This window comes from Phocoena sinus, chromosome 9, assembly GCF_008692025.1.
Source record: "Phocoena sinus isolate mPhoSin1 chromosome 9, mPhoSin1.pri, whole genome shotgun sequence".
NCBI classification, from domain to species: domain Eukaryota; kingdom Metazoa; phylum Chordata; class Mammalia; order Artiodactyla; family Phocoenidae; genus Phocoena; species Phocoena sinus.
The window spans coordinates 81,143,119-82,296,551 of record NC_045771.1 but is presented as its reverse complement, the minus strand read 5'-3'; the positions used below and the strand labels follow the sequence as shown (position 1 = coordinate 82,296,551).

At 37.1% G+C, this 1,153,433-nt stretch overlaps 2 protein-coding genes and 1 long non-coding RNA gene across 11 annotated transcripts; all 3 read right to left on the bottom strand.

Annotated features, from left to right (window-relative positions):
- Nucleotides 1–78,324: 78,324 nt before the first annotated feature.
- HGF (hepatocyte growth factor) lies at nt 78,325–159,904 on the bottom strand. Of its 4 annotated transcripts, none has more exons than XM_032643751.1 (20): nt 159,746–159,904; nt 159,354–159,477; nt 151,458–151,623; nt 139,702–139,814; nt 138,089–138,203; nt 132,561–132,703; nt 126,478–126,598; nt 124,967–125,085; nt 110,308–110,482; nt 106,689–106,816; nt 98,073–98,175; nt 93,873–94,006; nt 88,554–88,592; nt 87,240–87,336; nt 84,647–84,721; nt 83,653–83,799; nt 83,059–83,165; nt 82,792–82,937; nt 80,003–80,164; nt 78,325–79,814 (listed from the first exon to the last, which is right to left on the bottom strand). In XM_032643751.1, exons 2-20 carry the CDS (start codon nt 159,436–159,438, stop codon nt 79,785–79,787), a joined length of 2,205 nt encoding a protein of 734 aa, XP_032499642.1. In that variant the 5' UTR covers nt 159,439–159,477; nt 159,746–159,904; the 3' UTR covers nt 78,325–79,784. The 4 variants fall into 4 exon arrangements, with proteins under 4 accessions (XP_032499642.1, XP_032499639.1, XP_032499638.1 ...); XM_032643748.1 differs by having other exon boundaries at nt 132,561–132,688; nt 159,746–159,879; XM_032643747.1 differs by having other exon boundaries at nt 151,458–151,620; nt 159,746–159,879.
- Nucleotides 159,905–275,096: 115,192 nt separating this feature from the next.
- LOC116759595 lies at nt 275,097–282,196 on the bottom strand. Of its 4 annotated transcripts, none has more exons than XR_004351486.1 (4): nt 282,107–282,196; nt 278,041–278,162; nt 276,767–277,153; nt 275,097–275,255 (listed from the first exon to the last, which is right to left on the bottom strand). It is a non-coding gene; the product is annotated as an uncharacterized LOC116759595 (long non-coding RNA). The 4 variants fall into 4 exon arrangements; XR_004351487.1 differs by having other exon boundaries at nt 275,097–276,864; nt 277,028–277,153; XR_004351488.1 differs by having other exon boundaries at nt 277,028–277,153.
- A 49,782-nt stretch (nt 282,197–331,978) lies between these two features.
- CACNA2D1 (calcium voltage-gated channel auxiliary subunit alpha2delta 1) lies at nt 331,979–834,310 on the bottom strand. Of its 3 annotated transcripts, XM_032643128.1 has the most exons (39): nt 834,242–834,310; nt 833,864–834,013; nt 750,455–750,536; nt 733,647–733,763; nt 575,830–575,889; nt 534,428–534,469; nt 516,268–516,397; nt 479,039–479,170; nt 459,871–459,940; nt 457,264–457,314; nt 454,979–455,078; nt 428,441–428,599; nt 423,511–423,615; nt 412,052–412,130; nt 411,113–411,162; nt 409,870–409,959; nt 405,936–406,013; nt 403,974–404,048; nt 403,626–403,700; nt 396,550–396,606; nt 395,224–395,295; nt 392,618–392,679; nt 385,820–385,896; nt 383,784–383,844; nt 375,969–376,066; nt 366,074–366,161; nt 364,913–364,975; nt 364,133–364,236; nt 363,153–363,239; nt 360,357–360,424; nt 359,935–359,973; nt 358,104–358,175; nt 357,089–357,241; nt 356,950–357,002; nt 355,294–355,349; nt 354,761–354,890; nt 352,445–352,554; nt 351,226–351,308; nt 331,979–336,055 (listed from the first exon to the last, which is right to left on the bottom strand). In XM_032643128.1, the coding sequence occupies exons 2-39, from the start codon at nt 833,956–833,958 to the stop codon at nt 335,939–335,941; spliced, it is 3,240 nt and encodes a 1,079-aa protein (XP_032499019.1). In that variant the 5' UTR covers nt 833,959–834,013; nt 834,242–834,310; the 3' UTR covers nt 331,979–335,938. The 3 variants fall into 3 exon arrangements, 2 of the variants coding, with proteins under 2 accessions (XP_032499019.1, XP_032499020.1); XM_032643129.1 differs by lacking the exons at nt 750,455–750,536; nt 833,864–834,013 and having other exon boundaries at nt 834,242–834,298; XR_004351432.1 differs by lacking the exons at nt 331,979–336,055; nt 351,226–351,308; nt 352,445–352,554; ... (18 more) ...; nt 403,974–404,048; nt 405,936–406,013 and having other exon boundaries at nt 423,507–423,615; nt 833,864–834,270.
- Nucleotides 834,311–1,153,433: the final 319,123 nt, after the last annotated feature.

The following is a 1,153,433-nucleotide window of genomic DNA, read 5'->3' as shown; positions in this document are numbered from 1 at the left end:
AATACAGATGAAGTTCCTAAGTTGTAATTCTTTAGTTACAGTTCATCTTGATCAGCCCCTGCCTCCTATCATTACGACCACATCCAATATTCTTTGGTGAGACAGCATAGGTGTATTAGTCAGGGTTCTCCAGAGAAACAGAACCAACAGGAGATCTATGTATATCGACTTTGTAATTGGCTCATACAGTTATGGAAGCTGAGGAGTCCCACAGTCTGCCACCTGTAAACTAGAGAACCAGAAAAGCCAGTGGTGGACAGGCATACCTCTTTTTATTGCACTTCGCTTTACTGTGCTTTGCAAGTATTATGTTTTTTATAAGTTAAAGGTTGTGGCAACCCTTCATCAAGCAAGTCTATTGGCGCCATTTTTCCAACAGCATTATTTTTAAATTAAGGTATATTCATGATTTTTTAGACATAATGCTTTTGCACACTTAATAGAATACAGTATGGTGGAAAGTAACTTTTATATGTACTGGGAAACCAGAAAATCTCTGTGACTTGCTTTGTTGCCACATTCGCTTTATTGCAGTGGTCTGGAATCAAACCTGCAATATTTCTGAGGTATGCCTGTAATCCAGTACAAGTCTGAATGTCAGAGAATTGTGGCGCCAATGGTGGAAAGTCCTGGTCTGAGGCCAAAAGCCCAAGAACCAGGAGTATGGATGTCCAAAGCTAGGGGGAGATGGATATCTCAGCTAAAATCCTTCCTCCATCTTTTTGTTCTATGCAGACCCTCAACAGATTAGATCATCCCCAAGGGCTTTGGTGAAGGCACTTTCTTTACTCAGTCTACTAATTTGGATGGTAATGTCTTCCAGAGACACCCTCACAGACACACTCAAAAATAATGTTTTACTAGCTATGTGGGCATCCCTAAGCTGACACATAAAATTAACCATAATAAAATCACCTCAACAGACATTATTTTCAAAACTAAATCTTAAAGTATATCTTAAAAGATCATCACAAGAAAAAAAAATGTAACTATGTTTGATGATAAATGTTAACTAGACTTATTGTGTTGATCATTTTGTAATATATACATATCAAATCATTATTTTTTACATTTGAAACTAATATAATGTTATACATAAATTATATCTCAAAAAATAGAGGAAAAGAGAAGGTACACAACAGTTATTTGTCCATAGCAGTTTTATAAACCAGGCACACCCACAAGCCAGTTACTTAATTAGGGCTTAGTCTTCTTTCCTGAAAATAATTTTCTGCAGCATGTGGCTCTACTTTGTTCATGTTCACATTTGAGTTTATTGCTCACAGTAGTGTAAGCATATAAAGAACACTTTTTCTTCTGTATCATATTTATCCCCTTCAGTGCAGACTGGTATAATTCCTTTAAAAACATTATCTCTATAATGCATAATTTGTAATTCAATTCCTTAGACAAAAGTCATCGCTACAAATATCTTCCACTTAAGCCTTTCACTACTTTAGGTTCCACAACTTTGAGACTGCTGTATGAAAAGCCCTAAAGGGTCTTACAACTCTTACTATCTAACAGTATCTGCAAGGCCTAAGCATAACATCCTTGGAAAGCCATATGTCTTTCTGAAACATCTATGAGAAAGCACTTTAAATCCCTCTGAGACCTCAACAAAGAATTTTTCTCTCAAACTTTGCCTTCATTTACACCCTGAGGCCATGTTTTTTTGGCAGCATTCTAGAGTTGATCTTTTTCTTGAGGTCTTTCTTACTTTGAGATCCTTTTGCAGGCTAGAAAGACTGTCAAAGAGAAAAATTCATTTTTCTAGAGCTTCCAGTAACATTTTCCTCAGTTTCTTTCAATCTTTCATAGAGAAGCTCTTCAAGGACTGGCAGGCTTTCATATATTTGGTCCCCAAACCAGAATGTCATAGATTTTTTTATGAAACTCCCCAGATTTTTGGTTCCACTCCCAAATTACGTTCTGGTTTTCTACTTTTTAAAATAACAAGTCACCAAATTTTAATAGCAAAACACAATCATTTTATTTTGCTTATGGTATTGTGGGTCAAGATTTAAAACAGAGCAGGGTGAGGATAGCTTGCCTCTGAATCACAATATTTCAAATCTCAGCTGAAAAGGCCAGAACAACTGGGAGTAACTCAAATGATGAGATTGGAATGATCTGGAGGCTTCTTCACTCGTATGTCTGGCACCTGGGCTGAAAGGACTCAATGCATAGGCTGAGCTGAAATTATGGAACAAAATAGCTACACAGCCTTCTTCATTTGGTTTGGCTTACTCATTTCATGGAATTTTTAGTGTAGTTAGACTTCTTATATGATGACATGTTTCTAAGAGTGGGTGTTCCAGCAAAAGGTGAAAACCATTTAGTCTTTTATTACCTAACTTGGAAAGTCACATAGAGTTAAACTTCTGTTATATTCTTGTGGATGAAGTAGTCACAAGCATAGACAGACACACAAGGAAAAGTTAGAATACACCTCTCCGTGGGGGAAATATCAAAAAATGTGGGACCATGTTCTAACACTACCATAATAATATATAAATAATAAGCAAATAATAATGACTTCTATGTTTGTGATATGGAATAAATATTTTAAAGGATCTATATATTTATTCTGTATTTTTTTGCTTCATATATTTATTTTTTAAAAACTCCAATATAGATTTCTTGTATAAATATCCATTTTAAGATGGGTATTTATTTAGTATATATTTGGTTTGAATGGGTTATGAAATACATTTTCTAGTACTAAATTGATCAAAATGTGAATATCTAGAGTAAAGCAACTGAAATATAATTATATAGGTTATAAGCTGTATAGACTGGCAAATTTATCAGAAAGCAAATTAACTTAAAAATTCAAACGGTTGCAAAACATATAGCCTTTTATTTTTATTAATTTTTCTAATTAATTGAAATATATTTTCTTTCCTCACATTCTCTAACTTATTCAACCATTTCAGTTCTTTTATATTATATTGACAATTGAAAAAATCAGAAACTTAAAATATAAATTTTGGACGAAAGTACCTGGGTGTTTCACACCTATCTAATTGAAATATCTTATTGAGTCATTGGAGAACTAGAATTTCAAGGCCAAATACCAAAGAAGAGAAAGTAAGAATAAGTTAAGAATTTTTCCCCTCTCCTTAAGGCAAATTTTTATTCTGAAGGGTAAAAGTGAGAAGCTGAGTAGCTAAGCAGTTCTTTCAGTAGAATTAGGAACATCTAAAGAAGAGGATACTAATAAATCCAACAGGTTTTCAGATAGGACTCTTGAACCACATCACAGGAGTCAGATTTCACAAGGACTAAAGCCCAGATTTGAACAATTTTGCTAAATAGAAGATATCATCACAAAACAGGAAACAAAAAATGAACTCACTTTGCAAAATTAAAAATTGAAAAAATGAAATAACTGAATCTAAGAAATTAATAGATGAGATTATATAAGGTGGAAGAGAGACTTAGCAAACTGGAAGATAAAATAGAAGACTATATCCATCCTACAGTTATAATCGGATGTGAGCATGGAAATTACATGCAAAAAAAACATATGGAAGGGAGTTTTTTAAAAGAATAATATATGTGTAATTGGTTTTACAAAGGAGGAGAAAGGATAGAATTGGGAAGAAACAGCATTTGAAGAGATAAATGGCCAAGAATTTTCCAAAGAAGAAAAAAGATAACAAGCCACAGATTGAAACTGTACTACATCAACCCAAGTAAGATAAATAATAAAGAAAATCACATCTGCTTTCATTACATACAATTCATATGCATTAGCTTAAAATGAAATACATAAATTTGAGGCAATCAGAAAAAAATACATATTAGCATCAAAGAAGGAACAAAAAGTCTAATCAGTAACTTCTCAATAAGAATAATGGACACTACAGTAAAATGGAATTATTGTATTTTCAAAATACACTTCTAAACTAAAAATATATATCCATGAAACTTCTGAAAGGAAATACAGGAGAATAACTTCATGAACTTTTAGGCAGGCAATTTTCTTTTACAGGTTAAAAAAATTCAACAATGAAAAAATTTAAATGAACTTCATCAAAATTACAAATTTCTATTCATCAAAAGATACCATTAAGAAGTGAATGGACAAGCTATAGGTCATTAGAAAATGTTCATTATACATACATCTTTCAAAGGACTTTTAAGGATAATACATCAAAAATGCTTCTAATAGTAATAAAAAAAGAAAGACAAGCAACACAACTAGAAATGGATAGAAGTCTTGAACAGACAGTTTGCAAAAGATTTTTGATTGGCCAAAAATTCATAATAGTATGCTAACAAAATTTGGCATCAGGTAAATGCAAATTAAAACCACAATGAGGGCTTCCCTGGTGGTGCAGTGGTTGAGAGTCTGCCTGCCAGTGCAGGGGACGCGGGTTCGTGCCCCGGTCCGGGAAGATCCCACATGCCGCGGAGCGGCTGGGCCCGTGAGCCATGGCCGCTGAGCCTGCGCGTCTGAAGCCTGTGCTCCGCAACAGTGAGAGGCCCGCATACCCTCCCCCCCCAAAAAAAAAACACAATGAGATTTCATTTAACACATTTGAAAGCCAAACAAAACAAAACAAAACAAAACCTGGCATTACCAAATGTTGGAAGGTGTAAAGCAGCTGGAGTATGCATACATTGTGTGGGAGTAAAATATGATACACCACCTTTGAAAACCTGATTTGGAGTGTCCTATAAAGTTAAACACACATTTATCAATGACCCAACAATCCTTTCCTAGGTATTTACCGCAAACAATATGTCCACACAAAGACCTTCACAAAAATATACATAATGGTCTTATTCAAAAATAATGGTCTTATTCAAAAATATACATAATGGTCTTATTCAAAAATATACATAATGGTCTTATTCTGTCCATAAACTGTACAGAATCCAAATGTCCATTAGCAGATAATGGATAAATTGTGATATACTCATATAGTGGAATAAGATTATATGATAAAAAGGAATAAACTACTCATATATGCAATAACATGGATGCATTTCAATAACATTACATTGAAAGAAAGAAGGCAAATGCAAAAGAATATATTCTATATTATTCCACTTATATGAAGTCCAAGAACAGGTGAAATTAATCTAAGGAGACAGTAATAAGAAATTTGTTGTATCCAGGGGTGGAAGTGGGAGAGTTATAAGGAGTTACTAGGAAAGGACACAAAGGAATATAAAGTTGGGTATATAATGTTATTAAAACTCAAGGAACTTAACACTGAAGATATAGACATTTTATTATGTATATATTTACCTTAATGAATAAACAAAAAAGATAATAAAGATGTTGAATAAGAAATTAATCCACCCCCCCCCACCTCCAACAAAATAATTCTAATTTACACACACTCACACAAAAATAAAACTAACACTTAATAACTTGGTTTAAGACTACAGTGTGTTGATACCAAAACCAGAGAAAGTAAGAAATGCAAGTTCCAAGCCAAACTCTCTCACAAATATAGATTTTAAAATTCTAAATGAAACATTGGCAATTCAAATTCATGGTGTGTGAGTGCATGCATGTGCGCATGTATGCATGTAAAATCACAACCAAGTTGGATTTATCCTAGGAATGCAAATTTCTTTTAAAAGCTTATTAATACAATTTACTATATTACAAGGATACAAAAATAAAACTAGTATTTTAGGTGCAGGAAAGGAATTTGATAATATTCACATTCATTACATAATAATCTTTGTAAAACAGGGAAATAAAGGAACTTTCTTACAAAACTCTACAGCAGACATACACTTAATGATAAAATTAAGTTAATTAATCAATTCCTTGATAATTTATTAACAATGAAACATTTCTCTTTAAGTTTGGGAATGCGGCAGTACTATATAATATCATTACTTCTATTTAACATTTTTCTTGAAGTTATTTCTAGCCAATGCAATACAACAAGTGAAAGAAATAATGGAAAAGAAGAAATTTAATTGTCATTATTTCAGATGACATGAATTTGCATGACATAAACAATCTGTACTTAATTATTAAAATAAATAAGTAAATTTAACAAGTTCACATGATAGAAATATTAATTGTATTTCCATAAACCAGCATAATCAGAGGCTGAAAATTTTTTAAAGTCCTATTAACTATAACGTCAAAGAACATAAGATACCTAGGAATGAATCTAACCAATGTTTTGTAAGAGTCCATAGAGAAAACAACAAATCACAGGGATATTTTAGATTCTAAACTTAATGTTGAATTTCAAAAAGCCAAAAATAAAGAAGAAAATATTGAAGAAAAAAATTGGAAGATTTAGTCTACACCATATCTAACATTATTATAAAGCCATAATAAGTAAGATTCTGTTATCTTGTTATAGTATTAGATAGCTAAGGCAACACAGTATTATACTGACTAGAACCCAGAAATAGATGCAAATAGAACAAAAGTAGACAAAAGAACAGTAGGGGAAAGGATAATCTTTTCAATAAACAGCCTAAATATTTACTAATTAATAGAAAAGATTTAAAAATTATATGTATTCACATAATGAAATATTATACATCATAGTTGTTCTCAAAGGGTGGTTGGGGAAACCCTAATGGTCCCTGAGCCCCTTGCAGGTGGTCTACAAAGGCAAAACTGTTTTCATAATAATGCTAAGATGTTATTTGCCATTTTCACTCCTGTTCTCTCACAAGCATTCGGAGTCTGATTCCACTTATATGAAGTCTCAAAACAGGTAAAATTAATATAAAGTAGCATAAATATTTGTTGTATCTAGGGGTGGAAGTTGGAGAGGTATGAGGGGTGATGGATTAGGACAGTTTCAATTCCACATTCTAACTTACCTTTAAGAAATTACCACTTGTAGAGATTTTCTGTACTGTCAAAGTTAAATATATGCACAATTAACTGAAAAAAGATATTTAAACAGCCTTTCTTTTCCAACTACAGATTTGCATGAAATTACATGTCCTTCAAAATATTCAACTGAACAACATGTAGCAAAAAATGCAGACTGATATAAAAATCCAACTTTCTTCTATTAATATACATATTAAAGAGATTTGAAAAATGTAAATAATGACACTTCTTACATTTTGTTTGGGAAAATATAGTTATTTTACATAAAATTCAATATTTATGTTACATTTAATTATTTTATTATTGCTATATTAAATTAATAAATATTTTATTTTTTTTAATTTTAACACATTGATGGATATATGTGTTTATTTTGTTATAATCTGCTCTATACATTTATGACATGTACACTTTTATGTATGTATATTGTATTTTAATAAAGTTCATTAGAGTATAAAAATATTTAATTGGCAGTGATGATTTTATGTGCTAGGAGAGGATTTTCTAGGTCTTTTTCCAGTAAAATATCATCCATTTTTAAATTATCTATTTTTAAATTCTTAATTACCAGTCTCAGGAAATGAAGAGAATCTTAACTTTTTTTTTTTTTTTTTTTTTTGTTGTTGCGGTACGCGGGCCTGTCACTGTTGTGGCCTCTCCCGTTGCGGAGCACAGGCTCCGGACGCACAGGCTCAGCAGCTCCGCGACATGTGGGATCCTCCCGGACCGGGACATGAACCCATGTCCCCTGCATCGGCAGGTGGACTCTCAACCACTGCGCCACCAGGGAAGCCCGAGAATCTTTACTTTTAAGTTTAGAAACATCAACTTTATTTTCTCTTCATTACTCCTCTTTTCCATATTTAATCAGAGGTGGAGATTAAAAAAGTACTACTAAAGCTCTCATGATTTTTAATGAGGTAATTATTTGGCTGTCCTTTAACTATTCTGTTATCTGAGTTAATAAAATAAGGCAATCAAAAGGTTTTGTTTTGTTTTTTGAAATTCAGTTTCAGACTGGTTGGACAAAACTCACTCAAGATGATTACCAGCAGTGAAGATATTTCAACACAAAGATTACCAAAGGAACAGAAAAATATCTTCCTTGTTTTTCAGGTCCTAGTCCAAAGATGTCAAGGAGAAGGAGCTGAGGTTTTGGAGAAAAAAGAAAGATGAAGCGTTACAGGGAATGGAGAACAAATATTTGTTATTTCCTACTACGTACAGGAACTGTTGATTTTTACATTAATGCTGTCAATAACACTGTGAAATAGGTGATTTTTTTTCCTGTTAGAATTTAACATCAAAGAGGCTTTCATGGGGCTTCCCTGGTGGCGCAGTGGTTGAAAGTCCGCCTGCCAACGCAGGGGACATAGGTTCGTGCCCCGGTCTGGGAAGATCCCACATGCCGCGGAGCGGCTGGGCCCATGAGCCATGGCCGCTGAGCCTGTGCGTCCGGAGCCTGTGCTCCGCAACGGGAGAGGCCACAACAGTGAGAGGCCCGTGTACCGCAAAAAAACAAAGAGGCTTTCATATAACAATCAATGATATAATCAGAGAGCAAATACAAGTCTGTCTGTTGCCAAGGTTGGTGGCCTTCTAATTCATCATAAATGCATCACAGTCACCGGACGTGATTTAAAGATGGTAAATCTCTAATCATAGCAGAGTTGTTATTCGTAGTCACTAGAATTAAAGACTTAGGGAAGTAGAAACCAGCTTGACTCTGCTTAAAGAAAACAATATTCAATAAGTCAGCCCATTCTGGGGATCTTTGGTGTCCCTAAAATGATCCATAGACTAAAACATGTGAAAACTCATATTCAAGAAGACATTTCCTTAGCCAAAATCCTGTCTAATTCCATATAATCACGTTTCAGCAAATTTATCCTTTGGATGAACTAATTCTCTCTGGATGTAAATGACTCTTCACTTGAATCTCCTGATTTAGACACACTTATAAAGGTCATATAACATATTTCATTTTTAATTTGTAGGAACTTAAACAGTCAGATTAAAGAACTAGAGGTAGAAAATAAAAATAGGAAAGCAAGCTTTTCTTTTTTCTTTCTTTTTTTTTCAAACTTTCAACTTTTTCTCTCAGGATCCAGTATTAACTTTCACTTAACAGCAATCTCAAAAGTATGCCTCTTAGTTCCCTAGAGAAAATGGTAAACCAGTAAAAACAGAGACAGTACAGTCATTTTTGGCATGAGAGCATAACTTATTTGAACAAATCAGGAAGCGTCAATAAAATGTAGTGACACAGTATAAATGGAAATATGATATACTGTAGGATTATAGATTAAAGAGGGTCTCTTCTCCTAATATACATGTCAATCTAGCAAGATGATGGTCTAGCTCTCTGGTGTCTATCAGGCCATGGGGTCATCATGGGAAGATATAGTCCAGGTTATGCAGAGATCCACAAATGGAACACTGCAAAAAGATAGAGGGATTTATGTCTTTATGCATTTCAAGAGATAATGTTTCAACTGGATAATTATAGTGTTTAACTTTGTGGAATGTCACAAAGTCCAGATTTTAAAAATACTGTAGTTGAAGCAGCCATTTATTAAAAATAGTTAATTCATTGATTTAGAAAAATATAAAAACGGAAATCAAAAAGAAAGAAAACACCAGATACTGTACTCCATCTCACAGAATTTCAAGTAAGAGGAGAATAATAAAGTCATCTGAGATAATATCTATGTGGTAGGTAAACCCTCAAACCAATTAATTTCTATCAAAATGATTATTAATAGTTTACATTATGTTAAATTTGCTCCCCATGTCAAATTTTTAAATGTGAAAACATTTATTAATTTTATCTTTAGAAAGTAGTGTATTTAAATATATAGGTTGATAAATTATGTTTAGCAGACTCCAATTTCACTTTATTTTTAATATTACAGTATCACCACCTGTGAGACAAATAATATACTATTATTAAAATATCCGTAATCAGGGCTTCCCTGGTGGCGCAGTGGTTGAGAGTCCACCTGCCAATGCAGGGGACACGGGTTCATGCCCCGGTCCGGGAAGATCCCACATGCCGCGGAGCGGCTAGGTCCGTGAGCCATGGCCGCTGAGCCTGCGCATCCGGAGCCTGTGCTCCGCAACGGGAGAGGCCACAACAGTGAGAGGCCCGTGTACCGCAAAAAAAAAAAAAAATCCGTAATCAAAGAAAGAAAAACTAATAAGTATAAGGATTATTCCATTTATCATACGATGTTTTTTAAATCTAAGCCTTAAAACACTTCAATTATGTATTTTTACCAAGGTGATGTATAGTACATATATTTGTTCAATTCAAAATGCCCACCCCTGTTAAGGGCACACCACCTACCTCACTACTGAATCAAGAACTTAAGGAAAGTAAGATGAATATGATACCATCCCTACCCAAAGGGAATTACAGTTTCATGGGGAAATGAAGAGACAAAAATAATTTAAATCTACTATACTAATTTAGGTGAGGAAGATGTATTTAATTAAGTCTAAATAAAAATCAGAAAACTCCTCCCTGAGGAAGTAATACACGTCTAAATGCATTATATGTTCTAACCAAACTAGAAATGAAAGGAAGTCCCTTCCAGGGAGAGGAAACAGTATCAACAAAGGAGCAGAAGTATGAAATGATATAGTACCTTCTCTCCTCTATCTCCTCCCTCTGTGTGTGTGTATGTATGTGTGTGTGTGTGTTTATGTGCATAAAAAAGAGAAAATCAGTTCAAACAATGAGTGGAGTGTGAAGGAGTTCATGACAGATGATGAGCCTTGAATAGCAGATCACGATGACCTTGTTAAGTGATGATTTTTTTAAAGGGATGATATAATCAGATTTGTGTTTTAGACTTATTGATTTGAATGTGTTGCAAAGTTTGGGGGGGGGGGTAAAATCCGTGCATGAATCACATGGGACTCTGTTGCAGTTACTCAGGTGATAAGTGGTAAGGATCCAAGTTAAATCAATATAAATACAAATGGAACAAAAGGGGACCACTTTTTTTTTTTTACATCTTTACTGGAGTATAATTGCTTTACAATGGTGTGTTAGTTTCTGCTTTATAACAAAGTGAATCAGCTATACATATACATATATCTCCATATCTCCTCCCTCTTGCGTGTCCCTCCCACCCTCCCTATCTCACCCCTCTAGGTGGTCACAAAGCACCAAGCTAATCTCCCTGTGCCATGTAGCTGCTTCCCACTAGCTACCTATTTTACGTTTGGTAGTGTATATATGTCCATGCCACTCTCTCACTTTGTCACAGCTTACCCTTCCCCCTCCCCATAACCTCAAGTCCATTCTCTAGTAGGTCTGTCTTTATTCCTGTCTTACCCCTAGGTTCTTCATGACATTTTTTTTCTTAAATTTCATATATATGTGTTAGCATATAGTATTTGTCTTTCTCTTTCTGACTTCACTCTGTATGACACACTCTAGGTCCATCCACCACATTACAAATAGCTCAATTTCGTTTCTTTTTATGGCTGAGTAATATTCCATTGTATATATGTGCCACATCTTTATGCATTCATCTGATGATGGACACTTAGGTTGTTTCCATCTCCTGGCTATTGTAAATAGAGCTGCAGTGAACATTTTGGTACATGACTCTTTTTGAATTATGGTTTTCTCAGGGTATATGCCCTGTAGTGGGATTGCTGGGTCATATGGTAGTTCTATTTGTAGTTTTTTAAGGAACCTCCATACTGTTTTCCATAGTGGCTGTATCAATTTACATTCCGACCAGCAGTGCAAGAGGGTTCCCTTTTCTCCACACCCTCTCCAGCATTTATTGTTTCTAGATTTTTTGATGATGGCCATTCTGACTGGTGTGAGATGATATCTCATTGTAGTTTTGATTTGCATTTCTCTAATGCTTAATGATGTTGAGCATTCTTTCATGTGTTTGTTGGCAGTCTGTATATCTTCTTTGGAGAAATGTCTGTTTAGGTCTTCTGCCCGTTTTTGGATTGGGTTGTTTGTTTTTTTGTTATTGAGCTGCATGAGCTGCTTGTATATTTTGGAGATTAATCCTTTGTCAGTTGCTTCATTTGCAAATGTTTTCTCCCATTCTGAGGGTTGTCTTTTGGTCTTGTTTATGCTTTCCTTTGCTGTGCAAAAGCTTTGACGTTTCATTAGGTCCCATTTGTTTATTTTTGTTTTTATTTCCATTTCTCTAGGAGGTGGGTCAAAAAGGATCTTGCTGTGATTTATGTCATAGAGTGTTCTGCCTATGTTTTCCTCTAAGAGTTTGATAGTTTCTGGCCTTACATTTAGGTCTTTAATCCATTTTGAGCTTATTTTTGTGTATGGTGTTAGGGAGTGATCTAATCTCAAACTTTTACATGTTACCTGTCCAGTTTTCCCAGCACCAATTATTGAAGAGGCTGTCCTTTCTCCACTGTACATTCCTGCTTCATTTTTAAATCATATGTAAGTGATGAAAAGATAGATATGGCTAGTAGGATTAAGATGTAGCCTGACTGGCTCCCCAAGTCCCTATCTTGGGTGTTATATCGATGGAGGTGTCATTAAGTAATATGGGAAATGCAGGAAGAATACTGGGACATTGGCTGAGAGGAAGGAGAGAGTAGTGAATGATTATTTGAGTTTGGGTTACACATGAGACATCCAAGTGGTTATTCACTAGGTTATATATATATATATATATATATATATATATATATATATATATATATTTTTTTTTTTTTTTTTTTTTTTTTCCTAAAGGTTAGAATAGAGATCAGGTCAAGAAGCAAATATCTGGCAGAGAAAATAGCATGAGGTTGTTAGTATCTTAGGTATAAATAAGGTAGGACAAAGAAGAAAAGAACTTTTTTAAAAAGCCACTATTTAAGAAGAAGTCCTAGTAAGACCACACCACAATGGAGAATGGGAAAATATATAAGACAAAATCAGAAAGATTGTCAAAATGATGAATGGGAATGATGACTGCTAGATTTCACTCAAAAGAATTCCTCTAAAAGGGGAGAGGGGATGAGAGAAGGGGAGAGAGAGAGAGGGAGATAATGAATGAACAAACAGTACTTAGAACTGAAGAGTAGAGAGAAATTTATTTAGAATAGGAGGAACTTGAACAATGGAGCTGATAGAGAAGAGAGCAGATCAGCATTGGTGCGTGCTTCTTTACAAGAAAGGAGGTGGAACCAAGAGCTCAGAAGCAGGAATTGGCCTCCATGGGGAAGGCCCCTCAAGTACTGAGGATAGAGAGAAAATATTACAATAGGGTAATGTAGATAAATTGACCTGTAGGATGGGAGTGAAGTTGAGTTGTCAGTGATTGTGCATATCAATTTCTTAAAGAAAAACAGGAGGGGAGCTTGTAGAGATTGAGGAGAATAGGTTTGAGTAGAAGGATTAAAGAAAGCAATGAAAAGTATGACAAGGAAGCTAGCAAAAAATAAGAAAGGTAAAGAAACACAGAGGTCTATTATACATTGTTAGTTAGGACTTGACTGCAATGTCAAATTCAGCATACAAATTCAGCATATTCCATCTATCCAAAGGTTAACTATATAAGACCAAAATACATATATGAAATGGACTATAATATAATGGTTTTAGAAAACATAAAAGGGGACCCTAGGCAATCTGGAAATCATGAGAAAATGCTTGAAGATGTAAAACAAATGGAATTGAATTACAGGAGAAATGGAAGAAAGAGTATTGCAACTCAAAACCTAAACTAAGAGCAACAGGGCCCTTAAGAAGGGAGTCAAATTGGGAGTCAATAAACTCAAAATTTTGAGTAGGCCTTAGGCTAATCATCAGAGTTTAGAAAGGGAACTTCATTCTGAAGAGCTGAATCAGATGAGCCCAGTGGGTTTTGCCCTCAGTCTGCAAACCAAGAATTTCTCTGGAAGCAAAATGAGCCATCTGCCAAGGGAGTTATACAAATATGGGGGTTGCAAAGCAACAAATCTGCAAAGTAGACCTTAAAGTAGCTCTGGAGTCTAGACTACCACACATAAGGCTGGATAAAAGCAAAGACAGACTTATCTGAGAGTGAAATACACTGAAGTCCCCAAATGCCAAGTGCAGATCTCTTCCTGTTCTGTTAAGGGTGGAGACTCTGGCTCGCTGCAGACTCACACCCCGTTGAATCCTGATTGACAGTAAGTAAGGATGAGAGCCCTCAGCTGTGCTCCATTTAAAAACAGGTTCTTTGGAGAAATTTACCTAAATCAAGGTAGAAGAAAAGCACACCAGCTACTTAGGTAATTAACCTAACCCTTCATTTTCAAACATGAACAAGCTACCACGGATCATCAGATAAAGAGAAGAAAAAGCCTGAATGAAAGGGACCAAGGTAAAGAAATCAACCTGGAAAACAAAAATAATTCAAGGAAGAGAAAACACACTTGTTTCAAGTTTTTGATTAGTATAACCACAGACAAGTAATTAAAATAATAGTTAATATTAATTGAGGGCTTACTATGTGCTGGCCACAGTGTTAAGTGATTTGTAAGTATGAATATATGTAACCCTCGTAGATCATAAAGATCTAAAAATCATAGATCTGGGAACTATTTTTATCCTACTTTTCACAAGGTCCAACACATACATTTTAGAGTTTGGAGTTGAACACAGATTATTTGATAAATTGGGCTCTTAATATTCATGTGACATCCCTTAAACAAAAAAAGGCAACTGAAAAATAGTGCTTCAAATAAGCAGAAATATTACTGGAAATTAAAAGTATGAATGAAATTAAAATAAGAAGAAATAATAGTGAATTATATAATAAAATGAATCAAGTTGTGATATACAAGATAAAATCAAGTAATCCTCACAAACTTAAAGAGACAAAGACATGCAGTATATCTGAGAAAATTTGGGAGAGGGAAATAGAGGATAAATCAAGACATTTCACAATTCCAGAAACAATGTAGGGGAGGAAATATTGAAAGAAACACACCTGAGTGAAATTGATTAAAAGGATCCACTCAGTTCTCAGTAAAATGAAGGAAAGTAACCCATACTAGACAATTAGAAAAGTATCTCTCCCAACCCATACCTCTGACCCCTTACTATTATATAATTCCCCAGAATTATTTATTTTTGTGCTCCCTTCCAAATATACAGATGAAACTATCATTTTAAGTGTGAATAAACGTTTTGTCAAAGATATTTAATTTAGCCATTAAAATTAATAAAAGCTAAAGTAAATTAAACATATAGGAAAAAAACAAGGAAGCAATTATTTCCTTACCCACAACTTACTCCCAAAATAACAAGTTTACTTTCAAAATCAGGGAACAACCAGTAATGAAAGAGCAGCATGAGTGACCATTTCATTATGTAATATTTTATTTGGAAACACTAAATCTCAAAAGATAAAGATTGCATGATTCATAACATATTTTCAATAAAAAAGCTTATTTTATACAGGAATCCTTTTGTAGATACAAAATTGTAAATTTTCCTGTAAGTTCAAAGTGAATTTTTTGATTCAGATTGTATTTAAGTACAGTTAAAACTAAAATAATACCTGATTTAAAAAGGATTAGATGTAGGTAGAGAGAGATAGTTTCTTCTAAAAGAAAATATGGACTTTTATCAGTTTTTAAAAATCATACAAATAGATCGATTTAAATATATCAGAAACACTTATTACAAAAAAATTTTAGATGTGAGCAACATATGAGATTAGAAAAATTTAGTTTTACTGAATTATAGATTTGTTGTTCACTTAAAATTTGAATGAAGTTAATGGATAGAAAAGAAAAACTTTCTCATCTTATAATGACCACTGCTTTTAAATAGCATTTTTAGATCTATGGTAGTTAGTGAAGCTTACCTCAAGTGGTGGAATATTAAATGGGCAGTGATATTAAAATAGCACATCTTCTTAGATGTCTTATTTTTGTGCAATGCATAGGTGGCAGCTCTATGTATTTTGGCAATGCTGTGCATTTCCTGTTACATCTCATCAGGAAGCACATAATATCAGGTTGTTCCACTTTTAATGATGTTAAGATTGATCAGAGGAGTTGTGATACTATTTGAGACCCAGGTGCAAGCCATACCAATTAAATCTGAATATCCAGGGCTGAGAGCAAGGCCTCAGTAGTTTTTAAAATTCCCCAGGTGATGCTAATATGTGACAAAGTTTGGGAACCAGTGGATTAAAGTGACGCTAACCTAATTCATCTATTTACTTAATTCCGTTTTAGTGTAATGATCATTGCTTAGATCTATTATTTCTTTACAGTATACTAACGATGGCTTTTAAAAATTCTATCATTATTTCTGATCTCATTAGTCTCATTAGCTGGACTTCTATAAAGAAATTTTCCTCATCAGTTATTTGATTACTGTAAAGTACAGTTTCTATAAGAAATCTGGACTAAATTTGTCATATTTACCTTGACTTATATTAGAAGCGGTGTTGGCTAATTATAGCCTATGTACTGTATATGGCCCATGCCTCTTTTTGTATGGCCCATAAGCTAAGATTGTCTTTTACATTTTTCACTGGGTATTAATAAAAATAAAGAAGAATATGCAGCAGACACATTTTGTAGACTTGTTGAGGAAGAAGGAGGAGGAAGAGGAGGAGGAGAAGGGGAAGAAGAAACAGAGACTGGGTATGGACCCCATATTCTAAAATATTTATTATGTGGTCTTTTACAGGAAGTTTGCCAACCCCTGGTTTAAAATGAAGAGTTTGTGTCCTAGCAATCACCAAAGGTAAAGATAACAAGTAAGTTTTTTTTCTTTTTAAATATACTCATGGACTTTAAAATAACGTGTGGTTTCAATCATTGCAGTTACTATTTTCTTTGATACTATAGCTCTCCTACATGTTAGGCCAGTGGGAACACTTTCAGTGGTTCCCTAGTTTTGTTTAGTTAGTTTTGTTTGGAATTTTACTGGATTCCAGTGATACTGGATAACTTCCTTTGTTTCTGGCACAAGATGCTCCTGGACCATCTTGTACTTTTCTTGCCCCAGACCTGTAACCAACCATTTCTTCAAGAGTCCTGGTTCCTTTTAGTGGGACATCATACATAAAGCCCCAAATCTGGGTGTTAGTGGTGCTAATTACTGCTGAATTTCATCATTTGTAGACTAGGTTGTTATTTTTCTATGCTTTTTCAATGAATGGAGCTTGAGAATACTTATTTGTTTTAGAAATATAAAAATAAACTATTAGGGGCTTCCCTGGTGGCGCAGCGGTTGAGAGTCCGCCTGCCGATGCAGGGGACACGGGTTCGCGCCCCGGTCCGGGGGGATCCCACATGCCGCGGAGCGGCTGGGCCTGCGCGTCCGGAGCCTGTGCTCCGCAACGGGAGAGGCCACAGCAGAGAGAGTCCCGCATACCAAAAAAATAAAAAAATAAAAAAATAAATAAAATAAACTATTAAATCTTTCTGATATTCCAAAATCACTTATAAGACTATAGATATTTTTCATAACTCATGTGATTTTATAACTATCTTTTCTTTTGTGCTGAAATCTTAATTTATAACATAACTTCTTGTTTTATCTCTAATATGTTTAAAAATAACAATACTATTAACGGATACAAGTTAAAATTATGTAGCCTTGTTTACGTGTATTTCTGTTTAAAGACACATTATTTAACATGTACTGTTGATTCATTAGCATTGAACTCAAAGCCAACAGAGCTATGACTTGTTTTTTGAATGAAACTTGCTCTTGACTTCTGAATTACAGACACATTTTCTCTGTAAGGCACATAATAGCCTACTTGCACTTGGGAATACTAGATAGCACTATGCTTGGGGTCCATTTTAAACAACAAATCACCACCAAATAAAGCACAAAGATGGAGGAAACGTAGCACTAAAGAGATGGTGAAGAGAACACATTTTTCCAGTAATAGAGCTGAAACAAGGCAGAACATCACCTTTTTGACCTTCACAGGGAACTTGTACATTGGGGAACTCAAATATACATGAATGACTGTGAAAGATCCATGAGTATTGATTTTGGGGTTACAAATAAATTATAGCAAGTAGACAGATTCTCAAATATGGAATCTGTGAATATTGAAGATTAGCTGTATGTGAAAGATTCATAGGTAACATATAAACAGGGAAGAGATATGATATGGGAAGAGTGGGAAAGGGTTATATCAGGTTGACTCCAAACTTAGAAATTTGGAAGAATTTGTGCATGAGACAAGAGCATTACAGATTTTAAGCTGAGGAGTGATAAGACTGTATTTTCGTTTTATAATGATCACTTTATTTATGTGGTGGGGGAGAAGGGTATGGTGAGAAAGAAGTTAAAGACTGATCAGAAGCTATAGTACTAATCCTGGTAAGAAATTGTAAGGCCTGTCTACAGCAAGGAAGTGGCAGTGGCACAGTGTGAAAGGGCTGGACATGATGACAGATTCAGGGTGAAGGATAAATAAAAAGGGAGGAATCAAAGTTGACTTTATGGGTGATAGAGGTGCCATGTACCAAAATAAGAATTAAAGGATAAAAAGCCAGTTTCAAGAGGGAAAAATGGAGAATTAAGTTTAGTCAGTGTAGGGGAGGAAAGTCTTTTTCTTTACTCTCTTAGTACTTAAGATTAAACTGACATAAGACAGATTAACAGGAGAAAACCATACAAGTATTTTTTTTTTTTTTTTTTTTTTTTTTTATGCGTTACGCGGGCCTCTCACTGTTGTGGCCTCTCCCGTTGCGGAGGACAGGCTCCGGACGCGCAGGCTCAGCGGCCATGGCTCACGGGCCCAGCCGCTCCGCGGCATGTGGGATCCTCCCAGACCGGGGCACGAACCCGTGTCCCCTGCATCGGCAGGCGGACTCTCAACCACTGCGCCACCAGGGAAGCCCACAAGTATTTTTTTAATTAATTAATTTATTTTATTTTTGGCTGCCTTGGGTCTTTACTGCTGCATGTGGGCTTTCTCTAGTTGTGGCGAGCGGGGGCTACTCTTCGTTGCGATGTGTGGACTTCTCATTGCAGTGGCTTCTCTTGTTGTGGAGCATGGGCTCTAGGCATGCAGGCTTCAGTAGTTGTGGTTCACAGGCTCTAGAGCGCAGGCTCAGTAGTTGTGACACACAGACTTAGTTGCTCTGTGGCATGTGGGATCTTCCTGGACCAGGGCTTAAAACCATGTCCCCTGCATTGGCAGGTGGATTCTTAACCACTGAGCCACCAGGGAAGTCCCCAAACCATACAAGTTTTAATTTTTTTTTTTTTTTTACATATACATGGGGACCTTCACCAGAAATATGAAGATCCAAAGAAGCAGAGTTGAATGCTTACACTGAGTTGGACAAAGAGTAGTAATTTGTGAAAACATGACAAAGCAAAGGGTCTTGGCCTGGGGTAGTTAATCAATGGAGAAGGGACTAGGAGGATGAAACTTATTTTAATAAGGTTTGTTTGTACAGATATTTCTTGATCTTGACTTCCCATCCTTGGTGATGAAAATGTTTCTTTCCTTCTGGTATAGGGAAGACATCTTTTACTTGGGAATTTAATCTATTTGTAAGGAAAAGAAGGAAGTTCAGAGTGTCTTTCTTACATCTGCTGCTTTTCAAGTATATTCAACGCAAAATAGTCATTATGCCAAATCAACATATTTTGAGGTAGTGCATTCCAAACTCCTTCACCATGTTGAGTTTTAATTGCCTGTAGGATATCCAAGCATAGGTTTCCAGAAAATACTTAGGCATATGTATTAGCTTTTCAGTGAAATTTAAGTAATGATGATTGGGCTGAAGGCTGAATTAAAAAAACAGAACAAAGCAAAAACAAAATAAAGGTAAGAGGTTAAGTGATATGGAAGAATCTGTGAAAGAAACAATTCTTTAAAAGTGGCCAGTCATCTGTTGATGGACACTTAGGTTGCTTCTATGTCCTGGCTATTGTTAATAGAGCTGCAGTGAACATTGTGGTACATGACTCTTTTTGAATTATGGTTTTCTCAGGGTATATGCCCAGTAGTGGGATTGCTGGGTCATATGGTAGTTCTATTTGTAGTTTTTTAAGGAACGTCTATACTGTTCTCCATAGTGGCTGTATCAATTTACATTGCACCAACAGTGTATGAGGGTTCCTTTTCTCCACACCCTCTCCACATGTATTGTTTGTAGATTTTTTGATGATGGCCATTCTGACCGGTGTGAGATGATATCTCATTGTAGTTTTGATTTGCATTACTCTAATGATTAATGATGTTGAGCATAGTTGAGTTATTTGTAGTGAGGTGGATGGACCTAGAGTCTGTCATACAGAGTAAGTCAGAAAGAGAAAAACAAATACCGTATGCTAACACATATATATGGAATCTAAAAAAAAAAAAAAAGTCATGAAGAACCTAAGGGCAAGACGGGAATAGAGATGCAGACCTACTAGAGAATGGACTTGAGGACACGTGGAGGGGGAAGGGTAAGCTGTGACAAAGTGAGAGAGTGGCATGGACATATATACACTACCAAATGTAATATAGATAGCTAGTGGGAAGTAGCCGCATAGCACAGGGAGATCAGCTCAGTGCTTTGTGACCACCTAGAGGGGTAGGATAGGGAGGGTGGGAGGGAGGGAGATGCAAGAGGGAAGAGATATGGGGATATATGTATATGTATAACTGATTCACTTTGTTATAAAGCAGAAACTAACACATCATTGTAAAGCGATTATACTCCAATAAAGATGTTTAAAAAGTAAATAAATAAAACAAAACAAAACAAAAATGGCCAGAATGGTAAGAAGGAAATGGAGAGTGTTTTCATGGAAGCTTTACAAGAGAGAGTTTCAACAAAGAAGAAGTAGATAATGATGTTAATTATGGCAAAGAAGTGAAACAAGTTAAACTCAGAAAGACATCCAAGAGATCTGGCAATTAGGAGGGACTTGGTGACCCTAGCGAAAAGAGTTTCACTGTAATGAAAGCCAGATTGGTTTAGATTGAGAGGGAAACAGATGGTTAAAAATTCTAGGCAGCCTGTTTATGATCAAGCACAAGAATTCAGGTTTGTCAAGGTTCAAATCCCAATTCTGCCACTTGAAAACTGTGTAGATGTTGAAAACTGATTTAGAGTCTCATGCTGTTGTTTTGTCATCTGTATAATAGATTTGGTAATAGTACTTAAATCATAGAGCATTATCTGAAAATAAATGAGTTAATGAACTTGTGCTTAGAATACTGGCATAGAGTATGCACTTAATAAACTTATAATTAAAATGCATTCTGACCCTAAATTTTTATACTAGACACTGTTTGAAAACACTACAATCAAAAAGAGCATCTATATAACTTTAAATCTGTTTATTGAAAACAAAAAGGAGATATACAACCTCTACAAATATCTTCAAAAATTTGAAAGTCCTTGTTTATTATTAAGCAAAAACTGTAGAAAATTTAATTGCTTTATACTTGAATTTCACATAACCAATGTATATTTTTAACTTTGAAATCAGGTTCTCTTTAAAGAGTCTTTATAATATTTCTTGTACATACTTAACTTTAGCATTTATGTTTAAAAATGCATTTTGTACCATACATTATAATGTTTTACATCTTAGTTTTACATAGGCTTAAAAATGTTTTAAATTTCTGAAATAAAAAAATTAGTAAGAAGAAAAAAAAAGTACCTTTATTTTATTTTATTTCCAGTTTAATCAAAATGTTATGTTTTATTTATCCTTTCACATCATGAAGTGTTGAAAATTTTTTTTAATGTTGTGGTTTTCTTGGACGTTGCATTACCATGAAACTGCAATGTTTTAAGTGTGAAAGCATTAGAGTTTCAAGTTTGATTTGGCAGGAATACTTTTCTTTGGCAAACCTTCAGCTTCAAATACCTACATGCCTATTTGTGGTTTCTTATGGTTTTAGACCTCTTAGGGGAGAAAGAGATTGGCTTAATATGGTTAAAAATATCTTTGTGGGGTGCTGGCAGGTAAAAGGGAAACAGACAAGAAAAGACTGACTACATAAAAGATTCTCAAAAGATGTCCCAAGAGGAAAAAAAAATTATTCTGTTAACTATGTTAAACAGAATACCCATATTAGGTACAGTTCATACTTGACAAAATTGTGCTTGATATTTATTTTAGCTAGATTTGCCTTGGTATTAATCCCAGCTATTCAGTTTTCTATTTCTGGAACTTACTGTTAAGAGTTGTCTTTACATTAAAAAATGTCTCTTCTCTCCTGATCAATTCACAGTTGTCTCACCAGATCCTCAGGCTCAATTTCCCCAAATACATAATTATCAACTCTCGCCTATCATTCCATTTCTTCCTATACAAATGGATTTTTATCATTTTGGAAGGTTCAGGATCCCTTTTATTGTTTTCCCATAATTCAACAAAAAGTTTTGGGTAGCTAATATGTGCTGTACACTATTTAAATGTGCTAGTGACAGAGAAATGAGGAAAAAATGTTCAAAGATCCCAGTATGAGACATTCAACTTAGAGAGCAGTCAAGTCTACAGTACTTATTTAAAATCATTGTAATCAAATGTTTCTAATGAGGCACAATGAGAACAATTCATAAGAAGGCCTAACCTTGTTTGAAATCAGACAATAAAGCCAAACTCTGGAAGTGAAAGCAGAAAACAGCAGGTGTGAAGCCTTCAGGGAATAATGATCTCCAGGTATTCACAGAGCTGTAAAAAGACAAGTAAGGCTGGAGTTAAAGCTTGGTTGGTAGGCAACGGTTTGCAATAGTATGTGAGCTGAATATGAAGATGAAGTCAGGGGTTATGTCATGCAAAACTTAAAACATGTTAAGATATTTATCGAATGCTTTCTAGGTACTTTTTAAAATCTACTATTATTTAAATTCATTCAATTTTTACAATACATTTTATCCCCACTGTATAGTACTCAGTCACATTTTAACGATACATGCTGGTGGGGCCCAGAAAACTAGACACAAATGAGTACATTTTTGATCTTATCCTTCCAGCTGTGATGGAGCTGCTTTCAAGAGACAAACTCTCCTGCTGAGAATAAGTATAAAAGGTATAAAAAATTTTTTTAAATAGCTGTTAGGAGGCATTAGAATAGTACCTAAGGCAGACAGGGCTTGAGGGACTAGGTTGTTAAGACAGGAAAACACATTAAGATAAGTCCTAAATTCTTCACTGATTTTCAACCCAAGGTGTTAGCATATGTGTAACTTATGCAGACTGATCAGTAGCTTAGTGCTTTTGGAAGACAAGAGAGTAGGTAGACAAAAAAATGGATTTGAGGACTACAAATTAGTTCTACAAGTTACAACTGAAGGGCTGAGGTCACAAAGAAAACAAAACTATAAGGAAATGAGCATGTAATTGTGCACTGCTTTTTCTGGAGGTGTTTCCTAATCCCTCTGTTGCATATGGTAAGTGGCCAAGAAGCCAAGCCTAAAGCAGCAGAATCTAAAAAGCTAAGCAAAGTTTTAACAGTAACATAGTGCTAGAGAGACAAAAACTGGAGCTTAGGACCTAATAAGAAGGAAGGTACCTGGAACATAACCCAGGCCTTCAGCTGAGATTTCTGAAGGGCTCGCCATAAGAGGAGAGACAAACAGGATCATTCTTCACAAGTGCTGAAATATAACCCAAGTCTGCATATTAATCTGTACCTATTCTAATAAAATGCCAGATAAACTAAATCTCCCCTGAAATAAGATAAACTAAGAGAATAAATAATTTTTATGTATAATAGTTATTCAAATCAGCAATTGTAGATATATGAGGAGCATCAATCAATCAAAAAACAACAAAAAGACCTGAAAATAAGGTTATTGGATTGGTGATCCATATACTTTAATTTTTAGACATTAATTTTAGAAAAACGGTGTTCAAGAAAACAGATTTTTAAAAAGCCAAAACTTTTCACCAGGGAACTTTAGACTATTAAAAACAATCAAATGGAAATTCCAGAGTTGAAAAATATAACAACTTTAAATAAGAATTCAATAAATGGGGCCAAATAGACACTGCAGAAAGACAGTTGATGAACTACAAGATTGATCAGTTGGAATTGTTCAAACTGAAGAAAGGTGAAGAAAAATAATTGAAAAAACAAAAGAGTTTAAGAGGTATTTGGATCACAGTAAAAATTCTGACGTATAGGTAACTGGGATCCTAGAAAAAGAAGAAAGAAATAGAGGGGCAAAGCCAGTATTTGAGAAGATACTGGCCAAAAATATTTCAAAAGGTAAATTAGACCACCAAGCCACAGAGAGAAAAAGCTCTACAAATATACAACAGGATAAATGCAAGAAAAACATACCTAGCCACTAAAATAAAAAAACTAAGAGAAAATTTCAAGAGTAACGATTATTTTTAGTAAGACTGACTGCTGACATTTCAGTAGAGACACTAGAAGACAAAAGAAAATTGACATTTCAAAATGATAAAAGAATAACTGGCAACCTAGGATTTTATCTAGATTGGGTCCCACAGAATGTGAAAAAGAGCGGTGGATAGCTGGAGGCTCTTGGCACCAGCACTGAGGTTCTTCCCATGTGAAGCAAGTAGCAACAGAGGTTGGACCTGGTAGGAAGAGGCTGCCTTAGCCCTCATAATCTGCATAGACCCTTACTCCTCCACCTACCCAAATGCACTGGCTACAGAGTTACTCTTAGCACTCCACATCCAGCAGCTTATCTCAGCTTCTTAAATAATTAGATGGAAATTTCCATAATGCTGCTGTACGTGATACGGATATCATTAGCATGTTACTGGGAGGAAGTGTTCCAAACACAATATTTTCAATGAGACATTCTCTTTAGATATTTGTCCTTAAATGCTTCAGATACTTTTGCAATCAGCATGGAATGATCAGCGCTAGTGAGTTGTTCTTAGTTTAGACATCAATTAGCACTTAATAAAAAGTTCTCTTCAGAGACTGAAGCTCCATGTTTCTTAACGAACATAACAGAGGGATAATAACACTTTGAGAATTTCAGAAACATGGTACTTTTGTGTTCCTGTGCTGTGTTACAACCAAGCCAGTTGCCACCAGAAAGCAAGAGCTCCTTCAACACTTTCCCAGGAACCTCAAAGGAATAGAAGCTCTTACAAAGATTGGTTTCTCAGAAGCATTCAAGCAACTGAAGCTGAAGAGAATTCCTAAGGTAATGGTCAGCTTTAGACCATTTTGTAGACCAGCTACAAAATGAAGCTACAGATGTCTCTATTATGAAGATGGAAATTCTGTGCCATCCACTATGGTTTGAATACAAGGCCCTACCTAAGATCTGATTTACAAAGAAAAATATTCCATTGCTATTTCTATCAGTTACTAAAAAGAGTTTAAAGTCTTTTGTTGGCTTTCTCTAGAAACTACAGACTCAGGAACATTTTGAATGTTTGATTGCTGGTGTAATAAGTGATTTTGTATAAGATCCAGGAGAAAATATTAGAGTGAGTTGTTTCTCTGTTCTAGTTTTGTTTTGAGGTAAGACCTGATATGTGTGAAATGCCATTTGATCGGATTTTCCTTGGTAGAAGTCTTCAGTCTCACACACTTGTTAATAGAGTCTGTTAAAAAGAATTTAGGTCAGGAGTCAATTGTGTAACTGAGTCAGAAACCTTTACCTTCAAATCTGAGTTGGATGTTTTGTTTGTGAACACAGATTATAAAGGCTAAGCATACTTCAGAAGAAATGTGTCATACGTGAAGCAAGCTGAAGTTTTCATTTGGGCCTTTTTGAGTGAGCATCATAGTATTATGTAAAAACTAAATTTTTTTTCAGAATCTTTGATCTTGTTCACAATGAAAATATGCATTACTGTACCTAAGGAATATGATACAATGTCATGTTTTGTTGTTCATCCCTAAATATAAATTTTCTCTTTTGATTTCAGTGGAGGAATGGAATGATACTGTTTTCTTCCAAAGAGGGAATAGTAAATATTTTAGCAATAGGATTTATCTATTCTTTTCAGCACTTAGTATTTAGGGTTACATGGAAATGTTCTAGGAAAGTATAGTGCTTTGAAAAACAGGTAGATCTACTTTAAAGTAAGATACTGTAGCTTTTTTTTAATTTTTAAAATTTTTATACAGTTTTAAAGGTTACTTTCCATTTACAGTTACTACAAAACATTGGCTATATTCTCCATGTTGTACAATAAATCCTTGAGTCTATCTTATACTCAGTAGTTTGTACCTCCCACCCCCCCACCCCTATATTGTACCCCCTACACTGACAACCACTAGTTCGTTCTCTGTATCTGTAAGTCTGCTTCTTTTTTGTTATATTCACTCATTTGTGTGTGTGTATGTTTTAGATTCCACACATAAGTGATATCATACAGTATTTGTCCTTCCCTGTCTGAATTATTTCACTTAGCATAATGCCCTGTAATTCCATCTATGATGCTGCAAATGGCAAAATTGTGTTCTTTTTTATGGCTGAGTAGTACTCCATTTTATATATAAACCACATCTTCTTCATCCATTTATGCATCGATGGACACTTAGGTTACTTCCATATCTTGGTAATTATAAAAAATGCTGCTATGAACATTGGAATGCATGTATCTTTTTGAATTAGAAGTAAAACTGTCACTGTTTGCAGATGACATGATACTATACATAAAAAATCCTAAAGACACCACCAGTAAATTATTTGAGCTCATCACTGAATTTGGTAAAATTTCAGGATGAAAAATTAATATACAGAGCTCTGCTGCATTTCTATACACAAATAATAAAGTATCAGAAAGAGAAATTACAGAAAGAATCCCACTTACCATTTCATCAAAAAGAATAAAATGCCTAGGAATAAACCTACCTAAGGAGGCAAAAGACCTATACTCCAAAAACTATAAGACACTGATGAAAGAAATTGAAGACAATACAAACAGATGGAAAGATATACTATGTTCTTGGACTAGAATAATTAATATTGGTAAAATACTACCCAAGGTTGGGCTTCCCTGGTGGCTCAATGGTTGAGAGTCCGCCTGCCGATGCACGGGACATGGGTTCGTGCCCCAGTCTGAGAAGATCCCACATGCCATGGAGCGGCTAGGCCCGTGAGCTATAGCCGCTGAGCCTGCGTGTCTGGAGCCTGTGCTCCGCAACGGAAGAGGCCACAACAGTGAGAGGCCTGCGTAATGCAAAAAAAAAAAAAAACTACCCAAGGTAATCTACAGATTCAATGCTATCCCTATCAAAATACTACTGGCATTTTTCACTGAACTAGAACAAATAATTTTAAAATTTGTATGGAAACAGAATAGACCCCAAATAGCCAAAACAATCTTGAGAAAGAAAAACAGAGCTGGAGGAATCACTCTGCCTGACTTCAGACTATACTACAAAGCTGCTGTAATCAAAACAGCATGATACTGGCACAAAAACAGACACATAGATCAATGGAGCAGAATAGAGAGTCCAGAAGTAAATTCACACACTTATGGTCAATTAATCTGTAAGAAAGAGGCAAGAGTATAAAATTGAGAAAAGACAGTTTTTTCAATAAATGGTGCTGGGAAAACTGGACAGCTACATGTAAAAGAATGAAATCAGAACAATCTCTAACACCATATACACAAATAAACTCAAAATGGATTAAAGACCCAAATGTAAGACAGGATATTGTAAAACTCCTAGAGGAAAACATAGGCAGAACACTCCTTGACATAAATCAAGCAATATTTTTTGGATTCATCTCCTAAAGTAAAGGAAATAAAAGCAAAAATAAACAAATGGGACCTAATTAAACTTAGAAGCTTTTGCACAGCAAAGGAAACCATCAACAAAATTAAAAAATGGGCTACTGAATGAGGGAAAATATGTGCAAATGGTGTCACTGATAGGGATTAATATCCAACATATATAAACAGCTCATACAACTCAACATCAAAAAAACGACCCAATTAAAAAATAAGCAGAAGAACTGAATAGACATATTTTTTTTCTAAGGAGGAAATGCAGTTGGCCAATAGGCATATGAAAATATGCTCAACATTGCTGATTATCAGGGAAATGCAAATCAAAACCACAGTGAGATATCACCTCACACCTGTCAGAATGGCTATCATCAAAAAGAACACAAATAACAAATGTTGGTAAGGATGTGAAGAAAAGGGAACCCTTGTACACTGTTGGTGGGAATGTACATTAGGCAGCTGCTGTGGAAAACAGTATGGAGCGTTCTCAAAAAACTAAAAATAGAGCTATCATATGACCTAGCAATTCTGTTCCTGGGTATATATCCAAAAAAACCAAAAACACTAATTAAAATAAGATTCTGTAACTTAAAAAAAATAACGTGTAAAACTTTATTGCAGATATTTTTCTGTTTGAAATAGTTATCTGTGTCATACCTTGTTTTATTAAAAGAAAATTTACCCCTGTGATTAAAAAAAAAAAATGAAAGCAAAATAAAGATGTTTTCAGGGAAAAAAAACCCTAGACAATTTTGTTTAAGCAGATGTCTTCTAAAGGAGCTCTTCAAGCAGAGAGAAAATTACCTATAATGGAAGCATAAAAATTCACGAAGGAATAAGAAACACCAGAAAGGGTAAATAAATAAGCAAATACAAATTAATGCTGATTGTATAAAACATTATTAATATGAGTCAATATATTAAGAAAAAAAGCACAATAGACTAGAGAGAAGTAAAAGGAGATCTAAGATCTCTGCATTGTCTTAGAAATGATGAAAATACTAATGTACATCACACTGTAGAAAGTCAAGGATGTACATTGCTATCCCCAAGGTAACCATAAAAAAAAAAAAATCTTGAGAGAGTATCAGGATAATTAAAAGGAAATCGATGAAGAAAGAAAGGAGGTAAAGGAGATATAGCAAAACGGTAGCTGTAAAACTAATTGCATTACAAGTAAATAGATTAAAAAGTCCTACCAAAAGCAAGATTGCCAGATTGCATTAACAAATCAACAGCTGCATTCTGCTTACAAGAGATACATGTTAAATCTAATGACAGAAACATTTTTAAAACTTTTTAAATATTTAAAAATTTGTTGTGTAAACACTACCCACAACTAATGAAATCTTGAATAGCCATACAATATCAGATAAAGATTCTGTGGCAAGAAACATTACTAGAGATGCAATGGATATTTAACAGTGATAAAAGGGTCAATCCATTGAGAAGATATGAAATTCTAAATGTGTTTGCAGCTAATAACATAGTCACAAACTATACAAAGCAAAAATCAATGTAATTGTAGAAACAAATAGAAAACTCAAAAAGTATTATGGTAATTTTTAATAGACTTTTCAAACAGCTGATACAAAATGTAGAAAAAACAAACCAGTGAAGATATAGATTTAAATAACAACATTAACAAACTAGCTCTAATTGACATGTATAGGGTACCATGTTCAATAATTGTAGCAAAATCATTATTTTCAAGTGCAGATGGAACATTTACCAAAATGCTGAAAGGAAGTCTTAATACATTTCTAAGGATGTAAATAATATAGAGTATATTTGTAGACCAGTTGAATTAAACAAGAAAGCAATAGGAATAAGATGATAAAAATATTACATAAACTCTTTCAAAGAATGTAAAAAAGAAGGAAAAACCATTATGCTTTATGAGACGAGCATAAGCATGATATGAAAACCTGATAAGTACATCACAAGAGAGGGGAATTATGAGTCAGTCTTTCTTATAAGCATCATAACAAAAATTCAAAACAAATATTTACTAATTGAATCCATATATACATATACACATACATATATGTGGAATTTCTGAATATACAGAAACAAACAATTAAAGAGTATATTTTTAATCTGAGATAAGGCATCTGTATTACAAAAACCTTCAAAAAGCATACACCATGTGACCTGGTAATCCCACTCCTGGGCACATATCCAGAGAAAACCATAATTCGAAAGGATACATGCACTCTGAAGCTCATTGCAGCACTATTTACAATAGCCAGGACCTGGAAGCAACCTATATGTCCATTGACAGAGGAATGGCTAAAGAAGATGTGGTACATATATACAATGGACTACTCAGCCATAAAAAGGAATAAAATAATGCCATTTGCAGCAACATGGATGAACCTAGAGATTGTCATACAGAGTGAAGTAAGTCAGAAAGAGAAAGACAGATATCGTATAATATTGATTATATGTGGAATCTAGAAAAATGTACAAATGAACTTATTTGCAAAGCAGAAATAGAGTCACAGATGTAGAAACCAAACTTATGGTTACCAAGAGGGGAAGAGGGGATCGGATGAATTGGGAGATTAGTATTGACATATTTACACTACTATATATAAAATAGGTAACTAATAAAAACCTACTGTATAGCACAGGGAACTCTACTCAATGCTCTGTGGTGACCTAAATGGGAAGGAAATCTGAAAATGAGTAGATACATGTATATGTATAACGGATTCACTTTGCTTTACAGCAGAAACTAACACAACATTGTAAAGCAACTATACTTCAATAAAAATTTAGGAAAAAACCCCAGAAAATATACATACTTAAATTTGTTTTGAAAAACAGGCACATATATTTATGAAGTATTGGAAAATATCCTTCACACCCCAAGTTTAGAAGTAAGACAAGAATACTCTTTATCATCGTTCCTACTGATCATTGTTCTGAATATCTTAGCCAGTAAAAATAAGAAAGGAAAGCAAAAAACTCATTATTTATAGTCAACATGATTGTATGAACGAAAAATCTTTAAAGAATGTATGGAGTGTACTATTATACTATTCTATGATTTCAAGTTTTTTAGAATTAAACTATTAGAATTAGAACTTAGAATTAATAAATTGGAAAGGTTAAAGATAAAGGTTAATATGAAAATCAAATATATTTTTATGATGTTACATATTGAATACATATTTGTAAACAGAGCATAACCTTAAAAAGTGATACTACATACAGCATGTCAATAGGATATTTACAATATCTCAACATTGAACACTTACAGTACTGTGGAAAATTAATTACCCAGAATGTACAGTGGTAATAGATATATGTAACAATTCCAGAATGTCCACATTTGTTTCCTGACCCATGAAATAAGGACACTTACTATAGAAAACAAAAAGTGTCATCCCCTGGCTGGAACCACTCGCACGCATTCCAGTTAACACTGAGTCAAAGAATAAAAGCAACACCATGTGTCTGGGTTGTACAGGCCAGGATTTTAGGCTATACCCAATTTCCATGTGTGCTATAGGGCACTGTGAGTGAAGTTCCAGTTTCAGTTGTTACTGCCAGACTTGTCAGGCAGTGCTAGACTAGCTGCTCCAAATTCCATTGTGCATTTTAATCTGAAAATGCAAGAGCTAAACCCTTAGCTTCATGTGACTGTCCACAGGGTTTTAAGGTTCACCTTCCACCTTATGGGCTTAAGTTGGCCTTGAATTTGTTAATTACATAAATTCTGATAACATCCTTTAAATCAGAGACTTTTTTAAAAAATGTATTTTATTGAAGTATAGTTGACTTACAATGTGATAATTTCTACTGCACAGCAAAGTGATTCAGTTATACATATACATGCATTCATTTTCATATTATTTTCCATTATGGTTTATCACTGGATATTAAATACAGTTCCCTGTGCTATATAGTAGGACCTTGTTGTTTATCCATTCTATACATAATAGTTTGCATCTGCTAATCCGAAACTCCCAATCTATCCATTCTCCACCTGCCCTCCCCCTTGGCAACCACAAGTCTTTGTCTATGAGCCTGTTTCTGTTTTGTATATAAGTTCATTTGTGTCATATTTTAGATTCCACATATAAGTGGTATCATATGGTATTTGTCTTTCTCTTTCTGACTTACTTCACTTAGTATGATAACCTCTAGGTCCATCCATGTTGCTGCAAATGGCATGATTTCACTCTTTTTATGGCTGAGTAGTATTCCATTGTATATATGTACCACATCTTCTTTACCCATTCATCTGTCTATGGACATTTAGGTTGTTTCCATGTCTTAGCTATTGTAAATAGTACTGCTATGGACATTGGTGTGCATGTATCTTTTCAAATTAGTTCTCAGGATACAAGCCCAGGAGTGGGATTGCAGGGTCATATGGTAACTCTATTTTTAGTTTTGGGGGGAACCTCCGTACTGTTCTCCACAGTGGCTACACCAATTTACACTCCCACCTACAGTGTAGGAGGGTTCCCTTTTCTCCACATCCTCTCCAGCATTGGTTTTTTGCAGACTTTTTAATGATGGCCATTCTGGCTGGTGAGAGATGGTACCTCATTATAGTTTTGGTTTGCATTTCTCTAATAATTAACAAGATTAAGCATCTTTTCATGTGCTGTTGGCCATCTGTATGTCTTCTTTGGAGAAATGTCTATTTAGGTCTTCTGCCCATTTTTTTATCAGGTTGTTTGGTTTTTTTGTTGTTGAGTTGTATGAGCTGTTTATATATTTTGGAAATTAAGCCCTTGTTGGTCACAAAATTTGCAAATATTTTCTCCCAGTCTATAGGTTGTCTTTTTGTTTTGTTTATGGCTTCCTTTGCTGTACAAAAGCTTGTAAGTTTGATTAGGTTCTGTTTGTTTATTTTTTGCTTTTATTTCTGTTGCCCTGGGAGACTGACATATGAAAACACTGGTATGATTTATGTCAGATAATATTTTGCCTATGTTCTCTTCTAACAGTTTTATGGTGTCATGTTTTATATTTAAGTCTTTAAGCCATTTTGCGTTTATTTTTGTGTATGGTGTGAGGGTGTGTTCTAACCTTATTGATTTACATGCGGCTGTCTGACTTTCCCAGCACCACTTCCTGAAGAGACTGTCTTTTCTGCATTGTATATCCTTGCCTCCTTTGTTGAAGATTAATTGATTGTAGGTGTGTGGGTTTATTTCTGGGCTCTCTACTCTGTTCCATTGATCCATATGTCTGTTTTGTGCCAATACCACACTGTTTTGTTTTTTTTTTTTAATATCACACTGTTTTAATTACTATAGCTTTCTTTGTAGTATTGTCTGAAGTCTGGGAATGTTATGCCTCCTGCTTTGTTCTTTTTCCTCAGGATTGCTTTGTCAATACTGGGTCTTTTATGGTTCCATATAAATTTTAGGATTATTTGTCCTAGTTCTGTGAAAGTGTTATGGGTAATTTGATAGGAGTCACATTAAATCTATAGATTGCTTTGGGTAGTATGGCCATATTAACAATATTAATTCTTCCAATCCAAGAGCATGGGATATATTTCCATTTCTTTGAATCAGAAATCAGAGACTTTTAGGTCTCAAATTCACCCAGAGAAACATTATAGTTTTCATCAATGAACAAATGAAAGGAATATAGGTGTATATTATAAAGGGAATATACAATCTTCTTGGGTTAAAAGAGAACTGAGAGAAATTATCCAAACCCACGCATAGAAAGTAATTAAACAGGGCTTTGATGAAACACTGTGCCTAGGAATCAGGTTTCCTCAAAGAGAAAATGTGGTGATTTGTAAAAGATGCTTAAATGAGAAAGGAGCAGTTGATGAGTAAGAGAAAGAGAGAACAAGAAAGAGCGAAGGAGAGAGAAGGAAGGAAGGAAGGAAAGGAGGATGGAAGGGAGGGAAAGAAAGGAAGACAAGATGATGGAAGAAAACAAAGATATCATTTGGGAAAAGATTGATGTCCAATGTTTAGAGAAATAAATTGAAAAAAATATATTGAATGGAAAGTTAATGCTTTCAGATCTAATTACTCATAAAGAGATAAATAAAGGAGGGAAATGTGTTGGCTGTTACTAAATCATATTGAGTCCCAAGTGGAGCAAAGTCTGAAAGAATAGATTGGATCATTCTTCCAAAGCAAGCTAAGATCTAAAAAAATAATTGAGAAGTGTTTCTTAAATTTCCATAATAAGAGCAATTTGGAAGCTGTCTCCTTAAAGTTTGAGACTTTTAGCCACATGATTACAGAAAACAATTCACTGACTTTAGAGGGGAAGACTTAGAATATTGGAATAAAATATTCAAGGCATTAGTAAATGATTTTCAAGATGATATTATAAGTGGAACTACAAATACTGCCTATGCCTAAAGGATGTGTGATATTAGGCCTCTGAGGGAAGGTCCACAAAAAGAGACACATTAAACATAGAGGAGAGAGATGGAAAGAGACAGATTGATTCCAGGCCGAGGTTATGTTTTAATGGGAGAATATCTCCTGGGTGTCATTCTTTCAAATCAAGAACTTCAAGGTGAAAAGAGTTGTTTGGACAGTGGGTGGTTTGGAGAGTCATTGAACTAATTTTCATTATTTACCCTATAGGAGATAACCCAAGACAACAAATAGAACATTATGAAAGTGGAAGGCAGGACAGATATTGGAGTAAGAAAGAAAAGGGGAAAGGAAATCGAAAGAAAGCATTCTGACCCAGTTGTAGTCCAAGTGCACTAAAGATAGAAAGGAAACAACTGGAACTTGTACCCACTCAGTTAAATCTTCCTAAAAAGGATAAAGAATATAAAGAAATTGAATATTAGAGGCATGATCCACTACTGCTGGTCAAGGCCTTGAAGCTACACAAGCCTTTCAAAAGCTGAAGAAGGACAATGCCTGGGGGAGTACATGTGGTGCTACTGGTTCTGACTTGAACTATGGGGCCCGCATTTCAGAGGTATCAGCTGCAACTCAGTTCAGAAATCTCCTAAGAGCAAATAGGTAACTGAAACAAATGTGGAGATGAGGGATAAACCTTTCCTTAGCAGTCAGGTATCACCTGAAAGACTATGGAAGGCAGGTCATCCCTAGAGGCCACACCCAACTCAGCATAGGAGGAACTTATCAAGTAGGAGAGTTTGAACATGCTGGATGTACATATTGAGTGTGGGCTGGCCAAAATGCCATTCTCTGAGAGGAGAGAGAGTACGTATCAATGGCTTTTCCCCCCAACAGGAACATGCACAATGCCAAACTGGCCACTTGAAAGGGGTCTCCCAATAAAGTCTAACATCTCAAGTTGTACACTCTGGACAACTAGCACAGAAAAACTGGCATCAGTTGAGGCAAAGACAAGTTTTCTCCGTATACTCTCCTTATGTGAAACACCACTACATCTCCATTTTATATTTTGGAGTCATTCTGGAGTCCTGTATTTGCCTGAAATAATTGCTTTACTGGCTTGACATTTTTATTGTTGCTGTTGTTTTTTAAATTTGGTGGCTGAATGTCCAATGCATGATCATCTTATTCATTCTGCTAGTTCAGTACTTAAGTGCAAGAAGTTATTCTAGACACTGAGGATATGGTCAGGAAAACACAGAGCAAGTTCTGGAGACTACATTCTAGTGAGAAAGATGTATAGTAATCAGGCAAACATAATAATAAATAAGATAATTTTTGATAGTTAATACATTTTAGCCTCAATTTTCTTTTTTTATGAATTAAGAAAAATGCTGCCTACCTCATGGTTATTGCTGAGATTAAATAAGATAATATGTGGAAAGCATTTAGTACAGTAAAAATTACAGCTCTACTACTACTGCTACTATAGGAGTACATGTTTAACTTTTGTTTGAACCTCTCTCTCTGTATATAGCTTTTTTTCCTGCCTATAAAGCAACACATGCATACTTTAACAAGATTTAAACAATATAACTGATTTCTTAAATATTACACAATAAGAATTTCAGTTTAACTTTGAAAACCTAGGCCCTCAATATGCACAGGGTTTGCAATACTCTATTGTCTGTTCAAAATCTTCGCCTTCATTAGTAGCTTTAAGGAATTTAAGGTAAATATTTGCATAAGAAAGGGTTTTTATTGAAATGATCCCAAATCAACATATGCTTTGTCATTTGCAATATTCCCCCTAAGAAGTAGGGTGAATAATAAATGACCAGCCAGATGTAGAACTTATTTAAGTACTTAACAAAAAGTTTATATTTGAGGCATTTAGCCGTAACCATACTTCAGCTGTGTTTTTGTCTTGAGACACATATTTTTTCCTAACTCTGTGCATGTAGAGAGCTTCAGACATCTACCATCTACTTTGACTCTTTCTCTCTCCCTTTTTCTTTTTTTTTGGCTCTAACAAAATGGGGTGGTAAGAATAGTTAAATGTGGTAAAGACAACAATTTTGCCTTCATTTGATAAGTCACATTGCTCACAGGGAACCACCTATAGGTCAGTGGTTGATTATTTATGAATATGAAAACATTGTAAAATATTCCTAGAGCACTTTAGCCTGGTTAGAATTATATAAAATATTATAAGTTTATACACTATAAATAAGCAGATAATTTTACTGTTCATTTTTAAAAACAAATATACTGAAGGTTTTAATTTAACAGCATTTAGTGGCACTTACTGTGTGCCAAACAATGTTTTAAGCAATTTATAGATATTAACTAATATTAATACCTGGTAAGAACTAATGAAGAAGTGTCTATTTTGCAGTTAAGAAAACTGGAGCAAGAGAAATAAGGTAAATTTCCCAAGGTTGCACAGCTATTAAGTGACCAAGCCAGATTCAGCACCAGTAGCTGGGTTTCTGAATCAGGGTTCTTAACCATAGGCCTCTGCTGCTTTACTTAAAACGCATCTAGAAAAGGTCACTTATGGGTAATGAAAGAAAAGTCAAAGCTAGTTTTGTTTAATATTATAAATCCCTGAACTTTTGCTATCTCTTTTTAAAAATATTGTTTTTTCCAATATTAAGTAATAGTATTCTAAGATAATTCTTATATTTCTCAATAGTTATCACTTGCTCTACATGGTTACTGAACTTGGCATGATTCTGCAAAGGGGAATGGATTGTTATTTTCTAGGGAACAAAAGATATTACCACACTAATAGAATGTTCAGATATGTTTTATCAGACTTTTTTACATTCTTGGTAAAAAGAAGGATGAGAGAGTTTTTAATATGTAACACCAAATGCATAATGAATTTTGTGGGAGTTGGCAAATAATATTTTCTGAGAGAATCATACAGTGTGCAGACAACAGTAATTATAAGATAGTTTATTTCACTAATACTATATGCAAAAGAAGATTGTATATACTTGGATATTGACCTTTCAAGTCTTTTTTTTTTTTTTAATTTGGGGCCTATGCTAGTTTCCTAGCAGACTTTAGCTATGATATGTAACTATTAGCAATAATATAATGAAACCAAATGCTTATACTATTAGACACCCGAGGGTTTTGTAGCCCTGGTCCACCCACCAATTAGTTGAAAACTCTGGAAAAGAAGAAAAGAAAAAAATGTCATAGAAAAGAAAGGACATATTTCAGCTAATTAATAGAGAAAGGAAAAACCAAGGATTACTGAATAAATTACATTACACACTAAATCTGGATAATTTTATCATTCTAAATAGGAATGAAATTGTTATTAGCTATTAATACCTTGAAATTTTTAGCATAGTAATGTAGGTAAACCATTAATCATATGCAACTATCTTCCCATTTTGGGCTATCATGTTCTGCTGTATCATAATTACATAACGTGTGTTTGGCTCTTAATCCAGGTCAACTGCTTACTAAAGCACAAAATCTCCAGACTAGACTGACAACAGTAAATAGCTCTACAAAAATACTTGGAAGTTTAATCTTGAGTTTCTTTCACCTAATCTTTATCAAAGGTTCATCATTATTGAACAGTAGCTGATGAATTTGCATCCCAATCCCTCTTCTAAGTCAGTCCCTGGATTAATCTAGAATCTGGATGACCAGAGAACAGTCTACCTGGATCTTATTGGGTGCATTTTCCTCTTAGAAAAGATTTCTCTGAAATGTTTTATTGGGAAGGAAAAAACTTTCCTCTACCCTTTTAGGTTCTTCTGGCTGGTCTAAGAATTAAATTGACATGAGACAGATTAACAAGAGAAAATCAAATTCAGTTTCAGATGAAAGAGAATTCCACATGCATGAGAGGTTCAGAGACAGAAAGTAAATGAGGTATATATACCATCCTGAGCTAAGGGATGGGATAGGGACCTGGGGCTTCCAAAGACAGGAGGGTAATCCACAGGAATATAAGAAGAAAAGCAGATGTTTGATAATTAGACGTTTGCCCTGCCATATAGATGGAATCATTTAGATAAAATTTATCTCCAGGAATAACTCTTTGTATGGGAAAAGTCCCTTAGTCTGTTAGTCCTGAGAACAGGTCAGTTCAGTTAAATAGTTGTATCTCATTTCAGTAGGTGGTGATGCAGGTACACTTCCAAAGCTAGGCCTATGGTGCAAGTAATCAGGTATTCAATAAGAGGTATTTCTATGAAAACAAAAGAGAAACAATGGTTAGTGATTAGACTATAATCCCAGTTTCTGAGTTCTGAAAGTAGCCAGTCAATAAGAATTCTAGATACCAGTCTCAAAGCAGTATTTGCAAATGTTTGAAGGCAAATAGAAAGGGATGTGAGTGGACTTTTATTTTTGTTCTAATGTCTATCCTTCCATCTTACTAAAGGAATTCTAACACCTAGCCATTATACCAATATGAGAGGTCTCAAAAAAATTTTTTTTAATTTAGCCAATTCAAAGAATCCATTATGTGGCCATTGATGAGCAGGATCTGTTAATCTTAATAGCAACTCAAACCAATAAGCCTTTTTATGGCTTAACCATGTAGGTAAGAGCTGTCCCATGAGACAGTGTAAATGATTCAGCCCTCACAAGATCCAGGAGGTTCACTCTCAGAGTTAGCCTAAGAAAGTAAAGTCAGTTACTATGAGGGGCTCTGTTTTTAAGCAGCTGTTCCAAAACACAGGGAATCACGTTTTCCACTCACTGAGTACAATAGGGTGGCTCACCAACCCACAAGTCACCCATTTCTTTAGTTCCCTAAGCTTAGATCCGCAGCCTACTCAGCTGCTCACCAGGTGCATTTGTATCCCCTGGCTGGCAGAGATGAGAGAGAAAACAATGACCGTCTCTGGGAGGAATGGGATCAACAGAAAACCAGAGTATACTCATCCCAGATATTTTCTAGAGTCCCTTTTGCCCAAAGAACCAGCTCCACATATACTTTCTTTCGGTAATCTGAATTTGGAAAAGAGAGGGGTGGGGGGAAACTCTTACCACTCTTACTTCCAACGGACCCTACAGCAGGCAGAGATATGAGAGACTGACATGGCAAGAAATCTAACCTTCTGCCTGCTGTTGTCAGATGTCCCAGAATGTCTTCATCTGCAGTAGTCTCTGGGAGAAAGCACTTTTTTCCAGCCAGTGAGTGCCCTACATTGGGTACCAAAGCTGTCAGAAAGGAAAAAAAACTGTTCTCTACCCTTCTAGGTTCTTCTGGCTGGTCTAAGAATTAAATTGACATGAGTCAGATTAACAGGAGAGAATTAAACTTAATTTTGTACGTATGGGAATCCCACACACATGAGAGGTTCAGAGACAGAAAGATAAAATGAGATATATATGCCATCATTTAAGGAATCGGATAGGAGCCTGGGGCTTCCAAGGACAAGAGGGTCATTCACAGGATGATAAGATGAGCAGGTGTTTGATAATTAGATTTTTACCCTGCCTTATAGATGGGACCACTTAGATAAAATTTATTTCTGGTAATAACTCTTTTTCCGGGAATAATCCCCCATTTAATTTCTTCTAGGTAGTTAAGGGATGGATAGTAGTTTCTCTTGAACCTGCAGGGTCTAGACTGTCTTTAGCTCAAAATGATCCTCTTGCAAAATTGACACATTTTGGGGAAGGCTTGTTCTGAACCCCTACAGTTGCTTGTTCAATAGTATTGGTTTAGATTTTTAAGTATTATGAAGAATGAAATTCATCACTGAAAGGATTTTGAGGACAATATTCATTACTTTAAGCTATGTCTTTTTTGTTAGAACACTTAGAACAAATTCATTTCTGGTTTTGTCATTAGGAAAGCTCTGCCTCTTCTGAGTAAATTTTGTCACTGTATACAGCTACCTATATGTTCCTCTTAGATTTGTTGGTAAGGAAGCTTTAAGTTGCCTCCATTTATCATTTATTATAATTTTGTGGCAGTTTTGTATATGTTTTAGCTGGGTCTCAGCTATCAGCTAGTATTTCCTGGGGTACCACATGGGACTGTACTACTTGTGGCAAGTTGCGATAGACATTCTCCAGAGGGAGCCAATGTGACTGGACCAACCCTTCTGATTCTTATTATGATTGCAGGATGTACCTCAGCAACAACTATCAGGGAATTTTGAAAAGCAAGTTTTATTACTCACAGGGCCTGGAGGGTACTCAGGACACTCAGCTAAGTCACAGAGAAAGACAGAGACATAGCAATGACCTAGGGTTCTGCCTTTATTGGGGTTGAGGGTGGGGTGCCCAGGATTTTGTGAGTTCACTCTTTATCAGTGAATTTAAAACATAAGAATAGGAATTAAAGCATGGGAAGGGAAAAGAAGGATCACTCAAGGGGTCAGTTATCTAGGTCACCCAGGGCTTTCTAAAAGTAACTTTATGGGTCGGGTGGCCTGAATCTTTATTTAGTTGTATAGCTGGCAATATGTTTATTTGAGATGAATGTCTTTGAAATGGATGCCTCAGCAATCAAAAGCTTGATGTCGGGCAGGGCACTTATATTACAATAAAAAAAGCTAATTGTCAGGCACTTACACTAAATTACACTACCCTCATCTTTACTCAGTGTTATGTGGATCCGGTTCCTTCTTGTCAGACAGACCTGCAGTGTGTCTAGTTCCTATGAGGAGACTGTAGTACTTACATCCCCTGACGCAGCCTTACTGCCCTGCACTACCAGCTGAGGATGGTAGCTGCCTCCTGCTGTTGCTAATCTCTCTGTCCCCTATTTGGACTCTCCTCCAGTTTATCCCCTGTGTAAACAATTTTTTCTATTAAACTCACTTTATTAAAACATGATTAGAGCAGTTTCTGTTTTCCTGTTTACACCCTGACAGTTATCTTGCTGAATTTCATATATTTCCATATAAGGTATCTTATCAATAAATCTTTTTGGAACACAGCAGAGTCTGGATAAAAAGGGAGAAAGGAGAGAGAAAGACAGAGAGAGACAGAGACAAAGAGAGACAGACATAGATTCAGAAACAGAGACTGTATAAATATTCTAAGTTTGTAATGGTTGTAAACAGATTTCTAAGGCACAATTGCTTTCAAAGTTGCATTTCATTATGTAATTCATTCAGGTTTTTAAATTCATTTTTACTTTATGCTCTTTATAAGATTGTCGTAAAAGGATGTTAAGGAATCTAATTTATGAAAAGAAACAACTGTTTTTTGCATGACTGAGAGTAGCTGCAATTTTTTAATACTTTCCATTTCTCATTTCGATTTATTTAAAGCTTTCTTCAGTCTTGGCTAAAATAACACATCTTACTTACTCTTACACTTTAAGTCAATTCAAAATTAATGTGCAAAATCTGATTTTTTCAAAGAAAGACACATTTGTTTTCTTTTTAATATCGTGGATAATAATCACTCCTAGAAATTCCTGATATTAATATATGGGGATTATAATGAAGATATTATAAATCTGTTTCACCTTAAAAAAGCAACCTAATTGCTGTCTTATTCCATATGTGCTCCAGATATTTTTCCAGAATCCTTTGATGAGACCTAGTTGTATTATTATGTACCCATGATTTTAATGTGCTTCATAGGAGTTTATATTTTTTTAATTTTTCATCTTTTTAAGCATTCCTTTCTGACATGCCGTTTGTCAAGAAAAGACACATGATGTGTGAGTCACAGCTCTTCAGTAGCAGATGTATGTTCGTGAGAGACTTCGTTTCTTTTTGATAAATATTTATGTGACTTTAACACCACAAACTAAACTCTCAGCAGGCCACACTGTTTTTTTTCCTCCACAAAAATCTTTTTTTTTTTTTTTTTTTGCGGTACGCGGGCCTCTCACTGTTGTGGCCTCTCCCGTTGCGGAGCACAGACTCCGGACGCGCAGGCTCAGCGGCCATGGCTCACGGGCCTAGCCACTTCGCGGCATGTGGGATCCTCCCGGACCGGGGCACGAACCCGTGTCCCCTGCATCAGCAGGCGGACTCTCAACCACTGCGCCACCAGGGAAGCCCCACAAAAATCTTTATATAATAAATACATTGACAAAGACAGCTACTCTCTTTTTTGACAATTATTATCAACAAAAAATCAGCAATTATTACTAATTATAATTTTTAACTTTTGAGACAAAGACTCTCTTCTCTCTTAATAGAGAAGCTAACATTTTTCATGTTGATAATTATGATTTCCATTAGTAATTATGGTATATATTACATTGCAGGATTTATTTCTTTTTTCACGGTGTTTTTTTTTTTTTTTTTGCCTGTTTAACTTATTCAATGAAAGCCTTTTTTTAATTGAAGTATAGTTGATTTAAAACGTCCTGTTAGTTTCAGGTATACAGCACAGTGATTCAGTTTTATATATATGTGTATATATATATATTCTTTTTCAGATTATTTTCCCTTATAGGTTATTACAAAGGTTATAATAAAATACTGAGTGTAGTCCCTGGTGCTGTACATTAGGTCCTTGTTGGTTGGAAGGTTAATCCCAACCTCCTATTTATCTCTCCCCAACCCTTTCCCCTTTGGTAACCATAAGTTTGTTTTCTGTCTGTGAGTCTTTCTGTTTTGTAAGTAAGTTCATTTGTATCTTTTTTTTTCAGATTCTACATATAAGTGATATCAAATGATATTTGTCTTTCTCTGTCTGGCTTACTTCACTTAGTATGATAATCTCTAGGCACGTCCGTGTTACTGCAAATGGCAATATTTCCTTCTTTTTAAGGCTGAGTCATATTCCAGTGTGTGTGTGTGTGTGTGTGTGTGTGTGTGTGTGTGTGTGTGTGTGTGTGTATGTATCACATCTTCTTTATCCATTCATCTGTTAATGGACATTTAGGTTGCTTCCATGACTTGGCTATTGTAAGTAGTCCTGCTATGAACATTGGGGTGCATGTATCTTTTTTTTTTTTTTTTTTTTTGCAGTACACGGGCCTCTCACTGTTGTGGCCTCTCCTGTTGCAGAGCGCAGGCTCCGGACGCACAGGCTCAGCGGCCATGGCTCATGGGCCCAGCCGCTCCACGGCATGTGGGATCTTCCCGGACCGGGGCACGAACCCGTGTCCCCTGCATCGGCAGGTGTACTCTCAACCACTGTGCCACCAGGGAAGCCCTGCATGTATCTTTTTGAATTATAATTTTCTCTGGATATATCCCCAGGAGTGGGATTGCAGGGTCATATGGTAACTGTTTTTAGTTTTTTAAGGAACCTCCATACTGTTTTCCAGGAGGGCTGTACCAGTTTGCATTCCCACCAACAGTGTAGGAGGGTTCCTTTCTTCCACATCCTCTCTAGCATTTAATATTTGTAGACTTTCTGATTATGGCCATTCCGACTGGAGTGAGGTAACACCTCATTGTAGTTTTGATTTGCATTTCTCTGATAATTAGCGATGTTGAACATCTTATTGTGGGCCTGTTGGCCATCTGTATGTCTTCTATGGAGAAATGTCAATTTAGACCTTTTGCCCATTTTTTGATTGGGTTTTTGGGGGTTTTTAAATTAATTTTTATTGAAATATAGTTGCTTTACAATGTTGTGTTAGTTTCTGCTGTACAGCAAAGGGAATCAGCTATATGTATACATATATCTCCTCTTTTTTGGGTTTCCTTCCCAGTTAGGTCACCACAGGGCACTGAGTAGAGTTCCCTGTGCTATACAGTGGGTTCTCATTAGTTATCTATTTTATACATAGTAGTGTATATATGTCAATCTCAATCTCCTAATTCATCCCACCCTCCCTTCCCCGCCTTGGTATCCATACGTTTGTTCTCTACGTCTGTCTCTCTATTTCTGCTTTGCAAATAAGTTCATCTGTACCATTTTTTCTAGATTCCACATATAAGCGATATTATACAATATTTATTTTTCTCTTTCTGACTTACTTCTGTATGTCAGTCTGTAGATCCATCCATATCTCTGCAAATGGCATTATTTTGTTCCTTTTCCTGGCTGAGTAATATTCCATTGTATATATGTACCACATATTCTTTATCCATTCCTCTGTTGATGGACATTTAGGTTGCTTCAGTGTCCTGAATATTGTAAATAGTTCTCATAGATAACTAATGAGAACCTACTGTATAGCACAGGGAACTCTACTCAATGCTCTGTGGTGACCTAAATGAACATTGGGGTGCATGTATCTTTTTGAATCATGGTTTTCTCTGGGTATATGCCCAGGAGTAGGATTTCTGGGTCATATGATAGCTCTATTTTTAGTTTTTTAAGTAACCTCCATACTGTTCTCCATAGTGGCTGCACCAATTTGCATTCCCACCAACAGTGTAGGGGGGTGCCCTTTCCACCACACCCTCTCCATCATTTATTGTTTGTAGATTTCTTGATGCTGGCCATTCTGACTGGTGTGAGTTGATGCGTCATTGTAGTTTAGATTTGCATTCCTCTAATAATTAGTGATGTTGAGCATCTTTTCATTGGCCATCTCTATATCTTCTTTGGAGAAATGTCTATTTAGGTCTTCAGCCCATTTTGGGGTTGGGTTGTTTGTTTTTTTGATATTGAGCTTCATGAGCTGTTTGTATATTCTGGAGATTAATCCCTTGTCAGTTGCTTCATTTGAAAATATTTTCTCCCATTCTGAGGGTTGTCTTTTTGTCTTTTTTATGGTTTCCTTTGCTGTGCAAAAGCTTTTAAGTTTCATTAGGTCCCATTTGTTTATTTTTGTTTTTATTTTCATTACTCTAGGAGGTGAGTCAAAAAAGGTCTTGCTGTGATTTATGTCAAACAGGGTCTGCCTATGTTTTCCTCTAAAAGTATTATAGTGTCCGGCCTTACATTTAGGTCTTTAATGCATTATGAGTTGATTTTTGTGTATGGTGTTAGGGAGTGTTCTAATTTTATTCTTTTACATGTATCTGTCCAGTTTTGCCAGCACTACTTATTGAAGAGACTGTCTTTTCTCCATTGTATATTCTTGTCTCCTTTCTCATAGATTAGTTGACCATAGGTGCGTGGGTTTATCTCTGGGCTTTCTATCCTGTTCTATTGATCTATAATTCTGTTTTTGTGGCAGTACCATACTGTCCTGGTTACTGTAGCTTTGTAGTATACTCTGAAGTCAGGGAGCCTGATTCCTCCAGCTCCATTTTTCTTTCTCGAGATTGCTTTGGCTTTATGGGGTCTTTTGTGTTTCCATACAAATTGTAACCATTTTTAGTTCTAATTCTGTGAAAAATGCTATTGGTAATTTGATAGGGATTGCATTGAATCTGTAGATTGCTTTGGGTAGTGTAGTCATTTTGACAATATTAATTCTTCCAATCCAAGAACATGGTATATCTCTCCATCTGTTTTTGTTATGTTTGATTTCTTTTATCAGTATCTTATAGTTTTCTGCGTACACTTCTTTTGCCTCCTTGGGTAGATTTATTCCTAGGTATTTTATTCTTTTTGTTGCAGTGGTTAATGGGATTGTTTCCTTAATTTGTCTTTCTGATCTTTCATTGTTAGTTTGTAGAAATGCAAGCAATTTCTGTGTATTAATTTTGTATCCTGCAACTTTACCAAATTCATTGTTTAGCTTTATTAGTTTTCTCATGGTGTCTTTAGGATTTTCTATGTATAGTATCATGTCATCTGCAAACAGTGGCAGTTTTGCTTCTTCTTTTCTGATTTGGATTCCTTTTGTTTATTTTTATTCTTTAATTGTCATGGCTAGGACTTCCAAAACTATGTTGAATAAAAGTGACAAGAGTGGACATCCTTGTCTTGTTCCTGATCTTAGAGGAAATGCTTTCAGTTTTTTACCATTTAGAATGATGTTTGCTGTGGGTTTGTAGTATATGGCCTTTTTTATGTTGGCATAGGTTCCCTCTATACCCACCTTCTGGAGAGTTTTTATCATAAATGGGTGTTGAATTTTGTCAAAAGCTTTTTCTGCATCTACTGAGATGATCATATGATTTCATTTTTCAGTTTGTTAATATGGTGTATCACATTGATTGATTTGCATACATTGAAGAATCCTTGAATCCCTGGGATAAATCCCACTTGATCATGGTGTATCATCTTTTTAATGTTTTTTGGATTCTGTTCGCTAGTATTCAATATTTTGTTCCAGATTTTTACATCTATGTTCATCAGTGATATTGGCCTGTTATTTTCTTTTTTTGTGATATCTTTGTCGGGTTTTGGTATCAGGGTGATTGTGGCCTCATAGAATGAGTTGAGAGTGTTCCTCCCTCTGCAATTTTTGGAAGAGTTTGAGAGGGATAAGTGTTAGCTCTTCTTTGAATGTTTGATAGAATTCTCCTGTGAAGCCATCTGGTACTGGAGTTTTGTTTGTTGGAAGATTTTAATCACCGTTTTAATTTCATTGCTTGTGATTCATCTGTGTATGTTTTCTGTTTCTTCCTGGTTCAGTCATAGAAGGTTGTACATTTCTAAGAATTTGTGCATTTCTTCCAGGTTGTCCAATTTATTGGCATAGAGTTGCTTTTAGTAGACTCTTATGATCCTTTGTATTTCTGCGGTGTCAGCTGTAACTCCTTTTTCATTTCTAATTTTATTGATTTGAGTCCTGTCCCTTTCATCCTGGTGAGTCTGGCTAAAGGTTTGGAAATTTTGCTTATCTTCTCAAAGAACCAGCTTTTAGTTTCATTGATCTTTGCTGTTATTTTGTCTCTCTTTCATTTATTTCTGCTCTGATCTTTATGATTTCTTTCCTTCTACTAACTTTAGGTTTTGTTTGTTCTTCTTTTTCTAGTTGCCTTCGGTGTAAGGTTAGATTGTTTGTTTGAGATTTTTCTTCTTTCTTGAGGTAGGATTGCATTGCTTTAAACTTCCCTCTTAGAACTACTTTTGCTGCATCCCATAGGTTTTGGGTCATCATGTTTTCATTGTCATTTGTTTCTAGGTATTTTTTTTATTTCCTCTTCAATATCTTCAGTGATCCATTGGTTATTTAGTAGCATATTGTTTAGCCTCCATGTGTTTGTGGGGTTTTTTTACAGTTTTGTTTTTTTGTAATTGATTTCTATTCTCATAGTGTTGTGGTTGGAAAGGATGCTCGATATGATTTCAATTTTCTTAAATTTATTAAAGCTTGATTTGTGACCCAAGATGTGATCTATCTTGGAGAATGTACCATGTGCGCTTGAGAAGAAAATGTATTCTGCTGCTTTAGGATGTAATGTCCTGTAAATATTAATTAATCTATCTGGTCTAATGTGTCATTTAAGACTTGTGTTTTCTTATTAATTTTCTGTCTGGATGATCTGTTCGTTGGTGTAAGTGGGGTGTTAAAGTCCCCCACTATTATTGTGTTACTGTCAGTTTCCCCTTTTATGGCTGTTAGCCCTTGCCTTATATATTGAGGTGCTCCTATGTTGGGTGCATAAATATTTGCAATTGTTATATCTTGTTCTTGGATTGATCCCTTGATCATTATGTAGTGTCCTTCTTTGCCTCTTGTAATAGTCTTTATTTTAAAGTCTATTTTGTCTGATATGGGTATTGCTGCTCCAACTTTCTTTTCCATTTGCATGGAATATCTTTTTCCATCCCCTCACTTTCAGTCTATGTGTGTCCCTGGGTCTGAAGTGGGTCTCTCGTAGACAGCATATACACAGGTCTTGTTTTTGTACCCGTTCAGCCAGTCTGTGTCTTTTGGTTGGAGCATTTAATCCATTTACATTTAATGTAATTATCGATATGTATGTTCCTATTGCCATTTTTGTAGTTGTTTGGGGAGTTTTTTGTAGGTCTTTTTCTTCTCTTGTGTTTCTATATGGGCTTTTTTTCTTTCTATATTCACAATGTATTTATTTCTCTCTTCTCAGTTTACTCATCATGCATACTCCACTCTCTTCCAATAAGACTTTGGGAAGAATAAAATTAAATATACAGGAAAAAGGGAAAAACATTATGAAATTTAAAAATAAATTTAAACCACAGATATAGGAATCATCAAGCCCGAGATTAAAAAATTACCAATATTGTTATAAATGATTATACATTTTTGAAAATCAAGGCCAAAAAAGGCAAACAGATATTGTGCTACTCACAAATTATAGTAATTCACATGTAAATATACATCTTTTCCTCAGAAATCAACTGGGAATTTTACTCCATGACATTTAACAATAGAGTAGAAAATATCTTTAACTATCACAAGGTGTCTTAATTAATTTTAATTATTCTAGTAATAACTTTTTATAAAATTTTCCAGAAGATGCAGAATCACTGTTTTAATGGCTAGGACTTAAAGAATTCTTCTATGAAGTACAGGGTATTATATTAAATCCATATAGAAGACTGAAACAGAAGGTCCAGACACTTTTTTTAATGTACTCTTAATACTGGGATAGAACTTGGAAAATATTTTCTGATGGATATTAAAAATGTCTTGTAGGCTGTCCTCAAATGTTAGTGTCTTAAAAGAGTCTTTGGCAGGTATTGAATGGCAGTAGACATGAATGAATCCCCTGATAAGTATACTTCCTTCACATATGTTGCTAAAGTGAAATTCAGTTGCTTTATATAGCAGAAGCAAGTGAGGGAAAGTCATCATACTTTGAATTTTTAAGAATTGGATGTTTAATCTTAAAGAAAATTCAGAATTGTTGCAGGCATTATGCATCATCAGTTAGATGCAAATCTGTACTCAGAAAAGAGCTTTGGCTCTTAAGTGCTATGAGAAAATGTTGGATGTATGAACTTTAAACCACAGGAGATATTACAAAGTGAAAACAAAAATTACGAAAGTGTTAGTAGCTCTGTATAACTCATAGAATGTCTAAATTGTATAAAGGATTAGGCCATAATAAACCATGAAGCCAAAGGAAAGTTTTGATGCTATCATTTAAGTCTACTGGTTTAAATGTTGGAGAACACACATGGAACACAAACCATTTTCGATTAAGTGGAATTGATACTGAGATGCCTTTCCAGTGATGAATCAGTCATGAAGCGTAATCTCAACACAAACCCACTACCAAAATGCAAGAAGTATGAGGGTGTTGCTTTGTCCTTTTTGTATTTTCATAGAGGAAAGGCATTTATTAAGTTCACTAAAAGATCTAGTAAGTGATTATAGATTAAATAGTAAAAATATATGAGGAAACAGCCATTTGACAATTTAAGGTTGGGATTAATGTCTGGGTATAAGTGATATAGTAATGTAAGCATAAAAGTAACTAGTAAAAATTAAAAGAATAAATTAAAATTTGTACAGAAAAATTAGAATCAATGTTTAAAGAATCAGCCTGATAAACTGTCCTCTGTTTACTAACTCTGGAGACTAGTTCAAGAAATCTCTGGGTATTATAAATAGGCAGAAGATAACAAATAGCTTGTAATGTTTCCAAGAGTAATTTTGGTTTAAACACAAGGCTTTACGTGGTAACTGCCCCAAAGTACCTTGTTCTACAAATCTTAACTTCTAACTGGTTTGAAAGACTGAAAGAAGGTAGACCAATCCATTAGGTTGGATAAAACTCTTTCTAGAGAAACTATATTTACTTACAATTATAACTCACTAGCGATTTTCCTCTTTGAAGGTCTCTATTTTCTAATGAAGTAGTTGGAATTGGTATATATTTAACACCTACTAAGAGTGTGATTATTCAATGTACGGAAGCAGAGTGTTAAGAAAATTCAAGTCCTTTTGAGGGGAGGGGGAATGCCACAATTTAAAGAGGAAAATTACTTTAACAGCTCAGTTTTGATGACAGTAAGTCTTAAAGACTTCTCTTTAAGGAATTATTCTGCCTTTCTTTTTCCTGAATAAATGTAATTGTCTTATAGTCAGCTTTCAATTACCTCCACCCAGTCTGAGTGGAACAGAAATGTCCTACCCCTTCACGGCTATCTGTTGTCACTAATAATCTGAGTTGGAAAATCATAACTATGAAATGCATGTTTGTGCCAAGAGAAAGATTTCATAATTTTAAAGTAGTAGTATTACTTGAATTCATCTATTATGTATTTCTATGCTATGAAAACTGGGACCACAACTAAAATATGATACCAGACACAAACTCTTATTCAAAGATTGTAGCTCTCCCAAAGGATAAAGATAAAGCAAATTGATAACTTTAATCTCAACATCAGCTATGGAGATTGTTAGTAAGACAGCTGAATTTACCCAAGAAAACCCCTAAAGCAGAAGTTATTTGTTCATATGCACAGGCAGAATCCTCACATTTCAAATTTCTAACAAAATTTAACACTAATTCTAAAGTGTACTTTAAAGTTAATTAAAGGTAAAATGTCTGTCTTTAAGCCAAAGCTGAAAGAGTTAGAAAGTACTACAGTAACTTGGAAGTCAAACTTGGTGACTTCCATTCTGGGAAAGGACAGAAAAATTATTCCTTGGCACTTAGATTCACACAAGTGTATATTATAGTTTAAGGCAAGTTAGCTTAATTAACCACATGATCTTAATGTGAGTTAGTTAAAATAAAGATACGTATATTTTATAATTATTTATAGGTAAGAATAATTTTTGCTGAACTGTGGTAATGTTCTCTTTTGCTCTGACAAAGAAAAAGGAAAAGAAGGAAGAAAGGGAGGGAAGGAGGGTGGGAGGAAGGAAAGAAATTTGAAAGTTATGTTAATGAGCCAACTTGAAAATACACTATATTTTATTATGTATCAGCCTAGTGTTTGTGCAAGAGAAAACGTTGTTACCTAAATATCCCAAAGGATAAGCATTAAAAAAGAAAAAAAGAGCCAATTTGTGTCAGCAGTTCAGTCAGGGAAGTCAGAGCTAATTGGAGCAAGGGAAGGTAACAGATTGGGATGACAATTTTCAAGTTTAAAATATATTCGTCTATCCCTCATAATGCAGAAATATTTATTTGCTGCCTTCTTCACTGTTAGGATTTATCTTTTTCTCTTCTTCCGTGAATTTCTTTTTCCTTCTGTAGTCCCTTCTGAAAGGGAACAGGAACGCTGCTCTTGAATTGCCTTCCTCCATTAAGAGCCAAAGTCTACTCTGAGAACCTTCTGGGGAACTCCCAGTTGCTGAGAAATGAGTTAAAATCTAGCAAATGGATTTATTGATTGTTACAAAAATAAAATATAGATGTTTATAAGCTTAATAGCCTTACTACAACATTAACACTACTTCCTTGATCATATTAATGGCACAGACTGGACATTATTTCAATAGCCACCTTAGTTCTAAAGCCAAAAGAACTTAATTTATAAAATGGCCTTTTATTTATAACAGATAAATGTGCAGTACAGTTGCATTTGCACTTGATTGAAAGCTACATTGAATTATATGCCATTCTTTGGAGAGAATTCTACTTTAGATTTTTTTTTTTTTTTGGAAACAATCAAACAGCTGCTTTTAGTTTAAATAGTTTATTCTTGCTAAAAGCGATGGCAGTCCAGAAACATTTTTCTATCAAGGTTTATCTCCACTTGTTAAAGTTTAGATAAGAGACTGCCAGATTTTCTGCTTCAAAAGAGATAAGAACAACTGTAACCACAGACACTGCTCATTTATCACTAGCATGTATGGTTCTGCAGAACAAAGTAAAAATGCATCTATCTCTGCTTAGAAAGAGGATACATTTGTATTAGACCAAGGAAGAAATATCAGATATTTAATTTCAAAAGATAGTGACACAGTTTTTGTGCAAGAGGAAAGAATAGTTCATAACTAATACAATAATGAAATTTTGGAGATAAAGTTGATAAGTTAGTTTTGAACTTCACTAGATTCAGGTGTTTTTAAGGGTTTTTGGAGAAGAGTGAATGTTTAAAATTGTCACTTATTTTTATGCTAATGATCAGGATTGAAACATAGTGGTTTGTCTATTCACGAATATTTGCAAATATTTTTAATGACTACATAGTATCCTTTTTCAATTCAGCCTCCAGTATTTATGTGTACTTAAATAAATAAATTATTGAGGATTACTAATTATTACAAACAAAATAATTATTAGCAATTACTGTTTAGGTAGTACAGTCTAGGCATGATGCTAACAGAGAATTAAAAGACAACAAATAAAGAATTCCAGAGGGAGAAGCTCTAAGAAAAATACAAATAATCAGAATATAGTATGAGAGGGATTATGGGAGAGCAATGAATAATTAATTTATGGATAAAGCAAAATTCATGGAAAGGAGGATATTGGACCTGGGACTTGAAGGATAATCAGGATTATACCAAATAGAGAATAAGAAAGGGTAAGGCATACTATTTAAGGGGCATAAGCAAAGGCACTGAATCATAAAATATTAGGAGTTTAGGGACAAATACAGTATAACTTGATCATACATTACCAGGTGCTGAAATGGTCTGGCAGGAAACACGTAGGAAATACAGATTTAATGAAGAAAATGTAATTGAAGCTCTGGCAAAATTGCATGGTACATTTTTGTCATGGCAAATACATCACTATGGCTAAAATAATTTTGGGTGACCAAGGAAAAAAGAAGCAGATAAAAGCCTGGAGAGATATGTTTGTAGCAAATTGACAAGCACATCACATCATGTTGTTTGTATTTAACGTCAGGCAGTGAAGGATCACTGAATTTAAGCTGAGAAATAACGCCATGAGATGTTAATAGAGAAAACTGCTAGTAATGCTGTGTAGTATAAGAATGTGAAGGAAGTGAATTGCATAAGACCAGGGTCATGTCGATTTTGCCTTCCCATCACTCTTCTTCCCCCTTTTAGTAAATGCACCTTTTCTTTTTTTCTGAATCTGGAAAGAAGGAGTATCCTACCTTACCTTGGCTGGGTTAATTTATCATTTATCCATGGCTACAGCTAAAGGACCAGAGAAGAGTATGTATGCCAGCTGCCTGACAGTTACAGATTAGAGGTGAAGAGAAGAGAGAAAGAGACTAGTTCCTGACAGAATTCTATCCCCATATCTAATCTCTGAAAACAGCTCCATCCCATTTCTAAATTTTGTTTATGTGAGTATAGTATATTGAGTGTGAAAATGGCACCAACTCTTCCTCTCTTTACCTGTGCCCTTTGCAATGTGAATTTTCATCTCCTTCCATCAAAAATAGCATCTATTTCCCTACACTTTAAATCTAGGATAGGCTGTGACTTGCTTTGACCAATAGAATGAGGAAGAAGTGACTGTGTTCCAGTTATGAGCCTTGGCCTCAGAAGGCCTACGTTCTCTTGAAACCCTGCCATTGCCATAAGCACAAACTCAGGGCAACCTGCTGAAGGTTGAGAAACCATATGGAAAAAAGTTGAGTCAGCCTAACTACTAGGCAGCCAACCTGCCAGTCTACCTCAGACACATAAACTAGCCCAGCCAAGGTTATTCAAACCCAGTCCATGTCAACAGAATTGCTCACCCAACTCACAAACTTACAGAGCAAAATAAATTTTAGTGTTATATTCCACCGAGATTTTGTTTTTTTCTGATGCAAAATTATTGTGGCAGTACATAGTTGATACAATAAGCCAACAAATTTCCCCTTTTTTGAGTAAGTTACTTGGATTTGAGGTTCTGACACAACAGGTTAAGAAGGCATTTCGATATCTAGGTGAGAGTTCAAGCCAGAAATACTGTGGAATGCACAAGTCATTAACATTAAAAACCAATCTAATGAGTAATGCACAAAACATTTATGCAATTGTATATGGTTTGGGACAAAGTGGGCATTATTATGAATGATGCTAAAATTTATATCTAGAAAAATTGGATGATTTATAATTAAAATGGAGAATAAAGAAGCAGACCAGGGCTTTCCTGGTGGCGCAGTGGTTGAGATTCCGCCTGCCGATGCAGGGACACGGGTTCGTGCCCCGGTTCCGGGAAGATCCCACATGCTGCGGAGCGGCTGCGCCCGTGAGCCATGACCGCTGAGCCTGCGCGTCCGGAGCCAGTGCTCCGCAACGGGAGAGGCCCGCGTACCGCAAACAAACAAAAAAAAAAAGAAGCAGACCAGATAAATGTGCCCTAGGGAAAACAGTAAGTGTAATAAAGGTATTTTGCATCTGATGTCCTAAGGGAGTGAGGAGAAGAGTGGAGTTAACATTTAATGTTTCAAATGTTTATGGAGCTCAGATGGAGTCTGAAATGAAGGCATTGTGTTTGAGTAATTAGCAACGCATGAAAGGTGGGAACTTTTCGAGAGGAATTTCAGTGAAAAAAATACAGTTAAAATGTAGTAGAAAGTACAGTCTGTGTAAATCATTAACAGTGATTGTTATATTCTCTATATCTACGCATATATATTTTTGAAAGGTAGGAATACATATGTATTTACTCATTAATTTATCCATTCAACATTTATTTATTGCCTGCTCTGTGCCATGTTTATTGCTAGGGGTGGAGATAGAGCCTCTGACCATAGTCTAATGGATGAGATAATTTGTGCATATACACCTGAAAAACACTAAAAATAAGATGATAGAGGAAAATATTAAATAATATAAAATGTCAGATTATCATAGAGGTAAAAATAACCAGCTCTACTTTTCATAAGACTTCCTAAAAGATAACAAATTAATTAAGTTTTAAAGTGTGCATGTAAATTCTCCATTTGTGTTTTTGTTTGTTCGTTTGTTTTGTTTTGGGGGATTGTTTTGTTCGTTTTTAAGCTTTTTTATTAAAGTATAATGCGTACAGAAAATGCATACATCATAAGCATATAGCTCAATGAATTCTCACAACCTGAACTTACTCAGTTCAAGAAACAGAACATAACCAGAACCCCAGAAGCACTCCCTGTGCTTGCTTCTAGGCCTTACTGTCCACCTCTCCTACCCCCAGGTAAACACTACCTTGACGTCTAACACATGGATTAGTTTTGCCTGCTTGGTATTTTATATGAATTGAGTCAAAGTTATATTTCATATTTTAGTAATATACTTTAGTGTCTGTCTTCTTTCACTCACATTATAAATGTGAGATTCATCCATATTAAATGTAGTTGTAGATAAATAATTCTCATTGTTATGTTATATTCCGTTGTGTGAATATTCTACGGTGTGTTTATCCATTCGGAATAGTGCTGCTATAAGTACTTTAGTACCTATCTACTGGTGAACATGTTTATGAATTCCTGTTAGGTATATATCTAGGAGTTGAACTGCCAGGTTATAGGGTATCAGGATGCTCAGCTTTATTTTATAAAACTAGTTTTCCAAAGTGGCCACACCAGTATACACTCCCCCCAGCACAGATACAAGTTCTAGTTACTCTATATCCTTTCCAGCACTTGATATTTACCATCTTTTTTACTGTAATCATTGTGGTGGGTATATAGTGATATCTCAGTACAATATTAATTTTTATTACCTGTCCTCCATTCCCACCATAGTGTCTTCCCAAGACAGTTGACTGATATCTGAGACCTGAGACCCAGGTCACCCTTCACATGACTGCACCATTTTACATCCCACTAGCAATAGTAAGCAATTAGTACATTTAAATCTTCCCACACACAAAAAAAGCCTAAAGTCTGATGGATTAATTGGTTAATTGCATTAAGCATTTACAGGAGATATAACATCAACACTCCACAAAATTTTTCAGAAAATAGAGGAAGAAGGAACACTTTTCCACTCTATGAGGCCAGTACTACCCTGATACTGAAGCCATAAAAATATACCACAAGGAAAGAAAGCTATAGACTAATATGCTTTATAAATATAGATGTAAAAATTTTCAACAAAATATTAGCAAATAGAATCCAGCAACATATAAAAGGTTTATACATCATGACCAAATGGGGTTTATTCTTGTGATGCAAGACTACTTCAACATTCAAAAATCAGTCAATGTAATCTACCATATTAGTAGACTAAAGAAGAAAAATCACATGATCTACAGATTCGGTACAACTTTATCAAATTTCCAGCAGGCTTTCTTTCCCAGAAATTGATGAACTAATCCTAAAATTGATATAGAAATAGAAAGGACCAAGAATAGCAAAAAGGAATTTGCCAAAAAGCAAAGTGGGAAAACAGTCACCTCCCAATTTCAAAATGATTATAAAACTACAGTAATCAAATTACTATGGAGATAGAAAGAAGTAAAGATGAGGCTGGGGTAAAAAAACAGTCCAGGTAACATGTTTTTCAACCGTCAGTTATTTCCATAAAAGTCATCAAGATTTTTTGCATATCAATGTATTACCTATATATATCTTTACTTATTGCTTTCTTTTGTATCAACTTGCTTTAAAATTCAAACCTATTCATTCAGAGAGAATACTTATATTATCTTAAAATAAAATAAATAACTATTTTATTCTTATATGCAATCTAAAATAATCTTCTGTACTACTAGTGGCGTGTGTACAATTTAGAAAACAATACATTATCATTCATTGGATTACAAAAAGGAGAGGATAGAGTTGACAGACAGCAAGAGAAAGATTCACCAAGGCCTGGTAACTGATTGAATGATGGTGGAAATATTAGCTAATTTTATATTAGACACTTAATATGTGCTGAACACAACTGTAAGCACTTCACTGTGAGAATACCATTATTATCTCCATTTTATGGAGGTATCCACATTTTATAGATGAAAAGTCAGGCATGGAGTCTAGTAGGATACTTTTCAGATTTCTCATCCTGTTGATTTTATCTAAAGATTCAGATGGGTAAAATAAAGAAAAATTCAACATTATTGTGAATAAGCAAACATTTATTGGGCACTTGTTTATTATTATTATTAGATATTATAATCATATTTTGATGGTATATGTTGATAATTACATCCAGACACAAAGAAATAACCATATTCCCCCCGCTTATGAAAACTAACCACTTGTCTTCTACTACCATGTTAATTTCCCTGTAAAATTATTCTTAAAGAATGGCAGCAAGTTAAAGATTAAAGTCCCTATTGAGACAGTGTCTGTAATGCCAAGGGAGAACTCTGGTGAACTTGAATTGAAATGTATAACTTGGGCATACAACCTTCTGCTGATCTATCTTTTTTAATCCCCCGTTCATGTGGTAAATGAATACTGGGTACCTGGTACACTGTGTCAAGTACTAGGATTATAAGATTAAACCTACAACTCTCTACCTTCCTGGAGTTTATGTTCCATTGAGAGAAGAGAGACGATTAACAAGCAAATTACATTTTCAGTATATTGGATGATCATAGCTGGCATGGGGGAGTAAATCAGCGAAAAGCAATAGGGAGAGCCAGGGGGATAGGAATGCAGTTTGTAGTGAGGGTGGATGAGGAAAGGTCTCACTGAGAGCTGTGCTCTTTGACAAAGACCTGAGGAAAGTAAGTCATGATATAACCAAAGTAAAAGTATTCTAGACAGAGGTAGAGAGTGAGGGCTGGAAGGGTTAGCTAGGGTGTTATCCGTTCAACCACCTACAAAGAGGAAGTGGAAGAGAAAGAACCGAACAATGGCAACCACCCTTTAAGTTATTGTTACCCCATTTGCTGGTTATTGCGGTTGATGACATCTTGTACTTGAGCTCTGATCAGAGACCAGCAACTAGCTCTTCCCTGAGGAAAAACTAAGAATGGGTTTAACAGAGGCAAGCATGACATGAGAAAAGGGTAAATGTATTCTTCCCAATGCCAATCTCAGATTATTGATAGATGAATAGAGTGTCTTTGAATAACTTCAGTGTGTGCCAGATTGTGTTCAAAGGATTGCTTTTCCAAATTAACTTCCCTGTGTTATCATCATGTATGCATCTACTTGACTTAATTCATCGCTGAAATAAAGCCAATCCTATGCTTAAATACAATAGCTGTTTTCTAGTATATTATGGAATAATTGGAGGTAAGAAGTTTAAACACTATAATAATGCAATTAATCACTATTTTGTTAGAGTTCTCTCACTTTAATGTAATCTTATTTTTAATAAAGTATTGACTTTCAGTTTATAAAAATCAAAACCTCATTGGAAAAGAATTTTATGATAGTATAAATATGTGTTCAACCAGTAAAGTTGCTCATAAGAGGAAAACAACCTTCAAATATAGGATATTATTGAAATGAGTTTCTTATATCTGCACTGGAAAGTCCCTGTTTCTAAAATTGTAAGAAGAGGGTGATTATAAGTATGAATCAAAAGCTGCTGAAATGTCAGCAAACTTCAATAAAAGAGACGCTAGTCTGGCTTTCCAATATGGCTTTACCAGAACTAGAAAATTATAAATGAAGAAGGTATAGCTATCATGAAACGGTTTGGTGCCTTTAAAAGGAGGCCAAGGGAGTCTTCCCTCAGGTCTTCTTCTTGTGGCCAGCAAAACAATATACATGTTTTGGACCTAATACCATAGTAAACTCCGGCAATATCTACTGGCTTCTTTGAATTGTCCTATAGTGGAAAGACATGTCTGTCCAGCATTCTGACCTTTTTCATATCAGCTCTAGAGTAGAATAAGCCACAAAAGTGATAAATTTTAGACCATGATCAGTATCATCCACAAGGTACAAAAATACACTCCCCCAAAAGATGCAGATTTACACTAAATCAATATTCTTTTTGTAGATTTAGTAATTTCTTATTCTGTTGTCAGAGTTGATATATAACCTTAAAATAAGTATTTCATGGGATTTATTTAGCTCTCATTTCTTAAGCACTGACTATTCTAGCCAGTAGGCTAGACTGTTGGGAAGACAAACAGAAGCCTCCAACACAGATCTTACTTTCCAAAAGTTTGTGTTCCAGTGGAAATAAAAACATAATTGTGCTATATTATGGTATGTACTATGGTAAAGGCATGCAAAAATTGTTTTAGTAGCTCCTAGTAGGAAGTGATTATTTTCTCTGAAGAAGTCTAGGAAGACTTCCCAGAGGTGGTGACAATTCAATGGTATATGAGATATAAATATATGTTCACCATTTGTAGAAGTGAAATGAGATAGCATGTGAGAAAGCATATGCAAAGTTGTAAAACAATATGTCATGTTTGGTGAATGAAAATTAGTTCAGTATGATGACGGTATTGCGAAGCAGGGGACAAATGTTTGAATGGCTTTTAAACATTGTTGATAATTTAAGACTAAACCCTTTAGAGAATTTGAAGACATTGAAGGTTTTTAAGTAGGATTATTACATTTTATTTTAGGAAGATAAAATGTGGAGCAGTGTAAAACAACTATTATATATTACAAACACTTAAATAAGTGACATTAAATGGTTTAATGGAAAGATTAAAGGCTATGTATTTATACAGACATGTTCATATACTATCACAGCCATTTTATCACCTTTACTTTTTAACCTTTAGAGCCAGTTTTCCCTCCCTTTTGTAAAATGGTGATTATATATCAACTTGCATGATAGCTGGAAAAAATTCACACAGTATCAGGTACATGGCAGGTGTTCAGTAAATATTTTATCACCAATGGCTTTTATTCACAAGGTTGTTATGAAGATAAAAAATAATTTATACACTTCAAGTTCCTAGTATAAACCCTGGCACATATAAAGCACAATGTTTCATTTCCCTTTCTCTTTCTTTTTAAACTGAAATAAGAAATTTTTGATGGTTATGTTTACAAGAAAAAAACAAAAAATAATAACTCATTTTGAAGATGCCATAAGGAAATATTGGGGATTGAGCAGTGTGATTAAAAAAAGTGACATAATAAAGTTATGTGATATCCATTCAAACAAAAAATGAATAGTTTTCAAGTGAAATGCTGACATCTACGTATAAAACTAAAATATAAGGGCTTCCCTGGTGGCACAGTGGTCGAGAGTCTGCCTGCCGATGCAGGGGACACAGGTTCGTGCCCCGGTCCGGGAAGATCCCACATGCCATGGAGCAGCTGGGCCCGTGAGCCATGGCCTCTGAGCCTACGCGTCCGGAGCCTGTGCTTCGCCACGGGAGAGGCCACAACAGTGAGAGGCCCGTGTACCGCAAAAAAAAAAAAACAAAACTAAAATATAGAATGATTTCAGATATAAGAGAGATAATTTATCCATAAATGTGATCATGGAAACATGCACATGATATAGTGTTGAGCATACAAAACAAAAGTATATAGTATTATATGCATAAGATACAATTTGAAAGATACATGCCAAACTGTTAATACAATTTCTGTGATGATTGGTCACTTTCAGTTATACCTTATATTGTTATATTGTTCTGCATCTTTTTCATTTTTTATAGTTGTAGGCATGTTTTACATTTTTATTATAAATACGAAACTTGGTAATACAAACACACACAATTTATTTTACACTAAGATAAGACACAAAATATGGCATTAAAAATCAAAATGTCAATTCCTTTTACAAAGGGATCCAGCTCACAAAAATGTAAAGGGGAAGTAGTGGCTTTACCTCAGTGATAAGGTTGACATTGAGAAAGTCCAGGGGAGGGTAATTGAAGAGACATACGGAGCCATGTTTCCACTCGTTTATGGTTGGTTACTGACTACCAACACTGCTGCCTTGTAAGGACCGCAGAGGCAATCTGTGTGGCTTACAATTAAGTAAGGAAAGATAAATCTCCTCCTTTATTCAACACAGAATTAGAAGCAAAAGGGGTCAGGGACTGAGGTAATAAATAGCATGAAATTAAACTTCAGCATATGGCACCTACAGTGACACAAGAAATACCTTCAGAGACTCCAGCTAGAGTTAATAAAGTTTTCATCATTTTCAAATGATAAATTGATGGTGTAAGATTATGATATGGATTAATATGGAGTTACAGAGAGTCTCGTTATGAGTTGCATAAAAGAATGTTGGCAATGTTAAAGGGGAAAATGCTATTTTTCATGTAGATGAGCACTATGATTTTCTCTTTTAAACACTTTATGAACATTTTGCATTTGTAATAGTATGTTTTTCTGATTAGAAAGCCGAAGGCTGAGAGGGAACATCTGGAAAAATACAAACTAAAATTACCTGCTAATCCAATACATCATGTTTAACTTCTTTTCACCCTCAATTGAATCTTGTCTTTCTTAGATCAACTATAACACTCTACCTGCCAAATCCTATAGCCCCTATTTCTTCCTTTTTCAAATGTATGTGTTTGCATACACTATAGAGTAATAAAAATTAGTAAAAAGTAGCAAGAATAATTTGAAATCACTCCTTTGTTCATCATCTTATGACTATAGTTGTCACCATTTTGGTTTCTTGCTAGCCCAGTTTTCTTTTTCACTTTTATTTTTACTGTGCTATATATATAGACTTCATAAGCACAAGCATTTTACATGTAACCTCAGCACATGTATTTTAGTAGCAGCAAAATATATCTATGAGTTTGTACTATATATTACATCATTCTAAAGCTGGCTATTTAGGGTTTTTTCAGTGTTGAAATATTACAAAATATTTAAATATGACAAATATACTTTCATGCTTTTTTTCTCTATATATGTAATTGTTTCCTTAGGCTAGATGAGTTAGCCTTCTCGGCCATGCTATCAAGAATCAATAATAATACTTGTAAATAACTCCCTGACACTACTCACCCTGGCCCAAACCAGAGCTGCCTATGAGAGGTAGGTAAGCTCTAAGTCAACACCTCTTTATTTGGAGTATCTGCCTAGCTGAAATTTAATTTTGACTTCATACATGAAACCGCCATTTGTTTTCTCATTCCATAGAATCTTTTTTCTTTTTTCAGCTTTACGGAGGTATAATTGACAAAATTGTCATAGAATCTTAATGCTTATTGTGTGCTGTTGCTGACTGACCTTTCAAGTAGGGGTCTTAGTGTACCTTAGTTGCAATCCTCTGACGCGTAATTCTGTCAGTCAAGATAGACTAAGTTATGTCATAGTAATAAACAAAATGAATATTCTAGTGGTTTTCAAAACAAAACTTTGTTTCTTTTCACCCCACATATCCATTGCTAGTGGAAAGAGCATGGAAAGGGACATCTTTGGAGTGAGAGAGACTTGGTGGGGGTTGGGGGGCATTGAAACTCTAGCTCCTCTTGGAAATCAAAGTTGGAAAAAGTGTTCCTATTGTGCTATATGAAGAAACCAAAACACATGAAGCCAGAAAACAAACTACTCATAATGCTCCAGTGACACTTAAGTTTTCATATGTTATTGATGGACGTTTAAATTCATCCAACCCAATGTGAAGGCAACTTGATTATATGTGTGAAGAGCTTCAAAAATAATTATCTCAATAATCCAGTGATTCTTTTTCTAGAGCTTTAAATAGAAATGTTGACCTGTTTGTCTGGCGGATGTGTCTGTTACCGAAAGAGCTGGAACTTTGGTGGGGATTTTTGCAAAATTGAGAACATTTATTTAAAATCATGTGATTTAAATTCTGTTATATGTATATTTGAAATTTGTTTGGGTGGCACAGAGGACCCTCAAAGTAACAGCTATTGTGGTACATTATGTTATTATTCATAAATGTTCCCTCCCACTCCCTGGGGAAGGATTACACCGTCTCTCACAGATGCAGGCTTAGCCACGTGACACGCTCTCATCAATGAACTTTACAGAGAAGTGAAATGTGTTACCTGTGGGCAGCAGCTTTAAGTCCTTTCTGCAGTGATATCTGGCAGGGGTCCAGACTGAGGCTTTTCCATCAAGCTGACTAGGCAGAGCTTCCTATTACGTTTAGAATAAACCCATACTCCTAACCATGGCCTACAAAGTTATATATGATCTGGCTCCTGTCTACCTCCAAACCTCATTTCACTACTCTCCAAACTCTCCTCCAGACACTCAGGCTTCCTTGCTGCTCTCATTCTCCAAGTACTTGACATTTCATGTCCTTTATTCTGTCTTCCCTCCCCAAGGAGCACATCTTTTTCCTCCCTATATTTTCTGTCTCTACTCAAATATGATCTTCATGAAGAGAGAGTTCTTCCCTGATTATAGATCTAATACTGCAGGCTTTTCTTCTTGTTTATCTTCCTACTCTTTTATTTCTCAGTTCTAAAACCATTGTTTTTATATTTTTAAAAATCTGTTTACTGGTTTACTGCCTGGATAGCTCACTGCTGGGTTCCCAGTGCTTAGAAAAGTACCTGACACATAACATCTGTTCAATAAATACGTGCAGGTTAAATTAATTAACAAATGTAACTTAGAGCAGGACCAAGGTTCACATTCTTGAATAAATTGTTTGTTTTCTTGCTGCAAGAAACTTTCATGAATATCAACAAGCAGAAAATAACTTAACTCCTTGAAACATATACTTAAAACCCAGGAAGGCAGACCATATAAATACAGCAACAACACTAGTATATCTGTCAAAATAGATGTTTTAGCTATTTCATCCTGATATTATAAAAGGCTGAGAATAAAGCTCATGTCATGGTAGAGCAAGATGAAAAAATCTGTGGTAAAAAGCGCAAATTGGTTGTGAACACTTAATAGCTATCAACCATGCCTACTTTCTAATGTTCCATTAACTTGCAGGTAAAATGAAGATATACAGATTATTTTAAAGATTAAACTAGAAAACCGTATTCATTTCTTACTGTAGTGTCTGTCATATAGGAAGCACTCAATAAATATTAGCTGTTTTATATTATCTTTAATAAATATGCTTTAAATTTTTGGGTATATAACACATCACTATTTTGAAGTAGATTACCTAATCATATTTTCCAAATCAAATGTCTATTTAATAATGAAAAAGTAGGCATTACATTAGATATACACTTTAACTTAAGAATTTGACCGTTGTAGAATAAAACTTTCTTCCTCATAAGTACATAGACTCCATAAAAGAAATTCCTACAGAGTGTCAGGCTTTGGTGATATTTTTTTATCTACTACATGTTTTATCCACAAGAATATAAATATGTTTGATTTAAATTGCAACAGCTGGGCTTCCCTGGTGGTGCAGTGGTTGAGAGTCCGCCTGCCGCTGCAGGGGACACGGGTTCGTGCCCCGGTCCAGGAAGATCCCACATGTTGCAGAGAGGCTGGGCCAGTGAGCCACGGCCGCTAAGCCTGCGCGTCCAGAGCCTGTGCTCCACAATGAGAGAGGCCACAGCAGTGAGAGGCCCGCGTACTGCAAAAATAAATAAATAAATAAAATAAAAATAAAATAAAGGTCATATATGATAAACCCACAGCTAACATCATATTCAATGGCGAAAAGCTGAAAGCATTTCCTCTGATATTAGGAACAAGATAAGGATGCCCACTGTCACCACTTTCATTCAACATAGTTTTGGGGGTGCTAGAGACAGCAATCAGAGAAGAAAAATAATTATAGGAATCCAGATTGGAAAAGAAGAAGTAAAACTGTCACTGTTTGCAGATGACATGATACTACACACAGAAAATCCTAAAGTCGCCACCAGAAAACTACTAGAGCTCATCAAAGGATTTGATAAAGTTGAAGGATACAAAATTAATATACAGAAATCTGTTGCATTTCAGTATACTGGCAATGAAGTATCAGAAAGAGAAATTAAGGAAAGCTTCCCATTTACCATAACATCATAGAGAATAAACTACCTAGGAATAAACCTACCTAAGGAGGCAAACGACCTGTACTTTGAAAACTATAAGATGCTGATGAAAGAAATTGAAGACACCACAAACAGATAGAAAGGTATAATGTGTTCATGGATTGGAAGAATCAATATTGTTAAAATGACCATACTACCCAAGACAAACTGCAGGTTCAATGCAACCCCTATCAAAATACCAGTGACTGTACACTGACTGTACAATACATTTTTCCCCAGAAAGTACACATAATAAGAAGTAAGCTGTATTAAAAAGTGAAATTGCAAGACTACGATCAGATGAAAACAATTAAAAAAAAAGAATATAAAAGGAGAATGTGGGGGGCTACGAATTTTCTTTAGCATATATTCCCATTCTCAGTCTGAATAACATGGAATACTTATTTGAACTCCTTACGAATACCTGATTGTCCCTTTCAGAGCCTGATCCTGTCATTTAAAGAAAATGCTATTATTAGTGAGTTAGATAATTATGTCAGTAGTCCTCTTAAGTGTTAGAATAATGCTAATTTGTTATCTTTCCACCCCCCCCAAGCCCTACTACACAAGGGAGAGCTATATGTTAAGCGTTCTCCTCAAAAATTTTAAATTTTTCCTTAAAAAAGTAAATCCTCCCTATCACAGAGTTTGCTAGCATTCCCCAAATCTGTTCTCCACTTCTCCCTTATTAATAGCGTCTGCAGTATTTAGCTTGGCACATGGAGTCTGACCACATTGTCCTAGTCACAGTTTCAGCTCAAGTTTGGCCATGTGACTACGTTATGGCCAGGGGCCTCCTGGGAAGTGCTCTTACACGCAGGGTGCCTTTCCATCCTTCCTTTCTCTCTTCTGCTGTCTGGGACACAGACTTGATGATAGAACTTTGAGCAGCTATTTTGGACCTGAAACAGAGCTGAGTACTGAGAATAATGCAGCAATAAAATAGAATCCCTAATGATTTCCTTAATTTACCATGCCAACACTGGACTCCTACCTCCAGATTGCTTTTATATGAAACAGAAATAAAGTTATTATTTTGAATTTTTGTCAGTTGTAGCCAAACCTAATTTTAACTGAAAAACCCACACCCATGGGGTTTTCTTTTGTATTAATAAACAAAAATATTACTATCAGAATACTTGCAAACTATAACAACAAAAAACAACAAAAGTATCAAAAGTATAGACAGTTAATTACTTAACTGGAGAATTAGGGTGATCCAAACTACTCCTGATTAACTAAAAATCTAAAAATAAAACAAACCCAAGGTCATAATTATTTTAGAAAGCATTTATGTGTACTGTTTTCTAAATTCCATTTCATGGAAGGGAAAGCAAAAATATCAGAATCTATGGTTCATTGATAAACACCTGTTTCCCCCTGCAGTTGTGAGCATATTAGGTGACATGATGTGGAAACAGAAGCTCCAAGGAAGAGGGATCAACTGTGAGAATAATGTCACAGGAGTTTTACATTTGACTGTTATTCAAGCTCCAAGGGGCTAGGCCCAGCTAACAACTACAGAAATGAGATTCTGTTGCTTCAGGGAAAGTAGGTTCTTTAAGGATATCCATCTGAAAACAGATGGAATTGATCTAGAGCAGTGTTTTGCTCCCAGACAACAGGGCTGGCAGAAACTGAACAAGAAAGTTGGACCCAGCCAGTCAGCTGGTTGGGATAAAGGGCAAGAGGAGGCTACACCTAGGGTCAACCTCAAAACTTAAGAAGTTAGCAAACCACAGAGATGATAGGCAGAACTATTTCAAGAAGACAGACCATGACAGAGTTATTGAGGAAAAAAACAAAGGAACAAATAAAAACAAACAAACAGTAAAACAAAACAAATCACTTATTTAAAGCAGCTACCATGATATCTGTTTGCCTGAAGCAGAGTTAACTAGGAGGGAAGAGGTACGGAGTGAGCTCTGAGGTCACTCAGAAGCTTGGGGTCTGCATCCTGGCAGATGGAGAGTCATGTATGTTCTGCCTTTGTCATATGTGCCTTTTAAATGGATCACTCTATCAGGATGGAAGAAGATGGCTTAAGGGAGAACCCATTTGGATTTAGCCTTTTAGGATACTGGAGGCAGTGGAGGGAAATAATGAGGGCTTCAACCAGGGAAGAAGAGGTAAAAAGGAAGAGGAATGATCCTTTTCAAGGCATAATTAGGTGTTAAAATCAGCAAACCTGGAGATCTGAGTGGTGGGGAAGGGGGAGAAGAATGGTATGAACCAGGGCTCTCACTATAAGAAGCCAGGGCTCTAGTTTGGTGGGTTTGCAGATGGTACTGCCACAACTGGAATAGAAAATAGAAAATATTGGAGGAAAATCAGGTTTAGGGGGAAAGAACCTGTTCTAGGTTTGGAAGATACTGTTTGAAGTACCTATTGGACATCCAGGTGGAAAGAGGCACAGGAGTTTTGTCTTTCTGAGTAAACCTCAAGAGAGCATTTTGCACTCTTGATACACTAAACTCAATGTAATGGCCAGTTACCCAGGTTTGGCTGGGGCCTGTGACAATGGCAAAATGATAAGACTACCCTTTCTTGGTCATAGCTATGGCAAGGGTCAGAGCAACGATACAGTGTGAGAGAACAACAGCTATATGCAGTCTATAATGCATTACAACAGGTGGGAGACATTATAAAAGGCCTATGTGAGTCATCGAGCAATGCAGAAACCCACTATGCAGGCTCTAGAAGAGCTGTGCACGACATACAGGAACCCCATCGACATTGATAGTGACCAAGGAACCCACTTTACCCACCACAAAGTTCAGGAATGGGCCTCTAAAAATGACATATGCTGGCATTTCCACCTGCCCTACAACCCCACTGCTGCTGGGCTAATTGAAAGGATGAAAGGACTACTTAAGCAACAATTGAGACAGGAAATCTATAACCGAACATGCCAGCAGCAATCATCCCAGGGCCTACACCACGTTAACCCAGAGACAACTAGTGAACACCATCCGAGTTCAACTGTTGACCACCAAAGGACCACTGCCAATTATAGGTCAGGACAATAACTCACTTTTGCCCTTACCACAGAATCTTCCCCCCGAGGAACATATTATAAAATGGCCCTGGGACTGGCAGTATTCGACATCAGCTGTGGGGACTGAGTGTGGACAGGTGGTGTGGTACTGCAGGCCCGGACAAAAACCACAGACCACTATGGATACTGAAATGATTTGAGACGAAAGCACCTGCCAAGACAGTGTGACTCAGAAACATAAAAAGAAACCTGATGACCAAGGAGCTTTCATAGCAGCTTTGTATGAAGACCTTCAGCTCTCTTTCACATAAGAGAGAAACAAAATTTGTAAGTCATTTTATCGATAGTTTCTTTCATTTGCAGAAAAAAAATGTAATGCTATGCATTACAGTGCATAGCACTGTAAGAAAAATCCAAAAAAATTCAGTTGACTAAAATGTGTGGCACATTATTGTGAGGTTAATAAAAACATTTTTCAGTTTGTCATTACTATTACCAAAAAAACTCCACGAAACTCAAGCTTATCCAACTCGACATCATTGACCATATGCTGAAGTGATAAAACTTGAAATGATCCAGAGGCCACATTTGCCAATTCTACCTCTTCCCCCAGCAGGACTATTACATGCAGCAGAGACTGCGCGTTTCCGAGACAAGATCACTACACTAAAGTAGGCCTTTGTTATGTTTTTAGACGTGAATGTCCTGAGAATGCTCATGAGGTACATAGAGGCAGAGTTTGAAAATTCAAACTGATGAATTAAGGTAGCTGAGGAATATATAAATCATGTGTATAATATTGGGAATTATAAGTACTATTTTAATAAGCCTTTAATCCCAATGTATAACTTTGTATTTGGGAAGTTTAGAGCTAGAGTTTCAAACTCATCTCCTTAACAGGTTGCACAACCACAGAACAGCCCTGACCCTAGAGGAGGAACTGAAAGCAATTCTAATCTGCAAATAAAGCCAATCTTTTAAAAACTGCTTTAAAAAGTAAAATCTCTGGGTGAGGAACTCTTAGCAATTTCTGAATTGGTTAGCCCAGTAGGTTTATTTCCCCAGGGGTTGGAAAGGACAGTCCTGTGCACATCATTTCATTTTATGCTACTGCTTGTTAGCATGTGTTTTTGCTTCTTCTGCATTTCAGTTCCATTTTTGCCCAAAAAATAGTCCCGCAGCTTATCCTTAGAAGGCTTCTTCCCAGTCAGAGAACGGTCAGATCCCAGTCAAATCACAAACTGAGCTAGGGAAGGAAGCCAGATGACATCCACCTTGGCTTACTCCTTGTGGTGGAATTTTCTAGATCTCTACCTGGGATGGCCCCCTCTGCCAGGAATTAGGCCAGATCCCTTTAGGCTGTAAAGTAAATTGGACGTCACTTTTACTTGGGCAGTATTTTAAGTTTTTGTTAACCTTTCTTTTAAAATTCTTTTTAAGTACTGTAATTCTTTTGAGGTATTGACTAAATTTCAGTATTACGTATTTTATGACCTCAGTTCAAAATACGTAAATAATAAAACGAAGGTTTTGAATTTTAAAAAGGAGTAGATTTTGTTTCCGGGATAGGCTTTGCCTCTAGATGTGTGACCCTAGATAAGTAATTACACTTTTCTCTTTTTTTTTCTCTGTAAATTGACAGCCTTTGCAGCTATCAGAGTCTATGGTTTCATGGAGTATAATGCAAAAAATAAATATTAAATCAAGTTTTTCCCAGGACCGCAGTGGCCCTTTGTAAAAGATTATAATTTCCTTTGAGGGTTTTTCCCTCTTTCATATAACACCCTCTGGTATCTGCAGTAAAGGACAAGCACCATTACTACTTTTCTTTGCTTCAAAATAAATTCTGAGTTCTTTTTACCCATTGGGGCCCCTTTGAATTCTTACCACTACCTGTTTCTCTATGGCTCCTTCTATTTGTATCTCACAAGGCTGTTGTACTTTTTTTGTCAATAGCTATATCCACCTCCCCCATCAAAGATAAAGAAACCTCCCCTGCTGAACTAGCTCCTTACCCCACTGACCTTCAGCTCCATCGTAATTAACATTACAAGCAACTCATATTTTAGCCATTCATATTTAAAGGTGAGGAGGCCATGCTCCTTTAGCTGATGCCTCACAGAGCTTTGGGCAAGGCCTGCTTGAAAAGCAATTTGACCCCTGAATAGCTTTTTGCTCATATAGTTCCCAGATGATGGCAGCGTTTTCTTGTTTAAACAAGAGTTTCCCCCTTTGCCCTCCTTCGCTGGAAAATAATTAAATTAAATACACATTAGACAGGCTAGAGTGAAAGAGTCAAGCAGAATTAGTATTGAAAATCTGCCCATAAGTATCTTCTTATTACAAGTTACTTGAACACTTCCTTTTCTCTAAAATGAATATAGAACCTGCCTATATAACTTTGTAATGATGATTAAATGAGATAAAACAGAGTCTGGCAAATAGAAAGCACAGAATAAATATTATTTATTGTTATTAGATCATCTTCAAATATAATTAAACACTTATCATGATAAAACATTTATCAGTCTTGCGCTAGCAAAAGAAACCTTTATAATTTCATCTCTAAATATTGTTAGTGTTCTCTCCCTTTGAGAACTTACATTATTTCCTTGATAATAAATGCATAAACCTCTCTGAGTCTACCAAAAGTGTCATAAGAGTAAGGAATGTAAGGAAAAGGGGGCAGAATTTAAAAGATTAGGAACCTGGAAAACTGAATATAAAGGGGAAAGATGAAAGAAAAGGAACTGTAAGCTTAGTTAAATAATTAGTAATGCAAGAGAAGCCACACATACCACAACAAAGAGTAGCCCCCGCTCGCTGCAACTAGAGAAAGCCCATGCATAGCAACGAAGACCCAACGCAGCACCCCCCAAAAAAAGTTAGAATAAAATTTGCAATATCACCCCTATGCTCAATGAATACAATTATAAATCCAATAAAATTCTTCTGAAGTTTTGCATCAAAAAAAATAATGATTAGTAATGCAATGATGGAAATGTTCATAAAATAGTAAAAGCTAATATTCAAATTAGCAGGATTTAAAGCTACAACAGTATAGAGGAAGATGAGCAAAAAGCTCAGTGAAATCTTACCATATGCTCCAGAAGTTATTCACACTTCTCAGTTAACACTTTCAGGTTCTTGTTTTATGCTTATCTCCCAGACGTGCCTGTATTTAGAATCAAGGTAGAGACCAAGTTTTATTTATTCACTATTGTATTCCCAGCACCTAGCCCTATCGTAGTAGGTGATCAATAAATATGTGCTGACATGAAACAGAAGTGTATGACAGGCCAGTAGAAACAACCTCCCCAACACTACAACTGAAGCAATTTGGAGATGTTACTATTTTAATAGCAAACAAAATTTAGAAATTATAAAGAGATTGTATTTTGGAGTTGAATGAAAAATAAAATATCCTGCAAGCAGATAATTACTGATACATTGACTTAAAAAATATTTATTATGTAGTACTTAGCTGGTACTGAAGGTAAACGTGTGAAGAATTTAAATCTAGCCCATGTTCTCATGGAGCTTACAATCTAGTAGGAGAGACTATGCAAATAACAATTTAATTAACTGAGATAAGTGTTCTGAAATAGAAGTGCATCGTACTTTAAGATGTGTAACTGGGTCAGGAGTGGGGGTGGGGATAATTTGTGACATTTAAGCTGAAGGATGAAGTTGGCATTAGTCAGGCAAAAACTGGTGGGTGGGGGGTAATCCCAGGCAGAAAGAATAGCAGATGCATAGGCTTTGAGGAAGTAAAGAGTTTAGCCTACTCCCATAATGGAAAGAGTCTGGTATAGCTGAAATACAGTGGACAAAAGGAAAAGAGGTAATGGATGAGTTAAACAGTCAAGGACAGTTCATATAGACATTCATAGGCCAATAGGTAAAAAGTGTCTTTCTGGACTGTAGTTTGTGCAAACCAGACTGATGTGCCTTTTATTGAAAAGAAGATTGAGGGGAAAAGAGGGAGTAGTGTTTAGTTTTGGATGCATTCAATTCAGATGGTGAGAGCACATCCAAGTAGTGATGTCAAGGGGACAGTTGAACTTTTGCCTTTGTGCCTCCATTTGATACCTCAGTTCTTTCCTGTTGTGCAGTCTTGCTGAAGGTCCAGCCAAGTTCACTTGTATGTTATGGCAGAGGAGAAGATGCTAAAGCCCTTGAAGGTGAGAAGAGGGTTGTAATATTTTACAGAGCAACATTAATATATTGAGAATTTTGTTTTTCCCTGTTGGGTCACAGGTAAGATGCAATCGAGGGAGGCAGCAAGTGAAAAAGGAATAGAGAAGATGAGAGAATAAAAATGGGACATTGACTGTGAATGTAGACAATCTATACTCATACTCTGTGTTTGTTAAGTTTAGGTTGACTCATTATATTTAGTTTTTACAAGTGGATTTAGGAAATACAAATGATTGTGACTAAGAAGGAAAGGGGATAGTAAAGAATAATGCTTTAGATGAAAAACAAATACCGTATGCTAACACATATATGGAATCTAAAAAAAAAAAAAAAAGGTTCTGAAGAACCTAGGGGCAGGACAGGAATAAAGACGCAGACATAGAGAATGGACTTGAGGACACGGGGAGGGGGAAGGGTAAGCTGGGACAAAGTGAGAGAGTGGCATGGACATATATATACTACCAAATGTAAAATAGATAGCTAGTGGGAAGCAGCCGCATAGCACAGGGAGATCAGCTCAGTGCTTTGTGTCAACCTAGAGGGGTGGGATAGGGAAGGTGGTGGGGAGACGCAAGAGGGAGGGGATATGGGGATATATGTATATGTATAGCTGACTCACTTTGTGATACAGCAGAAACTAACACGCCATTGTAAAGCAATTATACTCCACTAAAGATGTTAAAAAAAAAAACGCATCCCAGCATCTCTAAAACTTGTTCAAGCCCCAAACACTTTGTTCTCAGCACAGCTTTTAGTGTCCTGCAGAGTGGTGGTCCATGACAGATCAGTTTGGGTAAAGCTTACCCAAGTCAATGATGAAATATTCCCTATGTTAAGAAATGTCCATAGTTAAGAGGTTCTCAGTTTTCTTATTCATTTTTGTATTCTATAGTCTTCAGAACTAGGGAGTTCTACCTGATACTCAAACTGTCTGACAGAAATATCAATCTTACTTTTCCCAAATTCTTACTTTCTTAATCAGAAAAATCTAAGCATTTATTTCCTCTCAGAGTGACTCTGAACAGCCAAAGGAAGATGTTAAATCCTATGTGCACCTTCTCTTCTCTACTTTAAAGAGAACTAATTAACTTTTATCATTCCATGGTGTCAAATTTCCACTTTTTAGATATTTTATTATTATTCTTTTATAGAAAACAAAGTTTTAGGGTATAGTCTTATATTCCATACTGTCATTGCATTTGGATTTTAGCCACCTAAAAAATAAGATATCTGAAAAGTAGACAATATCTTGCAAAGTGCTAAAAATATATGGAAAAGAAACACAAAAATCCTTATCTGCTTTTTCTCCATTTCATTTTATTGTAACATATTACCTGAGTAGATTTGTCTCAATTAAGAAAGCTCATCAAATGAAAATCCTTTGCTAATTAAGTAACAATATTGTGAAACTTCTCAGTGCACAGCAGATGGCATATTTGCACATAAGTATTGAGTGGACTATTGTTGAATCAGAATTTTTTTGCAGTAATTGACATAATCCTTTTCCCCTAAAAGTTATGACATCAAGGCTTCATAAACGAAAATCAGACAGTAAAATATTCACCAACATAATCAACATTATATTAGGTTGTATGAAGTAAATACCTGTATCCATTGGCAAACTAAAATCTAGTTTTCCATTTTTATTTTAATAACTACATTTACAAATGTAAAAACTCTTAAAGTTAATAATTCCTCTCTTTTCCAGCTGTATGTTCTAGTGTGTGAAGTGCAATAAACTATTTTTAAATAGTCCCACTTACTAATTCAAATCTAAATAATGCAGTTAAATATAAAACCCCAATTTCTTAACCTTCAGTGAGAGTTGCACAAGTTTTACAAACACTACAAAATCTCTGGATAATGCTGATAGGCCCTCAAAAAGAGGATGGATTATAGAATATTAATAATTATAAAATATATATTGGGTATTATGTGTAAGCACTGTGCAAAATAACGAATATACAAATATTAATAACAAGACATTGCTGATACCTAAGTGTACATCGACAGGTGAATGGATAAAGAAGATGTGGCACATATATACAATGGAATATTACTCAGCCATAAAAAGAAATGAAATTAAGTTATTTGTAGTGAGGTTGGTGGACCTAGAGTCTCTCATATAGAGTGAAGTAAGTCAGAAAGAGAAAAACAAATACTGTATGCTAACACATATATATGGAATCTGAAAAAAAAAAATTGTTCTGCAGAACCTAGGGGCAGGACAGGAATAAAGACACAGATGTAGAGAATGGACTTGAGGACACAGTGAGAGGGAAGGGTAAGCTGGGACAAAATGAGAGAGTGGCATGGACACGTAAAATAGATTGCTAGTGGGAAGCAGCCACATAGCACAGGGAGATCAGCTCAGTGCTTTGTGACCACCTAGAGGGTGGGATAGGGAGGGTGGGAGGGAAACGCAAGGAGGAGGAGATATGGGGATATATGTATATGTATAGCTGATTCACTTTGTTATAAAGCAGAAACTAACACACCATTGCAAAGCAATTATACTCCAATATAGATGTTTAAAAAAAAAAAAAAAGACATTGCTGATGTCTCCAAGGAGCTTAAGCTGAGTGGAGGTGACCCAGTCTTATATGGTCAATTAATCAATGACAAAGGAAGCAAGAGCAGCCCCTTCAATAAATGGTGTTGGGTAAACTGGACAGCTATATGCCAAAGAATGAAACTGGACTACTTTCTCACATCATGTACAAAAATAAACTGAAAATGGATTAAAGACTTAAACATAGGCCTGAAACCGTAAAACTTTTAGAAGAAAACATAGGCAGTGTGTCTTTCACATGGATCTTAGCAATATTTTTTGATATGTCCTCAAGGGAAACAGAAGCAAAAATAAACAAACGGTACTCCATCAAACTAAAAGGCTTTGGCACAGTGAAGTAAACTATCAACAAAATGAAAAGGCCAACTGAATAGGAGAAGATATTTGGAAATGATGTATCTGATAAGGGGTTAAAATCCAAACTATATAGAGAACTCATTCAACTCAACATCAGAAAAACAAACAACCTGATTAAAAAATGGCAGAGGACCTGAATAGACATTTCTCCAAAGAAGACGTCCAACAGGCACATGAAAAGATGCTCAATATCACTAAGCATCAGGAAAATGCAAATCAAAACTACATTGAGATAGCACCTCACACCTGTCAAAATGTCCATTTTCAGAATGATTATATATAACAAGACTTGCCAAGAATGTGAATAAAAGGGAACACCCATGCACCGTTGGTGGGAATGTAAGTTTTTACAGCCATCATGGAAAACTGTGGAGGTTCCTCAAAATATTAAAAACAGAATTAACATACGATCCAGCAATTCCACTCCTGGGTATATATCCAAATAAAATGAAAACATTAATTCAAAAAAATATGCACCCCTATGTTCATTATAGCATTATTCACAATAGACAAGATATGGAAGCCACCTAAGTGCCCATGGATAGATGAATGGATAAAGAAGAAATCGTAAATATATACCATTGAATATTACTCAGCTGTAAAAAAAGGAATGAAATCTTTCCTTTTGAAACAACATGGTTAGACCCTGAGGGTATTGTGCTAAGTGAAATAAGTCAGATAGAGAAAGACAAATGCTGTATGATTTCACTTATATGTTGACTCTAAAAAAAAGATAAATGAGCAATCATAATAAAACAGAAACAGTCATAAATACAGAGAAAAAACTAATGTTGTTGCTGGGTTAGTGGGGGTGGGTAAGGGATCATTGGGGAAATAGCACAGTATAGGTTTAGGATAGAATGGAGTTTTAGAAAAGAGTGTAAAAAAATCAAAATTTAGAAAAATCGAACAGGATATACATTTGAAATATTCTTACTGACACCGAAAAAGATTGAGTACATATATTCTGCTTGGACCATAATCATCAAGAAGATTAAGTATTTTATAATGGGCTCTAGAATTAGATACATTAATCATCACTTGAGATAAGTATCTATGCCAGAAAAATTAGTAGAGCAACGTTTTTTTTTTTTTTTTTTGCGGTACGCGGGCCTCTCACTGTTGTGGCCTCTCCCGTTGCGGGAGCACAGGCTCCGGACGCACAGCCTCATTGGCCATGGCGCACGGGCCTAGCCGCTCCGCGTCCTGTGGGATCTTCCCGGACCGAGGCACGAGCCCTGTCCCCTGCATTGTCAGGCGGACTTTCAACCGCTGTGCCACCAGGGAAGCCCAAGCAACGTTTTGGAGGGAGAGGCAGTATGATGTAACTTGAAACAGGCAATGGTGTTACAGAATTCTTTTTGTTTAGATCAGTTTATAATTAGTTCTTCCAATTTTGCTTCCAATTTGAATGAAATGAGTGAATTTGATTCATATTTATTCTGAATTTAATGCATATTTTGAAGATATATTCCAAATTGATTAATTGAATTATAATTCCCTTTGTAATATATAGTGATATGGTAAAGCAATTCAGATGATCATTCATGAGGACACTATATATATATATATATATTTATAAGCAAATTATTTCATAGCACCACTCTAGCAAATATGAAGAATGAATAATTATATTTTGCAATGGGAGAAATTGAAGTGCATAGAGATTAATAGTTTACTGAAGACCACTGATATTACCATAAATACAAGTTGGAATAGAATAATATTTTTTTGTCTTAGTTCTATAGACAGGTTACATGACATTTCTTGCAACAAAGTATATGTAATTTCTGTCAATGAGATCATTGTTGTTTTCTGCGTTAGGCTCTAGAGCAGATTCAAATATATCCATGTATATAACTAAAATAAGAAAAAGAGAGCATTTTGATAAAATATTTTATTATTATTAATAATAATATAATCATGGTTATAAAAATAACAACTTTATTAACTACAGAAAATGTATATACACGTCATAACCACAGTGTTCCCCTTTTGGGTAAGCGTCCAGCTATACCACTCAATAGGCAGATTATCTATTTCCTATTTACACACAAGACAGTCATAACATCCACAGTATTCCATTTTCAGTTTCCTAAAGACAGAAACTTTCTGTGCAATGGAAATGAACCTACTTAAAATTACACTGTCAAGATTTACAGGGTCCAGAGAATTTTAACATCTTTTTTTTGTATTAGTGAATTCTTAGCTGAAAATTCAGTTGAACGTTGAAGATAAATTCTTATTGGATTATATTGTGAAAAGTAATTTATTCACATAAAGACTATATCTCATTTAAAATAACTTTATTTCTCAAATGAGTTTGTCTATAAATATGGGATATAATTGATTGAAAGTAGTTCTTTTTTGGACCAAGTCAATTTAAAAGTTTTTTAGTATGAGAGTTTACTAAAATTCTTTACCTCATGATCCCTATATTGCAAAACCATTATTTCTTTTTAAAAATGTTTAGAAACAACAAGAAAATTCCTGACAGCAATTTCTTATTTCTTGACAGTGTTTTTTTCAAGAGAATATTGTGGCTATAACATTCACTTTGTACAGTACCATTGGTACCAACAAGAAATATTCACAGGAATAAGTGAAATACAATTTTGCTATCACATGTCATTATTGTTATTTTTCTTGCCTTCCAGTGTCTCACATTTCCCATAGTTTGAAACACTTAGATAGCAAGCAAGAGCCTGTTATTACTAGAGATTGACTCAATATAAACCATTGTACTGAGGACCTGCCCACAGCAGATAGGTAAAAGTCATTATACATTTTACAATAAAATTAAAGAAGTATACAAAAGGATTATCATCCCTTCTGCACGGCAGAGGCATTATGACAAATATTTTAATTTTACATTACTATTCCTGGTAGACATAAGAAAATGTCCACAATTATAACAGCATATAAACCATTATTCAAACAGCCAAAATAAAATAACGTTGAAAACTTCTAATTTAAAAGATCTTTTTTCCGTGACTCGAAATTGATTTTTAGATAAATTGGATTATTTATTTTTTTTGTAGTTTATTAAGAAAAGAATGCCCAGGAAATAGTATCTTTCACCAGAGAAAAATGACATGATTATTCCCTGTTGTACCACCTAAAATAACATGGGTCTTGTTCATCTTGCTTTTTATTATCAATTCCATCAATCTCCTCCTATTAAAGGAAACTCTCAAAGAAAGAACTGCATTTTACACGTCTGATGGTTTATTGGTGGTCTTGTTTTTTACCCTTTAATAAAATGGAAAACACTGAGTTCAAAATGTCTATAAAGTTAGCTTCATTTTGTATCTAGGTCATCCCCTATCTCTCTGTGGAAATTTAGAGGAAAAGACATAAAAGAAATATTTTTAAAATGTGAGTATTAAAAGAATTACAATTCAGTAAATGTTTTACAAATGTCATTAATATGTGACAATAAAATTTTGCCATTTAGCAAGAAGAAACTGAAAAATACTTTAATATTTAGACAATATGCCTTTGAAATTTCTGTATGTTGATTATAATGGTATAGTACACAAGGAGAGAGAAATACAATCAGGTAGCTGGTATGGACTAGCAACTTGTTGGATCTCTCTTTGCTTTCACTGTTTCTTGATACCAGCACATATCTTTATTACAGAGAATAAATAATAAAATGGCACAATTTGGAAAAACATTTCTGGATTTGCTGCCCTATACTCTGTGGACTAAGCTCTTGAGTAAAGTTAAAACCGTTTTACTCGGGGCTTCCCTGGTGGCGCAGTGGTTGAGAGTCCGCCTGCCGATGCAGGGGACACGGGTTCGTGCCCCGGTCCGGGAGGATCCCACATGCCGCGGAGCGGCTGGGCCCGTGAGCCATGGCCGCTGAGCCTGCGCGTCAGGAGCCTGTGCTCCGCAACGGGAGAGGCCACAACAGTGAGAGGCCCGCGTACTACAAAAAAAAAAAAAAAAAAAAAAAAAAAAAAAAAAAAAAAAAAAAAAAAAAAAAAAAAAACCGTTTTAACTCAAGATTGAACCATTGTCTTATGGAGATTTTAGAGCATCATTTGAATCCCTGGCCTTAATTGAGACCATCCAAAAGAAACAAATTAGAGAAATGGAAATACTAGATTCAAAATATTCAAATAATTATTTTTAGAGAACTTTTATACAGGAATATTTTGTGAAAATTCAGACCTATCCTATTACTCTTTGTTATTTCATTTCTTGGCAAATACATGATCTTTAGCTAATCATGACTAATACAACAATAAGTATGATTGTGGTTGTTATCATACAGAATACAAATCTGAATATTTCCCATGCATTAGGAAAGATCTATGTAAATAAAGATAAAATGAAGATATTTTTGATAAAATGTCTCATTCAGCAGATTTAACTGTACTTTAAAAATAACTGAATACAGAGTTTAGAAAAGCTAGTTCCTTTCCTTTCCTTTTACATTTTTTTCCCTTTACTTGACTAAAGTTTTATTAGGCTAAAAGATTTCCAGGTAGAGAAAAGTGTTCTGACTTCTTCTTCAATATATATTTTAATGCATAATTTGATGAAAAGCTGTTTACAAATTTTGGAGACATGGAAATTTTCCTCTTAAATATTGTTTTTAATTTAAAGAAGGTGAGATAGAAGCCAATCACAGTAGCAAGTCTTAGAGTTAACATATTTACATACATTTTTAAAGACCAAAACACTTTTAAACTTCAATTAGTCATCTCAGAATTTTTTAAATACTTTAGGAAAAAAGATCTAAAAACATCTTGCATAAATAATTGTCCTAAATTTGAAGGAAAGAAATACTACTACTACACATATTAGCCTTTTCTCTTTAAGAATTAGAAACTACATAAAATAACTTGGATAATAAATATATGTAAGAACCTAGGTTAGGTGTATTTAATTTCGTAGGTCATGACCACACCTCACATGCCAACCAGTAGAGGTCGTCTGCAGATTATGGATGGAGGACTGATCTAGTCACTTCTATCTTGTACCTTTCTTAATATTTCTACTGGTCTTTAGAATTTTTTATATTTTTATTAAGGAAAAACTATAAGTACACAATTTCAGAACATTTAGGGGCTATATTAGATACACTACAATTTGAACTGTAGTGCATGCACATGTGTACCCAGGCATTTGTGTATAGGTATATGCGTTTATAAAGGAGTATATGTACCAGTATTACAGGATACATGGTGAGGAGAAATGAATGAAATATAATGTATGGCGTATTAAAGGTAATATAATTTAATATAGAGTTACAATTTAAGGACACAAGATATAAATTGTTTTTGTGAGGTTGAAATAATGTTTAACTTATGGCTTATTTATTATTGAGAAACTAACCTTGGAAAGCAGCCGAGAGAGATTAGTTGATCTTTTCCATTATATCTTTAGCATCCAGCAGTTATACCTTTGCATTTTTTAATCCATTCAAGTATCTTCAGGACATATGTTACTACACTTGCATGTACCTTAATTCACTTCAACATTTACAAAATAACACTGACAAACGAAACAACAGAAAACACCCATAAATATTAGTGAGTATCTTAACAAACATGACACTCAAGTAGTTGTCTTGGGATTTTTTAAGTTACATTTTAATTCCATGTTCTCTGAAATCTTCATGTAAAGGAGAGTTGTATTATTGGAAGCTTCAGACACAGTTACATCAGCTACGACTGTGGTACCTTATACGTTAATATAATTTTGTGTATCCATTTTGCATAATATGCCACTCGGACAAAAATACCAGGACGATTTGGAATGGCACATCCACGACCAGGAACGATGACACCAAGAACCATTCTCATTTTATGTTGTTCACAAACCAGTGGGCCACCATAATCTCCCTAGGAAGAAGACATGCAACAATAACAACAACAAAGTATTATTTTAGAAATAAAAATTGACAATTCATTAACATTTCCTGTATCGATTTATATCTCAAATATACATATGTGCAAAACAAGAGAATAACTTCAATTGAAATATGAAGACACAAAATTGATGTACTAGGCCATTGGTTGTCTTTCTGTTGGACTGAGATAAGTACAAAAGTTCAAAGTGTTCTATCATGTGTAGTTATCATTTAAGTATGACTTGTCTTTTCTAAAATAGTCACTCATGTTTTAAAGTGTTTTTTGCCTTTGTTGAATGCAGACTAATTCACACGTGACCACTGATAGCTCTTTAAGAAGGTAGATTTCATATTTATTTTGACTTACTTCTGATGTTCAAAGTGTGTTCAATATAGAAAATTTGGAAAATGTAGAAAAATACACGTATCACAAACACACCTGTAATCATACAGTTTTAAGGATTAACCCACATTAAGTTTTCTCTTATTTCTAATTTTTTTCCTTTCCCTCAATCCTGCCCCCAGAATGATTTTAACAGTTAAATAAAAACTTGTAGGTGGTAAAATAATTCTGTTTACTATGTGGAAATTGCTTTTCCAGGCAGAAAGAAAGAATGTTTCTCCACTTAGTCTTAGTAGTTAATATAGTTATATTTATATTTTTCCCCTTTGTGGAAAGTAGTCTGTGATTTCATGGCATTTCTTGTATGGTAATCCTATTGTATCATCATATATAGATAGGTGATGGATGAAAGATGAATAGATTGATAAAATGATTCGTGTGTATATTTTTATATACATATATGTTTATACATATTGTTATATATAATCATTAAAAAGTGCTGCATCACTTTTTTGTGCCATGTAGCCTTCCTAGGATTGCAGTGACTAATTTTTGGCATCTTTGTATTTAGAAGAGTGCTTCCGACTATCTTAATTTTCCCCCAGTAGTGATGTGATGAGATAAAACTAAACTACTGCAAAATTTAGTTCTGTAATACAGGTGGAAAGAAGAGAGCTATTAACATTCTGTGACAGAGAAAATCAAGGTGGGGGTGAAATAGAAGATAAAACACTAAGGAAAATAGTTTATTCAAAGAGACTTCATATAAACTCTGCCACAGGTGTTAATCTGGTTTTTTGTTGTTTTTTTTTTGCGGTACGCGGGCCTCTCACTGTTGTGGCCTCTCCCGTTGTGGAGCACAGGCTCCAGATGCGCAGGCTCTGCAGCCATGGCTCACGGGCCCAGCTGCTCCGCGGCATGTGGGATCTTCCCGGACTGGGGTACGAACCCATGTCCCCTGCATCGGCAGGCGGACTCTCAACCACTGCGCCACCAGGGAAGCCCTGTTAATCTGGTTTTTAAATTAATGCACCAGTGATTACTGATATGAACTCTTCAAATCAATTCATTTTGAGAATTGATTTTGAGGGACTTTCACTAAATGTGATGCTATTGCTATTATACAGATGTTTAGGAGATTTCTTTTTTAGGTGTCTAGATTTCCCTGGTTTGATTATTATATTACCCTGTTTCAAATATCAGTGATGCAAAAAAAAAAAAAAAATCCTGGAGGATGAGTGCATTTTTGAGAAGTGGCTGAATCAATTTGATTGATTATAAATATAGATAAAAATAACTATGTGATAAATTTTTCAGTGATAAAGTTAGGAATCTAAGAATGTATAGATGACAAACCAGATTATAGGCTATTCCTGAAGAGCAGATGTCAAAGTAGTAATGGCAGTACGGCTGGGATAAGTGCAAGCTTTCTAAATATCTCAAAGATCTGGTCTAGCTCAAAACTTGGTGTTTACAGAACTCAGTAATAAGTAAACAAACAGATAAATAATTCTTTCTCCTAGTAGATTTTCATTTGTGATGAAAATCTTAGTGATACTGATTTACTGGAAAAAACACCAGATTTGAAAGTGGTTATAAACACATAATCAGTTTTTAATCGTATTATTTTAATGCAATTTTTAAATTCTTTAACTTAAAAACATCAAAAATAACAGTTTAACAGCTTGTCTATGTGAAACAGGGATAGGAACACTGCCAAGTGGAAAGAACAGTTGCTTAACAAATGAAAATGTCCAAGCTCTTAAAATCATAAACTTTGACCTTTTGGTTTTTTAAATAGAATTTGTTTAAACACACACACACACACACACACACACACACACACACACAGGCTTAACCAAAAACATATTTAAAAGTTTAAAAGCAGGCATGTATCTCTTATTAAAATTAATAGAGTTAAGTTAGAATTTGGGAAGATCAGATACATTTAGAAAAACATTAGAAAAATGCAAGCTATTGTATCAAACTGCATATTGGATACTTCTAATTTGAACAGCTTTCTCTTAGAGTTTTGGCTGTATCCTTTTCTTGTTTTTTGAGAGACAAATGTCATCTAAGTTTGCTGCTAATGAAACATGGATTGCTTCACTATTTAGCTAAAAAAAAGTACAAGGATAATAAGTGTTATCTTTTTCAATTCCTCTCTCTTAGAACAGGTTGGTTTATAATGATTCTCATTTGAGAAAAATAGAAAATATAAACACAAGAAACTATGCCATCCATCACATACTCCTTACGTAAAAATCTGTTTTTACCTCGCATGGTCCTGATACAATATTTTCAGCCCCAGCACATATTTCAGACTCATTCAGAGTCACCTTCCCTTGATGATATTGGCTGCATTTCTCATTCCCCATAATATAGAGATGTGCTACTCGTAATAGACCGTCTGAGTTGATCACTAGAATGACGCAAAATATGTACAGTTAATGAGCGCAGGGTAAGGTGAGAAAAATAAAGAAATACAAAATATTTTTACAAAATACATATGATATTGCCTTATCTTTCTAAAAATAGCTTACATCCAGTGTAGCCCCAGCCATAAACACTGCAAGTGGTTTTTTCAGGAATTGTGCACCCATAATTAGGTAAATCAATTGTACTAACAAAATCATCCAGAACAGCAGGCCTGAAAAGAGAAAATATAATGGTAAGTAACCTTGATTGGATTCCACACAAAATTAACATATTAAAATGTAGTGTGAATGTTTAATATGATTCATTTAGAGAGAATAAACAATTGTGCTTCAGAGTAGGTAGTAGAGAAATGAATATTTACTTACAAATATTTAAGAACAAATGGTCACTGCTATTTTTTTAATCATTATTTTACCTGTTAAAGTTATCATATAATTGCTCACTAACCTTTGGTTTTAGAGCAGGCTGATCATACTGTTGGTCCAATTTCATTTATTCACTTTTGAAAAATTTGAAAATGCCCCTCTCTCTGCCTCTGAACACACACACACACACACACACACACACACACACACACACGTGACATATGCTTTTATAATACATCTACATGAGAGAGAAAGAATAAGAACATAGTTGAAGAAAAAGCTTCAACAATTCCATTCTATATTAAAAATATGAAACTATCTAAAGGAACTCACCTAGCAAGCTTCAGTAATACCAGATCTGATCCTTCCGGCCCATATACCAGTTGGGTAACATTTAGAACCTGTTTGCGTTTCTCATCTCCTCTTCCATGGACATCATGAATTCCAAGCCAAGCTTCATAATCTTTCAAGTCTTTGTTTCTATGTAAAAAATTAAAATATAAAAAATAAAATATGTAATATTAATCACATATATTATTATATTAGCTTATAAGGGCAGATAAATAACCTAAATTTAAACTTTAAAATATAATAAAGAGCAACACATTTGTTATGGGAGATTCTGAATACTACAAGAACATATAAGCAGGAAGAACCTTTAAATTGCTGAAATTCTAAATGGCTTTTTTTTTTCGAAAACTTGCTTATTTTTGCTAGTGAGTAGGTCATTTATGAAACATTCTCAGGTAAAGCACATTACATGAGTTATAATTTATTGCAAATTTTCCTTTTTATCTCAAATGTGTGTGTTTGGTTTGTTAATAGGGATTGAATATTTATACTAACAAAATCAATGTGACCTTAATGGGAATCAAGGAGTAAGCTTACAAATGCTACCTCCTTATTTTTTCCTTAGGCTAATTTCCATTGAAAATTATTCTCAGTATTATTCTGAGGCTTGTTCTACATAAGAAAGAAGTGAGGATTGAGAGAAGTTTGTTGATAATTCAGAAAAAGAATATCTAGAAATATACAGTGCAAGAAGGAGGTTGGGATAAAAATTATTAACATAATTCTACCAAATTTTTCCTCAAATGAAAGTAGTGCCAATCGTGGAAAGAGGTGAACAGAAGTAGTACCCATAAGTAAGTATCAGTTAAGTCAAGGTAAATTTTATAAGCTAAATCTAAAAAAAGAAATTAATTTGTTCACCCTATGCTGGTGAATCTCTGTTAAATGAATACACATTCTTAAGCCTAAAAGCTAAATGGAAGCCATACATATTTTTAAATGCTCAAAACAAATATTGGTTTCAGAAATACTTTACCGAGAAGGGAAACACTGTCTTGCAGTAAGAATCCAACTTTCCTTTATCAATGATCCTCCACAGATATGTTTATTTCTAAGAGAAAGAGGAAAGAGAAACAAGTAACGTCTGTGCAGAAAGGGTGCCTGCCAATTAATGCAAAACCTATGGCTCCATTTGTTAAACACATTGAGAGAAAAATGTAGACATTAACCCAACTAGAATAAAACGAGTAATCCTTTTATCAGAAGGATGATATTTGATGATTATAGCATTAGAACTTTTTTCATAATGTGATTACAATTTTATGAAAGCAACTTTATTTTTGTATGAGGAACCCTGTCACTACACACGAAGATCCATTCCCAACACATATGTTCACGTGTGTGTGTGTCTATTCTTGTGTGAGAAAGTATGTGCTACAAATATAGGATAATTAGACCTATTTTAAATTCAGTGTTTGATTATGAAAACTGCAAATTTGAGTTTTTATTTAAAACCTAAAAACCATCTGGTGGTAACCATATATAATATTTATGTGCTATTCCCTTCTTCCATTACCATTATGTAGTTCTGATATATTAACTTAGAGTATAACTGAGTTTGAGTAATTTGTTTGTTCAGCTTAAGACCAACAATATAACATTTATTTATAAAATCAAAACAATTTTGCAAGAGAGATCTAGGAAATTATAAAATATTTGTAGAGAATAATAAATACTAGAACATTTATTTGATGTATCCAAAATCTGTAAATCCATTACTTTTTGGCAGACACATGGAAAAAAGTACAACTATTCACAATTTACATTTCCAAAGAGTACAGATGTTCAGTGCTTCAGAGGGTAATAGAATAAGATTCCCAGACTAAGACCACAGTTATTTATGGCCTGTACCACACAGGAGGTTAAGAATATATATCGAGTTTGAATTTCTATTCCTCTCTGTGAGTTTTGGAAGAATAGCTAAACAGCTGTTGTTACTAAGAACTTGCATTTAAAAGGAAAAGTACTTTTTAAAAAAAGTTTATACTACTCTGATATGATGAAAAACAGTTTCACCTGCTTCTCCAAGGATGGTGACTTCCAAAGGAAGTCTCCTTTGAATAAGAATAAATTGAAAAGTATTTGCCTTTTTTTTTTCTCGAGTAATGAGATTTGCAAAGATCCTCTAATTAGTTCAAAGATGTAGATTCTTGGAACATTTTCTATAATAAAGAAAATAAAACACCCCCCCCCCAGTTTTACAGCCTTCATTAAGTCTTCATATTGCACAGCAGCTTTAATATGGTGAGTTTCATAAATCTATTTCGGTACTACACACCCAGGACAGCTACCCTACAATTATCAACATAAATATTTATAAAAATTGATGAGTTACTCCTTGGAAGAAAGATACACTAAAAGAGAACTTTAGGCCATCTTCTACCTGGTATCTAAAGTCATATATATATCAAAGTATTTAAACTTCATGCTTGTTAAGAATTGACTTATTTAAAAAACACTTCAGTTTCAAGTTGTCTCTATTCTAATTTAATGCCACTGTGATTTGGCTATGGTTAAAAAAAATGGATATTCTTCTGCTATTCTAGGAGGCTAGAGGTAAAGGAACAGGGAGGGTTTCCAAAAAGAGGAGATATTACAGTTGGTATTTAAAGAATGAAAGATTTTCCAGGCATAAAATACAGAGGAAGAAAGCTACAACATACAGTGGGAACCACAGCACAAAGGCTCAGAGAGAGAAACATGGGGTGTCTTGAAAACAAGGGAAAATGTGGCTAGAATTCAGGTGCACTTTGGTGTATGTTGCATGATGAGGCTCCAATACAGATAGATATAGACAAAGATATTTTAACATTCTGACCATACAGTACAATATGTGTAGTACATAGAAAGTTGTATGATCAGGTTTTAAGCTAACTCCTGTTTTCAATATTTAATTCTTATAACATAACTACTAATCTTAATTTTGTATAACAGTATATTTTGAAAATTTTTACATAGAACATGGCATTGATCCTTACAACATTGAGAAATAGACATGTCAAGAATTTTTTTATCCACACTGAATATTATAATTTCAAGACTGTTTAACTATCAGTATAATTTGTTAATCTTTTCCTTAATGATGAAATGTTCTAGAATTTTAAATTATTGCTATTTTTCATTAGAATGACAATTAAAAAGTCAGAAATTTAAAACAAATATAAAATTTTTGATATGATTGTGCATAGACAAGTTAAAAATAATCTCATAATATACTAGATTGGGAAATTAATAACATAAGTATTATAACTATATGGTGATACCAAGGTATAGGTAGGTTCTCTGTGTAGTTGTCTTTTGCTTTACGAGAATTGAAGTGCCATATCAGGGACAATGCAAACACATATGGGACCTTTGTAAGCATTTAAAATGGCACCATCTCTGGAGGCACAAATTGCAAAATCCATGGCTTTTGGCAAGCAGAATGTGATTAGTCCCCTCTTGTGCCCCCCCTCATACAGGTGCCTTGTGGAGGGCACAACCTGCATGACTACACGTGGCCATACTGCTGGGAATATAACTTTTGCAAATAATCCAGATATGTATGATTTGTGTCTATTAATAATTACCTGTATTTCAAACTAACCATCCATCCTACATTTGTTCGTGTTGGAATCCCATTTACAACTCGCAATTGTTTTGTTTTGGCGCAAGATATTACAGGATCTAAAAAGAGGACCAAACATAACATTTTGATAAAACATTTTGAAATAATCCGTGCCTTTCAGCTTTCTTTACTGCAATGGTAACTACACAAATGTAATTACTGTTATTGTGTCAGAAGAACATTTTGGACAAAAGAAGGTAAATAGCGTAACTACAGTGCCAAATCAGGCCCAAAATGTTTGCTATCCTCATCTAAGTAGATGGGTAGCACAGAAAAACTAATCAACTCAAGGTCAACAGCATTACCATGATAGTGACAGTGGCTTTGCTCACTAGGTACAAGTTCTTCAGGTCTAACATTAATTGTATTTCCCTTAACAACCTCAACATAAAATGGAACAATGCTATTTCTAAATGTGCTTATTTCTAAATGTCAATGAAAAGCAATAGCCTAAGTGAAAATAAAAAAAACTATATTTGGTTTATTACTCATGAATTTGTATAGTAAGAATGTAGAACCATTTTGCAACATGTTACCAAAGTTATATTAATTGAAAATTTATCCAAATGACATAATTATGTCTAAATCATTATATCCAAAAGATATAATTTAGAATTCTTTGAAGTAAACTTTTTCCTGACCCTCCTTGGTGTTCCTTGCCTTATCCTTTCCACTCTTGTCCATGGTCTAAAATAGATTTCCATTTGCTCTTCAGCCTGGGACACAGCAGGTGGTCTCTTAAATCAAAACATTTGAGTAACTTCCTTCAGCCCAAGAAATGTGTGAAAATCGGATACAAGCAGCTCCCAACAGATTTCCTTAAGCTGAGGATTAACTGAACCTCTCAGATTGTGTCATCTTTTGCCTCGTAGAGCATGCAAAGAGCTTTAAAGATAGAGCAGGATAAAGACACTGCATAACTTTCCAACCTTCTGGTTTCATTCTTTCTGACTGTAGCATCCTGATTTAATTTAAAGGATGGTGAAAGTCCAATGGATACCTTCTGCCCCCAATTGGGTAAAAGCAATATACATGCTTTTTTCAAAGTTAAATATAACATATTTTGTGACAGAGCATTGAATTTTGATATTCAGTATGCAGTTGCCTTTGTAACACCTTTACACATGCACACAGAAAAAAAATGTTCAAATGAAATAAAATAGATTATTTTATTTTTATGATGGAAGTTTATATAAGTTATTTTTCTATGAAGAAAATAATGACATCACTTCTGACACATAGAGACTCACATATATTATTTTGAAAGATTACTTACGGTCTAAATTGACTATTGTAGGTGTGGTATCACCTTCACCTGTAAAAACAAATATATATGTATATACATAATTTTTACATACATATTTCTGTTATATAGAACCAGAATTGTGTATTGAAATCCAAATATCCATAAATGGATAATTTACTACAATTCTTTACATTTTATTCAAAAATAAAATGCAGGGCTTCCCTGCTGGCGCAGTGGTTGAGAGTCCGCCTGCCGATGCAGGGGACACGGGTTCGTGCCCCGGTCTGGGAAGATCCCACATGCCGCGGAGCGGCTAGGCCCGTGAGCCATGGCCGCGGAGCCTGTGCTCTGCAACGGGAGAGGCCACAGCAGTGAGAGGCCCATGTACCGCAAAAAAAAATAAAAAATAAAAATAAAATGCAGTAATACTCTTTTGAGTAATTATGTATCACTTTTAGACAAAGTTGAAAGCATGCACCTACTGGTAGTGGGTCATGTGAGGAAAGCCCTGTTTTATGACTGTGAAGGTTATCAGGTATGTGGTTTGATGGATGTTGGCAGTTTGAATTACACTGCTAGCACCAAGGAGCTGCCTCATTCTCCCAAGATGCCAAACATCGTACACAATGAACATTCCACCGAACAGCACTAATGCTTATTATTGTTTATTTGGGCCATTCATATAGATAAACTACGTAGCTTTAATTTGACCCATTTATATTTTTTCTGAAAATTACTTTTTTTTACTTATGGTTAAGGATAATTAAAACTTCCTATGTTTCAGAAAACTTTTTTAAGAATTCGAGAAGATAAAAAAAAAAAAAAAAAAACAAAGAATTCGAGAAGATAGAAATCAAGGTCACTCATGGAAAAAGAGGGATAGCCAAATATAATTATGCTTTGTTAGTATATTTCACAGACTGGTTTTTCTAGGTAGTAAGGGGAAAAGTATTTTAAAAAAAGAACACCAGAAACTGCCAATAAATTATAACTAAAATTTCATACTTACTACTTTTTTACAACCTCCCTACTGAGTGGGGTTTAATTGCTGCCAAGAGAAAGGCTTGGAGGATGCTAGGATTTGAAAATACTTAAGTAGTCATGAATGAGGTACATTTCCTGGAATTTAGTGTGTGACTGTCCAGAACTGATGACATAGAGTTTAGTCAGGCATTGTTTAGACCCAGCTGGTTGTTAGTCTCTGGAAGTGCCCTGAGCTCAAATAAACCGGCAACAAAACAAAAATGGCATATGGATTCCTTTGTAATAGACGCAAATCTGATTTTTATTTATGGGAAATCTTGAGAAAATTAATACATGCTAAAGCGTTTTTATTTATGTCCATTTTCCAGATCTAGATATTTTAAGTGAATAAACGTAAAGGTGAACATACAAATTTCATCATTTCCCTTTCCCTTTAGTTTATTCTTGGGGATGGTTTTGTCTTAGAGTCACCTGAGGTCATTGTTTTAGTTCACAATACAAATTAGGATGGAGGCCGACTGTGGTCATTAAAACATCAAGGATATTGCTTTTTCCACTCAAGTTATTTACATAAAAATTCTAAAATAAAAAACTAGATATCTATTCTGTGTATCATTTGTGGTGAGAAAGACTACACTATTCATTGTATTCTTAATTGCATATCAAGTTTCCGATTTCTATGCATCAAGTTAAAACGTCAACAAAGTATTTTGTTCATTATTGTACCTTACTAAAATATTTAAATTTTTTTAAATGTGTAGATCTTATCATTTAGGGGCTTTAATAATTAAGAGTATATATATAGATTTTCCTCTAAGCCAATATTTCTCACAATTTAGAAGAAGCTGCATTACCACTTAAAATCAGATTTCTAGAGATTCTGGGTTGCTGGTTAGATTATGAATTTTTTGAAAGCATTCTAGTTTCTTCTGCTTTCTAGGCCTTTTCCATTTTACCTTAAAATACTATTTTCACTTCTCTTTTACTTTTCCTTTACCTCTCCACCAGAGTACTCAAATCTGAACAACTATATATGATACAAATCTTACTTTATATTGATTCACCTTAAATCTGAAGAAGGAAAACATGTCAATGATAAAAGTTTTTCCTATGGAAGTGTACGAGTGTGTGTGTGTGTGTGTGTGTATGTGTGTGTGTGTGTTTATATGGCCTCAGAACCAAACATGTGCTCTTACTGAAAACAAATAAAACTTTCTTTTAATAGATCCTTAAAGTTTCAACTCAAATTCAAAACTTTATGAACAGCACACCTTTTTCCACGCTGACATTTGTATTCCCATTCTTATTATATATTTTAATATTAATATGTGTGTATTTAAATGACTTTATTTGCGATTATGTATGTAAAATGTCTCCTCTGTACACTGAAAACGATTTGAGCATAGGAAATGTTTATATTTTCTATACCTAGAATGATATATAGGGCTTTGCACACAATAGGAGCACAATTTAAAATTATTAACAAATGAATAGATAAATACAAACTGAGGTGGAGGTAATTTACCCAAGGCACTTAAAGTGATAGAACTGAAATCCTTACCCAGGAAATCAGAGTTGAAACTCTAAACCACTATGCTCTCTTAATACTTAAGAATTTTCTAAGATAAACTGTGTATATGTGTATAGACAAATATAGACATTTCTACAGTTTTATTTTTGCATCTTGAGAACCTTAAAAATATATGTTAAATATTATTTTGTAAGCATTTTTTAAAAAGGAATACAAACCTTTACATGTTTGTAATACAAATGTGCAGTATGAAAATGATATATAGTCTCTGAAGTTAAATAAATAAGAACTCAAATCTTCTAAAGATAAATTTTATTAGCCTTTCACCAGCAAGAAAACTGTAAATAAATCCTGGCTATAAATATTAGTTAGAAAAATGACAGTGTAGAAATATTTGTTGAAATTAATTAATGTTCAGAATACATTGAAATAAATGAGTTATCTGCAGTAGCATTTAATCAAATACTAGCAACACCCTGAAGTCTTTCAATAGCACATTACTTTTAGTTTAAAAATGTTAGTTGAAAATATGCTTTAAAAACTTTAAAGTTATTAGAGTCTTGTCTCAAATTTATAAGCCAAATCACAGTTCTCTATGGGAACATTTTACTCTTAACTATACGTACTAAAATTAGGCTACTGTGATTTTTAGAAATCTGGAATTCTATAGGGAAAGCAATAGAACTTGTTTTAGAAGCCAGGTCATTGACTTTTATCCTTCTTCCTAGGTCATTGAAGAGTCTATTAGCCTCCATTATTCTTAATCGTAGAAACTTCACAAAGAGGTACCATGAAATAAAGCTAATACTTAGAAAAAATAACAACTTTCACCATTAAAAAATTTTTTTTGTACACCAGAGAGGTTGGAAAGGTTGGTCGGTTTGCTTGTTTATTTTAATGTTAAAACCAGAAAGACATCTTCTATAAAAGAACATTTTCAGGACCTATGCAAACCCTAATCTGGGATAAGTTAGGAACATTAGGAGAACACTAATTAATTTGAAAGGCTATGATTAAAGCTGATGAAATGAAATATAACAATATGAAATACTATTTCTTTGTGAACATATAAGATATTTACTTACTATTATAGAAAATTTCTTTATTAAAAATAGATTGGGAAGTTCCAAGTTTTAACTATAGATAAAATTGATTAACATCATATTTTAAAAGTTTGCTTTTATGCTAAAATTTCATGAAACGTGACTAGTGTTACAATTTATGGTGAGAAATTACCTCTTTAATTTGATGTATATTATGGAAAATATAGACTTGTGTTTGTGTTTTATGTTTTAAAGCAAACATCATTTCTTAATCTAATCTCTTTTAAAGTTGAGTATTTTTGCTGCTATTTTCAAGGTACTTGCTACTGCTTTGTCTCATGTGAAAAATATTCTTAAAACAGGACTCTTATTGAACATATAAAACGAGTCTTTTTTAAACAAGAAGGCAGTTTAACATAGTGTTTAAAGATATCTGCTATAGGGCTTCCCTGGTGGCGCAGCAGTTGAGAGTCCGCCTGCCGATGCAGGGGACATGGGTTCGTGCCTCGGTCCGGAAAGATCCCACATGCTGCAGAGCGGCTAGGCCCGTGAGCCATGGCCGCTGAGCCTGCGCGTCCGGAGCCTGTGCTCCGCAACGGGAGAGGCCACAACAGTGAGAGGCCCGCGTACCGCAAAAAAAAAAAAAAATAGATATCTGCTATAAACAGCTGTGAGAGATGTACTACAGTAAAATGGTCTCTTGCTACTAAGAGAGCTTTATAAGTCTTTTTCACTCAATCAATAACATATTGAGGATATATTTTCATCTCAATATACATTAGTCTCCATTAGCAGTTCTCAGTGGAGGTGATGCTATTGACATCTAGTGGGTAGAGGCCAGGGACACTACCAAACATCTTATAATGCATAGGACAGCCTCCCGTAACAAAGGTTTATCCAGCACAAAATGTCAGTCGTGCAGAGGTTGAAAATCCTGATACGTTTCCCCAAACTGACTTCAATACAGGCTTCCCAGTACACAGAGCAGCACAGTATTGAGAGAGTCTGATTACCCAGGTTCTCACTAATATTAGGCATTAGCAATCATCTTCTTATTTGCCAACCTGATAGGTGGAAATGATTTCTTATGCTTTTATCTTTTCATTATAATTATTATATTTTCTTACTATTAAGTTTTAATATCTTTTCATTTGTTTATTAAGTTTATTCTTGAAGATTCATCTTCAGTTTTCTCAAATCATCTCATCTTTTACTTATTGCTATATAGGTGCTCTTTTACATGAAGTGTATCAGACATATATTATACATTTTACGTATATCTTTTACTTTATGTGCTAATACTTTTTAAACAAAATCATCTTGGGCTCAGAGAAGTAGATGGAATGTTTCAGGCTTCTTAGTCTTGGCCTAAACAGCTGAGAAGAAAATGGAAGCACAACTATCTCTGATGTGTTTATGGACCTGTTAGTGGGCTGGGGACTTTGCTAAGAGCTCTGCTACTTTCAGAGGCTGAACAGTTAGTATTTATTGGTGGGATGGTGGGTGGAGAGGTCTTTCTAGCCCAGTCAGAACAATGGCCATGTATTACTTCTGAATTCCAAATAATCTTCTGAGGGAGGAAAATCTCTTTTAAAAGGTCAGCAGATTGTCCCCTTGTCTAGAGGAGAGATGAAGTTGTGTGTATGTGTGTTGTTGTCTGGAATGCATCCTTATTTTGGGATCAACTCTAGCCCTCCTACACTATTTCCACCTCTGGTTAAGGTATCATTTTAGAGGGCATGCAGTATATTTAAAATGGTTCACCTGAAAAAGATCACAAAATATACTTACAACGAGAAATAGGGCAGTAATCCCAAGGAATGAGAGGATTCCCCGTGTAACACCAGGGACCATGGGCATCATCATCAGGATTGCGGCAGTAATTCTTATTCAGCTTACTAGCATCTGGTTCCCAGAAGATATGCCTGCATAAACAACAAACTCTGAACATCACAAAATGCACATCTTGTCCAAGAGAAACAAAATGTCACAAAGAAGATATAATCCTAGTGCATAACTTTCATTACAGATACAACACAAGCTACCTGCAGTGAATTTTGGTTTTTTTTTTTTTTTGAGACTTATTTTGTTGTTGTTCTTGCAGTTTGGAAGGATGTTCTTTAACTCAGGAATAAGGCTGAATAATCAGCATAGATAAAGTGATAAAAGATTTTATGACTTTGCTTCTATTTAATAACTATACTGGCAAGGTAACAATACCCCTGTGACAAAGATCTAAGTTAGAAAATGCAAGCTATTGCAGAAGTATTTTTTTCATGTTTCAGAAACATGTAAAGAAGCATCACTGGCAGCATTACTATGACAACGTACTGGAAGATACACTGAAAACAATAATAATGTACTAATAAAATTATTAAATTCTAAAATTTCATTGGTCATATAGTTACAAAATATGATTTTTTGACAGATAATTGAGTAACACTTCAGCCTTTCTCATTTTACATCTTAACTAAATTTATTACAAAAGTAAAGCAAAAATACTGTATGTTATAAGACCATGCCCACTCATATAACATCAATATTTACATTTACCTCAGTAACATTAATGAAGTCAAATTCCACATGGCCATCCTGACCATGTCATGAAAACTATACATCCTAACTTAATTTGTTTTGGATTACTAATTACTACCATGCTTGAACATAATTAATGTGTCATTTTAAAAAATTGGGAAGAGCTTCAACATAGAAACTTGAGCTATCTTACTAAACTTGGATTTACTTTTTGGACCAATATGACAGTAAAGACATACAATACTTACTATGTGACATATTCTATTACAGATGACTTACATATATGCCCTTAGACCAACCTGATGAGACAGGCTAGAAGATTATGCAATTTTGTATTTGACAAAATTGAAATCCACAGAGGACAATTAATTTTTCTAGGGTCACATGGTTTTTAAGCTGTAGAACAAGTGTTTGAACACACGGCTCTTTCCAGAGTCAGTGTTCAAAACCACCACACAGTGTTACCTCTTTACTCAGTCATAGTTTGTTCTTAAACCAAAATGGTACCATGCAACTTAATCATTCATCAGTATCCTACAAGTTGGTTCCACATGACTTTTAACTATTTCCAAAGGCAAACCTAAACTCAATGAATTGAGTTATAACCATTGCATCCCTGAATAAATATGCGACGTGTTTCCAGTGGTATGCTGGTAAATGTTTAACAACTAGCACTCTGAAATGTGTATGGGGGCAGAGGGTCTTTATTTGTTGTTCTTGCATATTTCTGTAGTGTAACTGTAGCTACTTCCACCATAAAACTGTCAGACTTCTAATATGGAATCACTGAAAGCAGAGTTGGTTACAGTTGTCTTTCACAAGTCCGTGAAGAGCTAGATCCACCCCACCATATTTCTAAAAATGCTTTTAAAAATATCAGTGTTGAAATCAGCATTAATTTTAATCATGCCAATTCTTGCTTAAAATTCTTGAATGAATTCCTTTAATGCTTAGGATAAAACTCAAATTTCTTTTTTTTTTAAACATCTTTATTGGAGTATAATTGCTTTACAATGGTGTGTCAGTTTCTGATTTATAACAAAGTTAATCAGTTATACATATACATATGTTCCCATATCTCTTCCCTCTTGCACCTCCCTCCCTCCCACCCTCCCTATCCCACCCCTCTAGGTGGTCACAAAGCACCGAGCTGATCTCCCTGTGCTATGCGGCTGCTTCCCACTAGCTATCTATTTTATGTTTCGTATTGTATATATGTCCATGCCACTCTCTCACTTTGTCACAGCTTACCCTTCCCCCCGCCCCATATCCTCAAGTCCATTCTCTAGTAGGTCTGTGTCTTTATTCCCGTCTTACCCCGGGTTCTTCATGAGCTTTTTTTTTTTTTCCCCCTTAGATTCCATATGTGTGTGTTAGCATACGGTGTTTGTTTTTCTCTTTCTGACTTACTTCACGCTGTATGACAGATTCTAGGTCCATCCACCTCAATACAAATAACTCAATTTTGTTTCTTTTTTCTTCAAATTTCTTAACACAGCTTACAGGGTCCTGTATGGTTTTGCCACTGGAGAATTTCTTCTCTGGACATTAACCAAATTATACTGTTTCAACCTTATTAAAGTTATTTCTGATTTTTATACACTTCCATTTTGGGGCTTTTGAACAAGTTATTTCTTCTGCCTGATGTACTTTTCCTCCTACACTTCCTTTGACTAACTCCTTCTTATTACATATGTCCCAATTAACATCCCTTCCTGTAGGAAAACTTCCTGACCATTTAAGTGTGGGTGTCACTTGTTTGCAGCCCCATAACATAAAATATGCTTTTTTCGTGAATTTTCTAATATAACATTGGCATTTGCTGTTTTCTGCCATTCCATACTAGAGTGAGATCCATGATGGCAGAATTCTGCTTAACTTTGAAGTCCTAGAGCTACAGTGTCCAATACAGTAGCTGCTAGCCAGAGTAACCACAGAAAAGCTAGTATGTGGCTCGTCCAAATTGAAAGGTGCTATAATTATAAATATACAACAGATTTTGTAGCTTTAATATAAAAATGTAAAATAGCTCATTAATAATTTTTATGTTAGATACATATTGAAATGAAAAGCTTTAGAAATATTGGATTAATAAAAACATTATTTTAAAAATTTGCCTGTTTAATTTTACTTCTGTAAGTATGGCTACTAGAAAACTTAAAAAGTACAAGTGCGATTACATATGTCAGTTGCATATTTATGTTAGAGAACACTGCTTTATAACTATCACTATTTGTTTGTGAAGTATATTAGTCAAAAAAATATCATCCACTAGTGAGTAGATTTTGAAAGAGAATAAGAACTTTAAAGCTAAAGTGGAACCAGGAGCAAAATGACTCAACTTCTCTGGATCCTTAAATTCTTATTCACACATACAGAAGTATCTTCCACATAGGATTATGATGGTCAAATGAGATAACAACTCACAGAAAGCAACCATGTTGTAGATACTTTATTAAATGACACTACCGGGCTTCCCTGGTGGCGCAGTGGTTCAGAGTCCGCCTGCTGATGCAGGGGACACGGGTTCATGCCCCAGTCTGGGAAGATCCCACATGCCGCGGAGCGGCTGGGCCCGTGAGCTATGGCCGCTGAGCCTGCCCGTCCGGAGCCTGTGCTCCGCAACGGGAGAGGCCACAACAGTCAGAGGCCCACGTACCACAAAAAAAAAATGACACTACCATTTTTCTTTTAATCCTGCTGTATATATTCCAGGATATTTAATAAAACTCTGTTCTATGTTGCAACTATGTCTCATGCGTCTTTTGTAATTTCAAACACACAAGCACTACTGCTGGGGTCAAGTGGAAGATAACTGCTTTTGTTGTGAATATGTCCAATGTCAAAATCTCTAATTCTCTGAAATATATAGATTTTTTTCAATTACATATCCATTTCTTTAATTATAGAAAAATCGTGTATCAGAATAAAGCTATACAAGGAAACATGTCTCAATAAGTTTTTAGTAGTTAAGTGGAATTTTAAGGTGTGTATATACATGAAGATGGTCACTTATCAATTTTATAAACTAATATTAATAATTAAATAATTATGAGAATATAATCCTATAATGTACTATTTGAAACACTAGATTTGACGTTTCATTACACAATGTCTTATCCAGTTGTGTAATTGTTTTCTCCGTATGACCATATCATGCTTAAAGGTGAAGCCCAAATGTATGTTAATGTTCTTTTTGTTAATGTTCCCGAGGCACCTGTTACACAGCAGAACACATAGTAAATCCTCAATAAATATGTACTGCTTTGAATTGTTTATTTAAGTTTGCCATGTAGAGAGAAAATGTTAAATGGAGTTGCACAGAACGATCAATCTAATGTTTTTATTAGCTTACTATAATATATAAATGAATAGAAAGAAATACCAATGTACCTCAATATACCTATCTGCGGTTATCACTACATACTATATATTGAAAGAAAGAAATTTACATACCGATGTAAATCTTCCATGTTCTTGTCCCACATCGAACATGTTAGTCCAGATCGTGTTTTGGATAAATTGCCCATATAGTTTTTGCCATTCCCACGATAACAATCTAAACATAAAATATATGGAAAGTAGACTAATGAATACTAGGGAGTATAGGACAAAGACTCCTTTTACAAGCATATGAATTCATGAAAATCAACATAAAAATTAAAACAAAGCACTAAAATCTGTACAAAGCAAAAACACTTAACTCTCATAAAATATCTTTATTTTTAGTCAAATTTCTTCTTCATTAAAATGAAAGTTTATGTATCAAATTACAAATTCAAAAAAAATCAAAGAAAAAATTAAGTGAGTGGCTCTTAGGGACACCAAAGAAATGAGAATTTTGTGAGTGACATATATTTTCCAATGGTTTCTACTGAAAAATTTTACTCCACAGGAAAGTCACAAGAATGATATAATGAGCACTCGTATACCAGTCACATTTGTTGTGTTTTGATTTTTGTCTTTCGTGAGATTGACATTCTGAGTCATCCAAGCCAGCTGTTTCACAAATGCTCTTTAATTTCATTTTGCCTGATTAGTTTCTCATGAATGAAATCAAGTTAAATACAGAAATATTGCCTAGGTGATATTTTGTCCTTTTTTCAGGATTATTTCATGTGACACATGATGTCAGTTTGTTCAATTATCATTGATGAGTTTGATAACTTGGTTAAGTGGTAAAAAGGAAAAACTTCTCTTCATATATAAGATAAACAAACAAAAAAATTTTGAGGCCTTTGAGGCTGACTACATCCTTTTCCCAAACAAATTTTCACAAAATGGCTTAGGCATACTTTGATTAATTTTGCATGAATCAGTTATTACTCTGCTGGTTTTAAAATGATTTTTTTATTTCCTACTTTTCTTTCTTTTTTGTTATTCTTCTATAAATGAAAGTTTTTCCTTCTCCTCTACTCCTTCCATTTAAGTAGTACTACTACTACTAGTAGTAGTAGCAGTGGTAGTAGTAGTCTGCTAGTAGTAGTAATGTAAATATGGACTCATGGATTCTCTTTTTACTCAGCATGATACATTATCATTCTTGTTGTTCATTTTGATGCTCAGATTGTTCCATCTTTAGCCAATGGAAGCCATGTTAAAATGGTTCCTGTGTCTTTTATCATTTCCCATGTGGTTTTATTTTTCACTTTTTCTCAACTGAGCAGTTTGCGTTCTATTAAACATTTATAGAAGTGTCCGTATTTGGAATTTTAAAAAAGAAGTTAAGTTCTTCCAAATATGTAAATTGCAGTTCTACATTTGAAAAGAAACACTATTCCATATTTTGAAATAATCCTGCATATTTTAATAGTAACTATTTAAGAATTCTGATTTTTATATGAATAAAAACTGTAGTTTTAACTATAAAATATTATCTACAAATGTACATTAACATTAAGATTATTCTCTGGATTAAAGTTGGTAAGCCATAGTGTATTATCATTGGTTTTAAATATGCTATGTGATTAGAATAAATAATAGGTACAAATTCTAATAAAATTTTTAAATGAATAATAATTTGTCCAGGAGTTATTTAATTTAGTAAAAAGGAAATATAATAATATATTCAATAGTCATGTTTTGATATCCATAAATTTGAACTTAGATAGAAAAACTCAAATAGGATAGGATTTGATACAGATAATATATCAGTCATTACCATATACAAGAAAATTGTTTTCAGAAAGCATAAATTTGTAAAATCCAATTCCTGTACATATGCAGAATATATCAGTTAAAATATTTTCCTCTGACAGTGCTATTTTTTTCTACATTAGGAAAGGTTAAACTTTTGGCTGTTAGGTAGTAAATTCTTCAGATAATTTCTTACTGAAGAAAGCAATTGTGCAATGTGATATATTGGTACTGCTCTTTGATACATTTTTGATTTTACACCTGTGTTTTCTGTATTAGAGAAAGAGATCCTCCTTACCACTACCACCGTTTTATTTGAATATGAGCTAGGTGTTTTTTTTCTTAGCAAACTTCTTTTTAGAATAGTTTTTAATTTACAGAAAAGTTGTAAGTTGGTACAGAAAATTCTAATATACCACATAGTTTCCCCTACTTTTACTATCTTATATTAGTATGATAGATTTCTCACAACTATTTACCATACTGATGCATTATTACTAACAGAAACCTATATTTTGTTTAAATTCTTAGTTTTTTCCTAGTGTACTTTTTTGTGTCCTAGGATCCCACATGATACCACCTTACATTTAACTGTCATGATTTTTAAGGCTCTTCTAGATGTAACAGTTTTCTCAGACTTTGTTTTTTGATGATCCTGACAGTTTTAAGGAGAACTAGTATTTCGTAAAATGTCCATCAGTTGGGTTTGTCTGATGTTTTCCTCATGATTAGATCTGGGTTATGGGTTTTTGAGAGGAAGCCATAAATTTTGAGCACTTATTAACTTGCTGGCATAAGATATTCCAGCTTCACTTTATGTTTTTCTTGCCCTAGGCCTGGAATCTTCAATTTCACCAAGGAGCCATTGTTTATGTTAGTGATGAAAGGTAAGGAGAAGACGTGGGTGCTATGTGTGCTCATTGCTATTTGGTACCATTGTTTCTAGTCCCCTTTCATTTGATAGAGCTGGGAAGTGTGTGCATGTGTGTGTGTGTGTGTGTATGTCTTCATGAGTAACTGATCCCTCTGACTCCAGTCTAGCACCAGAGTTCTTCCTTGTCTCCTCTTCATTTGTGTATTTCTTCTCCCATAGTGAGAACCATGATTCTAGGTAACATCAGTATCTTTCCTCATTTTCTGAATTCTCCAATGTACACAAAATAATGTTAAAGCTGCTGCGTCCTAATATAGCAAAATTACACTTTAAAGTTCAAAAGGTATTTAAAGTTATCTAACTTTAAATGTATTCCAGTGAGGCTATATATAGTCAGAAAATTGTGTTTAAAAATTATTTGGAATTTTTTTCTAAATTCTGTAGTAATGGTATCTATTTGATATACAGATAGGCACGTTTCTGTGTTTTTTTCCATCTTTCTTGAGATTACTTTTTGAACATTTAAAACATTATTAAAACATTAATATTGGTTGATAGTCAAAACTATATGAAATTGTGTATTCAGAGTGTTCTCATTTTCCCTCTTGCTTCTGTGTCATATTTCTACCCACTACTACCCACCGTTACAAGTAACCAATTTCATTAGTTTCTTGTTTATGGCTCTTATATTTCTTTTTTTTTTTTTTTTTACTTTTTTGGCAAAGATGTATACACACACACACATATACATATGTAATATAAATATGTAATTATATGTATATATATTCTATATATATTATTATATCCCATTCTTTATTACTAGTAGTAAATCCCTTTATTTATTACTAATAGAATACCAAATATATATTTTAGTGCTTTGTTTTTTTTTAAATTAATAATATACCTGAAAATCACTTCATATTAGTTCATGAAAAGTTTTATCATTCTTTCTGCAAATTTGCAGTATTCCATTGTGTGATTTCGCCAGAGTAGATTTGGGTTGTTTTGCTAGTACAGAAAATGCTGCAATAAAAAACTCGTGCATATGTTTTTGCATATTATTGGAGCTGTATATTCAAATAGTGCATTATTGGTCCAAAAGGTGAATGTATATGTAATTTAATTATTGTAATATTCTGTTCCATAAGGATTTTTATCATTTCGCACTCCCAAGAGCAAAGCATGAGAGTTAATTTCCCCATACAGCTTTGCCAAGATAGTGTTGTCAAGCTTTTGAATTTTTGTGAATTTATATGTGAGAAATAAAAGTCTCATATTATGAAAAATCTCAACACTTATATTTTAGTTTTTTCTTGTTACATGTGAATTTGAGCGTAATTTTCATGTATTTAAGGGAATTTTTATATTTTTCTCTAAAGAAATCTTTCTGTTCATGTATTTTGTCCATTATTTAATTTTTTGGTCCTATACTTTTCACTTTCACAGTTTTTATATATTAAAAATATTTATCTTTATCTGTGATATACATTTTAAGACTTATTTCCAAATTTGTCTTTTGAATTTAAATATGATGGGTTTGTTTATGTTTTTTGCCATGGCAAGTTTTTGATGTAGCTTATTATTTTTTTCTTTTATTGCCTTTAGATTTTTAGTGTTAATTAAAAGCATATCGCCACATCTAAGTTATAAAGGCATTTTTCCAAGTTTACTTCTAGTATATATATGGTATCCCTTTTTACACTACATCTCTTATCCATTTGGAGTTTATTTTCGGGTATGGTGTAAGGCATGGATTTAATTTTATTATTTTTCCAAACGGAACTTTATTGATCCATTATTATATTTTAAAAGTTTATTTTTACCCAGTGACATATAGTGCCACATTTTAAATATAATCTCAGTAAGGAGTCTCTTTTTGGATTCTGTGTTCTGTCAATTTATTCATGTGCTAGAACTACATTCTTTTAATTATAAACTCTTTATAAAATATTTTAACATCTGATAGGGTTATTTACCTCTCATCACTCTTCTTTCTCAAGGTTTTTCTTAGTATAGTTACATGTTTATTCTCCTAGGAAAAATTTAGAATGAAGTTTTTGATATCAGAAAATATCACATTAAATTTACAAATTAGCTTAGGTGGAATTGATGTATTTATGATGTTGAGTTCTCATATCAAGAACAAGGGATGTTTTTCTACATGTTAAAGTACAATTTGGGGCTTTCAGTAGTAATTTAAAATTTAATTACATAGATTTCAACAACTTTCCTAAGTTTATTCCTAAGTTTTTCTCAGTTTTGTTTCCTATTATAGATGTAATTTTCTCTTTAATTAGATTTTCAAAACCATATATGAATGCTATTAATATTTGTATATTAATTGTGTATCCTGCTACCTTAGTGATATTTTTATTATTTGAATTCAGATTTCCAAGTATATTACTATTATATCGTTTTCACAAAAATCTTTTGCCTTTTTACCCAATCAATAAATATGCCTTCTTATCTTATTGTAAAAAATAATATCAACAATGCAATGTTAAAGAGAAATATAATGTTAAATTATATTTACAATATTAAATAGTAAAGGAGATGCTAGACATTCTTGTTTTCTTTTTGACCTTAGTAAGAATACCTCTAATGTTTTCGTATCAAGTAAGTGGTGGTTTTATGACTGAGATTACATCTACATCTATATATCTATATGTATATACTATATATATATTTATATACACATATATATATATGAGTGGATATATGGATGTGTGTGTAAGTATGTGTGTATTCCACAGATTCTTGAGTACTTTTATGAAAAATGCATGAATTTTGTCACAGTAATTTCAAAATCTATTAAGATTTGTTATATGGTTGTTTTTCTTACATCTAAGATGAATTATATTAACGGGTTTCTAAAACTGAACCATTTTTGTTCTCAGCCTAAACTCCACTCAATCATTATGTATTATTTACTTAATTTCTTTATTGAACTGTTCACTCAAATTTCATTTAAGATTTTTCTGTTAATATTTACAAATGAGATAAGTCTATAGTTTTCTTCTGTGATACCTTTATCATGTTTAGGTTTCAATATTATAATTCCATCATAAAAATAATTTGGAAATTTTACTGCATTGGTTAAGCTACAGGGCAATTTACGTAGCATTGAGATCACCTGGTCTATGAATTCATCTAGGCATGATGTGTTTGTGGTGGAATACTTTGTTAGTAAATTTCCATGTCTCTTCTGTAGGAATGAGTCTAAGTTTTCTTTCTCTATCAGGGTCAATTCAAATAACTTGAATTATCCTAGTATGTTACCCATTTAACTTTCATTTTCAGTTTTTACATGAGGTTGTATAAAATAATCTCATGTTTTCCTGTTTCACTGGTTATTTCTGCCTTCATAATTATTATTTCATATATTTTTCCTCTCTTGAGTCAGTTATCTGGTGGTTGTCTATTTTGTTAATTTTTTCAAAGAATCATCATTTGGCTTTATTCATTAGTTCTACTGTTCTCTTTTCTTTACCTTATTAATGTCTGCTTTTATCTTAGTTGTTTTCTTTCATGTGTTGCTTTTGTTTTACTTTTTCCTCTACCTCTTTGAGTGGGAAATTTCATTTCCCTGTCTTCATTATGTATATTATTGATATAAATATTTAAAGCTGTGAATTGTGTTTTGTTTCCTGCCTTAAATGTACCTTATATAGTATAATACACTGTTTTATCAGTATTTTTAAAGAAATTCTGCAATTTCAGTTTTCTTTTTTTTAACAGAGTTATTTAATATCCAACTGGAAGAGCTTTTATATATATGTTAAATCAGATGTTGCAAGATTTGAGCAAAAGTTTTTAACTCATCAACTTATATGTGGAATTTACATTTCCTTCTATATAGAGAAGGATAAGAGCAACATCCTTTTGTGTGTGTGTGTGTGTGTGTGTGTGTGTGTGTGTGTGTGCCTTCATGCATACATATCAAATATGTAACAATCCATACTACTAGCTTGGCAGTATTATACAATGACATAACTCTCTGTTAAAATTTCACAGCTGTATGTTGAATTGGCTAACAGTGTCTCTCAAGTAGGACTTATTCATTTTCAAATTGCCCCACAGAGCCTAGTACATTGTTGCATAAATCAGGTATAATATATTGTTAAAGTATTAATGAAAAGGAAAAAGCATGGAGTAATGGAAAGGTCATTTTAAGGAGAATTTGAGTGACTCACAGTTGTGCTAATTTGAGAGTTCAGGCAAGTTATTTAAATTCCCTAAAGCTAATTTCTTCATCTATTAATGTGCAGCTCTATTATATAAGCAATAACATCAGCTTAACTTTCAAAACCCCAAATCCTCATATTCTATTACCTGATCTTTGATAAGTGATATTTATGTACATAAAAGCATCTTAATACACATCAGAAGCTTATAAAACAATTGTTCTCACTTGTCTCTATCACTCAGAAATTATCAGTAATTGTTTAAATGACTAAGGCAGGGACAAAGCAGATCCAGCTGGTACCAAACCTTCCTTAATCATTGGTTTCAACTTTATTTCCAACTGACCTTTAAAGTCTGCCCAAGAAGAGTGAAATTGATTGAAAAGGGACTCATCTCTTCTTCCCTCTACAACTGTTTTCCGAGTTGTTCACAAAAAATGGCACTGAGGAAAGTCAGGGGATGGAAGAAGTATGTACAGGGCAATAAATCCATGAAATAGAGTTTTAAATTTGGCTTGGACTTTTTAGAATGATTTAGGACTGACCATGGCCATGACCATCATAATTAAATTTATGTGAAAGAATGTGATTATTTAAAAATCATAACTCCTAATTCATTATATACCAATAAATGCCCAGAGCCCATTATTATTAATTTTTGACAAATGATTTTTTAAACCTATTTCAATGTGACTTTTCTCAACCACTGCTCCCTGAAACAATTATTTTCAATGGTGTCTATGTTTCCAAGCACAATGGTGATTTATCCCAAATCCCACTGTTACATATCATCTCTACTACTAACACCCCAGTCCACATCACTCTCGTCTCTTGCCTAAATTACTGAAGCAATCATTCAGTTGATTCCCCTGTTTTGGCCCTTTGTCAGGAGTTCTGGCTATTTTTCATAATGCGGCCAGTCATCCAGTTAAAATTTAAGTCAGACAGATCATTTAGTTCCCATCTTAGAATCCTACAACAGAGTCTCTCCCCTTTCAGAATAGAAGTGTAAATCCTTCCAGTTTCTACTAGGCCTATGGAATTTTAGCCCAGTTGCTCTCTAACCTTGCTCATTCTGTACCAGACACGATGATGCGCTGTTTCTTTCTTTTAACTTTTCAAGCACTCTCCCATCTCGTGCCATTTTCATTTGCAGTCTCCTCTACCTAGAATGCTCTTTACAAGTATGTGCACGTGGCACATGCTGCTCCCTGACTTACTTCAGGTTCTCCCTAAATGTTACCTTAATATGTAAGACTTTCTCAGACCATTAAAAGATAAAATAGCAACATCCTCCTCCCTCTAACTCTGGGACATTTATCTCTCTAGCACTTACACAAGCTAACTTACTATCCCCACCAACATTTTTTTTTTTTTTTTTTTTGCATTACACGGGCCTCTCACTGTTGTGGCCTCTCCCGTCGCAGAGCACAGGCTCCGGATGCACAGGCTCAGCGGCCATGGCTCACGGGCCTAGCTGCTCCGCGGCACGTGGGATCTTCCCGGCCCAGGGCACGAACCTGTGTCCCCTGCATCGGCAAGCGGACTGTCAACCACTGCGCCATCAGGGAAGCCCCCCACCTACATTTTAATTTTGCTTGTTTTTGTTTGCTGGACATTAGTTCAGTGGGGTCAGAGAATTTTGTTTTGTTTACTGGTATATCCACAGTGCCTAAAACTGTCCCTGGCACTAGTATACATTCAAATAAATAAAGGGATATTGAACAAATTAATATATAAAAGAAATCCAACTTCAGGCTTGGTGACTTTGTTTGCTAACAGTGCAACAAAAAATAAGTCTTCTGCTGTAATGTGTACTCCATTTAGGCATTTCCACTGAATTTAATCATGCCCACACTGCAAAATGTCAGCTATTACCTTGTCCACTTGACACATCACATTTTGGAATTTGGGAGCAGTAGCCAACTCGGATGTTTGGATCAGTGGTAAAACACCACGGTGACTCAGCCCCATCTGGATTTCGGCAATAGTTTTCTCTTAGGTCCCTATTGAGAATAAACATGTTAATGTAAATTGCCAGGGTTTCTTACATTGGTGAAGTCAGTGTTATTACATTTCTAGAATCCTAGAATGTATGCATTCTATAAATAGAGCCCTACGTTTTAGATTTAGGATAGTTATAACAGTTTAGAATTCAGTATACACAACTGACACTGCCCACATTACTGAAATAAAATGCTGTCAGATGTCAGAATTCTTTTTCTTCCACAGACCTGGAGTTTCACACAAACACTACTGCTTCTTGAAAGAGAGAAATAGTACCACTTCATTCTTCTCACTCATTTTCAAGACGTGGACTCTCAACTGTTACAATTTTTAAAAACTGGTCTGTTATTACTTTTTCATGGACTGTATATAATGTAGAAACACATTCTCTTTACAGAAGAAAGGCTATTATAATTAGTAGTCTTTAATTTCTCTTGTTTAAAAATGAAGTTCCACCTATTCAAACATTTGCCACAAAACACATGACAGATATTTCTTCTTTAAATTCTGTATTTCTTTGACTTATTTAATTCACTACATAGATTTCTTTTAATTCCAACGTAGTTCTTTCTTGATTTAGAGATTACAACATGCAATTTTATATTTCTGTAAAATTAAATCCTAATTATAATATAGATAACTATAGAAAAAGTTGTCAGTGTAATACATGTACTTCCTTTATTTTACCAATGATATAGTTAGACATTTAGAGTTCACAATAAGGAAAAAGTCTAAACTAATATCATCTGTATATAAAAGGATTTTACCTTAATGCAAGGTTCATGTTAAATAAAATGTGGAATTTATGATTTGCTTTCCTGATAATGCTCTCTAATTTGAAGAAAGCATGTACTTTCTTTTCGTAAATCCCTGCTAATAATTTAACAAATTTAATATTCAGTCTATTGGAAGGTACATTATTTATTTCATTTAGGCCCAATTAAAAATACTACACTTTTATTACTATCCAAATTGACCATTAGAAACTGAAAAGTTTTTAAAGAAGAAGCTTGAGTTTGGTTATAAAATCAACAGGTAATAGTTTATCTAGCCAAAATAGGTCCTGACACAACTGTTATTTAAGGTTGTAAGAACAGTGAATGCCAATAGCTAAGGCCATTGTATAGCAAATATTCTTATTTATAACCTATATTCAAGCCTTTACCCTTCTTATAAAATTATTAACTGGAAAGATGAAGAAAATCTTTTCTTTCTTCTGACCAATTTATACTCATGTTTAAAAAAACTGTCAGTACAAAATACGTGCATTGAATTTTACATAAAGTGTATGCAAATTTGCAATTTTAGATGAATAATTGCTTAGTTAAATTATTTCAAGTTGTTAATTTAAGGCAAGATAATTAAACAGAGATCTGAGGCTATCAAAAATCTTAGTTTAGGCCTGCTTTTATAATCTATATCTAGAAGCACCTCATTAATCTAGATTAAGCAAGAATGAGAGTCAAGGTTTGCTCAGATATTTTTTCTAAGTTCTTTCCCTTCACTTGAAGAGAGAAGTGTTTATAATTATTAAAGCGAATTAATGATTATATGATTCATGTACATTCACCACAGGCAGTATTGTTCAGTTATAGTGTTTTTGTTTTGTTTTGTTTTGTTTTGATTGGAGTAAAATTGCTTTACAATGTTTTGTTAGTTTCTGCTGTATAATGAAGTGACTCATCTATATGTATACCTGTATCCCCTCCCCCTTGGACCTCCCTCCCTCCCTCCCCCCGCCCCACATCTAGTTCATCACAGAGCACCGAGCTGAGCTCCCTGTGCTATACAGCAGATTCCCACTAGCTAGCTATTTGATACATGATAGTGTATTTATGTCAAACCTAATCTCCCGATTTGTCCCACCCTCCCCTTCCCACCCTGTGTCCACATGTCCGTTCTCTATGTCTACGTCTCTATTCCTGCCCTACAAATAGTGTTTTAAAGATCGTCATTTGTAAAGAGCCTCAGTTTTGGGGCATATCGTGTTTAGTACAACCAGAGATACCCGACCAGTATTCCATTGTCTGCTAGCCCACAAACAGTAAAGGCATCAATACTCTGAGTAAAATGTTGAGTCAGATTTTATCAGTTTTATAACACAGCTCACTTTTTGGTTGTTTGACATTTATGTTTGGTTACCTTGACTAAATAACCAATTAAGAAAGACTGGCTTAAATTCCAATAACATGTAAGCTAAACTTTTGATCATTTTTAATTGTGAAATGTGTGGATTCAATTTCTATAATTATTATCTTTTTTCTTACAGATGAGGTTCATTTGGGTACTTACACATACACAATCTCTAACTTGAGTATTACCAGTCATTAGAAGTTGACAAAAAGTGTGCATGGCACTGACACTGTCTCCTTCGTCTCCCTTAGCTATTCGTTTCTCATTTTCTTTTCTCTCTCTACTTTTATGTTTATTTCTGAGGTATGAAACACATGGGTCAGAAATAGAGAGTGAATTGCTGTGAAGAAAATGAAGGAAATAAACCCCAGAGTGGCAACTATAAATTTGTTATTATAAAATAATTTAAAAAACATAACAGATGAATATTTACTGTCTAAGCAAAGAACTCTGAATTGGCTTTTAAAATCTAAAAATAAAATAAAAAACCGTAGACTATATCCCCTCTCCAGTGGATGGGCCAACTAATGTTCATAGTTCTCCATCTTGAAATGTTAAGCTCTCTTATTAAAAGCCAGTTACATAAAGGCAATATATGTTATTTATAGGTGCTATTTCAGCAAAGCCACTATGAATGACACGTGTGTTATAAATTTTAAAAGCAATCATTTTATGTTCCTAATAACAAGGTGGGCAATTTAAAAACACATGGCATTGTGGCTGTCTGTCTAACAAAAGTCAAGTGGTGAAGAAAAGCAGCCATGGAGAAGAACATAACAGCTCTGTAACTGATATTCAAGGGCAGTTTCTTCGGCTTGGTTCATCTAAACAGCTGTTGTATTTCCCCACTTTTTAAAGAAAATTTAGAAACAATAAAAATCACTCATTCAAAATTTTAAAAATAATTTTTTTCAAGGCTCAAAACTCATCAGTTTACAATGTTGGTTGAAATCAAGGTGTGCCTTGTAATCTCCCCTAAAGTTAATATGAAAATTTAAGAAAGCACTAGTTTGAAACTTGCCTGGTTATCATTACCACTAATAGGTTTATTAAATAGACCTGCAAGAGCAAAGCTGTGATCAGAAACCTAGGGATGTGTTTCCCAAAGCATGGATGGTACATCAACCATCTGATTCAGAATCACCAAGAGTGCTTGTTAAAATGTATTATTTCAAGTCCAAATTTCAGACCTGAGCAATCAAAGTCTCTGGGGGGATGTATCTGCCTTTTCATTGCTGAATTTTCCCTAGGCACACTAAAGTTTAAGGATCACTCACACAGAAATTAGTAAAAAGCAACCACTCTGCCTCATTTCCCACAGGGCCTACTGAAATTTATATTTCTCTAATTTACTCACTTGCACTTGAAATTTTCAGGAGTTATGTCATGCTGGTGAGGATACTGGGAATCCCAACGCTGACAGGGAATTCCATTCCAAATGGTATTGATGATGCCCCGGTAACCTTCTCCTTGACCTTGAATGCATTCAGTTGTTTCCATAGGGACATCCGTGTCATTCATAGTACTGTGAGCTATTGGTAAAAAGAAATATAAATTTAAATAAAATATTTCAATCTGTCATCTACCTCTTAGAGTTCACTTGCATTTTATTAGCAGGGTTTTCTGTCACATAATTTTTATAATAATTGAATGGAATAAAAAATTCAATTTATCACTACTGTCTCACTCAAATGAAAGGAGGAATTAACATGGTGGACTCAACCATGGAATTTCTCTGCTTATAAAAAGAACATTCTGGCTTGACTTTATCTAGACCTGTTTTAAAAAGCATCATTTAATAATATTTAAATTCCCTGGATCTATCTACTCATTATTAACAATAGGTGTAAAATCTCTCTATTTATTAATGCTTAAGTATTGCATATATGTTTTTTAGAAATCACTTTTCTTACTTTTGAAATTGGAAAACATCTACAAATAATATAGTGACCAAGTGGGGAAATTTTAGCACTGTGCCGTAAGTTTGGCCATTAAAAAAAGTATGAAAAAGAAAATTAATGCTAGTCTAGAGAACAGAGTTATTTTTAAAAAATCAGTTTGTCACTATTACTATCTCCATTCCAATTCTTTTCATTCAAACACTAGTTTATTCTTGAAAAATTCTTTAAAGGCATTTTACTTCCATATGTCACTATAACTTATACATGCCAAATATACAGTATTTCTGAAATGACTATACAATTACTCCTAAAATTAGTTTATTTAAATAGTTAAAAAGTTGGTAATGGTATTAACCGTGGTCTTCCTCTAAAATAATAAATATATTCTAAGCTGATATGTTACATTTTTCTTCTTAATCAACTTGTTGGCATTTAAGAAATATTACTTGCTTCTAGGCAGATTTATTTGTTGCCTTTTTCCTAGTCCAGCTGCAGTGCTTTACCATACTTCATGAAGATCCTGAAAATCTCAGTAAGAAAAATTTTGAAGTACAAAATTAAATTTACCACAACTTGAACTCTTGTCTTTTGTCTTAAGGTTTACTCACTTGCATAAAATATAACTCAAAACATTCTGGAGCAACTAAAATTCATATACCTTCTCAAAACAGTCATGAAAATGTTTGTTTCCATGTAAACTCCCCAATTACCTTTATAACCTAAATGGTTATTCAAGGTGCCTCTGCATAAAACTCAAGTTGACAGCCTCTAGGATAGTTTAAGAAGTGAATAAATAAATATCTTTGATTCACCCATACTGGAATTCGGTGCATCATTTCTCCAAAGGAGAGGTTAGAATTAGACATGCCTTCAGAGGCTAGGGATGTCTATAATAGTGTTCCATATTTAATGGCGTAAATTCTTTTAAAGTGGCTCTTTAACTTTATTTTAAATTTCTTTCTTTCTTACAAATAATTACTACCTTATGTGGCTGAATGCTTTATTTCACTGAGTTCCATGCAAACTAAGTAGAGCCTAAGTTTGGAGTTATTCTGTAAAGTTTTGTGGAAAAAAAAGGAGGATTAATTAATGACCATCCCAATCACTAGAATGTTTTATGTACAGATTTCCAAAAATTGCCCTTTTAATAACTCTTCTTTTTAAAAACAAATCTCTTCTTCAGCTCATCTTAAAATGTGTTTTTATTTCTCATGTATCTACTTTAGGGAATAGAAATGCAGCTCAGAAATATCCTAAATTAAAAGGAAATTCAAATGGACATGAGAAAATGTCCAGAGACTGACCTATAGAATGGTCATTGAGAGTTGATGGCTTAGAGAATTTATATGTTTTGATATTGGTAATATATATTGATTTAGGAAGAACAAAAATTTTGGACTGAGAGAAATGACTTCTGTAGAAGAAGTTGGTGCTGTTTAACCAAGTTCATTATGATTTTAATATTACCTGAAGTTCTTTGATGAAATAGAAAATAAGATGGATTTCATAGGTTCTGAGGGTTAGAACTATATTTCATTAAAACAAATGCTACTAAGCTATTTTTCTGATGATTTGAGTTGATTGTTACATGATTTGAGGAAAATGAGTATGTGTGGGAAGTCTTTAAAGGGTGACAACTCTAAAACAGGTAAAAGTTCAAGCTTGTACTGACATATATCATTCTAATTATAAAACTATGACGTGAAAGAAGACAAAACGAATGTCCCCAGGAATCTATCAATTCATTAGCTTAACATTTTAAGAAGAAAAGTTTTGATTCCCCCACTTCTTGGGTACAAGCTCCTGGGCAGCAAATTTGTGACCTCAGTTAGGACTCAGAATACTGACAATGGGAGGAAGGTCAGAGTTAGGGCAGCCAGAGCAAAAGCACTTCCACTAATCACAGATTTCATTGCCTGACTTGGGTACTACAGCTCTCTTACTTTCTTAGTTATTTGTGTGTGTTTTGTTTTATTCGTGTATTGCTGATCCATTCTTCTCAGTACTATTTTAGCACTGTGAACTTGTAACCAAAGGATCCAGTCTTGATGAGTCAACCAGGGCCACCTTTGGCTAGATATGGGCCTATCACATCTCACTAAGTATCTAGTTCAAGGCTAAGCCCATCAGAGATTAACACACTGAGCTCCTTGGACTCTAGTATGATTTTCCAGACATCAACCTAAACAATGAAAAAAGAGGAATGATACAATTGAAAAGCTAGTTGAAGATTAAAATTTTTCTAATTTGAGGGTAAAGTTTTCAAATTTTAGGAGTCCCTGTGAAAAGAAATATCTATATTACAAAAACCCTAGGTCAGAGAAAAGAGTACCTATATAAGAATACTGAGGAAAATATTTCACTGCTGACTGATACACTAAAATTTCAGTGTCAAGTTCAGAGATCTGAATTGTTGTACTAACTTTGCACCTCAACTGCAGAGGTTCCTAGCAAGATTTAATTAAAGAATCTTTCACTTTAAAAGTAGCTATCATAAAATCCTCATTTGAACAATTATGTCAAAGATTTTTTTCTAAACTTTCATTATTATATTTGAAAACTTATGATATAAACTTATTTTAAGGGGGTCACTAAATATTCACTAAAAGACAGTGTAAGTTAAAATGGTTAGATTGAAAACCAAAATTTTGGATTTGGATTAAATAATTTGGATTATTTAACAGATTCTAATTTGGAGGTGGACACTAGAACCTTTTGAAATTACAAAAATTACAGAATACAAAGAATTACTGCACATTAATAAAATACAATATTGTACAGAATAAATACAAATTTTCATTAGGCCTTGCTATAAACTGAATGTTTGTGTCTTCCCCGAATTCATATGCTGAAATCCTAATCCCCATGTTATGGTATTAGGAGTTGGACCCTTTGGTAAATGTTTAGGTTGTAAGGGCAAAGCCTTCATAAATGGGATTAGTACCCTTATAAAAGAGACCCTGCAGAGCTTCCTTGCTCCTTCTACCATATGAGGACACAGGGCAAAGTGTGAACCATCTGTGAACCAGGAATCAGGCTCTCTCCAGATACTAAACCTGCTATCACCTTGATCTTGGACTTCTCAGCCTCCAGATCTATGTGAAATACATTTCTGTTGTTTAGAATCCACCATGTCTATGGTATTCTGTTATAGTAGCCTGAGCTGACTAAGTCAGGCCCTATCAAGATGTAAAGAATCTAAATAATATTATTATTTTTGTCTCATTTTAATAAGCATCTGTAACTTTGAAATATATAACTAAAACAACTTGACAGTGTTACTTATTGTTGTGTTTTAATTCAGTGGAAATATTTATTTTGATTTTAACTACAAACTAGCAGTCTTCACATAGTATTTTTCTTTATTTAAAAAGTACCCTCTGAAGTTAGTGCATCTGTATTTATCCCATTTCACATTCAGCTGCTAAAAGTAACCCCATAAACAAAAGCTACATAATTCTGGTGGTAATGTATAGAATAAATAATATAGGCAAAAAAAGATATATTAGTACAACAAGGTAACTACAGTTTTCATGAATTAGTAAGAGTTATTTTGCGACTTCATGCAGCTGTTTAATAAATATTATCTGATGGGGACCATGATGAATGATTTGTCCATAGACCATTTAACTGTGATATAAATGTCTGACCTTTGTTGCCTGCTTGAATACTTATGATTCGAACAAAAGGAATTATTCCTGAACCGCAATAAAATAGACTCCTTCAGCTGTCCCACTATATAAACATCAAAATTTGGTGCAAAAACAAAACAAATATTTCATGCCAATTGATTGGGAAAGGGCTATTAAATGTTGGGAAAGCTATTCCTTTGGACTTAATACTTAAACATGAGACCTGAAAAAGGGAAGGCTCTGAAGAGTCTCCAGTGGCCTAGTGAAGAGTTAAAGAAACACAGAAACATCCCCAATATCAGCTGAAGATTATCAAGTTTAGCCAAAGCAACATGTTTTTAAAATACTGCATCCCCGCATCCACAAATGTTTTTGCAAGTATGTCTACCAAGCTCACACTGAAAATACCAGGAACTCTTCTGAGAGTTCCTCACAAAACATTTTGCCAGGGGTGTCAGTGGTGGTCACCCTTTGGAAGCAGATGCAAAGATATTTATATGATCCTCAGTGGCCTGTGAGTGAAGGAATGTTTTTCTTTCATGACTGACACGAAGTTTTCTATTTGGAAATGCTTTAAAGAAAACAACATTTGCTCTTGAAATTTTTCACTGTCCTGTTAGAACACGATCAAATATAATGGTTGCCTCTTGGAGCACTAATTTCACTTTGCTGGTGTGGACCTGCTATGATCTGATTGCTCTACTATTTGGTAGAGAACTTTAAGGTTTGAATACATTTGTTGAGAGAATGAACACTAACTGTTATGTAATTGTTGGGAAGACCCTCTTGCCCCCCAACAGAAAGAGATCAACACAACAAGACAACATAGAATAAATCGAACCTTTTTCTCTGTGAAAGACTAGCCAAATCCTTGCAGAGAGGCCATAAGGCCCTGACAGAGGTCCGTGAATGGCAACTGGAGAATGTGAGTGCAAATGTATGTTACAGAAAACCACACCTAGGGATCCATAAGCTTTACATGGACAATAAGTAAATCCTTATGTTTACTGTCCCCTTAACCCTCCAAAAAACCTGGATTTCTTAGTGGTGACAAGCTATTGCTATTCTTTTGCCTGTAGTTAAGAACAAGTTTCTTCTTAGGCCATTGGACAAATACCTGATTATTCTTGGAATAATTCAACCCAACCCACTTCTTATTCCCAGCTACTGAAGAGCAACTGAAATATAGGATTTACTTTATGATGGTCCCTGGATATTTAGAACAGTGTGTAAAGCTACTCTCCCATCAACAGACTTGTGCTCTTTGGGCCACAGAGGGCAGGATCAGGCTCAATGTAAATTTAAAGAGCTTCTTGTTTTAAAATTGACGTGGGAAAATAGTATAAAGACCTCCAAAGCACAAACCTCAAATTGCTTGCACGTTTTCTTTCCATGTGGACCTGGGATTCCTGTCTGAAACTTTTCTCTGGACTTTATCCAAGACGTTTCTGGTATAAAATACTCAAAAGACAAGACTTTCATGAAAGGTCTTCAATCCTATACTCTTACTCCTTAGAAGATAACTTGGAAAAGACCTCCAATACAAGATCTTTCCCTTGAGAAAGGATATTGATAGCATTGTTTTTTCCTGACACAGAATACAATAAGAGGATTATATTTCTATGAATCTCTGTTCTGGCCTTGGATGAATTAATAAAATTTAGAGAAATAATCAGCTTTCTTTAAGAAAGAAAATAATTTGCTAAAATTATTTTCCCAACACACAAAGACACTGAAGTTTAAAACGTTACATATTCCTTTAAAATGATGCCAGCGTACACTAGTTACTAGGAGGAAGGATTCTTTTTATGTAGTACCAATGGCAACGTATCTTCTTAAGCTACTGTAACAAAGTAAGACTGGGTGACTTAAACAACAGTAATATATTTTCTCGTAATTCTGGGAGCTGTAAAGTCCAAGATTAAGGTGGCAGCCAATGGTTCCTGGTGAGAGTGCTCTTCCTGGCTTGTAGATGTAGGTATAGACATACATTTTTGCTATGTCCTCATATGGTATGGAGAGAGAGATCACTCTCATCCTCTACTTATAAGACCACAAATCCCATTGGATTAGGATCCCGCCATTATACTTCATTATCCTTTATTATCTACTAAAAGCCCTATCTCCAAATGCATTCAGGGCTTAGAATTCAATATATGAATTGTGGGTGCTGGGGAGCACAATTCAGTCCGCAATGATAATTTTGATAGAAATCTTAACTATCAAAGAACTGCCTCGGCCACACTTCTGCAATGGAGAGTTGTTCAACAGGTAATAAAGTTTCAGTTATGCAAGATGAATAAGTTTTAGAGATCTACTGTGTATAGTAGATCTACTATACTATGTTGTACATAGTACCTATAGTTAGCAATACTGTGCTGTATACTAAGCAGTTGTTAGGAGAGTTGTATTCTTACCACACACACACACAAAGGCAAGAGGGGGCAGGAGGAAATGTTTGCAGGTGATGAATATGGTTATAATCTTTGATTGGAGATGGATTCATGGGTGTATGCATATGTTCAAACCTATCAAACTGTGTACATTAAATATGTGATGTTTTAACATATCAATTATACCTCAGTAAAGCTCTTAAAAATATAAAATGGCTGTGGACACTTACATATCTAGAAGTTTAAAAAATAAGAAGGAAAAGAAAGAGGAAGTGAAAAATCAGGTAAAATATGACAAGATTTGTTTATTTTGTTGAATGAAAAGCCATCAAGACATCAAGCAATGAAGGAACAAAACTAGCTCATGGAAGCATGAAAACTGACAATGAGTTGAGGTGATGGGAAGAAGGTATGAAGCAAATCTTCCTGGTTGGCAATGTTTGGGAAAAGCCAAGTTTTCATATGAAAATCAAGAAGCATAGAAGAAATTCCAGGAGACACTAAAAGAAAATGAAAACTACCACTGAGCAGGAAGGTAACCGTGGTTCATTCAACAAAGACTTATTGAACTCCTGTCACGTGCAAGGCAATGTGGTAACTCTGTGGAATACAAAAACGACCTGGTCCTTACTCTTTTTTTGGAGCTTACAAATTTTGATAGAAACAGTTATTAACCAAATAACTTCAGAAATAAATGTAAAAACCAAATTCTGAGAAGTACATGGAAGGAGAGGTTTTGTTGCTATAAATATACAATAAGGAATTTGACCGAGTCAGGGGAAGTCAGATGAAGAAATGATAACTGACTTGAAATTTGAACAATGGGTAGCTGTCAACTAGGTGAGGAAGGAAGAGAAAATTTTTCAGGGGAGAGGAGATGGCAGGGGTGAAGGAACTATAATGAGAATATGGAAAATATGAGGTATAGGGAGAAAACTATTCTGGCTGGAACAGAGAGCATGGAGAGAAATGTATATGAGGCTAAAGATAGGGGTGGAGGAGTAAAGGATGGTTTTGTTTTGTCTGTGTCCTAAGATCAAAGAAAATGATTAAAGAGTTTTAAACTGTTGTGTATGTGTGTGGTATGCCAGGCATAGGAAATGATATATTCAGATTTTTTTTTAAATGTCATCCTGTTTGCAGTGTGGAGAAGGGATTGGAGGGGAAAGCTGGTGAACGTGGATATAGCTCCACTCAGAAGGCCACCCAAATATTCAAGATGAAAATAATGCTGTCTTGGATAAAGGAAACAGTGATGAAGTGAAATGGAGATTTGATAGATACATAGAAAATAAAATTGACAGGACTTAATGATGGATCAAATGTGAGGAGTGAAGGAAAGAGCATGTTTAGGATTGTTCTAGGCTTTTGGATTTTAAACTGTGTAAATGGCGGTACCAGTCATGCAAAAGAGAGCTTAAAAAAAGCAGATTAGACCATCCTATAGGATAAATGAAGAAAATCAGAGAAAAAGATAATAAACGATAAAAGTCTCCAACCAGGCAAGTTGCTGGTGGTAAAAGGTGGGGAACAATTTGAACAGCCAACAGGTATATCCTAGCAGGTGTACTTTAATGGGACATCAGCCTTACACATATGACATGTAGCAAGAAAGTTGTTCTCAGAGGGATACCTGGGGTTCCAGAGATCTTTTCAGGGGTCTAGGAGGTCAAAACTGTTTTCATAACAATGCTAAGATGTCACTTGTCCTTTTTACAGTGGAATTTGCAGTTGCACTTGATGTATGATATCCCAAAAGACTGAATGCAGAAGCAAATATGAGACACTCAGCTATCGTCTTCTAATTAAGGTAACATTAAAAAAATTTACAAAAAATCTAAAGCAACGTCATTGTCCTCCCTATTTTTCTGAAAAAAATAGTTATTTTTCTTTTAAAATGTTATATTAACATCCAATGAGCTTATTATTTTTAATGAATTAAATGTTTTTTAATTTATGTTTTAATTTCCAATACAGTAGATATTGATTCATATAACCCACGCAGACAATTTGGGGTTCTCAATAATGTGTAAAGATATCTTCAGACCAACTGATTTAAATACTCAATGGGATATCTAAGGGACATCAACTACAAGATAAGGGACATTAACCACAAGTTAGCTTTTCAGTTGCCAAAGAGCTACTAAAGTTCACTTCAGAAAAACACGATTAGTCCCAACAAATATTATTTCTCTCTGAAAAGCAGTGAACTAATGTATAGAACAAACTCTTATTCAGAATATGAAGTTATTATTATAGGGGAAGACCATAAAAATATCAGTACTTCATTTAAGCACTGCATGGGACTTCCAATCTTGCTATATGTTTGCAGTGTCTTAAAATTTCATATTCTTGGAAGTCTGTTAAAAGTTACACAGCCAGAATATGTGTGGGCTGCTGCCATTTAGGTGGACATCACCTTCTGAAGAACATGGTGTGAAGGAGGACTGAGAAGGCCTGTCCCAGAATACCCTGCTACACATTTGTCAGGGGATGAGCAATGTTCATCCTTCACTTTCAGTGTTATACTAATTGTAAGATTGAAAGTTGGAAGCAAAGTGACAAGAATAAATTTGTAGTTCATTCAGCTTTTTAACAAATAAAAGGAATTGAGAGCAGTATTCAAAACCTTGGATCTGGTGTAAACAGCCCAGTGTCAAGGCAATGTCAGCTTTTACTTTACTAGTTCACGCTAAAATTCTGAAATTTGAATTTTATCATAGATCTTGGTCTGTTTTGTTCACTTCTAGGAAAGTTCCCAGCAACTAGGAAAGCATGTGACGTATAAGAGCTATTCAACAAATATTTATTTAATGAATTCTATAGAAAAGGGGCAAAAACTCATTATGCTCTCTCTATGCTTCCTGGGATTGCTGCTATGTCCAGGGCTTCTGCTATCACATTCACTTATGACTCTGCATGACCTTCAGGGAAGACTGAACTTAGATGTACTTTGAGCACAGACATGAAGCACCTGCATCTCAATATAAGCAGAACCAAACTTACTATCTTTCTCCTCAAATTTATACCTCTCTTAAATATGTATCATCTACCCAATAACTTAGGAAGAATATTAGACTTTACCTTTTCCCTCTCATTTCCCACATTATCCAATTCATCATTATATACGGGACATTCTAACTCTTTAATATTGCTCACATCCTCCTCCACATTGTTTTGTCACTGCGTACTGCCTTAGTTCACATTCTCTTTCTTACTTGCCTGTTAAAATCAACTCTTATCAGATGCACCGGCCTCCATGCTAATTACCCAGAATACACAGTAATTCTTCTGGACCAGTAGTCTTCAAATGTTGTTGGTTTCTTTAATTTGTTTTTGTTTTTGCTCCTGTTACTAAAATAATTTTGAAAAAATATTTATATTCCCTCTCTTGCTTTCAAAGTTGACATCTACATTTTTTGTGCTAAGTTTAAGTAGCTGCAAAAGATGTGGTTTCTAGCATGTTTTAACTATCGATAGTTTTAAATTGAAAATTTTTATATCACTCTTCTAAATGGATTTAATGGACTCTAAATACCACAGTGATTTGATACCTATACCTTTTTCTGGATAAAATGTACATTATCAAGTTCTTTTTCTCCTTGAATCATTTTTCCATTCCACTTTACCCAGAGAATGTTATTTTAGTGTAATGTATTTTATTTTATGTTGGAGAATCTTTTATTCCTCACCTATCATACTTTCCTGAAAGATTTTTATATACTTAAATTTTTAAAAAATTTCTTGTGACCACAAAATTCTAAGAGATAAATGCACACTATACTAAACACACACACAGCCACAAACACACAAATATACATATATATGTATACATGTTATGGATAGAGTTATACAATTATTAGCAGAACGTAAATGATAAACAGCATTAATATATAGTATTTTCAAAGGTCTCTTTGTCTAGTGTCCCCAGGACAGTGCACCACATTAATATTCAGGAAGGATTAGCAGTTTGCCTTTTTTCAATAAAGTAGCAAAGGGCAATTGTCAATGGGCAGGGAGGAAGTTGAACTTGACTGACTCCTTGGGAACACATGCATCTCAAGGAGAAGACTTTGGGAAAGAATTCATATAGAAAACTAGGAGCTGGAATTTGAGCCCTTTAACCTGTCCATGCCCATAAACCCCTAGGACAGTCTTTGTGTTCCCTGGGGTTTCATAGATACCGATTTGGAAGCTACTGTTCTAGATGACAAATCAGATAAGACCACTCTCCCTGCTTAATTTTTCAGTGTTTCTCATGGCAACTGGATGGGCTACTCTTGGATCCTACTTCATTTGCCTCACATCAATCTTATTTTTCTTATCTTCTTCCATTTCTCTGTCTTTACCCCATCCCTACCCATATCAACCTAATTACCATGTCTTGAATATTGCCGTTCTGCTTCACCCATCATGTCTTTGCACACCTTTCTCACTGGCCTACCTAATCACATTTTGTAGAATTGAAATAAGGATTATTGACAGTAGATGGAAAGCACCCTTCTGTAGATGTTAAATAAATGGTAGCAATTATAACCTTCTTATGCAGTTATTATATAATTTTAAAAAAGAGTTATAAAATTCCCCTTCAGCTTTAGAGGAGACAAGTGACACAATCATAAACTCTATTCTTTTCTTCAAACATATTGAAAACTCAGAATGAATTCAAGCAATTGGGACTGAGAGAAAACCAGAAAGCTCACCGAAGAATCAAATGATACAAATAAAAAGTGACAATCAATATTCTCTTACAACTAGTGCATGTAAACATGTGTGTGGTATACAGAATTCTAATACACCCCTAAGGTTCCTATCCACTGATGTACACTCTGTAATCCCCTCCCCTTGAGTGCGGGTAGAACTTGTGAATATAATGGGAGAGCCACTCCTGTAATTAGCTTATGTTGTACAACAAAAGTGAAGAGACTTTGTAGATGTAGTTAAAGTTCCCAGTCAGTTGACTTGAAATTAATTAAAGGAAGACTTCCTTGGGTGGGCCTGACCTAATCAGGTGAGCTCTTTAAAAGCAGGTGCAGAGCCTTCTGCATTGAATCACAGTGTGGAGGCAAAAACTGACCAGTTATTTTTCAGTCATTTTCCCTAATAAAGATATACCATTTTCCCAGGAAAACAAAACACTGTTATTTTTACCTTTCACAACTCTGTGTTAAGGGGAAAGAAATTATATGGAAGTTCTAAAGGATATGATTTCTGAACAAGTCCTTTTGACATTCATCCCCAGTGCAGAATCTTGGGTAAAGTTGGCTTATAAAATTTTAATACCTTTGAAAAGTATTCTTAATAAATAAATGGAAGAGGGTGCAGAGGTCAGAGGTTGAAAGTAACAGAAAGCTATCCTGTTGGCCTTGAAGAATTAAACTGCCATATTGTGGAGAGGGTCATGTGGTAGGAAACATCAGGCAGTATCCAGGAGTTGAGGATCTCAGCACTACAACCACGAGAAACTGAATTAGAATATTGGAATGGGACACCAAGTCTTAGATGAGACAGTAGGTCTGGTGGGCACCAGGACTGTGGCCTTGTAAGATCCTAAGCAGAGGACACACCTGACTCATGCCTTGACTCCTGACCCACAGAAACCATGAGATAAGAAATATGTGTTATTTTAAGCTACCAAGTTTTTGATAATTTGTTATGCAGCAATCGAAAATTAATACACAATTGAAACCATCACCAAATTCCTTAGTTTTGCATTGTAGCCTTTACTATATGTATAAGCCAAAATATCTGGAAGACATTCTCTCTTATGCTTTCCAAAATTCCTGAATGTCACTTTATTTCATTAATTTTAATAAAAATATAGTCTCTCTATATAAATTAGAAACTAAAATCTGTCCTGTAATAAAACATTTTTAAAATATTCCCAAAGCTGAAAATATTTTTATCTTAACTACAATTGACCCTTTAACAGCATGGGTTTGAACTGCATGGGTCCACTTATACGCTGTTTTTCTCTATAGTAAATGCTATAGTACTACATGATCCCAAGGTTGGATGAACTCACGGATACAGAGGAACCCAGGAGGTTCAGCACCCCCTAATCATCATGTTGTATATACTATATACTGTATATAGGTTGTATATATTAATACTATATAGGTTGTATGTACTATATAGGTTGTATATACTATATACTGTATATAGGTTTGGGTCACAAATTCTGCCACCATTTTCTCAGAATTAGCATCCTATAAACATCACCCTCTGTTTAAAAAAGCCGTCAGAATTGTTGCACATTAGTTGTATAAATAGCTAAATGTGGACAGAAAAGAAAAAGAAATTTATCTAATAGTTAGAAGTGTCATATTCATTCTATTTTTTTCCTCTCCCAATGTCTTTTAAAAATAGCCAGTCTTATGCATGCCAGTTGAAAGGTGAACGTGCCAGTGAATAGGCATGTGAGTGTGTGTGTGTGTGCGTGTGTGTCTGTTTATACTGGTCTTATTCCAGAGACGATTTTTGAGTGCCTAAAACACACACAAAAAGAAAAATGGAGGGGAAACTATTGGTTTATTGTACCTAGCTGGTCTAGAATTATGGACAGATTAACAAGATTTAAAAACTCATTGAATTGAACTAACCAATCTATACGGAGAAACACTGTCACAAGAGTCATCCCTTATTTTAAAGGACCAAACAGATGGTTCAATTTCCTTGGAACACTGTGTTCACATTGAGAGCCTTCCAGATTCTGCAGTTATTTCACATATGCCAGACACATCTCCTTTCTGTGGGTTTTATTTGAGTCGTCCAAAACATTTCCTTTTATTAGCAGGTCTAAGTGGAGAGATATTTACCTTGGCAGTATCATAGTGTAGATAATACTGAATAAGTCTGTTCAAAGAAAGAGCCTCATCATGCCAATCTAGGGAAATATGCAAATCCCTATCCATAGCCTCATAATTGTATATTTATCATTCTGGGTGCTGGTACCTGATTGTATGTCTTTACATTTTTCTCTCTCTATATATATATCTTTATATTAGCCAGCCAATTTATAACATGATTCCACCTTACTAAATTTATGCAATTCTGATTTGAAAGCATTTTAGGATCCAGTTCAAAAAGTAAGACTGTACACATAGAAATAAAAGCATGTTTATGTCTAATTATTATCCAGGATTATTTCAGAGAAGAATAAAAGTGTGTGAGTTAACTGTGGAGGAGAGGACCAAGATTTAAAGGGATATCACAAAGCAAGTAAGAAAAGAAGCTTTTATCATAAACTCAGGAAAGTTGGGTAAAGGCCAGTATGTAGAAGGATAGTAGGACTGCTAAAAAACAGGTTGAGGGCTTCCCTGGTGGTGCAGTGGTTGAGAGTCCGCCTGCCGATGCAGGGGACACAGGTTCGTGCCCCGGTCTGGGGAGATCCCACATGCCGTGGAGCGGCTGGGCCCGTGAGCCATGGCCGCTGAGCCTGCGCATCCGGAGCCTGTGCTCCGCAACGGGAGAGGCCACAGCAGTGAGAGGCCCGCGTACCGCAAAAAAAAAAACAGGTTTAAAGAGAATGCAGGCTGTGTATAAGGGCAGCCAGAGAGGTGAGGACCAGCTACTAGAGATTAAAGATGTCTGTGAGAAGCTCCTGTTAGACTTAGTTTTCTACATTGCAGCCTCTGTCATTCACCAGAAGATGTGCATAGTCAGTTGACAGCTCATGTTATGTCTGGGAGGATAGGTAGGAAAAGGATACAGGATTGGAAGGTAAGAATCCGAGGTCCTAGCTCTTATGGCCCTAATGACACTACGATACTGCACATAATCCCTGATCGTTTTCCTCCCTCTGTAGATTTTTTTTCCCTTTTTCTTGGTAACATGAGAATGTTTGTCTTTACCATAAGTATAAATGTTTTGTGTGTACGTGTGCACTTGTGTGTGTATCTCTTTCAAAATAATGGCTCTCTGAAAATGCAAAAGATTGGGTAGGATTATGTAACACATTCTAAAAATGTTAAAACCTATACACGTAAAAGTATCAAGTAAAATAGTTGTTAACCTGTCTCACTAATAATCGCCTGCTTAGATCCAGTCTGTGAGAGGAAAAGGAAGCAATAAATTTGACCCTAACTTACCGCACACTTTAATTGCACAGTACTCCCAGGGGGTGTCAGGGTCAAGAGTATAGCACCATGGCCTCGGCTTGCCATCAGGATTGCGGCAATAATTATCATCAAAGCCCTTGTCGGGATATCTGCAAACCACACCAAGAAAAGTGTCATGTAAATCTGCCTGGAACACCACCCAGCTCTCAGCTCACAAAATAACTTTTGACTTAGCTCGGATACTGTTAGCTGAGGAAAGAGGTTTTCTATGCTTTGCCTTACAAGGACTGCTAATCATTAACTGCTGAATCTATTACTGTGCATATTCTACTAAGGCCAGAGTACCATCCCCTTTGCTAATAAGTTAGGTCCACTTGGTACCGGTCCACTGGTTGAGGTCCCAAACTGAATCCCCTTCTTACAAAGCCCAATTAAGGACAGATTACATAAACATGACCTCGTGTAGAATGCTCATTAAGAAAACAGGTCCTCTTCTAGGGCAGACTTAAAGTTCAAACTGAAAGTTAGGTTTCAATAGCTATGTTACTAATGATAGCTCAATTTTAGAGCTAGAGTCTTCCTGGGTCATGCCCTCACCTCCAGCAGAGCTAGAGACAAACTCCATCACACCACTTTCTCTATACCCACCTCCCTTTAAATTAACAGGGTCCTGAATTGGTGAGTTGTTTTTAATTGCTACCATATTCCTTCTGCTCTCACGTAAAAGACAAGAGATGCACTAAAAAACAAAGCAGTTTTAATTTCATCTAGAAGAGCAAGACAAAAAGAGAAAGAAGAAAGAAAAAACAACTTTCAGCAATTTCAGAAGAAAGGTGGGGATAGACCTTCTTCTGTAGTTATTTGTATTTTTATTCTTTATAATAAAAAGAAGGAAACATTTTTTTCAACTAAAATGTTTCCTGTGAAATGAATGGGCCAAAATACACATAATTTTTAAACCATTTAAACTCAAAACCTACTCCTGAGGAGAAAAGTAGACTTGGTTGCCTGACTTTTCCAGATGGGCAACTTCAAAATCCATCACAAGAAAGCAGCCAAAGAATTGTTTGCTCCACCTTTCATTCCCCCTCTATGGGCATGACCTGCATCACGGTGTCACACATTGACCCCACTTTACCTAAGTCACGGAAGGTGTGGCATTAGAAGGAGATTCACATTCACTTTTATTTAACAATAATGCCGCCCTCCCCAGCTTGGGCCTGTCAAAGTGCTTATTATTGAGTGAGCTTTTCTCTTTTTGCTGCTGTGGAAGGGAAAGAGGAAGCTTCTATTACTGTTTTCCTTCTCCAGCCACTGATGCTTCTGTGTTCAGGACCATCCTGATTTCAGGGACTCTTAACCTAATCCGCCAAGCCCAGTTGGAGGTGAAGCCAGCACTCTCATATACCTCATCATAGATCCCTGTGCCCCAAGACTATCAGGAAAACATTACATCAGGAGAATTTCCATGGTAATTTGCCACGGGGCAAATAACAGTTTGTAAATAGAATCACTGGACGCAGGATTTGGTGGTATTTTACCTTTCTGGCAAGAATTTATGCCGATGTGGCGTCTGATGATCCCAGCGCTGACAAATCTTGCCTGATTCTGTGTGATCCATGGGACCTCGATAACTTTCCCCATTGCAGGTCATGCATTCAACTAATAAAATTAAAGCACGGCATGTTAATTGCTTCTGACAGCAAAATCAAGAACACCACTGTTCCATTTAAAGAACAGTAAATCACCTATTTAGCAAGGATATTTTTAGAAAAACTTACATACCCTTTTAACTTTAAATTAGGGCTTAATATCCATTAATAGTGGTATAAAATACTCCCTACTGAACTTTTCATACAGTTTAAATGGGATTTTCGTAGTTAGTGTCATACAGATTTACCATAGGGCCAAGATGCTGCCTTTCTAATTTTTTCATAACTGTCCAAAAGGTACCTAGAAACTGAAAATCCTTGGGGATTTTCCCTTTGTTGTTCTAAAATGCCAGGGGTCTCAATATCTATACTGTCAACACGATAGTGCTCTTCTCTCAACTTACCCTGCAACACATACACAGAAAATACACAATTTAAAATGAGTACACATCACACTTCTACAGTTAATGCCAAGATCAGGACCAGACAGATCTGAGAATGTGAATATTTTATAGGACGATATCACGGTTCCTTTCTATCAGTGAGTATCCACATCGAATAACTGAGCAGACTCGCATACTTATCTAACTTAGGATAGAACATGACCTGCTATTGAACTTCTTGTACTCACTGTTTTTAAAATGTGTAAGTTGATCTAATTATGCTGGATATTGTTGATGACTCTGTGAAGTTAATTAATAGTTCTCTTCTGGCTGGCCTCTTATACCACACTGAAAACTCTGAATCACATCAACTAGCTGAAAATAAGGCTTCTCAAATGGACAGGTTGATTTGTAGCACGGCAGGCATCCTGTGGAATAAATCATTGCTTGGCTTTCCTACAGATCCGGCAAACTTCCCCAAACACATCATTTGTATCTTGTGATTACTGATTGTCTAACATTAGCTGAAGTGGGAAAAGATATCAGTGTTTAGTTTTATCCACCGGGATCTAGCCTAATGAGTATTTTTAGAAGTTCGGGATATAGTATTAGAATCGTCACTTTTGAACTTTGATTTTTATAACCTAATAGGCCGTTAATAACTAAATCCCTAAAACATGAAACCATTTGGCCTGATCCATCTGCTTCTTTTCGTGCAGGTTGATCTATGAACTAAGACAAGGGACCAATTCAGCTTCCTCTCATTTGATACTGAGATCCCCCAGACAACAGTCAGTAAGCTCCTGAAATATAAATGACAGGGATCCAAGAGCATACTGATAAAGGTGCTCTGGTTGGCCAAGGTCAATCCCACATAGGTTATGTAGTATCACATTTCAGCTTTCCATCTGAATGGGGGTACAAACTTAGTTCCCATTTTAAAAAGAATGCAAGGTTTGATATGTTCACAGAAAACGATACAACATTGATCATTGTTGTTTGCTCCTTTGTATTGAATGAAAGAGTAGAATAGAATCCTGTGATCACAAATAAGGGGATAAAATATCCACACGTACAATTTCTAATCTTGTATAGTACTCAGGAATCAAAATATACCTATTTTGTCTCAGTCAGAAAATGCAGTTTATAAGAGTATATCCTTTTCTAATTAGAGTGAATAAAAGTATTTTCCGGGAAACTGTGTTGGGGCATTATTTAAAAACACTTCTCCTGAAACTTTAGAATTTTTAATTTTCTTAAGGAAACATAGCTACACAAATGAAACAGGTGATTCTATAAGGTGACTGCTTTCCAGCATGAGCAGTAGATCAGTGCTTCTCCAAACTTTAATGTGCGTAAAAGTTACTTTGAGATCTTGTTCAATAAAGGGCAAGTTCTGATTCAGTGAGTCAGGACTGGGGCATTAATAACAAGCTCCCAGAGGATGGTGATGATGCTGGTTTTTGGACCTCACATTGAGTAGCAAGTTTGTAGATAATTTATTCAATTCTGAAAGTTCTTAGTGTTTGGCTTTTAGGAGAGAATGGATTTTACTTAGACCTTGAAGGATGGATAAGATGTGGATAAACTATAAGGGGGCAAAATAACATAAACGGTACAGAAACATAAATTAGTATGCTGTTTATAGTGAAGTGAAGAGAGAGTTATGAATGCAGGTGCAGAACTAATGAGATTGAGAAATAATAAAAGTTAACCCAAAGAATGTTAGATTTTCGAAGGCAATGAAAGTTGCTGTTGGGGTGGGAATTAAGTGAATCCTGTGATAGGACTGAGATGCTAAGTATATTATAGTTACATATTCTTTGATTATTCAGTACTTTTAACATATAAGAAATCATTTGACCCTTGCAGTGAGGAAAACAAGGCTCACAAAAGTTTTAAGGGACTTACCTAAAACAGAAAATGCCAGATCTGTGCCTGGAACATAGGTCCTCTGACCCACAGTCCAGCGCTCTTTCCATTCTCCCTAATTGCCTCTTTGTCCTACATATTTTAACTTGTTTCCTACACATTCTTACTGGTCAAACTTTAAGATAGGTTGAAAGCAAAACTTTTAGAAAGTCAGTCTCCCTGCCTTTGCTCAGTATTGTCCTCATTACCCTCTTCACTCCTGTTTATAGCAGTAGGTTGCCCGCCTGTTGGATTCTCACCTATTGGGAGCTAGGAGAAATGAGACTGGCCATCTTATTCAAGGATGAAAAATTTGTGGTTTCTCCATTGCATCAAACCATCAGGTTAGTCATAAAAATTACTTCGAGAAAGGCAAATTTTGAACTCATATTTACTTCTCAAACTTCAAGAATTCTAAGACTTTTAAGTTTTCCCAGCTCAAAGTCAAGCCGTATAGGTGGAAACCAAGTCCACCTACCTACCAAGGACTCAGGTGAAAGCATTATCTATATAGGAGTGCAAGAGGGTGAGGACTGCACCTCCTGCTGTATTTCCTTTTGACTCTCTCTATTGTTGCCAGTGTATTATTTAACCATTCCAGCAAGTTCTTCCCTTAAAAAAAAAAACAAAAGCAAAATACTGTCCCAGTTCACAAAAGCTCAAACTAAATAAATGTTTATGTTCATAAGTAAATGAATACCTTTTTCTAATTATAGTTCTGCTCTAATTGTTAATAGAAAACCCCCAAAACTACACATTAATTGTAATATAACTAGGATTAATTTAACACCTTTCTCATATACTAACTAAACTCAAAAATTACTGTGTTCCATTTTTATCAATCATAAAACCACAAGTGATCTGAGTTTACAGACTAAAACAGGTATTTTGAAAATACCTCTCAGACAAATCCACTCTAGTGATTACTTCAGCAAAACTGAATGTTTAAAATATGAATAGTCTCACAAATCCACATTTATAAATAATTGTTTTATTTAAATCTTTGTTTTTAAAAGTCTTTTGCCACACAGAGTATGGAATTACACATTTAAAGTTATGGCAGTATTATTTGGTATTTTATGTGTAAGGTATTTAAAAATAATGATTATGGCTTAATAAAATGCATTTATTTGAATACTTATCATTTTAAAAATCTGTTTCAATGATTAGTGATTGCTTTCTTTTAAATCCCAAGCAAATGTTAAAGCAAGAAGTCAAATTTTATATACCTCTGTTTTCCATAATCTTTGAATTAAACATTAATGGTAATATTTTCTTTACATAATTATGTAAGGTTCTAAATGTGATAAACGAGTATTCATTTTGGAATGCTTTATATATTTCAAAGGTTTAAATTAAAAGAAAATAATTTTAATCTTTAAATACCAGATATATTTTTATGAACCAAAATTGCAGACAAATTTCAGGTGATTATTTAGCAAATATTTTAATATAGTTAAAAAATTTTCAAAAAATATATACTGTTCTACTTGTCCTTTTCCAAAGAACAGTCCAAAGTTGACCACATACTTTTCTTATTTAATTTTAAAATATACAAAATGATGTGATCATTAATATTTCATCCATAATAATATAACCTTTGGAACTTGACATTTACAATATCCATAGATTAAAATGTCTCACCCATCATACTATTTAAGCATTGTGGATTTTGAGGCTTTTTCCTCATATATGTATTTTAATAGAAATTTACATCATATCAACATTATTTTGTATATTTTGTATTACCCATTTTATAAATAGCTATTTTTCTTCATTAATGTATTGCCAATGCTTCTTCTTATTTTAGATCCTCTTCATTAAAATCCTGCTAAAACATTGTTTATGTTAGCATGAATTTAAATATCACAGCTCAATTCACAGTCCCTGAAATATGTTTAGCCTATAGGACAGGTGTTGGGTTACTTCTCTCACAGGAGGGTTATTCTACTCTTTCAGACTTCTAGCTGTTTCCAGAAAAAGCATATGTGCAACCTTTAATGCCACCATGACCAACAGCATCATGTGCCATTCATACTAATGATCAATGCCCTTTTCTAAGGGAGGTGCGATGACCTCAGATCATTAAAAAATATTAGGGACGTATACCCTAATGAGCTAAGGAATACCAGAAATTTTTCCAAGCATTTATTTTTTAATCACATTTATTCTACATTGCCTGTCATTTTAGATATATGCCAATATAGTTTGATGAAGGTTCTTCTTTTAAATCAGGGGTTGAAAAATCACATCCCCACAGACTAGGCAGGCAAGGTAAATGCTAAACTGTTTAAAGTTTGACCAGTTTACCTTCCCTTGAAAACACTGTCCCAGATCAAACAAAACCAGTAAAGAAAACTCCTTGCCAATAACTTTCAACCTCAGAAAACTGTGATAGCGGAGAGTTCCCTAAAAGCAGGGTTTTCTTCCATGTGTAAATTTAAGACAAATATTACAGACTTATTCATACAAAACAGACATTCATAACGTTATCACAGATCAGTTTATTATTTTTAAAAGAAAAGAAAAACAATGAAGAAGTTATAGTGAACAGAATATGATATGGAATGGAAAGTAAGAATTTACAAACAGATGGAACTGGCTCTAGCACATGAATTCAAGAATGTTAAATTAACTAACAACAGAAAACAAATTCACCTTCTCTGTGACAGTTAGCTAACAATGGCCTTTTTATGTGATAAATATCAACCTAATACTTAATGAATATTATGGAAGAAATAGTTCAAAAAATATTTGGTTAATAACAAACAGGTAAAATATCTTACTATAAAAATTGGACAGCATTCCAGCCGTAATCCCCACCCCAGGTACTTCAAAATGCTACTAAATTTTGATCAGAATTCAATCCATGTTTCATTTTGATTTTCAGTATTTTAGTTTCTGACAGAACTAAAAAGCCAGCTATTCAGTAGCCAGATAACCAAGAAAAATGAAACCATATACAATGCTGAAATGGTTACTCTTCCTTCTTGCCCGTCATTCAGTTTCCACTGTAAAAGTAAGGACAGTGCCCTTTCATGCCGTGAGAGGAGGTGAAGACACAGACATGGGTTTAGAGTGCCTGCCTTCCAGACAGCCTGCGATCTACTGTTTTGATCTCTTCAGATACCATTCTGAATGGTATTCAGTTCCAGACTATGTATCAAATTTGGTTCACCAAAACACACACAGGGCACTCGGACTTTCAGTGATCCCCTTCCTTTATTCTCTTCTGGGTCCATATACCCTTGCCACACCACTTCAGAATAGCTTTGACAAAACTTCTGCAGAAGCAGGTTCTGGATGAGTAGAATTAGCGTTACTCATAAAGGGCTAAGTGTCATTCTGCTCCTTTCAGGTGATGTATGGGAGCAGATTTTGAGCTATTATGAGCTCAAAACAGCAGATGAGGAAGCCCAAACTTTTACTCTCCCCGAAGAGATACCTGAGGCTCTTTTGAAATTCAAACTGATAACTTGCTCCATTATTTTGCATTAATCTGATGATAATCAGTTTTTTAAACATCCTATAAAAATGCTCGAATTATGATCTATAGTTGCAATTGAATGAACATCATATTCATTGTGATTTGATTCAATTCTGTTAACCTTTAATGTGAGTTGCAGTTTTACACAAAGGGAGAGCAGAGTGCCCCACATGGCATTCAGGTTCATTTACCTTCTGAACACTGAGGAATGTCACAGACTTCGTAGCGTACCTCTGGATTGCTTGTGAAACACCAAGGTCCCCCTTCTTCCCCTCGAGGATTTCGACAGTAGTTTTCCTGTAGGTCTTTACCCCGATAGCTCGAAGGCAAAAAGCTAGTTTTAAAATGATAATCATTACAGTATAAGAGCATGCAACTTTGGGGGGGGGCTATTAATTTTACTAATTAGTGGGTATGTTTTCCCAAAAGTGGAGAAATCCTTTATTCTATCTCAGACCTCCATAGATATTAACTTGAATTCTGTCATTTCCATCTATTCTTAAGATACTTAAATTTTATAAACATTTACCTAACTGAATTCTCGTATTCAGCAGCCTTAAGAATGATTCATCTCTGGATTCACTGAGAGTCAATCATTCTAGAGCCTAATTGACATTGTTTGAACCACAATTTCAAAGTTCCACTCAAAGGCAGCAAATGATTGAGGAAAGCCACTTAGGAGAGGACTGCAGAAACACTGCCCTAGACCTTGAAATCTCACTATTACACTGCTTATCTGAGATAATTATTTGTTTGTTTATTGCTTTTCTTATGAATGATAGCCCCCCTTTTTTCTGCACAATTGAGAAATAGATTGATAAAGTAACAGGAACAAAGGGCCTAGAAACAAATTGAATCTGGACTCAAATTTCAGCTCTGTCTTACTAACTGGAAACCCCAGCAGGCAATTTAGCCTCTTTCAGCCTACTAGCTTACCTATACACTGAGTATAGCCATAACTTATAACATCTTACACCTATGTGGTTGTTCTGAGAAGTTCAAAGAGATGAGAGAGTAATTGACACTTAATAAACTCCATCTGTTATTAAACACACTCCACTTAGTAGTCTTTAGACTGTCATAGTAAAAAACAGAAATGCTTATTCTCTTTAAACATTTTAAAAGTTTTCCCTGTGACTGGGGCTTGGTGCTTTCAGGTTTAGTTCATAATAGTTGGCCATTGCATGCAGACTGCAATATATTACCTTCATTTAAAATGTCTAATGCCCTGGTTATAATTTTGTTACCAGCACACAGTACTTCAACATAAGAGCAGAAGAGTTCAAAGCCCTTTTTATTCTTTTGTACTGCTTGTGACCTTGGCCTCAATGATGCTGCAAGTGTCTGCTAAACTGCACACAAAAAAAGCATAAGTAAACAATATATATCTATAGGTAACATTACTAAGCACTTCTTTTTGAAAATCCGGTTACATTTTCAATATTCAGTTCAATTTTTGCTATAAAGCTTAATTTCTACTTTTACTGACCTCTGAGATCTAAATGGTACTTAAATTACAGTGAAGTCCAAAGATCTTAGTCTCTCAGTAAATACCATTCAAATATGTTTCCTACCCATTGAAACCTCTAGTTAAGAAATAATCATTTTTGTTATGCTGTGGCATAAAATAAATATGCACATGCCTTGGGTACCAAGCAACATTTTGCAATGAAATTATTTAATTTGGACAGGAAATACACCAGAGTTAAGTGCTCAGAAAATGTAAATTATTGGTCAAAAATAAAGAGTCCAAGAGACTTACTACTAACCAAACATTTTCAAGATATCTATTAAGTATTATAAACATGAAATGCCAAAATGTCTTTACATAAAGAGTTTATATCCCTACTTCACTAGCATTTTAAATATTGGGGAACAAAAATTAGACATTACATCTTATGACTGACAAAAATTATAATATAATGAAAACTTATCATGACTTAACAGTTCCTAACAGTAATTTTCAAAGGAAAAATAAGTCATCTTTTGTCTTAGTTTTAGCCCCATTATTCCAGAATAATTTAAGATAATCTTTGTGCCATTGTGTGAAAATTATTTCCTTTCACTTTGCCAGTTCTTCAATTTTTCATAGTAAATTTATAATGAAATACTCATTTTTCTGATAGAATGAAAACTGACTTTTACTTTATATTTTTTTCATAAAGTACCGCATTAATCAAATTTACCTAAGAAAATCCCCCTATAACTCTATTTTCTGAAAAAGCTTGGTATAGTACTGAAAATAAGTTATTGTTGATCACAAAAATCTACATTGTTGCCCCATATGTATCACTCGACTAGTAGATGACACTAGCCCTTAGATAATTTACTTATTCTTTGGGTTTTCAACTTCACTTACGAGATGAATGGAATCAATTAGATTATTATAAGCTGCTTCATTTTATATCATTTTATGTATTAAGTTTAAAAAACTAAATAATGATTTAACACGTTAAATGCACACATATAAAATATCTACAGTTTTAGAGATTTTGTTACACACGCACACACACACACACACACACATATACATATACACACATATACCTTTCCAGGGGATTTGTAAAGCAAAGAAGAAGCTGTGAAGAAGTAGCGAATGGGACTTCCCTGGTGGCGCAGTGGTTAAGGATCCACCTGCCAATGCAGGGTTCATAGGTTCAAGCCCCAGTCCAGGAAGATCCCCACATGCTGTGGAGCAACTAAACCCGTGAGCCACAACTACTGAGCCTGCACACCTAAAGCCCGTGCTCTGCAACAAGAGAAGACACTACTATGAGAAGCCCGTGCACCGCAATGAAGAGTAGCCCCCCGTGGTCACAACTAGTGAAAGCCCACGCACAGCAACAAAGACCCAACACAGACAATAATTAATTAATTTTTAAAAAATGAAGTAGTGAATGAATAAGTCAACACTTTAGTAGGAAAAATGCAAGTAGGAAGGGAAAGAGATAAAGTAGAAATCAAAACTAGCTATGGTTAAAAGATGAATAAAGTTTTCCCACTGGAGTTAATAAAAATGAAAAATGAAGAGAAAAATGTGTGCTGCTTTCCACAATTCTATATCAATTCATATCACATTCCTCTTTAGGACATGCAGGGTAAAGAGCAGTCTGGGTCATCTCTTCTCTTCAGTCTTTGGTGTATATGACTTCTTACCCCGATTAACTGGTTTTCTTTTGTATTCTGAAGTTTTCAGTCTGCTTTTCTTTAGTATCCCATACTTGACCAAGCGATGAAGCCTAGCCCTGCTCTTTGCACTCTATGTGTTCATTCAACACATGTTGATGAGAACCTATTACACACACACACACCCTGTGCCAGTCAATAGGCTCTGTAATAAACTTTTACTCACATATATCCTATTTTTGGTTTTCTGTCCTTGTGAGCAAGGCTTTATTTTTAGAGAGATAAGTGAAGGAATATTTAAAATTGAGTTATATCCAAATATACTTTGAAACATAAATTAGATCTTCTGGGTGCTGGCCACCTTTTCTTTTCTTTTAATATGAACTGTGTTCATAGGAAACTTGATCCATTCCATCATCTGCTTCTTTAATGAATGCTGGGTGGCCAGTGAAGGATATAGATGTAGATATCAGGTCACCTGATTTTCTAGTTAAGCTTCTGTACTAATTTCATCATCTATCATCATCTTCCCATTAAGCCATTTGTAAAATATTTCAATTTAGGGAGTTGACGATAAATCACTCCTCTAGACAGACGTATATAGATATATATTTCTCTTTCAATTTTCCATAGAGTTAATCTTTAGTTAACACTTAAAAGTGTTAACCTAGCATGTAGATATTCCAGTAAGTTGCTAATTGATGAAAATGTGTTTCTCCCATTGAATAAAAAAAAAAATTGATTAATGTACAAGGTCCTCTCAGCCCTAAAGCTTTATATCACAAGGAAATGTTTGTTGGTAAAACAGCTGATTGGACTGGGAAGCCAGTTCCCAGGGAGATCTATTTCACATGTACTCCTGTAGCAGAGAATGACAATCATAGAGAATTTGGGTTGAAATAAGACCTCTAGTAGGTCATCCAACGCACTCTCCTCAACCAGGGTAGGATTGATTTCAAACGCCATTCCTTTGTTCATGAAAAACTTAGATCCATCTATTTAAGCAAAATGTTTTCCTCACTATGCAGGGAGTGACACCATGCAAATCCTTATGAGAGGACAAAACCAATTACATTGTTTGTTTTGTAATGTAAAGATAAAACTACGTTTTGGAGGTATTCATGTAATTCATAAGTAATGAATTTGGAAAAATTAGTTGTTTTCTGTTATTGAAACACTGTAAAGCTGATCTGCTTGGACACTTGCTAGCTGTTGTTAACAAGGCCAAAATCACAGGTTTGATCCCAGTGTAGAGCAACCAACTCTTTTTCTTTTTATGTGGGCCAGTGAATTCCGTTTCTGTTTACTGAAGTAAAATCATCTTGCATAGTTTTGCCCCCCACCGAATGAATGAAATGGAATAAAAAGTGGATTCATCAAGCAAGTTACTACCTCTATTGCAAAAACAGGTCACAGCATGTATCCTACTGATTTGCTGGGTGTTTAAGGCCCTGGGGTTGTTAAAACATAGGATACAGAGTGACACTGGCTGGCCTCAGATTCTGGCCATACCACTTGCTAGTTGTGCATGGCCTTGAAAAGTTACTAAGGATCTTTGCTCTTCAGTTTCACCATATAAAAAATAGAACTAACAAAATCACCTACTTTGTGGTTCTTGAGAGGATTAAATGAGATAAACCAGGTATACTGCTCAACAAGGTACTTGGCACATGGTAAACTAAGTCTTCCAATTCATCTAATAACCAGGGAGAGCTGTTTTAAACTGCTTTAGTTCCTGTTAAAATTCTTTGTGAAATAAATCTTGAAAAACTCTGGCTATATATGCCTCTCTAGTGAGTAGATATCTATGTTTCTCCTCCATGAGGATTAAAATTCTCAGAGTAATGAGCCTATGGATATTATGTTTACTCATCTTTAAATAGCATTCATCTGTTATAATGAACACAATTCTTGTCTTCACTATAGACATTTAATTTCCAAGGAATAAGAAGTTTTCTCTAGTCATTAGGCACTAGGTGAAATGGGAAAGTTGGTCAATCTGAGGCATGAATTTTTAGCAGAGGTTCTCAATTTTGACTGTGATTTAGAATCACCTGGGAAACTTTTAAAAAAATACTGGTGCCAGGTGATTCTGATTTAATTGGTCTGTGTTGATGACCGGGTGGTAGGATTGCTTAAGGGCTTGTAGCAGGTGATTTTAATGTGCAGTCAGGTTTGAGAACCACCATGGTTAAAGAACATTTGGGCCCTGGTTATGTAAGATCAGACTCTGTTCCATCTCCAACTTATCACAGGCAACCTCTCCACTCCAGCTGCAGAGTGCTGTGCCTCTTCGCAGGCAAAGAGAGGGAAAAAATTTTTTTAATTATATTTTTATTATTTCTTCCCAAACACCAAGATCTATAAATCGAGGTTTTGAGGTGAAAAAATGTTAGACTACATCTTAATGATAATTTTTTTATTCTTTGGCTAAATATCAGTTACAAATTCAGATAAGCTTTGGCCTAATACGCTTCTGCAAAGTTGGCTAAATTATTATAGAAGTGTAGGATTATTCTGAAGCACTAACCTGGGATTGGTAACACACCTATAAAAGAGAGGCTCTATCCTCTTTTCTTCATGCTATTCTTACCTGTGTTCGTGTGGTATCATGGAATTCCAGGGCTGGCATTTGATGCCACTTTTAGTGATAGATACCGTTCCCTTATAGCTACCTCCTTTACCGATGATGCAGTTTCTAATGTAGTCTATCAGAAGAAAGCAGAGGAAAATGTTATCACTATGTGTAACATATCTGCTGTGTATATTAAAAATAAAAATGATAAAATTCCATTCAAATCTTTAAGTAATGCTTAGAAACCATCACAAATCATATTGAAATTTCTTGCCTAAAAGTTCTACTAATATTTTCAAAATAATACATTTCAGAGTAATCCAAAACAAACAAAAAAGACCATTGAGGAGTTTTAATTTTGTGAGTATATACCTGGATAACTGTAGAGATTAGTCTACCTACTTAATGTAGATTATTCTATATACTTAACTGGACAGGCAAATTTAATTTAGCATAATGATTTGCTCAAATTCACAGACCATTTTAAGAACATATTAAAAACAAAAATTTGTAAACGTATATTGACTTCAAAAAGTTACTTTAAGATAATGGAAATAACTGATTTGTCTTTACATCAGTAAAATTGTGTGGGTTTTTGTGTCTGTGTGTGTATGTAATAATTACATTATGCTGATTATTATTTTCATATTTTTGCTAACAGATCAGCTGCTAAATTATAGGACAATCAAATTGAAACAAGCTGTATATTTCTATCCAATAATAGTGTATACAGTTGTTAGCAACCTAGAAGATTAAAGATGGTTTTATACTAGATTATGAATTATGTTTAGGATTTACAGAATTATTGGGGTGTATAGAGATTATCTTATTTTCTAACATGAATTAATTTTAATTTCATTTAAACATTTTCCCTATTAACAAAGAAATGTCTGTGTATATTACTAAATACCTAAGTTTAATAAAAAACACAGTATGATTTAAGAAAACATTAAAATTGAAATAAATAGTATTATCATAAACATAATTCAGGATTATTATTTTGTGTAATGAGAGATTTATTCTGTAAAATACACAGTTAGTAAACATTCTTCAATTATTTTATTATTATAAATCCACTGTTGAACAAAATAAACACCTTGTGAATATAATATCAAACTACCGAAGTAGACAAATTAATAATATGGTCTCAATTCTTTCAAAGATTTTTTAGAAGTATGTAACTAGAAATAGATCCAACTAATTTTTCAAAACCTCCACGTTTTGTTGTTATCAGCAATCATCACTATAACTTAGATTAATTATCCAAAGTTATTAAAATTTAGAATACTTTAGTAAACTCAAAATTTGCTGTTATATAAAATGTCTTAAACTAATAACTTAAGGTGGCACTTTCTAAAATGACTGTGGAGAATATCAGTTCCAGGAGATGTTACTAGAAATAAACAAAGGGGGGGGATAATCTAACTATGGAAAATTTGGGAAAAGCTCTCTTTAAAGTACCATACTGAAAATAGTCAAGGCAGTAGTGTCATCTGTCTTAATAGATGAATTGACTGCATAATAGATCCATGATATAATGGAAAAATCAGTTAGAAAGTGCACTGTGGAGGGCAATTACATATATTTTATACTTTGTTTCATTACGAAATATTTAGGGAGAAGCAAGTTACCTTTGTTTTCATAGAGGTCAAATTCATGGCCAAACTCTTTTTTCACTCCACTTGACATGCTATTGAAAGGGAACCAGAGGCATCGCTTTCTTGCTTTGTCAAAAACAAAGGCCCTGAAAAAAATATCTGAATGAAAAGAAGGAATACTACTATTTATACAGTTTTTAAAGAATAGGCACCTGGTTTAAACAAGGAAGGCAATATAAAAACAGACGCATTATTACATATACAGAAACATGAGGGATATTTGAACCTACCATTTTGCTAGCCAAATAAGACAGAACAAAATTAAATTTTTATAGGTGTAGATTTAAATATCAGATAGGATAAAATTTGAAATGTTCTCATGTTATTCTCAATGACACATAGAAGAATGAGGGCTTCAACAAGCAAAATCAATATATAGCACAACTACTTGGAATATTTCTGAAGACTTTATTTTTTTTTTGTAAGTACACAGCAAGTTGGAAGATATTTTTGCAGTTATATACAAATTATTATATTTGAAATATCATGATTAACTTCTAAAGGTTGTAATTGTATAAAGCACATTCTAAAGTGACATGTCCTAAAATGCATTAGACAAATCACCACCCCAGGAGATTCTCCAGCAAAGAAGGATCTAAAATCAAATGTTTGGGAAATTTTGCATATAATATCCCTTCTTGGTGAGTTATAAAGCATTTAAGCTTATTAAAGGCGATGAAAATCCTTCTCTTAGGTAACTTTGCATAAGTCAATGTTTCCTAAATGGATTTGCTTGCATAAGCATTTTTAATTTAAATAAAAAACTAATATCAGAGAGAATACACTTTTGATATATCATCTTGACAAAAATTGCTGAAATGTGTTAACTCCTAAAATTATCATTCCTATAGCTAAGTATTATACTGGTATTTTCTTGCTCACTAAAAAAAGTATTTCTAAAGAAAACTGATAAATACAAAACTCCCTTAACTGAGAATAGTAAAGTACTTAAAATTTTCAACACATTAAGTGTTACCATTTCTAAAAATATAGGAAATAAAGTTCGAATTCTGAACTATTTTCTTTCAGAATAAAGCATGTATAAGCTTTTTCTTTCAGAATAAAGCATGTATAAGCACCTACTTAAGAAAAACACATAGATTTTCTAAAAATAAAGATTTTTTGCTTCCAGACTATATATATATATATATATATATATATATATAATATTTTAACATCTTTATTGGAGTATAATTGTTTTACAATGGTGTGTTAGTTTCTGCTATATAACAAAGTGAATCAGCTACATGTACACATATATCCCCATATCCCCTGCCTCTTGTGACTCCCTCCCATCCTTCCTATCCCACCCCGCCAGGTGGTCACAAAGCACAAGCTGATCTCCCTGTGCTGTGCGGCTGCTTCCCACTAGCTATCTGGTTGACATTTGGTAGCATGTATATGTGCATGCCACTCTCTCACTTCGTCCCAGCTTCCCCTTCTCCCATGTCCTCAAGTCCATTCTCTATGACTGCGCCTTTATTCCTGTCCTACCTCTAGGTCCTTCATAATTTTTTTTTTTAAGATTCCATATATATGTGTTAGCATACAGTATCTGTTTTTCTCTTTCTGACTTACTTCACTCTGTATGATAGACCCTAGGTCCATCCACCTCACTACAAATAACTCAATCTCGTTACTTTTTATGGCTGAGTAATATTGCATTGTATATATGTGCCACATCTTCTTTATCCATTCATCTGTTGATGGACACTTAGGTTGCTTCCATGTCCTGGCTATTGTAAATAGAGCTGCAAAGAATATTGTGGAACATGACTCTTTTTGAATTATGGTTTTCTCAAGGTATACGCCCAGTAGTGGGAATGCTGAGTCGTATCGTAGTTTTAGTTTCTTAAGGAACCTCAATACTGTTCTCCATAGTGGCTGTATCAATTTACATTACCACAAACAGTGCAAGACTGTTCCCTTTCTCCACACCCTCTCTAGCATGTATTGTTTGCAGACTTTTTGATGATGGCCATTCTGACTGGTGTGAGGTGATACTTCATTATAGTTTTGATTTGCATTACTCTAATGATTAATGATGTTGAACATCCTCTCACGTGTTTGTTGGCAATCTGTGTATCTTCTTTGGAGAAATGTCTGTCTAGGTCTTCTGCCCATTTTTGGATTGGGTTGTTTGTCTTTTTGATATTGAGCTGCTTGTATATTTTGGAGATTAATCCTTTGTCCATTGCTTCATTTGCAAATATTTTCTCCCAATCTGAGGGTTGTCTTTCCGTCTTGTTTATGGTTTCCTTTGCTGTGCAAAAGCTTTTAAGTTTCATTAGGTCTGAGTTGTTTATTTTTGTTTTTATTTCCCTTTCTCTAGGAGGTGGGTCAAAAAGGATCTTGCTGTGATTTATGTCATAGGGTGTTCTGCCTATGTTTTCCTCTAAGAGTTTTGTAGTGTCTAGCCTTTCATTTAGGTCTTTAATCCATTTTGAGTTTATTTTTGTGTATGGTGTTAGGGAGTATTCTAATTTCATTCTTTTCCATGTAGCTGTCCAGTTTTCCCAGCACCACTTATTGAAGAGGTTGTCCTTTCTCCATTGTATATTCTTGCCTCCTTTATCAAAGATTAGGTGACCATATGTGCATGGGTTTATCTCTAGGCTTTCTATCCTGTTCCATTGATCTATATTTCTGTTTTTGTGCCAGTACCATACTGTCTTGATTACTGTAGTTTTGTAGTATAGTCTGAAGTCAGGGAGCCTGATTCTTCCAGCTCCATTATTCTTTCTCAAGATTGCTTTGGCTATTCAGGGTCTTTTGTGTTTCCATACAAATTGTGAATTTTTTTGTTCTAGTTCTATGAAAAATGCCATTGGTAGTTTGATAAAGATTCAGATTCACTGAATCTGTAGATTGCTTTGGGTAGTATAGTCATTTTCACAATGTTGATTCTTCCAATCCAAGAACATGGTATATCTCTCCATCTGTTTGTACATCTTTAATTTCTCTCATCAGTGTCTTATAGTTTTCTGCATACAGGTTTTTGTCACTGTAGGTAGGTTTATTCCTAGGTATTTTATTCTTTTTGTTGCAATGGTAAGTGGGAGTATTTCCTTAATTTCTCTTTCAGATTTTTCATCATTAGTGTATAGAAATGCAAGAGATTTCTGTGCATTAATTTTGTACCCTGCTACTTAACCAAATTCATTGATTAGCTCTAGTAGTTTTCTGGTAGCATCTTTAGGATTCTGTATGTATAGTATCATGTCATCTGCAAACAGGGACAGATTTACTTCTTCTTTCTGATTTGGATTCCTTTTATTTCCTTTTCTTCTCTGATTGCTGTGGCTAAAACTTCCAAAACTAAGCTGAATAAGAGTGGTGAGATTGGGCAACCTAGTCTTTTTCCTGATCTTAGTGGAAGTGGTTTCAGTTTTTCACCATTGAGAACAATGTTGGCTGTGGGTTTGTCATATATGGCCTTTATTATGTTGAGCTAAGTTGCCTCTATGCCTACTTTCTGGAGGGTTTTTATCATAAATGGGTGTTGAATTTTGTCAAAAGCTTTCTCTACATCTATTGAGACGATCATATGGTTTTTCTCCTTCAGTTTGTTAACATGGTGTATCACATTGATTGATTTGTGTATATTGAAGAATCCTTGCATTCCTGGGATAAACCCCATTTGATCATGGTGTAGGATACTTTTAATGTGCTGTTGGATTCTGTTTGCTAGTATTTTGTTGAGGATTTTTGCATCTATGTTCATCTGTGTTACTGGCCTGTAGTTTTCTTTTTTTGTGACATCTTTGTCTGGTTTTGGTATCAGGGTGATGGAGGCCTCATAGAATGAGTTTGGGAGTGTTCCTCCCTCTGCTATATTTTGGAAGCATTTGAGAAGGATAGGTATTAGCTCTTCTCTAAATGTTTGATAGAATTCACCTGTGTAGCCATCTGGTCCTAGGCTATTGTTTGCTGGAAGATTTTAAGCACAGTTTCAATTTCAATACTTGTGACTGGTCTGTTTATATTTTCTATTTCTTCCTGTTTCAGTCTCGGAGGGTTGTGATTTTCTAAGAATTTTTCCATTTATTCCAGGTTGTCCATTGTATTGGCATACAGTTGCTTGTAGTAATCCCTCATGATCCTTGTATTTCTGCAGTGTCAGTTGTTACTTCTCCTTTTTCATTTCTATTGGTTTGAGTCTTTTCCCTTTTTTTCTTGATGAGTGTGGCTAATGGTTTATCAATTTTGTTTATCTTAAAGAACCAGCTTTTAGTTTTATTGATCTTTGCAATCATTTCCTTCATTTCTTTTTCCTTCATTTCTGATCTGATGTTTATGATTTATTTGCTTATACTAACTTTGGGTTGTTTTTGTTCTTCTTTCTGTAATTGCTTTAGGTGTAAGCGCAGGTTATTTGAGATTTTTCTTGTTCCCTCAGGTAGGATTGTATTGCTATAAACTTCCCTCTTAGAACTGCTTTTGCTTCATCCCACAGGTTTTGGGTCATAGTGTTTTCATTGTCATTTGTTTCTAGGTATTTTTTGATTTCCTCTTTGATTTCTTCTGTGCTCTCTTGGTCATTTAGTAGTGTATTGTTTAGCCTCCATGTGATTGTATTTTTTACAGTTTTTTTTTTCTGTAATTGATATCTAGTCTCATAGCAGTATGGTCGGAAAAGATACTGGATACGATTTCAATCTTCTTAAATTTACCAAGGCTTGATTTGGGATCTGAGGTGTTATCTATCCATAGAATGTTCCATGAGTACATGAGAAGAAAGTGTATTCTGTTGTTTTTGGATGGAATGTCCTATAAATATCAATTAAGTTCATCATGTTTAATGTGTCATTTAAAGCTTGTGTTTCCTTATTTATTTTCATTATGGATGATCTGTCCATTGGTGAAAGTGGGGTGTTAAAGTCCCCTACTATGATTGTGTTACTGTCGATTTCCCCTTTTGTGGCTGTTAGTATTTGCTTTATGTATTGAGGTACTCCTATGTTGGGTGCATAAATATTTACAATTGTTATATCTTCCTCTTGGAGTGATCCCTTGATCATGATGTAGTGTCCTTCTTTGTCTCTTGTAATAGTCTTTATTTAAAGTCTATTTTGTCTGATATGAGAATTGCTACTCCGGCTTTATTTTGATTTCCATTTGCGTGGAATATCTTTTTCCATCCCTTTACTTTCAGTCTGTATGTGTCCCTAGGACTGAAGTGGGTCTCTTGTAGACAGCATATATACAGGTCTTGTTTTTGTATCCATTCAGCCAGTCTATGTCTTTTGGTTGGAGCATTTAATCCATTTATATTTAAGGTAATTATCGATATGTATGTTGCTATTACAATTTTCTTCATTGTTTTGGGTTTATTATTGTAGGTCTTCTCCTTCTCTTGTGTTTCCTGCCTAGAGAAGTTCCTTTAGCACGTGTTGTAAAGCCGGTTTGGTGGTGCTGAATTCTCTTAGCTTTTGCTTGTCTGTAAAGGTTTTAATTTCTCCATCAACTATGAATGAGGTCCTTGCTGGGTAGAGTAAGCTTGGTTGTAGGTTTTTCCCTTTCATCACTTCAAATATGTCCTGCCACTCCCTTCTGGCTTGCAGAGTTTCTGCTGAAAGATCAGCTGTTAACCTTATGGGGATGCCCTTGTATGTTATTTGTTGCTTTTCCCTTGCTGCTTTTAATATTTTTTCTTTGTATTTAATTTTTGATAGTTTGATTAATATGTGTCTTGGCATGTGTCTCCTTGGATTTATGCTGTATGGGTCTCTGCCTTTCCTGGACTTGATTGACTATTTCCTTTCCCATATTAGGGAAGTTTTCAACTATAATCTCTTCAAATATTTTCTCAGACCCTTTCTTTTTTCTCTTCTTTTTCTGGGACCCCTGTAATTCGAATGTTGGTGTATTTAATGTTGTCCCAGAGGTCTCTGCAACTGTCCTCAATTCTTTTTATTCTTCTTTCTTTATTCTGCTCTGTGGTAGTTATTTCCACTATTTCATCTTTCAGGTCACTTATCTGTTCTTCTGCCTCAGTTATTCTGCTATTGATTCCTTCTAGAGAATTTTTAATTTCATTTATCGTGTTGTTCATCATTGTTTGTTTGCTCTTTAGTTTTTCTAGGTCCTTGTTAAATGTTTCTTGTATCTTCTAAATTCTATTTCCAAGATTTTGGATCATCTTTACTGTCGTTACTCTGAATTCTTTTTCAGAGTACCTCTGCCTACTTCCTCTTCGTTTGTTTGGTCTGGTGTGTTTTTACCTTGCTCCTTCATCTGCTGTGTATTTCTCTGTCTTCTCATTTTGCTTAACTTACTGTGTTTGGGGTTTCCTTTTCACCGGCTTCAGGTTCGTAGTTCCAATTGTTTTTGGTATCTGCCCCCAGGGGGTAAGGTTGGTTCATTGGGTTGTGTAGGCTTACTGGTGGAGGGGACTGGTGCCTGTGTTCTGATGGATGAGGCTGGATCTTGTCTTTCTGGTGGGCAGGACTGCATCCGGTGGTGTGTTTTGGGGTGTCTGTGGACTTACTATGATTTTAGGCAGTCTCTCTGATAATGGTTGGGGTGGTGTTCCTGTCTTGCTAGTCGTTTGGCATGGGGCGTCCAGCACTGTAGCTTGCTGGTCGTTGAGTGGAGCTGGGTCTGAACATTGAGACAGAGATATCTGGGAGAGCTCTCACCGAATGATATTACGAGTGGCCTGGAGGTCTCTGATGGACCAATGTCCTGAACTTGGCTCTCCCACCTCAAAGGCTCAGCCCTGACACCCGGCTGGAGCACCAAGACCCTGTCAGCCAAACGGCTCAGAAGAAAAGGGAGAAAAAAAAGAAGAAAGAAAGAAAATAAATAAAATAAGTGAAGTTATTAAAATAAAAAATTAGAAATATTATTAAAATAAAAAAGTAAGTAAAAAAAAAGAAGAGAGCAACCAAACCAATAAACAAATCCACCAATGATAACAAGCACTAAAAACTATACTAAAGAAAATGGATAGACAGAACCCTAGGACAAATGGTAAAAGCAAACCTATACAGACAAAATCACACAAAGAAGCATACACATACACACTCACAAAAAGAGGAAAAGGGGAAAAATTATATATATATATATAAAGGAAAAGAGCAACCAAATCAATAAACAAATCTACCAGTGATAATAAGCTCTAAATACTAAACTAAGATAAACATAAAACTAGAAACAAATTAGATGCAGAAGACAAACCCCAAGTCTACAGTTGCTCCCAAAGTCCACCTCCTCGGTTTTGGGGTGATTCGTTGTCTATTCATGTATTCCACAGATGCAGGGTACATCAGGTTGATTGTGGAGATTTAATCCTCTGCTCCTGAGGCTGCACAGAGAAATTTCCCTTTCTCTTCTTTGTTCACACAGCTCCTGGGGTTCAGCTTTGGATTTGGCCCTGCTGCTGCATGTAGGATGCCCTCTGGCGTCTGTTTGTCGCCCAGAGAGGAGGGGCTTAAAGGAGCAGCTTTAAGATTAGGGGGCTCTGGCTCACTCAGGCTGAGGGGTATGGAGGGGTATGGAATTAGGGGCGAGTCTGCGGTGGCAGAGGCCAGTGTGAAGTTGCAACAGCCTGAAGCACACTGGGTGTTCTCCTGCGGGGAGTTGTCCCTGGATCTCAGGCCCCTGGCAGTGGCGGGCTGCACAGGTTCCCGGGATGGGAGGTGTGGATAGTGACCTGTGCTCACACACAGGCTTCTTGGTGGCGGCAGCAGAAGCCTTAGCGTTTCATGCCCATCTCTGGTGTCCATGCTGATAGCCACAGCTTGCGCCTGTCTCTGGAGCTCATTTAGGCGGTGCTCTGAATCCGCTCTCCTTGCACACCATGAAACAATGGTCTCTTGCCTCTTCGGCAGATCCAGACCTTTCCCCAGACTCACTCCCGGCTAGCTGTGGCACACTAGCCCCCTTCAGGCTGTGTTCCCGCAGCCAACCCCAGTCCTCTCCCTTATGATCTGACCTCCGAAGCCCGAGCCTCAGCTCCCAGCCCCCACCCATCCTGGCGGGTTAGTAGACAAACCTCTCTGGGCTGGTGAGTGCCGGTCGGCCCTGATCCTCTGTGCAGGAATCTCTCCGCTTTGCCCTCCGCACCCCTGTTGCTGTGCTCTCCTCCACGGCTCCGAAGCTTTCCCCCTCCATCACCCACAGTCTCTGCCTGCGAAGGGGCTTCTAGTGTGTGGAAACCTTTCCTCCTTCACTGCTCCCTCCCCGAGGTGCAGGTCCCGTCCCTATTCTTTTGGTACGTGGGGAGTGTCCTGCCTTTTGGGAGGTCTGAGGTCTTCTGCCAGCATTCAGTAGGTGTTCTGTAGGAGTTGTTCCACGTGTAGATGTATTTTTGATGTATCTATGGGGAGGAAGGTGATCTCTGCGTCTTACTCCTCTGCCATCTTGAAGGTCCTCCTCCAGATCATATATATATATATATATATATATATATATATATATATTTTTTTTTTTTTTTTTTTTTTTTTTTGCGGTACGCGGGCCTCTCACTCTTGTGGCCTCTCCCACTGCGGAGCACAGGCTCCGGATGCGCAGGCTCAGTGGCCATGGCTCACGGGCCCAGCCGCTCCGCGGCATGTGGGATCCTCCCGGACCGGGGCACGAACCCATGTCCCCTGCATCATCAGGCAGACTCTCAACCACTGTGCCACCAGGGAAGCCCCAGATCATATACTTTTGAAAGCACATAATTTTCTTATAATTTTATGTAGTTCAAATTAGTCATTTATTTCTTAACGTGTAACAGCTTTTAAGTAATTTTAAATAAGGGGAAATAACTTTTATAAAACAAATATTAAAAAGATGTTATAAAATTAAAGTATTTCAACTATTTTATATTTTTACATAGTGCATTTTATTCTATATCTAACTTCAAAAATTATATGTATAAACTTTGTGCTTTGATTTACACGTAGACATTTTGAAATGTCCACCTACAAGAACATTTTACAGCTGAAATAGTATTAAAGAACAAACATAAAAGTCTGTTTTTGCAACTGTGGCAGAATAACTTGAAAAGAGAAAAACTGGCTGATAATATATTTGAATTTTGATCTGGTAGATAGGAAACTTATGCAATACATGTAAAATTTCCTATATCCCTATTGTAGGGTGTTGGGGGGAGAGTTAAATAACCTTGAAAGCATGGTAATTAGATAAAGAATACATATGAAGATAACTAAACGAACATCTAAAAAGAAATTTTAAAATTACAGACTCAAATGCCTACTAGTTAACATTAAAATAAAAATGTACCACACATATATAAACTACTACTTTTTTTTCAGTAATATGGCTTTGACATGAGATTGCCTTGCAAGTGACTCATAAGCCCCATCAGGAACATGTGAGATTTGCTTCTGTGAATACAAAGGTGATTCCATCTGGAAAGTGGGTGACAGGGTTTCCAGCTTGCTGATTTCATTCACCCTTTTCTCTCATTCCATTACAATTCCATATACCCTCAGAAAATTGTATTTGCTTGTATCATTTTACACCTCCATATGGACTGGATCCAAGCTGACAAATGCCATGAGTTGCATATCTTCTTTGAAGTTTGACTTTAGGAGTCCTTCTCTTAGCCTTATTTTAACTATCATCTTCCTTTCAATAATTTATTTTCTTGAGTTGTTTATGGCAGAAGGGCAATTCCAGTACCAGTTACTCAGTCATGGTTAGAAATTTTCATCTCTTGAGTCAGTTCATGTACAGTAATTTTTTGAAATGCTTAGAATCAGGCATTCTGGTCATCTTTCTCATCCAGCAAAAAACAACTTCAGTCTCTATAAATTCAATATTGTTGATACCTTCTCAAGAGGAAACAAAATTTGAGACCTCCACCTCATGCCCACTGAATCACAGATGCTTTCCCACAGCACTGTTGGTATTTTCCAAACATTTTAGTGTGTTCGCCATTGTTTTTCAATGATTCTAGTTCATGTAACAAGTCCCCAAAAAGATCTTTAATTCATTAAGAACCTACTTTCAGCATATCACAAGTATGTCCATTCAATTCTGAATAAGTAATGTATTTAGTGATTCCAGATAAGTATGTATATATATCACAAGTGTGAAGGATGACACCATGTCTGAGCAGAGAACTTTAGCTGTACATTGGTATTACTACATGTGGTTTTCTGCACAGGTTGCCATAAATTTGGAGACTAAATATAACTCAACCAGAATATGGTTGAAAAGCATGAAACCTCGTATATATGGGATATGTAAAGTTTTATTAATCTGGTCACATATGTTCTCCAACGCAGCAAAATCATTTTAGTTTCTCCTAAATAAAACAAAGGGAAAGCTGTTTTGTTTTGGGTTTTTTCTAGGCCTATGGCTGACTAATGTGAAAATCAAGGCTTAGCAATACTTTCCTTACTTGTGGATCCAGGAGAGTGTATTTTCAAATTCAAAGTTAAAAATCAACAATGAGATGTGGTTCTCCCATTCCCTTTGCCCTGCCCTTCTAACCCTGAAAGGGGAAAATACAATAAATCCAACCTCCTCAATTGCCAGAAGAACATCTCCATAAATCTACACAGCTGAGTTGTTGATTGAGAGTAGTTTTCTCTAATTTATTTTTTTTAATCTCAAGCCTTTTCTAGGAAAGTCAGGGAAAGAAGGAGTTATCATAAGAATTACTTGCAAAGTTAATTCCCCACTCCCAGTGCCAGGAAATATCTCCCTGAAAGTGGCAGTTTGGCTATAAAAATACTTCCAGAGGAGATCTAAATGAATAGAAAAGAGATAGTCTTTCCTCCTGCTAAACCTATTGAAGAGCTCCTCTAACCATGTCCTTTCTCCTCGGGCCCATAACACTTACTTCTCTGAGAAAGGCAAGACGAATTTAGGACCTCTTGCCATGACATTACTAAAATCTGTGTTCACATTATGTGTTAACTACCCAAATGTAATAGAGTAGAATTCAAAAGTAACAGGATACCATGTGCACTCCTGTTAAAGTGGGATGAAATAGGGAATAAAAAGGTGGAAAGTAAGTGTGGGGAGGGAATATTTATGAAGAACTAGGAAATGCATTTTCTTCTGGCAATTTAGAAAACTATTCAGATGAAACTGTCACCTTCATGGCCCAAAACTCCAAGTTTTATCCTTTGGCATACTGGCAAAGTTGTAAGGAATTTTTCCCTGGGAGGTCACAGAGAAGCTTTCAAAAGATAAGAAAACTCTCCATTTGAGTCCCCTCATGCCTCTTTGAATTGCCCCAACACTTTTCACCTAAAACTTCATCATCACTACCCGCTAACTTCTTTTAAACAGTCCCTCTAGTTTTTTTAAACTAATTATCTCAATGGTTTTTATTTACATCCCTAAAGACAATGATACAAGTTGCAGTAAGTTTTGGTTGTTGGCCAACTTCTATTCTGAAAATTCCTCCACTCCTCTTGTAAGAAAAAAAAAAAGTTTACTCTGAATATTGTAAAATATTAGAGAGATAAAAAGTTAATCTAATTGAATTTTAGTTCCTAAAGTTCAGCTGTTCATAAGATGAGAAAATATAAATTCCATAACTAAAGCCACTGTGGATTCTAAAAGATCTCAGTTTATGTGTTCTCCCTTACTCATATTTCCATCAAATGAGAGCTAAGTCTGCTGTTGCAATGAGTTAAAACTAAAATCAAGCTTACAATTTTAAGAGTATATTGCATTGAATACAAAAAAGATGATGATAATGAGTCCATGCTATATTTGGAAAATTATTCTAAGAACGAAATGAAGCAACTTACTTGCAAGTGAATGGAAGTCCTTTATTCCTAATACATCTATTGGCACATTGGTCTGCAGTGTTCATTTTTTTTGTTTTTATCTTCAGTAATGGGTCTTCTTTAATTAGAGTAGTCTTTGCTGACTTTTTGAATTCATGAAGTGTGTTTCTTCTTTTCTTCTGTCCTTCTATTAATAATAATATTTTTTTAAAACATAGGGGAAAAGCTTTTAAGGCTCATATAGAAAAAAAATATCCCTAAGAATCATCTACGAGGTAATGATTTTATCTGACAACATACCAGACCTCCAGGGGTTGGGGGGTGGAGTAATGTGGGGAATGATACTCTCAGATACTTAAGAGCAAGAGAGGAATAGTTAATCAGTGAAGAAAAAATAACTTCACATACAGAGTCATTCATCTACATTCTTTCAAATGAAGGATGCTTTTAAAAATTAGGACAGAGTTCACTCTTAAGAAATAAATAACATGGTATTCTCCAAACAGTATGAAAGGAAGTGCCAGGACATATCATATCATGCTCTATAATTAAATCTGTCATTTCCTTCTACAATTGGTCCTTATGTAAATTATAGTACTAATTAGATAAGCCAAGTCAATGACAGGTGAGAAACTTCTCACTAAAAATGGTGCACTGGGTAAATTCTTCTGACTTGGTCTTTAAAGTATTTCATACTATTCATATTCTAGCCCTTTCATTTCCTACATAAGTGTTTTCTGTGCTTTTGGGCACTATTTCTCAGTATCACTGAAGTGTTTGTTTTGAAATCAAGCCAAATGTTGTAAATCAAATGTATGTAAAACTTCATCCTTTAATGTAGCAATATCATTTTTCTTCATCAAAGTATTGTACCAGGCCCCTAGATAGCGTGAAGCCTCCTATTAAAAAGCTGAAGAGCAAAGCTAAAACATCCCAAGAGACTTAATCTTATGGATAACTTTAGAATATGAAGAACTTGCTTCTTCATTCTTAATTTGCCCAAAGTTACCTGGTTTCTAATGATAATCATCTCTTCACAATGAGGATCAAATTGTCTAAGAGACTGCAGCTGTTGTAGAACAAGGATGGATATAATTGTGCCCCTCCCCTGCCTGTCAATTCATTTGAATACCCTTATAACAAAGGCAGTAATAATACGTACATTTTTAAGATACGAAACCAAGACACGGGAAAGTTGATGACTTAGAAGATCTGATTGAAAATCCAGCTGCCTGGCTTCAGAGCCCCCACTCTTAAACACGTATGATGCCATCTCTCTCTAAGACTTGCTAAGAAAGCATGTGGAAATAACGGCTTATAAACAGTTTCTGAAGATTTGCTTAAAGCTATCAGTAGAGAAGTAACTTGGATGGCAGAACAGGAAATCACTTCTTGTCTTTAAACGTGGTGAAATGTGCCAAGAAAAGAGGGTGAAAATTTTTCTGTAGAAAATTTGGAAATATGGCTTAACAGAGTGAGGTACCAAGAATGCCATCATACTCTTAAGTCTGCCAGCAACCACTGGCTCCAGTTGTTTTATTAAACATGGAGATGCTACCCATTCATATCTATCCTAACCTGAAGTCCACAGTAAATAAGAGAAAACATGAATTCCTCTAAATTTTGGTTCTCTATAAAACTCCAGAACACAATCCCCAAAAGACTGGTACTAATTTCTGTAATAATGCTTTCATTTTCTTTTCTTTTCTTTTCTTCAACTTTTCTTTGCCCTATAAGATGGAATGGCTATGGTAGAACAGGTATAATTTAAAAGACATCTTAACATAGAAATTCAGTCAACCAAATAATCCATCAACATGTTATTTATTGAGTGTGGACCAAATGCCTTGCATAACGTTGGCAGACTGATGATAATTCTGGCATTCTTATTGACTTGCCAAGTGACTTTGTTTAATTACCTTAAATGCTAATATCCTATTACTCAATTTATAAAATGAAAGTTATATTATATGTGAACTAAAAGGAGCTATTTAAACTACAATCATTTGGAAATCAATTTGGGTTAAAAATGTTATGAATATGCAAAGTTTTAGTTTTGTTTTTGAAATTTCATCCTTTAATTTCTGGCATAAGAGAAGAAACCGTTATTCTCCCAAGCAAAGAAGTGGTATTAGTCTTTTCAAATTTTGGTTTCTGCCACAGGACCATGTTAATGGGAGATACGTTTCTCCACTAAGAGTTTCCACTTCTTTTGACATTAGTGCACTCTTTCTTAGGTGCTGTGAAATGTTTCACAGCATAAAAATCTTCTGAATTCCTGTATAAATTGGAATACTTCTCAGAAACAAATAGTGGTTAATGGACGCAGAAAATCTATTCAAAAAGCTATCTGCCAAAGTGGAAAAATTGTGGTATATATATATATATATATATATATATATATATATATACACATATGTATATATATATAATATGTATATATGTGTGTATATATATACATATATATGTGTGTATATATGCACATATATATAAAATAAATTCAATTAACTAAAAGTATAGAATTAAATTTGGCCTAATGTATTATGTATTTATTACCTATGTTTAAGTGTGAGAGAAGAACATAAAACTAAATTTTAAAAGTCTAAGACAAACATTGAGTTCAGACATGTATTTTACCAATTACCAAATAAAATAGAATACCTGGTCAATGCTCTGGTTTCTTCTCTCAGAACCATACAACATGAAGGAAGGCACTGAGGATGACTAGAGAAAAGTGGTTTCTGTGGGATCGTTGATTATATTTAATTCTGCAGATCCTCAGCTGTCCTATTGAAATGTGTTAATGCCTGGCTGTACCTCATAAAAATAGTCTACTCTTCCTTGCTGATAAACTTTCGATCACTACCTTTCATCTAAAGATCAAAAAGTATCTTGAAAAGCAAATAAATCTATGATTTCCCTTTACTAGATAATAAATAGGAGAGAAAAGCTTGTCTGGGGCTACAAATCTAATCAGGGGCAATCAGAACCAGATACTAAGATTCCCTTCTCACTCTTTATTTCTCATGACTTAGAAGCTTTCCCTTATAATTCAGTCATATCATTAGGTCAGTAACTAATTATTCAAAAAGGCGAAGTTCAAGCTAGTTGTACATCATGTAATCCACACATCAATAAAATTAATTCCTTCTTCAGTAAAAGAAAAATTCAAAACAGAAGTCATTCAAAAAACAGCATCTGAAAATAAAATTCCTTTGCTGAAGATACTTTTAACTTTCTCTTCCATATGTATTAACAACTGATGCTTGTTTTAACAACAGTTAAAAAACAAGCTTAATTTGGGAAGAAACTCAAAAATATCTTTGGATCAGATTTTTCCCTACTATTTTTTGTGCATGACTGCTAGTTGAAGTTTATAAACAAAACATTGAAATGAAATCAAAGGGTAAGAGATCACTGCAACTTTGTCATGCTTTCTTATATTTTAAATTGCAACTCCTTTTCCCTCTTCCCTCAGTATGGGAAAACATTCTGTAGCTATATTTCCTGAAGAAACCAAAGTCCCTATTTTAAAACTGAAATCATTAGGCTCTTAGTGAAAAGCTACAAACAGAAAGTAGGGTCAAATGTATCAAGGTGCTTGAAGAAAGACACATTTCTCCCTCTGGTCCCTGGGCCTCACACTTATTTCTCTCAGTACCTCATATATTTTCTTCTCTGTATGGACTAACCATTGACTTCAAAGAAAAATCATGCAAAGGAAAGGATTTGCAGGGTGTGGAAAGAAGCAGGAATCTGGCTCCACGTATTCTGAGAAATCTACCCACATGATTAGTGATTAACAGCTTGAAGTGGCTAGATGTTAAGATGAAAGTACACAAATAATTAATGGAAGGGAATGGTGGTGACTGGAGATTTACTTCCCGAAGGCAAAAATCATAAATACAAGTCCAAGTCTTCATTTCTATTATCTAGGACTTGGGTTTCACAAGTGGACAATTTTCATCCCTTCTTTAGAGAAGGGAACAATATCATAAATAAAGATGTCAGGAAGGGATCAAGTCAGATTTAAATCAAATGTTGGTATTTGAGAAGCAGCATAAGTATCTCTTCCAAAAAGATTTACAAATGAAATGATGTTCAGTGTGAGAATAGGGACCTCCCTAGATGTTTCCCTCCTTCTACTTCCATGCCACTTCCTCATTCATCCTCCTCCTGGTCTCTTCCTTCACTGTCTGTTTCTGCCTGCAGCTCTCCTCCACACACCAGCTAAAACAACCACACTTCAGTCAGGTATCTTGTCAACTCAGACCCTTCCAGCTGTGACCCATAATGTTTAAAATAGTGTAATTTAGCATGATATTCAAGCATACGTGCTAGTCTCTCTTACTTTTCCAAACCCAGGCCATACTCCTCCTCAGGTACTCAGCACACCAGCCCTACGTGATTGCCTGTCCTTGTACTTTCTCACTTCAGTACCTTCAGCCACTTTGTGTTCCCCTGACTTAAGTAATGACCGTACTACTACCTGTATTTTCACACTCTACTTGAGTATTGCATACCCCCTAAACCTGGTTTGATCTGAACTAGAAATGAACTCTCAACCGTAACATAATAATACTTCTAACACAGAATTGTTCTTATATTACTTAGCAAAATGGATTTTTTAGAGCGAGTTTCAGTTGATTTCACCGTTGCTGTATTCAATATAAATAAAAGGGAAAAATGCACATTGCATATTTCATTCACATAGATTTGGGTAGGAATCTCAGCTCTATCCAGTATGTAAGATAATAAGAAAAAAATTAAGATCTTTAACTTCAGTTTCCTCATGTAAGATGAGTCAATCCAATAATGCCAATCTTATTAGAATTAAATAAACTTTGTTTTAGAACTTGGTCCATAACAGTCGCTCAACAAATGTAAGTTTCATCATCAAAAAATCTACAAACAGTAAATGCTGGAGGGGGTGTGGTGAACAGGGAACCCTTTTGCACTGTTGGTGGGAATGTTAATTGATGCAGCTACTATGGAGAACAGTATGCAGGTTCCTCAAAAAACTAAGAATAGAGCTATCATATGACCCGGAAATCCCACTACTGGGCATATACCCTGAGAAGACCATAATTCAAAAAGAGTCATGTACCAAAATGTTCATTGCAGCACTATTTACCATAGCCAGGACATGTAAGCAAGCTAAGTGTCCATTGACAGATGAATGGATAAAGAAGATGTGGCACATATATACAATGGAATATTACTCAGCCATAAAAAGAAATGAAATTGAGTTATTTGTAGTGAGGTAGATGGACCTAGAGTCTGCCGTACAGAATGAAGTAAGTCAGAAAGAGAAAAACAAATACCGTATGCTAACACATATATATGGAATCTAAAAAAAAAAAAAAGGTCCTGAGGAACCTAGGGGCAGGACAGGAATAAAGACGCAGACGTAGAGAATGGACTTGAGGACAAAGGGAGGGGGAAGGGTAAGCTGGGATAAAGTGAGAGAGTGGCATGGACATATATACACTACCAAATGTAAAATAGATAGCTAGTGGGAAGCAGCCACATAGCACAGGGAGATCAGCTCCGTGCTTTGTGTCCACCTAGAAGGGTGGGATACGGAGGGTAGGAGGGAGACGCAAGAGGGAGGAGATATGGAGATATATGTATATGTATAGCTGATTCACTTTGTTATAAAGCAGAAACTAACACACCATTGTAAAGCAATTATGTGCCAATAAAATGTTAAAAGAAAAATGAAGGTATTGGGGTGCAGAGTCAGTAAAAGAAACAAAACAAAACAAAAAAAACAAATGTAGGTTTCTTTCTCACTTGTTCATCTGTACATCTCCCACAGGCTCCTTGATAGTAGGTGCTCATTTAATGTTTTGTTGTTGTTGTTAGAAGGGACTGGATATTTGTATCCAGTGTAGTTGCGAGTGAATAGAGGATAATCCTATGTAAACCAACTCCTATAAAGATGGCTTGGGTCTATTATATTGAACATTTCTTTACGTTTTTTGAAACTTTTCTAAAAATATCTCCATAATATATTCTGCTCATAACTGGTTGTCACCTCATTATAGTATCCACTTCTTTTCAAATATTGTCTTATTTCACAATAGGTAAAAAAACAGACTCATAAGCTAAATCAAAAAGTATAACCGAAGCAAGTAACAACAAAATTCTAAATGTTCAATGTTAGATGATATAAAAAAGAACAGACTTTCTTTATATGTTCTAAGAGGACTATCCATGTTTTCCACTTTGAGGAATGTAATTTTTTAAAAAAACTATCAAAATAAAGTTGCCACCCAGACAAAGGCAGACCGTTTTTTGTTAACAATTTTAGCATTATCCACTTTAGGAATTATTCTATTACTTGTAATTCCCAACTGGCCTCTCCTTGCCTGTGGCATACTCTTGGGCTGCATTCCCCCTATCCTCAGGAAACGCAGTCATTTCAACATTAGCCAAAATGAAATATAATTACAAATGTTTATCTCCTGCCAAAACTTCACAATGCATGCCAAAAACAAATAGACATTGTCTATGGTTGATCTACTGTTTGGGTTTTCCACACTGTGTTCCCCATGCATAAGCACAGATGATTCCAGGTAACCATATTCTACTTCAGCCTATCAACATTTTGATCTTTGAAAATGAAACTCCTCAAAATATTAGCTGTCATTTCAATTTATACTCAAAATCCCACAAACCAGCAATGTCATATAAGAATCAATTTTAACATGACCCATCTCAAAGGTGATAACCTGCTAGATTGAACTTTTTTTTTTTCACCTCTTCAGAAATCTAACATAAATGTTCTCGAACTGACACTTCCCACACAGCGTTGTTTTCCAAAAGGGACACATCACAAAATCGAAGAAAGCCAGGTGGGACTGATTTTCCTCGTCATTTTGCAAGTTCTTGGTGTTTTCAACCTTTGTATTACATTGGAAACTAGATTGGAGGTCTGATAAATGTCATATTTAACTTATCTCAAAAGATATAACTGAGATATATCTCAGTTCTCTGTCTTATTTAAAAAAACTATGTCTACTGTCTGGGCATTTATTCCATTCTTTTATTCCCCTGTGCCCACCTATGATGCTCACTACCTTCTCCCGTTGGCATCCCAGCCACGACAATGATAACACAACCAAATACAGATGTTTCCTCTTGCCCTGATAACAACAGAAAACTTCCCAAAGCAGCAAATGAAACCTCTAAACTTCTAGGCAATATGAACTCCCAAGCAACTCCTTCCCAACCTGTAAATTCTGGGGAGAAAATGGGAGACTGAAAGGAGCATTTCTACAGCTATAATCAGAGTCACACAATTTTTGCCTCCTTGGCCCTGCAGTTTCAAAAGGGCAGGCATCCATACCCAGAAAGAATGAGACCTTAGGAGAGAGGCTTTCTCTTTCATTTTTATAACATGCATATACTCAGACTTTAATCTGCCTTCTCCAAATGAAAATTATTAAGTCATAATTTGGCCCTGAATGTTGACTGAGTGATGTGGGGTAGTGGATTGTCATGGAAAATTCTCCTCTGGGAAAAAAAAAAAAACATGTCCCTGCTGTACTGACCATCACTTTCCCCTCCTCTCTTCAGCTTTAAATTTATCCAAACCAGCAAAGTTCAGCCAGTGTTAGCATCTCGCTCCCATCCCACCATCCCTGACTATCAGGCTAAGTGAGAGGGGGCTGGATCAATGGGGAGGGGGACAGAAACAACAGAGGGGATGCTAAGTATCTTTTTAAATGCTTTTCAAACAGAAAGAGAATGTCAAAAGAAAGCTGAATGAGAGATTTTAAAAACCCATACCACATACAGAGTTAAGGAAGGATGCTGGGAATCGGGTAAAGAGAGAGCATTAGGAAAAGGAAATGTTAGCAAGAGAGAGTTAAAGAAGAAGAAGAAGAAGGAAGAAAAGAGAAAACTAACCTGCATAGGGGATGGCAATGGGAAACAGGAGGTGGAGGAGGACGTGCTGCAGCAGTAAGACTGGCAGAAGTTTGGTCACCCACATGGTGCTGCTGGATGTGCTGGCGGATCCCACTGGCGATGCCTGCGTGAAAGAATCCTGTTCCGACTCAGTGCCTAGAAGAGCCCGTCGGCTCTGAGCTGCTTTTTATTGCGATGAGCTAAGTTTGTTGTGTGATTAACTGGAAAGATCTAGGTCTGAACTCCCTCTTACGGTAAGAAACTGTTTAACAACAGCCCTTTACTCTCTTCCACCCCCCTCCTTTCCTCACCACCCCCCACCCCCCAACAGCACCAAACAGATCCCAGCTCCCCACGACCCCACCCCCACTCTGCTGAGGAAAGAAACTTACAAAGAGAAGGTCACCTGGCCTGAGGCCAGCTTCAATTTGGAAGTTGGAGCTCCAGATCCCAGTGGCTCCTATCCGAGCAGGGAAGGGAGCTGCAAGGCTCAGCCCAGTAGCTAAATCAAGGCACAGGCAGAGGACCAATTCGCTAAATTTAAAACAGGAAAATACACGTGTTTACATCTCTATTTGGGAAAAGAGGAAGGGGAAGCAGCATAAGAAGAAAGCAAAGCACTGCCTTTCTGTCAAATGTGCGTCAGCTCCTAATCTCTCTCGTTTCACTACTGGAGCAATCCAGGGATTCCAAACACGGACACAGGCTCCCCAGGTGGTCAGAGCCCGGGAAGGAGCGGGGAGGCAGGCTGGCAGGCAGAGCGCAGACAGGTCCAGACCAGGTAGCAAGAGGTCCGGTGAGAAAAGGGTATGTTATTGTGGGGTAAAAATAAATAAACAAGCAAAACAAAAGCACCCACAGTGTCAGGCAGGAAAATTGCCCCTGCCCAACGGGCTCAAAGCAGGTAGCTTTTTTCAGAAGCTGAGCTAAGCTCCCCAGTCACCACAAAGGTACCAAAAGCACATAGAAGAAATGTGTCTGATTTGGGGTCTGTGATAAAATCTGGTCATGTACTCTTCTTAAAACGTCTAAGACATTGGGATTACCCACTGCCTCTCCCTGACAGATAAATGTGGCATGGATTAGATGTCCTTGCGCACACACGCACATACACACTCACACATGTGGGTAACTTCTAAGACTGACTTTCACTGGAAATCTCTTAAGGGGGCTGAATTCATAAATAATTCATACCCCTCTCTTCTCTAGCTCCATCCCACCTGCATGCGCTCAGCAGCCTCCCTAAAGCTAAGCGGAGAGAAGAGGAGCTTGCACTGGGGTGGCAGTGGAGATAAGGGACAGACACTTGTTATCTAGAGATTTGTCTTTGCACCTTGAGGTGATGCTCTGATTACTTTAGGTAAGAGCTTGCTTTATTTTTAATGGATTTGGGAGGATAGTTGCCCCTGTGTATCTCTGAAATGGGTACAGGTAGGAACAGTATCTCTGTCCACAGAAGAAAGGAAAGTGGGCATAATGTGGAATGTCTCTGGAGCAGTGTGCAGCTGTACAGAGATGGTAGTGGGCGAAATTAAAACCATCCACAGACAGCCTTCCCTGCACAGTGCTCACTCATCCTCCAGTTCAGTCCACCCCCACCTCCAGAAAGAACCTAAGGTTGGGGGAGAGCTAGAGAAGCTAGTGATTAAGAACTAGTTTTGAGGAATCCACTTCATCTTACCTTTTCCTATTGTTAATCCTTCTCTTTGATCATTTTCTCCTTATAGAAACAAAACCAAGCAAACTTAAAAATCATTTGTCAGCCTATTTTACTTTCCTTTTCACTTTCTATTACAATGCTCAATTTCAGTATATTGCGTGACCATGATTCTGAATTGCCCCATGGTATCTCCTGTGCTTTACTAGGGATTCAGATGCCTTTTAAAGAAGCTAGATTTTTCTGTAAGTAAATTCTTATAGGTAAAGAATGAAGACCAGTCTTTCTATTTGTTTTCTCTTTCTCAGAGAAAACAGAATCAGGGCCATAAGCATAACTGCAATTATCATTATAGCTTGGGGCAAAATCTATCCTGGATAAGAGCTTCAGGGCACTGAAAAGAAATTGAATAAACTTATTTAACAGGTCACATATTTTCACAATTTTTTATTGGCACATTAAATATAATAAATGCTTAACCTTATTTAGAATTATTTACTTATACTTCTATTTTGACAGGTTATTTGGCTTATCTATATTGAAATGACAGCTAATATGCATTGAGTTTTTAGTGTATGCTAAGCATTGTACCAAGTACTCTTAAAAAGATTCTTATTTAATCCTTACAATAAACCTACATTAAAAAGAATTATTATAATTCCCACTTTATAGTTGAGGAAACTTAAGTAAATTATTATTATTATTATTAAATAACTTGTTCAAGATCCCAAAGGAATAAAGATTCAGGTGGGAGAGTTGAACATTGTTGGTCACAACCCATAGGATGGGGTTAACTTCTGTAAACCTCATAAAAAGAACCACATGTCTTTTGTACAAGATTATAATCACTAAAATTAGCCTAAGACCAAACATAGGAGATGCTTAATAATAATTTACAAATCAAACCAAAATATAAACAATTTAAAATTTCCCAAAACTATGATAAAATACACAAATAAAATAATGAATTGTGCAGTTATTTTACTTTGTCTTGATAATACTTTTTCTTTCTAAATTATAATAATGATGTTTTCCCCATGCCCTGCTCTTACCTTTATACTCCTTAGGTGTTAAACGGTGTAAATCCCCAAAACTGTTTCTGAAAAATTTTTGATGAAACAGAAAATATAAGGAGAATACTTCAAATGCTATAATTTGTGTAATTACTTAAATACAGGATGGATACTCATTGCCCATATAATATCATTTTAAATCTTTCATAAGTTTAAGGTCTCTAGTATTCCATGTAAACTGGACTGATTGAACGGAAAAATGTACGCCACTGTAGTTTTTTTTAAAGCCTGTACTTGGTTCCCCCCCAGAAAGAAAAAAAAGGTCCTTGTCGTCAAAAGCCTCCTGTTTCTCAAGCACCAGTGATGTTTGCATTTACATCAGAGTGAAACTGATAGGACTTTGTGCTCTGCAGACCACTAATGAGTTCTGCACTCTTGGACTAGTCATTTCGTTTATTAAGTGATTGGCACATACGTGGTACCATTCTGTTTGCTACTGCTACTCCTGTAGACTCAGTTTAGTTGTATGCCTGGTTTCAAATCCCAGTTACAATTGAGAAAGTTAATTAATCTCCCTAAAACTCAGTTTTCCTACCACTAAAGTGGGACACTCTGCAGCAGGTATTGATACTTGGCTCAGCATTTCAAATGTTATCTCCCTTACCCACCCACCCCTGAACAGAAGCTATATAAGTATAAGAGGTAAGAATTATTATTGTCTCTGATTTACAGATTTAAAAAAAACTGAGATTTAGAGATCGTAAGTAACTCGCTTTAGGTTAAATTGCCAATAGCATGCGATTCTAAGCCACAGCTATCCAGGTGTCAAGTCACTGCTATCAAATACTATGCTACACTGACAGATCCAGACTGAACGATTTCCAACCTTCTTCCTAGCTTTAAAATTTCATTATTCTACTTATATGAATTCTTTAGTGGTCACTATACTTTTATGCAATTCTTGCCTTCAATGTAAGAAAAAAAGTACTTGTGTCATCTTTGAGACGGCTTATCTTTCCCATGCAACCATATCTTCTCATTCTTTCCCTACTTATTTGTTCCACCCTCTAAATTGTAATTTTTCATCTGTAGGCCTCACCACTAAACAATCATGTTGATTACCTTTAATGTAGGAAATATTGCAAAATTCATTATGATTTGTATTGATTTCCTTTAGATAATACAGCTCATTTCAGAGCATGTACATAAAGTGTTGGTCGACACATTAATTTGCCTTGACTTATATCCAAGGTGCTACCATCTGAATGTTTGTGTCCCCCCAAAAATTCAAATATTGAAATCTTAACGCCCAAAGATTATAGTATTAGGAGGTAGAGTCTTTGGGAGGTGGTTTGGGAAAGGGATTAGTGCCTTTATAAAAGAGACTCCAGAGAGATTCCTTGCCTCTTCCACCATGTGAGGACACAGCAAGAAGGCACCATCTATGAACAGAGAGTAGGCCTTCACTAGACACCAAATCTGCTGGTGCCGTGATCTTGAAATTCCAGCCTCCAGAACTGTGGGAAATAAATTTCTGCTCTTTATCACCCACCCGCTCTGTGGTGTTTTGTTGTAGCTGCTCAAAAAGACTAAGACACGGGTACCTTTAACAGTAGCTCCTAGTGAAGGAGTATATGTTCTAGGGATAGAAAATGGTTATTGGGTAATTGCTGTTCAGAAAACAAAATTTAAAAGTGTCTAATGTCTAACACTGAGTACTAGTTCAACTAAAACTTTGGAGCAGATAGAAAACATTTATAAATAAGTGAAGCAGAATCAGAAAACAATATGATAAAAGTAGGCATGATAGCATGTTTATTTGAAAATTTCTTCAAGACAGGGTACAATGGCCACGTAAAAACCTCACCCTGTGCTGTCAGCATGTTAGCCACAAGCCATATGTGGCTATGTAAAAACTTAAGTAAAATTAAAACTAAACTTTCAAAGTTGCACTATCAATGTTTCAAATACTTAACCGTCAAATGTATGTCGCTCCCATCATGAACAATGCAGATATGGAATATTTCCATCATTGCAGAAAGTTCTATTAGATAATGTTTATCTGGTCTAAGATGTCATTTAAATGTCCTTTTGATGTGATTGTAGGCTCAAGCAGAGGGGTAGAGCAAAACAATGGCTGTTAAAGATGAAAGAAAAAGAATACTAAAAATTAATCTGTACGTTGGTGACATTTACTTTGAAATCCCCCAACTTTCTTTCTATTAGTATTTTACATAGTTTGAACAAGTATAACAGGACTCCAAATTACTTTGTCTTTTGAACAGAAGACAGGTCATTGTTTGGAGGATATGTCAGGCGCACAGGACAGACCAAGCACAGAAAAATTTGTCATGAGAAAATGTTTTTAAAATAGGTATTTTTAACAAAACACCTGTCTACTAAGGAATGTGATACAACCCATACATTCAAGTATAGGGTCTCTGGGAAAGTGGTAGGTCTTTGTCTATTACATTTTTTTTTTAAATGACCTAATTGAAAACCCCTGGCAGGACTTTAGGATGCATTATAGATGTAACGTAAGGTTTTTAAAGTTAATTCAACATTGATTTACCACTAAAAAGGTTAATGTTTACTCAATCAAATCATAGGCTCAACCCTTACCCCTGACTTTTGCCACACTCCCTGGAAATCTGCTGCAGAATTTGTGGTAAGACCACAAGGCAACATCCAGGAAAATGACAGTAACATCATCACAAGGTAGGAATGGTCAAGTGTGTAAAAAAGCAGGGTTATTTTTTCTGTAGAAATGTATCATACATACTTAAGCAGAAATCTTCATTTTTCTTCATGCAGTTCATTAATGTCTATAAAGCAATAGCAGGGTATGTTAGAAAAAATTCTTCTAAAACCAAAAGGATAGTCATGATTAGAGCTATTCCTTGCCTTTGGGGAGTAAAGAGAAGATAGGCATTGAGAACACCAGGAAGAAATCTGAGCTAAAACTAAACTATGATGCTGCATTTTCAGTTTTCTTTTTTGAGCCACGAGGGGCCATTCTTTGAATCCAGGGGGCCTAGTTAACTAACACTTATCACCTTGCATTTAGAGGCCAGCTTTTATGTATTTCCAGGTGTTGGCTGCTTTGTTAAATGTGGAGTGCCCCCAAACTTATAAAGCCTAAGTATTCCACACCTGGTACATTGGACACTGACATATTAGTAAAATGTATGAATTTAGGGAATCATGTCTTTTTTCTGAGTTTAGAATCCCACAGTGATAAAATCATTAGTGTAAGAAAACAAATATTCACAATAAGGAATTTTTCAAAGCGACTGTTTGATCCATTTATTTTTTACATCTAAAAAGCCACACAATAAAATTGAGGTTACCTTTTTATTATATATACATGTTGCATGTTTATTGTGGTCTTGGGGATATCTGAGGGCAACTCCGTTTACCAGATGGCACTCAATGCCAGGAATTATATTTCAAACTGGAGAGAAAAAGGCTTCACCTGGTTGAGTACTGCTTTCACATGAATGTGGACGTATGTGTGTTGGGGGGTGCGGGAGGGGGAGTGTTTTTTCCTTATAATATTCTATACTGTACATAGCTCATCTGGTCTATTGGCCCTACTTATGAGTTACTTAAAGAGCTCTTTAACTAATGCTATGATAGCATGGCCCCATATAACATAATAACCTTGGTAATTTTTTTAAATGACTGAATTTCTATCTAGTTTGTTCGTAAGGCAATGGGGTTTAGGTTGTTAAGCAAGCTTACCCTTAAATTCCTAATCTGTGAGTCTGGGACTCCTTACTCTAAACGGTAGGGTCCTTGGCTGACTTCTTGCCCCTTTCAAGTTTGGGAGTATTTGTACTCACTGGACCCCTGGAGACTTTATAGAGCCAAATCCATCAGAAACATCACTTTTTACTGGCAATGCAGCATTGAATATGAGGAGGCAAATTCATGATTCCTGAAACTTTTTTTTTTTAATTGCTAAATTTATATGCTATTTCAATTCACAATATTAGGGGAAAATAACAAACTTATGTAAAATGCCAGCCTTAAAGGACAGATGAAGTATGTTGCTGGATGCTTTAATATAATCCTGAATGACGGGAGAAAAATAACTCTAGAATGAACCAAGTGTTCTCACCCTGAAACTCTAAAACAGAATTCCGCCTCATTTATTGAATAGGTGATGACATTTAGCAGGACACCCACAATGGAGAACACTCGATTATAGCTATCTTAAACTTTTATTTTTTATTTTTATGAATAAGAGAGGTTATAACCTCCTTTTAAAAGTAAATAAAATAATTTCTTTAGCTATTCTATCCAACCCCAAAACAATATATTTGTCGTAACATTTCTTGTGTTTAAAGGTATGCTAATATTTTTTCCAGATTTTAGGTTTTGTTTTGGTTTTTTTCTCCCTAACTTTTTGCTCAGAAACAACTTCCTAACTCTCCGAAGTGCTATTTCATGTTACGGTTATTCTGCATCATCTGACAAGTTAATTATCAGAAAAAAACCAGTGTTTTGCTTAATTTTTAGTTCAGGATTTCTATACAATATATAACCTTAAGGCCCTACAATTTAACATTCCTTATTATGGATTTATTTAATTCTTTCTTAATGTATGCAAAGAGTGCAAAGTCAAGACTGGCTGGTTCAAGTCCTAATTATTTCACTTACTGAGCAAACCTGGAAAAATTAACTCACTCTATTCATTGGCAAACTGATTAAAATTAGGGTTGTAATAATTTTTTTAAGTGAAAGCAAGTTTATTCAAGGAGATACACACTTCATAGATAGTGGGTGGGCCATCTCAGAAGGCAAGAGTCCCCGAAATATGGGGTGGTTAGTTTTTACAGGCTGGGTAATTTCATAGGCTAATGAGAGAGAGGATTATTCCAGCCATTTTGGGGAAGGGGAGGAGATTTCCAGGAATTGGGTCATTGCTCAGTTTTACAAGACCCTGAGGTGCTTCATAGGCCTTTATCCCATGTTCCTCTCCACCTCCTTTTTTTTTTTTTTTAATTTTTTAAATATTTATTTATGTATTTAGGCTGTGCCACGTCTCATTTGCAGCATGTGGGATCTTTAGTTGCGGCATGTGTGTGGGATCTAGTTCCCTGACCGGGGATGGAACCCGGGCCCTCTGCATTGGCAACGCGGAGTCTTACCCACTGGACCACCAGGGAAGTCCCCTCAATTTTTGGTCTTTTATGGTCGGCCTCAGAACTGTCCTGGCGCCTGTTGGTGTGTCATTTAGCATGCTAATATATTACAATGAGCATATAATGATGCTCAAGGTCTACTGGAAGTCATATCTTCTGCCATCTTGGGCCTAGTTTGTTCTAACCAGTTTTTGTCTTATCCTCAATGGCTAATAGTTGTGCCCTGCCCCCTTCCCTCCTGTCTCATTCCCAGCTCAGAGATTTTACTCCCATAATCTTATGGGAAGCAGAGGGGCAACGGTCTGTCTTCTGTAGCTGTTTCAGGGCTGAGTAGGAACATTGATTCTGCCTGTCAGAGAGTAAAAATCTCTCGATGCCTGATCTGTGGGTCCAGGGAGAGGACAGCCTCTTGTAACAATTATTTATAATTATATTTATTTTATAATTATTAATTATAGTAATTGTTGCTGAATTGGTTGACTGGCCCCCACGCTGGGGCCCTAGCCCCAGCCTAGACCTCCTTGTCTCAGCCAGGGAGGTTCTTTTTCCAATTGGATTTGCATAGCCAATAATGAAACTGATGCTGAGACTAAAACAGCACAAGCTTTATTCGATGCCCAAAGAATTGAAAAGCAAGAACTTAGTTCACAAATCAACTTCTCAACCCAATTTGGGCAGAGACACCAAATTTATAGGAGGGTTGAGGTAAAGGGTGGGGAAAAGGAAAAATTGGAAGGAATAGTCATGACTTATTCACATGGGTGTGGTTTGGACCCGGAACTGATGCAACCCTCCTTTTCATTCCTTGCTTGGGCTTTTCTGGTTGTTGTCATAGCAATTGTCAACTGTCATGGCACTGGCGGATGTGTCATTTAGCATGCTAATGTGTTACAATGAGTGTATGAGGCTCAAGGACTGCTGGAAGTCAAGTCTTCCACCATCTTGGGCCTAGTTGGTTCTAACCAGTTCTTGTTGTTTTCTCTTTGCAGCTTCCTCTTGAAATTTAGGTAAGAGTGATTGGTTTCCATTCAAGGGAGAGGCAGGGGTATGATGCTGGGGCAGTAGCCTTGGTAACATAGTGATTAGTGAATAGTCATACAAAGCACATGGGAAATATTTAGGAATGCAATACAATTTTAATTATTATTGTCCTTTTAGACGCTCTTGTCATTTAATATCTCAAACAGAAAATACCTAAATTAAAATTCAGTGGGAAGACATGTTCTTGGCATGATGATGTTAGGAAAACCCCCAGTATGTAACAGTTATTTAATCTGAAGTGTCTGTTAATATTTCGTGATAAATTTTAAGTGGCACTAAATATGAATTTAAGTTTTCCATATGTATCCATGTATTAACTACTCTAGGGAAGTAGAAAGAGCCACAGAATTCCATATTATAAAGTAATGTGAGTGAAAATTAAATATAAGTAAAATAATTTGGTAATTTAAAATGTAAAAAGTTTTGGGCATGCTCAGCTTTGCATTGGCATCTTGCTTGGATAAATGTCATTAAAATAAATTCCTTGAAGTTACTTAAAGGAAATACAGCATCAAGAAACTAACAGTATTTGTGTTCTGTTCCATTAAATCAGTAAAAAAGGTATTAAATGCCAGCATGTTTTATCCAAAAGATTCTTATCAACTCCCTTTCTCAATGCTAAAACGTTCACTGCTTTTTTCCTATTTCCAAGTAACTCAAGCTACCCACTCATTTTACATTCAAGTCTGCAGAGGAAATGGTTGAATAGATGTTGTCCACCTTGCCAGTTAGAGCCTACAGCACTGTCTGGAATATCTTAGTGACTACCAAAAACTATTTAGATTCTGAATAAGCTTTATGAATTTTCACCTAACGTATCCAAAATTTTTGATGTTTGTCTTCAAACAGCATGACAAAATAGTAGTAAATTCACCATTTAATTTTATGCACATAGGCTTACAGATACACACATGAGTGCATAAATAAAATCTATTGGTCAAAACTACCATAAACTCCTCTAAGGAAAGCCAGTTTACCGTTTAGTAGACCGCTAGATTTTTAAGTGACCCAAAGTCTGCTCTTCACAAAAAAGAAATTTAAAGTGAAAGCAAAGTTCTACTTTTGTAGAACACTCAAATATCCCCTGCTCTCTGACATACATCTTTAGACATTGATTTAAGGCAAAACCCAAGGTCTATGTCCGTTGATGCTCTATTGAGATTGATTTCAGCTCTAATAAATACTATCTTAATAGTACATGATTTGTAATAGCAAAACTTAGGAACTATTTACATGCATCAAATTAGATTTATTTTTGATAATTTAACAACATCCAGTGACATATCTATAAGCATGTACTTATAATAAATTCTAAATAGATATCTTTGAATCTTTTGACTTGAAATCCTTTCCTTCAAACAACTATATATTTCTGTAGCCATAGCCAGGTCTTGTAAATTGATGTACAAGTGATATCTGTTTCCAAAACCCAAAACACACTTTCCTTGTATCTTTAATATATTGCTTTATAAATCTTTCCATTCATTGATTCAAAACATTTATGGAGCACTCTGCTAGGTGCTAAAGATGCCACAGTGATTACACACGTTGTGGTAGGCAGAAGAATTGCTCCCAAAGATGTCTGTGTCCTAACCCATCAACCCAATGAATATACATAGCAAAAGAGAAAAAGAAACTTTGCATATGTGATTAAGGTTAAGGATCTTTTGATGGGAGATTATGTTTGGTTATCAAAGTGGGTGCTATCTCATCACAAATGTCCTTTAAATCAGAAAAACTTTCCCAGCTATTTCAGAGAGAGAGCCATGATGACTGATAAAGAGTCAGAGAAGTGCAAATTGCTGACTTTGAAGATGAAGGAAAGGGGACACAAGCTAAGGAATTGGGGTAGCCTCTTGAAGCTGAAAAAGGCAAGGAAACAGATTCTCCCCTAGAACCCCCAGAAAGAACATTGCCCTGTTGTTATCTTGATTAAATCCTAGCGAAACCCATGTCAGACTTCTGACTTACACTAACTAAGGTAATTAATTTTATTGTTTAAGCCACCAGGTTTGTAGTAACTGGTTACAACAGCAATAAAAACTAATACATATGTGTATGTCTAACCTCCCTGAGTAGTTTGTAAACTCTTTAAAGGTAGGAGTTAAGCCTTATGTTTCCTTGTGTCTTTCCAAATTAGCTTTGGAAAGGTAATTTGGAAAGATGCTTTCACTTCATATGTATTTTCACTTAGTAAGTATTCAAGAAGTCTTGATTGAATGATATAATATGGAAGTTTAAAAAAAAAAAAAACCGTCTGTACTAACAAGTCTGTGATGGCAATCTTAACCTCAGTGGTTTCTGCCTTGCCCTATGCAATAATGCACTAACTACTCTCTGAGAGAGACGTTTTGCAGTGTGCTGTCTATTCAAGTAATCAGGAGAAAGCCCGAAAAAATCACACTTGACAGTGCAGGAAGATTAGCAAACAATACTGCTGTTTTGAAAGACAGAGATTTGTATGTTTGAAAGGGGAAGTTGCAAAACTGTCTTTTCCTTTATCTATTCAGATTCCTAAGGAAGGAGGATTTTACAACTAGTATTATCCTTGTTGGAGATTCTTTTATATGTCTGGCACTCCTCCAGTCCAAGTTTATCTGATACCCTAAAACTTCCCAGAGCCTCCTCTGGGATGTAAATCCAAAGTTCTTGTGCAAAAGTAACTGAAAAATTGACTTAGCAGTGCAAAGAAAAAGCCAAATAATTTATTAAAAAGGAGCAGAAAAATAGTTATAGGAATTACACAAAGTCTGTCAAACACAGATGGATTTTGCTAAAAAGCCTGGCCACATACTCTAGGACCTATGGGTGTAAAGTGGGTAATTGAAAGTATTTTTATCCCCTCCAACCCATTTACAGTTTCTTGGATGACTGTTGTATTTACACATCTTATTACAAACATAAAATCATATGTCAAAACCTACTCCAATTCTTGCACCTGCTGGGAAATAACGTTAATAATCTTTGACTGCCCAATGTGCTAATAGATATGAGACCATACAAAGGAAAGGAGATATGATCCCCATCCAAAGGATGAATTATCTTCTACCAATAAGCCTAACAATGATAACCTTAGAGAGCCACTAGAGATATATTACATTATTTCATGTATTTTTACATTTCATTTTGTGTTTCCATTCTTTGTATTATATTTCCTGTGATTTTTAAACTGTTGAGTAAGCAAGTAGAACTGGGTTTATTCTCTTCCTTTCTTCCTCACTTATAGTTTTTGGTCATGATGATGGCTAGTCAGTACTATCCATCCATTTCCAGTTTCTGCAGCCTTAATATTTTCACTGTATTTTCTAATTTAAAAAGAACTAGACATGCCATTTTCATTAATTTAAGAAATGTGCATAGGAAATCACCAGGTTATCTCCCTTATTAATTTTGCCGTAAGTTAAACGCATTAACTCCAGATCATAAATAATAATAAGCATTTATGGGAGCACTATTCAAAACACAGCTGATTCACTTTGTTGTACAGCAGAAACTAACACAACATTGTAAAGCAATTATACTCAAATAAAGATGTGGAAAAAATAATATGAGACAAAATAATTTTAAAAATTATCACAACAGGGGCTTCCCTGGTGGCGCAGTGGTTTAGGATCTGCCTGCCAATCCAGGGGACACGGGTTCGAGCCCTGGTCTGGGAAGATCCCACATGCCGCGGAGCAGCTAAGCCAGGGCGCCACAACTACTGAGCCTGCGCTCTAGAGCCCGCGAGCCACAACTACTGGAGCCCGCGTGCTTAGAGCCCGTGCTCCGCAACAAGGGAAGCCACCACAATGAGAAGCCTGCACACTACAACGAAGAGTAGCCCCCCCTCGCCAAACCTAGAGAACGCCTGCCTGCAGCAACGAAGACCCAAGGCAGCCAAAGTAAATTAATTAACTTTTTTAAAAAAAGTATAAGGCACAGAGTTATGTGAAATAGTATGTTTGAAAAATATAGAAGATTTTTTTTTAAAAAATCACAACAGACATCTGGATAGGTACTATTATTATCTCCACTTTACAGATGAGGGTCTGAGTTTTACTACGTACATCTAGTATATGGCAGATATAGGATTGGTACCCAAGCATTCTGCTTCTGAAGGCTACATTACTAGCCTCTATCAAAACAAAGCAAAACAAAACAAAAAGAGTAATATACTGCACGGTTGTCTAAGGACAAGGGATAAAGGGTTTCCTCTAATTTGAACTTGAAATAAATGTGGAAAATGGGGAGAAACCTGTCCATTAATATAACTGATTTCTCCATCTGGTGGGTGGCAGTGGGATTAGTCATTTCTCGTAATCATTACTCAGGACTGCCCCATTCCTGTGTACGTCTATATAACTTTCCATTTTTTCTGTGGTGGTTTTAGTGGTTACAGGCTTCTTCGATATTGAAATAAAATATTGATTCCAAAATCCCAATTACCCATTGTTGCAAGCGACACCTTCAACTAGTAGTCATTCATCCCCTCTTATTTCTTCAAAGACAAGAACTCCACCATCATTTTAGGTAGCTCTTTCTGTTGTTGAGCATTTATACCATTAGATAATTCTCTTTCATCTTGATCTGAAGTCTACCATTTATAACTTTCATGTATTTGGTCCTGATTCTGCCTCCCAGAGCCAGAAAAATAAAACTACTCCCATTCAAACACATAAAGATGTGTACTGCTTCTTTAAGCAGTGCACCTTATTCCAATCCTTTCAAACACTCACTTCAGCTTTTTCTTAAGTTCAACTGCCCTCATAAATCACCAAGTCCAGAGAAGGGAATGCCATAAACATGAACCAATCCACACAGAGTGAAACTCAGATTAACTCTATTCATGAATTAAAAACTAAAGAGATGTCAATTGGATTCAATTCTTATAATGTAGACTCTGCCATCTATTGACAAACTATTATGTGCCCAGAACTGGGAAAGAATTTTGTATAACACCGTACCATTTAACCCTCCTAACAACCCCAGGAGATGGATACTGTGGGGATTAAAGCATACCAATTCTATCCAGATGCAAATTTTCCTTCTCCACGTTTTGTTCACTGTGTTCTCTCAGTGCCCACTCAGTATCACTTCTTCAGGCAGCCTTGTGAATATTCACATACTTCATGGATATTTAGGAACAATAAAATATAAAATGTACATAAATATATTTTATAGGAGTATTAAAACGACGTAGTAAAACTATTCCCACATAATAAATCCTCATAAATGCAGTAATTTTAAACGGTTATTTTCCCATGTAATCCATGCTTTAACTCATGCTTATAAGGTTATATCAGCTTGTATATTTACATATGATTTATGTAATATTTACAGATAAATATTTGGTGTTAGAATTTTTATCTTTTGTTCAAAATTGAAATCCACCATAATTAGGGAAAATGCATATCATTAAGTAAATGCTGTTTGGAACACAAAAATTAAAACAGCTATGCAAAAAGTATTCATAAATCACAAAGAAAAGCCTTTGAAATACTCACCCACATCTAAAACTAAAGATCCTGTTTTTTAACTGGAATAAAATTTAATTATGATACCGTTAGGATCAGGAATAACTGTCCAATAATGTGTTTTAAATTAACAAAATGACACCTTACACTCTTTCACATCTACTCCAGGAACCCCTGATCTTCATAGTTCACAAAAATATAAACAGACTTGTCAGACCTCACTAAATTTATTAAGGTTTGGCAAAATGCCTGTGGGAGAAAAAATCATATTTCAGAATAAAGTTTAAAATGAGTAAGAAAAATAACCTCTTGAAAGTCGAGCAGCAGAGCAAAAGCAGGTTGCAGCTAACTGGTGAAATAATGAGTTCCTTTAGTATTTATCTATCATGTGCTTACCATTCTTTTTTTTTTTTTTTTTGAAACAAAGTTCTAAAGCAGATTTACTGCAACCTGAGTTCTGTTCATTCTGGCAGATGTAATCAAAATCTTACTGAAGTAAATCTGTGTCATGAAAATGAGGGAGAAAGATGAAGATAAGCATCTTAACTAGATGATTCTGTCACCTACACTGATTCTTAAAATTTGTTTTCACCTAAAACTTGAATCCATATAGAACTTGGTGAATCACGCCTGTATTACTGGACTTTAGGCATGGAACATTAGACTGCAGCTGTTTCAAAATAAACAATAAAACAATAGATAAGAAGTCTTTCGTAACATTTATAGAAATAAAATGCATTTAAATCACCATTCTTTATTAATAAATTAAGAAAATATTAATGAAAAATGAATGCACATGTATAAATATTTACTCAAAATGTGTGCAGAGAAATTACTGTGTTGCTTTTATTTACCAAGATTTTGATAACTATTCATTAAAGATTTCTGGAAGTGTAATATTTTAAAAAGATAAGTCCATTTTAAAATTTAATGACTCAATATATTTAAGAATGAAAAATAATTGTTTTCAATAGAATAAAAATTACCCAAGGCCTTACTAATGTGGTACATTAATTGTGTTCATGATTAACCTAATTTTCTGCTACTATGGTTTAAAATGTGCATAGGATCTAGTCATGTAAAAAGAGGATATGAATTTTCTAGATGGATCTATAATTGAAAGTGATTGTTGTTAATGACAGAAAGGAAAATGACTTCTGAAAGAAATAGAATTGTTTTGTAAGTTCTTTATTTTAATTCTTGAAATAAAAACAGAGAAGTCAGTTTTTTACCTCCCATTGAATATATCGTAACAACAAAGACATTCAAGATAAAATAGTCAAAACTCAAACAAATTTGGAGACTAAACTAACTATAAAGTACACAGTGGCCCCATGAGTTACAAACTGAGTATAACTTTCACTAAAATAAAATTTTAGTGGTAGTAATTAAAATGTAATTTTAATTTTCTGCCAAGAGAAATATTGTTTTCATTCTTGCTAATCTTTTCCAGCTATTGAACTACCACTAATGTTACACATATCTCCACATAGGGCCACTGATTTCAGAGGAAAATGATAATATGTAACAGGCCAAATAATGTGTTCTGCTGTAGAGAAGGATAATTCCACTTAACTGTTCAGATGTAGCATAGATTATTATATTTTTTCTATTGTTATTATATATTTATTATACTACATAAATATGATCCAAAAAGCACATGCAAATTTGTATTTCACACATTACCATTGAAACATTTCAGGAATGTTAGGGGCCAAAAGCAAAATTACTATAAATTTTTAACGTATTACTTATTTTTGAATAAGAAAGACTGAAGATAGAGTTAATAACTTAGCATCTAACTAGGCCCTACATATTTTTGTTATCTCTGAAATTAATCAGTGAATGCAATTTAATTTTTTATCCTGTATCACAAATGTTCACCACAATGCAATTTTCTCACTTAGTTTTTATATTATTCTATCATACTTTTCTTTTTCTTTTTCATTGCATTAGTTTTGTCCCACACACCATGTCTTTGGCTGCTCCCCAGAGTTTAGTCTTTCCTTTTTTTCTTATACCTAAATACCTTCTCACAGAAAACTGCTTTATAGTCATGCCTTAACTCCTTAACACCAAGTAATAAGCTTCACTAAATTATGAATCCTCAGTATTTAATTCAGAGACGCACATGTATTTTGGTTTAATTATTTACGTTTATTCCTTCTTTCTTTCACTCATTTTTTCTATAAAAATTTATTGAGTGCCTTTCTTCCGATAATAGTTCTAGGCTCTGAAGATACACTGGTAAACAAGATAAGCAAAGGCCCCTGGTCACCTGGAGATTATATTTTAGTGGGAAAAGACAGCATACAAGTAAATAAATAATGATTAAGGTTATTTCAGAAATAATAAGTGCTATGAGAACATAAAAAGATGGTGATGGGTAGGTAGGAATGGAAAATTTAGATTGGACTAGGGAAGACTAAGTGGAAGAGCTAACAAGAGAGTTAAGACCAGAATATCAAAAGGAAATAGCAGGTATAATTTCAAAGCTGTATGTCCAGAATAAGCCTGTCACATAACCTACCGTCTCAATTATCTTTAGTTACCTTCTGGTCATCTCAATAAAATATTTGTATATCAACTCAGAGTCAGTTTAACAAATCACCATATTAACTTCCTCTTTAAACTTACTAACCCTTCTACCTTTAAAACGTTTTTGGTGACTTTACCATTTTTCATATCAGGTTCAGAATCTTGAATTAGCTGACACCCACATCCTTTCTTTTCAGGAAGCATCAGCCACTATTCTTTTGCCATGCTCTCCTATCTCTCTTCTAACTTGCCTGAATATGTCAGCCTAGACCAGTTCCATGACTTCCTTAAAACAATTTTTCATCTGTAAAACAGAAGTAATGATTGTATACACTTCTAGAGGAAATAACAAGGGTTTTGGAAAGAAGTAAACAAATTTAATATGTAGCTCACCACTTACTAGCTATGGCCTCAGAAATGCGACAACTTGTTTTTACTTTTTTTTTTTTTTGGCTTTTTTTGGTGCCAACTTATTTTACTTCTTAAAAATTTTTAATTGAAGTATAGGTTTTTTAAAATAAATTTATTTATTTATTTATGGCTGAGTTGGGTCTTCGTTGCTGTGCGCCGGTTTTCTCTAATTGCAGTGAGCGGGGGCTACTCTTCGTTGTGGTGCATGGGCTTCTCACTGCGGTGGCTTCTCTTGTTGCGAAGCATGGGCTCTAGGTGCATGGGCTTCAGTAGCTGTGGCTCAGGGGCTCTAGGGAGCAGGCTCAGTCGTTGTGGCACACGGGCTTAGTTGCTTTGTGGCATGTGGGATCTTCCTGGACCAGGGTTCGAACCTGTGTCCCCTGCATTGGCAGGCAGATTCTTAACCACTGTGCCACCAGGGAAGCCCCTACTGAAGTATAGTTGATTTACAATGTTATGTTAGTTTCTGGTGTACAGCAAAGTGATTGAGATATATATAGACTATACATATATTCTTTTTCATATTCTTTTCCATTATGGATTATCATAAGATATTGAATATAGTTCCCTGTGTTATACAGTAGGACCTTGCTATTTATCCATTCTATATATAATAGTTTGCATCTGCTAATCCCAAACTCCCAATCCATCCCTCTCGCTCCCCCTATCCCCCTTGGCAACTACAAGTCTGTTTTCCTTTTTTTTAATTGGGTTATAGTTGATTTACAATGTTGTGTTAGTTTCAGGTATACAGAAAAGTGAATCTGTTATACATATACACATATCCACTCTTTTTTAGATTCTTTTCACATATAGGCTATTACAGAGTACTGAGGAGATTTCCTTGTTCTATACAGTAGGTCCTTAGTTATCTCTTATATATATAGTAGTGTGTATGTGTCAATCACAATCTTTCAATTTATCCCCCACCCCGTAACCATAAGTTTATTCTCTACATCTGTAACTCTATTTCTGTTTTGTAGATAAGTTCATTTGTAGCCTTTTTTTAAAGTTCCACATATAAGCAATATCATATTTGTCCTTTTCCATCTGACTTAACTTCACTCGGTAGGACAATCTCTAGGTTCACCCATGTTGCTGCAAATGGCATTATTTTATCTTTTTTATGGCTGAGTAATATTCCATTGTATGTGTATACCACATCTTCTTTTTTTTTTTTTTTGCGGTACGCGGGCCTCTCACTGTTGTGGCCCCTCCCATTGCGGAGCACAGGCTCAGGATCCGGATGCGCAGGCTCAGCGGCCATGGCTCACAGGCCCAGCCGCTCTGCGGCATGTGGGATCTTCCCGGACCGGGGCACGAACCCGTGTCCCCTGCATCGGCAGGTGGACTCTCAACCACTGCGCCACTAGGGAAGCCCTGTACCACATCTTCTTTATCCATTCCTCTGTTGATGGACATTTAGGTTGCTTCCATGTCCTGGCTCTTGTAAATAGTGCTGCAATGAACATTGGGGTGCATGTATTTTTTCTAATTATGGTTTTCTCTGAATATATGCCCAGGAGTGGGATTGCTGGGTCATATGGTAGCTCTATTTTTAATAGTTTTTTTAAGGATCCTCCATACTGTTCTCCATAGTGGCTGTACCAGTTTACATTCCCACCAACAGTGTAGGAAGGTTCCCTTTTCTCCACACTGTCTCTATGTGACAACTTAATCTCAGTTTCCTTATCTTACAAAAAGAGAATTCATAAAATAGAAATGGTGTACTTGCTTCACAAGAGTTTTATAAAGAATAAGGGGAAGATATTACACCAAAAAACCTGACAAACAGTTAATGAGTGTTAAGCAACCTTCCTTGTCCTTTTGATTGTGGAACTGAAGGAATTAATATAGAAACTACTTTCCTGTTGATGTAAAATATTTTGTCAGGTTTTTTTGTTTTGTTTTGTTTTGTTTTGTTTTGCTCTTATCTTCCCAATGTCACCATCTGATTCAAATCCTCATCTCTTCTTACTTGAATTTTTCTCTAATTTTTGGCTGTTAAGTGAAAAATTCGGAATCCTTCTGCCTTTAGCTCTCTTATATCAAGCAAATGGAAATTGGGACACAGGAGCATACAGCCTGGAGATTTTGACTGGAATTGGTTATAGGGGACAGAAGCTGTCATTGAGAAGAGTTGTGGCAGTTCAACTATCATTTGATTTTGCTCCACCAGAAATAATCCCTTGGGAATGAAGGCCTAAGCCCAGTGCAAGTTAGAAGGAGGATTCCAATCTCCATTAGAAGGAGAAACTTCTCCATTTAACTGTGATCTCCTGAAGGTCAAAGCCAGATCTCTTTCACCTCAGTATCACCAGTGCCTAGCATAGTTCCTAGAACATTGTAGGTGCTTAACAAATGTATTTACTTTCAAGTGATGCTGATACAGTCTTGAGTAAGTTTTCAAATAAGAGGAGGATGTATTACTGAATCTGAAAGTTCATCATACTTCCCATGATTGAGTTTCTAAGGGTGCAGAGGTTCACGTGGGGAAATCTGTGACCCCTGGCACCATGTGGTTTGAGTGACTGGTTATTCTGAAAGGACTGTAGTCACTGAGCCAATTGGGAAGGGAGTCCTCGCCCAGTCCTGTAAACCCCACACCACCCCCTGTGATCAGGAGCCTGGCAGCTTCCTCTGCAGATTTTGCCAGCAGAGTGACTATAATATCATAGAGCAGGTCATAGCCCTCAAAGATCAAGAGAGAATCTCTTTCTGAAGCTATCATTCCCTGCACTGGGTGGTCCAGCAAAGAGGGTCTTTTGCTGTGGTCGCTTTATTTGTTCTTGGTTTTGTTTTGTTTTTGCTTTTTTTTAAAAAAAAACAGATTCAAGGCCAGAGAAGTGTATCGCCCATAAAGTTACCCCAGAACTTCATGCCAGGGAATTTCTGACAAAATGAATGGTTTCAAATGCAACAGCTTGCTACCAAGTTCCCAGCTTGTGATCTCCCTGGAATCTGCAGTTTCAGATTAACCCTCAGCTAAAAGCCCCTCATTCTGATGCCTCTGCCATCCCAATAGTCTGCTCTAATCCTAGGGACCCTCGAGGCTGGGTAAGCTAATTTGGACAACTAGATGTGTGATCATACTTAAAAGCCATCTTGTTATATTCCTTCCAAATACATTTTTTAAAGAATGTAAGGAAAAGGTAGCAAAGCCTCTTTAAATACCCAAATTCAAAAAACAGCAGAAGGAACACGAGAAGTTTTACTGAGTAACTGAAGTGATTACATGCAAAGCACTTTCCCATAATCAAGGAGTTTCAAAGGAGGGTAGAGGTGATTGACAGTGTTGGCCACCCTTGAAACTACATCCGGATTGGAGGAAATAATTACAAGCAGGGAGAAAGAGACCCAGTACTCTACATTTCTTTATTTTCAGATCTAATCTGGCAGAAGAGAGACAATAGTGGAAAATAAACTTTCGAAAGTTTAAAATCTTGTTCTTGGGGAACAAGAAAGTAGGAGTCCCTGATACATCTTTGACAGATTTCCTTTTCCTTTTTTCTTTTTTAATTCATTTACTGAACACCTACTATGCTCCAGATTGTAAGAAAGATTAAAGGATATCATGTCATGAAACCCATTCATGTGAACTGTAAACCTAAAAAAAGACATAAGCTGTCATTGTGGATCTTAACTTTTCAAGAAAAGTGATTAGGGCAAAGAAACAAGCCATGAGGCTGGATTAAGCTTGCTGTGTGTCTGCCAGAATGTACATCTGTATCCACATATGTGCAGATAGATGCAGAGCAATTTCAGTTGAAGCAGGCATGGTGTCACTTGACTCCAAGAATTTTAGAGTTCAGGAGAGCCCTTGGAAGCCACTGGGCTTGAGGAGTATTCATGCATCTTTGTCTGCTGTTGGTGCTTTGGCCTTTCAGAAGGAGCCAGGCTGTTTTCTTGATGTCTTTGAAATGCTTCCTCCTTTTTACCCTCTAACTTGTTTTTACACTCCAATGCTCCTACCTTCAATTCTTGATTTTTTCTTTTCTTCTTTTTTTTTTTTTCTTCTAAAAAAGCAAAAACCTGACCATCTTCCCTGAAGATTCCCAGATTCACATTTATCTTTTGATTTCTCTCGGTTGTCTGTGGTAGCTACTAAAAGTACAGTATTTAATTGTATACATTTTTATTACTTACTCAATGTATGAGTTTCTCATAAGTCCCAAGAAGCTCCTGAGATAATTATCTACATCTTTTAAAAAACTTATCATGAGTGCCCAGTCTTTGGAGTCAGCTTGTGAAGACTAGAATCCTGGCTCTACCACTTTTTGCCAGGGCCTAGAAGTAAGCTGCTTACCATCCCTACACTTCATTCTCTTCATCTATAAAATGGTGATAATACTAGCATTTACTTTTTACGGTTGTTTTAAGTGTTAAATAAAATAATAAATGTACAGTGTTTAGCACAGCGCCTGGCATGTATTACATACTCAGTACATTTCAGCTAGTATTGTTATTGTCAGTACTATAATTATTTTCTCAGGAAAATCATATTAAATGGAATTCTGTTGAATAAAAATTAGAATAGCTCTATGTTCCACATTCTTTCCCAAAGAGAAAAATGGAAACTTTTCAGAATGTCACCCATTCACAAGAATGCATTGCCACAGCCAAATGGGAAGGAACTAGAAAATCCTGAATGGAACTGGCTAAGCAGAAAGTATATTAGACTAAACAACGAGCCTGGTGATGTAGGGAATAAGGCATTAATAAAAAGAGCATTGGCTTTGAAAACCCTGGTAACCCATGGTCAAGTTGGATGAGTAGAAAGTGATGCAGCCCAGCTGCCTTCCTCACCACGGCTTTGTCCATGTTGCAAGCATTTTCTTATGATAGATATAATATCAACAGTATTTAATCCTACCTCTAGGTATTCCAGTCCATTTAATGATTAATCATTCTCTAAGGTCCTTAGTGGATTTTGTAAAGTAATTATAGGTGGCAGAATTTAATTGGTCTAGAAACAAATGTGGAACTTGGATGTTTCTAGAGACACAGATAACCAACTACTCTTGGTATAGGAGCTGGTCCACCAGTTCTGCTGTGTGCTTTTTAACTGTAAGAGAGTTGTGAACCATTAATGCTGAGCAAAACTTTAGATTCTACCAAACAGAAAACATTATGACATTTACAAAATGAAATATTCCATAAATAGCATATACAATGAAACACTTCAAAAGGATTTCTCTTTTTAATCATGTTTAAGTAAATTATTTAATCCTGTACATTTTTCTAATTTGGTTGACATTCTCTCAGCAATCTTGTTAAGTAAATATCTTGGCTATTAGTCCAACACCATCTTATGTGTAAAAAGAAGCTGTTTTAGGGCTTCCCTGGTGGCGCAGTGGTTGAGGGTCCGCCTGACGATGCAGGGGACATGGGTTCGTGCCCCGGTCCGGGAGGATCCCACATGCCGCGGAGCGGCTGGGCCTGTGAGCCATGGCCGCTGAGCCTGCGCGTCCGGAGCCAGAGGCCACGACAGTGAGAGTCCCGCGTACCGCAAAAAAAAAAAAAAAAAAAAGCTACTTTATAAATAACTGAAATTTCAACTATTTCATCCCATATGTGACATACAAGATAAAAGCAAAATACTAAACCCCCTTTTTAAGAATATAAACTGTATAAATTGCATAATCCACTAAATACATTTGTGATCACAAAAGTAAGTAAATTTCCCCAGGCTCAATATATCATGGACATTATTGGGGGCAGAATAGAAGAGAGAATATTTTTAATTTTTATTTTTAATAATTTAAGTTATTATCCCTATTTTTAGAAGCCAAAGAATCATAGGACAGAATTCAGCCACTCATTTAACATATATTTTTTGAACTCTCTCTATGGCCTTAGCAGTTATAATCCTCTGGTATGCAAAAAATTATTTATGTTTTATTATATATATCTATATAGTAGATGTATGCATATATGATCTAGAGGATATGATATTTATGTATAATAAATGTATATGATATATAATAAATATATATATCAGCCAGCAACTACAGAAATCTTTTTACATGCTGGAAATTGCTCAAAGCACTTTACCTATTTAATATTTCCAACAACTGATGAAATATGTATTATCTCCCATTTTGTAGATGAGTAAACTGAGACACAGAGATGTTAAACAAGTGTCCTATACTCATACAGCTATTAGTGGTTATAAATCTAGGTCATCTCTCTCCACAGAAGATGGATGAATACAAGAATATTAACCATGAACAGAACTTTTAACCAGGAAAAGAAGAATATTTGTTTTTTCAAAGTTCTTAGCTGTTGATGGCAACAATTCCCTTTCTTCTGAATTTGAACAATAGGAGTTAATGTTCAAGAGAAACATTTAATCATTACTGATAAAGCTGATTTCTCCCCAGTCCTTAAATCATTCTTGCATTGGTAGTACAGTAGAGAGAGGTCTTGATCATAACACTTGGCATTTATATGTAGTTTATTAAAGATTATTTAATGGTTGTAACATTCCAAAAAAGAAACTTTTGAAACAGATTCTTCAGCTCCAGTTTGAAATTTTACTTTCCTTTTTTTTTTTTTTAATTACACCAAATTACTTCCCAAGCAGCAAGGCAAATGTTATTTTGCCCATTTAACAGATCAGAAAACTGTAGTATAAAGAGGTCAAGGAACTAACCACTTCCCACTACATTGGACTGAGATAGTCTAAAGGCCAAATCTCTTCATTCCTACTCCAATTTTCCAGCCACTTCATGCTTCCTTCCCACATCAAAGAGTGCCTAATATTCTAAAAACAAATTATACTTAACCACTGTGTTTAGATAGTGGTGGATGCTGTTGTCCTCCCCCCCAGTGTGTGCCCTTCCCATCCACCCATCCACTGTATGATTTCACTTTCAAAATCCAGCACCTGTGCCTCTTCCTCTGAGGGTGACTGCAAGGGCTTAGGAATTTTATCTCTAAATGGTAAGCAGTCCTGAGGGTTTTCAAGCTCCCTTTTGCCTGGGGCAATAACCCTGAGGCACATCCTAAACTTCTGAGTCCCTCTACAGCATCAGGCTGAAGCTACACTCTGGAGGATTTTGCCTGAGATGCTCCTTGGTTTGGCTTATTCCCCTACCTTGTCCTGCTTCTCCCCTCCTTTCCCACTTTATCTGGGGTTCCTCCTTAATAAATCACTCATAGCTGTATCCTTGTCTCAGAGTTTGCCTCTCTGGAACTTAATCTAAGACAGATGGTATTTGTTTATTAATATTAATAATATTATTGTTATAATAATTAATTTTTTGCTTTCTGTACAGTCCCATGACTACAATACTATTACATAACATCTCTACCTCTTCCTGAGATCTAGATTTGAGTTGCTAACTACTGAGTACCATCTATGTGGATATTTTGAAAGTCCTAAAATCCAAAAGTGACTGTATCTTCTCCATACACCCTCACTGCCTTTCCTCCTTATCTCTGTTAGTGGGAATTTCATAAGGAAGAAACAGCAGTCATTTTAACTTTTTCTTCTTTTTTTACCTTTTTATATTAAATCTATCCCCAATATCTACCTGTTCATGCATTTTTTTTTCAAATAACCTCTGTTACTCTTCTTTACTACTTAGTTTACATTCTCATCACTTCTTTCTTGTACTACTCTAATAATGTTCTACATTTCTCCATTGTCTCCATTATCTGTCTTCAAATTTATTCTACACCAGAATGATCTCAAAATATGATCATGTTATCTCTTTGCCTGAGGAACTGATGTGAATGTTATTTTAGTTTTAGCAGGAAAACTTGGTTTGGTTCAGACCACAAGTTCTGATCAGCCTTCAATGTTTCTTTTTTTCAAAGACTTTACCGGTGATGCCCCATGTGTGTATCACCAGGAGCCAGTCTGCAATCTTGGTGGTGGTCTGTCTCTTAATTCAGTTCTCCAAGTCTAGTCGGCTGTTAGATCCACATGTACACAGCTTGGTGGTGAACCCAACCCAGTTCTAATCAAAATCTCCAGTTTCATCTCATGGCAAATTCCTCCACTCAAGGAAATGCTCATCAGAACTACTGGGAAACTTTATAATGTCCCATGCACTTAACTCAGAAGTGTCCATGCAGTGTCCCCTCCACCTGGAACACACTTTTCCCAGTTATCTACCTTCTGGCTCTTTCTTCATCATTCTATCTTATAATCCAACACCTTCACTGAATTATCTTCTCTGTCTTCACCAGACAAAAGTAGTTCCTCCCTCCTCATTTGTACAATGAACTGGTTACAATATTTGTCATGTGGCTGTCTCTCTCACTTTAGGCTCTTAGCTCCTTGAGGGCAAGGACTTTATTAATGTCATGTATTTTCAGTTTGAGGCACATACTAGAGGAACGAAACATGAATGTTGAAAAAACAAATGCTAAATATTTTGTGACTAAAGAAGAATATATTTTTAAAAAGTTTTCTACTAATTCTGAAGTGTAGATTGATAGAACTGCTAGGTTACTTTTTTGAATTCAGAAGTTTGTTCAACCCCCATCCCAATTCCAGGAAGCCCATTAACCAATGTCCCTAATATGAATGGTTCATCCACAATCTGCTTGGAAACAATATTTTGGGTTTCATTTCCTTGTTTGCAAATGGGGATAGTTATATCTATCTCACATATAATATGTAAAACAAACAACAAAAACTCAGGGCATTAATCAGCTTTTACAAATTCTGATGTTACTGTTGGCACTAAAGAGTAACAGCAAGAGACGCAATGACCAGGGACTTCCCTGGTGGCGCAGTGGTTAAGAATCCGCCTGCCAATGCAGGGGACACAGGTTTGATCCCTGCTCCGGGAAGATGCCACGTGCCGCGGAGCAACAGAGCCCGTGCGCCACAACTACTGAGCCTGCGCTCTAGACCCCGAGAGTCAGAACTACTGCAAGCCCGCGTGCCTAGAGCCCGTGCTCTGCAACAAGAGAAGCCACCGCAATGAGAATCCCGCACACCGCAACGAAGAGTAGCCCCCGCTTACCGCACCGAGAGAAAAGCCTGCACACAGCAATGAAGACCCAACGCAGCCATAAGTTAATTAATTAATTAAATTTTTAAAAAAGGAAGAAGTAATGACCATTGAGATTGCTGAGACTGCTCAATGAAAAGAAACATTAAATTTAAAAAAAAACTAAATTTAAAAAAAGAAAAAAAAGGAAGAAGAAGCAATGACCATTGAGACCATTGGAAAGCCATTCCCAGGAGGAAAGATTTGTCAATTATCTTTGAACAACATTCTTTTTGGGGAAAGCTTTAAGTCCACATTTCAGTACACAATGTGATCCACTTAAAATGCTAATGGAGATGCCATATGATACTCTTTCAAAGGACAAAAAGGAATACTTATACCTCCAGAATCTTTAGGGGCTAATAATTACATCAGATTAATCATTCAAGATATTCCTTTAGGTGACCAACAGGGTTATTATAGATTTGGCTGGTTCTAGATTTATAGTAAATAATTACAGATTAAATACCTCATCTTCTAAAATAATATCTTTTCATTAAGAAACAGGTTAAACATTATAGATTATGTGTTCTGAAATGTCTAAGAGAATGATATCATTAGCTTCTAAATATTCTTTGGCTTCGTATAATTCTTTGATCCCATATAAGATAGAGATAGATATACAAATTGTTCTATAAATATTGATTGCAAGTATATATATGCTTTACTAAATCAAAATGCATGAGAACATGTAAAATTTCCAGATTTAAATGCTGACATATTTAGTCACGCCTGAGAGATTCTTTCTATAACCCCTACTTCTGATTTAAAAGAACTTTAAAATATATGTATTGACAAATACATAGATACTTTAATAGAATTCCCTGATTGATCTTGATCTCTCTAAATAATACCTTAAGGAATTGTGTTTCTTTGTTACATAAAATGCAAATATTTTCAGGTGAACTGTATAATGCACATTGTTCAGTGAAGTTCATGAGATGGTATAAATGATAAGAACTTTTATTTAAATTACTCCTGATGTAAATGTAGATGTAGGGTAGAAAATAGTCAAGGCTCAATAGGAAATATGCTTACCTTAAAACATAGTGTGTATATTTCTCTATGTTTGGGAAAAGTAAGTGGTCATTATTTTCTTCACTGTGTTATAACCCTATGTTGAAAATGTTACTAACAGACTATAACTAATTAGATAGTGGCTAAAAATATTTGTATAGAATGTTAAATCCATTTAACCAGTGCTGGTTAGAAAATCTCCACCACCAGCACCAAAACATGAAATCAAAATGTAAATAAAGATCAAAGGCTTTGCACAGCTGGCAACGGTGGCCACTTAGTTCACACCAGGCCTCATTGAGCAGTTAACAAAGTCATGTTTAATAGCTATGCTGAGTGTCAGTGTCACCCTGAAAGCAGTGTATGGTTGGAGATCAGGGAAGGAAAATGGAGATGGGGTTATAAGAGAAATATCGGGAAAATTCCCAGGAAAGCCTTGCCCTGCAGAGGAGAAAAATGATTTGGGCTTTAACACTTATTTCACCTTTAATAAGCAGCTTCATTTTGTAGGCTTTTGTTTGAAACAGTTTCTTGAATTAGTAAACATTTTGATTGTCAAACAAAACCACAGGACACTATCAGGTAACCTTAAGATTTGACACACTGTACATCATCAATTCGTCTCTTTAAATCAGGCATGCAAATTCCGAGTCACTTGCTAGGGATCAGTAGTGAATTCTGTCTTGCTTATATGAGGTTGCTTTATGCACAGTCGTCATTCATGGAATCATTTCAAAGAACACGGTGACGAATATGAATTGAATTCTTCTGGAATGAGATTATTACACAGAGCAACAATGGGTGGATCCCACAATTTGAGAAATAGACCATTCCCCCTACCGCCACCCGCTTTTCTTTATAATGCCCTTTAAAGTCTGTCTATAATACATCTGGTGTTTGTTCTCCTAGACTGAAAATAACTAGTAGACCACCAGTAATTTAAATTGTACCCTGTTCCAAGGATATTTGACATGTGGTCCCTTTGGAAGAACTAATGCAAAAAACTGGCTCTAACCCTGGAAATAAGGTTACCATAGACTCACAGAAGGTTGCAATTAACTAATATCAAGAAGGTTAACCTGCAAATTTCTCTCTCAAATACATACTAATCTCATTTGTAGACCATTTTATGCAGTTACAGAGAATGAAATAATAAGGGTTATAATGTTGAATTTTAAATTTGATTTCTTTTCTCTGAAAAGAAAAATAAGAAGGAAATGTCACATTAAGTTAATAGTTGCCAGTCTACCAAAGAACACACACACAGTGAATTTATTCAATGCCTAAAATTTATAGATAGCTCTGAGAGAGAGATTTCTTCTGAAGACCATGACATCTGTTTTATTTGTGTTTAAACATGTTTAAAGGAAATAAATAAAACTTTATAAAGTCTTTCTCATCATTCTCCATCATTGTGATTTTCCACTGAGGTGGGGAGAAAGAATAGACTCATTAGAATATTGGAGCATAAAGAGTTAGAAATTATGTAATTTAACCACTGCACTTCAGGGATTAGGAAACTAAAGCCCAGATCACTGAAGTGACTTGCTGCAGTGCGCACAGACAGTTACTCGCAAACATGAGCTAGAGATCTGTTTTCCTGATTCAAAGTCCAGAACACTTTTTTACAGTTCCATAGTGTCTCTCATAAAATATTCTGCATATATCTCTGTAACTGACAAAATGTGGGCATACTTAACTAGAGGTTTAAATGGAAGCATATAAAACTAGGTGACAAATTTAAATAAATTCCTGTATAAAAGGTTTCCATTTTAGGGCTTCCCTGGTGGCACAGCGGTTGGTTGAGAGTCCGCCTGCCGATGCAGAGGACACGGGTTCGTGCCCCGGTCCGGGAAGATCCCACATGCCGCAGAGCGGCTGGGCCCGTGAGCCATGGCCGCTGAGCCTGCGCGTCCGGAGCCTGTGCTCCGCAACGGGGGAGGCCACAACAGTGAGAGGCCCGCGTACCGCAAAAAAAAATAATTAAAAAAAAAAGTTTCCATTTTAGAGATTTTTTTTTTAATAAAGTGAGTCAAGAGCATGAATTTTCTAATAAAAGGGAATAAATTATTTATTTGATCCTTTTTAAATAAAAGAATTTGATCATGAAACATTTAAGACTTACCTGTAGTTTAAAGCATTATTTTAGATTCATGCTGACTAATTGGAACAAAGTCCATAAACTGAAATAGGGAGGAACATATTACTGTGTTTCCTGTGAATTAGGATGCTATCTATCCACATCTTACTTTGTAATAAGATCAGTAGAAATCCCTGTGTTATTTTCTTTTTTACTTCTGTTGCTTAAGAAAGCATGTTACAGAACTACACACCAAGCTAAAAAAAAAAGCAAAATAAAATAAAAATTGAAATGGACACAGAATATTAATTTATATGACAAAATAGATTTATCTATAAAACAATAGAGATTATTATATAGTCATCCTGAGAATAAGTGAGTTATTGATTATTTTAGTCATTTACATTTTCCCTGTAGCCCGGCAGTACCCTCTTCCCAGTGACCACCCTCTCATGCCCTCCAGCTCTCTTTTTCCTTGGCTGGTTTATGTATGGCAAAGTGGATCATTCATTTATTTCCTCCATGTGAATATTAAATACTGAAACATAAGTCATAACACCATTAAATCCTAAAACTTTAAATACCATTGCACTAAAATCATTCTTGTTTTTTATAATCTATTCAAAATATACAAAATTGAACAACAAAATTGACACTAAAAATGTCAACAATTTGGCTGAAGTGCAGATCTTCAACATGGGGAAGGAAATGAGCATTTGAAAGACTTGAAACAATGTCACTGATAATAAGGTTAATAATACAAACAAACTCAGCAATACCTACAGTTGATATTTTTACAGAGTGAAATAAAAAGAAAAAATAAACATTATTTTACAAAGTAAAAATGTTACCTTCTGATCATGAAATTGTGACACACTCTTGACAAATTTTACTCCTGGAGATTTGATCTTGAAAAGTATCAGAAAGTCAGGAAAGATATCAAATATGAATAAAAACAATATTCAGCAACTCCTCTAAGTATGATCGAATTAATTTCCAGAATAGGTCTAGGCTACTTTTATTTTTGGTACAAAGTCACCATTAAGAGAATATATCAAATTTTATCTTGAGTTTCCTTTCAAAGACTGGAAAGAAAGTCTTCCAGAAGGTGAAGTGATAAAGTAGCTATGAAACTGTAGAGATTATTGGTGTGACTCGCTTTAGTTTCCTGAACCACACTTTTCTCATCTGAAAAATATGGAGACTAATAAATGTCTTGCAGAGTTGTGTTGAGTTTCACAAATAACACATGTAAAATGCCTGGTGCAGAAGAGGAGTTTAATAAATGATAGCCAGTGTTACTGATGTGATTGGAGGACATAGGTTCAGCAAAGCATGGGAGAAACTTCAGACAGAGGAAAGGAATAGAAAACGCCAGTTTTGCTAGGCTTGGCTCTATTAAACATCATCTTGGCAAGAGCAAATAATTTGTACAATGCAGCATTTTTTATGCAGGTGCAAATGCATGATTTATGCACTTATAAGTAAATCTGGCTTTACACATGGTTGACTGTGTAAAATGGAGCTTTTTTTCCAGGGGATTTGTTATCATGGTATTCGTGCATAGAAGAAAGTGGAATTACTGAGAACCCATAACAGTAGGAATTATGGAAATGATGACTTTTCTTTCAGGAAAATATTGAAATACTAGAAAATAATTCTTTTAAATGCCATTATACCCAAGCCCATGGTCATGGTTTACTTTGTAGAAAATAATACCGAAAAGAAGTTCAAGATTAAATGATAGGCAGTGTGCTGTCCATAAAGATCTATATGGAGGGGATCATTAAGCAAGAGATAAAATTTCAGTTATTCATTTGCTATCTGTGGGACCATAGTTAAAACACTGGGCACATTGTTTTATTAACAATAAGCTAGGTCAGTGTGTCATTGGCTTTTTATAATTTTATTCCATTTATTTAAAAATTTTTTTGTTTGGTCATGAAATCCTTACTTCAAAAGATAGCTTACTCATATGCCTCCTATTTAAGACAGATAAAACTCCATCTTCTCTGACTGAAGCACAGATGGTACCCTGGCATTCTTCCAGCTTCCAGAGTGGCCTACATACCCTCGTCCCAACCATCTTACCATCTTAGTGCACCATGCGCAGTTTGAAACAATCTTTTCAGGAGTCTTTTGACAGTTAAAAAAAAACGTTTGGTCCAATGGTTCATTAAGAACAATGACTACACATTCCTTAAGAATACATCTCCCTTTTTGATGATTCAAAGAAAATAATTATCTCTTCCATTTATTTATAAAAATATTTGACATGAGTCATCCACAGTTCTTCTGAAAAGACATAATGGTATGAAGTAAATAACAGTGGGTTTTGAGCAACAAAATCTGGTTTGGTTCTGCTTGCCTCCATTATCAACCTGGGTGACCTTGGCCAAATCTAACTTCTCTGAGCCTCCATGTTCTGAAATACCTAATGTACATGATGATCTCTACTTATCTCAAAGAACTGTTTTGAGCTTCCAATAAGGTAAATATATAAAAGTGCTTGTAATATTTATAACATTCGCATTCTGTACTATGACACTAATTTGCACAGATTCAGGTTATGAGTTTTTGTTCAATATTCAAATTGATTGCTGGTTTATTTCTCAGTTTAACTCTGAAAATAACTGCTTTTCTCTCAAAAATGCAAATTTATAGAGTCATCATATAAATAATACAGAATTTTATACTTGTAATAATACATACATGTTTATACTTCAATTACTAATAGGATTCAACATATGAAACACCCAAGAATCTTTTACTCCAAAGGAAGTAAATATTCAGATATGAAAAATAAATCTGAATGGCATGGTCTGTTTCTTTTACTGGCATTGATAAGGCAATTAGAGTTCATGGGAACCCAGTTACTTTTCATATACAAGCTCAGAAATGCCAGAAATGACGTGGAAGCATTCACCTTTTTGACTTTCCAAAGGCCGAGGTTGAAGCCAAAGCCAATTAGCAGATTTATGCCAAATTTAAAGGCTGAAGGAAAACTTTGGTGCAGCTTTAAATGTATTTAAACTTAATGAGTTATTTCTTGTTTTCTATTTGTTTTTTTCTTTATTTCGTCTTATTCTTGGTTTGTGGAAATGATTATCATTTCAAGTCTCTCTGAGGGTAACCCATAAAGATTTATTCAAGTTTGCTCTGTGTTCTAAACGGGGAAGGCCTGCTTCATGGGTATGCAATCGTGCAGTCTCACAAGGCCCTCTGCTTAGAAGGTCTCTCTTGGCTTCATGCTCTGCTGTAGCCATCTTGGAATATTTAATAATTTTTGAACAAGGGACCCAACTGTTTTTCACTGGGCACCACAAATTATATGGCTGTCCCAGGTCCTAAGTCTGCTTTTTCTTCTTCTCTTTATTCTTCTCATTGTTTGCCTCATTCTGCTGCTTTTCTACAACTCTTTAGTCATCTTTGGTTGCCTATGCATTTTTTAAGGTGAGGTGATTAAAAATGCTCTTGGGTTTTCTGTGTATACAGACAGGACTTTGCCTTAAGTTGCTCAGACAAGGAGCCTTCCCCTTCCTGCAGGGACTTAAAGCTTGTTCTTGGGACATTCAATTTCTTCATGGAACAAATTTCTAATTAAATGTAATACTGATACAATCACCTTTCAAGTTAGGGTCACTCCAAGGTACAAATGAAAACAGACCCCTCTTTATCCTCCCCACATGTAGCAGAATACATCTATATAAATTATTTTCCTAGAAAAATCCACCTTCTATGATGATCTCATAATCTTATCATCAAACATCTAACAAATGACTCATTTCAAGAGTTAAGCAATAGAAAATGATAAGGTTGATTTAATGGAAGAAATGCTGTTTGAGTAACTAAAGGAGCCTCTTTATAAGAAAGTTGGTTTAGGTATAGAAGATACTGAGGGAACTTCACGGTAAGATTCTTTAATGTTTACTGTGGACATGAGAAAATGTTAAACCCTGTGTGTCCCATACACACATATGAGGTGCCTCATCCTGCATATTTTTAATTATAGAAAGAGCTGGTGCATTGAGGAGGGTTAGAAATGTTCAGAAAAGCCTGGGAATGCTGAGAAAAATTAGTAAACTCAAGTTTCATTTTAACCTGTCTTATTCTCACCCATTTCATATTCAAAGTGTTGCTAATTTGAAAATTTGAAAAATACCCCAAAAGTGAAATTTTCTAGTAGTCAATAATATTTCTCAGAATATACTCAAAATAATAGAAATTCACTGTACCATGTCAATCTATGTGATAGAAACACAATTTAAATTTGTAGCAAAATAATATAGAACTTTTATTATTTATGTCATATATAACATATATGGTATATATTTATAATCTATATTATAGCATATTATATCATGTATAATATATATGGACATCATTGCATATAAAAGTCATATTTCCTGGTTTAATCTCTTAGTACACATTTCCATAAGTCGATTCTCAAATGAAAGAATACTAAATTAAAATGAGAGGTCTTACCATAAAACTATTATCACTTGAATGACTTTATTGTGCAATGAACCCCCTCCAAATCATTTATAGACTTGTGTTGTGGGAAGTACATATGTCTGTATGGGTGTGTATATATATATATACATATATAAACATGTATATATATATATATATATATATATATTTTTTTTTTTTCCTAAAAGAAGGAGATGGAGTAGATTCAGTTATCAAATTCTCCCATGGATCTTAACATTGACAAAGTTAAAAAAAATCACTCCTTTTTTTTTTTTTTTTTTTCTATACGCGGGCCTCTCACTGTTGTGGCCTCTCCCGTTGCGCAGCACAGGCTCCGGACACGCAGGCTCAGCGGCCATGGCTCACGGGCCCATCCGCTCCGCGGCTGGGATCTTCCCGGACCGGGGCACGAACCCGTGTCCCCTGCATCGGCAGGCAGACTCTCAACCACTGCACCACCAGGGAAGCCCCACTCCTTTTTTTTGAAACTAAGACTACAGAGCAGTGACAGAAGTTGGGATATAGTAGAAGATATATTTCTTCAATTTCTTACCTTGCCACTCAAATAATTTGATTATCATTTTCTTGGAGAGAAATATGAGACATATAAGATTTGGTGACATAAAATTTCAGTTAATAGCTTTCTCTATTATTTGGCTCTAATTCTGGGATAGAAATATCCCACAGCCATCAAGGAGTCTGCCTGTTTTTGTGAACAGGGGTGTTTTAAAAAATGACACCTCACACTATTTTCATCTAGGGAATGGGACTGGCAGAGGATATGGGCATCAGTGACAAGGAATTTTCCTTTGAAGTTGGAGAATATCTGAATTTTTATAAAATTATTGGCAACATATTCCTTACTGTTTTTGTTTTTTAAAATATGCAAGTAGAAAAAGAAATTTAAATACCTTGTCTAGAATAGACAGATACGTTTTCAGAGAAAGCAATTTTAAATTCTGTACCATTAGGAAAATAAAAACTTCTTATTTTTTCTAAACTAATATTGACCTTCACCTATGACCTCATTTATTTAGCCTTATTTTTGGTATGAACTTGATACTAGAGGGGTTTTGTTTTTTTGTTGTTTTTTTTTAAATTAATTATTTGTTTATTTTTTTTAATTTTATTTTTTTTTGGCTGTGTTGGGTCTTTGTTGCTGCGCACGGGCTTTCTCTAGTTGCGGCAAGCTGGGGCTACTGTTCATTGCAGTGTGCGGGCTTCTCATTGTGGTGGCTTCTCTTGTTGTGGAGCACGGGCTCTAGGCACGCAGGCTTCAGTAGTTGTGGCACATGGGCTCAGTAGTTGTGGCTCGCAGGCTCTAGAGCACAGGCTCAATAGTTGTGGCGCACGGCCTTAGTTGCTCCGTGGCATGTGGGATCTTCCCGGACCAGGGTTCGAACCCGTGTCCTAGAGGGGGTTTTTAAATAATATATTTGACATACAATTTTCTGAGTATGTTTGATTATACACTTAGTGCTTTCAAGGAGCTCTGATTTTGCATTTATTTTTGTGAGAAGAAGCTGTATGAAAGCAGTTTCTGCATCTATTTTAAAACAGCTATTGAAGGTGTCCGTAGGGATTAAGAACATGAGTCCAGAGGTCGGGTTTGAATCCTAGAACCATCCCTGATCATCTGAGTGTCTTTGGCAACTTATTTATTAAAATTACAGTTATAAATTAGTACCCCATCTTCATAGGGAGGTTGTGAAGATGAACAAATGTAAGGTAAAAGTACTTCAAACAGTGCCTGGCAGATAACAGACACTCACTAAGTGTCGGGTGAGGTACTGTTGGTTGCTGTTCTTGCCTCTGCCACCCTTACTGGACCTTGATCCTTTTGGATTGATTGCCCAGCAATCCATTTCCCCTTTTTTAAGATAACACTGATCTCCTGTTGAGGAATTGCCACTCCCCTGCTTTGTGTGGCTTGGGGGGATTGTAAATTCAGAGCCTCCTTTACCACTAGGGAAGCCAGTGAGCTCGCTGGAGCCTCCTTACATCAGATCCTTCCTCACTCTGCTCCATACAGCAGTTGTACGGGCTTGTGTGTCACCAAGCTCAGCCAACCACTCCCTCGGGGGACTTGATCCCGAGTACCTTACCGACAGGAAGCCATTTTTTAAAGTATCTGATATACCTTCTGCTTTTCTAGGTGTGGCTCTTTATCTCTCCTTCCCTGAGGGTGATAGGTTTACTCCCTCCCCCTTCTCTTTCCTCCTGCACTCTGGCCTGAGGGTAAGGGTGCGGAGGAGCAAAGACTAAGATTCCCATTTAAAGTGTTTCATTTTCTCCTGAAAACCTCTGTCTCTGGGTGTAATGATCTTATCAGTATTCCCTCTCCCCTCAGAATAATTTGCTTAACCATATTTATCTTGACCTGACAAGGGCTACTAGCTACTGGCATAGTGGGAAGGGGTGGAGGTTGATAACGGTGGCAAGAAAAGGAAAGCAGTTCCAGATCTCAGGTGACTTCCACAAGTAAATACTGGTTATAGAAACAAGAGCAGTGGAAAAATTGGACTAATTCATTAGCGTGATAGTGCCTGGGAGAAACTGTCAAATTCTTTCTACTATTGAGACACGAGTCACTTCGTTATAGTACCAGACACAGGGTCAGCAGGAAAGTGGGACTTACTGAAATGCTATTGCCTGGGAGAGGCTGTCAGATTGTTCCAGCTGTTGAGACTCTTAAAAAGCTTGCTTCCTCTTGGGTCCAAGCTTGGGATTTCAACCATCCCTTTGATTCTGGGAGCTCCCTCATATCTTTTCAGTGAGTTTCCTCAGGTTACCCAGAGGTGGTTTCTGCTGTTTGAAACTGAAGACTAACTGAATCAACGCTGTACAGTGTCACTTATGAGATAAAATCCTGAAAATTAGTGCTAGGGGAAAATTTGTTTTCCTGGCATTCTATTATGCTTCCCATGAGATAATTTATTCTATTCCTCTTTTTGCTTAGTTGCTAGAAAATTTAGGGCCAGAAATAGTTCATGACTACAGTAGCTATCTTTAAGCTATGATTTGGGGGGAAAATAATAATGCCTTTTTTTCCTATTAGTACTTCTTTACCTTATTTTGAAGTTTTTTACCTTATTTTAATTTTTTTTTTTTTTTTTTTTTTTTTTTTTAAACATCTTTATTGGGGTATAATTGCTTTACAATGGTGTGTTAGTTTCTGCTTTATAACAAAGTGAATCAGCTATACATACACACATGTTCCCATATGTCTTCCCTCTTGCATCTCCCTCCCTCCCACTCTCCCCATCCCACCCTTCCAGGCTGTCACAAAGCACCGAGCTAATATCCCTGTGCCTTGCGGCTGCTTCCCCCCAGCTATCTACCTTACTACGTTTGTTAGTGTGTATATGTCCATGACTCTCTCTCGCCCTGTCAAAACTCACCCCTCCCCCTCCCCATACCCTCAAGTCCGTTCTCCAGTAGGTCTGCGTCTTTATTCCTATCTTACCCCTAGGTTCTTCATGACATTTTTTTCCCTTAAATTCCATATATATGTGTTAGCATACGGTATTTGTCTTTTTCTTTCTGACTTACTTCACTCTGTATGACAGACTCTAGGTCTATCCATCTCATTACAAATAGCTCAATTTCATTTCTTTTTAAGGCTGAGTAATATTCCATTGTGTATATGTGCCACATCTTCTTTATCCATTCATCCGATGATGGGCGCTTAGGTTGTTTCCATGTCCTGGCTATTGTAAATAGAGCTGCAATGAACATTTTGGTACATGACTCTTTTTGAATTTTGGTTTTCTCAGGGTATATGCCAAGTAGTGGGATTGCTGGGTCATATGGTAATTCTATCTGTAGTTTTTTAAGGAACCTCCATACTGTTCTCCACAGTGGCTGAACCAATTCACATTCCCACCAGCAGTGCAAGAGTGTCCCCTTTTCTCCACACCCTCTCCAGCATTTATTGTTTCTAGATTTTTTGATGATGGCCATTCTGACTGGTGTGAGATGATATCTCATTGTAGTTTTGATTTGCATTTCTCTAATGATTAATGATGTTGAGCATTCTTTCATGTGTTTGTTGGCATTCTGTATATCTTCTTTGGAGAAATGTCTATTTAGGTCTTCTGCCCATTTTTGGATGGGGTTGTTTGTTTTTTTGTTATTGAGCTGCATGAGCTGCTTGTAAATTTTGGAGATTAATCCTTTGTCAGTTGCTTCATTTGCAAATGTTTTCTCCCATTCTGAGGGTTGTCTTTTGGTCTTGGTTATGGTTTCCTTTGCTGTGCAAAAGCTTTGAAGTTTCATTAGGTCCCATTTGTTTATTTTTGTTTTTATTTCCATTACTCTAGGAGGTGGGTCAGAAAGGATCTTGCTGTGATTTATGTCATAGAGTGTTCTTCCTATGTTTTCTTCTAAGAGTTTGATAGTTTCTGGCCTTACATTTAGGTCTTTAATCCATTTTGAGCTTATTTTTGTGTATGGTGTTAGGGAGTGATCTAATCTCATACTTTTACATGTACCTGTCCAGTTTTCCCAGCACCATTTATTGAAGAGGCTGTCCTTTCTCCACTGTACATTCCTGCCTCCTTTATCAAAGATAAGGTGTCCATATGTGCGTGGGTTTATCTCTGGGCTTTCTATCCTGTTCCACTGATCTATCTTTCTGTTTTTGTGCCAGTACCATACTGTCTTGATTACTGTTGCTTTGTAAACCTTATTTTAATTTTTAACAAAGATTTGCCTTGTATTCCAGGTTGCACACTTTATGCTTAAATGGATTAATAAATAAAAAACAGAACTTAAAAAAAAATAAATCTAATCAAAAAATAGAGATGGTATATTTTTATTTCAGGCTATCAAACCATTGCCCCGTTTTCATCTACTCTGCTGCTCTCCTATACATAGCCCCAAAGAATCAACTGTGAAGACATAAACTTTTATTCAATGTAACAAATTAGTCTTTACATTTATTTTATCAGATTTCTTTTAAACCTGATATTTGCATATACATATAGGTATGGAGCTTTAGTGTCAGTAAGCCAGATTACCATGAAAATTTGCAAGATTCGTTTTTCCTCTGATATTTAATGTCATTGGACCCTTTTCTTTATATTTAAACTCTTCAGTGACACTCACTAGTGATTAATGACCCACTGGCTCGTGCTGCCTTATAACATGAAAGTCACCGAAATACCTTTTCCCCAGAGAGCAATTATTCCATGGAACAATATCCCCTACCTGGTGCATTGAAGTCCCAAAGGCTGGCTGTTAAACTTGCAGTTGTAATTTGTGAAAAAGTCCAGAAAGCCAAGTTTTGAACTGCTGGGGATTTTATGCACAGTTGTTTCATTTTACTAGAGCAACTTGTTTCTTTTCTGCCTTTTCTTGCAAAGATTTTGAATAAGTGGCAAGAATGGCAAAGACCTGATTTAGAGGTTTTTCTATTTTAGTCCAAGGATAGCTACCTGGGAGCTATGTATCTTCTAGTTTTTTGGTTTGTGACACTCTACTGCTGACATGAAAAAAATGCAGAAATTCAGCCCATGTGTACGTGTTCAGATGCTCATCCATTTTGATATCTCAATAGGGTAAGACAATTAGAAAGAGGATGCAGCTCAGACATCAGAGTTACATTTTGAAATAGTGAAGAATGTCAATATGTAATTCTGCATGTAAATCTCTGGTCCATGAAGTAAAGGATGCATCTTATTCCAATACTTCCCTTGTCATCAGAATATTCAGAATATTTGGCTCAGGATAAGTATATAAATAAAGCCAAAATTATTAGACTTGTAAAATCTAAAGAAAGTCACTAACCTCCTTGAGATATTTGATACTGATGGATACCTTGCCCGCTTTTCCTATCTGCTTATAAAAAATAATAATGCCTGTTTAGTGAATTAGTCAATTAGCAAAATATTACTTTTATGTGACTTTAACTGTTTTGGTGCTATGAAAAGTGCAATTAATATTAGTTCTACACAATAAGTATTTATATTCTCTTTGGTAAAATAAATACACCATATCTGTTAGAGCACAGTAAAGGACCAGAGCATATGATACTGATGAGAACATGTGAATCCAGAAAATGGAGACATCATTACAAACTTCCTTAATCATAGAAGATGGAGGACAATGATTTTGAGGTGGGCCTCCAAGTGTGGTTACAGTTTGAATAAAAGAAGAGAGGGAAGAAGGAAGGAAGAGAAAATTATTCAAGACAAAGTTCTGAGGCAGAAATAAGGAGACTTTGTGTAGGAGGATGGATGGAAAATGGCTTCCCTTGAGCTGAGAGTAAAGGTTAAGACTGTCCTAGAAAATTGACTTAGATTAGAAAGACTCAAAATTCCAGAAGAAGTGTTTGGACTAGCTAGTGGCTGTGAATATTGACAGGCCACTGATCTGAGGCCAGAGTGGCAGATGATGGAGTATAGGCAAGGGAGTCACCCTGAAGCCTCTTTCAGTAATTTAAGCCTGAGGTGATGAAAGCCCTGAGTAGTGAGGTAGCTGTGGGAACCCAGCAGGGGAGGCAAAGATGAAGGGATGATAACTCTTGGGGACAGATGGTACTTAGATGATGAAGGAGCAGAATGAATAAAAGATGACTCCAAAATTTCTAGTCTCATTCAGATGACTAGAAGAATAATAGTATCTGTGAGAGATATGATGCAGTTAGGACTTGATAAATTAATTGTAGTGGCAGACAGTTCAGTGGTAACGCCCTACCAGTAGTTGGAAATGTGACTCAGGATAACTGCTGAAAGATCGGATATATATCTCCTGAGATATAAATGTTTATATATCTCTTGAGATGTAAGTGTTTCTATGACACTTGGATGCATGCCATAGAAATTAGTAAACAGGAAACTGGGAAACCTAAACTAATTTCAATTTTAATATAAGTAAAATCAAATTGCCATATTAAGAGATCTCATTTATTCAAACTTAATATCTATTGACCCTGGATAAGTGCCTCAGCCACTTTGCACATCATTCTCCTTATCTGTAAGCTGGGGATAATAACCTTGGCCTTTCCCAGCTCAAAAGAAAGTATCCAAATTTTTATCCTAATTATGCTTTATATTTATTTTTAAAACTCCCCGGTTAGTCAATTAGCCAATAGGTAAAAATCTTTTTCTTTTTTTGTATTTGTATTTTGTTCTTAACTCTTAGTGATACAAAGATACGTACATAAGATATAAACTATATATGGCAGTTTCTGACTACTATGCACGTCTGTGCTGGTTACTTCCTGATAGCTACCTCAACTAGCCAGCTAAGGGGCTTACACTCGGGGTTATTGTAAAATATACCACTTCCCTTACCCAACTGATGGGGAACATGATCCAGTTGATGTCTAACAAGTCCAGTGCAACCCCCCACAGCTGCCTAACGCCGATTGCTTCTGCTTCTCCCATTCTAGACGCCCATGGTGGGCAGTGGGTCATGGCTGCCCTGACAGCTGAGTGAGGAGAGCAGAGGTCTGAAAAGAGTGCCCTGTGTCCCAGATGCCATCAGGGTGTTAGCAACCAGAGTATTCCACAGTTCTCCTGCTGCAACAGAGGGGAAGTAGAAAGGAAAGAGGAGAAGGAAGAAGCAAAGAGTAAAGTTGAGAAGGAGAATAAATCACGGGAAAAGGAGAAAAAGTTAAGTCCTTTTCAATCATCAGCAAGTGGTCTAGAGCCCCTCTTTATCACTTTAACACTTCACTGCTATTTCTCAGCCTCTAACCGCTGATACTTGAATTCTTCTGTGTCTCCTCTACCCACTACCTGGAGTCCTTGCTTTCCAGAATCTTTAGGTCCAGAATATTGAAAACAGTGCCGCCAGTCTAGAGTTGGGGTCAGTCTGGTTTATCATCATCTATCAACATCTAGCAGGACATAGAAGGGATGGAACAGTAAGAAATGAGAGCGTTTTCTGCCTTTGCACTGTTGTGCCATCACGATAGTGATGTTCTTGACCTCGAAATCCACTATTATAAAAAGAAATTGATGTCACTGAAAAGGTAAAGATTTTATTGTCCGTTTCCTCTCCTTTCACTACACATAATACATTTTCAAAGATTTCTTAGCATTTACGCCTTGAGAATTCTAATTTCCATTGTTCTGTTCATAATGTCTTTATCATATTTTTTAATCTCTAGGTGAGATCCAGTCATTGGTATTTTCTGATTTCTTGGTTTCTTTAATGAAATATTTTAGAACTTCCCTACAATTTTGTATGAAAGAAAGCACTGAACAAAATTTTTTTTTTAAATTCTTATCCCAACTCTGCCTCAGGAGCCTTGGGCACATCACATTGATTTCAGTCTTTTTAAGTGTATGTCATCTCTGAAATTCAGTTCCCTCAATGTAAACTTGAGATGATAATATTTCTCTCACTGGGGTCTTGTGACCTTTACATTAGGTAATGTAATTAGAGCATTTGGTAAATATTAGTATTTGGTGATAGCTTTAAGTACTATCTTTTATTAGTCTTTAATGAGAAGCACAAATGTTTTGCAATATGGGATGACATCAGTAATAGTTTGCATAATGGAATTAAGTAACCAACTCGTATTGTGAATTAAACATTTTTGAATTCAGAAACTATTGATTTTATAAAGATTTAAACATCTCTTTCAAATAGAGAAAAAGGTTGCATTTTAAGGCAAAGGAAGTTGGATAAAAATAATGTTAACAGATGTCTAGAACTTCAAGCAAGTAGATAGACACCCCTACCCCTGTGTTCTTGGAAGATAAGGCAGTCCTGGTCCACTCACAGTTTGCCACTGGCAGAATTTTCCTCTCCCAGTTGGCATCTGCTCTGTATTTAAGTAGCATTTTAGTCCCATCATCAAGGCAGTGTCAGGAAAACAGGTATGTAGAGAATCATCCAGGTGCCTACTTTCACAGGTAAAACAGAAAACAAGCATTGAAGATGGTCTTAATCTATTGCAAATAAACTTATAAATTTATTTTTAATTTAGCTTTAGTTTTTATTGATTATTAGAATCATGAAGATTAAAATAGAAATTTTAAAATTTTAATTATAACAAAAATAATCCAGTAGTTTTAAGGATTTATAACTCGTATATTATAAACACATCTCTTTTCTTTCACTATATATTAATGCATTTAGGCACTAAGTTCATTTTATTCATAGCAAAATTATAAAATGCATTTGTATTCAATTAAAATTTAAGTAAATATTTTAATAATGGGGCAATGTAGTATATGTATAATTTCCATTTTAAGAAATTTTGCCTCCATTTTGCTAAACCTCTGAACTGCCTACAGGCATTTCCATATTTAATCAGTGAAATGTACAATTGTATGTTTACTCATCTGAAAATTAGTGATATTTTTCTCTATTCATTCACGTTCTGAGGGAAACAATCATGTTTAGTGTTGTGATTTCTATCATAAAGACACTGTACCAGTCGTTCACACACATTCTGCTATATTCTCTGGCACCAGCAGCCTTCAATGGAAAAGGTTAAATTTCCTCTATTCCAGAGTTTGGCACATAGAATTCTTTTTATAAAATACTTTTTTAATTTCGGAGGCTTGGTCTTTACTACATTTAGAGATAACATCAAAAGTATCTAAACACTGGAGTAAGGCTGAGTTAGTCAAAAATCAGCTTGGCTTCCAGGGCAAGTCATTTCATTTCCCTTTGCCTTTTCTGTGAAATAGGGGCTAATCAGGCCTTTCTTTCTAGGCTGTTAGGAGCAATCAATGAAGCAACTCACTGAAGGCAACGCAAGACCTAGTAAAACTGTTAAGCACCCCCTTCATGCTTGGCACTGGCCCGGGAGCAGGAGGTTAAGGGCATGAGCGTGTGTACATGCAGCACACACACACACACACACACACACACACACACACACACACACACACCCCACTGTTTCCTTCTTAGGGCTGAAAGATGCAATGGCACTGTTCTGAAAAGCCCCTGTTTATTGTCTTCTAATGAAACCACAGTTTATAAATACAATCTGGGTGTGTACTAACACAAAATGCAATACAGTTCAGTTCATATTCTCTTTGGACCTCGGGTGTGCTTCTCTGTCAGTCACAACTTTAACTGCAGACGCTCAAGAGAGTGTAGCAGGGACAAGGTTTACTGTCTACCCTGGACTGCACAGCTGCAAGGAGGCATCGTCTCAGCCTTCTATCAGCTGGTTTATAACAATCTCCACTCGGGTCTCACTTAGAAGAGCGCAGATCCAAGGGAAAGTCATTCTGTTTGTGACACTTCCGAAAACATTAAACCGAACATTAGAGCAAGTTTTAAAGGGAAAAGACATCTTAGAAGCACAGCTTGAATGCATCTTTGCTATGCTACTTTGGGATTATTGGCAGCCTGCCAGGAAACACCTTACATGCTCATAAGAGAGGCCTTCTTAGACTTTTTAAAAATAGTTTCATCTATAACTGAAATAAGACAATACAGGACTGACACTTTGACCCCTTCAGAGATAAGCACTGAGTGGGGGAAGCTGAGCTTAGTATGTGGTCACACCAGAAATACCAAAGTTAATTTAGGGAACTTAGAGTTTATGACAAAAATATATTTATAGTGGTATAATCTTTACATTTTGATACTTTCTGGCATTTGTTTTACCATGCTGAAAAGAGTCTGGTTTTAATGAAACACCAGAGCAATGGTCCTTTACAGATGAAAAGAGAAGCAAGTGATACTGTCTTCAGAAGAAACCTTAGTCTCTCAGGGATTCAGGAATGAAGATATACTACAAGACTTGCTTACAGCGGTCAGTGTAAGGCTCTGAACTTACCCCACCAATCTGTATGGTCATGTGGTCCACCAGAGCCTGGCGCTGACAACACAGGGATTGCTTGCTGAGGCAGCAGGATTATTTTTAAGTATTATTTAATGGTCTTGAGTCCGTTGTTGAAAAAAAAGCAAGCAAATGAGAGAAGATTCCTCTTTTCTTTCCTAAGTAAGGCAATACATATGTGGAGGCTCTGACCAGATCACCAAGACCTGATGCAGCACAGCTAAGCCTCTGGAATAAAGTTCCACTTCTCAGCTGACTGCTCTGGCACCACACAAAGGCTACTTTACGGAGAAAGAGAAGGCAGCAAATTCTGTAATATCCATCCAAGAGTCTTAATTTCTGAAAGTCCTGTACAATACTTGGTGAAGAAAATCAGTCACTGAATGAATGGGTCAGCCCAGTAGTCCCTACTATTCAGTGACCCCCTAGCAACACTAACTGAAGGCACAACGTGTACGTAAACACAGGACACATGGTGTCACTGTGGCCAGCACTGTGGATCATTGAGAAGAAGGCCGCTAGGGTGAGACTGGACTCTGCCACCTATGTGCCTTTCTAAGAGGCTTCACATTTGCACAGCTCCCTAAGGGAGTTGTCTGATCCTCGTAACTGGGAAGTGTAGAAAGCTTATTTAGTCATCACAGCAGAAGTGGTGTAAAGCAAATGTATTAATCTGGTTCACAGTAAACTCTGGACAAGCCAGAATGACAATTATCTATTTACAGCAAGAAATACAGGTGTATTGGAAATTGAAAACCTTGCCCATGTGACCATTTTCTGTATTTGGGAGACTGGTGTGGGGATCCCAACCAAAACTCGAAGTGATAAGCACAATATCAGAACAGAGAGAATTACATAGGCAGCACATCTTGGTCATAAGCTCAGAAGCTTGCTAAAAATATAGATTATCTAGCCATACTCTGGAGATTATGAGTGGGGCATGGGAATTGTACTTTAAAAGCAACTCAGACAATTCTTTGGCACCACTGTGCATGTTGAATGATGTAGCAATCATCTAGTATGCACTGGGATCAGTCTAGGACAATCAAATGAGTTGACCTCCACATCAAACATATAACAGCCTCCTGGCTAAACAGTTCATAACCTTATCTCCTGTCCCTTGGATGTAGGTAAATGAGCACTGCCCGTGTGAAGTTCCTTCTCAAAATGCCTATGGCTGAATAACTGCTTTTTTAACCAACACCTTCTTTGTTTACATAAATTGCTACCGTCATTTGATTTTGTTATCAACTGGGATCTATTCTGTTTCCTCAAAGGCAGATTTCTCAGATAATAGTTATATTCATGAACACTGATTTATTATTTACAAGATCTAATGCAAAATAGTTTATAAACATTTTCACATTTAATTTTCGCAATTGCCTTGATAACTTACTCCTATTTTAGAGATAAAGAAAACTAATTTCAGCAAATTTGTTATTTGCCCAAAGTAAAACTAGTAAAAAAAATATGGTGAAGCTGGAAATCAAATATATTTTGGGTTAACTTAAATCCCAATGCCATAACCACTAGGCATATTGCCTTGTGCATTGGTTTTTATAGTTCAACTCACAAAGGACATTGTTAATTCCAAGCACTTGTCCTGTTTTCTTTCTCTTTATGTATTACCTCTCATAGACTTGATACCTGATTGTCTAACAATGTATTTGTGTGGTCCAGACAAAGGATTCTGGAATTTTATGTATTTATTTATTTTGTCCATTTCTTCATTCATAGGCTCAATGAGAAAATATTTCAGTTTTATCAACAAGTGCACATTAATTTTAATAGAATATTGGAAAATGTCTAATATCAGGGGAAAACTTTTAAATGATTGGTTTTAAAATGGAAATTAAATAATACATGATAATTTTTGTTAGGAGAATATATACACATATGATGATGGAATAGGAAATGGCTAATAAATATTGAAGAAAATATGTTCTTAATTCACCATAAGGTTCTTTAAAAACATATAAATTTCTTAATTTTGAAATTCTGGAGGTCAGAATACCTCCCTCCTTATTTTTTTCCCTTCCCTTCTTCACCCATGGTAGTAAGATAAGATTAGGGCAGGGGATATCTTTGGTAAAAGAGATGGACAACACCAGCGCAGGCAGAGTTTATTTGGCTTTTGTGATGCTTCAACGGGAAATATATGAAATAGTTAAAATCTCTTCTAGCAAAGAAAAGTAAGTCACTCCTACATCCCTTCAGGGTCTGCATTATTGGAAGGACATTTCTCCTAAGTCATGAGGTAGGGGACTTGACAGAGAATTGCAAAATGTTGAGAAAATAGTGAGGAGAAGAGAGAAGACAGTAGGAGACTATGGTCACAAGATTTCAGAACATTGGAAAAATCCTAATTGGGCTAAAAATTAACTCAATAGGAAAAGGAAATAAATGTTTGGCACCATTGGACAGCCTCTAGACTTCAGTAGCATTCTGTGTCATCTAAAATGACTGTTCTCTTTCAAGGAGAAGACTATACCTAAATGTCCTGCTGGATGATGAAGATATAATGAAGAAATTAGCTTATTCACATTTTCTTCTAACAACTTGTCCAGCAATTAAAGTCCCTAAAACTCAAATTCTGCCAAGTCCTCACCTTTACTGTTGCAAAAAGCATCAATGTAATTGGCAAATGTTCATTCATCTCCTGCCTAATTTCACACTTGATTCTTCCTCCCAATTTGATTTGAAAATTGTTCAACTTTTATTCACTCAACAAACTTTTATTGAATAACTACTATCACCTAGACACAGTTACATAGTGATCAATCTGCCTGTGGATTAAAGCTTTACCAGTTTTTGTTATTTTTATGAGTTCCTAACAAATAAGTTCCCAGGCTGTTTAATATTTCTATACTTTCACTCAGGGTCTCTCTTCTTGCTGTCATGTCTTACTACATTGGTACAAAAATTAAACATCTTCTTTATATTTTAAAACTCAGGCCAAAGTTTTCCTAATCTCTTAAGCCTTCCTTGACCCTTCCCATCCCTCTAGAATACTGGACAACAATTCCTTTGTGCTCTGATTAAGCACTTCTCTATTTCTATAATACCTAGGTTATATATCGTTAAAATATTCATAACAGACATCATATTTTATCTTCCTAGTTATTTTTTGGAAAATTATTTCTCTTCATTTTGGTCCCTATGGTATGGGCTGAACTGACTCCACCTTCCTGCTCATAGGATAGATACACAAGCTACTCATAGGATAGATACACAAGCTAATCATAATACAAAATGCCTCTGGCCGCAACAAATAACTGAGGAATAAAAAATGACCCAAGTGGTAAAAGCCAGATTCCACTTTAAAATTGATATTGACACTTGAAAAGAAAGGGTCTCTTTTCTGGGATTGCAGTTGCTAAGCATCATGTAAATTTGCAGGTCATATTTGCCCCCATTTATTGGAAGCCCACCTGAGAGTGAAGTTATCAAAAAGTAAAGAAAAATCAAGAAGTCAAGAGGAAAAGAATGAACAGTGAAATATTATTTTAGTGCCAGGATTTAGTGCTGAAGCCATTTGTATATACCCCTTGGATATTCCAGCTGTTCTTGCTAATGGACATTACTCTCAGCTAGTTTGGGTGGAGTTTTCATCATTTGCAACCAGAAGAGTCTGCATTATTACATCATGTCTGTGTCTGTCACTACAACTGCGATATAGAAGTTGCCTGTTCTATTCTATGACAGGACTTGGAACAAAGTGAATACTCTGTTTACTGATTAAAGAAGCAATGAATGGATGAATGGAAATAAATAAATAAATGAAGTATAGCCTAGGAATATGAGAAAAATATATACATATTTCTTGCTGTAGACCCAGGACATCAACAATTTGGTGCCCTTCTCCCAAGTAAAAAAAAAGAGTTTCCCAAGTAAAAATTAATTATTTTCAAACTATTGTACTGCATGGTGCTGGGTCATAGTGGTTTGTGATTCTGAAAAATATCCTTAAGGTGGCTTACTTAGGTTGGATGGATTTAGTAAATATCTCAGGATAATTAAGCCCTTTATTTACTTCTTAACACCAAATGATATCCTCCAGGTCCTAAAGTTATTTTAAATGGCACATGAGATAGTGTCTCTGTCAGTTCCCTTCGGATTGAATTTCATGGTTTAATCAGGCTCACCATTAACAATCTTCCCCCGGACAGGAACAGAGCTAATATAGTGTGATGAGAGAGTGTTGGCCAGTGGCTCAACTAGCTCCGCAAGTCTGCACATGTGGATTCTATTTTCAGACCTATGATTGATTTACTTTCTGACCATGGCAAACCACTCCATTCTCCCATATGATGCTTATCAACAAATGGTGTCTGCTCAACTCATTTATTGAGAAAATATAACCGCATTTCAAAAATTGGAAATTATTTCCCATGAACAATTTTTGCTTTTTTACCACGCTGCTGTTCTGCATATATGATTTACTACCTGATCAAAATAAAGTTACTTTGGGACAACACCAGTAACAAAAGAAAGTTACTTTGGGACAGGGATTTAACATTTTAGAAATTCATTATTTTCTCTTTATGAAGATACTGACCTCTTTAGATAATTTGATATTTCTCTTATCTCAATTCATATGTCATTTATAATCTCTACTGTAAAAAAATCCGTTTTGAGGATGCATTGTTTTTAACTGTTCTCCAGTTGGTTCCCTACAGATTGTAAACTACTTAGACAGGGAGGAAAGGGGATTGAACAAATATTCGTTGATTTGACTGACTTACTTTTGAACTCGATGCAATAATCATCAGTTTCACATATTCATATGCAGTGATGTGTGGATTTGTGTGTGTGTGTGTGTGTGTGTGTGTGTGTGTATAATCTCCAAATGCAAACCACTAGAAGGAAGGAGTACTCACTTGGGTTTCATTTTTCTTTTCTTGTTATACAAATTTGAGCTGGTTTGTGATGGGAGGAAATGGCATGGGCTGTGAGAAATAATTACAGCTCCTAAACTACTGCTGTACCTTAAAGTCAAGGGTTAGGACAGATGACTTTAATGGATATTTTAGGAGTGATTTTGTTGTTTGAAAAGTGATATTGGACAACAGGAGAAATTATATAACACACTGTCATATATAAATTTTCTTTAAATTTTAAAAAATCTGTTTGTATATGGATTTATGGTCAGAGGTATGCTGATGTACTTGTCTCCATGTTATGGAACACACTAAATAAGATCAGCATTGTCTGTTCCTTCAAGGATTGAAAAAGAAAAGTTACCTGGGAAATTATCTAAGACTGATACCGGGAAGACTATTAACTTCCATGGCGATTTGTTTCCATGGTTAATGGTTTGTTCAGTGTATTTCTCTTTTCTAGGAACACTTTGGTGGTGTTGTTATTTTTAGTTTTTTGTTTTTTTAGTTATTTGTGTACTTTGGTTTTTATTGTAGAAAATCCTTCATTTCTTCTAAGTTTCTGCATTTATTCACATGTACTTTTGCAAAATAGGGCACTACAAGTTATTTACCTCTGTGTCTGTGCCTTTCGGGTTTTTTATGATTGTGTAGCTAAGTTTTTTTATTTCATTTCTTTGTTCAAAATTATTTTATCTAAAAAATTTGGTTCTTTATTTTTATTTTTTCTATTTATTAATCAATTTATTACTGCTTTTAACTGTATTTGTATCCTTCATTATTCTTCCCTTAGGTCTATTTTGTGCTCTATCTCTATCTTGTTCTATTAAATGCTTAATTTAATCTTTTACATTATTGTAGATCAAATTAAGTAGCATTAATGTGTAAGCCTCTAAATTTTTCATCTCAGCCTAAATTTAGCTCTATCTTATATATTTTGTGCATGTGGAGGTTCCATTTTGGATATTTTCTATCTACTCTGAATATTAAATATATTTACAAACATTCATATATTCCCATATGTATTTTGGAATGTGTTGTCTAAAATATACTATTTTTTGGAAATGCTATAAAATAACTTGAGAAGTTTTACCCTAATGCCGTGATATTTATTCACACATATATTTGGATTAACCCTATTAATAACTGTATACATTTATAACTTTTTGTTTGTCTACCTGATTTTGGGGGGAATGTAAGATTTCTTGACTTACTCTCTTATTTCTATTGTTTCTATAGATTTATCTTTGAAAATCTGCCTTTCTTGTTTAATATATAGTTGACCCTTGAACACTTTTGGGGTTAGGAGCACTGACCTTCTCCACAGAAAATCTGTGTATAACTTAGTAGGCCCTCTGTGTCCACGGTCCCTCATCTGAGGATTTAACCAACTGCAGATCACATAGTAGTATAGTGTTTACTACTGAAAAAAATCTGTGAAGAAGTGGACCTGTGCAGTTGAAATCTGTGTTGTCAAGGGTCAACTGTATTTGACTATTTACTATTTACTGCATAATGAGTCATTCTCTAGTTCAGGAACATTAGGAACTTCCCCTAGAAGTTTAGTGTTAATTCTGTACCCAATCTAAATGATCTTTTCTCTAACTACTTTTCTGTGTCTTCTTTATGTCATTATTTTAGTTTTTATATATGCATATTTATTCTTTCCTAATAGTCACTTATTTATTCATTCTGTAAAGATATGGTTTTGATTCTCAATTTGTTTCCTGGTTCCACCATCTCAATTTATGTCCCTCTGTTGTTTCATTATCTCGTCCTTGATTTATTTTTTGTTTCATTGATCTCATCTTTCTTAGCATTTCATCTGAATTTGAAAGTATTTTTTAAGAAAATCTTTTTCAGTATTTGTGTAAATTCCATAAGAAGTGTTTTTAAGCCTGCAGTGCATTTTATGTTCTTAAATTTGTGGTGGCATTTTTTTCCACAGTAGTCCGAGGTTTTCTCTCCATCTTTCTCATATTTAATGTGGGTAGTTATATCTGAATATTTTCCCCCAGATATAGTTTATATGAATTCCCTGTGATTCTTTTACTCACTTATCTGAGTTCTTTTGGTGTCCACCCCAGACTATCATGAAGTTTGAGGGCTGATTATTATTGGTTTGTGTTCTGTCTGTATTTTTGTGCGCTTATTTTAGATAGGAGGCATGGATTTGTCAGTAGATTCTGTGTATTGACATGACTGGTGGATTTGGTCTCTGATCTCTTTTTTTTTTTTTTTTTTTTTTTTGCGGTACGCGGGCCTCTCACTGTTGTGGCCTCTCCCGTTGCGCAGCACAGGCTCCGGACACGCAGGCTCAGCGGCCATGGCTCACGGGCCCAGCCGCTCCGCGGCATGTGGGATCTTCCCGGACCGGGGCACGAACCCGTGTCTGCTGTATCGGCAGGCGGACTCTCAACCACTGTGCCACCAGAGAAGCCCGCTGATCTCTTTTTATTAAACGTTTTATACCACCTAGTTACAGTCTCTCCTAACCCAATAGGAGATAAACATTCGAATTTAATATCAAAGTCAAATCGTGAAGGCTTCATCTCTCAAGGACTCAGTCAGAGGAGTTGAGCTGTGCATTTTTGCCAACATTTCCCCAGCAGCTCTCCACCTCCTCTCTTAGCCAGAGGAGAGAAAACTAGACGAAGTTTGTAGAGCTCAAATAGAACTTCCTGGGAGGCCCTTGCCTTGGGCACTTACACAACCTCAGAGATCCTTGTGGAACTCACTTTCTCTTTTGTGTTTCTCTCTGGACAATTTCATCTTTACTGTTGTCGCCTCCCTGCACTTCTACCTGCAAGAAGACAAACTCATTCATCTTCAGTGAATAATTCTTATGATGATGATGACATTTGCCTTTTATCTGCAGATAAAATTAATTATTCTAGAAATGAGGTTTGCTGATTATTTAACCTGAAGTAATCCATTTTTCCACACCTCAATCAAAATTCTGAGAGGTAGGCAAGACTTGTGAAACAAATGTTCTTCACATCTACCATGATCGATCCACCAGAATACTCATTTTCTTCTGAAAATATTCATTTTACTTTTCTTAGTTCCGTAATGATGATGAGACATGCAAGTCATAAAAATTTTTATTTTTTTTAAAATTTTAAAATTTCTGTAGGCTATGATTTCTACAAGGCTAAAGGAAATGCTATTTCTTTAGCTTTGTCACACTAATTTGTCCTGGTCAAGCCAAAATATCATTTTAGTTCATGTGGTATTTAATTGTGAGCAGCAATGGCTGGAGGATTTTAAGGGTCACTAGCTCCAGATGTTTGGTCTTTAGTCACCACCATATAACCCACCTTCAATATAATAAATATGGATAAAATAAGGAAACACTTCTCCCGTCAACAAGATTAGTGTTCAAGACTAATAGGAGCCTGATTTCTGCTTTTTAACTTTGTTAACATTTAACCCTTTGAGGGCAGAGGATTTCACTTGAAGTAAATCTCTCCTTACACACTCTGCTCTTATTTACTGAAGTTTATATACCTTCATTAATGGCACGTCTATTCTCCAAAAAAGTGCAGGCTTGCTTTTAAGTATTTTAATACTTAACATCACACTTCATATCTTTTTCTTAACAACATATTGGAATGTTTAAAAAGGTGGTTTTGTTGGACAGTCACATAATTGTCTGATAAAGGACCTATGTCTGTGGCTATGAAGCAGCCTATTTAAAAGAATTTATTGGACATATTGGGCTGATCTGGACTCCCCCAAACAATAGAGATTCTTTCAAAACCTCTTTGTCTGTTTACTTTCCTTATTTTTTTTTTGTATTTGTATAGAATGAAAAGCAAATATACTAAAATCTTTTTATCTCTACTGTAGTATTTCTCACCTGCTTCAATGGAAGTAAAAACATGCAACATTATGGTGCAGGCCTTGGAATCTAGCTGCACTGGAAGCCATTTCTGTAGGTTCCCCTGAAGAAAATTGAGAATAATAATACTAACCAGGTAGAGTTGTTGTTTGGATTTAATTTTATATAAGTAGACCTTCAATTAATGTTAATTCTGTTTTCCTTATTTGCATAGACATAGTACAATATTCTGACACATGTGTTTGCAAATTAAATATCTACTTGAAAAAGTGGATGAGAATATTGGCTACAAGGTGCAAAGTATCCAGTTTGGATACTTTCACTGATATTTTGCTGGTATTTTGGCATTACATAATGCGTATAATGTCTATTATTTTGCATCTAGCCCTTTCATTAAGATTCTTAGGTTATATTGTCAGATTAGGTATCTCCTTGATTCCATATTAGGGGAACTTTTTCTTCCTGTCAAAGCAGTCCTCATTCTGTACTATTAATAAGTTGCTTAAATTCTAGCTTTATGTTAAAAAAAGTCTTTATTAAAAAGAGAAAACAAAGAAAAATATGTATCTCTGGCTAGTTGATTCAGTTTATTAGGGTGTATTTTTGTGTTTTTTTTTTTTTTTTTTTTTGCTGTACGCGGGCCTCTCACTGTTGTGGCCTCTCCCGTTGCGGAGCACTGGCTCCGGACGCACAGGCTCAGCAGCCATGGCTCACGGGCCCAGCCGCTCCGCGGCATGTGGGATCTTCCTGGACCGGGGCACGAACCCGTGGTCCCTGCATCGGCAGGCAGGCTCTCAACCACTGCGCCACCAGGGAAGCCCTAGGGTGTATTTTTAATAAAGACAAGATGGCAACTCTGACCCCCCTTGAGTACAGATTATTTTTGCCCCATTTCATTTCTCCAGAACCTTACGGCTGGCCCTGTTAAATCATAGCTTGCCTCCTCCAGGACTTTGAGTCCCTCCTTGACCTGTCACAGGAGCCAGGTGGCAATGATCCAGGTAAAAAGAATTGTTCAACTGAAGGAAGACAGTGGGGAAAGATGGATCACCCAGTCTAAGCAAGAAGTGGGAGTCCATTGATTAAATCTCAAAACAGCCTCAGAAATTCTTCCTTTTTTTTATGAACTGTATGGTTTTCTTGTTTCCTGCTCTCCCTACTCCTGCTTCCTCTTCTCTCTCTCTTTCTATAATTTATTCATTCCTCTATTCCAAACATTAAAAAGATTAATCTCACTCCACATGGTCTATTCTCATATTCCATTTTTAGGAAAATAAAAAGCAATTTATTTCCATGCCAATTTTATGATCATAAAAAGCCAACTTTTTATAACCATCTATATAATAACTAGCTGAATTATTCATTTTCTATTGAAATATTTCATTTTTTTGAAAACTCAATCAGCTTTTGGTTTTATTTAAATACTGAATTAAATATCAACTGTTTATTTACCCATAACCTTTATTTTTCAGAACCACTTCTCAATCAAAATATATTAAATGTCTACATTTAGGACATATGTGTAGCACATACATGAATAAGTATATATTGTTCACACCAATATATACATATATGTACCTAAATATGCAAATTAATATCCATTTGTATTTATTTGGTCCTGTAAATCTAGAAATAAGCTTTCCAATGCTTATTTGCCTTATTTTTATTTCAATCTGTCTCTGTTGAATCTGGGAACATTGTCACAATTTGTGACATACACTGCTATAAAGCTATACAGAAAATATCCAATTTCTTTTTCAAATGTCGACCAAACACTTTATAGATCTTTTTTCTCCATCCCCTTCTTTAACCCTTTTACTTAAATTAGCAGAGCTGTCTAAAAAATCAGATTTAAAGGCTTCAAACGTTTTCTTGGTCTTAGAACAGATGCCTCAGGAGACTTTCCACCAGGAAAGTACATTGGATTAGCACAGCCTGTTTTCCTACTACATTCTTTAAACATAACAGACAGCCCCAAAATAAGGAGGACAATTTATTTGTTAGGACGTGTATGGAGTTTAAAGAGAGGGCATATTTTCACCATACCAGTGTGATGGAGACCAGAGTAGGTTGTTTAGGAAACAATTTCATACCATTTCAATGAACAATAGGAGGTCAAATAAAATACTTAAACGTGGCAGGTTTCTATCAATGAAATGGATACTTGCAAAATGAGAAGATAGGTTTGATGGTGAAGAAAATTAGTGTATCAGCTTAGTAGAGCTATCACTCCAGGCATAATTCTGGGCTAAGGATACTTGACATATAATAGCATTACTGAGTGTGCACAGTATGGTCTGGTTCTATTGGAACACACACATCGATAGAAGCCATGTTTATTGATTAGACAGAAATGAGACATTATGGGATCTGAGACAGAATCTGCTACCCCTCAAGAGAAAAATAGGTTTAGCAAAGAATGCAGCACCTGCGGCTTTTTACCAAGGGAGATTTAAGGATTTTTCTTTTTTTTCTTTTAACTCTGAACTGAGAAAGTAGACTTTGGATAATACCTCAGAATTAGAAAACACAACTCCAAGATGAAAGGTTAAGGTATGTCACAAATTATAGAGAGATGACTCATGAAAAATGAATAGGAAATATAAGCAAAACATAAATAATTCTGTTGCACTCTTCCAATTATGTGAGGGGGGAAATGTGTCTGAGTATAAACTTGCGTTTTGGGCTGCAATGCTCTTCCTTTTTGGCCAAGGAATTTTCCATCATGAATTAGTAGCTTTTGTATACTGGATTCTCTAGCTTCTGACTTACTTTATGCAGGCACTGGTTATGCTAATAGTGTTATTCAAATAATGAGACACGTTTCTACACAGTGAAGACCAAGAATCCCCACACAAACAACCTGTACATACATTTTCACTTTACTATTTTAATAACAAAATACACATTTTAATACATGTGAGGCAAAAATGCATCTAATTATGACTTGTTAAGTATATCTAAATTTTATTTTTTACAAAGCTATGCCAAATAGAAGAATTTTATTTAAAGCAACAAAACACTAGACTTTCAACAACAAAATAACTATAAGTATGGTAAAGGTAAAAAGAAAAAAGTCATAAAATAAAGAAGAGACAAAATACTTGTTGAGTATTTAATATGGGCCAGTTGACTTCTGATTTCTGATCCAACATGTAAAGAGCTTACAAGTCATCACTCCCATCCAGAGATGAGAAATCCTGAACAAATTGAAAATCGACAAATCTTCTTAGATACAGCTGAGAATTGAGGTCTCAGCTCTAACTGCTATCCTGAAAACTGGAAAGATAGACAGGCAGATACAGAGAAGCACTGCTTACCTGAAGCAGAAGCACAGGAACAAAACCCTGCAATGGATCTAGTATCAATAGGAAGACTTTAAGCTATGATTGATGAATTGCTGGAGGCACAGTGAGAGTTGAAAACTCAGAGGTGGCCCATTCTTGTTTGGGGAGCGGACCGCTTTCATGATTCTTACTTCCAGTTGCCCTATCAGATTCTGTGAAGATTTGAGAAAAATTACCTCATGTTTCCAGCAGGGGGAGGGAAAAAAGCAATCTTTTTGATATATTTTCACATCTCTCTGTTCCTGGCCCCAGGGAAACTATTTACCAAAGTCTAACTGATTGGGGTTTTACCAGAGGCTATCCAACCTAGAGAAGGGAAATACCCAACTCAAGCCTCCTCTAGCCTTTGACAGTGGGGAAGGGAAATACCCAACTCCGACTCACTAAAATAAATGAGACCTAATCATGGTACTAGAGATCACTTTCCCTCTCCCACACCTTACCACCATATCAATAGGGTTCCAGTATAAAAAGAAGAATACAGCTGAAGAAGTTCAAACCTCAGACCCTATTAAGAAGTCTCTAGGAAAACCCAAAATCACAGGAGAGGCAAAAACATGGACAGTAAATGAAATGTTAGCCTCTGAAACTATAGCTACAGCAAACATACACACAGCCTAAGCCCTGGACAGAGAGATATAAAACCTCACACTAAAAGTCTATCTACCTCATTCCTTTTACCTTATAGTCATGTCTGACTTTCAACAAGAAAATCACAAGGCATGGTAAAGACAAAAAAATATACTCTGAGAGGTAAATTAAGTATCAGAACCAAAGCCAGATATAATGGAGATTTTGAAATTATCACACTGGAAATTTTAAATAACTATGGTTAATATGCTATGGGCTCTACTGGAAAAAGTGGACAACATACAGGACCAGATAGGTACTGTAAGCCAAGAGATAAAAATTCTAAGAAAGAATCAAAAGGAAATAGTAGTAATTGCAAGACTGTAAGAGAAATTAAGAATGCCTTTGCTGGGCTCATCGGTAGACTGTACACAGCTGTGGAAAGAATCAGTGAGCTTGAAGATATGTCAACAGCAACCTCCAAAACTGACACACAAAGAAAAAAAAGAAAAAAAGATGGAACAGACTATCTAATAACTGATGGATGATTATAAAAGGTGTAATATATATATAATGGGAATACCAAAAGAAGAAGAAAGAGAGAAAAAGTAGAAGAAATTTTTGAAAAAATATAGTGGCTGAGAATTTTCCAAAATTAGTGACAAATACCAAATCACAGATACAGGAAGCTCCAAAAATACCAAGCAGGATAAATACCAAAAATCCTGTACCTAAGCTCATATATTCAAACTTTAAGAAGTCAAAGACAAAGATTAAATCTTGAAAGAAGTCAGAGGAAAAAAAAAAAACTACATTACCTACAGAGAAACAGGGCTAAAAATTACATTGGACCTCTCTTCAGAAACCATAGAAACTATGCAAGCAAGAAGAGAATGGAGTGGAATATTTAAAGTGTTAAGAGGAAAACATACCAAAAAAACGCCGACCTAAAATTCTGTGTCCAACAAAATTATCCTTCCAAGAAAAGGAGAGTACGTTGGTGATTATGATGTGTCAATGTAGGCTCACCAGTTGTAACAAGTGTCCCACTCTGGTGAGAGATATTGATAATGGGGGAGGCTATGAATGTGGGTATTTGGGAAATCTCTATATCTTCACCTCAATTTTTCTCTGAACCTAAAACTGCTAAAAAAATAAAGTCTTTGAAAAAATTGCATTTTTAGGTTAAAAAGAAAAAGAGTGAAGCAGGAATACTTTCTCAAACAAAAATTCAGAGAGTTTGCTGCCAGTAGATTTGCCTTGCAAGAAATATTAAAAGAAGTTCTTCAAAGAGAAGGCAAATTATACAGGTCAGAAACTCAGATCTACACGAAGAGAGGAAGAATATGAGAGAAGGAGTAAGTGAAGGTAAAATATCTTATTTTTCTATTCCTAATTGATCTAATAGATAACAATTTGTTCAAAATAATAACAACAATGTATTTGGTGATTATAGCTTGTGGTTAAGTGAAATGAATGATAGCCATGGCTTAAGGGAAGAGAGGGAGGAAATAGGTACTTGTTATAGGTACTTGCATTGCCCCTTAAGCAATACAGCATTTGAATGTGAATTTGGATTATTTGTAAATATGTATTGCAAACTCTAGGGCAAATATGGGTCAGTCATTTCACATGGTTTAGCTCCATAATTCCTTCAACACTGTAGTAAATACTTGTATTCTATTATAGGTATGAAAACTAAGCATAGTTTACAAAAACAAACTAAATATTTTGTAAATGAGAAAACTAAGGCTCATAGAAATTAGATAAATCACATAAGGAGGACTCGTGATTTTAACAGGTTTCCGTCAGCCTTCAAATACTGTAATTTCCACCACAGGTCCAAATGGGATCCTTCTCATTTGTGAGAAATGTTTAAAAGATCAAGGAGCAAACTCATAACTAAATGATCAAAGCAAAGCAAAAAAAAAAAAAAAATTGGGTAATATTTTTCTTAAAAAGTGATATCATTATAAGAAATATGTTTGGAAGTAGCAAATCTGTTTGCCACATCTGCATTAAATAAAAGGTAATGATGGAGAATACATATCTAAAAAAGTTCAATTCCTTACATTCCTGGAACAGTACTGTTGTCAATCAACTTAAAGGTATATATATTGTCAAAGGATGGAAAACTGATGTCCTCCAGTGTCCTAGAGAGGCATCCAAATCTTACCTCCCAACCCTGTTCAAAGTTTCATTCATTCCTTCAGTAAATATTTATCCACCAAGTACAGCATGCCCTGAAGGAGAAGACGCTCTGATATTTCTGTGCCAGAACAACTCTAATCATTAGAAAGTCCATAATTACATTGTACTAAAAGCTGCTTCATTAGTCCTAATACTGCTTTTCAAATAAAAACCAGTACATTTTCCACATGGTAGTCTTGGACATATTTGAAGTATGTCTCATGACTTGTCTGGACTAAACATTCCTATGCTTGTCCTTTGTGGGGGAAAAGTCATGACTTGCATTTTTCTAGCTGCTACCCTAAGGAATAGTTCCAGATTAGGGGCCCATGTTTGCAGAATATTTTTCTTGACCCATATATAGTTTAAAAAATCAATTGCCAAGATTAAAAATCAGAAGATATCACATAATAATAAATATATCTCACATTTTGGTAAATACTTCAAGGTCCCAAGATCAAAGGCCCCTGGAGTAGCAGCCCCTTAACCACATCATGCACTACCCAGCTCACCACAGCCTTCACCTGTTCTTATTGCCTGAGGGAGGCCAAGTGGCAGTTGCCATTTAACATCTTGCTCTTTCTTTCTCTTTCTCCCACCCCACTCTCTTTCCTCCCTCCTTCTTCCCTGCTTTTTTCCCTTCCTTTCTTCCTTCTCTCCTTCTTTCAGTTCTGGGTCAACTTCATTTCTTTACATTACATGCCTGGTATCTTAAGCAATTAAATTTGCTCCTAAACCAGACATCACTATCCCTTATAAAACTTTATGTCCAGAACTAAGCACAATACAGCACTTTTTAGACCACTCTCTTTGATCATGATGCTATACTCTTATATGCAATAACAACTGCATTATATTCCTAAGTATCCGAAATATTCAATTCACAGTCAAGTAAAATTCTCCAGGCTGAAGCAGCCCTTTCTACAAAGCTGGAAGTCCTTGAAAACCACCTGCAGACTCAGCACTTCCTTACAGCCTAGAGGAATACTTGGAGCTCTAGCTAACTGTGAGACTAAACATAAGTCACCCCCGAAATGACACATAGCTATGTTCTAATAACTCAGCTTTTACCTTATTCTCACTTGAATCTTTATTCTGATAACTGAATCACTGCTTATTTACCTGTGCAGAAGCTCATGCTTGGAACCTTGTCATTCCAGAACATGTGCCTGGTCCCTAAACCCTAGCACAGTAACGGATGCTGTTATTGACTTTAGATGAATGGTAAATTGCTTGTATCTGAAAATGAACCTGGCTGTTGTCTGTCTCTGTTATCCCAGCATCCTCATTTGTAATTGTTCCTGTTCTACCTGTTGGATTGATTTGCCCCCTTCTGCATAGGCTCTGGATCCCTCAGTGTCAACCCTATGAGCAGGCAAGCCCAGATCCAGGTCCCACTTCTAGTGATCTACATGATCTGCTAAGTAAACCATACCAACTTTTATCTTCTTAAATCTAAATAGTAGATAACTGAGTCTTCGTAGTGTAACAGTTTGAATTTTTTAGTCTGAATTAATAACAATATTTGCCAGCAGTATAATTAATGATGTAAGTACATGACTATTTTTAAATTAGCATAGAGTTACAGTCCCAAAATATTCACAAAGGGCCTTTACAGTGTCCGTGTTTTCCAATTGCTCTTTCCTTTTGGTTACCATCAACCTCCATGTTGCTTGTTTTAGCAATAAACTATAAGCTAGAGTTTAGTTTTTGAACCTCGATGTAGAACTTTATAGATGTCCCTACTACATTTACCTAGTTAGATATAGCCTTTCATTTCACTTTTAAACACCTTTTCAACCTTAAGTTATACAATATATTACATATGCATTCTAGTTTTAAAGATTCTGAAAAAAATGATAATCATCCCCTTATTATCTACAAAGTAACTAAAGCAAATTTTGAACAGGCCAAGTATGGAAACATGCAGCTCTTTTCTATAGACAATTCTCTGAGTTAATATATTTCTTGATTTACTGTGCCATTAGGCCTTGAGTTTTAGCCTTTTCCTTTCTTCTTACTGTAACATTGGTGTTTTTAGTAGTTGGAAAACATTCAGTAAATAAATATGGATTCTGGCCTTTAAAATTCATAGTTAAAATTTCTTCTTCACCAGTAAAATACAAACAGTCCAGGTAGAAGTGGTAGGTATCTGGTATAAGTGATATAAGTAAATATTTGAGCATAGAATCCATAGAACTTGGGCTAATTCAAAGTGAGGTTACAAAAAAGAAAGGCAGAATCTAGTCTGACTTCTAAGTCTGCTATGTGTGTGGTGTGTGATGGAGTGTATGGAGTACCACGGCCAACAGAGGATGGGCCTTACGAAGAGGTAAGACAATAAACTATATTGTAGATGTGTGGTGTGTCAGGGTCCTGTGGGATATCCAGGCATGGATACATAAAATACAGATAGATATATTAATCTGAAACTATAGAAGGTCTATAGAGGAGAAAAAGATCTGGAATTCATTAGTAAAACAGGTACGGTGTGAAGCCGTAGGAAATGATGAACTTGCTCAAGAAAAACATACAGATGAGAAAGAGGAGCATGCAGAAGAAAGAACGTTGAGGGACATAAGAGCACTTGGTTAAATTGTGACATTAACTACCCCACTGGAAAAATAATATTTTAAAAAATTGGATAGGCTGCCAAAAACTCCATACCACTGCACATAAGGCACCAAGGTCAAATGGTTTCATAGGGAAGTTTCACAAACATTAAACTTTTCCAAAGCATACACCAGTGGATTTCAACCGGGGAGGATTTTTTTGTTTGCCAGGGGACATTCATCAATGTCTGGAGATATTTTTGTCCCAACTGGGAAAGGTGGTGGTGGTGATGGCGAGGGTGTTCTATTGGCCTCCAGTAGGAATAGGCCAGAATGCTGCTGAACACGCTACAATACACAGGGCAGCCCCCGCAGCAAAGAATTACTGGCCCAAAATGTCAAGAGTGCCAAAGTTGAGAAATTCTAGCACAGAAGAAAAACTTGTAAAATGCAAAAAGCTTATTCTTGGTTTCTGTTCGAAGGCAAATGAAATTCCGAAACTAAAGACTATCAAAGATGGCTGGGATAAAATTATGAATAAAGCTTACTTACATTTGTTGATGCAGTTATATCAATAAAATATGAGAAAGTGCAAAGTTCTTATTAAAATAATACACATGACGGAGAAGACTTTACTTCAAGAGTGCATGGATGATTCAACAAAAGCAAACCTGACAATATTTAATATCAAAAAGAATGGAGAAAAACTGCATTTCAACGTATCCCAAACAGTATTCAAAAAATTCAGTATCCAACCCTAATTAAAATTTATAATCCTAGCCTAGTGAATGAAAGAACCTTTCTAACACGGTAAAAAGCATATATTAAAATTTTAAAAGTCTTATTCAATAGTGAACTACTGTAGATATTTCCATCAGAATTAGGAAAAAGAAAAGTGTGACATTCATCACTGTGTTGGGTAATACTCTGTATTATAATAAGACAAGAAAAGGTCTAATAATATAAATTTTAGAATGGAAGAGACAAAATAATCATTACCTATATATATTTTGAATGCTTAGAGAATTCAAGAAAAAAGATAGAAAAATATTCAAATTATTGAAAGAATACAGAAAATTTTATTAAAGCAAAATTTTAAATTAATTCTAGAAATAATCAACTAATCATCGAGTTAAAATTGTTATTCTATTCACTTTAATAATAATGATAGGGCTTCCCTGGTGGCGCAGTGGTTGAGAGTCCGCCTGCCGATGCAGGGGACGCGGGTTCGTGCCCCGGACCGGGAGGATCCCACGTGCCGCGGAGCGGCTGGGCCCGTGAGCCGTGGCCGCTGGGCCTGCGCGTCCGGGGCCTGTGCCCCGCGGCGGGAGAGGCCACAGCAGTGAGAGGCCCGCATACCGCAAAAAAAAAAAAAAATAATAATAATAATGATAATAAGCTTAAAATAGAGCCTATCTTTTGTTTTTGGCTACCCACCATCTCTTCCTCCTTTTCTGTATAGCAACCTCCTCGTTCTATGGTGGGGAATTGGGGATGTCCGTTACATGCTGCTACCTCGATCCCCAGAGCTGCTCTGGCCATCTTTTTCTGAACCCATTATTTTTCTTTGTTTGTAGAGGTACCCTCTAAAGGTTCAATTGATTTGAAATTGTTTGTTAAAGCAGTTTTATTGCTTTCACCCAAAGAACTAAAAAACTGATATACGGAGGACAAAAAGAAAGTAAAGTTCAATCACAAAACCAAAAGAACACATGAGCAATTAGGTGTATGTTGCTCCTGAGTGGAGGGACTCAATCAGTAAAGATGTAAGTTTTCTCCCAAATTAATGATTATAATTCTCTGCAATCACAATTCCACTGTAAGGGTGTGACTTTTAACTAATTAATACTACATTTTATTTGAAAAACAAATACAGAAAATAGGACAATTTTACAAGTATCATGCAGTGTATCTTCCCATCAGATAATAAAAACAGAACAAATAAGCCCTGTTTATTGTAGGAAGGAACAAGAATAAAAACATAGATGAACAAACATAAAAGAAATTCGGGCAATAACTTCACAAGTAATAAAATTCTAATTGAAAACTAGTAAAAAATTATTCAAACAAGTTATACCCTCTCCCCCTGTATTACACACACATTCACAATGCTCCAGTTTGATTAAAAGTTTAGATTTAAAGTATAGAACCATAAAAATTTAAGAAAAATTTAAGAGAATATTTTCATCACCTTGGTGCAGGGAGGGTCTAAATTTAGAAAAAAGAAACCTTGACCAAACATCGTAAAGGAAAAAACGGATATATCTGTTTACATAAAATATAAAAATAAAAGTCGCTACACAACAAAAGTCACCATAAACGAAGTCTGAAAATTCATTTGACAAGTGAAAACATACTTTACCTCATTAGTAATCCAAGAGCTGCAATTTTAAACAGCCAGTCAAATTGAGAATGATTGAAAGACCTATCGAGAAGGAGGCTCCAAACACTGTGGACAGAGATCAGTACATTTCTGACAGGCAATTTGGAAGAAGGGCTTTACATTCTAAGTGCACAACAATTTCTACTCAGCAAATTTACTTCTAGGAATTGATTAAATGGGAATAATTTGACAAGTACAAAAAGCAGATATATGTTTGGTTCTTTGAATATAATAATACTAATTTGGAAACAGCCTGAATGACCATCAGTGGTGGATTATTCATGAAAAAAGTACAGCACAACCATGCAGGAAAATATTTATTATACAGTCATTAAATATTCTGAATTATGATAGAGGTAATAAACAGATGTCCACAACACATCAAGTAAAATAAAGCTGGTTGCTATTCAGTTTGTCTCTATGCTATGGAGTATAATCCCCAGTTATTAAGACAAAGTCTAGAAGAATATACATCAAATAATTCGAATGATTACTGGGGGGTAAAAAATGTTAAATCTTAGGTTTTTACTTCATATATTTTCTTACTGCTTGAATTTTTCACACGCATCAAATATTATTTTTGTAATTGCAACACATTAATGTCAGTTCACTTTTGGAAGAAAAGTTGGATCAGAAAACAAATCATACATTTGGACCCAATAATCTCACTTACTATAGTTAATCCAAAGAAAAATAATTCAAAATAAGAAAAATCTACAGAAATATTTTATTGGATCATAATTTATCATTGTAAAGTATTAAAACCAGCATATGAGTCCAACAATAAGAGAATATGTTATCTGATGTAAAATTGTACAGACATTAAAATGCAATTACAAAATTTTGTCGGAACTTGATACAACATATTTGACAAAAATAACAAGTGAGAAAGCAGGATATAAATTATATGTGTTTAATAAATATCCAAGTGTGTGCAAATGGATGACAGATTTTAATGGGCATTAACTTAGATGGGATTCTTCTTTGTCTGTATATATGTTTAAATTTTAAACTCTTAGTAATATTATTTAATTTTATTTCATGAAAATACTTTAAAAAATGAGGCATCCTTCGTTTCTTTCCATTAAGTCTCCTTGGCTGTTCAGCGAACTCCTGGGAGACAATCAATTCATTTTACCATTGACTCTTCACTGCGATTTCACATTACTTATCCCAGTTTGTGATCATCTGTTTATTTGTATATTTACTGATTTTCAGTCCTTTCAAACTTAATCGTCCATTCATAAGTTCTATATTTTTTCCCATTTTACTCAATAAATTCTAAGGAACATGAGGGCAACCACCACACCTGTTTATTTATACTCTTTTCTAGTAAAGTTATTGTAATAGTTCCACATTTACATCGTTTAATACTGTTTAATAAACTGTTTAATACCGTTTAAGAAACGGTATTAATCTGTCAGAAAATAAAAACTGCCCAGATAGGAGAAATATATTTATAAAAAAAAAATAAAGGAGGAGAGGACAACACACAACACTTGGTTCTAGGAACTGTTATAAGCACTTTACAAACATCAACCCCTTCAATCCTCCTAATGAGCCTATGAAGTAGGTACTACTGATAAACTATTCTACAGATGAAAAAAGCTGAATTATAAGAAGATAAGGACTAGATAAATCCTGGTATGAACCAGGACTGGTATGAACCAGTCTGGACATTCTGGCTCCAGAGTCTGCGACTCTTTACCACTGGTGTTATCTAACATGGCTCTTTCGTACTGTTATTAAACAAGTGCATCAATTAATATTATGTGATATACACATAGAATAATTTAAAGAAAACTGTTGAAGATATGCATACATAGTGCACATAGTATTGAAATTTTAGGAGGTTTTTTTTTTTTTTTTTTTTTTTTTCTTCTTTTCAAGAGAGGCAATTTTATTTTATTTTATTTATTTAGTTTTTTTTTTTTTTTGTGGTACGCAGGCCTCTCCCTGTTGTGGCCTCTCCCGTTGCGGAGCACAGGCTCCGGACGCGCAGGCTCAGCGGCCATGGCTCACGGGCCCAGCTGCTCCGCGGCATGTGGGATCTTCCCGGACCGGGGCACGAACCCGTGTCCTCTGCATCGGCAGGCGGACTCTCAACCACTGCGCCACCAGGGAAGCCCTAGGAGGTTTTTTTTTTTTTTTTGAAGATTTTGTGTACTTACAGGAGTTCATAGGGAACCCACTAAAATCTATCTAAACTATATTTTTGGTCTAATTAATAAAAAGATCTCTCTGAAAAACTATCATCAGATAACATTCCTTTTCACTAATTCCAAAGTGTCATTTAAAATTAAGAAGTGAAATTGCATATATTTAACTTACACAGAATCTAGATTATTTGGAAAGTTCATTTGTCCTCACTGGTTTTTTGAGATAGACTGAGTAAATAAGACTAGCAATTACAAAATATGGTTCATCAAATTTTCCCTGAATCATCTTAATGGATTGCTGGCAATGGAATAGGAATTTCCATTATATAGAAAGGAGCGGTCACTAATTCTACTTAAAGCCAATGGCCTGAAAGATTTTGGTCAAAAAATGTTGTAAACTCATTTGCAATGCAGCTAAAAGTATTTGCAGGGAGACAAAATGATTATTTTTAGCAGGCAGGGTCTTCCACATGTTAAAAATGCGTTCTTCACTGGTACTTCCTAAGCTCTTGGTAAACTGAATTTTACAGATTAACCTTTTACCTACTATCAGTGCAGTACAAAGTCAGGGTATTTAAACTGTAAAAGTGATTAAATTGTACGCCTTAGAATGCTTTACAAACGTAATCATAAATTCATAGTTCCTTTTATCCCTATTTCAAAATGGGCTGTTGATAGCTATAGCTAGGATGGTCCTATCTCGTCTGATGTTATTTTATTGTTTCGGTACATTTGACAGTAAGGAATGTAATTATCTTTCCTACAGACTTAGCAATGGTACGATGAGACATTAGCAATCAACAAAAGCAAAATACTTAAAAATTTCATACCTCTTTTAGGTCAAGCAAAAGGACAATAATGCTCTACTGTTTTGTGATGTATGGCAATGTTTGTTTTTTCTTATTTTGAAGTGTCCCATGCCTTTATAGAGAGTGGATCGTACTCTTCAAACTGTGAGTGTAAAACAAGGTAATATAAGTAAAAGCACTATGGAAAGTGTAAACTAGGCAAGGTATTCTTCATCATTCTTATGTCTTAATTCTTATGTCTTTTTTATTATATTATCTCCCTCTCCCTATCCTTCAGCCTAAAATAAATATCAAGCTGCCCTCCCTTTGTTCCACATAGGGTAGATTCCCCACCAGTCATTAATCAATGAAGCCATTCTGTGGGGTATGGCCAGGAAATTTACCTCATCTTCCAAATTTTAAATTTGCTGTGTTTAAACAATGGGAAGAGATGAGTTGTCACCTCACCATAATGTCATTTTAAAAATCCAACATTTCTAGTTAAACATTTGTGATTTGATACCTCCTTTTTGGTCTTTAGATTCCTATCTCCACCTCCCTCAAGTAGATCCTAGTTAGGTTCACAGTAGGAAACACCAGGTGAAATAAAACACGTGAACTTTGGAATAAGACAGAATTGGGTCCCCATTCTTAATTTGGTATTTTGTGTTTGTGGGTTTACCATTGAACTGCGTAATCTCACCATTGAACTACATGATCTTTCTCAACATCAGCGTTCATAGCTGTCAAGTGAGCACAGTAATAAAACCTCTTAAGTTGTTATAAAGCTTAATATACAACCTACTACATTTAGTAAACTCTCTATGTGTGATATTTAGTGCATTTTCTTCTTTCTATAACAATTAAGGTCAACTCTTCTTTGGAGAGCTATTTTTTTAAAGTCCTAAATAATCTTCCTTAATGTTGCCTATGTAATAGGAGCTATAAACTCTGCCTCTCTGTCTTAACAGAAATGACCAAATTATATGTAAACCAAATGTTCTAAAAAGTTCAAAATGATATGGTATTTGTTTGAGAATTAGATGTATCTTACAGACTAATTTGGATTCTTGATGTTTAGTTTCCTCTTTCATTCTGCTTGCAGCCCAGATAACTGAAAAGAGATATAAGAAATGTTTACAGTTTGGTTTATCCTCTCGTGTTCTTCATTAACTTACTGTGGGTGTTGTTCTTTTAAAAGGCCAAGGTTCATGGTTCTGTTTTTTAATTGCAATTCACTCTTTCCCACTTCTTCCAGGAGCTTCAGCTTTATCATTGCTGTGAGATTTACAGTGCTTCCTTCCATCGTCATCTTGCTAATAGGCAGTGGTTGAACTCCCCAGAGCCTAAACTAGGAAATCTGAGCAGTACGTAATTGCTATGGCTGGAATCGCATTCCACTTCAGAAGCTTCTTAACAGCATTCTCAGATGTGTGACTATCCATTAGTGACCCAAGGGGATTACTCCCTGGCACCAAGTTTACCTTTATGAGGGGCCTGCATGATGAGCCCTTCCCTCCCATAAGCAGAAGGTGAGGAGAGGCGGGTGGCTCAGAGGTTGGTGAATTCAAAAGGAAAATATGTGGGAAAAGAGAGTGCTTTTAAAAGAAAGGAATTCAAAAGGGAAACTATAAAATTTGGCCTTGGGGGTATGTAAGTTTAGTATTTATACTGAGTAAATAGCTAACATATTTATCAAAACATCCAAGGGCAGTAAGGCTAAGTAACATGACTTGATCTTCCTGTGTCTGTTTATGTGGATGGTAACTGAGAGTAAGCAACACTGAACTTTCACTTCCTGTTCACTGGATCTAGGACAGACAACACTGGGACGATGACTCAGTTGCTCCAGCAGCAACTGCCCTTTGAGGAGAAAGCTTCCTGATTTCACCATGTCTCTGTTTAAATATTTCTACCCTTCCTGCCCACCCCCAACAGCCCTTCAGCTTCTCTTTTTGCAACATCTCTAACCACTGTCCCCTAGATGTTATAGCAATCACAAAGGCTCCTTTTCACAGTTTTTAGATCAAAGCAGAAATGTTTTTGCATGGATGTGCTTATTTTACAGAAGAGGTTCACGGGTTTTCTTGCATAAACAATGTCTGCATTATCACATATGCACAATCAGTGTGAAAGGCTACTACGTATTCAAGTACTATATACAGTGAGAAGATAAACAGAGAAAATTCTAAGGTTAAATTTATGGTTTAAACCCATGATATGAACAAAGTGAGGAAAGAGTTCCTTCAAAAATATCAGAATCTGGAAAGTATCTAGCCACACTGTGGCTAGTAGAAACCTAGCTAGTAGAAACAACTCCTAGTAGAAACCTTTGCTTCTAGTAATAAATACACTATTTAATGTTAGTGCAACAAATAGAGGATTTAATAACACTGTTTCAAATTATAAGTTTTGAAGGCTTATATGCATAAATGAATGAATATAAGGATAATTTAATTAGAATTAGAAATTTCCTAGGCCAAAAATAATGGCTTATATGGTTCATGAACAGATGGGTATTCAGATTTCATCCATTAGAGTGTGTTTCACAACCCTGGCTCACCTAGGGAGCTTTTAAAAAATGCTTCCTGAGCCCCACCTCCAGTAATGCTGATTGAATTGGTCTGTGGTGGGCCTAGGCATGGGTATTTATTGAAAGCTCCCCAGGTGATTCTAATATGCAGCCAGGGTTAAGAATCACTGCATTACAGTCTCATAGGTAGACTTTTAGAATTCCTTGCAGATTATATGAATGAACATCTCTCACTGATCTATTAGGGAGAGGGAACTGTGAAAGAGATAGAGAAAGAGGAAAAGATGTGGAGAAGGAGAAAGAGAGAAGAAAAGGAAAGAGAAAGAAAGAAGGAAAGAAAGAAAAGAAGGAAAGAAAGAAAAAGAAAGAAAAGAAAGGAAGGAAGGAAGGAAAAGAAAGAAAGGGAGAGAGAAGAAAGGAAAGAAAGAAAGGAAGGAAGGAAGAAAGAAAGGAAGAGAGAAAGGAAGAAAGGAAAAGAGGAAAGTAAATAAGTGAATTCTGGCTGTTCCCCATTAATACGGAGTTCTTACTGGATAGCTGTTAAATACTGACAGCTATGGTGGTGACTATAAACACACTATGGTGAAGCTTATAGTCTATTGAGAGGAAACAGACATTAGTCAAATAAAACAGAAATGCCTATGAAATTATAAATGACAAAAGCCTTGAAACCAAAAGTACACAGTGCTATAGGAAAAAGGTTCTTCTGTACTATTTGGGAGACAGGGGTTTCCCAATGAAATAATTTTGAACTGAGATCCGAATTACAAGAAAAGATGAGGGAGTGAAGTGATAAAAGACAGAGGGAAGTGCATGTGCAAAGTCCGTGAGCCTCCAGGGACTGTTTATTGAAAGGAAAACAGTAAGGTTCCCATATAGAGATCAATAAAGAGTTTTTTCATAGGTGATACAAATTTAGGAGTCATTTCCAAAGTGAGTTAATGAATACTATTGGATGAAATTTCCTTTGGAGAAAGTATAAAGAGAAGTTTGAAGAGAAGAGAGTCTAGGGCCTGATCTTTAAGAACATTCTCTTCAGAAGAAAACCAGGAAAATATGGTCTACATTTATTTCAAATTTTCTTTCTTTTATTTTCCTGCATCTATGCATCGTGATATAGAACTTTCCATGAAGTTCGAATCAGTTTAAATGAAATATGGTCATTACTGTCTTTGCTCCCAACCAACTGACTTCTCTAAGTCCTAGATTCATAATATTTTTTATAATGAAGATAGACTTTTTTCTTTTAAACATCTTTATTAGAGTATAATTGCTTTACAATGGTGTGTCTGTTTCTGCTTTATAACAAAGTGAATAAGTTATACATATACGTATGTCCCCATATCTCTTCCCTCTTGCATCTCCCTCCCTCCCACCCTCCTTATCCCACCCCTCTAGGTGGTCACAAAGCACCGAGCTGATCTCCCTGTGCTATGCGGCTGCTTCCCACTAGCTATCTATTTTACGTTTGGTAGTGTATATATGTCCATGCCACTCTCTCACTTTGTCCCAGCTTACCCTTCCCCCTCCCTGTATCCTCAAGTCCGTTCTCTAGTAGGTCTGCGTCTTTATTCCCGTCCTGCCTTAGGCAGACTGAGAAAGAGCAACCTGATGCTCTGAGAAAAACAGATGATTCAAAAGAGAGTGAGAAGTTGCAAAATTATTAGAGCATCCAAAATCTTATGGAAATTAATAGAGATCTAATCAATGGTGTGCTGGTAATTATTTCACAATTGGTTCTTCAAAACTGAAAAAAGAAGCTGATTTGGAACAATTGTCCATTTTCATAGTGTAAATACTCCCACTCAGGCTGATTTCCAGCTTCAAGGAGGTCACTGAACTCAGCGTTTAGAAGAGATTCGCAAAATTGATCCTTGCAAGCCAGTTCAAGCCAGCTCAAGATGAAAACACAAAATCTCAAGAGACTACCCCAATTCCATAATCTCATAGTTCTAGCATATGGAACATCTGAAAGAGAACTCAGAACATTTCACAAGTCTAGTGGTTTTTCTACTCACCATGCTAATCATAGTGATATAGACTAGTAGTTCTCCAAATACGATCCCAGAACCAGCAACCTAAGTAGTATCTGTGAAATTCTTAGAAATGCAAACTCACAGGTCTCTTCCCAGACCTACTGAACCAGAAAATCTAGGACACAGCAATCGGAGTTTTAATAAGCCTTCCAGGTGACTCTGATGCATCTTAAATTTTGAGAACCACAGATCTGGACAATAATAATCCCTTGATGTTTGGGTAAGAGTTGCTTTCCAGAGAATTATTATCCTCTCATCCATGTTTCCTATAGCCCTAATTCTAATAACAATGTAAAACTGCTCTTTAGGAAGATCAATCTGGAAGCTTTGTTAGATTCAACAAAGAGAAATTGAAACTTTAGAAATAAGTTAAGGTCTTGATTTATTGTGCTGATTGTGAATGGAGAAAGGAACAGTCCCAAGGTAGAATCTGTAGCAACAACATCTTTTTGGAAGTGAAGGCTAACATACAGAGAAATTTAAAATGCCTTCAAAGGTTTTCAGCTTGGTTAGCTGGAGGAACAAGTGTTTCACACAGAAATGAATTTTTAAAAAATCCTGTCTGCAAACCTATCCTGGTTTCTCCCCAGTTAGTCTCTATGGTCTTTCTCCTTTTAAACACACTCAGAACTTTATAAATATATCTCATATAACACATAATCTCCTGAATAGTGTTATATTTTCAATCTCTGCACTGGAGGATGCAGAGCTGTATTCATCCTTACATCCATTGCAAAGCTTGGCAGAATGTCTTCCACATAGTAGATTACCCTAATAACTGAAATAAGGAATCCAGATGTAGGAATCATTTCACAAAGGTGATTAATTTCATCAATATTTATATACTTTGACGTCTCAGGACAATGGGAAGCATGAGGTGAAAATATAAGGAACAGTTGGAGTCAAATTTCCAGGAGTGTTCACAACCACATGTAAACCTTCAAACAAGGTTCAGTCACAGTTTAGTTCAAGCCAATACATTTTTAAGTGAGTTTCCTTTGCTGCAGCCAGCACTCATTTTGTGTATGCCAAGTCCCTGATTTTAGCATTTTCCCTGATTTTATAGTTCCTATAGTTTGGGGGTCCTAAAACTGTTAAGCCTTTCATTTTACATTAATGTAGAAGTCAATATCAATTATGGAACCTATTTTTGAATTGAAAATGTAGAATTACATGTCAAAATATATTTTAAATATTAATTCTCTAATAGTCTTGCTGTCTGAAATATTTTAGCTAGATGGAAAAAATCATTTATCTTTACACTTATATGCCAAGGCATGCATAAACTATTTTATAGAAAATAAAACAGAAGCTTCTAATAAATTCGTTATTAAGAATATAGAATATTATTATAGAATATAGAATAGGCATTTCTGAGTTATGAGCAAAACCCAAGTATGTTTACTATCAACTGGAAAGGAAAAGGGAAAGAAAAGAAAGAAAAATGTATTTGTAGGCTATAAGAAAGAAAAGTATGTTTTTGTACATATTCAAATACATATGGAATTTTAGAAAAAAGTGATGTATATATTTGGGTGTAATTCGACTCATATTCTTCTACTCTGAAATAAACTAAATTATATGGATCTAGGTAAGAAAGAGTATAGGTAGTGGAACAAGATGCCAGGAATTGAACCTGTTCTGCCACTATGACCTTCGGAAATTCATTTCATGTAGGTTTCGATCTGAAAAAAATGAGATAATAATAATACCTACTACAAAGTGTTGTTCAGAAGACTAAATTCTGTTTCGAGTAGAGAAGTTAGCATAGCACCTGAATCAATAGCAGCCCAAGCAGCTAAAACCTAGATAAGAATATTCTGCGGGGTAAGAATTTAACTATTTGAAAGTTTAATCACATGAAGGAATTATTACTCACTTTTAGTTGTCATAATCATATTGTGGTTATGTTTTTGTTTAAAGAGTATTTGTCTTTTAGAGATTTATTGATGTACATATAGATGAAATAATGTCTCAGATTTGCATGAAAATAATCTGGAGGGAAGCAGTAGATAAAACAATTAGACATATTGTTGAAATTAGAATATATATGCACGGGTTTCATTTTACTATTCCATTCACTTTTGCGTCAATTTTAAAAAATCCATAATAAAAAATAGCTAATAAGATTAACTGTTTGAACTACACTCTCTTGTGCTTTAATTCTTGTTGCTGCTAGTCTCTGGAAAGCTTGACTGTCAGGTAGGAAGCTGCCTTGCCTCTATGCCCATGGCGTCAGTGACTGCCAAAATATACAAAGCTCACTGAAAGAGGAGGAAAATGCTTGCTTCTGGAGATCTTTCCTAATTGCAAATAGGTTCATTCTTCCTCCCTGCCCATACATACAAATAAAGGAGACTTTTATGCAAATAGAGTATGTTATATATTAATGAGGTAATATTTCAGTAAATATGAGTAAGAACAATACATTTTTTGTGGCTCAAAAGCCTAGTATCCAGTGGATTTAGAAAACTCTGTATAGTTGGATGAGGCATATCTATATATGATAAGACAGCAAGGAATAAGGCAGTTTCAATATAAAGATATATCAGAGGGCTTCCCTGGTGGCGCAGTGGTTGAGAGTCCGCCTGCCAATGCAGGGGACACAGGTTCGTGCCCCGGTCTGGGAAGATCCCACATGCCGCAGAGCGGCTGGGCCCGTGAGCCATGGCCGCTGAGCCTGCGTGTTCGGAAAAATTAAAATTAAAAAAAAAAAAAAAAAAAAAAAAAGATATATCAGAGTAACGAAACTATGCTAAGTGTTGGCCATATGACAAATTTTCCATGACTGTAAAAATGTGAGTACTTTTCCAAACTTTTTCAAATTCACCCTTATGGAAAACCTTTCCAAGTAACAAGATATGCTCTATGAGAATCAAAGGGAAAATGCATGGTTAACCTTGAACTTCATTTGACCTAACCAAATCCCACATAATTGATGGAAGGCAGTTTTCAAATCATCTCAAAATAAATAAATTTATCTCAAGATAAAAAAAATACATGTATTTCTTCCACTTAAATCTAATTTTGGCAATCTTCCTTATTGGTTAGGTTTTCATTATAACTATCAGAATAAGATTGTTCTTAATCTTAGTAAATTTTTCATGTAATTCATTGTTAGGTCATTGTTGTGGTGAAGGTGAATGTTTAACTCCCAATGAATTTTTATGATAAGGAGGTATCGTACTTCAAAGTCATTTCTTAAAGTGACTTTGGTAATTGATATGTTTTAATTAGACCTACTCTTACAATCATCCAAAAGGAGCCTAAGTTTTTTGGTTTCATCCTTTACAAATATATGACTTTCTGACAGACATGTACTGGTAATTAAATATAGATCCGGTATAAACATAAGAAGCCATAAATCATAGTATCTTTTCACAACTAGCATAGTTCATGTAGGCATTTCAGAAAACCTGGAGCACCTTAAGCTTGCTCAAAACAAAGCGAAGAAAGCCCCCTGTATTGCACTTGAGTTTTATTGTTATTGTGGTTGTTGTTTAGTGATTAAGACAAGCAATGGCGACAAACTTCTAATTCATGAAAACTGGGGGAAAAAATCTCTGTTTAACCTCAGAAGAACTTATTCTGACTTATCATCTAATCCTGATAATCAGACTATTGAAAAGGAGTCACCTTCTGTAAAAAAGGAAAAGGTTAAACTGGACAATGTTATTTTTATAAGTAATATTACAGAGCATGCGCTTTCAGCTGAATTTATTGATATGCATGGACAGAATTCTTGGCATTTTTCTACTTAAATGATTATTTGCATACAGTTTGATTTATATGCAAAGAATACATTTAGAAACCGCATGGGTTATCACTCTTTTTAACCTTACATTCTTAGTTTAAGGCAAAGATAAAATATGTCCAGATTAAGTCTCCAGAAGATGCTTCGAGTTTTACAATTTGGGATACATTTGCTTTTTGGGGGGAGCGTACAAAAGTCCCTCCTTAGCTCACATGGAATTATTATAGAATGTTACTCACCACTGGTGATAACCCTTGACTTTTGTTGTGCTGTCAAGTGGTAGGATGAAAAAACAAGCAGCCTTAGATTGTGATACAGTCGCATACTCTTTTCAGCTGGATTTAGACAGTATTAGTGTTAAGTTACATTGCATTCATCACGATGACATGAATACGATGATGTGGTATAGGAACAGACACCTGACCCAAACTTCTGAACTCAGAGTCATTCTCCTTCGCGTGGGTGCGTCTCGATCTGTACTCTGAATAACAGAACAGCCCTTCAGTTTGTCTGACCTGCTAATCAAACCCCAGCATGCTATAAATACATCAGATGTCTCCAGGTACACTCCAGACTTTTTGTATTTTATATTTTGGATTTTATTTTATTTTGTATTTCATTAAGTTGCATGGTTTTTTTTTCATTTTTTTTTCTTTGTGTACAAATCCCCTGATATGAATTGCTCTTTGGAGTAGCCCCTGAAATTAAAGTATGCTCTTATAATAGAAGGAGGAATTGGCAAAAAAAAAAAAAAATCCTGTGTTTTTCATATGCATATTTTAAAGGATATGGAAAGGGAGAGGGAATGTAATGCAATAAAAAAGACACAAGAATTGACATAACATTTAGGTCCATGTAAGTCTTGAAGAAAACATGTTATCACTGATGTGAGATAAAATGTTATTACTCTTTGTTTTTTCTCTTATAATAGGTGAAGTATGTTTTCTAAATTTTATGCAGCTCTCAATACAGGAAGAAAATATGTAATATATTCTTCATGTTTTAAAACTCAGATTTAGGAATAGTATTTTAAGGAAATTATGCAAAGAAATTGAACAGAAGTACATAAGGACACCTATGATGACTAGATTACACAAGACAGAAGTTTTAAGGTGTATGTTTAGTTAACCAACTGTCATCACTCTAGCCCAAAGGATTATTGCACAGTTTTGCAAAACAATTAGCATATTTAGTTTTGGCTGCTAAAGCAGTGTGACAGAGGAATGTATTTAATAGACATTAACAACATGAGGCTACTAATGGTATGATTACTGATTAGAGGTTGGTTTTTTGTTTTTTACACTTTAACCCTATAATCCTTTCTCACTATCCCTCCAAGGTATGAATATTTTTTCAGTTTTGATACCTAGTGTGGGTGATTAAGGCAGTAGGTATTATCAAACAGTTTTTTTCATAAACTCCAGAATACTTTTCCTATCTACAACATGGATATTTGGTAAGCCCTTTCCTCAGAGGATATGTTTTTTAGTCTAACCCTGGTGGAGAATGACTTTCTAAAATGATGAATTTCTTATTAGGGGTCAAAAGATCATGAATGAAATTTGAAATGAATCAAATTTCAAATAAAGCAGGGAACCACTTTCTTGCTTTAAACACTTAAAATTTTTGGGGGGGAAATTTCCATTTGTTACTTAGGTATTTTAACAACAAAGTGGTATAAGGAGTCATGTAATTCTAATGAAAATATATTATTATCATTTCTATGTTGTGAATTCTAGATTACAGTTAAAGTGGGTTACATGGTGGCAGTCAAAAGGTATGTCTGTATTTTAATCCCAGAATCAGAGAGTATGATCTTATTTGAAATAAAGTGTCTTTGCAGATGCTACTAAATTACAGATCTCAAAATGAGATGATCCTGCATTATCAGGATGGGTCCTAAATCCAGTGACAAGTGTTTTTAGAAGAGACACACAGAGGAAAGACATATGGAGAGAAGTAGAAAAGTCAAGTGAAGCCAGAGTCAGAAATTGGAGCTCTGTAGCCACAAACCCAGGAATGACTGCAGCATTCAGAAGCTGGAAAAGGCATGGAAAGATTGTCTCCTAGAGCCTTTGGAGGGAGCTTGGTTCTGCTGACACCTTAATTTCAGACTTCTGGCCTCCAAAACTGTGAGAATATAAATTCTGTTGTTATAAACCACCCACTTTATAGTAATTTATTTTGGCAGCCCTAGGAAACTAATATGGTATCCAAGAGTATAAATTAAAGAAAACACACCCTTCAGTTTTAATTACAGACCATTAAATAGGCACAGGCACCACCAAATGCAGAGAGCCAGGCACCTAGTAGGTGCTCAATAAATATGTATGCTAAATGGCATCTCTCTTTTAATACCACAATTCATGTAATGTAAAAAATGTAAAAGACAAAAAGTAAAGCAAAGATTTCATATGGGTTTTTAAAATTTAATTATATGTGATGGGGAAGCAAATTTTCAGTGTTTCTGATGTTAGTGTGGAATCAACAGGAATCAAAAATCCTGAATGAGAACCTCACTCCTATCCTTTGTGAAAATACATTGTTCAATATGTGTTTTTCTGAAGGGAAAGTTTCACTTGAAAATATTGGTAATTTACTATAAGTTGCTTTTGCCACAAAACCATTAATGAAACAGCACAAGAGGTTTAAACTGTTTCCATGTGATATGAGATACATACAAGAGAAACAGGTATTAAATATTTCATATATGTTATAAAGCACAGTAAAAGAGCAACCATGAACCCCCTTCCCCCCTTCACTTAAGAATTAGAACATTAGGAATAAGATAGTTTTTACCTTCCTGCTTCTTCCTTGGTTTCATGACCCTTCCTCTTCCACCCACCCCACCTGTTTTAGCTATTTTTTGCTGCAGAAAACAATTAACCAATTTAATGGCTTAAAACAACACCTATGTATTATCTCAGAATTTGAGTTCTCTGCCTCATGAAAAGATTTAAGACACATGGAGCTGTGCTTACTAAGCATGGCATCATATTAAGAAAAAGCTGCTGTCTCCCTATACAATTAGTCCCAAGATACTAGTTCTTAAGTCTGTTTCTCAGGGTTTCTGGCCCAACATACCCATTGTATGCTGAACCAATCGAGAAATAGATACAAGATCAGCTGGAACTCCAAATTTTCTCTTTACTTCCAGTAGAGCTAGATTAGAAAATGAAATTCAATTACCAGAACAAACTCAGATGTCATACTATTCCTTGTGCAACTGAATTACCACCCAGCCAGAGGAGCAAATGATAAACAGCAGTTTACAACATAAGTTTACCAGGGAGAATAGAAAGCATTATGAAAGCACACACCCTGTGAAAGGAAATTTACTGACTCACACAGGAGCATAGTCTCAGCTTACTATGTTTCCTAAACAGTGGGCAGCTTCTTGCAAGTCCCTGGCTCCTTCCCACTGCCCATCCACACACTGGTGTCTGCACCAGCTGTTGCCCCATCTCAGCCTTCCCCTCCTCCAAACAAGTTTACTGTACTGTCGCCATCCTCCAGTGCCTCATTCACCCAACAGGTCCTGTCCCTCAGTAGACCATAGCAAACTTCAGCTAGAACATTTAGACTCTGAGTATGGTTGGAAAATGAAAGCCATGTTGAGACGTGGGGATAATATAATGGCCACAAATGAAGAAGCACTTTCAAAAGGCCTAGTAGAGGGGGAAGAAGATGTTGAAATATTCATTAATTTGACATATTCCTTAATATTTGATTGCTTTTATTCCTTGACAGATTATCAGTACTTTGTTCAAATAGTCATTGTAGCAATTATAATGTTGTATTATATATATATATATATGTTTACATATCTATTACTCTGATTAGACTATGAATATCTCAAAATAAGACTTCATTCTTACTCTTGTTTCTCTCTATAGTACTCAGCGCTATTGCTGTCTCTATAGGTACTCAAAGAGTTTGAGAAATGAAGGTGTATTGTCATATATGAAACTTTATAAGTGAACTTGAAGGAAGAAGAAAATCTTAGCTACAATGATTAAGAAAAGGTGATGCCAGTGTTGTTGGAACTTTGTATCAAACCAGTTTGGAGGACTGACCTAGAGAACCTCTTTGATCAAGGAAGATGGCCAGCAGACCCAATTCTGTGATCCAAAGGGATATGATCAACATAGGTTTAATTTTGACTGGCTTCTATATTGAAGGTTGCCTGATTTGGTGGAGGCAAAACCAGCAGCTAAAACTCGTCAGGGAATCATATTACATTGGGTAGGGGGCAATGTTACTGATCAGGATATCAGTTCATTTTAAAATAGTATCCCAATCAGCAAATGAAAGCACAAAGAGAGTATAGGATTCATCCCTACGAGACAAGAACTTAGTCTGATTTTCAATGAAGGTGTGAGCTCTGAGTAAGCTTTCAACCTAACAAGGAAATTGCAGTCTAATTAGGAATTGGAATAAGCTTAGTTGGAGGGAATGACTGAGAGGATAATAGAAAACTCTGGCTTAGTGAGTTTTCTAGTATCCAGAGTTCAGTGGCAGAAACTTCTGTATATGAAAGTTTCAATATTAAGTAATAGTGAGCATTTTATAAAGCTAGCCTTGGCCAGGAGGCTTTGCTTTCAGGTTAAAAGCAGGTGTATATAAATTTGAAAGATACTTTAAAAGATGAGAGCTGAATACAACACTAAAAGCTTTAGAAGAGGAAACAACATCAATAACTTGCAGCAATGTAACATTTAGCTCCCTTAAGAGATGGCTATATAGAATTACACTAGTTGTCCATTGTTTTATAAGCCTATTGATATATTACTGAAAGAGAATTATGGTTTTTCCACCATCTTAGTTTTCCTTTCAACAAGGCAGGATCCAAAATGAGATACATTTGGTGGTGGTTTATTTCTGAACATATACCATTTGTGAACTCAATTTCTTGCATTCCTCTCAGTGCACGGATTTAAGGAACTTTACTATATTTGACTATCCCTATCTTAGGGAAACTGTGAACATAATGGCATAGACGTTTTATTAGCAACTCCTGGGGATCTTCGTCACTTCACCTAGTGGGACACTCATATCTACTTCTCTTCCTAGGAATCCAGGAAGAAGACATGTCCAGGATCCCTTCAAATTAAGCTTGGACCGTGTGACTGACTTGTGCTTCAGGTGTGGCCTCTTTTTGGCCTGTGTGTTCATTCTCACTCTGGTCTATTTCAGTAGGGATCTTGGAGGTCATATGATCAAGACAGCAGGGTCACAAGGTGAAAGAGCCTGGGCCCCTGAGTTCCTGCTTGCTCAACCTATTATCTTTTTATTATATGAGCAAGAAATAAACCCTTATCATGTTAAGCCATTGAATTTGGGTGGTTATACGTTACAAACACGTGCATTAGTTTACTTGACTAATACTTCTAGCCTGAGTTAAACATCTTCCATTTCACTATAGTAACACCATATTTACATGTCTCATAACTTTTGCCTCAATAACTTTACTCTTTCTCTCTCTCTCTCTTCGTTGCTTGAGATATAAACACTAGCCAAACTAGCTAAAAGCATTAACAAGTAGTAACTATTATGTATTTTTTTTATCATAGCTGAACTATAGAAACTTGAAGGAAAAAGGAAACTTGAAGCTTCCAGAAGGAAATTTGAAGCTTCCTTTAATTCCAGTAATGAAGAGCCAATGTAAAGGCAACTGGAAAATTCACTAGTTCAGGCTTCAAGAGGAGAAATTAGGCCCCAATACAGAGTCTGCATCTTAGAGAACTGTAGTTTTAATAACCAACAACAAGAGAAAACATGGTATTGAATCTGAATTTAGTGTAGAGTTGGAAATAAGACTTCTAAATACAGGTGGGACTCTCAACGTTTGTCCACTTAAGACAAACAAAGAAGAGGGTCTAAAACTATAGTTTTCCTTGTCCTATTGTAACAACAGGGAAATTTTGCCTTCGTCAGGACTTTGGTGTCGAAAAACAGTCTCTGATAAGAAGTAAAAATTCCAAGCTTTACACAGCTCTGTGCATATGACCCCCTTCAGTGGAGGGTTGCTGTTGCAAAGGGGGAATCTCACAAATAAAAATTAGAAAGCCACGGTTAGAAAACGTCTGCCAGGGGTCGGCGGGAAGATGGCGGAAGAGTAAGACGTGGAGATCGCCTTCCTCCTCACGGATACACCAGAAGTACATCTACACGTGGAACAACTCCTACAGAACACCTACTGAAGGCTGGCAGAAGACCTCAGAGCTCCCAAAAGGCAAGAAACTCCCCACGTACCTGGGTAGGGCAAAAGAAAAAAGAAAAAACAGAGACAAAAGAATAAGGACGGCACCTGCATCAGTGGGAGGGAGCTGTGAAGGAGGAAAAGTTTCCACACACTAGGAAGCCCCTCCGCGGGCGGAGACTGCGGGAGGCGGAGGGGGGAGCTTCGGGACCGCGGAGTGGTGCACAGGGACGGGTGCGGAGGGCAAAGCGGGGAGATTCCTGCACAGACGATCGGTGCCGACCGGCACTCACCAACCTGAGAGGCTTGTCTGCTCACCCGCCGGGGCGGGCGGGGCTGCGAGCTGAGGCTCGGGTTTCGGTTTTGGACGGAGCGCAGGGAGAGGACTGGAGTTGGCGGCTTGAGCATGGCCTGAAGGGGTTGGTGCGCCACGACTAGCCGGGAGGGAGTTCGGGGAAAAGCCTGCACCGGCCGAAGAGGCAAGAGACTTTTTCTTCCCTCTTTGTTTCCTGGTGCGCGAGGAGAGGGGTTTAAGAGCGCTGCTTAAAGGAACTCCAGAGACGGGCGCGAGCCGCGGCTAAAAGCGCGAACCCCAGAGACGGGCGTGAGCTGCGGCTGAGGGCGCGAGCCCCCGAGACGGGCGCGAGCCCCCGAGACGGGCGCGAGCCCCCGAGACGGGCGCGAGCCCCCGAGACGGGCGCGAGCCCCCGAGACGGGCGCGAGCCCCCGAGACGGGCGCGAGCCGCGGCTAAAAGCGCGAACCCCAGAGACGGGCGTGAGCTGCGGCTGAGGGCGCGAGCCCCCGAGACGGGCGCGAGCCCCCGAGACGGGCGCGAGCCCCCGAGACGGGCGCGAGCCCCCGAGACGGGCGCGAGCCCCCGAGACGGGCGCGAGCCGCGGCGGGAAGCGCGAGCCCCAGAGACGGGCGGGAGATGCTGGGGCTGCTGCTGCCGCCACCAGGGGGGCTGTGTGCGAGCACAGGTCACTCTCCGCGCCCCTCTTCCGCGGAGCCTGTGCAGGCCGCCACTGCCTGGTACCCGGGATCCAGGGACAACTTCCCCGGGAGTACGCACGGCGGGTCTCAGGCCGGTGCAGCGTCACGCCGGCCTCTGCCGCAGCGTCACGCCGCCTCTGCCGCCGCAGGCCCGCCCCGCACGCTGTGCCCCGCCTTCCCCCATCCCCCAACCCCCGGCCTGAGTGAGCCGGAGCTCCCGAATCAGCGGCTCCTTTAACCCCGTCCTGTCTGAGCAAAAAAACAGACGCCCTCCAGCGATCTGCGCGCAGGGGCAGGGCCGGGTACAAAGCTGAGCTCCTGTGAGCTGTGAGAGCAGGGAGGAGAGGGGGAGGTCTCTCCCGGCAGCCGCGGAGGCGGCGGATTGAAGCTCCACAATCAACTTGATGTGCCCTGCATTGTGGAATACCTGAATAGACAGGGAGTGATCCCAAATTGAAGAGGGGGGATTTAGGAGCGAGATCTGTGATTTTTTTTCCCTTTTCCTCTTTGTGAATGTGTGCGTGTATGCTTCTGTGTGAGATCTTGTCTGTATACTCTTGCTTCCACCATTTGTCCTAGGGCTCTATCCGTCCATGGTTTTTTTTTTTTTTTTTTTTTTAAATTTTTTTTTAATAATTAATTTTAATTGTAATAACTTTATTGAACTTTACCTTCGTTCTTTCTTTCTTTCTTTCCTTCCCTCCTTCCCTCCTTTAGACAGCGAATCACCCCAGGTTGAGGGGGTGGTCTCTGGGAGCAGGATTTATGATTTTTCCCCCTTTGCCTCTCTTTGTGAACGTGTATGTGTATGCTTCTGTGTAAGATTTTCTCTGTATAGCTTTGCTTCCAACAGTTGTCCTAGCGCTCTATCCGTCCATGGTTTTTTTTAAAAAAATTTTTTTTTCTTAATAATTAATTTTAATTGTAATAACTTTATTGTACTTTACCTTCGTTCTTTCTTTCTTTCTTTCCTTCCTTCCTTCCCTCCTTTAGACAGCGAATCACCCCAGGTTGAGGAGGTGGTCTCTGGGAGCAGGATTTATGATTTTTCCCCCTTTGCCTCTCTTTGTGAACGTGTATGTGTATGCTTCTGTGTAAGATTTTCTCTGTATAGCTTTGCTTCCAACATTTGTCCTAGGGCTCTATCCGTCCATGGTTTTTTTTAAAAAAAAATTTTTTTTTTCTTAATAATTAATTTTAATTGTAATAACTTTATTGTACTTTACCTACGTTCTTTCTTTCTTTCCTTCCTTCCTTCCCTCCTTTAGACAGCGAATCACCCCAGGTTGAGGAGGTGGTCTCTGGGAGCAGGATTTATGATTTTTCCCCCTTTGCCTCTCTTTGTGAACACGTATGTGTATGCTTCTGTGTAAGATTTTCTCTGTATAGCTCTGTTTCCAACATTTGTCCTAGGCTTCTATCTGTTCTTTTTTTTTTTTTTTTCTTTCTAAATATTTTTTAGTACAATATATTATACTTTATTTTATTTTTACTGTATCTTCTTTCTTTCTGTCTTTTTTCCTTCTTTCCCTCCTTCCTTCCTCCCTTCCTCCCTCCCTCCCTCCCTCCTTTCTTTCCTTCTTTGCTTCTTTCTTCCTTCCTTCCTTTCCTCCTGTCCTCCTTTCCTTCTTTCTTTCCTCAAACTTCTACTAATTCTCTCTACATTTTCTCCTTCTTTCCCTCCTTCCTTCCTTCCTTCCCCCCTCCCTCCCTTTCTTTCCTTCTTTGCTTCTTTCTTCCTTCCTTCCTTTCCTCCTTTCCTTCTTTCTTTCCTCATACTTCTACTAATTCTCTCTACATTTTCTCCTTCTTTCCCTCCTACCTTCCTTCCTTCCTCCCTCCCTCCCTCCTTTCTTTCCTTCTTTGCTTCTTTCTTCCTTCCTTCCTTTCCTCCTTTCCTTCTCTCTTTCCTCAAACTTCTAATTCTCTCTACATTTTCTCCTTCTTTCCCTCCTTCTTTCCTTCCTTCCTCCCTTCCTCCCTCCCTCCCTCCTTTCTTTCCTTCTTTGCTTCTTTCTTCCTTCCTTCCTTTCCTCCTTTCCTTCTTTCTTTCCTCATACTTCTAATAATTCTCTCTACTTTTCCTCCCTTTTATTCTGAGCCGTGTGGATGAAAGGCTCTTGGTGCTCCAGCCCAGGAGGCAGGGCTCTGCCTCTGAGGTAGGAGAGCCAACTTCAGGACACTGATCAACAAGAGACCTCCCAGCTCCACATAATATTAAATGGTGGAAATCTCCCAGAGACCTCCATCTTAACACCAGCACCCAGCTTCACTCAACGACCAGCAAGCCACAGTGCTGGACAACCTATGCCAAACAACTAGCAAAACAGGAACACAACCCCACCCATTAGCAGAGAGGCTGCCGAAAATCATAACAAGGCCACAGACACCCCAAAACACACCACGAGACGTGAACCTGCCCACTAGAGAGACAAGATCCAGCCTCATCCAGCACAACACAGGCACTAGTCCCCTCCACCAGGAAGCCTACACAACCCGCTGAAACAACCTTAGCCACTGGAGACAGACATCAAAAACAACGGGAACTACGAACGTGCAGCCTGCAAAAAGGAGACCCCAAACACAGTAAGATAAGCAAAATGAGAAGACAGAAAAACACACAGCAGATGAAGGAGCAAGATAAAAACCCACCAGACCTAACTAATGAAGAGGAAATAGGCAATCTACCTGAGAAAGAATTCAGAATAATGATAGTAAGGATGATCCGAAATCTTGGAAGTAGAATGGACAAAATGCAAGAAACAGTTAACAAGGACCTACAAGAACTAAAGATGAAACAAGCAACGATGAACAACACAATAAAGGAAATTAAAAGTACTCTAGATAGGATCAATAGCAGAATAACTGAGGCAGAAGAACGGATAAGTGACCTGGAAGATAAAGTAGTGGAAATAACTACTGCAGAGCAGAATAAAGAAAAAAGAATGAAAAGAACTGAGGACAGTCTCAGAGACCTCTGGGACAACATGAAACGCACCAACATTCGAATTATAGGGGTTCCAGAAGAAGAAGAAAAAAAGAAAGGGACTGAGAAAATATTTGAAGAGATTATAGTTGAAAACTTCCCTAATATGGGAAAGGAAATAGTTAATCAAGTCCAGGAAGCACAGAGAGTCCCATACAGGATAAATACAAGGAGAAATACGCCAAGACACATATTAATCAAACTATCAAAAATTAAATACAAAGAAAGCATATTAAAAGCAGCAAGGGAAAAACAACAAATAACACACAAGGGAATCCCCATAAGGTTAACAGCTGATCTCTCAGCAGAAACCCTACAAGCCAGAAGGGAGTGGCAGGACATACTGAAAGTGATGAAGGAGAAAAACCTGCAACCAAGACTACTCTACCCAGCAAGGATCTCATTCAGATTTGATGGAGAAATTAAAACCTTTACAGACAAGCAAAAGCTGAGAGAGTTCAGCACCACCAAACCAGCTTTACAACAAATGCTAAAGGAACTTCTCTAGATAAGAAATGCAAAAGAAGGAAACGACCTATAATAATGAACCCAAAACAATATAGAAAATGGGAATAGGAACATACATATCGATAATTACCTTAAATGTAAATGGACTAAATGCTCCCACCAAAAGACACAGATTGGCTGAATGGATACAAAAACAAGACCCTTATATATGCTGTCTACAAGAGACCCACCTCAGACCTAGAGACACATACAGACTGAAAGTAAGGGGATGGAAAAAGATATTCCATGCAAATGGAAACCAAAAGAAAGCTGGAGTAGCAATTCTCATATCAGACAAAATAGACTTTAAAATAAGGACTATTAAAAGGGATAAAGAAGGACACTACATAATGATCAAGGGATCGATCCAAGAAGAAGATATAACAATTGTAAATATTTATGCACCCAACATAGGAGCACCTCAATACGTAAGGCAAATACTAACAGCCATAAAAGGGGAAATTGACAGTAACACATTCATAGTAGGGGACTTTAACACCCCACTTTCACCCATGGACAGATAATCCAAAATGAAAATAAATAAGGAAACACAAGCTTTAAATGATACATTAAACAAGATGGACTTAATTGATATTTATAGGACACTCCATCCAAAAACAACAGAATACACATTTTTCTCAAGTGCTCATGGAACATTCTCCAGGATAGATCATATCTTGGGTCACAAATCAAGCCTTGATAAATTTAAGAAAATTGAAATTGTATCAAGTATCTTTTCTGACCACAACGCCATGAGACTAGATATCAATTACAGGAAAAGATCTGTAAAATATACAAACACATGGAGGCTAAACAATACACTACTTAATAATGAAGTGATCACTGAAGAAATCAAAGAGGAAATAAAAAAATACCTAGAAACAAATGACAATGGAGACACAACGACCCAAAACCTATGGGATGCAGCAAAAGCAGTTCTAAGGGGGAAGTTTATAGCAATACAAGCCCACCTTAAGAAGCAGGAAACATCTCGAATAAACAACCTAACCTTGCACCTCAAGCAATTAGAGAAATAAGAACAGAAAAGCCCCAAAGCTAGCAGAAGGAAAGAAATCATAAAAATCAGATCAGAAATAAATGAAAAAGAAATGAAGGAAACGATAGCAAAGATCAATAAAACTAAAAGCTGGTTCTTTGAGAAGATAAACAAAATAGATAAACCAGTAGCCAGACTCATCAAGAAAAAAAGGGAGAAGACTCAAATCAATAGAATTAGAAATGAGAAAGGAGAAATAACAACTGACACTGCAGAAATAAAAAAAATCATGAGAGATTACTACAAGCAACTCTATGCCAATAAAATGGACAATCTGGAAGAAATGGACAAATTCTTAGAAATGCACAACCTGCCAAGACTGAATCAGGAAGAAATAGAAAATATGAACAGACCAATCACAAGCACTGAAATTGAAACTGTGATTAAAAATCTCCAACAAACAAAAGCCCAGGACCAGATGGCTTCACAGGTGAATTGTATCAAACGTTTAGAGAAGAGCTAACACCTATCCTTCTCGAACTCTTCCAAAATATAGCAGAGGGAGGAACACTCCCAAATTCCTTCTACGAGGCCACCATCACCTTGATACCAAAACCAGACAAGGATGTCACAAAGAAAGAAAACTACAGGCCAATATCACTGATGAACATAGATGCAAAAATCCTCAACAAAATACTAGCAAACAGAATCCAACAGCACATTAAAAGGATCATACACCATGATCAAGTGGGGTTTATTCCAGGAATGCAAGGATTCTTCAATATACGCAAATCTATCAATGTGATAAACCATATTAACAAATTGAAGGAGAAAAACCATATGATCATCTCAATAGATGCAGAGAAAGCTTTCGACAAAATTCAACACCCATTTATGATAAAAACCCTCCAGAAAGTAGGCATAGAGGGAACTTTCCTCAACATAATAAAGGCCATATATGACAAGCCCACAGCAAACATCATCCTCAATGGTGAAAAACTGAAAGCATTTCCACTAAGATCAGGAACAAGACAAGGTTGCCCACTCTCACCACTCTTATTCAACATAGTTTTGGAAGTTTTAGCCACAGCAATCAGAGAAGAAAAGGAAATAAAAGGAATCCACATCGGAAAAGAAGAAGTAAAGCTGTCACTGTTTGCAGATGACATGATACTATACACAGAGAATCCTAAAGATGCTACCAGAAAACTACTAGAGCTAATCAATGAATTTGGTAAAGTAGCAGGATACAAAATTAATGCACAGAAATCTCTGGCATTCCTATATACTAATGATGAAAAATCTGAAAGTGAAATCAAGAAAACACTCCCATTTACCATTGCAACAAAAAGAATAAAATATCTAGGAATAAACCTACCTAAGGATACGAAAGACCTGTATGCAGAAAATTATAAGACACTGATGAAAGAAATTAAAGATGATACAAATAGATGGAGAGATATACCATGTTCTTGGATGGGAAGAATCAACATTGTGAAAATGACTCTACTACCCAAAGCAATCTACAGATTCAATGCAATCCCTGTCAAACTACCACTGGCATTTTTCACAGAACTAGAACAAAAAATTTCGCAATTTGTATGGAAACACAAAAGACCCCGAATAGCCAAAGCAATCTTGAGAACGAAAAAAGGAGCTGGAGGAATCAGGCTCCCTGACTTCAGACTATACTACAAAGCAACAGTAATCAAGACAGTATGGTACTGGCACAAAAACAGAAAGATAGATCAGTGGAACAGGATAGAAAGCCCAGAGATAAACCCACGCACATATGGACACCTTATCTTTGATAAAGGAGGCAGGAATGTACAGTGGAGAAAGGACAGCCTCTTCAATAAATTGTGCTGGGAAAACTGGGCAGGTACATGTAAAAGTATGAGATTAGATCACTCCCTAACACCATACACAAAAATAAGCTCAAAATGGATTAAAGACCTAAATGTAAGGCCAGAAACTATCAAACTCTTAGAGGAAAACATAGGAAGAACACTCTATGACATAAATCACAGCAAGATCCTTTCTGACCCACCTCCTAGAGTAATGGAAATAAAAACAAAAATAAACAAATGGGACCTAATGAAACTTCAAAGCTTTTGCACAGCAAAGGAAACCATAATCAAGACCAAAAGACAACCCTCAGAATGGGAGAAAACATTTGCAAATGAAGCAACTGACAAAGGATTAATCTCCAAAATTTACAAGCAGCTCATGCAGCTCAATAACAAAAAAACAAACAACCCCATCCAAAAATGGGCAGAAGACCTAAACAGACATTTCTCCAAAGAAGATATACAGAATGCCAACAAACACATGAAAGAATGCTCAACATCATTAATCATTAGAGAAATGCAAATCAAAACTACAATGAGATATCATCTCACACCAGTCAGAATGGCCATCATCAAAAAATCTAGAAACAATAAATGCTGGAGAGGGTGTGGAGAAAAGGGGACACTCTTGCACTGCTGGTGGGAATGTGAATTGGTTCAGCCACTATGGAGAACAGTATGGAGGTTCCTTAAAAAACTACAAATAGAATTACCATATGACCCAGCAATCCCACTACTGGGCATATACCCTGAGAAAACCAAAATTCAGAAAGAGTCATGTACCAAAATGTTCATTGCAGCTCTATTTACAATAGCCCGGAGATGGAAAGAACCTAAGCGCCCATCATCGGACGAATGGATAAAGAAGATGTGGCACATATACACAATGGAATATTACTCAGCCTTAAAAAGAAATGAAATTGAGTTATTTGTAATGAGATGGATAGACCTAGAGTCTGTCATACAGAGTGAAGTAAGCCAGAAAGACAAAGACAAATACCGTATGCTAACACATATATATGGAATTTAAGGGGAAAAAATGTCATGAAGAACCTAGGGATAAGACAGGAATAGAGGCGCAGACCTACTGGAGAACGGACTTGAGGATATGGGGAGGGGGAAGGGTGAGTTTTGACAGGGCGAGAAAGAGTCATGGACATATACACACTAACAAACGTAGTAAGGTAGATAGCTAGGGGGAAGCAGCCGCAAGGCACAGGGATATTAGCTCGGGGCTTTGGGACAGCCTGGAGGGGTGGGAGGGGGAGAGTGGGAGGGAGGGAGACGCAAGAGGGAAGACACATGGGAGCACATGTATATGTATAGCTGATTCACTTTGTTATAAATCAGAAACTAACACACTATTGTAAAGCAATTATACCCCAATAAAGATGTTAAAAAAAAAAAAAAATCCGATTTTCCCCTTCAAGACTGAAAAAAAAAAAAAAAAAAGTCTGCCATAAGGAAGAACCAGTAAATAAGGGGTCTGTCAAAATAGCCTTGTTAAACCCTCAGTGCCAAAGCAGACATGCCAGACAACAGTTACTCTGCCACAAGCATAATAAAAAAGTCTTCTCCTCACTAGTATTGAGAGACATACATCTTTAAAAGCCTATATAATTATAGACTTTCTTTTTAGGATATTGTATTCGTTTCCTAAGGCTGCTGTAACAAATTACCACAAACTGGCTGGCTTAAAACAGCAGAAATGGGCTTCCCTGGTGGTGCAGTGGTTAAGAATCTGCCTGCCAATGCAGGAGACGGGTTCAAGCCCTGGTCTGGGGAGATCCCACGTGCTGCGGAGCAACTAAGCCTGTGAGCCACAACTACTGAGCCTGCGTGTCTAGAGCCCGCAAGCCACAACAAGAGAAGCCACGACAATGAGAAGCCCGAGCACCGCGATGAAGAGTAGCCCCCGCTCGCCACAACTAGAGAAAGCCTGCTCACAGAAACGAAGACCCAACACAGCCAAAAATAAATAAATAAATAAATTTATTAAAAACAAAACAAATTTATTCTCTCGCAGTTCTGGAGGCTTAGTTTAGAAGTCGAAAATCAAGTTGTTGGCAGGGCCATGCTCCCTTGAATGACTGTAAGGGAAAATCCTTTCTTGCTTCTTTTAGCTTCTGGTGGCTCATAGCAATCCCTAGCCTTCCTTCATTTGTGGCAGCATAACTGCAATTTCTGCCTCTGTCTCAGAGGGCCTTATTCCCTGTCTCCTCTGTATCTCTGAATATCTCCAAAGCTCCCTCTTCTTATTAAGACACCAGTCATTGGATTTAGGGCCTGCCTTAATCCAGTATGAGCTCATCTTAAATTGATTATACCTGCAAAGGCTTACTTCCAAATAAGGTCATATTCACAGGTACCCGGGATTAAAGCTTCAACATGTCTTTTTGGGAGACACAATTCAACCCATGACAGATACGTAAATGCTTGTGGTGATTCAAAGAAACAGACATTCTCATAATGTGCTGTCAAAGATTTGGCAACTTTTCTGGAGGAAATTTAACAATAATTATTGAGATGTGAAATGTTCATATTCTTTGGCACAATGATTTCACTTTGAGAAATGTATTCTCTAGAAATAGTTGGAAATATGTAAAAACTTAAGTACGAAGCTATAAAAGCTTCATTTATAATAAAAAAGTTTTTAATACATATTATTTACATAGTAATAAGGACTTTAAATTATATATTAAGTAATTTTTAACATATAGTAAAATACTAATGAAATAATTTAAAGTAAAAAAAAATTTTTTTACCACAGTTTTTTGAGGTATTCATTTGTCAAAAGATATTTTTCTAGGTGCCATAGTTTTTTATTTTCCTTATTATATATTTATATTCTTTTTCAAATTTTCTCTAATGGTCATACACATATGTTACTTTTATAAATCAGGAAAAAAAATAGAACAATGTTATCTAAAAACCCACCTATTCTGTGGTCATTCCAGCTGTAGTGACCTCTCAGTCTCCAGTTATAATAGATTGTATCTGTTCATCCGCTTTTTTGTCTTTTGTTTTCCTGAATTGTAATCATGTCTTTCCTCAAACTCTTTCGATCAACGCTGTTATTGTTTTTCATATCCTACTGAAATAATAAGGTACTGTGTGTGATCACAGACCTGCTGAGGTAAATAGAAAATGATTTTGAAAAACAGCTACCTAAAATAATAAGAATACTACAAAAAAATCTCTCAGCCACACATTTAACAAGTTATACAACACTCTGAAAGCATGCTGAGAAGTTATGCTATTTCACAGATGTGGCAGAGAACCATCAATAAAAGAGAACCATAAAAAGAAAAGGATCAAGGAAAATCATAATAATCCACAAATTAGAAACTGAAGAATTGAGTGGCTAGGATACACCTGGAATGTTCAGATTATTTCAATATAACAGAGGATTTCCAAGCTTGTTGTGTTATCCTTGCTTCAATAAAAGGTATATCCTACCAAGCAGACTCTAGAATTAATTAATTAATTAATTAATACTTTAATGTGCAACGTGTGTGGAGCTCTACGGAGACCTAATCAGTCCGTCCACTATATTGGTCTGCAATGTAGGAATTGAAATCTCATCAGGAACAACAGCCTGACATTTAGAACACTATGGGAAAAATGTTAGGTTAACTTTGAAAATAAGTTATCAGAATATTAAAATAACACAAAGTGATGAATTGAAAAAGAGAAGTTAGACCTAAGAGCATAAATTTTAAACTGAAAATTGAGGTCAAGAAGGGCCCAAGAAAAACTGAGGAGGTGGGGAAAGCTTGAAGGGAAGAATAAGCTATGGCCCAACACTATCTCTGTTGTAAATATGTGGCTTGATGGCTTCCAAGGAGATGAGACTTGGTTGTGGATGAACTTGACATATTAGCAATAGTGGATTACTGAAACGTCTTGGATTCCATCTGACTTTCAGTCTTCCTCTAAAATCCTCATGGATGACAAAAGTTCTCAGATGTGTATATGTAATATTTTAGTGAACTGAAGTTGTACGTGGATGTTGCAGAGACATGTGATTGCACTGAGGTGCCACTACTTCTTAATCTGTTACGCACTTATTCTAACATTACATTTTTTTAAACACAAGCAATTATTAATAAGAAAATTATTTAAAACAACATCATGCTATTTTCATTCTATCAGATTGTACAACTTTAACAAAAATGACTGTGCTGAACGTTGGCCAGTATAGGGAGAAATATGCATTCTCATGTACTGTTGTAAGGTATGTAAGTTGGTATCCAATTTCTGGAGGGAAACTGCTATCTCTGTTGACCAGGCCCACCTTGATTAAGGAATTTTGCTTCTGGGAATTCACCCCAAGGTAATATAAGGATATCATGTAGGAATATATGAATAAATATGTTCATTCATATTTTTTAAATTTCTAAATAAGGAAAAAAGCCCAGTATCAAAAATAAGTGCTTATTAAATGTAAATATATATATATAATAATAATAATTTAAAACTAAATATCTACAAATAGAACTCTTTATAGGAATTAATAAAAAAATTATGTAGACACCGATTTATTGATATGGGAGAGTATCTCTGCTACATTATTTACCAAAGTGAAATTAAAAACTAGATTTTAATTGGTAAAGATTATCAAGAATTTGCATGGTATGGCCTTTTTTTTCTTTAACATCTTTATTGGAGTATAATTGCTTTACAATGTTGTGTTAGTTTCTGCTGTATGACAAAGTGAATCAGCTATAAGTATACATATATCCCCTTATATCACGTCCCTCTTGCATCTCCCTCCCACCCTCCCTAACCCACCCCTCTAGGGGTTCACAAAGCACCAAGCTGATCTCCCTGTGCTATGCGGCTGCTTCCCACTAGCTATCTATTTTACATTTGGTAGTGTGTATATATATATGTCAATGACACTCTCTCACTTTGTCCCAGCTTACCCTTCCCCCTCCCGGTATCCTCAAGTCCATTCTCTACATCTGCATCTTTATGCCTGTCCTACCCATAGGTTCTTGAGAGCCAATTTTTTATTTCCTTTGTTTTTCTCTTTCTGACTTACTTTACTCTGTATGACAGACTCTAAGTCCATCCACCGCACTACAAATAACTTAATTTCATTTCTTTTTACGGCTGAGTAATATTCCATTGTATATATGTGCCACATCTTCTTTATCCATTCATCTGTCGATGGACACTTAGGTTGCTTCTATGTTCTGGCTATTGTAACTAGTGCTGCAATGAACATTGTGGTACATGACTCTTTTTGAATTATGGTCTGCGTTATGGTATATGCCGAGTAGTGGGAGTGCTAGGTCATACAATTTTTCTATTTTTAGTTTTTTTAGGAAGCTCCATACTATTCTCCATAATGGCTGTATCAATTTATATTCCCACCAACAGTGCAAGAGGGTTCTCTTTTCTCCACACCCTCTCCAGCATTTATTGTTTGCAGATTTTTTGATGCTGGCCATTGTGACCAGTGTGAGGTGATACCTCATGTAGTTTTGATTTGCATTTCTCTAATGATTGCTGATGTTGAGCATCCTTTCATGTGTTTCTTGGCATTCTGTATATCTTCTTTGGAGAAATGTCTATTTAGCTCTTCTGCCCATTTTTGGATTGCGTTGTTTGTTTTTTTGATATTGAACTGCATGAGCTGCTTGTATATTTTGGAGATTAATCCTTTGTCAGTTGCTTCATTTGCAAATATTTTCTCCCATTCTGAGGGTTGTCTTTTCATCTTGTTTATGGTTTCCTTTGGTATGCAAAAGCTTTTAGGTTTCCTTAGGTCCGATTTGTTTATTTTTGTTTTTATTTCCCTTTCTCTAGGAGGTGGGTCAAAAAGGATCTTGCTGTGATTTATGTCATAGAGTGTTCTGCCTATGTTTTCCTCTAAGAGTTTTATAGTATCTGGCCTTACATTTAGGTCTTTAATCCATTTTGAGCTTATTTTTGTGTATGGTGCTAGGGAGTGTTCTAATTTCATTCCTTTACATGTAGCTTTCCAGTTTTCCCAGCACCACTTATTGAAGAGACTGCCTTTTCTCCATTGCATATTCTTGCCTCCTTTATCAAAGATAAGGTGGCCATATGTGCATGGGTTTATCTCTGGGCTTTCCATGCTGTTCCATTGATCTATATTTCTGTTTTTGTGCCAGTACCATATTGTCTTGATTACTGTAGCTTTGTAGTATAGTCTGAAGCCAGGAAGCCTGATTCCTCCAGCTCCATTTTTCTTTCTCAAGATTGCTTTGGCTATTTGGGGTCTTTTGTGTTTCCATACAAATTGTGAAATTTTTTGTTCTAGTTCTGTGAAAAATGCCATTGGTAGTTTGATAGGGATTGCTTTGAATCTGTAGATTGCTTTGGGTAGTATAGTCATTTTCACAATGTTGATTCTTCCAATCCGAGAACATGGTATATCTCTCCATCTGTTTGTATCATCTTTAATTTATTTCATCAGTGTCTTATAGTATTCTGCATACAGGTCTTTTGTCTCCTTACGTAGGTTTATTCCCACATATTTTATTCATTTTTTTGCTGCAATAGTAAATGCGAGTGTTTCCTTAATTTCTCTGTTAGATTTTTCATCCTTAGTGTATAGGAATGCAAGAGATTTCTGTGCATTAATTTTGTATCCTGTTACTTTACCAAATTCATTGATTAGCTCTAGTAGTTTTCTGGTAGCATCTTTAGGATTCTCTATGTATAGTATCATGTCATCTGCAAACAGTGACAGGTTTACTTCTTCTTTCCTGATTTGGATTCCTTTTATTTCTTTTTCTTCTCTGATTGCTCTGGCTAAAACTTCCAAATCTATGTTGATTAATAATGGTGAGACTGGGCAACCTTGTCTTGTTTCTGATCTTAGTGGAAATGGTTTCAGTTTTTCACAACTGAGAATGATGTTGGCTATGGGTTTGTCATATATGGCCTTTATTATGTTGAGGTAAGTTCCGTCTATGCCTACTTTCTGGAGACTTTGTGTCATAAATCAGAGTTGAATTTTGTCAAAACTTTTTTCTCCATCTATTGAGATTATCACATGATATTTATCCTTCAGTTTTTTAATATGGTGTATCACACTGATTAATATGCATATATTGAAGGATCATTGCATTCCTAGGATAAACCCCACTTGATCATGGGATATGATCCTTCTAATGTGCTGCTGGATTCTGTTTGCTAGCATTTTGTTGAGGATTTTTGCATCTATGTTCATCAGTATATTGGCCTCTGGTTTTCTTTTTTTGTGACATCTTAGTCTGGTTTTGGTATCCGCGTGATGGTGGCCTCATAGAATGAGTTTGGGAGGGTTCCTCCCTCTGCTGTATTTTGGAAGTGTTTGAGAAGGATAGGTGTTAGCTCTTCTCTAAATGTTTGATAGAATTTGCCTGTGAAGCCATCTGGTCCTGGGCTATTGTTTGTTGGAAGATTTGTAATCACAGTCTCAATTTCAGTGCTTGTGATTGGTCTGTTTATATTTTCTGTTTCTTCCTGGTTCAGTCTTGGAATGTTGTGCTTTTCTAAGGATTTGTCCATTTCTTCCAGGTTGTCCATTGTATTGGCATATAGTTGCTTGTAGTAATCCCTTACGATCCTTTGTATTTCTGCAGTGTCAGTTGATCCTTCTCCTTTTTCATTTCTAATTCTGTTTATTTGAGTCTTCTCCCTTTTTTTCTTCATGAGTCTGGCTAATGGTTGATCAATTTAGTTTATCTTCTCAAAGAACCAGCTTTTAGTTTTATTGATCTTTGCTCTCATTTCCTTCATTTCTTATTCATTTATTTCAGATTTGATCTTTATGATTTCTTTCCTTCTGCAAACCTTGGAGTTTTTTGTTCTTCTTTCTATAATTGCTTCAGGTGTAAGGTTAGGTTGTTTATTTGAGATTTTTCTTGTTTCTTGAGGTAAGATTGTATTGCTATAAACTTCCCTCTTAGAACTGCTTTGGCTGCATCCCATAGGTTTTGGGCCATCGAGTTTTCATTGTCATTTGTTTCTAGGTATATTTTGATTCCCTCAGTGATCTCTTGGTTATTTCGTAGTGTATTGTTTTGCCTCCATGTGTTTGTATATTTTACAGGTTTTTTCCTGTAATTGATATCTAGTCTCATATCGTTGTGGTTGGAAAAGATTCTTGATACGATTTCAATTTTCTTAAATTTACCAAGGCTTGATTTGTGACCGAAGATATGAGCTATCTTGGAGAATGTTCCATGAGCACTTGAGAAGAAAGTGTATTCTGTTGTTTTTGGATGTAATGTCCTATAATTATCAATTAAGTACATCTTATTTAATGTGTCATTTGAAGCTTATTCCCTTATTTATTTTCAATTTGGATGATCTGTCCATTGGTGAAAGAAGGGTGTTAAAGTCCCCTACTAAGATTGTGTTACTGTCGATTTCCCGTTTTATGGCTGTCAGCATTTGCCTTATGTATTGAGGTGCTCCTATGTTGGGTGCATAAATATTTACAAGTGTTATACCTTCTTGGATTGATCCCTTGATCATTATGTAGTGTCCTTCTTTGTCTCTTGTAATAGTCTTTATTTTAAAGTCTATTTTGTCTGATATGAGAATTGCTACTCCAGCTTTCTTTTGATTTCCATTTGCATGGAATATCTTTTTCCATTCCCTCACTTTCAGTCTGTATGTGTCCCTAGATCTGAATTGGGTCTTGTGTAGACAGCATATATATGGGTCTTGTTTTTGTATCCATTCAGCCAGTCTATGTCTTTTGGTTGGAGCATTTAATCCACTTACATTTAAGGTAATTATCAATATGTATGTTCCTATTACCATTTTCTTAACTGTTTTGGGTTCGTTATTGTAGGTCTTTTCCTTCTTTTGTGTTTCCTGCCTAGAGAAGCTCCTTTAGCATTTTTTGTAAAGCTGGTTTGGTGGTGCTGAATTCTCTTAGCTTTTGCTTGTCTGTAAAGATTTTAATTTCTCTCTGAATTCTGAATGAGATCCTTGCTGGGTAGAGTAATCTTGGTTGTAAGTTTTTCCCTTTCATCACTTTAAATTTGTCCTGCCACTCTCTTCTGGCTTGCAGAGTTTCTGCTGAAAGATCAGCTGTTAACCTTATGGGGATTCCCTTAAATATTATTTGTTGCTTTTCCCTTGCTGCTTTCAATGTTTTTTCCTTTGTATTTAATTGTTTATAGCCTGATTAATATGTATCTTGGTGTTTTGCTCCTTGGATTTGTCCTGTTTAAGACTCTCTGCCCTTCCTGGACTTCGTTGACTATTTCCTTTCCCATATTAGGGAAGTTTTCAACTATAATCTCTTCGAATATTTTCTCAGACCCTTTCTTTTCCTCTGCATTTTCTGGGACCCCTATATTTCGAATGTTGGTGTGTTTAATGTTGCCCCAGAGGTCTCTGAGACTGTCCTCAATTCTTTTTTTTTTTCCTACCAGAACATTACATAAGTTTATCTCAGATGTAATAGCTCTGTTAAAATCAACAAGTTTAAATCTTAACTGCACCAAGTAAACTCAGCTACTTACGTATTTTTAAAGTTATTCCCTCCAAAAAACTGAGGGCGCTTTTCTTTTCCACCCCATTCATCATGGTTTCCCAATAGTTCTATTTTTGGAGGACTTTCAATTTATGAGTAAAGTGCTTTGGGGTTATTTCAGGACTTCTTCCCCCAGATGAAAACTAATCTGGACATATTATATATTGCATAGATTTCTCTGTGTCCTCAATTCTTTTCATTCTTTTTTCTTTATTCTGCTCTGTGGTAGTTATTTCCACTATTTTATTTTCCAGGTCACTTATCCTACTTCTGCCTCAGTTATTCTGCAATTGATTCCTTCTAGAGAATTTTTAATTAAATTTATTGTGTTGTTCATCATTGTTTGTTTGCTCTTTAGTTTTTCTTGGTCTTGTTAAACATTTCTTGTATTTTCTCCATTCTTTTTCCAAGCTTTTGGATCATCTTTACTGTCATTACTCTGAATTCTTTTTCAGGTAGACTGCCTATTTCCTCTTCATTTGTTTGGTCTGGTGGGTTTTTACCTTGCTCCTTCATCTGCTGTGTATTTCTCTGTCTTCTCATTTTGCTTATTTTACTGTGTTTGTGGTCTCCTTTTTGCAGGCTGCAGGTTCATAGTTCCTGTTGCTTTTGCTGTCTGCCCCTAGTTGGTACAGTTGGGTCACTGAGTTGTGTAAGCTTGCTGGTGGAGGGGACTGGTGCCTGTGTTCTGGTGGATGAGGCTGGATCTTGTCTTTCTGGTGGGCAGGACCATGTCTGGTATTGTGTTTTGGGGTGTCTGTTAACTTCTTATGATTTTAGGCAGCCTCTCTGCTAATGGGTGGGGTTTTGTTCCTGTCTTGCTAGTTGTTTGGCATGGAGTGTCCTGAACTGGAGCTTGCTGGTCGCTGAGTAGAGCTGGGTCTTAGCATTGAGACAGAGATCTCTGGGAGAGCTCTCCCCAGTTGATATTATGTAGGGCTAGGAGGTCTCTGCTGGTCCAGTGTCCTGAACTTGGCTCTCCCACCTCAGAGGCTCAGGCCTGACACTCGGCCGGAGCACCAAGACCCTGTCAGCCACATGGCTCAGAAGAAAAGGGAGGGGAAAAAAGAAAGAAAAGAATAACAAAATAAAATAAAGTTATTAAAATGGAAAAATTTTTAAATTATTATTAAAATAAAAAAAATTTTTAAAAAGAGAGCAATCAAACCAAAAAACAAATCCACCAATGACAACAAACGCTAAAAATTAAGTTAAGATAAACATATAAATCAGAAACTATCAGTTGCATACAGCAAACCCCAAGTCTATAGTTGCTCCCAAAGTCCACTGCCTCAATTTTGGGATGAGTCATTGTCTGTTCAGGTTTTCCACAAATTCAGAGTACATCAAGTTGATTGTGGAGCTTTAATCCTCTGCTCCTGAGGCTGCTGGGAGAAATTACCCTTTCTCTTTGTTCGCACAGCTCCTGGGGTTCAGCTTTGGGTTTGGCCCCACCTCTCCTTGTAGGTTGCCCTCTGGCATCTGTTCTTCACCCAGACAGGATGGGGTTAAAGGAGCGGCTAATTAGGGGGCGCTGGCTCACTCAGGCCGGGGGGGAGGGAGGGGTACGGAATGCAGGGCGAGCCTGAAGCGGCAGAGCCCAGCGTGACGTTGCAACAGCCTGAGGCGCGCCGTGTGTTCTCCCGGAGCAGCTGTCCCTGGATTACAGGACACTGGCGGTGGTGGACTGCACAGGCTCCTGGGATGGGCGCTGTGGATGGTGACCTGTGCTCACAGACAGGCTTCTTGGTGGCTGCAGCAGGAGCCTTAGCGTTTCATGCCTGTCTCTGGTATCTGCGCTGATAGCTGCGGCTCGCACCCATCTCTGGAGCTCATTTAGGTGGTGCTCTGAATCCCCTCTCCTTCTGCACCTTGAAACAATGGTCTCTTGCTCTTTAGGCAGGTCCAGACTTTTCCCTGGACTCCCTCCCAGCTAGCCGTGGCACACTAGCCCCCTTCAGGCTGTGTTCCCGCAGCCAACCCCAGTCCTCTCCTTGGGATCCACCGAAGCCGCAGCCTCAACTCCCAGCCCCCGCACATCCCGCAGCCTCAGCTCCCAGCCCCTGCTCATCCCGGCGTGTGAGCAGACAAGACTCTCGGGCTGGTGAGTGCTGGCTGGCACCGATCCTGTCTGTGCGGGAATCTCTCCACTTTGCCCTCCGCATCCCTGTGGCTGTGCTCTCTGTGGCTCCGAAGCTTTCCCCCTCCTCCACCCGCAGTCTCCGCCCGTGAAGGGGCTCCTAGTGTGTGGAAACCTTTCCTCCTTCACAGCTCCCTCCCACTGGTGCAGGTCCCGTCCCTATCCTTTTGTCTCTGTTTATTCTTTTTTCTTTTGCCCTACCCAGGTACGTGGGGGGTTTCTTGCCTTTTGGGAGGTCTGAGGTCTTCTGCCAGCGTTCAGTAGGTGTTCTCTAGGAGTTGTTCCACGTGTGGATGTATTTCTGATGTATCTGTGGGGAGGAAGGTGGTCTCCGTGTCTTACTCCTCTGCCATTCTCCTATGGTCTTTTTATGTAGAGTGTGTGACACAATACACACCAACAAGTTGTGTAAACAATCAAATGTAAGGGTATTTTTTGCTTCCTTACTGTGTCTAAGACTACACAATACCCATGTGATGATGGATAATAGCAAAATAAAAGGGGGAGGCAGTATGTTCAATTCTTTACCATCTGACCTGCTAATTTGGGTTGTCCTGCATGGTCATCAGCGTTTTAAAAATCTTAAAGCACTAGCCTTTTAATAAGTCTTAAAACATCAGAGTCCAAAAAATGGACATATTATTGTTGTAAATTGTTTTAATATATTGTGAGAACATTTTTCATCTAATATTAGGTTGTAAAGTGGTCATTGTAATTACAGCAGAGTATATGTGCAGGTTCTTCCTTTAGCCTTTGGACAATTTTTGAGTACTTAAACTTGAACAATTGAGGTTGTGCCTGAAATAGAGTTCCATTCACCAAATATTTATGGAATGCCTATTATGGACCAAGCACTACTCTAGGCACTGGGAATAGAGCAAAACAGGGAAATTCCTACTTCATGAAGTTCTCATTCTAATAGAAGAGACAGATAATAAGCAAAATAAGTAAGCAAACTATATACTTTATTAAAGATGATATGTGCTATGGAGAAAAATTAAGCAGGGAAGCCTACAGAGGCAATGCCAGGGGAGGGAGTGTTGCAGATTTTAATAGGGAGGTCAGAGGCCAGAGAAGGGTGCTAGTTATATCCCATTTTCTTACTCAGATCTATTCTTCACACTTCACAGTACTTTCCTGTATTGTGCCCCAGGAAAACTATCTCTATGACTGCATCTTCCGGGCTCTCTTGTCCTCTGGATTCTAGTTGAATTTGGGCAAAGGAGGTTACCAGTCAGAGAGTAACTTGAAGTGAGAGAAGTCTGATTATTTATTTCTCCCAACTACCCGCTGTGGGACATGGCTTTGGTGCACTAGCCTAGCCACGGATACTGTTGGGAAACTTGTATACTATGGAAACAGCTCTCAAGTTTCTCTTAATTTCCTACCTTTGTCTGTCAATCCTAAGTGTTTTAAGGGTTTCTCATCAATGAATCTTTCTGGGTGCCATGCCATCCCCTATTGCTTCTCTTTACTCTGTTTACACCTACTTAAATTGTTCTTCCACTGAACTGTTGAAATACTGTTTTGAGTGTACTGTTTCCTGCCTGGCCAATTTCTGATACTTTAATTTTTAGCAAATTTCAGCACCCCAAAATAGATCTTCTACATTAGATTTAGAACTATTGCTCATGTATTTGAAAGAACGCAAACTAAGAAACCCTTTGTTGGAGTAAAATGGGACACAATTTGTGGCTTGCATTGGTATTAGGATTACTCAAATTATCACTGGTAGTGGCATGGGATGGAAAGCTGGTGGAGGATAAGGCACTTGCAAGTCTTGCAGTAGTGAAGCCTTTGGTCACTATGGTGATGATGATTATAAAAACTGTGGGATGAGCTAGTCGTTTCTCAATAACTGAAAAGCGTGAAAAAGAGAGATACACTGAAAGCCCTGAATTCAGAACTCAAATCATGGGTGGAAAATCAATTGGCTTTCAGGAAATATAAAAGAATTATCTTATTTAGTCACAGGAAAGACATGGCTAAGGATTCAGCCCAAGGCCCGATTGCTAGCAAGCATTATAAAATTTCAATTCTAATTAAATATGCAACACTTTCAGTCTCTTCTCCTGAGAGAAAGATATAGGCTTAGTAGGAATAGTCCCTGAGATGTGGCATAGAGACATTTGGGCAGATGCAGACAATATAGAAAGCCTTGAACTTTCCAATTTTTCTCAACCTTCCCTGGAAGAGAAAACTCCTTCTTCCTCCACTCTATCCCCTGAGAAACAAGCTTCCCTTCCATAAAAACCTTTCAATAACTTTACTAATTACAAACAGTTACAGATTCTCTTTGTTGTCACTCACACCAGGTCCCCTCACTTCCAGGCCCATGGGAAGGAGATTTATATCTCAGCATAGGCAAGACGTAAAAGTGAAAAATCTTCTCCAAGGATGAGGCAGCTCAAACAAAGGATCTTACTTAGTTGCATAGTCAAGAGTTTAGGCAACATAAGTGGGAATTATTTACAAGAGTAGGAGAAAAAAGAGAATAAAATATAAGATTGATTTTAGCTGAACTTAGGGAAGCTGGGATGAATTTAACATGTTAGCTCAAGCACTTGGGAGCAGAGTTCACAGTGGCTTGGTTCGTTAACCAAGTGAAAACTGAACTCAGTGGTGAAATACTATCAATGAAGTTGAAATGACAGTACTTTCTGGCATGCCAAAGGAAGGCGTGTGAAGGCCTGAGGAATGTCAGAGTGGATCCACTTGTGCAAATTGCTCAGCCACATCCTATGTTCCCAGAAAGGCCAGAAGATATGCTCTTTTCCACAGCATTAGTGAAAGCCCTGGGATGACGATCTTCTGTAGATAATGATGGGAGATGATAGATTGGAGCTGAGATCTTTGAGTTTAATTTTAATAAGAAACTCCTGGTCAAACGTGCCAGAAGCAGGCCTAAACCATTAAAGACAACTCACTGTAAGTATTCGAAAAAGGCCGTTGCAATGTGGCCACAAGTTATACCATGAATCTTTCTCTCAGTCTTCTCCAAATGGAGGGAGAAGGTGGTAGAACTCTATACCAGAGATAAAAATACACAGAGTTTTCAGAAGGTTATTAGACATACCCAGAGGCTCTTCACTGAGGCTAATCCCCAGAAACCCAAAATACCACTGATATCCACAGCTTAGAGTGGAGGTTAATCGAAGTACAATGATAGATGGAGTCTTGGTCTGAATCTGTCTCACAGTGAGACCAGTGAGCCATCCTGTGGTTATTTACCCAGTCCAAGCACACTCAGTAAGAATGTATATACTACTTAGCAACTGGCCAAACTCCCCACATTAATTACCTGACCATGGAGTAAGTGCTATTATGATAGAAAAATTCTAGTGGAAGCCTCTATAAATGTTACTCTCCACCCAAAATAGTGCATTCAAGGCAACATTGCATCTATAGGAGAATTACAGAGATTAACACTATCATTAAGGTCTTGAAAAATGCAGGGTTTGTAATTCCTCTCACAGCCCTGTTTAACTTGTCTCTTTAGCCATTGGGAAACCAAATGTGTCTTGGATAATGACTGGATTTTCTTAAGGATGATCAGCTGATTTTCTTAAAGATGATAATCCCAGCTGCTCTTCTTGATATGATCGTGGCAAATCAGTTCTTGATACTTGATATACAGCCATTGATAAGACATCACTTTCTTTTCAATTCCCATCGACAAAGAGAAGTAGAAGCAGTTAACCTGCACCTGGAAAAGTGGAAGAGTTTTGTTTGCTGGACGTGATGTACAGAAATGAGCTAGCACATTAGATACACTGTAATAGTCTGGTATGATGTCCTTGTAATGGGTCAGCAAGGTGATCGTGGTTCCTCCGGACTATAATACAACAGAGAGAAGAGATGACATAGACCTGAGGTATGGCAGTGAGCACAGATGGCTGATTTTTCCAGGTGCAAGCCAATCACTTCTACTTGTCTTTGTTGATGGGAATTGACCCTTAAAATGTCAGTTTTGTGGCACGTAAAACATTATGTCTGTACAGCTATTATTTTTTTTAAAAAGTGGATTCTGGGAGTGGGGAAGGGATGCACACCTGTGATTATTTGCCATTTTACTCACAAGATCTATTCTCTGCTTTCTTTACCCCCACTCTGTGCTCTCAGAGGCTTTCTTCTACAGAGTATATATCCCAGAATTCCTCACTCTTTGGCCTTTATTCAAACACAGCAAATGTAAGGTCCCACCATTTAATCATAGGATGAAAAGAGAAAGAAGGATCAGGGTATTTATTCCCTTGATGAAGTGCAGTTTGTTAGCACCCTTGTTTCACTATTTACAGCTACAAGCATCTGTCAGGTAACTTTCCTCAATATTACAGCTCTTTCTACTTTCACGTAAGAGTTTCTCTCCCTGGTGCTTTCACGCTAGGGATGGTAATGGCTTCCAGCTGTTGCTAATTTTTGGAAGCGTCACCATCCTTGCGTAGTTTCCATGAGACTTCACAGTCTTTGCAAATAATCCCTAATGATCTCTTGAAATTGAGGTACCAACTCATTTCTGCCAGGACGCTGGCCGACATGGAAGGTCTGACAGAGCTGTGAGAAGGTAAGGTTTGCAAAAATATTTTAAGAGGCAGCAAGCAATGTGAATATTTTGGGAAAGAGTGCTCTGTACTGAGGTAAGACAAACACCAAGGCCTTGAGGCAAGAGTGTGACCATCATCCTTGCTTGAGAAATAGCAAAGAGGCAAATTTTGTTAAAGTGGAATATGGAAGGGGAAGACCTGTAGGAAATGAAGTGGAAAAGAGAACAGGTTGGTTGAACTTAAAGTTTGTTGTAGCGACTTTGGGTTTTACTCTGTAAAACGGGACGCTATTGGGAGGTTCAAATGCAAAAGATAAATTATTTAACAGGATCACTCTGCTGTGCTGTGAGCAGACTGTAGTGGCCAGTGTGGTAGAGATAGTTGCAATAATCATGAAGTAATTTAGGCTAGAGATGATGGTGGCTTGGATCCAAGTGATAGCTGTGGAGGTAATGAGATGTAGTCATAGTCTCAATATATTTTGAAAGTAAAACCAGCAGTATCTACTTATGGATTGGATAAAGAATGTGAGATAAATAAGAGAGTCAGGAGTGTCTATAGCTGCTTTGTCTGACCAATGGGAAGATCAGACTCACCATGAATTGAGATGATCTTTGAATTGTTTCAAAGGAAAACAGAATACTCGTTTTTATAATCAATTCACCCATTAGTCCTTCTGAAGAAACTCAGTATTTTGTCTGCTTTATCCTACAAGATATAAAAATGTTACATATTGTTTTTCTTATTGAATGACATTCTTTAAATTCTATAATGCTTAACAATTTTCAAAAGTTTCACACAAATGATTTCATATAACCCCATAATAACCCTTTTCTTCCCTTACCCCTCTATTGCCCCTCCCCCACTTCCCTCTCTCCACTGGTAACCACTAGTTTGTTTTCTATATCTGTGTGTCTATTTCTTTTTTGTTTTATTCACTAGTTTGTTGAATTTTTTATTTTTCACATATAATTGATATCATATACTATTTGTCTTTCTCTGTCTAACTTATTTCACTTGGCATAATGCCCTCCAGGTCCATCCATATTGCTGCAAATAGCAAAATTTCATTTTTTTTAATGGCTGTGTAGCATTTCAGTGTGTGTGTGTGTGTGTGTGTGTGTGTGTGTGTGTGTGTATCGCATATTCTTTATTCATTCATCTGTTGATGGGCACTTAGGTTGCTTCCATGTCTTGGCTATTGTAAATAATGCTGCTATGAACATTGGGGTGCATGTATCTTTCCAAATTAGTGGGTTTTGGTTTTTTTGATATATTACATATTGTTTTATTGTAACATTGTTGTGTGATGATTCTCTAAATAGCAAACCAGTTGAAATTTTCACAACTTAATTTATTCATTTTAAAAGCACACAGGATTTTCATGCTTTATTTTTATAATACAGTGTAAGAGGCTGTATAAACCTAAAAAAAACTGTTTGATAATGGCTACTCACTTGATAAGCATTCATCTTTTTTCCTTGTGAATAACACACTTGTAGTACTTAAAAAATGATAGAACTGTTTCCTGGGAATGGCTAGTACTTTGAAGATCCTAAAACCTACCGTCAGGGTGCTTTATTTTTTTTTAATTCAAGAAAAAATCATGCATATGGTTAGGTCACTGACGTCAAAGCGATGATGTGTCTCACAAGAACAGATGTAGGGTTTTTTTTAATTTCATAAATTAAACACATTGTTTTCTTAGATGTGTTTCAGTTTACAGTAATTAGAATCTGATGTTTATCTAAAAGAATCTGGAATTATTGCTGTAACTGGTCCTACAGTTTGCGTAAGATAAAAATGAACAATATCAATGAATTGTTAAGATGTTCTGGGCTCTATATTTTCTTTAAAAAGGTTTATTGAAACTTAGAGAAGTTTATTAAATTTTTATGTGGAGATAATTTAAGTTAAACACCATTAAACTCATTATCCAAACATGGGTTCATCAAGGAAAAGTCATGAAGTAAGAGAATGTTGCCTTAGATTCCTTTCAGTGCAAGATTTGATGCATCTCTTTTCCTCGGGATATTATTTCTTTAGAGAACTATTTAATGATAGGCAACTGAAAGATTAACTTTTCTTACTCTTTAAAATTTCAAATGTAAGCCTGACAAGGGCAAAGGACATAGAAAAGAAAATCATATCTGAATGTCTGAAGTAATAATAAGAGTGAAAATCACCATTCCAATGTTTACAACAGTGTAGTATTAGGGCTTTAGAATTTCAATCCTTTAATAATTGAAATTATATTAATTCATGTAATTCTTATCATGACCCCATGGGGGCCAATCTAACTGATTTGTACGTATGGTACACCATGACTTAGATTATGAAAAGTCATGTATTTAAAAGAAATCAGTCTTTAATACTATACGTTCATATCTCTCTAGATATAAAGTCAACAGGCCAGTTTTGAATGGGTCCACTAAACAATGCTAACTCACCTAAGAACTGAATATCTAGTGGTAATTTCTTGTTGCTCATTAATCAATACCTATTTAAGAATAACATGCTAAATCTACCCAATTTGCAGTCATCAATACCCCTTAGAATAGTATCTGCACATATACTTTTATGAATGATAATAGAATGAAACATACAATGAGGCCTTACTAACCCAGAAAAACATAGAAGGCAGATGTAAATGTATAAACAATTTAAATGACCATTTCAGTGTAATTGTGTTAATAAGCATTTAAAGGCTACATTAATGGGTTCTTTCATTAGGTTTATTATTAAAGTATATACCTATAACAGTTTTTTGCATGTAAGTAGCACTTCTTTTTAAAATTTCTCTGCCCCATTTTGTGGGCACGATTAATTTGCATTGAGAAATATTTTTAAAAACCTATGAGAAGTCAGTTTAAGTCTGGCTCCTGATGAAATTTTCAGAGTCTAAATTGGTAGAACATAAATTAATGCCAGAAACTGAGTGTTGTCCTCAGTTCCTCTTGACTCTACCCCTAACCATCCAGTTCCATTCAATAATGGCTTTTAAATATCTCTTCGGTGTATATTTTACTACTGAGCCTATATCTAGCCTTTACACGCAATCTTGAATTGCTCTGAGTGATTCTCAATACTGCAGTGACAAAGATAGAAGAAATGTCTCTGAAATACGAATATGATCCATTTATTTGTTTAAAGCCCCTCAGGGCTTTCCATTGCTCCAAAGATGATATCCAAAGTCATTAGTAAGACTACAAGGTACTTTTCTTTAAAATAAAAGCATTTATTCAGTCACTATAAAATAAGTGTAAAAAATGATGAACCACACTAAAGTTCATTCAAAATGCTTCTTTATAAATTAAATAATGCGACCTGTTTTTATTGAATACAATATAACTTTAAGCCTTCACTTGGGTTAACTTCGGCTGTGAATCTGTTCTTGGAAAGTTCATATGATTTTGGATGTCATTGATTTGCCCCATGATTTCTCTTTTATGTTCACCCTCCTCCTTCAGGATGAACTGAACATACTTCACTGGTAGGCACAGAGAGTGATGGTGGGTTTTTGAGGACTCAGTATTTTTTCATCTTACTCTGTTCAGTCATTTTTCATAGTAACCTGCCTGATGGCATTGCCCAAATGTTGAAGTTGAACAGGTATCAGTAATTCTTTCTTCATGTCTCTCTCACTGACTTACGCTTATCTTTGCTCCTTACCTTCCCCAACCTCCCTAACTCTACCTCTCGACTCCAAATCCCAATGAGCAAACACACAAACCAAAACGTCTCTGCCCTTTGTCTCAGCCATGCTGACTTCCTTTCCTGAATTTAAGACACTTCCCCTACAACTTTGCCTCCAGTCTTTGTACACGTTTTTCTCTCCACCAATTTTTGACTTAAAAGTTATCTTTCAATAAGCCTTGTTAGACCCTTTTTAAGGCCTGGTTTAGGGGGTCCTTTTGTCTTACCATAGCATCCCAATCTATTAATCATCTTGTTTATTCGTCAGTCTTCCCTATCTAACTGGAAGTTGCTTAAGTGTGTTCCGTACTTTTATTCCCAATGCTTAGTGGTTCCCCCAACTAAATCATAGAATTAGCTTGATGCAATGAAGTTTAAATTTCTTGCAGAGAATTTATTTTATTTGAAGTCACCGAATAAAATTTGCTAGCAAAATAGAGGCTAGGCAAAAATTAATATATTAATAATTACAATTGTTGGAGTCCCTCCACTTCCCTCTGCAGACCCGCTCTCCTAACAAAATAGTCTCAACACAATAGATAGCTAACAGTCATAGAGAAGATTTAAAACAAAAATCAGATTGTTTTACTTCCTACATAGTCTATAAAGCCTTACATGACCCAACCCCATCTCCTACCACTCTCAGGCCTCCTCAATCCTCAGTAGATATCTGGCAGTTTTCCGAGCCCTGGATCCTTTCCTTAAGGTCCTTAAACACGTAATCTCTCTGCCCTGAGTTACTTGCATGTCTCTCTCCCTCATTTAGGTCTTGCTCAAACAGCACTCAAAGAGAACTAGCTGACCTGGGCACCACGCCTAAGATATCAGCTCCTTGTACGCCATTACTCTCTTGCTTTATTCTAGTATTTGTACTTTCTTAATAACTCTTTTCAATATCTGATATTGATTTTTATATTTTTGTATTTATTGACTCCTCTAATTATAAGCTCAAGGATAACAAGGATTGTCTTATAAACAGCTCTATTTCTAGCACCTGGACCAGGGCCTCACACTTAGTATATGTTCAGTGAGTGTTTCTGGAAGGAAGGAAGGATAGATTAAAGATTTTAAACTGTTAATTTAAAAAAAAAAGTTTATTCAGTGCTTTAAGCCAGTTGAGGAGCTGACTTTGTCACACACTCAATAAACTGGGCATGCAGTCACCTGCCTTTTAATTAATCTTAAATAACAAACAACAGGTTGATTAAATGGTGGATTTGATGATTATGTAGAAATAATCTTGTCAGAATTACATTTTAAAATATTGTAACTGCAGAGAACACATACATCATGTTGTAAAATTACAGTCATAATTGCAGATAACAGACACAGGATTTTTTTAAGTACTTGGGCTTTTTTTCAATGTTCCTATTTTAATAAAGTTGTCTTTGGGATATTAATTCCATAAATACTTGTTGAGAATTGTCCATTACAAGGCATTGGAGACAGCAGAGACCCGAGCTGGGTCAAAAATGATATTTTATTCGCCCAGCCATAGTGGTTCATGTTGGCAAGTACCCCAAATTGGCCCTTTTTTGAAAGGCAGAATCTTTTGAAAGGATTTTTTTCAACAGCAGAGGTAGTCCCCTTTCTCTAGCTTCAGAGGTGAGAGTGTTTGAGGACAGAGATGCAGATGGCTGTTTCCACCCCCATCTCATGAAGAAGTCCATCTATGGTTAAGATAATAAAGATGACTTACAGGAAGAAATGGAAACCAGTGATAGACAGAATCTTACAGGCATTTGTTGCCTGGCTTGAACTGGTCTGACTCTGGAGCTGTCTTGTCTGAGATTTGGTGGTTTAGCTTTTCTTTCAGTTCTCTGTGCTACCACAATATATGTCCAATCCATTACTTATTATTGATTAAGTTGCTACAAATTGATTTCTGTCTTTGTAACTAAGAGTTCTGACCAACATTATTCATAACAGAAGACTTATTTTTTGAAAATTCGTTCACTTGAACCCTTTGACATTTTATGATGCTGTTAAAGAAAATGGAGATAAATTAGTACTTGGAATTTGCCTCAGTGCATTATATGAACAAATTAAAAATAGCATATATCACAAGATACCGTTTGGGCTGGGGGTTGAGAGTATTGGGGGGTAGGTGAACTTTATAATTACATATTGAATTTTTTGTTCATTTACAATAAATATTCATTATGCTTATATTTTTTAATACAATAAGAAATGTAGAATTATTTAAAAAGTAAAAAAAAAAAAGCAATGAAGAAACTGTTTACCAATTTAAGGCAATTCAGCCTAGACTGAGAATACTATGGCTGTGTCTATACTACTAAGCCAGGTTATGTATATTTTTTGGACTAAATTTTTGTCTTTAAACTGGGAGTGTAATGGCAACGTGATTTTGACAAATTTTTGATTGCTGCAGCCACCAGCCATGATAAGGTAACTCCATAAACATAAATCATGTTTCTAAGATCATGTCACAAACTTTATTCAAGTTGTTTTATGTATTGCTATACTGTAAGCATTTAACAAATAAAAGATATATAGCCAAAAGAAAAAAATCTTTCTATAAATAGTTGAGAGAGGAAACACAGAACTAGGTTTACACATAGATTATTTTGTGTGGAGACAAATTTTGGACCAATATTCTTTAACTGCATTATTATAGGCAAAGAGTGTGGCTGTTAGCCCTGTGGCTCACGTGCTCTGTGGTTTCATAACAACTGACACAGACGCAAGAATTCCTCGGCACTCTGGGTCTAGAGTCTCACAGAAATATGATGTGACTTTCCAGCTGTTGCAATGCATTAACTTCACATAGAAAATACATGATACTTCTCCTCACATCAAGCACTGATGTCACATGTGTGTTACTTAAACTAAGTTCTGATTCAACATTGCTGGGATCCTTTTCATCAAGTAAAAATAATGTATCATAGTGGAAAAGAGCAGGACTTTTGAGTCATTCAAATCTGGGTTTGAAATCCTGATTGTATTACTTATAAGCCTTGGGATTTAAGCACATTGATTCATTGTTTTAGCATGTTTTCCTAATATGAGAAATAGGTTACTAATGTCAAACATACAGTTTTTGTTCATTTTAATTGTGAAGGGTTTGACCCATAGTAGTACCTCAGTAACTTATAGTCACTGTTACCATTACTCTATTCAACATCCAGCTCAGTCACACCAAAAAAACATTGTTGAATAAAAGGCTCATAATGAGTAGAGACAGAACCGAGGCAAAGTCTCTTGTAATATTTTTCTATGAGCAGTTAATTTAACCTTCACCAAATAGAATTACTATTATTATTGTTGTTATTTTAAGAATACAGTTTGCTCAGACTATTAATGTGCCCTGTGTCAGTTCTAGAAGCAATATGACAGATTCATTATGACTATAATAAAAATCAGCATAAATCCTAAGCTCTCAGAGATGATGTCTATGGTGAAATTATCTGGAACTGCACACACAAAAATACTCATCCTCTCTGGAATTGATCTAAAATGAACTGCCCGAATTTTGCCTATGAGATTTTTTTGAAATTTTATTCCAACGCATAATTTCCCCTACAGCTATAGTTAACCACTGAGAATTTACACGGTTTAAGTATTTTGAGAATATAGCTTTTAAGAATAAGGTGACTTGAAAACAGCAAGACAACAAAGGAAATTGTTTTTTGGAGAACCAGAAAATTGTAACCCAGGTCTCTCTTGTGTGTTTGCTACAATGTCATCCTGATTACATGGGTTATGTGATTTTTCAACAGCTGCATTTGCACAGACAACAAAGCCACCAAGTATGATTTCCTTAAAGGTCCAGATAAGGGTGTAGTGTCAATTTTATGAGTGACAGTTGATACTAGATGACAGAACAGGTAACAGGCCAATAATGGGGAAATAAAAAGTGGCAAAGAGTGGTTCTGTGCCTCCATGGGATCAGGACCAACTTCTGATTAGTCCAGTTGTATCAACTTCTGATCCTTTAAATTCAACTATTTCAGTAAGTGTCCTCTATTTTTTATGTCATAATGAGAAAATTAATGGCGATCCATAAACCATCCTGGGACAGCTTTTGATTCATAAGTTTTACATAGCATTCAGTTCAACAACTATTTATTTACACACTTCAACAAATATTTGTTCATTCTGCACTAGGCCTCCGCATCCCTGAACAGCTCTTCCAGAAATGAACTTGCCCTTTTGCTTCCTCTAATAAACTGAGAGAACCATTTCCACAAGAGTTTTCTGGATAATGGATATCAGCAAAAATATGCATAGAGTATTCAGAATCCCAATATTTTATGGTGATGATACATTAGTATCTTACCTAAAAAGCATATTTAAAAAATGAATCGTACCATGTGATAACTTAGGAAAATACAAGATTAATAGTCTCATCTTCTATAAAAATAATAACAGCAGCAAAATCTAGGTTTGTTCAGGATTTAGGTATAAATTATGAAAACAAGCTAAAAGGAAATAGAATCAAAGCAAATCTGCATTCTAGCAGTTGACCACACAAAAACTGAATATCAAAAGCCTTAGAAATGATCATCATTTAGTACCCTGCAATTCTGTTTCAAGGAATTTATTCTAAGTGAGTTATCAACGATAAGTGTATATAAAATTTTATATACAGAGTTTTTTTTTATTTTTAGCTAATGTAAATCTATTTGCAATAAACAAAACCTAGAACTCTAGGTCTAATAATAGAATGACTAAATTTCATTTGTTATAGACAGAAAGTGGGTAATACATTTTCAAAGAACTTTTAGGAGATAAGATGATGCTAACAATGGTATAATGTTAAGTGAAAATTTGACACACTGTGCAGTCCATTGATGAAAAGCAACAAAAGAAAAAATATTAATAATTACTTTGGAGTGGTGGACTTAGGATGATTATTCTCTTCCCTTTTTATACTTTTAATTTTTTAAAGTCATATAGTAATTTCATATTTAAAATAACCATCATAAAACTGAATAATATAAACATATGCCATATATAATATAGGAATATGACTGTATGTCTAGCTTCCTTCCATGTATGGAGGAAGATGCTCTACACTTCTGTCTTTTTCGTCCAGTTCATATTAGCGTTTTTAATCTAATCCATCCAAAAAGTTTATTCATAGTAAAACAAATCCAAACAAAAACAACTAAGGTAACTTCCTATAAGTGACCATTTAATGAATAATGAGGTTTGCACATGACTGCTTTCACTGAGGAAACTCTAATATACAGCACATATTTTTCTTTCGATTCTCACATAGGATTATTTTCTGAAAATAAAGAGGTTGACAATGATAGTGTTTAAGGGATAGTTTTTGAATATTAAAAAAAAAAAGAACCTTAGGCAGGACAATATTCCCTTTAATGGAAATAACACAAGATTTTGCATGCTGGCTTCCTCATAAACATCCACTTGCCTTCCTGGGTAAAATAATGTTTGGTCCTCCAGTTTGAAGCAAGCTATCTTGTTGACAATACAAAACTATGGGAATATAGTATAAAATCTAAATCTTTTCTAAATTTTTATTTTATATTGGAATATAGTTGATTTACAATGTGTTGGTTTCAGGTGTACAGCAAAGTGATTCAGTTATACATATACATGTAATCTATTCTTTTAAAAATTCTTTTCCCACTTAGGTTATTACAGAATATTTAGCAGAGTTCCCTATGCTGTACAGTAGGTCCTTGTTGGTTATCTATTTTAAATATAGTAGGGTATATATGTCAATCCCAAACTCCCAATTGATCCCTCCCCCCACCCTTTCCCCTTTGGTAACCGTAAGTTTGTTTTCTAAGTCTGTGAGTCTCCATCTGTTTTTTAGATACGTTCATTTGTATCAGTTTTTTTTTTAGATTCTGCATATAAGCAATATCATAGTCTTTCTCTGTCTGACTGACTTTGTATGATAAGCAAGGTAAGATAAGATAGGTCCATCCATGCTGCTGCAAATGGCATAATTTCATTCTTTTTAATGGTTGAGTAATATTCCTTTGTATGTACCAAATCTTCTTTATCCATTTCTCTGTCCATGGACATTTAGGTTGCTTCCGTGTTTTGGCTATTGTAAACAGAGCTGCAATGAATATTGTGGTGCATGTATAATTTCGAAGTATGGTTTTCTCCAGATATTGGCCCAGGAGTGGGATTGCTGGATCATATGGTAGCTCTAATTTTTAGTTTTTTAAGGAACCTTCATCCTGCTCTCCGTAGTGGCTGCACCAATTTACATTTCCACCGACAGTGTAGGAGGGTTCCGTTTTAACCACATCCTCTCCAGCATTTATTGTTTGTAGACATTTTGATGATGGCCGTTCTGACCAGTGTGAGGTGACATCTCATTGTTAGTTTGACTTGCATTTCTCTAGTAATTAGCAATTTGAGCTTCTTTTCATATGATTTTGGAACATCTGTAAGTCTTCTTTGGAGAAATGTGTATTTCGGTCTTCTGCCTATATTTTGATTGGGTTGGGGTTTTTTTGATATTGATATGTTTTGGACATTAATCCCTTATCATTGGCATCGTTTGAAAATATTTTCTCCCATTTTGTGGGCTGTCTTTTCATTTTGTAAACCCATGCACCTATGGTCAATTAATCTATGACAAAGGAGGCAAGACTCTACGATGAAGAAAAGCTGTCTCTTCAATAAGTGGTGCTAGGAAAACTGGACAGCTACATGTATAAGAATGAAATTAGAACATTCTTTAACACCATACACAAAAATAAACTCAAAATGGATTAAAGAACTAAATAGAAGACCTGATTCTATAAAACTCTTAGAGGAAAACATAGGAAGAACACTCGTTGACATAAATTGAAGCAGTATCTTTTTTGATCAGTCTCCTAGAGTAATGGAAGTAAAAACAAACAAATGAGACCTAATTAAAGTCAAAAACACTTGCACAGTAAAATTTAAGTGTTTTCTGTTTAAAATATCTTCCCTTACTCTGAGAGTCTATTCTGTCCAGTTGTTTACACACTAACCAGATCTTCATTCACCGTATAATGACCGATTTATATTTATTCATTTACAAACACATTGTACTGATGGCATATTTAAACCTTATTTATTTTTTTAATTGAGGTAAACTTGGTATATGACATTATGTAAGTTTCCGGTGCTGACGTTATGATTCGACATCTGTGTTTATTACAAAGTGATCATCACCAAACGTCTACTTACCATCACCGTACACTCGAGTCCCCTAACTCATTTTTAAAGGGAACTTCAAGACTAATGCCATCTTTTGATAGTTTAATATATGCCATAATATATGATACAACATAAGTGATAGATATTATAGACGTTTTACCATTTAATGGTCTACATTAAAAAATAAGACAATAGGATATTACCAGGTGTGTGTGTGTGTGTGTGTGTGTGTGTGTGTGTGTGTGTTTCCTACTCTCATAATAAACATGAATTTCTGCCATTAGTATCTAATTTCCTTTAATCTGCTATGAGGTAATAAAGACAATAGCACCTATAAATGTAGCTTTTATTATGAAAATTAGTAATGGGTTATTTGGGGGGGACTGCAATAATATAGAAAAGTGGGAAAATAAGAATCGGGGATGGGAAAAAAAATGAAAGGTAAAAATGAGTCATCCATCAGGAGACTATTAAGATAATATGACTAGCTTCCAGAAATTCAAACATAGCATAGTAGAAAAAAGAGAGCAGGCTTGATTCCAGTTCATACTCTATCCCTTCCTAACAGTTTGGATGTGGGAAAAATAATAGCTACCCTTCAGTGAGGAGTTACCCTCTCAGGTGCCATAAGTTTATTTTTCCTAATCATCAAAAATAGTTGAAAGAAATTATCAGTGCCTGGCATAGGGTAGGTACTTAATAAATATTTAAAACTAATAATAATAAATACTTATGTAGGTTAGAATAGAAAGTCTCATGTGACACAAAAATATCAATTTCACCTGCCAAGTCAAACATGACGAACGTGTTTTACACAAGTGTGTTTAAAATAGTCAGTAACATTTTAATGTTCTCTTCAGCTCTAAAAATTGTCTTTCTTGTGGAATTTTCTGGGCTTGAGCAGTTCTAGTAACATTCTTATGGCCTGTCCGCATTTCACTTTCTCCCCAGGTTGAGAGGATATGATTACACCTCTCTCTCAACCATAGATTTCCTTTGCACTTGGTCATTTTATAAATTCTCCATCCTCACAACTCTTACAACAGCTACTTTTTACAATATAGTTCTTATACCACAGCTTAGAAACAGGAAAACAGGATCAAGTATAAACTGACCACTGAAACAATTTTCATTATTAAAAACCCAACATTTATTGGAAATTATCTGTGTTACCGAAGATAGCCACAAAGACGATACTCACACTAGCCACAGCATGTTGAAAGGCCTTTCTTTAATGTTGCACATTTTCTCATATGCATGGTCCACATAAGCAGAAAAGTCCATATTTTATCTATAAACCTATAGGTAAGATATGTATTTTCAAATTTTATCTATAGCTTTAAAGGGAGAGAAGTTTCTATTTTGATGCCTCTATTTTGATGCCACCATTTTGTTTCACGTTATCAAAACTGTTGACAGGACAGCTTCCACTGTCATGCTTGTTATTCTGGTCCTGGCTTACCTGCAGTCTTCCAACGTTTCTCACTCAGTGATACCAATTTGCTGTTCTTATGGAAGTGTTGTTTTTCCAGCACAAAATACAGCCACCCTCCAATAGGCTTGATATGACCATTATTTCTCCAACCTGCTCTTGGGGGAAGCGCCACAGAGGTGGTTTTTATATGGCTCTTCAGATTTCTTACAAGCAGTATTTACATTCATATATAGTGATATTCCTCATGTTTTCCTTCCATGTGACTTTTGCTCAATGCTCTTCATTTTCTTGGTATATTTGATCATACCAAATTTTTCACAGCTTCCCTCAAGTGTCTTTTTTACTATCATAGTCATGGGCTACCAAATCCAGCCTGGAGAATAGGTCAGCCAATATGAAACAAAGGATCATTGATTCTGAAACGTAAATCTAGGACTGTAGAGAAAGCTCTGGTTATATCAATAAATCTCTTCCCAATAAATAATTTATTCCTACTTGATTGATGAGGAAATTGACATGCAGAAATGTTAAAAAAATGAGTCTACACTTACTCGAAAAGCAGAAGCAGCACCATGACCCACTGCCAGACCTTAACTGATTTTAAAGGCTCTGCTGTTGGTAATCAGCAACTACCATCATCAACCACATGACATTCTTGCTTTCTTATACCTGATCCTGAGTCTGGGGCAGTTGCTACTGGATCACAGCACCTTTTCCAGCTGAATCTGAACTTAACCTCTTAATCTTTCCCAAAAGAAATCTGCACACAGGCAGTTGGCTTTAGTTAGCACTCAAACACAAAGCTATTTTCTGTCACAAAGTTAGAATACATTTAGGTCTTTGTTTACTTATCTGCAGAATGGGAACTTCGGACTAGAAAATCTCTGAAGGTTTTGCCACACTGACATTTATATGAAGATCACCAATCTATATATTCCCAGGAAATACATAACTTAGGAATTCCTGGGTATTTTCCATTGAAAATATATTTGGAATTCAGTATGTTTACAGTAGAAAAGTAGTATTACCCATGAACTTACATTCATTTTACAACCTTCAAATATTTTTCCTCAGGGTGGAAATTTCTCATGCTTGATCACAGCTCAAAGATAATTTAGTCCTGGAAAATACAGCATATCTTTATTCATCTAGAAGTCCTATCCTGTATGTGAAGAAAAAGAAAAAAAAATGAAGAGCCCCACACAGTTGAAATATTCCATGTGTCTGGTCTTTACTGAGGCATATCCTCCTGAGAATAACCATTTGAAATATGTTTTACAAATTGAATTTTTAATGGACTATATGTAGTATGAGGTCAGGAGAAATTCTTTGGTTATTTCTTTGAAGTTTAATGTTTTAAAAATAATGCCAATACAGATTTAGGAGTCTTTCAAAATTACATAACTGTGGTTTAGTCTTGCTTTTTAACCTAGAGGTATAATCTTTTTTCCCTCTTGAAAGACACCAGCAAAGCACTGCCGTGAGAAGTCTCTCCCTTTCCCACCCCCTTGCCTTTTGGCCAAAATTACGCTCACATCTGTCCAGAGTGGAGGAAGTCCCAGCCACCACGTGCCAGTCTTTGTGCTTTCAGCCTGCAGCCCAGGAAATTACTACCTGTGTGGGCAGATCCTCAGTGCTTAACTGTGAGGTCCCACTAAACTGAGGACTCAGCAAGGATAAAGAGGGGGGAGCAGAGGATGGGGGCAAGGTAGAGGGGGGAGAGAGAGAGAAGAGGAAAGAAGGAAATCTCTGCCTCTTCCACCAAAATACTCAACATCTTTTAGGGTTTCATAGCCGGAGTTACACACAAAGCAGAGTAGAGAGCCAGAAATGTGTGTTCCCTTGTAAGTGGAAACTAAACAAAACATACAGAACACCCTTAATGACGTTTAAGAATATTTTTATAACAATAAAAATAATACATTCACCGAGTGAAAACTCTGGGCCAGAGTTTACTCACTTACTCATCACCTCAACTCTATTTACTACAGATTATTATCTCTGTTTTATAGATGAAGAAACTGAGGCACAGAGAAGCTGAATAAATTGTCCAAAGGTCTGGGACTTAAGTAGTGGTGCTGGGATTTGACTCATGAGTCTCCGACTCCCACAAACTGGAACACTGACCTGTGCTGTCCCATCACTAGATTTATGCATAAGACCTATGCGTCTTTCTTAGAACCTTCATAGCACCCCAGATAATATAGTGTTGTAATTACTTTTTTTAGTTCTTAAGAGGAAGAGAATATGTGTGGGGGGGGATCTGTTCCTTTGGGGGACCATCATTTCCACACAGTCTTCAACCCGTAGCAAATGCTATTTTAGAAATTCCCTATGTCATTCTGTCCTCTGTGACACCCCAAGACTACCCCCTCCATAACCCAATGCGGTGCCACAAAACTCAGTCAGCCTCTTTCATTCTGTCACTCTTTTACACACCTAATCAGATGATTTACTATAGCATGTGGCAGGGCAGTGATACAGAATCTGGAAATTCTCTTCTTTAAGGGCCCTGCAATGCTCAACATCCCAGAGTGTATTGATGGCTGTGTTCCATGGGAATGAGAGCTACACATATACAGATAACACTTAATCACTGCATGTCATTGTTAGTGCTATCCCTAGAAAACATCCCTTCCAATTTAGTGTTCCTTTAGACATAACAAAATTCTTTGAGGAATGTAAAAGCAATATTGTGTGGTAATCCAAGTTGGCATTAATATATTTAATGTATGCTCAACTTAAAGAGGCAGGATGTATAAGAGGTTTTCTCATTTTGCATATGCAGCACTTAATGTTTTAACTCTAGTTTAAATATCTGAACGGTCAGCAAGAAACAGTAGCCTCAGAGGTGTCTATAAGAGTGAATTTGTCTATCTCAATCATCTTTGAGTTTCTCTTCCTCCCTTCCTTGCACTGGAAGTGATCACGCAGAGGATGGTGGCCTATCTTCCAGGGCAAGAGTAGAGAGAATGCCTATATTAACAGAGTTTGAATGAGATAGTTCAAGAGCCCATCCTCTTATTATCATTTATGATTCTGGGATATTGTACTGTATTGCTATATTAGGAATAAAGAAAAGCATATAAATCTTAATTATGAGTTCCAAATTATTTAGAATATAATTTAAACCTAAACCAGTTTCCATATGAGGGGTGGTAAATTGAATTAGGTTTAAAAAAAATATTCTGGCTAGATTCCCTGCAGCTAATCTATATGGTTATGCCATGTGGTTGGGAACAGGAAACACCTGTCTCTCTGCTTGCTAGCACTCACTTAACGTGATCCCTGGCAAAACAGTTTTTTCAGCCCCAGTCCAATTCACCAGAGGTCATTTCAATTTGGGCTATTTCAACTTGTATTACAAACCATCAGTGTTTAACAATTTTCAAGCACTTTCTGGACATGAATCACTATATAGTCACCAGAGGTTTTTAAACTATTGTCCTGAGGTCCTCTGAAAGAGATCATTTGCAAATTTCAAATTCATTGGGATTTCAATGCATAAAATACCTTATTTTTACATTCTTATTGTCATAGAGAGACTATATCTCACCTTGCAAAATGAAATGTGTACTTCTAGTTCTCTGTTTTTAAAAAGCATAATAAATAAAATCTATTGGAAGAGTTTCAAATGTCAGTGCAATATATTTGCCTTCGGGCATTTAGTTTCTTTTTTGCTTTTTACAGTGCTTGAGAACAGAATCCTCATATTTAATATCCCACTCAAGTTCCGGCTTTGAATTTTGCAATGCAAAGTTTGACAGTTACCACCAATACAGATGCTTCAGATATGCTAACAATTTCAGCTCTGGGAATGAATATCTAGACTTTTTTTTTTTTTTTTTTTAACATTTCCATGGTTTCACAATTGGCAGTCTGCCTAGGTTGACCAAGAAAACAATGAGTTTGGGCAATTGCTTTACCATTCCCTCTGGCTGTGAGTATACTCATTTCCAAAAGAAGGGTATTAGAATAAATAGACTAGACTTGTTTTTTCTCCAACTTGGAAGGGTTAAGAGGCAAATACTGACTGACAGATAGCAAATTGCGGAATATATGTTATAAAAAACGATCCACAATTATTGTGCTATTTAGTCAGTCATCCTGTAGAACTGTGTGGTTGCTTAGCAGAGCTGTTTTCCCTGATGTAACTATTCTCTTCTGTGCACCCGACAAAACTATCTGATAACCCAAGTAAATACTATGTAGGTCTGGCTCCGAGTTATTATGACACTATGTTCCTTACCCCTTAAATTATAAACTGCCCTATATCATGCTTTACAACCTGTTTGGTTAAAAAGTCAGTATGACAAACAGCAACATAACAGCATGCGTCTTCAGTGAAAACAAAAATACATTTTACACATAGATTAAAATTTGGCAGCCTACCTGTGAATGGTTTATGGTCCATCAACTTGCCTTTGTATACAGGCGAAGCACTAACTGATTAAACCTGGATCAAGTAGTCAGGCAATAAGGCAAAAACCAAGACCAATGGTTGATGAGGTAGGTAGAATTAGAAAAGGTGGCAGATTGCCACCACTTTGTAAAACCACCTAGCCCCATGCCGTCCCCACCCTCCAGAACCCAGAGAATTTTTTGAGCAGTCAACTGTTCCAATAATGAGATTAGTCCATGGAAAAAGGAGAGTTGGAGGGTACCAGCCACGATGTGTCAAAAACAGTTGGCAGTCATGAGTTCTCTGGGCAAAAGTCATGCCTATACATGTAGAAATAGGCAGCCATATGTCAACAGTTTTTCAGGAATCTGTCTCTCTCAATAGAGGTGTCTCTCCAGACCCAGGGAATTCTCTGCCAGCTCTAAATTTATTGCGTAGTTTTAGGAAATATATTACACTTTGGGAGTCATATCATTACCACGGGAACTGTAATTCAGAGCAAAGATAGCTCAGGAGAACAAGAGCAAGGCTTTTTCCTTATGTCAAGTATTTTCCAGTTCCTACATGGAAATATCTCAAGATTGAAACAAATTTTTAAACTACACCATGCTTTATTATTCCAATCTGGAAATAAAAAAGGAAGCTGTAGGACAATAATATAATCCCTTATTATATAAAAGCTAAAATGGAGGCCAAGGACCTACCTTTTCTTCCAAGCCAATGACCCACACAGATCTTAGCAAAACTCATAAAAGTCCATTTACTGAAATACTTAAGCTGTAAGTGAAGTTTCCTTGTCAGGATGACACAGCACATTGTAGCCAATCAGCAATGACCTAAGTAAACTGCTTGTCCAAACCAATGAGAATTAAGCTCTATGAACTTCCTCTTTTATGCTCCATAAGCCTTACTGTAACCCTGAAACAAACTTCTTAGCACTTTTGGTGTTGAAGCCTCCTTGTTCAAGAACATTTTGTTTCTCACCCAGTAAAATATCCATATCAAGTAAAACCCTGAATTTTCTTTTGACACCATTTACACATAAAAATCTTAATTTGAGGAAAAGAAAGGGGAAAAGTGAGAAAGAGCGAGGAAGACATCACGTTTTATAGGACAATTTGGACGAGATAAAAATAAAATCTTGACTCTGATTCGTCTCCAGTCAGCCTGAACAACTTGAGCCATCTCCCTGACCAGATTTAGTGAGATTCTCCTGCTGTTTAACCTTCTCCAACCACAGGATAATTATGAAGACACAGAAATAGCTTATAATTGTTATCCCTCCCAAAAGATTTTAGGAAGGTATTTTTTAGGAACATAGTGGTTCTAAGTAAAATTTTCAAAAGAAGATTTGAGGACAAAGATTCAACTAAAATCTCATTCCCCTACCACCCGAATCCTAAACTCATCTCTCGGCTTCTACCAACTCTCACTCTGAGTTCACCGAAAATGGAACCTCCTGTGAGTAAATCTCCATGTTGATTTTTAGTTGACTAAATGAATGTTCCTAAGTTTTAGAAATCAATTTAAAATAATCTGATTTCTCTTGTGAGAAAAAATAAGCAGAACATTTTCTCAGTGGTGATTTATTCTCTAAGCAAGTGTGGCAAGTTAAAATCCTTGTTTTATGTTATTGAAACAACTGGGGAAAATGCTTCATGTTGTAATTTGAAATCCACAACAAAGTCTACCATGGCAGGAGGTTGGGGGCCTTTGTTTAAAACAGTGGAATATTTTAATCTATTTCTTGTGATCTTTAGTAAGTTCTTAAGAAAGGAAGAGACATTAAAGAGGCATAAAGGGAATTTTGTTTTTTAAAAAAATCCTTCTCATGGACAAGTTTGTAAAATGACTAATTCCAAAAAGAGTCCTACAGAACTCTAACAGTTTACTTCTCTGCCACATGCTCAAGTTCACATGGGCAAAGGCACAAAATTGAAGATTGAATTGGGTTGTGATGGGTAGAGATGGGAAACCTTTAGGCACCTCTGCATTAACTCTGCTGTGTACTGTTTGCCCAGAATAGTAACATTTTCACCTCCCTTCCCTGCAACATAAAATGGGATTTCATGAATGCAACATGGAGCAGTGGGCATATTAGATCTGTCTCACATTTGTGTAGGGGAGGTAAAAGCTGAGACTGTAGCTTCAGTTTGGGAGAAAGGTATTTTATCAGAGAAGTTACCACTAATGCTTGCTAAATAAGTGAGTGTGAGTATTGCCAGAAAACATCAAGACTGGTAAACATAGGTACATGATTCCTTATAGAATATCCTAGAAGCAGTAAGACTCAGAATCCGTGGTTCTTTTAATTTTCTATCTATTCTATAATCCCAATATACATCCCAGAAAAACGGGGTGGTGCTTTTTTCCCCCATTAAATTACTTGAGGTCAGTTTCTTTTCCCATTAAGGACTTTTACTTCTCACAAAATTCAAAGGAAATTCCATTTTCTGAATTGCTATACATCAGAGTTCACTTAACACAGCTTTTTTGGTGGATATTTTTGCCTTGGCCTTGTAGGCAATATTATGGTCTCTCCTGAAATACTTAGTCTATTTATGTAAGTTGCTACCCTAGAGGAGATGGGAGATCAACAGCCTGTGAACTTTCTATGCTGGAACTATTTCTGCAGAACGAAGTCAAGAGTCTATATATCAGCTTCACTAACAGCAAGAATCTAAAGACACCTGGGAACCCTGCACCCTTCTTTTGAAGATAACTTCTGCTCAGTCAACCTCAGAATTGAAATGTGGATTTCTTATTCATTTCTTGCCTGACAAAGACAACATCAATAAGGTATACCTTGCCAAGGATTATGTCAGCCTTGAAGATGAAAGAAAAGATTTGACATGATTTCAAAGAAATGCCAGAGAACTCTGGGTTTTCTTAACATAAGCTACCCTTACCTGGAGAAGTGGCTATGAGAATTCACTCTGTTTCTGTTTGCTAACACGCACTTGTATGAGTATGGATTTTCTGCAGCCTGCTGTTAAATAGAAAATGGTCAAAATTAATTGCTTGTCAACAATAGCATGTGCATTACCATGTGAAAGACCACTCACCAATTCAAATTATTATTCATACCCACAACATCAGTCCTCATACTGAAAGTTACTTGGAGCAGAATTAAACTGATTTGCACAAGGTGAACTTAGTTCCATTTTTAGAGGAAATGGTCATAGGATTTGTAGCAAAATTATTAATGAAAGACACTTAATTTTTGAAACATAATTAAAAGAATTTTTTCCTTATTAGTCATCCATTTTATACACATCAGTCTATACATGTCAATCCCAATCTCCCAATTCATCCCACCACCACCACCCCCCAATGCTTTCCCCCCTTGGTGTCCATACGTTTTTCCTCTACTTCTGTGTCTCAACTTCTGCTCTGCAAACCAGTTAATCTATACCATTTTCTAGGTTCCACATATATGCGTTAATATACAATATTTGTTTTTCTCTTTCTGACTTACTTCACTCTGTATGACAGTCTCTAGTTCCATCCATGTCTCTACAAATGACCCAGTTTCGTTCCTTTTTATGGCTGAGTAATATTCCATTGTATATATGTAACACATCTTCTTTATCCATTCGTCTGTCGATGGGCATTTAGGTTGCTTCCATGACCTGGCTATTGTAAATAGTGCTGCAATGAATATTGGGGTTCATGTGTCTTTTTGAATTATGGTTTCCTCTGGGTATGTGCCCAGTTGTGGGATTGTGGAGTCATATGGTAAATCTGTTTTTACTTTTTTAAGGAAACTCCATACTGTTCCCCATAGTGGCTGTATCAATTAACATTCCCACCAACAGTGCAAGAGGGTTCCCTTTTCTCCACACCCTCTCCAGCATTTGTTGTTTGTAGATTTTCTGATGATGCCCATTCTAACTGGTATGAGGTGATACCTCATTGTAGTTTTGACTTGCATTTCTCTAATAATTAGTGATGTTGAGAAGCATTTCATGTGCTTCTTGGCCATCTGTATGTCTTCTTTGGAGAAATGTCTATTTAGGTCTTCTGTCCATTTTTGGACTGGGTTGTTTGTTTTTTTAATATTGAGCTGCATGAGTTGTTTTTATATTTTGGAGATTAATCCTTTGTCCAATGATTAATTTGTAAATATTTTCTCCAATTCTGAGGGTTGTCTTTTCGTCATGTTTATGCTTTCCTTTGCTGTGCAAAAACTTTTAAGTTTCATTAGGTCCCATTTGTTTATTTTTGTTTTTATTTCCCTTTCTCTAAGAGGTGGGTCAAAAAGGACCTTGCTGTGATTTATGTCAAAGAGTGTTCTTCCTATGTTTTCCTCTAAGAGTTTTATAGTGCTCATTCTTACATTTAGGTCTCTAATTCATTTTGAGTTTATTTTTGTGTATGGTGTAAGGGAGTGTTCTAATTTCACATGTAGCTGGCCAGTTTTCCCAGCACCACTTATCAAAGACACTGCCTTTTCTCCATTGTATATCCTTGCCTCCTTAGTCATAGATTAGTTGACCATAGGTGCGTGGGTTTATCTCTGGGCTTTCTATCCTGTTCCATTGATCTATATTTCTGTTTTTGTGCCAGTACCATATTATCTTGATTACTGTAGCTTTATGTTATAGTCTGAAGTCAGGGAGTCTGATTCCTCCAGCTCTGTTTTTTCCCTTAAGACTTCTTTACCTATTCGGGGTCTTTTGTGTCTCCATAGAAATTTTAAGATTTTTTGTTCTAGTTCTATAAAAAATGTCATTGGTAATTTGATAGGGATTGCATTGAATCTGTAGATTGTTTTGAGTAGTATAGTCATTTTCACAATGTTTACTCGTCCAATCCAAGAACGTTATATCTCTCCATCTGTTGGTACCATCTTTAATTTCTTTCATCAGTGTCTTATAGTTTTCTGCATACAGGTCTTTTGTCTCCCTAGGTAGGTTTATTCCTAAGTATTTTATTCTTTTTGTTGCAATGGTAAATGGAAGTGTTTCCTTAATTTCTCTTTCAGATTGTTCATCATTAGTATATAGGAATACAAGAGATTTCTGTGCATTAATTTTGGATCCTGCAACTTTACCAAATTTATTGATTAACTCTAGTAGTTTTCTAGTGGCATCTTTAGGATTCTCTATGTATAGTATCATGTCATCTGCAAACAGTGACAGTTTTACTTCTTTTCCAATTTGTATTCCTTTTATTTCTTTTTCTTCTCTGATTTCTGTGGCTAGGACTTCCAAAACTATGTTGAATAATAGTGGTGAGAGTGGACATCCTTGTCTTGTTCCTGATCTTAGAGGAAATGCTTTCAGTTTTTCACCATTGAGAATGATGTTTGCTGTGGGTTTGTCGTATACGGCCTTTATTATGTTGAAGTAGGTTCCCTCTATGCCCACTTTCTGGAGAGTTTTTAGCATAAATGGGTGTTGAATTCTGTCAAAAGCTTTTTCTCTGTCTGTTGAGATGATCATATGGTTTTCTTCAATTTGCTAATATGGTGTATCACATTGATTGATTTGCGTATATTGAAGAATCCTTGCATCCCTGGGATAAATCCCACTTGATCATGGTGTATGATCCTTTTAATGTGTTGTTGGATTCTGTTTGCTAGTATTTTGTTGAGGATTTTTGCATCTATATTCATCAGTGATATTGGCCTGTAATTTTCTATTTTTGTAGTATCTTTGTCTGGCTTTGGTATCAGGGTGATGGTGGCCTCGTAGAACTAGTTTGGGAGTTTTTCTTCCTCTGCAGTTTTTTGGAAGAGTCTGAGAAGGATGGGTGTTAGCTCTTCTCTAACTGTTTGACAGAAGTCACCTGTGAAGCCATCTGGTCCTAGACTTTTGTTTGTTGGAAGATTTTTAATCACAGTTTCAATTGCATTCCTCGTGATTGGTCTGTTCATATTTTCTATTTTTTCCTGGTTCAGTCTTGGAAGGTTATACCTTTCTAAGAATTTGTCCATTTCTTCCAGGTTGTCCATTTTATTGGCATAGAGTTTCTTGTAGTACTCTCTTAGGATGCTTTGTATTTCTGCAGTGTCTGTTGTAACTTCTCCTTTTTCATTTCTAATTTTATTGATTTGAGTCCTCTCCCTCTTTTTCTTGATGAGTCTGGCTAATGGTTTATCAATTTTCTTTATCTTCTCAAAGAACCAGCTTTTAGTTTTATTGATCTTTGCTATTGTTTTCTTTGTTTCTGTTTCATTTATTTCTGCTCTGATCGTTACGATTTCTTTCCTTCTAACTTTTGGTTTTATTTGTTCTTTCTCTAGTTCCTTTAGGTGTAACGTTAGATTGTTTATTTGAGATTTTTCTTGTTTCTTGAGTTAGGCTTGTATAGCTATAAACTTCCCTCTTAGAACTGCTTTTGCTGCATCCCATTGGGTTTGGATCGTCGTGTTTTCATTGTCATTTGTCTCTCGGTATTTTTTGATTTCTTCAGTGATTTTAGTAACGTATTGTTTATTTATTGGTTATTTAGTAACGTATTGTTTTGCCTACATATGTTTGTGTTTTTTACGTTTTTTCCCTGTATTTGATTTCTAATCTCATAGCATTGTGGTCAGAAAAGATGCTTGATATGATTTCAATTTTCTTAAATTTACTGAGGCCTGATTTGTGACCCAAGACGTGATCTATCCTGGGGAATGTTCCGTGTGCACTTGAGAAGAAAGTGTAATCTGCTGTTTTTGGATGGAATGCCCTATAAATATCAATTAAATCTATCTTGTCTATTGGTTCATTTAAAGCTTCTGTTTCCTTATTTATTTTCATTTTGGATGATCTGTCCCTTGGTGTAAGTGAGGTGTTAAAGTCCCCCACTATTACTGTTCTACTGTTGGTTTCCTCTTTCATACCTGTTAACAGTTGCCTTATGTATTGAGGTGCTCCTATGTTGGGTCCATATCTATTTATAATTGTCATATCTTCTTCTTGGATTGATCCCTTGATCATTACATAATGTCCTTCTTTGTCTCTTGTAACACTCTTTATTTTAAAGTCTATTTTATCTGATATGAGTATTGCTACTCCTGCTTTCTTTTGATTTCCATTTGCATGGAATGTCTTTTTCCATCCCCTCACTTCCAGTCTCTATGTGTTCCTAGGTCTGAATTGTGTCCCTTGTAAACAGCATATATATGGGTCTTGTTTTTGTATCCATTCAGTGAGCCTGTGTCTTTTGGTTGGAGCATTTAATCCATTCACATTTAAGGTAATTATCGATAGGTATGTTCCTATGACCGTTTTCTTAATTGTTTTAGGTTTGTTTTTGTAGGTCCTTTTCTTCTCTTGTGTTTCCCACTTAGAGAAGTTCCTTTAGCATTTGTTGTAGAGCTGGTTTGGTGGTGCTGAGTTCTCTTAGCTTTTGCTTCTCTTTAAAGCTTTTGATTTCTCCATGGAATCTGAATGACATCCTTGCCAGGTCGAGTAATCTTGTTTGTAGTTTCTTCCCTTTCATCACTTTAAGTATATCATGCCACTCCCTTCTGGCTTGTAGAGTTTCTGCTGAGAAATCAGCTATTAACCTTATGGGAGTTCCCTTGTATGTTGTCATTTTTCCCTTGCTGCTTTCAGTAAGTTTTCTTTGTCTTTAATTTTTGCCAACATGTCTCGGCGTGTTTCTCCTTGGGTTTATCTTGTATGGGACTCTCTGTGCTTCCTGGACTTGGGTGGCTATTTCCTTTCCCATGTTAGGTAAGTTTTCGACTATAATCTCTTCAAATATTTTCTCTGTTCCTTTCTCTCTCTCTTCTCCTTCTGGGACCACTATAATGCAAATAATGGTGCATTTAATGTTGTCCCTGAGGTCTCTAAGGCTGTCTTCATTTCTTTTCATTCTTTTATCTTTATTTAGTTCCACTGCAGTGAATTCCACCATTCTGTTTTCCAGGTCCTTTTCTGTTCTTCTGCCTCAGTTATTCTGCTATTGATTCCTTCTAGTCCATTTTTCATTTCAGTTATTGTACTGTTCATCTCTGTTTGTTTGTTCTTTAATTCTTCTAGATCTTTGTTAAACATTTCTTGCATCTTCTCGATCTTTGCCTCCACTCTTTTTCCGAGGTCCTGGATCATCTTCACTATCATTATTGAGTTCTTTTTCTGGAAGATTGCCTATCTCCACTTCATTTAGCTGTTTTTCTGGGGTTTTATCTTCTTCTTTTATCTGGTACATAGCCCTCTGCCTTTTCATCTCTATCTTTCTGTGAATGTGTGTTTTGCTCCACAGGCTGCAGGATTGTAGTTCTTCTTGGTCCTGCTGTCTGTCCTCTGGTGGATGAGGCTGTCTAAGAGAGTTGTGGAACTTTACTGATGGGAGGGACTGGTGGTGGGTAGAGCTGGGTGTTGCTCTGGTGGACACAGTTCAGTAAAACTTTAATCTGCTTGTCTGCTGATGGTGATGAGTGGGGCTGGGTTCCCTCCCTGTTGGTTGTTTGGCCTGAGGTGACCCAACACTTGAGCCTACCTGGGCTCTTTGGTGGGGCTAATGGTGGACTCTGGGAGGGCTCATGCCAAGGAGTACTTCCCAGAACTTCTGCTGCCAGTGTCTTTGTCCCTTGGTGAGCCACAGCTGCCCCCTGCCTCTGCAAGAGACCCTCCAACACTAGCAGGTAGGTCTGGTTAAGTCTCCTATGGGGTTACTGCTCCTTCCCCTAGGTCCTGATATGCGCACTATTTTGTGTGTGCCCTCCAAGAGTGGAGTCTCTGTTTCCCGCAGTCCTGCAGAAGTCCTGCGTTTAGATCCAGCTAGGCTTCTTAGTCTGATTCTCTAGGAATTCCTCCTCCAGTTGCCAGACCCCCAGGTTGGGAAGCCTGACGTGTGGCTCAGAAGCTTCACTCCAGTGGGTGGACTTCTGTGATCTAAGTGTTCTCCAGTCTGTGAGTCACCCACCCAGCAGTTATGGGATTTGATTTTACTGTGATAGCACCCCTCCTACCATCTCATTGTGGCTTCTCCTTTGTCTTTGCATGTGGAGTATCTTTTTTGGTGAGTTCCAGTGTCTTCCTGTCTATGCTTGTTCAGCAGTTAGTTGTGATTCTGGTGTTCTCAAAAGAGGGGGTGAGAGCATGTCCTTCTACTCCACCATCTTCAGCAAATCCTCGAAACATAATTTTTTGAATTTTAATTGTGAAAAAGAAATTAATTTCTAATGCAATGCAATGAATTTTAAGTAAACTTTTGACTACAAGTGTTGATACATATTGGAGTAAACAAGAGAGGAAGAGTTTTATACATTTCTTCAGTCTTAAAAAGGTACTTGGCTCTAAAAGATTGAGTCACTTTTATATGGTTTACTTCCTTTGTTGTTATATTTTTAAATAATTGGCAATCTATATATTCTATCTGCATGTATTTTAAATTTTCTTTTTACTTTTTTTGTTGAGCAATGACAAGTCTTTAGACTTCCATATTATGTAAAAGGAAGAGTTTAACGTTATTTTATAAACACTTAAGATTGGAGCCCAATATATTTCTCCTCTATTGAATGTATTTTTCACTTTCAGATCCTGTTTGTTAAGTACTATATTTTTTAATAGCCATATGAACTTTGAAGGAGTGATTTTGTAGTTAGCCCCCCACTTTGCCCTCATATTTACTGAAATTATTCAGAACTCTATGTGTTTAAATGCTTCAGTATCTAACTGCTAGTTCTTTTTATTTTTAAATATTTATTTTTATATATTGAGAATGTGTATTAAATATGTTTGAGCCATTTTCATATCTGAGAGAAACTTACTATAGTTTCAAACATAAAAAAATTCCAACTGCAGGTGAAATTCTTATTTTATAACATTTTACTTTAAAACTATAGTGATTGTATGATTTCATGTTCTAGATCATCGCCTTTATTTCTGATCTGATTTTTGTTGTGTTAAACAATTTTCACCCTCTAAAATTTACATTGTAGAATAGTATCAAAAAATTTTTATTATATTGCTTTAGTTTAAAATATATTTGTTAAGTTTTCACTAATTTTTCATGACATAAGGAAAGCCCGTTAGTTTTCTGCATAGCTGGGTATCACTTTTTTTAAGTCTGGAGTTTTATTACGTGTTTGGTTAATGCATTCTTTATGTCATATGTATTATTTTGATACTTTGTCAAAAGCTTTCACACATTGATTCCTTTTCTCTCTGTTCTCAATGTGTATATTTTATTTTTATGACCTACTTGTCCATTTACACTTCATTATAATACTACACTGAAATAATTTCTTAGATTTGTTCTCCACTTAATTGATTTCTACGCTGTCTATTCTATTTACTGCCTAAAATATAAAATTTTGCTCTGCTATCAATATTTTAGTTTTGTTAAAATTATTTTTTAAATCTCACCAATGTATAATAAAAGTTTTACCTATCCCTTTACAATATGAATACCTTTTATTACCCTGAATTGCTTTACTGCACTGGCTAGAAACTGCAGCACAATGTTGAGTTAAAGTGCTAAGAGGGGACATCCTTGTGTTGTTACTTATCTTAGAGGAAAAGTACTTAGAATGTCACTGATAATGTATGATATTTGCTTTAGGTTTTTCAGAGATGCCTCTTATTATATTGTGCAAATTTCCTTCTATTGCTAGTTTTCTGAGCATTGCTGTGTGTGTGTGTGTGTGTGTATCATATTTTCTCTATCTATGATGGACATTTGGCTTGTTCCCATGTCTTGGCTATTGTAAATAATGCTGCAGTGAACATGCAGGTGCAATTATCTTTTTGAGAGAGTGATTTTCAGTTCTTCAGATAAATACCCAGAAGTGGAATTGATGAATAATATGATAGTTTTTAAATTTTTGAGGATCCTCCAGACTGTTTTCCACAGTCACTATACTAATTTACATTCCCGCCAAGAGCGTACAAGAGTTCCCTTTTCTCCACATCCCCAACAACAGATATTTCTTGTCTTTTTGATAATCACAATTCAAACAGGTATGAGGTGATATCTCATTGTGGTTTTGCTTTGTGTTTCCCCGATGAGTAGTGATCTTGAGCACCTTTCATTTATCGGTTAACCATTTGGGTGTCTTCTCTGGAAAAATGTCTCTTCAGTTCCTCTGCCCATTTTTTATTCAGATTGTTTGTTTTTTTGCTATAAAACTGTATGAGTTCTTTATATAATTTGGATATTAACCCTTTATCAGTTGTATGATTTGAAAATATTTTCTCACATTCCATAGAATAACTTCATTTTGTTAACGGTTTCTTTTGCTGCTCCAGCTTTTTAGTTTGATGTAGTCCCAGTTGTTAGTTTTTGCCAGCTTGCTTTGCTTTTGGTGTCAAATCCAAAAAATCAATGCCTAGACCAATGTCAAGGAGATTACCTCCTATGTTTTCATCTAGGAGTTTTATAGTTTCAGGTCTCACATTCAAGTTTTTAATCTGTTTTGAGTTGATTTTTGTGTATGGTGTAATATAATCATCCAATTTCATTCTTTTGCATATGGCTGTCCATTTCTTCCAACACCATTTACTGAAGAGACTGTCCTTGCCCCATTGTATTTTCTTGCCTCCTTTCTTATAAATTAACTGACCATACATGTTTGGGTTTATTTCTGTGTTCTCTATTCTGTTCCATTGATCTATGTGTCTGTTTTTATGTCAATACTATACTGTTTTGATTGCTTTACATTATAGGTTTATAATATAGTTTGAAATCAGGAAGTGTGGTGCATCTAGTTTTATTCTTCCTTCTCAAGGTTGCTTTGGCTATTCTAGTCTCTTGTGTTTCAAAAACAAATTATAGGATTTTATTTCTATTTCTGTGAAAAATACCATTGGAATTTTGTTAGGGATTACATTGAATCTTTAGATTGCTTTGGATAGTATGGAAATTTTAATATTAATTCTTCCAATCTATGACCATTGATTATTGTTATGTGTCTTTGATTTCTTCATTAGTTACTCATACTTTTCAGTCTACAAGTTTGTTACATCCTTGGTTACATTTATCCCTAAGTTTTTTTATTCTTTTTTTTTTTATTCTTTTAAAAAATTTATTTTATTGAAGTATAGTTGATTTACAACGTGTCAACTTCTACTGTACAGCAAAGTGATTCAGTAATACATATATATACATTCTTTCATATTCTTTTCCATTATAATTTATCACAGGATACTGAATATAGTTCCTTGTGTTATACAGTAAGACCTTGTTGTTTACCCAGTCTATATATAATAGTTTGCATATGCTAATCCCAAACACCCAATCCATCGGTCCCTCACCTTCTTTCCCCCTTGGCAACCACAAGTCTGTTCTCTATGTCTCTGAGTCTGTCTCTGTCTCATAGATAAGTTCATTTGTGTCATATTTTAGATTCCACATAGAAGTGATATCATATGGTATTCGTCTTTCTCTTTATTACTTACTTCACTTAGTATGATCATCTCTAAGTCCATTCATGTTGCTGCAAATGGCATTATTTCATTCTTCTTTATAGCTGAGTAATAGTCTATTGTATATTTGTACCACATCTTCTTTATCCATTCATCTGTTGATGAACATTTAGGTTGTTTCCATGTCTTGGCTATTGTAAACACTGCTGCAATGAACATTGGGGTGCATGTATCTTTTTGAATTACAGTTTTATCCAGATATATGCCCAGAAGTAGGAGTGTAGGATCATACAGCAACTCTATTTTCAGTTTTTTGAGGAACCTCCATACTGTTCTCCATAGTGGCTATACCAATGTACATCCCCACCAACAGTGTAGGAGGGTTCCCTTTTCTCCATACCCTCTCCAGCATTTGTTATTTGTAGACTTTTTAATAATAGCCATTCTGATCAGTGTGAGGTGGTACCTCATTGTAGCTTTGATTTGCCTTTCTCTAATAACTACAGTGTTGAGCATCTTTTCATGTGCCTGTTGGCCATCTGTATGTCTTCTTTGGAGAAATGTCTTCTGCCCCTTTTTCAATTGGGTTATTTGGGGTTTTTTGTTACTGAACTGTAGGAGCCGTTAGTATATTTTGGAAATTAAGTCTTTGTCATGTCATTTATAAATAGTTTCTCCCAGTTCATAGGTTGGCTTTTCGTTTTGTTTATGGTTTCCTTTGCTGTACAAAAGTTTGTAAGTTTGATTAGATCCCATTTGTTTATTTTTGCTTTTATTTCTATTGCCTTGGGAGACTAACCTAAGAAAATATTGGTATGATTTATGTCAGATACTGTTTTGCCTATACTCTCTTCTAAGAGTTCTGTGGTGTCATGTCTTATATTTAAGTATTTAAGCCATTTTGAGTTTATTTTTTTGTATGGCCTGAGGGTGTCATTGATTTACATGTAGCTGTCCAAGTTTCCCAGTACTGCTAATTGAAGAGACTGTCTTTTCTCCATTGTATATTCTTGACACTTTTGTCAAAGATTAATTGACCATAGTTGAGTGGGTTTATTTCTGGGCTCTCTATTCTGTTCCATTAATCCATACGTCTGTTTTTGTGCCAATATTGCACTGTTCGATTACTGTGAAGAATCTGGTTCTGGGCATTTGTTTTTTGGAGTTTTTTAAAATTACTATTACTGATTCAATTTCATTACTGGTAATTGGTTTGTTCTAGAAGATAGAAGAAAGTTTCCATTTGTTTAGTTTTGGGAGAATGTACATTTCTAGGCATTTGTCCATTTCTTCTAAATTGTCCACTTTATTGGTGTATAGTTGCTCATAGTAGCCTCTTATGATCCTTTGTATTTCTGTGGCATCGGTTGTTAATTCCCCTTTTTCATTGCCGATTTCTTGGATTTGGGTCCTTTTTTTTCTGGATGAGTCTAGCTAAATGTTTATCAATTTTGTTTATCTTTTCAAAGATCCACCTCTTACTTTCATTGATCTTTCTTTTCTTTTATTTTTTTTAGTATCTCTTTCATTTACTTCTGCTCTGCTCTTTATGATTTCTTTCCTTCTACTAACTTTCAATTTCATTCGTTCTTTCTACAGTTCCTTTAGGTGTAAGTTTAAGTTGTTTGTTTGAAATTTTTCTTGTTTCCTGATTGAGCTTGTATTGGTATAAACTTCCCTCTTAGAACTGCTTTTGCTGCATCCCATAGATTTTTGATCTTTGTGGTTTTGTTTTCATTTTTCTCTAGATATTATTTTATTTCTTCTTTGATTTGTTCATTGATTGGTTGTTTAGTATCATATCGTTTAGCCAGCCATGTTAGTGTTTTTTGCAGTTTTTTTCTTGTAGTTGATTTCTAGTCCCATAGTGTTGTGGATGCAGAAGATGCTTTATATGATTTCAGGTTTCTAAAACTTACTGAGATTTGTTCTGTGGCTTGCCACTACAAGCTGTGAGACTGCAGTGGTCCTGAGATTGGTGTCCCCCAGCTGGTGTATGTGACCCAGGATCAGGTGTCCTGGGGCTGGTACCTGCCCACCAGTAAGTGAGGATGGTCCAGGGCTAGTGCTGGCCCTCTGATTTGGAACAAGGTCCTGGGCCTTCTGTGGGACAGGCCTGTGTCCTTTTGTGGCTGAGGTAGGGCAGCCTGCCTGCTGGTGGGTATAGCTGTGTCCCTGTCCAGCTAGTTGCTTGGCCTGAGGCTTCTCAATACTGATGCCAACAGGCTTGTTCATGGGACTGGTTCCTGGTGCTAATAAGCTAGAAGGATTCCTAATGATGCTTGATAGCACCAGTGTCCACAAGGTAGAATGAGCTTCTAAAAATGACTCCTTCCAGTGTCTGTCTCATCAGTATGAGCTCCAGTTGCCTACTGCCTCTCCAGTATACCCTCCAAAATCAGCAGGTGTGTCTGACCTAGGCTTCTTTCAAATTATTGCTTCTGCCCTGGGACCTGGAGCGTTTGATTTTGTGTGTGCACTTTAGGAATGGAGTCTCTATTTCCCAAAGCATTATGGGCCTTCCAAAAGTAAGCCCTCCTGGCCTTCAAAGCCAAACATTCTGGGGGTTCCTCTTTCTGATGCAGGACCCCTGGTCTGGGGAGCCCAACATGGGCCTCAGAACCATTGTTCTTTGAGGAGAACCTCTGCAGTTGTAATTATTCTCTCATTTGTGGGTTGCCCACCCAGGTGATAAGGATGTTGACTATACTGTGACTCTGCCACTCCTTGTCTCATTGTGGTGTGTGTGTGTGTGTGTGTGTGTGTGTGCATATATATTTGTAGAAGATATTTTCTGCTAGATTCCAGTCTTTCTTATCAATATGTGCTCTGTAAGTATTTGTAATTTTGGTGTACCCATGATAGGAGGTGAGCTCAGGGTCTTACTACTCCACCATCTTGGCCAAGCTCTCAAAACCTATAACCTAAACTACAATTTAATTTTTTCAATAGGTTTTAACTACAATTTAATTTCTTTAACAGACATAGGACTATTTGGTTTATCTATTTCTTCTTGGTGAGTTTTGGTAGTTTGTGTCTTTCAAGGAATTTCTCCATTTCGTCTAAGTTATTGAATTTATGGGCATGGTGATTTTTTTGCGGGGGAGGCATAGCATTTTTTATTATCCTTTTAATCAGTAGTTTTAGCTCCATTTGATTCCTGATATTGGTTAGTTTTGTCTCCTCACTTTTCTTCCTGGTTAGCTGAGGTAGAATGTAGGCTTCACCTAATAAAAGAATGTGATTTATAAGAGATACAACATTTTAATTTATATTTTTCTCTAAGAGATCAGGAAGATAATTAAAGAAGGATGTAGGCCAAAATAACATAGTTAAGAAGGAAGAGCTAATTGATATACATCAAACTCTGTACTCTAAAAATGAAGAAATTATCTTATTTTCCAGGGTTAATGGAATAGTCACAAAAATGGACCATATATTATTTCACAAAGAAAATGTTCTAAAAGTACAAACCAGTAGTACCACTATATACAACATTCTCTGGTTACACTGCACAAAAATTAAACCTTAATGACAATTACCATAAACAACTATGGTAGTAAACCTTAGTAATTCTAGTCTGATTGAATAGTAAGCACTTTATAGAAAAAACTGGGGAAAATCAACTATACTTCAAGAAAAGAAAAGAAAAATCTAGAATTTTCTGCCTTGCAAAAGAAGGCAAAATGAGACTAAATCAAGCTAACAAAGATATGTAGCTCCCCTTTGATCAATCACTAACTCAATCAAAATGATCCTGGTGCGTGGAACTAACCATGTGAAAATTGCTATGTGCTAGTAGTGAATAACATAGTTCAGTATTTTAATTTATACTTTTTCAATTTAAATAAGAAGTTATTTGCGCAGCATCCTTGGTTTGTGTCGTGAATATATAATGCCTCCTTTAAAGTTTTTATAGAATTTTCTATCAACATATTCTGTACACATATTTCTAAGAATGCTTCTGATGTGTTATATAATTTTTATGAGGCTCTGAGGTCATCCTGGAAACACTGGAAGAAGTAATTATACATTTTATATTCCACAGCTTATCTTAAAATGTTTCTATGTTCTTATTAATATTATAATGGAAACATTTGCAATTATACAACTATTATTACCTTTTTAATGACTTATAGGTTGTGGAGATCCATGTACTAATTTGAGGTCAAACTATTCTTTTAAGGTATAATACATGCATTTAATCCTGTACATTGGAAAATGTGAAGTTTTAAATACTATACAATTCTTTTGTAATAACACCTGCAATCAAAAAGCCATTTGCCACACATTAAGACTTTGTGTTGCATGGCATATGCTACTGAAGGAAAAGTAAATCTCTCAAGCTTGCCAGAATTGTATGTCTGAACAGAGTTGATGATGATACATTAATTTCCTGTTTGATACACTCCTAGTTAATTTCCATTTTAATCAAATACATTTTTTTATTGAGTTAGTGGATTATTTTGAAAGGTTACAAAGAGCATCAAGAATAGATCTGTAGTTCTAAGAAAATCTGTTTGAAGCAGGGTGATTGAATAATGTGTGGTTACAACAAATAATTCAGACACTTGTTAATATGAGACTATTGAGATTGGATAAAAAGGTTTTCTTTTGCAAAATTTAAAAACTAAAGGATTTATGTCAATTTCATACTACAAATTAATGATGACAATTGCCTCATTTAATTTTCCTCAGACTTCTTTGGAGGCTATTTTAATCCTACAGATTTTTTCAATTCAAATGCAAATATGTGGAGAGGGTCAAAATGCCTATTTGTTTCAAGAAAGGAAACTTGAACCCAGCCTTCCCCTATATCTCTCTACAATTATTCTCTGCAAAACACATTGACTCTCTAGCAACATAACATGCTTTTAATGCTGTTATCTCAATTCCTGCTTAATTCATCAAGGGTGGTTTCTGTCCTTAACACTTCATTGTAATCACAGTCATTAAGGTCAGTGGTTTGCTGTCTTTTACCCACTCTCTTTAATCTCATCAACACCATTAACCTAATAGGTTACTGTTTTACTCCCTCCCTTCTGTCCTCTTCCTTTCCTTCCTTCTCTTGCTCCTTCCCTTCCTTTCTCCTCCTCCTTTTCATTGCATGAGATTCCCTCCTTTTCTTGTACATTCCTGATGCTGGACATGAAATAAATCTGCAGTGAAAAAGTTAAAAATAATAATTCCATCTTCAAGTAAACTGTGTGTACACTGTGGCAAAAATATTCTGGAGGTGTAAAAAATAAAACAAACTTTTCAGATGACCTGAATGCTATTTGTGTAATTCAGTTGAAACAATATGCCTTTTCTAAATTATATCATAAAATGAACCTCAGTGATAGATTAACCATATTGCTCAAAGGGTGTCAAATGAACGACTTCTTCTGAAACAAAAATGAATACATACAATACAGGTTTTTTGTTAATATAAACATTTTAAAGGTCATTTTTCAAGCTGTTTCAGTGACCTAGAGCCAAATTCTATGCTTCAGGTGAACAAAAATCTATCTTTTCTAAATGAACAGTATGGACGGGCAGTTTACTTAGAGGAAAGAAATGTTTAATATATTTTCTCTGCTATGACTATCAGTAATGATAAACTATAAAGTATAAAAGAACCTCTTTGTGAAGAATAAGCTTTGCTTCACCCCTGTGTTAAGATAAATGCAGTTTGTACTCACAGAAAAACAAAGCTTTAAACTAAAATGTAGTACCATGTCACATCAGTCTTAAAAAGCTTACTTATGTCTCAACCATATGGATGAACATCAGAAAAAAATAAAGTCAACTAGATATATGTTTTTAGCAAAAGGAAAAAAATGTGGTTTCATTTTCTGGCTTAAAATATTGCTGTTCTAAATGTTTTTCCCCAAAGCTCATGAATATACCATACATCTAAAGTAATACAGTGAATTATGAAACTGTAAACTGGTCAGTGTTTGAATAAATTAATAATGAATCTGAAAGTATGGAATAAATCCACAAAGCATATAGCACACAATTAACTTCACAAGCTAATAATTTTTAAAACCCTGAAATCAGATTATTTTCCAATAAAACATGTCATAATAATTTATTTTATAATTGTGATAAGGACATTAAGATCCAATAAATAGTGATGTCATCAAGGTTTATTGAATCATTATGTAAAGGCAAGGGACAGTGATCATATCTTTATTACAGCAAATATAAGAATGCTTAGTAGTTTCAGTTGCAGTTAAATAGAATGGATCCAAACAGTATTGTTTGTCTTGGAATCTATAGGAAGGAATTGTATTATTTGAAAACCTGATGGTGGAAGAAATGAGGCCAAGGTATGGGTAAGCTTTGGGAGGTAGAAGGAAGGCCTCAGAAGAGACACAAAAGTGGAAAGTGTGGGTGAGATCAGAAGAAGAGTACAAGTGTTATGTTGTATTCTAAGAAAATGCAATGTTGTATCTGATTTAGTAAGGAGACTGAAGCTGATGAACGACATAAATGCCCTCTATATCAAATTAACCTTGAAAGCCTAGTTTTTATGTGTGGATTTCGAAGAAAAAAGTGAAGTAAAGAACTCAACTACATAGCCCAGACTCTGTCTGGATCCATCTGTAATTGATTCTCTACTAGTTAATACCCTCATCCAGAAAATAATTCCTGCCTGGACAAAAATCCCATGTCTTTTCATAGTGTTTCCTTTTCCTTGATGTGGTCTTTTCTAGACAACCAAAATATGATTGTTAAAGTCATTTTCATTTTTTGCCTTATGAAAATTTAATATTATGGGTATCCTTTTCCTTATAAACTTTAAAATTAATGTGTTTAATATAAAAATAAATTCTTACTACATTTGTTAATTTAAAAAATTGATTTAGTGATAACTGATGTTTTTATTACAGATTCTCTCATCATGCTCAAAACATACTTTTCCATTTATTCATTTATTTTAAGTTCCTTAGTAGTATTTATTTATTTATTTATTTTGAATATTGGACCATAGTTTATTCCTGCAAGTCACATTGAAAAGAAAAAACAGCTAACATGGAGGTGGTAGGTGTAGCAGCATTTATTTTTAAATGTATTTTTCCACATTTCCTGTTAGCCTTTTCCCCTAGATATTTAATCTTTTTATTCCTATCTTCTAATGTATTCTGTGTTTATAGAAAGACTCCTAATATTGTACATTAATTTTGCACCTGCCACTTTACTATACAGCTTAGTGTTTGTGATATTCTCTAGAGTTTAACTAGTGCCATTTCATCAACATATAATGATAATTTTACCTTCTCCTTCCCAATTTTTTAACTCATTTACTTTTTTCTTTCTCATTGCACTATTTATATAGTATTATTCAAAATGACTTGAGCTAAAATGTCATAATTTTGTTGGGTCATTTTGCAAGTTTTTGGGAAAGAGGTATGTTTTAGAATGTTTTGAAGTACTGATGAACAGAATAAATGAGAACGTAGCTATGAGAGTGATGCCTTGTGAGAAGCTTCTGAAGTGGAACAGATGACTAATGTGGACAGAGTATTGCAAAAAATATCTGTCAACCTCATTTTGTTGATGAAGTAATCAAAGCAGAAGTAGCATTTGCCTTTCACTTTTTCTCTCTGTTTACCTAGCATCATTTGGTTTGCTGTCCTTCTCCTAACCAGTTTCTAATACTGATAGGGGTTCTTAATCTACTCTGGCCATCACCTCCCACTATTCTCTGGTCTTTCTTTAGTACTAAGGGCTAAGTGTGGTCATCTCCTCAGATGTGCCACCAGTTAAATGTGGGGTCTCCCGTCCACTTGGTTCCACTGGTCACTTATGTTAATCCTGGAGCTATAGCTCTCCCCACCCTTTGTGCCATATTCCTATTACTGAAGCTTGGCTTCCCTGAGGGACTGAGCCCCAGTCCAATGTCATGTGACCTGCCACTTCAAGGTCAAAACTTTAAAATGACCAGGTAACCCACTAGTTCCCAACCTTGACAACATATTAAAATTATCTGGGGGAGCATAAAAAATTTATACTTGTCTGTGTTTCAACCTCAGATGTCTGGGTTTTGACCCTAAATATCTGGTTTCATTAATATGAGATGGGGATCTACAACTGTGTAGTAGTTTGAGAACCACGGATCTTATTTGACTCTAAAATACTGTCTGCCCCTCTTCTCTGTCTTTCTAGATGACATTCTACCAGTGCATGGATACCTGTAGGGGACTATGGCCTTAGATTAGCCTGGCTTTACCAGTTTTCTTTGACCACTGTTCTCCGTATTATCTCCCTGGTAGATGCTCTTTTGTCACTCTAGCTCACCTGTCAGCCTATTCAAATCTGGTAAACTGTTGCCTCTCTCTTTATGTAGCCTAGGCTGTAGGGAGCAAGCATAATTTACACTTTAGTTGCTCACATGGGTATTTAGCAGTAAAGCCAGGGCCACCAGGTGTACTGACTTCTAGACATCTGTTCTTTGCATTATGCCTGAATGCCTTTAATTTAGTTCATTATTTACTTTGCCATGTTCTAGATTCTCCTTTTTTTCCCCACATTTGGGCCTAGTACACTCAATAAATATAGATTAGTGATTATTTATTTTTTTTACACATTTTCGCCCTTTGTACACATATCTCATTTTAGACATTGCTGAAAAGATCATGATTCATTATTCCACATAGAAACTAACAGCTGGAGTCAATTAAAGTGAGTCTAACTCATATACCACATGGTACAGAAGCTGGATGAAGTTTTTATTGAAGCTAGACATTGGTAATGCAATATGTAATGTATATAGACTCTTTATCACATTTCATTCCACATGTCCTTGAACTTAGGTGCTATAAAAAGGCATAATAATTTGATGAGAAATTATGATGTCTTAATTTTTTTTAAAGACATAACTTTTTCATCTAGGTCCCTACAACTATACTTTATAACAAATTAAAATACAAATTATTTTTCACTCTAATACTGAAAGAATCTTGAAATAAAACAGCAAAAATGTGACTTAAAGTATTGGTTACTGGTGTTTCTTACAAGAAGTCATAACGTTCTTATCTTTTCTCTCTTTAAATTTTAAATTTTTTGTCATTGATGTTGGTATTTAAAACCACAGCTAAAGATCATATTTCTGTAAATTAAGCTATCATACTAGATATACACATCACATTATATAGTTTAATCTTTGGATCACTAAAAACTTAAAGAGGTATCATATATTTGTCCTACAAGAAATAATAGCAAATGTTGTGGTTTTCAAAGTTATATATCAAATACAGGCAGAGCAAAATGAAAAAAACCATAAAATATTAAACTATTTGTGTTTTAACCATAGGAAACCACACCCAAATGGCATTATATGTGAATCCCAGAGACATTTATAAACTTTAAAGATCAAAACAGAGCCTTAGATCCCATTCTCTAAGTATCACATCACATTAAGGACTGAGTCTTATTTTCATCCATTCATTGATTGTGACAGTTGCCTAAACAGTGAAGAGTAAAACTGTACCCACCACATATGGATTGAGCATTGGGATAGAGATCTTAGGGAAAGGTTGAGTTTAGAATAAGTTTCTTCTCAACAGAAATGCCTAAAGTGTAAGTTGGTCTAATTTCATGTTATGATTTATTTTTATAAATAAAACTCATTATTTTTCTCCCATGGATTCCAGTAACTGTGTGATACTGTAATTTCTTTCATCTCTAAATCTAGTTAACGTCTTCACATTAGTCACGTGATTTATTTACACATCCTTTAGTATGTGCCCTGGATGCAAAAGCATAGTTGCCACTTAGTGTAAAAGCTAGCTACAATTCAGATATTCGTGGCTGTCACCAGCATGAAGAAGATTGGGAAATTTCTGAGTGTGATGCAAAATGTGATCGGCATTATGAACCAGCATGCCTGCTGAGGGTTCACAGTGGAATGGGGCAAAGGGACCCTGTTGCTGAGGCTATAGAAAGATAGTCCAAGCTGTATTGGGAGATAGCTGAGTTAAGAGAATTAGTCTTTGCAACAAAGACCAAGATGGAACCCAGATTGACAGGAGGAGAATCAAAAAGATTCACTCCAGAAAAAATAGTTTACATTTCCTATGAAAGCAGAGACATAAATTATTCCATCTGGGAACAAATTATTGCAATGGAGACAGTGGCCAGCATCCTAGGCCGGACATGGGAGGCTATCAAGGATAGACATCAGTACTTGGAGCAGACATAACACTCCTAGGTACCTCCCGTTCCCACTCATTCCTTCTATCAACAGGAGAAGCAAGATAAGAGTCCCAAGAGCCCAAGCTTTAAAACCCTAAGTATCTGAGTTAACCTTGAATTGGCCAGTTAATAATTTCTACTACCAAACACTCTTTGGGATTCATGAGCTAAAAACAAATTTCAGTTAGGAAGAAATATGGACATTATAAATGGACACTGTAATTGTGTTCATTTCATAACTGCAACCATTTAAAGCATATTATAAATTCTGAGTGCATTGCCCTACTCTCTTCTCACATTCAGGGTTGTTCTTTGATAAGTCTGAAAATTATTGTAGTAAACACATTAACAGCTTATTAGGTCTAGGTACTGAAGTAAGCACTTCAAGGTCTTAACAAGATAGCAACTATTATTATATCCATTTTATAGTTGAAATAACTGAAGCACAAGTTAAATAAATTGCCTGAGTCACATGGTTAATAAACTGCAGCTCCTGGATCTAGACCTCATGTGTTTAGATACTACATCACAGAGATTCTCATGACAGGCACTTTCTCACTGCTTTTTGAGTGGCTTTTAAAAAAAGTCCTTAGAAGCTTTTAATATCTTCTCCTTTCTTTATATTTCTGAAGTTTAATGAATATATGTCTAAGTGTTAGCCTTTTAAAATTTAAAGAGGGGCATTTGATGAACTCTTTCTAAAAATTCTCATGTCAAATGTGTTTTTCTCTTCTCCATCTTTTCTCTTTATTTTGTGTGAACCTGCAAAAACTGGAATGATAAGGGCTAAAAATGTCCACAATAAAAGGCTTGTAGGGACTTCCCTGGTGGCACAGTGGTTAAGAATCTGCCTGCCAATGCAGGGAACATGGGTTCAAGCCCTGGGCCTGGAAGATCCCACATGCCGCAGAGCAACTAAGCCTGTGAGCCACAACTACTGAGCCTGAGCTCTAGAGTCCGCGAGCCACAACTACTGAGCCCACGTGCCACAACTACTGAGCCCACATGCCACAACTACTGAAGCCCACACGCCTAGGGCCCGTGCTTCACAACGAGAGAAGCCATCACAGTGAGAAGCCTGTGCACCACAACGAAGAGTAACCCCGCTCGCTGCAACTAGAGAAAGCCCATGCACAGCAACGAAGACCCAAGGCAGCCAAAAATATAAATAAATAAATTTATTAAAATAAATAATTTTATTAATAATAAAATGTATTAATATATGAATAAATTAATAAATAAATTTTCATTAAAAAAGGCTTGTATTTCCCACTCCCCTCCCCCCTAATTTCTGGATAAGACAATAGGCAAAATAAGAATAGATTGGATTGTGCTAAGAAAAAACCAACCAAAAAACTTAGTGCCTTTAACAACAGTAGAGACCGGCATCTTTGTTTTACATCTCTTCAATCTGGGTGTAGGCTGATAAAGCAGCCAGCATCTCGATGTTGCTGCCCTGTGATTGATCGAAACAGAATTCTGCAAGGGTACCAATTAAATGACCTTGCCCCCAAATGGACACATAACACTTTCTCTGATGGTTCATTGGTCATAACTAGTCACATGGTCCTGTACAACCAACAGTGAATTTGCTTGGCAATGAATATGTATTGCTTGTAATTTGTGTGTTCAAGATTAGAGAAAGGGGAATGGGTGTCTAAGGGCAGTTGCTCCATAGGGACATTTTCACTGAACTTCAGCCCTAATTTTTATTTCTGTGCTTTAGCCTCCTCCTCACTCTGAGATAAGCGATTCTGAGGGTTTCTCTGCAAAAACTTGCTCCCTCCTTCCTCCTCCTAGCCTATTCTCAGTTGCAGCTTCTCTCCCTCTTCAACGCAAGTGTTGGTCTTTCTCATTGGTCAGTGATGCTCACGCCCCAACTCCTGTCCTCCTAGGGGTTGTACTTTTTCTTTTTTATAATTTAGTTTTTATTTCATATTAGAGTTGATTTACAGTGTTGTTAGTTTCAGGTTTACAGCAAAGTGATTCAGTTATACATATACATATATCCATTCTTTTGCAGATTCTTTCCACATGTATGTTATTACAGAATATTTTTAAAACATTTTATATTGGAGTATAGTTGATTAACAATGTTGTATTAGTTTCAGGTGTATAGCAAAGTGATTCAGTTGTACATGTGTGTATTTCTCAAGTTCTTTTCCCATTTATGTTGTTACATAATATTGAGCAGAGTTCCCTGTGATATGCAGTAGGTCCTTGTTGGTTATCCATTTTAAGTATAGCGCTGTGTACCTGTCAATCCCAAACTCCCTAACTAACCCTCCCCCCACAACTCCCCCTGGTAACCATAAGTTAATTCCCTAAGTCTGTGAGTCTGTTTCTGTTTTGTAAATAAGTTCATTTGTATCATTGTTTTTAGATTCTGCACGTAAGTGATAATCATACGATATTGGTCTTTGTCTGACTTACTTCACTCAGTATGACAGTCTCTAGGTCCATGCATGTTGCCACAAATGGCATTATTCCATTCTATTTAATGGCTGAGTAATATTCCATAGTATATATGTACCACATCTTCTTTATCTATTCATCTGTCAGTGGACATTTAGGTGACTTCTATGTCTTGGCTATTGTAAACAGTGCTGCAATGAACATTGGGGTGCATGTATCCTTTTGGACCATGATTTTCCTCCAGATAAATGCTCAGGAGTGGGATTACAGGATCATATGGTAGCTCTATTTTTAGTTTTTTAAGGAACCTCCATACTGTTCTCCACAGTGGCAGTACCAATTTACATTCCCACTAACAGTGTGAGAGGGTTCCCTTCTCTCCACACCCTCTCCAGCATTTATTGTGGATTTTTCGATGATAGCCATTCTGACTGGTGTGAGGTGATATCTTAGTTTTGATTTGCATTTCTCTAATAATTAGTGATGTTGAACACATTTTCATGTGCCTTTTGGCCATCTGTATGGCTTCTTTGGAGAAATGTCTATTTAGGTCTTCTGCCCAGTATTTGATTGGATTCTTTGTTTTTATGATATTAAGCTGCATGAGCTATTTGTGAATTTTGGAGACTAATCCCTTATTGGAGGCTAATCTCCCTTTTGGAGACCAACAGGTCGCATCATTTGTAAACATTTTTTCCCATTCCGTGGATTGTCTTTTTGTTTTGTCTATGCTTTCCTTTGCTGTGCAAAAGCTTTTGAGTTTACTTAGGTCCCATTTGTCTATTTTTGTTTTTATTTCTGTTATTCTAGGAGGCAGCTCGTAAAAGATATTGCTGCAATTTATGTCAGAGAGTGTTCTGCCTGTGTTTTCCTCTAAGAGTTGTATAGTGTCTGGACTCACATTTAGGTCTTGAATCCATTTTGAGTTTATTTTTGTGTATGGTGTTACAGTATGTTTTAATTACATTTTTTTTACATGTAGCTGTCTGGTTTTCCCAGCACCACTTGCTGAAGAGACTGTCTTTCCTCCATTGTATAGTCTTGCCTCCTTTGTCATAGATTAATTGACCATAGGTGTGTGGATTTATTTCTGGGCTTTGTATGCTATCTATATTTCTATTTTTGTGCCAGTACCATATTGTTTTGGTGACTATAGCTTAGTAGTATAGTCTGAAATGAGGGAGCCTAATTCCTCCAGCTCCATTTTTTCTTTCTCTAGGTCGCTTTGGCTACTCAGGGTCCTTTGTGCTCCATACAAATTTTAAGATTTTTTTGTTCTGGTTCTGTGAAGAATGCCAGTGGTAATTTGATAGGGATTGCATTGAATCTGTAGGTTGCTTTTGGTAGCATAATCATTTTGGCAATATTGATTCTTCCAATCCAAGAATATGGTATATGTTTCCATCAGTTTGTGTTGTCTTAGGATATAAGATTCATATATAACATAGAAGCATGTTGTCCTTTACATCCCTAGTACTTATGTATCTTATAACTGGAAGTTTGTACATTTTGACTACCTTATCCAATTCCCACCCCCCCATTTTTGGTAATCACAAATCTGATTTCTCTTTCTATGAGATTGTTTGTTCATTTATTTTTGGAGTATAGTTTACGTACAACACTGTGTTAGTTCCTGATACAGAAAATAGTGACTTCATATTTTTGTACATTTCAAAAAGATCATCACAATCTAGTTATATGTCACCATGCAAAAATCTTTTAGAGTCATTGATTATATTTCCATCACTGTACATTTCATGCCTGTAACTCATTTATTTTGCAACTGGAAGTTCATACCTCATAATCTTTTTACTTATTTCTTTCCTCCCAGCACCACCCTCTCTGCTGGCAATCAGCTGTTTGTTCTCTATACCTATGACTCTGTTTCTCTTTTATTTTTACTCATTTGTTTTGTTTATTTAGATTCCACATATAAGTGAAATCATGCACTATTTGTCTTTTTTTGTCTGATTTATTTCACTTAGCATAATACCCTTTAGATCCATCCATGTTGTCTTGAATGGCAAGATTTCATTCTCTTTCATGACTAAGTAATATTCCATCGTACATATAAGCCACATGTTCTTTATTCGTTCTTTTACTGATGGACACTTAGGTTGCTTACACATCTTGATGATTGTAAATAATACTGCAATAAACATAAGGGTGCATATATCTTTTCTACTTAGTGTTTTGGTTTTCTTATGATATATACCCAAGAGTGGAATTGCTGAGTTATATGGTAGTTCCCTTTTTAATTGTTTGAGGAACCTCCATAATATTTTCCATATTGGCTGCACCAATTTACATACCCTCAAACATTCCAGCACAAAGGTTCCCTTTCTCCATATCCTTGTCAACATTTTTTGTTTGTTGTCTTTTTGATAACAGTTATTCTGACAGGTGTGAGGTGATATCTCATTGTGGTTTTGATTTGCATTTCTCTGAATATTAGTGATTTTGAAAATCTTTTCATTTGCATGATGCCCATGCGTATGTCTTTGTAGGAAAATGTGTATTCAGTTCCTCTACCCATTTTTTAATTGGGTTGTTTTTAATCATTGATGTGGAGTTTAATGAATTCTTTGCATGTTTTCTATATTAACCCCTTATTAGTCACATCATTTACAAATACCTTCTCCCATTCAGTAGCTGGTCCTTTTGTTTTATTGCTAGTTTACTTCCCTGTGCCAAAGCATTATAGTTTGATGTAATCCTATTTATTTTTTCTTCTGTTTCACCTGTGCAAGGAGACATACCTAAAAAATATTGTGAAGACCAAAGTCAAAAAGTCTATTACCAATTTTCTTCTAGAAGTTTTATGGCTTCATTTTGAATTTATTTTTATGCATGGTGTGATAGATAAGTCCAGTTTGACTCTTTTGCACATAGCTGTCTAGTTTTCCTACTGCCATTTGTTGAAGACTGTCTTTTCCCCATTGTATATTCCTGCCTTCTTTGTCGTAGATTAATTTTCCTTATAAGTGTGGGTCCATTTCTGGGATCTCTATTTTGTTCCACTAATCTATGTTTCTGTTTTTTGTGCCAGTACTGTTTTGATTACTGTAGCATTGTAGTATAGTTTGAAATCAGGGAGTGTTCTACCTCCAGCTTTGTATTTCCTTCTCAAGATTGTTTTGGCTATTCAGGGTCTTTTGTGTTTCCATACAAATTTTGGAATTATTTGTTGTAGCTCAGTGAAAAATGTCATTGGTATTTTGATAGGAAGTGCATTGTATTTATAGATTGCCTTAGGTAGTATGGTCATTTTTATAACATTCTTCCACTCCATGAACACCGTATAAAATTGCATGTTTGTGTCACATGCAATTTCTTTCATTTGTGTCTTAGAGCTTTTGGAGTACAAGTGTTTTACCTCCTTAGTTATATATATATATATATATATATATATATATATATATATTCATAGGAATTTTGTTCCTTTTGATGTGATGGTAGATGGGATTATTTTCTTAATTTTTCTTCCTTTTTATTTATTTTTAACTTACAATCCACATTTTACCGTACTGTGTTAGAAATCAGTTCTGGCTGTCTATGTCATTCACTAAACTTGAGAATTTTATTTGTTTCATATATGGGACAACATTTACAATAGTAATTTAATATAAAAATCACAAAAATGCTAATGTGATGCCTATAAATTAGGACAGAATAACGTTTATTCTGATTAGAGTACATACATGTTAGAATTTCAATCAAAGTCAGACCTGTTAGGTAGGAAGCATTTATTTTCGTGATGCTTTGTTTTTTGTGTTTTTTTTTTTTTTGCAGTACGCGGGGCTCTCACTGCTGTGGCCTCTCCCATTGTGGAACACAGCCTCCATACGTGCAGGCTCAGCGGCCATGGCTCACGGGCCCAGCCGCTCTGCGGCATGTGGGACCCTTCCGGACCGGGGCACAAACCCGTGTCCCCTGCATCGGCAGGCAGACTCTCAACCACTGCACCACCAGGGAAGCCCCCATGATGCTTTTAATTATAATTTTGAATCTGTTTACCTAAACAGCACTACTGTGGAGGTACTCTTTAAACATTTGATAAAGGTAACAAAATGACTGAAATATATTTTAAATTACTACAAATTTGCACATTCTAGCTTTCAGTTTTCCACATCCTCTCTTAATGTTTGCATTTACGTGTATGAATTTTACATCCTAGCAATGATAGGGTATAATTGGCAAATTTTTTTAATTTAATTTTTATTTTATATTAGAGTGTAATTCATTTACAATGTGGTATTAGTTTTAGCTGTACAGCTAAGGGATTCACGTATATCCATTCTTTATCAGATTCTTTTCCTGTATAGGTTACTACAGAATATTTAGTAGAGTTCCCTGTGTGGTACAGTAGATCCTTGTTGATAATCTATTTCATATATAGTAGTGTGTATATGTTAATCCCAAACTCCTAATTTATTCTCCCGCCCACCCCCAGTGCTTCCCCTTTGGTAACCATAAGACTGTTTTCAAAGTCTATGGGTCTGTTGCTGTTTTGTAAATAAGTTCATTTGTATCTTTTTTTTTAAGATTCCACATGTCAGTCCTATTATATGATATTTGTCTTTCTCTGTGTGACTGACTTCACTTAGTATGATAATCTCTAGGTCCCTCCATGTAGCTGCAAATGGCATTATTTCATTCTTTTTTATGGCTGAGTAATATTCCATTGTATATATGTACCACATCTTCTTTATCCATTCCTTCTTTATCCATTTCTCTGTTAGTGGACATTTAGGTTGCTTCCAGATCTTGGATATTGTCAGTAGTGTTGCAATGAATGTTGTGGTGCATGTATCTTTTCAGATCATGGTTTTCTACAGCTATATGCACAGGAGTGGGATTGCTGGATCATATGGTAGTTCTACTTTAAGTTTTTTAAAGAACCTCTATCCTGTTCTCCATGTGGCTCTACAAATTCACATTCCAACCAACAGTGTATGAGGGTTCCCTTTTCTCCACACCCTCTCCAGCATCTATTGTTTAGCCTTTTTTTTTTTTCCTGTGGTACGCGGGCCTCTCACTGCTGTGGCCTCTCCCATTGCAGAGCACATGCTCTGGACGCGCAGGCCCAGTGGCCATGGCTCACCGGCCTAGCCTCTCCGTGGCATGTGGGGTCCTCCCGGACCGGGGCACGAACCCGTGTCCCCTGCATCAGCAGGCAGACTCTGAACCATTGCGCCACCAGGGAAGCCCTATTGTTTAGACTTTCTGACGAGAGCTATTCTGACTAGCATGAGGTGATATCTCATTGTAGTTTTGATTTGCATTTCTCTAGTAAGTAGTCCTGTCAAGCATCTGTTCATGGCCTTCTGTCTCTCTCTCATTACTTTTTGATTGCCTTTTTAAAAACTGTCTTTCGGTGATTTTAATATCTTCTCCTTCCTTTATTTTTTTGAAGTTTAATGAAAATATGTCTAAGTGCGAGCCTTTAAAAGTTAAAGTGAGGGACATTTGATGAACTCATTCATTCTAAAAATTGTATCTCATATCAAATCTGTTTTTCTCCTCTCCATCCTTTCCCTTTATTTTGTGTGCACCTCCAAATACCAGAATGATAAGGGCTAAATTCTGGGGTACAAATGTCCACACTAATAGTCTTGGATTTCCCATTCCCCTTCCCCCAATTTTTGGAAAAGACGATAGGGAAAGTAAGAATAGATTATATTTTGCTAAGAACAAGTAAGCCAAAAAACTTAGTGACTTTAACAACAGTAGAGACAGGATGTTTATTTCACATTTCTTCACTCTGGGTGTAGGCTGATAAAGCAGACAGCATCTCAATGTTGCTGGCCTGTGATTGATGGAAAGACAGCTCTGGAAGGGTAATAATGAAATGATCCTGTCCCCAAAATGACACAGATCACTTCTGATTGTTCATTTGTCATAACTAGTCACATTGTCCTGTACGACCAAAAAAGAAGTGGCTTGGGAACAAATATGGTTTGCTTGGTTTATTTTATTTTATGTTTTTGGTAAATATTTATTTTTTTATTTACTTATTTATTTGGCTGCGCCAGGTCTTAGTTGTGGCATGCGGGATCTTCGTTGCCACGCGCAGGATCTTTTAGTTGCGACATGTGGGATCTCTAGTTGCAGCATGCGGGATCTAGCTCCCTGACCAGGACTCGAACCCGGGCCCCCTGCATTGGGAGCATGGAGTCTTAGCCACTGGACCACCAGGGAAGTCCCAGTTTGCTTGTGATTTGGGTGTTCAAGATTAGACAAAGGTGCATTCACGTCTAAGGACAGTTATTCCATAGGGACACTTTCACTGAACTTCAGCCCTATTTTTCATTTCTGTGCTTTAGCCTCCTCCTCACTCTGACATAAGAGCTTCTGAGAGTTTCTCTGTGAGAACTTGCTCCCTCCTTCCTTCTCCTAGCCTATTCTCAGTTGCAGCTTCTCTCCCTCTTCAATAAAAGTGTTGATCTTTCTCATTGGTCAGTGATGCTCACACCCCAACTCATGTTCTCCTCAGGGTTATACTGTTTTCTTCTTTGTAATTCATTCCACCTATTCCAGAGGAATCTCACAGAGAAGGGGGGAAAACTATACGTATTATCTGACATCTCAATCTGAAATCAGAACACTTTTTTTCCCTTGTTCAGCTTCATGTTTTATTCATTCATTGAGATGCATGTAAATATATGAGGAAAAATGCGTTGAGTGCTTTGAGATCACATCTTTTTACAAATCAAAATTACACTATAGATCTGTTCTTCCTAGATTTATGGGACAAATATCAGACTTTTCATCTTCTATGTCACAGTGGGATTACAAAGGTAATTGGCCATTGTTTTGAAAAACTCAGGCTTCACCAGTGAGGGAAGATACATAAACACAGATATACAGTGTTTTTTTATTTTTATTTTTTTAATTACAAAACAACTACAGAATTACAGAAAAAGAATAAATTATTTTTACCTATCAAATGCAAGAATGTCTGCATAGGAGAAGTAATATTTGAAATGAACATTCCTCCTCTTCTTTACCCACCCCCTCCTTTACTTCTCTTTACATATTCTAGTTTTTTCTGGCTCTGCCATAAGTTTGTTTCAGCTAAGTATGGGACATGTTCAGTTCCTTCACAGGAATTTGAGAAAATACCTACTCAATATTTAGGGCTTATTTCATATGTTATCTAAGACCTCAGACATTGTTTTGTTATCAAACTTACCTAAAAAGCAAGAGATTATTTGGACATACTCATGCAAGTAAACATGTTTCTTAAAAACATCTGTTATATCCTTTAAAAATCTACATTTATAAGAAATTTAAATAAGATTGGCACAAATAAAGTTTAGAATCAAAAGATTCATTAGACTAAATACATGATCATTGCCAACTTTTATTTTTATTTCCCTGGCCTTCCATGTCTAAACTGATGACTTCAAGTGGTATTTATAGATTGAACCCAATCTGTCTTTTTCCCTACGAATTTTCCTGCTGAAATGTGGACTTATATCCTACAGCTACTCTATACCATGTTATCCCATGGGTACATGAAACTGAACCTTGCCAAATGAACTCCTTCTTTCTCTCCCAATCTAGTCCCTCTCCTGAAATCTTTTACTTAGTGAATGGTTCCATCTTGTATCTGGAATCATGGTTCAGTTTAGTTCCATTTGTTTCCATTAGGGTTCTTTTGCTTCAAGAAATGACAGCAGACTAAACTCTGAAGAATTCATTGTCCTATCTACTTGGTTATTGTTTAGTTGCTGCTTTTTTACCCCACTGGCGAGAGAGGAGTTCCCCAGCTTAGAGTTATAGGGATGTCTGTACACAACATCAGTCTCTGGGCAGATGAGACTGATAGTAGTTGATTAGTCACATGTACTCACAGCCTGGGGTAGGATGACACAGTACACACTAAAAGTCCACATGGGGTTTGTAGTTGAGGACAGAGTGAACAACCAGGTATGGTGGGAAGCTTTGGAGTATCAAGATAGTAAAATGCCATCTGGGTTCAATGGGAAAATATGATTGGCTTCCTTGAATAATTCTATGTGCTTATAGTGAACTGAAACTTGTTACAGTGGTATAAACAGAAACTGTCCCTGGTATATTTGATAGACATCTTATCCACAGGAATAGAGAGGGGAGGGGAACTTGTCACTGAGCCATCCCAGTTTCAGATGTCAAGCTGGCCCTTAATATTCAGACTTCCTTTTAGTTAGGCCTTACACAACAATTAAGAGTTGTTTTCTTTCTTTTCTTCCAGTTTTATTGAGATATAATTGACATAGAGCACTGTATGAGTTTAAGATGTACAGCTTAATGATCTGACTTACATCATGAAGTGATGATCACAGTAAGTTTAGTGAACGCCCATCATCTCACAGAGATAGAAAATTAAAGTGAAAAAAATTTTTTTTGTCTGATGAGAACTTAGGATTTACTCTCTTAATAACATACATATATAACATAGAGCACTGTTATTTTTATCATGTTGTACATTACACCTCTAGTTTAATATTGTCCCAGAGGTCTCTGGCACTGTCCTCATTTGTTTTTTCATTCTTTTCCATATTCTGTTTGACAGCAGTAATTTCCACCACTCTGTGTTCCTGCTTATTTATTCATTTCTCTGCCTCAGTTATTTTGCTATTGATTCCTTCTAGTGTATTTTTCATTTCAGTTATTGTATTGTTCATCTCTGTTCGTTCTTTAAATCGTCCAGCTCCTGTTTAAACATTTCTTGTGTTTTCTCAATCTGTGCCTCTCTTCTTTTTCAGAGATCATTACTCTGAATTATTTTTCAGGTAGATTTCCTATCTCCTCTACATTTAGTTGTTCTTGTGGGTTTTTATCTTTTTCCTTCATTTGCAACATAGTTCTCTCTTTTCTCATTCTGTCTAACTTCCTGTGTTTGTGGTCTCCTTTCCACATCCTGCAGGGTAATAGTTCCTCTTGCTTCTTGTGTCTGCCCCCTGGTGGGTGAGATTGGTCCATAGGTTTGTGTGGGCTTCCTGGTGGGGGGACTGGTATCTGCCATCTGGTGGGTGGAGCTGGGTCTTTTTCCTCTGATGGGCAGGGCCGCATCAAGTGTTCTGTTTTGAGGTAGCTGTGATCACACTATGACTTTAGGTAGCCTGTCTGCTGTTGGGTGGGGCTGTGTTCCTGTCTTGCTGGTTGTTTCGCCTGGGGCATTCCAGCTCTGAAGCCTATAGGCTATTGGGTGTGGCTGGATCTTGGTGCCGAAATAGGGACCTCTGGGAAAGCTCACGCCATTCAATATTCCCTGTGTCTTCCGCTACCAGTGTCCTTGCCTGCACAGTGAGCCACAGTCGATCTTCACCTCTCAGGAGACCCTCTAAGACCCCTATGTAGGTGCAGCCCAGGTTCCTATGGAGGTACTTCTTTGTGCTGGGTCCCAGTGCGTGTGAGACCTTGTGCATGCCCTCCAAGAGTGGAGTCTCTGTTTTCTCCAGCCCCGTGGAGCTTCTGCACTCAATCCCAGCTGGCCTTCAAGGCTAAATGCTGTGGCAGTCCTTCCACCCAATGTCAGACCCTCAGACTGTCTTGGAGGACTATTTTATGTGGCAGTGTCCCTATGTCACCTGAATGGGTTTAATATTTTTTGATGTGAGTGTTGTTTTTAGTATAGATGTCTGCCACCTCTTTCCTCAGTGTTTGCTGGCTGTTACCTCTTTATAGGCAGTGTGACTGATGTTGTGACAAGAACCTCCACTGGATATTGAGTAGGGCCTCCCCTTTGCTCTGTAGTTGTCACTGCCCTATCAGAGGTGGGGTCTGCTTCCTAGTTGTTGGAGTAGATTCCCCCACATCTGTTTCCTAGCTGTGTTTCTGGTCAGCAGTGTGAGTTACGTGGGGTTGGAGCACTTCCACTGGGAGGGAAGCCACTAAGAATTCCTCCTCTGGAGCTGTTCACTTGTGAGTGTGCTCTGTGGTGACACCTTTCACCCGTTGTGGGAGCCCTTAGATTACACTGTTGTTGGCACTGTTCTCAGCCCCATCTTAACTGTGGGTATGTCGGTAATTGGACCTGGTGTCTCTCAGACATTTTCACCAGGCCACCAGTGTAGATCGACTGATGTCAAGTCCTAGGATTGCAGTAATCATGGATATGGACCTGCTTTGGGTGCTGTGGGGGCAACTCTGATTCTAGCCTGGCCCAACACCCATGTGTATGTGCTCACAAAGTCTACAGCTGCTAGAACTAGGCCTGTCTTGTCTATGGAGACAGGCACTTGCTGTGTGTTCAGATGTTCCGTATGTGCTGAGTTTACAAGTCCGGTCGTGGGGGTGCAGTTTGCATAGATGTGAAGAGAGATTTCAGCTTTTCTTCTTTACTTGCACAGCCCCTGGGACTCAGCATGTGGGCCACCCACAGGGAACTACTCCCCAGGCTGCCCCGGAGCACATGATTCTGCCCAGGCAAAGAGGCGGCACGGAGGCAGTGCAGCGGCCAGGGTCGTGGGAGCCCTGGTGGCGAGGTGTGCGTGGGGGATCCAGCAGCCATGGGCATAACAGAGCTGGCCTCAGCAGTGACAAGGCACACAAGGGAGCCAAGGGTCACAAGCACAAGAAAGCTGGCCCCAGTAGGGGCCCTTCCTAGCGCCAGCCACCCGAGCGAGAGAACAGGTCCCACCAGGGGCCTTCCTAACACCCGGCCACCAGTCCAAGAGAGCCAGCCCCAGTGGGGGCCCTTCCTAGTGCAAGGCCATGGGCATGAGAGACCCAGCCCCAGTGGCAACGAGACGTGTTGGGGAGCTAGCAGCCGTGGGCTTGACCGAGCCAGCCCCAGAGAGGGCCGTTTCTAGTGCCCGGCTGCCTGTGTGGGAGCAGGCCCTGGTGGAGGCCCTTTCTAGTGCTTGGGAGGCAGGGCCTGGCACATGGGGAGGGAGGTTGCAATGGCGACTCCACCCATTGTGTGTCACTTAACAACGGTGCTTTACTTCTGTGGCAGCCTGGATTTCCTTCACAAGCATTCTCGGTTGTGGACTTCCTCACTCTTGTCCTCTCAGGCTCTCTCCTTGCAGCCAACAGCAGTCCTCTTCCCAGGTTTGCTCTCCAACCCCCCGTTCCAGCACACAGCCCATGTGCACACTGGGGACACGCGACTCAGGCTGAGGCGTGCAGGGCTGTGGCACGGGCCATCTGTGTAGGTCTCACTCTGTCCTGCCTGTCACAGAAAGGTTGCTGCACTTTCTTCTGATAGCCCCCGAGCTCCCCTTCTGTCCCAACTGATCTCTCCACCAATGAGGGGGCTTCCCTGGAAGCGGGAACCTCTCCTCACCTTCAACATCCCACCCAGGGGTGTTGTTACCGCCCGCTTCCTCTTCTCTTCATTTTCCCTTCTTCTTTCTTTCATCCTACCCAGTTTCATGGGGATCTTTCTTGTCCTTTTAGGTGTCCGAGGTCCTCTGCTAGTGTTCAGCCAGTGCTCTGTGAGAATTGTTCCATTTGTAGAGGTAGTTTTGATGTATTTGTGGGGAGAGATGAACTTCATGTCCTCCTACTTCTCTGCCATCTTGACCTCCCCACTCATTTGTTTTATTTAGATTCTACATATAACTGAAAGCATGCACTATTTGTCTTACTTTGGTTTATTTCACTTAACATAATACCCTTAAGATCCATCTATGTTGTCATGAATGGCACGATTTCATTCTTATTCATGGCTAAGTAATATTCCATTGTACATATAAACCACATCTTCTTTACCCATTCATTTATTTATTTTTATTTTATTTTATTTTGTTTATTTTTTTGCGGTACGTGGGCCTCTCACTGTTGCGGCCTCTCCCGTTGTGGAGCACAGGCTCAGCGGCCATGGCTCACGGGCCCAGACACTCCGTGGCATGTGGGATCTTCCCGGACCAGGGCATGAACCCGTGTCCCCCGCACTGGCAGGCGGACTCTCAACCACTGTGCCACCAGGGAAGCCCTACCCATTCATTTATTGATGGGCACTTAGGTTGCTTCCATATCTTGGCAATTGTAAATAATACTACAGTGAACATAGGGGTGCATATATGATTTCTAATAGGGGTTTTGGGTTTTTTTCTGATGTATACCGAGGAATAGAATTGCTGAGTTATATGGTAATTACCTTTCAGTTGTTTGAGGAAGCTCCTACTATTTTCCATATTGGCTGCACCAATTTACATACACTCCAGTCCTCCAGCATGAAGGTTCATATTCTCCATATCCTTACCAGTGCTTGTTATTTGTTGTCTTTTTGATAATAGATGTTCTGACAGGTGTGAGGTGATACCTCATTGTGGTTTTGATTTGCATTTCCCTGATGGTCAGTGATGTTGAAAATCTTTTCATTTGCCTGTTGACCATGTGTATGTCTTTGTAGAAAAAATGTCTATTCAGATCCTCTGCTATTTTTTAATTGGGCTGTTTGTTCTGTTGATGTTGAGTTGTATGAGTTCTTTGTATATTTTGGATATTAACCCCTCATAAGTCACATCATTTACACATTTCTTCTCTCATTCAGTAGTTGGTTCTTTTGGTCATTGATAGTTTACTTCCCTGTGCAAAAGCTTTTCATTTGATGTAATCCTATTTGTTTGTTTTTGCTTTTGTTTCACCTGTGTGAGGAGACATATTACAAAATAAATACTGTGAAGACCAGTGTGAAAAAGCATATTGCTAGTTTTCTTCTAGAAGTTTAATGGCTTCATTTTGAATTTATTTTTGTTCATGGTGTGATAGAGCAGTCCAGTTTGACTATTTTGCATGTAGCTGTCCAGTTTTCTCAGTGCCATTTGTTGAAAAGTCTGTCTTTTCCCAATGTACGTATTTCCTTCTTTGCCATAGATTAATTTTCCATATAAGTGTGAGTTCATTCTGGGAGGTCTGTTTTGTTCCACCAATATATGTGTCTATTTTTTGTGCCAGTACTCTTTGAATTACTGTAGGTTTGTAGTATATTTTGAAATCAGGGAGTGTGCTATTTCCAGCTCTGTTTTTCTTTCTCAAGATTGTTTTGGCTATTTGGGGTCTTTTGTGTTTCCATACACATCTTGGAATTATTTGTCTTAGCTCTGTGAAAAATGTCATTTGTATTGATATTTTGATAGGAATGGCTTTGATTCTGCAGATTGCCTTGGGTAGTATGGTCATTTTAAGAATATTCTTCCAATCCATAAACACAGTATATTTTTCCATGTTTGTGTCATATGAAATTTCTTTCATTTGTGTCTTAGAATTTTTGGAGTACAAGTCTTTTACCTCCTTATTTAGATTTATTCCTAGGTATTTTGTTCTTTTTGATGTAATGATAGGTGGGCTTGTTTTCTTAATTTTTCTTTCCTTTTATTTATTTTTAATTTACAATCCACATTTTGCTGTAATGTGTTAGAAATCAGTTCTGGCTGTATGTGTCATTCACTAAACTTCAGAATTTTATTTGTTTCATATATGGGACATAATGTAGAACAGTAATTTAATATGTAAATCCAAAAATGCTAATTTGGGGACTATAAATTAGCATAGGATAACGTTTGTTCAGATTAGAGCACAAACATCTTTTCATGTGCTTCTTGGCCATCTAGCTGTCTCTCATTGATTTTGAGGGGCTTTTTAAGAAAATGTCTTTCAAAGCTTTTAATATCTTCATTTTTCTGAAGTTTAATGAAAATATGTATGTGTGAGACTTTTAAAATGTGAAGCAATGGGCAGTCGATGAACTCTTTCATTCTAAAAATTGTATCTCATGGCAAATCTCTTTTTGTCCTTTCCTTTATTTGTGTGAAACTCCAAATACTGGAATGATAAGGGCTAAATGCTGGGGTACCAATGTCCACCCTAAAAGCCTTGGATTGCCCCTCCCCACTCCCCCAACTTTTGGATAAGACAATAGGCAAATTAAGAATAGATTAGATTTTGCTAAGATAAAAAACAAACCAACCAAAAAATTTAGTGACTTTAACAACAGTAGAGACCAGGATCTTTGTTCCACAGCTCTTCACTCTGGGTGTAGGCTGATAAAGCAGCCAGCATCTCAGTGTTGCTGGCCTGTGATGGATGGAATGAGAGCTGTGGCACACTGGTGGGTGGATTTGGGGTAATTGTTGCTAAGCTGGCGTTCCCAGATCTTGTGTCAGCCTGCTGGTGGGTGGGGTTCCTTCCTGACATGGCTACTGTGGGTTTTGGGGTATCTCAAGGCTAGTGCTGACACATTAGTGAGTGGGGCTGGATCCTGGGGTGGCAGGCTTGTGGTCCCAAGATGTCCCAGAGCTGGTGTTGGCTTGCTAGTAGGCAGGGCCAAGACAAGGTGAACTCGAGGCTCATGCAGGCCTGCTGGTTGATTGGCTGGGTCCTGACAAGCCGGGCTGTGGGGCTGCAGTGATCCTGCAGCTTGTGTCTGCCTGTAGGTGGGTGTGGTCAAGGCCCAGGGGATCATGGGTGCCAGGTGGAGCCAGGTCCTGTGATATCTGGAAGAAGGGTCCTAGGGGTCCTGGAGCTGGTGTTGTCCTGCTGGTGAGTGAGCCCAAGTCCCAAGGAGGATGGCCGAGGGGTCCTGAGGTGTCTCAGAGCTAGAGATGGCCTGCTGATGGGTGGGGCCAGGGCTCAGGAGGTCCCCGGGCTGGTGCCAGCCTGCTAGTGGGTGGTCTCTGTTTTGCCATGGCAGGCTGTGAGGCTGCAGTGGTCTCGGGGCTTGTGAACTCACGTTGTTGGGTGAGTCTAGGGCCCAGGTTGTCCCGGGGCTGATGCCTGCCCACTGGTGTGTGATGTGGGTTGTAGGGTTAGCAGTGGCACGCTGATGAGCAGAACCAGGTCCCAGGGTTTCTGGCTGTAGGACCCTGGTGGTCCTGGAGCTGGTGTTGACCTGCTGGTGGGTGGGGCTAGGGCCCCACAGGGTCCTGGGGCTGGTGCCTGCTTACTGGTGGGTGGGCCCCTGGCCCAGGAACTCCTGAATCTGGTGCCTGCCTACTGGTAGGCAGAGCCAGGTCCTGGGGTCTCTGGCTGCAGACCCTGGGGGTTGTTCCTGAGCTAGTCCTGAAGCACTGGTGTGGGACCATGGCCTGGGTCCTCTGATGGGCAAGACCATGTCCTGGGGCAGCTATGGGCTCAGGGGGTCTTAAGGAAAACTGTCTGCTGGTGGGTGAGGCTGTGTCCCTACACTTTTAAGCTAGAGGGAGGATTCCAAAATGGTGCTTACTAGCACCAGTGTCCTCAAGGTAGAATAAGCTCCCAAATATGGCTGATGCCAGTGTCTCTGTCCCCAGAGTGAGCTTCAGATGCCTCCTGCCTCTAGTAGGCTCCGTAATATCAGCAGGTGTGTCTGACCCAGGCTGGGTAGCGTGACGTGGGTCTCCGAACTGTTGCTCCTTGGGGAGACCTCTTTTAACTTTTCATTATCCTCCTATTTGTGGGTTGCCCACCCTGAGGGTATGGGTCTTGACTATATTGGGTGTCTGTCATTTCTTATCAGCCTTGTTGTGGTTCCTTCTTTATATCTTTAGTTGTAGATAATCTTTTCTATTAGATTCCAGGTTTTCTCATCAACAGTTGCTCAATAAATAGTTGTAAGTTTGGTGTGCCCAGGTGAACATGGGAGCTCAGGGTCTTCCTACTCTGTCATCATGGCCACCTCCCACCTACTCTCTTCTTAAATACCCAAGAAGCACATTTTCTTTTTTAATACACCACATTTTCATAGATTGTAACAGAGATATGTTCCAAATATTATTGCAGTCTGTGGAAGGAGGTATAATCACACCAGAGAAGGCTCCAGAGAGATGGTAGCATTTGAACTGGCTTTTCAAGTGGAAGTGGAAGTTAATAGGGGAAGTTAGAAGTGAGAATCGTGTGTTCAGGCACTGAAATGTGTTGTATTTGGATAACTGTAGGTAGTTTGGTAAGACCTGAGGTAAAAATTGCATTTTTTGGTGTTGGGATGGGAATGGGAGGGAATATTGAGTTGGATTTAGGTAGAGGTCAACTCCTAATTGATGTCATATGTCTTCCAAAGGAATTTGTATTTTATTTAATAGGCAATGAGGAGTCATGGAATGTTTTTAAACCAGAAAATGATGTGGTTAGGGATAAATTTTAGAAAAATAAAATAGCATGCAGGATGGATTGAAGTGGAAGGAAACTCAAAGTAGGGAATCCAGTTGGGAACCATTTAAATAGTCTGGGGCATTTGAAATTCTGAAGCAAGAAAGTAGCACTGGACATGATAAGTGGATAATTAAAACGTATTTAAGAGCTAAGTAGGCTTGTCAGAATTTGGTAACTTAATGGCACAAAAGACTCTAGTTTAGGTGGCTAGGCCTCTCTAACTAGGTCTTTTTTTTTTTACACACACACACACACACACACACGCACACACACATACTGTATTTTATTTTTACAAGAGATAAATAGACTGACACCAAGTATTGTAAATGGATGACCACAACAAAAGCAACAATGATTGCAATTACCAAACACGAAACACACTCACACTATGTCATAATATTGACATTCAGTCCAGGAATCCTCCACTGTAACAGCTCCTTTACTTTGCAGTGAGAATTGATTTGTATATTTTTTGCCTCTGAGTCCTTGTGGGATTTTTTTTTTTTAATTCAAACAGAAAGTCACAAAAATTATAATCATCCTCATCAGTTCACTCAGTCCCATGTAATTAACTTTTTTCATCTTGATCTTTTGTTAGCACTTTTATGAGTTCATCAGTTTTCCGTTAGAGTTATGAAAATGCTTATTCATTCAGTTCAGCAGTACAGTTACCAGAAACCTGTACTTGACATGCAGAATCAAAAAGGAGAAGAATATATTGAAATATAGATAATAATTATTTTCTTGGCATGTGTTTAAGATATCTAGGAATGGGTATCAAATGGCACGTGGAAATTTGGACCTCACAGGATATAAAAAGGCATGAATTTTTTTTTTACTCTTCTCACTAATTTTTTTTTATTTTGGAAAATATAGTTATTTTTAATAAATATAATTTTTATTTTTTTGCTTTACCATTTTTTTGGACATCTTTATTGGAGTATAATTGTTTTACAATGGTGTGTTAGTTTCTGCTTTATAACGAAGTGAATCAGCTATACGTATACATACATCCCCACATCTCCTCCCTCTTGCGTCTCCCTCCCCCCTTCCCTATCCCAGCCCTCTAGGTGGACACAAAGCACCGAGCTGATCTCCCTGTGCTATGCGGCTGCTTCTCACTAGCTATCTACTTTACATTTGGTAGTGTATATATGTCCATGAAAAGGCATGAATTTAATAAAATCAGAGAAGTGACTAATTTAGAGTGTGATAAGTAGAGAAGTAAGGATGAAATTCTACAAACATATTTATGAGTCAGGTGAGTTGGAAAATCTTGAGAAGGAGTAGAAAGAGTGAGCAGGAAGTCAGTGGAGCATTGAAACCCAGAGAAATCTTGAGTTTTAAGGAGACAGAATTTGACAGGTAGAACACATTGAGATTGGAATGTCATCAAAAGCAGTTTTTGGAGAGAGGTGGAGATGAAATTTCAAGAGGTTAGAAGTAATAGTAGGAAAGCATGTGGTAATTGAGCACAGAAAAATTTCAGGAAGGTTTGCAATAAAAGGAGCAGAGAAAATGGATAAGGGGCTATATTTTAGTTCAGGGAAATTTAAGTATAGGCCCGTCAGTAAGAACGAGTTCCTTCTTGCACAGCCGAAGCTGTTATCTGAAGTCAAAGGTTCTCCTCAGGGCTAACATCACCATCTGCTACACTGTTATGTCTATATTTACTGTGCTCCAGGTGTCTAATTGTTTTTTTTAATTGAAATGTATTTGACATATAATATTGTATAAATTTAAGGTTCAAGACATGTTAATTTGATACATTTTATATATTGCAATATGACTGCCATTGTAGTGATAATTATAATTTCTATCCTGTTACATAATTATCCTTTCTTTTTAGTCGTTGGAATAATTCTAGTCTCTCAGCAAGTTTAATGGTAACAATACAGTATTGTTGCCTGTAATCACTGTTCTGTGCATTAGATTGCTACGACGTATTTACGACTTGTTGCAAGTTTGTACCCTTAAAAAATATCTGTTCTATCTCCCCACCTCCATCCCATGGTAACCATAATTTTACTCTTTTTAGGAGTTTGGATTTTTAGATTCCACATGAAAGTGATATCATGGAGTACTTGTCTTCCTCTGCCTGACTTATCTCACTTAGTGTAATGCATTCAGTGTTCATCCATGTTGTCAAAAATGGCAGGATGTCCTTCTTTCTCATGGCTGAATAATATTCTGTAATTATTAATAATAATAATTTATATATGTATGTATGTACATTGTATTTTTTTAAAGGTAACAAACTTGTATACTGAGGTAGATACTTTTTTTTTTAATGTGACTCCATTTGGAAATAGGGTCTTTTTAAAAAAAATTAATTTAATTTATTTATTTGGGGCTGTGTTGGGTCTTCATTGCCACGCGCGGGCCCTCTCCAGTTGCCGGAGCGGGGGCTACTCTTCGTTTCCGTGCATGGACTTCTCATTGCAATGGCTTCTCCTCTTGCGGAGCACGGGCTCTAGGCTCGCGGGCTTCAGTAGTTGTGGCACACGGGCTCAGTAGTTGTGGCTTGCGGGCTCTAGAGCACAGGTTCAGACGTAGTAGTGCACGGGCTTAGTTGCTCTGTGACGTGTGGGATACTCCTGGACCAGGGTTCGAACCTGTGTCCCCTGCATTGGCAGGTGGATTCTTAACCACTGTATAAATATACCCCACTTCTTGTTTATTCATTCACCCACTGGTGAGCACTTAGGTTGTTTCCATATCCTGGCTATTATGAATAATGCTACAATAAACATGAGAGTGCATATATCACTTCGATATCCTGTTTTCATATCCTTTGAGTATATATCTAGAAGTGGAATTGCTAGATCATATGGTAGATCTACTTTTAATATTTTGAGGAACCTCCATATTGTTTCTATAGTGGTTGCACTGTTTACATTCCCACCAGTAGTACAAAAGTGTTCCCTTTTCTCTACATCCTTGCCAACACTTGTGATTTCCTGCTTATTGATAATAGCCATTCTATCAGGTGTGAGGTGATATCTATTTGTGATTTTGATGTGCATTTTCATGATAAGTTGTAACGTTGAGCATCCTTTCATGTACCTGTTGGCCATTCGGATATCTTTGGAAAAATGTCTTAGCTCCTCTGCCCATTTTAAAATCAGATTATTTGGAGGTTTTTTGTTTTTGTTTGTTTGTTGTCTTTTTTTTTTTTTCTGTTCTGTTGTATGAGTTCTTTATATATTTTGGATATAAACCTCTTATATACGATTTGCAAAATGTTTCTCCCATTCAGTATGTTGTCTTTCATATATAAGTAGGGTTTTTAATTCTGGGCTTTGTATTCTGTTCTGTTGGTTTTTGTGTCTATTTTTAATGCCAGTACCATACTGTTTTTATTACTGTAGCTTTGTAGTATAGTCTGAAACCAGGAAGTGTGACACTTCAGGCTTTGTTCTTTTTCCCCACAGTTGTACTGGATTTTCAGAGTCTTTTGTAATTCCATACAAATTTTAGGATTGGTTTTTCTATTTCTGTGAAGAATGCTATTGGTATTTTGATGGGGATTGCATTGAATCTATAGAAGACTTTGGGTAGTATAGATATTTTAATGTATTAATTCTTCCTATCCATGAAGAAGGGGTGTCATTCCATTTGTTTGTCTTTTTTGATTTCTTTCAGTAAAGTCTCATCATTTTGATCATATCTTTCACTTCCTTGATTAATAGATGCTATTTCATTGTTTTTTTGATGTTATTGGGAATGGGCTAGTTAGTCTTTATTCCTTTTTCTTATGTTTCATCTTTAATGGATAGAAATGCAAATGATTTTTGTATGTTGATTTTATATCCTGCAAGTTTACTGGAATCATGGATTAGTTCCAACAGTTTTTTGGTGGAGTCTTTTTATTTATTTTTTATTGGAGTATAGTTGCTTTACAATGTTGTGTTAGTTTCTGTTGTACAGCAAAGTGAATCAGCCACACGTATACATAGATCCACTCTTCCTTGGATTTCCTTACCATTTAGGTCAGCACAGAGTATTGAGTAGAGTTCCCTGTGCTATACAGTCTGTTCTCATTAGTTATCTCTTTTATACATAGTAGTGTATATACGTCAGTCCCAATCTCCCAATCCATCCCACTCGTCCTCCACCCGTGGTATCCATACGTTTGTTCTCTACATCTGTGTCTCTATTTCTGCTTTGCAAATAAGTTAATCTATACCATTTTTGTGATTTTCTATGTACTAAATCATATCATCTGAAAATAGTAACAGTTTTACTTCTTCCTTTTCAATTTGGATCCCTTTTATTTCTTTGTCTAGCCTAATTGCTCTAGCTAGGACTTTCAGCACTATGTTGAATAGGAGTGTGAGAGTGGGCATCCTTGTCTTGTTCCTGATCTTAGAGAAAAATCTTTCAAATTTTGTCCCTTAACTATAATGTTAGCTGTGGATTTGTCACATATGGCCTTTAGTATGTTGAGGTATGTGTTCCTTCTACAACCAATATGTCAAGTGTTTGTACCATTAAAGGGTGTTGTATTTCTGTCAAATGACTTCTTTCTACATCTATTGGGATGATAATGCGATTTTAAAATTTCATTCTGTTAATGTGATGTATTACATTAATTGATTAACGTATGTTGAAGTATCCTTGTATACCAGAGAACATCCCTCTTGGTCATGGCGTATAATATTTTAATGTGTTCTTAAATTTGGTTTGCTAATATTTTGTTGGAATTTTTGCATGTATAGCCATCTGGGATATTGGTCTAGTTGGTTTTGATATTTGGATGAAGACACCCAGGACAGTTTGGCTCTTTCACCTCCCTTCTTCCCAGCCCTGTCGCTAAACCCAGCTCAGTTTCCACGTGGCCCTGTTCTCCAGCTTACCATCAGTTTCTTATTACCAAGATCTTTTATTACAATGTGACTTTTTACAGTTAGTAATAATGTTTATTTACGTGAATTTTTGGATGAATTTTCTCCCCATGTTCTTCTACAGTTTTGCTGCTTGTATTTCTCATCATTGAATCCGTAGCGTCCCACAGTGTAAAAACTTTGAAGTTCTGGCAATATTCCTCACACGTTAGAAATCCTCTTGATGCCAAGTTTCTCTAGGCACTCTTGAAATCATCAGCATCAGAATGATTGAACTTCCGAGATAAGAAGCAGAGGCTGAATAACTCTTAGATTGTGACTATTATCATTTTTATATCCAAATATTGGTGGAGTCAATAGTATAAATAAGACTGACAAGGAACAGAAGGTTAGAGATGTTACATAACGTGCCCAAGTTGGGGAGCTGTGATGTGGACCCAGGTGGTCTGACTGGAGAGCCTGGCATCTGTATTATGTACTCAATTGTCTTACCTCAGTCAGATATTTGAGGTTCTATGGATTAGATGGACAGGGAAGTCTGAAATCAATCTGAACACTAATCTTTTTAGTGGGTTTTAAAAAGTTTTGGTTAGCCTTTTATTTTATTAAGGAAAACATTACTTAATTAAATACAATATCTATAGAAACCAGATTGTCAAGTAATAATATTTCCTAATGTAATTCTGACTTGCCATATCATTTGCCATAAGAATGAACCTATTGACAAAGTTCTCTGATAGTATTTATAGAAATCTTTGGTTCAACCCTATAAGACATTTGATATCATCGATATAATAGGAATAGAATTTCCTGTAGTAGAAATTGTCCTAATAGTGGTTGTGATTATCAACCACAATCAATGAAAACTATTGGTTATCAGCTGTGTACAGCTATAGAATCTGGATTTGAAGAGAAAATAAAACATTAAAAAGTATAGCCTTCAGAAAAATTGCAGTTGAGTTGGAATCATATTGTATGTTACAATAAAACATGTTCAAAAAAGGGGTTAATTAAAAAAAATTGAACCAGTAACATACATCTAAATTGGGTTTTGAGAAGTCTAATTCAGAAATAACCTATACCAGAACTGTCACACCTGTCATCTAAGATGCCCCCAGGTAGTGTAATGCTTGCTGTATGCTAGAAACAGGTGAGATTCTGAATTAGAGTGGGTCCTGAGTGTCAGTATTTTAAACAAAACTAATGAAACCTCCAATAAGGGTTTCTAAATGAGTCAGTGTTGAGAATCATTATTCTGGAGTATATATTCCAGAGCACGAGAGAGCATATCATCTTTGTATCCTCAGCACCTTACAAAAATCTCATTCACAATATTTCTGAAGAGTAAGCCCTCATGTTCTCCTCCAGACTTGTCCCGCCAATCCCTGCTTCTAGTACCCTCCATTGTTGCCTAACTTGGGGGACTGCATCCCTCTGCACGATATTAAACTTCAAAAACCTGGGAGTAATTGTAAATTTTGTCCTCTCTTTTTTAGTACACAAGGAAATCATGACGTTCTCTCCTTTTTCCCTTCTAAGTGTTTCTAAAATCAGTCCGCTCTTCTTTATCTAGCTTCCTATGCCAGTCAACAAAAAGTTCTCACCTTGACAATAGCCTCTTAATTGGTCTTCTTCCCTGTAGGTGTTCTACCAGTAACCCACATTTTATCCAGAGTGTTTTTCCTGAAATGCGAATCCGATCAAACTGTTCTCTGCTTAAAAATCTTCAGCAGCTTCCAGTTGCCTAAACACCCCACGTCATCCAGAGAGGACTCCAGGCTCTGGAGCGTTTTCTCTTCAGCCTCATCTTCCACTTCATCTCTACCTACTTATCACCCACCCCTCAAGCCATGCTGAACTCATATTCAGCTCCCTCGTTTCTTGCACGCACCTCTCAGCTTTCACACACCCTCCTCTATTTGAAACAGTACTGCTACCCCTTTCCCTCAACTCAAAATCATGGCAGCCTTCTCTGGCCACTCAGTCTAGGTTATTCCTAGCCAGTAGTTCCATCAAGGAAGGAATTGCTTTTTATCTTGTATAAGGCTCTACGTCTAACACTTTACTTGTATAAAGAATTAGTAAATGTCTTAAATGACAAATGATGCAGATAATTAGGATCTTAAAAGCTCTAGGCCAAAATGAGGATTATGATGACTGGGAAGATGATTGTGATAGTAATTCATAATACTAATGGAGAGCATTGTTGAGAACATACACAGTACTGCGCCCTATACATTAATTATATCACTGAGTCATCATTACAACCCTGCTGTGCAGTTACTCTTTTATGGATGAGGAGACTGAAGCTTGGAAACATTATGTAATTTGCACAGGGTTACAAAGCTAGTAAGTGGTAAAGTCAGAATCGAAATCTAAACAGCAGATTGCAGTTACTACTTGGCTACACTGCCTTCATGATAAGGACTAAGTCAGTAGTTATCAGATGTAGGAATTTTACAGCTTAGTATAATTTTGAAATTAAAAAAGGAGGGATTAGAATGCATATATGACATGTAACCTGTTTATTAACAATTTCGCTATTTATAATAGTTATCATCAACTTTCCCATAATTTCACAAAAGATAGATCATTGTTTCTTAAACAATTCTAAACAAGAAAAGAAACTATCTGGAAAAGAGCAGTTGTTCTCAATATAGGAAATTGCCAATGTTACTCCAATCTTGGTCCGTTATGCACTGTCCTTATACCAATGAAAATGCTACAAGTAACCTTTTTTTTTGTTTTGTTTTTGTTTTTGTTTTTGTGGTACGCGGGCCTCTCACTGTTGTGGCCTCTCCCGTTGCGGAGCACAGGCCCCGGACGCGCAGGCTCAGCGGCCATGGCTCACGGGCCCAGCCGCTCCGCGGCACGTGGGATCTTCCCGGACCGGGGCACGAACCCGTGTCCCCTGCATCGGCAGGCGGACTCTCAACCACTGCGCCACCAGGGAAGCCCACAAGTAACCTTTAAAGACATGTTAGGGTCCTGAGATACTCAAGAACTATTGTTATTATGATAAAGCATTTTGAAAAAATAAATCCATGCACCTAAGAAACTCAAAATTTGAAAAAAATTTCATGAGTATGCATTTTGATAAATATATTTTAATGTACTAATAATTACACTGTATAGTCAGATAGCTGAGTCCAGATTTAAACTTTAAGACATTTGTGGCAGAAACAGAAAAACTGCCTAATTTATCATTACAATAAATGTGTTGAAGAAGTGTTAGGTTAAATCTAGCACAAGTGACCCTGGTATATGCTGATTTTTAAAAAGTTCATTATAATAGATATGAACCTGTGACATGATTACTAATTATGGCAAATTATATTGGCTTTCCAATTATGCAGTAATGTCAAATTTATTTCTTAAATACATTTATAAAAAAAGAGTCCATTTAAATAAAAATTCTATTAAGCAGCATTGTCGATTATATACCAATTTATAGAAAATTGTGTTGGTGCTTTGTGAATAATAACCCAACTTAAAGATATAATGAATTTGAGAATCAAGAAGCGCCCAAGACCTTAAACTTATTAGAACGTCATACCAGTAACTAAAAATTTTCAGTGGTCACCCAAAACTAAAGGTCAGAGATAATATGCCTTTCAGATCTAACATTCTAAGGCCTAGTTGAGTATACTGCAAAGAGAAGAGACTGTCAATATGTGTCTGTGAATGTTCAAAATTTTTCTTTAATTCTAGGTTTATTACTCTAGGAAGTAATGGGGCGAATGTGCTGCACTGGATGTTTGATTTTCCTGTCTGTTTTAAGTAGAGGTGTTCTGAATGTGTTTGCAGGCAGAGGGAAGAAAGCCTGTACAAAGGGGAGACTGAAAATGCTTGAGAAAGGAGAATTGATGAGGCAAGGTCCCAAGGGAAGAGGTGGGGATGGGATTAAGATGATTGATAGAGGAAATGAGGGTAGCTGGGGAGTAAGAGGATTGATTGAGGAGATAAATTGGTACAGAATGAAGCCAGATGTTCAAAAAGCAAATGTTATCCACCTCACCCTTTTAAGTAGGGTTTCCTGTTAAAATGCCTTGATCAGAGACTAAGGGTCAGATTTTCCAGTAATCACCATCATTGGTATCCACATACTACATTCCTCCCCTGTGTAGGTATTTTCACTCTTATAGGAGTCCCCAGAATGAGAAGTAGGCTTACATTATATTAGATTCCACATAACATCAGGCGCATTACTTATTAGGTGAACATAGCGGGGCAGGTGGTAAGCTGGTCTAAAGGTAAAAGGCATACAACAGTTTAAAAAAACAAAAACAAAAAAAACCTCTTTATACTGTACTTCACTGCCCTAGCTTCTGTTTGCTATAAACTAGCTAGGAGAGATATTTAACTGTTAGTCAGATGTATAAAAGATATGCATGTTTCAGACATTCTAACTTGTTTCTTTCAAACTATTTCCCCAAGGTCCTTAGAGAAACATGGAAACATTATTTTTGCCTAGAAAAAAGTTTTTTCTTACGTAAGTCAAAAGTCTGTTTTAATAAGTTTCTAAACGCTCTGATGGCAAAAGCACGTGTGAGAAGTGTCAGAGTCTCAAGGAGTTGCAATTTCATTTGTTTGTGAGTTGAGGTTTGTAATTGTAAAGGCAACTTTCATAATCCCAAATTTTACTTCCACAATCTAGAATTCTCTGCACTGGAAAGCTTGCTTTCTTAAACTGTATGTATGACAGAGACCTCTGTTTCTTTCAATTAGATTTTAAATAAATAATCAAAACTGGTGACTTTAAATGATAAACTTTTATTCTGAATATACTGTTTTTGCACAGGATTTAACACAACATTTTCTGGGATTATAAATATTTTTATAACAGTAATATACAAATTTTTACAAAACGTTTTTATCGGGCTAATTTCCACAAAAGTGTCAAGAGAACATAAGGGGAGAAAAGATCTTTTGTTCACAAAGCCACTTGGCCTTTTGCATGGATGCACACTCAGCACTTCAATAAAAGTACCCCTAATAGTACGATCCAACAACATACAGCACAACAAAAAAGACAGCTTTGTCAGGTCACACTGTAAACCCAACTGGCATCTATTCAAGACAGTATCCCATTAGTCTCAGTGGAATTTCTTTGAGTTAACCTTGTGAACTAGAAATAAAGTAGATGAAACTTGGTAAGGGTTGTCTAAGACTTTGAAATTCTGGAATTTTTTCAAGAAATCAAGAAACTTCACACTTTTGCTCTACTGATTTGCTCTTTACAGAAATGTACATGGGATAATAGCAATGTTAACATTCTGCTATCGGAAAGCAACACACATTCCAGATAATGGTAAAATATTTGAAACTGCGGGCAAGTGAAACCATCATTCTATGCTATGCTTAAAAAAAAAGTCACAACCTCCATTTTGTTACACTAGGTCAGACTCTGTACCTCTAGACACTTTAATGTCAACTAACATGATTAATGGAATAGTTCAGAGTTTTAATAAGACATAGAATTTAAGCTTTGGTGGAGAGAAAGATTTAAATGAGATGTAAAATACAAGAGAGCATCAAATAAGCAAGTAACACTTGGGTTGCAAAGGTCACTTAAAAGGGATACTGCCTATTTGAACCCTGTAAGGCCAGTTTTAAAGTTAATAAAAGGAATATTATAGGAAAACTTACAAATGGCGGCAACACTGTCTTGTTTTTTCCAAGTTAAGCAATGACGCCTCAAGCATTAGAAACATGAAAAAGATCATACTAAAATCTTATAGGCCCAGGACCTAAAAGTCTCTTCAATCAAACTTGCTAACTATGTCATGTTAAAAACCTGTTACAAATATGGACCACGACTGGTGTTTGGCAGTAATGCTGGTTGTTCAAATGAAAAAATATAAACAAACCATTAATGCAAAGTTCATTCCTGTTGTTCAACAGCAATGCAAGACTTTTGATTCTGTTAGTGACAAAATACTTTAAGCTGCATTGAGCATAGCAAAAATTAAGTAAGCAAAAGGGGTTTAAAAGCTTTTTTCTTGATCTCTTGTACTGTTTAGTCTTTGAAAATCAGTATTTATAACAGGCTGAAATTTAAGTTCTTGTCAACAATAGAACTCACAGAAAAATCCTAAATTAAAGACAACAATTGGATGGGACGAGTGTTACTGTCTTTCAAAAAATTACGCCAAATGCGTGAAGACTAGTATTAGGCACGAGAATAACGTTCTAACCCAATTTATTAACGTATGTGTGGTTGTTATATGTTTATCTTATAACAGAAAACAAAGGATCACGGCAAGACTCGTGCATGTAAATATATTTTGATGGCAAGTGAAATCAAATAGGACCCTGCCAAGAGATGCCAAGTTTAACTGTCATTAACACAACAACAATGTAGTTGATGAAAACATTATTTCAGTGACATTAGCCATGAAAATATATTTAATAGATTTTAAAGATAATTTTAAGGTAGTTTGTTGTATGCTGGAAGCAATTCAGTTGTTTAAATGTGCGTCGTTTATATACACAAACTAACATAACTGTATATTTCGATATCCCCTTCCCAACACTTTCATGATTTAAAATAGTCTAGCAAAAGTTAACAATAAGTTTTAAATATTTAATTAACAAACAACATGATTTAAACGTATTGTTACTAGAGTGAGAAGTTCCATATTTTTTTAAATCACTTTGGTGTTTTCTAAAATGTCAGTACCAGTTACAAATGAGACTACAAAATCACAACAATGCATTAGAAATGGTAACTGATGTCAACTCTTAGAACAATAGTTGGCAAAGTGATTCCATTTTCCCCTCCCCCCATTTTTAAATAAAAAAATATTTTAAATAAGGAAATGTACACAAATGGTACCTAGGGTATATTGGTGGTGGAGGAAATTACAAATGTATGCAAAGCTAAAAACAAAACAAATAGACCTTTTAAACTACGCTAAAGAATTGGTTATATCTTTGATATATGAAGCATATTAAAGCATGCTGGATAATGTTAATAAGATTTTTACTTAAAAATGGTATATAAGAAAATTTCCAGCATAGACACACACCAATATATGGCATGTTTGAAAAAAGAACAAATGCATTTTACCATTAAAAATATCTGCGTACTTCCAGCAGAATTATTCCCTATAGTTAGAGTTACACATTCATTGTTTTTACCCTTTCTTCAAATACTGTTTACCCCTGAAAATAATCTTTAAAAGCATAAATAAATTCTGCTACCATATTACTCTATAATGAAATATCTAATTTACTACACTAACCATTTTCACTAATGAGGCTGTATAAAAACAATTTTGATTATTCACAATCAAGTATTCGTGTGCATACATATAGATTCAAGGTTTCCTTTTTGTTCAGATTATTGTAAAACCCTCATCAAACTGCATGGAAATTTTGGTCAAGTGATCATACCATTTAAAACAGAGGGAACAAAAGCAGCAGCAGCAGCAAATTGGGGATTGATTGTACGTGCTGCTCTTCCAGCGAATAAAGAGGAAACCTAGGGTGAATCTTCATTGAGAACATATATGTACTCTTCAAAAAATAAATGTGTCAAATCTGATTTATGTACTTAAAATATCTGTACATAGGTTTTCAGGCAAGAGCACGAATCTGTATAAAATCCATTAATTCCCATTTCACCATTTACCTAATCCAATCATTCAGCATTTACACTGTACAGTATATTCAGAGTAGTTTAACGACATTTTAAAAGATGACTTAAGTGCATTACGTTGCAAGGTTCAGATTCTTACATAACGTCACTCAGTTAACTTTTCAACGGACTACACTCTACAGTAAGAGAAAAACAAACCGAAAGTTAAAATAGCAGCATCATGCAAAATACCCTTGGTGACCAAAGTTCATTTATCACAAGAAAAAACATTTCCCCTCCCCGCAACAAGCTTTCCTTAGAGCATCTTGAAATATCTGGCTAGCACTACAGAACTTTACTGTGAACAAAAAGAACATTGCATCAAAGCGTTTATTAAGGGCTCACATTTATGAGGAAATATGTCGCATATTAATTCTACCCTCAAGCACCTTTAATTTCTTAATTATTTTCAAACAACCAATTCATTACCCCACCAAAACTTGGTCATCGTTTGTGTTATATTTCTGGCAGAGAAGCCATTCTTCATAAAGCATTTTATTCATGGCAATTTTTATCGTAGAAAATAAGCCATAATTTCTATTTTGACAGATTACACCAATGTTAATTATCTCTCTCCCTCTCTCTCTCTCTCTATGTATACGTTCAACAATAATTACTCAAAGCAGCAAATAATTTTGAACAGAAGAATAAGGAAAAAATAACTTTCTTTTCCCCTAGAGATTTTCTTGGTAAAAGAACAAGGATTGCAGCAAGTCAGAATTCCAGGTCAAAATTAAGATAATTTGTATGATTCATAAACAACTGTGTGGGGGAGCCCTTTTACACGTAATCACCAACAATGCAACAACAAATTCTCAAATTTTCCAATAGAGAGCATGTATAGTATTTTGCTTTGATGTTATATATAGATGATGCAGGGTTCACACTTCAGGATCTGACACCCTGACATGCAGCCAGCGGGTGCCTTAAGAGTCTGTGTCTTAGAGTGAGGCCATGGGATGGTCTGAGCTAGTGGTCTGCTGATTCCACAGTTGACCCTCTTTTAATGCAATGGAGGGCTCATGTTTTGGCAGGGTCTGGAGTTTAATATGCAGATTTGGTTTAAGAAGGTCATAACTGGTAGTGTCTGCTGCCAGATAAAAGCCAAAGTAGTACACACTGGATTCCGATGATGGACCACAGGGAGGGACTTAACCCAGAAACACCCCCGCAGTCGGTATAATCCTCCTGTTGGAAAGAAAAGGAAAACAGAAAACTCCTGAAAAATATTTAGTAAGACATCTCCCAGAGCACGCCGTGTTTAGTCCACTTCTGAACTCACCTTATAAAGCTGCTTTAATTTGAATCCAGATAAATTACACTGTCCTAGATTTTACTGTTCAACAATTTTAGATAAAGCCGTTTTCCTAGTACCGTTTGAAGAATGCTTTACAGTTTTAGTTGTAGATTCTGATGATTATGAAAGGAAATACTTTATGCTGTTTTGAGTGATATTCCAATTTCTAAATTGAAAAACCTTTCACAGTATTAAATATCCTTCTATATTTATAAGTACAAGATATAAAAATAAAATTTCATAGTCTATTTTATAATTCCCAAGAATTATGATATTAGCAATTAATGCTTAATAAGGCAAAGTCTGAGATTGGTAAAATAAATAAATTTGAGAAATGAACTTCTATTTTCCCTATCCCTTATATCGAATTTCAAACGTGAACATATCATGCTGCACATGTAGCATCTGGACCTTCATCAAGAATTAAAATGAAGAATAATGTAGTTGAACCCTAAAAGAAAGGACACTCTGAAAACCTATATCCAAAATAAAGAGCTAAGCTAGCAGGAGAGGTTTATCCTGTTTAGAGAACCATGAAATCGAAGCTACATATTTGCTCATTTGGATCCCCCCCTGTCTAGTGGCAGATCGTTAGATTCCTTGCTAACACAAAATTATTCTTTACCTTTTATTCCTAGGTTCTGTATTCTGTAACATTTTCTGCATCCTCTGATTCCTTTAAATATACTGAATTTCATTAAAAAAACTTCCTATCTTAAGAGGTACAAACTATTAGGTATAAAATAAGCTAAAAGGATATCTTGTACAACACGGTATATAGCAACATTTTATAACTATAAATGGAATAAAACCTTTAAAAGTTGTGAATCACTGTATTTTACACCTGTAACTTAAATAATATTATAGGTCAACTATACTTCAATTAAAAAAAAAAAACAAGAAAACCTCCCTTCTAATTATTTTCCTAAACATCTTTCAAGAATTCACTAATCCATGGTTCATCTTCCAATAATCAAAATAATAGGTTATGTAAGAAAATAAATTTTCTAGTCTGAATGATTTTACAAAGACTCTGAGCTCCCAGAGACCAAAACATTGGCTCTTTTTGCTCATTAGGGTTTAATACAGTGCCTGCCACCAAGTAAATAACATTTTCTTCTTGAATTGTATTCTAAGGCGGCAGAAGTCTGTTACAGAGAATTCTGAGGAAAAAAAATCTATTAAGGAAAATTTTATTTTTCAATTCCCAGAAGTGGGATTGCTGGATTATATAGTAATTCTACTTTTAATTTTTTGAGGAACCTCAATATTGTTTTCCACAGTGGCTGCACCAATTTACACTCCCACCAACTAAGTGTAAGGATTCCGTTTTATCCACATCCTTGACAGCATTTGTTATTTCTTTTCTTTGTGATCATAGTCATTCTAACAGGTGTGAGGTGATAACTCATTGTAGTTTTGACTTATATTTCTCTGATGTGTACTGATGTTGAGTATTTTTTCACATACCTGTTGGCCATCTGTATATCTTCTTTGTAAAAATGCATATTGAGATCCTTTGCTTATTTTAAAATCAGATTAGTTTTTTGATCTCGAATTATATGAGTTCTTCATATATTTTGGATACTGGCCCCTCATCACATACATGATTTGCAAACATTCCCTCCCATTCTATGGGCTGTCTTTTAATTCTGTTGGTTTCCTTTGCTGTGTACAAGCTTTTAAGTTTGACGTAGTCCCACTTTTTCATTCTTGTTTTTGTTGCCTTTGCTTTCTTATGGTGACAAGTCCAAAAAGTCACTACCAACACCAATGCCAAGGAGCTTACTACCTATATTTTCTTCTAGGAGTTTTATGGTTTCAGGTCTTCAAGCCATTAATCCATTTTGAGTTGATCTTTGTGTATGGTGTAAGACAGTAGTCCAGTTTCATTCTTCTGCATATGGCTGTTCAGTTTTTCTAGCACTCTTTATTGAAGAGACTTTCTTTTCCCCAATGTATATTCTTGGCTTTGTCATAAATTAATTGACCATATATGCATGGGTTATTTCTGGGTTCTCTGTTCTGTTCCATTGGTCCGTGTCTTTTTTTATGCCAGTGCCATACTGTTTTGATTACTGTAGTTGTTTAATCTAGTTTCAAATCAGGATGTATCATGCATCCGACTTTGTTTTTCCTTCTCAAGATTGTGCTGGATATTTGGGTCTTTTGTGGTTTCATATATGTATTTTAGGATTGCTCTAATTCTGTGAAAAACACCATTGAAATTTTGATGGGGATTGCATGCAATCTGTAGGTTATTTTGGGTGCTATGGACATTTTAACAATTCTTCTACTCTATGAGCCCTGAATATTCTTCCATTTATTTGTGTTGTCTTCAGTTTCTTTCATTAATGTCTTATAGTTTTCAGTGTATAGGTCTTTCACCTTTTTGGTTACCTTTATTCTTAGGTATTTTATTCATTTTGATGCAAATACAAGTGGAATTATTTACTTTCTTAATTTCTCTTTCTGATAGTTCATTATTATAGTATAGAAATGCAAATGATCTTTGTATATTAGTTTTGTATCTTGTAAATGCTTTTCCTGCATCTATTAAGATGATCATATGATTTTTAGCCTTTATTTTGTTAATGTATGTATCACATCAATTGATTTGTGGATTTTGAACAATCCTTGCATTCCTGGAATAAATCTCACTTGATCATGGTGTATGACCCTTTTAATGGGTTGTTGAATTAACCTTGATAATATATTGTTGAGGAATTTTTCACCTATTTTCATCAAGGATATTGGCCTAAAATTTTCTTGTAGTATCCTTGTCTGGTTTTGGTATCATGGTAATAAGGCTGGCATTGTAAAAGTGAATCAGGAAGTGTTCATTCCTCTTTAATTTTTTGGAAGAGTTTGGAAGGACAGGTATTAATTGTTCTTTGAATGTTTGGTAGAATTCACCAGTGAGGCCATCTGGTCGTGGACTTTGTTTCTTGGGAGGTTTTTGATAACTGATGCAATCTTCTTACTAGTAATTGGTCTGTTCAGATTTTCTATTTCTATTTTTTCATGATTCAGTCTTGATAGGTTGTATGTTTCTAGGAATTTACGCATTTCTAGGTTGTCGAATTTTTTGGCAATTTTTACATTGTCTTGCTATTTCTCCCTTTAAGTCTGTTAATTTTTACTATATTTAGGTGCTCCTATGTTGGGTGCATATTTACAAATGTTTCTATCCTCTTGTTGGATTGACCACTTTATCATTATGTAATGACCTTGACTGTCTCATTACAGCTTTTAAGTCTATTTTGCCTATGTATACCCACCCCAGCTTTCTTTTGGTTTCCATTTGCATGGAATATCTTTTTCCATTTCAGTGTATGTCCTTAAAGTTGAAATTAGTTGACTCTAATACACCGCATAAAATCATCTCCTATTTTTTAATAGATTCTGCTACTCTATGTCATTTGATTGGAGAATTTAGTCCATTTAACATTTAAAGTAATTGTTGATAGATGGTAATTATTATTACTGCAATTTTGTTAAATTGTTTTTGAGCTATTTTGAAAGTCCTTTGTTCTTTTTCTCTTATTGCTCTCCTGACTTGTGAGTTGATCATTTTCTATAGTGGCATGCTTAGATTCCGTTCTCTTTATCTTTTGTGTATCTACCACAGGTTTTTGCTTTGTGGTTATTATAACTGTTATAAATATACCATTTTATGTAAGCCTCATAATATTTAGTGTTATAAATAAGTTGATAAGCCTCATAATAAGCTGATAACAACTTAAGTTCAAATGCATTCTAAAACCCTACACTTTACTTCCTCCTCCATGTTTTGTTTTTTATTTCAAAATTTACATATCTTTAGTCTGTGTATCCATTACTTATTGTATGATAGTTATTTTTACTATATTTGTCTTTTAACATTCATACTAGATATATAAGTGATTAACCCACTATCATTGCAATATTAGATTATTCTGAATTTAACTATATATTGGTCTTTACCAGTGAGATTTATACTTTCGTATGTTTCCCTGTTACTAATTAGTGCTGTTTTGTTTCAGCTTAAAGGAACACCTTTAACATTTCTTGTAAGGCCAGTCTAGTGGTGATGAACTCCTTTAGCTTTTGCTTGTCTACAACTCTTCTTTTCACCTTCAAAGTGGAAAGACAGTTTTGCTAGGTAGAGTATTTTTGGTTGGCAGGTTTTTTTCTTTCATTACTTTGAATATATCATGCCACTTCCTGCAAGCCTGCATATTCTGGTGGAAAGATCCTGGTAGCCTTAGAGGTTTCCTTCTATGTTACAAGTTGTTTTCCTTGCTGCTTTCAAGATTCTCTCCTTGTCATTTACTTTAAAAAAAAATTTATATTAGAATATAGTTGATATACAATGTTGTGTTAATTTCAGGTGTACAGCAATGTGATTGTTTCCCATAGACATATATTTACTCTTTTTTCAGATTCTTTTCTTATATAGGTTATTACGGAGTGTTGAGTGGAGTTCTCTGTGCTTTACAGTAGGTCCTTTTCGATTATCTATTTTACATATAGAACAGTGTGTATGTGTTGATCCCAACCTCCTAATTTATACCTCCCCCAACGTTTCCCCTTTGGTAACCATAAGTTTCTTTTTGAAGTCTGTGAGTCTGTTTCTGTTTTGTAAATAAGTTCATTTGTACCATTTAAAAAAAATTCCACATATAAGTGATATCGTATGATATTTGTCATTGTCTGACTTATTTCATTTAGTATGATAATCTCTAGGTCTATCCATGTTGCTGCACATGGCATTATTTGGTTCTTTCTTATGGTTGAGTAATATTCCATTGTATATATGTGCCACATCTTCTGTACCCACTCCTCTGTTGATGGACTTTTAGGTTGCTTCCATATCCTGGTTATTGTAAATACTGCTGCTATGAGCATTGGGGTTCATGTATATTTTCAAAGTATGGTTTTCTCCAGGTATATGCCCAGGAGTGGGATTGCTGGATCATATGGTGGCTCTATTTTTAGTTTTTTAAGGAACATCCAGACTGTTCTCCATAAAGGTTGTACCAATTTACATTCCCACTGACAGTGTAGGAGGGTTTCCTTTTCTCTGCATCCTCTCCAGCATTTATTGTTTGTAGACTTTTTGACGATAGCCATTCTGACTGGTGTGAGGTGATACCTCATTGTAGTTTTGATTTGCATTTCTCTAATAATCAGTGATGTTAAGCATCTTTTCATGTGCTTTTTGGCCATTTGTATGTCTTATTTATTTTTAATTAATTTTTATTGGAGTATAGTTGATTTACAATGTTGTGTTAGTTTCTGCTGTACAGCACAGTGAATCAGTTATACATATACATATATCCACTCTTTTGTAGATTCTAGTCCCATGTAAGTCATTAGAGTATTGAGTAGAGTTCCCTGTGCCATACAGTAGGTTCTTGTTAGTAATCTCCAAATTTATCCCTCCTGGCCCCCCCCCCCATACCCCATGGTAACCTTACATTTGTTTTCTATATCTGTGACTCTATTTCTACTTTGTAAACAGGTTCATTTGTACCATTTTTTTAGATTCCACATATCATCTGTATGTCTTCTTTGGAGAAATGTCTTTTTAGATGTTCTGCTCATTTTTTGATTGGGTTGTTTGTTTTTTTTTGATATCGAGCTGCATGAGCTGTTTGTCTCTTTTGGAGATTAATCCCTTGTCTGTCACTTTGCTTGCAAATCTGTTCTCCCATTGTGTGGGTTGTCTTCATTTTGTTTATGGTTTATTTTGCTGTGCAAAAGCTTTGGAGTTTAATTTGGTCCCATTTGTTTGTTTTTATTTTCATTACTCTAGGAGGTGGATCCAAAATATCTTGCTGCAATTTATGTCAAAGAGTGTCCTGCCTCTGTTTCCTCTAAGAGGTTTATAGTATCCAGCCTTACATTTAGGTCTTTAATCCATTTTGAGTTTATTTTTGTGTATGGTGTTAGAGAATGTTCTAGTTTCATTCTTTTACATGTAGCTGTCCGGTGTTCCCAGCACCACTTACTGAAGAGGCTGTCTTTTCTCCACTGTATATTCTTGCCTCCTTTGTCATAGATTTACTTTTGATAATTTAATTAGAATATGTCTTTGTATGGGTCTCTTTTACTTTAATTGAAATATATTTGAAATATAACATTGTGTAAATTTAAGGCGAACATGTTAATATAATTTATGTATTATAATATGATTGCCATTGAAGTGATAATTAGCACCTCTATCACATTACACAGTTGTCCTTTTTTCAGTAGTTGTAATAATTCATTTTTAATCTCTTAGCATATTTGATGAATATAATCGTTTTTTATGTTCACTGTACTGTGCATTAGCTCTCTAGGGCTTACTTACTGCTTGTTGTAAGACTGTACCCTTGAACAACATCTGTCTTATCCCCTAACCCCCATTCCATGGTAACCACCATTTATTTCTGTTTTTATGAGTTTGGCTTTTTAGATTCTACACACAGTACTTGTCTTTCTCACTTAGCATAATGTGCCCAAGGTCCATCCATGTTGTTGCAAATGGCAGGCTGTCTTCCTTTCTCATGGCTGAAAAATATTACATTGTATAAGTATAAATCCCACTTCTTATTTTATTCATTGGTTGATGGCCATCTAGGTTGTCTCCATATCTTGGCTGCTGTGAATAACGCTGCAGTGAATGTGGGAGTACAGATATCTCTTCAAAATCCTGTTTTCATTTCCTCTGCACATAAACCCAGAAGTAGAATTGATGGATCATGTGGTAGATTTTTAATTATTTGAGAAACCTCCATATTGGTTGCAGTAATTTACATTCCCACCAACAGTGTATAAAGGTTCCCTTTTATTCACATCTCCCCAGCACCTGTTGTCTCGTCTTCTTGATGACATCCATTCTAACAGGTGTGAGGTAATAGCTCACTGTAGTTTTGTGTTTCCACGATGATTAGTGATATTGAGAATGTTTTCATGTGCCTCTTGGCCATGTGGATGTCTTCTTTGGAAAAATGTCTAGCTTTTCTGCCCTTTTTTTAGGTGGATTATTTGTTGTTTCTTTTTCTTTTTGTCTTTGAGTTTTATGAGTTTTTAAATATATTTTGGATACTAACCCCTTATCTGATACATGGTTTGCAAAATTTTTCTTGCATTCTGTAGGATGCATTTTCATTTGGTTAATTGTTTCTTTTGCTGTGCACAAGTGTTCAAGTTTGATGTAGTTCCATTTGCTGATTTTTGCTTTTATTGTTTGTGCTTTTGGTGTTATATCCAAAAAGTACTCTCAATACCACTGTTGGGGAGCCTCCTCTCTGTTTCTACTAGGTTTTATAGTTATTAGGACTTGTGTTAAATCTGTGATCCATTTTGAGTTAATTTTTTGTGAGCGGTAAGATAGGGGTCCAATTTCATTGTTCTGCATTTGTTTATCCAATTTCCCCATTACCATTTGTTGAAGAGACTATCATTTCCCCATTGGGTATTCTTGGCTCCACTATCAAATATTAGTTGACTGTGTATGCAGGGGTTTAATTCTGGGCTCTCTTCTGTTCTGTTAGTCTTTGTCTATTATGCCAGTATCCTACCCTATTTTAAAAATTACTGTAGCTTTGTACTATAGTCTGAAAACAGGACGTTCGATACCTCTGGCTTTGTTCTTTTTCCTGAGAAATGCTTTGACTATTTTGCAGACTTTGTCACTTCATATAAATTTTAGGATTTTTTTTTTCTAACTCTGTGAAGAATGCCATTGGTTTTTTGATGGGGATTGTGTTGAATCTAAGGTGACTTTGAGTAGTACAGACATTTTAACTGTCAGTTCTTATGGTCCATCAGCATGGATGTCTTTCCATTTGTGTCAACTTCGATTTCTTTTAGGAAAGTCATGTCGTTTTTTATTTATTTATTTATTTATTTATCTATTTATTTGCGGTACGCGGGCCTTCTCACCGCTGTGGCCCCTCCCGTTGCGGAGCACAGGTTCAGGATGCGCAGGCTCAGCGGGCCCAGCCACTCCGCAGTACGTGGGATCTTCCCGGACCGGGGCACGAACCCGTGTCCCCTGCATCGGCAGGCGGACTCTCAACCACTGCGCCACCAGGGAAGCCCCAGTCATGTAGTTTTGATTGTACAGAACTTTCACTTCCTTGGTTAAAGTAATTTCTGGGTATTTCATTGTTTTTCATGTTATTGTGAGTGTGACAGTTTTATTTTTCAGACATTTCATCCTAGTGTATAGAAATGCCAACTGATTTTTGTATGTTGATTTTATATCCTGAAACTTAGTCAAATTGTTGATTAGTGCCAACAGTTTTTTACTGGAGTTTTTTATGTACAGAATCATATCATGTGCAAAGAGTGACAGTTTTACTTCTTTCCTCACTATGAGTTTGGAGGTATTACCTCTTCCTCACTTGGTTTGGATGTATTTGGATAACTTATTTGTAACTCTCTGGGCTTCCTGGATTTGGGCATCTGTTTCTTTTCCTAGGTTAAGAAGGTTTTCACTCATTTCTTCAAAAAGTTTTCTGCCCTTGTCTGCTTTTCTTCTTCTGGGACACTGTAACGTGAATTTCGGTCTGTTTGATGTTGTCTCATAAGTCCCTTTAGCTATCTTCACTCTTTTTTAAAATTCTTTTTTCTTTTTGCTCCTTGATGGGATGAATCACTGCCCTGTTTGTGAGTTTACTGATACTTTCTTCCACTTCCTCCGGTCTGCTATTTGAACGCCTCACTACTGAGTTTTTCAATATACTTACGGTATTGTATTCTTTGGCTCTGTGCCTTCTGTTTGGTACTTTCTTGTGTTTTCTTTGTTCAAATTCTCAGTTCACGCATTCTTGTGCTGACATGGTGACCATCTTTATGACCAAATTTTGAACTCTTTCTCATGTCAGTCACTCTTCTCTGTTTTATTAAGGTCTGTTTGTGGAGTTTTATATTTTTCTTTTAAAACATATTTTTCTGTGTCTTCATTTTCCTTGACTCTCTGTGTTGGTTTTTCTGCATTAGATAGAAGAACCACCTCTCCCCGTCTTGAATTGGCTTTTTCTTCTTGGATCCCCGTAGTTGAGGACGTGCTAATACCTGTCAGTGTCTCAGTGGGGAAGACTTCAGTCAGCATCAGGTACAGGCTGATTGGAGGCTGGATTCTCAGGCAGTAGCTTTCAAAGCATACCAAAAGACCTCTTTCAGGGCAAGACTGAGAGACGGGCATTTCTCTCCACTGCCTCTGTCCTGAATTGAGGGACTAGCCAGTTGAGAACTATTTGTTTGCTATGGTCCAGGATCCTTTGGTGCTTGTGAATGCCAGCCCTGCTGGTTACCAGAGCCAAGTGATAAAGGGGGTGTGCCCTTTGGGCAGCCACCTCAAAGGCCAGGATGCCAGGTGGGTTCACAAGCTTCTTTTAGGAAGGCACCACTGACCTGGAGTGGGACAGAGGGTCAGTAGGCATAGCCTACCCCTTCCCCTGTCTCCAAGGAGTCTTGCAGTAAGCCCCCAAAGCTGAGCTAAATTAGAAGCCTTACTTGCAGGCAATAACTTTTAAAGTATGCAAATAACCTCTGTCAGGAAATGATTGGGAGAAGTGCATTTCTCTCGGCTCATGTTTCTCTGAGCTTTGGAAGGATAGCCATGGTGAGTCCTTGGGAATCTGTTAAGAATTGTTTCTTTGTTGGCTATAGTCCTGTGGGTCTCATGGACACAAGCGCCACTAGGCGTTCAGAGCTAGGAGTTTTGGGGGCCCACCCCCCCATGAGAGTCTTGGGGTGACAGATGTTCAATCTAAACCCTTCACTGCTCAGGGAGAAGCTGGGTGTTGTGAGTTCCCTTCTAATTTTATGTTGCTGTGCTCAGTGTGGGGTTTATGGAGATAAAGTTCCTCAGCCTTTCCTACCCATTTGGATGTATATTACGTTTGCCCAGCGCATAGGGGTTGCTCATCTACTTTCTAGATGTCTTTCAGAGGGAATTGCTCTGTTTATAGGTGTAGATTTGGTAGGTCTGTGCGTTCAGGTGAGCTTTAGGCAACCTATGTTGCCATCTTGGACCAGAACCTCAACAACTCACACTTTTATATCTTCAGCCCTGAAAGTTCCGCTGACCTCCACATTCATTGATCACTATCACCTCTCCTTCTGATCCGCAGAAAGATCTCAAACTTGTCCCCAGATATTATTTTTCTGAATGACACTTCTAGGAGTAATGGATCAGGTCAAAGACAACAAGTCATCTGTGATTCCTCCTTTTTTCCCTCAAATCGAATCTATCAGCTTGTCCTCTTAACTCTAGCTTCAAAATATAGCCCTAAACTTACTACTTACCATATCATGTCCAAATTACCATTACTTCTTGCCTACACTCCTGCAAAAGCTGCCTCACCTCTCTCTCTGCTTCTACTCTTGCCCTTTAACAACATTTTCTCCAAAAAGCAGTCTTCTTAAAACCGTAAATCAAATCCTTTCATGCTCTTCTTGAAATTTCTCATAACAAAATCCAAATTTCTTATGAAGGCCTAAAAAGCCTTAGGTGGTCTGCAGCCTGGCTGCTTCTCCATCTTCATCCTATATTCCTCCCCCTCCCCTCACCACTCACACTGCTCCTATAACACTGACTTTCTCTGCAACAGGTCAAGGTATTACTATCTCAGGACTTCTGCACTTCCTCTTCTCTTTGTTCAAATACCTTTCCCTTTAAGTAGGTTAACCAGGTTAAAAAAACAGGGTGCTGAGTTACATATGAACTTGAGATAAAAAATTATATTTTAGTATAAATGCATCTTAAATATCTCATGCATAGAAGAATGGCCTGATACACAGTAGGTGTACTGTAAGTACTCGATAAATGAGTAGTGTGTACGCCAATGAAGCACTGCATGTATTGACTGGTTAGAAACACTGTAAATGTAAAATACTAATTTAAAGGCTTAATTGTCACTTCACCAGGAGAGCTCCCCAGTTCTAGTCAAGTATTAATTTGATGGAATGGAAAATTAGCACACATACAAGACCCACTGACGTATTAACGTCAAATACATCCTTATGTTCTAGAAATGTTATGGAAAGAAAAATATTCTCTCTGGCTCTGCTTCCATTGTTTTTATTTTTATATTTCTAGTGGGTTTTTGTGTGTGTGTGTGTGTGTGTGGGGGTTCATTTCCTCTGTGTGATGATGAGATATGTCTGTTTCAGTCTGGGAGGTGGTAGTTCAGATAACTTATTTGGAGTCCCTGAAGTCTGCATGTAGATTCACACTGAAAAATCTGTCCCTTCAGTTTCCTGATCATGTTTTCTCATGTGTTTTGCATGGGCAACCACATCTACCAAGACTTGTAATTATTATATGGAAGTAAATTATGAGATACATTCTAAAAACATTCTAAATCACAAATGCATAGATGTGGGAGAAACCTCAGCATTTTTTTCCTATCTTAAAGAGACCAAAATCCCACTAACACCACGACCAGAAAACTCTGATTATTGTAGTAGATAATAACAACAGACTGGTAGCTGGTTTCAGCTTAAAATAGTAAAGGGATACAGTGCCAACATTATATACATACGTTTTAAAATATGAGTAATTCAAAAATTTAATTTTAAAATTAAATAATTTTAAATGAGTAATTCTAAAATATGAGTAATTTTATTTGATTTCCTTCTAGGGATCTCTTTCAAACTACTCTTAGTAAAGATATCAACTAAGAATCCCTCATTCATTTTTTCTTTCCCATTACTAATTAAAAGAAAAACCATAGTTATATTCATGATTTCACCCCAAGGCTTACTTTTTAAAACCAGGTACGCTAGTGAGTAAAATCCTCTTCATTTTTCTCTTAGACAAGTATTACTAAACCCTTACTCTCCCTTTCTTTCCCCACCCAGAACCTGGGGTGACTATTTGCAAACAGTAAGAGTTCAAATCACTGGTAAGAACATCCACCAAATAATAGCTAACTTTTGAATTTAGATAGGTCTATACTTACGTCACCCACAGCAGCTTCAAAGAAAATGCATATTTAAAATTATTTAGGCAGGTAGATACTACACGTAACTCTTTTAATCGGAATAAGAGCCCTAACAAATAGTTTCCTACAGAGAACCTTAACACACTTACCACATTAATTCAGGAGGTAGGTTTAATGTACATATGTGTATACATACATATACACACATTTATTCTGCATATTCATTTTTCATGTACCCAGTAACGTGCATTTATCAGTTATGGTTGCATAAGATAATGAACTTCCTCAATAGTACATGTTATTGGCTTGCTTTACTTTCTTCTTTGATAAACTTTAGCTTTGTTTTTCTTTACCACTTAAATCTTCAAAACCATTATTTTACTATCCCAGAACAAATTTAGTTTTTTCTGACACTCCCTCTGCTTCTCCACTTTCCCCTCCTCTGATGAGCTCACTGCATTTATAGTAATGGCCACATCTCCATCTAGTGGTTTCCTAACCAATGAATACCTGGACAGCAATGAAGAAGGAATACAACAAAAGTGGTCTAGTTACAACAATCATGATTCCAGACCATCAAAAAAGAAAGTGCAAAACTGTAAATGGAACCCTGAATGTAAACTCAGGCCCTAAAATATCTATTCAGTCGTACTGAGTATGTAATTCAGAAATTTGTCAAAGAGTAACAAATAATGATAATCTTCACCTAGATAATGTAAGTTATACGAAAGCACTTCACTAAGAATATCAATATCTAAAAAAATCTAAAAATGCTGTTTAAACCATATCTGTTTAGAAAGGAAAAGAAGAATTAGATAATGAGCTTAGAAGGTACCGAATAATGCTTAATAAAATTGAAACAGATCATTAATTTTATGTTAGCATCTTCTGAAACAAAACTGATGGCCAACTCTAATAACTGTCCTTGGTATTTCTTTTAAGTAAAAAGTAAAAAGTAAGACGTTGTGAAGCATGTAAAATTTTTTTTCTCCACACTGACTTAATCTTTATACAAAACCTTATGAGAAATTACTGATTTTTAAATAAATATAGGAAACTGATATGCTCTGTTCAGGATTAGAACCTTATGTAACATTTGAAAGCTGCTATTCTCAAAACAACATTACTACTGGCATTTTAATAACCTGGTTTCAGGACATTTATTATAGTGGATTTAGGGATATGGATTACTTTTTAAAATTTCAAGCCAAACGCAAAAACAAAGAAAAATTAGAGAAAGTGACTGACCATCCACACCACATGAAAACTTGCAGTAAAATGAAGATAGGAGCTGACATCATGGTACAGGCACGACTCGTTGTGCATATAAGTTGATCCTATTAATAACGGGCAAAGTAGCAAGTACAGGAAAAGGAAGGAAAACACAGAAGACATACAAGATGAGATTTCATGCAATTTGCTGGCAGTTAGCAGTTTATGTGAGCCTCCATCCAGAGCAGATTCACAGTGACCATTGCAAATAAGCATTACCAAAATATTCCACTGCCAAAAAAACACAAGACATTATTAGCACATTAAGCTACTGAGCAAAAGTTGTACTTTCACACACACTCCACTGTATAATTTATAGGAACTTGAGTATTGGAAATTTTTGTCTTTGTAAAATCTGCATTATGCCTTGATCAAAAAGATAGTTACCTATGGTGCAAACAGTGGGGGTAATGGTTTTTATATGATCTTTCAAGCGCATCTGAGTAAACTTAATCTCAGTCTTTGGTGACAAATAATTGATGAGGGAAGTTTCCCTAATGAGTGATACTACCCTTGGGCCCACGAACAACACTCTCTGGGGAATGATTTGACGTGGCCAAAGCTCCTGAAGGTATATAGTAGACAGAACAACAGAAGTCCTCATATCTGGATTTCATTTAAGGCTCACTGTAAAATGAAAAAAAATCAAGTAGCTGCAACTTTGAATCACTTTCCCCCTCAGAGAGGAATGATCAATAATAGTCCTTACAGAGATAACTGGGATTTATTGGCTAAAACATTTTGCTTTTTTAGCCTTATTCCCCATCACTGATCTTATTTCTTCTTTGCTCCACTTTATATTATCTACGTGCATGTTATGCATCTATGGAAATGCCTTATTCTTTTTTGGAACAAATGTGGCTATGTGTATTTGAGTAAATAAGTACATATTAGGTAAATCTGTTCTAAATAAACAACCACCTCTAGAAATGCACATTAATCGATAAATGATCTGACATGGTTTTAGAATAAACAGTTCCCCAGATGATAACGCTTTATGTTTGCAAGCCACTTTATGCAAAGAGACATGACAGATTGGAGAACTGAGAAATATTATTTTTAAAATTTCAGTTTTTTATAAGTGGTGAGAAATTTTTATATGGGCTTTATGCTTGAGAGTAAAGCTTCTTAAAAATTAAAATAATTTGAAAAGCATAAAGCTGCTTCTATACACAGTAAGTCCAAATAGTGTTTATGAGAGAAAGACAGCTGACCTATAGGAAAAGTAGTAGTCATCTTAAATAACATACATTAAATATGCTTTGTAAAACTATACCAACTTAACCCTGTGTTATTGACCTGGCCAGGTTTCAAACAGTATAAAAAGTAATACAATTAAGAGAAATAATACAAACCTAACAGGTGGCAGAATTAGAAACCATGTAAAGTACAATTACAAACTAAGGGGATGATAGTGATTTAACAGGTTTTTAAATACACCGACTGAAGACTAAACACAGAAAATGTTATAATAAAAATAACTTTTATATCTTCAGGATTGGAATATAAATGAAGGTGGGCAACTCATATACCATTTGTAATGTTTACTGTCAGTTACTGGTCATTAGAAAGTTTTAAAATCATCAGATTTGTGATCTTGGATTATTAGTAAATTGGTCGGCATTGTGTTTGAAAGTACAATTTCTGTGGAAAGGACAGAAGAGGCAACTGTTAAGCTTATGCTAACCATGAAAAATACTGAAATAAAAAATCTATATACCAGCAAGTATGTCATGTTAATGAGAAACACTATGGTTATGGTTAAGACATTACACTGGAGTTAAAACTACACTTTGTCTCCTTAAATTATCGTGACCATTGAGTTATATATTTTAATACAGCAAATGTTTGGTCTTACTTACCAAGGCATTGTTATCAAAGCAGACATCAGGTCCTTTTCGGTATCTGGGTTGCTTCACCATATCACAAGGATCTGGACCATCAGCTAAAGAAACTTGTTAAGGAATATGAAGTTACTTTTTATTTTTTACACAATTAAAAAAATACAATGCAACACACTTATTTCTCAAAGCAAGCCAGAGAAACCGATGCCATTATTCTGGCCCCACACAACCAGTTCAAGTACTATGGGATTTAAAGTACTGAACTGCCACAAATTTTCTCCTGCCTAGGGCCTGTGTGAAGAGATCAACGCTTTACACAGCATGGTCGCTAGCACAGAGGAAGTACTCAGTAAGTATTTGTACAATACAAGTGGATGAAATGTGCAAATGACGTAGCATATAAGACAGGGTCATACACGTAAGACCGTAAGGGAGGGCCTGGGTGCCTCCTATTTAGCAAGACAGAAATAGAAACTAATTCCTAGTAATAAACATCAGTCCCAAACATAGGTGAGGACTATTTTTTTTCCAGAAACAGCAAAAACTACAGGCAGTCTACCGAACCTCTGCCTGCAATGCTTCAATCGTCATTTCACTGTCTTTTAGCATATTTACTACCCGAAGTCTTTTTAGCATTACTGCCATGGCAGTTCTAGCATACAACAGGATTTACCTTCTTTTTTTAAGGCTGAATAATATTCCATTGTAGGTATAGACCACATTCAACTCCATTTCTGATTACTGGCTGTTGACAGCTTTCAAGCCACAACAATCCCTCTTCCCTTCTGTCCCACACCTGGGCGAGCTGACAGGAAAGACTGAAAGTTTTTTCCACTGCCTGGAAGTTTGGGCCAACAAGCCCCAGGCAGCACTGGCAAAAGCCCAGCATGGTCCCCAACCACCATAAAACCCCAAGCCAGGACTTCTCCCTGCTCTCTCTAGCCATTTTCAGGGCTACTTGGGAACCTGCACTGCTCTATCCACAAAGACTCACTGCTCTATCCACAAAGACTCACGGTACCAGTAGGAAGCCTTTCACATCCTCTTGCTGCAGGTGTAGCATCATCAGTCTTGACATCCAAATGAAATTTTGTGTGGAGGGTCCATTCTGCCTCTGTGAGGTGATCTCAGCGCTCTGTGATATCTCTCTTTCTGGGCACGAACAACGTGACGAGGTTAAAAATGCACAGCTTTAAGATGGGTTTCCATTCCGAACCTCTCCAATGTCAAAGGATACAAGTCTGTTCTGCTTGTATGAGCAATCGTGTGTCACAGGGACAAGTCCCTTTGCTCTCAACCATTATGAATATTAAGTTGGTGTTCATAAGTTTTTCTACGTGGAAGATTCTGTAAAATATTTTTAAAAATCAGAAAAAATTATCATGAGAAAATAGATTTCAAAGATTTTTACACATTAAAATGAAAGAAAATAGGACCTTTGAAACAAAGCATCACCTACACGAACAGTAACACTGAATGATTTTAGAAGAGAAAGATTACCATGTTTGATTACCATGGACATGCTTTCTCTCAAATGAATACTAAAAAAATTCCAACAGATGTTTTAAGTGTGACCTTTGTTTCTTAAATGATAGTCCTCAATGCAAAATAAACACCATCTAGTTGTTTCATTTTACATATTTAGGGAATTGTGGTATCTATCACTGAAAATGTGCCCAAGTTGCCTTATTTTACAGTAAAGGAAAGTAGGAGCACAAAAATGGCTCAGCATTTCCCCAAGTCATGGCAGACTGAAATCTGGATCAGTGCTGTTCAACCAACTTTCTGTGAAGACAGAAACGTCTTCCGCTTTAACCAGCATGGTAAACAACTGCCACATGAGGCTGTTGAGCACCTGAAATGGTGACTAGCGTGACTGAGGCACAGAACTGTAATATTAATTAATGCCATTGATGATTAAAATTGCCACCTGTGGCTGGTCACTACTGAGTTGGACAACACAGGCACAGACAGAATTATGGGCTTTGAATTCGATGCAGTGTTTTTTTCCACATCTTAAGCTGCTTCTACCTTCCACAATAAAAATGTAGATCTGTCATTAAAGAGTAATTTATTTTTCAAAGAATGGGATTTTTTTTTTAACCTATTGGAGTTGGGACACAGCATAAAGTTACACAGCGCAAATGTAAGCATGATTTAACTTAATATCTTATAACGATCTTTACAGTTTAACTTAGTATTTTTTTTTTTTTTTGTGATATGCGGGCCTCTCACTGTTGTGGCCTCTCCCGCTGTGGAGCACAGGCTCTGGACGCGCAGGCTCAGCGGCCATGGCTCACGGGCCCAGCCGCTCCGCGGCATGTGGGATCTTCCCGGACCGGGGCACGAACCCGTGTCCCCTGCATCGGCAGGCGGACTCTCAACCACTGCACCACCAGGGAAGCCCCTAACTTAGTCATTTTTTAAAGTATATATTGCTGTTACTGAACATCAATCAATGAAAGCCCAAAGACTCTAAACTCTTTCTGATGTACCCATTAAACATGCCACAGTTCTGTTTCCTGAAGGTGATGTCCTGATATACTAATCTCGAAACAAGACGGTCTGCTTTTTTCTGAGTACATGCCTTACTCTGCCCCTTTCCTCTTCCTCCTCCTAGGATATACAGGTTTAATAAAGTAAGTCATAAAATCATACTGACCATGTCTATTAAAATTTTGTGCTAGTTTCAGTTAACCCCCTCCCGAAAATATATATATTTTTAACTGTTAGAGACTTCTTTTCCAAATCGCCTAGCAACTACCTATTCCATCCCTGTCAGCTGCTCAGATTACCTCACCTCCTCATCTTTCCTCTTCTCTCTGTTAACATTTCTTCTAGAACAAGCTGTCCTCAGCTACTGAAAACAAAGTGTCCCAACTCTGTGCCTTTCTGCTCCGTTCTCAGGGATCCTGTGACATGGATTATCCCTTTCCTTTCAAAACTTCAAAAATCTCCCACCTTGCCTTTCTCTCTCTCATTACAACAAAATGAAACCTCTCCATCTCTTCCAAAATGTTTTCAAGATGTTTTATGGGCGGTGATGACTAACATTAAGCTTGATTTTAGGAAATGATATGTTCTCCTAGTTCTTTCAGTTTCAACTCAAAGATACATTCAATTCTAAATTTAAGTGAAGACTACAAGTAAAACTTACTAGCCAAGAATATTTTTGTTAACCTGTTTAGTAAATATAATTAATTCTAGTCTTATCAGAGAAAATAATCTCTGAAACTATCGACATTAGAAAAATTTTAATATGGATTCTTCTAGACAAAATATAATACAATCAAATTACTCTATGCTCTGCCTAAAAGTGGGTATAATTTTTTTGATCACGTAATTATCACTGTTGAAGGGATTACAACTTATCAGAGTTAGAATTAATTTTAAAAACTTTCAGAGAAACTGAAGAGCTCTGATTATTTTCAAAGCAGTTATTCAGATCTCTCGCACTCAAAAGACAACCTCCGTTATTTTCTGTGACGATTATAAAAGTGAATACAGTTTCTTAGTCAAACAGGACTAGTCCAGAAATGAAGAAACAAATTACCTGGAACAGTTTCCACAGTCTAATACACCGCTGAATGATTTACTATCGTTATCGAAGAAATACTGGGTTTGTTCGGTAATGCAGCTCTGCTTTGATAGAGAGGCTGTGAAGTCGTCATCTTCCATCTCAACTGTGGGGAAAATAAAGACCATCGCCATGAGAGGACACTTCAGTCGGTCTCCCAGAGCTTTCATTTCTCACAGAGCAAAACAAATGTATGAGGGCAGGCACCTCAACTGGCTTGTTTACTCCGTGTGGTGTAGTGGCAGCCCTTAAAGATGCCCAATAACTATCAATAGAATAAATGAATTTGAATACATTTGAGTTTGAATACAGCTGCAAAACAGAGGCCAATGTGACCTAGGAATGTTTCTAAGGCAGTAGGAAAGTTCTGACAAAGAGATTTCAACCTACAAAAGTGTTAAATGGACGATCTCTCTCTCTCTCACACACACGCACTTTCTGAGTTTTGAACCCGGAGCATCCAAAAAGAAAATGTTAATTATTATGACAGTATCTGAGCATTTACATACCTGCCTCAAGAAGTCGTGGAAAGGTCAAACTCAAGAGAAACTGCTGTAGAATAGACCTGAATTTTAAATATGAAAAAGTATTGATATTTTCCTTCATAAATTAACAAAAACCAGAGTATTTTCGGCATGTACACAAACACGTTTCTTTTTCATCTTTTTGGAAAAAGTTGAGAGTTTGCTAATAGAAAGTTGAGCATTTTTATATAAGTATTTCTTAAATTATGCAAGACATTGTCAATTCCATTCTGTAAAAGAAGTCATGAAGTCAGATGTGTTCAGGACCCAGTGAGCGACACATATGTGTCAAGACACCTAATACAAAATCAGAGCCAGGAGAAGTGATAACTCTAAGAGGGAGAATGTCATCATTCTGGTGCGTAGTTTTCACACTCAAGATTTTCTCCTTATTTTAGTTATTAAAGCTCTGTGGTAGGAAAAAAACCCTAAACAAAAATGACTTTGTACCATGGCTTTACGAGCTATTTACTTTACAGTATAGAACATATTTGTAAATACATCATGTGGCATTCATGAAATAAAATATACATATTATATATAGGGCATATGGCATGCCCTATATATCAGTTTTACAATAAATGACAATTGAGCCAAATATTCGTAAAAACTCATCTGGAACTTAGTTTAGTTAAAACAAAAGTTGGGGGGAGGTTGAGGAGGGGGAAGGTTCTGGCCTGAAAATAGCATAAAGACAATCAAGTATTTCACGATGACTACGAGCTTCAGAAAACCTATGTAAGTTCATATACAAATGTCACTGTCAGAACAGAAAGCACCCTTTTCCACAATTTTTTTAAGAATAAATTGGATTTTTAATCTAACATCTTTGCTATTTTAATAAAATGGCATAATCATTTAATTTTCGCTGGGAAAGCCACAACATCAAGTGAACGTTATAGATTAATATACATGGAATAAAACTTATACAATACAGTAGGGTAATGATACAAAAGAGAGAGAGGGAGGGAGGGAGAGAATGGACCCAGACACAACAGGAGGATTAGTTACTTGACTGATCAGACCCAAACAATGACAAATTTGATCTTCCAGACTTTCCACAGTGCCTCAATGAGCAGTTTAAATGTCTTCTTTTCATAGATGGCAGGATATAGGTAAGAGGGGGAAGGAGGGAGGAAGGGTAGAACCAGTGAAAAGAATTAGATCCATTTCAGGAACATGATGCTTCTAAAATGATGCCAGCCTTTGTAAGAAAAATGAAGAGGTAGAAAGATAAGTCATCATGTCATGAATTTGATGGATGAAGACATTTAACTTGCGTAATGAAGGCAATAAATAGTAACTTTTATAGATCAATATGCCTAAAATGTAAGGACTGAGTATAATATAAACAAAAAATACAAATGAAAAGAGTTTCAACAGATCCAAAGGTAAAAGAAGCCCCTGAAAAGGCTGAAGTGTACCTGAGCACAATACTGTTTTCATATAAAACGCTGAATGGCTGTAACGGTTTTACAGTGATCATTAAGGAAAAACACTTATGAATATTACCAATACGTGCTGTAGGAAATGAAAAAACTAGTTCCCATAATAATTATCTACGTCCATCTTTCCATCACATTCTTTACTATTTCACAACACTTTTCTCTCAATACCAATAAAACTACAATTTTGACTTACCAGGCAGCAGCAGTGGCCCACCAGCCAATGTGTAATATGTCTGCTATTGATGGCTATAAAATAGAATAAAAAGGTATTACGTTAATCTACACTGAGTGTCCCTCTGAGAGGATGGAAGGGTGAGTTGCATATTACTAACCACGTATGCTGAGCGATGCCCTGCTCCCTGTTTCGGTGCAGCTCCAGGCTCACACACTGACTGATAATCGTAAGATTTATTATAAGCATAAACTGATATATTAACCAGGTGTCTCATCAAACTTGGATCAATCTCTCCAAAAAATCTTCCAATCTGGTACAGAAAAAAATAATAAAGTGTCAAATGTAAGCCAAATATTAACACCTGAACCAGTACAAACAAAAGAAATGATACAAAGAAACAGAACTAAAACTATTGAGGAGCTTGAAAACAAAAGCAAGTAATAAACCGGTATATGATGCTCTGAAAGAACCCCAGTGAGATTAGCTATTCTCATTTCTGAATGGCTCCCTGTGCTATTTGGAAGGAATGGACAGTTTACTAAGCCTTAAGTCACAATCCAATAAGAGAAATGGTGAAACTAGAAAAAGAAACTTGTAGGGACTGTGCTGAACTGGAGTGAGTCCCATCTATAGGGACAACCTGTAGCTCACCAACTCCAACCCATAAATATTGTAATTTAGGAAAACTGTCCAGTATTGAGAGATCTTTTTTGTTTGTTTTTTAAAGAGAAGCCAGATATACAGATTCAGAAATGAAATTAGTTGGCAATTAATTCTACTTTGTTTAAAATCCTGTGTAAACCAAAGAGCCTAACTTGCCAATTTCCAAATTTCAGGTTAGAATTTTCATCTGTTTCAAACCAGCTATGTATTAGGACTGACATTATCAACTGATGAATATGTGAACATTTTCTAAATTTCTGAGAGATCAAAAATAAAAAGTTCATATGATGTTAAAATCCTTAGCTCTATATTTTAATGGTAACTGTACCAGAAAGTAAACTCAGCTAACAAATATAAGGAAAACTAGTTTTAGGATGCATTTCTTAATGGTTTATATTTACATTAAGAACTTCAATTATCAATTTTTATAGTGGTGTGAAGGGGTTTTGTAATGTTGATCAGGGAAACACACTTTGGAAACCCTACTCCTTGCCACTTTAGGTACATACCTGGTTAGTGTAATCATCATGATTTGCCATCAAAAGAAACCCACCATCATCTAGAATCACACAATCCATTACCTAGCAAAACAAAAATAACAGTTAATACACTTTTTTAGGAAGGTTAGGTTACATAATCATTACTCCATTATATAGATGATTATAACAATAAAAATAGGAGAAAAACTTAGATAACTGTATCTTCTCTTGAACATACATGCTCAGGAGATTCTGATGAAGTAAATTAAGGGCATGCATATAGATTGCTGTCAAACCATCAAGGCTTGAAATTCCACCACGATCCGTCTAGTTAAAATAGTCAACTCAGGGACTTCCCTGGTGGTGCAGTGGTTAAGAATCACCCACCAATGCAGGGGAAAACGGGTTTCAGCCCTGGTCCGGGAAGATCCGACATGCCGCGGAGCAACTAAGCCACAACTACTGAGCCCACACGCCGCAACTACTGAAGCCCGCACACGTAGAGCCTGTGTTCCGCAACAAGAGAAGCCACTGCACCACAACGAAGAGTAGCCCCTGCTTGCTGCAACTAAAGAAAGCCCGTGTGCAGCAACGAAGACCCAACGTAGACCAAAAAAAAAAAAAAGTCAACTCAGTCTGAACGAGAACATAAGAACAAATTAGAAATAATCTTTTCACCACCCCACTGTCATCTAAATGAACCAGGAAACTGGATAAACCAAAACATTTAATAATGTACAATTATTATTTTAAACACATACTTAATATTTTGACAAGAAAGACATTAAGAAAAATCCATTTGGGGCAATATTCATCACACGCTTAAAAATAAAGAGCAGCAGCATGAGGTTATTTATAACTATTTTATACTAAAAATATTTGATTGGATAATCTCAGATGTAAAAGCAGGAAACAAGTCAAAAAAAATGCCTTTGACAGAGGAAAAATAATCATATATCCTAAAGTATTCCCATCCAGTTTATGTTTAAATGCATGAATCAATTTAATAATTTTTATTGTATAAAATCACAAAAACATTGTTTTCAGATTTGGGGACGTAATGCACTCTATTTTTCTAATATGAAAGGAGCTTGCTAAAACCTTTGCTCTAAAAACAGCTGATACATAGCCCATGTAAAATGAATGTTACAAAAATAATTAAAATTACTGGCTTATGATTTCACAAGACTAGGAGTGAATAAAATGATATGAAACCCCTGCTCCCTTTGGAAATATATAGACATACATAAGAGGACTGAAAGAAAATAGTGGAATTTGTCATTCTTATTCATTATATGAATAATTTATCTAGTACCATTCTTACAGCATCTTCAGCTTGGAACAAAGCAAGTTGAACATTTGCTTTTTCAATTTCTCAAACAGAAATGGAAGTAATAGAAGACAATGTAAAATCCAATCCAGGCAAGTAAAACTATGTAATACCAAGGTTAGTTAAAAAACCTTTCTCACTACTATAAACACAGTGTGAAAAATTCAGATAAAGTGCAAAAGATGAGGGAAGATTGCACTGATAATCAATAAATATGCTTCAGTTTAGAAACTCTGGTCAGAAATGAATTTGTACTTATATGTACAAAAGAATCTAACACAATTGAGACTGAAGCGAATACAGTCTATATTGATATGGCTTTTTAATGAATATTTTAAAATGCTTCTAATGTTTAAGGTTAGGAATTAAAAGCATATAATTCAAATTCTTATCTATGAATTAGTTCACAATCCCATACAATATTTTTTAGCATTTGACTAAACTTCCTGCATCTTTCTTTATCATTAGAGTCTAAGGAAGAGTAACACAAAAAATTGTACTTAAAAATTCCATTTTAAAGAGTTTTCTTACATCACTGTTTCTCTTACAGTCACAAACTGGACCAGCACACTGAAAGACAGAAATACAGTTATCACCTCATATTATCTTTCTAGTTGGATTTTAATTATATCATTTAATTATTACCATATTGTAATTAGAAATTTTATAACAATTAGTATAAAAGATTAAACGATAGTCTAGTCAATAGCTTTATCTTTACCAATTAGAAAAATATCAGCCAATAAATATTTAAACTAGCATTTTAAATTATAATACTGAAATATTTTCCTATTTTTTATTAGTTGACTAAACAAAAAAATTCTTTGAAAAAATGGTAATTCATAATTCTGCTTCAATGTAGTAGCATCGAAAATTTATTTTGTCACTGTATAAGACTTTGCTTTCTAAGATCAGTAAATGTAGCATAAGAATTTTTAAAAAAGTTATCTTACCGGATCCCTGATTGATGTTTTGGTGAAATTCTCTATCCAGGAATTTACATCAATTTTAATTCCAACAACTGAAACAGTCATGTAAAGAAAAATTGACACATACATTTAAAAAATGTAGCTATAATTCTCATTTATTTTTCCTCTCACATTTAAAAATTCCTGAGCAGGCAAATGTAAGTTTCTTAAGATTAAAAAAAAAAAATCTGTTTAATTGCAGATACACATTGAAAAGCTGATTCAAATTCATTTAAAAGGTGGCAAATTTAATTAGCTACAATATAATTTCTAGGGTATGATAATTTATATACAATTTAATGCTATTTTATAATGTTTATTACAGACATATATTTCTTGGGGTTTTCATTAAAAAGTAATGCTAATAGCTCTTAAACTGTTATATAAACTTCATTTATACACACATTTATTTACTATAACCTGGTTAATTAACTAATAAAGGAGGCTTAAAAAAAGGAGTGTCAGGAATAGCTTTATAAATATGAGGTCATTCAAGGTGGTGGGTTTTAAGAGGCTTCCCTAACCTGACCAGTGCATGCAGTAGGTGCTTAAGACATGTTTGCTGAGAATATACAATGGAGAAAAGACAGTCTCTTCAATAAGTGGTGCTGGGAAAACTGGACAGCTACATGGAAAAGAATGAAATTAGAACACTCCCTAACAAACACCATGCACAAAAATAAACTCAAAATGGATTAAAGAGCTAAATGTAAGGCCAGAAACTATCAAACTCTTAGAGGAAAACATAGGCAGAACACCCTATGACATAAATCACAGCAAGATCCTTTTTGACCCACCTCCTAGAGAAAGGGAAATAAAAATAAAACAAATGGGACCTAATGAAACTTAAAAGCTTTGCACAGCAAAGGAAACCATAAACAAGATGAAAAGACAACCCTCAGAATGGGAGAAAATATTTGCAAACGAAGCAACTGACAAAGGATTAATCTCCAAAATATACAAGCAGCACATGCAGCTCAATATCAAAAAAACAACAACCCAGTCCAAAAATGGGCAGAAGACCTAAACAGACATTTCTCCAAAGAAGATATACAGATTGCCAACAAACACATGAAAGGGTGCTCAACATCACTAATCATTAGAGAAATGCAAATCAAAACTACAATGAGGTATCACTCACACCGGTTAGAATGGGCCTCATCAGAAAACCTACAAACAACAAATGCTGGAGAGGGTGTGGAGAAAAGGGAAACCTCCTGCACTGTTGATGGTAATGTGAATTGATACAGCCACTATGGAGAAACAGTATGGAAGTTCCTTAAAAAACTAAAATAGAACTACACACGACCCAGCAATCCCACTACTGGGCATATACCCTAGGAAACCATAATTCAAAAAGAGTCATGTACCACAATGTTCACTGCAGCTCTATTTACAATAGCCAGGACATGGAAACAACCTAAGTGTCCACAGACAGATGAATGGATAAAGATGTGGCACATATATACAATGGAATATTACTCAGCCATAAAAAGGAACGAAATTGAGTTATTTGGGGTGAGGTGGATGGACCTAGAGACTGTCATACAGAGTGAAGTCAGTCAGAAAGAGAAAAACAATACCATATGCTAACACATATATATGGAATCTAAAAAAAAATAAAAAGGTTCTGAAGAACCTAGGAGGCAGGACAGGAATAAGATGCAGATGTAGAGACTGGACTTGAGGACATGGGGAGGGGGAAGGGTAAGCTGGGACAAGTGAGAGAGTGGCATGGATGTATATGTACTACCAAATGTAAAATAGCTAGTGGGAAGCCGCCGCATAGCACAGGGAGATCAGCTTGGTGGCTCTGTGACCACCTAGAGGGGTGGGAAAAGGAGGGTGGGAGGGAGACGCAAAAGGGAGGAGAAATGGGGATATATGTACATGTATAGCTGATTCACTTTGTTATACAGCAGAAACTAACACATCATTGTAAAGCATTATACTCCGATAAAGATGTTAAAAAAAATTAAAAAAGACAAAAGAAGAAATGCTTGCTGAAGTGTGGATAAATGAGTGGAATGAGTAGGTAGGTGAGTAGGTAGCACGTGAATGAGTGATGCAGTTCAACCACTGGGGGGTGAAACTGCCCTCAGGAGCAGACAGGAGTTTATCTACCTTCTCAATCTGGCCTTTTTTCCTAAAATTCAACAATACTGAATTATACTTTTTTTTAACTTTACTGCATCTGTTCATTCCAGCCCACTTCTAATTCCCACTGATGCTTAGTTTTATGAACTTTTTCATTTGCTTGATTTCTTTTACCAAAAGACTCATTATTCTATATATTTTATTGTAAGGTTTTTAAAAAATAGATCCCTACCTAATTCTTTTTAACAGATACATAGTATAGATATGCCACAATTTATCTTTTCCCCCAATGATGGAAACTTAACTTTTCATGTTTAAATTATTACAAATATTCACATCCTTGCCCATATCTACTTTTGTATATTTGAAATACTTTATAGGATAGACTTCTGAGTGGAATTGCTGGATCAATCCAGCAATTAGAATTTTGATATACAACACGAAACTGACTCCCTAAATTTATGTCAAGAGTGTTTAAACATACACACTTCTTTGAAAACTCAACTCTTATTTTATCCCCAATCTCATATGTAACTAATTGTGTTTCATTTTATTTCTCAAATTTGACTTTATTTTCATTGAAGCTTTCTGATAGCCTTCCTGATAAATCAGTGCCAGTTGATTTAGAAAAAGTAGGTCACATTTAATTTTGGTTGTGTGTATGTGTATAATGTACGTGCTTACCTGCAGGTTTAAGAAGTTTTCCTTGGATGTATATTTCTACAGCTTTGCTTACCATAATGCCTGATTCATAAGCACCAGGTCCACTTTCTAAAAAAGGAAAAATAGACCTATCTAGATAAATCAAATAATATTACATTTCTTTTAATAGGTACAGGTGGATACTGTTTTACTTAAATGTTCTAGCATAAATATGTTATCAAGAAGTGGTCTCCTCTTCCCTTTCCTTCCATTTTATAGCAGGCTAATTAGAGTGTCCAGGATTGGTTTGCATGAATTGACTCTGGAATGAGAATTACTCAGCTTGGCTGCATCACTCTCACAATAAAAGGATGCACACCAAATCCCTGCTTTGACACTTACTACAATATTGGGGAGGCTGCTGAAGTAAAGCAGGAAGATTGACCTTAGATTCACAAACTGCTGTAAAACTGTAAAAGATACATATTCCTGGAAAAACTGAAATTCTCTGAACTTCAGTTTTCCCCATTTGTGAAAAATGGTGATGGTAGAACCAACCCCAGAAAGGATGAAGGGATTAAATTAGAAAGTTTTAGGGAAAGGAACCCAATAAGTATTTTAAAATATAGGCTATTATTAATTTTTATAAATGTTATGCAACTAATACCGATTAAAGAGCAAACTGATTAATTACATTTTTAAAATTCATCTAAACATTCTTAAATATATTTGCAGTTTGTGAAATGAGGGATGATCTATATGTGTTTCAATGTATTATGCATGCCTGTAGATATGCTGTCCTTTACACTACTGGGTGGCTGATTTCTTGTAGATGCATTTTACTTCCTCAACTAAATGGATGCTTCTGTCCTTCCAATGTCGTGCACATGGTATATGCTTAATGATGACTATTCTGAGCAAATAATATAAAATATATTGTTTGTGTGGGGGGAAGCAGGTAGTAGCAATAATTTATTTTTAAAAAAGGAATTGAGATGGCTGAATTCTAAAGCAATACTTACTGTTAAAGTACGGAGCAGTGAAAACATAGTTATCGTTATCAAGACTTCTTTTATAAAAGCTGTCCTCATATGTTTCTGGGTTTTCTTGCCAATTTTCTCCAGCCCTAAGGAGGAAATGGGTCATCATTTTTATTCTTTAATCTACTCGATAACTTACTTTTCTCTTTGTGGACACCACTAAACTTTACAGATATGTCTGTATCTCAGGTATGTCTAAGGAAGTTAGTGGTAATTGATGGTGTAAATGACATTCACTACTAAGCAACAGATCTGCTTAGAATTAAACTAAGGAGCAGAAAAAGCTGACGTCTAGTTTTACTCCGCCATTTACTAGCTAGGTTATTATAGACAAGTCAGTTAATAAGTCAATTAATAAGCCTACACAGCCCACTTTATGGACTCTTCTGAAGATAAACACAGATAAAATCCATAGAACAGTGAAAACAATGAAGTGCTATGCAAACATTGCCAATTGACATATATGTAGTAAGCATTATGTTCATTTAACCAGGTTAGCTTATGTCTATGAAGAGAGAAATCTCTGATAACCTCTTCAATGTTGTAATATATATTACAAGCAAAAACATCACTGAAGAATTATAATAGCATTTTTGAAAAGAAATGGAGTATTTTAATAATTAAGTACTTCAGGTGAATTCCAATTTAACTACTAATAATGATCAGTTTCTCTGAAGAATGGCTTCCTTATACAGTAAGGTACAGATCCTTGGAGTAGTCCTTTGTAATCTAGTAATTTTTACAGATGCTATTTGAACTTACTCTTTGGGATAAACTCTGGTAATCCCACCATCAGTGACAACAAACCGTGCTTTCACTCCCTTGCTGGAACAGAAGACAAAAGAAGGAAATTTCATTCAACTTATTCTTTGTAAGGTGTTAGTTTAGGTGTTGGTGGTACAAAGAGAAACAGAATGAGTTCCTGAGATAAAGGAAGCCGAAGTAAATGTATCAATAGATGTAAACTATGTTTTAATAAAACATAGTTTTTAGATATTTCTTAAAATATCTAAGAAATAGTTAAAGGGAGGATGCTTAAGGAAGACTTTCATAAGAAATAATGAGATAGCTGCATGCTGAAGCTGGAATGGGAGTTAACACAGATGACAGGAAGACATCACATGTAAAGAAAAGAGTACATGTAAGGGAAAGCTAGTGAAGAGTGGTATAGTATTTGGTGTAATAAAAGCATAAGGCATGAGGTGAGAAACAACAGGAGGTAAAGTTGCAAGTATAAGCTTTCTGAAGAATGGTCAGCTCATGAGTGATCGTGAAATCCACGCTGGAGAGGCTGCTTCACCTTCACCCTGAAGTTAGGGCTCCATTTTAAAAGTGAGACTCTGGAAAGTATGAGTTACATGGAGAACAGCCTGGGGCCCGTGGCAGAGGAATTGGAAGCCCTAAAGGCAGAGACATCAGCTGCTGTGATTTCTTAGATATGGAAAACAATTAGAACCCTGAGTATGAAGCAGAGAGGAAAACATTTTTAGAAACAATATTTAGCACTTGGTGGTTGATTGGAAATGGGGCGGAGAAGAGACTGGAAACGAGAACCATCGTCAGATTTCTCCCTGTCTTGACTGGCTGTAGGGCAGGGCTATTAGAAAGCTAACTGAACATTCACTAGAAGCCCTAGTTTACCACCAACACTGAGACACACGCAAGCACACCTATTTAATTTGATCATTCACACTGTGGCATATACATGCGTAAAGCTGAGTAACGGTAGATGTTAGTCCTGACACACACCCCACAACTGAAAATTCAAGTTGTCAACAACTGCAAAAATGGTTTTCTTGGGAAACGCTTATTAAAGATAAATAATAAACTTTAAATTTGAGACTTATTTTCCAAAAATTTCCCAGAGAGAAGCTAAACTGAGATACAGAATATGTATCTTTTATTAATAAGACAAACACTTACATGTTTTTCTGCTTACTCCAGTAATTCTGGACAAGTTCATTTGTAAAGCCGGCATCCAGCAAGACTCTATTAATCAAGTCCGTATTGCCTAACAGAGAAGGAAAGCCTCAATTACACCCATATAGTTTAATTAGGATAGTAATGAAACAAACATTTTCTATTTCCTGAAGCAATTTAGAGTGGATAATATTTCTATGAATTTAAAAATGTAACCTTATTAATTTTCTACATTTTTTTATATTGTTCCTCTTCCATTTTTCAGGATATGGACAAAATTAGAAGTGGAAAAACCAATTCTAAATTAGGCAAATTATTTATAAATGCTATCAAAAAGATAAGGATTCCAAAGTATCATAATTTCACAGACGATTTTATGCCTAAATATAAAACTACATAATACGTATAGGGTTTTCTTTGTTTTCTGTTTGGGGCCAAGGAACAGAATAACGTATCACAGACCAGCACTGCTCCAAGACCGGCTTTTGGAATCTGCTGGTACTGATGAAAGAGCACAGGCTTCAGGCTGTCACTTCTGGAGTAACTGAAGAGAGTATTAGCCCAGGTTGAAGGTAATGGAGGGGAAGAGATGACGAGGACCAAGGGTCAATGAATACACTCTCTTAAACCAAAAATGTTGCCTTCTTCCCTTTCTCTTGGCTTCTCTGCTCTAAGCCCATAAAGCTCTGAAATAACCTACAAGTACCGACTGAAAACTTCACACTTCTTATTTCATTTATTCAGTATATGGAATATATGGTCTTAGTTAATATTGTATTACCACAAGAGTTTGGGGTGGCATAGGCTAGAAAACATTTTAGTTCCTTTTAATTACTTTACCTCAATGTATCTTTCACTCAAGATTAAAGGATCAATTTAATCCATATTTTAGACTTCATTTCAATTCATTCTAGGACTTTTATTACATTGTTTTAGAAACAATCACTATAAAAAAATAATCCTTTTGGAAAGTGAGTGATTATTTTAATTCTTAAATCCCTTTTAATTCTTAAATCCTTTTAGGTAAAACAAGAGGTCCATTGTTTTAATCTGTAATATAAATCAACGTTGCAAGTAATTTCATAGTTTGATTCATATTTTCATTATGCTCTAAGCTAAAATCAATCCTGAAATCTGTCTCCTGCAGCTGGTTACACGCAATAAATAGATTATTAGTATTAAGCTTTACCATTTATACATTTACACTTTTCATTTTTACTTTAATTCAAAAATAAAGAAGAATATGAAGAAGACAAACCACTCTACAGCATTCACACTTAGGTAGTTTAATAAATTAACTTAAACAATAGATGAGAATTGTAATTTTTACTGATGGGATTAAGTACTTTTATAAAGCAAAGTTAAACTTGTACCTCTTTAAAAAAAAAAACATTTAGGACAGTTACATTTCAATCACGGATATCTACTTTTAGAGTTGGTTTTACAGATTATTGATAACATGAGGTAAAGTATGATTGAGAAAAATCTATAACACTGTCACAGGAAAATAGAAATTATTTCATAGCTATTAACTCTTATAATAAAACATCTAGTAAGTTCTCAATTTTTTATATAATCATCTCAAACATTTCCCACAGAATTATAGCGGAGGCAGAAAAAAGTTAATTGAAATGAAGAAAGAGACTGAAGAACATAAATAGCACTATGGATGTTAGCGCTATTTTACTAAAAGTATTTTCTTTAAACACTTGTACTTCTCTGAGACGAGACATCCAATTAAAGGAGTATTCAATGATCTTATTATTTCAGTTCTCTCTTGGAAATAAATAATAACATTGTAAAGGTTCTGCTCAGAACGAGCTCACACTGAGCAGAAAGTTTTGAAATCACGCGTGTTCAGGCATGATCAATGCAGACTTCACCCACCCATGACAGGTTTCCAGAGTGGCTCTTTCGAGCAACCGGCTAACTCGTCTTAGAGGTGCTCAGTTGTAATTTCTTATGAGATAAATATAGGTTTGAGAGACAGCTTTAAGGGATTTTCTTTTTTTATAACTGAGGAAATGCTTTATTTAACCTTTCCTGATAGCAGGAGAAATAACTTTTAAGAAGAAAAGAAAAAGAGAGAAGAAGGACGAGGGAGAGCAGAAGGGAGAAGATGGAAGGAGGAGAAAGAGAACAAACAAGTCATTTATGTGTACTTTTATCTTCAAGTTATATTTACTAAGGTAATTTTTGCCAGGCAGTTGGTTTTTCTCTCTTATTTCCTAAGTATACTGCCTTTTCTCCTGATTGTACTTTTTAATAAATAGGGTAATTTTAGGAAGAAAAAACAGTTAAGATTTTTAAATGTTTTAAGAGCCCAGAATCCACAAATCTCTATGAGGTTTCAGAGTATAAATGATGCAAATTTCTCTGAAAGACAAATAAAATTGTTAAAAACTACTAAAATTTAGCCATTCTAACTTGATTTACTTCATAAAATGGTAAATTATAGATGCATACTTTTAAGATTAATGTTAACTGTGATCAAGATAAAACCCCAGGACGAGGGGAAGATGGCGTTAAGAGTAAGTCAAGGAGATGACCTTCCTTCCCACAGATACACCAGAAATACATCTACACGTGGAACAACTCCTACAGAACATCTACTGAACGATGGCGAAGACCTCAGACCTCCCCAAAGGCAAGAAACTCCCCACGTACCTGGGTAGGGCAAAAGAAAACAGAATAAACAGAGACAAAAGGATAGCGACGGGACCTGCACCAGTGGGAGGGAGCCGTGAAGGAGGAAAGGTTTCCACACACTAGGAGCCCCTTCACGGGCGCAGACCGTGGCGGGGTGGAGGGGGGAGCTTCGGAGCCACGGAGGAGAGCGCAGCAACAGGGGTGCGGAGGGCAAAGCAGAGAGATTGCGCACAGAGGATCGGTGCCGACCGGCACTCACCAGCCGGAGAGGCTTGTCTGCTCACCTGCCGGGGCCAGGTGGGGCTGGGAGCTGAGGCTCGGGCTTCTGTCGGAGCGCAGGGAGAGGACTGGCGGCGTGAACACAGCCTGAAGGGGGATAGTGCGCCATAGCTGGCCGGGAGGGAGTCCGGGGAAAAAGTCTGGACCTGCCGAAAGAGGCAAGAGACTTTTTCTTCCCTCTTTGTTTCCTGGTGCGCGAGGAGAGGGGATTAAGGACGCTGCTTAAAGGAGCTCCGGAGACAGGGCGCAAGCCGCGGCCTAAAAGCGCGGGCCCCAGAGACGTGCATGAGACGCTAAGGGCTGCTGCTGCCACCACCAAGAAGCCAGTATGCGAGCACAGGTCACTATCCACACCCCCCTTCCGGGGAGCCTGTGCAGCCTGCCACTGCCAGGGTCCCGGGATCCAGGGACAACTTCCCCGGGAGAACGCACGGCGCGCCTCAGGCTGGTGCAACTTCGCGCGGGCCTCTGCCACCGCAGGCCCACCCCGCACTCCGTGCCCCTCCCTCCCCCCCGGCCTGAGTGAGCCAGAGTCCCCGAAGCAGCTGCTTCTTTAACCCCGTCCTGTCTGAGCAAAGAACAGTAGCCCTCCGGCGACATACAAGCAGAGGCGGGGTCAAATTCAAAGCTGAACCCCGGGAGCTGTGCGAACAAAGAAGAGAAAGGGAACTCTCTCCCAGCAGCCTCAGAAGCAGCAGATTAAATCTCCACAATCAACTTGATGTACCCTGCATCTGTGCAATACATGAACAGACAACGAATCATCCCAAATTGAAGAGCCGTGTGGATGAAAGGCTCTTGGTGCTGCAGCCAGGAGTCAGTGCTGTGCCTCTGAGGTGGGAGAGCCAACTTCAGGACACTGGTCCACAAGAGACCTCCCAGCTCCACATAATATCAAACAGCAAAAATCTCCCAGAGATCTCCATCTCAACACCAGCACCCAGCTTCACTCAACGACCAGCAAGCTACAGTGCTGGACACCCTATGCCAAACAACTAGCAAGACAGGAACACAGCCCCACCCATTAGCAGAGAGGGCTGCCTAAAATCATAATAAGGCCACAGACACCCAAAACACACCACCAGACGTGGACCTGCCCACCAGAAAGATAAGATCCAGCCTCATCCACCAGAACACAGGCACTAGTCCCCTCCACCAGGAAGCCTACACTACCCACTGAACCAACCTTAGCCACTGGAGACAGACACCAAAAACAACGGGAACTACGAACCTGCAGCCTGCAAAAAGGAGACCCCAAACACAGTAAAATAAGCAAAATGAGAAGACAGAAAAACACACAGCAGATGAAGGAGCAAGATAAACCCACCAGACCTAACAAATGAAGAGGAAATAGGCAGTCTACCTGGAAAAGAATTCAGAATAATGATAGTAAAGATGATCCAAAATCTTGGAAACAGAATAGACAAAATGCAAGAAACATTTAACAAGAACCTTGAAGAACTAAAGATGAAACAAACAATGATGAACAACACAATAAATGAAATGAAAAATACTCTAGATGGGATCAATAGCACAATAACTGAGGCAGAAGAACGGATAAGTGACCTGATAGATAAAATAGTGGAAATAACTACTGCAGAGCAGAATAAAGAAAAAAGAATGAAAAGAACTGAGGACAGTCTCAGAGACCTCTGGGACAACATGAAAACACCAACATTCGAATTATAGGGGTTCCAGAAGAAGAAGAGAAAAAGAAAGGGACTGAGAAAATATTTGAAGAGATTATAGTTGAAAACTTCCCTAATATGGGAAAGGAAATAGTTAATCAAGTCCAGGAAGCACAGAGAGTCCCATACAGGATAAATACACCAAGACACATATTAATCAAACTGTCAAAAATTAAATACAAAGAAAACATATTATAAGCGGCAAGGGAAAAACAACAAATAACACACAAGGGAATCCCCATAAGGTTAACAGCTGATCTTTCAGCAGAAACTCTGCAAGCCAGAAGGGAGTGGCAGGACATATTTAAAGTGATGAAGGAGAAAAACCTGCAACCAAGATTACCCTACCCAGCAAGGATCTCATTCAGATTTGATGGAGAAATTAAAACCTTTACAGACAAGCAAAAGCTGAGAGAGTTCAGCACCAACAAACCAGCTTTACAACAAATGCCTAAGGAACTTCTCTAGGCAGGAAAACACAAGAGAAGGAAAAAGACCTACAATAACGAACCCAAAAACAGTTAAGAAAATGGGAATAGGAACATACATATCGATAATTACCTTAAATGTAAATGGACTAAATGTTCCCACCAAAAGACACAGATTGGCTGAATGGATACAAAAACAAGAGCCATATATATGCTATCTACAAGACACCCACTTCAGACCTAGAGACACATACAGACTGAAAGTAAGGAGATGGAAAAAGATATTCCATGCAAATGGAAACCAAAAGAAAGCTGGAGTAGCAATTCTCATATCAGACAAAATAGACGTTAAAATAAAGACATTAGAAGAAGACAAAGAAGGACACTACATAATGATCAAGGGATCGATCCAAGAAGAAGATATAACAATTATAAATATTTATGCACCCAACATAGGAGCACCTCAATACATAAGGCAAATACTAAGAGCCATAAAAGGGGAAATCGACAGTAACACATTCATAGTAGGGGACTTTAACACCCCACTTTCACCAATGGACAGATCATCCAAAATGAAAATAAAGAAGGAAAGACAAGCTTTAAATGATACATTAAACAAGATGGACTTAATTGATACTTATAGGACATTCTATCCAAAAACAACAGAATACACATTTTTCTCAAGTGCTCATGGAACATTCTCCAGGATAGATCATATCTTGGGTCACAGATCGAGCCTTGGTAAATTTAAGAAAATTGAGGGTTCCCCTGGTGGCGCAGTGGTTGAGAGTCCACCTGCCGATGCAGGGGACACGGGTTCGTGCCCTGGTCCGGGAAGATCCCACATGCCGCAGAGCGGCTGGGCCCATGAGCCATGGCAGCTGAGCCTGCGCGTCTGGAGCCTGTGCTCCGCAATGGGAGAGGCCACAACAGTGAAAGGCCCACGTACCGCAAAAAAAAAAAAAAAAAGAAAATTGAAATTGTATCAAGTATCTTTTCCGACCACAACGCTATGAGGCTAGATATCAATCACAGGAAAAGATCTGTAAAAAATACAAACACATGGAGGCTAAATAATATACTACTTAATAACGAAGTGATCACTGAAGAAATCAAAGAGGAAATAAAAAAATACCTAGAAACAAATGACAATGGAGACACAATGACCCAAAACCTATCGGATGCAGCAAAAGCAGTTCTAAGAGGGAAGTTTATAGCAATACAATCCTACCTTAAGAAACAGGAAACAATCTCGAATAAACAACCTAACCTTGCACCTAAAGCAATTAGAGAAAGAAGAACAAAAAACTCAAAGTTAGCAAGAGGAAAAAAATCATAAAAATCAGATCAGAAATAAAAAGAAATGAAGGAAATGATAGCAAACATCAATAAAACTAAAAGCTGGTTCTTTGAGAAGATAAAAATAATTGATAAACCATTAGCCAGTACTCAATCAAGAAATGAGGGAGAAGACTCAAATCAATAGAATTAGAAATGAAAAGGAGAAGTAAACAACTGACACTGCAGAGATACAAAAGATCATGAGAGATTACTAAAAGCAACTCTATGCCAATAAAATGGACAACACGGAAGAAATGGACAAATTCTTAGAAATGCACAAGCTGCCAAGACTGAATCAGGAAGAAATAGAAAATATGAACAGACCAATCACAAGCACTGAAATTGAAACTGTGATTAAAAATCTTCCAACAAGCAAAAGCACAGGACCAGATGGCTTCACAGGCAAATTCTATCAAACATTTAGAGAAGAGCTATCACCTATCCTTCTCAAACTCTTCCAAAATGTAGCAGAGGGAGGAACACTCCCAAACTCATTCTGTGAGGCCACCATCACCTTGATACCAAAACCAGACAAGGATGTCACAAAGAAGGAAAACTACAGGTCAGTATCACTGATGAACATAGTTGCAAAAATCCTCAACAAAATACTAGCAAACAGAATCCAACAGCATATTAAAAGGATCATACACCATGATCAAGTGGGATTTATCCCAGGAATGCAAGGACTCTTCAATATACACAAATCAATCAATGTGATAAACCATATTAACAAATTGAAGGAGGAAAACCATATGATCATCTCAATAGATGCAGAAAAAGCTTTCAACAAAATTCAACACTCATTTATGTTAAAAACCCTGCAGAAAGTAGGCATAGAGGGAACTTAGCTCAACATAATAAGGCCATATATGATAAACCCACAGCCAACATCATCCTCAATGGTGAAAAATTGAAAGCATTTCCACTAAGATCAGGAACAAGGCAAGGTTGCCCACTCTCACCACTCTTATTCAACATAGTTCTGGAAGTTTTAGCCACAGCAATCAGAGAAGAAAAGGAAATATAAGGAATCCAAATCAGAAAAGAAGAAGTAAAGCTGTCACTGTTTGCAGATGACATGATACTATACATAGAGAATCCTAAAGATGCTACCAGAAAACTACTAGAGCTAATCAATGAATTTGGTAAAGTAGCAGGATACAAAATTAATGCACAGAAATCTCTGGCATTCCTTTACACTAATGATGAAAAACGTGAAAGTGAAATCAAGAAAACACTCCCATTTACCACTGCAACAAAAAGAATAAAATATCTAGGAATAAACCTACCTAAGGAGACAAAAGACCCGTATGCAAAAAATTATAAGACACTGATGAAAGAAATTAAAGATGATAAAAATATATGGAGAGATATACCATGTTCTTGGATGGGAAGAATCAACATTGTGAAAATGACTATACTACCCAAAGCAACCTATAGATTCAGTGCAATCCCTATCAAACTACCACTGGCATTTTTCACAGAACTAGAACAAAAATTTCACAATTTGTATGGAAACACAAAAGACCCCAAATAGCCAAAGCAATCTTGAGAACGAAAAACGGTGCTGGAGGTATCAGGCTCCCTGACTTCAGACTATACTACAAAGCTACAGTAATCAAGACAGTATGGTACTGGCACAAAAACAGAAGGATCAATGGAACAGGATAGAAAGCCCAGAGATAACCCCACACACATATGGTCACCTTATCTTTGATAAAGGAGACAGCAATGTATAGTGGAGAAAGCACAACCTCTTCAATAAGTGGTGCTGGGAAAACTGGACAGGTACATTTAAAAGTATGAGATTAGATCACTCCCTAACACCATACACAAAAATAAGCTCAAAATGGATTAAAGACCTAAATGTAAGGCCAGAAACTATCAAACTCTTAGAGGAAAACATAGGCAGAACACTCTATGACATAAATCACAGCAAGATTCTTTTTGGCCCACCTCCCAGAGAAATGGAAATAAAAACAAAAATAAACAAATGGGACCTAATGAAACTTCAAAGCTTTTGCACAGCAAAGGAAACCGTAAACAAGACCAAAAGACAACCCTCAGAATGGGAGAAAATATTTGCAAATGAAGCAACTGACAAAGGATTAATCTCCAAAATTTACAAGCAGCTCATGCAGCTCAATAACAAAAAGCAAACAACCCAATCCAAAAATGGGCAGAAGACCTAAATAGACATTTCTCCAAAGAAAATATACAGTCTGCCAACAAACACATGAAAGAATGCTCAACATCATTAATCATTAGAGAAATGCAAATCAAAACTACAATGAGATATCATCTCACACCAGTCAGAATGGCCGTCATCAAAAAATCTAGAAACAATAAATGCTGGAGAGGGTGTGGAGAAAAGGGAACCCTCTTGCACTGTTGGTGGGAATGTAAATTGATACAGCCACTATGGAGAACAGTATGGAAGTTCCTTAAAAAACTACAAATAGAACTACCATATGACCCAGCAATCCCACTACTGGGCATATACCCTGAGAAGACCATAATTCAGAAAGAGTCACGTACCAAAATGTTCATTGCAGCTCTATTTAAAATAGCCCGGAGATGGAAACAACCTAAGTGTCCAACATCGGATTAATGGATAAAGAAGGTGTGGCACATATATACAATGGAATATTACTCAGCCATAAAAAGAAACGAAATTGAGCTATTTGTAATGAGGTGGATAGACCTAGAGTCTGTCATACAGAGTGAAGTAAGTCAGAAAGAGAAAGACAAATACTGTATACTAACACATATATATGGAATTTAAGAAAAAAAATGTCATGAAGAACCTAGGGGTAAGACAGGAATAAAGACACAGACCTACTAGAGAATGGACTTGAGGATATGGGGAGGGGGAAGGGTAAGCTGTGACAAAGCGCGAGAGAGGCATGGACATATATACACTACCAAATGTAACATAGATAGCTAGTGGGAAGCAGCCGCATAGCACAAGGAGATCAACTCGGGGCTTTGTGACCGCCGGGAGGGGTCGGATAGGGAGGGTGGGAGGGAGGGAGGGAGGTGCAAGAGGGAACAGATATGGGAACATATGTATATGTATAAGTGATTCACTTTGTTATAAAGCAGAAACTAACACACCATAAAGCAATTATACTCTAATAGAGATGTAAAGAATAAATAAAATAAAATGTGTTTTCCTCTGCGTAGAGGAAAGAACAATGCAATAAAGAACCTTCAAAAGATCATTCCAAATTCAGTTTCCCAAATTTGAGAGGAACAAGGTAATAAGCATATACTATTTACATCTAACCTTTTGCAAATATTGAATACCTAGATTTGAACATTGGATTTTACTTAATAACAGAATAAAATTTCTGTAATATATTAAAAAAAATTAAGGGTCAAATTATTACTATTAAAACTTCAAAAAGTAAATAAATAAACCAGCATACCAACAAACTAAATTGAACCACGATTTGACTACTTTGGATATAACCACAGTGAAGCAATTATTGCAAATTAATGCATACTTACATGATGGGTTGTTTGGAGTTTTTCTATCAATAAGCTCATTAAAATTTAAAAGAAATTCGGTGTTATTATCTGATATTTTAAGATCATTGCAGTAATCTCTGAAAAAAATAGTTTAGGATATTAGGTGTTAAAATCACAACTTGACAAAAATGTACACAGTAAGCATAGGTAGTGAAAACACTTAATTTTTAAACTTTTTACTAGCTGCATGACTTTGCAAGCTGTTGAATTCTGGTTATCTCCATTTCCTCCTCCTTATAATGGAATAATACTTTAAAATCAAGTGGTCAGGATTATATATATTAAATATATTAACCATTTGAACTCTGGACAGAAGTGCCCAATAAGTGTCGGCTTCTGTTACTCCTACTGTACTATTGTCATTTTATGCGGTAGGTTAGCAATTTACATATAGAAATTAAGACTGAGAAATTTAAAGATATATATTTATCAAATATCTACAAAAAACCCATTGTGTTAACGTGTTTTTGAGAAATTACTATTTTAAAAAATCGAGTAAAGTGGCATTGATTTAGTTATTTGCACATATCTGTAATTACCGACTTAAGAAAAGACACTAATGTCTCTGCATTCAGCTGACTGCAAGATTGTTTTGGCACATGAAAGAAGTAAGTGCTCACACAGATCATCAGTTGGAAAGGAAAATTATTTTAATAATCTTTTCAGATAATTGTGGGTGTTCTTTTTTCTTGAGTAACACACTAAAACTTGATTATTTGCAATTTCTTGATTCGTAATTTGTGCTATGGAATCTGAAACAATACCAATGAACATTTTGTACTCTGTTATATTAAAATTCAATGTACCATCTTACATTTTGAATGAATCTTTTACCCATCATGATTTTTATCACATCATAACTTGGTTACTTGGAAGATATGAATAATGCAGATGTTCTAAACGGTAACATATTTTATTACACAATAATGAAAATTCACATTGATTAATAACATCACTGATCTCACCAGATAAGTCTATAACTATGGGGAAGCTGTCATGCTTACAGTAATGAATATGTAACTTTCCTAAAATTCTAATTTTTGTTTGAAGTTCAGGTTTTGTCATTGGGAACAAATACTTTCAGTTGTTTTCTTCAAAGTAAAAGGCTCACTTAACTAATTTTTGGGAAAATGTCTGCCAAATACCCAAGTCTGAATAACCACAGTTCCTCTGTCATTCATTCTTTCTAGTAAAATGATATCTCATGGAAAAAAAGCAAGAAGCTCCTATTTTAGCTCTCAATTCACACAATTTTTGGAGATAGGCAAGTTACTCTGGTATGCAGTAAAACTTCCTTTTTTTTTTTTTTTTTACACAGAGTATTAAAAGACATATACTCATGGGTAAACCTCAGTAAAATTAATAATTCTTACTGCTTTAATCAAGGATATTTTAAAGTGACACTGGCTTTTTCCCCAATGTGGGTGCCTGGCAATGAAGATTACGGTGGCTACCAGTAGTCTTTAGTACCATTGTCTTGATTCCTGATAAGGTATCAGCTCACCATTGCTTTTGTACTGTCACTGCAAATGTCAATACGATGAAAAACACAAATGCCATTTAACATTGTTAGGAAAACAGCTTTGTCCGTGCAGATTCTCTGAAAGAGACTTTGGAACGAACCCCCACAGGGTTCTATACTTTGAGAACTGCTGTCCTAAGTGTTTTGGAAATTAAGAATAAATGTAAGGCAACATAAATATTATAAGAAGATTGCAATTATAATAACTAGGTTAATACAACTAACAGACTGGATAATCAAATAGTCAAGACAAAAATGCAATCAAAAAGTAAACATTTTCAGATGCAAAAAGTAAACATCTAAATACAAAGCTGCAGAGAGGAAAAGAATGTCAGAACTTCAAAAACAAGACTTCTCGGTTCATGGAAAATTTTCGTTTAGAGACAAGGTTTAAAAAGTTTTCATAATACCCATTAAATTATTGACAGAGCTAAAGTTGATTTCTTCCCACAATGCTATGCTTTTTTGGAAATGACACTAGCCTGGAAGTCAAAAGGCCAATTACATTGAACTAGGATCGCACAGAATTAAAAGCTGATGGGAAGGTTTTAGAAGGATTAAATAGAATGTTTTAGAAGGACTAAATGAAATAATTATTAATAAAATCATTAATAAAACATGGAATTTAAAAATTCCATGTTATTGTCTAGAAGGCATTTCTAAAATTTTCTTTTAATCACTTAATCCTAAAAATACCTTTATCAGAAGGTAATTTAATATTTTAATAGTGAGGAAACTGAGATTCAAAGATGTAAAAAGATTTACCCAAAGGCACCTAACTAGCAAGTGGTCGAGCCCTGAGGGGAAGCCAAGTCTTCAGATCCCTAATTAGTGTTTTAACATAACCTACACTGTGCTTTGAACTTTCACTCTGTGAGCTTTTATACTTACAAAGCTTCAGGCCAAAAGCAGCTTTGACCTCTACCGATAGAAGGCTGTCCGTGTTGTGAGCAGTTAGTTTAGACAACGTCATCATGTTATGTTTTGTTTCTGTTTTGATCCTTGCTGGCTCGGCTGTGCCCAACTCTGAAGGAGTCTAAAGATATTATTGACCTTTTGATGTATCCTAATGGCAAAAGCAGTGAAAGTGCTGAACTACCATTAAGGAGAGTTGTTGAATTAGGACATGAGCAGAAGTGAAAGAATTTAAACAACTGCGACGTGAGAAAACACAACGCTGAATGTTGTGTCAGGGGAATGAGTTCTCCAGTAGTAAGAATGAGCCGGGACAACAGAAAGTCACACACCAGGCAGAGCAGGGTGCCTGTGCACTAGGTAGTAAGTAGCAAGAGCCTGACTGAAATATTTGGGATGTGAATGTACGTCTAGACAGACAGCATCAACATCGGTTGCCTGTTAGCCTAAGGATTGTTCAGCATAGGCCTGGGAGCTTGACAACTGGAGATAATCAGCATTTCTTAAGGTCTCTCCCAAAGGAACCACCCCAGGAAAGTGCATGACAGGCAATAACTGTGGTTACCACCACTGCTGCGTTCCCTCAGGACGTGTGGGATAGACTCTGCTGATAAACTTTCTATGAGGCACTGTTTTTCTAAAAGAGATCAATCTTAGGCATATTGATCATTACTTTTCTAAGGAATTTTTTTTTTTTTTCCCCTAAAAAAGATTAAAGTAGCAAGGTGGAGAAACCTCTGGATGGCTTTAAAGGAACAAATTCAATTTCGATTTGCTGAAAATACCTTCAGGGCCTCAAAGCTATATAATCTTTTTTGGTCACTTTGTGTTTCTGACCAAAATGGGATTTGTAACTTAAATGGCTGCAAACTAAAAGATCTTTGGTATTAGAAATTTGGCAAATTATTTATTTCTAGAAAGTCAGTTTGTTCTCATTCTATTCCACGAACTTACATAGGTCATACATCTCAGATTAGCATTGAATTACTGGTGATCACATACTTTTCTTTCTTATTCTAACTTATCTTTGAAGTGCTTTTTCATTTCTGATTATCCAAGAAAGATAGAAAAATTAATCCATGTTGTAGACTTTCATCCCTATGACTGTAATTCTCTTAAAGATAGGAATAATGCTCCACACATCTGTATTCTCCATGCTTTCCTTTCCAGTAGTTTTCAAAATTTAAGGAAATTGCAAAAACCGAGTACTAACTAGGATCAAAGAGTTTAATTATTTAAGAATTAACAAAAATGGTTCTACCTTTAAATTTCATGAGCTTTCTTCTTTAAATTATTTTAAAATAACTGCTTTTTAACATCCTTTATTATTATTATTGGCCGCACCACATGCCTTGCGGGATCTTAGTTCCCCAATCAGGGATTGAACCCGGGCCCATGGCAGTGTGCCAAGTCCTAACCACTGGACCACCAGGAAATTCCCATAACATGTTTTATTAAATAACTATCCCTCCTGCTCTGACCTCTTAATATAACCATCAGTAATAATAAATAAGGGCTTCCCTGGTGGCACAGTGGTTGAGAGTCCGCCTGCCGATGCAGGGAACGCGGGTTCATGCCCCGGTCCGGGAAGATCCCACATGCCGCGGAGTGGCTGGGCCCGTGAGCCATGGCCGCTGAGCCTGCGTGTCCGGAGCCTGTGCTCCGCAACGGGAGAGGCCACAGCAGTGAGAGGCCCGCGTACCGCAAAAAAATAAATAAATAAAATAATAAATAATATTTATTTAAGATCATGTCATACCAAGAGGTATGCTAAATATTCTGCATGCAATATTATCTCACTTAAAGCTTATAAAAACTATACGAGGTAGGTATTATTGTTAGCACCATTTTGCAAGTAAAGAAACTAAGATGCAGAGAATCTGAGTAACACAGCTATGACCATGAAAATCTGGGAAACAGATCCTGAAAGTCTTTCTCTAGAGTTTGCTTCACTGTTTCCCATTAATAACAGTGACAAAAACATATGCTGGATATTCTATGCTACACAAACGTCTCCCTTTTCTCACCAATTTTTTCTTTATCCCAATTTTCTATCAGTTTACTTTCCACAAATCTTTGAATACACATCCAATGCTCATGTTTCCAGGAAATGTTCCCTACAAAACTATTTTACTCAGCTGTACTGGACATTCTTTTGAGATTCCCTAACTAAGTATTTGCATATTCAGTGTAGATATTTATACCTTAGAGTAGCAAGGAAACAGATTCAAATCCCGTATTATTTAACATCTCTAAAACTGTTTCCGGATCTGTGAAATAGGATAATATATAACACTAATTTATTATAGAGCTCTTTTGAGGGGTAAATATAATCAAATCATACATGTAAATCATACATGTAAAAGGCTTAACACATGTTAACTGGGGTGAACACTCATTGTTTCTCCCACAAGCTACAACATTTCTTCCCTCCTCTGCTATTTGCTCCTTCCCCGAACACACAGGTGAATTCTAGTCTTCCAGCCAGTCATATTGATATTGAACGTGACAGGCCACAGAAATGATCCATATGCTAATCCTCGCTGAACTATAACAAAATCCACTGTCTATGAATTGGGAATTGAGATTGAGAGATATATTTATCTTCTCTGGGAATTCCTGGACGTTTACCATGCTCGAAGGGAGAGTCTCATCAACACAGGGCACCCAGTATCTCAACCTCTTCTCACCCCTGTGCTACAGTAATATTCTGCTTTCCAGCTAAAACTAGTTTTAGCAGTGGCCCAAAGTAACTTGTATCAAAAAATTGCTAGTAAGATTGTAGGTATTATAATAATATGATTTTTAAAATACTTTTCATACATTTATAGATTCTCCAGTCGTCAACTATTTATGAGGCCTCCACTGTGTGCCAATCAGTAGATTTGATGTTGAGTATTGAATGGTAAGTCCAACAGATGCCGTCATGTCTGTGTTGGGGAAAATAAAATGAAATGTGGCCAGTACTCTAGTACGGGAAATACAGGATTCTATGAAGCAGTCAGCAAGGATGTCTAATCCAGTGATGATGGGAAAGAAATTCCCAGATCAAGGAGCTTTGAAGTTGGAGTTTGGGAAGGACTGGAGGTGTGTGTGTTCAATCCAAAATAGAAAAGAAAATTAGTGGATGAAAAGCAGTAAGGAGGAAAAAACAATGCATTTTAGGAAATAAGAAAAGTTTAGTGTGGCTAGACTTTAAAGCAGAGGTTGACAGACTGTTTCTTAAAGGGCAAGAGAGTAAATGATTCAGGCTCTATGGGTTAAAAGGTCTAGGCCACAACCCCTCGGCTCTGCCTTTGTAGTGAAAGCAGCCACAGGCAATACATCAACAAATGCCTGCGGCTGTGTTCTAATAAAACTTTACGTATAAAGTTTTATACGTAAAACTGCAGGCTGTAGCTTGTCAGCCCCCGATTTAGAGTATAGGGAACCACACTGGTAAACTGGGACCTAGTGACAGAAGATTTGAAAGCTTTCCTATACAGTATCGATTATCATGGGGATAATACGAAGCCACTGGTTAGTATTTAACAGATGAGAAACATAATGTTATTGAAAGTTTAGAGACTCGCTCTGCTTACAGAAAGGAGACAGAAATTGGAAGTAAGGGAGAAATACTGGAGGCAGGGAGATCAATTAAGAGGCAGCCTTAGTAGTTTAAGTGAGGAAGGCACTAGCCTGAACTAGAACAAAGGCAGCAGAGTTTGACAGACATACCTGATACTCATAAGATCAATTCTATGGGGCAAGACTTGTTGATCGACCAGAAGTTCCATATAAAGGAAAGGGAGCAAAGACATCTATCAGGTTTCAAGACTGGGTATTTGGGGAGAACAGTATTTTTGTCACTGAGGCAACACAGAAAGAAGAGTTTTCCAAAGAGGACAAATGTTCAGGAGATCATGAATTGGAGCACCTTGAAGAGAGATTCCTATTAGGCTCCATAAACATGAAGTCTCATATTAAAATATGTAGGGTAGACATAAAGTCTGGAAATATATTGTTTGATCTTATATTACAATGTAAGGTCAATAAACCACACAGTATGCCTATTTTGTTTCTAGATGTTACCAACATCCTGTAGATTTGGGAGCCATCACCCCAAACTGTAGACACAGAATAGTGGGCGTCTGTGCTATGTCTGTAGACTCAAAATAGGAAGATAAGAGAGCCCAGGCCAGCAGCTTCATATGAGTGATGTGCACAAGAAGGGAAGCTCATGAAAGAGACTGAATATGCAGCCAGGGAGGGAGGAAGAAAACCAGAAAAGTATGTCATTAAGCAAGAGGAGGCAGAATGTCAAAGCGTGGGATCAGCAGTGTCCAAGCCTGAAGGCAGTTCAAGCAGGAACACTGCTTGAGGGCAGAGTCACTCACAAAGCCAGAAATATGCTTAGTTAACAGAGATTTCTCAAAAAGTTATATATATTCCCTACTTTCAATAAGAACCAAAAATTCAGATAGTCTTATGCAGAAACAGAAAGAATAACTGAGACCAGTTGTTAGGAGCCTTCTTAGAGCAATTTCTTTAAGAAGGAAAAATTGTGAGAATTGGATACTATAAGCTTCTGAATCTATTTTATTCAGTAGCCTAGGGTAACAGGACTTCTCTTGATTTGTCTTATTACATGTGTCTGATGGAGAGTGGGAGTCAAAAACTAAGGAAAGAAATAGAAATAAAGAATAATCTTGGATCCTTGAATGGAGTTTCAAATAATTATAAGAAAATAGAGGTAGAGGTGAAGATGTATATTAGAGCTACGGAAGGGGGATTATAAGCGAGAGAAGTAAAATTGGTTAGGAGGAAAGAATGCTAATCTTAAAAATTATGTGAGAAAATCTCACTGTATTAAAATATATTTCCCAAAAACTTCGGTTAAAAAAATCAATGATGTTGTCATTCTATGAGGCATACACATTCTTGTGTATATGTACACATATATGTATATATCTGTACATATCTATGCATATCTATCTCAGTGTGTGTGTGTGTGTGTGTGTGTGTGTAGAGACAGAAAGTGAGTGAGAGTTTGTATGTGTATACATAGTCACAAATGCAAATTCACAACTCTTCGTTTTTCTTGGATATACTGTTGGTTCCAACAAAAGCAAAACCTCCATCTGTCCTATTCACCGCTGTATCCCCAAGTCAGCATATTCTTTAGCACACAGCAGCTAAGTACCTGAATGAGTAAATGAATGAAAGAACAACATTCTCTTTCAGTTTTAAAGTTATTGTTTCCTTTGGTTCCATAATTTGGCATGGCATAATCCACAGCAGTCTTGACCCCAGCTCAGACCTGTTCTTGAAGCCCTACATATCCACAATGAGCTATAAAAAAAGAAAACAAAACCTACCTTGGTGCTATGAATGTATAGCCAGATTCTTCAAAATTATCCGGCTTCAATGTTTCTGAATCTGCAAAGATAATGTTACAGGGTTAGACAAACCGGAATATGCATCCTGAGATTTGATGTCAATAGGAAGGCATTAGAAAAATAACCTTACACGGAAAAATAAAAACAGACTATTTCCATCCTAAACTGAAACACATGAATGAATATAAAGATCCCCAATACTTTACAGTAATAAAATCAATTTTAATTTCATAACATGGATTACAACAGTTATATCAAAGACAATGTTAGGTCTATAATTTTCCCATTTACTAACTAACCCTACTATAACCAAGATATCCTTTAAAAAGTGACTTTTGTCAATGTTACACCAGGGGTATTTATTTAAAATGTCAAATATTTTACCAATATCATGATAAAGAAAATGATTTTAATAAACCCATTAATGCCTTTAGTGAATTAATAGCATTCTTCATATTAGTATGAATTAGAAAGTGCAAGGATAAAAACACACAAGTATTTAAGAAAAAAAACAGAAAGTGAAATAGGTTACACATATAAACACAGGCATATTCTTTCCCCCTTTTTTGCCGCTAAGGTCTATGTGATCATGGAGGAAAATCTAGCAAATGAGAAGCACAGAGGATAGTATCCAATAGGAATGGAAATATCAGTGTAAATGTCAAGTGTACTAAACAAAAAGAAATTGAGCAACAAGAAAATACTTGCCCTTCATTCTGCCCTTTTTTGCTGGGAAAATCCATCAGAAAGAGAAAGCAGGGAAACAAGAAAAAAAGAGGGTAAAAGCAAAGGGGGGTCACAAACAATATTTTATTCAATGACTTTCTTGAATAAAAATATTGTGCATAGATCAAAGGTTTACTTATGTACAGCTGTAGTCTGCAAGAAAAGACACATATTTTTGAAGACTGGAAAATATGTCCTGTCAATTACTACTAGAGCACCCTCTCTGTACTGTGGTTATTTCAGGGGTCTGTTTTGCAAAGTGGCTAACGCAAGTGCAATACCAATGATGCTAGCCTATAAACAGAAGCATTTACCAATCATCAAAGACCCACTAGGCACCCCCTCATTTATCAAGTGAAGAACTAGCTCATGCAAAGTTGGTGGCTGTTAAAAGACCATCATATCTATCTATGAAGTGAAAGTGGAAATATAAAGGTCTAAATTACCACAATGTGCAATGAGAATCAGGACTGCAGAGACCAAAAAAGAACTGACAGAGAAAGGAAAGAAACTGTAGTTCATGTACAGTCAGAGGTAAAAGGTATATACATATATATATGCATATATATTTTTTACTTTATTGTAACGGACAAAATTTAGGTGGTTAGGAATAATTGAGTGATATGCAAAGGATATGATGGTCATTTTACTTTACTGAAGCTAGTCACCCAAAACAAAATAAAGATTAATAATGACTTGAAATATGCACTAGTGTTAATAATTACTCCACATTCCAAATGACGCTTAAAAAAACCCCCAAACTGATCCATTTGAGTTACTGAAAACATTAATTTGGATAATTAGAAGAAAGTTGATTGCCAAACCAAAGCCAAAGACCAGTAAAATTTAATTTATTCCAACAAAGTCGACGATGTGGAGCATAATATCATTCTTGCCAAATGCAAAAAAAAAAAAAGAAAAGAAAAACTTTACTACTACCAGCAGAGTGCCATGAGTAGAGACTGTGTGAAACATTTTGTGCCAGCTAGCAGACCCTTAAAACAATAGCAACAGAGGACACAGCGCTGCAATGATTCTATGAGCACAAAGCAAGGCAGGGGAGGGTGGTAGGGACTGCCAGTGAGACTGGAGTACCTGCTCATATTCTATCCATGTAGAATACTTCTTGTTCCTTGCATGTTTGGAATGGGTTAGAATCATTGCTGCTGATTTGGTAATAACACCCACTAAAATGTATAAGCCTTGGGTATTCCAAATTCTAGACGTATTTAAACCTCTGGCACTAGGAGATAACAAACAGACCCTGAAGTCGCTTTCACAGTACTTACATCTGGCCTGAGTTATTGTCTCTTCTATTTTGGCTTTTATATAGTAAAAACTGTAGGTTGGTAAAACCAAGGCCAAACTGCAATAGAAACAAGAGAAGCATAAACACAAACAAACAAAAATGAAACATAACTTAAAGAAAAAAGACACATCAAGTTCATGGAAAATCCGAGGATCTTCCTCGTGGGAAGGAAAAGACATATTACTTTGACAGGAAATGCTTTCACCAAATAGGGTACTTAATTTGGTCTTGCCATCCAGCTCTCTACACTGTAGAGAATCAGAAGAGACACATGGAAAGTAAGCTACAAAATGTGCCCATAAATCAGCTGAAGAAGAAATGTCATGGATACTGTATTTTCAGAAAACTATATTAAAATACTCTGTGGACAAAAATAGAAGAATACTAGGGCTACGTTTAAGCAAAGTAATTATATCCTGCCAATTGGCTATCCCCTCCCTAACGAACTATACATAATGTTACAATGCTTGCTAGCAAATGTACACTACTCAAAATTACAAATGAAAGAAGTAGTATTATCATTACTAATTACACAATGCATAAAATCATCTGAAATAGTCTCTTTTGAGGGGTTAAATACCTAATACTGTACAACTCTTTTCTAGGCCATTTCCCCCATGTCTTTTGGAAGGGAAATTCAGGTTCCTTTCTAGCACTTGCTCATCCCATTGGTTCTTACCCAACAGTGTAACTGTATTTATTTCAAGTTCATTTGGCAGATTGCTGTTAGGCACAGTAGGAAAAACATCTTGACTTTAATAGTTTACAAGAGCCATGGGCTACTGTAGTCCCATGGTACATGTACACACTGGAGGAAAGCTCCAGTGCAAATCTTAAGCCAAATTCTGAACATCTTAGGCGCAAGGACTGTCAAACAAGCCCGTCATCCAACCCTGTCTTAATATGACTGTACAAACTAAAAAGCTGACAGGCAGGTAACCGCACTCATTTTGAAGCTGACAATTAATAAAACACACAAAATATTGGAATTGTTAAAAGATATCAGAATATGATGCACTCTCCCGTAACAACTGCATATGTGTAATTCCTCTACTCTCACGATGGCTGATACACATGTGCAGAACATAACTAATTATTCCACATCCATACTCACAGTTGCAAATGGTCTCTGCTATCCTTTGAATACAGAAGGAAACTAACAAACTAATGCCAAAAATGAGGTTATCTCTAAGATTTCCAATGCAACTATTATTAAAAAACGACGCTTAATTAATGTGAGCAATTTATTCAGCATTCATTTTTACAATTTAACCCCAAATTTAGCAATGCACAGAAAAATGTGTGCATTTCTAGGCTTCTGAGTATTTCTAGGCATTTGCAGAAGATCTTCTTTTAAATCACTCAAGCCTCATGTTTCCCAGGCTTTGAGGATGGATGTCCAAAGTGTAATGCTGTTATACATTTTTTATGAGCAATATAGAACAGGACAAAATATAAAATGTCAGGTTTTTCTTCTTATGAATATATGCTAAAAATTCACTCTATGAAGAGGAAAAATGCAAGGGCTTATTTGCTACAATTTAATTATGCAGTTAAGATAGCAAAATAAGTGGATGCTTGTTACCTCCAATTCCCAAATCTTTCTCCATCATTAAGTAATTCATAAACTTTCCTTATGGGAAAAGGTCAGAGAAATAAAATGTTATGTAGATTTAATGAAAATCTCCACATTCATTTTAAAGGTAACTTCCTTTAAGGGGAGGCAGAGATTAAAATTAAAATAAGCAGTGCAATTAGTCTGAAAGCAAGATGACCTTGCATGATTCACTCGCCATTTATAAAATGTAGAGCAGAATTAGTGAGCATTTGAAGACTGTCTCCCACAAATGCCTCTCAAGGGAAATTAGGACATTTTTATTGCCCTATCAGCATTTATTGCTAAGAGAAACTTCAAATTAAGACCGATAACATTACATCATGTGGCTGCTACAGTGTCACACTGTAAGCTTGGGTTACCTCTCATGTACCATAAAAAACAGTGTGGAAACCCATGAGGAACACAATAGACATTTTAAAACTGACATATCGAATATACATTTTATTGGCCTGCAAGTCTCAGGTTGCTATTAATAGCTATACTTTATTTTATAGAAAAATATGGTTACACATAATTTAACGATTTTTTTCTTCAGGCAACAGTTATTTCTTCAACCTATAGCAGATAAGCTCTTCAATCAAGATTCTGAGTCAAGGATGCTGCCATATGCAGTGTTTGCTGTCTCTCTCATAAAACCAACAAATCAAGTCTGCTTTATTTTCTCCCAGGGATAAAAGTCTAATAAAGCCAGTGGCCACCAGATGGATGGTAGAGCCCATGCAATATTTTTGTGACTTCCACAAACATGGTTAACTTAGTTAAATGGATTATAACACACTTTTCAACTCATTTATATCACCATAAAAATCAAACTCTTCATTAAAAAAAGAGGACATTCTGTTAAAATAACTACTATATTTCAAAATATGTTATATCAAGTTATATCAAGGCTTAAGGAGACAGAAATCACTAAGTGAAATTTGATACCTAATTCATTAAATAAAAACACTGCCATTTTTTCCCTTCAATTTAGATGTAATATGTTTTCTAGCTTCTTATTTGTGGATTTATTTGTACGGAGATTCAGGGGAGTACTTACAATGGAAATAGATTTAATCTGGCTCTGAGTTGTAGATTTGTGAAGAGAATGTGTGAAGGAAACATGCAAAGGTGTGAAGTTAGGGCTTGTTCAGAGAACAGTGGTTTGTATGGGTAGTGCAGTGCAGTGGGCGAAACGACAGGGCAGACAGGTCAGGCTAGAAATGTGTGATGTGAATTTCAGACTTGGAATCCAAACTTGGATAAAAATGGAAAGAGACTAAAGTTTTGTGAACAAGGAGAGACGTACTCAGAACTGGAGAAAAGAACATCAATCTGGCCACCTGTATTACAACTTGGTGTGTGAGGGAAAGGGGATGAATGCAGGAGACATTTGTGAGACTATTAAAAACATGTTTAAGTAAGGTACAGTAAGAATTTAAAATTCCCCCAGAGTATAATTATGACTGCAGTAGGACCAACCATCAGACTGACTCACCGTCAGGGTCAAAAAGAAATGGTTTTTCTAACTTAGAATTTGTTTGTCTAAGAAACAAAGGCAGAGAGCACTTTCCCACATGTGCATCCAACATTTCCTTTTATCATGAAATCATCGCTAACGAGACAGGGCTCCCAGATTTCCTGTTGGCTGTCACACCTTCTGACAAGTTTATCCAAAAAAATGAAAGGTGGTAATAACCATGGAAACGGAAAGAAAAATAATTACTTATGTATGTACATAAAGATTGTATATGCGTAAAGAGATGCCTAATAGAAATGAGAGAGAGAAATCAAGAGACACAAGTAAAATAAACATTCATTCTGGTGTTATTCAGTAGGTTCAAAATTATGTCAAAAACTAGAAAACTGGAGAAAGACTGGCAGGTAGTGTCTCATGACATTGGTAACCGTGTGCCCCTCTTCTAGACCTAGTCTGCATGCCATGCTAGCAGCCCACTACTAGGGGAATCCCCAGCACTCTAGGCTCCCCTGAAAAGTTATGTGTATGTTCTGGGGCAGAGGGCGGAGGAGGGTTGTTTCGTTTTATTAGGAAAAGAACAGTTGAGTCCACCACAGCCTATTAAGTAGGCTACATATTAACTGTATATTAATATGTAGTTAAAGAGGCCCTCATATTTGAGTATTGCAATGGAAGTTTGGAAACTATTATTTGGATTTGACAGAATGAGACAAATTGAAAATCTAACTATTTAACTGTGTAAATATTTACAGAATGTCTACTGTGTGCCACTGACTTATGAGCTGAGGATTCAAAAATAAATGAAGCAGGCAACAATCTTAGAATCTCAGAGTCCAACAATCTCAGAACGTTGCCCTCTTAGAACTTATAGTGAAGGAAGACAAACAACAAACAGTAGAAATAAATTTCTTTATATATGCTTCATATATATGTGTGGGTATGTGCATATACACGTACATAATATCAAATGATAATGAGGCACTTTACATTTTAGGTAGGATTATTGGGGAAGGCCTTATTGAGGCGACAAAAAAGTAAGTGAAGGTGTGAAGATGGAGTAAGCATGTGAATACCTGGGGAAAATTCATCCTAGGCAGAAATAACTTCGGGTGCAAAGGTCCTGAGGCAGAATGGTCCCGGGTTTATGAGGACTAGCAAGGAGGATAGTGTAGCTCTAACATGAAGGTGGTTCAGTGGAGAACGTGAGAAGGTAACTTCAGAGAACTGATGATAACTTAGGTCAGATGCTGTAAGTCCTCTCTAATGGTCATGACAAACTTCGGATTTTATAGAGATTAAGATAGCAAATTATTGGAGAATTTTGACTAGAGAAATGAAACAATATAACTCAAGTATTAATAATATCACTCTTGTTATTGTGTTGTGAATAGAAATAGAGATAGGAGATGGAGATATAGATGCAAGTCGTTATGTGGTAGAAGGTCTCTTCTGATTGCTTCCTATTTCACTGAGAAAAACAGAAGTAAAGACATCACCTGAGAGAAAAATGGATGGGAAAGAGACGGGTTTGAGGAGTGAAGAGAGGCTATCAAAAGTCATCTAGAAGCATCCTAAATTTACTGGACTACTGAGATCAGCAGGCACTACTGAAGTACACTTAAGGTTAAAGGTCCTGAATTTTGGATGTCACCAGTCAAGGAATATTTTATTTCTCCCGTTTGTAGCTGTGTGGGTGCAGTGTGGTGTTGGTAATAATTTAACCAGGATTGGGACTGGTCAAACTACTGTTTGCCAAACCTAAGTATGATGTAGGAGTTGATGGTATGTGTAAGAGAGTGAATGTAGTAAGACCCAAAGAATTTATGTTGAATAAAGAGGGGTACAAGGACGTGAGGAAGGCAAGGACAGTGAAAGGTCGAAGGGGTTGATCGATTTCAGGTCTCAATTGAGTCAAAGGATTGTTGCAGTTGGACTATTAGAAGGAGGGGCTGGAAAGCTAAAATGTATTACTCTGAGAGTTGGATAAAAAAAAATCTCAAATTAAGATTATGTAGGACTTGCAGTCTTAATGTTAGAGTTGTAAAACATGACTTTGGAGTAGGTAGCTAAGATAGGGGAATGACAAGATCATCAGAGGGGAGGAGATTAAAAAAAAAAAAAAGAGAGTCCAGGCACCAGAAAAATCATCTACGTCACTGGTATTTAAAGTGTGTCAAGGGACCTGGCCCGCTTGCAAACTATCTATTACCAGCTCATGATTAATTAAGCATAGAAAGTGAGAGTAAGCATTTAGAATTTTATAACAATTTGACACATGAATTTCATGTCTATGAAATGTAATAAACATTTTTTTTCCACTTGAGTTTTCATCTCTTTTAGTTTATTTTAGTAAACAATTTTCGTTTTATTTTATATAAGCGTGGGTATGTCTCAAATATTTTGAGAAACACTGATCCATGTGAATGGAGGAGAGGGTGGCAACCACACAGAAACTGATATCTTACAGGAACCAGAGGGAGATGACTGTTCAAAGGGAAGAATGGTGCGCGGTGTGGTCTGGTGACATGAGATCCAAAGATGGAAGGTGTTAGGGAGAGGAGGAAGAGAGAATAAGTAATAAGAAGGACATTTTCGTAACAGCCTCAGTATTATGAGGCTGTAGGAAGCAGGACCACAGGGAAAGCAGTGACCTTAGAGCAAACAGAACAAAAAATGCTCAGCAAGGGCTTCCCTGGTGGCGCAGTGGTTGAGAGTCCGCCTGCCGATGCAGGGGACACGGGTTCGTGCCCCAGTCCGGGAAGATCCCACGTGCCACGGAGTGGCTGGGCCCGTGAGCCATGGCCACTGAGCCTGCGTGTCCGGAGCCTGTGCTCCGCAGTGGGAGAGGCCACAGCAGTGAGAGGCCCGCGTACCGCAAAAAAAAAAAAAAAAAAAATGCTCAGCAAGTGCTGAAGAATTTCCAAGAAATTTTAGGGTATTAGTCTGTCCAATTTTCCAAGGTCCAGTCAATTGAAGGGATCAGGATATTACAGAATTTCTACTCATGGGATTAAATTATATCAATTGAGCATTTTATATAAGATTATACTATGATGTAATAAGTTTCATTTTTAAGTTAATTTGCTACCTAAATGTAAGTAATGTAAACTGAATGACAATTTAAATGAGGAGGTCAGTGGAGGTGATGACCACAAAGTAATAAATGTCAACATTTATTATTACTAACATAAATATATAAAACACCAAATATGTGTATATCATACAAGTTTTCATTTCTAAATTTTATATTTCTAGCTTTTCCCATCTTTCTCATTTTGAAAATCAGAATGTATAACTTTAATGCATTTTAATGTTGGAAAGGATAACATTTCTATTTTAATTATATTGAAAATAGCTTATGAGTATGTAAAGACAACATTCATCCACTGGAAAAATGGCTACTTAAAAATAGGTGAGGGCTTCCCTGGTGGCGCAGTGGTTGAGAGTCCGCCTGCCGATGCAGGGGTCATGGGTTCGTGCCCCAGTCCGGAGAGATCCCACATGCTGCGGAGTGGCTGGGCCCGTGAGCGGCCTCTGAGCCTGCGCGTCCGGAGCCTGTGCTCCGCAACGGGAGAGGCCACAACAGTGAGAGGCCCGCGTACCGCAAAAATAAATAAATAAATAAATAAATAATAAAAATAGGTGAAAGGCACTGAACATTCTTTTATACAGCACACATAGAAATAAATAAGGTTAATTACCTGTAATCTGTGCCATTGACAGGGGTCCATGTATACGTCCTGTTTCCTTTGTCTATATACCTCTAAAAAAAAAAGAGTTGGACATGGTTATCATCACTTTTCATTTGAAGTGAATTTATATGAAGAACAGAATGCTAGGCTCTATTTATAAATTCAGTCACCATTCAATACCTTCTTCACAAATATCTGATCTATACTATTCTACAATTATTTATTCTGTTATGAGGTGTGTGTGTGTGTAAAGCAACATTTTAGGGAAAAAAATACCCACATAATAAATTTTAAGGACGTTTAAGTGCAAAATCTTAGTAATTTATGCCAAATTATTAACCTCAAAACTTTAAAAACATTTCCTGAAAAATACATTTTAATATTGAAACAGGACTGAAATATCAGATAATGCTCAGATATTTCCATAGTAGGGTATGTTGAAGAGAAATTGATAATATCAGGAAATTAGCGCACTGTGTCTAGACCCAAATGTATGGTTAGCACATTACTGTTCTTATTAAGCCATTATTATAGTACGTATCTATTATAAGAGACTAATTACTTAGTATCACTGAAGGTTAGAAAGACAACTATATCCACCAGGGTAAGGAAGTAAGAGCTAAATAACTTCATGGATATTGAATCTTTCTTATGGAGCTACCGAACAGTAGTAAAGAAATGATCATTACTTCTTCCATTAGGTATGGTGATGACACATATGTATCTTTTAGTATTTTTAGTTATCACCAGCTTCATCATCCTCATCAGAACAATAATATTCACTGAATATAACTTGGTTTGGGGCAATATCTAGGCATTTTACAGTCATTGTATCATTTAATCAACTCCCTGGAGTAAATGAAATACTGTTCTTTTCCACAAGTTACTGATGAAGAAATGAGGACTTTAGTCAGCAGGATGAAGGAGAATGTATGATGTCAAGTTCATTTTATAACAACTACACAGTGTTGCTTCTATACATCAAATATCCCCATGGCTTTACTGAGGTGTGTGGAGGATGGGGGGAGGGAGGGCAGGAAGTGCTCAGGAAATTTTTGGACTCCTAAAATTCATTAAAAAATTAAAAGAAATAACGTTTACATATTTATTAATACTCATAAAAAACCATGGCAAACTAGTATTGTTCAGCAAGTTATAAAAAACAGAATATCAAAAACTGTGTTGGATTAGAGAAATAAGCATACAAAACACTACTTTCTTCGATATTATTAATAGGAAAAGTCTATGGGTGGATATTGGTCAAAAAGAAGAATTTAAAGTGAATTGAAGGAAAGAAATATCAAAGTGACTGAATAAAGACAAAATTGATTTGTAAGTTGAAAAAAGAACGTGCAGGTCCCAGAGTTCTTGCTGGCAGAACAAGACGGAGAAGCTGGCAGAACTGCTGAATGGTTTACATCTTTCCTCTGAAAAGTGAAGTGGTAAACAGCACACGTAAAGTCTAAGTAAACAGAGTTGACATTTCAACAAAGACTGACACTGGTATATACCTCCCCTTGGGTTCTGATAATAGGGACTCCTGATGATATTAAAATTAGAAAAGGCACGTGTTAATGAAGTACTGTATTTAGATACTAGCTCCATCTTAGGGAAAGCTCTGCTGAGAAATTCAGGAGAAATGTTACACTTAAAAGGGATGAGCTTGTGAGGAAACGGACATAAATTATACATAAAAGCTTAAATTTAATTTCCAGGCTCAAAAGCTTGGGAGTTCTACACATTTTTCAAATCCTCAAACATACGAATGTGTATTTATTCCACATGTGACTGATAATGAATAGACACACTTCTCATATAGACGGAGTTTTTCCACGTCAATATAAAACAATACAAGTGTTACATAGCTGTACCCGTGATTTTATGGCAGTAGCTGTGTTATCTTTGGATTTAATTTCAGGTTTAAATTCAGGGAAATAGTGCTTAAATAGTAAAAGAAGATAAATGAAGCCAGAAACGAGAAACAAACAAAAAATATATGGAACTCAACAATTAGAACATCTGCATGCACAAACCATACAAAACATACAGCTATTAAATATTAACTTCAAATTTGTATGACTGAAATGGCCTAAAAGAACATGGCAAACATTATATTGTGTATTCTATTTCTTATACTGGTAAAAAAATAAGTGGAGACAAATATAATTTTCAATAACCAACAAGGACCTACTGTATAGCACAGGGAATTATATTCAATATTATGTAATAAACTTTGGGGAAAAGAATCTGAAAAAGAACATATATGTATGTGTGTATATATATGTATGTATAACTGAATCGTTGTGCTGTATACCTTAAACTTACATGATATTGTAAATCAACTATACATCAATTAAAAAAATTAAAAAATATAATTTTCAAGAACATATTGTAAATGATAGAAGAATACATCAAGAAATCTAAAGCAACATTTTATAGAAATTTCAGAGTTAAAAATCTTATTAAAAATGTCCCTCCAGCAAAGAGTGCCTTAAACAATTTTTCTTTTCTAGAAATGTCCCTTTTTATGAATAAATATTGCTTTACCACTAATATCAATTATCATTATTAATATACACATTTTAATTTAAGAATAAACCTGACTTAATTCTTACCTCATCTTGAGATTTAACCAGGGTTCTGAATGTTTTTTCTCCGCTTTCTCCATCTATCATTTTATTTCGAATCTAAGGGAAATTGAAACAACTACTTTATAGCAGATACTAAATTGACCTACTGAAGTGTGGAAATATTCTTTTAAAAGTTACCACATCATTATTTTACATTATCTTAAAATGATAAAAACATTCTTAATGAAATATTTTCAACCAGTCATTAATTTTTGAAATGTAATTGATAAAAGTGTTCAATTACTTTATGGGATTGATGGAGGGGAAACTGAGACTTGAGAGGTTAAATACAATTACAGTTACTCAGTGGTATGAGAGTCCAGAAACCAAGCTCTTCAACATTACATGATCCTACTTTATGCTGTCAAAATACTTTACAACAAATATTCATTATTTACCTAAAACATCCCAGCACTATGCCTCAGTCTAAGGTAACTATGATAAATAGATTCTCTTTTTCTACATTGAGGGAGTAAGGTTGTAAAGTGTGTAAAGCAAGTACAAATTAAAACACACTGTGACAAACTGTAAAAGAAATACGGTGGCCTTTGAATAGATAAGAGAAGGAGTTAGTTCATCTGAAAGAATCTTAAAAATCTCTGCTCTGGCGTGCAAGAGCCAGGTTCAAATCCTGGTTCTGCTACTTACTAGCTGAGTAACTGGAGATAAGCTATTTAACCTCCTGTACCTCAAACAGATCATCAGTACAACAGATATAATAATAATAACAATAACAATGTACCTACTCAAAGGCTCTTGAGAATCCATGACTGACACATGTCATGTACTCAATAAATGTTATTATTAATGATTATCCCTATTATTATGGAAGGACCTCTCGGAGGAAGTTCTTGCAATTTTGGTTTTGAAATAAAATAGAAACTTTCTGAGTATAGAGTACTAAGACAAACATGGCAGCTTCTTTCATCATGTTGCTTACTGGGTGGTTGGATGATTAAATTCCCTGCAACTTTTCTTTCAACTCTATGGCAACGTCCCCCTCTCTATGTTTTTTATTGAAATTTACAAGTTACATTTGTATCGAAATACTGAAAATAACTCTACCTGTGGAAGGAGAAAGAAAAACACTAAGGTCACACCCAATTTAAAATATTTATTCCTTTTCATATGATCTTTCGGATGAGAGAGCCCAGGATCTAGAAATTTTTAAAGATATAAAGCATTCATCTTTGTGTGTATAGCACCTAAGACAGAACCAACACAATGAAGCTGCTCAACAGATCCCTGTGGACTGGAAGGACACCAGCATCTGACCTGAGGGTGCTGTTCAAGCTGACTGATTGCACTCACCTCCACTTTAATATCATTCTCTAATTCTGCATCAAGGAAATCCAAAGTTACTGGCTCCTGAGATTTGGGGTTCTACACAGAAAATAGTAATTAAGCATATATGACATTGTAAAATGATGCTGTATATAGAATAACTCAATAGATATTTAAATATGAAATTAATTCCATAAAAGTTACTTACCTAAGGTATCTTAAAAAGTTGACAAAATAATTATATAAAAGTATATTCTTTCATATATATTTAAAAATAATAATAAGTAGGCTAGGGATTTGAGCTTTAAGTATAGCAGACAAATTTTAATTGATAACCAACTGAAGAGTTTTGAGTCCTGTGTTAGGTAGGACATTTATAATCACAAATTCTGTGGCAATATGACTTTTGAAGATCCACTTACAGATTTTATCTTTAATTGGGATGTGAAAGGAGCAAAATACAGCCATGTGGATAACATATTTGGCAATAAAACAAAGGCGATGTGTAAGTAATATACATTATTTGTATTCCATAAAAAATAAAATTATATGAGGGAAAATGTTTTAAAAATGTTTGAATTTGCTAAGGAGAACAAACTCTTCTAAATTTATTTTTCCTTCTTCAAATGCATAAAGAAAAGATGCAAGTTTGCTTCATGCATTTGAAACTCAGAAATTTTACAATATATTTTAATGAGTCAAATTAAGTCAATTTTGTAAGATAAAATTTATGGTAAAGTCATAAGGATTTTAATAAAGATTAGCTATTGTGATTGAAGTCTAACTTGAATAATAACCCCTAGGTTCACTAAATACTGTTTTCCTGCTTTACACGTCCTACTGCTGCTTCTTGCTGGTGTGTAATAAGAAATCAAATTCACTATGGAACAGGCAGATTATTTATTTACATAAACATATCAAATGAAACTGTTAACCTGGTAAATTTACCTCACATGACAGTTTAAAAATTTCTCAATCATAAAATGAGGATATCAAAATATCTGATAAACAAAAATATACTATCCTCTTATAACACTTACTAAGTAATGTAACACGCCATAGAATTTCAAAGTTCACTAGAACATAAAATCATAAGAGGTGTCTATTATTTTACAACTGTAAAAATTTAGAAACTGGATTTAATATTTACTAAAATAAATGCCATCAATATATGATAACTAATTAGACAGAAGTAATAAATAAATAGAAATTATGCTGTATTAGTGCAAGGTCACTGGAATTTTAAAAATTTCAGCCTCACAGGCTCTTCCAAAATACGTTCAGATCATTATTTTAAACAATGTTTTAGTAGGGCTGACTACCCAAGACAATGCCAATAATTAAAAATGCATTAAAATTAAACATATTTATTTCAAATGCTGAATGACACGGTATACATGGCATGTATTTATTTTATAATAAAGACAAAAATGCCTTCAAAGAGTAGCTCCATTTAAATAATGAAAATATATGATTCCCACTGGTTTTGATGAATGGGGATTCTTAAAGGCAAATAAAAACAAAAAACCCAACTGTGCCTCGCATTTTTATTAAAAAAATATTCACTGCTTATGAACTTCATATCTAGGTTCACAAGGTTCTAGAATATTGAAAGTAAGTATTAGATTGTTCAATAGGTGAAAATACTGATCATTGTTTAGGCAGCATCTTATTGGCTCAGAAGCAAATACTCTTTGGAAAGTAATATTTTATAAGAAGAAAATAAAAATCAGCATTGAAAATAATTCTAGTCCTCTGTTTAAAAAACAAAACTGAGAAAGTTACTCTAAAGCTGACAAATTATTCTGAATTGCTTAACGTCTCATGAAATAAATTATCTTTACACAAACACCCTCACATCAGTATTAACATTTTAACTCACTACAAAACAAAGTCAAAATAAAATGATAAAATATAAACATAAATAAGAATATTATCTTACATGCAATGGATAATGCATAGCATGACCAGACCCAAACAGCATGCATGGAGGAGGCATTATCAGGAAGAATGGGCAATATGAAGATCACGTCCCAATCCAACATACAAAGACACAGACAGGAAAAGGAAATCATAAAAGAAAAATGTCAATGCATCACTTGTACTTTTTAAATGGCAATCTGGCTGACCATTTTTTAAAAGACTCATTACAGGCACAGTGATTGAAAAATTCAAAAGCAGAACTCTTCTCATCAGAAAGCACCAAGAGAGGCTTGAGAACTGGAATCCAGTCCCTGCACTCCCAGTACTTTTGTTTGATGTTTTAAATATCTAACAATTCTCATGTGTAAAATTTGAATATCAACTGATATAAAGACCATACCATTTGTGGAACTAAAATAAAAGGCACAAGGCAATGTTTTGAAATAATTATTAGTTGGTATTATTAAAAATACTACATAGCTCAAAAAATATTTTCCAAGTTCAGACGTCTTGTGTGGTTGCTAGTTTGCCATTTGGAGTTTCCTTGGAAGGAAAACAAAAATAAAACAAACCATTTTTCAGGTTGTTTATTTTTAAATTATATCACAATATTTACATGCAATATTTGAAAGTACGGCAAAACTAAAAATTCACTAAAATGTACATGACTGCAATGAGTATAATCCAAGGTAATCCACAAAAAGAAACATGCAAGAGGAGTAACATAAAACAATTTAATAAATCAAGAAAAGACATAAACATAATTTTAACCTCTACAGGAATCACAAAAGAAATGGAGACTGATGCAACAACACGAAATTCAGATTGTCATATAATTCTAGAGCTAGAAGGAAACTGAAGCTTCTATTAATCCATTGGCTCTGTACTTTAGAATTACCTGGGAACTTTAAAACTATTTCAGAAGCCCGGCTCCCATCCCTGGTCAAATTAAATCAGAATTTTCAGGAGATGGAGCTGGGGATCAATATATGTACTCAATTTCCTAGGAATATATTGTGTAGGATAGGAAACAATTATTAGTTTAATCTTCCTGCTTTTCAGATGAAGAAACTGAAGTACTATGGCGTTTAGTGAACTACTCAAGGATACAGTGTTGGCTATAAGTAGAACAAACTGGAACTCAGTTCTACTAATTCATAGCTTAATGATCTCTTAATATCACACTACCTCTCCATTATAACATCACCAACTTTTTAAAAGAAATGATAGGATTACACAGAAAACCTTAAGTCATATTGAACTTTCTCTGAAATTTTGAAATGCTCTTGCTAAATTCTACTAAACTACAGGAAGTAACCGTTTATGCTGATTATTTTTAGTGCACTTATAGAAATAAGCATACATAGAATAATGTTTAAATATGTTGCCATCAGAGAAAAGATTTTGTGGTAAGTTTGCCAGATGATATTTATTTGCAATTTTGGACATTTTTAATTAGGTGAAGGGAACTTCCTCTAACTGCTAATCTGAAAATACACTTAGAAATCCAAAGAAATTTTGGGTTACATTGTGTGGTTTATAGAAATTATATATTAGAATTGTATTTTCATTTCTACTAAGAAGTTAATTTTACAAGCAAATTGTTAGGATTACATGGATTTGACACTAACTTCACAATATTTAATAACACATCTATTTTTTAGAAGCCATTTAATTGCGATTACTCCGATTATCATTGTTATTACATCATTTGCTAGCAATCTTTAGTCAGCAAATGCATACCCTCTGCCATTATTAACAACATTTTTGCTCTGGCTTATTGAGAAATGATGCTCATCTCCATCTCATGCTCTGGAAGCTTGCTGTCAGGAAAGGCAGCATTAATCATATGCTTTTAGGAAGAGAAGCTTAATTGCAACTCTGATTTAGCAAATTTGAAGGCACTGCTAACTTCGTTCACAGTTACCTGAACATTTGGTCTCCTTTTTCTTAAATTAATTGTTGGTATACCTACACCAATAGGCTGAAGCAACAGAAAGATGGTAATTCATCATACTACATATCAACATGGGTAAGCGTTCTATCCTGTCATCAATTTTGGTCAGATATTTCCTCGATCAGAAACAGGTATCATCAAGCTCATGATGAGTCAATAAATGAAATGAAAGTTCAAAAATATTTTTAGTGAATAAAATATGTAATGCTAGTAAAAATGCTCAAACTTTTTTTTAGCAAAATGACTAATGTTTTCCTTTTATTCCTAGGGAAAAAAAAAGTGAGAATGTAGGAAATGAGAAAGATGGTTTGTCTCAGACAACTTCTTTGCTGATTTTATTTTATTTTTGGCCGCACCCCATAGCTTGAGGGATCTTAGTTCTCCGACCAGGGATCGAACCCAGTCCCACCGCAGTGAAAGCAGTGAGTTCTAACCACTGGACTGTCGGAGAATTCCCTATGGTGATTTAAAAAACGGAAAAAACAGGAATTCTTTAGAATGTATATGATTCAAATGTGTTAAAATATAAATACGACAGGATATTAAAAAGTCAGACTTAAACATTAAAATTTGTGCCTTTGTTAGTGACATCAAATGTTACATCCATGGAACAAATGAAGAATTCAGTCATAACACTGTAGGTTTATTTTAAATATGGACTTCTAAAATGTAAATTATGCACAATTTCCTTATACAATAAATATTTCTTTAGACTGATAAAAATGAGGTTTTAATAAGTATACCTAATCTGGTTATTTCATTGAAACACAACAGAGGAATTCTCAAATGCATTCTGGAATAAAGGAGGATACATAATTCAGCATTTGTCAAAATGTGGTCATGGTGGAGACTTTGAAAAGTCTCTCCGAGAAGATAAGTAATGATTCCTCAGAAAATTAGATATGCAAAAGATTCATAGCTACTTTATTTTCTGATATTCTTGGCTTTAGGACACTTGTTCTGCCTTCTATAAACTTCAAAATTGTATTGAAACAATGTGAATTAAGATTACAGTTTCAAGAAGAAAACAAAAGGCATTCAGCAAAGGATACCTGCGTAAGATTAGACTTTGATCTTGTTAAATAATAATGGATACTATGGAATGTAGCATTATTTTCCTTTATTTCTATTGGTGAATTTTGGATGCAAAAATTAAGATTAATTTTGTTAGTATACTCTCTAACCATATTGGTCCTCTGTATTTGTCAATTTCTAAAACAACTATCTTATACTATATCATCCTTTATCAGGTTCTTGTATCTGTCTGTATAGCAAGCACTGTCACCCACAAAAAGAAATTATAATATTTAACCTGTTAATGATGAGAATTGATAAGCATATTTAATTCACAAGCATGAATTTCTGAAAAAAATAATACATTGATTGTTCAAACATTTTATTTTTAATGGTTTTCTAAGTATTTTTTCTAAAAGTTTTTTCTGTTGCACACTTACTTATAATAATCTCCTATATTAAAAATATGAAAAGCTAACATAATCCTGAAGAAAAATCACCTGGGCTTTAATAAGAATTTCTAAAGAATTTATATTTTCTTTGTAACTTTACAAATTTTAGTAAATTGATTATTCCAAATATGAGTCAAATATGTTAACAGCATTCAAATAGTAATAAAATACTTTCTACATAAATACTGATTATTAGTACAAGAATGCAGAAAAGGGGAAAACCCTTTTCAAATAATTACCTCTAAATGATGGTTTTATAGATATACATCATACGTGATTATTCTAATTATTCTTTTTTATTATTTTGTCTATGACATATTTTAGTTCTTTCTGGGGAAGGAGTTAAGACCTACAATCATAAAATGTCCAACTACGTAAAAGTTGGGATCCTTCACACCCTTCAGCACATTACATTATTACTGCATTTAAATCACTTTACTTACAGGAATATAATTTAAAATACACTGGATATACAAACATAATACAAAATAATACTGTAAATTTTAAAAACTCTTAAAAAGACTTAAAAATTTTCAATTATGGAAAAATCATAGAATGATTAGCCAATCATGAACAACTCTAAGAGGAACTTAACATGATGTGTTTTCAAAGAGCTGTGATAGACTAATAATAATGTGAAAATATGCTTATACCACATTTACAATAAAATAACAACTTTAAAAATAATGCAAGGTGATCAGCAGCTACATATGATTAGCAAATATTTAGATCATGATGGATTTTATATGAAAATAAGTTCCAAAGTGAGAAATAAAATATAGACATTAATTAAAACCACTCAATATGTTTTTACATTCAATATTAATGGTTCTTAATTATTACTTTTTGAAGTTTTTAATGACCCAACTTTGTGTGTGTGTGTGTATGCACATACATACTTGTATGTGTCCTAAAACATCACTAACATTAAATCTCCATGCCTGGGGAGAAGGAAATAATATGCAAAAGTCTGTATATATTTCCATCCCGCATGGTTTAAAGTATCCTTAATATTATCTTCAGAGTTAAACAATAACTTGAAGATGCTTATAAATTAAAAATATATAAGGTTTTGCCAATTTTACTTCTGGATAAAGTTTTTTACCTGTGAAGCATTAATGAAAAGTGGAATGAGTTGGATGAGACATTTAGGAAAGTATTTTATATCTTGGGAACATAGGCATAAAGATTAGGATAAAACGGTTCATGTACGGAATTTTATCACTTCCATATAACTCCCTGATGAATAAACCCCTCCCATTTCTGAAGCCCATCCCATTTGACTTTTTCTTTTTGAATTTCATACGTATCTTTATAAGCCTGGCAGATGGAAAGGGGAGATAATTACCAGAAAAAAAAGGGCAATGCAAATGGCCTACGCATAGAGGAACATGAATAATGATCTCAAGTTCACACCTATCCAGGCCATCTCCTTCACCACCTACAGCCTAATCAAAATACCAAGTGGGATGTGTGAAGCTCAGGCCCAGGAGGTGATAATGGCTGCCTGAGATAGGAATATTGGTTAGCTGGATAGTGGATAGAAACATTTCAGAACTAAACAGGTAAGAGAAAACGAAAACTGTTTTCACACCTTCATATATTATAAACTGTGGTCTTGTCATCTATAACGTTACAGGTATAATGTTCCTTTATACTTAGTGCTGTATAGTGGATTTAAAAGTGACGAACCTTTTAAGAACATTAATCATTAATTTTACAGAACGCTAATCATTGTAAATAAATTATATACATACCTTTGGCTGAAGATTTGGATGTAATAAAACATAACCATTAGGATCAATTGCAAAATAATAGCCATTGGGGCACAGCTGAAAAATAATAAGAAACAACCTTAAAGATTCCTGAGTCGCAATCAGAAATCCACATTCTTTAAAAAAAATTTCTTAAATACATATCTTAAAGCATAAAGAAAGAGAACGTGATATCTTTACACTCTTTTAAGAATTCTTTTAAATATTTAATTCATTTGCTAAGATAACGGCACAAAATTTTTGAGAATTCCTTTTAAGTGCTTTAAAAACAAGCTAAATTAGTACAGAGTTTTAAAACAGAAGTTACCAACAGAGTAAATTGCATCTTACTGTAAAACGTGGTGTCAGTCTTTTAATATCTTCCAAAGACACGTCAACTCCCATCACACCAAGAATAAGCTGGTTCTATAAGACAGCAAAAGGCAGTGTATTTTCTACCGAAAATTTACATATTTCTACACAATTATTATATACGTTCATCCTTCTGCTTGACAATGGTTGTATTCCATACTAGCTTAATCATATATATATGTAAGGGTGAGGCACTTTTGCTATCACCTTGCAATGATTCTCAGCTTTGATTATATTCCCACAACTGTATCATTATTATTTAGCTTAAAAGTGAAATCTTGATGATTAAAGCTAAAGTATAAAAGACATGAAATTTTAAATTTGATACTTCTTGTACTAATACTTAATTGCTGTACAGTCAGCAGCTGTAGGGGTGTGTGTGTGTGTGTGTGTGTTTGTGAGTGTAAACTAACTTTTTGGTATGCTATGTTTAAGAAATCACAAAAATGTCCAGTTTAAAGTTAATTAGGCAATATGGAATGAGAAAACCATGGATTTTTGCTGCTGATAATACCTGTGTATACGTGAAAAGTACAATATGTGACCTTATTTGTAATAAAACAGCAGAAATTCTTACAACACTATTTCTGGTTGCTGCTAACTTCTAAATACCAAACAATGGGCATCACCGTTTTAGTTGCAAATCAAAAAGGCGGTGTGGTAAACTGTTATCATAATCTTCTATGGGACATAGGATGTGAATGGTGTTAAAATTTAGAATCAGGAGTTTTTGTCTAAAATGTAATTATATAAATTATAAATCAAAACGTTACAAAGAAAATCATAAAATCCAGTTAATAGTTATCACAAGAACATTTTAAATTTTGTGTAGGTGCACAAAGAACGAGAAAGTTATGTCAACAACTGTGCTCTTTTCCCATGAATCAACCCTAGTCTGAGCAAGTACCCCAAATTCAAGCAATCCCTTAGATAATCTACATGAGAAGTTAGAGAATTACTCCTTCCTGAGTTATGATGACTAGAACCAACAGATAGTTAAGAATGGTAATGGGCCCCCAAAGAGGAATGACCAATGTTTTCTATGGCCACATTATTAAAATAAGGAGTTCCACTGACATTTATAGTAAGTGAACAAACAATACTTTAGTGCAACCGACTTCATTTCATTATAAACTGGAAATAAATTTCCCTCAAATCAGGAATGTCAACCGAACTATGAGTATTTAGCATTAAAAAATCTTAACTTCTCCCACATGCTTAAATTCCTTCTTATGTAAGCTAAGAAACAGAAATGTAAACCTACTTTTAAATCAAAAGTATTTTTAAAAAATGAGACAATTTAACAAGTACAAGAGACATATTTTTCAAAACCTGTAGAACTTCAAGTTGGTAGCATTATATTACATTGACAATATTACCAGCACTATAGAAATCAAGATTTTTAATGAAACTCATTAAGTATCTTTCCTGAATCGTAAAAAAAGAGAAAAAATAATGAGAACTATCATTTAAATCAGATCCTTATGTTACATGACAATTAAAAAAAACTATCCTTTGAATGTACGTTGGAGGAGCAGTGATTCTAAAAAGGTACCTATACACCTGATACAAACATCACCATGGTTTTTTTCTTTGGATTTTTCTTTCTGAACTCCAAGGATATCTTAGATGCATTTAAAAATGTGCACACAATAGTACTGTCCATTTATCATGTAATTACTCCCAGAGTCTGAACTTGTGTTCTCATCAAGTCATAGTTAAATAGAGTTAAGTTGAATCTTGGCTCTGGGGAACTGAGAACTTGACCTGCATTTCCTTTTCCCCAGGTGGTTATCACATAGGCAGCTGCTGCCTTTTACTTCCCGCCTCACGAGACAGTTACATTGTATGTATTTCCTTATAGAAATATCTTATCCACACTGAGCTTCAACGTCATAGCTTATCATTTATTATTATTAATTTTATCAATTAACTTTTAACCTTTAAGTTTGTCTTATTTTCATTTTGGCCGGTTATGTTGAAGACCGGAAGAGTTCCAGTAATGACAAGTCCCAGTTCCTTAAAATAGATTCAGAGAGAAAAGTCAAATTAAAATTACAATTTAAACTTTATCATTCTGCATTAGTTTTTGATATCTGACAGTGCATTTTAGTTACTTTATAAACAGCCACAAAAAAATTAGTACTTGATTTTGAAAGCTTACTTTTTAAAAAGGCAATGAAATGCCTTAGAAAGAAGCAGGATCTAGTAGGCAGTTCTTTAAGCATGCAACATCTAAAATAACACTCTTAAGAGAGCATTACAAATAACTATAAAAATCAAATTACACCAAGCATTTCAATAACCCTGCCCCTCCACTCTTTTTTTCATAGTGAGTGATAGTTCACCTAATACCTGGGACCACCATGAGCAGAGTGATATTAAAATATTGTTTCAGGGACTTCCCTGGTGGCGCAGTGGTTAAGAATCCGCCTGCCAATGTGGGGTACGTGGGTTTGAGCCCTGGCCCAGGAAGATCCCACATGCCGCGGAGCAGCTAAACCCGTGCGCCACAACTGCTGAGCAAACCCCGCTCGCCACAACTAGAGAAAGCCAGAACACAGCAACGAAGACCCAATGCAGCCAAAAATAAATAAAAAATTTATTAAAAAAAATATATTGTTTCAAATGATTTATTTAACCTTCCTTTCTTTTTGCTTCATTCTTAACTTTTTTCATGCCCTAAGCCAAAGGCTTCATGCTAAACCACAGATGTGTAGCAGAATAACATTATAAACAGAAAAAACATGCTACTGATACTGCATCTCTGGGATATTCTAGGTAAGTATACTATGATGTTCAAAAGAAGCAATATTGCTTCTAAATACTCTCCAAAATAAATAGGGATTTTTGACAAAGTGAAATGATGCAGACAAGACAACTGCAAGCATCAAATATGAAAGTCCAGTCATGAAGCCTTTTAGTATAATAAAAATAATTAAAATTAAGGAAATGACTACACGTAGTTGGCTGTATGATATATACATGTTGGCTTTCTACTTAATCCTAAGGAAGAACATGTGACCATGAAAAATCCTTAAATGAATATGCAAATTAATATTTGCAATGAAAACTGTCCACCTCAAAGGCAGATTACAGATAATTCAGAAACCTAGTATCCAAAAGACACCAAAATCCACGGATGTTCAAGTCCCTTATATAAAATGGGCAGTATTTGCATATAACCCATGCACAACTTCCCATAGACTTCAAATTATCTCTAGATAACTTATAACACCTAATACAATGTAAATAGTTGTAAATACAATGTAAATGTTATGTAAACAGTTGCCAGTGCCTGGCAAATTCAAGTTTTGCTTTTAAGAACTTTCTGAAATTCTTTTGTCCTGAATGTTTTCAATCTGCAGTTGGTTGTGCCTACAGACATGGAACACATGGATATGGAGGACTGACCGTATATGTATACGCACAGTTTTAAAAATGGTAGCATGGTATAAGATAAGGTATATATGGGTGCACTCTTTTTCTTTGCATAACTTTTACATGTACAGAGAATACCATAATTTGCTTCTCAATATGGTAATATGTGCTCCCCAAATGAGATACTAGTCTTCTAACATATTAGACAAATTTATGAACTTATTTGTGCCTGACTTCCATTTTCTCCCTCCTTCATTAAGCAGACCAAAAAAATTGTACTCTATTCCAAGGCACTGTGCAAGTCTCTAAAAAAGAGAAATAAGATTTCTGCCTCCTGGAATTTACTTGATGTTTAGTTTTTAGGGTGCAAATCTTTTCATCTCTCTAACATAAAGAACCTTACTTTGTCTCCCAAATAAAATGAACCCTCCACAATTTTGTCCCAGTCTTGGTTCTGTTCTCATCTCCCATTATCTCCCAAAGTGACTGAGGTATCATTCTTTCAATATACCCAGCACTTCTCCAATTTTCATACTGCACCTCCCTTCTCTGATTTCACTACTCATCACCAATTTTAGAAACCTTACCTAGACTCATATATTTAGCTAACATGACACCGTCTTTTTAACCTCACTCTACTCTATCCCCAAATATATGGCCTTCTTTCTTCTGATTTCCAGAGCTCTCTTCGTTTTTCTTATATTCATTACATTTTGTGTTGGATTATTTTTACCTTTTTCTTCTTAAAATAACTGTTAATTTGATCAGCATATACTTTGAATCTGCTATGTGCAGAGATTATAAACAAATACTTAGAAATGAAAGACGGGTCACTTTTTATTCTCAAGTCAGTAAAATGAATGCTCTGTATATCCACTGACTAGACAATTAATTTGCTTCATTTGTTTCCTTTTTTTTTTTATATTTAGTTTCAGCTGGTAGAACAGCATATTTAGAACCCAAATCTCTTCCTAAAGTCATTTATGCTATCAGTAAGAACCTCACCAACAAGGCAGACATGCTGGTTAATGAACTTCTGGTCATAGGAAATACAACAGGGCATAGTTATTGACTCCTCCTATCATATTTTGTCCTGTGATGGATTTGGATACGTGAAACATTTTGACCATAGATTTAGTTGACCATGTGGCCTTAAATAAATATGTGATGTCAAGGAGGAACACTGGACAGTAATTTTAGCGAGGGCTTGAGGTAAGCAAGCTTCACTTTATCTTTCTCAGCACGCAAGGCTGCTGCTAATAGTGCCTATTTTTCTTCTAACTTCCTGTGTATGTTTACTTTACAAGAACCAAATGATAAGTAATTCTAAATGGATTGCATTCTGCCCTTTGGGTTCATCATTGCATTCAGAAAAGTAGTATCAGCATATAATTGAACTCCAAGTAGGAAAAGGGGCTACTGAATTAGCATTTACTTTTCAGGGCTTAATATTTTACGTCTCTCCAATATATTACATTAGTAAAATTGTTAATGAAGTCTTCTCTAATTAAGTTAAGCGTATGAGTAAATCTTAAATATGATAATTACTATTGATAACTTTCATACCAGGAAAGTAAAAATTACATTAAAACATGATTTCCCAACTTTGGCCCTATTCATATTTTGAGCTGGATAAGTCTTTGTTGTGTGTGTGTATGTGTGTGTGTTGGGGGTGTGTGTGACTGTTTTGTGCATTGTGTGGGATGTCTAACAGCATCCCTGGCATCTATTCATTGGATGCCGGTAGCAACCCCTCCCTATTCAGTCATGACAATCAATAATACCTATGGATATTTCCAAATGACCTAAGGGGCAAAATTACCACCAGTTGAGAACCACTGCTTTGAAATTTGGCATACCTGTACTAAAATTTCTATTGTGTAGTGGACAGATTAACATGTTTTTATTTGTTATTTCACACCAGATTTGATCACTTCAATGGCTATTTCCATAAATATTTGGGGTTGAATCTAAAGCAAGAAATTATATATGAAGAGGTGGCTAGGTTTGTGATTGTTCCAGGATAGAGTAAGATACTTTCTATTTAACTGCAAGTACTTTTCTGAGTTTTGTTGAGTCTGGTTTGAGATATGGAGGATATACATGCTTCTGCTAGCTGAAGTCTATTTTAAAAATACCTTCTTCACAATTCCTGTTCAAAATCTGCAGTAATAGGTACTAATTTATGTGACTTTAGTATTATTTTACATAAAAGTTCAAAAAGTTATCAAAATGGTCTTAAATTCAAGATTAGAGGTTTGAAATTCTACATCCTCAATGGCAACTGAAATATAACACTTTACATCTGTGGTTCTCCACTACACATAAGTCTACGTTTTTACGTAAATTATCTAAATTCTAGCGAAGAATGTTGTGATAGAAGGAATTTTGAAAGGGTTTCATGAACAGGAAAAGAGAAATGGAAGCTAGAAAGAAATAGCAGTCAACTGTGTGCTTTTGTTATGACAATTTTTGGTTGAACAGCCTAGCTTACCAGCGCATCCAGGTATACATTTGTCCACTGGACTTGCTTAGCTTTGTCTCCTGCTAAAACCATTGGTCTTCCCAGAACATCCAAATATTCCTATATATACATATACATAAAAAAGAGTTACGTGGTTGAAAACTAGAAATGCAGTGCTAAAAAAAACCCAAAAAAACTCCACAGAGAAAAAATTATCTAGAGTTAAAAATGAAGATGGAATCAAAATTATTAAGAAAGTTAAGCATATAATCATTCAATTCCTACTTTGGGTACTCCATAAATGGTATGTCTGCATACTTAGAATCAACAATATTTGACTTACATTATTTATACAATGTATCTACCCCAGTTTTTTTTCTAGTAACAAAATATTCTCTTTCTGAGGTTCAGCCAACAATAAGTGAAATACGTTCCTTGTGAATTGTTTTATGTTAATCTAAACTATTTAAGGCTCTGTGATTTACTGGATGGAACTACACAAATTTGAAATAATAAAGCAGCCACGTACTTGTTTTCGTATCACAGATTATTTGGCTGAAATTCAAAACTACATTTAAACATATCAAAGAATACATGAAATACTGTGCCAAATCTAGACATCAGGCTTAAATGCAGCTGCTGTTTCATTTCAAAATTCAATGTATTCAGTATTCATCTCCACAAATGCCACGTTATCTGTGCTAAATTTTGACTTAGTTTATTTTGTAGACCCTCAGTTATGTTTAGAATTAATGAGCTTAAATAGCAATTTAGGAATATTTAAAAATAATACATATTTAAATTAACTTAATTGCTTCACTCTCCCTGGTTATTTAACAAGCATGTTTTCAACTGAATGGTTGTAGAAAAATCATCTCCTTGCTGTAAGTTGTAATAATTATTGTCTAATTTTCTATGTTGTACCTACAACTTGGAGAAACTCATTTAAATAATTTGCAATAGAACCAAGTTGAAATTATATGATGAGATTGTTAGTAAACTGATTTTATTTACTTTCTATTATGTTTTTAACATCTGAGAAGAAAAAAATACTCATATATTTTTGCCTGGGTTCTGGATGTTTAAAAACACTTGGAACCTTAATGAAATGAAAACCAATACATTACCATGATACTCATCATTTTATTAAAAATGGAATAGTATGAATCACTTATTCATTTTCACCCATTTTCTCCATACTGAGCATATTTAAAGCAGCAAAGAAATATCCTAGTTTGAAAAAATACTTTAAACAAGTTTTAAAAAACCATACCTGAGTATTGATTCTTATTGCTCCAATGGAAGGAATTTCATAATAATAACCTGAAATATATATATACAGATTTATACATATAAACATTACAATATAATAAAAGACCACAAAATTATTTTATGGCTTTGTAGGAGACACTGACCACTTCTAACTGAGCAAACACTAAAATATCAACACCACTGATAAATCTGTAAAATGTCTGATGAATGTATTCTCATAGCAAATACACAGGCTTTATGAGAAATTTCACTACATTTCATAGATTGTATAAAACAAATGTTATTTTTCTACAAAGCAGTAGGGAACCTGGTATCATTAAAATTTTTCGTTGAAGAAATTATTAAAAATACACAATGATGGGTATCTAACAATTATTATATTCATATAAAATACCTGCCTAAAAATAGCTTTCAGAATAAATCTACGTTCTTTTTATTGCCATGTGGCATTTTTCAAATAACATGCTTTTTTTGTCTGAGTATAAAAGAAATATAGGTTCACTACACAAAGTCTGAATTATCTAGGAATGTATAAGAAGACATTTAAAAAAACAATAATTTAACCAGAGAAAAAAATGTGCATATTGTGTCACACTTCCTGATATCTAACTTTTACATAATTCAGATATTCTTTCATTCTTAATTCTTCATGTCAAGTTATATTTGATAAGCATCATTAGTATCATGCAATAAAATATATTCCTTTATAAAATGTACAATATGATCAGATGTCTGCATTTTTATGTAATGTAACACTAATATCAAAGTTGCTTATGTGTGTTTTTTTAATACAAAACATCTTCAGCATCCTATTCTTGCCTTGATTCCTATAAAAAATTAGCCATAACTTTAGAGTATTTGAAATGATAAGATGTAGGACTAACAACTACCAAATTCTTCTTCTTATAATAAAATGTGGTCAAGTGAACAGACTTGTTACCTTTATTTTCACAGGCCATCCACTGAATAGGTCCTCTGTCATAATTATGTTGACCAACTGAAAATGTGAATACACGTACCTGGTGAATTGAAAAATGGGTATCTGTTAGGTTGCATAGAATTTAATTGAAAGGCAAAACAAAAGAACTAAAAAAACATGTAAAAGCATGGTTTTCAGTTAATTAATGTGATAAGAAAAATTGAGGCCACTAAATCACTCAGGAAGGCACCAGAGAGAAACCACATAATCTACTGTAAATATAGACTTCAGTTACTAAATTTAAGTTAGTACTTGGGTGCTCTGCACCATATGTCAATCCTGTGGCAGGATCATGACTAAGGTTTCATTAGTAGAAATGGCATCTTTCAGGTTCAACCCAACTTCACCTATCTCACTTGGTTAAGATATATTATTCACATATTTAGTCACTGCAAAAAAAAAAAAAAAAGTCCTATTTCATAGGTATGAAAGGCAGTCATGATACTTTTAGTTGCTTAGGGCATTATACTTAATGATGGTTTCACTACTTTCACATCATAGAAATATTCAGGATGCACATGTATGATTATGATGTTAGTCGTATTACTTACTTTCTATAAAAGATGACTGGCATATATGATAAATGTTTTAAGCTCCTAGCATTTTTAAAAAGAATCAAAATATTGACTGTTTCTAATATATAATATGCAAATGTTTAAAAATTTAATTGAGATAGTATTTAATTATAGTAATTTATATATTCATTGGAAGCCACGGAATTTAAATAGTATAAAAGCATAGAAGATAAACTGAATGTCAATAAGTATTTAATAAAATGGCTATTTGACTTATATCGATTTTTACCAATTTAGTAATCTAAGTAAAACAGGTACTCTAAGTTGATCATTTTAGCTTTTTCTGAAGATAAACATGCAGAAAATCACTTTTCCATGAATTTATGGTCTGGTTTGAACTATGTTAAGAGCTTTTCCCTAATTCATGTCGACTGACTGTTTGAATTGACATTTTCTAACTGTTTCATCTGTTTCATCTTTTGCACAACTGCAGAGCACAAATCTCAAAAGAGATTTCACATTTGTTCTCTGTTCTTTTGCTGGTCTTGACTGCCCCGAGATCACATCATGACAATCCTTGCCCTAAAATGTACATCAGGGATATGGTTTCACTTGTAAAGTTTTACGTGAGCCACCCTTAGTTCATCCGGGTTTGCCTCGGCTAGTTATGTAAGAAGCCATACGTCAGAGTTTTAATCACCTCAAACTGTAAGGACAAATGACTGGTTCTAGTTTAACAGAAGCTGGTGACACCTACCTCTCTCTCTCTCAATCCCTCAAAATGCAAAATGCAGTCTCATTTCCTTAAAATTTTCAACTGGTTCATTTTGGGGGCTATGTATTTCAATGTAGCGTCACTACTTACATCGTAAAATTTACTCCTAAATGGAAATATTTTTATAAACAGGTTGGCAACCCTACTAACAATTCAATTTAACTGCCATACCTTAAAAACTGTCACGTGAATTCAGGGCAGGGAAACAATCAAGATGCTCCAGAAAGCACTTGGGGATGGCTTTCATAATTAACATTTGAAAGCATGTCTCACACTTTCAGTTTAAAGCACTGCTTTGTCTGGTCGCTCCTCTTACCACGACAGCGTTCCAGTAAAATGTTTTCCATAGAATACTTTTCAGTACAAAGAAATAAATAATAAGACTAAATGAATTATTATATCTACATCCCTAGAAATCAAGCATCTCTAATAACATAGAGGCTACACTTAGACACACACCATGTGATTATTTTGACTGATGTTATTCATCAAATAGTCCAAATAGACACAACTCAGCCAAAAAACATACTAGTAAAACACCACCACCAACAACAAAACTTGTTGTTTTATTTGTTTTACTACAAAAGTTTTGCCTGACCCCCATTGTTGGCCTCCATGGAGACCTCCATGGAGGTCTCATTCACAATGAATTGGTGAAATTTGATTATTTTTATATCCTAACTTTCCACTTGGAGTTTTAGATAGTTTCATTCCTCCTATTCCACACTATATTACTGCCACCCCGTGGAAGAGTTAATGAACTAACTAAAATTCCAGATGCCAAATCCACAGAGATGATTGCTATCCCCTCATTCTTCTGGTGTTTTTCACTTCTTTAAATGTACCATTCTTCCTTAGCTATAATTCTGGGGAAAGGAAAAAATAAAGTGATTCCTTGAAATAGGCATGATTTAGAAATTAAGGTAAATTACATTCTCAAAGGTGTATTTTTAGAGTTCTTTTCTTATTAGTGTATTTACATGGTCTTACATAAAAACAAATAAAATGACATATAAAATAACTTGAAACACAACGTGCAGTCATACAAGAGAAATATTTCATCTGACGTCTCCATTAAGCAAATTATTACTTTAAATCACGGCTTCATTAAAGCAAAGTTAACTTTACATTGATAATTACAATACGAGATCCATGTAACAAATACATACTGGAGACTTCTAAGTGAAATGTTCCTAGAAAATTTGCTAAATGATCCTGAACTGGTTGATTTTAGGCCATGTTTCAGAATGTTCAGCTCTGTGAGGGTCATATATGAAACATACACAGTTATAGATGGCTTTGAAAAATATTCTTCATAATGCTGGAGTCTAGGTCGCTAACAGAAATAATGTGCAAAGGTAGTACTGAATAAACGCTGGCTAGGGTTAAAACAGTTCCAAGATTGCACTACTGTATCTATTATAGTGCCTTATATAAAAATAGAAATAAATATTAAATGAAAAGAAATTAAATAGCTAAATGAGTGGTCTTAACGTTTTCCCAGAGGGACGTAAGACAAACTTTGATATCATCTGACATATAAATCAGTTCATTATTATAACAGAGTAGAGCCAAAACCGGACTGATATACGTCTAGCATTTTATAATTTGGGTTGTTTCATATACTTATATCACGGTAAATTCATACTCTTTTTCTTTTATGTTACGCTGACTTGCTCAATGGAGATGAGCAAACTTTTTCAGGCAAATTAAAGTATGTACAATACACTTAAACCATTTATGTGCTGTATTATTCCTAGAGAATGAAAATAAGTCATAATTATTGACTCATGCGTAGTTATATAAGAATATTCACAAAATAAATTGTAATTTGAGAGTGTATTTAATAAAATTAAACTTAAAACAATTAAAAATCAGTCTCTATTATTAGTTGCAAATTTATATAACTCGGCCTTCAGTTGGTTCAAAAATCATTTTTTCTCTGAACAGAACATTATAATTCCAAGATGTAAATTTGACATGTCAAGCCTGACCTACTTGATCAGAGAAAACTTTTAATTAACAGCAAATTGGGTTATTGATTGGTTTCTTACAATACACCACTGATTTATTCTTCAGTTCTAGACTTCCGCAACTCTGGTTTTTATTTTGTCTTGTTTGTTGAAGACTAACATACTTGTCTTCAATTAAGATTTTTCCAAAACCACAGGGTCATAAAAGCCATAGGAACTTCTTGTTTCCCAGCAGAACCCAGTTACTGGAAACTGTCACCTCAACAATTATCAGTTACCCAGAGTTCAAGTTTAATTTATAATAGGCAAATCTCCAAGGAATAATGGAAATGAGACTATGAAAAAAGAAAGCCAATAAAACTAAAATAAAAACTTCAGCTATCGACTCATGTTAGAAAAATGATGTCAGAAATGGGTTTTATTAATTTACTGTGCGTACTAAAATTTTTGGCATGAGGCCTATAAAAATACTAGATTGGACTGAATATTTTAGGAGAAAATTCTACAGTGGTTTCCATAATTCACAAGTGTACCAGAATCCAGAGCATTTAAAATAACCTACATCTCTAGTTTTATAGCATTATGAAATAAATAAAAGTGTCCAAATGCACCTTTCACACTTTATTTTATAAAGCCCAGTGATCTGAAAGGTTCTTACAAGCCTGCAAAGATCTGATGGCTTAGTTTAATCCATCTTAGCCTCTTAAGGCTGTGAGAAATATGTCCCTTAGCAGTATAAGCCTTGCTATCCGACCAGAAGGAAAGATCCTGGGTGGGCAAATGATGATTGGCATGGCCTCAAGGCTGCCCTGGAGAGAGAGACACACACAACCAGACAGTGCATTCTACATGAGGTTATGAAATTTGGACTGTACACTGTTTAAATGACTGACTTTGCCACTTAGTAGCTGTTTAACTTTCAACAAGTTTCTTAACGTTTCAAATTTTGGTTTTATTTCCAAAATGCGGATGATGTTGATGGTAATAAACATCTTTTGTCATATGGTTATTATAATTGTGAATGAAGTAATACATGAAAATCTTTTGTATTATATGGAAAATAATAAGCACAATAAATATTATCTATATGATGACTACAATGTCTCCTACAGTCAAGCTATCGGAATTCAATGAGGTAACATTTTCCATTAGTGGGATACTAGGCTTTCATGCCTTAAAAAGAACTTAAAATAACCTGAAGTAACACCTTCCCAAAGGAACAAATTTGGCTTGCTTTATTGCATTTAGCAATAAACTCCAAAGAAAATGAGCCAATATTGTCTAAATGCCATTGTGTCCATATAAGATATATCATGGAATTGCCCAGGGTCTGACAAATGCAAGAATTTCACAAGTGACCTTTGAATTAGTCTGAGTAAAATACACAAAGCAACTTTAAAAAAGGAAAACAAAATGCAGTAGGTTTTGCCTACATGATCTTACAACACCAAGCAGATATTTCTCTCACATTTCTTGCATGTGCGTACATAACACAGATACATGCCTCAGGATTATGTTGGTCTTTAAAATTTTTAACAATTATAATGAATCACCCTTGCATTATCAGATTATAAGGAAGTAATTTTGGGTTTCCCTTCCCTCTGCACACATTTATAGTACTTGACACAGGAGCAATAAGCTATGGACGCATTTCATTTCCAAGCAGTTATAGCTCTGCAAAGACTATTGTCAGCAGAGGTCAGGAAATAAGCAATATACTGATTTATTTCAGGTGTTCTTCTTGGATAATGCTAAATACTTCACTGACACTAATTATGAGAATACTCATGAAAAACTATGTGTTGGACTGGTGAGGGTGAATGGAGAGGTGCCATCAATACAATTGTTTTTTATATAAACTTAAGCCCTCCCTACTTACTTATAAAATGACATATCCAAGAGTGGAACATACATTTTACTTTACATTCCACTTATACGGAAAAAATTGTTTTAAATTATTTGCTTTTAAAAAGAGCAAAGCTATTGAATTTTTTAACATTTACGAATGTTTTATAATTTATCTTCGAGCTTATTTATTGCATATTTATATTTATTTATGCTGGGCATCCTCAGTAAATACACTTAGCAACCCCTGTGAGTCAAGCCCTTGCTAGCCTCTAAGGAGTCAATGGTAGGTTTACAAACTAACACAACCCCTAGTTCATGGAGCTTTTAATAGAGGAGAGTTCAAGATAACAGGTGAATAAATACATAATTAAAATAATAAAAAATGGTAATCTGGGAGAAAGAAAACAGAGGAAAGATGGTGCTGAAATAGAGAACTTACGGTAAAGAAGGTGTGTGGGGAAAGGAGACCACACTAGAAAGACTGAGCAGGGAAGACCTCTGCGCAGAGATACGTGGCAAGCAGAATTCTCAATCTGAGAAGAAGGCAGCCACAGAAGAAGCAGAACAGAGTGCCTCTCCTGGTAGAATGATTTCACACAAACCAAAGGCAATCCCAGTTTTAGGTGGCGCAATTCTACCTAGAAATTATTTCGAGTGCATTTTTTGCACTCTATGGCTTAAGTCTTGCAATGCATTTTGTGCTTAATGTAATACTTATTCTCATTTTTCATTAGATTTGTTTTAGCTACTAAATTAAGGACTCTGTAAAATGTATGGAAGTAATATTACTCAGACCCGAAGAGAATGTACCTGATAATATTTTCCTTCGTTTAGATAATGAATTATCAACATTCATTTTATTCTAAGAAAGCAAATGTAAATAAATCTGTCAGAGAGAAGGACACATACACACATGCACGCACACACACGCATTTTAAATTGATCATCTCTCTACTGGGCCAGTGTTACTTGTAATTACTGTTTTCAGCTATACCGTAAGTCCAGCATAAATAATATATTTCGTTTTTAGAACACAGGTACAGTCCTAATCTAAAGCTGAAAAATCTTTGGGAAACTGTTGAAAGTGCCAAAATACACGAAATGTAACTTTTCAGAAGCAGTGTATTTGTTAAACAGTATGAAATATTCTACAAGTCTGAATGCCCTTCATTATCACATGTTTGAACATTCCTTCCAAAGGCTTCATTCTTTCCTGATGGAGAAGCCAGGCAGAGACAATTGAGAAGGCAATGAATTATTTGCCATGAATTATTTTCCCTACCATCTGTTGAAAAAGTAATTGACAGTTTTCACTCTTATTGTATAAAACACATATGCAGATTCAGCCATTTGTGATTTGATTTAGATTTTTGTAGCCTATAAATTATTTCTCTCTATTTTGGATCTGACAAAAAAATAGAAAAGACTGCCAATCATTTTTTAAAGAATTTAAAAAAATAATGAATCTATTGTCAGGCAATTATAACTTTAGCTATGCATTCTTTATTTTAAAAATTATTCCACACTATCATGTTTTTTTCCCATTTGTTCTTCTCTTTCGATTTACTATTTTGAAATTTTCATTTTATAGATTTTGAATGCCTTTTTATTTTTGATTAATTCTGAGAATTAATCTAAGGGTCTGAGAACTATTTTCTAGCTGGCTAGACAATTTTAAGTGTGTACTGCTAACCAAAATCCCTTTGCTATTATACAGAAAATCAAATATTTTTAATTTTCCTAGGTCTGGGAATTATCTTTCAACTCTGTGTCTGGTTTTACTTTCCTTTATTCATTTGTTTGCACTCTATGATAAAGTTCATTTTGGTTTTGGCACCATTTTTAAGGAAGTCTCATACACACGGGTGAGCCCTAAGGAATGGCATAGTTGCAGGTAAAGATTAGAAAGTGAATGCATTTTAATGTGGAACAGCTGTGTGAGATTACCATGGACTCAGTTTTAAACTGTACCTATCTATAATCAGGTAGATTAATTCCCAAGAGTAATACATTTCAAAAGAACCCAAACATTTTGTTCTAATTCTTAAACCTTTGGCCTCATTAAATTGTGCTGTATATCTGCAGCCTCATTCATCAGCTCTATGGATGTACCTCATCACACCTACCTGGGTTGCTCTGAATGATTTCTAATGTCATCTGGATGAAAAATGACTTTAAATGAATCACTCAGCAGCCACATTAATGTCAAGCAAGAGGCTCGGGGAGGAAGTAGGATTCAAAGAGTAGTTTTCAGATTTTTTTTCTTTAAAAGCTCTCCAAACTTTGTGACTTTGCAATTTTGATATTTTTAAGCTGCAAGTGAACTTCTATCTTGAAAAGCATGCTTTAAAATAAAGTTATAATCGAATATAGAATTTTTAAATGTATTGAAAGTTTTTATTTTACTAACTCTATCAAATTCAGTTTTATACATCAGCCATTTGAAAGATAATGTGGCTAGTGAAGTTCTGAGTTGATAAACTTATTATGTAATATATGAATTTTGCAGGTAAAGAATTGGTCCGTCATACCCATACCCATCCTTAGATGACAAAGATAGACAATGATCTTCCGTATCAGTGTCTGTGGCAGCAAATCTCTCAGACTGGGCGGATGAATGGAAGATATAGAGAAGTCTGAATAAGGAGGGAAAGTTAGAAAGGGTTTGACAATTCACCCAAAACCGTTTGAAGCCATGTTTGAAGATGGTGGAAAAAACCTCTCCTATACATATACACACTGTTTTTAGTAGGTACCTTTACACACTATTTGCACACATACACCCTTGGCATAAACAATTAACTATGTAGATGTTGTCTTGACAAAGTACAAATACACTCAAAAATATAGGTGAATTAAAAGTGTTTGTCTGCCATCATCTATTTTCACTGTTAGTGGACACAGAACATACAAATACCAAGAGACAAATTTTGTGTTTAATGTGGTTTTCCCACATTAGGAAATTCAAAAAGCCACTGAACTTGAAGTAAAGTGCATATGAAATGTGGTACAACAATATTTCCAGAAATATAATTCCTACTTGTCCAATTCAGATATCTGTGCTCTGTATCTCTCTCAATCCCTCCTCTTTCAAGGTTCTCCTCTGTTTTGTAACTATAAGATTTCTTGTCTGGGTATCCCTTTACTAACCTTAACATATAATAATGACTGGGCTCTTCCATCTTTAAAAAAACAAAATGTATGCATGCACATATGTGTGTGTGCACAGCTTCACCCAGAACTGACTGTCTTATATTTTTCCTAGTATTTCTTAGCAAATTTGCAAAGATTTTAGAAAAAATAGTTCATGTTCAGATTTCTACGTCCTCATGCCTTAAGCACGTCTCAACTACCTGTCGGAATTTACTCACTGAACTTTACATAAGAGAGCTAAGCCAAAGTTACACACATGGTCCCTTGTTCCTGGAAATACAATGGACAGAAGGAATGTCCATTTAAAACAGATATAAATATGTGCGCATATATCTGTGTATGTAAGTACGTATACATGTATGAGTGTGTATGACAGAACTTTGCTACACCACTGAAATTAGACTCACATAAAAAATGTAGTACCTAATTCCAAGGACATCTTAACGTTTCTTAGCTAATCATACATTTATTTTAAAATCACAGAAACTAAGCACTGACTACTTAATTTTCAAAGTTGCTTTGGAATTCACAAAAATTATATGTCCTTAGGAGAAGTGTGTGTCCTTAAAGCACAGCAACATTCATAGGCAAACAGCAGGATTACTGAGTAAGATTAGATTCATCAGTTTTACAAAAATGAATTCAATATGAGTAATTTCTTAGGTGGTTTAGCATGTTGCAAAATGCCTTTGTTTAAAACGTGGAGTTCCTATAAAAGGTGAAGGGGATGAGAAGTAGTGTTTCAAGATAATAATACTTAGATTGGACATTTTTAGGATATATACATAGAAAAATGACTTTCAACTAGTTAATTCTTCATATATTCAATCAACTGAACAATTTGTGAAAACAGAGGGTAGAATACAATTGTTTTCCTTATGGCATAAAACCTCTTATATTTTAAAGAAAGGAAAAACATAAACTTATGATATGCCTCCAAGACATATTATTGTGTTAATTCTATATACAAACAGAGTTTGGGGAGAGAAAGAAAAAAAGTTTAGATGAAAATTTCTTCTCTTTTTATACATTTAAATTCTTTTATTTAAACCTGTTGAAGTTTTTTTTTTACTCTTTGAAATCAGAATCTATCTTAAGCACAAATTATGATATAGATTGTAACATTCATTAACATATTTGTTTAAGAAACTCTTCCTTTTAGAAGAAAAATATCCAGAGGTGAATGATATTCCCGCTGGTTGGTTCAGATGATATCAAAATTAAAGAAAAGATTTATCTAAACTTATATTCATTAAAAAACGAAAAGTAGTGGGGCTTGCACTTATATACCTCTATCACAAAATAATAAAATATACTTGAAATTATGACTACAAGATGCTAAGAAGTCTCTTCCAAATTATCAGTGTATGATTAATTAGTAGAATATTGAGATAAATGTATTATATTAATAGAGTTCAATTTGGGCTAAATTTATCTTATTACCATTGAGTTCTCCAAAACATGGTAATGTTACATTATTGAGAATATTTAAATAAGTGAAATAGTCCTTACTCCAGGTTATGTTTTTTAATTATGAATTTGTTCTGTAACAGAAATCATGCTTCCAACTTTTGTTAAGACATACTCAAGTTACTTATTGCCATGTATTGAGAACTATCTCTGAATCTGTGTTCTCTGCAGGATGATGAGAGCTCAAAGTTAAACAATACAAAGGCCCAGTCTTATAGGACCTTGTCATCTAGAGAGGGAACAGAGAAGAGATTTTGTGGGTAGAATACAGTGTGAGGGACGCGTAGGGCTGAATACACTGTGCTATATGGGATCAGAGCACGAGCCTGAAGTGGGAGAAAAGTGTCAGGAACATCCTTCAGGGGGTGATGATTGCCCAGGATTCTGAACAATGAGTAGCAGTTACTAAATAAAGTAAGTAATGCACACTACATCTTAGATTAATACATCTGTATCTTCCCATTACTTTTCATTCTACTGATGTTTTTGAAACAAATATTCACAAAATCAAGTTACTATTTGAAAATATTCAGTCTATTAACAGTTCAGTCCATTTATCAACTTTTTCAAAAGGAACAGCTCTTCTTTATAATCAAAGTCACCAGGTGTTTTTAAAAAAACTTAACCCTTGCATTAAACTTATGTCATATGACATTATACTTTAATAGCATATGCAATATCAAAGAGTTGAGTATTAAAAAATTTTGTGAATAATTTGAAGGTATGTGTATTGGGTTGGCCAAAAAGGTCACTTGGTTAATGAATATGTTGTTCAATAAAGTTCCTAGTGAAAATGAAAAATGTGTCTTTTATTTTTACTTAAAACTGAACAAACTTTTTGGCCAACCCAATATGTCTATGTTTTCAACTCCAATCATTTTTAAAGTACCTAAGGGTGTTTCAAAGTGTCCCAGATTTTTTCATCAATACTCTACCCCATTATTCACAATATTTTGCCTGCCAAAATATATAACTTATATATATTTACCTAAATGTATTAATATACATTTTTTTCTCTTTTTAATTCCTCACACACATATAAAACAATTCATTAGAGTTAATGACGAGTCACACCTCTCAAAATGGTAAAAATTTCAATTAAAAGCCAAGTCAACTGGCATTTTACCCTTAAGAGTCCCCTTGTGAAATATACAATTTCTGTTGAAATTGTGGAAACATAAGATATAGGTTATAATTTTTCATTACTTATTTATGGATCCTTAGCATTTTAACAAACCAAGTTGAGAATCATTGTTCTTTTATAAAATTTGGAGAGTCCGTAAGAAAATTGAAATAAGCTGATAGTAGCAGTGCTAGAAAAAACAGTTACATTTGATATTTTCCACACTATCAGTAGGTTCAGCCACATGGGTGAACTTTCAAAACAGGTCTTTCTACAATACTTTCCTCTGCAGTAGAACAAACAAAGAAACAAATATATTCCTATATAGGCTTCTATAAGTTCAAATTATTTTATTAATGAATTAGTCATAAGGTACTTATGAATCTCACAGAAGATATCTAACATTTAATTCAGTGATTAGCTTATAATCCATCTGTATGACTTTATAATCAGCACACTAATGTTTTAACCAAAAATGTCTTCCCTCACCACCCCCGCCACTCTCTCTTTAAAAACCACCTAAATTACTATTAAATTTAAAACATTGGAAAAATCACACTCACTTTTTTGTCTTTGTTGTATTTGGTAAATATCTCCTGAGCTCTCTCTTCTCCTCCATCCGTGAACAACATGATAATCTTATTGCAGTTGGCTCTAGACACATTATACTGTTAAAACAAAATGTATGTCATTCATAATAAAAGGGAGGGAGTATAAAAGTAATATGGAAAGAGCATGCACAGGTTGCAAGTAATGACCGAAGTATCTGCTCAATAAGTCAATTCTAAGAACCAGTTCCTGGATCAAGCCAGGGCTACGCATCCCTACACAGGGGCTCTGCCTCATTCCCAACACCCACGGGTCTCCCTTCCTTCAGGCTTCTGATCAAAGGTCACCTTACCAGTGAGGACTTTCCTGATAACTTTCCCCTCCCAGGCTGTATTTTTCTCCATAGCATTTCACATTGGTTTACATGTAGTATATATTTTACTTGTCTTTTTATTATTGGCTTCTCCCAATAGAATGTTAAATGCCAAAAGGGCATAAACTTGTGTCGTTTTTGTTCAGTGTCGTTTCCTTGCCTAGATGAATGCCTAGCACATAATAACCTCTCAGTGGTTAATAAATGGGTTTTAAATTAATTAATGGCCATGACGTCAATTGTATACCCCTATAATTTACACGAGAAACAAAGAAAGAATATTAATAAAATGTGCATAGCTTTTCACATATATTTTCAATCTATTCACAAACATTTGTTCCTCTCTTCCCTCCTTCATCTCACTTTATTCACTTTACATTTCTGAAATTGCAGTGTTGATCCCTAATGCCCAGTGCTCTTTCCTATCTTTGTAAATGTCGACAGCTACTTCCAGAATATTCTCCTATCTGCTCCCAAGCAGCCACACATATTCTAATCCTGAAAGACTCAATTCCAGTGCTAAATCCTTTCTTACACTTTCTTTAAGGTCCCCAAAGAGTTGGATTTAGGTAAACAACGGATTAGCATCAAAGGGCCATGAAAATGCACAATTAATTTAGAAAGCTGTATTTCTCTGAGGTCTGAAATTATAATCTCAGCCTTTCTACTGTTGTGAAATGTGTTTGTGAAAGTGTTGAGAACAAAAGATTCACACCAATTTATGAATGCTCAGCTTCTTCGAAAATATCAACCCTCTAGTTCAGCAATATTCAAAGGAGATACAACGTGAGCCTAATTTGTAATTTTAACCCTCTAATGGTCACATTAAAGAAAGTAAAAAGAAATATCTGAAATTCTAATAACATATTAACTCAGTCGTTCAAAAATGTTATCAATTCAACATCAAATAATATAAAAGTTACTGAGATAATATACTTTTTTTTCTTTCATAATAAGTACTAAAATTTCAGTGTGTACTTGTAACACATTTCAGTTCAGACCAGGCACATTTCAAGTGCACAACACCCACTTGTGATCATGGTTATCACACTGGACAGCACAGTTTTGGTGTTTAAGTGACTAATACATTTTTTAAAAAATCACTAATTCTCCTATAGTATTTAAGCTTATTGAAGGTCCCTATTCCTATTTGTCAAAAAAGGAAATCCCATTTCCTGTGGAAAAGTTAATGAAGACAACATTTTGCTTTACTGATGAAAAGATCCTGTTTCATATATTCTTACCCCGTTGACTAGGCCATTAGACCATGCGGAGTTAAGGCTTTTAACCAAGTATTGTGAAAACTCAAGTATTAACTAATACAATTTATCACATTCAAGCACCATTCTTATTTTTGAAGATAATTATCTGAAAATTTGACCATACAAAAATTTACATATTTTATCATCAAAATAATTTTGTGAAAAGTGTTGAAGTCCCTTAAACTAAAATTAGTTTCTCTAATGAATTGTGTTTTCTATTTGCGAATGTAAAATGGGCAAAATAATATTTACCTAAAGGACTGTCTCAGAAAAGTGATAAAGTAACTAAAGTTTTTAGAACAGAATATGGTTTCATTTTTTGAAGTAGTGGAGGTATTCTTATTATTATCACTAAATACAAGTATCAAAGCTACTTTTAGCACATTGAGTCTTGCTGATCATTCGTAAGACACCCACAAAAAGAGGAACGCAGAAATGTGTTTTCAACATCATTTTTCCTCAGGACTTGTGGGAAAGCAGAGTCTATCTCAGCAATTTTTCACTGGGTTTGCAGCTAAAGAATCACACAGTCACAAGAAGTATACGTAACTGGCTTGGAAGGAACTAAGCCAAGGAAAGAAATTGATTATGTCAATAAAAATACAACAGCTAGGGTTGGTAAATTACGTTAATATGGTATTTCATGACACACTGTTGTATCTCTGTGTGGCCAGTATGTAGCACAGCATCTATCATATGCACTCAATAAAATTTTTTTGGAAAAATGCATCTCAATATATTTGTCAGTATTTTATGAAATGCTAACTGAAGACTAATTCAAATCTTAACGTCTAATTCTATTTGACACTTGATTCAGTGATCTTAAGGGTAAACCTTGCCGGGACAAACAAAAGAGAAGGAATGGCATTGCATGATGAGAAAAAGACTAGAAGTGTCTGAAAGAGGTAACAGAACATGCTTCAGCTCAATAAGGCAAGCCATGGCGTTTGGGAAAATTATTTTAAAATGAAGAATTGCAATATCTAAGCGACATGTGGAAAGCAAAACACATGAGGTTTACTATTGAGGACATATTAAAAAATGATTTACAACTTTGGTAAAGGCAGTGGGAGAGGCCAATAGGAGTTAGATCATATTTTATCAGCAACTAATAATGAACGTGCGAGTTAACGTGGCCCCTCTACATGACTGCCTCTGAAATAGTACATTAGGCTTGAGACTTCTCATCATCATTTCACAACGGAAACCTGAATAGGAGGGAATGAGTGAGGCCAGTTAACAACACTAAGAGGAATAATTAAAATGCCAAGATCTAGAAAACTTGATTATTGACTCAAGAGAAAAAAGTTAATATAAAAACCTTTCACATTCCTTTACTACAGAAAGAATATATCCCACTCTAATGATCAATTATGCTTGAATTTCAAAGCTTTGAGTTTTCATTTTTTTATTAATAAACATACATTATTTAATAATCATATGCATTTTACCAAAGATAATTTCCCCTGAAAACTGCAGTGTGGAACTTCTTTGCTTTTCTAACTCCTTACTTGCTTATCTAATGGTATCTAAAAAAAATATCACTACCTCAAACTCTAAATAATTGAAAATTCTACTCTCACATTCCCTCTTTGTAGACTCCTGTGCCACCATCCACCTAGTTTTCCAGTTCAGAGAACTTGGAATCACCCCCTCCCCCTCCCCGCAACCCCTCCTACCCACCCAATCAGGTCACTTGCCTTAACATCTCTGCACGTCTAGTCCAACACCAGGATTTCTACAATAGCTTCTTAACGTAGAACACTCGTCAGATGATGTCTTTCTCCTACCACAAACTTTTCATTTGCTCCTACACACTTCATTTAAAGACAGCTTATGGTCTTCCCATTTCCATCGCCTCTCCCCTACTGCTTATGGCCCAGCCGTACCAATCCACCTGCAATTCTTTCCATGTGCATGACACCCCATGCTTCTGTGCCTTTGTCGATGCTGTTCATTTTATCTCCCTCACCACCTACCTAGATTCTGCTCATTCTTCAAAATCCTGTTTTCAAGAAAGTGCCACAATTTTCTGACCTCCTTTGGGTAAGTTAAGCCCCCTTCCCCAAGCTGCTCCGAGCAAACACACCGTGAATACCCTGTAACAGCACTAACATGTTATATGAGAAATGATGATTTAGCATGTTATGCTCGACCTTCTTGAGAGCAAATGGTTTTGTTTATGTCTGGAATTTCAGCAATAGCACTGTGACAGGATAAATTGTGAGGCACTCAATAAATACTGGCTGAATGAACAAATCAATGAGTCATCACCCAATCAGAGATCTTGAAAACTGTTTAGAAGATTTACTTCGGGAACAACGAAATCAAGTTTGCAGAAAAGACCAAATATAAGGGCTTATTTAGTGACTCAGCAAACACGATAGGAATTATGTGCTGATTCTGTCCCAGCCACATGCTAGTTATTAATTAATTATAACACCAACTCAACAGCCTACAGTCTCATGTGCTTTTCTATGTGCTTTGCTATGTCCACCGATTCTGTGGACATTCTTTACACAACCCCAGTTAGGAAACCAAGGCAGAGAGATGTTAGGTCCATACTCTGAACCACTGCAATAATATTGCTTCAGAAGAGATACAAACCTGAATGATAGCTCCTGCTTTCAAATAGTTCAAATGAAACAGACAACATGGCCATTTGAAAATACTAGTCCGCAGTGTGAGATTCATGTTACAATATTGTTATGATATGGAACAGGTAGTAGGTGTGCCAGAATTTAAAAGCCTAACTATAGGCATCGATGATTCAGTCAAGGGAATTTTCTCTTTGGAAGGAATTTCTGCTCTTCCTGTCTACCTTGATGTTAACCATTTGGACCCTTTTGTACATTTAGGAACAACCTGAAGATTCAAACTAGATGTTTAAAACTGAAATATTTCCAGAAACCATTTGATGACTGACAGCACAAGTTTCCAAATAAATACAGTACTAACTGAGATAAGACAAAAGAGATGATATTCTAAATGTCCCAACTAAGTTTCCAGTGCTTCTTCAAAATTAAATAATTACCTTACAGATGTGTTTTTTTAAACTAAGTTTGAAAAAAGAGGGCAGAAGAAAAGATCTAAAAGAAAAAGAAAATCTACATTTTGTATACCTTCTGAATTTTGGATTTAAAAATAAAAAAAGTTCAAACATTTCTACTGCCTGGACACATCTGCTTTCTAAATGAATGAAAAACAGAACTGTTATCTAACCCTACAGAGCTGTAACTACAAGGATATTGAAATTCAGATCCTACAATTCAATAATAAAAGACAAAAGGGGGTAGTATTAATACTTACATTAAGCAGCTGTTCAAAAGCAAAACTAAAGCCCTTTTTATAATCTGTGATTCCTTTCGCTGTGATATTATTCACTGCATCTTTCAGCACTTTTTTATTTCTTACATTTGCTTGGACAAGGTGCTGAAAACAGCTTACATCCTGGGCATTGCTGTTAAACTGCAAAAGATAAAAAGGTAAATGTATAAACCAACATTAAAATCAATCATGTAATTTTTACTGAATTTGTGTTATACTTCTCAATGCTTCTGCATTGCTTTCTCTTTCAAAAAGCAAAGTGAGTAGATTGGTAACAGAAGTGCACTAAAGATCAAACAGTAATTTTCATCCATGCCCCAACCCCTACTGTATCAGCCTGTCGCTTATTGACACTTTCCTGAACCCAGCTTGGTTCCCCTGATTATAAATTTGGGATTTGAGTTATGTGAGGGCCCTCCCAGCTCTCAAATTTTATGAGCAGTTAGATTACAAAAAACAACAACAACACAAAACTCTCAACCAACAATGAAATATATTCAGAATGCAGAAATGATATGATGATGCCTGCACAGAATACAGGGAGAAACTGAGCACTTTACGCGCCTCGCGTGAGGAAACGCTAAACGGAAAAGTGGTTCACAGAACGACAGGAGCAGATGGTTAGTAAATTTGAAATTTGACGGTAGTCTTTCCATGGGGGTTAAAACAGGAAAGTAATCTGAAAGACTCAAGAACAACGAGTGGCCTTTCAGAACTATCACTCTAGAGGTAATATAGGGAATGCAGTAGAATCACAGAGGCCAGAGAAAGGGCAAGCAGGTCATGGCGGAGTTACTGCTGTGAGTGATAAGGGCCTGAACAACAATGAGTCTGTAGGAGGAGAAAACGAACTCCAATAATATCTGCCCCAACTGAAAATTTAAGAATGATCACCAAAGTAATTTCAGCAACCATATAAAAAGTATTCACACAGTTCACTGTATATTTCCAAAAAGATAAGAATAGGACTCGCGAGAAGATCAGGGCGCTAAAATGAATGGGATCATCCTATCATTTATTAACTCTGCTATGGGTACAAGCCCCTTAGGCTCCTGGGGCCTAGACTGTCACATCTGCAAAAGCAAAATGAGAATGATAATAAAAGCATACTTGCTAAAAGGAAAGGGGCTGGCCAGATCAGATGTTGAAGATATTCTCAGATCAAAAGCACATAATGATTTTAATAGGTGGATCACAAGCCAAAATATATTTTTACGTAAGTGATTATCTATTCTCATAAATATAATGCATCATTCTTTTTTCTCTGAAGATCCCTGAAACCTAGTGATAAGGTACACTGTACAATTCATCAATCCATTAAGCAAATATTCATTGGCGGCCTGTTATATGTCCAGAGTTGTGGTAGGTGAGAGCTCTGTGCCTTCAGACATGAGGTAAATTATGCACACACATTTATATATGTAGGTAAGCACTTATACGTGTTTACTTTGTGCTGCATCGACTATTTGCTCTACAAATATTAATCATTTCCTCTTTGAAAATGCGCTGCAAGTAAGTAGTATTATTATCCATGAGAAACCTTAAGCATAGTTAAATGACTTGTCCATAGTCACGTAACAAATAAGTAATAGAGAGTCAGGATTCAGACTAGCACTGTAGCAAGAGTCTGGGATTTTAACTACTCCCCCAGTGCCTCTCAATATACAATAAATCATGATGAGTTATGTAAAGCAATATAATCCTAATCTCTAAGAGATAATATCTGGAGAATGGGTTCTGATTCGGACTGTAAGCAGTTGGGGGGAAAATTCCCTAAGAACTGGCATTTCCTGTGATTCCACAGAAATGTTTCCTTGAAGACTATGGAGGAAGAACATTCCAGGCAGATAGAACAACACGTAAAAAGGCCCTGATGTGACAAAAAGAAAAGAAGCCTCTTAGGGAAACATAAAGATGGAGAGTTTAGCTCAGTTTCATATGAGGACTAATGACATGAAATGATCTCAGGGACGGAGGCAGGGTCTAATGGAAATGCTAGACAATTAGGCATGTATTCTCTGTCGAACGGCCAGTCACAAAAGATTTTAAGCCAAATGCAAAATAATTTAATCTAGAACTTTAACAGCTAGCCCTAGCTGCTGTTTAGGAATTAGATGTAAGGTGAGCAAAATTCAAAGGATGGAAAATAATTAGGAGGCTATTGCGGTAACCCAGCTGAACAGACAAAGTGGCTTTGTTATTCATGGAGATAGTCCGAAAAGAGGGGTTCAAAACCTATTTTGGAGAAATAATCACTAGCTTGTGATGGTGCACTGGGTCTGCGTTGAGTAAGAAGAGAATTCTGACATGGGCATCTGCGTGGCCGGAGGAGGGACGGGTTCAGGGACACTTCAGGATTAGGGGAGAGAAGCACACAGTTCAAGTGCGGGTGAGATTTCAGTATGTGAGATACGCAAATGAAGATGTCAAGAAATAACATTGAAAGCAAGAGGCTCCGAAGAAGTCTTGATTAATACAAAAAACACGGAAAGCTTCAGCAGAGAAATTTGGTTTAAAGCCATGTGATTAAAAGTGAAGCAGAGGAGGGGTCTCTGAGAAAACTGAACAGGAGTAAGATTCCTTGGAGGCAGGAAGGAAGTCAGGAGACTGGACTGCCTTAGGTGATGAGAGGAAAACAGTCTCAAGAAGAACACACTGCGGGACAGAGACAGGAAAGATGAGGACTTAAAAGCACCCACTGCACTCATCCCCGTTACACAGGTAGTGTCTGGAGGTCGGGGGTGGGGGGTGGGGGTGGAACACAATGGAGCGCGCTGAACAACAATGGGAGGGATTAGCCCGTGCACAGGCAAGTCTTCAGAGCACCTCGGCTGGGAGGCAGAGAATGAACAGGGTGGTCCCTGAAGGGGTGGACGGGGGTCAAGGAGAGGTTTCTTTTTTTTTTTTAATTTTATTTATTTATTTATTTATTTTTGGCTGTGTTGGGTCCTCATTGCTGCACTTGGTCTTTCTTTAGTTGCGATGAGCGGGGGCTACTCTTTGTTGCAGTGTGCAGGCTTCTCATTGCGGTGGCTTCTCTCGTTGCGGAGCACAGGCTCTAGGCACATGCACTTCAGTAGTTGGCGCACGCAGGCTCTAGAGCGCAGGCTCAGTAGACGTGGCACACGGGCTTAGTTGCTCCGTGGCATGTGGGATCTTCCCAGACGAGGGCTCGAACCTGTGTCCCCTGCATTGGCAGGCGGATTCTTAACCACTGAGCCACCAGGAAAGTGAAGGGTCACTAGAGCAAGAGAGGATTTACCTTGAAGAGAGAAGGAAGAAAACGTTGCAGGCAACAGAACAGAGGTGAAAAACGAAGCTCTTGTGAAGATGGGGAAGGATGGGACACAGATGCTCCTAGAGGAACAAGCCTGTAAGAAACCATGTACCCACTTCATTGTACTGGGAAAGAAGAGCGAGGGCTGAGTCCCCCCGCTGGGTGTACAGAGATTTGGTGTGGGGAAATGATATTATTGCCTGTGGCTTTTGTCTCCAGTGGACCATGAAGCAAGGTCATCGGGATAAAGTAAAACAGGAGGTGGAAGGTTTGGAGAGAGTATAGATAAAACAGGAAGTAAAATGTCTTGCAAAGATAAATACTGAGTTCTCTCTCACTTTTACTTGGAACACTACTTTTGGGTACATCATATATATGAGAACAAAGCTCCAATATACTTGTTTTCAATAAAGTCAAACACTGAAAAGTCAGTATCTTCAGATCCAAATCCCACTGCCTCCCCGCCCCATTATGTGATAGTCTGACACAATCTTATGCTACACATCCCGTTTTGAAAGCAAAAGAATATGAGAATTCCCGTGTTAGAAAGTAAAAAAATAAAGTAAAAATAAAAAATAGATTGCCAATACATTAACGGTAAAACATCTGACCTTAAAGAATCATTAGAAATGATTACAGGAAATGCTAGTATGTGATTTAGTTAAATCATGAAACTTGATAAAATTACAAGTTATGCAGAAAATGAACACTGGATAATGTATTGCCCGGAGTCTTTTGGTTGGCCTTAACCTGCTTTTAACACAGAAGAGTGAAGCATCTCATTAAGTCACTTTAACACAAACTGATTAAGTGTAAATTCAATTCATTAAATACAAATTCAGCGGTGTATAACAGAAATACTCCAATTATACTCATAACAAAACTCATAAATAATGCAGAGAAAGGAATAACTTACAAAGTATAAGTCCCTATGGCAAACCTTATTCTCCAAGAAAGGAATGAGAAATGTGAAAAGTTCTGACTTAGGTAAGTATATATTTCACAGACATCTTAGACTCACTTGTTTTTAGAATAGAAAAAAAAAAAAAAAAAACAGATTTACTTTCACGAACTGAAATTACTGTCTTTGGTGACATGTGTCCAGACTGTAATTTATAAACCACATATTTAATACATTAACCACCACTTAGGGCAAAAGTCTAATAATATAGCATTATAAAGCTTTGAAATACTACATGGTGACTGAAAATAGACTTAAGGGGTCCTGCTTTTGTAATCTCTTAAGAAAATACATCTTTTAAATATGTATACTTAACTAACTAATCCTACAGAGCCCCAAATCCAAACTACCGTCGCGCTCATTCCTTCCCAATTCTAGAAAATTCAACCAAGTAGGTCCCTTATCAGAAATGCTGAGAAAAATCTCTGCTAGCACGCTGAGACAGGAAGGTGTGTGGGTTAATGTGAGCATCTGGGGTAGCAATGAGGAGGGATTTCTTTCTCTGCCCCAGCATTTGCACATTCTTTTGTTTTCCTCTTCCACCTACCCTGCTCCTTCCGCCTACAACACTTGTCCCACTTACCTCAACATTCTTTCCTTATAAAAGGCTTTCATGATCTTCCCTGACTAGGTCAAATCACCCCATTAAAAGTTTCACAGGCCTAGATATATCTTTTTTATGGAATACATCACAGTCATAATTCTCTATTTCTTTGTATGATATCTTTATAGACTCTTTGACTGGATTAAAAGCCATGGCCAAAAAAGAAAATAGCCATCCCACCACTGTACTTGACATATTAATAGGTATCCATATAATTGGTGTACAATAAACATACAAAATAAGTATTTACTGAATGAACGTATGGAGTTTAAGAAAATTAGAAGACAGTGCACAAATACTGATCAATAATTTAGCTAAAGGCTTCTAAGTACAGAACCTGTATTTTAGTTCTGCAATATCTTGTTAAATTTGTACATTTATAAATATAAATACTCTGTCCAAAGAGACACTATTAAAATATCCAAATGGGGCTTCCCTGGTGGCGCAGTGGTTGGGAGTCTGCCTGCCGATGTGGGGGACACAGGTTCGTGCCCCGGTGCGGGAAGATGCCACATGCCACATGCCGCGGAGCGGCTAGGCCAGTGAGTCGTGGCCGCTGAGCCTGCGCGTCCGGAGGCTGTGCTCCGCAACGAGAGAGGCTACAGCGGTGAGAGGCCCGCGTACCACAAAAAAAATAAAAAATAAAAAAATAAATGTACAAAAAAAAAATATCCAAATGAAGATGCATGCAGAACACCTAGCACGGAGCCCGGCACATAGTAAATCAACCTCAACTCTATTGTTTTAAAAATTACTTTAGTAAAAACATTAGTATACTTCATAAGAAATAAGAATAGATTCCTAGATTCATGAGAAAGATTCATATAAACAAAACCAGCTTTAGTGACCCTTAAATAAAGCTCTCTACTGGGATGGTACAAGTAGCCCTCAAACATTAGTTTAGTTCTTGAAACAGTCTCTGGGAATAACCATGAACAGTAAATTTCAATGCTTCCAATGAACCTTCCTATTAAATATCACAATCAAGTACACATATCAAATTAAAAGATAATTTAAGATCCAAACAAATTGTTAATTTCTCAAATGAAATAACTTAAACTCTTGGTTTTGTAAAGGCAAGGTCTATTTTTTGTTCTGAAGTCCTGTGCTGAATAAGAAATCATCCACAAAATATTTCTGAGAGGACACTCTGCTGCTCATTGGATTAACCTGGGATACAAACGATGAAATGCTGACATTGCATTGATATACACAAGTCAAAGAGGCATCAAGTTCCTGAAAAGCAACCTTGTCTAGAAATGGCACCTATAATACACCTTCATGGAGTACCAAGGCTCCCACGGAAGAGGTTGGTGGGCTCAAGTAGTTTTCCCCTAGACTGTTTAAGGCAGTCTAAGAAGTTTAAGGCAGTCTAAGAAGAATTAAAGGCAAAATAAATCCAAAGGTGATATTCTTCCACTTGGAACTGCAGAGAAAAAGTGGCCCATTTAATCTTTGTCTGACCATTCAGTATGTCCTTAATTTCCACCCCCTGACCTCATCCATGTATTTCAAACTCTTTTTTTTTTGCCATGAAAAAGAAATACAGTGCGAAATTATGGGCTCCCGCTGTGTAGATGATCAGCAAAAACAACTCAAATTCAGACTGGCCTGCTTTGGAACATGGGATTTTTTTAAATTATAAAATATAAGTAAACTACTTTACATAATTAACTACTGTAAATAATTTATATGACAAATTTATATTATATAGAGTAATTTAAATGGATAAACTAAGTTAAATAAACTGCAAACAATTTTGCATATCAGGCAGTAGTTACAAATTGTGGTATCAGAAGCGATCTACATTTTGGACACCAGATGGCAATGAAGGAAAGTAAAAGGAAAGTGGACAGAGGCTGTGATCTTAAAAATCTTGGTTGTTTTATTCCTACTAAAATATTTGTTATTTATTTTTATTTTCCCATTTTTCATAGGAAACTAGGAAATATTATAAAGAAACAAAATGGTTATTCTAAAATCCAGAGAAAATAGCTTATAGCATTTACCCACATGCATTTGTACATATTCCTAGTTAAGAATGATTTTAAGGTTTTACCTATTGCCAAATTACTTTCCAGATATATTGCGCCAATTTAAATATGTGTGAGAGTCTCACTGCACTCTCAGACACACAACATTTTTATTTGCTAAACTGTAATTTAAAATAATATTTCAATATTCAATAATTACTTGAATTCCTCAGTGGTTAATGAAGTGAAAAATTTTCTCACATATTAATTGTCATATAAACCTGTGAATTTTAAGTCCTATTTTTTCCAGTTTGTTGTTTACCTTCTAATTTTAACTTTTGATCCTGTTCTTTATGATTTCTTAAAATATTTTTATGCTTAGAAAACCATCCATTATTCAGGTAAATAAACATCTACAGTTTCTACTAATATTTGATGGTTTTGTTTGCTTATTTTACATTTTGGTGTTTAGTCATGGTGGAAATTATTTTCCCCAATAGTATGAGGGGACAATTAGATTCAGTAATTTTTTTTTTCAAATAGCCAATTTTCCCTTTTATTGAGTAATTATTGGTTCCTGATCCACTATATATAATAAATTAAGATTATGGATACATTTCCTTTACTATTTGGATACATATTCCTTTACTGTTCCCATTATTTCACCAGCTTCTTACTTTTTAATGTTAATAATAAAAATATTAGCTAACATGTACTGAAAATCACAGCTATGCCTATCTAAGAACATCACATGTATTAATTCACTTAACCTTGACCAAGCTTAAAGTCTTAGCTGTAATATGGTTTCCATTATACAGTTGAGGAAATGAGGCTTAGAGTGTCAAGGAAAGTGTTCAGAGTCACTCAACAACCAAGGTCAGGACTCTACTTCAAACCCAAACCCCTGAAACTCTCCTCTATGGTGTCTAATCACTTTTAATTTATGCCAGAAGAATAAGCTGCCATACTCTGTCACGCTACTTTTTCCACCACTATTTTCCTACTGAACTTCAGAACTATCTTTTGTCAAATTAAAACCACATTTTCCAATAATTTGGTGACAAACTGGTATCTTCACATGAGTCAGCTTTTCATTCCAGGAAAAATTATTCATCAATTCCACATCTGTTCCTCCATTTCATCTCTTATACATATATCTCATATACTCTTTTCTCTTTCTTAAACTTCAAGTCCTAATGAGATCAATCAAGATGGCAGAGTAAGAGGATGTGAAGCTTACCTCCCCCCACAAACACATCAAAAATACATCGACATGTAGAACAATTCTCACTGAAAACTAACTGGAAACTGTCATCAGGACTCCTGTACAACCAAGGCTGTAAGAAAGATACATATGTAATTGGGTAGGAAGGGAAGAAAAGTGATTGGGTCAGGACCTGTGCCCCTGGGAGGGGACTCAAAGGAAAAGGGAGATTACACAGATGGAGACCATCCCTGGGGAGCGTGCGGTGTGAGCCACAGACAGGGCAGCCCAGTGCTGGTGTCCTGCACCCTTTGGCTGGTGGGAGGACCTCTGCAATGAACAGGAGGGCTGCGGGAAGCCTGGATGTCACGTGTGAGGGGTGCATGCATGTGCTGGCTTGCTCCCAAATCAGGGTGAAGAGAAGACTACTCTAGCGGTTGCTGGTGGCCCATGACCACCTTGCAGCCTGGCTCAGCCCGACCTGAGAGAACGCCCTGGTCCCACTCATCCCATGTCACAGTGCGGCACTGGTTCTGGGGTGGCCACAACTGGGAAGAAGATTTAACATGGGGACACAGAGGCGACCCCATCCCAGGGCGGAGCCTGGGTGGACTGGCAGTGGCCATTGTTGGCACTTACTCAAGCAGCGCCTAGAAGAAGCGCAGATTTCTGACGGCAGCTGCTCCATCACAGCTCATGCCCCAATATATGCTGAGAGTCCATGTGCGCCCTGCCTGCCCTGTGGTGTGGCTCTACCACAGAGTGGGGGCAGCAGAGTCTTAGGGCTGTGATCAGCTGTGAGGGACAAAAGGCACTGGCACCCAAGGCTGTGTCTGAGCAGAGGAAGGGAAACAACTGCGGGCACCTGAAAGAGCAGCTCATCTGAGACAGCTGACTCCCGGCTGTGGACAACAGGAGCCAAGAGCTCACATGGGCCCCCCTGGCTTCAGCACGCCCCCCACTCTGGGGCAAGGATCCTATTTTGGGGGAGAGAGGAAAACACAAACTTAAAGAGAACAGAACCAACTCAGGCCTGACCATCAAGGCTTTTGCTCCAGCAGCTTGGGATCAGACCCCACCCACAACAGGGCAGTGATGCCCAGTGAGCAGAGGGGAAGTCTTGCCTCACACCCAGCTTCAGCTTTACCCCTCTGTGTGCAGTCCCACCCCGTACCAGGGTGACAGATGCCAGCACATCCTGAAGAAAGATGTTACATCCACGTCAAATCCAGCTCTCCCACCAAAGGCACTGGGCACATGCAGCCTGTACAGGGACACTCTCACGTACGCACACACATTTAAAACTGCAGGGCTTCCCTGGTGGCGCAGTGGTTGAGAGTCCACCTGCCGATGAAGGGGACACGGGTTCGTGCCCCGGTCTGGGAAGATCCCACATGCCGCGGAGCAGCTGGGCCCGTGAGCCATGGCCGCTGAACCTGCGCGTCTGGAGGCTGTGCTCCACAACGGGAAAGGCCACAATGGTGAGAGGGCCTGTGTACAGCAAAAAAAAACCAACAAAAACCTGCAATAGGTAACTGCTTCACCTAAATTCATAGAGGCAGAGAAATTTAAGCAAAATTAAAAGGCAGAGAAACTGCTCTCAATTAGAAGAGCAAAAGAAAATCCCTGAATAAAAGAACTAATGAAACAGGAATAATTTACCAGATAAAGAATTCAAAGCATTGGTAATAAAAATGTTAACTGGAAAGCATAGATGAACACAGTGAAAACTTTAACAGAGAACTAGAAAATACTACAAAGACCCAATCAAAAATAAAGAATTCAGTAACTGGAGAAAACAAACAAAAAACCCCCAACACACTATAAGGAATGAGTAGCAGACCAAGTGATACAGCAGAATGCATAAGTCATCTGGAAGACAGAATAATGGAAACCACCCAAACAGAACAGCAAAAAGAAAAACAAATTTAAAAACATGAAAACATTTTAAGAGATTGCTGGAACAACAAGTATACCAACATTTGCATCATAGGGGTCCCAGAAGGAGAAAAAAGAGGAAAGGGTATTTAAAATGTATTTGAGGAAACTACAGCTGACAACTACCCAAACCTGAAGAAAGAAACAGATATCCAGAAGCACAGAGAGTCCCAAACAAGATGAACCCAAACAGACCCACACCAAGACACATCATAATAAAAATGGCAAAAGTTAAAATTCTAAAGGCAATGAGAGAAAAACAAAGAGTCATACAAGGGAATCCACATAAGGCTATCACCTGATTTCTCTGCAGAAACTCTGCAGGTCGAAAGAGAGTGACATGATATATTCAAAGTCCTTAAAGGGAAAAACCTGCAACCTAGGATACTTTACACAACAAGATTATAACTTAGAATAGAAGAAGAAATAAAGAACTTCGCAGACAAGCAAAAGAGTCCATCAATACTAAACATACCCTAAAAGAAATGTTACAAAGTCTTCTCTAAGTGAAAAAGAAGAATCTATATGAAAGGGGAAATCCCACTATGAAATGCAAACATATTGCACATATTGAGGATCAACCACTTACATACGCCAGTATGAAGATTAAAAGACAAAACATTGTAAAAGAACCATAACTACAGCAAACAAGGGATAAACATGAGGATGCAAAATATGACATCAAAAACACAGTATGTGGGCGAGGGGAGTAAAATGTAGATCTTTTAGAACGTGTTTGAACTTAAATGACTATCAATTTAAAACAACTAGATACAGTTATAGGTCAACATGTATGAACCCCATAATAACCATAAATCAAAACCCAACAATAGACGTAGAAAAAAATAAAGAAAAGGAACACAAGCATACTACTAAAGAAAATCATCAAACCACAAGGGAAGAAGCAAAAAGAAAAAGAAATGAACAGAGAAGGACTATAAAAAATACCAGACAACAAGTAATAAAACAGCAATAAGTACATACCTACCAATAATTACTTCAAATGTATATTTAATCCAACAATGCATAAAAAAGATCATACACCATGATCAAGTTGGATTTATTCCATGGTACAAGGATGGCTCAACATATGGAAATCAATCAATTTGATAGACCACATTAACAAAAGGAAAGACGAAAACCACGATTATCTCAATAGATGCAGAAAAAGCAGTTGACAAAATTCATCATCCATTCATGATATAAACTCTCATCAAAGTGGGTGCAGAGGGAAAATATCTCAACATAATAAAGGCCATTTATGACAAATTCCCAGTTAGTATAATATCCAACGGTGGGCATGTAAATTTGTGTAGCCACTATGGAAAACAGTATGGAGGTTCCTAAAACACTAAAAATAGAACTACTATATGATTCAGTAATTCCACTCCTGGGTATATATCCAGAAAAAACAAAAACACTAATTCTAACTGATACATGCGCCTCAATGTTCATAGTAGCACTGTTTATCATAGCCAAGAGACAGAAGCAACCCAAGTGTCAATAAACAGACAAATATATAAAGAAGATGTGGTATATATTTACAATGGAATATTAGCCATAAAACAATGAAAATATGCCCTTTGCAGCAATGTGGAAGAACCTAGAGAATATTATGCATAGTGATGTAAGTCAGAGAAAGACATATACCATACGATATCACTTATATGTGGAATTTAAGAAAGAAAACAAATGAATGTAAAGAGTAAAACAGAAATAGACTCACAGATATAGAAAACAAACTAGTGCTTACCAGTAGGAAGAGGGAAGGAGAAGGGACAAGATAGGGGTATGGGATTAAGAGGTACATACTACTGTGTATAAAATAGATAAGCAAGGGCTTCCCTGGTGGTGCAGTGGTTGAGAGTCCGCCCGCCGATGTAGGGGACACGGGTTTGTGCCCCAGTCCGGGAAGATCTCACATGCTGCGGAGCGGCTGGGCCCGTGAGCCATGGCCGCTGAGCCTGCGGGTCTGGAGCCTGTGCTCCGCAACGGGAGAGGCCGCAACAGTGAGAGGCCCACGTACCGCAAAAAAAAAAAAAAAAAAATTGATAAGCAAGAGGGATATATTGTACAGCACAGGGAAGTATAGCCATTATCTTGCAATAACTTCTAATGGAGTATAATCTGTAAAAATATTGAATCACTATGCTGTACACCCCAAACTGGTAAAATATTTTAAATCAAAGATACTTCTATAAAAATAAAGTAAAATGCAGGTCCTAAATATATTAGTAAAAGTACTGCTACGTAATTCATGGCTTTTGCTAGTATTGTGAATGTGATTTTAATTTCTATTATTAATCCTTGTTCAGCGAAAATCAGACATGTGGTCGCTCTCCCATGGTTAGAGGTGCCACAAGTATCTTTGCTAATAGCACTCTGGGACTTGACCCTCCTGTCCTCAAATTGATGTTGCTGTCTCACTGGCTGCTGGCTTACAGTTTCCTTGGCCTATAGAAAAAAAATGTTAATAAAGAATTGACCATTTTTAAATTCAGTTTAGGAAAACCAGGTCTAGTCCAGGCCCTGCCTGTAATAAGCACCCACAGCCATGGCTGATTCCATTATCTCCTCTGAGCTTCAGGTTTTTCTTTCTGAAATAAAAGCCTTTGCTAGATCACTTGGCAAGCCCCTCAAATTCTAAAATCATATTTATATCTGATAATTTTAACTATGATGGAAAAATTACATAAATGCATAGGAATAATAAATTCTGTATATACCAAAAGAAAATGGCATCAATAAAAAGTGAAAATAGAGAACATTATTGACACAATTTATGTTTGCCTCTAATTATAAATCATGGCCCATCAAAACTTCTGATAAATGTTGTCATTTTTAAACAAATATTCCCATTAACTTGAATCATGACATGCCCCAAATTCAGTCTGTTGACTTTTGTCAAAAACTTGAAAGAATTTCTGAGTAAGTCCCAAGTCTATCTTTTTTAATATATTCTATTTACATGTTGGTACAGAAAACTTTTAAACCTCTCTAATTATAGGCATTTATAAGAATTTCAAGCAATTGAGAGTGTGCTACTCTTTTGCTTCAGAATTAATTTGTATTTAGCTTCCTTGCTCATAACAACTTGATATTTATATTTTCTCAACCATCTTTTAATCAACCAGTGTGCAATTCTGATTCCAGAGCACTCATCCAACTAGAAATATGGGCAGCTTTCTCTTTATCATTCTCGATATAATAATTCTATCAGTATTATTCCTAATATAAGTATTTTTCTCATAGCCCTGTGGAAATTTGCGTGCCAGCTCCCAAAGACGAAGCTTTACTGAAATGACCAAATGATCACATACTCTATGATCACTTCCTCTTCACCCACACTGTGATGCAGAGCTGACCAATATGTCTAATATTTTCACGGTACATGAAGCTGAGTACTTGGAACATCTTCCCTAATTGAAAAAAAAAAAAATTGTGATGACGGCTGGCTTTGCCTAAAGAACACAATGAGCAAGATACACACACCTAATGTGTTTGCAGAGTAGAGATACTGTCATACTGACAATATGAGTGAGAATGACTCTGGTCACTTAAAACACAAAGATATTTTATCACTGACTGAAATTTGTTATAAAATGACATCTATATAGCACTCTCCCCGCTGCCCCAGCAAACTTTACTGTTGTCTTATTTTAAGAAACGGCCACGGCCACCGCAACCTTCAGCAATCACCACCCTGATCAGTCAATGGTCAGCATCAAGGCAAGATCCTCCATCAGCAAAAAGATTAAGACTCAGTGGAGGGGGCTTCCCTGGTGGCGCAGTGGTTGAGAAGCTGCCTGCCAATGCAGGGGACCAGGGTTCGAACCCTGGTCCGGGAAGATCCCACATGCCGCAGAGCAGCTAAGCCCGAGCGCCACAACTACTAAACCTGCACTCAAGAGCCCGCAAGCCACAACTACTGAGCCCATGCGCCACAACTACTAAGCTTGTGCTCTAGAGCCCGGGAGCCACAACTACTGAGCCCACGTGCTGCAACTACTGAAGCCCACGCACCTAGAGCCCTTGCTCCACAACAAGAGAAGCCACCGCAATGAGAAGCCCGTGCACCGCAACGAAGAGTAGTCCCTGCTCTCCACCACGAAAGAAAGTCTGTGCGCAGCAACGAAGAGCCAACCCAACCAAAGGTAAATAAAATAAATACATTTATAAAAAAAAAAAAAAGACTCAGTGAAGGCCCAGATGATGATTAGCATTTTTAGCAATATTTTTAAATTAAGTATGTACATCATGTTTTAAAGACAATGCTATTGCACTCTTAATAGACCACAATTTAGTGTAAACATAACTTTTATATGCACTGGGAAGCTAAAAAGTTTGTGAAACTTGTTTTATCGTGGTGTCTGGAACTGAACCGGTAATATCTCTGAGGTATCCCTGAACTTTGAAAATTTTTACCTGTTAGGTGCAGTTATTCATATGTGTTTACTGGACGTGAAGTCTTTTCATAGTCGTCCTAGACCCAGCAAATAAATCATAACTTTTGTACTTTTAAAAACTATAGTTCAATTCAAAATGAAAGTATTCCCTCTGCCTCACCTTAAGAATTACTTTGCTATTTCAAAAACTGCAAATACAGTTAATTTCTAATTTTATCTTGGGTGCATCATGTAATTAATGGAAAAATATTTATCATACTTGTCAACACCTTCCTATAAACTTTCCTTATACTTGCAAAGCAATTAAGTTATCCTCTGGCAATCTCTCTTTTGAAAAATTAAATAACCTGGATTACTTGCCCTGCAAGTAATATAATTACTAAATTTGTCCATTATTTCAGACTCTTTTCTTCACAGTCTGTAAATTTTATGTCTTTTAAATGAAGATAATTCTAAGAAGCACCGATTTTTTTGCCTTAACAGTACTTAAAAAAAAATTGAAATATAGCTGATTTACAATATTGTGTTAACTTCAAGTGTACAGTATAGTGATTTAGTTTTTTTTTTTCTTAAAGAAACAAGTATATAAGAGAGAGAAAACTCTGGTTCTCTTAATGAACTTAATTCTACTCCTTCCTTCTGCTCTTTTTTAATACCTCCCTCCAAAAAGTCAATGGCTACAAAATAAAATATTCATAAACGTCCATAAAACTAGCAATTCTATGAATTAAATGGTCTTAAAATCTAAGTCAATGATATGCATAATTAGTTATAACAAGCCCCAGACAGATGCCTGCTGGACTTTGCTAAAAGTACCTCCCTAAGGTACCCTGATTTCCTCATTGCTTAATAATCACCTGGGAGACTTGCTAAATGCAGATTCTGGCTCTGCAGGTCTGGGGTAGAGCTTGGGATTCTGCATTTCTAACCAGCTGCCAGGCGCTGCTCAGGCTGCTTGGCCACAGACCTCACCTTAAGAAGGAAGGGCATAAACTACAAGATTCTTGTTCGTTGACATAAATGAGATATGAATCAACATAAAGTTTTCCTGAAATCTAGATGGATGACTATTTGATAAGACATGAAATGAAATTACTCTCCTAGAATTCATATGTCACAAAACTGTACTGGTGTGCCAAATATCTTTTATTTTACTTGAATTCTGGCAAAAGGGTCTGTTTTGCAAGGGTGGAGAAATCACTTTTAAATTGTGCCACAACTTACAAATGTGCTCATTATCATATGCAGAGTAGGAAAGTTCCTAAGCTAAGAAAACCATGCCCTTGTCTAGGAACACATGAGGGATATTTTAGAAAGGAAACTGAAATTTAAAGCACATAGGAAAAGGAACAATCCAAATCACGTCTTTCTTGCACATACAGTGCAATTCGATACTTAAACAAAGCCCCACTCTGACATTAGTAGGTGTTAAACTGTCAAGCCAAGAACTGGGAAGTGTCTGAGATTTATCCTTCTTGCAAGCTAATGAGTAATCCACCCACAGCTTCACAGACACTGGCAGAAAAATACAAGCCCTTTGGGTCAGAGAGAAAAGGCCGCTTACTACTCATAGCAATACCAATAGCAGTACCAAGATCCAGACTGCCACCTTTGCTCACACTCACAAGTCAATTCCCACAGGAGGATGGGAAGAGGGCCGGGGGTCACCTGCATAGGCAGTAGGTGTGTTTCAGGCAAGGAATCCCAAGATGAGGAAGGCCTTGATCTCATACAGGGGCTGCTGGCAGCTGGCCCATCCTCCTCTCCAGATAGACAATATCTTAATTACTCTGCATTGTATGTAAATCTCTTCTGGGGAAGGAGACATCTCTATCTTTACTTATCCTGGAATGTACATAAATCTGGGCAAACTGACTGTAAATGCTCAGACTTGAAGCAATGTGACACATTCACTGAAGAACTGTCTCCGAACAGTTGGTAGAAAAGTGTTGGAAGATGACAACAACAGCAACAATAATAATAACCAGAAAAATGATTACAATAAATAAGCACTTTTCATGTGTTATTCCATTTGGTGCTCAATAACTTAAAGGCAAGTTAAATATGGTTCTGTCTATTTCAAAGAGGAGAAAACAGATCTGTAAGCCTTAAGTAGCTTGTATAAGCTCACATAACTAGTAGTTTTGAGGCAGGAGGCAGATGGGCACCCCGCCCCCCATGGCCAGCAATTGGAGATTCCTTCCCTGTAGACGGATACTCCAAGACGAGAATAGCAGGACAATTGAGAGAGAAGGCTGGGTGCTGCCCAAATAGAAGATAAGAGACCACATATTTCCATTCTCGAAGTCAAGGAGACCCTCCCAACTAGAACTAGAAAGCTTCTTGGAGGTCAAAAAGGGAGGGGGCGCCACCCCATAGTAAGTGATGTCAACTACCCATAGGCCTCTTCACTAGAATCCATCTTGGCTCAGAGATGCACAGGCACAAGTGGCAGGATCCTGAGATACACCAAATACGGACTCAGAACTAGGCAAATCAAATGACTGGCCAAAGGAAACTTGGAAGAAATACCCCAAAGAGTGATTCAAACTACCGCGAGGGTGCAACTCTCTCTCTGAGTCCGCCCATGTGTCTAGCCACATGTACTGTACTCCTTTCCCTCCTAATAAATACTTCACTTGTTCCACTACCTTCTATCTTTGTGGGAATTCTTTTCTGCAAAGCCGAAGGGCCAGGGCCTCGTCACTGGCCTCTGGTCTAGTGGCTAGGATTTGGTGTTCTCACTGCTGCGACCCGACCTCAATCTCTGCCTGGGAGCTGAAACCCTGCTTCAAGGCGCTGCAGGCCAAGGCCACCTGAGATCAGTTTCAAAGGCTGTGCATTACTCCTATGCAATTCTATGAGTACATATAAGAGGCAGGATTGTGAGGAGAGTGGGAAGTAGGGCACTTAACCAGAACTTAGCCTGACTAATGTCACCAGATCCTTTCATCATGATCATCCCTTCCCAGCCTCCTAGGTGGCTACGGATCCTCACTCCTCATTTTGCACTGGCATTTAGAGATTGTCACCTCTAGAACTGTTGTTTAGTGACTACAGTTGGGGCAAGGGGTAGAGTTGATTTTTTTTAAAAGTTATCTCCTACAACTAATAGCAAAGATATTATAAGGAGTATTTTGATTATTTCTTTCTGATGAATAATCAAAGATAGCATTTTAAAATGACCACAAGTTAGGAAAGCTTCCCGCAAGAAAACTGACTCAAAGATCATTAACGAAATCCTAACATTTGCATCTAATTCTTAAATAAAAATATGTGATTTTACTGAAACACGAGGCTATCTTCTTCAGTTGTTAATTTTTCATATATTGTCCATAATCAGCATACATTTTCCTTTCATCCTCCACTGGCTTGCACTATTTTTCTCCTAATACGTCAAACTTCCTCACTTTCATAAACAAATACCACTCTTTGTGTCAACATTTGAAATTTTGCCTGCAAATCAGAACATGCTGTGATTGAATTGCTGCTCTTATCATCTACCACTTAGTTCTATCAAAGTATATAACTGGATTAGTGGGAAAACAGCTATATTATGCCTGCATTTAAGCTTTGCCTAACAGCAGGCTTCCTGTCTGCAACAAAGAACAGCCCTGGAGATTATAGAAACACTAGGAAATGATCAACATTTGTTCTGACATTTTATGTGTGATTGAAGCATAAAAATTACCGTTCTCAAAAAAATAAAGAAACTTAGATACATAAGCCTAAAAGTGAGAAGCTGCTTAATTTTTCTGTCTGATGGTTCTAGGCAACATTGGGAAAGCGTTCATACAGACTGCATCATAACTCTGGATGACAGACATGATCTTAGGTTATGAGGATGAAGAGAAATGCATGAGGGCTTTGTGGGAAGATTACTGTCAGAATTAATTATAGAATCACTACCAGATTTCCTCAGTGCCTTATTATTATGCCTCCCTGAAGTTACAAAAGCTAAAAGTTATATTGCTTCTTTCCTAGACTTTCAAGCAGTTTCAGAGAGAAAAATATACAAGCACATCTGCGTGCACACACACACACAAAGCCCAGGAGATTATAACTATATTAGAAGGGATTTTTTTTTCCATAGAATCTCTACATCATTAAGTTATTACATTTCTATTTAATGAGAAAGGCCTATCTTTTAAAGACAAAAATATGATTTTACTTTTCTTTGACCAAAATGTTACATAAGAATTAATTCTTTTAAGTTTTTTAAAATTAATTTTTATTGGAGTATAGTTATTTTACAATGTTGTGTTAGTTTTAATTCTCTTTAAATGTATCACTTTCAGGTATTTTTTTCACCCAACTAATAAAAATGAAGAATTTCTTTTAAATTATGAAGTTGATGTGGCTGACATTAAATATTATATAAATGTAAATAACAATGTATGTAGTTTGATAGAAGCAGAAGGACACATGATAACGTAAATAAATTTATAAAAGGAGACACATTACCTAAGCAAAAACGTATAATCCAGATATAATGTTTAAGTGTTTATTTGTAATTATAAGAATAATCCAATACATATATGCTTTTTCAAGCCAAAATACGGCAGATTTCTTAAAACAAGTCCTCCACTGAAACATAAATAACCTTCTTCTTCAAAAATTAATAATAAATTTAGATTTAAAAGAAGCATTTCTCCTTGCTATTATAACCTAATCATATTTTATCTCAGAATTTCTAAGAATTCGAATAGCTTGGAATTTTATTTAAATATATCAGATTATGCACTAAAATTAGTAAACTTACTTTATATTTTCCTTCAGGATCCAACCACATAACTTTGTGGATAAATCTAGACTAATAAATGAAAACAGCTGTGCTCCAATCCTGGCTTCTCACTTAGAAAAGTTACTACACCTTATGTTTCTTTATCTATAAAATTTAGGTCAATAATATTATCTCCTTTACAAGTTGCTGTGAAGAATCAATGAGTTACTCTGAAAAACACATGGAACAGTTCCTGTCTCATGAGCAATGTTAAAAAAATTAACTCTAATAATTCATTATAATGTGATTAAATTGAAGATTAATACACAAATTAGATAAATAATGAACACATACCTACTTTAGGTCTTGTTCGTATTGATTTTCTGAAGGGTAAATCTATGTCTGGAATAATATGATCAGCCAATATCATTTAGTGACTTTTCAACCATGAAAATGTACTAATGTTTTTTTCTCAGATAACAGAATTAAACAAAAATATATAGTCAATAAAAAAAATCAGAGTATAGTTGACAAAAATATCTCCTTATGGTAAATAAGGACCATAAACCACAAAGTAAATTAATGAACCTCAACTAAATAAGCCAATATACTAGGAACTGAGACCAGTAAAAAATTTCTCTGGGAGTAGAGTGGGATATCACTATGACTTTATCATAGTGTACGATGAAGCATCTTTTGCAATATTCACCTTAGAATTTACATCTTTTAATATCACTTTCTCCCTATTTTTGAATACATAACTGAGATATTTTCATAATTTTAAACTCGACACACTGAGATACATTACTTCCATATCAAATGCATTCCCAGTTCTTTCTACAAGCAACATATTCACTTTGCCTATGTGCTTTCAGTTCACATATTCAAATTACATCAAGTGAGGACACCCCAGCAAGGATTTACAAAGAGCTGTCAAGGCATCAATAAAGTTTATATTAACCTGATTCACAGAAATCACAAGGAAAGACCTTGCAATTTTGTTTCTTAAGAAGTTAGCTAACAATTTTCTTTAAAGAAATACACATTTGGGCTTCCCTGGTGGCGCAGTGGTTGAGGGTCCGCCTGTCGATGCTAGGGGACACGGGTTCGTGCCCCGGTCCAGGAAGATCCCACATGCCACAGAGCGGCTGGGCCCGTGAGCCATGGCCGCTGAGCCTGCATGTCTGGAGCCTGTGCTCCGCAATGGGAGAGGACACAACAGTGAGAGGCCCGCGTATCGCCAAAAAAAAAAAAAGAAATACACCTTTAACAACCATAATATTTTTAGGAGAAGCAAAGGTCCTTAAAACTTGTCAGGCATTAAGAATCTCAAAGGTGAACAAACGTATGGACACCAAGAGGGGAAAACCGCCGTGGGGTGGGGATGGTGGTGTGCTGAATTGGGCAATTGGGATTGACATGTATACACTGATGTGCATAAAATTGATGACTAATAAGAACCTGCAGTATAAAAAAACAAACAAAAACAACTAATACTAAACTCTCTTTGGGTTATTTGTATGGAAATATGTTAATATAAATGTTTCAGACATTACATGAAATTTCTAAAAATCTTACGTGTTCTGGTATAATGTTATAAGTCATAATTCTAGTTATTACTTTAAAGTGTATATCTCAGAAATAACTAAATTTCCTTGTCAATTGCATTATTATGAACTTTCATCAAATCTTTAACCGTGGTCATTTTTAAGTCTTTTGTCATTTCCAGAGTTCTGGGTGTCTGATGCTTTTGCAAAAATGTTCCTATAAAAGGCTTTCATCTTCACGGAATTCATAGAAAAGACTCTGACAAGTACAGGTTTCTGGTAACTGACTACACTGCTAAACTGAATGAAGCATTTTCAGAACTCTAATGGAAAACTGATGAATTCATAAAAGATCAAGATGAAAAAAAAGTTAATTACATGGGACTGAGTGAACTGACGAGGATGATTATAATTTTTGTGACTTTCTGTTTGAATAAAAAAGAAAATCCCACAAGGACTCAGAGGCAAAAAATATACAAATCAATTTTCACTGCAAAGTAAAGGAGCTGTTACAGTGGAGGATTCCTGGACTGAATGTCAATATTATGACATACTGTGAGTGTGTTTTGTGTTTGGTAATTGCAATCATTGTTGCTTTTGTTGTGGTCATCCATTTACAATGCTTGGTGTCAGTTGATTTATCTCTTGTAAAAATAAAATACAGTGTGTGTGTGGGAAAAAAAAAAAACGAATCTCAAAGGCAATCCCATCTAAGTTTTTTATTTTAATTAGGAAAGAATCATTGATTGCTGCCTAAAAGTTGAAAGCATAAAATTCATTCAAAGCCATTTCTACTGTTCAGTCAGAAAATCTTTTGAAGCATATTTTTTAATAGCACTGTTCAGTTTCTAACTGAGGCAGATGCTACTGGTGCCCCATCCATATTTCCTCACATATCAGCCCAAATTTAACTGTCCAAGATTTCTGGGAGCCTTTTGCTTGTGCACATGGTGGCCTGGGAACACTGGGGAATTAACGTCCCTTGGGAGCAGTCATTAACTTCAAATACCACAGCACACTGTTCCCTTGGAAAGAATAATTTCAATTCATGCAATCTACCTTGGTTTACAGAATTGCCCAGAGGATTAAGCTCTACTCACTCACAGTGGTAACTTGTTTGATAACCCACTGTTTATCAGTTCTCTTCCTTTTTTGGCTTTACTTCTCACATTTCTCTCAATCTTTCTTAGAATTACTTTCCAAATAAGCCATTTGTACTTGAATCCTTATCTCATGAACTATTTCAGAGGAAAGACAATATAAGATACTAGCAGAGGTCTTAGGAAACATGGTCAGGATGGGATTCCAGAATTATATCATTCACCAGCCATGTGGCAATAAATATTCCTCTGGTAATTGGCTATATATCAGTGGTAACTGGAGTAAAGAAAACCCCTCAGAGGCCAGCATTATAACTGCTAAGATTTTTACCTGTAGTGACTGGAACACAATACAGAATAAAGGGGAGGCACCTAGCATTTGAGAAATATGGTGATAACAGTAATTATAGGGGCTTGGAGTTGGTTGGTTGTTAAATTCAATGAAAAAAGTGACAACCTCAGATCAGCCAACTACCAACTAGGCAAAGTGTGAAAGCCAGAAGATATACAGGAGCCAATAAAGAGATTCTAATTTTTTGATGTGAGAAGGATGACGTGTGCTAGAAACAGACACAGAATTTGCTTTTGAAAGTCACATAACGAGGCCACATCCACACGCATGGCAGGTTTCTATGCAAAAGTCATGGCACTGGGCTTCCCTGGTGGCGCAGTGGTTGAGAGTCCGCCTGCCGATGCAGGGTACGTGGGTTCGTGCCCCGGTCCGGGAAGATCCCACATGCCGCGGAGCGGCTGGGCCCGTGAGCCATGGCCGCTGAGCCTGCGCGTCCGGAGCCTATGCTCCGCAACGGGAGAGGCCACAACAGTGAGAGGCCCGCGAACCGCAAAAAAAAATAAATAAATAAAAAAAAGTCACGGCACTGATAGGCAAAGAATGGGATCTTAAGAGTAGAATGGGGACATGGGTAGATGCTATTGAGAACAATGAACTTTCAGATTTCCCTATACCCTCTGGGTATGGAGAAGTAATCTCTTCCTCTTAGAAGGTAGTAGCTTCTCCCATTCCTAGAGACCATAAAAGATGATGCTCTCCCTTAAGATCTGATCTCCTCTCCCCTCATGGCTCTAGGCAACAAACAGACCAGGTCTCAACATGGCCTACCTGGAAAAACAGTCTCTGTTCCAGGAAAACAGAAAGAGAGAATATTCAACAAAAGAGATGCAAGATCTGTCTAATGTGAACAGCAGTTACTGGGAGAACATGCCAGGGGATGGATGTTGATGGATGTTGAGGCAAAAAACAACTGGTCATCAACTTGGTGTGAGGGAGCAAGTAGCCTGAGATAAGACAACCCCACTCCTGCATAGGGGCAAATGGCTTAGCTGGTTGGCCAATGCCCTTGAAGAAGCAAGAATGGAAGACCTTCCCCAGACAAAGAGTTCTGGAGAGGAAGCGTGAGGATGGACCTATGGGAGTAGGCATGAAATGTGCAGATCTCTGTCTCACATCAATCCCCACTAGAGAACATTCATACAGAGGAGGTACTGAACAACTGAGTGGAGAGGAGGATTTGTCCATTGTATGCAGCAACTGTCCATAAATGCAGCAGCCAGGTAGCAGAGAAAGAGGGGATATATGTGGGCCTAAAAACATGGCCTGTTTCTCATCAAGCGGGATATAGCTATCGCCATTAGTGAATGGCTAACCCATTGGAAACTGTCCGATGCTGAGTCTTTAATACAGTATCACTCTTCAAAAAGACATTCAACAACTTGATTTCAAACAGATTGTATTCGATTTTATCCCTCTGGAATGGGGTGGCGTCAATTTTGCTTTTCTTGCTATTGACACATGTTTCAGTTAAGAGTTCCCCTTTCCTGTTTGCAATGCCTCATGCAGTATCATTAATCCTCTGGATTCACACACTCTCTGATTTATCACCATGGGATACCATCATGGAATCCTACATAATATCTCCTCAAATCAAGCAATCTATTTTATGGTGAAGGAGGTCCAACAACAAACAAATGACCACAGGATCCACTGGGTCTACCATATACTGCATCACTTAGAAACAGCCAGCCCGATAAAACACTGGGATAGTCTCTTAGGTGTGCATCTAAAGCTCCAGCTTGCAGATGACAGTCTTTGAGTAGGAATGTTGTCCTTCAAGAGGCAGCATGTTCTTTGAATCATGCTGCTAAGTCCACTGATGTGCTGGCATCAGACTGTATCCACTCATAAAAAACAATGTTACATTTTCAGGAATTTTTAAGTGATAAAGGGATCAATCCAACAAGAGAATATAATACTTGCAAATATCTATGCATGCAGTATAAAGCACCTAAACACATAAAGCAAATATTAACAGACATAAAAGGAGACACTGACGGTAGTGCAATAATAGTAGGGGACTTTAATGCCCCACTTTTATTAATGGATAGATCATCCAGACAGAAAATCAATAAGGAAACACTGGCTTTAAATGTTAGACGCCATCTTTAAGGATCATTAACTGGATACAGTGGACATACTGGACAGGTTTCTAACTACTGTCACCTGCAACTTTTTGTTACATTTCTCTCTCTTATGGTCAGAGTCTATTCTGCCCACATATATGGAAGGCTGGTACTTAAAACCACAGCTCACTTGGCCTTGAGGCAGAATAACTTTGAAGTTCATATTCTACACAGCTTCTAGGATACCTCAATAGGATTAAAATCCCTTTAAATTAAATTCTTTTAATTGGCATTCTTCCTTCCTTCCCTTGCCTAATTTCCTTTAATTGGTTGTGTTTCCTGGGATCCTGTCCCAATAAAACCATTTACACTTGAATCCATGAGTAAGAATCAGGAGGAAGCGAGATTAAGACATTAACCATATTTAATGTCTGCTGGTTTTATCTAAATTTCATTAGATATGCCAAATCTGTACTGAATTTAATGTTTTTCAACTTTCTCTTTTGCTTTGCCAAAGATAATATTTTGTTAGCAACCTTTCCAATGCCTTTGTAATAAACAATATTTTTATGTACAAATTAAACTAAATGGCTATCTTTTTGATCATTTTATTTGGGAGACCAAGCATTACATTTTACTTGTTCTCATTTTGTTGAATAAGTCGTGAGCTAACACCCAGGGTCAGATTATAAAATCAGACTGACATTAATCAGAGCTCTTAAGCAGTATCAAATTTTACTAATAATATCAAGGATGCAGACAAGCTAAAGGACTGCTAAACGTTCAGATAAAGCATAGAAAGATCTGGGTATGGAGGGCAGTTCCCCAGATGTTATGAGCTGAACTGTGTCCCCCTCAAACTCCTATGGTGAAGTCCCAACCCCTGGTACCTCCAAATGTAACAGTAATCATAGATAAGTTCTTGAAAGAGGTGATTAAGTTAAAAATGAGGCCATTAGGGTGAGGGTATAATCCACTATGACTTGTGTCCTTATAAGAAGAGGAAGAGACACTAGTCTGCACAGAGGGATGACCATATGAAGTGGTAGCAAGAGGGCAACCATCTGCAAGCCAAGGAAAGAGGCCTCAGTAGAAACTGACCCTGCCGGCACCTTGATCTTGGACTTCCAGCCTCCAGAACTGTGACAGAAAAATTTCTGTAGTTTAAGCTACCCAGTCTGTGTTATTCTGTTAATTAATTAGCCTCAGAAAATTAATAGACCAGGTCCTACATTACTGTATTGGAGACATTTCTCTGGGCCCAGATGAAAGTGGTCTCAAAAAGAGCTTTGCAGGGTGAGTATTTAAACTATGAAATATCTCCAGTTTATTACCCAGGGAGTTATATTACCTACTAGATAGTTTTAAAGGAATCTTGCTTCATTGATCTTGGGTTGTATTTATGACAGTTACCCTTAGCTAGGGAATATCCTGCTAAAAGCATTTTTGGAGTGATTCCTCTTCCTCTTAGTAAATATGATTTATCTAGTTACTTGAGGCTCTGGTTGACAAGAGACTATATTCAGTTCCTCTGCCTACTTTTTTCCAGGGGGTACCCTTCCAGTGAAGGGAGTAAATTGACTGTAGGCCAGCTGCTTTAACTTCCTCCCATGTGGTTTTAGAGGTAGAGCCATTCTCCTATGTTCAATACAAAATGACCTCACCACAAATACTTCTTCCCTCACATGCATCTCTATGAATATAACCACTTCAAATGTGAAATTATATCAACCAGTACATGGCCATGAAATTTTCTGCCAAAATTCTATGAATTAAAGTGAAATACAGTAACATTCATTTTGTCCTGTTTCATTTGCTTCAGAGTTCAAAGCTCTCTAGCTATGAGGAGGAAAGCCTAAAATGGTTCCTGGAAACAAGAATTTTAAGAAAGCACATTCAAATATCTATTGGTTCTCATGTTAATAATAAAAAAAAACTTTAAAAACATAATACATTATGGATATGTGTCCAGTATGAAAAAGGAGCATTACAATGAACAGAAAATTGCCATACAATTACACTGCCGAGTCACTACTTATTGGGAGTTACAATGATATCAATGAGTACGGGGGTTCACGTCAACTGTTTAAGCACCTCTGAGTCAAAGAGAATATATATAATGTTTTTCCTTCATGTTCATTGCTTCAATCACTCCATTCATGGGTAAATCCACAAACATTCAGAAAGGACCTTTGTGTGGAAGTATGGGAGAATGAGTAACAAGAGAGGATAGCTCAGTAAGACAGTCTTGTAATAGGACCAGAAATATCTCAGCCTATCTATGACAAAACACTATAAAGTATTTAAAACCAGAGGGAGATAAAAATTGTAGATTTTACTCAGCAAAAATGCAGTCAACATATACTTACTGAAGCTACGTTCACAAAATCATCATCTGAGAGGGTTTCCAACATTTCAGAGACAGATGTTCGGATCAGTTTAAGTGTCAATCCACTAACACTCCCACTCCTATAAAAACATGAGTCCACACATGTTAATGACCATGTAGTTAATTAACATCATACACCCTAAGGAAACGCAACTTATGCACTGACTCTAGATAATAATATTCAAATAATTTTGTCTTCAAAAAACCAGTAGTAGAAAAAGTCCTATTTTTGATAGCAAGTAGAAATAAATTACAAAAAACCTTGTCTTTCTTTCCAACAAGCATCAGAATGTATATTTTTCTAACTACAATGATGAAAATTACACGTCAAGTGACAATTTTAAGAAACTGTGGATACTCGTGGCATATTCACTTACTGAGGAAATATACACTGAATACCAGCTCTGTTAGCCAAGTTAGTAGTGAGGGCTACAGAGGTTAATAGATACAGCCATTGCCCTAGGGAGCTCATTGTTTGACTTGATTAAACCAATAATTATGAAGCAGCATAATAATTTCATAATAGATTTGTAAACGCAATGCTTTGTTTTATATCCTAAAGTAGATATTCTTTGGGGTTTAGTCTTCATTTTTCTTGTCTCTACATAGTTTATGATCCTGTATGACCACATCTATTTGCAGGGCTCATCTCTAGGCAATTAACTTCCACTTTTATGTCTCTAGTTCCCATCTTCTTCCCAGTTTTACTTTTCTAGCTGTTATCAGAGGTCTCATCTATGCCACTTTGCTTCTGTCACCCTTCCACCTGAAATTTCAGTCTCTTTCCTCTCCCTTCCCATGCCTGCCTTGTTAAATCTTAGCTATAAGGATTCAATTCCAATTTTATCTCCTTAATGAAGTCCTTCCTGACACTTTAAAATGAAATGTGCTCTCTCACCTATGTATTCCTTCAGTGCTGTGTCATACTTTATATCTCTCACTTCCTACAATTGTTTTAATTTACTGATGTGAATATGGTTTAATTTCACTAATACATCTGAATCATCTTTGAGATCAGGGACCATGTCTTTTTTTTTTTTTTTTTAGGGACCATGTCTTAATCATCTTTGTATCATCACATTGTATATAGGATACCCTCAACACATTTCTGTTGAAATAATTTTTTAAAATGGCATTACAACTTCATCTACATTTTTATCCCACTTGGTATCCGACATGGGTTCCAAAGATTTTAATAAAAGAAATTATTTCAGGAAATTAGCATATATCCAATAGGATTATAACATATTGCATTACCATTCAGATTTATATTTCAGAAGAATATCAAGGATTAGCATATGTACAAACTCTATAACTTAATTAAAACAAGATGAAGTTTAAATGCATTGTAACAAATGAAATGAGATTTAATATTTGTTACATTTGTCAAATTCAGTTATCTTCTCTTTCTCAGGCAAGGTTATAAGATTTTAAACTTATTCAATTCACATTATAATGGAGAAATTTTCAAACGCTGACACTATCCTGTGAAATGAATTTAGTTGCCTATAAAACATTGGATTCTGTTTCTTCCAGTGGCAAAGAACAGATGAGGGTATACTTTTATTCTCTCAGGGAAAATAATATAAGCATTTTATACCTCACGTTTTTAGTTCCTTGGTATTGCTCTTAAAAACTAAATCTCCAAAGCAGGATATATTCTTCACTATGTTCTACCGCTTCACCTTCTATCTTATTGGAAGATTACACACACACCCCCTAACTTGAAGCAATGTGACAAAAAAATAAAATGACCAATATAAAAACTCATGAAATTCTTTCTTGTATTTCAGCATTGCCCTTGAGAAAGGCCTAGTATTGACATTCAATATATGTAATATTTATCTATTGATATTTTGTGGCCAATCCCTAAAAGATATCTGAATCATTAATAACTAAGTGCCAACTAATTATTCTACTTTTTATGGAAGCAGAAACAGCTTAGATTTAGCAACCATGTACTTTAATATTGTTTAAAATATAAAGCAAAAAACTGGAAGCAAATCAATAATTTTTCAAAAAGCTCAGATTTAGAACCAAGCCATAATTTTCAATTTTGACATAGATTCCTCTCATTTTCAATAAGAGAATTTTTGTTTGTTTTGTTACTGCCTTAATTTGATTTCTTTGTCTGGATATAAAAGCCATCACAATTATTCCTTGTCTTTTTTTCAACCTATTTTCTAGTCCCAACCTACTACTGTTATCTAAAACTCCTCCCTATATTCTCAATATATGAAAATTACGTAATATTTAACTACTCACACGTCAACCAGAATAAGCATGTCTTTAGGAGATGCGGCTCCTTGGATGTACCTGTAACAAATATCATACGAATAAGTTTTTCTCTTGTAAAATATCAAGCATTGATATTTGTTGAACTGCTATTTACTAATCTCAGATATTTTCCAAGCAAGGCCCTACTTCCATTCTATCTAGGTAAATGATGCTCTTTTATTCACAATTCTGTAACATCAACTTTAGAAAAGCTACATTTAACATAAAAGAAATGTCAGAGGCATAATACATAAGGTATGTTTTACAGATATTTATAACAAAGGAATAAGAGATGTGCTTTAATACTAGGAGCAAAAGAAATTAACATCTGAAAGAACATTTCCATAAAAAAAAAGTTATCCTAAATTCCATTTTGCTGACCACAGGTTCTAAAACTCACTCTAAAGAATAATAATAGGGCTTCCCTGCTGGCGCAGTGGTTAAGAATCTGCCTGCAGATGCAGGGGACATGGGTTTGAACCCTGGTCCGGGAAGATCCCACGTGCCACGGAGCAACTAAGCCCGTGCACCACAACTACCGAGCCTGCGCTCTAGAGCCCACGAGCCACAACTGCTGAGCCCACTTGCCACAGCTACTGAAGCCCTCACACCTAGAGCCCGTGCTCTGCAATAAGAGAAGCCACGACAATGAGAGGCCCGCGCATCGCAACGAAGAGTAGCCCCCGCTCACCACAACTAGAGAAAGCCCGTGAGCAGCAATGAAGACCCAATGCAGCCAAAACTAACTAAATAAATACATAAAGAATAATAATAATAAAAACAAATAATAAGATCGTATCATATATTTAAACACACACAAAAAAACCCGGCAAAAATAGATGAGTGGTCTAATCTGACAAAGGAATAAAGACTGACAAAGGGACAATAAAGTAATTAAAAACAATATATAATGTTGCTTCCAAGAGTTTCAAGTAGTGCTTCTCAGACTTTATAGTATCTTAAAAATCACCTGGAGAGCCAGTTCAAAATGTTGATTTCCACACTCAACCCCAGCCCTACAGATTCAGAATCTCTGCACGTGAAAAGAGACTCAAGGAGAATAGTTCAGCCACTGTAGAGATAAAGTTAACTACAGGTGAATGATCCCGAAAACTCATGCTGCCTGGCCACAGGCTGATGGGAAGTGGGGACCTGCCTTCCCCAACAAGAAGAGCTGCATCTGAACGCAGTGTTCTATTTATTGTCCAAGATTCTAAATCTAACTTCTCAGAAGCCTGCCAGATAACTTGCCAATAAGTTTTCAGGCAACATTTCAGCACAATTAGTAACTATTCAGCACTATATGTTCATGAAACAGAGTTTACAGCTTGCACTCAAGTTTGTTTTTCTATTAGAAGGTAAAGTGGCAGGGTTGCTGGGATATTCCAGTGGATATTCCAGTGGAAGGCAAATCTAGTTCATGTCTAGCATCTTGACAAATGGTCCTGACATGCCTCTCCATGAGGAAGACGGAGGACAGGATATCGTCTGTCTCTTCTAGTTGGGACCTAGTTTCTAAGTTTCCGCCGAAACAACTGGTTCCTGAACCCAAATCATGTGATGTCATAGGCTTTGCCTCCACTCAATAACCCATGGCTCCAAAGCCACTAACTTAGAGAAATATTATCAAGAATAATATGTGGATTAATAATACCTGGTACTATTATACATGGTTGGTGTTTATGTAAATTGCTACTGGGACGTTTAATAGGGCACTTTAAAAGCCTTAAATACGTTTCTTTGAATCAACTATTATGTCTCTTAGAATTTGTCTGAACCCTAGCAAAAAGTCAGAAATAACCTAAATGTACAATAATAGGGGATTTTTAAAATAAGTTACCATCTGGTCATTCTTTTAAAATGATGTTACTGTGTCTCTTATGAAAAGATATTGATATGAAAGAGTAGGTTACAAAGCACTATATTGTATAACATGTGAACTCATTAAAAAATATAGAACCACACGATTAAACACATTCAAAAAATGAATTAAAATGCACGAGTTTAATAACTGTTTCCCAGGGAGTGTAATTATGATGTATTTGGTATTTTTTGATTCATATGTTAGGAAAATGAGTTTATTTAGTAGTAAGGAACAAATAAACTTTTTTTTTGGAAGAATGAAACGTGAGCTATATGACTATAACTAGGGGCAGCTCTTACCTTGCGGCTAGTTCTCATTAGTTCACCACCGGAGGCAAACTATATTCTACTCTGTCTAGATGTTGATTATTAGAGCCCTACTCCAAGCAAACTGGGAGACTTTCAATAGAAATCCCCACCAGCTAAAAGAGATTTAGAAATGACATTGACTATAAAACTTAAAGTAGTCCACTTGAAATGCATTTGATGAATCATTTCAACAACTTCATTATCACTGCCCATTGAACTCATCATCTTCATTTAGCTTTAACTGTTTTAAAGTATAAATGTATAAAAAATTCAAATGTATAGAAGGAAAAAAAGAGGTTTTTAAATAATCAGACAATATTCATCCTAATAATGGAAAGATCCCTTGCAACTTTTTAACAAACAACAAAAAAGAAACTTTATTTTGTCTTTTTCATCTTTTCATGGCTACCCCAAAATTCTTACCATGGTCTCCTGCGTACATCATAAAGGTCAATCTTGTTTGGAGTTCTACTGTTATCAACCCATGGAGAAGCTTAAAAAAAGAGAGAGAGAGAGAAAGTGATTGAGAGACAGCAAGAGAGTGAGAGAGCGAGAGAGAGAATTTAAACTTCAAATAGAGAATTAAATCAAACCATTGGGTTGGCCAAAAAGTGCCTTCGGTTTTTAAGTAAAAATAAAAGACAGATTTTTCATTTTCACTAAGAACTTTGTTGAAAAACGTATTCACCTTTTTGTTCTACTACTTTCTGCTATTTTTCAGGCAACTTCATAATTTCATTTCCCCAAAACTTTTTATCTTTTTGAGCAAAGAACTGTTCCAGGTGCCTCTTACAGTCTTCCAGGGAATCGAAATTTTTTCCATTAAGAGAATTTTTTAAAGACCGAAATAAATGGAAATCCGAAGGTATGATGTCTGGTGAATACGGCGGATGAATCAGAACTTCCCAGCCAAGCTGTAACAGTTTTTGCCTGGTCATCAGAGAAACATGTGGTCTTGCATTATCCTGATGGAAGATTATGTGTTTTCTGTTAACCAATTCTGGATGCCTTTTGTCGAGTGCTGCTTTCAGTTGGTCTAATTGGGAGCGGTACTTGTTGGAATTAATCGTTTGGTTTTCTGGAAGGAGCTCATAATAGAGGACTCCTTTCCAGTCCTACCATATACACAACATCACCTTCTTTTGATGAAGACTGGCCTTTGGTGTGGTTGGTGGTGGTTCATTTCACTTATCCCATGATTTGTTCCCATTCCACATTATTGTACAGTATCCACTTTTCATTGCCCGTCACAATTTGTTTTCATTATGTTTAAGTAGAGAATCGCATGCGGAAATATGGTCAAGAAGGTTTCTTCGCTTAACTTACGTGAAACCCGGACATCAAAGTGATGAACATATAACCAAGCTGGTGCAAATGATTTTCAATGCTTATTTGGATATTTTGAGTATGTCGGCTATCTCCCACGTGGTATAATGTTGATTGTTCTCAATTAATGTCTCGATTTTATCGCTATCAACAACTGGTCTACCTGACCTTGGAGCATCCTCCAGCAAGAAATCTCCAGCACGAAACTTCGCAAACCACTTTCGACACGTTTGATCAGTCACAGCACCTTCTCCATACACTGCACAATTTTTTTTGCATTTCTGTTGCGTTTTTACCTTTCTTGAAATAATAAAGCATAATATGCCAAAAATGTTTTTTTCTTCCATCATCAGTATTAAAATGGCTACACAAAAGTTCACCAATTTTGATAAGTCTTTTTTAAATGCACACTGATATGACAGCTGTCACATACTGTCTAACAAAATTGCTTCAAATGAAGTTAAAGACAACTAAGTGCTACTAGAGCCATCTTACAGAAAAAAACTGAACAAACCTTTTGGCTGACCCAATATTAGATTTTATCTAGGAAAGTAATAATTTTAAAAGTCACAAAGCACCAAGGACACATTCTGCTTATCCACAGTAATGTTAAAATGGGAGATACCATTTTTATGCCCTTAACCTTTTTCTTTTTTAAAATTTAAAACAACACAGCAATACAAAAGTAAGTTGTATAAGTCAATTTCTTTTTCATATTATTTCAGAAATAACTTGTTCACAATTGGGATTTTCTGGGTGACAATGAATATGTTTTACCAGGTGTCCAGAGGTTATACATTTTCTTTCTTCTCTACTAACAGAAAAATCTACCTTAAAAGAAAATTTATTTGCCACTAATGAAAACTGTACTTACAATTATTTGATCCTTATATTTTCATTCAATGCTATATTATCTTGGTCTACAAAAAGACTGTTTTTCTTGGATTGTTATCACATAATAGCATAATTTTTTGACCTTATTATTCCCATATTTGATAATGGCCAGCCCATTTGAAATTATCATTTAAAAGTTACATTATAATTAACATAACTGCACAAAAACTTTTCCTGATATTTATTTGAATCATCTGAAGTAATTCAAGTACAGATTCAAGAACCTTCTGTTAGGAGACTTCCCTGGTGGCACAGTGGTTAAGAATCTGCCTTCCAATGCAGGGGATGTGGGTTCAATCCCTGGTCAGGGAACTAGATCCTACATGCATGCCCCAATTAAGAGTTTGCATGCCACAACTAAGGAGCCCACTAGCCACAACTAAGAAGCCCGCCGGCCGCAACTAAGGGGCACACGTGCCACAACTAAGGAGCACAGCCCACAAGCCGCGACTAAGGAGCCCAGCAGCTGCAACTAAGGAGCACATGTGCCACAACTACGGTAGCCCACGAGCCACAACTAAGGAGCCTGCTTGCTGCAACTAAGACCTGGCACAACCAAAATAAATTTTAAAAAATAATAATAAACTTAAAAACAAAAGAATCTTCTGTTAGTTTCAGAGCCTTTATCATTTTGCAGTAAACAGAAAAATAGTACATCTAACTGTATTGCTTTTTAAATGCAATTAATTTACACTATTCTAATTAAATCTAAAATACTTTTGTAAAATACTTTACAAAGCTTCACACACACACACACACACACACACACACACACCCCTTAGACCCAATGGAGAACAATAAATGCTGATGAATTGGATGATAATTTTATGCTGAAGTCCTCCTCTCCTTGAACACGTCTAAACATATGACTCTTTGGAAAATTCCTAATAATAATTCATATGACTTATGCCCTTCAATCTATTTTGCCGTTTTATTTATTGAGAAATGATGAAAATTACAGAGAACTTTTCTGAGAATCATGTTTATTAGCCAACTAAGATAATTTGGCCATTTAGGATATGTCAAAAACATATACTACTGAGCCTCACCTTGACTGTGAATTTTCTTTCTTATTAGCAGCTATATTATAAAACAATTTATTCATTTTAAATGACTAATCACATTTATAAGAAACAGTTAAGTTTAAATATAGCACTCCCCCAACAACCATTTACTGATATAGTCAATGCAACTAAAATGGTAAATTTACTTTAATTCTTTCCATTTGCATTTGCAGAAACATAGAGCCAGTGAGATAAAATGACTTTTTTTTTGGTAACACTAGAATTAAGCTACAAGCATGCAGGCAGACATATCAGTTCACTTTCAACTATTATCTAACTCCTCAAGATAGGGTCTTTGTAATAACTACATATTTAAATAACTTTTATTCTTCTTTTAGTATACTGTTATGCTGATTGTACATTTATTGCCTCAGCTCCGAATTCACCCATTTATCTTGTTCTATGAAAATATCTCTGGGTCCTTCAAATATTTTTCTTTTACCCACAAGCACAATCTTAAGCTTTGTCCGCAGATGAAGAAAGAAAGATGCTGAATGAGAAAGTGGTTTTTGACTCCTGGTCTGGTTTGTTTGCTCAAACGCTCTGGCAGCAAATGTAGCTTTCCTGGTGTTTGGCTCCTGCAGTGCTTGAGTATTCTCCAGAGCTCGTGGGTAGCTTCTCCAGACCAAGGCTTCTGGAGAGCTCTCTGGTTTTCCAGCAGTACCCCTGGGTATTTTTGTAGTGGAGAGCCTCTGATGAGACACCAGGAACCTTTTAAAGGGTGAACTTCCTGCAAGTCCTACCAGTGTGACACTGTAGTACCTTCTCTGACATTTGGCGGATCACGACCATGTCCTCTGTAAAAAGATCTGCATCTCAATCCAGGGGCACTGGGGGACCAAAGTCTCTTCCTTGGGCTATTTCTGCCCTATGGGTGGTAGTTATCATATTAAATTATATAACATTTCACCTGCTAGTCCAATATTATTTAGAGTTCTCTATACTTCTAGCCAATCCCTCCTTAATCCCTGCTGTAGTTAATAATTCTTTATTAAATAATTAACTTTTAGGACTTCCCTGGTGGCGTAGTGGTTAAGAATCCACCTGCCAATGCAGGGGACACGGGTTCGATCCCTGGTCCGGGAAGATTCCACATGCCATGGAGCAACTAAGCCCGTGAGCCACAACTAGTGAAGCCCACACATCTAGAGCCCGTGCTCCGCAACAAGAGAAGCCACCGCAGTGAGAAGCCTGCACATCACAACGAAGAGTAGCTCCCGCTTGCCGCAACGAGAGAAAGCCTGCGCACAGAAACGAAGACCCAACGCAGCCAAAAATAAATAATTTAATTAAAAAAAAATAAAATTATCCTTAAAAAAAATTAACTTTTCCTGTTCAAGACATTGTGTTATCTCTCTCCTGACTGGACTCAGACTTACATAAATATTCCACTGAGTTGAGAAGTGAGATTAATCGCCACTGCCAATATAATAGTGGCCATCATGAGCTGAAAGTGGTCAAAACACTGGAATTTGAAAGTCACGCTTAAGTTAGATTTCTAAATTTTTTGCAGAGCACATTCACCTAGGATCTGTTTTCAGTATAACTGCTAATTGAAATGAACTGTGATATATATTACTATGTTCTATAAAATTTATTTCTTTAAAGACAGAAAAAAGGGCTATAATTTATAGTAGGAGCCAGACCATTACATTTTAACATGTTTTATAATCTTAGATGGTTTCTATTTAAAAATATTAATAATGTTCCCTTAGAAGTCTGCTGAGACACTTACTATTAGGAAATATCCCTCGGTTACATTAAATTATTTATATTATTTTAAAATTAAATAATGTAGTTTCTTCTGTGATATTACTAATTAGTTTGTTGTAAAATCCCACTGTGGTACTTACATGGTACATTATATATATAGGCTCAGAAATATGGAAGGTCAAATAGTAAAAACAGATAACAACCATATACTGCAATTCCCTGAAATAATCAGTTTCATAATGAGGTACAATAAAGGCTCCATGAAAGGAAATCGGAGCTTCTACAGTCCCTGTAAAAAGTGAAATGTCACTCATTTTAGACGTCCCTTTTGCTTTTCAGTAAGATTTTGGAATGACAGGAGAAAGGAGTGGAAATGACAGCCTACAATGTGGGCATCTCATTTCTGAATGCCATCATTAATGGTGATAATGATCATTTATGCTTTTTATTCCTGACAAAAAATGAACTGTGGGTGTATCTGACTAAATCTATCTGATGACATTTCTACTTCACATGACATTTAGGGTGTGCTATGTCAGTATCAAACCACTGAGTTAAAAAAGGTGTTTACCTGTACGTTAACTTAGGATACTGAAATATTCTTGAGGAAGTATGCAGATTGTAGAGGCATTTTCTAGTTAATACGGTCTAAAAAGAATAGAGTATCAATTTTTAAAATTTCTGCTAGGAGACAATAAAGTACAAAATGATGAATTGAGGGCTGATTCCCTTGGTAGAAACACTATTTCAAATGGCATCTAACTGCATTTCCAATTAACTTAAAATGCATTTTCTAATTCTAAAAGACTTCAATTTTTAGTCTCATGGAAAGACAAAAAAAGTAAATTTCACATACTCAAAAATGCCTATAAAAACCAACCCTGTTTCTACTGCCTGGATCTAATTTATGTTATGTGAATCATTTTTTTTAGGCTTGTCTCAATCATCTCCTATGAAGTATTAGTCATGGTTCTGGAATTGCTAGCCAAGATAATGAATTTGGACTGTTCTTTTAAGGAGAAATTAATTCAATAAATCTGTACTGCACAGCTCACAAAATTTCCCGGAATCTGAGTGTTGCTGAGCAACTACTACCGTCTCAGTATGGATTCTACACAGTCCCTAATTTATTTGCATCATGGCTCCACCATCAAGGGTCAGGTACATAACAGAGTGAGGGTTATGTACACATATCAAGGTTTCAGTGCCTCCTGGAAAGCAAATAGCTGTCCTCTTCAGATTTTGAGGCAGCAGATAGGCTCTGCTCCCCAATAAAACTTTTAACCTGGGAAATACCCTAAACATAGAAAGAGAATTCTGTATTAGCTATGGTAACACAAAGTGACTTGAGCAATCTCAAATCTTCTGTTTCTGCACAGTAAAGATTATTTCTGTCTCATCGAGCAGATTAAGTTAGATACTACTAGTCACAAGGCACAGATTCTGCTCCAAACAGGTATTCAGAGGCCTGTAGCTGGTGCAGCTTTTGCATTCTTCAATGCTTGGTTTCCAAGGTCACCTAGGACAGTGACATGCAGCTGACAGAGGGAGGCAGGAAGTTCCAAGGAGAAGGAACAACCAAGTCCTAACAACCTCAGATTTGAAGTGACACATATTTTACTTTCACTCATATTCTGCTGGTAAGAACTAGTCACATGGTCCTACACAGATGCAAGAGTGGTCCTGGCTAGGCAGTCATGCCCAAAAGCAAAACATTAGGCTGGAACGGGAAGACAGAACTTTCGTAGACAGCCAGCAGCCTCTGCCACAGGTACAGATAGACAACGTAAAAATGAGTAATGTCCACTACTATGATAACACCAAATGTTCTGTTCTCAGCAATGTTGTCAAGGAAGCCACCTTTAAGATGAGAGAGATAAGAAAGGGCTAAATACAGAACCCAGTAAATGTATAGCACGTTGAGCTTAAGAATGACTTCTAGACTAAATCCTAGGGCTGGGGTTGCTTGCACAAGAAACTTGCTAGAAGAAGAAAATTGGAAGCCAACCACGTGTTGTCATTGATATTTGTGTTACCAAAGAAAGCACAAACCTAGTCTGCAGAAATCTTGCAACTGTTGTGAACCCTAAAGCAGTTTTTGAGCTCTAAACCTGCACCAGAAACAGCAAGGTATGAAAGCTGTTTAACCCCAAGCACGCCCCTTCACATGTGCTTGAAAGGGTTACAGACAAGAGAGTTGCAACCACAGAACACTACCGGGAACAGTCAGATGGGCTAACCAAGAAACTTTATGCAGGAGTAGGAGGTCTTTATATTTCCTTGCCTGGAGGATTATGATACATATCATGGACCAGTGATTGCTCTCTTTTTCCCACTCACTTTTTCCATATGGAAGTTTTTATTGTCATCCAGAAGACAGCACCATTGCCTATTAGATATCTGGTCAGTGATGGGAATAGGGCAGAGAAAGTAACGGGTATTCTGCTGCGTTGTTAGGTAGCCAAATTAGGAAAAGTCATATCCACATGATGGAGAGAATTGCATGTGACCTGGAGATCCTGAATTTTGAGCTGAAGGTACCAACTTGTTGGGACTTTGGAACATCTCCTGTGGAAAGGAAGTGAGTATGTTCTATGTATGGGAAAGTGTACACAGATACTTACACTCCCAGAGGAACAGACTGTGACAGGGCTTCAGAATACACTTTTGTTTTTCCTTCTGGTAAAAGTAACCCTAAAGTTTTAGTTGGCTGCCCACAAGAAACTGTACTTCTCAGTCTCTTTTGCCAAGGTGGGGTCATGTGATAAAATTTCAGTCAATAGCATGTGAGCAGAAGTGACACATGTACAATTTGGGGGTCATGCTGCTTCCCTTCCAGTTTTTTCCCCTTTACTTTTGGCCTCAACTGTGGATGTAGTAGTATTGATCCAGTTTTGATCCTACAGATGAGGGCAACAACCTAAGGAATGGCAGATAGATGGAACCCTCAGTCTCTGGAAATCTCATGGACCAGACTTACCCCAACCAACTGATTTACCTACTAAGTAGGAGTTCTACCTGAGAGAAATATTTATAGTCTCTGTTGTGCTAGCTATTGTGTATGGAACTGAATTAATAGCCTGATACAGGTCAGAACTGTACCCAGTGACACAGACCCGAGTCAAGTTTTAAAGCTCGCAGAAAGTGCAAGAGGCAAAAGCTTCATGGAATGTTTGAAATCTATTTCACTATTTTTTCTTATATTGTCTTCTTAGGAGAGTATTATTTTGGCCCTAGGAAACTGCTTATTGTTATATAATATTTATATTGCTAGAACCTAGGCAGTTGTGATGTCTGTCTTATCTTTCATGGATCAATGATGAATTTCAGGGTACACATATGTTTCTGAACAGTGACTGGTCCCCAAACAATAACCATTCCCAGATCAAGTTTTCAAATCCTGAACAACTGAAGCTTTACAGCGTAGAAGCACCAGTGGGATCCACAGGCTGAAGGCAGTCATTCCAGCTGGGTAAATGCTAGTAAGAAGAGTCTATTCCCTTGTCCCTTCAAAATTTTCTCCTCTGACTGGAAATAACCTAGCGTAGCACTTAAGAGATAAGTTTTAGAGCTAGTCTACCTAGATTTTCACTGGATAAATTACTTAACCTTTTCCAGTAAAACGGGGGTAATAGTTTCCACCTCCAAGGGTTATAGCTAAGATTCAATTATTTATACACGTAAACATTTAGAACTAGTGGTGACACAATAATAAGTACTCCCTATGTGGATATTTGAAAACAGCATCACTGAGTCACTGGAACTACTTATCATAGGTTGTAGATTTTTTAAAATAATAGATTACTATAAAACGTGCTTAGATTTTAACTACGTAAATGCATACTCTTATGACTAGGGCTTGGAACCTCGTACCATTTTCCCATCCTACCCCCTCCCCATGATGCAGGCTGGTGTCACACACTCAATAAACTTCCTGCGAATCTAAAAACTGACTTCATGAGGTTACCCCAGAAGCCCCTGGAGAATACTGGCAGAAGGAAGAGGGCAGGATGGGAAAGGTGTATAGGCAGGGACACAGATAATGGTAACTCTGTTTCCTATCTGCATTTTTCCCCTTGTTTCATTTTATTTAGAAACTGATTCTCTGAGTTCTACTGTGATAACTTGTTTTCAGCTCTGATATGATCCTGACTTGTTTATCTAGCTTAATTCAGCAAATCCCTATTCTTCACTGCATGCAAGGCTCTGCCTTAGGTGCTAGGGGCACGCACACACACACATTAGATATAGATATAGATTTATATACCTCTTTACCTGCAGTTACTTATATTGCCATGTTTTTTTTAAAAAGAGCATATGAAAATAAATTCTGAAGGAAGAAAAAATTTGATAGCTGTTGCAATCTAGATAAAAACCAAGTTCTCTGAGAGAACAAAATAAAGAAAGATTGCTTTTAGGAAAGCCTTCACATGTCTGTACTCTATTTTGAATGATGGATAAGATGCATATGACCAGAAATGGAGGTCTGGGATCAAAGCATATAGAGATAGGAAAAGGGGGGGTCAGGTTGTAGAAAATAAAATGAAATTAAGAGTTTAAAAAGGGGAAAAAAAGGCAATTTGGGGTACATGGTGAAGGTTTAACTGTACAGTAAGAGACAAAACTCAAAATGTAGGCTGGTTTAGAGTTTTTGGATGGCCTCAAGCCACAGCAAGTGAGTCAAATGGAATTAAGTGAACAGTTCCAGACTGTTTAATTTTACTGGAGAAGTGATAATCTAAGTTAACTCCAGATAACTTTTTAATAAATTTATTAGATGTCTCTTTGCACTGTGTGTTAATGTCTTTATATTTGCTCTGTCTCATCTACCTGTGAGCTCCTCCAGAGCAAAATTCTCTCCTACTGGTATTTGAGAATCCTTAGGATACCTCAATTTCTTCAGAAACAGCAGTTTTGCTTGTTCTTATCAGTTTTCCTCCTTCCAACTCACACTTGACTATACTGACATAATCAAATTCTTTTTAGATTTTAATACCGTTTCTGAACAATGAGACTTGAGGTTCAACGATAGTGTTATATTGGCTTGAGAGCGCCTTTGGTATCTCCACTGTAATATGTCCAGAACACTTCTCTAATTTATAGAAAAATAAGCATTGGAAACTCACATACAGATACATAGTATTAAAGCCAAGGATAAATGATCATAGTTTTAAAAATTAAAGTACTTATTACAAAGTGACTTTCTGGTAATTCTGTAGATGTCAGATAGACCAGGTAAAACATTTCCATTTAAGAAGGGATATTTGTTTGTCAACAGAAGTAACAGATAACAAGGTCAAGTTGTGTGGTTAAGTGAAATATTCCATAAAGTAAATGGTACACAAAGACTTAATCATTTAGATGGTCCATATGTAGTTATTAGCTGTGGCTCAAAAATAAACTTGAACACATTAAGTTCTATGAAGTAAAAGATGAGAAGGATTTACTGGAAAATAATTGCAGATGTGTGCTACATAGAGAAAAATGTGAACTCCAACAGAGAAAAAGCTTTCTGTTTTTGCAAGCAAATAAATCCAGTTAGGTGATGATAATGACATATTTATAAAAACAAACAGTGATTCTACAGGAACAAATTTCTTATTTTTATGTCAGTAAATCTTCTTAGATAATGGGGTAAGGATATATTTCTTAAAAATTTTATATTTGGTATACCTGAGAGAAGTACTTAAAAAGTCTGAATTTTTGACAAAAATGTTTTTAATTTTTCTTAATAAAATATACTGAATATAAAATGAATTACATATCAAAGATGGTTCTATGCATCTAAAAATGGACAGCATAAGGTATACAAATTTAGCAATATATCAAAGAAAAAGGAACAGAATGAGATATTTTAGAAGTTACAAAGAGCTAAAGCTTTTAAACTAAACTTATTCACATATTTTTATATACAGTGTTATCCCCCATCAAATTAAGAGCACCTTCCATTTTCATATTAGCATCCTACTTAACTGCTCTCACCTGTGAAATCATTTCATCAGTTAAAGTGTGACTGGATCCATAGGTGATTGCAAAGTTAGAAACTCTGCAACCCTTACATGAGAAAAATAAGACAGACTCAGGCAAGAGATGAAGTTATGTAAAAGGAAACAAAAATAAGGCTACAGAAATACCTCTGTAAATCAGCATCATGTGAGAATTTCAAAATAATACATTAATTTGTATATATATAAGATGTGTCCCTCAGACAACACAACTTATTGATGGTATATAGAAAAGCAAATCATGTAATTCAGAATATAAACCTTGTGCTTGGGTGTAAATAGAATTATTGTGGACTCTCCTGTCAATACATCAAATTTTACTATTCTAAGTCAAACTCATCATTTTAGTCCCCAAATAAAAATATTTCTGATGTTTTATTTCAGTAAGCATTCTCATATCCAAATTAAAAATTAGTCATCTTAGGGCTTCCCTGGTGGCGCAGTGGCTGGGGGTCCACCTGCCGACGCAGGGGACACAGGTTCTTGCGCTGGTCCGGGAGGATCCCACATGCCGCAGAGCGGCTGGGCCCGTGAGCCATGGCCGTTGAGCCTGCGCGTCCGGAGCCTATGCTCCGCAACGGGAGAGGCCACAACAGTGAGAGGCCCACGTACCGCAAAAATAAAAAAAAAAAAAAAAAAAAAAAAAAAAAAAATTAGTCATCTTAACTTATGTCTGTCACTAAATTCATGTATTCATTTTTATGTTTTTCTCATTTTATCTTTTTTTAATTGAGCTATAATTCAGATATAACATTGTGTAAGTTTAAGGTGTACAATGTGTTGATTTGATACACTTTTATGAGGGCTAAGTCAGACAGAAAGACAAATACTGTATGACATCACTTATTGGTAGAACCTAAAAAAGCCAAAACTCACAGAAAGAGTAGAGGAACCACGACAGAGATTTTTTTGTCTCCCAATATCTCTTCTCCCCTTCCTCCTTGGTATAGCTTATGCTTTTTAGCTGTGTACATGGCACCTTGAAGCTAACTGTGACCATGAGACCACTAAACTCTGGCCAATGTCACGTGAAAGGCTTTGTATGACTTCCAGAAAGTGCCTTAAAAAGGGAGGGAATACCACTCTTAGTCCCTTAAGAAAAAACACAAGTAACAGTGGTAGACACTGCAGCAGACAATTTACTCAGAGGATGACAGAGAAATGATAGGAGTTGTCAACCCCTTATATGTGAAGCTTCCTTATCAGTCCTGGTCTCTGTAACTGATATTCTTTGACTTGAGTGAGAAACAAACCTCCATAGTGTCGAAATCACCATTATTCTGGCTTTTCTTTAACTGGTAGCTAATACTAGTCCTAACTGATACACTGGACTTTAATCATTATTAGCATAAAAAAAAAGTGAAGTAATCATTTCAACATAAAGTGCATTTATACAGCAATCAACAAATGTAGTTAAACATATTTATAGTTAAACTTTGTATCCATTCACAAATATCAAAGTAAAAAACAAAAATACAGGTATTTTTTTAAGATAATTGATCAATGCAAGCAGTTCTTTTATAAATGCCCCAAAATGTTGAAGATCCACTGTTATCTTGTTTTCTTCAAATCAACCAGAAATCTATCAAATGCTCCCTTCCTAAATAACCAAAAAAGGATTCTTTGGGCTACTTTGTCATCTGCTATTTGCTGTTTAAAACATTTTTAAAGTATTTTCCAAAAGAGGGGCTTCCCTGGTGGCACAGTGGTTGAGAGTCTGCCTGCCGATGCAGGGGACACGGGTTCGTGCCCCGGTCCGGGAAGATCCCACATGCTGCGGAGCGGCTGGGCCCGTGAGCCACGGTCGCTGAGCCTGCACGTCCGGAGCCTGTGCTCCGCAACGGGAGAGGCCACAACAGTGAGAGGCCTGCGTACCGCAAAAAAAAGACTTAAGCAGCTCAAGACAACTGGCTATCCACATGGCAAAAATATGTCCTTCTATATACTTTGCACACAGGTCCTTTTGCATTTTCTTCTACCAAAATCCTAGCAGATATAAGAACAAGGAAGTGTCTCCCTAAGGAATATTTAAAACTAATTCAACATATGTTAGGTTCCTGTACTGTAAACCCACGTTTTTGAAATGAACAAATGAAGGAGGATAAAGAAAGAACAAATGATTAATAAGATATTTTAAAAATGTAATATGAAATTTAGGAAATTTTTAGTTTTCTTTCTTTTTTTTAAGTGCAACTAATTATCTAAAAAGAGTAAGCTGCCTACATTGGCATTTTGACAAGCCACTAAGTCCTGATTACAATCCCAATTACTACAGTAATTGGTACAATTTCAAGAGACACTAATAGATGAAATGCGTAGTTTGTATGTACTGTTTTTATGATGCATAAAAATTCACAAAGTCGATAGCTCTTGAAAGCAGTTTTTTTTTTTTTTTTTTTTTTTTTTTTTGCGGTATGCGGGCCTCTCACCACTGTGGCCCCTCCCGTCGTGGAGCACAGGCCCTGGACGCGCAGGCCCAGCGGCCACAGCTCATGGGCCCAGCCGCTCCACAGCATGTGGCATCCTCCCGGACCGGGGCACGAACCCGTGTCCCCTGCATCGGCAGGCAGACTCTCAACCACTGCGCCACCAGGGAAGCCCTTGAAAGCAGTTTTACTAGCATTAAGGTTAATTTATATAAATCAATTAAGGGCTTCTAAAGGAAAGCACTCATAAATTAAACTGATTGTCCAGTCATCACATATTCAACGAAGATGTCACCAGACATGCGTTCCAGCTTTACTCTGCCATGAAACAAGCTGTATAACTAAGGCAAGCCCCTCTAGTTATCCTACAGAACAAAGACTGTGAACTTAGCAAATGCTAAAGGTCTAAATGCGTAAGTAAATAAAGATAGGGTCTGCCCTGGAAATCACATTCTTCAATCTCCCAAATTACTGCTGAAGAAATAGGTTCACAGATAGAACATGACTTAGCGGAAGTACACACCTATGCTGATGGCAGCTTTAATACGAATCAAGAACTTCTCTTCCCTCAGTATAATGCTCCTTCTATTATCACACAGCCAGCCTACCTACCTTCTAATTTGGAGAGGAGAAAGAGGGGAAAAAAGAAAAAAGACATACAAGTCATTTTTATAACTTATTTCCATACATATCAACCAAATTAGAAAACAGACAATTTACTGATATTCAGTCTAAGGACAGATGTTAGAGTACAAATTCCCACTAATTACCAAACTGCTATTCAGAATCACTCTGCAGAGGTGCCTTTATATTATGTCAGCTCTAGAGCCCTCCTTATATGGAAGCAGTAGTTGTCTCCATGCAGTTTAAACAACCTAATAAATGGAAATCATGAGGGTGGCTAACCATCACTGACTTTCTCCTACACATTTTAGCAAATAAGAAACATATTTAATTCCTTTTTCCTCTTAACAATTCTACAATTTAACCATTTTATCCTCGTTTCACAGCTCAAGTCTGTGACTGTTTTCCAAAGCTTACCACCACTTCAATTGATGGCAGCGGGATTTATACCCAGGCTATTGGGTATATACCTGCTTAACCCACTCACATCACGTAGCCCTGTTCTAAGTAGCACCTTAGCACTGACAAAGACTATTTTTTTAGACTCTATTGTGAGTCAGAGAATTCTAATTTCTACAAAACACTTTACTTACAATAATGTGGCAACATATTTTAAAGGTAGTTTACAGAATTAAAAAAATGACAATTACAAAATTCTACATTTGTATTGGGTTGGCCAAAAAGTTTGCTCGGGTTTTTCTGTAAGATGATATGGAAAAACCTGAATGAACTTTTTGGCCAACCCAACATTAATATATGAAATAGATTGTTTGATCCTCACAATTTTGTGAGGTAGTGGGGAAGTTGATTTCTCATATTTTCTCACAAACTCAGAGCCTGAGAGATAAAGTTAACCAATTTAGGAAAAAGAAATACAGGACATCCAGTTAAAGTTGAATTTTGATTAAAAAACCACACATTTGAATGTAAATATCTCCCAAGAATTGCATACTTACACTAAAAGGTTCTTCTCTATCTGAAACTGAACTTTAATTGGGCATCCGTTATTTATTTATTTATTTTTTTTGCGGTACGTGGGCCTCTCACTGTTGTGGCCTCTCCCGCTGCGGAGCACAGGCCCTGGACGCGCAGGCTCAGCGGCCATGGCTCACGGGCCCAGCCGCTCCACGGCACGTGGGATCCTCCCAGACCGGGGCACGAACCCGCGTCCCCATCAGCAGGCAGACTCTCAACCACTGCGCCACCAGGGAAGCCCGGGCATCCTTTATTTTATCTAGCCTCCCTACAGAGAGGTGACTTAACCATGGTCATCACCTAAAACCTACATCTTCTGACCAACTCCACTGTGTGGAGGTACTGCTAGGTATTATTGCTTAGTCATCTGTCTAGAACTCCTTCCACATTTATATTTCAGCTTCTGCTCCCTTGTCAATTGATTGTGACCTCAATTATGTTTTTTAATTTCTCACATGAAGAGAAATCTGGATTTAGGCAAAATTATTCTGGTTGATACTCACTCTTGTAAAAATGCCTACTGTTTTGCATTTTCCAAAGTACTTTTCCTTCTATTATCTCATTGATCACAACAACCCTCAGAGGATAAACTGAGGCCTTGGTGTTCCTATTTTTCAGATTTGATGACTAAAGCTCAGAAAGTTTAGGAGACTCACCCAGTTCCTCACAGCTAGTAGGGAGCTTCTAGCCTGAGGCCCAAATCTTGTTATTTGAAAATCTAATTAAGTAACATTTATTCTATTTCCACTCACAATTAAGATAATTAACAATATTTAAAGGCTATTTTGATATTTGCTTTAACAGACAGTAATCAGTGATGAGCTGCTCTACGTTAATTTGGCTGGTATCAAAATGGCAAGGTTAAAATCAGAGAGGAAAGTATGGCTTACCGAGAAATTTTTTAAGAATCACTTCACTGTAAAAAGTCTTTAAACCTGAAAGAAGTGTGAAATGTGCTGAAAACACATCTTAGCATAAAAAGAAATATAGTGGTCTACCTTTAATTATAATATTGTCTTAGTGTTTTTGCTAAAGAAATTTGGTTCTATTACAGCATTATTACCATAAAGAGCACTCATTCAGCTTTAAAAAAGAGGAAATCTTGCCACATGTGACAACATGAATGAGCCTGGAGGATATTACGCTAAATAAAATAAGCAGACACAGAAGGACAAGTACTACATGATATCACTTATATGATGAATCTAAAATAGTCAAACTTATAGAAGCAGAGTAGAATGGTGGTTGCCAGGGGCTGGGGAAAGTGGGAAATAGGGAGGTATCGATCAAAGGGTACAAAGCTTCAGTTATAAAAAATGAATAAGCCCTAGAGATCTTCTGTATAGCATAGAGCCTGTAAGTAACAATACTGTATTGTGCACTTAAAATTTTGCTAAAAGGGTATGTCGGGCTGCAACCCGCAGGCCTGCAAGCCCTGTACTCTCTCAGCTTCAAGAAGAAAGAGCCTAGAGTCAGTGACAGAGACGTCAATGGTTTAATGGATGGGGGAGCTTATGTGTCTGAAACAAGGTCCTGGAGTGACACCCCATCGTGTACAGCTGCTGGCGGGCAGAACATGGCAGCAGGCTTTGATAGGAGTGGAGGTGGGGAGGGGAGGCGGGGAGGGGAGGTTCCCAGTTACAAGGAGAACTGACACTGATGTCCAGTTGGCTCATCGGTTACCAGGGAAACCAGCAGAGAAGCATGCCCCTCACTGTCCCTTTGGTAATCTATTAGGTGGCGATGTTCTCATCTAAAGCTTAGAATAATCATAAGTTGGGGCTGGTGGCAAGTAAGTAGGCATTTACTGATTAGGCTGTATTATTAAGAGGGAAGGTCAGTCAGGTGAGCAGGGTGTAGGTGAAGCAGGGACTAGTTGAGCAGGGGATGGATGGAGAGCAAGAGAACAGCCATCCTGGCTGCTCATCTCCCTGCACAGGGTAGGTCTTATGTTAAGTGTTCTTATCACAAAACATATAATAATAAATAAGAGGGTGGGAGGAAACTTATACAGATGGAAGATAGGCTTTATGGCATTGATTGTGGTGGTGGTATCACCAATGTACTACTTATCTCCAAACTCATCAAGTTGTATACATTAACTACGTACAGCTTTTTGTATGTCAAAAAATAATTTAAAAATAAAATAAAAAGAGCAACTCAGCAACAGACTCACTAAAACTGAAATTTCATTGAGTGTTGTGTTTCATAGCAGTCAAGAGAGCCATTACAGGGGCTCGGAGATCATTTGGTGAGTCAGCTTGTCTGTCAAACACTTGCTGAAAAACAAGACATCACAGAAGAGCCCAGCGTTGCTTCCACAGCTAATGTCCTGGGGGGACCACATGGATTCAGCTAAATTAAACCTTTAAAGATCTTTCCCAAGGTAAAAATGGACAAATGTCAACATATTAGGAAATATATGATTAGGGTTTAAAAAAAATTAAAGCCATAATCCCTCAATTAGCATTTAAAAGAAAAAACATAAAAGATGATTTATTGGTATGTTTACAAATTGCTATTTGTAAAAAGAGCCATCTTTGAAAAGTGTGCAAAATATGATCTATCTTTCCTTCCGCCTCTTGACCCCAATGTTCTCTCTCCCCTTTCTTATACAATCTTCCCTCCCACTCCCATTCCTATTTCTCTCTCATAATCCTTATGTGTCTTTCTTTTATTCATGGCATCATCAATTTCCCTCTAGTACTGGGCTCTTCGTTTCTCATTATCCTAATTTTCTCTTACTTATTTTTTCTCCTTCCTTCAACTGCATATATATGGAATTTTGTATTGAGGTAATATATTTTAAAAGACTTAAAAGTTACATAATGCAATAAGTTATTGATAAATATAAATAATTATATTCATGTATTATTGTTATTACTTGTGTATTTTTTTTTAATTGTACTTATAAATGTCTTATAAGACCTTCTATAGGGACTTCCCTGGTAGTGCAGTGGTTAAGAATCTGCCTGCCAGTGCAGGGAACAGAGGTTTGAGCCTTGGTCCAGGAAGATCCCACGTGCCGTGGAGCAACTAAGCCCGTGTGCCACAAATACTGAGCCTGTGCTCTAGAGCCCGCAAGCCACAACTACTGAGCCCGTGTGCTGCAACAACTAAAGCCAAGTGCGTAGAGCCCGTGCTCCACAACAAGAGAAGCCACTACAATGAGAAGCCCGCTCGCCCCAACTAGAGAAAGCCCGTGCACAGCAACAAAGACCCAACACAGCCAAAAATAAAAATAAATAAATTTTAAGAATAAAATAAAATAAAAATTTAAAAGACCTGCTATAACTTTAAAGTTTATTATATTAGGTTTACTATGTACATGAGTAATAATACTTTTTTTCTTTATATTACATACGAATATTTTCAAATTCCTGCTATATGGTATTTAACATATTAATAACAAGAGTATTTTAGAAGTGTTGTATTGTACTGAACAATATTTCTGTAAGTAGAAAATTCCACTATTATGTTAACCTACATGGTAATATTTTCTCGACATCAGATATTAATATTTTTCTAACTCATGATTTTTTTCTACATTGAAATACAGAGTAGGCCTTTCGTATTCCATTGGATTTCTGCAGAAAAATAACTGTCAATGATCTTACCATCTGGCACTTGTTGCAAGAAGTTATATATCGTTACCTAATTTGAGTGCTATTTAGTCTGATAATGCCCACATACTTTTATTCATTGCTATTGCCATACAAAGATAGACATTATCTAATTTCTATTTCACCCCCTTTTCACTCTTGTGACCTTTATTGTTAATAACTATTTTTTAAATGTTTAGAAAACTCAAGTCTAAGAAAAAAATTCTCATATATATTGTAGCTGTTTAAAGCCAAATTACCTAGCATGTATCCCATAACTCAGGTCACGCTTTGAGAAAGTAAATGCATTTTTGCTTGTCATCTTGTTCTGAAAGGTGGAGAAGTTAAAAATACCAACAGACATTTCAGTTAAAGTGTTTTCAATACGTTCTTGGGATCTACTAGTGATTAATATTTCATTTTCATTATAAAATTACTTCTCCTTATCCTTTTTTTATAAGAATAAAGGACATTACAAAAGGGTTTATTCATGTTAATTTGTAAAATATATTCATTTCATTTAACAAATTCACATTCACTGATTAAAGAAAAGCATCAGTACCTTTCACATAAAAGCAAAGACTTGAAATCTGGAAAGAAAAATTTTATTTAGTTTCTAAAAATTCTATTCAGTTCTCTAATGTGACTCATAGTCCATGCTATGCAGCTGGACCCTTAGAATTGTTTTAGGATTCATGATAACCTCCTGTTCCCGGTCCACAGATACCTGTCCACGGTCTCACTGCAGCCCACCTGATTCCATGGGCCAGCTGCTTCTCAGGTGTTTTGGTTTAAAATAATTTTGGTAGATACAGAGCCAAGGAAGCAGGAATACTCTTTCCTTTTAATAGTAGTGTGATAACCATCTTTTACCAAGTAAGAGAAAGTAACAGAGTGTTCAAGAAGAACGAAGTCCGGTACTTACAGTTTTATTTGGTACCTCCTGATCACTAAGCACTTACCCGGATAATATCGTGCCAGGCCTGTGGCACTGCCAAACACCTGCCACAACAATGAAGGATCTTCCTCCCGATTTTTCTTGAAAACTTCATCTAAGGCGCTCGTCCAGTTGAGTTCATTTAACACAATTGTTGCTACCCCCCAAAAATAAGAAAAATCAATTAATTCAAATTTGGAATTAATAATTGAACCTGTCTTCTTTTACTTGCAAAATACTGTTACACATTTTCATTGCTTTACCTATAAAAGCGCTCTAACCTGGTGGTAATCAAAAGTTTAGACATGGAATCATTTCTTCAAACACGTTTACATGATGGTGCGGGACCTGTCCTGTGCTTTGTAGATGTTTAGAAGCACCTCTGCCCTCTACCCGCTAGAGGTCAGTAACATCCCCCCAGGTGTGACGAGCAAAACTGTCTCTAGACAACGTCACAGAACCCCTGGGGGGCCAAATTACTTTCTGTTGAGAACCACTGTGATGCATAAAACAGGCAGTATCAGAACCCTGCTGCTGGGAGGTATCTCTTGCACTGAGGCAGTTCTGAAGATGCTTACAAGGCACCTCATGACACAGTGTGACCACGACTGCCCTCAGTATTTTTTGGGGGGGGGGGGGGGAGAAGGAAGGATTTATTACTTGCAGCAAGTAAGGAGAATACCAGGGATTTTCCCCAGAGCACTGTCTCCCCAAACAGCAAAACTGGGGAATTTTTAAGCTAAGGGTACGTGCATATTCACGAAGGGGCTTGGGTGGTATATGCATATTCACGAAGGGGCTTGAGCAGAGGAGAATTCAGCATAGCTCAGTATTGAGGATTCTCTGTGATACACTAACATAGTTTGGTCTGTTACCTGAATCAAAAAAAAAAAAAAAACCCCAAACAAACAGATGTTTGTTACTGAGCATACTTTATTAACTGTGCTTATGTAACAACCAAAAATGCGTACATGTTGATAAGGAAAAACTCATTCAGAGGCTTGACAATATCAGTGTTAGAACTAAGAAGTGGCTGATACCTTATCACTACCTTTACGAACAATAATTTTCTTTTTTCTGGTTAGTTCAACTAATAACTAGAGCACGGTGCTAATGAGGGACAGGTCATTGATTTTGATACCTACTTACAGTGACTGATCTGGGATAGGTATCACAACCATATGCCAGTCATTATAATGAAAGAGAAACAATGATAATGTGGGATGTAACATGGGCTAAAGTAATATATAATTTATAATTATGGGCCTCCATGATCATAGCATCCTACGTCTAACGTATTAAAATTCTAATTGGCTTAGGATATTATTTCCCCTTTATGCAAAAAAGATGACATAAGATAATCTCATCTTTTTTAGAGGGGTCTTTATATGTAAAATATGCACCATGCCCACAAGCACATTAGCAGATTGGGACACTCTGCATTTGAGGATCTATGACTAAGCCTAAATAGTGGACGTGAGTTTGGGATAAGGACTGGAGATACTGCTTAACTCTTTCCATTCTTTTCTGTGACCACAGTAAGTAAAAGAAACAAATGTGATCATGGTTAGATCACACACAAGATTTTTTAAAGGGAAAAGGAAAAAGAGCTTCTATCAAGAAAGAGGCATAGCATATGTATTTATATTTTAAAGTTTATCATTTACCAAAAAATGAAAAGCAAGTATACTGTGAAATTGTTCTGGGACCAACATCTTCATGCATTTCTCATTACTGAAAACTAATGAGATTTCCATCTTTATGGATGTGATTACCTTCAAAAAGATCAGTTGTGTGTGTGAATATTCATGAGCTGGGTCAGATCCACAGTGCATCTGAGATACTAGTGAATTCATATTCCAAAGCATGATCCAATGAACACTGAGTGGCCAGTTATGTGAAAATTTATATTCACATAGATAACCTGAACTGATGCTCACTATTCATGAATATTTATGGTACTATACAAAACATCACAGAAAAAGAGGGGCATTCTACCTTTTTTTAAACATTCATGAATTTTAGAGTAATATTCTACTCAGCAAAATAATCATGTTTATTTATGTTCCAGATAGTTAGAATAGATTGGGGATTAATGAAGTCTATCTATTCAATTTCCTTGGCTTTTTAATTCACATTAAGCAACAACTGATATCTAATTATTTTTAATAAAGTTTTATTTGTTTACAGGGCTGCTAATTTTTTTCTCGTTTTATTTGATAACAATTACTAAGTATTAGGCTCTGATACAGTGATTGTGAATTGTACTTTTATGTACTCAGGGGAAAAAGTCAAGCTCTGGAATGTTCTTACCATCATGGTGATACGTTTTAAAATTGTAGTTTATATATTTGAAAATTCTTTTTCAGATAAGACATTGCAGAATGTTTTTCTCAAAATTTGTTCATATGCAAATGAGCAAGGTGCATAAATATTTTCAGAATAGACACTTGAATGATTTACTCAGAATGAAAGAAATGGTATTGTATATGTATCATATGAGCAAGGTTTATAAACTTGATGACAGTGCGAAGCAAGGAGTGAGGGTACGGATACTTCCATTTGTCATTGTGTATTTATAGAGACGCTTGAGTGCAATCATTATTCTAATAGCCACAATTTTTATTGTAATGTCCAGAGCAAGAAATCAAAATTCAAAGGATCTGCCACGCAAGTACAAAATTAGTGCCATCTCTTTAGAGGAGAGTTTGGCTGTAGCTGTCTATCAAAATTCTCTGTCTTTAGTCCAACAATTCTACTTCAAGGGATTTATACTATGTATAAAAACATAGTAAAACACCAAAACTGGAAGGTAAAATAAATTGCTGCAGTAGGAAATTCTTTTTCTTAAATTATATTGAAAGCAGCTAAAAATGTAAAAGAAAACATGTAAAACATCAAAGCAAATAAACAAGTATGAATACCATTTTAGATCGTTCTTGGTGATTTGGCTATACTTTTCAGATCCACATTATGAACTACATTTGGCTAATAAATATATATTACGTATCCTATAATAAGCAGATTTTTATCTTCTTAACCTTCTAAAAATTAAATACCTAATCCAGGATTACTAAGGTGCCCAACATTTCCCCATTTCTACTTTATTAGCATAACTCAGGAAAAACAATAATGATATAACTGGGTCATTTGTAGATCATGGCATAATAAAACTAATGCAGAATACTGCCCATGCTAAAACTTTTAAAATGCAATTATTTTTCTGTAAGGCACAGTCTTTATATAAATGTCTAGAGCAAGAAATAAAAATTCAAAGGATTTTATTTAATTGCAGAAAAACTGGTATAAACTAGTAGCCGAATAATATTTCTTAAAATAATTCCAGAATAAGTGATCTTTTTAAAAGGACTTGAAATAGTTCTTGGCCAAAAATAAAACTTTACCTCTTATTTGGACAGATATACTCAAGAATATGGGTAATAGTTCTGACTGGTTTTCCATAAATCGTTAGGCAGTATTTAAAATTACATCGTATTTAAGTTTCTCAATTATATACTGGATACGTATTGCATTATTTAATATACTGTATACTATACTCATCCATGTCTTCCTTCTCTATCTCCTAAAATAGTAATGTTCTACATTCACACATTCAAACTTCTAATGTCTTGCTTGAATGGAGTACATGAGTGTACACAGAAATTCATGAGAGGCTTCTACTTTTTTCGCTGTGTAAGACAAACTGGTCAATCGTGATCTAGCCTTGAACCTACTGCCAATTACTAATGAACTTAGCTAAGTGTCTTATGGCTTCTTTCAGAGTAAAATTAGTCCTCATCTTCTGTCAACTTTTAAGAAATGAAGATTTTTATCTTTGTTTGAAAATTAGAGTTTGTGAAAATAAGTCTTTCATAGATATCCAAGGCTAAGCTTATTAAAAGCAGTGAATGCTGGGAAAGCAAACCTTGACTTTGGGGCCTCTATTCTGAGTGGTATAACAGCATTTCACTGATAATTGATTCAGAACACCAAGCATACGTCTCTATTCTTCTACTTAGTTTTCAGAAACAGGGCCTTGATGTTCAGCAGTTCTCTGTTTTGGAGGATTCTTTTGTTCAATCTGGCTTCTCAAGGGAAGAAAGAAAAATCTAATTTGTAACAGCACAAAAGAAGCACCTTACATTTGCTGCTAATTCTTCTAAAATACGTGACATATCTGTATCTCATTTATGACATGAATACAGAATTGCTGACAAGTTAGGAATCCAATTTTCTCCTATAAATTTCAGCCATGAAGGGTTGCACTATTGCTCCCTTTTAAGCTTGAGTACATTTTGTTGACTTTTTCAGGGTTCTGGGCCTCACCATGCATTGAAGGCACTATATAACTATTTGAAAAACCTTAAGGTTATTTATAACGTCAGCTACGGCTTTGAAATGAAGTGGAAATACGCTAGAAAAAAGAAGAGAAACATTTTTTATGATTCACTTAAAATATAAAATAACTTTGACAAATCTGCATCAAAAAATACATTTTATACAACATAAAGTAGCTTTGACAGGTCTTTGATAAGCTCTGTAAATCTTAAAGCTATGTAAAGGGACTGGATACTAAAAATTATTTTGAATAGTAAATATGATACAATTAAATAATTAAAACAAGAGAATTGTCCAAAATGTTTACTACGCTATTTCCATTTAATAATACCATTCCATCATCATAGCCTTTCATTAAGATAAAACTAGCTAAACTATTGCCACTAATAACAAATGAAGTCAGGAATTTTTTAAGAACTTACTGTGTGCCAGCAGGTGTGTTAACCATTTTGTATGCATTATCTCACTTAACTAAATATGACACTTTGAGTGAGATACTCTTTTTTTAGATGACAAAAACAAAACCTATTTTTAGATGATAAAAATAAAAGGGCATGTAATTTGTCAAAAATCATACAGTAAGAGCTGTAGAGAGAGCACCCAAATAAGTCAGATTCTAAGATTCTTACTGTTTTATGAGCTACTTATTATTTCTAAGCTTTCATTATATGTGTAGCTCTGATTTAGAATTTTAAATCTGAAAAAAGTAAAAATCACCTATGCCTTTGTAACAGTGTTTCTCAACTGAGAGAGATATTCCTTCCCAGGGGACATTCAGCAACGTCTAGAGACATTTTTGATTATCAACACTGATGGGAGCCTACTGGCCTGTGGCAGGCAGAGGCCCGAGATGCCCTAAATATCCTACAGTGAACAGGACAATCTCCACAACAAAGAATCACCCAGTTCAAAATGTCAATAGTGCCCAGGTTTACAAACTTTGCTAAAGTACAACTATAAACACAAGACAATTAATCTGCTTTGTAAAAAGCAGTATTCCCAACGAATACTGTCAACAAAAAGCCACAACACAACCTCAAACTGAAAGTTGATACATTTAAAAAATATTACTGTTTCATATTAAATTATGTCAATATTTCAGGCTACATTTTGACACCCTTTGGGTGGAGCAAATTTTCATTTTAGTCCCCAAAATTCTAACACGTTATTCTCATACCTGAGCAAGTAAGTAGGATTTCAAAGCTACTTTTTAGTGCCATTAAATGTCATCCCTCCCCACCTCCTGGCTTTTGGACATTCATAGAATATTAGAGTTTTGCTTTTTCTTTAAAGATTCAACACTGTGAGATTCTAAACTGAATTTTATCTTTAGAGCAAATGTTCATTTTATCCCATAGTATATAAGGTAGTCATTAAAGGAGTTGCATTTAGCCGGTGAGCTGAGCCAGATGCCACTAACTTTATTCATCAACCTTAATCTTGAAAAAGGAAAACGTTAATAAGAACAAACCCACTGATCCAATTAAGCGCACAGACAAAAAGAAGCCACTTCAAGGACTAGACAGTGTGCATAAATATTAAAATGAACAAATCTTTTCAGCGGATTTGGCTAAAGGAATCTCACCTAATCCCAGTGTAAATGAAAGATTAATAAAGTACAGGGAGATGGGAAGACCAAATCTAATCTCTCTAATCATGACTTTGGCACCAGCATCCACCTCCCATTGAGGACGGGAGAACAGAATGCTCCAGGGCACATGTGGGCCCTGATGAGGAGATAAGCCTTATTCCTACCATTAATTAGGTACAAATATTAAAAGGCTGTTGTCCTTGTCAATTCTCTAAGGCCCGTATTACTGAGATATTTGGTCTCACTCCCTATGTCTTTAGTTTCCCAGCACATAAAAGGAGCTCAGGAGAAACCACTTTATTACTATAGAAAATAAGAATAATGCAAGGGGAATAGGAGACACTAGGACCCAATGTCATATTTATTAATTGAAGGATGCCTTACATAGAAAAACAGTTTCTTTTTACATCTTGGCATATTATTTAGTCAGTTATTTTCTTTTACTTGAACAATAACACATTTCTTTTATATACAGCAATGAGAGTATAACACTGTATAATTTGTAAATATAAGGCTGAACTTTACAGTGATTAGCTGAGGAAGACAATACAATTTTTTTCCACTGATACGACTTCACAATGTCATTTTCATCATAAGTGTGACTATTTGTAATTAAATTGTTAAAAGAAAAATTGTTAAAAATCTGTTTCTATATATTAGAGCAATACTTCAGTAAACACAGAGCCTACTAAATTCTGAACAAATGAAAAATAGCCAAAAGTGCTCTAAACATTTTTTAAATTTAAACTTTAAAAAGGGAAATAAAATGCATGAGTTTAAAAAAGAAATCAGAGGGACTTCCCTGGTGGTCCAGTGGTTGAGACTCCGCCCTGCCAATGCAGGGGGCGTGGGTTCAATCCCTGGTCAGGGAACTAAGATCCCATATGACACACAGTGTGCCCAAAAAGACTAGGGGAAAAAAAAAAAAAAAAAGAAATCAGAAACTATGAGAACATAGAAATGAAGTTGGAAGCCATATAAGAATAAATATGTAATTAAGCCCAAATATAAAGGACTCCAAACTGAGGTTTGTTTGTTTTTTAAAATGCCTAATTATCATGCTGGTGATTCTTTTTCCTTTAAATAATTGGCATTTAAGAATTCAGTATATGCATATATGTAGTATAAGCAAAGACTATTCTTACTTATTGCCCTCCCACTGAAAGGCTGTGTGTCTTTGTGCCAGGAGTATCCATTTCACCTTGGGAAAGCATTTTATTTTCTCTAAACCTCATTTTCCTCACCTGCACAATGGGGATAATAATAGCGTCTGCCTCACAGATCTGTGCTGAGGATTACAGGTACTTAGAACATCTTCTGTCACTTAGTAACTGCACAATAAATGCTACCTGCCCTTATCATTACCATTATTTTCTTATTTACCTCTTAATACTCAGCATTTACTATATATATATATATATTTTTTTTTTTTTTTTTTTTGCGGTACGTGGGCCTCTCACTGTTGTGGCCTCTCCCGTTGCGGAGCACAGGCTCCGACGCACAGGCTCAGCGGCCATAGCTCACGGGCCTAGCCGCTCCACGCATGTGGGATCTTCCCAGACCGGGGCACAAACCCGTGTCCCCTGCATCGGCAGGCGGACTCTCAACCACTGCGCCACCAGGGAAGCCTTAAAATATGCCTTTTTAAACATCTTAATGGAGCCGTTCTGATTGCACTGCTAAAATGCTAGGATGAGTGATGTAAATCTAGCAGCCTCTCTTTCCTCAAGGGACCTTTCCTCTTACCTCAGTCCTAAGTTAATGTCCAACAACACTACTTAATTTTCTTATTATATATCGCATGAATAAAATAGCATGTTAACCTTTCCAAACCATTTATTGATACACTGTTTCAAGAGAAGGCAAAAATGAAAAAACAAATTTCTCTGATAGCATTTAATGTACTATATAATTTCAGTAGAGATAATTTTTACTATAAAATATTCTCAGCACTCCTGAAATCAAACCTCGCTGGTGATTGTGGCCCTGGAAACAGCATAGACACACTAAAATTCTGGCAGAAGATGTTAAATTATATAAGACCTAATATACGTATCAGACACAACACAGGCACATGTACGCACACACACAGAATGGTGTACACACAGTTCTGTTAAAGCAGAGAGGAAACTCTGGCCGAGAATTACAGACCAGATTAGATATGGGAAATCTCTTGCCTTTGCTCTGAGACTGCCTAACTGCATAGGGAATTTAGTGTCTACATACAAACCTGGACTGCTGAATTCATAAAGAAGGATCAAGAAGTATTGGAGCTGACTAATGAGATACGGCTGCAGGATAACAAGGCTCCTGGGGGCAAGGGTGATACTGGCAGTGAGGCACACACTGCTTAGTACTTAAGGGTTTGTGTCAACTAGTTTTAGAACAAAGAGTTGCCTGGTGATTTTAAGATGGAAAGATCAGATGCACTGAAACACAGTACATAGCAGATAGCTATAATCAAGAAGAACAATCGCTTGGTTTAAACACCATGCACTGCTTCAGAGTGAAACTAAACACAAAATAAATCTAAGAAATTGAACTACAGGTTGTTACAGAGTCATGTTCCATAAAGGTATGGATGAAACCTAACACCATATCTAAGACAACATGAGGTTAGTATCCTTACATCTCTACCTGCACATGAATAAAGAATTGTCATATGCCTATAAGCATCATGCATGCAGAGCACTCATAACTTATTATTTTTACAGATAGACACCTACATATAAAAAGAAAAAACAAATACATCAACTATTTCAGTTTTCAGGATGCTTACAACATAGTGACCATGATTTGTTCAGGTTTTAATGTATTTATTACAGTTATTGACATGTTAAATTTATATTTATCAGTCCTAGCTACTGCCCAGTTCAACAAATACCTTAATAAAGAAATAATTCTTTTTCTATTCTAATTAAACATATATTTTTAATTTTCATTCATAGCTTAATATCCCATAAAAGTATAAATGCATCACTCAAATTGTTTGAAGAAGCTCAAGTTATTCTGACATAGCTTTAAAATATTATAAAGGATTCAATACCTGGTCAAAACAAATACTCTGCATACAAGCTTTTAAAAATGGCTTAAAGGTTTTTGATCTGATGAAATATCATAAGAGATGGTAAGTGACCAGGTCATGTTGGTTCTAGCTCTGTGTCTATCTTCTCTCACTCCAAGGCGAAACTCACTTAGGTCTCTCCCAACAACCTTTAAATAGTCTCCCTCCAATTTCAGCTCACTTTCAGCCATTCTTCCCACTATTGCCACAGAATTCTACTTGGCAAATGCCCTCCCTAATGAAAAGTCTTCAGTTAGTCTCCATAAAAGTTGGTCTTTTATGATTGCTTCTACCCCACCTTCCAACCTCCTCTCCCACTGCTCTCCTTAGCAACAGAATGGCTGTAGGATCTAGTGTGATATTTCAAGGACAGAATCTCACACAGTTTTCCTGCCACACCAAAATATCCAAACAGAAACATATGGCATAAAAGGAATACTGTGACATTAAAAGTGGTTTGGGTCTTTTTACTTTAATAGATGGAATTTTAGAGAAGGGAAGATCTATTTCCAGCACTGTATTCTATCATTCAAAGCACATTAATAACCCTTGACTAGGCTCTTGGAGTTAAACTCATATAAATTGTGATAAAAAAATTGTGATCATTCTTCTCAAATTGCTCTAAATCTAATAGAGAAAGAGAGATAAATCAAAGCATCTTACATCCAATTTTGCTTTTGTATCATAGGCCCTATTAACAACATTACTGCTTATCAGAAGCTAAGTAAATGTTCTGAGGGTCAGGGGAAGGAGTGGTGGTCAAAAAAGACTTCCTGGAGGAGGTGGTACAGACAGGTTTTTTTTTTTTTTTTTTCGGTACACGGGCCTCTCACTGTTGTGGCCTCTCCCATTGTGGAGCACAGGCTCCGGACGCGCAGGCTCAGTGGCCGTGGCTCACGGGCCCAGCCGCTCCGCGCGGCATGTGGGATACTCCCGGACCGGGGCACGAACCCGTGTCCCCTGCATCGGCAGGCGGACTCTCAACCACTGCGCCACCAGGGAAGCCCCAGACAGTTTTAAAGAAGAGTGGAGAAGTGATAGGAGAGCTGGATGACTAATTCAGTGAATGCCCTGTGCAGAACAAAGAGGCAAAGAAAAAAAAAAAGGCACAAGGCATTTCAGGAGCTCGATGTTCTTCAAAATGGTTGAATGAAAGAGGAATATGGAATAAGGCAGCCAAGACAAGATTAGAGACACACTATTATGATGACCCAGCAGTACTAAACACAAAATAATTTTATTCTGAGAATTACAGAAAGCCATATAAGCTAAAGTATGAAATAATCATATTTGCTCTTGAGTCTTCACTCAGAAGCCAGCATGGAAAAATACTGAAAGTAGATTGGAAACAAGCCAGATGTGAATGGGGAAGACAAGACAGAAAACAAGTACGGTCAGGCTGGCGAGGAATGACAATGGTCTGAACTAAAAAAGCAGTGCTGGACATAGGGAGTGGAAAGAGATTAAAAAGATGTTGGGGAGAAGTAATCTACAGACCACAGTGACAGATGGTGGGAAGGGGAAGAGAGGAGCCCTCATTTTCTGGCTTGGGCCTGGATGATACTATTAACAAAGATGTGAACACTGGAGGAGGGACATATTTGAAGATATCAGTGTCATAATGAGTGGTGCCTGTGCCATTTAATCCATTGAAAGGGGTTATCCAAAAGGTAATTAGAGAAATGAATCTGCAGCTTAGCCATGAATCCATATGGACGAATTGGATTTGGAAGTCATTGTTTCAGTGACAGTCGAAACTAACTGTTTGAAGGATGTTCACGGTATTGACATTAATAAGCTCCACAGATCCTTAAGTACTGTAGTGGCTTTACTTCTCTGAGAAACACTGCCAAAAGGAAATAATGTGGACCTAACTCTCATAAACAAGAACACCTTTTCCTATGAGAAGTAATCAGCATAGCATGCTTTAATATGTACCTACTGTTTGCATTTAACAAAAACAGCAAAATGTGCCTTTCGAATATAATTTTCACAACTGCATTAAAATAAATGCACTGAATACAAATTCAGTTTATCTATGCCTGACTCACAGTCCATCAAGAAGAGATAATACGAAAAGATATTGGAACCAATAAAAACCCATTATCTTCTAATGCATTGTTTTGAATTTTGCCTTTTTAAAAGAGTTACTGACTTAAATCAAGTACCCAGGGATACAATGCCTGAAACTCTTGCATGTAGAGCACTTTAACTAATGCTTGCTGTGTACTTGGAGAATAAGCAACTTCCCTTCTGCTCGGTTAGAATGATGAGGTAATCTATTGTGCCTTTACACTTACACAGAGCCCCACAAGACTGAAGCTCAACGATTACATGGTCTTGTAAGACCATGAAGTTCTACCACAGGAGTCGTATATGTATCAAAAAAAAACACTTCAAATTGCCGACCATGCACTTCTCTCCATCATTGTGTGGCTCTCTTCTGCAATTCACTTACACCTCTGACTTTCGGAAATGATTTAAACCTGCATCAGTAGCTCTAAAAGCACGAATGCCAACCACCCTCATTCATCAGAAGTACAAGAGTGACAAGGTTTAATTACTTAGAAACATCTTAGGTATTTATTCCTAAAAACGAAACTTCAATTGGCCTTTCAATAAAATTTAATATCAGAAGGTAACATATAGATAAAGACTTTAAGTCTTCTATTTCATAAAACATCAATGTTAAGAGGTTATAAACTCAATTTAATTTTAAACACATAGTTACCATTCTCTAATATAAACATGGATGGTTTATTGAAATGAATTTTACCATTCTTTGCAACAAGTGTTTTCTTTGACATTAATCTTTTTCACGATTTTGAAACAAGCCTTTACTTTCTTGTCACTTTGCGTTCCGCATCAAACGCATAGAAGCCAGAATCTTTTACATTATTTGTGTTTCTCTGGCCTTCCAAATAAATTTGAAGCCTTTTCTTTTTTTTTCTTAGTGAAATTCTTTTATATTTATTCTACTAAAGTATCAATCTCCCCATTTCTTGCCCTTTCATCTCCTATTCCTAAGTGTGACATCTGCAACATTTTTTGTTTAAAACCAAAAGCCTGTGCATTTTATTGTTTAACTATTTTTGTACTTTTTTCTCCCATTTTTAAAATTGCCTACCCTTAAACAAGGTAGCAATACCTTCTTAGACAAGAATGTAGGGATGTGTTTGTATGCGTGTGTGTGAATCACTATGGGCACCAGATCATATTATTCAATTCTCTATTTAAAATGATACATGTTATGGGGATATATGTATATGTATAGCTGATTCACTTTGTTATAAAGCAGAAACTAAGACACCATTGTAAAGCAATTATACTCCAATAAAGATGTTTTAAAAAATGATACATGTTTATGCTACACTTAACCAATAACATCCAATTAATTCTTTTAAAAGCATTTAGTTATAATAGCTCTTCTAGACACTGCAAAAACTTCATATAACTGTTTTTTAGTGAGGACAAATAACTTTTTATGCTTTTGGGAGGTGCAAATATAATGAGATTAAGACTGAATTTTATGTTTCTTTGTAATATTCTGAGGTTTCCCCTAGGTGCACATTTATTCCCTTGCTTCCAAAGGTATGCCTAGTGATCTTTTCTACTATTGGAACCTATCTTACTAATCATTTCCTAGAAAATTTTCTTTTTAAAAAACCATAAAAAATCTCATCTTATTGTCTAGAATTTAGCATCTTTTATTAAAATTAATAAATCTTTCATGGGTACTTATCAGTTTTTTGGAGCATAAAGATGTGCTCATTAAAATGAAAACTTCTCTGAAACCCATGAACATTGTTTATGCCCATTTCTAAACAACTCTCTTTTTTTCCTTAGGTCAGAATAAGTTGAAATTTATGCTATCAACATCAAAATACAGACTATGGAAGCATATTTTTATCTGAAATTTGATTCAATAAACAGCTTACTGGAAAGAGTTCTATATTTGATTGATAGACATATATGAAATGTATGTATTTGTACATTTATGCAAAGTAAAATGGGGATTAAGTGGGGATTTGAAATGGTATTCTAAATATTTGAATTTTCAGAATACTTCACACAAAGGTGTTTTTTCTCAAATTACTGTTTTTATTTTGGATCAAGACTCATGCCCTTAACCTTTTTACACATTTTCTCGGAAATGCTTTATTGTCATTTTCTAAGAAGAGCTCATGATTTTAATTTTTGACATGTAGACAACTTGTAATTATGGTTTTTGATATGTATAAATCATAGTCAAGACCATGGGTTTGTGGATAAGTTTTTGAAGTAAAGCAGAATTAAACTATTTGGCACTATTTTACATTGAAATATAGACCTCACTATTTATACCAAACACACAAATGTAGATGCAGACACAATAAGTGTGTAAATGTAATATTCCTTTATAGACTCCGAACATGGGGGATTCTTAAGTATATAACATTACATAAATAAAGTTGTAGTAACTATATGCTAACATAACTTCTGAAAATCAAAAAGGAGAAAACAACTATGCACATGTACCACTGTATGTTACCAAAAGAATTTGAAGTTGGAAATTAAGAATGTCTTGGTCAGAACAGAATTCTTAACTTTCACTGTTAAGATCTCCCATGCCCTTACTACTAGAGAAGGTCTGAACTAAGTATGGCCAAAATCTAAGGGAGGCAGATCAGATGATGGGCCACACACAACTTCTAAATTATTTACCCAGAAATTCAACAAATGAGCACCAGTAAAATGCCTAATGAGAGACTGAACTCCTAAGACAAATGAAAATCCATAAGTTCCAAAATAAAACTTCTAAATAAGGTACCTTATTGTTAAATTGAAAATCAGCAAGGTGTATAATATTCCTATTTGACTGCAAGCCTGTAGTTTTTTCAATTTTCATTAGAATTTTATGGTTCATCATAAGAATTAATGGAAAATATTTAAATTAAGGTGAGTATAGCAATGCCATAATTATAGTAATGGTATTATAATATACTGTCCCCTGTAATGTAAAAATGTTGTATTTTATTGACCATATACAGTATATACATATATGTATATACTTTATAGCCTACTAACCCAGGTTAAATTCAAATCTCCTCATTTGAGTATGTACTCTAGCCTAGTCAATTTTACTTTCTCATAAATTATAAGCAGTACAGTTGTATCAGTGGGAGGGTAGTTAACATTAAATATTGTGGATAATGGTTTACTTTTGAGTTTTATAAAACAAACTGATAAATTGGAGACAATATCATTTCAACATGTAAGATTTATGCATTTTTATAATACTTTGCTGACTTGGAAATGAGCAAAAATGTAGATTTTAAAGTGTCAGAGTCTAAAATCAATCTAACATCCAACCTCCTTGGCGAGTAAGCAGTGAGTTTTTGTTTTCCCTAAACTGTCATATTTTTGAAATCTGGATTAAAGAGAAAGAGAAAAAGAATGAAAGATTGAGAATAAGTGAATGGAAGTGATATTTATTTTGTAGCTCTAGATAAATCTGTTTGATAAAGGCTTTATGACTTGCCAAATATTAAGTCTTTACTTTCATTTTGGAGACAAAACTTTTAGATTGCTATTTTCAGTTTTAAATATTTTGGGAAAAAATCCTGAGAAAGAGAGAAAGCCATATTAGTCATTTTATAAATAGAACGATGATGTAAAGATAAGTAGATGAATAGCTGTATTTTAGGAAGAATTGTTAGGTAGAACTATTAGAATATTATTTGTTCTGTGAGTAAGGGTGTGTGTGTGTGTGTGTGTGTGTGTGTGTGTGTGTGTGTGTGTATTTATATGCATATTATATATATGCACATGCATATGATTTCAGTGGGTTAAACATCAAAGTAGTTTGTTTGCCTGTATCTTTCTTTCACTCATCCTACAAACCCACAGCTTATCAATGATGGAATCCAAGTGTGGAAGAGGGGGTAGTGTCTGTAGTATTTGCTCATTCAACCCAGGGATGTAGACTGATGGAGGTTCCTTCTATGTGGTTCTGCCCATCTGATCTTGGGGCAGGAAGAGAGTTCCAGAGAGTCTAATTCTGGCAATTTTAAACCTACGAGCTTGAAAGTCACAAATATCACTTCCACCATAACCCATTGGATAGCACTAGCCATGTCACCCTACCCTGTTGCAGGTGGGAAAAGATGTGTAATTCTCCTACGTGTCTAAAAGAGAGATTCAGATACAGTTGAGCAATGCAGTCTGTACTAATCCTTGTCATATAGCACACCACACTGAGGAAGGTGTATTGGTAGAATGATGGTTTTTAATTTCATTAAAAAAGAAAAACATTAAACTAGACAGCAATGGCTTCTCTTTTAATAATAATTTATGTAGAATAACACAAGAGGAACAACCTAATAAAAGACAGACAGTCAGGAATGCTTTGGAATGATCTGTAGAACAAGGTTCCATGGAGAAGACTGTTTGAATGGAGCAGAAGGCTGGTTTTGATCAAGCGCAGAGAAAAGGTTGGCTACATATTGAAATTCTTGAAAGGCAGAACGAATATTATGATTATGCTACTATGTGACATAGAGCCCTAATAACTAGTCTTTGTACCTAAGTCTCAATGTTTACTATAATTTATACTACATATAGTCTGCTACAATACTATAATAGACTAAAATACACGAGTTCCAATTACTCAACAGCCTTGTATTTATTTTTATATTCTGATTTTCTTATATTTGCTGTATAAATTAATGCTAGTTACACAATTAGATCGTCATAATTTAGGCCTTTGTATACATATTTTCAGACATTTTGGAATACATAAAAATAGAGATCACTTCTAACCTCAGTCATCCTTTTTGAGTGAGATAGGAACAATATACTTAATGCCCTATGAGTAAAACGTACTTAATCCCAGATATGTATAGTAAATTCTACTCATTCATAAGAACTGGCTTTATGGTACCAAAAGAATGTTTTGCGTCTATTATTGTATGTGTAGTAAACTTAACTGAACTTGAAACCTTACGAACTCTAAAATATATTAATTTATTACACAAAAGGAGACTGTAAATTAGTAACTTGATCTTTAAAGTAAATATGCTTTCATATTCAAATTTTCAGATTCACAATCCATTCATTAAAATATTAAAATGTATCTCAAAACTAGCAACAAAACTTCATGTTCCCAAGCTACTTACTATGATACCATAATGACCCTGACCAAAGAGCTATGAAAAGAAACTAATCAATATCAAATATTTCTAACTTACTTAATTTGGATTAAAATAAATTTAATTCTATAATTCATTAATATTTATTGAAACAATTATTTTTCTTAACTCCATGAATGAAAAGATGTATATATGTACGCAATTCCATATTAAGAACTTCAGCAGATGACAATATTTTCATTAGACTTAGAGAAAAATAATTTATACAAAAATAATACATTTTCTTAGGAAAATAAAACCTGCTGATATACAAAATAGATTTTAGTTTAACATTAATCTAGGAGTAGTCTATTTTACATGTTTTTAAAATTTTCATAATAGTCCTTTGAGACAAGTATGATATGTATTAGATTAGTCTTACAAATGGCAACTTTGTCGTATTTTGCTAAAGGTCTGTTTATCTAAATATTCACTGACAGGGCTTCCCTAGTGGCGCAGTGGTTAAGAATCCGCCTGCCAATGCAGGGAACACAGGTTCGAGCCCTGGTCCGGGAAGATCTCACATGCTGCAGAGCGACTAAGACCATGTGTCACAACTACTGAGCCTGTGCTCTAGAGACCACGAGCCACAACTACTGAGCCTGCGCACTAGAGACCACGAGCCACAACTACTGAGCCTGCGCACCACAACTACCGAAGCCCGTGTGCCTACAGCCCGTGCTCTGTAACAAGAGAAGCCACCGCAATGAGAAGCCTGCGTTCTGCGACGAAGAATAGCCCCCGCTCGCCACAACTAGAGAAAGCCCGCGTGCAGCAATGAAGACCCAACTCAGCCAAAACTATTAAAAAAAACAAAAATTCACGTATGTATCACCAACTTTCCTTTTATAATTTTAAATTTTAATTCTTATCCCTCAATTTTTAATTTTTGGTACCATTCTCAAAGGCTATCCGATGTACTCCATATACTGTATAACTTCTTCCTTGACATTTTCTACTTTGGAAAGTCTTTCAATAATGTACAAAAGCAAAACACAGGATCCTTCTGAAAATAACAAATATTAGACAATAAACTGAATAAATTTGGACACCTGTGACAAGATTTTAACAACAGGACTTGGGTTAAAAAAAACAAGATGTGATGGAAGTGAAATACAAATAAACAAATATGACCACTGACTTTACTGAAACCAAAATAAATAAAAAGCATTCTGCATCAAAATGATTATACATGTAACACTTGTATGATCTTTTAAATTATAGACGGTTACCATTCAGTTACATCAATTACAGTTGTGGGAAGCTCCTTTCCCTGAAACATTTTTAGAAATCCTTATCTTGAATTATATTTTAAATCGATGACAAATATTTTGGTCCTTTCATGAGTTATTTTATTTTTCAAATAGCTGTAACTCCTTCAGAATTAAGCGTGATGAAAAAGTCTAGCTGTTTTATTATTTATTTGTTCTATTTAAAAATACGGTAATTATTTAATTTTTTTCCTAGAACTGGAACACTGGTATTGAATGTAATAGGAATTGGAAGTGGTAATAGGAAGGTAATAGGAGTTGGTAATAGGAATACAAAAAGGAGTTGTAATGTCAAAATACCAAAAATAACTAAAATGTATATGCAAAATTTTTGAATAAAACTTGTTCACATTTAGAAGAAAAAACATTTTTATATTAAAAAGACATTTTTTAAAAAATTTGAGACTATAGAAACTTCAAATATTAACTGACAAATAAAATACAGGGGATAATTGATTTTTTTCCATTAATTCTATTAGAAATGGGAAAACGTCAGGTATATTTATTGAAAAATGACTGAAACCAGTTTTTCTTGTTATTTATTTGTGGGTTTTTTTTGTTGTTGTTGTTTGTTTTTGTTTTCCAGCTTTGGGGTAGAGCTGATAACTGAAGAGGGTCAAGGAATTAAATTATTCTGGAATGAGGATGTTTTTCTATGGGTCAAAGAAGCCCTGTGATTTACTAAAGATGAAGATTAAATAGAGAAACCATTTTCAGTATGAAAGAGACCATCCCCATACAATCATTTCTTTCAAAAATAAAGTCTTCCACTACTTGTGTAATTCTCCTGGGGACTTAAGCTCTGTACGTAATAATTATTGCTGATGTATTTTTTATATGATGGGTAGTGACTACCAAGAAAGTACAAGAACAACAACTGGTCTTCACAGACGTGGAAGGATACTAATGGACCATTTCCTCAGACATGCTCCAGTCTGGATTAATGTAAGGTACTAAAGGGCCCCACGTTCATGGGCACCTACCATGAACTTCCTCATAGCTTCCAGCTGCTATCATTTGCAAGACACAAGTAAAAACAAAACGATTTTTATGTAAGACTGAAACAGTTAGCAAGGCCTGCAGTATTTTTTAAGTATCATGTATTATTCATTAGGTTAAAACTGTATATGACTTGATTTGCTCTAATGACAAAAATATTAACTAAATTCCATCTCAATTAGAACTCCGATCTTTGTATCTGAGACAAAATAGTTTTGAAATCTCTAGCCCATTTAAAATTGTTCTCTTTTAATAACTGGATTTTAGAAATATCTTTTAAATGCCTCTTTATCTCTAGGGAGAAATCTGTGTAAGATCTTATCCACGCAGCAAAATGCCAGATGATTAAAACATTCTCATCTCAAATTCCAGACCTCTATTTTCTCTCCAATTGTCAATCCCTTTTTAATTTTCTGCGAACAGTACTGTCGGTCTGTTTTGGAAGCTATTCTAATTTAATATTTCATTATCTCTCTTCTTCAGCCTTTGAATGGCCTGTCACTTGTTATAGCCATCATAAAAAGCTAGCCAAGTACACTTCTGATCTCCAGCTATCAATTTATAGAGGCACTGAATTGTGCACACATTCTTTTTGATGTCTTCCCTCTATGTTCCCTTTTTAATTTCTTTTTAAAAACAAAGAAATGATGAATTTTTATTTGTATTCTCCCTCTAAACAATTTTTTTAAGTATAGCAATAACTGGACCTTTAACAAACCCCTGAATATTCTTGTTCAGTAACAAACTTAAAAAATTGACAGAATATTTTTTCCACAACTCCTAATAAAAAATGAATAGAAATTAAAGAAGTTTAATAAACATGTTATACAATATCTGAGGGCCCCCCTCCTTAGAAAGAACACTGAGAAGTATATTTCATCTCTGAGAAGTTATGGAAAGATCCGTGATTTTCCTTAGTGAGTTATATATACACTAGACAGAGGGCTGGGACCTAGGTGACCTACATATGGGCATTAATCTTAGGTAAGAAACACCAATGCAATATCAAGAGTAACCATATATGTTGACAGATATTCTTAAAAAACTTTTCTAAGTCCTCTGGACTCACCGAATATTCTTCATGAGGCTCCTAAGAAGAGAAGACTTTCCAGTGGCTCCTTCTTATATATTTGCCCAAATATGCAACAATATGGGATAAACTTTGCAATGAAATATAGTATAAGACATACTATAAAACATTAAGAATGATGCAACATTTTATGCCCAAATTTTGTCTGATTTGGTAGCATCTGCTAAGGCTGGCATGCAGCATGAAGGATGCACTATTCTCCTATAGTACCTTAGGTAGTTCTGAGGAGACAGATCCAAAATGTCACCCAAGGCCAAGGAAACAAGTAGCAAAAAGTCTTCACGTAGTATAGAGATGTGTGTCTGCGGGGTCAAAGGAACTATAGAAGAGGATAGCCCAGTAAGAAATTTCTAAATAACTCATAAAATCTCTCCCCAAGAGAAAAAGTTAGTTTAAATTATTTACAAGATAATTACATCTACCTAGCCCTGCCAAAGTCACCCAGCCAGATGCCAACCATTCTCTGCCCACCCTTGCCCTTAGCACTTCTACCTGGTGGGGGCAAAATACACACAGCTAGGAAGTACCCCACCCCTTTTGCCTCTTTTCCACTGTAGGCCTCCATTAGCCCTAATCTAGGGTGACGGGGGTGGGGACAGGGGTTAATACTAACTCAAATTTGGAATTGAGACTTTTTTTTTATAGACTGTTTTTATGTCTAAAAGGGACCAAGGCCATTTTATTATCTGTCATCAAGAAAGTCATCTTTATCCAGTCATTCATTGAAAAAATTTGAGTCTAACAAAATAAAGTTAGATCCTTACAACAAACCGCATGTCACACTTGGACAAGGTGATTCACAGAGACAACAAAATGAGTTGTAAATTTTATCAGAAGTATTGTGCCCACTTGTCAATAATGTAAAAATTTCTGGATAAAGTTATTATGTGAATTAAATGAAATACACGTTTGTAGTATGTTAATGTTACATAGAGAAATATGAACAATTATCAGTAAAACAACTTAAATTATATTTATCCCTAGCATAATTTCTCTGAGCTTTTAAAGATTAACTAATGTATCTATGAATCTCCAAAAACAGAGCTATAAAATACATTTCCCAAGTTTATTTGGCCAGCAAACCATTACCCCACTTAAGAATCCTGACATAATTTTATTGCCTATACCAGAATTGAGAAAACATGGCATGTTCGAATGAACAGTTGTCAATAACATGGTAGGTGATACAGAAGACAGATACAACCACCATGATAGATGTCTATATATAAGAGCTGAGTCGATCTTGCAGTAGAAGCTATCTCAAGAGCTAATTTACAACTTTATTTTCAATGAGATCTAGAGGTTTTTATAATCTTAAATATAACTGTGGTCTAAAATATCTCTCACATTTCAAATAAGGGACTGGGATGCTTCACAGATTCAACCAGGGAAGAGTATTCGAAAGTATAATCACTTTGTAATGTACACAGGACAATGTTATCTGCACAGACTAGTAACAAAAAACTTGTCAGTGTGACTCTGGCACCACCTTGGACACAGGACACCATGATCAAATGACTGGACAATCAGTCAGGTTGTTACAATATTCTTCTGTCCTCTTAAAAAATAACAAACAAAACCATGCTTCAGTAACTATAAATTTCAGGCTCTACATCTGCAGAGCTTATGGACCCACGAATTTAGGGAACTATAACTTAGGGAATGCTCCAAGAAAACAATCAATCTAATTATTATTGCTATATATGCCTAAAATTGCAAATTAAATATCTCTCCAATTCAACTCTATTTATCTATTGAGTTGGTGAGCATTAACTGATTTCCACAGCACAATCACTGTAAAGGGAAGTACAGAAATTAAGATTCTAAATTAAAATGCAAAAAAGGGTCTTGCAAATCCAAATTTAAACAGCCAAATATTTCTAAACCATACATTTCAGTATAAAGCATGAAATATCCAACTTAACTTTTTCATAGCTCATTTTATATTTATTCTTTTAAACCTGAGTTTAAGCCTATAGCAAGTTTTCTCTGGAAACAAATTTGTTTCTTAGCCAGCTCAGGTTGCCATAACAAAATACCACAGACCAGGTATTTTCTCATAGTTCTAGAGGCCGAGAAATCCAAGATCAAGGTGAACAACAATTTGGTTCCTGGTGAGAGCACTCTTTCCGGTTTGCAGACAGCTGCCTTCCTGCTGTCTCCTCATGTGGCCTTTCCTCTGTGTGTATGTGTACCTCTTCTTATAAAACCACCAATCCTACCAGATCAGGGCCCTAACCTAATGACCTCATTTAACCTTAATTGCCTCCTAAAGGCCCTATCCAAATATAATCAAGTCACATTGAGGGTTAAGGCTCCAACATGAGAATCCAGGTGGGACACAATTCAGTCCATAGCAATTTACAAAACCCATAAAACTGTTGCTATTAATTGGTCTGTTATTCTATCATTCTGAATGAATTAAAGGACTAGTACCTGTAAGATCAGAAGAATACTGTATCTTTGGCACTTGGGTTTACTTGTGGTCAACATTTTCCTATCAGAAAATAAATACTATATTGCGATCTATGACATGAATGTATTAGAGAAACACCATCAGACAAGAGCAACGAAAGGAGGCGCAAACTTTCCCTCAGAAGTGGAACTGCTTCTCTTTGTCTCATACTTATTAAACATGATCAAATTACCCTATCCTAAAAATTTATAATTTGTACCTCAGGACTGTCCTCGATGTCTTTTCATGGTGTTCGTACTATTTCATTGCTCTGCTCCTAATGAGGAGTGATGCTAATTAGTTAAGCTAATCCTTTAAACACACACACACACACACACACACACACACGATGATCATTTTGTTACAGAATTCATTTTATTTCTTAAAAGTGTCCTTTTTTTTAGCACTTATAAGATTTCTGATTCCATGATTTAGAATCTTAAAAGAAGAAAGAAAAGCTACTTTGTTAATATCATAACCATGATAACATTTTAAAGTCATTCACTTTTTAGTTATTAAACACACAACTCTATAGCATGGAATGATGCACCATCCAGAATTGCAAAAACTTTTTTGGTAGATTATCTGGTTAAAAAAAATTAACACAAAACTTCAGAATGCACTAATGCTATAAACATTTTATATTATTGTATCTTAAGCCACATTCATATTTGTAATAAATAACAGCAAAGACAACAACTACTCTGAAAAAAATAACAAGTTAGAAGTAGTGGGATTTCTCAGCATCCTTAATCATCAGAGCAGTTTTTATTGTTGGTAGCAGTATTTTGATAAGATTTTAATTTAAAAAATGAGTGTAAAATTATTTTCTTCCATTTCTTTAATACTAAATCTATATGAGATGATGGATGTTCACTAAATCTATTGTGGCAATCATTTCATGATGTATATAAAAGTCAAATTATTATATTGTACACCTTAAATTATACAGTGCTGTATGTCAATTATATCTCAATAAAACTGGGAAAAAATAGGTGAATGCTTAATTTGCATCAATTAATATAGAATATAAAAGCATTATTAGACATCTAAACTACTCAACTATTAAGTCAGTTATTTTGTTATCAGGCATTATTCTTTCATTGATGCTTCACTTGGCAAATTTTTTTTTATTTTTTCTTTGGACTCTCAAAGAGAGTTTCTTTGGACTCTTTGGAATTTTCTTTGGACTCTTTTCTTTGGACAGTGAGAGGCCCGCGTAACGCATAAAAAAAAAAAAAAAAAAAAAAAAAAAAAAAAAAAAAGGTCAGGTATAAACTTTGTAGTGTTTCAGTATTTGTATATTTGTTTAGTTTGGTATATACTTGCTATTAATATATTGAATGAACATACACACGTGTATAGTATCAAGATTTTTTTCCTTCACACTAGTTTGTATTTCATAAAATCATCATGTGTTTCCTTTATAGTGAGAAAAAAGTATTTTAATGCTGCATTTATGTGAAAAGCAATTTTAAAAATCATAAGATGTTTAGCAGGAAAACATGTTATTTCAACCAAGATTCTGCTAAGTGGAACAACCCAATTAATATTTTTACTTCAAAGAAATAGAGCATGGCATTAACTCAAGATTATTTGTTTTGTATAAAAAACAACAGCCAAAACACTACAATGTACATACTGAGATGTAAATCCCAAACCAGAAGTCTATCACAGGAAATATGCCAGGCACGCCCAAAAAGGGAGCTCAACAATTTGCACCAATGTGTAAGGACTTATGTAAACAGGAAAAATGAAGAAATTTCTCTGCATATTTTCCCTCTGTTTTCCTCTAGGTTTACTACCCCCTGTTCCTTGTATCACTGAATGATCAGAAGGAAACTAACTTTCATGCAATTCCTTTAACTTGAAAAGAAAATTTAAAAGTTGTAGAGAAAGACAGAGACCCTTTTGATATTCTACTGAACTGTAGTTTGAATTGATTCACTACTTTTTAAACATCTCAGTAATTTTATCTTAGCTCATTAGCTGTCAATTAAAAGTGCTTTTATAAAGTTTGAGGATTAAATTTTATGTCACAGTACTTTCAGATAATTAAGTCAACTGAACAGAATGTCTTCATCATATAAAATTAAAGGAAGAATCTAGACCTCAAAAATATACTAGATTTACACATTTTAATAGGAATACTTCCCTGGGCTACAACCTTGATCCAAGGCCCCATTCCTCCGTTCTTGCCTTTTTGTCTGTTCTCAACAAAGTATCCAGTATCTAATTTTTAATGAAAGTAAGGCCGATTACGTAATTCCCCTTCAAAAAAACAAAGTCCCGTTCCATCTGTTATGGACTTAATGTTTGAGTTTTCACAAAATTCCTATTTTGAACCCCTAACCCCCAATGTGACTGTATTAGGAAATGGGGACTTTGGAAGGTAATAAGGCACAGATGAGGTCATAAGGGTAGCACCTCAGTACTGGAATTAGTGTCCTGCCTTCATAATCGGATTGCTATCCATATAAAAAGAGAGGAAAGTACCAGATTTCACTCTCTCTGCATGTGTACAAAGAAGAGGTCACGTGAGTACCTAGCAAGATGGCAGCCATCTGCAAAACAGGAAGAGAGACCTCACCAGGAGTCAAATCTTCCCAAAACCTTAATCTTGGACTTCCCAGGGTTCAGAACTGTAAAATTAAATATCTGTTGTTTAAGCCACCCTCTCTATGGTATTTTGTTACAGCAGCCCAAATTGACTTAGACAATCTCAAAATAAAAATCAACTGTAATTATCCACAAGGCTGTACAAAAGGAGGCCTCTGCTGCTACCCTCAGCTGCTCCCTCAGCTCTGCCCACACGGTCTTCCTGTTCTTTATGCACCCACTATGCTCCAGGCTCAGGACCTTGGTACTTTCGGTTACCTCTGCCTGCAACCTTCTTGCTCAAAGACTTCATGACTCTCATGCTCACCAACTATAGACTTTTGCCACAATGCTGCCTTTTCTACAAAGCCTTCCTTATCCACACATTTTGAATATCAACTCCCCAACTCCTAACCCAGGAACTACCTACAACTATTGCCTATTTTATTTTATTTATTCATTTATTTTTGCGGTACTCGGGCCTCTCACTGTTGTGGCCTCTCCTGTTGCGGAGCACAGGCTCCAGACGCACAGGCTCAGCGGCCATGGCTCACGGGCCCAGCTGCTCCGCGGCATGTGGAATCTTCCCGGACTGGGGCACGAACCCATGTCCCCTGCATCAGCAGGCGGACCCTCAACCACTGTGCCACCAGTGAAGCCCCCTATTTTATTTTTACCTCAAACATTTATTATGCTACAATATATCCCATTATTTTCATTGTTTATTTGTTTATTTTATGCCCTATTTCCATCAGAATGTAAGCTCCATGAGTACAGGGGATTTTCTCTATTTCTTCAGTGCTATATGCCCATTATAAACTGTTTTTTAAAACAGTAAATGTAAACTATTAGCACTCTCTAATACAATATTGGCCATGTCTTGGAACAGATTAATTGCTTATGAAAGATTATCACATAATCAATCAGTAAAGGCCAAAAAGCTTTTTCCTCTATAATTTCTATACTAACATCATATGACGTACAGTAGCTATATTTTCTGTAATAAAACAAACAAACGTTGAGACAGGAAAGACAGGGCTAGGGGATTAAGGGATAGAAACTACTATTTATAAAATAAATAAGCTACAAGGATATATTATACAGCACAGGGAATATAGGCAATATTTTATAATAACTATAAATGGAGTATAACTTTTAAAAATTGTGAATCACTATACTGTACACTATACTGTATATAATATTGTACATTAACTATACCTCAATTTTAAAAGTGATAAATTACAACACAGTATTATAGACAGTTCAATTTATAAAAAGCAAGTATTTTTGTTAAGGCATATGAGACCTCCAAGGATATTAATACAACTCCTGAAAATTCTCCTGTCTTCTTTCAGTAAAATCAATGTACCTTTGTGATAGAAGTATGTTCATTTTAAAATTTCTAAAATAGAAATTATAAATTGCCTTGCTTACATTACAAGGTAAGTGTAAGGACAAAAGTATCTAGTACCTGAAAGTTATGCAAGTTGAGGTTCCTTATTATTTTCTCTTAGCATATTCTTATATAACTATAATAATTCTACAAATAAATATCAACATAAATTTCTAATGACAAATGACAAGAAAATTCTATGAAGACATTCCATGAAGACATAACAAATTAATAAAGTTCTGTGATTAAAACAAATTAAGTCAGAATATTCAGCTATTTTTACTGAGTTCATTGCTCGTTTTTTTATACTCTTAAACAGATAAATTAGATCTGAACATTAAGTGTGGTTTGGGTGCCCTCTAAAATAAAAGTACCGACCAGTGAAATCCTCAAAAGTAGAAACTTTCAGATAGGATTTTAATTAAATATACTATTTGAAAACTTTAAATACATCATGGAGAAAAAATAATCACATTTGAATTCAAGACTCTTTCGAAAGTAATCACCTTTGTAAAATTAGAACACAAGGTATCTTATGAGAATTCAGAGACACAAACTGAGTAAAAGAAGAGGCCGTTTCCTTCAGTTATGCCTTCAATTAGAGTATGCTTTCCCATTTATTAAATTCAGAAACCTAGAATGATCCTGGATATCTGATATGTTCTGATGAGCTGCATGAAAAAAGCCAGTAATTATTAACTTTTCAAGATCTTGTTGACATTTCTGATTTTATTCCTGTGTCATTTACCCACACAGCCTGTAACACTGGATATGAATTTTAAAGTAGCACAGGCCAGGCAAGGTCAGAGGCTTATGGATGAGATCTCAGCAAGGAAGGAGAAGCGAATATTAACATAAATGGGACTAAATAAATAATCCAAAGACAGAGCTTCTTTTCCTTTGTTATTTTAAATTATGCCACATACCAAAGTGTCTTACAACTTCTGAAAACATCTATATCAATATTTTATCTTATTGATTTTCAAAGTAATCAAAGTAATACTTTTTATTCTCTGAGACTATTAAAATCATCCTTTGTAAATATTCACAGTTTATTCTAAATTAGAAAGAAAAACATTTACACCAAGTCAAGACTCTTCCGTAGGATAATGAAAAAAAGATGTGTATACTATGTGATACCAATCTGAAAAAAACATGTTCGGATTTACTTTATGTGCCATATTTTATGTCTGTTCCAGCAAAAAATAGATGAAGACTTTCATGAACGTGATTTCAATGAGAGAGCAAAAGAAATAAGAAACTGAAGATTCTCATACAAAGTACGTATCTTACTAACTCCTGTGCACAATCCTGGCTCCCAAGGAATAAACCTGAGTCAAAATTATCTCAAAAGTAAAATATCAGAAATTTTAACTGAGGAGGAGCTTGAAGATGGCAGAGGAGTAAGCTGTGGAGATCACCTCCGTCCCCACAAATACATCAAAAATACACCTACATGTGGAACAACTCCTACAGAACACCTACTGAAAACGCTGGCAGAAGACCTCAGACCTCCCAAAAGGGGTAGGGGAAAAGAAAAAATAATAAACAGAGACAAAAGGATACGGACGGGATCTGCACCAGCGGGAGGGAGCTGTGAAGGAGGAAAGGTGTCCACAAACTAGGAAGACCCTTCCTAGACGGAGACTGTGGGTGGTGGAGGAGGAAGCTTCGGAGCCGCAGAGGAGAGCACAGCAACAGGGGTGCGGAGGGCAAAGCGGAGAGATTCCCGCACAGAGGATCTGAGCCGACCGGCACTCACCAGCCGACAGGCTTGTCTGCTCACCTGCCGGAACGGGCGGGGCTGGGAGCTGAGGCTCGGCCTTCAGCCGGATCGCAGGGAGAGGACTGGGGTTGGCAGCGTGAACACAGCCTGCAGGGGGTTAGTGCGCCACGGTAGCCGGGAGGGAGTCCGGGGAAAAGTCTGGATCTGCCGAAGAGGCAAGAGACTTCTTCCCTCTGTTTCCTGGTGCGCGAGGAGAGGGGATTAAGAGCGCCGCTTAAACGAGCTCCAGAGACGGGCGCGAGCCACGGCTATCAGCGCGGACCCCAGAGACAGGGATGAGACGCTAAGGCTGCTGCTGCCGCCACCAAGAAGCCTGTGTGCGAGCACAGGTCACTATCCACACCTCCCTTCCGGGGAGCCTGTGCAGCGCGCCACTGCCAGGGTCCACTGATTCAGGGACAACTTCCCCGGGAGAACACACAGCACGCCTCAGGCTGGTACAACGTCACGCCGGCCTCTGCCGACGCAGGCTCGCCCCGCACTCCATACCCCTCCCTACCCCCGGCCTGAATGAGCCAGAGCCCCCGAATCAGCTGCTCCTTTAACCCCTCCTGTCCCAGTGAAGAACAGACGCCCTCAGGCGACCAACACGCAGAGGCAGGGCCCAATCCAAAGCTGAGCCCCTGGGAGATGTGAGAACAAAGAGAAAGGGAAATCCCTCCCAGCAGCCTCAGGAGCAGCGGATTAAATATCCACAATCAACTTGATGTACCCTGCATCTGTGGAATACCTGAACAGACAACAAATCATCCCAAATTGAGGAGGTGGACTTTTGGAGCAACGAAATATATATATTTTTCCCTTTTTCTCTTTTTGTGAGTGTGTATGTACATGCATCTGTGTGTGATTTTGTCTGTATAGCTTTGCTTTTACCATTTGTCCTAGGGTTCTGTCTGTCGTTTTTTTGTTATTGTTTTTTAGTATACTTTTTAGCACTTGTTATCATTGGTGGATTTGTTTTTTGGTTTGGTTGCTCTCTTCTTTCTTTCTTTTTAAAAATTTTTTTAATAATTATTTTTTATTTTAATAACTATTTTATTTTATTTTACTTTATTTTATTATCTTCTTTCTTTCTTTTTTTTCTCCCTGTTATTCTGAGCCGTGTGGATGACAGGCTCTTGGTGCTCCAGCCAGGCATAAGGGCTGTGCCTCTGAGGTGGGAGAGCCAGGTTCAGGACACTGGTCCACAAGAGACCTCCCAGCTCCATGTAATATCAAACAGCTAAAATCTCCCAGAGATCTCCATCTCAATGCAAAGACCCAGCTCCATTCAACGACCAGCAAGCTACAGTGCTGGACACCCTATGCTTAACAACTAGCAAGACAGGAACACAACTCCATCCATTAGCACAAAGGCTGCCTAAAATCATAATAAGGCCACAGACACCCCAAAACACACCACCAGACGTGGACCTGCCCACCAGAAAGATAAGATCCAGCCTCATCCACCAGAACACAGGCACTAGTCCCCTCCACCAGGAAGCCTACAATACCCACTGAACCAACCTTAGCCACTGGGGACAGACACCAAAAACAATGGGAACTACACACCTGCAGCCTGCAAAGAGGAGACCCCAAACACAGTAAGTTAAGCAAAATAAGAAGACAGAGAAACAAACTGCAGATGAAGGAGCAAGGCAAAAACCTACCAAACCTAAAAAATGAAGAGGAAATAGGCAGTCTACCAGAAAAAGAATTCAGAATAATGATAGCAAAGATGATCCAAAATCTTGGAAACAGAATGGAGAAAATACAAGAAAAGTTTAACAAGGACAGAGAAGAACTGAAGAGTAAACAAACAGTAATGAACACACAATAAATGAAATTTTAAATTCTCTTGAAGGGAATCAATAGAAGAATAACTAAGGCAGAAGAACAGATAAGTGACCTGGAAGGTAAAACAGTGGAAATAACTAATGCAGAGCAGAATAAAGAAAAAAGAATGAAAAAAATTAAGAACAGTCTCAGAGACCTCTGGGACAACATTAAACGCATAAACACTTGAATTATAGGGGTCCCACAAGAAGAAGAGAAAAAGAAAGGGACTGAGAAAATATTTGAAGAGATTATAGTTGAAAACTTCCCTAATATGGGAAAGGAAATAGGTAACCAAGTCCAGGAAATACAGAGAGTCCCATACAGGATAAATCCAAGGAGAAATACACCAAGACACATATTAATCAAACTATCAAATATTAAATACAAAGAAAAAATATTAAAAGCAGCAAGGGAAAAACAACAAATAACACATAAGGGAATCCCCATATGGTTAACAGCTGATCTTTCAGCAGAAACTCTGCAAGCCAGAAGGGAGTGGCAAGACATATTTAAAGTGATGAAGGAGAAAAACCTGCAACCAGATTACTCTACCCAGCAAGGATCTCAATCAGATTTGACAGAGAAATTAAAACCTTTACAGACAAGCAAAAGCTGAGAGAGTTCAGTACCACCAAACCACCTTTACAACAAATGCTAAAAGAACTTCTCTAGGCAGGAAACACAAGAGAAGGAAAAGACCTACAAAAACCAGCCCAAAACAATTAAGAAAATGGTAATAGGAACATACATATCGATAATTACCTTAAATGTAAATGGATTAAATGCTCCAACCAAAAGACATAGACTGGTTGAATGGATACAAAACCAAGACCTGTGTATATGCTGTCTACGAGAGACCCACTTCAGACCTAGGGACACATACAGACTGCAAGTTAGGGGATGGAAAAAGATATTCCATGGAAATGGAAATCAAAAGAAAGCTGGAGTATCAATTCTCATATCAGACAAAAAAGACTATAAAACAAAGACTATTACAAGAGACAAAGAAGGATACTACATAATGATCAAGGGATCAATCCAAGAAGATATAACAATGGAAATATTTCTGAACCCAACATAGGATCACCTCAATACACAAGGCAAATAAATAATAACAGCCATAAAAGGGGAAATTGACAGTAACACAATCATAGTAGGGGACTTTAACACCCCACTTTCACCAATGGACAGATCATCCAAAATGAAAATAAATAAGGAAACTCAAGCTTTAAATAACACATTAAACAAGATAGAGTTAATGGATATTTATAGGACATTCCATCCAAAAACAACAGAATACACATTTTTCTCAAGTGCTCATGGAATATTCTCCAGGACAGCTTATATCTTGGCTCACAAATCAAGCCTGGGTAAATTTAATAAAATTGAAATCGTATCACATATCTTTTCCGACCACAATACTATGAAACTAGATGTCAATTATAGGAAAAAATATGTAAAAAATACAACCACATGGAGGCTAACCAATACACTACTTAATAACCAAGAGATCATTGAAGAAATGAAAGAGGAAATCAAAAAATACCCAGAAACAAATGACAATGAAAATACGACAACCCAAAATCTATGGGATGTAGCAAAAGCAGTTCTAAGAGGGAAGTTTATAGCAATACAATCCTACCTTAAGAAACAGGAAACATCTCGAATAAACAACCTAACCTTGCACCTAAAGCAATCAGAGAAAGAAAAACAAAAAAACCCCAAAGTTATCAGAAGGAAAGGAATCATAAAAATCAGATCAGAAATAAATGAAAAAGAAATGAAGGAAACGATAGCAAAGATCAATAAAACTAAAAGCTGGTTCTTTGAGAAGATAAACAAAATTAATAAACCATTAGCCAGACTCATCAAGAAAATGAGGGAGAAGACTCAAATGAATAGAATTAGAAATGAAAAAGGAGAAGTAACAACTGACACTGCAGAAACACATAGGATCATGACAGATTACTACAAGCAACTGTATGCCAACAAAATGGACAACCTGGAAGAAATGGACAAATTCTTAGAAATGCACAACCTTCGGAGACTGAACCAGGAAGAAATAGAAAATATGAACAGACCAGTCACAAGCTCTGAACTTGAAACTGTGATTAAAAATCTTCCAACAAACAAAAGCCCAGGACCAGATGGCTTCACAGGCGAATTGTATCAAACATTTAGAGAAGAGCTAACACCTATCCTTCTCAAACTCTTCCAAAATGTAGCAGAGGGAGGAACACTCCCAAACTCATTCTGTGAGGCCACCATCACCTTGATACCAAAACCAGACAAGGATGTCACAAAGAAGGAAAACTACAGGTCAGTATCACTGATGAACATAGTTGCAAAAATCCTCAACAAAATACTAGCAAACAGAATCCAACAGCATATTAAAAGGATCATACACCATGATCAAGTGGGATTTATCCCAGGAATGCAAGGATTCTTCAATATACACAAATCAATCAATGTGATAAACCATATTAACAAATTGAAGGAGGAAAACCATATGAGTTTTAGCCACAGCAATCAGAGAAGAAAAGGAAATATAAGGAATCCAAATCAGAAAAGAAGAAGTAAAGCTGTCACTGTTTGCAGATGACATGATACTATACATAGAGAATCCTAAAGATGCTACCAGAAAACTACTAGAACTAATCAATGAATTTGGTAAAGTAGCAGGATACAAAATTAATGCACAGATATCTCTTGCATTCCTACAAACTAATGATGAAAAATCTGAACGAGAAATTAAGAAAACCTTCCCATTTACCACTGCAACAAAAAGAATAAAATATCTAGGAGTAAACCTACCTAGGAAGACAAAAGACCTGTATGCAGAAAATTATAAGACACTGATGAAAGAAATTAAAGATGATACAAATAGATGGAGAGATATACCATGTTCTTGGATTGGAAAAATCAACATTGTGAAAATGACTCTACTACCCAAAGCAATCTACAGATTCAACGCAATCCCTATCAAACTACCACTGGCATTTTTCACAGAACTAGTACAAAAAATTTCACAATTTGTATGGAAACACAAAAGACCCCGAATAGCCAAAGCAATCTTGAGAACAAAAAATGGAGCTGGAGGAATCAGGCTCCCTGACTTCAGACTATACTACAAAGCTACAGTAATCAAGACAGTATGGTAGTGGCACAAAAATAGAAATATAGATCAGTGGAACAGGATAGAAAGCCCAGAGATAAATCCATGCACAGATGGTCACCTTACCTTTGATAAAGGAGGTGGGAATATACAGTGGAGAAAAGACAGCCTCTTCAATAAGTGGTGCTGGGAAAACTGGAAAGCTACATGTAAAAGAATGAAATTAGAACACTCCCTAACACCATACTCGAAAATAAACTCAAAATGGATTAAAGACCTAAATGTAAGGCCAGAAACTATCAAACTCTTAGAGGAAAACATAGGCAGAACACTCTATGACATAAATCACAGCAAGATCCTTTTTGACCCACCTCCTAGAAAAATGGAAATAAAAACAAACAAATGGGACCTGATGAAACTTAAGAGCTTTTGCACAGCAATGGAAAACATAAACAAGACCAAAAGACAACCCTTAGAATGGGAGAAAATATTTACAAATGAAGCAACTGACAAAGGATTAATCTCCAAAAATTACAAGCAGCCCATGCAGCTCAATACCAAAAAAACAAAAACCCCAATCCAAAAATGAGCAGAAGACCTAAACAGACATTTCTCCAAAGAAGATATACAGATTGCCAACAAACACATGAAAGAATGCTCAACATCATTAATCATTACAGAAATGCAAATCAAAACTAGAATGAAGTATCATCTCACACCAGTCAGAATGGCCATCATCAAAAAATCTAAAAACAATAAATGCTGGAGAGGGTGTGGAGAAAAGGGAACCCTCTTGCACTGTTGGTGGGAATGTAAATCGATACAGCCACTGTGGAGAACACTATGGAGGTTCCTCAAAAAAACTAAAAATAGTACTACCTTATGACCCAGCAATCCCACTACTGGGCATATACCCTAAGAAAACCATAATTCAAAAAGAGTCATGTACCACGATGTTCACTGCAGCTCTATTTACAGTAGCCAGGACATGGAAGCAACCTAAGTGTCCATCAACAGATGAATGGATAAAGAAGTCATGGCACATATATACAATGGAATATTACTCAACTACAAAAACAAATGAAATTGAGTTATCTGTAGTGAGGTGGATGGACCTAGAGACTGTCATTCAGAGTGAAGTACGTCAGAAAGAGAAAAACAAATACCATATGCTAACCCATATATATGGAATCTAAAAAAAAAAGAAAGAAATGGTCCTGATGAACCTAGGGGCAGGACAGGAATAAAAACGCAGAGGTAGAGAATGGACTTGAGGACACGGGGAGGGGGAAGGGTAAGCTGGGACGAAGTGAGAGAGTGGCATGGACATACATACACTACCAAACGTAAGGTAGATAGCTAGTGGGAAGCAGCCGCACAGTACAGGGAGATCAGCTCGGTGCTTTGTGACCACCTAGAGGGGTGGGATAGGGAGGGTGGGAGGGAGACTCAAGAGGGAAGAGATACGGGGACATATGTATAACTGATTCACTTTGTTATAAAGCAGAAACTAACACACCATTGTAAAGCAATTATACTTCAATAAAGATGTTAAAAAAAGAAATTTTATCTATTGTAGTACTTAAAAGTATAAAGTTTAGCATTAGAATTTATATGAAATTTGACCCCATTTCTTACCAATGATGTGGACTTTCATTAAAGACTCAGCTTCAATTTCTCCTTCTTCAAAATTATTGAGCAAAGTTATTTAAATAAATGAGATATTATAATTTACTAGACTGGTGAATTATGTTCTTATTATTTTAGGTTCTAATAATCTAGGGGAAAATGCATTTTTCATTGATTTCTTAAACATCAGCCCATTGAAAAATTAAGCAAAGTTATTTTGTTTTGATATTCCTGGGTAACCTACTCCTGAAGAGATACGTTCCTCCTCTCTATTTTCAGCTTTTTAATAGTTCAAGAACGACAGAACAGTAAGTCTCTACTGTAAGTGAGGTGGGTGGGGGAAGGAGGAAGCAAGTTGAAAAGCAATATGAAAAATCTCATTTGGGTTATTTCATTAGTAAGTGTTCACATTTGAATATATATTTCATAGGACTGTACCCCAAACTGTTAGTCATGATTAGCTTCAGTAGGTGTTACAGCTGGAGACTTTCATCTTCTATCTTAAATACACACGCACTATTAAAATTTCTGCTACTGTGGTACATGGCTTGTAGAAAGAGAAAGAAATCTGTTTTTAAGTGTGTGAGGTTGTTGGGGCCCAGGGCAACCCACCCCAAAATGCACCTCAATGGCATATTGATTATTTTGAATAAAGTTATGTGAGAAACAACCAATGGAAAATAAACGATAAAAAAGAAAAACTCTGATGCCCCTTTTTCCCCCTAAAAGTGGGAAATACATCTCCCATGTGATACCAGGAGGATAGAAAGCATCCGTATCACCAAAGTTAGGGAATTCAAGGCTAAGCAAGCTGTATAGACAAAGTTTGTTACTTCATTAGTCTGCTACCCCAAACACAAGCCCCCTTGTTTTGTTACATCTCTTCAAATAGTTGTTTCTTTGTCTAAACATGATATATTATTGGCCTGCTCTGGACACTTCGGGGGGGTCCCATTTTTATGACTTACATGCATACAAATTAATTTTTTTAATTAATCTTTTCATCTGTCTTGTGTCAATTATTAGACCAGCCAAAAGAACTCCAGAAGAGCTGGGGCGGGGGGTGGGGGTAGGGATGTGGAATCTCCCCCTCCCTAGACAAAGTTCTGATATCCTTCCTTGGGAATTTAATGGAAAGTTTGAGGATTTCTGGATAATCACTATTGGCAACAAAAGAGAAACACAATCATGAAAGCTTGCTAACAAATTAAAAACACTCAAGCTGGCCTCAAGTTTGTTCAACATAGTACTACAGATCAGGTAACAGTGACATTATAGCCAGAGTACTGATATAAAAATGTTTTGACTCAAAACTTCTATATCCAGCCAGTTTGTTCTTCTAAAGTAAGTTCAAAAGAAAGATATAATTGTAGAGTAATAAGATTATTATCCTGTTGACATACCCGACAACAGGTGATAACAATTTTGAAAGGAAATAAAATGGATGAAATAATTTTTAAAAAAAATGAGAAACACAACCGTACAGCTCAGTATTATCTGATTAATTGTTGTTATAATAGTTGCAACATTTAATTGCAAACATCAAAAATAATTCTTGAAAAAAGAATGCAATAGACAAAGTTAAAAACGAAAAATAAGAAAAACAAAACTGAACCTACATCCCAGTAATTCCTAAAAGGACTTGGAATTAATAGGGTGAGTTGTAAAGAAGTCAGATTACGTTTAATTCTCATGTAACATTAGAAACTACTTACATGCACCATTGTTTCTATTATAGAGAAAAATCATATTTTTAATATCTTTAAAGACTTGATATGATGAAAACAACATGTACTTTTAAAAATATTAAAAAGGGGCTTCCCTGGTGGCACAGTGGTTGAGAGTCTGCCTGCCGATGCAGGGGACACAGGTTCGTGCCCCGGTCCAGGAAGATCCCACATGCCGTGAAGCGGCTGGGCCCGTGAGCCATGGCCGCTGAGCCTGCGCTCCGCAATGGGAGAGGCTACAACAGTGAGAGGCCCGCGTACCGCAAAAAAAAAAAAAAATACTTTTTAAATTCTCAAGTGGTTCTTTCTCCTTACCATTTACTTATGTGAAAGGCAGGGTACAAGGGGGAAAAGTGGGAACGAGTTAGAAAATGGATAACATCTAAAACCAGAGCTGTGAATGGGCAAAGACCCTGCTTTCTGGGTCACAGCTGGTCCTCATAGATGATTAGGCTGCACTTAAAAGAATTCCTACTTAGAATTGTCAGGTTCTGCCCTTATTAGTATATAGGGTGTCTCTAAGAAATACCATTGGCACAAGCTTCCTCCCCTGTATCTTCCTAAATAACTTATTCCCCCTCCCTTCCTCACAGTGAAGCCTTCTCAATCAAGTCTTCCAGTTGATGTTTTTCTATTTCTTTAGGTCTATCATTCATTCCTTTAACCAACACTTTTTATCGAGTCCACAATATACTAAGACAGTGGTATCTTTTTCTTATATCCTAGAGTAAGGCAGAGATACACAGAGAGAGACAGAGAGACAGTAAAACACTGTAAGATGTGATAAGAACTAGAGAGTCTACAATGTACACCTCGCTTCCTTTAGCAATTTGTGGGTCTGGACTACTGCTACACAGTTTTATTTTTAAAAAAATACATCTATTACTTTTTAAGTTATTGGTATCAATTGGAAAGGCAGAATTATTTGTTAAACAACAGAGTAGAAGGACACCTCCATGGATACAGGCTCTCCTGTATTCACAGAGTGACAGCTTATTCACAGAGTGAATTCACAGAGTGACAGCCTATGAACAATATATTGCTCATGAAAATCAAGTTTCTTCTTTTGCATAAATCAAAGTTTACCACAGACTCTTAAATGACATGTGAACAAAACACTATCACAGTTGCTCCTTTTTCTTTCAAATATTAGATATTTAAGATAGATGAGAACATGGTATTCCAAGAGTTGTTCACATTCTTTTACTTACAGCCCTCATAGATGTCAGTGGGAATATGGACTGCTGCATGCTGATAGGATATTTGTCGCCCAAAATTAGCATCATCGATAAAAACAGGTTTTATCCTCTGGCTGCCTGGCTCACTATCGTTCTTTTCCGGCTATAAAGAAAAAATAGACAATAAACAGAATATTACAACTTATGCTAACACAGGTATTCTCACGTTCACTTCTTCATTTGCCAAATGCATAGTCTTTAAAAAACAGATCTACAAGAATATTTTAAAATATAGTCCCATGATGACATCAGACACACAAATTTCCATTCAGGTATTAGCTTTCACATTATAACCTAACTTCTCTCCTAATTTCCTCAACGTTGGAATCACTCGGGATCATCCTGAGAGGACCAGAGCTTTCCCACATCCAGTACTTATTAGAATGTACATTTAAAGAATAGCCTAAGTACCTTTAAATACAACCAACGTAAAAGTTTCCCCTTGAAATAAATTTCACCACTTATGTTACCAAATTTCTATAATTTTTAGTTTGATAACCAAAGGTACACATGACCTTTGTGTAAAAATAATAGCAATGAAGGATTATTTTATGTCATATTCCCTTGATTTCTGCATGTTTTCCGGGTGTATCAATTTTTGTTTTAAAAAAGTAAGTACAAATACTAGGAAAGAAGAGATCTACTGTAACTCTTAGTACAATCGAATCCTAACTTCAACCAATTTGTCTCCCAAGGTAGGAGAAAAGATCCAATCAATAACTATTCAAGAAAATCCCACAAGAGTTTCAGGTTAAAGATTAATTTTGAACTATTTGAACTATGCTTGTGATACTGAATTACCCTGGCAAGATTATCCAGTTTCTCGTCTGGCAAGAAACTAAGAACCTCACTCATTTATCCAAAATGCATCTCTCTAACAATTGTTTTTGGCTACTTATGTTAAACTTTTTATTCCCCCAGTTCAAATATAGTTAACTTCTTCCTAAGTAAACATTTTTTAATTAAATTCAGACCTGTATTATCAACTCCATTTTAGGGACTAATGTATTCCATATTCCCCAGGTAATTTCCTCAAAACAAAACTGAAAAAAGAATCACAACATTTGACTATTTTCGCAGCACACTGCAGTAATGCAACTGATAAGCAAGAGAAAAGACTTAAATGGACAATCAGAAAATTTCATAAGAAGGCTGGCAGAATGTGGCAACACGAAGTCTACAAAGAAGTGATAGTGTCCAACTTTTTAGATGGCTCTGAAAATTTCTATAACCAGATAACCCAACAGTATCCCAAGATATTTTAAAACACACACGCGCGCGCGTGTGTTTCCCTAAGGAAGTTGCAACACTGGAAAGATTATTTAGACACAAATATTAGCAAAACGGCTTTTTTTTTTTTTTGCTTGCGGTGCACGGGCTTCTCACTTTTGTGGCCTCTCCCGTTGCGTAGCACAGGCTCCGGACGCGCAGGCTCAGCGGCCATGGCTCACGGGCCCAGCCGCTCCGCGGCACGTGGGATCATCCCGGACCGGGGTGCAAACCCGTGTCCCCTGCATCGGCAGGCGGACTCTCAACCACTTCGCCACTAGGGAAGCCCAGGGCTTTTGTTTTTTTAATCAATGACTTCTAAAGCTGCAAGTCCAACTCATTATGTAATGAAATCAATTTAATTGGTCATGACCAAATTATTTTTCAAATGAAACAATGTTGAAAGAAAATATGAAAATACTCTCTATAATAAGGGGAAGGATTATATTTGGAAACTGTGGTTTAGGTATTCTGTTTTGGGGGGGTTTATGTTTTATTATACTTTGTTGAAAAGGAAAAACTACATTTTTAGAATGTTTTTATGAGTCAATTTAATGTGAATATAAAAATTAAAAAAAAAAGGGGGGGCTTCCCTGGTGGCGCAGTGGTTGAGAGTCTGCCTGCCGATGCAGGGGACGAGGGTTTGTGCCCCGGTCCAGGAAGATCCCGCATGCCGCGGAGCAGCTGGGCCCGTGAGCCATGGACGCTGAGCCTGCGCGTCCGGAGCCTGTGCTCCGCAACGGGAGAGGCCACAGCGGTGAGAGGCCCGCGTACCGCAAAAAAAAAAAAAAAAAAAGTTGAAGACAGATCACTGTTTTTTATCCATGTGAAAGCCACAAAGATATAATTGCTCCCCCGTTAACTAAATATACAAAATAATTAAACAGTAGTGCTGAAAGTCTAAAATTTGGCAAAATACCTACACGCAGGAATCACTAATTCATACTCTTTTCTAAACAGAGGTTAGGTGTGTACAGCATGAAGGATAAGAAAAGAAAGGAGAAAGATGTTAAGAAAAAGAGACACCATAGCGCCAAAGAACACGTAACCTAACACATCTACCAGCATTCCAACTGCTAATAAAGGAAAGAATAAAACTAATAACTGGGGTTTGGTCTTGGATTCAACCGTGAATTTTAACATATTTTAAAATTCATCCTCTATGGCTCTCTGTTCCTGGGCACAATTGACTTGAATAAGAGAAGGGATCATTAAAACAAACTACTTTCATTAATAACAAGAATGTAAAGAGGGTCTCACCTAATAAATGATGTCATTTTTCTTCTCAACTGCAAACATCCTGAATTAGTGAAAAGCCTCAATATTTATTTTAAAGCAGAGGTTTCTCAAAGTGTGGTCCTTGAAGAAGCAGCATCAGCAACCACTGAAACTTTTTAGAGTTCAGGCTCTCAGGCCCCACCCCAAACCTAGTCAATTAGAAACGTCAGGGGAGGGATCCAGCAAGTAGTAGTTCAACAAACCCTCCAGGTGATTGTAATACACACTAAAACTGCAAGTCCACTGCTTTAAAATCAACAGTTTAAATTGCACACACATTTTTGTTTAGAACTACTCATGAAAAAGTTAGGATTAATAATAAGCATATTAATGTATGTCTGAATTTTTCTATCCTCCAAAGGGTAGAAACACTGTTTTATTATTACTGAATAATAGATGTGTGCACATGGTAATATGGCCAGTAATATCTGTCAAAGGATATTTCAAAAGACAGTAGTTTCTCAAGATACTCTAAGGGTTAACTCCAACCTGAAATAACTTGGGGAAATATTCTTCTACTCTTCTGTCAAGAGAATAACAAAGCACATTGGAACATCAAAAGCTCTGAAATAAGTGTCACTAAAGAAAACCATGTTTAACCCAGTGTTCTCACGCTTATGTGACCCTGGAATTTTTTTTTTTTTCCATACAAAACCTATTACAAAGAACATACTTACAAAAAACTGTGGAAAGGCATCGTGGAAAGTAAAGACATCAGGAGATTTGCTTCTACTCAGTCGTATTAATAACACCTCAGACTAGGGCCAGTCACTGTTTCTTGGGCTTCAGCTTTCTGACTTACAAATAACGCTGGGCTGCAGGTGTGGTCCTTATTCCCTGGGGCATATCAGAATCACCTGGGGAGCCCTCTCCCCCACCAATAAAGCAGTGAATCACAACGGGGAGGACATCTTTGGAAAGAATCTCTCAGTTGGTTCTAATATCCTCTCCTACTTAAATTAAGAACACTCAAACTAAAGAATCTATGTTATTTTCAGTTATGAAAAAATTATAGTCCTATTTCTATAATTTTAGAAAATATTACATTAGTTTCTGTAAGCATATCTTTTCCAGAAATCCTATTTATATCTATCTCTAGCAAAATTTAGATAGATGAAAAGTAGAAAGATTTGATGATAAATAAGAGAGAGCGAACTATACCTATGAATTAGGGTTAGGAATATGTACATAAGTGCAATTATTTCATTCATTCACTCACTCAAGAAATAATTTATTGGTAGAGTGGAGGATTTAATGATAACATTTATAGAAATGTCATTTAATATCTAAATCGTGAAACAAATGTGCAACAATAGTAAAATAGTCACAATAAGTATGACAAATACAATTTTATATTGTTATTAAGGAATATAAGAGAGTAATTACATTGGGAATGTACATATATGCTGTATTTGTTTTTAAATGGTTTTAAGCTTAAATGTAGGTGTTAAGCACAAAGAAAGAAGAGAAAATCAGCGTATATTTTTAGAGGAAAGAGAGGAAAAGAGAGAAACGTAGGGATGAGTACATAGCAAACACTAGTAGCACTATCACTGGTTTTTATAGTCTTGACGGTATCCATCTTTGTGCTTTCTTGTTGTTTCCAATGTAATACAATAAACATGTAGTATATTTGCAATTTAAAATACTAATTTTTGTTTTAAGTCCTTTCTAGAGAGCTATTAAGCACTATACGATTATCTTACTAAGGTGGAAGTTGCTTCTATTTCCTCTGAGCCCTCTCACACTTAAAAATTATGTTTTAAATGTATTTTAATAGAGATTCTTTCACTTTTCAATTGCCAAAGAGGGAATTCCCAGGTGGTCCAGTGGTTAGGACTCAGTGCTTCCACTGCTGAGGCCGGTTCAACCCCTGGTCAGGGAAATAAGATCCTGCAAGCTGCATGGTGCAGCCAATAAATAAATAAATAGCCATATAAAGGGCTTTTAGGAATAATTTAAAATAATGTACTTCTCAACTTGTATAATCATGTATCAAGTCTAGTTTTAATGTACAGATGCTAAATATATTAAGAAAAAATAATATGGTTGTTGCCCATGGTCCCCCCCCCCGCCCTTTATTACACTCTCCATAAATTGAAGTCATTTCATGAAGATTAAAATTTCTAAATGTAACTCATTTCCTTAAACTTCTGAAATTATTGTTCCTGATACCATCATAATCCATCTTTACTTTTCTTGATATATTATGGCATTATACAGTATAATTAACATAGAGCAAATACTAGACACAGAGGAACTGACTGAGAAAAGGAAAGTGGAGAAAAGCTACTTAACACATATTGTTTAGTGTGTTAGTTAAAAATTTCAAATAAATTGTCCCCCTGGAATTAAAATCTCATTGTTTGCCAGACCACAAGAAAAATTAAGTCAGCATGTCTCTTGCCAATTTTTTTCCCCAAAACATCTCTTCTCAAGTCTCCCGACTACCCTATATAAATGTGTACAGAGACGCTGAGGAGGTAAATTCCAAAATGTATTCAAATGTATCTGGTAAAACACATAAGTGAAACATGAGAAGCATGTTCCTCTGACTATTCATCTCAACATAATTTCATTTATTAAATAACAGATTAGATCACTCAGAGACAGAGGTACCAGCTAATCCTGGATGGGTCATTCGATTTTGCAAGCAGTAACTATTCGCAAATTTCATTTGGAAAGTCACAATGATGTCTATGACAGACACAAAAGACTTTTGTATATTTAATATATTTATCTCAAATGAAACACTATTAGAATTGATTTTTATAATAAAACATTTGTTTTTAATATTTTTAATCTTTTTCATGCTAAAACTATTTCTACCAACAGTAAAATGTTCAGAAATTAAAAGTTCATATATTTCACTTAAATTACAATAAAAATTAGCTTAATTACTGTGCACAATTCAGGCTGAACATGCTCACTGAGAAACTTTGCTCACAATCACATTATGGTTAGGTTTACCTCCCCCGCTCTCTAATTTTTGTGTATCTCACAAAACTGTGAGAAAATTAGTTGATACTAAATAAGAGCTGAGACCCTCTACAGGGGCATCACAATTGGTATTTCTATCCCACTAGTGAAGGGGGTAAATGAACGTGTTCTTGTGTAATGAACCAAACTCTTCAATAACCAGAGACTACAGACTTGTATACAATTCTCCACAGTGTATATGAGTATATTTTAAAACTTCCACCTCCAAATACAACCTTTTCTTTTTTACAGCTATTTCACAGATGTTGTTTACAAGAGGGCTTTACAACTTTCACAACATACACATTATTGATTCTTGAAATTTTTAGTCTCAATTGTATTCCCAATATCAAACAAAATTTTGGATACACAATATGCTTTTACGTATGATATTATCATCCAATGTAAATAACTATCATGGATGTATTATATTTACAATAGACTTTCATACAGCCAGCAAGGCGGAAAAGGCTGCTATACTGACATGTTGGTATCTACTCTATGGATTAAAAAATAAGGTTGCTTCCGTAGCCACTAGTTCACCACTGGAATGTAAGCTGGTTACCAGTTCTTACCCACACATAGGAAAGCCTCCTTTTTAGTAAATCACATGCATCAATTAGAAGTGGAGATTCATCAAAGCAGCTGCAGCTGTCCATGCCCAATTAATGAATAATAAATAGAGAAAAAGGTGCTGAGCTTTCAGCCAATTATAGTTGTTCTGGTCAGGGTGTGAGGCCAGGCTGAATAGTAAATAATGAGTCCAGTTACAGTGGCAATAAGAGCACTGTTGAGTCTCCTGAGTTAATTGGTTTAAGCTGCTATTTTTCTCCTTGAGGATGCTGTGACTCAGAGACACACTGAGTGGATGACTAGAACTGAAAAGGAAATATGAGTTGGATGACACTGAATACATGACACTAAGGGCTTAAATATAATATTTGTCCATTTGCTTTACTGAATCATAACAATAAGAAAACAACAATTTTTAATTATAATTTAATGAACAGACATATTGTCCTTTGAAAAAACATATGAGTTCAGCTAATCATAATATATTTGATGAGGAAATAAAGAGATTTTTTTTTTTATGAACTGAGAAGATTTCTCCAGTTCTTCAAGTAGCTAAAATGTTTTAGCTGCTTAGATTTACCCTATGGAAAAACTATAGCATTAATTCCTCGGAGACAATTTACTCAATATATTAAGAATGTTTTACAGTTAACATGAAAAATAAACATAACATTAGTGGTCAGAAGAAACTTGAAGAAATAGATCTACTGTTAAGTCTCTGCATATTCTTCTACTATTAATTATGATATATAAAAGAGAAGGAAGAAACAGTCTGAAATAAGCAGACTTTGGAGGTAGGGGAACAGTAAGCAACTGAAACTGCAATACACAGAGAAAGATAGCAAGTTAAAAAATACATAGGTGATATTAAAGCAAAAAAATATACATTTTCTAATATGACGAAGCGAATCAAAGACAACTATGAATTTGAAACACATAAAACAACTAAAATAAGTCAAAAACGGATACTGATCACTGCAAGAACTTGTTCATTAAAATTTAAAAGCAAAAAGAGGCATTCCTTAAATAAAATGTATTGAGGTTGCTGATAAAGATTACAATAACGATTTAATAAGGTGGAATACAGAATCTGAGGACATCCTCAAAATAAAACTGATGAATTTTTAGTTTGCATGATGGAGGAATGCGTGTGAATCACCTATCCCAGAATCTAGCCCTCAATGAGCATGAGAGCCATCACAATGTCACAATACAGGTAAGTGTGATGACAAGGACTGAGGGCTGGTTTAAACTCTACGAGTAGTATGAAAATTTCAAATTATCAGCATTAGAAAGGGATGTGATACTCTGAACATATATATACATATCTTTTTTATACATAAATATGTAACCTAAATTTTGGGGAGTGGCTGATAGGGTATTTTCTCTGCTAAGGGACTGTGAAATGGTGTCTTGCCTATGAAAAGCACTATGTGATTTCAGATAGTCTGAAAGTTCAATTCAAGCACCCGCCCCACCCCTCCGGAAACCACATAGTGGTATATATTATATTAGGAAAGGAAACCATTTCAGTGGGGCCAATCTATTTGTTAAAAAATTAAAAGCAAATTTTCGTATTATGAAGATTATGACAGACAAATATACTTTAAAAAATACTGTCAGGACAAAACAGGTTAAACAAAAAAACTTTGGAAGGTAGAAAGATCAATTATTTTCCCTTGGTACCTGAGGCAAAGATTGACTAACACCTTACAACTAATATACAGTAAAAAAAAAGCCTGGAGGGGCTTCCCTGGTGGCGCAGTGGTTGAGAGTCCGCCTGCCGATGCAGGGGACACGGGTTCGTTCCCCAGTCCAGGAAGATCCCACATGCTGTGGAGCGGCTAGGCCCGTGAGCCATGGCCACGTCCGGAGCCCGTGCTCCACAACGGGAGAGGCCACAACAGGGAGAGGCCTGTGTACCAGAAAAAAAACAAAGCCTGGAGTCCAGGACGCCAAGATCCCACCATACTTACAAAGAAATGAAAATCTCTCTATGGCCCATAAGACTCTGAATGATCTATCTCCAGCCTGACTCCTCATCCAGATCTCCTGCCCTGCCTTCCCTTGCTCATTGCCACATTGGACTGTTTTCTGGTCCTCACACACATTATGCTCTTCCTGGTTTAACGTCCTTCGGTCTGCTATTCCTTTTGTCTGGTAGGTTGTTCCCTGGTCTTTTTTCATAGTGTCAGTTCACTCTTCAGATCGCAGTTGAAAAATACTCTCTTGGAGATTCTCCCATCTAAATTTCCCCCACAGAATACTGAAAACATTACACTTCATTTGTTACATTCAGAGCAATGCAGACATTACTGATTTTATAGAATTTCACATTAAGGGTTGTCAAACATTTACTGTACTGCTTAACATGCAAAATTTAAGTCATATCCTAAGATATAAACCTAGGATATATCTTAACATTGATAAAATTTATGTATCTAGATGGCAGGACATTCCTTTGAAGATAAAGACTATAAAATAATAATTTTGTATAAAATGTCAAAGGAAGGGATAAAGATTGGTTATGTAACTGCGTTGGTGCGGTTGACTTTTGTTTCAATTCTGTCTTGCACAGATTGTGCCAACTTAACTTTGGAAGCAATAATTTTACCACATTTTTTTTTTCAGGTATCTTTTAAAAATCAGTAATGCAACAATGCTCATTAAATGATCAGAATTCTCTTTATTAAAATCAGAAATTTGGCATCAACACTTTGATATTCTAAATGGTGTTTGAGGATATATGGATGCGTAAAAACGCTATCAAATTTTTTATTTGCCCCATGTTTGCTATCTCACTACACTAAAATATAATCACCACGAGGGCAAGAGGCCTCATTGACATCACTCGGTTGTGGCCCTAGCACCTAGCAAATCGCTTAGAACTGTATCTGCTTGCCCTATTTATAACATTTGTTGCGTGAATAAATAAACTTGAATCACTGTTTCCTAGTCCCCAGACTCATGCTTTTTCTACTTCAGCATGAAGCAAGGACAAACACCAGAAGCAGTCCGGTGAATGGACAGACAGCCCCTCAGTCAGGAACCCAGCTTCTCAATCTCATTTCAACTCTGTGTACAACTCTGTGTGTCCTTGCTATGGCTTCTCAGATTTTTTTTTTTTTTTTTAAGGAACAGAGGGTAACAAGATCTGTAAACCTCCTTCTAGCTCTGAAAATTCTCATTCTGAAATCTATGAACTAAAAGCAAATTGTTTCCAAGGCTTTTTTTTTTTTTAATGCCAAGTAACTGCAAGAACATGTAAATGATGAAAGGCTGGTATAAAGACTCCTTTTGGTAAATATTAGTAAACTTTAATATTTTTCTTATTTCATTTGCTAGAAGTGGGTATAACTGTAAGTTCTAATATTCTCTTCCACCAGTGAATTCCTTTGGAGACCACTGACCAAAAGACTCTTTTGGTATCCAAACCCCTTGACCCTGAGAATTTACATTTTAATTTAGGGCAATGCATTCAAAGCACAGAGCTATAGATATCAATCAAACAGACAATGTGTAGGTGAACATGGGTTAGAGCATTAGCTGGGCTTTTCACTTCCACTTCACGAGTTGAATTATTTCGATTACTTCACTCAAGTGACAGTCAAGGCCATCTTTTTGAGAAGAACTTAAATAAAAATGAACACACCATGCGTCAGTGGTCTCCAAAGAAATTCACTGGAAGGGTGGAAGAGAACATTGGAACTTACAGTTATACCCATTTCTAGCAAATGAAATAAGAAAAAAATTAAAGTTTAGTAATATTTACCAAAAAGAGTGACCTTAGTATTCCCTCTCCCCTGGCCTTACTGTGTGTGGGTTGGTCTCAAGTCATCTGTCATCCTCCAGGTACCACAAGGAGAAAGTGGAAACCCCACATACTGACAATGAGCCACCTTCTCCCTTACACAGTCCCTTTCAATGTACTATTCTTCACTCTATATGTAAATTTACTTATTATTTTCTTGGGTTTAACCTACTCCATACGTGCTACCAGCTTTAAAAGATTTCTGAAATTAACAGTGATTGAAGTTGAAATTCTAGTAATGGAAGTTGCACTGAACAATAAGAGAATGACAGAGATGATGCTTCTATTCCCAGCACTAGCTCTTCTTCAGTCTCATTACCAGATAGAAAAGTGACTCAATTAGTTCAACCGGCAAGTTGGTCAAAAAAGTTAATATTATCAAGAAGATTATCATAAATATAGATTTAGATTTACTAGATCGGTAACAATGTCCTGTGTTCATATGGGCTGTTGAGATATTTCCTATGGCATTATGAAGGCATCATAATTAAAGGCATTCAATAACTAAGCATCTAGAAAAGACCTGTACTTTTTTTCTGGTGATTTTTAATGTCAAATGCCACTTAAACCAATACTTCATAAAATTTCACTTATCTTAAAATTTTAGATGTCTCTGGGGAGGTTTCTCAGCATATTAGTTCAGTAGTATATAGGGAGAATTTATAAGTAAATATTGTTATATTGAGAGGTGCATTTTTTTAACTGACATGCATGTGCAAGCAAAAAAAGGCTGAAGATACCATTCGAAATAGTCCAGTCCCCATATCTCTGTTTACCCAATGCTGTACAGAGGGTGAGTTTATAATGCCCACATAATGCCACCCAACTTTCCAAACAGTGAATATTCAGTGAGTTCTAAATAAATACACCATACACCAGCCTCTGGAAAGGAAGAAATGGATGTGGAATCTAAAAGAGAATTATGCATGCCACCACCCCAAAGCAGCTGAGGACCAACGTTTTAACTATCCTTGCAAAAGCAGCACATGCCCAAGCGCACAAAGCATTACAAAAATAGACTCAAAAGTTTTGGAAGAAGGCCCAAAAAACATACGGCGCTATTCCTAGAAGAAATGGAATCTAATCTTATCTTCCTTTTTATTAGTTTTAACAGTTTTCCCCCCCAATGAATCCTATTATGGCTATATATTTCACACAAGGGTGATTGCATTAATTTTAAGGTCTCCATGGTAAGTATCACTAGGAATGATGGATCAGCTCACTGAAGATTTATGATTTAAAGTCTAACAATCTTTTTAATCACAGCGATTTTATTTTACCTACTGCAAGTCACTGTCAACTAACAACTGTCAATGATGAAGCTGGTTGGATAAGTACAAGCCACATACATCAAAATTAAATACGGACAGAATGATGGATAGGTATAATAAATTAAAATTTTAAACCAAAACCATCTTCAAAACCTTTCATCTTAAGCCTTGATTTACAACAGTTCCATCACATGGCCTTCTCCCGTCCCCCATGGGGGCCCACGGAATAGGCAGTGTAGCACAGCACAGGGACACACGGCTCCTGCTGTGGATCACACGGACTGCACTGCATTCAGTTCCCTGCACTACCAAATCCCACATGTGTGACAGCGGACAAGTCACTTAAGCTCACTAAATTTTACTTATCTTTTCTGGATATCATGAAAATAATAGTATTGCCACAAAGGATGAGTGTGAACTTTAAACATAACATTACCTGCAAAGCATTTACTTTCTAGTATAGAATAAGTATACATATGTTAATTACTATTATAATCCAATCCAAACATATAGCATTGAAAATATTTATACCACTTATTTTAGATGCACACACACAAAAAGGTAACTCTGATTGTACCATTTACTATACAGAAGCAATTAATATTCTATCTCTATGCCATCTCCTATTTGAGGATTCAACAATAGTCATTAGCAGAGCCTGAAATAAAGGCTGTATACTATTAGACAGTTTTTTTTAAAAAGCTGCCAAAGAGGACTTCCCTGGTGGCGCAGTGGTTGAGAGTCCGCCTGCCGATGCAGGGGACACGGGTTCGTGTCCCAGTCCCGGAAGATCCCACATGCCGTGGAGTGGCTGGGCCCGTGAGCCACGGCCCCTGAGCCTGTGCATCCAGAGCCTGTGCTCCGCAATGGGAGAGGCCACGGCAGTGAGAGGCCCACGTACCGCCAAAAAAAAAAAGGCTGCCAAAGAAACCTAGACTTTCTTTCTTTAATAATTAGAACAGAGTCGTCGCTGTCTGATACATATCCCTATTGGTTCATTCTAGAAACACACTGATTTATTTCTACAAAATAAAATAAAATCATGAATGATTAGGCTTTTAAGAAGACATTTAGATAGGACATTATGTTGGAATAAGTTTTAATGTAGACAAGACTGGTAAGAAAATAAATAGCAACATAAATATGCAAGGGAATTCAGCAGACTAGCCAAATGTCCCAGAAAGGTCAAATTTTTAGCATGATCAATATAATAAAACGTAGCAAATAAATCAAGTTATTGACATGGGAATTCTGGGCTGAATTTATTTCATTTGGATTTCAGTCTGAAACATAGGTCTTGGAATTAGGTTAATAAGAGTTTGTAACGATCTGCTTTCTCTTTGCTTGCTTTGGGAATTAAGAAAATAGTGCTGCTTGCTGGCACAACTGAAATCTTCTGGGGAATCTGCTTCACTACATCTTTAGGGAAGTTAAGGATTTATTGGGACAGATGTCTCTAAAAACCTAAACAAGAACCTAAATAAATTTCAAAACTAAAGAGAACATGAATGTGGAATTTCATAAATAACTGTTGCATTATTAGCTTTTTTTTCCATTTTATCTTGACATTTAATTATCTTTTCAAACCCAGATATATAAAACCTACAAGGATTTCAAGGCAAATTTTTGCACTGAGGTCACATTTATTTCTAAACGTTTTCTGAAGATTCTGATTTTTATTTCGTTACGCATTTTCTTAAGTTTTTCACACAAATGTAAGGATATTCATAACAATAAAATGAAAGAGGTCAAACTAGTACCCTTCAATTATTGTTAACACATCCACACATAAACGTGTTCCATTTGGAACTCAAATCACTTCAAATCAATATTAAATGTATTGTAGTAATATTAATAATTATTTTTAAAATTATACTCACTAACATTTCTGGATTGCCTACTGTAAGACAGGGAATGCTCTAAATTCTTTATATGTGTTAACTAATTTAATTTTCACTGTAACAGTATGAGGTAGGTATCACATTACCTTTATTTTTCAGACCAAAAGAGTGAAGCGCAGAGACTTTAGGTGACTCTGCCGATATCACAAAGCTAGAAAATGGGCAGAGATGGGCCTCAGATGCAGGCAGTGGGCCTCCAGAGTATAATGTCTTAATCATCAAGCTCTGCTTCCTCCTCCGTATGACAATGTACACAGCACTTATACATGTATGTCTTGTTATTAATTAGGGATAAAAGTTTCCTATGGAAGTATTTAGGAGTGAAATGTCACATCTCTAATTTATCTTAAAATATTTAGCAAACAATACATACAGCAACTATGGAGACTCTGTTTACTGTTCTCTCTTCTTTATATTTAAAGTATTTTTCCTGATAAAAAGTTAAAAACTAGGGCTTCCCTGGTAGCGCAGTGGTTGAGAGTCCACCTGCCGATGCTGGGGACGTGGGTTCGTGCCCCGGTCCGGGAAGATCCCACGTGCCGCGGAGCGGCTGGGCCCGTGAGCCACAGTCGCTGAGCCTGCGAGTCCGGAGACTGTGCTCCGCAACGGGAGAGGCCACAACAGTGAGACACCCACGTACCGCAAGAAAAAAAAAAAAAAATCTTACATTAAAACACTCTACCCACGTTAATGCTGTGGTCTCTTTGTAAATGGAATTTGACAACTTACTTATTCTACTTACATGTATAATTAGACAAAACTTTAGTTTGATGGACTAATAAAATAAGCTTGATTTCATATTTCACAGAGATTCATAAAAACTTAGATTATCAGATCTCTCCAGACTTGGAACCCAAAATCTTGATCCTTATATTGCTTGTAGTATGGCAAACAAATATTCTAACTCTGCTACTTATTCCCAACTTGAATCAGTTTTAGACACAGGGGAAAGCACATTGTCTGTCTGACTTTACTTAGTTCTCATGACTGAACCAGGGGCTAATGAGAGGAAGGGACAGATGAGAGAAGAAGAAGGAAAAAGGTCCACTCCACTCCCATCTTCTGCAGCCTGCCCCACTGTATGAACAGAAAGAAACGAATGTCTATATTAAAAAATTAATTCAAATACAGTCCACAGTCAAAGTCAGTCTTGCCACTCCTCTCTTAATATTGTTTCCACTCAACCTTGAAACAAAACAAACATTTTCGTTTCCACCATATTTGCAAAGGGTTTCCTGTTTACTTTGCAAATACAGCACTACTTTAAAAAGCGAACAATCTCATTGTAGTTTGAGACTGTTCGCTTTTTAAAGTAGTGCCATATATACAGTGGAATATTACTCAGCCATAAAAAGAAACGAAATTGAGCTATTTGTAATGAGGTGGATAGACCTAGAGTCTGTCATACAGAGTGAAGTAAGTCAGAAAGAGAAAGACAAATACCGTATGCTAACACATATATATGGAATTTAAGGGGAAAAAATGTCATGAAGAACCTAGGGGTAAGACAGGAATAAAGACACAGACCTACTAGAGAATGGACTTGAGGATATGGGGAGGGGTAAGGGTAAGCTGTGACAAAGCGAGAGAGTGAGGCATGGATGTATATATACACTACCAAACGTAAGGTAGATAGCTAGTGGGAAGCAGCTGCATAGAACAGGGAGATCAGTTCTGTGCTTTGTGACCACCTGGAGGGATGGGATAGGGAGAGTGGGAGGGAGGGAGACACAAGAGGGAAGAGATATGGGAACATATGTATATGTATAACTGATTCACTTTGTTATAAAGCAGAAACTAACACACCATTGTAAAGCAATTATACTCCAATAAAGATGTAAAAAAAAAAAACTTTTGACATAAAAAAAAAAAAGCGAACAATCTTCACAAATGCTATGTAAGCAATAGGGGGACCGAAACACACAAACACCTACCCAATTTAACAAGCCTTATCTCAGCAATTATTCTAAATCATTAAACAGAAAAAATGAGTAAGACCCTTACCTCAAGACACTAAAATTTTAATAGAGAAGATTATCCCTGTATAAAAATACCATAGTATAAGATATTACACCACTGAAACCAGAAACGTGTAGCAAGTTATTCTAGCACCCAGAGGAATGCTACTTAGGAAAAGCAAGGCAGGCTTCAAGAGGAGGTAGTATTTGAATTAGTTTTTAAAGAGTACTTAGCATCTGATTGGAAAAATTGTAGGATATCAAAATCAGGTAATTAGAGGAGAGAATAGTTAACATTAACTAGCACAGGGACAGGAATCATTGTCTTAAATTTCCAGCATGGCTATGTACCTTACACCTTCCATATGAATTGTGGCTCACCAAATAATTTCGCCAAGTTATATGTGCATTTTTTAATTCCAAAGCAAAAATTTGTGTAAATGACTAGAGTCATAATTTTTAAATCACATTACACAATCCTAAGGGACATTGACTTTACCCCTTATTTCAGTCACTGCTTTAGCTAAATCTGCCTGTCACTAGGTATTTATTTTTATACCCAGAAGGTGAATATAAACAGCATCGATCTGAGCGGCACAGATATTATAAAATGCCCCTGAGGGACTGTCTGGTATCAAAGTCCTTGAAAGGCTTACAACCTGACAGCTCTCCACAAACTAGCTAATTCAGACGTAGCTCATAGAAAGTTACACTCCAAAGAGATAGCTGTTGAGCTTCATTGAGAGGCAACTGATGAGATTAAAAAGCACTTTAAATGCTTGTTTTACCTTTAAGTGAGGCCATGTATCACCATTATAATGAACAAAATCAATTGATTACACTTGACTATGTCATTCTTTATATGCAAATCTTAACTTGGTGATGGACCAGCATATTTAACATGGGAGCATAAGAGGAACCAGGAGATTCTAAATTTAATCCTGAATCCAACATAAACTAAAGTTATGGACTTTTCGTATGATTTACTTCTATTATGAAAGCTACTTTTGCTTCATTTCCATCTACTCATATCCTACACACCTTACCCCTGCCCTCACCTTCCTTAAATGTTGGTGTGATGAAGATTCTACCCTATACTATCTTAAGGCATTTTTCTTTTCTTTTCTTTACATGTGTGGATGTGTGATGTAGGCAGAGTAAGGCAACAGGAGCAGTGGAACTGCAGCAAGCTGGAGAATGCATCACATCCAAAGGCAATCAAACTCACTTTGTTTCTGTGTCAGCACACCAAAACACATCTGTAGTTAAATCTGGCCTTCCTATTTCTATAGCTTGACACTTGCTGGGAAGATTTCAGCCACCTGTTTTCAAAGTCCACTCATAGGCTAAATATAGAACTATTCTAGAAAATAGAAAATTTATTTATATCTCAGATATTTATATCCCCATTCAAACATATGAGGATATATTTATTAACTGATAATATTGTTTCAATATTTAGTATTCCAATTAGTTCCTGTGTTCATTAGATATTAGATATTAATGTATGAGATTATAAACTCACATTATATAATCTCCGTTCACCAATTTTTCATAATGAATATGGCTTTGTGGAATTTGAGCAATAAAAATTTACAACTAAATTGGAATATAGAAAAGTACAACAAACAGTGACGGTAAGCCAATTCAAATCAAAACAAGATGGTATTATGATTATACAAATATTTGATAAATAAAACATCAAGCACTATGTGTATAAAGTTGGAGTATAGCAACCAATTAAATCCAATTATATACAGCACAACTTTTGGTAAGGATGAATAAATCTCATCATCCATGTAAGTCCAACTTCATCTGATAAGCAACAATCTTCAAAAAAAGCTATAAGCACTAAAAATCCTAAGGTGAATATCAAAGTTCAACATTTACTTACATTTCTTAACTTTCTTTCATTCTAAGATAGTGAATATTTCCATTGCAGAAAACAATTTGATTGTAATGATCAAAACACATGCTTTAAGAAGGACTAAATAATACTCAACACAGCACATAATTTTATAATCATTTTCCTGTAAAAGAGAATTTTTTCCTCAGTTCCAAGTTGAAGAATTTGACTATACTTAATTGATAGAAGTCACTCAGACGAGCGGGGAGAGTCTGGGCATTAACTTTAATATTCCAAGAAGAGCAAAATTAAGTGCACAAACTGCTAATTAACTCCCAACTAGTATTCTCCCTATTCTCTCTTCAGTAATGGAGTCCTATATTTTATTTGGGTACATGCTTATCGAAGGGGAAAGAAAATTATGTTCCGTATCTGTTCTATCCGTATCTAGGCAAGACTAGTCACTAAGTTGGGGACAACGGGTGCAGATAGAAATGCTGTCTGCAATTTCCAGAACATACCCTTAAAGGCAAAGTGTGTGTCCTTCAGTGCCATCTGCCTCCTTCCTGATGCATAGAATGCAAAAATCATTGTGGATATGGGAGCATCCATTTTGGACCAAAATATGGAAAAGTTACACTGAGGAGAGCAAAAAACATGAGAGAAGGACTGTAGGGCCTGGACGATGGAGAGTTGTTATATTAGGCCTTGCACACAGAATGTGACATGAGAGAGGAATAATCTTTTGGCTTGTCTTAGCACTTTTACTTTAAGACTCTCTGTAATAGCCAAACCAATATACTAATCATAAAACATGATTCATTTTTATTCACTATCTAAGGGTTTACAAGAGCAATAGTATTAACATATCTAAAGGGCTATGAACTTCCCCAACAAAAAGTTTTAGTGAAGTATAAAATGTATTGTCTTACATTTCTTTATAAATTCTCAAAAATTTTATGTGAAATAGTCCAACTCCAGCAAACTTGACAAAGTTAGCAGGATGTCAAGAATATGCAGAACTAAAATGAAATTTATGGATCACCGAGTCAACTGTAGCATGTCTTAGATGAGAGAAAAACAGTTTGAATTTAAATATGTTTTAATGCCCTTAGGCAACTACAGTTTTAAGGCTGGACTGGTACATGAATCCAACTAAACCTGCTAGGGCAGCTTGTTTGTAAAGCCAATCACCCTAGTATACCTACGTTTACCCTGGAATTTAATGTAAAACTTTTAATACTCACATCGAGATCATCCTTTGCATTGTAGTAGACAACTTCATTGCTCTATAAAAAAAGAAAAAAAAAAGAATGCTTTAGTGATTTGATTAAAAACATAATAATATACTGGATCAAACACTGAATACATTTTATTCATATTTTAAATAATAAAACTCTCATAGTATTCCTTTTACAATATATTCCACAAAGATCGAAAAGATTAGCCAATATTTTCTAAGAACATATTCAAACACTATAGCAGTGATATTAGAAAAGCACATCTTGTACTGCGGGAAAACTTCTCAGCATAGGTCTGAGAACAATTTGTGAAGAAAAAGATTTTTGAATTCCTAATGCAAATAAGTTATATATATATACACACACACATACATACAAACACACACACCTAAATAATGAAATGATAAATAGGATAATTCAAGAAAAGTGAATACTGTAAGTGGCTGCTTAAGAGTTTGCTGAAACCATGACTTTTAAAAAATATACATCGAACATTGAAATTATTCTTGAAGAAAGGTATATCTGCACTATACTGGCAGGAATTCCTTCAGGAGATTCAGATAAGGGATTAAGAGTATCTGTGAAATTAGATAGCAAAGAATATCAGATAATCCAACATACTAATGTTCTCATATTCTACCAAAGTATCGAGTGAGTGTTGGCTTTTCAAGAATGAAAGTGTGTGGACATTTCTGCTAGCCATCAACGTCGCTGAATATGCCATAAATATAAAGTATGGACATAAATTGTGTTACAGAGGCAAAATGGACAGGAAAAAATGGATAAAACAATTATCAATGGATTTTAAATTCCTATTCTGTCTACAAGGCTAGTTCAGTGCAATATAAAAATAATCTGCATATACTGATATCTTTTTTCTTTCTTCTCCTCCTGAACTGTTTGAAGATACGTATTACCCATCTTCTGTACATCTTTAGTAGTAACTTGGGTACCATGTAAAAGTGCATTTTTCTGTGTCTCTTAAACATTTACAGACATGGACAATATAAAACTTTGTTAAAAGAAAACACAATTCACAAAAATGTTTAAAAATCGCTTGGGAAAAATAGACTAAATTAGTGCTTCTCAAAGTATGTTCTAAAGAAAATCACTAGTTCTTGAAGCTACAGTCGACCTTATATGGGCAAAAGTAGTCTGTGGTCATGATTTTACAATAAACAATAAAGTTAAAATTGTGTCTTTTCAGCAGGAAGTCATACAGCCTTATTGTATGAATGCACATTATAAATCTCCAAGAGGAAAAGAGATCTTGTTTCGTTTCCAAATTTTTGCCACAGATTCTGCCCCCGTTTTTTTATTTGAGAAACATACCATGATAATGAAGATCTGTAAAATATAGGTATCTCTGAAGACCAAATAACCAAACCAAAAACTACATAGATGAATATAAGAACATATGATTTGTAATACTGAATGAAATCCATGAGTTTCAATTTATTTCATTTAGAATCATTAAAACTTTTAATATTACCATTTAATTGTTTTTTTAAAAAGAACTAAGTAGCTAGAGAATTTTCACATACATAAAAGTTCTACTTCCTGGAAGATAGTTCTGTAACAAAGTTAAAATACAATGTCAGAACTCATCACGTACAGGAAGAAAGAGAATCTTCTGAATTCCCCTGAGATCCAAATCCAATTACCAGTTTATTGATCCCTCATGGAACCCTGTAATTTATACTCAGGAGACAATTTTCAATCTAGAATGTGGATTCCATCAAAAGTTAAAACACTGAAAGAGTTTACTTCATTTTAGATATTATGTCTGCCAACTGATTGCTTACATTTACAGAAATGAAACGTGTGGAAAACAAGGTGAAACTGCATTAAATTTCAAGCGGTTCAGCAGCATCATTTTCAACATTCATTCAATACCTATTTGTATATATTTATGCGCCAAAAAAGACACAAAATAAGTTAAACACATCTACCCCTATTTTTAGGTAAAATAACATGTTCAGATGACTATATAAAACAATTTATTTGTCTAGGATTACAATTGGCCCCTGGTGCCAGAGCTAATGGACTGAACTGATTAGTCAAATTTTCTTCTTATGTGTGACACATGGTCACATTAACAAAGAGAATTTACTTATTAAACCTAAGATGAAGAGTATCACATACAGTGTCAGAAGAGGGTAAAGTATGATAAATGCTAGTTTTCACTCAAACTAAGTATTTTGACTCTACCAAGATAAACTGTGATTGATAAAATGAAAATGGAGAAAACCTAAGTTTATTTGAGAATTTCCAAATGTTTCTTTTCTTTGTTACTGTATTATTTTTTACATAAAGCCACACTACTTGCCTCTTCTTTTAGAAGGTCTACATTGCTTCTAAAACTGTCACTGAAAATGTGTATTCCTAAGTTTATTTAACTTTTATGCATTTGCACAAAATTTTCTGGACTTTGGAAGACGTATAATTCCAAAACCTGGCTTTTTTAAGTAAACTGGAAACAAAATACATTAGTCATAAAATAATACTGCAGGCCAAACATTGGTACTCCTTGTGACTAGGTATTTTATATTTCTACTTTTAAGAAGCTCTTTGCTTATACAACATCCATTTCTTACATGGTCAAAATATAAATGCAAAGGAAAACAAAGCGTGTCTTTTTTATAGAAAAACAACATACCTAGGAAGCACTTAATCAAACATGTGTGCTTAGACAGGTGGTCATGTTTCAATAAGAGAACACAGGCCTTAGTGGAATGTACAACTGATTACATCCACTGTCTTAAAACAAAATTTCTTCCCTCCAATAAATGACATTGCTTTTGACTCAGAAGCTTTTTTTTTTTTTTTTTTGCGGTACGCGGGCCTCTCACTGTTGTGGTCTCTCCCGTTGCGGAGCACAGGTTCTGGACGCGCAGGCCCAGCGGCCATGGCTCACGGGCCCAGCCGCTCCGCGTCATGTGGGATCTTCCCAGATCAGGGCACGAACCCGTGTCCCCTGCATCAGCAGGCGGACTCTCAACCACTGCGCCACCAGGGAAGCCCTCAGAAGCTTTTTTTTAACCTCATTTTTTATAAATACACGTTCCTTTCTCAGTCCTCAGACTGTGCATTGATAGCACGCACATTTCATTATTCCCTTACTCTATCTAGCAGAAAGGCTTGACTGATCAATTTTCGCAAAGATAAATCTCTACAGGGCATCAGGATTTGGGGAAACTGTAATTCTGCATTTAATCTGTCAACCTAGTCCACCTGCATGGCAGCATGATGCTAAAATAAATGGCAAACATTCATAGGGCCTTTAATTTGTATAATTATATAAAAACATTTTTTGTCTCAGTTCGTAGTGGCTTTTGTTTATATAGTTTCAGAATTATTTGGTTCAGAAATAATTTTGAAAGCAGGCTTGAGAAAAATCATAATTTGGTGGTCATAATTCTCTTTCCTATCACATTCATTTAGAGCCATTTCTTCTGCTTTATGGAAATACATATTAGCTCTATTATAAAATATATACATATATATATTCAGATGTGTGCAGCTACATTAAACTATATCAGTCTGAAATCACATCATGTAAGTCACTGAATCACCAAAATATATCCAGAAACAGTCTTAAGAGAATTGGGTTAAAGGACAGTTCTCAGGAATGAAAGACAACTCACACTGAATCAGCCCTACTTCTACGTCCTGATGTTTTTACAGGGATGACTTTTGGCTAAAATTAACTGTGTTAAAAGAAAATTAGGAGAGGATATTGTAGAAAAACAGTTAGATGATCTGAGTGGCGGAAGTTAGAGGGGAGGAGGAAGAGTATCAGCTGAATTCCTTCTCCCTTTATCCTGCCCCTGCCCCCATCTCACCTAGACTTTGTACAGGGAGGGGCTGGGGGTCTCACCACCAACAGAGGGAGCCACGCCCCCTTCATTCAACAGTACTCTGGCGCCTTCACTCTGTGCTAAGTGTTGGAGAAACAGAGATGAACACTATGGACACACTGACCTAAGAGGCAAGTTCTTGCCCTCCTGATTCACACATGACAAGATGAGCAGGCAGCTGGGCCAGTTGCCCCAAATCTGCTGTAACTGAAGAAGATCTCTTACTATCCTCGGATGGTAGGACCACATAAGCCAAAACCTTCCCAGGTTTCAAAATAGGCAAGAGTTAAGAATTTCAGATATTTGAGACGTTCCTCCTCTATTGATCAATTCAAGGATGTGTGTTTGAAAATGTGTGTGTGTGTTTCTTTCTGAATCATTTACCTACCCTATCACTCAAAATTCCCTCCGTCCCTTTTCCAGAGTGTACATAGTTATATCATTATCATTTAAGACTTTAAAACCATAGCATATAAACTAATTATCGCAGGCACAGATCGGAATTGAGTAATCTTCTTTCCCTACTATCCTTCTAGGTAAACATTTTCATGTAAATTATTAAACAACATCATCTTGGAAGGTATTTTACCTCCAAACACAGGTTTTCAGTGGATTTCAGTGCATTATGTGCAGTACGATAGGCTAAAGCTAGCAACAGCCTCAAACGAGATTCATAGATTAGTCAAACCTTTAGAGAGCAATTTTTCATAATTTAAGCACCATTAGATGACAAGAACAAACTGTTTCATTTCTGATTTTTAACCAAGTAGTTTATTTATTATCTCCTTGAAACAAATTTACCCAAATGGTTCACGCTAATACAATGCTGCTGTTTACTGAAATTTAAAACATCCCCTAGCAAGTTGAGAGATGAATGACTTTAGTTTCCCAGTGTCTTCTGGGAGTCAAAAATTAAATCTGGACAAAATAGACCATTCCATCTTAAAAATGTATATTGTGAGTGACAGTCCCTTGCATGCCACTTCCCTGTAAAACGTGGCCTCTGATGAATAGTTTATGTAAAAAATCTGAAGCATAAGTACAAAGCTTCAACCTGGGAGTAAGATATTGCCAAGGATAAAATTTAAATAATGGAACTGAAAATTAGGATTTTATAGGTAACATCTGAAATATATCACATTCAAAACTCAAATAGACATTAACTTCCTGTCCAATTTACTAATTCTCTTTTCTCTGTTATACACTTGACTCTGCATATGATCCACAGCGTTGACAAATTTGGGGCAACTCTATTGCCTGTTAAATCACCTTAAAAATAAAACCTCATTCTTACTGTCATTTTATCCTTCTTTAGTTCCAAATATGCTGTCAATAGGACGAATATTAAGGATACTCTTTGTCATAAATGAGCTGTGTTAATGATTCCTACCAACCAAGATCCACACTGTTTAGCTCAAATCATTTAAAATTCAAATTTTTTGATTATTATATCTTTGTAACAATTTGTCCTGGTAACCAGACACAGCACCACTATTGATTGTGCCCAAGTCAACCACGCTACATGACATGGGTTAACCAGCAGTACTGATTATAGCACTGTGTGAATAAAACAACTTAGCAAGGTGTTGGGGGAGGGTGTGTGTGTATACATCCATGTGTGTGTCGGAGAGGGGGTAAGAATGTAAGTGAACTTTCCTAAGATAGCTAAAAGTAGCTGAAGCAGTAAAGACAGTGGTTCTTGAAAAAGATATTTTTTATGCCATTCTATCTGTTTGGGGTTTGGAATGCATGAAATATTGCTTATGAAGATAAAAAGGGAAAATAAAGATGGGCACAGGTTCATCTAGAGATCAATGTTACCAGATTACTGGACTGAAGGCATGTGATAAATCTACATGCATTCACATTACGTGACAAGAGATAATAAAGAAGATAATTGACGTAAAGTGTTGAGCACAGGGCCTGTTATTTTATATACTGAAAAAGAAATATCCACAGAATTTATCTATTACCTTTATCTAGCACTTACATAGAAATTAACGTAAAATGCATACAATTTTATTTTCGTAGATCAGTTACTATGCTATGAGTCTATTTAATCATTTAAAGTCCTTTCTTCAAAGATTCCATACAGCACAGTGGAGAAGAAATGATATTATAGCTGCTATTGCTATTTTTATTCTGATAAATTAAATGAGGTAATTTATAAGAAACTCTAGTAAAATGGTAATTAAGTGTTGGTTCTATATGCAACCTGTCCATTAAATATGTTGTTATGCTCCAAACTCCTCTGTGATTCTAAGCACACTCTTTCCAACCCCACATCTCCTTTAAACATCCATCCTCATCCACTCCTGCCTAGAAAAACTCCGACTGTATATTTAACGCAAAATTTGTTTGTCCATCCTAACACCCAAACTGTGGAATCTTCCTGGAGAAAATTACACATGCACCCCTCACACAGAGTAAGTCAGTGGTTCTATGTTTTAAAAACTGTAGTAAACTTTGTTTCGTAATTTTTTTTTTTAATTCAGAAACCCTCCTATCTTTGGGAAACTGTTTCTTCCAATCACATGATTCTGATGGCTGGCAAATCAAACCACCTTATTTCTCTGACCACAGAAAATAACAGGCGCCTAAATCAATCCAAAAATAGCATCTCATCTCCCTATTCCTTTTTCAGCAGAATATCATTTTCCAGGAGCGATTATGGTTGCAAACGCTGTACTGCTTAAAACCTAAATCTTGAGATTTAGGGGGAAGATGGCATAAGAGTAAGACGTGGAGATCACCTTCCTTCCCACAGATACACCAGAACTACATCTACACGTGGAACAACTCCTACAGAACACCTACTGAACAATGGCAGAAGACCTCAGACCTCCCAAAAGGCAAGAAACTCCCCACGTACCTGGGTAAGGCAAAAGAAAACAGAATAAACAGAGACAAAAGGATAGGGACGGGACCTGCACCAGTAGGAGGGAGCTGTGAAGGAGGACAGGTTTCCACACACTAGGAAGCCCCTTCGCGGGCGGAGACTGCGGGTGGCGGAGGGGGAAAGCTTCAGAGCCGCAGAGAAGAGCGCAGCCACAGGGGTGCAGAGGGAAAAACGGAGAGAAAAATGGAGAGATTCCCGCACAGAGGATCGGTGCCGACCGGCACTCACCAGCCCGAGAGTCTTGTCTGCTCACCTGCCGGAGCGGGCGGGGCCGGGAGCTGAGGCTCGGGCTTCAGTCAGAGCGCAGAGTGAGGACTGGGGCTGGCGGCGTGAACACAGCCTGAAGGGGCTAGTGCACCACGGCTAGCCGGAAGGGAGTCCGGGAAAAGGTCAGGAGCTGCCGAAGAGGCAAAAGACTTTTTCTTCCCTCTTTGTTTCCTGGTGCGCGAGGAGAGGGGATTAAGAGCACTGCTTAAAGGAGCTCCAGAGACGGGCGCGAGCCGCGGCTAAAAGTGCGGACGCCAGAGTCGGGCATGAGACGCTAAGGCTGCTGCTGCCGCCACCAAGAAGCCTGTGTGCGAGCACAGGTCACTATCCACACGTCCCGTCCCTTCCGGTGAGCCTGTGCAGCCCGCCACTGCCAAAGTCCCGGGATCCAAGGAACTTCCCCAGGCTGGTGCAACGTCATGCCGGCGTCTGCCGCCGCAGGCCCGCCCCGCACACAGTGCCCCTCCCTCCCCAGCCCCGGCCTGAGTGAGCCAGAGCCCCCGAATCAGCGGCTCCTTTAACCCCGTCCTGTCTGAGCGAAGAACAGACGCCCTCCAGCGACTTACACGCAGAGGCGGGGCCAAATCCAAAGCTGAGCCCCGGGAGCTGTGAGAACAAAGAAAGGGAAATCTCTCCCAGCAGCCTCAGAAGCAGCGGATTAAAGCTCCACAATCAACTTGATGTACCCTGCATCTGGGGATTACATGAATAGACAACGAATCATCCGAAATTGAGGAACTGGACTTTGAGAGCAAGATTTACGATTATTTCCCCTTTTCCTCTTTTTGTGAGTGTGTATGTGTATGCTTCGGTGTGAGATTTTGTCTGTATAGCTTTGCTTCCACCATTTGTCCTAGGGTTCTATCCGTCCGTTTTTAAAAAAATTGTTTTTCTTAATAATTATTTTTTATTTTCATAATTTTATTATATTTTATCTTACTTTATTTTACTTTATCTTCTTTCTTTTTTCCTTCCTTCCCTCCTTCCTTCCTTTCTCCCTCCCTCCCTCCCTCCTTTCTTTCTATCCTTCTTTCCTTTTCTTTCTTTCCTTCCTTCCTTCCTTCCTTTCTACTAATTCTTTCTTTCTACCTTTTCTCCCCTTTATTCTGAGCCGTGTCGATGAAAGGCTCTTCGTGCTGCAGCCAGGAGTCACTGCTGTGCCTCTGAGGTGGGAGAGCCAACTTCAGGACACTAGTCCACAAGAGACCTCCAGCTCCACATAATATCAAACGGCAAAAATCTCCCAGAGATCTCCATCTCAACACCAGCACCCAGCTTCACTCAATGACCAGCAAGCTACAGTGCTGGACACTGTATGCCAAACAACTAGCAAGACAGGAACACAACCTGACCCATTAGCAGAGAGGCTGCCTAAAATCATTTTAAGTCCACAGACACCCCAAAACACACCACCAGACGTGGACCTGCCCACCAGAAAAATAAGATCCAGGCTCATCCACCAGAACACAGGCACTAGTCCCCTCCACCAGGAAGCCTACACTACCCACTGAACCAACCTTAGCCACTGGCGACAGACATCAAAAACAACAGGAACTACGAACCTGCAGCCTGCAAAAAGGAGACCCCAAACACAGTAAGATAAGCAAAATGAGAAGACAGAAAAACACACAGCAGTTGAAGGAGCAAGGCAAATACCGACCAGACCTAACAAATGAAGAGGAAATAGGCAGTCTACCTGGAAAAGAATTCAGAATAATGATAGTAAAAATGATCCAAAATCTTGGAAACAGAATAGACAAAATGCAAGAAACATTTAACAAGGACCTAGAAGAACTGAAGATGAAACAAGCAATGATGGACAACACAATAAATAAAATTAAAAATACTCTAGATGGGATCAATAGCAGAATAACTGAGGCAGAAGAATGGATAAGTGACCTGGAAGATAAAATAATGGAAATAACTACTGCAGAGCAGATTAAAGAAAGAAGAATGAAAAGAACAGAGGACAGTCTCAGAGACATCTGAGACAACATTAAATGCACCAACATTCGAATTATAGGGGCTCCAGAAGAAGAAGAGAAAAAGAAAGGGACTGAGAAAATATGTGAAGAGATTATAGTTGAAAACTTCCCTAATATGGGAAAGGAAATAGTTAATCAAGTCCAGGAAGCACAGAGAGTCCCATACAGGATAATTCCAAGGAGAAATATGCTGAGACACATACTAATCAAACTATCAAATATTAAATACAAAGAAAACATTAAAAGCAGCAAGGGAAAAACAACAAATAACACACAAAGGAATCCCCATAAGGTTAACAGCTGATCTCTCAGCAGAAACCCTACAAGCCAGAAGGGAGTGGCAGGACATACTGAAAGTGATGAAGGAGAAAAACCTGCAACCAAGACTACTCTACCCAGCAAGGATCTCATTCAGATTTGATAGAGAAATTAAAACCTTTACAGACAAGCAAAAGCTGAGAGACTTTAGCACCACCAAACCAGCTTTACAACAAATGCTAAAGGAATTTCTCTAGGCAAGAAACATAAGAGAAGGAAAAGACCTACAATAATGAATACAAAACAATTAAGAAAATGGGAATAGGAACATACGTATCGATAATTACCTTAAATGCAAATGGACTAAATGCTCCAACCAAAAGACACAGATTGGCTGAATGGATACAAAAACAAGAGCCATATATATGCTGTCTACAAGAGACCCACTTCAGACCTAGAGACACATACAGACTGAAAGTAAGGGGATGGAAAAAGATATTCCATGCAAATGGAAACCAAAAGAAAGCTGGAGTAGCAATTCTCATATCAGACAAAATAGACTTTAAAATAAAGACTATTAGAAGAGACAAAGAAGGACACTACATAATGATCAAGGAATCGATCCAAGAAGAAGATATAACAGTTGTAAATATTTATGCACCCAACATAGGAGCGCCTCAATACATAAGGCAAATACTAACAGCCATAAAAGGGGATATCGACAGTAACACATTCATAGTAAGGGACTTTAACACCCCACTTTCACCAATGAACAGATCATCCGAAATGAAAATAAATAAGGAAACACAAGCTTTAAATGATACATTAAACAAGATGGACTTAATTGATATTTATAGGACATTCCATCCAAAAACAACAGAATACACATTTTTCTCAAGTGCTCGTGGAACATTCTGTAGGACAGCTCATATCTTGGCTCACAAATCAAGCCTCAGTAAATTTAAGAAAATTGAAATTGTATCAAGTATCTTTTCCGACCACAACACTATGAGACTAGATATCAATTACAGGAAAAGATCTGCAAAAAATACAAACACATGTAGGCTAATCAATACACTACTTAATAACGCAGTGATCACTGAAGAAATCAAAGAGGAAATTAAAAAATACCTAGAAATAAATAACAATGGAGACACGACGACCCAAAACCTATGGGATGCAGCAAAAGCAGTTCTAAGAGGGAAGTTTATAGCAATACAATCCTGCCTTAGGAAACAGTAAACATCTCGAATAAACAACCTAACCTTGCACCTAAAGCAATTAGAGAAAGAAAAACAAAAAAAAACCAAAGGTAGCAGAAGGAAAGAAATCATAAAAATCAGATCAAAAATAAATGAAAAAGAATGAAGGAAATGATAGCAAAGATCAATAAAACTAAAAGCTGGTTCTTTGAGAAGATAAAAATAATTGATAAACCATTAGCCAGACTCATCAAGAAAAAAAGGGAGAAGACTCAAATCAATAGAATTAGAAATGAAAAAGGAGAAGTAACAACTGACACTGCAGAAATACAAAAGATCATGAGAGATTACTACAGACAACTCTATGCCAATAAAATGGACAAACTGGAAGAAATGGACAAATTCTTAGAAATGCACAACCTTCAGAGACTGAATCAGGAAGAAATATAAAATATGAACAGACCAATCACAAGCACTGAAATTGAAACTGTGATTTAAAATGTTCCAACAAACAAAAGCCCAGGACCAGATGGCTTCACAGGTGAATTCTATCAAACATTTAGAGAAGAGCTAACACCTATCCTTCTCAAACTCTTCCAAAATACAGCAGAGGGAGGAACACTCCCAAACTCATTCTACGAGGCCACCATCACCTTGATACCAAAACCAGACAAAGATGTCACAAAGAAAGAAATCTACAGGCCAATATCACTGATGAAGATAGATGCAAAAATTCGCAACAAAATACTAGCAAACAGAATCCAACAGCACATTAAAAGGATCATACACCATGATTAAGTGGGGTTTATTCCAGGAATGCAAGGATTCTTCAGTATACGCAAATCAATCAATGTGATAAACCATATTAACAAATTGAAGGAGAAAAACCATATGATCATCTCAATAGATGCGGAGAAAGCTTTCGACAAAATTCAACACCCATTTATGATAAAAACCCTGCAAAAAGTAGGCATAGAGGGAACTTTCCTCAACATAATAAAGGCCATATATGACAAACCCACAGCCAACATCGTCCTCAATGGTGAAAAACTGAAAGCATTTCCACAAAGATCAGGAACAAGACAAGGTTGCCCACTCTCACCACTCTTATTCAAGATAGTTTTGGAAGTTTTAGCCACAGCAATCAGAGAAGAAAAGGAAATAAAAGGAATCCAAATGGGAAAACAAGAAGTAAAGCTGTCACTGTTTGCAGATGACATGATACTATACATAGAGAATCCTAAAGATGCTACCAGAAAACTACTAGAGCTAATCAAGGAATTTGGTAAAGTTGCAGGACACAAAATTAATGCACAGAAATCTCTGGCATTTCTATACACTAATGATGAAAAATCTGAGAGTGAAATCAAGAAAACACTCCCATTTACCATTGCAACAAAAAGGATAAAATATCTAGGAATAACCTAAGGAGACAAAAGACCTGTATGCAGAAAATTATAAGACACTGATGAAACAAATTAAAGATGATATAAATAGATGGAGAGATATACCATGTTCTTGGATTGGAAGAATCAACATTGTGAAAATGACTCTACTACCCAAAGCAATCTACAGATTCAATGCAATCCCTATCCAACTACCACTGGCATTTTTCACAGAACCAGAACAAAAAATTTCACAATTTGTATGGAAACACAAAAGACCCCGAATAGCCAAAGCAATCTTGAGAACGAAAAATGGAGCTGGAGGAATCAGGCTCCCTGACTTCAGACTATACTACAAAGCTACAGTAACCAAGACAGTATGGTACTGGCATAAAAACAGAAAGATAGATCAATGGAACAGGATAGAAAGCCCAGAGATAAACCCACGCACATATGGTCACCTTATCTTTGATAAAGGAGGCAGGAATGTACAGTGGAGAAAGGTGCTGGGAAAACTGGACAGGTACATGTAAAAGTATGAGATTAGATCACTCCCTAACACCATACACAAAAATAAGCTCAAAATGGATTAAAGACCTAAATGTAAGGCCAGAAACTATCAAACTCTTAGAGGAAAACATAGGCAGAACACTATGACATAAATCACAGCAAGATTCTTTTTGGCCCACCTCCCAGAGAAATGGAAATAAAAACAAAAATAAACAAATGGGACCTAATGAAACTTCAAAGCTTTTGCACAGCAAAGGAAACCGTAAACAAGACCAAAAGACAACCCTCAGAATGGGAGAAAATATTTGCAAATGAAGCAACTGACAAAGGATTAATCTCCAAAATTTACAAGCAGCTCATGCAGCTCAATAACAAAAAAACAAACAACCCAATCCAAAAATGGGCAGAAGACGTAAATAGACATTTCTCCAAAGAAGATATACAGACTGCCAACAAACCTATGAAAGAATGCTCAACATCATTAATCATTAGAGAAATGCAAGTCAAAACTACAATGAGATATCATCTCACACCGGTCAGAAAGGCCATGATCAAAAAATCTAGAAACAATAAATGCTGGAGAGGGTGTGGAGAAAAGGGGACACTCTTGCACTGCTGGTGGGAATGTGAATTGGTACAGCCACTATGGAGAACAGTATGAAGGTTCCTTAAAAAACTACAAATAGAACTACCATATGACCCAGCAATCCCACTACTGGGCATATACCCTGAGAAGACCATAATTCAAAAAGGGTCATGTACCAAAATGTTCGTTGCAGCTCTATTTACAATAGCCCGGAGATGGAAACAACCTAAGTGTCCATCATCGGATTAATGGATAAAGAAGATGTGGCACAAATATACAATGGAATATTACTCAGCCATGAAAAGAAACGAAATTGAGCTATTTGTAATGAGGTGGATAGACCTACAGTCTGTCATACAGAGTGAAGTAAGTCAGAAATAGAAAGACAAATACCGTATGCTAACACATACATATGGAATTTAAGGGGAAAAAACGTCATGAAGAACCTAGGGGTAAGACAGGAATAAAGACACAGACCTACTAGAGAATGGGCTTGAGGATATGGGAAGGGGTAAGGTTAAGCTGTGACAAAGCGAGAGAGAGGCATGGACATAGATACACTACCAAATGTAAGGTAGATAGCTAGTGGGAAGCAGCCGCATAGCACAGGGAGATCGGCTTGGTGCTTTGTGACCACCTGGAGGGGTGGGATAGGGAGGGTGGGAGGGAGGGAGATGCAAGAGGGAAGAGTTATGGGAACATATGTATATGTATAACTGATTCACTTTGTTATAAAGCAGAAACTAACACACCATTGTAAAGCAATTATACTCTAATAAAGATGTTAAAAAAACCCAAAAAGAACCTGAATCTTGTGTCAGAGGCTACCTGTATCTGTTGGCTTCTTCATGACAGAACCAATAATTTTTTTTTCTTAAGCTTGTTACAAGGTGCTAACTCCTACAACTGATAGTACTAATGCAAATACCACACTACCTACAATGTGTTTTTCCATTCTAATTTCCTGTTAGTAACAGTCAATAGTATTTGCTTGAACTTTAATTTTCTGTTGGTGGCATTATCAGACTATAACTGTTCTAGAACGAACTCCCCTCTCTGTGTCTTGGATGTCAGCCCCTCCTACATCCTGAAAGATCCCATTCCTTCATCCCTTGTCTTTCCTGTGTGTCCATCTTCTCTTTAATCTCGTTCAGTGGTTTGCAAAGAAGAAGATTTGTAGGATAAAAATCCAGATGTGCTGTGGCATCTTTTTTTGTCTAAAAGTTAAAATTCTAGTAGAAGATTAAAACAAAAAATCAAAGAAGGCACGAGATGAAAATTTTCTTAGCTCATATATAAAGAGAAACCATTAATATTTTTCTACCACTTCTCTAATGAACTAAAGGTAAAAAATCTCTTAGTGTCAAGTTAATATTTTGTGAGTAGTAAATCAGCAAGTAATTACCATTAAAAATAATTTCTATCTATTTCTTTATCTCAACTCACTAGCCTTTAGAAATTAGTTGCACTATACAGCATGGAATGACTACATAAATTTTGATTATATCCTTGAGTATCACAGTTTCTATCAAAGAAGATGAAAGTAGAATGCTATTGCTAAGAGGTTGCTCAATGAGCAATGATTATAGTGAAAAAATACACACATCTATCCCTTCTCTGAACTCTCAGTGTTCATCCAGAAGAATAAATATATATTGAGCTCTGTATATATGCCAAGCTCTGTGCTAGAAACCTAAATACATGTGCTTTTTTGAGAACCTGTTAAAATTAAATCAGTGAGTAAGATATTACCAATCTCAATTTTGTATATTTGAAAGCCAGGACTAACAGTAGTCAATCCGAGACTAACAGAGGTCTTCTTATCCCTAATCGAGTACTTACTCCTCACATATCCTGCTGCTATGAATGCGGAATGATCTACTTCTTAGAGACAGTGAGTTCCTTATATACTCAATGTCCACCTAGTAATAAAGAGAATGGCTAATAATCTTTGAGGCACATTCAGTCGTCTTAGCTGTTCTTTTAACATCGCCTTACCATTTGTTTTAAAATGTGAATTGAATTTAATACTAATTTCTTTAGCTTACTGGAAGAAAAAACTAGAAACTAATTTTGGCTTTCCTTTAAAAAAGCTTGCTTCTGTTACTTTAAGCAAACACCATCTTATAGTATTTATCAGTTAATTGCCAGTATATATTTGCAATATAGTTGTTGTTTTATTTTAAGTCGCCATTATGGTGCTTGTAAATTGAAGTACTACTTAATACCTGGCCCACCACATTAACCAATCAACCAGCAAGGCCCTCTAAGAGCCACCAAAGCAAGAGAGAATAAATTCAGGTGTCTTACTATGTTTAATGACCTAGTTACAAACATGCTCACGTACTCAAGCCTCAAGCTATACTTATTATGAGGCTCATGACACAATTGGAACTATCATCCTAGATGAAAAAAACACATAATATTCACCAAATTCATTTCTTCTACATAAAATGTTCATTATTTCTACATAAAATAAGAATTTTTAAAAACGGAGAGAAAAATTGTTTTAAGTAGAGACACGTTCTATTATGTGCACATTCGATGCTATTGTCTGAACTGTATGAACTACCACTGAATGGACAGATAAATGGATAAATGACCATCATGAGCTTATAAGGAACTATTTTAGAAATTCTAGAGTAAAAATAACAACCAAACGCACACGCAGATACATGCATGCACACACACACACACACACACACACAATGCATCAGAGTAGAGAAAAAGTATATAGCCTTTAAAAAGCTTCAAATAAGTTAAAACATGGACCACTTTCACTCTTATAAGAAACCAAGGCGGAATTCCAAGTGGACTGTGATCTCAGAGTTCTGTGTTCTTGAACTTCAGAGGAGATCAATTCCTATTAAACATTAAGAGCTATAGCAATTTATTTCTGCATCTGATAAACTTTAATAAGAATCTGCCTGTAAGCTTTTTTAGTGTCCCAAAGGATATCGATAAATATATTATTTAAACTATAGGATAAAAGCCAAAGTAGAATATAAGAAGATAAATATGTTATTTTCATCCACCAAATCTCCCAGGAAACTCAGTCGAGAATTGAACAAACATATCTCTAATACTGAGGACCTTGCTTTAATCTCCTTTATCTGTGTTTCTAATGAAGCTTGGGGTATAATCAACTAAAACATTAAAATTTAATCCACCAAAATATTCCATTTTCTATGCTTCTTCCTATTGATTTAGACAATTCACAGATTTTCCTGACTCATGATCAAAGTTAACAGCACTTGATCATAACAATATATGATGTCCTAGTAATAGAGTTGTATTAATTTTTCCAAATGTAATATTAGCACTCCCTTTCCAAATTAATCATTATCAACTTCAGAATATTATAATGCTAAAGCAAAATATACAGACTTACACTATGGCCATTGAATTACTGAAAATAAAATAATTCGGCTAAAATCAGACCTTCAAAGAACAGTAAATTGGTAATCACTACATCAATTTAACTCATCTTTCACTGGATTTGAGGGGCTATGTAGGATGGGAAAGAAGGAGGAGAAGAAGAGATATTTGTCATGTGTCCATTATGAGACAGGCATTTACATATATCATTTAAACCTTACAAAATTCCTTGGATATACAATAGCTGTGATCTTCTTGAAAATAATAAATTGGTAAAAATTTAATTAACCTTGTATCCCAGTATCATATTTCTTGTTGGATTTCCCACCCCTCTTTCCCCTCCATCCCAACTCCTCACTATTTTCAGACAGTGAAAATTTTGGCTAATACAAACACATCATTGTATAGCCTGGATATTGTATTCGGATTAAGTCTCTATGAGGCAATATTCTTAAAAGCCAGGTGGCTTGTTAAAGTAGAAAGGAGATTTACAAACTTCAAAAATGGATAACTTTATATAGAAAGATGAAACTAGGAAGTCTAAACACTGAAAAATATTAAAGGGGAGATCTAAGAGTGAAATGAAATGTATATGACCTGGCTCCCCTTGCAGGCAGAAAACACAGTGGGAAAGAGAAGATATGTCTGGGAGAAATTCTAGAGCAGACCAGAACATGCCATCCTTCCTATCTGGGACTCTGGAATAAATTCTTTCCATACCTAAATTACATCCAAGAAGCCTTCCTTGTTGTGGAAAACTTCCCCAGCTTTCCCACTTCAAGTCAAAATTAGGTATCCCTGTTAATGCTTTTCACAGCAACCTCTGTTATTTTTCTCCTCTATAAATCAGGGAGAACAACAGTAGCTACCTTACTGGTTTGTTACATGGAAGTAAGGAGTGAACGTTTGATCCAAAGATCAGCTACAACCCCTTCTGCAGTCCTTACACTTACCACACTATATTCTGTCCACATGTCTGAGCCCTATGAGGGGACAGACAGTTCCCCTTATCTTTGGGTTCAACGTGTGGCTACAGGCCCATCACAGTTAGGTGCCAGGGACTACTGGACAAGCCTGCCCTCCTCTTCTTAATGATCTTTATCCCCTCCACAGAGGAGTTCCTTATGGACAGGTTTCTAGCACTGCCTTAGGTTTGGTTCTCCAGAAGCAGACACTAAAACTAGGTTTTATTGGGGAGCTGATCCCAGCAAATACCACTAGCAAAGTGGAGAAGTGAGACATGGAGTTGAAGAAATTCAAAACATGGTTTTCTAAAAAGCAGATGGGCAACCAAGTTCCTCCAAGAACTGCTGGGAGGCTTTACAACATGGCTCAACATTGTTATATCCAAAGAGTGAGAAGATTGGTAGTTTTCACCCCCACCAGTCATCACTGGTTGGAAGTGTTCTGCAAATTCCTGCCACCACAGAAAGCCCTCGAGCAAACATCTGCAGGTGCGTAGAGTAGGAAGCTATACAACTGTGTGTGTGTGCGCTGAGTAGTTGTGCGCAGGGAACCAACCTCTACCAGAGTCACAGAGTAAGTGTTTTAGAAATGTGGCTCAATGTGAGTGTTTTACCGAGCGTGTGTCTAAATCAACAAATGATTTTAAGCACTGACTAGTTGGCAGTATGACTTCCTGAGGCTTCGGTTCTTCATCTGTGAAATGCTGAGTCATTTGACAACTCTGGTCTCTAGAATTCTTCCATCTATATATTTTGATGTTTCCACTAAGTAACTGTTTTTCTTTAGGTCACATAAGACCTAGGAGCTGTGTGCTCATCTATTTTTCTCAGTGAATCTTTGATAGATTTGCTTCTCTTCTCATGTGTACATCCAACAGAACTCAGAGAGACATCTTTCAATTCTAAAAACCAAAGGCAAAGCTGCTTCTCCCCACTCCCCACCCCACCCTGCCATTGGAAATGTCTGACATATTTCTGTAGAAACATGTAAAAGAAGAACTGCAACATCATTATTTTTCCTTATGTCTTGAAATGTCAACTCAAAGTATATTCATTCATCTCTGAAAAATAGGAACTCTGCTTCTGAGGAGGGATGTGTTGAGAAAGAAGCATCCTCAAACTAGCTTAAATCAACCCCTTCCCTCCTACCACACAAAGTCTGGCAATCTCTCCATTATGGCAGAAATGAACTGCTCCAGATCAACCGCTGCTACCTTTCATTAATATAATGGAACGCCATTCATTTGCATTTAACTGGAGTAGAAATGAAAGTGTTTTTTCTAGGGGACAGATTACAGTTTAAATAATTTGAACTACCTTTGTGTGAAAATAATTTTGCTCACAGTACAAAGAAAGAAAGGTTACTGCAGAAGAAACAAATGGAATAATTTCTGACATTTTAGAAGCACTCCATTCCATTTGAATAATATATAATTGCTTTGGAAAGAAACAAAAAAATTCCTAGTAGCCTATACTTCATTAGCCTAGTTTCGGTAATTGTATTTAAGTCATATTTCAAAGAGCTTTTTAAATTCAAACTGTTCACTGATTCAGATATAACTTGTCTCTAATTAAAACATGTTAAAGTGTTAATTTATGAAAGCCACAATCCAAAAGATTCTCATCCAAAAGACTCCCAACATAGTCCTAGTTAAGTTGTATACTGCATTTCATCTGTTGTCCAAAAGTTTTAAAAGGAGGGACAGGGAAAGGGAATTCTGTGGATCATCCTCCGTTCCTCAGACATACTTTCAGAATTCTATTCCGTGGTCCAATTCTTACCCTGTGGCAGCAAACAAATAAGTTAGTATGGCCAAAGTTGTTTTGTCTTCTCATTTTCAGCTAGGCAAAGAACTCCAACTTCAAAGGGTTGCAATGATAATTTAATGTTATGATTTATCGGAAAGAACTTTGAAATTTTAAGGATGTATCAGATAATATATAAATAATATATAATATTACTTTGTAGTATTCAAATTATTCTAAGACTATTTTATACAACTATACTCAAGGCCATTACTTAAGTACCCAAAGTATATTTGTTTCAGTGATGTAATTACATAAATAGAATAGTATAAGAGAAGGTTGAAACAGCAAATAAAAATGTCCTAAAAATAAAAAAAGGCATTCATCTTGGTTAAGTGTAAATAATAAAATTTAGATAGCTTTTAAACAAAAAATTGAGAAAAAAGATAGATTGACCAGCTAAAGGACTTGGCTAAATGAAGTTACTTCAATCATAAGATGCTGGTGTCACTTCAATGGAGAGCAGAAATCCTGCAGAAAAGCCAAGCCAATTATAGAGTTGTCTACATTTTAACCTATGCTTCCAGATGTATTACGGAACAAAGGAACACATCGACATACTCATCTTTTGATCAAAATGACTTCTCTCCCAGTACATAAGAAACTCAGTATGAAAAATATTTTACATTTAAAGAATAAAGATATTTCAAAGTCACTACCCAGGTGAGAAGTAGGAATGGAATATATTAGCAGCCAATTAACCTTTACAGACACAATTTCCTCCCTAAAAAATTAGAAGGCTGTGTTTTTTCCTCCAATCTGTTGTATATTTTGGCCACTTTCATGGATTATTTGTTTGGTAAAAATAGCAGCTCTAGAAACACCGAAGAGGAACAAGTAACCTGAAAGCCCATCAAGTGAAATTATCCTCTGTATTTTACATCTTAAAGGTAAATTTGTCAAGCTATATATCAACAGCGTGCAAGATAAACCTAAAAATGACTAATCAAACTGATAAATATACATAATGTCCTTTCCATTCGCTATCAAATAAATGATACAAAAGTTACTGTTATATGATTGAACTAGTATTGTTTAGAAATTGCTTGGAGATTATGCAAAAAAAGAAATAATAAACATAGGAAGTTGAGGAAAGGTTGAGCTAAGAATTTTCATTTAAGAACTTAATGTTGGTATTTAAAATACAGTTTTCCAGATAAAATAGAGATCAATTAAATTTGAATTTCTGATGATGGATTTTTTTAGTTAAAACAATGTTCAAACTTATACAAAAGAGATATATATTTTGTTTATCTGAAATTCAAATGTAACTGGGCATGCTGTCTTTTTATGTGCTAAATCTGGCAACCCTAATTTGTAAGACACTATAATATCATTTAAGTATATTTTATATTATTACCAACAATTTAAAAAGTAAATGTGTTGCAGGAATTATTTTGGAGGGGAGAAGGATGCTGTATCATTGAACACTAGCTTGGAAATGAAATTTGGAACAATGATCTCAAAGGAGTGACATCAAAATTACAAACTGCTCCAGACTTTAGAAAACTTAACTACCCAGGAAGGCCAAGGAATGTTTCTTTTGCAAAGTGGAATAAATCCTTAATCAAATGCATTGTATGCTTCAATGATATTCTCAACTTTACATATATATTTATCTGGCATTGCTCATTTAATTCTCATTTTGAAATACATTAAGATGTCATCAAAACAGCTGCATTTGTAACAGCAGTAGGATGTTAATTTTTGATGGTTAGAGAAAGATGGCTGTCATACCTACAATCCCACAGATCACCTAAATTGATATCCATGACCTGACCAGTCAGGTATTTACACACATTCAAACTATAGTTTATTTGACCTTCTAAACTCCCACACTAGGTCAAATGGTATAACTTTCCCAGACCAAGGACGTTCCTGTTATCAAAAGTACACAAAAGGCTGACAACTTGTTAGAACCTGTAAACTAAGTGTTTTAAGTCACCCCCAAGCAATGCTCATCCTGTTGCCATTGGTCATTTTGTTAAGATCATTAGGCAGCTGGCTAGTCTATGAAAAGGACTCAGGACCATCTGCCATAAAAATTCTGGACACAATTTCCAAACTAAAGGCAAACTAGTCATGTATAAAAAAACAAAGCAAGTTGGAAAGAACTAAGTAATAAATTACACATAATTAATAAAATAAATATAAATCTATTTTTAAGATTTTATTTCCTATAATTTAGTCATTGAAGATAAACTCCAATTTCTGTAAGGATAAGACAATTGCTCAATAACACAACTGAACTTTGCTCATTTTACCATTTTTCCTCACTCTTCGTTTAAATGACTCGAACATACAGCAGTTTCTAAAAATGACAGATTGGACTTCCCTGGTGGTGCAGTGGTTAAGAATCCACCTGCCAGTGCAGGGAACATGGGTTTGATCCCTGCTCCGGGAAGATCCCAGATGCTGCGGAACACTAAGCCCGTGCGCCATAACTACTGAGGCTGCACTCGAGAGCCCGTGAGCCACAACTACTGAGCCCGAGTATTGCAACTACTGAAGCCTGCGCGCCTAGAACCCGTGCTCCACAACAAGAGAAGCCACCGCAATGAGAAGCCCGCGCACCACATCAAAGAGTAGCCCCCGCTCCCCGCAACTAGAGAAAGCCCACGCACAGCAACGAAGATCCAATGCAGCCAAAAAATTTTTTTAATTAAATAAAAATTAAAAAAATAAAAATGACAGATTATATAAAAGAGTATAATAGACCATTGGGTCTCTACCTGTATAATATAAACTTATTTGTGGCAAAACATCACTTTCACAAATTCCAGTGCCTTAAAACTTTTAACCACAGCTTTCATCTATGTTTGTATGACCACTTATAGATTTTTTAATTAACCAGCCATTGATTTATAACTGGATTTTGTGCAGGGATATCAAGAAAGTTGTATTTGAAATGCTTTGATGGAGATTCTTCTGAATTCCTCTCTCCATCCACCAACCCCCATTAAGCATCATTGTTCTAAGACATATAATTCCATTCTTAGAGCAAATTGCAAAACACCTATTCAACAGGCCAGTTAAAATAACTATTTCAACAATAATAATTTTTAAAAACTTAGAAGGAGAAAAAGGATAACTGTTATAGAACCCCATAATCCTGTAATTAAGCATGAAATTTAGCCGTGAATTTCTTGACAGACTGGGAGAAAGAAAGTTGCATCATTCTCCTTGTCTGATGAAAAGGATAAATGAAATTTTGCCCTGAGTCATAAGGTTCTTCCTGTCACCAAAGCCTGATGAACATTGAAAAATATAGTGGGCAGAGGTCTTCAAAGGTGTTTTCTGAGCAAACACAGAAAGATTCTTCAAATAGTCACTGTCTCCCTCTCTCTCTCTCTCTCTCTGTTTCCGTAACCTTCATTCATAGTATTATATATTTGTATATATAGACAATAGACAATGATCTAATATCAATCTTTCAAGATTTTTTTTTTGTACATTTGCCAGCACAAAACTTTAAGTGAAATATTTTCTTAAGAAATGTGAGTTTTATACGTGTACAGAGGAGAACAGAGAACCTAAGATTATTAGCACTGATTTCTCATCCCAGTAGAGGAAACAATGATACAACACATAAAGCACATATGCGTGCTCACCTAATATTGAAAAGACTTGTACTGAGTTTAAGGATGTATAAAACATGATTCAACAAATAAATGCCAGTTAATCTTCGTAGAGCTATCTTTTGTAAAACATGATGTAAACAATAATAACGATAATAATGTTATGTCCATTTACTGACAATCTAGTATGGAAACCTACACTTGCCAATGCAGGGGGCACGGGTTGGAGCCTTGGTCCAGGAAGATCCCAAATGCCGTGGAGCAGCTAGGCCAGTGAGCCACAACTACTGACCCTGAGCTCTAGAGCCCACGAGCCACAACTACTGAGCCCACACGCTACAACTACTGAAGCCCACGCACCTAGAGCCCATGCTCCGCTACAAGAGAAGCCCATGCACTGCAACGAAGAGTACCCCCGCTCACCACAACTAGAGAAAGCCCGCGCACAGCAACGAAGACCCAATGCAGCCAAAATTAAATAAAATAAATAAATTTATTTTAAAAAAGATATGTATAGCATTATAATTTACAGATGAGGAAACAGAGGTTCAGGAAGGTAAGCCAACTTCTCAAAGTTACTTAGTGAGTAGCAAAATAGAATTGGAATCAAGATCTATGTAACACCAAAGCTTCCCTGTTTTCCTCTAGAGCAAATGAACATCATTTTTTCGTTTACTAATTTCACACTAGTATACTATATATTTTTAAACTGTGGATGTTTAATAAATATAATAATAAACCAAACAAGCATCTTTAGTTTGGGAATACCAAATCCTAATCTCTCAGTTTCTGAATAACAACGTTCCTTCCTGGTGAGCTTCTGAAATGGTATTTTTTTGCCATTAGCAAAAGGAAATTATCTCAACAACGCTAGAATTTTCTCTAAATTGGTCTCTGTGCTTCTCCAAATCTCCCTCACTGATTATTGCCAGCAAGCCCAAGTATAATGCAGATGACATAAAGAGGAAAATGATAATCAAAGAGGGAAAGGGTACAGAAAATAAGGTTTCACCAGCATGAAAACAGGGTGTAACAAATTACTGTCTTCATTACTATATATTTCACTAGAGGGCAGCCTAAACAGACAGCTAAAAGTTAAGGAGAAACTCAAATACAGAAGCAAAATATTATATTTGGATAGAAATATATTCAGTATGGTATATTTGTTTATACACTGTCAGTAATCATGTATTACTAATATTTTATTTACTCCCTCATCTAATTGTTAGGACATTTCAATTTACTTAAAAAAAAAGAAGCAGGTTTAGAAACAAATGACTTTTCTATCATTAAAGACTCAGTGCTAATATGTAAGATTTAAAATATTAAATTATACCAAGATGTCATCACAAAATACCTACTGGCAAGATTATAAAAAATAATTTTACACAAGACATGTGGGCACACTATGCAGTCAACTGCCCACACCGTTGCTTTAATTCAATAAACATGCTTTTAAATTTAGTGACAATCAACACCAGTAATGCCTATTTAATTACCTGTTTTGCTGCCCTTTTGGTTTTACTTTTGGTATCAGGTATCCCAGCAGGAAACCGTTTGTAACCAAACTGCCTGGTACAAATAAAGCTGCAGGGAAGCTTGAAAGCAGCTAAACTCCTGCCATGTATCAGTTTTTAAGGAGGGAGAAGCCCAGAAATCAATCTGCAAGCTACTTAGACATCAGTTCTCCCAGATTTTCCGGGTAATCAACTTGTACTCTTATCATCCCAAATAATATATTGCTACCCTACTTTTTCTTAATTAAAAAAAAAATATGTATATATCCATTTACATTCACTGTACCTCTTAAAAAGCATAATTAAGAACTACAATTTTTAGTATAATAGTAAATAAATCCATCTTTCTCCCAAAACACGAGACTCATGTATACAATCTAAAGTAACAGGTAATAACCAAGCTATCCATCACTACTAATCACAATTTTTTTTCTTTCTTCTTTTGTAGTGGGATGGAGAGGGGAATTGAAATGGAAAGCTAATTAAATTTCACTTTTTCATGAAAATATGCTTGAACTTTTTCTCTATAAACATAATGCTGTGAAAGTTCCTTAAGTTTTACAGTTTCTGTGTTACCAAATTGACTAGAACTAACATGATTCAACAGACTTTCTCTCAAACCACACAATAGATGTTTATACCCTTTGAAGTCAAAGTATTTGATGAATTTAATTTGCTCAACAGTAACCTTGAATTTTACATGTCCTGAAGAACTTGAAAGCTGTTGAAAGATATGACTCCTTGGCACTCAAGCAGAGCTATGAATTATAGTACAATTTGCCCATCTTCATTCTAAATTCACAAAGCTTTCAACATGGCCAAGTGGTACTTTTGTAGAGAGACCTTGGCTTTTCTTATCATTGCTGTATTTTTCTGAGTCACATGGCATGACTCAAGACAATTCATAATCATCACTGAAATATCCTTGACATTTGAGAGTACTGAGAAAGGAAACAACAGCAAGTAAGCCATACAAAGCTTCCAGTGCCAGAGAATCCAATGTTCTAAAGTTCCACAACTCTTGGTGCTTATTCTGTGTTCATTCAGATGAGAAAATAGGGTTTGATGAAAATGGCGTACAACGTGAATACTCATTTATGCATTAAAATTATTCATGTTTTCCCCCATTTCCCCTTTCCACCACAAACTGGTAACTAATTATGAATCAGAATTTAGAACTAAAAGTCTGTAAGATAGAAGAAACCTGAGATTAAAATCTAGGTTATCATATGAATAACTTTATGAATCAGAATTTCAGAGAAAACTCTGTAAAAACTAGAGACTTCTGGGAAGCCTTAAGATTAACATCTATGATATTAAAATAACAGAAACATTGACATTCTCTGACAGGTAGTTTCATTACCCTTCTAGTCAAAGAAACAGGCTTAAGTCAGCCTGAGTACATGATTTGGTTATTTTCACTCAGCACAAAGATGATGAAAAAAGAATTTAGCAACCATGAAACATATATTTCAGATTGATTACATCTTAAATTCTGTCATCTCTCCTGAGTTTAATGAATGCTCTTTATTCCACAATCAAGAACCCTCAGAACAAAGAAACATGAAAAACAGTTAAGATTTTGAAATAAAAGGGCAGAAATGTAAAATTTATTAGATTTTACAGAGTGTAAGCTGTAAGATAATGGGATTCCAATATTCATACATTTTAAGAGCTTAAAATAGCTGTGCTAAAAAAATGTGTATTTTGCTCAAAGCAAGAATATAATTTATCAAAATGGATATTTTGATTCTGTACTGCTCTCCTTATTTAACATTTCATAGTGGGCTTTTTTTTTTTTTAATCTTTACAGACATGTTTCAAAAGAGAAACAACACATTTGCAAGAATAACTGATTTCAATGAAATGTACTGATTATGTATATGTTAAAGGTGTCTGATGATGGCAGGATGTGTGTCTAATGATGGCACCTGAAACCAAGCAGGAAGAATATAAGCCAAGTTTTTAAAGAAAAGTAAATTGGATTGCCAAGATAATTTCAGTTATCTCAAATGCTTGAATCTACTTGTCAAAGACCTGCGTGAAGGCATCCATGCATAATTTTCATTAAGTATCAGAATAACTCTGTGCTATTAGTACCAATATTATCCCCTCTTTATTGTTGAAGAAACTGTGGCTTAGACATTATAGAGCTAAAAATCGCACAATAGGAAACAACCAAACCAAACTCTTTCTGGCACCTTGGTTGGCAATTCTATTTATTAGAGTATGCCACTTCTAAACATCATGGCTTTGACTTGCTTCATGGTTCAAAAAATAATTTTAGACTGAATACTAGACAACAAAATATCCTACTGGAGTCAGAAGCACATTATAAGCTGAGAATCAATAATTCTCATGAGCAAATGGTAACTAGGGTTTCTATTTAGAGTATTTTCTGCTTTATCTTCGCACTGGTTTACACTGTATTTTCTTTTCTTCATCATATTTTGTAATAATTTGTTTAAAAGTAGCATTTATAATATCCAGCTGGTATCAAGTGGATAATTAGATATATATTTCTTCAGGAACACTTACATTGGGCATTCCCTATTGTGGCTTTGAAAATGCAATTAATACTACTATTACCTGCAGTTTTCTATTTTTTTACTAAATAAATTCTAGCTGAAAAACATAAAAGAAAATAAATCCCAGTAAGAAAGAGAAATGGCAATCATCATCTTGCTTCAAGAAAAGCCAGGACTTAATTGTTTTTTACCATAAATCTTACAGGCTTCTTGAATGTTAAAAACTGACTGGAAATGTGCAAAGGAAAGAGCATATTTTGGAATACAGCTGAGACTATTCACCTCAGTGGAACAGTTTTATTAGTGGAAGCCCTAAAGTATCTTTGAGTTCTCTTTAACTTTACTTCATCATCTTCCATCAAAACATTACTTTACTCAAGAAGATTCAGGAACCTGTGCCTAGCCATTTTTGGAAAAGGGAAGGAAGAAAGGAAACTAATTTAATATATGAAATCCTAAAATAAAAGAAAGAATTAAGATCCATGGTTCTTCAGAGTCCCAGACAAATTGTAGACCTATTCTTTAAGATAGGAGGTGGAGGGAGATAGCCAGGGGAAAAAATGAAAGAAAATAAAAGATAAAGGAGTTCAAATGATTAGATTATAAACCAATATAAGTTGGCAAAGAAGCTGCCAGAACATAGAGAAAACTGGGAGATACAAAAAAGATAATTTAGCGAAGAAAACAACAAAACATGGATGCAGGTGAAAAGACCGTCATTCCAGACAGGCTTCAGAAAATCATGACAAATGAAATGTAACTGAATAAAGATGTATTTTTTAAAAACTGTAATAGAGAAGATACCAGTTATGGAAAACAGAAAAGGAGGCCCAACTTACACTAAGTAATATTCTTGAAAAAGAGATCATGAAAAAACTTTATGCAGAAATATTCAAAACTATGCTGAAAGTAAGCATCTACATCTCTGAAATGAAATTACAACTTTAGTAAGAAGACATCAAACAATCAACAATCAGATGCATCATTCCTAGCTCAACTTCAAGAACAAAGAACATATCGTTAGAGAATCAGTGAAAACAATCAAGTCAATTCAGTATGGAAACCAGGGGCTAAAACTGGAACAGCTTTAGAGTTCTTGACAGCCACTAAAAATGACAGACTGTGCAGAGGACTGTGAAGCAATACCCCAAAATTTTGAGTGGGAAAAATGTCTACTTAGCCAAAGTTTTCTTCAAGTCCAAAATGAAATACTCAGATATTCTCTAACACATAAGAACTCAGGAATTAAAGCATCTCACGGCTCTTCTTGATCAAACTACTTCACAACAAAATCCACTCAATCAAATTATGAATTTAAAGAGAAAACAAAAACAAAAAAATAAGGTGAGTAATGCAGGATCCAGAACCAGGATTAACAATGTGGAAACTACGGTTACACAACATAAGACAAATCTTTATGTAAAAGTAATAATTTAATAAGATTTGGGGATGTATGAAGAAAGTGAGAGAACACAGAAACATGTTAATTTATTCAAAATAGAACACACTCTCTGATGGTAAGTTTGTACATTCTATTATATGACTGTATCTATGAATTTTGTGTATATGTCATGAAAAAAATACATGGAAAAAAGGTATCAACAGATAAATTGAACATCATGAGACTCACTAAATATAAACAAGGAATAAACGTAGTTGTGGAGATTAGGGGAGATTTTAATTTTTCTTTTGTAGCTATCTATATCATTTTAATTTTTAATTAATGATATTAAAATATTTTTACAAAAACAAGGTATTATAATTTTAGAAGAAAAGTGATTGAGTAAGCCTGTTGTTGTTGCTATTTTGCTATTAACTAAACCCAACTAGATTTTTTTGAGACTCTGGCTGCTTATGATAATTTTCTTTTCTACATCAAATCTATTTACACTCAATCTCTTTTTTTCCCAAGCTTTAGAACTGCATTTAGACTGATCACTTTTATTTTCATAATTAATAAGCCCTCCAGTTAGTGTTGGTCAAGCTTTCTTCAGTTTTAACGCCCACGAGAGAGAGATCATATTCCACTCAGTCACACTGGCTCACTACAGAAGGATTCTCAATGTCTTGACTTCACCCCCATAGGACATCACTGAGAACCTTGAGGGGAGAATGTAATAGAGAACTTTGAAAAACAGGATTCTGGGTGATTCTTATAAGATCCGCAGGAGAACTGTCCACATGGTGGTGAAACATTATAACAAAGTAAAGCAGTTTTTGCAATTTTTGGAATCTAATAATTTAGTTAACATAATATATGCCATGGCACACAATGCTACAATTCCACGATAGCTGATTTTCTACAACATTCAGCAATTACAAGCTCTCTTGATTACGTTTTCTCTCAGACCATAATATGCCTTCTAACAAAGCAGAAGCAGGCACTTTGAAATTGCTATGTTACAACCGAATTCATACAAAACCTCACATTTTGTATCACTAATTTTGACTAAAAGTAATGTTTTGCTCTTTTTTTAATCTAGTTGTTACTTGTTCTGCCTGGATTTTATTGTTGCTGCTACACAGACACATTTTTTCATGGGTGGTTTGAGAAAAGCAGCACATTACTTTCTAAATTCAGGTATGTGTTACTTAAAACTACTCAGTTTTTATATTTGCCTGACTTACTGGTTTAAAATTCTTACAACTCGTCCATATTATTTGGTCTCCAAAACGTTTGTGTCAGAAGGATATACAAAGTTACATTTCCCACTATCTTATAAAATTGTGTATTGATTTTTTTAAAAGTCTCACCATTCTCTTCTATCGAATTGACAGTCGAAAGTCCTGTTTAACTATTATGTATGTGTTGGACCACTACAATTCTGTAAAACAAATTTGTGAATTCCCTAGGACAGTAGAATGGACTCTGTGATTCATAATTTGTTTAATATTTTCAAGATTATTCTGCCTGTGGGATGTCAGTGGTTTGAACAAAGACGGTGGTTATGAAGCTGAAGAGAAATGAATGGTTGCATGATATATACGGAGTTGGAACTGACAGAATTTACACGTGGATTATATGAGGGGTTATGGCACAGGGAGAAATTAAGGATTACTCCTTAATTTTGGCTAGATGAACTGGGAAAAGGTGATCTCATCTATGATGGGGAAATTAACAGATCATCAGGATACTGGGGGAGGGAGGAATGGAAACACTTGCTCATCTGGCCATGTTAGCACCATGCAGGTGAGACAGCTAAATGGAAACAGCAAGTGGTCAGTTACTTAAATGAGCCTAGAGCTCAGAAAAGACATTTGGGTGGAATTCTATTTAATTTCAAAGCAATGGATGAGGTGTCCTGGGAGAAAGTATGGGCATTAAAGACAAGAGGGCTAAGACTGTGCCCTAAATTTAGGTAATATTAGAGCTACAGTACAGAAAAAAGTACTAAAAAGGATATTGAGAAGGACTAAATGGTAAGAAAATAGGAAAATGGGGTTTCCTGAAAACTAACAGAAGAAACTTGTGTTTGAAGAAAGGGGAAATAGGAAGTGGTACATTAAAAAGATAGGAAAAGACCAAGTACAAAGATAAACAAAAAATGTCCATAAGACTTGATGACCTGGAGGTAAATGCAACTCCTAAGAACAATTTCACCACGGATGAATTTTGCAGTCAGATTGGAGTGGGCTGGCCACTGGGTGAAGATGAAGAGATGGTGTAGGTCTACATCTCTTTTGATGTTTGCAGAATAAGACAGCAAGGAAATGTGGCAACACTAAAAGAGATAGCAAAAAATTTTTTTTAATGATAGAAGATATGGGAGCCAGTTTGTATGTTGATGACAAAGTAAAAGGAAAACAAAAAGGTTGACTAACTAGAGAGAGAGGATAGCATGGGAAAAACTCCACTGATAGACTGGCTTGGAAGGTTAGGAGATGACCAAAGGCATGAACTTTAAAGAAGTAGTGATTTTGCATAAAAGGAGGAATTGGCTATTCCCCTCAATTCCCTTAGCATTTTTATCATATGTAATTAGGTCCAGCACTCAAGTCTAGTTACATACTTTTTTAAACTTGTAGATGAATATTCTCTAGGTTTTCTTGTCTCTTTTTTCTTTAACCTATAAGTTTAAATCAGAGACCTCTTAAAAATGTCTTCCATCTACTTAGAGAATTTTTTTTTTTTTTGCGGTACGCGGGCCTCTCACTGTTGTGGCCTCTCCCGTTGCGGAGCACGGGCTCCGGACGCGCAGGCTCAGCGGCCGTGGCTCGCGGGCCTAGCGGCTCCGCGTTATGTGGGATCTTCCCGGACCGGGGCACGAACCCGTGTCCCCTGCATCAGCAGGCGGATTCTCAACCACTGCACCACCAGGGAAGCCCAAGACTTATTTTTTTTGACTAAGCTTTTGATTGCAATATCCACACTCTCAATATTATCCAGACCCTTGTTTCCACAGCTTTCCTATATTCTGGACATATAATATCCCTCTACTGAAATTAGTGTACTAAGCCCTCAGTTCTCATGGTCAATTCTCCTAGGTATCTCCCAAAGTCAAAATGTATCCTACTAGTGACTAAACCCCATGACCTACCTTAATTGCCTGCATCTTACACTTTGTTGCTTTATTTTAAAGCTCCAAGTTTCTTCACTATGGTATCAATCCTTTAGGAAAAAAGCTCTCTAGGCCAGTTCTTCAATTCCTAAAACATTCTCTTTCCCATAGCAATAGGAACAAAGCCATTAACATAATTCCATCAAGTTGAAATTATTCCAACATCTAACGTTATTCGGAAGATAAAAATTATCTCTGAGAATAGAGTTATTGCCCCAGGGCTCAGTCCTAAAGGATCTACAGTAAATAGAAATATGTATTAGTGTCTGTACTCCCTAAAGATCTCTTTAGATACAGCTGTTTTGTTTTGATTTGTTTCTGCAAAGATCTTCCAGGGCTGTTTTAGGCACCGAGTAAACCAGAACTTCATACAGACATAAAGACAAACATCGATAAGAACAAAAAATTTTGTTAGTCTCATGCTGAGTACTTGTCACTTCCAAATGTAGTCATTCTTCATCAATGCAGTCTTAATACATAAATGGAATGTAAGTAAAATGGGTTTAAGTCAATTCAAAAAGCATTTATCCAATGCCTATTATGTGCAATGTATATTTTCCTTCTTAAGAAGGTATAACCAGCTACACTTAATCATTAAAAAGCAGTATTTCAACTTCTCAAAAGAAATAAATCTAGGAGATAGCATCTCCTCTATTAAAATTATCATTTTTTAAGACCTTTCAAAGTGCTAAGTATATTCCCATAAACTATCTCACTTAATTTCAAAAAACTTTTTGGAAATACAAATGTATGAGGTCTTCCAATAGAAGCCTTCCAGGCTGAACATGAGCTATGACAATACAGGATTAAAGCCGAAAAATTATCAGAAATCTATTTTCATGCATTCATTTGCTGGAAGCTGACTGACTTTCCTAAAAAAGGGAAAAAAACATAAACAAGTGTTCACAGGGACACTAATGAAATGAGGATAAGGTAAAAAATAAGTCTCCTCACAAACTCCTAAGGAAAGGTGTTTCTGCCTTCTTTGGGAGAAGAATTAAATAAATGAGAATATGAGAACTAGCTTCAGAGTCTGGTGATTAAAACTGTCTAAGGAAAGGTGTTTCTGCCTTCTTTGGGAGAAGAATTAAATAAATGAGAATATGAGAACCAGCTCCTAAGGAAAGGTGTTTCTGCCTTCTTTGGGAGAAGAATTAAATAAATGAGAATATGAGAACTAGCTTCAGAGTCTGGTGATTAAAACTGTCTAGGGTTGTAATTTTTGTTAATGGGTTGTATGGGTTCCTTATACATTTTGGAGATTAACCCCTTATCAGATACATGGTTGCCTTGCACTCTGCTGATTGTTCCCTTTGCTGTGCAGAAGCTTTTTAGTTTTATATAGTGCCACTTGTTTCGTTTTGGTTTTGTTGCCTATGCTTTGGTATCATATCCATAAAATCATTGCCAAGAACAATGTCATGAAACTTTTCCTCTATGTTTTGGTCTAGAAGTCTTAGAGTTTCAGGTTTTACCTTTAAGTCTTTCATCCATCAGACAACCAACAAGCATTGGCAAGGATGTAGAGAAACTGGAACTCTTGTACACTGTTGCTGAGAATCCAAAATGGTGTAGCTACACAAAACAGTATGGTTTCTCGAGAAAGTTAAGACTAGAACTGCTATATATAATCCAGCAATCCCACTTCTGGATATATATCCAAAAGACTTAAAATCAGGATCTGGAAGAAATATTATTAACACTCCCATTTTCATTGTACCCTTATTCACAGTAGCTAAGATGTGGAGACAAGCTACAGATGAAGGGACATTAAAAAATGTGGTATATACATACAATACGATATTGTTCAGCCTCTAAAAAGTAGATGATTCTACAATACAATATGCACGGACTTCAAGGACATTAAGCTAAGTGAAATAAGGCAGACACAGAAGGACAAATACTGCATGATTCCACTTACATGAGTTACCTAAAATAGTCAATAAAGTCAAAGACTGGATGGTGGTTACCAGGGGCTGGGGAGGAGGGAGAAATGAGAGTTAGTAATCAACAGGCATAACATTTCAACTAAGCAACACAAGATAAATAGCTGTGGAGATCTACTGTACAACATTGTGCTTGTAGTCAATAATAATGTATTCTACACTTTGTTAAGAGGGTAGGTCTCATGTTGTGTTCTTATCAAAATGAAATGTTTTTAAAGAAAAATAAATTTAATATTTTGTTCACTGTGGATTTTCTTATGAACTTTGACTTTTTTAAATAGTACATTAAAATATGATTTATCTAGGTTTGAAAAAAAATCTATGGCTGGAAATAGGGTCATTCACCCTTCTTTCTGCACAGACTACACTATGACTCAAGTTGAAGTGCTTTGCAGTTTGGGATGCACCAGTTGACAGCAGCCTGAGCAGAGTGGTATTCTTTCACTGGAGCAATGACAGCAAATTGAGCACCACAGTCATGGGAGCTGGCAGATACTTGCTGGACTAGGCAAACAGCCATCCAGGGACTTGTATCAACCTGTCTGTGAACACCTGAGACATACCACAAGGTTTCTAGAAAATATCTTCCTTCATAGGGAAATAGGGAAAGCACAGAGCATCTTACAAAAATAATTATGCTGGTGGAGACTACAGAACTAAGAGTTTTTACTGATAAACTGATATTCAAAAGACTGTTATTTTTCTAAAATTGCATTGCAAGTTAGTGGCAAAGCCAACATTTGAAGTATAGATTTGCATAACTCCAAGCCCAGTGTTCTGTAACTATGTCACAGCTATGGGCAAATATATTCAGACTTTTAAAAAGTACAGTTTAAACCAAGTCTTTTTTATTATTTCTCCAGTAAAATTGACAATAAATGTTTAGAATAAAAATAGATACCTCAGCACTAAAAGTAACTATTTTTAGTTTAAAAATTACTTATAGGCTACTGCATTGTACTATTATGTCTATTATGCATTGTACTAGACTACAGTTTTTTTAGTAATGCTTTAGCCAAAGTTCTTATCCCCAGGAAGTTTACATTTTAGTGCTGAAAAAATGTGGAAAAAGGAAAATTATACAGGGAGTACGTACTTGAGTATGAATATATACTGGACATTAGAGGGCCATATAAAACAGACAACAAATCCAAGATTGGTGGATCAAAGCCAAAAGGAAATTGGGGAGAGATGAGAGAGATTTCTACGCAGAGATTATCAAAAGGTCTGAGGATGAAGGAAAGAATATTGTTTTAGGGAACCATCAAATAATTTACTCTGTTTGGGACTCAGAATTTCAGGAGAACGGTAATAGCTGCTGGGGAAATGTTCCAGTAGAAATGTATGAAAAATAAGATGGGGCCAGATCATGAAGGGCCTGTATATCATTTATGCTAAATGGAAAGTAACTGAAGATTTTTAAATAAGGAAATGAAGTGGACAAAAGTTTATAGAGCAAATCTTTGTAAACTATGCAGTAATTTTTAATGCTTATACATTTTTCTTCATCTTTTTATTTCTTTTGTGGTTGAGACATTTTTAATATAGTAAACCCCACCTTAATGCAAATAAGTGGTGTCCAAAATTTTTAATTAAATGTAGCTCAAGTTATAGAAAGGTTAATGAAATACCTAAGTTCAAAAGCTCTCTTGTGACAACTACAATTTGATACCTGCAGATGGCAATAAATAACTGTAGCTTAAATATCAATGAGGTATTGATATTTGTGTGTTCTTCATGGCTACAATTTTTGAATATTGGCAGCAATTCCTGGAATCTCCCAATAATTTAACAATGTTTTCATCAGCTCAATACCAGGACACTGAGGCAGCAGATTAGACTTGAAAAACATAAAGACCCCATCCACCTCCCCATTTCCCAAGTTAGAGATGCCTGCCCTTTCTAACTCTTCTCTACCTTCCTGAGAGCGGGACAAAAAAGAAAGAAAGAAATTTACCCAGCTCCAATTAGATCTAAGTTTGCATTATCCCAGGACATGCTGTCATGAGGTCTTACTTAGGGAGTTCTAATGTATCATCATGTGCTATCATGTGACCTTCGTTTTAAAAGAAATAATACTGAGAACAGGAAGATCATTAGAACATATTAAACATTGTTAAAAATAAAACCAAGATTATTGGCTAGGTAATTACTGGATAAATATTTTGCTTCTTCTTTTATTCAACATAAGAAACAAAAGAGAGGGGTTATCATCCAGGATAATTAATCATTTAAAGCCCACGGTTACTATTTTCTACTCTTCTATCTTATAATGCTCTTACCATGGGCATTTATACGTATGTGTAAGCAAAAAGAATATGGTACCATGAATTTGCCTGGCTCTTTTCCACTAAAATGGTTTCCCACAATTTGAGGGTAAATCAGTTTTACACTGTGGCTCCTTTTCACCTATCTTGATGATGAGGAGAAACTGACAAAACTCTTTAAAAAAAGTAGTAGTAAAAAATTGATTGTTTCTCTACATAAGAACTGTTGCATAATATGTAAGCTCTTGATTCCAAAAGGACAATTCAACCAAATGTAGAAACTAAGAAAGACTAAATCCAGCTAGAGACTAAAATCATTTTGATAATCTATTAAATTCATTCATTCATTAAGACAATGCCGCTCCCCCCTACTGTTTTTTTTTTAATTTTAAGAGTTTATTTGAGCAAAAATCAATTTGAATCAGGCAGCATCCAATCTATCAGATAGAAAGGAGCTCTGAGGAACTGTAAAAATGAAAGACTTTTACAGCAGAAGAGAGTGGGGAAAAGGAAATTGTACTAGGCAAAAAAGGCAGGCTGGTTATTGCAAGGTTACTGTCCTTTAGAGGATGGCAGGGGTCTATCAGGCAGATTCCTAACTAGGGCTCATCAGGTAATTCCTGACCAATAGGTTTAAGATTCCATTTCTAGGAGAGTTGAAACTGTAAGTTAAGTCATGGTTTGGTGATGTGGGGCTTAGCATATGTGTCTCCATTTGGGGTTGATTGTCTTTTTTTTTTTTCCTTAGCAACAGTTCTGCCTTTTCCAGACTGTCACATAGTTAGAATCATATCGTATGTAGTCTTTTCAGATTGGCTTCTTTAATTTAGTAATGTGCATTTTAGGTTCCTCCACGTGTTTTCATGGCTTGATAGATCATTTCTTTTTAGTGCCGAATAATATTCCATTGTCTGTAAGTACTCCCCACTTTTTATTCCTAAAAAGCCAGCACTTCTGTACCCTGAACCTGCACAATTATAATTTAGAATAGTGTTTCTCTTTATACATCGTAACCAAAATAAATACAGTATGATTTCATAGTTCCCATAGTCACAACTGTTTGTGCTGCAATCAACAGAGGTGATATTATTTCATGAAATGATTAGGATAGATGAAATAATAAAATACAGAATGCCAGTGCCTATTAATTTAACTCATATAAACACAAAATTCTACATAGTACAACTTTTAAAGCAACATTTCAAAATATGATTTGAGTAAGGTAATTTTTAAAAAATATATGTATATAATTAAAACTCAATTAGGAGAATTAAATTAGCCTGATTAACACTCAATAACATTCAACTTCACTAGAAAAATTCCCACCATCTAATTTAGTTTCCCTGTGAAGCTGGAGCTAAAAAAGGCTCCCTAAATGTTTTATTTACTGCCCAATTTCTAGACTGTCTGTACTCAGCATTCACAATAACAAGCTGATGCTAATAAGCCATACATAAAGATCCTACTTATTAAAATACAAATTAGGCACCCCTTATGTTTATACATGTGTATGTACAATTAATATCGCAGGCTTAGTTGGAAACAAAATTGCTTTAGTTAACCAACCATTGCAATGCAATCAAAAGAGATTTCAAAAGCAACTGGAAAAGATCTGTTCAGTAGAAATAATAGCAATTATTTTATGCAGAACAATTAATTTTCCAAGCTCCTTTTTCCTTCTCCCACCTGCCCTTTATAAAATAATTTGTCCATCATAAGTGACATAAGAGGTGCCCTTTAATGCCAGTAAGTTGCATGCAGACCTGAAAGGCAGCTGGTAGACACAGCTTATTTACAAATATTGGCTTGAACTTGTAAATGCATGACCGCATAAATCTTGATCCATTTAAAGTGTATGCCCTTTGTTCCCTCAATTGTACATCCAGTTGGGAATTGAGTGGAGCTGAGGGAGAGTGTGAATTACAGGAGCCCTTTCTTGTTGCCAGCATTTTAGTATTTTGCCTTTTGTTCTTGTTGTTCTTGAGATTTCTCTACACTACAGAGTACAGAATGTTAATCAACATTTTGCCTAAGTAATGTTAATGAAACTTCCCTACTTATACTAGAGGGAAGAATCGGCATATTATATTTCATTTTGAAATGCTAATGTACCTTTTAGGAAATTATTTCTGCCTTCTAAATCATCCTAGTGTTAAATTATTAAAGGTTGGCATTAAAGAAGTATTGCACTGATGCATACAGTTAAATGCCTTAAAAGATAAAAGGCTTATAAAGTTTAAAACAAGGACCTTTGGGAGTATGGCAGCATTTAACTTCAAATTAAACATTTTTAAATGTTTGGTTAAGATATTGACAAAATTTCTGATTGTTTTGTATGTAATCACAAAATAAAGAGACATTTAATGTTGATGATTTCTAATTTCCAACCATGCATGAATTTGATTTTTATTATGGTCTTGAAGGATGTGTTTCACCTTATTGTATGTATACGAATTGAATCATCATCTAGTTTATCAGAAAAGAAACAAGGAAAAAGGGAAAAAGGGTCGCTTATTTTTGCACTATTTACTTATTTGAATTTGAAGGCAATCTTCTTTCAGGTTCTATTCTTCAAATATAAAATCACTACTATCTCAACTGTCTATCACCTATGGTATTTCAAAGGAAGTGCTATTGTAAAGGCTTTAGGGAAAATATCAATTGTCAACATGCAAACTGTGACAGATATGTGTCCTGTGAACATCATTTACAGTCCATCAAGAAGGGTACTGGGGAAATGAGTTGACAGGACTCTAAAGTTCTCTAATTTGTTTTCCCTTTAACAGTCTCTTCTAATGTCAATCAGTACATTCACAAGTCCTAAATAAATTGTGAGATGACCTAAGGGGAAATTTAAAACAGAATTTGTTCAAGAATTCTCCCATACGGTGACGACTATTTGCTAAGAACTCCTAACATTTACTGGGTAAACAATGTATTTTCTATTTAACCACAGAAGATCTAGTAATGGTATCTGTGTCATTGTGGAACTGATTTGTCCTCTTGCATGACTTTTCCTAGCAATACTTCTGTTTGGATATAGGCACTGAGAGAACAGATAAAAGGAGTTACGTTTCAAGGTAAATTTTTACACATTTTGACATCCGACAAATATGAATACTGCTTAAAATTGTTGGTGCATCACAATTTAATTAGCTTCTTTTTTTATTTCTTACCCTTACAATTGATGATGGTTTGGATTCAGTAAAATAGAGTAATGGCTAGCACACACTGAGAGTTGCTGTGTCATCTACAGTGGTCACCCATTACTTTTGTAAGGAAAAATAAATCACTGCCAAAATGTTAACTTAGTGTTAATGAGCCAATATATCTGGGAAAGGAAACTTTATATACTACATTCCTATTTGTAAAGTTACTTTTAACACATCATTTCTCCCTAGAAAGCTGGAAAAGACATACAACCAATAAACGACTACATGAAATATTACCAAATTCCCTTAATGCAAGAAAAGCTTTTTGAAACAGCAATAGAATCTATATACTATGCAATCTGATTTGATGAACTTAATGATTTTTTGGATTCTCAGAAGTACTCAGGATTTAAACTAAAACAGCACCAATTTATATACCAAGACTAGGCAAAATACAACATCTAACTTCACAACTATTATGCCTTTACACTGCTTTTACTATGCCACCTCTAAGATGGAGAAGAAAAGTAAATGTCACTAATTATTAGTTCTCGAATGGATATTTATTGGGATAAATTACTTGGGCTGTTTTTGGTCTGTTCAAGACACACAAAAAAATGCAGGTTTACTTTCCTTACATCTAACAGCAACAAACTGCACTGTAAAATCTTCACTGGATGAGCTTAAAATTTGTCCTATATACTCAGAAAAGTTGTGTTTTTAACTTAATCACTGATTTTTTCTTTATATATTATGGAAGACATATTGATCTTTCTTAATGTACCTATAACAAACAATTGTGGATTAAGCCAGTACCTACATGATACCAACAAATCAAGCAATATGATCAATTCAGGTGAAAGAATCAAACTGACAGTCAAATAGAGTCTCAACTGAGTAGACTAAGACTTTACTTAAGAAATATAAATTTGTGGAAAAGACAGTAAAAATAAATAATATCAGAATCATCAAGCATGAAATACTATTTAACTGTTATCCTATATTATTAGTGAATGAAGTATCATTTTCCATATTTTCCTTTGATAGACAATAAAATCACATAAACACGAAGTAAAAGTGTCAACTCCTAAACCTCAGTTTAGTGTTCTATTGAACCACAACTTTCTTACCTTCAAATCTGAGATGTCTTGCAAAACATTCAAAGACAATTGAACAGTATTATCAAGCTGTCACTCAAATTCTAATCGTATTTTAAATGGGGCGAGGGGGGTTAACATCCCCCAAATGAGCTGTCTGGAATTTTTCTTTGATCAGAAACTAAAGAACTGTTGGTGGGAATGTAAATTGATACAGCCACTATGGAGAACAGTATGGAGGTTCCTCAAAAAACTAAAAATAGAACTACCATACGACCCAGCAATCCCACTACTGGGCATATACCCTGAGGAAACCATAATTCAAAAAGAGTCATGTACCACAATGTTCACTACAGCTCTATTTACAATAGCCAGGACATGGAAGCAACCTAAGTGTCCATCAACAGATGAACGGATAAAGAAGATGTGGCACATATACACAACGGAATACTATTGAGCCATAAAAAGAAACGAAATTGAGTTATTTGTATTGAGGTGGATGGACCTAGAGTCTGTCATACAGAGTGAAGTAAGTCAGAAAGAGAAAAACAAATATTGTATGCTGACATATATATATAGAGAGAGAGAGAATCTAAAAAAAAAAGGTTCTAAAGAACCTAGGGACAGGACAGGAAGAAAGACGCAGACATACAGAATGGACTTGAGGACACAGGGCGGTGGAAGGGTTAGCTGGGACGAAGTGAGAGAGTGGCATGGACATATATACACTACCAAACGTAAAATAGATAGCTACTGGGAAGCATCTGCGTAGCACAGGGAGATCAGCTCGGTGCTTTGTGACCACCTAGAGGGATGGGATAGGGAGGGTGGGAGGGAGACACAGGAGGGAGGAGATATGGGGATATATGCATACATACAGCTGATTCACTTTGTTATATAGCAGAAACACAACATTGTAAAGCAATTATACTCCAATAAAGATGTTAAAAAAAAAGAAAAGAAACTAAAGAGATTTTCACTATAAATGATACAATTCAAATATGTAACAGAAGTATTTTAACTATTAAGATCAGGCTTCTTCATTGTGTACCATGGATGCAAGAAGATATAACAGATAGCTAGAGACGAGATGGAGGGAGGGAGGAAGGAAGGAAGGAGGGAAGGAACTCATCACAAGAAGAATTTCTGCAATTTGTATAATTAGCCCAGTGACTCTTGGAGCACAAAAGCAGTTTATCAAAAAAATAGGTGCAGAAGTTAATATCAGCTGACGTTTCTAAAAGCAGGCCAGAGCAGACGAAGGATAACTTCTAACTAATGTGGAGCAAGTTAAATTTTAAGAGGCTTTAATGCACCTGTTCTAACTTTAATTGCATTGCCCACTGTCAAAGTGACCACAATATGCATGTCACTTCTTAAAAAATGTCACTTGTTTTTCAACTAGTATATTCATAATACCTATAAAGATTATTCAAATGCTATAATTTAATGTTATTTTTCTGTTATTAATTTTATAAATACCTTTGAGTATGAGAATATTTCAAAGTATTTTTTTAAAGCAACGAAGTACAGCTAGCTGTTTTTGGTCCCATAATACCTTAAGAGTCCATCACTAAAAAAAATATTTTAAATGAAATCATAATTATCCAAACACAAAACATCGATGTACTTATTAAATCAAGTGGTTAAAAAGGGTCCTTACTGCAAAATCCTCCCTCCACTGGTGGGCTGCTTGAACTTTCTCGGCTTCCAAAGCCAGGCGCTGGAAAGAAAACAAGAAATCTTAGAATTCAAATGACCACATGAATACATAATTGTTATATAGTGCTTGGGTTTTCAAATCAATTATTAAGACACATAAAAAAGAAGAGATTCCTTATTTGTGATTCATAAATTCTAAATCATTTAATACTTTAATTTACTGAAGTTGATACATATATATTTACTCTTCAGTAATATAAATAGCATAGTATTCTTGAATACCATTAAGTTTACTACCTCTGCCATCACTGGCAGCAGTGTCCACTTCCAGTGCTTTCTGTCAATGACTAACATTTCATTTGTTTTTTTTTAAAAAAAGCTTTAATCACTATATTAATCCTAGTAGAATACTGCTTTTCATAAATACCCTTATAGCATATATTTCTATATAACTGGAAATGAAATAACAATGAGAATCAATAAATATGTGCTAAGTGCTATATAGGCACCTTCTTAATAGCATTTTTAGTTTTTTACCAAAAGCCACAAAAATGTAATAATTTTCTCCTTGCTAAAGTACATTCTTAAGAGTTTATTCAAATACCCATGAGTAACAAACAATCATAATCCACACATCTGAAAAGGCTTTATTTCCCCTTCACTCTTATATGCCAAAGTCATTGGAGAATTCTAGCCTGACCTATTTTCCTTTAGCACTTTTAAAATGTTATTCCGTTAGGTTCAGCTGGAGATGAAATGCCTATTGTCAGCCTGCTAATGACTTTTTGTGGATAAATTCTTTTTTTCCCCCTTGTCTAATAGTTTTTAGAGTTCTCTCTTAGTATTTTCCAGTGTTATTATCATATTCTCCGTGTGCTAAACTTTCACAAGACACAGTAACATTTAGTGATTAACAACAGATTTGAAATCTGACTGCCTGGGTTTAAATACCAACCCTGCTGCATACCAGCTGTGCAAACTTCGGAAAAGTTAAGTCTCTCCTCCCCTTTTCTAATAGGAATAATGTCAAAATCTGCCTCATGGGTTGTTGAAAGGATGAAATGAGATACTATATATAAAGTGCTTAGAACAGTGCCTGGCAGACAGTAAGCAAATATACATGTCAGCTATCTAACTATGAAGGACAATTAAGATTCCATTTGTACACTGTGTCCCTTGAGTACTGAGCTCACCTGTAGCCTGCCCCCCACACAGCTAGGAGGCAGGCAAAATGGGACAAGTATATCAGTAAATATAATAAATGTATTAAACTCATTTATTAGGAGATAGAAATGATCAGGTTAGGTTTTAGAAAAGGATAATCTCATAGTGGTTTGTTGATTCACGTTTTTGATCTTTCACTATGAACTATATACTTCAGTGTGTGCTCTTGATGTGGAAGTCTTGCCCACACTGGGGAATGGAAACATCCCTTTCGACTAGCTTTGTATTAGTGTATTGGCTTTTATTCCCTCTTCTTTAATATTATAATCATTTTTCTAAACTCATACATAGGTATTACCAACGACTAAAAAATACTGCCTAGTGGGAAATCTCAAGTTATGAACCCCTAAACTAAATCAATTTACAGGAAAAATTCTCCAGTGTGCTTAAATGACAATGGTTTCAGTTTATCAGCTACTAGACAGCAAGGGAACATAAAAGAAGCTAGTAAATGTAAGATATTGTAGCAGGGAGAGTAACCCAGAAAAGGTTCTCTATCCCTACAAGGTCAAAAACCTAAACAGAGAAAAACCAAGGGAAAAATGTATACATCTCAGTAATATTTATCACAATATTTTTGGAAACTCAAATTCCGTGTGAAAATGTTGCAAAAAAGTGAATAAAATGGCAAAACAAATGGAAATGGAAGCCATTTCTTTATAGGAAAACTTTAGTAGGAAAGATTGAAAAAGAAAAGACAGATGAGAAAATAAACACAAAGGCATATTCTTGACAAAATTCAGAACATAAGTCTTCCCGCATTTTTAACAGCCCACATAAGAACAACTAAATTGTTCATATGTATGGGGCCAATAATAAAATTAAGCATTTTGTGAATTTAAACAAAATACTGGGTAAAATATAAATAAGTATTTTTTTAGATTAAGAAATATTAGAACTCTAAAATGTCTTGAAGAGGGATATTAACATGTTTTCCTCACGAGACACACAGAAGGAGGCTGCCACCCAACAAACAAAACACATTGGGGGGCATTCACCCACAACGCCATACGTGGTTTGCAAGACACCAGCTCTAACTCAACCATGCTGTTCTCTACTCTGGAGAGCAGGAGAAGGTATAACTTAATGATCTGACTCAGAATCACATGGCTTATAATATGAACTTAATCCATGTTTAATAAGCCAGAGTGACAGTAATCATCACAGTTAATTATTTCTAGAAAAAAAAAGTTAAAGAGGGATGAACAATGGTTACAAACTATCAGACAATTCTCCTAGGGGGAGGAGAGTCCAAATCATCTTTATTTCTAATATATATAAACACTAATTTTATCAAGTAAATGATATTTATTGCAAGATTCTGAGATAGTTTTAGAAACCTAAAGACCTGTAGTTATGTACAAGAAAAAAAAAGTGTATTTTAAAAGGTTAGTTTAGAGCTGGAAAGTTGCTAAATATTATATATCCCCAGCTTGGAAATCTAGGGATATATAATCATGAAAATGCACTACTATTATCTTCTTTTTTCATGAAGAAATTAGTAATTTTTTTTTTTTTTTTTACCTAGCAGATTTCACAACAAAGCAAAATACAGAACTTTGGAGACTTAGCCTACCTCGGGGAGTGATACAAATAGTTGCTGATGGTGCTTTTTCTTGTGGCAAAAGACCAGCTAGCCATGACTCATAGAAAACTGACATGTCTTCTGGACACTGCAAGTCCCTAATTAACTTCTATTCTAGCCAAGTGACATTTTATTTTTAAAGCCAATGACCTACCATTAAATGCCACAGGCAAATTGTGTTAAGACTGATAAAATTCCTACCTAATAAAATGTGAATATTTGCTCAGTAGGACATCCCTGTTTCCATAGTTAGCTATAGATATATAAAAATAGACCCATAGCAATAACCTACTTCAGAAAAAGAAAATGTATCTTTTCTCATTTAATTCACAGTACAGTTTAATATAGTATCAAACATTAAAACCAGACGGAGAATCAGATAGAAACAAAAAACCCAGTTCAGCATAAATACCTACAAGAGAAAATTGAAAATTCTGCTCATATTAAGGTAAGTGAGAAAGTTTCATTAAACGGCTTTATTATAAATGAAACAGCACATGTATATATGAAAATCCTTTGGGTATGGAATGATAAGTATATATACAATGTCATAAAGGTAATAATAATATGTACATCCCTACCTACCTATTGGTTTGAGCATTTAAAATAAAAACTCATTTTAAAGATTTTTAAGGACTCACAAGTTTAACGAAATGGACTTGAACATAAGCCTTCCGACTCCAAAGCTTATTCTTATTCCACAAGACCAATCTTTAGTTCCCACTAAACCCATCAAAGTGTTAACATCACTTGGCATTCATAGAATACATGAAGACATAGTAGTATCAAAATAAAAAACACTGGTGGAAAACTATTTCAGATTAATGGAAAATTTCCCAGTAATTTTTAGAATTTTCTAAAGGCAAATTCTAAAAACAGCACAACATGTCGTATGTCAATTTGGAAACTATCTTTATATAAGTCTTGCCCTCAAATCCTGAGAGAATGCTGCTATTCAGAGAAAAAGCTCTTGATATGTAGTGATCTGCAAGGAAAAAAAGAAAAACAAAAAAGAAAGAAATAGATAATGGGAGAGGTTTTATCAGATCAGAGAAAGATCAGCTCCCTTGAAGGCCTATTCATTCTCAACCTTCACCCTTTTGTCATCTTTATCTCTTCCACTAGCATTGCATCTGGCAAGTGATATGAAAGTTTAATAAAAGCAGTATAACTGTACAGTATAAAAAGATAATTCTATCATTCTCCTTAACAATACTTAAATGTATTTTTTTCTTGGAAATAAGAGCATTTTCCAAACCTGTAAATAACTTGCTTCCTAGACTGTATGTTTATTGCAGATGAAAGATAAAGTTCTCTGAAACATTTAATTACAAAGAATTTTCTTTTGATAGTTTTGAAAGTAAACCTTTAGGGATCATATGACAGTTCCACTAGACTCCAACAATGTTGGTACTTACATTAATAATATCAAGAATTGAAATATCATTCAAAGAAACATCTCTAATTCAAAACGGTTTCTTTGGCTAGTATATGTCAAGATTTTTCAGACTTACCAGTAAAATATGTGTGTTATATGATTAATGTTCAAATAGTTAACACCCAATAAGGATGAACAAATTATTGTATTATGCCTCTGTTGACAAGTTTTCCCTAACCTCATCAAATGCTCTTAACATATCAAAATAATCAGGATAATCATGTGAATGGTCTAACGATATCTATTGAAAATAGCTAACTTACGTCAAAGAACAGACTTCTATGCTCTGAAGAAAAGTGTACAGGTGCCATCAATAACTTTGGAGCTATAGCTAAAATAAGCATGCGCTTCTGAATCAGACATATCTGGTTTACAATTTTGGTGCTGCTATTCACTAACTATAGGATTTAGGCAATGGACTTAACATTTTTCAGCATTTAACAATAATATTTATTTGATATATTTTCTATTGGTATGTTCAAAACCATGTATCAAAGTTTTACTTCCATGTGAATCTTACAAACACAAATACCTAGAACAGAATATGTTAGAACTGTACTCACTGATGACCACCTCAATAGGTACATAAGTGAGTGAAATGAATGAAAACATCTTAATGGCCCCTAAATTTTCACTGTATTTTGCTCTGCAAGAAAGCTCTTATCTATGGAACTATAGGATGGGCCAAAAGCAAATGCAATTTAGGGAATATAGCAGTTTAATACAGTAGTCAATAAAATGAGTTCTTCAGTTTATTTCATTTTATTTTTCCTACAAATAAAATGAGAAAGGAGAGGAGATCATTATGTTCTGCTTTCTCACCTTATTTCCTGAAATACTAAAAAAAAAAAAAAAAAAAAGATTGAGGTGTGACATTTCTTTTGCATTTCTTAAGGTGATAGAAAGCTTGAAGACCTCAATAGAAAAGATAACATCATAACCCCATGAATATTTAGTATAATGTTCCATCTAAAAGGTAAAAATACTCTTTTCTTTCTAATACCTTTCACCAAATAATGGGAAACAATGCAAAATGTTCATTTAAATTCACATAAAACAACGTATAAACAATGTTTCTTTAAATTCATATAAATATATATACCCAGCAGAATTATACCAAAGCCTTCTAACAACTTGTTATATCCTAGTGAACAAGGAGTTTAGTATAAAAATCTTCACGTGTAGAGAAATTGCTTTATACTTTTTTTAAAACTCACACCTGCTATACTTATGTATTGTTTAAAACGTTTTTATAAAGGAACATTATTGGTACTTTGAAAAAGATCTATTGGCTAAAGAAGCCAGGCTGGAAGCTGGGATTTGAGAAGAGTTATAAAAATTGAATAGGCTAAGTAGGATGAGTTTTACCTTTGCCATGTTTTGACACCTGATGACTGTGATCGCTATAGGTAAATATACATCCTGACTGGGAGGAGGAGAAGTACAGCGTGCATTTGCTCTTATTCAACAGACATTTACTTAGCGCTTGCTACACAGAAGTGTTTAGGAAAAACTACAGGACTCAGTTCCTGCTTCTAAAGGGAACTGCCACACATTCATATACCATATATCATATCCTATATAACATACACTCACACACACACTTAACATCATAGGATCAGTGTTCGACAGATGCTTTCTTAATGGTTACAATATACATTTGTTCGTTTTAGTTTAGTTACAGTGGAATCAGTGACATGGTGAATAAATTTTTTAAAATATTGCTTTTATCAAGAATGGCAATGTCTCAAAAATAAAGAACAGGAAGGATTCTAAAAAGAATGAGTACTGCTAGCCAATGACAAGTTTTAGCCTTAGGTCTTTTTTTTTTTTTTTGCGGTATGCGGGCCTCTCGCTGTTGTGGCCCCTCCCGTTGTGGAGCACAGGCTCCGGACATGCAGGCTCAGCGGCCATGGCTCACGGGTCCAGCCGCTCCGCGGCATGTGGGAGCTTCCCGGGCCAGGTCACGAACCCTTGTCCCCTGCATCGGCAGGCAGACTCTCAACCACTGCGCCACCAGGGAAGCCCTAGCCGTAGGTCTTTTTATTTGTGTGGTTTGGGAGGAGATTAAAAGCACTGAAAACTAGAGAAACAAACAATCTGGAATTCATCACCCAGAATTCATTTTTATCTTTAATTAAAATTGTCTTTATAACTTTTAATGTGAAAAATAAAATGGTACAAATAACCTTGAAGTTCACCTTATTCATCCCTTGACCAATTTCCCTACCCACAGCAATCACTATAAATGAATTTGTCTGTATCCTCCGGCATTGTGTGGCACGCATTTTTTTAAATTATGTGAACGTTTTCTGACACTGATGTTGTTGATTCTTCTTTCTAATAGGCTGCATGCAGGTTGAATACTGAAGAGAAACTCCACCGGCTTCATGGGGGGAATGATTTGTCTAAAGTGAAACCTATCACACTTGCAAGTGATGGTTTGGATTGGACAAGAGATTTGGTTAATGTCAATGAGTTTCGAGAAATGGTTTGCTGGTCGTTTTGGAAAGTAAAGATAATGCACGGAGGAGGGAAGAACCCTCAGGGAAACAAAGCTGGAACCATCTCTAAGTCCCCTTTTCAGCACCAAGAGCCTATGCATTTATTGCATCCTTATCGTCAGAACACAGAAGAGGCTTTATTTGTAAACACAGTCCTACCTATTCCATCTTTCCGTCAAGAGACCATCATTCTGTTCTCATAGGCGCTTCTTATGCAGTTTGAAAGATGCTAAATCAACACTTAAGCAAGGCAACTTATCCAAAGACATGACAATCCCCTTTCAATATGGTTCTATGGCTTAGCAAGCCCACTCTTACACAGATGACTAAATTCTGTTTTTATGTTTTACTTATGCTTGCCTAAAGCATACTTTTGCAGACTTTCTGCTTTTAATGACATGAAACATGAGCACAAAATTATAATTATTATCTTTCTTTTCTTCAAATCATTTTCACTTTTCTAGCAGGGTAGTCCCAAATTGATCCAAGACAAAGAAAACGTGTTTTTTTGTTTTTTTGTTTTTTTGTTTTTTTTTGCGGTACGCGGGCCTCTCACTGCTGTGGCCTCTCCCGCGGCGGAGCACAGGCTCCGGATGCGCAGGCTCAGCGGCCATGGCTCACGGGCACAGCCGCTCCGCGGCACGTGGGATCCTCCCAGACCGGGGCACGAACCCGCGTCCCCTGCATCGGCAGGCGGACTCTCAACCACTGCGCCACCAGGGAAGCCCAGAAAACGTGTTTTTTAAAAAATAAAATCCAATTTTAATTTAGAAAAATATATTCCAATGACTTGAGGAATTCTACCAAACTCGGAAAAATAACTTAGCATCAGTTCATCTACTTGAGTTTATGGAGGGGTTTAAAAAAAAGGACTTTGCCTTTTTGAGCATTGCTTCTCAAGTGAAACAGAAAAGACTACATAACATATAACTTTTAATACATATTTTGATTAAAATTATTTGTAGACTGACCAAGAAGAAATAAAGTATGTAATTTTGCTATTTATGTCTACTCAAATATTTTAACACTTCTGTATGTACTGGAACTGTGACATAAGTAGAGGATTATCAAGATTAATAGCAAAACATCAATTTTTGACTATATTAAGCAAATCATATAGAAATCTTATACTGTACTCATAAGATACAATGTAAGGTTACAGATTATTTCTTTTAGATGGCCTATCATTTTCCTACAGTTGATTTCATTCCAGGTTATATGAAATAAAAATTTTATAATACAAATACTATTCTTCTTTCTAGTGTAAGATTTAAGGGCGTATAATATATGCAAAACATATAAATAAAAGTCGCTGAAATCAAGCCAGTCATCATTTATTCTCCTATTTGTGGCCCAGTGAAAATTAAATCTTTTGGAACATGGCTTCTGGATCTTGTTGTACAGATTTCAGCCTGGATCTGCCATATTCAGGAAATGCTTTTGAAATTAACCACAAAGCTTCAAGTCTAATATTCAGAGATGTAATTAGCTCCAAATAAATTGGCAGACTCTTGGAATACATAAGCCAGGTAAAGGAGATGTCATCTGCTAAGAACAGCAAAACCCCTCTTATCAGTAGTGAAAGTAAATTAATACACAACTCGCAATTATCACTACTTTTTTCTTGGCTCTATAGGACCAACACTAAAATAAAAGACTGTTGAACTGAATATAATTTCTACATCAACTCTACACTTTGACACCTGAGAAGAATCACCAGATAAGCCTGTTCAAATCACCTGGACCACATACAAACCCACTCAACCCCATGACCATCCAAAGATTCTGATTCTATACTTGGTATCATTCCTAGAAATCTACATGCTTAATATAATACACCTTTTCCATGAACTAAACTTTGAAAACACTCCTCTAGAGGGTAACATTTTTAGCTATATTAGACATATGGATTTAATTACTCTTTGAAAAACACCGTTCAAAATAGAAGCACAATTTGATAGACGGAAACAAAAATAACCCACTAGTGCCCTATCCTTACACTATCCTGACTCCCATCACGTAATTTATCTCTCTCCATCTTTTTCTGTTTTTTTCTCCTCCTTCCTGCTCCCTCATTTCCTTTTCCCTCTCCTCTCTCTCTCTCACACACACTTTCAATAAACTTCTAAATGCGGGTTCATTAGGCACAGGACACAGTTCTCTCATGTCTGTACACATCCAGTATTTCACACAATGTGTGGCAGAGAGCTGACGCTCAATTGCTGTGCGTACAAATGTATAAGTAATCATTTTCAAACCCTGTCAAGGTTTTATCTCAGTTGTATCAAGATTTATCAAGATTTATAACTAGGTTCACTTACATTCACCATTCATTATCGTGATACTTTGAGAGGCCACAAAACTTGTTCCCACATGACAAGCATATTCCTGAATCAGTACATCACTACCTAATTCTTAAAAATTGCTGGATTAATTCATCACCACCTGATCCTTAAAATTTAGTAGAATTTAGCTGTGAATGTGATAGGGATCCAGACTAATCCACGTAATTCCACCCTGGGATTCTAGAACTAATCTATCAATATAATCAGTTGCCTTATTCTTTAAATGTCGAATACCAATGCAGGTTCAGAAATCCAAGAAACCACATCCACAATGGCCACCCGGGTCCATTTTGGCTGCCTGAACCAGAGTTCCTCCATTCTGATTTTTAAATGATTTTAATTATGTCATCACTCTTCCCTCTGAATTAATCCTACAACCAGTCACCATTTGGGAGACAATTCTCCATGGGTATCTCATGTTTCTGCACCACATGTGAACAGAGGCAGGGACAGCCTCTGCTCTGGATTATTTTCTCAAGAATGTTTGTGTAGCAAACAGCCTTGGAAGACAGAGAGTGTCTCCCTGCAGGGCAGAGGACAGATTTATTTGTTGCTCAGGAAAATAAAAATAATCCTGTGGGGTAAAATTTAGGCAGGCTTGCTGGTAGGCGCCCTTTAAAAGAGTGGGGTTTCCCAAGTTCAGGGTTCAGTGTTCCTCAGCTATGACACAAGCTCATGTCATAGGCACTGTCCACCTGGGCTACTCAGTATGGCTCCCTAGACTTGATGGTCAGGAGTTACCCATGGGAACACAAAGCCCATGCTGCCTCCTGTGTGGGGACATACAAATCCATTGTGTGCAACTCAGGGAGGCTCCTGAAACAGTGATGGTGGTTGGCTAGCTTGTTAGCTTGCACGAAGGGTAAAATCTCAGATCCTTCCCACTACTTGATATACCATATCTGGTTGAGCCTGCTTCCATAAAAATGTTCACTGGTCCATCTCCATATCTTCAAACTTTCACCATCAAATAACTGATGTAATCTTTATTTTGTCTTCAGTTCTTTCCTGAGCCTGCATTTTGCACCCTTCTCAAAGTGTGTCTAGACCAGCAGGGGCAGCATCACCTGGGAAAAGGTTAGACACCCATATTCTTAGGTCCCATCCCAAACCTACCGAATAGAAGCTCTGGGGGTGGGTCCTATCAATCTATGTTTTAACAAGACCTTCCTGTGATTCTAATATGAACTAAAGTTTGAGAAGCACTGTTCTAAAATAAAAATGCATAGCATTGTTCAAGTAGAACAATGCTATTACCTTAACAGCAAGCTCTTGAAGCTGTGGGAAATAAAATGAGAACAAATTATTTGTCCTAAAGCCCTCTTTTTGAAAGAACAAACCTTGTAAATCAGACATACTGGAGATGATTCAGAAGTCTAAATATTCCCTTGTATATATGTGCCACATCTTCTTTATGCACAATATATCTGTATCTTTAGCCATGGTCTAAAATTACCTTCTCTTACAATTTTTTTCTTTGAAATATATTATTGAAACACACTGCCTTAATCTGCCTTAATTTATGGTCTTTACGGTTCTCTCCTTCCTTCCTCCCCTTCTTCCTTCCTCCCCTTCTTCCTTCCCTTTTTTCTTGTATACAGGATACTAAGTGGGTTAAACTTGCTTAGTTCTTATAAGCCCACTACTCACAATTTGTAGGCACCTTTATAGGCTTCAGGCTTCATTTTGTTTTTCATATGTTGGTTGGCAAATACAGCATAAAGCATATGCAAGTTAGAAAGGGAGAAATTGCTTTACTTATAAGAAAGTGATCAAATTTTGTAGGAAGCAGGTAATATAAAAAAAACTGGTGAAGTATGCAACCACTTTTAAAAAGAAGGAAAAAGACGTGTTAAGACCATTTTTCACTGTCATATGCTCTGCATGAGGCTCTGCCTTCCTGTAAATCTAGGAATGCAGCAAAGTTCACATGAGTTTTACTAGTCTATGAAAAGAGTAAAAATACTATTTAATTGAACATGATGCAAATTGACATAATTAATAAAAAAAGATGTAGTATAATAGATGAGAAGTACCTTTGAAATTATTTTTTTGCTAATCTTTTGTTTTTAAGAAAAAACAGAAGGTGAGACCAAAAGCTTCAACTCTCTTAAAAGACCATAACTAGACACAGGAATAGAAATAAATACATCTGGTCACAGAACGTATATTTGTAATTTATCTTTAGTTTCATATATGCATACCTATGATTTTACATATGTAGTAATAAACTGAGGACAAGTGAAAAAAATATTATCAGGAAGGACAGATTAAAAAAATCTACCAAATTTATTTTGATATCCTAAAGTGAAAACTAACTTAAGAGGTTTATCCTGTCAGTAAAGGATCATTTTTTTATATATAACTTATTCTTCAGCACATAATAATCACTAAAGTGTTTATCACCATATTTCCCTTGTCATAATTCAAGAGTTTTAAAACAGCCTGAATTATTAACCTTCCAAATCAACTCGCAGACAGACAGACATCCATTACCTTCCACTGCCCTGAATACTCTTTGAGCAGATAATTTAAGAGGGTAGTTACAACACATAAATTTAAAGTACTGGTAAGGGCTTCCCTGGTGGTGCAGTGGTTGACAATCTGCCTGCCAGTTCAGGGGACATGGGTTCGAGCCCTGGTCTGGGAAGATCCCACATGCCGCGGAGCAACTAGGCCTGTGAGCCACAACTACAGAGCCTGCGCGTCTGGAGCCTGTGCTCCGCAACAAGAGAGGCCGCGATAAGTGAGAGGCCTGCACACAGTGATGAAGAGTGGCCCCCGCTTGCCGCAACTAGAGTAAGCCCTCGCACAGAAATGAAGACCCAACACAGCAAAAATAAATAAATAAATTTAAAGTACTGGTAAATGCATTAACTTCCTAGTATTACATAGTAACTAAAGTTATTACATAAAGTATTCAGCTATTCTGAATTTAATTTTGAAGTTAGCTCTTATTTTTGGTTAAAATTTTGTGCAGGGCTTGTTCAACAATTCTGGAAACCATAAAAGATGTACTGACTTTGAAAATAGGGGAGAATTTATTTAATTTCTCTACGCTTCTGTTTCTTCATCTGTAAAACAGAGATAACAATACCTTTTCACAGAATTGTTTAGGGATTAAATGAGATTTTTGCTAAATAAACACAGCAGTGACATCTTCGTCAACATTAGCTTTTAGGAATTAAGAAGGGGAAAAAGGAGTTCTTTCACTTTATTGAAGGTATAATCAAACAGCTATCAATATATGTCACTATGGTCTAAGTAAATTGCAGTGTGTCCGAGGTCCTGTCAGATTACAGCTGCTTGAGCCACCCTCCATCCTTTTAATTTTACAATAACCATTTTGCATCTCCAGCTCCCCTCCAACCACCCTCCCTTTGATTCTTATTCTATCAAAGGAGATTTGTTTCCTTTACCTCGGGCTACCCTCTGACTGGCTGTAAACTATTTATCATTCCTGCCATGTTATCTTCATTTCTTTTTAGTTTAAAATAATTTACCTTTGAGGTTCGTTAACTCTTCACAGGCTGCCAATCTGGTGAGTGGGTTGTTGGCTCAGGAAAAAAAAAAAAATCTAATTTTACACGGTAGGCAAATTTTCTATTTTGCTAAGGTTGCTATGGAAATATTCCTTTTATTTTCTGTTTTTGCTAATACATTGGGGGTGAATGTATCACATTCTGTGGTAGACAAAAGTGTGTACTGTGTGCTCCTCCCCCACTTGTATAATTTCTCCTCTAAGGATCTGGAAAATCACTATGATATGTAAATCCGTCGAATTGGCAAAATATGTAATTTACTAGGTTTTTTCATATATCAGAAACGTCATCCACTACTAATCTGCAGAAGACATGCCATTCCTGTTCCTCCCTTTGACAGAGAAGGTGGTTTTTATTTTTTTAATTCATTTTCTTTATTTTATCTTTTACTTTTTGGCTGTGCCACACAGCTTGTGGGGTCTCAGTTCCCTGATCAGGGATTGAACCCAGGCCACGACAGTTAAAGCACTGATATTCAGTATTTTTTGGTTTTTACTTTTAACTTGAGTAATATTATTATTTCTCCTTACCCTCAAGTAAGTTTTAACAATTTGAGTAAAAAGCTTCCAGTAAATAATATCAAATTTCTCTTAATAATGCTCACACTATTATCCTATAACTTTCGGCTTATATTTCTTAGATATAAACTTCTAAGAAGTGATAAAATTTTAAACCCTTGGCTCTCAGGTGGGAAGTTCAAGAAGGCTTTTCTTTTTCCTTTTTAAGAAGATTAAAATTGTACATTCATTATACAAGGCACATGATGCTATTAAGAATAATGATGGTTAAAATGTGTGTAGCTCTTCGCAATTTATGGAATGTCTTTTACAGATGGCACCTCTGTTGACCATCATAATGAGATAAAAAATAAGAAGGGCTGACATCATTTAGGTATTTATTCTTTGCTAAGCACCTTACAGGAATGATGCCATCTGTCTTTCTTACAAACTTTGTAGATACACCTTTTACAGAGGAGTAGACACACTTCGAAGAGCCAGTAATGTAGGGTAACTTAAACAGCTCTGAGGTCTGTTTGCTCATCTACACATGGAATTAATGATAGTATCTACTATGCTTGTAGGATGGGATAATTCCTATAAAGTGCTTAGCAAAGAGACAATGGTGGAGGAGCTGGAATTTGAATAAGGCTACCTATTCCAGAGCCCTGCCCCTAGCCTACCTTTTAAAAGAAGTTATACAACTTGCCCTCAATATCACATAAGTAGAAGACAAACTGTGAACAAGAAGTAATTTCTTCTCATTCCATATTCAGTAGAGAGGAGCTCAGGTATGTATGTACCAAACAACCAATGAAGCACTTAAATAAGTCACCCTCAGCATTTGATGCCTTGCTCATTTTCTAATTAGCATAATTCTTTCACATCTGATTATTTTTCTGTCCCCACCCCACTGCACTCCACTGCTTTGCCATAGCATTTCTAGGCTAACACAATAGGTGAAATGAGATAAAGTTGCAGAGCTAAAAATTAGATAAGCGTTATCCACCCTGATAACTCAAAAGTGGCAATGTCACTATCAATAGGAATGAATATCAAGAATGGAAGAAATGATCAGTTCAAAAACAAACAAACAAAAAATGCATTGTGGAGGTAAGTTTCGCTCCTTACAAACTCCATTAACTCAATCCTTCAAGAGAGATCTATGATACCTAATGATTAAAAAGGCAAGTGAAGGGGAAGAATGGTGCCTAGTTCGGACACACAGACTGTACCTACTCTGTCCAAGTTTGAAACAGCAGATGAAATGTTCCTACAGAGATTTATTTACCCAAGGTATCTAGGAGCTTTCAATATACCTCTAGTTGTGCTTATCCCAGCCCCCAAGTGCTTGTGAAAAAAATGCTAAAAATTATTTTACCAAAATCTCTGTAAGGGATTAATGGCCCAAAGTGCAACTTTGATGTGTGTTACAGAGCGAAGTGAAGTGAAGGGTGCAGGGTGTTACTGTCATTCGTGTTACTGTGGTGTGACCAAGGCAGCAGGCTCCAAAATGCCTCAGTCTGACAGAGATGGAGGGTTATTGCCATATGCAGAGACAGTCTCAAAGAAATATGTTTGGGCAACTATGCGTTTAAAAGCTTATCACACTCCTTTTTTATCTCTAGGTTGAGTAACATGTTGGGGAGCATGTTAAAGCAAAGGGAATAGAATGGAAGACTCCTTGAAAAGTGATCTAATAGTGATCATAATAGCTAACGAGTATATATCCATATATGATAATATGATGCATCCAAGAAAGATGCATGATGGCTTTAGACACAGATCTGAATTCTAACTGTGGCTCTCCCACTTATTGTGTATAATCTTTAAACCCCAGTTTCTTCTCGTATAAAAAGAAGATGATGATCTCAAATATCCTCACAAGTTTATGGTGAAAATTTAATGTCACAGTAGACATAAACCATCTAAGACTTAATCATATCTCTAAAGTTGTCTTTTCCTTCCTTGATCCACTTTTAAGGTCACAAATGATAATAAATGATTTTATAAAATCCATGAATCTATACGTCACACCTATCTACTTTTAAATAAACATCAGTAATATAAAATGTGGCAAAGTGAAAAAATGATTTGGTGAATACTAAAACATATGAGCCTATTTTCAACTGAATGCACATGAAATCTACGTTTCTACTTTCAATCAATCTCACAGGTTGAAGGTAAGCACCATAATAATCCATAAAACGAGTACATTCCGAAAGGATTACTCATCTGAAAGTAAAAACTGTATAGAAAAGTATTAAATTGGAACCCTTTCAAGTATCATAGAATCTTGAAATGATCTAGCCTACAGAATATTAACAATGGAAATAAGGACAATGTACAATAGTATTTATTAAACCAGCAATATCGGTAGGTGAGAATCATTTCAATTACAACATCAGAAAAGGTCAAAAGATCATCTACACATAAATAGGTAAACATAACAAGAAATAAAGATAGTAATAGTCAAGATTTCTGAGGAAATTGCTAATAGCCACGAACAAATTAAAAATGATTTAATTAATCAAATCAATCAACGTGTATTTGTAATCACTTCCTTTCTATCTGAAGAGCTTGATTTTGGGAGCTACGAAGAATGCTGTGATAAGCTGAGAGCTAAACTTCATGCTCAGATCATAGCACCTCATAATCTACCTGGGGAAAAGATCACAAAGAGAAAGAAACATAAAATAGACCAAAAGTATACTAAGAAAATATTAGTTTCGATTAGATGGATTTGTGAAAAAGGTAGGAAGCAGAACAAGAATTTAGCAGACAGGGAGAAAGTGATATCTGGTGGGTAAGACAGCGAAAAATAAAACAATACAGTGCTCATAGTTAAGGAATAGTTTACTTGTTTGGCTTGTTGTATGTCAAATAAAGTAATGGAGCATAAATTTGTCTGGGAAAATAAGGTAATATGTTGTTGAAAGCATCACTGTAGGAAATTGGTACGATGTGTACCTTCTAAATAACCAGCAAAGGAAATTAGGTTTTTAAGAATCCACCAACTTGAACACTATGAAAGGAGTGTTTGGGCTACAGTGTTCTGGTCTTATTTAATGCATAAGAACAGTATTAATGGGATTATTTAATGGGTAAGCACAGTAATACAGACTGCTGACTGGGAATCCAGAAGGATGTAGAAGGCTGCATGTGTCCCTGAATTTTTCCCTGCTTGGCCAATAGTGCTCTAAAGTTTCTCCATACAAGATTTACTCATTTGGCCTAAACCTGTATTACTTATTCCAAAAGTGCTCCTAAACTGAAATATCCATAGGAATAGTCATCATGAGTTTTCTTAGCATGGAATTACTGTGACTTCATTTATTATACTGTTTTTAGAGATGGGAGACAAACAGGATACCAGAAAATGTGAAATTTCACAAGAATTTACAAGCAAAGACGAATAAAAGCATTACTTTAGACTAAGAGGTACCACCTGATTATGGCATGTCCAGGGAAAGGTTCAGAGCAGTAGATCCTGGGAAGAAATGAAAGAGCAGAGAAGAATTTGATTTTTACAGAATGGGATACAGGAGGGACAAGAACACACACAGAAAATGTTTCATTCACAGAGTTGTTATTCAGTGAGTTTCTGGAAATACATAGATGAGAAAAGAGTCATAGCTGCATTAGGGCTACTCAAAGGGATAGATGTGATTTTGCTTTAGAAAGAATTTAAATTATCTTTTGAAAATCATGAATGAATTAAAAGTTTACAGTAAATAAATGGAAATGATGGGAACCACAAACTTCATTTCATATACATTTCAAACATGAGCAATTTGAAATGAGTTTATTGTTTGAAATTATTAGCTAAACCTGCCTTGCCTTGAAAAAAATTCCGTTATAGAATTTGTAATCAAACAGTGGAGGGTCCAATTACTGGAAACTGCCATTTTTGGACTCCTGACTGAATGATTTTTAAGTCATAGAAGCAAAATTTTATAACTAAAAGTAACAATCCTAGAAGCAAAAATAATATTGCTATTCACATCCACAGAAAGAATTATCTCCACAGTTAAGACTGTATTGCTCTTGTTCTATGCATGGAGAATTCAGTTTATCAATTAGTTTCTCTTTATCCTGAATGTAAGCCAATGTTTAATTGCTTCATATCCATAACTGTATTAACCTTGAATAAACTGTTTTAAATGAAAAAACTTCTTCTATGACACAAAGGAGATTAATTACTAAAAAACAACAGCAATCCTTTCCTATCAATCAAACAGGCAGAAAAGCATGGCCACCTAGTGAGGGTTTAGCTTCATTAACTTTCCTCAAATCTCATTTGTAATATAAAAGACCACCATATATTCAATTCCCAGAAAGATAAATTTAATCAACCCAATAGTGTGTGGATTTGTTTATACCACCATTACTCAGTATCTAACTGCAATCTCATGCCCTCTTCAAATTGTAATATCATCTTATTAAATATTCTCTGCTAGTACTTTGGACTGTTTTCAACTGAAAAAAGGATTCCTCCAATATCCTTAAACACATCACCAAGTCCTCTTGGCATTATGATAAAAAATCAAGTCATAAAATCTTATGTTGTGAGTCCCTCCCATCAGGAAACTTCCAAAAGCCTATTAGACAGCCTCCTCCACCAGAGGGCAGATAGCAGAAATAAGAAGAATGACAATCCTGCAGCCTGTGGAACAAAAACCACATTCACAGAAAGATAGACAAGACGAAAAGGCAGAGGGCTATGTACCAGATAAAGGAACAAGGTAAAACCCCAGAAAAACAACTAAATGAAACAGACATAGGAAATATTCCAGAAAGAGAATTCAGAATAATGATAGTGAAGATGATCCAGGACCTCGGAAAAACAATGGAGGCAAAGATCGAGAAGATGCAATAAATGTTTAACAAAGATCTAGAAGAATTAAAGAACAAACAGAGATGAACAGTACAATAACTGAAATGAAAAATGGACTAGAAGGAATCAATAGCAGCAGAACTGTGGCAGACGAATGGATAAGTGACCTGGAAGACAGAAAGGTGGAATTCACTGCTGCCGAACAGAATAAAGAAAAAAGAATGAAAAGAAATGAAGACAGCCTAAGAGACCTCAGGGACAACATTAAATGCAACAACATTTGGATTATAGGGGTCCCAGAAGGAGAAGAGAGAGACAAAGGACCCGAGAAAATATTTGAAGAGATCAGAGTCGAAAACTTCCCTAACATGGGAAAGGAAATAGCCACCCAAGTCCAGGAGGCGCAGAGAGTCCCATACAGGATAAACTCAAGGAGAAACATGCTGAGACACACAGCAATCAAATTGGCAACAATTAAAGACAAAGAAAAATTACTGAAAGCAGCAAGGGAAAAACAACAAATAAAATACAAGGGAACTCCCATAAGGTTAACAGCTGATTACTCAGCAGAAACTCTACAAGACAGAAGGGAGTGGCATGATATACTTAAAGTGGTGAAAGGGAAGAACCTACAACCAAGATTATTCTACCCGGCAAGGATCTCATTCAGATTCCATGGAGAAATCAAAAGCTTTACAGACAAGCTAAGAAAATTCAGCACCACCAAACCAGCTCTACAACAAATGCTAAAGGAACTTCTCTAAGTGGGAAACACAAGAGAAGAAAAGGACCTACAAAAACAAGCCCAAAACAATTAAGAAAATGGTCATAGGAACATACATATCCATAATTACCTGAAACGTGAACATATTAAATGCTCCAACCAAAAGACGCAGGCTTGGTGAATGGATAAAAAAACAACACCCATATATATACTGTCTACAAGAGACCCACTACAGACTTAGGGACACATATATACCGAAAGTGAGGGGATGGAAAAAGATATTCCATGCAAATGGAAACCAAAAGAAAGCTGGAGTAGCAGTACTCATGTCAGATAAAATAGACTTTAAAATGAAGAATGTTAAAAGAGACAAGCAAGGACACTACATAATCATCAAGGGATCAATCCAAGAAGAAGATATAACAATTATAAATATATATGCACCCAACATAGGAGCACCTCAATACATAACGCGACTGCTAAACAGCTCTAAAAGAGGAAATCAACAGTAACACAATAATAGTGGGGGACTTTAACACTTCACTTACACCAATGGACAGATCAGCCAAACAGAAAATTAATAAGGAAACACAAGCTTTAATGACACAATAGACCAGATAGATTTAATTGATATTTATAGGATATTCCATCCAAAAACAGCAGATTATACTTTCTTCTCAAGTGCACACGGAACATTCTCCAGATATGATACATCATATCTTGGGTCACAAATCAAGCCTCAGTAAATTTAAGAAAATTGAAATCATATCAAGCATCTTTTCTGACCATAGCGCTATGAGATTAGAAATCAATTACAGGGGAAAAAACGTAAAAAACACAAACACATGGAGGCTAAACAATACCTTACTAAATAACCAAGAGATCATGGAGGAAATCAAAGAGGAAATCAAAAAATACCTAGAGACAAATGACAATGAAAACACGACGATCCAAAGCCTATGGGATGCAGCAAAATCAGTTCTAAGAGGGAAGTTTATAGCTATACAAGCCTACCTCAAGAAACAAGAAAAATCTCAAATAAACAATCTAACCTTACAACTAAAGGAACTAGAGAAAGAAGAACAAACAAAACCCAAAATTAGCAAAAGGAAACAAATCATCAAGATCAGAGCAGAGATAAATGAAATAGAAAAAAAAATAGCAAAGATCAATACAACTAAAAGCTGATTCTTTGAGAAGAAAAACAAAATTGATAAACCATTAGCCAGACTCATTAAGAAAAAGAGGGAGAGGACTCACATCCATAAAATTAGAAATGAAACAGAAGTTACAACAGACACCGCAGAAATACAAAGCATCCTAAGAGAGTACTACAAGCAACTCTTTGCCAATAAAATGGACAACCTGGAAGAAATGGACAAATTCTTAGAAAGGTATAACCTTCCAAGGCTGAACCAGGAAGAAACAGAAAATATGAACATACCAATCACAAGTAATGAAATTGAAACTGTGATTTAAAATCTTACAACAAAGAAAAGTCCACGACCAGATGGTTTCACAGGTGAATTCTATCAAACATTTAGAGAAGAGCTAACACCCATCCTTCTCAAACTCTTCCAAAAAATTGCAAACACCCATCCTTCTCAAACTCTTCCAAAAAATTGAAGAGCTAACACCCATCCTTCTCAAACTCTTCCAAAAAATTGCAAACTCATTCTACGAGGCCACCATCACCCTGCTACCAAAACCAGACAAAGATACTACAAAAAAAGAAAATTACAGACCAATATCACTGATGAATACAGATGCAAAAATCTTCAACAAAATACTAGCAAACAGAATCCAACAACACATTAAAAGGATCATACACCATGATCAAGTGGGATTTATCCCAGAGATGCAAGGATTCTTCAATATACACAAATCAATGTGATACACCATATTAACAAATTGAAGAATAAAAACCATATGATCATCTCAATAGATGCAGAAAAAGCTTTTGACAAAATTCAACACCCATTTATGATAAAAACTCTCTAGAAAGTGGGCACAGAGGGAACTACCTCAACATAATAAAGGCCATATATGACAAACCCAGAGCAAACATCATTCTCAATGGTGAAAAACTGAAAGCATTACCTCTAAGATCAGGAACGAGACAAGGATGTCCACTCTCACCACTATTATTCAACACAGTTTTGGAAGTCCTAGCCATGGCAATCAGAGAAGAAAAAGAAATAAAAGGAATACAAATTGGAAAAGAAGAAGTAAAACTGTCACTGTTTGCAGATGACATGATACTATACATAGAGAATCCTAAAGATGCCACCAGAAAACTACTAGAGCTAAGCAATGAATTTGGTAAAGTTGTGGGATACAAAATTAATGCACAGAAATCTCTTACATTCCTACACACTAATGATGAAAAATCTGAAAGAGAAATTAAGGAAACACTCCCATTTACCACTGCAACAAAAAGAATAAAATACCTAGGGATAAACCTACCTAGGGAGACAAAAGACCTGCATGCAGAAAACTATAAGACACTGATGAAAGAAATTAAAGATACCAAGAGATGGAGAGATATACCATGTTCTTGGATTAGAAGAATAAACATTGTGAAAATGACTATACTACTCAAAGCAATCTACAGATTCAATGCAATCCCTGTTAAATTACCAATGGCATTTTTTACAGAACTAGAACAAAAAAATCTTAAAATTTGTATGGAGACACAAAAGTCCCCAAATAGCCAAAGCAGTCTTGAGGGAAAAAAACGGACCTGGAGGAATAAGACTTGCTGACTTCAGACTATACTACAAAGCTACAGTAATCAAAACAATATGGTAGTGGCACAAAAACAGATATATAGATCAATGTAACACGATAGATAGCCCAGAGATAAACCCACGCACCTATGGTCAACTAATCTATGGCAAAGGAGGCAAGGATATGCAACGGAGAAAAGACAGTCTCTTCAATAAGTGGTGCTGGGAAAACTGGACAGCTACATGTAAAAGAATGAAATTAGAACACTCCCTAACACCATACACAAAAATAAACTCAAAATGGATTAGAGACCTAATGTACAACTGGGCACTATAAATCTCTCAGAGGAAAACATAGGAAGAACACTCTTTGACATAAATTACAGCAAGATATTTTTTGATCCATCTCCTAGAGTAACGGAAATAAAAACAAAAATAAACAAATGGGACCTAATGAAACTTAAAAGCTTTTGCACAGCAAAGGAAACCATAAACAAGACGAAAAGACAACCCTCACAATGGGAGAGAATATTTGCAAACCAATCAACAGACAAAGGATTAATCTTCAAAATATATAAACAGCTCATGCAGCTCAATATTAATAAAATAAACAACCCAATCCAAAAATGGGCAGAAGACCTAAATAGACATTTCTCCAAAGACGACATACAGATGGCCAAGAGGCACATGAAAAGCTGCTCAACATCACTAAGTGTTATAGAAATGCAAATCAAAACTACAATGAGGTATCACCTCACACCAGTTAGAAAGGGCAACATCAGAAAATCTACAAACAACGAATGCTGGAGAGGGTGTGGAGAAAAGGGAACCCTCTTGCACTGTTGCTGGGAATGTAAATTGATACAGCCACTATGGAGAACAGTATGGAGGTTCCTTAAGAAACTAAAAATAGAATTACCATATGACCCAGCAATCCCACTACTGGGCATATACCCTGAGAAAACCAAAATTCAAAAAGAGTCATGTACCAAAATGTTCATTGCAGCTCTATTTACAATAGCCAGGTCATGGAAGCAACCTAAATGCCCACCGACAGACGAATGCATAAAGAAGATGTGGTACATATATACAATGGAATATTACTCAGCCATAAAAAGGAACGAAATTGGGCCATTTCTAGAGACATGGATGGATCTAGAGACTGTCATACAGAGTGAAGTAAGTCATAAAGAGAAAAACAAATATCGTATGTTAACACATATATGTGGAACCTAGAAAATGGTACAGATGAACCGGTTTGAAGAGCAGAAATTGAGACACATAAGTAGAGAAAAAATGTATGGACACCAAGGGGGGAAAGTGGTGGTGGTGGGGGGGGGGTTGTGATGAATTGGGAGATTGGGATTGACATGTATACACTAATGTGTATAAAATGCATGACTAATAAGAACCTTCTGTATAAAAATAAATTAAATTAAATTAAATTAAAAGAAAAAAAAATCTTATGCTGTGAAAGATTGGAAGGGATCTCAGAGGCCATTGGGTCCATGCCTCTCACAGAGGGATGACAAAACAGATGAAATAAAGACCTGTCAGTTTGGGCATTGAACAAGGCAACCCAAAAGTATTTTTCTTAGAAAGAAAGGTGTGCTATTGAATGATACCACAAAATTACAAAATCTGATCCATTGTATTTACAGGTAAACAATTCACATTTAATAAGAATACTGCTAATGAGGGCAATAATAAACAATATGCTCCTAAAGAAGATGAAGGTTTTATGTACAACTTGAATAAACCTATTATCTACAAAGATTTGCTTTTCTTTCTTCATCCTGATCTCCATACGATCCCCTTCGTAAACAATTACTAAGGATTTGTAAAGAGAAATCTAAGAGGCAAGGGGCCAAAAAGCTAATTTGCCTTAATTATTACCAGAAAATATGTACTTACACATTTACTGACTGTATATTTCATACTTTTTAAGATATATTTTTGCACCTATTCGATGTAAGGATTCTAGCAAGTGTATTTATTTAAATATCTTTATAATTTATTTCCAGTCTGGGGAATAATTTTTCAAAAGCTATTAGTTTAAAGGACTTTTGCAATATTTGCTTACTGATAAAAGCTTTGAGAGCTTCCCAAAGCAATCTGAATTTATTGAGCTGCTTTTCAGCAAAAAGGTGTTTAATTAGGTTGTCTCACACTTCTCTAAATCTGAAAACCTAATCACCACCTTCAAACTCAAAGTACGCATGTAAGTTGCTTTGAATATTACCCTGTACAACACTCTTGGTTTTTCCTTCCACTCATTTCCACCTTCTATCCAGGAAAAGTTTGGTTTTTAAAGTATTCTGTATTTTTTTAAATCAAAGAAAAAAAAAATCAAAGCATGAATAAACGCAACTAATTTCTTTCTTCTCTTGTTAAGAGAGCATCCATGTGTGGGAGTGTGTGTTTGTGTGTGCCTGTGTAATAATCTTCAAGAATAAATTGGCATTTGAAAGCAACTAATCAAAAGACAGGAACAAAGAAGAGTAAAGAAAATGAAAAAGCTGAATCATAGTGTTAATGGATATATTTCAAACAAACAGGCTGCTATAAGCAGGCTTGGTCAGATACAATTTTCTCTCAATTAAGATTCACAATCATCTTAGAAACTCAAAGAAAACTTATCACTACTTACTGAAAGTTTAATCCCCACACCCCTCCAAAAAAATCTCACCACATACTACAGGGAACTTCTTAAAGTCGTATTTTCAGAAATCCATGCAAGTAAAAAAGTGTTTGATTCTTCTCTACCCAGCTCCACTTTGCTCTGTGAGATATATATACATGAGCACCAAGATACAGTTCTTGCACTCAAGATTTTTACAGTTTAATGCAGAGAAACAGAAAAGGAAAAAAAAGAATTAAATAGGATGACTAATGGAGTATCCTAAAGTCACTTAATAAAATATGGAATTCCAAAGAAGAAATAAGGGGAACATGACATTTAATCACTTAGTGCTAAGGGCCAAGCATGGTGCTAGGTAACTGCACAATAACCCTATCAAAAGGTATTATCATCACTGTATTCATTGTGTAGAAACAGGCCCAACGTCACCTCGCTAATTAAAACAGGAAATGTATATCATTCTGTTTGATAGCAAATGAAATCAATCTCTAAATTTGGAGAAAAAATTTAAAAACGACGGTCCAGGTGGTGTGTGCCTCACAGAAAAGGGAGACTGACAAAGAGTTGATTTCAATTTCTGAATCAAAATGGAATATGGGGACTGCATAGGGAAGAAGCAGAGTAAGGGTAGCTGGCACCACGGAAAATTATTCCTAGAAACAATGAATTTTTCCTAAGGACACTAAATCCTATGAAATAGAAGTACATTTTGTTCTGCTGTGCATCTAACTGGATTTACATATACAAGTTTGGGAATCAAGCTAAGAAAAGCAGAATTACTCTGCACAAGGTAAAATGAAATTACAATTCCGAGGCAATTCTGAAGGGTATGAGGAAGGGAAGAAAATAAGACACTTCAAGGTCATACATATACATAGAACAGATAGAATGAGAGACCAGGGACAATTTCTCATTTTTGGATAGTCAAAAAAATTTTAAATAATTGGGAAGCTTAATTTTCAATTTAGCCTGACTTTTGTCACAGAGTTAATCCCCTATTCTAACTTTCCCCTGAAATCTGCAGTACAACACACACGATCACTTTGGGAAACTGAAGAAATGTATTTAGCTTCTTTTGGGCCAATTAGGCTACAACTGTGGACACAGAAGTTCAACACAAAAAGAACACTTATTTTTAAAGGTATAAAATTTTGAGGAAGGACTTTTTGAGGGAAATATTAACCGCTCAGTTTGGGATTTTGAGGTGTATGTGGAATCTGGAAATCTGAGTAGAGATTTCAGTGTTTGGGGATGGGGAACAAGAGCTTAAAAATGCAGAAGTATTGACGATCGAGTCATCTTCTCGTATGTGGAAATTTTAAATGTGATCACAGAGGAGAACATAAAGAGAATGGCAAAGAGAATCAAGGATCAATCACTGAGAAATAAGTACTTGTTAGGTAGAAGGGTCAATAGAACCAGGAAAGGAAACAGAATGTAAGCATCAGGGATGCTTCAGAGAGGATTCCAAAACGTATAGGTCACAAGCCGAAAGAATGGTGGTGTAAATATTAAATCAACTCCTTTTGGCAGAGGCCAACTGCCTGGTAGATTTCCCTATTTCTTTTATTCACTACTCTCCACTGTCTCTGTATTTTCTACATAGACTTTCAGATGCTAATAACATGCGCGGCCATTGCTTTTTTTTTTTTTAAATACTGCACCCACCCTATACATTCTGTCTCTGTACGTTGAGATTAGCTCCAGAAAGTATTATTCTTTTGTACAATGGCACCTAAAATCCTGACCTATGTAAAAAATATTAGTGGATTAATGATATTTTAGTCATAATTTCCTTGATACAAAAAAAGACCAGCTTTGAATCATTAGTTAAATTGGAACTAGATTCCCTCTGTTCTAGTTCCTAATACCCTTTGTCTGATGTTTTTTCTACCAGACTGTATTGGTGAGTGATATGCTGATCTCAGGGGTGCACAAAGATTTATCCTGAAGTCTTAGAGTTACATTTGGATAGGGAACTGCATTTAACCTGGGTTCTAACCCCTCACAATCCAAAATATTAAACAAGGCCAAACAGCTGAGAGAAATGTTTGAATACTGTTAATGGTAGACACAGCTGGAAATTTTTCTGAAGTAACTTCAAACAATACACATTTACACATTATCTACTTTTTTTTTTAGGACTAATGGCCATATGACAATAGAAAATTAATCTCTCCTGCCATGTGTGTCCAGAATAGACCCGGGCAAACTGACAAATATCTGGGATATTTTAGCAGTCTTTGGAATTAACAATTGCTTTCATTACAGTTTGCCAAGTTTTTTGAGATGTGTGGGTTTGTAGTGGTATTTTTAAGTCTATAAAAGATTTAGCATGGACAAAATGAAAAGTCTGATTTCTATAGCACATTAAAACAATGAATCTACGCAAAACATGTATTACACCTGAGCATATCATAATATATGGAAATGCATACTACATCGAAATGAGTATTAAAAAGTTAATGCACTGAATTTCCTAGCGTTTCCTAAATCATTTTTGGCAATGTTTTGGAAACCTTGTGGAATGATTGAAGGTTTATCTTCTCCTCCACTCCACCTAAAATTCAACATCTGAAGGATACATCTTATTTTTTTTATTAAGATTTTTTTTGATGTGGACAATTTTTAAAGTCCTTATTGAATCTGTTACAATACTGCTTCTGTTTTATGTTTTGGTTTTTTGGCCACGAGGCATGGGGAATCTTAGCTCCCTGACCAGGGATCGAACCCTCACTCCCTGCATTGGAAGGCAAAGTCTTAACCAGTGGACTGCCAGGGAAGTCCCTGAACAGTACATATTATTAAAAACAAATGTACTGGACTTCCCTGGTGGTGCAGTGGTTGAGAGTCCGCCTGCCGATGCAGCGGACACAGGTTCGTGCCCCGGTCCAGGAGGATCCCACATGCTGCGGAGTGGCTGGGCCCGTGAGCCATGGCCGCTGAGCCTGCGCGTCCAGAGCCTGTGCTCCGCAACGGGAGAGGCCACAACAGTGAGAGGCCCGCGTACCGAAAAAACAAACAAGCAAACAAAAAAAACAAATGTATTTAGCATGCTAGCTAGTTATGATACTTGGTATGTTTATCTTTGCTTAGCTGCTTTATAACACGAAAATTCATTTGTTGCTCCTAAATGAAATCCAAGAACATATATATTTATAAATGCTTTCAAAATATTCCTTTTATTTGTTTATCATCTTTATTTTATAATTTGTTTTTAAAAAGAGACACGTCTACTTTCAGAATGGACTCTTACTTTAATAATTTGGGCATCAAAATTAATGTAAGACTACACTGTTGTTCTGGTAGCAAATCCCCCTAAATAAGAGATTTTGTGTTGCATTAAATTTCTAAAACTAACCAACCTTATTAGAGTAGGATTTAAAGCAGCTGCTGAAAGCCCTATGCACCTCCATACAAGTTAGGACCAGTCACTGGCAGAGTCTACAGTGTTCTCCCATGAGCTGCTCAGAGGACCTGGGCACTGGTTACCATAACCAACCTCCAGCTGGGGCAGCCTCTCTGAAGTGCTCTGGGACTCATGTCAAGGCACAGGGGCTCCTGTGATTGCCTCAACTGTGCCCTTCAAGATGACAAGCTCAATTATGCTTTGTGCCAAGATAAAAAATAACAAGTAAATAAACTTTCTCAAGTTCACATAGTGTTAGGAAAATATGTCTCTACTTCCTAGGCTGGAACAGCTAAAAAATGAACATTTTCTTTCCGTAATGATGTGCATGCATGGGTGTGTATGCACATGGAAATACCATGCAAGGACTGAGGTGTTTACATGGTGGATCTCACACCCATTTCTCCTTAAATCTTTTTTTTTGTTTGTTTTAATGAATTGTAGCTAGTAAGGTAAAGCTTAACCACAAACATTAGAAATCTTAATGAGAAGAGAGGGCAAACAAAACTACATAGTATTTTTATTTAATATATATTATGGTACATTTTAATTAAAAAATTAATTCTGAAAACACGTCCAGATCAGATTTTGAGAAAGGGCATAATGTTTGGCAAAGGTCATATCAAGGTGAAGAAAGAGAGTAAAGAAAATAATACAATCTGTAAGAAAGGACTGAAAAACCTATAATGAAAAAGAACTCTCAAGTGTATTCTATGAGATAAGAGACTGTGAAAGTGCTTGATAGATGGAGGGTGAGTAGTATTGTATTCTTACATCTGCTCAGCACACGGAGAAAGTGAGAGAGAATGAGGGTGAGGGGCAGGGAAAAGCACGCATAAAGTGCTTCCAAGTAGTCACACGAAGGTAACATTTTGAATTTTACTCTTATCTTTTACAGAAAATGGTTTTTTTAATGCAATTTTTAAATGTTTCAATTAGCGAGCTATACTTAAAGTATTTCTTGGATTTACATCGTATCTCAATTCAAAAATGCCGTTAACAATTAATTTTCATTAACCAAAAAAAAAAAAGACACTGCAATTGGTGTCAGGGATGCAGACCGAAAAGAGAGTCCTTGCATTAAAGAATTGCATAGTCTCACAAAGGAGACTGACAAAACCACCATTATCCAGGTTGATGAGTGACTGGATGGAAGTGAGTGGGGTGCCATAAAAAACATAAAAGGGAACAATGTAATGTAAAATAGGGTGTGGTGTGACATCAGGGGAAGCTCCAATGAGAAGGTGATTCCTGGACTGTGCCTTAAGATCAAAGAGGAATTAATCAAGTAAGGAAGATGAGGAAGGGTGCTCAAAGTGTTTTGATAAGGCACAGCATTCGGGACTGAAGGACTGGTGGTAAAAGATGAGGCTACATAAACAGGCAACAAATATTAAAGATTTTGCCTTTAATCTGCTATCAGAACTGGAATTTTTTAAGGTCTGTAAGACACTAAGTGCAAGTAACTCCCTTTCTTCCTTGCAATGTCAAATCTCCTTTCCCTAACCCAGGATGTTACCTCTTCCTGACGCTATAATTTCAGATCTTAAAAAAAAAAAAAAAAAAAAAAAGCTGGCCTAAATGAAATCTCTGTCAAATTGAACATTGTCCTCTCTTGTCCTGATTCAGGCTGGGAAATCTACAGAATAACTTGCAATATTTACATACCAGTTTCTGCGACTACCCTCCCACCCTTGCTGCAACCCTTAAGAGTTGGCTCAGGGGAGGAAGGAGAAATGATGGCAGAGAGTGTCCCCCTTGGCTGCAGAGAGTTATAATTTGCTGTGGGAGGGTTTGAAGGAATTCCAGTGTTAAATCTGTTTCCTAGGAAACCTTAACCATTCGACAGAAAGTCTCTCACTGGAGATACCTCAATGTAATCACCTAGAAATGGTGATTCCTTCCCCACTAGACTGTAAGCCTCTCCATGCAATGTAGATTCTGATAATTCAAGCCAGGCTCTTCTGGTTGGGGACATCCTGACTCCCACCAGGTATATTCTTCACTTTTTATTACCTAGCCCCAAGGTAGGAGATTAGCTAAAGCTAGAACTAGATTTGGGAACCACTGTTTTCAAATCCTACATACATGGTCTAATAACTCTCTTTAGAATTGAGATATTTGGCACTCACAACCCTTAGCTTTGGGGGCTAGCCAAAATTTCCAGACAAGAAGAGTCTCATGTTAACTACCAGCTTAATATGCTATGAGGTTCAGAATTTATCATAAAGACAATGCCACTAAAGAATTCTATGATGGATGCTTGGAAAGATAGACAGGAGAGACATACCTGAGGCAGGAATTTCTGTTGGATACTTACCGTACTAACATAATAGGAAGAAAATGATGGGATCCCAGATTAAACCAGGGGCATGAGGAAGGGTGATGTGGAGAAGATTCTACAAATAATAAGGAGGTAGAAATGAGAGGACTGGAGTCTAGAGGGCCTAAAGATACTGTTGCCATTAGGCTTTTTGTTTTTGTTTTTTATGGTTCATTAGTTGGTCTGTTTGTAAATTTGTTTGCTTTAAAGAAAGAACAGGAGAAAACAGGAATAGTTGACGATCCAATAACAAGAGAAGATTGTTAGACTTGAGCAAAGTAGAGTCCAATTTCCCTGAGTCAGAAATAAAAGAAATGGATGAAGATGGCTACAGATGACAAGAGGTGGGCAAAGAAATTGAGGAAATTCCCACCTGACACCCTCTATTTCATCTCTGAAAGAACAGAGGTCAGGTGCTTGAAAATGAAGGTGGGTATAGTAGAGTGGAAGGAAAGGAGTACAGGTTTGAAATAATACTTTTTCTTTTTTTTTTTTTGGTGAACTGAGTGAGGGCATTATCTAAGGATAAATAGATTGTATAAACCTCAATAATTTTTTTAAGGAAAGATACCCTTGTCTTAATAAATTGAAAAAACTCAGAACGACACAAAAACAGTCAATGAAAAATTGTGGCTAATTAAGCATTTAACTACCACATAAATGACTTTATTATAACACAAAAAAGGAAACAGATTACTTCATTAGAGATTAAAAATTATATGGAGATAAATCTTTATTAAATATTATTTAATTTAAAAGACTGTTGTTGTGGCAGGATACAATAATTGGGAAGGTTCAAAGAGAAAATCTAAAATTTAAGGGTAATTTATGAGGTGAATAGAAATAGGATATTTTTCATTTCACCCTATCCATGGTTCTCTGAATAATACATCTGATCTTTTAGGTGCTTCAGAATACATTGTGAAAAAAACCTGAGTTTTATAATTCAAGAATATTAGAAAAATTGAGAAGCATGTACGTGTTACAACTTTGTGAAGCATAAATCACAATATAAATGTAAGGCATTCTACTGCAAAGATGAGAACTGACAGGCATATAATTTCTAATATATGAGGCAGAAAAATAAACTACAAATAGTCCTTTTATTGTGTGATGAAAGGTACTTTTAATGCACTGTGATACGTTGCAAGCACTTAAGAAACCTAAAGGCTTTGTTAAACCTGGTCATTCTTCAAAAAATCTGTTGCTATCTAGATGTGCCACAAACATGACACAAACAAGTTAGAAACCACTTTTCAGAAGAATTAAAACTTTCAACTACAATAACTTTTAACACATTATGCATGAAAATAAGATTTCCAAGAAGATTAAGCTACATCTTTCATCCTTCTGATATCTCTTTAACAATCATGTATCTAATCTGCTGCCCTGTGATTTCAAGTTAGCTTGTTACCCTAATGTCAGTGATATCAATTAAAAATTTTAATATATATATTAATACATATTACATACACAATATACATATTAAAGGGAAAGGATACACAGCACTTTTTTTCCACATTGAAAGAAAAAACTTTCATTAAATGTCAGGGTCTATACTGAATGCCGGGTATGGAGAGAGGAATCCCAATTTCTATCCCCAGTGAGATCACTGTCCTCTGGGCATCCCATTCATTTCTATACCCCTAGTACAAAACAGCAACAACAAAAATAAATGGATAACATCTGCTGAAAACTAAGCACTGTGCTAATAAGCACTTTCTAGTCATAATCTCATGTGATCAGCGCAGCCACCCTACCAGTAAATACCATTAAGGCCCCCATTTTACCAATGAGGAAACCAAGGCACAGAGAGGTTAGCTACCTAGTGAAAAAATAGGATGGGAGGGGTATGTCAGTGGGGTGCAAGAATAGTATAGCCAAACCTGGCTCAGCCACAAACATTCTTTGTGAACCTAGGCAAGTCCTTCCCCCTCTCTGGGCCTCATCATTCCCACCTGCAAAACAGGTAGATGGAGCAATAAGATGCTGGTTCCCAAATGTTGCTGCATGTTAGAAATACTGAGGAGCTTCCATATATCTTGATACCACTGCTGGACCCAGACCAGTTGAAACAGAACGTCTGGGGATGGGAGCCAGACATCCAGATTTATGCAGAACTTTTAATGGGCCTGGGTTACTTCCTTGTTTGGTATGAGAATGGGAAAACAAGCTGGTCCCTTCTGTTTATGTTCCAACCAATCAAAGAGATATATTTGAAACTGAACATTTTTAAAAAGTGCATACCCTTGCCCTCTGGATTGCCACCAAGGAAAGAAAATGGACTATGGAGAAGGAACCTAATAAAACCCCAATCCTCTACTCCTTTAAAATAATGCTTCTCTAGTGAAAGTTGGAATTTTTACCTTTTGTTTAAAAGTGAGTCACAATTTTTGTAGGTTCAAATTACCAATAGGTATTATGAAAATTTGGTTCTGTGAGGAGTTTCATTTATACGCCCCAAATTGGGGTTATGATCACTTCTCATTTCTTCACATTTACAAGGAAGGGTTGGATTTCCCTTGCCTCTGACTTAATGGAAGAGTCAATAGGCAGACATCCTCCCTCCCGGACATTCATGATTTTAGTCTATAGTTTGACAGTCACAGCCATTGTGTCCCATGATATCAACTTGTTCAAAGAGTGAGGTATTATTTACATATGTTTTATAATTTTCACTGATTTATTCTGCTTTTACTTATTAATTATTTACATGGCCTGTATTTACTTATTAATGATTTACATGGATGGGTCAATTACATAAATATTGATGATCATACGTGTGTTTTGTCTGTGAGTATAGCCTTGATGTACAGTGTGTTCCAACAACCCAGAGCAAGAGCAAGAAGCAGACATATTCTAGAAAAATTTATGAAAACAAGATGACCTGTTAGGTTATATTATGATAACTAATGTTAACTTCAAAGTAAATTTGTTTTATCATGAAAGAGTATTAGTCTGTGGGCTCTGGAACACGTAAAAATGCTTGAAAATAATTCACCCTAAAAGCTTTTATTCAGTAATGAATTATGCTGACTTTGTGAGAGAAGGCTTTGTATGAGTTATATACAAGGGCAAGAATTCTAATTGCTTCTGAACACTTTATTTTTAACCCTATTTACCTTATGAGAGAGAACTTAGAACCGACTGACACTTTTGTCAGCCAAGAAAAACCTTAATTCTGAGTTTTCCTCTTTGCTAGTTTCTTATAAAATTTCACATAGTATTATGATCCATCAATTCCACTCCTATTATATGGCTCTCCCCAACACACACGCAAAATAAAAACATATAAACATACGTTTATAAAAACATATAAACATATATTTATAAAAAGACTTACAGAAAAAGTTTCATGGCAGTTTTACTCATAATAGCAAGAAAGAAATCAGAAAAAAACATGACTGTAAATCAACAGGAGAAAAGATAAACAAATAGTGGTATATTCATAAGACATTACTACTACACAAATCAACCCATAAATGACTCTATAAAATATTATGCTCTGTGAAAGGAGACAGATACAAAAAGAATGCAAACTGCAGGATTTCATTTTATAAAACACAAAAATGAGCAAAATTGCTACAAGACAGAAATCAGAATGTGTTGGCCTGGGGTTGGGGCAAACTACAAGTACAATTATTCTTAAATAGGGGAAAATATCTAAAACATATATGTGTGTATACATACATATACATAGATATTATAAAGACAATGCAGCAAAATAGCATACAGAAATTATTAATGCCTATTTAACTTTCTTTCCTTACAGACCCAAATAGAAGGTATATTACATATTACTTAGCAAAAAGAAAGATGTAAATATTTATCCATCTACCACATATATAAATATAAAATATTCATATAAATATTTACAAAATATTCATGCATCATAATATTAATGAGGATATACCTTTGGGTATTAAAATATTTACATCTTTTTATTTTTTTCCTGAAATCTTCCACACTGCCTTATTTTCCTTTTTAATAGTAAGCATATATTTTTATAAAAAAGAATATTTCTATCTTGAAAAAGAATGAACGTAACAGTTGAGGTTACCTTTACTTCTATGTCCTTCCGGACGAATGAAGAACATGATGTATACATTATTTGCATGGTTCTGAATCTGTACCATGGCACTCTGTATAACTTTTAAAATTTTGCTCTTAATATATTTCTTCATACATTTTTTTACTCCTTTATCTTGATCCTTCAATATCTTATTTTTTCTGTCATAAAATGTTGGCTTCTGTGAACATATCCTAATTACAGGCTATTCCATACTTTTGAACATAATGCATCCTGAAAATGCAAATGAACATTGTAGGAGGAATGACGTGTAAAACCATCAAGTGATTCAGGACTGTGAAGATGTTGGCTTATCTATCTGAAGCCAATTACACAAGAAGAAATACAATAAGATGTAGCTTTTGAAATTAGAAAACCTGCTACTGAACAACAGTAGCGCCTATGCGTGCACTCATGCACGTAAGTTCTGCATAACAGAGATGTGCACTTTATAAAGTGTTCTTAATAAAACAGTGTAAAAAGAATCACAGAGTGTATACATGTATTAATTATTCAATTATCTCTAACACTTGGTGGCTCCATTCACATCCAGTGTCCCTTGTTCATTCACTCAGCAAATACGTGTGAGGGACCATGAGACACCAGGCATTGAGAGAGATACGTGTGACCCAGTAGTAACATTAACTGGGCTTTCCTCCCCTGCTTAAGAGTAATCAACCATGGAAACCTGTGTGCTAAGAACCACAGAGGAGAAGGTGAGGGTGTTAGAAAAGGCTAAATGATCTGAAGAAAGAGAAGTGTCCATTACTGACACTGAAACCTCAAAGAGAATTTCGGTCAACATGTTTTGTATGTTTTCTGCATTTTGTGTCTCATAGTTCTAATCACATTTGTTTTAAACACTAGAGAATGTGTATCACTCACAAAAATACTTCAAACACTACATTATGGGTCTGAATAATCTGACCAGTATCATAGACTCACAGAATTTACTTAGCAAATACTACCAGATTCTCAAATGTGACATCAATTGATTGGACAGTGTTGATGCCAGCCCACTTCTCTTTCCGTGGAACTTTCCGTTGCCAGGCACACCCATCCCCTAGCTGCAGTGAGCTGTAGCTGTGAACAGTTTATAGCTGTCCCTTCTCTGGAGAACTACCCTCAAGTGCCCACATTTTCCCAAGATGTTTTGCTCCCCTTCCCTGCCCCCTTGCTTCCTTCATGCAACCTTCAACCAACAACTGTTTCACATGGGAAGACAAAAGGCCAACGCCATCCCTGATGTGAGACCAGTTTTGTGGTGTGGTTCATGCTAAAGTGTTCCTCATGGGATCCAGCTTAAAGTGAGTCTTCGAGCTGAAAGCATGTCTTGCCCATCCCAGTATTACCTGAAAGCATCTGCTGAACAAACAAGAATTCCCATCTCAAACTCTGCTTTTAGGAGGCTTGAGACCTAAGACAATTTTATATATATATAAAATTATTAAACTATATTTATGCTTATTTGCAATGAGGATATATATAAATAAGTATGTGTAATGAATGCGTATTGACAAAGCTTGGTGGAACTGTTAGCTCATCAAGACTGCTTCTGTTAGACTCACAGACATAGAAAACAAACTTATGGTTACCAAAGGGGATACGGGGGATGAGGGAGAGATAAATTAGGAGTTTGGGATTAACATATACACATACACACTACTATATAAAAAATAGGTAAACAACAAGGACCTACCGCATAGCACAGGGAACTATACTCAGTATCTTCTAATAACCTATAATGGAAAAGAATCTGAACCACTTTGCTGTATGCTGGAAACTAACACAACATTGTAAATTAATTACACTTCAGTTAAAAAAAAAAAAGAAAGACTACTAGAGTAGAGAAGAATACCTATGAAATTTTGTACTTCCAGCTAAGTATTGTTCTCAACTAAGTGATCTCTCTTGCCCTGTATGTGGGAAAATACTATTGCAATGAAAATCTTAAAAATTTATGTTAACAAGCAGCGACCAACAGTTTATCAAAATGAACTTATACAAACTAACAAATTTATTACACAGTATTCAGTTTTCTAACCTCTTGGTATTGCACACTGTATATTTTTTTCACTCATATGTTATTCAGTTTAATACACTGACCTCTGCTATTTTAAGTCCCCCCAAAAGTAATCTATTCTTAAGGCTGCTCGCTATAATACCCCTGAGTGAAATTCTGCTATTAATTTCTGGGCAGGTTGTTCTCTATATACAATTGCGATAATAACTAGGATAGCATGGCTACGTCTTTCCACTCTTGGAAGAGGACAGAAATGAAATAAGGGAATAAAGTCATATATATACATTTTTAGAAATGCCAACTAATTTTTAGGTCAGAAATGATGAAAACCCAAATATTCTGTTACTAGAAGAATGTAGATAGTCCCAATTATTTTTATATTGTATGTCATTTCAAATAACAGATTTCCCTACAAAAAGATTTTTAAAATCAGATCTATGCAAATATAAATTCAACTCATATAATGTGTAATTGCTGATGCTTTGAAGTATTAAAAAGCTTAACCACAAAAACCACAGAGCTATGGTGCACTGTGACACAGTCCCCATAAAAAAGACGAAATCAAGCTCAACTGACTCACTCCAGTAATTTCAATCTTATTGTACATGTCTTTTCTACTCTTTTTCATTTTGATAGATATACAGCTTTAAACATTCTTTACTTGAAAAATCAGCTAATTAAAAGTAAGGAAAATATAAGCACCAAGAATGTGCTTCAAAGTGCAAGTTTCCCATTAATATCTAAAGAAAATTTTGTTTCTGAGGTATATTGGACTTCTATTAATCATGACCTTAATATATGTATTTAATGAAATATGACATGAATGTGAATTTTATGGCTTCTTTTTAACTTTATTAACTAAATCCTAATCTATTATTTCTGAAAGCATAAGTACAAACTCATTGTGAGTCAATTAACTCCATATAAGCCATACCTCTCGTTATTTATAGGCAGATGAATGTATTACATACATACATTATTTTTAATTCAAAAACTATGCTATGAGCTTCCCTGGTGGCGCAGCGGTTGAGAGTCTGCCTGCCGATGCAGGGGACACGGGTTCGTGCCCTGGTCCGGGAAGATCCGACATGCCGCGGAGCAGCTAGGCCCGTGAGCCGTGGCCACTGAGCCTGCGCGTCCGGAGCCTGTGCTCCGCAATGGGAGAGGCCACAACAGCGAGAGGCCCGCATACCGAAAAAAAAAAAAAAAACTATGCTATTATATACTAAAACTGTCAAAAATTTACCAATTTTCTTATTCCCTTTGATGAATGAAGAAGGTAGAGGAGGTAAGGCTACAATGACCATGAAATTAAACATTTATTTTACTTAATTGTGTTAACTCTTAACAAGTAACAACCCTGTATATTTTATTTCCTAATTTGTCAAATGGTAACAATACTACCACTATTAACATTCCATAAACCAAATTAGATATTTAGGAAATAAGATAATTAGCACGCTTCAAATCAAATGTTAAATATATGCAAAAAAGGTGCAAATTTAATTGCAAAAAGAACAGTTTCTGCTCTTTCTTCAGGCAAAGCCTGAGGCTTATTACCTTTCCCCTCAGTTTCAGAACAGCAGGAGCTAACCAGATCATCTAGTAAAACAGTTTAACAGGATACCAAATTTAACGGAGGGTAAAAATTATTGTTCCAATAACGACATTTCTAACTTGGAAGAATAATAAATGGAGTATATTAAAATCTATAGAAAGATATAGATATGTTTTTATGTGTTATGTGTGATAGCTGAAGGCCATAAAAGGAATGAGGAATTATAATTGTTCATTTGTTATTTTACTAGTTCTATTTATAATATTCTTTAGAGAGTAACATTTTATTAACCATACATTCTTAGACTTATTTATAAAACAAATGAAAATAGGAATAAATGTACTGAGTGGAATTTAAACATACATATAAAATTATGAGAACCACTTTCCTAGTATGCTTCACGATTGTAAACGTTTCTCAACAGAGGCATCACAGGATTTTTAGGGAGAAAAAGTGCTGGTTGTGTGGAACTAATCCTTGGCCCCATCCACTCCATGCCAGCAGCTGTTATATTATGACAACCCAAACATCCTCACACAAAAACTCTCTTGGCGGGAAAGGGGAGAGAGACGGTGACAGGAGGGTTATTACATCAGCCCCTGGTTGAAAACATGATCGAAGGGCTCAGAATGGAGCAGACAGAATTCAGCAAACCTGATCCTAGTAGGTCTGTGATCTTAGGAAAATTTCCGCTCTCTCTGTACCTCAGTTTATTCTTCTGTGATGTGGGTTCAACAAGAGCTGCCCTCAAGCCTCAGAAAAATCACCGTATGAACCAAAGGAGACACTGACAATGAAAAAGCTCTGCATAATGTCAGTGCCACCCAAAATTAAAACATCTGGTTTCATTTACCAATTATCCTACGACATACTTTTCATGGTTAATTAATAAAGATTTGAAGGGAAAAAAAAAAGCATGTATTACTGTCTAATTTGAACAGAAGTGCACTAATTTGAAGGCTGTGATTTTTTCAGTTATCCAAGCCAGAAGCAATTCTACACCTGACCTTGTGTTACAGCCTTAATGAGGCTCCAGTCACCTGCTGGTAGCTCTGTTAGCAAAGGAAAAGCAGCTGGTACTTAGTAGGAATTTAATAACCTCTTCGGGGTTTGTTCTGGAAAATCCAGCTTTTTGGGTTTTTTTTTTAACTAACAACAATATGCTCATTTTAACTTACTTCTATGGATTTAGTAAATTACAGACTTTTTCAGTCCATGTTTTTTCCCCCAATGTTTTTACAAATGTATACCAAAAAAACCACTTTGGTATACAAATGTATACCAAAAACACACACACACACACACACAAAAAAAACTCTCTCTTTCCTTCATTACTGAAGAAAATTCTTGGCCTCATAAGAAGATTATAAAGCTGTCTAAATTGTAATGGCAAATAGCAACATGTCACATTCTAACTTGCTGTGAATTTGTGCCATATACCTTAAGGGCGAGAAAAGGTGGCTGTCACTTTATAGTAAAAATGGTACTTCTGCAATAGACTGACAAAATTCACAGTCTAAGTGTGATAATGCAAGAATTACTAAAAAATGACTCATTTTCAGATTTGTTCCCTAAAATTGCTTCTCATTTTTAAAAGTTCAATAAATAAAATGTATTATATGTATGTATATAATATACATGAAGCCCAGTACTTAGATTCTATTCTATAACATAAGTTCATTCCATAGCATTACTGACTCGATATCCTTAATAATTTATCATAAAGCAATAGAATTTACAATTTACATTAAAAATATTACAGGCTAATTGTCCAATCTACCAAACATTTCTTTTTTGCTATTTCTGTATCATATGGGATATATGCAAACAGCTCAGATGCAAATATAAAATTGTAATCATATGAACAAAACCACAGGTAACTTCTCATTTGTTTTTTAGGAAGAAACACTTTTTTTGGAGAAAATTTAATCACTTAAAATGAGTGACCTATTCTTATCATTCAGATTCTGAATCTATTAGTTATATAACTCCTCTCAAACTGGTTTCCTCAAGTTATTTTCTTAAAGCTACTGATTTCAAAAATGATTTTGAAATCATTTTCAATCATTTAATCAGAATTTTTACCACTCATTATTATCTAATTTTATCACCTTATATTTATCCAAGAAAAGCCCAACTTATAAAAATGATTTCCAGTGATTGCTTTATAAAGTAATTGTGCATTTTTTTATCATTTAAGCGACTACGCATTCAGACACACACAGGCACGTGCGCGCGCGCGCACACACACACAAACACACACACACACACACACACACACACACACACAGCTTTAAAGAAAATCCTGCAGAACACATTTCAAACAAATGTATCTGGGGAAAATTAAACTGGGAAATAGAGACCATTCATGGATTCTGAGTACACTAGCATATACTCCCTGCTGCTACTTTTCATTTGTGAAAGCTGTCATAAATCTATGTCCACTGATCCACTTGCATTTGGCAGAAGGTTGGTAGATTATTTATCGAAGGGATTTCTGTCAGGCTGGGATTAAGATGTCCTAAAAATTCCCAAGTGGGCAATTCATCACTACACAATTTAGAGAGCCACAATAGACCTTGGTAGCAAAGTGGGAAGTGAGTGATAGGTGAACCAAAACCCCCAGCTTGATCTAAAGAAAGCAGACAACATATACCAATGGTGTCAATCAAACTGCCTCTGAGCAGCCTCATGAATATGAAATAGGGAACAAACAGACTGGTTTTTCTTTTCTTGTTCCCAACAGTTATAAGAAGATTTTCCAACGATAATGAGCTCATTTCTGTATATACGCCAGGAAAGTTCTATCTCTAATTCTTTCTTATAGTCAAAGAAACAAAACAGGCTTATTTCTGAAATAATGATTGTTGTGAAATGGCTTACTGTTGCCAAATTGCTCCCTATATAGCCAGTGCCACATTTTTGCACCGTGTGAACCAAATAAGTCTTGCCTCTTTGTTTCTAAAAATTAACAATTTAAGTTATATTTTTGGTACCTTCAGACCAACATTTACAACACAGTCTAAAAACACCCTCAATGTAAGTGTGAGTCTTAAATCATCATGTTAATCTTGAACTTAAAAAAATAGAAAAGAGGGCTTCTCTGGTGGCACAGTGGTTGAGTCCGCCTGCCGATGCAAGGGACACGGGTTCATGCCCCGGTCCGGGAAGATCCCACATACCGCAGAGCAGCTGGGCCCGAGAGCCATGGCCGCTGAGCCTGCGCATCCGGAGCCTGTGCTCCGCAACGGAAGAGGCCGCAGCGGTGAGAGGCCCGCGTACCACAAAAGCAAAAACAAACAAACAAAAAAATATATAAAAGAACTGCCAACTATAAAGGAAACAGCCTATGTACCAGAATTCTTTGAAATCAGCAGTCATTAAGTTAGTCAAAATTTCTCAACCTAAACATGAAATCAATTTTTTCACAGATGCTAATGTAAATAAAATGATGATCACCAAGAACCATGCCTATTGAATGGCATGAACTATACAAGTTTCGCTGTATAAATGCATTGAGGAGGTAATTAATAATGGGTTCATTGTTTTGTTTATTAAGATAAGTTCGCAACAGGTCTCTTTAAGATTATGCTGAATTCGCAATACATTTGAAGTTGTAATTCTAATTTAAGTATTTCGCATCTATTTATCACCTTAGAGAGATACATTTTTGCCCATTTTAACTAACATCTATAAAATCTGGATTGGTTTTACAATGAATGATGACTCACAGTTTGTAGATTTTTTTTTAAATGCAGTATTATCCTGTGTCCTACAATGAGTGGCACCCTAGATTTAAAGAATATTTTTGAATTTAATATTACTCTGACATTACTCCGATCATCAACCATGTTAACTGACTCTAACATCCACTGTCGTACTGACAGCTTAGTTCCTTGTATTATGTCTTTACCTGTATGTTTTGTCTTCTCGATGGGACTGTGAGATTCTTAGAGCAGAGACTATTCTGTAACAGTGTGAGACACATACAACTGCCCTACATATAATTATTAACTTGAAAACCAAATAATTAGTTAACATTCAATATGGAAACTTCTTTTGCCTTTCTGTCCTAACTTGCCTGAAATTTCTCAGTCCTGGACCAGCACAATCTCCTTCTTTTCTGCAGCTACACCACTTTACAAATTGGTATATGTTATGGTACATGTTCACGTTCCTCCAAAATTCACGTTGAAATCCGAACCTCCGATGTAAGGTATTGGAGTTGGAGTCTTTGGGGGGGGTAATTAGGTCATGAGGGTGGAGCCCTCATGAGTGGCATTACTGCTCTTATAAAAGGGACCCCTAGAGAGTGCGTACTGTCTCTCTCTTATTTTCTGCTATGTGAGGAAAAAAGAAGTCGGCCCTTGGCAACCCAGAAGAGAGATCTCACCAGAACCTTAACAACAGGCTGGTACCCTGATCTCACACTTCCAGCCTCCAGAACTATGAAAAATAAATTTCTGTTGTTTCTTAGCCACCCAGTCTATGGTATTTTGTTATAGTTGCCAAAACCAAAGACAGTACATAATCATAGTCAACCAAACTCGCATTAATGTTTACCTTTTAATTAATTAATATTTGCTACAACTCTCTCCTCCTACTTTCACCTCAGAGGAAAATATTCCTTAATTCTGAAGACTAATCTCTGCTCACCTGTGCTCAGCAGCCTCTCTTTCTTTTTTTTTTTTTTTTGCAGTACGCGGGCCTCTCACTGCTGCGGCCTCTCCTGTTGCGGAGCACCGGCTCCAGACACGCAGGCTCAGCGGCCATGGCTCACGGGCCCAGCCACTCCGCGGTATATGGGATCTTCCCGGACCGGGGCACGCACCCGTGTCCCCTGCATCGGCAGGCGGACTCTCAACCACTGCACCACCAGGGAAGCCCACAGTAGCCTCTCTTTGATTGTTTTCTCTGTCTACCTATCTATAGGCCTTTCCTCCTGAGCATATGAATATCCTCAAGGTTTCCCTAACTACAACAAAATTCTGCGTGTTTTCCCATCTGATTATGGGAGTACCAACGGCTATATCACAGCCCTGTGAGAGTTAAATTAGCTAATGTTTGTCACATGCTAAGCGCTGAATAAAGGGACGTTATCTCTGTTAGGTCCTAGTAAAGTTAATAGGATAATGTGAGGCACTTGGTCAAACAATGCATAACTATTCTTTCACAGAATTATAATTAAAGAAAGGAAATACAGTCAAAGTAAAGACAATGCTCCACGTAGGTTTCCTCTTCTACATAAACACAGAGTTACATTACCACAATATTGGATAAGCAAAGCATAAATATCAGAGTATGATGGAGTTCACTTTCTAAATTATATGCCTCTTGCAAGCAATTCTTTCCGAACACTGGAAGGAAAACTGACATATTGATATCTTTTTATATGTTGCCTGATATGTTTATGAAAATGTTCTCTAAATTATGATGTATGTGTCAGCTAGTTTTATCATGATTATTCTTACTATCAATTTAAAAAGCTGATCATACATTTTCATTATTCTTTGGTATGCAGAAAACAAGTTCAGCATTATGAACTTAATTTTCCTTGTGGCTCTTTGAGCTATGCTTTATATGATTTCACAGTATTTGGGGGGATAAATTAGTGTTGAACTAGCAACCATCTGACGTTATACAAGCCAATGAATTTCTTATCCTCAAAGAGTTCAGTGAGCCTCTCTGTGACATAGTCAGTGGTGTGACATAGTCAGAGAACCTTTGGATACACAGTCAAATGAAAGGTATGATGAAACTTCATGAGTGTTGACGGGTGTGTTTGGATATGAGGAAAAACACTCCTAAAATCCAGGCCCATAAGAGCAAAGACGTGCAACAGCATCAGTCTCAGACTCAAAAAGAGACAGTATTTTACATTAATGGAAAGTAGTGATTGATCGCTGACTTTCAAAGAAGTTGAGTGATTACCACTTGTATAAATATTTAAGTACAGATTGGGGAAAAGGTAATATTTGGTGGGATTGGGAAGTTTTGTTGGTTAAAAGAATATTAGGTTAAGACAGTGACTGTTGTTGTCTAAACTTTAGATATTTACCAATTTACTTCTAAGAGATAAATTTCAATCCCCTTTTAGAGAGATGTGTAGAGCAATTCAGGAGAACCTTTTGGCTGGCTTCCTATGTGTACCCAAATTAGCACACAGTTAAAGTATGAATGAAACCCCCTATTGTGGTCCCAGTCAGATCCTTGTTATGGGGACTTTTTCGCTGAACTTTTATCTTTAACAGACAAAACTGAACATCAACACAACTAAACTTCCTTGAAGTTCCTATAAAAATTAATTGCAATCCTAGTCAATTTCTCTTCAGTATTCTGAATAAAAGGAACAACTAGAAAGAACTGAAAGTGAGAAGAATAATTCTGGGAACCTCTGTCATTATGCAAAGCCGATCAATTTGATCAACTGGGATGGCTAGAGATTATTCTTCCACCTCAAAACGGTCATTTGAGCAACCTCAGGAATCTGGTTTTTCTCTAGTATTATTAGGTTTATTGTGATAAGGCTTTCCTAAGTAAATCTCCTTATGTACTGTTCATTTTATCTGTTGTGCGGATTGCCTAGGAGGACTGACTGACCTCAGAAGGTTAAAGATATACTGGAAGAAGTCACCAGAGAAGGAATAAGTAGCTCTGGAAAAAGAGTAGTAACAATAAATTTCCAAGTCTCCTGAACTGTCTCTAAGATGGGACTTTTCTTGTATTGGGGTGGAAGTTGAGAGTGTCTCTCTCAGGCCTGGGAATTATAGGAACAATACTTTTTAACCCTGACCTGTAACTTTAACAGTAAGGGGTCGTATGAGCTGGGAACTGGATTGAGAGTTTAGATTATTGGATGGGTCTGTGCGAAGGTTATTGGAAATAGGGCTGAATCTGTGGGTAAAGGGAGACAACTGGTCTCTGTGGTTTGGAACACAGATTCCTACAGAACTGTAACTGGCAGTTCAACACAAGAAACTGGAGATTCAAAACATTCATTCCCTCTGAGCTAGTAACTTCTCTCTCTTCCTAGGAAAAATTTCATTTTGGGAGGGGGAAATGTCTAATGAACAAAGATGTTCAACACAATTACTTCACCTTTCTATTATTACGTCCTTTATTCCAATTAAGATTAAAACATGAAAACTGCGGAGTAATACTGAAGTGGCTCAATACATATTTGCTTAATGAATGGAGTCAATACTTAGGTATTAGAATTAGTAGAACAGTAATCGTATGTACAATGGAAAGCATTTACTGAGATTTTCTATGTGCCAGGCACTGTGCTAACAGGTTTAAAAGGATTATCTCCTATGATGGACTCTCCTCGGGAGTTCTATCAGAAACCACTTTTATAAAACATTTTCATGTGTGTACATGTTTTTGTTTTCTATATGCACAGCATCTCTTCTTTAACAATAGCATCTCAATTTTTGTATGAAGTTACTTTTCCCCCTGTCTCAATCCATTTGCTTTGAGGTGGAGGATTTAACTAATAAGGCATATAACCAAGCCGAATCAACACTCTCTCACACTAACCAGAGTTACGGGTTCACAAACTGACAGGTTTCTAAGAAGGGTTATCATATCTAACAAATAAAAATATAGGATACCCAGTTGCATTTGAATTTCAGATATACAAAGAAATCGTTTCTTAGTGTAAGTACATTCCATGCAATGTTTAGACCACAACCTTAAAAAATAAGTCATTGTTTATTTGAAATTCAAATACATTTGAATTGTATCTGGAAATCCTACAAGTAGAGATGGTAAGAGTCAGTCCAGGACTTATACTGAACCACTGGACAAGAAGTACTTCATATTTTTCCTGCAATAGCTAAATTTGGAGAACATAGGCCTACCATTGGCTGGGTGCCATCTCTGGTTCAACATGGAGAAAGTCGGCCTAGGAATGAAACCTTCACAGAGTAGCGTAGACCCAAGGTTCTGATGACATCACATGAGCCCCTGGATCCAATACGGCCTCTGCAATTTGTCTTAGTGGGTACAATTTGAAGTTATTATGCCAATACATTTTTTTCATTGAAACATGAATTTGGTTTATGTCACATGGCAATGAAATATTCTGACCTAATATGTCATTATCATACCCATAAATGAAGAAACAGATATTTAAGATCTCAGAGCAAGTATGTGGTAGATTTGGGATTTAAAACAAAGTCTGGGTATAATATTCTAGTTCTTAAACAATATTCTAAACTATCTTTCTAAAAAATAAATATATAACACAATAAACTGTAAAGAGTTCTTTTAAAAAAATATTTACACACACACACTCAAAGAGAGCCACTCTCTTTAGGAGGCCGGTCCTTTCAGGCTGGCAGGTTGAAGAATCCACCCCTGGGTATATACATATGGCTCATATAACTTGGGGCAGATTTATACCTCCTAACTACACTAACGAAACTCAGCTCTCCCTCCTACTCTGGTTGTACTTCCATAACATTCTACTCTCTCCCACTGCAAACCAACTAGTAGATTTAAAAGCCAGGGTCACTAAAAACCAAAATCTAAAACAAAACCTGTTTATAATTAAACTTATAAAAGAATACACATCTAAAATACAAATTTGATCATGACAGTCCCCTACTTACCCGCAAAGTATATTTTCCCTTTGTTGACATGCAAAAACTGTCATTATCTGTCCGTTGTCAGCTTTCACATCCCAGTCTTTTAACATTCTCTACTTGTACCTGCTGGCCTGTCATGATAAACTTCTGGGAGTTCTGTATCCCACCCACACTTCTTGTTTAACCTCCAAACAGCTCGTGTTGTTCTGTGTACCTGGAAGGCACTGCTATAACTAGTTGAAAAGTAACTGAATGTGGCTCCGCTGAGAAAGCCTTCCTTGATCTGTTACCACCCCTCACTGGTCAGATAATGCTCTTCTACTTATGACAGAATTCAGTGGGCAGGATGCCTCTTTCGTGCTCTACTTAACCTTTGATTAACCGGTCATTCAATGTAGGTCTCCTCCGAAGAGGGGGCACACCTTGTGTGCTTTCCTTTGGCTGACAACCGTCAATCACCAAAGCTCTCAGTAGCTGAGAAAATAAGGATCTCAGTCCGCGGTGGGGGGCGGTGGGGGGGAACCTAAGTGGGATTCTAAGTGGGGCAACACAGCACACAGTGCCCAACCTAGAAGTTAGGGGAGTTTGGAATGAGATTATATTATCAGAGAGAAAACAAAACAGTCTATAATTTACAATAATGAGCATAGTTGACACGGTCCATTTAAAATGAAAAACAGTATAAGTGACTGTAGCAAAGCTCCTGTATATACAGTAGCTTCTGTTTATAATATATCAAAACTCCTTCTTGTAGCAATTTAAGTATCAAGAGAATCAATTAACTCTTTACTGTTCTAATAATACCCCGGTACCCTAAAAAGCATTTATAAATTTCCAAAGGGTTTAACTGTTAAGTAACTTAAAAATAATAGACTATATCATTCCAGCTTTATCAAGTCTCTTTCTTTTAGGAAACATCAGAAAGAAATATCCCTGAAGTCAACATTCCAAAGAACAATTAATTTAAAAGAAGCTTTTATAGAAAGCAGTTAGCCATATAGTAGAACCATAGTAGCAAGTAAGAGATCTTACAATGTTGCTCCAAATACATGCAGAATCTGAGCCTCAACACTTCTATTTCACATTCCATAAAAAGAAATCCTAGTTTCTCAGAATGATTTACAAATAAACGATATTATATAATACATAATATAAAGTCTAATGTAATTCATGTATGATCTCTTTTACAACTATTTTTAAAATTTCTCCTGTTAAACCTTTTCATTTATTTAGCATGTTCTGATATATTTGGCAGTTAAAATAATTTTAGCTGATTAATACTCCTTTAAATTCCAATGCCTTGGTCTTTTAATTATATTTCTTCTTCACCATGAGTTCTTCTTTTATACCAAAACCTCTTTGACAGTAATCATTTCCTTAAATCACTAAAATTCAGTATTTGCTTCACCTAAAAATACTGTTTTTCTGATTAGTCCTACTAATATCTTTGCATCTTTTTCTTGTAATCAGATTTACTCTGATAGGTCATGAAAACTTCTGTGCAAAATAAACACTTCATATAACCCAATTTAATCAGACATAAAAAAACATATATACAATAAATCTCGATTGTGCCTTTGATTAAAATTAACTAGTCAAAAACCATTTTACCTCAAATTGAGTTTTGTTTCCAGCTTAACACATTACTTTTTCACTTTATCACAGATTCCCTGGCCATACTATCTAATTATAAAACTATGCCTCTTCATTCTCTAGTATGTGCTGTCCTCAACATTAAGAGGTATTACATTGTGGCCTTCAGGTAAGTAGACCTCTTATCCTATAGAGTTATGTAGCCTCAAATACACTTAATCACACCACATATAGACACTTGAAAACAGGCAAAAACCTTTTTTAAAGCATCTCAAATGAATGCTGTGGGTGAAATAACTTTTCACAAACAATAGTTCAGTCTAGGACCAATCTGTCCCCAAGCCTGGAATAATCCATTAGAAAGGTCATAAGGAAACCAGAAGTGAAGGCCCACCAGAACAGATATCAGCAAACTATTTTCTGGTCTTGAACACAGGCCCATCCTTGCAAAGCACTGCTGTACTGAGTTTGTTCTAGCATATTTTTAAAGTAAGGGGTAGCTTCTCTTTGTTCCTTTCATTCTCCTGACATTCATACCACTTTTTGTTTCCAAATATTCCTTATATTGTTTCAATTTCTCACCACACAAAGCAAAATTTTCTAGACAGAGTAATAAAAGTAGAATATGCAGGAGTTTATCAAAATCAATTTGGTTTGCTACATATTCATGAGATATTTCATTGTAAATATTCTGAACTTTCCTTTTCCAAAAACTAAACTACTGATATATTCTTACTTTTATTCTGGAACTTAAAGCATCATCATAATAAGACAGTTTACTCCCAAGAATGGTTTTATTTTATCAAGTATTTCAGTTACCCAAAGACCAGATTTGTAGCAAAATCAAGTAACTAGAGCACAAAGAATCCAAAAGTAAAGTACAAAAGGAAACGATGTCCCAAATATCAAAGAAAGCACCATAAATAAACAACTGAAAAACTAGTAAATATATCTGATGAACAACCAAATAAATAGCTATAAATTTAAAACTTCTTGATCTTCAAATTGGCTATAAACCTAAATGAATATCATTAAAAATCTGACGGCTGAAATACTTGAAAAGGACAGATATAAAAACAGGAAAGACAGAAGGAAGGGAGGGAAGAAAAAGAAATCCAAGGAATACACTTTTTTTCTAAAAAGATGAGGTGGAAGACATTTAAAATTACATTATATGATACTCTTTTAATGCCAAACCAGTAGAGAATTACCTTTTAGCCACCTACTTTAAAAGTCCTATTTTCTTTCTCTTCATAATGTCTTTGACCATCGCCATTAAGGACAGAATCTCACTCTTTTATTCCTATCACCTGTCTGACTGGCCTAGCTGGTGAGTGATTTCTGTGCGTTAATTTGCTCCTCTCAAAACTTTTTTTCTGAACTCTTTAAACAATATACTTTGAATTAATTGCAAGTCACACACACAAGGTGACAGTATCCTGAAGCTATAAGATTTAAAGGAGGAAGCTCATCAGAACAACTAGAAATCAAGATTTGTACTTCATGTTACACTGATGTCTGTTACATCCTTTTTTTTGGGATTCTGTTTTAATACCAGGAAAAGAAACATGACTTTGACATAAAGAAATTTCAGAGCCAGGTTCAAATAAATTAATTACATACATTTCCAAAGTCAACTAAAATTTTTTTAAAATTAAAGAGACAGGAAATTTCATTTCAGGTACAGATAGAATTGCAATAGTTTTACGGCAGCTGTCATATTACTGCCACAAGCAAGATCTACTGTCATTCATGGTGAAGTTTCACACGCACACAAAATAATATTTTTATCATGGAAACAACCATATGTCCATTTCATTAATTTCAAATAAAAGAAAAGGAAAAATAAATTTAAGGTTATTAAAATGCAGAATAATTTCAGGGGCAAAAATATCACTAATCTTTCATTTTGAAATATTTTCCAGTTCTTTCTTCATCATTCTTGACATCAACATCAATGGAGATAACACACATTAAGATTTTCTTTTTAATGCGGGAGATATTAAGCTACAGCTTCACCAACACTATTATTCAATTCTCAGATAAACCCTTACAGATAGGTACTATATTTTATTCCCACTTGATAAGAAAACTGATGCTTAAGGAGGCTCACTGACTTTCTGAAGTTCAGACAACTAGTAAATACTGATCCTAAAATAGAGAAACTTTTCCTCTAGACCTAGAATTATTAAGCCTGCAATATGCTGCTTCTCCAGGAAACAGCAAAGTTATCTGCAAGTCTTTATTCCAAATTGTTTTCCACTTGATAATATTTCCAATGACACCCTACTGTAAAATAAGAGTGTAGGTTTTTTCTGCATCATAAATTCAAAGATTTTTTCTTAGCTACGAATTTATTAATCACCAGGAAAAAAGAACAGATCAGAGAAGAGTGGTCCAATTTCTGATATTGATGCAAAGTTTCATTTTCTCTATAGCAGCTAAGAAATAGACACAACACATGTCTGCCTTTTGCTAGAATGTGATACATTTTTCTCAAGAAATCTCAAGCACTCCAAGTGGTTTATGTTATGACATAAGCCAATTAAAATTTTGAACAGTTAGACATTTTGGATTGCTTTTTTTTTAACATTTTAAAATTATCAGAATAAAGAAACTAGCCTATAATTGTGAGAAAGGAGCCAGGGTAGCCAAATTTTGCCTAAATGGTCTTAATGAGATCCACCACTTCAGGACTGCTTCATTTCCCTTCTGTGATGTTAAAATTAATTGTAAATTGAAAATATTTATCAAAAAGATGTCTTAAAAATTTATTCACTTGTAAAATGACAATGGTATGGCCTAAGGAACTTACAACTGTGTGAATTATTTATCTAATAAATACAAAGTGTTTTGGGATAACAGAGTCTTATGAGAGAGAGACCTATACAGCCTATGATCATATGGATAAAATAGTATAGGTGAAACATTTGTGATTTAGTGAGAATTTGATAGTTATATTATTGACAGTCATAATACTGCATACTTCATAAAAATCACCTTATATAGCTTTTTTTAAAACTTGGAAAATGACATAATTGATTTTACATATAATTATTTTTTTCAATTTCTGTGTCACTTAAATAAAGGCATCATGATTCTTTCCACCGCTACAATTTTGTTTCCAATAGTAACAGAAAATCATAAGGTTTGAGCTATTCACTATTTTTGCTGTTTATATGTGACATTTACTGTATAACAATTAAAAGACTACTTATCTGTTGTATCTATTTTTAAACAAAGAATTATAGCCAAAAGTCTAGGTGACCTTATATTTTAATATAGTAGGAATATCTTCAAAGGACAGTCATTTTTTTTGAATAAAAAAAAAATCTATTGTCATAGTTCCCCTACTGTAAATTTTTATAAACAAGAAAACTGTTAGAAAAGGTCACAAAGTAACTTTAAATCTAGTCATGCTTAAATAAAAAGTACAAACTTGATCCTAAAATTCCAGCTACATTTTAGTTACAAAAATACCTGAGCAACGTTCTCATCTATGCCTTGTAATTAATTTTATCCTATTCTGATGAGGACATTGAAATATCAATGTAAAAGGTACCTACCAAGCGCTTCCCTGGTGGCGCAGTGGTTGAGAGTCCGCCTGCCAATGCAGGGGACACGGGTTCGTGCCCCGGTCCGGCAAGATCCCACATGCCGCGGAGTGGCTGGGCCCATGAGCCATGGCCGCTGGGCCTGCACGTCCGGAGACTGTGCTCCGCAACGGGAGAGGCCACAGCAGTGAGGCCCGCGTACCGCAGAAAATATATATATATATATATAATATATAAAAGGTACCTACCAAGAGTAGAATATCCATAGAAAATATTTTAGACAGAAAAAAAGTCTACAATGTCACCAATGGATTTTCATAGGTAGAATCTTTATGAAATGATGACAATTTCCCCTTTTAATGATATAAAGATTACTGTAGATTTGTTCATTGGTTTGTTCTTTAAAAATAGTTAGCATGGCTTCTGAGAATGGCAGAAGTCACAGCCATTAATAAAAAGCTCGTATAAGCGTCTCATTTTGGGTTGCTATAACAAATTACTGTGCACTGGGCGGCTTAAACGACACACTATTAAGTCTGGAAAGCTGGAAGTCGCAATCAATATTCAGTCTCATGATGTGTTTATACTCTTAAAAATTATTGAGGACTCCAAAAAGGTTTTGTGTGGGGTGGTTATATCTATTAGCATTTACTGTATATACGCAACTAAACTGAGAATCTTTAAATTATTATCTATTGATTATTTTAGTAAAAGTAATAACCCTCCCATTACATGATTAAATGACATATTTTAATGAAAAATAAATTTTTTTAAAACAATGAGAAGGGTGGCAAAGATACGCAGTATGAAACAAAGGAATATTTTAGTGTCCTTTATAGAGAACTGTCGATAAACTTTTGTGATACTACATCACAACTCAACAAGTAGACATTTCTTGAAGTTTCTTAAAGGTTAGTGCAATATAAAATCAGAAACCCTATCAATGAACATTTCCTTCTGTGTTACATTAAAACTTAATTATTGGTATGTCTTGCACGTGAAGTATATTTTTTACCCATGCATAATTTGTAACTTGCAGACCCTCTCAAAGGGTTCTAGAGATTCCCAGCTGAGCCTAGACCACACCTTGAGAACCAATGATTTTGAGTGTTTTAATATAGATAACTTCTAAAACACTTTTGCATTATACACATACCAAATAAATATTACACTTCGGGTTTGCACATTACATGTAAGACTCACTCATAACACTTTTTCTACAACAGATTCTTGAAATTCCTATCAGAGCTATGACATGGCCTTAGAATTCCAACTAATTGTGAAATCAGCTCACTGTTAGAAGAATATTAGAGTACTTACAAATGCACATCAAAATGGCTCCCAGACAAGTTATAGGATACTTTCTATAATGGTGCTTTTAAAGTAAATACCATGATTTTGATACAAAGAAAAACTCCTGCACTCGAAAAAGCTGAGCAGTTTCGGGTAATGAAAGGCCTGCCGGCTATAATAAAAATAAGAGTTTCCCTTTAGGGACTTCCCTGGCGGTGCAGTGGTTAAGAATCCGCCTGCCAATGCAGCAAACACAGGGTCGATCCCTGGTCCGGGAAGGTCCCACATGCCGTGGAGCAACTAAGCCCATGCGCCACAAGTACTGAGCCTACGCTCTAGAGCCCACGAGCCACAAGTACCGGGCCTGCATGCCACAACTACTGAAGCCCGCGTGCTCTAACACCCGCGTGCTGCAACTACTGAAGCCTGCACACCTAGAACCCATGCTCCGCAACTAGAAGCCACTGCAATGAGAAGCCTGTGCACCACAACAAAGAGTAGACCCCATTCGCCACAACGAGAAAGCCCGCGTGCAGCCATGAAGACCCAACGCAGCCAAAAGTAAAAAAAAAAAAAAAAAATTTTTAAATAAGTTTCCTTTTAATCTGTCTATAATACCAAAGGTTTTTACCAGTATATGAAGAATGCCAGCCCCTCCTCAAAATCAGAACCCATTTCTTTAGATGCTAGTAGAATATCATTATAATATGAGCAAAATTAATAAAGGAAGATAGAAAAAATAGTTTTGGTCCCAGAATGGAAAGAAGTAGCCCAAAGATTCAATTCAAGTTGAAAACAACAACTTCTGAGAGTCATTACCAGAAGCTTATCTTTCATGGTCAGTTGAGATCTGGGTGGCCAGAGAAAGCTATTCTAGACTACAGATATGCTACATATATACTGTAACTGCAGTCATAGGTACCTGTGGCTACAGTTATATGGTTTTCCATACTGAAGAATGAAGATTTTTATTCCATGAATCAAGTGGACTTTTCCATTGTGTCCAGTGGTAACAGAAGAGACGATCTATCACAAATACTTTCTCCCGTTTGAAGACTTCCCTGCCATCCTCAAGACACACATCTACTTACTGCTTTCTACTTTCTACCAGAACACTTTATCTTTTCCTTTAATACAAGCTATTACCATTTATTATACAGCTAAGCTTTTGAGGGCAGATATCATGTTTTACTCATTTTTTTTTAAGCCCAAGTTTCTAACACAGTACCTGCCACAGACTAGGCACTAAACAATTGCAATGATTAACTGAATACATAAATATCCCATTAAAAGTTAAACGTTTTTTCAGGATTTTTTATTGTTCCTAGTGTTTATTTTTGTATTCTGCTTCTAGTGTTTTATCCTAAAATGCTAAATTGCCGTTCAGCTTGTTCCAAAAATAAATTTTTTACTTTTAATGTACTAGATCTCTAAACATTAAAAACTCCAAAACCTGAAGCTATACAACTTCTTCCATTCTCTTCAATCTGCCAACCTTACAACCTTTTCCTACAAGGTGTCCACTAGGATTGAAACTATCCATAGTCTATGTGAAAAGAAAAGTTTACTTAGCTGGGCAACATGATCAATGTGCAGTACTTGTCATTTTTCTTTTCTCTTTTACGTCTGGATGTAGAAATAAGGGAACACGGTGAGCATCACGCCATACTTGCACTTCAGTTGTATGACCTTGTGGGCAAATCATACCTCTGAATAGTAATGAGATTTCCCTTTTTTTTTTTTTTAATTTATTTTTTTTTTTTTTAGCAGTACGCGGGCCTCTCAGTGTTGGGGCCCCTCCCGCTGCGGAGCACAGACTCCGGACGCACAGGCTCAGCGGCCATGGCTCACGGGCCCAGCCGCTCCGCGGCATGTGGGATCTTCCCGGACCGGGGCACAAACCTGTGTCCCCCGCACCGGCAGGCGGACTCTCAACCACTGCGCCACCAGGGAAACCCGAGATTTCCCTTTTAGGGCTGTTGTGTGGATTAGACAATATATATAGAAAGCATCTCGTGCATGGTAGGTATTTAACATATGATTATCAGGTCTTTTTTTTTTTAAACCTTAACCACTACCAGGCTGGTCCCAAACACCATCATTTCTGCCTTAAACCACTTCAGTTGCTCCTAAGTGATCTTCCTGATTTCATGAAGATCCCCCATTGTCCACACATAGCTGCAGTGATCCTTCTTACAATATAAATCAGATATGTCACTCTCTTGCTCAAAATCATCCAGTGGCTTCCCTTTCTTCTGCCTGTTATGGAAGGTCTGACGTGACGCGCCCTCTGCTTCCACCATCACCTTCCACCTCATCTCCCGTGGTGACATTCCTACCACTACCTCTCTGGCTTCCTTCTGGTTCCTTGAACAGGCCAGGTACACTCTGGCCTTGGAGCCTTACTGCATCTAAAGATCCATTGCCTGGAATGCTCTTCCCTTCACTTCCCTTACTTTACTTCAATGGTCTACTCGAATATTCCGTATCATCATTCCACCCTAGCAACCTCCCTCAGCCCCACTCCTGTCACTCTGTTTCATCCACTGCTATTTGCCTAGGATCTAGAGCAGTGTCTGCTACGTGGGGGCTACTCAAACATACGCACTGAATGAATAAATAATTATTGCTAATAATTTTTTTAATCCTAAGTGCATGCAGATTTATAAAATTATGGAGGAACATTTTTCATGACCTTAAATTTAAAAATAAGAATAGCTAGTATTCATTGAAAGCTTATTTACTATACATCAGGCATTAACTAATTCAGTCCTCACACAAAACTGATACTGTGGGGATAATCATTGCCCCTGTTTGACAGATGAAAAAAACTGAGGTTTAGCAAGTTATATAACTAGCCCAAGGCCACAGAGCGAATGACAGCATCTGGTTTTTAACTCAGATATTCCCGTTTCAGAGTCTATCTGATTCAACACACTAATTTCCAAGAAGAACTTCACAACAGAAATATTCTGGTGTCCTCACAACATTCATTTCCTTGTAGGGTTCATAAAATCATTTTGATCTACTGTTACCTACGGGTCAAATGATTTGTTTCGATTCAAGGAGCATTTTTTCCTGTCATGTTGGGAAGGATAGGAAATAAGACAGGACCTACTTCTCAGTCAGCCCACAACTGATAGTTCATAGAGGTCTGAGGAGATGTAGCTCCCTGTCTCAACAGAAATTGTGTGAACTGCTCCTGTTCATCAATCATGTAGTGGCTGTTTACTCATCCCCAGGCCACATTTCTCTCCACATGGCACCTGGATCTTCTCCTCAGCAAAACTAAAACGTGGAATGACAGATGAAATCTCTGTTCCCATTTGGATGTAAAATTCAAAACTAAGTTGGAATGTCTCACTGCTAGAAAACAAACTTAGATCACTAATGAGACAAAATTCATGCTTGATAAGACTGTCCAATGTAAAAATACATTCACTAGTTGATATTCATGACAAGAAGTTAGTAGGTAGAATTATACAAAAACTGTTCCCTCTTAACTTTTTCTGTTTTCACATTTATACATTAAATTTTGTCTGTGACCTTGTTATTTTGCTGAGAAAAGTGGCCAAATGTGGAAAATAAATTGACAGAAATAATGCAAGGAGCAGTAAGAATTATGATCAGAAGTAGTTATGCAATGTAGAACACATTCTACAGGCTCTGCTGATTATAGAGTTAAATCACTATGGATACAGCTAGGAAATAAGGGAAGAAATTGCTAATATAAGAATTAAGAACTAGGCTTTTTTTTACCCCCTAAAAAAGGTAGTTGAGTGGCTTATCTACTCTGTACTTCAACAAATTCACTGGAAAATTAATTTAATCGCTTGGATTTTCCTCCCAACTCAAAGTTCTCTGAAGAATGGTGCTGACTTTGAGATTCATGAACCGCTTACCAGAACTGGACTCATCAATCTCTAGAAACTGTCTGCAAAATTTTGTGTGGGCACTTATATAACAATTTTTCTGGGAAAAGTTCCATATCTTATACCAATTTTCCAAGGGAATCCATGACCTAACAGAGTTTAAGAAAAAAGCCTACTCACTATGATCATGAAAAAATAGGTGCTATTTGATATTTGTACACTTTATGTGTGCACACACACATACATATACAAATACACTGAAAAGAAGTATTATAAGACATGCAACCAAGCTTTTCCTTTGGGGATACAACCGACCTACATAAAGGAATGTCGACCCATCCTCTACCAGAGGACAGTTTTTAAACTGCTGGTTTATTAATGTGTTGAGTAGACAGAGATGTTCCTTCTGATTCTTATTTTCTTTCAACATAAGGATATTTCTAAAATGGCTAGCAATGACACATTTAATCAAGCACCCATGCATATTTATCATGGCTCTCGATGCAAATGTAGACTTGGAGTAGGACTAAGGTCTGTAGAGAAACTAAATGCGATAAAGATAATAGCTTATTCATCATTCAAAATAAAACCAACTCCCAAATGTAAAGTACACGTTAGAAAACCCAACATTATTCTACTTTAATGTTGTTTTAATACCAAATATAAAATTATACTTTAAAAATTGTGTCCTAGGTAGTTGTTTAGTTGGCTTACTAGGTAGTCAGTTCTTCTTAGACATCTTCTGCAAAACACACGTGAATAACAGTTCATTTATGGTCCATTTATGACTTTCTTACACTAAAGACTCATTGATTCTCGTTGATTGAAGAAGTATGAATAGCTCAAGATGCTGTCACCAACATGACCACAGCCACCTCCGCTGCTCTACAGCCACCATTTATTGGGGCTGACTCACACTCTGCTGGGCATTTCATACATATTTTCTCATTTGTCCTCACAGGAGATTGAAAGGAAAGAGACTGAAGTGCATTTTAGATGAGGTAAGGGATTATTATATATTACCTAGACCTCCTTTCTGGGACTAAGGCTTCTCCTATTACCCATTCTTTTTGGAGAAATGGAAGAAGTGATTTAACTTCTCAGACAGGTGTGCAGGTTCTGAGACATTTTGTCATTCTGCTAGCATATCAGCTCTTCAGAGTGATCGATTAAAAAGCAATTGAGCTACAGGACCAATGGAGCAGACTTCCTGAGTACAGACGAGGAAGGGTCCATTCAAGCATCCATCATATTAGAAATCAGAACAGATCCGGAGAAACAAAGCAATTAATATCTTAAAGGAAGAAGAAATATGGGATTCAGAGGCTTAATCCAATAATATTAGACCTAGAAAGTCTCTTAGCCGGCTGTTATTTTGCACCTCTCAATTAAGCCTCAAATTGTATGTTTTTATCTACTTTATTATGTACTGGATATTTTCAACAGTCCTTCTAATTGAAGAATCAGTTGAACCAGACAGAGTGCTCAGTTTAACTTGTAATATAAAAACTGTCTTATGAGGTCCTCCCCTTGCATTATATAAAATACATAAAAGATTACAATTCTTATTTGCACAAGGACAGTGAACAAATTTACACTACCTTGTTATTTTTTGCTCTCGGAATTTCATGTTAATAATTAAAAATACCTTTTTAAAAAATCTTGGCTATAGGTTAATATAATTTAAAAAGGTTGCTATAGAGGTAAATATAGTCTCTAGGATATAAAGAGTTGAAAAAATAATAAAACATTATCCATTCCCCCACTTTGTGAGAGCAAAGTTATTTATTCTAAATAAGCTCAGGACCTTCAGCCTGAAAGTCTGGGAGAAGTTAAAAATTAGTCAGCCAAAACTACTATCATGGTCTTAAGTGGCTCACAGAAAACAGGAAAAGGGCTTTAAAAGCCGAGATACACAAGTGCAACTGATCTTACGAAAGGAAAAGAAAATAAATTGTATAAACGACAAAGCTGAGTGTTTGGTATTGATTCTGGGAAATGCTCTAGCATAGGTTTTCAGTCCTGAGAAGACAGAATAGCATCAAGTATCTGATTAGTGATTGGTTTAACAAGCTATTAAGATCTCTTCTAAACCAGAAATTATAGGCCTATCAATCATAGTGACTGGTTTGGGTTCTCTGGATAAACATGTCCCTAGAATGAAGAAAAAAATGTATTAGATTAACATAGCTTAATAAAAACATCACATGATAGCAGTATAGCCTAGTGGTTAAGAGGGATTCCTCTAGATTTGATTAGACCTGCTTCTGTTCTTATTCCTGCTTCATAATCCTTTATCTAAAAATTTGAGGCCAGAGTTTGGAATTTACTCCTTTTTTAAACTTTAGAAGGGAACTTTATAGATGAGTATATACAGATGAATATTCTGTATATTATATTAATATTCCCAGAACCCAGTATTAAACACAGTGAAATGTCTGAATATTCATACTGTGTGGGAAAATACGTAAGTCAGATTTTAAAGGCCATATTTAATTTAAGTCAGATTTTGTCTCTGTAAATAAGGATTCATGTACCTATAGTGGTGTGACTTTAGATAAATTACTTAATTGCTATAGACAAGTTATTTAATTACTATGAGCTTTAGATTCCTCATCTTTAAAAAGCAGATAACAAAAACTGCCTCAAAGGATGCTGATGATAATAATTTAATTAAAGAGTGTAGGTAAAACACTGGATAGAATATCGGGAATCAGCATGCCATCAAACCTTTTATTTGTTATTATTATTGTATTGTTATTAATTTTACAACCTTTGCTCTAAACCAGTGGATCTCAATACTAGCCACACACTAAAAACACAAGGGGATCTTAAAAAAACAAACAAGAAAAAACAATGCCTGGGTCCCACACCCTATCAACTGCACTGGCATCTCTATGTTTGCTGGTACGACCAGGACCATGGCAGTTCTAAAAGCTCCCTAGGTGATTCTAATGTTCAGACAGATTGAAAACCACTACTCCAAATATATGGTCACAGAGAATCCTGGCTGCTGCTGCTTTTTTTTTTTTTTAGCATTTAATGGCTATTTCTGAACAAACTCATCAAAAAAGAGAATGCCCAATTGTTGAATAAGATATGCCTACTGCTTTACATATGTAAATGATCTTTCCATTATAAATCCGTTAGATTAGTTCAGTGTGTATGGACTTAGTAGGTACCTTCTCACAGTCTAATTACTTTGAGGAAAACTGACAAATTACAGGTCTAGCCCCCCAAATACAAGAGACCAAGCCTTAGACCCAAACTGCACCGAATGTGAGGCTCCAGCAGAACACATCACTTTCCTTGTACCCTGTCTAATGATTCAACTTCTACATGACTCCTTCTATGATGAGACTGAATATTCAAACAGATCCCTCGGACCACATGTGACAACAGAACTGTGACCCACAACTTCTGAAGCAACCAACTTGGGAAACCACACCACAACTCTGCAGCAACTTGCCCAGTACTATCAGAACTTCGTTAAAGACCACCAGTCTCTCTATATTCTTGCCCTGGCTTCCAACTCAGGATCAAACAGAGAAAGCCATCTATGCTCCCCAAACCAATCACATAAGATGCCCCACTTCTCACCAGCCCACCTCAGCTTCCTCTGCCAACATCCTCCAATCACAGCATACCGGAAGCTTTCCTTTTCTCTTTTTTTTTTTACTGTAATGCTGTCCCACTCCCCTCCTTACCCCTGAGTCTCCGCCAAATGCAAGTGATGGCGGCTGCTATAGAAAACTCTGAATAGACAGCCTCTGTCTTTTCTAATAGGTGAGGTCTTCATTTACTTCAGGAGTTCAGTGGATGAGGAACATGAATGTTTGGAGCACAGCTCCATTTCCTGTTACATTTTCCCATATATTCACTTACTTTAACTGTTAATTTTGAAACTTTGGGTGGAAGTATAACATATACGCAGAAAAGGTCATATCTCATAAGTATAAAACTTAGTGAATTTTCAAAAACTAAACACATCTGTGTACTCAGCACCCAGGTGAAAAAACTCCATGTAACAAGCAGCTCCCAAAGACCCTCTCTCTGCTCCCTTCCAGGCACTACAGTCTCCCCCAAGAGGGTGACCTCAATGCTAACTGCTAATCACACAGTGTAGTTTGGCCTCTTTTATATTTTATTGATATAGAATCAGAGAGTAGTATCCACCTGTGGTGTCTAGCTTCCTTCACTCAATGCTACGTTACAGTTTTGTCCTTACGGTTGCCTGTTTTCACTACCGTGTGATAAATGTACCACAATTTATGCTTCCATTTTACTATTGATGGACATTTGGGTTGCTTCTAGTTTGGTGCTATTAAAAATAGTGCTTCTCACTATTTACAGTAGCCAAGACATGGAAACAACCTAAATGTCCCCCAACAGATGAATGGATAAAGAAGATATGGTGCATATATACAATGGAATACTACTCAGCCATTAAAAAGAATGAAATAACGCCATTTGCAGCAACATGGATGGACCTAGAGATTATCATACTTGGTGAAGTAAGTCAGAAAGAGAAAGACAAATACCATATGATATCACTTACAGGTGGGATCTAAAATAGGACACAAATGAACCTACTACAAAAGAAAAACAGATTGAGAAATACAGAGAACAGACTTGTGGTTACCAAGGGGGAGGGGAGTGGGGAAGGGAAGGATTGGGAGTTTGGGATTAGCAAATACAAACTATTATACATAGGATGAATGAACAAAGAGGTCCTACTGTAGAGTACAGAGAATTCAATATCCTGTGATAAACAATGGAAAAGAATATGAATAAGAATATATATATATGTATAACTGAGTCGCTTTGCTAGACAGCAGAAATTAAACACAACATTGTAAATCAACTATACTTCAATAAAATTTATAAAAAATGGTGCTGCTATGAACATTCTAGTACATGTCTTTTGGCAACTTAGATATTTCTACTAGGAATGTATCTAAGAGTGGAACTGCAGGATCATAGTGTATACATATGTTTCACTTTGACAGATACAAAAATTTGTCTTTAAAAAAGAAATCATAGAAACCATGTACTGGCTCTCAATTAAAACTAAAGGAAGAAAAAAACAAAAAAACTAACTAAAGGAAGAAATTTAGTGTCCAAATAGGTACAACCCCAATCTTGTATTCTCTATCATGCTAATGTTACTTGAAAAGATTGCTTTCAACTTTTCTTACAAAAAAGAAAAGGAAAGAAGGAAGGAAGGAAGGAAGGAAGGAAGGAAGGAAAGGAAGGAAGGAGGGAAGGAAGGAGGGAAGGAAGGAAGGAAGGAAGAGAGACATTATGCCAGTTTTACTTCTAGAAATATACAGACTAGCTTTTGTGAAATGTAATTTACATCTACTGGAAATATATATCCGAGAATACCAGTATATTAAAAAGCATCCTTGGCTTTCCTTCTATGTAGTATAAAAAGAGAAGAAGCTATTTGCATTTTGGGGAGGCTTAAAATTAAGCAGGACAAACTTTTCCCTTATATAAGCTACTTGAGGTAGGGACCAGGTCAAATTCATCTTTATATTCCTACATCTGTACCTCCGGTACATAGAAGGCTCTGGCTAAACGCTTGTGGAATAAATGAATCCTCAAAAAGCCACATCAGCAAATGTTCCCCTTGAAATGTTCTTTTAATGAGGTGGTAGGGCACTTGATAAAATTAATTAAATCTGCCTCCCCAGCCGGCCTTTTGTTGTTTGTGCTTCAGGCCCTAGACCACAGTGCCAAGACCCTGCAGACAGGTCATGCCCCTCTGTGGGAGGCTGGAAAGGACTTGAACCAAAAGAGGAAAAAAAGTAAGTGTTTACATTTTACCCACTCTGCTTACACAGACTGCTCACCTACGCATTCGTGTAAGAACCCTCCAACCCTAAGCCTGGATGGAGACAGATTCCACTCAATGTCAATGTAGCTAGAATTGGGCACAAGAAGGGGAAATCAGAAATGCAAGTAAGCCACCAAACCTAGACGGTTCGATTCATATTTGTTGCCATGTTAACTGTGCTTATTAAATAACTGACATTTACCTTTTACATTTTCTAAGAGATGGTTAGGTCAAATTTCAGTGATATGTTTTGGGGAGAACCAAACAGACAGAACCCTGTAGCAAAGCACCTCAATTTTGTAAAACTGTAATATAATGTCACCAAAAAAAAAAAAAAAAAAATCACATTGTAAGGTAAACAGGTATCAGTATGCCAGGGAAAATGTCATTGGTCTGATTAAAAAGAAACTGCTCTGAAGTTTATTATGTACTCTCGCCCTCCACCTCACCCTGTCCAAGTGGAAAGAACAAAAATAACAACATTAAAGGAACATTATCCCCCCAAATTCCACCACTTTAATTCAACAGATGTTTTCCTAATTCTTGTACTCTTTGTTCAATTGTACAATAATAAATAATGGTATTCTAATAAATAATGGTAATCATGGTATGTATACACTTTCAAAATTTTACTTGACCCCATGACACACTGTCTATATTGAAACAAATGCTTCATAATATTTGTTTTTAAATTATAAAATACTCTACCCACTGGATAAATTAAAATTCTAAATATTCTATTATTATGTATAGACAATTGTTTACTATTCTATGTTTGTGGCTTTGTAGCTTTCCTACTTTATAAATTATTTTCTGAGGATATATACCCAGCAACGGGAGTATGAGGCCAAAGAGGATGCATGCACTTATTGTTTCCAAAATAATTTTGCCAGTATTACAAATTTAAATAGTCACAATATTAAAATTTAAAACTAACTAGCAACTCAAATTAGAATACCACCCTCATTTGGCCCATAATCACATCACATTGATAAGTGTCATCCATAACATAAAGATTTTTCATCTGGCTAATGCTTTCATAAAATGCTGCATATTTCAAAGTAACAAATGTTCCCTTCTTTGTGTTGCCAGCAAGTCAGAAAATCCATCCATTTCCAACTGTAGACTGAGGTAAGATCTCCATGGGAGAAAAAGAATATACAAACTTTTATTGAAAACACATCATGTACCAAACCTTATGCTATAGACTTTCTCATGTGTTATCTAAGACTGCAAAGCCTATAGCAATTGCTCTCATTTCCACAAAATTCAGGGTGAAGTACAGTCCATGTTGTTTCTACTATAACATCTGAAATATATAAGAAAAAAACTAATAAACTAATACTTATGCTTCAGGATTGCTTTCAAGCAGAAGTGTTGAAACATCTAAAACTGGGTAGGTAATTTCTTACAACATGGAAGCAATTAACTGGTCGTTGAGAAGACAACTTTTTCTTTCCTGACTTTGAGCTAATTATAGAAAAGAAACATTTCATAAAATTTATTTTAGATGACAGAATTAATTCTAAAGCATCTTAGAACATTTCTATAATTTTCTTCAGGTGTTCAGAAATATTTTTTTCACTTTTTAAGTTAGTTTATTGTTGAAAACTAGTATCCATACAGAAAAGTGTATAAAGCATAATGATTTCAACAAGGAGGAAGTACTCGTATAATGCATTCACATCAAAACAGAATTACCAGCATCTAAGAAATCTCCCTCGTGTTCTAACTTCTAAAACCAGAGATTACTTTTACCTTCACAGATACTTTTTAATCTAGCAAAGCTCTGATAAATTCTTTGTGACCTTTACTGAAGTACTCATTTAATTTCTGCTAGCTCTTCCATTTTTTCACTGAAAATGGAAGTTTATCCCATGAGATCAAGTAAAGCAGACCTGATGAAAATAGTAATATCAAACTGGCACGCATCAGGACAGCCTTTGAACGTCTGTCATTGGCACATACGATACATTGCAGGTTCTATTTTTCCCTTCCACTCTTACAACCACATCAAAACCGAAAAGATTATGTTTCACTAAAACAACTCACAGATAGTAGTAATATTTGCATAACATGATTTATTCCTGCTTAGTTCACTACCATCTGTTTTCATATTTTAAGTAGAAAGATTTATATATAAAACAAGCTTACATAACTTTTCACATTCTATTTTAGAGAGCAATTGGCCCAAATCTAGATTATTTTTTCTATGTATATACAGTCATTACCAAAAGGTAAGACACAGACTCTCCAGGTCAGTATTTTTTTCAGTATAAATAATTTAAAGTCTTACTACACGGTGAAAAGAAAAATTGCTTGTTCCATTTATAATAAATTATTAATTGAAATATGCATTAAGATATATAATGCATATATTAAGATGATATATTTGGATATATTAAGATATATGATGAATATATTAAGATGTCTCCTGATATCAACCTCTTGAACCCTTATGCAAAACATAAAACTGAACATAGGAGAAACAACTTCAAAAATTTACTTTCCTTAATGTATATTTTCTCTGAAATGGTGCAAGATGCCTCTCCTAATCAAAACTAAGTAGGGGGCTTCCCTGGTGGCGCAGTGATTGAGAGTCTGCCTGCTAATGCAGGGGACATGGGTTCGTGCCCCGGTCCAGGAAGATCCCACATGCCGCGGAGCGGCTGGGCCCGTGAGCCATGGCTGCTGAGCCTGTGCGTCTGGAGAGACCACAGCAGTAAGAGGCCCGCGTACCGCAAAAAAAAAAAAAAAAAAAAAAAAAAAAAAAAAAAAACTAAGTAGGATTACATGAGAAACTAGATAATTCTTTTAATTAAAATGTTAAGATTTAATTACCAAAAGCATATACATATGCTGTTTCACATCCTACTATCTTACTAGGTTTTAAGTGTTAAATAATATATAGTTAACAGACTCATCATCATATGAGACATACTTTTTTAAACTACCTTATTAATATATCTGAACTAAAATATCACAGAAGGTGGGGTAAGGAATATAATTATTCAAATATTTTATTCACATAAGCATGAACATTTATCTCTTCATGTAAAAAATTAGGTATTTGGCCACATGTTAATTAAATATATGTTCAGTGAACTTATGTCTTTATTATTCATCAAACTATTTTATGAGTTTTGAAGCTATAGTTTTTGAATTTTCAAGAACTAATTTTTTTTAGAAAAAAATAGTTATTCTTCAATCTTCAGAATTTACATTATTTCACCACAAGGGGGCCATAATTATCTTCTTTGAATTTTTTAGACAACCCAGTTAGCAGGGAAAACTGAAAATGGAGTCAAACAATAAATAAAAATTAAGTAGTTAACATAAGGAAACGTTTACTAATGTAAAAGTCTGATTTTTGAAAGTAAAAATGAATATGAATTACCTTGGTTTGTCCCATACATGCTATACATTTGAAGAGAGAAACTTTTTCCTACTTTTCTCTCCAAAACAGGCATACCCTTGTGCCTCTGGGCTCATAATAGACTTTCACACAGAATCAGTGTTAAATATGATGGCTTATGAGAATTACTAATAAAGCTGTTACTATTCAAGTGTTGCAACATATCACGTGACAAATATTAACCTCTCTCCAATGTCTAACCCAGTGACCAGAGGTGAAACCTGAGAAAGAGTAAAATTACCAAAACACGTTCACCAGGCTAAACAATCAAACTAAAAGATGAAAGTGACGTCTAACAACAGTACGCTTTAATTCTGTTCCTCTTCCTTTTAATTACAATTACTTACAAAACAGGTGGACTGGTAAGCTATATAAAGCAACTAAACATTTTGCTCAAATATTCTCTGTGGTGTAATTAGCAAAAATCAACTCCTCTCTGCAGATAAAAATGTTATAATGCTTGTCTCCTGAAAGAAACAGTCCAACCAGTCCTAATGTAAAGTGGAACTAAACCAGTTATCCTTTAATCCTTTAGTTGGTGCCTGAGGACATGTTATCCAGCACACCCACCAAAGGCAAAGGCACTTTCATTTGAGAGGAGGGGAAGCTTCCTTCAGTGCACCAGCAGCATTATGAATTCACTATATCCAATTATCCTTTTAATTGCCAGTAACTCATTCCATTCTCACACATCACTTTAAATTCTGTTAAACCAGAGCAATGAAGTGATGGTGGTGATGATGATGTTGATGATGGTGATGACAGTAACAGCTGGAATAACCAAAGATTAATCATCAGAATACTGATAAAAGATCTGATGACTCTTCTACTTTTATCTTTTATATTCATTCTCATGATTTCATCATGTCTGGATTTTCCATATTTTTTACTAGATTTTGCCTAAGATGCCAAGGAACACTACCTAATTACCCTGATGGCTGGACTTTTAGCTTTGAAGCTATGGGATAATGACAAGCCAATGGGCCACAGTTAAGGAGACGAGGATGGCCTGGATGTTTCCTAAAATGTCACTGTACATGAGGCCCAATGATGTCTCTGTACTAACGAGCTGATATTTCCATGACTCATTTCCCTCATCTCTCTAATGGAGATATACTCACCACCTGACCTACTGATGACTGACCATGTGCTAGGAACTGTATATGAACTTTCCACGAATGAACCCTCCTAACCCTCCCAATAACCCATGTGAAAGGCCAAGAAGGGAACAGAAATGAGCAGGCTAACAACATATGACAACATTCTCAGTTGTGTAGCACCATCCTAACAAAAAGACACCTGTTTGTTAAGGAAAATCAAGATTTGAGAAGAAAAATGCAGCACAGAGAGAAAAGGCCTCTCTAGAAACTCTGCTGTTACTAGGTAAATCGCAAACATGGAAAGTGAAAACCAACTTCCTAGACGAGAATGTTATTTCTAAGCAAATTTTCAGGGGCTTTGGATCCATTCCGAAGCACAGACTCATTCCTCTCAAATGGAAAATAGAGACAAGTGTCATTCCAAGAGCCAACCTGCATTATAAACAGTGCAGATCAATAGTGTACTTGGCATCTGTATGCCAAACTGGTAGGTGCTCCAGGCACGCATAACTAACGTACAGTCTTACTTGTTTTTCAAAAGACCTTCAACAAGTTGCATTTGACATTCACAAAAGAGCACATTCTCTGTGATAATGCTATTTCTCTCTTTAGTTTTAAATTAAATGTGACATTCATAATGTAATCTCTACACTAACCAATTGTATATCAGAAAAACTGACTCTGAGTAAGCCATTTTCTTCACTGATTTAAGGTAGAAAAAGGAATTCAAATAAAGCTATTAGAAGCCTTTGTCTGTTTATATTTAGGAGTGTTTCTTATACTGGGCTTTTTCGAAAAGTATCCAACTTGACGATATAACAAAAATAGAAGAAAAATGTTACTATTTTTAAGTTCTATTTGACTCATATGTTCTTAACAATATTTCCTCACTTATGGCAGCGTTCCATGCCATAAAACTAATTTACCATCTACTGCAGGTGATTTTTATTCTAAATTCTAAAATTTTTTATTCAAGAGGGAAATAAAATAATGAATAATCCAATTAGCTAGACCTTGTGAAAGGAAATCTGTTTCCTCAGCAATGGTGGAATCTACTTATATTGCTAACTGAGTATTAAAATACAATTATAAATAAAAATGTTCTTTATTGTAATGGGTCCACCTAAATCATATACTAGCACCTGTAAAAGTAAAAATTATCACACTAATTCTATAACACTGTGCTTATTATGAACATATTTTAAAGTGTCTTTTTCTAATAGCTGAGTACTATTATCCAACACTTTTACAAATTATGTAAAAACTTAGAACCAGAGTGTTCTAAATCCTAAAAACAAGATTTTCAAGTATCTTCCTACTAATAAAACTCAAAATATTGATACTAAAAATAATTCCTCCCCTTTGTACTTTTTTAAAATGTGGAGTAACATCAGGAACTAAACAGAAAATCTAATAACTAGAACTTCTAAAGCTAGCTCAGTGAGTAAATACTCAATGCAAGATATCAGAGTTATATGTGTTATTGGCAAAACATCACATATATACACACAAACATATCCTTCTGTCTTGTTTTTTAGATTTTTCTTTTTTCTATCTTCTGCTATTTTTTTTCTACTGGGACTATCAGGTATGAATAGGTTGTGTTTAACCCTACTTATTTAAGTACTTTTAATTTTACAACCAAATCGTGAACAATTATTAACCTCACTTTAACATTCTGATCTCCTAATGGAAGTACTTTCGGTAGCCAAAGTAACTGGTCCAATTGGTGGCTTACTTAGAAACTGGAGATGTCAATTTAAAAAATAAGGAAGCATGCTTAGAGTGATGTAAGCATTACACATTATTACTTTTACTCACAGGTATTTGTTGTTATACAGTAACATTTTTTCACACACTATCTTCTACATAATCTGACTTCATCCTCTCAACCATCCTACATTTTAAAGTAGGTACTATCTTCTTTTGTAGATAAGGAAATTGAACTCACACAACAAATTCATACTGGACACAAGAGCAGGAGGATTCAGTGTTGTCCGTCTTCAAGTCCAGCATTCAACCACTATCTAATTTGTGTTTTACAGAACCTATATTTGCTTTTCTTTTAATTAATTTATTTATTTTTGGCTGCTCTGGTTCTTCGTTGCTGTGCACAGGCTTTCTCTCGTTGTGGTGAGCAGGGGCTACTCTTCCTTGCAGTGCGCAGGCTTCTCAAATGCGGTGGCTTCTCTTGCTGTGGAGCATGGACTCTAGGCGCACGGGCTTCAGTAGTTGTGGCTCGCAGGCTCTAGAAAGCAGGCTCAGTAGTTGTGGTGCACGGGCTTAGTTGCTATGCGGCACGTGGGATCTTCCCAGACCAGGGATTGAACTCTCGTCCCCTGCATTGGCAGATGGACTCTTTTTTTTCTTTTTAAACAAAGAAGGGTTTTATTTATTTATTTATTCGTTCATTCATTCATTCATTCTTGGCTGTGTTGGGTCTTCGTTTCTGTGCGAGGGCTTTCTCCAGTTGCGGCAAACAGGGGCCACTCTTCATCGCCATGCGTGGGCCTCTCACTGTTGCAGCCTCTCCCGTTGCGGAGCACAGGCTCCAGAGGCGCAGGCTCAGTAGCCGTGGCTCACGGGCCCAGTTGCTCCGCAGCATGTGGGATCCTCCCAGACCAGGGCTCGAACCCGCGTCCCTTGCATCGGCAGGCAGACTCCCAACCACCGCACCACCAGGGAAGACCCTCTCTCTTTTTTTTTTTTTTTTTTTTTTTTTGATTTACTTTATTTTACTTTTGGCTGCATTGGGTCTTCATTGCTGCGTGCGGGCTTTCCTAGTTGCAGCAAGCCGGGGCTCCTCTTCGTTGCAGTGTGAGGGCTTCTCGTTGTGGTGGCTTCTCTTGCTGCGGAGCACGCACTCTAGGCATGTGGGCTTCAGTAGTTGCAGCACGCAGGCTCAGTAGTTGTGGCGCACGGGCTTAGCTGCTCCGCAGCGTGTGGGATCTTCCTGGACCAGGGATCGAACCCATAGCCCCTGCATTGGCAGGCAGATTCGTAACCACTGCGCCATCAGGGAAATCCCAGGACCTATATTTTCTTGTGTTCCTCACTGGCAAGCAGACTTATGCTAGCCTTTTGAATAAGTTCTTATTTTGACACCACAATTTACTTAAATCCAATCTAAAAGGAGAGCAGAAAAATTACATCATACCAGTAGTCATTCCCACACATATGCTGAAGTTATTAATCAGTCACATCAGCAATGGTTGGAAGCAGATCACATCTTTTTTTCTTCCAGTTTTACTGAGATATAATTGACATACAGTGCTGTGTAAGTTTAAAAGGTACAACATGACTTGACTTAAATACATCGTGAAATGATTACCGCACTAAGTTTAGTGACCATCCATCATTTCATACAGATACGAAATTAAAGAAATAGAAAAGGTACGTTTTCCTTGTGATGAGAACCCTTAGGATTTACTCTTTAACAGCAGTGTTAATTATATTTATCATGTTGTACATTATATCCCTAGTACTTATTTACCCTATAACTGGGAGTGTTTACCTTTTGCCAGCCTCCATCCAATTCCCTCTCCTTCCTCCATCTGCCTCTGGTAACCACAAATCTAATCTCTTTTTCTATCAGTTTGTTTGTTTGTTTTGAAATACAACTGACCTACAACACTATGTTAGTTCTTGTTATACAACATAGTAATTTGATATTTCTGTACATTTCAAAATGATTGCCACTTTAAGTCTAGTTATATCATCATACAAAGACATTACATAGTTATTGACTATATTCCCCACACTGTACATATCATAGCCATGACTCATGTATTTTGCAACTGGAAGTCTGTACCTCTTAATCTCCCTTATCTAGTTATTTCCTCCCCTCCACCTCCTCCCTTCTAGCAACTACCTGTTTGTCCTTTGTATCTATTACTCTGTTTCTATTGCTTGATCATTTGTTTTGTTTTTTAGATTCCACATATAAATGAAATTATACAGTATTTCACTTATAAGTCTGACTTATTTCACTTAGCATAATGCCCTCTAGGTTCATTTATGCTGTTGCAAATGGCAAGATTTTATTCTTTTGTTATGGCTGAGAAATATTCCATTGCATATATATACCAAACCTTCTTTTTCCATTTGTCTATAGATGGGCACTTAGGCTGCTTCCATATCTTGGCTATTGTGAATAATGCTGAAATGAACATAGGGGTGCATATATGTTTTCTAATTTGCATTTTAGTTTTCATCAAATAAATACCCAGGAGCACAATTACTGAATCATATGGTAGTTCTGTTTTTAACTTTTTGAGGAACCTTCATACCGTTTCCCACAGTGGCTGCACCAATTTACCTTCCCACCAACAGTGCATGAGGTTTCCTTTTCTCCACATCCTCTCCAGCATTTGTTATTTCTTGTCTTTTTAATAACAGACATTCTGACAGGTGTGAGGTGGTATCTCACTGTGGTTTTAATTTTCATTTCCCTGATGATTAGTGATGTTGAGTAAGCAGATCAGGTCCTAACAGAAACCTGCAAAGACCAAGGTCACTGGACTTGAAAATACCCAAGTATGCTAAGCCTTCGAAACTAACATGGGCTACAGGCCAGCACCGAGCTAAAACCATCAGGAGTTTATGAGCATAAAACTAGAGGCCAGGTGTGAACACATCAGTGCTGACTCTAAGGGTGATATCCAAAATCTTTGCAAAGTTTTCTTACTATCAAAGTATAGTGGAGTCTGTCCCATAACAGAGCTCTCAGTATTTATGGATTAGGAAAATAAATAACAGCAAAACCTGCTAGAAAATCAGTAATTCCACTGAAATGATTTCCTTTATTATTTATCATTATTTATCTATGGTACCTCTGAGGTACCTCTGAGGGTCCAAAGTTCATAGGCACATGACACTTTCATACATATTTCACTTTTTCTATAGCATGTCTTTTATAAACTGCTGGTCTCTAGGAATATGATGTATAATTTTAAAACATCCATTAGGTATAAACCAATGAAACTCTCTATTAAGCTTAATTTAATTGAAAAAATATGTGGAAGGCAAATTGAGGAAAGGTCTTCAATAAGTCCAACACAGCTAAAGATCATCTCTAACAACCTCAGGGAGGGGGACTATGAATCATTTTTACACTTGTATGCCAGAAAATGCCTATGGGAAGGCCCATGTCACAGCCTCTTCATAGTCTCAGATCCCAACACAGAGCCCAGAAAATTATAGGAACTTGAATTCAGTTGATCAAATAAACTGCCAACTTTCAACACAGAGCCAGCGGCCACGGTCCGTAACAGTGAAATTTCTTGTTAATGAGAAGTCTTCTGGCCTCTGGCCTTAACCCTTTCTAAGAGGTCTCCTGCACTCCTGGAGTAAGTATTTTTAAAAACTAACATGATCCACTTAAAGTCCCTGTATAGCCGCATGTCATTTTCAAGAAAAATCCCAAATTCTTTAATATAACATTCTGTGTGGCTACCGAAAGGACAGAAGCCAAATTAAGTTCTCTCTACTGTGGAGTTTCTCTAGTCCAAACAACTTACTTTTTTGTTGTTATTGCCAAGCATGTTTCTCATTCAGCATTGCCCAAGTCAGGTAGTAACAGTCCCTTTGTTACTCCTAGCCCCCCACAGGTAAACAGCCCTTCCTCTGTGCTTCCCAGAACCATGAATCTAATTCTAACAGCCATGGTCAAGACAAACCATATGCTTACACCTCCATTTGCTAAAGAGTCTCTGAGTTCCTTAAGGGGCACAACCTAGACTTAGATATGTTTGTACCTTCGCTGCCATCACTGTGCCTGCCACACGACACACACTCATTAAATGTTTGCTGAACAGAAAACTGTCACTGCTTAATACCACACATGTACTTGACTCTGATGGATCTGTCTTTGCGGATAGACTAGATGTTGCTTGAGAACAAACATGGCAACTGAATTTATTCATCTTATTATTCTCAAAACTCATTACAATATCTGACACAAAATACATGTGGAAGAACCCTTTGTTGAATGAAAAAAAAATTAATGAGTAGACGAATGATGTATTAGGATAAGGACATTTTGAGGTAAGTAAAATACTACTAAGTAATACAGTCTTAGGAGGCCCCTTATAATATTAGGAGCCAATACATTAAACCGATAAAAAGGGAATAGCAACCGGACAGAAGCTCTAGTAAGCTATGCTTATTTTTACAACAGTATTTTAGTTAAATCCACCTCTTTTCTCCTTTTTCTCTAATTTCTTTAAAAGCAACAGAATATTATTTGAGAAATACTATTGTGTCAGGAAAATAAAAGACATTAAAGACCATGCTGCTAGTAGAGACCTAAATCTTATTCCCTCTAAATACCAGTAACTTAGCCAAATGAAGCTATATATGTGGGCCACATGTGATAAATTTAGAGTACGCTGTAAAAAAAACATCAGGCCTATATAAAGACACCATAAGGGAACTAAAATTTTAGCTCCACTCAGTCATGATTCAATGGACTAATCATTTTAAAATATTCGGTAAGCACCACCCCTTCCACAAAACAAATCAAACAGAAAAAACCCCACTGCTATAGGGATACTTCCCTTGTTTCCTCCAAGTTTCTCCTCATTAGTAATTACAGGAGTAGCAGCTAAAAATAATTGTGTTATCTGATAAATTTCTTCTAGCAAATTAATTTTTCTCTTTAAGGCACATTTATGTAGCTACAAAGCCTTTCTTTCACTACACAAAAAAGACAAAAATTAATTTCCCAATATCCATTATAAAGATATCAAAACCTACATTTTTTTAACATCTTTATTGGAGTATAATTGCTTTACAATGGTGTGTTAGTTTCTGCTTTATAACAAAGTGAATCAGTTATACATATACATATATCCCCATATCCCCTCCCTCTTGCGTCTCCCTCCCACCATCCCTATCCCATCCCTCTAGGTGGTCACAAAGCACTGAGCTGATCTCCCTGTGCTATGCGGCTGCTTCCCACTAGCTATTTTACATTTTAAACCTATATTGTTAAAGCCAGTGCCAGACTTTTTCCATAGGGTAGAAGTAAGTCTAAATTATTTGCGTCTTTTAAAAATTATGTTAGAAGCCGACTGCATTTTCCTGCCGAGTAAATGACTTTGTCGAAGGCAAGGAAGACCTACTGTAAGTATTTAGTCTATCCACAAGGTCGACTTGAACTTATCTATGTGCTTATGATGCGTAAACTCTTTTTTTTTTTTTTTTTTTTTTTTTTTTTACGGTACGCAGGCCTCTCACTCTTACGGCCTTTCCCGTTGCGGAGCACAGGCTCCGGACGCGCAGGCTCAGCGGCCATGGCTCACGGGCCCAGCCGCTCCGCGGCATGTGGGATACTCCCGGACCGGGGCACGAACCCGTGTCCCCTGCATCGGCAGGCGGACTCTCAACCACTGCGCCACCAGGGAAGCCCCTAAACTCTTGCATCACTCAGACAAATTAATTAATGTCGATGAGGCTGTTTCCTCTCTATAAAACTATAATAACATCACTGACATCATAAGTTTACTGTGGTTATTAAATTAAATGGAATCTCTAAAACAGCAGGTTCTCAATATGTTATATTCCTTCACCTTCTCCATCTCCTAATTTACTATAAACTTCAAGAGAATTCAAATTTCATTCCTGAGCTAATAATCCCATTTTACATTTTGGATTTAAATCTATAACTGAGTTTAGAAAAATATTAACCTTTTATGAGAAAATGAAACATAAAATGGGCTTTAAAATCTCAAAGTCGAGCGGCAAGTCTAACTGTACTACTGACCTGGCAGTGTCAATGCGTCAAAGAATTCTTACAAACCATGTAGCTTTCATTTCCTATTGCTTTATATGTTAATTAATTCATCAATTAATGTAATAATTTGTTCTATAAATACATAAAGTACTCTTCCTTAAATTTTACCTAAAAGGCACCTTTAAAGTGTTGTTATAGAATTATTTAAAGATTAGAGCTGAACTAAGAGTATGCAAACCTAAGGATCTAAAGCACTCCTTAAAACATCTTTAATTTGGTTGCAGGCTCTCAGTATTCCAATTCTACCAGTTGTATAGTAGGACTGATGTAACTCGAATGTAAACTGAAAATAATTTTTCAGATTTTTTCAGTAGTTATTAACCCAATTATGAATCAGACACCTCGATAAGCTTTATTAATGGTTTAGATTAATAGATGTTTACTTATTAAAGATAAAACTATGTTTCTGTAGCTCAACATTTAACCTAAATACTTTTTTTTCTATATTTTGCTCTCAACACTATAAAGTAGCTTCAGAGAGAATCATGCTAATCTAGACTATATTCTGCATTAATTCAGGGATATCTGGAGTTCCAGTGAATTGCTGGAACCTACTTAAGGTCAGACAGCTGAAGACAAGCCAATACCCCACAATGCAATTTCAACCATCCGGGAATACTCACTTCATCTCTGTGGGATCAATTTGGAGACTCACGACAAAAGGGGTCCCAAGAGGTCTACTTATACCATCACCATGTCACCTTTCAGATGTTAATCTCTTAATCATTCTGGAATGTTTAGGGGTGGGGAGGGGGTAATGTGTGTGTATGTGTGTGTGTGTGTGTGTGTGTGTGTGTGTATATGAATGGAAGGAGAGGTGGGAGGAGACTAGGTCAGAAGGGATAATGCTGGGCCCAGGCATACATATGTGGAAATAATTTCTATGTTTAGTGTTAATATGTTTATATCAACAGTATGAACTTATATACAGTGGCAAGCTTCCAGAGGGAAAGAAATAAAATAAATAAATATAGCGTCAAGTTAATAGCAGAAATATATGCTACTATCTTTAATTCCTCTAGGAGTAAATTGCCTCACTATTCATAGTATTGGTCTACTGAAAACCATAGTACAGGAAAAAATATAATGTCCTGGGCTGTAAGAGCAGGATTATGATGGTACCTCCTCAAGTGCATTTAATCATTCAGATGTAAGCTTCGAAAATCATTCTCCAAAACTCTTCAATTACTTCACCTTCATAAAGAAGATAAAATCTATCATCAAAAGTTTGCTATGAGGTTTGAATAAGAAAAAAAAAAGGTGATAATGTCTCTTATAATGCATGAGCTAGGGATTAATTACGGATTAATTAACATTATGTGAATCTAAATATCCTTGAAGTAACAGTAAATGAATTTTATTGCCAAGAATAAGAAATAATATCAGAGAGTAGCATGCAATACACTAGACTAAAATAATGAGTGATACCAAATGTTTTACTCAAGTATCTAACCTACCTGAGACATTATTATCTTTAAACACAGCTAACAGCAGACATAGCTACCAGAAGCAATTCTCATGATGTGAGAGTGAACATGTTATTCGTATCATATTCAGATTCACTACAAATATTTCACTTTTCTGTTAGACAAAGAATTTTATTTTGGGATTTAAACTAATTTATACTCATTCCTCCTAGTAAGAATTTTTTAGGTTGAATCTTTTTAAATAAAGTCCACTTTTTCATGCTCATACGCTAACTGGCATTATGTTTTTTATAGTAGTAATCACTGAAAGAACATGGCTCTGTCAAATGCAGAAGATCTTACTCAGCAAATCAAATAACACGGAAGAGATTTTCATTATATAAACTATAAAATTTTCCTTCGCCAAATGAACTCACTGCATTATTTTATTTTATTTTTTTGCTTCATTTGTTTGTTTTGTATTATACACATCCACACATTCCAAATCAATTTTTTGAGTCAGGCTCATACTGAATTTATTGAAGAAAAAAAGTATTTTGCAAAAGCAGGGAACATGTATTTTGCTCACATTTTATTAAAATTAAGAGTGTGCCTTAAAATCATATTTAGTGTCACAGTTAAGAAATAGTTCAGGGATGTATAGCTGATTCACTTTGTTATAAAGCAGAAACTAACACACCATTGTAAAGCAATTATACCCCAATAAAGATGTTAAAAAAAAAAAGAAATAGTTCAGGGGCTTCCCTGGTGGCGCAGTGGTTGGGAGTCCGCCTGCCGATGCAGGGGACACGGGTTCGTGCCCCGGACCGGGAAGATCCCACATGCCGCGGAGCGGCTGGGCCCGTGAGCCATGGCCGCTGAGCCTGCGCGTCCGGAGCGTGTGCTCCGGAAAAAAGAAATAGTTCATCATACCATGAAAGTCAATCTTCTTTTAAGATCACAAATCAAATGTTCAAGAAAATCTTTCAAGCACTGAAAAGTTGTATATTTAACTCTGGATAGTTAGGATACCAAAACATTTTGTTACATGCTAAATAGATATTTGTGCTCCCATTATCTATTTAAGTTCTGTAGCAAGACATTTTAAACTGTGCTGCTCTGATCTTTTGCTTTATAATGAAAGCAAACCTTTAAATATGGTGTACAGAACTAAACTGTTTACCTCTTTTCTATTTCAAGTCTTCCCCATCTTTCACCTCCCTCCACCAGAACACCTTCCACAAGCACCATTAAAGGACAAGTTTTATGTATAATACATTTTTCCAAAGAGAAGAATCCTGGCTGATTTTAGTTATAGATCATTTAAAACTTCAATTCTACAGTGGATTCCATGCCTTGCAAGCATTTTTTTAAAAATAGCTTGACATATAATTGGTTCATCTTTTCCTGAAATGGGGAAACAAAATTCCCAATTAGAACAGATAAGATATCCGAATATTTATTTGTTATTGTCAGTTATTATTATCAAAGTATTATTAAAATAGGCAACTGTTACTGAGTAGGGGTTACCTGCCAAGCAGTATGGCGTATTACATACATTATCTCTTCCAACCCCCACAACAAACCCAGGAGCAAGGTGTCGTGATCCCCCTTTGGAGGTGAGACGGCTGAGGTAGCAAGAGGCCATGTCTCTAACCCACTCTTACCCCGTACACTGCATGGGTGCAGCCAGAAGGAAACCCACATAGTAGGACTCTAGATCCCCACACCTTAATCTTTATTCTATATAGCCTCCAATAGTGAAATCACAGAATTATTTACATTTTCGCTCTAGCTTTTGAGTTTTTAAAAGTATGATTTGAGGTTCTTGCATTTAAATGTCAAAATTCCCATTTTCAAAGGTGACCAGAAACCTCATGCTGGCTTCATAAAGGGAATAAAGACAAAAGACTTTTAAGAATTTTCTGGGCTGAGCTCACCGTTCTTTCAACAGACTAATTTACAGGTATAAAGCCTTTCATATTTCACCTTGATTTGTATCTTTAAATGAGAGGGAAAAGAGTTTTCATTCATTAATTAATGTGCACAATACTGAGATAATTTGTGTGTTTTATAATTTTTTCAAAGGCATTGAGCTCCTCAAGGGAGAACATTTCATAGAAACAAAGTGCACTCTTGTTATTAAAATTACCATTTTTATCTCAATGGATAAATACTTATGTGTATTCATTTATTAGGATTTTAATCAGCTCTAAGTTCAAATCCTTCATGCCACTAAGGGATGAGGTATCCAAAGCTGCATACAAATCCTTTTATTTATCAAAGAGGTTTCTATAATCCCGTAAGACAAAAAGAAGAAAGTGAGCTTGAGGAAGGAAGCAATCTAAAATAACTATTAATCATAATTGCATTTAAAAATGGCCTTTACATTTTCTTAGGTGCAAATTGGAGGTTTAGGTTTACTTTTATAAAGTTTTCTACAGTAGACCACCAACCCTAACCTATGTTAAACTGAATCAAGTAATAACTACTAAGAGATGAGCTTAAAGCCCATGTGGAAATAACACAACATGGCCAAATGCCTGCACATCAGTTGAAATAAAAAGAAAGTGAGGGCTTCCCTGGTGGCGCAGTGGTTGAGAGTCCGCCTGCCGATGCAGGGGACACGGGTTCGTGCCCCGGTCCGGGAGGATCCCACATGCCGCGGAGTGGCTGGCCCGTGAGCCATGGCTGCTGAGCCTGCGCGTCCGGAGCCTGTGCTCCGCAAACAGTGAGAGGCCCGCATAGCGCAAAAAAAAAAAAAAAAAAAAAAAAAAAAGAAAGTGAAATTAAACAAGAAAAAAAAAGGAATAAAACACAGAATGATTATAATTAGAGGAAATTAATAGCCAGAAAACAAGGTCACACAAAGGAAAATTATTCTCAATAGGAAGAAAGTTCTTCATTACTTAAGAATTCTTGATGCAGCATCCTCTTTCAAATTTTCTCTATGGATAGTAACTTTAATTTTGTTTTTAAGTATCACCACATCTTTTATCATATTTGATCTTTACAAGTTTATTGTGAGCAGCTTTCCTATGTTTCCCTGTATCATAAATGAGTAACTTACTTTTATAAAATCTCACATGGGCAAATGGATGGTAGAAGCAGAACTCGTAATTATTCACCTTATTAATTTAATGTTTTTGTAGTACACTTAGTTTAAAAATTTATTTGTGTGTGTGTTAAAACTGAGGTTTGATTATTGTCATTATGTACCTATTCCTTTATGTAAGATTTTCGGTGGGTCTTTCTCTTCAAAGCTTAGGAATGGATCTGCAAAATTTGACAGATAAATCTGGGGGCAAAATTATGCAGCTAAATTTACATGACAGAGAAACGTAAAGGGCAATCAGAAACAAATAAATAAAGGTAATGAAAATGCAATGCTAGGCATTAGAAAATATTAATGTACACACACAATTTGTACATGGGTATGGATAACATGTATTTCTTAAATTAAGTGACTTGCTAAGCCACAGGAGGCAAAGCAGTATTCCAAAAGTAGCTTAAAAGGTGTCAAGAGTAGGACTGCCTAGGTCACAAATACAGATCATGAATGTTCTACAAATTTCATCTTCAGTAAGGTGCATATATTGACAGCTTGATAAAGTATACCCTAGAGGTCTGTTTTAAAGAGTAGCTAAAAGATGAAGACACTAAGGCCTTTCAAAAATCAAAATATATTCCTAACAGTCCTAACTTTCCGACTTTAACACATACGAACACAATTACTAGTATTATTTTAAACGTATAATTTTAACTATATTCCACTACTACAGACAATGGCGATGTGCTTTCCATCAGCATCATATGAATTATACATGAGAAAAAAATCTTTGATCATTAATGTCTCTCATACTTTGGAAAAGTGTAATAAAATTGAAAATGTCGCAATGGCTCAGTGCTGATTTTCCAACAAAGCTTAAAGCATCCTCCAGCATGTCCACTTAAACCCAGGAAGCAGCACTGATACCAAGAAGAACTATAATATGTCCCCTGGGCAGCAAGTCCATGGCCAATCTTAGGCCGGCCATGGAACATTAATATTTCATAGTATTAACGATAACTGTCTCACTCCAAGTACCTTAGTCACAGGTGAGACAAAATTCTCCAAATCCTCTTGAGCTTACAGCCTGCCCAGCTCTGCACTGATGCAAAATTTGGTTTTGTCTTGAATAAACCCCTGGATAATTATCTATTCATGCAAAAGTCTCCACGACACAACTGAACTCTTCGTTTTGGTATTTCCCAAGATGGAAGAAAACTCTAGTGATAGAATAACTAAACACTATATACAGTAAGATTGGTGAGGATATTTGTTTTATAAATAAAATGGAACACCAAATTTTGCAAGAAAGCCAAATATTCTTAAACATTCAGTAATTCAAAATGTTGAAACTTCTTTGTCCAGCCACACACACACACACACACACACACACTCTCTCTCTCTCTCTCTCTCTCTCTCTCGCTTTAGACAACCTTTAGTTAGTTTTGTAAAGTTCACTTTAAATAAAATGCTATCAAGTCTTCATTTTCAAGGAGGAGAAACTGAGAACATTACAGAGTAAAACACATGTTGGTGGTTAGTTATAAAAGCCCTGATACTTCACTTTCTTGCATAGCATAAGCTAGAGGTTTATACTTAAACATCCCTTCTACGGTAGTTTACAGTTTATAAGCACGTTACTTACTACTATATATGTGTTCTATAAATATGCATGTATATAAATTTGTGGCCTCAGCTCATTAAAGGTCAGGTGTTATCTTGTTTGTGTGTATTGGATCCTCTGCGTTCAGGGTAAACTTACTTCAGGCTATCACAGAAGTCACATCCCTTCAAAGCCCTAAGCCTCTGCATCCAAGAACCCTGATCAATCATTAAGTTTTTCAAAAACAACAAAAAATACTTATTTTCTAAGTGCTTCATGCTCATTGTAGAAAAAAAAAACTAGAAAATACTGATAAGCAAAAAGAGCAAATACTCTACAGCCCACTCAGTTAATATCGTAAAGTATATCTGACACCTATATATACTTTCATATTTTATGCATATGTAGAGATATTAATATACACATTATATATTTTATCACATTAAAAATATACTTGTGTAACCTGTTCTTGCTCACATGATAGTAGAATACGAATGTATTTTCAGATCAATAAACAAATATCTGGTACTATAAACATGTATCATTTTTAATTTAGCAATCTACTATTATTTGATAACAAAACATGCAAGAAACATTACAGAACTTTCTCAGCATTCCAAGAGAAGCATTTTATTTTAAAAACTACTTTGTTAGTATTGTTGAGGCAAAGTCTCTGCTTTAAGCCCTGTCTGATCTGTGCGTGTGCGTGTGCGTGTGCGCACGCATGCACGCGTTAGCAGGATGTGGAGAATGCGGGTGGGGGAAGGAGTGCTGAGAGAAGGGACTTTATTCTTTGATCAGCTGACAAAATGATTGAGATATCTGTGCAAGCTCCTCCAATCACCAGTTGCTTCGTAAAAGTGTTTTAAACATCTTTGGGGGAATATTCAGACACTTTTGATCTTTATGAAAAGGGCAAACCATCTTTGCCTGGTTATACAGACCCACAGTGCTGGGGCAGAGGGAGGTGAGATTCTGGGGCCCTTTTGGCTTAATTCTGTTAGTTCTATTTATCAATATACTCTACACTCCCACCCTCCCCACTGCCACCCGACAAATACACACACGCACACAGACACATTCCCGCCGAGAGCACAAGAGGCACAGAAGACTCCCACTCCTAGGGTCTTGTTCCTGATCCCTTGGACCATCGCTTATCAACCAAAGCAACCCGCTTTGAAAAGAAGGGAAGCTGGATGGAGCACGAGTATAAGTTTTAGGACTGCTATCCCTATTAGTTGCTTTCTCCTCTTTTATGTCTCCTTGGAACTTTAAAATAAGGATCTGGCATGAAGAAATAACATTTCAGTAACTGATATGGAATTAAACCATACCAATCCTTTTCAAGCCAATTCGAATGCGTAATTCAAAGTGAAAGGACCAAACTCTTCTCACAGAGCCATTTAGCTCTGCCCTAAAACACATCCAATCATGTATTGCTGGACTTGCTGGTACTTTGTCATGGAAACAAAGGCTTTGCTTGATTTGATGGTACCATGTTGACAAAACCGTTTGTTTTTTTTTAATATTAACTATAAGGAGATAGCCCCCGTGATCATTTTCATCTAGTCTGTAAGATTTCCTTCGGATAAAATTAAGTTTTAGCATTATAAATTCATTATTCAGTAATCCTAAAATCTGGAGAGAGAGAAATATTCTACAAATAACAATCTGAACTCTATGTAATAGGGGCGGGGGGGGGGGGGGGTGGGGAGGGAGAGAGAGAAAGAGAGAGAGAGAGAGAGAGAGAGAGAGAGAGAGAAGCCCTAAGCTCTTCAAACATAGACTTCAATATCTGATAAGAAGAATCCCAGCTATTCCTGTTTCAGAGAAATGAAACTAGGAAGTAAAACACAAATGTGTGAAAAGGCCCATGTATAAGGAACAGGCACTCCACACCTTAAATTGCAACCAAGTTAACAACTTTAACACACTGAGCAGGCCAAACAAAGGATATCTGGAGATATTCGCAGGCCTGTTTTAGATTCCAAGCTGCCATAGGTCATGACTATGTGTATTAATAATAACCATAATAAAATGATAAAGTACTTCATGCATAAAGTTAACAATGCTCTCTCAGCAGTCAGGCATTTACTTTGACTGTTTTTTCCAAAATTGTTGGCAGATTTCCATGGACTATACATGCCTCCACGAGAGTTCTCTTATGTCCCTCCTTTTAAAAGGCATAACTGGGGACAGGGCAATCTGGTGACTTGATAAGAGAAGGAAGCTCTCTCGCCCACACAGGAACGAAACCCAGGTGTGACCCTATTTGAGTTGTGCTGTTTATTTTCCTAAGCACTTTGCTCTCACAATCATTTAAAACAGGATTTTGATAATTATGAAAATGTAAAAGATAAAATTAGAATCCATGTTTTCTTATTCACAGGCTAATACTTCAAATAACCAAGTGATTTGTTTTCCAAGAGTTGAAAGTGAAAGTTCACAGTGTGAACCCAAGTTAGTAATATCATTTTTGCACCTGATGTCATTTGAAAGATAATTATTTTTTAACAGTTTCATATAGAGGGCAGAATATCATCAGAATGCAGCTACATCTCAATTATAAAAGACAGAATTGACATAGTCTATCAAAACTCTGCTATAGTACTATCAGGATGAAGGGACAGTTTCTTTGGACACAGTAATGAAAAAAAAATATCAATCCTAAAGATGCTCTTTAGGAGGAGCTCTTTAGGAAGGAAAGAGGCCAAATTATCCAATTAAAATTCAACTTAAGAGTCTTTCCACTTTCCAAGGTGTCCTAGGAAAACAGAGGAGGAATACCATAATCAGTAGATGCAACAGGGGTAAGTAAAAGATACTGAGAAATACTTCAAAGAGACAGTGTCTTAGTCCATTCTGGCTGCTGTAAGAAAAATACCATCAACTGGTGGCTTACAAACACCAAACCTTTATTTATCACACTTCTGGAAGACAAGAAGTCTAAGACCATGGCTCCTGGCAGATCTGGTGTCTGGTGAGGGGCCTCAAGGGTCATCTGTTCATTGTAACTTCACATGGCAGGAGGGGCAGGAGAGCTCTCTTGAGCCTTTTGTATAAGGGCACTAATCCCATCCATGAGGGTTCCATCTCATAGGGAGGTTCACCTCCCCATTCTCCCTGCCTATACCATCACATTAGACATCAGGTTTCAACATATGAATCTGGGGGGCACACAAGCATTCAGACCATAGCAGACAGTTTTCTTAGAGTTGAATCCTGAAGAATAAATGGTAGTCGGGCATTGAAGAAGCACGATTATATGAAGGATTTTAGGTAAAGGGACTTAAAGGAAAAAAAGAATTTCATAGAATTAAGATGATGGAACAATCTGGAAATTCTTCACAGGATCATGTGGCTGGGTTAAAGAGTATAGCAGGGAAGAGCCTGGAGGTGAGGCTGAAAAAGGTGTGAAACAACCAGATCATGAAAGACTAATTTTGCCACATTAAAAAAGAAAAGACACGACCTGGTCTCTGACCTCCTCCCTGTGTTGGTGTTATCTTCAACACATCATCTTCAGCTATGCCAACTTCATGGTTGCAAAATGGCTGGGAATTGCTGAAATCATCCTTATTTTTATCCAGTGAAAGAACATGGGTCATATTCTCAAAACTATCAAACCATATTCCTAATCCTAACTATTAGAACACTCCATAATCAAGGACAGATCTTGTGCTGATTGGCACAGGCAGATTTTATCTCCAATCCTGAACCGAGATGGTTTACACCAATCAAAATCCACTCCTAAGTGATGGGTTCTGGGCCTGGAATCAGTCCTACCTAAATCTTATGACTGATACCATAGGAGAACTTTGAGAAGGGAGAAAATAGGAAATGAACTGTGAGTAGACAACTAGCAAAACAGTCTCTATACCTCCCCTCCAATTCCTCTGCATTTTAAAGAAGCTTGATATAATTATCAGGGGGAAAAAAAATCAAAACCACAATGAGTTATCACCTCACACCTGTCAGAATGGCTATCACCAAAAAGAACACAAATAACAAATGTTGGCAAGGTTGTGGAGAAAAGGGAACCCTTGTACACTGTTGGTGGGAATATAAATTGGTGCAGTCACTGTAGAAAACAGTATGGAGGTTTCTAAAAAAACTAAAAATATAACTACCATATGACCTAACAATTCCTCCTGGGTATATATTTGAAAAAAATAAAAACATTAATTCAAAAGATATATGAACCCCAATGTCCATAGCAGCATTATTTACAATTGTCAAGATATGGAAGCAACCTAAGTGTCCGTCGACAGGTGAATGGATAAAGAAGATGGATACTATGTGAATAGTATTTCACATAATGAAATACTATTCAGTCACAAAAAAGAACCAAATTTTGCCATTTGCAGCAACATGGATGGACTTGGAAGCATTATGCTAAGTGAAATAAGTCAGAGAGAGAAAGACAAATACTGTCTGACATCACTTATATGTGGAATCTACAAAATACAACAAACTAGTGAATATAACAAAAAAGAAGCAGCCTCACAGATACAGAGAACAAACTAGTGGCTACCAGTGGGGATGGGGGAGGGGGCACTACAGGGGTGGAAGGCACAAACTACTAGGTGTACTGTACAACATGGGGAATGTAGCCAATATTTTGTAATAACTGTAAATGGAAAGTAATCTTTAAAAACTGTATAAACTTTTTAAAAATTATTAATAAAGAAGCTTGATAATATTATGTAGAGGACAGAGTTGGCCCTATATAAATGAGTTTTAGAATGGGAAAGTGTTTTGTTTCTTAAACACCATATAAATAAGAACTTATCATTTCCTAATGATATGTACTGAAGATTATTCTCCTTTTACTTCATCACATAACTTAGGATATACAAGGCAATTCTTAAGGACCCACAGTTAGTAGCATCACTTATCTTCCCTCTGAGGGTGATCACTATTACAGGAGGAGTCTAAGCTTCAATTGTTCTTGATTAAGCAAATAATTTATGTGGAACCAATCTCAAATTTTAATGAATATCAATTTCTTACCACTTTAATTTAATGTATATTTAGCCTTCTGCTTTCAGTATGCAGCATTCTCCTAAGAATTAAATATTGGCTCTTTGTGTGGTTCTTTTTCCTCTTAAAAAAGATTTATGGTTTACTAGTAATTTCAATACCTGCCATTTGAAATTTTGTTTTCCATCACTATCAGTTTTCCAAAGGCTATCAGCAATCAAAAATCACTTAAACATTTTACCACAGGAACACCTCAGGACTTGATTTGTATAATTTTTAGTAATCTTTTTCCAGATATTTTCAAATGTTAAGAGAGTCAGTTTTACATATTTATCTATGTATTTAAATAAATGAAGCCAGGAACAATAAGTCATAAGAAAAAATAACAAGTCAGTCTATATCTGAATTCAAAACTCTTCATTAAAGCAGACGAAATAAAGAATGTTGATCTCTAATAACTCCCCTGCATTGCCCATCTCTCAATGCCAAGATGTAACAAGAAGTTAGTGAACAGTATTAAAATACCACCTGCCTCTGCCACCCGCATAATTTCTGTATTTTTAAAGGGCTCATGTAATGGTCAGTATACTAGCACCTAAAACAGGCCGCTGTTGTGATATTGGAAAACAAAGAGATTTTAAATCTTGCGCTGAGAACAATACTTTTGGGGTACTGGAAATTGTCCGTATCTTGATAGGAGTCAGGGTTACATTGCAGTAAGCGTCAGTCAACTCATAGTCTTTCTCTTTCTGACTTACTTCATTCACTCTGTATGACAGACTCTAGGTCTATCCAACTCATTACAAATAGCTCAGTTTCGTTTCTTTTTATGGCTGAGTAATATTCCATTGCATATATGTGCCATATGCTAACACATATATACGGAATTTAAGAAAAAAAATGTCATGAAGAACCTAGGGGTAAGACAGGAATAAAGACACAGACCTACTAGAGAATGGACTTGAGGATATGGGGAGGGGGAAGGGTAAGCTGTGACAAAGCGAAGAGAGAGGCATGGACATATATACACTACCAAACGTAAGGTAGATAACTAGTGGGAAGCAGCCGCATAGCACAGGGAGATCAGTTAGGTGCTTTGTGACCGCCTGGAGGGGTTGAATAGGGAGGGTGGGAGGGAGGGAGACACAAGAGGGAAGAGATATGGGAACATATGTATGTGTATAACTGATTCACTTTGGTATAAAGCAGAAACTAACACACCATTGTAAGGCAATTATACTCCAATAAAGATGTAAAAAAAAAAACCTCATAGTTTCACATAAGACTTGAGCATTTCACTGTATATAAACTGTACCTCAAATTAAATATATAAACACACACATATATGAAATAATCCCCAAAAGTACAATATATTATCATTGTGATGATGCAATTGGATCCTTATAAAGCAATCACTCACTCCATTAGCTACCCCCCTGAAGAGGTATGGGTGTGAAAGAACTGAGCTCTAATGTACGTTTCCATTTCCTTTCGGGTATGTAACTGATTTAACGCAGTTATGCTCCTTGTTCTTTTTATGTTCAGAAACATATACTAAAAATATTTTTCCAGACTTTTGTATGCCATACATTAGATTGATTACAATAACTCCCAGGAATTCCCTGGTGGTCCAGTGGTTAGGACTCTGTGCTTTCACTGCCAGGGGCACGGGTTCGATCCCTGGTTGGGGAACTAAGATCCTGCAGGCCGTGCATCACGGCCAAAAAAATAAAATAACTCCCCAGATAATTAGGAAATGTCAAGTAGTCCATCAGTGGTCAGCTTGGAGGGAAACAGGAGATGGGATGCAAACCTGGATCTGCCTGATGCCAATGCCTAGTTTCCTAAGGACCTTTAACATTTTTTGTCAGTGTTTTGTCAACATTTTTTATCAGTTGTAGAAATACAAAGGATGTGAGTGATAAAGTCTAGCAAATCAATTACTTTATTTCTATGATTTATTTACTTTCATTACCTGAAGTTATGTCCTTTAAAATATAAGTGCATCAAATTTTTTATCTGTTATCTACTAGAGTTCACTTGTTAGACTTTACACTAATGACTATTTTCTAAATATGTTCTACTCTATTCTTATTTGTACTCTAAAATGAGGATGTGAGTAAGCTTTGGGATAGGCAAAATAGACTGTATACTATAATTTTGATAAACTTCCCTCCTTTGCAATAATAATAGTTAGCATTTGTTTGAGCATTGATGATACGCCAAGCATTTTGCTAATTGCTTTCTGTAGTCCTTGCAGTTATACTCTGAGCTAGTTATTTCTGTAGCATTCATTTTCCAATCAGGAAAGTTAAGCACAGAGAGTTTACGCAAGTTGCTTGTTAGTAATAGCTGGTAAGTAGTAGAGCCAGGATTTGAAAACTGGCAGGGCTGCCTGGCCTTATCACAACTACATTAGCCCTACTCCCTGTCTTAATTAAACATGCCTTTGCTCACTCATTAAATATACATTTACTGAATGTCCTCTGTACTCATCAATGGAGATACAGAGTTCCTGGGCTCAAGGAGTTACAAAATAGGAAGCGTCAGAGCACTACAAAATGTCACTGCAGTGTGTTAAGAGGTAAGTTGCTTAAGAAAAAACACTCAACCAAGAGACAAACTACGGAAGGTAGAGAGAATGAGTTGCGGGACATAACAGGGAGACTATAATCTAGAAAGGTTTTGTGAAGAAAACTCACATTTAAGGATAAGAAGTTCATCTGTTGAATAAAATGAAGGGTGTTCAAAGGTCAGGACACAGCGTGTCAGCATTCAGGGAAACAAAGTGTGAGTGGCCCTAGAGAAGGGAGAGAGGAACAGCTGGGGAAACAGGGGCTGTGCTGGAACACAGGCTCAGTCTGAATTTGAAAATAATGTGAATTATATCCTGAACGGGATGAGAAATGAGTATGGGATTTGGGGTAGGGAAATAAAATTTTTGAATCTGAAAAAAGATGACTGGCAGTAATATGGAAAATGAACTGAATCAAAGGGCAGTGGGGATCTAAAGCAAGAGGACAGTTAGAAACACAGGTCAGAAACGATAAAGGTGTGAACTGAGGTAGGGATGATCATCAGGGCAAGACTTCTTTTTTTTTTTTTTGCGGTACGCGGGCCTCTCACTGTTGGGGCCTCTCCCGTTGAGGAGCACAGGCTCCGGATGCGCAGGCTCAGCGGCCATGGCTCACGGGCCTAGCCACTCCACAGCACGTGGGATCTTCCCGGACCGGGGCACGAACCCGTGTCCCCTGCATCAGCAGGCGGATTCTCAACCACTGCGCCACCAGGGAAGCCCAGGGCAAGACTTCTTAAACGTGCTTGAAAAGGGGGGTCCTCAAAGAGAGAGAGGAACTTTGTAAATACGGTACTGTATATTTCACGTATAATGTCCAAGAATATTAGTCAAAGACATAATAACAAAAATTATTGGCTCTGGAAGATGATTTCGCTTTATAAAAAAATCTGACAGATATCAATAAATATTTTAATACACAAAATGAAGACAACCAGAAAACATCTGGTAAGACATACAATATTGGCATACAAAAGAAATGTGCATGAATGCTGTTAATGATATTTCATATTAAATCCTTTTCTGGTATTTTTCATTTAATAAATTCCACGGTCCCACATAATGTATTTTTTTATCATATGATTTTTATACCAGAAATAAAATATACTTACTGTTTATTCTCCAGACACTTGCAAGGTTTTACAGCAGATTCCCTGAAGCTATTGAACCTTGAATTTAGTATGTTCCCATATGGCTAAGAAACATGAGGTCAAAATACTTTTTTAAGTGGCAGGTTTTTTGCAAAGTAACGCTCTTCTTCCCTGACAATTCAATTTGATGAGTAGCTTCACCCTTCCCCTGATCTGTGCTTGGGGAGTGTTTTTATTCTGATTTAAAAATAAAATGACATCAAAAACTGATGCCACCAACAGATTATTCATCTAATCTTTATTTTAATTTACCAATAAGGAAATTCAAATTATATTTTTGCTTTGCTACATACTAAATGGGGGCTATAAAAAAGTGAATTATATACCAGTAAGTACTTAAAAAGATCACATCCTCCTTCCTCTCACCTTTTTCCAACTCTAGAATTCAATTTGGTTAGTTCTTATTCTGTCCTTCCAAAAATGAATATAAAACAAACAAAACAAATTAGCATTCAGCATAAATCCCTTGGATATCCTGTGTTTTCCTGAAATATGCTTAATAGGAGGAAAAGTGTAGTACAATTTGAAGATAATTATAAGAAAAATGAGCCATAAATGGTTGCTTGTTTTCATATATATATATATATATATATATATTATATATATATATTTTAAACTGGTTTACTTTTCTTTAATTTTTCATTTGTTCTCCTATGATTCTTGTTTATAATTCTTTGTGTGCCTCTTTGGTAGAGACTCCTAGTGGTGGAAGGAAGGATATGTTTAACACCTAGCTATAAAGCTGCATTTATGTCTCTTTAGGTTGTATGGTCTCTTTTTGCCCAAATAAGCGTATCACTCTCTGAGTTAGCATTGTAAGGTCATTCCTACGTTTTGAAACAATAATGATCAGAAGCATGACATTTTATGAGGCATTGTTGATATATATAATGTTATGCTTCTCATTCATTTCGTTGCTAGCATATACAGGACGAGTCTACAGGCTCAGGCTGTGAGAAAAACTGACCTCAAAAGACCTCATAGGATAAAGTTCATGACCTTGTTTAAATTTACCACATTCCAGAATCAGGCTTTCAGCTTTAGAGAGTTAGAATCCCATTTTCATCAGTACCCTTAAAGTAGATCCATCTCTCAGGTGAAGATGTACAAGTTATCTATTTATTGCATTTAGAAAAAATCCAAACTCACTGATCTACAAGGTTGTATTTAGGCTTATCTATCCCTACCTCTATTTGCCTTCTTTATATACTAAAACTCTGGTCTGCTCAGAACATTTGGTTTTCTCTGCTTGGAAAACTGTTCTCTCACTTGCTAAATAAGTGCTCGGAGCCTTTAGTTCCTTTCAAAAGTGACCTAAAGACTCCACCCCCCAAACTACTTCTTTCCTCCCCCCCAGTTATTCTGTATTATATCATCATGTTAGTTTCCTTTACTGTATTTTTCTCAGTGTGAATGTATCTTGTCTATCTCACCAGTCCAGAATATAGGGTTTCAGAGAATAAGCAACTTACCTATTTATTCACTGATTTATCCTGATTACAAAATACAGCTGACCCCATTAGCAGACTCCTGATAAACATTTCATGAAGGAAAGAATTAACTTGGTTCATAAGACTGTGGTATAATACAAAATTGTCAATTACTTATAAGAAATATCATTTTCTGGATTACTATAGTTGACATAACCTATACATTAATCTCCCTGCAGGCAGAACTTCTTGAAAAGCCAAATGATACATAGCTTTGATCATGTGATAAGAATGAGGGGCCTTAGATGAATAAAATAGTTAATGGGAATGATTAGAATAGACTGATGCATCTAGGGATAATCTCACCAATGGTACCTAAATGTCAATGACCAATGGCTAAATGTCTCCCTCTAGAGGTAACATTTGGTCACTGAAAAGGTTTTCTCTATGATCTTCCTTCTTTCTTTACTTGAACTACTACTGACCAACTAACTGCCTAACTTATTTAGTAAGTTAGTTAACTAACTAAGTACTCTCATTTTTTAAATAAGTGAATACATTCAGTCAAGTTATGAAAACATTCTGGATTCTGGATTCCTAAGACTCATGTTTCAGCCCTCCAATATGTGTCTGTGTATAGCAATTAAAATTTGACTATCAAATTCTGATCTTCTTTCTAAGTTGTGGGATGCCTCAACTCTAGCTTCCAAGTACTGACAAGAATATATAAAAGTATAAATTTATTCTTATCTTCTATAATTCACTGTGTGTATTTTCTAATATATTTTGCTAAAAATCGCATTAAGTTTAGCCATAGAGTAACTGATTTCATAGTGCATGTAATCATTGTATGCATTTATAGAAACAGGAAAATACAGACATATGTTAATATTTTATACATCGAAAAGAGAATAAAGATTAGTGGTATAGAATTATGAGAACTGCTTTTAAAGTACATTTGAATCTTTCAATATGAGTTTATTGTCCTATTTAGAAAACCTTAATTAGTTAGAACCTTAATTAGTTAGAAGACCATTAATCAAGCCATCCATTAAAAGATACTATGATATGGACTTATATACACTACCAAATGTAAAATAGATAGCTAGTGGGAAGCAGGCGCATAGTATGGGGAGATCAGCTCAATGCTTTGTGACCACCTAGAGGGGTGGAATAGGTAGGGTGGGAGGCAGGCGCAAGAGGGAGGAGATATGGAGATATGTACATGTATAGCTGATTCACTTTGTTATACAGCAGAAACTAACACACCAATGTAAAGCAATTATACTCCAATAAAGAAGTTAAAAAATAAAAACTAAAAAAAAAAGATACTATGATAATATTATTGTGACAAAAGCACAAAGAACTGAAATAACCTGAATCTCTAAGTCACTTAAAATTTGAAGCAAAAAATTTAAATAAGACATATTTCATAAAAGAATATCTTACTTAGTACATGCTCTGATAACACTACCATCATCGGAAATAATACACAGATCACAAGTTTCAAAAATTTAAAAGCCTTACCCACAATAAGTGCTGAGAATTCATTAGGGATGATATCAACAATGAAGGTGGTAGCAACAAATCTAACTTCGGAAGTATTTTCTTAGTATTTCCCAATACTAACCAGATTATAGTATACTGTCTTTGTTATTTGTATTTCTGTTAAGTTTTAATACTTTTCGTTACAAAGAAAAATAAAATTTCAGTGAGTTTCAGTCAAAAAAATAGTTTATCTTCCCTCCTTTAATGACACTCAGTATGGTATCTTACATATGACATTTTAGTTGAGCAAATCAGGTCTCATCGGCTCTGCTCATCTAAGGGACTGGCACAGAATAGGAGACAGGATTCTGGTCCTAAGCCCACAGCAGTCTATATTTTACCACCAGTCATATATATTACCCCTATCTTGACACTGAAAACACACACTCAGTGCCAGTCATCTATATTCAGGGAAAAGACATATGCATCTTGGGATAATTTCCATTTACAACTGGCAACGCAATCCACTGAGTTAAATCGCATTCCCTGTTTTGATTCAAAGCCAATGTAGTGATGCCTAAAATCTAAATACAGGCACTGAACTGCAACAATGAGATCACAATAAAGAAATGAAGGAAGGAATTAATGAGAGTAAAAATTCTACACTCCAGGACTACGTAAACGCTAAAACAGATAGAATAGAAAAACATAAACATGTCCTTCCTCCTTTTATGTGTTATAAGATCCTCTCTTTTATGAAATTCAGTTGGTAAGATATGGTAGTTGTTAGTAATCCAGACTAATTCTCACATTTAAAAGAATATACTGGTCTGTGAAATCTAAAAATGGAAAGCTCTGGTAAAATGTGGCTATAAAGTAAAGGAGAGAAGAAACATTTTAATTAAAGAGAACACAGAGTTTAAGAATATTTGTTTTGTTTGTAGATTTATCTTATAAAGATGGGAGAGATTAGAGCATGCATAAATTTACAAGCTTTGAGCCAGGAGCTAGCAAAATGGAAGAGATTGAAAATAAAATAGGAACGCGGATTGTTGGTGGAAGGAGACCCCCAAGTTGGGAGAGATGGGGGCAAATATTTTTAAAAACAGGCCATACCGAGGAGGAGTTGAAGGAAGGCAGTCAAAAGGTACAAACTCCCAGTTATAAGATAAATAAGTACTAGGGATGCAATGTACAATGTGATAAATATAATGAACACCTCTGTATGTTATTTATGAGAGTTAAGAGAGTAAATCCTAAGAGTTCTCATCACAAGGAAAATAATTTTTTTCTATTTTAAAAATTTTGTATCTATATGAGAAGATGGATGTTCACTAAACTTATTGTGATGATCATTTGATGATGTGTGTAAGTCAAATCATTATGCTGTACACCTTAAACTTATACAGTGATGTATGTCAACTGTATCTCAATAAAACTGGAAGAAAAAAATAAACAGAAAAAAATCATAAAAAAAAAAAAAAACAGGCCATACCATTAACTTCTAGCACAGGAAAGGACATGTTTCTGGGACTGGATGGAAAGAGGTACAAGTGGAGATAAAGTTTGAAGATATTAGAGCTGAAAGAAGGAAACCTGCCCACCACTCTCACAACTAAAGTAAATCAAATGTTCTCCATTCTAAAGAGTATATACTCACAATGACTTTTTCCCCCTCTCCATATCCTTCAGAGATTACAGTTTTGCAGTCCGATTCACTTAGTTCTCCACTTCTCCACAAGGAGAAGAAGGAAAAATAATGCCTTTGTGAGTTTCATCCAAGGAAATAGTTCCCTGGCCAATCTGAAAGCATGTAAGACTGTCCAGTACAATGGGCAACAAAGGCTGTCAAAGGACAAAAATTCCTTAAGGAATTTCTCCTCTTGAGCATTCCTGGCAGACACACTATTTGAGCCCTCCAGCTTTATGCAAACTTTACTGAGTCAGCAGGGTTTATAGAACTAAGGTTCCCAATTCATAACCACTACTGCTCTGACAAACAATGAATTTCTAGTTTAAAACCTGGAGTATCACTCGAAACAATTTCAGATGACAAGATAACATATAACACCGAGAAAGCTCCCATGAAGGTATTTAAATATTAATCACACCCCTATCTTCCAAACACGGTGTTCTCTTCACTCAACATCGAATCATTCATCTGAACTAACAGGAACACACAAGCCAATACTTTTGAAAGTGTGTTTCCTGCTTATAATAAGTACTTAAGAAAATAAAATCCTATATCTTATCCCTGAATAAACACTGGGTAGATAGGCAGATGACGATGCAGATCTATGTATAGACGGGCCAGATACAGAAGGATAGAAGGATGGATGGATGCACAGACAGATGTGCACATACACATGCTCGGAGTATTGTAGGCTCTTTGCGGATCCTGGCATCTTCTATCCAAGAAAGGACCGTTATGTCTGGCCTCAACCCAAACAATTTAGGTGATGATAAGGTTAAAACACAAAATGCAGTTTTAAAATTTTACTTTAAATTATAGATATCTCAGTATCCTTTCACATGCACATATACAACATTCATATCACATTTGTTGTTTGGATTATATGTAAGTAATCTAAATCCTTAATGTGAACCTCCTTGTAATATTTCTATAATACACTATTGAGTTATTTATGTCATAAGCCTAAATTTGAATGTGAATTATTGTCACTGAGCTTAACTGAAGGCCTCTTCTGCTACTTACTACCATAGTCTCCCAATCTTGTGAGGTGGGTATCAATGTCCCTCCATTATAAACGAAAACAAGCAGGGACTGAAATAGCAGAACACTCTACAAATTTTGAGATTCCAAGGATCCTCTGGATATATTTACATTTTGATTGTCAAACATCTAATGAATATCATTTGAATAACTATTCAGAGATTTTTAGGAACTTTTTACAACATAAGAAATAAAACTCATCCTTTCCCATAAAGGTCTATTGGAGGATAACATAGTTGTTAGCAGAACATATCTGAGAACCATTCAGCTGATAACGTTAGTTTCAAGGGAGAATAACTTCTAGAGGCGTGTTGTTTGGTTTGATTGGTCGTTAAGGGTTAAAAGATAATGAGAACTCTTTGCTTAAATACTTATTAAGTACATACTAATTTCGGTCCTAAATGCTAAAGGGGTTATAAAGTAAGTAGAAAGCCACAGCATAACTAACCAGGAACACTGATAATGGAAGGCTAAATAACTGAAAGATAGGCTTGCCACGGGTCACATGCTCATGCAGGTGGGAAGTGAGGACCAGGGCTCTTCACGAGGCCCTTTCTCTCCATATACTGTGGTGGTGAAGAGCCTAGTCTCCAGAGTCCTATTGCTTGCTTTGACTACTAACTCAACCACTTATTAGCTTTGCTACCTTGAGCTACTTTCTTATTCTCTCTCTACTTTGTTTTTTTGGTCCATAAAAAAATATATATAGAGATACAGACATACACACATATGTAATATTCAAAAATTTTCACAATGATATATTACACACATACATATGATATCATTCGAATATATATGAATCACTGGACTACACAAACGTAAATTGATTTCCTAAATGTAGGACTTTACCCATGTCTTTTATATATCCAAGGGTTTAATGAGTCTAAGAGGAAAGATATATAAAGTACGTTCAAAGTTTACTGGATCATGGCCCTCTTTTTATAGACTGTCTCCCTGAACCTGGGTGCTATGGAACACGTTTGGGCAAACCCTGCACTGCATCATTACCTTTCCTCTCCTTAGCAGTACGTATGGCTCTAAAATTTTCATTATGTGTAGACTTCTCAGACTACTCTTTTCCTTTTTTCTCACATGACCGAGTGTGACTGAGGCCAATGGAAAGTGTATCCCCTTGCATTGGTATTTCCATTCTAATAAGCCTTCCCTAGACTGATGAAGTCTCCTTTCAGGTATGAATCAATGAGGGGATAAGAACCGGTGAAAGGAGCGTTGTCTTCTAAGCACTCCTGATATCACATCATAAAGGTAGTCACTCCATCTACATGTAAGGATGGTATTCTACTTAATCATTTCTAACCAAATATAAGCTATCTTATCACGGAGAATATAAGCACTTGTATAAGGAGAAGACGTTAGAAATAGATACAACATTTTCATCGTAAGTGAAAAAAATGAGGTAAATGATTTTTTGGTGTTGGTGAAGCCCGGTATGTCACTGGTACTCTTCTTTCAATAACCTTGGCATTAAAAGTGTTAAAGTAGATTAAACCCCCTTTGTTAATGACTTATTTGGAGGTAATGTCAATTTCAAATGCTAGTGAGGAAGGTGACCAACCTGCCCTTTCTTCTGAAAATGACAATGTATGTGATGTTTCCGTGCTGACAAATAACAAAGAGTAGTAAGTTTTTCATTATTATTGTAATGCTATTGCTATTATTATTTTATCACGTAATTCACTGACCTACAAGAAAAAATCTGCTGAAGGCGATTCAAAATCTCACATAAAAGAGAGAACGCAAGAAGAGGGAGAGATGTGTTACTCTTTTACATATATACATCAACATGCTGGGGAAATCTTCATGCTTTGGTCATTTGGCTCCAGACAAATAGGGAGAACTTTAGCCTGAACTTAAATGATTAAACCTGAATGGTGTTATTTTTAAAACACTGATACTGACTCAAAAACAGACATACAAACAAACAAAAAAACGGTCTGGTATTTTTCCTTAAAAAAAAAAAAAAATCAGAAGATTGACCCTATCCACAGAATTAACTCTGCAATTAGAAATGAGTATGACACAAAAAATATTAGATAAAAGTGATTATTTCAATAGAGCATTAATACATTCTGCTTAGAGATGTCTTAAAAGAGACATTAAAATGAAAATAAACATGAGTATATTTAATATTTTTCAGTTTTAGTGCTATTAAAACTATTATCAATCGTTGTGGGCCATTTCTCATGAAAAGGAAGAATAAAACCAGGAAAGCAAAGGTATGTTTGATTTTCCTCTAAATGGTGTGAATAAATCTACATGGGTATGGTAAACAAAAAACAGAGGCTTGCTTCAATCTCTGTGCAAAATGAAACATATCACAGTATGCTGTTTTTCCCCCAAGACCAGGATAAAGCTATAAAGAAACACATCATATGGGAATTTTTTTCTCTCTGTTAATTTGGAGAATATTCTAGTTTAACATTATTATGTAGGCTCTCACTGTTTTGAAAAATTGCATTAGGCCCATAAACTCATTATAATTGGCAGATTTTTAAAAAATGATGTTTATGTTTACAGATTCTAATGCTTTTGAGAAAACAGACACCCATTTCCATTTCTTTGCTTCTCAACATGTCGTGCTGGTGACAGATGTTTCTGAACTGTTTCAATGTCCCTGTCCAAATATAAAATACACACTTAATGATACCCATGTGTGTGTATTTATAGTTCCAGTCATATCTTTATATATCTACAAAAAATTGTTCCCCTTGGTAATTATATTTCTATTCAATATTAATGAACAGTTGGCCAAGAAACATCTTGTATGTATATATGCACACACCAAAGATGTTTTTGCACATTATAATGATTATAGATACACACTTAGGTTTGCTTCAGTGTAAACGGCCACAATCTTTTATTTTTTTTCTTTCTTTTAAAAGCTTCAACTTCATATGCTTATTTTCAGGGCATACAATATCATTTACTGTGAGTAAAAGAAATGCAGCTTAGTGTCAGCTCTGCTGTCTTTGACTAATCTGCAAGCCACCCACTTTAATGGCTCTTCATAAATAATTCAAATTTTAATTATGCTGCCAGCCTCTGACCTGAAGAGAAATGAAGAAAGAAAAGGAAAAGAATGGACAAGGGAAAGCATATCAGTTGAATCAAATTTTGCCTCCAGTAAATGACTTGATATCTCAAAGCTCAATTTTCTTACTCACGATGCACCTGCTTCCTCATCTAAGATTTTGAAAATAAAATTAGCGTCATCCAAGATACACCAATGATGACAGAGCCACTCACTCTAAAAAGAGGCATTCTTGCGCTTACTTTAAAGACCTTTCTCTCTATATATCTATCACATATGTGTATACACACACACACACAAACACACACACACACATACATATATATATATATATATATATATATATACCTAGAGATCAAAATATATACCTATATTACAGCAGCCTCTCCCAGTTAGGTATCTCCTCCATTTCCAATTTCAGTTTCTCTCTTCTCTCCTGAAAATCCAGCGGGGTTCATCCTATTGCCAGGCATGTCCCTATCACTGCAGTGACACATCTGATCTCTGTTATATTTAAAAAGGGACACATAAGTCTTCTTCCAAACCCAAGTCTTTTAAGTTATTGTTGGAGGGATCGCTGCCAAATTAAAGGCTGGCTGAATAGACTTAGGAAGATCTAACTGCATCTGTCGCCTGGAAAGCTGGCCAAGGTAGATCTCACAGGCGATACATGGCTCAATGATCTCCTCCCACCTAAAAACATCTTTTAATTGCATCAGGTCTCGCAATACACAGTTGAGCATCTGCTCATTAGAAGCAAAGTGCTATTTCTCAAACTGAAATGCTAAATTTCACTGTACAATTTTTTTCTAAATACTGCCTTACACTTTTCCTAAAGCGAGGCAAACCGAGCCATATTTAATCTAAGATCTCTGGGGCCAAACCTAACCCATGCATATTAATAATTTATTTTTTCATTTTTTGATATCTGTACAGTTTTTGTCCCTTTATTTAACAGTGAACACATTTGGATTTCATTCAAGAAAAGCCCCCAGTCTCATTTGCAACAGGTCCTTTTGGCTTATTTTGGCGATGCAGAGATATACATCCAAAAATTTATTCAATCTGCTCTGGGTTCTTTTTCTTCTCTGAATATCTGCCTTTTACTGCAACCCCTAATGAAAGATTTGGAAAAATCTATTGGGCTCTATGTAAGACTATAATGTTGCTGTCTCAAGATAAATTTACCTTAAAACTGTATCTTATTCTTCAACAACCTGCCATTACTTGCAGCCCATTTTTCATTTTCTTATAAACTTCTGATTTTTCAATCATTCTCCTCTTTATTTTCCTTCTCCCTTATCCAGGATTTGATTCTGAGAAGTGAGAGGCAATACAGAATCTTATAACTGTATTTTTGGTTAGCTATTTTTAATGGTTCTAGTTCTGTCTATATGATGATAAAACAGTTAGATGAAAATATATTCTACCTCATTAAATCATCTATTTGACCTACATGGTAGCATATTTATTTGTGTGTGTGCATCTAATGCACTGTTTTTTATAAAATTATACACAGTCTTATAGGAGCCATTCAATTACCTTGAAAAAAGCCACAAAAGCATTTTTATTCAATAAACCAATTTGGAAAATGAAAGAGAAATTGCCTGGCCTTTAGATAATAATGAGGTATGTCTCCTTTGTCTATGTGAAATCCAGGTATTGATTTAAGATTTATAAGTCCAGGGTGCTACTAATTATCAGCAGACAGACTCCTCCATAGGTTACTGCTGTCAAAATACATTTGTGCTTCCACTGATTCAAAAAGGATAGCTTCGGGCTTCCCTGGTGGCACAGTGGTTGAGAGTCCACCTGCCGATGCAGGGGACACGGGTTCGTGCCCCGGTCCGGGAAGATCCCACGTGCTGCGGAGCGGCTGGGCCCGTGAGCCATGGCCGCTGAGCCTGTGCGTCCGGAGCCTGTGCTCCGCAACGGGAGAGGCCACAACAGGGAGAGGCCCGCGTACCGCAAAAAAAAAAAAAGGATACCTTCTCCAAATACTCTTAAGTTAGTTTAGAAGACCATATTGTGAGAATGGCTGAGTTTACTCTCATTTCCATGTAAAATAAATCATAATAGCTGTAGAAATCAACTCATAAGTAGTATCTTACAAAACCCTAAATACACCAGGTCAGGGCTTGAAAGCTTTCCATGACTGTCTACTGGAAGAAAAGGTCTTTGACTAATTATTAACAAAAATGTGTTCAACCTTTTTCCTTGCCCAGATAAACTGTAAGAAGAACTAAATTACGCTAAAGTAGATTGAATCCAGGACATATTTGATTTGTTCTATATCTACATTTCAAACACAGGACAAACTACTTCTGAAATACATTTTCATCTACCAAATTCATCACCTAGAAGCTTCCAACAAATGTATACAGAATCTAGCTCCCTTAAAATTAACAAATTAAGGGCTTCCCTGGTGGCGCAGTGGTTAAGAATCAGCCTGCCAATGCAGGGGACATGGGTTCGAGCTCTGGTCCGGGAAGGTCCCACAAGCCGCAGAGCAACTGGGCCCACGCACCACAACTACTGAGCCTGCTCTCTGGAGCCCGCGAGCCACAACTACTAAGCCCACATGCCACAACTACTGAAGCCCGTGAACCCTAGAGCCCATGCTCCGCAACAAGAGAAGCCACCCCAATGAGAAGCCCATGCACCAAAACAAAGAGTAGACCCCACTCACCGCAACTAGAGAAAGCCTGCATGCAGCAATGAAGACCCAACGCAGTCAAAAATAAATAAAATTAATCTTTTAAAAAATTAACAAATTAATTTAGATTCAAATAGATTTGAGGCAAATATCAAAACCTAAAAGATCCCTTATTAAAAGATAATATTTATTATTCAGTGAAAAATATATTTGGGGAAAAAGGATATACCAATGTTTTGATTTGCATTTGTCTTGGAACAGAATAAGCACTTCAGGTTATTGGTATTGGTGTGTGTGCGTGTGCGTGTGTGTGTGTGTAATGACTTTTCTTATACATTGCTTCTTTTTCTTTGGATTATTAATTTTTTGCTTATTGATGTATAGAAAGTCTGACTTTCTGATATAGATACTCGATACAGTCTATAAGCATCACAATTATTTATGGCCCAGCACCAATTGATATTATATGCAGATCAAGAAAACAGCTCAGAATAATTTGTTTGCTAACAATTCATCATAAGACATTCAATTACAGCACCTAAACATATAATATGGTATTACTGTAATACTACTGGCACTTGTCTGTTTCTCCCACTAGCCCATAAGTTCCTTGACTACAGGTACTAAATAGTGTCCTTGATATAACCATCACCTCACACTTTTCCTCATATACAACAGAAACACATGATTTTCCTACTGAATTGAAGAAACTAAAGCTTTTAAAGCCAACATCTTTAAACCTATAGACTCTACAAGCTACCTATTTGGAAAACAAAAATCAATAAATTAATAAGTAAAAATTACTTTACTACTTTTGGTGAATTAAGTCATTTAAATATTTCATATAGGCAGAGGGAAAACCTATTTTTGGTGTAAAATTTTGTTTTTAATGTTCTTTTTTTTTTTTTGCGGTACGCGGGCCTCTCCCTGCTGTGGCCTCTCCCATTGCGGAGCACAGGCTCCGGACACGCAGGCTCAGCGGCCATGGCTCACGGGCCCAGCCACTCCGCGGCATGTGGGATCTTCCCGGACCGGGGCACAAACCCATGTCCCCTGCATGGGCAGGTGGACTCTCAACCACTGTGCCACCAGGGAAGCCCCTAATGTTCTTTTTTTAATTTTAGTAAAATATAAACAGAGTATGGCAAGACTGAAATTGATCAAAAGAAATACAGTACTATAACTACACCAAAGTTAAAATTTGTCTTTTAAAAAATAAATTCCATACTAGATGGCTAAAATTTAATGCTTCAGATATTATCTCTATGAGTACTCAATAAGTACTTTAACTGAACGTTTGTACTTTAACTAAAAAAAAACTCACAAAATATCACAGCTATAAAATTAACTTCTAATGGTTCTTTCACAGAAATGGATGAAACAGCCAATGGACCTAATATAGAGAGAACCCAAGGCATACTGTGGGGGGTTTATTTAATCACAACAAGGTATGGGCATCACCCAATTATTTACTCTCCCTCCAGTCACACATGGTCCACTCTGACTTCTCTCCCCTCTCCACCCTATTTTTCAAACAAAACTGGAAATACCCAGAAGAAGAGTTACTTGCTAGAATCATGTGGACCACGTTTCGACAAAAAGTTGAGAAAGCAGTTTGGCCACATGGAGCAAGGTGTCCTGCATAGTGATTAAAAGGATGAAAAGCTAAGATGAGCTTTAGAGAAAATGGGAATGGAAAGAGGACAGGAGAGACCCCCGAGACAAAAAACAACAGGATAAAATTAAGGAGAGTGAACAGAACACTATGACAAGGAACCTTTCCAAGAGTAAATCAGAAGAGTCGGCTAAATAGCTTGATACAGGAAAAAGACAAGAAGAGGGTGTCAGGAAGCTTCAATCCAGAGTTCCCGATCTGTAAGAGAAGGCAAAGGGAAGAAACTGAAAAGACGGCAGTTCCCGGGTCCAGAATCAGAGCACAAGATGAAATGGCAAGGAAAAATGCCAGGAAGTGTAAGCCGTCTGTGACAGAAAGTGGACGCCCCTCTCTGCACACTTGCTTAGTGGGAAAGGCCAGCATCCACCTGATTATCAGAAACCTAAATATCTTCTTTTCTCTCAAAGGTCATGTTCAGTGACTCAGCATGACATATATTCTCCTCTTTTATCTCCCACCTCTCCTCCATTTGCAAGAGAACTGCTTCCTTCCAAGCTGCCTTCACTTTCCAGGATTTCTGCAGCAGCCTACTCACTGGTCTTCCGAAATCTGATTTTGAAATCCTCCTAAAGCTGTCAATGTGAATTTGCAATGATACCAATTCCTGTTCTCCTTCTTTAGTATCTTTAATATCTAAAACAACAGCAAGCGTGGCTTTAAGCCTGTAATTCTCACAACACTGCAAAATGGACACCATTTTCTCCATTTTACAGGCAAGTCCAGATGTGTCCACTCTCAAGTGTGGAGGCTTCTAAGGGCATAGGCCATATGAGCCCCTTTATTATCTGGCCTCTTCTTACTTCTCTAGTCTCACATCTCACCATTTCCTTACGCACCATAACCCTCATTGTGCACCTTCTGAAAGTCTCTTAGGCTTTCTCTTCACCTCAGGAACTTGAGAAATGTTCTACCTGCTTCTATAGTATTTGTACATCGATTAAAATTGTTGGTCCAATGGATAAACAAGGTCCTACTGCATAGTGTAGGGAACGATATTCAGTAACCTGTGATAAACCATAATGGAAAAGAATATAAAAAAGGATATGTATATAACTGAATCACTTCACTGTACAACAGAAATTAACACAACATTGTAAATCAACTATACTTCAATAAAAAAAATTTTTTTTGTCTATTTGACAGTCTTCCCCCCACTGGACTATAAATTCTTTAAGGCGAAGACATCACCTCTCAACTGTATATCCTTAGTACCCAGCTCAATGTCTTGAACATTTACTTAAGTAAAAAAGTTTCTGAGCAAATGATTGAGATAACAGATACCAGGAAGAAAGTGGCAGGAAAGAATTAACCTCTTCATTTATAGTCTCCCCTGTACCCCAACTCACAGCATTAAACTGGGACTTCTAAGACATCAAACAGTAGACAAGAGAGACTCTATTGCTTTATGTTGTCATAAGTTCTACACTGCTGTTCTGCCTCTCTGGTTTCCGTATCTTGAATTAAAGATCCATCACTTGGCTTCAGCTAATTAAGTTCTTAAGCTGTTCTCTCTTCAGCTGTTTCTAACTTTCCCCATTACTTTTTACTTTTTTAGACTTTATTTACATATCTTTATGCTCATTTGAGTCAAGGAGCTATCCTCCCCTGCCCACATGCCTGAGGTAACCTCCATTCTGACTTCTGTTTTCACAGATTAGTTTTGCCTGTTCTTGAACTTCACTTATATTGAATCATACAGTATGTAGGTCTTTTCTGCCTGGCTTCTTGGGCTCTTAACTGTACCTATGAGATCTGCAACTGCTGTTTGTGTGTAGCTGTCCTTTATTCTTTTTATTGCTGTGCAACACTCCAACGTATGAATTTACTAAAGGTTATCCAATATTTTGTTGGACATTTGAGTTGTTTTCAGGTAAGAGATATTGTGAATAATTCTACATGACTTTTGGAAGATACATGTACTCATTCTCTTGGGTGTGCTCTAAGAATCGGTGGGTCCATAGGGTAGATACTGCCAAAGAGTCTTCCACAGAAATTGCTATAAAAATGGGCATCCCCACATTCAATGAATTTACATTCCAGTTGTTCCACATACTAGCCAACAATTGGAACTGTGAGTCGTTTAAAAATTTTGGCCATTCTGGTTTAAAAATCTGAAAACACAGACTTTCTTAATGTCTCCATTACTCAACTCCATCTAACTACTCCTTTATGTCTCAATCACTGTTTAACTTATTTCATTATGGCTTCTGCCTAATTACTCTAATATCCACGATTTGAAGCTCAACATAATTTTTTACATAATCAACTTTCTTGAACTGTATTCCTTAACTACAAATTCCTCCCCTTGCTACACTGAATGACATGTTAATTTCATAATTCCTATGAGACTCTGGCTCTATTCCCCACTTCCACCCTATAAATATCGTGTTTTAACCACAGATTCAACCCTCTGCTCTTGTTTTTTCATGTCAACTGTCACCTAAATGAAACTACACGTCCACTACCATCCTTTCTCTCAGAAGTGTCAATCCTCTAACTTCACTGGCTGTTAACCAGCTACAGCAAGAAAGTTAACCATCACGTTAAATTCATCATGTAGAAAAGTAAAGCCACTGCTTTCTCTAGAACCTAGCTTCCCATCTAGAGTTTCCTTTTACTACTCAAAATACCATTATTCACCCAGTCATTCGATCTCAAAATCTTGAGTCATTTATTTTTACTCATTTCTTCCCTATATGCAGTAAAAGAATGAATGATCTTGATTCTTTCTCAAATTTTATTCCCATTTTTTCCCATAAAATATACTTATTCCATTAAAATGGAAATTTTAATTATAATTTTATGTATCTTCTACCATCCATAAATTAACCCATTCCAATTGGCCAAATTTCACACATACTTGCTGCTGTTCAATTTGCTGATTTTGGTCCTCAGACTATCACCACTATCCCACCACTAACAAAGCAATAACTAACTAATATCACAACTCCTCTGTGGATAAAGTTCATTTATTATCCCTACTTGGAAGTTGAGAGAAATTGAGCTTTAGAAAGACAGCTATTAATTAGAGCCAAGGAGATAAAAAGGCTTCAAGTGTAAGGCAAATGGCTAGAGCCAGGAAAGCAGTTCACTACAGTGTAAAACTCGAATAATCATTTTCTTCTTTCCTGAATCTATCTTAACCTACTTGAAATAAGCAGTTTTATAATCCTAGACAGTAGATGATGGAATAACAATCCAAACACTACATACACACAAGAATTATAAATGTTCAGAAGTCAAAACTCCTTTAAGCAGAAATCCAAAATAATTAATCTATGAATCAAAATGTATGACAATATTTTTCCCTCAATACAATCTGTAAAAGAGAGGTATTCTATACAATATGAATATAACCTAACTTGTAGAATTCCAAATTTTTAAAAAGAACAATTTTGACAGCACAGGAATGGGAATATATGATAAACATGTAAAATAGCCCTTACTGAGTAACATCTGTACTATAGACAAGGAGGTGGTGTCATTAGTTGTCCATTAGTAACAATAATTGTAGCAATACAGTCAATGCCCTATCAATATGCCAGTGAGAAAATGGTAAAACCTAGTGAGTGGCTTTAAAATATGTCTACAAATTCTTTGATATTCCCTTCTTCAAGTGGTGAGGCCTCCTGACTCAGTGACTACATCTAATAAATAGCATAAAGTAGAAATGACAGGGCATAACTTAAGAGACTAGGTCATAAAAAGGTATTGTGAATTCCTCCTCATGCCCTCTTGGATTATTCGCTGTGGAGAAAGTTACCTACCATCGTCAAGCAGTATGGAGAGAAGCCTATACAGTAAGGAACTGAGATCTCCTGCCAATAGCCATACGAGCAAGGCATCTTGAAAGCAGATCTTCCAGTGCCAGTCAAGGCTGCAGATGACTGTAACCCCACAAGAGACGCTGAGAATTACCCAGATAAGCCACCCCTGTGTTCCTGACCCATGGAAACTAGGAGACAGCAAACGTTTGCTGTTTTAAGCCACTATAGTTTTGGGTAATTCATTACACAGCAATGGATAACTAACACAACTATATAATAAACAAACTTGACTTCATGTCCTAAATAAAACTACAAAAGAAATAGGTAAAGTGAGATACCATTTTTTATCTATCAACTTACATATTTAAGAAATGATACTATCCAGTGTTCCAGGGAGAGTAAATATGAAGACACTCTCATATACCGCTTACAGATTCAGATGGAGAATTTGGCAAACTCTATCCATATTTTTTAAAAAAATAATAACGTATCTTTTGATATGCTTCCACCTTAGAAATTTATGCTAAGTAAATAAGAATTTTGTACATATATTTTTATATAAAAATGTTCATGGGATTGATATATGTGGTGCTAAAAAAACTGGGGTTCCACTAAATTAGCCACAGATATTGGTATATCCTTATGATGTTGCCATTAAAATATATTTTTTAAATTTTATATATTATTTACTGTTTTATAAATAATTGTATGTTTTACATATTATGTAACATAGCCTTATTTTTATTATTACATCTGATGACAGAGACAAACATTCTCAATACATTAAGTGCAAATAACTGATCTTAAACATGTAAAGAGTATAATTCCAATTTAATAAAAAGTTGCACGTGTGTGCATGCTTGTTTGCACATGTGTTTGTGCCTGTATGCATGTGCATGTGGGTATATAAGGATAGAAAGAGGAACAGAAATAAAAGTACCACGATGTTAATAATACTTATTCCTGAGTATAGAATTAAAAGGATATTTTATTTTCCTCTTCTACTTATCAGTATCTTAATATAAGAAAGTAATTTTTCCAGTGAAGAAAATAACAGTCATTGTCACACACTGTGAATGCTCTTCTAGAAACCATACATCATCTGACCCCTGACTGCCCCTCTGAACTCTTCTTAGACACTCTCACACTTGTTCATTAAGTTCCAGTCATTCTGGTCCTTCTGACCCTGGGACCACACAAAGCTCCGTGGGCCACAGGGTCTCTGCACTAACCACTCCCTGCCCTCTTCCTGGAACGGCGCCTTCACACCTGCACTTGGCTGCTTCCTCCATTGCATTTTCCTCTCACGTCAGCTCAGAGGACCTTTACTGAACATCACATTCAAAGCAGCCTGCCCAGGCAACAAATTAAGAATTATGTCCCTCTGGTTACCAATCTTCAGAGTACTTCACACTATACAAAAATCTTTCTTTTTTTTTGGGAGGGGGGGTACGCGGGCCTCTCACTGCTGTGGCCTCTCCCGTTGCGGAGCACAGGCTCCGGACACGCAGGCTCCGCGGCATGGGGAATCTTCCAGGACCGGGGCACGAACCCGTGTCCCCTGCATCGGCAGGCGGACTCTCAACCACTGCGCCACCAGGGAAGCCCCAAAAATCTCTTTTTTATTTTCTTGATTGTTTATAGTATAGCTCCTTTTATTTATAAATATAAAATTACAGCAAGAAACTTGTCCATCTTGATAACTGCTATACCCCTTGTCCCTAGAAAAATGCCTACTCAATAGCAGCAATTCAAGCAATGTTTTCTGAATGAATGAGGACTAGAATGAGGGCCTTGGCTTATAGGTACTGCACTCTCTAATTTTTCCTTCTTCGTTTCTACTGTTTCCTCATTCACTGAAGTCTGTCACTTGGTTATCCTTACTAAAGCACAACAAAGCGTCAAGCAAAGTGGAGACCACCAGACCTATATAATCAACAATGTGTGGGCACTCCTCTGAATGCAATACACTCCCACACTCAAAGAGTACTAGAATACAGGCTCTATGAGGGAGGCCAGTGGTTTTTGTTTGTTTCTAGCCCCTAAATCAATGTCTGATATAAATTAGGCACTCAATGAATAAATAAAAATTGTTGAATACACGTATTTACGAATGATTGAATGAGGAATCGCCAATATATTTTGTTCCCTGCATCCATAAAAATGACATTAACATAAGGGAATGGAAAAAACAAGCCAAATGTAATTCTATACAGGGATACACACGCTGTGACCTCAAGTGTGTAGCAATAGAAGTATGTATACTGAATGAAAATCACTTGTTTGTGAACCAATCTCACACGCAAGCATTAAGTTTGATATGAAATATATACACAGCTGCACAGTGCAAGCTTCTTCCATCAAGCAGCCAGCTCTCTAGTGCCGCCAATTAAGTCACAGTGCAAATTTATTACTTCAATTAAACATCAAAATTTACTCAGGACCTATAGCAAGATCCTTGGGTCTGTCATGTAGTTCCCTGAAAAGACCTGGCAACAATACCACATTTGAACTGTTTTCCTAAGCAATCAAAATTTCAATAGCATCCCCTCTTCTCCCCATATTAAATTCCAGTCCATCTCAGAGCACGTACCCAGCAGTGTGTGCTCATTATTTAACACTTTCTTTTTAACTTCCCTGATCTTCTTGAATAGCACAGCTATCCCCCCAAGGTGAAGGCAGCACCCCCCATCAGGTTGCTCTCTGATTCTATGCGTCCCCAAAGCAGCTCTATCATCATCTCTGGACGGGGTCTTTCTGCAGAGAGCCCATAGTTTCTGTACGCTTTTCATACACTCTCCAGCGTGACAAACATCATCTAGCTGGCTTTACACTGTCATTTCCATTGAAAGCCTGTAATTACTTTCCACAAGCCACACTTCATCCTGCCAGGCTGATTAAAGGCAATATACACTGGAAGGCAAAGAGCAACAGTGCTCAGGCGATGTATCTTGTGGGTATATATCTTGTAAGCAACAGTGCACTGGCATGCACACAGTAAACACTAAATAATTGTTTGAGGAGATATTATTTTTGACCTTTGACACAGTATAATTACTGATTTTCTGCTGAAACGTAACAGATTTTTAAAGAGCAAATTGAGCAGACCATAATGGGCTTTTGAACTGTCACTTATTAAATATATCCCACCATAAAGGATATGCTCTTCTAGGGTCTCCACTCACATTATCTCATTTATATCTACACCAATTAAGTAACTGTTTAACTGTTCTCATTTCCTGACAGGCAAACCAATCAAACAAGCAGTTTTACTTTATCATGTTCTTGAAAAGAGTCGAGTCTACTTTACCCTGGCTGATTAGAGTAATCAGGGAAACGTGAAATGTCAAATTATTTCTACAGGTGTGTTTAGAGGTACTTAACTGCAGTTGGCTAAACTTTATAGACATCTGTCTGAGTTTTTACTTCTCTGTTTTTGAGTCTCTATGTTTAGAGAATTTCTAAAGATATAAATTATGCTGGGAGGCAGTGCCCACATCAAGTACAGAAATCAAAAGCTTGTTTTACCTGTTTTTTTTGCCGCTGAGACTTGGCCAACCACTCTGATTCCACCAATCAGACGGAACTGCCCTGAACTTTGAATGAAAATCTAGTGACCCAGAGAAGCAGGGACAGTGACAGACCCATCCCAGCTGTGGCAGCAATATCCAGTTTTAGGGGCAGCAACAACAGCTCCAGTTGACCAGTGCTGATGGCAGTAGCATAAGCCAGGATGATGCCCATGTTTAGGGGTGGTGACAAATGTGTCCTCCTGAGCTGGCTCTGTATGCAATTTTCTTCTATGAATTACCCGATATACTCCTTCAATTAAATATGTCTGCTGTTTAAGTCACCTTGTCATTCTCTGTTATTTGAAACTTTGAACTACCACTAGGACAACTTTCGAGTAATGGACAGTTTGATAGGTTATACACTGACTTTTTTTTTTTTTTTTTTTTAAATCAACTCATGTTGACCATTTAGAGCTGGTTCCAAGTGCTACTACCTAAGAGTATGGCTTTACTGGACAGCATTTTCACATTTCTCTGTATAGCACTATCAGTAGGATCCTGTAGTTGAACTTTTAATTGCATTTTGCCTCTTTATTTTATAAAATGATTGCAGACTGAAAGCAAAATAGCTTATATTGGGGACAGAAGCATTAATATGATTACTTAATAGAGTCAGGACAATGATAGAAATTTGACGTAACAAAACTGACCAACCCCTAACCTCAACTGGAGATATAGGCATATATGGAATTGTTAGTGTGTGTATATAAACATGCATACATATATATTCAAAATCTTCAGAATATATCATTGAAGCTTATATCATAAAAAAGAAAGCATAATAGAAATTTCTATTAATTTTTAGCTCTTTGATAGCAGGGCTTTTCTCTCCTTCAATATGTATGCTAACTTTCATACATACAACTTTTAGTAATGTATCACATACAAAAACAGGAGATTACCATCAACCTATTATGTTAATACAATTTATAACACAGATGGAAGGCAATTTATTAATTTTTTTGAAACATCACTGATAGACTTAATATATTGATATCAAAGAACAAAATTTACATCTTCCTGACATAAAGAAATTCCCATCTTTGGATGAAACCAAGTAAGCTCCAAAAATGGAACTTTGGTAAAATTTATCATAAAATTCATGAATCCTCTTCTCTCATTTGTTTGAAGTAAATAATGTAACAATTCAAATAAACATTAACTGTAAACGATAAGATTGTAATTTAATCCCCATGTTTAAAGTTTTCTTAGTTTCACTTGAATAGGCATCCAAAATTTAAGTTAACAGTGCAGGGAATACAGGGCAAGACTTGAAAGGCAAGCATATGTAAGACACTCCTGTGTAAGTGTCAACAGAACACGACGTGGTAATTTTCAAAGGTCTCTGGAAATCTAGGCAAAAACCACCTGACTTCCTTTTCAGCTCTTGACCTACCCTTAGCCACCAGTCACAGCATTTCTATTTAGAGAAGCTCTGCAGAAAGATCAGTTCCAAAGTTTTCCTCCCTTTTCACGAAAACTTCATTGTATCTTGTGGGCCAATTACATTATCTTGGTATTTGAAGGGAAAAAGAATAGAATCTTGTTATTAAGCTAATTTCCTTATGACAGATAGATTTACCTGTCCCAGGGAGTATCTGTAATAAAAGAAGCAATAAACTGAATTGAGTATGTTCTGGAAAAATATATGAGTACAGGGCCCCTTCTGCTCCTCTTTTCTATTCCAGGCTGCAATCTGCCCATTTCCAGCAGTAACAGAGATTGACAGTGAATAGCCACTTCTGAAAAGTGGCCAAAACACAACCTATATATTTTGTAGATTAACAGTTCATATACAGCAGGGGTCCCCAACTCCCAGGGCCATAGACCAGTAGCAGTCCGTGGCCTGTTAGGAACCGGACCGCACAGCAGAAGGTGAGCGGCAGGCTAGAGAGCAAAGCTGCGCCTGTATTTACAGCCGCTCCCCATCGCTCATGTTACTGCCTGAGCTCCGCCTCCTGTCAGATCAGTGACGGCATTAGGTTCTCATAGGAGCGCGAACCCTACTGTGAACTGCACATGGTAGGGATCTAGGCTGCGCACTCCTTATGAGAATCTAATGCCTGATGATCTGAGGTGCAGCTGAGGCGGTGATGCTAGCGCTGGGGAGCGGCTGCAAACACAGATTATCATTAGCAGAGAGCTTTGACTGCCTAGAGACCATAATAAATCAATTGCTTGCAGACTCATATCAAAACTCAGTGAGTGGAAAGTGACAATTAAGCTGCATCTTATGGAGTAGACTGGACATAAGCAACACACTTCAGGTGTCACTGTCTCCCATCCCTCCAGGACGGGACCTTCTAGTTGCAGGAAAACCAGCTCAGGGCTCCCACTGATTCTGCATTATAGTCAGTTGTAAAATTATCTCATTATATATTACAATGTAATAATAATAGAAATAAAGTGCACAGTAAATGTAATGCACTTGAATCACCCCAAAACAATCCCTACCCCACCCAACCCCCGCCAGTTCGTGGGAAAATGGTCTTCCACAAAACTGGTCCCTGGTGCCAGAAAGGCTGGGGACCACTGATATACAGGACCTGATTATCAACCAAAGGGTCATTTATTTCTTAGAAACCAAAATACCTGGCCAATAATGTTCACTCTAAGATGTTTCCTCAGAAACTACACAGAGATAAAGACCTCTTCTCCAAGTTTATTTTTATCTGAATGTAGATAAATGTGCATGAGGTCAAACCTCTAAACAAATTGCTTAAATAATACCCAAACTCCTCTTCTCAGAGTTGCTATCATCTTAGGCTGCAGGGTTTCCATAACCTACTGTTGTTCCTTTAATAGCTGTCTTTTAAAAACTGATCTGTTGTTAGGACCCGGAAAAAATTAGTTTTCCCTGAACAAATAATTATTATATAAAATGCTTATTATCTGTACCTTGAACCTTTGTATTCATTAATAAAAGAAAACAAAAACTAAAATGTTATTAGGTTGTATTTTATGACAGGAATAAATTTGGTCCAGATAATTTTCATGGGATCCAGTCTCTGTTCACAGCTCCAATAATCAAAAGTAAACTGTACTGGATATCTGTAAAAACACAAAAATCTTGTAATAGCCACACCTTTTTTCATATCTGCACTTTTAACCAATATGAAAAAAGTCACAGGGATTAAAAAAGTAAAACACAACAGCTGGCATCCACTTATTAAAATGAAAGTAAATCCTTGAATTAGAGAAAGGCAGGAATTAAAGATATATTGATTTTAAAATATAAATAATGTAATTTATCTTGAATCACAAGTGAAAATAAATGCTCCCTGTAATGGTATTATTGACTGTTAGGTTTTGGCTAGTTTCTATTTTAAGGCATTATTCAATATTCAATATGTAAAATATAGATTGGGGGTTCAGGGTTAATAGATGCAAACTATTATATATAGAATGGATAAACAACAAGGTCCTTATGTATAGCACAGCGAACTATATTCAGTGTCCTGTAATAAACCATAATGGAAAAGGATATATATATATATATATATATATTTTTTTTTTTTTTTTTTTTTTTTTTTTTGCGGTATGCGGGCCTCTCACCGTTGTGGCCTCTCCCGCTGCAGAGCACAGGCTCCGGACGCGCAGGGTCAGCGGCCATGGCTCACGGGCCCAGCCACTCCGCAGCATGTGGGATCTTCCCGGACCAGGGCACGAACCCGTGTCCCCTGCATCGGCAGGCGGACTCTCAACCACTGTGCCACCAGGAAAGCCCAGAAAAGAATATTTTAAAAAAAAATACACCCACACACACACATATCCATATATATGTATGTATAACTGAATCACTTTTCTATACAGCAAAAATTAATACAACATTGTAAATCAACTATACGTCAATAAAAAATAAAAAAGAATAAAGAGCATGTAAAAATTGTGTTTGTGTGTATGTGCATACACTTGCACACATGTACACACCTTCATATATATGGGAAAGAAACATTCGAGTGACAAAAGTACTGAGAAACATAATTTTCAGAATCCCAGAGACAAAATATTCCAGAGAAATAAAACTTAAAGCTCATGTAATCCATAAGGGAATTCTGTGATATTTTTTGCTCGTGTTAATATCTTCCCAGATCAACTTTGATCTATACCATCTTAATATATCCCAAAGAGTGCACAGGCCTGCCATCCTACTCTCAAGGTCTGTAGTTTTCTCATAAAAGCTTAGAGGACTAGACTAGCTCTGAAAGAAGCTAATGAACTTCTCATTAACCGAAATTCAGACTGCTTTTATCCCCCACTTTTCAATTCAGAAACCAATCTAGGATCAGAGGATTTTAGAATTTTAGAGCTAGAAAGAGACTTTTATGTAATCTCATACCTTTTTTACACAAAAATAACTTATTTGAATCAGGTCAAACCACAAATAAATGGAAGAGCTAAGACAAGAATTTAGGCTTCTGATTTGGAACCCAGTTCAGGGCTAATTCCAAGACAACAAGTATATCAACCCCAAAAAGTGGGTTTCTTTCATCTGCAAATAACTTGAAACCCAATTCAAATTGGCCTCATCAGTAAGGGATTTATTGGACTGGGGCACAGAGAAGTCCAGATGTAAGGGGGGGACTCAATGTTCATCAAGGATTCAAGTGTCTCATCATCCAAAGGCTCCACACGTGTTCTTAGGAGAGCCAGCTTCCAGATCAGTGGGAAGGAGAGAGGTTTCTCTTCCTCACACAACTACAGAAGGAGGGATTTGAGCTTTGGGCTGATGAGATCATCCCTACACCAATCATTCTAAACAGTGGAGGGCCATGTGTTAAATAAGGGAGTCCTGGGTTGTTACAAAAACCGGTCACTGTTTCAAGAGACACAGTGCCATGTGAGCAACTGGTCAGTGTCATCCAAACCAAATGGATGTTACACCAAGGAGAGGGGTGGACTGGTTGTTAAAGAAACAGTCTCAATGTCTACTACACAAGACAACTGGGAACTTAACTTTTCACACCAACAGTTACTACTAAGGAAAAACAAAAAACAAAAAAAAAAAACGGTCATGAAGAACCTAGGGCTAAGACGGGAATAAAGACACAGACCTACTAGAGAATGGACTTGAGGACACGGGGAGGGGGAAGGGTAAGCTGGGACGAAGTGAGACAGTGGCATGTGCATATATACACTACCAAACATAAAAGAGATAGCTAGTGGGAAGCAGCCACATAGCACAGGGAGATCAGCTCTGTGGTTTGTGACGACCTAGAGGGGTGGGATAGGGAGGGTGGGAGGGAGACGCAAGAGGGAGGAGATTTGGGGATATATGTATATGTATAGCTGATTCACTTTGTTATAAAGCAGAAATGAACACACCATTGTAAAGCAATTATACTCCAATAAAGATGTTAAAAAAAAAAAACAGTTACTACTAATTGTTATACCATAGACAGTGAACATTCTCAATTATATTGAGTTGTTTTACTTAGATTACTAAGTAACATTATCCCCAAAAGCTTTCCATCCTATAAAATATGTACTGTAGGGCTTCCCTGGTGGCGCAGGGGTTGAGGGTCCACCTGCTGATGCAGGGGACACGGGTTCGTGCCCCGATCCGGGAAGATCCCACATGCCATGGAGCAGCTAGGCCCGAGGGCCATGGTCGCTGAGCCTGTGCGTCCGTAGCCTGCGCTCCGCAACGGGAGAGGCCACAACAGTGAGAGGCCAGCGTACCACAAAAAAAAAAAAAGTACTGTATATAAAATTCAAAGAGTTGTGCTTGCCTTTCATTTTATTTACACAAATACTGCTACAAAGAAAGAAGGGATAATTAAAAGACTAAGAATATAGTGGGTATTTTATAAAGAGATATGCTATTTTTATATAGATTTATATCAATATGACTAAAAATATCAAATGCACATATATATCATTGTGAAATTTAACTGAATGGCTAAAATAATTTATAAATTCAAAATGCTTATTTAAAACTCCTTACTTCCATTTAAAAATGGCATTTCCCCCATGAATGTAAAGTTACACCTCTTGAAATAACTTAATGGAGATTTTCTTTTTATGATAGCAGTCTCTAGTATCTTTCATAATATTGTAAATATCAAGAAAACCAGGCAAGTAAACTCCATATACCAAAGCTACATCTAATCTGTTGTCGCAATTATGCTTACAGCCACTGGGTGACCTGGGGAAGTTGGCGAACATCTAAACCAAAAAAGAACAGCAGGCTCCCACAAGTGCCAGATAGCAGATCTGTCTAGAGTTGAAATCGATGCATCCTGACCCAAGAGTAACCCCTATGAAACTGGTAAGTATTTAGGGGTCAAGAGGTTAGTGGGATTTATGAGGAAAACTCTTAGCAGAAGGCAGGCATGTCTGATTCTCTCAGAATTAATCAGCGCAAGTGATTACCCCATTCTCTTACATTTATAACTAATTCCCATACTGACAATAAAATTTTTAAAATTCATTATTTCATTTCATTAAAGAAAATGCAATATAGATAAAATTGTAAAATGGAAGAAAAGTCACAGAGGGTTATCTATAAGGATATTCAAATCAATGAAATGGATTCCAAAGTGAGAACACATCTCTTAGGTTATTTCTGACTTTTTTTTTTCCTTTAGTTCAAATCTATTACGTGTGTGTATGGTGGGCCGGGGGAAGGGGGAGCAACTCAAGTACAACATGCACCCTCCTGCCATACATTATAAATTGAAACTTTGCAATTGAATCAATAAGAATCAAACTGAGTAAAATTATCAATGCTATGACAATGGTGACTGTACTTTCAGAATTTTTCAAGTGTCTGTAATTTTTATAGCTAACCTTAATTTAAGCAACTGAATCAAAAGCTAGATTTTTGTCTCCCACACTTCTTACAAAGCACTGAAGAAAACTTGCTCCTACAACTGTGTTTTAGACCATATTAGACCTTCCCTGAAGAGTACACCAACCTACCTGCTGCCATAAAACAAACTGAAGTTAAAACAATTTCACTGCAGAAAATAGATGAAGAGTGTTTCAGTCTTTTCCAGCCTGTACTCCAGAATTCAACCTAACCTTCCTCAAGCTATTTACTGTTTTATGGTATGTTTTCAAAGCTACCTGTCCTAAAGGTTCCTTCTAACAGTAGGAGAACACTCAGTGTTTACTATATACAAGGTGAGGGCAAGGTAAATAAAAACGTTAGGAACGATCCAGCAACTAAAGAGCTTAGGATTTTGCAAAAGTTTAAAATTTATAAAGGGAGAATAGATATTTATTCAAGCACTATAATATGCAATAAAATGACTGAGATCCTCGTAGACTTGCTAACAAGCAATTGGATCTGGGGATTAAGATATTAAGAAAGAGTTTCAGGAGAACATTATCTGTGAATATGGGAAGCAAGATTATAGAAATTAGGAGTTTAAATGGTATGTTTTTGAGGAAATAAGATAATGAAAAATTTCTAAAAAAAACTACAATCACAACGAAGAATATCCATTTTTAAATAAAATAAGGCTATACCTGGACTTTCAGATATTAAACTGCACAATAAAGAAAAAAGTAACATTAATGCATGTTACTAGTACAATAACATACGCACAGATTAATGGAATAGAACTGAAAGCCTAGACACAGAGGTGTCATTTCAAATTAGCAGTTTTACGATAAATTCTTTAATAAATGGACATGATCCTGGAATCATCAGTTAATTATTTTAAAAGGAAAAGAAAAGGTAAGGTGCCCCCTTCACTGCAAGTGCCATAACCATTCACATGGATTAAGAGGTTAAATAGGAGGCGAAAAAAGTGTTATAAAAACAATGAAAGAGTAAATTAATTAAAAGAAAAAAGAAGTAGTTCAAGTTAGAGAAGTTCTTTCTAAGCAAAACAGTGAAGACAGAAACTATTAAAAAAAAAAAAAAAGAAAGACAAGGCAAGCTGGAATAAATGTGGGCATCGTGACTCTCCAAGCACGGGGCCCATTCAGGCTAAGGCAGGCACTGTACCCTCTGTGCTTATCAAAACCAACACTCAGCTAACGAATTTTCAAGAAGCGATAAAGGGTGAAAGCATAATATATAAAAGTTCATACACATCAGTAACAAAAAAATAAACTCATGAAATAAAATTTTGCAAAAGATCTAAATAGGAAATTTACTGAAAAAATGAAAAGCAAGTAACAAAAAAATACAAGTACTTAAAATTATTCAACCATATGGTGACCAAAAAAATACATGGTAGGATGTCTTTTTTTAATCGAAAATCAGAGAAAACATTTTAAAGGAATATAGGTATACTATGAGTTAAGGTTTGGGAAGGTAAGAACTTGGTAGTGAATCTAAGCAAGTGTGTTGGAGGCCAGTTTAGCAATGCACAACACAGCCTTGGAAGAGTAACTTCATTTACAGAATGTTCTAGAAGAATTTACAACATTTAAAATAATTTAGAAGAATGCTAAACTTTCACAATATAACTATTATAACCTTAAGGAAACATATAAAGCTTTACCTTCAAACATATTTACTGGTGTTTTTATTGAAATAAATTATGAAAAGAATGTCAAGATGTAATAAATAAATCATATGACATCAATTTGGCATTATAGTGATCTTAAATATTCCAGAAAAATATTAAATTCTTACAATATAACTACAGATGACCCTTGAACAACAAGAATTTGAACTGTGCGGCTCCACGTATACACAGATTTTTTTCAATAAACACCACAGTACTGCACAATCCGTGGCTGGTGGAATCCACAGATGTGGAATGCGGATACGGAGGACCAACTACGGGACATGAGCATCCTCAGGTTTTGGTATCTGTGGCAGGTCCTAGAACTGATCCCCTGCAGATACCGAGGGATGATTGCAGAAGTGCAAGAAGCAAACTGCAAAATAGTATATACGGTATGACACAAAATTCAAGCCCATATATATATGTAATCGCTCCCTTTACTTCTCCTCTCCTCTTCTCTCTCTCTCTCTCTCTCTCTCTCTCGTTCCTTCCCTACTTCCCCACACCTTATACCTACCTATAGCTCTGACTCATCTTAATCTCCATCTCTCTCACCCTTTAACTCTCCCACATGTATATTCTTTCTCTCTTCCCCCTCTTCCAGCAATATGCATGACTAGAAGAAATATACCAAAACATTAACAGCAGCTATCTTTAGGTGGAGAAATTAGAGGTTATATATTTTTCTTTATACTAGAATTTTCCCAACTGTTTACAGGAAAAAACAAAAATAAAGATTCTTTTTTAAAGTGAGTTAAGTAAAGATGATGATACCTGGAAGTCAAAGAAAAGAGAAAAGTGAGCCAGTAGTTTGCATGACTCAAGAGTTGAAGCGAAGTGCCTATATTTGAGTATATTAGAAGATTATAGAAAGAAGTTAATGCAAGAAGAAGAGACACATGTAAGAAAGTTTGCAGGAAGGGCCAGATTACTGAAGATTATTTCACAAATGTAAAACATTAAACGTATGCAAAGGGCTATTATTACTAAAGTTACCAATGGTCTAGTAGCCTGGACCATCTCTAAGCACCCAGAGACTATAAGATCTCTATTACAGAAAAGACCCAAGGTATTTAACTAAACACTTGGGCAAACTCTAAATAGAACTAAATTTATCAAATAAAACCAAAGTCTTCCTGTTCGTATGCTATACCAGGAGTTGTACCAGGAAAAAGTACAAGACTGATGCCTATGATGGCAATGAGTCTGAGATGGAGCAGTGGTGTCATCAGTGCTACATATTTGAAAAAAAATGTTTTAGAGGCTTAACTGATCCATAAAAAGCCACTGGAGTTTGTCCAGCTATTTGCTATTTTCTCTCACATTATGGGGGTTAATATTCATCTAAGTTGTTTGGACTGTCTCTGTAACAATCCTTTGACCCAGAACGGTCCAGTCCTTTCATTCAATTGACTCTGGGAAGCTGCACGGATCAGCCTGTTATATAAATGAGCCCAAGATGACCCCTGTATATTGGCCCCTAGGTTGTTTATATCTTCTCAGCAGACTGAGTTCTGTGAGCTCAAAAGCTCACTAGCACCAAACTCAAAATTTACACAACCAATTGTTTTAAAAATAACCCAAACAGACCTTGAGCCATTCAGCACCTGCCTCCTTTGCATACCCGCTCAAACTCCTACCCCACATCTGCTAGCAACAAATAAACCCTGGGCCATAAAGAGGCTAAGACACCAACACTGCTGCCATTCAGAGTTCTCTGACCCAGAGACTCCCTGCAGTACTGCCAAGAGACTGCCAAGAGACACCACCTAGACATGCATCTCTGATGCCCCTCACCTCCACGAGTCCCCTTGCTCCCACCCCTTCTGGAGCGTGGCCTCTGTCCCATAAGCTTTTGGACCATCACATGCTATGAGGGACTTCTCCTCTCATGCAACCATGGCCAAGTGCCACCCAATAAAGCTTGCTGTATGTTACTGCCTACCATGGTCATGTCTTTTCCCTTGATCAGGTCCCAAATCCTTCAAAACCCCTACACAGCCCAGCCCTGGATAGTCTTGCAGTCCTAGCCAGGGCACCGTTTACAGATTGCAAAGTGTCACAGTATGTAGTAGCTACTCTTGAAATAGTTATTTCCTTATTTACTTTTAACATATAAAGGACTTTGCATATTTGTTAACTCTTCAGTTCTTTAAAGAGCCAGATAACTCTTATAAGAAATCTCAGCTCCAGGTAGGGGGTGACAAGAAGGTCTCAGAGGCAGGCCTGTACACATATTATGACAGCTTTCACTTGGAGTTCATTTAAGTGGACCGTATAACATTTTATTAAAATGGAACCCTTTCAAAGAGTAAAATTGAGTGGTATGTATAATTACGCTGGATGACAGACAGAATCTGGACTTCCCCAGGCAACCTGGACCACAAGGGTATCCTCATTATTTTGGCAATAACATACTGATGAATTTGGGACTGGAGCCCACAAGACCCTCTATGGAGAATATGGGTCATGAAGAATCTCTCCCACTTTGTCATGCACTGAGTTAAATAGGTTAAATACACACAGTTGATAAAATACAGTTAGGAGCAGGTATTTGAATGAATAATTAGTTCTATTACTTGTAGAGCAAAGATGAAAAAGCCACAGAGTCCACTAAATTACTCCTTAGAAGATGAGAGCAGTTTCAAAGGTAATCCAGTAGCAGTATTTGTTGTTCTCCTTTTGTGTTGTCTTTTCTTCTCTGTCTTTTCTTCTCTTTCTTCTCTGCTCTCCATGCCCCTTATATCACACCATCGCTTCCTACTTTTTCTCCTGTTTTTCCTTCTCTCCTATACCTACCATTTTTGTGTCTGTCATTAGTGTCCCATGGATAGTACCTGCCATGCTGTAGGCCTAGTCATCCAGACAGGAACAGAAAGGTCTCTGGGGGAAACGTATCCTGACGACTGAGAAACACCACTTTGTGGTGCAGGTTGAATGGCCTCTCCCAGAAGTCTCTACTCTTCCTACCTCATCTTTGCTCCCGTCTCTCTTTCCTGACTCTGCCACTCCCCACACTCCTTATCTTCTTCTTACACTTGGATTTATAACCACTCACAGGAAATTTTGATCAAGTATTTACTTACACTCTTACACACACACAGTCCATTCAAAAGGAAAAAGAAAAAAAACCTCACTGAAATGGACACATGTTCAACCTAATTTAATAATTTAAAAAAAGATATGCAAGTATCCTATAGCTTTTTGTAGTCTAAGATAACAAAATACAATGTTACAGAAACATACCAAATTGATTTTCGCAAAGTCTTAAAGTTTCTAGTTTTGCTCTTTCCCCTAAGCTTCCCTACTTTTATATTCTGACAGCTGACTCTGATTATTGATGTTAGCACAGCCTGGTCAGAGGAGGGCAGATTACAACATGTCTCAGTACCTCATTTGGCCTTAAGAAGCTTTAGTTTGTTCTGATAAGAAAGGAAGAAGGAAGCAAAAAGAAAAATGTTTTACTAAAAAAAATTTTTCCCAATAGGTTTTTAACTTCCTTAGCCAAGTTACTTTGTCTTGCCACCTACTTACATGTGTGTTTTTCCATTTATAAAGATAAAATGGACTCCATGGGCTGCTGGGAACATACTTGATTTGTCTAGAGGCATCAAAAGCACAGCAGGTCCAGGGCACGGAAAAGGCAGGCAGGCACTCTCTGTCTCCTGCACCATTTAACAAGCACATACGGATTAAAAGAGTAATTTCCTCTTGTTTTACTCATCAGCTGGTCTAATTTACAGTTCATTTACAATTTATTATCACTGTCTTTTGAACATTCATTTTTTTAATAACATATGTCTTCAACCCAGGGCAGTGACAATCAGCACCAATGTAATCTCTTTTCTTTCTTTTTGGACCTCCAGAAAGTAGCTTCAAGACCAATTGTCTGGTTACTAACATACAAATCAATTAACACATGGGAAGTCTAGCCAGGACTTTTTACTTCTCTTTTTGCACACTAGAGGGTCTCTCGTTTATTTCTAAAAGCAAATTTTACTAATTTAAATTATATTTAGGCAGGCAAGTAAGGCTGTAAGGTCAGGGGTCCCAAGAATGAATGCTATATCTGGTTGGAATGTTCTGCAGAAATAACCATATTGAATTCTATTACATCTCTTCCCAATCACATTCCATTGCACAGTTGTGTTTGTTTTCAGTTTTCTTTCTCATACACATCTGTTCTATATGCTTCACTGCACTGTCTTTTCAGTGAAAAAAAAAATTGCAGCTGAGAAAGAAAATGAATATCAAATTCAGAACTCCCAGGAGTACTGACCCAAATTCTCAAATGATAGCATTAAAATGCACTTTCTACTTTCAGATCTGGGATATCATAATATGATTCCTTAATGATTCAAATGTCATGTATTTTAGCAAGCTATCTTTGACAAGCCTCTTAAAAATGATGCAGACAATTAAAATAATGGAAACAAACTATAAACTATCTAATGACATTACTATAAAGGGGTAAAGCTCTGAGAGACACAAGGACTAAGAATAGAACTTGTTTATATTCTTACTTTTACCCTGGTTACAGACTTTCACACTGTGATGCTTTTCTCAGCTTTTCTCAGCTCGTATGTGGAGCAGAGCACTGGATGCTAGATGCTTGCTAATTGTATCTTTCTGCTGTATGAATTGTTATGAATGCTTGAGGTACAATCTTCCCAAGTATTTTATATATAGGTCGCTAAGTGCCACACAGTAAACCTTCCTGCTGTTGTCTTCTAGACATCCATTCCAGTATTAGAATTTGTTTTTGTTATTCAATATTTCTTTTAAAAAATGTTTTTTCCTGGCTCCCTTTGGTCCCATTCCTATCCCCCAAAAGTTATTCTATGAATTATTTTAAGGAAATTGAGGGGAGGGAGGATTGCTTTGGGGGTTAAGATAGAAGAAGTAGCACTCATATCAAAAGCTTGGCCTCCTGATGTAATAAATACACACACACACACACACACACACACACACACACACACACACCCCTACCTGAATGCTTAGCTTCTTTACTGAGCCACTGAATTGATATACTTTGTTGAGTAGTCTAGGCAGATAAAAAATTATTCCTACTTAAGTATTTGTATCTCACAAATACACACGTCTCTTCCAGACACCAGTTTAATATTCCATATCTATAAGGAATCTGATACTAATTGAGCAGGCTTTTTCTGGTATTAATTTTAATTATTTAGAGCAGCACGAAGCTCTTCGTAATTTCCCACCTGACAACTGGGACCCAAAACAGCTGCCTATGGTTTTATGCTCCTATGAATACACTGGCTATCAGAGAGGCAATAAGCTCAGGCATGCGTTCTCTGTGTGTTCCACTGAGATTACGAAAATGAACCCTTTTGGAGGAATTCAGAGGGATCTGCAACTGAGAACAATATCCATGCCACTGTGCAAATACGATGACAGTCAGACATCTCAAAGGAGCTGCCGGAAGAGAGGCTCCCTGCTGAAATGAACACAGCCCATGGTTAAATAATAAATCACAGCCATGTAGCCAGCATGCAACAGCCACTACCATCAGAAGGGCGCCACGACCACATAGTGCAAATATTTAATTCCACGCGGTTGTATATCTTGATGGGATCCACCTGAAGTAGTTATCTATTTGTTCTTTCTAAAGGAAAAGATGAATGCTGTTTGTTTATAATAATGTGAGAGCTGAAATGGTATTATTTAAATTTATCCAATGCAAAAAGTACAATGAAACCTAGTTATATATCCCCACATTTAAATATACCCCTTAGCAGGACTGTAAGAATCAAATGCTCTACATGTAAATAATTTAACACAAACATCTTTTGACTCCTCACATTTTTCTACTCCTTTTGCAAAAGAACAAAAGGTTTCCTGTATGAACACACAGGATTATATTTGCTCTTGGATATGCCGATTCAGGATAAAACGAACCAGATGAATTATTCATTTTGAAGTTGCAATTGTCTGTGGATGGAAGTGGGCAGAGGCCCAGAATAAAAAGGTAGATAAAAATGAGAATACAAATGGACCCAGAGAAAAGGGGCACACCATTCTAAAGAATGTAACCAACTACATACTTAACTTTGAATTATGATAATTGAAAGGGCTTCGATTAAAAAATTAAATATTATTCTCAGTGAGTAAAGACACAAGAGGCGAAAAGAACCACCATTTAACCTACCATAGCTGAAATACACTTCAATGATCCTGTATCTCTCTTAGCAAGTACTTAGCCAACTATTGGCTCTGATACCCCACCCAGCCATTTCTGTGAAAATGCTAATATTCACTGCCTTTCTACCAATGTAGTTTAAAAGGCAGCGGACTATATATCTAATCTTTATAACCCTAGTAGCTAGTAGAGTGTCTGGCATGTATCAACAATCAGTAAATATTGTTGAGTGAATAGCCTATCACTGGCACCAGGAATAGTGATGTAATATGCCTACCCAAAGATAATTATTTTCTACTGAAAATGTTTTGCCTCATCTACCCCTTAACTCTTTTTTGTTTACTGAAAGGACTTGCATCACTGTCCTGACTTCTGAAATTTAACCTGTAAGCACTGTAGAACAAATTGAAGCAGAAAGGGACTAGGCAGGTAGGCTATCATTCCAGAAGTTGTTGCTATATTCCAGGTGAGAAGTAGTAAACTTCTGTAAAAGGAAGAGGCCAGCAAAACACAGAAAGAATCAAAAGGATGTCTCAAACATTTGCATGCTGAGGCATAGAAGGAGTGACAAATTGTTGCTATTTCAATCTTATTAAATGCAAAAATACAGTTTTCAAGAAGAAAACAGATATATCATTCAGCGGTATTATGGTGGCTAAAACTAGGCATAAATGTAGCAAAGATTCAAGAGTTCAAGCTAAATTTGGGGGGCGATACATAAATATACTGCATTTGTATTGCTTCTATAAAATTATTTCCAATTGGAAGCTGCATACAATATTTTATTGTTAATTAAATTTTATTTTCCCCAAATAATACAGATGCTTCGTTTAAAAGTCAATCAGCATTATGTCTTAAAGAAAGGGAAAGAGCAAGATTTTTTTTAATCCTGTTACACCCTTCCCCACTCCCAGTTGATTCCCTGAGCCAAGCATTTTCAATCATATTATCTTCCTTCTGTTATATACCTCCATTTTAAAATATGACATGCTACTATCCATAAAACTCCTCCTATGAAAAGTAATGTCATAAGTGACTTATGTCTCTTCCCTTTCCCCACCATACACACACACACATTTTTTCCCTCCCTCAATTTTACCAGTATAGGTAGTCAGATTTTTTAAGGAATTCAGTTCTCAGTGTTGATATAATTATAATATAACTACTACTCATAGTTAAGCCATGTAGTGTACTGGGGTAACATTTCCTTTCTTTTACAACCTTTTGCTTTCCCCGGAGTTATATATTGCCAGGCTATCTAAAGGAAAACTCAGTCCTTCTAATAGGGTTAACACACTGAGCAATCTATCTGCTCATGTTTTCTGTGGAGACCACACTCTGGACCCCTCCATCGCCCGGACATGTTTGGACTGATTAACTCCTGGCCTGCCACTCTGCTGACATGCAGGTAATTACCTTCCCTTTTCCATTTTCAATTCCCTGTTTTTTAAAAAATCCATGCATTCCTCCTGTTACTTGCTTCCTCGTTATGTTAGAGTATTTCCGTCAGTAGCTTCCTGAGAAAGAGTGCATGGGACAACAATATTTTAAGAATTTACTTACCCTATCTCACATTTGATTGATGGCTTGACTGGATATATAGTCTTGTTTAGAAATTATCATCCCTCAGAATTTTGAAAGCATTGCCCACTGTCTTTAGCTTTCAGTGTTGTTCTGCAAATGTCTATTGCCTTTTGACTATTATGCCAATGTAGTATCCCTTATTTTTCTCTCTGGGCCTGTAATATCATCTCTAACATTCTTAAACCTCTTGCCAATGTCTTTTCTTTCTTATACTTCATACTTACTGATTCCCATCAATCTAGGTTTCAAGGAATTATACATATGTACACATAATTGAAATATATAAATAATTATATGAATACATGAATATGCATTCATGATGTATATAAAAATATATAAGAAAAATCATACAGATATACACACATTTACATATTATTTCTTCCTATTCATTTTCTTTTCTCTCTTTTTTGAACTCTTATTTTACTTGGGATTCCCTAGACCAATTTTCTAAGACCTTGTCTCTTATTTCTTTGTCTTTTTTTCTAGGAAAGTGTCACTCAACTTTACCTTCCTTACCTTCTACATAACGTTTTTGGTTTCTGTGATAAATTTTTATATGCTCTCTGAACATAGCACTCTGGTCTTAATTCAGAAATGAAAGATCTCTTATCTAAGGATATTTATTATCGTTTTTTGAAGTTTTCTTCTGTTTCCTGCACTGTCTCTGTTGCCTCTGTTTTGCTTTTGTGTTTTTCTTTTTCTCCTGTTTGTCATTTTGACGTTAACATTATGTTCAGGCCTTGCTCAAATACACGTACTCTGTCTACCTATAGAAGAGTAAGGCTTTGAAAAGCATATTGACAGTTCTCTCTGCTTGGACAATCTTGCTGATACATGGGCTTTACTACAGGGTGATCACTTAGTGACTTGGCCATTTTGTTGGTGAATCCCAAAATATCAGACTTCATAGATCTCATGTCCTGGGCCAATATCTCCAGATATTAAGTCCCAAACTTCTAATTTTGGGATTCAAGAGGGAAGGAAATCAGGAATCTCATAGCTCAAAGTACAGACTTCATTTAACTCTGAAAAGAGTTTCCTCTTTCAATCTGATGATCCTTCTTTTAGAATGATGACACTTCTCTTATCTCCTGGTATCTTTGAGTGCAGAGCTTCTACGGTTCAACCCAAGGCTGAGTTCAGGGAGAAAGGGATTTGGGAATTGAACTTCTTTTAAACATTGAGCCAACTGTATTGTTCTGTCTTCAGCCCTATCTTGTATCTAAACTTTCAAAGTCACCTTGTGGCTGCAATTTCTGGTCTCCTCCAGAGTTCTGAGATACAAATGGGATTTTTTTTTTCCCTCAAAGTAGTACATATATCTTATATATTACCCCAATACACGCACTTATCTTCTTGTTCTTTCTGCCCATCTAAGTCAATGATCAGTCTTCCAGCCCTAAACTTTTTTCTTTGTTTTTTTTTTAAAACATCTTTATTGGAGTATAATTGCTTCACACTGGTGTGTTACATTCTGCTGTATAACAAAGTGAATCATCTATACATATACATATATCTCCTCCCTCTTGCATCTCCCTCCCAACCTCCCTAATCCCACCCCTCTAGGTGGTAACAAAGCACCAAGCTGATCTCCCTGTGCTATGAGGCTGCTTCCCACTAGCAACCTATTTTACAACTGGTAGCGTATATATATCCATGCCACTCTCTCGCTTTGTCCCAGCTTACCCTTCCCCCTCCCTGTGTCTTCAAGTCCATTCTCTACATCTGCATCTTTATACCTGTCCGGCCCCTAGGTTCTTTAGAACCTTTTTTTTCTTTTTTAGATTCCATATATATGTGTTAGCATAAGGTATATGTTTTTCTCTTTCTGACTTACTTCACTCTGTATGACAGACTCTAGGTCCATCCACCTCACTACAAATAACTCAATTTCGTTTCCTTTTTACGGCTGAGTAATATTCCATTGTATATATGTGCCACATATTCTTTATCCATTCATCTGTCAATGGAAACTCAGGTTGCTTCCAGGTCCTGGCTATTGTAAACAGAGCTGCAGTGAACATTGTGGTATGTGGCTCTTTTTTTTTTTTTTTTTTTTTTTTTTGCGGTATGCGGGCCTCTCACTGCTGTGGCCTCTCCCGTTGCGGAGCACAGGCTCCGGACGCACAGGCTCAGTGGCCATGGCTACGGGCCTAGCTGCTCCGTGGCATGTGGGATCTTCCCGGACCGGGGCACGAACCCACATCCCCTGCATTGGCAGGCAGACTCTCAACCACTGCACCACCAGGGAAGTCCCATGTGACTCTTTTTGAATTATGGTTTTCTCAGGGTATATGCCCAGTAGTGGGACCGCTGGGTTGTATGGTAGTTCTATTTTTAGTTTTTTGAGGAACCTCCATACTGTTCTCCATAGTGGCTGTATCAATTTACATTCCCACCAACAGTGCAAGAGGGTACCCTTTTCACCTCACCCTCTCCAGCATTTATTGTTTGCAGATTTTTTGATGATGGCCATTCTGATGGATATGAGGCGATACCTCATTGTAGTTTTCATGTGCATTTCTCTAATAATTAGTGACACTGAGCATCCTTTCATGTGTTTGTTGGCAATCTGTATATCATCTTTGGAGAAAGGTCTTCTGCCCATTTTTGGATTGGGTTATTTGTTTTTTTGATATGGAGCTGCATGAGATACTTGTAAATTTCAGAGATTAATCCTTTGTCAGTTGCTTCATTTGCAAATATTTTCTCCCATTCTAAGGGTTGTCTTTTGGTATTATTTATGTTTTCCTTTGCTGTGCAAAAGCTCTTAAGTTTCATCAGGTCCCATTTGTTTGTTTCTATTTCCATTTCTCTAGGAGGTGGGTCAAAAAGGATCTTGCTGTGATTTATGTCATACAGTGTTCTGCCTATGTTTTCCTCTAAGAGTTTGATAGTGTCTGGCCTTACATTTAGAGCTTTAATCCATTTTGAGGTTACTTTTGTGTATGGTGTTAGGGAGTGTTCTAATTTCATTCTTTTACATGTAGCTGACCAGTTTTCCCAGCACCACTTATTGAAGAGGCTGTCTTTTCTCCATTGTATATTCTTGCCTCCTTTATCAAAAATAAGGTGACCATATGTGTGTGGGTTGATCTCTGGGCTTTCTATTCTGTTCCACTGATCTATATTTCTGTTTTTGTGCCAGTACCATTCTGTCTTGATTACTGTAGCTTTGTAGTATAGTCTGAAGTCAGGGAGTCTGATTCCTCCAGCTCCGTTTTTCTTTCTCAAGATTGCTTTGGCTCTTTGGGGTCCTTTGTGTTTCCATACAAATGATGAAATTTTTTGTTCTAGTTTTGTGAAAAATGCCATTGGTAGTTTGATAGGGATTGCACTGAATCTGTAGATTGCTTTGGGTAGTATAGTCATTTTCACAATATTGATTCTTCCAATCCAAGAACATGGTATATCTCTCCAACTGTTTGTATCATCTTTAATCTCCTTCATCAGTGTCTTATAGTTTTATGCATACAGGTCTTTTCTCTCCTTAAGTAGGTTTATCCCTAGGTATTTTATTCTTTTTGTTGCAATGGTAAATGGGAGAGTTTCCATAATTTCTCTTTCATATTTTTCATCAAAAGTGTATAGGAATGCAAGAGATTCCTGTGCATTAATTTTGTATGCTGCTACTTTACCAAATTCATTGACTAGCGTTAGTAGTTTTCTGGTAGCATCTTTAGGATTCTCTATGTATAGTATCATGTCACTTGCAAACAGTGACAGCATTACTTCTTCTATTTCGATTTGGATTCCTTTTATTTCTTTTTCTTCCCTGATTGCTGTTGCTAAAACTTGCAAAACTATGTTGAATAATAGTGATGACAGTGGACAACCTTGTCTTGTTCCTGATCTCAGAGGAAATTTTTTCCATTTTTCACCAGGGAGAACAATGTTGGTTGTGGGTTTGTCATATATGGCCTTTATTAGGTTGACGTAAGTTCCTTCTATGTCTACATTCTAGATGGTTTTTATCATAAATGGGCGTTGAATTTTGTTGAAAGCTTTTTCTGCATCTATTGAGATGATCATATGATTTTTCTCCTTCAATTTGTTAATATGGTGTATCACACTGATTGGTTTGCATATATTGAAGAATCCTTACATTCCTGGGATAAACCCCACTTGATCATGGTGTATGATCCTTTTAATGTGCTGTTGGATTCTGTTTGCTAGTACTTTGCTGAGGATTTTTGCATCTATGTTCATCAGTGATATTGTAGTTTTCTTTGTTTGTGACATCTTTGCCTGGTTTTGGTATCAGGTTGATGGTGGCCCTGTAGATTGAGTTTGAGAATGTTCCTCCCTCTGCTACATTTTGGAAGAGTTTGAGAAGGATCGGTGTTAGATCTTCTCTAAATGTTTGGTAGAATTCGCCTGTGAAGCTATTTGGTCCTGGGCTTTTGTTTGTTGGAAGATTTTTAATCACAGTATCAATTTCAGTGCTTGTGATTGTTCTGTTTATATTTTCTATTTCCTCCTGGTTCAGTCTCAGAAGGTTGTGCTTTTCTAAGAATGTGTCCATTTCTTCCAGGTTGTCCATTTTATTGGCATAGAGTTGTCTGTAGTAATCTCTCATGATCCTTTGTATTTCTTCAGTGTCAGTTGTTACTTCTCCTTTTTCTTTTCTAATTCTATTGATTTGAGTCTTCTCCCTTTTTTCCTTGATGAGTCCGGCTAATGGTTTATCAATTCTGTTTATCTTCTCAAAGAACCAGCTTTTAGTTATATTGATCTTTGCTATCGTTTCCTTCATTTCTTTTTCATTTATTTCTGATCTGATCTCTATGGTTTCATTCCTTCTGCTCACTTTGGGGGTTTTTCTGTTCTTCGTTCTCTAATTGCTTTAGGCGTAAGGTTAGGTTGTTTATTTGAGATGTTCCTTGTTTCTTGAGGTAGGATTGTATTGCTATAAACTTCCCTCTTAGAACTGCTTTTGCTGCATCCTATAGGTTTTGGTTCATCGTGTTTTTATTGTCATTTGTTTCTAGGTATTTTTTGATTTCCTCTTTGATTTCTTCAGTGATCTCTTGGTTATTTAGTAGTGTATTGTTTAGCCTCCATGTGTTTGTATTTCTTACAGATTTTTCCCTGTAATTGATATCTAGTGTCATAGCGTTGTGGTCAGAAAAGATACTTGATACGATTTCAATTTTCTTAAATTTACCAAGGCTTGATTTGTAACCCAAGATATGAACTATCCTGGAGAATGTTCCATGAGCACTTGAGAAGAAAGTGTATTCTGTTGTTTTTGGATGGAATGTCCTATAAATATTAATTAAGTCCATCTTGCCTAATGTATCATTTAAAGCTTGTGTTTCCTTATTTATTTTCATTTTGGATGATCTGTCCACTGGTGAACGTGGGGTGATGAAGTCCCCTACTATGATTACATTACTGTCGATTTCCCCTTTTATGGCTGTTAGCATTTGCCTTATATTTTGAGGCAGCACTAAACTTATGTTATCATCCCTTATCTGACATTATCGTCTCTTCTATAATCTTTTTCCTCATGGATTTAAGCCTTTTACCCCTTAATTTTATTTAATGGAATTTGGGGAGGAAGTAGAGCTAAACACGCTTGTTTAAACCACCATGATTAATCATAACTCACCTTTAAATTATTTTGTTTAACACTAACATAAGCTGGGGCAGCTATATTTTGATATGGTTAAACATGCTAGTAAATTTTCTGCTTACTATTATAAAGTACTTAAAACTGATAATAAAGTAACTTTGTGTTTATTACACAAAATTCAAAGATTTTTGTTTGTTTGTTTGATGTGAAGGTCAGTTTTACACAAAAGCATGATATTAAAAAATTGTTTTAACTTGATATCAGGCCCCTTTATCACAGGTCTTTTCCTCTTGAATTTAGGAATTCAGAGTTATTCACACTTAAAATTTCTACCTGGTCGCATGACTCATCATTTAGTTTTACTGTAAGTGAATATTCTCCAGCCACAAAAATATGATTTTTTGTAGTTTGAGATAAGCTGTTTTATTCTTAGGAAATATGTCTAAAAATGAAAAGACTGATCAAATGAGAATAGTAAGTTGTATCATTAATATTATGATATAATACTATCTCTTAATATTAAAAACCTATTTCAAAGGTCATGGAATCCATAATGCATAAAATAATTAAAGAGAAATCCCTTGTAACGAAATAGACGGTTACCCAGGTTTAGATCATTTGTATCCCTGAATCCCAACCATGTACAACAAAACTTAAACAGTCTAAAAAGCACCAATACTATCTTTCTGAAGTTTCATAAGGGGATTACACTAATAAGTTTAAGAGCTAATTTAATTTATATTTTTCTACCTATATTTTATATTGTTACAATAGTTTTTGTTTTTATAAGCTTATATATTCACTTTATAAAAAATCTAATTAACAAAAGAACAAAGAAAAAGTTAACCAGTCTAAAACATATCAACTGAAGATAACAAGTATAAAGAGACCTACAGTTATCAAGATCTTTACATGCTAAATTAAACAGGAAACAGAGGAAAGACTTGCCATCTAATTATTAGCTGCGTAAAATCTTTCAGGAAAGGAAATGAAATATGAAATATCAGTTTGAGGGGAAGAAAGCAGGTATTTCTACTAATCCATTTTGCCTATTCCCTCAAATATCCTATAAAGGGAAAAAAAATTCTCAAACGTGTAAGTTAATGTAAAATATTTCTTGTTATAGTAAAATAACAAATAATAGAGAAGGAAGGATTTATTCATCTCAATCTGAGTAACAAGAGCACTTGCGCCACTTCCTCCTAAGCATGTCCAGAGAAAAAACCAATTCCCTCTCAAGTGCATGCTGACTCAGACATTGTACTTGGAGGGATAGTTTCAAAATTTAGTAGGACAGATGGTTCAGTGATTTACATATGCACATAAACGAGTCACTATTGCTATAACACAGGACAACTCTGTGACAGCATAAAGGACTAAAGGGTAGGGAAAAAAATGTGAGTATACTAAGTTTAACATGTATTAAACTTAGATATTGAATAGGAAAAGCTGTTTCCATAAGTGACCCATTTAAAACGGGTTAACATCTCAGAGCATTTGTGACTTCTGAAGCAGTCTGCTCAATGTTTTAAGTTCAAGTACTGCAGCCTTAAGAGCCATAGCTGTTATAGTTGAGGCTTTGAGCTACCACAATAAATTAGCAAAAGACACATAATTAGAAACCTTCTTGGAGTATGAGGGAAGATTCTGATGCATTTAGAGAAATTTAGACCTAACAGACCTAACTGAACATTTAACTTTTGAAGTATGTACTGATTTACAAGGTAGCTACAGCATTCCCTGACCCCATCTCACCCCCAACAAGGTAGAGTTAATCATTCTCTCCTATGTACTACCACTGTACCATGTATGTTCTTTATGGTTTTACGTGTAAAATATCCTAATTAATTGTATATGAATATGAAGTCTTGCATCGCCAACATCTATATTCCTGGAAAATAATAATATATTCAGTAAATAAGATTCTGACACCAGATGTTAAAAGGATTTGTGCATGTAATTGGAGACTGACTATATATCTGCAAAGATTCTTTTATATTTCAGGGTCTAGGAATTATGTTTCTTCACTTAAAAAAAAAAAATCACATTAAATGCATTACCCCATTCAACAGTATAGAACAATCTTGGGACTTCCCTGGTGGCACATTCGTTAAGAATCCGCCTGCCAGTGCAGGGGACACAGGTTCGATCCCTGGTCCGGGAAGATCCCACATGCCGCAGAGCAACTTAGCCCGTGCACCACAACTACTGAGCCTGCGCTCTAGAGCCCATGAGTGACCACTACTGAGCCCACAAGCCGCAACTACTGAAGCCCGCGCACTCTAGAGCCCCTGTGCCTCAACTACTGAGCCCGCATGCTGCAACTACTAAAGCCCACACGCCTAGAGCCTGTGCTCTGCAACAAGTGAAGCCACCACAATGAGAAGCTGGTGCACCGCAACGAACAGTAGCCCCCGCTCGCCACAACTAGCAAAAGCCCACCTGCAGCAACAAAGACCCAATGCAGCTAAAAGTAAATAAATAAAAATAGAAAAAAATTAAAATAAACAGTATAAGAACAATCTTGATAATAGATATGTGACATAAATATCTCCTAATAGTCAATATTCAAAAAAGACACTTACCTTTTTTGGAGAGGGAAAGGTTGAAAGACAATCTACCACTGGTTTTCCATATGTAACTGTATCTAATTAGAAGTGTATTTCTTCTAATCTTATCATAAAAGCAGTAACAGAGTGAATGTACAAAATTTGGTAGACTAGCAAGCCTCAAGCAAAGTCAACTTTCATTTTCAAAGGAAATTAAAATGAAAAGAGGTTTCATTATGATTACAGAATAAGCAGCATCCTTGTTAAAAATAATAACAGATTTCTAGGAGGTAGGGGCTACATTTATTTCTGAGATTACCTTCAATCTTTTAATCTAGCTGTGGTCTTCATCAATATCTGTGTCTTGTGGCACTGTTCAGCTCATTCTATATAACACAAATTCTCAGGAATGTGTTATATTTAAGGTGCTGGAGGCCAGTAATAAAGAATTTTACTATATAACAGAAGGAGTAATAAGCAATCTTAAAAATAATTATGTATTCATTCACCTTCATAAACAACCTTATTACCAAATGAGACCCAACCATAATTTTCAGAATTACTCTTGTAGGATGAACATCTGAGAAGCAGAATTTATTGCCAAGGGGTAATTTTAATTAAAATCAAATAGGTCACAATTGAAGTTTTAACAATAAAAAGAAGACTTTCTTTATTAAATACATTAAAGAAAAATTATCATAAAATGCAGGACTAATTAGAAAATGTTATTCAAAGTTTTCAATTCAATACAAAGAAATGTGTGCAGTTATTGCAGAACCATAACTATCAATTAGAATTACTAAATAATATTTACTGTGAACTTTTAAATTTTTAAAGTACTCTGGTACTGAATAATGGCTGTAAAGATCTGTATCATATAAATATTTTCCATAAACAGGGAATCCAAGAGAGATGTAGACATTCCCATAGACTACCCATCTTTTTATTTCTGAATTTACTAATAAATAATATTAGAGAAAAGGACTATAATTTTAATTGCCACTAAAAGACATATTATATTACAGAGTCACATTACGAAGTCTTCTGAGATTCCATTATCTTCCTTTCTCATCTGCTTATATATTTCAGGAGTTGTCATAATCCAGGTTTTCCATTCTTTTCTATAATACTATTGACATCTGAATGACAGTATCTTCTATCTTTATCTAAAACTGGAGAGTAGACCTCATGAATTAGTTTTCTTTCTTCATTTTAAACTTCATAGTTATAGCTCAATCACAATATGGAATTTACTTAAACTGAATGGTCCCACAAATGTCTTTCACAGTGATGCAAGTTAAAGTAGGCACAGATAAATTAATAAGGAGAAAATGATGGTAAATGCTCAATTATATTTTTCTGACCTAGTGAACTGGAAAAAAAAATCTCTACTTGTCATATAGATGAATTGCTAACATTAAAGAGATGTTACACATAAAATGAAACTTGACCTTACACCAAACTATTCTCGGTAGTATTTGTGTGTTTGTTTTTGCTGTTTTTAGGGGAAAGGTTAAAGTAGAAACTTTTATTTTTTCATTACTGGTCTTTTTTGTTTGTTTTTGGGTTTTTTTTCTAATCATCGTGTTCTCAGAAACAAGAGCAAAGATCATTTAATGTAAAAAGTGAGAACATGCTTGTTTAACATCAAAGTCTCCTCAGTATTATTTCATTCAAACTTTCAGTTTTATTATTATTTGAGTAGCAATCAAATAAACATGATTCAAAATAATTTCTAGAGCTCTAAAAGATTAGGACTATAGCAAACCAGAAAGTATTAGAGAGATCATTAAGGAAACAAAACTATATTTTAATCATTAAGGAACTTATTCAGAAAATATTGACTGAATATTCACCATACATCAGGTACTACTAGAAGCAGTGCAGATACAAAAATGAATAAAAACTGAAATGGACCCTAACGGACATTACTGCTTAGAAAAACAATTAAAAAAAAACAAAAACTTAAATAATTACCAATTTGGATCACTGCTCTGAAGGTAATACAGCAGTCTCTAATTCAGAATGACAACTGTGGGTGGGCTGTCTGATTTAAACAATACAGTCAAGCATGGCTATTCTGGCAACTGACCTTACAATGAGATCTAAGGAATGAACAGAAAGCACTGAGCTGAGGAAGGAAACAATACAGAAATAGGCATAGGTGGGAATAAAGATAAAGACCCGTGAACTGAAGCAGTGTGAGAGGTCAAGAGGAATGAAGGAGGTCAGAGAGGAAGAAACTAACCAGATGTATAAGAGCTCACAGGCCTTGATAGGAATACAGATTTTATTCTAAATGAATAATATTTTGTAATATTTTATGTGCAAGTGGATGGGCATTTGAAAGCTCTTGTATGATTTAACATACAGATCATGTTGACCTCATTAAGCAAAACTGAGAACACTGAATCATTCATAAAATTAGAGTTTCATACAGAATATGGATAAAAAGCCCCAGTGTTTTACTGTATTTTGCTATCATAAGTATGCAGGAAATACCATTTTTTAGCAGTAATTATTTCTATCTCCTTAAGTATGAATACTGTCTACCATGTTTTTCAACTGAGGGCCATTATTAAGTAAAAGTCAACCAAAAGAAGGCTTCTTAAATTAGAACATTTAGCATACTGAGACTACAGCATTCAGAATACTGATAATTTACATCTAATCCATGTATCTGTCTTCTTAATGGAATAAAAACAAAATATAAAATGAACTAAAATATTATAAATATTATAGTATAAGTATTGTATAATATAGTTCCTAAAATTAAAATATTTTATTCCCATAAGCTCATCCTTCAAAAGAGAGTTTAAATAATTCAATATAGTGATAAGGAAGTAGGATCTGGATGACTGGTATTAGTGATTATAAAGAGTCAGTGGCAACATCCAAATATAAATTTTATAAAAGAAAAATGAGTTGATAAATAACATCCAAATTTAATCACCGCAACTTAATTTACGTAATACAATTTCATTATAATTGCATAAAAGTTGCAATGGTAGGAAGGTGAATGGCTAAGGGAAGTTTTGTTAACCTAATAGACTGACCTTATGTGATTATGTGGCAGAAACTTTCAGAGCTCAACTTAAGGAAGTGTAATAAAAAGCCCTGAAATGTGTACGGCCTCAGCTCTATGATATCTACTTCTTACAATTTACTTAAGGGAATAATTCAGAATTTGGGAAATGTCTACCTACAAGGACATGCATGCCAACATTATTTATGTATAGACAAAATATAAGTCAAACCTAATTGCTCACCAAAGGAGGATTAAGTAAATGGCATTATGTTCAGGACAGTTTAGAGAGTGATAAAAGCCATGTTATAAAGACATAGTCAATAATAAGGAAAATGTAGGAGGTGTGATACGTTAGGGAAAAGATACAATATAACTTTTAACAAATCTGTTGTTATCAGTTTCAAATGATCTTGACTCTACTACTAATTAATCTTGTGATTTTGGAAAATATATTTATCTGAGTTTCAGATAACTCCTCTCTAAAATTATAATTGTGAAAATTAACTGAGATACTGCATTTGAAATATTTTGCGAGAGGCTGGTACATGCATGTATAAGCAAAAAAATATGTCAGCATCATTTTTTAAGTAAATATTTTTAAAGTACATATTTGTATTTTACTTTCAACTTTTAAAGTAAATATGTGTATAGAAATAATCAAAAAATATACACCAAAAATGTAAATCATAGTTGTATCTGGATAATAGGATCTAATATATTTCTCATTCTCATATATCTTATGTTGAACATGTATATTTTGTGACAAAAAATGTTACTTTAATAAGTACCAAATAAAAAATAAAACTATATTACATATTATGTCAATGATTTCTACCAATAGTTTAAATATATTTTTAAGGCAAAACAGTAAACATTCTTTTTGACTATTTTTATTTATATCCAATGCTGCTTTGAAAAAACACATGCTTTCTAAAAGAATCAGATGAATAAATAATGCTTAAGTCATTACATTTTCGATCTCAATAATGTTTGGTTTCTTTTATATCTGAATCCCTAAGGATCAAAGGATGCCAAGGCAGACAGGTAAATATTTTGGTTTACTTGATTTTTTTTTCTATTTGTTACAGTTTCCATCTTAGCTTAGCTAGAAATTGAAGAAAAAAAGTTATATTTGTCTTCATTAATTTTTTACAGACACTAAAGGATCTGTACTTGTGTTCAAAATGCTAAAAGCATTTGTTCTTCCAGTCAGCTATATGTGCTGGTAATTAAAGAATGTGAGAAAGTCAGAGAATATTGTTTTTGTCCAATTCTTCCAAACACCAGGATAATGAGACTTCTGGCAAAAACTGTATTCTAAGTTATTCCTATAGTCAGCATACCAAATAAATGTAGTGAATATCAACAATAGGTAGGAAGAATTACAAGAAAATGTAACGTTGGCAGTCTTAAAGCTCTTGAGAGAAATATGTTGCTTGAACCTTTGCATGCCACCTTTTCCTTTAAAAAATATTAAAACCTTAGTTAATTTACATGGTTCATATTTGGGTAAGCAATAAATATTCACCTATTTTAATTAGTGATTTTAAACAGCAAGCATTCTTTCCCAATTCGAAAAATGTCCAATCACCCTAGCAGCAGTAATAATAACATTTTATATGGCACAGAAATGCATGAGATAACCTTATCTATCATTATACCCATGATAACGTGATGATTCAAAGCAAATGCGACTAATGTTAACAATGGCTTCAGCACCCTCTGTTTCATCATTCCACTTCATATTCCACTGTGGGAAGAAAGGACAAATAGCTTTGTTTCTCCTGCTCTAGATTTTTAAGCATGCTACCATCTTATATGATATAGTCAGTGCTGGATAATCAATGAGAAAGGAAACAGAGCTAAAGGAAGTCCACAAACTAATATGAATAAAAACTTTTATCTTCCCACAGGAAATTTTGTCACAGATATTGGAAGTAACAGAAACTGTCAGATTTGGATTTTCCCCATATTTACCTAAACGTAACTTTGAAAGCAATGCTTTCTTACTGTTAATGACATGGTAAGAGTCTTGTGTAATTTACAACTAGATAACATATCCTAAAATATATATTTCTAATTGAAAAGCAAGACAGATTTATGGTTTGCTAACAAGAATCCAAATATTTACTTTCTGAACATTTTTCACATGATTGGAGTAAGACTAATAAACGTGTACCATTTTGCCATTTAATGAATAGAAATTTCACTTGGTGGGGGAGATTCTGATAGCATAATGACCTGAATATAGCTACCTTTTCCTCTGCTGCCATCTCCTTGCTTCTCCTGAATCAATCAATCAAGCCATTTGCCTCTGCTGAGTCAATCACCTACTAGAACCTCTGGGCAACCCATCTATTAAGATCTGCATTTAAAGTGCTAGGGCTGCCATAACAAAGCCACAGACTGGGTGGCTTAAAAAACAGATTTGCTCACAATTCTGGATGTAGAAGTTCAAGTTCATGTTATCAGGAGGGCTGGTTTCTTCTGAGGCCTTTCTCCTTGGCTTGTAGATGGCCATCTTTTCCCTGTGTCTTCACATGGTCTTCCCTCTGTACTTGTCTAGGTCCTAACCTCTTCTTACAAAGACACCAGTCACATTAGATAAGGGCTCACCCTAACGACCTCATTTTAACTTAATTACCTTTTTAAAGAACCTATCTCCAAGTATAGTCACATTCTGAGGAAGAGGGCAGGGTTAGGTCTCCAACATATGAATTTGGAGGCAAGGGGGCAGGGGGGGACACAATTCAGCCCATAGCAAGATCCAAGAGGAAAAAATTTTCCAGGTCTTCCTTCCCCAATGGGACAAAACATTTACTGGAATCTATATGGAAACCCAGTATGAGAACTCAAAGGTGGAAAATCCAGGAAGAGTTAGCATCTAGTATCTACGGTGCCCATTCCCAACCCCACGGTGAAGGCAGTCCCCTGTAAGGCTCTTTGACCTCAAAAAAGTCAAGACAGATGATTTCAGCAACCTGTTCCCTGTATGCATTGGGGAAGTGGGAAAGGGCTAATGATGGGGCACTTTGGGGAAATAGGGGTGAATACGATATGACTGGCTTTTTTTTTACTGATCTAGCAACTTTTCTGTATATTTGAAATTATTTTAAAATTATTTTTTTTAATTTTTTTTATTTTTTTTATTTTTTTTTTGCGGTACGCGGGCCTCTAACTGTTGCGGCCTCTCCCGTTGCGGAGCACAGGCTCACGGGCCCAGCCGCTCCGCGGCATGTGGGATCCTCCTGGACCGGGGCACGAACCCGTGTCCCCTGCATCAGCAGGTGGACTCTCAACCACTGCACCACCAGGGAAGCCCCTTATTTTTTTAATTAAACCAATCTAAACAAAATTCCAGAAGGAACTAAGTAAGTAAGATGAGTTTCCCTTGCTCTAGAGGCTCACAATGTGCAGGGAGACCCCAGGCCAGAGGACTGGCAGAAAGCTCTGTTACAACATAGACCCAAAGAATCCTTTGCCTTTCAACCCTTGTGGGATTCCTGCTTTAGGTGTAGTTCAATAACCAGACTATAGCCCCATGACAGACAGAAAAATTTTAAGTCCAGAGAAAAGACCAAGGAGAATGATCAGAAGATCCTTTTTTTAAACAGAACATATAAAGGAGACAGATAAACTCATGAACAACAACAACAAAAAACGAAATGAATCTGGGGGGAAAATAAAATAAAATCATGAGTTTCTATGAACAAAAACTTAAGGAGATGAATTAAAGGAGAGGGTTTCATTGTGGATATCTGAATTATCAGCCTGAAAGTTCAAATATATATTTTACTTGACAAATAATAATACTGCTTATGTTTTAAAATCCAGTTTATAAGTTTCAAAAAGAACCATTAAGAATGACTAAAGGAAGTAGATAATGAATAGGGTAGTTTTGATTATTTTATATAGTAACAACTTCATTTAACCATTTAAAGTAACTACTTTAAGCATATTTAACACACTGTTCTCATCACTGATAGGGCAAAACTGTTCTTCAGGTATACATATACAATGGAATATTACTCAGCCATTAAAAAGAATGAAATAACACCATTTGCAGCAACATGGATGGACCTAGAGATAATCATACCTGGTGAAGTAAGTCAGAAAGAGAAAGACAAATACCATATGATATCACTTATAGGTGGAATCTAAAATAGGACACAAATTAACCTACTACAAAACAAAAACAGATTCATAGGTACAGAGAACAGACTTGTGTTTACCAAGGGGGAGGGGAGTGGGGAAGGGAAGGATTGGGAGTTTGGGATTAGCAAATACAAACTATTATACATAGTATGGATGTATACTGTAGGTCCTACTGTAGAGCACAGGGAACTATATTCAAAATCCTGTGATTAACCATAATGGAAAAGAATATGAAAAAGAAAATATATATGTTTGAGTCACTTTGCTGTAGCAGAAATTAACACAACATTGTAAATCAACTATACTTCACTAAAATTTTTTTTAAAAAACTGTCCTTCAATTTGTGTCTCTCAGTGAGTACTGCTTTTTGTATTTGGGTATATATTCTTGATAACTCAATTATTTCCTTTCACTTCTAATTGCCTTTATAAACATTAATCTTTCTTCTCTGATTAAAACTGAAAAAAAATACTAGCAAAACTCCTCAGCCTTGCTGGTTCTAACTCCAATTCTTCTTTTCTTTCCCCCACTCCCAACTTCTCATAAAGAGAAAAAAGACAGTTCCTTACAAGAAAACATGGCCATAAGTTATGCTGGATAACTTACTGAGAACCTCTTTGATAATGAGAACTAAATATAATGGAATGATTTCCTATGACCAGAAAAGAAAACTAAAGCAACTGAGTCAGGATCTAATACACAAAATCAAAATATCTAATTCAGCAATACTTGAACAGGTAATACCACAAAGGGAATCAGAAGAGGATATACCAATGTCATCAAGGGCACATTAGGCAGACCCTGGTCTTTCATTGGTCAACGTCAGTTGAATATTATCCAGTTTTTAAACATTTGCTGTACCATACATACGATTCATATGATTGGCGTTTATATAAGCTCCCAAGAGCCTTTTAGAGTGCACGCTTTCTTAAAATGCATACATTATTTTCCTTTGTAAACACTGTCAGTAAATGGAGAGGTGGGAAATTACTATTGTCACACAAACACAACAAAAATGTATTCTGCCAGCCCGACTACTTACGTGGCTATAAAACACTGGCAGATCGCAGGGCTAATTCCTCCCGTGTGTGCGGCTGAGAGGAAAAGTATGGCCTGCCTTGACAGAAACTGCCTTTATGTCTTTAAACTGTCCTCCTTCCAGTATTTATTCAGTGTGCCTTCCACGCAGCTGAGAAATGCTGTTTCAAATCAACGAGCACCTCTGAATCCCTTCAGCGAGAGCAGCTGAGGACCTTCGAGGTGACTCAAACGTGGTGACTTTTCTCAGGACAGGCATTAGGTGCTACTTGCTGCTTCTCAACATGCTGATTTAGCTTCCAACAGCAATGGGGCAATTGGTGTGAAATGTGAGCTAAGGACCAGACACTACCATTTAGTGAAGGGAAATTTGATCACGGAATGGCAGCAACAGTAAGCAGCCCTGATTTTCCTGGCCAGATGACTGGCAGACATTTGGCATCTCTGAAATTAAAGAAAGAGCTACCCTCCTCCAAATTCCCAAAAGATAACATCACTTTCAAATTATAAAGCTCCAGTAAACAATTATGCGGGGGGTAAAGGAATGACAGTGAATACACTGAATAACTATAAATCTGAGGAAGAAGGAAAAGTCTAGGAGTTTACATAGGTTCTTTGTATTTTGCTACATGAACTCAGCTGGCCTCCATATTTTACCTTCCCTATTCCCATGATGCCTCTTCTCCCTCCTCTAATGGAGTGTTTTTGTCCTTTAACTATATACCATGCCCTGAATTTCTTGCAACATAAGAAAGACAGACTGCCACATGCAGCACCTCATTTGGATGTGTCTGGAGTCCTGGAGTCCTGTCCTCCTACAAATAACCCTTGAGAGCACATCTGGAGGATCTAGCAGGAGAGTGCAGCTACTCCTGAAACCTTGACTGAAGAAAGGTCCGCCTCTTTCAGGGAAGGTCATCCTCTTCTACCCAGTGCACAGCTTCAGGGGTGACACACTTGAAGCCATGAGGGAGACGGGGACACCAACCAGCCCACGAGATCAGCGGAACCAACCCTGGTGATCACTGGGGTGACAGCTGTCCACAGCCAGATGAACCTCACATCCAGTTTCTCACTATAATTGAAAGTTGGTTAATTTAAGAATACCTTAGGTTCAGAAATGCAAATAATCTACTTAGCTCAGCATCTCTGCCTTTAACCTATGTTTAGGAGCTAGTAAAATTTACTCCTTGAAATACCAAGTGAGGAGCACAGCATCAAAGAAAAGTTGTTGATTTCATCGGTTACAATAAGACAGTGAATATCTACATGGTATTTAAGCTCATGTTTAGAAATAAGAACCTTTCTAATTAATTTTGATCTTTAGGCTACGACTGTACATGTCGTACTATCTAGACCAGCGTTTCCTTAAAACGCTCCCAAACTGCATTCACTTATTGGTGTAAAAGCCCCAGAACAGTGTGTGGCTTGTCGATACTCTAAAATTGTTGGTTTTCAGATATAATCCCAAGTAATTACACTGAGCTTAATAACACTTTTGGATCTTATGATCTCTGTCTTCATCAGCAGACAGCCACACATTGTTATGTAAATACCTAAGGCATGAAGAATAATAGTAAGTCTAGAGAATAGGAAGGCTAGATCCTCTCTCCTTTGTTCCTTCCATTCCTCCCTTCTTTTTCAGTCCTTCTTTCCTTTCACATACACTGTAATTAAAATTAAAATAAGCTATCATTACCACTTCTTCTGTACAGCACATCTTATATAAAATAAAACACAATAACATATAACACTATTTTGGAAACAAAAATATCAACCTAGAACTACATGACCTTGGATAATACACTTAAAACTTTCTAATTCTATACTTCCCCACCTTATCACCTTATATGAAAATAACAAGAAGATATGGGTCAAAGGAGGAAGAGGAGGAAAAGGAGGAGAAAGAGAGAAGTTATTAAATGGAATTATACATGTAAAATACTCAGCAGAGCGCCGGCCACATACATAATAAGTGCAGAAACACTATTATAAAACTTGGAAATGGGCTTCCCTGGTGGCGCAGTGGTTGAGAGTCCGCCTGCCCATGCAGGGGACACGGGTTCGTGCCCCGGTCCGGGAAGATCCCACATGCCGCGGAGCGGCTGGGCCCGGGAGCCATGGCCACTGGGCCTGCATGTCCGGAGCCTGTGCTCCGCAACGGGAGCGGCCACAGCGGTGAGAGGCCTGCGTACCACAAAAAAAAAAAAAATGCATGTGGGTTCAAATCCTTGGGGAAAATATCTCTACAAAATAGTAATAATATCAGTGGAAGTATGTTGTGAGAATTAAATAAATAAATGCAAATAAAGTCCTCAGCACAGTGCCTAGTATAGCGTAAGCACTTAATAAATTGTTACTACTATTATCCTTCTATATTAAGGTGGCATATAATGCTATTTTCAAAAGCAATTTAACATTTAAACCAGAGATGTCATCACTCTCTACTGAGGAAACGTGAGAATCAATTTCATTTCAAAAGATATAATTAGTAAGTCAAAATATACTTATTAATAAAGGCATCATAAATTATACACTTGACTAATCTATTTTGATCTCTCAAGTTTAAAAATGCCTATTTAAGAGGGGAGAGTTGATGTATACAAAGTTATTTAATGAAAATGAACATTTCTGCAAGAGTCACACTCATTACTATGAACTAACTGCAAGCAGAAATGACTACTGAACATCCACATTTTAAAAAAATATCCCAAGCACATAAATATTATACTGGATGAGTTATTTAATTATTTTCCTTTTTAAGAGGTCATATTATGTTGTTATGCTGGGGGAAAAAAATGGCACAGTGATATACAGGGCAATAAATTCTCTGTAAACCCTCTTGGAGAAAATGAGTCATTATTATTTACTATTGGACTTTTAAGTCAGCCAACCTAGAATTCCTCATAAAAGACAGTGTAAATAATCAGAGGTGATTGGTTTCTCAGGCAACAATAGACCAACATTTCTAGGGGTAGCTGTAATTGAGAACTAATGAGTCCTGGGACTAAATGAATAAATTAACCAGAGACAGTCTCTTGTAACTAATGCCTTGGCTGTCAAGACATAACTTGGTTTTTACTCTTAACTGGGCCTTGATGGTGTCAGTTGCCGCAGAATACAAGGTCTGTAGGCAGCAGGATCACGCATCCACCGTGTAGCATGTTGGCATGCCGCCTGTGCCTGAGATAATGCATGCAAGATAGAGCATATGAGCTGGTATGTGTAATCAGCAACTGCAACTCCTAGGCTGAATTTTTTTTAAATGAATCTAGAAGACAGATGTTTGCCCCAGCCAGCCTGTTAATTTTGAACTGATTATGTTGCCAACAACAAAGGCACTAATCTGTAGAGAACAGTATGAGTTTTTGACATTATTATAATAATTAAAAATATATCTATCATTTAAAATTAAATGGCATGGTTCTGTCCTGCGGACCCATATTTAACTTACTATACTGGGCCAAATGCAACCTGGTCACTCCTACCTAAGTCTATCAGAAGCCCTGCTATTTAAAAACAAATAAAGAAAAAGACGAGAAGAAATTAGTGGAAAGATTAAAGATTTCTATTTCCTTAAAAGAAAAATATAAATAATGCCCCATATGCCTTTTGACCATTCCATTTTACATGACTTCATTCTAATAAATAATCAAAAGTTTTCCCATAAATAAAAGTGTGCTATAAATAACATTAATACTGTCTGTATTAGAAAATATAGAAATAAACTAAATATCTGTCAATAGGAGACTGGTTAAATAAACAATATATTCATATATACAAAGCCATTAGAAAGAATTATATATTCATATCCAGTGACATAAAAATCTCCTTGAAATTATTGATAACACACACACACACACACACACACACACACAAGTCCTAAAGGGTAGTCACCACACTATAAAAGGTAGTTTTTTTCTGGATGGTGAACTTTTAGGGAATTTTTTGTTTTCATTTTATAATACATTTTATATTGTTTAAATTATTTACAACAAGTATACACTTGTATATCTAGCAACATAAGTATAAAATATATCAGAATCATCTGACATACAACCCACAGAGAATAAAGCAGTTCTCACTGTAGTTGGATCACATGCCAATAAAAATGGCTGACTTGCAGTTATACTGTGCTTTATCAGAGCACTCCTTTATAAAAGTACCACCTTTGATTCCAGCCTCTATGTCTTAAGAAAGTTGAAGAATAAATATTTCATAATTTCCAGAATATAGAAATAAAAAAGGAACAGAAAATATTTCTATGTAGGAAAGTTAAAGAAATTAGCGTCCATTAGGTTACGGAGCTACAGCATACTGTCAGAAAGCATAGGCTTTAGGAGAGTCAGGGATACCTGGGTTGAAAATCTCTTCTACCTGATACTCTGAGACGGCTCAACCTTATTGGGTAACACCTCTGATTTTCAGAAACAACCTACAACACACCTGGCTCATAAAACTGTCCTGAAGATTAAATGTGAGAATGTGTGTAAAGCATTTAACACAATGTCTGGCAATAATGATTGCTTAGCAACTGAGAGTCATCATTATGTATCTGCCAAGAACACTCAGCTATGATGAGTTGATGATGGCTCCTACCACCCCCAACTTCACCCCCTCCAAAACACACATATGCAATGAGATATTCTTGTAAGGATAACGCCAATTAAATTTCAACATATATAGGGAACAGAAAATAAAATAAGTTTAACTAGACAAGGACATGGATGTTAGAAATAATTTCTTGAATACTAAGCTAAGCAACAATAATGGGGTATTACAATTGTGGAAGCTTCATCACCAAAATATTTGAGAAAAGAACAGCTAACTCCTTAACCTGGTGGTTTAGACATTCACCTGCCTGAGAAAAGAGGATCAGAAAAATGAATTCCCAAATTCCTTCAAGATTCATGATTCTGTAATACTTCAATTAAATTAACAGGGTATTCCATCATTCTCCTGGTAAACTGTGTCAGGGGATTTTAAGCAAAGCACAGACAGCTCATCTTTGCAAATGCAGTTCTTGATTTTATAAGGTCTAAAAAGAATAGACCCAAAAGAACTCCTGTATATACCAAAAAAAAAAAAAAAAAGGCTGGATGGCACTGGGTCTCTCACAAAGGACTTCTGCCTGCACGTCCTCCATTAAAGTTAGAAAATGAATTCAGAGGAAGGTTGAGAGTTTATATATTTCTGAGGACAATAAGGAGTTAGTGAGGAAAGGGTAAAACTAAACATCAAAAGGTTAAAAGAAATAAAGTTAATAACATTTAAGAATCAGACCACCATTTGAAGTTGAACTCTCTCAACAGCTAAAACAGTGTTTACCTTTATCTAACACTACTTGATTAGACTGTCTCCAAATATACAGCATGTTATGAAGGGTTTATCTAAGGCATGTTATGAAGGGTTTATCTAAAGACTCCGTTATGTGAATCAAAGATGGTGGTCTTGGATTAACACTGTTTCTCTATATTTATTTTTATGTAAACATCATTCACTACACATTTAGATCAGAGCATGTCTATTGCTCTGCTGGGCCAAGTCTGCAATTTTATAAAACAGAAGTGAAATGAAATATGAACTTTTTTTTTTTTTGCCTCATTTTGGGATTAACAGTCATCACAGGTTTCGTAGATTCCCAAGTCCCCAGGTAGAGTTCAACGATTATCACTGTACAAACAGCACTGTACACGTGGTTAAGAATCCCAAGTCCAGTTCCAGTTCTGCCACTAATCACCTGGGTGTGACCGCTGGCCAGCTTCATGGGTGTGGGGCCCCTGCAGTCACATAGGACCCTTCACCCAGAGGGACGTCACAACTGGTCTAAAGCTCTGCTGCTGCCATCTTGAAATTCTTAATAACTTTTTAAGAAGTGCCCCACACTTTCATTTGGTGCAAGGCACCACAGACTATGTAGTCATTACTGCCTATGTGAGCTTTGCAATTCACTTCATCTAACTCTCATTCTCCTCCATGCAATCAACAACCCAACTCTCCCATTCCCGCAATTTTTGCAAATGTTGTGCTATCGGAGCATACACTGTCTTTCTCAAACTGTCAACACAGTAATGCTGTTGTGGATACTTTCAATATTACTTTCAGATCCTAAAGAATTAAGCCAACTCAAGTCTATGAGAATCTGATTTCCAAAAGAGATTTCTTTTAGTAGAGATTATCAATGCTGCCCAGAACCTTTCCCTGTCTCAACACCTTCCATTAGAAAATGAGGTGCACTTTACCATTAATTGTATTCTCTATCTTCAAGGTATATTTGGCAGCTCCTTTTTTTTACAAAAGTGTCTTTGTTCAGTCATTTAGTGCAAACACTACTTCATGGAATGGGGGAGAGAGAAAGTGCTGTGTAACACAGAGGGATTTACAACAGGAGGTGTTGTTTAAAAACACTTCACTGCTAACCTTTAAATAACATATTAATCAGAACAGATGTTACAAAAATTAAAGTGCTGAGTGTGGTAGCCCAGTAGCAGCACTGTTACAGGTATATGGATCTGTTTCCTTCTTAGGGTAGTTTAAGAGGTCCTAAACACAGCACTTAGTGTTTTCCCCATCCCTTCTCTTTGGCCCCAAATTTTATAATTACTTTAGATTTAAAGCCCATAAAGATGCTACTAAAGTGTGTAACTTGAGAGAGGAAATGTGCTGGTGTATCTGGAGATTTCCACTTAACACATGAGCAAATGGTATCAAAAAATATAGGCATCTCCCATTTAAACCTGTCATCTACTTCAGAAAAATCATATGTTCTGAGTGAAAACTATGATATCGTTTATTATGGTATTTATTTTGTTAAATGGAAAAAATACATCATGTTTGTATCCATCCACACCCCCACATACATATATGGGTTTGAATTCTTTACTATGGAAATTTCTTGAGCTTTCAGTTTTTCATCTGTAAAATGAGAACACATACCTATTCTGCAGAATAAACAATGTGTTAGAAATATATAAAAAGAACCTAGCAAACTGCTTGGACATTCAGTAAATGCTAACTATTCCTTTGTTCCTTACTATTAACAATCCAAAGACTTTCATTCTTCTCCATCTAAATAACCCACTCCTTCATTCATACCTCAACCTTGTTATCACCTAGGACTCCTGATTTAATTTCTATCATTTATCATAATTTCTTGCTTCTCCATTGTTCCATATAAATGTATACTATATACACATAAAAATGTCTGCTCCTGAACTCGTAATTCCTGACCATTATCAGACGCTACTTATCATGGTTCATGATTTCAAATATTTCAACCACTGCTGACTAATTCTTAAGTATCCCTGATGTTTATAAAATTTACTCTGATAAGTATTAATCCAAGATGGATTCAACAGTCCTTTCATTCTACTACTGTTCACACCATGCCAGGCCTTGATAGAAAAAGCTGATTTGAATATGCATGCAATCATTATATTGAAGGAATGGGACTCTATATAAAAAAGCCAAAGAGGGACTTCCCTAATGGTCCTGTGGTTAAGACTTCGCCTTCCAATGCAGGGGGTGTCAGTTCAATCCCTGGCCGGGGAGCTAAGATCCCACATACCTCATGGCCACAAAACCGAAACATTAAACAGAAGCAATATTGTAACAAATTCAATGAAGACTTTAAAAATGGTCCACATCAAAAAAAATCTTTAAAAATGAAAAAAAGTAAGCAACATTTTCCTTTCTCTCCTCCGCTTCTTCAGAATGAATTTTCTCTAGACTTCCTTCCCTAAAACTCCCATTAAACCTTGAAAAGATATTGACACAGACACCAGCTGGCTGGATCCACATTTTAATTAAGAGTACTACAATTCAGTACAAAGAGGTGATGGCCCAGCTACGAACTCCATCTCTTATCCCCCCCTTGCAGCCAAGGGTTACCCAGTGAGATAAACATAGAAATAACAGAATGGGATTTCTGGAAATCTCCTGAGCTACCTACAGCCAGATTTCTTGTTTTCAGAGAAAATAAACCGGCAATCTGTTTTAATCACTCTTTACTTGGCTGGTATTAATCATATTTGAACACAACTTCAAGACTACAGGTCCCATAACTTTTCCATTCACCTTTGTATATACAATTTTTATACCTAAAAACAGTCTCAGTTAATCAAATATTGAATTTCTTCAACATGGATAAGTTTATATCCTCAGAGAGATTTTGGGCTAATGATACATACACACACACACACACACACACACACACACACACACACACCCCACACACACACGCACACACACAATTTTCAGATAGCTTGTTCAACCTCACTTCTAGAACAGGAGGGTATTTTATATCTTCTGTTTTTTCTCAATGTTAAGAAGGCTCTTGATTTATTTATCAGTCATTTCAGTTATCCAAAGTAGACTCTTTACTTTTTCTTACTTTGCTCTCCAAATCACTCCCATGGCCCCTACACTCTTTGCATAAATATCAACTTGTACTTTACCAAGAGAAAATTGGTCACCTAGTGTAACTCTCAAACTTTCTCTATCTGCAAACTCAATTGTCTCTATTCATATTTAATATCCCTTTTGTCTCAAGTGAAAGATACCATCATCTTTTCAAAGATAAACTGCATGACTCTGATCTTCTCTGTGTCTGTTTTTTTGAGAATCAAACTTCAACATTCAGATTTTTCTTATTTTCAAATTTCACAGATTCCTTCCCTTCGGTCTGTAAGCATACTTATATGTCCTTCATTCTCAAGAATAAACAAAAAAGAAAAAAGAAGTCTTTAGTAGTACTCCGTACTTCTCTTTCACTGTCGTACCAAACTTCATAAAAATGTAGACACATTTCTTTCCAGTTTCTCATTTCCTAATCACTCTTTAACACTGTAGTCTTTACTCAATCCAACACAGCTTCTACTGAATCTGTTCTCACAAAAGAAAAACAATGGCTACTAATACACAAATACAAGGCAGTTTTAATTCTTTGCGTCTCTGAAGAATTTCACATTTTTTTTCCTGGATCTCTTCATCACTTCTTTAGACCTAATTTTCAGATTTCTAGAGGTGAAGGCCAGGAGGCTACATTTTTAGCAAATTCTGTAGGCACTTTTGACACACATAAAAGATACAGAACTACTGGAAATAAGGGCTGAAGTAACACGAGAAAACAATTGGATTAAACAATAATCTAGTTTTAGGAAAACAAACCCTACTTTAATAGTTATTTAAAAACATTTGTCATCTCCTTTTCATTAACTAATCCTAAACTAAATATCAAGGTTGAATTAAGAGATGGAGTATATTACAATATTTAAAGCTTCATAATAGATGGGAGCAGTTTTAATTAAAGTTACCAGGACAACCAGAGGGAGACAGGATATACCATAATTGAAAAAGTATCACTAGAAAAAGCTGTTTATGATAACCTTGATCCTGTTTCCATTGAGCAAAATGTCTAGAGACCTCCATTTATTCAGCAGGTCCCCTTGGCTGGGCTGGTTGGTGAATAATGAGACCATTGGTTTCATTCACCTCCATCGTTCTGGAGGCACCACTGGAGGCTGCACTGTTTTATTGAAAAGCTTTCTCCTATAAACTGTTCATTAACTCTTTTTCAGCCTAGTTCAGGCTACAACAAATGTTAACAACAATGTTAAATAATTTTTTCTTCTTTGCTTCCAAACATTGATTTGAGATCATTTAAAAAAAATTCAACAATATCAGCAGGATGATCATCATACTGAGCCAGTTCCTAACACACAGAAGAAGCAAGTGTCAGAAAAACAGTCATTTACAGACCTAGCTTTGAAATAAAGAGCTGAAATTACCAGTGTTGGCTTAGAGGGAAAAAAAGAAAAATAGATTTGGAAACAGAAGTCCTAAAATTGAATTCCACCACTACCTCAGGTTATCTATAGTCTTCAGCAAGAACCTGGGTCCCCTCTGAATTTTCCTAAGTGACAAAACAAGGGTAAATACACTTTTTTCATGTGCCTACGTCATAGATTTCTGGAAGAGCCTAATGTATATGAATCATCAGAATCATAACGTTTCTGTACAGTCACAAAAACAAAACAAAGCCAAATAAACAACTATTTGAGTGCAAACTCTGTTCTGCTAGCAAAGGCATGGTTTTAGTGCAAAGGCAAGTGATTTTTTTTTTTTAATCAATTTCTCTTTCAGCTCTTCCTAAGGCTGGTTTGATGGAGCAGATCAAAGACCATGGCACAAAATGAATGTGAATAAAAAGTCGAAATAAATGCTGAAATTGAAAAAGAAAATATTGGTCAAAGTAGTCTAAACATATAACTAACACAAGGTAAGCATAAAGCAATGAAATAAGTGGTATTTTAGTTTTTAATCAACAGGCTATAAAAGACAGAATTAAAATTTTAATGTCCAAATACATAAAAACTGTGTACATGCATGCACGAAAAAACTATTGCAGATACTGAAGAGTAATCATTCTACTAAAGAAAAAAATCTCTAGTTCATCTTCTTTTTAAAAAAGCTGAATTATTAAACATAAACTGTTAGGTAATTTATTTAGTACATATGTAAGAAAAAACAGTTCTATTTACTTCTCTTTCATAGATTTTATATCTATAATATATTTTCAAAGGTAACTTAGTTTGAGAACCTTGATGCTAAAGAACAGTAACAGTTTTAAGTCTTCACATTCAAATAAAAATGAAATTTTTTTCATTACTGTATATTTTATTTCATTGAATCATTTTTTGAAAGTGCTTCATTGATATAGGATTCACTGACAAATTCATAGCCTTCCAGAATATTCTATGAACTGCCACATCCAATTCTTAATCAGTCTGAATGAACAGTAGTTTACAGCATACTACTTAGCCTTTGTTTCTTCTGAGTTATGATTATATACTTCTTTAGACCTAAGGATATATTTGTGTAATAGGTAAGAATGAGAACTTACAGTTGGACATACCTGAATTTGAATCCTCTTACATTCTTACTACTCAAAATATAGTCTTTGTATCAGGACCATCCCCTGGGAGCTTATTAGAAATGCAGTATCTCTGACCAGATCTACTGAATAGAAATCTGCATTTTAACAAGAACCAGGGGTGAACCAAATGCACATTAAAGTTTGAGAAACACTGGCCTACCTTGCTTGTTAAATACATTTCCTTGGGCAAGTTAAAGGAATCCTCAAAGACCCAGCTTCCTTATTGAAAAATGAGACTAATAATGGTGTCTAGAGCACAGCATTATTGTGAGAAATAATCAGATAATGCTACTTGGTAAACACTCAGTAAGATCTAACTGGCATTAAATTTTATCATCTACCTCAAATTTGTATATTCAAGATATTTTCCAATATATTTATTTATGTAATTACATTGGTACCCCACCCAGATAAATTAAAGCTCCTTTAATCCAGAAGTCTGTCTGAGTATAAGCCTCCAACAAAGTAGAAGTAAATTAATAATGCCATCTTGCATTCATTTACAATACAATGCAGCACCTGTTTTTCAATTAGACTCAAAATATTCCTCTTCCAAATAATGTATTTTATTTTCATAGAATCAAAAAAGTTAAATAAAGAATCTAGTTTGAAAACAAACATGAATCCTTCTCCCTCACATAAAATCTAACTAATTCTACATTTAATTAGTCATTGTGTATTCTGCCACCATGTGCTTAAGATAGTCACTGATCGCACAGGACTCAAATAATGCACCAGATGTCTAGACCTTCAATTCCAAATGATAAAAAGGAAAGTCTCATTAGGCTCTCATTTTAATCCAATTAAGGCAAGATACATCCTACTTCATTCTATGACCTTTTTCAAAGGACTGTGATGTCCAGATTACCTGCTTCCTACATCTGGAGAAAAAATGTAAGCTGATAAAAATCAATATAAATGGAATCATTTTCAGTTGTCATTAGTGAATATTAATCACTTAAGTAGAAAGCACCTAATTTCTATTAGATAAACTTTTAATGAAAACATATTTACATCCATAAATGATGCTTTAAAAGGGTATTCACAGGGACTTCCCTGGTGGTCCAGTGGCTACGACTCCATGCTCCCAATGCAGGGGGCCTGGGTTCGATCCCTGGTCAGGGAACTAGATCCCACATGCATGCCGCAACTAAAGAGGCCACATGCCGCAGCGAAGATCCCGCATGCCACAACCAAGACCTGGCGCAGCCTAACTAACTAAATAAATAAATATTTAAAAAAAAAAAAAAAAAAAAAAAAGGTATTCACATATCCATAACTGAAGATAATAATGCTTTGAATCTTCTAGTCATGAAAGTTTACCTTACCATTTATACATTTCTTAAAAATTGCTTCATAGAAGACCTTAATAGACTTTTCTCCAAAGAAGACATACAGATGGCCAGCAGGCACATGAAAAAATGCTCAGTATCACTAATTATTAGAGAAATGCAAATCAAAACTACAATGAGGTACCATCTCACACCAATCAAAATGACCACCATTAAAAAGTCTCCAAGTAACAAATGCTGGAGAGGGTGTAGAAAAAAGGGAACCCTCCTACACTGTTAGTGGGAGTATAAGTTGGTGTAGCCACTATGGAAAACAGTATGGAGGTTCATCAGAAAACTCAAAACAGAGTTACCATATGATCCAGCAATCCAACTCCTGGGCATATACCCAGACAAAACTATAATTCAAAAAGATACAGGCACCCCTATGTTCATAGCAGCACTATTCACAATAGCCAAGACATGGAAACAACCTAAAAGTCCACTGACAGATGAAGAAGACGTGGTACACATATACAATGGAATACTACTCAGCCATAAAAAGGAACAAAATAATGCCAAATGCAGCGACAAAGATGCAACTAAAGATTATCATACTGAGTGAAGTAAAGTCAGAAAGAGAAAGACAAATACCATATGATATCACTCACATGTGGAATCTAACATATGGCATAAATGAACCTATCTACAAAACAGAAACAGACTCACAGACATAGACAACAGACCTGTGGTTGCCAAGGGGCAGGAGGGAAGGGAGTTAGTAGAGGCAAACTATTACATTTAGAATGGATAAACAACAAGGTCCTACTGTAGAGCACAGGGAACTATACCCAGTTGGCTGGGATAAACCGTAATGGAAAAGAATACTCAAAAAAGGGTATATATGTGTATAACTGAGCCACTCTGCTGTACAGCAGAAATTAGCACAACACTGTAAATCAACTATACATCAATTAAAAAGAAATTAAGTGTTTCAACTTCTGGCAATACGGCATAGCAAATATTCCAAAGGCCCCTCCTATTTCAACAAGATCCTGGATACTTTAAGAAACATAAAAATGTATAAGGGCCAAAAACACACAAGGACAATTTCTGAGTGCCAAGATATATATATAATACATTAATCTAAAAATCTGAGCTGTAAGTGATAAGTAAACAGGGAATTCAGAGTTATCCTGGAACAAACACCTGTAACAGTGCTGAGATCTGTAGAAAAAGAGGAGCTCAACTTCAGCTCCAGCATTACCTCTAACAAAAGATGCATAAGAACTTTATGAAGAAATTTTTAAACTTTACTAAATGGTATTAAAGTAGCTAAGTGGAAAGAATATCATGTTTATCAAGAGAAAGACAAAATATCATAATGATATCAATTCTTCCAAATTTGGTCTGAGTCAACGCAATACCATTCAAAATCCCAGTAAAGATTTTTTTGCATAATAGCATGCTGAATCTAAAATTTAGGTACAAGTATGAAGGTTCAAGAATACTCAAGATCCTTTTGAAGAGGAACATGGTGAGAAGGTGTGTCTACCAGCTTGATAAATGGGCTTCACTGGGGGAAGGTAAACTATTTAATAAATGGACCCAAGAAGACTGATTAGAAAAAAATTTAATTTGTATTGCAACTTAAAACTATATATTAAGGCTTCCCTGGTAGCTCAGTGGTTAAGAATCTGCCTGCCAATGCAGGGGACATGGGTTCGAGGCCTGGTCCAGGAAGATCTCACATGCCCTGGAGCAACTAAACCCATGCACCACAACTACTGAGCCTGTGCTCTAGAGCCTGTGAGCCACAACTACTGAGCCCGTGTGCCACAACTACTGAAGCCCACGCACCCTAGAGCCCATGCTCCGCAACGAGAGAAGCCACCACAATGAGAAGCCCACGCACTACAACAGAGTAGCCCCCACTTGCCATAACTAAAGAAAGCCGCGCATAGCAAGGAAGAACCAAAGCCGCCAAAAATAAATAAATGAATTTATAAAATTATTTTTAAAAACTATGTACTAATATTAGCTACAGGTGGGTTAAATAAATCTGAAAGAAATGGAACCTTTTAGAATACTTAAAAAATATTTATAACCTCAGGGTAGGGAAGCCTTTCTTAAACAAAACACACCCCAAAATACTAATAATTTTTTTAAAGTTGACTTTGCATCAAAATTGAGAACTTACTTTATCAAAATATACCATAAAGACAATGAAAAGACAAGTCACAAACTTGAAAAAGATATTTGCATCACATGTAACTTAAATAAATTACCATCAAGAACAGATAACTTACAAATCAATTTAAACAATTAAAATGTGCAAAGGTATGAAGAGATATGTCACTGATAAGGAAACAAGAATGGTCAGTGAATATAAAACAAGATGTCCACCTCATTAGTAATAAGCAGAGGTACCATTTGGTACCCATTTGGTTACCTATAATTAAGAAGTCTGATATTGCCACTTATCGGCCAGAATATGGACCAATGCGGACTCAAATACTGCTAGTGGAGGTCTAAATTGATGCAACTATTTGGGACAATCATTGTCATACTTGTATAAAGGTGATTTTGTGAATACCCTACAGTCAGGCAATTCTACTGTCACGTACTGACCCTACAGATATTCTTGCACATGTGTACCAGGAGACTTGTTCCAAGAAAAGGTAGCCACCCTGTTCATGGTAGCACCTATTTGGAAACAATCCAAATAATAATGTACCAGCAGAGAATAAATGAATAAATTAAGATATATCCTCAGAAGATAGTATTTTACCATGAATAAAAATGAATTAAAGCTAAGCACAAACATCTAGATAAATCATGCAAACATAATGTTGACAGAAGAATGCAAGTGGCTGAAGACTACATAATAGCATAATGTGATTTTAATAAAGCTGATAAACAAGCAAGCTAACACATGTTTAGCAAAACATTTATGTGAGGTACAGCTACTTTTAGAGAGCAAAGAAATGAGTAATGAAATGTCTAGCGTATTGGCTACCCCTGGCAGGGAGGCAGGGTGATGAGATAGGAAAGTACTACAAAGGCAGTTTTAAGGATGCTGGCAATATTCATGGGTTTTACATTGTATGATCTATTTAAACATGATTATTATGCATCATAACTTACATATGTATAAAAAGATGTATGTACCAATTAAATTACGGTTTCTCTGTATTTAAATCACCTAATATAAAAAAATAAACTGATATAAGCTAATTCATTATTTGGTGTTCACAGTTCATCTTTTATGAACATAACACTGAACACAGTTTCTCAGGAAAAGAAAGCATACTAAAGAAAACCTCCAAATAAAACATGAAAGATAAATAATAAATGAGTAATGGAAAATAATAAAATGAGCAGATACAATTTAAACTCACCACCAGGGCTTTGGATCTGTTGCTCAGAAGTTTCTCAATATCCCTGGCTGCAATTTCCACCAGCTGGCGTGCGTTATTTGGTTCCACGGTATACAAATCTTGGTATTTCTCATAAATCTATATGAAGGGAAAATAAAATTAATAAGAACAATAATTGCTTATTTGGCTCCTAAATGCTCATTAGAATATATTTAAAACCATAAACAACTGATTTGAAAGGCAACCCCTTTCCTTTCTTCATCTTGATCCTTTCTGAGTTTAGGTGTGTCCGAAATATATATATAAATATCAATTTGCTGTAAGACCACAACCTCACCAAAATAGTGTGTCATGTTAACAGGCTGTAAAACATCTTGTACCACAGTGGTTTGTGTATGCAATTTTGTGACCTGAAGTTGTACCCCCAACCTCAAAACCTGGTATTAACTGCCTTCAGCATTTTAAAGAAAGAGGGAGGCCATTCTAGAAAACAGAAGAATTTAAGCACAGGAGGTCAAACCTGGAGGATGTGTGCAACGAACAAAGGTCGGGGGAAGGGGAATGCGATACTGTGATGAGGGAGGCTTGCACTTTTTCCCTCGCTGCAATCACTGAGGCTAAAAACTATGCTGCTAAGCTTTATGACCAGAAAGAGAGACACGGAGAATGAAACCCTTCCCCTGCTCAGGTTCATCCTGGTGACCCAGGGAGCTTCATTTCACAGAGAAGAGGAAGGTCACTGAGCTCTACATTAAAGTTTGGCTAAAGCTGTAATAGTATAAACATTTTTATTATGAAATTGAAATTTTTTTTAACTCACCAAATAAAACTATACTGAAAGTAAGCTAGACAGCAATAGGAAAATAACTACGTTTCTGGCTCACGTCAGTGTTTATGGAAGCAATTCCCCAGAGTGGCAATAAGATGTACCTGGTTTACCGAGCTTGTACTCTCCTGGCAAGAGAGGAAGAATCAAAGAAAGGAGGGAGAAAAAAAAAAAAAAAAGTGACTGTGTTTGTGACTGGAGGGCTGAGCTGAGAAGGAAATCCCTTATGCATCCAACAGATGGGCTGCACATGCATGACTAAACCATCTTTGAAAGCCAGGGACTGGCAGGTTTCTACCGTCTTATGAGAAGTGAAACCAGGCATAAGTAGGAACCAGTTCAACCCTGCTTTTTACTGGCATAACGCCAGCATTCTGTGTTACTACCAACAGGTTCTACAGCCTGTTCCCAGCTGAGCACGGATGCTGCTGGTGAACACTGGCTTTAGAAGTTCACAAAGGGCTTCCCTGGTGGCGCAGTGGTCGAGAGTCCGCCTGTCGATGCAGAGGACACGGGTTCGTGCCCCGGTCCGGGAAGATCCCACATGCCGCGGAAGGTCTGGGCCCGTGAGCCATGGCCGCTGAGCCTGCGCGTCCGGAGCCTGTGCTCCGCAACGTGAGAGGCCACAACAGTGAGAGGCCCGCGTACCGCAAAAAAAATAAATAAATAAAAAGTTCACAAATACATATGCTAATATTTATTTTTTTAAGTATTTTGGTTTTACATGAAGTTATACATTTTTATTTAAGTGATTAAAACATACCAATATTTTAATTAATAAATTAAAAACAATTAACTATAATTAAATTAATAAACTAATCAATAGTTTAAGATTTCAATCAAACTCTTACTGCTAAAATTATCCTTTTCAAACCGTGAGGCTTTTCTCACATTTGTTTGAATTTTGACCTTGCAGGTTTTCATTCCAATTATTCAAGGCACAATAACTTAGCCATATAAAATTCCTATATTTAGTTTCATTCAGGATTCCTGCATATTACTGGATTGCTTCTGCTTTCTTCTACTGATGAGTAGATTATTGAGTCCTATTTTTAAAGTCCCAGGTTATCCATGAAGAACTCCCTCCAACCCAAGGCTGCCTCTTTCATTTCAGCCTAAAATGCCATCCAGGAACATGTACTCCTGAATAGATTAATTGATTTTGGAGTACAAACAGATAAACCTCAACATCACTTTAACTGATCCAGGATATTTAGTTCTTTGCAGCAAAACGGATATAGCTAATTGGTGTGAAAGGCAGTTGTGCTTTGTACCATTAATATCTTGTCCATTTCTGTCTGAAGTCTAACCTCCTTCCTGTGGTATAGGAACTCAAATAGAATTGAGAGTTGGTAAAGATTAGTTCAGGACGCACAATCTCTATTTCGCATTATATACTACAGTTAATGGCATTTATTAGTCATTATCTATGTATGCCAGACACATTACAGGTGCTATAAAGAATGAATGAATTATAAATCAGAAGAAACTATTTTAGTTCAAGTATGTGTATTTTTCTCAGATACAGAATATTCTCAGAAATTCTGTTTATATTGTAATTTTTAAATGCGTAGAAAATAAAAACTAAGGTCTAGGTTGCAAATAAACTATAATAAATAAAGAAAAGGAAGCTTAAGTCTAGATCCCCAATGTAAATATCCTACCGTTTACTTTTTTATGTATAAAACCACATTTGAAATGTTTTCTTTGTAATAAAAATGAATTAGAACCATATAACTGCCCCCACCAAAAGAACTGGACCTTGCTTCTGGTTTCAAAGAATGCAGTATTTTTTTTGTTGCATGAGATACTGTGAAGGCTCTCAAAAAGTCTCCTGGTGTATGTTCAGTAAACAATTTTCAGAGTAGAAGGTTTCACGTGGATGTTTAAGATGATATATTTCCATAATTTACAGATATTTATAATTCTTTCCACCACTAAAATAAACCACATTTCTCCAATATTTAGCATGTTAACATGAATATTTTAAAGAGTCTAAAGCATCTTTTCTTTCCCTCTTCCTAGCTTCTTTTCCTTTTTAAAAAATTAATTACCTGCTTTACCATTTTACCCTATGTTTTTCCTGCAAGAAAAAGAGCATGGTGGAAATAATATGAGTTTCTGGCACCAGATAGAGCTCAACTCAAATCACATGTCAACTCCTCACACGCTATGTGACATTGGCTTCCATTTCTTCTACTAGAAAGAACGCAGCACATAAAGAGAATTCAAGACAGGATATTTTTCCTCCTGACTGTATATTAATATGCTTTAATTTTTTTGTATAGTTCAAACCTTCTCACTGCCACCCTTGACACTAGTTTTGACAAAAAGAATACCTGTTGCTTGTACATTCCTTCTTTCCTACAATCTTAATTAACTGGCTTTAATGTTCTTTCACTACTAAATTCACAGGCCAAGTTTTGCTGTGATGAAAACAGACTATGGTTTCCCTACCCTTTTCACTGAAAACTTCTTTCTAAGTCTCTTGGCTCTATATAAGTCCATGGTTTTTCAGAATAATACACTTAGAAATTACTTCATATGTAATATCTAAAAAGTGACATCACTCATTGATATAATCGCTTAGTAAACATACCTAAAGAAATGTTTCAGAAGTCATAATACTTAGTATTACACCATGGAATTACGCCATGAAATAATACCAATACACCAGAGGTGTTTACTAAAAGCTAGACAGGCTTCCAAGTTTTGGATGACCTAGACGATTATATTAGCAATCACATTCAGGCAGCTACTCTGAGGTGTTTCACACACATCATTTACTCACTTTAAGAAATCTAAAAAATATCTTTAATTAACCAATTGTATTAGTGAGAAAAGTAGGTTTCAGGCTTTGGAATATCAGAGTGGAGGGAGTTTAAATCCCATTTCACATCATTCAGGAGCAAACCACTGCCTAGAGCAGCAGGTCACATGATAATGTGTCATGTTTAGGTAAAGGGAGTCTGCAGTGCCACTGTAGGCCCAGGACCTTCCTTGGCTTCAGCAGAATGTAAAGAAATAGGAAAGCCCCTTCGGATGAACAAGAAAGGCAGCTGAGAATTAAGGATCAGTATGTCTGCTAGGAGACCGTCTCGGTGCAGGTTCAGGGGGATCCTAATGCAGAGACAGAGATGGACAGTGGGAAGCAGAGGTCCAGCTGAAAGACGATGGTGACAATCAATCATCCAGAGCTGAGGCGCCCTACACAGGCTGGAGAGACTGGCCGAGTTCTTAGCAGCAATTACATTAATAACCATATCGAGAGAACAGAAGAGAGCAAATACACCAGATATCTTGCCACATAAGTTTCCCCTTACACCCAGATGCCCAGGAGAAAAGTTAAGAAAATCAGAGAATACTGAAAGAGAGTTGGAACTTAGAATTTATTGAATACATAATTGACCACAAGAGGCTGTTTTAAACTGAAAGAGACTAACCTTGAAATGCTGAGACTAATTTTTTTCCCCTCCTGGGAGAGAGAATGGCAGCCCATGGTAAGTTAAGTGCCCTAAAGAGAAACAAAGTCAAATTTCTGCATATTAAACTTTAAATATGAAAATTTTGACAGCCCCTTCCCTCAGTGCTTTTACATTTACTTCCCTCCAATGGAACTTGTCCTCGACAAGCCAGCAAGACCTCTGCCATCTTTCTGAAGGACATTTCTCCTTGGACAGTCCCTGATGAAACAGGAGTTTCCTTACAAATCGGTAGCAATATTCTAATGTAAGACCTTGCCCTTGGCCCCTACCTATTTGCATCAGGGCACATCAGACCTTGAAGCAGCTAATTTCTGAATTAATGGCCTGTGAGGAGTCAGGTACAAAGGATCCATATAAACAAGGATAATACATTGAACCAATCAGATTCTCTCACCATAGCATGACAAGTTGGATGGATCAAGGGCAGAAGCAGCATCAAAAGTGAAAAGAGGAAAGGAGGAAAACAGTCTTCAGATACTATTGAGTGACATAAGTGATGGCTGTGGTAGGTAGAATAGTGACCTTCCAAAGATACATCCTAATCTCTAGAACCTGTGACTATGTTATTACAAGGCAAAGGGGAATTAAGTTTGCAGAAGTTTTGCTAATCAGCTGCACTTAAAGAGATTTTCCTGTATTGTCCTGGTGAGTACAATGTAATCACAAAGGTCCTAAAAATGGAAGAGGAAAATGTAACCATGCAAGAGAAAACCAGAGAGATGGCAACGTGAGAAGAAATCAGCCCGTGTAGCTGGCTTTCAAGAGGGAGGAAAGGGGCCATGAGTCAAGGAAAGGACTTCTGATCTATAGCATTGTAACATAATAAATCTGTGTTATGCCAATAAATATATAGTAATTTGTCACACTAACAAGAGGAAACTAACACAGTGAGTTAGCTGTGAAGAGCCCCCAGCTGAGAGGCAAACAATACTCAGCCTTTGGGGCTGCCTTAGCTCCAGACCTTCCCTCCCACTGCCCAAACTATCTTCTAAATGCCTTTAATTCTTGCTGAAACCCAGGCTCTTCCTGAGTTCCCTTAAATGTACTACCTTTATTTTTCTTTTACAGGTAGTTCTATGATACACTCCCCAAGTGATTCACTCTGCCAAAAACTAAAAATGCTAAGAAGCATTTTTTGTAAGTTGTGATTAACATTATTTATTACTACTTTGCATGTCCATTTCATTAGTCGCCAGATTCACTTCACTGAAATGAAAACTGAGCTCTAGGGTGAGAAATGTACAATTTCCGTTAGACTTTATGATATAATGAAATTATCTCAAGACTCCCATTATAACCTTCATAATTGTATAGGATTCTGAAAAGAAATTTTAGACAGAAGAGCTAAAAATATAAAGCATAGATGGCACACTGTACAAAAATATATATGAATTGGGTGAATAAATATGATTCCACCTCATAGTAATGAAAGGCGGGATTAAGAGAAAATGTTACAATATAAGTCTCATCATCATTCTAACTTCACTATCTTTATTGGCTAAATTCATATAACTTCAATACTAACACAGGCAGGAAAAGAGATTCACTGTCTCCTCAACCGCTTTAGATATTCACAAAATCAGTTTTACTTTTAGTTGAACTTTGCAATGTGGGATGGTTTATTTTTGGGGGTTTTTTTTCTTTATTAAGTGTTCCATGGGCTTTTGAAATACATGTTCCCTAGCAACTTAGAAAGTCTTGTTTCTAAAAGGTGCATTAACACAAAAGTATGATATAATTTTCTTTCTTGGTCACTTTCAAGGATGAAAGTTCCCTTAAGAAATTTTACGATTCAAAAGTAAGGTCTTTCTTTTAATTTACCATAAATCTCATCATCATCTAAGCTGGCCAACACAGAGAGATGTTGAGATATGGGAAGACTCCTTTATCTAAGGTAAAGAGTAACTAGTGACACTAAATCTGAATTGATATTGGAATATATTTTACCAAAAAACAAAGAAAAAAAACACCTACCTTCCTCCTTTGAAAATTAGCTGAATTTTAAAAAGTGAACTTTGCCATAAAAAATATGCAGTATTTCCTAGTTAACCCCTAAGCTCTTCAAACTCTCTCCTCTTACCCTTTGATTAAAAAAGTGAATAATGCACTCTCTTAAACAAAAGTCAAGCTTTTAAAATGCATTAGTTCTATTATACTGTCAGTTACGTCAGCTAACACAGTTGGGTAAAAAAGGAATGCCAACACCAACTGCTGAAATATATTAATCCAATAGTTTGCGTAAATTTATGAAGATATAAGCACTCATAAGATGAAAGGCATTATATTAATATCATTAAAAGAATCAAATTTGGGCTTCCCTGGTGGTGCAGTGGTTGAGAGTCCGCCTGCCGATGCAGGGGACACGGGTTTGTACCCCAGTCCAGGAAGATCCCACATGCCGCGGAGCAGCTGGGCCCGTGAGCCATGGCTGCTGAGCCTGCACGTCCGGAGCCTGTGCTCCGCAACGGGGGAGGCCACAACAGTGAGAGGCCCGTGTACCGCAAAAAAAAAAAAAAAAAAAAAATCAAATTTGATAGTCTACAACTTCATTTTAGGTAAATTACAGCCCCCCTCCTTTTTTTTCTTTTCCCAATAACCTAGTTTTTTTTTTGCTTTTTTTTTTTAATTGGGGTATACTTGCTTTACAATTTTGTGTTAGTTTCTGCTGTACAATGAAGTGAATCAGCTACACATACACATACATTCCCTCCCTCTTGGACCTCCCTCCCCCACCATACTACCTTTGAAATTTTTATGGCTTCAGATTTCTATTTTGCTACCTTTAAGCATATGCAAAGATCATCTAACATATAAGTATCATGTTTATTATGTATTTCTTACTTCTCTTAACCACAATGTTAGTGTCAAGAAGACAGAGACTTTTGCCCATTTTGTTCACTGGTACAGTCCAGCACATAGTATAGTGCCTGGCATGCAGTGAGCACTCAGTAAATACTGATGGCATGAATGACTGAATGGACAGTGACACTGGTACTATGTCAGGCTTTTCTAGGAATGTGAATGCTTACTTTAACGAGGGCTTCCTTGTATTTTAAAATAAATATCTATTCTGAACCAAAAACAAACGAGGCTATGTAAGGACCTATGCAGTTACATAATGAAATAAAAACACAACACCTAAATGACAATTAGATTCTAATAATAAATACACAAAATAAGGTAATGATCAATATGAGGAAGAGTATTAGACGTATAGAAAATTGTGCTGTCAGAATTCAGAGGAAATTAAATCACATGGATTACGATAGTCAAAAACATGGTGAAAGATGGTATTACAGCCACGCTTCAAATGAAATGTGCATTAATAAGGAGAGAAAGAAATCTGAATGTGTGCAATACAAGGAATAGGACAATATTGAAAAGCAGGGCTTCCCTGGTGGCGCAGTGGTTGAGGGTCTGCCTGCTAATGCGGGGGAAACGGGTTCGAGCCCTGGTCTGGGAGGATCCCACATGCCGCGGAGCGGCTGGGCCCGTGGGCTGTGGCCGCTGGGCCTGCGCGTCGAGAGCCTGTGCTCCGTGACGGGAGAGGCCACAGTGGTGAAAGGCCCGCGTACCGCAAAAAAAAAAAAAAACTACAATGTGGTATCACCTCACGCCAGTTAGAAAGGGCATTATCAGAAAATCTACAAACAACAAATGCTGGAGAGGGTGTGGAGAAAAGGGAACCCTCTTGCACTGTTGCTGGGAAGGTAAATTGATACAGCCACTATGGAGAACAGTATGGAGGTTCCTTAAGAAACTAAAAATAGAATTACCATATGACCCAGCAATCCCACTACTGCGCATATACCCAGAGAAAACCATATTTCAAAAAGAGACATGTACCCCAATGTTCACTGCAGCACTATTTACAGTAGCCAGGTCATGGAAGCAACCTAAATGCCCATCGACAGATGAATGGATAAAGAAGTTGTGGTACATATATGCAGTGGAATATTACCCAGCCATAAAAAGGAACAAAATTGAGTCATTTGTTGAGACATGGATGGATCTAGAGACTGTCATACAGAGCGAAGTAAGTCAGAAAGAGAAAAACAAATATCGTATATTAACGCATGTATGTGGAACCTAGAAAAATGGTACAGATGAACCGGTTTGCAGGGCAGAAGTTGAGACACAGATGTAGAGAACAAACGTATGGACACCAAGGGGGGAAAGCCGTGGGGGGCGGGGGGATGGTGGTGTGATGAATTGGGCGATTGGGACTGACATGTATACGCTGACATGTATAAAATTGATGACTAATAAGAACCTGCTGTATAAAAATAAAATAAAATTTAAAAATTAAAAAAACAACTAAAATAAAGAAGATGATAGTCTTATAATAACAAGGTGACAAGCATCATTTCAACTCTCTTAGGTAACAAGAGGGATACAATAGTCTCTGTTAACAAAAAGTTTGGATTTCCCTAACATCCTTCATTATAAGAAGACACAGCACATTAAAATTGAAATAGAAGGGGAAGTATGGACCAATGTCAGAGAACGTGGGTGAGATTTCAAAATGCATATATTGCTAACACTGGAAGAATAGCCATTGTACCTTACAGGGGCATAAGAGGAATCTGGGAAACTTACAAAACATCAAACAAGGCTGTAAGAAACACCTGACATTATACATTGGGGGGAAAGTTGCAGGAAACAAAATGTAGCCTGTAATTTGTGTGATGTCCAAAGGCTGCAAATGTCTCTGCATTCAGCCATGGGGAGCAGAAGATACAGAGTGAGTTAGGCCTTTCCTGTCCCTGGGCCTCAGGGGTAGGACGAGGGTGAGGCAAGTGAGGTAGCGAGAGCACAAAATTTTAGGAGCCCCTAACTCACTCTAAGGATCGTGCAAGTTTATGACCCTCAGAACAAGTGCACCTCCTTAAATTCTTCACCTTCAGTGTATCATGTGCCTCACCTCAGTCCAGGTTCTGCTAGTCCCCTGTCCCCACCTGTCCCCTGCCAGGAATAAGAGACCTATTTGGAATGAGGAGAAACTCTACCTCTTCCCAAAATACGGTCTTCACATCGGCTTCCTAATACCAAATATGTTCTGCTCCAAGGCTCAAAGAGTAACCAAAGACTTAAATAACCAAGTGGAAATAACTATCAATCCCTTCCTTTTGTAATAAAAAGGAGTCTACAAGAAAGTCTTGGATTCCTAAAGGGAAAGGCAGAAGTGTGAATAAAATAGCACACAAAGGAGACAACTAACCTCCCGGATGATTGTAATTTGCTTCCACAGTTGTGGTTTGCTTTCCCCAGGGCAGAGTCAATCAAGTGCAGCAACTGAGGATTTCTGACATATTTGCAAAGTTCTATTTCCTTTTAATATAACTTTTTGCAGATTCAGCAAGGCATTTTATAGAAAAAATAAAGAGCAGTTTCTATTCATCAATTTATTTTTGGAAACCTTTTGCATAAAGCAAATTCTTATTGTTATAGAAACCATTAATTTAGAATACCTGGTCATTGAAATTTTGGTATAACTTTATCATGAAATAATTTATTAATGTATTAAAGGAAAAAATGGTTGCTAGTGAATGTTTTATGAACTTAACCTTGTTTCCAAGAATATTAAGACCACTTTAATTTCTAAAATGTCATCTATTTATTAACATATGATTATCATCCTCTCCACTTGCCAGCACAATAGCTAAAAAAGTTTGTGTTTGTGTGTGTGTGTGTCTCAAAGTAATAAAATGCCTTCACTTTACTGAAAGAAATTGGAGAAGACATAAACAAATGGGAAAACATCCTGTGTTCATGGAACGGGAGAATTAATATTGTTAAAATGGCCATACTAACCAAAGCCATCTTTAGATTCAAGACAATTGCCATCAAAATACCAAACGCATTCTTTACAGAAGTAGAAGAAATAATCCTAAAATGTGTTTGGAACCACAAAAGACCCCAAATAGCCAAATCAATCCTGAGAACAAAGAACAAAACTGGAAGTATCACACTTGCTGCTTTCAAACTATACTACAAAGCCATGGTAATGAAAAACAGTATGGTACTGGCACAAAAATAAACACATAGACCACTGTAACAGAATAGACAGCCCAGAATTAAATCCCGGTACATACGATCAACTAATATTCAACAAGAGAGCCAAGAACACCCAAGGGGGAAAGGTTAGTCTCTTCAATCAATGATGCTGGGAAAACTGAAAAAAACACATGCAGGACATTGAAACCGGACCTCTATCTCACACCATTCACAAAAATTAACTCGAAATGGAACAAAGACTTAAACTAAGACCCGATACCATAAAAATCCTAGAAAACATAGGCAAAAGGCTCACTGATATTGGTCTTGGCAATGATTCTTTGGGCACAGCGCCAAAAGCACAAACAACAAAAGCAAAAATCATCAAATGGGACTACATCAAATTCAAAAGCTTCTGCACAGCAACCAAAAAAAAACAATTAAAATGAAAAGGTAGCCTACAGAATGGGAGAAAAACTGGCAAACTAAATATCAGAAAGGGGTTAGTTTTAAAATATATTTTGCATATTAACACAACAATAACAACAATAATCCAATGGAAGAAAAGGGTAGAATAGAAATTTTTTCCAAAGAGGTCATCAAAATGAGCAACAGGCACATGATAAGATGCTTAACCTTACTAATCATCAGGAAAATGCAAATAAAAATCACAAGCTATCACCTCACACCTGTTAGAATGGCTATCATCAAGTAGACAAGAGACAACAAGTGCTGGCACGTACTGGTGAAAAAGTAATCCTTACACAGTACTGGTGGGAAGTAAAGTAGTCCAAAAACTATGGAAAATAATATGGAGGTTCCTCAAAAACTTAAAAATAGACCTACCATATGATCCAGCAATTCTGCTTCTGGGGATATACCCAAAGGAAAGAAAATAGGAGTCTGATGAGACATATGTACCTTCATGTTTATTTGCAGCACTATTCACAATAGCCAAGAAATGAAAACAACCCAAATGCCCATCAGTGGATGAATGAATAAAAAGATGTAGTATAGGGCTTCCCTGGTGGCGCAGCGCTTGAGAGTCCGCCTGCCGATGCAGGGGACACGGGTTCGTGTCCCGGTCCGGGAAGATCCCACATGCCGCGGAGTGGCTAGACCCGTGAGCCATGGCTGCTGAGCCTGCGCGTCCAGAGCCTGTGCTCCGCAACAGGAAAGGCCACAACAGTGAGAGGCCCGGGTACGGGAAAAAAAAAAAAAAAAAAAAATTATGTAGTATATATATATACAATAAAATATTATTCAACCACGAGAAAGAAGAATATTCTGCCATTTTCAACAACATGGATGGACCTTGAGCACATACATTAAGTAAGATAAGCCAGACAGAGAAAGAAAAGTACTGTACGATATCACTTATGTGTGGAATCTAAAAAAAATCAAACGTGTAAAAAAACAACAACAGAGTAAAGCAGAGGTTACCAGGGGAGAGGGGACAGTGGGATTAAACTAATAGCATTTAAGGGTACAAACTTGTAACAAATACTAAAATAGTGATACGGATTTAATGTATGGTTTACTGAACACAGACAATAATACTGTACTATAAGTATGTAATGTGATAAATATCATTACAATGGCCACCATATTAAAAAATGTAAATGTATCAAAGTAACATGATGTGCAACTTCAATTTACATGATGTCAAATTTTATTCAATAAAATATAAACAAAAGTAATACAATGTCTCCAAAAATTTCTATAATTCAAATTGTTTAAAAATACATATATGTTTCATAATCTGGGGGTCTTTTTTTCTTGATCTATGATTTCATTCTTGATTATGTTTAAATATACATATATACCTTGCATTTTCTATTAATGTGTCTTTAATACATTTTTAGATATAGCTCTTCAAAAAATAGTACCTATCAGTGGAAGACTAGTTGTCCTCCACTCTTTGTTCTGCCCTCTTCCACTGTGAGAGAGTAGGCGTATCATTAGCCAGCTAAAGACTCCATTTCTCTGACTCCTTTCCAGTTAAGATGTGGCCATGAGAATAAGTTCTGACCACCAGAATGGGCGCAAGATGCCTTACCCTTACAGGGACTGTGTACCCGCTCTTCTAGTCTCTCTCCCTTTGCATGATGGCTGGGAAATAAGGGCAACTGAAAGGATCACCTTGGACCCAGGAAGGAAGCCATATGCTGAGGATGGCAGAGCCACTCTGCTGACCCTAGACTGCACACCTCTAGATTGTCATATGAGAGAAAAATACACGGTTACCTTACGTCTTTGTTACATTGGTTCCACCTGTACCTCCAACTAATATAATACTATACCCTCAATTAATATAACAAATGAATGACATTTGTTGAGTTCTGATTATAGGTCAATAAATATTTTACATGGATTACGTCAACTATGTCAGCAACACCATGAGGTTAATAAATAAACATCTTGGCTAGATCACAAAGCTATCAACTCTAAGAACTACTGGTATAATAGTCTTTAATATTTTTTAAAAGGATATGTTATAACATTCTATAAAAAATAATGTATATTTTCTTCAGTTAGAAGACCATGAAGACAAAAATCAGGAAAAACCTCGTGTACAATTCGCAGCAATTCTTTCAACTGAAATACACACAAAACCATTTCTGTGCACATGAACAATAATGGAAGTTGTTAAATTCTGCATGTAAATTTACATCATAGAATTTCCTTCTACATTTTTCTTTTTTAAAGAAACTCAAATGGAAATGTTCATGAGTAAATACTTGGTGGCAGAGCTTTCACTTCTTCTTTATATCTTTTATAAAAAGAGCAGTAGCATAACCAGATATATTAACCTTGTACCGAACTGAAGATCTGCTCACCTTCTCAAAATACAAGTGGTAATATAAAAAGGTAAAATATTAACATATATTCTAAAGCATAACAAGACTCTTTTCATGGTTGGAGTTATATCCCATTTAGTAGTTGTATACCCTAGAACAAAAATTTAACCTTGCAAATAATTTCTTCCTGCATATTAATGATGATGATATTCACTTCACAAGGTTATCCTGAGGATTAATAAGATAATGGATGTAAAGGGCTTAGGACAGTGCTTGGACACTTGAACTAATTTAGAAAAAAAAAAAAGTAGTCCTCAGTTGTATTTAAAAGGTTCTAATATATTAAGTACTATACTAAGGAAAAGTATAATGCATTATCTCTTTCTCCTAATTTTATTTTTTCTTTCAATTTTTAAAATAAATTTATTTATTTGTTTGTTTATTTATTTTTGGCCTCCTTGGGTCTTCGCTGTTGCAAGCGGGCTTTCTTTAGTTGGGGTGAGCGGGGACTACTCTTCGTTACGGTGCACAGGTTTCTCATTGCAGTGGCCTCTCATTGCAGAGCCTGGGCTCTAGGCGTGGGGGCTTCAGTAGTTGTGGCACGCGGACTCAGTAGTTATGGCTCGTGGGCTCTAGAGCTCAGGCTCAGTAGTCGTGGTGCACGGGCTTAGCTGCCCCGCAGCATGTGGGATCTTCCTGGACCAGGGCTCGAACCCGTGTCCCCTGCATTGGCAGGCAGATTCTTAACCACTGTGCCACCAGAGAAGCCCCTCTTTCCTAAATTATTTAATCTACTTTGTGGATGATCATATGCAATTGAAGGACGTGCATTCTCCCAATATGTGATTAGAAATGGAAAAATCCAATAAAAGATATCTTAAAACTTGAATGTATCAGGGCTAATAGTACTACATAAGCCTATTCATTCCTGATCTTTAACAGAAGTTAATCAGGTACCTGGGCAAAATCTCTAATTTTTAAAGTTAAGGTACTGCTTTTATTCAATAGTATTTATCAGACTTCCCTGGGCTAATATTTTATGATACCCAAAGTAATTTTCATAAAATTGCAAAGATGTCCAATTTTAGCTATGTTCCCTCATTGCAGCTGAGCCCGCAGGTAAAAAGCGAGATGTGCCCTGTGATGCCAGTAAAAACTACATTCAATAATTTGGGAATCATCATTTTTTAAATATTGAATTTCAACCCCAAACCTGCTAAATTCCTCTATTTTTTGAACTTTTGATCCTTACCATGCATCTAACACCCTTAGTCTCAACACAAATTTCACTCTCAACTCTGGCATCCTTCAGCTAGTCTGCGCTTTAAGTTCCTGTGGCCAAAAAGAAATGCACCACTGGGACTTCCCTGGTGGTGCAGTGGTTAAGAATCCTCCTGCCAGTGCAGGGGACATGGGTTTGATCCCGGCTCCAGGAAGATCTCGCATGCCGTGGAGGAACTAGGCCCATGCACCACAACTACTAAGCCCGTGCACCACAACTACTGAGTCTGCGCTCCACAACTACTGGACCCACACACTGCAACTACTGAAACCCGTGCGCTCTGTGGCCCGTGTGCCACAACTACTGAGCCCGTGTGCTGCAACTACTGAAGTCCCCGTGCCTAGAGCCCATGCTTTGCAACAAGAGAGGCCACCGCAATGAGAAGCCCATGCACCACAACGAAGAGTAGCCCCCGCTCACCACAACTAGAGAAAGCCTGCACAGCAATGAAGACCCAATGCAGCCCCAAAAAAATTTTTTTAATTAAAAAAAAAAGAAATGCACCTCTTTTGCCCCCATCATGGACCACCTTCTCTCTGGGCAAAAGGAAAGAGGCATATGGACACATTTATCTATCTTCTTGTCCCCTAATACTTAAATTCTTCTTCCAGCAATAAATTCCTCTTTCCCTCCCTTGTTACATACATATAATTCTTTTATTTGTATTTTTTCTATCACTGTAATGAGGTACAATGCCTCATAAAAGCAGCATTGTGGGGATTTTCTTCCATCCTGTCCATTCTATTTTGTTATCATAATTTACACAAGGCCATTTAATCATGCCATCAATATTTACACTCTTCTTAGTCATCTACAACTCATAAAGCATAATGGACATCAGGTGAGACTTTTTTTCTTAAGGACTCATTGAAAAACGCAGATTTGGCAAGAGAGGGTTCACATATTAACACCAAAAGTAAAAAAAGAGTTCAGCCAAGAAAGTGGTTTTTGAGGCTGATAAAACACTGAGGAGTAAAGAAGAGCTCCCAAAAGCAGTTTACTTTTAATTTCAATCTGTCAATAAAAAGAGTTACATAACTTTTAACCAGAATCTGTCAATTCTCTTTTCTTTTTTTCTCATTCCACAAATGCCATCACTTTCACGGAGGCTTACTTATTACCCTACACACTTTCATATTCTAATTTATTTTCCCACAGTGAATCATTGCAGATCCCAAACATCAGCTAACAGTAGCCTTCAGGCATCTTTGCACCTTCAAAAATGGAGATTTTGATTACTAGCATGTCAGTTCTCTGAGGAGAGGAACTGTGTCTCTGTCAACCCCTGGTAGCCTGCACAGTGCCTGGGACATGCTGCGTGCTCAGTAACTGTTCATTAGAATTAATTCGATCATTATTATTCAGAAAGAACACTTTTCATTTCAAAATATATTCCTTATGTCATCTCATAAATATTGAAATTTACTCAACATATACTCGGTTTGAAACCTACAATTGTGTTATGAAGAGATTCAGGAATAATATTTTGAAGTATATGCTTAGTAAGGTTTCTTTATGAATTCCTATTAATACACAGGGTAACCATTCATTCCAGTTTCTCCCAGAGAGGAATATTCACATATAAATATTCATATAATAAATATTCACAGATCATACATGAAACCACTTTTATACCATTTCACCTCATTGATCCACCACATTTTTGGAAAACAAAACACCTCACTGCATCACTAACAACACAACATGAAGGTACTTTCAAATTGTTAGATTACTTACACTGAAATGAAAGCAGTGAGACTCTAAAGAAATGATGCTTAAAATTTAATAAATATTACGGAAGCTATATATGTACATGCTCTTACCCAAGGAAAATGATCGATTTAAGATGTTACACAAATATTTCCATGTTGCTATTATTATCAAAAATCATTTTAGAGTGACATTCATAGTCATTTCATAAGTCATAAGAAAAACCATCTTTCATAGTGTCTCCTTTCCTTGCACAAAAGTCTGTACGACCCATCTCAGTGATTCACTCTAGCCTCTAGGCATGGCTATAAACATTGTAAACCGCTTTTGAAAATAAAATCTACCCTCAAAGAGTGAAGATATGTTCCCACTGAGGATACTCAAAAGAATCCCTCACAGGGCTTAAAGTCACCACTATACAAAAGATCCTAATATCCTCTGAAGATGGGAGGAAACAGGACACCCCAATTTGAATTTTAGGGATGACTATATATCATATGAACTCATGTAAGGGAAGGCTGTATACAAACTGTAAAGTGCAGTGAGAACACCTCACTAATTGTTAGGGATGGCAGTAACTGGCAGCACCAAAAGTCCCTCTCAGATTTTCACTATCAGATTCACATGAAAAATTGTCCTATTTATAATATAGAAAGACAGTTTCTTAGAGGAAAGAACTGCATGCAAAATAAAGAAATGATTAGTAAGTTTTGGGAGACTTTACTCACATCAACAAGCTGGTTGACTCCACTTGCAGTTTTTGCCAGGGTGACAAGGTCTTCCTGCATCTTATCCACCCATGACTTGATGCTGCAGAAATCAGAGAAGAGAATGTTCTATCAGATCTCTCACAAAGTAAGGCCACAGACTGACATTCTATATGCAAAGATTATCCGCAGATAATTCATTAAATTACCTTTAAGTCTTTCTCCTCCTTCGCAGCTCCTACTATACCTACCCACCCCTCCAGCCCACTTTTAAGTGACAAGACCAATGAACCTTTAGGGGCAACCTCTTAGGATGCTAAAATATCCCCAACTCAAAAAGAGAAAAATGACAAATGAGGGTAAACGTTTGCTTAATTTTTACGAAAATTCCATTAAAAAAAGTTACTAAATGGAATATTCTAAACTAAACTTTACCCTTTAGTTTACAAGCCTTTGTAATATAATACTAAGGGTGTGCTAAATGTAGACTATTTGAAAACTGCCAGAAAGTGACAAATATTTTTAAATTTCTTATAATTCCAATACCCAAGGATAATCACTTAACATTTTGATGTATTCCCTTCAAGTTTTTTAAAATTCTTTCACAAGGTCAAGCACATATTATGTAAAATTCACATATCTTTTTTTCCATCAGTCACATGATAAATACCCTTCCATGTCATTACAGATATTTTATAAACACTGTACTTTAATGGCCACTTAATATTCCCTTATCTCTAAATCCCATAATATACTTGACCATCCCCCTTTTTAAAAAGATAACTAGAATGTCATCAGCTTTGACTGCTAAAAATTTCACTGCAACAAATATCTCAGTACACATTAAGCTTAAAAGTATTTCATTTCCTTAGCTAGACTCTTAGATTTGGAATTACTGGATCAAGGCTTAAGTTTTAAAGAAATGGTTTTGAGCATTAAAATTATGATTGAAGGTTGCAGTTCAAATCCTTTTCATGTAAAGGTGAGCCTTGAACAATGTGGGGGGTTAGGAGTGCAAAGCCCCAGGCAGCTGAAAATCCGCAAATAACTTTACAGTCAGCCCTCAACATCCGTGGTTTGGCATCCACAGATTAAACCAATGATGGATCATGTAGTACTGTACATTAACTGGAAAACAATCTACTATAAATAGACTCACGAAGTTTAAACCCATGTTGTTCAAGGGACAACTGTATATACTTTAACGTAATGGAGATCTTAAAATACAAGCTATGGATGTCAGAACATTTTAGAAAATTCTAAACTGATGGTCTATCTTATTTGTCCTGTCATTAGCGATTACCAAATACCACACAATTTTCCCCATTCTAATAAATTAAATTTAATTTGCAATCCCTTCATATATTTCATTTATTCATCCTCATGTTTCAAAAAGACCTAAAGTGTGTGTTCTTTTCTGTCCATGCAAATATAAGAAAACACTAATAAGGATAGGAAATGATTTGAATTTGAACTTCTCTCTACATATATATGGTATGTGTATCTATCATTGCTTATTTATTCTGTTCTTTGGATTTTATAAATACTAAATGTTTTCCCTCTTTTTTCTTTATTGACATTGTGATTTATTTAGTCTCAGTATACTGCAGTAGCATACAAATAATTTATACATTTAAAAGGTAACTCTTAGATATGTTCGACAGTGAACATAAACTCTCAAATGAACATATCTACAATATAGAAACAGACTCAAAGGCATAGAGAACAGACTCGTGGCTGCCAAGGGGGAGTGGAGGTGGGGGGAGAGAAGGATTGGAAGTTTGGGATTAGCAGGTGCAAACTATTATACTATACAGGATGGATAGACAGCGGAGGTCCTACTGTGTAGCACAGGAAACTATATTCAGTGTCCTGTGATAAATCATAATGTAAAAGAATATGAAAAAGGATATATATAACTGAGTCACCTCACTGTACGGCAGAAATTAACACAACATTGTAAATCAACTATACTTCAATAAAAAAATTTTTTTAAACAGGTTAACTCTTCTGTCATAAGAGAGTAAGCTGTAATTCAAGGACTGAAGCCAGTTTCCCCACCGCAGCGCTGGCTCTGTCCAGTGAGCATTCACCCTGAACTGAGCCCCCTGGCTCCCGTCTGTCAGCCTTGTCTTTTTTTTTTTTTTGCGGTACCCGGGCCTCTCACTGTTGTGGCCCCTCCTGTTGCGGAGCACAGGCTCCGGACGCGCAGGCTCAGCAGCCATGGCTCACGGGCCCAGCCACTCCGCCGCATGTGGGATCTTCCCGGACCGGGACACAAACCCGTGTCCCCTGCATCGGCAGGCGGACTCTCAACCACTGCGCCACCAGGGAAGCCCCCTATACTATGTTCTTAACAGCTTGTCAGTGGGGCAGAGAAGACTGGTCTCAGTGATAGGTCCACGTACCACAAAAAAAAAATAGTATAGGAACAAAGATTATTTTTTATAGACATGCGGTATTACCTGCTTTTCCTAAAATACATAAGCACTCTGCCTTTCAAACCTGGAATTAGAAGATTATAATGGCTAGGAAATAAGCGAAGATCTCACTGATCATGAAAGTGAAAAATTACATAAGGGACAATATTCATATGGGCAAATTCTCTATCAGTCTTTCTCTTTCTAGGTAAATTGTCAACCACATATGCATAATCACTAAGCACTATTTTATTAAATGTCTCCAGAAGGCACTATAATATTTTGGAGAAAGTTACAGAGGATATATAGTCTTTTCAGATAATAAGAAATGAACATAGCACTCCATGAGGAAGAATTTGTTGTTTCTTCTTTGTCAGCCCACTCAACAAGAACTAGTATCTGCTGGAGAAGATACTAAAAGCTGGCAGGGCAGAAACGAAAGATATATGCGTTACAGTTTGGTTAGGTTTAAAACTGGGTCTGACAGGAAAGAGGCAGAAGAGAACAAGAATAAGGTGGTGTAGGGGAGGAAAAAGTATCTTTTCTTCTGCCTTTCTAAATTCTTGACTGAGAACCTGTAACAAAAGACAGACTAATAAGTGAAATGCATACAAATTGATTCAAGTTTTACATGACACGGGAGGCTTCAAAAGGAAATGAAGACCTGCCCCCCCCCCCAAAAAAATGGTTAAACCTGAGTGTCTTTATGCTAGGTTTGATGAAGAACAGAAAGATATGATGGGACAAAGAATATGAGCTAAGTATAGCAAACTGGGGGAAACTTAACAGAGACCATTCATTCACATTTCTCTTTCTGCCCCATGTCTTCAGAGATAAGGATGCTCCTTTCTCCCAGGTATAGGGAAGCAACGCTCACATGAGGGGAAGGTCACAAAGTCCTTCCTGAAGATGCCACTTCCCCAACACCTTCAGCTTAAAATATTCAATAGGCTATGTAACCATATTTAGCCCATCCTGAATCCCATCTCTAGGACATGCTTCAGGAATCAGAAGAGTCACTTAAAGTTTATTAGATAGTTGTGTGGGGAGGTGGATAGAGGAGGCTTTCGACTAGTAGCTACTTAAAGTGAGATTTGAAGGACAAGTGGAATTTAAGAAAATCGAGAAGGGAAGGAAGAAACAACGAAGGCAGGGAGAATTTAAAACGTGGCATTGTCAGCAACCACAAGTAGTCTGCATGGCCAGAGTCCAAGGTTGTTCATCAAATGTATGGAATGGGGGCAGGAATGGTCAGGAAGAAATTCTGGCAAATAGTTGGCCAGACCCAGGGTCTTAAATAACATTCTGAAGCATTTATATTGTATCCTCAAAATAATGGAGAAATAATGGAAAATGTGAAGTTAGCGAGTAACAAGATTAACGGTATATGAACATGATAAAATAATTTCTCTGATAGCCAAGTGGATGGTGGCTTAGAGGGAGAACAAAGAGTGAGGAGGGAGGGGCTAGATAAGATGGAAGAAATGAGGGTTCAAACTAGCTCAGTAGTAGCGAGAGTAGAGAGGGAGACAAAAGGGAGACCAAGTAGAAGAAACCAGCTCAACAAAACTCTGAAGGATGGATGACAGGATTTCATGTACTACTAGATTTAAATAGTGAATGGGAGAAAGGATTCGCAGATGACTCACGGAGTTCCTCAGTTAGACAATGTTAGGACATTCTGTTATAGTAAGTATAAGAGGAAGAACGATTTAGAGGGGTATTGATGAGTTCGTTTTTATTGGTTCAGGTAGAGATGTTTTTGAAAGATTCACGTATAGAAACCCAGTAGGCAATTGAACATACATAGATTTGAAGCTCTCAGACGTTTCCATAGCATTTAAAGATCAGGTAGTTTCAAAGGACAAAGGTAAATCAGTGTATGACTCCCAAAGGAGAGTTTATAAAGGGAGAAAGAAAATACACAGCAGCTAGAACTCCGGAAAATAACACTGAAAAAAGAGACGGGAATCTGAGCAGTGGCAAGAAAGAAGGGAATCCAAGAACAATGGTATCACAAAAGCCAGGGAAGGTAAGAATATCCAGAGAGAGTCATCAAACAAGGTGAGAGAAATTTATCTATCTTATATGTGAGGACAGTGAGAGAAGTGTGGAACCTAGGAAAAAAGGGAGAACAAGGAGTGAGTGCTCCTTTTTGTTTTATAATCGGAGAGATATAGGCATGGTTCCATGCAAAAGGAGAAAGGCACGGAGAGGAGACATCACAGAGAAATCTCAGGAGAGAACATGCAACTTACTGACAGGGCAAGGGCCTTCAAAAGACTAGATTCCTGCAGCTTTTTCTTGCTCACCTCTATATTCCAAACATGATCGAGTGAAGGATGAGTGAAGAAATAAGCAGAACACAGGAGAATCCTAATCCATGGCTGGAAAGTAGGTTACTTCTTCCATGGAGATCGAAGGGAAAACGTAAACGGTTTTAAGTAAATGAAAATAGCTAAAAAACTCGATCAAAAACTGGAGACAGTTCTACTTATCGGTCTCTATTTTTTTTCTTTTTTGTAATAAAGTAGACAGAGTCATCAGTTCAGAGATAGGCAGGAGGTATTAAGGCAGGGTAGTTGAAAAGAAAAGTTGGACGTTTCAGAAGAACAATGACTGGAGAGTATTTAAGGACAAGCCCTATACTGGGGGTCACCAGTTTTCATCAGTACTAATCAGCATGACTGTGTGAATTTCTCCACCAGTACTAGGCTAAAGAGGGTGAGATGGGAGAAAAAAGGCATTCAGATGAATATGGGGCAGATACCAGCAGGTGGGAAAGATGGACAAGGAAAGGTGAACTGAAGGGCCTGAAAACTTTAAGATCTCTACTAATTCTAAATAACAAAGACTACCAAAAATATTCATTAAAATGTTACAGTATTATATTTATACACAACACTTATTTTCTAAACATTTTTCTTATGGAACCAAAAATGCTGTTACAATATTTCTAGGAAAATGTGAAAATACTGTATTGCCAAATTTCAAATTTCTCATCATTTTGGGGGTTTGTAGGCTAATAATCTCATAAAAGAATATTCTGGAAGACTAAATGAAGAAAGTGGCCTGAACACATATCCCACATTTAAATCACTTGAATAAAAATATAATTTCTAAAAGTAAAAATTCTAAAAATCACTGAAATAAAATGGATTGCTCTCAGAAAGTTTACAGTTCGTTTGAAAATCTTTCTCTTGGAAATAAATATACATTACAATATCTGAGCAGCTCAAAAAAAGTTGAATCAATGTATATCAGGTTATATAGATACAACAGAACTGAACTAACAGGTACACTGTTTCCATGAGAATATGCTCTGGATTTTGCAACTTGTGATGTCAGGAACATACTTACTCTGCTTGTTAGAAATGTAACTCCCTGACTTCATGTGTCAAGTGGTAACAGAGGATTAGCAGGTTAGGACTTGAGCATGATATAGTCAGGAGAGTGTGAATGGATGGTATTCATAGAGAAGAATGATGAGAAGCTCCAGAGACTGGGTATGCAGTCAACGCATGCAACAAAGCTACTTCCTATCTCTCTGCTCTCTCCCGTCTCCCAATTTTCCACTGCCTTTTGAAACCCTGTGTTTCTCTAAGCTCCTACAACCCCAAAACGTCAATATCTCATGACTGCAATTGCCACCTGTACATACATAATTCCTACATTTGAGCTCCATTTCTGCCTTAATTACAATTTTCTAGATCACTCCCTTTTGATTTTCCAGCCTTCTTTTTCAAGATATCTATAAAACTAAACTTAAAATCTTCCCTGCCCATAGCACTAACCCTCTGTGTTCCTTCTTCTTGTTGGCAAACCATCTCCTCAGTCATCCATGATGGTCCATGCCATCAATTTCTTCATCATATCCCTCCTTCAATCCTTTGTAAAATAATGGTATCTCAGTGTTTTTCCCAATACATACCTGAGAGCTGAATGCACTGAGACCTTATTTCATGCCAAACTTCTTGCCAAAGGTATTTAACATTCACTCTCCCATTCAGTCATCAGAAAAACTAGTGCTCACTTTTCATAGATGGGAAAACTTCAAGTTGAGAGAAGTTTAACAGCCCAGCCTTGTAGCTTCCACTTTTCTAAGCCATTTTACTTCCACCAACCTCACACATTTCCATGTGTGTCGACTGTCCTTTTCCACATTCTGCTTTGGCTCTATAACCTCTCCCTGAAATTAATCCTCCACCTCCATTGTGAATAAATTTCCCAACTACTCTAATGTCACCTTCACAAGCTCCCAAACTAAAACTGTCCTCTTCTATCCACTAAATTCCAAAGCACTTTAATTGTGCTTTGTGTTTATTTTTCTGTAGACTTCCATGATTAGATGGATATACTTTTACTCTCATTCATCACTGAATCCTCAATATTACAGTATTACAGTGCCTTGCATATAACAGGCACACAGATATTTACTGAATAAATAGAAAATGTATTGAAATAAAATGTAATTGCACTATTGTTTTTTAAAACGCCCAATTATCTTTACTTAATGCATGCAGAGTAAATAATTTACTTACTAAATTTCCTCTTCCCTCCAAAATCCACATCAGAAAAAAACGAACTGCTGGACCCATGCATCTATAAACAGCACCCACTTTTCAACAAGTAGAAGAACTTTTAAATGCAAGTTAATACTTTAAAGAAATTTTTTTTAATCTGTATAACGCACACCTTGTAATTCTAAATCTCTCAAGTGGACACTGAATTTCATAGGAAAAAAATGAAGTCTTGTAATCCTTCTCTACCTCTACAATAACTCAGTACAGAGTCAAATAGCAGTATATGTTCCCAACTGTTTGATGATGTCTGCCGGCTCAGTGTACTTTGGAGAATTCTATATGAGATCTCTAAAAATTGAGGCAAATGCAAATATTTTATTGAGTAGTTGAGATAATCTTTTATATCTTCTACTTCACTTTACTGTACAGAAATAGCCCAAATTCTAAAGGCAAATAATATAAAATACTCAAGTTTTCACTAAATTTGAGAGAAGAATACTCGCCATGCAATTAATATTGTTCCTTTTTTTTTTTTTGCGGTACGCGGGCCTCTCACTGTTGTGGCCTCTCCCGTTACGGAGCACAGGCTCCGGACGCGCAGGCTCAGCAGCCATGGCTCACGGGCCTAGCCGCTCGGCGGCATGTGGGATCTTCCCGGACCGGGGCACGAAACCGTGTCCCCTGCATCCGCAGGAGGACTCTCAACCACTGCGCCACCAGGGAAGTCCAATATTGCTCCTTTTGAGGTTAGATTTGCCTGTAGGATGGCTTTCAAAAGAGTATAGCATAGTTCAGGAAACTATTTTAAAAAGAAGAAGAAGAAAGAAAGAGAGATGGTAATCCATTTCATTTTGCATGCATTTGAGGAACATCAAATTGAGAACACCATAAATTACACCCTGTTTCATCTATTGTAAAGTGCAGCAGTTGAGTACAAAGTGTCAAGTCTGCATAGTTGTCTATTTAATTGTTTTAAATGCTACAGAGAGAATTTGCCTTTTTACTGGTTGTCATAATGGAGCCAAAGTGATAGCTAAGAAATATTACAATAGGTCTTACAAAGACTGTCCTTCCTTCCTATATCTCACGTAGTAAGTCCTCTGTCAAAAAAGAATGTGTGGGGCTTCCCTGGTGGCGCAGTGGTTGAGAGTCCGCCTGCCGATGCAGGGGACGCGGGTTCGTGCCCCGGTCCGGGAAGATCCCACATGCCACGGAAAGGCTGGGCCCGTGAGCCATGGCCCCTGAGCCTGCACGTCCGGAGCCTGTGCTCCTCAACGGGAGAGGCCACAACAGTGAGAGGCCCGCGTACCACAAAAAAAAAAAAAAAAAAAAAGAATGTGTGAACTTCCTGCTATTAGTAAAAAGAGAGTATTAAAACAGACATCTTCCTTCCACATCCATCTTGAATTATCCCACTAGCAATTATCATAGAGACTAGAGCAAAAAAGGAATATTGTAGTGTGTATATGTCAATGCCAATCTCCCAATTTATCCATTCCACTCCCCCTTTCCCCCTTAGTAACCATAAGTTTGTTTTCTACATAAGAACCTACTGTATAGTACAGGGAACTCTACTCAATACCCTGTAATGACCTATATGGGAAAGAATCTAAAAAAGAGTGGATATACGTATATGTATAACTGATTCACTTTGCTGTACAGCAGTAAATAACATTGTAAATCATCTATACTCCAATAAAATTTAATTAAAAACAAATTTTTTTAATAATAGGAGATACACAGAAAATAAATGGGAATGGAAAAGAGCTGGAATAGTATGGGAATGAAAGGAGGAGAGGGAGAGTGAGAAGCCTGTACCCTTTGGGGCCCTTGTCCTAAAGCAATTCTCTGCCTATGCCACTATTTTTAAGAAATAATTTTATTTTTAACCCAAGGAAATCAGAGACATAGTTCTGCCCTGTGGACCTGGGAAAAAATAAAAATATCACAAGATCTAACAAACTGACCATTTCAATTGTGTTGATATATAAATAGTTATTAATAAATTTGAAGTAATAAGACCATGTATTTCAAAACTGTTCCACTTGCTATAAATATCCCATCAATGCCAAACTGCTCCTTTTTTTGTTATATAATAAACCACCCACAGTGTTCTTATAGTTGGGTAAAAAATAACATAAGTAAGCCAAAGATTTAGATAACCTAGACACACTATTTTGCTAAATATGCATTTCTTATAACATGGGTAACTCTATCATGAAAAATACAGTGTGTGTGTGTGTGTGTGTGTGTGTGTGTGTGTGTGTGTGTGAGTGAAAGGAACACTTGGTATCTACAATAAATCTAAAACTGCTTGTGAGATGGCTGTCATGCCCGTAACGTTAGTTCCTGAAATTATTCTCGATTTAAACCATTTTCAATAACACTGCTGCTCTGTTTTTAGAAAGCTGTTTAGACTTGTGAAATGCTTTAGTATTCCATTTGTGTCTAGAGTCAGTCCTGAAAGAAATGCAGAAAGGGATGTGATCATGCTAATCAGGGTGGAAAGGTAAAGTACTCGAGAGAAGAAGAAAGAAGGTTTTATCACTAAAAATCGGATTCTTATGCTGTTCGTGTTCCTCTGCCTTCATTTTCTGTTTGCTTTTCACTGTTGCGTGTGTGTGTGTGTGTGTGTGTGCGTGTGTGTGTGTGTGTGTGTGTGTGTCTGATCTGCTTTACAAATATACATAGTGATAATTCTCAAAGATTCTTCATGAGATCTACCTTTCCCACCATCTCGGATTGATTTTTGTTTTATCCCAGCATTTTTGTTGTTTCTTTATTTAGTTAATTTTTTTTGTCTCAGCTGCAGCAATTTGCTGCCAGCTTCCAAGACAACAAATGAGCAATATACACTTTAGGGCTGATGTCAATGTAGTTCCCTGGATTAGCTAGAGTGGAGGAGGGTTCTCATACAAGGGATCTGCTCCCTGGAGGCCTGGAGAGCTTTGTTTTTTAAGTCCACATCACAGTTAGTTACAACCTGCAGCATTGTCCCTCCAGCCTGGTGCCAAGGGAGGTGTCCCAAATGGCCACACAATCTGCTGCTGGTGTTTCTATGAACCAAATGGGTTGAATTTCTAATTGCACATTACATAACTTCCATTCATTTTCTTGAGGATCTTCTCTTTCACTGTTTACCTTATTTTTTCTCTGCCATTGCTGATAGTTCACGAAACATATTTTTGTCTAATTCAAGCATGTAAATATTACTTAATGTCATGATCAAATTTTCCTCATTCCTTTCTTCTCTGAATTATTAATTGTACATCCAAAATATTTCCAATACTGCAAAATCCTCAATGTTTATTATGTTTGGATTCTGACTTAAATGCCCCATCTACTTCCCTACATAGATCGGTATCTGCAGTCAGGCCAGTTTAAGTGTTTCACAAACATGTCAGTTTTGTCATGTTATTTAATCACGTTTTCCACTAGCCTGAAATGACCTCTCTTAAGTCTCTTCAGGGCTTGAAAATCATTTTTCAAGTCTGTACTTCAGTTCCTTCTTCTGGGCAAGTCCTCAAGTGCTCAGAAATTTTTTTTCTAAGCTCCTAAAATAGATATAGCCTGTCCTACAAAACATCACACTCGTTGATATACTGTCTTACGTTAGTATTATTTTCTCCCAACAATACTTGCTTTCCTTGAGTGGATGGGTCACGGCTTCCAGTTCTGTATTCTGAGAATATCTAGCACATTTCTGGACATATATTAGATGCTCAATAGACAAGAGACAGCATCTATCTCACATCTATGTGCCAAGAGCTGTTCTAAACATGTTATGTGAAAAAACTCTAATTCTCACAAAAATTCTATGAGGCAGATACTATTATGAATCTCACTTTACAGACTGAGGAAACTGAGGCATAGAGAGGTTAAATTACTTGCCGAAGGTCACAGAATTAGTAAGTGGCAGAGCTGAGCATTTGCCCTTAGAAGCCAATAGAGCCTACCATCTTAATAAATGCTAATCGATATGATCTGAAACATGGCTTGCTCTCATCATTAAACCACCAGATTACCCCCAACACTCCTCTCATCCTAACTTACAAATGTCTTGTGTTTTCTATTTTATATACTTTCATAGGCCTGGGTTATAAGTCTGTTTCACTGATGTAAATAGAGAAAATGACAATTACCGAAGTCTTACTTTTACACAGCAAGAGGAAGTTATAGTTAGAAAATAAGGATTTAAATACCGCAACTGAGAAAACCCAGGTGTTTTCTTCCTTAAAAGAAATATGCACATGATTATTTAATGCCACAATTTTTCCTCAAGGTAAGTTTTCATCCAGATTATCAAATAAACAAGCACTAGTTGCTGTATTTACAAAACCATGAATTTGCTTTCATTAACATAACATCATGGCATCCTCAGCATTAGGTACACAGCCACTGACTCTCATACTATACACAACACGGCACACAGATTTGACACAGAGTAGCAGGTCAGATGTAGAGTCAGCCCTGATGTGTTTTTAAATATAAAATATTCTGGAAGCAACATTTAATCCTTCAGCTATGAATGGAAAATATGACTCTTTTGGTTGGCCTTGTGTTCATAACGCAGGTTCAAATACACAAACAAATGCAAGAATATAAAAGTCTGGGCCCAGACCAACTTGTATGGTGCTCCTTTTTTTTTTTTTTTTTTTGTGGTATGTGGGCCTCTCACTGCCGTGGCCTCTCCCGCTTGTGGAGCACAGGCTCTGGACGCGCAGGCCCAGTGGCCATGGCTCACGGGCCCAGCCGCTCCGCGGCATGTGGGGTCCTCCCAGACCAGGGCATGAACCCGTGTCCCCTGCATCGGCAGGCGGACTCTCAACCACTGAGCCACCAGGGAAGCCCGGTGCTCCTTTTAAAGATAGCTCATAGTATAGTTTGTCTGATAGCTATTCCAGGACAGAGTTTATTTATCGATTAAAAAGCCGTCCATGCAAACGGGTTAACTCGCAAATTAGAAAAAACTCTCTCTGAAGACCGTCAGAAAGGAACATCTTAAAAGCAGCCATTCTGTAACATTTTTATTCCTTTTAGTATTAAGCACAGGATTCTAGAAAAATAGGAAAGGTCTTTTCAAATATAAAATACATTACAATTTAATTGCTTTCAACCTTTTTGTCCGCAGACCTGTGGTTCTCTTTGGCGCTCTGCCTGAGCAGCATGTTCACTGCCCTTGTGCTCCCCTCCAATGGTCTGAGCGCACTAAGTATTCCAAGCAGAAGATTGCTTCTTGGATAGGAATTAGAGCCAGCTCCCCTTCCTGATCTGCTCAACAGAAACACAAAGCTAAACTACTGTTTTTAATCAAATACTCTTTTCTCCATTAACGTAGTGAACTTAACAATAACTGTGTTTTAAAATGAGTTTATGCTTACCAAATGGTGAAAATATTACAATTTTTAGCACTATCAAATAACTCCTCGCAAAGACTGTCAGCCATTGGTGAGAAGTTTATATAAATGTCGAAGTACTACAGGAAAAGAAATCATTTTCAATATTTTGGTCACAATTTCAAACATTTTTTATTTGAATTAATTTTCTAAATTATGTCATAATTGCTAATGTTTAAATAACATTATAAAATCATGACCTTTGATGCATTACATGTGGAAAAATAGACTGAAATCTAGGCAATTAAACAGAAAAAAATATCAGGGAGAAAAAGTTTGCACTTTAGCTAAATCCAATTGAAGCTTCTATGTCATGCATTTAGTAAATTTAAAAAACACTGTAGGGAGTTCCCTGGTGGCCTAGTGGTTAGGATTCAGCACTGTCACTGCCGTGGCCCAGGTTTGATCCCTGGTCAGAGAACTGAGATCCCACTAGCTGCGTGGCTCGGCCAAAATTTAAAAAAAAAAAAATTTTTTTTAATAAAAATACACTGTAAAGCATGATTCATGTATGTATAGTTACTTAGAAGTCCATTTTAAATACAAACTAAAAACATTATTTGTCTAGTTAAAATAAATCTTTAATATCAGATAATTCACAATTCATAACAAAAAATTAAAAATCAAAAGTCTTAGGTTATTTTCCTTTACCACGAAACAAATGACAAGATGATTACTGGAATTTAAACTATTTCTATAAATATGAAATAAGCATTTTAAAATACAATGGTCAACCTCTTCACAGAAAGACTCATTTGTACTGACATTTGTATCTTCCACATTTGAAATAATTCTTCTGCAGTCAGAAGGAAAGGCTTAGAAACTGATCTCATTCGGTCATTTTAGAAACAGGTATGAAGCATTTCACAAGCCCTGATGAAAAGAAGACAGGACTTCGGCTCGAGGGGCCAACTGTAAGACCCACAGAACTCATCGCCTTTACGGAACAGGAAGGAATCACAAAGCAGCCAGCAACATGAATTAAACATCAACATTCCGAACGAACTGTTGCAGGCTTCTAATTTTTTTTTCATTAATAGTCATTCGGTCACCGTTCCTCATGCTCCATTTAGAGCACACCCCAATGTGGATTTCAACAAGCAGTTTTAAAACTGACCACCCCGTTTAGTAATGTGAAAATCTAAAGATTTCTGAAGCCAGATCTGTGAATCATATGTGACTCAGCAGCCTCCCACAGGCCTGACATCCTGTATATTTTCCCTCAAAATGTTCCTTCTGTAAAAGAGAGGCTGAATGGACTCCCTTATGGCTACTCAGAAAATACAAAGGAATTTGAGGGCAGGCACTCCATTAGAATTCACGCTATCAGTTCTAGGTCACTGTAGTATAGGAGAAGAAAAAGCCCAATGCCACATCTCTTGCTATCCGGAGAATTGTCTTTTCAACTATCCATGGTGTACTGCCTCCAAGTTCCACATCATGTTCTCCTATCTCTTGATCACAGCAGGGAAAAAGTAGCTTCACAGGCATTTACATCACCTTTGAACATCCTGCAAATGAATCTTTTTTTTTTCCTGTGGTACACGGGCCTCTCGTTGTTGTGGCCTCTCCCGTTGCGAAGCATAGGCTCCAGACGCACAGGCTCAGCGGCCACGGCTCACGGGCCCAGCCGCTCCGCGGCATGTGGTATCTTCGCGGACCGGGGTACGAACCCGTGTCCCCTGCATCGGCAGACGGACTCTCAACCACTGTGCCACTTGCAAATGAATCTTTAACTGAAGTTATTTATCCAATTAATGCATGTAATAAACATTATTTTAGTCCTAGAAACTGCATATACCTCAGGCTTGCAGTCCACTTTCCTACTTAATGGAAGCTTTCCATATACATTACCCATAAAAAATTATCATGCCAATTCTCCGAATACTTCCTGGGGTAGCTGTTCATTATCTTACTAACAATCTTTTTGTATGGAGGCAAAACTGTGAGAAAGTTCTTCTGGTGCAAAAGAAATTGTGGTGTATTTATCTTATAAATTATTAGGCAACTATCTAAGATAAGATCTACCTTTTATAACATTTCTATATTGCTTTTTAATGATCATTAACTGTGGAATTTACAAGTAAAATTATAAAACTTTCAGAAAAAATGAGAAGTGTCTTCAGACATCCAATTCCTAAGGCCTAGCAGAAAACAATGGATGCAGCTGACTTAGTTGTGGCCATCTGACTGCCCTATTTTTGTCTGTGCTCACACTAAGATTTAAACAAAATGAAAAGGGTGAATAAAAATATATGCATGTAAAGGGCAAAGTGAGAATTTATGTCTTCTCCCTGCTATTTAAAAAAAAATACAGGTACAATCAGCAACTAAGGGCAAAACAGGTGATAATGATTAATAACTATCCCATGTAAGTTTAGTATTTTTTCTGGCCAAATGGTAAGTTCTAGAACCTGGGTTTGGGGTTTAGGAGCGGATTGCGTCTGGTTTCAGCCAGGTTCTTTGGACTATGGATATAAAGACGCTCCAACACAAGTGTCCAAAAGGAAAGTTGGAACCAAGAACCAAAGAAGTTGCCCACAGAAATAACAGTTCAAAGAGGCTAGATAAGAAGAGTAGAGAGCTCTAGCAAGAGAAGAGCACTAGAGACAAGGATAGAGCAAAAGCCAAAAACAGCACATAATTTTGGATCAAAGGAGTAGCCCAATAATTTCAAAACGTGGTTAAGGACCTATCTATAGAATTCCTGTGTTCTTGTCTACCTGTGGATACAAAGGGAGCTGCTAAAAGCCCCAACTAGGCCATGAGAGAGACGGCCATGAAGGTTTGTTTAAAGAACTCTACTCTGTATATAATTTTTTACTCTGAGATCACAAAGTGCATCATGCAAAATGCCACTAAAATGGGAAGTTAATTTGGTTTTTCTATTTCTTTTAGACAACTAAAGTTTAAGAAGTAAATATACTTATCTTTATATTAATGCCAGGGCACAAATGAGAACCTTATTCTTGACTCTCTCAATCAGATTCTTCCTGCTGGATTTTTCAGAAAGGCCATGGAAATATCTTTGGATCAATTCAAGAACAGTGTATATATTTCCCATCTAAAGCAAACACCTCTCTCAGGACTATGGTAAAGGTGTTCTCATTTCCAGCCAAGCTGGTCTTGTTCTCTATGTTCACTCTTCTGATCTGACAGAAGGGGATGTCTACGGGATGAATGGGTAGGCAACAGAATTAATGGAAGAGACTCCATTATACCCATCACAATATCTCTCCTCTTCATCAGAAAAATCCAGAGGAGTGCACAGAGCTGGGAAGCCCAGGGGAAATAACATGTTCCTGATTAACCAACTCTCCCTGAATTTATAACACAGCTTGCCTGGTAGTATATAAGATTAAATGAAGAAAAATGAAGCAGAAGGAATTGAAAGAGATTCAATGACCCCAAAGGAAAAGAACTCAGGAGAAGGAGCGAGGAAGAGGGACACATGGAAGTTGGGAGGAGTGAGGAGGAGAGTATACAAAGAGAAAGAAGACTAAAAATAAATACATATTTCTAAAAAATAATGTGGTTTCTCCTAAAAAGATGAAAATTTACTTTTGCACATCTGAATATTTCACTCATTACCAAAAACTTTAATAAACAATGCACTATTTACTATTGTTCAAATAATCATCAAAACTTTTAAGATATACAACAGTCCTATAAACTAAAATGATATAGCCTTTAATCCAATTATAATGGAACATATGACTGTTTTGCTCTATTTCACATGGAATTGTGAAACCAAATCTCTTTTAAGACTGTTTATTTGTATGAATTTTTTTATGTTCAAGCTATTGTTAGGAAAAATAATGTTCATTTATCTTTACAGTTCAAGTACACATCTTTTCAGTGTGGACAATGGATTTGAATAACACTGATTTTTACTGTGTAGATCAATGACACATCAATAAATGAATGGTGATTTGTTTACAGCAGTCATTAGGTTGGCTCCCTGCAGAGAAATGTAGCTCATATTTGTGCATCTCCACATGTTACCTATACTTATATTTGAACATTTCCATGAAACACAACTTTATTGCACTAAATACTGAACAGCTGTAGCATCTGCTACTTCTACACCTTAGGCCCCCATCTTTCACATTCTCTTCAGGAGTTCTAAGTGGCTAATAAGGAAAGGTTTAAAGAAGGACTGAAGTCATATTTTTTGAGTTGTATAACCATACATGTTATTTTCTACTGAACATAGTGGGTGATGCAAGATTTGGGTAGTCAAGCTACTATGGGGAGGTGGTCTTGGTTGTGCTCTATAACCCTGGCTGGGGGTTTTGATCCCTAACATTTCAGCTAATGAATTGGAGAATCTTTAGCACTTGGACCCTCAAAAGGGAAAATGAACCCAAATGGCAAATAACTCCTGAGCCAACCCTTCTCCTAGACCACTCATTGCTACAGCAGAGATGTAAGAGACGTAGATCTTGAACTTGCCACTCTAGAATTTGACACCATCACTGAATAGCATGTTCTTGCCTACGCTTTCTTCTGCCTACCATATTTCCCTTCCACGTCTTCTCATTCCTTTAAACCCCAGGGCAAAGGTCAACACCTCACAGACACATTCCTGCCCACACTAGCTAAATCCATCTCTTTGTCCTGCCTCCTGTCCTTCACGTCAGGCCCTTATTGTTTTTTCAGGACACTCACAACTTTGCAATTATGATATTCGTCTATTTACTTGTTTTCAGTCTCTTTCCTCTTGTAAAATGTAAACAGCACAAGAGAAGGTCTTTCTCACCTGAAATCCAAAGCACTTAGCTTTGCACTGGGATAAAATAGTTGCCCAAGAAAGTATTAATAAAATATATAAATTAAAAAATGAACAACTCTTTGGGGGAAAGCAAGGAGAATGGCCAAAATGGGATATCCACATTTATGCACAAGGCATGGTAAACAAGGCTCAACTGGGAAAGCATAACTTCTCTTTTTTTCTTAATTAATGGAATGGAGAATAGGTAAACATAATCTGGGCTGACACAGAGACTATAAACTTTCTATTAAAGTCATGTGGGGAAAAACTTACATTTCAAATGTCTGAATTTTCATATAAAATATCTATAAAATTATGTCAGGTCATTTTGGAATGAGAAAAATAAAGGGAACATTGTTTCCCTAGAGCAAAAATTAGACAATCCAACAGGGATGAAGCCACTGCATCAGCAATGGCAATGCAATCAGAGCTAACAATTTTGGGGCCCTGTCCACCTCCACCAGCTTTGATCCAGCACTTCATGCCACTGCCAATTTGCCCAGCTACACAGACTTCGACTGCTTTGATGATGGGAAGGTTCCGCATCATCTGCAGAAACTTCAACCCAAGGGATTATTAAAGGTCTTTCCCTATGAAGTTGAAGTACTGGCATACTAGGGTAAATGTTTAGATTCTTCAGAGAAAAGCAGCTACGCAAATTGTGTAGCAATACACTGAGGTTACTATTTAACATTGTCTGGCTTTGCTGATGGCTAAAATTACTTTTAAAAGCTTATTAAGTTCTATGAGGTGGGAAAGTAATGACACCATAGCTGATATCTCATTCACAGCCAAAAGTAGAATCTGAAATTAAAGTGGAAACAGAATATCTCTATTCTGCATTTTTAGACTTTAAACAAACCAACATACCACTTTATTTTCTTTTAAACTGTTAGAGACTATTAATTCCAAGGAATGTGTTATTTTACATATTCTACAAATTCTTTAATCCAGCCTCATTTCCCTAGGTAGCTGCTTAAGGATTGGCATTCTATTATTCAACAATAACAACAACAACAAATTAAAGCCCTATGAATTTGTTACTCAGAATAACTAGAACATATCATTTCACTCCCTGTTCAGAAATTTCCAAGTACGTCCCAGTAAGTTACATTTTAATGTTTTAGGAGAAGCTTCCATAAACTGGCACCTCCTATATTTCCAATCCTAACTTCTAACAATATTTTCTCTGCTTTTGCTGCACGTAACAATGATCCTTATATCATTCTCACTCCAGAATAACATGAGTTCATCTTAACATCATTTTGTATAAAAATTCACAAATCTGAAATAATTTCAGTGTGGCATGTTTGACAACATGAGTATGACAACAACACATACTCTTCTTTATCCTAATGTACAAACTCTTCACATTCTACTTTCTCTGCTGGAATCATCTATTCCTTGAAATCCTTCTCCTAGAAAATTTCCAATCATCCTTTAAAGACCAAATGCAAATACTTGCCTCTCAGCAGATCTCTCCGGATATCATTCAATTTACTTACAATATCACAATGGTATTGAATTTCATAGTACTTAGTTGTTTGCCAAGCTCACTCTTATCTTCATGGCAACAATCAAAATGACTATAGTAGGAACTTGACACACAGTAGGAACTCATTAAATGTTTAGTGAATTAATGTTAATTCTATTACATGAGTAACTCTTTGCCATCCCTTCCTCCTTTCCATTCTCACTGTCACTGCTTTTAGGGACTTTTCCCTCTAGTGTATGGACTTATGCAGTAGCCTGCTAACTGGTCAATCTGACACTAACTTCCTCTGCATCCAGTACTTGTAACTCTAAGTTACAACATTGAAATAACTGTGCCCTTTACACAGAGCCCCACTAAAAAATCACTTGTTCTAGAGAAGATTAAAAAATAACTTTCATTATAATGAAATTCTATGAGATGCTTAATGTGCAATTTCATTACAAGAGTGCAGGCCTAGAATGTTATACAACTGTTTGTCATTTTCATGCTTTTATTAAAATCCCCCTCAGTATTTTTCTGTCTAAGAAACATTCTATTATTAGAAAAAGAAAATGAAATTAACTGATCTTCAGTTTTATATGATGAACAAATTAGTAAGAAGCTTAAAAACTGCAGCTATTTGATTTATATATCATTATACATATTTTTGCATCAATATAATACAAAAAGTATGCTCAGTTACAGCATTAACTTACATATAACTTCTACTCCAATACTGTCAAAAATAAAAATTTTAGCAAGTAAATATTAACACAAAAATAAACTATAAAGATTAAGATATTATGTAATCTCATTATAGCATTTCCAAACTTATTGGGTAATTTTAGCACAGTCATTCCTCAAAATATTTGTCCAGTTCTCTGGAAATTAGTGTGAGATTCCTCACTGCATTTAAGATATGCATGGATTAGTTCTCTAAGCAATAACTTACAGAACTGATACAAAGAAAACAGAAATAAATTCAGTAAGGTAAAATTTCATTCCGTATAAAACTATGGCAATATATAATGGAAAGTAGATTTTTATTTTCTAATCTTACCTAAAATATAAAAGAAAATAATCTTATCCAAATTTAGAATGTAGTTTACAAAGAAGAATCCTGAGCACTATTTACAAAACATTAAATATTGATAAAATGTGTGAAAGGGAGGACTTGCAAAGAACCTACAACAATGGATGATTAAATATTATCCACTGTGTCTAGAATCTAGAGATGGCTTACAGTTTCCTTTACATATTCTTCTATTTTACTATCTTAAGGTATAGTTAGAAAAAAGGATTACTAATATGAACAATATTAAACAGAGAACTGAAGAGACTTGAAAATTGCCAGATTGTTACTAGACTGCCTTAACCCACATAACTCTTTTTCTTTTGGCAAGAGGCTTCTAACTGAAGTTACTACAATCAACACTGCTTTATTCATTTTTTGAATATCATATTAACATCCTTCTCCTTTGTTATGGAAAGCCACAAGAAACACTCCAAATGCTGATAGACTAGGTGATTAAACAAGATCAGTCGTCTACTCAAGCAAGCCTCAAGTATTCCTTTTTAAGAACTTGATTTTCTGTGCTGTCAATTCCCCCTTTTTAATTGTTACAGGATCTCATACATAATACGTACTTTTATTAGAACACATCACATTGCCTTGTGACACAGCATGAGTTGTCAGTAAAGAGTAATAATCTTTGACCTCAACTGACCCACGGACATCAATAAAAAAATGAAAATTACACCTACAAGCCAGCTAAAAGGCTTCCATACTGCGGCACTCATAACTCCCCAATAATGTAGTTAGCTCCTTAGTCACTCTCCACTCTACTACAAATCTTTTCCCATTCTGTTTTCAAGAGTTATATTTATAAATACTCGCTGTTATTCACTGAATAAGCCTATGCATTAGTCTTTCTGTATTCTAGAAACAGGTTCAGTGTGATCATATCATTTAAAAAAAATATGCAATTGGTCTTTCATTTGCTTATATCTAAATACATCTAGATAAAAAGCAAGTTATACTTTTAAACAATATAGCCTCAATTTTATCTGGAACAATATTTTCTAAAGAAAACCCTCCCAGAGAAAAGAAAGCTATTTAACCAAAAAATGTATTATCGATGGGAAGCTCTCCTTCTGTTGCCAGCTGAAGGTTGACAAGGGTCACTCCACAAGAAACTGGACTTGAGTGACATTCAAGGCAAACCAGTTCTAATACATACAGCTCACTTCCTAGGGAACATTACACTTCTCCAAGACAGTATAAATGTTTTAAGGTCAGAAGAACACAATGCCTGTCAAAGTGTTCTGTGTACGTTAAAAAGACAGGTAATTTAGGAAGCCTTTCTGACATTTAAAAGGGAATCATGCTTTCACATTCTCCCCCTCTTCCAACTTGACACCTAATTAAGCATCAATACAAAACAATATAATTGAACAGATGTACTAGTCATTAACAGGAATTACCCATTCTCCTATCAAATCAGAATGTACAGAGAGGGCTCTATTTGCAATAGGTTGACTTAATTGCTTGAGAATTCCCTGGCGAAATAAACAAATGGATCAAGACATCTCACATGCATACACACACACACACACACACACACACACACCACAGACAAACACAGACACCCCTTCTAAGCTTTGATCCATGCTTTAGTCATTGTTACATCCATCTCTGCAAATGAGAATTTATGGTGGCTCCAGTCAGGACTAGAAGATCAAATAAACAGATGGAAAAATAAAGCTAATGAAAGGTAACATAATTCAGATTCAGCAACACCTTACTACAAATTTCTTACACAGCAATGTTTTTCATAAGATAGTTGTTTTAAAAAAATTAGTAAAAAACAGAGCACAATAAACAAAACATCCAAAAAAGAAAAACAAAACAAATCAAGAAAAACATACACACAGAATACAGAAGAATTGAATCTTCTGGCAATTTACCGTGAAACATTTGTTTCATCACAAGGACCTGATACACAATTACTACAGTTGCAGGGTTTGTTGATTAGATCAGCCACAGACATCATCAGGGGGAGCTCGGAAGTCCTGAAATATGCCAAGCAATTCTCACATCATTACGCAAGGCAGCGAATCCAGAAAGTTAACACAATTATGTTTTCCTGTCCTTTTGATTAACAGCCGTCTCAGAGATGTACTGCATATAGCATCTGCTGACCAAGGTAGCTTCACTTTACCCCTACGAAAACCTCTCTTAACCAAAAGCATCTAAAAGGGAGAAAATAAGGCATTTCCATAACGGGTTAAAGATGTAGCTGGATTTTAGAATTTAGAAAACAGATTCCAGTTTTCTTATACTCAAGAAGCTAAGGGCATTAAATTCATGGAATATAACAGATTTATTCCCATGAGTATCACACTGGGTCTGAATTTCTGGGAATAACTCAAATGAAAGATTGGGGTCAGAAATACAGAAAATAAAAACAAGGAGCAGAAAAGATGTAGAAACACAACTTTCAAACTGAATGCTCCTAACACACGCACACACACACACACACACACACACACACACACTCAGTACAGTTAGGTTTGCCACTATTCTATCTGCCCTGCCCCATCACCCATAGAGGAGTCTGTAGAATACAAAAAAGCGTCGTCTAGTTGCCCATCATCCTAAGTCATATTTCAAGCCACCGGAGAATATAAAGGACTTATTTCAAAGACTGCTTGCATTTCAGATTCTAGAGATGACATTGTCAGGATTGTTCCTAGGCATTTTCAGTGACGGAGAGATTCCCTGGCCACATCATAAAATCTCTCCTATTGGAGCTGTAAGTGCCCAAATAAATTCCCAGGAGTGTGGAGGTGTGGGCTCTGCTCAAGCCTCTTCCCCTACAGATCATTCCCAATTGCCCCAGCCTCATGGCGCCTCCCTCCTCTCTTCCCGAAGCCCCTGTTATCTACACCACTTCCTTATTCATTCACTTATCAGTTACTGCTTTCAACACTTCTTACAATTTTGTATTTGTTATTTTTTATTATAGAGTTAACAAGCTGTCTGTGTGTACTTTCTCCTCCACAAAGATGCAGAATTTTGTGGGGAGGAAACACGCATGTGTGTATGTGGCACGGTGCTTAGTAAATATACTCAATGCCCCCCAGATATGACTGACTTCATTGTAGACTGTCTTAATTGCCTACAGCCCACACAGCATGTCTGCAAAGTCTTGGGTGAAAATCAGTTACGGGTGATTGCCTCGGGCTCTCTCGGCTCCAGGAGCAAGCTTAATGACTGAAAACACACTGGCTGCCCCTCAGTGGAACAAGGCCACGTGTCACCGCATTTCTGCGTCAACTAGAGCTGGGGGTACAGAAAACAGGTGTCACAAAGGAGATCTGCAGGGCACTGGGCACCCTACCCTCTTATGAAACATAGGAAATCTGTGTTTCTTTTCTCAAAACAAAAAAACCTATGACTGGTTTTGTCCAATTCACCAGCTTGGGAAGTTGGTAAGAAATGTAGTTGGATCCCCAAAACTACCAAATTTAGTTTTGAATTCTTTAAAATATATTTTTAAATGACTAGGAGCTTTTAATGGATATTTTTCCATCTTGCTATATGTCTCAATAAATTCCTGTCATCACACACTAGAAATGAAACAAGCTTTAATGCACATAGCACCACTCTTACAGTTCGCCCTATTGTTATTATAAACATAAAACAGCTGGGAACGTGGCAATGCCAACAAAGCACTCAGGATTTCCAGTAGATGTTGTCCTTGCTTGACTTCCTTATTACAAGGCTAATGTTCTCTTCAAAGAGAAAGAACTAAGAGGCAAAATATAATCTTTGACTATGGACCGTATATTCTTGTCACAGTTAGTAAACAATAGATATTCTAAAACAGCAGGTATCTTAACTCAGTAGTGTTAGCAATGGTTAAACTCTTCTCACCTGAAATGAACAGTTTCACACCTCTTTTCCAAATATATCCTCTGCATCTAATTTAGAAGAATTCATGTGGGTTAGACTCTTAAATCTATATATTCACGGAATTTCCATATAGTATCTAGACTGATTAAATTTTTCCTTGTGACTAGCCTTCTCAGACACTGATAAGTAAAATACTTGGCTTTCAAACAGCATTGAGCTCACTGTTGATGAAAGAAAGCTGTATTGAGCAATGTCAGGCTTATACGTTTAAGAAAATCTCAGGCAATGAAGGAAAACAGAAACAAAACCAACACAACTTGGAGGAAAATGCTGAACAATGAAATGGGGTGTTATTAATTCTCTACCACTTGAAGATTGTTTTCCACCCTTTGGCATGCTGAGATAATTATATACACATGACACAGTATTATACGCGCTGCTTGCCTACTTAAAAACTGTTTGCCAAAGCAAGTAGTATTGATTGAAGCTTCTCATGCATCACGTTTCACACAAAAAAATTGCCTAATTCCCACTGGAGCTAATCCATTACTCAAATTTTGTCAAGGTAAGTCTAGATTATTGTGCAAAACTGCCAGGCTCCATTCCTAATAAAAACTGATTCTTTTTTATTGGGGTCATATAGTCAGCTTTAAAATTCTAACATCTGTTCTTTTGCCAAAATCTAACATTCCAGTTATTGATTAAAGCTTCAGAGTTGCTTTGGAAGGTATTAGATTCTCCTTTCCATTTAGATCAGGACTGTTATACTAGATCAATGCACTTGTGGCCATCTGTCAGATTCAGCTCTTCACGTTCGCCTGTCTTGGCCCATATTTTATCTACAGAGTTCGTATAACTAGTATGGTTCTTAGGAAGTTTGGGGAAATTGTCAAGAATGTAAGCAGAAAAACCCAACAGAAGGAATATTTTTGCTTTCTCTCCATTGCCTGAAACATTTGTCTCCATCTTCCTAGATGGGATCTCACCGTGTCAGCTTGCCCTATCCAAAAGAAGGATTTCATAATCGTATTGCCTCACACTTGAAACACTGATTATCCAGTGAACACTAACGATCAGGGGTTACTAGGGCTTAAAGGGCAAGGATTCTTTAAGAGAAAAGATCTCTCTCTGTTGCACCTTTTGGTCTTTGCCACATGATTATCTGACCTCAGACTATATCATTCGTGTTCTCGTTCTCTTCCTGGTCCTAAGAATTTGGATGGGAAAAAAAGCACAAGTGCCCTTTGTGGACCTAACTTTCTCTTTCCGTCTTGCTTTAGCTCTCACTGTTTCCACAAGCACTCAAGCATACTGGGCTTGAATATTAGATTCACAAGAGATTATTTACAGCTAAACCATTAGCTCCAAACACAGGATGAGGCTATCAATCACTTGGTGAGCACCTACGATAGTACTTTTTTCCCAGAATTACGTGCCTGTATAAACAATTTCTCTGAAAACTCCAAAAAAGGAGAGCAGTGTTTGGCAGGAATTCATGCATTTCTAGACCCTTCTTTGTATTGTTATACCATCGAGTAAGACCAAAACACTTTCTTCTAACCCCCAAGATGATAAAATCCAAACTCCACTTGGTGGGAAACAGGATTGACCTTCGTACCCTCTACTGTTAAATACAACAACTGTAACTACTAAGAGGTCATGTCAATCTGGATCTATGTAAGATTAAAGAAAACCATTAAGAAATGTGGTTGACATTCAAAAAAGAAAACAAAACCCCTAATGTTATCTAACTCAGACCCTCTTCCAAACATATGTAATCTGAATATGTTAAACTTTGACTTTATCTTCTTCTTTGGGAGTTCAATGTTCACAAGAGCTGAGATTTGATTCTCTGTTGTGTGCAGCCTGTGAGGTCCTAGGCAGGACACGCAGTCTTCTTGAATGTTTATTTTCTCACCTGTAAGACAGAGCTATTTACCAGTACCTGTCTCTTAGGGATGTTGTGAGGATTAAATAGAATGAAAGATTAAAAGGGTTTAAGAATATTTCGTATACAAGTGCTCAATAAATAGCAATTATTAAAATTATATCAAACATTATGATTTATGACAAGCTCAGCTTCTTGAGAGTTTGTTTTAAACTTTGTAATTTATAAAAGGAACTTCTTTAAGTTGAACCATTCTCTGCCTCCCTATGATTTTCACTCACTAGCCTAAATTTCTGATGCTTTCCTTACATGTCTATTTCTGTCATGAACTCTCTGGACTTGCTAAAAAAATACCAAATTATTAATTGGTATTCTTCCTAGAATATGATTCCTTGCTACTTTAACATCCTAGTCTCTTTGAAAATAATCTGATTTGTCAATAACCTTATTAAATAAAATTTTGATTCTGAGACCTGAAGCCAACATTCAAGTTTGTCATCTGACCAGGGTACAGTTCTGCGTCTCAGTAGGGATGATATGTTTTGCTTATAGTCAACTGGCTACTGCCGCTGCTGGTGTGTGTGTGTGTGTGAGTTAAACTCAGGAGCTGTACCCAAGCCAGTTCTTCTCCACTCCATACTATAGATTGTAAACCTAAACTATGAATTTGTATTTTCCTTGTGAAACTGTATTTTTTTAAATGGGAGTGAGGGAAGAGACTGGGAAAGTGGAACTATTTTTTAGTGACCTGTACCAGTTACTTTTTATTCAGAGTTTCTCAAATCTGTTTCTCCAACTACTTGCATTATAATAAATTAGATGCTTTTAAAAATTACACATTTGTTACATATATACAATGGAATATTACTCAGCCATTAAAAAATTAAATAATACCATTTGCAACAACATGGATGGACCTGGAGATGGTCATACTAAATGAAGTAAGTCAGACAGAGAAAGACAAATACCATATGGGAAGGTGGGGGAGGGCTAATTAGGGAGTTTGGGATTGACATGTACACACTGCTATATTTAAAATAGATAATCAACAAGGACATACTGTACAGCACAGCAAACTCTGCTCAGTATTCTGTATTAAACTAAATGAGAAAAGAATTTGAAACAGAATAGATACATGTATATGTATAACTTAATCACTTTGCTGTACACCTGAAACTAACACAACATTGTTAATCAACTACACTCCAATATAAAATAAAAGTTTTTTAAAAAAATTACACATTTGCTGGTCCAGCCCCATGTCTGCTGAATAATGAATTTCAGAGCATGGGTCAAAAGAATCCATGGAGGGCTTCCCTGGTGGTGCAGTGGTTGAGAGTCCGCCTGCCGATGCAGGGGACGCGGGTTCGTGCCCTGGTCTGGGAGGATCCCACGTGCCGTGGAGCGGCTGGGCCCGTGGGCCATGGCCATTGAGCCTGTGCGTCCGGAGCCTGTGCTCCGCGACGGGAGAGGCCACAACAGTGAGAGGCCCGCGTACCACAAAAAAAAAAAAAAGAATCCATGGAAACATAACTCATACACCATTTTTTCTCATAGTTATTAAATATTTACTTCTCCCTAGAAAAACACTTCAAAGATAACCTTGATAAATAATAGAAGCACATAACATTTTTTACCATTTAAAATTAGCAAAGCACTTTAACAAACATACTCTTTCCTATTTACCTTTATAACAACTGTATGAACTGATTTTACAAAAATAATCATGATTATGTAATTTACATTTATCTGAATTTCTCTGAAAATCGCATTTAGGAAAATGTGTGTGTTAAGTATCTGTACTGCCCTCAGACATGTTAAAATATTATTGACTACTCAGAAAATGGCCAAAAATTTCAGACCTAATATCTCTACTGAATCACTCATTACCTCTTTAAAAATATAAAAGTAATACATGGTATGGAAAGTTATAAAGTGAAAAGTAAACATTTCTTTTCATCCCATACCCAGTTTTATTCCATGGAAGTACAACTATATTTTTCAGTTTCTCTTTATATTCCTTGTTTTGGCCATGTTCAGAACTTGAAATAATCTGTTTTCACCTCCATTTCTTGATTCTTCAGCTGTAAGGAGTCTTACTCACTCCTTCTATGAAATATATGGGACTTAACTCTCATGTATGACTTTCCTCTCTTCCCCCATATATCCATCTGTCTTTTTCTCTCCCTTCTTCCAACTTTTGCTACTTCTCTCATGTATGACTTTCCTCTCTTCCCCCATATATCCATCTGTCTTTTTCTCTCCCTTCTTCCAACTTTTGCTACTTATTTTACTTTTAACGTTTCCATTATTTTCATTTTAACAAGTAATAACTTAATCGGTATTTTATTATTGGTATTGGAGGGATGGAATGGGATTTAGGGATTAGCAGATGCACAGATAGACAGATAGACAGATAGATACGGATAAACAACAAGGTCCTATTGTACAGCCCAGGGGACTATATTCAATATCCTGTGATAAACCATAATAGAAAAGGATATGAAAAAGAATGTATATTTATGTATAACTGAGTCACTTTGCTGTACAGCAGAAATTAACATAACATCGTAAATCAACTATACCTCAATAAAATACATTTTTAAAAAAATAGAATCTATTGGACTATCCCTAGGCTTTAGGCAATATTACTTACTCCTTAAGTACGAAAAGTGAAAAAATTAGTACCTTGCCATATCCCTCTCCACCGCCTCCCCCAACTCAAAACCCAGATTCCCTCCACTATAGCATTACTTTTAAATTGTCAGCATTTATTACATTTACTTTCTGTTCTCTAACTATAACTGTCTCCCATTACATTACCCAAGAAGCAGAAAGTTCCTATGTCATTAAAGCATGGTTCGTCTCAAATCTCAAATTTTCTCACCTCTAGAGAAGGTGATAAAATTTAAATAGAAAAATTAGTTTTATGACTGATTAGAAAGGTATAAGTTACCCCACACCCCGGAGATGCTCTCACCTTCTGAGAGGGACCACATTCTGCCTGTGGAATGTGTGTTTCTCTAAATAAACTCACTTTCACTTAAAAAAAAGAAAAGAAAGGTATAAGTCAAATAAGTCTACAACAACTCCAGCTTGTGCTTTCAGATAATTCATAATATCAACTTTTTGTCAACACTTTCTATGTATCAGAGCTCATACATAGAGAAAAATACACCATGGTTATTGGTTGTTTCAAGAATAAGTTTGCAGAATTGACCATTCAATTTTGCATGTGTTGGGGCGATACAGAACTATTATATAAAGAAAAGCATAACTGGCAGGTGGGAGGGAAGGGTATCCATTTAAAAAACATTTTGATACGGTAAATTCAATTTTCACAATACTTCATGATCTACCAACCACTCTTTAACCATTAATGTACATAAATATGTTCTTTATAAACAACAAAAACTATCTAGACTCCAGGGTCCTGTGGAAAATATTGAGGATATATTCTCAACTTATTTGTGATTGCCTTTACCATTAGCCCGATGAAAAGACATAATATTTACGGACAACAATTTAAAAGACATTACTTGGGAGTCTAGATTTTATTTGTGAATCAAAGCTATGTTCTTGGGCCACATTATCTTAAAACCCTGTAAAATTACTTTTACTAAGTTTGGCATTGCAATTATACCCTCAGCTGTAACGGAACACAGTTTATAAAATCCAGTATTTCAGTTATTAATCCTTCAGCAACTCATGCATTGGAAATTCATGGGAAGACTTTCTTTCAGACCAATAAAATACTTGAGTTCCCCTATAAAACGAATACAGTATATCCGTATATAAATTATTAAATAGATTTATTTCCCTTCTTGCTTTGGCCTCTAGGAAATTTAGGAGAGAAACTTGCTGGTCAATTTTTAAAAACTAAATAATATCCTGTGGTTTACATATTTGCATTCAAACTATCCTAGCCTCATATTCATACTCACCCTTTTCCTGTCTTTAACTATGTATTATTTTCATATTCTACCATATTTTTTATATTCTTATATTTGTGTTTCTAAACACAAAAATGTTAATAGACACAGTTCTTTCCTAATGGACTAATTTTGCCCATATCACATAAGAGACTACTAAAAAAAAACCACAGACATTGGGGAGAGACTTGAAGAATGCATCCTTAATAAAGATATTTTGAACCCCACAGTAACAGCAATGAAGTTTGAATTGAATCTGGGTTGTAGAAGTACAGAGTTATAGTGAGAAGGAAGACATACATGATGAATAATCTCATATAGGAATTCATTTAAATTTAAGGAAATTTTCAGATGGTCAGAGTTTTGTCTTTCACCTCTGAAATGCACTAGAATTATAGTGAAAGGAAAACAGGAGCAACTAGTCCTTACCGGCCTTCTCATTCTGAAGCCCTCCTCTGTCAAGTGGGTGATTTAGAACCTAAAGTGTTCTTTTGTTTTCTTTGTTCGAAGTCATTCCCAGATTAGTTTGAGACTTGCTTGCACGTGTTGCCCAGCAGTGATCCTGGGCTGTCCTGTTCACTTCTGACCTGCACCTGTTCTTTTCAAGTTTGCACCAAGAGTGCCTGAGGCCTAAACAGAGGCATGCTGGCCCATTCACTGAGACTATTCAGAGAACTGTTAGGGGAGGGGCAGTGGGCGGGATGGTGGCCCTCCAGAGAAGAAAGGAAAGTGACCTCTTAAATCAGAAAATGACCTTCTATTTGTCATTGGTTGTCTAAGTAGTGTAAGGGGACCACCTCCTCTATAATACGCTTTGTTATACCGTAAATGTTACATGGCCTAAAATGGGGCTTCCAAAAAGATTAGATGAATTATTGGTTTTTAAGACTAATCAAGTGACATGTTTAGATACACAGAAAGAGTACAAAATCTATCACATGACTGGTATTCATAAATATTTACTATGTTTGTTCTAAAAACAAAAGGGTAAGTATATGTGAGACATTTCTGCATGAAAACATACAATGGTAACAAGGGATTTGCAGATGACTTAGGTCTCTCTCCCTAAGGTCTGGGATTTGATCATTTAACTGCTTCCATCGAAGCGATACTGTGATTTCTTCTAAATCATCAGTTGCAGAGTCATAGAAGAAAGACTCACAATGATGTTTTCTCTAGTAACCTAAAAGTCAGTAGAGGTTGTAAAATGAACCACTAGGGATATTTACACATTTGTCACTTAGAATACAGTCTTGATCAGAAAATAGATCATAATTCATATTGGGTATTTTTCTCCACTAGACGAGTTTACAGAACTTGTGCTTTAGCCTCTTTTATTGAGATTTTTGGGCACTGATCTATTCCAAAAGAGAAGAATTGGACCTGAGGCTGAACTATTCCATCCCAAGGAGGCTTGTAGGCAAGACAGCCAGCTGTACCATTGCCACTCTGAACTAAAAACTACCTGCCATTCAATTATTCATATTCAGCCCTTGTTTGGAAGAGAGAGCACTAAGGAGAAATAGAGCAGCAAATATGTAGACTGAGAAGGAAGGAAAAGGATTTTTAATAGTTATGAGGGAAAGGAGCATCACAGAAGGAAGATATTTGAAACAAGGAATATGGAGAATGTCCTCAGCAATTCTAATAAAAACAGCATCCGTGGTGTTCATACACGCAAATTAAATTGGTAGCAAATATGCATGAAATGTTCAAAGAAATGCTGAATGAGCCGAGGCTTTCAGAATAGGAACAAACACAGTGTTTACACGGCTTTCTGTTTTTCACCTGAACTCTACTCTCCCTGCATGCATCATTTTTACATATTTGAAAAGCCAAATTATTTATTTAAAACTAAACAAGCCAAAGGCAGCTTCTGGAAAAATTTGCAAGTCTATATGAAGGGAATATCCACAATGCATAGCCAAGTAAGTGCTGAAAATATGACATGGTAAAATATACAGAAAAACTAGCTCCTTTTCAGTTAGAGTATACACTTAAATCTCTCATTTCCCAAGTTTCATTTGACAAAAACCCTAGAGAATTAAAGCAGCAATTGAAGAAAATCCAGGGTTGTTGTTGTTTTCAATTTCAGTGGTATGGACTAAATGGTGTGCCCCACCCAAAACTAATATGTTGAAGCCCTAATCCTTAACGTGGCTAACTGTATCTGGAGATGGGACCTTTGGGAAATAACTGATGTTAGATGAGGTCATGGGGGTAGGGCGTTTATATGGGATTAGAGGCTTTACAAGAAGAGGAAGAGAGAGATGCTCCCTCTCTGCCACGTGAGGACATAGCAAAAAGGTGGCAGTATGCAAACCGGGAAGAGGGGTCTCACCAAGAACCAAATCTGCCAACACCTTGATCTTGAATTTCTCAGCCTCTAGAACTGCGAGAAAAAAAAGTCTATCGTTTAAGTCATCCAGTCTATGGTATTTTGTTATAGCAGCCCAAGCAGACTAATATAACTAGTTGTAAAATATTTTGAAAAAAGAAAAAAATAGATCACTGTCAAATGAGAAAACAGAAAAAATGAAATAAAAAACACTTTTGCCCTAGAAAAAATTCTATTTTATGATATGAAATAAATACTGCATTAAAATGCTCAAGATAAAAGAAACGTAAAGTTATTTGTTTTGCCTGGTATATAAATGACAAAAATACCTGGCTGGTTGAGGAAGAGATATTTTTCATAATTTGAAATCAGTAGAAGTTGGGGCAGAAATCAACAGAAAGTATATTTCGCTGCTGAAAATAGCAAAGATGGAGTTGTTTTTAACTGAATGTTGATGCAAGACACAAGGGAAAACTGGGCATGATGTAAGAATCAATTATGCATGTAGATGAACCACAAATCACAATGTATGGAAATGCTCTTGCGCCCTTATCCCATACTGAAACACTGGGCCTTGCAAATCCTTTTCTGTCTGCATTAATAGCTTCCTCCTCCATTCAACTCTCCTACAAAACTTCACTATTTCACCAGTGAAACTAAGAATTGTCCGCCTTCCCTCCGGCTCACAAGCCCCCTAAGGAGCAGGATCACATTTGGCTCAGCTTGAGCTGTGCTGTGCTTCCCTTTCCACCCCTGCTACTGCTGCCCAAAGAGCTAGAGAGTGGGTCTTCACTCCTACTGCTGGAAGAAAGAAGATACTTCAGAATGTCAAACTGGAATGGACCATAACTTAACATGGAAGGAATTTATTAAATCTTTAGAGAAAGGTAGACAAAGATACCACAAAAAAAGAAAATTACAGGCCAGTATCACTGATGAACCTAGATGCAAAAATCCTCAACAAAATACTAGAAAACTGAATCCAACAATACATGAGAAGGATCATACACCATGATCAAGTGGGATTTATCCCAGGGATGAAAAGATTTTTCAATATCCTCAAAGTCAACAGTGTGATACACCACATCAACAAATTGAAGAGTAAAAACCATATGATCATCTCGATAGATGCTGAAAAAGCTTTTCAGGGGGCTTCCCTGGTGGCGCAGTGGTTGAGAGTCCGCCTGCTGATGCAGGGGACACGGGTTCGTGCCCCGGTCTGGGAAGATCCCACATGCCGCGGAGCGGCTGGGCCCGTGAGCCATGGCCGCTGAGCCTGCGCGTCCGGAGCCTGTCCTCCGCAACGGGAGAGGCCACAACAGTGAGAGGCCCGCGTAACGCATAAAAAAAAAAAAAAAAAAAAAAAAAAAAAAAAAAAAAAAAAAAAGCTTTTCAGATAAAATTCAATACCCATTTATGATAAAAAAAAAAAACAACTCTCCAGAAAGTGGGCACAGAGGGAACATACCTCAACATAATAAAGGCCATGTATGACAAACCCACAGCAAACATCACACTCAACGGTGAAAAGCTGAAAGCATTTCCTCTAAGATCAGGAATAACACAGTGATGTCCACTCTCACCACTTTTATTCAACAAAGCCGGGAAATCCTAGCCACGGTAATCAGAGAAATCTCTAGAGAAAGGGACTTTTCTATACATATTTCTTCTGCCCCTCACACCTCCATCCTTCACCCAAAGTGCCTACATATGTCTCCCACTGATGTTCATGGTGAGTAAATGAGCAAGAAACCCTGGTGGTGAAATAGCTCTATTTAAATTTTCTGTCTGGGACATGTATGGGCTTTACCAACTGAGCTGGGAACCTATTGTTTTTGTAATAAAATATATTGTTCATTTTCCAACGAATGTACTTAAAAATACACTTCTGGAACACTACGGCAAGATACCACCTATACTGGATATACTTTCTGACATTTCATTTGTTTTTTACTATATAACATTAACTATATCCTGGCATTAATATTTAGAGTTGTCAACACATTTAGAAATAACTGACATAGGATTTTTTTCAGGTAATTTCAAAATATTTTTGGTTCATGGAATGAATATGCATTCTTGGAATCTTCTGCAAAGTCCCCTAGAGACTACCCACGACCATTAAGTAAGCAGCAGATTCTGCTCACTTAAATGGCAATAACCACTACAATAAGCACATTCAGCAAGGGGGGAAAAAACTGCTATAGTATTGAATACCCCTCTGCTTTAATCAACCAGATTCCCAAGTCTTATTTTGTGCTTTATTCTCCTGTGGCAACTTTTATATCAAATCCAACTGTACATCATTAGAAAGTGAAAAATAGTAAGACTACGTTAGAGATACATTTGCACATGAGATTGCGGGAAGAAATCAGCTCTTGTTTCAAACAACATTTTTTTTAATAGGGTCTTTTTAAAATTAATTTATTTACTTGTGGCTGCGTTGGGTCTTTGTCGCTGCATGCGGGCTTTCTCTAGTTGCGGCGACGGGGGGCTACTCTTCGTTGCGGTGCGCCGGCTTCTCACTGTGGTGCCTTCTCTTGCTGAGGAGCACAGGCTCTAGGCGCGTGCGCTTCAGTAGTTGCAGCTCGCGGGCTCTAGAGCGCAGGCTCAGTAGTTGTGGCGCACGGGCTTAGTTGCTCCGCGGCTTGTGGGATGTTCCCAGACCAGGGCTCGAACCCGTGTCCCCTGCACTGGCAGGCGGATCCTTAACCACTGGCCACCAGGGAAGCCCCAAACTACATTTCAACATAATAATCATAACCTTCTATAGCCAAGGGAGCGTCCATTAAGAACAAGCACTTAGCAGAAATACACATGCAGGCATGAAGAATGAAATAAAATACACTCCCATACCTATTCAGAGACTTTATATGCAAAAGTAACAAGTCCATTGTTGTTTCACTGTAAAAAGTATACTATGAAAATTCGGCTTTTAACAATGAAATTAAAATTATTATAAGGCAATTAGATTAGCACCCTCTACACACACACACACACACAAACACACACACACACTTAATGTATATAGTATAAGGTAGTGGCAATTTAAAGAATTATTTATCATGTGGTTAAAGAACAGTGTGGCAGTTTAATTAACTACTTGCACTTGAGATATTTCTTTGAAAAAAATGTATCATTTACAATGGCCATATGTCCTTTATAAATCAATAAATGCCCTTACTATGATGGCTAGTAAAGGAATCCACAGTTAGCCCTTCCTCAGGCTCTTTTTTTTTTTTTTTTTTAATAAACAACCATAAGAAATAGTACTAGCAAAGAGAAATATTTGTGAAATAACTCTTGGAAATAAGTGAAGCGTTCTTATCCTTCAAAATTTAAAGCATTCATTGCTCCAGTCCCTCCCCACCTTAAACGGCATTTTCTTGAATATTATTCTCTATGTGAAACTGAAGATCAGCGCTGGATCAAGGAAGATCAGACCTGAGTCAAAAATACACATTTTTGACAATATTGTTAGCTTGTTTTGCACTGCCAAATTTAATAATGTTTCTTCACATTCACAAATGTTTTCTCATGCTTGTAAGTGCCAAGGATGGCAAATTTTATTTACGAAGTTATAATGTATTGATATGATGATCCAACAATGAAAATTACCATGAAAATATCAGTTTTCACATTGTAAATGACCCTTAATTCTCTGAGGTACTCAGATGGTCAAGAGGAAAAACTTTAATCAAAACCTGACTTCCCTACAGTATTTCAGACATTTTCCATTTCAAAATACCTGAGAACACAGTATGAATAGTTTATTTTCTTAGCTAGATGCAAATAAGAAGTAGCAAAGGAAATTAAAATATATTAGAATAGCATAAAGTGTTCAGGTTCACAGTGAAGGTTCCTCAGTTCAAATTCAAATCAGAGCTAATCTCTCCATCTCTAGATCTGACTTTCCATTGGCAGGGCTGTCATCTTTTTATAGGAAAACAGAGAATTACTGACTTTCTACTTATAAATTCACTTTCAGTCTATGAATTAGCAAATATTCTAGAAATTTCATTATACTTGGCAATCAAAGAAAGAGGTGAGTCATGGTTTGATTTTGTGTTGGCTTACTTTACTAGTGGCTAAGTGGAGGTGTGACTAGCTAACAACAGATTAGAAAAGAAATTCCAGATGTTCTAACCACCTACAGTACTCTGTTCTGACAGCAAAATTCACAAAACAATGAAAATGAATTCAGGTGGGTTGTTTATCTTGCAGAGCATTTTCCATTTCATGTATGAACAGCGAGGTGAGAGGCTCTCTGCCCTGAGCAGCTCTAGGCTACACGAGGAAATAAGCAGCAGGATACAGTCAAACAATATTCAGGGGCATCAAAGTTCACCAAACTTGAGGCTCACTGGCTTCTGTCAAGTGGCATTTTCTTCACAGGAAAAAAAAAAAAGCGCAAAAGACATGCTTGAAATTAGTGTGAGGTCCTGTATAATGTTCACCTTTTGCAGACAAGGTGAGACCATATGAATTTACTTCAAAGGTAGGATATTCAGGAACTCACCTCAATATTTAATACTCTAAATTTTGTTTTCTAGAAAAAAAAGAAAAGAAACTGTGCAATTGAAAATAATTTAAGATAAATCAGACAACAAGGATAGGAGATTTTTTTTAATCCCTAGACTATGTTCTTTCACAGAAAGTTATCATTTTGACTGTGATTTCTACCCCAAACATTTTAATGCACACTAGAGGTTAATAAGGTTTGAATGCTCCATTCTTTTTCTTTTTTTTTTTTTTTTTTGCGGTACGCGGGCCTCTCACTGTCGTGGCCTCTCCTGTTGCGGAGCAGAGGCTCCGGACGCGCAGGCTCAGCGGCCATAGCTCACGGGCCCAGCCGCTCCGCGGCATGTGGGATCTTCCCAGAATGGGGCACGAACCCGCGTCCCCTGCATCAGCAGGCGGACTCTCAACCACTGCGCCACCAGGGAAGCTTCATCTCCATTGTTAAATACGCATTCTATTAGTAAAGCCACATGTAGGTGCACATTAGTATGGAGGTGTTACCTCTACTATGATGATCTTAGTCTCCCTGCCCCAGCATCCTTCTAATAATGAAGCTGGCCCACTTAGCTAATACGTGAATTTGATGCCTCATTCTTACTTAATGTGTGACCACAGAAACTGTCAGCCTGGGACTTCCTTGGTGGCACAGTGGTTAAGAATCCACCTGCCAATGCAGGGGACACGGGTTCGAGCCCTGTTCCAGGAAGATCCCACATGCCGCAGAGGAACTAAGCCCGCGCGCCACAATTACTGAAGCCTGAGCACCTAGAGCCCATGCTCCTCAACAAGAGAAGTCACTGCAATAAGAAGCCCGTGCACCGCGATGAAGAACAGCCCCCACTCGCCGCAACTAGAGAAAGCCCACACGTAGCAATGAAGACCCAACACAGCCGAGACATAAAAAAAAATTTTTTTTTAATTTCTAAAAGAAACTGTCAGCCTCAGTTTCCTCATCTTTAAAATGCAGGTAACAATACCTAATTCACTGGGTTGTTGGGAGAATTATATTAACTAGCATATGTAGAAATAAGTAAGCAGGTAAGTTAAATATATCTCACATGCTATTTTGTGTTAGGTTTAAAAATACGGACATGCAACAGGGGAGAAGACAATTAGAGCTGTCAGGATTTTCCCTGGGATCTTCAGGGGTTAATATATAATTAGCAAAATGAGGATGAAATAGCATTCCAGAATCAGCAAAGGTTTACAGAAAGGGCAATGAGGGTGTGGTCATCTGAATGACAATCAGTAGAACACTTTCGTTTACTCAGAGTCAGTAATATTATCGGAAGAAAGAAGACTGGAAAGAGCAGTTCCTCTCTTTGGGTCTTCACCTGCCTCTAACAGAAAGCAGGGTCACTAACCCTTATCTGTGTGCTAACCTTCCTATTTTTTTGGAGTATAAGAAGAGCCTGCTGGGAAAACTGAGTATTCTCCCCGGTCTCAGGTAAATGTGCAAACCTGGAGGTGAAACAGAGTTGAAGCTTGATAGACTCTTTAGGGATTCCTGAAAGCAGGTCTTAAGGACCACATCATCAACAAGAAATAGCCAATTAACAATGAAATAACAGAAGAGATGCAAAACACCAATTCTAGAAAAGGGATTTATTAACTGTGAGTGTGTACAGTTCCCGAGAACTAAGGAAGCCTGCTCCACATCTTTTTTCCCTTGAGCTGTTTACAATCGGTCATGGGAAAGCACCTACCACACACATTGGTACATAACACATACAAAACTATGTCTCTAATGTAGAAAATGTTACTGAAGGAATTAACAGAGTTCCAAAAGTGAAATCAATCTTTTAATGTTCATCACAGAAATTATTTTTAAAGTAGTATTTTTTTTCAATTTTAAACAGCTTCACTGAGATTGACATATCATACGATTTCCCACTTAAAATGTAAAGTTTAATGTTTTTTTAGCCAAGTCATAGGATGGTGCAACCATTACTACTATGTAATTTTAGAACATTTTTGTACTCCATGAAAGAACCTATGCACCCATTAGTAGTCAATTCCCGTTTCTTCCACCTGTCCCCCAACTAAGCCCTGAACAGCTGCTAATCTATTGGGTTGGCCATAAAGTTCGTTCCGCAAGCTGTTACAGACAAAACCTGAACAAACTTTTTGGCCAGCCTAATATTTTCTGTCTCTATTAACTTGCCTATTCAGATAACTATACAGGTGGAATCATACGATACGTAGTCTTTTGTGTCTAGCTCCTTTCACTTAACATAATGTTTACATGGTTCATCCTCTCTCCCATTTTGCATTTTTAAACATTTTTCATAAACCTAAAGGTAGGATTTTACATTCATCCTCATTTAATTTCATCTTTTTAGCTATGGCTAATGTTTCTACCTGTCAAAAATAATTTTAACTTTCCACATTTCCTTCAAATAGTTATTCTATTACGAATGACCTGTCCTGCGGCAGCATGGTCACTGGTGAGGAGAAAAAAAAGGGACAGTAATTACCACCTATAGAGCACTCACTTCAGGCTAATTCGGGATTAATTTATGTATGAATATCACTATTTATACAATAATACTATAAGGTAATAGTATCTCCATCTTTTTTGTTTGTTTTGTTTTGTTTTTGTGGTATGTGGGCCTCTCACTGTTGTGGCCTCTCCCGTTGCAGAGCACAGGCTCCGGACGCGCAGGCTCAGCGGCCATGGCTCACGGGCCCAGCCGCTCCGCGGCATGTGGAATCTTCCCGGACCAGGGCACAAACCCGCGTGCCCTGCACCGGCAGGCGGACTCTCAACCACTGCACCACCAGGGAAGCCCCAGTATCTCCATCTTATAAATAAACAAACTAATGCTTAAACCAGGTAGGTAACTTTTCTATGTTCAAACAGCCAGGAATTTGCAGGACTGGGGTTCAAATCCAGATCTTTCTGGGTCTGAAGCCCATACTTGAAGCTAGTAGACTCCATGATCTCCCATGACATTCCTTATATAATATCCAATAATAATATCCAGGAGCATTACTATGTACCATTCCCTATACATATATTACTTTGTGTTAGTATATGGAAAACACAATAAAGTAGATATTGTGATCTTCAACATAGAGTAAAAGTACCTTAAGTTCAAAAGGGTTAGGTAATCTGTCCCAGCTTCCCAACTAGCGTATGACAGAGCTGGTGTTTATTTCCAAGTATACCTAGAAAAAGTGTTCTTTATCATGATACAGTGACTCCATTTACTAAGGGTGTTTTCATGTAAGGTCGATGCTATCCTGATAGTCAACTTTTTTTTCCCATGAAAAAACACAAAAGAACCTTTGGATTCTTTCTTCCTTCTCAGGTACATAGAGTAGAAAAGCAGAGGGGAAAAAAAGCCAGAAACTCTGCCAAAAAGCTGTACTTCCAAGCAAGACAACTGGCCCATTAACAAATGCCTCTATCAATATCTTACCATCTGCTGTTTGCACTGTACTTGTCAATATTGAGCATCACTCACAGTGCATAGGACCATACAAAATCTCAGAAAGCACAGGGTACCAAGGTGAAAAAAAAGCTAATTCAAAGATGGTTTTAGAATCTGACAACACATTCACCACACAAGTATATAATTAGATGAAAACAAGTTATGTCCTCTGCATGCTTTATGTGTCCGGGAAAAATTCCTCATAATTTCTAGCAGTAGATTGAACAGGACTGGCAAATTATACAGGGTAATCTCCACTTCTCCTGCTGACTCACCTGACATTTTGCCCCCTCATCTAACGCTGAAGCCTCAGATTATCCAAAGTAACCTGCTTAAATTCAAAGTACAGTGAAATTTAATTATCCATGTCATAAAGGGGTACTAATATTATGGCAGACTAAGGTAGACTACAGCACAAAAATATATTTGGCCTTTAAATACCTTAAATATAAAAAAAAAAAAAAAAAAAAAAATACCTTAAATATTTTCACACAATAGATTTTTTTCCTTAAGTTTTGTTTTGTTCCCTTGCACAGATTCAAACCAAACGGAAGGCAGGAATTGTTTGCAGAAGTAAAGTTGGTGGTCCCATATGGTGGGATTTAAGTGGAGCTGGGAAGATTAACGTCCTTCCCATCTGTAATTAGTCATTCTTTGTTTTATATAAACTTTTCTCCCTTCCCTGAAGTGTTCTTTTACTTTAAAATAGCCCTGTGAGGGTTGACATATTAAAGCACTATCATCTAAGAATTAATGAATTTATTATGATTGAGAAAATAGATAAAGCAATAATATATGAACACTAAGTACCTCAGAGAAAAAAAAAAGAAAATCCCCGGGTTCTGTTCCATGTCAATGCAAAAATCCTAATTATAAATGTTTCCCCCTAGATTTAAAGGTTCAAGTGCCTCTGTAAGTCATTAGGAAACAGCAAAGATAAGAAATAAATTTATTATCGTTCACTTTGAAACATAATGTTCCCTTTTTCCAGGTAATATTCTAGGAGTGATATCAATTTGATTGTATTATAAACAATTTCCATGGATTTTGTAAATATGAAGTTATAAGTAAACAGTCTTCCAGATCAATGCTGAAAGATTCAAATATAATAAAATGACAGACTACGAAAAAAAGAAGGAGGGCTTCCCTGGTGGTGCAGTGGTTAAGAATCCACCTGCCAGTGCAGGGGACCAGGGTTCGAGCCCTGGTCCGGGAAGATCCCACATGTCACGGAGCAACTAAGCCCGTGCACCATAACTACTGAGCCTGCGCTCTAGGGCCTGCGAGCCACAACTACTGAGCCCATGTGTCACAACTACTGAAGCCTGCAAGCCTACAGCCCGTGCTCCGCAACAAGAGAAGCCACCTCAATGAGAATCCCGCACACCACAACGAAGAATAGCCCCCGCTCGCCGCAACCAGAGAAAAGCCCGCACGCAGCAACGAAGACCCAACTCAGCCAAAAATAAAAAAATAAAAAATACTTTAAAAAAAAAAAAAGAAGGAAAAGAGCAATAACCTTGAATTACCTTGAAACGGCAATTGCATGTAAAATTTTTACCTATATACCGACATATGGGATGTGGTCCAGTTATGCAATGGCTCAAATAATAGTATTGTATCTATGTGAACAAAAATGCAAATGAAAGGAGGAGCTAATAAGATATACATTTAAATTAGAAATGGAATTAAAAATAAAATTTAATCGTGAGTATTTTATTTCAATGTAATAAGCAAAGAAAAAAGATGTACTTGCTGTCCATTCTTAAATTATTTTAACATAATAAAAACAAAAACTTGAAAAAAACTTTCCAACACATAAAATCCATTTATAATATCTGCTAGTAGCTAATCTCTCTTGGGCATAGTTACCAAATGCTGCATTGTATTTATACTAAAGCTTTCACTTGTGTCTGATATAAAGAAGACTAAGAAAAATAATTGTAAAGAAATATTTATTCTGATATTCTAAAATGTAAAATTATCAAATAAATATTAAATAGACATTTGACTTACTGATATAGGTACATATATAATTTATATACACTATCTTATTTATAGATGGCTATCTTACACACCACTAATGCAATACCAATGAGAAAATGGCAGAAACGACAGTTTATTGAGATAAGCATTGAAAAGAAACAGGAACTTAAGAGTGAGAAGAAGTGAAAAAAAAAAATTTGCTAAAGGTTAAGGGTAAAATATCAACATTTACTCAGCCTTTGGTATACAATGCAAGGAACAGCAATAAAAGAGACTCAATTCTTACTCTCAGATAATACAGAAAAAAAATTAAGTATACTAAGTACATCAATAAAGGCAAGCACAAGTGCAACATGACCCAGAGGACGGTGTGATTAACTCTGCAGTGAAATGGAAGTTGAGAGGAATCAAAGTGGGCTCTAGAGAACACATTTCTGGATATATCTACCTGAATTTAAGTCAGAATTTAGTGATTTTATCATTAATACCTTCAGTCCTCTTTATAAATCTTAAATAGCTTACAAGAAAAAAGACAAACGGAAGGAAGGAGGGGAAGGGAGGATAAAGAAAATAAGAAGAAAGGAAGAGAGGAAGGAAGAGAAGAAAGGAAGGAAAAAATAAAACTAAATTTTCCATACTGAAATCTATCATGATAGATAAGAGAGAGCATTAGTGTCAAGTTATCGATAATTAATATCACTTGCCAGCTAGTTTGCCCCACAGACCCTTTCTGAGAGCAGTGTATCCTGTATAGAGAACAAAGAATAAGAGACAGCTCCCCAAAAAGCCACATGCATAAGGTATATTTGGGGGAGCTTTTCGGGGCTTCTTTGCTTCTGTTTGTTGGCTATTTGGTTTGTTTTGTGTTTGTCTTCCTAGAATCCTTTCTATTTAACAAAAAAGATTTCTCAAAAAATGACAAGCATTTCAGGCTACTATTAACATTTAGTATATTACAAAATCCCTAAACCCTTAAAATACTGTACTAGACCTGTGACTTTCCAAATTAGTTCTACATTTGGAAGAGAAAAATTACACACTAGTCATTACATTTAATTAGCTAGAGCTATTGCATATGAAAGCATAAATAGAAAGAGAAGTGACAGGGAAGAGAAAAACTAAGCCACAACACCAATGGCTTAAGTTACAGCCTCAAATACACAATAAACCTAACCATCAGAAGTAAAAGAATCAAAGGCTGATTATATTTGAAAGGGAGAAGGAGAACAGGAGAAGAAGCCAAAAGATTCAAGGCCACTTCAGATCTTTATTCGTCAGGACTTCCGCAAAGCCATTGCGCTCCTCTCTCTGCGTTTGACTAAAACGAAACAAATTACCAGGTACTAACATACTTTACCAGAATGGACAGCCCTTCTCCAAAACACCAGCTTTCTTACTTGGAACAGTCCACAGTTCCTTGTCTTTTAAACCTCTTCACCCTCAGCCACAATATGAGACACTAATAATGATAATGATAGCAGCAAGAGGAGATGGCCTCTCCTATTGCCAAAAATTACGGTAAATGGGCTACTTTCAAAGCAACCTATGGGTAGATAATATAATCAGCCCTTTGCAGATGTATTTAAAAAATACTTATTGAATGTCTATTACATGTAGACATTTGAAATACAATATTGAACAAAAAAGACAAAAAACCACAACTCCGATGGATTGCACAATCTGGTTAAGTAAACTGAGCTACAGAGAACTTAAAAGATATTTGCCGGGCACTGAACACCGGGTAAGTGACAAGTGCAATGTCAAGCAATTTGATTCCAGGACCCATTCGCTCATACCCATGTGCTTTGCTGCTATGGATGTAAGAGCACACTTGCCAGGGCTCGGGCATGGCATTCTACTTTTCAGATTTTAGATTTTTCCACTAAATATTATATTAGTAGTAATTCAATGTAATACAGTTATATTTTTTAAAAAAGTAAACCTCTAAGCACAAAACTCAAAATATGCAAAGTAAAAATGCTGATTCTAAAAGTGTTTGAGGAACTAAGCTGAATATTACAATGTTCACTGATAGAAACAGTTGATTACAATTAATAGTTTATTTGAGTCCAATTAATAGCCTAAAGGAAGTTAGAATAGCATGCATGTCTATCTGTACTTAAATAAAACACTTGACATTTTAATCAATGTTTAGTAGTAAGTACATATTTTCTCAGCCTAAAGAAATATTCTGTAACAGAAAGAACACTGTAATTAGAGCCAAGCAGATGCCTCTAACTACTCTGAGTCTCCACTCATGTATGTAAAAAATAAAATCGGCATAAGACACATTCCTGACATTTGTTTGATAGGCTTAAGTGAGATAAATGTAAAAATGCTATGCAAACTAAAGAATGCACTGTTCTTTATCATTCTCTCTTCACAAAATTACAGAATTATTTGGACTTTCTAGTATATTTTATTACTTTGGTAACTATTAGTTGAATTTTGCCTATGTACAATTCAAAATAAATGTACCCTTCCCTTAACTCTTTAACCCAAACTCAAGTTTTAGTAACCATTATTTCTGAGTTGATACTACCTCTGAACTGCCATATTGGTCCTTTACTCTCCAAGTTTCTCCTTCCCCGCTTTCAACTTTTGTGTAATTTTTAAGCAATGCAGAGTTCTAGGTATAACTGGGTAAGTCCCATAATCTAGGTCTTTAAACATGGAGATGAATATTTGGATAATCTCAAGTCAGCTAACATTTCTCTAATATTAGCATTTCTCATGTTTGATTCACCACTTAGTGGCTCTACAACATATTTCTGCCCTGGGGATTCCTTGTACTTGGCTACTTCTTTTTTTTGTTTTTTTGGTTTTTTTGGTGGTATGCGGGCCTCTCACTGTTGTGGCCTCTCCTGTTGCAGAGCACAGGCTCCGGACGCGCAGGCTCAGCGGCCATGGCTCATGGGCTCAGCCACTCCGCGGCATGTGGGATCTTCCCGGACCGGGTCACGAACCCGTGTCCCCTGCATCGGCAGGCGGACTCCCAACCACTGCGCCACCAGGGAAGCCCCTACTTGCTACTTCTTTACTTCCGAATAACTATTCCTCAATTTAGAATATCGCCCTTCATTTCTGTTCACTATGTACAACCTTTCTATGTAAAACTCACTATTATTCTGAAGCTTGGTTTTCCTGGCAGCAATCCTACTTTCTGTATCCAAATAATGAAGGAAATAGATCTACGCTGAAACCAAGATCTAAACCACCACTCAGCTCATGCAGCTCAATATCAAAATAACAAAAAACCCAACCACAAATGGGCAGAAGACCTAAGCAGACATTTCTCCAAAGATATACAGATGGCCAAGAGGCACATGAAAAGGTGCTCAACATCACTAATTATTAGAGAAATGCAAATCAAAACTACATTGAGGTATCACCTCACTCCAGTCAGAATGGCCATCATCAAAAAGCCTACAAATAATAAATGATGGAGACGGTGTGGAGAAAAGGGAAACCTGTTGGTGGGAAGGTAAACTGGTGCAGCCACTATGGAAAATACTATGGAGGTTCCTTAAAAAACTAAAAATAGAGCTACCATATGATCCTGCAATCCCACTCCTGGACATGTATCTAGAGAAAACCGTAATTCGAAAAGATACATGCACCCCAATGTTCACTGCAGCACTATTTACAATAGCCAAGACATGGAAGCAACCTAAATGTCCATCGACAGAAGAATGGATAAAGAAGATGTGGTATATATTTATAATGGAATATTACTCAGCCATAATAAAGAATGAAATAATGTCATTTGCAGCAACATGGATGGACCTAGAGATTATCATACTAAGTGAAGTAAGCCAGGCAGAGAAAGACAAGTATCGTACGATATCACTTATATGTGGGATCTAAAAAATGATACAAATGAACTTATTTTCAAAACAGAAATAGGCACACAGCCACAGAAAACAAACTTACGGTTACCAAAGGGGAAAGGCAGGGGGGAGGGACAAAATAGGAGTTTGGGATTAACATATACACACTACTATATATAAAGTAGATAACTCACAAGGACCTACTGCATAGCACAGGGAATGGTACTCAATATTTCTTCCTTTTCTTAATATATTTATAGGCTTTATATATTTGTGCTTATGATGATATTCTTAGATTGTGGTTATTCTTAATAACAATATTCATTTTGTCTAGAACTGAGCATTTGAAAATGTAGACGTCTATGCTGATGGAGCCCACAAACTAGTGGAGAAACACAAAGGCAAAGCAGTGATAACAATATAATGCAATAAGGGTTTTAATGAGGTACTTGAACAATGAAAGAGCAATATTAGTACAGAAGGTAGCAACTAATTTCTTCTGCCAGCCAAATTTACTGAATGTATATTGCCATATTATAGAATCTGCTAAGCCCATATGAGGTCATTTAATCATCATTGCCATGTTCTGTGATAGGCGCTTACATACCATAGATGTGTAGAGAGGTTAAATAACTTACCAAAGTAACACAGTAGTGGGTCAAGATGCATAGCACTTACTAGAAAAGACTTTAAACTGCGTCTTGAAAGATGAAATGTTTCTCAATAGGTGATAAAAGCAGAAAAGAGCAAGCCGGTGGTGGGAATAAAATGACTAACAGCCAATAGTCATGACTATGTGAACAGGCTGGTGAGAGGCACCAGCAGGACAGGATTGGACAGACAGAGAGAGTGGCCAAGGACAAAGCCTCATAAAGAGGCTGCTTCCAACTGCTTTTTTACCTAAATATCTATAGGTGAAGTCATTCCTTAAACATTACATCTATAGGAAACTCAGGTTAAACCACAACTATCAACATACAAGAAAGAACTCAGTAGCCTTACAGCTCCAGTCCTAATAAACAGTTAGGACAGAGAGACTTACAGAGGGTGAAGAAGAAAGAACACTGAGCTGAGAGAGAAGGATCATGACCTCTTCATGATTTTTAATCACAGAGAATCAGCTTATTTACCCCTCCTATCGTTTAACTGTCTTTGCCCCAGTACAAACATTATTCCATTTACAGAAGCTTATTTTAACAATATAGTTTTCAAGTCAGAGTTTGTGTGCATGTTTTAATTCTTTATTATGAATTATGTGTTGAACCATTTATTATTACATAAATATATGCATGTGTACATATGCGTGTGTATGTATCTCTTCACACTACTATACCCAGAGACGTAATATGCTGCTAATAGACACAATGAATAAAATAAGTAACATTTTAGAATTGCTCTACTCATTTCTGAATGAGGTTTCACTAGAAAATTACTGTAGTTTCCCTCTTTCCTTCTTTTCTCCTATCCTCCCTTCCTTCCATCTATCCTATTTTCTTTTCTTCCTTCTTTTGTTCATCCTTTTGCTCTTTCATTCTTTCTTTGAATTATAAGCTGGGAGATATTTTGATATTGGAACAGAGAACCTTCTACAATTAACTCACCAATTCAAATCTAAACAACACAGTCAGTCACCAAAATCTTGCTGGACTCTTATTGTGAAATGGAGTAAAGTTTTCAGTCACATAAAAGTCACAATCAACATGAAAAGGCACTCTTGCTTCTACTCAATTCTATTTGTCTATGTTGTGATTTAACAAAGCTTTCTGTTTTAAATAGCTATGTAGGAATTGAACTGTTCTCACAAGATAGTAAAAGAATTTAGAAAAAAATACTGTTAACAACAAAACAACTTTAGGTTTACATTTCCCTTTTATAAACTGATTGGTGAAACTTTTATATCACCGTTTTAATTCACTATCTATTTGTAAATGGGTGAAAACTAAGAAGCTGCATCTCCCATCTCACCTTTTCTTTCCATTTTATACCCTCCATCTCAAAAAGACAAAAAAGCCCAAAATGAGGCACTTGAGAGTTATCATTACAATTCGTACCCACAGTCTCTAAAATTAAATGTACCTAAACCATCACAGAGACCCTTCTACATTTAAGTCACCAACCCACATTCTTCCAATTTTCCAGGTTTATAGCATCACTCATTCATTTATTCAGCCAACTTTTTTTGATACCTAAGATATGCCAGCTAATGTGTTAGGCATTAGAAATAAAAGATAAATAAACCATTCATTCATTCATTCAATATGTTGACCACAAACTCCAGAAGAGAAATATTTTCTTCCCTACTTACTGAAAAATAGCCTTAGACATCATTCTAACCAACTTGGGTGTCATTCTCACCACCGTCATGAGGGATGGGATTGCACTGACTAGCATGGAATCAGGGCTCACCTAAGCTATGTGGAGACCACATAGTGGGGGAAAACTGGAATGAATGCTGGGGAAGCAATCCCAGTGTCCTGCTCAATTGCCTTCCAAGACTGACGTGGTTATTATTATTCCATTTCCCTGAAGGAAATTATTTTTTAAAAACCATATCAAAGAAAAAAATATTTATCTGTGATTTATGGACTTTTTAAGACTGATTAAGCTTCCAACATCACCCAAATCCAACCACACTCTCTTGCCAGATGTAGTGACAATGGAAATATTCAAGCTCTATGAGAAAATATATTAATACTGTAAATATGGAATAGTTTTTGTAGGTGTGAAGGGATAAAATCTAGTGCAGTAAACTGAGAATTCACTTCCTTCCCCCTTTCTCAGCCCTCCACCCCCAATACTTAACACTGAGTCAGTAGTCAAAGGAGGACACCAAAGTACACAGATGCAAGAGTCAAATTCTTGGATGAGAGCTCTAAATAAGTTCTTGAAACCCTGGCCAATAGAGAGACATGTAAGTGGCTGACAGAGGCCAGTGACCTGAAGGAACCTCAGGGCTGCAGTGAGGGGCACAGAGAGCGACATGTGCAGGAACATGCGTATCTAAGGATCTGCAGTAGGGACAGAGGCCAAAACAGACTCGCTTCATTTCAAAGGATGCTAGAAGAAATCTTCCTTTCCAAAGCCTAGAAACGACTTAGGCCTGCCTTAGATCTCAAACTGCCACCCCTAGTTCAAATGGGTTAGTGAACAATCCTCAAATTGATGGAAGTTAGTTGTAAGTAACCAGCTTAAGTTCTCTACTATCATGCTTAAGGCTCAAATTTAAAATAAAGTTCAATTATAGGTGAATAAATTTCGCTTTATCTCCTGCATGCTTGCTTTTTTATGCACCACAGAACATTCACTTAAAGCCAAACTTTAATTCTACAGTTGGCACCATGAGATAACTTAAAACTACCTCGCTATTTCTCAGTCAGTACTACTAATTTTACACTCGGAAAAGAAACCCATGAACCTATCTGCCCTATGTCTCACGTAGTTTCTCTCTCTGGTGTCAACAGAAAAGGTATTTGCTAGACCAGTGAAGTCCAGAGAGAACAGTGATTTGCCAGATATGGTCCATCACATCACTGAGAATTTAGGGTTAGGTTTCAGCATTTGTTGCTGTCACTCAAATACTAAATCTATATTTACATGGGGCAGTAAGTGGAGATTTAAAGAGAAGAATCCAAAGGATTCCAAAGAATATGGCTCAGCATGTATTATACACCACAAATTATCAAGTCTGTACAATGGGAACCATTTCTCAAGTGTGGGGATTAGAATCTGAATGGTGTTTGTCAGAAGACATTCCTCAACCTACCATCAAAGACTGTAACATCCTCAACTCCTCCCACCTTTGGGGGATTCTCCTGCTACATGTAAAAGGAATAGGATATTGATAATGAGGGAGGCTATGCACATGTGGGGGCAGGAGGGACATGGGAATATTCTGTATTACCTTTCTCTCGATTTTGCTGTGAACATAAAACTATTCTAAAATATAGAGTCTTTTTTAAAAAATTCTAATTTTGGAGAAAACCTGGCTGAGAAATCATACCTTTGATGTTTATCACACTGCTTTTTTTCTGTAAATCCTTATCTATTTTAATCATGGAAGCTTTTTTTTTATCTCACTGCTTTAGTTTCCTTTTTAAATTTTATTTTATTTATTTTTTTATATATCAGGTTCTTATTCATTATCTATTTTATACATATTAGTGTATACGTGTCCATCTGAATCTCCCAATTTATCCCACCACCCCCACCCCTGCGTTTACCCCCTTAGGGTCCGTACATTTGTTCTCTCCATCTGTGTCTCTATTTCTGGCATGCAAACCAGTTCATCTGTACCATTTATCTAGATTCCACATATATGTGTTTATATACAATATTTGTTTTTCTTTCTGACTTAGTTCACTCTGTAGGACAGTCTCTAGATCCATCCACATCTCTACAAATGACCCAATTTCATTCCTTTTTACGGCTGAGTAATATTCCATTGTGTGTGTGTATATATACATTTATATATATATATATATATATATATATATATATATATATATATATATATATATACACCACAACGTCTTTATCCATTCATCTGTCGATGGGCATTTAAGTTCCTTCCATGACCCGGCTACTGTAAAGAGTGCTTCAATGAACATTGGGGTGCATGTGTCTTTTTGAATTATGGTTTTCTCTGGGTATATGCCCAGAAGTGGGATTGCTGCGTCATATGGTGGTTCTATTTTTAGTATTTTAAGGAACCTCCATACTGTCCTCCATAGTGGCTGTATCAATTTACATTCCCCCCAACAGTGCAAGAGTGTTCCTTTTTATCTCCACACCCTCTAAAGCATTTGCTGTTTGTACATTTTCTGATGATGCCCATTCTAACCAGAGTGAGGTAATATCTCACTGTGGGCTTGATTTGCATTTCTCTAATAATTAGTGATGCTGAGAAGCTTTTGATGTGCCTCTTGGCCATCTGTATGTCTTCTTTGGAGAAATGTCTATTTAGGTCTTCTGCCCATTTTTGGATTGGGTTGTTTATTTTTTTTTAACATTGAGCTGTATCAGCTATTTATATATTTAGGAGATTAATCCTTTGTCCGTTAATTCATTTGCAAATATTTTCTCCCATTCTGAGGGTTGTCTTTTCGTCTTGTTTATAGTTTCCTTTGCTATGCAAAAGCTTTTAAGTTTCAATAGGTCCCATTTTATTTTTGGTTTTATTTCCATTACTCTGGGAGGTGGATCAAAAAACATCTTGCTGTGATTTATGTCAAAGAGTGTTCTTCCTATGCTTTCTTCTAAGAGTTTTATAGTGTCCAGTCTTACATTTAGGTCTTTAATCCATTTTGAGTTTATTTTTGTGTATGGTGTTAGGGAGTGTTCTAATATCATTCTTTCACATGTAGCTGTCCAGTTCTCCCAGCACCACTTATTGAAGAGACTGTCTTTTCTCCATTGTATATCCTTGCCTCGTTTGTCATAGATTAGTTGACCATAGGTGAGTGGGGTTATCTGTGGGCTTTCCATCCTGTTCCACTGATTTATATTTCTGTTTTTCTTCCAGTACCACATTGTCTTGATTACTGTAGCTTTGTAATACAGTCTGAAGTCAGGGAATTTGATTCCTCCAGCTCCGTTTTTTTCCCTCAAAATTGCTTCGGCTCTTTGTGGTATTTTGTGTCTCCATACAAATAGTGAAATTTTTTGTTCTAGTTCTGTAAAAAATGCCATTGGTAATTTGATAGGGACTGCATTGAACCTGTAGATTGCTTTGGGTAGTATACTCATTTTCACAATATTAATTCTTCCAATCCAAGAACATGGTATATCTCTCCATCTGTTTGTGTCGTCTTTGATTTCTTTCATCAGTGTACTATACTTTTCTGAGTACAGATTTTTACCTTCTTAGGTAGGTTTATTCCTAGGTATTTTATTCTTTTTGTTGCAATGGTGAATGGGATTGTTTTCTTAATTTCTCTTTCTGCTCTTTTGTTGTTAGTGTATAGGAATGCAAGAGATTTCTGTGCACTAATTTTGTATCATGCAATTTTACCAAATTCATTGATTAGCTCTAGTAGTTTTCTGGTGGCATCCTTAGGATTTCCTGTGTAGAGTATCATGTCATGAGCAAAGAGTGACAGTTTTAATTATTCTTTTCCAATTTGTATTCCTTTACTTTCTTTTTCTTCTCTGATTGCTACACTACCAGGTAGGTCTGGTTCAGTCTCCCCTGGGGTCACTGCTCCTTGCCCTGGGTCTCGATGCACACACTACTTTGTGTGTGCACTCCAAGAGTGGAGTCTCTGTTTCTCCTAGTCCTGCTGAAGTCCTGCAATCAAATCCCGCTAGCCTCAAAGTCTGATTCTCTTGAAATTCCTCCTCCCATTGCCAGACTCCCAGGTTGGGAAGCCTGATGTGGGGCTCAGAACCTTCACTCCAGTGGGTGGACTTCTGTGGTATAAGTGTTCTCCATGTGTGAGTCACCCACCCAGCGGTTATGGGACTTTATTTTATTGTGACTGCGCCCCGCCTACCATCTCTTTGTGGCTTCTCCTTTGTCTTTGGATGTGGGGTCTATTTTGGTGAGTTCCAGTCTTTCTTTTTTCAGTCTTTCTATTGATGACTGTTCAGCAGTTAGTTGTGATTCGAGTGCTCTCTCAAGAGGGAGTGAGCACACGTCCTGCTACTCTGCCATCTTGAACCAATCTGTCTCACTACTTTGTTATTTTTAGACTTTCCACACTTTCTTATCAACCTTACCAGTTAATCAGTTTTAAAATTTTTTTCAGTAATTATTATAAATTAACAGTTATGTTTAAGCAATTTCACATCTTTGCTGAGTGAATAGATGGGAAATTTTAAAATGTCACCCAGACTAATACTTCTGATTCTGTCCTGACTGTCCCTACTTTTCTCATATTTATCATGTAACTAAATTCTGCCCACTCTTCCTTTATATTATTTCTTCTTTCCATCCTTCCATTTTTTTTTTTTTCATCCTTCCATTTTTTTGACCCCTTGAGTTGAAATCACCTGGACCACTACAAAAGCCTTGGTGATCCCAGTATTGACTTCTTCCCCTGGAACCCATCATTGTTGCAACTGGGCACACAAAAACACCAATACAGACCCAATTATCCAACAGGCTGGTTCAACAATAAGAATATGTAAAGGGCAGATGCTGTGTCTTATTTCTCTTTATCTCCAAGGTGTAGCACAGTGTATTACACAAAGAGAGTTCTAGATTAAAAGCACTCATTAATGCAACTCCACTCCCAGGGACTAAATACTGTGCAGAACACAATATGTATTCAATAAATAGTTTTTGAATGAATAAGCATTTTTACTGAACTAATATAACCTATATATCTTTGCTAGATTAACCTTCTAAATACGTAAAATATGTTCCCCCTTCAAAAATCTTAAATGGCTGCCCACTTCCATCAGGCTGAAATCCATTCAAGGCATTCCACCACCCAGCCTCTCCCTTGCACCTTCCTTTTGTCTCTTCTCATTATTCCTTTATAAAAGGCAACACGGCAGAGTTGAAAGGCCACTGCTTTTGATATCAGAATAGCTACTGAATTATGTATGAATCTTGACTTGATGACTTACTTATGTATGATATTACAAACTCTTTGAACCTCACATTTTACTAAATAAAATTAATTAATACCTGGCAGAAGTTGTAAACATAATAATCAAAATGCACCTAGCAGACAGGGCACACAAAGGAAAAATTGTATGAACTGTGCTCCCATTACAATAACAGTCCTTTTTCAATCAGACTGTATACTCTTAACTTTAATTTAGTATATTCCTCGTGCTAATCTGAAACAGGGAAATTCAACCTTCTATACTTGCACCTAAATCCCATTCATTCTGTAAGGCCAGCTCAAAAGCTACTCTATCTTAGATAAACATCATATTCAAGTACCAAGCAGTTGTAAACACAAGGGGTAATCAGCTAAGTAAGCGTGGTCCCAACATAATGTTACTCAATGAGAAGAAATTATCTACAGGGGAAGACCAGATAGGTCTAAATTAGCGATCTGAAGGCACCAACAAATGTTCACTATCAGTTTCTAACTGAGGCTTTAAAAGAAAATCTGTGATGGGGAGGACTGCAAACCAACAACTTGGTAAACTTTACAAGTGTCATACTTCCTATGAACTCTCCATGACCACATGAGCTCAGAGTTGTTACACTTTCTGCATTCACTATAGCACTATTGTACATTGCTGTGAGGCACACATAGCTTTGGAATGTTAATTACTTCTTAAGTTGTATCTATTAGTTCCCGAGATCCCAAATCCCTTCAGAACAAACAAAATGCCAGATCCTTCAGTCTTTCTATCAGTGTCTTCTACGTAGTAGGTATTCAACAAATATCTGAAATGACTATCATGTGTAGATTATCAAGCAATGAAAGACTTGTGGAGTTTTTTTTAAATAATGCTAGTGCATTTTAAAATGTTATTTCCTACAAATCATGCAAGCCAAATATAACTGTTTGTATATAATTCTGAAAGCACCTTACACAGGTCTCCAGTTTTTTATTTTTTTTTTTTTTGCGGTACATGGGCCTCTCACTGTTGTGTTGTGGCCTCTCCCATTGCGGAGCACAGGCTCCAGACGCGCAGGCTCAACGGTCCCAGCTCACGGGCCCAGCCGCTCTGCGGCACGCGGGATCCTCCCGGATCGGGGCACGAACCCACGTCCCCTGCATCAGCAGGCGTACTCTCAACCACTGCGCCACCAGGAAAGCCCAGGTCTCCAGTTTTTAAAATACGTTATTTCTTCTAATAGTTCTTAATACAGGACACTGACATACAAAGTGAAGTATGGTACCCAAAACGATGTAGATATTGGCAAAAGCAGAACTAATTGCTGTTGCATTCTCTAAGTCAGTGGTTCTCAACACTGGGTACAGAATAAAACCATCTGGAGAGATTTTTTTTTTTTAGATACCAATGCCAAGCCAATTACTATCGTCTCTAGGGTAGGACTTAAGCACTGGTAATTTTTGAAAACTTCCCAGGTGATTCAAATATGCATCTGTGCTTAAAACCACTGTCTCTCTCTTAATTCCAATGAACAACACGAATTGCTGACAGTTCCTGAGAAAGTTATTGTCCAAGATCTCTTCTGCCCACTATTGCTTCCTGGGCTTTAAATATTTAAGTATTTGAAACAGATATTCTTTATTAAGTATTGTTCTACCACTCCTGCACCACTATCTACCCAACACCCTTTCATTCTGATTACTTCAGCCTTAAGAAGAAAGTAATGCATGTTAACAGTCAGAAAAATTACCTCTCTTATGAGCTCAGTGGGTGAAGAAGCAAACTACATCAGGGTGGCTGATGACAGGTGACTGGCTGCGACACGGAGGAAGTCCCTCACACCTGTCAAGGGAAGCAAACACTGCAAGAGAGAGGGCGAGTCAGACGGAGCAGGCTCATAAGAGCAAACAGTGCTCCGACTGCTGTTGGCAGAGCTCTAAAAATAAAACTACAAAAGCACTGAGAAGGCAGAATGAATTCTTAACACTTGCTCTCTTCTATTTTAGTCCCTTACGAAGCAGGTGACTTCGGAACCAAGCGAGTCTTTTAACTTTCTATATCCCTCACTTTCAGAAATGATCCTCAGTTATGTTGTCATGACTGAATTCATTCCAACTGTTTCAAGTTCATAATCATAAAGAGAATCTTTTTTAATCTTTCAAGACTGTTCTCTCTCAGGATTACACTCTAAAATAAGCTTCTTTGATATTCATTTGCCTATTTTACTTTGAAGATTTCTTTCACATGTATTATTCTGAGGAAAAAATGTGTATCCGTTAATATTTTATGTATTCTTTTTGGGACTCATGTTTAAGAAGCAAGAGTTAAAAGAGTCATTAACGTATCCAGAGAAATAGCAGTTTAAATGTCCTCCATTAAAAAAAATCACTGGTCTAGAGAAAGGAAAACTATAGACTTTCTAATAACATATTCAGTGACCCAAATAAGGTCATCCTTATTTTCAATGTTATTTTAAATGCTTGGTCTAAGGCAGTTCTGCATGAGAAGGTAACACAATGCTGAGGCTGAGAGCAAGTTTGGAATCAGATCAGAGTTTTATCCCCTCTCCCACTGTTACTACCTATGTGTTCTGGAACAGGTTATTCACCTGCTCAAAACCTCAGCTTCTTCTTCACTTATAAAAGAGGAAAATAGGGCTTCCCTGGTGGCGCAGTGGTTGAGAGTCCATCTGCCGATGTAGGGGACACGGGATCGTGCCCCGGTCCGGGAAGATCCCACATGCCGCGGAGCAGCTGGGCCCGTGAGCCATGGCTGCTGAGCCTGCGCGTCCGGAGCCTGTGCTCCGCAACGGGAGAAGCCACAACAGTGAGAGGCCCGCGTACCGCAAAAAAAAAAAAAAAATTAATTAATTAATTAATTAATTAATTAAAAGAGGAAAATAATGTCTATCCCTGTTTTACAGGGTTGAGGTCAGAATTAAATAAGACAATATAAGTAGAACACTAGCTTACTGCCTGGCCCCTAGCACTCAATACATACTACCAATGATGGTTACTGCTAACAATAAATTATTATTCCATGAGCAGCTGATGATCCAACCATCAAGAAGCAATGTTATTTAAAATGTTGTTGATATTTTTAAATAGGCAAATACTATCAATATTTATATCTAACAATCCAAAATCTCAAAGCCTTTTTTCTAGACAGGCTTGCCTCTTCCCGTTTTCCTGGCACATACAGCATAATATAATAGGGGTAGAAAATACCTCGGGGAATTTTTTTTCCTGAGTAGTAAACTTTGCTGGAGGAAATTCTGCATTTTGGTACATTTGTCACAACAGGCATGTACTACAGACGTCTACATTTGAAGAAAAGATGAAATTATTTCATAGAAATTGAGAGTGCCTCAAGATGCTCAACTCCTAATCTCAAGCCCAAACTAAAACTACACATACACACAAACACAATTATCTATATTTGCAGATCCCAGAAAATTCCTGATGCATGGTAAATCATTATCACTTTACCTAAATCTCAAACAATGTCATTGAGTTGCCGCCCACCAAGGTGTCACTGAACCCACGAGAAGTCATTTTAAAAAGTAAACTTTGGGGGGCTTCCCTGGTGGCGCAGCGGTTGAGAGTCCGTCTGCCGATGCAGGGGACTCGGGTTCGCGCCCCGGTCCGGGAAGATCCCACATGCCGCGGAGCAGCTGGGCCTGCGCGTCCGGAGCCTGTGCTCCGCAACGGGAGAGGCCACAGCAGAGAGAGGCCCGCGTACCAAAAAAAAAAAAAAAAAAAAAAAAAAAAAAAAAAAAGTAAACTTTGAAAAAAAAAAAAAAAAAAAAAAGTAAACTTTGATCAAAAGTCTGGCCTCATCTCACAGACATCACCCCTGGACTCTTGATCAGTCTTCCCAGAGACTGTTCAGGGCTTCAATTACACATTTGTATTTGTGTTTGAAGCTATCTGTGCCCTGTTTAAACCATTTCCACTGGTCTGGTTCTCAAAGAAGATAGAAACCGGTTGTTAATATGGTAAGTACTCATTTTATTTTTGAAATATATACTAAGTTCCTTCTTACCTTACTCTTTAGACCAGAAATCATCGATTCTTGCTATAAATGAAAAAATTATGCAGAAACCTATGTTAAAAAGAATACTTGAAATTTAGAAGGCCCATTTAGAGTAAACATCATATACCTCCCTTGAGATTAAGAAAACATTATGTTAAACTCAGAATTAATTTAAGTATCTCCCAAGTTGTTTCAGATATAAAATGATGAGGAAAAAAGCTCTGAATTGCTTATGAACTAGTGAAATAAGTATTAACAGTTTGATGAAAGTAAGGTATTTAGCTTGCTAAATTATTCTAACTACAATCATTGTGTCTATTTGAACTAGTTCGCATATCTATTTGTATTTGTTATATAAACTAAACAGATTTATAGACTATATTAGTATTTCTTGGATAACTTCTCTGAGCAGTTCTCAACTGGATATTTCTCAATCACTTTTTTTTTCTTTTTGACTGAGGAACCACTTTTATGTCTGTTCAAAAGAAACATTGTATTGATTTATTAATTTTCCCTCTATAATATCTAACATTTGCCCAAAGAAAAATGGCTCATCAGCAAGTTTATTTCTATTCGTGCCCTGATTTCTCAGCCAAAGAAGCGATGTGTCTGCATTTTCAGACCTGGGCTGAGACTGTTTCTTCAGAAGTCTTCCCATCTCTGCCTGGCTGCACGTGTCTCATTCTTATGACCAACAACTCCCTGAGGACAATGGCTGACACTGGGTTTGGCTCTACAGCCCCACTGTTCCTTAGAAAAATAAATGGAGTTTATTCTACTGGATGCATATGGAAAAGTTGAGTTTTTTAAAAATTCTTCATTACAATCAAAACATTTGTTAACTCAAAATAATCTAGAAAAAGTAAAATTAAAATAAAGCTTTAAAATAGTAGATGTTAATGTTTAGTAAGTATTAAATATTGTTATAACTATCCTATGAATTACCTAAGGTATGAACTTGTTCAATGCCTTTGTTTCTTCACGGACTAACATACTGCCTAGCCCATGATTGGCAATGCTTAATTAAATTATTCTATTAATCTAATTAGTATATATATTATATATACAAATATATATACATATATGCCTATATTATATAGATGCATATGAGATACATGATGTGCATGTGCATCTATAGATACAATGTATATTTACAGATACATATACACTGAATAGTTTACTAATGAGGATCTATTATCATGGATAACATAACTTAATCTATATGCCAGAATTTTAACCAATGAAATATGAGAATAATAAACCAAGATATAACTGTAACACAGTCATAATTTTAAAATTATAGCATACAAATGCTGGTGTCTAAACAACATGGTGTCTATACTGCATTTCAAACATAAGATGGGCGCAGAAAAAGCAAGGTTCTGAAACGGAGCCCCACTACCAACCTTAATGGTGCATTTAATGTTATACAAATCCACCACACTGGTTTAAATGAGGGAAATGAACAGTCTAAGATCACATGTCAATATTGTGCTCTAGGGCTTCCCTGGTGGCTCAGTGGTTAAGAATTCACCTGCCAATGCAAGGGACACAGGTTCTAGCCCTGGTCCAGGAAAATCCCACATGCCACGGAGCAGCTAAGCCTGTGTGCCACAACTACTGAGCCTGCGCTCTAGAGACTGCGAGCCACAACTATTGAGCCCGAGTGCCATAGCTACTGAAGCCTGCATGCCTAGAGCCTGTGCTCCGCAACAAGAGAAGCCACCGGAATGAGAAGCCCATGCACTGCAACGAAGTCCCAACGCAGCCAAAAATAAATAAAATTTTTTAAAAATTGTGCTCTAGAGTTTGTTCAAATTATTCCAAAATACTGCCACATTTGAATGTCATGATAACACAATGAACTCAGTAAGACAGAGCATTTGAATGCATTTTACTGATGAGGAAACGGAAACTGAGGTATCAAGCACTGTACCCATGGGCCCACAGCTAGCACGAAAGCCAAAGTCACAACTGACACCTACACACATATCATACAGCTGGTTATTGGAAGCATCAAACAAGCCAGGAAAAATTACTAGCGGAAAGAACTACTAAACATAACTCCAACAATGAAATACTGAGTATTAATTTGTGGGAAGCAAGAGTAGCAATGAGTGTCAGAAGCACATATCAAGCATCTATCCAGGGAGGCCAGGGTTCAAATAACATCAAGTCCTGAAAGAGGATACACACAGTATTGATTCAGCGTACGAGGGATTTTGATCCATTCTAGGGAGGTGCATGTGTCCAGAATGTTTATTGTAAAAATGTTTTTTTCAAGAAGGTGAACATAGTACCAGCACTGATAGCTCATAGTGAGCATGACCTCTGATTCTATGAGACTGTACACCCTGGGAGCATACACCTCTGTGAAACTGTGTGTTTAACGTTCTGGCTCTAGCCATCCATTTATGTTTATAATCACATCATCAACATTCTACAAATGTACACAGTAACAAATTCATACTTTTCTAACTTAAAATATCCCAAAGTAGAAGGTACTATTATTACATTATCTTATTTTATAAGAAGAAATAAAAGCTTTCCAATTTGGCCTCTTTTTTTTTTTTTTAATTAAACTAATCTTTAAAAGCCTCTTTATTTCTTGGGAAGTCTGCCTGGCAAGAATCATCCTATTCATCCATCACATATTTTTCCAAACCTGGAGCAGGCCAATTGGTGCTGTGCCAGAGAGGAGTACAGGACATAATAATATCAGATAAAAGTCTCTCTTTGTAAGAGAAATGCCGTGGACATGAAGACTAGGAGGTGCATCAAACTCCCTACAATTTTTGCCCCTAAGACCTCAAAGATAAGCTACGCTGCATAAATCTTGATTCTAGTCAGGTAGGTTATGCACGAGTCTTATCCACTGCACAGGCTGTGTAGGAATATGCAACAGCAGTCTTTGAATATTTTTCTTTAGCTTAAATGTACTGCACCTTATCTTTGGAAAAATCAGGTTCATTAGTTCAATCTAAATTCTTTACAAGAGAAAAAAATATCCAGAAGACAAGCAAGATAGCACGGTCAGTGTGTGTGCAGGGTTAGTACGTGCAAAAGACCATCGGGAATATAAATATACGAAGTATTCATAGCTAAATGTTCTAAATTTTTAATGATGTCTCATTTAAAATGCAACCACGTTAATAATTATGGTATCTTATGACAATCTGACCCACCATGTCTTAAATGACTGAATGTGATGTCCTGAGCATACCAGTAGAGCAGCTCAGACATGGGGTCCGTTCCAGCATCCTGGGGCTGCCCTAACAAAGCCCACAAACTGGGTGGCACAGAACAGAAGTATATCGTCTCACAGTTCTGAGGGCTCAAAGTCCTAGATCAAGGTGTCAGCAGAGCCATGCTTCCTCTGGAGGCACTAGGGAAGATCTGCCCTTTGCCTCTCTCCTAGTTTCTGATAGGTCCTTGGCTTGTGGAAGCGTAACTCCAATCGTCACATAGTGCCGTCCGTCTGTGTGTGTGTGTGTGTGTGTGTGTGTGTGTGTGTGTGTGTGTGTGTGTGTGTGTGTTAGGGTCCAAATCTTCCCTATCTATGTGGATATTTGTCATATTGGATTACGGCCCACCCTACTCCAGTATGACCTAATTCAAATTAATTACATCTGCAAAGACCCCATTTTCAAATAAGGTCATATTCTGAGGCAAGGGTGGTTAGAATTTCAACATATGAATTTTGGGAGAACACAAGTCAACCTAAAATCGTGTCCTGTGCTGGGACTCAAAAGCAGTCTCACAAGTAATGCATAAACTAGGATTGTTCTTCACATTAATAGTTTGCATAACTTGGTAATTCACAACTGTTTAAAAAGTCTAAACTAATACTGGGTAATATATAATAAATACTCCATTTCTTAATGCATTTAAAGGAAAAAGTATATCCAAGATATTGAAGAAGCTAGAACAAGTATGTCTCAATCATTGCGTTTCTTTAGAGTTAAGATATCCACAATCCAGACATATGTATGGAAGTGTATAAATACTCAAATATTTCTACTGTTACATATACATATTAATAATATATCATCTAAATTTCATAACAGTGACACCATAAACTGGAATACACAGTATGGCATACTGGTGATATACCCTGAGCTCAGGGTGATCATATAATTTGGTGTCTGAACCTGGACATTTGTGAGAGTGAAGGGGCATTATTAACAGCTACGCTGGGTAACAGGCAGAAACCAAAAGCATCCTGGTCAAACCCCACACGAGGATAAGCAAAAGAGCTGGGCTGAAATAAAATGCTGGAAGGCGTAGGATACCTTTTCCTCCATTTGTGTGTAGTTGAGAAAGGGAAAGGCAGTGATTATTCTGCTCCAGTATGAATACCTAAAAGAAGGGAGAAAGCATGTGGAAATGCACTAGATTTTGTATAGTTTGAGAGTGTAATACATTTATGTTTTGTTAATAAAATGATATGCATGAGAAAAGTATGAAAGTGGACAATATAAAAAGGAGATACTAACCGCATAAAAGGGGATCTTTCTAGCCTCCCCTAAATTGATCAGAGTAGAATGGATCTGAAGTACTTCAAGAGCCCCATTTAAGCCCAATCAACTAAAGAGGTCGACTATTCATATTTTTTTTTTTTTTTAACAAACAGAAGAAAAAGAAGCAGAGAAATTACTTTTGACTGAACAACAGAAAAACAGAGTATCTTGGACCAGAGATTCTGGGTTTCCATTTTCCCTCGAGAAATAGCATTCCCTTGTAACCAACATAGACAGTGATCCCTAGGATAACTGTTTCTATACTACACCACTTTGTGTTGCCATTCTTGTAAGTGCACTGTCCTAAAAGAGAACAAACAGCATGTAGCTGTTCTCCATTTACAGAAAAAGTAGATGAGCAGAAACACGTGGTATTCTTTTTCTTACTCATCAAGATATTTTTGGTGTGTGATCAGTTCACACCAGCCCTATAAAATTTCAAAGCTCCATATAAGACAGAGCACTATATAATACACTTACAAATAAAGCTCAGTAGTACGGTGACTTCGTTGCAAAAGTGCTGGTATTCTTTTGGAGTCTCTGTTAATTGTTCTCCCCTGAAAAAAATGGAGCACTTTCAACCAAGAAAAATCTTCATTAGTTTACTATGCAGCTTTCCCAGGTGAAACAAATACCCCTATCAAGAGTGTGTGTCCTTGTTAATTAGTTTGCCCACAGGCCACCCTGGCAGCTATCCAGCATTTCTGTTATCTACAAAGCATTTTATCCAGTGTGCACAAGGACAGGAGAGATTGTCTCATTTCCGCTCCAGACCCAGCAGGAAAGAGCAGACACCAGTATGCTTCTGTTAAAGACATGTTTCACTACAAAATTTTCCTTCAGGAAATTCAGAGATCTCCAGGAACAGGAGAATTTTACCCCTGCACATTTGACTATATGTTAAATAATTATACTTCCTGCTTCACCAAGCACTAAATTTAACAGCTTAATTTAGAAAATATTTTGAACTAGCTAACTTACCCTTTTTAATAGCACACTTATTATCAGGGATTAATGAATAAAACTCACTGATGCGACAAAACGTTAGCAAAATGCAAACACCACGTAAGCATTGTGGGAGAGAACCGGAAATACATATCACTGGCAAAAGGAACACATATCAGGGGCCAATTTATTGTGTTGATTCCATTTAGGTCAGTGGTTCTCAACCAGGAGCGATTTTGTACCCCAGCAGACATCTAACAATGTCTGGAGATATTTTTTATCATCATGACTTGGGAAGGAGTTGCTACTGGCCTCTAATAGGGTAAAGACCAAACTGCAGGACAGACCCCCATCACAAATAACTGTCTGGTCCAAAATGCCAATAGTGCCAGCTTGAGAAACCCAGCCTTAGATTGTGTGGGAAAATTAGTGGGTTTTTTTAATAAATTCCATGTGGTAATATTATCTTTCCTAGGTGCATTTTAATAGACTTTAACAGTTATTTTCAGTGAAGTTTCTCTGATTTGATTTTTCTAACTTGTCAAAATTATAATTCTGAATTGCTCCCAAATACTATAAAATTATTATGAAATGCTAAAAAATACTATAAAATTAAAATTAAGCAGTCTAGCCTTTATCATGCTGTGTCTGAATTTAGGAGAAACCAAGATTGGTAAGAAATATAAATGAATTAAAACTGAACTGCATGTAATATTAATTGAGGATTCCAAAACCTCTTAATTTCTAGTTTTCACCCCATAACCAACTCGTGATTTTGTTTTCTTTATAAAACACTGCTTTTAACCCACCACATCATGAAGGCCAGAAACAGAACCATGCTCACTGAAAGATAAAAGCATGAGAAACGGTTCCAGAAATGTACCTAAATGAATATAAAGAGGAAATCGAGTGCTCTCTCTTAAAAAATGCCAGAATATCTTCTCTCTGATATACTTTACAGAATAAATGCTTTAAGTGTTTTGAGGTTCTTGTTTCCAAATTTTAAACAACAACAATTCTGCAGAGTACTTGTCTTTGATAAATTTGTATTATGTTTTACGTGGAGCAGATTTTCAACCTTCAATTCAGAATGACATAAAACAGAAAAATCAGAACAGGAAAAAAAAACCACATCAGGCCACAATTTAACATTGGTTGTATCACTTAGTTCTTGAAGTATGGTAACTCAATTATCCTTTATACTTCTTCAAGTGCATGTCCTTCAAAACATCTTTGTCTTTTTTATCCAACCGTCTTCCCCTCTTAAGCTACCACACTGGTGTCCCACTATCCATAATTTTATAAAATAGCACTCTTGCTTTATTATCATAAAATACCACATATATCCAGAATAGTTCTATACTGGCTAAGTCCTGCTTCTTATCACCACTTTATTATGTGCCACTGATAACTATCTTCAATGATGACTTCAGAATAGTATCAGGAGTTCTAGGGGGTAGTATCTGAAGTTAGATAGAAAACCCCAAGAAATCATGCTTTCCCAACTTTTTCCAGGACTCTATGGCAAGACACTGGCGAACACACTTTCAGTAGAAGAAAGCCCAAATGTTCTTCTTCTGACACAGTGTTTGGCAGCTGCAATCACAAAGTCTAAAGAGAACTACAGAAAAATCCTCTCGAAAACTATGGTTTGCATTTATATGGTCTACGTATTCAGGATTTATCAGTGCTAATAAACTCTCTTTAAAATGACATTTCTAGGAAGATTCTGTTTATCTAAGGGTTTGGGAAATGAGAGGTCCTTTGAATTTTTTTTTTAAGTGGGGAGGGGTCTCAAATCATGGATGGAACATAAAACCAAGGAAGAGCTTGTGTATACCTGTTCCATCAGGAAGGGAGTAAATACAGTGGTAGAGGGATAGGGAAAGAGAGGGAGATGAACACAAAGCCACAGTTGGTGACTGCCTCTAATACCACTAAATATGATGCCATGTCAATTCTAGGATGCTCACCTGGAGATAGGGCTGGCTCAGATTTAATCAGATCATGTATGCATGGGTGTGCCTTAATTCGCAATCTAATTAAAAACTGGGGATGCTCAGGGAAGAGGAAGAACCATGCAGAGACTTGCATTTCCGGACCACCTAAGGTCAAAAGAATAACCTCACAGATTAAAAAAAAAAAATTCCACGAAGCAGCAAGGTTTTGGTTGCCTTTTTCATATAGTCTTTTTTTTCTCTCTGAGATCTTTTTTTTAAATTAGTTTTTATTGGAGTATAGTTGCTTTACAATGCTGTGTTAGTTTCTGCTGTGTAAAGTGGATCAGTTATACGTATCCACTCTTTTCTAGATTTCCTTCCCATTTAGGTCACCACAGATCACTGAGCAGGGTTCCCTATGCTCAGCAGTAGGCTCTCATTAGTTATCTATTTTTCGTCATACAGTCTTTAACCTTCCATTTTACGTCATACAGTCTTTAACCTTCCATTTTACGTCATACAGTCTTTAACCTTCTATTTTCCCTTCCTGTTTTTCCTTGTAGCTCTGAGAAACAGGCCTAACTAACTCCTAACCAAAGCTGTTCACAAAAAAGATAATACTTTATTTTCAGATGTGACATTTATAAGACAATGACATCTGGCTCTAAATTCTCACCCTAATTTTGGCCAAATTGCAAATATATTAAATTACATTAAAATATTCATGTATGAGGGTCATCTTGCCAAGATATTTTAAATGATATGCACATAAAATGTAATAATATTTTATTGCAATAATTAACTATAATGGCTACCAAGGTGTTGGATAATTTCCATTGGTAAGATTTCAGCTGATTTCTTAGAATCATGGCCTTTGTAATGTGCTAAACTGAACATTCTCTTTCTTAAAGAAATCTTTCTTCAAACGACATAGAAACAGCTATAATTTTTACTACGTACAATCCATGAAGTTAGAAGAAAATTTGTCAACAAGGTACTTTTTGTGAGCTTATCCTGAAAGTCACTTAAAAGGGACAGCTGTTCTGAGAAGTTTAGCAAGAGTGTGTCTAGCACTGTTAAGACTGGTATTGTTCTTGACCTGACATCCTATTAGCTGGAAGATGCAGCATCTTTATAAAAAGATCTAATTTAATTTGGTTTGTTTTAAGTGACCCACTAAAGAACAGAGTTAGAACCCTTCAAGAGATTCTTAAAACATATAATTCTGATTTTTTAGGAAACTAGTTTATCTCAACAGTCTGGAAAAACTCTATAAAAATCCATGAGACAATCGTTCAGGAATAAGTGTATATAGACAGATATTACTCAGAAGTACTGCATGGAAAAAGCATAAAATAAAGAGCAGATAATCTTGTTGAACCAGTCTATTGATATAATTTAATATGCCTCAGTTTTGTTAGGTAAAATCCTACATGCAATTTAAGAACATCTTTGGCAACAGACGGTCAGAAAAATCTCTCATCGAACCAACAGAAAATAAAAATATTCTTCGTCCAAAAAAGTCAAGTTTTTTTTAATACATTTCAACTTCAAAGTGAACAGATGCTGAAGGAGAAAGTGGACTCTACAAAATGAAAAAGTTCTGCAATTCACTCTACTTACTAAGTGAACATTTGAACCGAAGGTAAATGGCACATTCCATTCTTTGAAAAAATCTTTTAATTGCCTTTTGCAAGAATCGTTATGTTTGATTCTGGATGTGTTTCAATACAGTGAGAAAGTTTATACTTTTATACTTTGGCAGACACTCTGAGATCTGAGATATAGGTGGAGATTTTTACAAAGCCTCAGCCTCGTAGACCAAGTACGTCTTATACAGATAATTTTTAAAAAAACAAAGTGGGGGAAAAAAACAAAAACAAAAACCTCAACCTGCCCCAGGAATGTTTTATGGTGTTTTCATCTTGACACTGGGACATAAAATTTTTGTGGAGTAAAAATTTTGTATCCATCTGTTTCTTGAATACATCCAAGTAATCCCATAATCCATCAAAAGGGAATAATAGCTACCTTCACATGAGTCCTGATTTATTGAACTGGTCCTAAAAAGGGTATGCAGCCTTTAACTTTATTACAGTACCAAAATATTTGCTTTGCTGACAGCAAATGCTTGGACCCATTGCAAATAGTAAATGTTCTAAAGAGAGTACATTAAAAGTCAAATAAATTTGCTTGTGAAGAACATAAAATTCCAGTAAGGAACTACAGCATTTAATGATGTGAAATCGGCAGCTCCTTTTGAGCCAAATTATTATGATTACTTTGATGAAAAAAGTCATAGCTATCTAATAGCCAAAATAAAAGGCAAGCATTAAAGTGGGACACATCATTTAAAAAATTCATTCAATGTGAAAATCTTCAATTTTAGGTGTTTTTACATGCCACTTTAAACTGAAAACAGTCATTTAGTTACCTTAAACAGCCAAATCAATTAAACTAGAGATACTCAGATTATGCTCTGCAAACCTAGCTCAAGGAAAGCACAGAAATGGAGGGTGTTTAGACACATTATAACAGTTTGAAGAAGTAATGTTATGACTATTGAATCTAATTATTTAAAAACAACGGTTCATATCTTTTTTATTTTCATTTTTCTACTAACTGATTTTCATTGTAGTATTCTACAAAAATATACATTTGCAATGAATATGAAATTTACAAATAGTAAACTCTGTTCCTTTAGGACAGTTAGTGTGAAAAGCACTGAATTAGATAGATAATTACTCTGGCCAGAATCCCCTGGTGTTAGCAAATTAATTAGTGCTAGAGGTATAACAAGATAAATCCTGAACAAATCAGAGAATCAGCTGTACTTCCAAAATGAAATGACTAGGTATGCATAGTGCAGAGCAAGGGAGCGCCTGTATGCAAGAAAAGAGGGGTCCTTTTTAGGTAAACTTACTTAGTACCCAGTACTTAAGGTATTGTGAAGAAGCATCTTTCAAAGCATCTGCTTTGAAAAGCAGAAGTCATATCATAACTATTCACCAAAATCCAGTCAGTGAAGAGGAGAAATCACATACGGATGCTTTCAGTTACATATGAACATTCCTGCATTAATACTTTATAACTGGAGCATTAGCCAGAGAACGTGACCAGTCCAGAAAGATACATATAAGCAAAAACAGATGCTGGTTAGGATTTTACAGAATCACTAGTTTATACAGGCAGGGAAATGCACACAATTTAAGGAGAGACCCAAGATTTCACGAAGTATACACCTTAATTTAGAGTTAACTTAATCCTTTACATTTCAAAGGAACTGTCTTACAATTTTTCTACATATTTATTAACAACAACTGTGTAAACTGGCTTAAACCATACCACAGAGAATTCTTTTCTTTGTAGAGGGGGGAACGTTCAGCTAACTAATTATGACAACACTAGTAATAAGTAGTTAATGAACTTTTGGGATTTACTTTCCTGACTCCTGACAGGATGGATCGGCACCAATGTGGCAAATCACACTTTGCCTGAGGCAAAAAGGAAGATAGTCATCTGACTGCTTCCAAGGATCTCCAAAGTTTGTGAACATCTGAAGTCAAAAGGAGTGAGTATTCCCATTTTCTAGTTGTTGGTGTCTTTAGGATGGTTGTCTAATAATAAAACCCAAGGGAGGAAGAATTCTAAGATGGCTCCCATGCATCATCTACTCTGCTGGAGGGGGGCTGGGAGCTGGGGTCAGGAAGAGTTGTCACTCCCATGACTGTTCTGTTATATGACTAAGGTGAAGGGATTCTGTAGATGTAAGTAAGATCCCAAATCACTTGATTCTGAGTTAATCAAAAGAAAGATTATCGCAGATGGTCTAACTTAACTAACTGAAGGTCCTTAAAAGAGGGACTGGGCCCCCTTTCTGAAAAGAGAGATCTTCACGCTGGCCTTGAAAGAGTAAACTGCCATGTTGTGAGAAGACCTTTGAGAGGGCCATGTGGGAAGGGAGTGAGGGGCCTTTAGGAGCTGAGAACAAACAGGAAAGGGGAGGTAGTCCTACAACCACAAGTAAGTGTCCACAACCACCAAAGCTTGAAAGAGGAGCAGAAAAGTAGCCCTGGAAAGGAACACAGGCCAGTCAACACCTCACTGCAACCTTATGAGACTTTGAGGAAAGGAACCAGCGAAGCCCTGGCTGGACTCGTCACTGTGGCAACTGTGAGAAAAGAAATGTCCGTTGTTTGAAACAACTGGGTTTGTGGCAATACATTACACAGTGTAGAAAACACCAAACTAAAATAAGTGAGTCTAGATTACTGAATTCTAAATTCATTTTCTCTCTCAGTCTTCATATAAGATGCACTTATGAAGATGCTGTCTCATTTGTTTCATTCACTGTACTTTAAACCAGTGATCACGGTCAGTCTTCAATCTCTTTCATTTAGTCTGATCCACATCTTTTTTGCATAAATCTTAAGGATTTAGCTGTTTCTCTAACTTCTCTCATTTAGGAATTACCTTACTAGGAGGAAAGCTAATTAACTGGGCAGAAGGAAAGGCCATACTTAATGTGATTCTGCACACATACCTCTTCCAAACTTTAAGATGCATAATGAGGGCTTCCCTGGTGGCGCAGTGGTTAAGAATCCACCTGCCAATGCAGGGGTCATGGGTTCAAGCCCTGGTCCGGGAAGATCCCACATGCTGCAGAGTAACTAAGCCTGTGCACCACAGCTACTGAGCCTGCGCTCTAGAGCCCGTGAGCCACAACTACTGAGCCTGTGTGCCACAACTACTGAAGCCCGTGCACCTAGAGCCTGAGCTCCGCAACAAGAGAAGCCACCGCAACGAGAAGCCAGAGCACCACAATGAAGAGTAGCCCCCGCTTGCCGTAACTAGAGAAAGCCCACACACAGCAAAAAAGACCCAATGCAGCCAACAATAAATAAATAAAATAAATTTTTTTAAAAAGATGCATAATGAGCCCTAATATTAATTCTCCTTGAAAAAGTATTTTAAACAGTACAATATAATTGATTTATACGCTTCTAAAAACACTTCATAATATTCATTTATTCCTTGGGTAAGATAGGATTATGTGTCTTTTGCTCATCTTAAAAGAAAAAGAAAGCACCATTCTATGTTACACAAGTATCACTATTATATGCTGATATTTAAAAGTTACCATTTTCAGACAGTTTGCAACAAGTGCTAGAAATATACTGTCAGATGAGAACATCTAGGGCCTATTTCACAGAATCAAGATCTCACATGACAACAGGCCACTAACATTATTTCTCTGCACACAAGAATGCAAGGTCACTGACTTCCTTATATATTTCTTAACGGGCCCTTCAAACAGACAAAGAAAGGAGTCTGGTACCATACAATGCTTGAGTACAACTGGGGAGAGCACAGAGTATTAAAAAGGAAGGAAAACATCGAACTTTAGCACTTTTGCTTTCAGAAAGACTGTGAGAGAGAAGACTAAAATGTGAGGGCTGGGGGTGGGACCTTTTCAGAGGCACCCTCAAAGGCAGTGGAGTACTCGGGTACCAAGAAACATCTCGTTTATGCTGAACAGACACGTGACAACTAAGACCTAGTTGTTAGGAAATGGTTGGGCGGTGAGCAATTATAGAAGGTGCTAAAGCCCGGAATTGTTCCTCACAAGATGTTACCTAGGTAGGTCCCACACCTAGTTAGTGGTGGAGGCAAACCGGAACTCAAGTCACCTGACTCCACCAAATTCTCCTGCTTCTAATCAAATTATATTTATCCAGTACTTTCCATGTGCTGTGCTTCGTATGAATTAACATTCTTAATTCTCACAACAACCTGATGAAGTTTTAGCCATGAAAGAGTTAACTTGTTCAAGTTACCCAGCTAATAAATGGTAGAACTGAGCTTTGAACCCACATTATTAACCAACCAGGCAAATTCCAAGAGGGAATTAAGCCCTAATGTTCAAAACCATCCATTATTAAGTTCTCCTCTATGCCTCTAGAATGGTACTAGCCATGAACCGTTTTTCAGAGAACTGAAAAAATCGTCACTCAAACCATTATCTGTGTTCTGTGGTTCAGATGACAAAACTTGGAAAGGCTGCAACCACACCATAAATGGTCACTTTTTAGAATTTAGAAGTACTCGATAGTCACCTACAGGAACGCAGCTTCACTGACACTCAGCATGGAACCAACATCTAATATTCATACATTACGTGTTTGTGTATATGTGTATATATATACATACACACACATATATTTAGTTATAGTTATACAGTTTTATATATATATATATATATAAATAATGTGTTTGCTTGTAATTAAGGCAGGGGTACAGAAACATAAAAATAAAATTGATAAACAAATACTGAGCAGCCTATTAAACTCAGGTTTTAGATCCCTGTGTATATCATAAAAGCAGACTCTCAGGGGCAAATCTACTTCACTTATGGAAAACAACAGAAGGGGTAGGACCAAATCCAAAGCTTGCAACCCTCAAACTGCCCCTCTGTCACGGTCATTTACACCCAGGGACTCAGCTGGCTTTTAGACACCACACAGACAGGTTGTGTCACCTCTGATAATTTAAGGAGATGAATGACCTCATCTAATTATCAGGCATGGTTTGCACTGTGATGAGTTGCCATTCCCCTATGTTTATTTATCACCATCGAGTATTAATATAAATTTTAAACAATTACTCACCAGCCGACCTTAATACCATGTATCAAACCCCCTGGGAACTCAGCTACACATGCACAATAAAATTTCACCTCATGAAAATTAATTCGGTTTTCTACATTTATATCGACAGGAAAATCAGGTGTTTGGAGAAACAACCAAGCATTCTACATGTTTAATTTAGAGCAATCTGCACACACCCCATTGTGCCCATCCTCCTGAGGCTTCACATGGCCCATTTGTTTGTCTCTCCTAACATTTTCACAGATGCAAGTTTAAGTCAATTCTAATGTAATGTTATGGCAAAGAAGGGTTGGTATTTTTAAAGTGACAGACGTCGTAAGAATTTTACATTCCTTTCTGTAACAAATGTCAAAATGACTGCCATAAAAAGGCAGGTTCCTGGCACTTGAAAACTTGCTGCTTCAATGGTTATCATCAAGTTGTACTCATTAATCATTGGTATTAATGTAAAGTTTCATCTAAAACATCTCTTCCCTCCACGAATCAATTAAAAATGTGCAGCAGAAATTCCATTTAACCGTTTTATTTCTACCAATAAGAGAACAGTGTTCGTGAAAGGCTAAACTCCATTTATATTATAAAGTGAAGGAGTGGGGTTCAATGAGTGTAACTAATCATCAATTGGATGAGTCAAACGAAAATTGGCCTTTCTCAGTATGCTCTTGGCAGATTTTTTTTCTGACTTCTGTGTTCGTTACGAAAAATGCAACTGGTCTCAATTTTACTATTCTGTGCTCGCTCAATTTGCAGGGTTGTCTGAAATCATTTCTGTAAACATCGTGGATAGCTTGCTTTATTCACTTTCAAATATTCTGTCTTGAAGCTGAAAACTTCCATCTTTGACAATGAGAGGCTATCAGTGGCAAAGTTGTGACTTTTAAAAATAGACTCAATCTCCTGTGGCACAGATCTCATACAACAGGTGCTGGCTGAAATGTCAGGACGAAGCACATCAAATCCTTTGTGGTCCTGTTTGCTTCGTGGTCCCTTTTAAGATATAGGTTGCGTCCTGAACCTAGAGACAGAACACTTCACTCACTCCAGTCCACTGCATCTCTTTTCATTTCCTCTTTATGATTAAAGGCTACACAACTTTTTAAGAAGAAACATTTTTAAGGCCTGCTAATAAGCATCCCTTTTCCCATTCATTTCAGGTTTTTCTGAAAGAAAACAACAGACCAAATGATATGTTAGCACAGTAATCTAGCTCACTAACCCTCAGTCATCAATTCATGATCCTTTGAAGACAGAAAAATCACATGTGGTACAAATAATAAAGCCAGGCCATTAAACAGTCCTTCAAGATTCCCCATGCATCCATTCACTTTATCCCCATGATATAATACTGTGATTCAGGATTAGGTCAATATTACCCTTGTTCTGCAGATGGAGAAGTTGGACTTAGTGTTAAGTCTGCTCTACTTTACACTGACTCCTTTACCCTCTTGGCCGCATTGCTAGAATATGCAGCCAGCCACAAATGGAGCAGGTAAGATGATGGGTGCAAAGAAATCCAGGCTCCTGCCATGTAAGGGCAGCAAAGTACAGCAGCTAAGTGTAGGACTGTAGAATCAAGCTGCTTGGGGTCAAATTTTTTCCTAAAAAAAACTCAGAAAAGTCCTTCATACTCAAAACTTAACCTTCCTCATCTATAAAACAGGGATAATACTTATCTTAAGGGACTGACTTAAAGGTTGGATGGATTAAAAAACATGCAGAGTATTAATTCACAGTGCCTCACATTCAGGAGCTCAAATATGTTAGAAAGCAATATAACAATAATTGAAAGATAGCTGTAATTATTAGCGTCCAGACTTTCTGTGGGTAGAGACATCAAAATTAGCTCAAGCAAACTGTGAATAGCTATGGAAGAGAAAAAAGAGCAGTCACAAAATGGAAATAAATACCCACCCTAACTCTCCTCATCTCTTGTTACAGACCACAAGGGTGGTTTTTCCACACTGCACTGGGACCAATGAGATCAAGACTGATTCTTAGATCTGCCGGCATTTGCAATCCTAACCGTTCATTCAGTTATCTTGGAAACTCAGGGAACTGCTGTGATGGCAGCTGCCAGTGATTTTCAGACCTTCAGGAGACCTGAGATGCCTCTGTAAGGGTTGACCAGGGACATGCTTTGCAGGAATATTTGTCAGTGGTTTGTTGTCTTATCAAATTCATTATACTGTTTGGGTTTTTTTACAAGGATCTGTTTCAATTCAAATTTCTGCCCTCTGCTAAAGAATGGACATGGGGTTTGGGCAGGTGGGGGGCGGCGAGGAGAAGCACGGACAAAGTAGGGCCATAAGTCACCCCTATCTGCCAAAAAATTAATAAGTGATTCAGGCTAAATTGCCAAAATCAAGAACTATTTGTTCTTTTTTTGTTTTCTTTTGCTTGATACTCCTGTAACATCTTACTATCATAAGCACATACACTTATTAAATCTAATGACATTTTGCAAAACTACATGGGTCTTCAAGATGACAATCTCTATTTTAAAAAAGGAAAGAAAAGAGAAAGACAAAAGAGAACCAAACGTTGCTGTGTCCAAAGGAAATATAGTGACGTACTAGAGCCTTGTTACTACCAAATGAAGAAAAACTCTGGTCTGTACATCTCAAAATGTGAACATTACTAATGTGCATTTATTACATTTCTGAATCATGTCATTCCTTCTTGAGCATGGAATATATAACTTGGAACATTCCTCCAAAAACATCTCCCAGTAAATTAAAAGTGTATCTATCCTATATTCCAACCATCTGCTTTAATTCTCAAGGCTGTTTCATATTTCAAAAGTTACTTTGTAAGACACTGTTTTTTGTCTTGATCCCTTCCTCAGCTGCCTCGGTTCACCCATCAATCATGGCCTCTTCCATCCCTTTCATCTCTCTGCCATTTGGGCTTCTCTCTCTGATATGCTCAAATCTCCCCTCTGTTAACACTTACTTAGTTGCCTCTACAACCTCCCCTGCCGCCCAGGAACCTTTTTCTAAGCATTGCTTCTTCCTCTATCCATGGTACTAGCAACTGGCCTGTTGCAGTGCAATACCTCTTAATGAGATTGGACCAGGGTATGAGAAGTGACCCAAGCTTAGGCAACCAAAATCCTTTTTCCAAATCCCATCTCCTGGTCTCAAATGAATGAGCTACAGATGGTCATCTGGTCCATATTCAAATTACCAACATATCTTTCTTTAGGAGGCTGTGTTTTGGACTAGGATTCTGGTCTCAAACTGTTTGAAAGCTTCAACAGGGAAATTGTAAACCCTCACAGGCATTCAACAACATGAGGGTCAGGAAGCAGATAAAGTCCGTTTGCGAGGACAGAGAAGAATAAGGAGTCAAACAAAAGAAAACCAGAGGCTAGAGCAAGAGACGATCCTAATAAAAGCTCCACCCCCCCTTTCTGTAGGTGTTGGCATATCCTTCACCTTGACTCCCATGACCGACCATCCAGCTCCAACTATCACTGAAAAATATTTCCCTTTTTGGTTCAAGACAGTCCTATGGTTTTCTACTACCTGCGATCCCAAATGGCCTATTCTAACTCCTATTCTCTAAGCAAAACAAAAGAACGCCAAATCCCTTACACTATCTTCCTCTGAACTTGCTACTCTCTCCCTTTCCTCACACTGTCAAGTTCCTTTAAAGAACAGTCTGCACTTGCTGCCTTCATATTCTCACCTGCTACCGACTCTTCAAGGCAAGGAAACCATGCTTGCATCCAAAACCTTCTACTGAAACTGCTGTCACATCAGCAACGACCTCGTGATTTCCTTAAAGGGCTCATCTTATCCAATCTCTCTGCAATATGAAGGATCAAGACTCTTCTTTTGAAACTCACAGTGCCTATCATAATAGATACCAAATAGATATTTGCTAAATGAATGAATGGACCCATTTTCTGGCTTCAAAGTTACTCAATTCGCCTCCAAATCTGCTTCAGATACGTATTTCCAATGGCCCAATAGTCATCTATAGAGACACCACAAACTCAAAATGTTCAACAGCGAGCATGTTACTTTCACCCCACCACCAACTTGCTATTCCTCCTCTGTGTCTAGCCTAGGAAGTTCAGTATAACATGATCTACCTGTTAAAGAGCCTGGAGCCATCTCCAACACTTCTCTCTTCCTGATTCCCCCAATCCCATAACCAATAGCACCTGAATGTTTACCTCTACAATATGTTTCATCCCTGCTTTGCTTTCCCACTGCCACTATTCTCTTTAGACAATGGGCATCTCTCACTCTGGGATGCTGCAAGAGTCTACTAACTGCTCCCATTGTCCCTGCTTAGAATATTGTCTCTTTAATCCATTTTCTACATACTATGATTCAAAACCTATTAATTTTATTTTTAATTAAATAAAAGTCTTAGGATGAAAGCCAAATTTGAGTACCCAGAGCTGGGCTACCACAAATGTCCATGTGTTGTGAACAATGCCCGACTCCCCTTTGGGTCGCGTAGGAAGAAAGTTCTGATGCAAAAATTGTATCACCTAGACTCAGACTCACGATTCAGTCCCATCAACATCTCTTCCCACCCAGGAGTCCTATGGCTGACACGAAACAGCCCGGGCGTATTTCTTCACCACGTTATGTGCTTTTTCTTGATCACGCTTTGTCAGATTCCACTGCTTCACAATCAGCCTGGAGTTGGGAATGTCTTCCTTGGGGACTCTCTTCCTCAATGTGGATTCTCAGCATGTAGTTCAGTGCACTACATAATTTGCTCTGAATAATAATAATTGCATTAATCATTGAATTAAATTACATTTGAGGCTAAAAATCTTTGAAACAGGAGACATTAAAAGAGCATAAATCAAAACTATTTTTAAAAAGTAAGAGGTACTATGTACTTAGAGGTCTAAATAGTCTTCAGTGTACTACCTAGAAGCCTAGAACCTGCAAGCTATTTCATTTCTTATAATCTAAGGGATGGAATTTACTAATGGAATTTCTTTCTTGATTATTAGCATTTAAGGTTTTAATAAAGTGTTATACTAATATTTCTTATCTAATGAACCATTTTCCCAGGTACTAATATTTCTTATCCAATGAACCATTTTCCCAGAGTTATATAAAAAATAAGAACGCTTAATTGTTCCTAGTTTTTGAGCTCTAGACCATTTTACTGTCTTTGGTTTCTAAGGTGAATTTCCATATATGAATATTTAGGTCTCTAAAAACAATGTGCAGTAAACAGTATTTCCAGAATAATCGAGCTCACATGGAAAATGGGAAAAAAGAAGAAAATAAAGTAAAGCAAAACAAAATAACTAACTGCCAACCTTTAGCATCTTTAATGTAACTTTGCACCTTGCAAATCTGAGGGCTCCTCTGCTCCACTTACACACGCATCATTCCTCACAGCATCTCCACCATAACGCCTCTTTTTTTTTTTAATAAACTTATTTATTTGTTTATTTTTGGCTACGTTGGGTCTTTGTTGCGGTGTGCAGGCTCGTCATTGCAGTGGCTTCTCTTGTTGCAGAGCACGAGCTCTAGGCGTGCGGGCTTCAGTAGCTGTGGCACTTGGGGTCTAGAGCGCAGGCTCAGTAGCTGTGGTGCACGGGCTTAGTTGCTCCGCAGCATGTGGGATCTTCCCCGACCAGGGCTCGAACCCGTGTCCCCTGCACTGCCAGGTGGATTCTTAACCACTGCGCCACCAGGGAAGTCCCACCACCACAACACCTCTTGATTATTTTTTTAAAACAGATTTTCCCAGTGTGCATAAGCTCATTTATTTTACTGAGCCATTCCTCCTCTGATCCTCAAAATGAAACATCATTAATGTCTAACCATCCCTTTATATAGCCTGACAGAGGACAACCTCAACAGCTCGCTTCACTCTTTCCCCAATTATCCCCACAGTATGTGGGCAAATGTCAAAGGAACAACAGTCTAGGCCGTTTAACAATTTTGGTGAAAGTGTTGATAATGTATTTCAGATTTATCTATGCATCAAAATCCCTCAACAATTTCCCTATAGAGAGAAAAATCTAGTAGTAAGAGATCCCCGACACAGTGAGTGAAGATTCAAGTGCACAGGACCCAAAATTGAGGTCTGGTCACAGGTAACCTGATGGAAAACAATCCAAAACTTTTTCTCCATTTGACTTGATGTTATGTACAAATAATAATAAACTATGATGAATAGTAATTGTGTGTGTGTGTGTGTGTGTGTGTGTGTGTGTGTGTGTGTGTAAGAAAGAGAAAGAGAAGAATTAGTAATTAATTATTTGAATAAAAGAATTCAGGAATTATTTTTCAAAATTTGCCAGGAGACTACTGTAATAAATTTTTTTTTTTGTAATAAATTTTTAATTACTCAAGAACTTCAGATAAACAGTAGGATTATCCCCAAATCTGAATCATTTTAAATGGGCAACACCATTATTTTCCACTGCCATCATTTCTAGTTTAAGTTGTTCTTCCATTTATGATATAGAATTTAAAATGTATCTGAATTTTTTTAATCCAGCAGAAGCATATGGTTAAAAAAAAAAAAAAACCAGCAGAAGCAAATGTTAAAATAACATTTAGCCAGAAATATCCCACATTCATATTCAAAGAGAACTTTAAATATTGCTTCATATATAACAGCCTGATTCTGTATTATTGAAATTAACTATAAAAGTGTGCCAGTTTGTTGAGGCCACAATGTCGATCTTTTCCTTGTTTATAATCTTGTTAGAATCTATATAAATGGCAAATTTTAAAGGAGCAGTGGAATTGAACTACCGCAAATAAGATAAAGCCTATAAGAAAGAAAAACCTAAAAGTTTAGGTTTTACAAACAAAATTTTAAAACCTGTGCAAGTTCTATCCCTGAATCCTAAAACATGGTACGTCAAATGTTTAATTCTTAAAAATTTCAAAATATCCCATAATTAAATGGCAGAAATAAAACTGCTTAGTATGCAAAGACCTTTTAATAAGAGCCCAACACTTCAAATGCGATAGTCCCTTCCTCATATTTGTTTTGCTTAACAGACTGCAAGCCTATCTTTAGAACCACGTTTCTGTTGTTACTCATCAATTATGTTAATAACTTGTCCAACAGGACCTGAACAGTTTCAATAGCTCATCTGATTCTCTTAAAAAAATTATTCTTAAATGCTGGTGTTATAAAATATTCTGAATGAGATTTACTCCCCATAAACAGTTGTGGATTGGCAGAGAGCTTTCAGCATGCACCTTTGTTAACAACCTTACCTTACTCAGGTTCTTCTACCCTAGCAAAACACCTGAAGAAGTTTAAAAATAAATACGTGTGTGTACACATATATATACATAGAGAAAGACATAGACACATAAAATATTATCTATTAAATAGAATACTACAGTAAGATAAACTAGACAAATTATATAATGATGCAATGTTAACATATTTTGGACCCTCAAGGAAAAGGTGGTAAGTACAATATTGTTCACAAAGTGCTATCAATTTCATCTCAATTAACACTGAAGTCAATCACTATTTTTCCTTAAACTCTGTAAACAATTTGACACAATAATTTCCAGGTTTTGTGCACACAGAAGAAAACATGAACCATGTGTAAGCTACATGGTTGACTATCTCGGTGCAGTTCCAAGTTTATTGGAAAGCAACCATATGAAAGCTTAGGGAACAGTTGTGGTACTATGCATAAATAGTCCAGGAAAAGAAAGACTCGCTCACACAGTGTGACACAGTGCCTGATACATACCATATGCCTTAGGTAGATGTGCAATAAATGTAACAGAACAGAGGTCATTCCCCATGGTAAGCAGCTTACATACTTTTTGAACTACTAGGATAGACATCTCTTTTATTACAAATGATGGAAGGCTGTCACTTTAATAACAATAAAATGTTACTCTTCAGAAATACTGAAACAAATTCTGATTTTTTTTCCAAACTTCTATCTATGTATGCTCATATCAGAGTTGATTATGTCCACACATGGAAGACACTGAAAGAAATCAACAAACTGGACAATATGCCTAAAATATTTCACTTTAACCATTTAAATCCCCACTTTTTAGGTTATAAGTAGTTTGACGACACATATTAGGTACAAGATGTGAATTCAGAAGAACAGATTACTTTCTTGAATATTTGCATCTGTATTGAAAAATAAGAAGAAGAGAAATTTCTGTGCATGTGTTGAATATAGAAATACTCCAGAGAACACATTAATTTAAATAATACAGTTTGTTATGGGCATGTTTTTTGGTATTATTTTTTAAATTCCTAAATGCATTGTCATTTCTTATGACTATATACTTCTAAATGTAAACAGTCAATTTGAATACATAATTTCCACGTGTTATTTATGTTTCTGCAAAACATCACCATGGGTAAACCCTAGAAGGAAGAGGATTTTATGATGTTATTTTTATCAATGTTGGAGAAGTATTGGAAAGGCGTCTACAAAGCAAGGTCTCTTTGAAGAAAGAGAGTGGTAAAGTTTTTACCTATTTTCAAAATGAACAACTTGCGATAGAATCTGATTTTATATGTATTTATTAAATTAAAATTAAATTGGTGAAAGCCATAGGAAAATAAAAAAGGCACATTTTATTTCCTTTTATAAACCATAATAAGCTTAGATTCTTGTACCTTCCCAAAAATGTTTTTTTAGACTGTATCCATTTCAGTCTGCCTAATGCTCATTCAAATGCCTATCCAAACAGCTACCCATATAACCATGTATAAACATTACTAAATTTAATATCATGTTACTACTTGTCTGGAAGAATATATCTACTGTTGCATATTTTAAATGTACACCTGTGGAATAATAAATGTTGTCATGTGGTTAAGCTGATGAAAACTAATCAAAGATCTGAGAAAAGGATTTATTAATGTTCATTGTTTTTAGGTATTATTTCACATTTAATACTGTATCTCATATTTTATAAGGCACATTTCCTTCTCTATGTTGTATGTGAATGAGAATAATTATATCACTTCTAACATATGAAAAAGATATCCATTCCAAAGTTATGACACAGAATTTATTTTCTGTAGACTTTATATGTAAATTTGTCTAATAATAGAAAAATATTTATATCCTAAGCAGTCAAACCCCAAAGTACTATTCTTTTATGAGATTTTATGCTTATTTCCTACAGATACCAGTAATTCTTACTAATATATTTATCCCATTATATAGTTTAAATATATTAAAATTCCCATATACCAAAGGGCTCACAGCCAATTATTCTGGACTGATTGGCATTTTGATACGACTGAGATAAAAGTTTAACATGAATAGTAGTTATAACTATGTGCTTTTTTTAAAAACTGGATTTGTAAATAGATTCTAAAATTAGGAGCGACCGATTTAAATTAACATTACAATACTGGCTACCATACTTATTATCCTGAGTTTTAAAATAGAAGTGTTTTCACATATGTGCCAAAAAACTATTTCTAAAGCAAGGGAGAATTCCCTTTAGAAAACTACATTTTAAACTATCAATATAACATGTGCATACTATAACATGAAAATGATGTACTTTCCACTCATATACAAACCAATATGCACTAGGTGGCTGCTACCAGATGGCATATTCACGTTTCACACCTTATTGAAACAATCACTGCCAAAAGAAAAACCTAACCTAGCAAAAGAATTGTATCAAAATTCCTTCCTTCGAAAAAAAAAACCAGTTTTTTTAGTGTTACCTCTTAGAACAGTTTAACTACTATTTTAATTCAGAATATGCTACATGAGAATGTATGTTAAACCAGAGAAAATTAAAGAAAATATTTAGAATGGTATTTATGTTTTATTACAATACTTAACCCCTTAATATTATTGTAAACATTCTAAAAAACAAAAACCTTTGTATTACTAATTCTAATTCAGGTCCCACTCCCATGAGTGCATAATGAATTTTATACTGTCTTGATGGCATATTCTTCCTCTTCTGATGATAAAAAATTCTTACATTACTTTTTCTGGAAAAAATAAAATGATCAAAAAACCAAAAGAATTTACTAATGATTTCCAGAGAAATGTATATATAGAAGCACAATAATTTGCCTTTAGTGACACTATAATCTTTGTACTGAGTTTTTAATGAACTTGGAATTTTTCCCAAAGATTTGAGATTTATCCTGATAAATTCTCTGCATCAACTCTTTTCTTGCAAGAAAAGTAAACAGCACCACATCTTAATAAAATTAATGCTGTATTTTTTTTAATTTCATAAAGTTTACTCAGAAATACAACATGAAGTACAAATGTCAACTCTCATTTCTCCTTTCCTCAGGTTACTAACTTTTCAAAAAAATAAAGATGCATAAGCCTTACAAAAACATTGCCAATATTTCCTAAAAGAGACTGACTTAGCTCTACAAAATCTTTTATTAAGCTCTTTTTTACAAAATAGTGTTTCATATTATTTGAAAATATCTTAAGTTTTCACTGTTAAAAAATAAATTTCAAATCCTTTCAAAGAAAAGAAACTGTGGCTTCCTAAGTCCTATTTTTGCCCACTATTTATTTTCTTTCTTGTCTTTAGTGAATTTCTGACCATGAAAATTGAGCTATTTTAATTTTAGAAAAACATTTATTGCAGATGTCCTTCTTACAACAAGGATTCTTTTATTAATATTTTAGCATGCTCTGTTCAGGAATAAAAGGTTGTATTTTGTAGTATATTAAAAAGTCATAGTTTGCCCCAATGGTGTGATGAAGTATTCCCTCCAAATGAGAGAAATATTGGTAAATTGTCAGTTAAAAATAACACTTTAAAAATGTGTAAACTGAACACACTGACTGCTTTAAAGCATCACTTCTTTGACACAAAATGCAAGCGACTCACTTGAGTTCTAGCTTTACAGGCCAAGCTACAAAGAGACTAAAGAAACAAATATATAGAAGTGTAATTTCTTAATAAGAGTGAATAATTTTGAAGCATCTTCGGTGTAATTCTTACTCTTTTCATGTTTCAAAATATCCGCTTGGAACATCCTGCCAATTACAGGAAGATCTACAGATGGCATTTAGCCTCGTGCTTCATAACAAAAAGGATCTGCAATCATTTTTATGGAAGATTATCTAAAATGTACATGACTGTAAATCAATGACAAAAATATTAGACATTCCCCTTAGCCGGGTTAGAACGTGCATCCTTCAGATTCTTGCACTGACACCTAATGTAATAAATACTTTAAGCTGAACCTTAAATAATAGCTGCAGGATTTCAGCTGGTAAAGATTCACGGTTAGTATCCACCACAAACTCCACTATTCAGCACTTGGCCAACAAAGGACAGCAAATAATTCCCAATAGCAAAAATACCGGGAAGGCTACCTTGGGCTTTGTTTTTGTTATGTAAAATTCATTAAAGTGACTCATCCACTTCCGATTACCTACTCTTAGAGGCTTTAAAGTAGCTTCAAGAACCAAAAAAAAAATGCTTTCCCAGAATGCCTGATAGGCTATTCCGCGCATTTAAAAATATGTGTATATTTATATGTGCCACTGACTTTGTCTTTTTTCCAGCCTAAAAGAGAATTATTATTTTTCATTCCCTTCCTGCCCTGTAACTATACAGCTACCTTCAAACACTCTATTTCCAGAACAGCAGCGAGGTTTTTTTAAGCTATTTTAGAAATGGTAAAAATAAGAGAAAATTGCAGGAGACTGGAAACACTCAGTCCCTCCCCCAAAGAATAGGTTCTATTCATTCTAAGAACAGGAACCGCGTGTCCTACGGCACTTAAATGTTTCAAATAGAGGGTGAGGGAGGTTGGGTGGCACGGTCCCGGTACCTGCGAGTCCCTGGGGTGGACAGCACCTCTACCGCGTGAAGCGAGCACTCCTCTCATCAGGAAGGCTGTCGAGCGCACCCAGTAATTTGGGATCCAAACGAGTTTGGATACCACAGCAATTAGTGAGCATCCCAGAGGTCAAGTGCGGGGAAAGTGCGGGAAAAGTCCACGCTACCCTGGCCAGCCTGCAGTTACCTATGTGCAAAATACCCAACCCAAACACAACTTTTTATAGGACTGGGTTTGATGAGAGCGGGTATCTGGCTGGAAACTTTTTCCACAGTACACCTAAACTCTTTTAAGTCCAAGGAATCCTTTTAGAGATGGGCTGAGGCGCCGCGAGTTGTTGGCGGACGTTCCCCAGAACAGCCCGGCCCCGCCGAGGCTCCCAAGACGCGTGCTCGGTGCGCATTCCGGCGGCGAGCAGCGCGCATCTCCCGCTCGGCCTCTCCAGAACCAAGTCCGGCTCACTGCCCACCCCCACGAGCAGAGAAGCCCCTCAACTCGGGAATGGAGCCCACGCCGGGCTTCCGCTGCACCCCTCGGCCCGCACTCCCCGCCCTGCCCGGGCACTTACGTGACGGCCGAAGGAAACGGCTCCTCAGATGAGGGGCCGATCAGCAAAGATAGGAAAAGTGTCAGAGTCAAGGCCAGCAGGCAGCCAGCAGCCATCTTCGCTATCGAAGATCAATCTCGCCTCCCTTCCCAGCCTGGGGAAGGACCGGTGCTGGAAACCACGGGAGGAGAAGGAGCACGGTCAGCCCAGACCGCGGGCGTCTGAGGGCCGGCGCGCCCAGGGCCGGGACCCGGACGCGGGCTCGCGCCGGGGTCTGCAGGGGCGAAGCCCGGCGCGGGGGAAGGGGCGGCGGCGGGCGGACCCACTAGCGCGCGTTGGCTGCTCTGCGCCGCGGCTGCCTCGCCGCCGCCGCCATCAAGGGCGACTTTGGAAACAGACCTGGGCAAGCCCGCCGGCGCTCGCACTCTCGCTCCCTCTCGGTTTCCTCCTTGATTTATTCCCGCGATTGCCGTGGAGAAGGCGGGGGCGGAGAAGGGGGCGGAGAAGGGGTGACGGCACTGGGGAGGGGTGGGGTGGCTGCAGGAATGGGGGAATGGCAGGCGGAGAGACTTGTGGCAGAGAGAGAGAGAAAGGCTCCGTCTGGCTTCTCTGGGCAAGTCGGAGGGAGGCGGCTGGGGGTGGGCAGCGGGAGGGCTGGGCGTCAGAGCAGTCGGGCGGAGACGGGCCGGAGCAGCCCTCCATACAAGGGAGACAGGAACTCCCAAAGTCGGCGCCGGCTTGCCCCAGCCGCCCGGCGCGCGGAGGCGGAGCGGAGCCGGCCCAGCGGGGCTCCCCGGGGACCGCCAGCCGCCCGCAGGGTATCCACAGGCTGCAGGGACTCCGGCCGAGCACTTGGCTCGTGGCTTTGGGGGTTATTTTTGCCCAGGCAGGCAGCGTTCCCCCGGCCCTTCTCCCAGACGCAGAATCCACCGCCTGCCTAGGAATCATGGAGAAGTGATTTGACAACAAATGTAGGAGGGGTTTGTATTTGCATTTTAAAGCACCACTTTTGACTCCCTACCAGGTGGCACTGTTTATTTGCCCGGGAGTGCCAAAGGCTAGAGCCTCCGGCGTGGCTGAGTGCCAGTTGTGGCGGCGGCCCCACGCCCAGGTACCGCTCACCTGTCAAGACAGAGCCTCGGGATCCGGGCTGAGGACAGTCAGAGAAGGACCTGATACTGTAAAATCCTCCTAGCCCTGCCGTGTGGTAGGACAGGGGTGAAGGGACGAATTCTACACCCAGGGAGCATAGTGCCGTGACAAAGGCTTTGTAACTACCTCCAAAAAGTCCCGAATGCCCTGGTCTGGCCGGTGGGCTGCCCTGCCTTGACAGTGTTGCTACAGGATGAGTTCACTTTGTCCCGGTGAGGGCATTAAAAGGGTAAGCAACAGGAACAGGTGGCAATTTGCAAAATGCCCCTGAAATATGGAGGAGGAATAGAGAGGGAGAGAGAGCTAGACAGTAGAAGTCTGCGGACCAGTTTCACCTCCCTCCATCCCCAGGAGAAGCAGTGGCAGGCGTGCCCGGGCCTCCTCGTAGGAAAAAACAGAAGGGTCTTGCGTTAGGCCTCTTCTCCCGACCACACAGGCCTCCTTCAGGAAGGCGCTGATGTACCGGGTGGAAAGGTTTCCTTGAACATCTTAAATTCTTAAGCCCCTTGTAGTAGTATATTAGAGCACTTTTGACACCATTCCTGATGGAAAAAAAAAAAAGACCATCTTGCGTATGCGTAAAAGGTGTCATTATGGGGAGGACGTCAGATTTTTAATTAGCCTTTCTTTAGTTTCAGTAGAGCTTATGAAAACAGAAGGACACTTATTAATTCGTAATTGATTTTCCATCTCTCTAAAGGCAACCTCCCCAAACAGGGAAGACTGAGAGTACTTACTAGCAACGTTTTAAAAGGTGATGCGATTTTATGATTCTTGACCCAGTGATTTTTCCTTCCCCCTTACCTCTCTTTTTTGTGTGTGTGTGCCTTATTTGTTTTCTTTAACTTCTCTACATCTCTATCTTGCTCTCTGTTTCTTTCTTCTTACTCTGAGTGGCCTCATAAAAGGCACCCCACCGTGACTTGAGTAGCATATGAGAGATGAAGTGGGATGGAATGAGATTGAGAATTTGAGCTCAGATGGATATTTTAAATAACTGAAGGTAGCTTTCCACTCTAAAATTAGAGAACTAAATAGTCAAATCCAACTTTTTTTTTTTAAATGATTCAAAAGCAGATTTTCTTCCCCAGCATGGGGATTAGGAATGGCAGAATTAGATGTCCATTACTGTCTACATGATATGTTGGTATCATAATAGCCACACTGCAGAAAAATATTATATTCTGTCAATTATTTCAATAATGACTTCAGACTTCCTACTAAGGTACACCATTTCCAATTTTATATGTTTAAGAGAAAGAGCTTAAGGAATAAGAGAATGTAATAAAGTTCTAGAGAAGGTAAGACAGGCTTCATTAACTTTGCTGGCCTTTGAGCCAAATCGCAATTTCTTTGGATCACTCTGATGAAGCACTGTGTTCTCTAATATCTGAAGCTGTTGAAGAAAGATATTGCTTCTGCAGTTCTTTCTGAAAGGGTTGGTTGTCAACTATAAGCCTAAATCATTGCTTAATGCTCTGTTTTGAAGTTTGCCTTTAATTGCTTTTTATCAAGCTAAAGCTTTTTTTAATGAGGATATTCAAAATGTGGCTTTGTTTCTAGTGTATGAAAGGTAAACCAAGACCATTTTCACAACATAGCATAATGTGTCTACTGGATTAACCATAGCCTTCCATAATGCACTGTTTCTGTTCAGTTATTTTGGAAAATTCCATGAAAATCAGATCCTATCCCATTAATTTTAATAAAATTTTATTAAGTCACCAAAATTTGCCATTCAAGATAAAATGTTTATAAATCATAAAGATTGATGACAAAGCTGGAATTATAGGCTGTGAGCAAGAAGTGAAAAATCAGTATCTACTATTCATTTAAGAGGAAATATTCTGATAAAGATTAGTTAAGAGTTACAGATGTTTGTATTTAATCATTTCTTTAATAAAGTTTAAAGATCTCATGCAGAGCACTGACTTTTACTTATGACATATTTATGATGTGTAACTTTTGTCTGACTATCAATTTCTATTATATGTAAATATTTAATTTGTTCATATACATTTCATTTTTATTAATTAGAAATGAACTAAGAAAAATATGAACATAATAGCCACAAAATGTTCCCTATTACTCCCTTTTTGTTTTAGGTTATACTATGTATATTGGTAGCATAAAATTCTATTGATATTTCTGTTGTATTTTTCTGTAAGTATGTATGTATAAGAATACATACATTTTTGTATGTATGTATGTATAAGCATGCTTTTTATTATTTATTTTTCAGTACATCAAATTAATTTCTTCAATATTTTGGATTAAAGAATAGGACAAAGAAACTCTAAAAATGGCCTCTCTTTCTTTTTCCTTTTTTTTTTTTTTTTTCCCTCTCATGTACAGACACAGACACAGACACTAGAATGCAAAATAATTCTCCTTGGCTAGAAAAGTTTTAAAGGAAATGATGAATGTTCTAGCTTTTTAGCATATCTTAAAAGTAAGGGAAAAACTGTGACAACAAACCTTATTTTTTTATATGCAAATAGAGTAAATGACCTGTCTCTGAGATAAATGTATACTGAAGAGCCACAATCAGAAATACTTGTGATTTGAGGCCCTATCATGCTTCTGCACACACACAGATGTGTGCCGAAGAAGGTCAAAGTTAAAGACAAATGGACAGAAAGCTTCAGTTATCTGTGTCCTTGGGGAATATTTTCAGGACATGGGAATACGAAAGAAAGCAACTCAGAAGCTTCAATTCCCAGGAGAATTGTTAAGAAAGTGTGTAGTGGTTTTTAAGTCAGCATTCACATTCAGTACTTTTATACTACATCAGCACGTTGAGGCCATGATAGAAAACAACACAGAAAAGACACTATCTTAGATAACAAATATGGTCAAATATTTCCTAAAAACAAGACAAATATTTAGAAGACATTTTTGCTTGGCCTGAATAATACAGCTATTGACAAATACCGCATTAAGCTTTTGAGGAAAGAAATGCCTTTTCTAAATGGACACAAAGTAACACGAAAAAGTATTTATTGGAAGTTTATCATTTGCCCTTCAGAGTCTCGTATTGGCAAACTTATGCTAACTTAAGTATGTAGAGAAATTAGCTCTTATGTTTAAAATACCATATCTGCAACAAGCAGTAGTTTTTATGCTATTCTGTTTTTCAATCTCTGCTAATCATAGTATGTTTCATTCATTTTTCTTTTATTTTTGCTCTTCCTCTCCTCCCTCAGCCATTAAACTCAAGCATATCTCAGAAAAAATCAGCACCTACAGTATGACTTTCCATTAAAAACAAAAAAACTCTATTAGACTCTAAAATCTAGATTTCATAGTAAGATCCTTCTCCATAAATAGATGTGGAGTTTTGTTGTTGCTGTTTGAATTGTAAGTTATAGAACAAAGTATATGGAATTCATTTCCTTAGACCTACACTGACACAGGGAAGTAGAGAATTCAGTTATTTAAGTATTCACGAGCAACAAAAATGCAATGGGAAGTAGTCAATAAGAGACAGACAGCAACATTTGAAATAACAAAAACTAATAACTGTTGGCATGCTTTTCAGTTGTTTTTTGTTGTTTTTTTTTTAATTTCATGGATGCAGATATCTATGAGAGAAAAAGGAAAAGATCATTTTTTGATATGATTCTCCTGAGACTAGGTTTTTAATATGCTTTACACACAATAAAACACCATTATAACCTAGCATATTTCTATAAGCATTTGGATATGCTAGGAATTAAATTCACCTTCGGTACAGATACGTATAATTAATTAATTAGATGAGTGTCCATTGAAGCACCACAAAAGGGTGTTCCTAGGAATTTCTCCTTCTGCAGTAATGAGCATGGGAGAGAAAATAAAAGAGCAATCATTTGATTTTGGAGCCACATATTTTAGACTTAGGTGATTAAAATGCCTACTGTTATTACAAAGAAGACATGACGATCTGGTCAGTAAACTTAGAGTTAAAATCCCATATTCCACTAACAGATGACAATGATACAATCTCTTTTTTACTCATCTATAACAAATGGGAGATGAAAACTTCTACTTTTTGTATCTGGAAACACTGGTAAATCAATAGAGCAAACATTTTTATATAATAACAGTATTTTCTTCAAGATATATAAGGTGGTGGGATATAATTTCTAAGGGTTCCTGATAATTTGGGGAAGAAATACTGTAATGCCTTATTGGCTGAAGGATATTGTCATATGCTATCAAATATTCTATTGTTTTTTTCATAATTGAATCAGTAATATTTCAACATTTTATACCTTTAAAACTAAGAACAGAGATTTGAACAATACTAAAGATAGCTTGCATTGTGTACAATCTCAATTTATATAAATTGATTTTTCTCTTTCTTATTCAAATTCCTTAAACTTTACTATAAGGTAACTTGTTCTTTACGAATATGATGCTCTTAATGTCCAAGCTACCTAGAAGAAAAGAATTGATTTCATAAATTTGCCAACCTAGGTGACGATAGTCCAAAGTAAAACGGTGAACTGAATCCTGAGTTTCAAGCTGAGCCTATTTATTACCTGGATGTTACTGCCAGTCTTTCTGTTACATAGAGATCAATCTGTCTTTTGCCAAGATGTCATTCATCTTGTGGACAGAATTTATACTTGTCAGGATACTTGCAGATTAATTTGCCTAAGTTTAAACCAAATGCATAACTTTAAAATATCAAATGAATACCTTCAAAATGAAGATCTTTGTCTTTATAATATTCTCGTAACATTTCATAATCTAGCTGCCATTGATAATGATATAATTTATTTAATTACATCACTCAAGTGGTTAGTAGTCATTATTTGTAATAAGAAGAAGCATGTTTTTTGTTGGGAAGACTGTGTATATTCACACATCTCTGTCTCTTTCTCTGTTAGTACCTGAAAATTCTTTATATGCAAGACCTGATGTTTCTCAGAATATTATGAGAGTACTTTTGGATTTCCTATATATTGGACTGACTATACATTTCCTTTAAACTTTTTTTTTCCTCAAAATGTGTAACACTTTTCCCTTTCAACAACAACAAAATACTTATCAAAGATGAACTGTCATCATAAACTTAGTTACAACTGAGTGACAAAACTTCAAGTCTTAACAAATGTCCATGATTCATCAGTGTCCAGGAACAGAGCCCAGTTCTGCTGTTCTTTCCTCTTTTCTTCCCCAAGTCAACCAACCAGCCCCACTCCACCCCTTCTCCACCCCTTCTTTTTATCTTTTTCTTCCCTCACATACAATAGTTGACTGCCTTTAAAACAATACCACAAGAGGGACTCTTTTTTTCTTTCTTTCTTTAAAGTAATAAGGAGAAAAGGAAGTGAAAAAATCAGGGAATGCAAAGAGCAATTATCCATAAAAAAGAAAATGGAAACATGAAGGAAGAACAATGCGAAGCAAAGAATGAGTTTGTTCCTGTAACACAGATGAACACAATACAAATGAGAAAGAGGTAGGACAGAGCCAGAAACATGAAGGCCAAAACTGGGAATGAAACTAGTAGCATATGTGAGGCAAAAGAGTCGGGCAGATCACTGATTTCAATATTTAATCACCTAAAATTTTATTGCTAAACAAATACGATACATAATCTTCAATACCTCCCTATTTAGAGAAAACATGAATAATTTTTCAAGATTCTTTCTCTAGCCAGGTTATGTGATACTAATGTTTAACCACTTTTTTAAATAAAAAATGTAAATGATATTAAAGCATTATACAAGGTACAACTACTGTATATGTTTACAAATTCCCTATGCATTTGATAGGGACAGAAAATATCATCACTTGACATGTAGGATTTTTATATGAACTCTAGTAAAAAAAAATAATCCATTTCACATGGAACATTGATTTGTATGTAACAAATACTTTTATAGTAAATCACTTTGGAACGTTAATGAGCCTATATTCTTTCCATATTCAACTTCCAGAACCACTTCTTTCTCCCAATACTCTTTTTCTTCCCCCCAGAAAAATTCATGAACAATAAGAATGTGTAAATGAGATTAGGAGGAAAGGTCAACAGTGACTTAACTGCTTCAATGCCTTTGTTCTCACCCTAAAAACTGTTCACATTTAGATAATATTCAGGAAACCTAAGTGTCGAATGTCCAAGGTTTCATCCCAGGTCTTACATTAATTTGTTCTTAATTAGTGAGAAAACTTCAACTCATCAACCTGTATGACCTCCATCAAATACTCAAGTTCTTGACCCCAGATGTTTGGCTGACTTAAAATCATTAGAAACTCCCCCGTAACTACACAAAAGTATGATCACATGCAGTGGTGTACTAGAAATGGCACAGACCTACCTAACTACAAAACCAAATATCGTAGTTCAGAGATGTAGGCCAAATATATTTGCTTTTCTGAGCCTCGCTTTTCAATTTTTAAGTATTGGAATAATCCTGTGAGGATTAAAGGATACAGCATAGTTCCTTCATGCATCCTTAGTCACACCCAAAGTCAGGGATGCTATAAGACAACAGGTAAAACACTTAGCCATGCAAGGTGGAAAAACTTCTCCATCTCTATGGACTTAAGAGTTGAAAAAAACTCTAGTTATAACAAGTCATTTTAAAGAAAACTAAACAATTATATGTAAGAACAATTGACTGGCAGGTAGTATACACTTAATTACTTGTATGGTACACACATGCTCTAAGGAAGTACCGTTATTTTTCTCATTCTGCAATTTGTATGTGTGCATGCCTTAAAATGTACATAATATATTAGTATACTAATGATCAATAAAGATAGAGACTATTGAATTAGGAAAAAAAAGCATATAATAAAGAAAAAATTGTCTCAGAATAAAACCATTTTCAAGGCTCAATTTAGGTAGGCAAATTTGACTGGGAAAAAATAGATGCTGAAAATATATGATAGGGTTTTTTTTTTCCCAATTTGTTATTGTTAACAGCTTTATTGATATACAATTCAGAAATCATATAATTCACCCATTTAAAGGGTATGTTCCAATGCCTTTTAGTATTACAGAAAGATTTTCACTACCGTTTCTATTTTAAAAAATCAATCATTACATATTGAAACTAGGAGAGTACTTAATGAGACCTGCAAGTTTTAGCTATGCAGACATAACAAATATTAATTCAACTTAACATTAATGTTAAACAAATTTTAATGACCTTGATACTTAAATTATACAAACTACTGATGACTAGGGTATTTCCAAACATAAAACCTTAGCCTATATTCTCCACATAATCCACCTCAAGCAACTAATCACTATAAATTTTTATATTTAAAGTTATATGAAAAAAATAATCATTTGGTTCTCACTCTGATAGATTCATATAAAAACATATAAAAATTATAATTCAGGGGCTTCCCTGGTGGCACAGCGGTTGAGAGTCCGCCTGCCGATGCAGGGGATATGGGTTCGTGCCCCGGTCCGGGAAGATCCCACATGCCGCGGAGCTGCTGGGCCCGTGAGCCATGGCCACTGGGCCTGCGCGTCCGGAGCCTGTGCTCCGCAACGGGAGAGGCCACAACGGCGAGAGGCCCGCGTACCGCATAAAAAAAAAAAAAAAATTATAATTCAGATTGTCATATGCACCTACTTCTTCATTTGTATCATTTAAGTGTATGCTCTGGAGTTTGTTTTGTGTTGCCATCTTTACAACGAGAATAGTATTTATGATACTGAAGGATATGAGGCTAAAAATGGCATTTGCATTCATGAGATGCATCAACTCTGCTTCAACATTTAAACACTGCCTAGAGCTATTTATTGCTTCATGTACTGTTCTTCCATATACAGCAATGTCTCAGTAGGACACCTTCATAGTTCTGATTTTTGAGCCTTTCAATGGAGATGAGAAAGACAGAAACATTTTATAGAGATGAAATATTCTCACCTTGATCAAGTATATAAGAAGCTTTAAAAACTGAACATGAAAGTACCAGAAAAATTAGATCAATAAAATCCATAACTAAATGCATTTTATTTTGATAACCTCTGTTAGATCCTCAAATGTAGCATATGTGGAGTATTTGTCATTTTATTTCTCAGTGAAATATTAAGACAACAAACTGAATTGAGCACATTGTCTTAGAAGTGTTTTTAAAAACTTAAGTAAAAACACTTTCTGAACACCATAATAGTAATAGTAATCCAAAAATACAGTTAATCCCCAAATTATAAACATATGTTCCAAACAATTGTTTTTATATCAGCCTGTGTTTATAAAGCTGCATTTTCTCATAGAGAGAACATGTAGATTTTAGTTGGCAACCTGAGTATGCATTCAGGTTTCCACTTAGCTTCAAATGCTGTGTATAGAATTACCATTTCTAGTCATAAAGTCTAACAGACTTCAAATAACATTTAAATAAATAACCTTGGAAGTACCAATTGATGAATGTGGATTTATGGTCATCACTTAATCTCATTAATAGCATTAAGAGTAATTTATTATACTCCATTAAGAAAAAAAGACACATCTTCTCTTTCACACATGTTGCATATATGCAGGAGTACATAACAGAACTCTAAAAACTCACCAAATTGTTTGATGCAAACTAGAAATTTAGCCGTGTCTTTATTAATTTGTTCACGTATTTATTCTTTCAGCCAGTAATCTATTCACTTGTCATTAGAACTTGCTAAGAGCTAAATATTCTGATAGGAATCATGATAAATCATGTATTTATCATATATAAATCATAAATTTATATATGTTTCTACTCACCACCCAGAAGTTGGGTGAAATGTGTGTGTTTGTATGTTATATGTAAATGTTCAGATGAGACACCCACTTACTTTCTAGTCTTAGGATGCATGATACCCTTTGTTACTAAAAAAAAAAGTTTCAGAACTTGAAATTTATATCCAGAATACCAGGTCAAACACCCTTGTAAATTACACCACAGGTGGGAATGTAAATAAGGCAGCTGCTTTGGAAAAGGTGAAGCAGAGTTACCATATGACCCAGCAATTCCACTCCCAGGTATTTATCCAACAGAGATGAAAACTTAGGTGTACACAAAAACATGTACATGAAATGTTCATAGCAGCAATATTTATAATAGCCAAAAGGTAGAAACAAGCCAACTGTCTATCAACTAATAGATAAATAAAATATGGTATTTCCATTCAACGAAATATTATTTGGCAATAAAAATTACTGAAGTACAGATCATACTAAACATGGCTGAACCTTGAAAATATGTTAAGTGAAAGAAGCCAGTCACAAAAGACTACATATTATGTAATTCTATGTATATGACATGTCCAAAATAGGCAAATCCATAGGGACAGAAAGTACATTAGTGTTTCTTAGGACTATGGTGGGCTGTTGGGGGAAATGGGGAGTGACTGCTAATTGGCATCAGGTTTCTTTTTGGGGTGAGGAAATATTCTAAGATTGATTGTGGTGATGATGGCTGCTGACTTTGTAAATACATTAAAAACCATTGAATCGTATATTTTACATGGGTGAATGGCATACCAACTCTACCTCGATTATAGTTCAGATATATACCATAGATATATATGGTACAATTTACTACGTTGCAAATTTTGTAGACAATACTGCCTTTAGTCAAGTATCTGGGCTGTGGAAGGCACTCTCCAGCTATATCATGAAAGAAACAAGACAGAAGGTAAACAAGCCAAAAGCATTACTTGCAAGAAAAATTAAGCAAAATTCGGTATTCTGTCTGTTTAAAGTAAATCCAGCATAGCTGAAATTTGTTTTAATTATCCTCCTAAGAGCCAAGATCAATTCCTGGGAGGGGTGAATTTGTAGAGATGAGGATTTATCCCTCCTAAGCAGTTTCAAAGGACATATTCAGCACCAGGAAACTGAGATAGAGGCTGGACTGAGGTGTTGAAGGTAGAAAATCCTAATGACAGGAGAAAGCTATAGCTGTAACTCTGAAGCTACCTTACCATTCATACATATCAAATGGTTCTCAAATTTGACCAGGTAACATAAACACCTGGAAGACCTGTTAAAACACAGATTACTGGTCCCAAGCCCTGAATTTCTGATTCCATAGGTCTGGATGGAGCCTGAGAATTTGCATGTCTAAAAAATTCACAAGTGATATTGATCCTGCTGGTCAGGGGAATTCTGCTGCTTATTCATAAATTAAATGTTTGTAAGTGGGAGATGATGTGAGGTGAGCTAGGGAAAAGTAGAGGAAATGACACACTGAATACAAATTTTGTAAGTCGTTAAACTAACTTAGAGCAAAGCTGCCAGCACTGGTAGATTATCTTGGTACCGGGTGAGAGGCGTGATTCAGTGAGTGAGCTTTACTGTCAGGTGATGCCCTTAATACCAATTCCTGAGTTAAACTGCTTGTCAGATCTCCTGCCACCTTACATGTTTCAAATTCACTGATACCGGCATGCCCCTAAAATAGTTCTAGCAACATGTGAGGCCAAGTTGGAAGTCCACTCTTCATTATAAGAGTTCGAATGTATCAAAGACCTTATTCTTCCTGAAACATGTACCTCTCAAGGCCATATCCCTCTCCTACTTAGCTGCAAACTCCACTATCAAATTTATTACATTAGGTTAGTTAAGAAATACATTCAAATGCATGAGCCATTAGGTGGAAACACCTCTCCCACTGAGACATAAATATCCATTTGTCGTTATCAAAAATTTGTTTATCAGATGAACTAGCTATCACCTTGAAAGGAGATTTCCAGTCTCTATTAGAAGTTACTTTGGTTTTGGTAAGAAAAGTCAGTACGGACTGGATTCATTCCAAGTATTTCATTCTGAAATAAAATGATTAAGATATTTTACTTAATTTACCATGAAAATAAATTAGCAAGAACCATAATCTACAAGAAAGCATTATTAACGAAGAGTACTTTAAACATAGTCTTAGCTGTTTCTCAAAACTACTTTGTGTGACATTGAAGGACAATTTCATTCACTTTCACTCTTTTTAATAAGACTTAGAGCCCCATATAGGTCACAGAATCCTTTCAGAGAACAAAAGCAAAAAATAAACAAAATTCCTTATTGGATAGGAATTGGCCTTAAGTGCCTTGGGCAGAAAAGTAATCTGGATGCTCCAAAGAAAATAGGGTTATGAAAACCAAAAGAATTCAGTAGAGAAAGTACAGAAATGTAAAATGTAATCCAGTCTTACTTTTTCTTCAGTTCCCCAGGTTTACCAAAGAAATGTGTAGCATCTGGAGATAGATGCTTGTTCTTTATTTGTATTTTGTCAATATGAATAAACAGATAGGCACACTAGTATAGAGATTGACACTGGTAAATACATGGATTGGGTTACCGTAAGATTTGGAAGTTTAATTTAGAATTTTGTGAGCACAGTGACTTTTGACAACCATTTGCAAAGCCAAAAAATACATATGTAATATTTTAATTGTTAAGAAATACTGCATTGTAATTGTAACTATTTGGTAATTCACTATTATATTTAGTGTATGTTATGTGACTCAGCAAGCTAATTCTTGGGTTTAAAGCACAAGTGACATCATTAAATACCTTGATACCATAAAAAAAAAAAAAATTAAACTCCTGAAATGTTAGGGCAACTTTAGCAATAATATATAAAACTAAATAGGTTCGCGCTTCCCTGGTGGTGCAGTGGTTAAGAATCCGCCTGCCAATGCAGGACACACGGGTTCGAGCCCTGGTCCCGGAAGATCCCACGTGCCGCGGAGCAACTAGGCCCGTGTGCCACAACTACTGAGCCTGCGTTCTAGAGCCCGTGAGCCACGACTACTGAGCCCACGTGCCACAACTACTGAAGCCCGCTTGCCTGTGCTCCACAGCAAGAGAAGCCACCACAATAAGAAGCCTGCGCACTGCAACGAAGAGTAGCCCCGCTCGTGGCAGCTAGAGAGAGCCTGCGTGCAGCAACAAAGACCCAACACAGCCGAAAATAAATTAATTAATTAAAAATAAAATTTTGGGTTTAAAACAAAAATAACGAGGGCTTCCCTGGTGGCACAGTGGTTGAGAGTCCGCCTGCCAATGCAGGGGACGCGGGTTCGTGCCCCGGTCCGGGAGGATCCCACGTGCCGCGGAGCTACTGGGCCCGTGAGCCATGGCCGCTGGGCCTGCGCATCCGGAGCCTGTGCTCCGCAACGGGAGAGGCCACAACAGCGAGAGGCCCGCGTACCGCCAAAAAAAAAAAAAAAACGAAATAGGCTAATTATTATTATGATATACTCATTTCCAAGTGTTATCACCTATAAAATTTGGTTCTATTTATACTTCTTTTATATACAATAATAATACTGCTGTTAATAGTCATATATATATATATATACATATGTTTCTCTTTAATACAAAAATTTTTCTAACCTTGGAGTTGATGGGACAAGATTATATTCACACATACCAAAATAACCAAGATCCTTAAAAATAACCAAGACCCTTAAAAATAAAAATTGAGCATCATGCTAGATTATACCAATGTTTCATCTTATTCTTACTTTTAAAGGAATATTCAACAGAATACGCATTTCTGTACCTAAAGAATTATAAATTTAACACTGACTAAAATAGTCGCAGAACTAACTATCTGCACAATCACACTGCGGTTTTCATAAATTTTGGTGTTTCAATGGTGGAAAAATGAGCCAACTCTAAAGTTAATTTTTTGTCTTATAAGATTAAGCTGTTTTTGTTTGTTTTATTTTTACTAGTTATATTGGTAGTTTCGATATTAGGTTAACATTGATTTATTTATATTAAATAAAACTTCGCATTCAAGGACTTAACATAGAAGGTTTTTTGTTTTGGTTTTGTTTTTGCTCATTTGGTAATCCAATGCAGGCTCGCTTGTCACCAGGCAGGTTGCTCCAGGTGGTAATTAAAAGAAACAGGTTCTTTCCTTCTCATAGCTCCTCTGTTTCCTAGGGCCCTGGAGGCCTTTGCATCCGAACAAAAGAAGAAAGGGAGACAGGGCAAGGAATCTCCACTTCTTAATAGCTTCTTCTCTCATTCCCTTGTGGTAACTAGTCAAATGGTCCCGCCTAAATGCAAGTGGAGGTTGACAGATGAGGTCCCTTTCAGAGCAGTAACTTCCCATAAATACTATGGAAGCTGGAGCACAAATTTTGGTGAACTGTTAGCTGTCTCTGCCACAGGCAGGAGAGCCAATGTCAGAATAATGCTGAGTGAGAAAGATTTGACCATCTATTGCTGGCTTTTAAAATGGAAGAAGAACTTCAGCTAAGGAATGCAATGGTCTCTAAATGCTGGAAAAGGCAAAAAGCAGATTGTCTCCTAGAAGAAATAGTGCAGGCCTGCCAACATTTTGATTTTAGTTAGTCTAGTGAGACTCATTTTGGATTTCTGGCCTGCAGAACTGTAAGATGATAAATTTGTGTTGTTTTAAGCCACTATATTTGTGGTAATTTATAATAGCAGCAATAGATATTAGAGCACAATTCCTGTTATTATAAATTAGGGGGGAACAGAGGCTTTAGAAAAAAAAAATTTTTTTTTAGGCCAGGCTCATGTTTTGTTATGTTGTTTTGTTATTAACAATAAAATTATCTAAAAATATAGAGGCTTCTGATCTAATTCCATCAGTACCAAGTTACAATTACCATACTCAAAAGTTCTTTCTTAGACATCCTACTCGTCAGCTTTAGTTCTTTTCTTTTCCTCCTTCCCTCTATCTATCCCTATATTTCTCACTCTCTCCCCTTAATATCGTTGCATTAGGACGATTTGAGATTATAAACTTCTTTGGATTGAAATACTCTTAATCTTTGCCATAGGGCTGACTTTTCATTCTGTTCTTTCATGAGCCCTTCTTGTAAAATTCCTTTAAGTCACATAAGAAACATCCATTATCTTCATTATGGGTTTTTTTTTTTTTCTATCCCTTTTTTAGAAAGAGCTATAGGTCTGGTAGTTACGTAATTTCCTTACTAAGTTCTGCTGGTGACACTGATGAAATCAGTGTACATGAGTCTCTTTTACTAGCCTGTTAGATCAGTTTCTTTGCTGACCACCTCCTGACCATTGAACCAATGCTGCATATTTTAGGTTTTTGTTCTAGTATCACCCCAGTTCAAGGAATCAACCACTGCATTAGTTTGAGAATGTTAACTATTTTACCAATAACCCCATATGTTTCAGTGGCCCACCAAAATGGGCATTTTTTTCCTCACTCTGTTTACAGCACAACATGGGGATTCACCTAGATGTTATCAGGTTGCGTCCCCAACCTCCCTGAAACTCACAGTCACCTGCAGGAGATAGAGAGGAGAAGGCAGGCTTTCTTTTCAAAACATTTGATATAAGAATAACTCACAGAATTTCTGCTCACATTTCAATGGAAAGAACTAATTACATGGTCCTGTCTAGGTGCAAAGATGCTGGGAATATATAGTCTTTTTTCATAGCATGGGCTATGGTATAGTTTTATACTATGGAAGGAGGGCTACACATTTTGTTAGACAGTGAGCTGTTTTTGCTACTAATACATATTCATCATACTCGAAACAGAGTATTTTTAAATTTTTCTTATATATAAAGGTTTTGCTAACTAGGACGATGTCCCTAGCCAGGATGGAAAACCACTGCTTTAGAGATATTATGCTACATCCTGGGAGGAGGAGTAGCAAGCATAAGAATGTTGATTCTTTGGAGAATGAATACTTGAATAGGTACCGAGATAAAGGTCAGGAAAACACAGGGACTGTAATAGGCTCTGGGGAAAAAAACCCATTAAAAAAAAAAAAGAAGAAGTACGATGATCCCTGCCCTTTTGGACCTTACAATTTTGTCAAGGAAAAGCATTAAATAAATCACACATATAATTACAAAAGCTGAGAAGTGCTATAGATGAAAAGTCTAAAGTACTATAAGAGAGTTCAACAGTAAGACTTAACACCAGTTGATGAATTAGTAAGTCATTTCTCAGAGAAAGGAAGATAGAAGAGGAATGATGGTTAGGAAGGTAAAGAGTGGGGCTGAGACACCCCAGGGAGAGGAAAACTGTGTGAAGACATGGAGGCATGTTTCCATTCTGATAGAATGAGGTAGCTGGTAGCAAACAAAGTCTCTTTCAAGAACAACTAGAAAAGTCACATAAAACATTTAGAAAGCACCAAAGATCTTCAAAATCAACCATGGTAAAGATGCCAGAAGTCTGGAGAAGTGGGAACTGTGGAGAGGGAAGCTAATATTCCTCAGCAAATGCCTGAGAATATGGGCTTTTCTTGGGCAGAAGATCACTCACTGCTGGAGGACAGGGAAATGACGATAGATCTCAGCAGTCTTGTAAGGCTGAAAGAAAAAAAAAGATCTGCAGGGCCAAGATCCAAGTTCCTGATGAGAAGAGAGGTTTGGAGAATTATGTCTGACGCGTGGCCAGTTTAACTAGCTAAAAAGAAAGCTTCTGAAAAGCATAAGAGTTTTCAATAGTTTCATTGTGCCTAGGGGACAAGAATTACAGTTCTAGACTTCCAGGAAAAGAGCTCATTCATTTTAAAGCCCTAGAGGAGCATGCCCTAGGAGCAGGAGAAATGCAGAAGTAGACAAAATATCATCAAAATCTCAACCCAGAATTTGGTGATTATATTAAGGAGATCAGTCTCTATATTTTCTTAGAAGAAGAAAGGAGAGGATAACATAATTTGGAATCTCTATTTTTTTTAAATGCTTAATGTCCAGCATTTAGTCAGACATTCTAGAGATGCTAAAAGATCAAATCACGTGATTAAACATTTAGAAAACTTAAGAAAATAGATTTACAGTGATCTAAATAGTGGAGATAGCAGACAAGGACATTCAAATAATTATGATTAACATATTCAAGAAAAGAGAGAAAAACATGCAGAAATAAATAAAATTCTGAAAACTTCTGCCAGAAAATCAAAAACTAAAAAAAAAAAAAAAAAGAATCAAGTGGAAATTTTAGAACTGAAAAATAGCTGCACTTAACAGCATGTTGGACATGCAAAAGACAAAACTAGGGAACTGGAACACAGACTTATGGAAACTATCCAGATAAAAAGAAAAGAAAGGAAAAGAAAAGTATGTACAGACCTGCAAGACAGAGTGAAAAGGGCCTAACATACATGTAATTGGAGTCTCACAAGGAAAGGAGAGAGAATGGAGCAGAAGCAGAGAGAATGGTTAAGAATTTTTTAAACTGAGGAACGATATCAGCTCAGAGATTTTGGAAGGACTGTGAAACTCAATCAGTATACATAAAAAGGAAATCACATTTAGGCACATAACAAACTGCTGAAAATCAAAAACAATGAGAAATTTTTGAAAGCAGTTTAATGAAACAGAGGCAGGAAGAGTTTGCCACATTTGAGGAAAAAATTTTTAAAGTCAAACTTGAACTTCAGTTTAAATAAATAAATAAATAAAGGAGGAGTGATTCAATATGAGGCTGCAAAAGGAAGAAACAGGTAAAGTTACAGAGAATCTTGAAGGATTTTAGATTTTATCTTAGGGTAATAAAAAGTCATTGAAGGACTGAATTTGGGAACTGCATGATCAAATATGCACAATTAAAAGTTTACCTTTGCAGTTTTGAAGAGAATGGATTGGGCAGGAAGCATAAATAGTGGAGATAGGAATCTGGTTACCAGAATTAGGAGCAAAAAATATTAAAGATGGAGGCACATTTGGAATGACTATGCACAAGTTAAGAGAAAAACTACCATCAAGGTCTCCATGTGGTGAGTGAGATCTTGTAAAGATGCCTCTAACCAGTGGCTGTTGGGATACTGTCAAGACTGAAATGACTGGACAGGGTCCAATGATCAGTGATCAAGTCTGTGGGGAATTAAAGGCTGCCAAGGTGAGGATCTAGCAATGTGATTCTGCTCATAGATCCTGAAAAGATACTTTGTCCATTATTTTGTTTTTATCTATATAATTTTAAAGATGTTGAGGCTACATATAGTCACAATACAGATAAAAAATCTAATTGGATTAATGGAAGTTAAGGAAAATAACAAGTGTTAAGCACTTATTCATGTCAGACACTGTGTTATATGTTTTATATATATATCATCTCACTGAATTTTCACAACCACCATGTGAAGGAGGTCTTATATCCCTTATACAGGTGAGAAAATTGAGGCTAAATTTAAATGATTTGTTGAGGGAAACAGGGATTATCAAACTTGTTTAGGAAGGCACACTGCCAAATAGCAGCACTGGAAATAAACAGAGGTCATGGACTTTAAAGCCTGTGTAGTATTTTTACTCTATCCTGCTCTTTAGATATTCACAACCTTGTTCACAGCTTTCAGGAAAGACTGAAGTGAAGGAGGAATTTGGGTTCTACAGAAAGTTAGGCTGGTAAAGGTACCATCATTGCTGTCTCAGGTTGCAGGACCACAGGGTAGGGTAATAAAGAGAAGGTGACTCCGTTTCACTGATTATTATGATTGTTTTTTGCCCAACTTGGTGAGTCACATATAATTTTGTTTTATGATGATGTCTGCTAACGAGAATGGTAAAATATTAATAAGCATACAGAATCCCACAGAATAAGGTCATCACAATGATAGAAGAAATAAAACAAGAGACAACTACAACATACAGTGACATTTTAGAAAAAATATATAGAATCTAATCATTTCTCTTTGTTTCTAACAGTTTGTGACTGTTTGTGTATAAACCTCTAAACGTGGCACCACCCTTAGTCAGTTTTCAGTTAAGACTGAGCTGAAATTATGGGAAATAGTATTATCCAATTTTAATCTTTAATGAAAGATTATGTGACGCATGGAAAATCCTATACATCGCATAAGACATTGTTTGGGAAGAGGGACTTGAAATAGAGAGAGATACAGTGATGCATAAGAATGCCTTTAATAAAAGTGACCTAATACCTTTGCTACAGATTCCAAACTCAGTATCTTAAGAAAGGTGACTAGTCTTGAGAAGAGTCAGGAAACTGTTGAATTTCTTAAAAGGTGAACGTAGAGGCTTGGACAGACTTTTAATCTTATAGCCCCTGACACAGTCTGCCTAATTTCCATGAGATCAAACAAAATCCCCATAAATGACCTAGTTATAGTCTAGGCCAGACTGAGGGAGGTTCATGGAAGCTTTGCCAGATTGACTAAGAAAAATCAATCACTCATCTGGGGACCATGATTCTAGGAGACTTTATGGTGTTAAGAAATGTATAACTGTGTATATGGTGGATGGATGTTAACTAGACTTATTGTGATGATCATTGGATCATTATGTTGTATACCTGAAACTGATATGTTCAATGTCAATTATATCTCAATTAAAATAACAAAAACAGAAGGAACGAACCCATCAGGAATGAGATTAATATCCCCATTCTGCCACTTACCAGTGTGAAACCTTTTCAAGTTTACTGAGATTTTATTTGCTTAGTTTACTAATGTGAAAAATAGAAATAGAAGTAGGACCTATATCCCATGGAGTTATTGAAGTGGTTAAATCAGTTAATGTATATAAACTGAGAACACTGTCTGGAAAATACTCCATAAACATTAAATACTACATCATCATCATCATTTTAATGTTATTGTTAACATGTCACATGACCAGCATTTCTCTGTTCTTTCCAACCTTCCCTTTGCGATTTCTATTTTCTCAGACTGCTTAACTATTTTACTCCTCTTTCTTAGTCATTATTTTCCATCTTTATTTTACCATGCTTTTTCCTTCCTCTCTCCCTCATTCCCTTTCTTCCTCACTTCCTTCCTTTCCTTTATAACTCCATGTTTTAAATTATTTTAAATTTAATATTTGACATGCACAAAATAATAAAATATTTATTACAGATTGTAAACTGAAATGAATAATTATAAACTGAACACTTCCATACCTACCACTCAGGTTAGGAAATAGAGCATTACCGGGACACCTTGAGAGCCCCTGCTTGCCCCGCCCTGGTTCCATCAACCCTTCTCATTTACCATGAATTCACTAATATCGAACTTTTTCTTTGCCATAACTTTATCCCTAAGTATTTTTTTGCTTATTTTTTATTTTTGTTTAATTTGGCTGCACCGTGGCTTGTGGGATCTTAGTTCCCCAACCAGGGATCAAACCCAGGCCTCGGTAGTGAAAGCGCCTAGATCTATCTGCTGGACCACCAGGGAATTCCTAATCTCTAAGTATTTTTATCTCCTATGTCTGTATTTCCAATCAATCAGTGTACTGTTTTATGGTACATGTTTTAAAATTTTATATAAATGGGATTTTACTGTATATACTCTTCCATATCTTATTTCCCTGCTTAATCTCATGACTCCAAGGTAGATTCATGCTGAGTTTGTTGTTGCTGGTTAACATTCCATTGTATAAATTTACCACAATTCTTTGAACCATTTTATTGCTGATAGATCCTTACGTAGTTCCTAATTCTTTATTCTCACCAACAGTGTTTCTGTGAACATTTTTGCACCTGTTTCTTGGCTCACATATTTGAGAATTTCTTTAGCATACAATCCTAAGAATGAATTGTTGAGTAGTTGGGCATGCACAATTTTACTAGATAATGCCAATTTATTTTTCACAATAGCTATCATGCTTCACATCCTAACTAACAATATATAAGAATATGGGCTATTCCAGAGCCTCACTTACACTTGATAGTATTTTTTTTTCCTGCTACAGCAAGAACTTAAAATGAAATTTACCTGGAATTCAGAGCCTAAGAATCTACAGTATTTTGCTAGGCCTAAAGACATGTATTGTCTTATCATAGTTAGCAGTTTCATCTTTGAAACTTCTAATATTCTTACAACTTTGGTAGATGAGAATATTGGAAATAATAGTTTGTAAAAATTTTTCAGTAACATAATCGGCCCTCCTGTGATCAAGCACATAAAAGAAAAAAAAAGGATGTAACACAGAGGGTTATATGGTTAGACAGCTGGAAACATAACATTGCTATATGAGGATGTTGACAAGCTGAAGGGCATTCTCTATAGAAAGGTTAGGGATCAAGGATACAGAGATGAAATTCCTCTGCCATGACTTTTTGGAAATAGTATTGAGTCATGCCAGCTAAGCTTGGTGTGAACGCCGACTTGTCTCAAACCATTTGCGTTCTATGGCTCTTTTAAGTCCAATGACAATGGCTAAAAAAATCAGATGAAATAATTTGCACTTTCTGTTGAAACTGTCTGCATATGTTTCCAATAATTAATGCTTAAAAAATCTATTTCTCTATATTTAATATTCTTTATAATAGAAATTACTGTGGTGTCCAATGTTAGAGAAGTATAAAGTTTGGTATCATTAGCAAAAAAAATATATATATATGTATATGCTGGGGGGTGGGGTTGGGCGAAGACTGCTTGGGAAGCAAGAGTCTTACAAAAATTATCAGGCCCACAAAAATTCCATTTGGGCTGCCAAATTTGCATTAGTCCCGCCCACAGTTTGAAATGTCACCCCACCCTCTCTTTGCCATCTGCACCACCACCTACTGATTCCTATGTCTCTAGTCTTGGAGAACAGAAGCATCTGCCTATGACAGGCACATTCAGAATTGCCCCCCAAACACAGATTCAAATGAAAAATTTAAAAAATATATTAAAGAAAAGTCAGGATGTATATTTCTTTTAAAGTCAGAACTTTACCATCATAAGGCTTTCAAGCTGGTTTCTTTTTCCCTGATTCCTTCCATTTCATAAGCATACCAAAAAAGAGAGTGTTACCATGATGGATCTAAAATCACTTTGCTGGATGAGTAACATAAAACCTGTGCAAATTTCTTTACTTGTTGGTAATTAAATAATGCAGGTATTTTCCACTGATAACTTGCCATTTATTAATTGATTCGTTCAATACATAGTTTGGGCCATGTGATGATATGCAGAAGATCAATAAGATGTTTTCTCTACTGAAGACCATGATCTAGGCTAGTGCGATCTAATAGAGGTATAATGTGTGGCATATATGAACATTGTAAATTTTCTAGTAGCCAGGTTAAAGGGAGTAAAACAAAAAAGTGAAATTAATTCTAATAATATACTTTATCTCAATATATTTGAGATGTTACAATTTCAACATGTAATCAAAATAAAAAATTTTACTGTGATACTCTGTACTCTCTTTCTGGTACTATTTTCAAAATGCAGTGCATATTTTACATTTACAGCATAATTCAGCTTGGACTACCCATATTTCAAGTGTTCATTAGTCACATGTGGTTAGTGGCTACTGAACTGGACAGTATAGTTAGCAGATAGATGCTATTCATTCATTATTCCAGGGTGAGGAAAATAGCAAATAAATAAATATAGTGCAATCAAGGTGTGATGCAAATGATGAGGGGTATTTACAAAGAAACCAGTTAATCTTAAGAGACTGGGAAGTTTTTCTAAAAATATTTTGAGCCAAGGACTGGTTGATGAACAGGAGTTTTACCAGCAAAACAGAGAAGCATCGTAGGGGGGAGGGGGGTGGAGAGAGAGAGAGATCTCCAGACCAAGAGAATAACATGTGACGCACTGAGGCTCTGAAATAAATCCAGTAAAGAGAAGGACATGCACTAGATATGGCAATTGATTACATACAGTGGATGAATGTTCAAGATGCAATGTAGCAATGGAGTGATTCTGGGGTTAGGAATGAGGGTAAAATTTTAGCCAGAACTTGAAGAATGTGTTGCTGTTTTAAAAATGGATGAGGTTTAGGAAGGAGAGGCAGTTTCCCAGGCAGAGTATAAAGCTTAAAGCTGTAAAAACAGCATGGCAACATGGGAAATTTGAGGTAGTTCCTTCAGGCTGATAATTAGGGTGTTGTTGGAAATGGCAGGAAATGAATCAAAAGAGCAACACTGGCGCCAGATCACAAAGGGCTCTGTTTGCCAGGGTCAGTGTGAATTTAATGCCATAGATGAGCTGCTATTGAAGAGCAAGCCAAGGTCCTGATCGGGTTGGCACAGTAGAGCCATCCTTCTGCATTGTACAGGTCCTATCAGAGGGCAGGAAGACTAGAGGGAAATGTCATTTAGGAGGCCCTCAATCTCTCAGAACTGCCTTATTTCTGTTATCTGAAGAACGTTTTATGCAGTAATATTAGAATTCTTATTTGACTGTTGTCTGCTCATTTTGGCATGTGGATAATCATGAAATTGAAGACTTCTGATTGTTTCCACATGTTAGTCAGGTTGGGCCGCCATAACAAAATACCATAGATTGGGTGGCTTCAACAACAGGAATTTACTTTCTCACAGTTCTGGAGGCTGGAAGTCCAAGATCAGGGTGCCAGCAGGGTTGGGTTCTGGTAAAAACTCTCCTCCTGGCTTGCAGATGGCTATCTTCTTGCTATGACCTCACGTGGAGGGGAGAGAGATCTGTTGTCTCTTCCTCTTCATATCAGGATACAAGTCCTACTGGATTAGGGCTCTACCCTTATGAGCTCATTTTTTTAAATTTATTTCTTTATTTTTGGCTGCACTGGGTCTTCGTTGCTGCGCACGGGCTTTCTCTAGTTGCAATGAGCACGGACTACTCTTTGTTGCAGTGTGTGGGCTTCTCGTTGCGGTGGCTTCTCTTGTTGCCGAGCACAGGCTCTAGGTGTGTGGACTTCAGCAGTTGTGGCATGTGGGTTCAGTAGTTGTGTCTTGTGGGCTCTAGAGCGCAGGCTCAGTAGTTGTGGTGCACGGGCTCAGCTGCTCCGCAGCATGTGGGATCTTCCTGGACCAGGGCTTGAACACGTGTACCCTGCATGGGCAGGCGGACTCCCAACCACTGTGCCACCAGGGAAGCCCCTTATGAGCTCATTTGACCTTAGTCACTTCCTTACAGACTCTATCTCCAATACAGTCACACGGGGAGTTAAGGCTTCAACATGCGAATTTCGGGAAGACAGAATTCAGTCTATAGTTTAGCCCGAGCGGACCAAAACACTTAGCCTTGATATTTAGGTACAGACCACCTTGGGTCCTAGATACCACCCTGTTTTCTGGCAGGGGTAACAGGAAAAGTCCAAAATCTGAGCGTGTCAACCTCAAACCAGCCTCAAATATCTATTATTTTCCTGAATAAACCTATGAAGTAGATTATTACATTTTCTTATATGTACCAGAGTCTTGCAAAACAAAGAAAATTCTTGCTTCTTGATCCCTATATTGTTGCCTTGCAACCTGGTACTTTATGACTTTAGCCTTTGTCACTTTGCCTTTTCTCACCTTGCAATTCCAACGAAAACCATTCTTTTGATCATAGAATCCAGTATCCTAGAAGCTGGACACACATGGTACCTTCTAAGCATGTTTGCAATTCATAGCTTGGATCTGATTGGTTTTCAGGTTCTGATGGGGTCCTTTTTTTTTTTTTTTTTTTTTTTAAATGTTTATTTATTTATTTATTTAGTTGCGCCCGGTCTTAGTTGTGGCAGGTGAGCTCCTTAGTTGCAGCTCCAGGGCTCCTTAGTTGTGGCTCACCAGCTCCTTAGTTGTGGCATGCAAACTCTTAGTTGCAGCACGCAGGTGGGCTCTAGTTCCCTGACAAGGGATCGAACCCATCCCCCTGCACTGGGAGTGTGCAGTCTTATCCATTGCACTACCAGGGAACTCCCTCTGACTGGGTCTTGATAAACCATATGCATTCTTCAAGGTCTATCTTATATGCCACCTACTAAATAAAGATTTTTCTCATTTCATTCATTGGAAATGACTTCTCTTTCATTTGAGCATAGTCTATATAATTTATTGGTATATTTTAAATAATAAGCTTTCATCTTCTAAGTTTTGTCTTATATTTTTTGTAACAGGATTGCAGCTTGCGTTTGACACACTACAGACTGGTTGACAGTGAAAAGAATTGTAAAGAAAAAGTTTTGGCATTAGGATAGTAAAGGTATATGTTTGCCCCCCTTTGATAGTGGTCATAAAGGAGTTTGCTGACAAAGGGACACTTGATCAAAGACCTGAATGAAGTGAAGGAGCAACCTATGGGACCACTGAAGGACAAAGGAGTCCAAGGAGTGGGTTCTTAGACCCTAATGCAGGTGCTCCTTGCCTCGGCAAAGGAATAATCATGAGGCCAGTGAGCCTGTAGCAGAGTGAGCAGTAGTTGGTGAGTGCATCAGAAAGGTACCTAAGGACCAGATGAAGAGGAGCCTCCTAGACCACAGTGAGAGATAGGGATATTATTGTGAGTACATTGTGAAACCACTGCAGGGCTTAAGCACAGAGAGACATAATATGACTTATCTTAAAAACATCATATTGACAGGTGTGTGTGTGCAGAATAGATTTAGAGTGGGCAAAACTAGTAACAGGGAAACCAGTTAAGAGATTATCAGGCAAAAGATGATAGTGGCTTAGATTCAAGTGGTGGTAGAGGAAATGGGTGGAAAGCAACCAGATATTGAGTGTACTTTGAATTTACAGATGGTCAAACCTGCTGATGGATTTGAAATTAAGTATTAGTTTAAGAGTGGAGTCAAGACTGATGTTGAAGATTTCCAGCTGAACAAGTGGGTAAGGTGAACATTTATGGAGAGAGAAAAGGCAGGAGGAGGAATAGCCTTGGGGTAAGGAATGTGATTTCCATTTTAGGTATGCCAGTTTTGAGGGGGAATGTTTGTTTTAAGACTTCAGTTTGTCATGCAAGTGGAAATGTTGAGTAGGCCATTGGGTATGTTTGGAGGTGAGGCTTGGACGGTAGATAGACATTTGCGAGGTTTAGACTACACATAGACACTTGTGGCAAAGAGGTAGCACATATTCAGATTTATACACTGTCCTGGGGAACCTTACTGGCTTCCGCTGTGGGATGGTTGGTCTCACCATGTTTCTAGTGAGATGGGCTCTGACCTTTTGTTGCACCCTATTGACACTCTCTAAAGCTCTTCATTCCAGGCATTTGTACTTGCTTTGTGGAAAACCTCTAAGGCTTTACCTTTTACACCAACCTTCCCATTCCCCCAGGGCACCTCCATCTAGACATCTCCTTCCTTCCTTGGGATGGATCACAAAGATGAATTCTCCAACAATCTTGCAGCCTCTTCCATGATCTGCCCAGGAAAATGAGGTACTAACTCCAAATATTTTTAGTTTCCTCTGATACTTGTCTTGATATTTCTACAGTGTTTTTCAAACTCACAAATCTCATGGAAAAAGGGAAAATATTTTTCCTTTTTCTCTCCTGTAATTTCTCCTTGCTCCCAACCTTAGAAACCTCTTTAAGACATTTTCTTCCGCAGGTGGCAAGACTCACTTTCTTGATGTTTCTCTCTCACAAGAGATCTAACACTCCAGCTCAGAAGGCTGAAATCTTAGTATGCTACAGATGTCTAAAGAATTTAGAAAATTCTTTTCTTTGTCAAAATCACCTGGAGTTTAGACAGTTGTCTTGCAAGACACACACACCCCCCAAAAAAACTACTTTTGTTCTTAAAAACTGAACAGTTACTTCTTTCTCTTTCTTTAACAGCCCCATTCTTCCCCTCCCACCACCAACACCCCCCCACACAAACACACACAAAGATAGCTGATTAGGAGAAGATTACATAGCACAGAAAGATGAGAGAAAAGAACCTTAACATATTTTAAAGGATTATTACATCTACCACATGGATGAGTATGTATGAAAAATTTTTAATTCCTTTTAATATATTATAAGCCTCATTGGACACTGATCTTGTTTCCCTTTTTTCGTTTAATTTAAAAACATTTACTGAGTACGTACTGTGGTCCAAGCACTACCCTGGGTGCTATATAAATAGGGATGAATGAGATAGAAAAGGTCCCTAGCCTCACTGAGAAAAGTGCTAGGAAGAAAAACATAGGACAATGAGATTAACTAATATAGCACTCAGGATGCTTCCTGTTTCAAGTTACTGGAAAAAAAAATATTTTTTGTCAGTAAGGACATTTATTACCTCACGTGATATGAAGTCAAGGGCTAGAAAAGTTCCAGGATGATTAATTCAAGAGCTCGGTCATCTCATCAGTTATAGAAATTCTTTCTTCTTTGCCATTTTCAGCATGTTGGCCCGTCATTTTTGCCTAGATATCTCAGGATTCCAAAAGAGCTGAGAGGGTCTCAGATGTCAGATATCCTGGGGTAGTAAAGTGGGCATTCTTTTTAAGAGATACAGTTTTCCAGAAGTGCAATGCCTTGTCCCCACCCAGAGCTTCCTGTGAATTGTTTGATAGGCTTATGCCTAAACTGACTGGCAATAGTCTGAGATCGTCCTGATGGCCTTACATTAACGGAGCCATGCCTTGGGGCTGAGAAGAGTCCAGTCTCCCTTGAAGACTCTGTTCTTTTAGTGGATGTCAAGATTCTGTTACCAAAGAAGAATAACTGTATAATAAGCAAATAAGAGTGTCTGCTACAGTGAAAGGCTGGTTTGGAAGGAGTGGGAGCTCCAAGAAATCTCTCTGAGATAAAACTGAACTAAGATGTGATCGATGAGAAAGACACAGCCACGTAGAAGTCTGGGGGAATAGTACTGCAGACAAAGTGAAGAGCAAGAGAAATGGACCCAAGATAGGGAAAAGTTTGATGTGCTTGAGGAACATACGAAAGACAGTGTGACGGTCAGAGAATATCGGGGAGAATGCATGAGAAGAGGACCAAGAAATAAGCACTAACTAAAGCTCCAATATCTTGTAGGCCACTGGAAGGAGTTGGATTTATTTCTACTGGTAACTGGGAGTCATTGTAAGATTTTTAAGCCATTTTAAAATGGTCAATCTGGTTGCTGTATAGGGACGAACTACACTGAGCCAAGAGTAAAAGCATTTAAGAAGCTAATGTAGTAGAACAAGCAAGAAATGATAATAGCTAGGATGACAGTAGTGTGTTAAAGATGGTGAGCAGGAGTCAGATGCCAGGTGTATGTTGGGGTGATGCTGACATGACCTACTAAGGGATCATCTGTCAAGGATATCTGTCAAGGGATCATCTGTCAAGGATATCTGTCAAGGGATCATCTGTCAAGGAAAAGAGAGAAACCGAACATAACTTCTGAGTTTGATGCTTGAGCAAATGAGTTGATATTTGTGGGGAATTCTTGAGGAGAAACTGATCTTGTTGACCTGGGGCTAATCAAAAGTTCTTTTTTGGACATTTTGAGTTTGACATGCTGATTACACCCTAGTAGAAATATGAACAGAGAGTTGGATATGTGAGCCTAGAGATCTGGACAGAGTTCTCAGATGGGGATTTTAATTTGGGGGACTGGGTAAGATCACCTAGAAAAAAGTTAGGTGGAGAAGAGGGTTAACAACTGTATCCAAAGTCATGTAAATGAAAAATATTGCCTGCTATATCAGTAAACAAAGGATGTTGCAGCCAAGGAGCCATCACATTACCGCTGATGGTGAGCCCTGAGGGAACTCAGGATGAGAAAACAGTAAATACTGGCCCCAGATAACTGAGGTGCATATCAAAGGAATGATTTCAGTGAGCCCAGACTCTGGTATCTTCCCATACACAGAAGAGTGCTAAATTCCTTAACTTCAGTTATCTGGGTTTCTTTAATTAACGGTAATCTTTTGATGTTCCAGCTACCTTGTCTTTTTTGCAAAAGCTCCTATATATCCTGGCTCCCCGACCTTGACTCTTTGGAGCAGTCCCTCAGAGCGATCTGAGAGTCCTGTCTCCCGGGCTTGAGGTCCTCAGAATGTCTGCCAAATAAAACATAACTCTCAACTTTTAGGTTGTGCATTGTTTTTTCAGTCGACAGGCATACTAAAATGTAGAGTTTTATCAGATGAGTAAAGTTAAGCAAAGTAACCCAAAGAGGAGCTACCAATAAGGTGAGACGAAAATCAAGATATTGTGGCATCTTGGAAATCATAGAAGGAAGTGCTTCAGGGCTGAGAGGCAGTCAACTTTGTCAGTGCTGCAGAGTGGTGGAGTGAGAGAAGGACTTTGGATTGACCAATGGCTTCAGCAAAATGGGGGTTTTTGATGACCAATACATATTTTTACTGTATGTGGCCTTAATGATTAGCCACTCTTATACAGCTTGATTTAACATATTGTTGGGAGTAATTCTCCATAGATCTCTTGGATTTCTGTACATCCTGCTAGCAGTGGAACTGATAGCCTTTGTTCTGGACTGTCTTCCCAAGGATGTTTGTAGTACATATAGGGAATAATCTTTGAAATTGAAGATAGTGTCTCCCTCTGGAGCAAAAAGCTGGTTTGCTTACTGTTGTGTGTAAATGTGTCTCCTACTGCGGCAAAGGTCAGTCAGACTTAATATCCATTTTAAAGGACTTGTTCCCTAAGCTCAGGACTCCTCTGCAGTAATGTAACCTACTGTGTGTATGGGTAACATTTGTCCCTCTTCAAATCTCCCTGTAGGAAGTGGGGCACAGACATAAATCCTGATACTCTAATATCAACTCATACCACAAGGAATAAAGTCCTCTGTCTTTGACTCAGAAGTCTCATGTCTTTTGTCAGCAACTGTGAAACTGTGGCAGGCCAACTCATTAGCTTGCAAGTATGATAAAATTTCCAATGTACTTGATACATATTATGTACCTCAGTGATGTAAGCTTAAGATCATGAAAACAATGATTTCTTTCTAGCTTTTAATATTTAGCCCCCAATAATTCTCCCATTACATAAAGTTTTTGCTCTTTGAAAACGTACAGAAACTGTGCACTTTCGAGCCTTAAGTAAATGATTTTGACTGCTATTTCCACTAGAAAAAGAGCTGTTAGTTGCAAACATTTGGTAAAATGAGGTATCTTGAACAGACATAGGGTGTATATTATAATAGGATTTCTAAAACTCTCCACAGATTCTACCAACACTTGAAGTTTATATTCTACCTTTTTCTTGAACTAGGAATGAAATTATGATGTTTTGAAATTGACACATTTGCTTCTGTGAAGAAAATACTGCCATTCTGTTGTCACAAATATTGCTTCAATAATATATGATGATTTATTTTATCCATTCTCACATACTCAGAATAATACATTATAGAGCTAGAAGAACCTCAGAGAACATAATTTCTAACTCCTACTTTTGCATATGAAGAAACAAAAACTCACACATGCTAAGGAGTTGCTTTTGTTCGTTATAATACAGGATGAATTCAGACTTCTGATTGTCAGGTAATTTCCCCCTCCACAGTGCTTTATACACTTGTTTCCTCTGTTCTGTCTTCCCTGTTAATCCCTTAGTGCCAAGAAGGAGGGATGTTTTGAAAAACAATGTATTTTGAAGAGGGAAATAACACAGAAGGGAGGTAAAAGCAAAGGGTAAAGTTTACAGCTGAGGCTCCCCAGTCTCCTATGGTCTGCTACTGCCAGCAAATTCTATTTAAAAAACAACCCATCCAATCTGGAATTTCATAATTCTGCTTACTTTCAAAAACAAAAGTCCTATTAGCTAGGAATTCAGAGAAATTATGAGCAAATCATCAACACAGAAGGGATGTTGGGCATGTTACCAGCATCGCAACATCCATTTATTCCTTTAATTAGTTCCCTGGACTGGTCAGTTGAGAGAATAAAGCAAATCCATGATTATCTGGGATAAAAATTTAGGTGCTTGACACACACACACACACACAAATTTTCCTTAACAACATGTTTTTAGGCATACATAGACATAGAATAAGAATCCTTTTGCTACTAGAAACACCACAAGACATTTTAACAGACTAAACCAGTTTAGGTTGGGTCTAATTTGTCTATATTTTTTGTGGAGAAGATACAAATTTAAAATTTGTATTTTTCTCTTAAGTGCAATAACAATATTTTATTTCATGTTCCAAAGTTGATTATAATTCCTCTTTTGAATCCACCAAGAAGCTTCCATATATCATTTTTTCCTTTTATGTGTAATCTTATTTACGACTCTGTTTGTGGAGCAGCTTGACTTTAAGAATGATTGATTTCTATCTCTAACCAACCTTGAGAATTTTATTTTAAATCAACTCCAATGAGCTTCTAATTTTACTCTTACCTCAGAGCTGCAGAGCTACCCTGTCTAATCAGCAACAGAAATAATATTATCTAGCAAGCTCTTGATATTTGGCTGGTAACTAGGAAGTGTATCCACTGCCAGCTAAACAGTGAGAACTATTTTTACAGACATCAGTCATTTCTATGTTTAAATGAGAAGCAACAGTGTGAAGAGTCTGAGCACAGCTGTTAACAGCTGTTACGACACAGACAGTTTTTCCTTAAAGTAGCAGTAGCATTAGATCCTATTGTTACTTAAGACCACTTCTTGTGTTTCCTAGGTTCATAAGCCTTCTAAACGTACTTGAATTTGTATAGTTAGGAAGCCATGAGTGAACAAAGATTTCCTTATCTAAACCAACATATACTTGAACTCGCTGTGATTTGTCCAATCAGCTGAACTTCTAAAAAGAAATATGCTCTCACATTGCACCTAACAGAGGTTGAGTTACCATAGAACATGCTTATTCCTTAACTTGCCAAGAGATGCCGCTTATTATTTAATAAGTGAGATTCAGTTTCACAGCACAGCTAAACTTAGATGAGGTTTCATTATTCATGGAGAGACAAACCAAAATGGATTTCTCATGAAGCGTTAGCCAGTTAAAGTGAGCCTCTGTAAGATAATCAGACATTATCCTCACATCTTAAAAGCTGTGACAAAATGCACAGTGTTCTGCCTTGTGGTCATTTTATACTTAACTCAAAGGCTTGTTCATTCTCTCTTGTAAAGTCTCCTGCTTTCTTGCTTGTAGTTTGGTGCCTCACTCCAAGATAATCTTGCCAGCCTGTCATTCCTTCATTGCCAAACACAAGTGAAAACACCTTAATATTGTTTTTCTAGCTTTCTCTAGGGAAATCTTAACCCAGTACTTCTGTTTTTATACTCACTCCCTTCTTAGCTGCTGTGATTCACTCACGTTGGTTTTATGCCATTATACTACCAATAAACAAAACCATCCACAGCATTACCACTAAGCGATTGTATGTGTGTGTATTCATATTTTAATCTTTTTTGATAATATGGGCCATTGTTATATAGAAGTCAATATGGATTAATCTCTATTATATTATTAAATTATGGTTAGCCAAATTTCTAAAATATTGATAAATGGATAAGTATATAGCACTTAATCAAAACATTGTTACTCACAGAAATATATATGTGCTCTTTCGAAATTAAATGATCAAAGGAATTCACTAAAATGGGGATTAGGAAGTTATCTTAGCAAACCTATTTACAATTAGTAGGATCTTATTATCAATAAATAATTTAACTGCTCTAGACAATTTGTTTTTAAACTGAGCCTAAATTATTTGCAATAAACTAGAATATAGGCAGTTCAAAGTTACTGATTTTATTTAAACTTACCTACCATCATTAATTTATTTTCAAGTTTGAAGCAAATTATTAAAAGTTAAACTGTCATTGCAAAACATGCAAGCATTCTATATCTGTTACCTACCCTTTTATAATTGGCTTTTGTCTTCTCAGCTGTTAGCTAACAGTCTGTCCTAAACACTACGGTAAAACTAATTTTCTTAAATTACAGGTATTGCATCATTATTCCGTTGGAAAGCATTGAGTACAATTTTTTCTTAGATGGAGGGCAAATGACTTAGACATTCAAAACCCTCCATAATCTGAATCTAACCTTTTTTTCGTTTTGTTTTGGCTGCTTTGTGTCTTCGTTGCTGCGCACGGGCTTTCTCTAGTTGCGGCAACTGCGGGCTACTCTTCGTGGCGGGGTGCGAGCTTCTCATCGCGGTGGCTTCTCTTGTTGCGGAGCACAGGTTCTAGGCGCGTGGGCTTCAGTAGTTGTGGCTCACAGTCTCTGGAGTGCAGGCTCAGTAGCTGTGGCGCACGGGCTTAGTTGCTCCGCGGCATGTGGGATCTTCCTGGACCAGGGATCGGACCCCCTGCTTTGGCAGGCGGCTTCTTAACCACTGTGCCACCAAGGAAGTCCCCAACCTTTTTCAAAACTTATTCCCTTCTACACTCTTTCATGGATTGTAATAGCTTGCAGAACTAAACCATAAACTATTTATTTAGGTGGTTTTTTTTTTCTGGTCAAAAATAAATTGAAGCATTTTAATTAGAATTTATCTTATTTAAATAGTAACTTTTAAGTTCTTTGATTATGCTATGCACTTATTATAAGCTGTCACATGCTCCTTTGTCATCTTTTGATACATATTTTTTGATCACTGACTTTGAGGTAACACTACCCAAAGCAATGATAATGAACACACCATTGCATTTTTTCCAGTTTGCAAAAATGTCATCTAATACATAGTCTTGTTTTATTTTTGGAAAACTCTGTGATGGGACTACCACAGTTGGAATTATCTTCAGTTTTCTTGTCAAGAAACTGAAGCTCAAAAAGTTGTCATTTGCTTGGTATCACTTAAGCAGCAGAGTCAGAAACAGAATCTATATCTTTGATACTTAATCCAACGTTTGTTTTTTTTCACACTAAGAAACCGCATCAGTATCATGTTATCATATGAACTCTTTTTAGCATCATCAACATTAGTATTACATAAAGACAGGCAAATAATATTAAGTAATACTTACATAATTAAATATCTACTAATATAGCTTTAACAGAATAGCAAGAACACATGTGAAAAGAGATTAAAAATAAATCAGTCAGTTCTTTTGACACCTGGAGCAATATTATGTACACTATTCAGACGTGGCGTGAAATTGAAAATCTATATGGTTTGATAATTCAGAAAACAGGATTTTTAGATATGTCATATCATTGGGAAATTTTAAGACATAGAAAGGAATAATAAATAACAAAAAATGTGAATAAACTTCAAGACTGTATGGTAAGAGATGAGAACTTGGTAACTTTTAACAATATGTTGTTTCCACGTAGCAGAACTTAATTGCTTCTAAGTAACTGAAGCCAAAAATCTGTCAATGTATAAGATGCTAAACTCCCTGGGTTGAAATCTTGACCTTACCACATACTGGTGTGAGATTTTGAGTGAGTTACTAAACCTCTCTGTTTCTTAGTTTCTTTGTCTATAGAACCAAGACAATGATAGTACCTACCTCATAGGTTTGTTTTGAGGATTTGATGAGTTAATTCATGTGACACGCTCAAGATAGTTTCTGGCACATTTAACGAGGTTGTTATGGACTCTGAACAGTGCCTGGTTCAGTAATGCCAACCATCAACATTGTCATCAGGTTCATCATCAAAAACAGTAATAAGAAGTCTATGAAATTAATACTTGTAAAATTTGAAAAGGAAGCACATACCCAGAAGATTACACATTTTCCAACAGCAGTTTCAGGTTAAAAATAAAAGAACTAAGTGATATCTAGCTGCAAAGGCTTAATCAAGTTGATTTAAATACATCTAATTTATGGGTAAAATGGAGACACTCTGAAGAAGTTTGTGAGCCTTTTTGATACTTAAAAAGTAAATTTAGGATTTATCATGAATTCTAACCAATCTAAACATTGTTTGTAAGTGTATTGCCAGATTTCTCTTCTACCACTGAGTGTGTGGTTATCCTTGAATAACAGGCTTTATCATTTAAAGTAATTATTGGTTTATCTTATTAAATTGAGCCTATTGGATTTATCTAAGTAATAAATAATCATAATAACTGAAAATAGCTTTTGGTTTGTTTTCAAATAAACCCCTTTAAAAATACGGATCAAAAAAAAAAATACGGATCAAAATGTTTGTCAAAGTAAAAGCAAAGGAGAGCTATTTGTCTAGTCAAGCGGCTCAAATCATCTGTGTTTATAAATTATCTCAAAGTATAAGTTGGATATTTTCCTATAATAAAATTCTATGAAGGTAAATAATATTTTAAAATGTAATAAATGGTCATATATTGATTAAATAAAGTGTTGTTTTGCAAAACTGTTTTCATATGGAATGGTGGCTGTGTTTTTCATTTCGCCCTCTAGTGGCCTTATTCTAAAACTGCATTATCCCTTTGGACCAATTCACAGTAGTCTCTACTCTCTGAGTAACCATTGTTTTATAGTTCAGTGTTAAATGATTTAATCATCTCTAAAGTCATGCATAACAGCTTTTTAGTCTATACTAAAACTCTACTCTTATAGCCATAGAAAGAAAATGGATTTATTTTGTTTTAATGATGTTTATAGACTAAGGACTCAAGTCTTGAGTTGTGCCATCTACCCATGCTTTTCTAATTAAATATTTTGTTGAGTATGTCATACCTCCAAAACATGCTCTAAAGATCTTCATGGAGGGAAAAAGTAACTGACATTCTTCCGAATGTTCCTCATCTTTATTTTTATTTTAATAAATTCATTTTACTTATTTTTTAAATTTTTGGCTGTGTTGGGTCTTCGTTGCTGCGCGCAGGCTTTCTCTAGTTGCAGTGAGCAGGGCCTACTCTTCGTTGCAGCGTGCGGGCTTCTCATTGCGGTGGCTTCACTTGTTGCGGAGCACGGGCTCTAAGCACACGGGCTTCAGTAGTTGTGGCACAAGCGCTCGGTAGTTGTGGCTCATGGGCTCTAGAGCACAGACTCAGTGGTTGTGGCACATGGGCTTAGTTGCTCTGTGGCATGTGGGATCTTCCCGGACCAGGGCTCGAAACTGTGTCCCCTGCATTGGCAGGCGATTCTTAACTAATGCACCACCAGGGAAGCCCCCCAAATGTTCCTCATCTTTAAATCAATTTTAAAATCATAACAAGGTGGTAAAAGATCATTAACTTGACAAAGGAAGGATCAATGCACACCTTTTACTAATCTAATTTGGAAGTATGAAATATATTCCAGTTTCTACATAATGGCTAACAGATGAAAAACTATGCTATTTTGGTTTCTGTCTTTAAGTTTAACCATTTATGTTGTTATGATACTATATTTTTTTTGTTTGGTTTTGACCAAAATGTGAAGTAAGCAAGCATGAAAAAGTCTTATTAGAATTACATGGATTCCCTCAATGACGTTGACTATATGTAAAAAATGATTGTTTGTAAACAACCATGCAAGAAACTTTTCATTAAGACCCATTAAGGAGAAAATGACAGTCCGTGAGTGATTTTTAAATTCTGTAAATAGCACTCTTCTTTTTTTTTCTCCCAATAATTTTATGGGAGGATTCAGAATTCAAGCATTTTATTATCTGATAGCAGCACTGATAACATTCTCAGGTCACATTATATTCTTCATGTTTTTAATTATTCCAATAACACTAAAGTTTGCCCTACCTTTAATTATTACATAATAAGGAATAGGTTTAAATTTTTATGATTTTTTCCATCATCTGTTTGCTGTTCTGACTGAAAGGAAATTAAATATTGCCTACAAAATTTATGGTTACCACAATGATGATAATACTTGGTAACTACGTATATATATTTTTGAAGCAAATTTAATCATACAGAAGACTGTGCATTATTTCCTCTTTGCTTATGTGATCCTGGCACAGAATCAAGATATGACCAAGAGAAAAATAAGCAGTTTTGGAAATTAGCTGGATTTTCATTAATTTGGATGAACATATAATAAGAGTCAAAACAGATAAGACCTTTGGCTTCAGGTATCTTCTATTCTTCTAAGAAGGTATAAGACAATAATATAAATAAATGAATGATTACAAATTCTGCAATGAAGTAAAATTAAGAATATAATGAAGATCAGAAGTATGTGATTTCGATTTGGGCAGGTAGGTAAGACTTTGCTGGGGAAATAATATTTAAGCTGAAACCTGAAAGATAAGTAAGAATCAGCCAGAAAAAAAGTGAGGAACAAGTTTTCCAGGCAGCAGAACTGTAGGCTTAAAAGCCCTAAGGTAGGGAACCCTCCTACACTGTTGGTGGAAATGTAAGTTGGTGCAACCACTATGGAAAACAGTAAGGAGGTTCCTCAGAAAACTAAAAATAGAATCACCATATGATCCTGCAATCCAGATCCTGGGCATATATCCAGACAAACTATAATCTGAAAAGAAACATGCACCCATGTGTTCATAGCAGCACTATTCACAGTAGCCAAGGCCTGGAAACAACCTAAATGTCCATCGACAGATGAATGGATAAGGAAGATCTGGTATGTATATACGATGGAATATGACTCAGCCATGAAATAGAGCAAGATAATGCCATTTGCAGCAACATGGATGCACCTAGACATCATACTAAGTGAAGTAAGTCAGAAAGAGAAAGACAAACACCATATGATATAACTTATATGTGGAATCTAAAATATGACATAATTGAACCTATCCACGAAACAGAAACAGACTCACTGACACAGAGAACAGACTTGTGGTTGGCAAGGAGGAGGGGGTTGGGGGAGGGATGGAGTGGGAATTTGGGGTTAGCACATGTAAGCTTTTACATATGGAATGGATAACAGCAAGGTCCTACTCTATAGCACAGAGAACTATATTCAGTATCCTATGATAAACCGTAATGGGAAAGAATACAAAAAAAAAGAAATGTATGTATATATATAACTGAACCACTTTGATGTACAGCAGAAATTAACACAACATTATAAATCAACTATAGTTCATTAAAAAAAAAATCTTCCCTAGGTTAAAAAAAAAAAAGCTCTAAAGTGGAAAATAGCTAAAAAGTGAACTACCAAGTTACATTTATGTTTACACTACAAAACTATACTTATATTCTCTTCATTTTCTCTTTGGTATTTTTTTGGTATATGGACATTCCTACATTATCACATAATTCATTCACAATATCTGTGTTGTGTATCTCAGTAGGTGAAAATTATGATCAGTATTTATCTATGTATATGTACATATACATGTATGTATTGTGTGTGTATATAGATAGATATATACATATAGTAGGCATGGCTTAGTTACTATTAAAAGGATTTTTTCAAATTTTCTATTCCTTAAAAAAACAAAGAACGCTACTGGCCTGTTTGGAACGCAACATCTTCAGAAGAATCTGAGAAGTAGGCTACTTCATACAGGTGACATTTTTTGTAGAGCATTAACTGGACTTTTTGTCTTTGTTGCTGGTTTTGTTTGTTGTTCCTCTATTACTTCCGCTACAGTAACAACCTCAGCAATAATTTTTTAAACCATAAGCCTTGACTATAAGGTCAGATAAATTCCCAAGATAGCAAACCACTATCCCAGCATCTTAGGGGGGGCATACTCAAAATTTCATAGAAAGAGATGATTGTTCAATGACGAGCCCACTCCTTCTTACTTCTTAAAACAAAGGAGCCAAAATGCAAACCATTACTATTAACAAAGGAGCTTATTATCTGAAGTTTTTTACACAAGATACACTAAAAGTAAGAGCAAGACCTATGTCCTAGTTTTGTTTTACATCTGTGGTTACAGCTTAATTTTGCGTGATGCCCGCACTTCGATTCCCAAAAGTGTCCCAGGTTAAGATCATAAATTATAGTTAGTTTACCTATAAGACATTAATGAGTCCAAAGTATAACCCATCAACAATAGCATGTCACACTGAAACCCCCTAACTATTATGAGAAGTTGCCTGCTACCAGTCAGTATTATGAGTTGCAAGCCATAGAAACTCTTTGGGAAAACTGAAGCAAACAATGAATTTCTTGGAAGCATATAAAGAGAAAACTGAAGAGCCAGTGTCCCAGTGCCCAGGAAGCAGAACAGCTCCTGGAGTCTAGGTCACAGAAACAAACTAACAGTTTTGTTAGGGTGCTGCTACAAACTGGGATATTTTGCCTCGGAGTTTCAGATTTGGTGGCACTCTGCCAAGGTTTCAGTGCCAAGGACACAGGGAATCTGATTCGTATGGGTCGTGTGTCCCTCTCAAGGTTAGGGAAGGTCAGGGCATTTTCACTGGCAAATCTTCCACAACAGAGAAAGCAGAACTTTCAGTGAAGTTTTGCTTCCTCTATTGTAGAAGCGAAGTCAAAGGAAAGGGTGCCGGGCAGGAAAATCACAAAAGCCCACCATGTACTGTTGGATAGCACTGAGGAATCATCTCAGGGGATGTTTCAGCAGTGAGAAATCCTCTTTCAGAGACCTGAATTCGTTCTTAAGATCAATAAAGATATTCATAGCATTGTTTCAGCCAAATGTTTAAAATTTTTACATCAGTTTCCTTTTGCAAAATCTCCTCTCAGGTCAAAGAGGCATGGAATGAACAACGGCTGTTTTCAGCTAAACAAGTTCATCACTTTTTAACTGATCCAGACCTTAAGCTTATGTTTTGATTTATGGATGTAGTGACTCAGGATCCAGATGAAAGTATTAGTACAGTGTTTGAGATCCATACTTCTCAATCTGGAATTTAATATCCTCCACAAACAAACCCAATCTTACTTTTGCTGCTCTCTCACATATATTCAAATATCCTGGGAAATATATCAACTTGCCAATTCTAAACACGCAGAGCATTTGCTTCATCCTTTGCCTCTGTCGAAACCACCCTTCTCCTTATTATATTCAGCTGTGACATACCCTTATGTGTAAACATATACTTACTGTGAACAACTTTATCTTGCTGTCTTAGGCCAGAGATATTTATCTTATGCCCTAACTGCCTGGTAATCGCACTATCTTGTACAAATTCTATTTCATGTGAACATATCTTATACCTTCCACAGTATCATAAATTTCTTTAAGGCAGAAATTATTTCTCATATATATATATTTTTATCCACAGCACTGGGCCTTGACACTTGTTGATTAAATACTAGTCTTGGTTTCAAGTAGCAATAATCAATGTCTACAGATAAAGCTAAATAATTGCTTTGCTCCCTGCTATTTAAATACACATGTTCAAAATAAATTTCCTACCATCTTTGATAAGTTTATTTGAGACAGTCTCCATGCCTTTAAAATAACACTGGGATCTAAGCCAGTTAGGCCAATTAGCTCATATCTGCTTACAGATTCGGAGTGAGTACAAACCACCTGCATGAGTCTAGTTGATGTAATTCAATATCCTTTTATGACCTAAAAACAGAGTGATGATAATCCAGGCATTTGAATCATTCAGTTAATTTCACTGTTTGTATTAAACATAATGCAAAAGAACACATTCCTTCAGTTCCTTTATATCAGAGGAGTTCTGTATACTGCTGCTAAACTTTCAACAATATAGAGCTGCTGACAAATCATCAAAGTTTTGGCTGTTTTTTTTGTTTGTTTGTTTGTTTTTTTGCAGTACGTGGGCCTCTCACTGTTGGGGCCTCTTCCGTTGCGGAGCACACAGGCTCCGGACGCGCAGGCTCAGCGGCCATGGCTCACGGGCCTAGTCGCCCCGCGGCATGTGAGATCTTCCCGGACCGGGGCACAAAACCGTGTCCCCTGCATCAGCAGGCGGACTCTCAAGCACTGCGCCACCAGGGAAGCCCTATAATTTTTTTATCACCAATTCTTAGTGTTTCTTTATCCAATGCTATTCCCATGCCTTCAAGAATTTTTCAGGTAAAGTTTTGAAGCCTAAATGAAGTCTAAGTTTCTGTCTAAATTAAGATCTACAGATCCTTTGAAGCTGTATGCACTTATTTGAACATCCCATCTAGCCAGTCACTTCATATTAGTCTTTGTGATTTGACATATACACATGAAACTGTTTAAAGCTGTGGCATTGTCGGGTCAGGAGTGTCCCCAATTCTCTAGATGTAAGCGACAATGTAGTTATTGGCAAGTATAGTATTCGTTTAATCTTCTATCAAAGCAAACACATGCTTTAAAAGTCCAAGGTGCCATAATGTGCAGAAATGTGGCCAGGATCACACTGTAACTACCCCAGTATTTACTAAGTGCAAATATCGATGTACCATGTTGTGGAAAATTCCTCTAGCTACAAAAGTATTGTAAGCTCTATGTTTATTTTATTTTCATGACCAACAACTTGTCAAATACAATGTCTTACTTCTAAGGGAAAAAGTATCATAGTATCAAAAACAGATATGACTCTCCAAACATGACAGCTTCATACTAACCCACCCAAAGGGTGCCCAAGTGACACTTACCCTCTTTTCATAAAATCTCTCTGCACACATCTCTATATTTGAGCATTGGTGTCCAGTTTTGTTTATTGGGGTTTCATTATAGGCACAACTGATTGAATCACTGGGCACATGATTGAACTGATTCTCCAGAGCCTTCTCTTCCCTAGGGGTCAGGCTGACGGTATGTGGCTCAAAGCCTCAATCCTCCAATCACATGGTTGGTCTCTCTGGCCTGAATTAAAACCATGCTGAGTCATCTTGCCAGCTTGAAATATGCTGGGACCTACTACAAGTCACTTGGTTAGCTTAAATTATCAGGGCCCAACATGAAAACAAAGACATTCCTATCACTCAGGAAATTCCAAGGACTGAGAGGCTACCTCACAGAAACCAGAGACCAAGGCTAGTCAAAATTTTATTATACACCACCCCCGCACAAGCCCAAATTACCATTATCTCTTGCCTGGACTATTGTAATGGCTCCCGAAATGTTATTCCTCTTATTCTTCTACTTTCTTTCAGCCCATTCTCCCCACATCAGCTGAAGTATTTCTTCAAAGCCTCCAATGGCTGCTTAGTTCACTCATTATACAAGCTAAGGTTTTACATGGTAAATGAGGTCCTACATAAACTGGTCCATGGCCATGTATCTGAACTCATCTTCGACCAATCTCCACCTCCTTCACTCTTTATACCCATGACAGTTTCCTAACTACTTCTCAAATTTTCAATACAGTCTTAGAAAAAACTTCTGCACTTATTCCCGTGGATTTTTTCCTTATTTCACCTTCACCTGTGTCTCACTTGTGGAGCAGTTGCACTCATCTGCATGTTGCTCAGAAAAACTCCCCTGGGTAACGCAGGGTCTGAATACTACAGTGCTTCCACTGAGACTAAAAAGTATAAGCAATTCAATAAGTTTAAGATTTTAGGTTCAACACGTTTTAATAAATGGGCTTATAAAAACTTGCGTTTTCCAACTGAGACATCTATTATTTTATTTAATTGACAATACTGAATGTGCCACATTAACAAAAATTAATCTAAAAATATTTTGCACCAATAAATGAATATTTACATGGCTAAGGACTCCTTTATTAACTAAAATAGTGAATTATTGAGGATAATTAGCAATTCATCTTTGATACAAACATATTCCACTCTTCCTCATTCCAACTTCTGTGTTGGATTAACACACTAGTGTTCTGAGAAGGTAAAGTGAAACATTTAAAGTAGAGGTTGGCACACTTTTCTCTAAAGGTACACATAGGAAATATTTTCAGTGTTGTGTGCCATAATGTCTCTGTCACAACTAATCAACTCTGCCACTGTACTGCAAAAGTAACCACATACAAGATGTTAATAAATCAGTGTGACTCTGATCCAATATGACTTTGCTTACCAAAGCAGGCAGTGGGTGAGATGTGGTCTATGAGTCATAGGAGAAATAAAAAGGGATATTGTGGTGACTACTTATTTGTGTCAAGCAGTATTTTCTCATTATAAGGCTAAAAAAGCTACCAAAATAAATCAATTGCTGAAGGTCATCTGAGACTACCATCAAATAGTCTCACTGTCCTCACTAATAAAATTTATAATAAATAAAAGTTATAAATTTAGATATATAAAATAAATTTATTTTGGGATTTCCACTTCCGGGAAGGTGGAGTCGATTTTTTTTTTTCCACATACCTCCCACTAATTACAACTGAAAACCTGGACATTATATATAAAACACAAATAGCAATTCTCAAAGGTGAAGAGAAGAGGCAGACCAGCTAGAGATCTTGGGACCAGAAAAAAAGCGTGATATTAAAGCATGGATTTAAAAAAAAAAAAAGCATTTATTTTCTTCCAGCCTCATATATCCCAGACTGTGTGCTGGAAAAGTGGCAACCTGGAAATACAAATAGGGACGGACAAAAATAACTCCAACAAAAGCCTGTTCTCTCCAGCCCCAAGACCAGGAAATGTGCAGCTTAGCCAGAGAGAAACATTTTAAACAATAAATAACTGCTCTACTCCAGCCAAACATCAGAGAAAAAAACTAGGGCTCCAAATGTGCCTCCCACATCAGCCAAGGTTGAGGAAATGTTTTAACAATATTCCATAACCACCTTCCCAGGTGGTGCAAGAGAAGGCCAAGTTGGGAACTTAAGACTTTCATCCCCATCGAGCAGTAAAGAGAGCACTCTTCCCACAGTAGCCATGGAGCCCATGTGGGGAGCACAGTCTTCTGCTACCACCTGCAGTGACTGGGCATCCCTTCCCTTCCCCACCAAGGTGAGGGCAGATGAGGATGAGTGAAGAATCAGGAGTTTCCCCAAAACCCAGTGATAATGAGATCACTCCTTATGCCCCAATGTCACTGGAGGCCAGAACTCCTATCCCCACTCAGTAGAAAGGAAGCACTCCTAACTCTCCCAGGCAGGGTGGCATCAGCAGAGACCTAGAGAGGAACTGGAATTCCACCCCTGTCTAGCAGAAAAAGACCTTCCCCAGTCTCGCTGGAGGCTGAGTAGGAAACTGGACGCAGTGGTTGAGAGTCCACCTGCCGATGCAGGGGACACGGGTTCGTGCCCCGGTCCGGGAAGATCCCACGTGCCGTGGAGCGGCTAGGCCCGTGAGCCATGGCCGCTGAGCCTGCGCGTCCGGAGCCTGTGCTCCGCAACGGGAGAGGCCACAACAGTGAGAGGCCCGCGTACCACAAAAATAAAAAAAGACAGTAAACACTGAGATGACATGTTAGAAATATCTGACGGAGATTTTAAAGCAGAAATTTTGAAAATGCTTTAACAAGCACTATAAACATGCTGGAAATAAATGAAAAAAATGGAAAGTTTCCAAAAACAAAGTCTCAGCAAAGAAATAGAAGGAAAAAGAATTTTAGAGCTAAAGTATGCAATAACTGCCATAAAAAAAAACCTCAGTGGTTATATTCAACAGCAGAATAGAGAGGACTGAGGAAAGAATCAGTGAATTGTAAGACAGAACGACCTATATTACCCATTGGAACAACAGAGAGAAAATAGGTGGGGGGGAGGGGGGAGCATCAACATAACCTCAGGGCCTTGTGGGACAATAACAAAAGATCTAACATTTCTATCATTCCAAGAGTCCTGGAAGCAAAGTAGGGAGAGGGCAGGACTGAAAAAGTACTGAGATGTTGTGACTGAAAAGTAGTATCTAGAATAATAAGGAACTCTCAAAACTCAATAGTGGCAAACTAAATAACAATTAGAAAATGAACATAAGACATGAGAGCAAAATTAAGGTAAATCTCAGTTTAATATCCCAATCCAACTGGATGTTCAAGTGACCATAAAACAAAAAGAGGAACTGCTTCATTCATTTTGGGTAACTTGGAGTTTTTTAAGCTCATAGAAACTGTACTCACTCAAATGGACCTCTGTAGAGCAACTAGTAAGGGAGTGTGGGCAGGACTTAAAGGGCTCTCTTTCTGCATGTCAATTACCTTTGTTAATAACACCTTTAAAGCGGGTGCTTTCCCCTGCGCACTGTGTCCTTTCAGAGGATTGTAGTTATTGAATATAAAAGGCTGATGACAATAGCAAAAAGAACAATGGTTCCTAGCATCACATTTTGCTGTGACTTAATGGGAAAAAATTACTAAGAAATACTTATTTTATACGTGAATATCCAAGACTGTATGACACAATTCTGGTTTTATATCATCCATCTATCGTATCAGTGTGAATGCACAGCATTGCTAGAGACTGCGTGGCTGGGCAATCCTTATGGGTAGCAGCTATTTGTCATATATTATTTAACACTGAATTCTTTGGTTAAGTTCAGTCATGTATTTATTTCTACTGACAACTCAGTGTATAGCAGCCTTGATAAAAGTCTATGGGAGATAAGTATTTGAATTTCACAAATATGTTCACAAACATATCAAGCTAAATAATTCCAAAAGGATTCCCCGACAATATTCTTAAAGTTATCACATATGATTATTTAGAATTCAGCTTTAAACCAAGATTTAGTTAATAAATATGCAGATAGTTTTTCCTTATTTATAATAAATGGTCTAAGTTAGAAATATCTATCATAAATATGACCAAAGTGTAAGTTTTTTTGTTGTTTTGTTTTTTGCAGTACTTGGGCCTCTCATTGTTGTGGCCTCTCCTGTTGTGGAGCACAGTCCCCGGACGTGCAAGCTCAGCGGCCATGGCTCACGGGCCCAGCTGCTCCGTGGCATGTAGGATCTTCCCGGACCGGGGCACGAACCTGCATCCCCTGCATCAACAGGCGGACTTTCAACCATTACGCCGCCAGGGAAGCCCAAGTGTACAGTTTTTAAAGACAATTATTGTCTCCTATGAATCTATAGATTCCCCTCTGGGCTACTGAGAGTACTCTCCACCTACTTGATATTTAATATATTTGTCAAATGAATGCACGTGTATGAATAATATTCATTTTCCTTGAAATATTTATCCTAGGTTTAGTTACCATTTTTAAGGATTGCATTCTGCAAATTTGCCATTGGAATTAAAATTAACTCACTCATTGCTATGTTTTGAGCTTTGATATTAAAAAAAAAAAATGAGGAAGAAAAAAGCAGTCCTACCCAGCTTAAAACTGGTCTGACATTGACAGCTAGGACTTAGTATTGTCAGAAACTGGCCTGCCGCTCACAGCTAGACCATGCTATCCTGCTGAATATTAAACATTCTTATAGAACATCAACATCAGACAAGATCACTTTGAGACAAAACAAGGTCACTTGGTGATTTTATTTAAACATACCAAACAAGGTCACCGTGTCACCTACAAACTACTACACACCTCCCTTTCCCAAGAAATACGAGTGACTTTTTTTTAACCAGTTACTGTTTTATCTTTATTCTAGCTGGCTCTCTCTATAGATATTTATTGAAATATCTCATTTTAAAATTGTCCCCACTTTTGTTTTCTTTTTTTTTTTTTTGGCTGCTCTACACAGCCTGTGGGACCTTAGTTCCTGACTAGGGATCAAACTGCACCCTTGACAGTGAAAGCACAGTGTCCTAACCGCTGGCCTGCCAGGGAATTACCCCCACTTTCCTTTTTCTAAAATCACTTCGAATTTACTTCCTGGATTGTCAGGGGAATGAAGGTGTTCAACAGAACCTCTCTTTTATCTTTTGAAAAATTTTAAGCCTACCGAAGGGTTGAAAGAACAGAAGAAAAATAACCATAAACCCTCCATCTAGATTCAACTGTTGTTAACATTTTGCTGTTTGGTTATCTGTGTGTGTTTGTGGTTGTGTGTATGTGTGTATATATATAATATGTATTTTATACATATATATAATATTTAAGCTGCTGATTTATTCCTAGTTAACTATGCTTCCTAAGAATAAAAATAATTTCCTAAATAACCACAATACCGTTGAGTTAGGCAGAATAATGTTCCCCTCCCACCGCATCTCCCCCAAATTCCACTCTCAGAACCTATGAATAGTTAACTTACAGGGCAAAAGGGACTTTGCAGATGTGATTAAATTAAGGACCTTGAGATGGGGAAGTTATTCTGGATAATCTGAGTGGGCCCAGTCTAATTACATGGATCCTTGAAAGTAGAAAACCTTTTCCTGTTGTGGTCTGAGGCAGGTGTGACTATGAAAGAATGGTTAGAGTGATGCAACATTGCTAACTTACAAGATGGAAGAAGACAGGCCCCTAACCAATGAATGTTGGTGGCCTCTAAAATCTCAGAGCCTCCAGAAAGGAAGGCCGCTCTGTCAATACTTTGATTTTAGCTCAGTTAGACCAATGCGGGACTTCTAACCAACAAATCCTTAAAATAATAAGTACTTGTTGTTTTTAACCAAGTTTTGGGCAAATTGGTACAGTAGCAATAAAAAAAAAACACAACCATTTTCATCTGTAAGAAAATTAACAATTCCATATAATCAATATACAGTTCACATGAAAAAATTCTCTAATTGTCTCCAAAATGTCTCTCAGAGCTTTTTTTTTTTCCTTTCAGATCCAGGATTCAATGAAAGTTTACATATTACAATATTGTTTTGTCTCTCTGGTCTCTGTTAATCTAGAACAAGAGCCTTGCCTTTGTTTCTCGTAACGCGAACTATTTTACTGAAGATTCCAGGTCAGTTATCATGTAGAATATCCCTCATTCTGGATTTGTCTGGGTGCTTTTCACATGATAAGATTCAAGTTGGATAATTTTTGGCAAGGATTCTTCTTAGGCAATGATGCATACTTTTTAATTTTAAAACTTTTTTTTTTTTTGCCCATGCCGCACGGCATGTGGGATCTGTTCCATGACCAGGGATTGAACCCATGGCCTCTACAGTGGAAGCACGGAGTCTTAGCCACTGGACAGCCAGGGAAGTCCCACTGATGTGTATTTATTTTATTTTACTTTTTTTATGATGTGTATTTTTTATTGCTTCAAGTCCTACAGGGATTAATTCATTTAATCCTCATAACTGCCCCATGAGATAAAGACCACTATTACCCCTATTTTAAGGAAAAGGAAACTGAAGCACCGTTTATTAGTAAAGGCAACTTCTCAAGGCCACAGAGAATTAACAGAAGTCTTAGGATTCAAACCCAGGCTTTCTGAATATAGAGCTCATATTTTTAACCATCACCCTCCTACAACCCATATATTCTAAGAGAGCTGGGGTGATACAACAGTTCCTCCAGAAGATGGAAAAGGCAAGGAAACATTCTCCCAAGAGCCTGTAGAAAGAAATACAGCCCTGTCCACACCGTGGGCTTTAGCCAGCGATAGCCACTAGACTTCTAAACTACAGAACTGTAGGTAATAAATTTGTATGTGTGTGTGTTGTAAAATTTATTTATTTAATTTATTTATTTTTGGCTGTGTTGGGTCTTCGTTGCTGTGTGCGGGCTTTCTCTAGTTGCGGCGAGCAGGGGCTGCTCTCCGTTGCGGTGTGCGGGATTCTCATTGCCGTGGCTTCTCTTGTTGCAGAGCATGGGCTGTAGGTGCACAGGTTCAGTAGTTGTGGTGCACGGGCTTAGTTGCTCCACGGCATGTGGGATCTTCCTGGACCAGGGCTCGAACCCGTGTCCCCTGACTTGGCAGGTGGATTCTTAACCACTGTGCCACCAGGGAAGTCCTGTGTTGTTTTTAAGGCAGGAAATTTGTGGCAATTTGTTACAACAGTAATAAAAACTCATACTGAGATTAAGTGAGATGATGTGTGGAAGGCACTGATCATAGTGCTTATCTGAAGCGCAGACCTATTTCCTAATTATTAGATAGTATTATTGCTTTTATTATTTATCATTAATGATGTCATTCTGAATGTCTGAGAAAGCTTCAAAGAGCAGTTGTAGCCTGAATTGGTCTTGAAATATTGATAAGCTATAAACAAAAGGAAATGATACGTAGAAGGAAAAATGTTGGCAAAAGTATGACAGTGGAATAACACAAGGTTTACTAAGTGCTAGGTTTTGGAGGCCCTTCAATAACAAACTTCATCCTGTTAGAAACTTTCACATTTGTTGGTATGTTGGGAAGTTTGTTTTTAAGAGTTTAATCTGATACATAATTAATTGACAACAGAGGAGGTTCAAGAAAAGAAGACTGACTCTAGTATGGAGATAGGAGCATGAACCAAGGGAGCAAGTGGAAGGAAAAAGACTGGGATGGAAAGTATGAGCTCCCTGAGGGCTGGCACTGTGTCTTACTTTCCTGTGCACATCTAAGAGAGGGTATAACCATATCGATCACTGAATATGTACTAGTTTAACAAGGGAAAAATATTTAGAAAAAAGGCTCACTAAAACATGACATGTCTCCAACTTAATTGTAAATCCTCCAAGTTCTGGTTTAACATCTAACATCTTTCTTTTATTCTCAGGGTCGAGGTAGGTGTTTCCACCAAAGCTCAAAAAAGATCTATTTTTGAAGAGGTGATAACCAAATCCTTAAGTGTGGGTTAACAAAACCTTAGGATATAGTCTGTATGCTGAAAAGCTGTGAATTGATCCAGTGATTTCTATGGCTGCCCAGAATCTAAATCTTGACCTTCTCACTTCTTGACCAGTGTCTTTATGCTGTACTACAGTTGTCTGATTAGAGATATTAAGCAACTAATAATTATTAATACTTCTTTTTTACCAGAAAATGTATATACTTCCAACCTTATTGTGATTATTAATTAGCAAATGTTTCTTATAATGCAAATATTAGAAGGCAGATACTGAAGAAGTGAAAGTATTTAAAATAATTTACAAAACAATAAGATACTATTTCTGTATTAGCAAGGATTCATATGCTTTTATTTATTCCTAACAAAAGAATCATGATCTCTTCCCACCCATTAAGTCATTTGATTGCATACTTGGTCTTTTAAGAGTTTCCAAATGTCACGCAGCTTTAATATGATATTTGTTTGCATGTGCGTATTTTGGGAAAGGTGTGTTTGCTAATAAATTTAAGACAGCATGGCTGCATTTTATATGGCACATAACCTCAATACTGTGAAATATTGTCATGGTTACCTGAAAAACAGCAGGATGCATGCGGGTGAAAGACAAGGTTCAAACAGTGTAAGAATAGGCTCTTTAACAGAAACCAAAGATTATGGCCAAAGAGAGGAAGGTGGAGAAAGGAAAAAGGAAGTGTGACAGACCGGTATTCAGCTGACTTAAAATAAGGTATTGGCTAAATAATTCTTTTCTCTAGTCATGATCTAATAATTATTCATTTCAAATGGCTGTATCTCAGAAATCGCTTTCTTTAGGGAAGTGGCCATGCACACACACACACACACACACACACACAGACACACACACTCAAACACACAGTTAAAGTAGGTGAGAGTGAAAATATAAGCTTTTAAAGTTACAGAATTTTTTTAAGAAAATGATGAATGTTTTCATTAGGGCAAGACATGGTCCTCTTACTTCAGGCATTTTAAAATTATTGAAACAGTAATCCAGCTTACAAACAATACATTCACACCTAGAATATTTAGCGATTTTTGTGTTTAAAGCACTTTGCAATGATAATTTGTTGTTTCTGAACCTTCTCCTGAAAAATAAAATTTCTTTCAATACAGTTGACCCAAAGAAATAAAAATAAAAATACAGTTGACCCTTGAACAACACAGGGGTTAATATGCCTATAATTTATAGTTGATCCCCATATCCACAGTTCCTCTGCATCCACGGATTCAAACAATATTGGATGGTGTGGTACTGTAGTATTTACTATTGAAATATAGCCATGTGTAAACGGACCCTAACAATTCAAACCCGTATTGTTCAAGGGTCAACTTGTAGTTATTAAGTCTTAGTTATTTGATTAGATTCCTCAAAAATCTAGTCTGACTTGTTATTTGTAACAATTTACTTGGTTCATTTTGTTTCTTACTTTTCAGCAACTTGGTCAAAGTACAATATTCTCTTATTACATTTACAGTCCTCTATGAATTTAGAGGAAAGAGAAAAAGATTAAAAAGAACTAGTTTGTTTTTTTTTTTAATCTAGATAACTCAATAATAAATTCAACAAATATCTACCTAGCCCTCGCAAGTACCAATTTAAGTACTGGAACAACACAACTAATAAAATATGATCTCTGACATCGGGAATCTCACAAGACTGAGAAAAATGCCACATGCAGGAAAAAAAGACAAGCAGATAAACATAATGAGGCCCATGCTAGGTTGAGGAACAAAGGGATTTGGGACTAGAGTAAAAAGAGCAATTAAAAAGAGACTAAGTTTGGCTTCCCTGGTGGCGCAGTGGTTGAGAGTCTTCCTGCCAATGTAGGGCACACGGGTTCATGCCCCGGGCTGGGAAGATCTCACATGCCGCGGAGCAGCTGGGCCTGTGAGCCATGGCCTCTAAGCCTGCGCGTCCGGAGCCTGTGCTCCGCAACACGAGAGGCCACAGCAGTGAGAGGTCCGCGTAAGGCCAAAAAAAAGAGGCTAAGTTTGTCAACACAGAGTATTCAAAACAAAACTAGGACAAAAACTTTTTTATTATTCCTGTAATGAATGTGAGAATTGATATTTAAAATTTTCTAAATATCCTACTTTAGTAATAACAGAAAACTAGAAACATTCCGTCACCCAAAGAAAGCAACAAATCCTTTATGAAAGATTTTAATCCTGTGGTTCTACTTTAACTTGCCTAGCTCTGCAAATAATCTTAATTTATATAATTTTTGCGGCACGCGGGCCTCTCACTATTGTGGCCTCTCCCGTTGTGGAGCACAGGCTCCGGACGCGCAGGCCCAGCGACCATAGCTCACGGGCCCAGCCGCTCCGCGGCACGTGGGATCTTCCCGGACTGGGGCACGAACCAGTGTTCCCTGCATCGGCAGGCGGACTCTTAACCACTGCGCCACCAGGGAAGCCCTATATAATTTTTATAATTGGAAATTATTTTGTTTCTCTTCCCATAGGCTTACAATTGCTTTTAAAATATACATAATGCAAACATAGGTTAAATCACTCAATACAATGAAAACAAGTTTGCTGAAAAAAGCACAGCTTATGACATAGGATCAGATTTATGAAGCTGTTATTTCCATGAAGTTTACTTAACTTCTTTTTTCTAATAAATATTTTAGTACCATTATCTCTGCAGTTTAAATTGATGCTAAAGATGTATAAGAATAAAACTGGTAAGAAAGGAGCCATGGTTTTCCTATTCCCAGAAGAAAAACCTCAAGCTGAAAGCACAGGTTTTTTCTGAGACCTAGGTAAAACACAGCCAATTATGTTTTGTGATGCATTCATGCCTCCTTCCAATTCTTCTCTATGCCCATCAAGTAAAACTTTCCACTTGTATGTGTTGGAATTTACTAACATGGATTCCATATATTGCTTCACCAATGAACAGCACTTTAGCTCCAAGGGGGAAATGAGAACTAATATGTATTTTACTAGCTTTTCAAATAATATCACATTTATGACATGTTAAAAGGCAGGCACTAACTCAGATTAAGTGAGGGGCCTCAAAGCAAGAACCAATGAAAGGAAACAGTCTCAAATGATGGTACAATTTTGTTCTTAAAAAAAAATTACAACTGTCTTTCTCTGTCCATCTCCCTAGAACTAAAAAAATAAATCTTTTAAGAATATGAATCTAAAAGCTCATTTGCAGCCTACTGACCCAAAACCTGTAACATTGTTGTGAACATGCTGTAAACAAAAGCAAATCTATCACTGCACATGAGATGCTCTCTGGTTTTCATAATTGGAAAGATTCAGACAGCAATATGAACATTTGCAAAGGAGAGGATCTCTTCTTATGAGCTGTTGGTGTGGCTTCGCTTTAAAGTGAATTGAGCTGTCTTTCTTTTTTTCTATAAATAAAACTTTACTGTTTTAATGCCAGCTTGTTTTCCCCCTCAGAATACAATTTATAATAGAAAAAGGATTCTTTTCTTGAAGAATGAGACTTTTTTCCTTGTTTAATGACACTAAGTCTTCTAATCTTGCTTTGTCTTTCCAGAATATACAGTCAGAAAACATTCTGTGATAACCAGCAGAATATTTTTAAATTAATTAATAAATATTTTACAGAGCACTTGGAATTACAATTTAGAGATGAAAGAAATTTAGAAATCTCTCTATCTAGCTGCTCAATTTTACAAGTATCGAGTCTGAGGTCCACAGAAGTTCCCTGGCCAAGATCTCCTGTGAGGGTCAGAAATGACACTAGGACTGAGATCTTTGGTTGAACTTTTATTTCTTATTAGAGGGGGAAGAAAACTCTTGAATAAAATATTTCGTTACATTTAAAAAAAGCAGCAACAATATCTAAATGATTCTGGGTCAACAGGGTAGACTGAAAACTTACACTTATCTCCTCTCTCTCCCCAAATCACATTTCATTGGCAACAACAGAATTTCTAAAACTGTATTCTACTACATGAAAGTATAGCAGACAAAAGGTTTAATCAAATATCTGGAAGACAGTAAGTGGATTGAAGCATGCCAACAGACAGAGCAGGCAGTGGAAATCCACTGTACAATTCTGACAGAGGAAGTGAAGAGGAGGGAGTCCAGATTTGAACATGGAAATGTCATGAATTAATGAGCATTAAGCACTTGACACCCCCTTCCCAGACTTCTGCATGGAGAACAGCCTGCTGCTAGCAAGTATGCAATAAAACCTCCAACAGAGTATAGTGCTCTAAATAACTTAACAGAATTCTACTGAGAAGTAAAAGAGCAAGTATGTTTATTGGCATCCCACACAAATCTCTTCTAATCCTGGAATTTAAGGCACACATAGCATAAAAGCCAGGTCCCTGACTCTACCCTTAAAAGAATCAGTCAACATAGTCTATGCATATATAAAATGCGCCCTTTCCTCTTAATTATGAATTAATGACCAAGATCTTAGTCATATTATCATTATGAACTGATAATCAGGTATTTGAAAGTACAAGACCAAAATAAAAAGACTACAATAAAGGAAACTAAGGTAATTTCCAAAACTTAAGAGAACATTAAAAAATTGTTTGCTGTCCTTAAAGACATTCACTAAAATATCGCATCCATGAAAAATAATCATATGTTGTGTGAAAGCAACTAAAAAATTGAAAAACTACTGGAAATAAAATGTACAACTGATGAACATAAATCCAATATTAGATTTGGAAAACAAAGTAAATAAAATCTCCCTGAATGTAGATCAAAAGAGTGTAGAGTAAAAAAGTTATAAAAGAAAAATCTAAGATATAAATGATTAATCTAAATGTCCCAACATCTGACTAAATGTAGTTCAGATTGAGTCTAAATTAGAGAAAACAAATGTGGTGGGAATAGAGGAAATTATGAAAGAAAAAACATACACCAGGGACAAATGTTCAGATCGAATATTCCCATGGAGAGCTGATGCAGATGAATCAAAAAAGATCTAAGAATAATGGAAAGATATTAGAGGTCTGTGTGTGTGTGTGTGTGTGTGTGTGTGTGTGTGTGTGTGTGTGTGTTTGTGTGGAGAGAGAGCAAGAATGAGAGAGATCAATTTGAGGATATACTTTGGCAAAATAATGGTTTCATGAAGAATGTTAAGAAACTGGTTCTAGAAAAGTGTTACTAGAAATAAAGGCAAGTCCTGAGGCGATAGCCATACAGCATGTCTAGAGAGTGTAAAAAATTAATAAACAGAAACCTTAAGTAAATAGAGTAGGGAGACCAGAAGTGTGAGCTCTCACACCTGGCTACAATAGCAGAGCCCAATAGGAAGAAGAAAGACTTCTTTCCTGGCAACAACTCAGCCAATGAAAAGCCCTCGACTCTTTGTTTATGGACAGCCCTCCCAACTTCCTTTCCCCCTCTATAAAAGAGTTCTCCATTTTTTCTGGGGACTTGCACGTGATTCACCACGCTTGCACACCACAAATTACAATTCTCTGCTAAACCCATTTTGCTGGAGAAATAATTGGCAGCCTATTTGTTTTAGGTCAACAAGAGCAATCTGTCCAAATTGGAACAGAAGGAAGGAAGGTTCTTGGAGGATATTTCCAGGGGAAAAAAAAAAAAAAGAAAACAAAGACAATGTGACTACAAATTTAAAATAACACAAATTTAAAATAAATACAAATATACAAATATAAATTTAAATACAAATTTAAAATAAATTAAGGATATGGAAAGGCAATGGCAGGGACTTCCCTCATGACGCAGTGGTTAAGAATCCTCCTGCCAATGCACGGGACACGGGTTGGAGCCTTGGTTTGGGAAGATCCCACATGCCACGGAGCAACTAAGCCCGTGTGCCACAACTATTAGCCTGTGCTCTAGAGCCTGCGAGCCACACCTACTGAGCCTGTGTGCCACAACTACCGAAGCCTGCACTCTTAGAGCCCATGCTCCGCAACAAGAGAAGCCACCACAATGAGAAGCCCACACACTGCAACAAAGAGTAGTTCCCACTCACTGCAACTAGAGAAAGCCCGCGCTCAGCAACAAAGACCCAACAAATGCAGCCAAAAGTAAATAAATAAATAAATTTATATATTTAAAAAAAGAGGGCAATGGCAATATTCCACGTGAGAAATGAGCATGGTAGTAGAGGAAATGAGAAAATATTACATTTTGGCTATATTTTAAAGGTAGAGTTGATAGGATTTGGTGGAAGACACGTGTTCTATGTGAAAGAAAGAAGAAGGTCAAGTGTAAGTCCAAAAATCCTTTACTTTAAGAGCCTGAGGGAATAAAAGTGGCCCTTTGAAACTTAACAGTCAATTAAATCTGTACAAAAATGTGTGGTCTAAATATGTGGACATAAATGCAACTTAGAGCCAAAAATCTGTAACTTCAAGAAGAATAAAATGAGGAAATAAATGGAGTGATTGAGATTAAAGATACTAGGGATTAAGTGAGATAAGCAAATGCTTCTTCCTCTTCCTCCCCCAGTAAGTCAGAAGCTCCAAGAAAAAAGAAACTAACAACAAAACAGTACACTATATTCATGACCCAAACATAAAACTAAACATAATGTGGCATTAGTTTGAATAATTCATTCATTTATCCATTCCTTAACAATGAGTTGTTAATATGTATCAGGCACTGTTAGATACCTGGAAGAAAACAACAGTAAACAAAACTGATATGTCTCTTCTAAGCTTTTATTAAATGGAGGAGGTAGACAATAAACTACTAAGACACAGATAATATGTTAGTTAAAGGTCCCTTGCAGAAATCTAATGCATGATTGGAACAGAGAGAGTGATAAAGAATATAATTTTTAAAATGATGGTCAAGAAAGGCTTCCTTGAGGAAGTAACATTTAAGCAGAAACATGAGTTAAGTAGGGAGACAGTAGCCTAGATCTGTAGGGAAAAAGTCGTTTCAGAAAGTGCAAAGGTCCTGATGCAGGACCATGTACTAATATGAAGGCAACAAAGATGGTTGGAATCTAGTGAATGAGAGGAGGTGTGAAAAGACAAAAGACTGAGGAAAAACTATTTTCTAAATTAGGTGAGAAGTTCATGGAGAGTTCCAGACAGGGGAGCGCAATGATCTCACGTACGTTTAAAAAAATTAGTCCAGTTGTGATGGGGAGAAGATTATGAGATGGTGGCATGAGCAGATGCAGGAGACAAATTAGGAAGTAATGGCAGGAATCCAGATGAGAGATGGGTATGGTAGTAGAGGTGTTGCAAAGAGATTAGACTGGGTTATATTTTGAAGGTAGAGCTGATAATATTTACTTGAAGATTGGATGTGCAATGTGATAGGAAGAGCAGGGTCAAGAATAGCTCCAAAAATTTCACTTTAACCATTTAGTAAATGGTGCCGGCATTTATTGAGATGAGGAAGAACAGGGTAGGTCTTGCAATTGCACATCTTTGCTGTCAACATCATTTGCCCTGCTATTGATTTCCAGAGTACACTTGGAAAAGCATAAAAATGATTGTGACTCATGAGTCTAAGCTGTATCCATCTCGTTCCTCATGATGGTGCATATAGAAGGTTAGTCCTGCTGCTTCACTGTTAAGGGGGGAAATGGAAATAAGGATACTTGGGGAAAGAAACCCCTATTACTATTTCAAAATATGATCATAAAACCTGTATGTATAAATATAGGTATATGTGTATAAATGTAGATCTTACATACACATTCTTGTTAAAGTATCTATGAAGCACTTATTAAAAAATTGACTATAAAATTGTATCATAGTTTGAAATCTCCAGAAGCAGAACATGAGACAGAAATTTGGATGTGATTTATCGAGGCAAGGCAGAGCTTTTCAAGGAGGAAAAACCCCTACACTCACCGCTTCTAACTAATATTGGACAGAAGGTTCCTCAAGGCAGACAGAGGACTAAGCTCTGCCTTGGTTGCCCATCCCTGCCCTGCACCCTGGTAACCCTCTCCAGGCAGTAAACTGAAGCTATTGTAGAGCTCACCTTGTTTGTTTTCCCTGTTGCCAATCCTCCATGGCATTTCTACATGTTTTGTGACAGTTTTTGTCCTGGACTATCTTTTCAAAGATGTTTGTATAACATCAAGAGATAGTTTTCCCTCTGGGGCAGAGGAGAGAGATTTGACCAAGATAATAAATACAATGTCTTCCTCTAGGGCATGGGTTGGCCAGGCTTGCTAGCTCAAGGTACTTTTCCTGTAATGCACCCCCAGTGGGTATACAGGTAACACTTGTGGGAATTGAACTTTGGAAAATCAGCTCTAAGTTGTTACCGTTGCTGCAAGAATCAAACTGTCCAGATCCATTTTGGGGCAAATCCACCTAGCAGCTACCGCCATGCCACTGCTTAGGAACTGCTTGACTATGTGACATCTCCTCTCTCAGGTGTCGCCTTCCTATACTGTCTGATGTCAAAAGTCTGAAAATCATTGTTTAATATATTTGGCACTGATTTTCAATTCTTTCAGGTGTGAGAGTAAATCCAGTTCCTGTTACTTCACAGTAGTCAGAAGCAGAAGTTCCCTATGATGATTTTTTCAAACAAAAACTAATAATAATAAAGAGATACTTGGCAAATATATTCAAGATAAGTCAGAGAAAACACAAATCCACAAAATTAGAAATGAGAAAGCTTTGTAACATGTTCAAAGAAGACTAAGTATTATAGGATAATAAAAGAAGATTAAGTATTATAGGATAATACTTATGGCAGATATCATTTCTTGGCTGACCTAAGAGATATTCTCAAACTTTTGCTCTTAGACCCTAGGGCCGTGGAAGTTCGCTTGGCTAGGGCTCCCAGGAAAAATTTTTTCTGGCAAAACTGATGGTCCCATCCATCGTTTTTTCTCTTCTCTCATTTTCCTGCCTGGTAAATGGATAATGCCTGTACCATGAGAATAAACAATGCTTGACAAAAATGGAAGAGCAGGAAAACAGAAAGAATCCGGATCCTTGATGACATTCTTTAGCAACTGCATCATTACTGCACCCCTCACCTCAAGATTTTTATTTATCTATTTGTATATTTTATAAAACCAAATCTTTAAGCCAGTGGTATTTAGATTTTCTGTTATTTGCAGCCAAATGCATTTCTTGTAATAACTATGAAGTATCTGATATGTTGCTATTTTTGCAAGCTCACAAGTTATGCTGACAGTTTCCTAGAAGTTGGCAGGAGACACAAGACACCTGAGTTAAAGACAAAGGGTAGTTGTTACAGCAACATCAGAAGCTGGAGTATCATCATTTTCTTATGTTTATTTCCCAAGCTGCAACTCCCACAAGTGTTAGGATAACGGTCTCACCATACAGGGGGTTGTGTTACAAGAGAGAAAACCTCAATCTTCTATAATAGGCTGCAAGCAAACCTGCTCAAATTTTGCCCAGAGACATCTTTATTATACTGGGAAGAAAAAAAAAAAAAAATCTGTCCTCTGCTCTAAAATGACCTCTATCTTCCAAAGCTGTTTGCTAAGTCTAAGAAAAAGAAAATCTCACAAAAGATCACATGTAGAAACATTGTGAAGAACTGGCAGTTAATGCCTCTTCTCACAAGATGTGCACACATGTGAGATCAACAGAGAATTCTTTTTCAAAATTTGTAACTGGTGTGATTTAAAATTTTGGTCTCTTTATTCTGCGCTTGGAAATTTTTGAAATGACTAAATCTATCTGAAAAAAATATATACATTTAAATACGTTCAAACCTGAAATTATTGGAAAAAAAGACTAATAGAGGAAATTGAAAAGTTACTGAAAAATTATCCACCCTTTTCTTTTCCTTTCTTTTCCACTCCTTTCCCTACCCTTCCCAGACAACTGGATCCCAAGTCTATGAGATGTGGCGGAGAAAAGTAGGTGTCTATAGTGTACTGGGAGGGGAATGAGCCTGAAGTGGGGTATCAACACAAGCAGTTGAAGGCGTCACTGAGGTCAGAACCCAAGCAGGGGGAGAAGGATGATACTTCATGGGACTGTGGCCCGAAGTGTCAGATCTTGAGCAAAATAAGGACAGCAACTGCATAGGAGGGTGGCCTAATAGAAAGTACGGTGTCACAACCCAAGCTAGGTGTGGAGGACAGTGACACACTGGGCTCCAACAGGTTGTGCTGGCATTCACTCTGGGGAAATGGGGAGGCCACTGTGAAGAGTTAGATCAAAAAAGGAAGAGGGACGCTTCTGTGTGAAAGAGGGGTGACGGAAATTTTGAGATAGGTCACAAACGGGGTTCATCAAATAAGTAAACACGTCAAGCAGTGTGAGAGCCGGATTCCTCAATATCGCAGAAGGGAGTTAGGGGTATGGACAGGGAGAAAAAAACGAAGCTTGTGCTGTTCAATTGAAACTGCACGTGCTAGTGTGAACTAAGAGTTTCCAATGTAGAGATACAGACAGATAAAGCAATAAATACAGAGCACGTTGTGTGTGTGTGTATGTATGCATGCATCTATACACACATACATGCATATACTCCCTAGCTCTGTTCTCTATCTGGAATCAGTGACATTTCAGTAACATAAGCAAACCTAGAGCTCAGACACTGGCTTCCCAAAACCATCTCCACTAAAAGTGACCAGGTCTCCTGAAAGAAATGATAATATCATGCCTGGAGCAAGGAAATTACATGATGAATCTGGAATATCTTATGCCAGAGACTGGGCATTGCTCAAAGAATAACGGGGACATGTGAAGAGGACACAAGAGCTGGCTTGAAATGGCTCCCACTTGTCTCATCAGAAAGAACATGAACAACCCAATAGTGATAATAATGGGTTATAACCCATTGAATAAAATGAGAAACAATAAATCCATATTAAAAAATTAAATTAATAAATACATAGAAAACATATTAACATAGCCTTAAATTACCTCCACACAAAATACCTACTAATTTCAAAAAGAGAAGAGTAAACTGACGGTGGACAATCCTGGTAGATATCAGCTTATCAAGGGGTCAAAGTGAACCACCAAAAGCGATGGGAATAATTGAAATCATGTTTCTCTGGAAAGGTTGCAAAGAGGATGATGCAGCCACTTCTGTCACAGTCCTGCCAAAGATCCATACATGAATTCAATCACGAAGAACCATCAGACAAATCCGGATTGAGAGGCATTCCACAAAATAACTGCAAACTATAGCAATGCCAAGGTCACCAAAGTCAAGTAAAGATTGAGTAATTCTTCCAGACTGAAGAAGACTAAAGAGATATGAAAGCTAAGTGCAGCCAGTAGTTATAAACTGAATCATTTTGCAAGAAAGACATCTTTGAAACAAGTAGTGAGACTTGAACGGTATCTGAGAATTAGATGGGAAAATGTATCAGTGTTAATTTGTATAGGGGGAAGTCTTTATTTATGGGAATTACACGATATGGCATCTGACGGTGATACGCTATCAGTTTGGCAAACTAAACCATTCATTTAAAAAATCTTACTCTTCTAGTCAGAGAGAGAAAGATAAATATCTTATGATATCACTTATATGTGGAATTTAAAATATGATACAGGGCTTCCCCGGTGGCGCAGTGGTTGGGGGTCCACCTGCCGATGGAGGGGACATGGGTTCGTGCCCTGGTCCAGGAGGATCCCGCATGCCGCGGGGCGGCTGGGCCCATGGGCCATGGCTGCTGGGCCTGCACGTCCAGAGCCTGTGCTCTGCAGCGGGAGAGGCCACAGCAGTAGGAGGCCCGCGTATGGCAAAAAAACCAAAAACAAAAACAAAAAAAACAAATGCACTTATTTATGAAACAGACTCACAGACATAGAATACAACTTTATGGTTACTAAAGGAGTGGGGGGGATAAATTAGGAGTTTGGGATTAACAGATATGCACTGCTATATAAAAAATAAATAACAAGGACCGATTATATAGCACAGGGAACTATATCCAATATTCTGTAATAACCTGTAATGGAAAGGAATATGAAAAAGAATATATATATAAAAAACTGAATCACTTTGTTGTACACCAGAAACTAACACAACATTGTAAATCAACCATACTTAACAGAAAAATCTACCGTTCTGTAAATTTTGTGATTATCTCTCAACAAAGATATTAAAAACAGAAAAAATACATCGACTCAAAAAAATTATTGAAATGATTCTGAAACCACGGAGTTTGATTCCAAACTTCCAAAATATATTATTTTGTTATTTCATATTTTATTGGAATATATAATATAATCTTCACACTATTACTGGTGCAGAATCTAGGAAAAGAGGAAGAACAGTTCAATTTGGTTTGTGAAGTTAACATCATTCTGACACTCAAATGCCAAAATATAGTATATATGACTAGACAGCAGTCTCTACGTAATACAAAATCCTAAGTAAAATATCACCATTCCAAATTCCAGACTAAATCATGAGCAATTAGGGTCAAGACTAGGAATAGAAGATCTGTATCACATGTAATGATGAAAAATATAGGCACTGAGGTAAAATAACGTGGCCTGAATCCTTGGGCTGCCGCTTACTACCTGGGTGAACTTGGATAGGTTCCCAAACCTCTTTAAGCCTCAGTTTCTTCCTTAATAACCTAGTTCATACTGTGGTGGGAAATAACTGAAATATGCATATATATATATATATAATATATATATATATACACACTCTAGCTAATTATTATTAAAAGTAGAAGATACATCAGTAACTACCTAATCAGAAAAAATTAAGGGACTTCCTTGGTGGTCCAATGGTAAAGAATCCGCCTTATAATGCAGGGGATGCGGGGTTTGATCCCTGGTCAGGTAACTAAGATCCCACATGCCGCAGGGCAACTAAGCCTGTGTGCCACAACTAATGAGCTCATGTGCCTCACCTAGAGAGCCCACATGCCACAGCTACAGAGCCCACACGCCCTGGAGCCTGTGCACCACAACTAGAGAAAAACCCTCACGTCACAACTAGAGAGAAGCCCACGCACCACAAGGAAAAGCCTGTGTGCTACAACAAAAGATCTCGCATGCCTCAACAAAGATCCCGTGTGCTGCAAGTAAGACCCGATGCAGCCAAAAATAAATTAAATAAATAAATAAATAATAAATCTTAAAAAAAAAAAAAAAGAAAAAATTAAGAGTAGCTTCCTTTGCTTCTAAGAAAACATTTAATAAAGTATAATACCTAATATAACTACTCCAGGACAGAACGAACACACACACACACACACACACACACACACACACACACACACACAGAGATACCCTCTAGCAATAAAATGATTTTTCTTTAATAAAATAAAGAATATAAATCTATATTAGCCAACTACTGCTACATAGTAAATTACCTCAAAGTTTAGCAGCTTAAGACAACAATAAACTTTTATATATCTCTCAATTTCTGTGGATCCAGAATTCAGAAGAGACAAGAGTGGGCAGTTCGGCCTCAGAGTCTCTTATGATATGGTAGTCAAGATATTGGTTGAGGTTGTAGTCATCTGAAAGCTTAAGTGGGGTTCGAATTTCTGTCTCCCGTGTTGCCAAAACGTCATGGCTAGCCAGGTGAGACTAGCTGCTGGAGAAAGCCAGAGTTTTGTCTATGTGAGCCCCTCTTTAGGGCTGTTTGAGAGACCTCATGACATGGCACCTGGCTTTCCTTTGAGTGAGCAATCCAATGAGAGCAAAGCTAAGGCTACTGTGTCTTTTATTAACTAGCCTTAGATGTCATTCCATCATGTTCACAGTATTCACATAGAACAGACCATTCATGGTGGGAAAGGATTACACAAGGATATGAATACCAAGAATGAAGGGCTGGAAGCCATCTTGGAGCCTGGCTATCACACTATCTTAAACCAATAATCAATACCTCATCTATGATGAAACCTAGAGTGCACCACTTTTGGTTGACTATACGGTCCTCCCGTGAACCTCTTTTTTCAGTGACATCCATGATCCACAAATGGAATGGTGCACCAGATACCTCCTGCTTACCAGCAATGACTCAAGGACATGACCACATTTATTTGGTCACGTGACTCAGACTAGGCCAGGCAGTATCTGATTCCTGTAAATTTGCCTTGGGACAAGAAGTTCCCAGTGTAAACCTGGCTATCTTCTTGAAAAGAGGTATTCTAAACCCAGATATAGTAGCCAGCAGTCATTTTGCAGCATAACAGGAAAATGAAGCTCTGTACAAAGCGAAACCGATGAGAACTGGAGAGAGAATACATCCTGTGGTGGTTATTGACTGGTTGCCCATGGAAAATCTATTTTCTCTTTTTAAATTATCAGCACATCTACGTCTCCTGTAGGTGGTATGAAAGATGCTTCTATCACTCCTGTCTTGTGGAGCAAACCACAAAACCCAGGCAGGGCTGATCATCACATTCCATCTTCTAGACGTGACGATGGCCTGGAAACTTGTGAGCATAGTGAGCATTTGGTCTTAAGGAATCTCAGATATTTAAAGACACTTGCTCTTTCCTGAAGGAATGAGAAGGCAGGTAGCCTTGGGATGCAGTGGCTGCCATATTGGAATCAGGCTCAGGATCAAGCTGGCACTGAGAAAGGCACAGGGAAGAGACAGGAAAAAACTTGACCCTTGTTAATATATTTGAAAAATTATGGTCAGCTTTATATGAAGCCTCACCTACCTCTAGACTTCTCAGTTATATGAGCTAATAAAGTGTATTTTATTTTTTGAATGCTAGAGACATTTTTATTTTGCAATTATCAGAATGTAAGAACACTTTTTTTTTTCCTCAAAGATTTGCTGGGAGGCAACAATAATAATTCCCAGATCTCTGGAAGAAGCCTAATGTGAGAGTATTTTAAAATCTGGCAGTATTTTCACATTGCCTTTATTTACAGAGCTTCTTTCACTTTAATAGTTTAGCAGAGAAGTTAGGCCTCTAATTATGCAGGCTTCACTCACAATGGGGATACTTTTCATATGATCATCAGCCTAACAAAAAATTTAGTTCTGGCTTTCATAATACAATTTGAATTTGTGTCCATGTTGCACATAAGATTTTTTTTGGTATTCTATGTGCTTTTTTTCTCCTCAAACTTTTAATTAAAAAGATTTTCAAGTCCTCAGAAACGTCAAAAGGATATTACAGAGAACATCCCTAAATACTTTACCTAGATGATTGATCAGTTGGCATTATTTTGCCACGTTTTCTCTTTCTCTTCTGCCCTTGTGTATGTTTGTGTGTGTTTGTATGTGTGTGTGTGTGCGTGTGTGTGTGTACAGATACACGTATATCCATAGGCACACACAGATTTTGTTTTGGTTATCAAATGCTGGGATTGTACACCCCAAAACTTAGAGCTTAAAACACAGCTGACTATTACCTTTCATGGTTCTGTGGGTTGACTGGGCTCAGCTGGGTGATTTTTGTTTGGGGTCTTTCATGCGGCTGACGTCAGTTGATGGTTTCAGTTAACTGAACCCTCAAGACGGTCCATTCACATGACCACCATGCATTGACTAAAGCGGTCTCCTGTATTAACTATATTTTCTTTTCCTCTGTATTCTTTTCCGTCCCACAGTATTGTTAATTTACCAAGAGAAAGTGTTCCTTAGCCCAGATACTCACAGTTCATAGCTTCAAGGTTCAGGAACACAGGTCAGTGACAAACTTCCATGGAACACAACCCAAAGAAATTCTTTACATTCAGAATCGCTATGTACTCTGAAAGATACCTGCCTTCCTCATCTCCTCAAAATCTTTATGGAATCATAATTTCTGTAGAAATCTGCATATGCCTTCTTTCTTGGTTCAGCCACAGCAAACTTATAGAAAGCTGCAACCCCCAGGGTTACAATGAATGCTCCAACAATATGAAATCTCAGATGCGTGGCCAGAAGGCCACGCATCTGAGGTTTCATCAAAGAATTGGAAGCCGTGGTACTTACTCTCCTCAACAACAATGTCCTTCCAGACTGATGGAAAAACAGACCATTTTCTGTATTCTTGATATGCTGGCCTCTGAGGCCTTGTTGCCTAGAGAGAGATTGCCACTCCCAGCGCTGGCTATTTCTCAGAGATAGCAAATGACATGCAAGGGAGCATGCCCTTTGTATGTAACTAACCAATCAGAAGCCCATATTCTTTACTACCTCCTCTATCTGGCTCTTACACTCTATGGGGCAATCTTCCCTCTGGTCTAGTTATCCCAGCACCAGGTACCAGACCGGTAAAGACAGCCCCTACATCCCAGAGCCTGCTGAAATTATTCACACTAGCCAATCCTAAAACTTCTTACCTTGTTGGCCATGCCTTTCCTAGGGACATCACAATGAAGATTCCTACTCCATACTTTGCCCACTCCTTCTGCCTCCTGACCCACCCTAGTGGATCCCTGCAGGGCCCTGGGTCGTACTATGTGTCCTTTCCTCTTGACAACTGTGAGCAACAAACAATCCTTTCCAGAGTAGTTGTCTCTTCAACTGTTGGTCTCACCATAGCTGAAAATTAACCAAACCTACATTTAAAAACATCTCTTAGGTTTCCCATAGCATGGTGAGTGTCCATAGGATGTAAACTCCACTAGTCTCTTAATGCTTGGGCCCAGAAACTGGCACTGTACCACTCCTGCCATATTCTATTGGCCAGAACAGTGACAGAGTCTGCCTACACTCAAGGAGAGGGTACCTGAACCTGACCCCTTACTGGAATGAACATCAAAGAGTTTGTGGCCATCATTAGTCTGCCATAGTCCACCTTGTGTCTATAAATTATTTACATCTCTTTCATATGTAAAATGTACTTAGCACCTTCACCATCCCAAGAACCCAAAATGTAATAACAATTACAGCATTAGCCTAGAATCCTGTCTTCTAATTCAGCTCCAGGTGCAGGTGAAGCTACATGGATGATATTTATTGAGCATGATGGCTTGCAATATGAAGACCTATAAACTAAAGAGAGAATTTACCCGCTGTCCACAGACCCAACCTAAAATGGTGAAGCTGAGATACAATAATCACAATTGACATTACCACTGAAAGGGAAGGGAGAGTAGGAAACAGAGTCATAGTAGTTACTCATCCACAGCAATCCTGCAAGCCAGCTAAGCACCTGTCTCAATTGATTATGATCTAGTCCTATTCCCTGGGAATGATTCTATGAAACCCCTGGATCCATCACCTGGTTCTACTGGCTGAGTCATCTTGCCATTTTGATAAGAAATAGCCTGTACTTGCAACTGAATAGATTTGTGGGTTTTCTACTGCCTTTGGAAGGTTCAGCAACCAAAGGCCTCTTTTCACTTCGTGCTGTCTTTGTCTCATACTTTCCTATGAATCATAATGGGATTCACTCTATTATCTAAAAGTCACACCCACAGATCTCTTCAGGAAAGCCTCTCTCTATTTCATACCCAAAGTGAAGCTTCCGTGTGACAGTGGCTTTAAGGTTCCCGGAAGTCTATTGTTTAACTGAGAAAGACTGCAAGGAAACTTTTTCAGAACCTTAGAAAGTTTTTTGCTTAACTGAAGGTTAATTAGCTCTTTCTGTGTTACAGAAACAGAAGGTCCTCCAGGGGTACCCTGGATTGATCTTTGCCCTGAAATCATGTCTTATGTTGTGAATTCTTTCTGGGAAAGCCTGGGGATATGAAACAGCTTTATTTTTAAATCCAGGAAGTCTTAGCTCCTTTATATTATTTTATAAATTCCCCAAAACCAAACAGACTCTTGGTTAGTTCATCTCTTCTTTTATTTTACCATAGACAGTATATTAGTTTCCTTGAACTGCATAACAAATTGCCACCAACCGCGTGGCTTAAAATAACAGGAAATTATTCTTTCACAGTTCTGGAGGCTACGAGTACAAAATCAAGTGTTGGTAGGGGGCCATGCTCACTCAGAAGATTCTAGAGGAGAACCTGTTCCATTCCTTTCTCTTTGCTACTGCTGTTGCCAGCAATCCATGGTGTTCCTTAGCCTATAAACACATCAGCGCAATACTGGCCTCTATTTTAACATGGGATTTTATCTGTGTGTCCATGTGTTTATGTCTCTTCTCTTCTTATAAGGATACCAGTCACATTGGACTAGGGCCCACCCTAATAACCTCACTTAACTTGATTGCACTTGCAAATATCTTATTTCCAGATAAGGTCAAATTCACTAACTTGGGGTTAGCACTTTAAGTATATTTTGGGGGTGGGATGCTCTTCAACCTATAGCAGGCAGCTAGAAACAGCCAGTTGCCACTTTCTCAATTCCTCCTGGAGACCTTTGCAGCCAGACTGACAAACTCAATTAGGTACACTTTCTATTTTTTTTTTTTCAATTGCAGGTGCCAGTATTATCAAACTTTCCTTTACTCTACAACAAGGATTCCTTTCTCTCCATCTCACACTAATATTTTCAAACCCTTACTAACAGTCTCCTCGGCTCTTCCAACTTTGACCACTCATTCCCAAAGTCAATGCCACATGTTTAGTGCTTTTTGATACAGCAATCAGTCTCTTTCTCTCTCCCCTCCCCCATACACTCACAGGTGCACATGCACACACATTTATACAGTAAGACTAATTTTCAGACATCATGGCACTACACATCATCTCTCAGGACTTCGGCAAATGTCTCCTAAGAATTGGGCTGTTCTCTCTTATTACCACAATACAATTATTTAATTCAAGAAATTTAACTTTGATACAATCTGTTTACTTAATATATGCTTTTATAAACTAAAATTATGAAGGAAAGAAGAGTATATTATATCAGTATGCAAATGAGAGCAGTCCTATCTAGCAACCCTCTGAATGAACTGATTTGGCTTCTGGGGCTTTATAATTCTTCTAACTCTAAGTGTCTAAGTGATTACCTATTGTTGATTATATCACTTCATTAAAAATGCTAAATAAAATGCCATTTATTAACTTCAGTTTTTAAATATTTATACAGCATGTCAAAACTCCAATTTTCCATGTAATAACTTTGAAATGAGACTATTAATCTATATGCTGGTTTAGTCACTGCAGACTTCTCCTGTAGGGAGATTCGCAAAGATTATATCTAGTTTTGTTTGTTTCACATTATTTTCTTGCAATGAGTGGATGATGAAAAAACTAAATTATATATGCACATTCAATTTAAGAAACATGACATGTAGCATTTTATAAAACTTTTACCACATAATTTAAAAAAATTAGTTGTATCCCGTATCAAGAAAACCTTCTCAAAGAAAACGAAGTGTGTCCAGATGACGAAGGTACCTCAAGGGTTAATATTTATCCTTTATTTCTTCATAATTTATTGAATCCACATAAAGGAAACAGTCAATAAGTTAATGAAAGTCACTGTAAAATTGAAAGACTCAAATAGCACGAATATTTTTATAAAAACTTTAAATCATAAAGAGCCATGATAAAGCACTACCTTTTTGATGCAGATAAAGTATTTTTAAATTCATTTTTTCCTTAAAATGACTCTTTATATCAAGTCAAAATGGAGTAAGCATTACAGGTAGAAACAAATTAATATATATATTCCTACATTAATTTGGCCCAAAATTTTGGGAGCATTTCGGGCACACTGAATTCACTAGTAACACGCTTCCACACAGCAAAATCAGTTTAGGTTATAGTTTCAAAGCTCACTTTCTTTCAAGTCTAGGGCCTGAGGTTTTATATTAATTTTCAGAATGGACAAAAGCAAATCGGGGGGAATATATGACACATAGAAAGCAGAGAATTAACATGGAATTTGCAAAATCCATATAGAAGGGTATCACTGCACGATATCTAATCATTAGTCTACCCGGTCTTAAACAAAGCAGGGATAATACCGAAGGTTATTAATCATTCGATTTTCACAGCAGTGCACCAGCATGACTTTATTTAGCACAGCCGCTTACACTGTTTTGACACCTTAGAAAAAAAAGTGTTTTGTCTAATTGGCCTTCAAACTCCCACTTCCACCAGGATGTTGTTAATCTATTATTATTTCACATGATATGTGCTACCTGGCACAGAGGGAACACAGTCTGGTTTCAGATATGCTAACGAAGTTCCATTGTGTCATTTGAGTATTCCCTTTAATCACTCTCCTCTCCTTCTACAGAGATTTTAAAAGGATACATCTTCAAAGAAGGTAAAGAAAGACACTGCATCCACAGTAGCATTTCCTACATAAAGCCATGTGGAACCTCACTGTCTGAACAGCTGATACAGTTTTAAAGGCTAATGAGAGGCACAAGCGCCTGGTGGCATGAGTGTCACAAATACCTTTCTTTCTTCATTTGCTTGATTATCTGCAAGTAAGTAGCCTTATCAGAGTCTATGACTGAGAATTGTTCACTACCCAGACTCTCAAAAGTCAAGTAAAGTGATTTCATAGGAAAATAATCTAAGAAACATGGTACTCATTCCCTTTATAACCACATCACAGCCTTCATTAATATATAAACAGACGCTTTTATCGAGACTCGTTAGAAGAAAGATCCCACTGAAAAGCACTTTCTGGGTTTCCAGTACTATTTCATATTTCTCTTTTCTTTTCAAACGTCTTCCTCACTGATTCCTTAATCTTACTATCTCGCCTTAGACTTGTGAAATAAGAAGCAGTCACTGAGGAACTCTGAATTCCTCCCACAAGTAAGAACCTACCTACATCTGTACACAGACACACTATCTTCTCTGTTACTGTGGATGAAGGCTCCCTCCCTTTATCAAAGATGAACTTTTAACTTCTCTGCTTGAGCTCTGGATGCCATGGCTTCTCACCTCAGCAACTTCGTGCCCATTATTACTCTCCTCCTTATATAATTGGTTTCTTCCTATCTACTGGATATTTCTACCAGCATGCAAACATGCTTGAGTACAACTTAAAATAAATAATTCCCTTTGTCCCACATCCTTTCCAGCTACCTTACAGTTTCTCTCTTCACAACAAAACATCTTGAAAGAGATGGTCGGGATTTCTGTCTCCACGTTATTTATCAACATTTATTATTGGCATTTTTACCCTTCTTGCTTCTTCTATTTCTGCTTTTTTTTTTTTGCTGACAAATTTCAAAACAAATCTCAGACATCATATCTTTTTGCTCATAAATACTTTCCCATACCTCTGAGATAAAATCATTTCTAAATAAATACACTATTAATGCTACACCTAACAAAATAATAGTAATCCTAAATGATCTAGTACCCCATTAATGCTCAATTTTTCCTAGTTGTATTAAAAAAGTGTTCCTTTACCCTTCAAAACTGCTGTTTTTTGTTGAAGCAATTGGATCACATATACCATGGACTTGGCTAATTATATTTTCTTGATATCACTAAACATATCTTTGTATCCCTCATAGTTCCTGTGAGATAACATAGAGATTTAGTTAGATTAAGGTTTGATTTTTGTTGTTGTTGTTGTTGTTGAAGTGTTAATATTGGCTGTGCTGGTAACAATGCCCACCTCAAAAAATAAAGTCAGTTTTTTTTCTCCAGTTCTCCACTTTCATAACATTCATTTTTTGAGCTTTTAACGGTGCCACTTCCCTCATCTCCTACATCATGTTCAACAGGTAACCTCTCTGCTATTTCAGATTGAAAGCTGTTAGAAGGAAAAGCCCTCAACCTTCTGCCAGTGGCTTAGTAAACATGCCCATATAAACACTTGGGCATTTGTTTCTGTTAAAGTTGGAAGTGATGTCATTTTTCCTACCTGAGAGTCTTCTGCCCCTTCTCAAGGAAATTGCTACATTGACCTCTCTCTTCTAGTTCAACTTCTTTTTTGCTGCTTGTATTCCATTAGCATTTAAAAATACTTCCATTTAAAAAATAAAGAAAGAACTCTCTTTTAGTCCCCTAACCCTCTCTGGCTATCTTTTTCGTCCTGATTCATAACAAAACACTTTGAAGGAGTTTTCTACACTCATAATGAATTCTTTCTTACCTCCCACCCACTTCTCAACCCGTTGCAATCTGGTTTTTTCCCATCAACAATTTCATTGAAATTGCAGTTGCCAAGGAAATCAACAATTTCCACATCACTAAATCAGATGACCATTTCTTAGTTCTTATGTTGATTTAGTGTCTAGAAATATTTGACTGCCTTGATCATTTTTTTTAAGTGAATTTTTAAAAATTTATTTATTTAATTTATTTTACTTTTGGCTGCATTGGATCTTTGTTGCTGTGCGCAGGCTTTCTCTAGTTGGGCAAGCGGGGGCTGCTCTTCGTTGTGGTGCGTGGGCTTCTCCCTGTGGTGGCTTCTCTTGTTGCAGAGCACAGGCTCTAGGCGTGTGGGCTTCAGTAGTTGTGGCTTGCGGGCTCTAGAGCGCAGGCTCAGTAGTTGTGGTGCACAGACTTAGTTGTGCAGCATGTGGGATCCTCCCAGACTAGGGCTCAAACCCGTGTCCCCTGCATTGGCAGGTGGATTCCTAACCACTGTGCCACCAGGGAAGCCCACGACTCTTTTCTTGAAAACTGTCTCCATTTTGTTAAAAGCTACGGTGATCTTGGCATACCTAGAAAGGCAGCAAATAAAATCCAGCACTCTCAGCTACTTAGGAGCCACCCTAAAATGGATGATTTTACTAACTGCCATTTCTCTTGGTGGGACACAGGTACCACAGGGGATCTATTCAATAAATTGATACTTCTGGAATACGGTGTGATCATATGTCCAAGACTTGTTCTGCCTCTATCTTTTATAATTTCAACCACTGCTATAAAGAACCCTCACTAATTCCTAATGCCCATTTCCTTCATAGAGTTTTAATCAGATATTTAACTAACTAGGAGGAGAGTCAGTTTTAAAAGAATTATACTCTTTTTATTTTATTTTATTCAGGGCATACAAGACTTCACATTTTCCTTCTGTAAAAGCAAGCTAATTAGAATGGTGAATGGAGTTTGGAAATAGAATTCCTGACCACCATATTTAAGGAATATTTTTGCAGTTGATAAAACGGTATAAAAAAACCTTGAGCCCCAAGGAATTAATTAAAAGTGGATTATAATAATGAATACCAGGGCTAGAAAGGTCTTGTTAGACAAATCATTTTTAAATTATAATAATTAGTTAAATTCCAATAATTCTACTATATATATTACGGCATCCTTATTCTCGTTTGTAAGGAGAATATTTTCTAGTCAAACTCATTAATTTATTTAAAAAATTACTGAACAAAACTTTTCAATAATGATTTCTTTTTTTTAATAAACGTACTCTAAAGAAATAGTACTAATATCAAGAACTAACACAATTTCAATTGGATTTTTGACAATGATTTATCATCCTTGTTAAGTTTGTTGGATGACCACTTTGGTTTCAGCTCCATAGCAGTACAGAAAATTTACCTCTATAGTCAAAGTAGATGTTACTGTCTAGATTTTATGTCATGCATAACATGACATCACACATGATAATACACTGATACTAGAGAAAAGTCTAATTATTTAATATTACCTGGTAGTTATCATAGAAAATTTGGTTAAAAGTCAAGATAAGTATTATTTATGATATATGGTAACATCAATTCTGCTGAATTTGTGCATAAATTAACAAAATATCTGATTGTTATCTGGCAGCACTTTCTACTGAATTTTTATTAAATTGGTTTGAAATTAAGATAAATTTTTGAAAAAAAAAAAGATAAAATTTTGGATCAGTTACTTCACAATTGGGCAAATTATTATTATTCCACAGTAAATGATATAGTTGAATATGCTATTAAATTCGATTTCTTGAAATAAATACAGATATATCTACACCATTATGTAAAACTGAAAAAGATACAGTGATTACATAAGGTGTACATAATATATAACCTGTAAGTTCAGACCAAGGACTCTGGAAGTCCAAGGATCTGAGGGCTTTAAAATGTAAAGCTGCTCTATGTAAAATGCAAAATGTAAACCTTACTGTATCAATGTAGAATAATTATACTTTGATTATTTTAAATAGGAAAAAAATCAACCACATACAAAGCTAGTAGGAAGGTTAAAAGACAAAAGTAATAAAACCATCTATATCCATAATAAGTAGTTAAGGGACAAACAAAACAAAAAGATGTAAAATATGTCAAAAACAGTAAACATGGTGAGTGGGTAAAAATGCAGGGTTGTTAAAATGTATTTAAACTTAAGAGAGCAGCAACTTAAAATAATCACACACACATACATGAATCACACAGTAACCACAAATAAAAAATCTGTAATGGATATGCACACAAAAAAGAGAAAAAAATTCAAACATATCACCAAAGATAGTCATCAAAATGCAAGGGAAGAGAGCAAAAGAGGAAGAAAGGAACCACAAAAACAACCCCCAATGAAGAAAATGGCAATAAGTACATATCTATCAATAATTACTTTAAATGTAAATGGACTAAACACTCCAGTCAAAAGACATAGAGTGCCTGAGTGGATATAAAAACAAGACCCATATATATGCTGCCTACAAGGGACTCACTTCAGATTTAAAGAGAAACCTAGACTGAAAGTGACGGGATGGAAAAACATATTCCATGCAAATGGAAATGAAAAGAAAGCCAAGGCAGCAATACCTATATGAGACAAAATAGACTCTAAACAAAGACTGTAGTAAGCGATAAAGAAGGACAGTACAAAATGATCAAGGGATCAACCCAAGGAGATATAACAACTGTAAATATTTATGTACCCACCATAGGAGCCCCTAAATACATAAAGCAAATATTAACAGCACAAAGGGAGAAACTGACAGTAACACAATAGCAGTAGGGGACTTTAACACCCCACTTACATCAATGCGCATATCATCTGGACAGAAAATCAATAAAGAAACACTGACCTTAAATGAAACATTAGACTAAATTGACTTAATACATATATATAGAACATTCCATTCAAAAGCAGCAGAACATACACTCATTTCAAGGGCACATGGAACATTCTTCAGGATTGGTCACATGCTAGGCCACAAAACAAATCTCAGAAAATTAAAGAAGATGGAAATCATACCAAGCATCTGTTCTGACCACAATGCTATGAGACAAGAAATCAACTACAAGAAAAAAACTGCAAAACCCACAAACATGTGTAGGCTCAACAATATGCTACTAAACAACCAATGGATAACTGAAGAAATTTAAAAATACCTAGTGACAAATGAAAATGGAAACACAATAATGCAAAATCTATGGGATGCAGCAAAAACAGTTCTAAGAGGGAAGTTTAAAACAATATACGCCTAACTCAGGAAACAAGAAAAATCTCAAACAACTGAACCTTACAGCTAAAGGTACTAGAAAGAGAAGAACAAACAAAACCCAAAGTGACTAGAAGGAAGGAAATCATAAAGAGTAGACCAGAACTAAATGAAATAGAAGCTTTAAAAAAAAGAGAGAGGGCTTCCCTGGTGGTGCAGTGGTTGGAGTCTGCCTGCCGATGCAGGGGACACGGGTTCGTGCCCCGGTCTGGGAAGATCCCACATGCCGCAGAGCAGCTGGGCCCGTGAGTCATGGCCGTTGAGCCTGTGCGTCCAGAGCCTGTGCTCCGCAACAGGAGAGGCCAGAACAGTGAGAGGCCTGAGTACCACAAAAAAAAAAAAAAAAGAGAGAGAGCAAGAAAATGTCAGGTAAACTAAGAGCTGGTTCTTTCAAAATATATATTTTTTAAATTGATAAACCTTTAGCCAAACTCATCAAGAAAAAAAAAGAGGCCTCAAATCAACTCAGAAGTAAAAAAGAAGTTACAACTGACACCAAAGAAATACAAAGGATCAAACAGATTACTATGAACAACTATATGCCATATGGTCATGTGTGTGGCCAACAGAAAGATGAAAAGATGCTCAACATCGCTAATCACCAGAGAAATGCACAGTCATAATTAGACATTTCCTCACACCTGTCAGAATGGCTATTATCAAAAGACAACAAATAACAAGTGTTGGGAAGAAAAGGGAACCCTCGTGCACCGTTGGTGGGAATGTGAATTGGTGCAGCCATTGTGGAAAACAGTATGGAGAGTCTTCAAAAAATTAAAAATAAAACTATCATATAATCCAGCAATGCCACTCCTTGGAATTTATCTGATGAAAATGAAAACACTAATTGGAAAAGGTATATTCAGCCCTATGTTCATTGCAGCAGTATTTACAATAGCCAAGATATGGAAGCATATCTACTGTATCGCACGTACTGTTGTAAGCAATGGCATTTTATACTGAATTGACCTCAACATTAAACTCTTTGCATATATCTGAAAATGTAAAATAAACAAAATATATGAATAAATTATATTTACCATCTATATTTCATTTATCTTGCATAATGAGGAGTTTTTTGACATAAGATTGACTTGTCCATGGTTCTGTGAAATAAATGCCTAAATTCTTTCTTTTCATGGTACTTTACTCAAAAAGACATGGGTGGTGGCCTTTGGCAGCTTCTGCTCCCCGTTATTCAATGCCCCGCTGCTATGAACAAGATATGGTGTTTTTTCTGTGTTTCAATAAAGGTCCTGGGATTTATTGTGGTTTGACTATGTAGGCCAGATACCCAACCTAATTAATCTCAAGGACAAGTGGAATATGATGGTGTTTAGGACAGATAAGTAGAGTTCACTCCTTCGAGAAACATTTGAACTATTTCGAAGTGTTTCCCAGGGAAAAATCAGGATACAGTTACTAAAGATAGGAGACGTATAAGGAGTAGCTGAAAAACTATTAATGTTCATTCCGAGTGACTCTAAATCACTTGACCTCTTTGCTTCTTTTCAAAAGAAGGATTTAGAAACCTCCTAATAAGCGAGAACTTGTTTTGCCTTTCAGTGTCACTCAGAGTAATTAAAATGTATCCCCCAAGGAAATTACTGTCCTGCGTTTTGTTTATTCCATTACTTCTATAGTAAGTAACCTTGACTTAATTATTACCTTTACTTTATTACTGATACCTCTTTTAAAGAATACTGATACTTTCATCGGTTTTTCAGTGCTGTTAAGTCATACCCATTTTGTTGGTTTTTCAATGGTATTTTTATGTTTCACTAGAACACAGTTGACTTATAAATAAAATTATGGCAGTCAAAAAGCCTTAGTTCTGAGATAGATTTTAGAGTACAACTATTTAAGTGACCTCTTTTCTAGGTATAGTAACTCAAACTCATATAGGCTAAATAGTTGCTTAATTTCATTTAATGGGCAAAATAGGAGTAAAACACATTTTCTTTTCCTATTGTAGTACACTTCCATAATCTCTGAACAGGTGACAATTCTCATACACATTTCTGGTTAAATTTTTTTCTTTTGCTAAATTTATTTATGTTAATTCATAATATTCATGCATCTTGAGGTGGAGGATGGGAATAGATTAAATACAAATAAAACAAAGCAGCAGGAAGTGGAAGGAAAGGGAAGCCCTTGCATGAGTCTAACAAAAGGTCCAGTGTTTGAAATTTTAAAGTGAACTACATGTCACAAGAGCAAGAGGGTCACATCCTCAAACGACAGAGGCTCATGTATTTCCTGTCCTGATGGTAATACAAATGACATTTAAGTAAGTGAAACTGTGGGTCATGTGTTGCTCTGAATTTTAAGAACAGCATCAAGCATGCATGTGCTTCTAAGTGAACGTGGGATCACAGCCTCGTCCTTCACTCCCCGTCGTGCTGCGGCCACCTGAAAGCTCCTCGCGCCGGGAGGCGAGGGTCCTGCTGACTACTTCTCAGCTACACAGGGGGAAACTCTGTTCTCTCATCTGTGGACAGCGTTGACTAGATGTTGATACAAAATTCTTCAGCCAGGAAACCACTGCATCGTCACTCTGTCATGAAAAGGCTGGAAAGAAGCCTACCTGAAGCCAAGGTTGGAAGGCCTGATGCCACTGCATGTTTTGGAAATTTTTGGTTGATCACCCATTAAAAACCATGTGGATGAAAGGCTCTTGGTGCTGCACCCACGGGTCAGTGCTGTGCCTCTGACTTGGGAGAGCCAACTTCAGGACACTGGTCCAAAAGAGACCACCCAGCTCCACATAAAATCAAAGGGCGAAAATCTCCCAGAGATCTCCATCTCAACACCAACACCCAGCTTCACTCAATGACCAGCAAGCTACAGTGCTGGACACCCTATGCCAAACAACTAGCAAGACAGAAATACAACCCCATCCATTAGCAAAGAGGCTGCCTAAAATCATAATAAGGCCACAGACACCCCAAAATACACCACCAGATGTGGACCTGCGCACCAGAAAGACAAGATCCAGCCTCATCCACCAGAACACAGGCACTAGTCCCCTCCACCAGGAAGCCTACACAACCCACTGAACCAACCTTAGACATTGGGGACAGACACCAAAAACAATGGTAACTACGAACCTGCAGCCTGCAAAAAAGAGACCCCAAACACAGTAAGATAAGCAAAATGAGAAGACAGTAAAACACACAGCAGATGAAGGAGCAAGATAAAAACCCACCAGACCTAACAAATGAAGAGGAAATAGGCAGTCCACCTGAAAAAGAATTCAGAATATCAATGCAATCCCTATCAAACTACCACTGGCATTTTTCACAGAACTAGAACAAAAAATTTCACAATTTGTATGGAAACACAAAAGACCCTGAATAGCCAAAGCAGTCTTGAGAACGAAAAACGGAGCTGGAGGAATCAGACTCCCTGACTTCAGACTATACTACAAAGCTACAGTAATCAAGACAGTATGGTACTGGCACAAAAAAAGAAATATAGATCAATGGAACAGGACAGAAAGCCCAGAGATAAACCCACACACATATGGTCACCGTATCTTTGATAAAGGAGGCAGGAATGTACAGTGGAGAAAGGACAGCCTCTTCAATAAGTGGTGCTGGGAAAACTGGACAGCTACATGTAAAAGTATGAGATTAGATCACTCCCTAACACCATACACAAAAATAAGCTCAAAATGGATTAAAGACCTAAATGTAAGGCCAGAAACTATCAAACTCTTAGAGGAAAACATAGGCAGGACATTATATGACATAAATCACAGCAAGGTCCTTTTTGACCCACCTCCTAGAGAAATGGAAATAAAAACAAAAATAAACAAATGGGACCTAATGAAACGTAAAAGCTTTTGCACAGCAAAGGAAACCATAAAGAAGACCAAAAGACAACCCTCAGAATGGGAGAAAATATTTGCAAATGAAGCAACTGACAAAGGATTAATCTCCAAAATTTATAAGCAGCTCATGCAGCTCAATACCAAAAAAACAAACAACCCAATCCAAAAATGGGCAAAAGACCTAAATAGACATTTCTCCAAAGAAGATATACAGACTGCCAATAAACACATGAAAGAATGCTCAACATCACTAATCATTAGAGAAATGCAAATCAAAACTACAATGAGATATCATCTCACACCAGTCAGAATGGCCATCATCAAAAAATCTAGAAACAATAAATGCTGGAGAGTGTGTGGAGAAAAGGGAACCCTCTTACACTGTTGGTGGGAATGTAAATTGATACAGCCACTGTGGAGAACAGTATGGAGGTTCCATAAAAAACTATAAACAGAACTACCATATGACCCAGCAATCCCACTACTGGGCATATACCCTGAGAAAACCATAATTCAAAAAGAGTCATGTACCAAAATGTTCATTGCAGCTCTATTTACAATAGCCACGAGATGGAAACAACCTAAGTGTCCATCATCAGATGAATGGATAAAGAAGATGTGGTACATATATACAATGCAATATTACTCAGCCATAAAAAGAAACAAAATTGAGTTATTTGTAGTGAGGTGGAATGACCTAGAGTCTGTCATACAGAGTGAAGTAAGTCAGAAAGACAAATACCGTATGCTAACACATATATATGGAATCTAAGGAAAAAAAAAATGTCATGACGCACCTAGGGGTAAGACGGGAATAAAGACACAGACCTACTAGAGAATGGACTTGAGGATACGGGGAGGGGGAAGGGTAAGCTGTGACAAAGCGAGAGAGTGGCATGTACATATATACACTACCAAATGTAAAATAGACAGCTAGTGGGAAGCAGCCGCATAGCACAGGGAGATCAGCTCGGTGCTTTGTGACCACCTAGAGAGGTGGGATAGGGAGGGTGGGAGGGAGAAAGACGCAAGAGGGAAGAGATATGGGGACATATGTATATGTATAAGTGATTCACTTTGTTATAAAGCAGAAACTAACACACCATTGTAAAGCAATTATACTCCAATAAAGATGTTAAAAAAAAAAAAGAACAGCATCAATAGTAAATAAATCACATGAAGCCTATATAATTGCATGTGTTCTTTGTTTATTGATTTTTATGTTAGGCATACAATAACATATGGTGAAAGGGGGGTTATATTACCATTTTCTTGTTTACTAATAATGTATGTTATAAGAGGGAGGTTATATTACTATTTTCTTGTTTACTTACCCTGAGGTCTATTACCAGTACAGATCTTCTTTATAGATACATTTCTCTGAGCTGTTTGTATAAATATACTTCACAACACTGTAAAAAACGCATCCATTTCGGGTTTTTCTTTGAGGCTTCTTTTCTTTGAGGTATTTGCTGGTTGTAAATATCAGGGGAAATACTCAAAATCAATTATATTCCATTGCAAGACATAAAAGGACAAAAGATATTTTAGTATGATTTGAAGATGCAGTGATTTTCTTTGGTATGGTGTAAGGCCACTTTTGATCTAGTCATGTATAAATTCAGACTCAAATTCCATCACTCATTTCTATGTACTCCTTGGTCCAACCATACTGAACTACTATTAAGTTACTATTTGTCGTACTTTGCTAAGCACTGCTAGGGACTGTGTTAAGCACCTTACATACATAATAGGAAACTTAACAACAACTCTATGACAGACGTACTGTTAAATAACCCTCATCTCACTGGAGAAGAAATGGAAACTTAGACAAAGTCAGGCAAGGCTGTAGTATCATTGTCGGTAGCAAATGAGAGGATTCCTATCGCCACATGATCCCAAGCCTATGCTCTTCTACTCGGTGCTATATATACAGCCTGCTACTCACTTCTCATAAACCACCATGCTATTTAATACCCTCACGTCTTTATGTCCTCAACGTCCATTGCTGGAAATGTCCTTATTCTTTTCCACCAGAAAAATTCCTGTATATCCTTCCACTGAAGTCACAGATCAAGCCTCCAGTCTCCACCCTGATACTTAACACAGGGAACTGTAATTGCTTGTTTTCTAATAGGATTTTCCTCGGTCTGTGAGTTCCTTGAGAATAGAGATCATATATATCTTTGATCCTGCCGTCTATCACAGAGCTTAGCTCTAGAAAAGGAACACAGAATAAACACTCACAAGAACACTACATCATTATGTATCTCTCTGACACTAAACTCTACTGTGTAAAAAATGGCTGCTATACTTGGTAAGCAAAATAGTTTCTTGTTAGCTCATTGAGCACATAATAAATCTTGCAAATGTTAAATGCGTTCTTTTTGTTTCTTCTTTTCTTTTCCTTTTCTTTTTTGAAAATTTTAGGTGCAAACAATGTAATTCAACCCTTACTGAATCTACAGTGTGGTAGAGATTTGAGAGCAGTTTTTCTAAGATATCAAACTGGTTCCTGTTGGAAAGAGGGCCTTCAAAGGGCACAGAGCTCCATGCCCTAACTGCTTTCTCTCTCTTTTGCTTCTTCTCCAACTTCTCACCCTATAAATCTCCTAAGACCCTGACTTCATCTTGGGTTGGCAGTAAGTCACTACTTGATCCCGTTCTGCTCTGGAAAGAGTGACAGGGGAGCAGTACTCATGGGGCTTCAGGTCCTGAGGATGAGGCCTGAAGGAACAGGAACCTCCATGGTGATCAGGGCTCCAGATGCCATATCAAAAATAAAATTATACTGCTCACACGTTACTGTCCTGTTAGCATAAGTTTTCTAAATTATGTTAAAAGGGTGCCCATATCTAGCCAAGATCTTATACAGGATTGTCTTTTGTATTAGAATTTATGTATGCCAGGTTCCAGAATGTGGGGATAGGAGATAAGAAATCAAATCCCTACACCCTCACAAAATGTTAATACTTATTCTACTAGGTCTCCTCCTCTGAAGATTGCCAAAGCTGGCTAATCATTAGAATCACCTGAGAAGCCTTCTTAATTCTAATTCAGAAGGTATATATTGGTGTTATGAAAAATTTATTTTTTAAATAAAGCTTCCCAATATTCTGGTAATTTTATAGGTTTGGGAAGTATTGTCATAAATCCTAAGAGTGACCAAATTATTCTTATCAGTGTTAACCTCTTCTATCCCTCTATATTAAAACATACTCATTCCATTATTTATTACAAGACTCCATGTCTCTTGCATTATGTCGGTAATAAGGATACAATTTCAGGTGACAAAAGAAGAACTGAAGAGGATGAAGCTGTCACAGTCTTGGAATGTTGAAGAGATTATAATCAGTCAACAAGTATTTACTGAGTCTCAGTAAGACTATTAAATCATGGTAAGTGCTATGACAGAAGTATAATTGCGGTTTGTGGGATACACACAGGATGGGGTGTTAAATTATAGCTGGAGGGATTAGGCGGAGCCTGACGAAGGCAGTAATTTTGAGTTGGATGTTTAAAATGAAGACCAGTTCTTGGAAGGTCATGAATGCTAGAGTAGCGACTTCAGATTTGATATGTAGGCAATAAGTAGCTTTTGAAAGATTAAGCAGGTAATTTAACAAGATGTGTATTTCAGAAAGATTTGTCTAGCGACACGCAGAGTCCATAAAGAGAATCAAGACTGGAAACAGAGAGACTGTTAGGAGACTATTAAAATTATTTGGTCGTAATAAGCATGGACAGCAGACGTTAATGAAAGGCAGTCTTTTTTTTTTTTTTTTCCACAAATGCAATCTGTGAGCTAACAAAAGAATGGTAAGAATGATTTCTAGATTTTCTGGAAGGAGCAACTCGGTGATGATGATGACATTGACACTGAGCATGGAGGAGCAAATTTAGAGAGCAATTTCATGTTCAGGTTTGGGAATTTTAAGAGGATCTGTCTGCTAGATATATAGATTTTGGAAACAGAGTCGGTAGTACAGTACCACTTCCAGACACCAGAATGTAATCTCCTTATAGCTTTTCTTGTGATCTCTGTTCTCTATCAATAATCTAGCAATTTACTAATTAAATTAGTAAATAATTTCGGTTATAGTTTTGAAATCTTTGATGTTGTGAAGTAAGTTACCTTTTCATTTTCAGCACAATCCCTGGCTTACAAATGGTTGAATGCATGAACGTACACTATAATTTTCAATCAATAGTTCAAGGAATCAAGACATACAGACATAAATGTTAAATACCAGATGAAAAGGGGAAATCACGACACACTAGTAAAGATAAGCCTTCACACAGGAGATGACATTTAGCCAGGCTTTGAAGAATGGGTAGGTTCTGAATGAGTATGCTGAAGCAGAAAAAATTCTAAAGCTTGGGAACTTGATATGAGAGCAACATTTTCACATGAATTTATTATCTCAAACTCAGTGATGGTCCAGCTAATAGCCTTCAGGTTTAAAAAAGAAATATCTGATTAAATATTGTCTCTCTGTATGGTTAGGAGTCATCAATCTGGACTGAAAACATTGTATCTGTTTTAGATTTAAAATGACTTTTGGGCTCCCAAATTACATCCAATAGAAGATTCAGTGTATGTGTTATTTCATTAGAAGGAAAAGGAATAAGGAAAAAAAGCAAAAAATACTGTAAGTAGGCATAGTATGGAGAATTGTATGACTGGTAGATGCTAGTGTCTACAAAAGTAGACATTTCATTGGTGAAACTCTGTGTAGAATAAAAAGAAGACTGAACCAGATAAATTCATAGAAGATCCTCCTTTGACATTTGGTTGGAAGTAGGTATTGTGAAATTTCAGTGCCTTATGGGTGTAAGACACTTAATAAGATTAAGCATTGTCTATACAATCAATAGACATAACTTCTATGTCAACAATGAAAATATAAATATGGCACAGAAAAGCAGCAGATAGTGAAAACAGAAGCCTATGAGTTGTATATCTGAGTAAAAATATAAAATGCATTAAACAAGGGAGATCACTGGTATGTTTGTTGGCAGAACTTTTTATACTTTTATCCCAACTTTAAAACACTCTCATTTTAAAATAAGACACAAGGGCTTCCCTGGTGGCGCAGTGGTTAAGAGTCTGCCTGCCGATGCAGGGGACACGGGTTCGTACCCCGGTCTGGGAAGATCCCACATGCCTCGGAGCGATTGGGCCCGTGAGCCATGGCCGCTGAGCCTGTGCATCCGGAGCCTGTGCTCCGCAACGGGAGAGGCCACAACAGTGAGAGGCCCGCGTACCGTAAAAAAAGAAAAAAGAAAATAAGACACAAATAAAAAAATAAGACACACACATACATTATTAAAAAACACTTTCTTATAGTCTCTAAATGTGAGCTTCAGTTAATATCAAATTATCATTACTTATATTTTATGTAGTACCTTTTCTGAGAACAAGCTTCCTTTGCACATGTAATTTATACATCACTCAAAGAGAATTCTAGGCTTTTTAATAATAATTTCTGCTGCTCTTGGTGATATAGCAAACATTGAATTCTTAATAAAGACCTTTCTTGACTTTAATAGTTGCCATAAAAATTAGGAATACTTCAGTTACTGGAGTCCCACTTTTAAGTCTTTCCTTCACAGGTATCAAAAATAAATCTCAGGGCTTCCCTGCTGGCGCAGTGGTTGAGAGTCCGCCTGCTGATGCAGGGGACACGGGTTCGTGCCGCGGTCTGGGAAGATCCCACATGCCGCGGAGCGGCTAGGCCCGTGAGCCATGGCCGCAGAGCCTGCGCGTCCGGAGCCTGTGCTCCGCAACGGGAGAGGCCACAACAGTGAGAGGCCCATGTACCGAAAAAAAAAAAATTATAAAAAAAAAATAAAAATAAATCTGTAAGGCAATCACAACCAAAACCTTTATGTTTTTCTCTTGAAATCCTTATAAGAGCCAGTTATTCCTAAGAGGAGCTGGAATGAGCTTCAAAGGACAGAGCACAGTTGACATGTATATAAGTATTGCCAAGACTCCCTGTGGTTTTTAAAAGAAACTGCAATGGCTGGTATTAATTCTTGACAGTTTCATTTCTAATGTCATCTGGTTGACATAAAAGAGCCACTGTAAATTTTGAAAATGAGGAGAGCAGAATGAGAAGAGAAAACCAGTGTAATCTAAGAGTGAACTCTAAGGCACCTGAAGTGTTTGGGTTTTTTTTTTTAATTGAAAGGAAAAAACAACTTGGTCTATGAAAACACTGACTTTCCAAATTCCCAATTAACAGTAAATACATATTTTACATCCTTTTCTTCCGCACTGCACATAAAAATGCAATAATGCCTTGTTAGAAGCTCTCTTATTGATGAAACATTTTGCACGTTTGATTACAGAAAGTGATGTGCCTGGCAAATTGGTTTCAGCTTCTCTGACATGCACATAGAATCCATCTCTACCTTGCTCTTACACACTTTTTGAAAAGTCATTAAGAGTAAGTGGGGGTGGTCTGAGACACCTTTGGTTTGCAATGAATAGTCAGTGAAACAATATGGGTAGATCATTTAATATAGTTGTAAATCTATGGCTGCTGTTGCCTTTCTGGCCAGGCTGTCGTGCAGGAACAGATTTTTAATTAAATAAATAGCTGGGTCGGCAGGCAGGTGCGCCTGGGCAAGCAACCTGCCCAGGGATTTGGTTTGCAGCAGTTGCTTGGCAACACAACACAGCCGGTCTCCTGAACAACAGCTGCACCCTCTGTTAGCAGCTAGCAGATGCTCACACCTCAGAGAATGGCTTCAGAAATAATGATTTGCAAAGAATAGTTTGTGGAGCTCTCTAATAAATAGAAAAAAAATTAGCCTGAATGATAAAGGTCAAAGATATTCCAGGCTGTTATAATGAATGTGAATTTGGATCTGCTGAAATTATCAGAAGACAATAAAGGTAAAATATTACCATATACTGTAGCTAAAAAATAAAAGAAACTTCTATTATGTATGAAGCAAAGTGAGAGGTGTTTTCATATATCAATACATTATCTCATTGAATTCTCAAAAACTTCTAAGGTCGTGTGACGATATTTCAGCAGATGAGACATTAAATTTCAGAGAATTTATATCACTTATAAATGTAAAGTTTTCACTATTATTTTAGTGTGCTAATTTAAAATTGTGTTAAAAGTAGAAACCAAAGACGGAATGTTTAACATATCGCAAGAGAAAATACGTGTAAATAGTAATTGTTACTACTAGCAACTGGTGGACATGTCTGTTCATAACTACATTTCTCATGCTGTGTCTATAGGCTCATGACTGAATTTAATATAACCAAAAATTTCAGTAATTTGATTTGTTACAGCTAATTTAAAAATATTATAAAAAGCAGGTCTGCAAATTCTTAATTTCTGTACTCATAAAGATGTATAATTAGGTTGTGACAAACCAGAACCTCCTACTATTTTATTCTTATCTGATTATCCCGTGCCATGAACATATGGCCCCCATTTTGATGTTTCTTTTGGTACAAATTCAGTAGAATGGAATCATTAGAGTGTTGTCTACTTGCATTTTGGTAAAATAAAACAAATTGCTTCAACATTCGTTTTAAAATGTGTAATATTTGTATTTTACAAGAGGCTTAAAATTTTTTTCAGGCAGTTTATGAATAAATTATTTTACAGTCCAGCATCCTATGCACATATGGGGTTTGAGGACGAAAGTACAGATATAAATTATGTAATCACACAGAAAAACCCGTCTCCTTTCACAGCAACACCCATACGGACAATTTGCCCTTCTTTTCCCTTAACTTACAAGGGAAACAAAGGTTGAGGAATAATGAGGCAGCTCTGCTATAAAAAATATATGCAGTCAGGGCTTCCCTGGCGGCGCAGTGGTTGAGGACCCGCCTGCCAGTGCAGGGGACACGGGTTCGAGCCTTGGTCCTGGAAGATCCCACATGCCGGGGAGTAACTAAGCCCGTGCGCCACAAATACGGAGCCTGCGCTCTGGAGCCCGTGATCAAAAACTACTGAGCCCACGTACCACAACTACTGAAGCCCACGCGCCTGGAGCCCGTGCTCCGCAACAAGAGAAGCCACCGTGGTGAGAGGCCCGCGTACTGCAACGAAGACGCAACGTAGCCATAAATAAATAAATAAATAAGCAGTCAAATTTTTCATTTGTAATGTTTTTTCAGTGAACAAAGTATATTTTCTTTCGAAGCTATGTTTAAATAAAAAAACACATCTTCACAAGTAGTCTTTGATCATCCTAATATTTTTCTATGAATCTTTGGATGAAAAATATTGATTCATTTTCCCTTTTAAAGCCTTAAAAACTTAAGTTACCAAAACAGCATTTTATGCTTTATCACATTTTTGAACAGCTACAGTTCTTTTAGAAGAAAACAAAAACAAAACCAACAAAACTCCACCCCAACAATTGAATATATAATTTTGTGATATAGCAGTAAGATTAATTTAACATAGCGTAACTATACTAAGTTAATCCTTATCGGGTCAACAAATAAGAAGTTGCAGATAATTTAGATAGTGTTTCTTTCCTGTTCTTTTCCAAGATACAGGCAAGTCTAATAAATGAGATGATACACATATAAAAAATTGGATGCCCTTAAAAGTAAATTCCTAAGGGAAGAAAAGTACTTTTTTTGAAGAGGGCAATGTTTACTGATTAGATACATTGTTGAATTCCAGAAAAAAACCCTCCACTCTCATTTACCCTTAAGACAGACATAAATGCTCAAAAAATTTTCAACTCATACTCAAAAAGCTCTTCACATCATTCACTCATCAGTGTCACGTATGAATTGGGGACAAGGTGTGGGAAATGTTCTCTTCAGGTGCTTGTTCAGGCTGAATTTTTAAATAAAGTAGATCACGTAGAGAACTTTTCAATATCAGAGCTGGGCACTCTAGTTCACTCAGGTAAATTTAATTTGTAAGTGGGTTAACTGTCCTCACAGTCAACCTCCTACGAGGAGATCAGTATGAATCTTTGATTTACAAAACCAACAGAAAAAGTACAGTATCATAAAGGACTTTATTATATAAGGTTTAAAAGGTCTAACATGTGGATAAGACTATCACTGCAAAACAGACAAGTGAAAATTTGTGTTTGTACAATATTATAATTTAAGGACTTCTGTGAGTATATCCTAATATGAGGTAATGAACATACTACTTCACTTCTCTGGTGTTACTGCTAAAAAGACATTGTCCAATTTAATCATACAAAATGTAAGATACACTGAAATTGAGGGATATTTCCAAAATAATTTGCCAGTATCCTTCAAAACTAAGGTCTTGAAATAAAAGAAAGACCAAAGAGTTATTCCAGACTTAAAAGAATATTATGAAGAAATTATAACTAAATGCAGTGCATGATCCTTTATGAGATCCTGGACTAGAAAACAGACATCAGTGGGGCAGCTGAGTAAGGTCTATGATTAGAAAACAGCATCATATCAATATTAATTTCCTGGTTTCTATCATTTTACTGTGGTTTTATAAAATGTTAACATTTAAGAAATCTGGTTGAAGGGTAAACAGGAATTTTTAGACAATTTTTGCAAAATCGTTGTATGTATGATTAATTTCAAAATAAAAAAATGTTTAAACTTAAAAACCATTCCTTAGCATCAAGTCATCGTTGGATACAGGTCAATACCTATTAAGAAACAGTCATATATTAAGCTCTTTTTAACATCATTTTCTTTGTAACGGGTGACTGATGTCATTAAGGATAAAAGGAAACACACACATATACACGTAGATTAAACCAGATTCCCTGAGAGTAAGATGGGGAATTATAAGCACTGGTACAACAGGAGTAAACAAGGACTGTTCAGAGCAAACTGGAGTGTATGGTCATCCTATTTAGAGGAGAATTTCCTGGGTTTACCGAGAAACAGACTATAATAACAATGACTCATCCATCTTATCCATTTTTGTATTCCAACCACTTAGCACAGTGCCTTGCATATACTAAACTATCAGTACATGTTTATTGAACCACACAGGAACCTGGCAAAGAAGTCAAGTTCCTATGGAAGGAAAATGGCATATTTTATCCGTTTCACAGTTTAATGTGGGACTGGCTGGCCCACTCAGTAAAGAAAGTTTGGGAGAATGTCTTTCCCATCTGATTGTTGTATTTTTAGAATTATTAACATCCTTGGTATTTATTACCACACATATGATAAAAATCCAAGACCCAATTGACCCTGTCAACTCAGAAGGAGACTCAGAAAGAAAGGAATGAGCTGTAGGGGGTTCAGTAGAAATGCTAGAAATTTCTGTGTTTAAAAAAAAAGAGATTTTTTTTTTTAAGAGGAAGCATAAGCAAGGAGTGATTATTGAATAGAGAAACTGCTTTTTAGAAGGCAATCTAACTATTGAATGTGCCCGCCGGTGGTGCAAATGAGAAATCTTTGAACACCACTAGTTCCCAAATTCTCTCTCATGATACATAAACAACAAAAGCCTCAACAATCAATCAAACAATTCACTCAGAATCCAGTGCTGTGTCAAAAAGATGGCTAAATGCTACTTGTTAAACTGTATTGTCCTTCAGTAACTAAGAATATAGTTTTCTTATGTTCCCTCTTAGTTAAAAGCATATTTTAATCTATTCCTGCTGTCTTTCACAAATAATACCAACAAATGTTTGGGTTGTTTTAGACTGCATGAAGACAATGCAGTTTATTCCCTCCTGAAAGGTTGTAAGTCTCAAGCATGAATTCTATAAATAACTATTACTAATCTAAAGGAGTGGGTGCCACTTTACCCTCCCTGATTAACTTTCTCGGATTAAGGAATAATTAATAAAACTTACATATTCTTGATAACTTTAAATAATGAGAATGTGGAAAGATTTTGTTTTCTATTGTCACCACTTTAATAACTTTATGTTCTTCTAAGTGTTGAAATTTATTTACTTAAAATACAAAATGATTTATGGAAAGTCTGAGTGAGGATGACAGGGTGCCATTAGCCTGTGGTGAGCTAAGTAAAACCTTTACAAGAATTTTTAAATTTTATTTTGGAAAAGTACCTTATTTAAAAACACACAAAATAAACTAAAATATCTAGACATAGAATTATATTTATCTGAACTACGAACATAGTTGCTGATCATAGATTCTTATTTTAAAAAGCTTCACGATATTTTTATATTTCAGGAAACTGGCTTCCCATTTCCCCCAAAGAAAGAGAAATTAGAAACCAAGCTTAAGTATTTATTCTCTACTTTGAACATGCAGATTTATGAATGACATTGAACAGGAATGGTAATATTTAAAGACATTCTGGAAGTTGGAGCAGAGGGAGGATTAGAGAGTGTTAATTATGCTACACAAATAGTCCAAGATATGAAGGCCATTAATTCATCAGAAGCAATGCAACTGAAAAAATTTTAAAGCAAAGTATTTTATCCATTATTTTTAAGATGTCTTCACAACTTGACTCCTCTCTTATACCCATATATTTCTGAAAAAGTATAATATATCTGTGACCCTAAACACTACTGTCCTAGACAGTAGTTGGGGAATTGAGCATGGTAACAAGGGCGTAGAAAATGGGAAGAAGAGTTAGACATTATTTCTTCCTTCATTTTAGAGTCCAAACACAAAGGAGAGGACCAAGTTTGAAAGAGTCTATATTCCTAGGAGATAGACAACATGCAAATGAACAGTATTTTACTGCTATTAAATTTATCTGGGCCAGGTACGAGTCATGTATGGAAAAAAAATCCCATTTTACTCTCAGTTTAGCATGAAAGAAAAGCTAAGATTGGGTCATTCGTAGTTTTTAAAATTTAAGTACCTTTTGCTTTTGCTTCGGATCCACTTCCCACATTAGGTATAGTCATAGTTTCATGAGCCAGAGTCCCCCCGTTAGTCTTAGCAAATATTATCTATAACTTAAATGTATATCATAATGGATAGTCTTTATAAACCTTTAAAAGCATTAATTGTTCCCTAGTGAGAATAGTATAGAAGCCAGTGAGGCTGTAGAGCAAGTTCCCTTTTAGACACCCAGAACCTGGGACAAGATAATTGGTCTTTTCCGTGAACAGGTGGTTTTTTACACAAATTGCATGTTACAATCACCTATAAAGCTTTCAGAAAACACTCATGTCCAGGTCCCAGTCCAGACCAGTTAAATCAGGATCTCTGGGCTGGAACTTGGGAAATAGTATTGAATATTTTTAATTTTTTAAAAATTCCCCAGATGCTCGTGTTAAGCTTGGGTTGATAAACACTGATGTAAGTAATTTAGTAAGGATTAGGCCCTCTTAGTGGTGGATTCCTGGCTCTCCCCTTGCCTCCAACCCCCAGGTGTACGATCTTGGCCTAGTGTACTCATCTATAAAATGAGGATGAGAAAAGAGTAACTACCTCATGGGATTATTGAACTAAGTCAACGGGTTAATATTTGTAAGGTAGGACAGGAGTCATGACTATGTAAATTTCTATTAAATGTGAAAAATAAATCGGGCTTTGGAGGTAAAGGGGAAGAAATTCTAGGAGAGCAAGGGAGTCAGTGTAGCAGCCTGACGTTCTCAGAGATTTCACTGCAGTTGGAACATCATTAAAGGATTAGCTTGGGCTTGTTCAAGAAATCCAATCAAACAGACAGAAATGGGAATATTTTGACGCTTTATTTAGTTGTAGATGACTAACAAAAACTGACTAAAAAGTACTGATGCACGTAATTGAAAAGACCAGTTGGCTCAAATAAGATGATGAAGATTTGGAAACACTTTCTCCTGTCTTGACCTTACTTTCCTTTCCAGGCTGTATTCTGAGGCATGCTACTCCCCTTTACAGCAAGAGTTCCATCTTACGTGCATTCCACTCAGCGGCTCAGGAAAAGACAGACCTTCCTTCCCGCATAGGTCCAGGCAAAGTCCCGAGACTGAGTTTCATTGGTTCTGGTTTGCCCTGCTCAGAACGTTGTCAATGTGCCTTTGTTTTCCTTACATCAGGGCCTCATGGTTTGACTAATGATAAATAATCACTGAGTCTAGGGGAATCTGATGCCCAGATTAATTCAACTTAAATCATATGCTCATTTTGGGAGCCAGAGTTGGAATTAACCCTACACAAACCAGAGAGGTAGAGCGAGGGATTAACAATCCCTTACAGAAAAATAGGATGCTGTAACCAAATAAGGGAAAATGGATTCAGGGCAGGCTAGCAAGAATAGGTTGCACCATGATTAAGGTATAATTCTATATCCCCTGGAGACCTCTTTAGTGGGCTTCTATGTTCAGCTGGATTTGAAATGTATGGGTTGGTGTGTTTAGAGACCCTAGAAGGATCTTCTCTCAATGTCCAAAGTCTTCCTGCTGTCTAATTCCTGAAATTAACATGCAAAATAACCCGGGGCTGGAGAACACACTTATCTCAACTCAAATTAAAATATAACTGCCTGACATGAGATCCTGACATGAGATCCTCTCTGAAGAAAAGAAAAAAAAATGTCTTGATGAGAGGAGAGGAGAGAGAAGCCCAGGAACAAGAAAACAGGTACGGAAAGGTGAAGCCTTGGACACCCTGGGCAAACAGCCTACTTCCCATGGCTGTCAAGACTGGCCGTGTCCCTTGCCACACCTCTAAAAACCTAGATTCTCAGCACATTACATTCTGGCATTTTCAAGCACTAAATGTAGTTCACAATTTCACAATCTGCCTAAAGTACCTTTGGTTCAAAACCAGTTCTTTGGGGGCTACCCTGGTGGTGCAGTAGTTAGGAATCCACCTGCCAATGCAGGGGACATGGGTTCGAGCCCTGGTCCGGGAAGATGCCACATGCTGCGGAGCAACTGAGCCCACGCGCCACAACTACTGAGCCTGAGCTCTAGAAGCCCGCGCACCTAGAGCCTGAGCTCTGCAACAAGAGAAGCCACCGCAATGAGAAGCCTGAGCACCTCAACGAAGAGTAGCCCCTGCTCACCACAACTAGCGGAAGCCTGCGCACAGCAACTAACACCCAACACAGCATAAATAAATAAATAAATTTATTTTTTTTTAAATCAGCTCTTTGGGTGCTTATAGATGGGATGGATTGTGGATGCCAAAACAATCCCTCAATTCAGTAAAGGACTTGATTGTTTGACATTATGTGGATTAAATATTGTGATTATTGAGTAATTTCTTTCACATTTAAAGATGTTGTTGGACCATCATGCAGACAAGACAGTTTTAGTTCAAGCAACTGCCAGAAATGCTACTGTACACCTTAAGAGTTCAATACTTTTATCTTGGAAACCTGCCCATTAGAAGACTATGACAGATTTTGCTTCCCTTTCCACATACCCACTTTGGGGTGCTGTGTCTGCTTCCCTTTTTATTTGGCTTGCCCCCTTTTGTCCTCTATCTTTATTTATTCCTGGTTAACGAGTGCCTACTAAGTGATTACCATACATACGCACAGTCCTCCACGCAAAGTCATAAAGTGGTTTAAAAAAAATCAGTGTCTTTATGACCTCTGAGGTGAATGTGTTTAAATCTCTGTCTTTAAATTTGGTTTCCATTTTTTCTATGAGTCTAGACTGTTGATTTTATCCTCCCATTTCTCTAACTTCTGCTTCTATTTCCTCACTTTGCTGTCTCGAAATATAGGGAGGTGTCTTTGCTTCCATGACATCAGAGTCTTTGGGTTTTGCCTGACTCCTTTCTGTTGACTCCTTCTCCATCCTCCTCACCTCTTACATGTATGTGCTCTTTTGATCAAATTTCTGTAACCTTCTAAGCTGGGTTAACTCTCCCTTCTATGTGTTCCCATAATACCCTATCAAAGAACGAATGACACTGCACTGAAGCAAGTTGTTTGTGTATGGGTACCCTTACTGAACTTAAACTTGAGAAAAGAAACTGCATACTAATCACTGTTTCAACTCTACTACCCAGCCCAGTGTGTACAACTGCAAATAACCTCTTTGCCCCTGATAAAATATATCCAAGATACTGTGCCTGAAGGAATCACGTAACAGGGAGGTTCAGGCCACTCCAGGCACACATTAGAGTAAAGTTAGATCTGATGCTGTATGGCAACTGTTCCCCAACCTAGAAAATGATGGTGTTCTTCTTCTCTAGATCTATGGAATCAGAATCGTCCATCACCAGATAGTTGTGATGACTTGCAAACCAAGTCAGGTATATACTTATACCTAAGTCAGAGTTAGGATAGCCCCTTTTGCCCCATTTAAAAGAAAGTTAAATCTCAACACAGATGGGTTCTGATACTAAGAGAATAACTACAGATCAGGGGTTTTATGAATGTGCATGAATAGTGATAATTATTAAACCATTTCTGTAATAAAAGGAGATTCTGTGCATCCTTTAAGAAGTACATACTCAAAAAAAAAAAAAAAAAAAAAAAGAAGTACATACTCACCTGACCAACAAACTTACTTCCAGAAATTTGAATGCCGATGACAGTAATAAAATATGGAGAAAACACTGATGCTGGAAGGGAGTACTGCTGAAACGGTATTCATGGATAGTCAGGAGGGGATGGGATCTTGCCCAAGCAGATGGCTTGGCGCAGTTGAGAGCGCAGAGAGTCTCTCCGTGTGACAGGAGACAGGGTACACTCTGGGCAGAGACACAGGTGAGATTGCCTAAATCCTTTTCTATTTCTGTTTTCATATTGAAATAAGTAGCAGGTCATTAGCTGAGAGTGAGAAGAGGTGCTTGAAATTTGAAGAGAATTCTGTAAGTATGATAAAGAATTTTCCAACAGAGCGGAAGAACAGCAAATGACTTCCACCTTGCTAAATCCACTGGTCAATTCCCAGGTGTATAATTTGAATGACAGACAACATTTGACATGGTCTATCACTCCTTTCCTCTTACGATACTTTCTTCACATACTTTCCTGATTTTCTCCCAACTTTCTGACCACTCATCTCAGCCTCCTTTGCTAGCCCTGCAAGTATCTCTATAAACTCTATGAAGTGCCCCGCAGCTCAGACCCTGAAAACCCTTTTTCGACCTACGCTCCCTAGAGGATCTTGATCTTATCCATTCTTCTGACTTAAAAACCATCTATGAGCAGTTGGCTCTCTGATTTATATCTCCAGCCCAGACTTCTCCAGGTTAATATATGCAATTGCCTACTTCAGGTAGAATATATGCAACTGAACTATTTACTGAACTCCAGGCTAGTATATGCAGTTGCCTACTTCATGTCTCCAGTTGGAATTGTGCCCTACCACTCAAGCTTAACGTATTCAAGATGGAATCACTGACATACCTCCACCAGCTACTCAACTGCTCCTCCTGTATTCTTTCCAATCTTAGTAGCTGGCAGCTGCAGTCTTCTGATTATCCATACACAAAACTTGGAGTCGCACTTGACTGGTCTCTTTCAGCTCATCTCATTTCCAATTCACCAATAAATCATTTTGTTTATAATTTCAAAATATATCCAGACATCCAAATACATCACATTTCCCCCAATCCCACTGCCACCACTCTGATCTAAACTACCATCATCTTTAGCTTTCTAATTAGCTACCTTTTTTTTAGTTTACTCTTTCTCTTCATCCATCTACTCCAGTTACATTACCCACCTCAATGCTCCTAGAATACACTAGGCATGTTCCCAATTTAGGGCTTTTGTACTTACTATTTTCTCTGCCTTTAAAACTGTTCCACTGTTCTCTTTGTTAGCCATATGGCCTACTCCCTCACTCTCTTCAAGTCTTTAAAGATGTATAGAAAAAAGTATTCAAGAATGGATACCAAAATGTTACCTTTACAGTCTATAGAATACACACACACACGTTTAACTAGTTCTCTCCACATGGTGGAATTTAAGGTGACTTTTAATCCTCTATTTGTTTTGCTGTTGTTGTTTTTAATTTTAAAATTTTATTTATTTTTTTATACAGCAGGTTCTTATTAGTCATCAATTTTATACACATCAGTGTATACATGTCAATCCCAATCACCCAATTCAGCACACCACCATCCCCACCCCACCCTACCCCCCCCAACAGTTTCCCCTCCGTGGTGTCCATACGTTTGTTCTCTACATCTGTGTCTCAACTTCTGACCTGCAAACCAGTTCATCTGTACCATTTTTCTAGGTTCCACATACATGTGTTAAAATATGATATTTGTTTTTCTCTTTCTGACTTACTTCATGCTGTATGACAGTCTAGATCCATCCACGTCTCAATAAATGACTCAATTTCGTTCCTTTTTATGCCTGAGTAATATTCCATTGTATATATGTACCACATCTTCTTTATCCATTCGTCTGTCAATGGGCATTTAGGTTGCTTCCATGACCTGGCTATTGTAAATAGTGCTGCAATGAACATTGGGGTGCATGCGTCTTTTTGAATTATGGTTTTCTCTGGGTATATGCCCAGTAGTGGGATTGCTGGATCATATGGTAATACTATTTTTAGATTTTTAAGGAACCTCCATACTGTTCTCCATAGTGGCTGTATCAATTTACCTTCCCAGCAACAGTGCAAGAGGGTTCCCTTTTCTCCACACCCTCTCCAGCATTTGTTGTTTGTAGATTTTCTGATGATGCCCATTCTAACTGGTGTGAGGTGATACCTCATTGTAGTTTTGATTTGCATTTCTCTAATAGTTAGTGACGTTGAGCAGCTTTTCATGTGATTCTTGGCCATCTGTATGTCTTCTTTGGAGAAATGTCTATTTAGGTCTTTGGCCCATTTTTGGATTGGGTTGTTTGTTTCTTTAATATGGAGCTGCATGAGATGTTTATATATTTTGGAGATTAATCCTTTGTCCATTGATTCACTTGCAAATATTTTCTCCCATTCTGAGGGTTGTCTTTTCGTCGTGTTTATGGTTTCCTTTGCTGTGCAAAAGCTTTGACGTTTCATTAGGTCCCATTTGTTAATTTTTGTTTTTATTTCCATTACTCTAGGAGGTGGATCAAAAAAGATCTTGCTGTGATTTATGTCAAAGAGTATTCTATGTTTTCCTCTAACAGTTTTATAGTGTCCAGTCTTACATTTAGGTCTCGAATCCATTTTGAGTTTATTTTTGTGTATGGTGTTAGGGAGTGTTCTAAACTCATTCTTTTACATGTAGCAGTCCAGTTTTCCCAGCATCACTTATTGAACAGACTTTCTTTTCTCCATTGTATATCCTTGCCTCCTTTGTCATAGATTAGTTGACCATAGGTGCGTGGGTTTATCTCTGGGCTTTCTATCTTGTTCCATTGATCTATGTTTCTGTTTTTGTGCCAGTACCATTTTGTCTTGATTACTGTAGCTTTGTAGTATAGTCTGAAGTCAGGGAGCCTGATTCCTCCAGCTCTGTTTTTTTCCCTCAAGACTGCTTTGGCTATTCGGGCTCTTTTGTGCCTCCATACAAATTTTAAGATTTTTTGTTCTAGTTCCACAAAAAATGTCATTGGTAATTTGATAGGGATTGCATTGAATCTGTAGATTGCTTTGGGTAGTAGAGTCATTTTCACAATATTGATTCTTCCAATCCAAGAACATGGTATATCTCTCCATCTGTTGGTATCACCTTTAATTTCTTTCATCAGTGTCTTATAGTTTTCTGCATACAGGTCTCTTGTCTCCCTAGGTAGGTTTATCCCTAGGTATTTTATTCTTTTTGTTGCAATGGTAAATGGGAGTGTTTCCTTAAGTTCTCTTTCAGAATGTTCATCATTAGTGTATAGGAATGCAAGAGATTTCTGTGCACTAATTTTGTATCCTGCAACTTTACCAAATTCATTGATTAGCTCTAGTAGTTTTCTGATGGCAATTTTAGGATTCTCTATGTATAGTACCATGTCATCTGCAAACAGTGACAGTTTTACTTCTTCTTTTCCAAGTTGTATTCCTTTTATTTCTTTTTCTTCTCTGATTGCCATGTCTAGGACTTCCAAAACTATGTTGAATAATAGTGGTGAGAGTGGACATCCTTGTCTTGTTCCTGATCTTAGAGGAAATGCTTTCAGTTTTTCACCATTGAGAATGATGTTTGCTGTGGGTTTGTCGTATACAGCCTTCACTATGTTGAGGTAGGTTCCCTCTATCCAACTTTCTGAGACTTTTTATCATAAATGGGTGTTGAATTTTGTCGAAAGCTTTTTATGCATCTATTGAGATGATCATGTGGTTTTTCTTCTTCAATTTGTTAATATGGTTTATCACATTGATTGATTTGCGTATATTGAAGAATCCTTGCATCCCTGGGATAAATCCCACTTGTTCATGGTGTATGATCCTTTTAATGTGTTGTTGGATCCTGTTTCCTAGTGTTTTCTTGAGGATTTTTGCATCTATATTCATCAGTGATATTGGTCTGTAATTTTCTTTTTTTGTAGTATCTTTGGTTTCGGTATCAGGGTGATGGTGGCCTCATAGAATTAGTTTGGGAGTGTTCCTTCCTCTGCAATTTTTTGGAAGAGTTTGAGAAGGATGGGTGTCAGCTCTTCTCAAAATGTTTAATAGAATTCACCTGTGATGCCATCTGGTCCTGAACTTTTGTTTGTTGGAAAACTTTTAATCACAGTTTCAATTTCATTACTTGTGACTGGTCTATTCATATTTTCTATGTCTTCCTGGTTCAGTCTTGGAAGCTTATACCTTTCTAAGAATTTGTCCATTTCTTCCAGGTTGTCCATTTTATTGGCATAGAGCTGCCTGTAGTAGTCTCTTAGGACACATTGTATTTCTGCACTGTCCATTGTAACTTCTCCTTTTTCATTTCTAATTTTATTGATTTGAGTCCTCTCCCTCTTTTTCTTGATGAGTCCGGCTAATGATTTATCAATTTTGTTTATCTTCTCAAAGAAACAGCTTTTAGTTTTATTGATCTTTGCTACTGTTTTCTTTGTTTCTATTTCATTTATTTCTGCTCTGATCTTTATGATTTCTTTCCTTCTGCTAACTTTGGGTTTTATTTATTCTTCTTTCTCTAGTTCCTTTAGGTGTAAGATTAGATCGTTTACTTGAGATTTTTCTTGTTTCTTGAGGTCAGCTTGTATAGCTATAAATTTCCCTCTGAGAACTGCTTTTGCTGCATCCCATAGGTTTGGATTAGCGTGTTTTAATTGTCATTTGTCTCTAGGTATTTTTTGATTTCCTCTTTGATTTCTTCAGTGATCTCTTGGTTATTTAGTAACATATTGTTTAGCCTCCATGTGTTTGTGTGTTTTCCCTGTAATTCATTTCTAATCTCATAGCATTGTGGTCAGAAAAGATGCTTGATATGACTTCAATTTTCTTAAATTTACTGAGGCTTGATGTGTGACCCAGGATGTGATCTATCGTGGAGAATGTTCCATGTGCACTTGAGAAGAAAGTGTAATCTGCTGTTTTTGGATGGAATGTCCTATAAATATCAATTAAATCTATCTGGTCTAATGTGTCATTTAAAGATTCTGTGTCCTTATTTATTTTCATTTTGGATGATCTGTCCATTGGTGTAAGTGAGATGTTAAAGTCCCCCACTCTTATTGTGTTACTGTTGATTTCCTGTTTTATAGCTGTCAGTCGCCTTATGTGTTGAGGTGCTCCTATATTGGGTGCATACATATTTGTAATTGTTATATCTTCTTCTTGGATTGATCCCTTGATCATTATGTAGTGTCCTTGCTTGTCTCTTGTAACATTCTTTATTTTAAAGTCTATTTTACCTGACATGAGTATAGCTACTCCAGCTTTCTTTTGATTTCCATTTGCATGGAATATCTTTTTCCATCCCCTCACTTTCAGTCTGTATGTGTCCCTAGGTCTGAAATTGGTCTCTTGTAGAAAGCATATATATGGGTCTTGTTTTGGTATCCATTCAGCAAGCCTGTGTCTTTTGGTTGGAGCATTTAATCCATTCATGTTTAAGGTAATTATTGATATGTATGTTCCTAGAACCATTTTCTTTATTGTTTTGAGTTTCTTTTCATGGGTCCTTTTCTTCTCTTGTGTTTCCCACTTAGAGAAGTTCCTTTAGCATTTAGTTGTAGAGCTGGTTTGGTGGTGCTGAATTCTCTTAGCTTTTGCTTGTCTGTAAAACTTTTGATTTCTCTGTCGAATCTGAATGAGATCCTTGCCGGTTAGAGTAATCTTGGTTGTAGGGTCTTCCCTTTCATCACTTTAAGTATATCATGCTACTCCCTTCTGGCTTGTAGAGTTTCTGCTGAGAAATCAGCTGTTAACCTTATGGAAATTCCTTTGTATGTAATTTGTCGTTTTTCCCTTGTTGCTTTCAATGATTTTTCTTTGTCTTTAATTTTTGCCAATTTAATTACTATGTGTCTCAGCGTGTTTCTCCTTGGGTTTATCCTGTATGGGACTCGCTGTGCTTCCTGGACTTGGGTGGCTATTTCCTTTCCCATGTCAGGGAAATTTTCGACCATAATCTCATCAAATATTTTCTCTGGTCCTTTCTGTCTTCTCCTTCTGGGACCCCTATAATGTGAATGTTGTTGTGTTTAGTGTTGTCCCAGAGGTCTCTTAGGCTGTCTTCATTTCTTTTCATTCTTTTTTCTTTATTCTGTTCCACAGCAGTGAATTCCATCATTCTGTCTTCCAGGTCACTTATCCGTTCTTCTGCCTCAGTTATTCTGCTATTGTTTCCTTCTAGTGTAGTTTTCATTTCAGTTACTGTATTGTCCATCTCTGTCTGTTTGTTCTTTAATTCTTCTAGGTCTTTGTTAAAAGTTTCTTGCATCTTCTTGATCTTTGACTCCCTTCTTTTTCCGAGGTCCTGGATCATCTTCACTATCAATATTCTGAATTCTTTTTCTGGAAGGTTGCCTATCTCCACTTCATTTAGTTGTTTTCAGGGGTTTTATCGTGTTCCTTCATCTGATACATAGCCCTCTGCCTTTTCATCTTGTCTATCTTTCTGTGAATGTGGTTTTTGTTCCACAGGCTGCAGGATTGTAGTTCTTCTTGCTTCTGCTGTCTGCCCTCTGGTGGATGAGGCTATCTAACAGGCTGTGTAAGTTTCCTGATGGGAGGGACTGGAGGTGGGTAGAGCTGACTGTTGCCCTGGTGGGCAGAGCTCAGTAAAACTTTAATACGATTGTCTGATGATGGGTGGGGCTGGGTTCCCTCCCTGTTGGTTGTTTGGCCTGAGGCGACCCAACACTGGAGCCTACCTGGGCTCTTTGGTGGGCTAGTGACAGACTCTGGGAGGGCTCACATGCCAAGGAGTACTTCCCAGAACTTCTACTGCCAGTGTCCTTGTCCCCACAGTGAGCCACAGCTACCCCCCACCTCTGCAGGAGACCCTCCAACACTACCAGGTAGGTCTGCTTCAGTCTCCCCTGGGGTCACTGCTGCTTCCCCTGGGTCTCGATGCACACACTACTTTGTGTGTGCCCTCCAAGAGTGGAGTCTCTGTTTCCCCCAATCCTGTCTCAGCCCTGTAATCAAATCCCACTAGCCTTCCAAGTCTGATTCTCTGGGAATTCTTCCTCCCATTGATGGAGCCCCAGGTTGGGAAGCCTGATGTGGGGCTCAGAACCTTCACTCCAGTAGGTGGACTTCTGTGGTATAAGTGTTCTCCAGTCTGTGAGTCACCCACCCACCCAGCAGTTATGGGATTTGATTTTACTGTGATTGCGCCTCTCCTACCATCTCATTGTGGCTTCTCCTTTGTCTTTGGATGTGGGATCTCTTTTTGGGTGAATTCCACTGTCTTTCTGTCGATGATTGTCCAGCAACTAGTTGTGATTCTGGTGTTCTCACAATAGGGAGTGAGAGCATATCCTTCTACTCTGCCATCTTGGTTCCTCTCCAACCTTAATTGTCTATTTGAATACCTTGATACTTTCTTAGTTTACTCCAATGAAAATATAATAAATGAAACTCTAACACCCTTCAAAAAATGTGTTTTTTTTCAAATGGTGTTAAATAGTCTCATGAATTATAAACATGCTATTCACCCCCACCCCCACTGATATAACTATTTGTGGTAAATGTTATTTGCTATATCCCCATCACTTCATCTTTCACCCATTACTCAGTTTGACTTTGTACACATTAGTGAGGATTTAGAGATGTAATACTTGAGTTCTACAGTTGTCTTTTAAATTTTGTATTCACCTTCTACTCATTTTATAAATTAGAATAAACCCATCTGGGATTACTTACACTAAAATGACCATTGCAGGGATGATTGGGACAGCAACAATGACAGTAACGACAACTAACACTACTGAAGATTTCCAGACTCCATCATAAGCATGGTATCTTCTTCATCCTCAGACTACCTCCAAAAAAAAAGACAGTTGGCTGTCCCCTTTTAAAGGTAAGGAAACTGAGATGCAGAGAGATTAAATAAGAGATAAATTAATTTGCCCAAGATTATGTAACAGATCATTTTGAATTCAAAATGAGGTCTGTCTGACTTCAATGGCTTTGGTCTGGAGCACTGTACTCTTCCACAACAAAAAGGTCATCTGTATGATAATAGCCTCTAAAAGCTGAGAAACAGATTAATTGAATCCAGAATCAGTCAATAGAGAAACCTATCAGAGGGATTTTTCACTAGACACCACAAGACTCCTCAATCTCCCTAAGGTCTCCTGTTAAAATGAGCTGTGAAGTTGTCGGTTTAAGACACAGAATATAAGGAAATATGAACAAACGTTAACTTCTAGTCCTTATTCTTTTACTAATTTTGTATAAGTTTCAATAAGTTCTTTCTGTATCACAGCTTTCTCATTGTAAAATTAGTGGGTTTTGATTCATTGTTCTCTAATAACACTTTCAGTTGAGCATTTAAAAAAAACTTATGTTTGCCTCAATTGTGGAAATATACACACGGTAATTTTGTATTCCAATTGGAGTCTCAAGAACCAATTTTGACAATAAATTATTAAAAATAGTGAGATTTGATGAATAAATTTTGGATTCCTTTCATGTCAGCAAGACTGATGGTAAAGACTATCAGGGAGATTGAAGTCCCAAGGGATGACCTTACATGTTTCAACAGATAATGCTTAAACAAAAGCAGACCACCTGGACTTTGATGGCTCCTGTTCTTTCCATGGAAATGAGGTTAGAAGAAAAGGGTGGTTTGCCTTTGGAAATGTTTGTCTTATGTAGTCAAAATCTCAAGAAGCAGATTCCTAATAGTTCTAAACAGAAGGTCGAACGTTCAAAGCTTCTTGTAATGTTGATTAAAGTATAGCGTCCTTTGGAGAACTTTGACCGTAATGAACACTGTCAACATCGCACTGCTTGGCTAAGCAACTTCAAGTTGAATGTAGATGGAGATTGGCACTGTTATATTAATACACTGAGTTGATGTACTGGGGGAATCAATCTAAATTGTCCTTAAATTTTTAAAATTACTATTATTAAAAAATTTCGAAAAGTGAATAGAATGGAAAACAAACTCTATCCAGTCTTATGGTCAATAAAAGTATCTGAACATGCCGGTTGCAAAAGACCTTGGCATTGGAAGCCTTAGCTGAAAGGTCAGGAAGTTTCATTAGCCCTAGTAAGGAAACAGCATGTTTAGAAGCAGTGAGGAAGAAGCATTCATTCTTACAGTAAAATCTGCCATATCCGAGAAGTTTGCCTTGAAAATACAACTGAATAAAGTAAAGGGTTGCTTTATTTCAAGTGCCCAGGCCTGACCTACTGAAGCCGGCCCCCAGTTTCCAGCAATTAGGCTGAAGGAGCTAAATCTATCCCTTCCCATCCCTGCTATGGTTTGGCGCCACCTGGTGGAAGTTAAGCTCTCTGTTTTAATAGAGTAGGGTCGAGAGGATCATCACAAGCATCGTTTTCCACTAAATGACTGGTGGGGGTCAGAGGACCCTCTCCAAATACTGAAAAAATGATTTGAATAAGATATGAAAAATTAAGGCATAACAGATACATGGCCTAGGCCAACACTTTAGAAATCTGAAAGAGCAGAGTGTGGATTTATCAGTTTGGGCTGCTATAACAAAATACCATAGAATGAGAGGTTTAAACAATAGACATTTATCTCTCACAGTTCTGGAGGATGAGAAGTCCAAGATCAGGGTACCAGCTCAGCTGAGGGGTTCTGGTAAGAGCTCCTGGCTTCTACACAGCTGCCTTCACACCCTCCAGGGCAGGGGGAGATAGTAAGCTTCTTATAAAGACACTAACTCCATCATGAGGGCCCCACCCTCATGATCTCATCTAAACCTAATTACCTCCCAAAGTCCCCACCTCCAAATACTATCACATTGGGGGCTGAAGCTTCAACATATGAATTTTAGGGAGACACAATCATTTGGTCCCTAACAGAGTGAGAAATAGAGTGAGTGATCCTACTCTATTAAAATACCAAAATTCTCATGCAAACTTTTAGTAGCTTACTAATTGGACTTTTCTGTCTGGACCAAATAGCAGTTATCATAATGATTATTTTTGTTTTATTCAGTTTTTAAGAAAACTTTAGTCAAATACAGAAAGTAATGATTGCCATTTAAAATCTTGTATATATGGTTGAACAATGTACTGGAATACATAGATTCTGGGCAATATTGTGTGTGTCTATTTTCAAACTCCTTTTTTTTTTTTGTGGTACGCAGGCCTCTCACTGTTGTGGCCTCTCCCGTTGCGGAGCACAGGCTCCGGACGCGCAGGCTCAGCGGCCATGGCTCACGGGCCCAGCCGCTCTGCGGCATGTGGGATCTTCCCGGACCGGGGCATGAACCCGTGTCCCCTGCATCGGCAGGCGGACTCTCAACCACTGCGCCACCAGGGAAGCCCTCACATTCCTTTTTATTCCACCTTTACTGGGAATCTTTGTCCCACTTCACTCCTCTATGCCTCAGTTCTCCTATCTGTAAAATTACAATGTTGGATTAAATACTCTGGGCTCTGCCCTAGAATTAACACTAAGGTAACACTACAATGTAACATAGTAACTCTACTGTTATCATAAATAACATATTTGTGCAGCACTTTACCCTTTACAAAATGCTTCCCTATGCTATCAGTTAAACTCCCAATAGCCTCGAATGTCAAACTTTGTAATGGGCCATTTTACAAATAGGAGGAATCAGGCTTTAAGTAATTTGTCTAAGTGAGAAAAATTGGTAGTTTATGGGGCTAAGATTCAAACCTGGAATTTCTGATTCCAAATTTCATTTTTTCACTACCAGGCCACAGTATTTCCTCATCTGGGAGATCAGTGAATGTATCTAATTTTTTTTCCCCATTAGTCTCTTATTTAATGGCTTCTTTTTTTTTTTTTTTTTTGGCGGTACACGGGCCTCTTACTGTTGTGGCCTCTCCCGTTGCGGAGCACAGGCTCCGGACGCGCAGGCTTAGCGGCCGTGGCTCATGGGCCTACCCGCTCCACGGCATGCGGGATCTTCCCGGACCGGGGTACGAACCCGTGTCCCCTGCATCAGCAGGCGGACTCTCAACCACTGCGCCACCAGGGAAGCCCTAATGGCTTCTTTTAAGTCAACTTATGCTCATTCTAAAGTGACACAAAACCCACTGTACCCAGTGCTTTTCTTAAGCCATTTCCGAAAGCTAGTTCCACTCTCAAAAAGATCCTCAATACACACGTGGGATATTCCATTCTGCTCTGAGCCCACAGTCCCTCTCCTTTGAAAGTGGGGAGTTTCTGAAGTATGGAAAAGGTGCCAAGATCGCTACTCAAGAGGGATTCTAAGAAAGTAAAACCAGATTCACATAACAGTATGATTGGTAGATTAGCTTCCTACCTCCGGAAAGGCCCAAACAGCTGTAGAGATGGAGCAGAGATACCAGGAGAGGCAGTCTGGGAATGAGCAGGAGTGTAAGCTTTGATGCCAGATGAAACTGAGCTCACGTCTTGCCCTCCCCTGACAAGCTGAGTTAATATCGGTCAACTTTGCTGACTGATTAGAGTCTAGGTCTTCTTATCTGCAAAATACCTACAACACGTGGCATTGGAGAGGCTACAAATGCCACAAATGTATAAAAAAGCACCTAAGTCAGTGTCAAGAGCATTGATGACATCTGATAACATTATGTCTAATTATACATACCAGACGGTTCAAGTGAAACTAATTAATTAAATTTCCATACCCATTTACAACTCTGTCACCTAAAAATATTGTGGACTATGATTTTTTTAAATGTTTTAATGCAACCAACACAGTAACATGATAATAAATAATGTCAAACTGTATGCTTTGACTTGAGAAACCCACATATGCATTGAACAAATTCATTCAGCAAATATTTATAGATCATCTACTAATGCTCAGTGCTGGGGAACAGGACAGCTATTTTTTTTTTTTTGATATCATGGAGCTTATATTTTATTTACACTTCCACTTGATTGTCAACATATAGTGGGGTTGCACTTTTTAGAAAATCTTGCTATTGATAAGTCCAAATTTACATTTAACTTCGGTATAAACTTCCCTTGACAACTCTAACTCCCACAAGTATAATAAGGCAATAGATATGTTTGGCAGAGCAACTATTTATGTCCTGTCTTCTGTGTTGCCAGGGTGATGACAGCAATATTGAAAACACTGGAGGTGGTTGCTATTGGCAAGGATCCTGACTTTCATTTCCAAATGGAAGGACTGTAAAAAGCAAAATGTAGACTGGGGTGTGGGCTGTAGACTGGTCATGGCTGTACATAAACTACATGAATGGATTATTGGTGATTAACCAAGTGTGGATGCTATTCTTGGAAATGTAATACTCATAGGCCATATTTCCTTAATATTTAAAAATTAATGAAATGTGGTGATTACACCAAATACCTCTTTTTTTTTTTTTTTTTTTGTTGGTACGCGGGCCTCTCACTGCTGTGGCCTCTCCCGTTGCGGAGCACAGGCTTCGGACGTGCAGTCACGGCTCACGGGCCTAGCCGCTCTGCGGCATGTGGGATCTTCCCGGACCGGGGCACGAACCCGTGTCCCCTGCCATCGGCAGGAGGACTCTCAACCACTGCGCCACCAGGGAAGCCCCCAGATACCTCTTTTTTTAAAAGCTAATACCATAACATTACACACTTTCAAATATTACATTTTTCGTCCGCTTATCTTCTTTCAGTGGAAAACAATTCAAAATGTTTACGGCGCTTTTGGTCCCTCAATATAAATTGAAACGTTGCTACAGCTCAAATTCCGCTTCTAAAGGATTTTTTAAACATACTGACTATATAAAAGGAATAAGTGATTATATACCACCCTGAAAGAAAACGTCATCTAATACATTGGCTGAATTCTTTGTCTTATTTGAATGCACGACACATGTCCCAGGAGGTAAGCAATTGGTGACTTTTCTCCCTCACCAACAACTTCAATCAATCTTTTAACTCCACGCCAACTAGTACATTGGCACTGAATTAATCAAAAAGGAAACTTTTCGTGATGGATACAGTGCACTGACCCAAACTCTGCGTCTTCTCCCTGAAAGTGTGGTGACAGAGAGTGTGGTATGGAGAGAGAGAGGGATTGAGATGGCAGAGACAGAGACCAAGACTGCATTTCTTTGATTTCTTTGCTGCTGGATTTTTGTTTGTTGGCTTTGTTTCTTTCTTTAGGTTTCTAATGTATTTTCTTTCATCAATTATGCTATAATGAGCAGCAGAGTGCTTAGATGACAAATTTGTTTTGAAACAATTCTGTATTAGAGCAATTGTAATGGTTACTTATCTCTCTACCCCTTTGGGGTGACTCTACCAGGTTGCATTATATTCCATCCTGTGATTGCATGCACCCACAGAACAACACAGAAAATGGTTCGGCTGGCTAGCACAGCATTACCAAATTTGTCACGAAAATCCAGTGAGTATTTTTTTTTAACATCTTTATTGGAGTATAATTGCTTTACAATGTGTTAGTTTCTGCTGTATCACAAAGTGAATCAGCTATATATATATAGATATATCCCCATATCCCCTCCCTCTTGCGTCTCCCTCCCACCCTCCCTATCTCACCCCTCTAGGTAGTCACAAAGCACTGAGCTGATCTCCCTGTGCTATGTGGCTGCTTCCCACTAGCTATCTATTTTATATTTGGTAGTGTATATATGTCCATGCCACTCTCTCACTTTGTCCCAGCTTACCCTTCTCCCTCCCCGTGTCCTCAAGTCCATTCTCTATATCTGCATCTTTATTCCTGTCCTACCCCTAGGTTCATCAGAACCATTTTTTCTTTTCTTTTTTTAGATCCATATATATGTGTTAGCATACGGTATTTGTTTTTCTCTGACTTACTTCACTCTGTATGACAGATTCTAGGTCCATCTACCTCACTACAAATAACTCAATTTCCTTTCTTTTTATGGCTGAGTAATACTCCATTGTATATATGTGCCATATCTTCTTTATCCATTCATCTGTCGATGGACACTTAGGTTGCTTCCATGTCCTGGCTATTGTAAATAGAGCTGCAATGAACATTGTGGTACATGACTCTTCAGTTTTGGTTTTCTCAGGGTATATGCCCAGTAGTGGGACTGCTGGGTCATATGGTAAGCATTTTCAGCGGCTCTTTCTTGCTGTAGCTTTCTGAATGCTTAGATTTTTGAGACTACTGTTGACCCTTGAACAATGAGGGGGTTTGGGGTGCCCACCCTCTGTGCAGTCAGAAATCTGCGTATAACTTACACTTAGCCCTCTATATATGTGATGTTCCCCACCCAAGGATTCAACCAGTCAAGGATCATGAGTATCATAGTATTTACTACTGAAAAAAAAATCCACATATAAGTAGATCCACACAATTCTAACCTGTGTTGTTCAAATCAACTGTACTTAGTGCATTTCTGGCCAAGGGAAACATCATGAAGGTGTGACAGAACTGCAGTTGATTGCAGCTATAGGTAGACCAGGTAGGATCTCTGAAACCCAAACGTGTTCCTTATAAAGTTCAAGATTCAGCCTCTATTGCCAGTTTATTAAAAAAAAAAAAAGATACATTTCAGGAAAAGCCAAATGGAAGAGACACACAGGACAAGGCACGGTGGGTGAGGGGCTTTCACGCCCGCTCTGGGTGTACTATCCTCCCAGCACCTCACTGTGGTCATCAGCCCGGAAGTTCCACTGCTGGATTTCTTTATGCAAATTAGGTTTTGCCAATTACATGCAACGCTGGGGTATTTGAAAGGCGGGACTAATATGGAGACATTTTGTATGTTTGACCTGGTTTGTTTGTTTCTGTTGCTCAAAGTCATATGGATATGAAGTTTTCCTGCAGCAGTTTTAAAACTTTCCTGGCAGAGTTTTAGTGTTCTACGTCTTAGCTTCTCAGGTTTTGAGAATCATTGTACAGCCACCTCTGAAGACCCAGGCTGGTGCTTACTTCTCAAACTGTTCCAGAAATTTTTGTACCCAATCTTCTGTCAAGTCACTTTCTGCACAAAATACCTAACGTAGTTTTGGTTTTCTATATAAACCTTGTGTATTTTACCTCTCATGTCCTTCTCTGCTTAAAAGCTTTAATACCTGACCACTCTTTGTGGGAATCTAAATAATTAGCATCACACCAAAGGGGCTGTACAATGACAAATTTTTCACAATTATAGATGTATCTTTCATTATTTTTTCATAAATTCCCTTCTTTTCTTTCCCATATTCATTTATTCATAATCCAGTATATTTAGCACACATTCTCTTAAATGTCTCTCCTCTTGAACTTGTTTATTAAATCTACCTACCTTAAAATTCCCATTCTAATCTGCCATTATATGATAAACCTCCTATGATCATGTAACCAGAATTAATCTCATTCTTTCCTAGCTAAACTAATACAGCACTTGTGTTTCTTTAGGATCATGTGAACCTAACATTCAACCCCATTCAATTTCAGCTCAACACTGATAAGTCTTTCCCCCAATTTACATCATTTATTTACCCCCAAATTATCAAGTACTTAACCATAAGCCAGTCATCCAGCTAGGCACTGGAGTAAGATATGAATACACAGTCCCTGTCTTATTAAACCTTATATCTTAATAAGGTAGATAATTATTAAGTAGACATAAAATGAATATGAAAGTGTCAACTCTGATGTGATAAGTGCTATAAAGAGAAGAGTTACCTGCCTATACAGGAGATCTTACCTGGTTTGAGGGTTAGGAAAAGCTACCTGTGGAAGTGACACTGGAGGTGATACCTAAAGAATGATGAGACATTAAATGGACTGGGGAGGAATACTGGCAACATGGCATGTCAGCAAGTCTTTTGCTAAACAGGCATTCAAGAAGGAAATGGAGTCCCTGCTCTTTCTACAGGGAGGCTTCATTGGGTGATTCTAATGAAACCTCCTCCTTATTTTGCTTTGGATGTGGGGGGAACACCTTTTCTCATACAGAAAGAGCGTTATCAAAGAGCACACTTTCCATTCCACAGGGCTTGCTACACCCATGCCTTCAACTGTGTCTCTTCTCCCCTCCAGTCTTTCACACACACACGCACACGTGCACACACCCGGGGGAACAGTTGTATTAACTAAGGACAAAACCACACATTTATTGAGTACTTAATCTAGGCCCTGGTATTTTTCTTGTTATTTACGCCTATGCTGGCATTTAATCGTCACAATAATCCTATGAAGTAGGTATTTACAAAGGAGGACAGTGCAGCAGAGAAAATACCGAGTCGTATTTACTAACCACTAGATATGAGCAGCATTGAGCCTTTACTGTGTGCTAAGCGTAACTGTTGTGAGCACTATTTTTGTAGTTATTATTATTCCCATTTTACTGGGAAGGCTGGGGGGAAGGGAGATTAAGTGACTTGCTCATGGTTACACAGCTAGTGTGGCCGGGCCAGGATTTGAAGCAAGTGGACTCAGTACAGCACCTGTGCTACTAACTACTCCGCAGCTTTCCAGGGCTGGTTCTGATCCTGCCTAGTAAACCCCACAGAGAGGATTCTGGCCTCCATTTTTGGAGTACCTCTTCAGAAGTGAGTATCTAGTACCTCTTTGTTCTAGTCTTTGGGTTCTAGTCACCAATTCTGGGACAACCAGAAAATTCCCACTCATCATCCTGTTATACATGAGAAATTTCCTCCGACATTCAATACACTTCTGGATTTCTGTCTCTTCTAGGGTAATATACACTGAGAAGTGCACACAATTTAATATTAAAGTAATTAAAATATAATTAGGATCTTAACTTGCTTTAAACAAATGTTAAGTAAACAAGTGAGCCTTGTAAATAATGTATTATTTTAGACGATTCACAACATCACTTACTTCCATTAGTTTGTACTGGTGAGAACCAAACTATAGTAGAAAGATAGAGTTAACATATTTGTATCAAGAATGAACAAGAAAATATCACCAAGATGATTTTGCTAGCAAGAAGACCAGCATAATGAAAAAAAGTATCTGTTATAGAAGAAACTTAGAGAAAAATGGTCTTACCACTCTTTTATAGATTCCTTTGCCATTACATGAAAACTCAGAAGCAGGGTTTTAAACAGGTCCTGAATTGAATTCTAAGGATGCCTCTGGAAGAGTATTGAGGTGTCAGTAAACACCCCTAAACTTTATGCAAAACTTGTGTTTATTTGTGTGTGTGTGTGTGTGTGTGTGTGTATATATATATATATATATATTTTTTTTTTTTGGAGGAAAGAGTCCATAGCTTTTACCAAGTTTCCACAGTGGTACCCTGCAAAAGGTTAAGAAACACTGATGGAACATGGTGGTATAATTATGTAATTATCAATACTAAATAGATCCAAGAGAATGTATTTTATTTATAATTACCAAAAAATCACTCATCATTATCTATTAAATAAGAGAACTGTTGCTTTAAAGATGGACTAGATAAACCATTAAAATAAGCACTGATTTATACACCTCTGCCCTGGATGAAGTCAAGGTTGGCCTCAGGCAGATTGATCCCATGGAATTGGGTTCCCTGGAAGCAAATTTTACCTTCATTCTTATATCCTTTAAAAAAAATTTTTTTGAGGTGATTACAAGTGATATAAAGTTCTCAGAACTAATAATTTTTCAAGTTTAAAATGTTCTGATAAATAAAAAGTTAGTAAAAGTGGATTCTCCTCTCTCCCATCTAACTACCAGAAGGCATAATTGTATGGGTCTCACTGGTTATACCAGAGATACTGCAGTAGAATAATCTGATGGACAGTCATCTTCATTGTCCGGAATTGGTCCTTCTTCCTTAGGCAATGCTAGAAGGTCAGCTTATAATCATATTGTTGGTTTACAAGATTATTATGTTAGCTACTAATTTGTATGAGTCTAAAAAAATAAATCTGTGTGATTTAGAATTTTTAAAAAGTAAAAGCAATATGTACATGTACATACATATAAGAAATTTTTAAACAATACATATATATAGAGTTAATGTCATATTTGTCAGATGACATTTATTTTAAGAACTTTATTTAATAAAATTTTAGAAAAATAGACCAACTTAACCATACACTTGATGGTGTATAATATACTTACATTTTCTTATCTCTGAATAATCTTCCCAGCATTTGTTGCATTATGATGCTAAAAATGTCTTCATATGATTAATGTACCTTGAAGTAAAATTTTCTCTGAAAATCCTAATATTAGAAGATTTTCTAATAGATTCAGAGACTACCCAGAAGGAACATACCTACAAGAAAATTAATTGACTTTAAACAAAATAAAACAAACACCGAAAGGGAAGGAGAAGGACAAACGGGGGAGATGAAGGGTGTAGCCTTTGTGGCAGAGTCTGCTGGTGGTACTCTAACTTGTCCTTTCATCTTCTTGATGTATGACTGGTCTACAGTTCTCCAGGTCTCTAGCAGTTGGGTGTCATATGTGATTGATTTATCTCAAATGGAATGGGCTGGAAGGACAATGTGCCAACGTCTAGGTCTAAGTTTTCAGACCTTCACATTCTCCTTCCACCTCCACTCAGAGTAGACCAAGAACATAACATCAACACCATAGAAAAGGAGCTTTTAACCTGTAACCCAAGGGCCAACACTACATAGAATTCAATGTGCTCATGAAATCTGGATGGTGAAAAATTAATAAAAAATAAAGATAAAATTTAAGATTTTCTTCTGTTGAAAATGTAGACAATAAACTATAGTACTATTAATAGTACATGTGGCTTTGGCAAAAATAGAAATCATAGGGATTTTTGAATCATATTATAGCCATTGCAGATATCTTAAAATATTGCTTTTGTTCCTAATTGCTTCAAACTTATGGTATTTATACCCATAATATACTTTTTATATCTTATAATTTAAAGTGTTAAGGAAGCACACATTTACATATTTTGATCATGGTGTTTTAATGTAATTTGTTTCCTTTTTAATCTGATGCATTTTACTTTATGCATTTACTAAACATTATTCTGAGAAAGTCCATATAATTTAGCAGATTACTAAAGAGGTCCATGGCACAAAAAATTTAAGAACCCTGCCTGCCCTGGAGGATGGGAGAAACAAGAACTTGGAAGGAACTTGAGTCCCTAAATGACCACAAGAGAAAGAACTTCCTGACAGAACTTCCTCACAGCCCAAAAGATGCAACACAAATTTTTTCATGAGAGAAAGAAATAGCTTTGTAATTTAAGCCAACCTACTTTTGAGTCCTTTTTGTGGCAACACGCTACACATAAGTAATATATTCTTTATTACCAACTTCTATTTATTACAGGAAAGAAACACTATTTACAACTTTTTACTAAGAATTAAAAGAATGAAGAAAAAATGTTTTTAAGAATTAAAATAGGGCTTCCCTGGTGGCGCAGTGGTTGAGAATCTGCCTGCCAATGCAGGGGACACGGGTTCGAGCCCTGGTCTGGGAAGATCCCACATGCCACGGAGCGACTGGGCCCGTGAGCCACAACTACTGAGCCTGTGTGTCTGGAGCCTGTGCTCCGCAACAAGAGAGGCCACGACAGTGAGAGGCCCGTGCACGGCGATGAAGAGTGGCCCCCGCTCGCCGCAACTAGAGAAAGCCCTCGCACAGAAACGAAGACCCTACACAGCCAAAAATAAATAAATAAATAAATGAATTAATTTAAAAAAAAAAAAAAAAAAAAAAGAATTAAAATAATAGTTCATTTTTATGTAGAATTAAAGTGTTCAATGCCTTAATACAATAAACTACCTATGTAAACATTAAACTGTTATAAAAACTAAGCAGAGGGGCTTCCCTGGTGGCGCAGTGGTTGAGAGTCCGCCTGCCGATGCAGGGGACGCGGGTTCGTGCCCCGGTCCGGGAAGATCCCACATGCCGCGGAGCAGCTGGGCCCGTGAGCCATGGCCGCTGAGCCTGCGCATCCGGAGCCTGTGCTCCGCAGCGGGAGAGGCCACGGCAGTGAGAGGTACCATAAAAAAAAAAAAAAAAAACTAAGCAGAATCTTTAATCCATTTTATTTTTGTATATGGCATGAGGAAATGTTCTAATTTCTTTTTTTTTACGTGTAGCTTTCCAGTTTTCCCAGCACCACTTAAAAGAGACTGTCTTTTCTCCATTGTATACTCTTGCATGGTTTGTCATAGATTAATTGACCATAAGTGTGTGGGTTTGTTTCTGGGCTCTCTATTCTGTTCTATTGATCTACATGTCTGTTTTTGTGCCAGTACCATACTGTTTTGATTACAGTAGCTTTGCAGTATAGTCTGAAGTCACGAAGCATGATTCTTTCCGTTCTTCTTTCTCAAGATTGTTTTTGCTTTTTGAGGTCTTTTGTGTTTCTATACAAATTTTAAAATTATTTCCTCTACTTCTGTGAAATTAATCTATCACAAAGCAGGCAAGTATATATAATGTGGATAAGAGTTTGTACAAAAAGTGGTCCTGAGAAAACTGGACAGCTACATGTAAAAAAATGAAATTAGAACATTTTCTCACACCATATACAAAAATAAACTCAAAATGGATTAAAGACTTAAATGTAAGACCAGAAACCATAAAACTGCTAGAACAAAACATAGGCAAAATGCTCTTTGACATAAATCGTAGTAATATTTTTCTGGATCTGCTTCCTAAAGCAAAGGAAAGAAAAGCAAAAAATAAACAAATGGGACCTAGTTAAATTTACGAACTTTTGCATAGCAAAGGAAACCACTGACAAAAGGAAAAGGCAACCTACTGCATGGGAGAAAATATTTGCAAATGATATGACCCATAAGAAACTAATATCCAAAATCTATAAACAGCTCATACAACTCAACATCAAAAAAAAAAACCAACTCGATTAAAAAATGAGCACAAGACCTGAATAGATATTTTTCCAAAGAAGACATACACATGGCCAACAGGCACATGAAAAGATGCTCAACATTGTTAATCATCAGAGAAATGCAAATTAAAACTACAATGAGATATTATTTCACACCAGTCAGAATGGCTAGCATCAAAAAGAACACAAATAACAAATGTTGGCAAGGATGTGGGCAAAAGGGAACCCTCTTGCGCTGTTGGTGGGAATGTAAATTGGTGCAGCCATTGTGGAAAACAGTATGGAGGTTTCTCAAAAAATAGAACAACCTAAAAATAGAACGACCATATGACCCAGTAATTTCACTCCTATCCAAAACAAAAACACTAATTCAAAGAGAAACATGCACCCCAATGTTCATAGCAACATTATTTACAATAGCTAAGTCATAGAAGCAACCTAAGTGTCCAAGAACAGATGAATGGATAAAGAAAATATGGTATATATATATATATATATATATATATATATATGTGTGTGTGTGTGTGTGTGTGTGTGTGCATGTATGTGTGTATACACACATACACACACACACAATGGAATACTATTCAACCATAATGGCAAAAAGAATGAAATTTTGCCATTCTTTTTTAACAACATGGATGGAGGGTACTATGCTAAGTGAAACAGGTCAGACAAAGATGAATACTGTATAGTATCACTTATATATGGAAACTAGAAAACAGAACTAGTGAATACAACAAAAAACAGACTCAAAGATATATAGAGAACAAACTAATGGTTACCAGTTGGGAGAGGGAAGGAGGGAGGGGCAAGATATAGGTAGGGGATTAAGAGGTACAAACTACTATGTATAAAATAAATAAGCTACAAGGATATATTGTACAGCACAGGGAATATAGCCAATATTTCATAATAATTATAAATGGAGTATAACCTTTAAAAATTGTGAATCATTATGTTGTACACATGAAACATATAATATTGTATTGAATACATCAACTATACCTCAGTAAAAAACAAAACAAAGTGATAAATAAACTAAGTATATTATTCTAAGAAATAAAAATACAATGAATACTATTGATTATAATTATTAAAAAGTTACAATCAGGTAAAGATCAACAAATGCATACATCTCTGAGGATTTGTCATTAGCAGTCATTGCAAACCCACATCATCTCAATTTCAAGTGCCCGCTCTATTATCAAACAATCTTTCAAACCCAGTAATACAATCTGTTAATCTTACAAAAACTTCACTTTTCTGCGTTTCCCTTACGAACTCATCTCCCTTTTACCAAGTTTACATTCCACAATCAAACCTTCTATTCATTCTCTTACATATACCCAAAATCTCTTCCGTCTTTTGTTGTACTCTCTGCCTCTACCAAAGCATCAGTTTCGGTAGGAGAAAAACATATGGCCATAATCACCATTTTCACTTGAACTTCATGACCACTGACTTCAAGTGGGTCCTTGGAGCTCTCTAGCAATACTACACATTCCTTCTTAGTCTATTCAGACTTCTACTCTCATAAAAAAATATTTTAAGCTCTCTCTTCTTTCGTCAAACTTGTAATTTATTCTCTCATCTTTGCTCTCAGTTAATATCTGTGATTCCTTCGCCATGGAGAAAATTCAAAGAAAGAGTTCTTTCCCCAGCTCCCATAACCACACCAACACATCTACCATCATCAAGCATTCCTGGACTCAACCTTCAATCCTGTAACTATGGATGCTCTGTGCTCCTTTGTAAAGCTTCATTCTCCACTTGTGCACTAGGTCCCATTTCCTCTCCCATCTCAAAGACCGGCTCATACAATCACCCTCTGAACTTGATCATACTTTTTTGCATGTACAATACGCTGACATTTCTCTCATCATTAAAAAAAAAAAAATCTCTGGACCCCATATTCTGTTGCAGCAGCCATCTTATTTTTGTTTGCTTGTTTTTATAGCGAAACTCCAGGTAGTTGTCTATCTTTTCTGATTCCAATTTCTATTTTCTCCCTAAGACCCATTCATATTAGCTTTAGCCCAAACCCCACTCTCACCAGGAAACTTCTCTTATCTTGGTCACTGGTGATTTCCATACAGGTAAATCCAATAGTCAGTTCTTGGTCTCCATCTTACTCAAACTATGAGCAGCATTTGCCAAAGTTAATATCCCTCCCCTGGTTTGAAACATGTCCTGCATTTCCAGGACAAAATTCACTCCTTGTCCTTCCCCATTCCCCATCACCAATCACACTACCTTCCTCTCTTTTGCTGTTCTTTTTATTTGTTCTCCTGATCTTGTAATATCGGAAAACTCCAGGGCTCAGGCATTGTTCCTCTTTTATTTTTTATCTACTCTCACTCCCTTAAGGACCATAAGTACCATATATTTAAGTGACATTTATGTCTTCAGCCCACGCTTTGCCTCTGAACTCCAGGCTCATATATAAATCTCAAACTGAACAATAAACTGAACTCATGATCTTTCTCTCCCAACATGCTTCACTTGCAGTTTTCCCCACCTTAGGGTGGAAAAAGGGCAACTGTATTTTTCAGTTATTCAGGACAACAACACTGGAGTCACCCTTGACTCCCCCTTTCTCTAACAAACCACAGGAATTCTGTAAGCATGTCTTGTCTGTCCTAGCTTCAAAATCCAAAAACCTCACTCCCTGCCTGCTAAAACACGGTCCAAGACACCATAATCACTTACCTGGATTATTGTGATAGCCTTCTGCCTTGTCTTCCTCCTTCTGCCTTGGCCAGCTTCAGTTCCCTGCCACATTCTGCATGATCCTGTTACAAGGTAAGTCAGTAGAATACAATTAGAATACAATTTGTCAGTCTCATTTAAAATAAAAGCAAGATCTCTCATCATAAACTGTAAATTCTAATTTCTTTCCCCAGCTCCCATAACCACACCTACACATCTACCATCATCAAGCCTCTCTAATTTTGTTTCCTACTCTGTTGCCCCTGATGACCCTCTCCATCCATCTATCACTGACCTTGCTATTTCTTGCACACTAGGCATACTCTGGCCTCAGAGCTTGTAACTCTGTTTATTGTTCCCGGATGCTCTTCCCCTTGGATTCCTTTTAACAGTCTCCTTCACCAGCTTCAAGTCATGAGCCAGACTGTCATCTTCTTAGGGATGCCTTTCCTAATCATCCTATTTAAAATTCACCCACCCCCTACCTCGGCACTTCCTTGGCCCTTCTCTGCTTCAATTTTCTCCATATCTGGGATCACCTTCTAACACACACAGCATGTTTATATCATTTTGTTTATTTTCTCTCTCCTCCCATGACAACGTGAGCTCCATCAGGGTAGAGGTTTTTGCCAGCTATGTTCTCTCACCTAAAAAAGTTCCTGACACATAGTAAGTATTCAGCAAGCTTTAACTCTTACTATTATAATTTGTTATGATTGACTCAATTACTTGTGAATACATTCTGGTCTATGCTATGGGGAGAAGAGAGAAAACAATTTTAACCTCTCTATGATAGCATTAACAGCACTTATTTTCTAAAGTGTCCCTGATTTCTCCAGAGAATGTTAAATCTGCCCCATTTAAAACAACAACAACAAAAAAAAACTTGCAAGTTAACTTTTATTCAAAAACAGTTAAGAGTTGCTTAACCTCTGCAAACAAAATATTAGATGGGGTTTCATATATCTACTGTAAAACGGAATGGATAAGATGAACATAGGGCTGAAATTTGATAGTTGAATATATATTCAATTCTTTTAATGTTTACATCATGAAGTATATCTATAAACATATATGTTTGTAATAGCTTAAAATAGACAATGCCCACCTACCCACACTGAAGCTTAATAAATAGAATATTTTAATGCTTGAAGTCCCTATGTGGCCCTCCTCAATTACTTCCCTTCCCTACCTCTAAGAAGTAAACGCCAGGGCTTCCCTGGTGGCGCAGTGGTTAAGAATCTGCCTGCCAATGTAGGGGACATGGGTTCGAGCCCTGGTCTGGGAAGATCCCACATGCCGCGGAGCAACTAAGCCCGTGAGCCCCAACTACTGAGCCTGCGCGTCTGGAGCCTGTGCTCCGCAACTGGAGAGGCCGCGACAGTGAGAGGCCCTTGCACCGCAACGAAGAGTGGCCCCTGCTCGCCGCAACTGGAGAAAGCCCTCGCACAGAAATGAAGACCTAACACGGCCAAAAATAAATTAATAAATAAAAAAAAAAAAGTAAATGCCAGAAGTTGTGTTCATCATACTTTGTTATATTGTTTTGCCATATACATAACTATCCACAAACAATATATTGTTTCCTTTTGCTTGATTTTGAAATCTACGTCAATAGAACCGTACTACAGGCTTTCCACTGTAACTTTTTTTGCATGCTCAGTATTATGCTCCTGAGATGTACTCATGAGGATTTGCTGCACCCTAATTTATTTAAAATGATGATCTGATGAACATTCTTGTTCATGACTTTAGGACCTTATACTCAAAACTTTCGAGGCATCGTGATTTTCTTCACAAAGAATTTATACCACTCTCTACTCCTGTGAGCAAAATATAACAGTATCCATTGTTCCACATCCTTGCTGTTACTTGAAATTTTAAGTTTCTATTTTTGTCAGTCTGAGAAATGTGAAATGATGCTGTGAATTTAACTCAAATTTTCTAATTACTAATACAGTGGATATTCATAGTGAGATTCAACAGTTAAATATAATGTAGCTTCCTTTTTAAATCTTCATTAAGAAATGTTTCCAATTTTAAAATTCTGCTTAAGAACTTCTTTCCTACCTCAATTTCATGAAGGTATTCCCCTCTTACATTACCATCTTGAATACTTTGTCTTTTATATTTAAGTCTTTCATCCATTTGAAATTATTTCTCAGTATATGTGAAGTAGAGTTCTATTCCAGGACCACTTAATAAATAATCCATCCTTTCCTTACGTATATGGCTTCCATAGCTCTTTCGGTATACTTATGAGTTCTGTATTCTGTTCCTTTCTCTATCAGTCACCAATACAATACTACCATATTAGTAAAACTTTAAAATAATCCTAATATCTGTTAGAGAATCTCTCTAGTATGTTTTTTTTCAGTTAATTATTTAGTATTTTTGGCCCATTTGATCTTCCATGTATATATTTTAGAATACAGTTTTTTTACTTAAAGAAAACTCTACTTAAAATAGTAACCAGTCACAATTCCCTCCCCACTACTTCTAATCAATTACTTGTGTCTACTTTCTGTTCATAGTCAAGTATTACCTTCTAAGATACTATATGGTTTATTTATTCATATGCCTATTATTTTATCTCCCTCTCACTTAGCCATCTCCTACCCAGCTAGACTATAAACTCAAAATTGGATTTGTTCATTGGTACATCTCAAGTACCTAAAACAGATCATGCTTGAGTAAAGATAGCTACTCAGTAAATATTTGCTGAGTCAATGAATTTAACTAGAATTTATGGCTCATCTGGGGAAAGCTGACATCTTTATAAAATTCCATTTTTTTTGCTCCATGAAAATAATGGCTCTCTCCATCTATAAATGTTTTCTCTAAAATATTTTAATAAGCCTTTATAAGGTTCCAACATGAAGTTTTCACACATATTAGATTTATTCCTGTAAACCTTACACATTTGCTGTTGTTGACACTGTTGCTATGGACTTAATGCTATTTTTGTCTATTTATTCACTCTATTAAATGTAAATTCTACTTTATATTAATATTTATAATAATGTAAACCACCACAATCAAGATATTGAAAATTTCCCATCACTCCAAAAAGTTCCTTTGATCCTCACTGCAGGCAATTCCATTCCCCTACACCCAGCCTCTGTCAAACTCTGATCCATTTTCTGTTACTATTTTGCCTTTTCTAGAATGTCGTATAAATAGAATCATTATGGTATATAGCCTTTTTTGTCTGGCTTCTTCAGTGTAATGCATCTGAAATTCATCCATATTGTTGCACCTTTCAGTAGTTCTTTCCTTTTTAGTGCCGAACAGATTCTATGGATGTAATGCAATTTGTTAATCCACATTTGACTTGTTTCTAGATTTTGGTTATTATGAATACAGCTGCTATGAACGTTCACTTAATGAATTTTGTGTGGACAGTTTTCACTTCTGTTGGGTAGATTTCTAGAGTGGAACTGCTGAAGCATGTAAGAAATTCTTTAATTTTGTGAGAAATTCCAGAACTGTTTTCCAAAGTATTTGTACCATTTTTTTCATTCCCACCAGCAGAGTGAAAGAATTCCAGTTGCTCTACATTTTCACCAGCACTTGGTATTAAGAGTCTTATTTTTATCCATTCTAGTGGGTATGAAGTGTTATCTCATTGAGATTTTAATTTACATTTCCCTAATGACTAATGATGTTGAGCATCTTTTCATGTTCTAAGTTGTCATTCCTGTCTTGTAAAGTGTCTCTTTAAATCTCTTGCCAATTTTTAAATTGAGTTTTTGGTTTCTTATTATTGAATTGTGAGGGTTATTTCAGTATTCTGGATACAAGTCGTCTTCTTCCCAGCTCCACAGTAGCCTTGAAAATTATCAGCCTCAAAACCTCAGAGCTGTGAGAACCAACAGCCTTGCAGCCACTGGCGGGGGGCAGACCAGGTTTGAAGTTCATCAAAAAGTCCCATGGCCAGAGAACTGTTATTAGCTAACCTTACAGCTCCTTGGCAAATACCTATTTACGGAGTGCTGTCATTATTTGACCTGACATGGACTCACTTGCAGGATATATCTGGTACAAGACTTGCATCTAGAACACATAAAAAATTTACAACTCAAGAGTAAAAAAGGCAAATAATCTAATTAAATTTGGGTAAAGGATCTGAATAGATATCTATTCAAAGATAATATAAAAAGGGTAAAAAAGCATATGAAATGATTCCCCACATGAACCATTAAGAAATACAAACCAAAACCACAATGAGAAAGCACTTCATACCTAGTAGAATGACTATAACCAAAAACACAGATAATAATTGTTGTCAAAGCTGTGGAGAAATTAGAATCCTCATTCACTGTTGGTGAGAATGTAAAATGGTGCAGCTACTCTGGAAAACAGTTTGGTAGTACCTCAAAATGTTAAATAAACAGAGTTTCCATATAACCCAGCAATTCCACTCCTAGGTATACACTTAAGTGAAAACATATGTCCACTAAGAAGCTTGTACACAAATATTCATAGCAGCATTATTCATAACAGCCAAAATGTTCAAACTCAAATGTCTATTAACTGAGGAATGGATAAACAAAATGCAGTATATCCATACAATGAAATATTATTCAGTAATATAAAGAAATGAAATATTGATACACGTGAACAAAGATCCTTGAAAACATTATGCTAAGAGACACCAGTCACAAAAAACCACATATTGGGGCTTCCCTGGTGGCGCAGTGGTTGAGAGTTCGCCTGCCGATGCAGGGGACGTGGGTTCGTGCCCCGATCCGGGAAGATCCCACATGCCGCGGAGTGGCTGGGCCCGTGAGCCATGGCCGCTGGGCCTGCGCGTCCGGAGCCTGTGCTCCGCAGCGGGAGAGGCCACAACAGTGAGAGGCCGGCGTACCGCAAAAAAAAAAAAAAAAGAAAAAAAAAACCACATATTGTATGTTCTCGTGTATATGAAATATTCAGAGTAGACAAATCTATGCAGACAGAAATTGTTACCTACTGCTGAGCAGAAGTTTATGGGGAGTGACTCCTAATGGGTTCTTTCTGGAGTGATAAAAATGTTCCAAAATTAAGTTGTGTTGATGGTCACAAAACTGCGAATATATTAAAATTCACTGAATTGTATTCTTATACACATACACAATGAGATACCATTTTAACTAGATTGGCCTATTTTAGAAGTCTGCTAATAAATACTGCCAAGAACGGGGGATATGGAGCAGTGGGCCCTCCCATTCACTGCTAGTGGGAGTACACATTAGTGGAGTCACTTTGATAAACAGTTTTGCATTTCGCCACGTTTAGCTTAGATATATACTGTAGTGAAACTTCTGCACACATCCACTAGAAGAACTACACTATTCATAAGAGCCTTGTTCTTAAGAGATTAACATGGAAAACAGAAGAGAATAAATAAATACAATAGAACATATTCCTACAACGAAATACTATGCCCCTGTGTAAATGACTGAAATACATCTCACATGTTAACATGGCTGATTACATCTCACATATTAACATGGCTGATTATCTGAAACATATTTCAATGAAAAATTAAGTTACAAAGTACAGATTGAACAGTCATGTAAAGCAAACAGAAAAAAATATTTTTTGTGCAGAAATATGGTAAAAAACAAAGAAAAGCAAATGAAAGATGCACATAAAATTTGGGATAGTGGTTACCTCTGTGGGGTAGGAAGGAGGACACAGGACATTCCACAGTTTTGATAATGTGGTAAATCATTTGTAATTAAAACCCCTGTAATAAACTTCACTGTACATCAAATACCTAGCCATGAAGTGGATGAAAAGTCAATAGGGGAGGGCTTCCCTGGTGGCACAGTGGTTAAGAATCCGCCTGCCAAAGCAAAGGACACGGATTTGAGCCCTGGTCTGGAGAGATCCCACATGCCGTGGAGCAACTAAGCCCGTGCGCCACAACTACTGAGCCTGCACTCTAGAGCCCACAACCCACAACTACTGAAGCCCACACGCCTAGAGCCCATGCTCCGCAACAAGAGAAGCCACCGTTAATGAGAAGTCCATGCACAGCAACGAAGAGCAGCCCCTGCTCGCCGCAACTGGAGAAAGCCCGTGCGCAACAATCAAGACCTGACGCAGCCAAAAATCAAAGAAATAAATTTATTTAAAAAAAAAAAAGTCAATTGGGGAGCAAAGAGTCTATATTTTTTTAAATGGTAAATGGTTAAAAACTGCCAGGAAAACGTCTGTTTCCCAAATTCTTAGTCTCTCTCCATAAATGTATATATGTATGTGTAATATAAAATTTTACATATATAATTTAATGTAATTATATAATATAATTTTATATAATATATAGCAAATATATTCTAGATATATTTGAAGACCATATAATTTACACATATGTATTTGAAAAATATATATGGATATAACACATATTTGAAAAGAAATCTAAAAAGTATTTTTTAACTTGTTTGTGTTAAGAGCAGTGGAATTATCATTTAAATATCTGAGAAAAACAAAAACATTGCAAACTTAAATGCTGAAAGCATTAAGACTATTTTATTATGTAATTTCCTATCACACCTTCAAAGTATTTTTTTTTCCTTCTCTTGTCTTTTAGCAGTTAAGCATTTTCTTGATCTTTACTGATTTTTATTTCCTATTTTGTGGCAGGGAATTAGTATTGTTATATATGGATTTTTCTGTTTTCAGGTTAAAATAACACTTGGTGAAATATTATTTCTCTCCAGAGTTGAGTACAAAAGGGGAAAGATCAGTCTACAATAGAATGATGTACAGAAACCTTGGCTAGAAAATATCTGGCACTAGAAGCAGAAGCACTTCTCTGAGGACTAAAGGTTATCTTTTCTCACCAAGCTATCTATTCTCCACCACAAATGAAACTGAAAAAGAACCTTTTAAAAGTACTTTTCGTCTTTCTGGTATCAAATTATTTACATCGATGTTAATAAACTCAGACATCTAATATATATGTAAATATTACTATTTAATAATTTTGCTATTGGCATAGTGACTCCATGCATAAATTAAAGGTGTACAGTAAGATCTTAAATAATTTTGTCTCTTTCACAGACCTATCCTCTTATTGTGTGATTAGAATCATGGAATTTTGAGGGCTTCCCCATTTCCATTCGTCCATCCATCCATTTAAAAATTAATAATATATTTTTAGTATTATTCATTTATTTACTCATTCATCTATTCAACAAATATTTATTACTTACCTCCTGCCTGGCACTATGCTTATTTCTGGGAATATGGTAAGAGTCAATGGTTAAAGGATCCTTGCCTTCTTGGAACTTAGAATCTATCTACAGAGGCAGATAATCATGATTGCCACTTACATATTGTAATTAGTGCTACATTGCGGTTAGTGGTACAAACAGAGGTGTTTGGTGGTTTGGTTGACGAACTTGAGATAGAAACTGAGATGAGTGAGGGTTAATAAAGGAAGGAGAGAAGAAAAAGCATGTCAAAAGCCATATGACAGAGGATCGAAGATATAAGGATAGGAAGGCTGGAAGAGAGCAAGAAGGAATGTGATAGTGAGCATAGAAAGGCCAGGAGATTTCAAGTCAGGCAGGACTTGATTAGCTATGTGTAAAATAATGGGAAAACATTGAGGCACTAGGCAATAGAGAGACATTGCCTGACTTGTGTTTTCAGATCACTTAGCTGCATTTTTCAGCATGTGTCCTGCAGTTATTCAGTCTCCATCCCTCTCGGTGAGTTGCCATGTATCGTCATAACTGTGCTGCGATGTTCCAAAAACCCTCCATTATCATGCATTCCAGTTTGTGAACTCAGAAGAGAATTTAAGTTATTCTAAGATGCATTAGACTTTAAATTCTTCTAAAGTCTAATGGGCAATAAATAACTATACACATACACTTACCATATGATGGGGTAAGAACTCAAGTAGAGACATAGATCAAAGTGCAAAGGGTAACAGCAGAGGGTGTCAATTACTCTTGCCTGGAGAGAGAGGGAAAGCATACAGAGAAGAGGGATATTTTATTTGGTCCTGAAAGGTATCTAAGAGGTTGTTTTGTTTTGTTTTTAAAGAAAAAATGGAAACAGCATTCTGAGAAAAGAGAATTTTATAAAATCATAGGAGTTTCCTGGGAGACGATGAGAAATTTGATATATGGGAAAGGACAGAGGGAATTTGGGAACGAAGCTCAAGATAGATTCTGAGAGATATGTTATGACAGGATAAAACACAGATTCCAGATTCCATCCTTTAGGCACTAGGGAGCCAAAGCGGGGTGAGGGTGGGGACTAAGCTGGGGAATGAGTCTCTGATGGTTAATCTTAGCACTGTTATACCTACTTACAGGATTAGAATCTACCTTCCTGAATGTCCAATTACTTTACGTAACTGCCCACCTACTTTGTATTGTGTGTGCAGACCACCATGCTTACCTGCTTCAGTTCAGATACCATCAGTTTTGCTCCTCGCATTTCATCTTCATTCCTAGAAGCAGACTAGGCATATGGAACAGACTTGACGTTGTCCTAGAGGCCATGCTTTCTTCTCTAGTTTGACTTCCATGCTCAAATAATTTTCGCCTTCTCTCGAAACCAAACCTTTTCTACTTACCCAAACATCTAACCCAAACAATTCAAACATATATTTATTTCTGTGAGATAATATTTCCTCTCCTACTTAAATTGTAAGTAAACATTTGGCTCACAACCATATATCATTACCTCTTTTATTAAGAAAAACTAATTATAACTTCTAAAAATAAGATGTAGACATTGATAGAATGGGAAAAATCAATGTTCTAGCGCAAGGCAAGTGCCAGTTTTTGAATTATATATAGTGATGATTCACGGGTATAACCGTCAATCTTAAAAAACCGCACATCTGTCCTGGGGGACTGTCAGGGGCATATGGAACCTTCAGGTGCTGCAGTGACTAATGACTACTCGTAGGTAGGAGTGAAATGCAGCTTAATGCCTAGGTTCGCATAAGTACATGATAAAAACTCTCACTATTGGTGCATTTTTTCACTAATTTGTTGTGAGCTCCAAAAGATACAATTATTATTAAATAAATCAGATATCAATTGATTTATTTAAAAATTATTTTCCCCCAAACAGAATGGTCATATTCAAAATTACAGCCTGTGTGCACACGTGTATACACATTTGGCTGTGTTTAAATGTACACACTATAAACCTTGTGAATCTCCCATGCCATTGTGAACATCTGAACCAGCCTTTGTCTGTTGGTTTATTTATAATACACAGAGACGAATTTTTTTAAAGTAATGCTTAATGAAAAGAGGAGGCTGGATAAAGAGTAAAGGATTTCTGATATGGGAAGATGCAATCTCATCCAGTACCTCCAGCTTTGAGCTGTACGGCTAAACATGAGCTCAGTTATACATGAAAGGTTCAACCTGTACGGAGGTGCTGCTAAGGAACTGTGAGCATGGGAACCTATTTAAATCCTTCCACGTCTCCTATGCTCTTAACACGGCTAAGACAGAAAGCCAGTATTTAAAAGCTGATGTAGTATTTTCTCTCTTTGGGAAGCAACAGAGCTCTCTCTAACCGAAGTGAAAAGAAAAATCCCTCCTCACATCTAAGGAAGAGAACCGACCACGGGCTACGGTCCCCGCCGCACTGCTCTGTTCTCGGTAAAACTGAGCTGAGAGAAAGCTGTCTGGTTTTTGTTTCATCAACTCCACTGGATCCCGCTTGCACAAAGCTTTTAATATCTAGCCAGCCTTGGGGGACTCCATTTCTCACAGTTACTTCAGGATCATTCTTCGTGCTAAACCAGCCAGGTTATTTTTAGGTGTTGAGAGCCATCTTACCAGGTGAAGAGCAAAAACACAGTGAAGGGTCAGGCTGGGGGAATTTTCAGCTTCTGCCACTAAAACCCCACTAAGCAGAATCAATTATGTCCTCCCCCTCCTAAATTTAATTTAAAATACGATTTAAAATTTTTTGCTTAAAAATAGACCTTTTGGAGTTGTTTTGTATGCAGAAAAAGAAAGCAGAGAAATTCAGAAAACATGCCAGGAAAAAAAAATTCAAGCTCTCATGGTGGGTTTGAAAGCTCACATCTATCAATTTTAATTCTATCTCCTAGGAGGGAGGCAGGCCATTCTGGCAGGCTAAGCATAGATTTTATTTGGCCTTCTACCATTTTCTTCTATGTGTCTGCAATTTGATTTTTGTTGATTTCTCCCAGGGATTTTTTTCCTGATGAATAATTAATTATAGTCTATGTCAATTTTCCATGGCTATTGAATTCTGTAGAAATCTTCCTACAATAAAACTTTCAGTGTGTAAAAAGTGATTTGCTACATATTCTGCTTTCCTTGCAATTTTAAGGTTGTCCAAATCCATATGAGATTTGCCATTAAAAACTCAATTAGCTTTCACTGTTAATCCCTGATACACTTTCCTTGTTACTCTCTCCCTTTCCTCATTTCAACCATACTCCAGGAAACTTTTGTTATAGCTTGAATAGTTTGTACTTTATTAATTTGGCTATGATTCAGCAACCACTTAGCATCCATGATATATTAATTATAAAAATATGTAGCTGTGGTCTGTTCTTAGGGAATTTTTAACCTTTATTTTATGGAAACATTCTAAGAATTTCTGTACTCAAAAACAGCATATAAATAAATAATTATACAAGTAATGGAATCAAAGAATTAGAAACAAAATTGAGATAAGAAAATACAACATCCATGTATGGTTAATCCTTGCTCTAAAATGTGATGGATGATTCTACAACTTTCCTCAGTCATCTTAAATATTTATCATTTGTATATTAAGAATAGTTTCATTCACAACTAGTGTATTCCATACATTAAAAAAATTCTCCTTCCTCAAAGTTTTTTTTTAAAGTGTTCCTTTTGGGTTCACTTTTCAAAAATTTCTCGATTTTGACTCTAAAAACCATTTAAGGCTTCAACTCCTTCCTTAGATGAGAAATCAAAATCGGGTTCAATATGGGTTCAGTTAATTCTGAGTAGCAGACATTCTGATTCATTTCATCACTACTTCATTGACCCTTCTATAGAGTTGAATATACAGCTTTGCTGACTTGGATTCAGTTAAGTTCATTAAAATATACAGAAACTCATGTGTTTTATTATCATTATGTTTCTTATTTCTGATTATTTCTCAAATGTATTAGTATTGATGACAATCATGATATTGGGTAAAACATTGTAATATGTATTTGGAATTCACAAACGTCCACTCTCTTTTTCATTTTTCCTATACTAATGTACATTAGAAAAAGATGTACTCTCCTCCTTCACCACCACTTCCTCCCTCCTCTTTTTCTTTTCATGTCTTCACCTAAGACACTCTTGCTTTATCTCTATAACCTCTGTAAGGTTTTTCTTTTATTGACCATTCTCAAGCGAAAACTCGCATCTCTGAAATTTCACAGCAATTATTTGGTATGTAAATTAACTTGACCACTCTTTCATTCAACATTTCTTGAGCACCTATTATTTATCAGGCAACACTGAATAAAACAGAAACGAATCCATGTCTCAAGGAGGCTTACATTCTAGTGAGTGAGACAGACCATAAACAAAATAAATTATATAGTATGTTGAAAGGTGAAAAGAAAAATAAAGCAAGGGGAGGTGATATAGAAACACCTGATAGACAGTGAGCTCACAGGGGCGAGGGTTCTGTTTCTACTTTATTCTTTTCTCTTGATTTTCTGTCAAGTGCCACCTTCTCAATTGCGTGATTTTGGATTGAATGTCAGATTACCTATGCAAAATTGTAGAAATAATTTGAGGCTCTAATTATAATCCCTGTGAGGGCTGCTCTGTTTTCATGCCACTCTTATTGATGACTAGGTGGCCTTTTAGGTTGTGAACAAAAGCCTCAGCAAGTCTTGGAGTCCAGTTTTAACTCCTCTGCCCTGTGAGTCAGCCAGGATTTTTGCTCAGCTTTTCAGCATCCCAGCCGCCACTTGCGGACCTCTCGTGGTGCACCGTTGTTGGAAGTGAAATGAGCAGTGGGTGGGAGTCGCCGACAATTTTTAACAGTAGTCAGAGGCACCTGCACCGAGTGTGCTATAAAATGCAGCTTGTTAGGTTTTGAGCAGAAACAGTCGTCTTGGGATACTGTTGAAAAGCTGGGGCTTCCTCAAAGGCCTCATACTTTTTCAGCTAGGTCTTGATCTCTGAGACAATGGTCATCTCCCATCTGCAGCTGTCTCTTTGCTGTCGGTTCAGGCCTTGTGGATAGAGGTCAGCGGCAGGAACTTCTCAGTCAGGAAGTGCTTATCTCATCGAAGTCATTTAAAAGTGCCATTTCACACAACCTTTAGATTTCTGCTCCACACCACTTCAAGTAAAATTAGTATTTAAAATTATCTTCTTCTAGACACCCAGGAAGAGAGGAAAATCCCCTTGCCCATTGTGATTCTCTTACCTTATCTAGTGACCCACCCCCAGTTGGAATCTAGGCAATAGGAGAATAAAACCTATGTACAACTTCCTCCTTTACTCTGGTAATTTTTTTTTTTTTTAAATAGTAGGTGAAGTTTTATTTTATTTACAAAGAATATTTTATTTTTTAATTTAATTTTAGTGAAGTATAGCTGATTTACAATATTGTGTTAGTTTCAGGTGTACAGCACAGTGATTCAGTTATATATATAAAAATATATACGTGTGTGTGTGTATATATATATATATATATATATATATACATATACACGTATTTATTGTTTTTCAGATTCTTTTCCCTTATAGGTTCTTACAGAATATATAGTTCCCTGTGCTATATAGTAGGTCCTTGTTGGTTATCTATTTTATGTAGTATATATATGTTAATCCCAACCTCCTAATTTATCCCTCCTCCACCTTTCTCCTTTGGTAACTCTAAGTTTTTTTTCTATGACCCTGTGGGTTTATTTCTGTTTTGTAAATAGGTTCATTTGTGTCATTTATTTTCTTTCTTTTTTTTTTTTTTAAGATTCCACATCGAAATTGGTATAGCCACTATGGAGAACAGCATGGAGTTTCCCTAAAACACTAAAAATAGCGCTACCATTATGATCCTGCAATCCCACTCCTGGGCATGTATCTGAATAAAACTATAATTCAAAAAGATACATGCACACCAATGTTCACTGCAGCACTATTTACAATAGCCAAGACATGGAAACAACCTAAATGCCCATCAACAGATGAATGGATAAAGAAGATGTGGTACATATATACAATGGAATACTACTCAAACATAAAAAAGAATGACATGGGTTTCCCTGGTGGCGCAGTGGTTGAGAGTCCGCCTGCCGATGCAGGGGACACGCGTTCGTGCCCCGGTCTGGGAAGATCCCACATGCCGCGGAGCAGCTAGGCCCGTGAGCCATGGCTGCTGAGCCTGCGCGTCCGGAGCCTGTGCTCCATAACGGGAGAGGCCACAACAGTGAGAGGCCCGCGATCCGCCAAAAAAAAAAAAAAAGAATAACATAATGCCATTTGCAGCAACATGGATGCAACTAGAGATTATCATACTAAGTAAAGTAAGCCAGATAGTGAACAAGTATCTTATGATATCGCTTACTCTGGTAATCTTTTCTTTCCTCCTCCCACAACTTTCCAGGCCCAGAAGAGACAGACTTCCCTTTCCCTGCAAGTATCTCTTTCTATCACAGACTTTATGTCCAGGGACTTGGATAAGTTCTGTGGAAGAATCCTCTATGCTAGGTCATCCCATTTATTTAGCAAATCACCTCACCACAAAATCAAGCCTTGAAACAATTATCTTGGAAAAGAGGACACATTTTTACTGCCCTACCCCACCCTCTTGTTTTGGAATGATAATACTCAAGATTGGTCTTAGAGATGGGAGACCATAATGGATCCTCATCTAATCAGGGAAGTTAAAACTTTATAAAGATGCAGCTTAAACTTTATAAAATATTGGCTCTGACAAACTAGGAAAGCTCTCTTACTAAACAAAGCCCTCAAAAATGTGGCTTCTTAGGCTTGATCTGATTGTGCATTTGCACTCAAGAGATTATTTCACCAATAAAATCCCAATAACCTATGGGAGGATCTAGCACCAGTACAGAATTTTATTTATCACCAAAGTCAGTCAGAAAGTGGTAGTTTATACCAAACATAAGGTAGATAGCTAGTGGGAAGCAGCCGCATAGCACAGGGAGATCAGCTCCAGTGCTTTGTGACTGCCTGGAGGGGTGGGATAGGGAGGGTGGGAGGGAGGGAGACACAAGAGGGAAGAGATATGGGAACATATGTATATGTATAACTGATTCACTTTGTTATAAAGCAGAAACTAACACACCATTGTAAAGCAATTATACCCCAATAAAGATGTTAAAAAAAAGAAAGTGGTAGTTTAAAATAAGTCATGTGTTAAGTATTCTAAAAAGAATTACTTATTCAAACATTCAATTTTATTTTTTTCCATTTAATTCAAAAAATTTCATCAAACCTCAGTGACTGGGCTTCCCTGGTGGCGCAGTGGTTAAGAATCCACCTGCCAATGCAGGGGACACGGGTTTGAGCCATGGTCCAGGAAGATCCCACATGCCATGGAGCAACTAAGCCCGTGCGCCACAACTACTGAGCCTGAGCTCTAGAGCCCTCGAGCCACAACTACTGAGTCCACGTGCTACAACTACCGAAGCCCGCGTGCCTAGAGCCCGTGCTCTGCAACAAGAGACGCCACTGCAATGAGAAGCCCATGCACTGCAAGGAAGAGTAGACCCCACTCGCCGCAACTAGAGAAAGCCCGCGCAGCAATGAAGACCCAATGCAGCCAAAAATAAATAAATTTATTTAAAAAAAAAAACAAACCTCAGTGACTATAACTTGGTACAAAGGAAACAGGTGCCTTTTACTGATTGGTTTTGTCTTCTAGATTTGCACAACCCCTAGGACTATGGTGACTGGTCACTAGCAGAACTTTGGTGTTGAAAGTAGACTTACCACATCTTTTCTACAGATTTTAATTACAGTGTCTTCCACTCTTGTGCAGTATTAGTCCCTATCTCCACCATCAAGTATTTATTGAGTTTAAACTGGTTATGTGCGACAAATGAGGGGGTAATAAAGCATACACAGGCTTGGACATGAAATAGACTACAGGTAAAGTAGCATCTGGGAAACTGAGAAGTGAGACTTGAAGCAATAGTTCTAGGCTAAAATAATCTTGGAATTCAGTGATTTCTGGGAAGAGAGGAACTCTTCCCATGTTACATTAAGAACATGGACTCGAGGTAGACTGCCTGGGTTCAAATGCCATCTGTGCCACTTTTAGCTGTCACAAAATATTCACTCTGTTACAACACTAGAGATACTCTTAGTGGAAAATACCCTTGTAAACGTGGCTCCTTAGGACTGGCCTGATCATGCCATTTCCCCTTAGGAGATAGTTTCACCAGTTAAATTCCAATAACTTCCATGAAGATCTAGCTTCAGTGCAGACTTTTATTTTTGTATTTCTCTGTTCCCCAGCTCCCTCTTTTGTAAAATGGAGATCATGATAATGCCTGTCTTATTGGGTTGTTCAAAAGAGTAAATGAATCAATGTTTGTAAAGCACTTAGATCAGCTTGGAACCTATTAAACATTGAATAAACAAAAATCAACATATGCCCAGAAGCTATTTTTCTATTAAAAACTCACCATTGTATAAAACACCTTCTAATCCCATAGTGGACAAGATAGAAGAAAACAGAACAAAGCTAAAAACGGAAGACAGAGCTGAAAACTATGCAAGGAATATATACAATTTCTTTGATGATAAACAACTAGAGAAAGTCTTTCTCAAGGGTCCAGTTTGAAAGAGTACACACTTTCTTAAATTCTAGGGGGGCACAGATGTTTGCACAGCTAGAGATAAAACAGACAAATTCTGTAAACAAAGTCTAGACTGTAAACAGTTCTCTCTGCAACCGATAGTAAATGCCATGGCATCAAGCAGCAACTACAATGATGCAGACAGAGCAGGATATGAGGCTCATGGGACTTAGAAGAGGCCAGCAGGTGGTGCAGAGCTGAAAGATGAAAGATTGAAATCTGAGTAGGAATAGCATGGATAGCTTTGTGTTTTCACCGGATCCTTAGTGAAAAGCTTGCAGAAGTTAAAACCACATGTATAGGGACTTCCCTGGTGGCGCAGTGGTTAAGAGTCCACCTGCCAATGTAGGGCACATGGGTTTGAGCCCTGGTCCGGGAAGATCCCACATACCGTGGAGCAACTAAGCCAGTGTGCTACAACTACTGAAGCCCACGTGCCTAGAGCCCATGCTCTGCAACAAGAGAGGCCACTGCAACGAGAAACCCGCAACCAAGAGTAGCCCCCGCTCACTGCAACTAGAGAAAGCCCGCAAGGACCCAATGCAGCCAAAAATAAATAAATAAAATAAATAATTAAAAAAAAAAAAACACATGTATGGGGCTTCCCTGGTGGCGCAGTGGTTAAGAATCCGCCTGCCAATGCAGGGGACACGGGTTCGAGCCCTGGTCTGGGAAGATCCCACATGCCGTGGAGCAACTAAGCCCGTATGCCACAACTACTGAGCCTGCGTTCTAGAGCCTGCGAGCCACAACTACTGAAGCCCACGCGCCTAGAACCCGTGCTCCACAAGAGAAGACACTGCAATGAGAAGCCCATGCACCACAACAAAGAGTAGCCTCCACTAGCCACAACTAGAGAAAGCCCGTGCAACAAAGACCTAACGCAGCCAAAAATAAATAAATAAATTAAATTAAATTAAAAAAAAAAACACATGTATAAGTATTTCTGGTTTGAGCTATATGTATGTATGTATATGTATATATACATACTTAAGCATATATATATGTATATAAAGTGATTAAGGGATTTTCATTTCATATAACCCTTTAGTCACTTTTAGTAAATTCTCTTGAATAACCAACATTCAAGAGTAACTTCTTGTAAATAACTGTATAGATAAGGGTCTGAGTGAGGAGAACTCTAACAATACACAGTCCAGATACTCTTATGAAAGGCTTCATTGTATACAGTGTAACAGTTAATACCATGTGTAATTAAGATTATACATGTTCAGGGACTTCCCTGGTGGTCCAGTGGTCAAGAATCTGCCTTACAATGCAGGCAACGTGGGTTCAATCCCTGGTCAGGGAACTAAGATCCCACATGCCGCAGGGCAACTAAGCCCACACGCCACAACTCCTAAGCTCACGTGCCTCAACGAGAGAGCCCACATGCTGCAAATTACAGAGCCTATGCACTCTGGACCCCCTGCGCCACAACTAGAGAGAGAAAACCCGCATGTGACAAATAAAGAGAAGACCGCACACCACAGTAAAGATCCTGTGCCACAACGAAAGATCCTGCATGCTTCAGCAAAGACCCCACATGCCACAATTAAGACCCAACGCAGCCAAAAAAAGAAAATAAATAACATAAAATAAATATTAAAAAAATAATAAAATAAAATGCCACCTTTGTGTGGCACATATATACAATGGAATATTACTCAGCCATAAAAAGAAATGAAATTGAGTTATCTGTAGGGAGGTGGATGCACCTAGGCTCTGTCATACAGAGTGAAGTATGTCAGAAAGAGAAAAACAAAGACTGTATGCTAACACATATATATGGAATCTGAAAAAAAAAAAGTGGTTCTGAAGAACCTGGGGCAGGACAGGAATAAAGACACAGATGTAGAGAATGGACTTGAGGACACGGGGAGGGGGAAGGGTAAGCTGGGACGAAGTGAGAGAGAGGCATGGACATATATACACTACCAAATGTAAAATAGATAGCTAGTGGGAAGCAGCCACATAGCACAGGGAGATCAGCTCAGTGCTTTGTGACCACCTAGAGGGGTGGGATAGGGAGGGTGGGAGGGAGACGCAAGAGGGAGAGGATATAGGGATATATCTATATATATATAGCTGATTCACTTTGTGATACAGCAGAAACTAACACGCCATTGTAAAGCAATTATACTCCAATAAAGATGTTAAATAAAATAAAATAAAATGCTACCTTCAAAAAAAAAGATTATACATGTTCATGGGAACTTTAACATATGGAGAGGGTTTTGTGGAGAGGGGCACACAGGATGATGTATACAATTCAAATGCTAAATTTATTACTCTGAAATCAAATAAATCGAAGAAAAAAGGAAGTTTTTCTTGAGCATTGAAATATTTACTATAAATTTGATTGACTGTATTCCTTAATTATACGTTGCTATGGTTAGTTCATCAAACCCCTTAAACTGCAGACATGCAAAAAAGACCACAAAGCTCATTAAGTTGATGTACATACACCTTCTTTAACAGTCAGCACCATGGACTTAATATCTTTGTTCTATTTTCCTGTACCTGTTTTTGTATATTTCTTATATTATCATCATTCTTATTGTGATAACAATAAGGGATTCAGTGATATCATTTTGATTCTTTCTGAGGGTTTCAGTAACGCTTGCAGAGCCCCATCTCCCAAATAATACCTTCTCAGACCTGCTGAGGTATAGTTATTGGGTAGAAGATCAATTGATTCTAATAGCTAAATGGGTTTTTGGGGGGTGGAAAAATTAGATTGTGGTGATGGTTGTACAACTCTGCCAATACACGAAAAACCATTACATCATATACTTTAAATGGGTAAATTAAATATATGTGAATTATATCTCAATATAACTATAAAAATGGATCAATTGATTCTTGGTTGCTTCTGCCAAGGCGATTCAAAAATCAAGGCATTAGTCATTCTGAACTTCCTTTTAATAGCTACATTTTGCTTGTTCCATCAATGTGGGTTTTTAAGTCCTCATATATATTATAATTTTGAGCCTGGTGTCTTTCCCACAAAATGATTTTTTAAAAGTCTTCTTTGACCAATGTATGGCATGTAATTATAACTCCTTAAAATAATTTTAATTCATAGGTGCGTCAAAGGTGTTGCCTTCTGGGAAGTCAGGAAGGTGTCCGAGTAGTTAGACTCAAAGGGTCCCTGTGAAATGTATGAGGTTAGAGGTTAAATGCACTGGTCTTACGTCTAACTACCTGGAATTAAATCACAGCTCACAGTACAGAACCTGTGTTTCAGTTTCCTCCTATAACCTGGGAATGATAATAACACCTAATTTACAGGGCTATTAGAGGGATCGAATGAGTTAGTATATGTCAAGCACTGGAACATAGGGCTATTATTACCATGAAATATTATTAATAAATAATACCTTTCTATCCATCACTTTGTTCATTCTTTTCATATTTGGTTTTTTTTTGTGACCACTGATGTTGACTAGCCCTTCCTGTTTTCCACGTAGTATCTACTTTCCCTGCTCTATTTGGTTTACTCATTATTCTTTGTGTTTATTCTTCCATTAAACAGATAGACACATGTTTATTTATGTTTCTAAAAGTGACATAGAAAATAAAACAATATCTATAAAAATGAATACTCCGCTTTACTACATATTAAGGCGAATGAAAGAACTAGTCATTTCCTCTTCTATTCCCTCTAATTTTGCTTGATCATTATCTTCCCACATACTTTAAAATAACATTCCTCTTTTGACTATTGTACGTCCATACCCTTTCATAGATTCACTATGTTCCAGTTGTCATTTTCATCACCATTGTAATCAACATCATTTTTACTATTATTTTATTGCTCAAATTATCAAATTTGACCATTAAGACCTAGTTTAAGTTAGACATTAATTCTTTTTAGCATTGCCCCTGAGATCTTTGAAGGGTCTTCCAGAAAATGATCAGCACCACGTTGATAGTTTCTGCCCTGGCACGGTCAATCAGTCATCCTCCAAGAAGCACTGAATCTTCAGGGGGGTGAGAATAAGATAGAGCCAAAAGTGGACACTAGAAATGCACTGGAGGAACTGGGGTCTGAAGAAGGACATATAGAAAGAAAGATATAGCTCTTGGCCTACTGGTTACAGCACAACTGGGATATAAGTTCCATAAGGTCGTAAGTTCTCTCTATGGTTATGAGTTCATATCGCTCATTCCATTTTTTCCCAATGTTACATTGCTATCCCATACTTCTAGTACATAATTGTATCTACTAACAAAACTTTCTTCTACTCTGATAACAAAGTAAATTTTTTATTTATATTTTAAAAATCCATGCTCTTAGAATATTTATCACCTACAAGGCAGAAGTTGCATGTTTGGCCATCAGCCTACTAGTGATAAGAATTTTTTTTGGATCCAGTTTCAGCTTTAGGAATTAAAGAAGCAAAGTGCAGAAAATGTCCTTTCTAATCAATGAATGTGAAAACCGATTGATCTTATTTGATATTAACATAAAAATGGTTGAACTATATGTTGGATTAAACTTTTTTTTTGCTTCTTTTGCTTCCTTTTTTCACAAGCTCAAACCCTTCCGTGTTCTAACTGTATACACCTATTTTGCCTTATTAAAGCATTCAAGTACTGTTGATGAATAGATAACACACTATTATATACTAAAGTGTACAGATATTAATACGTTCAGTCTCATTGACACATAAGACAGCCCACTGATGTGACAAGCCTTTGGAAAATAAAGTCCCAATTTGGCTGAAACTCTAATTCTTAGTTAACTTCTCACCATTATAGCCCCCTAGAGACAAACCAGCATATGAAATTCATAGATTTTGATTATAAGTTGTAAAATGATATCTATAAGTCAGGTCCTATGAAGAATACTGCCTGTCAAATCTATATCTAACTATTCTCATTTTAAATAAATCACATGAATTCAGAGTAAATGTAACTTTTAGAAGATCTGGTGTAAAAACTACATCATGTTATGCTTCCACTACAAAAATGTACTTTTGCACCATCTTTGAAGGAAAATATAATAAATACAGAAAAATTATTTTCAGTACAACTGTTTGGCAGCAATTAAAGTGATAGTTACATATCAGAAATAAGAGCCCTGGAATCAGATTTTAATTAAAATCCTGGCTCTAGCATCTATGTCCAGTAAGGCTCAGGGCAAGTTTACCTAACTTCTCTAAGCTTTTGTTTTCCTACATTTGAAACAGGATGAATACTTGCCGCTTAGTTGTTGTGAGGATTACATAACATTTAAAGCAACAGTGAACATGACTATCTATAGAAGTTACTACTAAATGGGTTTTCTTCATAGATTTATTGTATGATTCTATAAGGCCCTTCTTCCTTAGAGTAACAGTATTCTTATATGTAGATCTTTCCCTGATGGATAGTGAACTGTGATGATCCTGACATTTTGGAAGCACCTCATGCTCCTGAAAAGAGCAGAGGTTCGGGCTTAGCTGGTGGCACAGTGGTTGAGAGCCCGCCTGCCGATGCAGGGGACACGGGTTCGTGCCCCGGTCCGGGAGGATCCCACATGCCGCGGAGCGCCTGGGCCCGTGAGCCATGGCCGCTGAGCCTGCGGGTCCGGAGCCTGTGCTCCGCAGCGGGAGAGGCCACAACAGTGAGAGGCCCGTGTACCGCAAAAAAAAAAAAAAAAAAAAAAAAAGAGCAGAGATTCTAGGTGGCAGAGGAGGAGGAGTTCGAGAGGTCGCCTATATCTTAGGATATAGCCCGGTCTCTCTAAAAAAATTCCCTGATGTTAATCTGAACCTGACTTCTCCTATTAGGCAGAGTGGAAAGACACATGGGACTCTCTGATCTTCAATCCAGATAAAGCTTCGAACATATAATAGTTCATTAGTCTCATTCAGGGCTTTTCAAAACTTAGACTAAGAATTTCTTGTTTACTGAGATTTAGTAAGATGTTGCTACATGAATTAATTTATGGAAAGCTCTTTAATGATGTTAATAATATTAAGGACAATAAAAGACATTAATTTCTTCAGTGTGGTTCAGTTGGAATTTCAAGGACCGCGATGAACTTTTGCTTGGGGGAAATATTTATTAAACAATGATGGCCCCCATTTAGTGTCACAATGAAGGGCTTATACTGAGAAGTGACCGATACTTGAGGTTTGATAATTAAATTCTTAATTCTAATCAAGAAACGTAGTGTTAAACACGTGGTCCTGGCGCCCCTTAGCGTACAGATGGATTATTACGGTTACACTGATACTCTCCCTTGTCCTCAGTACTGATAAAGTTCCAGATCTTTGAGAAAAGATGCTAATATATAACCCCCCAAAATATACATGTTGAAAATAATATCTGTATCACCACCCACTTTGTGATGTACTTAACAATCTTTGCTGTTTCTGTATCGTCATACATCTCCAATGAACCTGATCAACTCAACTTAGAAGTTCTTGATGCCATATTTTTGGGTTATCATTGCGCCATGTGAGTAGACTAGGATAAAATAGATTTCCTCAGTGTTTTGTTTTTTTTTTTCAAAAAACATCTGGAAAATATACTCTGCCTAAAAAGTAGTGGGGCGGAGAGGCAAAAAAGCGAGAATAATATATGGGGTTGTTTTAGTTTACTAGGGCTGCCAGAATGAGATGGGTTGGCTTAAACAACAGAAATGTATTTTCTCACAGTTCTTGGAGGCTGGAAGTCCAAGATGCAGAGAGAGCTGGCTTCCTCTGAGGCCTCTCTCCTTGGCTTGAAGATGGCCAGCCTGTTGCTCTCCCTTCTAATACCTGTCCCTCTGTATACTTGTCCCTGTTTTTTCTCTTTGTATGTCTATCTCCTCTTCTGATGAATATACCAGTCAGATTGGTAGGGCCCATATTAACAACTTCATTTTTACTTAACTATGTGTCTGAAGGCCCTATCTCTAAATACAGTTATATTCTGAGGTACCAGGGGTTAGGGCTTCAAGATATGAGTTTTGGAGAAAGAAAATTTAATCCATAGCAGGAGTCTATGAAACAAGGTTAGTCTCATGGATGATGCTTTAGTGACCTTCCCAGCATGACAGCTTCAGCAGGTCAGAGAGTAACCAGTACAGCTTGAAACAGGAAGATACAAGACTCCCCCAGTGATTTCCACAAGAGAAACAGTAAACTCATAGATTTACCTGAAGCGTTTGAAAATATTGAGATAATATTTAGTCCGCTGCAGATCTGAGGGTGAATTGGTGATATGTACAAATAAAACTAAGCAAATAAAAAAATGTGGCAGTTATTAACTCCATGGAGAAGAACAGAGTTGTACAAGAAAGGAAACACAAGCATAGCACATTACATGGCTAATTATGAATAAGATTTTCATAGTTACAGTGATAAAAACATGGGTTATTTTTCTAATGAAAACTGTGACATAACTATCAAAAAGATGGGCAGGGTAGGTGTAAAAGGAAAATCCTAAGCTTTTGTAATAGGAAGTCAATATATCATACCTAAAACTGAAAAAAACAAACAATTCAAGAAATGGTTGTAGAGCATGATATTAGATATATGGAGGCAAAGAAGAGAATAAAGAGCTACAGAGTTTAAAAAGCTTACTTCTGGGAGTGAAATAAAGGGGATAGGTAGAGGTGAGGCAGGACACTACCATTTTGCATTAAACTTTGGTAGAAATTTTGACTTGTTAAACTATGAACATATAATAAGTTTCTTAAAAACTAAATGAGAAGATTCAAAATAGAATTTCCACTTAAGAACTCTATGCCGATAACTGCCAAACTAAAATACTAGTTCAAATATCTCTCCGGACCGGTCTGTCTTACCAGTTTTTGACACCCCCATTGCCTGGTCCATAACCAGCTCCTTATTTCCCAGCCTGCCGCTGCTTCCTCCTGTCTCCTCATGTGCCCCTCCCCCTCCCCACCCTCTTGTATTTTTCCAAGCCGGAAGTAGCACTGTAATTCAGCCAATCACCCAAATCAAAAACTAAAAGTCACACTTCTCTGACTTACTCCCAACACAAACACTGAAGTTTTTTCAATTCTACCTCTTTACAATGTCTAGAATCGGTTTTCTTTTCTCCATCCCCGCTGATTCTCACTTAGCTCTGCTATTATTGAACTTACAGTTCTGCATAGATATGTAAAGTATTCTCCTGTCTTTAGTTCTCATCACATACTGGTCCTTCTGCTGGGACCAGTTTTCTGTCTTTCTCTTTTAGGGATCAGCAAAAGCATTGGATCTTCCAGAAAGCTCTCCCTGATATATTCAACTCTTAACTCATTTTTACCTAGGTATTTTATTTATGCCTAACTACTGACACAAAGAAGATATATAATTTTGTTTCAAGAATAAATATTCCATGATCCAGCAATCCCACTCCTGGGCATATATCCTGATAAAACTATAATTCAAAAAGATACACGCACCCCTAGGTTCAGAGCAGCACTATGTACAATAGCCAAGACATAGAAGCAACCTAAACGTCCATCTACAGATGAATGAATCAAAATATTCCGTATATACAATGGAATATTACTCAGCCATAAAAAGAAATGAAATAATGCCATTTGCAGCAACATGGATGCAACTAGAGGTTCTCATACTAAGTGAAGTCAGAAAGAGAAAGACAAATACCATATGATATCACTTGTATGTAGAATCTAAAATATGACACAAATGAACCTAACTGTGAAACATAAACAGAATCACAGACACAGAGAATGGACTGGTGGTTGCCAAAGGGGAGGGGGGTGGAGAGGGATGGAGTGAGAGTTTGGGATTAGCAGATGCAAACTGGTACATATAGAATGGATAAAAAACAAGGTACTACTGTATAGCACAGGGAACTATTTCAATATCCTGTGATAAACTAATGGAAAAGAATATGAAAAAGAATCTCTCCATGTGTATAACTGAGTCACTTTGCTGTACAGCAGTAATTAACACAACAGTGTAAATCACCTATACTTCAATAAAAACATTTTTTTTAAAGAATGAAATGGATCGAATAGATCAGAATTGATAAATTCCAAGAGAACGAGTCTTTTTCTTTTATCACTGGTGAGCAGTCATTTCTAGGTTACTGAGATATAGATAGAAAATTACATATGTGTTCCACCTAAGTTCTACGGTGCGCAGAAAAAATTTTAACTATTTTAATGAGAAGTCCAAATGTTCTATCATCAGTAAATTCAAACATGGCCTTCATGTGAAGTAGGAAACTGCCAGTCAGTGCAGGTGTTTTCTTCTAACACATAGATATTGTGAAAGAAACGTCTTTCTGCTCAAGGAGGTGTCTTCTGCTTGGGAGGTTCAACTCAGTAGAAGCACACTGTCTGCTTAGAAGACATCGGTCAGAGACGTAGCTATGCCTTTCCCCCCTTTCCTCTCTTAGTGGAGCAACTTTCAGTTTGCCAGGAAAGACCTCAACCCTTGCTCTGCTAGGATGTCAGAGAGATGCACATTATCTAAGATGGCTAGGGACAGGGTGAACTTGGGTGGCTGCTTTTATTTTCAGAGAAAATTTATTTTAAGATAAAAAAATTTCTCCCTCCATTACGATGTAATTTTGACAGCTCAGGGGGTAAACAGTCACAAGAGGTTGCTGAGCGGAAAAATTCTAGTACAGCTAACTTTAGGAAGAATTTTAAATGAAACAACTGGTGTATAAGCAACAGAATCACCTTTGTCATCTCCTTCAGCTTTTCAGTACTGGAACTTTACAGGAGCTAAGCACATACCTGGAATGAATCTAATTTTCTCAGACACATTTATTATATAAGAGGTGACAAAATAAAATTATGCTGTTGTGTACTTACCCCATTGTTTTTCTGTGAATGTGATGTGGTAGAAAAAAACTGCACTGGGAAACAGAAGTCATGTGTTCTATCCTGGTTCATTCCTTACTTTGTGACCTTGAACAAATTATTTCAGCAATTCAAAGCTCAATTTCATTTTCTACAAAATGGGGATTATATGTCTTGCCAAATACCAAGTTTTAAAAAATATGTCAGATTTATATGGAAGGGCATTACAGCTATAAAAGTGCTTTACAAATGCAAATTATTATTTCCTGGATAATATATAACATTTATTATTTCAATAATAAGCATTTAAATAACAATTACTATATAATTATGTTATAATCAATTCATAATTTAGTTTCTCTATAAAATATACAATAAATGTATATATAATTTAATACATATCTGTAATTATATTGTATATTATATAATATATATTAAAATGTTAATTATATATTATTAAAATTTTCAAGCATAAGAATAAGCTAGTTAGAGGCATAATGTACTCAATATAGATTTATTGTTTACATGGTTTGTTCATTGTATAAGTTTGTGAACACTTACTCAAAGCAGAACAATACTCTAGAGCAGGCTAGGGTTGTGCTATGAAAGGGCTTAACACTATGGTTAGGAGTTAAGATGTGATTTTTTGCCAAAAAAGAATAGAATCATTTTTATTCATGCTTTTATTCATTCGAAACTATTAGTTCTCTAATATATTTGAGCCACTACTAAATAGCTCAAATAGCTTATGGAGAATTAAAAGATTAATAACACTCAACCTCTGTCATCTAGCCACACACAATCTAGTAGGGGTAAGAAAGAGAAAATTTGCAATAGAATAGTCTATGCATGCTATATAACATGTTATAAAATCATAAAAAAGTAATAATTCTGAATGGAGCAAGGACAGGTCTAAAAATGCTACACAGAGGAGAAAGGTCTAGAATGTGAAGGATAAGCGGAAAAGGTGAGATAAAAAGGAATTTCAAGTGACAAGGCACAGTAGCATAAAGTGACATAACTAAATCTGGGTCTGAGGAGCAAGCTTGTGCCTAAAGATTGGGCAACATGACAAGGAAAAACTGATGATTAGAGAAGAAATGGATGCAGATCACGAAGAGCCTCTAATGCTAAGAGACAAACTTTATTCTGCAGATATTAGACTATCCCAAAGAGTTTCAAACAGACAAGTGTCCGTGTCAAATTGTGTATTTGTGTGTGTGTGTGTGTGTGTGTGTGTGTGTGTGTGTTTGTTCGGAAAGTAGTGTGGAGGATGAATTCCAGTGTGAAGAGGTTAGACTATTGTAACAGATTTAAAACATGTTGAAACTGTGAAATAAGATGATTTTCATGGGGATAAAGACTTGGGGGTGATCTGGGTGAATATTTTAGGATTACAGTGATAAAATACTAATGAAATATGAGGGGAAGTTAATGTCCAAGGTGGGTTTGAGGTATGGGTATTAGTGGTGAACAAAATTACATTTAGGGTATGTTGAGTTTTACCTTTAGATCGTTCAAAAGGAAATTTTTACTAAGTCATGTAACTCTAACCTCTGTAGAGAATTAACAGGTATGAGAGAGGGATAAATATAAAAGCTATTTTACAAAGCTGATTTTCAAATGGGTGCTGGTTAAAGAGCTTAAGAAGACTATTGAATGTTAAGAGCTTACAGGAAGGGGAACTCTTTCTCACAGCTGTCATCAGGTCAAGGAGCAATACTGAAATATTTCATGACATTAAAATGTTATTCTCTATTGAAATGGAATGAATGGTCATTCACTAGTTAGTCATATCTGCATAGCAAAATTATGTCAGGATATACAATAGAATAAAAGTTTTCAATAAAAATCGTTAGGTATAAGTTGTACAGAACTATCTAAATTTCAGGATTTTATTGATCAGAGCACAACTGAAGTATAATACAGGCAATCTGAGACAATGTATTTCTTCCTACATCTTAGGTTCTTCAACTTAAAAATGAGGACTTTTAGCAGCAAAGTATGACAGTGATGAACCGTTCCTTCTTATTCCTACGGACTCAGGCAGGGCTGTATTAGCATCCAGGCTGTGCCATGTACTGTCATGACCCTGTACCACTGGCTTTAACTGTCTTATTACATTTAACCGTTTTATGGTCCTGGTGGTTCTGGTGACCAGGTATGGGGACTTGAGGTATCATCGAAATAACTAGACAAAATAATAAAAGATAGGTGACATTTAGCTATCTAGACATCTTTGTTTAAAATGTTAATAAGGACATTAAATCTTATCTATCCATTTCCATCTTACTAATTTACTTATCATGTGAAATGGATCCCTTACTAAAAAGGAGAAATAACAGGTCACAGTCCTATCGTTTGATCTCTGATTTTAAAATTCGAGCTTAAAAACTGTTTTGTCGTCTTAATTCAGTCTCGCTTTTTGAAGAAAAATGTGTAATGTTTGCATATATTCTAATCACTAAAGTTACTTTAGTTGATGAGTTCTCAAGAATCTAATTACCTTCATGGTACAAAATATATCTTTCTTCATGTCACTGTTTAGAAATGAAATATACAAAACACAATATAAATGCATGTTATTTAAAAACTGAAGGCAAGAAGTAATACTTTTTCCATCTTTAATGACAAGATACCTCCTTTATTATTGTGGTCTATTGGCCATGCTGTAACATTCTATATGACTTCATTGCATCACTAATTTAGTATTTCTGTAAATGTGCCTATTAGTGGATAATTAAAAACTTAAGAATTATGCAACTTGACAAAAAAGCTTTGTCTTTCTATACAATTGATTGTTTTCATTTTTTCTTTATACTTTTGAAAACATTTAAGTTTTCAAAAAATATGATTTACTTCCATTATATTGATATAAAACATTTGCTCTCATTCTCTTTATAATTCTTTTCCATTAATATCCTGTTTTACTAATTTGGTATTATTTGAACTACCTATAGATATATCAAATTTCTTAATATAGTACTAAATATAAGATTTTGATATTAGGGTTTTTTAATTTTAGATTTTGAAACAAAATTCTTTTTATCAATGTGAATGTTTTGAATTATTTAGTAGGACAGAATCTACTAAGCTCAACTATCCTTATCATTTATTTTCTTGCTAATAGAAATAGTCATTAACCAGATTTGCCCTAAATATCAAATATTCTCTTAAAGACTTAAAAGTTGTCCTATGTCTAAATGTATAATGCACAGAAAGCAAACTTGCTTTGATGATTTATAACAGGGGTCAGCAAATTTTTCTGTAAGACTAGATAATATGTATGTTGGGTTTTGTGGAGAAGAGGCAAAACTGAGAGTATTATGTCGTTTCTCATGTAACAGGGAAAACGTAAAGTCCACAATTTTTATTGACAAACTTCAATATAGGAATAATTGAGTATAATATTTTGTAATATTAGTCTACTAATGAGAATAAAATTGTTTTGAGGGAACAATATTTTGCTCAATTTGTGTTCAAAGTTACTGTTCCCCTATCAACAAATCAACTGAAGATGTTCATCAATAAGAAACATTCTTAGATTGAAGTTCATAGAAAATTAGGTGGTAGACTGGATGTGGCCTGAGGGCTGTAGTCTGTCAACCCAACCACTGAGTTAAAAGATGCTTCAGCGAAATTTGAACATCTTTAAAATAGTTAAGAAAATGTGGGAACAATTTTAATTGTAGCTATATGATTTAATGAATAACAAAAATAAAACCCAATACTATTAGCTATAGATGTCTATGCAAAGTTGTGATTCATATATTGTACCTTTTTATAAACTTGATGCTTAATTATCCCAACTACAAGTCAAAGAGTGATTGTTGGCAAATGCAAGAAGACTTACATGCTGATGAATTGCCATACTATTAATGCTACATAGTTTTCACCCTAGAGTGGGAATCATGCTATTGGCTTTTCAGGACTTACAAGGATATGTATTTTGTTTTGCCATCCACAGGCAAAAAATTATATGTAAACATTTTACCCAGTTTTCCAGAGAAATAAGAAGTGACTACAGAGAGGCTTCCCACGAAGCATAGGGTTGGACCACTCCGTATCATCCTTCAATGTAGTGAGATATGAAGAGCCCTGAATCCACAACTCTCTCACTTGGATACCAGGGCAAATGACTGCTACATAAAGATTCTGCTCTGGCCTTAGCAATGGTAATTGTGTCTTTCATTTTCCATAATTTAAAGACTATTCCACATAAAGATTCTGCTCTGGCCTTAGCAATGGTAATTGTGTCTTTCATTTTCCATAATTTAAAGACTATTCCTAAGCCAGAAACTGAGGAGATTCAGGGTTAAGCTTCTCTTTTGTTCCTGCTTTTACGCCAGAACTATTAGCTCAGCTACATGGTTATCACTGACTTTTGCCCTTGCCCTAGAGACTTGGTCTCAATGTGTTGCTCTTCAAATTTGAGTCTGGCCTCAGTAACCTGGCCCGCTCCTGCTTCCTCTAAATCCATGGTGCTGCCCTCAGGCTTGGAGTTGGCCTGTGAACCCCAGCCTTGACACCAAAGTACTGCTGTCTACTTTGGACCTCTGGAAACTGCATTCTGGTCTTGGGTCTCCAGAGTCTGGCCAACAACAGGCTCACGGCCTGTCCACTACCACGGCTGTCAATTATTCTGATAATTGGCAAGATTTCACCTTGTTCTAATGACATGAAGAACTCTCTGTCCCCAACGATGGCTGTTTGGTGAGGGGTTATTTTCTCCATTTTACCAATCTAGTTACTGATGACTACAGGGCTCAAGGGACAAGGCTACCTGGTCAATCAAGGTCAAAATGGGGGCTAAAATGAATGCTAGCAGTTCAGCAAGTGACTACAAATCAGAGTGACTGAACCTACTCATCACATCCAAGTCTGTTACAGGAAATAGGCCTGATGAAATACAGTAACTTAATCCACCAGAAACAACATGCTCTGTCCATCAAGGAAGCAAGACATCACCTTCTTATTTTTCCCTTTAAAACAACTCAACTTCCATATAGAAACTTTCTAGATTTGTCTGAACATCTTTTTGTGCTTCACCTCCCTGTAGACTTGTGTTGGCCTCATTTAGGCATTTAAGAGAGTACCATATTAGACTTCCATCCACCAAGTGTTAACAAGCTATGTAGGTTAACATGCATTTACACGCACTTTTGCATCGTGCTCATTAGGCATGTTTATTAATTATTATCATGATAAGTGTAATATTTAAGCTTGCAGAGGGGTTTCACTGTTATGAAGGCAACTGCAAACAATTTCAACTGGCTGTATTTTGGAACCATCTCTCTGCTACATTTTCCCACTTACGTAAATGCATTATATAACAAGCATCATCTTAGATGTATGTAATGCAACCGGGTCACTACTCAAGAACTGAAAATACCACAGAGATGAAAATAAATTTCAGAGTAAAAAATGCTTTAGGTTGTGCCAACACTTCCAATTCCCCAAGTGCCTGCGCTTAATCATGATAGGCTCTGTAGTAGAAGACTGAAGGACAATCGCAGAAGTGTTGTTTATTTACTTGGGGAGGATTCATTACCTCCAACCTTATTTGACATGAAAATAGATGTACCTCTGTCACTGCTCTGACCTCTCTAATAAGATGAACAACTAGGCTGATACACTTATTGATCAGAGCAAAACCCATTCCACTGGAAATAGACAATAGATGCACAGGAGGGTAAACGAGGATTTAACATCTGCTCCAAGTAGACTGGCTATTAATCTGGAATCTAAAATGACACAACTAGCTGTTTGGCAGTGCTACCTCTTATTGTAGGTATACAGTTACAAGGACTTCTTATATTACTCAGTAGGCAATGTTTTATGAATGTGGGTAATTGTATATGAAACTTGTAAATCAAATATCTCAAACTAGGTCTGCATTCTAAATGTGTTGAATATTGAAAGTGTTTATCATTTTGCAATTAACTTGCCTCTTTTTCTAAAGGTAACAAGAAGTATTTGTGAATATTAGTGGGTATTTACTGAATAACCGATTCAGATGCTCTTTCACTGTTAATATTTACAATATTTATATAATATAATCTTACTAAAAGTGTTACATTAATAAAATGTCAAAACAAAGCTTGCATGTGATGAGGTACAAACAGAGCATTTTGAATGAGTGCTTTAAACAAACAATTTGTTTAAGTTAGCTAGGAGCAATTTTATAAACTTTGACAGTTCTAAACGTTTTTCAAGTTCTTGTATGGGTCTATTTTTCATGGCTCTTAAAAACTAAAAGAAAATAAAAAGCAACTAACAAATATTTAACACAAATTATATATATGACTAGGTAAGGACCAGGAACCATTCAGTAACTACTTTGATGCAACTCAGTTAAGGTAGGTATGTGTCTTGGGGAAAGGATAGTGGGAAAGCAGGACAGAATGATGGGGTCTGAATATTTCTATGTATTTCCATTTCTCCTGAGTTACTCTTTTCTGTCATAATAGAGATAAATTTGTTTTAAACTTTAAGTTGGATGAATATTTATACACACCACACACACACACACCAGACTGGACTTTCTGCCCATTTAGTCAAACTTATAAAAGGGAAGAATAATGATGTGTTTTCTGAAGCAGATAATTTGTACCAGGCATGCCTGAATCAATAGATTTTTTTTTTTTTTTTAGCTGCGTTGGGTGTTCGTTGCTGCTCACTGGCTTTCTCTAGTTGTGGCGAGTAGGGACTGCTCTTTGTTGCTGTGCGCAGGCTTCTCCTTGTGGTGGCTTCTCTTGTTGTGGAGCACAGGCTCTAGAGCACAGGCTCAGTAATTGTGGCACACGGGCTTAGTTGCTCCTCGGCATGTGGGATCTTCCCAGAGCAGGGCTGGTACCCATGTCCCCTGCATTGGCAGGCGAATTCTTAACCACTGTGCCACCAGGGAAGTCCATCAATAGATTTTTTTTTTTTTAATGATCTCAATAGAACAACTTCTGTGTCAACTCATATGCTATAAATATTTTATGTGCCATACTGAAATTGCTTTTTTTCTCCATAGAGATTTACTGACAAATTTAAACCCCTCGACATTCTAAATGTAGAGTTTATGCAATGATAAATGTCATTAACCATTTCTCTATCACTTGGTTCATCCCTTTGTCTATGGACCTATGTATATGCCTTTTCATTAGATGTCATAAAGAGAAAAAAGTTCAAGTTGCTTCTCTTAGAGAGCTCAATTCTTTTTCACACAGTAGAAATGAAAATGGATTAAAAATCCCATATGATGAAGTTGTTTACAAAGTTTTCAATAAAAATATTCAAAAATTATAAAGACAATGCTCTCAGACTCAAAAGGGCAGTGAAATTTGGACACACTTGAACATTTAAGAATAATTTTTGGATGATTTCTCCATCGGTATCAATTATTCTACCTTTTAAAAATATTCCATTAGGGCTTCCCTGGTGGCGCAGTGGTTGAGAGTCCGCCTGCCGATGCAGGGGACACGGGTTCGTGCCCCGGCCGGGAAGATCCCACGTGCCGCGGAGCGGCTGGGCCCGTGAGCCATGGCCGCTGAGCCTGCGCGTCCGGAGCACAGGCTCCGTAACGGGAGAGGCCACAACAGTGAGAGGCCCGTGTACCATAAAAAAAAAAAAAAAAAATTCCATTAATTTGAAAGTATAAAATTTATTACATGAGGATGACAACTGTACAAATGGACTACATGAAGAGATTTTGTCCCTATGGAAGTCAAACTTGCTTTGTAGCATAGCCAAGTTATCCCTATCAATCTTAACTACTGAAATTCTTCTTACAGTTGTTTTAACTATAATATTTGCTAAAAATTTTAGAAGTAGTTAAAATAGAGTAGAAAGAATACTAAAATATTCTTGGTCATTTTCTTTCAGGCAAAGGCATACGGGTCATAAGCAAAATATGGTATCTTGATGTTATCAGGGTTACTACCACTTATAATGATATATATATGTATATGTATATATACATACTATATATGTATATATAGTATACCACTTTAGTGGAGAAACACATTTTCATTTACATTTCTCATTTAAACTTTAAACTGATCTTAATAAACGGTAACATAGGTGGGTAGGTAAATAAAGCGATTCCTCATCATCGATTAACAAGTAAAGAAAATGAATTAGAGACTTGTCCAAGATCTTATTCTGAGCAGCAGTAGAACAGAAACTCAACCACTAGTCTTCTGATTCCAACTCCAGTGTCTTTCTGAATCACACTAAGCTGCTAATACAGTCAGTTCCTAAGTTCAGATCATCTGTTTTATGGTTTATTAAGTGACATTTAGGCACTGCTCTCTCTTCTTCCAGATATTCATTTCAATAGCATTCCACCACCTTTAAATTCAAAAAGTCGTGTGAGAGAATCCACGACATTTGTGATTGTATTAAGCAGAGAAAAGTCAAGGGCAGAGAAAAATCTCAGGATACTATAGTATTACAAGTCTGGATTTGGGGCCAGGAGACTACTACAAAGCTGAAGTATTTAGATTTTATATATTTTCATAATTTTATAGAAACACCTAAATTACTCTCTAAAAAACTTCCTCTCCTCACCCCTTCCCCACCACTTGCTTTTTGGAAAAGCTATCTGTTGATAAAACCCTCTTTTGACTTCATCACCTCCAAAGATAAAGTTTTTAAGCTCTCTTATGTCATTACCTTCCTCACAACAGCTTTGTTAGTGATGCACTACCTGGAAATGCAATACCTGGAAAGGCTAGCAGGGTTGCAGATAATAGGCTGAAATTCAGCAAAAACTTCCCCCATAGACGGCATTTTACTGATCACTAGCATCATAAGTACATTACATTCAATTTATGTTCTCAGTGCCTAGCAGACTGTCAAGCATATAGTAAACATTCACTATTATTTCACTATCAGTGAGTGGATACATAACAACAGTCATGGAAATGGAACTGGCAAGAGTCATTAAGTAACTGCCATACAAATTACAAGATATTTTAAAAAGTACCCATAGAAATATCATACGCAAAATTTGAATTGACCACTTTAATTTTTTCTCCTATGCATATAACATGCGTATGCATCAAAAGATTATATGTATAAATTTTTATCCCAATAATTTTGCTTGTGTTGGGGAAGCTAGTAAAATGGTCTTGTTCAGGTTTCATAGGCAACAACAGGCCTTTGACTGAACAGAGACCCTGGAAAGAGTTACATGCCAAACTGCTGACTGGCAGAAACCACGAAAGTAGGTCTTGAGAACCAACAGATAAGGAAGGGGGCAAGTCACAAAGAAGGGAGTGGGTCACGGAGCTTCCTGGGCCCTGGGAATCTAGCCAGCTCCTGGGGATCAGCGAACATTCTGAGACTTATGATTAGAAATACAAGCACTTAACATAGTAGCCAGAGCTGAACATTTGCACACATAAGCTGATGATTATCAGCTTGTTGCTTGGCAATAAAAGCAGGGTTCCTTTGGATGACACTCTGAAATGTCACCCGTGGGATGGACGCACCGCCCAGGACCTTCCCAACTGGGACTCCAGATTGCTGTCCAAGGGATTTCCCTGCGCTGCTTGGATCTGGATGTAGGTGCTTCCCCAATTCGGTGACGTATAAACCTCTGTCTTTACTATTCTTGCTTGGTTAGTTATACTATTCTTTTCTTAATTAGTATACTGTAATCTTTGTTAATTCAATAAACTATCTCTAAATTCTTGATTAACTGAATGTAGAGTGGTTATTTTGCCAACGAATCCTACGAACATTGAAACCGAAAGTAAGGCTTTTGACAAAACAGCCTGACATTTTAAGAGGTTGTTTCTACGACTGTATTCCTAAACATAATTTTTTATTTCTGCCTAGTGCTCCACTAAAAGGGTACAAGAATTTACCTCCACATTTCTCCATTAGATGCCATTTAGGCTGCTTCAATTATTTTGCACTTTTTAAAATGATTATCTCTTTACATATATCTGTTTTAAAAGTTTGGATTATTTCCTTAGGATAGATTCCTAAAAGAATTTAGAATAGAAGGATATAAATACTTTTTAAGGAGAAAAGTGTTTTTCAAAGACTGGCTCAATTTATTTTTCATAAGCACTGTCTGAATACACCAATTTCTCTGTGCCCTTGCTATTAACATCTTTATTATGTTAATGTGATGAAAAAAGGTTAACTTATTCAGTTAATTGACCTGTCTTTTATACTTTTGAGTTTGAACTTTTTGTTGACTAATCAATGATCAATATTCTCTCTTTTATAATACAATTTCTTTCATGAATTTATTCATTCATTCAATAATATTTATTGAATGCGTATTTCTGATCAAACACTAGTTAACACTAAGAATTTGAAGTTGAAAAGAAAGTCCTTAGTTTCAGATAGTTTGCAGTCTATTCATACAGAAAAGCTAAAGGGAGGCAAAAATTAATTGCTGGTGTTCATCTTTTTCCCTTTATAAATTATTATTAAGTAGTTCCCATTATCTGACAAAATACAAACCAAGAACTTTCTCCTTGGGCCATGATAAAAAACAGATAAAACACATATTGTTAATAGGAGCCACAGTGATAAAGTGAGCACAGAGGTGCTGAAATATAAAGCCCAGGAATTTAATAGATAATGTCAAATGAGTCGCTTAGTAAAACATGAAATGCAAAATGCCTATATACAATTTAAAAATGTAAACGATTAATAACCTCTTCCCTTTTATAAAAGTGCCAAGTCTTATGTGACATTAGATTAAAATAAATTACTTTTTTCTGCACAATATTCTTTCCTTCCACAATTCTTCACTACCATCACATCCACTTAAGATAGCTACCATCAGCATTCTATTCATTTTATTCAATGATCAGTTTTAGGACATTGTCATTTGAAAGCTAGGATAATTATGTACCATATTTAAGTTTATGGACCAATCTTGGAACCCACTGGAGCTAATACTTAACGTTTGTGTCACTGTTTATAATTTACAAAACACATTCAGTATAATAATGGCTTGGAATCTGCAGCAAGACATGGGAGGATAGATGATGCATCAGTCTTCTTTCAGTAATACGGTCATGGAAAGAGCCAGAAGCATCTAGCAAGACATACAACCCCTAAACAACATTTATCGTCAACTTTCTTTCCACCTGTCTTCAGCCTTTCCTCTCTAAATATCTTTGTGCCTTGCAGTTGCTGTTCCCTCGTCAATTAACATCTTTCCTACAATTGACTAATTAGAAAATTTCTGCCAATTTCTAAGGTTCACGTCTAATGCTTTTCCATACTTCTTCTTGTCTCTGCCTTCCTTCATGCTCTGGGCAAACTGGTGTCTTATTTCTATTTGTTTCCCATAGCATTTTGTAACTTCCATTATGCCATCCAGAAATGGTAATACTATTATATATTTTCTGTTTCTCTCTCTGTCCCCATACTGCCCTCCCCCCCGCCAAGAATTCAGCATCTAGGGCTACTCCTCATCTCTGTTGGGTGCTTAGGTGACTGTTGGCAGCAAGTGTGAATAACTGAATTGATTATACAAGTTTGGAGTATTGAAAGTTAGGGTAGAGACAGTACATTTGGACACATCTGTAGTACTAAGTGTACAGATTCTGTGGAAGACAGGGAAAGAAAATGGAGTAGGGTCAACAATAAACTTAATTAGGATTCTACCTTTAGGAGTTTGTTTGAAAAGTTCTAAGGACTTAATTATTAAGTCCTTTTTATTGTAGCTGAAAATTCCATTGTATTAACTTGCACCCCAGGGCATTTAAAATTTTTTTTTTTATTTTTTTTTATTTTGCGGTACGTGGGCCTCTCACTGTTGTGGCCTCTCCCGTTGCGGAGCACAGGCTCCAGATGCGCAGGCTCCAGATGCGCAGGCTCAGCGGCCATGGCTCCCGGGCCCAGCTGCTCCGCGACATGTGGGATCTTCCCGGACCGGGGCACGAACCCGTGTCCCCTGCATCGGCAGGCGGACTCCCAACCACTGCGCCACCAGGGAAGCCCCGCCCAGGGCATTTTAACATCATTTCTCGTAATTGAAACATTTTGTGTGAAGATATAAACTTATAAAATATTTTATTCCCCTATAAAAGGAAATGTAGTTGTTATCCCTGCTTTTAATTTTTGATAAATAGTTGTTTACACTGTTTTTTTTACAACATTTAAAAAGTGGATGAATAAAGTATTTTATAAAACTCTGAAAAATATCTTACCTTAGACTATATCTTATCAATATTAAAGGTAACAAACTAAATCTATCCTATATATATTTGCTCTAAGGAGGTAAATTCTAGCAAAAAGATAGGTTCACAATCCCTTATCAGAAATCCCAAGAGCCAGATGTATTTTGGAATTTAATATGGCTTGGGTTTCTGAAAGGTAGAATACTGATACTCAATATTACCTAAGTCCCCAGCAGGGTCTGAAGCAGCACTCCATAATCAAGTACATTAAAATATCTGCAATAAATCATATGAATATTCAAAATAAATATAAATAAAAACTCAGCCTTTCTTATTTTTTTTCTCACCAAGGTTTGCAGCTGGATGATTTAAGAAAAAATTTTCAATTTTCAGAACTCTTGATTTTTACTACCATGGATAAAAGATTATAAAATCGAACAGTTTCAGCTTATAATATAGACTGTCAAAATCTAAATGAACAACAATGGAACATAATTCTTAAGTTTATATATATATCAAACTTAGTGTCTTAAAATTTCTAACTAGGTACTACATTGAGCAGAGTCTTAGTTTCTGAATTTAAACTTGAATGAATTGCGTTGTTTGTTTTTTTGATATTGAGCTGCATGAGCTGCTTGTAAATTTTGGAGATTAATCCTTTGTCAGTTGCTTCATTTGCAAATATTTTCTCCCATTCTGAGGGTAGTCTTTTCGTCTTGTTTATGGTTTCCTTTGCTGTGCAAAAGCTTTGAAGTTTCATTAGGTCCCATTTGTTTATTTGTGTTTTTATTTCCACTTCTCTAGGAGGTGGGTCAAAAAGGTTCCTGCTGTGATTTATGTCATACAGTGTTCTGCCTATGTTTTCCTCCTAGAGTTTTATAGTGTTTGGCCTTAAATTTATGTCTTAAATCCATTTTGAGTTTATTCCTGTGTATGGTGTCAGGGAGTGTTCTAATTTGATTCTTTTACATGTAGCTTTCCAGTTTTCCCAGCACCACATATTGAAGAGGCTGTCTTTTCCCCATTCTATATTCTTGCCTCCTTTATCAAAAATAAGGTGACCATATGTGCGTGGGTTTATCTCTGGGTTTTCTATCCTGTTCCATTGATCTATATTTGTTTTTGCGCCAGTACCATACTCTCTTGATTACTGTAGCCTTGTAGTATAGTCTGAAGTCAGGAAGCCCGATTCCTCCAGCTCCATTTTTCTTTCTCAAGATTCCTTTAGCTATTCAGGGTCTTTTGTGTTCCCATATAAATTGTGAAATTTTTTGTTCTAGTTCTATGAAAAATGCCAGTGGTAGTTTGACAGGGATTGCATTGAATCTGTAGATTGCTTTGGGTAGTATAGTCATTTTCACAATATTGATTCTTCCAATCCAAGAACATGGTGTATCTCTCCATCTGTTTGTATCATCTTTAATTTCTTTCATCAGTGTCTTATAATTTTTGACATACAGGTCTTTTGTCTCCTTAGGTAGGTTTATTCCTAGGTAAAAGTCCTAGACTCTTTGTTTACTTAACCCACTCAGCTTTCTTTCCTGCTCTATAAAACAGTTCTCCTCCCCTTGCCAAGCAGGGACTTGCACATACCTCGCTATGGCTGCAGACCTCAAACTGCAATTCTCTACTGATCCCAAATAAACTTATCTTTGCCAGAGAATTAAATATCTTGCAGGCTATTTATTTCAGGTCAACGCACAGTGATAGGAACTAATATACACTTCAATAACTAAAAAAAATCCAGACAAAATACATGAAAATAATTTTCAGACACTAGATAACCAGCAGTACAAAGGAATGTGATATCCATAATAAGGAACAAAGTGAGCTATATGATTTGACCAGCTTTCTGCCTGGAGTCAAAGTCTAGGCTACAGTGCAGGGAGGAAGAATCTATAAAGACGTCTGTGGCCTCACTGGGTTAGGGAGGCCCACACAGCTAGATTTGATGGGGTACAGTACTAAAAGAAAATTATTACATGGATTGAGAGAGGGCTCTGGAGATTTGCACAGGGGTCCTTTTGCATCTTTGCCTGAGTGCTAATCTGTTCATATATACCTAGTCTGTGTCCCACAGTGGAAAGACCTTGTAACACATGGACATCAGGTAGACTCCTCTGTAGGGTATCATCCTAGTAGAGGGGCCAAATTACCCCTGGAACAATGGCTACTCTGGACCTTTCCTGACCAAGCTTTAAAGCAAGACTCGAAAGGTTTTTACTGATTTTTTATTAACTTAACTGCTTGCCAAAACACAATCCAAAGTGATTTTAAGGAATACAACAAAGCCAGCCATCAACAAAGTGAAAAAACACAATATCTGGCATCCAGTAAAATAGTACCAGGCAGGCAAAGGAAGCAAGAAAATATATAATATATTCCATAATTAGGAGAAAAATCAGTAATACGAACAAACTATGAAATAACAGACATGGTGGATGTGGCACACAGACAGAGACGCACTAAAGCAGCTATTGTGCATATGATGTGTACATTCAAGAAATCAGACGAAAACATGAGCACAGTGAGCAAAATGAATGATATTTAAAAAGACATATGGAACTTCCCTGGTGGTGCAGTGGATAGGACTCCACGCTCCCAATGCAGCGGGCCCGGGTTCGAGCCCTGGTCAGGAAACTAGGTCCCACATGCATGCCACAACTAAGAGTTTGCATGTCACAACTAAGGAGCCGGCACAACCAAATAAATAAATAAAATGTTTAAAAAAAATATCATCTCTGAAATGAAAAATACACTGAATCAGACACTGTAGGAAAACACCTATCAGTAACTTGAATAAATAGAAACTGCCCACAACTAAGCACATGAGGATCTGGTTCCTGGTTAAAAACCTATGTGTGACTTTTGAGCCCTGACCATAGGCCATTATAGAGACTTTATCTGATAGGCCATACTGGAAAAGCTGCCCTCCCTGCATTGGACTCAGGCACATTTGTTTCTGAAGGGAGCTGAGGTCAAGGACTCAGATGGCTGGCCATGCTCTTTGCATATTTGCATCCATGGCCCAGGCACCTTCATTCTCGGATTTCTTTAACTGCGGCCTTGAAAAGAGGTGTTCAAGTACATCTGCTCAGTCCTTATGGGGCAGGGGGGAGATCAGGCCTTGAGGACAGAGGGAAACACTGAAAATACTTCTCCCCACTCAGATTCAGTACACAGTCCTTCTCCGCCCCAGCCTTTCCCCCTTGCCTTCTCTCTGACCCCAGTGAACACAAAACTGCCCAGGTCTTTTGTTGGGGTGTGAGGTGCGGGTGCTCAACAGTGGGAAGACTCCAAGAGTCTGCACTGATCCACTTTCCCCTCTACCAGGTGTGTTCTATGGAGGACAATGAAGAGGGGAAGTGGAAGCTATCTCTGGTTTTATCCTCTTGCTTACACCATCACAGTAAGTGATGAAGGTTTAACTCTTTTATTTTGGGCTAGTTGCTTTCACCAGCTACTCCAACACCTGGTAGCTCAGCTCAGCTCTTTCAGCTCAGCTGAGCTCCTGACTGCATAGAAATAAAGACTGAAAAATAATAAAGAACATCCATGACCTACGAAAAAATATCAAGTAGTTTAACATCATAAAATTGGAAACCCAGAAAAAGGGGAAGAGGGCAGTATGCAGAAAAATAATTGAAAAATAATGGCCAAAATTTTCTAATTTTGAAGAAGATTATAAATCCACAGATCCAAAGAGTTTGAGTCCCCAAAAAATTTGTAAAGGAAGATACAAAATTTTCAATAAATAATTTTATACTTAAACATTTGATGAAAATGTATTTTAAGAACATAATCCAGTAAATACGGCAGGTTATACAATTAACAAAATTAATAGCCATATATTTGAAAGAAAAATATTTATAGTAGTAAAAAAAAAGTATCTAGAAATAAGATTTGTAAGATCTGTACAAAACCTAACTTCTGAAAGTGAGGAGATAAATATTGATTTATTCTAAATGTATACTTTTCTATTCTATAGAATATTATTGAATAGAAAATCTCAATTATAAAGTAATATCAACTTTCCCTAATTTTTTTTTTGTGTGTGTGTGTTACACGGGCCTCTCACTGTTGTGGCCTCTCCCGTTGCGGAGCACAGGCTCCGGACGTGCAGGCTCAGCGGCCATGGCTCACGGGCCCAGCCGCTCCGCGGCATGTGGGATCTTCCTGGACCAGGGCACGAACCCACGTCCCCTGCATCGGCAGGCGGACTCTCAACCACTGCGCCACCAGGGAAGCCCCCCAAGTTTCCCTAAATTAATTGCAATAAAATACCAACAGGAATTTTAGGTGACTGGAGAAGATTACTAGACTTCATAAAAAATATGGAACACAAAGAGAAAAAAAGTAATAAGACTAGTTCTATGATTGCATAAAGCCATATGAATTAAAAAACAGTTTGGTACTGAAGCATGAACATACAGACAGAAGTGAAGATTTCAAAAACAGACATAAATTTTTAGTGTATGGTAAATATGGCATTTCCGATTAGTAGAGTAAATATTGATGAATACATAGTCTTAAGGCAGTGTAATAACTCTTAAAGGTTGAGGGGAATGGCTATGAAACAAGCTGAATCTCTTCCACATTCCCTTTACCTATGAGAATTCCAGAAGAATCAAAGATTTAAATGTGAGAAAATGCTCTAAAATATTTTTTAAAGAATAAAAAAATAATTGTGAGTACAAAGGTCTTTCTAAGCATGACTCCAACCTTTAAACTATTAAAGAATTAATAAATTTGACCACCCAAATTTTAATGTCTGTATAAAAGGTTTATTATAAACAAAAACCAAGCCTACCATGTGTTTTGGAAAAAGCATGTATTCACAAAAAGCACAGTTGACAGCAAGAGCATGTGAAATGATGCTCAACCTCAGTCTTAACTAATGAAATGTAAATCAAACTAACCATGTGGAGATACTTTCCACCTACAGGATTGACAAAGGTAACATGTGAAATGTCCATGCAGTATGCAGTGTGCTGATTTCACATTCTTTGTTAGAGGGCAAGGTGGCAAACTCTTTGGAAAAAGATTTTGTAGCAATTATTAGTTATAAAGATGCACCTATTCTTTGATACACCAACTCAATTTTTTAAATTATTTAACAAATATTATCAAATATGTATGTTATGGTATTTTTATAAGAATATCCATCACTGTATTTTTTTTTTTTTTTTTTTTTTTTTTTATGCGTTACGCGGGCCTCTCACTGCTGTGGCCTCTCCCGTTGCGGAGGACAGGCTCCGGACGCACAGGCTCAGCGGCCATGGCTCACGGGCCCAGCCGCTCCGCGGCATGTGGGATCCTCCCAGACCGGGGCACGAACCCGCGTCCCCTGCATCGGCAGGCGGACTCCCAACCACTGCGCCACCAGGGAAGCCCCATCACTGTATTTTTATATTAGTGAAAGACTGGAGCTGACCAATACCTAACGATGTATGGAACACTGTGTGGCTTATAAAAAGAATAAGACACATATGGAATAATTTCCAAGACATTTTAAAATGAAAAAAGAATTTAAATAAGGGGCAGAAGATGGTCTATACTACGTATCAAAACTATAAAGGGTGTGTGTTTATGTAGCACATCCACAGTCATATGAACTGGTATATGCATAGACTATGGCTGGGATAGGTACACTTGCATCTGGTCAGGGAAATTAGGAGCCTAGAAATATATATCACCACACTCCCTAAATGTATACATATATATTTATACATATATCACCATATGCCTTAAATTGTTAAAAGATCTTTTAAAACTTTGTAAATCAGTAACTTTCAGGTTAATAAAACTATTCAATATTAGCCAGCACAAGGGAAATTTTTTCCTCAAGTAAAATAGAGTTTCTTCTTTCCAGGCATAAAGGCTGAGAGTCATTCTTATAAAGTAGTTTTCAAAATATAGTAGAACTTTGTTTTTCAACAATTGAATAATTATAGTTTTAAATAGGAGTTATCTGGAAGGCCCACTGAACATGTAATTTATAATCTGAACTTTTAGTTTCAATCAATTAACATTACATTGAGCCTAGCCATCTGCACAGCATTTACAATTTTTATTTTGATGTGTTGATTTCTAATTTAGTTTACCTAGTAATCCTAATAATGGGATAAAATTATATGAAATATAGTGTGTGTTTGTATAAGCCATTGCCAATGACAGGGAAGAAATCAAAGAAGCTGCAACTGGGCAATTTGATTTTCAAAAATCAAGGAGAGGAATTTACTCCCTAAACAAAGTTTATTAAACCTATACAAGGAAGCACAAGTGTATGTGAAAGGACAGAATTACCTGAGCATTTACTCCTGAGTGCATATGAGGTCTTGGATAAAACTTTTCCAAGTCCTCATGCTATTCATATCATTGTCTACTCATAAATTTGGAGGGTTCACAAAGGTCTCTAATACATCTTTAGCACTGTTAATTTTTTGTCCTTCCTGCACCAGGCACTGTTGTATTCCTTAGTTCTCTGAAGTTATCAAAACAAAACCTGGACTTCCCTGGTGGCACAGTGGTTAAGAATCCGCCTGCCAATGCAAGGGACACGGGTTCGAGCCCTAGTCCGCGAAGATTCCACATGCCGCGGAGCAACTAAGCCCATGCGCCACAAGTACTGAGCCTGCACTCTAGAACCCGCAAGCCACAACTACTGAGCCCATGCGCTACAACTGCTGAAGCCCACGCACCTAGAGCCCATGCTCCACAATAAGAGAAGCCACCTCAATGAGAAGCCTGCGCATCGCAACGAAGAGTAGACCCCGCTCGCCGCAACTAGAGAAAGCCCGCGCGCAGCAACAAAGACCCAACACTGCCAAAAATAAATAAATAACAAAATTAATTAATTAAAAAACAAAACAAAACGAAACCTGTCAGGGCCTTGTCCAGCTGCCTATAGAAGGAATGCTTCTGAAGGAAGCACCATGCTTTTCATTATATAGTTTGAGGATTATTTAATGGAAGCAATAGAGTATCTCCCTGGAATAAATTATCTGCAAGTTTAGATGTTTGATGGTAATGACACGTTGCAGATAGATAACCAAACACATAGGTAAAAGACCTGCTATCTTAAGACTCTTTTATATACACCAATTTAGCAAGAACAAATTCTGAAGGACAATCTCCCAGTGCTGCCATACTACAGTACAGTGATCAGGGTCTATACCAACCACTGTTGTGGCACTGTGATAACTTCAGCTCTAGCAATATGAAGGATGTAACTGTGCAGAATTCTTAGCCGTATGAAAATAACAGTACCGAGCATTTATGTATTGAGTCAAAATAAAAACAAGTTTATAAATAAAGGTACCCACTGCAGTATTACCTATACTATTTTTTTTTAAGTTGAAATAATCTACAAAGATGATTCCGTAATCGTGGAACCTCAGTATAAGGCAACATTCTGTAAGTCTCTTAACATGGAAATATTTATTATGAAATATTAAAGCAAAAGCATACACAATGATATTGATCATAACTCATAAAAAATTGAGGCATTTCTGGGTCTGAAACTTGTGCCTTGCTTTATTTTCAGACCTCATCTCCTTCAAGATCCATGGCTTCTCAAAGAGTTGGTGTATTAAGCAAAACTTAACTATGAAGAAAAATGTCTTATAAAATGGACACAGATTAGACAGCTTATTTTGTCTTCGGGTTATTGGTGTGATCTAGTGCTTTGAAGAGGTACTGCTGAAGGTCTTCCCTGGGAATGGAATATACTCCATTTACTTTCCAAATGTGAACAGCTGCAAGACTAGATGGCTACACAGACTACTGATGATGTAATCCTACCTTTACCTTCATACCACTTTAAATGGGCCAAGTGGCAAAAAACAGTGTACAGGTATCACCTGAAGTAATGTCATCACTGACACAAAAATTTAAATTGGTTCAGATAAATTTGGATCCAAAAATACGTTTTACCAAATTAATGATTTTTCCCAAGGAATCCTCAGGTCTTCCTTAAAAGGCAAACTCAACCAATGCATTTATTATTAATTCATTGGGAAAATTTGGTTTACATAAACTCTTAAACTGAACCTTTATTTCATATGTTATGACATATTGTGGGGCCTTTAGGGACTTTCCACCCCCTCACTTGTTCCCGTAAACCAATTCTTCTCCCTATCGTGCGCCACTCCTTCTCCCTATCGAAACCAATTCTTCTCCCTATCGTGCGCCACTCCTTCTCCCTATCGAAACCAATTCTTGGAGTTTTTCAGTTGACGGGGACTTGCCAGACAGCGGGTAATTTTCCAGTTGCCCGTAACAGGTATACGCCCTAACCGCCACAATGAACAGACAACTATAACGGCCAGAAGGTGGGACAAAAGTTCCTAAGCCAATGAATTCAAAAGTCACCACATTTACCCAATCATTGTGAGAATATACCCGCCCTATGAGTAAATAAACCTATAAAAAGTATGTGATTCCGCTTTTAGGGGTTCCCCATCGGCCTCCTGCGTGAGGTTCAGGGAACCCCGGTGCATCGGCTCCTAATAAACCTCTTGCGTGTTGCAGCGGCTCTCGACTCTTGGCGGTTCTTGGGCGAGTTGGAATCCCTCGTAGACCGTTTGGGTCTAACATTTGGGGGCTCGTCCGGGATCCCCACTCGCCCCCGGGTCACAAGAACATCGGGAGTCGGAGGTATCAGGTAGGCTCGAGCCCAATTGTCTGTTTGTTTGTCGTTTGTTTGTTGCCAGCCGCCATTAGGAAAAAGCCGTGCGAAGCGGCTTGCTGTGGAATCTGTATTGGACTCCTGGCTAGGCAGACGTGCCGAAAGCTGGTGTCCACGGGCCCCGGGGGACGCCCTGGTGGTCCATCTGGAAGGAGAAACAAATTTTGTCTCCCCTTCATCTGGTTCTGGCAGGTTATATAAGCTGCCATCTGAATTTGAGTTGGTTTCGGGTTTAAGTTCGCGGCGGCTGGTTCTGGCAGGTTATATAAGCTGCCATCTGAATTTGAGTTGGTTTCGGGTTTAAGTTCGCGGCGGCAATATCAATGTGTGTCTTTTGAAATTTTATTGTTTTTCTGTACTATTATCTTTCTTTTGACGGACGACAATGGGACAAACTATGACGACTCCTCTTTCTCTTACCCTAAGCCACTGGACCGAAGTTAGGGCTAGGGCCTAACAACCTTTCGGTAGAAGTAAGGAAAGGAAAATGGCAAACGCTGTGTACCTCTGAGTGGCCTACATTTCAGACAGGGTGGCCACCCGAAGGATCTTTTTTGTTAGATAAGGTTGGGCTAGTCAAGTCTAGGGTCTTTAACACAGGACCCCACGGACACCCAGACCAGATACCATATATCTTGGTCTGGGAAGATCTAGTTCTCTCCCCGCCTCCGTGGGTCCGGCCCTTTGTTTCCTCAACAGGCACGTCTGCATGCGCTCCAGCACAATCGGAGATATTGGCCCTGAAGAAAACCCCAGACACGGAAAAGTCATCTGCTGCCCCGGACCCGCCAAAGGCGATATATCCTGACCTGCAGTCTGATTTGCTTCTTCTAGATTCCCCACCTCCTTATCCTCCGGCCCTAAATCCCATGTCGCCCCTAGGACCCCCAGCTTCACAACCCTCCGCACCAGTAGGGCCACCTGTTATGGCGGAAAGGGGGGGTCCCTCGGCGGGCACCAGAAGCCAGAGGGCTGTTTCCCCAGATTCTACTGCTTTACCCCTTAGAGAATATGACCCCCCCGATAACCACGGGAATAGACCCCTTCAATACTGGCCCTTTTCCTCTGCAGATCTTTATAATTGGAAGATGCATAACCCTACTTTCTCTAAAAACCCACAGGCTCTTACTGCTTTAATAGAGTCTCTTGTCTTCTCCCACCAACCCACCTGGGATGATTGTCAACAGCTCCTCCAGACTCTCCTCACAACTGAGGAGAGGCAACGGGTTCTCCTGGAGGCTAAAAACAATGTGTTAGCCGCCAATGGACAACCTACCCAGTTGCCTAACGAGATTGATGCCGGGTTTCCACTCGTCAGGCCGAATTGGGACTTTAATACCCCGGAAGGTAAGGAGCACCTGAAAATGTATCGCCAGGCTCTGGTGGCGGGTCTCCATGGAGCGGCCAGGCGCCCCACGAATTTGGCTAAGGTAAGAGAGGTAACTCAGGGGCCCCAGGAATCGCCAACCGTGTTCCTAGAACGCTTAATGGAGGCTTTTAGACGATTCACTCCTTATGATCCAACCTCTGAGGAACATAAGGCCACCATAGCAATGGCCTTTATTGACCAGGCGGCCCCTGATATTAGAAAGAAGTTACGAAGGCTGGATGGCCTACAAGGTTTCTCCCTTCAGGACTTAGTAAAAGAGGCAGATAAGGTATATAATAAGAGGGAGACAGAAGAAGAAAGAGAAGAAAGAAAGCAGAAGGAACAAGAGGCTCGTGAGGTAAGATGAGATAAGAGGCAAGAAAGACATTTGAGTAAGATACTGGCCACTGTAGTCAGAGGAGGAAACAGTAGAGACAGAAATAGACAGGAAGGGCGAACAACGGATAGAAGGCGGCCATTAGACAAGGACCAATGTGCCTACTGTAAAGAAAAAGGTCATTGGGCAAGAGAATGCCCTAAAAAAAGGAACGGGGGAAGGATCACTAAGCCTTTTCATCTGTACGTGGCCGAGAATAAAGGTATTGCAAAGGGAGTACTAACTCAGAAACTGGGCCCCTGGAATCGCCCGGTTGCGTACCTATCAAAGAAATTGGATCCTGTGGCAGCAGGATGGCCCGCCTGTTTAAAAATAATCGCCGCGGTGGCCGCTTTGGTCAAAGATGCTGACAAACTGACTTTGGGGCAGAACCTAACGATAACAGCCCCCCATGCATTAGAAAGTGTAATTCGCCAGCCACCCGACAGATGGCTAACAAATGCCAGGATGACTCATTACCAAGCCCTGCTGTTAAACTCAGATCGTATTAAGTTTACCTCAGCCACAGGACTCAACCCGGCCACCTTGCTACCCGACCCTGACCTGGAAAGCACTACCGTCATCCATGATTGTCAGGAAGTACTGGCTGCAGCACACGGTAGCAGACCAGACTTGATGGATCAGCCCCTCCCCAACGCCGACGTTACCTGGTTTACTGACGGAAGCAGTTTCCTAGAGGAAGGTAAGCGTCGGGCGGGAGCTGCCGTGGTAGACGGGAAAGAGGTCATCTGGGCAGCCGCATTACCGCAAGGGACATCGGCCCAACGGGCTGAACTAATCGCCATGACTAGAGCATTGGAACTAGCAGAAAACAAAAAGGTAAACATCTATACGGACAGTAGATACGCATTTGCTACCGCCCATGTCCATGGGGCCATTTACCAACAAAGAGGGTTGCTCACCTCGGCGGGCAAAGAAATTAAAAACAAAGAAGAAATAGTGGCACTGCTAGCTGCCCTCATGCTCCCCACTAAAGTCAGCAGCATTCATTGCCCCGGACACCAGAAGGACAATACCCCGGTGACAAGAGGCAACAAATTGGTAGATAGGGTGGCACGAGAAGTGGCTCTACAGGAAATCATACTAGAACTATCAGATGAGAGTCCTGGGAAACCAAATGATAGGGGAACAATTACCCCAGCCATAACTAAAGGAACATTATCTCCTCAACAAGCAAAATCCATGCTACAACAGATTCACAGATGGACACACTTGGGAACCAAAAAGATGGTGTCCCTACTACACAAGACAGGTTATGATACCCCTGGACTAACTAAATTAGCTGAGCAGATTGCACGAGAGTGCATTCCATGCCAACAGGTAAACTCCCATAAAGGAAAACTTGAGGTCGGAAAAAGGCTCAGAGGAGACCGCCCAGGAGCCTATTGGGAGGTCGACTTCACTGAAATACGCCCTGGAAGGTACGGTAACAGGTATCTTCTAGTTTTTATAGATACCTTCTCAGGATGGGTAGAAGCTTTCCCGACGAAGAAGGAGACAGCTACTGTGGTGGCCAAAAAGATCTTAGAAGAAATTTTCCCCCGGTTCGGGGCACCAAAGGTAATAGGATCAGATAATGGTCCCGCCTTCGTCGCCCAGGTAAGTCAGGGTGTGGCCAAATACCTGGGGACTGATTGGAAATTACATTGTGCCTATAGACCCCAGAGTTCAGGATAGGTAGAGAGAATGAATAGAACTCTAAAAGAGACCCTAACTAAATTGTCCATAGAGACTGGCGGTACAGATTGGACGGTGTTCCTTCCCTTAGCCCTGTTCCGGGCTAGAAATACCCCCTCCCGCTATTATCTTACTCCATTTGAAATACTATACGGGGCCCCACCTCCTCTTTTTACGCTAAGGGAGAAATTAAGTCCTGACTGCCAGAATAACACTGACTTATATGCTAGGCTGTTGGGACTCCAGTTGGTCCAAAAGGAGGTGTGGTCCCAGCTGGCAGAGGCTTACCGACCAGGAACACCAGCAGAGGCTCATCCCTTCCAAGTCGGAGATTCCGTGTACGTCCGTCGGCACCGAACCCAGACTCTAGAGCCTCGGTGGAAAGGACCATACATCGTCCTGCTCACCACCCCCACGGCTATAAAGGTAGATGGCATCGCTGCGTGGATCCACGCTTCACACGTGAAGGCCGCACCAGCATCTGCAACATCGGAATGGCGAGCCCAAAAGACCAGCAACCCGCTCAAGCTCAAGCTTCTGCGATCATCAGATTTATAACTTTAACTTTGTTACCCCTACTGACTGTGAGTAATTTTAGTCCTCACCTGCCCCAGCATTTAACCTGGCAGGTAATTTCCCAAACTGGAGATGTAATATGGTCTGTTAGCCATACTGCTGCTCCTTGGACCTGGTGGCCAGACCTTTTCCCCGATGTTTGTAAATTAGCCATAGGAGCTCCCAATTGGGACACAGCACACTCCCATGATCGTCAAAATGCCCCATCCATACCCGGTCGGGCCGGCCAATACGGCTGCCAAAACTCGGGTACGCGACAGAAACTTAGCAACCCTACCTTTTATGTATGCCCGGGATTTCATCGCCATAGGTCCCTAAATTATCAATGTGGGGGAAAGGAACATTTTTATTGTAAAAGCTGGGGGTGTGAAACCACAGGAGACACCTATTGGAAGCCCACCTCTGGCTGGGACTTTATTAAGGTGACAGCCAATTATACACACCCAACCAACCCCTTAACTTATAGGCCTGAATGTACTAAATGGTGCCATCCCCTTAAGATCTCTTTTAGTGAACCAGGAAAAAAGGATAAAAACTGGATAAATGGCCATTCATGGGGAATCAGGTTTTATAAAGAAGGATATAATGATGGATTACTAATGACCATCAAACTAAAAATTGAAACCCCTACTCCAGTTCCTATAAGCCCCAACCCTGAGATAGGGCACTCTTCGCTACCTTTGGCCCCTCCCACAGCGTTACCAGAGATAAGAAACCAAACTTCTGAGCCAAAAGGAATAACAATCAAGCCCAAGACCCCCCGGGACCGAATGCTCTCATTGGTCCAGGCGGCTTTTGAGGTTTTAAATGCCACAAACCCGGAGGCTACCAAATCATGTTGGCTTTGCTATGCTGCTCCTCCCCCTTATTATGATGCTATAGGATATAATTCTAATTATAATAATGTTAACACTCCAGATCAATGTCGATGGAAACAAGAAGGAAATAGTAAATTGACCCTGGCCTCAGTATTAGGAAACGGTACACGTGTAGGAACGCCCCCCTCGTCCCACCGACATCTTTGTGCCAATTTAAGCCTCCCACAGGGCTCAGGGTATCTCCTCCCTCCTCCGGATGGATGGTGGGCATGTAACACAGGATTGACCTCCTGCATTTCTTTAGAGGTCCTTAAAGCTTCAACCGATTTTTGTGTGTTAGTTCAGCTGGTCCCCAGACTCATTTATCATTCAGATTCATCCTTTCTAGATGAATATGAGGGCAGAGGAAGGTTTAAGAGGGAACCCATAACACTCACCCTGGCTGTACTCCTAGGACTAGGAATGGCAGCCGGGGTAGGAACGGGTACAACAGCCCTCATCCAACAACCCCACTATTATGATGCCTTAAGGCAAGCTGTAGATGTTGACCTCCGGGCATTAGAAAGTTCCATAACTCAGTTAAAAGAATCCCTCACCTCGCTTTCAGAGGTGGTAATGCAAAACAGGAGGGGATTAGATCTGCTGTTCCTTAAGGAGGGCGGACTATGTGCTGCACTAAAAGAAGAATGCTGTTTTTATATTGATCATTCTGGGGCTATTACCAAAACTATGGACAAACTTAGGGAGCGCCTGGACAAAAGACAACAGGAAAGGAAAAATCAAAAAGGATGGTTTCAATCGTGGTTTGATAAATCTCCCTGGCTTACTACTTTAGTTTCCACCTTGTTAGGGCCCCTCATTATTTTATTGTTGCTCTTAACTTTTGGACCATGCATTCTGAATCGCCTGATAGACTTTATTAGAGAACGCATTAGTACGGTACAAGTTTTAATGCTAAGGCAACAATACCAAAACTCGCAAAAAGAAACTGAAATTCCATGATTGAAATTAGTTACAAAAAAAAAAGGGGGGAATGTGGGGCCTTTAGGGACTTTCCACCCCCTCACTTGTTCCCGTAAACCAATTCTTCTCCCTATCGTGCGCCACTCCTTCTCCCTATCGAAACCAATTCTTCTCCCTATCGTGCGCCACTCCTTCTCCCTATCGAAACCAATTCTTGGAGTTTTTCAGTTGACGGGGACTTGCCAGACAGCGGGTAATTTTCCAGTTGCCCGTAACAGGTATACGCCCTAACCGCCACAATGAACAGACAACTATAACGGCCAGAAGGTGGGACAAAAGTTCCTAAGCCAATGAATTCAAAAGTCACCACATTTACCCAATCATTGTGAGAATATACCCGCCCTATGAGTAAATAAACCTATAAAAAGTATGTGATTCCGCTTTTAGGGGTTCCCCATCGGCCTCCTGCGTGAGGTTCAGGGAACCCCGGTGCATCGGCTCCTAATAAACCTCTTGCGTGTTGCAGCGGCTCTCGACTCTTGGCGGTTCTTGGGCGAGTTGGAATCCCTCGTAGACCGTTTGGGTCTAACAATATCTGTGCCAGGAAACAGTTTGAGTTTATCCAAATTATTCAACTGACCATTTTTCTGTTCAAGCTCAACGAGTTTATTAATTTCTCCACAATAGTGTGTTTCTTCTAAGGGAAGAAATAATGACAAGAATCTATGCTATTCCTTCAACAGGTACCCTCAGTGCTGAATCTGTGATTTACATTTCAGTCTTCATTCTCTGACCTCTTTTAAGAATAACCTGCTCCTGAGAATAAAGATCCTTCCTGTTCCCCGTGGGCCAGTGTCTCATAGAACACTTTATCATAGGAAATCTGTGAACCACCAAATGGTCTGGCCTTAGAACAACTTCAGTACAACTCAAAGGTACTCTTTCACCTTTGTCCTTCACCAGAGCAGGGTTGCAAGGGCTGCCGTAGAGTCTCACGTGAATGAGGCAGCAGAGGAATCCAGATCTGACTTTTCAGTTGAAAAATACGTGCCTTAGCCTCTTAGCTGCTTAGTTACAGAGGCACAGATGCCTCCCTGAAAGCTTAACAGAAGGTGGGAAACTTTATTTGAAAGCTTCATCTGTGCAGGAAAACAAAGAAAGCATACCCCTTAGCTTACTGTTTATTAAACTAAGAGTGGCAAAGGGCTGAGTTAAAAATCCTACTAGAAGTTTGCATTTTACTTACCAATTATTTATAGGTAGGTAGTTCATTAAACCAAAGGAAAATAGGATCATAGATTTAAGAAAGATGGTCTCCATTTAACTTATTAGGTATAAATTATCCATGTAATAATATTTTATTACCTATGTTATAATAGAATAAACTGAATTTGTCTTATTTAACTATACCTCCACTATATATATCTCAATCATTGAACTATAGTCAAAAGGCATGGACATTTTTTTTTACTGCTCTTTCAAAAATTATTAGATGTCTAAGTAAACTGCAAGTAAATATTTGTTTTTGATAGAAAATGGTATGAATTTTATCCCCTATGAATGATTATGAAATTTAACTTTTAGTGTAAACATTCATAATATTCTGCCCATACCAACTTTTCTGTGTTTGAAGTTTAGGAATGATATATATGGAATGAGCAGCTGGGGGAGAAGGACATCTGCCTGGCCAGATGGATCAGATAAACACATTCTAGCCATAAATAAATAGAATAAAATTTCACAACTGGATTATCTCACCTTTTAACCAGCTATGAGATCTCTAGAGTAATAATGTACAGGCTGGCATATTTATTCCATGTATTTTATTGAGCATCTACTCTATTGTAGACACTGAATAAGGTAAAGATTTTGAAAGACCACATTCCTTTCCCTAAGCAGCCCAGAATCTAGGAGACCTAAGAAAATCTGCCAAATAATCATGAAAATTCAGTATCACTGGCAAGGCAATAGAAGTAGGTACAATTTGCCAGAGGTAAGTTAGGAAATTACTGCCAGCCTCCCATGATTATTTGTTTTGGGATCATAGATAGAGACATTTCCACGTGAACTAAGGAAGAGATAGTCATTTCACATTGAGGACACAATTTATGCAAAAGCGCAGGGACAGGAAGGGCCACAGGCTGCCCCAGGGCCTGAGTGCTCATCGTTGCCTGAGTGCAGAGTCCCTCTGTGAGTATGGTGAGGGGGAGGTTCTTCCCTAAAAGGTTAATGATTAAATGGTCTTAAACACCATGTCAAAGAAATGGAATTCATCTTGTAGGGCAATTTATAAGTTTGTAGAATGACGTGATCAGAGCCTCCTTTTGAAATGTGTTTGGAAGATCGCAGAAACAGCTATCAGAGTGGGACTGACTCAGGAGAGGACCTAAGAGTTAATATTTGGCAGGATCCCAACAGCCGGCACACTCACTCAACGTAGGATAAACCAGAGAGGGTGTGCACGTGGAATACTTCCAAAGGCATGGACAGACGGTAGGGGAATCACAAAGGATGGTGCATGAACCAGGCACTAAGGGCAAAAGGACAGGAGAATGAAAGGTTATAGAAACGTGGACAAAGAGTCACGCAGACTGGTTGGCTTCAAAATGAACAGTGACCTGCAGCCACAACACAGGTATCCTTAAATACCTCACATGGAAGGAACCAGGAGATTCAATACCCCCAACCTCGCTCTCTTCCCTCACTCTCATCTCCTGCTAAGGCTTGCCACTGGCCAATCCCAACTGAAACTAGGGCGCATAGCCTCCCAGGGCACAGGGCCAGGTAGAGAAGGCAAGCTAGTGGATCTTGAAGGATAAACCAAAGATACCCATTATTGCTGTGATTCTAATTTAGTAACATAAGCAAAGGTCTTGGGAATAGAGAAGATGGTAGGATTTGAAAAATAGGTAAAAAGCATGATAACCAGGAAGTGGCCTAACTGTACCAAATGAATGGCAAATAATAGTCAAACAAGGCTCTGAGATTTCTAGCTTGGGTAACTGAGGAGATTTAAGGGATGTATTTCCCCCCATTTTACTACCTCTGCTGATATGGACCATTTCACTCCCCATTCTGGACCATTACTCTCCCATCCTCATCTTTAGGCTCATCCTCTTTTGAAGTTCATACTAGTAACCCAACTGTAACTCTTCTTGTTCTATAATCTAGTAACCCTAATGACCTCCCAGTCGCTCCTATGCGTCACTGAACTCTGAATTCTAGCTTGCACTTAAATCTGCATCGATTAGACTCATCAAAAACTAAATTTATAAATAACATCAGCTACTCCATCTCTGGATGATACCTGGATCTTGGCATCATCCTGTACTTTTGTACTAAAAAAAACTTTAATTACTTCTTCTTAATTACATCTAAGAAATATTGTACATCAGCACTAACTCTGACAAGCTCTTATTCTTCCAGCCCTCTCCTTGCATACGTCTTATGTATTTGTCTAAACACATTAAACTATGTACATGATACACAGGTATCTCAGGGGAAAGAGTTTTTTCTGCCTTTCAAGGTTAGGCTTCACAAAGAATGTCAATGTAGTATGTAACTCAGACACTGGAAGATTACAAGTTTGTTAGTTCCACAGAAGGCAAAAGGGAATTCTATGAAGAGAACATTTTGCTCAATCATATAAAGGTATAAAATATTATGTATGCTAGGAATTGCAAATGGTTCATTGCTAGATAGGAAGATAAAGTGAGAGATGGCAGAATCTTAAGGTAGAAATAGTTAGGAAAATTTATACTAGGTAAGTATTATTTCTTTTCAATATAAGGGCTACTAGAACAGTATATTTGGAAAAATAATTTACATTATCAATGAATCAATTCAATAATAGATATTAATTTCCATTAATAATAGATAGTAATTTCCATTAATATAGATGGGTGTATATAATAGTAACATATAGGAACATGGTCTTATCTACTGTATTTTGTCAGCTCATAGGCTGGGTAGTTTAAAAACAGAAATTTATTTCCTCACAGTTCTGGAGGCTGGGAAGTCCAAGATCAAGGTTTTGGCAGAATTTGGCTCCTGCTGAGAATCCTCTTCCTGGCTTGTAAATAGATAAAGTTTATGTGGCCTTTCCTCTGAGCATGCACCGAGAGAGCAAAAGCCAACTCTCTGGTGTCTCTTCTTATAAGGACACTAATCCTATGGGATCAGGGCCCAGCCTTATTATCCTATTTAACCTTAATTATTTACTCTAAGCCACATTGGAAGTTAGGGATTCAACATATGGATTTTGGAGAGACACAAACATTCAGTCCATAACATTTCATTCCAACCCCTAATTCATGTCTTTCTCTCAAGCAAAAGACATTCATTCCATCCCAACAGCCTCAAAAGTCTTAACTTATTCCTGCAACAACTCTGAAGTCTAAGGTCCAAAGTATCATCTAAGTATCATCTAGATCAGATAAGGGTGAGACTCCAACTATGATTTAACCTGAGGCAAATTCTCTTTCAGCTGTGAGCCTGTGAAACCAGACAAGTTATGTGCTTCCAAGATACAATGATGGGACAGGCATAGGGTACACATTCTTATTCCGAAAGGGAAAACTTAGAAGAAAAAAGGGGTGATAGATCCCAATCAAGTTGAAAACCTAGCAAGAGAAATTCCATTAGATCTTAAGGCTCGATAATATTTCTCTGGCTTGATGTTCTGCTCTCTAGATCCACTGGAGTGCCACATCACCCCTCTGGCTGTAGAGCAGCTCTGCCTTTCTAACACTGGGCCAAGGCCTTGCCCCTGAGGCACTAGAATCTAGCCCCACTCTTCAAAATGGAGGAACCAGCCTTGTCCTGTGGACCTGGTAGAAGTGGTAGAGGTGGCAGCCCTGAGATGATATAATCACCTTTGGGGTCATTCTTCCTTTGTCTTGAAGGCTAAAGCATGTTTAAAGCTGAATAGCTCTATGGTCTCATCCAGTAGAATCAAAGCAGCTGACAACCTTTCCTTTGAGCACGCACATGGAGTGTGAGCTCTGTCATCTCTCTTTCAGAAGGACACTAATCCTAGCAGATCAGGCCCCACCCTTAGCTCCTCATTTATCTTCACTTCCTCACTCTAAACACAGCCAGTCTGGAGGTGGGGGCTTCAACATTTGGATTTGGGGGCTTCAACATTTGGATTTGTGGGGTATACAACCATTCAGTCCATACATCTATGTATATGTAAGCTACTGAAATAGTGAAGACAATTATTCTACAAAAATAATCAGCCACTTAATTGGATACATCAGCCAATTCTGTCAAATACTAAACCTGACTCTTTATAGGTTCAATACTAAATAGAAAGTATACTTTTTATTGTTTATGATCAAAGCATATAGAGTTGATTTTCAAATTTCTTGCATTCCTTTTTGCACAGTCTGTTCAATTCTGAATGCTTTTATCTTTTTTTACTCAAAATGTTTCCTTAGCAGATGTCCACGACAGATTGTATAAAATGAGACCACTGATAGGTGCAATGCTATTGAGCAGGGTGCTACTCTTCCTAAAGAATTTGCCAGACCAGACAGCAGCTGAACAAGTCCATTATGAACAGTTTAAACCTTTCAAGTGCTCAGCAACGCTAACAGTCTTAGAACTTACGGCATATAGTCTCACAAATCACTGAAGTTTTATAAAATGCCAGAAGAGTTTTCATTTCTCTCTTTGTACCAGAATCATTTAATTCTAAATCAGACACGTAGCATCACTATTGCATTATTCCCTTCATCTCACAGATTTAACCGTGGAGTGCTGCGGGTTCTTCAACTTGTGTTTATTTCTCTTTGTAAATTCACAAAATTTACTTGAAATGAATGAAAAATTCTCTGTTGTCTACTATAGTCTGGTCATTCTGTCTTGCAAGCCAAGCACAGCATTTAATGTCAAATGCAGAGTCTTAATTGGCACTCTGTAGCTTCAACGTCAGCTGTCTAGTTTATCCAGATGGAGCTGGTTTCACCCAATGTGTCATTTTTATATTAAATGAACCATTTCACCATTAAGTGCCAAAGGAAAATGAATTTGTTTTTATTCCCTTGTGAATGAATTCAGGCTATCCATAATGTACTAAAAAACGTGTGTAGAAAAATTGGGGGGTATAGCTGATTCACTATTATAAAGCAGAAACTAACACACCATTGTAAAGCAATTATACTCCAATAAAGATGTTAAAAAAAAAGAAAGAGGGCTTCCCTGGTGGCGCAGTGGTTGAGAGTCCGTCTGCCGATGCAGGGGACATGGGTTCGTACCCCGGTCCGGGAAGATCCCACATGCTGCGGAGCGGTTGGGCCCGTGAGCCATGGCCGCTGGGCCTGCGCGTCCGGAGCCTGTGCTCCACAACGGGAGAGGCCACAACAGTGAGAGGCCCGCATACCAAAAAAAAAAAAAAAAGAAAGAAAGAAAAACCGTGGGGTAGGGGGGTTAGGCAAGATATCCACTTTTGGAGAATATCTATTCTAATATGTCATCACAGAATATTTAATTTCTTACTTTTCTTTTTTTTGCTATTTTTGTTTATCCAGTACAGTAACTTCCCTGAAACTGACCATAAACATCAAGGTTTTCTAGTCAAATTAAACTAACTGGGGGCTTCCCTTGTGGCGCAGTGGTTAAGAATCCGCCTGCCCATCCAGGGACAGTAGTTCGAGCCCTGGTCTGGGGAGATCCCACGTGCTGCGGAGCAACTAAGCCCGTATGCCACAACTACTGAGCCTGCGCTCTAGAGCCCGCAAGCCACAACTATTGAGCCTGGGTGCCAGAGTTACTGAACCCCGTGCGCCTAGACCCCATGCTCTGCAACAAGAGAAGCCACCGCAATGAGAAGCCCGTGCACCGCAACAAAGAGTAGCCCCCGCTCGCCACAACTAGAGAAAGCCTGCACGCAGCAACGAATACCCAAAGCAGCCAAAAATAAATAAATTAATTTTAAAAATAATAAATAAAATAAAATAATTGAGGACAATTTCTCCTCCCTCCGGGAGGTAAATCTTGTATTCATGTAGTCTCTCCCGTGGTGCTCCCTGGCAAAGGAAGAGTGGAGATTCTGGAGTTCAGAAGTGTGGGTTGATGATTAATGATCATTCAGGAAGTACTTCTAATTGCTGCTAATGAGCCCTCCAAGCCTCTTTCTGAGCACCTTAATTACGGCACTGTCATCTTTACACTTGCCTCCACCATTAAATAAAGCTCCTCGGGGCGAGAGTATTCTTATACATCTTTACATTCCCAGGTAGGACCTAGGACATTGATTAGCACACAGGGAAAAGCAAACATATTTAAAGAAGTTGTATTTAACAGCATTGTCTTCCCAGTCAAACAGATCTGGCTTTGAGGCACAGCTTTAACCACTGGATACCTAGACAAATGTACTAAAAAAAACCGAACAGTCAACATCTGTTGTTTTAATTCCTACATGATTCCCCTTCTTTCTGTTGTGGAACCCTGAGTTTTCCCCTTCTTCGGAAGAAAGAGGATGTAGATCAGGTGGTCTGACCCCCATCCCAGTTTGGAAAGATGGTCACAGGACCCAGGCTAAATAACCTGTCTTCAAGACAGGTACATCATCCATCAGACTTTTTCAGGTAAGCCTGGAGCTTGTTAAAACTACAGGGGAAGAGAAAGCCTCTTGTCAAATGACCAAACTAAAACAACTTAGTAACAAGTTTGCTGTCCTTTATTCCAGGAAAAACAATCCATGGACTGGGGCAGTACAGTGCCGTACAAGCAGTAGAACTCGGTTCCCAAGAGATTAGGGGCAAGAGTGAGTGTTACAGAGAGTTAGAAGAGGCAATGTGGAAACGGCATGACTGGCCAGGAGTTTGGGGATTTTCTTGTAAGACTAGCAGGTCCTGTTTTCTATACCAAGGGAAGGTAGCTAAGTTGGAAGATTGTGACTAGCGTACGGTATGATGCCTTGGCAGGTGTTTCCCATTAGTGTAGGCTGACTTGGGTTTAGAGTTGTGATGTGGGCCAGGCCACTGGGGCAGTCTCCCTTTTGTGGGTCACAATTTAAGAATTAACTTTATCACTCTTTTCAGCTAGGAGTTAGCAGAATGGGTGAGGCAGAGCCAGGGTAAACAGTTGTCTTCCCGAGGAAATAATATGGAGAGAACACAGGTCTTGCTACCATTATTTGAACGCCATGAATACAGACCTTTCCTGGATCTCTCTCTAGAATTTTCAGCTATGCAAGTCAATAGAATCCCTCAAAGGAAAAAAAAAAAAGCACCTTGATTAGATCTGATACTCGTAATTGAAAGGATCCTAATTCAAGTTTTTTAAACTCTTGAAGATGCAGTATTTATATGTACAAAAAAGAGATAATGCAAAGCTTACAATTGGAGTAAGGAGTCTTAATAATATAAAATTATACATTATATTGATAAATGTAAACATAATAGCCAAGACATTTAGAGCTCTGTGTTCCAGACACCGTTTGAAATGCTTTACACATATTAATGCATTAATCCCCCTAACTCTTTGAGTTAGGTATTTTGCAGATGAAGAAATTAAGGCAAAGAAATTAAGGCACAGAATTTAAGGAACTTGTCAAAGCGAGAGAGAGGCATGGACATATATACACTACCAAACGTCAGGTAGATAGCTAGTGGGAAGCAGTCGCATAGCACAGGGAGATCCGCTCAGTGCTTTGTGACCACCTGGAGGGGTGGGATAAGGAGGGTGGGAGGGAGGGAGATGCAAGAGATATGGGAACATATGTATATGTATAACTGACTCACTTTGTTATAAAGCAGAAACTACACACCATTGTAAAGCAATTATACTCCTATAAAGATGTAAAAAAAAAAGAATTTAAGGAACTTGTTTACAGCAATAGAGCTCTTTAATGGTAATGGTGGGGATTCAAGCCTATAAATCTGGTTCCAGAGTCTATGCTCTTAATCACTGTACTACACTGTCCCTGATTAATAAGTATAAAGCCTAGTGCTTGTCACAGAGTCACGGTTCTGCAGGCTTATCATTGCCCCTATTCTGTAGGTGTCCACTGAATACTGTTTCTGCAGCAACCGTTGTACCTCTCCACAGCTGATGTTATTTTAAAGCAATGCTTCTCACATTGGAGCCTGCATCCAAATCACCTGCAAGGCTTGCTGAGGCTCTGACTGCTGAACCCACCCCCAGAGCTTCTGATTCCAAGTAATCAGCAGTTCTGACTGGTGTCGGGTGATGCTGTGGCAGCTGACCCACCCACCACCACCTACACCCTTTGAGAACCACTGCTGCAAAGTTACCTTGCAAAGACTTCTGTGTTGATTGTTCCCAAGCAAAAGGAAGGGTGCAGGGAGATAGCTCATTTCACAACCGCAGGGGACATATTTTACTGTTTCTATGTTTTGAGGGACTTAAGCAGGTTCCTGAAGTCTCCTAAGTAACTGAATTCCTAAAATTTCACAGGGAGCTGCATCAAGTGTGTGTGTGTCTAAAATACTGAAAGTGAGATCAGGGTCCATGCAGAAAAAAGGACTCATTTTGTTCAATAGCAAGTGAAGATTTTTTTTGTTTTTTGGTTTGTTTATTTAATGTGGGACTCCTTTTTTTTTTTTTTTAAGGCTCATTTTTCCCCACTAGAGTGTTCCTCTGGAAACGGTATAACTCACCTGACTCATATAATCTAGATAGGGATGTCTTAAAATCCCATACCATATGCTCAGAACAAATTCTTATTCTGAATTTTAGCAAGTTTATAAGGGCTTACACCTGTATTTCATTTCATGTTTGTGCTTTCTGAATTCCTCAATTCTACTTTATATCCTCCAGCTTCATTTTGGCTTTAACCTAAATGTGGGACTCAGTCTGTTTTCCTGAGATTGACCAAAACCAAACAAACAGTCACACAAATGTATGTGTGGACCTGACCAAAGATTTAGAGACATGGAGGAAGTTTTACATTTTAACCAAAGAACCAGTTTGTTTACCAATTGATCACTGACTATCTGACCCTCTCCACTAGGATGAAATCAGAGTTCTTTGTGCACTCTCGTTACTTAACCAATTTCTATTTTATTTTCTCCAGCTCTGAGACACAAGTGAGCAGATTATGAGAATGAAGAAGGATGAAGAAGCTTGAATAGGGACTTCCCTGGTGGTGCAGTGGTTAAGAATCCACCTGCCAAGGCAGGGAACACGGGTTCGAGCCCTGGTCCGGGAAGATCCCACATGCCACGGAGCAACTAAGCCCAGGAGCCCCAACTACTGAAGCCCATGCGCCTAGAGCCCGTGCTCCGCCACAAGAGAAGCCACTGCAATGAGAAACCCGAGCACCACAATGAAGAGTAGCCTCCGCTTGCAGCAACTAGAGAAAGCCTGTGCACAGCAACAAAGAGCCAACGCAGCCAAAGATAAATAAATAAAATAAATTAAAAAAAAAAAAGCTGGAATAATGGCAAATTATTCTCATTCTCTTATGCAGCTTTTGGTACCCCCTGCATCAGCTCTGGCCTCAGTGTTCTCTACAGACTATAAATGCTTTGAAATTCTTTCTTGTATTGATAAGATAATGCCCCTCAGGGAAGGTACCGCCCTGTCCTGCTCAGAGTTGTTGGAACGTGGAGTATAATGTACTTTGTTCTTCCAGTTACACGTATGATTTTAAATTACTGGAATGAGATGGAGAAAGCAACTAATATTGCCTTTCCCACTAACCCCCAACACTAAAACTCCTATAATGGGAACTTCGACTTTAATTTCTGAATAATACGTATTATTATTGGCAAATCAGCTTAAATTCATACAAAGATATAAGTGACTACACGCCCAGACTCTACAATGCTATAACTGAAAAAAATCTAGTCACATAAATAACCCCACATCCCAGTTTTAGCTCAAACCTACACCCTAAGACCTCCCATTCTCCCTGCAAAATTCGTGAGTCTTCCCAAGAGCAAAAATAACATACATGCCAAGACATAGCACCTTCTGAGAACTCTCACATGCTTCCTGCTGTCCCACATATGTCCCTAAGATGCAGTTCTCTCAGGACCTAAGGGAAATAAAGGGAGTCCATGTAGCAAAAGGTAGGTTTGCCTCTCATTAAACACTAAGCCAACTGTTATCACCTGAGCACCAAAGTAACAACAACACTGGTCTCAAAAAGCCTCTCATGAAAACAACAGCCGTATCTTCTGCCCTAATACTTCTTTACCTTACACAGTGATTCCCGATGGGAACAGAGAAGAAATGACACATTAGTCTAGGAAACTTTGCAAGCTGGGCAGACTAATATCCTTACCCAGAGGACTCTGCTAACTGAGAAGCTTCTGTGGGTACTGTTACATCCCTCGGGAGTACAAGAACTGAAAACAAAAACAGACTCCTTCCCAAGACAGTACTTCTCACACCTGGCTGCACATTAAATTCACCTGAAGGAGTTTTAAAACGATACAAATGCCCTGAAGACAAGCCCAATTAAATAAGAATACCCGGAAGTGGGATTGGGTTTGAGATTTTGTTGTTGGCTTTTAAAAATTCTCTTAGCTTCTGTATTAGTCATCTCAGGAGCCATAACAAAATACCGTAAACAAGGTGGCTTAAACAACAAAAATTTAGTTGCTTACCATTCTGGAGGTTGGGAAGTCCAAGATAAATGTGCTAGCAAGGCAAGTTTCATTCAGAGGTCTCACCGCTCGGCTTGTAAGTTGCTGCCATCTTGCTTTGTGCTCGCGTGACCCCTATGCAATGTGCGCATGGCAGGAGAAATACGCGCTCTGGTGCCTCTTTTTATAAGGGCACCAATCCTATTATGCGGGCCCTGCCTTATGACCTCATCGAACTCTAATTACCTCCCAAAGCCCCAGCTCCCAATACCATCACATCGGGAGGGAAAGCTTCAACATATCAATTGGGGGAGAAAACACACATTCAGGTCATCACAGCTTCCCAGGTGATTCCAGTATGCTGCCAGAAGAAAATGACCCTTGTAGGGACTACAAACCAACTATTAAGTTGTTTTGCTGTTTTGTTTTTAACTCTCCGTTGGCCCCTCAAAACATGCAGTACAAAGATTTGCCTGAGGAAGGTACTTCATAAATATTTGCTAAATAAATGAGGCCTTACAATATTCTTGGCATGCCTTTACTACTTAATGAGGATCACTAGAATAGAATTTTGAATCTTACTCTGGGTTGCTCTACTTGCACTTCCTAATTTCCAAAAAGGTAAGGTTACATCACTATGACCATAAACAGAAATATCAAACAAAATTATCGACCTTATAGAAGGCAAATGTAATTAGTGTTTGCAAAAATCATGCCAGTTACACACATGTCAACAGTGACATGATCTACAGATTAGTGAAAAAATAAATTTCAAAATCATGCTCTCATCCTTGAGTGGTCTAAGAAATACCACATAAATAACATATAGACCACAGTTGTTACAACAAAACGGAGGAAAAGAGAGTATCCATTCAATTTATTTCTCAAATAAGGATTTTGGGGGTATATACACAAACGAGAGTTGGCTTTTAGTATATGAAAGAGTTTTTTGAACTGTTTCCCAACACCACATATTGAGTGATACTATACTTTAAGTCATGTCCATTAAGTAACTAGGGATGGATTAGTGTGTCTCTCAGTCATAGAGGGGAGGCTTATAAGATGTTAGTTATTCTTTCCTGACCCTAGCACTGTTGTGATGAAGAAATGACAGTAAGATTCAGGTACTTTATGGACCCAGTATTTTGGTTCCTGGTTTCAAACACTTTCTGATGCAAAATATTACCTTCCTCCAATTGAAAAGAAATAGAAAACTATTAAAAACTTTGGATATGAATTTAAGCATTATTGTTAGCTTCCTAAAAATTAAAATTTTGTTTTAATAATCTCTTCCTACTACTGAATGCCACTATAAAGAATCATCTGCCAGTGTTCACACGTTCAGAAGAATGTATTAACATTTATTACCACAAATGTCCTCATTAATATTTTATAGAATGGCTGGCAAAGAAAGTGACATTAAATCTCTGAGAGACTGCTGTCTTTTTTATTTTACGCCTTTACTTGAATTTTGTAGTAGCAGTAGAGGATCAAAGTTTGTAGGTGATTCCATTGAATTTTAGACAATAGAGTACAGTCACTTTTTAATTTATCCACTGTTACCTTCCCCTTTCTAAATATAAAATGTTAGTAAGGAGATAAAATATTTGGGTTTCAACAAAAATAGACAAATGATTATTAATCTTTTAAAAGAACACTTGCACATGGATCTGCTCTATATTAGCCATGCTGGCAGTATGGAAGTTTCGCAAAACTTCTTCCCCACTACATGTCTTTACTATAGAGCAGCAGTTTCCAACAGAATGTTCTGTGATGATGAAAATGTCCTATACCTGGTGCACAGAGGACTATGGTAGCCACTAGGCACATACAGCTTTGAGTACTTGAAACCTGCCTACTGAGACCACGGAACTAAATTTTAAATTTTATTTAACTATTTGCAGCAACATGGATGGATCTAGAGATGGTCATACTAAGTGAAGTAAGTCACACAGAGAAAGACGAGTATCATATGATATTGCTTATATGCAGAATCCAAAAAAAAAAAGGTAAAAATGAACTTATTTACAAAAGAGAAACAAATTCACAGACTTAGAAAGCAAACTTATGGTTACCAAAGGGGAAAGGTGGCGGGGCGGGATAAATTAGGAATTTGGGATTAACGTATACAAACTACTGTATATAAGATAAATAACCAACAAGGACCTACTGTATAGCACAGGGAACTCTGCTGAATATTCTGTAACAACCTAAATGGGAAAATAATTTGAAAAAGAGATATATGTATATGTATAACTGAATCAATTTGTCGTACTCTAAAACTGACACAACATTGTAAATCAACTATAGTCCAATATAAAAAATTAAATTTACATTTAAATAATCACTTGTGGCTATAAAATTGGACAGAGTGGCTATAGAAGTTAAAAAACGAAGAACTCATTTTCTCTGTATCCCTTTGCAGTTGACTGTGGCCATGTATCACAGTTATGATCGATGAGGCTGTATCTCAGAGTGTAGTCATGAGAACAGAACCACTTGATATATAATAGCAATAATGATAATGATATGATAATAATAATAAGATGATGATGACAATAATGGATACACAGTTCTTGGAAGGGCTGAGTGTCCTGATTTATCAGTTAGGAATGTATTCTGTAGCAAGAAACAGCTTTCAGAAAATCTATAAAGGATGGCATTATTATCAATGGAATAGATCCACCCAGCCCCAATGAAAAAATGACAAAATGACAATGATTCCTTATGAATCCCACATAGGGAGAATTCAAATAATGAAGAGATGAGTCTTCCATTTCCAGAAACCTTTTCAATGACAACTTTGCATTTCTATTTTGGACTTGCTCAGTATTGTGTTTTTGTTGTTGTTGTTATTTCTCTTGCTGCTATTATCTTTCTCCCTGAAACACTACCTTAGTGCACCATCACTGGCAACATTTCAACAGGAAGTAAACATCTAATGATATTCAATAAGTGAATTTTCCAGATTACTTTTAGGATCATAATCTCTCAAAGTAATAACTTCAATCTTAGAAAAGTTGAATGTTGGCTCATTAGAAGCACGTATATTCTTTGAGTTGGCTCTGAGAAATAAGATATTCAGACACAGATGAACATCTGTAAGTAATGTTGCAAGGGCATTAAGTCTTCTAAAGAGGCAATAAGTAGGGACAGTCAATGATCAAATTGATAATTTAGGACATTGTCATTTTCCTGATTAGAAATGTTTGATGGGGGGTTTCCCTGGTGGCGCAGTAGTTGAGAATCTGCTTGCCAACGCAGGGGACGTGGATTCAAGCCGTGGTCCGGGAAAATCCCACATGCCGTGGAACAACTAAGCCCGTGCACTACAACTACTGAGCCTGCGCTCTAGAACCCGCGAACCACAACTACTGAGCCTGTGTGCTACAACTACTGAAGCCCACGCGCCTAGAGCTTGGGCTCTGCAACAAGAGAAGCCACCACAATGAGAAGCCCGGGCACCGCAGTGAAGAGTAGCCCCCCCTCACCGCAACCAGAGAAAGCTCGCGTGCAGCAACGAAGACCCAATGCAGCTAAAAATAAAATAAATAATTTTTTAAAAAATTATTTTAAAAAATGTTTGATGGTTTCCCTTTGACTGAAAGATAAATCTCAAATTTCAGAACATGGGCGTCAATATGTCTTTAAACTATCTGTGGCATCTCCGTTTCCTGTTCTGATGCATTGCATGCTCCGTTCCCTCCCAACTCTTCACCATTAAAGGAAAATGTCCCATGCTCCCACGCTTCTCTGCCTTATACTTCCTTTAGCTTGATTCTTTTTCTGCCTTTCTGTTCAGGGTTTCAACTCAAAGAGGCTCTTCCCTGTCCCCTATCGGTAGCTGCCTCCATCACAGTGTGTTATGTTTAATACCATTTTTTCTCTTCTCTACCACTGAAATCTATGTTCTAAAACAGCATGGAGAGTTTTGCTAATCGCTTTATCCATAACATAATGTCTGGCATGTGATATACGTTCAAGAAATGTTTGATAAATAATTTTATCAATTACCTTAGGCCAGGACAGGCTGCAGTTAAAAACAGAAACAAAAAACTTACGACTCATTCCTTCTGGACAACCAAGGTTTATTCCTAGTTCAAGTTATATGTCTATCACAGGCTGTTGTTCTGTTCCATGTCATCTTTCTTCTGGGGGAACAGGTCCTAGGCTGAAGGAACAGCCCCTATCTGAGACATCGCTGGTTTCAGGAGAGAGCCAGGGTAGAGGTAGTAGACCATTACAACGGTTCTTAAAGCCTCTTCTTGAAAGTGGTTACTTTCACTCACAACTTATTGGCCAAAGCAAGCCATACAGGAAATTCATAAGATGAAAGTATAAAATATTTTTATAGGGAAGGAAAAAATATTTTTAATCATAATACAGTTTAATATAATCATCCATAATAACCCCAAATTGTTAATCACTTAACATATATCAGGCATAGTGCTAAGTACTTTATATTATTCCTGTCAGAAGAAACTTGAAACCCCCTAGAGGTCAAGCAATTTGTCAAGCCATACAGCTAGCAAATGGCAGAGCCTAGTGGTAAAGATAGTTTAATTTGAAGATTAAACATTTGAGTCTTCACATTGCTTCCCCATAAAAGATGAATAAATAAATATAATTCTCAAGAAAAAGAGCACAAGAGGAGCAGCACGCTGCCTATTTAAACCATGGTTTTTATGACTAACTAGATGATAAAGTACAGGTTCTGATACAGGTTTTCACACATCTTTATCTAGGGCAGTGTCTCAGCCAGGGCTAATTTTGCAAGGGGCCCGGGGGTTGCTACTGCCACCCAGTGGGTAGAGACTGGAGAATCTGGAAAACATCCTGCAATATACAGAACAGCCTCACATCCAAAAACCATCTGGCTGAAAATGTCAACAGTGCCAAGGATGAGGAACTTTGGTCTAGGGTACGGATAAAAATATAGGTTGCCTTGAAATATGAAAAGCTTTATTCTTCAAGTAAATAATGATAGGAAGTCATTTTTACCCTGATTAGAAGCATATTATTAATTTTTACTCCTTATCAATTTAAATAAGCCCTGAATTTTTGTGTTCACATTTTTCTAAAAATTATTCACAATTGATTTAAACGCAATTCAAGCTCTATACAAGTTCAGAAGGAAGAGGTCATTCAGCAGGAAGGTGACATTTGCAGGAGACGCTTTGAGTACCACAGGATGTGGTCGCCAGTCAAGGAGCTGAAGAGGCAGAGCTGCTGAGAGCTCAGTTGGCTCTCGGAATCAAATCACTTTGGATATACTCTAGCGACATTTTCCCTCTCCCACATCTCACAAATTGCACTTTATGTTAATTGGCTAATGGCTCAAGTATTTTAGCAATGAAAATTCAAGTAAATAATCAGTATCATTAATGTCTATTTGGCCTCCTCTTAAATTTGCATAGTATATAGACAGTACTATTTCCTTATTACATTGAACTCAGTTTTTTATTCTTGATGTATCCCTTGAATATTTCTAAAATTTTTCATATTACTGCAAAGCTTAAAAGAGTGTTCTCCAAGGTATTTTATGACATATCTAGGCCTTATAAATATCTCCACTGATCAATTTACCTTCTGAAATTTTATTCACTTTTCTGAATGACATCAATGAGTTGAACGGTTTCATCGTATAGTGACAAAATTAAATAAGTACAAGTTTTAATATAAATGGTGCCTCAAGCATTTATACAAGGTGACGGGAGTTGAAGAATCAGTCAATATTGAATCAATGTTGAAAATTCTTACCTGGCATTTTGTTCACATAAACAAAGTTGATCTGTTTATGCAGGGCAACCATAGTGTGGTTTTGAGAAAATACACTAGTACAAGGGTTGTCAGGCTTTTTCTATAAAGGACAGATTTTTAGACTTTTCATGCAATATGAAGCTACTCAGTTCAGCCTTTGTAGCACAGAAGCATTCACAGATACTATGTAAACAAATGGCAGTGGCTCTGTTCCCATAAAATTTATTTATAACAACAAAAAATTGTCTGGTAGAAATTGCTCTGCAATTGACTCTGTCAAGTATTTTCTAGTATTTTCAAGTGCATCTAACACTGTAGGGTGTGGAAAAAGCATGGGCTTTAGGGTCAGACATATATAGTTTGAATCTCAGCTTTGCCACTTGTTAGTTATGTGACTTTGCACAAGATACATGACCTTTCTGAAGTTTATTTTTACCATCTGCAACACTGGATAATTAATACCTGCATAGAAGTATGATGGTTAGGAATAAATTAAGCAATTCAATGAGATAGCAAATACAGGCGTTCAGGGAAAGTCAGGTGTACCACACCTCCTCTCACTTCTAGGGAGTCATAGTCCTAAAATTAATTAAATAACTAAACACACAAACAAACAAATGAAAGTGTTTCAAGGCAAAGTCACTCAATAAAGTGTACCTATTCTTACTGAAAATACTTAAGATAGTATGATAGAGGGAGAAATATGTCAGGGCCATGAAGCAGAAAAGAGATTTTTTTTTATATAGACCTAAACACCTAGAAGAATTAGATTGATGGTAATTGTGGCATATCAAAATTTCAAGTACAATACAAAATGTATCATTCAATAAGTGGTGTAAAAATGACTGAAAATTGGAACAAACAATCAAACAAGATAAGTTTCCAATAGCACAAAGGAGTAAGCATTTTAAAAAATGAGGCCATATGGGCTTCCCTGGTGGCGCAGTGGTTGAGAGTCCGCCTGCCGATGCAGGGGATGCGGGTTCGTGCCCCGGTCTGGGAGGATCCCACATGCCGCGGAGCGGCTGGGCCCGTGAGCCATGGCCGCTGGGCCTGCGCGTCCGGAGCCTGTGCTCCGCAAAGGGAGAGCCACAACAATGAGAGGCCCGCGTACCACAAAAAAAAAAAAAAAAAAAAAAGAGGCCGTAAATAAAAGTGAGGAAAATGTGAGTGAAGCTAGTCACAATATTGGAATATAAAACGGCTTTTGAGTAGCTGTTAATTAAAAGATTGAAAAATTGATCTTATAAAATTAACAACAAAACTTCTGGATGATAATACATTTCAAAATCAAAACTGAAAAATTAATAACAACTTGAAAAATAACAAAATGGTAATTTTCTTAATTTACAAAAAGCTTATGCAAATCAATAAGAAAAAAATGAACCAATTTCTTAAAAGAGCAAGGCATTTTTAAAAAAATACAAATGACAATAAATGGCATGTAAATGATGCTCAACCTCAGTAACAGTGGTAACAATGGAAAAATGCAAATTATGAAAAAAGTACATTATTCTCCTATTAAACTGTCAAAAATTAAAATACTTTGATTTTTCCAGTGCTGGCCAGGGTGTGGATAAATGGGCTCTCTCATACTTTGCTGTTAGGAATATAAATGTTGCTCCATTCTGTCTGGAGGACAATTTCACAGCATCTATCAAAATTTAAAATATTTATACCTTTTGCTCACTTCTTGAAATTTAATCTATCAATAGCCTTACAAAAGCCTGTCAAAATTTATGTACAAGCATGCTCAGTGCAGAAATTTTCATAAGAGCAAAATGTTAAAAACAACCAAAATGCTGTTCATCAAAAGGGGACACGTTAATACATTACAATGTATGAATATGATGGTATACTCTACCATAATGATAAATAATAAAATATTAATATACATGCTAGTGCAAACAGATCTCTAAGATCTATGTTAATGGAAAAACGAAAAATACAGAATAATATAAGATCATTTTTGTGAAAGTAAATTTAAAACTAGCTACATGTATGTGAATAAATGTATATTTTGATGAGGGAAAGGAATCATAAGAAACTGTTAATAGTGAATGTTTTGAGGAGAGGAACTGGTGGTAAGCATTTTGCAATTTCCTGGAAAATATAAATTTTCTAACTTTATGTAATACTTTATTTGTCATAGGAGTCAAGAGGGTAAGGATATGGTACTTGAAAGTTACTGAGAGTAGATCTTAAGCGTTCTCACCACCAAAAAAAAAAAAAATGTTAACTATGTGAGGTGCAGGATGTGTTCATTATCTTGACCTTGGTAATCATTCCACAATGTATATGTATATTAAATCACCACATTGTATACTTTAAATATATATACTTTTGTCATTTATCCCCAATTGTTACTCAATAATAAAAGAGAAAATGGTAAGAATTGGGACTATTTTATATATTATTCTGTATTTTGAAAAAAAATCAATATTTTGAATATGAATATAGACACACACATACATGTTATTCTTATTATTATTATTATTTTTGACTGTTGGGTCTTCATTGCTGTGCACAGGCTTTCTCTAATTGCAGCGAGCGGGGGCTACTGTTTGTTGCAGTGCACAGGCTTCTCATTGCGGTGGCTTCTCTTGCTGTGGAGCACAGGTTCTAGGCGCGTGGGCTTCAGTACTTGCAGCATGTGGACTCTGTAGTTGTGGCACACAGGCGCTAGAGCATGGGGTTTCAGTAGTTGAGGCACATGGGCTCAGCTGTTGTGGCATGTGGGTTCTAGGGCACGTGGGCTCAGTAGTTGTGGCTCGCAGGCTCTAGAGCGCAGGCTCAGTGGTTGTGGCACACGGGCTCAGCTGCTCTAAGGCATGTGATATCTTCCCAGACCGGGGATTGAAACCATGTCCCCTGCACTGGCAGGCAGATTCTTAACCACCACACCACCATGGAAGACCCTATACGTGTTTTTAAAGCTTAAGCTAGTCTCAAGAAAAGTGTTTCCAATGAAAGTATGTGGTTTCTCTCAGAGTATGTTAAATATAAGGTAGATAAAGAGAGAACAAGATGCTAAAATATAAGCAAATGATCATTTAACAGCTTGTAGATAAATATATCTTAGTTTCTTGGTCAGTTTTTCTGCTCTCAACAACTATGTCTTAAAATATTTATGAACTCCTAAATGTATGCTATTGAGGAATTACTAGTTCTACATTCCCTTTTCGTTTTTGTTTGGTTTTGTAGAACTCCATTGAGGAAGTGTGGCCTTTTATTCTTTTCATTTACTTATTTATATTTATTCCATGTTTTCTTCCAGAAAACATTTAAGGCAAGATTTGAGTGTCTATATGGTCAACACGATAATGGTAAGGGTGGAAATAACCTGTTCATTGATGTGTACAGTGTATTTTTAACCAATAAATGGATTGGCTAGTTTAAAACGTCAGGTTGGTACTGTGAATAGAGACAGAGTCCCAAAAGATAATTCTTCATTGCTTACTGGAAATCTAACTACCTTTCATACGTGTAATCAACATTGCTTTCAAAATATTTTTAAAGGCCAGTTGTATAGTTTGTAGTGATGTTGTAAGAAAATTATAGGACAGATGCACCCCTATTCACACCTTTCCTTAGTGCTGGTCCATAACTATTATATCTGTCTTAAGTCACCTTTTTTTTTCCACTTTCTACATCAGCTTTCCTAAAGGCCATTATATTTCTTAAAATCTGTATACTAACACTGGTTACTTTTTTCCTCAGAAAATGGGCAATCTTCCATCAAGGGGACTAAAAGTGGGGGTAGGGTTAGATGAAGTCTATATGAAGTTTAAAATATTGATGAAAAATATGACTTCAACTCAGTATGCTAAAAATATTTTTTGTAATAGAAATTATTTTCCAAGACCAAAAATTTTTGTCTAACAGTTGTACCTCATTTCCAAATTTTCTTTGATCAAGAAAACTCCTTTCATTGTTGTCCTAGAAGTTTTCATGCATGATTTCATTTTCTTTGTTGCACTTGAAAATAGAAATTGAGGGTATAAAGTCATAACCTTAAGATACATTGATGCTGTCAAACTGAAAGCCACATAATTTATTTTTTGCATTCTTCCATGTTTCTTAGCATGTCAAGGATGAACAGTCACTTTCATTAAGCACTATGACCCGGGTATAAAAATCCAAAGATATTGCAGGGTTTCTCAAAATAGCTTAGCTCATTTAGCATCTTCTGTGCCATTTATTTTAAAGTTTAAGAAGTAGAAAACAAAGAGTTACTGAATAATGACATAATTATAGTTAATAATTATAAACAATAATAAATTATAAATGGTATTTACGTGTGCTTATATGAAAAAAAGTCAGCTTGGAATAAGGGGGACAAAATTAAATGTCTGCAGGAATGGGCTAGGTTATGTAGTCAAGTGAGTTGGACCAGGGTGAACTCAGTAACTAGGGAGAACAAAGGGAAATAAGGTCATATTCATAATCTAAAGGAGTTATCGTTGCTCAGTAGGAGCGAATTGTTGCCTTGAAAAAAGATGGGCTCAGTGGCCAGATCTGATTATTAAAAGGGAAAACAGAAATCAGAGTTTGTATGAATTCTCCTTCATTTTAAATGTTGCCAAATATATCAAATTTACATAAAAACAAACCTAAACCCAAACTGTGTGAGTCAGTGTCAGCTCACTGGTTACTGAGTGCCAAGTCTGGTTAGAATCTATTAAGAGAGGAGCTCAGGGCTTCCCTGGTGGCGCAGTGGTTGGGAGTCCGCCTGCCGATGCAGGGGACGCGGGTTAGTGCCCCGGTCCGGGAGGATCCCACATGCCGCGGAGCGGCTGGGCCCGTGAGGTATGGCCGCTGAGCCTGCGCGTCTGGAGCCTGTGCTCCGCAACGGGAGAGGCCACAACAGTGAGAGGCCCAAAGAGCGGAGTTCATCCCCACAATATGGTTTCCATACAATACATTTGCATTAAATTTCCAGGAATAAACATTTATTTTTAACCACATATGTAGTTAACTACATATTTTTGCAAGAACAAATGGACTTTGATCAGTGATTACTGTGTTTTCTTTACATTTAGATAAATATTTAGAAACCTAATTAATATTTTAGTCAGTCTTATTAAATAAATTAAAAAATGATTGAGAGAATGAACAGCATATAGGGTAAGAAAGTACAGGTGAAGGAAGGCCTTATTATTTTTTAAAGCATTGATTTTGTTGTCAGGGATTTTACAAAGCCATTGGAAAATGAGTATTTAAGCACAAGGGTTAATTTAATATAGAAAGCAATCCATCACTGCAAATTAGTAAAATGTAATTAACCATTAGGGTAGGCAGGTTTTCATTAGTATATCAAAGCAAGTCCATTTTTAAGGAACATAATGCTAGTAATAAATAGCAAATATAACAGGGGAAATAATTCACAATGTTCTGTATATATAGATATACACTTGTGGTTTTGTGTAGATGTGTGTTATGTATCCATGACTGACTTTTATATTCATCACCAATGTAATATAAAATGACATCAGGTTAATCACTCAGGCTGCAGTCATACTTCCTGGCCTCAAATGTCAGCTTTACTGTTTGCTAGCAGTGGACTTAAGCATCTTACTTGACCTAACCCTCAGTTTCCCCATATCATAGGGTTGTAGTAAGGTGTAATAAGAAAAGCACTTGCAGCAGGGAATGTCACAACATAAGCATTCAATAAATATTAGTAATTACCATTATCAAGCATTTCTCTAAAAGATGTATTGTGATTGGCTGATGTACTACTTTATCTCTTGATTCCCCAAAATTTTCATCTACTGAATAAATATTTTAAGTACTAGGTATTAAGGCAAGAATGAGAGAAAGATGTTGGTTCTATCCTGGAAGTGCTTAATTACTAGTAGAGGAAATAGAAATATATGCGTGCCCAAAATTGCCAATGTGGCTTATGTTAACAGAGAACTTTTACAAAATATTAAGGAATATATATGGACCTGGAGGGGTTAAAGAAAATTTAATACAGAGGAGATGTTTTAAGCTAAGTGAGTCTTACAGGATAAGCAGAGGTTTTCAGAGGTAATTATATTGATGACCTTACCATTAAGATTACCAATAACATATTTCATCACAAAATACATGAAAAAATGGGGTTTACAGTCAGCAAAGTACCAATACCAGTGTTAAATATAATGAAATATTAGCAAGTGTCTCTCCTTTTACTTTCTTAATGTGAAGGACTTCACCACGCAAGCAAAACCAAATACCAAAAACAATGAGGTCAGGGGCTTCCCTGGTGGCACAGTGGTTGAGAATCCGCCTGCCGATGCAGGGAACATGGGTTCGTGCCCCAGTCCGGGAAGATCCCACATGCCGCGGAGCGGCTGGGCCTGTGAGCCATGGCCGCTGAGTCTGCGCCTCCAGAGCCTGTGCTCCGCAACAGGAGAGGCCACAACAGTGAGCGGCCCGCGTACCGCAAAAAAAAACAACAAAAAAACCCCAATGAGGTCAATTTAGCTTCACACGCAAGGCTCCACTTTTTTCTCTTTCCAGAATAAACAGTATGTTGTATCACATTAGTCCTTCTCTTCTACAGCAACTTCCTTAAAAAGTTCGGTCTTAGTAATAATTTAATTGTCTTGCTGTTCTCTCCCTATTCCAGATTGCTGGGCTTTAAGAGAAAATATTACAAAAGTATGCATTTAGGAATCATTACAAATGTGTGGGCTACAGTCTCTCCTGGAGCCTCTCTCCAGCCTTGCGTGATAAGTTCAGATTTTCCTTGGTTCTTAAAGCTATTCCTCACTGAAGCTATTTTCTTCCCTATTTCTTCAAGTGCCACCATCTCTCCTCTCACCGTCAGAATTCTTGACCAAGAAAATAAGATCTTTAGGCATGAAGTTTCTCAACTTTCAAATCACTTACCTACAAATTCTCATGCATCCACAGTCACCTCTTGCCTCCACAGGTGAAGCACCGGTCTCTGCCCCAGGGGTCCAGTGTCCATTTTCTCTGGCATGAGCAAGTTCTCTGCCCAGTTCTCCAGGCTCTGTGGTCCACCATCCACTCTGCCTTCCATGTCGACCTGTTACACCTGGGCACAATCCATTTGATGGTCTGCTTCTCTTCATCATCAAAGAGGTGGGTGTGAGGCAGATTTCCGTCCTCTTTTCTGCCCAGTGCATTTAGAATCTTTATCATCACCATATAAAGGTGAATATGAGGATAAGCTATTCTGTAAGGAAAGATCAGAGCAATGAGAAGGAACTATAACATAGGAGAGGAAATTGTGTCAAATGTGACATTCCCCCCCAACCCACAATTTAAAGGGAAAGCATTTAAGAAGTATAATTTGCTAAAGAAGATCCTAATTCAAATAGAAGCACTGTTTCTTCCAGAAATCTAAAATTTGGAATTGTGATGTATGCAGGCTTTGGAAGTGAGTCATTTAAATGTCAACTCTGTAAGAAACGGATCTATTTATATTTAAATTCATACTAAAGGATACCTGCTCCTGTTTCTTCTTCACCCAAGGATTGACTGTACAACTTTTCTTAGTTTCTCTGGTATTTTGTGAGTAAAGTGCCTTTTTGGTCAAAACCATCCAGTGAGTTTCTTTTGCTTACATATGAAAGATGCCTAAATACTAGCATGTGATATAGACATGTAGAAGAAAAACTAGGGGTCAAAAGAGAAGACAAACAATCAGTACGAGAAAAGATGACTAGTATCATTAGTCATTAGGGAAATGCAAATTAAAACTAAAAAGAAATATTACTGCAGACCCACTAGAATATCAAAAAGTTTAAAAATCGGACAATACCAAGTGTTGGGTGAGAATATGGGGTAATCAGAAATCTCATATATTGCTTGTGGGAGTACAAAATTGCACAGCCACTCTGGAAGATGGTTCTGCAGTTTCTTATAAAATTAAACATACACTTAATATGTAACTGAGCAATTTACTTCCTAACTACTTTCCCAAGAGAGATGAAAGCACGTCTTACCAAAGAATTGCACACTTGTATTCAAAATAACCCCAAACTGCAAACAACTAAATGCCCATCAGTAGGTGAATTCAATGAACTCCTGATATATGTATGTAACAATAAGATAATGTAAAATTATTATGCTGAGTGAAAGAAGCCAGATACAAAAGAAGCCAGATCCAGTGTATACACACTGTATGATTTCATTTGTTTGAAAGTTTAGAAAAGGCAAATTAATCTACGCTAGAAAGCAAGTGATCATTTGGACTAGAAATCAAAGAATTAACTTCTAAAGGGCAAAAGGGAACTTTTTATGGCGATGGAAATATTCTATATCTTGATTGTGATGGTGATTACCTGACAATATATATTTGCCCGAAACTCATCAATCTGTATACTTAAAACAGGTAGATTTTACTGCATGTGAATTATACCTCAATAAAGGAAAAAACAGGTAAAGAAAAATGGGAGCACAATATATGTCTTTGGGTTAATTGCCTAAGATGTACTTGCTGGCTTTGCATCATTTCAGCATGAAAATAATTATAAGCTTCTCTGTGGATGTCTGTGGTCATGTCTTACTACTCCCAATAACACTTAGTAAAATGCATTATACATTGTGATTATTAAACAAATACACACAAATTAGACTAATATAACTTTTTTCTTTCAACCAACTCATACAGAGAGATGTCTTACCTTACGTTATATGGATAAAACTTTTTATCAAGCTATTTGTTAACCAGAATTTCTGCTTTTTGGTTGATAGTGTTGTTCTAAATACTACTAGCTCAGATACTCTAAAAGAAACTCTAAAAGGGAATAGCAAATCTACCTGTTGCTCTACATTTGGGAAGGGTAATTTTGAGGATTCCACAGGTAAGTAGGGAATCCTGGTAAGTTGTATGAATTACATTTATCCATTATGTTTAGTTTTTATTAATGAGAATTTTCCTTATCAAACAAAAAATAAAGGGAAACAAGTCTAGGTTTTTCTATGAGCCCCAAATATTACCACCAGAATAAGATGACCTAATAATTCTCTCAAAGGCAGTTTGAATGAGATTAGGAGCTAATGTTTTCTGAATTGCTTATTTACCAAGATAAGTAAAAAAGTTTTCTCTGATTTCTATGCATATTCGTTTAGAGAACATTCTTGGTTTTTTCTTGGATGAAAATCTACTTTTTCTGTAACTGAAATTCTGAGTACGACCTGAATTATAAGACTGTGTAAATATTCTATTCAGATTTCTCAAAAGCTTTAGCTGAAATTTTACCTATGATGACAGATGGGATAAGAAAGACAGAGCAAGTCTTTACTCTGACCATATTCTGAGCAGAATGGATTTATGTTCTTGCTTTCTACCAAGGACAGAAGATACCAGGCTTCTATCATAAATCTACTTACATTTACTGTGGAATGAGTATTACAGCCAAATGTTTGAGTGGATTTGAAAGAGTCATTCGGTTTCAAATGGGAAAAACACAGGATGTTGGAAAAATGGTATCAGTGGTGTGCTGGCAAACGCTTAAAAGCCAACTCTCTGAAAAAAGAAAGCAAACCCAAAAAACCCAACCCTAATTTGTAGCATTTGCTGATATTCTTGATGTAAGAACTCCTACCGTTTACAATTTCAAGTCACCAACGTCATGTCAACTGGCTTATAGATTCCTAAAACGTCAATGCTTGTGAAAGCCATTACATGCTGACCTCAGCACACAAGTGAATTAAACACTGAAATTTATTTTTAGCAATGAGTTTCAAGGTCATGGATGACCTGATCAAAGAAGAATGACAGTTCCCCTTTTAAGTAAAAGTGGAAAATAAATTTTAGCCCTTATTGCACCAAACTGATGTTACTTTATTATTGCTTTAGCATAGAAGAAAAAAATATAATCTTTGGGAAAATGATACAAAATAGCTCCTTTTTCATATCGTGCATTGTTTTGGGTGTGGTCTTCCTGCAAGTACCTATTTCCTTTGAGATCTACATTTAGAAAAATAAATCATGGAATTTAGGAAGTGAATGGAAACAGTCTTTAAGGTGATTGCACTGGTACATAACAACTTCCTGGATCAACATTGTAATAGTGTGTCAAGTGATCAGAATAATTCTTATCTATAGACAAGGCCAGAAGTAAAAGAACGTTAGAACACACATATCTCTCAAAATATACAAAATGCATATAAAAATTACTATTCATAATACATTTCATTTATTTATTTTTAAAATAAATTTATTTATTTAATTTATTTATTTTTGGCCGTGCTGGGTCTTCGTTGCTGCGCGCAGGCTTTCCCTAGTTGCGGCGAGCGGGGGCTACTCTTCGTTGCGGTGCGCAGGCTTCTCACTGCGGTGGCTCCTCTTGCAGAGCACATGCCCTAGGCGAGCGGGTTTCAGTAGTGTGGCACGCGGGGTCAGTAGTTGTGGCTCGCTGGCTCTAGAGTGCAGGCTCAGTAGTTGTGGCGCACAGGCTTAGTTGCTCCGTAGCATGTGGGATTTTCCCTGACCAGGGCTCAAACCCGTGTCTCCCTGCACTGGCAGGCGGATTCTTAACCACTGTGCCACCAGGGAAGCCCCATAATACTTTTTAATTTTATTATCAAATTTATCCCATAATACTTTTAAAATTCCTATAAATCAAAAGAAAAACACAAAATGCCCATTAGAGAGAAGAAATTCCAGTCATATAATCAGAAAATTCTCATGAGGTAAGTCCTATTATCATCATTTTACACATAAAGAAACTGAAGTACAGAGAGGTTAAATGATCTGTCTAAGGTCACACAGCTGGTAAGTGGCAGAGCCAGGACTCAATCCAACTATGCTTATCACCATTAATGCCCATTTGATACAGTGCTTGAACAATACCCTTTAACATTTATGGTTTAGGATCATCTATGCATTGGTTGTTAGCAGAAAAGGCGTGCTCAGGCTTCCTCAAGTAATTTGAGAATATTAAAAACAGGAATTGTATTTTGTGGCTAAATCTCACTGGGACCTAGTAAAAGCTACACGCTCAAGTTTCAGGGAAGACACAAGAATTGCTGCAGACACAACTCATTGGATGCAACACCATTCTGAATTCAATGCCACTCTGGCTTTCACATGACCTTGCTGCCCTCTCTAGAGCAAGAGTTCATTGATTTCTACAAGAGTGTGCTAGAATTGATTTGACTCCACTGATCTTGTGTTCTTCTAAATTCCTTGCTCAAACTGTAGAAAAAGAAACTCTGAAAAAAAAAAAAAAAAAAAAAAAAAGAAACTCTGATGAAGCCAGTCAATTAGCATTGTCCCTGTGTAGGCAGAGCTGTGTGCCAAGGTGTCTTCATAAAAGACACTGATTATTAAGGAGAAGGAGGGAGTAGGAGACATTAGGGCTTCAAGCTTTCGTAACTAGAGGGATGTCAGTGTCATTCACCACAAGAAAAAGTATAGGAGAATGATGGGATGATGATTTTAATGTTGGCTGACTTGAGCTTTAGTGCCTGCAAAATACATAGGAGGGGCTATTCATTAGCAAGACAAATTTAGTGATCCATAGGTCAGAAGCGTGCCCTAGACAGTGACCCATCAGTGTACCTGTCATGGTTAAATCAAAGTGTCTCTTAGTCAGGCAGTAACTTAGTCTCAAATCCCTCCTTTGTTATTTTCATTTAAAAGCTGTGTTTTGATTAAATATTGAAATTCAATCCCAATGCATTTTGGGTGTGAAGTTTTTTTTTTCTTTCTTTTTTTGCAGTATGCGGGCCTCTCACTGTTGTGGCCTCTCCCATTGTGGAGCACAGGCTCCGGATGCGCAAGCTCAGCGGCCATGGCTCACGGGCCTAGCTGCTCCGCGGCATGTGGGACCTTCCTGGACCGGGGCACGAACCCGTGTCCCCTGCATCAGCAGGCGGACTCTCAACCACTGCGCCACCAGGGAAGCCCCGGGTGTGCAGTTTTAATTAAGTTAGTACACTATGGTTTTCTCATGTAAGTTTGTTGCTTGAAGGCTGCTTAGCAAATAAAGGATAAAACAGAAAATATCTTTGAGGTAAACTCAGCAGAATCATAGATGCAGTTTCTCTAAGTACTGCTACATTGAAAATCCCTCCAGAGATAGGAAAAAAATATTCCAGTCTGCAATGCTGCACATTCCCTAAGCTATAGTCTTTTGAAGCAGTCATTAACATCTGCATCCTCGGCATATATATAGCATTTTATGGCTCACTGTATATGACAACATTAAACATCATTAAAAAGTGTAATTAGAATACAATTGGAAAGTTCCATATGTCTTTTGAAATACATCAGATGTAGTCTGTCCTTAAAACAGAAAAAGGGCACAGTAATAAAGTTAGCTTTTCTCCCTTCTAAAATATGTACATGGATAGAATAAGAAGTCTCTAGATTGCTAAAAGACACAGTTAATAACTCTAAAAAACTGTTAAAAATAGGAAATTTCAGTGCTTTATAAGATCCTTAAGTGAAAAAATGTTTTAAAAAATATCTCTAAGCAATATAGTAGAAAAATAAAGCAATACATAAATGTCTTTTGAAGAAACCATACGGTCAAGCAGACAAAATTTATTGCTAAAATTAGTGAAAAACTAGGGAAAAAATAAGGAAAAAATGTCCAAACTGAATGTAAAAGCATCCACATAATGACAAACTATACAAACATTATCAGATGTTTTCAAAGTGTAGTTAATAATAGAAAAATACTCACATTTTAACTTTAAGTGAAAAAATCCAAAATACCCAACTCCATAGAATGATTGAAAATCTTAAGGTCAAGTATTTAATAACAATTATCTCACTATACATTCTCCTCCAGAACCATTAACTGGGAAGCAAATAATATTTTTTAAAATTATTTAAAATAATGAATTCATTTTCTACATGGTCTCTAGAAAATTTTCCTATCAAGTAACTATATACTGAACAGCATAAGAGTTCTACAGGAATACTGGGTATGAAATGTAAATCTTGGAGAAATGGTTATCAACTGTGACTCAATTTAAAGAGATCCATCTGCTCCAGCCATGGGAGATGGAGTTTTCATTAAATAGATCTTTCTTATTTTGTTCAGGATACACGCATGCTTTAGCTTTGAGTTTAGGGACAGCTGAACTGGTACATGTTTTTTTTTTTTTTTTTTGCGGTACGCAGGCCTCTCCCTGTTGTGGCCTCTCCTGTTGCGGAGCACAGGCTCCGGACGCGCAGGCTCAGTGGCCATGGCTCACAGGCCTAGCCACTCCACGGCATGTGGGATCTTCCTGGACCGGGGCATGGACCCGTGTGCCCTGCATTGGCAGGCGGACTCTCAACCACTGCGCCACCAGGGAAGCCCTGGTACATGTATTTTTATTGATTATGCTCGAGTCTACATTTCAACGGCATGCTCTAAACAACCTCCACTGAAAATTACTATACAGTTAAAGGGATGCACTACTTGTAAACAGCTTTTTACAAAATACATAAAACTGTATTATAAAACAAAAAATTTAAATTAAAAGCATTAAAAATTCCAGGGAAAAAAATTAAATATGTTTCTGATAAATAGACTGGTTATTGTGAGAAATACTTCCTAAAGTGGTTCAAATATTGACATGCTAGAGATGATATACGAATTCACTAATGTACTTAGAGATTGAAAGCCATGATTTCCATTAGGCATGAATTTACATTCTGCTTCAGGGGAAAAAGATGTCTTTCACTTCTTCATCATTCAGTGTTAAGTACTTAGTTAGTCACAACTTTAGCCTCAAGCCTCTATGGGGATTAATGAGCAGGCGCTAGAAAAGATTGACAAGGCTAAATTCAAAGATTGACAAAGTCCTGACTCAATAAACAGAAACTCTTTTTTTTAACACTAAAGTTAAATTTGTAACCAGGACCATATTTTTATATCAATGAAATAAAATTCATATTTTATAGCAAGACAAGAAAAATTTAAACAAAATTTTCTCTGCCCCTTTGGGCCTTCCTCCTCTTTTTTTTTTTTTTTCCTACCCCCTCCTCTTTGGTGTGTATTGTGCATCTTCCTTAACCAGACGTCCTTAGGAGATAACATTCCTTCTTCATCTTGTAAAGGGTCAAGATGACCCACTACTGCCTTTGCATATGCAGATCTGGATTGTGTAAACTGTCAATATGTCATTTGACACATAACCCTTTGTCTCAAAAACTGTGTATAATAACTGTGACCTCAGAGCTTTCTTTTTTTTTTTTTTTTTTTTTTTTTTTTTTTTTTTTTTTTTTGTGGTACGCGGGCCTCTCACTGTTGTGGCCTCTCCCGTTGCGGAGCACAGGCTCTGGACGCGCAGGCTCAGCGGCCATGGCTCACAGGCCCAGCCGCTCCACGGCATGTGGGATCTTCCCGGACCGGGGCACGAACCCGTGTCCCCTGCATCGGCAGGCAGACTCTCAACCACTGCGCCACCGGGGAAGCCCCAGAGCTTTCTTTTTTTTAAGTTTTCTTTTTTTTTTTAACTGAAGTATAGTTGACTTACAATGATTCAGGTGTACAGAAAGTGATTCAGTTATGTTTATATATATATATATATATATTCTTTTTCAGATCCTTTTCCATTATAGTTTATTACAAGATATTGAATAAAGTTCCTTGTGCTATACAGTAAGCCCTTGTTTATTTATTTTATATATATTAGTGTCTATCTGTTAATCCCAAATTCTGAATTTATCCCTCCCACCCTTTTTCCTTTGGTAACCATAAGTTTTTCTATGTCTGTGAGTCTATTTCTGTTTTGTAAATAAGTTCATTTTTATTTTTTTTTTAGATTCCACATATAAGTGATATCATGATATTTGTCTTTCTCTGTCTGACTTACCTCAGTTAGTATCATAATCTCTAGGTCCATCCATGTTGCTGCAAATGACATTATTTCATTCTTTTTTATGGCTAAGTAATATTCCATTGCATATAAGTACCATATCTTCTTTATTCAGTCCTCTGTTGATGGACATTTGCATTGCTTCCAAGTGCTGGCTATTGTAAATAGTGCTTCTATGTACATTAAGGTGCATGTATCTTTTTGAATTATCATTTTCTCCAGATATATGCCCAGGAGTGGGATTGCTGGGTCATATGGTAACTCTATTTTTAGTTTTTTAAGGAACCTCCATACTGTTCTCCATATGACTGCAACAATTTACATTTCCACCGACAGTGTAGGAGGGTTCCCTTTACTCCACACATTCTCCACCATTTATTATTTGTAGACTTTTTGATGACAGCTATTCTGACCGGTTTGAGGTGGTATCTCATTGCAGTTTTCATTTGCATTTCTCTAGTAATTAATGATGCTGAGGATCTTTGCATGTGCCTGTTGGCCATTTGTATGTTTTCTTCAGAGAAATGTCTATTTAGGTCTTCTGCCCACTTTTTGATTGGTTTGTTTAGTTTTTTTGATATTGAACTGTATAAGTTGTTCATATATTTTGGAAATGACGCCCTTGTTGGTTGTGTCATTTACAAGTATTTTCTCCCATTCTGTAGGTTGTCTTTTCATTTTGTTTATGGTTTCCTTTGTTATGCAAAGCTTTTAAGTTTATTTCTGTACACTAACAACAAAATATCAGAAAGAAAAATTAAGAAAACAATCCCATTTACCACTGCATCAAAAAGAATAAAATAGCTATGAATAAACCTACCTAACAAGGCAAAAGACCTGTAATCCGAAAACTGTAAGGTGCTGATGAAAGAAATTGAAGCCCACGCAAACAGATGGAAAGATATACATACCATGTTCTTAGGTAGGAAGAATCAACATTGTTAAAATGAAAATACTATCCAAGGCAGTCTTCAGATTCAATGCAATTCCTATCAAATTACCAATAGCATTTTTCACAGAACTAGAACAAATGATTTTAAAATTTGTATGGAAACATAGACGATCCCGAATAGCCAAAACAATCTTGAGAAAGAAGAATGGAGCTGGAGGAATCAGGCTCCCTGACTTAAGACTATAATACTACAAAGCTGCAGTAATCAATACAGTATGGTACTGGCACAAAAAACAGACACATAGATCAATGGAACAGGATAGAAAGTCCAGAAATAAACCCACATACTTATGGTCAATTTATCTACGTCAAAGGAGGCAAGAATATACAATGGAGAAAAGACAGTCTCTTCAATAAGTAGTGCTGGGAAAACTGGACAACTACATGTAAAAAAATGAATTTAGAACATTCCTTAATGCCATATACAAAAGTAAACTCAACATGGATTAAAAACCTAAATGTAAGACTGGATACTATAAAACTCCTAGAGGAAAACATAGACAGACACTCTTTGCCATAAATCACAATTTTTTTTTGGATCTGTCTCCTAGAGTAATGGAAACAAAAGCAAAAATAAATCAGACCTAATTAAACTTAAAACCTTTTGCACAGCAAAGGAAACCATAAACGTAATGAAAGACAATCTCAGAGTTTTCTGAAGACTGTCTCTCAGGTTAAAATCGTCAAACTGGCTTGAATAAAATTTTCCATTTCTTTCTTCAATCAACTATTGATTAATTTTTTTTCATTGACAATATAAAAACCACCTTGAGGGTTAAAGAATAAAAAAGAAATTTAAATTTTAGTATTCACAAGGAAGAAATCCTTAAACATGCCTGCTTGACACATGCCGGTACTATACAAATCTCCGTCTCACTGAAGAAAACTTGCAAAGATCCTTACAAAGGATTCCTTTTATAAATCCAGATGGAGCTTAGCCATTCAGTTGATGATCAGGGGCTACACTTCCTGGTACCATTTCCTTGTTACTGCTGAACATCTCTGTCTTTGGGGTGTGCCTTGTGACATTCTACAGGGACTTGGCTACTCAAAGTGTGGACCAAGGACCAATAGTACGAGCATCACTTGAAAGCCTGTTTCAAATGCAAAATCTCAGGCACTACTCAAGACCTAATAGATAAAAATCTGCATTTTAACAAGATCTCTAGGTGATTTATGCGCACATTACACTGAGAAGCACTGCTTTAGGTTCTTGAGGAGCTCACAGACCACCCACTTCTCACAGCGCTTTGTCTTTTAAATCAACTATTTCCGGAAATCCTACTTCACTCCCCCACTAAAATTACTGAGTTTCAGGTTCCCTTCTGCGTTTTAAAGTTCTCCTTCTAAAGTTCTGGTGTTTAAGTTTCTTCTGCTTCTTCAGCTTAAGTTCAAGGTACCTTGGAAGGGGGCGAAATGACCCTTGGTTCCTTAGACTCCCAAGTTGCCATTATTTTTTTTCTCAAGTACCTGTAATAGTAAACATATCTTGGACTTTGAGAATCATTTTCCTGTTGAAACCCTCAGTTGGTCTACGTTAGATATGAGATTCCCATTTTGCATATAACTCTGACCCTATTTTACTAAAAGAGAATTCCCACCTGGCCTTACCCTTAAGAGAGGTATGTTTTGGAAGGGCTGCTTAGTTACATGATAGTTTCTTCAAATGCTTCCTTTTCTTAAAGGAGGTCATGTTTCTTCCAGTTTCATCATAATAAAGTGTGGAAAAGCCCTCTTGAATAAAGTAACCTGTAATTATAAAAACAAATCAAGTTTTAATGACTTACTGCCTCAAGGAAGAACACCTTATACTGACAATTCCAAATGGCATCTCATTAGGAGAAGGAGAGCAAGTTTGTATTGCTTATTGCATTGAGCTATGGAGTTGCTCAGGCAGGACATCAGAAGCAGAGTGTGCTTGTGGATTGGCTAATTTCTTAAAAGGAGAATGGATGGAAGTGAGGTGAGATTCTAAGGGAAGAAAAAGCATCATGAGAGTCATCAGACATTGTGCAGGTGTGCTCACAAGATTGATGATAGTGCTTATTCTGTTTCTCAGGAAGATGGAGAAGAAAGGCAATTAAACTAAAATGTTACACTTTAATGTTACAAATTAAAATCTCTATTTTTGCAATCATTTACTATATGAATTATACTTCAACAAAACTTCAAATGCCCAAGATAAAATACCCAATGAAATGCCATTTTGCCCTCAACAGTTAAAAGTTTTGTTAAATCAATTCCATCCATATACTATGTGTTTGTGTAAACAACCTGTTTTCACAAAACTAAAATATTTCAGAATAGGAAGACAGCTCTATAAATCCTTCATTTAATGTATGTGGAAAAAAAGAAGTAAAATTTCTACTGACTATTCTGAAACCATTTGTTCATTCTTTCCTTTTTATACTATGACTACTAGTTAGTATTCAGAATGCCCAGCTCTGAGGTTATAATTGTGTGCAGCAAAAATAGACTCGGCCCATGTTTTCCTGTAACATAATTTCATGGGTGAGACATACAAAAGTCAGATAGTCATACTAATGAATGTATAATTACCAAGTGTGACACTGTTGAACTTTACTGGATACCTGTGATACCAGAAAAGAGCACTGGTTAAAGAAACCCCCTACCTTGTGTCTAGGAAATGGCTTACTGCAGAGAACCATACTTCCTTATATGAGTTAGATAAGATTCATGGATTCACCCCTGTGTTTACCTACATCAAGGCCAAACACAGACGCTCCAAATTCCCATTCTTTGCCTCAGAAATAATTAGTGAGCTTGGTGCAATGACTATTAAACGTTAAGCTTCTCTTCTTCTTCCAGACACATGAACTTTGACCCATCCTCAGCCTCATCCAGCATACAGCCTGTCTTGAGTATACATGGGCCTCAAGGTAAATATTCTTTGATGTATTATCCAACCAAGCCACCTTTTCACTCTGCTTCCCCACACTGCTTTTTTCCAGGCTTATTTCTTCCTCATTGTAAAACAAAGACCCTTTTTGCCTAACCCTAGGAAGCTTCCAGAATTTATGGGCAGAGCTTTCTTTACTGTAATAGTACCTCCTTCCACACTCCCTCTCCACCCCTTGCAATAATCCTTTCAAATAAAGTCTCTCCTTACTCAGTCCAGATTTGTTTTTTATTTGACAAGTGAGATAAGGGGTTCAATGAAAGAAAAGCTGCTCATGAAATCTGCCTGAAGGACGACATCAGGCTTCCTTGAAAAAGGAACTCCAGCGGAGGAAGAGTGAAGGTGGGGAGTTTCTAACATTTAGTGGAGAGACCCTGGGGCTGAGTTCTCAGGGCAGAGCCAGGCATGACCTGGGCAGAGAGAAAGGGAAAGGGGAGGAAGGCTAAGCTGCCTTGGTAGAGTGGGCAAGCATTATTTTAAAAAACTACAGGGTATTGTTTTATAATCATCAAACTTGCTAAGAACCTAGAACTTAATTATTCCCACCACAAAAAAGAAATGCTAACTTACACCGTGATAGAAGTGCTAAAATTCCTTAAAATGGCAACCATATACAATATATAAATGTATCAAATACACATGCTATATCCCTTAAATTTACATAATGTTATATGTCAAATATATTCAGTGGGAAAAAATGTCTACCCGTTGACCAACTTTATTACACATCTTGGGATATTGCTTTCACTCTACTTCCTCTGTTTTTTCATTATTGTCATGACAAATGTCATATAAAACTGTGGGGCCTTTAGGGACTTTCCACCCCCTCACTTGTTCCCGTAAACCAATTCTTCTCCCTATCGTGCGCCACTCCTTCTCCCTATCGAAACCAATTCTTCTCCCTATCGTGCGCCACTCCTTCTCCCTATCGAAACCAATTCTTGGAGTTTTTCAGTTGACGGGGACTTGCCAGACAGCGGGTAATTTTCCAGTTGCCCGTAACAGGTATACGCCCTAACCGCCACAATGAACAGACAACTATAACGGCCAGAAGGTGGGACAAAAGTTCCTAAGCCAATGAATTCAAAAGTCACCACATTTACCCAATCATTGTGAGACTATACCCGCCCTATGAGTAAATAAACCTGTAAAAAGTATGTGATTCCGCTTTTAGGGGTTCCCCATCGGCCTCCTGCGTGAGGTTCAGGGAACCCCGGTGCATCGGCTCCTAATAAACCTCTTGCGTGTTGCAACGGCTCTCGACTCTTGGCGGTTCTTGGGCGAGTTGGAATCCCTCGTAGACCGTTTGGGTCTAACATTTGGGGGCTCGTCCGGGATCCCCACTCGCCCCCGGGTCACAAGAACATCGGGAGTCGGAGGTATCAGGTAGGCTCGAGCCCAATTGTCTGTTTGTTTGTCGTTTGTTTGTTGCTAGCCGCCATTAGGAAAAAGCCGTGCGAACCGGCTTGCTGTGGAATCTGTATTGGACTCCTGGCTAGGCAGACGTGCCGAAAGCTGGTGTCCACGGGCCCCGGGGGACGCCCTGGTGGTCCATCTGGAAGGAGAAACAAATTTTGTCTCCCCTTCATCTGGTTCTGGCAGGTTATATAAGCTGCCATCTGAATTTGAGTTGGTTTCGGGTTTAAGTTCGCGGCGGCTGGTTCTGGCAGGTTATATAAGCTGCCATCTGAATTTGAGTTGGTTTCGGGTTTAAGTTCGCGGCGGCAATATCAATGTGTGTCTTTTGAAATTTTATTGTTTTTCTGTACTATTATCTTTCTTTTGACGGACGACAATGGGACAAACTATGACGACTCCTCTTTCTCTTACCCTAAGCCACTGGACCGAAGTTAGGGCTAGGGCCCACAACCTTTCGGTAGAAGTAAGGAAAGGAAAATGGCAAACGCTGTGTACCTCTGAGTGGCCTACATTTCAGACAGGGTGGCCACCCGAAGGATCTTTTTTGTTAGATAAGGTTGGGCTAGTCAAGTCTAGGGTCTTTAACACAGGACCCCACGGACACCCAGACCAGATACCATATATCTTGGTCTGGGAAGATCTAGTTCTCTCCCCGCCTCCGTGGGTCCAGCCCTTTGTTTCCTCAACAGGCACGTCTGCATGCGCTCCAGCACAATCGGAGATATTGGCCCTGAAGAAAACCCCAGACACGGAAAAGTCATCTGCTGCCCCGGACCCGCCAAAGGCGATATATCTTGACCTGCAGTCTGATTTGCTTCTTCTAGATTCCCCACCTCCTTATCCTCCGGCCCTAAATCCCATGTCGCCCCTAGGACCCCCAGCTTCACAACCCTCCGCACCAATAGGGCCACCTGTTATGGCGGAAAGGGGGGGTCCCTCGGCGGGCACCAGAAGCCGGAGGGCTGTTTCCCCGGATTCTACTGCTTTACCCCTTAGAGAATATGGCCCCCCCGATAACCACGGGAATAGGCCCCTTCAATACTGGCCCTTTTCCTCCGCAGATCTTTATAATTGGAAGATGCATAACCCTACTTTCTCTGAAAACCCACAGGCTCTTACTGCTCTAATAGAGTCTCTTGTCTTCTCCCACCAACCCACCTGGGATGATTGTCAACAGCTCCTCCAGACTCTCCTCACAACTGAGGAGAGGCAACGGGTTCTCCTGGAGGCTAGAAAGAATGTGTTAGGCGCCAATGGACAACCTACCCAGTTGCCTAATGAGATTGATGCCGGTTTTCCACTCGTCAGGCCGAATTGGGACTTTAATACCCTGGAAGGTAAGGAGCACCTGAAAATGTATCGCCAGGCTCTGGTGGCGGGTCTCCATGGAGCGGCCAGGCGCCCCACGAATTTGGCTAAGGTAAGAGAGGTAACTCAGGGGCCCCAGGAATCGCCAACCGTGTTCCTAGAACGCTTAATGGAGGCTTTTAGACGATTCACTCCTTATGATCCAACCTCTGAGGAACATAAGGCCACCATAGCAATGGCCTTTATTGACCAGGCGGCCCCTGATATTAGAAAGAAGTTACAAAGGCTGGATGGCCTACAAGGTTTCTCCCTTCAGGACTTAGTAAAAGAGGCAGATAAGGTATATAATAAGAGGGAGACAGAGGAAGAAAGGGAAGAAAGAAAGCAGAAGGAACAAGAGGCTCGTGAGGTAAGACGAGATAAGAGGCAAGAAAGACATTTGAGTAAGATACTGGCCACTGTAGTCAGAGGAGGAAACAGTAGAGACAGAAATAGACAGGAAGGGCGAACAACGGATAGAAGGCGGCCATTAGACAAGGACCAATGTGCCTACTGTAAAGAAAAAGGTCATTGGGCAAGAGAATGCCCTAAAAAAAGGAACAGGGGAAGGCCAACCAGAGATAAAATCTTAACATTGGAAGAGGAAGATTAGGGAAGTCAGGGCTCGGACCCTCTCCCCGAGCCCAGGGTAACTCTTAAAGTGGAGGGGGAACCCGTCCAGTTCTTGGTGGACACCGGAGCCCAGCACTCAGTCCTCCTTCATTCAAAGGGCCCCCTTTCAACTAAAAGGTCATGGGTCCAGGGGGCCACTGGAAATAAGCAGTACTCATGGACCACCCGAAGGACAGTAGATCTTGGGGTGGGACGAGTAACCCACTCATTCTTGGTCATACCTGAGTGCCCATACCCTCTGCTAGGTAGAGACTTACTCTCTAAGGTGGGGGCCCAAATCCACTTTCAACCAGAAGGGCCCACCATAACTGACAACCAAGGGAGATTACTCCAAATCTTGACCATGAAACTGGAAGATGAACACAGGATATATGAAACACCCTCGCCTCCACAAGCTGACATGCAGGATTGGATGACTAGGTTTCCACAGGCTTGGGCAGAAACTGCCGGTATGGGAATGGCAAAATATCGGCCCCCTGTGGTGGTAGAACTTAAAACAACCGCCACCCCAGTAACGGTCCGCCAATACCCCATGAGTAAAGAAGCCCGAGATGGCATCCGTCCTCAAATACAAAGGTTACTGGAATTAGGGATCCTGGTAAGGTGCCAATCTGCATGGAATACCCCTCTTTTGCCAGTTAAAAAGCCAGGAACTAATAATTACCGACCGGTACAAGACCTACGAGAGGTAAATAAGCGGGTGATGGACCTCCACCCCACGGTACCCAACCCCTACAATCTCTTAAGTACTCTTCCACCTCAGCACACTTGGTACACTGTTTTGGATCTTAAAGATGCTTTCTTCTGCCTGAGACTTTCTTCTCTCAGTCAGCCTTACTTTGCCTTCGAGTGGAAGGATCCAGCCTCTGGGATGTCAGGCCAGCTGACATGGACTCGCCTGCCACAAGGATTCAAGAACTCCCCCACCATTTTTGATGAGGCTCTCCACCAGGATTTGGCATCTTATAGAGAATCCAATCCCCAGGTAACTCTACTTCAATATGTCGATGATATTCTTTTAGCTGCTGAAACCCAAGAAAACTGCATCAAGGGAACCGAGAGGCTGTTAACAGAACTGGGAACATTGGGATATCGGGCTTCAGCAAAGAAAGCACAAATATGTCAACGACAGGTTAGTTACCTGGGGTACTTGTTAAAAGGAGGACAGAGATGGCTTTCGGAAAGCAGGAAAGACACTGTTGCCCGGATACCGGCCCCCAAGAGTCCCAAACAAGTTAGGGAATTTTTGGGGACGGCCGGATTTTGTAGGCTATGGATTCCGGGGTTTGCTGAATTAGCAGCCCCTTTATATCCCCTGACCAAAAATGGCATCCCTTTTGCTTGGGGTGATAAAGAACAACGGGCTTTTGACCGAATTAAACGAGCCCTACTATCAGCCCCGGCTCTGGGGCTACCAGATGTTACTAAGCCTTTTCATCTGTACGTGGCCGAGAATAAAGGCATCGCAAAGGGAGTACTAACTCAGAAACTGGGCCCCTGGAATCGCCCGGTTGCGTACCTATCAAAGAAATTGGATCCTGTGGCAGCAGGATGGCCCGCCTGTTTAAAAATAATCGCCGCGGTGGCCGCTTTGGTCAAAGATGCTGACAAACTGACTTTGGGGCAGAACCTAACGATAACAGCCCCCCATGCATTAGAAAATGTAATTCGCCAGCCACCCGACAGATGGCTAACAAATGCCAGGATGACTCATTACCAAGCCCTGCTGTTAAACTCAGATCGTATTAAGTTTACCTCAGCCACAGGACTCAACCCGGCCACCTTGCTACCCGACCCTGACCTGGAAAGCACTACCGTCATCCATGATTGTCAGGAAGTACTGGCTGCAGCACACCGTAGCAGACCAGACTTGATGGATCAGCCCCTCCCCAACGCCGACGTTACCTGGTTTACTGACGGAAGCAGTTTCCTAGAGGAAGGTAAGCGTCGGGCGGGAGCTGCCTTGGTAGACGGGAAAGAGGTCATCTGGGCAGCCGCATTACCACAAGGGACATCGGCCCAACGGGCTGAACTAATCGCCATGACTAGAGCATTGGAACTAGCAGAAAACAAAAAGGTAAACATCTATACGGACAGTAGGTACGCATTTGCTACCGCCCATGTCCATGGGGCCATTTACCAACAAAGAGGGTTGCTCACCTCGGCGGGCAAAGAAATTAAAAACAAAGAAGAAATAGTGGCACTGCTAGCTGCCCTCATGCTCCCCACTAAAGTCAGCATCATTCATTGCCCCGGACACCAGAAGGACAATACCCCGGTGACAAGAGGCAACAACATGGCAGATAGGGTGGCACGAGAAGTGGCTCTACGGGAAATCATACTAGAACTATCAGATGAGAGTCCTGGGAAACCAAATGATAGGGGAACAATTACCCCAGCCATAACTAAAGGAACATTATCTCCTCAACAAGCAAAATCCATGCTACAACAGATTCACAGATGGACACACTTGGGAACCAAGAAGATGGTATCCCTATTACATAAGACAGGTTATGATACCTCTGGATTAACCAAAATAGCTGAGCAGATTGCACGAGAGTGCATTCCATGCCAACAGGTAAACTCCCATAAAGGAAAACTTGAGGTCGGAAAAAGGCTCAGAGGAGACCGCCCAGGAGCCTATTGGGAGGTCGACTTCACTGAAATATGCCCTGGACGGTACGGTAACAGGTATCTTCTAGTTTTTATAGATACCTTCTCAGGATGGGTAGAAGCTTTCCCGACGAAGAAGGAGACAGCTACTGTGGTGGCCAAAAAGATCTTAGAAGAAATTTTCCCCCGGTTCGGGGCACCAAAGGTAATAGGATCAGATAATGGTCCCGCCTTCGTCGCCCAGGTAAGTCAGGGTGTGGCCAAATACCTGGGGACTGATTGGAAATTACATTGTGCCTATAGACCCCAGAGTTCAGGACAGGTAGAGAGAATGAATAGAACTCTAAAAGAGACCCTAACTAAATTGTCCATAGAGACTGGCGGTACAGATTGGACGGTGCTCCTTCCCTTAGCCCTGTTCCGGGCTAGAAATACCCCCTCCCGCTATTATCTTACTCCATTTGAAATACTATACGGGGCCCCACCTCCTCTTTTTACGCTAAGGGAGAAATTAAGTCCTGACTGCCAGAATAACACTGACTTATATGCTAGGCTGTTGGGACTCCAGTTGGTCCAAAAGGAGGTGTGGTCCCAGCTGGCAGAGGCTTACCGACCAGGAACACCAGCAGAGGCTCATCCCTTCCAAGTCGGAGATTCCGTGTACGTCCGTCGGCACCGAACCCAGACTCTAGAGCCTCGGTGGAAAGGACCATACATCGTCCTGCTCACCACCCCCACGGCTATAAAGGTAGACGGCATCGCTGCGTGGATCCACGCTTCACACGTGAAGGCCGCACCAGCATCTGCAACATCGGAATGGCGAGCCCAAAAGACCAGCAACCCGCTCAAGCTCAAGCTTCTGCGATCATCAGATTTATAACTTTAACTCTGTTACCCCTACTGACTGTGAGTAATTTTAGTCCTCACCTGCCCCAGCATTTAACCTGGCAGGTAATTTCCCAAACTGAAGATGTAATATGGTCTGTTAGCCATACTGCTGCTCCTTGGACCTGGTGGCCAGACCTTTTCCCCGATGTTTGTAAATTAGCCATAGGAGCTCCCAATTGGGACACAGCACACTCCCATGATCGTCAAAATGCCCCATCCATACCCGGTCGGGCCGGCCAATACGGCTGCCAAAACTCGGGTACGCGACAGAAACTTAGCAACCCTACCTTTTATGTATGCCCGGGATTTCATCGCCATAGGTCCCTAAATTATCAATGTGGGGGAAAGGAACATTTTTATTGTAAAAGCTGGGGGTGTGAAACCACAGGAGACACCTATTGGAAGCCCACCTCTGGCTGGGACTTTATTAAGGTGACAGCCAATTATACACACCCAACCAACCCCTTAACTTATAGGCCTGAATGTACTAAATGGTGCCATCCCCTTAAGATCTCTTTTAGTGAACCAGGAAAAAAGGATAAAAACTGGATAAATGGCCATTCATGGGGAATCAGGTTTTATAAAGAAGGATATAATGATGGATTACTAATGACCATCAAACTAAAAATTGAAACCCCTACTCCAGTTCCTATAAGCCCCAACCCTGAGATAGGGCACTCTTCGCTACCTTTGGCCCCTCCCACAGCGTTACCAGAGATAAGAAACCAAACTTCTGAGCCAAAAGGAATAACAATCAAGCCCAAGACCCCCCGGGACCGAATGCTCTCATTGGTCCAGGCGGCTTTTGAGGTTTTAAATGCCACAAACCCGGAGGCTACCAAATCATGTTGGCTTTGCTATGCTGCTCCTCCCCCTTATTATGATGCTATAGGATATAATTCTAATTATAATAATGTTAACACTCCAGATCAATGTCGATGGAAACAAGAAGGAAATAGTAAATTGACCCTGGCCTCAGTATTAGGAAACGGTACACGTGTAGGAACGCCCCCCTCGTCCCACCGACATCTTTGTGCCAATTTAAGCCTCCCACAGGGCTCAGGGTATCTCCTCCCTCCTCCGGATGGATGGTGGGCATGTAACACAGGATTGACCCCCTGCATTTCTTTAGAGGTCCTTAAAGCTTCAACCGATTTTTGTGTGTTAGTTCAGCTGGTCCCCAGACTCATTTATCATTCAGATTCATCCTTTCTAGATGAATATGAGGGCAGAGGAAGGTTTAAGAGGGAACCCATAACACTCACCCTGGCTGTACTCCTAGGACTAGGAATGGCAGCCGGGGTAGGAACGGGTACAACAGCCCTCATCCAACAACCCCACTATTATGATGCCTTAAGGCAAGCTGTAGATGTTGACCTCCGGGCATTAGAAAGTTCCATAACTCAGTTAAAAGAATCCCTCACCTCGCTTTCAGAGGTGGTAATGCAAAACAGGAGGGGATTAGATCTGCTGTTCCTTAAGGAGGGCGAACTATGTGCTGCACTAAAAGAAGAATGCTGTTTTTATATTGATCATTCTGGGGCTATTACCAAAACTATGGACAAACTTAGGGAGCGCCTGGACAAAAGACAACAGGAAAGGAAAAATCAAAAAGGATGGTTTCAATCGTGGTTTGATAAATCTCCCTGGCTTACTACTTTAGTTTCCACCTTGTTAGGGCCCCTCATTATTTTATTGTTGCTCTTAACTTTTGGACCATGCATTCTGAATCGCCTGATAGCCTTTATTAGAGAACGCATTAGTACGGTACAAGTTTTAATGCTAAGGCAACAATACCAAAACTCGCAAAAAGAAACTGAAATTCCATGATTGAAATTAGTTACAAAAAAAAAAGGGGGGAATGTGGGGCCTTTAGGGACTTTCCACCCCCTCACTTGTTCCCGTAAACCAATTCTTCTCCCTATCGTGCGCCACTCCTTCTCCCTATCGAAACCAATTCTTCTCCCTATCGTGCGCCACTCCTTCTCCCTATCGAAACCAATTCTTGGAGTTTTTCAGTTGACGGGGACTTGCCAGACAGCGGGTAATTTTCCAGTTGCCCGTAACAGGTATACGCCCTAACCGCCACAATGAACAGACAACTATAACGGCCAGAAGGTGGGACAAAAGTTCCTAAGCCAATGAATTCAAAAGTCACCACATTTACCCAATCATTGTGAGAATATACCCGCCCTATGAATAAATAAACCTATAAAAAGTATGTGATTCCGCTTTTAGGGGTTCCCCATCGGCCTCCTGCGTGAGGTTCAGGGGACCCCGGTGCATCGGCTCCTAATAAACCTCTTGCGTGTTGCAACGGCTCTCGACTCTTGGCGGTTCTTGGGCGAGTTGGAATCCCTCGTAGACCGCTTGGGTCTAACAAAACTATCATATCAACTTAATACTTTAAAAATCAATCATGTTACCACTGAAGAGTCACTTGGTTTTAGTTACATTTTCACATTCATTTTTATTACATTTCTTGAAAAGAAAAGAGCTGGAAGAAGGAAAGCCACATTGATATCCTGAGTTTAATTTTACAACTTAAGCTTTCCATATTTGTACATTTGCATTCTTTGTCCTCATTTTAACTTCTCTCAATTATTAGATTGAGCTTCTTGATCCATCTGTACTTTTCTAACATGAAAATCTTCAAAAGAAAAATTGAAAGAATTGTGCATTGAGCACCCAAATACTTATCAACTAGATTCTATAATTAATATTTTATCACACTTACTCTTTAGCATATGCCTATGCATATAATTAGCTAGAATTGTTAGACCCAAACCGTCTACGAGGGATTCCAACTCGCCCAAGAACCGCCAAGAGTCGAGAGCCGTTGCAACACGCAAGAGGTTTATTAGGAGCCGATGCACCGGGGTTCCCTGAACCTCACGCAGGAGGCCGATGGGGAACCCCTAAAAGCGGAATCACATACTTTTTATAGGTTTATTTACTCATAGGGCGGGTATATTCTCACAATGATTGGGTAAATGTGGTGACTTTTGAATTCATTGGCTTAGGAACTTTTGCCCCACCTTCTGGCCGTTACAGTTGTTTGTTCATTATGGCGGTTAGGGCGTATACCTGTTACGGGCAACTGGAAAATTACCCGCTGTCTGGCAAGTCCCCGTCAACTGAAAAACTCCAAGAATTGGTTTCGATAGGGAGAAGGAGTGGCGCACGATAGGGAGAAGAATTGGTTTATGGGAACAAGTGAGGGGGTGGAAAGTCCCTAAAGGCCCCACAGAATGTTTGTTTACAGTTTCTTTTTCTGGTAAAATTTACATATGATGAAGTACACAAGCTTATTTATTTACTTATTTATTTACTTACTTAGGCCACGCTTCACTGCATGTGGGATCTTAGTTCCCTGACCAGGGATCAAACCTGTGCTGCAGAAGTGTAGAGTCTTAACCACTGGGCCACCAGGGAAATCCCAGATGAAATACACAATCTTAAGTGTAACATCACTAAAGGTCTCTGAAAGTTCCATGACGTTCCTTTCCAATCACTGCCCACCCCCACTTCCACAGTTAAATGATATTCTGATTTTTCCCCCATAGCTTAGTTTTGCCTGCTCTAGAACTACACATAAATGGAATTATTCATGTGTTCTTCATATAAATAGAATTACTTATATGTCCATGGTACAAGGCTTAAAAAAAAAATACTAAAGGGAACCCTCTTGCACTGTTGGTGGGAATGTAAATTGATACAATCACTATGGAGAACAGTATAGAGTGTAAGGCCAACTGGCCCGAGGCAGGGAAACACAATCAGATTCACAGGTTGCATCAGACCGAAATTCTCCGGACCGCCCAGTTCCAGAAACTGCCCTGGAGACATTCCGGACCACCCAGTTCCAGGAACTGACCTGGGGACTTTGAACCCAGCCCAGCCTTCCCGCCTTTCGAGGGGCGGGACTAACAGTCCCCCAGGATACCCGAAAAGACCACCAAATAAGGAATACCCTGCGCCCTCCCAGATTCACCACACCCCTTTCCCTTCTTCCCCTATAAAATCTTGCCCAACCCTCGCCCGGGTGCGACTTCTCTGGCCCCTTTTTCTCGGACCAGTGAACCTCGCCCGGGAGCGCTCCCTAATAAAGCTCACTTGAAGCTTTCCTCTGTTTCGTGGTGCCGTTTGTTAAGATCCGACCTTACATAGAGGTTCCTTAAAAAACTAAAAACAGAATTACCACATGAACCAGCAATCCCACTACAGGGCATATACGGAGAGAAAACCATAATTCAAAAAGACACATGCACCCCAATGTTCACTGCAGCACTGTTTACAACAGCCAGGTCATGGAAGCAACCTAAATGCCCATTGACAGACGAATGGATAAAGAAGATGTGGTACAGATATACAATGGAATATTAGCCATAAAAAGGAATGAAATTGGGTCATTTGTAGAGACGTGGATGGATCTAGAGACTGCCATACAGAGTGAAGTAAGTCAGAAAGAGAAAAACAAATATCGTATATTAACGCATATATGTGGAACCTAGAAAAATGGTATAGATGAACCAGCTTGCAGGGCAGAAATAAAGACACAGATGTAGAGAACAAACGTATGGACACCAAGGGGGTAATGTGGTGGTGGTGGGAAGAATTGGGAGATTGGGATTGACATAGATACACTAATATGTATAAAATAGATAACTAATAAGAACCTACTGTGTGGGGCTTCCCTGGTGGCACAGTGGTTGGGAGTCCGCCTGCCAATGCAGGGGACACGGGTTCGTGCCCTGGTCTGGGAGGATCCCACGTGGCGCGCAACGGCTGGGCCCATGAGCCATGGCCGCTGAGCCTGCACTCCGCAGCGGGAGAGGCCACAGCAGTGAGAGGCCCGCGTACCGCAAAAAAAAAAATGTGATGTAATAAATGACATGATTTTTTTGCTATAATATTGGTCACCATCAGGAAGATGTATTTTTTCCCCAGGATAAATAATGGCAGAGAATTGATTTTACTGAAATTGTAGGGAAAACACAATGGGAAATGATGGATGTGAAGATGTTACTTTGAGAAATGAGAAACAGTTTAGGTCTAAATGGTAAGAGAGGAAAGGCGGCAATGGGAAATTTGTAATGGGGCAATGGGGCAATGGGAAAAAGAAATCTGCATTAGACAGAAACCAATCAGGATGACTCCAGTCTGAACTCAGATCACATGAGACTTTAATCATGAACAAACAGACAATTAATAGCAGTTATACCATGGACATGTCGTGATCCAGCATCAAGGTCATAAACCATATTGCCGATATGAACTCCAGAATACAATTACACTGTTATCCCTAGTAAAACTTGTTCCGTTGATCAGTGTTTTAGAACAGGTGATAAAGCATTTTGACTAGCTGGTCTAAATTTTAATCACTCAGAGGTGGTTTTATTCTCCAAAAAATGAAGGGCACACGGGCTCAAGGCACACTGGCTTCAGTAGCTGTGGTGTGCAGGCTCAGTAGTTGTGGCCCACTGGCTTAGTTGCTCCGTGGCACGTGGGATCTTCCTGGACCGGGGATCGAACCCGTGTCCCCTGCATTGGCAGGCGAATTCTTAACCATTGCACCACCAGGGAAGTCCCAGAATTGCAGTCTCCCTTTTAATATACCTTAAGCCCAAAGAATCCATGAAAAATTGTTACAGAAAATAAGACAATAAAATATTGTAAGGACTATAACAGAAGCATATAGTACACAGTTCATAGAGACACATCCCAAGCAGTTAAAAAATATATTAAAAGGGAGGCTGCAATTTTAAAAGAATAAGATAAATTATACCCACAAACTCCTAATCTTTCCCGAAACGTTGCAATCTGAAACCCTATTGTAGGAAGCAGAAGATTCCGGGAGACATTCTACAAATGAAGGACTCTAAACGCTGTGGTTGGATAAGGAATTCTGGAAGGAAGGTATCCTCACCCAAGGAGAGCAGGTTCCTATACTTCTCTAAAAACTCGTACCTGTACAATTCCCACTGATCTTGGTCCAGGCATTCTCACACCTCTTGAGAGAAATCTATGGCCATATCCTGGAATGTCAGCAGTCCCTGAAATTAAAAGTACACATGCCATGTGGCCACGGGAAGAGTTCATAATGTGACCCAAGAAGAAAACAGCAAGTTAAGAGAATTGGTTTTAATTTAGAAGAGTGTCTTCAATTATCCACTAATATATATATATATTATATATATATATATATATATATATATATATATATATATATATATATAGCAAAGTAACTTTCTCTACCTTATTTCTAGCTACAAGAAAAGAGTATGGCATGTGATCCACAAAACCCGTAACAGAGACTATACTTATCTGGAAAAGAAATGGTAAAATGATGGTTTCAACCCAGGCATATGCATTTTTGAGTGTTTTATTTATATCTAATTGGATAAAATGTGTGTATTTCTCAGACATAAAAGACATGTCGAGGTAGCAATGTACCTTTCAACTATTCATGGGTACACAAGTACACTGGGGAGATTGTAAAAGTGCAGATTGTGATTCAGCAGGTCTCGTGGGCCTGAGTTCTATTTTTTTTTTTTGCGGTACGCAGGCCTCTCACTGTTGTGGCCTCTCTCGTTGCGGAGCACGGGCTCCGGACGCGCAGACTCAGCAGCCATGGCTCACGGGCCCAGCCGCTCCACGGCATGTGGGATCTTCCCGGACCGGGGCACGAACCCGTGTCCCCTGCATCAGCAGGCGGACTCTCAACCACTGCGCCACCAGGGAAGCCCCTGAGTTCTATTTTTTTAACAAGCTTATTTTTAACTAGTGATGCCACAGACTCTGATTCATTAACGACAATTGTGAATAGCAGAGACATAATTAGAAAGGTAAAAGTTCATATTTAATTTTGAACTTAAAGTGTTTTATGGATTTTACACCGTTAATTGGATAGTAAGCACAGCAGCAACAATCATTTGTGAATATTTACTGTAGACCATGTATCTTTCTCACTTTTTTGTGTAGGATTCTAGGAATAAGGAAAAAGGCCTGGGCTGCGGTCACAGTGGGCGGGGCCCCCAGGCCGGGTCGCCCCTCCAGGACCCCTGACGGGACCCTGCGTGCCTGGCGGCTCCCTCCCCCGACGCCCCTCTCCCTCCCAGAAGGCCTCGGGGCAGAGCGGTCCCACCCCCTCCGCCCGGAACAGAGCCGGCGTTTCCGCAGAGTTGTAACTTCCGTCTCGGGGTCTCGTTTTCTTCGCCGTCACGGAAACTAACCAGGAGCCCGAGGGGATGGCGGCCTCGGTGAGGCTGCCGGCTCTGGAGGGGCCCCGGAGGCCGAAGCCGCGACAGTCGTGGGGACGGCGGGCCGGGTAAGTGGGCGCCGACCCTCCGCCTGGTGCGGTGCCCGGGCGGCAGCGCAAGACCAGCTTCTGAGGGGCGGGGGTTCGCTTCCACCCACCGCTGTTGTGCAGAAAGGGCGGCCCCCAGCGTCTGGTCCCGGGGAACTTCGGTCCCTCCTCTCGCCCCTGCCCTTGGCCTGGCTCGCGGGGCCTTGGGGGCGTGGGGAGGGGGTCGGCCTGAGCGTCCTGAGGGGAAACGTGGCAAGCGAGGCGCAGGGTCCGGCTGCAGCGTCAGCGCCCCTCCTCCCGACTTTGGGGAAAGCGGCTGAACACTCCTCCCAAGGCTCGCAGGCCCCTTATTCCGCCGAGTCCCTCTGCGCTCCTTCCTTCCTGAGCTAAATTTCTGGGGGGAGGGGATAGGGCAGGGGACTGGCGCAGGTAATGGGGAACATCAGAAGGTGATTGTTAACTAAGGAAAACCAGCTTTCCCAACGTGAGGAATGTAGCGCTTTTCTTTGAATGCGAAGATGCCAGAGTCTGGGCTCACTGAAATCCTTCCTTTGATATGCACCTCAGCTCTCTGGGGCCTGCATTCCGTATTTTCTTATCCTGAGTTCCTCAGGGCTCGCGGCTCACACTGGAGGGCTGCAAGTGCTGATGACTGTGACATCCTTTGTTTACTGATATGGCAAGAAATATTCCATTTCTCACAGGCTTGAGGGGCAGACAGTGAAAAAGAGTTGGAGAATCTCACTCGGCATGTACTTTCGTTTACATATAGATAATATTTATACTTAACTGTGCTAATAGAGGTTCTCAAGTCCAATCAACTTGTACTACTGCCCTCTATGTATTAATTTCATCAATATCATAAGATAAATGCCTATAGACTTAATCCATTTAAATAGGATAATGATTTTTTAAGGGAAACATAATAGAAATATAACAAGAAAACCTTTACCACTAAAGGCTGGGTCTGGAACAACCTAAATAAATGTTCCATTGTTAAAATATTGAAAGATGTGTTCAATAGAAATATCAACAAAAATGACAAATAAGGGCAGCAGAATGTTGAAATGTTCTATCTTTATCATTAAAGTGGCAGAAAATCATTTATTAGTAGGCACTGGGGGCAGAAGATGCCTGACTTTATATCTTTGTCATATTTGTGCAGTTTTTTCAACAAGTAACTTAAAGACAAAATGGAAGAACAAGGAGGTTTGTGCCTGAGATCATGTTGATGTGAAACCAGGAGTGGCCAACTTGTGCCAGGTGTGTTAAGTTTACCTGGCCAGGTAGACCGCAGAGCTCCTGAGAAGCAAGGGTTGGAATGTTTCTGCTGGGTGCCCCTTAGGTTCTGTGACTTGATTGATTGTGAATCATGTTTTGGGAAAGACCTGATCACAGGAAAAGGGTGGAAATAGAGTGATTTGGGGAGCAGCTAACAACATTCATCACGGCTCACGGCCTGAATGAATTTTAAAGAAACAGGAAAACAAATGTTTCTTATAGAATCAGAGAATGTGGGGGCTGGACAATCCCAGAAAATGAGAAACACCCGTCCCATTTTCCAGATGAGAAAACAGAGGCCCAGCAAGGTGAAATCCCTCACCCAAGTTGCACCCGTCTCTCCTCCCCACTACATGGTTCATGAAAGCAGGACTCTTCCTGTCTTGATCACTGCTGAACCCCCAAAAGGGCCAGGCATCTAGCAGCTGCTTGACTGTAGGAACAACGCTATTTCTTTCTTTCTCACTCTTATTCAGGATTATGCCAAGAACTCCCCAGGTTGCAATGTAATTCGATAAATGTAAATATTAATTGAGTTTTGTTGTGATGAGAACTTAGGCTTTGAAGGTAACAGACTTGGTTCAGATCTTGGTTCTGCCACTCAATATGTGTTTGGCTTTGGGAAAATTACTAAACCTCTCTGAGATTATTTCCTCCTTCGCAAAGTGGGGATAAATCTATCTGAGCCAGCAGAGCATCTGCATGAGAGATGAGCACTAAATATTGGTCTTTCTCACTCTCCCACACTATCTCTCTGTTCTTCCCAGAAAAGTTGTACAGAAGGATATAGTACTTTTAAAAATTAATTAATTAATTAATTTATTTTCGGCTGCGTTGGGTCTTCGTTGCTATGTGCGGGCTTTCTCTAGTTGCGGTGAGTTGGGGCTACTCTTTTTTGCAGTGCGTGGCTTCTCATTGTGGTGGCTTCTCTTGCTGCGCTTGTTGTGGAGCACCAGCTCTAGGCGAGGGCTTCAGTAGTTGTGGCCTGCAGGCTCAGTAGTTGTGGCGCATGGGCTTAGCTGCTCCGTGGCATGTGGGATCTTCCCTGACCAGGGCTCAAGCCCATGTCCCCTGTTTTGGCAGGCAGATTCTTAACCACTGTTCCACCAGGGAAGTCCGATATAGTACTTTTTATAGAGGGGTTTTAATTTATTTCAGATAGTGTACATTTTTCTTGTAGAAAAGATTATTCCACTATAGAAACATTAACACGCAATGCCACTACAAATGCAATATTCTGTGGCTTAGATATTATCAGTAAATTTTATCAGTAATGGGGCAAATGCCAAAGCACTAGGTACTGGGGAGTAAGAAGATTCAAATCTGGGGTGCCCCCAGATGCCAATTCCAAGAGCACGGTGTGTTTTTCAAATCCATATTTCATCTGGTCTTTGTTTCTCATCCATCCTCTGTGTCTGCCTCTCTCAAGAAGTCTCACATCCTCTGCTTTCACACCCTCCCGGCTGGCTGTGCCCCACCTCCCATCCTGGAACCTCTGCATACCTGCGTGTGCCTGCTCTCCCTGTTCATCACCAGCTTTGCCAGGGAGCTGCTGCGTCGTGCACTGCTCGCTGTACCCCAGAGTGCCTAGACCGTTCTGGTACATGAAGTACACCCTCATCACCATGTGTGCACGCCCATCCCCTTACCTTATATCCTGCCTCTAAGCCAGGCTTGGGGGTGACTACAGTGTGCATTCAGCTATGTTAGGTGCCGGGATCAAAGTGAAGTTCCCAACTTTTGAAGTTGCAGGCTTGAGGGGCACACATTGATTTAAAGTCGGGTCACCTGACTTAAAGGGGGGACTGATTGATTTAAAGCCAAGGCAGCTGACTTAAAGCCTGAGTCCCTCAGCTGCAGGACGAGACCAATTTTGGTGGTGCACAGGTTCACTCTAAGCTAGCACTGCTGTTGAGGAAGAGCTTCCAGTAGCACCTTAGTGCAGGGGGACTTGGTCTGTTGTCTTGCCCCTGCCCTCAGAGGGGGGCCACCTGCACTTCTTGAGGAGAATCAGGGAGCGGGAAGTGCAGAGTCCCGGCTGGAGTTCGGCACCCCCTCTGATGGCAGGGAAAGGGGGCCGGGCCTGTGTGGTGTCTTGGGTCTGGACTCACCAGGTTGACTCAGCCTCTCAGCCTCCTAACCTCCCTCCACACACCACAAGAGTTTCCAATAATATGTAATTGCGCCTTAGGTTCTCGGTCTTCAAACTCATACCCAGCCTCCCAGGTCCCTTGATTCAGCCAATCCCTCTGTGCTCTTTCTTTTATTAGATAGGGTCCCAGAGGGAGGGGCTGGGGGATGGGACTGGAGGGACCCCGGCATCGCTGGCCTCAGCTGACTAAAGAGAGCCTCTGCGCTCTCACATATGTGCGAGGACCCTTAAGGTGGAATCGAGGGGGCCAGTTAGAGGCAGTCCTTGTTGCCTCAAATGAGTATGGATCACCGTCGGGTGGGGAGCATGCTGAGCCCTGAGAAGTACTGTTAGGAGGATGTGTTCCTCCCACGGCTTCAAGGACGTGGGTGGGCTTCAGGGCTCCAATTCCCCTCCAGGCCTCCAGGTCCGACTGCACCCCAGTGGCTTTGCAGACCTGCCTTCCTGTCCCAGAATTGCCAGGCTCCAGGAAGAATCCAGATAGCAGAGATTGTGCCTGAGCGCTCCAGCTTAAGAAGTGCTGTCCCTGGGGACCCAACAGTGGAGGGAGGAAGGGTGAAGGGAGTAGGGGCGTGGGGTAGGGAGAGGTGGCTGCCCTGGGAGACGTTGAGAGAGCAATATTGCCCCCCACACCCCCTGCCCCCTGCAACTGACCCATTGATGCCATAGGATCTCAGGGCCTTTTAGTCAGAGATGCCACTGCTTCTTTACTCCTGTGTTCAGAACTACACAAAACCAACTCTTCATCCTCCTGCTGCCTTGCCAGGACTTTTAAATCACTGTTCTTTTGAAGTGCTCATTCCCTAAACTGCAGTTTGGAGCTGTCCCAGCTATTTAAACGTGTTCTCCTTAAACTGATACTAAATCCTACTCTTTTGGAAAAACGACCTTCACTTCCGAGGAGATCGTCTTTTTTGCCCATTCTTTACTTCTACTGCCCTCTTAAGAACCCCTGTGCTCAAAGAGCTTGGTGATTTATTTTTTGCTTGATGTCAAAAAGAAACCTTCCCCATGACACCCCAAAAAGCTTTCCTGGAACATAGGTGTTTCAAAACCATGACAGTGTTTTGCAGTTAGTATATACTGGGTAGACTGTGTAGCAATCCCTCCAAGAGCCAGAGGTGAGCAACACCATTACTTATTTGATTGGATGCCCTTCAAGTTTAGGAAGGTTCCATTCTTAAGACCCAGCAGATAAGACAGAGCCCTGGATGGCTGTGGCTGTGATTAGATAATGTCTGGTGATTTTATTTCCCTTACTGATCTGCTGCTTCTAGGTTAATTTCATTTTATTACCTGTCCATTCTTTTTTTTTTTTTTTTTTTTTTTTGCGGTACGTGGGCCTCTCACTGCCGTGGCCTCTCCCGTTGCAAAGCACAGGCTTCGGTTGCGCAGGCTCAGCGGCCATGGCTCACGGGCCCAGCCGCTCCGCGGAATGCGGGATCTTCCCGGACCGGGGCACGAACCCGTGTCCCCTGCATCGGCAGGCGGACTCTCAACCTCTGCGCCACCAGGGAAGCCCTACCTGTCCATTCTTTTTTTTTTTCTTTTTTTTTTTTTTTTTTGCGGTACGCGGGCCTCCCACTGCCGTGGCCCCTCCCGCTGCGGAGCACAGGCTCCGGACGCGCAGGCTCAGCGGCCATGGCTCACGGGCCCAGCCGCTCCGCAGCATGTGGGATCTTCCCGGACCGGTCTACCTGTCCATTCTTAAAGAAGGACTGACAAAGTCACTGTAATAGGTCAGGAGTCTGAGCTAAGGGTTGGTCAAAGGTACTTACAGGGAGGAAGCTGGATAAAAATGGGTGGGTAAAATAGGAGGGTTGGCAAGTACAGCCAGGACACCCGTGTTCATCGTGCATACTAATAAAGGCCAGAATCTCCTCATTTATCTCTGGTGGGAAGTTCTGATGGTTTCACAGGAGCAAACTCAAATCATATTCAAACTAGAGGATTTCCTTGAGCATTAAAGGAAGTATCCATCCCTAGCAGGAGTCACTGCAGAGGAATAAAGACACAGATGTAGAGAAAGGACTTGAGGACACAGGGAGGGGGAAGGGTAATCTGGGATGACGTGAGAGAGTGGCATGGACATATATACACTACCAAAGGTGAAATAGCTAGTGGGAAGCAGCAGCATAGCCCTGGGAGATCAGCTCAGTGCTTTGTGACCACATAGAGGAGTGGGATAGGGAGGGTGGGAGGGAGATCCAAGAGGGAGGGGATATGGGGATATATGTATACGAATAGCTGATTCACTTTGTTATACAGCACAAGCTAACACAACATGGTAAAGCAATTATACTATAATAAAGATGTTAACAAGTACAAAAAAAAAAACCCCAAAAAACTAAGGCAATCAAGCCAGTGGAGACATTGTATGCGTTTACAGTTCAGGAAATCCACAAGAGAATCCTATATTCTGTATGCAATGAATGGTCCATTTGAAAAGAAGAAAACTTTCTAAAATGTTGTTTTTCCATTTATTGTTCAAACATCATTTTTATACCTCTGCATTTCTTACTATTCAAAGCCAAGTCACGTGAGTTACAGGGAAGGAGCTGATTGATTTAAAGTTGGGTCATGTGATTTAGAAACCAGTGGCAGTTGACTGATTTAAATCCCGGTCATATGACATGAGGAGGGCGTGCTAAAAACGGCCTTTTCATCTCTGGCTCAGAATACCGTATTTACCTTGGTTTTTCTTATGATTTAGAAAACTTGAGCTGTGTCTCCTTGGAATCATCAGGAGAGAAATAGAGTATTTCAGGTTCATTCTTGAAACCAACTTCTCACGGTAAAGGTGTATTGACTAAAAGATCTTCCTTCTTCAAGAGATTCCAGACCTCTGTAGGACACTTCATTGTAATTGGATAAAAAACAAGAATGAAATCATGTCAGCAGCTGCAGGAGGCCAAGGCAGCCCCCAGGACTAGGGAAGGAGGAGGACAATGAGCAGAGAGGAGTTGATTAACGGTCTCCTCTGACTCTCTGGTCCAAATTGCCTGGCTTCACAGGGGGGACAAAGTTTTGCTTTCAGCAGCTGATGGGGCACTTCCAGGCTGGTGGGGTTGCCAGTGGCCCGACAGCCTGACAGGCTGACTGCGGTGTGACCGCCCTTTGTTTCTCCAGACTCTACATGGGGAGGTGCATGGTTGCGGGAGCCCATTCACCGCCACCCAATATATATTTATATATAGTGGGATTTACTCTAATGGAAGGACATTATAAAGAACAGGTAGAAAACTCACCTGTTGGTCTCCACGTAGGAGTTTTTTTTTCATGAATCCCTCCTACATGAGTAGATAGCAGAGGTTATTTTTGTTCCCGTGTATGTAGTTGTGGCAGAGGATATAGGTATGGTATTTTGAAGCCCTCAAAGAAATATTCTCAGAACTCTCAAGACTTCTCCTGATTGGAACTGAAAGAGACCTGGAAAAGGAGGAAAAGAAAAGGAGGAGGAACGAATGACTGTTTCTTAGTAAATTCACCTTCCTGGTTGATTGTTCTGTCTTCTCATTTCTTTTAACTTCTATGTATGTCTAATGGAATAATGTAGAAAGGCAGATTTTTATGCTTTAAAATTTTTTACATCACAAAGAAACTAGAAGTGGCTAACAACTTATTCAAATCAGTTTTACATAGAGACTTTGATATTAAATTTGTATACTAAAAGGGGTTAGTCCAAATTTTTTCTTTCTTTTTGAGTGAATATCTGTAACATTTTGTAGATAATAATTTATCCTAGATATACAAAATTGTGAGAATGGGTACCATTTTTCACCACTTAAATGATTTGTTTTAAATGAATAGATTGTACACTTTAAATGCCAATGCTGTGTCTTACATGTTGTTTTTTAATTCCTTGATTTCCAAAACTTGTGTTTATTTAATTGATTTCTATCTAATAATCTGTGTCTCCCCTTTATTGTTTCTTAGTTTATATTTTATTGATCTATAGTTAATTTACATTATTATATTAGTTTCAGAGGTACAACGTAGTGATTCATAAATGTTTAGGTTCTTATCCATTTACATTTATCATAAAAGAGTGGCTCTATTCCCCATGCTACACATACGTCACTGTAGATTATTGATTTTATACACAGTGGATTCTTCCTCAGAATCTCCTACCACTATTTTGCTCCTCCACCCTGTCTCTCCCTGCTGGTAACCACTAGTTTTTCTTTAATCTGTGAATCTGTTTTGTTGTTGTTGCTGTTGTTGTATTCAGTTGTTTAGATGCCATGTGTAAGTGATAACCTACCATGCTTGTTTTCTCTGCGGCTTATTTTGCTAACTGTAATACCCTCCAAGTCTATCCATGTTCTTGCAAATGGCAAAATTTCATTTTTTGCTGAAGTCATCATAAAAAATCTTTTTTATCCCCTAACCTACTTATGAACACTTAGTTTGACTCTGTATCTTGGCTATGGCACATAACACTGTTATGTACATTGGTGTGCAGTTATTTTGTTGAAATAGTGTTTTTGTTTTCTTCTGATATACCCAAGAGTGAAATTGCTGGATATTATGGTAGTTCTATTTTTAGTTTTTTGTGGAGCCTCCATTCTGCTTTCCACAGTAGCTGCACTACTTCACATTCACATCGAGAGTGTACAAGAGTTTCCCTTTCTCCACATCCTCACTAACCTTTGTTATTTGTGATCTTTTTGATGACAGCCTTTCTGACAAGACTGAGGTGATATATCTCATAGTTTTGATTTGCATTTTATTGCTGATTAGCTGTGTTTAGCATCTTTGTGAGTTCTGGGGGTGTATCTGTATTTTTTCCTTGGAAAAAATGTCTATTTATGTCTTCTCATTTTTTTAAAAAAAGATTTTGGGTGTTGTTCTGAACTTGAGTTGTATGTGCTGTTTCTGTAGTTTAGATATTAACCCTTGCTTGGTCATCTTTTTGGTGTTAACCTCTTATCATGTGCAAATATTGTCTCTCCTTCAGCAGGCTGTCTTTTCATTTTGTCTTTGGTTTCCTTTGCTGTGCAAAATCTTTTAACTTTAGTGAAATCCCATTTGTTTAGCTTTGGTTTTGTTTCATTTGCCTTAGTAGACTGAACCTAAAACTGCTGCTATCATTTATGTTATAGAATGTTCTGTATTGTCCTCTAAGGGTTTTATGGTCCTACATTTAGGTCTATATTCAGTTTTGCATTTATTTTATATATGGTGTGCTAAAATACTCTAATTTTATTCTTTTTTATGTAGCTTTCCAGTTTTCCCAGTACCACTTATTGAAGAGACAGTTTTTTCTCCATATTGCATGCTTTGTCATAAATCAATTAAATATAAGTGTCTGGGCTTATTTCTGGGATCTCTATTCTGTTCCAGTGATCTTTGTTTCTGTTTTTGCTCCGGTTCGATTCTCTTTGATTACTGTTGCTTTACAGTATAATCTGAATTCAAGGTGCGTGATGCCTCCAGCTCTGTTCTTTCTCAAGATTGTTTGGCTATTTGGGGTCTTTGTGCTTCTATACAAATTTTAAAATTACTTTTTCAAGTTCTGTGAAAATGCTTTGATATTCTGATAGGGATTGCATTAAATCTGTAGATTGTCTTTGGTAGTATGGTTATTTTAACAGTATTAATTCTTCCAGTCCATGCACCTGCTATATTTTCCCATCTTTTTCTGTTGCCTTCAACTTTTTTCACCAATGGCTGATAGATTTCTGAGTACATGTCTTTTACCTGCTTAGGTGTGTTTGTTCCTATGTATCTTATTCTTTTTGGTGTGATTGCATATGGTATTGTTTTCTTAATCTTTTTCTTTCTGACAGGTTTGAGTTTTGTTTTTTCTTCTTTTTCTAATACCTGCAGCTGTAATGTTAGGTTGTTCATTTGATATTTTTCTTGTTTCCTAAGAATAAGCTGGTATCACTGTAACTTGCCCCTGTGAACTGCATGGGCTGTGTGTGTCCCATAGATTTTCGATCATTGTGTGTTCATTTTCATTTGTCTTGGGTATTTTTAGAATCCCTCTTTAATCTCTTCAGTGTTCCTTTCTTCCCCTTTTATTCCCTTCATCTGTGATGTGAGGACTATCTTTACTATTATGTTTGGATTTCTTTCAGTTGTGTGTGTGTGTGTGTGTGTGTGTGTGTGTGTGTGTGTGTGTGTGCGCGCGCGCGCGCGTTGTGTGTGATTATTTAAGTTGCTGAGCTCTTAATTTCACATGGGCACTAACAACCCTGCACTGTTACTCTGCTCCCCCACAGTTACTGAATTTGACCTTATATTTTACATCTACTTGTTTTGTGTGTCCCTTAACTTCTTATTGTGAATATAGATGATTTTATTACTGTTTTCTTTCATCCTTCCTATTAGCTGTGTACATGGTTGATTTACTACCTTTGTTGAATATTTGTCTTATCCAATGAGGTTTTTCCTTTAGTAAGTTTCCTTTCCTAATTTTTATGTTTCAGTCGTGGCCTTTTCTTTTTCACTTAGAAAAGCACCTTTAAGATTTCTCATAAAGCTGGTTCGGCAATGCTGAGCTCTTTTAGTTTTGCTTCTCTGTAAAACTTTAGATCTCACCATCAAATCTGAAGGAGAGCCTTGCTGGGTAGAGTATTTTTGTTTATAGGCTTTTCCCTTTCATAACTTTAAATATACCATGCCACTCCCTTCTGGCATGCAGAGGTTTTCCTGAAAAGTCCGCTGATAACTTTATGCAAGTTCCCATGTTTGTAAGTTGTTGCTTTTCCTTTGCTCCTTTTTTTAGTGTCTTTTTATCTATCTTTATTTTTTTGCCATTTTAATTACAATGAGTCTTGGTGTGGTCTTCCTTGTGTTGATCCTGTTTTGGCCTTACTGTGTTTACTGGACTTGGATGTCTGTTTTCTTTCCCAGCGTATGGAAGTTTTCAGCTCTTATGTGTTCAGGTATGTTCTACACTGCTTTCTCTTTCCTTTTTGCTTCTGGGACCAGTATAATGCAAATATTAGTACACTTGATGTTGTTTCACAAGTCTATTCAGCTTTCCTTATTTCATTTTTATCTATCGTTTTACTGTTCATCTTCAGTGATTGCCAGTACTCTGTCCTTCAGTTTTCTGATTCATTCCTCTGTATCATTTAGTCTACAGTAGTTCCCTTTTAGTGTATTTTTCATTTCAGTTATTGTATTCCGCATCTCTGTTTTGTTGTTCTTTAATGGTCTAACTCTTTTTTAAAAAATTCTAACTTCTTGCTCTGGTCGTCCATTCTTCTCCTGAGTTCTTTGATCATCTTTACAGTCATTACCTTGAACTCCTTTTTGAGGAGACTGGCTTTAGATCTTCTTCTGAGTTCTTATCTTGTTCCTTGATTTGGATCGTGTTTCTGTGTCACCTCATTTTTCTTAACTTGCTGTTTTTATTGCTATGTATGTAGTAGGTTCGTTATATTTCCTGACCTTGGAGAAGTGGCCTTTTGTAGGAGAGGTCCTATGTGTCCCAGCAGCCCACTGTCCCCTGGTCACTAGACTATATGCTCTAGCTGTACCCCCTATGTGGGCTGCTTGGGCTCTTCTGTTGTGGTGGGCTGACTACTGGGGGTGGTCTGGTAGGCTTGGCTGCCCCCAGAGTGCTTGTTTGCCAGATTCTCCTTGTATGGAGGCTGTCTGTGCTGCTTGGTGAGGCTAAATCATAAGGCAGCTGGCTGCACAACTCTGGGGGACAGCACATCTAGTGCTGGTTCACTTATGGGTAGAATTGCAGTCTAGGTGATATCAGGGCTAGTGCCCAGTCACTGGTCCTGGGGCTATGCTGGCTACTGGGAGGAAGACACAGGTCCTGAGTTCTGGCTTCAGGGCCCAGGAGTCGCAGAGTTGGGGTTGGATCACTGTTCCTGACACAGCTCTCTGCAGGGTCTGGGGTATCCCTAATCTTGTGTTGGCATTCTGATGGGCAGGGTCAGGACCCAGCTGAGTCCATGGCTCCTTGTGGCCTGCAAGTGAGTGTTCTGGTCACACAGGCTGCTGGGCTATGGTGTGCCTGGAGCTGGTATGTGCCTGTTGGTGTATGATGCTGATCCCACTGCTAGAGCAGGTTTGCTCTTGGGTAGGTCCAAGCTCCATTCAGTCAGTCCCTGTGCAGTAATCACCTGCCGACGGTGATTACTCCAAGAGCGATTCACCTTCCACCGGGAATGTAAAGGTCAAAGGGTTTAGCTAAATTAGGGAGTTCCAGGGCAAGGGTCTGAATTGACTGCTCTTTCCATTCTTGAAAGGCTGCTTCTTGATTCTATTCAAAAGGATCATCATCTTTTCCTTTCAGTGTTTCATATAGAGGCCCAGCTATTAGACTGTAGTTAGGGATCCTGATGCAGCAAACCCTGGCCTCTCCAGGAACCCCTAAGCTGTCTTCTAGTTTTAGAAGGGGTAAGGCTGCAAATGGCTTCTTCCCTTTCCTTGGATGGGCTTCTCCGACCTTCTGTGAGAATGAAGCCCAGGTAGGTCACCTTAGCCTGTGATATTTGAGCCTTTTTCTTGGACACCTTCTATCCTTTATTGACTAAGTAGTTCAGAGGCCTCCTTAGTAGGGCTGGCGATCAGAATGTCATCTGCATGTTGAAGGAGGGTTCCATTTTCCAGAGGTAGAACTTTTAGGTCTTTAGCTAACGTTTCCCCAAAGATGGTGTGGGAATTTTTGAACCCTTGGGGCAGGACGGCCCAGCAGTATTTTTGTTGTATGTTGAGTCCTGCCACTCACAAGCCAAAATTTCTTGTGACTCTGGGACTAATGGAATACAGAAGAAGGCATCATTGAAGTCTAATACAGAATACCATGTCCTGGTGAATGGTAGAATGACCAGCAGGGTGTAGGAATTAGGAACTACTGGATGTATATCCTCGGTGGCTTCACTGACTGTCCTGACATCCTTTACCAGGTCCCCAGCAGCCCGCGGGGCTCTCGTGGTCAGGCCCCTACCAGGGTATGGAGCTTACCTGTGCAGCTACCCAGCACCCCATGGGGCTCTCGTGGTCATGCCCCTCCCAGGATACGGAGCTCCCCTGGGCAGGTACCCCGGCAAGACTGGGCACACAGGAACCGTGCACATAGCCCTCATTGCAGAGCACCCCCAGCTCACCTGTCATTCAGAGCTGACACAGAGCACCTCAGAGCAGGACTTGAAATAACAAACAGCAGCTCAGACAGGTCTGTGACCCTGGGCATCACTCTGTGGGGCCTCCCTCCACCAGGTCTTCCAGAGACTTCCACTGCAGCTGGGGCACCAGGCCTCTGTCTCCACCCACCACCCCTCCTCTCCCTGACTCCTGGGTTCCTCTCATTAGGAGAGGGTCTTCTTGAAGTTGTCTCCCAGTCATGGGCCAGATAAAATGATTAGAAAACAAGCCAGAGCTGCAGCCCCTTGTCTATGCTGACTCTCAGGAGCCCATACCTGTTCCTTGGACCTGGCCGGTTCAGCAAGGTCCATTTTCTGCAGCTGGGAGCCCCTGAGGGGTGAGGATTGGCTGACCTGGGCAGTCTGACCCTGCTGGGCAGCCCTCCCCAGGTGTGCCTGGTTTGAGGTCAATATAAACGCTGCTCCAGGCAGCAAGAGCCCCTGCAGCTGTGCCTGACGCCGTATTCTCTGCCCCGTCAGCAGTGTCGGGGCTGGGCTGGTGGGAGGGAGTGAAGGGCCACGGCTTTTTGGGTGGCCCGGTGTGAGTGGGGCTCTGCTGGACTTTCTGCAGGAGTTTCCAGGCTGCCACCTTCTAAAGAAGGGGATGTGTCACCCATACCTGCTGCTGGGATTTTTTCCCCGGGCAGAGGTGAGGAAGGAAAAAGTACTGGGGGCTGGGACAGGAGGGGTATCTCAGGCAGGGAAATGGAAAGCTTCCAGAAGAGCGCCCAGGGCCAGGACCATCCTGGCTGGCCTGCAGGCACCAAGTCGTCCTGTGTGCTGTGGCTGGTGTGGCTCCACGGCCCTTCCTCTAGGCTTTCAAGTCCTTGCACACATTCAGGTGTTTTACCTGGGAAGGGTGGGAAAAGTTCAGCAGCAGCTGGCCTGGGGCTCAGCTCACGTTTACTCAGAGACGCCTCGGCACGGTCCCCCAGCTTTGCAACGAGGACGCTCCTTGCAGGGGGGCTGCTGGCTGCATGGGAGATGATTCCCCAACTTCAGAATTGTTTACCACTGGAGCAAGTGCCCTGATAGGGTTTTCCTCTCTATAACTGGTTTTCTCTATAACAGAAACTGGTGGATTCTGTTTTTTTTTTTCTTTTTTGGTTCAAGGTAGATTTTATTCCTCTTTTTTGTATTTATAGATATAAGCATGGAAATAATTCATTCATATAAATACATCTATGCGAAGGGAAGAACTTTTTTTGTTTTATTTTTATAATTTTATTTAAAAAATTTTTAATTTATTTTTTTATACAGCAGGTTCTTATTAGTTATCTATTTTATACATATAAGTGTATACATGTCAATCCCAATCTCCCAATTCATCCCACCACCACCCCGCCATGGCTTTACCCCCTTGGTGTCCATATGTTTGTTCTCTACATCTGTGTCTGTATTTCTGCCCTGCAAACTGGTTCATCTGTACCATTTATCTAGGTTCCACATATATGCATTAATATACAATATTTGTTTTTCTCTTTCTGACTTACTTCACTCTGTATGACAGTCTCTAGATCCATTGACGTCTCTACAAATAACCCAATTTCATTCCTTTTTATGGCTGAGAAATATTCCATTTTATATATGTACCACATCTTTATCCGTTCGTGTGTCTGGGCATTTAGGTTGCTTCCATGACCTGGCTATCGTAAAAGAGCTGCAATGAACATTTTGGTGAATGTGTCATTTTGATTTATGATTTTCTCTGGGTATTTGCCCAGTAGTGGGATTGCTGGATCATATGGTAATTGTATTTTTAGTTTTTTAAGGAACCTCCATACTGTTCTCCATAGTGACTGTATCAATTTACATTCTCACCAGTAGTGGAAGAGAGTTACTTTTCTCCACACCCTCTCCAGCGTTTGTTGTTTGTAGATTTTCTGATGATGCCCATTCTAACAGGTGTGAGGTGATACCCCATTGTAGTTTTGATTTGCATTTTTCTAATAATTAGTCATGTTGAGCAGCTTTTCATGTGCTTCTTGGCCATCTCTATGTCTTCTTGGAAGAAATGTCTATTTAGATATTCTGCCCATTTTTGTATTGGGTTGTTGTTTTAATATTGAGCTGCATGAGCTGTTTATATATATTGGAGATTAATCCTTTGTCCGTTTATTCGTTTGCAAATATTTTCTCCCATTCTGAGGGTTGACTTTTCATCTTGTTTGTAGTTTCCTTTGCTGTGCAAAAGTTTTTACATTTATTAGGTCCCATTTGTTTATTTTTCTTTTTTATTCTATTACCGTAGGAGGTTGATCGAAAAAGATCTTGCTGTGATTTATGTCAGAGTATTCTTCCTATGTTTTCCTCTAAGAGTTTTATACTGTCCGGTCTTACATTAAGGTCTCTAATCCATTTTGAATTTATTTTTGTGTATGGTTTTAGGGAGTGTTCTAATTTCATTCATTTACTTGTAGCTGTCCAGTTTTCCCAGCACCACTGATTGAAGAGACTGTCTTTTCTCCATTGTATATCCTTGGCTCCTTTGTCATAGGTAAGTTGACCATTGGTGTGTAGGTTTATCTCTGGCCTTTCTTTTTTTTTTTTTTTTTTTTTTTACTTTTACACCTTTATTGGAGTATAATTGCTTTACAATGGAGTGTTAGTTTCTGCTGTGTAACAAAGTGAATCAGCTATACATATATCACCATATCCCCTCCCTCTTACATCTCCCTCCCACCCTCCGTATCCCACCCCTTTAGGTGGTCACAAAGCACGGAGCTGATCTCCCTGTGCTATGTGGCTGCTTCCTAGTAGCTATTGATGTTACCTTTGGTAATGTATATATGTCTATGCCATTCTCTCACTTCGTCCCAGCTTACCCTTCCCCCTCCCTGTGTCCTCAAGTCCTTTCTCTACATCTGTGTCCTTAATCCTGTCCTGCCCCTAGGTTCTTTGTAAACTTTTTTTTCTTTAGATTCCATATATCTGTGTTAGCATACGTTATTTGTTTTTCTCCTTCTGACTTACTTCACTGTGTAGGACAGACTCTAAGTCCATCCACCTCACTACAAATAGCTCAATTTCATTTCTTTTTATGGCTGAGTAATATTCCATTGTATATATGTGCCACGTCCTCTTTATCCATTCATCTGTCGATGGACACTTCAGTTGCTTCCGTGTCCTGGCTGTTGTAAATAGAGTTGCAATGAAGATTGTTATACATAACTCTTTTTGAATTATGGTTTCCTCAGGGTAAATGCCCAGTAGTTGGATTGCTGGGTCATATGGTACTTCTATTTTTAGTTTTTTAAGGTACCCCCTTATTGTTCTGCCTAGTGGCTATATGAATTTACATTCCCACCAACAGTGCAGGTGGGTTCCCTTTTCTCCAATAAATGCCTCTCCAGCATTTATTGTTTGTAGATTTTTTGATGATTGCCATTCTGACTGCTGTGAGGTGATACCTCACTGTAGTTTTGATTTGCATTTCTCTAATGATTAGTGATGTTCAGCATCCTTTCATGTGTTCGTTGGCTATCTGTATATCTTCTTTGGAGAAATGTCTCTTTAGGTCTTCTGCCCATTTTTGGAATGGGTTTTTTGTTTTTGTGATATTGAGCTACATGAGCTGCTTGTAAATTTTGGAGATTAATCCTTTGTCATTTACTTCATTTGAAAATATTTTCTCCCATTCTGAGGGTTGTCTTTTCGTCTTCTTTATGTTTTCCTTTGCTGTGCAAAAGCTTTTAAGTTTCATTAGGTCCCATTTGTTTATTTTTTTATTTCCATTTCTCTAGGAGGTGGGTCAAACAGGATCTTGCTGTGATTTATGTTATAGAGTGTTCTGCTTGTTTTCCTCTAAGAGTTTTATAGTGTCTGGTCTTACATTTAGATCTCTAATCCATTTTGAGTTTATTTTGTGTATGGTGTTAGGGAGTGTTCTAATTTCATTCTTTTACATGTAGCTGTCCAGGTTTCCCAGCACCACTTACTGAAGACACTGTCTTTTCTCCATTGTATACCCTTGCCTCCTTTGTCATAGATTAGTTAACCATAGGTATGTGGATTTATCTCTGTGTTTTCTGTCCTGTTCTATTGATCTGTATTTCTGTTTTTGTGTCAGTACCATATTTTCTTGATTACTGTAGCTTTGTAGTATAGTCTGAAGTCTGGGAGTTTCATTCCTCTAGCTCTTTATTTTCTCTCAACACTGCTTTGGCTATCCTTGGTCTTTTGTGTCTCCCTACAAATTTTAAGATTTTTTGCTCGAGTTCTGTAGAAGATGCCACCGGTAATTTGATAGGGATTGCATTGATTCTGTAGATTGCTTTGGGTAGCATAGTCATTTTCACAATATTGATTCTTCTAATCCAAGAACATGGTATATGTCTCCATCTGTTTTTATCATCTTTGATTTCTTTCATCAGTGTCATATAGTTTTCTGAGTACAGGTCTTCCTACAGGTTTATTCTGAGTACAGGTCTTCTACAGGTTTATTCCTAGGTATTTTATTCTTTTTTTTACAATGGTGAATGGGATTGTTTCCTTAATTTCTCTTTCTGATCTTTCATTGTTAGTGTATAAGAATGCAAGAGATTTCTTTGCATTAATTTTGTATCCTGCAACTTTACCAAATTCATTGATTAGCTCTAGTAGTTTTCTTGTGGCATCTTTAGGATTCTGTATCTATGGTATCATGTCACCTGCAAACACTGAGAGCTTAACTTCTATTCCAGTTTGGATTCCTTTTATTTCTTTTTCTTCTCTGATTGCTGTGGCTAGGACTTCCAAAACTATGTTGAATAATAGTGGCGAGAGTGGACATCCTCGTCTTTTACCTGATCTTAGAGGAAATCCTTTCAGTTTTTCACCATTGAGAATGATGTTTGCTGTGGGTTTGTCATATATGGGCTTTATTATGTTGAGGAGGTTTCCTTCTATGCCCACACTCTGCAGAGTTTTTATCATAAATGGGTGTTGAATTTTCTCAAAATCTTTTCCTGCATCTATTGAGATGATCATATGGGTTTTATTCTACAGTTTGTTAATGTGGTGTATCACATTGATGGATTTGTATATATTGAAGAATCCTTGCATCCCTGGGACAAACCCCACTTGATCATGGTGTATGATGCTTTTAGTGTCGTTCGATTCTGTTTGCTAGTATTTTATTGAGGATTTTTACATCTATATTCATCAGTGTTATTGCTCTCTAATTTTCTTTCCTTGTAGTATCTTTGTCTGGTTTCGGTGTCAGGGTGATGGTGGCCTCATAGAATGAGTTTGGGAGTGTTCCTTCCCCTGCAATTTTTTTGAAGAGTTTGAGAAGGTTGGGTGTTAGCTCTTCTCTAAATGTTTGATAGAATTCACCTGTGATGCCCTCTGGTTCTGGGCTTTTGTTTGTTGGAAGATTTTTTTTTTTGCGATATGCGGACCTCTCACTGTTTTGGCCTCTCCCGTTGCGGAGCACAGGCTCTGGATGCGCAGGCTCAGCAGCCATGGCCCATGGGCCCAGCTGCTCCACGGTATGTGGGATCTTCCTGGACCAGGGTATGAACCCGTGTCCCCTGCATCGGCAGGCAGACTCTCAACCACTGCGCCACCAGGGAAGCCCTGTTGGAAGAATTTTAATCAGAGTTTCAATTTCATTGCTTGTGATAGGTTTGTTCTCATTTTCTGTTTCTTCCTGGTTCAGTCTTGGAAGGTTTACCCTTTCGAAAAATTTGTCAATTTCTTCCAGGTTGTCCATTTTATTGGCATAGAGTTGCTTGTAATAGTCTCTTATGATGCTTTGTATTTCTGTGGTGTCTGTTGTAACTTCTCCTTTTTCATTTCTAATTTTATTGATTTGAGTCCTCTCCCTCTTTTTCTTAAGTCTGGCTAAAGGTTTATCATTTTTGTTTATCTTCTCAAAGAACCAGCTTTTAGTTTTATTGGTCTTTGCTATTGTTTTCTTTGTTTCTATTTCATTTATTTCTGCTCTGATCTTTATGATTTCTTTCCTTCTACTAACTTTGGGTTTTGTTCTTCTTTCTCTAGTTCCTCTAGGTATAAGGTTAGATTGTTTATTTGAGATTTTTCTTGTTTCTTGAGGTAGGCTTGTACTACTGTAAACTTCCCTCTTAGAACTGCTTTTGCTTCATCCCATAGGTTTTGGATCATCGTGTATTTGTTGCCATTTGTCTCTAGGTAGTGTTTGATTTCCCCTTTTATTTCTTCAGTGATCTCTTGGTTATTTAGTAACGTATTGTTTAGCCTCCATGTGTTTGTGTTTTTTACATTTTTTTCCCCTGTAATTGATTTCTAATCTCATAGCCTTGTGGTCAAAACAGGGGCTTGATATGATTTCAGTTCTCTTTTCTTAAATTTACTGAGGCTTTATTTGTGACGCAAGATGTGATCTATCCTGGAGAATGTTCCATGTGCAGTTGAGAAGAATGTGTAATCTGATGTTTTTGGATGGAATGTCCTATAAATATCAATTAAATCTCTCTGGTCTTTTGTGTCATTTAAAGCTTGTGTTTCCTTATTAATTTTCTGTCTGGATGAACTCCATTGGTGTAAGTGAGGTATTAAAGTCCCCTGCTATTATTGTGTTACTGTCGATTTCCTCTGTTATAGCTGTTAGCAGTTGCCTTATATATTGAGGTGCTCCTATGTTGGGTGCATATATATTTATAATTGTTATATCTTTTTCTTGGATTGATCCCTTGATCATTATGTAGTGTCCTTCCTTGTCTCTTGTAACTTTCTTTATTTTAAAGTCTATTTTATCTGATATGAGTATTGCTACTCCAGCTTTGTTTTGATTTTCATTTGCATGTACTATATTTTTCCATCCCCTCACTTTCAGTCTGTATGTGTCCCTAGGTCTGAAATGGGTCTCTTGTAGGCAGCATGTGTATGGGTCTTGTTTCCATATCCATTCAGCGAGCCTGTGTCTTTTGGTTGGAGCATTTAATCCATTGACGTTTAAGGTAATTATCGATATGTATGTTCCTATTGCTATTTTCTTAATTGTTATGGGTTTGTCTTGGTGGGTTCTTTTCTTCTCTTGTGTTTCCCACTTAGAGAAGTTCCTTTAGCATTTGTTGTAGAGCTGGTTTGGTGGTGCTGAATTCTCTTAGCTTTTGCTTGTCTGTAAAGCTTTTGATTTCCCCATCGAATCTGAATGAGATCCTTGCTGGGTGGAGTACTCTTGGTTGCAGGTTCTTCCCTTTCATCACTTCAAATTTATCATGCCACTCCCTTCTGTCTTGTAGCTTTTCTGCGGAGGAATCAGCTGTTAACCTTATGGGAGTTCCCTTGTATGTGATTTGTCATTTTTCCCTTGTTGCTTTCAGTAATTTTTCTTTGTCCTTAATTTTTGTCAGTTTGATTACTGTGTCTCTGCATTTTTCTCCTTTGGTTTATCCTGCCTGGGACTCTGCGCTTCCTGGATTTGGGTGGCTATTTCTTTTCCCATACTAGGGAAGTTTTCAACTATAATCTCTTCAAATATTTTCTCGAGTCCTTTCTCTCCCTCTTCTCCATCTGGGACCCCTATAATGCAAATGTTGTTGAGTTTAATGTTGTCCTAGAGGTCTCTTAGGGTGCCTTCATTTATTTTCATTCTTTTTCTTTATTCTGTTCTGTGGCAGTGATTTCCACCTTTCTGTCTTCCAGGTCACTTATCCGTTCTTCTGCCACAGTTATTCTGCTACTGATTCCTTCTAGTGTATTTTTCAATTCAGTTATTGTATTGTTCATCTCTGTTTGTTTGTTCTTTAATTCTTCTAGGTGTTTGTTCCTTAATTCTTCTAGGTCTTTGTTAACTATTTCTTTAATCTTCTCCATCTTTGCCTACATTCTTTTTCCAAGGTCTTGGATCATCTTCACTATCATTATTCTGAATTCTTTTTCTGGAAGTTTTCCTATCCCCTCTCATTTCGTTGTTTTTCTGGGGTTTTATCTTGTTCCTTGATCTGGTATAAAATCCTCTGCCTTTTAATTTTGTCTGTCTTTCTGTAAATGTGGTTTTCCTTCCACAGGCTGCAGAATTGTAGTTCTTCTTGCTTCTGCTGTCTGCTCTCTGGTGGATGAGTCTATCTTAGAGGTTTATGCAAGCTTCCTGATGGGATGGATTGGTGGTGGGTAGATCTGGGTGTTGCTCTGGTGGGCAGAACTTTAATCTGCTTGTCTGTGGATTAAATAAAACTTTAATGAAAAGTTTAATCCTCTTGTCTGCTGATGCATGGGGCTGGGTTCCCTCCCTGTTGGTTTTTTGGCCTGAGGCAACCCAGCACTGGAACCTACCTTGCTCTTGGTGGGGCTAATGGCGGACTCTGGGAGGGCTCACGCCAAGGAGTATTTCCCAAAACTTCTGCTGTCAGTGTCGTTGTCCCCATGGTGAGCCACAGCCACCCCCCGTCTGTGCAGGGGACCCTCTAAAACTAGCAGGTAGGTCTGGTCATTCGCCTACGGGGTCACTATTCCTTCCCCTGGGTCCTGATGTGCACACTACTTTGTGTGTGCCCTCCAAGAGTCTATTGAAACTGTGAGTCTATGAGTGCAGTTGAGACTCTGAGACTGAGTGGAGTCGCACAGACTCTGGGTCCTATGAAGCTTTGATGCTTTGTGGTTCTAGATATCCTATAGGAGACGGTCCACAGCAGGTAAAGCTAATGCTGTCACTAGATGTGGTGAAGCCAAAGATCTGCAGTTCCGACTAGAGGTGCCGATGTACATACAGGACAAAATCATCTCGTGTGAATGTAGTTCAGGCACGTTTAAGATGAATGCAGTAATGTTAATGCCTAACATCTATCTTGTGCCCCTCCTCAGGGACCCCATCGTCAGTTCCTGAGGCTCTTGTAAGTTATGTACAGGGGAATGGAGAGTGGGCTCTGTCCAGTCTGAGCCCTGAGTTACCTTTGTGTATCTTAGGATACTTTGTATTTCTGTGATGTCTGTTGTAACATCATCTCTTTCATTTCTGATTTATTTGGGCCCTCTCCTTTTAAAAAAAACAATACTGTTGTCTTTTATTCTTTACAGAAGTTTAATAAGTGCTTGATCTACTACCCTTACTCTATGTATACTTTTGCAGTGAGATTTTTACTTTTGTTTGTTTTCTTGTTAGTATCAATAATTAGTGAGACTTCTTTTAAGCTACCTTCAGCATTGCTTCTAAAGCTGCTTTATAAGTGATGACAGAGCCTTAATGGAAGATGTGTTCTGGTTGTAAATTAGAATGTAATGTGCCAGCAAAAAGCCCCTTAAGTTTGTATCTCATTGCTTCTTGTTTTTTAATTTAATTTTTATTTTTTATCAGAGCAGATTTGATTACAATGTTTTGTTTGTTCTAGGTGTGCAAGATGTGATACTTTTACACATATACATATCTCTATACTTCTTCGGATCGTTTTCTCATGTAGGTTATGACACAGTGTTGAGTAGTCTTCTCTTGGTGTTCTGTATGTTTTTGGTGATTATATATTTCACATGTATTTCTATATCTATGTAACCCCAATATCGTAATGTATCCAATCCTCACACCTTTCCATTTGGTGAACCATAAGTTTGTTTAATGAATCTGTGATTGCCTTTCTCTGTGGAAATATCTTCATTACTATTAAGTTTTAGCTAACACCTATAAGTGATATAATAGGATATGTGTCTTTTACTGTCTGACTTAGTACAATTTGCCTGATTACCTCTAGAATCGTCTATGGTGCTGCAAATGGCATTGTTTCATTTTTTTCCCTAGCTAGTATTCCATCTGTACATGTACCAGTTCTTCTTTGTCCATTCACCTCTTGATGGACTTTTTAGTTGCCTCCATGTCTTGGCTATTGTAATACTGCTACAATGCACGTTTGCCTGCCTGTGTCTTTCCAATTCTATCTTCTTAGGTTATAGGCCCAGGAGTGGTCCTACTGTATATCATATGGTAGCTCAGTGTTTACCTTTTAAGGGCACCACCATTCTCTTCTTATTAGTGGCTCTTTCCAGGTTATATCCCACTTAAAGTTGAGGGTATGCATTTCTCCACAACACCTTCAGCATTTATTGTTTGTAGTTTTCTTCCTGATGAATATTATGACAGGTGTGAGCTGATACAACTTTGTGGTTGAATTTGCATGTGTCTCATAATCCGTTGAAATTGAACTTTAACGCATGTCCTTTTTATTTTCCAAACTAATTACAGCTTAGTTCTTCAAAGAGTTTTCTTAAAGTATGAGTCACATTTTGAAATTTTTTGGCCATTACCTCCCTCAACACATTTGGAGGGCAGGATTCACATGAAGTGACCATTACCACAGGCTTTAAAGCTGCTTCTTCAGGTAACGACCAGAGGGTGGCAGCCTTTCTACGTTCCCCACGCTGGTACTATGGAAACAGATCTTCTAGCCAGTGGTGTTCTTTGGTTATAAATTAGAGTGGAATGTGCCCGGATAAACCCACAAAAGCTGATATCTCCTTATTTTGTTTTTTAAATTTAATTTATATTTTTTACTGAAGTAATATTCCATTGTGTACATGGACCACTTCTTCTTGGTGCATTCCGCTGTTGATGGACATTTTCGTTACTTCCAACGTTGTTGGCTTCCAACATTGTTGGCTATGGTGAATATTGCTGCAGTGCAGGATTGCCAGCCTGTGACTTTTTGATTCTCACTTTCTGAGGTGGTACCCCCAGTAGTGGGTGTGACTGATGTACTAGTAGCGCAATGTTTCCCTTTGAAAGCATCTCCAGTGTATTTTCATTAGGTGGCTTTTACCACGTCCCCCTTACAACGAGAGTACGCATTTCTCCACAATCTCTTCAGCATTTATTGTTTGCAGCATTTTTGCTAATGGCTATTCTGACTGCTGTGAGCTATAGGTTTTTGTAATTTGGGTTTGCATGTCTTTAAAAATTTGTAAAATTCATCAATTTTCAATGCCATTTTCTTTCTTCAAAAAAAAAAGAAAAAGTGTGAGTACAATATACCTCTTTAAATTGTTTTCTTGGAAGGTTGCCCTCTTTGAATTTTTGGTCGATTTTTGACCCCAGGATTTTTTTGGAGGGCAGGTGTAATGTACAGACCTGCAAGTTTGGTGAATATTTAGTGACCATTTTGCACTGGGTTTAAAGCTGCTGTTTTGGGAAATGGCACAATGAGGAAGCATTTCCCATTACCAAATCTGGATACTAGGGCAGCAGAGCCTTTCTGAAGTCATGCTCCTAGGTGGTAAATTAGAATGGAATGTCCCTGGAGAAATGAACATAACTTTATGTCTCATTACTTATTCTTGTTTTTTAAATTTTTTTGATTGGTGTAATGATTAGAATATTGTTTCTCCTAGGTGTACACAATCTGGTTCATTTGTACATTATATATATCTATTCATGTACAGATCTTCTTCTTCCCATGTAAATTATTACAGCATGTTCCATACACCTCCCTTGCTATATGGTCAGTCTTTTTGATATATGTATATAATTGTATTGCTATATGTATCGTAACGCTAATCTTAATTTATCCATTCCCCCCACCTTTGCATTTAGATAAGCATAGCTTTTTTCTAAATCTGTGAGTGTCTTTCTCTGTGGAAGTATGTTCATTTGTGTAAGTTATTAGGTAACGCCTGTAAGTGATATCATAGGATATAGATCTTTTGCTTTGCAACTTACCTCATGTTCCGTGATTATCTCTAGGTTCATCTACGGTGCCTCAAAGAGCAGTGTTCATTGTTTTCCATGGCTAATATTCCATAGTGTACATGGACCACTTTTCCTTATCCATTCATCTGTTGATGGACATCTAGGTTGCTTCCATGTCTTGGCTATTGTGAATAATGCCGCAGTGCAGGTTTTTGCAGCCTATGTGTTTTCGATACTAGTCTTGTCAGGTGAGAGGCCCAGCGGTGGGCCAGCTGCATCGAATGGTAGCTCCATTTTACTTTTAAACGCAGCTCCTTTCAGTTCTCATTATTGGCTCTTACCATTTTACATCTCACCAGCAGCTAGTGGTACACAGTTCTCTAAACCCCTTCAGCATTTACTGTTTGAAGACTTTTGATGATGGTCATTGACTGGTGTGAGTTGAAACCTTTTGGTAGATTAGATTTTGCATGAGTCTAATATATCCTGATTGTTGAGCTTTATCCATTTTCCTTTTCCTTTTAAAGAGAGTGAGTAAAACTTACCTCTTCATGTTATCTTCTTGAACATTTTGCCTGTTTTGAATTTTCTGGCCATTTCCTACCTCAGGATATTTTTTGAGGGCAGGTGTCCTTTACAGCCCTGAGTCCTTGTGAATGTTAAGGGACCGTTAGCTGTGGGCTTAAAGCCGCTCTTGCGGGAAACGGCCACAAGGCGGCAGCATTTCTACCTTTCCAACTCTGGGTTCTTGGGCAACAGAGTTTTTCCTGGAAATCGTGGTTAGTCGGCTGCAAATTAGAGTGGAATGTGCCAAGGCAAATCCCCAAGAGCTTATATCTCCTACTTCATGTTTGTTTTTTAATTTAATTTTTATTATCAGCAAATTTGATTAAAAATATTTTGTTTCTCCTAGGTGTACAGAATCTGGTTCATTATATCAATGTATCTGTCTATTCATCCTTTGGATGCTTTCCCCGTGTATGTTATTACAGAGTGTTGAGTAGACGTTTCTTGGTATTCATAGGTATTTGTGATTATATATTTCATATATATTAGTACATGTCTGTTAACCCCCATATCTTTTTTTATTTTTTATTTATTTATTTTTTTTGTAGCACGTGGGCCTATCACTGTTGTGGCCTCTCCCGTTGCAGAGCACAGGCTCCGGATGCACAGGCTCAGTGGCCATGCTCACGGGCCTAGCCACTCCGCTGCATGTGGGATCTTCCCGGACCGGGGCTCGAAACCGTATGCCCTGCATCGGCAGGCAGACTCTCAACCACTGCACCACCGGGGAAGCCCCAACCCCCAGATCTTAATTCATCCAGTCCTTACACCTTTCCATTTGGCTAAACGTAATTTTGTTTTCTTAATCCATGCTTTTCCTTCTCTTGGAAATAAGTTCATGGGTATCAATTTTTAGGTAACACCTATAAGTGACCTCATAGTATATCTGTCTTTCAGTTTCTTTCGTACTTCAAGTTGGGTGATGATGTTTACGTCCTTCTATGGTGGTGCAAATGGCACAGTTTCATTCTTTAACATGGCTAATATTCCATTGTGTCCATGGACCACTTGTTCCTTGCACATTTTTCTGTTGATGGACATTTTGGTTTCTTCCAAGTCTTGGCTATGGTAAAGGTTCTTGCACTGCAGGATTGCCAGCCTGTATATTTTTCATTCTGGTCTTCTCAGGTGATAGATGCATCAAAGGACCTCGCTGATCACATGGTAGCTCAATTTTAACTTTAACGCACCGCATTCTCTTCTCACTACTGGCTGTTACCAGTTTATCTACCCCCAGCAGCTAGTGGGTACACAGTTCTCTACAACCCCTTCAGCATTCATTCCTTGTAGACTATTCTCCTGATGATCATTCTGACGGCTGTGAGGTGAAGGTTTCTGTAGATTGGATTTGCGAGGCTTTATTAATTGATGATGTTGAACATTTTCCATTCCCGTTTTCTTTTTTAAAGATAAAAACGCAAGAAAAGGCAAAATGCGTAACATATGCCTTTTGAAATTGTCTTCTTGAAATGTTGACGTCTATTGAATTTTGTAGTCGCTTTACAACCCCAAGATTTTTTTTTGATGGCACGTGTCATTTACAGGTCTGCAATTATTTTGAATATGAAGTGACCATTAGCACAGATTTTCAAGCTGCTGTTGCAGGTATCGGCCAGAGGTCGGCAGCATTTCTACGTTCCCCACTCTGGTACCTAGGGAAACAGAACTTGCTGCCAGTGGTGTTCCTCAGATATAATTTAGAGTGCAATGTGCCCTGATTAACCCCCAAATGCTTATGTCTTCTTACTTATGTTTGTTTTTTAAATTTGATTTATATTTTTTAGTGGAGTAATATTCCATTGTGTACATGGACCACTTCTTCTTTGTCCATTCCTCTGTTGATGGACATTTTCGTTGCTTCCGAGTGTTGGCTATGGTTAATATTGCTGGAGTGCAGTATTGCCAGCCTGTGACTTTTCTTTTCTTTTTCTTTTTTTGCTGTACGCGGGCCTCTCACTGTTGTGGCCTCTCCCTTTGCGGAGCACAGGCTCCGGACGCGCAGGCTCAGCGGCCATGGCTCACGGGCCCAGCCGCTCCGCGGCACGCGGGATCCTCCCGGACCGGGGCACGAACCCGCGTCCCCTGCATCGGCAGGCGGACCCTCAACCACTGCGCCACCGGGGAAGCCCCCAGCCTGTGACTTTTGATTCTCATTTTCCTCAGGTGATAGGCCCAGCAGTGGGTGTGATTGATTGACTGCTGGCTCAATGTTTCCCTTTTCAAAGCACCTCCATTGTGTTTTCATTAGTGGCTCTTAGCACATCCCAATTAGCACCAAGGGTATGCATTCCTCCACAACCCCTTCAGCATTTATTGTTTGCAGAATGTTTGCTCGTGGCCTTTCGGACTGGTGTGAGCTGATAGGTTTCTGTAATTTGGATTGTATGTCTCTAATAATCCCTAATGTTTCAGCATCTTTCCACACCTTTCTGTTTTCTTTAGGAAAAACAAAGAAAAAAAGTGTGAGAACAATATACCTCTTGAAATTGTCTTCTTAGAAGGTTGCCATCTTTGAATTTTGTGGTCGATTTTCCACCCCAGGAATTTTTTTTGAGGGCAGGTGTCATTTACAGGCCTGCAATGAGTGTGAATATTTAGTGACCATTAGCACTGGGTTTAAAGCTGCTGTTGTGGGAACGGCCACAAGGCGGCAGCATTTCTCCATTCCCAAATCTGGTTACTAGGGCAGCACAGCCTTTCTGGAAGTCGTGTTCCCACGTTGTAATTACAATGGAATGTGCCAGGAAAAGCCCCTGTAGTTTATGTCTCATTACGTCCTGTTCGTTGTTTTAATTGTTTAATCGGGGTAATGATTAGAATACAGTTGGCCTTGGGTGTACAGAATCTGGTTCATTTGTACATCATGTATATCTATTCATGTACAGATCCTTTTCCCATGTAAAAGATTACAGAATGTTTCATAGACCTCCCTTGCCATGTGCTTGGTCTTTTTAGATATATGTACTTAATCTGTATTTGTATAGGTATGGTAAATCGAATCTTAATTTACCCATTTCCACCACCTTTCCTCTTAGATACACAGTTTGTTTTTTAAAGTCTCTGTGTGTCTTTGTCGGTGGAAATATGTCCATTTTTGTCAGTTGTTAGGTAACACCTATAAGTGATATCATAGGATATCTGTCTTTTGCTTTCCAGTTTATCTCATGTTCTGTGATTCTCCCTAAGCTCATCTATGGTGCCTCAAAGTGCAGTGTTTCATTGTTTACATGGCTAATATTCCACTGTGTACATGGACCACTTCTTGCGTATCCATTCATCTGTTGATGGACATCTAGGTTGCTTCCATGTCTTGGCTATTGTGAATAAAGCCGCAGTGCAGGTTTTGCAGCCAGTGTCCTTTGGATTCTGGTCTTGTCAGGTGAGAGGCCCAGCGGTGGGCCAGCTGCATCGAATGGTAGCTCCATTTTTACTTTTAAACGCAGCTCCTTTCTGTTCTCATTATTGGCTGTTACCACTTTACATCTCACCAGCAGCTAGAGGGTACACAGCTCTCTAAAACCCCATCAGCACTTATTGTTTGAAGACTTTTTGATGATGGTCAGTCGACTGGTGAGAGTTGAAACCTTTTGGTAGATTAGATTTGCATGAGTCTAATATATCCTGATGTTGAGCTTTTATCCATTTTCCTTTTCCTTTAAAGAGAGTGAGTAAAACTTACCTCTTCATGTTATCTTCTTGAACATTTTGCCTGTTTTGAATTTTCTGGCCATTCCATACCTCAGGACATTTTTGAGGGCAGGTGTCCTTTACAGCCTGAGTCCTTGTGAATGTTAAGGGACCGTTAGCTGTGGGCTTAAAGCCGCTCTTGTGGGAAACGGGCCACAAGCCGGCAGCATTTCTCCATTTCCGACTCGGTTTTTGGGCAGTAGAGCCTTCCTGGAAATCGTGTTAGTAGGCTGCAAACTTGAGTGGAATGTGGCAGGGCAGACCCCCAAGAGATTATATCTCCTACTTCGTGTTTTGTTTTTTTAATTTAATTTTTATTAATATCAGAGCAAATTTGATAAATCATGCAGTTTCTGCTAGGTGTACAGAATGTGCTGCATCATATCAACGTATCCGTCTATTCATCTTTGGATCCTTTCCAAAGGAAAGGTTCTTATACCGTGTTGAGTAGACCTCTGTTGGTATTCCATAGGATTTTGTGATTATATATGTCAGATGTATTAGTACATGTCTGTTAACCCCCATATCCTAATTCATCCATTCCTTACACCTTTCCATTTCGTTAAAGATCATTTTGTTTTCTTAGTCCGTGCTTTTCCTTCTCTTGGAAATGAGTTCATGAGTATCAATTTTTAGGTAACACCTATGAGTGATGTCATAGTATATCTGTCTTTCAGTTTCTTTCTTCAAGTTGGGTGATTATCTCTACGTCCTTATATCGTGGTGCAGAGGGCAATGTTTCATTGTTTTACATAGCTAGTATTCCATTGTTTGCGTGGACCACTTCCTCTTTGTGCATTTTCCTGCTGATGGACCGTTATCAGGTTCTTCCAGGTGTTGGCTATGTTAAATGTTCCTGCAGGGCGGGATTGCCAGCCTGTGTCTTTTCCATTCTGCTCTGCTCAGGTGATAGGCGGGGCATCAAAGGACCTACCAGATCACACGGTAGCTCGATTTTTACCCTTAAACGCACTTCCGTTATGTTCTCACTACTGGCTGTTACAGGTTTACATCCCCCCAGCAGCTAGAGGGTACACAGTTCTCTGAAACCTCTTCAGCATTTATTCTTTGTAGGCTTTTTGTTGAAGGTCATTCTGACGGCTGTGAGGTGAACATTTATGTAGGTTGGATTCTCATGGCTTTATTAATTGCTGATGTGAGCATTGTTCAATTCCCTTTTATTTTAAAGAAAAAAAAGCAAGAAAAGACACAATGTGCATAAAATATGCCTCTTGAGATTGTCTTCTGTGAAATGTGACGTCGTTTGAATTTTCTGGGATCCTCCCGGACCGGGGCACGAACCCGTGTCCCCTGCATCGGCAGGCGAACTCTCAACCACTTCCCCACCAGGGAAGCCCTGTAATGCTAATCTTAATTTATCCATTCCGCCCACCTTTCATTTTAGATAAGCACAGTTTTTTTTCCCCTAAGTCTGTGATTTCCTTTCTCTGTGTGAATCTCTGTGTAAGTATGTTCATTTGTGTCAGTTATTAGATAACGCCTGTAAGTGATATCATAGGATGTAGGTCTTTTGCTTTCCAGCTTACCCCCTGTTCTGTGATTATCTCCAGGCTCATCTATGGTGCCTCAAAGCGCAGTGTTGCATTGTTTTCCATGGCTAATATCCATTGTGTACAGTGGAGCTTTTCTTTATCCATTCATCTGTTGATGGACATTTTGGTAGCTTCACTCTCTTGGCTATTGTTAATAGGCTGCAGTGCAGCCCGGGTCTTCTCGCTTTGGTCTTCTCAGGAGAGTGGCCCAGTGGTGTGACTGCTGGATTGAATGGTACCTCAATTTTTACTTTTAAAGCAGCTCCTTTCTGTTCTCATTATTGGCTGTTACCACTTTTACATCTCACCAGCAGCTAGAGGGTACACAGTTCTCTCAAACCCCTTCAGTATTTATTGACTGTAGACTAAGATCTTGCTGATCGTCATTCGACAGGTGTGAGTTGAAAACTTTTTGTATATTATATTTGCATGAGTCTAATAATTCCTGAGGTTGAGCTTTTATCCATTTTACTTTTTTTTTTTTTTTTTAAGAGAGTGAGTGAAACTTACCTCTTCATACTATCTTCTTGACACATTTGCCTGTTTTTAAATTTTTTTGCCATTGCCTACCTCAGCACATTTTTTAGGGCAGCTGTCCTTTACAGCACTGAGTCGTGAGTGTTAAGTGACCATTAGCTGTGGGCTTAAAGCCGCTCTTGCGGGAAACGGCCACAAGGCGGCAGCATTTCTCCATTTCCAACTCCGGGGTTTTGGGCAGCAGAGCCTTCCTGGAGATCGTGTTAGTAGGCTGCAAATTAGAGTGGGATGTGCCAGGGCAAACCCCCAAGAGCTTATATCTCCTTGTTTACTTTTTCAATTTAATTTTTATTAATTATGAGAGCAAATTTGATAAAAAATATTTTGTTTCTCCTAGGTGTACAGAATCTGGTTCATTATATCAATGCATCTGTCTGTTCATCTTTGGATGCTTTCCCGTGTATGTTATCACAGAGTGTTTAGTAGACCTTTCTTGGTATTCCATAGGTATTTTGTGATTATATATTTCATATAGATTAGCACATGTCTGTTAACCCCCGTATCTTTTTTTTGGTTTTCTTTTGCGGCACGCGGGCCTCTCACCGTCGTGCCTCTCCTGTTGCGGAGCGCAGGCTCAGTGGCCATGGCTCACGGGCCCCCGGCCACTCCGCTGCACGTGGGATCTTTCTGGACCGGGGCTCGAACCCGTATCCCCCTGCATCGGCAAGCAGACTCTCAACCACTGCCGCCACCCGGGGAAGCCCCAACCCCCAGATCTTAATTCATCCATTCCTTACACCTTTCCATTTGGCTAGACGTATTTTGTTTTTCTTAATCCATGCTTTTCCTTCTCTGGGAAGTAAGTTCGTGGGTATCAATTTTTTGGTAACACCTGTAAGTGATGTCATAGGACACCTTTCAGTTTCTTTCGTACTTCAAGTTGGGTGATGACGTTTACGTCCTTCTATGGTGGTGCTAAACGGCAGTTTCATTCTTTAACATGGCCAATATCCATTGTGTCCACGGACCACTTGTTCCTTGCACATTTTCCTGCTGATGGACATTTTGGTGTCTTCATGTCTTGGCTATGGTAAACGTTCCTGCAGTGCAGGATGGCCGGCCTGTTCCTTTGTTCATTCTGGTCTGCTCAGGTGATAGGCGCATCAAAGGGCCTCCCAGATCACATGGTAGCTCAATTCTTAAGTTTACACGCACCACCATTCTCTTCTCACTACTGGCTGTTACCGTTTTCTCTCCCCCCAGCAGCCAGAGGGTACACAGGTCTCTCAAACCCTTTCAGCGTTCATTCTTGTAGACCATTCTCCTGATGCTCATTCTGACGGCTGTGAGGTGAACGTTTCTGTAGATTGGATTTGCAAGGCTTTTTTAATTGCTGATGTTGAGCATTTTTCCATTCCCCTTTTCTTTTTGATGGCAGGTGTCATTTACAGGCCTGCAGTTATTTTGAGTATTCAGTGACCATTGGCGCTGTTGCGTGAAACGGCCAGAAGGCGGCAGCACTTCTCCTTACCAAATCTGGTTACTAGGGCAACAGAGCCATAATGGAAGTTGTGTTGTAGCTTGTAAATTAGAACGGAATGTGCCAGGAAAAAGCCCCTTAAGTTTATGTCTCATTACTTGCTGTTCGCTTTTTTAAATTTAATTTTTATTTTGTATCAGAGAAAATTCGATTACAGTGTTTTGTTTGTTCTAGGTGTGTGCAAGATGTGCTTCTTTTACACATACACACATATCTAGTCTTCTTCGGATCCTTTTCCCACGTAGGTTATGACACAATGTTGGGTAGTCTTCTCTTGGTATGCCGTAGGTCTTTGGTGATGATACATTTCACGTGTGTTTGCATAGCTCTGTTAACCCCAACGTCCTAATGTATCCCGTCCTCACAGCTTTCCATTGGGTGAGCCATAGGTTTGCCTGATGAACCTGTGATTACATTTCTCTGTGGAGACATCTTCATTGGTATCAGTTTTTAGGTAACACCTGTAAGTGATACGGTAGGATATGTGTCTTTCGCTTTCTCACTTACTGCCAGTTGCATGATTACCTCTAGACTCATCTACCGTGCTGCAAATGTCATTGTTTCATTTTTTTCCTTGGCCAATTTTCCAAATGTACACGTACCACTTCTTCTCGCTCCACTCGTCTCTTGATGGACTTTTTGGTTGATTCCGTGTCTTGGCTGTTGTTATACTGCTGCAGTGCATATTTCCTGCCCGTGTCTTTCCAATTCTGTCTTCTTAGGTTATAGGCCGAGGAGTGGGCCTGATGGATCATATAGTAGCTCAGTGTTTACCTTTTAAAGGCACATCCATTCTCTTCCCATTAGTGGCTCTTACCAGGTTACGTCCCACTTCAAACTGAGGGTATGCCTTTCTCCACAACCTCTTCAGCATTGAGCGTTTGTAGTTTCTTTGCTGATGGTTATTCTTGGCGGGGTGAGCTGATACCTCTTTGTGGTTGGATCCGCATGTGTCTCCTAATCCCTTGAAGTTGAGCTTTCAGGCATGTCCTTTTATTTTTCCAACTGTTACCACAGCTTACTTCTTCAAATTGTTTTCTTGAAATACGTGCCACGTTTTGAAATGTTCTGGCCTTCACCTGCGTCAGGACATTTTGAGGGCAGGTTTCATTTGCAGCCCTGCAGTACTTGTGCATATGAAGTGACCATTAGCAGAGATTTCAAAGCTGCTGTTGCAGGTATCAGCTAGAGGGCCGCAGTATTTCTACGTTCCCCACCCTGGTACCTAGGGAAACAGACCTTCCTGCCGGTGGTGTTCCTCAGAGTCAAATTAGAGTGCAGTGTGCCCTGATAAACACCCAAAACCTTGTGTCCTTGCTTACGTTTGATTTTTAAATTTAATTTATGTTTTCTAGTGGGGTCAGATTCCATTGCGTACGTGGACCACTTCTTCTTGGTGCGTTCCTCTGTTGATGGACATTTTCATTGCTTCCAAGTGTTGGCTGCGGTAAGTATTGCTGGAGTGCCAGCCTGTGACTCTTTGATTCTCATTTTCTCAGGGGATAGGCCCGGCAGTGGGTGTGATTGATTGACTGCTAGCTCAGTGTTTCCCTTCTCAAAGCACCTCCAGCGTGTTTTCATTAGTGGCTCTTACCACGTCCCCCTTAGAACGGAGGGTACGCATTGCTCCCCGATCCCTTCAGCATTTATTGCTTGCAGCATTTTGCTAATGGCTTTTCTGACTGCTGTGAGCCGAGAGGTTTTTGTAATTTGGGTTTGCGTGTCTTTAGAGACGCCGAAAATGCATCGTTTCTCCACGCCTTTTTCTTTTCTGTTAAAAAGAGAGAGAGAGAAAAGTGTGAGTACAATATACCTCTTGAAATTGTCCTCTTGGAAGCTCTTGCCGTTTTTTGAATTTTTGTGGTCGATTTTCGACCCAACGATTGTTCTGGTGGGCAGGTGTCATTACAGAACTGCAGTTTGGTGAATATTTAGTGACCTTGAGCACTGGGTTGAAAGCTGCTGTTGTGTGAAACGGCCACGAGGGCGGCAGCATTTCTCCATTTCCAGCTCTGGGTTTTGGCAGCAGAGCCTTCCTGGAAATCGTGTTAGTCGGCTGCAAATTCGAGTGGAATGTGCAGGAGAAACGCCCCTAATTTATGTCTCATACTTCTTCTTGGTTTTTAAATTACTTCTTCTTGGTTTTTAAAATTTTTTGTAATCGGGGTAACGATTATAGGTATTGTTTGTCCTAGTGTACACAGTCTGGTTCATTTGTATATTATATATGTCTATTCATGTACAGATCCTCTTTCCCATGTAATATATTAGAGTGTTCCGTACACCTCCCTTGATACATTGGTCAGTCTTCCTTATATACGTATATAATACGTATTTGTATACGTATCGCAACGCTAATGGTTTTTTTTCCCCCCCCCCCGTACGCGTCCCTCTCACGTTGTGGCCTTTCCCGTGGTGGAGCGCAGGCTCCGGACACACAGCTCAGCGGCCACGGCTCACAGGCCCAGCCGCTCCGCGGCATTTGGGATCCTCCCGGACCGGGGCACGAACCCGTGTCCCCTGCATCGGCAGGCGAACTCTCCAACCACTTCCCACAGGGAAGCCCTGTAATGCTAATCTTAATTTATCCATTCCGCCCACCTTTCATTTTAGATAAGCACAGTTTTTTTTCCCCTAAGTCTGTGATTTCCTTCTCTGTGTGAATCTCTGTGTAAGTATGTTCATTTGTGTCAGTTATTAGATAACGCCTGTAAGTGATATCATAGGATGTAGGTCTTTTGCTTTCCAGCTTACCCCCTGTTCTGTGATTATCTCCCAGGCTCATCTATGGGGCCTCAAAGCGCAGTGTGCATTGTTTTCATGGCTAATATCCAATGTGTACGTGGAGTCTTTCTTTATCCATTCAATCTGTGATGGACATTTTGGTAGCTTCACTCTCTTGGCTATTGTTAATAGGCTGCAGTGCAGCCCGGGTCTTCTCGCTTTTGGTATTCTCAGGAGAGTGGCCCAGTGGTGTGACTGCTGGATTGAATGGTACCTCAATTTTTACTTTTAAAGGCAGCTCCTTTCTGTTCTCATTATGGCTGTTACCACTTTACATCTCACCAGCAGCTAGAGGGTACACAGTTCTCTCAAACCCCTTCAGTATTTATTGGACTGTAGACTAAGATCTTGCTGATCGTCATTCGACAGGTGTGAGTTGAAAAACTTTTTGTATATTATATTGCATGAGTCTAATAAGTCCTGAGGTTGAGCTTTTATCCATTTTCCTTTTTTTTTTTTTTTTTAAGAGAGTGAGTGAAACTTACCTCTTCACAAGGCGGCAGCATTTCTCCATTTCCGACTCGGTTTTTGGGCAGTAGAGCCTTCCTGGAAATCGTGTTAGTAGGCTGCAAACTTGAGTGGAATGTGCCAGGACAAACCCCAAGAGCTTATATCTCCTTGTTTACTTTTTCAATTTAATTTTTATTAATTATGAGAGCAAATTTGATAAAAATATTTTGTTTCTCCTAGGTGTACAGAATCTGGTTCATTATATCAATGCATCTGTCTGTTCATCTTTGGATGCTTTCCCGTGTATGTTTATCACAGAGTGTTTAGTAGACCTTTCTTGGTATTCCATAGGTATTTTGTGATTATATATTTCATATAGATTAGCACATGTCTGTTAACCCCCGTATCTTTTTTTTGGTTTTCTTTTGCGGCACGCGGGCCTCTCACCGTCGTGCCCTCTCCTGTTGCGGAGCGCAGGCTCAGTGGCCATGGCTCACGGGCCCCCGGCCACTCCGCTGCACGTGGGATCTTTCTGGACCGGGGCTCGAACCCGTATCCCCTGCATCGGCAAGCAGACTCTCAACCACTGCGCCACCGGGGAAGCCCCAACCCCCAGATCTTAATTCATCCATTCCTTACACCTTTCCATTTGGCTAGACGTAATTTTGTTTTCTTAATCCATGCTTTTCCTTCTCTGGGAAGTAAGTTCGTGGGTATCAATTTTTTGGTAACACCTGTAAGTGATGTCATAGGACACCTTTCAGTTTCTTTCGTACTTCAAGTTGGGTGATGACGTTTACGTCCTTCTATGGTGGTGCTAAACGGCAGTTTCATTCTTTAACATGGCCAATATTCCATTGTGTCCACGGACCACTTGTTCCTTGCACATTTTCCTGCTGATGGACATTTTGGTGTCTTCCATGTCTTGGCTATGGTAAACGTTCCTGCAGTGCAGGATGGCCGGCCTGTTCCTTTGTTCATTCTGGTCTGCTCAGGTGATAGGCGCATCAAAGGGCCTCCCAGATCACATGGTAGCTCAATTCTTAAGTTTACACGCACCACCATTCTCTCTCACTACTGGCTGTTACCGTTTTCTCTCCCCCCAGCAGCCAGAGGGTACACAGGTCTCTCAAACCCTTTCAGCGTTCATTCTTTGTAGACCATTCTCCTGATGCTCATTCTGACGGCTGTGAGGTGAACGTTTCTGTAGATTGGATTTGCAAGGCTTTTTAATTGCTGATGTTGAGCATTTTTCCATTCCCCTTTTCTTTTTGATGGCAGGTGTCATTTACAGGCCTGCAGTTATTTTGAGTATTCAGTGACCATTGGCGCTGTTGCGTGAAACGGCCAGAAGGCGGCAGCACTTCTCCTTACCAAATCTGGTTACTAGGGCAACAGAGCCATAATGGAAGTTGTGTTGTAGCTTGTAAATTAGAACGGAATGTGCCAGGAAAAAGCCCCTTAAGTTTATGTCTCATTACTTGCTGTTCGCTTTTTTAAATTTAATTTTTATTTTGTATCAGAGAAAATTCGATTACAGTGTTTTGTTTGTTCTAGGTGTGTGCAAGATGTGCTTCTTTTACACATACACACATATCTAGTCTTCTTCGGATCCTTTTCCCACGTAGGTTATGACACAATGTTGGGTAGTCTTCTCTTGGTATGCCGTAGGTCTTGGGTAATTCTTTATTTCACAAGTGTTTGTATATCTCTGTTAACCCCAATGTCGTAATGTATCAAATCCTCACAACTTTCTTTAGGTAACACCTCTAAGTGATGTGATAGGATATGTCTTTCACTTTGTCACTTACTACAAGTTGTGTGATTACTTCTAGACTCTTCTATGGTGCTGCTAGTGGCTTTGTTTCCTTTTGGTGTATACATTCGTTTTAATGTATACACAGATATGTGTATTATATCTCGAAACATACAAAATATTTGTATATAATGACCAAACAATGAAAGATATATGTAGCAATGAAACAGATTCTGTACACCTAGAACAAACACAACAGTGTAATCAAATTTGCTCTGATAAAAGTAAGGAGAGATAAGTTTTGGGGGATTTGTCCTGACACATTCCACTCTAATTTACAACCTACAAACACCACTTCCAGGAAGGCTCTGTTGCCCTAGTAACCAGCATTGGGAATATAGAATTGCTGCCACCTTGTGGCCGTTTCCTGCAACAGCAGCTTTAATCCGAGTGCTAATTGTCACATAATATTCACAATTACTACAGGGTTGTAAATGACAACTGCCTTCAAGTAATGCCCTGGTGTGGGGCTTCCCTGTTGGTGCAGTGGTTGAGAGTCTGCCTGCCCATGCAGGGGACACGGGTTCATGCCCCCGTCCGGGAGGATCCTACATGCAGCGGAGTGGCTGGGCCCATGAGCCATGGCTGCTGAGCCTGCACATCCAGGGCAACGGAAGAGGCCACAGCGGTGGGAGGCCCGCGTACCACACAAAAAAAGATTAGGGTTACCATACATAATATATCAAAAAGACCAACCATATACCAAGGGAGGTCTACTGAATGCTCTGTAATAATTTACATAGGGGCTTCCCTGGTGGTGCCATGGTTAAGAATCTGCCTGACAATGCACGGGACACGAATTTGGTCCCTGGTCCAGCTAGATCCCACATACTGCAGAGCAACTACAATCGTGCACCACAAGTATGGCGCCTGCGCTCTAGAGCCCACGAGCCACAACTACGGAAGCCTGCACGCCAGAACCGGTGCTGTGCAACAGGAGAAGCCACTGTAGTGAGAAGCCCATGCACCACAATGAAGGGTAGCCCCCGCTCATCGCAACTAGGGAAAGCCCACATACAGCAATGAAGAGCCAACTCAGCCAAAAATACATGAATAATTAAAACAAATAATAATAATTTACTTTGGAAGAGGACCTATACATGAATATATATATATAATGTTTAACCTAGAAAAAACAATATTCTAATCATTACCCCAACCACGAACAACAATTAAGACATAATCTTACTGGGGTTTTTCCCAGCAGATTCCTTTCTAATTGACAACCTAGGAACACGACTTCCGGGAAGGCTGTGCTGCCCTAGTAACCAGATTTAGGAATGTAGAAATGCTGCCACCTTGTGGCCGTTTCCCACAGCAGCAGCTTTAAACACAGGGCTAACAGTCACTTAATATTCACAGTAATTGTAGGGCTGTAAATGACACGTGTCCTCAAAAAATTTCCTGGGGTAGGTAATGGCAAAAATGTTAAAAACACAGAAAAAATTTCAGGAAAACAAAAATTTCAGGAAAACAATTTGAAGAGGTAAGTTTTACTCATTTAAAAAAAAACAGAAGAACATGGATAAAAGCTCAATATCAGGAATTATTAGTTGGATGCAAATCCAAACTACAAAAAGATTTCGCCACCCAGTATTCAAAATGCCATCAGTAAAAAGTCTATAAACAATGAATGCTGACGGGTTTGTGGAGAAATGCATACCCACTGTTGGTTGGATGTAAACCAGTAACAGCTAATCATGAGGACAGAATGGAGCTGCATTTAAAAGCTAAAAGTTGAGGTACCATATGATGCAGCCGATCCCCTAATGGGCCTATAACCTAAGACCAGAATCAGAAAGACACAGACAGGCAAACATGCACTGCAGCAATATTTACAATAGCCAAGACATGCAAGCCAACAAAATGTCCATGAACAGATAAATGGACAAAGATGAAGTGGTATATGTACCGAATGGAATATTGGCCCCGGAAAAAAATGAACAATGCCGTTTTCATGACTACAGATGAGCCTAGGAATAATCATATTACGTTAAGTAAGTCAAAAGGGAATGACAAATATCCTATGATATCATTTATAGATGTCTACCAGTGAGCATATTTCCACAGAAAACGACACTCACAGACTTATAAAACGAACCAATGGTTAACCAAAATGAAAGGTGGGAGGATGGATAAATTAGGATTATGGGGGTAACATACATATACTAATGTATGTTAAATGTATATAAACATATAAACTATAAGAATTATATAATCACTAATACATACAAAATATATAATGACCAAACACCTACCAAATACCAAGGGAGGTCTACTCAACACTCTGTAATAACATACATGGTGACAGGATCCAAAGATGAAAAGATATATATATGAATAATTGACCAGATTCTGTACAGCCAGCCAGTCACAACACTCTAATCAAATCGACTCCGATAAGGAATATAAATTAAATTTAAAAAACAAACCTAAGTAAGGAAACAAACTTCCGGGGGTTTCTCCGAGCACATTCCACTCTAATTTACATCGGAGGAACATCCAGGAAGACTCTGTTGCCCTAGTAACAAGAGTTGAGAACGTAATGATGCTGCCGCCTTGTGGCTGTCTACCACAACAGCAGCGTTAAACACAGTGCTAATGGTCACTTAATATTCACAAGGACTGCAGGGCTGTAAATGACACCTGCCCTCAAAAAATATCATGGGGTCAGGGATGTACATTAATATCCAAAGCAGGCAAACTCTTGAGAAGACAATTTCAACAGGTAAATTTGCTCACAGTGTTTTTCTTTTTTTTTTAAGGGACATGAAAAAATGTTCACCATCAAGAATTATTAGTCATGCAATTTTAAACTACAGAAAGGTATCACCTCACAGTAGTCTGAATGGCCATCAGAAAAAAAATGTCTGCAAACCACAAATGCTGAATGGGTTTCTGAGAATGTGTACCCTCCTGTGCTGTTGCTGGGATGTAAACTGGTAACAGCCACTAATCAGAACAGAATGAAGGTGCCTTTAAAAGGTAACAATTGAGCTATCATATGATCCTGCCGAACCTCTAATGGGCCTATAACCCGAGAAGACCAGAATTCAGAAAGACCCAGCACCCAAACATGCACTGCAGTGATATTTAAAATAGCCAGGCGTGGATGCAACCAAAATGTCCATCTACAGATGAATGGACAAAGAAGAAGTGGTACATGGACAGAATGGAATATTAGCTATGGAAAAGATGAAACAATGCCTTTTGCAGCACCACAGACGAGCCTAGAGATAATCATACTACATAAAGTAAGTCAGAAAGAGAAAGACAAATATCTGATGATATCATTTACTGGTGTTATCTGAAAATTGATACCCATGAACATATTTCCACTGAGGAAGACCCGTACAGACTTAGAAAAAGGTGAAAGGACTGTAAAAATTAGAAGGTTGGGGTTAACATACATTTAATAATACATATAAAATATATAATCAGGAAGGAGCTACTGGATGCCAAGGCAGATCTACTCAATGCTCTCTGATGACCAAGATGGGAAAGAATCTAAACCTGATTAGATATGTGTATATGTAGGAATGATCCAGATTCTGTACACCTAGTATAAACAAAACATTGTAATCAGATTTACTCCAATAAGAAATAAATATTAAATTAACAAGAAGTAATGTGACACAAGCTTTTGGGTATTTGTCCTGGCATTTTCCACTCTAATTTACAACCTAGGAACAGGAGTTCCACTGAGGCTGTGTTTGCCCTAGCTATCAAGTTGAGTATGAATAAATTTTGCTGCCTTGCTGCCCTTTCCTGCAACTGCAACTTTAAAACCAATGCTTATGGGTTCTTAATATTCACAAGGTCTGTAGGGCTGTAAATGACACCTACGATCAGGAAATGTCCAGGGGTAGGTAAACAAAAAAAAAATTCAAAAGAAAGAGACTTTCAGGATCCTATTTCACTAGGTAAACTTTACTCACACTGTATAAAAGAACACTTGAAAATTAGCAGCATGGAAATCAAAACTACAATGAGGGATCACTTAGCAGGAGTCAGAATAGCCATCATCAAAAAGTCTACAAACAATAAATGCTTGAGAGTTTGTAGAAAAAAGGGGACCCTCCTATGCTGATGTTGGGATCTAAGGCGGTAACAGCCACTATAGAAAACAGTATGGAGGTGCCTACAAGGTAAAATTAGAGCTGCCATATGATCCAGCAGTCCCACTCCCAGGCGTATATCGAGAGAAAACCAGAATTGGAAAACCCACATGCGCCCATATGTGCACCGCAGCACAATTTACAATGTCTACGACATGGAAGCAACCCAAATATCCATCAGCAGGTGGATGGATAAATAAGTCGTACATGTTCACAGTGAAATATTACTCAGAAATGAAAAAGAATGAAAGAATGCCATTTGCAGCATAATGGACGGACTAAGTGAAGTCAGAAAGAGAAAGTCAAATATCATATGATACCACTTATAGGTGAAATTTAAAAATTGATACCAATGAACTAATTTACAAGAGAAAAACAGGAACTTTCCTGGTGATCCAATGGTTAAGAATCTGAGCTTCTGCTGCAGGGGGTGTGGTTTCGATCCCTGCCTCGCAGTGCAGCCAAAGAAATAAAAGAGAGAGAAACAGACTCACAGACTTAGAAAACAAACTTATGGTTACCTACTGAGAAAGGTGGGGGGAAGGAATAAATCAGGATGTTGGGAATAAACATTTACACACTAATACATATAAAATAGGTAATCAACAAAGGCCTACTGTATAACGAAGGGAGTCTAGTCAACACTCTCTAATAATCTAAATGGGAAAAGAATCTGAAGATGAATAGACATGTGAATATACACAACTGAACAAGATTCTGTATGCCTACCACAAACACACTATGTTAAATCAGCTTTACTCCAATTAAAAAGAAACATTAAATTAAAAGAAACCCAAGGTGTTTGTCGTGGCACAGTCCACACTCATTTACAATCCAGGTGCCCATCTTCCACAGTGGCTCTGGTTACCAAAGTAATCAGAGAGGGGCATGAAGGAAATCCAACTGCTTGTGCCCATTTCCACAATAGCAACTATAAAACATGTGCTTATGGGCACTTAATATTCACAAGGACTGCCAGGGTGTAAATGACACCTGCTCTTAACAAATGTCCTGTGGTAGTTACAGAAAAAAAATTCAAAATAGACTTTCAAAAAGCCAATGTCAACTGTAACGTTTTCTCACAGTGTTTAAGAAAACACATGCAAAGATGCTCAACATCTCGAAATATAAGACACATGCAATCAAAACTACAGCAAGGTATCACCGGCACAGTCAGAATGGCCATCATCAAAAAGTCTATGAACCATAAATGCTGGAGAGGACATGGAGAAAAGGGAACCCTCCTATGCTGTTGGTGGGATGTAAGCTGGTAACAGTCACTATAAAGCACAGTAAGATGCCTTTAAAAAGTAAAAACACAGTTACCATATCATCCAGGAGTCCTGCTTCTGGGAGTACATCTACAGAAAACCAGAATTCAAAAAGACAAATGTACGCAAACCCAAACATGCACTGCAGCACTATTTACAATATCCAAGACATGGAAGCAACCAAAGTGTCTATCAACAAATGAATGGACAAAGAAAAGGTGGTACATGTACACAATCGATTATTACTCAGAAATGAAAAAGCATGATCATCCCTAGGTCCATCCCTGTTGCTGCAAATGGCATTATTTCATTCTAAGTTTAGTAAGTCAGATAGAAAAAGACAAAATATCCTATGATATCACTTACAGGAGTCTAAAAAATGATAGAAATGAACTAATTTATAAAACAGAAACCGACAGATTTCAGATATCCTTTAGGGAGAAAAGTTTTTTAAAACGTCACCCTGAAAAAAGCAATAAATAACGCTGTAAAGGTATTACTTCTCCTCAAATTAACCTATGCCAGGTATTAGCAAACTAAACCTGCAGATCACATCCAGCCTATCACCTTCTTTTGTAAATTAAACTTAATGAATGACCCACAAAAAAACCCACAGTGAGACATCACGTCATCCCTCTCAATGTGGCTGTTATTCCAAAGTCTACAAATATGAAATGTTGTTCCTGACATGGAGAGAAGGGAATCCTAGTACACTGTTGGTGAGATTGTAAATTGGTACAAGCACTATGAAAACAATATGGAGGTCCTGAAAAAAGCTAAAAGTAGAATTATCATATTAGCCAACAATTCCACTGCTTGGTATATGTCCAAAGAAAATGAAGACACCAATTTGACAAGATACATGCATCCCAGTGTTCATAGCAGCATTATTTACAATTGCCAACATATGGAAGCAAACTAAATGTCCATCAACAGATGAGTGGATAAAGAAGATGTGGTATGTATACACAATAGACTATTACTCAGCCATTAAGAAGGATCAAATTCTGCCACTTGCAACAAAGTGGATAGGCCTACAATATTTATACCTACTTAAATAAGTTAGAGAAAGGGGAATACCCTACATTCTCACTTCTCTGTGGAATCTAAAAAATATAAGAAAGGAATGTATGGAACAAAATAGAAATAGACTCATAGAGAACAAATTAGTGGTTACTGGTGGGGCGAGTGAAGTGGGGAGGGAAAGATAGTAGTTTGTTTCTCTAAATCTAATACTCCTATGTATGAAATAAACAAGGATATATAGTACAACACAGGGAAATATAGCCAGTATTTTATAATAACTTTAAGTGGAGCATGCTCTATAAAAATATTAAATCCATATGTTGTAGCACTGAGACTCATGTAATATCATAAATCAACTATACTTCAATTTAAATAATCCCTAGGGTGACTGAATGGATTAAAGAAAGTTCAGTTATGTACTGTGTACAAGAGATTCATGTTAACTTTAAATCCATATATAGCATAAAATTGAATGATTGGAAAAAAAGATTACTCCATGAAAAATGATACTTGCCTGACTAGTCTATTATCAGGCAGAAAACACCTGAAGTCAAACCTCTCAAAGGAAAGAAGGTTATCATTCATCAAGAAATTATCACAATGATAAATATGTATGTATCCAACACTGGAGCCTCTCAGCATATAACAATTGATATCAAATGAACCTAACAGACATATACAGTACATTCCACTTGACAGCAGCAAAATTTCCATTTTTCTTAAGTACACAAAGAAGATCTCCTAGCGTAGATTATATGTTAAGCCACAAAACAAGTCTTCTTCAAAATCCAAGACTACTGAAATCATATCAAGTATCATTTCCAACCACAATGGTATGAAACTGAAATTCAATATTAAAAAGAAAAATGGAAACTTCAAGAACACTTAGAAATTCAACAATAAGCTCCTGAATAGCCAATGCATACAGGAATAAATCAAAAGGGAAATTTTAAAAAATTCTTAAACAAAATTGAAAACACAAAGTACCTAAATTTATGGAATACAGGAAAAACAATGCAATTCAAAGAGTTATGTTTACAGTAATAAATGCATATATTTAAAAAAATTCTTGAGAAGGGATCAAGATGATAGAGTAGGAAGATACTGAGCTGCCCTCCTGCCATGGACACACCCAAATTACAACAATGTACAGGGAAATTATCTCTGAGAATGACCTGAAGACTAGCAGGGAAAATTTCCGCAACTAAAGATATAAGGAAGGAGAAACCACAAGGCAGGTAGGAGCACTAGAAACACAGTCTAATTGGAACCCACACCTCGAGCAAAGTGACCCACAGCTGGAAGATACCACAATTGCATAGGTTCTCCACACGAAGGGAAGGGTCTGAACCCTGCATCAGGCTGCTCAGCCCAGGGTTCCTGCACTGGGAAGAAAAGAACACAGCAGGTGTGGCTTTGAAAACCTGCAGGGCTTACTTTCAGGAAAACTGGAGGCTAAAGAAAACTGAGACTTTGCTCTCATAGGGCACACACAAATCTCACATGTTCTCAGTCCCTATGCAGAGCCAACAGTGTGAAAGACACCTGGGTCAGACCCACTTGCTAATGTCGGAGAGCTTCTTGGAGAGGCAAGAGGCAAGAGTCAGCTGAGATTCCCGCTAGGAACTGAGACATTGGCAAGCAACATTTTAGCATCTTCCCTGGAACTGATTAGAATCAGGGGCCTGCCCCATCAACCAACATGCCCATAGCACTCCTGCACCACAAGGCCTCACAACCAGACACACTGGGGGCCTACCCTGTCCATCTGTGCACCTGGAGCACCACACAGCCACCCATAACGGAGGGCTTCCTTGGCTACCAGCACACCCACAGCAATCACATACTGCAGGGGCTCACAGCCATTTAGGCCAGGGTCCAACACCGCCTACCAGCTTGTCCACAGTAGTTGGTCCTGCTGTAAGAGAAAGGTGTGTGCAGCCCACACAGGGGACACCCCTGGAGCATGTGGCTCTGCTGGCCAGAGGACAATGTGCTGCTGGGCCCTATGAGTCATCTCCTATATAAGGCCACTTCTCGGAGACCTGGGAATGTAACAACCTGAACCTCATGAATAGAAATGCACAGAGAATTACGAAACATAAGGAAATAGAGGAATATGTTACAAATGAAGTAACAAGACACGACATCAGAAAAAGAACTGAGTAAAACAGGGATAAGCATTCTACCTGATAAAAAAAGTGTTCGCAGTAATGATTATAAAGACGCTCACCCAAGTCAGGAGAAGGATAGATGGACATAGTGAGAATTTCAACAAAGAGTAATAACATGTCATAAAGAACCAAACAGCTGAAAAATACAGTAAATGAGATTAAAACACACACACACACACATATGAGGGAATCAAAGTTATATGATACAGAAGAACAGATCAGTGAAATGGAAAACCAAGTAGTGAAAATCACCCAAGCTTAATAGCATGAATAGAAAAAAGAATAGAAAAAAGAAGTAAGACTATAGGTAAAGGGACCTCTGAGACAACATCAAGAATATTCACATGAGCATTACAGGGGTGCCAGAAAGAGGAGAAGAGAGAAAGGGGCAGGGAGCTTATTAGAGGATATAGTAACTGATAACTTTCCTAACCTAGGGAAGGAAACACACATCCAGGTCCAGGAAACACAGAGTCCCAAACAAGATGAAGACAAACAGGTCCAAACCAAGACATAAAGTGCCAAAAATTTAAGGTAAAAAGAGACCATAGAAGCAGTGAAATAAAAGCATCTAGTTATGTTCAAGGTATTCCCATAAGACAGCTGACTTTTCAGCAGAATTTGCAGACTAGGAAGGAATGACAGGATATATTCAATGGGCTAAAAGGAAAAAGTCTACAATAAGAATACTGGCAAGATTATGATTCAGAATTGAAGGAGAGGGCTTCCCTGGTGGCACAGTGGTTGAGAATCCGCCTGCCAATGCAGGGGACACGGGTTCGAGCCCTGGTCCAGGAAGATCCCACATGCCACAGAGCAACTATGCCTGTGCACCACAACTACTGAGCCTGTGGTCTAGAGCCCGTGAGCCACAACTACTGAGCCCACGAGCCACAACTATTGAAGCCCGCATACCTAGAGCCCGTGCTCTGTAACAAGAGAAGCCACCGCAGTGAAGCCCGCACACCACAACAAAAAGTAGCCCCTGCTGGCCAAAACTAGAGAAAAGCCCGTGCGCAGCAACGAACACCCAACGCAGCCAAAAATAAATAAGTAAATTTATGAAAAAAAAAGAATTGAAGGAGAGATCAAGAGTTTCCCAGACTAGCAAAAGCTAAAAGAGTTCATCACTAATAAAACAGCCTTATAAGCAATGTTGAAGGAATTTACTTAGGCTTAAAAGAAGTCTCACTAATTATTGATAGTAACAAGAACACAAAAGTAAAAATCTCACTGCAAAAAGTATACATAGAGTAAGGGTAGTAGATCAAACACTTATTAATCTTCTGTAAGGAATGAAAGACTGTAGTAATATGTTTTTTTTAAAAAGATAGGGCCCAAATAGAAATCACAGAAATGATAGAGATGAAGTTACAACAGACACCAGAAAAATACAAAGTATCCTAAGAGATTACAACAAACAATTATACACCAACAAATGGGGCAACCTAGAAGAAATGGATAAATTCCTAAAAACATAAATCTTCCACGATTGAGTTAGCAATAAATAAAAAATCTAAACAGATCAATTACTAGAAATGAAATCAATCAATTATCAAAAAACTCCCAATAAATAAATGTCCAGGACCAGGTAGCTTTACCAATAAATTCTACCAAACATTTAAAGGACAGTTAACATCTATCCTTCTCAAACTATTCCAAACAATTGATGAAGGAATGCTTCCAAACTTATTTTCTGAGGCTAACATCACCCATATATGAAAAACAGAGAAACACACTATCAAAAAAGGTAAATTACAGACCAGTATCCCTGATGAACATAGATGCAAAAACCCTCAACAAAATATTAGTAAACTGAATTCAACAATACACTAAAAGAACCATACTCCATGATCAAATGGATCATCTGAGTAATGCAGAATGATTCAGTCTATGCAGATCAATTAAGTGACAATCTAGATTAGCAGAACAAAGGATAAAATCATATGATCAACTTCATACCTCCAATAGAGGATTTGGCAAAATTAAACAAAATTCAGTATTTGAATTATGATAACTCTCAACAAGGTGGGTATAGAGGCAACATACCTTTTTATAATAAAGGACAGGGACTTCCCTGGCAGTCCAGTGGTTGGGAATTCGCGATTCCACTGCAGCAGGTGTGGGTTCAATCCCTGGCCAGGGAACTAGGGTCCCCCATGCTGTGTGGTGCAGCCTGAATGAATGAATAAATAAATAAATAAATAAATATAAAGGGGATATAAGACAAAAGCAGACCTAATATCGTACTTAATGGTGAAAAGCTGAAAGCATCTCCTCTAAGAAGAGAAACAAGACAAGGATGCCTACTCTCACCACTTTTATTCAACACAGGATGAATAGTTCCAGCCACAGCCAAAAGACAAAAATTAAAATAAAAAATAGGATCTAACTTGTAAAGGAAGTAGAACTGTCACTGTTTGCAGATGACATGATAATATTTAGAGAAAACCCTAAAGATCTCACCATCAAACTATCAGCATAAATAAACTCAGTAAATTTGAAGTATACACAATTGTTTTCTTCTTATTAAGTTTTTTGGAGTATAGTTGCTTTACAATGTTGTGTTACTTTCTACTATACAGCAAAGTGAAGTACCTATACATATACATATATCCCCTCTTTTCTGGGTTTCCTTCCCATTTAGGTCACCACAGAGCACTGAGTAAAGATTTCCCTGTGCTATACAGTAGGTTCTCATTGGTTATCTATTTTATACATAGTATCAATAGTGTATATCTGTCAATCCCAATCTTCCAATTTCTCCCATCCCCGTTTCCCCCCCTTTGTGTCCATACATTTGTTCTCTACATCTGTGTCTCTATTTCTGTTTTGCAAATTAGATCATCTATACCATTTTTCTAGATTCCACATATATGCGTTAATATATGATATTTGTTTTTCTCTTTCTGACTTCCTTCACTCCGTATGACTCTCTCTAGGTCCATCCACATCTCTACAAATAACCCAATTTCGTTCCTTTCTATAGTTGAGTAATATTCTGTTGTATATATGTACCACATCTTCTTTATCCATTACTCCGTTGATGAACATTTAGGTTGCTTCCATGTCCTGGCTACTGTAAATAGTGTCACAGTGAATATTGGGGTGCATGTGTCTTTTTGAATTATGGTTTTCTCTGGGTGGGTATATGCCCAGTAGTGGAATTGCTGTATCATAACGTAGCTCTATTCTTAGTTTCTTAAGGAAGCTCCATACTGTTCTCCATAGTGGCTGTATCAATTTACATTCCCACCAACAGTGCAAGAGGGTTCCCTTTTCTCCACACCCTCTCCAGCACTTACTGTTTGTAGATTTTATGATGATGGCCATTCTGACCGGTGTGAGGTGATACCTCATTATAGTTCTGATTTGCATTTCCCTAATAATTAATGGTGTTGAGCATCTTTTCATGTGCCTGTTGGCCATCTGTATGTCTTTTTTGGAGAAATGCCTATTTAGGCCTTCCACCCAGTTTTTGATCGGGTTGTTTGTCTTTTTTGATATTGAGCTACATGAGCTATTTGTATATTTTGGAGATTAATCCTCTGTCAGTTCCTTCATTTGCAAATATTTTCTCCCATTGTGAGTGTTGTGTTTTCGTCTTGTTTATGGTTTCCTTTGCTGTGTAAAAAAGCTTTTAAGTTTAATTAGGTCCCATCTGTTAATTTTTGTTTTTATGTTCATTGAAGTATACACAATTAATATATAGTTTTTCTCTGCTCTAATAACAAACTATCAGAGAAATTAAGAAAAAAATTTACAATTGTACCAAAAATAAATTTACCACGGAGGTGAAAGATTTTTATATTAAAAATTATAAGACACTGATGAAGGAAATTGAAGATGACACAAATAAGTGAAAAGATATCCCATGCGCTTGGATCAGAAGAATTAATCTTTTTAAAATAGGCTTATCACTCAAAGCAACCTGCAGATTTAAAGCAGTCCCTATCAAAATACCCATGACATTGTTCACAAACAGAACAAATAATCCCCAAATAAATATAGAACCACAAAATGCCCACACTGCCAAAGCAATCCTGAGAAAAAAAGGCCAAAGCTGGAGATAGCATGCTCCCTGAGTACAAAGCTACAATAATCACAAAAAAAGACACATAGATCAAGGGAATAGAACAGAGACCTCAGAAAGGAACCCACACACTCATGGTGAAAATATCTACCACCAAGGATGCAAGAATATACAATGGAGAAAAGAAAAGTCTCTTCAATAAGTGGTGTGGTGAAAACTGGAGGGCTACATGTACAACAATGATTTTAGAACATTTCCTCAAACAGACACAAAATTCAAAATGGATTAAGGATGTAAAGGTAATACACCAAACCATAAAACTTCTAGGAGAAAACATGGGCAGAACACTCTTTGACATAAATTGTAGCAATATTGTTTTGGGATCTGGCCTCTAAGGCAAAAGAAATAAAAGCAAAAATAAACAAATAGAAGCTAAATAAAACTTAAGAGCTTTTGCACAGCCATGAAAACCATCAACAAAATCAAAATTCAAAGTGCAAAGTGTAAGAAAATATTTGCAAATGGTCTGACAAAAAGTTAATATCCAAAATATATAAATGGTTCATACAACTCAATAACACATACATAAAAAATGAACAAACACAATCAATAATGGTCAGAAGACATGAACAGACATCTTTCCAAAGAAGATACAGATGGCCAAAAGGCAGATGAAAAAGTGCCCCACATCACTAATTATTAAAGAATTTCAATTCAAAACAACCATGAGATATCAAAATAGCTCTCATCAAAATGTCTACAAATACCAGATTTTTGAGAGGATGTGGAGAAAAGTGAACCCTTGTATACTGTGGGTAGGACTGTAAATTGTTGCAGGCAACATGGAAAATAGGATGGAGCTTTCTCAAAAAACTAAGAATACAACTACCATATGATTCCTCAATAACACTCCTGGGTACCTATCTAGGAAAAAAATGAAAACACTAACTCAAAAAATATGTTAAGCCCCAATGTGCAGAGCAGCACTATTGACAATGGCCAAGATATGAAAGCAACCGAAATGCCCATGAACAGACAAATGGATAAATAAGATATGGTATATATGTACAGTGGAATATTACACAGCCATAAAAAGAATGAAATTCTGCCATTTGCAGCATCGTGGATGGACCTCAAGAATATTATGCTTAATGAAGTAAGTCAGAGAGAGACAAATACTCTGTGATATTATTTATATGTGGAATCTAACAATAATACAAATGAATGTATATGCAAAACAGAAACAGACTCACAGACCTATAAACAAACTAGTGGTTACCAGTGGGGACAGGTAAGTGGGAAGGGGCAAATTAGGCATATAGGATTAAGAGGTACAAACTACTATGTATAAAATAGATAAGCAACAAAGATATATTGTATAGGATGGAATTATTGCCATTCTCTTGTAAAAACATTTAATCAAGTGTAATTTGTAAAAACTCCCAGATCACCTGAAACTGTTATAATATTGTAAATAATCTATACTTTTAAAAGATAAAACAAAAATAAAAACAATTGGGTAGAGGAACTGAATATACATTTTGCCAAAAAAAAAGAAAAAAGAACATGGCTTATAAGGCACATGGAAACATGCTCAACATCACTAATCATCAGGAAGGAAATGCAAATCAAAACCACAAAAAGAGATCACCTTAAACGTATTAGAATGGCTATCATCAAAATGACAACAATTAATTACTGTTGCTGAGGATGTGGAGAAAAGAGCACTCACCTGCACTGTTGCTAAGAATGTAAATCAGTGCAGCCACTATTGAAAACATTACGAAGGGTTCTGAAAACAAAAAAATAAAACTACATATGAGTTAGCAATTCCACTTTTGGCTATTTATCCAAAGAAAATAAAACAAAGCAAAAAACTAAAGAGATACACGCACCTGTGTTTATTGCAACATAACTTACAATAGCCGATATAGGATAGAAACCTAAATGTTCAATGATAGACAAATGGATAAAAAAGTGTTTTTTATATATATATATATATATATATATATATATATATATACATACACACATACATGTATACACATACGAATATACACAACGCACATACACATATATACACATGTATCTATACATATGTAGATATACATATAGATACATATATGTATATATGTGTATACAAATGTACATATACAGTTATGTATTAGCCATAAAAAGATAAAATCTTGCCATTTTTGACAACATGGATGGACCTAGAGAGTATTATGCTCAGTGAAGTCAGTCACACAGAGAAAGACAAATACCACATGATCTCACTCATATGTGTAATCTAAAAACAAACACAACAAAACCAGTTTTACATACACAGTGAACAAACTGGTGGTTGCAAAAGGGGAGGTGAGTGGGTCTTGGACAAGGTAGGTGAAGGGGTGTAAGAAGTACACAATTTCAGTTATATGATAAAAATTGACAAGAATTTAATATACAGAATAAAGAATATGGTTCATGATATTGCAGTAACTGTGGGTGGGGACAGATGGTTACTAGCCTCATCCGGTGATCGTTTTGTAATATACTTAAATCCTAAATCATTGTTGTGCATATGAAACTAATGTAATATTATGTCAATTATTCTTCAATTAAAAAAAAGAAAGAAAGAAAGAAAAAGAAAGCATGCCCTGACAGAATTTCCCCTGAGCCATTTCTTGGGAGTGTGTTTGCAATGAACAGCCTTGAAGAATGAGCTAATGTCTCTCCCTCAGACACACAGGAACCTGCTAACCTCTCATTTTAAAAGCAGTGGAGTCCTCAAATACAGGATTCCTCAGTGTAACACAACCGAGTGCATGCATAGCACTCAACTGGATCCCTCTCTGTCATCCCAGTGGGAACTGGGGTATAGGGAAGGAGAACCAACACAAATTATGCTCACGCTTGCTGTGCCATAGGTAATAAAACTTTTTGTCTCTGAAAAAAACCTCAAAGAACCTAACTTTACAATGAAAGGAACTAGGAAAAGAACAAACTAAGCCCAGTATTTGCAGAATGAAATAAATAATAAGGATTAGAGCAGTTACAAAAAGGGCCTACTGTCTAGCACAGGGAACTCTACTCAATACTCTGTAGTGATCTATATGGGAAAAAAATCTAAGAAAGAGTGGACACACATATAACTGATTCACTTTACAGAACACACATTGTACATCAACTATACTCCAAAAAAAATTAAAAATAAATAGAGACTACAAAAACAATACAAGGATACATAATATTGGAGTTTCTTTTTGAAAAGATAAACAAAATTGACAAACTGTTAGCAAGAATAAGAAAAAGAGGGACTGAATAAATGATGAATAAACAAATAAACACACACATGCATATAAAGACATTGGAAATCAGTAAGAGGCGAGGATTTCATTTGGCACAGTGTTGAGCACAGGAGTAAAGAAGCAGAGCCATCACCTCACAAAATACACTGAAATCCCATGGCACCATTGGGTCAGCTGCAGGGACAGGGGTTTTGGATGGAAGGTATTTCTCTCAAAATCTCCCAGGGCACTCACCCTTCTCTATGCCACCCCACTACTCCATTCACTTTTCCTTTCTCAATTTCTGGAACCTCTGGGGCAGCACTTCTTAAGCTGGAGGCCCCAGGGACCACCTCTGCAGTCCAGATTTTTCATGGATCTTTACAAGGTTTTGACTGAAAGCCAGGTGGCAAGGTCCCTGTGTGTGTGGCTGGACCGGGAGTAGAGGGGGGAACTGGAGCCTTAAGGCACAATGAATGATCAGAAAGAAAAATGAAGGAAACAATCTTATTTACCAACACATCAAAAGAAATAAATACCTAGGAACAAACCTACCTGAGGAGACAAAGGAACCATACTAGGAACATCATAAGATGCTGATTAAAGAAATTAAAAATGATACAAACAGATGGAATGATACACTATGTTCTTGGACTGGAAGAATCAATATTGTTAAAATGATCATATAATGCAAGACAATCCACAGATTAAATGCGATCCCTATCAAATGACCAATGGCATATTTCATACAACTAGAATAAAAAAATTTAAGTTTGTATGAAAACACAAAGACCCCTAGTAGCCACACTAACCTTAAGAAAGAAAAACGGAGCTGGAGGTATCAGACTTCCTGACTTCAGGCCATACTACAAAGTTACAGTCCTGAAAACAACAGGGTACTGGCACAAAACAGAAATATAGATCAATGGAGCAGGAAAGAAAGCCCAGAAGTAAACCCAATCACCTATGGTCAATTAATCTATGACAACAGAGGCAAGAATATACAATGGAGAAAAGACAGCCTCTTCACTAAGTGGTGCTGGGAAAACTATACAGCTACATGTAAAAGAATGAAATTCGAACATTCTTTAACATCATACACAAAAATAATTTTAAAATGAATTAAAGACCTAAATGTAAGAGTGGATACTATAAAACTCCTAGAGAAAAACACAGGCAGAAGACACTTTGACATAATTGCAGCAAAATCTTTTTGGATCCACCTCCTAGAGTAATGATGATACAAACAAAAATAAACCAATGGGACATCCATCCAAAATAAACAAATGGATTAAACTCTAAAAACTACAAACAGCTCATGCAGCTCAATATAAAAAAACACAATGAAAAAAATGCAGAAGATCTAAATAGACATTTTTCCCAAGAAGACATATAGATGGCCAACAGGCACATGAAAAGATGCTCAAATTACTAATTATTAGAGAAATGTAAATCAAAACTACAATGAAGGGAGAAAATACAAGAAACGTTTAACAAGGACCTAGAAGAACTAAAGAGCAAACAAACAATGATGAACAACACAGTAAGTGAAATTAAAAATTCTCTAGAAGGGACCAATAGCAGAATAACTGAGGCAGAAGAACGAATAAGTGACCTGGAAGGTAAAGTAGTGGAAATAACTACCATGGAGCAGAATAAAGAAAAAAGAATGAAAAGAATGAAGGACATTCTCAGAAACCTCTGGGACATTAAACACACCAACATTCGAATTATAGGGGTCCCAGAAGAAGAGAAAAAGAAAGGGAATGAGAAAATATTTGAAGAGATTATAGTTGAAAACTTCCCTAATGTGGGAAAGGAAATAGTCAATCAAGTCCAGGAAGCTCAGAGTCCCATACAGGATAAATCTAAGGAGAAATGCACCAAAACGCAAATTAAACTATCAAACATTAAAAAGAAAAATTATTGAAAGCAGCAAGGGAAAAGCAACAAATAACACACAAGGGAATCCCCATAAGGTTAACAGCTGATCTGTCAGCAGCAACTCTGCAAGCCAGAATGGAGGGGCAGGACATATTTAAAGTGATGAAAGGGAAAAACCTACAACCAAGATTACTGTACCCAACAAGGATCTCTTTCAGATTTGACGGAGAAATTAAAACCTTTACAGACAAGCAAAAGCTAAGGGAATTCACCACCAAACCAGCTTTACAACAAATACTAAAGGAACTTCTCTAGGCAGGAAACACAAGAGAAGGAAAAGACCTACAGAAACAAACCCAAAACAATTAAGAAAATGGTAGGAACATACATATTGATAATTACCTTAAATGTAACTGGGTTAAAGCTTCAACCAAAAGACACAGACTGGCTGAATGGCTACAAAAACAAGACCAGTATATATGCTGTCTACAAGAGTCCCACTTCAGACCTAGGGACATATACAGACTGAAAGTGAGGGCATGGAAAAAGATATTCCATGCAAATGGAACTCAAAAGAAAGCTGGAGTAGTAATTCTCATATAAGACAGAATAGACTTTAAAACAAAGACTATTACAAGAGACAAAGAAGAACACTACATAAGGATCAAGGGACCAATCCTAGAAGATGTAACAACTGTAAACATTTATTCGCCCAACATAGGAGCCCCTCAATACACAAGGCAAATGCTAACAGCCATAAAAGGGGAAATCGACAGTAACACAATAATAGTAGGGGACGTTAACACCCCATTTTCACCAATGGACAGATAAACCAAAATGAAAATAAATTTAAAAACACAAGCTTTAAATGATACATTAAACAAGACGGACTTAATTGATATTTATAGGACATTCCATCCAAAAACAACACAATACAATTTCATCTCAAGTGCTCATGGAACATTGTCCAGGATAGATCATATCTTGGGTCACAAATCAAGCCTTGGTTAAGAAAATTGAAATTGTATCAAGTATCTTTTCCGACCACAATGCTATGAGACTAGATATCAGTTGCAGGAAAAAATATGTAAAAAATACATACACATGGAGGCTAAACTATTCAATAGATCACTGAAGAAATCAGAGAGGAAATCAAAAAATACCTAGAAGCAAAATAAAATGAAAACACGACAGCCCAAACCTATGGGATGCAGCAAAAGCAGTTCTGAGAGGGAAGTTTATAGCAATACAGTCCTACCTCAAGAAACAAGTAGGGCTTCCGTGGTGGTGCAGTGGTTGAGAGTCCACCTGCCAATGCAGGGGACACGGGTTTGTGTCCCGGTCCAGGAGGATCCCACGTGCCGCTGAGCGGCTAGGCCTGTGAGCCATGGCCGCTGAGCCTGCGCGTGTGGAGCCTGTGCTCCACAATGGGAGAGGCCCACATACCACAAAAAAAAAAGAGAGAAACAAGCAAATAAACAACCTAAACTTACACCTAAAGCAATTAGAGAAAGAAGAAGAACAATAACAAAAACCCCCAAAGTTAGCAGAAAGAAAGAAATCATAAAGATCAGATCAGAAATAAATTAAAAAGAGGGAAATAATAGCAAAGAGCAATAAAATTAAAAGCTGTTCTTTGAGAAAATAAACAAAATTGATAAACCACTAGCCAGACCCATCAAGAAAAAAAGGGAGAAGACTCAAATCAATAGAATTAGAAATGAAAAGAAGTAACAACTGACAATGCAGAAATACAAAGGATCATGAGAGATTACTACAAGCAACTATATGCCAATATAATGGACAACCTGGAAGAAATGGAAAAATTCTTAGAAAAGGACAACCCTCTGAGACTGAACCAGGAAGAAATAGAAAATATAAACAGACCAGTCACAAACACTGAAATTGAAACTGTGACTTAAAATCTTCTAACAAACAAAGGCCTAGGAACAGATGGCTTCACAGGCAAATTCTATGAAACATTTAGAGAAGAGGTAACACCTATCCTCAAATTCTTCCAAAATATAGCAGAGGAGGAACACTCCCAAACTCATTCTATGAGGCCACCATCATCCTGATACGAAAACCAGACAAAGATGTCACAAAAAAAGAAAACTACAAACCAGTATCACTGATAAACATAGATGCAAAATTCCTCAACAAAATACTAGCAAACAGAATCCAACAGCATATTAAAAGGATCATACACCATGACCAAGTGAGGTTTATCCCAGGAATGCAAGGATTCTTCAATATATGCAAACTAATCAATGTGATACACCATATAAACAAAGTAAAGGATAAAAACCATATTGTAATCTCAATAGATGCAGAAAAACATTTTAACAAAATTCAACACCCCATTTATGATAAATACTCTCTAGAAAGTAGGCATAGAGGGAACTTACCTCAACATAATAAAGGCCATATATGACAAACCCACAGCCAACATCATTCTCAATGGCGAAACACTGAATCCATTTCCTCTAACATCAGGAACAAGACAAGGTTGTCCACTCTCACCACTATTATTCAACATAGTTTTGGAAGCTTTAGCCACAGCAGTCAGAGACAAAAAAGAAAGAAAAGGAATCCAAATCAGAAAAGAAGAAGTAAAATTGTCACTATCTGCAGATGACATGACACTATACATAGAGAATCCTAAAGATGCCACCAGAAAATTACTAGAGCTAATCAATGAATTTGGTAAAGTACCAGGATACTAAATTAATGCACAGAAATCTCTTACATTCCTATACACTAATGATGAAAAATCTGAAATAGAAGTTAAGGAAACACTCCCATTTACCACTGCAACAAAAAGAATAAAATACCTAGGAATAAACCTACCTAAGGAGACAGAAGACCTGTAGTCAGAAAACTATAAGACACTGATGAAAGAAATTAAAGATGATACAAACATATGGAGAGATATACCATGTTGTTGGATTAGAAGAATCAACATTGTGAAAATGACTGTACTACCCAAAGCAATCTACAGATTCAGTGCAATCCCTGTCAAACTACCAATGGCATTTTCCACAGAACTAGAACAAAAAATTTCACAATTTGTGTGGAAACACAAAAGACCCCAAAGAAACGAAAGCAATCTTGAGGAAGAAAAATGGAGCTGGAGGAATCAGGCTCCGTGTCTTCAGACTGTACTACAAAGCTTTTGTAATCAATACAGTATGATACTGACACAAAAACAGAAATATAGATCAATAGAACAGGATAGGAAGCCCAGAGATAAACCCACGCACATATGGTCACCTTACGTTTGATAAAGGAGGCAAGAATATACAAAGGAGAAAAGACAGCCTCTTCAATAAGTGGTGCTGGGGAAAATGGACAGCTACATGTAAAAGAATGAAATTAGAACACTCCCTAACACCACTCACAAAAATAAACACAAAATGGATTAAAGACCTAAACGTAAGGCCAGACACTATCAAACTCTTAGAGGAAAACATAGGCAGAACACTCTATGACATAAATCACAAGATCCTTTTTCACCCACCTCCAAGAGAAATGGAAATAAAACAAAAAATAAATAGGACCTAATGAAACTTAAAAGCTTTTGCACAGCAAAGGAAACCATAAACAAGATGAAAAGACAACCCTCAGAATGGGAGAAAGTATTTTCAAATGAAGCAACTGACAAAGGATTAATTTCCAAAATATACAGGCAGCTCATGCAGCTCCACATCACAAAGACAAACAACCCAATCCAAAAATGGGCAGAAGACCTAAATATACATTTCCCTAAAGAAGATATACAGATTGCCAACCAACACATGAAAGGATGGTCAGCATCATTAATCATTAGAGAAATGCAAATCAAAACTACAATGAGGTATCATCTCACACTGGTCAGAATGGCCATCATCAAAAAATCTACAAACAATAAATGATAGAAAGGGTGTGGAGAAAAAGGAACCCTTTTGCACTGTTGGTGGGAATGTAAATTGATATAGCCACTATGGAGAACAGTATGGAGGTTCCTTAAAAACTAAAAATAGAACCACTATATGACCCAGCAACACCACTACTGGGCATATACACTGAGAAAACCATAATTCCAAAAGAGTCATGTACCACAATGTTCATTGCAACACTATTTACAATAGCCAGGACATGGAAGCAACCTAAGTGTCCACTGACAGATGAATGGATAAAGAAGATGTTGCACATATATACAATGGGCTATTACTCAGCCATACAACGAAACGAAACTGAGTTGTTTGTAGTGAGGTGGATGGACCTAGAGTTTGTCCCACAGAGTGAAGTAAGTTAGAAAGAGAAAAACAAATACCGTATGCTAACACATATATATGGAATCTAAAAATAATAATAATAATTCTGATGAACCTAGGGGCAGAACGGGAATAAAGACGCAGATGGAGAGAATGGGCTTGAGCACACAGGAAGGGGGAAGGCTAAGCTGAGATGATGTGAGAGGGTAGCATTGACATATGTACACTAACAAATGTTAAATAGGTAGCTAGTGGGAAGCAGCTTCATAGCACAGGGAGATCACCTTGGTGGTTTGTGACCACCTAGATGGGTGGGATATGGAGGGTGGGAGGGAGACGCAAGAGGGAGGGGATATGGTGATATGTGTATAAGTATAGCTGATTCACCTTGTTATACAGCAGAAACTAACACAACATTGTAAAGCAATTATAGTCCAATAAAGATGTTAAAAATATATTAATAAAAAAACACATGCACCCCCAGTGTTCACTGCAGCACTATTTACAGTTGCCAAGGCATGGAAGCAACCTGAATATCCATTGACAGATGAATGGACAGAGAAGATGTGGTATATATATACAATGGAACACTACTCAGACATAAAAAAGATGAAATAATGCCATTTGCAGCAACATGAATGGACCTAGAAATAATCATACTAAGTGAAGTAAGTCAAACAGAGAAAGACAAATACCGTATGATACCACTGGTATGTGGAACCTAAAAAAAAATGATATACATGAACTTATTTACAAAACAGAAATCAACTCACAGATAAAGAACACAAACTTATGGTTACCAAAAGGGAAAGATGGGGGGGAGGAATATAGTATATTAACTATACTTCAATAAAAAATATAAAAAATAAATTGCATTAAAAAAGATATATGAGTGCAAGGATAGTTTGGAAAAGGAGTAATTTTTCACCGCAGAAGATTTGCTTTAACATTATACTTTAACTGGTGAACTCTGTTGTAATGCACGGTATGTTTCAGAATGTTATTGATAATTTGTTGATTAAATCTAAGGTTGTTTTTAAGTATAATACATTCCATAATTGAATGTTTCACCAGGCTGTATTCAGTGATCGAGAATTCACTCATCTTTCATAACCAAAGTTTTATACCATTTGAACAGCATCCCCCGTATCCCCCATTGCAACTTCCTGACAATCAAGATTCTGACCTATAATTACACCAAATGGACTTAACAGGCATTTACAGGACATTTCATCCAACAACTTGTTCTCATGGAACATGCTCCAGGATAGGTCATATCATAAAACACAAATACGTCTTAGCAAATTTAAGGAGATCAAAATCCTATCAACTGTCTGGACACAATGATATAGAACTAGAAATCAACAAGAGTCTATCTGGAAAACCTACAAAAATGTGGAAACTAAACAGTACACTTCCGAAAAATCAATGGGTCAAAAAAAATCAGAAGTGAATTAAAAGGACTTCCCTGGTGCTGCGGTGCTTAAGAATCTGCCTGCCAATGCAGCAGACATGGGTTCGAGCCCTGGTCCGGGAAGATCCCACATGCCACGGAGCAGCTAAGCCCGTGCACCACAACCCCTGAGCCTGTGCTCTAGAGCCCACGGGCCACAACTACTGAGCCTGTGTGCCACAACTACTAAAGCCCACATGCCTAGAGCCTGTGCTCCACAACAAGAGAAGCCGCCGCAATAAGAAGCCAGTGCACCGCAATGAAGAATAGTGCCTGCACACCACAGCCAAGAGTAGCCCCTGCTCACCACAACTAGAGAAAGCCCCTGTGCAGCAACAAAGACCAAACACAGCCAAAAATAAATAAATAAATTTTTAAAAAGTGAATTTAAAAAAACCTCAAAACAAATGGAAATGGAAACACAACCTACCAAAACCTATGGGATGCTGCAAAAGCAGTCAGAGAGGAAAGTTTACAGCCATAAGTGCATATGGCAAGAAATTAGAAAGCACCTAAATAATCTAACTGTACATTTCAAGGAACTAGAAACAGAAGAAATGTACCCCAAAGTTCGCAGAGGGAGGGATGCAATAAAGACTAGAGTAGAAATAAATAAAATACATAAAAGAAAATCAATAGAAGAAAATCAATAGAAAGGATCAACAAAATAAAGGCTGTATTTTCAAAATCATAAAATTCACAAACTTTCAGCTAGACTAGGAAAAAAGAGAGAAGACAAAATCAGAAATGAAGGAGGAGACCGTACCACTGATACGACAGAAATACAGGTCATAAGAGACTACTATGAACAAATACATGCCAACAAATTAGATATCCTAGAAGAAACTGGTAACTCCTAGAAACACGCTACCTACCAAGAATGAATCGGGAAGAAATAGAAAATCTAAGACCAATAACAAGGGATTGAATCAGTAATCAAAAAACTCCCAACACAGGGGCTTCCCTGGTGGCACAGTGGTTGAGAGTCCGCCTGCCAACGCAGGGAACACAGACTCGTGCACTGGTCCGGGAAGATCCCACATGCCGCAGAGCGGCTGGGCCCGTGAGCCATGGCCACTGAGCCTGTGCATCCGGAGCCTGTGCTCCACAACGGGAGAGGCCACAACAGTGAGAGGCCCGCATACCGCAAAAAAGAAAAGAAAGAAAAGGAAAGAAAACTACAGGTCAATAAAACTGATTAACACAGATGTAAAAATTCTGAACAAAATATTAGCAAATCAACTTCAACAATACATTAAAAGGATAATACACTGTGACCAAGTGGGATTTATCGCTGGGATTTAAGAATGTTTCAACATACACAAGTGAATATGCGAGATACATCACATTAATAGAGTAAAAATATAAAACACATGATCGTTTCAATACATGCAGAAAAAGCAATGGACAGAATGCTATTCTTTTATGATTAAAAACTCTGAAGAGATTGAGTATAGGGGGGTATGTACCTCAACATAATTGAGGCCATATGTAATAAGCCCATAGCTAACACCATACTCATTGGTAAAAAGGTAAAAGCTATTTTTCTAAGATCAAGAACAAGACAGTGATGCCCACTTAATCACTCTTATTCAATATAGTACTGGCAGTGTTAGCTGGAGCAATTAGGCAAGACAAAGAAAGGTGTACAAATCAGAAAGAGAGAACTAAAATTATCATTATTTGAAGATGGTATGATTTTGTATGTAAAAAATCCCAAGGAATTCACCAAAAAGTTGTAACTAATCAAGAAAGTATGTAAAATTGCAGTATATAAAATCAACATACATCATCAGTTGTATTTCTATACACAGATAGTAAAACATCTGAAAAAATAATCTAATTTACAATAGCATCAAAAATAATAAAATATCTAGAAATAAATTTGACAAAGTTGTTGAAAAGTCTCTACATTGAACACTGCAAGACACTGATAAAATAAACTGAAGTCACTAAAAAAATGGAAAGATATCCTACGTTTATAGATTGGAGGAATTTCTAAGATTAGAAGTCCTTAACACCATCTGTAGATTCTAACAATCTCTCTCAAAAATCCAATGACATTCTCCACAGAAATAAAAAATTCAATTTTAAACTTTCTATGGAACCAGAGAAAATCTGAATAGCCAGTACAGTCCTGAGAAAGAAGAACAACACCTGAGGCATCACAGTTCCTAATTTCAAACTATACTACAATCTATATTAATTAAAACAATAAAGTGCTGGCATCAAAATAGACACCCAGACCAATGCGACAGAACAGAGAGCCCAGAATTAAACCCCTACATTTAAGGTTAACTAATTTTTGACAAGGTAGCCAAGAGCAACCACAGGGAAATAATAGTGTTTTCAATAAATGGGGTTAGAAAATCTGGATAAGCACAAGCAAAACAGAAATTTGAACCCCTATCTTAGATCAGTCACAAGAATTAACTCAAGATGGATCAAAGACTTGAACCTAAGGACTGATACCATAAAAGTCTTAAAAGAAAGCATAAAAAACTCTTCCACATTGGTTCTGATGATTATTTTTTTTAATGTGACGCTAACAGCACAAACAACAAAAGCAGAAATCCACAACCAAGAAGAAATCAAACTTAAAATCTTCTAGGGACTTCCCTGGGGGTCCAGTGGTAAAGAATCTGCCTTACAATGCAGGTGACGCGGGTTTGAACCCCGGTCGGGGAACTGAGATCCCACATGCCGGAAATGGGGAAACTAATCCCGTGCTCACAACTACTCAGCTTGCCCACCTCAGTTGGAGAGCCTGCATGCCGCAAACTATAGAGCCCACGCACCCTGGAGCCTGCACACCACAACTAGAGAGAGAGAAGAAAAAAAAAAAAACCCACACACCACAGCTAGGGAAAAACCCGCACACAGCAACAAAGAGCCCGCATGCCGCAACTAAAACCCAATGCAGCCAAAAAATAAATAAAATACATGAATGAATAATAAATAAAGCTTAAAAAAAAAGCCACTGTACAACAATATAGACAATCAACAAAATGAAAAGTAAACCTACCAAATGGGAAAAAAATTCAAACCATAGACTGGATAAGGGCATGTAATCAAAATACATTTAAAAAAAAAACTCATAAAATGCCACAAGAAATCAAACAATCCAATGTATGAATGGGCAAAGGAAACATTATTTTTCCAAAAAAGACATATAGATGGCCAATAAGTATACAAAAATGTACTCAACATGACTAATCATCAGTACAGTGCCCATAAAAACCACAATGAGATATCTCACACCTGTTAGGATGGCTATCATCAAAAAGACGAGAAAATAAGTGTTGGTGATGATGTTGACAAAAGGGAACACTTGTGAACTGTTAGTGGGGATATAATTTTGCAGCAACTATGAAAAACAATATGAAGCTTGCTCAGAAAAGTTAAAAATAGCCCTGTCACACAATTCAGCAATTCCACTTCTGGGTATTTATCCAAAAAAAATAAAAGCACTAACTTGAAAAGAAATATGCACTCCCATATTTCTTGCAGCATTATCCACAATAACCAATATATGGAATCAACCTAAGTTCGTATCAAAAGATGAAGGGATAAGAAAGATATTATATCTATATACTTACCTATATTTACATACACACAGTGGATATTATTTAGCCATTAGAAAGAAGGAAATTCTACCATTTTTAACACTGATGTACCTTGGGTAATTATGCTGATATAAGTCATAAAGAAAAAGACAAATACTATGTGATATCCTTTATATATGGAAATAAAAAGAAGCCAAACTTATAAAAATAAAGAATACAGTGTTGGTCACCAGGGGCTGGCATGTGGGGAATAGGAGAGATGTTGTTTAAGGATACAAACTTTTAACTAATAGTAAATAATTCCTAAAGATCTGATGCACACGATAGTCAATACAGACCATGGTATTGTATTATAATCATCAAACTTGCTAAGAGACTAGATCTTAATTTTTCTAACCACAATAAAGAAATAATAATTATGTGACATGACAGAGGTGAGAGCTACTGCTACAGTGGCAAAGCATAACACTTAAATGTATCAAAGCACCATTAAATTCAAGTAATATTTTATGTTAAGTATAAGAAAAAAGAAATGCAATAAGCATAATCAATATACAAACAGATCAAGCAGAATAAATTTTCTGTAAGTTAGAAGACAGTAAGTTGAAAATATCCACTCAGAGGAGAACAACGAAAAAAAGAGTGAAGAAGGATTTTGTGATCTATCGGATACCATCAAAAGAAACCTTCTGTGAATTTTGGAGTCTTAAAAGGAAAAGATAGTGAGAGAAGGCTTATTTAAAGAAATAGTTGCAGAGAACTTTTGTAATCAGGGGAGAGATTTGGATATCCAAGTTCATGAAGCTCACAGGGCACCAAAACAAAAAAAATTAAAGAAAAACATTCCCCAAAACACATTATAGTAAAACTGTCAACCATCAAAAGCAAAGAATCTGAAAAGCACCAAGTGGAGAGAAGCTTATAACTTACAGGAGAAACCTCATAAGGTTATCAGTTGATTTCTCAGCAGAAACCTCACAGGCTAGGAGAGAATGGGATAATACATTCAAATTACCCAATGAAAAAAAAAATCTGCCAACAAAGAATATCCTCTCCGTCATAATTGTCCTTCTTAAATAAAGAGATTAAAAACTTTCCCAAAAAAGCTGAGTTCATAATCACTATATCTGTCTTTAAAAAATTCTAAAAGAGTTCCTCAAGCTACAATAAAAGTAAACTAAATAGTACCATGAAAACATACGAGAATATGCAAGACTTGTAAACATAAGTATATAGTTAAGGTAAGAATACTTTTAATAATGTGATATGGTGGTGTGTTAACCGATTAACTTTAGTATAAAGGTTAAAGTATGTGATTATTAAAATAACTGCAGCTATAATAATTTTAACATGTAAACAATATACAAAGAGGTAAGCTGTAACACCATATACAAAAATTCATGGAGGGGAGTAAAAGAGTTTTGCATTTGTGTCATGGAATTATATTATTATCAACATAAAATACACTTATATCTGTAAGATGTTTTCTGTATGCCTCATGGAACCACAGAGCAAAAATCTTACAGTAGATTCAGAAAACATAAAGAGATGGGAATCATAACATACCACTACAGAATATCACTAATTCACAAAGAAAGGCAGCAACAGAGGAAGGAACAAGAAACAACAAAAAAATCCAGAAAACAATAAGATGGCATCGGAAAGTCCTTAACTGTCAATAATTACTGTAAACATAAATGTATTAAATTCTTTAGTCCAAAGTCATAGAGTGGCTAGACAGATAAAAATACAAGATCAAACTATATGCTGGCTATCAGAGACTCACTTCAGAGTTAAAAACACAAATAAGCTCAAATTGAAGCTCTGGTACAAGATATTCCATACAAGTGGAAACCAAAAGAAAGCAGTGGTAGGTAGAGTTATACCAGACAAAATAGACTTTAAGCCTAAAGCTGCAACAAGGAAAAAAAAAATAAGGGCATTATATAATGATAATGTTTTCAATTTATCAAGGCAAAAATCATAAATAAATATGCACCCAACAGTGGAGGATCTTAATATATTAAGCAAACACTAACAGATTTGAAGAGACAAATAGACAATACTAAAAAAAAAAAAAAAAAAAGTGTAGGCATCTTTAATACCCAACTTTCAACAATGAATAGGTCACCCAAAAAGAAAATCAATAAGGAAGTACTGAACCTGAGCTGTACATTAGACCAAATGGACTGAACAGACCAAAACAGAACAGTCCATCCAACAGCAGCAGAATACATATTCTTCTCAAGTGAACATTGAACATTCTCCAGGACAGATCATGTGATGGGTCACTAAACAAGTCTTCACAAATTTAAGAAGACTGACATCATACTAAGTATTTTTTCAACCATAATGGTAAGAAACCAGAAATGAACAGGACAGACTCTGGAAAATTTACAAATATATGGAAATTAAACAACATGATCCTAAATAATCAATGGGCCAAAGGAAAAAACTAAATAAAAAGACCACGGGCTTCCCTGGTGGCACAGTAGTTAAGAATCTGCCTGCCAATGCAAGGGACACGGGTTGGATCCCTGGCCCAGGAAGATCGCACATGCTGCAGAGCAGCTAAGCCCGTGCGCCGAACTATGAGCCTGTGCTCGAGAGCCCGCAAGCCACAACTAATGAGCCCACATGCCACAACTACTGAAGCCCGCATGCCTAGAGCCCGTGCTCTGCAACAAGAGAAGCCACCGCAATGAGAAGCCCGTGCACCGCAACAAAGAGTAGCCCCCACTCACGACAACCAGAGAAAACCCGCATGCAGCAACGCCGACCCAACACAGCCAAAGATAAAAACAAATAATTTATTTTAAAAAATCAATAAGAAGACTGAATCATGAAGAAATGAAACAATCTAAACAGACCAAATTACTATTAAGGAGATTGAATCAGTTCTCAAAAACCTTCTAACAAAAAAATACCATGACTAGATGGCTTCACCGGTGAATTCTACGAAACTTTTAAAGAAGAATTAATATGAATCATTTTTAATTGGGTAAATCATATAAATCTATTTGTGGGTGATACACTTTGTGTATTATAAATACACTAGGGGAGACATACCCACAGTGATATAAAATAAGAGCTACTGGTTCTTAATCTCTGATTTCTTTGAAAAATTATTTATCATTTGAGTTGAGCTTTGTTTCATAAATTAAACACAAATGAGCATACATTAATAATGAGACTTTTGTAAACTTTTTTGAAAATACAAAGAAGTGATAAAGAAGAGTATGTCTGTTACATTAGTATGGAGTATAACAGAAACTTACAAGAACAAGGCTTGACCAATTGCAACCTCCACTTGAAAAGCCAATATCTTTAATAAACAAAGGTGACAATGTTCATTTTCCAAAGAAAACTACAAGCAAAAAAAAAGAAAGAAGAAGAAGAAATGGGATTTTCCAGATTTACCTTAATGGTTTATGCACATTTTCTCAGTGAATCACACCAGGCATTTACTAAAGATAAAATATATGAACTTCATAGTGGAGGAATCTTGCGGAAAGCACCTGAACCAGTGAACGGCAGGTGTAATGGGACAAATGGTTATCAGGTGACTGAAGCTCACAAGACACATTATCACTACTGTGGTATTCCAGGTGAAAATACATAAGAAAAGCAAAATCTGAAACTATCATGAAAAAAATGTCACTTTTATGCAAATTTCAGTCCACATATACCTCCCATGTTCCCTGACTGTTACACTGTATTTAAATAGTCTTTCTTATCAATATACAGAGCAAATCTCTCCTAATTACTTTTTGTCCCAGAACCTTGAGTTATCTGGGCCACTAATGCCATCCCACTTAAAAGAGCATTTTCTTAATCCTGCTCTGATAAGCTGACGTTTCTGTTGCATTCAGATGTACATTAATCATTCCACTTTCCCTTCTTCACTAATACCCAGCATCTGAAATTATGCCATAGGGCATTTCGGCTATTACTGCCTTCCCATGTTGATCTTTCACAAAGAGAATAATTTCAGTAGTTGAATGTCATTTATTCATAGTGAGAATTTGCCATGCTCTGTAGGGAGCATGGATGCAGACAATGGGGAAAAGGCTCTGGATCACAGGGGAGAGGTACCCTAAAGAGTGGACTCTGACTATCATAAGAAGGAAAAAAATAAGTAGTTGAAAAGAACTTTGCAAGGCAGGAACATCAGTAGAAAAGTAAAGGTTTGTAGGTTCGCAATCCATGAAATTTCAGGAGGAAAAGCAGACACAGCCTCTGACCCAGGACAGGACACTCACCTGGGGAGCTGCCATTCCCTCATCTTCCTCCTGCTTTGGTCGTCTTCTCATGGACATTATGTGAGGCACCACATCAGCATGTTGAGAATATGCTTTCAGCACCATCAGCACAGCTCCTTCACCTGTTCCCACTACAGCCACAGACAAATGGACCTCGAAATGCTGAAATGCCAACATTTTGAAAAAGAGAGATTCAGGAACGATGACCCCTGAATGGAGACCAAACTGTGAGCTTTTTCCTTCCTGTCTACACACACTCTCCCCTCACGCAGATGCCCCAAAACTCTGCTACAGCACAGAGTCAGTGGACTATACTGCCCCGCCCCTTCCAGTCCCATGTAGAGCAGACACTGATGCCTCCCCAAAGGAAGAAGGACCAAAGACTGGAAGCAACTCTCACCGATTACCCAGCAGCCCTCGGGCTTAAACCTGGCCTCACCTTAGAATCACCTGGAATTAAAACAACATGGATGCTCCCACCCAGATCAATAGACAGACTCTGTGGGGAGGGCACAGATGATGTTATTTCTAAATATTCATCATGTAGTACTAATGGGAAACTGCATGGGAACCACGTAGCAAACATTTCTTCTGCAGCTTCAAAGTGCATATAAATTTGAGGGAGATCAGGGCCCCACTTTAAGTTATGATCCTCCTTATGGGGCTCATGAAATGGCATCTTTAACAAGCTTTTTGTTGGAGTAGATGTTACTCCCTCAGACCCGTATTCAGCAGCACTGAGCTAGAGATATTAGGCATAGCACACCTGAGTCCACTGTGTAGCGTGAAGGTTTGGGATAAGACCTTCTAGAAGTGCAGGTTCCCTGGGCCTGATTCCTAGGGACTGAGCTCTTCCTGGAATGAGTGTGGCCTTGCTGTTGCCTAGGGTAGATGCTACTGTGTTGGTGGAAATCATGTGGTGGGTTTAGGGAGATGTGAGGGGTCACCCATAGAAATCTACTGAAAGGTACCCTTAGTCCTCAGGTCCTCTAGCCCCCTCTCCTCTCAGGGCCCACTTGACCCACAGGACTTCCTGGGGGCAGAGCATGACCACCTGTCCTTAGGTAAGCTGAGACTCCATACCCCAAAAGATGCAGAGCACAAAGTTGTTTACATCACAGATTTGTTTGAAAATAAACCGAAGGCAGTGATGGAGGGTGGGTTAACATTTTGGGTTGGGAATGGACAGAAACCTTTGAAAATAATGACATGAATGCGTATCTGATGATTAACAAAAAAAGTCATGATCTATATTAATAAAGCACATTATAAATGAATCAACAGATCAGAATAATTTGCTTACTGTGTGTGTGTTATGAATTGTAGAGTCACAGTTTGTTCTCCTGACCCCCACTTTATACTTTCTAACATCTTTAAAGTGCATTAATTAAATAAAAATTAGAGAAAAGCATATCTACTTTTTCAAATATTCTTTGAGAATACTGAATCATTTAAAAATTGTATTTTTTTTAATTAATTTTTTATACAATTTTAAGTTTACATTTCATTTAGTTATTATAAAATATTAGCTATTTCCCTGTTTTGTAAAATACATCCCCACCCACAGCCAATATTTGTACCTCCCACTCCCCAACCCCTATATTGCTCCTCCATGAACCCCACGGGTAACCACTAATTTGTTCTATATATCTGTGAGTTTGTTTTGTTATATTTACTGATCTGTTGTACTTTTTAGATTCCACATATATGTGATATCACACGGTACTTGCCTTTCTCAGTCTGACTTATGTCACTTAGCATAATGCCCTCCAACTCCACCCGTGTTGCTGAAAATGGAAAAATTTTATGTTTTTTTATGGCTGAGTAGGATGGCATTGTGTGTATATATATCACATCATCTTTATCCATTCATCTGTTGATGAACACTTAGCTTGCTTCCATATCTTGGCAGTTGTAAAAAATGCTGCTATGAACACTGAGGTGCATGTATCTTTTTGAATTAGTGTTTTGGGGCTGTTTTTGTTATCCACCCAGGAGTGGAATCGCTGGGTCATATGGTAGTTCTATTTTTAGTTTTGGAATCTTTTAATATATGCCAATAAGTGTTTCATGCTCCACTTACCAATGTAAATATTTAAATTTTAAGTGATTGTTTAAAAAGCCATTTAGGTTCATAGCAAAAGTGAAAACATGACAGAGATTTCCCATATGCTTCCTGCTCCCACACAGGTATAGGCCCCTCATGCTCAACACCCCACAAAAGAGTGGTACATTTGTACCGTCGATGGATCTACATTGATACATCATAATTGTTCAAAGACCACAGTTTACCTTATGGTTCATCCTTAGTGATGTACATTCTGTGGGACTGGACAAATGCATAATGATAAGAATCCATCATTATATCAGTAGTATTATACAGATTATTTTAATTATCCTGAGAATTCTCTAGACTTAAGCTATTCATTGTCCCATCTCTGCCACCCTGGGCAACCACTGACCTTTTAACTGTCTTATACATATGTCTTTAACATAATATCATATCTTTGGAATCATATATCTTGTACCATTTTCATACTTGTTTCTTTCACCTTGTAATGTGTACTTAAGAATTCCAGCCACTATGGAAAAGAGTTTGGAGATTCCTTAAAAAACTAAAAGCTACCATATGATCCAGCAATTCCACTACTTGGTATAAATCTGAAAAAAACAAAAACACTAATCCGAAAGGATACTTACACCTCTATGTTGATAGCAGCACTATTTACAGTAGCCAAGACACTGAAACAACACAAGTTACTATCAACAGACAATTGACCTTAGAAGATATGGTAGGGACTTCCCTGCTGGCACAGTGGTTGAGAATCCACCTGCCAATGCAGTGGACATGGGTTTGAGCCCTGGTCTGAGAAGATCCCACATGCCGTGGAGCAACTGGCCCCATGAGCCACAACTGCTGAACCTGCATGCCACGACTGCCGAGGCCCACGTGCCTAGAACCCCTGCTCCGCAACAAGAGAAGCCACCGCAACGAGAAGACTGCACACCACGACGAAGAGTGGCCCCCACTTGCCGCGACTAGGGAAAGCCATGCGCAGCAATGAAGACACAACGCAGCCAGAAATAAAATAAATAAATATTTTTAAAAAGATGTGGTGTATGTACCTGTATAATGGAATATTACTCAGCCATAAAAAAGAATAAAATAATGCTATTTAAAGCAACATGGATGGACCTAGAGAACATTATGCTTAATGAAATAAGACAGAGGAAGACGAATGCTATATGATCACTTATAGGTGGAATCTAAAAAAATAATACATAAATTTATATACAAAACAGAAACACACTCATAGACATAGAAAACAAACTTATGGTTACCAGAGGGGAAAGGCGGGGAAGATGAACAAATTAGGGTATGGAATTAACATATACAAACTATTATACATAACATAGATAAGCAGCAAGGATTTACTGTATAGCACAGAGAACTTTATTCAGTAGCTTGTAAAAACCTATAATGGAATGGAATCTGCAAAAAAAAAATCAGTATGCTGTACAACAGAAACTAACATTATTTTATATCATTTATACTTCAAAAGAGAAAAAAAGAATTTCCCATATATTTTTATGGCTTGATAGCTTACTTTTTTAGTGCTGAATATTATTGCCTTCCCAGAATATACTAGAGCATATTTTTCCATTCATCTACTGAAGGACACCTTAGTTTCATTCACATTTTGGCAATATTGAATAAAGGTACTAAAAATATCCATATGCAGATTTTTTATGGACAAATGTTTTTAACTCCTTTCAGTACATGCATGAGAACACTTTCTGGATTGTATAGTAAGAGTATGTTCAATGTTGTAGAAAGTGTCGATCTGTCTTCCAAAGTAGGTCTATTATTTTTCATTTCCACCAGCAATGAACGAGAGCTCCTATTGATCCACATCTTCTACAGCATTTGTTGCTGTCATTGTTCCACATTTTGGCCAGTCTGAGAGTTACAAAGTGGTATATCATTGTATTTTTAATTTGCATTTTAATGACAGCATGTAATCTGGATTATTCTTCCATATACTTACATGCAAAGTGTCTGTATTCTCTGGTGAGGTGGCTGTAAATTGTGTTGGTCCACTTTTTAACTGAGCTGCTTTTCTTATTTTTTTTTCGACCCAACCTGTATTTTATTTCTTTTCTTGCCTTACTGCATGAGCAAGGGACATCCTTGATTTTTAACTGAATTTAGTGGGAAAATCTCATGTTTCTAACCACTAAGCACAATGTGTGGTGAAAGTTTTTGTAGATTTTTGTTATCAACTTGAGAAAACTCCTATTTATTTCTATTTTATTGAGAGTTTTCATGAAGAATGAGTGTTGGATTTTTTTAAAAAGTCTTCTGCATCTATTGATATGATAATATAGTTTTCTTCTTTAGGTTGTTAATATGATGGCTGTAATTATTGGATTTTAGAATGTGGAACAGGCCTTGCATATCTGGAATAAATCCTTCTCATTCACGGTACACAATTCTGTCAAAACATTGTTGGGTTCGTTAATTCGTTAATATTTTTTTTGAGGAGTTTTGCATCTAAGTTCCAGAGAGATATTGGTCAGTAGTTTCCTTTACTATTCATATTTTTGTCTGAGTTCCCACGTTGTGTTTTTGGTGTCAGACTTTCATTTGAGGAAATTCTCAGTCATTTAAAAAATATCTTCTGTTTTCTATCTTTATTCTTCTCTTGCTATACCCATTATGTATATGTCATAGCATTTTTAGTTGTTCCACAATTATTTGGTTCTGTTGGTTTCTTTCCAGCCCATTTTCTCTTTTCTTTTGAGATTTGAAGGTTTCTCTTGATAGGTATTCAAGCTGAGAGATATTTATCCTCAGCCAGCTCTTTGGCTACTAAAATGAAATACCAGAGACTTGGTAGTTTATAAACAACATATTTTATTCTCATAATGACTGAGGTGCTTTCCCTAACTAAGGCCCTGATGCTGGTCCTAACTAGACGCTGGTGCTGTCCCTAAAGTAGGCCCTGATGCTGTCAATAACTAAGGTCCTGACACTATCCTTAGCTAATGTCCTGACGCTGGTCCTAACTAAGGCCATGACGCTGTCTCTAATTCCCTAAGTCTGTCTTTAACTAATGGCCTAACTTTTTCCCTAATTACTCTATGACACTGGCACTAACAAAGGCCCTGACATGTCCCTGAATAGATACTGACAGTGTTGCTAACGTAGGCCCTTATACTGTCGATAACTAAGGTCCTGACGCTACCCCTAAGTACCTGACACTGTCCCTAAGGCCCTGACAATGTCCCTAACACCTGTACTGTCTCTTACTAGGGGTCTCAAGTTTTCTCTAACAGAGGCCCTGACGCTGTCCCTAACTAAGGCCCTGAATCTGCCCCTAATTAATGTCCTAACAATGGCCCTACCTAACACTCTGAGGCTGGCCCTATTAATGTCCTGACAGTGTCCCTAACTGAGGCCCTGACACTCTTCCTAAAGACTTGATGCTGTGTCTACCTAAGGCACTAACATTTTCTGTAACTAATTGTCTGACTCTTTCCCTAGCTAACACCCTAACTTTGTCCCTAACACCCTGACACTAGTCCTAACTAAGGCCCTGACAATGGCCCTAAGTAACAGCCTGAACTGTCTAATCAAGTCCCTCAAGCTATCTCTAACTGAAGCCTTGACATTCTCCCTAACCAAGCCCCTGATGCCATCCCAAGCTAATGGCCTGAGCTATAACTTGTGAAGACCCAAACCCTGTCCCTAAGACCTTGACACTCTCCCTAACTTGGGCTCTGACGCTTTCCCTCATAGACCAGGCTGTCACTAAATAACACCCTGATCCTGCCCATTACTAAAGCCCTGAATATGTCCCTAAGAAAGTCTCTGAAGTGTCCCTAAGTAACGGCCTGAACTGTCTCTTACTAAAGCCCTCAAGTTATTTCTGAGGTCCTGACAACACTGTCCCTAAGGCCCTGTTGCTGGCCCTAACTAACGTCCTGATGCTGAACCTAATTGGGGCCCTGATGCTCTTCCTAAGGCCTTGATGCTGATTCTACCTGAGGCCCTAAAACTGCCTATAACTAATGACCTCTTTCCCTGACACCCTAATTTTGTCCCTCATTAATGCACTCACACTGGTCGACACAACAGCCCTGATGTTGACCCAGTCTAAGGTCTTGATGATGTCCCTCATAGCCTTAGATGCCCTCACTGTTGGCCTGACCCTGTCCCTAACCAAGGCCCTGACCCTCTTCCTATCTAAGGTTGTGATGATATCTCTACCTAAGGCACTAACACTGTCTATAATAATGCCCCAACTCTTTCCCTAACACCGTGATGCTGTCCCTGATAGCCTCATATACCTCTCAATAATGCCCTGATTCCGTCTAACTAAGGCCCTGAATATGTCCCTAAGTAAGTCTCTGATGCTGTCCCTAAGGCCCTGATGCACTCTTTACCTGAGGCACTGACACTGTCTATAATAATGGCCCGACTCTTTCCCTAACTAACACACTGATGCTGTCCCTGAGGCTCTGAAGATGTCCCTAAGTAACAGCCTGAACTGTGTCCAATTAAGGCCCGCAAATTATCTCTAACTGAAGCCTTGACATTCTCCCTAACGAAGCCCCTGATGCTGTCCCAAGCTAATGGTCTGAACTAGAACTTGCAAAGTCCTTAACCCTGTCCCTAGGACCCTGATACTCTCCCTAACTTAGGCCCTGATGCTCTCAGAGCCTAAGTGGTCACTAAATAATGCCCTGATCCTGTCCATTACTAAGGCCCTAAATACGTCCCTAAAAAAGTCAGTGAGGTGTCCCTAACTATCTCTTACTAAGGCCCTCAAGTTTTCTCTGAGGTCCTGACACTAAGGCCCTGATGCTCTTCCTAACTAAGGCCTTGACGCTGTCTCTACCTGAGGCCCTGACACTGTCTACAATAATGGCCTGCCTCTTTCCCTAACTAATACCCTGATGATGTCGCTAATAGCTGCAGACATCCCACAATAATACCCTGACACTCACCCTATCTACAGCTCTGATTCTGGCATTATTTAAGTCTATGAGAATATACCTAAAGAACAGCCTGAACTATTTCTAACTAAGTCCCTGACGGTGACCCTAATAGACTGAGATATCCGACACTATCACCCTGATCCTGTCCATAACTAAGGCCCTGAATATGTCCCTAAGAAAGTCTCTTACGATGTCCTTAACGGCCTGAACTCTCTTTACTAAGGCCCTAAGTTATCTCTGAGGCCCTAACGCTGTCCCTAACCATGGCCCTGAAGCTGTCCCTAATAGCATTTACTGTCACTAAATAACACCCCGATCCTGACCATTACTAAGGCCCTGAATATGTCCCTAAGAAAGTTTCTGATGTGTCCCTAACTAACGGCCTGAACTGTCTTATATTAAGGCCCTCAAGTTTTCTCTGAGGTCCTGACACTATCCCTAACTAAGGCCTTGAGGCTGACCCTAACTAATGTCCTGACGCTGTCCCTAACATCGATGAAGCTCCAACGCTCTTCTTATCTAAGGCCTTGTCAAAGTCTCTACCTGTGGCCCTGCCACAGTCTGTAACTAATGACCTGACTCTTTATCTAACTAACACCCTAATTATATCCCTCACTAATGCGCTGAGAATGGTCTTAACTTTGGTCCTGATGCTGGCCCTAACTAATGACATGACACTGGCCCTTACTAAGGCCTCACATCGGGGTTGTCCCAGGCTGATGGGCAGTTTTCTCTTGTCCGCATCTCTAGCCAGCTGCCTGCCATTTGCCACCCTAAGATTCTACGATGCAGTGGTCCCACGTGGGATGTGCCTGAATAAGCTGACCTGCGGGAGGAGGGTCATGGCCACTCTGCCGTCCAGGGGACTGCAGCTCAGGGTAGGAATCACTCAGCCAGTGTCTGGACACGGTTCTGTGTCCTTGTTTGTTGTAAAACCCTTGGAGTTACCTCTAACATTTTTTAAATGGATCTCCCCCTCGGCATATTTATAATACAAATTATTTGCCACATTAAAATTCAGGAATGACATTATTAGAATGAGCAGGAAGGCACAGGATGCCCCCCCCCCCAAGGATCTATCACTTGGAGGATTTAAAATTCTAATGAAAACACTCATTCTCATCACCCTCTTAGGCATCAGCACAAGGCCGGAATCAGCTGCATTCTTTATTTATCCCTCTGATTTTTCCAGAACCTTTCCTTCGAGGAGAAATCTCTGGATTCTGAGGGAACTGTGAGTGGTAACCACCAGGTAAATCTGATTCTGAAAAGCAAGAGGAAACGAGACAGGGCAGGAGATGAGAATCAATGATGGGGAGAAGCAAGGGCGTCCATGTGCAATCTCAGGCTGAGTCTGGGTTAATCTCCAACGAAGCTAAGGACCACCAGGAGCTGGCCCCACTGGCCTTGTCACCTGGTGTGGGGACTGGGGACATCCAAACCACCATGCCCACTTTCAGAGAAATAAAGAAGGTGGGAGGGCGCCCCTGGGAGCCAGATTGAAAATGTTCATGTTGTGAAATAATAAGATGCCTTTTTCAGAAAAGTAAAGACTCTTCTCTTGGTTCTCAAAGACTTGCAAATACTCTGTGTCCTTCTGGAGGCATGCTGAGGCCTCCAGCCTTTGAGGGCAGTAATGGGAGGGAATATGGGCTCAAAACAATCTGGCACTCACTCCTTGAGGGTGCTGAGGATGACCAGTGTCCACCCCTTGGGTGCTGTGGGGCCTGAAATCTCCTGATCACCTAGGACGGGAGGAGCCACACAGACACTCCACTGGACCACCGGGGGCTTGGCTGGTGGGCTACAGTCCTTTATCAGATACATGGTTTGCAAACATCTTGTGCCATTTCGGATGGTGGATTATCTTGTTCCTTGCTCCTTTTATAAACAATGTTTTTTTCATTTTGAGGAAGTCCAATTCATCTATTTTATCTTTTGTTGCTTGTGCTGTTGGTAGCAGCTCTAAGAAATCATACCCAAATCCAAGGTCATGAAGATTTACTCTCATGTTTTCTTCTATGAGTTTTATAATTTTGGTTCTTAGATCTAGGCCTTTGATCCATTTTGTGTTGATTTTGTTTATGGGATGGGGGGAAGGTAAGGGTCTAACTTTCTTCTTCTGTGTGTCAGTATCCAGCTGTCCCAGCACCTGTGCTAACTGTTTGGGAGAAAATATTTGCAGATGATGTGACCAACAAGGGCCCTAATTTCTAAAATATACAAACAGCTCATACAACTCAAAAAAAAAAAAAATCAAAAAGTGGGCAGAAGGTCTAAATAGACATTTCTCCAAAGAAGACATACAGATGGCCAATAGGCACATGAAAAGATGCTCCATGTTGCTAATTATTAGAACAATGCAAATCAAAACTACAGTGAGGTATCCCCGCATAGTGGTCAGAATAGCCATCAATAAAAAGTCTACAAATAAACGCTGGAGGGTGTGTGGAGAAAAGGAAACCCTCCTATGCTGTTGGTCAGAACATAAATTGGTGCAGCCACTATGAAAAACAGTATGGAGGTTCCTCAAAAGACTATAAATAGAGCTGCTGGGGCTTCCCTGTTGGTGCAGTGGTTAAGAATCCGCCTGCCAATGCAAGGGACACGGGTTCGAGCCCTGGCCCGGGAAGATCCCAAATTCTGTGGAGTAACTAAGCCCATGAGCAACAACTACTAAGCCTGTGCTCTAGAGCCCATGAGCCACAACTACTCAGCCCCCATGACACAACTACTGAAGCCCACACGCCCAGAGCCCGTGATCCCAACAAGAGAAGCCACTGCAATGAGAAGCTCGTGTACCGCAATGAAGAGTAGTTCCAACTCGCCGTAACCAGAGAAAGCCCGCACACAGCAATGAAGACCCAACACAGCCAAAAATAAAAATAATAAAATAAATAAATTTATAAAAATATAAATAAAATAAAAATAGAATTGCCATATGAACCAGCAATCCCACTCCTGGGCACATATCCATACAAAACTATAATTCGAAAAGATACATGCACCACTATGTTCATAGCACCACTATTCACAATAGCCAAGACATGAAAGCAACCTGAATGTCCATCAACAGATGAATGGATAAAGAAGATATGATAAATATATACAATGGGATATTACTCAACAATAAAAGAGTGAAATAATGCCATTTGCATCTACATGGATGGACCTAGCAATTATACTAAGTAAAGTCAGACAGAGAACGACAAATACCATATGATATCACTTATATGTGAAATCTAAAATGAGACAAATCAATCTACAAAACAGAAACCGACTCACAGAAAACAGACTTGTGGCTGCCAAGGGGAAGACGGGGGAGGGATGGATTGCGAGTTTGGGATTAGCAGATGCAAACTATTATATATAGGATGGATAAAAAGTAAAGTCTTACTGTACAGCACAGGAAGCTATATTCAATACCCTGTAGTAAACCATATGTATATATGTAATAAACAGTATGTTTGTGTGTGTGTGTATATATATATATCTCTCTGAATCACTTGTACAGCAGAAATTAACAACATTGTAAGTCAACTGTACTTCAATGAAATAAATTTTTAAAAAATTAGGTGGAGAGGGCTTCCCTGGTGGTGCAGTGGTTGAGAGTCCGCCTGTCGATGCAGGGGACACGGGTTCATGCCCCGGGCCGGGAAAATCCCACATGCCGCGGAGCGGCTGGGCCTGTAAGCCATGGCCGCTGAGCCTGCGCGTCGGGAGCCTGTGCTCCGCAACGGGAGAGGCCACAGTAGTGAGAGGCCCGCGTACCGCAAAAAAAAAAAAAAAAAAAAAAAAAAAATTAGGTGGAGATTATACCATCAATTAGTTTGAAGGCACTTTTATAAAGTAGGCCTTGTTTTTCTCGTCCTTTCATCCTGGGACAAATGTATAACAGATAGAAACTAACCAGGATTACTCCAGTCTGAACTCATATCACACAGAACTTTAATTGTTGAAAAAAACATTAATACCGATTACACCATGGGATGTCCTGATCCAATATCAAGTTTGTAAACCTTGTATCAAGCCTGCAGAATCCACTAAATTTGGAAATTCAAACTGAAATGAAGCCAACTATTCCATGACTTCTCCAAAACTAGTAATACGACAATCAATTGGAAACCATATGCAATCAAATGAATGTAGACAGAAACAACCATAACATTCCTTTTTTTTTCCTTTGAGATGAAGACGATATTTAAGGTGATGTCTTCGGCCATTTCAGGGTGTTACTCAATTTCCTGTGTATCTCCCATGCACACAGGAGGTACATGTTAGTTAACTTGTTTGTGCAACTATACGAAGGCAGTCAATACCACAAAAGTGTATATGTAAAATGAATTAAATGGTAAATGTCATGTTTTGTATTTTTAATAACAATGAAAAAAAAAGTGTACTGCTGATATTTCTTACAACCTAAATGTATATTAAAAACATCCTTAGTGAAAAAAGCCATACAGAAAAGGCCACCCAGATCCCATACTCATCTTGTCTGCTTCAAATCCATCAAGGTTGTCCAAATGAGGAAAAAACTCAGTAATGGTTCCAGAAAAAGAAAACTGGATCAGGATGGAAAAATACATTTTCATACAGTTGGGACAACAGGCAAAAGTTGAAGTGGGCCTGTATGTTAAATTATACATTTAATATAATTTATAATTAAATTATATTAAATTATAATGTAGACATCTTGATTTCCTCATTTAACCCCTAACCTCATTTAGGGGTTATATGCTGATTCCTCAGGAGAGTGTCCCTGTTTTGGGTAAAACACACTGAGCATTTTGTGTGAAGTGGCAAATGTGAGTACTTCTGCCATCATTGAAACTTTTCTGTACATTTTAAATTACTGGCAAGTAAATTACTTTTCAAAACAACCATGTCAGTACCATGCCAGAAAATCAGATAAGACAGCCATCAAACTTTGTTATAGAGGCCAAGACTTACCCAGACAAAGTTCAACCGAAGTTGTGATTGTTATTTCCTTTGTAGGGGTCCACATGGTATTAAGAGGCACAGTGGGAGGGACTTCCCTGGTGGCACAGTGGTTAAGAATCAGTCTGCCAATGCAGGGAACACGGGTTCAACCCCTGGTCCGGGAAGATCCCACGTGCTGTGGAGAAACTAAGCCCGTGCATCACAACTACTGAGCCCATGCGCCTAGAACCCGTGCTCCACAACAAGAGAAGTCACTGCAATGAGAAACCCGCGTACTGCAGCAAAGAGTAGCTTCTGCTGCCGCAACTACAGAAAGCCCGTGCACAGCAACAAAGACCCAACACAGCCAAAAGTAAATAAATAAAAAAAAAAAGGCACCGTGAGAGGAGTACATTAGTAGCTACCATGTCTTGGGTCCTGTGGATTACCTGGGATGCAGTAGAAACAATGAGATTTTAGCATTACAGTTTCTCACGTTACTTCAAAAAAATGTTAAAAAAATAAATTCAGTAAATTTGCAAAACATGGAATCATTACGCACAAATCAGTTTTGTTTCTATACACTTAAAACGAACCATCAGAAAGAAAAATTAAGAAAACTATCCCATTTGCAACTCCATCAAAAAGAACAAACTATTTAGGAATAAATTTAACCAAGGACATGAAAGACCTATACTCAGAAAACTATAAAGTATTGATAAAGAAATTGGAGACACAATAGAAAACAATATTCCATGCTCATGCATCAGAAAAATGACTATTATTAAAATGTTTATTCTACCCAAAGCCATCAACAAACAGTGCCAGGAAAACTAGACACCAGGCTCCAAAGAACAACACTGGTCACCATCTACACTGCACATAAAACTAACTAAAAGCGCACAGTATTCCACATTAAACCCTTTCTCTCCTGAGTCCCCTGAAGATGCACCCCACCCAGCCAGCAGTCAGCTGCACAGGAAGATTCTCCACACTTTCTCATTTTTTCCTCTCGTGGCATCTCCTCACCAATGGGTCCTGAGAAAAGCCAGCTCCAGTCAGTGTAGACACTGCCCCATGGTCCAGAAACCTAAACCCTGACAGGAGTCAAAGCTGCTGTCTGCTTGTCACAGAGCAAAGTCTGTGGGCCGGATGCACCTGTGCCCCCAGGGTCAGACAGCGCCCCCCTGTGGGACATCAGAAAAGTGCCGGGAGTGCCACACTCACAAACCCAGAGGCCTCATCCAGAATGCTGTTCTGCTGTACATACTAAGTTTGGAAAGCCAAACTGAAATGGAGACAAGTATCTCTCTTTATCTTCTCAAAACATGGTTAAGGAACAATTAATTAGAAACCATATGTAATGAAATGAATGTAGACACAAACTTTACAATGTAAACCGAAATTCACTCAAAAGTGCCCATAGACAAGTTTAAATTACCAAACTATAAAAATTCTAGAAGAAAAAAGAAAATCTAGGACTTTCCTGGTGGTGCAGTGGTTAAGAATCCGCCTGCCAATGCAGGGGACACAGGTTCGAGCCCTGGTCCGGGAAGATCCCACATGCCACAGAGCAACTAAGCCCGTGCGTCACAACTACAGAGCCTGCACTCTAGAGCCTACGCACCACAACTACTGAGCACACATGCCACAACTATTGAAGCCCGCGCACCTAGAGCCCATGCTCCACAACTAGAGAAGCCACCGCAATGAGAAGCCCACTCATGGCAACAAAGAGTAGCCCCCACTCGCCGCAACTAGAGAAAGCCTGCGTGCAGCAACGAAGACCTAACGCAGCCAAAAATAAGTAAATAAATAAATTTATTTTAAAAAAAGAAAGAAAATCTACATGACCTTGGGTCTGGTGATGTGTTTTTAACACACAACACCAAAAGTCTATCGACAAAAGAAAAACAATGGATAATGTGGACTTTATAAAATTAAAAATTTCTACTCTATGAAAGAACTTATTCAGAAAACCAAAAGACAAACCACAAACTGGAATAAACTATTTCCAAAACACATATCTGATAAAGGGTTTGTACCCAAATTATACCAAACAATGCCATTAAAATTTGATAAAGATTGAAACACACACCTGGCCAAAGAAGATAAACAGATACTAAATAAGCATACAGGAATATACTCAAGATGCTGGTGGAATGAATGCATGTACAACCAACTTTGGAAGACAGTTTGGCAGTTTTTTCCAAGTCTAAATAGTCTCACCTTAGGATCCAAGAAGCGTACCTCTTGTATTTAGACAACTGCTTTGAAAACCTGTGTTCAAACAAAAACTAGCATCAAGTAATGCACAGCAGCTCTATTCATAATGGCTAAAAACTTAAAATTATCACGATGTGCTTCTGTAGATGAAATCATAAGCAAATTAGGGCACATACATGTCAAGGGGAGCTGAATACACCACCCCAAAATATGCTCATTAGACAAAAGGATTATTTTGGACGGATTAATTTAAAAAACAGCAGACCCAGGAGAATCTTTGAAAACCAAGTAGAAAATGCCCTTTTATGAGGTAAATTCACATTTATTGAGGATATCTCCATTTATTAGGGTATGTCCCTCTCTGGACCAGGAATTGAATGATGAATAAATATCAAGAAAAACTTGTTGGGACTTCCCTGGTCATCCAGTGGTTAAGACTCCACACTCCCAATACAGGGGGCCTGGGTTCGATCCCTGGTCAGGGAACTAGATCCCACATAACGCAACTAACACCTGGCACAGCCAAATAAATAAATATTAAAAAAAAAAAAAAAAAGCTTGTCAATGAAATAGGTCTGGATGTAAATCTGCATAACAACCATACCCTTGTTTACTGTGCTTTGCCTAATAACCTCCCTTAAATGGCTTCCTTCATTCCCTAACATCGTTCTTCTGTTCTTAGCTGAAGGTAGCCTTTAAGGTAATGGCTTGGGCCAGACTAAGTTTTCCTGGGTATCTTTCAAGAATACAGGAGGTATGCATGGTATATATTAAACTTCTGATTGTTTTTCTCCAGTTCATCTCCCTTTCATTACAAGGGGGATCTCAATGAAGAACATAGAAGGGTAGAGGGAAAATTATTTTTCCTCTCATATAAGTGCAATGCAATAGTATTCAGAGATATAAAGGAATGAATCATCAACCCGTGCAAAAAAAAAAAAAAAATAGATGAATCTAACACATTGCTAAGTGAGAGAATCCAGTCTGAAGTGCTACACACTGTATGACCCCATTTATATGACATTCTAGAAAAGGCAAAACAGACATGGTAAACAGTCTATGGTATATGTAGTTGAAAAGGTCCATATGATACTTTAGTGAATACCTGTCACTGTGCATTTGTCTACACCCACAGATTTTTTACAACCCGACAAATAAATTATAATCTATTCAAATTATTTACTTAGGATATGGGAGTGTCAAAGACTGGCATACAGAATGTAACAAACAATCTAACTGACTTAGAAAGGCATGAAAAAACTCACTGTTGGTGGTGGGACAAAATGGGCTGACCTAAGTTAACTTTGGAAATGAGCAGACTCTGTAGGCCAAAGGCAAAATATGCAGTACATACACAGTGGACTCTATAAGTTCTTTCCCATGGGGAGTAGTAGCTAACAGTACTGAAACTACTATATCAGTAGTCGAATGGAACAAGCACTGAATTTAATGACAAATGGTGGAAGCCAGGTTTCTTACCACTGCAGTGGGAAGTCACAGACAAACAAAGTGAGAAGGTTACAATATCCATGTCATAACAGATCAGGTTGGAGGCATCAGTATGAACTATCTTTAGGCTAATAGAGATACACATAGTTCCACATGGAAATCTTTATAATTATGTGTATATGCATAGGCTGGGATACATGCATATATTTCCACGCACTGTCAGCTGAGCATATTTAGCTCCCACATGTAAGTTTTCAACACCATTCTCTAATAAAAGGAACAAGGGCTCTTTGAAGAAAGGGCTGATGCTAGGACTGAGACAGTAAATATATGAAGCAGGATAATCTTAAAATATCAGAGAGTAAAGAAGTACCAAAAATTTTAAAAACCCACAAAAGAAAAATTATGTAAAATGAAAACAGGAGCAAATAGAAAATGCTCTCAACAGCCAAAGCAAGAATGAACTAAGCAGTCTAATAATGTAGTGCTGGATTATAACCAAAAGTTTACAATAATTATTCACGTGTCCAAACTGGTAAAAATAAGTTACATAGTTTTTGATGAATGATGTTAAATAGAAATCTCCTAGGCAGAAAGCTTCTAAACAATTCATGTAGACTAAGCAACTCTAGCTGTCCATCAAGGATGGACATCAGCTGTCCATCAAGGATGTGAAGCTAACCCCTCTCTCCTCAAGTGTGGCTTCTGCATTATGACTTCCTCCTAATAAGACACACAGGATGGACATGGGAAAAAATTAATTGCACTGTGGGAAAACTTCACAAACACTACCTCAGCCTGGTGACCAAAGTTAATAATGTAAGTGAGCAGTTCCCTTAAGAGCCTGTTCTCTTGATATACAGTGAAGAGGAAGCACTTTACCTCTGTGATCTGCTTTTTCAAAGCCAAGTCTAATTACAACAAAAACACCAAGCAAATTCCAGTGCAGGGCAGCTTACACAATACCTGACCAGTCCTCCTCCACACTGTCAAGGTCATGGAAACAAGGAGAGTCTGAGCAACTGTCAAAGCCCAGAAGAGACTAAACAGACATGATTACCCCATGTCCTTTGAGACCCTGGAACAAGGAAAGGTATAACAAAGGAAACATGAATAGAGACTTAAGTTAATAATAAAGTATCAATATTTGTTCATTATTTGTGATGATTCTGTAGAAAATTAGACTGGAAAAATTAAAAGTCAAATAAGAGAAACCTATTGTAACAAACTGGAAATCTAGAGGAAACAGGTGATTTCTTTGTAAAAACACATTACCAAAATGAACCCTAAATTAAGGAAAATACAAAAAGACTAATTAACCACTGAGGAACCTCTTCCCCTATTGGTTATCCTATCACTGTTCCAGGGTTTTCCTCTCCCGGGACAGGGAAAGAGCTGTTTGGCAGCTCCCCTAGTATATGACCCCAGCCAGTGTCTTCATCTCCCCCAGCCACACCTACCCAGTGAGGACACCTGAGGATGGATCAGGGATTATTCATTTGGATGTGTCAACTAGGACTTTTTTTATTCCCAGGAAATGGACACACTTACTGAAGTAAAATAAATTAGTATTTATTATAAGGGTAGAAATAAATTAATACTTGCAAGTGGCAAGTTTAAGAATGGGTTTGGACCTGGCAGGTCCAGTGTCTCACACTCTCCGTGTGACCTTGTTTCTCACCAAACCTTTGTCCTGCTCAGTGCCTTTGGGGGACCCCATTCACAGGCACAGTCTCTCTCACTGCCCTTGGGCCAACAGCAACTCTAGGCTGACAACCACTCACCATCCTTTTTCCGATAAAAAGTTTCTCCTTTTCCTGGCTTCTAAGAAAAGTCATGGTTTTGAATACCTTTGGCCTGGCTTGGGTTTCATTCTCATCCTTGACCCATCACCAGAAGATGGAAAATGGAACTGGCTAGATGTGGGTTGTAAACCCATCTTCGAGCTGGGTGGAACATGGGCTCATTCTTCTGGAACTATTTGGACTGGAAGCAGGTGAGATGTAATTCCCAAAGGAAAACTGAGGCACTAGACTTGGGCATGAGAACAGATGCTGGCTGTGAGAAAGCAGCAGATTCTATGTCAATGACAGCTCACAGCATAGCACACAATCTGACACAAAAGGAAAAAAGGGGTTCACTTAGGGTCAGGGGCTGCAGCTACTCATCCAGTGCTTTTACTGTCTTCCCAAGACTGCAAGAAGTTCTTTGACTTGCTGAAAAGGCAGGATCATTGTTGTTGGTAAACTCAAGTCTCCTGCCTTGGGCATCAGGTCCTCACATCTCAGAGGCTGGCCCAGAACAGCCCATGTGCCCTCAGAAGACACACAGACCTCATTCCTGCCCCTGAGAGGTGGGAGCCCTTGAGTTATGCCATCCCCCTTGCCATATTAATTACCCATCCCTGAGAAACAATACTGCTCCTTTTCCAGTTTCTTCTGTCTCCTTTACTAAGGGAAGAAACCAAATGCTAGGGTGGTAAGGAAACTCTTGTGCAATGAAGTAATGGGAGGCTCAGAATTATTCCATGCCATGGAACCCACATTGGCAGGCTTTCCAGAGGCCACATGGATGCACACGTCTCTCCAAGACAATGCAGTCTCAGTGTGAACCTACCATTGGGAGGCCCAGTTACTCCCATAACTTTGACTCTTAATGAATATGAATGTCAAAATTTCTAACAGCTAAAAGGACAAAGGATTGCAGGGCCATGGTCTGCTGTATGGTTGTTGTGTCAGGGACACACTCAAATATTTAGAGGGTTATTACCTCTCTTAGCAGGCTATGAGGCTGTGGAGGCTGTGAAGGCTGTGAAGGGGAGGCCCTTGTCTCAACCACATGGATGTTGGTAGTTGAAACATCTCAAAGGAAAGGCTACATTGCCCACATGGCTATTCCATTGCTCACCACCATGGTCAGCTCACTAACTGTCCACAGGGTCTTGACAGGGCCCAGGCTGAACTGAGCTAGAGGACCACAGATGCCTCCCTGAATGGTCAGAGGTCAAGGACTGTCCTGAGACTTGATTGTCTATTGATACCCACTCAGATGGGACAAAGGATGCCTGCAGTCCCAGGAGGGCCCCACCAGCCCTCAAGTAGGCAGGGGGCTGGCACATTGCTACACCCAGTCCTGCATTAATCCACACATGTCCACTGAGTGCCCTCCTCTCTGGGCACTTTGCTGGAACTGGGGCTGCTCAGGCAGAGTAGGCCAGCACCACCTTTCCCAGATGGGAGGGCAGGAAGCAACCATGCATGACTCCTGACACCCTCCACAGCCCATGACTGACATCGAGTTCGATTTGAAACAGTCAGAGACAGTACAGACATTTCATTCTTCTCTCAGAGCCCAGGACTCGGGGGTAGAAATACAGTGGTCCAGCTCAACTCCCTGACTCGTGTGTGATCCTGGGCAAATGCTATCCATCCTGGAGACCTCAGAGATGAGAAAGGAAGGGTAATGGGGGCCAGTTATGCTTAAACCTAACCCTAACCCTAGAGAACCCTAACCTCTAACCCTAACACCCTAACCCCAGAACCCTAGACCCTCTACCCTGACTCCCATGACCTGACTCAAACCCCAGACCTAAACCCTAGCCTCGTGGATACAGAGGGATGATGGTACTCTGGAATAAACCAAGGGATTCATGACCCTGCATTTAACAATAGTTTCTCAGATCTGACACTAAAACACAAGCAATGAAAGAAAAAAAACAGATAATCTGGAGTTCCTCAAAATTACAAACTTTTGTACATCAAAAGAGGCTATCCAAAAAGTAAAAAGACAGCCCACAGAATGGAAGAAGATTTAGGCACATTATATATCTGATTAAGAGTCTTTACAGAATATATCAAGAATTTTTACCACTCAATAAAAGAGCAACCCAATTTTTGAAATGCACAAAGGACTTGCATAGACTGTTCTCCAGACAAGGCATACAAATGGTCAACAAGCACATGAAAAGATGTCACACATCAGTAGTCATGATGGAAATGCAAATTAAAACCACAGTGTGATCCCCCTTCACACACACTAAAATGGTTATATTAAAAATAAATAAAAATAACAAATGTTGGCAGCAATGTAGGGAAATTGAAACCCTTAAACTTTACTTATGCAAATGTAAAATGGTGCAATCTATGGGTACAAAACTTTGGCATTTTCTCACAAATATAATTATCATATTTTCAACAACTCTACTCCTAGATATACACCCAAAGAACTGATAACAGGTGTTCAAATAAAAACTTATACATCAATATTCATAGCAGCAATGTTCACAATAGCCCAAGATAGAAACAATTAAAATGTCCACCAACGGGTGAATGGATAAGCAAAATAAGGTAGATCCATAAGCTGCATTATTCTGTCATATAAAGAAATAAAGTAAAATTGTGCTGCTGCTGTGGAAAACAGTATGGCGGCTCCTCAAAAACTTAAACATGGAATTAACGTATGATCCCTCAGTTCTGCTCCAGGGCATACACCCAAAATATTAGAAAGCAAGCACTGGAACAGATATCTGTACCCCATATTCATAGCAACATTATTCACAGTAGCCAAAAGGTGGAAGCAACACAAGTGTCCTTCAACAGATGAATGCATAAATACAGTGTAGTATATACACAATGGAATATGATTCAACCTTTAAAACTAAGGTAATTCTCACACAGGTTGCAATGGTCTGAACCTTGAAGTCATTATGCTAAGTGAAACAAGCCAGACACAAAAGGATAAATATTCTATGATTCCACTAGTATGAGGTATCCAGATAAGTCAAATTCAAAGACAAAAAGTAGAATAAGTTTGCCAGGGGTTGAAGGGAGTAAGTGTTTAACGGTTACAGTTTCACTTGAGGGAAAAGGAAAAAGTTCTGGAGACGGATGGTGAGGATGTTTTTACAACAATGTGAATGTATTAATGCTATAGAAGCGTATACTTAAAATGACTTAAATGGTAAATGTTATGTGTTTTCAATCACAATGAAAAAAATGATGCATGTTACAACATGGGTAAACACTGAAAACATCCTAAGTGAAAGAAGCCATACAGGAAAAGCCACCCAGATCATACTCATCTTGTACACTTAAAATCCATGAAGGTTTTTAAAATGAGGGAAAGCCCCAGTGATGGTTCCAGAAAAAGAAAACTGGATTAGAATGGAGAAAGACATTTCCACAAAGTTGGGGCAGCTGGTGAAAGCTGAAGTGGTCCTGTGGATAGGATTATAATGTGGAAACCATAATGATCCCTCATTTTGGGGTTATGTCCTGGTTCCCTGGGAGACTGGCCCTGTTTTGGCCAAAACACACTGCAGTATTTGGTGTGAATGTAGAAAAGTTTGTACTGCTATTTAAAGTTTGAAATTTACTAGAAAATACTTTTCAATACAACCATGTCAGTAACATGCCAGAAAATCAGAGATGACATCAAACATTGCTAGAGAGGCCAAGACTTACCCAGACCAAATTCAACCAAAGCAGTGATGCTAATCACTTTGTCCACATGGTATTAAGAGGCACTGTGGGAAGATAATATTAGGATTCACTAGGTCTTGGGTGCTGTGGATGACCCGGGTGTAGTGGAAAACAGTGGGATTTCTGAAGTCTAGGTTTTCACATAAAACCACCAAAAAAATTGTCAGAACTGAAAAAATGAATTCAGTAAAACTGCAGGATCATTTGTGATTCTATACACTAATAATGAACTATCAGAAAGAAGAATTAAGAAAACAATTCCATTTATAATTTCATCCCCCAAAAAACTCGGAATAAATTTAACCAAGGACTTGAAAGACCTGCACACTGAAAACTAAGACACTGATGAATGAAACCGAAAGACACAAATCAATGGAAAGGTATCCCACGCGCGTGGGTGAAAATATTGTGAAAATGTCCGTGCTACCCAAAGGAATGTACACATACATGTGACCACTACCAAAATTTCAATGACATTTCATAGAAACAAAAACAATCTTAACATTTCTGTGGAGCCACAAAAGATCCAGAAGAGCCAAAGCGACCCTGGGGAAGGAGAACCGGCTGGAGGCATCTCACTCCCTGATTTCACACTACATTACAAAGCTACAGTCCCAAAAATGTGTGGAATTGGCACAAAAACAGGCACACAGACCAGAGGAACAGAGCAGAGAGTCCAGGAATAAACCTACAGGTATGTGGTCAGTTAATTCACAAGAAAGGAGCCAAGAACATACACCAGGGAAAGGACAGTCCCCTCAATAAATGGTGCTGGGAAAACCAGACGCCACACACCAAAGAACAACACTACAAAAGTGGCCCAAAACCCAGTTTTCCACATAAAGCCCTTCCTCTCCTGGCTCCTCTGAAGACAGACACCCTCAGTGGTCAGCCACACACAGGAACCTTCTCCCCACTTTTCCACACCTTTTCCCTCAGCGGCATCACCTCCTGGCAGGTCTTGAGGAGCCCAGGCTCCTGTCAGAGAGAAATGGACCTCACGATGTCCCAAAGCTGAAGCCCCAGTGGGTCCTGAGGAGACCCCGGCTTCCTTTAGTGTGGACTCGACCCTGGGTTGTCCTGAAGCCTGGCCGTCAGCATGGACTCAGCCCCGCGTGTTCCAGAAGCCAAAGCCCCAGCAGGTCCTGAGGAGACGGGGCTCCCGCCGACTGCGCGGGGAGCCAAGTCCGCAGGCAAAATGCGCATTCCTGCCGAGGATCAGGAAGGCGGGCTCACGTTCCCTGCCAGCCAATGGAAACGTGCAGACCAAGCCACCTCCCAGTTCAGTGGAGGCCCCGCCCTTTAAGGGCACTTCTGCTGCATCCGATAAACTGTGAAAATTCAAACTGTCAAGTATCCCATGACTTCTCCAAAATAGTTAAGGAACAATTAACTGGAAACTGTATGAAATGAAATGACTGTAGACACAAACTTTAAAACTTAAGCCAAACTCACTCAAATTTATTAACAGACATTTAAAATGTAAAACTATAAAAATTACAGAGATAAACATAGAAAATCGATATGACCTTGGGTTTGGTCTGGAGATCATGAGCTGTGAGCTTTAACACACAACACAAATGTCAATGCACAAAAGAAAAAAGTAATCTTATGGGCTTTGTGAAATTAAAAATTTCTACTCTCAAAGACCTTATTCAGAAAATCAAGAGACAAGCCACAAACTGGGAGAAAAATATTTGCAAAACTTGTATCTGATAAAGGATTTGGACTCAAAATAGACAAAGACCTCTAAAACAACCCCGTAAAAAATAGGTTAGGATCTGAACAGACACCCAGCCAAAAAAGATATACAGATAGTAAAAGTCATACAAAAGCATGGTCAACATCATACACCGTTAGGGAATTACAAATTTAAATCATGAGATACCACAGCACACCTATTAGGACTGAGGCAGGAGATAGATGGGCTCCAGGATAGACATTTAAAACTGGCCTCCTGTTCACACTTCCTGGGGTGAGAAGAAGATGGGCTCCAGGCCGGACATTCATTAGCAGCCCCCTGTTTACATTTCCTGAAGCAAGAGACAAACGGGCTCCAGGGCTACCTGTTTATGACTGGACTCCTGTCTATATTTCGAGATCTGCACCTCGATACAAAAACCAGCAACAGAAACAGGGTAAGTAACTGGACATTGGACATTTTTATGGCAAGGACAGAGTGGGACTAAACCCTGTTAAAAGATCAAGAGGTCATACATTTCTCATCCTTGGGGCAAGGGAGACATTGCACATGTGCAGAAAGCCTCCTTGGGGGACAAAAAGGAAGGGGCACCACACCAAAATAGGTGATGCTAAGGACGTCCCATAGGTCGCTTGGGCTGTAATCCATCTTGGAAAAAAGTTGCACACGCATGTTGGGGAGGGTCCTAGGGCAGGGCAGGTGCGGAAAAAGAAACCAGATAATTGGCCAGAGGTAAACAGAGACCTGGAAGAACTGCCCTATATAAGTGACTTAACCACCTCTTTACTGCGCTCCTTCTCATTGGGGGGATGCCCACACGCTTTCTCTCCGGGTGTGCATCTCTGCCTTGCTTCTGTCTTAACTAAACAAACTGTTTCTCTGTGTGCTCTCCCACCTGTTGTTGTGCTATGTCTCTAACAATAAACTTTGTACCTGTTTTTACAGTTTTGCCTCTTTATGAAATGCATTTTTCACTGGGGCAAGAGCCAGGGTGTGTGGTGGCTAGCATTCCTAGTTTTCATCCAGGATAGCCAGGTTCAAATCCTGGGCAGGGAATTAAGATCTCACTTCACACCACCACTCACTGCTGCCTCTCCAAAATCAGGACTGCCAAACTCAAAAAAAATAATGACAAGACCAATTGCTGGACGGTGAGGAACAACAGGAACTCTCCCTGCTTACTGGTGGGATGCATGTACAGCCACTTTGTAAGACAGTTTGTCACTTCTTTCCAAAGCTAAACAAGTCTCACCTTGGGATCCAACAATCGTGCTTTCAGTATTTAGACAACTGCTTTGAAAATCTATGTCCAAATGCAAACAAAGATGCAATAATGCACAGCAGCTCTACTCATAAATGGCTAAAAACCTGAGGAAATCAGAATGTCCTTCAATACATGAATGCATAAGCAAACTGGGGTACATCCATGTCAAGGTAAGTAGAATATGCCACCCCAAAATATGCCTCTCTGGCATAAGGTTTATTTCAGTCTGCTTAAAAAAAAAAAAAAAAAGGAATCTCAGAAAACTGAGTAGAGATTTCCCTTTTGTGAAGGACATTTACAATATAGAAGTCTCTATTTATAAGGGCATGTCCCTCTTTGCACCAGAAAGAAGGATAATGAAATCTCAAGTAACTGTTAGCAGTGAAGAAGTCCTGACTTAAATGTGCTAACAATCATACATTTGTTTGCTGTGCTTTGCATGATAACCTGCCGTAACTGGCTTCCCCCCTTCCCCAACATCTTCTGTTTTTAGCTGAAGATGGTATTTAAGGTGATGGCTTTGCTCATTTCAGGGAGTGAGTCAGTTTTCCTTGGTATCCCCCCTGTACACAGGAGGGTATACATGTTATTAAACTTCTGTTTTTCTCCTGGTAATCTGTCTTTTATTATTGGGGGGTGGGGGGCGTCTCAACCAAGAACCTAGAAAAGTAGAGGGAAAGTTGTTTTTCCTCCCATACATGTGCAATGGAACACTACTCAGCAGTAGAAAGGAATGCACCAGCAATGTATGGAAACATATGGATAAATCTTCAGTATATACTGCTAAGTGAAAGGACCCAGTCTGAAGAGGCTGCACCCAGCATGACCCCATTTATGACACACTAGGAAAGACAAAGCTACATAGATGATAAGCATATCCTGGGTGGGGGTTTGAAGTATTCCATGTGATACTCTAGGATGGATACCTGTCACTATACATTTGTCTATGCCCATAGATTTGTATAGCCCAAGGGGTCAATCATAATCTATTCAACTTTAGCTATTTAGAATGTAGGAGTGTCACAGAATGGAATACATAATGTGTCAGAATGTAACTGCATTAGAAATGCATGGAAGGGGCTTCTCTGGTGGCTCAGTGGTTAAGAATCCACCTGCCAATGCAGGGGACACGGTTCGAGCCCTGGTCCAGGAAGATCCCACATGCTGCAGAGCGACTAAGCCCATGCGCCATAACTACTGAGCCTGCGCACCACAACTACTGAAGCCTGCGAGCCTAGAGCCCATCCTCTGCAACACGAGAAGCCACCACAACGAGAAGACCACGCACCACAACGAAGAGTAGCCCCCCGCTCGCCGCAACTAGAGAAAGCCCATGCACAGCAATGAAGACCCAATGCAACCCCTCCCCCAAAAAAGAAAGAAATGTATGGAAAAAACTCACAGTAGGGGTAAGGGATAGGGCAAAAGGTGCTGACCTAAGTAACCTTTGGAAATGAACAGAATCTGTAGACTAAAGGTAAAGTTGACCATACATAAACAGTGGGCTTTATTTTATGAAGTTCTTTCCAGGGTGTAGTAGCTAACAATTCTGAAACCTCTGCACGTGTAACCTGGAAAGGAGCAATGCATAGATAAATGGCAGATGGTGGGAGCCAGGTTCCTTGGTGTGGGAGTGGGAAGTTACAAGTAAGCAAGGCCTCTGCCCTCATAATCCTGGATCTGGGCTTCCTGGGAGGATGGTGACTGGCCGGGGGGAAACGCACAGATCTTCACGCTGGGAAGACCCTGCAGGCATAGGAACTTCACACCCCATCTTTCCACCCATACCTGCTGGAAACACTCAGTCCTGCATAATCAGTCAATTGTAGCTTTTAAGACATCCTCACCACTAGGCAGATAGCAGAGCCCAAGGGTCTTGCTTACCCCTAAGCTGTCCCAGAATCCAGGCCCTGGGGGTGGAGCCAGATTGAGGGTTCCTGGGCCTCTGACCAGCAGGTGAGAGGAAGGAGGAAGACTGGTCCTGAGGACAGAGGTTCTCTGAAGTCTGTGATGCCTGGTGCCCTGATGGGATTCATTCCCTGTGGGGACATGGGCGGGGCCTGCAGTGGTTCTGTGTTCCACCTGGGCCCTTTGATGAAGCCATGGCAGCACTGGGCTCAGAAGTCTCCTGGCAGTGACTCAAACTCTGACACAGTGGTTTTACAAAGGAACAAGAGAGTGAAGCTGAGTCCCTGACGGCCACTCCTTTCTGCCTCTGAGGTGTTTCCATGAGGACCGCAGTCGTCACCTGCACGTAGTCTGCTGTGACCTACCTGCCCTCATTGGCCTTTCCTCTCCCTCCCTGTGATGATTCCAGTGACATTTCCAGCCTGGACCCCTCTCCCAGGCCAGACGCCTCTGTCCAGCCACTGCACCCCCATCTCACCCTGGGGGCTACCAGGCCCCTCAGAGGACTGGGATCCTGCAGCTCCCCACACCCAGGAGCAGCCCCACCTTCCCAGGTTGCCGAGCCCAGGCACCAGGTGTAACCGAGCAGGACCCTATGGGGCCTTCCCAGGACAGACCCCTCCCCCATATCCTCTTCTGTAGCTCCTCTTTGAAGTACCAGGATAACAGTATCTGATGTACGCTTTCTGAGTTGTTTACAGATGTTAAAACTACCACTAAGCGGAAGAACTTCACTACTCGATGATCATGAACAGGTAGCCCCAGAGCTTCTGGTGCCTAAGAATTTACAATGTTAACTGCCCTGTTACCATCAGCCAGAGGGCTGTGCCCCAGCTGATCACATACCCTGTGACCTCCCTTCTTAAACTGGCCTTTAAAATGCTTTGCTGAAATCCCTCAGGGAGTTCGGGGTTTTAGAGCAAAAGCCACCTGTCCTCCATGTATCAGCACTTTTACAATTAAAGCTCTACTTTCCTTCACCACAACCGGTGTCAGTAGATTGGCTTTACTGCGCTTGGGCAAGGGGACCCAAGTTTGGTTCAGTAACACTGGGGCCTCCCAGCCTCTCACACTCCCTGTGCCCCAGTGACTGTCAGCTCCTCCTCCAGAGTCTGTGGCCAGTCTCCACACTATTTCACCTCTACACCCACAGCCCTGGCCCAAGCCCGATCCCTCCATTAGGCCCTGACAAACCTCGCTGCCCCCAAAGTGCATCTCACATCCCACCCCAAAGAGTGGTCTTTCTGAAGCATAAATGAGACTTTGACTCTCTCCCACCTGTACACCCCCGCAAAGTTTCCCCACTTTTGCTGGGGTGTCTGGTGGGGGAGGCATCCATCATGGCCCTGAGAGTCCCTGGCATCCCCACTAGGCTGCTGGCTCCTGCGTCCCCTGACAGTGAGCATCTCAGCAGGCTAGGCGACACGGCACAAAACCCCAGAACTGCTCACCTCAGGACGGGGCTAGCAATGCACTGCCACTGCATGATCAAAGGGAGCAGAGAAGGGTTCCCCAGCCGGGACACAAACGCTGCCCAGACTCTCCCTGAGCCATCGCATGAACCCCGTGGGACGTGAGGGAAGTAGGGACTGAGGCACATATTGGTTCCTAAGCAGGATGGTGTGGGCTCAGCCATGTCCCCCACAAACTCACGTGTTGAATCCCTAAAACCCAGGACCCCAGGATGTGGCTGTATTTGGAGACGGGGTTTTTAAAGAGGCGATCAAGGTAAAAATGAGGTCACTAGGGTGGATCCTAATCCAAAAACCTGATGTCCTACAAGAAGAGATTAGGACACAGACAGGCACAGGGGGAGACCATGTGAGGACATGGGGAGAGGATGGCTGTCTGCATGCCAAGGAGAGAAGCCTGAGAAGAAACACCTTGATCTCAGACAGCATCCAGGACTGGGAGATGTCTGTTGTTTAAGCTGTCCTGTCTGTGGTATTAGTTACGGCAGCCCCAAATAGACCCACACACAGGATAACTCAGGGCCCAGACGGGACAGAGCTCACTCTCCATTCCCCTGTACATGTGTTACAGGAGCCTCAGGAACTGAGGAGGGGGTCCCAGAGGGGAGGCACAAGATAGATGTTAGGCATTAACACGACTGCATTCATGTTAAATGTGCCTGAACTACATTCACATGAGATGGTTTTTTCCTGTATGTACATCGGCACCTTTAGTCTGGACTGTGGATCTTTGGCTCCACCACCTCCACTGACAGCAATAGCCTGGGCCCCGACACCCACCTTCCCTGGACTTTCACAAGGAGGGGGACAGAGGCATCTTCAGCTTCGGCCCATTTTTGGGAGACAAACCTTTACTCTAAAAGCCAAGGTGCTTTGCGAACCCCTCCCCACCTGTCACATAAAGTGAGGCTTAATCTCATCCCACTTTTCGCAAACCCCAGCTCATGCTGAGACCACCACTTAGGTGATGGTGCTTCAGACCAGCCCCTTTAAAAGGTCCCTGGAGTTCAGCTCTCTCGGCCCTGCCTTCAGTTTAAGAGAGAAGTTTCTTTGACAACCTTAAAAAATCTGCTCAGTTTCCTTAACAAACAAGCTTCACAATCTCTCAAACTCTTCTCCTTCAAACATTCCTACTCTAGGCTTGCTGCACCTAAAGTGACAGTGCTGTCATCACGTACCAGAAAGCGATTTCTCCAAGCCAGTAGTTATTGGTTACATAATGCTATTGATGAGGAAATCCCAGAAGAGCCAGCTTTGCAATGTAACCACTTCTGGACTTGGCACTGTGTCTCTTTCCACGGAAAGAGAGGAGTGGCTGTTTCCACGGGCCCCATGGTAGAAGAGCTCACTTTCTGATGAAGCCAGGCCTTGATCCTTTCCAGGTGATTCTAGAGTCCTCATCATCACCAGACCCCCACCCACATGGCTGTTGTCTGTGCCAATTTGTTTGAGACCTTGGTAATCTCCTAAAATTAGGGTTATTTTATACACAGATAATGGGTTGAATGGTGACCCCAAAAGATGTGTCCCCCCCCAGAACATGTGAACAGGACCACATGTCGGAAAAGGGTCTTCATATATGTAGCTAAGGATCTCGAGGTGAGGTCATTTTGGGTTAGGGTGGCCCCCAATCCAATGACAGCATCCTCCCAAGAGACAAAAGAGGAGAAACCCAGACACAGGAGAAGCCACGTGAAGACAGACGCAGAGATGGGAGGGATACAGCCAAAAGCCTGGGGACGCATGGAGCCCCCAGAATCTGGATAAGGCAGGAAAAACCCTATCCTGGAGCCTCTGGAGGGACTTCAGTCCTACAACACCTTGATCTCAGATGTCTGATCTCCAGGACTCGGGGAGAATGAATTCCTGTTGTTTTAAACCACTCAGCTTGTGGTCATTTGTTAGAGAAGCCACAGAACAGTCACACAGACCCTGCTCTGTTGGATCCTGGAAATGTGGGTCTCACTAAAGGCAGACAGAGGCTGGATTATGGAACCCTTAAAGTCAGCATTGGGCCCCCAGAAATCCTAAAGCAGTGGCTGGACACCAGAGTGTTGAGGGGTCAAGTCGGAAGCCCTAAGGGTGCTGTCTGCACACGGCCTCCCCAGGTTCTTACACCTTTACGTGTGGGGGGGTATTTCAATCCTGATTCAGGACCTTTAACAATACCATTCACACTGCTAATTAAGAACTCACCAGTGGAGATTGGTTCAAGATGGCAGAGTAGAAGGACGTGCGCTCACTCCCTCTCGCGAGAGCACCGAAATCACAACTAACTGCTGAACAATCATCGACAGGAAGACACTGGAACTCACCAAAAAAGATACCCCACATCCAAAGACAAAGGAGAAGCCACAATGAGATGGTAGGACGGGCGCAATCACAATCAAATCAAATCCCATAACTGGTGGGTGGGTGACTCACAAACTGGAGAACACTTACACCACAGAAGTCCACCCACTGGAGAGAAGGTTCTGAGCCCTACATCACACTTCCCGACCTGGGGTTCTGGCCACGGGAGGAGGAATTCCTAGAGGATCAGACTTAGAAGGCTAGTGGGATTTGATTGCAGGCCTCTGACAGGACTGGGGGAAACAGAGACTCCACTCTTGGAGGGCACACACAAAGTAGTGTGCACATTGGGACCCAGGGGAAGGAGCAGTGACCCCATAGGAGACTGAGCCAGACCTACCTGCTAGTGTTAGAGGGTCTCCTGGAGAGGCAGGGGGTGGCTGTGGCTCACCGTGGGGCCAAGGACACTGGCAGCAGAAGTTCTGGGAAGTACCCCTTGGAGCGAGCCCTCCCAGTGTCTGCCATTAGCCCCACCAAAGAGCCGGGTAGGCTCCAGTGCTGGATCGCTTCAGGCCAAACAACCAACAGGGAGGGAACCCAGCCCCACACATCAGCAGACAAGCAGAATAAGTTTTACTGAGCTCTGCCCACCAGAGCAACACCCAGCTCTACCCACCACCAGTCCCTCCCATCAGGAAGCTTGCACAAGCCTCTTAGATAGCCTCATCCACCAGAGGGCAGACAGCAGAAGCAAGAAGAACTACAACCCTGCAGCCTGTGGAAAAAAAACCACATTCACAGAAAGACAGACAAAATGAAAAGGCAGAGGACTTTGTACCAGATGAAGGAACAAGATAAAACCCCAGAAAAATGACCAAATGAGGTGGAGTTAGGCAACCTTGAATAATGATAGTGAAGATGATCCAGGACTTCGGAAAAAGAATAGAGGCAAAGATCAAGAAGATGCAAGAAATGTTTAACAAAGACCTAGAAGAATTATTAAAGAACAAACAGAGATGAACAATACAATAACTGAAATGAAAATTACACTGAACGGAATCAATAGCAGAATAACTGAGGCAGAAGAACGGATAAGTGACCTGGAAGACAGAATCGTGGAATTCACTGCTGCAGAACAGAATAAAGAAAAAAGAATGAAAAGAAATTAAGACAGCCTAAGAGACCTCTGGGACAACATTAAATGCAACAACATTCCCATTATAGGGGTCCCAGAAGGATAAGAGAGTGAGAAAGGACACGAAAAAATATTCGAAGCGATTATAGTTGAAAACTTACCTAACATGGGAAAGGAAACAGCCACCCAAGTCCAGGAAGCACAGAGAGTCTCAGGCAGGATAAACCCAAGGAGAAACATACCGAGACACATAGTAATCAAATTGACAAAAATTAAAGACAAAGAAAAATTATTGAAAGCAACAAGGGAAAAACAACAAATAACATACAAGGGAACTCCCATAAGGTTAACAGCTGATTTCTCAGCAGAAACTCTACAAGCCAGAAGGGAGTAGCATGACATATTTAAAGCGATGGAAGGGAAGAACCTACAACCACGACTACTCTACCCAGCAAGGGTCTCATTCAGATTCGATGGAGAAATCAAAATTTTACAGACAAGCAAAAACAAGAAAATTCAGCACCACCAAACCAGCTCTACAACAAATGCTAAAGCAACTTCTCTAAGTAGGAAACACAAGAGAGGAAAAGGACCTACAAAAAGAAACCCATAACAATTAAGAAAATGGTAATAGGAACATACATATGGATAATTACCTTAAACGTGAATGGATTAAATGCTCCAACCAAAAGACATAGGCTCGCTGGATGGATACAAAAAGAAGACCCATATATATGCTGTCTAGGAGAGACCCACTTCAGACGTAGGGACACATACATACTGAAAGTGATGGGATAGAAAAAGATATTCCATGCAAATGGAAATCAAAAGAAAGCTGGAGTAGCAACACTCATATCAGAAAAAATCGACTGGGAACTGAGCCGACGCCCCGGGGGAGAAGAGGGGTTGGACAGGCATCGGAGGCGGGACTCCGTTCGCCCTGCCCAGCCCCGGAGGGAGAGAGCAGAGGATCCGGGCACCAGCCAAGGAGCCGGGCACTATCTCTACCTGCGGCGAGTCGCCGCTACAGCCGCCGCCGGGCTACCCACCCCACACCGCCAGGGGGCCCAACGCAGCCTGCACCCGCGCAACAGACGCACGGCGGCCGCGGCCCCAAAGCCGGCGCTGCTGACGTCAGGCCGACATCAGAGGGGATGCCGCAGCAGGGCGGGGGATGGGACGACGAAGGAGGGCGTTTTCAGAGCACGGCGCCGGGCTGGGGCCGCTGACGTCGGGCTCAGGTGCGCGCGCTCGCTCGCCCGCCCAAGTGCGGCCCAGGTG

What these genes read in the sequence shown, in the direction of transcription:
- HGF (XM_032643751.1), bottom strand. Translation starts at nt 159,438, where the DNA reads ATGTGGGTGACCAAACTTCTGCCAGTCTTACTGCTGCAGCACGTCCTC. An exon ending in ATGGTTAGTTTGAAATACAG is followed by an intron (nt 84,722 to 87,239) that starts GTAATTATTAAT and finishes TCTTTCTCTTAG; the next exon opens with AAATAAACATATCTGTGGAG. An exon ending in TGGCTGGGGCTACACTGGAT is followed by an intron (nt 82,938 to 83,058) that starts GTAAGCTATTTT and finishes GCGTCATTCTAG; the next exon opens with TGATCAACTCAGACGGTCTA.
- CACNA2D1 (XM_032643128.1), bottom strand. Translation starts at nt 833,958, where the DNA reads ATGGCTGCTGGCTGCCTGCTGGCCTTGACTCTGACACTTTTCCTATCT. An exon ending in ACAGATCCAAAGCCCTGGTG is followed by an intron (nt 575,890 to 733,646) that starts GTGAGTTTAAAT and finishes TTTTCTTTCCAG; the next exon opens with CGCCTGGCTTTGGAAGCCGA. An exon ending in GACTGACACCACGTTTTACA is followed by an intron (nt 403,701 to 403,973) that starts GTAAGATGCAAT and finishes ATTATTTTTCAG; the next exon opens with CTGTGCCCCAATGGCTATTA.